This window comes from Saccopteryx bilineata, chromosome 3 (genome assembly GCF_036850765.1).
Source record: "Saccopteryx bilineata isolate mSacBil1 chromosome 3, mSacBil1_pri_phased_curated, whole genome shotgun sequence".
Taxonomy (NCBI): Eukaryota; Metazoa; Chordata; class Mammalia; order Chiroptera; family Emballonuridae; genus Saccopteryx; species Saccopteryx bilineata.
The window spans coordinates 49,226,728-50,311,566 of record NC_089492.1 but is presented as its reverse complement, the minus strand read 5'-3'; the positions used below and the strand labels follow the sequence as shown (position 1 = coordinate 50,311,566).

Here is a 1,084,839-nt window from a genome sequence, read left to right as displayed (position 1 = left end):
GCCTAAAAATTATATATATTCTGTGGTTCAATGTAGTGTTCTATAAATACTAAGTTTTGTTTTTTGTTTTTTTTTACTCCAAGGAAGGGAGGCAGAGACAGACTCCCACATCTGCTCCAACTGGGACCCACCTGGCAAGTCCACTGAGGACCATGCTCTGCTCATCTGGGGCATTGTTCCATTGCTCAGCCACTGGGCTCTTCTTAGCACCTGAGGTGTAGGCCACAGAGCCACCTTCAGCATCAGGGGCCAGCTCGCTCCAGTCGAGCCTTGGCTGCAGGAGAAGAAAGGGAAGAGAGAAAGAGAAGCAAGAGGGGAGGGATGGAGAAGCAGATGGGCACTTCTGTGTGCCCTGACCAGGAATCAAACCCGGGACATCCACACACCAAACCCAACACTTGACCACTGAGCCAACTGGCCAGTGCCTAAATGTTAAGTTTTTAATTGTATTCAAATCTAATATGGTCTAAGCATCTTATGTGTGTGTTTGCTTATACCATGTATCAACTTTTAGCAAAATCTCACTTTAAAGATGGAGAGTCAATTTCTTATAGTTCTTTTAATTTTTCTTTGTATATTTTGATGTAGTGATAGTAAACTGGAGGTTTACTACATCTGGTTAACATTATGAAGGGACTTTTTATAGTCTGCTTATTGTAGTTTTATTTCAGTTAGTAGCCATCTACTGTATATTTTCTATTTTTATTTCCAACCTTTTCTGTATCCTTATACTTTCGATGTGTTTTTTATTAGGGACATATAGCTGAGTTTCTTAAAACATTTTTGACAATGTCTGAATTTTACTTGAAGCATTGCATTCATATACATTCATTTTAAATAGTAATATTTCATGTTACACATCTTTTTCTGTTTTCTCATTTTATAGAATTGATTATTGTTTCTCCTGTCTTGCCCAGCACTCATTTCTCTGCTTTTTTTTAATTGGTTCTTTCCAACATTTTAATACACTTACCCAACTTATCAAACTCTAAAATTGTTCACACCCCTGTCTTCCTCCTATGTGATACAGGCACTTTACTTAAACTCTGAAGTCACCTCAAAATTATGTGCTAGTGAATCATGTTTTACTTCTCAATTTTTAAGCCCCATAATACACCATTACTAATTTTTATCAAATCATTGCTTAATTTTAATTTTTACTCCCATATTTGCCCTTTTTTTTGCTATTCTTGAATCGTATACTATTGTATATTAATCTTTTGCCTATAGTATATCCTTTTGAACTTACTTTAATAAAAGACTAGGTAGTTAACTCTTATTTTGTCTGAAAAATATGTCTACTGGTTACATGTTTTAGATTGACAGTACTTTCTCTTTAACAATGGAGTTTACATTCTGGCTTTCACTGGAGCTAGAAAAGTCAACTGATTGCCATTCCTTTGAAAGTTACCTGTCTTATCTCTGTCTAGTTTAAAGAATTTGTCTTGACATTGTTAAAATCAATGGCTTCACATTGTTAATTATCTGTAGTTTCATATAACGTGCCTAGGTATGATTTTTCTTTTCATCTAACCTAGTATTTTGTCTTCTAGCTGTGCGGGCTGCTCTTTTTCATCAGTTCTAGAAATTCTTGGCTTTTTTTTTTTTTTTTTTTTTTTTTTTTTTTTTACAAATACTGCTTTACCTTTTTGTCTCTCAGCATTGCATTGTTAATAACTTGTTCAAATATATATTTCAACCACTAATTCTCCCTTCAAGTGCTTTAAATTTGCTATTAAATTTAATGATTTGAGTTTTCCTTTCTAGCTCTGCTTTTTTAAACCTGCTTGGTGGTGTTTATAATTTTCTGCTCTTTATTAATGTGTTCAATTCTCTGAACATATTGAACTCTGTAAGATGGGCTTCTGCTCATGATGTTTCTAATGGCTAGCTTTCTAAACTCTGTTTCTCTTCTATTTTGTGGGTTTTGACAGAGCTTGTAATGTAGAACTTTGTGAGGTTTATTAGAGGCCTGGGGTTTTTTTTTTTTTGCTAAAAGCACTTCTAGCTCATGACTTCTTTAAATCCTTGGTTTAAAGTTTTCAGACCACTCTGAGCGGCCTGGAAGTCCAGTGACTGTATTATGTGAGCAGTTATCTGTGCTTTGCAGTTCTTAACTCTACACCAACAATAGGTAGTCAGATTATATTTTTCTCATTGAATGCCAGGTTATTTCTTTCATTCATACATACATACATACATACATACATACATACATTCAGAGAGGCAGAGAGAGAGACAGGAACATGGGGCTGCTCCTGCATGTGCCCTGACAGGAGAATCTAATTGGCAACCTCCTTGCTCTGGGACAAAACTACAACCAACTGGGCCAGAGTGTACATTTTTTTTTTAAGAGACAGAAAGGAAGGGAGAGGCAGGGGGGGGGGGGGAAGCATTTATTTGTTGCTATTCCACTGAGTTGTGCATTCATTTGTTGCTTCCAGTGTGTTACCTGACCAGGAATTGACCCCACAACCTTGTCATTTCAAGATGCTCTTAACCAACTGAGCTAACCAGCCAGGGCCCAAGTTATGTTCTTAAAGTAGAAAGTTTTTAGTCTTTCCTTCTGGTAAAATGTTCTATGAATACAAATTTTATCATATTTTGAACTGAATACATACCACACCAATTTGCATGTCTTGTCCAAGTCTTCCAAAATTGCAAACATTGGGAAGAGCGTAATTGTAGGCGTGAGATTGAAAGGAAGGAATGAGCTTTTTCTGGTTTATTACCATACTTAGACTATAAAAGACACACAAACAATGTTAAGAATAAAGTTGAATTTATTTTAAATCATTCTTATTCATGGAAATTTTTTTCTTCGGATCTTCACATTTTAATTTAAAAACTCACATATTTAAGTTTGAAAATTTTGCCAAAAGAGGGCAGTGTTCTCCCATAGTAGAATGTAAAGAAACTAGAAAATTACTGGAGAGAAGGCCAATGAAGATTTTTCTCATAAGGTTGATAAAATTTGATTAACTCCACTCACTAAACATCTCCCAGTCTGGCCATCTGGATTGCTGCCTGAAGTGCACCATCCAAGTTTTAATTTGTTTTTCTATTACTTTTACATTTTTAAATGCTAGTTTTTAATATGAAATTTGTTTGAAAATTTCAGTCTTTAAAGATCAAACCAAAATCCTTTCTTAAATACCTACTTACAGAGTGACCAAAAAATACACATTTAACTGCAAGGCATATTTACTAAAGAAGTCTGCTGTTTTCACTAGTGTGACTCCAAAGAGAGGCTGCTCACCTCAGTGAAACGTGGACATTTAAGGCTGCTCATGAAAAAACGGGAGACAGGACAACTGTGCTGCCGTGGAGTCCAGAGTGGGCTCAGCCCGGGGCTACTGTATGTATCAATACTTAAATATATATTTGTCTATAAGTTTGTCTCCTCTACAAGCCGGTAAAATGAGTTAGTGGTTTAAACATAGTTTTAAATATTAAAGGAAGAAATTATAAGTAGCTTTTCTGAACCCTACAAGAGTGATATGCTTTGATTTTCAGGGTTAGGATATATAGAAGGCCATGAAACCATTTTCTGAGAGCATACTTTGGAACAGGAGACGAATATGAGCTCCTAATTCAGCTAATTAGAACTCTACCTGTCGTTTAGGATTTGGTAATGTTAGCAGATAAAAAGAAAAAAAAAAAGCTGTTCTGCACGGATTCAATAAGTAATTAATCAACTTAAGCTTCAAAAGAACAGCTAGGGGTTACGAGGCCGGATTTAAATAATATGTGCAATGGAAGCAACTTTGGAAATTTTCTATTTGCTGCCTAAAGAGTATGTGTTTCAGAAAGAGGCTTTGCACTGACAATCTTCTCCTGATCCCCGGGAGTCCAGCGACCCCTAGAGCCGCCTGGTGCCTTGGGCCCTGTAAGGTGATTCTCCTGGATTGGGCAGGGGTTTGCTCAGCTCAGCCCAGCGCTGTGGCTACTCTTCCTCCTGCTGCTTCGCTTTAGCAGCGATGGAGCCCCAGACTCCTCTGTTGGACCACTTGCTTTCTCCTGGTCGTGTGCTGCCTGCCAGGGCCTTTGCTTAAAGACTGAGTGGCATTCATTCTTTTAATTTAGGATTCCTGACACTCTCTCTTCTTGTATGTTTGGAGCAACTTCATGTTTCTGCTCTGTTATAATACTAAAATGTGACCAATGATGAGTTGAAATAAATGTATTTGCTCTGGGTGCAGTTCTCTTTTCTAACATCTTCCAGAACTCCCCACTGAGAATGTTCATCTTTATTCTTTCCTCAATAATTTTCTTTTTTTTTAATTTATTTAAAAATCATATTTAACAGGGTAACATTGATAGTAAAGAGTACATAGGTTTCAGGTAAACATCCCTATAGCATTTGAACTGTTGATTCTGCTGTATACCCATCACCTAAAGTCAGATCATTTTTCAACACCTGATATTTGTTCCTCTTTACACTCTTCCCCCTGGTAACCGCTTCACTTTTATCTATGTCCATCAGTCTGTTTTATATCCCACCTATGTGTGAAATCATACAGTTCTTAGCTTTTTCTGATTTACTTATTTCATTCAGTATAATATTGTTCTCAAGTTCCATCCATGTCATAAACGGCACTATGTCATCATTTCTTATGGCTGAGTAGTATTCCATTGTATGGATATATTTATATATGTACCACATCTCCTTTATCGAATCTTCTATCAACGGACACTGGTGTTTCCATGTCTTGGCCATTGTGAATAATGCTTTGATGAACATGGTTGTGCACGTGTCTTTATGTACCTCTGTTTTTTACTTTTGGGGTTGATACCTAGTAGAGGAATTGTAGGGTCATATGGTAGTTCCACTCTTAGTTTTTTGAGGAACCACCATAATTTCTTCCATAATGGTTGTACTAATTTGCATTCTTACCAGCAGTGAATAAGGGTTCCATTTTTCTCCACAGCCTCTCCAACACTTGTTATTACTTGTTGATAATAGCTAATCTAACAGGTATGAGGTGGTATCTTATGGTTTTGATTTGCATTTCTGGAGTAGCTAGTAAAGATGATCATCTTTCCATATACTATTAATATATCTGTTGGCCATTTGTCCTCTTGGGAGAAGTATCTTTTCAGGTCCTCTCCTCATTTTTTAACTGGGTTGTTTGCTTTTTTGTTGCTGAGCTTTGTGAGTTCTTTATATATTTTGGATATTGACTCCTTATCAGAGCTGTTGTTTATAAATATCTCATTTAGTTGGCTACCTATTTGTTTTGTTGTTGGTTTCTTTTGCTATGCAAAAGCATTTTAATTTGATATAATCTCATCCATTTATTTTTGCCTTTATTTCCTTTGCCTTTGTGGTCAAATTCATAAATTATTCTCTACAGCCAAGGTCCAAGAGTTTAGTACCTATGTTTTCTTCTATGTAATTTATTGTTTCAGATCTTATATTTTGGTCTTTGATTCATTTTGATATAATTTTTTGCAAGGGAAAATGGTAGTCAAGTTTTATTTATTTATTTTTTTTGCATGTGGCTTTCTAATTTTCCCAGCACCATTTATTGAAGAGGCTTTCTTTTCTCCATTGTATGTTTTTGGATCCTTTGTCAAGGATGATTTGTCCGTATATATGTGATTTTATTTTTGGTCTCTTGATTCTGTTCCATTGGTCTGTATGTTTATTTTTCTGCCAATACCATGCTGTTTTGATTATCTTGGCTCTGGAGTATACTTTGCAGTCAGGTATTGTAATATCTCTGGCTTCATTCTTTTTTCTCAGGACTCCTTTGGCTATTCAGGTTTGTTGGGTTTTTGTTGTTGTTGTTGTTGTTTTTGTTCCATACAAACCTGGTGATATTTTTGTTCAATTACTTTAAAAAATGACATTGGGATTTTGCTGGGGATTGCATTAAATTTGTATATTGCTTTGGGTAATATGGCCATTTTAACTATGTTGATTCTTCCAATCCATGAACATGGGATATTTTTTTTCATTTCATTGTGTGTTGTTTCCTTAATTTATTTCAACAATGTTTTGTAGTTTTCAGTGTATAGGTCCTTCAAATCCTTTAAGTTTATTTCTAGGTATGTATTTTATTTTTATTTTGCAATTGTAGAAGCAATTTTTTTTTAGTTCATTTTCTGAAGTTTTATTGTTGGCATATAGGAAAGCAATAGACTTTTGTATATTAATTTTGTATCCTGTGACTTTACTGTATTGGTTTATTATTTCTGATAGTTTTTTTAGTGAAATCCTTGGGGTTTTCTGTGTACAGGATCATGTCATCTGCAAAAATTGATAGCTTTACTTCTTCTTTCTTGATATAGATGCCTTTTTATTTTCTTTCTCTTGCCTGATTTCTCTGGCTAAATCTTCCAAAACTATGTTGAATAAGAGTGGAGAGAATGAGCAACCTTGTCTTGTTCCTGATTTTAGAGGAAAAACCTTTTTTTTTTTTTTACTATTTAGAATGATATTAGCTGAAGGCCATATTTGTCATATATGGCCTTTATTATGTTGAGGTACTTTTCTTCTATACCCATTTTATTGAGTGTTTTTAACAAAAAGGGATGTTGTATCATATTGAAAGACCTTTTCTTGCATCTATTGATAGGGTCATATGATTTTAGTCTGTTATAAACATTGCGGTCTTTTTTTTTTTTTAAGCAAGTGAGAGATTGAGAGAGGGGAACAGACATAATGGAGAATAGAGGAATGAGAGGTATCAGCTTGCTGTTGAGATACTTTAGTTGTTCAGTAATTGCTTCCTCATATGTGACTTGACCAGGGGGCTCCAGCTGAGCCAGTGACTCCTTGCTAAGCCAAAGACTTTTGGGCTCAAGCCAGTGACCATGGGGTCATGTCTATGAGCCCACGTTCAAGCTGGCGACCTCGGGGTTTCAAACTTGGGTCTTCAGTGTCCTAGGTTGGCACTTTATCCACTGTGCCACCACCTGGTCAGGCTGAAAATTATTATTATCATAATTTTCAAGCTTTACACCACAAGATAAAGAAAGAAAAAATGCTGAGGGGATATTCTGATTCATAGAGTTCATTGCTCCAAGATAAAGTTTTTGCAGATTATGTCATGAGCATGGAAGAGAGAATTACTTTCACTCTTTCAAGTCCATTCTTAGGCAGAGGAAAATAGCCTTGGAATCCTGAAATTTATCATAAAAGATGATAAGAAGATCAGCACTGTATTGTTTTGGTCATAATTATGAAATGAGAATTTTGCTTGGTAATAAAAAGTTGAAGTTTGTCGGTTGGTAGATAGTTGCAAAGAAAATGACATGTGTATGGTCCATCTTCTTCCTAGCAATTTTTACTAAGCATTTTGTAAATTTTTATGCTTGAAAATATCAAAATAACTCTCACTAAAAACTAAGAAGACTGGTTTTTGAACCTTTGACCACTGCTTTGCATTGTCAGAACGAAGCCCTAGAGAGTGTACTAGTGACACCCCTTTGTCATTTTGTAATAACTGTTTTTGGAAGATAGCAATAAAATCTTAATTAGAGATGGGACAGCTTGCCTAATCAAGTGCCATGAACTTAAAATAAAATGCTATCTAAGGGCCAATCTGTACTAAGATTTTGCTCTTTTTTTTATTGATTTAAATTTATTGTGTTTACACAGATTCAAATGTCCCACGGAATACATCACCCCCACCTCCGTATTCCCCTCTTTAGGATTTTCAAAGAAGATATAAGGACCCATTAGATACTCTTTTATGGAGGTAATGAACAGAATGGAAAGGTCATTGTCAATGTAATTGTGGAGAAATAAAGTCTAATGCTGGTCTGTGAGCCTGATGGCCCTGCAAACAAAACACGTGGTAGTTTTGGGTGAGTTCTCGATTTCTTGGTGTCTCAGTTTCCTAATTTGTAAAATTGGCCATTCATAGTGTTCACCCTCTAGGATTATTCTGAAGATTAAATAGATTAATAAGTGTTAAGAATTTAGGAAAGTGTCCAGTTCTACCAAGCACTATGGAAGTATTCACTGTTATTATTTATTATGTATTAACTAAGGACAGGAGGCACAAACTCAAATACCTACAGGAAACAGGTTAGTAAGTAATTTAAGGGAACTGGGAGGGATGGAAGACAAATTGCTGTGTAAGTGGAATGAAAGATAACTGACCTTGAGCTTGGCAGCAGAGAGACAATGAGAAGAAGGACGCATGTCAACCAGATGGGCCAGCCAGCTACTGAGCTGATTGCTACCCTGTGGAAATATGATCCTGTTGTTAAATTTTTCAAGTACCTATAGATTTGCCAAATTTTTCAAGTACCTATAGATTTAAAAAATTAAAATTTCTAATTTTTAAATATAGCAATCTATTAAGGCTTACTAAAAGTAAAAATCCAGGACCTTCAGTTTGTGACCTCTGTTTCAGAGATGGTATAAAAGCTGAGAAATATATATAAAGTCTGTATAAATTGGTCCCCTACTTCAGTGGTCCCCAACCCCCGGACCACGAACCGGTACCGGTCCGTAAGCCATTTGGTACCGGTCCGCAGAGAAAGAATAAATAACTTACATTATTTCCTTTTTATTTATTTTTAAGTCTGAATGATGTTTTATTTTTTAAAAATGACCAGATTCCGTCTGTTACATCCATCTAAGACTCACTCTTGACGCTTGTCTCGGTCATGTGATACATTTATCTGTCCCACCCTAAAGGCCGGTCCGTTAAAATATTTTCTGACATTAAACCGGTCCATGGACTAGAAAAGGTTGGGGACCACTGCCCTACTTCTTATTGACCAAAAATCCTTGATATAGGATTACATTTTCAGATAAACAATATCATGAAGGACCACAGCTAAAAATGCATTAAGGTTAAAATTCTGAAAAAGAAAAAAGCCAATCTTTGAAGGCTAAGGCAAATGGAGCCTGACTAAATTTTAGCAGAATCGAGTTTTTGTTAAACCACACTTAAATGCATATGTATTGTCACATTATCAGTGGAAACAAGGTAAATAACTTATTTATCACTACAAATGGCCAAAGTGCTTGGAAAATGCTAATTAGTAGTATTGTTATAATTTCTTTTTTCTTTTACAGGTATTTAAAATTTTACCTTAATACAGAAAATACTTTTCTCTACCATAGAAAGGAAAATTTCACTGTACATTCACTATTGATTAAAGATAGTTAATCAGGGTTTTAAGTTTAGAAAAACACAAAACTACTCCCTTCAATTTTAATTTGATTCTATAAAGACATTGTATATTCAAAGCAATTATCATTTACCAAATAGTCTTCTAGAATTTAGAAACGCTCATTCTTCATACTGTGTAGTTAAGTAAAGCAAATTTTCAAAATTAGAACTAGCAAACAAAAAATTTCTGGTAATGAACAAAACATTGTTGAAGAATCACAAGCACTGTTTAGCTTCAGTGATTCCTCTCTATCCTGGAGTCAGTAGGTTGTACTTTCAGAATCTTAGTTACTGGTTAAGAAATGTGATGTTCTGAATTTTCAGAAGTAGGGAGATTGTGACTCAGATGGACTCAGGGACTGCATATATAACATGCTTTTAAAAGCATCTTGAGGCCCTGGCCAGTTGGCTCAGCGGTAGACCGTCGGCCTGGCGTGCAGGGGACCTGGGTTCGATTCCCGGCCAGGGCACATAGGAGAAGCACCCATTTGTTTCTCCACCCCCCCTTCCTCTCTGTCTCTCTCTTCCCCTCCCGCAGCCAAGGCTCCATTGGAGCAAAGATGGCCCGGGCGCTGGGGATGGCTCCTTGGCCTCTGCCCCAGGCGCTAGAGTGGCTCTGGTCACGGCAGAGCAATGCCCCGGAAGGGCAGAGCATCACCCCCTGGTGGCAGAGCGTCGCCCCTGGTGGGCGTGCAGGGTGGATCCCGGGCGGGCGCATGCGGGAGTCTGTCTGACTGTCTCTCCCCATTTCCAGCTTCAGAAAAATACAAAAAAAAAAAAAAAAAAGCATCTTGATGACATTAGAAAAATGTGTAAGCTTAGGGATGTTTTGATGATTGAGGATTCCCCCCAAAAGTATTAAATTCACAAGTATATACAGTGTGAAGATTTAAATATTTGGTTTAAAAGCATTTTCCTTATGTACAAAGCTTGCTTTGCCCTCCAAATAATACAAAACTAGAGCAAAAAGCTAGTGGTAGTAAATGGGAAAATGATTTAAGCTCAGCCATGAAAAAAATATATCCAGCTGATAAACTTTTCATCTTATTCATGAAGACAATAGGATTCTTTCAGCTCTCTCCAATTTCTATTCCAGCTAGATTTCTTTTATCTTTTTTTTTTTTTTTTTTTTACAGAGACAGTCAGAGAGAGGGATATATAGGGACAGACAGACTGGAATGGAGAGAGATGAGAAGCATCAATCATCAGTTTTTCGTTGTGGCACCTTAGTTGTTCATTGATTACTTTCTCATGTGTCTTGACCATGGGGCCTTCAGCAGACTGAGTAACCCCTTGCTCAAGCCAGCAACCTGGGGTCCAAGCTGGTGAGCTTTGCTCAAACCAGAGAGCCCGCGCTCAAGCTGGCGACCTCGGGTCTCGAACCTGGGTCCTCTGTATCCCAGTCTGACACTCTATCCACTGTGCCACCACCTGATCAGGCTCTTTTTTCTTTAATTTAACCCTCTGGGGTTTCTTTGACCTTTGAAACAGAATTTTTTATAGCTGACGTAACTTGATGGCTTTGAATTATTACTTAACTGTAGTGAACAGGCCTGAACTTCATAAACTTCATGTTTGGCATGATTGAAATGAACATGAGGGGACCTAGCTGAACAATATATAAATGCAAACCTTCTCCAGTTGTTGACCTGTCAGGGAGAGGTGACAGGTCAAATGTCATGCATTTCCTACTTAATTTGTACCTAGTTAATGACTCAGGGTAGACTGTTTCAGCAATGTCCCCAATCTTGGGGGCATAACACCATACAGCTTCATTGCCCCCATCATGCGGGCCAGAGTACTTCTATGAGATAAGCTGGAAAAGAGTGTTCTGTAAGACCAAGTGAGTCTGCATGAAACCAAAGTGAGAAGAGTGGGTGAAAGGACAGGGAGGAGAGGCCCAGCTACAGGTGCAGAGAGGGAAAAGCTGTCGGCACTACTGTTCAGGGTGTGACCCAGCCCTGATATTTGGAAGTCATCTTTCAATCAAACCAACGGACAGGGTAATTAGGTTAAGTGATAATTAGGACATGTTAATTTGGGGTTCCCCTGTGGTGCACAGTTGAAGATGTCCAGCAGGCAGTTATAGGGAGCTGGAGCCACAGATCTGTGATGCTGAGTACTCCTGTAGAGTGTGTATCAGAAAGGTTGCAAGGCGGGAGGAGTGGGACTAGAACATTATCTACAGGGACACCTCATTAAGCAAGAGAAACTGAGCCCACAAATGAGATTTAGAAGCAACAGTCCGACAAGGCCAAGACAGGGAGGGGAGTAGAATGTTTCCCTGAATGAAGCGTGACCCAGGTGCAGCAAAACGCAGCTTGACCAATGAGAAACAGCCTGGCCATCAGGATGGCGGATGGCTGAGCAAAAGCAGCTTAAGTAGCCAGATGGGAACAGAAGCCAGATTGTAAATGTTAGGAGTAACAGACATGCTTTTCTAGAGTTCAGAATTTGGCTCCACCAAGGAGGTCATCGTTAGCATCCTCATCTCTAAGCCTCAGTAACCTCATCTGCTTAATAGGGATGAATAATTACCCAAGTGATTCCAGGATCTGTGTTGGTCTTGTCTCAGTAGTTCCCACACAGCTTGTACTTAGATGGGAAAAACTGAATAAGTTAGTATAATAAAATAGTGTTTTGTACACTACATTTCAATCCGAACTTTAGATTCTATAAATGAGATGAAAGGAAACATTACATAATAACAGCTTTTGGGGAAGTAGTTACATTATAAAGCAGCAAAGCAATGGTCCCTCTTCTATTTTGAGAGCTAGTGCATACGTGAAAAGTTGAAGTTCAGTTCTGGTGCAAGAAAAATCTATCTGTTTTGAGTTTATGGAGTAAAAATGGGTGGAGAATATCCTCATTTGCCATATGGATGGATAATGCAGATAGTAGAAATAAGTGACACAAAAGAGAGGGAAAGTGGGAAAAATAGAGAAAATTTGTGTAGTCGTACCTGGACTTCTTGAGGCAGAGTATCAGTCTCAGAAATATAGGTGAGGGATGCAGTTCTGAGAGTCGCTGTAGTAAGTGTGCACAATGTCAATGGGAGGAAAAGAGATTTCCCAGGAGGCACTTGTAGAATGAGAAAAGGCTGCATACACTAGAACTCTGGAAAGCCCCACGGTCAAGGGAACAAAATGGAAACAAGAGTCTGGACTGCCACTGGTGATTACCTAGGCTGTGCTGAGAAGGGTGCATCTGCAGTTGTGCAACATGGTGATTCTGGGGGAAAAGAAAGTGGAGTCAGAAGAGAACACAGCAACCAAGGCAGTGAGAGAAGTACCAGAAGAGAGTACTCTTTGTATTTCAAGAGGGAAGAGGTTCAAGTCTGAGAGAAGACATTAAGGTAGCAGAGTGAAAACTTTGCCTTCAAGAAGGTGGAAGAGAAGGAAAAAGCCAAAGTAATTTTGGGGTTGTTTGTTTTCTTTTAAAAAATTATTTATTCATTTATTTATTTATTTTTATATTTTAGTGAGAGGAGGGGAGGCAGAGACAGACTCCCGCATGCGCCCTAACTGGGATCCACCCGGCAAGCCCACCAGGGGGTGATGCTCTGCCCATGTGGGGCCGCTGCTCTGTTGCAACCAGAGCCCTTTTTTAGCACCTGAGGCAGAGGCCATGGAGCCATCCTCAGTGCCTGGGGCCAACTCACTCCAATTGAGCCATCGCTGCAGGAGGGGAGAAATGAGAGAGAGAGAGAGAGAGAGAGAGAGAGAGAGAGAGAGAGAGAGAGAGAGAAGCAAGAGAGGGAGGAGTGAAGAAGCAGATGGGTACTTCTCCTGTGTGCCCTAACTGGGAATCAAGCCTGGGACATCCACATGCCTAGCCAGTGCTTTATCACTGAGACAACCAGCCAGGACCTGTTTGTTTGTTTGTTTGATATTTATTTTACTATTTTAATTTTTTACAGGGACAGAGAGAGAGTCAGAGAGAGGGATAGATAGGGACAGACAGACAGGAACACAGAGAGATGAGAAGCATCAATCATCAGTTTTTCATTGCAACACCTTAGTTGTTCATTGATTGCTTTCTCATATGTGCCTTGACATTGGGGCTACAGCAGACCAAGTAACCCCTTGCTTGAGCCAGCGACCTTGGGTCCAAGCTGGTGAGATTTGCTCAAACTAGATGAGCCCGCGCTCAAGCTGGTGACCTCAGGGTCTCAAACTGGGTCCTCTGCATCCCAGTCTGACACTCTATCCACTGCGCCACCGCCTAGTCAGGCTGTTTGTTTTCTTAAAGGGCAAGGGAGTTTTTTGGTTTTTTTTTTAATTTAATGCAGTGACATTGATAAATCAGGGTACATATGTTGAAAGAAAACATCTCTAGATTATTTTGACATTTGATTGTGCTGTGTACCCCTCCCCCAAAGTTAAATTGTCTTTTGTCACCTTCTATCTGGTTTTCTTGTGCCCCTCCCCTCCTCTAACCCCTCCCTCCTTCTTCGCCACTCCCCCCTCCCCTCAACCCCCACCCCTGTTGCCATCACATTCTCGTTCATGTCTCTGAGTCTCATTTTTATGTCCGTTCTATGTATGGATTCATATAGTTCTTAGTTTTTTTCTGATTTACTTATTTCACTCCATATAATGTTATCAAGGTCCATCCATGTTATTGTAAATGATCCAATGTCATCATTTCTTATGGCTGAGAAGTATTCCATAGTATATATGTACCAAAGTTTTTTAGTCCACTCGTCCTCTGACGGACACTTGGGCTGTTTCCAGATCTTTGCTATTGTGAACAATGCTGCCACAAACATGGGGGTGCATTTATCCTTTTGGAGCCGTTCTATGGTGTCCTTGGGGTATATTCCTAAAAGTGGGATAGCTGGGTCAAAAGGCAGTTCGATTTTCAGTTTTTTGAGGAATCTCCATACTATTTTCCACAGTGGCTGCACCAGTCTGCATTCCCACCAGCAGTGCAGGAGGGTTCCCTTTTCTCCACATCCTCGCCAGCACTTATTCTGTGTTGTTTTGTTGATGAGCGCCATTCTGGCTGGTGTGAGGTGATATCTCATTGGGGTTTTAATTTGCATTTCTCTAATGATTAGTGATGTTGAGCATTTTTTCATATGCCTATTGGCCATCTGTATGTCCTCTTTGGAGAAGTGTCTATTCATCTCTTTTGCCCATTTTTGGATTGGATTGTTTGTCTTCCTGGTGTTGAGATTTACAAGTTCTTTATAAATTTTGGTTATTAACCCCTTATCAGATGTATTGTCAAATATGTTCTCCCATTCTGTAGTTTGTCTTTTTATTCTGTTCTTGTTGTCTTTAGCTGTGCAAAAGCTTTTTAGTTTGATATAGTCCCATTTGTTTATCCTGTCTTTTATTTCACTTCCCTGTGGAGATAAATCAGCAAATATATTGCTGCGAGAGATGTTGGAGAACTTACTGCCTATGTTTTCTTCTAAGATGCTTATGGTTTCACGGCCTACATTTCAGTCTTTTATCCATTTTGAGTTTATTTTTGTGAGTGGTGTAAGCTGGTGATCTAGTTTCATTTTTTTGCAGGTAGCTGTCCAATTTTCCCAACACCATTTGTTAAAGAGGCTGTCTTTACTCCATTGTATTTCCTTACCTCCTTTGTCAAATATCAGTTGTCCATAGAACTGTGGGTTTATTTCTGGGTTCTCTATTCTGTTCCATTGATCTATATGCCTGTTCTTATGCCAGTACCAGGCTGTTTTGAGTACAATGGCCTTGTAGTATAACTTGATATCAGGAAGTGTGATACCTCCCACTTTATTCTTCTTTTTTAAGATTGCTGAGGCTATTCATGTTCTCTTTTGGTTCCATATAAATTTTTGGAATATGTGTTCTATATCTTTGAAGTATGTCATTGGTATTTTAATTGGTATTGCATTGAATTTATAGATTGCTTTGGGTAAAATAGACTTTTTAATGATGTCTATTCTTCCTAACCATGAGCACGGTATATGCTTCCACTTGTTTGTATCTTTCTTGATTTCTTTTATCAATGCTTTGTAATTTTCCGAGTACAAGTCTTTAGTCTCCTTGGTTAAGTTTACTCCTAGGTACTTTATTTTTTTGGTTGTAATTGTGAAGGGGATTGTTTCCTTAATTTCTCTTTCTGACTGTTCATTGTTGGTGTATAAAAAATGCCTCTGATTTCTGAGTATTGATTTTATATCCTGCCACTTTGCTGAATTCATTTATCAGGTCCAGTAGCTTTTTGACTGAGACTTTAGGGTTTTCTATATACAATATGATATCATCTGCAAATAATGATAGTTTTACTTCTTTTCCAACTTGAATGCCTTTTATTTCTTCTTCTTGTCTGATTGCTGTGGCTAGGACTTCCAGGTCTATGTTAAATAAGAGTGGTGAAAGGGGGCACCCCTGACTTGTTCCTGATCTTAAGGGTATTGCTTTTAATTTTTGCCCATTGAGTATGATGTTGGCTGTGGGTTTCTCATAGATGGCTTTTATCATGTTGAGGTATGTTCCCTGTATTCCCACTTTGCTGAGAGTTTTGATCATGAATGTGTCCTGGATTTTATCAAATGCTTTTTCTGCAACTATTGAAATTCTCATGTGGTTTTTCTCCTTCTTTTTGTTTATGTGATGAATCGCATTGATTGATTTACGAATATTGTACCATCCTTGCCTCCCCAAAATAAATCCCACTTGATCATGACGTATGATTTTTTCCATATATTGTTGAATCTTGTTTGATAATATTTTGTTGAGGATTTTAGCATCTATATTCATCAGAGATATTGGCCTATAATTTTCTTTCTTTGTGTTGTCTTTACCTGGTTTTGGAATCAGAATTATGCTCGCCTCATAAAAGGAGCTTGGAAATCTTCCTTCCTCTTGAATTTTTTGAAATAGTTTGAGAAGGACAGGAGTTAGTTCTTCTTTGAATATTTGATAGAATTCCGTTGTGAAGCCATCAGGCCCTGGACTTTTCTTTGTTGGCAGTTTTTTTTAAAATTATTTTTATTTATTTATTCATTTTAGAGATGAGAGAGAGAGAGAGAGAGAGAGAGAGAGAAGAGGGGGAGGAGCAGGAAGCATCAACTCCCATATGTGCCTTGACCAGACAAGCCCAGGGTTTTGAACCAGCGACCTCAGCGTTCCAGGTCGATGCTTGATCCACTGCGCCACCACCAATCAGGCTGTTGGCAGTTTTTTGATAACTGTTTCTATCTCATTTGTTGTAATTGGTTTGTTTAGGTTTTCTGATTCTTCCAGATTGATTTTTGGAAGATTGTATGTTTCAAGGAATTTGTCCATTTCATCTAGGTTGTCTAGTTTATTGGCATACAGTTCTTCATAGTATTTTCTTACAATATTTTGTATTTCTGTTGTGTCAGTTGTTATTTCTCCTCTCTCATTTCTAATTTTGTTTATTTGAGTCCTCTCTCTCTTTTTCTTGGTGAGTCTAGTTAAAGGTTCATCCATCTCGTTTACCTTTTCAAAGAACCAGCTCCTAGTTTCATTGATCCTCTGTATTGTTTCTTTAGCCTCTATGTCATTTATTTCTGCTCTGACCTTTATTATTTCCTTCCTTCTACTACATTTGGGCTTTACTTGCTCTTCTTTTTCTAATTCTTTTAGATGCAGAGTTATGTTGTTTATTTGAGCTTTTTCTAGCTTCTGAAAGTGTGCCTGTAGTGCTATGAACTTCCCTCTCAGTACTGCTTTTGCTGTGTCCCACAAATTTTGAGTTGTTGTATGCTCATTGTCATTCGTTTCTAGGAATTTTTTTATTTCTTCTTTGATCTCGTTCTTAATCCATTCATTATTTAACAACCTGCTATTTAGTTTCCATGTGTTTGAGAATTTTTGAGCTTTTCTGTTGTGGTTCATTTCTAGTTTCATGCCATTGTGATCGGAGAAAGTGCTTGATATGATTTCAGTCTTCTTAAATTTGTTGAAAGCACTTTTGTGCCCTAACATGTGGTCTATCCTAGAGAATGTACCATGAGCACTTGAAAAGAATGTATATTCTGCTGCTTTAGGGTGAAAGGTTCTGAAGATATCTATTAAATCGAGTTGATCTAGTGTGTCCAATAAGTCTGCTGTTTCTTTGTTAATTTTCTTTCTTGAGGATCTATCTAGTGATGTTAGTGGGGTATTGAAATCCCCTACTATTATAGTATTGCTGTTGATCTTGCCCTTTAAATCCATCAAAGTCTGCTTTATATATTTGGGTGCTCCTATATTAGGTGCATAGATATTTATAATAGTTATATCTTCCTGTTGGATTACTCCCTTTATCATTATGCAGTGGCCTTCTTTATCTCTTACTATATCCTTTGTTTTAAAGTCCAATTTGTCTGATATAAGTATGGCTACCCCAGCTTTTTTTTAATTTCCATTTGCATGAAATGTTTTTTTCCATCCTTTTACCTTCAATCTATGTGTATCTTTGTTCTAAGGTGTGTCTCTTGTAGACAGCATATGTATGGGTCCTGTTTTCTTATCCATGCAGCTACCCTATGTCTTTTGATTGGATCATTTAATCCATTTACGTTTAAGGTTATTATTGATATGTAGTTGTTTATTGCCATTTTCTTCTTTAAAGGTGTATTCCTTTTTTGCTATATTCTTTTCCCACTTTGATCTGTTTACAACAGGCCCCTTAACATTTCCTGCAGCATTGGTTTGGTTGTAATGAATTCCTTGAGTTGTTTTTTGTCTGGGAAGCTTTTTATTTCTCCTTCGATTTTAAATGATAGCCTTGCTGGATAAAGTAGTTTTGGTTGTAGGTTCTTGTTCTGCATTACTTTGAATATTTCTTGCCATTCCCTTCTGGCCTCAAGTGTTTCTGTTGAGAAGTCAGATGTCATCCTTATGGGGGCTCCTTTGTAGGTGATAACTTTTTTTTCTCTTGCAGCTTTTAATATTTTCTCTTTATCGCTTAGCTTTGGTATTTTAATTATGATATGTCTTGGTGTAGGTTTCTTTGGGTTTCTCTTTAATGGAGTCCTCTGTGCTTCTTGGACTTGTGAGAGTTTCTCTTGCATTAATTTAGGGAAGTTTTCAGCTATGATATGATTGAACAAAGTCTCTATCCCTTGTTCTTTTTCTTCTTCTTCAGGAACCCCTATGATGCAGATGTTATTTCTCTTCATGTTGTCACAGAGCTCTCTAAGGGTTTCCTCTGACTTTTTGAGCCTCTTTTCTCTTTTCTTCTCTGCTTTCATGCCTTCATTTCAGTTTTCCTCCAACTCGCTGATTCAATCCTCAGCTCTATCTATCCTGTTTTTAATTCCTTCCATTGTGGTCTTTATTTCTGATATTGTATTTGTCATCTCTGACTGATTCTTTTTTATACTTGCTATTTCTTTATTTAGGTGTTCATAATGACCATCCATTGTTGTTCTAAGATCCCTAAGCATCCTTACAATCATTATTTTGAACTCCACATCTGGAAGTTTGATTATTTCCATATCACTCAGTTCATCTCCTGAAGGTGTCTCTTGTGGTTTCCTTTGGATTGCACTTCTTTGTCTTCTCATTTTCTGTTTTTGGGGTTTTTATTTGTAGAGTTGGTTGAGTCTAGGCTTGGTGTTGTCTGCCTCCAGTTTTCAGTTGTGTTATTTCTAGGTCTTTTTGGGTTGGTATCAGCTGTTATCTGTAATCCACTTTCGGATTTGGGCAGCTTTGAAGTCTTGATTTGTTTGTTTTCTTAACAGGTGATAGTCTTTTTACTGATCTCAGCAGGGGGCTTCCTTGAAACTGTATCCAGGAATGCGGTGGGTGTAACCTGAGACTCTGAAGGCCTCTTTAGCCAATTAATCTCTCTGGGGGCAGGGTGTTTTCTCAGCTTCAGTAGGGGGAGGTGTATCTCAGATCTCCATGGAGTTACTGCCCTTCCTCCCCACTTCTTGTTTTCAGCTGTGTCTTGTTGTGCTTATTGGAGCTGGATAGATGTCCGGAGATCTCTGATCCAGAAGCAATTCAGCTCTGTTTTGTGAAAGGTTCAGTCTCTCCCCCAGCTATGGCTGCCTCCAGCATGGATGAGTCAGCTTTTTTAGGTCGTCTCCTTTCCTTAGCCCCTCACAGCCTGTCCCTCTCTCTTTCCTTTCCACTTGGGAGATAAGCTGGTCTTTTCAACACACCTCGCTCTCTGGTCATCAGGCAAGTGGCTGTGAGCAGTAGTTTCTGCTCTTTTCCCTTGTGTGAGATCCCCTCTGGGCTCTCAGCCTCACCCCCCCCTCCATTCCTGTAGGCAGGGGAGATTCAGGTGCTCCCTAACAGGTTTGTTGTGGCTTCTTCTTTGCTCCTTGGTTTTTGAGAGCTGTTCTTGTAGTTCAGAGTTGGTTTTTCATGCTGATTTTTCCTAAATTGATTTGTATTCCAGTTTGGTGGTGAGAGCTGGGCATCTGCCTACTCCGCTGCCATATTTTCAGTCTCCCAAGGGAGTGTTTTGTGTGTGTGGTTGGCAAAGGCAAAAAAAGTAGTATAGGAAGAATGAGAATATGAAAGAAGGAATGTGGATGTTTTTATTGCACCTTGCAGTTCCAAGGAGATGTGTTAAGTAGCATATTAGTGTAGCAAGTAACAGAGCTTGATGTCCAGATGGACCAGGCAAGATCCAGACCTTTTGAGAAGCAGAAATTGCAGCAAGACAATGAGCCAAGACATCTGTAGGCCATCACTGCCACAGCAGATGTCTCAACCAAGGCTCAGCATGAGTCTAACATTGATGATTCTGGCTCCAAAGGGAGAGAAACATTTAAATACTGTTGAGAATAACAGAAATTCAGTTTAAAAGAAAACAGTAGATATTAAGCAAATTCAGATTTTTATTTTATTGCTTCAATGGCATCTTTCACAAATAATTTTTTAAGGTATTAATTTAATTAGCTAAGTGGTAAGTATACTTAAAGTGATTATCTTGGTCAGTTCAGGCTGCTGTAACTAAATGCCACAGACCGAGTGGCTTAAACACATTTATTTCTTACAGTTCTAGAGACTGGGACTGAGATTTCCAAGATCAAGGTGCCGGCCGATTTGTTTCCTGGTGAGGGCTGCCTTCCTGGTCCAGTGAGATGGCTGCTTCTCACTGCATCCTCACAGGGGAGAGAGAGAGATAATCTCTTTTCTCTTCTTTTCAGGGCACTAAATCCATTCATTAGGGCTTCACCATCATGAACTGGTTACTTTCCAAAGGCTCTACCTCCAAATACCATCATACTGGAAGGCTTCAAAATATAAATTGTAAGGGGATTCAAGCATTCATTCAGCCCATAACAGTGATTAAGGTTTGAGTTATCTAAACATTTATCAAAAGTAAATTAGTGATATAACTGAAACATCCTACTGTGTTCATTGTTTAGTTTATATGTCCTTTCTGTTCTGAGATACAATAACCTCAATAAACTAATTTGGATACATGGAAAACATTTGTTACACAATTGTTCTTCTTGCTATTGCATAAAATAGACAATGTGTGACCAAAATTCAAATTACAGGACGTTTTCCAAATGCAAAATGAAACTCTAATTAAATACTCTGCTTTTCTTTTCAAGCAACAGGGTAGCCACAACAAATGACACTACATAGTTTTGTTGGGAAACTCCAGACACTGCAGTGAGAAGCTGAGTTATGTTTAAAAACCATCTTGTTTTCTGCTACTTCTGATCAATTTGGATAACTTTTTCAGTCTTCTTCATTGATTCTTTATCTAAGTAGCAAAAAAAAAAAAAAAGGATATATAATTCTGACTTGATTCATGAACATGATTTCAGCTAAAGATAAAAAAATTCTAAAGTGTACTAGCTTCATTTAAAAAAAAGAAGAAGTGCAATGCCTTCATTTAACCTCAAATGCTACAAAGTGCTAATGATTAGATATAATAAGATGATATAGGCCCTGGCCAGTTGGCTCAGCGGTAGAGCATCAGCGCAGCATGTGGAAATCTCAGGTTCAATTCCCAGCCAGGGTATACAGGAGAAGCGCCTATCTGCTTCTCTATCCTTTCCCTTCTCCTTCCTCTCTGTCTCTTTCTTCCCATCCCACAGCCAAGGCTCCATTGGAGCAAAAGTTGGCCAGGGCGCTGAGGATGGCTCCATGGCCTCTGCCTCAGGCACTAGAATGGCTCCAGTTGCAATGGAGCAAGGGCTCCAGATGGGCAGAGCATCGCCCCCTGGTGGGCATGCTGGGTGGATCCCAGTAGGGCATATGTGGGAGTTTGTCTCTCTGCCTCCCTGCTACTCACTTCAGAAAAGTACAAAAAAAAATTATATACACACAGTAGTGGAAATTAAATAATTTAACAACCAATTTTCTGCCCTAAAGACCATTTTAAGTATAAAAAAATGATAAACCAAAAGGTACTTTATTATTTCATTCACTTAATACTTAAATAAAAACAATGAAGTACACAAAACTAGATTACATTGAAATATTAATAAAAATATTAAATAATACATAACAATAAACAATAAAACTATTATTTAAGATATTTCCATACTGCTTCTTAATTGGCGTCCTCACTTGCAATTTTCTTCACTTTTACCTGAGCCTCATCAGCTGTGTGATTTGTCATAAACCATCTTTTCACTGTAGGAGTAGAATCCCATTGCTTTAGAGGTAGGATGATTAGACTAATGGTTATTGTGCTTGATATATTAGAAATAAGCAATTTCTCTTCCCGGAACATATTATGTTTATCTTTGAAAAACCTCTTTCCACTTCTTCTGAACTCACAGCAATTGTTCTGACAATATTTTTAAAAGTCTGTGAACATTTTCAGAAATTGCATAGTGCTGGGAATTTTTTAAAACATTTGATCAACCACTGAAGAAATGTAAATTTGTGATTTCCACATTGGGCGGTTGCCCAGGTGCCCACCTTAGAGAGAACCCTGATTACAAGTGCCATTTTAACAACTGGTTCACTGAATTCAACAAAAAATTATGTATTTGCCAAACCGGTGCAAACCAGCTGAATCCCACCACTGGGATTCAAGTGACGGTGATGTAGGGCTTCCTACCACAAGCTCTAGAGCTGAACACTTGGCTCCTAGCTCCTTGCCTTAATAGCCCTGACTTTATATAAAAAAAAGGCTAACAAAATATGCCTCAATGATGTGAAGATTAAATAAGAGAATATATGTAAAGGACTTAACACAGTATCTGATACATAATGAATAATCAACTGTTTCTGTTTTCAAATGGGTTAGTGAAAATATTGATGATTGAATTATCACCATCCGATTTCTGATCCTTTTTATTCTAAGCTATTTTAGCACTTCTTAATATATATATAATAATTACAGTCGACAGACTAGCTGGATAGCTCAGCTGGTTAGAGCATTTTCCCAATACACCAAGTTTGCCGTTCAATCCTGTCAGAGCACATATAAAAATCAACCAATGAATGCATAAATAACAACAAATCAATGTTTCTCTCTCACTCTCTCTCCCTTCCTCTCTCTCTAAGATCAATGAATAAAAAATATCTGCTCCATATTTAAAAAAATATTACAGTTTACATCTTGTCTGAAACACTGTATAGGCAGTTGTGTTGTACGTGTTAAAGTAGATGTATATAACTTACCTAGGGTGAGAGCTGTCATACCAGTGTAAAATCAATGCAATGTCTATCTTTTTTGTCTGCCATCTTCATTAATAGGGTCAGTGTCGCCTCAGTCTTCCAAGTTGGAACCATTCTAGTCAGTACTGTGGTTCCTCAGCCCTCTGGGTTCTATGGTGACATCCATCCACTCAACTTATTTACTTAGCCCCTCTCTATTGCATGACAGAACCAGACCAGTGTGCCACTACTTCACTGTCTTCTTCATTCCTTCTCCCCCTCACTCCTCCTCCACATCAACCCTAGATTATTGCCTTAGCCATTCACCAGCCACCTCAGCCTGAAGGTAAAGAAGATCAATCACAAAGTTGCGTTCCTTATCCTTGCTCTCTCCTGGCCTGAGATAATTCCTGCTGGAGAGTTTCAAGAGTCCTCAGGACTGACATTCTTGGCACTGGGGCATCTAGCATTTTTCTATTCTGCCTTCTACAGCTTGCTGATGCCGAGCAGCAGCTCTGCTGGGGCCTTCCCAAATCTACCTTACTCCACGGTCTCCCACCCTATCCTCTATCCTTTCTAAAAAAAGCAAGTCTAATTCTGAAAAACGCATTGGTTTCTCTGATACTACATGGTTTCCCCAGAGAACCTTGAGGCACCTAGAATGTTCACAACCACCCTGTCTGTGTCCTGTGACTTTTTTGTTCGGTTGATTTCTGTGTTAGTTCCCCTCACTTATATCCTCATAACTGTTTCTTCAATTATCTCCAACCTAGCTCTGGAGAATATTATGTTGTTCTCTCTCTCTCTCTTTCTTTCTCTGTGCTCTAAGACTGCACTGGACACAAGTGGCACACTTACAAGGTCTTTCTTCCCTTAAATGTCCCCAGTGATAACTTAGGGGTATTTGGTGACTGAGAGAAGGCTCCTGGGGTCTGGATGTCAAAGGGCACTTTTACATCCTTCCCCTACTGCAGACCTTGTAAGAATTATGATAGATAAAATAGACCATGTCACTACTCACTGCTTACATGTTTGTTCATTTTCCCATTAGATTAGACACTTCTAGTATAATTAGGAAGGTATAGTTTACAACTATCCTAATTTAGTGACTATTTGTAAAACAATAGATTAATATAGTCTGTGTTTACTAAAGTTTGTTATATTGAGCTGCTGTGGATGAGCTTTGTTTTTACACTTTCCCTTTACATTCTCTATAGTATGGAGATTGATCAGGAGCAGAGTGTTCCTTGTGTTACTTGATGAATTTGGCTAGACATAATTTTATTTTAGACATATTTTTGAAAACCAAAATGTAAACTCATAGTTTGAAAATACTCTTTCGTTCTGGTATTGTTTTTGCTATGAAGATATTTGTCTCACTGGAGATTATTTTGACAAGTTTAGAAATGTGTTGTAGCCTGATCAGGTGGTGGTGCAATGGATAGAGCATCAGACTGGGATGCAGAGGACCCAGGTTCGAAACCCTGAAGTCACTGGCTCGAACGCAGGCTCATCTGGCTTGAATGCAGGTACACCAGCTTGAGCGCAGGGTCACTGGCTTGAGTGTGGGATCATAAACATGACCCCGTGGTTGCTGACTAGAGCTCAAGCTCGCTGGTTTAAGCAAGGGGTCACTCATTCTTCTGAAGCTCCCTGGTCAAGGCACATATGAGAAAGCAGTCAATGAACAACTAAGGAGCTGCAACAAAGAATTGATGCTTCTCATCTCTCTCCCTTCCTGTCTGTCTATCCCTATCTGTCCCTCTCTCTGACTCTCTCTCTGTCTCTGTCAAAAAAATATAAAAGATAAAACATAAAAAGCTTAAAAAGGTAAAGAATAACTACTTGTTAAAATAGTCAAAAATCTATTATCTTTCATAATTAAAGAAATAGAAATGAAAACAACTAGATATCCAATAAGAATGACCTAGCAGGATAAAAAAATTTTAATGTATTTATTATATCATTAGAGAGAAATATAAAGAAACAGAGAAATAAATATTTTAATACATGTTTAGGTATAAAACATCTGTATAATAAGTTACTAAATTTAAAATGTCTTATCCTTTTCTTTAGGAATTCTATTTCTATGAATTTACCTTAAGTCAATAATAATTGAATGATGGCAAAACTATAATTACAATTAAGATGTTTATTGCAGCACAATTTATAGTACAGACAATTTTGTAAATACTTTAATGTCCACCAACAAAGGATAGTTTATGGTATATAAATTCAATGGAATACCCTTTAGTAACTAAAAATGATAAGTTAAATCAATGTCTTAACAGAAATTTGTTTGTGCAATATTGCTTAGTGTAAAGCCTGAGCCACAGAAGTCTAATCTATTTATATATTGCATATGTTATATTTGAGGATTCTCCATTTCTGAAGGTAGAAAATAGCTTTAGGTCCCCCACCTCTTGCCCTAACTGCTGTTTCAAGTGTCCTATTGACTCTTCAATATCTCTAACTAGTCAGAATCCCTACTTTTCAGATTTTTTTTTATAAAACTGAGCTTACTTTAGTTTTAAATGTCAATTTTACATCTCACTGTGTCTCTTCTCCACTATAGCCCAGACTTCCTCTCTAGCTGCGTTTGCTGGTGAAGGGGTGGAAATGAGAAATCCTGGCCTCAGCTGTTGGTGTCTTCTGTGTGAGCAAGGCTTCACATCAGTTATGGTGACTTCTTGGCACTGTGTCTCCTTTCAGCCTCTCATGGTGGTCTGTGCCTCAATCTGGCTTTCTCTTCTAACTTTCTTACTTCTTCAGGCATGGAAGCATGGCAACTACGGAAGTCAAACTCACTGCCTTTCTAAGGCTTATGGCAACATAAGGTGAATTTTGCCACACATACACTATTATTTTCCTCTAAGGCACATGATTCCACAGTCATATCATTTTATCAAAACTTCCATTTCCAGAACAAGGTTCTAAGATGGTGACTGAGTAGGTGGACGTTCTATATGCCACCTCCCTGGACCAAATTAGATTACAACGTAATTTAAGAACAATCATCTTGTTGGACCAGTGGTGGCACAGTAGATAAAGTATCAACCTGGAATGCTGAGGTCGCTGGTTCAAAACCCTGGGCTTACCTGGTCAAGGCACATATGGGAGTTGATAATTCCTGCTCCTCCCCCTGTGTCTTCTCTCTCTCTCTCTCTCTCTCTCTCTCTCTCACTATCTCTCTCTCTCTCCTCTCTCAAATGAATAAATAAAAATCTTTAGAAAAAAGTTTAAAAATAAAAAAGAACAATCATCTTGAAAAACCAACTTTGGATTAAATGAAGAAGATGTTAAAACCAAGGTTCACAAAAGAAGCCACACCAAGACTGGTAGGAAGGGCAAAAATTTTGAAAGGGCTGCCCCACTCCCAGGAGCTATGGGCAAGTGAGGGTCCAGAGGGACTCTCACTGTGGGGAGGGTCACCCTGAGAGGTATGGGTGCTCAGCCCCAGGCCAGAAGCCCTAGCCTAGAGTCTGAGAGTCTAGAAGAGGTGCCCAGAAAGCATTTGGCAGTGAAAAGAGGAGGGTTTCTGTCTGCAAGAAATATATCGACGTTTTGGAGACACAGACTCAAAATCTCATTAACAGCCACTTACTCGAGGCTTTGGTGGAGGGAGAGCTGAGAGGACTGGAGTTTCAGGAGGAGAGTATAAAGTTGGAGGCCCAGGGAGAGACACTGTGGGGGACAGCCACCAGAAGCCTTGTGCTGAGTCATTCTCCAATATGCCATCTTTCTTGGGCGGAGCATTCCCTTTGTGAGGCATTACCCTGGGGAAAAGCAACTGCTCCACCCTTGGGAATCTCTCCTACCCCAGGGATGGTGATGGGTCATTCTGAGAGACCAAGACACAGAGGGTGTGTCAGTGACTCAGTTTTCTGGTGTTGAGACCAGAGTGTTCCCCTACACACTCCCAACTCTAAGAATAGTGCTTCCACATCATGGGAGACTTAGAAGAAACTATCCCAAGTATGGGCAGATCACACCTCTGGGTCTCAGAGGCCACACCCACTGGATTCCTGGGGCCACACCTCACTGAGGTCTAGGAAAAACATCTGGACAGTGGACAGACTAACACCTGGGGCAGAGGGGCAGAGCCACACCCACAACCCTTTCTAATCCCTCAATTGCTGCAGGTGCTAGACTCTAGCAAAGGTTTTTTCAACAGCTGAGCCCAACAAGCAGCCCACAAACAGAGGCTGCAGGAGGTGGGACTCAGGGAAACGTGGCCTTTTAAGTGGACCTTCCCCCAGGCCCAGTGTGGGTAAAAGCCAGGCTATGAGTGCAGCTTGGTATTTACATATACACCAAGGCCTAGCGGAGACAGTCACAAACTCTGGATTGCTTGTAGTTCCAAGAAGGTTGCTGAGGGCCAGTCATGGACAGTATCTACCACTGGTCTGCACTGGGTTCTTGCTTGGGAGGCCCAGGGCTGGCACATCCAGGGAACAGCTGCAGAAAGCATCAGTTCAGGATCTAACAACCCTTGCTAGAGTGATAATCTAAGGAAAAGCTCCTCACACCTGGCCCAGCCGAGGTGAGTTTCACTCTCTGTAATCAGCACAAGCACAGTGGCTCAGGTGCATAGGATAGGGTGGAGCTTCACAGTCCTACAGCCTGAGCACTGGATATTCTGTTCCGCAGGGCTAGATTCCACAAGGGGAGGAAGAGAGGCTTGGATCATGGACATTTAATGTGTGGGTACCTGTGAGTCTACTGTTGGGTCTGATCAAGGGTCTTAGCCACCATTGGGGGGGTGCATAGTCAGCCTCAGGAGAGGACTCTCTCAGTCTTCCTCCCTGAGACCAGGGTCTCACTAACTGAAAGAACTGCCAAGGGGACTGTCAGCCACACTTGGTCAGAACCTGCTGCTCACCTTGTTATGGAGAAATAAAAGTTGAGTATCCAGCAGTGGCTGAGGGATTCAGCTCTGTAGTAGGGGCCACATTCCCCGTACTAAGCTCATGACCAAAAGACCCTTGACATAGGGTGTCCCACTAAAATTGTATTCACAACCTCGGCTGCCTAACCCACCAAGAGTGCAATCTGTAGAAGGGTTGGTTGGGTGAGGACAGTCTGAGTCCACATAACAGTTTTATTACAGAAGACACTGTGGGAAGAACAGGCAGCTGCAAGAGGAAGAGGAGCAGCTGAAAAGTGAAAACAAAACTTACAGAGCTTGGAGCTTTATGGAGCTGTGGCCAGCTCTAAGCAGTGGGAAGCTAATCCTTATACAAAGAATGGCCCCTACCACACTACCCAGGCACAGAAAATGCAGATGCAAATAGCAAAAAGGGCAGTAGCTACAGACAAGTAGCCCACAGAGGGTTACAAACAACATCTGATGCCAACCCAAGAAGACCTAGAACCAACACAGCTAGTAGTGGGTGGCAGACAGCACTAACCTTAGACTCAGCTACCTACACAAGTAGCACATCCAAAGGTGGAGTCTAGCAGGCATGAGACACTGTGGGAAATAAATATGCCCAACAAGACAGACATTGCACAGTATGTAACACACATGATTAAGGTTGAACTTTAGAACCAGCCAGCCTGAAGTGATAACTATATCCACAAAAGTACAAACTGCATTTAATACACACATACAATAAGAGAAAAAATAATACCCTCAAGAAGGATTCCTAGAGCAAGAAAAACAGTTGGCCTGGAGGTTAGTACTACTGAGCCCATCTTCGTGATGAAGACACCACAAAAATTTCACAGTCAGACAGCACTACCGATGCACAGACAAAATGGGCAGACAGAAAAATGGGACCCAAATAAATCAACAAGAGAAATCCCCAGAAAAAGAACTGAATGAAATGGAAGTAACCAAAATAGCAGATGCAGAGTTTAAAACAATGATTTTTAAGATGCTCAAGAATCTTAGAGCAACAATGAATGGACATAATGAGCACCTAAATAAAGAAATAGAAAGCATCAAAAAGGACTTTGAAATCATAAAAAAAAACCTGTCATAAATGATAAATTTAATATAAGAAATGAAGACTTTTCTAGAAGGAATAAACAGCAGGTTAAATGAAGCAAAGGATTGAATCAGCGATTTAGAGGAAACAATAAATGAAAGCATAGAAGTAGAGCAGCAAAAAAAAAAAAAAAAAGAGGCTCAAAAACAATGAGGAAATTAAAAGAGAGCTCTATGACAACATGAAGAGAAATAACATCCATATCATAGGGGTTTCTAAAGGAGAAAAGAATGAACAAGGGAGAGAAAACCTATCTGAAAAAATCATAGCTAAAAACTACCCTAAATTGATGAAGGAAAAAGTCACATAATTTTAAGAAGCACAGAGTCCCATTAAAGAGGAACCAAGGAGGCCTACAGCAAGACACATCATAATTAAAGTGTCAGAGTTAAGAGACAAAGAAAGAATACTAAAAGCTAAAGAGAGAAGCAGTTAATTACCTACAGAGGAGCCCCCATAAGGATGACATCCGACTACTAAACAGACACTTGAGGCCAGAAGGGATTGGCAAGAAATATTTAAAGTGATGCAAAACAAGATCCTACAACCAAGACTTCTTTATCCAGCAAGGCTATAATCTAAAATTGAAGGAGAAATAAAAAGCTTCCAAGACAAACAAACAAACAAAAACACTCAAGGAACCATAACAACCTAACAAGTATGGCAAGAAATGTTGAGGGGCCTGCTGTAAAAAGGGAAAAGGGAAAAAAAAATCTAGAGAAAGAGGATTGTAGATTTAAAGAATAAAATGGCAATAAATAAGTACATGTGAATAATAACTCTAAATGTAAATGGATTAAATGCTCCCATTAAAAGACATAGGGTAGGCCCTGGCCTGTTGGCTCAGTGGTAGAGCCTCAGCCTGCTGTGCAGGAGTCCCAGGTTTGATTTCCAGCCAGGGCACACAGGAGAAGCACCCATCTGCTTCTCCACCCCTTCCCCTCTTCTTCCTCTCTGTCTCTCTCTTCCCCTCCCGCAGCCAAGGCTTCATTGGAACAAAGTTGGCCCGAGCACTGGGGATGGCTCTATGGCCTCTGCCTCAGGTGCTAGAATGGCTCTGGGCAGAGCATCACCCCCTGGTGGACATGCTGGGTGGATCACAGTCGGGCGCATGTCTGACTGCCTCCCCGTTTCCAACTTCAAAAAAATACAAAAAAAAAAAAAAAAAAAGACATAGGGTAGCTGCATGGATAAAAAAACAGGACCTGTATACATATGCTGTCTACAAGAGACCCACCTCAGAACAAAACATACACATAGACTGAAAGTGAAGGGATGTAAAAATGTATTTTATGCAAACGGAAATAAAAATAATGCTGGGGTAACAATACTTATATCTGACAAATAACCTTTAAAACAAAGACTGTAGTAAGGGATAAAAAAGGTCACTACATAATGATAAAGAGAGAAATCCAATAGGAGAATAAAACCATGGTAAATATCTATGTGCCTAATATAGGAGGACCTAAATACTAAAGCAGATTTTGATGCACATAAAGGGTGAGATCAACAGCAATACTATAATAGTAGAAGATTTTAATACCCCAATAACATCAATGGATAGATCCTCCAGACAAAAAATTAACAAAGAAAGAGCAAACTTAAATGACACACTAGATCAACTGGATTTAATAGATATCTTCAGAACCTTTCACTCCAAAGCAGCAAAATATATATTCTTTTGAAGCGCTTATGGTACATTCCCTAGCATAGACCACATGTTAGGACACAAAACGAGTCTCAATAAATTTAAGAAAACTGAAATCATATCAAGCATCTTATTTAATCACAATGGTATGAAACTGGAATCAACAATAAAAAAAATGAAAAACATTCTAACACTCGGAAGCTATATATCATGTTATTAAATACCGAATAGATTCACAGAGATCAAGGAAGAAATAAAAAATTTCCTTGAAACAAATTAAAATAAATGTACAACAACTCAAAATTTATGGAACATAGCAAAAGCAGTCCTGACATGGAAGTTCATAGCATTACAGGCTACCTTAAGAAACAAGAAAGAGCTCAAATAAACAACTTAATCCTGCATCTAAAAGAACTACAGAAAGATGACGTCAGAGTAATGGCGGAGTAGGAAGCGATACCGATAAATCTCCCCCAAACCTCAACAAGATCTTCAACCAGAAACAGAAAAACCTATCCTTGGAGCCTCCAGATGTTTCGCAATACACCCAAAGGTACGATCGAGCAAAAAATTGGCTAAATATATAACCAAACCCCGAAGGAAATAGGGAGTAAGAAATGCTCCGCCTTCCTCACTAACCTAAACAGGGCGATTTTCACTGGAAACTGAGAATATAGAAACTAAGGCGGGCAAAGGGGGTGAATAGATCCAGGCCGCAGCACAAACGGCCGAACCAGGCTGTGGCTCGGAGATCCAAGCCGAGGAAAAACTGTTCCTGTGACAACCCGGGCAATACAGCTAACACTCGCGCCAAACCCAGACAAAAAAGACAAGCGGGACAGCCATTTTACCTGATCCCTGGTCGGCGCATAGTGGGCGAGAGATTCCTTCCAAAGCCCCCGGAGGGTGCACCCGTGTTACTCCACAGAGAGGCAGAGTCAGAGGCCTTTGTGTGGGCCGAAGGCCTCCGGGCTGCCCCAGCACCCGGGGAAAGCCGCACAGGGGGAGGAAGCGAGAGCTAATTCCAACACTGGAACTTTTCAGTGCGGGCGGGAGGTTTCACTCAGAGGGCGAGACTCCGACCTCACATCCTGGTCTGCGCGCACAGAGAGTGGGAAGGAGACTCCTCCCAGCACCTCCGGAGTGGGAGCCTGTGTTGTCCCACGGAAGGGCAGAGTCGGGGGCCTTTGTGTGGGCTAAGGGCGGAGTCACGGGCTGCCCCAGTGCCTTGAAAGAGCGGCACACGGGGACGAGCGAGAGCCAATTCCAACATTTGAACTTTTCAGTGCGGGCGGGGGGTTTCACTCAGAGGGCGAGACTTCCGGTCTAACATCCTGGTCTGCGCGCGCAGACCCGCCCAGTGTTACCGGACAGAGTGGCAGAGCCAGAGGTCTTTGAGTAGGCGAAAGCCCTGGCTGATTATGCTAGCAGCTCTGACTGACTGAGCCTTACCCAGAGCCCTGTGCTGAGTGGAAATAAGAGTGGGGAGTTGCCCGCTCTTTGAGCCTCTTACTATCCAGGCAGAGGCAGCAGCAACCCCATAGCTGGATTCTCAGGCTGCTGGTTGAGGAAGGAAAGACTAGGAGAGAGGCTCCTGGAACACGGACTCTCTCACTGTCGGAGCCTATAAACGCTAATGAGCCTCAACTGCCAACGAGACTGAAGCACAATACATGACATCGCCATAGAGACTTATCAACTGCAAACCTCTACCTGAGCGTGCCAAAGGGGCAGAACCCAGGGTACAGAGTCGCCAACCAGGAAGAGGGAGAGAAAAGAAAAAGCAAGAAGAGAACCTCTCAAAATCAGAATAATCCGCAGACTTTATAACCTATCCCATTTTATTATATTTGTTCATTTGTTTCTCTTATCTTCATCCTTGATTTTTTTTTTCTTTTTTCTTTTTTTTTTCCTCCTCCAATTTGGTCATTTAACTCCCTACCGGTCTTACTCTCTCCTCTCCTTGAACTACACTACCCATAAGTGTTACATCTCCCATTATCTTTTCTTTCCTCTTCCTTTCTCTCTATGAGGGTTGCACTCCAAAACCCTTAACTCTCTCTCTCTCTCTCTCTCCTCTTTTTTCTTTTTTCTTCTTTTAGTGGTTCCCTCTTTTTTTTCTCTCTCTCTCTTCTTTTCTCCCTCTATATTAGTTTCTTCCTTTTTCCGTTACATCTCCTCTCATTCAAACCTCAATAACAAACAAATTATTTTATCTGGGACTCAAACTTACATTTGTGGCATTTTGGGGGGTTTTTACTTCACCTTTTTAACTCACTAGCAGTGCTCCCATCCCTGGCTCTCCATTTTCTCAAGCTATTGTTCCACAAAATACAATAGTAATTTTTTAATTTGTCCCCCCATTTTCCTGTTTCCCTCTTATTCCTCTCATCATAACTCTTAGTCAACCAACACCTAAAAGCAAATCATTTTACTCTTGACCCAAATTTTTTTCTTATTTGCTTTTTGTGGGTCCATACCTCCACCCCTTTTTATTTATTTATTTATTTTTCTTGCACCTTTATTACTTTTCCCCAATTCAGGCCCTCCATTACAGGCATTGTTTGTTCTATTAAATACAATATAATTCACAGTTCACCACAAGATTTTCCCAAGAAAGAGGGGAGAGGAGAGAAGAGAAGAAAAGGAAGGGGGGAATAATTTCCTTTTTTAAAATTTTTATTTTATTTTATTTTTCTTTATTTCATTATTAATTTTTTTTTAAAAAACAACTTTTTTCAATTTTTTATTTTTTTTAACTTTTTTAAAATTAAATCTCATTAATACTATCAACAAAACCACCCTCAGATGCCATTAAGGAAGAGAAAATCGAATATCATGGATACAAAAGAAAGAGAGGTAACACAGATAGAAGAGGAAAAATCTATGGAGAAAAAATTTAATATATTGGAAAACTTGGAGTTAAATGACAGAGAATTCAAGATAGAAATCCTAAAAATACTCAGAGATATACAAGAAAACACAGAAAGGCAATTTAGGGAGCTCAGAAAACAACTCAATGAACACAAAGAATATATGTCCAAGGAAATTGAAACTATAAAAACAAATCAAACAGAAATGAAAAACTCAATTCACGAGCTGAAAAACGAGGTAACAAGCTTGGCTAATAGAACAGGCCAGATAGAAGAGAGGATTAGTGAAATAGAAGACAAGCAACTTGAGGCACAACAGAGAGAGGAAGAAAGAGACTCAAAAATTAAAAAAAATGAGATAGCCCTACAAGAATTATCTGACTCCATCAGAAAGAATAACATAAGAATAATAGGTATATCAGAGGGAGAAGAGAGAGAAAATGGAATGGAGAACATACTCAAACAAATAATAGATGAGAACTTCCCAAGCCTGTGGAAAGAACTAAAGCCTCAAATTCATGAAGCAAACAGAACTCCGAGTTTTCTTAACCCCAACAAACCTACTCCAAGGCACATCATAATGAAATTGGCACAAACCAATGGCAAAGAAAAAATTCTCAAGGCAGCCAGGGAAAAAAAGAATACAACATATAAAGGAAGGCCCATTAGGTTATCATCAGATTTCTCAGCAGAAACTCTACAAGCTAGAAGAGAGTGGACCCCAATATTTAAAGTCCTGAAAGAGAGGAACTTTCAGCCACGAATACTATACCCATCAAAGCTATCCTTCAAATATGAAGGAGAAATAAAAACATTCACAGATACAGAAAAGATGAGGGAATTTATCATCAGAAAACCCCCACTCCAGGAATTACTAAAGGGGGTTCTCCAATCAGATACAAAGAACAAAAAAAAATAAAGCCACTAGTAAAAGCTCCAAGAAGAACACAATAAAACCAAATTTAAACTGTGACAACAACAAAAAGAAAGGGGGGAGAGGATGGAGATTAACAGTAGCAAAGGACAATGGAGTGCAAAAGTACTCACAAAATAGTGCACTACAATGAACAGGGTAGGAACCCTTTTCATTACCTAAAGGTAACCACCATTGAAAAAACCACCACAGAAGCACATGAGATAAAAAAAGATAGCAACAGTGGAAAGATGTATGGAATACAACCAAATAAAAACAAAAGATAAAAAAACGAAACAGAAGGATCAAACAAGACACAAAACTAACAGAAAGCAATCTATAAAATGGCAATAGGGAACTCTCAAGTGTCAATAATTACACTAAATGTAAACGGATTAAACTCACCAATAAAAAGACACAGAGTAGCAGAATTGATTAAAAAAGAAAATCCAAGTGTATGCTGCCTACAGGAAACTCATCTAAGTAACAAGGATAAAAACAAACTTAAAGTGAAAGGCTGGAAAACAATACTCCAAGCAAATAACATCCAAAAAAAAGCAGGCGTAGCAATACTCATATCTGATAATGCTGACTACAAGACAACAAAAGTACTCAGAGACAAAAATGGCCATTTCATAATGGCTAAGGGGACACTGAATCAAGAAGACATAACAATTCTTAATATATATGCACCAAACCAAGGCACACCAAAATATATAAGACAGCTACTTATTGACCTTAAAACAAAAACTGACAAAAATACAATCATACTTGGAGACCTCAATACACCGCTGACGGCTCTAGATCGGTCATCCAAACAGAGAATCAACAAAGATATTTTGGCCTTAAACAAAACGCTAGAGCACTTGGATATGATAGACATCTACAGGACATTTCATCCCAAAGTGACTGAGTATACATTTTTCTCCAGTGTACATGGATCATTCTCAAGAATTGACCATATGTTGGGCCACAAAACAACATCAGCAAATTCAGAAAAATCGAAGTTGTACCAAGCATATTTTCTGATCATAAAGCCTTGAAACTAGAATTCAACTGCAAAAAGGAGGAAAAAAATCCCACAAAAATGTGGAAACTAAACAACATACTTTTAAAAAATGAATGGGTCAAAGAAGAAATAAGTGCAGAGATCAAAAGATATATACAGACTAATGAAAATGACAATACGACATATCAGAATCTATGGGATGCAGCAAAAGCAGTGATAAGAGGGAAGTTCATATCACTTCAAGCATATATGAACAAACAAGAGACAGCCCAAGTGAACCACTTACCTTCACACCTTAAGGAACTAGAAAAAGAAGAACAAAAACAACCCAAAACTAGCTGACGAAAGGAGATAATAAAAATCAGAGCAGAAATAAATGAAATAGAGAACAGTAAAACTATAGAAAAAATTAATAGAACAAAGAGCTGGTTCTTTGAAAAGATCAATAAAATTGAGAAACCCTTGGCAAGACTTACCAAGGAAAAAAGAGAAAGAACTCATATAAACAAAATCCAAAATGAAAGAGGAGAAATCACCACGGACACCGTAGATATACAAAGATATTGTAGAATACTATGAAAAATTTTATGCCACTAAATTCAACAATCTAGAAGAAATGCATAAATTCCTAGAACAATACAACCTTCCTAGACTGAGTCAAGAAGAAGCAGAAAGCCTAAACAGACCTATTAGTAGAGAAGAAATAGAATAAACCATTAAAAACGTCCCCAAAAATAAAAGTCCAGGCCCTGACGGCTATACCAGCAAATTTTATCAAACATTCAAAGAAGACTTGGTTCCTATTCTACTGAAAGTCTTCCAAAAAATTGAAGAAGAAACAATACTTCCAAACACATTTTATGAGGCCAACATAACCCTCATACCAAAACCAGGCAAGGATGGCACAAAAAAAGAAAACTACAGACCAATATCTCTAATGAATACATATGCTAAAATACTAAACAAAATACTAGCAAATCGAATACAACAACATATTAAAAAAATAATACATCACGATCAAGTGGGATTCATCCCAGAATCTCAAGGATGGTTCAACATATGTAAAACGGTTAACATAATACACCATATCAACAAAACAAAGAACAAAAACCACATGATCTTATCAATAGACGCAGAAAAGGCTTTCGATAAAATACAACACAATTTTATGTTTAAGACTCTCAACAAAATGGGTATAGAAGAAAAATATCTCAACATGATAAAGGCCATATATGATAAACCATCAGCTAACATCATATTAAATGGCACTAAACTGAAGGCTTTCCCCCTTAAATCAGGAACAAAACAGGGTTGTCCACTCTCTCCACTGTTATTTAATGTGGTACTAGAGGTTCTAGCCCGAGCAATCAGACAAGACAAAGAAATAAAAGGCATCCATATTGGAAAAGAAGAAGTAAAGGTATCACTTTTTGCAGATGATATGATCCTATACATCGAAAACCCCAAAGAATCCACAAAAAGACTACTAGAAACAATAAGCCAATACAGTAAGGTCGCAGGATACAAAATTAACATACAGAAGTCAATAGCCTTTCTATATGCCAACAATGAAACAATTGAGAATGAACTCAAAAGAATAATCCCCTTCACAATTGCAACAAAAAAAATAAAATACTTAGGAATAAACATAACAAAGAATGTAAAGGACTTATATAATGAAAACTATAAACCATTGTTAAGAGAAATTGAGAAAGATATAATGAGATGGAAGAATATTCCTTGTTCTTGGTTAGGAAGAATAAATATAATCAAGATGGCTATATTACCCAAAGCAATATACAAATTTAATGCAATTCCCATCAAAATTCCAATGACATTTTTTAAAGAAATAGAGCAAAAAATCATCAGATTTATATGGAACTATAAAAAGCCCCGAATAGCCAAAGCAATCCTAAAGAAAAAGAATGAAGCTGGGGGCATTACAATACCTGACTTCAAACTCTATTATAGGGCCACGACAATCAAAACAGCATGGTATTGGCAGAAAAATAGACACTCAGACCAATGGAACAGAATAGAAAGTCCAGAAATAAAACCACATATATATATAGTCAAATAATTTTTGATAAAGGGGCCAAGAACATACAATGGAGAAAAGAAAGCCTCTTCAATAAATGGTGTTGGGAAAACTGGAAAGCCACATGCAAAAGAATGAAACTGGACTACAGTTTGTCCCCCTGTACTAAAATTAACTCAAAATAGATCAAAGATCTAAACATAAGACCTAAAACAATAAAGTACATAGAGGAAGACATAGGTACTCAACTCATGGACCTGGGTTTTAAAGAGCATTTTATGAATTTGACTCCAATGGCAAGAGAAGTGAAGGCAAAAATTAATGAATGGGACTACATCAGACTAAGAAGTTTTTGCTCAGCAAGAGAACCTGATAACAAAATAAACAGAAAGCCAACTAAATGGGAAATGATATTTTCAAACAACAGCTCAGATAAGGGCCTAATATCCAAAATATACAAAGAACTCATAAAACTCAACAACAAACAAACAAACAATCCAATAAAAAAATGGGAAGAGGACATGAACAGACACTTCTCCCAGGAGGAAGTACAAATGGCCAACAGATATATGAAAAGATGCTCATCTTCTTTAGTTATTAGAGAAATGCAAATCAAAACTGCAATGAGATACCACCTCACACCTGTTAGATTAGCTATTATTAACAAGACAGGTAATAGCAAATGTTGGAGAGGCTGTGGAGAAAAAGGAACCCTCATACACTGTTGGTGAGAATGTAAAGTAGTACAACCATTATGGAAGAAAGTATGGTGGTTCCTCAAAAAACTGAAAATAGAACCACCTTATGACCCAGCAATCCCTCTACTGGGTATATGCCCCAAAAACTCAGAAACATTGATACGTAAAGACACATGCACTCCCATGTTCATTGCAGCATTGTTCACAGTGGCCAGGACATGGAAACAACCAAAAAGCCCGTCAATAGACGACTGGATAAAGAAGATGTGGCACATATACACTATGGAATACTACTCAGCCATAAGAAATGATGACATCGGATCATTTACAGCAAAATGGTGGGATCTTGATAACATTATACGAAGTGAAATAAGTAAATCAGAAAAAACCAGGAACTGCATTATTCCATATGTAGGTGGGACATAAAAGTGAAACTAAGAGACATTGATAAGAGTATGGTGGTTACGGGGGGAGGGAAAGGGGAGGGGGAGGGGCACAAAGAAAACTAGATAGAAGGTGACAGAGGACAATCTGACTTTGGGTGATGGGTATGCAACATAATTGAAAGACAAGATAACCTGGACTTGTTGATCTTTGAATATATGTAACCTGATTTATTGATGTCGCCCCATTAAAAAAATAAAATTATAATTAAAAAAAAAAAGAACTACAAAAAGCACAACAAATAAAGCCCAGAGGAAGTTGAAGGAAAGAAATAATAAAGATCAGAGCAGAAATAAATGACATAGAGGCTAAAAACAATACAGAAGATCAATGAAACCAAGAACTGGTTCTTTGAAAAGGTAAACATAATTGACAAACCTTTAACCGGACTCACCAAGAGGAAAAGAGAGAGGGCTCAGATAAATTAAATTAGAAATGACAGAGAAGTAACAACTGACACCACAGAATACAAAGAATTGTAAGAAAATACTATGAAGATCTATATGCCAAAAAATTGGACAACCTAGGCAAAATGAATAAATTTCTAAAAACATACAATCTTCCAAAACTCAGTCTTGAAGAATCAGCGAACTTAAACAGACTGATTACAAAAAATGACATTGAAACAGTTATCAAAAAAACTCCCAACAAACAAAAGTCCTGGGCTGGATGGCTTTCCAGGCGAACTTTACCAAGTATTCAAAGAAGAACTAACACCTATGCTTCTCAAGCTATTTCAAAAAATTCAAGAGGAGAGAAGACTTCCAAGCTTCTTTTATGTGGCAAGCATGATCCTCATTCCAAAACTAGGTAAAGACACACAACAAGAATGAAAACTATAGACCAATATCCCTGATGAACATAGATGCTAAAATTCTCAACAAAGTATTAGCAAACCAGATTCAACAATATTATTACAATAGTCATACATCAAGATCAATTGGAATTTATTACAGAAGGCAAGGCTGGTACAAATATTCACAAATCAATAAATGTGATTCATCACTTAAACAAAAGGAAGGATAAAAATCACATAATTATATCAACAGATGCAGAAAAAGCATTTGATAAAATCCAGCACCCACTGATGATTAAAACTCTTAGCAAAGTGGGAATAAAGGATACATACCTCAACATAATAAACACCATCTATGACAAACCAACAGCCAACATCGTACTCAATGGACAAAAATTAAAAGCAGTCCCCTTGAGATCAGGAACCAGGCAGAGATGCCTCTTTGACCACATAGTTCTGAAAGTCCTAGCCACAGCAATCAGACAAGAAGAAGAAATAAAAGGCATTCAAACTGGAAAACAAGTAGTAAAATTATCATTATTTGCTGATGACATGATACTGTACAAAGAAAATCATAAAGTCTCAGTCAAAAAACTACTAGACCTGATAAATGAATTAGGCAAAGTGGCAGGATAAAAAATTAATATTCAGAAATCAGTGACTTTTTTTAACTTGAAAGAGCTTTTATTAACATAAAATTTCCATCAGTACAATTAAAATACCTTTTTCTAAGTTTTCTGATTTCAAAATTGAAGATAAATTAGTATAAGCTAAATATTGTAGATTTTTAAAACTTTGTGTTTTTGTGTTTGTTTTCAGCTTCTCACTGTGCCTAAAACCTTTTCTTTTTACATTTTTCATTAATTTTTAATTTATTGTTTACATGGATTCAAGTTATATTACCACTGAATATAACTCCCTCACTCTCACCCCATGTCGCTTTTCATACCCTGTTTGCCCCTCTCCCCCTAATTCGCTTTCCCCTTTCCTCTAGGATTTGCTGTCTTGTTATCCAGTGGTCCCCAATCCCCAGGCTGTGGACCGGTACCAGTCCATGGGCCATTTGGTACCGGTCCGCAGAGAAAGAATAAATAACTTACATTATTTTTGTTTTATTTATATTTAAGTCTGAATGATGTTTTATTTTTAAAAAATGACCAGATTCTCTCTGTTACATTCATCTAAGACTTACTCCTGACATTTGTCTTGGTCACATGGTATGTTGCCGCTAAAATTAAACCCATAAACTAGCAAAATGAGTGAAAAACAAAATTCCATCGAAAGTTTTCTTGCGAAGTGGAAAAGGGCCAGTGAGGAAAAAGAACAAGAACCTACGACCTCGAAGTAAAAGAAAGCTTCATTTAACAGACAATACCAGGAGTCCTACTTGAAGTATGAATTTATCGCAACTGGTGATTCTCGGGCACCAAGGCCGCTCTGCATAATATGTGGCGACCCGCTAAGTAATGAGGGAATGAAGCCTTCAAAACTGCTTTGCCACTTGGAGACCAAGCACCCTACTTTAAAGACAAGCATTCTGAGTATTTCTAAAGAAAAAAGCATAAACAAGGACAGAAACAATTACTGGAGTCCACTACATCAATAAATGTGAGTGCACTGAGAGCATCATACTTGGTGGCTAATCATATTGCTAAGGCTAAGAAGCCATTCACCATTTGTGAAGAATTGATCCTTCCAGCCACTAAAGACATTTGTCGTGAACTTCTAGGAGAGATTGCGGTTGAAAAGATAGCACAGATGCCTCTTTCGGCTACCACTGTCACATGACACATTGAGGAAATAGCAGAGAACATTGAATCACAATTGTTGGAAAGGATTAATAAATCACCATGGTACGCTCTCCAGGTTGACGAATCTACAGATATTGACAACAAGGCAATGCTACTGGTTTACATGTGTTATCTTTATCAAGGGGTGTGCATGAGGATATGTTATGTACACTATCATTGCCAACCAAAACCACAGCCACAGAACTATTTAAATTGCTGGATGACTATATATCAGGAAAACTGAAATGGTCTTTTTGTGTCGGCGTATGCACAGATGGGGCTGCTGCCATGACTGGAAGGATGTCTGGTTTAACTACTCAGATTAAGGAGGTTGCACCTGAATGCGAATCTATGCATTGTGTTATTCACAGGGAAATGCTGGCTAGCTGAAATATACCACTGGAACTTAACAGCGTATTGAATGATATCGTTAAAGTTATTAACCACATCAAATCACATGCCCTTCACTCGTGCCTGTTCAAGCAGCTTTGTGAGGAAATGAACGCGGAGCACAGACACCTTCTCTTATACATGGAAATAAGATGGTTATCCCGAGGGAGGTCACTGGCTAAAGTGTTTGAATTACGAGAGCCGCTGCAGAGATTTCTCTCAAAAAAAGTTCACCGCTAGCAGCACATTTCAGTAGGAGGAATGGGTCGCAAAACTCGCTTACTTGTGCGACATATTTAACCTCCTCAATGAACTCAATTGGTCACTTCAGGGGAAAATGACAACTGTCTTCAAGTTGGCAAATAAAGTAGCTGCATTTAAAGCCAAACTGGATTTGTGGGGACGCCGCGTGAACAGGGGTATATTTGACATGTTTCAAACATTTGCGGGAATTTTGGAAGAGACTGAGCCCAAGCCTTCATTGTCCCAGCTGGTGCACGATCACCTGTATTTGCGTTTAAACGAGTTTGAATGCTACTTCCCACTACAAAAGACCCACGAATTGCCAAGGAATGGATCCGCGATCCATTTGTCAACAAACCAGGTGAATCCAGCGTGTCTGTGCAAGAAGAGGATCAACTACTGGAGATTGCAAATGACGGCGACCTTAAAAATATGTTTGAGACTACAACTCTGCCTGTGTTCTGGATTAAAGTCATGGCAGAATACCCTGAGATCACTACAAAAGCACTAAAAACCCTGTTGCCATTTTTGACATCCTATTTGTGTGAAGCGGGATTTTCTGCAGTGACAGCAACCAAAACAAAATTACGGAATAGTAGACTGAACATAAGCAACACACTTTGGGGGTCATTGTCTCCCGTTCTCCCTAGATGGGACCATCTTGTTGCAGAGAAACAAGCTCAGGGCTCCCATAGATTTAACATTATGGTTACTATCTCTCATTTTTTATAAACATTATAATAATCCTTAACTTACAATATTCATAACAATGGTGAGTTGTATTTTTCATGCATTTTGTATTTGTTTTTGTATTTTATCTTATTTTTAAGGCATGTTTAAACACTACCATAGTGACTGGAAAGTGTTTGGAGGCAGAGAGGATGTTACTCATGTTATGTTGTTGGTGCGATGTTAAGAGGATGCTTCTAATAAAGTTGCATATTAGTACACAGTGGATTCATGTTTATTTTTATTGTCGTAGGTTCATGATTGGTAGCGAACCTGAACCTATCATATTATATATTGATGCCAGACATGAAACGTTGTCAGAATAACACATTTAAATACAGCCTGAATAATGAGGACATGCTTATTTCTCCTTTAACTTAGCCCAATAAATATCGTAAGTTCGACAATTATATTTAAAAATACCACAGTTTTTACGCCAGTCACATAATTTTATTTTGTGCATTTATACATCCAATCCTAAAGGCCAGTCCGTGAAAATATTTTCTGACATTAAATCGGTCCATGGGCCAAAAAGGTTGGGGACCACTGCTGTTATCTATATCTCTGTCTTTTGTATATATAGTTTCACTAATCCCTTTATCTTCTCTGACCCCTACCCTCTTCCCCCTTCCCTCTGACTGCTGTCCCTCTGGTCCCTGTGACCCCGCTTCTGCCTCTATTCTGTTCCTCAATTCATTTTGTTTATTAGATTCTACATATATGTGAGATGATATGATATTGTTCTTTCTTTGCCTGGCTTATTTCACTTAGAATAGTAATCTCAAGGTCCATTCATGCTGTCTCAAAAGGTAAGATTTCCTTCTTTTTCACAGCTGCGTAATATGACATTGTGTATATGTACCACTGCTTTTTAATATACATGTCCACTGACGGACACTTGGACTGTTTCTGGATCTTGGCTATTGTAAACAATGCTGCGATAAACATGGTAGTGCATATCTTCTTTTGAATTAGTGATTTGGTATTCTTAGGATATATTCTTAAAAGTGAGATAGCTGGGTCAAAAGGCAGTTCCATTGTTAATTTTTTTAGAAAACCCCATACAGTTCTTCATAGTGGCTGCACAACCCTTAGGTCGCCCTTTAGGCGACCCCTGTGTTTTGGTCGTTCGACCCCCACCGGGGTTTCGACTCACAGGTTGAGAACCGCTGTTCCTTTGTTCGTTCTCTTCTCCTTTAGAAACCCCTATGATATGGATGTTGTTTTTCTTCATGTTGTCACAGAACGCTCTTATAATTTCCTCATTCTTTTTGAGCCTCTTTTCTTTTTTCTGCTCTGCTACCATGCTTTTGTTTATCTTTTCCTTTAAATCACTAATTCCATCCTCTGCTTCATGCAGCCTGCTGTTATTTCCTTCTATTGTTGTCTTTGTCTCTGATTGTATTTATCATTTATGACTGGTTTTATTTTAATGATTTCAAAGTTCTTTTTGATGCTTTCTATTTATTTAGGTGCTCATTATGTCCATCCATTGTTGCTCTTAGATTCTTGAGCATCCTAAAAATCATTGTTTTTAACTTTGCATCTGTTATATTGGTTACTTTCATCTCATTCAATTTCTGGGGATTTCTCTTATTTATTTGGGACCCATTTCTCTGTCTGCCAATTTTGTCTTTATATTATGTAGTGCTGTCTGACTTTGAAATTTTTGTGTTGTCTTTGTGAAGAAGATTGGCTCAGTGGTACTGTCCTCCATGCCACTTGTATTCCTTATTCTAGGAATGCTTATTGTGGGTACTATTTTCCTTCTTGTTTTATGTAAGTATTAGATGCAGTTGGGTTTTTTGTGGGTTCATATATCCCTTCAGGCTGGCTGGCTCTAAAGGTCACCCTTTATTATGTGTATTAAACATAGTGCAATGTCTGTCCTGTTGGGTGTATTTATTCTCCACAGCTTCTGATTCCTGCTAGACTTCACCTTTGGGTGTGCTGTTTGTTTAGGTAGTTGAGTCTATGGTTGTTACTGTCTGCCACCCACAAACAGTAGTTTTGGCTCTTGGGTTCATGTTAGCTGTTGTTTGTAACCCACTGTGGGCTACCAGTCTGCAGCTACTGTACTTTTTGCTATTTATGTCTGCATTTTCTGTGCCTGGGTAGTTTGGTAGGGGCAAACCATAGTATAAGGTTCAGCTTCCTCCTGCTTAGAGATGACAAGAGCTCCATAAAAGCCCCAAGCTCTGTAATATTTGTCTCCACTTGTCAGCTGCTCCTTCTCCTCTTTCAGCAGCCTGGTCTTCCCACAGAGTCTTCTGTATTAAGACTGTGGTGTGGGCTCAGGTTGGCCTCATGCAACCAACCCTTTTACAGGTTGCACACTTGGTGGGTTAGGGCAACTTAGATTGTGAATACAACATTGTGGGACCCCTTACTTCAGGAGTCTCTTGGTCAGGAGCTCAGTACAGGAATTGTGGCCCCTTCCTCAGAGCTTGATCCCTTAACCACTACTGGACACTCAAATTTTATTTCTCCCCAAGAAGGTGAGCATCAGGTTCAGACTGAGTGTGTCTGCCAGTCTCCTCTGCAGAAGTGCTTTCAGCTGTTGAGACCCCAGTCTCAGGAAAGAAGACAAAGAGAGTCCTCTCCTGGGGCTGATGGTGTCCCTCCCAAAGGTAGCTAACCCCCTCAACCAGATCCAACAATAGATTCACAGGTACCCACATTTTAGATGTCCATGCTCCAAGCCTCTCTCCTTTCCCCCTGTGGAATCTAGCCTAGCCAGACGGAATATCCAGTGCCCAGGCTGGCTAACTTTGAAGCTGCACCCTATCCAATTCACATGAACCGTTGTGCTGGTGCTGATCAGAGAGAGTGAAACTCCCCTCAGCATGGCCTGGTGTGAGGAGCTGTTCCTTAGGATACCCCTCTAGTGAGGGTTTTTAGGTCCTGAACTGATGCTTTCCACTGCTGGCCAGTGGATGTGCCAGCCCTGGGCTTCTGAAGCAGGATCCAGCACAGACCAGTGGAAGACACTGCCAGTGACTGGCCCTCAGCAACCTTCTTGGAGCACAAACAATTCAGGGTTTGTGGCTGCCTCTGTTGGGCCCAGGTGTACATGAAAATACCAAACTGCACTCATAGGCTGGCTTTTACCCACTCTTGTACTGGGGGAAATTACACTCAAACAGCCAAGTTTCCCTGAGTCTCGCCTCCTGCAGCCTGTCTGCTGACTGCTTGTTGGGCTCAGCTGTTGAAAAACCTTTGCTAGAGTCTACAGCCTGCGGCAATTCAGTGATTAGGAAGGGTGGTGGGTGAGGCTTTACCCCCTGGCCCCAGGTATCAGTCTGTCTATCATTTTTTCACAGGTGTGACCCCAGGAGTCTGGTGGGTGTGGCCTATGAGACCCAGAGGTGTGGTCTGCCCTCTCTCTGGACAGTTTCAGTTGAGTCTCTTGTGAGGTGGAAGTACTAGTCATAGGTTCTGGAGAGTGTCAGGGGGAGCTCCAGTCTCAACACCAGAAAAGTGAGTCACTGATTCATGCCTTGCTTCCTGGCCTCTCAGAATGACCTGTCATCATCACTGGTATGGGAGAGACTCCTGATGGCAGAGAAGCTTCTTTTCCCCAGGCTGATGCCACACAAAGGGGATGCTCTGCCCAAGAAAGATGGCGACTGCAGTATTGGAGAATGATTCAGCACAGGGGTTCTGGTGGCTATCCCCCACAGTGTCTTTCCCTGGGCCTCCAACTTTACACTCTCCTCCTGCAACTCCAGTCCTCTCAGCTGTTTCTTGCCAGAACTCCGGGTAAGTGGCTGAGAACGGTTTTCTGTGCAGACCCTTTAAAACAGAGTCTGCGTCTTAGAAGTGTGTCTCTTTTTCACAGACAGAAAGCCGGCTCTTTTCACAGGTAAATGCTGTTTGGGCAACTCTTCTAGGCTCTGTGGCTCTAGGCAAGGGCTCTAGGCCTGGGGCTGAGCACCCACACCTCTCAGGGCAATCCACCCCACTGTGAGAGTCCCTTCAGGCTGCTGCTTGACCCTGGGAGCCGGGCAGCCCTTTTCACATTTCCACCCTTCCTACCAGTCTTGTGCAGCTCCTTTAGTGATCCTTGGTTATAGATTCCTCTTAGTTTAGTCCAAAGTTAGTTTTTCAAGATGATTGTTCTTAAATTAAGTTGTAATCCAATTTGGTCCTGGGAGGTGGAAGTTGGAATGTCTGTCTACTTTGTCGCTGTTTTTCTTCTCCTTCATTTTTATATGCTAACATTTTTATACACTAACAATAATCTGTCTTAAAGATAAATCAAGGAAATAACACCCTTCACTACTGCAACAACAACAAAAAAATAAAGTACTGAGGAGTAAATTTAACCAAGGAGGTAAAAAACTTGTTCTCAGAAAATTACAAGACATTAAAAAAAGAAATTAAGGAAGATACAAACAAGTGGAAGCATATACCATGTTCTTGGATAGAAAGAGCAAACATCATTAAAATGTCTATATTACCCAAAGCAATCAATAAATTCAATGCAATTTCTATTAAAATACCAATGGTATACTTTAAAGATATAGAAGAAATATTCCAAAAACTTAAAAGGAACAACAATAGCTTCAGAAATTTTAAAACTGAAGAATAAAGTGGGTGGTATCACACTTCCTCAAATCAAGTTATACTACAAAACCATAGTAATCAAAACAACTTGGTACTGATATAAGAACAAGCAAACAGATCAATGGAATAGAACAGAGATCCCAGAAATAAACCCATGCCTTTATGTTCAATTGATATTTGACAAAACAGGTAAGAGCAAACAATGGAGGAAAGACAGTCTCTTTAATAAATGGTGTTGGGAAAATTGGACAAGTACATGTAAAAAAATGAAACTAGACCACCAATCTACACCATTCACAAAAATACACTCAAAATTGATAAAAGACTTAAATGTAAGTCATGAAGCCAAAAACATCTTGGAAGAAAACATAGTCAGTAAACTGTCTCGTAGCAATATTTTTGTGGATTTATCTCCATGGGCAAGTGAAATAAAGGACAGGATGAACAAATGGGACTATATCAAACAGTTAAGATTTGCACAGCTAAAGACACTACAAACAAAATAAAAAGACAACCCAAACAATGGGAGAACATATTTGACAATGCATCTTGTAAGGGGTTAATAACCAAAATTTATAAAGAACTTCTAAAATTCAACAGCAGGAAGGTAAACAATCCAATTAAAAAATGGGCGCTGGAGATAGCTCCTTGGCCTCTGCTCCAGGCGCTAGAGTGGCTCTGGTCACGGCAGAGCGACGCCCCGGAGGGGCAGAGCATCGCCCCCTGGTGGGCAGAGCGTCGCCCCTGGTGGGCATGCCAGGTGGATCCTGGTAGGGCGCATGAGGGAGTCTGTCTGACTGTCTGTCCCCATTTCCAGCTTCAGAAAAATACAAAAAAAAAAAAAAATGACCAAAAGAACTGAAGAGACACTTCTCCAAAGAGGACGTACAGATGGCCAATAGGCACATGAAAAAATGTTCAACGTCATTAATCATCAGAGAAATGCAAATTAAAACCACAATGAGATACCACCTCACACCTGTCAGAATATTGTTCATTAACAAAACAACACACAAGAAGTGCTGACGAGGATGTGGAGAAAAGAAAACCCTCCTGCAATGCTGGGAATGCAGACTTGTGCAGCCACTGGAAAACAGTATAAAGTTCTTCCTAAAATTATAAATGGAACTGCCTTTTGACCCAGTTATTCCACTTTTAGGAATATATCCTAAGAATACCAAATCACTGATTCAAAAGATGATCTGCATTCCCATGTTTATTGCAGCATTGTTTATAATAGCCAAGATCTGGAAACAGCACAAGCATCTGTCAGTGGACGAGTGGATTAAAAAGCGGTGGTACATATACACAATGTCATACTATGTGGCCGTGAATAAGAAGGAAATCTTATCTTTTGAGTTGGCATGGATGGAATTGGAGATTATTATGCTAAGTGAAATAAGCCAGGCAAAGAAAGACAAATGTTATATGATCTTATTTATATACGGAATCTAATGAACAAAGTGAACTGAGGAATGGAACAGAGGCAGAGGCAGGGTCACAGGGATCAGAGGGACAGCAGTCAGAGGGAAGGGGGTGGGGGGATGGGATTAGAGAAGGTTAAACCCCTCACATCCAAGAGTTCTCTATCTAAGGACAGTACCAAAATGCACCTGAAGTTCAAGAAGCATCAATTCAAAGAACTAAGTGTCAGTCATTTCTTCTTACAGGACCTCTCAGTCTGTCTTAGTAGTTTCCTTAGAACATTATCATCCTTTTAGGGGGAGAAGAAAGCATGGCTTGCAACCACTGAATTTTTCACAAGGCTAAAGTGATTAGTAAAATTATATATACATATCACATATATACAGATAACAGGACAACAAATCTCAAACAAAAAGGGGGGAGAAGGAGTTTGGGGGAGGGGGGCAGAGGAAGGTAATGGGGGACAAGGATGTGGGGGTGAGGGTGTTATATTGAGCAGGACACTTGAATTCATGTTAACACAATAAATTAAAATTAATAAAAAAGAGAATAAAAAATAAATAAACATAACAGTAAAAACCAAAACAAAACAGTATGTGTAACATGATCTTGATTTTCAATAAAAATAGAGAAGTGTAAGGAAGGATACCAAGATGTTAACAATGTTTTTATTGGTGCAATTACATACTTCCCCCCCTCTTTTTTGTGCTTATGTATATTTTCCAAATTTCCTTTATAGACATACACTGCTTTTATATAAAAAAGATGTAAATAACTCATGATTCTTTGTCCAAGAAATATAAATAGGTATTACAATTAAAAACATAGTAAAACAAGAAAACTTCCATTTCCATAAATCTCCCAATATATAGGCATCATCTGTATATTCACTTAAACCCCTCACATCCAAGAGTTCTCTATCTAAGGACAGTACCAGAATGCACCTGAAGTTCAAGAAGCATCAATTCAAAGAACTAAGTGTCAGTCTTTTCTTCTTACAGGACCTCTCAGTCTGTCTTAGTAGTTTCCTTAGAACATTATCATCCTTTTAGGGGGAGAAGAAAGCATGGCTTGCAACCACTGAATTTTTCACAAGGCTAAAGGCAACGATAACAGTCAATTCCTTTCTTATCTTCTTTTTGTGTAAAGCAGGGAAGAATATCTGGTTATTGGGATAGGTGTTTGATTACAGAAAGCTCTTACCTGCTTCTTGTTAGGATATCCAATGAAGATTTCAATGGCCTAATGTAGCATTCTTCATAATGAGGGGAAATAGTAAACAAAATCTTTACCATACTGTCAACACAATATTTACTTTTGTTGCTCGACAGAGACAACTTCCTAAAATAACAATAAGTCATTGAACACATTAAATTGTCTTTGCTTACAACTAGGCAGTCAAGACAGACTCTTCTCTGGCTTGGGACAAGAGCTATAATTGCTTCATCAGTCTTCAACTTTCTGCTTATAACACAGAAAATTTGAAGTCTATTCAGAGAAAATGCCAGAGCTATTTAAAAATATCTTTATAAAGAAGTGCTTTCAGAGAGTTGAAATGACTTTTCAATCAAAAATATCATTGCTTTAATTTTGCCAAGAATAACTGAGAGACCTTATCAGAGGTCATATAGACATGTTCAGAGGTCATATAGACATGTTCCTGGTAACACAATGCCTCAAATAATATGCAAAAGATGTAAGCAGATCTCTTCTAATTTTAATTACTTAAAAGCTTAAAATTATTGACCAAGAATAATTTACAATAACATGAGACACTAAAGCTATCACCATAAAAATCATGTTTTTAAGATAAAATACTATGAAATTTTGTCCTGGCCGGATGGCTCAGCGGTAGAGCGTTGGCCTGGCGTGCGGGGGACCCGGGTTCGATTCCCGCCCAGGGCACATAGGAGAGGCGCCCATTTGCTTCTCCACCCCCCCTCCTTCCTATCTGTCTCTCTCTTCCCCTCCCGCAGCCAAGGCTCTATTGGAGCAAAGATGGCCCGGGCGCTGGGGATGGCTCCTTGGCCTCTGCCCCAGGTGCTAGAGTGGCTCTGGTCACGGCAGAGCATCGCCCCCTGGTGGGCAGAGCCTCACCCCTGGTGGGCGTGCCGGGTGGATCCCGGTCGGGCTCATGTGGGAGTCTGTCTGTCTCTCCCGTTTCCAGCTTCAGAAAAATACAACAACAACAAAAAAACACTATGAAATTTTAATTTTCTGAGCAATTCCTAACTTTGGACTTGTCAAAATATTTTTTTAAATTTTCTTTCTAAATTTTAATCACCATTTTCAATTGTTGCTGTCTCTGTGATGTGTGAATAAATAAATTGGAGTTGTTGTTTTTTATGCTATGTTTGGGCTCATGTTTTAGAGCTAAAGCTCATATTTTAGATGAGCTGCATATATCAAAAGATGCTAACTCCAACTCCCCACAGATTCCAAAGATCTGATAAAACAAACAAAAAAGAAATGTTGCATTAGAATATTTGGTCTAATCTAATCTTCCAGTCTTGCCTACAAAGCAGCGATTCTCAACCTGTGGGTCACGACCCACAGGTTGAGAACCGCTGCTACAAAGGAAAGACATAGGAAAAAGCAGCTGGGTGGAAGACAGAAGAGGTTTGCTTTTATACTCTTTCTCTCTGACGTCCTCATAATCTATCTGGTTCTCAGTAATCTCAAAAAAAAAAAAAGTAAGGGGTTAAAAAAGTAATTTTTTTTGTATTTACTATAATTTTCTTCCAAATTTCTATTTTTTTATTTAGGGTAATTACTTCTATAATTTCAGTTTATACATAGATAGGGTAATTTTAATATAGATCATGTATTCTAGCATTATGAACCAAAACTATCTATATCCCACTCACAATTTCCTGCCAAATGGGTTCTGGGTTAAGTGTGCTCACACATTTGCAGTAAGATTACTGTCTTCATCATTGATTTTTCTCAATGCCTACCTTACTTTAAATTACTGGTCGTGACTTCAGTGATATTTGCTTCTGTTATAATTGCATCAAGTTACAGTAGACCTGGGAAAATTTTTTTGTCAGTGAGGGAAATATCTTGGCTTTGATTGAAAATAAAAGTTAATTTAATGTCCACATCTCAGCTCCCTGATGTTTGTAAAGAAAGAGCAAACAATGCGAGGTGGTGGGTGGTGGTTTCTACAAACTGGATAGCTGAGGCCTTTGGCTCAAGACCCAACTTTAGAGGTCTGGGGAATGTCGGGTAGTGCCTGCCAACACTTGGCCTCTCTAGAGAGTGACCATTTGACCATTAATAACTGTACAGTAAATAGGAATAGCACAATTGTTATTCAGAGAACAGATCTGTCCTCCAAATGGATTTCCCTTGCTCATGTTAAATCTAACAAAGAATAGTTTCCACAGAATTCTAATTCCCCTTTCCATTGCCCTTAAAAGTTAATCCGAAGCCATAAACTGCTACCAGCTATTTTTAAAAAGCATTGTGAATACTGATTACTCATTTTCCTGTTTAAGCTGCCATCACATGATTTTCCAGGTGGGAGACAATGAATACCAGGCAGACTCCTGAACAAAGAACATCCCTAAGGAAAGAGTAAAGATCCACAGAGATTGCAATAATTCCTCTATTTCTACCGACCAGTGGAACAATAAGAATGCACTTCAAATGTCTATAAAATGATGTAATTTCATTTATAATTGCTTTTAAATTAAAAAAAGAATCTTTTCCGTTTTTACTATGATCCTAACATCCTAAAATAGTCATCCTAAAATAGTAATTAAATGAAGTATTTAAACCTGTACATCATTTGCTGAATGGTTCATTGGTGATCTGGTTCATTTTCTGCCTGAAGCAAGGAGAATAAAAAGAACAGAGAGAAATTCAGTTAAGGTCATGTTAAGAAGATTCCTTTACAGGGAAAGAAAAATGAAAAAGAAATAAGGTACTTAAAAGGGTAATGTTTGTCAACAAAATTATAGTAGGCCAGAACTACTAATCATCTGAGATCAAGCAGGTAAAGATAGTTCCAAAAGCAGTTATAATTAAACAAACAAAGCTGAATGACACTGACCCAGAGCCTGGCTGTAATGCAGTTCAGCTGCACAGGACACATCAGACACTGCAGACTCACGTGTATTCTTTTTATTTTTAAATTTTTGACTTTATAAAAAAATCACACTTAACCTCAATTAACCAATGAACCATTGACCCTTAAATTATGTATTTTGATTATCAAGCCACCACTAGTTTTTATATTGTTATTAGCTATTTTAATAAAAAGGCCTAAAGATTTATACTGAAACATAAAAAAAACTATAAAAAATGTAGTTTGTTATGTCTGTATTGAATATAAAGTTAAAAATTTACAGAAGAATAAATTAGAAGTACTTTTAAAAATAAATGTGGAGAAGTGGCCAAGACATGGAAACAACCAAAAAGCCCTTCAATAGAAGACTGGATAAAGAAGATGTGGCACATATACACTATGGAATATTACTCAGCCATAAGAAATGATGACATTGGATCATTTACAACAAAATGGTGGGATGTTGATAACATTATATGGAGTGAAATTAGTAAATCAGAAAAAAACAAGAACTACATGATTCCATACATTGGTGGGACAGAAAAACGAGATTAAGAGACATGGACAAAAGTGTGGTGGTTACTGGGGGTGGGGGGAGGGGGGGCGCGGGAGGGAAGGAGGAGAGGGGGAGGGGGAGGGGCACAAAGAAAACTAGATAAAAGGTGACGGAGGACAATCTGACTTTGGGTGATGGGTATGCAACATAAGTGAATGGCAAGATAATCTGGACATATTTTCTTTGAATATATGTACCCTGATTTATTGATGTCACCCCATTAACATTAATAAAAATAATTATAAATAAATAAATAAATAAATAAATAAATAAATGTGGAGAGCCTGACCAGGCGGTGGCGCAGTGGATATAGCGCCGGACTGGGATGCAGAGGACCCAGGTTTGAGACCTCAAGGTTGCCAGCATGAGCACGGGCTCATCTGGTTTGAGCAAAAGCTCACCAGCTTAGACCCAAGGTCTGGCTCAAGCAAGGGGTTACTTGGTCTGCTGAAGGCCCACAGTCAAGGCACATATGAGAAAGCAATCAATGAACAACTAAGGTCTCACAATGAAAAACTGGTGATTGATGCTTCTCATCACTCTTTGTTCCTGTCTGTCTATCCCTGCCTATCCCTCTCTCTGACTCTCTCTCTGTCCTTGTAAAAAAATAAAAATTAAAAAAAAAATAAATAAATAAAATAAATGTGGAGAAATAAGGATTTCACTATAGAAATTTATCCCAATTTCTCAAACTTAGATTGTCAGTAAAAGAAAAAAATATATAAAGAATATCCACATGCCACATCTTGTGGGAAGCTGGTAAAGTCATAGTGTTTGGTTACTTTAGTGCAAGGCTGGAGTTGCAGGATTGGTGCTGATAGCATCTCTAATGACCCTTTGGATGCAACACAGACATAACGTCTGCAGAAGGGCGGATGGAGAAGCAGTGGCTTTTAGCTGATGTGGAATGAAAAGACTTCTCTGACAGGGAGCAGGTTCATTTAGACTTTGAAAGTTAAGTCATTTTGAGCAGTAGAATTGAGGGAAGTAGTAAAGGCAATATTCATTTATTTGGCAAATGTATATTAAGCACTCACTCCGCACAAGTAACTGAAGAGCATAAGAGAACAGAAAATTGAATGATGGAGTTTGGACAAGAGTGCAAGTGGACTCCATATACTATATGTCTATGTAGTAAAATGGTATAAAGCAAATGGATAAATAAGTTATATTTTATCATCCTCTCTTGATAATTATCCTTTCATAGTGATAAGTTTTTTTAATATAATAATTATTGCTTGTGTTGAAGCATCCTGATGATGGGCTGCTGGTGGTGAAAGAGTAATAAATTGAAGATATAATGAAATTATAAATATTTACATATTCCACAAGATTTATCCTCTGCTGTTATGTCAACAAAATCACTGCATTTACAATCAAGCTTTTCCATGTAATTTTGCTCAATTAAAAATAATGCCACTGTAGTTCTTGGAGAGTTTTTTCAGTTCAGGGAAATTTCTTTCTGCTGAGGCATTGTTAGATTCAGGGAGTACTGGAGCTGCCAAAGAGTGTAACTATTGCAGGAACAGTAAGTGCTGATATGGCTCCTGTGAGGCTGGGAACAAAGAATGTCAGAGACCCTTATCAGAAGTTTAGGTTTGAAATTCGCCACTAAGCTAAAACCGGCCCCTGTTGCTATGCCGGCCCCTGTTGCTATGCTGCGTGTGACCTCCCTAGCCAATAGCTAAACTGCCACATCTGCTTCTGTCTATGCTTGCTCACTTAGGATATATAAAGGCTTGGCTGTAAGCTCCAGGCGTGGCTCCCATTTGCAGCTCCTTGTGGGCACGGTGTCTCCGGACATCTCGGGAGTTCGCCCCTGCGCAGGTTAAACTGGCCAATAAAGTAACATCTTAACTCCTGAAAGTCTCCGACATTTGTTCTCGTACCCGGTGGATGCTACAGCATCAGCAACTGTCAATAAAAATTTTAAGGTGTTATTTGGACTCAGAAAAAAAATAAATTTTACAAATAAAATTATAAAAGAGGAATATAAAAAGTTTTTGTGATAGAAAATAGCACAAAGTGTTTTTAATTTCCTCACATTAATTGTTATCACATGGATTACAACTCTCAACATATTTTAAAGAAATAGCTTAATCTGTACAATATTCCCATTATTGTAATAATTTCTTTCTTTCTTTTTTTTTTAACATAGAGAGAGAGACAGAGAGAGGGATAGATAGGGACAGACAAGACAGGAATGGAGAGAGATGAGAAGCATCAATCATCAGTTTTTCATTGCGACACCTTAGTTGTTTATTGATTGCTTTCTCATATGTGCCTTGACCGTGGGTCTTCAGCAGGCCATGTAACCCCTTGCTCAAGCCAGTGATCTTGGGTCCAAGCTGGTGAGCTTTGCTCAAACCAGATGAGCCCGCGCTCAAGCTGGTGACCTCGGGGTCTCGAACGTGGGTCCTCCGCACCCCAGTCTGACACTCTATCCACTGCACCACTGCCTGGTCAAGCTCATTATTGTAATAATTTCATTTTGGTTTTCTCATTCTAAGTTGTTTTAATTTGTTTTACTTATTTTTTATTTAGAAATTAAATTTAGCCCAGCCTGTGCTGCTATAGTGGCTGAAGCATCTATCTGGAATGCTAAGGTCACTGGTTTGAAACCTTTCTCTTGCCCAGTCAAGGCATATATGACAAGTAATCAATGAACAACTAAAGTGAAGCAACTATGAGTTGATACTTCTTAATCCCCTCCCCTCCTCTCTCTCTATAATCAATAAATAAAATTTTAAAAAGAGAAAAATTAGTCTGACCTGCGGTGGCGCAGTGGGTAAAGCGTCGAGCTGGAATGCTGAGGTCGCAGGTTCGAAACCCGGGCTTGATGGGAATTGATGCTTTCTGCTCCTCCTCCTTTTCTCTCACTCTGCCTCTCTCTCTGTGTGTCTCTCTCTCTGTCTCTTCTCTCTAAAATTAATAAATAAAAAAAAGAGAGACATTAACTGTAACGGGATGACATTAGTCAATAAAAGTACATAGGTTTCAGGGAAACATCTCTTTAGAATTTAAAGTGTTGATTGCCTTGTGTGCCCATCACCCAAAGTCTGTTTTATTATTTTTTTGTTTAGCTGAAATATTCAGACATTCTAGCCTCAAATTCCAAAATTAGTTTTTTAGACTTAGAAACTACCTACTGTTTCTAAGTATTTTTTCAGTAGATACTAAAAAAATAAAAATAAAGCATCATTATGTGTTGCTAAATATTGCATATTTATATTTTTAGAACATCATGAAAAAATTTTCATTAGCTATTCTCTTTGTTATTACTAATTATTTGCAATTTCTTCAGATTTTTTTCAATTTTAGTAATTACATCACATATACTTTTGTTTGTGATAATTATTTTTATGCCTTTGTCATAAAGAACCTAAGTGTTTCTTTCTGATTATTCCCTCAGTGAAGATCAGGTACAAAACATGTAACAATAGTAACAAAGTACACCTTGTTTTTTACTTAACATAAAAGCTAGTTTCTACATGTTTATTCTTCATTCAGTAAAACATTGTGTCATTAATCTGGTTGTTTGCTACAAGCAATCCTCCAGACAACAAATAGAATGCTTTTCTTTAAGGTCAGTTTTCAAAAGACAATAAAGCTTCACAAATCTTGTTTTTCTCATCTAATCTGCTGATTCTGGGAAAGTTTTTTTTTTTTTTAATTATCTCAAGCTGGACAGAATTGCATTAGTTATCACTAGGTTATTAATTTTATCTGAATACTTTTGTCATTTATTCTCATTATTTTCATTCATAATTCAAGCTTCATTTAGTAAAAATTAGTTTCACAGATTTTTATCAGACCTGATAAAATCAAGGATTTAATGAAAATACTTTTCTGATTAACTTTTATTACCTAGGTCAGTAATAAAAAATCAAAACAATGTTTAATGTCTAATTGGCTTTTTTATTATTTTTAAAATTTATTTAGAAAATTAATTTAATGAAGTGGCATTGATTAATATGAATCTATAAGTTTCAGATAAACATATCTATAGCATTTAAACTGGTGATTGTGTACCACTCGAAGTCAAAGCACTTTCTGTCACCACATACTTGTTGTCCCTCTTTACTCTCCTCTCCTACCCCCCACCCACTGGTAACCACTTCACTTTTATCGATGTCCATTAGTCTCGGCTTTATATTCCACCTATGTGTGAAATCATATAGTTCTTAGCTTTTTCTGAATTACTTACTTCATTCAGTATTATGTTCTTAAAGTCTATCCATGTTGTTGTAATTGGCAATATGCCGTCATTTCTAATGGTTGAGTAGTATTCTATTGTATATATGCACCACATCTTCTTTATCCAATCCTCTATCTAGGGACACTTTGGTTGTTTCCATGTCTTATCACTGTAAGTAATGCTGCAATGAATATAGGGGTGCATGTGCCTTTACATACCAATGTTTTCGAGTTTTCTGGGTAGATGCAGAGTAGAGGGGTTGCTGGGCCATATATGGTAGTTCTATTCTTAATTTTTTGAGGTTCCTTTTTATCCACAGACTCTTCAACACTTATTATGACCTGTCTTGTTGATAATAACCAATCTAACAGGTTTGAGGTGGTATTTCTTTGTAGATTTTTGTTTGCATTTCTCTAATAGCTATTGAAGATGAGCATTTTTTTTCATATACTTCTTGCCTATTTGTATGTCTTCTTGGGAGAAGTGTCTGTTCAGGTCCTTTTCCCATTTTTTATTTAGATTGTTTGTTTGTTGCTGAACTTTGTGAGTTTTTTGTATATTTTGTATATTAACCCATTATTGGAGCTGTTGTTTGCAAATATCATTTCCCATTTTGTTGGCTACTTTTATGTTTTGTTTTTAGTTTCTCTTGCTGTGCAGAACTTTTTTAGTTTAATGTAGTCTCATTCATTTATTGATGCCTTTACTTCCCTTGCCTTTGGGGTCAAATTCATAAGTTGTTCTCTACAGCAAAGCTTCACAAGTTTAGTACTTATGTTTTCTTCTCTGTAATTTATTGTTTCAGATATTATATTTAAATCTTTGATTCATTTTGAATTAATTTTTGTGCAGGGGAACAAACTGTGGTCGTTTCATTCTTTTGCATGTGGCTTTCCAATTTTCCCAGAACCATTTATTGAAGAGGCTTTTTTTTCTCCATTGTATGTTTTTGACTCCTTTGTCAAAGATTATTTGTCCATATATATGTGGTTTGATTGCTGGTCTCTCAATTCTGTTCCATTGGTCTGTGTGTCTATTTTTCTGCCAATACCATGTTGTTTTGATTATCATGGCTCTATAGTATGATTTGAAGTCAGGTCATGGGATACCTCTAGCTTCATATTTTTTCTCAGGATTGCTTTGACTATTTGGAGTTTTCTAAGGTTCCATACATATCTGGTGATTTTTTTTGTTCTATTTCTTTAAAAATTGACATAGGGATTTTGATGGGGATTGCATTAAATTTGTATATTGCTTTGGGTAATATGGGCATCTTAACTATGTTGATTTTTCCAATCCATGAACATGGAATATTTTCATTTCACTCTGTCTTTTTCAATTTCTTTCAATAATGTTTTATAGTTTTCAGTATATAGGACTTTCACATTGTTTGTTAAGTTTATTCTTAGGTATTTTATATTTTTGTTGCAATTGTAAAGGAATAGTTTTTTTGAGTTTATTTTCTGAAGTTTCATTTTTGGCATGTGGGAAAGCAATAGACTTTTGTATATTGATTTTGTATCCTGTGACTTTACTGTATTGGTTTATTGTTTCTAGTAGTTTTTCATTGGAGTCTTGGGGGTTTTCTATATACAGGAGCATGTTATCTGCAAAAAAGTGATACCCTTACTTCCTTTTTCCTGATGTGGATGACATTTATTTCTTTCTCTTGCTGGATTGCTTTGGCTACAACTTCTAAGATTATATTAAGTAAGAATGAAGAGAGTGGGTAGCCTTGTCTTGTTCCTGATTTTAAAGACAAAGCCTTTATTTTTCACCATTTAGTATGATATAAGCTAATGGTTTGTCATATGTGACCATTATTGTGATGAGGTACTTTCCTTCTGTACCCATTTTATTAAGTGTTTTAAACATAAATGGATGTCATGTCCTATCACATGCCTTTTTTTGCATTTATTGATAGGATCATATGATGTTTGTTCTTTGTTTTGTTGGTATGGTGTATTAGGTTGGTCAAATTATGTATGTTGAACCACCCTTGTGCTCTTGGAATGAATCCTACTTGTGATGTATTTTTTTTAATGTATTGTTGTATTTGATTTGCTACTATTTTGTTTAGGATTTTTGCATCTGTATTCATTAGAGATATTGGTCTGTAATTTTCTTTTTTTGTGTTTTCCTTCCCAGGTTCTTTAATAGAGGATTGGATAAAGAAGATGTGGTATGATATACTACCAGAATACTACCCAGTCAGAAGAAATGATGACATATTTCCATTTATGACAATATTGATTGACCTTGAGAACATCATATTAGGTGAAATAAGTAAATCAGAAAAAGCTAAGAACCATATGATTTCACCCATAGGTGGAATATAAAACAGACTTATGGATGTAGATAAAAGTGAAGTGGTTACAAGAGGGAGGAAGTTGTAGAAAAGGGTTTGGGGGAGAGCAGTAAGGAGGGACAAATATACGGTGACAGAATAATGTTTGATTGTAGGTGATGGGCACACAACACAATCAACAATTCAAATGCTATTTGAAATACTTGTAACTATGTACTCTTTTTTTTTAAATGTACAAGTTTATTTTATTTACTTATTTTTTTTTTTACAGTGACAGAGAGAGTCAGAGAGAGGGATAGATAGGGACAGACAGGAATGGAGAGAGATGAGAAGCATCAATCATCAGTTTTTCATTGTGACACCTTAGTTGTTCATTGATTGCTTTCTTATATGTGCCTTGACCGCAGGCCTTCAGCAGATTGAGTAACCCCTTGCTCAAGCCAGCGACCTTGGGTCCAAGCTGGTGAGCTTTGCTCAAACCAGATGAGCCCGCGCTCAAGCTGGAGACCTTTGGGTCTCGAACCTGGGTCCTCTGCATCCCAGTCCGATGCTCTATCCATTGTGCCACCACCTGGTCAGGCAAACTTATGTACTCTTATTGATTAATGTCACTCCATTAAATTTAACTTTGTAAATAATTAAAAAAAATGTACCCAATTTTCCAGCACCATTTATTGAAGAGGCTTTCTTTTCCTCATTGTGTGTTTTTGGCTCGTTGTCAAACATTATTTGTTTATATATATATATGCTTTTATTTCTGGGCTATCAATTCTGTTCCATTGATTTGTATGTCTGTTTTTCTGTCAATACTATGCTGTTTTGATTGTTGTGGCTCTGTAGTATAATTTGCAAGTCAGGTAGTGTGATACCACTGGCTTTGTTCTTTTTTTCTCAGGATTGCTTTGTATATCCGAGATCTTTTATGGTTCCATGTAACCTGGTGATTTTCTGTTTAATTAAAAAAAATCCCTTTGGGATTTTAATGGGAATTGCCTTAAGTTTGTTTATTGCTTTAGGTATTATGACCATTTTAACTATGTCTATTCTTTCAATTCATAAACATGAAATATTTTTCCATATCATTGTGTCTTTTTCAATTTCTCTCAATAATGTTTTGGGGTTTTTAGTATATAAGTCATTCACGTTAAGTTTATTCCTTGGCATTTTATTTTGTTGTTGTAGCAATTATAAAAGGAATAGTTTTATGAGTATATTTTCTGAAGTTTCATTGTTGGCATATAGTAAAGCTGTAGACTTTTGTACGTTGATTTTGTATCCTGTGATTTTACTATATTGGTTTATTGTTTCTAATAGTTTTACAGTGGAATTTTTGGGATTTTCTATACACAGGATTATATTATCTGCAAAAAGCGATACCTTTACATTTTATTTATTTATTTATTTATTTATTTATTTATTTAGACACAGACAGAGATACAGAGAGAGGGGCAGATAGGGACAGACAGGAAGAGAAAGAGATGAGAAGCATCATTTCTTCACTACAGCTCCATAGTTGTTCATTGATTGTTTTCTCATATATGCCTTGACTGAAGTGCTACAGCAGACTGAATGACCTCTTACTCAAGACAGTGACCTTGGGTTCAAACTGGTGAGCTTTGCTCAAACCAGATGAGCCGGCGCTCAAGTTGGCGACCTCGGGGTTTCAAACCTGTATCCTCTGAGTCCCAGTCCAACGCTGTATCCACTGCGCCTCCACCTGGTCAGGTGATATCTTTATTTTTTCTTGATATGAATGCATTTATTTTTTTTCTCTTGCCTGATTGCTTTGGCTAAGGTTTTCAGTACTATGTTGTTTAAAAGTGGAGAGATTGGGCAGCCTTTTATTTTTCCTGATTTTAGAGGAAAATACTTCAGTTTTCACCATTTAGTGTGATATTAGTTGATGGTTTGTCTTGTTTAATTTTTGTTTTGTTTTGTTTTTTGTATTGTTCCAAAGTTAGAAGCAGGGAAACAGTCAGATAGACTTTCACATGTGCCCAACCAGGATCCACCCAGCATACCCACCAGGGGGCAATGCTCTGCCCATCTAGGGCATTATTCCATTGTGGCCAGAGCCATTCTAGCACCTGAGATGGCAGTCATGGAGCCATCCTCAGTGCTGGGCCAACTTTGCTTTTTTGGAGCCTTGACTGCAGGAAGAGAAGAGAGAGATAGAGAGAAAGTAGAAGGGGAAAGGTGGAGAAGCAGATGGGCATTTCTCTTGTGTGCCCTGACTGAGACTCAAACCCAGGATTTCCACAGGCCAGGCTGACACTCTACTGCTGAACCAACTGGCCAGGACCTTGTTTAATGTTTTTAAAGTCTTACTGTGGCCTTTGGAGAAAGTTAAGACATGGTTTAGCAGCTTTTATTAACTGAATGCTGCATACTCCCCCCCCCCCTACCATTGCTTATCTCCACACATAAGCCATACTGTTAGGAAGTTCTTTCAGTTCTTCTGTGTTTGAGATACTGCACATAATATTTCTTCTCTTGTGTACTTCCCCTCCAAGTTAAGTCACAAGCAAGCCTGAGACTCTAGGCTAGGTTAGTTGTTTCATTGTTGCTCTGGTATCCTGAGTGATTCTGATCCTGAAATCACCTTAGTAGAATTGTTCAATTGTTGGCTTTACCTGCTAGATCATAAGTTCTGTGAAGATATAACCTGACTCAGTTTTTTAATTTATTTATTTAGTTATACTTTTGTCACTTCTATCTACAAGGCATAGAGGAGTTAGAAATAGTAAAATAAAGAATCTGGTTTGAATCCAAGTGAACTTGACTGTCAAAGTTACTTCTTTCTACCACATTTTTCTGTCTTCCTTAACTTAACCTTACATTAATTGGGAAGGTGAAGATTTTTTTTTAGAATACTGTTCAAAAGGGAGTATGATTGTCCTTTGTTAATTTTTTTTTTCAAGATGATCTTTCTGCTTGTGGACTTTGACTAAGTCAATTTTTTATTTGCATTTGCTATTTTAAAGGAAAAACTCGTCCAATGTTTCTCCTGTACTTTCTATAATACTTTTAATACTTCACTTCTGATACTTCTGGACACCAAATATGTGGACTTTTTTCTCTACAGTAAGCAAGTCTTCAATTCCAGCTTTGTTTCCTACAATTCAACACCATTTTGATATTATCTACCTGGAGATATCATCAGATCCCACAAGTTAAGAAGATCTCACAGTACGGCTATAGAAGTCCCAACATCCTTAGACTCCCATTAAAAGCCCAGTTTTTACATGTGCTTCTTGACTAGCTACTTTCTTTTTTTAAAACAACATTATTATTAAAAAAGAGGTGGGAAGGCAAAGAGACTGACTCCTGCATGCGCCCTGACTGATTAAGATAATTTATAATTAGCCTGACCAGGCAGTGGCACAGTGGATAGAGCATTGAACTTGGATGCAGAGGACCCAGGTTCGAAATCCTAAGGTCACCAACTTGAGCGCTGGCTCATCTGGTTTGAGCAAGGCTCACCCGCTTGAACCCAAGGTTGCTGGCTTAAGCAAAGGATCACTCGGTCTGCTGTAGCCCCCCAGTCAAGGCACATATGAGAAAGCAATCAATGAACAACTAAGGTACCGCAACAAAGAATTGATGCTTCTCATCTCTCTCCCTTTCTGTCTGTCTGTCCCTATCTGTCCCTCTGTTTCTCTCTGTCTCTGTCACACACACACAAAAGATAATTTATAATTAAACTTGGGTATTTGTTAAGATTAGGATGTGAGGATAGGTATTTAGAAAGAAAGACAATACTTTCTTGAAGAAAAGCCTCAAAACCTGTCCAGAAACATACAACTTTTATCATTGAACCATCTGGCTACCTTTTTAGGTTATCAAGGTGAAGACTTGATCAAGCCCCCTACCAGCTATGCTCTGCCAATCTAGGACTATTGCTCCATTGCTTGGCAACTGTGCTATTTTAATGCCTAAGGTAAGACCATGGAACCATCCTCAGTGCTCAGGGCCATTGAGCCATGCCTATGGGAGTGGAAGAGAGAGAGAGAGAAAGAGAGAGAGTGAGAGAAAGAGAAAAGGAGGGAGAGGTGGAGAAGCAAATTGTAACTTCTTCTTTGTGCCCTAATCTGGAATTGAACCTGATACTTCCACACACTGGCTGAAGCTCTACAACTGAGACAACTGGCCAGGGCCTCACTAGCTATTAAAAAAATTCAACTGAGTAAATTTGAAAATGAAATGATGTCATCATTTCTTATGGCTGAATAGTATTCCATAGTATATAGGTACCACATCTTCTTTATCCAGTCATCTATTGAAGGGTTTTTTGGTTGTTTCCATGTCTTGGCCACTGTGAACAATGCTGTAATAAACATAAGGCTGCATGTGTCTTTACATACCAGTGTTTTTGAGTTATGTGGGTATATTCCCAGTAGAGGGATTTCTGGGTCATATGGTAGTTCTTTTTTCAATTTTTTGAGGAACCACTATACTTTCTTCCATAGTAGTTGTACTACTTGCATTCCCACCAACAGTGGATGAGGGTTCCTTTTTCTCCACAGCCTCTCCAACACTTGCTATTACCTGTCTTGTTGATAATAGCTAATCTAATAGGTGTGAGGTGGTTTCTCATTGTAGTTTTGATTTGCATTTCTCTAATAGCTAATGAAGATGAGAATCTTTTCATATATCTGTTGGCCATTTGTATTTCTTCCTGGGAGAAGTGTCTGTTCATGTCCTCTTTCTATTTTTTTATTGGATTGTTTGTTTGTTTGTTTCTTGTTGAGTTTTATGAGTTCTTTGTATATTTTGGATATTAGGCTCTTATCTGAGCTGTTGTTCGAAAATATCATCTCCTATTTAGTTGGCTGTCTGTTTATTTTGTTGTCAGTTTCTCTTGTTGTGCAAAAACTTCTTAGTCTGATGTGGTCCCATTCATTTATCTTTGCATTCACTTCCCTTGCCTTTGGAGTCAAATTTATAAAATGCTCTTTAAAACCAAGGTCCATGAGTTTAGTATCTATGTTTTCTTCTATGTACTTTATTGTTTCAGGTCTTATATTTAGGTCTTTGATCCATTTTGAATTAATTTTAGTACAAAGGGACAAACTGTAGTCGAGTTTTATTTTGGTCTTCCAGTTTTCCCAGCACCATTTGTTGAAGAGATCTTCTTTTCTCCATTGTGTGTTATTGGCCCCTTTATCAAAAATTATTTGACCATATATATGTGGTTTTATTTCTGGAATTTCTATCTGTTCCATTGGTCTAAGTGTCTATTTTTATGCCAATACCATGCTGTTTGATTGTTGTGGCTCTATAATTTGAAGTCAGATATTGTAATGCCCCCAGCTTCATTCTTTTCCCTTAGGATTGCTTTGGCTATTCGGGGTTTTTTTTAGTTTCGTATAAATCTGATGATTTTTTTTTGTTCCATTTCTTTAAAAAATGTCATTGGAATTTTTATGAGAATTGCATTAAATTTGTATATTGCTTTGGGTAATATGGTCATTTTGATTATATTTCTCTTCCTATCCAAGAACAAGAATATTTTTCCATTTCATTGTATCTTTTTCGATTTTCCTTAACAATGCTTTGTAGTTTTCATTATATAGGTCCTTTACATTCTATGTTATGTTTATTCCTAGGTATTTAATATTTTTTGTTGCAATTGTGAAGGGGATTATTTTTTTGAGTTCATTTTCTAATGTTTCATTGTTGGCATATAAAAAGGCTATGGACTTTTGTATATTAATTTTGTATCTTGTGACCTTACTGTATTGGTTTATTGTTTCTAGTAATCTTTATGTGGAGTCTTTGGGGTTTTCAATGTATAGGATCATATCATCTGCAAAAAGTGAAACCTTTACCTCTTCTTTTCCAATATGGATGCTTTTTATTTCTTTTTCTTGTCTGATTGCTCTGGCTAGAACTTCTAACACCACATTAAATAAGAGTGGAGAGAGTGGACAACCCTGGCTTGTTCCTGATTTAAGGTGGAAAGTCCTCAGTTTTATGCCATTTAATATGATGTTAGCTGATGGTTTATCATAAATAACCTTTATCATGTTGAGATATTTTCCCCTCTATATCCATTTTGTTGAGTGTTTTAAACATAAAATTGTGTTGTACTTTATCAAATGCCTTTTCTGCATCTATTGATAAGATCATGTGGTTTTTGTTCTTTGTTTTGTTAATATGATTTATTACGTTAACTGTTTTACGCATGTTGAACCATCCTTGAGATTCTGGGATGAATCCCACTTGATCATAATGTATTATTTTTTAATATGTTGTTTTATTTGATTTGCTAGTATTTTGTTTAGTAATTTAGCATCTGTATTAATTAGAGATATTGGTCTGTAGTTTTCTTTTTTGTGCCGTCCTTGCCAGGTTTCAGTATGAGGGTTAGGTTGGCCTCATAAAATGTGTTTGGAAGTATTGCTTCCTCTTCCATTTTTTTTTGGAAGACTTTGAGTAGAATAGGAACCAAATCTTCTTTGAATGTTTGATAGAATTCACTAGTATAGTCATCTGGGTCTGGACTTTTATTTTTGGGGAGGTTTTTAATCGTTTTTTCTATTTCCTCCCTGCTTATTGGTCTGTTTAGGCTTTCCACTTCTTCATGACTCAGTCTAGGAAGATTGTATTGTTCTAGGAATTTATCCATTTCCTCTAGATTGTTGAATTTGGTGGCATATAGTTTTTCATAGTATTCTACAATAATTCTTTGTATATCTGTATCTGTGGTGATTTCTTCTCTTTCATTTTGGATTTTGTTTATATGAGTTTTTTCTTTTTTTTCCTTGGTGAGTCTTGCCAAGGGGTTGTCAATTTTGTTGATCTTTTCAAAGAACCAGCTCCTTGTTTTATTAATTTTTTCTATAGTTTTTCTGTTCTCTATTTCATTTATTTCTGCTCTAATTTTTATTATTTCCTTTCTTCAGCTGGTTTTAAGTTGTCTTTATTCTACTTTTTTCTAGTTCCTTAAGATGTGAATTTAAGTGGTTTACTTGGACTCTCTATGTTTGTCCATATAGGCCTGAAGTGATATGAACTTCCCTCTTATTACTGCTTTTGCTGCATCCCATAGATTCTGATATGTCATATTGTTATTTTTGTTTGTCTGTATGTATCTTTTGATCTCTGTGCTTATTTCTTCTTTGACCCACTCATTTTTTTTTTAAGTATGTTGTTTAGTTTCCACATTTTTGTGGGGTTTTTTTTTACCTCTTTTTTGCAGTTAAATTCTAGTTTCAAGGCTTTATGATCAGAAAATATGTTTGATACAATTTCAATTTTTCTGAATTTGCTGATGTTATCTTTGTGGCCCAACATATGGTCAATTCTTGAGGATGTTCCATGTACACCGGAGAAAAATGTATACTCTGTCACTTTGAGATAAAATGTCCTGTAGATGTCTATCATATCCAATTGCTCTAGTGTTTTGTTTAAGGCCAATATTTCTTTACTGATTTTCTGTTTGGATGAATGATCTAGAGCCGTCAGTGGTGTATTGAGGTCTCCACGTATTGCTGTATTTTTGTCAGTTTTTGTTTTTAGGTCAGTTAGTAGCTGTCTTATATATTTTGGTTCTCCTTGGTTTGGTGCATATATATTAAGAAGTGTTATGTCTTCTTGATTTAGTGTCCCCTTAATCATTATGAAATGACCATTTTTGTCTCTGAGTACTTTTTCTGTCTTGTAGTCAGCATTATTAGATATGAGTATTGCTACACCTGCTTTTTTTTGGGTGTTGTTTGCTTGGAGTATTGTTTTCCAGCCTTTCACTTTGAATTTGTTTTTATCCTTGTTGCTTAGATGTGTTTCTTGTAGGCAGCATACAGTTGGATTTTCTTTTTCAATCCATTCTGCTACTCTGTGTCTTTTTATTGGTGAGTTCAATTTATTTACATTTAGTGTAATTATTGACACTTGAGAGTTTCCTATTGCCATTTTATAGATTGCTTTCTGTTAGTTTTGTATCTTGTTTGATTCTTCTCTTTTGTTTTTCTATCATTTGTTTTTGTTTGTTTGTAATCCATATTTCTTTCCTCTGTTACTTCCTTTATCAAGTCATGTGGTGGTTTTTTCAGGGGTGATTACCATTAAGTATTAGAAAAGGTACCTACCATGTTCATTGTAGTACACTATCTTATGAGTGCTTCAGCACTCCATCCTCCTTTGCTACTGTTAATCTTTGTCCTCTCCCCTTTTTTGTTTTTGTTGTCACAGTTTAAATTTGGTTTTATTGTGTTCTTGGTGGAGCTTTTACTTGTGCTTTTGTTTTGTTCTTTGTATCTGGTTGGAAAACCCCCTTTCGTATTTCCTGAATTGGGGGTTTTCTGATGATAAATTCCCTCATCTTTTCTGTATCTGTGAATGTTTTTATTTCTCTTTCATATCCGAAGGATAGCTTTAATGGGTATAGTATTCATGGCCGGAAGTTCTTCTTTCAGAACTTAAAAATTCGGGTCCACTCTCTTCTCGCTTGTAGAGTTTCTGCTGAGAAATCCAATGATAATCTAATAGGCCTTTCTTTATATGTTGTATTCTTCTTTTCCCTAGCTGCCTTGAGATTTTTTTCTTTGTCACTGGTTTGTGCCAATTTCATTATGATGTGCCTTGGAGTAGGTTTGTTGGGGTTAAGAAAACTCGGAGTTCTGTTTGCTTCTTAAATTTGAGGCTTTAATTCTTTCCACAGGCTTGGGAAGTCCTTGTCTATTATTTGTTTGCATATGTTCTCCATTCCATTTTCTCTCTCTTCTCCTTCTAATCTACCTATTATTCTTATGTTACTCTTTTTGATGGAGTCAGCCAATTCCTGTAGGGCTTTCTCATTTTTTAAAATTCGTGAGTCTCTCTCTTCTTCTCTCTGTTGTGCCTCAAGTTGCCTGTCTTCTATGTCACTAATCCTCTTTTCTATCTAGCCTGTTCTATTAGCTAAACTTGTTACCTTGTTTTTCATTTCATGAATTGAGTTTTTCATCTCTGTTTGATTTGTTTTCATAGTTTCAATTTCCTTAATAATATATTCTTTGTGTTTGTTGAGTTGTTTTTTGAGCTTCCTAAATTGCCTTTCTGTGTTTTCTTGTATGTCTTTGAGTATTTTTAAGATTTCTATTTTAAATTTTCTTTCATTTAACCCCAAGATTTCCAATCTATTAAAATTTTTTTCTATAGATTTTTTCTCATTTATCTGTGCTACATCTCTGTCTTTTGTACCCATAATATTCGATTTCCTTTTCCTTAATGGCATCTGAGGGTGATTTTGTTAATAACACTAATGTGAATTAATAAAGAATAAAAAGTAAAAAAAGACAATAAAAAATAATAATTAAAAAATTATTATTATTTCTTTTCTTTTTTCTCTTTGAGAAAATACCATAAAAAACTGAATATTGTGCTAAATGGAACAAAAACTACCTATAACGAAGGGCCTGAGTTGGGGAGAAGTAACAAAGGAGCCAAAAATGAGGTAGGGAATCACAAAATGCAAAAAAGAAAAAAAATTGGATCAAGAATAAAATAATTTGCTTGTAAATGATGGTCAAATGAGAGATATAAGGAAAGAGATATAAGGAAAGGAAGGAAACATGAAAAAGAAAAAAAATACTCTTGTATTAAGTGGAACAAAAACTACATAGAATGGAGAGCCAGGGTTGGAGGGAATGCTAATGAGTTAAAAAGTGAAATAAAAAGCACACAAAATGCCACAAAGAAAATTTGAATCCAAAATAAAATAATTTGTTTGTGAGTGAGGATCGAATGAGAGGAAAAGTAAAAGAGAAAAGAAGAAACTAAGAGAGAAGGAGAAAAAAGAAAAAGAAAAAAAAAGGAGAGAGTTAAGGGTTTTGGAGTGTAACCCTCATAAAGAGAAAGGAAAAAGAAAAGAAAAAAAATTGGGAAATGTAACATTTATGGATAATGTAGTTCTAGATGAAGAGTATAGAATAAGATGAGCAGAGTATAAAAGGACCAAGGTGAACGAAGAAAAAAAATAAAGATAAGAAAACAAAATAAACAAAAAAAGTGGAAAAAGTTATAAAGACTGTGGATTATGCTTGATTTTGAGAGGTTATCTTCTTCCTTTTTCTTTCTTCTCCATCTTCCTGGTCGGTGGCACTGTACTCCAGGCTCTGCCCTGTGACACGCTTAGGTAGAGATTTGCAGTTGATAAGTCTCTATGGTGATGTTATATATTAGGCCTCAGTCTCATTGGTAGTTGGGGCTTCTTAGCATTTGCAAGCTCCAATGATGGGAGAGTCTGTTTTCCTGGAGCCTCTCTCCTAGTCTCTCCTTCCTAAATTAGCAGCCTGGTGATCCAGCTATGAGGTTGCCCCTGCCACTGCCTGGAGAGTAATAGGCTCAAAGAGCTGGCAAATCCCCACTCTATCCCCACTCAGCGCAGGGCTCTGGGTAAGGCTCTGGCAGTCAGAGCCGCCAGTGTAATCAGGCAGGGCTGGGAGCCAATTGCTCTCAAGGTGTCTTTCTATGAGCATCCAGGCATGTCTAGTATGCTTCAGCACGCTGTGGGACCATTCTCCCCAGGATTTTTGCACTTTGTAACCTGTATTGGCTGGGAAGGAGATGCCCAAGTCACTGCCTGCAAGAACAGGAGGTCTTAAAAACTGCCAAGTCCCTCTTTTTAGCACATAGCCCTGAGTATGAAAGCTCTGCTAATCAGAGCCACCAGCTTAAGCAGGTAGGGGGGCATGTTCTCTTCTGTTCAGGCTCCTTTCTAAGATTTCCCAGGTATGTCTAGTTAAATTTGCCTTAGCGTTCTATGAGATTGCTCTCTGCAGGCTTCTCCCTTGTTAAAAAGACTACAGCCTAGCCTACCCAACTTCTGCAGTGTTCTCTGAGGTCTATTCCTTAGGAATGTGTTTTTCACCCTGTATCGGCTGGCAGGAAGTTGCCACCGCCACTACATGCAGAGCAAGAGGCACTAAAAAATATCCGGTCTCTCGTCTTAGATCTCTGACCTGAGAGAGGAGACCTTGTCAGCCAGAGCTGCTTAAGCCAGTTGGGCAGTGACCAGACTGCGGGTTAAGCTGATTTCAGCAACTGGATCCACAGATCTGCCCCAGAGACAGTCTGCAAGCTGCTTGCACGCTCCTCCCCCTAGCACTTCTGTTTTTTTTCTTCTCCAGGAATGTGCTTTGTTTTGTTAGCCTTGTCAAAGGCACCCTGCCCGCCCGGAGAGATCCAGGTGTAGAGAAGTTCACTTTTGTGCACTCCTCACATGCTGTTGTTGGGGGAGCGGGGATTACACCCAGACTCTGGTCGCAGCCCACGCAGAAATCTCTGACCCTGACCCTCTGTCTGGGAGTGCGGGTGTTCACACCCGGGGCTCTAGGAGGAACCACTCGCACACTGTCCGCACTGTCCAAGCTCGCAGACCAGGATATCAGGGGTAATGGAGGCTGCCGCTCACCTGCCTTTGCTGGGGTCTAGCGCTGGCGTTAGCTTGCCAGGGCTGAATCACTGCGGGCACACTCTCTCCTCCGCTTGAATATCTGTGCCCCAGCCCAGCTCTTTCCAAACCCCAACCCATCACTCTCTCTCACTTCCAAGTGAAAGCAGCCCTTGCTTAGGTTAGTGAGGAAGGCGAAGTGTTCCATTCTCCGTCTTATTTCCTTCAGGATTGATTATATATTTAGCCACCTTTTCACCCAGTCATACCTTTTTGTTCAGTGTGTGGGACTTATAGCCATTCCTGGGATCATTTTTTCTGTCTGTAGTTGAAGAACTTGTTGAAATTTTGGGGAGAGGTATCGGGAGCACTCCTCACGGTGCCATTTCTCTGACGTCACTATGGGCCTTTTTTTTTATACTACAAATCAGAGGTTTTTATGACCTCCGATTTAATTTATTTAATTATTTAATTTATTTTATTTAATTTATTTTCTAGAGCAGTTTACAGGAACTCAGGAAAATACTGTACTTAATAGTGTCAATTTAAAAATCGAGGCAATAAACAAAAAGTATTTATTTGGCATCAAAGAAATTGTAATTTGGAAAATACAAATTCAGGCAGAAGCCCACATAGTGTTCCTACCTGTAAGAAAGAAGTTCAGTGTTTTATGGGAGAAAGGAAGGAATATGAGGTTAAGTTGTGTTAAAGAAGTATTCATTGGTGTTATATAAGGAAAGGTTAGATTTGTACTTCATAGATTCATTAGCACTTCTGTCACTGGCAAAGTCCTCACAAACAGAATATTCTCATTCTTACTGACTTTTTTGAGTGTTGGTAGTTTGGTACAGTTTAAAAGATAAAGAAAATAAGATGTGCAAGGCAATACCTCTGAAATGGTTACTCTGTCTCCATTTTAATATGGCTCCACTCACATCGTCTTCCCAGTTTGTTATAAAAGGCTATAACTTAGGAGCAGCCCTATGGAGGAGGGGCATAGGAAAACGGGTTACAAAATCTGTATTCTGAATGCTTTGAAAAGCCAAAACTCAAAACTTCAAAGTTTGGAGTAACCAAAAGTTTAATGATAGAGAAAGCACCAACCAGGAGGATGAGTGCCCTAGTGTTACTTCAAATTCATCTAAGAAAGCAGAGATTTTAGGGTTCTTTCATATAAAGGGAAGAGGAAATGGGAGGAGAAAGAGGTGACCGACCATCATAGACATTTGGGTGCTGGCAGAGGTTCCAGGAAGATTGTGCTAGTTGATGTGAGATTGGTCATGAGATTACTGTATATCTTTAATAAAAGATGTACATACTTCCCTTATCTCCTCAAGCTACAAGCAGAACTCTTCTAATGATTAGCATGTTTATATATATGCAAGATTAAGCAGAAGTTATTAGCCTGAAGTCCACAGAAACAAAAAGCAGGCTTGAACAAGATAAAGTCAGGGAGCCCCAGCATTTCACTGTGTTATAAAGGTATGTGGAAAGTGGCAGGGAGCTCTCAGGCCCTTATAGCAAGTCACCCTTCCATCACATCCTGTGTTCTCCAACTCATAAGCCCTCTAAACCTTTTGAGGTTTTATGGCAACTTCATTATGTAGACATGACTGATTAAATCACTGGCCATTTGTAATTATTTCAATCTCAAGCTCCTCTCCCTTAACTGAAGGTATGAAGGTCAGGAGTAGGGCTGAAAGTTTCAACCTTCTAATTACATGATTGTTCTCCTGGCCACCAGATCTTATTTTTAGTTACTTTCCACAAGTCACCTCACTGATATAAACTCAGGTGTGGTTTAAAGGATTTTGTTATAAATAATAAGACATTTCTTTCACCTTTATTACTCTGGAGCTATTTCAGGACAGGGAGCTATTTGAGGACAAAGACCAAATATTACAATAAAAGATTCTCACATTGCTTATAAAATTCAAAGGGTTTTAGGAGCTATGTGCAAGGTACAGAACAAAGATTCACCCCTATTCCTTATTACAAATTATAATATTACATACAGCTCTAGAAATGAATTATTAAATGTAAAGTGTTTAGTTATTGTGGTCTGTGCTTATTATCAGTGCTAGGTAAAACTGGTCAGGCTGAAATTCTGAGGAACTTGTCTGCTATTTGAATATGATCTACAAATGAAAGCTGAATCATGGTCCAAACCTCTTGGTTTCAGCACTACTTTCTGCCCAGTGACAGTTGACTTTCTCAAGGGGATGTGCTAGATTTTTCTCTCACATTGTGGCCTCTCAGTTATCAGCCTTGGCTTTCTCAACCTGTCACCAGCTAGAGCAGCGGTTCTCAACCTGTGGGTTGCGACCCCGGCGGGGTTTGATCGACCAAAACACAGGGGTCACCTAAATATTCCAATGGCTTTAGGCGACACCTGTGTTTTGGTCCTTCGACCCCCGCTGGGGTCACGACCCACAGGTTGAGAACTGCTGCTAGAGGCTTTCTTTAGCAAATAGGTATCCTAGAGCTTTGCTGAGACAAGTTGTGGGAGGACAATAAGATTTGCCCTTGCATGTGAGCTTGTGCCCGAGTCTTTGTTGTATTTGGCAATACTGAATACTTGTTCTTATCTGCATGTTCTCTAGGCAGGGTCCTCAGAATAAAATAATTTAGGACCAGTGAGGAGCTGATAGCCTGAAGAAAAAGCACCATAACAAATATCTTGCTGCTTAAATAAGTACCTTAGTCATTTACATGGGTGATGCTTAATGTTTAGTTCTAAATGGTTCCCCCAGAAAACTAACTAGTAAGTAAAAACTACACTCATTTTTTTTCTTTTTTACAGAGACAGAAAGAGAGTCAGAGAGAGGGACAGATAGGGACAGACAGGACAGGAACGGAGAGAGATGAGAAGCATCAATCATCAGTTTTTTGTTGCGACACCTTAGTTGTTCATTGATTGCTTTCTCACATGTGCCTTGACCACGGACCTTCAGTAGACTGAGTAACCCCTCGCTCGAGCCAGTGACCTTGGGTCCAAGCTGGTGAGCTTTTTGCTCAAGCCAGATGAGCCTGTGCTCAAGTTGGCGACCATGGGGTCTCGAACCTGGGTCCTTGGCATCCCAGTCTGACACTCTATTCACTGTGTCACCGCCTGGTCAGGCTACACTCAATTTTTGATAGTTAATAGCTAAGTTAATTTTCCTTGAATTTAGGGTTTATTCAGGTGAGAGTTCATCTAATATTCTGCTCATAAGATATCCAAAATATTTATAAAAATCAGGAATTTTGAATTTTTGTTAACAAGAAAGAAATAAAATGCTATGTATAAGTTCTCATAAAAGCATATGTTTATTTACATATAATTATATAAATAATGTCATGATTATGCCAATTCAATCTGATTTATTAATAATATCTGATTAATAAATAGTAGCTGACAATAAGCTTAGAAAAATAAATTAAAACTTCCATTTACAAAAACATTTTCAAAATGCAATAAAATTACTGAGTATTAAACATAGCTTTTTAAAAATTAGTGTAGCCACACAAAATAATGTCATGCAATTTGGTTTTTAAGAACTATTTGCTTCTTTATAAATTTTCCCTTAAACTCAGATAAAGCTTATCATTAGTCTGTGATCATTTTAATACAAATGACAAGCCCAGGACTGGAGAATTATCAATCTAGTTTTTAAAGGTATAAAATCAGTGGAAGAACTTATGCAGATAATCAGTATAAGAATTTCCAAACATATTTACAAAGGTGAAAATCTCTAGTTCTTGGGGTATCAAATGAGTTGTCACAATGAAAATTGTAAAATGGGATACTTCAAGATGTGCCCATTTTTTTTAGTTTTATAGCACATGAAAAGGCATATTCTAACATATTTTTCAAAAGAATTTTATTAAAAATATACCTGAAGCAAAGATGACTGGTAAACAGTGAAAAATGCACCTTTTCTGCCTCCCCAAATCATTTTCATAGCTGCAAAAAAACATAGGAGTAATTTTTGGTCCCCAGACAATTGTCTATATAGCTTGAGGATGAATCAAATGAGCTTTTTTATTAATCTTTTAATCAACTCATGATTGTAATATTGCAATGGTCTTCTGATCTCTCACTTTTGCAAATCATTGTGCACACAATCACTATATTAGACACATAAGAAAACCAGAGCACAGCTAGATTAAGCTACTCTGCCAAGATCAAATAGCCAATGGGGGCCCTGGCCGGTTGGCTCAGCGGTAGAGCGTCGGCCTGGCATGCGGGGGACCTGGGTTCGATTCCCTGCCAGGGCACATAGAAGAAGCGCCCATTTGCTTCTCCACCCCCCCACCCCTTCCTCTCTGTCTCTCTCTTCCCCTCCCGCAGCCGAGGCTCCATTGGAGCAAAGATGGCCCGGGCGCTGGGGATGGCTCCTTGGCCTCTGCCCCAGGCACTAGAGTGGCTCTGGTCACGGCAGAGCGACGCCCAGAAGGGGCAGAGCATCGCCTCCTGGTGGGCAGAGAATCGCCCCTGGTGGGCGTGCTGGGTGGATCCCGGTCGGGCGCATGCGAGAGTCTGTCTGACTGTCTCTCCCCGTTTCCAGCTTCAGAAAAATACAAAAAAAAAAAAAAATAGCCAATGGGTAAAGGATCTGAGATTGGTCAGGAGTCTGGATCCACAGCCCCGATCCTAACTTCTATACATATTTCCCTTTCTACATTGTTTTCCTGACTGCCTCAATTGTCAAGAAAATAATACAGAGAAGTCAGGTAGAAGTAACTTCAGTTTCTTTTTTGTAGATTTCTCCTCTGTACATTCTTTGCACAATTTTCTCCTACTCCCTTAGATGGATTATTCTCCTACTAGGAAGCAAAGATCATGAGGGGCCTGTGTTTACCACTAACCACCACTGGTCCCTGCAGCTCACTTTAAGTAGATACATGTAAAAAAGTAGTGGCCATTTAGACAACTGTCCTAAACTTTGGCCTGTAATTTTTTCTGAAGGTAATAATAATACTTACCTCACGGAGTTGTTATAAAGATGAACTGCCCTGTGGTGGCACAGTGAATAAAATGCCAACCTGGAAAGCTGAGGTCACCGGTTCAAAACCCTGGGCTTTCCCAGTTAAAGCATATATGGGTGTTGATGCTTCCTGATCCTTCCCACCTCTGTCTGTCTCTCTCCCCTTTCTAAAATGAATAAATAATTTTTTTTTGTATTTTTCTGAAACTGGAAACGAGTAGAGACAGCCAGACAGACTCCCGCATGCGCAGACCGGGATCTACCTGGCACGCCCACCAGGGGCGACGCTCTGCCCACCAGGGGGCGATGCTCTGCCCCTCCAGGGCGTCACTCTGCCACGACCAGAGCCACTCTAGCGCTTGGGGCAGAGGCCAAGGAGCCATCCCCAGTGCCCGGGCCATCTTTGCTCCAATGGAGCCTTGGCTGTGGGAGGGGAAGAGAGAGACAGAGAGGAAGGGGGGGTGGAGAAGCAAATGGGCGCTTCTCCTATGTGCCCTGGCCGGGAATCGAACCCGGGTTCCCCGCACGCCAGGCCGATGCTCTACCGCTGAGCCAACTGGCCAGGGCCAATAAAATATTTTTTTTAAAGGAAAAAAATAGAATGATTTCTATAAAGTGACTAGCTCAGTTCCTGGCAAACATTAAATGCCACAGAAGTTTTTATCTTATTGTTCAGGTGAGAGCTTAAAGAAGGAGTAAATAAATATTCAATAGGTACAGACTGGAATTTGAGGGTGGAAAGCAGATAAGGAGAGCATATCAAGCAGAAAGAAATATAAGGGGACTTATGAATAAAGGTTTTCAGGCATGAAAACTTGGCAATTTATAGAATTTACATAACTTCCTCATAGCAGTGAGGAATGCAGTATGAAGACAAAACAATTAAATAAGTTCCAGATTATTATGGAATTTGTACTATGTGTTAAGGTACATTGTTGATAAGAAGAATCTGAGGAGTGATATAATCAGATTCATACTTTGGAAAAGTTTTCTGACAGCTACTTACTTAATAAGTAGGCTAAATGTGTCCAACAGTGAGAAAAAGGTAAAGAAATTTGTTTTTTTTAAAAAATTCAGAATGAAGACAGAGCACTGGAGAAAGTGGTGGGAATATATATATATATATATATATATATATATATATATATTGAACAGAAGGGTAAAAGAGCCACTGAGTCATCTGAGTGAATATTGGTGTAAGTCTCTGGATAAGGAGCCCAAAAGGAGCAAACTGGAGGGAACATTGATGCCATGGTGAGTTAAAAGTGCATACAGATCAATGGAACAGAACAGAGAACCCAGAAATAAACCTGCACCTTTATGGACAATTGATATTTGACAAAGGAGATAATAGAATACAATGGAGAAAAGACAGTCTCTTTAACAAATGGTGTTGGGAAAATTGGACAGGTACCTGCAAAAAAAGAAAAAAAATGAAACTAGACCACCAACTTACACCATTCACAAAAATACACTCAAAATGGATAAAAGACTTAAATGTAAGTCATAAAACCATAAACATCTTAGAACAAAACATAGGCAGTAAGCTCTCCAACATCACTCGCAGCAATATATTTGCTGATTTATCTCTGTGGGCAAGTGAAATAAAGGACAGGATGAAGAAATGGGACTATATCAAACTAAAAAGCTTTTGCACAATATGAACAAAATAAAGAGACAAACCACACAATGGGAAAACATATTCAAAAATACATCTGATAAGGGATTAATAACCCAAATTTATAAAGAACTTGTAAAACTCAACACCAGGAGGATAAACAATCCAATCAAAAATGGGCAAAAGAACTGAATAGACACTTCTGTAAAGAGGACATACACATGGCCAATAGGCAGATGAAAAAATGTTCAACATGACTAATCATTAGAGAAATGCAAATTAAAACCACAATGAGATATCACCTCACACTAGTCAGAAGGGCACTCATTAACAAACAACACATAATAAGTGTTGGCGAGGATGTGGAGAAAAGGGAACCCTCCTTGCACTGCTGGTGGGAATGTAGATTAGTGCAGCCACTGTGGAAAACAGTATGGAGATTCCTCAAAAAATAAAAAAATGGAACTACATTTTGACCCAGCCATCCTACTTTTGGGACTATAACCCAAGAGCACCACATCAATGATTCAAAAGAAGAAATGCACCCCCATGTTTATGGCAGCATTGTTTATAATAGCCAAGATTCAGAAACAGTCCAAGTGTCCGTCAGTGGAGAAGTGTATTAAAAAGCAGTGGTACATATATACAATGGAATACTATGGGGCCATGAAAAAAAAGGATATCTTACCTTTTGTGACAACATGGATGGACCTGGAAACTATTATGTTAAGTGAAATAAGCCAGGCAGAGAAAGAAAAATATCATACAACCTCACTCATTTGAGAAATCCAATGAACAATATGAACTGAGGAATGGAATGGAGACAGAGGCAGGATCAAAGGGACCAGAGGGAAAGCAGACAGAGGGAAAGGGGATGTTAAGATGGGATCAGAGAAGGACAAGAGATTGGTGAAATTATATACACATAACAGCATTACAGAGAGCAGAAAAGCAAATCCTGGAGGAAAGGGGGAGAGCATTGCAGGGAAGGGGGCAAAAGGGATGTTGAGGGAAACACGGGGGCAGGGGAATGCATTCGGGGACACTAGAATCTATATAAACACAATAAATTAAAAAAAATATTTTTAAAGTAGCTAAAAAACACCCATGTGAAGATGTCTACCAGGCAGTTAAGAATGCAGGTCTTGGCCCTGGCTGGTTGGCTCAGTGGTAGAGCATTGGCCTGGCATGTGGAAGTCCCAGGTTCAATTCCCAGCCAGGGCACACAGGATAAGAGCCCGTCTGCTTTTCCACCCTTTCTCTTCTCCTTTATCTCTCTCTTCCCCTCCTGCAGCCAAGGCTCCATTAGAGTAAAGTTGATGGGCGCACTAAGGATGTCTCCATGGCTTCCGCCTCAGGTGCTAGAATGGCTCTGATTGCAGCCCCCAGAGGGTCCGAGCATTGCCCCCTGGTGGGCATGTGGGGTGGATCCCGGCTCGACACATGTGGGAGTCTGTCTGTCTGTCTGAACGCTCTCCCCCCATTCCCTGTTTCTCACTTCAGAAAAAAAAATAATAAAAAGAATGCAGTTCTTAACTGGAAAGATAAATTAGAAAATCATTAGCACAAATAGATAGTGGTGGTCAAGGTGGTTATGAGGTTTTATAGTATTATTATTTACAGCATCAATTTTTCCTCCAGTTTTATTGAGAAATAATTGGTATTCATCACTGCATAAATTATAAGTTTAAGGATACAGTATGATGATTTGATTTTTCATATATTGTAAAATAATTACTACAACAGTTTAATTAACATCCATCATCTCATATACATACAAGAAAAAGAAAAGAAAAAAATTCTCTGTGATGAGAGCTTGGAGGATCTACTTTCTTCATTTTTCTGTGTATCATACAGCAGTAACTATAGTCATGTTGTACATTCCAGCCCCAGGTTTTTTTATCTTATAACTAGAAGTTAATACCCTTTGACCACCATTTTTCCATTTCCCCTCTCTTCCTTCCTCCTCTGGTAACCAACATCAACTTTAAATGGCAACTAAACAGTAAGCACAGTTAACATTCAATTATACATTGGGAAAGAAAGTAAACAGAAAGCTATGTTGTCTGGAAATGCACAACATGAGTGACAGGAGAATATCTACTTAGTAACAGAAATAGAAGAGGCAGGAGGAAGTGGGATGGAGAGGCATGAAAATAGATATCAGTGTTTATCCCAGAAATGAAATAGTTCTTAAACTGCTGGAACATTTTTCTTCATATACCTTCAAGATGTAGCTATAACTTTAACTACCATCTGTCACATTAAACTTTAGACACTATTGATTTAACAAATTAAATGTTAACATGTACACTTACTCCATAGCCTGTCTCACAAAATAACAACTTAAAACCTCTAAGATTCAGTTGCTCTGTGTTACTGGCAGGGGACTCATAAATAGTAGCTATTTTGATGCATTGTTATGCCTCTTGACTCCTACAGGTGTCACTGTTAACCCACAGACCAGACCTTGGCCAACCCTGCATGCAAGCATTAGGATCAGAATTCAACCACAGAGCCCTGCTTGATTAGCTAGGAATTTTGTGTCCAATACAGGGGGTCCTCGGGTTATGACAGTCTTGACATATGGCATTTTGAGTTTAAGAAGCTCACTCCCATAAAAACTTAAAAAAATTGAGACATGAGTGTTTTGGGCTACACTCTTAGCATCATAGTTATAAACTGTGTGGGTGAACTAGTTTGGTTGTGCACGGCAGAAAACTATGCAGTAAGGCAGCATATGAGTGAGGGAGTTGGCGTCCCCCAGTATGCTTACCTATGCTATTTTTGGCTTAGTTGTGTTTTTATGTTCTAGATTATGATAACTGTGTTAGGATAGGTAAGTGACGTAGACTAGAGTGTGTTTAGATTTACACCAAAATTTGGATCACATTACTGTCGTAGGAAAGGAACTGTGTCATAGTCCAAGAGCCCCCTGTACGTGTGTTTTGAGAAGATTCTGAGAACAGAGTATAGTAAAATGAAGGCAACATTTGTATTTCAGTGACATTTTTATCTTGGTGAGAGAAAAAATTATGTGTGGGATAAATTTTCAGATGGAGATACTGTATAACTGGATGCCCAGCACTGTAGAAACTAGCAACCCCTTTTACACAAAACAAAGTCTTTGGGTTGGGTTTTTTTGTTTCTTATGTGCCACAACTCTGTGTAACCAGTATTTGTGTTTTTGAGGCAAATCTGCAGGCAGCTCAAATTCAAACATGAGTATGTACATTTATTAAGTAATGTGGCTATCTGAGGTTGTTTTTTGCTTGTTATCATATAAGTGACTGCTAGGCATGGACACTTGCTGGTTTTTTAATAGTCACCAAGTGTTCTGCTAAGAGGACAAATAACCTGCCAGAATTTTCCCAGAGTCAGAAATCATTGGCTTTATGGTTATGTCTTGGATTAACTCATTCTGAACCTGGTTGATTTATAAAGCTCAATCTAGATTTTCCTTCCGATGAAAGGCTCCATATTTAGAACTGTTTACTGGTATGATTGAGTGAAAGGAAATGGTATATTAAGTTGGGGACATATTTCTGAGTATGTATAATTAGAAAGAGACACAGAAGAATGGGCATCAAAAATGTTATAGATGGTAATTATTAGGTGGTAAGTTTTTTTTAAAGGTTTTTTTTTATAGCACTTTTCTGTTGTGTTAGATTTTTTTTTTTTTTTTACAGAAATGAAGAGAGAGTTAGAGAGAGGGATAATAGATAGGGACAGACAGACAGGAACAGAGAGAGATGTTGTGACACCTTAGTTATTCATTGATTACTCTCTCATATGTGCCTTGACTGTGGGCCTTCAGTAGACTGAGTAACCCTTTGTTCAAGCCAGCGACCTTGGGTCCAAGCTGGTGAGCTTTGCTCAAACCAGATGAGCCTGTGCTCAAGCTTGCGACCTCGGGGTCTTGAACCTGGGTCCTCTGTGTCCCAGTCCTACGCTCTATCCACTGTGCCACCGCCTGGTCAGGCTAGAATGTTCTTCAAACAATATATCATTTTTTTAAAACAATTATATTGAAGTACAATTTATATACCATAACATTCACCCACTTAAGTCAATATGTAACTTTTACAAAAGCTGTAATGCTCTTAAAAATTATGGGTAAGTCAAACAAAAGACAAAATGGACTTTGCAAGTCTTGTCTTTCTTAGATATTTCCTGTTGTGGAAAACATGATGGTGTGTGGAGACTTTAAAAATTTTTTTTTAATTTTTTTGGATGAAGGTGACATAGCTAAACTAGCAATTTTTAAAAACAAAAACAGTATTTGTTTTTAAATTGTTCTTCTTTCTTCTTTTTAGCTCTCAGTCCTCTGGTATTGCATCTTATCAACAATAATTCAACATACCTTTGTTCAATAAATCAGGATTGTGACTGAACAATTTCAGGTTTGTTTGAAACTTTTGTATTGTGGAAAAATAAAGAAGGATGGAACTACAGACTAAACCTAACAAGCTCAGGTGAGCCCTGCATAGTGGCCTTACAAGCTCAGAGACCTAAAGTAACCACCTACCTAAAATGGTCTGAAATGAAGACTTTCGAACTATTTCTGGATAGTTGGCCCAGTGAATAGAATATCTTCAGCACAGTGTGCAGAAGTCCAATTCAATCCCTGGTCAGGGCACACATGAGAAGTTACCACCTGCTTCTCTTCTGTTCTTTTCCCATCCTGCAGCCAGTGGTTAGATTGATTTGAACATCAGCCTTGGGTGCTGAGGATAGCTTGGTTGATTTGAGCATTGGTCCTAGAAGAAGGTTGATGGATGGATCCAGGTCAGAGTGCATGTGGGAATCTGTTTCTCTATCTCCCTTCCTCTCACTTTAAAACAAACAAACACAAACAAACAAAAACACCTTTCTAACTAAAAGCAGTTCATGGTAGACAGTTGTGTCCTAGGGGTGGTATATTTCTCTAAACTATGGTCAGTGCTTACCTTAATTGAGCCTGTCTGTTGTCTTTTGCATCTACAATAATATACCAGATAACATGCCCTTGAAATGTAAGGTAAATCTTTTTTTTTTTCTGCCCTCCTCAAAGTAGGCATCGCAACAGAACAGGAACTAATAAACCCTCTCATTGTTGTTATTACTGTGTTAATTAACTATTAACTATCTTATGCCTGCACATGTAAAAAAAAGTTCAATATACAATGGTCTCTCTTCTATTGTGGGAGTTAGTTTCCAGAACCCCCCGTGACAGGCAAAATTCCACGAAGTAGCGACCTTATATTTATTTCATTATTTATATACATTTGAAGGCTTTTTAAACCCTTCCCACACTGTTATAAACGTTTCCCACACTGTTATTAACTTTTCCCATATTCTTTTTATATTGTTTTCAATTTTTTAGGCTAAAAAATGCTTATTTTACCATAAAAATAATTAAAATAATATATATATATAAAATACTTATAGACCACAAAATCCCACAATATAGCAAAAGTCCACGATACAAAATAAGTTATATGTAATTAAAAAATTCATGATACAGTGAGACCATGGAAAGTGAACCGCGATATGGCAAGGGACACCTGGATTTCCCACCATTTGTTGTTTTCCTGGATCTTAAGTAGCTCTTCCACCCATGCAGCCCTTCAATCTATGCTCCACACAGCAACCAAAGTTACCACTACTCCTACCTGCTTAAAAATGAAGCCAGGCCGTCGGCCTAGCGTGCGGAGGACCCGGGTTCGATTCCCGGCCAGGGCACACAGGAGAAGCGCCCATTTGCTTCTCCACCCCTTCCCCTCTTCTTCCTCTCTGTCTCTCTCTTCCCCTCCCGCAGCCAAGGCTCCATTGGAGCAAAGATGGCCCGGGTGCTGGGGATGGCTCTGTGGTCTCTGCCTCAGGCGCTAGAGTGTCTCTGGTCGCAACATGGCGACGCCCAGGATGGGCAGAGCATCGCCCCCTGGTGGGCAGAGCGTCGCCCCATGGTGGACGTGCCGGGTGGATCCCGGTTGGGTGCATGCGGGAGTCTGTCTGACTGTCTCTCCCTGTTTCCAGCTTCAGAAAAAAGAAAAAAAAAAAAATGAAGCCAGGCTCTAACTCAGTCAGCATTTCTCAGCCTCAGCACTATTGACAACTTGAGCCAGGTAATGTTGTGGGGGCTGTTCTGTACATTGTAGAACATTGATCAACATCTCTGTTTTATTCCCTGAAGCACCACCACATCCAGATATGACAAAAAAATTTTCTCCACATATTGCCAAATAACCCCCCAGGGGGTGGGCGTAAAATTTCCCTGAGTTGGAAACCAGTGATCTGACTTAACTCCTTTTCCCTTCAGCTAACTTCTAACCTTTTGTTCACATGCTCACCAGAATAATGTTTTCAAAATTAAAATTTCATTAAGCAATTTTATTTATTTAAATCTTGTAATGTGTTTTTATAAGTTTTAGGATAAAGTTTAAACTTCCTTGTTGAGTGTCTTGGCAACAGTGACTACTTGGAGTAGTAAACCTGTCGTTTGGTTCCTGTTACTCACACAGGGCACCACTTGTCACGGAGACAATGACTACTCAGAGGTCAGATGAATAAGAAATCAAATTTGGACCCTGAGGAGCTGAGGGGAAGCAATAGTCCTGGTCAGCAGATCAAGGCACTAAAGCATCATCACTAGCCTTACTCAGATATTTATTAGCCAGTACAAATAATTCAAGGAAGCAGACAGAAGAACTTTTAGGGGGTGAAGGAAAGTGCAAGGAACATGCTGACTCCTATTCTCTGTTCTGAGAGCCTAAACATTTTCTTTGTTGTTAAATCTTATCCTACTGTTTTGCTGTTTCCAGAAGGCACTGTTTCTAGTATAGGATCAGAGAGGCTCTTGGATTCTTGTTCATTCAGGGCTTTCACAATAGGGTGTCTTGCTGTCTCTAATTGTAATCCTAACTCTGCAAGTCTTCACAGCATATTCCTATAGTTGAGTACAAAGGAATTGTGTGATTTGGTTCCTAGCTTATCTTTCCAAAGCTTCACAGGCACTTATGCCTCTGTTCAATTATTTCTGTTCTGTAAGAGTGACGTGCTCTCATGCCTCTGTGCTTCACATATTCTTGTCTTCTCACTTTTTAAACTGCTTTGGCTCTTTTGCATATAGATAAGTACAGCTTGCCCATGATAATTAGATAAAGAATCCTATCTTTTGAACTTCCTTTCTTTAAGTCTGACATATCCTTTGTACTCTCATGGTTTTTCTTGTATGCGATTATCATAATACTTACCTTATTAGACTAGTGGTAGTCAACCTGGTCCCTTCCGCCCACTAGTGGGCATTCCAGCTTTCATAGTGGGCAATAGTGGAGCAACCAAAGTATAAATAAAAAGATAGATTTAACTATAGTAAGTTGTTTTATAAAGATTTATTCTGCCAAATTTAGCAAAAATCTGACATAAAGTACTTGGTAATTATTATTATATGCTTTAACTTGCTGTAACTCTGCTTTATAAATTTTATAAAGTAAAGTAACTTCCCTACTTTATAAATCACCATTACTGTGGATCCAGTTGTCAGTTAAAAAATTTTACTACTAACAGAGATACAAAAGTGGGCAGTAGGTATAAAAAGGTTGACTACCCCTGTATTAGACTGTGGTCTTTGATTTCTTATCATTCACCTTTTACCAGACTCTAATTTCTGAGAAGTTCAAGGATATTATTTTATACTTCATAGGCACAGAAAAAATGCATATTAATGATTTAAACTACTAAAATAACACAGGGGAATAAAGTTGCTTTTGACATGAGCAATCAATAAGACCTTAATGGAAAAATTACCATATGAATTGAGCTTGAATTCATGAGAAAACATTTTGAAATTTAGACACTGTTGAAGAAGGAAGGAGTCAGAGATAGGCAAGTAGAAGTTTGGTTAGTGGATGATTAGATATGAAGAAAAACAGAAGGCACAGGTTTGCACTAGATCTTGGGACATTTTTATTTTTTTTAAATTTTTCTGAAGCTGGAAACGGGGAGAGACAGACTGACTCCCGCATGCGCCCAACCGGGATCCACCCGGCACGCCCACTAGGGGCGACGCTCTGCCCACCAGGGAGCGATGCTCTGCCCCTCCAGGGGTTCACTCTGCCGCGACCAGAGCCACTCTAGCGCCTGGGGCAGAGGCCAAGGAGCCATCCCCAGCGCCCGGGGCCATCTTTGCTCCAATGGAGCCTTAGCTGCGGGAGGGGAAGAGAGAGGGACAGAGAGGAAGGAGGGGGTGGTGGAGAAGCAAATGGGCGCGTCTCCTATGTGCCCTGGCCGGGAATCGAACCTGGGTCCCCCGCACGCCAGGCGGACACTCTACCGCTGAGCCAACCAGCCAGGGCCAGATCTTGGGACATTTTGAATTCTAACTATAGACAGTGGGGCAACAGTAATGATTATAACAAGGGGCTGATATAATCAGCACTTTTTTTCTGGAAGAGTTATCAGATAATCCAACATAACAGATAGGATAAAATAGACTTCATTTAAATAGACCATATTTAGGTATTAGTTTAAACAAAAAGAAGTAGAAAACTAAACAAAGAAGAAAAATTTTTTTCTTAACCCTCAATTGGAATATACCTAAACTATTTCTAAAATGTGACTTTTTCTACAACTAATATAATTTAAGATTGAAATAACTTGTTGAAGAGTCAAGCTTGTACATTCTAATTTTTAACTAGTTTTAACTAAGAATAAATATCATCTTTTGCATACTAGATTTTGGTAGACTCCTATTATTAACTTCAGAGTAGCATGCAAATAGGATATTAAAATTCTTTATCTCTTGAACCTAATGGGTTATGAAAATTCAGTAATTTTTTCCATTTAAAATAATCAGTTAAAATAATTTACTGTGTTCTGAAATAAAGATCACTCAAATGCTTAGTTAACTCTTAAACTGTATGAATAATTTATTGTTCTAATAGATTATTCTTATTTTCTATTTTTCAGTGAAGCAGAAAATGCATATTTTAATCTCCTTTGAATTATATGGAAAGTTGGAGTCCCGATGATGCATCTAGTGTGTAAAAATTCTTTGGTGAATCTCAAAGTCTGCTGTCACTTCTGTGCTCCTTCTTTGAAACTGTGTCATGTGCTAGGATTTTGAGGTCTGATTTGTAACATCCCCTCATCTGCATGCTGCCAATTCACGGTTCGTTAGCTTATATTTTGCATATACATAAACACATGCAAAATTATACACACAGACTCATGCACACACAAACACAACTTGCCTCTGCCATCTATACTCTTTTTCCTTAAGCTCTCAAGGCTTTTGAGCAAATAATAAGTAACTCCTTTTTACAGAAAAGTTTGAGAACATTAAACTTATATATATTTTAAGTTAGATACAGTTAGATACAGATAAATATAATGTTCTTCTCCCTGCCTCTGCTCTGACATTAGTGGGGAATTGCCAAGGTGATGAAACAACATAGTGTATTTATTTTTATGTGGTTCGGTGAGTTCATGCTGAAAGTTTAATTGCCTGACCAGGCAGTGATAGAGTGGATAGAGTGTTGGCCTGGGACACTGCAAACTGAAACTCCGAGGTCACCAGCTTGAATGCAGGCTCACCAGTTTGAGTGGAGGGTTTCTGGCTTGAGCGTTGGATCATAGACATAACCCTAAGGTTGCTGGCTTGAGCCCAAGGTTGCTGGTTTGAGCAAGGGGTCACTGGCTTGGCTGGAGCCCCCAACCCCAGCCAAGACACATAAGAGAAAGCAATCAATGAACAACTATGTGCCACAAGAAGAACTGATATTTCTCATCTCCCTTCCTGTCTGTTTGTCCCAGTCTGTTTGTCTGTCTATTTCTTTCTGACAAAAAAAAAAAAAGTTAAATCAATACTAACAACTTCTCACCTTGAGCATCATTCTCTTCTATTTATTTTGTCATTCTTTGGCCACATATTCTTGCTCTGCATGTTTTGAAAAGAATGGGAAGATTTTTGTCTTCATTTTGGTCACTTAATTCCTGAAGGTAGTTGTGTAAGTAAACATTACTCAGAAAACACCTGTCAAATACGATGTTAATGCTTAAAAACTTACAATTCTAAAACATTTCTCTGGAATGAGATTTAATCGCTTTCAAAAAACCCAGGAAGAATTTGTCCTCCACATTCATTTGTGCCTAATGATTCTATAAGGTTTTAGGAAATAAAATTAAACAAACATTACAGATTTCAAAAAAGTCAGGCTTGTGTCAAAATTTGGCATTTTGTCCTTCAAAGAAATGTGGTGCCTTAATAGAATTTGAGCCAATATTAATGCAGAATTTTTTTATTGAGATTTATAATCCTATCTATTCTTTTATCCCATAGAATGTTCAATATTTTATCCTCATCTTTGCAAAGGCAGGGCAGAGCATCGCCCCCTGGTAGGCAGAGCTTCGCCCCTAGTGGGCGTGCCGGGTGGATCCCGGTCGGGCGCATGCGGGAGTCTGACTGTCTCTCCCTGTTTCCAGCTTCAAAAAAAAAAAAAAAAAAAAAGAAAAAAAAAGAATACTTTTGCTGGTAGAGGGCCTTCTAGCATGTGGGCAAACCTTCAATCAGGGCAAGATCTTCAAGTGAACATCTCTTGCCATTGCCTTACTGTCTGTACCTGTCCTTCAGGAAGATGGGGGTCATTAAAGAAAACTAAATATTGAATAACTAAATAAAAATATGACACATGACTTTTTATGTATCCTCTGGCATCATGGTTAATTCATTTCAAATATTCGTCATATGAAATCAAATATGTCACTCTTTGTCCTCTGCAGAATGGAAACTTGTCTCTATTCTGAAATGTAAATAAATACATGTACATAGTCAATGTATCTTATTATGATTCCAATTGTCCTTATTATTCTAGCTTTACTTCAAGAGTTTTAGTGAGTAGAATAGTAACTTCACCAACCACTTAACATCTCTCTGCTTAAGAGCACCACCTAAAGAAAGGAGCAACATCAAGTTACAATATCTGAATAACCTTTTCTTTCCCTGGTGGAACATCAGGTTTTTAGACCCAAGATTGAGAAGGGCAGAAGAGACTTGAAATATCTGAGCTGAATTTCAGCTAAAGCTTTGATCATTTTTTAAACATTTTATTTTATTCAATAGCACAAGAAATAAAAAAAATTGCTTTTGTATGTTTCAGGCACATCCATTTCATCTTAAAAGAAATATTACAGCCAGAGACTTTTGGAAATCTTAAATTAGAGCAACTATAAGTGTTGACTCATTAGTTATCCTTTACCCCTGCTTTACATATTCTATTTATACAACATATTGACTGCCTGAAAATCAGGGTACTTTGTTGCAAGCCTAAGAATCAGGACCTGTATTTTTGGACTATAAAATAAAGTTACTCTTTAGTGAAATAAAACGAGAAAGGATAACTAACCTAATTAAAAATAAAGCAAAAAAGAAAAGCTACTTGAAAAATGAGGTAAAACCACTTTGAAAACTTATAGCAGAAACTCTTACAAATAAACATACACATTTTTTGTAACATATGAGTTCTACTTCTAGTTATTTATAGGCAGAACAGTAATGCATATATGTGTGCACTACAAGATGCATTCTTATATGTTTATGGCAGCATCGTAACAGCTCCACACTAAAAACTACCCAAGCATCCAACAACAAAAAAAGAGAAATAAGTTGTCACATATTCTTAAAATACAGTATTAAATAATGTAGATGGCCTGACCTGTGGTGGCGCAGTGGATAAAGCATCGACCTGAAGATGCTGAGGTTGCCGGTTCAAAACCCTGGGCTTACCTGGTCAAGGCACATATGGGAGTTGATGCTTCCTGCTCCTCCCCACCTTCTGTCTCTGTCTCTCTCTCCCCCTTTCTCTCTCCTCTCTAAAATGAATAAATTGAAAACCTTAGAAAACAATGTTTATAAAAAAATAATAATAATGTAGATGAATCTCAGAAATATTTTGAGCAAAAAATAATTTCAAACACTTAAAGCTGCATAGTTTGATTTTGTGTTTAGAGCAAATTACAAACCTGGTATCAGAAGCATAGAGTATTTGAAAAGTAGGCAGTGTGTAACTTAGGAGAGAAGGAGGTGATAGAAAATAATAAGCTTTTAAAAATAATGTGTGCACTTTTCTAGGTAAATGCTATACTTCTGTAGAACTTTATTAAATGTCAATGACAAACCAAGAGACCACTTGGATAGCCTTCTTTTGTCTTTTATCAGATGACGATACTCTGCTACTTAATTTTCACTAATTTCTTATAGAAATAAATTTATTGTGCCTTTAGATGAAGATATGGTACATTTTTTTTTAAAAAAACAACAACTCAGAATTACATAGCTACACTTAATCAGGAGTACATTTCTTCAAACAAATATGAATTAGGAGTTTATAGGTTTCTAATAGTGTGCTCTTTAAATTAATACACAAACTAGATCAGTAAAATTAAGAGATAAAAAAGGCTAGTTAGTCACTTTCCCATGCTATCATTGAGATGGAAATCATACGGTAATTCTCATCCCCCTACCACAAGTCCTAATTCATTTCTATATGTCAGGGATTACTGGAGTGACATTTATGGTAGAAAAATAGTTTATGGTCTAGGATATAAATAACACTAATCATTATAATATTTCCCCATTTTATAGATAAAGAGACAGAGGTTTAGAAGGATTAATTGTCCTGAAAACAATTATAGAAATAAGTAGCAATAATATCTGATAAAGAAATATTCAAATAACATTAATTTAGATATTTTATCACCATCTTTATAAAAATAAGAAAAAGATGAGGGAATGGTTTTTCAAATTTATATATCTCTCTTGAAAATCTGTGAGGATATGTGCTTTTCTTTTGATTTGTTTTCATTGTTAAGCAATTTCTTCTGCTTCATTTGGCTGGAAAGACAAGTGATATCTTTTAATATATGATTATTGATACAATTTTAATAATTCAGTCTTTTAAATATGCTAAGAGAATAAACAGCAATCTCTGTAATGTTTCACATTTAACTACACTAGTTGTAAAATAATGAAACAAATTTGTAGCTTAGCAAATGTATAACATGCTTAAATAGTCCAAATTATATGGCTTTCCCCAAGATTAAGCTGCAATATACTACCATAAACTATTTTTCTACCATAAATGTCACTCCAGTAATCCTTGACATATAGAAATGAATTAGGACTTGTGGTAAGGGGATGAGAATTACCGTATGATTTCCATCTGCACCCCACCTTAACTTAATTGTTTATTATTTCTTCTCTAGACATTGTTTCTGAATTTGGTGGGTCGGGTGAGACAGGGAAAAATGAGCACATAGAATCAAAAGTAGAAAAGATCAGGGAAAATTTCATTTCTACCCAGATGTGCATCAAAATTTCTTTTTTTTTATTTATTTTTTATTTTTTATTTTATTTTTTTTCATTTTTTTTCTGAAGCTGGAAACAGGGAGAGACAGTCAGACAGACTCCCGCATGCGCCCGACCGGGATCCACCCGGCACGCCCACCAGGGGCGACGCTCTGCCCATCCTGGGCGTCGCCATGTTGCGACCAGAGCCACTCTAGCGCCTGGGGCAGAGGCCACAGAGCCATCCCCAGCGCCCGGGCCATCTTTGCTCCAATGGAGCCTTGGCTGCGGGAGGGGACGAGAGAGACAGAGAGGAAAGCGCGGCGGAGGAGTGGAGAAGCAAATGGGCGCTTCTCCTGTGTGCCCTGGCCGGGAATCGAACCCGGGTCCTCCGCACGCTAGGCCGACGCTCTACCGCTGAGCCAACCGGCCAGGGCTTCAAAATTTCAAAACCATAAAAATGTATGACTCCTGCTCACTCTCCTTTACCTTAATCCTGAACAGATAAAATAGTTCAAATAAAGCTAAAAATACACTTCTAAGAAAACATAATCAGACAATCTCAGTTTTGAGACAGGAACTCTGGTTATGAAGTAGTGCCATGAAGAAGCTGCATGTTGCTAGTTGTTAATATTTTCTAGACATAATTTAACTATTTTTTTTCTCATTTCCTCCAATCTCAAGAAAAAAATTGCATAGAGCTTTCCTCAATTTTGCAGATGCTAGTGTTTTGTATTTTCTTCATATATGTGTTCTTTGCTGGGTATTCAAATGTGTGTTCTTTGCTGGTTACCCACTGGACAATCCTTAGCTGGTTATTTTTCTAGTCATACTTTATCCAGGCATAGTAGGAGGAGGTGGCATGGCCAAGGTTGCCCAGAAAGAAAAATGGAGAGAAATACTGAGGCCTGGGTCTGCTCTATCTCCTTCCATCCTCCATCATCTCCCATAGCAGAACCTAACCCATAAGTAGCCTTAGGCCACAGAACCTAGGAATGTACTTCTCTGTGACCCTGCCCATGCAGAAGACATAGGCATAGAATGGAAAGGGAAAAGGCAGACAATTGCCAGAGCCAACAATCACAACAACACCAAATGGCACTACATTTTAGCCAAACTATGGTTTTTGAATAACATCCTAAGATGTATATTTTTGAATTTCTCTTTAACATTTGTAATTTCTAAGTAAATAATACAAAAAAAATTCAAAAGAGGAGAAAATGCTAATATACTGGTAGATGCATACATCTAAATCTTTAAAGCATAATGACTAGCATAAATGACACTCTGCTTTGCATTTGACTTTTTTTCATTTAAATATTTGCATTTGGCTTTACAGTTAGGTTAAAAAATTGTCTCCTAAACTCATTGTTGCTGTATTGTGATTTAAAATTCTTTTATTTTTCAGATTTTTGAATAACAATACATTTTTTTTAAATCTGAGAAAGGAGATTTTCTTATCTGAATTCATTAGAGAGACTGTAAGTGAATGCAAATGCATAACCACAAATAACATGATATTCTTCAAAATTAGTAAATCCTAAACAATGATGTGCTTTTGTCTCCTTTTGTTAGGTAAAATGATTTTGTTAACTGCAGAGTGATAGAGGATACAGGTAGTCTACTGAGCTTTCATGTATTCTTTTAGAAGTGATATTCAAAAGGAATATTGAAGATAAAAGTTTTTCTTGGTTCTCAGTAATTTCTTTGCTGGGCAAATCTAAAGTCTCCCAAGACTTCTTTTAACTTTTATTAAAAAAGAGACGTGAGACATAGCAAAGAAAATTGAGCTCTTCTGGCCAGGCTTCAGAAGTTTTCCCTTGTTGTATCTATGATTACCAGTACAGTTCATTTCCTTCTACATGAAATGAAACAACTAAAATCGCAATCCAAATCTTCCCTTAATCTCTGTTTGACTCACTTTTCTGTATATGTAAATTCTTCTCTTTTATTCTGATCTATCTTTTCATCTTGATCTTGTATACTTGTGCCTTGTTGATGTTTTTCTTTTTTCTTTTTTTCCTTTATACACATAGATATGTTTCAGTTATCAGGTAATGATCAAATTGAGGAGCCACTGTGCCACCTCACCCACAGGTGTTGTAAAGTACCAAAAGCTACAGAATTAATGTTAATATTTTGGGAGGCTTGAAGAACATTTTATTAATTTGGGTTAAGGTGTGCAGAGAAATTGTGAGAAATAGTCTCTGTACTGTGTGATTGGCATGACCAGGATGGCCCTTGACATTGTATTGTAAATGCAAAGGGGTGAATGGCTAGCCAGGTACAGGGAGAGAAAAGCCAAAATAAACCTTTTCTTATAGCAGTGAATCATTTGTGAGCATTTGTCCCCATGGAAACTACCTCTCCTATGTAAATGCATGTGGTTAACACTTGTGACTCTGGACAGAGATAGCAGATAAACACTAGATAATATAGGAATGCCTTTTAATATGTAAAAAGACATCTTCCTGCCATTGTGTTGACTTGAAAATTTTGTTTTCTCCAAAATAATGTATGGCTTGCAAATTGAACGTGGTCCTATCATGTTAAAGGACATATGACTATAACCAATAGTGGTAAGGGGCTCCTAATTACAATTTTTGCTTCTGTACTTCCCACTTACAAAACTATAAAAACTAAGTAAAACAAGGGGCCAGTGTGCTCTCTCTCAGACCACTGTTGGAGTTGCCGCCGCTTGGCTAAGCTAGACAATAAAGGTTTGATGTGTGATCAACAGACTTTGTTCATGTCTTCAATGTTTTGGGTCCCTCCGAATTAGGATTAACATTTTGGGGGCTCGTCTGGGATCGAGGGACCGCCGTAAGTCTGCATACTGAAGCTTTCTTGTCCAACCCTGGGTAAGTAGAACAAGGTCGCGATCGTTTGTTGCCACATGAGCCCTGGCTGACAAGCTAGGAAAGGGCTGGTGGACATCTCCCCTCAGATGCAAGGTTGGGAGATTTGGGAGGGCATCCCGTTTTTATGGAACCCCGTTTAAATTTAGATATTCCCAGCTCAAGGGAAGGTGGTGCCTGTTTGTTTATCTGTTTTTGCTGTTTTGTCTGTTTTTTTTTGCTGTTTGTCTATCTGTTTTTGTCAATGCATTCGTCAAAGCTTTTAGAGAGTGAAGCTTTTAAGTACAGTGTGGGGAAAGGGGGCGGGCAGCAGCTTCTCCTCACGCCAGACGCGTGGGCGCTCCCTTGATCCGGCCACCTCCTCTCAGTGCCCGCTTGCCCTCTCTTCCCCCCGGCTTGCACTCACTGCCCTCCGGTCTGTGGGCAAGGGAGGGGCTGGGGTAGCGTGCAGGGCCCGGCCCAGGCTCCTGCTGCAGAAGGGCGGAGGCGGCTCGGTAGAACCAGCAGTGAGCTGGATCGCCGAGCGTGAGTGAAGGAGCCCAGCCGCTCGCACGCCCGCCCGCTGTTGCCACTTCCCTTCATAAGCAAATAAGTTGTTTAATCAGAATGAGGTAGAAACAGAGGAATGTAAATATAAAAGGCTTGGAGGCTGAGAGTAACGCGGAAGATGGAAGTGTCACGGCTGTGGTCATTTTAAACTTTGTGGCACTGCAGCCCTCTGCTCCCAGGGCCTTTGTCTCAGGCCCTTGGAGGTCTCGGCTCCGGGGGGGTGGGAGGGGTGGAGGGCTGGCCTCCCCAGGAAGGGGTGATGGGCCGAGCTGCCGGGACAGGGCCGTGCCCGGACTGGGTTTTGTGCTGGCCTCGCGGCTTGCCATGCCCTGTGCCTCTGAGGTGGAGCAGGAGAGGGCTCTGGCCGGTGCTCAGAGTCCGCATGCAGAAGGTGTGCTGCGAGGAGGGTGCGCCCCAGGTACAATCTAGACACTGCCTTGGGTCCCAGCGGCTGCTAGTGTGGCCCGGCCATGGAACCCTTTTGGACGCACAGGTGGCCACTCCCGTGGGTGGTGAAGAACGCAGGTGCGTGTGGGTGGCGGACAGGATATGTCTCATGGGCGGCACAGGCCTGGTGCACAGCGCAGCCTCCTTTGCTGGAATTTGCAGCTCCTATGAGCTCGAGGAGCTGCAGCAGAGAAAGCGCCTCCAAGGCCTGGGTCCCCAGGTCCCTGTGGCTGTAGGGGTAGCAGCTCTACTGCGGGCTGACCTTTGTACGATCGAGGTTTGGCTCTGCTGGGGGCCCTGGCCCCAGGGGAGGAGCGGGGAGAGTGTTCCCCTCCCAAATGGGCTGGACCTGCCTTTCAGCGAGGATTGAAATGGATTTTAGCTGCTGGTTGTTGCAGCTCTTGGAATTTGTGAGTGATTGGAAGACTGAGATGCTTTCTGAAGTTGTGTTATTTTCTGATTCTCTTTGGTAAATGGAAATACTTAAGAGTTTGGGAAAGTTGCAGATTTTCCCGGTTATTCTCTTTCTCTAAACTCATTTTATTTCTTTACTGTTCTATGCCTGAAATGAGAATGAAGGAAACGCCTCTTTGGATGTAGCGAAACAGAATCTCATAAACGGCCATTTTCGAACCTTTTTTGAGAGAGTTCTGTTTAGTTTCTATCCTTTTGTTCCTATCATAATAGCCCTGCATAAGAATCAAGCAGGCCACGTTCTAATCTATAAAATCCCGGGTTTCTCTCTGATTTGTCTACCTTGTCTGATCCTCATTTATGTTTGGTCTTTGCATGCAAGAATTGGAAATGCTGGCTTTAATATTGAAAAATAAGATGATATCCCTACAAAATTCTAATTTTAATTGGAATAAATATAGTGTGCTCATTTAAATTTAAATAGAATAAAATGTGAATCCTAAAAACTTGCTAATTTTGGCTAAACTGCTTCAAACTTCAGGCTGCTCCTGCAAGCTGCAAAGCTTGAAGCAGGGTAAATTTACCTAACAAGGCAGAGTAAATTTACCTAACAAATAATATAGAAAAATAATAAAAGCCACACTGGAATTTTCCAGCCTTATTGTGTACTTTAATTTGCCTGTTAATTAATGGGATAGAAATGTTTTAATAAATATGGAAATGTTACTTGAAAATGCATTTACTATGTTTTGTTAAGTTAACATAAGGCAAGTATTACTTACAATTTTGAAGTAAAGGTATTATAAAATGTACTCAACAAATGCATAAAAGTCTGTGTGGTGACAAGGGGGAAAGAAGAGCCACCCCAAGCAAGACTCTGATTCCATTGGTAAATATAGGAGAGAATTAAGATTCTGGTAAAATCTAAACTTGTTTCAGGGGTTAAGCTGTCTGACATGACAATTATTTCTGCAGGAAAATGTATGTTGAATGCACCTTTTAAAAGTTCTTGCATATGTTTGTACAAAAATTATCTTCATCCTTGTGGTGCTTATTCATCTGAGCCGACTTCACAGTCCCCATGCTCTGCTCTGTTTTTCTTTTGTAGCATAAGGCTTTTGCTTTTGCCTTAAGGTTTCCCTGGAATAGCAGGTCTTTTCGTTTTGTATAGATTTTCAGCATGACTCAAACAGTGGCTTTCTATGCTAATGTGTGAAGAAGAAAAAAATTATCTAAAGCAGGTGTGCTTTAATAAACAAATGTATATTTTCTCTTAGTTTGAATAGGGTGTGTGGATGTTTTTATTTTTTTTAAATAAATATGAAGAAAGTCCAGTTCTCACAAATGTTAATCAGTTAGATTTACAAAAAAACCCTCTCATTCTTGAAAAAGTGCAAATGTAAAATTTAGAAAAATAACTAGAACCATGAGAAGAATGTTTACCAACAGGTTTACTAATTATTTTGGAATTGGGACTTTTTTTTTTTTTTAATAGTGATCAGAATGGTGCAGTACTAGAAAAGTTCTGGGAAATGTCAGTTTTACTTTAGAATGAGAATCTGCTGTTTCTGTATTTTATTGTTTTCAATAAAACTTCGTATTTTGGACCTTTTTTTAAAAAAAAATTCTTTTAAATACTAATGTACAGGTTTATTCAGCAGCTGAAAGACTCTGGAATCCTACAAGAGATGCCAAACTTCTTTTCTCTTCCTGCAAACTTCTACCCTCTTTTATTTAATCCAGCTGATAATGCTGTTTTGTCTTTTTCCAATCAGCTCTAGGTATATAGAAAAAGTTTATATAGGCAGATGGGGACCCTCAAACCCCTCAACAAGATCTTCTGAGCATGGCATTTAAAGTCTATAATGACCAAAAGAGGAACAGAAAAGGCAGACAGAGCCCCACCCCCCCAAAAAAAAGAAATCAGGCAAAATACCAGCTCTTGGCATACACCCATAAAGGCTCCAACGCCCCTGAGAGACTTCATAGGACTTCATCAGGGCCCTGTTTCAAGAGTGGAAAGGAAGGTCATTGAGCTAAAGCCTGTCAGGCTTCTCGGCCCCCACCAGGGACATGCCTTTACTATGGGGAAAAGGGACACTGGAAGGTAAGCTGCTCCCTCACTCCTCCAAGGGAGGGTTCAGTCTCTTCTAGCCCTGCTCCGGCTACCTGTGACCTGACCTTGCCAGCCTACTGAGGCTTGCCACTGAAGACTAAAGGTGCCCAGGGCCATTGGCCCCATCTCACGTTGCTGTGGATGAGCCTAGGGTATTTCTTCCAAGTAGCAGATAAACTGATCTCCTTTCTTATGGACACAAGGGCCACTTACTATGCCTTACCTGAATATTCAGTTTTTTATTCATCCCTCTAAGATCTCTGTTGTGGGTGTTGACAGTCTTATTTTCTGCTGCTTTGTTTAATATTTAGTGTTTCCTTTATTCCTCTTGCTTCAATGCCCCATGCCTATTTTAGGCTGGGACTTACTCCTAATTTAGACAAATTTACCTCTGCTACCCAGGATAGTGTATCTACAGGTTCTCTTCAGCATGCCATGATTGCAGAGCTCCAGAGAAAGGCACCCTGGGTTCACCTCTGCAGTTTAAAGAAAACAGAAGCTCCGTCTCCATACGTGCTGCAGATGGCTTTTCCAGTCTACCTAAATTGTTACCAGCTAGAAACAGTGGTCATTGGGACTTGGACTCTAGCTGCAAAGCATGGAAATGTGACCACAACTCCAGTGCCTTGTGAATTTTTCCTGAATGTGTGTGACTCCTGCTCCTTGGGACACTTCTCAAACTGAAGTGGGGTTGGGTTTCATTTACAAATAATATGAAGCAATAATGGTGTCAATATGAACTTGGTGAAATTACATTAACATGTTAAGGACATTTAAGACTAAAAATTTTATTTTAAATTCTGTTGTATTAGTTAAGACTTTACTTAGTAATCTAATAGGTTTTAATGACTTCATTATATTAGGACACTTGTTATAATATCTGTTAGCATTGGCTGTTTTAATATTGTTTATTTTTCCAGTCTGCCTCCAAATCCGAACATGGGAATTCAGATGAGTAAAAATCACAACACACAAATTTGAAATTTTAATATCTGATGAAAACCGAAATATAAACAGGGTGTTTTTTTATACCCAGGGGACAGGTGCTGGGCCTAACCACCCATCTACCTGCCCAGTTAACAAAGAACAATACCTGATTATTGCTTATCCCACCCTGGTCAAACGCCAGCTAGGGGCAGCCAACCTCCTGGTCTGTCGACCTACGTTTCAGCCTACCTACCAGCCTCTCCTCTCGGTAGATACCGCATCTTATCCTCCCATTCAGAGGGGGGAATGAGGAGCCACTGTGCCACCTCACCCGCAGGTGTTGTAAAGTACCAAAAGCTACAGAATTAATATTAATATTTTGGGAGGCTTGAAGAACATTTTATTAATTTGGGTTAAGGTGTGCAGAGAAATTGTGAGAAATAGTCTCTGTACTGTGTGATTGGCATGATCAGGATGGCCCTTGGCATTGCATTGTAAATGCAAAGGGGTGAATGGCTAGCCAGGTATAGGGAGAGAAAAGCCAAAATAAACCTTTCTTATAGCAATGAACCATTTGTGGGCATTTGTCCCCATGGAAACTACCTCTCCTATATAAATACACGTGGTTAACACTTGTGACTCTGGACAGAGAGATAGCAGATAAACACTAGATAATATAGGAATGCCTTTTAATATGTAAAAAGACATCTTCCTGTCATTGTGTTGACTTGTAAATTTTGTTTTCTCCAAAATAATGTATGGCTTGCAAATTGAACGTGGTTCTATTATGTTAAAGGACATATGACTATAACCAATAGTGGTAAGGGGCTCCTAATTACAATTTTTGCTTCTGTACTTCCCACTTACAAAACTATAAAAACTAAGTAGAACAAAGGGCTGGCACAAGTTCCCTCAGACCAGTGTTGGAGTTGCCGCCACTTGGCCAAGCTAGACAATAAAGCTTTGATATGTAATCGACGGACTTTGTTTGTGTCTTCAATGTTTCGGGTCCCTCCGGATTAGGATTAACAAAATGTCTTGCTTCGACATGCTGGTTGGAGAACACATGGTAGAAAAGTTGAAAAGATGTATCTTTCAAGTCTTCTTGAGGCTGCCTTGCTATTGTTGCCTTCCTGAGCTTGTGTGCTCAGATCCAGGTTCATGAGTAAGGGAATGTTAAGAATAAGTGAAAATCAGAATACGGAAAGAAAGAAAAGTGTTTAATTGGTGCCTGGAAGTAATGCTTGGGATCTTTGCATTTAAAATATCATGAATAGCCTGACCAGGTGGTGGCGCAATGGATAGAGCATTGGACTGGGATGCGGAAGGACCCAGGTTCGAGAGCCCGAGGTCGCCAGCTTGAGCGCGGGCTCATCTGGCTTGAGCAAAGAGCTCACCAGCTTGGACCCAAGGTCGCTGGCTCCAGCAGGAGGTTACTTGTTCTGCTGAAGGCCTACAGTCAAGGCACATGTGAGAAAGCAATCAATGAACAACTAAGAAGTCGCAACACACAACGAGAAACTGATGATTGATGCTTCTCATCTCTCTCCATTCCTGTCTGTCTGTCCCTGTCTATCTCTGTCTCTGTAAAAAAAAAAAAAAATCATGAATAATCAAGAGGACAAATGATCCAGTTCCAGCTCACTTTTTTAAGTTTATATTCTCTATTTTTTATTGGCAGTTCTCACAGCAGATGTGCATGATAATGCCTACAGTCTTTTTTCTCTTCTGGCTTTGCTCTTAGCCTGTGCTCAAACCCACAAAGTCCTTGCTTAAAGATTTTCTTTTTCTACCAGTGTTTTCTTACTTGTCTGAACTGGTGGTTGCACCACATCATATTGAAATAGTATACATATCCATTCTTGGTTTTGTTTGTTTATTTGTTTTTGGTTTTTAAAATAAACTTTATTTTTCAGAGTATTTTTAGGTTCACAGAAAAATTGGGCAAAAAGTATAGAAATTTCTCACATGTTCCCTATCTTCACACATGCATAGCCTCCCCCATTATCAACATTCCCCACCAGAGTGGTACGTTTGTGTTGGGCAGATAAAATATATATATTATGCTCACTTTGTAAAAGATGGCTCTGACCACATGGAAGCCAGTGCCCAGGTAATTGCTTGGGATGGGCATGATTATATTAATGTGTGTTGGGGGCGGGCTGTGGGCAGGCAGGATCCTTGTAGCCTGGGGCCTGGTTTTAGGACTAAGCCTTTCCCACCCTTTTTGATGTGGGGTGGTACAATCCCATCATGCCTCAGATAAGTGACTTTGTATTAGGGACTTCCCTATTTTGTATATTGGATTAAAGATTTTGATTTCTGCACTATAAAGTGGGGCAGACCGGGAACTTGCTCTCTCTCTTGGTTCTTGGGATTAGCATTAGAGAGGAGAGTAGAGAAAGGCCAGGTGGAGGAGGCCAGGAGAAGCAGCCAAGATGGTGGAGTGCTGAGTGAGAAGCTGGTTTGTGCAGAGTTTGTGCAGGGAGAAGGAAGCAGATGGAGAACGGAGGTGAATAAATCTGGTTAGCTAGAAACCTTTGATTCTAGGAAACTCGGATAAGTCAGTAGCTTTGTGAATACTGAATGAGTGGGTATTGGAGCCCAGTGTGTGGTTTTACTTGCCCGCCGGGTGCAAGCTAGGATTAAAAATAATGGGCTCTGGCCAGTTGGCTCAGTGGTAGAGCATCGGCCTGGCGTGCAGGAGTCCTGGGTTTGATTTTCAGCCAGGGCACACAGGAGGGGTGCCCATCTGCTTCTCCTCCCCTCCCCCTCTCCTTCCTCTCTGTCTCTCTCTTCCCCTCCCGCAGCCAAGGCTCCATTGGGGTAAAGTTGGCCCGGGCACTGAGAATGGCTCTATGGCCTCTGCCTCAGGTGCTAGAATGGCTCTGGATGCAACAGAGCCCCACCACAGATGGTCAGAGCATCGCCCCCTGGTGGGCATGCCGGGTGGATCCGGTTGGGCACATGCGGGAGTCTGTCTCACTGCCTCCCCATTTCCAACTTCAGAAAAATACAAATAATAATAATAATAATAATGGCCCACCAGTTCTTGGCTCCGTTGTTTCATTACCGTCTGTCTGAAACCTATGCAAACGTGCATTGGCCAGGCTGCTGTGATGGTGGCCGTGAATACTGGCTTTACAGTTTATTACAGCTGATGAACCCACAATGACACATCATAATCATTCAAAGTTCATAATTTATTTTAGGATTCATTCTTGGTGTTGTAGATCATATGGTTTTGGACAAATGTATAATGCCAAGTATCCATCATTATAGTACCATACAGAAGTACTTCAACTGCCTTAAAAACCCTCTGTGCTCTACCTATTCATCCTTTCCTCCCCCCCAATCCCTGGCAATTACTGAATTTATTTGTTACTGTCTCCACAGAGCTTTGCCTTCTCTAGAGTGTTATGTTTTTGGAATCAAATAGTATATAGCTGTTGGGCAAATGAGTTTGTTAAATTTGTATTTTTTTGAGTTTGCTCACTTTTATTGTTAAAAAATTACATTGGGCAGTCACATGTGTACTTGTCCTCAGAGTAGGGCACTTGATTGCATTGAGGATTGCATTCCTTCTTGGGAGGGGCCATTGTTTTGCTAACATTTCTGGAAGAAGGGTCTTTGTGGGCTCAGCCAGTTTTGCAGAGAGAGCAGAAAGAATGCAGAGTGCTGAAAAAGAAGTCAGTTTAGCAGAGAGAGGAGAAGATGTGCAGATGAGAAACCAGAGGTGAGGGGCTTTGTGAGCTCTGTTGAGACTAGTGAAGCCTTTGATTCTGGGAGGAACCAGAGAACATTCTCCTGGTTGTGGAACTGAAGAAATGCATCAGGGCTTTGGGAGCACTGAATGAAAGGGAAGTGTTTTCCCTGCCTGTTTGCTTGTTGGCTGGTGCAAGACTTTAATAAAGGAATGGCCCACCATTTTTTTTGGCTACACTGTTTCCTTACTGTCTGCCCAAATCCAATGTGAATCTGCATGGCCATGATGGTGGTGGCCACTGGCCATACAGTACCTTTTTCAGATTTGCTTCTTTCACTTAGTTGTATGCACTTAAGTTTCTTGCATGTTTTGTAAGATTGGATGGCTCATTTCTTTCTAACACTGAACAATAATATTCTATTGTCTGAATGTACCACAGTTTGTTTATGCATTTGTTTAGTTGCTTCCAAATTTTGGCAATTATAAATAAAACTGCTATAAATATCCATGTACAGGATTTTGAGTGGACATAAATTTTAACTTCCCAGTAAGTATTTCTTTTCTACATATATTTACCTGGGTATCATTGTTGGCTTCTAATACTCTGTATGGACAGTAGCCACAGCCACCATCACAGCCACCTGGCCCATGTAGGTTCGCATTAGATTTGGACAGATGGTAATGAAACAACGGGGCCAAGAACTGGTAGGCCATTACCTTTAATCCTAGTTTGCACCCGGCGGGCAAGTAAAAACACACACTGGGCTCCAAAACCCACTCATTCAGTGCTCACAAAGCTACTGACTTATCCAAGTTTCCTAGAATCAAAGGTTTCTAGCTCACTAGCCCTATTCACCTCTGTTCCCCATCTCCTTCTCCTGCACAAACTCTGCACTAACTGGCTTCTCCTTTACCACTCCACCATCTTGGCTACTTCTCCTGGCCTCTTCCACATGGCCTTCCTCTGCTCTCCTCTCTAATGTTAATCTCAGGAACTGAGAGAGAGCAAGCTCCCGGTCTACCCCCATTTCATAGTGTAGAAATCAAAACCTTTAATCCAATATACAAATAAGGATGTCTCTGATACAAAGTCACTTATCTGAGGCATAATGAAATTCCTCATGAGAGTGCACCACCCTACATCAAAAAGGGTGAGAAAGGCTTAGTCTTAAAACTAAGCCTTAGGCTATAAGAATCTTGCCTGCATACAGCCTGTCTCCCCACATCCAATGCAAACTATAAGCAAGCAAACACATATATCATTATTTACAAACTTATTTGACCAACATACTCTTAAAAAGGTCTTGAATGCTAACTCTCTTATTTTTTTCCTATTCTCTTTTTATTATTTTTTCTTGTTACATTTCAATAGCCACTTTTCTTTTTTAACCACTTACATTTAATGAAACAGCATTCATTTCATTGTTGGAACACACACAGAGAAACAAATACTAATAAAGAAGGCTTAGGAAGACTTTACCTGTGGTGATGTACCATATCATTATGTGTCTTATATGTGTGTACTTCATTTATTTAAAATGCTTTAGCCATTTTAAAAATAATTTTGTTAGTTTAAATTGACAATGAAATATGTATTTTTTGAATGGGAAACTGACATACAGACATTTTAAGCAAGCTACCACAGGGTCTACGAGGTCCTGTTAAGTTTGATATGGTGGGCACAGCAGTGAATTATTCCAAATTTTCAGATTTGTGCCTATCCAGGATATAATTTAAATAAGAAAATCAGAATGTAGGAAAGTAATTGAGGGTTAATAAGTAAAATATATCTACTATCAAATAATTTTTTTCTTCAACAATGAAGGCTTCAAGAAACTAGCTGGCACCTGGGGGTCAGGGAAAGTTCCGTGAATCCCATTTGCTGTATCACTACGGGGGCCTGTGTGTGACACCAGACATTGGTTTTTCCATCTGTATAATATAATTTCTAATTAATAAAACCATATTCTTCACAAGAGTACTGGGAAAATTAATAAAATACCTTTTTAAAGTGTTTTTGGATTGTTAAATGAAAATGTAGGTATAAGCACTGTATTACTTTATTTTCTAATAAGAAATACTAATTTACATGGTGCTTTTTACTTTTTTCAAAATTGCCCATTGAGCAGTGAATAGACCCCAATAAGTAATTATTTTAGTGTTATAATTCTTGATTAAGCAGTATCAAAAGGAAGTGTTCTTTTATTCAGCATACCAATTATAATAGCACTTTCAAAAAGGAGATCAGTAAAATGATAATGATTTTAAGGCAATGATTTTCAACTTTTTTCATCTCATAGCACTCATAAACTAATTAAAATTCTGTGGTACACCAAAAAATATATTATATTTTTTACCGATCTGACAAAAAAAAAAGGTATACCTTTGATTCATTTATTAGATTGCTTGCTATTGTTGTATTGACTGTTGTCATTTTTTGAATGTGTCAGTCCAAGAAAAAAGAGGTCAGTGTCCCTGAATAAATAGTCAGGTATTGCATGTTTTAAAATTTTTTGCAGGCCCTTGCTGGTTTGCTTAGTGGATAGAACATCATTCCAGTCTGCAGATATCCTAGGTTTAATCCCTGGTCAGAGCACATATGAGAAATGACCATCTGCTTCTCTTCTTCTCCCCCTTCCTTTGTGGCTCGATTGGTTTGAGTGTTAGCCCCAGGTGTTGAAGATAGTTCATTTGGTACAAGTTACGACCTCAGACACTGAGGATAGCTTGGTTGATCTGAGCATCGGCCCAAGATGGGGATTGCTGAGTGAATCCCAGTGAGAGGATATGTGGGAGTCTCTCTTTCTTTCCTCCTCTCACTTAAAAAATAATAAAATTCTTGTGGCACACTCACTGATAATTGCTGTTTTAAGCACAGTGTGTTAATAATATTTAGCATGGTCTAATGAAGATTAACATAAGCCACATTTTTCATTGATTTACTCTATAGCTTTTCATTCTTCAAAATTTATGGCTCTAAATTATGGGCAATGTTTCAAGCAATATTTTCCCAGTTTAAATTTGGAAATACTTATTTGTAAAGGGTCCCTGGACAGATCTTTACATAAAAGTGCAGTTCTAGTCTCATATTTTCCTTCAACATAAAGTTGTTTTTCAAGGGAAATATGATAAAATATATATTAGTTATTTTATTTATGTTTTTTATTCCCACTATGGATGAATATCTTAATTAAATCAATAATTATAAAAAGAAAATATTAACTTTTTTGCTCAATTGTTACTAAAACACACAAGCAGGAAGTTATAGAAAAAATAGTGTGGATCTTTGACTAGTGAAGGGCTGATAAATAAGCAATGATGACATAATGAAAATGGAACATTCCAAATTGTTAAGAGTCCTGTGTCTGTGATGTTCCCAAAGGATTTGTATTGACTTTCTCGCTTGTGTTCAACTTAGATAAATCTCATGGACATATTGAAGTGAGAATTTACTCTTTAATATGTAACAACTACAAATTGCTTTTGATGAGACTGCCAGGTATTAAACTCAAAATGTAAATCAGATGAGTGAACTTTGGACTTGTTAATATTAGATTTTTAAAAAATAAATAGCTGATAAAATTAATCAGTCATTGACAGAAAAAAGCCAAGGACACTGACCTCAACAATACCTTTCTTAACAAGTGCTATTCAACTTCTTCTACAACTTATACATCAACCTCTAGACAGGGTTGAAAGTATCCTTTATTTTGGTTCTGGTTTTATTTTCCGTGTTTATCAAGAAAGCTTTAGCTATGGTTTTCAGTGTAATAAAATTTAAATGCAATATGATTTAATTTTATGAATTAAGCATCTATAATATACTTCACACAATCATCAGACAATAAATCTTCCTTAAATTTATTAAAAATATATAGTTTTCTGGAAGTATTATTAATTCAAATCCTAAGAAAGAGTATAATATTTTTAATATCATAAAATTTATTACTGTTCCAGTAACTTAATATTAATACAAATGACTAAATTAAACAGCTAGTTAATTTTTAGTTTTATATGTAACTTGATTCTTTTAATTTCTTTGTTTTTTAAAAATATTTTAGAACTTTTAATACAATTTATCAAAAAGTATAATATTTTCTAGTCTGCTAAAGTCACATACATCATAATTTATTATAATAAAATTTAAACCACATAACCCTACTCTCTATCATAAATATCTTCTTATTATCCTTTATCACTAGAGGTTTTTTTGTGTGTGCATAAAGTGTGACCTTATTATAGACAGACTTGTAGATGCCATTTAGCTAACATACTCTTTTAATTCTTGGGGTGAATGAAGGAGAAAAATGATCATATCTGTGCTTTTTTGCTAAACACCTTTTGCCAAGAATAGAGATTATACCATATCAATCTTATTATCAGTTTTGTTTTACAAAAAAAAATATTAGAAAGGACTAATAAAATATAGTAAAACTTAGCAAAAATAAATAATGTGTGTGCCCAGATTAGGAAATAATACAAAGAAATGTATAAAGGGTTTTTCCATTACAATGTGCAATAGACAATTCCAGATGTGGGCCTTTCTAAAATAGCATTGTTTGCAGTAAAAGCTAGATATTTATCATAGAAAAAAATTTAAATCCTGCCTCTATCTTTTAGGATAGATTCAAAACACAGAGCACATATGCTTATCCATATCTCTTTGTCAAAGAAGTTTACAAGAGAAAATTCAAAGTTATCTGGGATAGCTGCATGAATCATACATAAACACATTTACAGACCTCTACTCTTTTTTTTAGTAATCTTTATGAAAAAGTCCAAAAATCTTCATCAAATATAATTTCTCTGTTATTTAATATTTAAAAGAACTATAATGTTTCAGTATGTATAGTTTTAATAATTAAGTTTTTCTAAAAAAGTACATGTTTATCTTACACTTATTTATAATAAAAAATAATATACTACTTTTTAAGTTGAAAACACTTTTTGAGTTTCAAATTACTTTCTAAAATATTGTTAACATAAAAATATATGTGCTCTGCTCAAGATATGCACCAGAAAAGCATTTGTTTTATTCTGTTAATTGATAAAATAAATCTTGGAATCAAAATGTGACCCAGAAGGTAAATTATAGGAAATTAAATATTTTAATTGGTCCTCACTGGTTTACTCAGTGGATAGAACATTGGCCCAGTGTGTGGACATCCTGGGTTCTACAGGGCACACTTCAGAAACAACCATCTGTTTCTCTTTTTGTCTCTCTCCCCCTTCTCTTTCTCTTTTCCTCTCACAGCCAGTGACTCAATTGGTTTGAGCATTGGCCCCAGGCACTAAAGATAGCTCGACTGGTCCTACTGACAACCTAAGATAGGGGTTGCTGGTAAATCCTGGTAGGGGTGCATGTAGGAGTCTGTCTCTTTATCTCCTCCTCTCACTATATATATACCATAATTTATATATCTATATAAATTAAAGAGATTCAAAATAAAAATTAATAATCATTTTTAACAGTTGTAATTCTTGCCTGCATGCCTTGGCATCTGGATTCTAATGCTCTAGTTTGTGACTGTGACTTAATGTGGCCGAGAGAACTTAGGCAAGTTGATGTCCTTAATGACCAAACTCAGGCTGCTGCTATGTGTGAATATTGTACAAGACTCCACAGATGCTTCATAGTTTCTGTGACAGCAGAGGAATTCAATTTTGGTATACAATGTTCTCTGCAGCTATACAAAAGAAATAAAATGTCTTTTGCCTAGATATAAAATCTGAAACAAATTATGTAGAAGAAAACATAGGTACTAAATTTATGGACCTTGGCCAAAGAGAACAATTATGAATTTGACCACAAAGGCAAGGGAAGTAAAGGCAACAATAAATGAATGGGACTATATCAAACTAAAAAGCATCTGCACAAGAGAAACTGACAACCAAACAAAGAGGCAGCCAACCAAGTAGGAGATGATATTTGAAAACAGCTTTGATAAGGGGTTAATATCCAAATTATATAAAGAACTCACAAAGCTCAGCAACAAACAAGCAAACAATCTAATTAAAAAATGAGGAGAGGACCTGAACTGACACTTCTCCCAAGAAGACATAAAAATGGCCAAAGATATATGAAAAGATGCTCATCTTCAATAGTTATTAGAGAAAGTAAATTAAATCTACAATGAGATACTATCTCACATCTGTTAGATTCGTTATTATTAATAAGGCAGGTCATAACAACTGTTGGAGAGGTTGTGGAGGAAAAGAAATTTTCATTCACTGTTGGTGGAAATGTAACCTGCTACAGCCATTATTGAAGAAAGTATGTTGGTCTCTCAAAAAACTAAGAATAGAACTAGCATATGATACAGCAATTCTTCTGCTTGGTATCTTCCAAAAAAACTCAAAAACATTATTACATAGATACATGTAACCCCATGTTCATCCCAGCTTTATTCACAGTGGCCAAGACATGAAAACAACCAAAGTGTCCTTTGATAGAGGAATAAATAAAGAAGATGTGGTACATATATAGAATGGAATAGTACTCAGCCATCAGAAATGATAACATATTGCCATTTATGACAATATGGATGGACCTTGAGAAGATTATACTGAGTGAAAAGTAAATCAGAAAAAGTTAAGAACTATGATTTCACTCATAGGTGGGATATAAAACTGAGACTCATGGATGTAGATAAAAGTGAAGTGATTATCAGGGAATGGGTTTGTGCAAAAAGGGTGGGGTAAGGAGAGTAAAGAGGAACAAGTATGCAGTGATGGAAAGTATGTAACACTGAGTAATGGGTGCACAACATAATCAACAGTTCAAATGCTAGAGATATTTACATGATACCTATGTACTCTTATTGATCAATGCCACCCTGTTAAATTTAATTTTCTAAATAAAATTTTAAAAATGTTTGTCATTTTTCTAAAAAGTTTATTACATGGTGTTGTATTTGGAAGAACATATTATCAGAAAACATTTTTAAGTGATGTGTTTAAAAATATAGTCAATTACTTTTCATCAAGAATATTTTTATTTTCTACAAGTTTTTATCATTATACACTGTAATAGCTGGAAGAGTCCTTTGAGAATCACTTAATCTAACATATAATTTAAAGAATAAATAAAATTTTTTTTGTGTGTGACAGAGACAGATAGAGAGATAGAGAGGGACAGATAGGGACAGACAGACAGAAAGGGAGATGAGAAGCATCAATTCTTTGTTGCCTCACCTTAGTCATTCATTGATTATTTTCTCATATGTGCATTGACCTGGGGGCTACAGCAGAGCGAGTGACCCTTTGCTCAAGCCAGTGACCCTGGGTTCAAGCTGATGAGCTGTGCTCAAACCGGATGAGCATGCTTTCAAGCCAGCAACTTCAGAGTTTTGAACCTGGGTCTTCTGTGTGTCAGTCCGACACTCTATTCACTGCATCACAACCTAGTCAGGTGAAAAAAATTATTTTCAGCAAAACACAGGACACTGACCACCGTTAACATCCTCACTTATACTTTAATATCACTTAATACTAATAATAATCTAGGTTTCTCAATGTTAGATCAAATAATTGCTAATACTGCCAGGAGATGTTTAACAAACCCACTAAATGGTCTTTTTCTCACATAAAATAGGGCCACAAATATCACTTATGTAGCCAGAATTTATTTTAATATTTTTATGTATTTTTAAGTAATACAAACTTTTGGATTTAATAAGCATATATTTATATTCTTATTTTTTTCTTATCTCTCATCATTTAATAATAGATTTTGGTAAAGTATAAAATGTTTCTGTAACATTCCTGTTAATTGTTTAATTTTTCCCCACAAAAAAACACTATTACTTTTTAAAGTACCAGAATGATATTCTACATATCTTGAACATCAATATTGGAGTAACAATTCTGAGTTCACATTACTGCTAGGTTAAGTTTAGTAGTTCACATTTGATTACAATTTGACTTTAGAAAGAGACTAATAAAAAGGCAAGTAATAGATTTTCTTTCAATCTTATTTTTTAAATGAATTTATTGGGGTGACATTGGTAACAAAATTATACAGGTTTCAGGTATACAATTCTATTACATATCTGTACACTGCATTGTGTTCACCAAGCCCAAATTAAGTCTCCATTCATCACCATTTATCCCCCATCCCCTCTACCCCATCCCCCTTCAAACCCTAACTTCACCCCAGTGACCCCCGCACTATTGTCCCTGTGCATGAGTGTTTTGTTTATTGCTTATATTCTGACAGAGCTATCATACTTTACTTAAAGAACTGAGTATGGTTTTTTAATGATATTGTTTCTTAAACTTTTTATATAAATAAAATAATATCAATTTGTCTACTTATTTATCTATTTCTTTATATAGCCTTAGATATAAATAAATGAATATAAATACAACATGCTATGGGTGCATGGATTCACGTGTGTGAGTGATAATTGGGCTCTGTGGAAATTTACTTGGATGATAACTTCCAGTAAACGGTTGCTTTCTAACAACATATTCACTGGAAACAAATTTTAGAATATTTTTTTAAACAGCTAATTTGAAAAATTAAATAATAAATTTCAATTAAATCCAGACTGAGAAGAAAAATGACTTGATTTTTATTTCCAAATAAATTTATAATTTGTTCATACCTTTCATCTTTACTATGTACTAATTTGAAGTTTATTTCATAATTAAGTGCTTCTTGGAACATATTACATCTTAACCAATGTTCCTGCTTTTATTTTTCTTCCTCTCCCAACTAAGATTTTGGGTAAATTCCTAATCTGATTATATTATTCTTCTGCTTTAACCCTTTTACAGCTTCCCACATTTTAAAGTAAAACATAAAAGCTTCAATATGATCAATACTTCCTGTATGTTTTAGCCCCTGGCTGTTCTCTACATTTTTGATTCATTTCATTCTTCCTTTTACTCAGTGATGTTTACCCATCACAATATTCTTTCAGTTCCTAAATATTCTTAAGCTTTTTTCTTACTCAAAGACTATCTGTATGCTGTTTCCTCTGATTACAATATTCTTACACCTCTTCTTCTTTTAATAACTGTCTTCCTCTTTACATTATTAATTACTTGGAAAGTTTTTATTTAATTTCCCTTCCTACCCACTTGAATTCCTACACACACACTAAATTAGGTCTCTTTTTATATACTGTATTAAATCATCATTTATTATTTATCATAAATTTTTATTGTACATTTTGGTGTTTAATTTCAGTTCCTTAAATGAAACTCTAATATCATGAGTACAGAGACTTTGTTTGATCACGGCTTCATTACTGACAAACTGTTAGATGTTGATTGTTCTTTAAAATAAATATGTAAATGAATAAAACCATTTTTCAAAAATAGTAAATTCAAGATGTTGGTCATATAGACATTTACTGAAGTGATAAGGTTAATGTTCTCCAGATATATCTGATATAGTTATCGGTAGATGATTAAAAATTTCTAATGATACATTTTTTTTCTAATGATACATTTATAAAAGAGATTAGAAAGGTTTAAAAGAGAATGATGTACATTTGTTATATAAAAGTTAAATTCTCTTTTGTATATTTTTCTCTGTAATTTAAGTGTAATGATATTATCTGAGTCATGAATAATCAATCTCTCCATTTCCATATTAAAGGAAATTAAATATTTTTATGTTTTATCATTTAATTAGTATTTGAGAATGAAATAATTTATATTGATGAGAAATTTTGTTCAATCAGGTTTGAGGTCTAAATATATAAATTTTTATAAATTGTGAAATGTGAGTAGTTAGATGGCTGATTTTCTAGGGAGAGTATCAACAAAATTGCAAGCTAAATTAAAGTACTTGGTTTGAAATATTGACCTATAAAAGTAAAACTTCTCTCACAAATGTGGTTGTATTGAACTACTAGAAATAAAAGCACAGGGACATTTACTTAATTAACTTTGTAGGAGATTCCTCTGTTCAGTGAATCTTTCAAACATCTAAAATTTAAGTTCAATATACAAATAATGTCCAAACAGGTATATGCTTTACTAGGTAAGTGAAGGTTGATGTCTAAAACTTTAATGTAGAAAGTAATTAAAACTACTTGTAGCTTTTTCTCAACAATATCTTAAATGTTTTAATTCTGTGTCTTTTCAAAATACACTAATAATATTTTGTTATAGAAAGTCCTTGGGTTACTTTTGAGTCCCAGGATGGGAAAGTAATATCAGGAAATACTGTCTACTTCACTTGCTGGACAGAAGGAAATTCCAATCTAAGATTGTTAGAGCATATATTGAGCATGAGCATATGCTGTAATTCTCTTTCTGATTTCTGCAATCCTTTTATCTTACTTCACCTCATTAATCTAGAAATAAAATTTGCAAAATTATCAGAATTTCTTGGACATAAAATGTCTTAAAGTTTTTTACTTGCTTGAGGTATCTGGAAGATACAATTTAACAATTGTATATTTCTGAACAAAAATGATTGTGAAATTGACATAATTTTATATTATTTTTAGAAGAAATGTTGGGATTGATAACAAAGGATTATATTTTAAAATCTAGTTAAATATAATATCTTAATTATTTTAGATTCAAACTGATACTTTACGTTGTTATTTTTATATAGTAAATTAGTATAGGATTATATAAATAAGTTAACAAAAATATGCAAGCTTATTTAAAATACTAGTATTTATTTAATTCTTATTGTATTATTTGATAAAACAGCACCTATGTGTTTGAAAGCCTGTGAATATAAAATTATTAGCAATAATAAACCTTTAAATAGCTGAAACAAACCTGCTAAAAGGGTAATGGGAAGGTAATATAAAATAGAAATAGAAAACAAAATGAATATATGCATGAAACTTAATGATGGTACTTGAATAATTATATTATTATTAGTTACATTATTGGTAACTAGCATGATTTGCATGTTTTCTTTCATTTTTGCATAAATTTTATTGATTTTCTTTTGTCATGTGTATAATCAACTCTGAATATTTTTCCTCTTATTTATAAAATAGTCTAAGATATGTTATAAATAGTTGATGTGCTTTTTGTATATAATTTGGGTTTCTAGTTTACTCAGAAATTCAGACATGCTTGTAAAATGTGGCTTTATTCTAGAAAAAAACAAATAAGTGTAAGTTAAATAGCTGGAAAAAAGGCCATTATGAATACTATTAAATCTGGAGTCTAGCCTAGGAGAAAAACTTCAGTTGAAAGAAAAGTTCAGTTGATTTTTATCTGGAGTTTGTTCAAGAGTACTTGAAAAACAGAAATTGATGCTTGTAATGTTTTAAAACTGCCTACTCTGACATTTTACAGTTTAAGTTCACTTTTTATGTGTTCAAGGCTACAAAGGTACTAATGTTTAGAAAGAGACAAGTAAAAAATCATATTGCTTGAAGGAACTCATGGCATAAAAGTTTTAATTACAAAGACTAAAGGAGGTAGATGTACTTAATAGAAAACAAAGAAATAAGACATAAAATTAAAGAAAGGTGAGCTGTAGCTGGAAATGTCTGTTAAAATGGTAATTATTTTATATAGGTAAATTTAAAATAAAATGGAAGATTTATACCAAAAATGTTTAATATCAAGTTTTAACTTACTGTTATTTCTTATTGAATAATTTGTATAAAAGATAATACAAAGTACATGAAACATAAAGAATAGTATACAAATAATTTGAAACAAATATATATCAGGTTAAGAAAAAAAATACTGTCAATTAATTAGCTACCTACTGTAAGTATCCTTTCCTTCACACTATCCTATTCCCTTACCTAGGAGATAACCTCTGTCTTGACTTTAGAATTTTTTAGAGGAGTACCTTAAGGACTGACAAAACACAACACGGGTATAACTAAAAAATTTAGATTTTAGAATGATTAAGAGACATGGAGTAATGCAAAGGTGCAGAGCATATCCAGTAGGAAAGGGTAGAAATTATGTTCTGGGCCCTGGCCGGTTGGCTCAGTGGTAGAGTGTAGGTGTTGAATGTGGACCTCTGAGCTTGAGTCCTGGTCAGGGCATGCAGGAGAAGTGCTCATCTGCTTCTCTACCCCTCCCCCTCTTACCCCCCCATCCCCCCATCCCTCTCTCTCCTTGTTTCTCCTTCTCTTCCCTTCTTGCAACCATGGCTCCATTAAAGTGAGTTAGCCCTGGGAGCTGAGAATGGCTCCAAAGTCTCCACCTCAGATGCTGAAAATTGGCTCCAGCTATAACAGAGCAAGGGCCCCAGATGCACAGAGCATTGCCCCCTAGTGTGCTTGCCGGTTGGATCCTAGTTGGGGTGCATGCCTCTCCACCTCTCACTAAAAAAAAAAAAAAAAAGAAAAAAAAAAAAAAGGAAGCAAATATGTTCTGGAGGCAATGTTTGGAGATGTGATCACTAGGAAATTTCCGGGGTGGGGGGATATATATATATAAATTGTATTGATTCCCAAACAGGTTTTTTAAAAAAGATCTATACCTGGTGCATTATCATTAGAACATTGAAAGTCACAGATAAAAATATTTTATTTCAAGATAATTTTCAGATTCCCTTCAAACATATTGCTCAAAATGACAACTGTACATCAGCTAAAAGTTATAAAATATATTTATATTTTGAGTGTTAAGAAAAAAAATTTTTTCAACTTTATATCAACCTAAATTATTTGAGCACTTTAAATAAATACATTTTAGACAAAGAATAGATCTGTACTCAAGTCTACTTGCTAAAAAACAAACAAACAGACAAACAACCAAATAAAAACCACAAATGGATGTGCTTCAGTAACTAGAAATTGGATCCCTAAGGAAGATGTAATATGCAGAAAGCAAAGGTGAACAATTTTTAAACCATTCTGATAAATAATAATAAACTCAGATTGTTAAATACAGTATTGATCAAATTTAAAGTAAGGGAGAATTAAACTAGACATGTTGACTAAAGATTTGTGGAGAAAAGACATAATTAAAATTTTTTCTGTGCTTCATTTTTGAGGGGCAAAATACTATTAACTTTGAAATTAGATCAGTTAAAAATACCTGTTAAAATTATGGTTAAATACTAAAAATTAGAAAGAGAATATATACTAGGGGAAGGGAAATAATGAATTTCTCTGACAAAAGATAAGAAAAAAAACAGAATAAAAAGGCAAAGAAATAGCAGAAGAAAGAGAAAAAAAATACTTCATCAGAAATAAATTAGAAAACAATAAATATTGAGATTTAAATAGCCTATTGAAAGGCATTATATATAAAATTGGTTTTAAAAACACCAGCAAGTGCTACTTATGAGGAATGTCTAAAACATTATAACACTGAGTGGGAGCTATAAACATATATAATCACCAAGTTTCACTAATCAAAATACAGGTGATATAGAAATATTAATATCAACTAAAGTTATAATGTCAAGGCAAAAGTATAATTGCATAAGGTTTATAAATCTTTTTTATTGATCAATAAGAGCACATAGGTTTGAAATAAACATCTTTATAGTATTTGAACTGTTGATTGTGTTGTGTGCCCATCACCCAAAGTCAAATCATTTTCTGTCACTGTATATTTATTCCTCTTTACCCCTCACCCTCTTTCCCTGGTAACAAAATGGAGAGAAATAGGATGACACAAATGCAATTATAGTAAAAAATTGTAATACTTTTCTTCAGAAAGAATAAGGACAAAAATAAATAAGAACTTCTAAACAACATAAGAGCCTGATTTTATTATATATATAGGTAATATATAAAAAGCTAACATACACTATTTTTTCAAGTAACTATGAAACATTTACCCAATTTGATCACATATTTAAAAAAATCTCATGTCATAGCATAGAACCAATTTAATAAAAATCTCTTTCCTTGAAAATAATTTAATAAAACTGAAAATTAACCACTTGTCAATATAATTCTGGAGATTCTTTGGGCTATTCAGCAAGAAAGTCAAGAAATTACCTGCACCTAGAGGCAACACTCAAAAAAATTTTGAACAAGTTTTTGGATATAAATAAAGACTTGGGAAATATCATAAATATTTGGAAAAGAGGGTAGACCATGTTTTTTGAAATAAAGGTTTTACCTATAAGAGTAGTAGAAAAAGATTGCAAAATAATGAAAGAGTAATGAATTTGGCTTTTAATAAATTGTCTTTGATGTTGAGGAGCCACTGAGCCGCTTCACCCGCAGGTGTTGTAAAGTACCAAAAGCTACAGGATTAATATTGATATTTTAAAAGGCTTGGAGAGCATTTTATTGACTTGGTTTAGGGTGTGCAGAGAAATTGAGAGTGGTTTCTGTACTGTGATTGGCATAACCAGGATGGCCCTTGGCATTGTATTGCAACTGCAAAGGGGAGGAAAACATGGACCCCCAGACATTCCACCATGCCTGTAGGGAAAGGGGTGAATGGCTAGCCAGGTGCAGGGAGAGAAAAGCCAAAATAAACCTTTTCTTATAACTATTAGCTATTTGCAGGAATTTGTCCCTACAGAAACTACCTCTCCCATGTAAATGCGTGTAGTTAACATGTGTGACTCTGGACAGAGAGATAGCAGATGAACACTAGATAATATGGGAATGCCTTTTACTATGTGAAAGATATCTTTCTGCCATTGTGTTGACTTGTAAATTTTGTTTTCTCCAAAAGGATGTATGGCTTGCAAATTGAACATGGTCCTATCATGTTAAAGGACATATATGACTATAACCAATAGTGGTAAAGGGCTCCTAATTGCAATTTTTGCTTCTGTACTTCCCACTTACAAAACTATAAAAACCAAGTAGAACAAAGGGCCGGCGCGCTCTCCTTCAGATTCCTGTTGGCCAAGCCTGACAATAAAGCTTTGGTGTGTAATCGACGGACCTTGTTCGAGTCTTCAATGTTTTGGTTCTCTCCGGATTAGGATTAACAATGTCACTAGAAGATTCAGAGCAAGATAATGTCATAATGAAAGAAAATTCTAAACCAGCCATACTCTTCTAATGTTGAGGTTCTAGATCATAGAAATTTAGGTAACTGTGAAGAAATTGAAACTGTGACAAATATGACTATGATGGTTACAGTAGGTTACAAGCAAACCTTAACATTACATTTTAACTTATAGTTAAAGATGCCTTTGTATGTAGAAGATCTTTTTAATTTGTGGGCATGAATGATGAGCTTTATTTATTTAAATCTCTTTATTTTTAAAACCTTTTCAAAAAAATTTTAATAATTGTAATTTATTGTGTTTATATGGATTCAAGTGTTCCACTGAATATAACATCTTTACCTCCACTCCCACATCCCTATTTATACCCCCTTTACCTCCCTCCCCCTAACTTTCTCCCTCCTTCCCTCTGAAATTTGCTGCCCTGTTATCTGTATTTCTGTGTTATGTATATATAATTTCATTAATCCCTTCACCTTCTCTGATCCCATTCTCTCATCCCCCTTCCCTCTGACAGCTGTCCCTCTGGTCCCTGTGACCCTGCCTCTGCCTCTATTCTGTTGCTCAGTTCACTTTGTTCATTAGATTCCCCATATATGTGAGATCATATGATATTTGTCTTTATCTGCCTTGCTTATTTCACTTAGGATAATAATATCCAGGTTCATCCATGCCATCACAAAAGGTAAAATTTCCTTCTTTTTCGTGGCCACATAGTATTTCATTGTGTACATGTATCACTGCCTTTTAATCTACTGACAGACACTTGGGCTGTATCCAAACCATGGCTATTGTAAACAATGCTGCAATAAACATGGGATTGCATATCTTTTTTGAATCAGTGATTTGCATTCTTAGAATATATTCATAAAGTGGGGATACATGGGTCAAAAGGCAGTTCCACTTTTAATTTTTTGAGGAAATTCTATACTGTTAGCCACAGTGGCTGCACTGTCCACCAGCAGTGCAGGAAGGTTCCCTTTTCTTCACACCCTCACCAGCAATTATTGTGTGTTGATTTGTTATTGAGCACCATTCTGACAGGTGTAAAGTGGTATCTCATTGTAGTTTTAATTTGCATTTCTCCAATGATTAGTGATGTTAAATATTTTTTTCATATGCCTACTAGACATTTGCATGTCTTCTTTGGAGAAGTGTTTATTCAGTTCTTTCATTGAATTTCTAATTGAATTGTTTACCTTTCTGGTGTTGACTTTTAGAAGTTCTTTATAAATTTTGGTTATTAATCTCTTATCAGACGTATTGGCGAATATGTTCTCCCATTGTGTGAGCTGTCCTTTTATTTTGTTCATGGTGTCTTTTGCTGTGTAAAGTCTTTTTAGTTTGATATAGTCTCATGTATTAATTTTCTTCTTTATTTCACCTGCTCGTGGAGATAAACTGGCAAAAATATTGCTATGAGAGAGGTATTGAGAGTTTACTGCCTATGCTTCTAATATGTTTATGGTTCAACGACTTACATTTAAGTCTTTTATCTACTTTGAGTTTATTTTTGTGAATGGTGTAAGTTAGTGGTCTAGTTTCATTTTTTTGCAGTTACCTGTCCAATTTTTCTAACACTATTTTTTAAAGAGACCATCTTTATTCCATTGTATGCTCTTACCTTTTTTGTCAAATATCAATTGACCATAAAGGTGTGGGTTTATTTCTGAGTTTTCTTTTCTGTTCCATTGACTTGTATGCCTGTTCTTATGCCAGTACAGGCCGTTTTGATTAGTATGGCCTTGTAGTATAACTTGATATCGGAAAGTGTGATATCTCTCATTCCATTCTTTATTTTCAAGATTGCTGAAGGTATTTGTGTGTTGTTGTTTTTTTTTTGTTCCATATAAATTTTTGGAATATTTGTTCTATATCTTTGAAGTATGCCATTGGTATTTTAATAGAAATTGCATTGAATTTATAGATTGCATTGGGTAATATAGACATTTTAATGATGTTTACTATTTCTATCCATAAACACAGCACATGCTTTCACTTGTTTGTATCTTCCTTGATTTATTTTTTCAATGTTTTATATTTTCCAAGTATAAGTCTTTTACCTTCTTGGTGAATTTTTTTCCTAGATACTTTATTATTTATTTATTTATTTATTTATTTGCAATAGTGAAGGGGATTGTTTTCTTAATTTGTCTTTCAGACAGTTCATTGTTGGTGTATAAAAATATCTCTGATTTCTGAATATTAATTTTATATACTGCCACCTTGCCAAATTCATTTATCAGGTCTAGTAGTTTTTTGACTGAGACTTTAGGGGTTTCTATGTACAGTGTCATGTCATCAGCTAATAATGATAGTTTTACTTCTTTTTTCTAATTTGTATGCCTTTTATTTTTTTTTCTTGTCTGATTGCTGCAGTTAAGACTTCCAGAACTATGTTGATTAAGAGTGGTAAAAGGGGGCACCCCTAGTCCTGACCTATGGTGGCTCAATGGGTAAAGCATCAACCTGGAATGTTCAGGTTACTGGTTCAAAACCCCAGCCTTGTCTAGTCAAGGCACATATGAGTGTTGATGCTTTCTAATCCTCTCCCTTTCTCTCTCTCTGCCTTTTGCTCTCTCTGTCTCCTCTCTCTAAAATGAATAAATGAAATCTAAAACAAAACAAAACAGAAGTTGATAAAAAAAAATTTTTTAAAAGAAAGGGGGCACCCCTGCCTTGTTCCTGACCTTAAAGGGATTTCTTTTAATTTTGCCCATTGAGTATGATGTTGGCCATGGGTTTGTCATATATGGCTTTCTTATGTTGAGGTATGTTCCTTGTATTTCCACTTTGCTGAGAGTTTTAATCATAAATGGATGCTGGATTTTATCAAATGCTTTTTCTGCATCTATTGATATTATCATGTGGTTTTTATCCTTTCTTTTGTTTATGTGATGAATCACATTGGTTGGTTAGCGAATATTGTACCAACCTTGACTCCCTGGCATAAATCCCTCTCGATCATGATGTATGGTTTTTATAATGTATTACTGGATTTGATTGAAAATTTTAATGTCAAAGTTCATCAGGGTTATTGGCCTATAGTTTTCTTTGTAGTGTCTTTACCTGGTTTTCAAAGGAGGATAATGCTTGCCTCATAAAAAGAACTTTGGAAGTCTTTCCTCCTTTTAAATTTTTTGAAAAAGCTTGAGAAGGATAGGTGTCATTTCTCCTTTGAATGTTTGGTACAATTGACTTGTGAAGCCATCCAGTCTAGAACTTTTGTTTGCTGGGAGTTTTTTGATAACTGTTTCAATGTCATTTGTTGTAATCAGTCTGATTTTTCCAGATTGAGTTTTGAAAGATTATATGTTCCTAGGAATTTATCCATTTCACCTAGGTTGCACCATTTTTTTGGCATATAGATCTTCATAGTATTTTCTTATAATCCTTTGTCTATCTGCAGTGTCAATTGTTACTTCTTTACTTTCATTTTAAATTTTATTTATTTGAGTTCTCTCTTTTTCTTGATGAGTCTGGTTAAAGCTTTATCAATCTTGTTTACCTTTGCAAAGAACCAGTTCCTGGTTTCATTGATCTTTTGTATTGTTTTTTAGCCTCTATGTTGTTTATTTCCACTCTGATCTTTAATACTTTCTTCTTCTACTTTCTCTGAGCTTTATTTATTGTTCTTTTTCTAGTTCTTTTAGATGCTGGGTTTTTTTATTTGAGTTTTTTCTTGCTTCTTAAGGTATGCCTGTAATGCTATGAACTTCCTTTTCAGGACTGATTTTCCTGTGTTCCATAAATTTTGAGTTGTTTTATGTTCATTTTCATTTGTTTAAATTTTTTTTTGATTTCTTCCTTGATGTCATTGTTATCCCATTTATTATTTAATACCATATCAATAGCCTCCAAGTGTTTGAATGTTTTTTAGTTTTTATATTGTAGTTGATTTCTTGTTTCCAGTCATTGTGATCAGAGAAGATGCTTGGTATGATTTCAATCTTCTTAAATTGAGACATGTTTTGTGTCCTAACATGTGGTCTATCCTAGAGAAGCTACCATGAGCATTTTAAAAGAATATATATTCTGCTGCTTTGAGGTAAAATATTTTGAAGATATCAATTAAATCTAGTTGACCTAGTGTGTCATTTAAGGTTGCTGTTTTTTGTTAATTTTCTGTCTGTAGGATCTATTCCTTGATGTTAATTGGGTATTAAAATCTCTTACTATTATTGCTGTCGATCTCACCCTTTATGTCTATCAAAATCTGCTTTATATATTTAGGTGCTCCTCTCTTAGGTGCATAAATATTTAAAATGGTTTTATCCTCATGTTGGATTGCTCCCTTTATCATTATGTAGTGACCTTTTTTTATCCCTTGCTATAGCCTTTGTTTTAAAGGTTATTTTGTCAGATATAAGTATTGTTACTCCAGTTTTTTCTTTTCATTTCCATTTGCATGAAATACTATCTCTTTACTTTTAGTCTATGTTATCTTTTGTTTTGAGGTGGGTCTCTTGTAGACAACATATGTACAGGTCCTGTTTTCTTATCCATGCAGCTACTCTTTGTCTTTTGATTAGAGCATTTACTTCATTTATAGTTAAGGTTATTATTGAAATGTACTTATTTATTGCTATTTTATTTTTTAAGTCTTCATTCCTTTTTCTTTTGCTCTTTTTATAGCAGGCCCCTTAACATTTTTTGTAGTACTGGTTTGGTTGCAATAAATTTCTTGAGTTTTTTTTTTCTGGGGAGCTTTTTATTTCTTCTACAATTTTAAATAATAGCCTTGTTGGATAAATTAGTCTAGGACCGTGATGGCAAACCTTTTTATAAAAACTGCCCACTTTTGCAGTGCTGGTCAACCTGGTCCCTCCCTCCCACTAGTGGACTTCTACTTTTTATGGTGGGCAGTAGCAGAGCAACCAAATGGCACCACAATTGGCCCACCATGAAAGCTGGAATGCCCACTAGTGGAAGGGAGGAACCAGGTTGACCAGCATTGCAAAAGTGGGCAGTTTTTATAAAAAGGTTCGTCATCATGGGTCTAGGATGTAGGTTCTTCTTTTACATTACTTTGAATATTTCTTGCCAATCCCTTCTGGCCTCAAGTGTTTCTGTTGAGAAGTTGTATATCATTCTTATGTGGGCTGTTCTATAGGTAATTATTTGCATTTCCCTTGCAGCTTTTAGTATTCTTTCTTTGTCTCTTAACTTCAGCATTTTAATTATGATGTGCCTTGATGTAGGCCTCCTTGGTTTCCTCTTTAATGGGACTCTCTGTGCTTCTTGAACTTGTGTGACCTTTTTTGTCAATATAGGGAAGTTTTCAGCTTTGATTTTTTTCAAGCAGGTTCTCTATCCCTTGTTTATTCTCTTCTCCTTCAGGAACTCCTATGATGCTGAGTTTGTTTCTCTTAATGTTGTAACAGAGTTATCTTAGAGTTTCCTCATACTTTTTGAGTGTCTTTTTGTTTTGCTTCTCTACTTCTGTGCTTATGTTTATCTTGTCTTCTAAATTATTAATTCAATTCTCTTCTTGATCCAACTTGCTGTTGATTTCTTCTAGTGTAGCCTTCATTTTTGATATTGTATTTGTCATTTCTAACTGGTTCTTTTTATGATTTCAATGTCCTTTTTGATGCTTTCTATCCCTTTATTTAGGTGCTCATTATGTCTATCCATTGTTGCATTAAAATCCTTGCATAATTAAATGGCACTAAACTGAAGGCTTTCCCCCTTAAATCAGGAACAAAACAGGGTTGTCCACTCTCTCCACTCTTATTTAATGTGGTACTAGAGGTTCTAGCCAGAGCAATCAGACAAGACAAAAAAATAAAAGACATCCATATCGGAAAAGAAGAAGTAAAGGTATCACTTTTTGCAGATGATATGATCCTATACATCGAAAACCCCAAAGAATCCACACAAAGACTACTAGAAACAATAAGCCAATCCAGTAAGGTCGCAGGATACAAAATTAACATACATAAGTCAATAGCCTTTCTATGAAACATTTGAGAATGAACTCAAAAGAATAATCCTCTTCACGATTGCAACAAAAAAATAAAATACTTAGGAATAAACATAACAAAGAATGTAAAGGACTTATAAAATGAAAACTATAAACCATTGTTAAGAGAAATCGAAAAAGATATAATGAGATGGAAGAATATACCTTGTTCTTGGTTAGGAAGAATAAATATAATCAAGATGGCCATATTACCCAAAGCAATATACAAATTTAATGCAATTCCCATCAAAATTCCAATGACATTTTTTAAAGAAATGGAGCAAAAAATCATCAGATTTATATGGAACTATAAAAACCCCCGAATAGCCAAAGCAATCCTAAAGAAAAAGAATGAAGCTGGGGGCATTACAATACCTGACTTCAAACTCTATTATAGGGCCACGACAATCAAAACAGCATGGTATTGGCAGAAAAATAGACACTCAGACCAATGGAACAGAATAGAAAACCCAGAAATAAAACCACATATATATAGTCAAATAATTTTTGATAAAGGGGCCAAAAACACACAATGGAGAAAAGAAGGTCTCTTCAATAAATGGTGCTGGGAAAACTGGAAAGCCACATGCAAAAGAATGAAACTGGACTACAGTCTATCCCCCTGTACTAAAATTAACTCAAAATGGATCAAAGATCTAAACATAAGACCTGAAACAATTAAGTGCATAGAAGAAGACATAGGTACTAAACTCATGGACCTGGGTTTTAAAGAGCATTTTATGAATTTGACTCCAATGGCAAGGGAAGTGAAGGCAAAAATTAATGAATGGGACTACATCAGACTAAAAAGTTTTTGCTCAGCAAGAGAAACTGATATCAAAATAAACAGACAGCCAACTAAATGGAAAATAATATTTTCAAACAACAGCTCAGATAAGGGCCTAATATCCAAAATATGCAAAGAACTCATAAAACTCAACAACAAACAAACAAACAATCCAATAAAAAAATGGGAAGAGGACATGAATAGACACTTCTCCCAGGAAGAATACAAATGGCCAACAGATATATGAAAAGATGCTCAGCTTCATTAGTTATTAGAGAAATGCAAATCAAAACTGCAATGAGATACCACCTCACACCTGTTAGATTAGCTATTATTAACAAGACAGGTAATAGCAAATGTTGGAGAGGCTGTGGAGAAAAAGGAACCCTCATACACTGTTGGTGGGAATGTAAAGTAGTACAACCATTATGGAAGAAAGTATGGTGGTTCCTCAAAACACTGAAAATAGAATTACCTTATGACCCAGCAATTCCTCTACTGGGTATATACCCCAAAACCTCAGAAACATTGATACGTAAAGACACATGCAGCCCCATGTTCATTGCAGCATTGTTCACAGTGGCCAGGACATGGAAACAACCAAAAAGCCCATCAATAGATGACTGGATAAAGATGTGGCACATATACACTATGGAATACTACTCAGCCATAAGAAATGATGACATTGGATCATTTACAGCAAAATGGTGGAATCTTGATAACATTATACGAAGTGAAATAAATAAATCAGAAAAAAACAGGAACTGCATTATTCCATACGTAGGTGGGACATAAAAGTGAAACTAAGAGACATTGATAAGAGTGTGGTGGTTATGGGGGGAAGGGGGAGAGGGAGAGGGGAAGGGGGAGGGGGAGGGGCACAAAGAAAACTAGATAGAAGGTGACAGAGGACAATCTGACTTTGGGTGATGGGTTTGCAACATAAGTGAACGACAAGATAACCTGGAGTTGTTATCTTTGAATATGTGTATCCTGATTTATTGATGTCGCCCCATTAAAAATAAAATTATTAAAAAAAAATCTTTGCATATCTTAAAAACTGTTATTTTAAACTCTGCATCTGGTAGTTTGGTTGCTTTCATTTCATTTATTTTTTTTTCTGGGGATTTCTCTTGTTGATTCACTTAGGTTGCATTTCTTTTCTATACATTTTTTTTATGTGTGTATTAGTGCTATCTGACTTTGAACTTTTTGTGGTGTTTTTATAAGGAAGATGGGCTCAGTGGTACTGACCTCCAGACCACCTATTTTCCTTGTTCTAGGAATGCTTCTTGAGGGTACCATTTTCTCTCCTCTTTTCTGTATTAAATGCAGCAGGTTCTTTCATGGGTAAGGTTATTCCTTTAGGCTGTCTGGCTCTAAGCATAAACCTTGATCATGTATATTACATACTGGGCAATGTCTGTCTTGTTTGCTATATTTATTTTTCACAGTGTCTGGTGCCTACTAGACTCCTTTGGGTGTGCTGCTTGGGTGTTAACTGGGTCTAGGGTTGTTGCAGTCTGCCATACACTACCAGTTGTGTTGGTTCTAGATCTTGTGTTGGTATCAGCTGTCATTTGTAACCCACTGTGGGATACCTGTCTGCAGCGAATGCTCTTTTTGCTGTTTGTGTCTGCATTTTCTGTGCCTGGGTAGTGTGGGAGGTATCAACTTGTGTATAAGGATCACCTCCCTTCTGCTTAGAGATAACAGCAGCTCCATTAAAGCCCCAACCTCTGTAACATTTGCCTCTACTTTTCAGTTGATCCACCTCCTTTTGCAGCTGCTTGGTCTTTTCACAGAGTCTTCTGTAGAAAGATTGTAGTGTGGACCCAGACTGAATTCACTTAACCAACCCCTCTGCAGGTTGTAAGCTTGTTGGATTAGGGCAGCTGAGGTTGTGAATACAACATTAGTGGGACCCTCTACTTCAGTGGTCTTTTGGTCAGTGTCTCAGTATTGGGAATGAGGCCCTTACTCCAGAGCCTAATCTCTCAGCAAATGCTGGGTACTCAACTTTTATTTTTACCCAACAAGGTGAGCAGCAGGTTCAGATCAAGTGGGGCCAATGGTCTCTTCTGAAGAAGTTCTTATAGCTGGTGAAGACCTGGTCTCAGGGAGAAAGACTGAAAGAGTCCTCTCCTGGGGCTGACTGTGCCCCTTAGAAAGGGGTTAAGCCCCTCAACAAGATCCAACAATAGGGTCACAGGGACCTACACTTTAAATGTCCATGCTCCAAGCCTCTCTCCCTTCTACCTTTGGAGTCTAGTCCAGCAGGATAGGATATCCAGCACCCAAGCTGGCTGACTGTGAAACTCCACCCATTCAATGCACATGAGCTGCTTTGTGAATGCATATCACAGAGAGCAAAACTCACCTTAGCTGGGCCAGGTGTGAGAAGCCCTTCCTTTGGATACCACTCTAGCAAAGGTCGTTAGGTACTGAACTGATGCTCTCCACAACTGGCCACTGGATGTGCCAGCCCTGGGCCTCCCTGGCAGAAACCTGGTGCAGACCAGTGGGAGACACTGCCCATGACTCCCCTCAGCAACCTTCTTGAAGCTACAAGCAAACCAGAGTTTGTGGCTGCCTCTGCTGGGCCCAAGTGCACATGAAAATACCTAGTTGCAAACCTAGGCTGGCTGTTACCCACACTGGGCCTGGGGAAAGGTCTGCTTAAACTTTCAGGGTTCCCTGAATCCTGACCTCTGCAGCCCCTGTCTGCTTGTTGGGCTTGGTCACTGAGGAAAACCTCTGATAGAGTCTAGAGCCTGTGGCAATTCAGGGATTAGGAAGGGTGGTTGGTGTGGCTCTGCCCTTCAGCCCAAGGTATCAGTCTGTCCAGACTTTTTTCACAGACTTCAGTAAGGTGTGGCCCCAGGAGTCTGGTGAGTGTGGCCTCTGAGACTCAGAGGTGAGGTTTTCTCACAGTCTGGATAGTTTCCACTGGGTCTCCTATGAGGTAGAATTTTCAGTTTTAGACTCAGGAGCATGCGGGAGAAAGCTCAGGCCTCAAGAGTAGGAAAGTGAGTCAGTGATGCACTCCCTGATTCCTGGCTTCTCAGCATGAACTTGTCACAATGACTGGAGCAGGAGAGACTCCCAAGAGCAGAAAAGTTGCTTCTTCTCAGACTGGTGCCACTCAGAGGGGACAGTTCCACCCAAGAAAAATGGCAACTACAGTACTGGAGAATGATTCAGTGGCTGTCCCCCACAGTGTCTCTACCTGGGCTTCCAACTTTACACTCTCTTTTTACAACTCTAGTCCTTTCAGCTCTCCCTCCTCTGGAGCCCCAAGTAAGTTGCTGTGAACAAGATTTTTTGTGTGGGACCTTTAAGATGGATCCTGTATCTCCAAAAGCTCTGTCTCTTTCTTGCAGACAGATATCCAGCTCTTTTCATGACCAAATGTTGTGTGAGTGCCTCTGTTAGGCTCTGGGGCTCTAGGCTGGGGCTCTGGTCTTAGGGCTGAAGACCCACACCTCTCAGGGCGACCCTCCTCATAGTGAGAGTCTCTCCAGACCCTCAGCCGCTGCTCACTCCTGGGAGCAAGGCAGTTCCCTTCGCAACTTTGCCCTTCCTACCAGTCTCGATGCGGCTTCGTCTGTGATCCTTGGTTATAGACTTCTCTTTGTATAGTCCAAAGTTGGTTTTTCAAGATGATTATTCTTAAATTAAGTTGTAATCCAATTTGTTCCTGGGAGGTGGTAGTTGGAATATCCACCTATTCCATTGCTATGTTTGAAAACCCCTTGCTATAGTTTATTAAAGAAACATTTATCCCTAACTTGGAATGTGAAGACCATGTCATCAAATGAGGTACCAGGCTATTTCTCCACCTATGGGCTTGTACCAGCTTCCAGAGTAAATATTAATTCTTTATGGGTTTCTGTTGACATGAAGAGTCTAGGCACGTATTTTTTCAAACATGGTATTTCAGTCAAAGTCTTGGTTAATAAAATTATAATTGGAAACAAGTTTTTTTTTTTTTTGTGTGTGTGTGTGTTCTGTTATAAAGAGATCAAATTCTTATCAGATTTATGCAAACAAATAAATAACCACGACAATAATAATACTCATATATGAGTTGCCAGATTCTGGAGGAATCAAGTAGGGATGAAAGTGCAAATGTCCTAGTGTTGCTTGTAAAGATATAATTTATCAAATTACTATAAAAAAGAAAAAACAAGTTTTCTTGTATTTGGAAAACAAAGTTTTAAGAAATCAACAATATTTTGAACAGTCAGAAAAATAATAATTACTCTTAATTTATTCAGTCCCATGTAACCAATTTTGTTTATCCAGTTTTACTTAAGATAACAATTAGAACTACAAATGAAACCACATCAGATCTCTGAAGACTCTTGGAAATATTCACAGAATCTCCACAACATCAATTTAATAAAAATATATGTATACAAATAGAATATAGTATTAGTGATAGAATGTTTATTAGTATTATATTTTTTTTGTACAGCTTCCCATGTAATTTCAAGTGTATTACATAAGCCTAATTAGTTCAAAGTGTTTTCTTTCATTAGGAGCAAGAACTCTGGGTGCCCACTGAAAAACCCAGTCACTTCTGACTCTTAAAATTTTAAAATGGGAAGGTTTGAGAAAGGCCCTTAGTTGACTCTGTTCAGCAACTCTTATTACTGAAATGGTTGCCAAACTCTTTTTGATCAATCTTGTATCTGGAAGGGAATCAGTGTGTTCAATATTGATCCAGAAATTAATCTATTTGTTCCCCATGGTCAATTATGTCCAAGGGATTTCTGTGGGAAATTAAGTTTTAAAAGGAAAGGGAGCCCTGGCTGGTTGGCTCAGCAGTAGAGCGTCGGCCTAGCATGCAGAGGACCTGGGTTCGATTCCCGGCCAGGGCACACAGGAGAAGCACCCATTTGCTTCTCCATCCTTCCACCACACTTTCCTCTCTGTCTCTCTCTTCCCCTCCCACAGCCAGGGCTCCATTGGAGCAAAGATGGCCCGGGCACTGGGGATGGCTCTGTGGCCTCTGCCTCAGGCGCTAGAGTGGCTCTGGTCGCAACATGGCGACACCCAGGATGGGCAGAGCATCGCCCCCTGGTGGGCAGAGCATCACCCCTGGTGGGCGTGCCGGGTGGATCCCGGTCGGGCGCATGCGGGAGTCTGTCTGACTGTCTCTCCCTGTTTCCAGCTTCAGAAAAATGAAAAAAGAAAAAAGAAAAAAAATAAATAAAAGAAAAGGGAGCTCATGGGCTGTTTCATTTGTTGTCCAAAACCACCATTTTATTTATTAATTTATTTTATTAAGTGAAAGGCAGGAAGGCAGGGAGGCAAAGAGATAGACTCCTGCATGTGCCCTGACTGGGATTCACCTGACAAACACCCTACAGGGCTATATTTTGCCCTTCTAGGATTGCTGCTCCATTGCTAGAAAACTGAGCTATTTTTAGCACCTTAGGTAAGGCCTTGGCCATCCTCAGTGCTTTGAATCATTGGGCCAAATTACTTGAACCATTCAAGCCATGGGTGAGAGAGGGGAGGATGGAGAGAGAGAGAGAAGGGAGGGGTAAAGGTGAAGCAGATGGTTTTCTCTCCTGAATCCCTGACCTGGAATTGAACCCAAGACTCCCACATTCTAGACCAACGCTTTATTGCTGAGCCAACCAGCCGGGATTTGTTGTCAAAAATCACCATTTAGTTTCACCATCTACTTACGTGCCTCTCATTTTTCATTTCTTCTCTATTTTAATTTTCTGAGGACAATTTTTCTTTCAATGTTTTTCCTTCCTGTAAAATGTATGTTCCTTTCCTTCATATTTCTTTCTCAATTTTTTCACTTCCTCAATTTTTTCTCCTTTACTTCTTATCTCTGCTCCAGCCTACAACTTGTACAAACCTTCTGTGACTTTCCTAGTCCCTTCTTTAACTCATTCAGAAATAACTAATTTAAGGCCCTGGCCGGTTAGCTCAGCGGTAGAGCATCGGCCTGGCGTGCCGGGGACCCGGGTTCGATTCCTGACCAGGGCACATAGGAGAAGCGCCCATTTGCTTCTCCACCCCCCCTCCTTCCTCTCTGTCTCTCTCTTCCCCTCCCGCAGCCAAGGCTCCAGGTGGATCCCGGTCGGGCGCATGCGGGAGTCTGTCTGACTGTCTCTCCCCGTTTCCAGCTTCAGAAAAATACAAAAAAAAAAAAAAAAAAAAAAAAAGAAATAACTAATTTAGAACAATGCATTTTTAATTCTTGTTTATTTACACCTTATATTTTTATTACTAAAATCATATTTTCTTTACAACTTAACTAGAATTTATACTTTTTATAAACTTTAGTGATAACCAAAAGTAATTAGTTTGCAATGCTTTCAAAAGTTGTCAAATAGCATTGTCAAATAGCATCTTTCTTCGATCATCAGGGCCTTTTGAGGTCAGATATCTAATCTTCATAAATACTGATGAAGCAGATATCATGTCCCAAGAAGTCTGCCCCCAAGGCAGAGAGCTCACATCTGCCCCATTTCATTGCAGTTATGTCTCTCAGAATCTTGCTCTTAACATATCCAAAACTTTCTAACCTAGCTCAAGAAGTAAAAACACAAATATTATAAAAATTATTTGTTTTTATTTTTCAATATGCTTTATTACAAAGCATACAGTTTTATTAGTAATACATTAATAAACTTAAAGAACAAAGTGACAAGTTTTTGTCACAGATATTAATTTATATTTTACAAAGACCCACCAAAACAATTAAAATGAAATAAATATAATACATATTATATTTTTTGTATTTTATTTTAATATGTATAAAATATATAACATTTATAATATTTTATTTCTCTCAAAAGCAACTCTAAATTAGTATATAAGTGAATTATGATTTTAAAGTATTAAGGAGTAAAAATAAGTTATAAATAACAGTTTTAGAAGGATGAATAAAGCAATTATTTAAGAAGAGCCAATGAGCACAGCAGTATTGAGTGGCAAAATGTTTGTTATTAATATCAGAACATCTACACTTACCTTAAGAAACAAAACACAGGATTATATTTGTGCCTTTAAAGCTTCTTCACACTGCTGATTTCTACAGTAATTTTAAATAATTTTTAAATTAGTACTTTTCACAAAAACAAATCAAGTTTCTCTCAAATACAACATTCTATGTAGACAAAGTTTATGAACAAGCATTGTCATAAATGAGGGATGCCAAACTATAAATTAATGCTTTCTCTGCTTATATGGTTAATATAAACTTGACATGTATTTTCAAGTAATTAATATTCTACTTGCTAAATGACAGTTCTGTGAGCAAAGGCTTTCAAACTATAAGTTGATATAGGCTTGTACAATGGAAAGAAAATAATTATTTGGTTATTCTCCTTTAAAAATAGTGTTGGATGATAAATGTTTAGATACATATTACACTTGCATTATCCATGAAAGTAGTTTCAAATTAATATTTGTTGGTCAAGCTCAAATTTATTTCAGATTAAATAAATTGTTATATTGTTATTTTTAAGCAGGCAAGATACATTATTATAGTCGTTAAATTTAAAATATTTGTACTCCCTCTCTGACCTTAGTATCTGTAATACAATATTCTTTTTGAATCAGTATTATGTACACTATAATGGACCCTTTAATGTGTGTATATATACATATACATATACATATACGTGTATACATATTGATATATACATATATACATATATATGCATAATACACACACACACACACATGCACATTACCAAGGCACTGGAGGAGTTAACACAAAATTCTGCTATTAAAATGTGCTCTAGTACAAACTAGATTTTAATGTGAATAAATCTAATAGTTCTAAATTTAAATTACATGAGAAATAAAGATTTTTCTGAATGTTTTTCATTTATAAGCTTTTTAATTCCAGTATTCCAAGTTATAACAACTAACAGTGGCTAATATTTGCACTGTAAAAGAAGAAGATGTTAACTAATAAAAATCAGAATAAGTTTTTTTTTTAATTTGTGGCTACTCCACTAATTATGTTAAGTAGCAATTTAGGCATTTTTAATAGTATCAAAAATAAATATAGTATCATAAATTTAATTCAAGTTACAATATACAATGTAAATTTAAAGATATTATGAAAATGTATTTGAAATATTTTTAATATAATCTGTGGTTGGCATTTTATATATATGTATATATATATATGTGTGTGTGTGTATAAGTGTGTCTATGTTGCACAAGGAAATATATACCCATAAATATCTTACTGTATACCTTTTCTATTATCATAAAGATAAGCAGAGGCTGAAATCTTTTTATGGTATAGAAAAAAGGACATTTAAATAAATTACCTTTTTGTATTTTTAAAATGGAGCTTTTAAAAGTCTGATATTAATTTTTTAATAATTTTGTTACACTTACATAAAATTTTAAAATCTTTTTTTTTAGCCTACTTGTTTATTTCAAATTTTCTATAGACCAGATTATCACACTGTGGACACACAGGTATTACCCCTAGGTGGGGCACTCTGTGATACAACTCTAGTAAGTACCAGAGATTCTGTAATGAACTGGCTGTGATTGCTTCACACCTTAAGGTATAGGATTCCCTCTATTTTTTCTCCATAAGTTCAATAGTGGGCTAGTAAAACCTGTCTTTGGGGGCTTCTTATTTTAGAATGACTGTTGTTTTTCATTGACACAGACTAAGGAGTAATTTCACAGTATTTAGTTTTGTGGTCAATTACATTATATTATTGTTGAATTTTGCACAGTCCTTTTAATAATTTGTCCAAGGCACAAACTTAACAGTTGCCCACATATAATTATGAAATTTACTTTATTTTTAAAATTTAATGTGATTCAGAGTTGACCAGATGCAAAGTGAATAGATAATCTATGATTATAAAAATAGTTTGATGTGCCTGATCAGGCAGTGGTGCAGTGGGTAGATCATTGAACTGGGATGTAGAGGACCTAGGTTTGAAACCCCAAGGTTACTGGCTTGATAGCAGGCTCATCTTGCTTGAACATGAGCTCAACAGCTTGAGCATGGGGTCACTGGCTTGAGTGTGGGATCATAGACATGACCCCATGGTTGCTGACTTGAGCCCAGATATCACTGGCTTGAAGCCCAAGGTTGCTGGCTTGAGCCCAAGGCCGCTGCTTGAGCAAAGGGTCATTTGCTTGGCTGTAGCCCCTCCCCCCACCGCCCTGGTCAAGGCACATATAAGAACACAATCAATGAACAACTAAGAAGACTAAGGAGTTGCAACAAAAGATTGAAGCTTCTCATTTCTCTCCTTTCCTGTCTATTTGTCCCTATCTGTCCCTCTCTCTGACTCTCTCTTTGTTTGTCAAAAAAAAAAAAAAAAGAAATAGTTGGATGTTCATTTTTTAATTATAATGGTAGTGACTTTTTACAAACTTTCCTTCAAAGTAATATATATATTTTTTTATTTAAAAAATAAGTCTAACCATCCCATTATTTTTTTGGTCATTTTCACAGGAAATATCCAACTTCAATTTAGTTGGAACACGTGTGTTAATAAAATAAAAAGTATTGTTTTCTTTGTTAATAGACAGTTGGTTGTTTAAAAACAGATTTCAGTGCAGTTATAGTGAAGGACAGAAAATGTTTTCAACATTTTTCAAATAGTTATATAATATCTGGAATTTGAGTCTGTGTACATACCTCAATGCTTTCATATTTATAGCCTCTTCACATATACATTCCTAAGAAAATATACCTAGATAACCTACATTGTTTGGATTTATATAATTACTTTTTATAATATTATAGGATAGATAATTAAAATTTTATTTTTATATCTCACTTTGTTTTATCATAAAATAGCACTAAAATGGAAAAATTCATTTAACTATCATAAGTAATAGTTTTGAGACTACTTTAGAGAAACATTTTAGTTCACCATTAGTTAATAAGATTAAGATTATGAAGAATTATTTGTCATGGAAAATTAATTTCTTTAGGTAAAATAAAAATCTTCTTAAATAAGGACAGAATAAGATGCTCATGAATGTTTCCTTCATTCATAATTAAGTTAACATATTTTGGCTTATTTGCTTGACACTGGAAGTAATAAAACATTTATTATAACTAATCCAAGGAGGAAATAGTTCATTTCATGTTATATCTGTCATAGGCCAATGTTATTATTATTTTGTAATTCTTAGGGATATGTTAAAATAACACATACAAAATTGAAGTTACAGTTTCAAATCATGAAAACAAAATACAAGGAGAAGTCTACATCATCAAATTAAAATGATTCTTTTTATTAGATTTCTTGCAAGTTAGTGTACTTGCTGTCATATAATTTTTGCCTTATTAATATCACTCACATAGGGCATTAGTTCATGATCTGACCCAGCATGTATTTTATATACAAAATAATCTAAAATACAGAAATAATCATTTATTTGGCATTTTATTTATAGATAGCTTACAATTTTATATTATTTACATAATTCATTATTTTTTCTCCAGTTTTGATGAAAGCAGTATATTGGTACAAATCAATGGAGTGAGAACAAGCTGTTTTGTTCATTTTTCTAAGACAGAAATCCATTTGGGATCATTATGACCATATTTTTTCTGCTGAAATTTTAACTTGACTTCACTGTTGGCTTGATGATATTATTGTTTCTCCAAAGGCTAAAATGATGAATCTGTTTATTCTACTTATATCGCCATGGTAAGTGGCAATACAAAGTTCAGTATGTCAAGTCGTGTACTTTGCTTTGCTTGTAGCAGCAGAATTGGGTGCAGTAGAAGCAGTAGCCTGATGGCCTAAAAAGAGAGGATCCAAACAAGCTACTTTGGCAGCAAAGAATGAATGAATGCAGTGAAGAACCGCAAATAGATTTGAAAATTCCAGCTCCTGGAAAGAAAAGAGAAATGGGTCAGATAAAATAAAAATAAACTTCTTTAAAAAATTGATAAGACCTAGACATGTAAGTAAGAGCTAGACATTTTAAGTGCATTAAATTTAAATATAGTCAATTGTATCAAATATATGAAAACTAGGAATTTTTAATCAATATGTAAATTGATGTATATTGCACATTTACTTCAAAACATTGTAATCTAAGAACTTGAAGGATTAAGCATACTTATGTCACTTCAGTCATTGATAAATGCTGCATAAAAATATATTTGGTCAGATTAAAATTTTGTTCTTGCTAAAGTATATATAAAGAGAACCATAAAAATAGTTTAAAAAGTATTTTTATTTCTTTGTACACACTTCAAATGATAAATTTGCATTGGAGTGATTTAAGAAAACATTATTTATTATTCTTTAGAATAAGTTACTATTTGTCATAGGGTACTGAATATAAATTACTAAAAGAGGAAATGAATTTTTATGACATTGGGAATGACATGATCAGTCTCAAAAATAATACATTTCATTAATTTTAAATTTAAATAATTTTAATTGTACTTGTCTATATAAAATTGTTGTATTTGGTTGCTAAATCATGAGGTAATGCTAAAGATAGATTTTAAAAGCTTAAGTCACAGATATTTTTATGAAAAACCATTAAAATATTTTAATTCCAAGATAATTGAGAGAAGACAAATATATATGTGCTTAATGAAGTCTATATTATAATTATATAAGGAAACTAACAAGATAGTAATAAACCATATGAAATTGCTCATGTTATTGCTATATGATTACATATTTGTAATAAGGGATCCAGAATTAAAATTGATGTACATATTATTATAGTTTCACAATTTATAGTATGTGGCAATGGAAAATAATACAAAGTGTTCATTCAGTTAGGACTTATTTTATCAATAATATCTTCATGTACCAGAAAACTATTTAAATAAAAAAATTTACTTTGAAATATTTTGTCTTGTCATTCTGTGTGATTGCAACTAAGCATAATGTAGATTTATAGTTTTTTACATAAAGCATATATAAAAAGAACTAAGAACTAATTCAAAGGATCCTACATTACAAACATGTAGAAAAATTAGAAAACAACCAATCCAGAGAGAGAGAGAGAGAGAGAAAGAAAGAGAGAGAGAGAGAGAGAGAGAGAGAGAGAGGAAAAATAGTTGCCAAAGAAGTGAGAGACAGAAAACAGAGCCTGGTGAAATGACAACTGGACATTGACCATTCAATTTGGCAATATGGAGGTAATTTTATTTTTGACAAGAATAATTTTTCTGGAGAATAGAAAGCAAAAAAAAAAATCATAGCAGTCAGTTTATGAATAACTGGGTAGAAATGACAAATTAAATATGTACAAAAGATCTTAAGAAATTCTTTTTTTTTAGCTAAATGAGTAGAAAAATGGATCAGTAGGTAAAGTCAATAATGTCTTTCAATATTTAAGAAATTAAAAACCACCTAAATATATAAAGCAGATTTTAACAGAACTAAGGAGAGAAACAGATAGCAACATAATATTAGCAAGAAACTTTAATAGTAAACTTATATGAATGGATGGATCACCAGATAGAAAACTCAATAAGGAAAGATGATCCTCAATTAATGCATTAGACCAGATGAAGTTAACAGGCCATTTCAGCCAAAATCAACAAAATGTACATTCTTCTAAAGAACACAAAAAACTTTCTCCAGGATAGCTCTATGTTGGACCATTAAGGTAGTCTTAATAAACTTTTTATAAATTGAACATATAAGCAAGTTTTCTAACAACAATGGTATAAAAATTGAAATTAATTACAAGAGAAAAATTAGAAAATTTACAAATATGTGAAGATTAAACAACATGCTACTAAACAGGCAATGTACCAATTGACATTTCAAAGAGAAATAATGAACTGCATTGAGATACTGAAAGTGCAAATACAGCATACCAAATCTGTTTTTTTCTATGAACTTTAAATGCCTATGTCAATAAATAAGAAAAATCACAAATAAATAAAAAAAATCAACTTCACAACTAAAGTAATGAGAGGGAAAAAAATAAAAAAATCCAAAAATTAGTACAATAGAGGAACTAAAGGTACAAAATTAGAACAAGAACATAAAGATGGGGAAATAAAGATGAGTGAAAGCAAATGAAATAGTGACAAAAAAAAAACAGTAGAAAAGAGCAATAAAAACAAGAGCTGGTTTATTAAAAAGATAAAATTTACAAACATTTGGCTAAACTCAACAAAAAAAATTCAAGAAATCAAGTAAATAAAATAAAAAAATAAAAAGGAATATTATAACTGATACAAGGGAATACTACTAATTATTATAAACCTTCAAATTGGACAATCTAAAAAAATAATGACCAGGTAGTGGCGAAGTGGATAGAGTGTTGGACTGGAACAAGGAGTTTTGAACCAGGTTCAAAACCCCGAGGTTGTGGGCTCATCTGGCTTGAGCACGGGCTCACCAGTTTGAGCACAAGGTCGCTGGCTGGAGCGTGGGATCATAGATAAGGACAGACTGACATGAAGGGAGAGAGATGAGAAGCATCAGTTCTTTTGGCTCCTTAGTTGTTCATTAATTGCTTTCTCATATGTGCCTTGAGTTGGGGGGCTTCAGCTGAGCCAGTGACCCCTTGCACAAGCCAGCTACCATGGGGTAATGTATATGATTCCATGTTCAAGGCAATGACCTTGTGCTCATGTTTTGGAATTCGTGCTCAAGCCAGATGTGCCCATGCTTAACCAGCGACCTCAGGGTCTTGAACTGGGTTCCAGAACATTCCAGGCTGACTCTCTATCCACTGTGCCAACTCCTGGTCAGGCTTTATTATCTTCTGTCAAGAAAATCTGCATATAAATACACATCTTCTCATTTACAAGACAAATTTGACTTTGATTTCCTGTTTGTGCATTGTCTTGAGTGCGGTCCAAGGACTCATTACATATCATATCATATATATATTTTTTTTGTTTTTATTTTTTTTTCCTGGACATGCTTAAAGTCTTGAATATGTACATATTAGTTTAGACCTCTAAGAATAGGTCATAAAATTTTCTAAATTTCTTAATCATTGTTTGTAATTTTCCAAGATTTTCTTTTACATTCCAGGTTAGACTTTTGTTTGTTTCAATCGAATTCTCAAGCTTAGATACTTGTAATTTGTCAGCAGATTGTTATTGTTTTAAGTTATATTCTGGTGGTAGACACTCTTGGTATTTTTCACTCAAATTGTTGATTCTGCTCTGAATGAGATAAAAATTCTTCATTTTCTTAAATGTTGTTGGCTCTCTGGGAAAGGAAGGTGTTTGAAAATACTCAAAATTTTAAAATGTACTCCATTAATTTACTGAGTGAGTTGTAGTAATCTCTCATTGAGAGAAAAATTTCAGTCTATTCTGTGACTTATTTTTCATTTTTGTGAATTTGATTAATTTCTAGAATGTTTTAAAACAACTACTTAATTTTAGTTCCTTTGACTGTATTTTCAGTTTTTTAGAGAAAAAAAATTCACTGAGGTTCTCAACTCAGGACACTAATCCAAATCAGTGGTGGGCAAACCGCGGCTCGTGAGCCACATGCAGCTCTTTGGCCCCTTGAGTTTTTAGCAAAGGCCAGTTTAGGAGTACCCTAATTAAGTTAATAACAATATACCTACCTATATAGTTTAAGTTTAAAAAATCTGGCTCTCAAAAGTAATTTCAATCGTTGTACTGTTGATATTTGGCTCTGCTGACTAATGAGTTTGCCAACCACTGCATGATATAAATTTTTGTTTTATACTTGAATTTTAAAAGTTTTTGGATATAATTAATTTTTCTTTAACTAATTGGAACTCAATTTTCCTCTTCAATATGAAAATATGAATATATACTCATTTTTTGGTGATTTTTTTGTATTTTCAAATTTTTTTATATCTTCTTTTTACTCATATTGAATGTTAAGTTTTCAGTGGTAGACTTATGGAACTGTCTTTCATTTTATATTTCCCATATTTTGTTCTACTGCATCTTTTTTTTTGCATTTTTCTGAAGCTGGAAACAAGGAGAAACAGTCAGACAGACTCCCGCATGCGCCCGACCGGGATCCACCCGGCATGCCCACCATGGGGCAATGCTCTGCCCACCAGGGGGCGATGCTCTGCCCATCCTGGGCGTCGCCATGTTGCAACCAGAGCCACTCTAGCACCTGAGGCAGAGGCCACAGAGCCATCCCCAGCGCCCGGGCCATCTTTGCTCCAATGGAGCCTCGGCTGCGGGAGGGGAAGAGAGAGACAGAGAGAAAGGCGCGGCGGAGGGGTGGAGAAGCAAATGGGCGCTTCTCCTGTGTGCCCTGGCCGGGAATCGAACCCGGGTCCTCTGCACGCTAGGCCGACGCTCTACCGCTGAGCCAACCGGCCAGGGCTGTTCTACTGCATCTTGAGATAATAACTCACCTATAGTTTTCAGCTGTTTCTACTCTGTTATAGAGTTTTTAAATTATAATATTCATATTTTATAAAATCACTAATTATTCTATTGAACCAGGGCACAAAGGAGAAGTGCCCATCTGTTTCTCCACCCCTCCTCCTCTCCTTTCTCTCTGTTTCTCTCTTCTTCTCCCACAGTCAAGGTTCCATTGGAGCCAAGTTGGACCTGGCAGTGAGGATGATTTCATGGCCTCTGCCTCAGGTGTTAGAATGGCTTCCGTTGCAAGGGAGCAAGGCCCCAGATAGGCAGAGCATCGCCCCCTGGTGGGCATGCCGGGTGGATCTGGTCAGGCACATGCGGGAGTCTGTCTCTCTGCCTCTTCAATTTTTTCTTCAGAAAAATCCAAAAATAAAATAATAAAACTATCTCCAAGTCATTTTAATCTCTAAGAAGTCATATTAACTCTAAGAAGGTTAATATATATTCTGTTTAAAGGAGCTTATCTTTGATAGTGCTTGAAGGTAACAAATATAACTGAGGATAAGCTGGAAGTTTTTCTTAGGGAATTGGAGCTGTCATCAATCAGTTCAAAATATTCTAAAGGCACTCAGAGCTTGATCCACATTTTCAGTTTAACCATGGGAGTAAACCCATTTTTTTTAGCTCCATCTCAGAACAAGGTATGGGAAAGAAGAAATTGACTAACCAACAAACTGAAGGTGGTTTTCAAGTAATTATCTTGACAGTTGAACTAGTGGCCATTTTCATGCTCCACTGCTTCAGAATACAGGGCGAACTTCCTCAATGAAGGTAATTCACCCGAAAATCTTTCACAGTATTCTTTTGTATTTGTTTAGACCCATGGGTTCTTTTGTGAATTGATTTTACTTTTATGTGGATGGAAGAAATTCCTTTTCTATTTTTTTGAGCCTGTAACTTCCTACCAATTTTAGGATATTTTTGAGTATGCAACAGAAATACATTGGATTGAATTCTCAATCTTCTGAGAAAAGCACATGTACTGTTAGTCTTACAATCATAAAATTTAATAATCTGCATCTTACATAGAAGGATGCTGAAGCTGAGTTTCATAACTTACCCAGGTAAAAGACAGCTTATTTATATATTGAAGCCAAAATTCTTTAGCTATTAAATTAATATTTTTACTACTATATGATATTTAAAAAAAATTAGGTAAAGATGAAGAGAAAGCAACTCCATATATAGGTCTACATTTAGGAAAGAAGTGATGGAATGTGAACTTGAAAATTATGGGGCAAATTAAATAAAAGAAGTGGATGGAGCCTCCAAGACACTTGTCTAAACTGATGGGAGATAAATTCATGCCAAGACCAGGTGTGTCACTAAAGCATTAGAGAAATGCAGTAGGAAAGTGACCAGCATAAAAAAAGCTATAAGCCAAATTTCCCTCTTTAAATAACCTATAGCTAAGAGGAGGTGGTAAGATAAGTTCAAAGACAAATATAAGATAGAAATGGGGTATTCTAAGATAGATTCAGATAAAAACCTAAGGAAAAAATGTTAAAGAAATTCATGAGCTGATATAGAAGGCTAAAAAAGAAAACATCTTGGTAAAGGAAGAATGAGAACATTAAAATATCAGATAAGGTAATCCATTGAAAGGTTTTGAATGTCATGCTAAAACTATTACTATCTGAATTTAATAGGTACAGGAAAGTAACAGAGTTATGGTAATTAAAATCCACAGTTTGAAAAATTATATTTGGGTTTTAAATAATATAAAATTAAATTTCCACTTTGGTATTTATTACTTTTCCATTCTACCACACTGGTATACTATATTTATAATTAATTCTAACTCAAACATTATTATTGTAAAATTCATAGTAAGATAATAAAAACTAATTCAAATTTTGAATATTTAAAAATAAGTGTATTTGAAAAATCAATTATGAAACTTTTAATGAGTTAACAACATAATATAGTTAAGAACACTGAAAATTTGCATGAAGAAAAGCAAAGAAATGTATTCATTTACTCATTTTGTTTAACACATAATAAAATGAGAAAATATGAATTGATATAAAAATATTTTAAAGAATTTCTATCATGTCCAAAGTGAGAATGAATAATAATAAAGTCAGTAATTTTTAAGCATTTTAAATTATTATTTAGTGTATGAAGCCACAAAGAAATTGACTTTTTAGTTTCTAGAATGTTATATAAGGTCTAACAGATGTTCTGTCTGTTTTTGGAATAAAACAAAATACAAATTTTTCTTACCATCAATAAACTTTATTAAATAATATAATTGCCATTATTATTAATGATTTCTTGCCAGTGTGAGGGCAATTTGTATATCCCAGTTTTGAAAAATGTTTATCTTTTGATGCGAAAAATTGAACCAGTGCTTGTTTGATATCTTCTTCATTTTTGAATTTTTTGCCCTTCAAAAAATTTTGTAAGGACAAAAACAAGTGGTAGTTAGAGGGTGCTAAGTCCGGAGAATATGGTGGATGTGACAGACATGCTTCTGTAGCATTTCTTCCTTGTTGAAATTCGTAAAAATTACAGTGGTGTAAATGAACTTTATCAGTAGCCATGGGTACACTATCGCTTCATACATAAGACTAACATGAATCAACTCTGTTTTAGTTAATTTGCTATGTCAGTATGTGATAAAAATAGAGAGGCACACATGCGCCAAATAAACATGTGCTTACGTGTCAAAACTTGTTGTGATAGAAACGGACAGAACTTTCTGGTAGACCTTATATTAGTGTGATACAAGTTAAGCCTATAAAGAGTTAAAATTAAGAAATGCAATTATGTGTAATTGATTTTAAGTTATGCCTCAGTGAAAATTAGCCATTAAAATCCAGTGAAATTTTTCTTCTGTCCATGAGGTACAGTCCAAGGTCAACAAAGAATGTATACTTTTGCTCTTTGGTTCTTTTAAATTTTTATTTTTTTGCTTCTTAACAGTATTAATGCAGTTACAGGTGGTTTATGTGATGAACTTGGGTTTACCTTTGCTTCAATCTGTTTAGTGTCTGGATTCTGAAACAAAAATTTGATTTTGCTCTTGCCATCATCTGATGAGCCTTTAAGCTGAGAAAATTTATACCTCCAAAGTACAGCCTACAGAGGAAAAAGAAACATATTCAAGTCAATACAATTAAAATCTACATTCACACCAAGATACAGCTCTCTTAAATAAAAAAAGTTAATCATATTGTTAGTACTATATCCCACTATTAAAAAGTAAATTAAAATATTTTTATCAAAATGCTATGATTTAGCTTTCAATATTTACTTTTATTTCCAGAAATAACTTTTGTACCTATAAAATAATTATTTCAAAAATATATACAAATAAATCAATTTAAATATCTTGTTTTATGTTATCAGGGCACTTAAAACATATATCTATGCCAATGAGTAAGCAAAAACACCTATTCATTTCATAGTCTTGTATCAACAGAAGTGATAAGGTAATTTTGAACTGGCAGTTCAGCTGTCAGAGGGGATAGTGAGAGGGGACTGGGTATTTATTTGTTATTGACAGAAATATTATTTAAGTCAAAATTTCTTTGAATAGTAATATGAAATGATAAATATAAAATGTATCTGGCATTTTGAAGACACATTTAAATGTTTTTAAGAGCTTAAAAGCTGGAAGCAATGATAGCTATGTGTATGAAGAACGAATCACAACATTTTCTATACTGTAATTATAATAGTCATTGAAGACAACCAAGAAAGCAAGCAAGTAATATTAAAATATATGGTAAAAGTTTATTGACCTAAGTGCTCTCACAGCTAAAGATTTTTTAAAATGATTCATTTACTTCTGAGTTACTCTTTATAATAAATATTTTATTTAAAACACTGCAAGCAAATAGATAAATAAAAAATCTTAGATTTAATAAATACTATTTGGTTTTTATAATTTAAGATTATAATTCTTAAACCAGCTCCTAGTATATATAAAATGTGTTTACAAACAATGATTAATCAACACGTGATTGGAGATGAAACATTGGCCCTGGCCAGTGGGATCAACAATAGAGCATCCACCAGGCATGTGGAAATCCTTGGTTCGATTTCTGATCAGAGTATACAGGAGAAGTGACCATCTGCTTCTCCACCTGTCCTCCCCCTTCTCTCTCTTTCTTTCTTTCTTTCTTTCTTTCTTTCTTTCTTTCTTTCTTTCTTTCTTTCTTTCTTTCTTCTTTCTTTCTCTCTCTCTCTTCTCCTCCCACAGCCATGGTTTGGATGGTTCAAGCAAGTTGGACCCAGGTGCTGAGCATGACTCCATCGCTTTGCCTCAGGCATTAAAATAGCTCAGTTGCTGAGCAATGGAGCAGCAACCCAGATGGGCAGAGCATCACCTCATACAGGGCTTGCCGGGTGGATCCCGGTCCCAGCACATGCAGGAGTCTGTCTCTCTGCCTCCCTACTTCCCACTTAATTAAAAAAAAGAAAAAAATATGAAACATTATTATCAAACAATATTTCATGTGAAGATAATGAGGAGCATAATATGGAGTCTGTCATTTATTCCTGCTATTGATGGGTGAACACATGTATAAATCATTGTGTGAAGCTTTCTGTGTGTCTGCTATTGCTCTTCTATGTCTTTGTTACTACATGAACATAACACTGTGCTAGACTCTGTCTTACATTTTTTCTAATTTCTGCAAGAACTATGCACTGCCTAGAATATTGACATTTTCTAGATGATATAATTAAGAAAACACCATGTGTTCAAAATATATTATAACTAATAAGTGTGAATCAAACCCAAGTATGTTATATTCTATGGTTCATATTTCTTCTTTTATCTCAACCAGGTTTTGTGCTTCTCTATAATTACTCTTTAAGTAAACAAGAAAAACCCATTTATTGAGAATGATCATAAATAAATTTTCATTGTAAATGCCTGAGTGTTTTCTGAAATAGTGAGAACCAAAATCCCATTTAGTGCAAAACACTAAACCCAGAAAACCAATTTACTGATTTTTTTTCAAACATAGTTTGTTGTGAGTCAGTTTCTTTTACCTTATGTTATTGTTTTATGATTTTTTTTTCTCTCTCTCCAAGTAAAATGTTTTCCATATGCTATTTATATCTTAAGATCCATTGTTAGAATTGGCTTCAAGTTTGGACATGTCACTTACTAGATAACTTAAGTGAGAAGGAAAAAGAAAAAACCTGGGCCCTAGACAGGTAGTTCAGTTGGTAAGAGCATCATCCCAACACACAAAGGTTGCGGCTTCTATCCCTGGTCAGGGCTGTGTGTACCAAGGAGGAACCAGGGAATGCAAAAATAAGTGGAACAACAAATTGATGTTTCTCTCTTTCTCTTCCTCTCTCTCTCTCTCTCAAATTAATAAATAAAAAAGAAAAAGCCTGGCTTTTTTTTACTATTTATTTTTTGCTATTTATAACAAAGATTCTTAAAGCTAGTTGTAATACATCAGAGAGTTGAGATGCAAAGCAAACTATAATTAAGAGATGCAGGTTAGAAAACAAATTTACTTTTGGATAGCATCGAGTAGTCCTTAAATTCAGACTGTTCAAAATTAAAGTTAATTAATTATATATAAATTAAAAATAAAGTTACACAATAAGGAAAAACTTTTTTGTTGAACAAGAATTGGAAAATATGATACATCTCTTATCAGTTTCCTTACCAGTTCACTGTTTATATGCTCCAAATTTCCATGCCTCACAGAACAATTCCTGTTTAGAAAAATCTGAAACAACTTCCACATATGAAGGTAATTTATACACTATGCCACCTATCTTATGAAATAGAAGTAGGCTATTTTACTGCTGAGGGGGCAAATATGCCAAAAGAACAATCACTATGGATTATGACTTATTACATAGAACTTAAAAAATTACAACAAAGATGTTGTGAAGTCAGAACCTAATTTACTTTGTTTAATGCCAGTTGCCTGGTATTTGACATTTAACTAATTTTTGTTCAAAAATATCCACAAGAATACAGTTTTTTCCTTGCAAATTGTCTTTATCAGTCTTTTAGTTAAGTAGTACATTAAATCTTCCCACACAGTTCCATTTCCATTTGACCCATTCTTCAATGTGGCAAAAAGCCCACATACACATATAACTCCTTTTTCTTTTGTTTTAGGCTGGTGGGTTAACAGGTATATTTAATAGTAAATCTTTTCTGTAAAACTATTTTTTTTATTGAATCAGTTTAGAGAGACAGAGAGAGGAAAGGGGAGAGAGAGACACATTCATTTGTTTTTCCACTCAGTTGTGCATTCATTGGTTGCTTTCTGTACCTGTTTAGACTTGGGATCAAACCCCAAACCGCCTTACCAGGTGGTGGCGCACTGGATCGAATGTCAGACTGGGGCACAGAGGACCCAGGTTTGAAACCCCAAGGTCACCGGCTTGAGTGAGGGCTCATCTGGTTTGAGCATAGCTCAAGGTCTCTGGCTTGTGCAAGGGATCACTCACTCTACTCTAGCCCCCAGTCAAGGCACATATGAGAAAGCAATCAATGAACAACTAAAGAGCTGCAAGGAAGAGTTGATGCTTTTCATTTCTCTCCCTTCCTATCTGTCTGTACCTATCTGTCCCTCTCTCTGTCTCTGTCACAAACAAACAAACAACCAAGCCCCACAACCTTGGTGTTTTGGGATGATGCTCTAACATTGAGCTAAGTAGCCAAGGCAAAACTATTTTTCTTTATGTATCTTTATACTTTTCACTTCTTCATTCATGTGAAATTATTTTAATGAAACATTTTTGGACTTAAGTAATTGTAGTTTTACTAAAATTAGTACTTCAACTATTATTGGGTAGATAAAATATATTATGCTCACTTTGTTAAAGATGGCACTGCCCACATGGAAGCCTGTGCCCAGATGATATTAATGTGTGTTGGGGGTGGGCTGTGGGCAGGCAGGATCCTTGTAGCCTGGGGCTTGCTTTTAGGACTAAGCCTTTTCCACCCTTTTTGATGTGGGGTGGTGCAATCCCATCATGCCTCAGATAAGTGACTTTGTATTAGAGACTTCCCTATTTTGTATATTGGATTAAAGGTTTTGGTTTCTGCACTATAAAGTGGGGTAGACCAGGAGCTTGCTCTCTTAGTTCCTGAGATTAGCATTAGAGGAGAGAGCAGAGAGGAGAGCAGAGAGAGGCCACGTGGAGGAGAGGAGAGCCAGCCAAGATGGTGGAGTGCTAAAGGAGAAACCAGTTGTGCAGAGTTTGTGCAGAGAGAAGGAGATGGGGAACAGAGGTGAATAAGGCTGGTGAGGTAGAAACCTTTGATCCTAGGAAAACTTGGATAAGTCAGTAGCTTTGTGAGCACTGAATGAGTAAGTTTTGGAGCCCAGTGTGTGTTTTTACTTGCCCATGGGTGCAAGCTAGGATTAAAGCTAGTGGCCTGCCAGTTCTTGGCTCCGTTGTTTCATTACTGTCTGTCCGAATCCAATGCGAACCTGCATGGGCCAGGCGGCTGTGACGGTGGCCATGGATACTAGCTTTACAACTACATACTAATGTTATATATTTTGTAAATTTGAATGGTGATGATGAACAAAGAGATGAAATGATCACAGAATAGATAAAAATTTATGGATTTTACTTATTGCCTTAAAAGTATCATATTTACCACTAGTCATGTATTAAATCTGTGTGTTTGAACTGTGTTTGAGTCTGAATAAAGAGGTTAGAGTTAATGTCTCCACCACACTCAACTGTAATACATAATGAATGACAAGTGCTGTGTTAGGATATGCTTACAATTCTGTTTCAAAGGGACAGCTAAACTATATTGGTGAAAGAAGGCTTTTTGATAAAGATTTCAGTCAAGGATAAAAATAAAAGGAGTATTATTTGTAAAGGCATCGAGTATGACTAAGCTAATGAGTTGAGGAACTGAGAAGATGATGCTAAATTGTAGGCAGAACTCAGAATATTAAAAGGCTTCTGTATTATGCTAACAATTGTCTTAAAGACAGTAGGAAGCCACTAAGTAATTTAACAAAAGAGACTAATGATATAGTTGACTACATTTGAAAACTATTGTTAATTTGGTAATGGTGTGGAAGATGGAACCAAGCAATGTACAACAAGTTCTTAAAATGCTGTGGCTTTTTACTACACTATTGGAAAACACCAAGGTCCACATCATACCTATCTTTTCCATTAGACTTTTTTTTTTTTTTTTACAGAGACAGAGAGAGAGTCAGAGTGAGGGATAGACAGGGATAGACAGACAGTAACAGAGAGATGAGAAGCAACAATCATTAGTTTTTCGTTGCGCATTGCGACACCTTAGTTGTTCATTGATTACTTTCTCACATGTGCCTTGACCATGGGCCTTCAGCAGACCAAGTAACCCCTTGCTTGAACAAGCGACCTTGGGTCCAAGCTGGTGAATTTTTGTTCAAACCAGATGAGTCCACGCTCAAGCTGGCAACCTCCAGGTCTCGAACCTGGGTCTTCCGCATCCCAGTCCGACACTCTATCCACTGCGCCACCGCCTGGTCAGGCCCATTAGACTTTTTGAAAGAAGTAACTGTACCTAATTTTGTATTCCTAGTGTCTATCAATAGTTCTGATACATAACTGATACATAAAAAAGCTATATTTAATAAATAAACTGAGAAGACCTGCTTAAACTATATTGCAGAAATCTAAATGAGATGATTATTTAAGCTGGTTAGCTTACATCTTCTAGATTTATTTAGGAGTTTTTGAGGAAGAGGTTTAGGAATAAAACACAATTCAGATGTTTTTTTTGATAACTGAGAAAAATTCAAAGGGGTCAGACTGAGATGAACAAGTTCAGTATTGGACACACTGTGTTTAATATGTTGCTTTAAAGATTAAGATACATGTCTGAGCTGGAGTTAATAGTACAGAAATTCATTATCATGAAGGTTGCCCAAATTAAAGACTGGATGAAATTTATTAATCAAGCTCAGAGTCTCTATCAAACATTTCATTTAAATAGATTTCCCTCAAAATGAACAATGAATGCTACATAACTCTACATATATAGGGATATATATATACACACACATACACACACACATATACATATATATGTATACATATATATACATATACACATATATACATATAAATATACATTGGTATATAAATGTAGAGTATATATATACTTATATGTACACACACACTTATATACCCATCAAATATATGAAACAATCAAAGAGTATCATTTTCACTCTAGGGATTCATCTGGAATCTATAATGAAGTAAAAAAATAGAATAAATGTATTTAAAACTGAGAGCTTTGATTATTTTGTAAAAATGTCATCAATCTGGTGAGTTAATGTAGTTAGAGTACTTATCTTATATGCCTATGTAAGCATTTTCAAAAGCATAACCAAAATACATGTGGGAAAGAAAGCACTAACATGCTTTCACATACTATTAGATATGTTATGCCATTTGTTATTCTGAACATATTAATTTTATTTTAAGAAGCTTTACAATGAGAAATGAGTTTACTGGGATAGCCGCATAATAAGTCAAAATACCTGGGCAATGTAATAAGCTATCACTATTTTCCTCTCTTCCAAGTTGTCTGCAGGCTATCCCATTGCCACTGACGGAGAGTAAGCACTTTATTAAATAACTGCTAGTATAAATTCTGCATTATTTATTTTGAGGTAGGACTATTCTTCACATTTACTAACATGGAAAGACAGAGAGAGAAACAGATAGGGACAGACAGGCAGAAAATGAGAGACATGAGAAGCATCAGTTCTTTATTGTGGCACCTTAGTTGTTCATTGATTGCTTTTTCATATGTGCCTTGGCCAGGGGGTCATAGAAGAGTGAGTGACCCCTTGCTCAAGCCAGTGACCTTGGGCTCAAGCCAGCAACCTTGCGTTTCAAGCCAGCGATCTTTGGACTCAAGCCAGCAACCTTTGAGATCAAGCCAGCAACCATGGGATCATGTCTATGATCCCACACTCAAGCCAGCGACCTTGTGCTCAAGCTGGTGAGCCTGAGCTCACTCTCAAGCTGGCAACCTCAAGGTTTCAAACCTGAGTCCTCAGAGTCCCAGTTCGACATTCTATTCACTGCGCCACCGCCTGGTTTCTAAATTTTAATGATGCACTTTATTGGTATGAATCAATCATTTATTCTTTTGTCCCCTGAATGTAATAAAGATAGTCCCCAAATTAAAAGAAATTTATATTTCTAGAAAGTGTTAGTTTATATTTGACTGAAATGTAAAAATTATGACTTGAGAAACTATTGTATTCATTACATCAGTAACATAGAATAAATTACCTTGGGATGTATAATTTTTCTTCATGCACTGAATAATTTTTATTTTGTTAATAAAGACATACTATTTCAAGCAGTTGAAGATTTGAACCTGAATTACTCAAGGTTAGTGAGAGCCTATGTAAATCTAATGATTGAATGAATTTATTCAGAATCGATTCACTATAAAAGGTCACAGTTGGACTATAAAAATGAATTTGAAAAACTTTATATTTCAGTTTCCTGGTGAATGCTGCCAGTCAGAAATGTGTTTGCATTGGGAACCAGGAAGTCTGAGATAGAAGTCATTCCAAGATGAATAATAAGTTATGCAGTACTGCATAGTATATGGAAAAGCTAAATGCCAAGGTGTAATTCTGGTAGCTGTGTGCTTTGCAAAAACCCCACAGGTGTTAATGGTGGGAAGATAAAAGCAGCTCTTGAGGAGCTTAGGGGAATTTGAAATAAAAGGGAGAAAAATAGATTCCTGGAATTAAATAAAGGGACATGATTTGTAGTTGAAAGAAGATCTATTGAAAGATGTGGTCCTCAGAAATAGTGCTTAAGGACTATGGTTTTTAGTTCACAGTTTTTTGTTTGGTCATTTCTTATCAAGTTGTCTCATTTAATTTTATAAGGCTGCATAATAGGCAGATAGGCAGTTCTATTTTTTATTATTTGACATAACTCCTTACTGCTTTTCACACTGACTGTATCAATCTGCATTTCCACGAACAGACACAAGCTTTCCCTCTATTCCACACCCTAGCTAGCAATTGTTATTTGTTAATTTATTGATAATAGACATTCTGACAGGTGTGAGATGATATCTCATTGTGGTTTTAATTTGCATTCTCTAATAATCAGTGACATGCAGCATCTGATTTTCATGTCTGTTGGCAATCTGTACGCTATCTTTAGAAAATTGTCTATTTACATCTTTTGCCCATTTTTTAATTGGATTGTTTTTGATATTGAGCTTTATAAGTATTTATAAATTTTGGATATTAAATTCTTATCTCAGATGTATTGGCGAATATGTTCTCCCATTCAGTCAGTTGTCTTTTTATTTTGTTGATGGTTTCTTTTGTTGTGCAAAAAAAAATTCAGTTTGATTTAGTCCCACTTGTTTATCTTTTCTCTCATTTTCTTTGCCCAAGGAAATATATCTGAAAAAAATATTGCTATGGGAAATGTCTGATTTTACTGCGTATGTTTTATTCTAAGATTTTTATAATTTTGTGTCTAATATTTAAGTCTTTAATCCATTTTGAGTTTGTTCTTGTGTGTGTGTAAAGAGGAGTTCTAATATTATTGTTTTACGTGTACCTGACCAATCTCCCCAGCACCATTTATTGAATAGTTCACTTTTACCCCATGGCATGTTCTTGCCTCCTTTGACAAATATTAATTGATCATATAGGTGTGGGTTGATTTCTGGGCTCTGTATTCTGTTCCATATATCTACATGTCTTTTTATGATAGTACTATGCTTTTTTCATTACTATGAACTCGTAGTATAGTTTTATATCAGGTAGCATGATTACTCCAACTTTGTTTTTCTTAAGATTGCTGTGGCTATTTGGGGTCTTTAGTGGTTCCATATAAATTTTTGAAATATTTGTTTTAGTTCCGTGAAATACAACATTGTTATCTTTAGAGAAATTGCCTTAAATCTATATATAGTTTAGGTAATATGGACATTTTAATGATGTTAATTATTCCTATTCATGAACACAGTATATACTTTCACTTATTGGATTTTGTTTGACTTCTTTCTTCAGTATCTTAAAATTTTCTGAACAATCATGATTTTTGTGTTTTTTTTTTTTTTCATTTTTCTGAAGCTGGAAACAGGGAGAGACAGTCAGACAGACTCCCGCATGCGCCCCACCGGGATCCATCCGGCACGCCCACCATGGGGCGATGCTCTGCCCACCAGGGGGCGATGCTCTGCCCCTCCAGGGCGTCGCTATGTTGCGACCAGAGCCACTCTAGCGCCTGAGGCAGAGGCCACAGAGCCATCCCCAGCGCCCGGGCCATCTTTGCTCCAATGGAGCCTTAGCTGCGGGAGGGGAAGAGAGAGACAGAGAGGAAAGCGCGGCGGAGGGGTGGAGAAGCAAATGGGCGCTTCTCCTGTGTGCCCTGGCCGGGAATCGAACCCGGGTCCTCCGCACGCTAGGCCGACGCTCTACCACTGAGCCAACCGGCCAGGGCACAATCATGATTTTAAAAGTTATTTTTAACATTCTATGTGTTTTTAGATATGCTGAAGTAAAAAAAACTTTTAAGTAAAGAAGATTTTAAGAAATGCTCTCTTAGCATTTCTCATATTCAATTATTAATATATTTTTTAAAACTATGAGACAATAAAAATTTGGGAAACCAATGTTTTCAGAGAATCTGCCGAGGAAACAGCAAGAATATGAGTAATATTGTTTTTTATTTTACGCAAGTTTAAGAGTCAAGATTTATACTGTTGCACATATTGCAATGGACACTTAGACAGGATGAATAGTCCTTATGTAACAACTAGCCAATGGAGCCCTTGAAGTGGGCTTGTCTCCTAAGCTGTAGCATGATAGGGAGTGAGGGGCAGGTCTATGGTGACTTTATCATCATTTTAACCATTGGAACTCAGGTGCTAAAATATTTAATATAGCTAAGAACACTCTCCCTCTTTATTTTATGTATTTATCTTACAAAATTTCAAGGTGAAAAAATGTTATTTTCCTGAATTATTGAGAAAAATTATAAATGTCCATTAATTCTGTCTCTATCCAATCAATTGCAGTCAGTATACATTGGCTAGAATGGTTTTCCCACAATATTAATTATCTTTAGTTCAACCCTTCTCCCTCATCCCTCCTGCCTCTCTCTGTCTCTACACAGAGTAATGGCTGTCTGAAGACAAAGCAAGAAGGTGGCCACCTACAAGCCAGAAAAAGGGGTCTCACCAAAAAATGGATCTGGCTTTCCAGCCTCCAGAATGCAAGTACCTGAGATATATGAGAAACTTTGTGCATAATCAAGACAGTATAAAACTAAAACAGGAATGTGAAATAAACTACTTATTGCAAGTAAAAAAAAAATTAACTTTAGTTCAAACATGCAATGGCACTTAACCATGAGGCCCAGTTTGTTTCTCCAGGGCAGTCTCTCCTTCCCTCTCCTGTATCTTATCTTTCAGTCATAGTAAACATACTCTGGGATCATTTTCACTGTCAATTTGTAACAATTTGTTTGCTAGATCTCATCTACCATGCATATCATTTTTCAGAAATGTTACAGAGTGATAGATGCCCAATGGAGGATAGATTCTGAGAACTGAGAATCTGGAGTTTGCCCAGGCTCTCTCATTCTTAGTCATGCCCTGTCCTACTTGTTTTGTCCTGTCAAACACAGACTTTATCATTTCTTTACTATGTCTCAGACCCTGCAAAGGTATTCTTCTGTTCTTAGGATCAAACCCAAATTCTTTAATAGGGCCCCATTTGTAATCTGGCTCTTAGTTACCCACAAACTTGATCTCTCATTTTTTTCTGACATCAAGTTAAATGTCCTTCCTCATTGAAAAATATTTGCTTGCATAATCTTACCCTTGGTGTCTTCATTTTTGTCAAGCCTTCCTCTAATACCCCAGAATGACATGCATACTCCTTCTGTGTCTCTTTGTAGACAGCATGTGTTCAGTAAATATTTATTTTAAACTATTACTGTTGAACTCTCTGTTTACATGGAAATTTATTAATAGATATAATTAATGCACATATGCATGTTTAAAGGAATATAATATTGATTACTAATCAATAAGTAATGCAGTATTATACTATGACACATTAGTGAGAATACCTTTTTCTAACACTAAAAAGGCTGTGTTTTTTTTCCATAAAAAATGAGAATTACAAAGAACAAGATATGTTGTATATGGCAATAAACTTTTATGAGGGAGTGACTCCAGCAACACCAAAGGAATAAGAATGTATAAGCTATTGCTACACTGATAATGTAAAGTGAAATTTGTGGAATACAGTGCTATTTAGTGCATCTTGTATTCTCTGAAAAATTCAGGAAAGTGGTTTTCCCTGGGGACTTTCTGGCACAAGTAATAAGTAATGAGAAACATCTTGACATTTCCAGATACTTCACTGCTTCCAAAACTGTAGCATACTTTTTTAATTTATTTTTTAATTTATTATGTTGACAGGGTTTCAAGTGTCACACTCAATATAACATCATCTACACCCCCTCATTGTCACCCCTGCCCCATGCAAAGTCTCTTTCCACTCCCATTTCTTCCCCTTTGCCTTTTTTCCTTACCTTCATTCCCACTTTACCTCTGGCTATAGCTACCCTGTTGTCTGTACATATGTGTTACGTATATATGTTTTTTGGCTAATCTCTTCTTTGGTCTATCCAGGCCCCTCTTCTCCCTTCCTTCTGCCAGCTGCCCAGAAGTTCCTTGTAACCATCCTCTGTTTCTATTTTGTTTATCAGGTTATTGTGTTCATTGCTTCCAAATATAAGTGAGATTACATGGTATTTGTCTTTCTATGTCTGGCTTATTTCATTTAGCATGATAATTTCCAGGTTCTTCCATGTTATTGCAAAAAGGTAAGATTTCATTCTTTTTTTTATGGGCACATATACTGCATATAGTATCCATTGTATAAATGTACTACAGCTTTTTTATCCGCTCATTCACTGATGGATATTTTGGCTGTTACCAGATCTTCTTGGCTATTGTAAATAATGCTGTAATGAACATGACGTACATATCTTCTTTTGAATTAGTGTTTTGGGATTCTTAGGAAATATTCCTAGAAGTGGGATAGCTGGATCAAGAGGTAGATCCATTTTTAATTATTTTAGGAAACTCCATACTGTTTTTCACAGTGACTGCACAAGTCTACTTTCCCACCAGCAGTGCACAAGTGTTCACCTTTTTTCCATATCCTTGTCATTTTAATGAAGTTAATTCTTTCTATTCATGAATACAGTATACGCTTCCACTTGTTTGTATCTGCCTTGATCTCTTTTCTTATTGTCTTATAATTTTCTAAGTACAACTCTTTTACCTCCTTGGTTAAATGTATTCTTAAGTACTTATTTTTGTGGCTGTTGTAGTAGTAAATGGGAGTATTTCCCTATTTTTTTCTTTCTGACATTTCATTATTGGTATATAAAAATGCCACTGATTTCTGAATATTAGTTTTATATCCTGCTGATTTGCTGAATTCATTTATTAAGTCTAGTGGTTTTTTGGCAGAGACTTTAAGGTTTTCTATGTACAGAATCAGGTTGTAAGCAAATAATGACAGTTTTATTTCTTTCTTACCAAGTTGGGTGACTTTAATTTCTTCTTGTCTGATTTATGTGGCTAGGACTTCCAGTACTATGTTGAAAAAGAGTAAAAAGGAACATGCCTGTCTTGCTCCTGATCTTATGGGGCTTTCTTTTATTTTTTTTTCCCATTGAATATGATGTTGGCTGTGGGTATTTCAGATATGGCCTATATTGTGCTGAGACATGTTTTCTCTGTTTCCACTTTGCTGCATCTATTGATATGATCATGTGATTTCTATCCTTCATTTTGTTTACATGACAAGTCACGTTTAATGATTTACAAATATTGTACTATCCTTTTCGACCCAGAATAAAACTCACTTGATCATGGTGTATGATATTTTAAGCTGTTGTTGGACCCGGTTTGCTATAATTTGTTGAGAATTTTAGCATCCATGTTCATCAGGGATATTGGCCTGTATTTTTTCTTCTTACTTGGTTTTGGAATTAGGATAATGCACATCTCGATAAATGAGCTTAGATGTCTCCTTTCCTCTTGAATTTTTTGAAATAGTTATTGACAGATAGGTATTGGTTCTTCTTTTAATGTTTGGTGAAATTTGCCTATGAAACCATCCAGTCCAGTACTTTTGTTTGCTGGGAGTATTTTGATAACTGTTTCCATTTCATTTGTTGCAATCAGACTGCTCAGGTTTTCTGATTCTTCCAGATTCAGTTTTGGAAGATTGTATGTTTCTAGAAATTTATCCATTTTGCCTAGGACTCAGGGGTCGGGAATCTTTTTGGCTGAGAGAGCCATGAACGCCACATATTTTAAAATGTAAATCCATGTGAGCCATACAATGGCCCATGTATGTTACGCATTATTCAATAAAAATTTGGTGGTGTCCCGGGGGACAGCTGTGATTGGCTCCAGCCACCCACAACCATGAACATGAGCAATAGGAAATGAATGCATTGTAATATGTGCAGTGTAATATTTTTAACCTTATTATTTTTTTTATTAAAGATTTGTCTGAGAGCCAGATGCAAGCATCAAAAGAGCCACATCTGGCTTGCGAGCCATAGGTTCCCAACCCCTGGGGTTGTCCAACGTTTTGGTCTACAGTTCTTCATTGTATTTTTGTGCAATCATTTGTATGTCTGTGATGTCATTTCTTACTTCTATTTCATTTCTAGTTTTGTTTGTCTTCTCTCTTTTTATTTTGATGACTTTGGTTAAAGGTTCATCAACCTTTTTTACTTTTTCTTTTTTTAATTTTAATTTAATTTTAATTTGTATTTTTTATATTTTTTCGAAGTTAGAAGCAGGGAGGCAGTCAGACAGACTCCTGCATGTGCCCGACCGGGATCCACCCAGCATGCCAATCAGGGGGCCATGCTCTGCCTATCTGGGGCATTGCTCCATTGCGGCCTGAGCCATTCTAGTGCCTGAGGCAGAGACCACGGAGCTGATCTCAGCACCAGGTCCAACTTTGCTGCAATGGAGCCTTGGCTGTGGGAGGGGAAGAGAGAGACAGAGAGGAGGAAAGGTGGAGAAGCAGATGGGCACTTCTCCTATGTGCCCTGGCTGGGAATCAAACCCAGGACTTTGAGACACTGGGCCGATGCTCTACCGCTGAGCCAACTGGCCAGGATTCTTTTTTACCTTTTCAAATAACCAGCTCTTGGTTTTACTGTGATCTTTTTAATTGTGTTTTTAGTCTCTATGTCATTTATTTCCACCTTGATCTTTATTATTTTCTTCCTCTGGAAGTATTATTTACTTCCTCTGGGCTTTGTTCTCTTTCTAGTTCTTTTTGGTGCAGGGTTTGGTTGTTTATTTGAAGATATTTCCTGCTCCATGAGTTATGCCTATAATGCTACACACTTTTGTCTCAGGACTGCTTTTGCTGTGTCCCACAGTTTTTGGGTCTTGTATGCTCATTTTCATTTGTTTTAAGAAAAGTTTTAATTTCTTGCTTGATTTAATTGTTAACACATTTATTAATTAATAACATATTGTTTAACCTTTAAGTATTTAATGTTACAGTGCTCCCTTGACTATCGCAGGTGTTAGGTTCCAGAATCCCCCATGATAGGTGAAAATCCACAATGTAGCAACCTTATATTTATTTTATTATTTATATATATTTTAAGTCTTTATTTCAAATTAATATTCCTTTAATATGTTTTAATTAATATTTTTATATATTTTATATTGTTTTTAATTTTTTATATTGATATTAGAGAGGTGTTAAAATCCTCTACTAATACTGTATAAATGTTGATCTCTTCCTTAATGTCCATCAAATTCTGCTTTGTATTACATTTAGGTGATCCTATATTGGGTTTGTAAATATTTACAATGGCTGCTGTTATCCTCTTGTTGAATTGCTCCCTTTACCATGATATAGTGACTTTCTTTGTCTCTTACTATAGTTTTTGTTTTAAAGACTATTTTGTCATAGATGAGCAGATATGAAGCAGCTGAGGGATTTAGCTGTTTCGCACCAGTTTGGCAGAACCAATACCTAATTTTTTTTTTTAGTTTGATGAACTAGTTGTTAAAATGGTACTTGTAATCGGTGTTCTCTCTAAGGTGGGCCCCTTGGCAGCTGCTCATTGTGGAAATCACAAATTTAAATTCTTTACTTGGGCTGGCTGACTGTGAGTCTCTATCATGTTCAATGCATGAGAGCTGCTGTGTAGGTACTCACCACAGGAAGGCAAATTTGCCTCAGCTGGCTTTGGTAAATGATGAGCTCTCCCTTTGCATATGCTGTGTGTAATGCTAATTGGATTCTGCTCTAATATTGTCTGTACCTAGCCACTGGATGTGATGGTTCTGGGTCTCTTAAGAAAAACTTGGTGCAGACTAGAGTAAGACACTGCCAGTTACTAGTCCTCAGCAACCTATTTGGAGTTACCAGCAATCCACAGTTTGTGACTGCTTCTGCTGGGCTTATGTGCACATGGCAAGACCAAGCTGCACACGTAGGCTGGTCTTTACTAGCACCATGCCTGGGGTCAAGTTAGCAAAAGATCCACAGTTCCCTGAGAGCCACTTCCTGCTGCCTCTGTCTTCTGGCTCAGTCTATGGAAAAAAAGCCTCTGGTAGAGTAGAGAGACTGCGGTTAGTTATCTCCCCTAGGGTGGAAGTGCCTGTCAGGAATCAGGAAATATGATAGGTGTGGCTCCCACCTCAAAATCCCATGTCCTGAAATTTTTTTTTCAGACCTCAGTGGCTGTAACCTCTAGGAGTTGGGTGTGTGGGGCCTCTCAAACCGAGAGATTTGGTCTGCCAACAGCCCAGACAGTTTCTACTGAATCTCCCACGAGGAGAAAGCACCAGTCATAATTTTCGAAAAGTAAGGGGAATAGCACCAGCCTCAAAGCCTGACTACTGAGTCACTATTACCTCCTGCATCTGCTCAGCCCTTTCATTCCTGACCAAGGCTGCTTAATTTTCAGCAGGGCCCTATCTCCATAGGATGGGGAAAGAGAGATTCCTAAGAATGGGGCTGTTGCTTTCCCCCAAGCTGATGACACACATAGGTTGTACCCCAAGAAATATGGCACCTGCAGTATTGGAGAATGATACAGCACAGGGGTCTTGATGGATCTTCCCCCACTGTGTCTCTCTCCGGGGACTCCAGTCTGCTCAGCCCTCCCTCTGCTGGAGCCCAGTCCAAGAGGCTATGAACAAGATTGTCTGCATTGGCCTTTTAAGATAGTGTCTGTACCGTTGAGATCACCTTTTTCTGGCAGAAAAACCTCACTCCTTTTCACTGCCAAATGCTATGTGGGCATTTCTTCTCATCTATAGTGTTCTATGCTGGGGAACCTCAGCCATCACTCACTTCTGGGAGTGGGGGCAGCCCTTTTCGTATCTATGCCCTTCCTACCAGTTTTAATGTGAAGCCTTGGTTATGAGACTTCTCTTCATTTATTCTGGAGTTGGTTTTTCAGTATGCTTGTTCTTAGACTTAGTTATAACTCCAGTTTGGTCCTGGAAGGAGACGAGTAAAATGTCTACCTACTCCATCGCCACCTTGGATCCCTTCACAAACCTATATCACTCTAATATAATCGGAAATGATACTATCTTAATTATAATGTGTATAGATTCTTTTTCATCCCTATGAATTTTCTGATTGCCTTAAAGTGAAACACTTCCAAGAACAGCCAGAAAATGGCAGGATAGTGATTACTACTCCTGAAGGCCATTGTTGTTTCTTTTGTGTCAAACTGGTATTGACTAGATTCTCATTTCCTATTTAATAATTTTCCTTTGATGGCATCATAAGAATTTGCTTAGCTTTTCCTGACTAATCCCTCCTTCCCAGCACACCCAGGACAGAAGACCCAAGCACAGTATATAAACCATTCATATAATTATGTTCTCCTTTACACACAGAGAATCCTGATACAGGTTTGGATTTTACTAGCCTTAAAGAGAAAGTCAGGCTCTCAAAATGGATTCAGGTAAATTTTATTTATTTACTTCTCCTCCGTTAGCATGAGATTCTAATACCATGTGATGGCAAGTTTTTGACAATTGTGGCCATATTTCTTTTTTAAAAATCAGACTTGAATATTATTTCTAATCAGTTTTAATAATAATTAACTTATTATATTAGTTTAATAATATGAACATAATTAATTATTAAATTAGTAAATTCATTAAACTGATTTAATACTCATGAACTTATCCTGATTTTAAAAGGATTTTATTAAAAAACACTTTTTGGTCTTAGGAAATGTTTATGTAAGTCTCATATGAGAGTTATAAAAGAGCTGCTGGTCTCTGAAATTCCATATTTAGAGAAAAATGTTTGGAAATTTTCAGAAGCAGTGCACTGGACAGTCATAGCTGACCCACACAGGTGTGTTATTTAATTTTTCAATATCAAAATAAAAAGTAACACTGGCCATCCCTAAATAATGTGAGATTTTGTGTATCAATTTTGATTGTTAGGTTATAAAAAATCACAAACTCTCCCAACACCATTCACATTCTACTTGGCTATGACCAACTGGACTGTGCTACTACACCCATTTTCCTAAGATCAAAACAATCCACTATTTATACACTCGGCTTTTCTCACATATATTTATTGCTATCTTGCTTTATTTGAATTTGTTGTTTAAAATCCTGTTCAAGGTTTAAATAAAGGATTACAATAAAGGACTACCACTAATCCTTACAATTATTGAGAAGGATTATAACAACTTATTTCTTAGGTTATACTTTGATAAAGTAGAAAGTGTGATTGATCTAAAGAATTGGTGTCTTTATGGGAAGAAAGAGAATGACTTCTGTGAGGACCAGAGTCCTAAGCAGAGTACTACCTCAAAAACTGCCACAGTGATTCCAGTACCAAGAAGGGTCAGGTAAGCTTTAAGATTTTCAGAGATGAATGGATTAAAAGGTGCCCTTCATTATGCAGTATGTATCACTTCTATAGACATAACCTTTATGGAAAGTACACCCAATAAGACAGTACAAGACCTTTTCAACTGTTTACAAGGATTATATTCATAGGTTAGAAACTTCAAACACTCAAATTCCTTCATTCTAAAATTCTAACATATAACCTACAAAAAAATCCTCATTTTGATATTAAAGATGTTGATAAAGAACTATAATCAAATAAACATGTTGTTTAAAAAGTTGTTACCATTTTTGAAGAGAAAAATTTCCCCTCAATATGAAGGCATACTTTTAGGAAAAGAGAAAAATGAATATATATATATATATGTACACAATCTATATTCAGTTTATATAGTTCTAGTGTTTTGTGGCAACATATTTATTTTATCAAAATTTTATACTTTGTTTTCTATAAACTTATTAAAGCATAATTTAACTTGTGTTAACAAAAGTAAACATCTTAAATTTGACACATAATAACTAAAATGCTGACAGGAGTTTAAAGTTATTTCAATTATTCTTAAAATGTCTGCAGCTCATTTCTCAAAGCTAATCTGAACACATTACCTTTGTTGCAGCATCAAAGCAGATAAATCCTGTGCTAAAGTCAATTGTCAGTCCCATTAGATGACTTTCTAGCACACAGGCATATGTCTTGCACTAGAAAGAACAGAAAACACTGTTATTTTTAATGTGATTGATGCAATATCCATGCCAACAGCTAATATTTATCCAAAACTGTGTGAAAGCTTCGGTAATAAGTTTTTATATAATAGCTATATCAGTATTAATTATGTAAGAAATATAATATGAACATCTTTTTTTTAAAATTTATTTATTGATTTTTAGAGAGAAAGAGGAAGAGAGAGAGACAGACAGAAACATTATCTTTTCCTGTACATTCCCTGACCAAAAATTGACCCTACAACCTTAGCATATAGAAAGCATGCTGTAACTAACTGAGCTATGGGGCCAAGGCTATCGACATCCTAATGTTAATAAAACAGAAGCCAAGCATTTTTGACTTGTGAAGATGTATGCAGAACCAAGTTTCCAATCTTCTTTAAAGAACTGTTGTTATTTTTACCACACTGACTCTCTTTGTTGTATTGACAATAAAACTGGTACAAAAATTTTTAGGTGTAGGCAAGATTATATTGTTAGTTCCTCCAGTTAAATATCACTGCATTTTCATTAAACCAAAAGTGATTATTAAAGATTAAGGTATTACTTAAATTCTTATGCCAATTTCATAGATATTTCAAAAAAAGAACTCTTAGGTACAAAAACACAGAATCTGAAAGCAAGGCACAAAAATTTCTTACTTCATATTGGTTTTTTGTAATACTGTACCTAAATGCACATTAAATAAATCATATTATTACTACCATGATGGATAGATACATTTGCCTTCACCAAAAAGACATATTCCATATTCAAATGTTTAAGTCTAATTTGCATAGAAAAGTTATAACCATGCCAAATTATTAATTTGGAATTAAGTTTTTCAATAAAAGCCTATTAGTAAACAAATTTAATAGGCCTTATAAGTTTATTTTGAGTGTAATTTTATTTATTTAATACATAAGCATATTCCATGCTTGCATCCACACGTTACTACTTGTTAAAACTATTACCAGTCTTGAGCAATGTTTACAGCTATGTAAGTTTTTTCAATTTAGACATAATTGTTATTTACTTTCAAGTACTACCATGTAGAAATAATGTGTCAGCAAAAAATTTAGCATTAAAAATGTTAAATTTATATCTTCTTTTTTCCTCTTTTTTTTTTTTTATCAAGTGAGAGGCAGGGAATCAGAGAAACAGACTCCTGCATGCACCCCCACTGGGATCCACCCTGCAGTCTCCCTCTGGGGCTGATGCTCTGCTCATCTTTGGCTGTTGCTCTGTCACTTGGCAACTGAGCTATTTTTAGCACCTAAAGGAAGGCTATGGAGCCATCTGCAGTGACTTGCTCATTCAAGTCATGGTTGTGGAAGGAGAAGAGAAAGAGAGAGAAAGGAAAGAGGAAGGGGGGGGAAGCAGAGGGTCACTTCTCCTGTGTCCCCAGACTAGGAATCAAACCCAGGACTTCCACACACTGGCTGATGCTGTACAACAGAGCCAACCTGAAAGGTCCTAAATTTGTATCTTTAAGTTCAAATTACCAATGGAATTATATTGTATCAATAATCATTAAATGGAAATGATGTATGATATAGATATGATAAAAATTGAGAAATACTAAAATTTAATTCTGCAATATACAATCTTAATAAGAATATATAATGAATACATGTAATATAATTTAATATTAAAATATTTGACTTATGAAACTGATCACAAAAAGTAGGGAATATTTTATCACTTCATATTCATTTTGAAATATCCCCTAATTTTCTCAAGCAGTATATTTAATTTCTGTTATTTTATAATAAAAATTAAATTAGAGTTATAAAAAATTATACCCTTTTATGGTTGTTCAAACTAGAAACACCTAGAAAGATTTTTGCACAATTAAAGATTATTCACATTTAAATATATATCATACATATTTAAAATATTTGTAAATATGACCTTCTAAAAGACAGTTAACGTTCTATAGTTTGATAAAAACACATACAAAAGAATTTGAAATTATAATTATAATTTAAAAAAGTAATGTACTTTTCCTCTTAAAACTTCTATTAAATTAGTATAAATTCAATACAATTATCTACATCTTAATAGTACTGGTCATTTACTCTGGGAAAATTATTCAAAAATAAGACAAAGTTACTAAAAATATTTTAAATGAATTAGGCCTTATGTTGGTATTTTAAATACTAGAGAAATATTTAAGATTTTTATTCATATAAAATTTTGTTTTTATGTTTTAATATTCACTACATTTCCCAAATACTAAGATGTTAATTTATGTGAGAAATATAGAATATTTAAAAATGCCTGCATTAAATGAATTACCTTTTAAAATAAATATGTTAATATTTACATTATTATTAAGTACATGAACAGTCATAAAATGTGAAAATAGGGAAAAGATTAGATTAGAAGATAAGAAATGTTAGCATGCAGTCCCACTGTTAAAAAATAATTTCAATGTAATAATTTTATTAATTAAATAATTGTGTTAATCAATTTGTTAACTTTCTTCCTTTCTGCTTTTTTCACAGTGAGGATATTGAGAATAGAGTGAAACATTAAAATGTTGTCCATGTAAATATATTCATATTCTTGAATTTTGAAAATAACAATACAAGTGTTTTGTCATATTTATAAGGTCTACTGAAAAGTTCTGTCCGTTTTTGGAATGAAACAAAATACAAGTTTTTCTTACCATCAATAAACTTTATTAAATAATATAATTACCATTATTATTAATTATTTCTTGCCAGCATGAAGGCAATTTGTATATCCGTTTTTGAAAAATGTTTTATCTTTTGATGCAAAAAATTGAACCAGTGCTTGTTTGATATCTTCTTCATTTTTGAATATTTTGCCCTTCAAAAAATTTTGTAAGGACAAAAACAAGTGATAGTCGGAGGGTGCTAAGTCCGGGGAATATGGTGGATTTGACACACATGCTTCTGTAGCATTTCTTCCTTGTTGAAATTCGTAAAAATTACAGTGGCATAAATGAACTTTATCAGTAGCCATGGGTACACTATCGCTTCACACATAAGACTAACATGAATCAATTTTGTTTTAATTTGCTACGTCAGTATGTATACATTAAGTGATAAAAATAGAGAGGCACACATGCGCCAAATAAACATGTGCTTACGTGTCGAAACTTGTTGTGATAGAAACGGACAGAACTTTCCGGTAGACCTTATATATCAGCTAAAGTAGTTAATGTAACAATATCGTTAGATTTTTATAGAAAATTTATTACTGGGTTACTATGAAATATATTTAAAAATTCAAAGCTTAAAATGCATTAAATATTTTGCATTTCACTTACTATATACATAATAAATTGGTGTTTTGAATAGATAAGGTGATAGTCCAAAGAGATGCACTCTCAGGACATCAGTTTAAGAGAATTAAGCCCCGGTTAAAAAACCATAACAAAACAGTATTGAAACACAGTAAAACAACGTAATTTAATCTCTCTCATTTCTAAACATAAAGAGACTTAAAATGAAATCTTAAATTGAGAGACCAATAATAGGTAGGAAACACTATGTAGTTGTTTTCAAGTGAAATGTGATATTCTAGGGAAATGCTAATAGGACAACCTAAAAATGTCAGTTATAAATTAAATTTATGTCAACTCATTAAACTAACAGATTTAATGCTGAAAATGGTATTAGATATTGATATTTGAAATAGAATAGTAATTAAGATAATTTTTATCATTTCAGTTATATTAAGGTATGTATTTACTGAATTGAAGTTCTATAAAGTTACATTATTAAAACAATATTGTTCAATTACTTAAACATTTTTAGACATATGCAGATCAGCAGAACTATTAGAAAATGTCAATTGAGAAATGATAGGGGTGAGAAATGGTGATAGATGAAGACTTGACTTGGGGATGCTGAACACATCTACTATACAGAGATGTGTTGAAGATAGAACTGGGCAGCTGAAACACATATAATGTTGTTAACCAGTATCACTCCAGTAAACTCAATTTAAAAATAAAGAAACGAAATAAGTGAAATTTGGGTCCTTTTTCTGCTCTCTTTCCTGATTGTCATATCATAATGGTGCGATCATCATTTATGTGCTGAATATAAGATTGTAGTCAGAAAAAAATAATTGTTCCAGAATTACTCAATATTATATTATCATCATCATGTATTTGTTTTCAAAAGTTAAGTATCTACTTTTAGGTTTAAGTCCTACCTCTGAATCCATTTGCATATGGCAACTACACCACAACTATTCAGTTTCGCCACACGTCTCTGTCAGCAGTCAGTGGCAAAGCCAATATTTGGTATCCTGTTCCATTTCATGGTTCTATAAATTGGAGAGGCTGAAGGCTTTATAAAATTTGATCTAGATATAATTTTATATTTAAGAAATAAAGTTTAATAAATATTTACTGAATACTAGTGATGTACAAAATGCATTGTACTTTAGTGGAAGATGAATAAAATCTCAAGCATACTACAACTTAGTGTGAGCAGTATCAAATACACATCATTCTAATATAAGACAGTGTAAGCAGAGTTAAGAAAATAATATTGGTGAGAAAAGAAATATTGATGTTTACAAGAGGGAAAGTTTGAACAGAATTTTGTGGATGTAATAGTGGCAATCAGTGGGCAGGGTAATCTGGAAATCAGAAATATCTTCATAGACAATATGACCTGTAAAAAAAGTTCCAAAGTCTATGTGTAGTTTTGATAGGTAGAAATGAAGTCTGAAGTGAAGGCTTTCTTGCAAGAATGGCATTATGAGTGAATGAAGCTATTTAAGTGAAAATGAGGTAATCATGACTGGAGAACAGGAAACAGTCATGTAAAAGATTAATTAAAATCAAATTATTTGCATTTTAGATATAAAGTGGAGCCAATTCTAATTAAAATTACCAATATATTTTTTTGCTGAATAGTAGAAAATAGCCTAGAGAGATCAAATTTTAGAAAAAAATAGTTTTTCGGAGTTGTATTACTACTGTATTTGTTTAATAACAATGGCTAATTATTGAATGTATTTAAGAAGGAGGTCAAGACTCAGAGAACTTTATTTTTATGCTAATTTGAATTTATATGAAAACTCTAGTCTAGTAGGCATGCATCTGTGTATCACAGATCCTAAAATTTCACAGACTCTCTCACCTGTATTCGTTCCACTTCTAGAAAGGCTGCTGTCTGGAAGGCTCTCTCCCATTGGGCAAGATCACAGTCTAACTCCACAGAGAAGTAGAGGTCCTCTCCAGACTCAGACTGCACAGTGAAACAGTGTTTCCGCCGGTCCAGCAGGTCACTGTCCTGATGAAAACCTGGAGTTATACAGGCTGGCATACATTAACTAATATTGCTTACATAGTCAAACCAGAAGCCAGTCATACATTAATAGATTACACTTTTCGATATCACTAAATCTTCAATAAAATTGGTCACTGCTCAGAAACAGATTAAACAAGACAATACACAGATAATGCATTATAATAGTGTACAGTTAAAAAACTTATTTTATTAACCAGTGTCACCCAACAAATTTGATTTTAAAAATTGGTCAATTTTTAAAGTTAAATTCCAGACAAAAATCCTTGCCTCAGTCCATGACTAACCTATTTCTTCTCTGTATTGATATAAAAGCATGTTCATAAAACAGAAGATTTCTGGCTTCCAGATTTACTAGCAACGTTTCTTACTATACAAAAGGATAATACAAAATGCTGAAATGAAATAGAGTGTGAGTTTGGCACTAATAGAAATAATAGCCTCCAGAATACTTTTTGATCATTGGAAAGTATCATTTAATAACAGTAATAAAATATCAACTAAGTATATCTTTGTATTTTTCTCATTTATGACCTCTTTAGTAGTAGCCTCTAGTCTTTTGGATCTATTCCAAGTGTTCTGGATAGTTTTTTCAGACTAATATTCAAATACAGCCCTTTCTGGGCTATGACTCAGGTTTATAAATCAATATTAACAGAAGTAACATATTGCAAATATATTTTTCTAAGGTATTCAGATATTAAAGGGCATAAGTGAAGTATATTTTTATTTTAGAAAACAAAAAAATAGATCATTTTTAAAACAATTATTGAATACAATATCACATCATAAATACCATATTAAGAGGGGAGAAACCAGAAGAATGCAGGAGAGTAGGTGCTGCAATGTCTGTGATCCTACACTCAAGCCAATGACCTCAGGGTTTCAGACTGAGGGAGGAAGGGCTGACTGAGAAAGTTTGAAAAGTAACAAATCACAGCTGTAGCCCCTCTTATCAGTTCCCTGAAATAAACTTTCAACACCAGTAAGAGGAATAGGATATGTGAATAGTGAAGGACAGACAGTCCAAACCTCCTCCTCTCTTATCCCGACCCCTCCCAGAGACACAAAAGTCATGTAGGTCTGCAGACAAAGAAGTCAAAGAAATCAGACACTTGTCACATCAAAACTAAAGCTGTAAAGGTATATTAAACTCAGAAAAACAAACTCTGGGGAGCTCATGCTTTAGTGCTACTAACCTCATATGCTTCACTGGATACTAATAAATTCTTTCTTTATCAAGTTGTCTTGGCATCTATTATCCTCCATTTGCAGCCATTTCCTGCTACAACATTATACTTAAAATATTTAAAACTAAAGGCAGAAAGCTGCCAAATATTGATGAGCTATTCCTATGCAAGTTTCTGCATAGAGCAGTATGATTTCTTCTCCCTTTGCATTACAATTATGTAGATCAAAATTTGCTAATATGACGTCATTTTTTTCTCACTTTTCCAGATACATTTAACATTGCTCTAATTATAGCTATATGTTCTTCAAGTTAATGGCATTTTTGTTTTTTTATTTAATTTTATTTATTCATTGTAGAGAGGTGAGGGGAAGAGAAAGGGAAAGGGGGAGAGAGAGAGAAGGGCAGGGGGAGAAGCAGGAAGCATCAACTCCCATTGTGCCTTGACCAGGCAAACCTGGGTTTTGAACATGCAACCTCAGCATTCCAGGTTGATGCTTTATCTAAACACTGTGCAAACACAGGTCAGACTGGCATTTTGTAATTAAAAATGGAAATGATAAAAGAAGAGATAGATGAAAGCTAAATATTTTTATATTATATTAAAATTTTTGTGACTCCTATTTATTTTTTTTATGTTTTGCTATGGATCTTTCATTATTGTTATTGGAATATATTGGGGTGACCCATATAGAATTATATAGGTTTCAGGTGTACAGTTCTATAATACATTATCTTTATATTGTATTGTGAGTCTACCATTCCACGTTGTCCCCTTTCATGACCATTTTTCCCCACTTTACCCTCTCCTACTTCCCCTCACCCTCTTTTCAGTAATCACCTTCCTGTTCTCTCTATGAGGTTTCTTTTTTTTTGTTTAATTTCTTCACCTTTCTCACTTAGCCCTGAACCTCTTCTCTTCTGAGAGCTGTTAGTCTACACCCTGTATCTATGAGTCTGTTTTTATTCTTGTAGTTTACTTATAAATTACTTTATAAACTATATTACTAAACTATTCTGTTCTTTACTGATATGTTTCCTGCTGCTTCTTTCACTGTTCTGAACTTGTAGTGAATCAGAGAGTGATTCAGTCATTAGTTGTAAAGTTATTTAAAACGAACAAAAACAAATTTTTAATGAAAAAAGGAAACAGACACATGATGAATTCTTCAGCTCTAAAATTATTATCATTTAGCAATTATTGTCATAATTAAAAATGAGAGGAAAAAACATAGTATCAAAATTAAATCTTGACAATTAATTTTGAATTAAAGTTTCCGGAATGGTCAAGTCTTTAAAGGGACTTATTAAATCTACATCAATTCCTGTACAAATAAATGATAGTTTACATGACCTGTTATAATAATATTTTTATTTTTATAAAAATATACATAATATTGTTGTGTAGTGAAAATTTTTAAAAAGTGAAAATATTTTAGGCATATTTTCCATCATCAGATGTTGTAGAAGAGACATTTGCAAAATTGACTCAAAATATTACAAATCTGATTTTGTACATCACAGAATGAAAAGGTTGTATATTATCAGCCCATATGAAATACGTGGGAAAATAACATTTGTTTTCAGTTACATTGTAACAGACTAAAATGCTAGGTCTTTCTGACTCTGTCTTGTTCAAGCCTGCATTATTCCCATGGTCTTCAGGTTAATATCTCTTCTGTAGTCTTTTTTTAAAAGAATTATTTGCTTATTTTTAATTGATTTTATTGAGGTTTCAGTTCCCTAAGTCTACAACACATTTCTCTGCACTGTATTGTATGTTCACCCCTAAGTCAAGTCCTTGTACATCACCATTTCTTCTCTCATATGCTCCTCTATCGCATTGTTGTACCTTTCCATGAGTTTTTCTTTGCTCTCAACTCCTTCACCCAAATCCCTCCAACAGCAGTTAGCCTGCTCTATCTAAGAGTCTGTCTCTACTTCGTTTGTTAGTTTGTTTTGTTTATTAGATTCCACATATGAATAAAATCATATTGTATTTGTCTTTCTCTGACTTATTTTACTCAGCATAATGATCTCCAGGTCCATCCATGCTGTTGCAAAAGGTAAGAGAGCCTTTATTTTTATGACCACTTAATATTCCACTGTATAAATGTACCATAGCTTTTTATCTATACATCTACTAATGGGCACTTGGGCTGCTTTCAAATTTTGACTTTTTGTAAATAATGCTGCAATGGACATAGGGGCACATATATTCTTTTGAAATAGTATTTTGGATTTTTTCAGATGAATTCCCAAAAGTGAAATCGCTGGGTTATGAGGCAATTCAATTTTTAAGGTTTTGAAGTAATTCCATAATGCATTCTACAGTGACTGTACCAAACTGCATTCCCACCAACAGTGCATGAAGGTTTCCTTTCCCCAAACCTTTGTTGATTTATCAGTGATAGCCTCTCTGACAGTTATGAGGTATTATCTAATTGTAGTTTTAATTTGTATTTCTCTGATGATTAGTGATGTTGAGCATCATTTTCATATTTCTATTGACCATCTGTGTGTCCTCTTTAGAAAAAAGTCCAATTCAGTATTTAGATCCTTTGCCCATTTTTTTTTCATTGGATTATTTGTTTGTTATTTGGTGTTGAGTTGTTTGAGGTTTTTGTTTTTTTTTTGGCTTGTAACTTACTTTTGTTATTAATCAATATGTTATGAATACTTTACATGTCATTGAATATTTTTAAACAATTATTTAGGCTTCAGAGTATTAAAATGTCAGGACATGTTTTCTATGATAAAATACAAAGGCTTTGTTGAACCTCTAGCTTTTTCTTTCACATGGTAACTAGCATTATATTTTCTTATTATTGCTACTGACATTGCACATCGAACTACCATACAGATAAGTTTCTGCTTACATCTATGATTTATTATCATAAATAGTAATTCATATTCAGCATAGAAGCCATGAAGAACACAGAATATGCCCCCCAAAAGAAACCCACAAAGTTCAGTTGTGAATTCATCTTCTAAAGATAATTGCATAATGAGAATCTGTTGTGTATCCTTTTTCTATTCTCTTTTTCCTCTCTCCATATATGTGTGTGTAGTTATAAAACCAGTATCAAATTGCATACACATGTTAGCCTCTTTTCTTCTTACCATTATATTGTAAATGTGTCAGTTTTCCATTTACTTTTAATGTTTTTTTAACGTGTAATTCTGATGTGCTTCCCCAAATTCTCTCAGTACCCAACTGTCTCCTGACATTCCTTCCCTGCTCATCTCAGCTACTGCGTTAATACATGTCTCTATGGGGACCTGCATATCTCATGCCCAGAGTATCTGGCTGCTCTCACCATTTCCCAATTCTCAAGAAACACACCTTGTATGCAAATTTCGCTTTCCGGATTGGCTGAAGAAAGAGCCAGGGACACAACCTAGAAATTTGGGCGACTTAGCTCCCTGAGGGGTGTACTTTGACCAGCGGTAAAAAAAAAAGAATGTTCTCAAGACCCCAAAATTCTCAAATCTTTTCTCAATTTATCTATCCCAAGACATAGTTTTCAAGACAGTCTGTCCAAAGGCACTGCCTAGTGCAGTCACATCACTCTGCATCTGCTTCTCAAACTCTGCCTTACGTTTTTTGCCTCATGATTGTTGCCCTGGAAGTACTCCTTCCAGTTAGAATCAGCCCTTAAACCTGGTCTCAAGGATCTCTTTTCAACGGACCCCAGCCTAAGCACCTGCATAAATGGGTATCATTAAGGATATTATAACTTAGCAATTAATATCCCACTGATAAACGTTCGAACCCGAGAATTCCACACACCAGGCTGATGCTCTACCGCTGAGCCAACCAGCCAGGGCTGAGTTAAAGAATTTTAATATGACTTGTTAAAAAGTTTCCTTAGTCTGACCAGCCAGTGGCGCAGTGAATAGAGCATTGGACTGGGATGCAGAGAACCCAGGTTTGAAATCCCAAGGTCACTGGCTTGAGCGAGGGCTCAATCGTCTTGAGCCCGTGCTCACCAGCCTAAATGCGGGGGTCATTGGCTTGAGTGAGGGATCATAGATATGACCCCATGGTTGCTGGCTTGAGCCCAAGGTCGCTGGCTGGAGCAGGGGTCACTTGCTCTGCTGTAGCCCTCCCAGTCGAAGCACATATGAGAAAAAAATCAATGAACAACTAAGGAGACTAAGGAGTCACAGAGAAGAATTGATGCTTTGCATCTCTTTCCTTTCCTGTCTGTCTCTATCTGTCCCTTTCTTTGTCTCTCACTCTGTCTCTGTCACAGAAAAAAAAGTTTCTTTACTCTTAAAAATGTTTACACTACTTCCAGAAATTCTATGTCTGTGAATATTTTCTATGAAAATAATAAGGTCTATGTAAATATACTGCTCACAAAAATTAGGGGATATTTCAAAATGAATATGAAACAATAAAATATCCCCTAATTTTTGTGAGCAGTATACATTTTGTAAGAATAGTTTTGACAATATTATTTGTATTAAGCAGTATTTGTTTGAGTTCTTTATAAATTTTGACTATTAACACCTCATCAGATGCACTATTAGCAAATATGCTCTCTCATTCATTTATATTCTTTAAATTTTGTTTGTTTGTTTTTTTGTTGCTATGCAAAAAAACGTTTTAAGTTTGATTTAGTCCCATTTGTTTTTCTTTTGTTTCTTTTGCAAAAGGTAACATATCAGAAAAAATATTGCTATGGGAAATGTTCAGTATATCAAATCCTATGTTTTCTTCTAGGATTTTTATGGTTTTTAGTCTAAGTCTTTAATCCATTTTTAATTTATTCTTATATATGATGTAAGAAGGTGATCTAGTTTCATTTTTTGCATGTATCTGTCCAATTCTTCCTATACCATTTGTTGATTAGACTGTGTTTACCTCATTGTAAGTTCTTGCTTCTTTTGTCAAACTAAATATTAATTGACCATATAGGTGTGGGTTAGTTTCTCAGTTTTCTATTTTATTCCATTAATTTATTTGTTTTTATCACAGTACCATGTTTTTTTGACTACTACGACCTTGTAGATTAGTTTTATATTAGGTTAACATGATTCCTCCAACTTTGTTTTTCTTTCTAAAGATTGCTGTGGTATTTGGGGTCTTTTGTGATTCCATATGAATTGCTTTGAATCCATAGATTGCTTTGGGTAATATGGACATTTTAATAATGTTAATTCCTCCATCTATGAACATGATATATGCTTCCACTTATTTGTATTTTGCTTCACTTATTTCTTCAGTGTCTAATAATTTTCTAAGTACTGGTGTTTTACATCCTTGGTTAAATTTACTTCTAGGTATTTTATTCTTCTTAAAGCAATTGTCAGTGGTATTGTTTTCTTAGTTTCTTTTTTTGATAAATTATAATGGTTGTATAAAAATGCAAATATTTTCCAAATATTTATTTTATTCTGCTACTTTATTGAATTATTCATCAGTTCTAGTAGTTTTTTGGTGGGCTCTTTAAGGTTCTATAAGTACATTATCATGTCATTTACAAATAATGACAGTTTTACTTCTTTCTTGCTAATTTAGATGCCTTTTTATTTCTTCTTCTTGTCTGATTGCTGTGGCTAGGAATTCCAGTATTATAATGAATACAAGTGGTGACAGCAGACATTCCTGTTTTGTTCCTGATTTTAAGGAGATTGCTTGTAGATTTTGCCCAATGAGTATGATGTTTTCTGTGGGTTTTTAATGTATAGCCTTTATTACTTTTAGGTATATTTCTTCTATTCCACCTTGCTGATAGTTTTTAATATAAATGAGTGCTGAATTTTATGAAATGCTCTTTCTGCACCTATCAATAGTTTGTGATTTTTATCTTTCATGTGGTGTATCATGTTTATTGATTTGCAGATGGACTAACCTTATATCCCTGAAATATATCTCACTTGATCATGGTGTATGACTATGGAGGAACAATATATAAAAATATATGAATTTGAACTCAGTTGAACATGAACAATAAGGGTCACAAAAAATGGTTATAGGAATGACTGAGTCATTTACTCAGAGTGAGAAGCCAGGGAGGATGTTCTTATTACTTGATTGCCAGCCTAATTAATTATTCCAGAATGTGCTGACCTTTCTTTGTTCTTAGAGGTTATGCACTTGAAGGGCCTTTTGTAATAGCCTCCAGACAAAATTTCCCCATAAAATAGGTAGGGTCCCAGACTGCCCCTGAAGCTCTAGAGAACTTCCTCTTTGATGGGCAAGGCAGGTGGCCGACTTTGGAGCCCAAGCTGAGACTTTTTGGTTTAGTGATATGTTCTTTCACAGTTTGGTGAGATTTGTACATACTCTTAATAATCTTTTTCATAGTTTATTGCTTTAACTAGCTAACACTCTAGAACTCAGGCTGATGTTTCTTCATCTGGTGATGTTGTATAGAGCTATTTATTACTCTAGAACCCACGCTGATGTTTCTCTGTCTGATGATGTTGTGTAGCTTATTGTTGTGTTGATTATACTAAGCTTTTTCTTTATTCTACTTTAGATTACATAAGCTTAAATCCCTTGTGATTTTACCTTATTTTTTATTGTTAATAATCATAATAAAATTCCTCTTAAATCTATCTGTGAATAATAGCATCTCTGTACCATGCCTCCTGCAAAGCACAATGACCTTCTTAATGTATTGCTAGACCTGGTTTGCTAATATTTTGTTGAGCTCTGCTAATATTTTGTTATGAGCTATGTTCATCAGAAATATTGGCCTATAATTTTCTTTCTCTGTAGTGCTTTTATCAGGTTTTAGAAGTATAATAATGCTGGCCTTATAAACTTGTAGGGCCAGCCAGTAGTCGTGGCCAACACAGCCACCAATTATGTGCAGGTTCCCATTAGATTAGGACAGATGGTAATGAAACAGCGGAAGCAAAAACTGGCGGGCCATAACTTTTATTTTAGCCTCACACCTGGCTGGAAAATAAACACAAACACAAAGGGCACCAAAACCCACTCATTCAGTGCTCACAAAGCTACTGACAACATCTGGGGTTCCTAGAATCAAAGGCCCCCAGTAGCTCAGTCCACTCTGGTTCCCATCTCCTTCTCTCTGCACAAACTCTGCACAAACTGGCTTCTCCTTCAGCACCCGCCATCTTGGCTGCTTCTTTGCAAAAAGTGTAGCCTCCTCCTCATCCTACATTCTTCTTAAATCTTTTTTGGAACAAAAACCCCTCCTCCAGCACACATTAGCATAATCAAGCCCCTTCCCAAGCAGCAAGGTAATTAGCAGTATCACCTGGGTAACATCATTCACATGGGCAGCACCATGTCTAACAATAAGAGTGAGCAAAATCAAATAACACAAATTTTACAAACTTATTTGCCCAACAAAACTGAACTTGCGAGTCTTTTCTCTTCTTGAAATTTTTGGGAATATTTTGAGATGCATTGTTGTTACTTCTTTGAATATTTGGTAAAATTCACCAGTTAAGTCATCTAGTCTGTTTGTTGGGAATTTTTAAATTATTGATTCAATTTCACTAGCTGTAATCTGTCTATTCAGACTCAGAGAAATGTGTGTTTTTAGGAATTTATCCATTTCATCAAGACTGTTCAATTTGCTAGCATATAGTTGTTGGCTCCTGCTTAGTCTTGCATGTAGACATGCAAATCATTAGAGAAATTCTGCTTGTTGCTCAAGTTTTACAAAAACAAGCCCTCCCTTTTTCCCTTCCCTTGACATAACATAAAGCTAAACTCTGTCCTTTCTTTAGATGGATTTAAGGATAAGGGACCCTTCTAATGTGACTGGTTTATGTTAAGCGCTTTATAATATCACTAGTAATTACAATATTAGGCATGACTAATACTGTTACTAAGCTGAATTAGATCAGACTCTGAATGTAGGATACATAAAGAGAGTAAGGAAGGCTCAATTTTCTAACAAAATTAACAAGATCCATAATGAAAGGAAAGCATCCTTCCTGAAATTGTTATATAGGCAACTATGACTCCTGCATTCTCTAAATATTTTGCATGTGCTGTATTTGTTTGTGTGCCCACAGGTATGTGAATTTTGTTCCAGCTTAAAGTACCTTTGTATGATATATGTTAACCCTGATCCCTGCTCTCTGTTTATTGTCCTGTTAATATTTTTTATTTGAAGAACACTATATATATTACAAAATGCTTTTACAAACATTACATTTTGCTTATTCTATGCTTGAGACAATTAAGGTCTAGAAGTTTTAAGTTATTTAAGAAAGTAAAGAAACTAAAAAATTCAGAGATTTTTGAAATTTTAGTTAAAATATATTTTCAAAAACATAACTGTTGGGCAAATAAGTTTGTAAAATGTGATTTTTATGCTGCTCACTTTTATTGTTAAAAATGGCCACTGCATGGCCTGACCTGTGGTGGCGCAGTGGATAAAGAATCGACCTGGAAATGCTGAGGTCGCCGGTTCGAAACCCTGTGCTTGCCTGGTCAAGGCACATATGGGAGTTGATGCTTCCAGCTCCTCCCCCCCTTCTCTCTCTCTCTGTCTCTCTCTTCTCTCTATCCCTCTCTGTCTCTCTCTCTCTCCTCTCTAAAAATTAATAAATAAAATAAAATTTAAAAAAAAAAAAAAGGCCACTGCCCAGTGAAACTGCTAATTACCTTCCTGCTTGGAAAGGCCATTGTTATGCTAATGTGTGCTGGAGGAGGGGTTTATGTACCAAAAGGTTTTCAGAAGAAGAAGGAAGAAGAAAGAGGCCATGTTTTTGCAGAGTGAGAGCAGGGAGGAAGAGTGCTGGAGAGAAAGAAACCAAGATGGAGGGGAAGGAGAGAGAAGCCAGTTTTTGCAGAGAGTAAGAAGCCATGTGGCAGATGGGATCCAGAGGTGATTTAGACTGGTGAGGGGTGTTTGATTCTAAGAAAACCTGGAAAAGATTCTCCAGGTTGTGGAATCGGAGAATGTGTGAGTGGGTTTTGGTGCCCTGTGTGTTTATTTACTCACCTACTGGTACAAAGCTAGAATAAAGGAATGGCCCACCAGTTTTTGGCTCAGCAGTTTCTTTACCATCTGACCGAATCTAATAGGAACCTGCACCTGCATGTGAATGGCTGTGATGGCCATGGTTACTGGCCTTACAATAATCATTCACAATTTTTTTGGATTGACATTAGAACAGATATTTTAAATTATATTTCTTAGGTTCAGAACTGTATGGGGAAGAGGTGAGTATTATAACTAAGGTGGATATGGGATAATTTTTCCCAAACCACCATAATACTAACAAAGTGGTCATTTTAAAGGATGAAATTCTCCTTAAGAGCATCTTTTTCTTTCTTTTTTTTTTCTTTTTCTGAAGTTAGAAGCAGGGAGGCAGTCAGACAGACTCCCGCATGCACCCGACCAAGATGCACCTGGCATGCCCACCAGGAAGTGATGATCTGCCCAGCTGGGGCATTGCTCTGTTGCAGCTGGAGTCATTCTAGGGCCTGAGGCCAAGGCCATGGAGCCATCCTCAGCGCCCGGGCCAACTTTGCTCCAGTAAAGCCTTGGCTGTGGGAGGGAAGAGAGAGAGAGGAAGGAGAGGGGGCGGGGTGGAGAAACAGGTGAGTGCTTCTCCTGTGTGTCCTGACTGGGAATCGAACCCGGGACTTCCATATGCTGGGCTGATGCTCTACTGCTGAGCCAACTGGCCAGGGCCCTTAAGAGCATCTTTTTTGGCACCAGAATTTACCTGACTCAGATGCAAATATATTAACTGATATCTTACAGAAAACTAAGTCTGTGTTTTGTGACTATTTTAGGCAAGGGATACAGTGACTGCAACCAACTTTCAGCTGTTACATCATTCATAACAATCTTCTTGTTTAAGTTTATCAAGTAGCATTGACTGATTAGCTCAGTTGGTTAAGAGCTTCAACCAGAAACACAAAGTTGTGGTTTTGGTCCCTAGTCAGGGCACACACGAGGAGCAGCCAATGAGTGCACAACTGAGTGGAACAACAAATGTATGCTTCCTTTCCCCTGCCCCTCTCTCTCCCTTTTTCTCACTGTCTCTCTGTACATAAAAAGTAATTAAGCCCTGGTCTGATAGCTTGGTCAGTTGGAGTGTCCTCCGGAACCAGTGGTTGCTGGTTGGATTCTCCAGTCAAGGCATATACAAGAGCAGCGCCATGTTTCTCTCTCTCTCACCCTGCTTCTCTCTCTCAAAAAAATATATATATCCACACAGAATATATTTTCAGCTCTTCGGTTGGCTTAAAACATGTTCAATTTAACTATCCACCTAGGGAAGCAAAAGAAAAAAAAAGAGTTTCAGTGAAGACAACCAGCCCATTGAAAAAGGGCTATGCACCATCAAAGGGAAAAATGCTTTTTGTATGATAGTGTTTTTTTAAAAAATGGATGGTATAAACAAAATAAAATTATCAAAAAACCTTTTTCACCCTGGCATATAATTTGTGTTTCTGATTTCTTATTTAATATACTTGAATGAGTTTTTATTTTTGTTTAATTCATATCAGCATTTTCCTTAAGATCTTATTAATACAAATCAGAACTTTACTGACATAAATTAGCATTACTGGAAACAAAAAAGTAAAAAACAAGCAAGATATATACAAAACAATAAAATTAATCCTTCATAATTAATTGGATCTTACAAAATTACCTGTTGAGGTTAATGGTTTTAATTAACACTTATAACATTCATCTTCCAAATTTTAATTCTAATACTCTACATCTAGGGTAAAAGAAAATATACTAGTTACTATATATGTGGTCATATGTAGGATTATAAACAGTAGGAATTTTGGCTGGTCATGCAGTCTTGCCTTCAAAAAATGATTCAAATAATCATAATTTTAAATATTTCCAAAGAATAAAATTTGAATTCACAGCCTTTAAAACTTGTTATGTGAAAAATGTTCTTCAATCTTCTTTTCTGAAAACTGAATGTCTCACAGTTTATACTTTTTTTCTTAAGCTTTTTTAGATGTAATTAAAAATATGTAGTCATAACTTTTTATAAAGTAACTTTTTATAGCCTCAATAATATTTATAAACATACCTTTTAACTTTCTATTTATATATTTTTATGAATTCTTGAATTTTATTGAAGTGACATTGGTTAACGTAATTATACAGGTTGCATGTGCCCAATTTCCACACTGTTGTTCTTAAAACAATTTATTTTATCTCTCTTCATTGGTGCTATGTTTTAGTTATTTTATTATATTAGTTTATTTTCACTGTAACCAATCTAACTTTTTTGTAATTCCTCAAATAGTAAAAACCATCATCTAGCTAAAATGGACCCATACAGACCTGGTCAACATGAGACACAAAAGAATTACTTATGTCACCTAAAATTACATTTGTTTTTATATACCCTTGTACACTGTATTAGTGCTATAATTTGGGTAAGTGTAAAAGGTGCAGATCATAGTAGGGAGTACGTTCTTGCTTGCAAACCTCTCATAAAATGTGTTCAATTAATCTTAAACATTTTGTCAGATGAAAGAGTAGATTATGGGCCCAACTATTCAATTAGAACTCAGGAACATAAGTGCTACAATCTTTGGCCTGACATCTGAGTCATTCTTCTGCAAAAAGCAACTCAGTGTAAAACAGAGTTCTATTACAGTCCCATCAAATGCTATTTTTTTTTCTGTTACTTCTTTTACAAATACTATAGTAAATTTTAACTGTAGAGTATTTCTAACAGAGTTCAAGATTGCATATACCCACAGCTATATCAGAAAGTTTTTTACCCTTTGCCAATCTTGTGCCCATAGTAGGTATTCAATTAATGTCAATTAAAAAATTATTGCATGCCTACTGCATGCCAGGCACTATTCTGATATAGAGACATATCCTTGAGCAAAACCAATGACATTTTTGCCTCATAGAGGGTTGTTATTTTGTTTATTTGTTTGTTTTGAAGTGGGGATGAGACAAACTACATAGTAAACAAAGACTGCTTAATCATAACATGTCATGTGTTGATAAAGCTTGTTATAACTTTTTGGAAATGCTAACCTCAAGTGTCATTACCACTTATATAGAGTATTTTTTTAAAGGGGTGACATTTGAGGAGTGGCATGAAATAAAAGAGTAAACCATTTAGATATTTGGGGAGGATGGTAACAAGTTAAAGAACCCAAGGCTGATGTGTGCCAAAACATAATAATGTAATTTCAGTGAGTTAGTGGGCAAGTAGCAGAAGAGTCAAGAAGGCAGTTGGAAGCACGAGAGGGGTGGTATGGTAAAGATTTTATAGTGTCCTGTAGTTGTTTTGCAAACTTTGCGTTTTATTTTGAGTCAAACTGAAAGCTAGTAGAGGGCAATGATTAGTCAGATAAATAATAGAGAAATGATAAGACTAATAATATGAGACACAAGGTTGACCAGTGTCATAGCAGTGGTATAATTTTGCAGATACAACAGATAAGCATGACAGAAAAAGAGACTCCAGTTTTACCCCAAGATATTGGAAGAGAGCAATTGGAAAGTTATGATGGACATTAACTGAAGTGAGCATTTGGAGTTCTGGGAGGACATGTCAAGTTTAAGAAGTCTGTTAGATCCACAAAGAGGCTGGAATGCAAGGAAGAGCTCTGAATGAATTTATAATTATTGGTGTATATATGTGGCATTTCAAGCAATACAATTGGCAATTGATAGGGAAAAATATAAGTAGTGAGTTTTCATAAGGGACTCTTTGCATTACTGAAACACTTTGAAGAACATTTGGTATTCCTCTCTCATTTTTCTAAATAATAGTAAAACCATCATAACACATATCAAAAACAAAATTCTCTCACACATAAAAAATAACATTATATTGCCTGACCAGGTGATAGCACAGTGGATAGAGCGTTGGACTGGGATGTGAAGGACCCAAGATCAAGACCCCGAGGTCGCTAGCCTAAGCACGGGCTCATCTGGTTTGAGCAAGGCTCGCTAGCTTGAGCCCAAGGTCACTGGCTCAAGCAAGGGGTCACTCGGTCTGCTGTAACTGCCCCCCCCCCAGTCAAGGCACATATGAGAAATCAATCAATGAACAACTAAGGAGCCGCAACAAAGAGTTGATGTTTCTCATCTCTCTCCCTTCCTGTTTGTCCCTATCTGTCCCTCTCTCTGGCTCTCTCTGTCTCTGCCACAAAAAGAAACAACATTATTGTAATTTGTGTTTAGTATATATAATAATGTATAATTTAAAACTGTATAAAATGTTGCATGATACATATATACTAATAAAATATTTTAATATAAATAGTGTTGTTGGAAAATATACATTATAAAAATAATAAAAACTAATCCGTTTTTCCTTTTGTATGTAATTTTTTCCATCCCTGAAATATAAAAAACTATATGCCTTATAGTATCCATTGTATCAGTTTATGTTTCTACATCTATAATTTTGATTATATATAAATACAAAATATATAGGTATTATTTTATCTAAAATAAATTTCATTTATGCAATCAAATTTGATGAATCTCTTAGTTAATGTCTAACTGATCTTTTAATAGGATTTATTATATTAGCTTTCAAATGATCAGATCAATTAATATTTTCTATGCCATTTTTTGTTTGTTTGTTTAGGTGGGCCTGTCTTGATTTGAAAGCATTTCTCCAAACAGAAATGTAGGAAATGAAACAAACCAAGCAAAATGAAGATTAAATATTTGTTTAATTTTATTGGATTTGCAATATTTGTCTTTAGGGTCATTCTGACAGAAAGTTAATGCAGATAGGAAGTCTGTCCATCTGCAATTTATTTATGTTGATGAGACGAAGGTGGGCTGAGTTGAACTCACACCTGGTTTGGTCTCACTTCAGTATCACTTCTATGTTGCAATCCACTGCTTTCTTGTCACCAAGTTGCTACACTTGAGGGTCATAGGCCAAGTTGGGGGCTGATAAGGAAAGGAAGACAGAGAGAATGGGGCTGGGAGGCCAGTTGGCAGAAGTGGTGAACAGATACTGCTGTTCTCTAACTGTGCCTGGTTTGTAGTGCTTTGTCTCACACATTTTAGTGTGTGCTAACTTAGATCCTCTCCAATCAGAAAGAGAACCTGAAAACTGATACCTAATAAGGACAACACTTTACAGTCCAACAAAAATAATGCACTGAATGCATGCCCTTATCTCCCCACTGTTATACAGATTAAACAGGTGGAGCAGTGAGTTGTAGGAATTACAAATGATTCAGTCAATTACTAGCCTTAAAATAATTCTCCTAATTAAATGACGTAGAGAAAAAGCAGCACACTGGAAGTCCGCTGACCAAGGTTATTTTCACAACTCTGAGGCTAACTGTGCAACAAAAACTTCAGGAAATCTATGCCACCTAGGCTCCTCAATGGCTAGATAGAGGCATCTGTATATGACTTTCACAGATATGGTGGTTGAGAAATATCTGTCAGTGAATTACAGTCATATCACTGATATCTGGGATACACCTGGGCTCTCTTTCTATATAATATGTGTTTATAATGGAACTGATACCACATTCAGAAAAAGTAATCTTAAATAAAAAGAAAAAGTAATCTTCAATAGTTACAAAAATAGTAAAATTCTAGGTCAACACTAAGAACTGACCTTATTCTCTTAATTTCCAACAGTTGCTCAAAAGACTGTCCTCTGATTCCAAGGATGGAAATGATATCTCATATAAATACTTTTTATTTTTAAGTGAGAGGAATGGAGATAGTGAGACAGACTTCCACATATGCCCTGACTGAAATCCACTTGGCAGCCCCTGTTTGGGATCAATGCTCTGTCCAACCAAGCTATCCTCAGTGCCCTGGCAACACTTATACCACTCAAGCCAGTGGCAGTGGAAAGGGAAGAGAGAGAGAAGGTAGAGAGGGAGGGGAAGAGAAACATATGGTTGCTTCTCTTGCATGTCCTGACTGGGAATTGAATCCAGGACCTCCATACACCAGGCTGACATTGTATTCACTGAGCTAATTGGCCAGGGACTATTGATTGTATTATATCAATTCAAAATCTTTTTGTCCAGCAGTCAGGGGACTGTTTACACAATCCTGGTACATCCATGTGGTAGGTTAGCTTGTCTCTAGATGCCAAGGATGCAAAGGATATCTAATATAAATACTTATTCAGAATAAAGTAAATATATATTTAGGTCTTCACTTTTGTCAGAAAGTCATGACATTCAGAAAATGAGCATAAAAACTACATTGAGAAAAGACGTTACTGATACCATTTCAGGATAGACATTTCAGAAAAAATTTAGAGACAGAAATCACTAACATTTTTTCAATGTCTATTAAGATTTCTTTCTTTTTTCTTTCTTTTTTTATTATTTAAGTGAGAGGAGGGGAGACAGAGAGACAGACTCCTGCATGCTCCCTGATTAGGATCGACCTGGCAACCCCCATTTGGGCTGATGCTTTGCCCATCTGGGGCTGATGTTGGTGACTGAGCTATTTTTAGTGCCTGAGGCAGAGATTCCAGGAAGCTATCCTCAGTACCTGGGCAGATACACTCAGACCAATTAAGCCATGGCTTCAGGAGGAGACGAGAGAAGGAGAAAGAGAGAAGTGGAAGTGGGGAGGAGAAGAAGATGGTCGCCTCTTCTGTGTGCCCTGACCTGGAATTGAACTGGGGACTTACACATGTTGGGTCAAGCATTCTATCTTAATATATATACTTATTCATACTATAATGTACTTATTCATACCATACAATAAGGTATAATGACAAGAATATAAAATAAAAATAAGTAGTTTTTCAATAATATATTGCTCAGAATTAATGGAGCTAAATTGAGGCCAGAAGTCAAACACCCTGATTATAATTCATACTGTTAACATATCATTGTCTTTTTTCTCAACCAACTAATCTGGTAATCATGATACTATGGCATATAACAACAAAATTATAGTACTTAGTATATAATAAATGGCTAAAGTATGAACACAATTTAAGGAAATTAAAGAAAAGTAGTAAAATCTATTAAAACAAAAGTAACCATAATCTATTTTATGTTATAATAAAATATATATATAAAAGTTAGCTATTATTTCTAAAACTTCATAATCAATATATCCAAAGCACAAAATGACAAAACAAACATACACACACATGTGTGCATATCTATATCTATAACTTTGGAAAGAAAACATTTCACAAAAGTGCATCATTTCTCTTAATTACTCTTTGTTGGCCACAATAAATTAAAACCCTATAATTTGGAAAAAGGTAAATTTTGAGAAGTTCCAACAGTTGATGAATGCAATCTCAGAAGGAAAATTAAATGCTCCTAATTTTGTTATTTAGAAGTATGTGTTGAGTGAAAATATTTCAGAGCTAGCCAAAGAATGTTTTTCCTCCTTATAGCTGTGACATAATTTTAAAATTGCTATTGTGATAAGAAAAAAATAATAAAATATAAATGCATATGTTAAATTTAATATATCAAGTTCATGTATAGCTTAAAAATCATAAAACTTTACCCATTCTAGAATCCATTTCTAACAGTATAAATGACTTGACATATAGATAACAGACCGAAAAATACCACACTTTAAAAATGTTAGTAAGGACAGAGAACAGCATGATCCAGAAAGTCAGATCCTTACATATTTCTCCACACAAAAATTGAATAGTTGCTAGGCAGAATCTCTGATGTTCAATTTTTCTACTTTGTAAAGTGAGATATTGAGCAATGTGCTCAATCGACTAAATTCTATTAAATATACAACGTCAATAGGTGTGAGGTGGTATCTCATTGTAGTTTTGATTCGCATTTCTCTTATATCTAGTGAAGATGAGCATGTTTTCATATATCTATTGGTCATTGTATGTCTTCTTGGGAGAAGTGTCTGTTCAGGTCTTCTACCCATTTTTTAATTGGATGATTTGCTAGAATGGTTTGCTTATTGATTTGTTGCTGAGCTTTGTGAGTTCTTTATAAAATTTTGGGAATTAACCTCTTATCAGAGCTGTTATTGTGTATATCATGTCCCATTTAGTTGGCTGTCCATCTGTGTTGTCGTCAGTTTTTGTTTGTTTGGTTTTTGCTGTGCAGAAGTCTTTTAGTTTGATATAGTTCCATTCATTTATTTTTGCCTTTACTTCCCTTGCCTTTGGGGTCAAATTCATAAATTGTTCTCTGTGATCAAGGTCCATGAGCTTAGTACCTATATTTTCTTCTATGTAATTTATTGTTTCAGATCTTATGTTTAGGTAGTTAGTTGATCCATTTTGAATTAATTTTGTTCAGGGAGACAAACTATAGTCAAGTTTTATTCCTTTGCATGTGGCTTTCCAATTATCCCAGTACTATTTATTGAAGAGGCTTTCATTTCTCCATTGTGGGGTTTTGGCTTCTTTGTCAAAGATTATTTGTCCATATATATGTGGTTTTAATTTCTGGGCTTTCAATTCTGCTCCATATTTGCTTTTCTGCCAGTACCATAGTGTTTAGATTTTCATGGCTTTTAGTAAAATTTGGGTAGTATGATATATCCAACTTTATTAATTTTGGGTAGTATGATATATCCAAAGTTGAACTTCAAATTTGGGTATTATGAGATATCCAAAGTTGGGTAGTATGATATATCCAGCTTCATTAATTTTTCTCAGAATTGCTTTGGCTAGTTGGGGTTTTTTTATGGTTCCATACAAACCTGTTGATTTTTTGTTCTATTTCTTTAAAAATGCAATTATGATTTTGATGGGGATTGCATTAAATTTGTATATTGCTTTGATTAAATGGCTATTTTAACTATATTGATTCTTCCATTCCACTCCATGAACATGGAATATTTTTTCCATTTCATTGTGTCTTTTTCAATTTCTTTCAATAATGCTTTGTATCATATTTTCAATATTGCTTCAGTATATAGGTCAATCACATCCTTTCTTAAGTTTATTGCATTTTTGTTTGTTGTGATTGAAAAGGATTTTTTTTAGTTCACTTTTTGAAGTTTAATTTTGGGCAAAGAGAAAAGCTATAGACTTTTGTATATTGATTTTGTATCTTGTGACTTGATATTAGTTTATTGTTTTTAATAGTTCTTCAGTGGAGTCTTTTGGGTTTTCTATATCTCAGGATTATCTCATCTGCAAAAAGTGATACCATTACTTTTTTTCTCAATATAAATGATTTTTATTTATTTCTCTTGTCTGACTGCTCTTGCTAAGACTTCCAGAACTATGTTGAATAAGAGTGGAGAGAGTAGACAGCCTTGTCTTGTTTCTGCTTTTAGTGAAAAAGCCCTCAGTTTTTCATCATTAGGATGATATTAACCTATAGTTTGTCTTATATAGCCTTTATTATGTTGAGGTGCTATCCTTCTCTACCCATTTTAAACACTGATAGATGTACATTATCAAATTCTTTTTCTTCATCTATTGATAGGATTATATATTTTTTGTCCTTTGTTTTGCTGATGTGGTACATTACATCAATGTATATGTATGTTCAATCATCCATGTGCTCCTGGAATAAATCCCACTTGACCATGATATATTATTTTTTTAATGTAGTGTTGTATTCTACTTGCTAGTATTATGCTTAAGATTTGTTCATTTATATTCATTAGAAACATTGGTCTGTAGTTTTATTTTTCTTTTGTGTTGTTCTTGTCAGGTTTTGGTATTAGGGTTATATCGGTCTCACAGAATGTGTTCAAAAGTATTGCTTCTTCTCCTATTTTCTGAAGTTAAGTACGAAATCTTCTTTGAATGTTCAGTAGAATTCACTAGTGTAGCCATCTGGTCCTGGGCATTTTTTTTTATTTGTGACAGAGAGAGAGAGAGAGAGACAGAGAGAAGGACAGATAGGGACAGATAGAAAGGGAGAGAGATGAGAAGTATCCATTGTTCGTTGCATCACTTTAGTTGTTCATTGATTGCTTTCTCAAATGTACCTTGACTGGTACAGCAGAACGAGTGACCCCTTGCTCAAGCCAATGATTTTGGGCTCCAGCCAGAAACCATGGGTTCATGTCTATAATCCCATGCTCAATTCAGTGATCCCATGCTCAAGCTGGTGAGCCCATGCTCAATCCAGATGAGCCCATGCTTAAACCAGCAACCTCTGGGCATCAAACCTGGGTCTTCTGTGTACCAATCTGATGCTCTATCCACTGTGCCACTGCCTGGTCAGGCTAGTCCTGGATTTTTATTTTGGGGGAAGTTTAATTTTTTTATTTTTAAAATTATTTTTATTTATTCATTTTAGAGATGAGAGACAAAGAGAGAGATAGAGAGAGAGAAGGGGGAGGAGCAGGAAGCATCAACTCCCATATGTGCTTTGACTGGGCAAGCCTAAGGTTTTGAATCAGCAACCTCAGCATTCCAGGTTGATGCTTGATCCACTGCGCCACCACAGGTCAGGCCTTTGGGAAGGTTTTAGCTAATTGTTTCTATTTCTTTCTTGTTCTTGGGAAAACGTCTCTTTACATTTTTTACTTATTTGTGACTCAGTCTAGGAAGATTGCATAGTTCTAGGAATTTATTTATTATTCCAGATTGTGAAATTGATGGCAAATATCAATTCTAGTATTCTAGTATGATCTAGGATATGATTCTAGTATTCTAGTATTCATAGTATTCTAGTATGATCCCTTGTATATCTATGATCTCTGTGGTAATTTTTTTCTTAAATTTTGGATTTTCTTATATGAGTGATTTTTCTTTTTCCCTTAGTGAATCTAGCCAGGGTTTGTCAATTTTATTGATCCCTTAATAAAAACAAGAACCAAGACTCAGATCTTTCTTCTATAAAATTTTCTCTATATATTTTTTTGTTCTCTATTTCATTTAGTTCTGCTCTACTTTATAGTATTTTATTTCTTCTACTGACTTTGGATTGCCTTTGTTCTTTCTTTTCCTAATTCTTTCAGATGTGATATTAGGTTGTTTACTTGGGATTGTTCTTGTTTCTTGATATAAGCCTGTAATGATATTAATTTTCTATTTATTATTGCTTTCGCTACATCCCAGAAATTTTGGTATGTTGTGTTGTTATTCTCATTTGTCTGTATATATCTTTTGATCTCTACTTTTATTTCCTCTTTGACCTAGTCATTTTTTAGAAGTATGTTGTTTAATTTCCACATATTTATGCACTTTTTTACTTCATTTTTGGCAGTTAAATTTATTATTATTACTATTATTTTGTATTTTTCTGAAGCAAGAAGTGGGGATGCAGAGAGACAGACTCCTGCATGCACCCGACTGGGATCGATCTGGAAAACCCACTAGGGGGCAATGCTCTGTCCATCTGGGGTATTGCTCCATTGCAACTGGAGCCATTATAGCGCCTGAGGTGGAGGCCATGGAGTAATCTTCAGCACCTGCACCAACTTTGCTCTAATGGAGACTTGGCTGTGGGAGGGGAAGAGAGAGATAGAAAGGAGAGGGGGAAAGGTGGAGAAGCAGATGGGCACTTTTCCTGTGTGCCCTGGCTGGGAATCAAACCCAGGACTTCAGCACACCAGGCCAATGCTCTACCACTGAGTCAACAGGCCAGGGCTTGCAGTTGAATTTAATTTCAAAGTCCTATGGTCAGAAAATTGGTATAATTTCAATCTTCCTGAATTTGTTGAGCTTAGGTTTGGGACCCAACATATATATATATAATTTATCTAAAGCCATCAATGGTGTGTTGAGATTTCTGAGTATAATTGTGTTTTAGTTTGTTTTTATTTTTCGATCATTTAGTAGATGTCATATACATATATATATATTTATTTATTTATTTTTTGCTGTTTCTTGATTTGGTACAATATATTAAGAAGTGTTCTGTCTATTGACACAATGTCTCCTTTATAATTATGAAATGTCCATCTTTGTTTCTTTTTACTTTTGTTTTCTTAATGCCAGCATTGTGAGATATTAGTATAGGTACACCTGCTTTTCTTTGGGTATTATTTTCTTGGAGAATCTTTTCCCAACCCTTCAATTTGAGTCTACTTTTGTCCTTGCATCTTATATGTGTCTCTTGAAGGCAGCATGCAGTTGGATTTTTCTTTTGGATCTAACCTGCTACTCTGTGCCTCTTTGTTGGTGAGGTCAGTCCATTTATACTTAGAGTAATTATTGATGATTGGAATGTTTTGTTTTCTGATAGCTCTGTGTCTTCTTTGGTTTTCTTGTATTTCTGTCAGTTGTTTTTGATTGGTGGTTTTCCATACTTTTCCCCCTATTTCTTCTTTTTTTAAACTTACATGTTTCAGTAGTGGCTTTTTTATATATAGTTACCATTAGGTTATTAAGAGAAAAATTTTCATATATACACGAGTCCTTTGTCTTATGAGTGTTTTTACACTTCATCCTCTTTTGTTACTATAAATTTTTATCCTCTCCCTTTTATGTTATTGGTGTCACAGATTATCCCTTCCTTTATTGTAACCTTGCTGGAACTTTTATTGGTAAATTTGTTTTGTTTTGTTCTTTGTATCTGGCTGAATAACCCCCTTGAGGAATTCCTGGAGTGTGGGTTTTTTGGTGATAAATTCTCTCAGCTTCTCTATGTTTGCAAAAAGTTTTTATTTCTCCTTCATATTTGAAGGATAACTTTGATGATAATAGTATTCAATGGGTAACTCCTCTCTTTCAGTACATTGAATATTTGGATCCACTCTCTTCTGGGTTTTAGAATTTTTGCTAAGAAGTCCAATGATTACCTAATGGGTCTTTCTTTATATGCCATGTTCTTTTTTTCTAGCTGCCATAAAGATTCTTTCTTTGTCATTGATTTTTTTACAATATTATTACAAAATGCCTTGGAGAAGTTATGTTTAGTTTGAGATAACTTGGACTTCTGTTGGCTTCTTGAATTAAAAGATCTAACTCTTCCTATAGACTTGGGAAGTTCTCATCAATTATTTGTTTGAATAGGCTCTCCATTCCTTCCTCCTACTTTTGTTTATCTTTATAACCATTATTCTTATATTGCTCTTTCTGATGAAGTCAGACAAATCTTGCAGATCTCCCTTATTATTATTTAAATTTCTGAGTTTCTCTCTTCTTCTTTCTGTATCATGTCCTGTTGACTGTCTTTGATGTTACTGATTCTTCTATTTGTCCAGTTCTATTAGCTAAACTTGCTGTTTTAATTTTCAATCCATGTATTGTGTTCTTCATCTCTATTGACTTTGTTTTTAAAGTTTCAATTTCTTTGGTAAAGTATTCATTTAGTTCACTTATTTGTTTTTTGAACTAATTAAATTGCCTATTAGTATTTTTTCATATCTCATTGAGTATTTTTAGAACTTTAATTTTGCATTCACTATTGCTTTACTCCAAGGTTTCCATGTGATTGAGCTTGCTTTCTAGAGATTTTTTATTTTCTTTATGAACTATGTCGCTTTCTTGTGTAGCCATGATATTTGATTTCTTCCATGTTGGCATTTGATAGTGGTATTGTTAAGAACTCTAACAAGGCCTGACCTGTGGTGGCACAGTGGGATAAAGCATAGACCTGGACACTGAGGTCGCCGGTTCGAAACCTTGGGCTTGCCTGGTCAAGGCACATATGGGAGTTGATGCTTCCTGCTCCTCCCCCTTCTCTCTCTCTCTGTCTCTCTCACTCCTCTCTCTCTAAAAAATCAATAAATAAAATATTAAAAATAAACTCTAACAAAAATATTAAAAAAATAAAAAATAAAGATAAATATGCAATGAAAAAATATAACAAATTTAAACATAATGACCAGTAAAAAAGAAGAAAAAAACCGCAAAGAAAACACCCACAAAAGGTAAGAATAAAAATATCAAATTCATTTACAATGAAATTTAAAAGAAGAAAAAGAAAAAAGAATAAAAAGAGAAAAAGGTTATAAGTTTTGAGAAATTTTTTGTTTTTTTTCTACTTGATGGTGTTGTATTACAAAGTCTTAGCTCTGAAATTCTTGACCTGATCTCCACTGGGATGTTGCTGTCACAATGATGTAGGTGGTGCTGCAGTTACATTGGTGAGTTGGGTACGTTGTGTAGGTTTTATGGCTTTCACAATGGTAATCTCAGGCCTCTGGATGCTCTTTTCTGCATCTCAATAGACCAGGAAACCAGACATGGAGGGCCTCTATTATTCAGGGGATAGAGTGACTCTGGAGAGTTAGCTGTGGGCAGTGGTGGGATTCAAATAATTTAACAACTGGTTCTCTACCCTGATGAGCATTTTAAGTATAAAAAAAGATATACTAAAAGGTTAATATTTTATGCATTTAATACTTAAATAAGAACAATAAAAGAGGTACACAAAACTAGATTATGTTATAAGAAAAAGTTTTAAAATGTTAATGAAAAAATAAATAATACCCATAATGGCTCAGAGGAATTTTGGGCATATCACAAAGCTGAAACAAATGACAGCTTGTCATCCCCTATTTGTCTGGCTCTTTTTTTCTTTACAGTATGTGTTTGTTTACTGAATTAAGAAATGTGAGGGATTTAACATGTACTATTTCAATGAAGATATAATGAGATTTATGGAGTGAATAAATGAATATTATAAGCATGGGTCTGTAAAAAATTTTCACCTATGGACAGAATGAACATTACTATGGGTGGTTAGAATATGCTGTTGTGCAGATGAACATTAAAAAAGAGTAATTGGAATATCCACATTGAGCAGCTGCCCAGGAGCCCACCTTAGAAAGAACCCTGATTACAAGTGCCACTTTAACAATCAGTTTTCTGAACTAATAAAAAAAATTAGGTATCAGTTCTACCAAATTGGTGTGAACCAGCTGAATCCCACCACTGTCTGTGGGATCTGTCTCCGCCACTTTTCTTACCCATGAGGTGAGGGATGTAGATTCTGGGAAGCTGGAGGGCTTTCTCTGTGTCTGCGTCAAGTGCTGTCTGAAGGCAGACTGTGGAAATACTGGCTATGACTTCTGTTTTGCTGCCCCTTCGGTTTAGTATCTCTCCCTCTGCCCCTCAGTTTTACCACTCCTCCCGCCAGAAGGAGGCCCTGTCACTCCAAACTTCTCTCCTCTCCATAGCCCCTGCAGACAAAATCCAGACAGACCAATCTTCCCTTCTCTCCAGAGCCCCAGAAGAAAAAGAAAAAAACAAACCAGTCAGTCTAAGTTTCTTTTTTCTTTTTCTTTTTTTCTTTTTTGTATTTTTCTGAAGCTGGAAATGGGGAGAGATAGTCAAACAGACTCCTGCATGCGCCCGACCGGGATCCACCCGGCATGCCCACTAGGGGGTGATGCTCTGCCCCTCCGGGGTGTCGCTCTGACTAGACCCACTCTAGCGCCTGGGGCAGAGGCCAAGGAGCCATCCCCAGCGCCGAGGCCATCTTTGCTGAAATGGAGCCTTGGCTGCGGGAGGGGAAGAGAGAGACAGAGAGGAAGGAGAGGGGGAGGGGTGGAGAAGCAGATGGACGTTTCTCCTGTGTGCCCTGGCCGGGAATCGAACCCGGGACTTCTGCACGCCAAGCCAATGCTCTACCACTGAGCCAACCGGCCAGGGCTAAGTTTCTTTTTTCTTAGGAACCCCAGCTATTAACAACCCGGACAGTCTGGGCCTCTCTCTTCTCTAGAGACAACCGGAAGTTCATCTTATCTTCTTTCTCTCTTCTCAATCCTTCCCACCTTTAGTCCCTTTAATACACTAATTCATCAGGCAAGCCTGTGACTCCAGCTGGGGTTTCTTCACTGCATTATAGCTGTTCAGTTTGTTAAAATTTCAAAAGGGAGAGATCAGAGGTATGCCTCACACCACCATTACTCTGACATCATTTTAATTTTTAATATAATAAGTATTTTATAGAGAGGTATTTTGAAGCTATATGAATGTACTGCTCCTTAATATTTTCATGTATTTATTAACTTTTATTAAGATTGATTTATATTTTTCTATTTTATTCCCTGTATTATAATCCATTACTATCATTAAAAAAATATTTTGAAGATCAGTTTGTGCCAGATTTGCCCATGGATGTTTTTGAAGATTGCTTCTATGTCTTTTGACAGGTTTGTGTTGTTTCTTGAGACTTCTTTATTTTCTGGGACAATATAATGATTTAACCCTATTTTTTACTTTGTGTGATACATCAAAACCATCAACAATTTTTCTATTAATTTTAGCCTTTTGTAGTGAAGAATGGTATTAAAAAAGTTACAGCTGAGTGTTGGGTGTGCTCCTTCTTATTAAGTACACTGTTATCCCAAATATTCTTAGAGAGCAGCCTATGTAAATGTGCACATATATGTATATACATGCACTTTGTATAAATAATTGCAAACACATCAACATTATTTCTATAGCCAACTATATATAAGGTCTACCGGAAAGTTCTGTCCATTTCTATCACAACAAGTTTTGACACATAAGCACACGTTTATTTGGCGCATGTGTGCCTCTCTATTTTTATCACTTAATGTATATATACTGATGTAGCAAATTAACTAAAAGTTGATTCACGTTAGTCTTCTGTGTGAAGCAATAGTATACCCATGGCTACTGATAAAGTTCATTTACGCCACTGTAATATTTATGAATTTCAACAAGGAAGAAATGCTACAGAAGCATATCTGTCGCATCCACCATATTCCCCAGTATTAGCACCCTCTGACTATCACTTGTTTTTGTCCTTACAAAATATTTTGAAGGGCAAAAAATTCAAAAATGAAGAAGATATCAAACAAGCACTGGTTCAATTTTTCACATCAAAAAATAAAACATTTTTCAAAAATGGGATATGCAAATTGCCCTCACTCTGGCAAGAAATCATTAATAATAATGGCAATTATATTAATTAATAAAGTTTATTGACGGTAAGAAAAATTTGTATTTTGTTTTATTCCAAAATGGACAGAACTTTCTGGTAGACCTTATATATTACATATAATATATACATAGAAAACTAATTGCATACTAATATTTCTAATTCTAATCCAGTAATACAGGGTAGTTCTATTCTCCTTTCCTCTCATATTTGCATATTTTATTTCTGACAGTGAGTAATCAGGTTACCATTTTTTATTCCCCATAACATATTTACTCTCCCCTTTTCTCATCTCCCACAAACAAACACCTGGAAGCCTTCCTGATTTAGCCTAGCCAGGTATGATATTTATTATTTTCTCTGAAATAGAATTTAGAAAAATACTGCTGTTACTACATTGATCACTATGAATATTTTATCAAGAACTTAAACTTAATACTTATAGTATTATTTTGAAAAGCAGGTTCTTAACAATTGAAAAAGAAGTGTGGTTTTTCTTAAAATGTATTTGCTTACTTCTACATCACACTAGTAGATGGCTGCTTATTAGAAGCTCACTTTGAGATTTCCTAACCAGACCCAATTATTTGAGACCAGGCTTCCTGTCAAACCAATGATCTTCCAACTACTGATCTGGATGCAGAAGAATAATCCATTTGGCACTGAGTCTTATGTCCACTCCTTTGTTCTTGTGCTATATAAATGCTCATTTGGGAAAGAAAATTTCTAATGCATAATTATGTATGGCAAGTGTAAAATTCATGGAATATAAAACATCAATGTTGTACAATACTTAGTAATGGTAAGAAAGTTTTCTTGCTTACATATAATAAGAATGCATTTATATTTTATCTAATATCTAAAAATATATTTATCTTCAAAATTCACTAACTTATGTAAATATATCCTGTAAAATATAGAAAACTTAGTTCTCCTTGATTACACAAACAAGGTCAACCTGAACAAGGAGTAATTATCAATGTCTAGTACTTCCATAGACCATAGAGTAGAAACTGAATGTAGATTATTATTTAGGTTTTACACTGTATTCCCACTTTATTTATGAAAAGCAGCTATAGAAAACATTTTGATGATTTTCTATTGCAACAATTTTGTGTACAGCACAGAAATGTAATTAATTAAAAACAACTGTATATTGTTTTCTGTACTTAGAGTAATAACCTTAATAATTAAAAAATATCTTTCTTTGTGTACTTTATATTTTCTATATTTTTAAGATCCAAGTCTTATCCAATCATTTTCTTCTGTAGTTTACTCAACAAAGAACTATGCTATTAATTGAGGTTAAAATTTAGACTATTTCTAAATTTTTTATTTTTAATTTACTGTGTTGACATGGTTTTAAGTGTCCACTCAATATAATACCTTCTATACCACCACATTATGACCCCCGAATCCCATACAAAGTCTCTTTCCAGCCTTATTTCACCCCCTTTACCTCCCTTTTCAAACTTCTGCACCTCTTTCCCTCTGGTTATTGCTACCTTGTTCGCTGTACCTGTGTTATGTATATATAGTTTAGCTAATCCTTTTACCTTCTTTGATTCTGTCCCCTCTTTCATCTTCCCTCTGACAGCTATCCATCTGTTCCCTGTGACTCTGCCTCTGTTTTTATTTTATTTTTTAGTTTATTATATTTGTTAGATTTTAAATATAAGTGAGAGCATATGACATTTGTCTTTCTGCCTGGCTTATTTCTCTTAGAATAGTAGTATCCAGATCCATGCATGCAGTCACAAAAAAAAAGGTAAGATTTTCTTCTTTTTCAAAGCCATGTAGTATTTCATTATATTACAATATATGTGTACTACAGCTTTTTTATTCACTCATCCACTGGTGAACACTTGGGTTTTTCCAGATCTTGGCTATTGTAAATAATGCTGCAATAAACATGGGGTGCACATCTTTTTTTTTTATTAGTGTTTTGGGCTTCTTAAGATATACATATATTCGTAGAAGTGGGATAGCTGGGTCATAAGGCAGTCCATTTTTTGAAGAAACTACCATACTATTTTCCACAGTGGCTGTATGAGTCTGCATTCCCACCAGCAGTGCAGGGGGTTCCCTTTTCTCCCTGTCCTTACCAACACTTGTGTGTTGATTTGATAATAAAAGCCATTCTGGTATGTGTGAGGTGATATCTCAATGTGGTTTAAATTTTAATTTCTCTGGTGATTAGTGACATTGAGCATTTTTTCATAAGCCTATTGGCCATCTGTATGTCTTTTATGGAGAAGTGTCTATTTGTGGGTTCCTTGCCCATTTTTAAATTGGATTTTTTATGTTTCCAGTGTTGAGTTTTAGAAGTTCTTTATAAATTTTGGTTATTAATCCCTTATCAGACATATCAGTGAATATGTTTTCCCATAGAGTGGGTTGTCTTTTTATTTTGTTACTGGTAATTTTTGCTATGCAAAAGCTTTTTAGTTTGATATAGTCTTATTTTTTTTATTTTGTCCTTTATTTTACTTTTCTGTGCAAATATGTTAGAAATACATGGCTACAGGAGATGACAAAATTCAGGTTATTTTTAATTAAACTTTCACTTTTTCTCAGTGGGTATCTGCCAAGCTTCTTGTTTTCTTTTCTGACTGAGGGATTTCAGAATCTTCTTATTATTTAAGCTTCCCTGGCCATTTGGCTCAGCAGTACAGTGTTGGCCTGGCATGTGGGAATGTTGTGTTTGATTCCCAGTTAAGGCACAGAGGAGAAGCGACCACCTGTTTTTCCACCTCTTCCTCCCCCCCACCACATCCATGGATTATTTCAGCAAGTTGGCCCCAGGCACTGAGGGTGGCACCATGGCCTCAACTCAAACACTAAAATAGCTTGGTTGCTGAGCAACAGAACAACAGCCCCAGATAGGCAGAGCATCATTCCATAGAAGACTTGCCAGGTGGATCCTGGTTAGGGTGTATGAGGGAGTCTCTCTCTCTGCCTCCCTGCCTCTTGCTTAATAATAATTTAAAAATTATTTAAAATAATATGAGAGTGCTTACAACACTTTTCTGTATTATATATGTATATATTTATATTATCTTTATCTTTATCTTGTATTTTCTTTTATATACATGCATTATTTATTTTTAGAAGTTACTTATGAGCCCAGAATCACTGTTTTCTGAGAAAAGACCATTAAAATTTTCACTACTTTTGATCATACCTTGAGAATCTTGCACATTATCTCATAAACTGAAAATGTTTTTTCTGCTCGGGTCCAGTCCCATGTTGTAACCTTTAAAAGATGAGAAACTAATATGACATCTATGTTAGAAAAATAATGCTTGCCCCCATTTTTATGTTATTTATATATTATTCTGCATAATAGAAACTGTCACATATGTACAATATAGTTTCTCAGTTGTGAAGTTACTCTCATAGAGGTCCATGTAAAATGTCGTGGTTTTCTCTCTTCTAAGCTTTATTACCATTTCTCTTCCTTTTTCAGTAAATATTTCATGTTACATGCAACAGTTTCCATTTGTACAATGTCTTTACTTGTTTCAAATAATGTGTGTATTTTTACATATAAATATTTTTTACATATAAAGTATTTATATTTCACACACACATATATATTATTTTACCACTAGTTACCTACAAAAAGAATACTAGGTAGGTAGCAACACTAGCTTTAATTTTACAAAATACATAATTTATAGTAAAAGTAATTCCAATATGTGAATATTTTACAAAATTATGAAGACTCCAAATATTATAATGACGTTTCACTAAATGAAGTTTGAGCCATATATTTGTTTAATCATAAGAAATTTTTCAAAATAGTAATATATAATAGTAAAAGATATTAATATTAATGGATTTTTTCTTGCCTACCTGGTGTTTTGAACTTCGTATAGACATAGACATTCAAAATAACAATAAATAAGTCTTGACAATTTCAAGACCCTATCCATTATTAAACATATAAGTAAGTGGTCTGGCATTTAATATTTTATTCAATAACGATTTACTGAGAATCTACTATTGTGTAAGGTAAATGTTTCTAAAGGCATGTGTTAGGTGCAATAAATACCCATACATATTTAATACAAATCCCAATGACTAGCATATTAGATATCAAAAATATGATTTATCTGATATAGAGAAACCTGTGCCACATAAACATACCTTGATTGTCGGAAATGCCTAAACAGAAGGAACTTCTAGATTTTTCAAGGGTTATAAAATAATCTTTAGTGCCAGAACATATATATTTAGTAAACTATATTGAAAAACACATGGACTATTTTCAATTTTTTTATCTTAATTTCAAAATATATTGCTATTTGTTATTAAGTTGATGTTTTCTTTGTATATATGTACCCTGATTTATTAATGTCACCCCATTAAAATTAATAAAAAAACTTTTTAAAAATTTGATGTCACTCTGATGTGATAAGGATACAAAAAAATTTTTGGACAAAAACACTTACTGGAGGTGCCAGAAACTTGTAAAGACATGCGCCTCTTAGGGCTAGAAATATTGGAATGTACACACAATCTTGAAGGGGGTCCTGTTCCCTTGTTTCACACCAGCCCATGTAGACTATCTGCAAGGAAATAGAATATAATTATTGCCAAAAATTCTTATATCATATGTATTATGTGTATTTTTTATATCTTAATGGACTCATAGAATTAAATTAATAAATCAAAAAAGTAAGTTACCCAGCTTTACTTTCAAAAAGTATATGTGAACCACTCATAAGAAATCATGTTTCTATCAGCACTTATCATGTTTATTTATTCAATTCCACATGGCATAAATTATGTCTTCCACATCCAACCAAACATACTATGGAAATATTTCTTTATAAAGAATTTATTGACTTGTATCTGTTTCCCAATTAGTGTCATTTTACTATCTGAAAATGTGACCCCAGAATTAAATATTCAAGTAAGAAGATATACCAAAGAGAGGTACCCAAAGTTATGACTACTAGTGTGGTGTACCTCATCTCCCCTGTGCCTTTCTTGGTTTAGTTACTAATCTGAGTAAATATTACTCAAACATTATTCCTATATCAAATGACAGTGGAAACAACTCTTTTGCTTCTAGCTCTTAAATTTAGGTGGATCAATTTATAAAAAAATATATATATAGTTACTCATCTTTCCATCATTTGACTGTTGTGGAGGTCAAACATGCATATAAACATTTATTAAATAACTCATTTAATAAATTTATTTGAAAATAAGTTTATATGTGATTTCATTTATCTATTAGAGGTACCAGGGAGAATATATTTTCCACCTCATATAATTTACTTCAGTTTTACTATTGGCAAAATGTTTTTTCCTGCTCTTAGACTTTCATTTTCATATTGTTTTAAAACAATAATGTTATTTGAGTATCTACCTGGCTCTATAAGCAATAAAAAATAATCAATTTTTATAGCTTGTTATTATATTATTACTAACCAGTGAAGATTGAGGTGATAAGTTTGTAAGGTATATAAATGTTTTATCAGCCCTGGCTGGCTGGCTCATTAGATAGTTGGCCAAGCATATGGACATTCTGGGTTTCCTTTCCAATTGGGGTACACAAGAGAAGCAACCATTTTCTTCCCTCCAACTCCCTCTCCCCCTTATCTCCCTCTTTCCCTCCCACAGCCAGGGTCTCAATTGGTTTGAGTTTCAGTCCGGGTGCTAAAGGTAGCTTGGTTGATTTCAGTATTGGCCCCAGACAGGAGTTGCCTCGTGGATCCCAGTTGGGGCACACATGCAAGTCTTTCTCACTATCTCTGCTCCACTCACTTAAAAAATTTTATAACTCTGTTGTACACCTGAAACTGATATAATATTGTATATATCAACTGTAATTGAAAAATAAAATTTTATTAAAATTAATTAAAAAATAAAAGAGTAATAAAGTTTACTAGCTGAAAATACCATAAAGAAAAATGACTTAGTTAACTAGAATAATATCTATTTTTTCAGAGTAATTGATATAAAAATGGAGGAGATAATTGTATTCCAGTTTCTAATGTATTATTATGCAATCAGAAAATCCACTAACTGGAGTTATATCAGAAAAAAAGGATAATATTATTTTTAAATGTACTTAAAACACTAGATATTTTGCAGATATTAAATCACTACCAGAAAAAAAAAAGGTCTTCATAGTAATATGGTGGTTGAGAAAAGTGAAGGTTAACTTTTGCCATAGAGGCACTGAATAAAGCAGAATTGATCATAAAATATTGAAATTTTATTTTTTGCCCTAGCATTAAGGCAAAAGTAAAGACCAGGGCCCTCCAACTGGGGTCAGCCTTAGTAAATATGTACTGCTTTTATTACAAATCACAGGTGTTTGCATCGTAACAACAATGTTAAGGAAGAAGTCATTAAGCTCTTTTATGAACAAGAGCTCAGATTTACACCATCCAGATGGTTCAGAAAATGTCAGTTTTGAAATGATTTATGACTTTAGATTTCAGTTCATCCAGGTTTCTGGCTAAAGAAAATTAAATTTTTTTCTGAATAATGATAATATCACCCAACACCTAAATCTATTTTCATAAAAAAAACTTTGATCTGGACACAATATAAATAACTAAGAATATAAAGGGGAAATCATAAAACACATCATGAAAAAAAGAATAAATAAGAACAATAGACAGCAGGACTTAGTCATTATTGACACAGACTAAGTAGCTATGCTTACTATGTATGAGAAGATAAGATACAAGCTTAAAACTTTCATCAGAAAATATCTAACAATACCATAAGATGTACTAATTAGAAAATAAATGATGTATATTTTTAAAATCATATATTTAGAATTAACAACACATTAAAAGCAGCTGAAGAAAGTCTTTAACCGTTTTTTTTTTTAATGTATTGAGGTGACAGTTTAATAAAACTTGTACACATTACAAGTGCATAATTCTATTACAGTTTATACTGTATTTTTGTTCACCACCACAATTCAGATCTTTGTTTATCACCATTTACTTTCTCATTTTTCCCTCTACCTTCCCCAACCTACCTCATCCACACCATTGTCTCTGTCCATGAATTTTTTCCTTTTTGGCTAATGCTTCCATTCCTCCACCTAGCCTTATCTTTCCCACAGCTGTCAGCCTGATCTCTATCTATGAATGTGCTTATATTTTTCTTGTTAGTTCATTAGATTTCACATATAAATATAATCATATGATACTTGTCATTCTCTGACTGTCCTATTTTATTTAGCATAATACTCTCCAGGTCCATCAATGCTATCACAAAAGGTAAAATTTTCTGCTTTTTAATGGTTGAAAAATATCCCATTGTGTAGATGTACCTCAGAATTTTTACCCACTCATCTACAGGCTACCCCCAGGTTATAAACAAGATAAGATAAGTTTTGTTCTTAAGTTGAATTTGCATGTTAAGTTGAAACAGGCACATTTACCTAACTAAATGCAGCTTAGATGTTTGTCTCATTTTTATTTTTCTGTGCATATAAATAAACATTTTTATTTTTATTTTATTTTTTATATTTTTCTGAAGCTGGAAATGGGGAGAGACAGTCAGACAGACTTCCACATGCGCCCGACCGGGATCCACCTGGCATGCCCACCAGGGGGCGATGCTCTGCCCACCAGGGGGTGTTGCTCTGCCCCTCTGGGGCATCACTCTATTGCGACCAGAGCCACTCTAGCGCCTGGGGCAGAGGCCAAGGAGCCATCCCCAGCGCCTGGGCCATCTTTGCTCCAATGGAGCCTCGCTGCGGGAGGGGAAGAGAGAGACAGAGAGGAAGGAGAGAGAGAGGGGTGGAGAAGCAGGTGGGCTCTTCTCCTGTGTGCCCTGGTCGGGAATCGAACCTGGGACTTCTGCACGCCAGGCCGACGCTCTACCACTGAGCCAACCGGCCAGGGCCTTACTTAAACATTTTTAAATTTACAGAACTTTTTTTGTTCATGACCCTTGGATTGCCTGTATTGATAGACACCTTCCAAATCTTGGGCACCTTCCTTATTGGGCACCTTCCAAATCTTGGCCATTATAAAATATGCTGCCACTATGCTATGGAACATAGCAGTGCAGCTACTGTGGAAAGCAGTATGGGTTTATCTCAAAAAATTAAAAATGGAACTGCCTTATTACCTAGTGATTTTCCTTTTGGAAATTTATCTCAAGAAACCTGAAACACAAATTCAAAAAAATATGAAAGAAAAATTAATAAAGTAAATGATGTATCAGTAAAATGGATCTAGAAGGATGACTACAGAGACAAAGTTTGGGAAGAAAAGATATGAAAATAAAAGAAAAAGTCTTCGGCCTGACCAGGAGTGGTGCAGTAGATAGGGCATTAGACTGGAATGCAGAGGATCCAGATTCGAAATCCTGAAGTTGCCAGCTTCAGAGTGGGCTCATCTTGTTGAGCATGGGGTCACCAGCTTGAGCATGGGATCTCTGGCTTGAGTGTGGGATCATAAACGTGACCCCATGGTCACTAGCTTGAGCCCAAAGGTCCGTGGCTTGAGCCCAAAGGTTGCTGGCTTGAGCAAGGAGTCATTCACTCTGCTGTAGCCCCCGGTCAAGGCACATATGAGAAAGCAATCAGTGAACAACTCAGGAGCTGCAACAAAGTATTGGTATTTCTCATCTCTCCCTTTCTGTCTGCCTGTCCCTATTGGTTCCTCTCTCTAACTCTTTCTCTGTCTCTGTTAAAAAAAAAAAAAGAGAGAGAGAGAGAAAATGTGTTTGTAGTAAGATACATAAAACTCTTTATTTTATTCTTAAGTAAAGTGTAGAAATATAAGGAGATATATTTGAATAAATAATAGCCAGGAACTTTTCCACATAGATAAAAAGAGTTTAATCCACAGATCAGAAAACAAACAATGTAAACCAATACATAACAGCATTGGAAAGAAAATGCATGTAGATTCTTTCTCATGACTCTTAAGAAACACAAAGATTAAAAAAAAAGAACATATTATATGTGGCCAGAGGCAGGGGAAAATATATCTATTATCTATAAATCTATCTATCTATCTATCTATCTATCTATCTATCATCTATCTATATAACCTTTACAGAAGGAACGGTGAGATTGATAACTGAATTCTCAACAGGAACAATGAAATCTAAAATTTAATGGAACATAAATATACAGAATAAAAATAATAGTCATATCTGAAACCCAAACACAAAAAGTGAAATGTACACTTCTATAACATATTGACTTAAAATGTTAAAAATCAATACTGAAGGAAAAAAATGGATTCTTCAGAGAGAAAAAATAGAAAAAAGGGAACTAAAGAATTTAAAATATTTGTGTATATTTATTAATAATTCTTTTGTGACAAAAGCATTACAATTCAGAAGGACATAGATTTGGTTAAAATTATCTAAGTTTTTGTTCTATATAAGTAATTTTTAGCATTATGATTTAGTAGTGTACATTTTGTAATACCTAACGTAACTATTTAGGTAGTAACTATTATTTGTAAAGTAAACTCTGCAAAAATATATGAGAGTAAGCAGCAGTTCTGAGACGTTTTGGAATTGCGTTCCTTAATATTATTAAATAGAAAATGACCTTGAAGATTTTAATGTGCTATGTTTTTAATATTTATCATGTTATAAAAAAAGTATAAATTTAAAAATTCTTTAAAGTATATAAAAATAACCACTTACCAAAAATATAAAACTTCATAATAAACAGTAAAATAAAAACAAAATACAGTACTAAACAATGTTAATTCAAAAGAAAATAAAGTAACAGAACTGATAAAAAAGATGTAATGAGATTATAGAATGTAAACAAAATATGATAGCAGTTTTACCATACATAAAAATAATAAATGTGCTCTATAGAGATTTTTCACATGCACATACACACACACACACACACACACACACACACACACACCCTATACTGTCTCTATAAAGAATCTATAAAACATAAGGTACAGAAAATTTGTAAAGAAAAAATAGAAATTTATAACAAACTGTAGCCAAAATAAACTGGCCTGGCAATACTAATAATAGGAAATACAGACCTAAGGCAAGAATTATTGTTAGAAATAAAAAGAAAAATTTTATAGTGACGCAGTGTCAAATCTAAAAATATTCATAGTAATAATTATATTTCTTGTGTCTGATAACATAATTTTAAAAGCTAAAAGTAAAAGAAAAACTGACAGAACACTAACAAAAGAAACAAGTTGATAATCATGAAAGAGGTGCTTAACACAATTCGATAAAAATTAATCAAATGGGAGTAAAAAAAATCCATCACGGTATGGAAATTTTGAACAATACACTTAATGAAATTTGCCTAACTGACATTTAGAACACTAGACTCAACAAAAGTCAAGTACACTTTTTTTAAATGTTTACTGCAAACTGCAAGAAATAATTATGGTTTTTGGTGATAGGGTAGTCACAAATAAGTTTTATCAGTCAATAATGTGCTGTGTCCTAAATAGAGCTAGAGAGCAATATTATAAGATAATTAGAATATACACCCAAAATATTTAGAAATTAAATAATACATATCCACAGGTCAAAGAAAGAAACACAAAGGAATTTAAAAATAGTTTGAACTAAAAGACAATGAAAAATGATATATGACACTTGAAAGATTCAGCAAAATTTAGTTTTAGAATTTTAATCTATGTGCATATATTTAAAAATTCTTAAATCAATAATCTGAGAATATTAATCAAGACATTAAAATGTGTTAGGAAGGGAGAAGCCTGACCAGAAGGTAGCACAGTGGATAGAACATGGGCCTGGGATGCTGAATACCCAGGTTCAAAACCTTGAAGTTGCCTGCTTGATTGTGAGTTTATCTGGCTTGAGCACAAGGGCACCAGCTTGAGCATGGCATTATAGGCATGACTACATAATCACTGGCTTGAGCCTAAAGGTTTCTGGCTGAAGCCAAAGGTAGCTAGCTTGAATCCAAGGTTGCTGCTGAAACCCCATGGTCATGGCGCTTATAGGAAAACAATTAACTGAAAAACTTAGGTGTTGCATCAAAGAATTGATGCTTCTCATCTCTTTTCCTTCCTGTCTGTCCCTGTCTGTACCCCATCCTTGCTAAAGAAAAAGAAAAAAAAGAAGAAGCAAAAATGTTTATAAATGATAGAGAGATTTAACACAAAGTAAATAAAATATTGGATGCAGTCATTAATAAAGTATAATTGTACAATATGTATTAATCAAAAGCAAATGTATTGTATAATAGAGACTAATATAAATAAATCTAGCAAAAGAAGGCATAAATTACTAATATACACAATATCAGAACCTACAGAGATTATACTTATGTTAGAATAGTATTATAAACAACAGTTTCAACATGTTTAAAATTTTAATGAAATATATTAATTACTTGAAGAATATCACAACAAATGCAGAAAAAAAATTTAAATTAACCATCCTATAGTTATTAATACAATTTGATCTGTAATTTAAAATATCCCCAAAAGAAAACTCTGAGTTCTATTAAATCCACATTCAATCTCTCTTAATATTAATAAAAAATAAACCAAAGAAGAGATCCAAGATGGTGGCAGAGTAGAGGGAAACTACACTCACCTCTTCTCAAGACTAAATTAGATGTACAACTAAATTATAAAATAGTCATCCAAAGTAACTAACTGAAAACTAGCTGAAAGGAAGTATTATAACCAAAGATTTACAGAAGCCACATTAAGACTGGTAGGAAGTGTGGAGATGGGAAAGGACTGGCTAGCCCTGTTCCCACAGATGATGGCTAAGGTTCCAGAGGGATATCTCAGTTACATGATGTTCCCCTTGAAGCATGGGGTCTAAACTTCAATCCAGGATCCTCAGCCAAGAAAAGAGCTGGGAAGAGATGCCCACATAACATATGGCTGTGAAAAGCAGTAGGTTTTCTGTTTACCTGGGAGAGATGAGAATTCACTAGGGATAAGCACTATCTTAAAGGACCAACACAAAATTTTGTTTGTAGCTACTCACCCTGGGTTTTGGCAGAGGAAATGTGAAGCAGACTAGAGTTACATGAGGAGAGTGTGGAGTTTGTGACTCTGGGAAGAGAGCTCAAGGGACTGCCACTGTGCTAAGTGATCTTCCTATACTGTAGATGCCATCTTTCTTGGGTGCACTTACTTCTTTCCATGTGGTATCAGCCCAGTGGAAAGCAGTAGCCCAACCTGCTGGACTTCTTTTTGACCACACTGTGGAACTTACATCTTGCTGAGGAGTCAGTTGCATTGGCAAGGGTGTAGAGATCTGAACAGACTCAAGGGATGTCACTGGCTGGATTGAGTAGCTTTGGGACAGGAGTAATTTTCCCCTGCTTTTCTGTGAACATGACTAACACTCTCACAGGAGATCTAAAATCACCCTCTGGGTTATGGAGACCTCAACTGCCTGACTCCCAGTGGCTCTGCCTAGCTGAAGTTGGGGGAAAATTCAGGACAGTCTAAGTTGAATGTCTCTGGGATAAAAACTAAATACTCCCAATTTTCTTGAAGCTTGACCAGTACCTTTCTTTTCCAGGACAACAACTAGCCCTTACCTGGTGATTCACTGTAAATCTACCTCATGCAACTTGAGTAGTACCAGAGGGTCTTTCAGTGACTACACTGAATAGGGAGCCAGAAAGAAGAGGCAAGTAGAGGTAGATCTTGGGTGCCTGGGACTTTTGTTGATCCACTCCTAGATCTGAGGTTAGTAAAAGCTGGCCTTGGTATGCACTTGGTTCTTCCTGTGTGGACCCAGGCCCAGCAGAGGAAGCTACAAACTGTGTATCACTTGTAGCTTTATAAAAGTTGTCCAGGACCACTCACAGACAGCATCTGCCTTTGGTCCACTGCAGAGTCCCTCTCAGGCAACCCAGAATCAGCTTACCCAGTGGCCAGTATCAGGTAATAACAGAGCAAGATTGAATAAGCTTCATAAGAAGCACATGCATAGAGGGCTCTCAAGAGGTGCTGAAGCAAATTCTGCTTTGTGTGGTCAATACTGGAACAGAAGCTCACATGACATGGTTGAGATGCGCCTGAAAGTCAGACAGCCTGAGGATCAATTACACACATAAAAGAGCCAATTGAAATCAAGACTAATTACAACAGTAGTGACCACATAACCCACACAAAGGACATTCCTGGAATACCCAGATCAGATGATTATGGAAACTGAACCACTAGACTACACAAAATACCTACTATATAATGTTACCATATGATGGCTGAGAGTCAGGCCAGGAAGGATTGGCATGAAGTATTTAAAGTGATAAAAAACAAAGACCTATAATCCAGACTACTTTACACAGCAAAGCTATTATTTAAATTTGAAAGAGAAATAAAGAACTTCTCATATAAAAAAAATCTAAAGGAATTTACCAACAAACCAATATTACAAAAAATGTTAAAAGGCCTGCTCTAAGAAAGAATAAGAAGAAGAAGGAGGAGGAGGAGGAGGAGGAAGAGGAGGAGGAGAAGGAGAAGGAGGAGGAGGAGGAGGAGGAGGAGGAGAAGAAGAAGAAGAAGAAGAAGAAGAAGAAGAAGAAGAACAACAACAACAACAACAACAACAACAACACAGAGGAACATAGTTAAAATTCTAAAATAGTAATAAATACATACTCATCAATAACCACTTTAAATGTTAAGGGCTTAGATGTTCTAGTCAAAAGGCATAAGATATCTGAATAGATGAGAAAATAAGATCCATATATATGCTGTTGACAGGAGACTCATCTCAGAAGAAAAAATATACACATATTAAAAGTAATGAAATAAAAATGATATTTTATGCAAATTGAGAGGAAAAAATATCTGAGATAACAATACTTATATCTGAAACATTAAAACAAGGCTATACTAAAAGACAAAAAACACTACATAATTATAAAGGGATCAATACAACAAGAGGATATAACCCTTGTAAAGATTTATGCACCAACACAGAAGCACCTAAATATGAAAAGCAAAAAATTTTTGGACATAAAGAGAAAAATTACAGTAATACATTCATAGTAGGGGGTTTCATCACCCCATTGGCATGAATGAATAAATCTTCCAGAAAGAAAATCAACAATCAAGAACCAGCAGTGTGGCTGTAAATGACATACTACAGCAAATGGATTTAATTGATATCTTTAGAACAGTTTGCCCCAAAGCAGGGAAATAAACATTCTTTTCAAGTACTCATGAAACATTTTCTAAGATAGACCACATGTTAGGGCACAAAACAAGTCACAATAAATTTAAACAGATTATGATAATATTAAACCCTGACCACAAGGATTTGAAACTAGAAATTAATCAGAAAAACAACAACTGAGCCTTGTCCAGTTTGCTCAATGAATAAAGCATTGACCTGGCATATGAATGTCCAGGGTTCAATCCCTGGTCAGGGGACATGTGAGAAGTCACCATCTGCTTCTCTTTACCTCCTTCTCCCTTTTGTCTCTCTCTTTACCTCTTGAAGCCAGTGGCTTGATTGGTTTGAGTGTTAGCCCCAGGCACTGAGGATAGTTTGGTTGATTAAAGCATTGGCCCCAGACAAGGGTGGCAGAGTGAAGCTCTGTTTGGTAGCATGCAGGAGTCTCTCTATTGCCCTTCCTCTCACTTAAAAACAAACAACAAACAAACAAAACAACTGAACATATTCATAAAGACATGGAAGTTAAATAACATAACACTAAACAATGAATGGATTAACAATGAGATAAAGAAAAAAATCAAAAGATACCTTGAAAGAAATGGAAATAAAAACTAAAAACCTAAAATCTATGTAAAAACAAAAGCTGTCTTAAAAAGAAAATTCATAGCATTACAAGCCTATCTCAAGAAACATCTCAAATAAATAATTTATCTTTACACTTAAAGAAAATAGAAAAAGAATAACAAACAAGGCCCAAAGTGATTAGAAGAAAGGCAATAATTAAGATCAGAGCAGAAATAAACAAGAGTCTATAAAAACAATACAAAAAATAGAAATAAATGTGTTACACCACATAAAGAAAATGAAATATAAATACTATATTATCATATCAGTAGATGCAGAAAAAGCTTTGATAAAATCTAACACCCACTTATAATAAAAAAAAAAACCCTCAGCAATATAAGAATAGAGGAACTATATCTCAATGTAATAAAGGCCACATATGACCAAACCACAACAAATATCATACATAATGGTCAAAAAATACAAATGTTTCCCTTAAGATTGGGAACAAGATAGGGATGTCTGCTTTCACTGCTGTTATTCAAAATAAAACTGGAAATACTAGCCACAACAATCAGACCAGAAGAAGAAATAAAAAGCATCCAAATTGGAAAATAACAAGATTGTCATAATAGGGAACCCTAAAGATTTTACCAAAAGCCCTGGCCAGCTGGCTCAGTGGTAGAGCATCAGCCTGGTGTGTGGTAGTCCCAGGTTTGATTCCAAGTCAGGGAACACAGAAGCACCCATATGCTTCTCCACCCTTCCTCATCTCCTTTCCCTCTCTCTCTTCTCCTCCTGTAGCCAAGGCTCCAAAGAAGCAAAGTTGGCCTGGGTGCTGAGGATGGCTCCATGGCCTCTGCCTCATGTGCTAGAATGGCTTCAGTTGTAATGGAGCAACGGCCCAGATGGGCAAAGAATTGTGCCCTAGTGGGCATGCTGTGTGGATCCCGGTTGGGTGCATGCAGGAGTCTTTCTTTCTGCCTTCCTGCTTCTCATTTTAGAAAAATAAAAGTATTTCTCCAAAATACTGGCCAATAAATTTAATAATATAGCAGAATAATATAGCAGAATATAGCAGTTGGAATATTATGTTCCATTAATAAACTATAAGAAAGGAATTCTATTTACAGCTGCATACAAAAGTATAAAATACTTAGAAATAAATTTAACCAAAAATATAAAAACCTGTACTCAGAAAATTATGAGATTGAAGAAAAATATTGAGGAAGATAAAAATAAGAAAATAATTGATATCATTAAAATTTCCATATTACTCGAAAGAGGCTATTGATTCCATGCAATCTTTATCAAGATAGTAATGATGTATTTCACAGGACTAGAAAAAATATGCTAAAAATTTATATTGAATCACAAAAGACCTTGAATAGCCACAGCCATCTGTGAAAGAAGAACCAAGCTAAAGGGATTGCACTACCTGATACATTACTATATTACAAGGACATAGTAAACAGAACAGAATGATACTGGCATTAAAAAAAGATATAAAGTTCAATGGAACAGAATAAAAAGCCCAGAAATAAACCTGCATGTCTATAGTCAATTAATACCTGACAAAACATACAATTCAGTAAACATACTTTATCCAACAAATGGTGTTGTAAAATTGGACAGTTATGTGCAAGAAATAAAACTAGGCCACCAAATTACACCATACACAAAAATATATTCAAAATAAATTAAAGGCTTAAGTATTTAAACAGAAACTATAAAAATCCTAGAAGTAGGATTTACATGGGCTGTAAAATTTCAGACATATCTTGGAGCAATATTTTTTTCTAATACTGTATATATCTTTGAGTAGAGGACATACCAGATATTAAACTGATAAGAACAGATGCTACATTTGACCTTAGCCATGGCAACAAACAATAAAATAAACAAATAAATGGTACTATATCAAACTATTTTTGCATAGCGAAGGAAACTATCAACAAAATGAAGAGATGATGATGCACAGAATAGGAAAACATATTTGCTGATACATTTGATAAGTGGTCAATATACAAAATTTTGAAGAAATTATAAAACTCAACAACTCGAAAGCAACATTTCCATTTAAAAAATGGGCAAAGAACCTAAATAGACTCCAAAGAGGACATGCAGATAGTAAATCAAAATATAAAAAGATGCTCAACATTATTAATCATCTAAGAGATGCAAATTAAACCACAATGAAATATTACCTTATACCTGTCAGAATAGCTATCATCAATAAAATCACAAACAACAAATGTTGATGAGGACATGGAGAGTTGATGGGAATGCAGATTGGTGCAGCCCCTGTGAAAAGTGTTGTGTAGTTAAATCAAAAAATCAAAAATAGAACTACTGTATGACCACTGATTCCCCTTCAGAGAATTTATCCAAAAAAATCCTAAATCACTAATTCAAAAAATATATATGTGCTCTTATATTTATCACAGCATTATTTACAATAGCCAAGATTTGGAAGCAGCCCAAGTGTTCATCAGTAGCTGACTAGGTAAAAAATTTGTGGTGTATTTACACAATAGAATACTACTCAGCCATAAAAAAGAAAGAAATTCTATCCTTTGTGACAGCATGAATGGACCAGCAGAGTATTATGCTAAATAAACTAAGCAAATCAGAGAAATATAAATACCATGTGATTTCACACATATGCAGAAACTAATTAACAGAATCAACTAACAAGCAAAATAGGGACAGACTCATAGCTAGATAGTAGGATAACAGCTATCAGGGGTTGTGTGGTTTGGGAACTGGGTAGGAGGGTGTAGGTATTGAAAAAAGACAGAAAAACTCATGTACATGAACAGTGTGGTGATTGTAGGGGTAGGTGTGGGTGGAGGTGGAGCAGTGTATAGGGGTATATATAGTAATGAAAGGAGACTTGACTAAGGGTGGTGACCACATAATACAGTCTAGAGGTGATATTTTGTTGAATTGGGTACCTGAAACCAGAGTCACCCGAATAAACTCAATAAAGAGGGGAAAATACCAAAGAAAAAATTAACTACATATTTGAGAAATCCTTAAAGAATAGAATAACTCAATGATCACTTTCTAATTCAATTTACGAGACCAAAGTGACCTTAACAGTTTAAGATAGTCAATATGAAAAAGGAAATTTAGATTTTTATCACTTTAAATATAAGAATTGTATAAATTGTTAATCAAATAAATTCAGTGATATTTAAAAGCATCAATATAATTTACCACATAAACAGAATGAAAAATTAAAATTGTTTAACCACTCTACTGTACACATAAAACTAATAAAAATATTATTGAATGTAAACTGCAAGTTGAAAATGAAAAATAAAGAATTTAGACAACTCTTTAAAAATGTAGAAAATCTTTTAATGAAATCCAACATTTACTCAAAACAACGATTCTCAAGTTATCAAAATAAAACCTCTTAATCTAAATAAAGGTATTTATATTAAAAAATAGCAATGTACTTAATGGTCAATTTTTTAAAATATATCTCCCTGAGATCAGTAATAGTACAGGAATATTCACCATCACATTAAAATTCAAGGATAAATTTGAGATTTTTACTATATTGTAAAAAGTAAAAAAATAAAATAAAAGTGGTAAGTTTAGGAAAAAAATAATTTTTATTGATATTTGAATTTGTATATGAGAATGTAAAATAGTCTAACCACGCAGTGGCACAGTGGATAGAGCATTGGACTGGTACGCAAAGGACCCAGGTTTGAAAACCTGAGATCACTAGCTTGAGTGTGGGCTCATCAGATTGAGTGCAGGGTCGCCAGCTTGAGCGTGGGATCATAGACAAGACCCCATGGTCGTTGGCTTGAAGCCCAAGATCACTGACTTGAGCAAGGGATTACTTGCTCTGCTGCAGCTCCCGGATCAAGGCACATATGAGAAAGCAATCAATGAACAACTAAGGACACTAAGGAGCCACACAAAGAATTGATGCTTCTCATCTCTCTCCCTTCCTGTCTTTTCCTATCTTTCCCTCTCTCTGTCTTTCTCCTCATTTCTGTCACAAAAATTACATAAATAAAAAATAAGCTATATTACTGAGTGTCCCAGATGATAGAAAAATTATAATTTTCAAATAAGATACTAACAGTGAAGTACAATAAGAAAAGGAGAAACAGATAAGCATATTAATGAAGCATTTTCTCAAAGAAAGTTTGGTTATTCAACATAAGAATATATTTGACTTAAGTGGCCATAAAAATGCTACTAGCTTTATTGACATATACTTGACAAATAAAAATTATATATACTTGTTTTAAAATATGTATTTTGATATATGTATTCATTGTGAAATGATTACCATAACCAAACTAGTTAATATCTCAATCACCTCACACAGTTAAAATTTGTGTGTGGAAAATAGTATGAAGATTCCTCAAAAAATTAGAAATCAAAATTCCTTTTGACCCAGCTATCCCACTTTTAGGAATATACCCCAAGAACATCATAGAACTGTTCCAAAAGGAGAAATGCACCCCCATGTTTATGGCAGCATTGTTCACAATAGCGAAGATCTGGAAACAGCCCAAGTGTCTGTCAGTGGACGAGTGGATTAAAAAGCTTTGGTACATATATACTATGGAATACTACTCAGCCATAAGAAATGATGACATCGGATCATTTACAATAACATGAATGGACCTTGATAACATTATACGGAGTGAAATAAGTAAATCAGAAAAACTAAGAACTATATGAATCCATACATAGATGGGACATAAAAATGAGACTCAGAGACATGGACAAGAGAGTGGTGGTAAAGAAGAGTGCTGGGGGTGGAGGGGAGGAAGGAGAGAGAGGGGGTGGGGGGAGGGGAGGGAAAAGAAGAAAAAAAATTGTGTGTGTGTAGTAAGAATACTTCACATCAACTCTCTTAGTACATTTCAAGTACACAATACTGTATTAATTGTAGTCATCATTCTGTACATTGGAACTTTAAAACCAATATATTTTACATTACTGAACCTTTGTACACTTTGATCTACATCTCCCTATTTCTCTTACCTTTCTAGCTCCTAGAAGTTACCATTTAATCTTTGTTTTTATTCATTTGACTCTTTTTATATTTCACATAAAAATAAAATTACAATGCATTTGTTTTGCACTTCTTAGCTTATTTCACTTAGCATAATGTCTCCCAAATTTAATCCCAATGTCACAAATGACAGGATTTTCTTTATTTTCAAGCTGAAAAATATTTATATGTATCACATTTCTTATCCACTAATCTGTCTATGGACAAGGTTTGATTTAATATTTTGGCTATCATTAACAATGCTGCAAGAACTTTGGAGTGCAGATATCACTTACAGATACTGATTTCTTTTTCTTAGGGTGTATTCCTTGAATTGGGATTGCTGGATCATATGGTAGCTTTAATTTTTTTTTTTGAGGCATCTCTGTAATGGCTGTACTGATTTATTCTTCCATCAACAGTGTACATGGCTTCTGTTTTGTAACATCCTCATTATATTTATCTGTTGTCTTTTTGATATAGCCATTTTAACAAATGTAAGAAATTCATCACTATGGTTCCATGATGATTTAATGATATTATATTTTCATATGCCTATTGGTCATTTGTATGTTTTCCTTTGAGAAATGTCTATTCACGTCCTTTGGCCATTTTCTAATTGGGTTTTATGTCTTTTTGTTATTGAATGTTGAGTCCCTTTTACATGTTGGATATTAATTTTTTTAAGAGAGAGGTCTCTATTAATGTCTTTGATACTATTTGTTAATTTTGTTATTTGTGTTCTTATTAAGTTTTAAGACTTCATATTAAGTTTTCAAGTTTGCATATTTTAAATAAAAGTGTTTTATGGGATATGCACTTTGCAAATATTTTCTCACATTCTGTGGCATCTTATTCTATTGACACCATGTTTTACAAGCAAATGGATTTTGGTTGTTTGTTTTTACTTTTAATGAAGTCTAGCTTAGCAAGGACGTTTTTTATCATTGTTTGTTTGTTTTTAATATTTCAATTACACTTGACATGCAAAGATCTCTTCCATAGATCCTACCTTAGACATACTTAAGAATTTTTTCCTCTGGAAGTTTTATAATTTTGGATTTCACAGTTTTTTGTTGTTGTTTGTTTGTTTGTTTTTTAGTTAATTGCTGTGAATAGTGTCAGGTCTATGTCTAGATTTTTCTTTTTATAAGTGAATATACAATTTTTACAGTGCAATTTGTTTAAAAGGCTATATTTTCTTTATTGCATTACCTTTGCTTTTTAGTTAAAGATTGCTTAATTCTTGTGTTTATCTATTTCTGGTCTTTCTATTCTTTAACAATGATTTATGTGTCTGTTAATTCACCAATACCATACAGTCTTGTTTAATATGGCTTTATGGTAAGATTTAAAGGCTGGTAGTTTTAGTTCTTCAAATTTGTTACAATCTATTATTGTGTTGGTCATTCTGGGTATTTGCACCTCCATATAAACTTTAGATTCAGTTTGTAGATATACACAAAATAACTTGCTGAGAAATTTAATTGAGATTGTCAACACTTAATAATAATTATTTTTATATACGCATCCCTAGGTTTCAGAGGGGCAAATGGAAGGGAGAAATTATTTAAGAAAGTACAATATGGCACTTAACAACATACTCATAATAAGTAATAAACTGAAGAAAATGGTATTTTCTTGTAGGAAAATAATTATAGCACTCTAAGTCCTTTGCTTTTTAAAACATAGGTCAACGAATTTGACTCTAACTTTATTAGCCAAAGTTAAAACCAGAAAACTTATCTACTCTCCCTGTGATAGTGTGGTCTTGGTCCATCCGCATCAGTACTATCTAGGTACTTTTAAAAGGCGAAAGATTTATACGATCTGAAGAGAAACCAGAGCATTATCTAGGTACTTTTAGAAGTGCAAATTCTCATGCCATCTTTGAGACCCACCGAAACAGAAACCTTAGGGTGGGGACCCAGTATTCTGTGATTTAACAAACCATTCAACTGATCCAGATGTTGCCTTAATATTGAATATATTGATCCTACAATCAGGGAGTACACTATCTAATTATGTTATATTTTTAACAGCTGATAATGCTGTGTATTATTGGGAACAATGTTTCTTACTTACTGAAGAAACCATAATGAAAGTAGGTTTAATTTGGAAAACACTATGGTAATTAAAAAAGAAGAGAATTGTAATATTACCAAGGCATAAAGGCTTAAGCAGCCCAACTACTAGTAAAAAGTAAAGCACAGAGATATGAGCCATCTTCAGTGCCACATCCTTTATGGCATTTGTCTACTGTAAACTAGCTTCTGGGGAGCTGATGCAGTGTATCTCAGCAGACAGAAAGGTTTATGTAACACATGTCTGATTTCAGACCCTTTCCATGAAACAGTCATTAAGATACAACAAATAAATAAAAATAACTAAAGAAAAGGTCATATCTCATAAAGACTACATAGCCTAGTTCATAAGCATTCAGTCCATGTTGGGGCTAATTAAATAATACTTCTGATTATATTTTGCCAAAAATAAATGTTAATCCTCCCTGAAGCAAAATAACATCATTTCTAGCTTCAATTTATGTCTGTAATTTTTATGTGCAATTCTATTTAAGCAAATTTTGGAAGCCCTATGAGGGGACAAAAATTAATACAATTAAGAAAACCAAAAGATAAAATGAACAATAAGGTATAAAACACACACACATAGACAATTCAGATTTTGGAAGTATCAGACTCAAACTTTAAAACTACTGTTTTGTGTAATATATGTTCAAAAGTTAGATGACTAGGTCATAAATAATAGCAGATAACTGGAAATTATGAATTGATTAAACAGATATTTAGAAATAAAAATAGAATAACTAAAAGTGCATGCATTGTAAGGATTTGCCATTTTATGTACAGCTGAGAAGAGGAGTGCAGCATTCAGTGAATTTAACAGTCACAGTACACAGTACACAGAATTAGCCTAACAATTTTTTTTTAAATAAATTTTTATTAATGGTAATGGGATGACATTAATAAATCAGGGTACATATATTCAAAGAAAACATGTCTAGGTTATTTTGTCATCAAATTATGTTGCGTACCCCTCGCCCAAAGTCAGATTGTCCTCCGCCACCCTCTATCTAGTTCTCTGTGCCCCTCCCCCTTCCCCTAACTCTCTCCCTCCCTCCCTCCCATGTCCTCCCTCCCCCCACCCCTGGTAACCACCACACTCTTGTCCATGTCTCTTAGTCTCATTTTTATGTTCCACCAATGTATGGAATCATGTAGTTCTTGTTTTTTTCTGATTTGCTTATTTCACTCCTTATAATGTTATCAAGATCCCACCATTTTGCTGTAAATGATCTGATGTCATCATTTCTTATGGCTGAGTAGTATTCCATAGTGTATATGTGCCACATCTTCTTTATCCAGTCTTCTATTGAAGGGCTTTTTGGTTGTTTCCATGTCTTGGCCACTGTGAACAGTGCTGCAATGAACATGGGGCTACATGTGTCTTCACGTATCAATGTTTCTGAGGTTTTGGGGTATATACCCAGTAGAGGGATTGCTGGGTCATAAGGTAGTTCTATTTGCAGTTTTTTGAGGAACCACCATACTTTCCTCCATAATGGTTGTACTACTTTACAGTCCCACCAACAGTGAATGAGGGTTTCTTTTTCTCCACAGCCTCTCCAACATTTGCTATTACCTGTCTTGTTGATAATAGCTAATCTAACAGGGGTGAGGTGGTATCTCTTTGTAGTTTTGATTTTCATTTCTCTAATAACTAATGAAGCTGAGCATCTTTTCATATATCTGTTGGCCATTTGTATCTCTTCCTGGGAGAAGTGTCTGTTCATGTCCTCTTCCCATTTTTTTATGGGATTGTTTGTTTGTTTGTTGTTGAGTTTTATGAGTTCTTTGTAAATTTTGGATATTAGGCCCTTATCTGAGCTGTTGTTTGAAAATATCATTTCCCATTTAGTTGGCTGTCTGTTTATTTTGATATCAGTTTCTCTTGCTGAGCAAAAACTTTTTATTCTGATGTAGTCCCATTCATTTATCTTTGCCTTCACTTCTCTTGCCATTGGAGTCAAGTTCATAAAATGTTCTTTAAAACCCAGGTCCATGATTTTAGTACCTATGTCTTCTTCTATGTACTTTATTGTTTCAGGTCTTATATTTAGGTCTTTGATCCATTTTGAATTAATTTTAGTACACGGGGACAGGCTATAGTCGAGTTTCATTCTTTTGCATGTGGCTTTCCAGTTTTCCCAACACCATTTGTTGAAGAGGCTTTCTTTTCTTCATTGTATGTTGTTGGCCCCTTTATCAAAGATTATTTGACCATATATATGTGGTTTTATTTCTAGGCTTTCTATTCTGTTCCATTGGTCTGAGTGTCTATTTTTCTGCCAATACCATGCTGTTTTGATTGTCATGGCCCTATAATATAGTTTAAAGTCAGGTATTGTAATGCCCCCAGCTTCATTCTTTTTCCTTAGGATTGTTTTGGCTATTCGGGGTTTTTTATAGTTCCATATAAATCTGATGATTTTTTGTTACATTTCTTTAAAAAATCTCATAGGGATTTTGATGGGAATTGCATTAAATTTGTATATTGCTTTGGGTAATATGGCCATTTTGATTATATTTATTCTTCCTATCCAAGAACAAGGAATATTTTTCCATCTCATTGTATCTTTTTCGATTTCCCTTAACAATGCTTTGTAATTTTCATTATATAGGTCCTTTACATTCTTTGTTATGTTTATTCCTAGGTATTTTATTTTTTTTGTTGCTATCGTGAAGGGGATTATTTTTTTGAGTTCGTTTTCTAATATTTCATTGTTGGCATATAGAAAGGCTATGGACTTTTGTATGTTAATTTTGTATCCTGCGACCTTACTGTATTGGTTTATTGTTTCCAATAATCTTTTTGTGGAGTCCTTCGGGTTTTCGATGTATAGGATCATATCATCAGCAAAAAGTGATACCTTTACTTCTTCTTTTCCGATATGGATGCCTTTTATTTCTTTGTCTTGTCTGATTGCTCCGGCCAGAACTTCTAGCACCACGTTAAATAAGAGTGGAGAGAGTGGACAACCCTGTCTTGTTCCTGATTTAAGGTAGAAAGTCCTCAGTTTTATGCCGTTTAATAGGATGTTGGCTGATGGTTTATCATATATGGCCTTTATCATGTTGAGATATTTTCCTTCTATACCCATTTTGTTGAGAGTCTTAAACATAAAATTGTGTTGTATTTTATCAAAAGCCTTTTCTGCATCTATTGATAAGATCATGTGGTTTTTGTTCTTTGTTTTGTTGATATGGTGTATTACGTTAACTGTTTCGCGTATGTTGAACCATCCTTGAGATTCTGGGATGAATCCCACTTGATCATGATGTATTATTTTTTTAATATGTTGTTGTATTCGGTTTGCCAGTATTTTGTTTAGTATTTTAGCATCTGTATTCATTAGAGATATTGGTCTGTAGTTTTCTTTCTTTGTGCCATCCTTGCCAGGTTTTGGTATGAGGGTTATGTTGGCCTCATAGAATGTGTTTGGAAGTATTGCTTCTTCTTCAATTTTTTGGAAGACTTTGAGTAGAATAGGAACCAAGTCTTCTTTGAATGTTTGATAGAATTCACTAGTATAACCGTCTGGGCCTGGACTTTTATTTTTGGGGAGGTTTTTAATAGTTTTTTCTATTTCCTCCCTGCTGATTGGTCTGTTTAGGCTTTCTGCTTCTTCATGACTCAGTCTAGGAAGGTTGTATTGTTCTAGGAATTTATCCATTTCTTCTAGATTGTTGTATTTGGTGGCATATAATTTTTCATAGTATTCTACAATAATTCTTTGTATATCTATGATGTCTGTGGTGATCTCTCCTCTTTCAATTTGGATTTTATTTATTTGAGTCCTGTGCCTTTTTTCCTTGGTGAGTCTTGCCAAGGGTTTGTCAATTTTGTTGATCTTTTCAAAGAACCAGCTCCTTGTTTTATTGATTTTTTCTATAGTTTTTCTGTTCTCTATTTCATTTATTTCTGCTCTGATTTTTATTATCTCCTTTCTTCGGCTGGTTTTGGGTTGTCTTTGTTCTTCTTTTTCTAGTTCCTTAAGGTGTGAAGTTAAGTGGTTTACTTCGGCTCTCTCTTGTTTGTTCATATAGGCCTGAAGTGATATGAACTTTCCTCTTATTACTGCTTTTGCTGCATCCCAGAGATTCTGATATGTCGTATTTTCATTTTCATTTGTTTGTATATATCTTTTGATCTCTGCGCTTATTTCTTCTTTGACCCATTCATTTTTTAGAAGTATGTTGTTTAGTTTCCACATTTTTGTGGGTTTTTCCCCCTCTTTTTTGCAGTTGAATTCTAGTTTCAAGGCTTTATGATCAGAAAATATGCTTGGTACAATTTCAATTTTTCTAAATTTGCTGATATTGTCTTTGTGGCCCAACATATGGTCAATTCTTGAGAATGTTCCATGTACACTAGAGAAAAATGTATACTCTGTCGCTTTGGGATGAAGTGTCCTGTAGATGTCTATCATATCCAGGTGTTCTAGTATTTCGTTTAAGGCCACTATATCTTTATTGATTCTCTGTTTGGATGACCGATCTACAGCCATCAGCGGTGTATTGAGGTCTCCAAGTATGATTGTATTTTTGTTAGTTTTTGTTTTAAGGTCAATAAGTAGCTGTCTTATATATTTTGGTGCTCCTTGGTTTGGTGCATATATATTAAGGATTGTTATGTCTTCTTGATTCAACTTCCCCTTAATCATTATGAAATGACCATTTTTGTCTCTGAGTACTTTTTCTGTCTTGTAGTCAGCATTATTAGATATCAGTATTGCTACACCTGCTTTTTTCTGGGTGTTGTTTGCTTGGAGTATTGTTTTCCAGCCTTTCACTTTGAATTTGTTTTTATCCTTGTTGCTTAGATGTGTTTCTTGTAGGCAGCATATAGTTGGATTTTCTTTTTTAATCCATTCTGCTACTCTGTGTCTTTTTATTGGTAAGTTTAATCCATTTACATTTAGTGTAATTATTGACACTTGTGGGTTCCCTACTGTCATTTTATAAATTGCTTTCTGTTAGTTTTGTATCTATTTTGATTCTTCTCTTTTGTTTTTCTATCATTTGTTTTTGTTTGTTTGTGTTCCATACTTCTTTCCTCTGTTGCTACCTTTTTTAAGTCAAGTGTTTTTGTGGTGGTTTTTTCAAGGGTGGTTACCATTAAGTAATGAAAAGGGTACCTACCATATTCATTGTAGTACCCTATCTTATAAGTATTTCTGCACTTCATCGTCCTTTGCTACTGTTAATCTCCATCCTCTCCCCCCTTTTTTTCCTTTGTTGTCACAGTTTAAGTTTGGTTTTATTGTGTTCTTGGTGGAGCTGTTACTTGTGGTGTTGTTTTTTTTTGTTCTTTGAATCTGGTTGGAAAACCCCCTTTAGTATTTCCTGGAGTGTGGGCTTTCTGTTGATAAATTCTCTCATCTTTTCTGTATTTGTGAATGTTTTTATATCTCCTTCATACTTGATGGATAGCTTTGATGGGTATAGTATTCTTGGCTGAAAGTTCCTCTCTTTCAGTGCTTTAAATATTGGGGTCCACTCTCTTCTAGCTTGTAGAGTTTCTGCTGAGAAATCTGATGATAGTCTAATAGTCCTTCCTTTATATGTTGTACTCTTCTTTTCCCTGGCTGCCTTGAGAATTTTTTCTTTGTCATTGGTTTGTGTCATCTTTATTATGATGTGCCTTGGAGTGAGTTTGTTGGGGTTAAGAAAACTCGGTGTTCTGTTTGCTTCTTGAATTTGAGGCTTTAGTTCTTTCCACAGGCTTGGGAAGTTCTCGTCTATTATTTGTTTGAGTATATTCTCCATTCCATTTTCTTTCTCTTCTCCCTCTGATATACCTATTATTCTTATGTTATTCTTTCTGATGGAGTCAGACAATTCCTGTAGGGCTTTCTCGTTTTTTATTATTTTTGAGTCTCTTTCTTCTTCTCTCTGTTGTGCCTCAAGTTGTTTGTCTTCTATTTCACTAATCCTATCCTCAATCTGGGCTGTTCTGTTAGCTAAGCTTGTTACCTCATTTTTCAGCTCGTGAATTGAGTTTTTCATTTCTGTTTGATTTGTTTTAATAGCTTCAATTTCCTTGGTAATATATTCTTTGTGTTCATTGAGTTGTTTTCTGATCTCCCTATATTGCCTTTCTGTGTTTTCTTGTATATCTCTGAGTATTTTTAAGATTTCTATTTTAAATTCTCTGTCATTTAGCTCCAAGGCTTCCAATATGTTAAGTCTTTTCTCCATAGATTTTTCCACATCTATTTGTGTTACCTCTCTTTCTTTTGTATCCATAATATTCAATTTCTTCTTTCTTATTGGCATCTGAGGGTGGTCTTGTTGATAGCACTAATTAGAATTAATAAAGAGTAAAAAGTAAAAAAAAAAAAAAGAAAAGGTAAAACACCCCACAAAAAAAACAGTAATAATTTATTATTTCCCCCTTTTTTTCTTTCTTCTCTTTCCCTCCTCTCCCCTCCTCAGGGAAATATCGTGCCTATAATGGATGGCCTGATTTGGGGTGAAGAGTTCAAGGGGCAAAAAAAGGGAGTAGGGACCTACTAAATGCAAAAAAAAAAAAAAAAAAAAAAAAAGGAAGAAAATTTTAGACAAGCATAAGATGATTTGCTTGTAAGTGATGGTCAACTAAGAGATATAATGAGAGGAATAAGAGTGAACTAGAAAAAAAGACCAAAAAAAGAATAATAAAGAAGAAAAAAATAAAAATAATAAGTAAAAATCTGTTGTATTAAGTGGAGCGAAGACTAAATACAATGGAGACCTTGGCTTGGGAGGACCCAAAATGCCACAAAAATAAACAAAGAAGAAAAAAACAAAAACAAAAGCAAAAAAGAAAAATAAAGCCAAAAAAAGCCTTGAGTCCCAAATTAACTAATTTGTTCGTGATTGAGGATTAAATGGGAGGAAAGTAAAACGAGAAAAGAAAAAACGAATAGAAAGGAAAAAATAAGAAAAAGAGAAAAATGAAGGAAGAAATAAAAAAGGAAGAGAAAAAAACAAAATAAAGCAAATAAAAAAAAAAACAAAAGAGGAAAGAGTGAGAGTTAAGTGTTTTGGAGTATAACCTTAAAGGAGGGTGAGGATGAAGAAGAGAAATAAAATGTAACAGTTATGGGTAGTGTAGTTCAAGAAAAGGGAAGCATAAGATGGGCAGAGAATAGAAGGACCGAGGTGGAGGAAATAAAGGCAATAAGATAGAAGAAACAAACAACAACAACAAAAAAATTAGTGGAACAAGTTGTAAAGTCTGTGGATTTTTCTTGATTTTGAGAGGTTAACTTCTTCCTTTTTCTTTTCTCTCCCTCTTCCTGGTCGGTGACTCTGTACCCCAGGCTCTGCCCCTGTGTCACACTTAGGTAGGGATTTGCAGTTGATGGGATTCTATGGCAATGGCATATAATTGGCTTTAGTCTTGCTGGTAGTCAAGGCTTGTTGGCGTTTGCAGGGTCCAACGATGAGAGAGTTTGCTTTCCTGGATTCTCTCTCCTAGTCCCCTCTTCCTGAATTAGCAGCCTGGTGATCCAGCTATAAGGCTGCAACTGCTTCTGCCTGGGGAGTAAGAGGCTCAAAGATCTGGAAAATCCCCACTCTATCCCCACTCAGTGCAAGGCTTTGGGAAAGGCTCTGGCAGTCAGGGCCTCCAGTGTAATCAGGTGGGGGTGGGAGTCAATTGTTGTCAAGGTGACTGTTCAGCGCCTATCATTCAGTTGGACCTCTCAACCCAGGCTTTCCACACTTTGTAGCCTGTTTTGGCTGGGAAGAAGAGGCACTAGTCTCTGCTTGCGACTAGTGTTGTATAGATCTTATTATCTGCCAAGTCCCTCTTGTTAGCGTTTATCCCTGAATATGGAGGCTCTATCAATCAGAAGTTGCCCCCGCCCCTTTAGCGAGAGGCACTAAAAAATATCACGCCTCTTGTCTTGGGTCCCTGAACTGAGAGAGATCTTATCAATTAGAACCGAGGGTGCGCAGATTTCATGGGTTAAGCTAATTTCAGTGATTGGGTCGCAGCTGTGCTCCCGAAGGTATTTTAGGCTGCCTGCGTGCACTCCTCCCCCAACGCTTGATTGTTAGCTTGAATGGCTGGGTGAGGTGCCCCGCCCACGGAGAGAATCTCCCAAGTAGAAGACCACCCTGGTGCCTCTCCCGCTTGCTCTGCCGCTGGCGGCTGAATCACACCAGTCGCAGGATAATGGGGCACCCTGGGTTTGCGGGCCAGTAAGGCACTCTGGGCGTGTGGAATGCCCAGGGCACGCGCGCGAATGGGGTGCTCTGGGCACCGGTGGCTGGCGACTCTCACTCGCAGTGCGCGGGCTGCTGGGAACGTTAGCGGTGCTCGCTCTGCAACCGGACCGGGCGCGCGCCGGCGGCTGCTCGCTGCTCCCGAGTGTGGGCGGTGCTCGCTCTGCAACCGTACCGGGTGCTCGCCAGCGGCTGCTCGCTGCTCCGGAGTGTGGGCGGTGCTCACTCTGCAACTGGACGGGGCGCACGCCCGCGGCTGCTCGCGGCTCCCGAGTGTGGGCGGTGCTCGCTCTGCAACCGGACCGGGCATGCCGGTGGCTGCTTGCGGCTTCCGAGTGTGGGCTGACTCACCACATGCGCACTCCCTCGCGGCTTGAATGAACGTCGCTGCGGTAGCTTCCTCCACATCCTCGTCTCTCAGATTCAAGTGATAACAGTCCTTTCACTCTCAGTTTGTGTGGAACTCCGGAATGCTCCGAGGATAAATATTTCTGTTTCTAGTTGATAAATTTGTTGTGATTTAGGGGAGATCTGTCGGACGCTCTGCTCACAGCGCCATTTCCGTGACGTCACTCTAGCTTAACAATTAATTGCATTTCTATACTAAAAAGACTATCTTTCTACCCTTTGATGTATGTGTGCATGTGCATGTGTTCATATGTATGTTTACATAAAAAGATAATTACTAGAGGCTTAAATATTACAGCTAAAAGCATTTGGGAGTAACAGCTGTTTTTCAAGGCCACAGTAATCTAAAATGTCTACGAAAGGCGAGAGGGTATAAAAGTAAATTATCTACTCAAGATTTCTAGTTTGGCGCTACCTATTTGCCTTTTTTCACAGTAATTCTCATCTTGCAGAATTTCAGAATTAATGCCCGAGGCAAGGGAGAAGAGATGTAATACCTCTCAAATTACCATTATTATTATGTTACACCTGTCATCTTATTATTTTAGACAGCAACATCAACAGCATCCAACAAATCCATGTGTCTTCTTTTGACAATGTTGCCAGTTTTCTGACAAAACGGTGCCTATACAAATGACATTATGTGGTCACTGTCACCACTGTGTACCTCACAGAATTCGCTCCACAAGCTCTTGGAGAGAAGCCTTTCTGTGAACTACTGTTTTAATGCCAGTGGTTGAGGATGAGAAGGTTCACACTAGATTCAGGCAGGTCACAGAAGAACTGTGAAGGCAAAAGGTATTGGATCATTCGCACTTATTGGATTCTTGCAGAGAGAGGTGAGCAAACAGGCAGGGGAAAACTGCTTCTCACAGTGGTAGTTAAACAATTAGGCAAACTATTCCTGGGGGAAAGCACCTGTAATCTTACATAGGCTATAGGCCACACACACACACCGCTTTCTGCCACATACTTACGCATTAGTGATTCAAAGTGCTTGCAGCCAGAAAATTAGTGAGCAAGCCTAACTACAACTATTTTCCCTACACTCCACCCCTTTAGGGTTGCTTACTTCACAATCTACATGACAGGTAACTTCCGTGATAGTCCCTATGCAAGGAGTGAGGTACATTATATCCATATTTCACAGAAACAGTAGAGACTACAGTTACAGTTACAGTTACAGTATAACTAAGGCACAAGTTATACTGAAAATGACAATAATTACAAAGGTCTCTTCACAATGATGTCTCCTTGAGCACTCAAGGAATAATACACTTCTACCTTAGGTGGCCAGTTGCTGGTTGCTCAGAAAGTTAACTGGAAGCTTACCTCTAACTCCCTACCCCATGGTGCCAAAAAGGCCACCTCTCATAGGTGGGGGGGGCTGTACAGTCCAGGGACATGTCCATTGAAGCCACTGACCTTTAAAGAGGGCTGTTGGGGTAGGGAGGAGCATGTTACCCAAATCACAGCTTGAGTAAAGTGTCCTTGGTGTGTATCTCCAACTGGATGGGAGCAGCGTCCTGGTGCAAGAGGGCCTCCATAGGTGCCAGGCTTCTCCATCAGGGTCTCTCTTTCAAAATTCAGAGTACTGTCCACAAGCTGCATATCCATCTTGCAAGAGGGCCTGTGTCACCCTCTTGTCACAGTCCCTGCTTTAAGAGTCAATTATACCAATCAATGATACCAGTGACCTGTGGGTGGTAGAGAATGTGGTATTTCCAGTCCACCCCAGGTCTTGAGTCCATTACTTCACTATGGAACCAGTGAAAGTGTACCATTGTCACTCAAGAACTAGCAGCTGCCCATAGGCAGCACACATTCAACCCTGAGCCTATATCACTGCTCTCAATGGGCTCCTACTAAAGAGCACAGTTTTGTCATAAGTATGCACCCCATTTGGCAAGGTAGAGGTTTGGGCCATACCATTACATGGTTTTATTGACAATCTCTCACCCATCCTCAATAGGGTATGCTTTCTTGACTGTAACTATTGATAGAATTGTGGTCATAATACTCTCATTGACTAGGAGGTTGGCATACATAGCTGCCAACTGTTTCTTTCTTAATGAGTAAAGGACTGCAGCATTTTTCCACAATTGGGACCAAAACCCAATAAGTTGCGGTAAATGCTCTACCCATTGCCATAACCCCATCAAAACCGCTCACAGGTCATAAGCTCACAGGACCTGGCAGGGTAAAACACATTCAAGGCCTGTGCTGCCCTGACAGATCTTTTAGCTGCTGCAAAAGCAACTGTATCTACTAAGGCCAACACTCACTGCACATTAGAAGGGTACCAGTGGATCGCCAATTCCACATGGGACCGTCTGTCCCCACTCATCCCCATTAGACAGGCCCCTTGGTTTTCTTCCTATTTAAACTGGAACAATGGGTTTTGGGGATCCTTCTGTCTCTCAGCTGCCTCTAAAATGTAACTGTGCAGCCATACAGCTCAGGACTGACTGTTTTCTTGGCAGCTGCTAGGGCCACTTGTTTCTTCTGCTTTTTCAGTGGCTAGAATTTCTGTTCTGGCTTAATCTGCTGCCAAAGCTCTAACAGGAGTTTATTAGATTTTTCCATCTAATTTATCCTTATCTGCCTTGGCCATAATCAAATCTACCTACGTTTGTGTTTGGACAAACTTTACAGGCCTGTTTCCACTTTTAGTGGGGGGAACAGCAAGGCCATAGCACACACCTACTTATAGTACCATGCTACTTTCACCTCTCCCAAAGCTGCCACCATACGCGTAACAGCATTGATGGACTGCCCCATATAGGGGCTCAAGATAGCCACCAGTGATCCAAAAGGGTGGATAGGGTACTTCAGAGAATAAGATCTCTCATCCCTGCCATAAACCCTTTTCATTTGGCCTATGTGACTGCAAATTGAAAATAGCATTTCTCATATCCAGTTCCTGGAAGATCTACTGGAGCTCAGTATATGACTACCATTGACTCACTGCCCCTGGTAAGTCTCGGGCATTCTGCCAGACTAAAAATGGCAGCCATCAGCAATTCTAATAAGATGTGGTTTCCTAGGTTGTCATGGGATTCTGAAGATGCTGCCTCAAGAAGGAGGGCATGGTAATGCTGGCTAATTTCTCCATCTCTGGTCTAGAGAACATGATGCCATCTACCTAAATCTCACAACTGCAGCAACCAAGCTACCAGCCACTTGGTAGGTTTCTGCCTGAACTTTTCCCTTAAGTTCATCTACTCTGTATGGGTATAGGACCAGAACACACAATGCTCCACCACTTTTGGAAGGGGTTTTGCCTGCCCCTAAGACACTCCTTGTTACTGCATTTTCACCTTCAGGGTGACTACCAGCCAGACTCTGAGTCTGCCAAAGGCAGTTTCAGCCAAAACCTCCACCTCCTCAGAGTAGGAGGAATCAGAAACTTCTGCTACAGCCTATCAGAGCCACTCCACTGGCACACATGCAGCCCTTCCTCCAGCTACTTCTCCATTAACCATTCCAGCTCCTGCCACAGCCAGTGCTTGGCTTCCAGCTTGCTCCAGAGTTCTTGTACTCGCAGCTCCTTCTCCAGCTACTATTCTAGCTCCTGCCACCGCCAGTGCTTGACCTCTAGCTCATACTGGAGCTCTTGGATTCAGGCAGCCTCTTGCAGAGAGCTTTTGGTTTCTGCTCACTGGGCTGTAAAAAGCACCCACTCCATGGCTCCCAACAGACTAGCCATAGGAACCACATGCTTAAGAATGGCCGGCTACTCCCCTAACCTCCTCTTCAAGGGCTCTGGTATTTCCATACCAGTCTAGAAATGAATACTGCCCACTCTGCCAGGTGAAATGCTGGTGGGTAGTTGAGGCCAGGCAGGTCCACAATGGATTCAGATAGACCACAGAAGAACAACAGAGTCAAAAGTCATTGGGCCATTTCCGTTTATTAAATTCTCTCAGAGATGGGCTACTGAACAAGCAGGGAAAAACTGCTTCTTGCAGTGGTGGAAAAGCAGTCAGGAAAACCACTCCTGGGGGAAAGTAACCATAACCTTATATAGGCTACACACACGTGGCTTTCTGCCACATGCTCACTCACTAATCATGCAAAGTACTTGCAGCGGGAAAACAAGCTCACCCGCTTTCTAATATTAATGCATTCTTTATTTTTCTCCCATTGTTCTTTGCATTCAGTAGACACCACTCCCACAAGTAGAGGTTATTCAGCTCAAATAACAAGCCAGACTATGCCTTGTCACAGCCTTCGATGTTATTTGGTATCAAGTTCACCTTCCCTCTCAAATCAGGAGGCCAGCATGTTTTCTTTTCCTCAGAGTAGCAATCAAAGCCACTCCTTCAGTCTTTTCCAGAAAATTATTTCTCTGTCCAAACCCATTGTAATGTCAGCCACACACTATTTGATAAATGTCTCATCAGGTAATTTTATTATGGAATGGGGGACTTTTATAAGACTTCTGCTATGTTAATGTTTCTCTAAGAGAAATCTTAATAAAATGAATTAGAGAGCTAAAAATGGAAGAAAAAATTACAAATTGAACTAAATGTATCTGAGTGCTCTGGTACGAGCAGAAAGTGGCTTTCACCTCTGATAGAAGGGCATGTGGTTGATTGCCAGTTTACAGATGAACCTATTGTCATCTTTATATAAACTATGGAAAACCATCTCCTTTCCTACTTGTCAATTGCTTCTTTGAAAGCCACTGCTGAGCCAGCAATTACTACAGCAGCACAAAGCCAATGGGAACCATGGCAATTATTTTGATTTGTCCCCACAAAGGGTTGGCTATAAAGGCTTTTTCAAGACATGGAAATTAAGTAGCTTTGGACTGTGCCAGGGTTTTTTGGAGAGTGGCAATCAGGAGAGGAATAAAGAGACATCACTGTCAGCATAAAAAGGCAGATAGACTTGAAAGCAGGGACAAAGTGTGTTAATAGGAAATAGAATGGCTATTTTCTGGCAACATGTGTCAATGTTATCTAAAATCCACTGTTTCTCTTTAGATTGATCATGCTCTGACAGATAAAATAATTATAGGCCATCTTAATTCACATTTAAAGAGTAAAATTTGTTGGCAGTGAAATAGCACGGGGTGATAGACTGGGAAAGTTAAACTGGACTTTGGTAATTTGACTTCTGGCTAAGAACAAATTTAAAGCCAAGACTCAAAGTATAAGAGAAAATGTATTTAGAAAGTCACAGAGGTACAAGTGAGCTATAATATAAATTGGCTTAGGAAACAAGTAGAAGAGGCAAAAGAAGGGGACACGGGAGAGAAGCGATTAAAGTCAGTTGGTGCCCCGGGCACAGAAGAAAATATTGGGCCTCTTAAAAAGAAGAGAGAGACAGAGAAAATAAAAATACAGGTTAACCATGTTTTTAAATAAATAAAAAATATTATGTACTATTAATGTTAAAATTGCACATATGAAACCAAACTTGGTGTCATTAGAAAAAACTATAAAGTTGGGGTTTGCAGGGCCCATCAGAAGTCAGGGCCCAGGGCGCACCCAGTATGCCCCCAGCTAAATCAGCCTCTGCCTTGAAAGTTTAGCAGAGAAAAAAGTTAAAAAAATGTGCCTGGAGGGAAGTGGAGGGGACAAGAAAGATGCAGACCTGTTCCCAAGAGGAGAGTGTTGTCTTCTGTCCTAAGGGATTTTAAGGGTGGGAATTTTAGGGGAGGCTCCAGATTAAGGTCACAATAGACTATTTAGTAGTATCCCAAGTGTGTCTTTTCAGGATCATGGTCTCCACTGATTGGTTAGCACCGGGATCAAAGGTCATTAGTCAATGCAGCTGGTCTTGAGGTCAACCATATCATAGCTTGTTAGATTTACTGCTTTTCCGGGCCTAAAGCTAAAACACTACTGAGGTCTAGACATATTTGATGTGGATCAGGACCTCATTGTGATGGTGGCTTAATTCATTGGACCTAGTATTATTTCCCCCTGTTAGCAGGTTTAAATCTATATGACTAGTAATATGCTAGTGGAGAAAATGTCAGGGCAGGGTCCAAACTTCATGATCAGCAGCTTGAAAGGTCAGAGGGTCTAAATTGCATAATCAGTCATATACTAGAAGAGAAAATGTCTTCATGGGGTTGATATCCTTGTTTTTCCAGTTTTGCCCATTGCTAGGCACCTGGAGCTTTCCACTCTGGTGACTTTCTGTATCTGGCCCATCATTCTTGCTTTACTCATGTTTAACTGCCTACCACAAAACTGGCACATGCTGCATAGAAACTGGACTTCACAACTCTGTTTTTTGACAACAAACACATAATTTACTTTATTAAAATCTTGCTTATCATACTTAAATTTTCAATTCTTACCTTACTGTCTCTATTTATGCTTTAGCACTATTTTCTAGTGATAATTTTTCTCTTCCTAGCTATGCTATCTCAGGTCAATGCCCATGTAGTTCAAATGGGCTTGGTGTCTTCTCACCTGGGAACTAGGCTTGGTAGTTCAGATACCACCAACTTTATTTTGAATCTGCAAGTGAAAATGGATATCTTCAACATTCATTTGCTACAGAAACACTGTTCCTTTCATATGTTTGGCTTTGGACTTGATTATATTTTACTGATTTCATAATATCTGGCTAATAGTTATATATAATTTAGTTCTTTTACTTATTGTTTTATAATATTAATAGCATGTACAATATATATACTTTTAACAATTTTCTTTATTAATTTTCAGAGAAAGAGAATGAGGAGGGAGAAGCAGGAAGCATAAAGCACTGCTTCCTGTATGTGTCTTGACCAGGCAAGCCCAGAAATATAAACTAGCAATGTCAGCATTCCAGGTCAATGCTTTATCCAAAGTGATACCACAGGTCAAGCATAATATGTTTTCTTAAGCTAATAAAAACAAAGTACATGACATAATATTTATTATTTTATAATATAGTACCTTAATTCCCAAGCATAAACTACCTTTTACTACTAGAATGCAACTGTAAATGTTAAAATAATTTAATAAACATTTTTATATTTTGAGCACTGCAGTATTGTTTCAAGTGAACTAAAGTCAAAACATTTTTTGTTTATTTTTTTGTATGTTTGTTTTTTTAGAAATGAAGTAGGAAGAGAGAGAAAGAGAGACAGAAATATTGAGCTGTTCCTATATGTGCCCAGACCAGGGATCAAATTGGCAACTTCTGCATTTCAGGATGACTATCCAACCAAGCTACCCAGCCAGGGCTTTGAAGTATTTCTTTTCATTTTTTTTTTTACAGAGACAGAGAAAGAGTCAGAGAGAGGGATAGATAGGGACAGACAGACAGGAATGGAGAGAGGTGAGAAGCATCAATCATTAATTTTTTGTTGGAACACCTTAGTTGTTCATTGACTGCTTTCTCGTATGTGCCTTGACTGGGGGGCTATAGCAGACTGAGTAACCCCTTGCTCGAGCCAGCAACCTTGGGTCCAAGCTAGTGAGCTTTGCTCAAACCAGATGAGCGCGTGCTCAACTTGCGAACTTGGGGTCTCGAACCTGGGTCCTCTGCATCCCAGTCCAACGCTCTATCCACTGTGCCACCACCTGGTCAGGATGAAGTATTTCTTAATGATAAATCACATTGAGTTGAACTTTAACATTTCAACTAACACTAAAAAAAGTCAGTGAAATGTACAAGACACATGCACTGGTTCAGTGCCTGCATCATCAAAACAGTGTATGCACTTTGGAACATAAAATCAATCCACTAATTTCCGAATGGGATGACTGTGTTTCTTAAGCCAAACATTCTTACTATAAGTTTGTGTTGTACTAAACACCTACATCTTAATTCTTATATCAAGGTAAACGAGTTTCACAATTTGGTCAATTAAATTATGCTTAAGAAAGTGACAAAAGAAATAAATATAGTGGTTGTTCTATGCAAACATTATTTAAACACATAAATATTTATCCTATGAAACTTTTCTTTACTTAACCTTTATTAATTTGCCTCTATAGCACATGATCTTCTTTAATAAACCTTTTGGTTTATGTGATTAGAGTCATTCATTGTTAATTTGATAAAGTCAGTGAAATATTAAAAGCTAGTCTAAAATATGGAAAAATGTTACTCAGGCAAGCATAAAAACATTTTTTGTGGGTGAAAGAGACAGAGAGAGAGACAGAGACAGAGAGACGGACAGATAGGAACAGAAAGACAGGAAGGAAAAGAGATGAGAAGCATCAATTTTTTGTTGCAGCACCTTAGTTGTTCATTGATTGCTTTCCCATATGTGCCTTGACCAAGGGGCTACAGCAGAGTGAGTGACCCTTGCTTAAGTCAGTGACCTTGCGCTTCAAGCCAGTGACCTTTAGACGTAAGCCAGCAACCATGGGATCATGTCTATAATGCCATGTTCAAGCCAGCAACCCCACACTCATGCTGGTGAGCCTGCACTCAAGCTGGATGAGGCTACACTCAAGCTGATGACCTCAGTGTTTCAAACCTGGATCCTCCATGTCCCAGTTCGATGCTCTATCCACTGCGCCACTGCCTGATCAGGCTTGTAGTTTAACTAGAATCATATTCTTCAATTATAATATAATTATATCACAATTAAAGATTATAAAAAAACAATGTTAAAGAAAATGTCACATTAATATTCAAAATAGTTGTTCTCACCTACTATGAGGAAATAAAACTTCTCTGAATTTTTTACAGCAACTATTAAAGCCATGGCTACCTAAAAGAAGTAAATGTGTATAAAAAGAGGCAAGAGTGTTTGCCTTTACTTTTACTTAAAAAGAATTGTTCTTTTTACATACCATAAAAATTAAACTTGTAGCTCTTTTTCTAGTTTACTCTGATCTTAAATGAAAGAATATTAAAAAACCTCTTAATTTTATTGCTTATTGGCCTTTTGCCTAAGATCAACTGTAAAATCTTCTTAATCTACTTGAGAGGGCCAAATGGTGATCGTTCAGATAAGGTCCACAGATTAAGACCTCAAAGTGCCAGTTTGTTCTCTTCCTAGTTATGTACATTGTTCTCTTTCTAGTTATGTACATTAAAACAAACAAACAAAAAACAGAGCTCAGAGACATTTCTAGTTCATAAAATCCATAACTATCTTTCTCTGATAGTCATATTTTACTTAGTATAATGTTCTCCAGGTCCATTCATAATGTTATAAAGACATTTCCTGATTGGATGATGTCAGAGTAATGGTAGCACAAGAGATACTGCTGATCTCTCTTCTTGAAAGTTCAACAAATTGAACAACTGTAATGCAGCAAAGGAACCCCAGCTGAGTTGTGCCTGAAAGATCCGTGTACTAAATGGACTAAAGGTGGAATGGGGTGAAAAGGGAGGGCAGAAGATAAAATGCACTTTTGATTGGATCTGGAAAGGAGACAAACCCAGAGTGACTGGGTATTTTTTTCTCTGTTGGACTGGGGGGAGGAGTGTAGCTCAGGCTCTTGATTTTGTCTGAAGGATACTGAAAGGGAAACCTGGAATGATTGTGTCTCCTTCTGCCAGAAGGAACAGTAAGATAGAGGGGCAGAAGGGAAGAAAATAAACCAAAGTGGCCAGAGCACAAGGTCATGGCCATGGTCAGCCTGTAGCCTGCACTCAGCAGAGACAAAGAAAATTAAAGTCTGGCCCCACAGCTTCCCAGATTCTACCACACTCACCACACAATAAAGAGAGTGGAAGAGATAAACCTCACAGCTAGCTCTCCATAGCCATTCTCTCCCCTAAAGAACAGATATACTACACATCTGGTCCCCAGATTTGTTGAGACATGGAAAGGAGTGCCCAAAAGCCTGAGATTACCATTGGTAGAGCAGGAAAGCCAGGAAGGTAAAGCCATAAATCCGAAGCCATAAAGCCCTCACAACATGCCCCACCCATAAAAATAAATGAGGTCTACCTACATCATTGTGACAGCAACATCTCAGCAGAGTACAGCTCAGGAATTTCTCAGAGCTAAAACTTGTAATAAAGTGACACTTACTAAAAAAACTCTTAAAACTGAAATTTATTTGTCCTTTTTAATTTGTTTTTCCTTTTTTTATTCTTTTATGTTTTTTTTTTCTTTTTAATTTTATTTTTTAAAATCTTTATAGTATCTGACCTATGGTGGTGCAGTAGATAAAGTGCCGACCTGGAATGCTGAGGTTGCTGATGGAGACCCTGGCTTGCCTGGTCAAGGCACATATGGGAGTTGATACTTCCTGCTTCTCCCCACTTCCTTTTTCCACCCTTCTTTATCTTGCTCTCTCTTTCTATGTATCTCTTCTATAAATAAATAAATATTAAAAATTATATATTTTTGTGGTTGCCTTGTTTTTACTTTTTTATCTTTGCTTTCTGTGCTTTTTCTTTTTACTTGTCATCATTTTAAAATTATATATATTTTATTGTATTTGTAAATTTTAACTATTCATTTTTTAGTTTTATTTTTTGTTAGAATTCTTAAAAATAACACTCTCAAGTGCAATAAAGGAAGAAGAAATTGAATACCATGGCTACACAAGACAGAGATATAGTTCAGAAAAAAGATAAAAAGAAATCACCAGAAAAAATTTCAATTACATGGAAATCTTGAAGATAAATTATAAAGAATTCAAAAATAAAGTTCAGAAAATACTCAGAAGATGCAAGAAAACAACAATAGGCAACTTAATGAGCTTGGAAAGCAAAAGAGATTTTTTTTATGAGTTTTAACCTCACAAAGAGATTGAAACTTTTTAAACCAAAATGAAGAACTCAATACATGAATTGAGAACTGAGGTAGCAAGTTTAGCTAATAGAACCAGCCAGATAGAGGAAAGAATAAGAGACATCAAAGACAGACCATTTGAGATGCTACACAGAGAAGAAGAGAGAAACTCAGAAGATAAAAAAGAGAGAGAGAGAGAGCTCTATAAGAATTGTCTGACTCCATCAGAAAGATTAATATAAAAATAATGGATATATCGGAAGAAGAAGAGAGGGAGAAGAGAATGGAGAGTCTATTCAAACAAATAATTGGTGAGACTTTTCCAAACCTATAGAAAGAGTAAGAGCCTTGATTCTACAAAGCAAACAGAATGCTGAGTTTCCCTAATCCAAACAGACCTACTTCAAGGCACATCATAATAAAATGGTCAAAAATCAATGATGAAGAAAGAATGCTCAAAGCAGCTAGAGAAAAGAAGAATATAACATATAAAAGAAAGCCCATTAGGTTATCATCAGACTTCTCAGAATAAATTCTACAAGACAGAAGAAAGTAGGCCCAAACATTCAAAGTACTGAAAGAAAGGAATTACCAGTCAAGAATACTACTATATCCATCAAAGTTATCTCTCAAATAAGAAAGAGAAACAAAAACTTCTACAGAAATACAGAAAATGAGAGATTTTATCACCAAAAAACTCCCATTACAAGAAATACTCAAAGGGGTTATTTGACCAGACACAAAGAACAAAATTAATCAAAACTATAAGTAAAAGCTCTAACAAGGTCACAACAATAACAAGGGTAATCAGTGACAACAATAACATAAAAAAGGGAGAGGATAAAATTCTGCAGTAGCAAAGGAGGATGAAGTGCAGAAACACTCATAAGAAAAAGGATTCTTGTACATGTGAACATTTTTCTCTTAATAACCTAATGATAACCACCCATAAAAAAGACAATACTGAAATACACAGCTTAAAAAAAGAAGAAACAAGGGAAAGAAACATGAATACCACCAAACAAAAACAACTGATAGAAACACAAAAGAGAAGAACCAAACAAGACACAGAGCTACTGGAAAGCAAAACATACTATAGGAAATTAAGAAGCACAAAGTAGAAAGTTGGATAAAAAAAGCAAAACCCAACCATAATGCTGCCTTCAAGAGACACATCAAAGCTGCAAGTACAAAAGTAACTCAAAGTGAAAGGTTGGAAAATGATCCTCCAAGAAAATAATATGCAAAGAAAAGCAGGTGTAGTAATACTCACATCTGTCAATGCTGACTTCAAGACAAAAAAGGTAACCAGAAACAAAAATGGACATTTTATAATGATAAAGAGGACATTGAATCAAGAAGACATAACACTTCTTAATATATATGCACCAAACTGGGAAGCACCAAAATATATAAAACATCTAATAACTTATCTAAAAATAAAAGCAGAGAGAAACACAATCATATAGGATACTTGGAGATTTCAATACACCATTGACAGCTTTAGATACATCAAACAGAAAATCAATAAGAAAATATCAGCTTTAAATGATACACTGGACCAAATGGAAATAATAGATATTTATAGGACATTTCACCCAAAATGTTAGATTATACATTTTTTTTTTCCAGCATGAATGGAGCATTCTCAAGAATAGACCACAAAACTAACATTAAAAAATTTAGAGGACGTCAGAGTAATGGCGGAGTAGGAAGCGATACCGATAAATCTCCCCCAAAACTCAACAAGATCTTCAACCAGAAACAGAAAAACCTATACTTGGAGCTTCCAGATTCTTCGCAATACACCCAAAGGTATGATTGAGTGAAAAATTGGCTAAATATATAACCAAACCCCGAAGGAAATAGGGAGTAAGAAATGCTCCGCCTTCCTCACTAACCTAAACAGGGCGGCTTTCTCTGGTAACTGTGAATATAGAAACTGAGGCGGGCAAAGGGGGTGAATAGATCCAGGCCGCCGCAGCAAAAACGGCCGAACCAGGCTGTGGCTCAGAGATCCAAGCCGAGGAAAATCTGATCCTGTGGCAAGCCGGGCAATACAAGCTAACACTCGCGCCAAACCCAAACAAAGAAAGACAAGCGGAGCGGCCATTTTACCCGGTCTCCTGGTCGGTGCACAGTTAGTGGAAGAGAGATTTCTTCCTAAGCCGCGGAAGTGGGTGCCCGTGTTGCCCCACGGAGAGGCAGGGTCAGAGGCCTTTCTGTGGGCTGAGGGCAGAGGCTCTGGGCAGCCCCAGCGCCCTGGGAAAGCCACACACGGGAGGGAGTGAGAACTAATCCCAACGGTGGAGATTTTCCGTGCTGGAGGCTGTTTCACTCAGAGGGAACCGCGGCTGGCCTCATATCCTGGTTTGCGCGCGCAGATAAGGAGTGAGCGATTCCTCCGAGTGCCTCGGCAGTGCGCGCCCGTGTTATCGCACAGAGGGGCAGAGTCAGGGGCCTTTGTGTGGGCCAAAGCGGAATCTCGGGCCGCCCCAGCGCCTTGCAAAAGCCGCACATGGGGACGGAGCGAGACTCAATTCCAATGCTGCAACTTTTCCCTGCGGTTGGGGGTTTCACTCAGAGCGTGAGACTGCTGGCCGGATATCCTGGTTGCAGACAGTGAGTGAGAGTTTCCTCCAAGCGCCCCGGAAGTGGGCGCCCGCCTGTGTTACCGGATAGAGTGGCAGAGCCAGAGGTCTTCGAGTGGGTGGAAAGCCCGCCTGATTATGCTAGCAGCTCTGACTGACTGAGCCTTACCCAGAGCCCTGTGCTGAGTGGAAATAGAGTGGGGAGTTGCCAGCAATTTGAGCCTCTTACTATCCAGGCAGAGGCAGCAGCAACCCCATACCTGGACTATCAGGCTACTAATTGAGGAAGGAAAGACTAGGAGAAAGGCTCCAGGAACATGGACTCTCTCACTGTCGGAGCCTATAAATGCTAATGAGCCTCGACTCCCAACGAGAATAAAGCACAATACATGACATTGCCATAGAGACTTATCAACTGCAAACCTCTACCTGAGCGTGCCAAAGGGGCAGAACCCGGGGTACAGAGTCACCGACCAGGAAGAGGGAGAGAAAAGAAAAAGCAAGAAGATAACCTCTCAAAATCAAGAATAATCTGCAGACTTTATAACCTATCCCATTTTATTATATTTGTTCGTTTGTTTCTCTTATCTTCATTCTTGAGACTTTTTTTTCCTCCTCCAATTTGGCCGATTAACTCTCTAACGGTCTTACTCTCTCCTCTCCTTGAACTACACTACCCATAAGTGTTACATCTCCCATTATCATTTCTCTTCTCTTCCTTTCTCTCTATGAGGGTTGCACTCCAAAACCCTTAACTCTCTCTCTCTCTCTCCTTTCTTTTTTCTTCTTTTAGTGGTTCCCTCTTTTTTTCTCTCTCTCTCTTTCTTTTCTCCCTCTATATTAGTTTCTTCCTTTCTCCTTTACATCTCCTCTCATTCAAACCTCAATAACAAACAAATTATCTTATCTGGGACTCAAACCTATGTTTGTGGCATTTTGGGGGGTTTTTACTTCACCTTTTTAACTCACTAGCAGTGCTCCCATCCCTGGCTCTTCATATTATCTAGTTCTTGTTCCACTAAATACAATAGTAAGTTTGTAATTTGTCCCCCCATTTTTCCATTTTCCTCTTATTCCTCTCATCATAACTCTTAGAAAACCAACACCTAAAAGCAAATCATTTTATTCTTGACCCAAATTTTTTCCTTATTTGCTTTTTGTGGGTCCATACGCTCTTTTTTTTTTCTTTTTTCTTTTTTTTTTCCTTTTTTTTTTTTTTTCTTTCTCTCTTTTTTGCCCCTTTATTACTTTTCCCCAATTCAGGCCCTCCATCACAGGCATTGTTTGTTATAACTCACAGTCCACCACAAGATTTTCTCAAGAAAGAGGGGAGAGGAGAGGAGAGGAAAAAAAGAGGGGGGGGAATAATTTCCTTTTTTAAAAAATTTTTATTTTATTTTATTTTTCTTTATTTCATTATTAATTTTTTTTTAAAAAAAACAACTCTTTTCGATTTGTTATTTTTTAATTTTTTTAACTTTTTATTCTTTATTAAATCTCATTAATACTATCAACAAAACCACCCTCAGATGCCATTAAGGAAGAGAAAATCGAATATCATGGATACAAAAGAAAGAGAGGTAACACAGCTAGATGAGGAAAAATCTATGGAGAAAAAATTTAATATATTGGAAACCTTGGAGCTAAATGACAGAGAATTCAAGATAGAAATCCTAAAAATCCTCCGAGATATACAAGAAAACACAGAAAGGCAATATAGGGAGCTCAGAAAACAACTCCATGAACACAAAGAATATATGTCCAAGGAAATTGAAACTATAAAAACAAATCAAACAGAGATGAAAAACTCAATTCATGAGCTGAAAAACGAAGTAACAAGCTTAGCTAATAGAACAGGTCAGATAGAAGAGAGGATTAGTGAAATAGAAGACAAGCAACTTGAGGCACAACAGAGAGAAGAAGAAAGAGACTCAAAAATTTAAAAAAATGAGATAGCCCTACAAGAATTATCTGACTCCATCAAAAAGAATAACATAAGAATAATAGGTATATCAGAGGGAGAAGAGAGAGAAAATGGAATGGAGAACATACTTAAACAAATAATTGATGAGAAGTTCCCAAGCCTGTGGAAAGAACTAAAGCCTCAAGTTCAAGAAGCAAACAGAACTCCGAGTTTTCTTAACCCCAACAAACCTACTCCAAGGCATATCATAATAATGAAATTGACACAAACCAACAGCAAAGAAAAAATTCTCAAGGCAGCCAGGGAAAAGAAGAATACAACATATAAAGGAAGGCCCATTAGATTATCATCAGATTTCTCAGCAGAAACTCTACAAGCTAGAAGAGAGTGGACCCCAATATTTAAAGTCCTGAAAGAGAGGAACTTTCAGCCACGAATACTATACCCATCAAAGCTATCCTTCAAATACGAAGGAGAAATAAAAACATTCACAGATACAGAAAAGATGAGGGAATTTATCATCAGAAAACCCCCACTCCAGGAATTACTAAAGGGGGTTCTCCAATCAGATACAAAGAACAAAAAAAAACAGAGCCACAAGTAAAAGCTCCAAGAAGAACACAATAAAACCAAATTTAAACTGTGACAACAACAAAAAGAAAGAGGGGGAGAAGACGGAGATTAACAGTAGCAAAGGACGATGGAGTGCAAAAGTACTCACAAAATAGTTCGCTACAATGAACAGGGTAGGGACCCTTTTCATTACTCAAAGGTAACCACCATTGAAAAAACCACCACAGAAGCACATGAGATAAAAAAGATAGCAACAGAGGAAAGATGTATGGAATACAACCAAATAAAAACAAAAGATAGAAAAACGAAAGAGAAGGATCAAACAAGACACAAAACTAACAGAAAGCAAGATATAAAATGGCAATAGGGAACTCACAAGTATCAATAATTACACTAAATGTAAATGGATTAAACTCACCAATAAAAAGGCACAGAGTAGCAGAATGGATTAAAAAAGAAAATCCAACTGTATACTGCCTACAGGAAACTCATCTAAGTAACAAGGATAAAAACAAATTCAAAGTGAAAGGCTGGAAAACAATACTCCAAGCAAATAACATCCAAAAAAAAGCAGGTGTAGCAATACTCATATCGGATAATGCTGACTACAAGACAGGAAAAGTACTTAGAGACAAAAATGGCCATTTCATAATGGCTAAGGGGACACTGAATCAAGAAGACATAACAATTCTTAATATATATGCACCAAACCAAGGAGCACCAAAATATATAAGACAGCTACTTATTGATCTTAAAACAAAAACTGACAAAAATACAATCATACTTGGAGACCTCAATACACCGCTGACGGCTCTAGATCGGTCATCCAAACAGAGAATCAACAAAGACATAGTGGCCTTAAACAAAACACTAGAGCACCTGGATATGATAGACATCTACAGGACATTTCATCCCAAAGTGACTGAGTATACATTTTTCTCCAGTGTACATGGATCATTCTCAAGAATTGACCATATGTTGGGCCACTAAAACAATATCAGCAAATTCAGAAAAATTGAAGTTGTACCAAGCATATTTTCTGATCATAAAGCCTTGAAACTAGAATTCAACTGCAAAAAAGAGGAAAAAAATCCCACAAAAATGTGGAAACTAAACAACATACTTTTAAAAAATGAATGGGTCAAAGAAGAAATAAGTGCAGAGATCAAAAGATATATACAGACTAATGAAAATGACAATATGACATATCAGAATCTATGGGATGCAGCAAAAGCAGTGATAAGAGGGAAGTTCATATCGCTTCAGGCATATATGAACAAACAAGAGAGAGCCCAAGTGAACCACTTAACTTCACACCTTAAGGAACTAGAAAAAGAAGAACAAAGACAACCCAAAACCAGCCGAAGAAAGGAGATAATAAAAATCAGAGCAGAAATAAATGAATTAGAGAACAGAAAAACTATAGAAAAAATTAATAGAACAAGGAGCTGGTTCTTTGAAAAGATCAACAAAATTGACAAACCCTTGGCAAGACTTACCAAGGAAAAAAGAGAAAGAACTCATATAAACAAAATACAAAATGAAAGAGGAGAAATCACCACGGACACCGTAGATATACAAAGAATTATTGTAGAATACTATGAAAAACTTTATGCCACTAAATTCAACAACCTAGAAGAAATGGATAAATTCCTAGAACAATACAACCTTCCTAGACTGAGTCAAGAAGAAGCAGAAAGCCTAAACAGACCTATCAGTAGAGAAGAAATAGAAAAAACCATTAAAAACCTCCCCAAAAATAAAAGTCCAGGCCCTGACGGCTATACCAGCGAATTTTATCAAACATTCAAAGAAGACTTGGTTCCTATTCTACTCAAAGTCTTCCAAAAAATTGAAGAAGAAGCAATACTTCCAAACACATTTTATGAGGCCAACATAACCCTCATACCAAAACCAGGCAAGGATGGCACAAAAAAAGAAAACTACAGACCAATATCTCTAATGAATACAGATGCTAAAATACTAAACAAAATACTAGCAAATCGAATACAACAACATATTAAAAAAATAATACATCATGATCAAGTGGGATTCATCCCAGAATCTCAAGGATGGTTCAACATACGTAAAACGGTTAATGTAATACACCATATCAACAAAACAAAGAACAAAAACCACATGATCTTATCAATAGACGCAGAAAAGGCTTTCGATAAAATACAACACAATTTTATGTTTAAGACTCTCAACAAAATGGGTACAGAAGGAAAATATCTCAACATGATAAAGGCCATATATGATAAACCATCAGCTAACATCATATTAAATGGCACTAAACTGAAGGCTTTCCCCCTTAAATCAGGAACAAGACAAGGTTGTCCACTCTCTCCACTCTTATTTAATGTGGTACTAGAGGTTCTAGCCAGAGCAATCAGACAAGACAAAGAAATAAAAGGCATCCATATCGGAAAAGAAGAAGTAAAGGTATCACTTTTTGCAGATGATATGATCCTATACATCGAAAACCCCAAAGAATCCACAAAAAGACTACTAGAAACAATAAGCCAATACAGTAAGGTCGCAGGATACAAAATTAACATACAGAAGTCAATAGCCTTTCTATATGCCAACAATGAAACAACTGAGAAGGAACTCAAAAGAATAATCCCCTTCACGATTGCAACAAAAAAAATAAAATACTTAGGAATAAACATAACAAAGAATGTAAAGGACTTATATAATGAAAACTATAAACCATTGTTAAGGGAAATCGAAAAAGATATAATGAGATGGAAGAATATACCTTGTTCTTGGCTAGGAAGAATAAATATAATCAAGATGGCTATATTACCCAAAGCAATATACAAATTTAATGCAATTCCCATCAAAATTCCAATGACATTTTTTAAAGAAATAGAGCAAAAAATCATCAGATTTATATGGAACTATAAAAAACCCCGAATAGCCAAAGCAATCCTAAAGAAAAAGAATGAAGCTGGGGGCATAACAATACCTGACTTCAAACTCTATTATAGGGCCACGACAATCAAAACAGCATGGTATTGGCAGAAAAATAGACACTCAGACCAATGGAACAGAATAGAAAGTCCAGAAATAAAACCACATATATATAGTCAAATAATTTTTGATAAAGGGGCCAACAACACACAATGGAGAAAAGAAAGCCTCTTCAATAAATGGTGCTGGGAAAACTGGAAAGCCACATGCAAAAGAATGAAACTGGACTACAGTCTCTCCCCCTGTACAAAAATTAACTCAAAATGGATCAAAGATCTAAACATAAGACCTGAAACAATTAAGTACATAGAAGAAGACATAGGTACTCAACTCATGGACCTGGGTTTTAAAGAGCATTTTATGAATTTGACTCCAATGGCAAGAGAAGTGAAGGCAAAAATTAATGAATGGGACTTCATCAGACTAAGAAGTTTTTGCTCAGCAAGGGAAACTGATAACAAAATAAACAGAAAGCCAACTAAATGGGAAATGATATTTTCAAACAACAGCTCAGATAAGGGCCTAATATCCAAAATATACAAAGAACTCATAAAACTCAACAACAAACAAACAAACAATCCAATAAAAAAATGGGAAGAGGATATGAATAGACACTTCTCCCAGGAAGAAATACAAATGGCCAACAGATATATGAAAAGATGCTCATCTTCTTTAGCTATTAGAGAAATGCAAATCAAAACGGCAATGAGATACCACCTCACACCTGTTCGATTAGCTGTTATTAGCAAGTCAGGTAATAGCAAATGTTGGAGAGGCTGTGGAGAAAAAGGAACCCTCATACACTGTTGGTGGGAATGTAAAGTAGTACAACCATTATGGAAGAAAGTATGGTGGTTCCTCAAAAAACTGAAAATAGAACTACCTTATGACCCAGCAATCCCTCTACTGGGTATATATCCCCAAAACTCAGAAACATTGATACGTAAAGACACATGCAGCCCCATGTTTATTGCAGCATTGTTCACAGTGGCCAGGACATGGAAACAACCAAAAAGCCCATCAATAGATGATTGGATAAAGAAGATGTGGCACATATACACTATGGAATACTACTCAGCCATAAGAAATGATGACATCGGAACATTTACAGCAAAATGGTGGGATCTTGATAACATGATACGAAGCGAAATAAGTAAATCAGAAAAAAACAGGAACTGTATTATTCCATACGTAGGTGGGACATAATAGTGAAACTAAGAGACATTGATAAGAGTGTGGTGGTTACGGGGGGAGGGGGGAATGGGAGAGGGATAGGGGGTGGGAGGGGCACAAAGAAAACAAGATAGAAGGTGACAGAGGACAATCTGACTTTGGGTGGTGGGTATGCAACATAATTGAACGACAAGATAACCTGGACTTGTTATCTTTGAATATATGTATCCTGATTTATTGATGTCACCCCATTAAAAAAATAAAATTATAAAATAAAAAATAAAAAAAAATTTAGAAAGATCAAAATTATACCATACATATTTCCTGACTATAAGGCTTTCAAATTAGAATTCAACTGCAAAAAGAAGTAACAAACCCACAAAAATGTGAAACTTAACATACTTCTAAAAAGTGACTGGGTCAAAGAAGAAGGAAAAGCAGATATCAAAAGATATACACAGACAAGTGAGAATGACAACAAGACATATCAAAATTTCTGAGATGCAGTAAAGGCAGTAATAAGAAAAAAGTTCATATTATTATAGGCTTATGTCAAGAAACAAGAGAGAACTCAAGTAAACAACCAATAATCACATCTTAAGAAATTAGAAAAAGAAGCACAAAATCAACCCAAAGTCAGCAGAAGAAAGGAAATAGTAAAAAGTAAAGCAGAATTAAATAAAATAGACAACAAAAGAGCTATAGACCAGGCCAGTTGGCTCCATGGTAGAGTGTCAACCTGGCATGTGGATGTCCTGGGTTTGATTCCCCATGAGGGCCCACAGGACAAGCACCCATCTGCTTCTCCACCCTTCCCCATCCCACTTCTTTCTCTTTCTTCTTCTCCCCTCCTACAGCCAAGGCTCGATTAGAGCAAGTTGGCCCTGGACATTGAAGATGGCTTCATAGCCTCCACCTCAAGCATTAAAATGTCTATGGTTTTATTTAAGCAGGGGCCCCAATGGGCAGGGCATCGCCCCCTAGTGAGCTTGCCGGATGGACCCCAGTTGAGGCACATGTGGGAGTCTGTCTCTGCTCTCCTTCCTCTCACTAAAAAAAAAAAAAAAATATATATATATTATATTAAACATATATATATATAAATTAATACAACAAATAACTGGTTCTTTGAAAAGATCAATAAAATTGAGAAACCACTGGCTACACTCATTAAGGAAATTAAAGGAAGGACTCATATAAACAAAATCTAAAATGAAAGAAGAGAATTTACCACAGACATCATAGATATACAAAGTATCATAGTAGAATATTATGAAAGATTATATGCTGCCAATTCAACAACCTAGAGGAAATGGATATTCTTAGTACTCAACAGAAGTGTTTCTGTTGAGAAAACAGATGTCATGTCATCCTTATGGCAGCTCCTCTGTAGGTAATTAACTACTTTTCTCTTGCAGGTTTTAGTATTCTTTTTTTGTCTCTTAATTTTGGCATTTTAATTTTGATATGTGTTGGTGTAGGCCTCCTTCAGTTTATCTTTAATGGGACTCTCTATGATTCTTGAACTTGTGTGAACTTTTTTCATCATTGATTTAGGAAAATATTCAGCTATGATTTCTTCAAACAATTTATTTCTTGTTCATGCTCTTCTTCAGGAACCCCTATAATGTGAATGTTGTTTCTCTTCTTGTTTTTGCAGAAGTCTCTGAGAGTTTCTCAGTCTTTTTGAGCCTCTTTTCTTTTGTATGCTCTGCTTCTGTGCTTATGTTTATCTTGTTCTCTAAATCGCTTCTCCACTGTGCTGTTGATTCCTTATAGTGCTGTCTTCATTTCTGATATTGTATTTGTCATTTCTGACTTTTTTTTTTAATGATTTCAATGTCCTTTTTGATGTTTATTATCTCTTTGTTTAAGTTTTCACTGTGGTCATTTATTGTTGCTCTAAGATTCTTAAGCTTCCTAATAATCATTATTTTAAACTCTAAGTCTAGTAGTTTGGTTACTTTTATTTTATTTAGTTCTTTTTCTGAGGATTTTTGTTTGTTTGTTTATTTATTTGGGTCATATTTCTTTGCCCATTTTGGTTGTGTATTAGGTAGCTCTGCTCTACCTTTGAAATTTGTTTTGGTGTCTTTTTGAGGAATACGGGCTCAGTGGTACTGACCTCCAGGCTACCTGATTTCTTTGCTCTAAGAATGTTTTTTGAGGGTGGTATTTACCTTCCTCTTGTATGTGAGTATTGAATGCAGTTTGTCCTTTCATGGTGTCATTATCCTTTCAGGCTGACTGGCTGTAATGGTCAAACTAGATCATGTGCCTTAAACATTGTGTAGTGTCTGTCCAATTGGGCATATTGATTCTCCGCAGTGTCTGGTGCCGGCTGGACTTCTCCTCTGGGCTTGCTGCTTGGGTATCTAGTCGAGTCCAGCTTTGATGTTGTCTATCTCCCACAGCTGGTTTTGTTGGTTCTGGGTCTTCTTGGGTTGGTGTCAGTCGCTGTTTGTAACCTGCCATGGGCTACCCACCTGGAGCTCCTGCTCTGCTTGCTGTTTGTGTCTGTATTTTCTGTGCCTGCGTAATGTGGTGGGGTCAACTTCCCACATCTTCCACCTGCTTTGAGATGACAGCACCTCTATAAATGCTTTGTAAGATTTGCCTCCTCTTTTTAGCTGCTTCATCTCCTCTTGCAACTGTGTGATTTTATCACAGTCTTCTGTAGAAAGATTGCAGTGTGGACTCAGACTGGACTCATCCCACCAACCACTCTACAGGTTGCAAACTTGATGGGTTAAGGTAGCTGAGGTTGGAAATATCACATTAGTGGGACCCCCTACTTCAGGGGTCTCTTGGTCAGAAACTCAGTACAAGGAAAGTGGCCCATACTCCAGAGTCCATTCCTTAGACACTGCCGGATACTCCTCTCCCCAGTGATACAAGCAGCAGGCTTAGATTGGATTGGGCTGACAGTCCCCTCTGTAGAAGTTCTTCCAGCTTGTTAGCCCTTGGTCTACCCTGGAGCAGATTGTGCCACCTCCAGGTAGTAGCTAAGCCCCTTGGCTGGAGCCAACAATAGGTTTTCAGGTACCCACACTTTGAATGTCTGTGCTCAGACCCTCTCTCCCTTCCTCTTGTGAAACTTAGCCCAACAGGTCACAACATTCAGAACCTGAACTGGCTGAGTGTAAATCTCCACCTTGTCCAATGCACACTAGCCACTGTACTGGTACTAATCACAGAAAGCAGAACTCACCTTAGCTGGGCCTAGTGTTCAGTGAATCGTCCCTTAGGACACTCTGACAGCAAGGGTCATTAGGTCTTGAACTAATGCTCTCTGCAGCTGGCCTCTGGATGTGCCAGCTCTCGACCTCTCTGGAGGAAACCCAGAGCAGACCAGTGGGGGATACTGCCTGTGACTGGCTCTCAGAAACCTTGGAGCTACAAGCAATCCAGAGTTTGTGGCTGCCTTTGTCGGGCCCCAGGTGCACCTGAAAATACTAATCTGCACACACGTAGGCTGGCTTTCACCCATAGTAGTGGCCTTGGGGGAAGGTCAGCAAAAGGTCAAGGTTCCTTTAAACCCCACCTCCTGCAGCCTCTGTCTGCTGGCTACTTGTTGGGCTTGGCTACTAAAATAAAATCTCTGGTTGAGTCTAGAGTTTGGAGCAATTCAGGGATTAGGAAGGATAGTGTTGTGGCTCTTCTCCTTGGCTCCAGATGTCGGTCTGACCAGACCACCCCAATACATATAATTAAATTAAAAAACACATATCATTCAATGTTAAAAATTAATAATATTAAAAATCAAGTATATATGTTCAATATATAAAATATTTGCTTTTTAATTTTTTTTTTGTATTTTTCTGAAGTTGGAAATGGGGAGGCAGTCAGACAGACTCCCGCATGCGTCTGACTAGGATCCACCCGGCATGCCCTCCAGTGGGTGATGCTCTGCCCATCTGGGGCATCACTAGGCCGCAATCAGAGCCATTCTAGCGCCTGAGGCAGAGGCCACAGAGCCATCCTCAGTGCCTGGGCAAACTTTGCTCCAATGGAGCCTTGGGTGCCGGAGGGGAAAAGAGAGACAAGAGAGGAAGGAGAGGGGGAGGGGTGGAGAAGCAGATGGGCGCTTCTCCTGTGTGCCCTGGCTGGGAATCGAACCCTGGACTCCTGCACTCCAGGCCGATACTCTGCCACTGAGCTAACCAGCCAGGGCCAATATATAAAATATTATATTGAAGTAATGGAACACTTGAAAAGAAAAATAGAAGAATAAATGTACACATTATTTTTTAAGTTAGGGGCTCTTTAACTCATTCCTAATAAAATGAAGAATGATTATTAACTAGATAATTATAGCAAGGTAAACGTCAAATAAATGTAAGCACAAAGCATAATAAATAATAAAATATTTTCATTAAAAATAACAAAATTATTATAGAATAAACTACACATCAATTATTTTAATTAATATAAATTAAATAAATTTATCCATTAAAAATATCTGTCATATTAGTTCAGTTAGCAAAACACAACTATGTAATATATACAAAAATCATGTAAAATGAAGTGATTTTGGAAAGTTAAAAAATAAAAAAAAATTAGTAAAGACATATATCAGGCAAATGAAATAACATAGAGGTGGTAGTGTTTATATCAGAAAATGTAGAAATAAGAAGAAAACATTAAGAAGCCTAGAAAAGTCACTTTATAATTTTAAATTATTTAATCTATAATATCAATCTACAAATATCAAAACTAACATCAGTAATAGAAAAATAAATAAAAATTATGTAAAAAATAAAGACTTTATATATTTTTTTCCATTACAAATCATATCATTTAAACCTAACTAATAACAAAGATTGCATTTTTCTAAGTCTAGGAATATTATTTATTTATTTATGTGACAGAGACAGAGAGAGTCAGAGTCAAAGAGAAGAGAAGAAGAGATAGGGACAGACAGACAGAAAGGGAGAGAGATGAGAAGCATTTATTCTTTGTTGCAGCACCTTAGTTGTTCATTGATTGCTTTCTCATATGTGCCTTGCTTGGGGGGCTACAGAGAGTGAATGACCCCTTGCTCAAGCCAGTTACCTTGGGCTCAAGCCAATGACCTTGGGCTTCAAGCCAGTGACCTTTAGGCTCAAGTCAGTGACCATGGGGGTCATGTCTATGATCCCATGCTCAAGCCAGTGACCCTGCGCTCAAACTGGTTAACCCATGCTCAAGCCCAGGGGTCCCCAAACTACGGCCCGCGGGCCGCATGTGGCCCCCTGAGGCCATTTATCCAGCCCCGCCACACTTCCGGAAGGGGCACCTCTTTCATTGATGGTCATGCATCCTGTGCTCCTGGAGCACTGTACGTGGCAGCGCTGCGTTGCTCACGTACAGTACTTCCAGTGAGCAGGAAGCACGCATCACGGCTCCAGAAGTGAGTCATATCACTTGTTACAGCTAGCAGTGACAAATATGAAACCGGACATTGACCATCTCATTAGCCAAAAGCAGGCCCATAGTTCCCATTGAAATACTGGTCAGTTTGTTGATTTAAATTTACTTGTTCTTTATTTTAAATATTGTATTTGTTCCTGTTTTGTTTTTTTACTTTAAAATAAGGTATGTGCAGTGTGCATAGGGATTGGTTCATAGTTTTTTTATAGTGCGGCCCTCCAACGGTCTGAAGGACAGTGAGCTGGCCCCCTGTGTAAAAAGTTTGGGGACCCCTGCTCAAGCCGGATGAGCTCACTCTCAAGCCTGCGACCTCAGGGTTTCAAACCTGATTTCTCTGCATCCTAGACCAATACTCTATTCATTTGCCACTGCCTGATCAGGCTTATTTAATTTCTTGAAATAACATATAATTTCTGCTTGTACTGCCACCTTTGTTATTTACTTCAATGTGTACTCAATAATAGCTTTTCAGTAATATTTTCAGTATACTTTAAAATACTTTAACAGATTTTAAGAAGAAATGCATAATAGAAGAAGATTGTTATGCAGAGAAAATTCAGTCCACATTCTCATAGGTTTGGTAATTCTCTCAAATATATATAAGAAGCTCTGAGTGCAGAATTATCTTAAAAAGCATAAGCTCTCAGATAAATCTGTTTCAATTTTGATATCAGAGGAGACCTTTAAAAACTTATGTAACCAGCTTGAAACTGTGTGTATAGCTTAAAGAAATGTGTGAAATCCCACCAGCACAGTAACACTAGGAATAAAAGCAAATATGAATTGTCTTTCTTCTAAAAGAAGTTTTAAAAATAATTTAATAAATATATATTTTTATTCCAACTTAGCTATATGAATCATATCTAGACATAGGAGAAAATCCAGGTTATTTTAAACTATTTTATAACTAGTTTGGATAAAAGCAGAGATATTATCAAACCTGCAGTGACAAGATACTGTGAATATTAATTAATACATTGGGATAAAAAATGTAGATCTAAATACTTTTTGTCACACTGAAATAAACTGATGGCATTTAAGAATATCAATTCTAGAAGTATTTATTTACTTTTAGAACATTAACTACACATGAGTGGCGTAATCTGTGATGTCAATACTTTTGAAATAAACAGTTGCCTAAGAGCAAAATAAGTACATAATGTGATATATGGACATATCTCATGTTATTGTGTTTATTCAAGCAAGATAGACAGACTTCTATTGAGCAAGTGTATCAGTTCCATTTTTCCAACAATATTTATTCTCTTCATGTCTCAGTGTCTCATTTTGATAATTATATAAATAATATTTCAAACTTTTTATTATTATGAATTATGATGATCTCTGATTAGAAATTTTAATGAAACTATTGTAAATGTTGTGGCATGCCAGAAACAATACCCATATAAAATTTAAACTTATTCCATAAATATGGAATAAGTTCTACCAATTTATTTCTCTCTCTCTCTCTCTCTCTCTATCTATCTATCTCTCTCCAGGCCTCCCTATTCCCTGAGATACAAAATATTAAAATTAGTGCAATAATAATCCTTAAGTGCCCTGTAAGTGGTTACATGAAAGAAATAGTCACACATTTTCCTTTAAATTTAAATCAAAAGCTAGAAATAATTAGGCTAAGTGAGGAAGGTATATTAAAGGCCAATATAGGCCAAAAGTGTTCTTGAAAAAAATTAAAGGTGCTACTCCAGTGAACACATGAATGACAAAAAAGCAAAACAGCCTATTACTTATATGCAGAAAGTTTTAGTGGTCTGGATAGAAGATCAAATCAATAACTACATTCCCTAAGCCAAATCAAATTGAAAGTAAGGCCCTAACTCTCTTCAATTCTATGAAAACTGAGAGAAGTGAGGAAACTAGAGAAGAAAAGTTTAAAGCTAACAGAGTTTGGTTCATGAGATTCAAAGAAATAGTTATCACAAATGTATAGGATGAAGAACGTGCTGGTGTAGGAACTGCAGCAAGTTATCCCAATCTAAGATAATTAATGAAGGTGGGTATGCTAAAAGAAATGTATTTTCAATACAGATAAAACAGTCTAACATTGTAAAACTATGTAAATAATAAAAGGTAGATACTTGGCTTTTGAGCCTCAAAGAACAGGTATACTGTTTTGTTAAGGAATAATGCAAGTGGTGACTTTAAGTTAAATTTAATGTTTTTTTACCATTCAAAAAATTATTGAGTGCTTCGAATTATTCTAATTCTACTCTGCCCATGCTCTAAAGTGGAACAACAAAGACTGATGACAGCACATCTATGTATTACATGGTTTACTGAATATATTAAACCTACTGTTGAGACCTACTACTTGTGTGCCTGGCTATTTAAGAGCTCTGATGGAGATGTAAATTATAGAAAGCCTGCTACCTGAATATTCATTTTGCAGCTGATGGATCAAGAAGTATTTTCAACTTTCAAATTTATTTTTTAAGAAAAATATTTCTTTCTTTTTTTAAGAAATAGATTTCTTAGTGCTATAGCTGTCATTGATAGTGATTTTTCTGATTGATCTGGCAAAGCAAACTGAAACATCTAAAAAGGATGCATCATTCTAGATCTCATTAAGAATATTTATGAGTCAAGGGAAAAGGTAAAAATATCAACATTTTAAAAAGTTTAAAATTCAATTCCAATACTCATGGACAAATAAGAGGGGTTCAAGACTTCAGTGGACAAAGACAATACAGATGATGTGAAAATAGCAAAAATATGTAATGAGAAGTGGAAACTGAAGATATGATTGATTGTTTCAATCTATGATACAACTATAAAAGATAAAGAGTTGCTCTTTATGAATAAGCAAAGGAAGTCATTTTTTGAGATAAAATTTATTTCTGGTGAATATACTGTGAAGATTATTGCATTTACAACAAAAGATTTATAATGTTACATAAACTAGGTTGATAAAGCAGTGAAAGAGATTACTTTGATTTTAAAAAAATTTATTGTGTTTACATAGATTCTAGTATCCTCCCGAATGCCTCGTCCCTCCCCCGGTTCCTCTCAGCATCTCCCTTGCCCCCCTCCCCGCAATGCCCTCCCCTTGCCTCCAGGATTTTCTTTTCTGCTCTCTATAACATTGTGTTATGTCTATATAATTCCACCAATCTCTTTCCCTTCTCTGATCCCATCCTATCATTTCCTTTCCCTCTGTCTGCTTTCCTTCTGGTCCCATTGATCCCTCCTTTGTCTCTATTCCGTTTCTTAGTTCATATTGTTCATTGGATTACTCAAGTGAGTGAGGTCATATGATATTTTTCTTTCTTTCTCTGCCTGGCTTATTTCACTTAACATAACAGTTTCCAGGTCCATCCATGTTGTCACAAAAGGTAAGATTTCCTTCTTTTCATGGTCCCATTTGATTTTGAAAAAAGTTCTACTATGGATAATAAAGCTATTAAACAGCATCGCATGCTATAGAAAAAGTGTTCATGAAAAGAAGAGTCAATTGATAAGGACAACTTCATTGTTTCTTATTTTAAGAAATTTCCATATTTCAGCAATTTTGAGAAAAAAGAACAAAACTGGAGGCATTACAATACTTGATATCAAACTATACTAAAGGCCATAATAGTCAAAACAGCATGGTGTTGGCACAAAAACAAACATATAGGACAATGAAACAGAATAAAGAGCACAGTAATAAACCCACATCTTTATGGTCAATTAATATTTGACAAAGGTGGCAAGCACATACAATGAGATAAAGACAATCTTTTCAATACATGATGTTGAAAAAATTGAACAGATAAATACAAAAAGTAAACTAGATAACCAAATTATATCATATACAAGAATAATTTAAAAATGGATTAGATTCAAATGTAAATCATAAAACCATAAAAATCCTAGGAGAAAACATAGGCAGTAAAATTTCAGATATTTCTTGTAGCAATATATTTTTGTTTCTGTTGCAATAAGTGATATTTATTTACAAGTCCCTACTACTAGACAGAATTCTTTGAGCTGAATCTTCTTAATTTAGGGTAGTAAACTAGTTCAGTAAAATAAAAGTTATTAAAACTACCAGCACCATTGAAGAAATGTGGTCCAGAACCAGCCACGGGGGCTTCAAATAAGCAAGTTTTTCTCTCTCCCAGTTAAATTCTCTTCCTTAGGAGCTGCTAGATATGTTGATTCTGACAATCAAGATAGCTCTGAGGAAATGGTAGCAATTTGTCATTGTTCTATACCTTTTCCTATCCTTTTACCTTCTTAAAGTATTTCTTAAACTTTTGAGTCATGATGATTATTTTCCAAGCTCCATAAATTTTTCTGCAAAAAGGTGTTGGTTAACAGTTGGTAACATTAAGGTCTTTGAGTTAGTTGGGACCTCTAGGAAGCAAATGCAAAGATGGAGTTTAGAGTATAATAAGTGTCTTGAGGGTAATTCTTGGAAAGAAAATACCAAACTCCAGCTGACTCTAGACATCGTGACTAACTTTCTCTGAGCTCCAGTGCTGGAGCAGCAGATCAAAGGTTGCCAGAACATACAAGGAGGGACTTAATTATCTGGCATCAGAGTAAAAGTTGGAGGGTCAGTTTACTCCCTAAAAAAAATTCTGGAAGAGGGCCTGACCTGTGGTGACGCAGTGGATAAAGCGTCGACCTGGAAATGCTGAGGTCGCCGGTTCGAAACCCTGGGCTTGCCTGGTCAAGGCACATATGGGAGTTGATGCTTCCTGCTCCTCCCCCCCTTCTCTCTCTGTCTCTCTCCTCTCTCTCTCTCCCTCTCTCTCTCCTTTCTAAAATGAATAAATAAATAAATATTTAAAAAAAAAATTCTGGAAGAGACCATTGTGGGTGTTTTGAGACCTACGCCCACAGAGCCAGCTTGTAGGCATTATATTTAAGTCTCCATCAATTTGGCTATCACTGTTTGCCTCTTGTAATAATATTTTTGCCAATATATCTCCTTGGGTAATGGAAACAAACAAACAAACAACAACAACAACAAAAAAACACAAATGAGACCACATAAAACTAAAAAGTTTTCTCAGCAAAAGAAACTATCAATAAAATGAAAAAAGAACCCACTAAATAGTACATATTAGCCGATGATATATCTGATAAAGTGCTAATTTTCAGAATAGATAAAGAGCTCATACAACTAAACAACAAAAGGACAAACAATTAATTTAAAAATGGGCAAAGGACCTGAATAAACACTTCTCCCAATATAACATACAGATGGCCAATAAACATATAAAAATGTTCAATGTCACTATTTATTAGAGAGATTCAAATTAAAACTACAAGAATATACAACCTCATGCCTGTCAAAATGGCTATCATAAAAAAAAATCAACAAACAACATGTGCTGGTTAGAATGTAGAGAAAAAGGAGCACTCATGCACTGTTGGAGAGACTGCAGACTAGTGCAGTTACTGTGGAATACAGTATAGAGCTTCCTCAAAAATTAAAAATAAAGCTGCCTTTGACCCAGTGATTCCATTCTGGGAATATATCCAAAGATACTCAAAACACTAATTCAGAAGAATATATACACCCTTATGTTCATTGCAACAGTACTTACAGTAGCTAAGACCTAGAAACAGCCCAAGTACTCATCAGTATATAAGTAGATTAAAAAGCCGTGCTACACTTACAAAATAGAATATTACTTGTCAGTGGTAAAATAAAATAAAATGTAATAAAAAAAATAAGAAAATCTTACCTTTTGCAATAGTATGGGTGGACCTAGAGGGTATTATGCAAAGTGAAATAAGCCAGTCAAAGAACGACAAATACCATATGATCTCACTGATATGTAGAATCTAATAAACAAAATAAACTGACCAACAAAATAAGAACAGAGGCACAGATATATGGAACATACTGTTAGCTGTCAGACTAGAGGAGAAAGAGTTTGAGAGGCTGGAAAAATAAGGTAAAGAGATTAAGGAATAAAATATCACACATAGACATAGACAACAGTGTAGTGATAAAGGAAAAGGGGGTGGGTTTAGACAGAGGTGGATAAAGGGGAAATAAATGAGAATGGAAAGAGGCTTTGCTTTGGGGGATGGGTATACAATGCAGTGTGCAGATAATGTTTGGTTGAGATGTATACTTGAAAACTGTATGGTTTTTTGAACCAATGTTACCCTAATAAATTTAGTAATAAAAAGATATCACCCCAAACACACAACCTTCAACAATCACTGCCTTGATTGGTCAGCATCAGTCAACATCAAAGCAAGATCCCTCACCTTCAAAAGGATTGTGATCTGCTGAAGGATCAGATGATGATTAGAATTTGTAGCAATAAAGTGTTTTTTAATGTAAGGTATTTACATTATTTTTAGACATAATGCTATTGAATACTTAACAGACTACAGTACAGTATGCACATAATTTTACATGCACTGGGAAATCCCAAAATTATGTGACTTGCTTTATTTCAGTGTTTGCTTTATTGCTGTGGTATGGAACTGAACCCACAATATTTCTGAGATATGCTTATTATTTTCAGATGGTATCATTCACAATACTCAATAAGTATATTTCTTACAAATAAGGAAAGTAATAAATCAGTTGAAATATACATGGTCTGCCATATATGGGGCAATAATGTAGGGTAATTTGAGTGTAGCCACTTTTTGAGTCTAGCACTTAATCATGTTAATAACTGTCTATGTAATTTTACCCACACTCTTTTAAATCTATAAACCATAGAGTCCCGATCTGTAATGTAAGATCATAGAACATAGCACATATACTTGATACATGTAGAGTGAGATTAAATAGGATAATATCTAAAGAGAAAGATATATCATTATTGCCATTAATCTGGAATCATATTTTGATAGGAAAATTGATTAATTCAATGTATGCTTAGAGAATTTTAACAAAACTTTTGATGATTTTGGAAAGTAAATGTCTAGTATACAGGTAAAGAAACTGAGGCCTTGGCCAGTGGCTCAGTAGATAGAGAATCAGCTTGGCATATGAACATCTTGGGTTGGATTCCCAGTCAGGACACACAGGAGAAGAGACCATCTGCTTCTCCACTCACCCTCTCTTACTTCTCTCCCTTTTCCCCTCCCAAACCCAGTGGCTCAATAGGTTTGAGCATGGGGCTGTGTGCTAAGGATAGTTTGTAAGAGTGCATCAGCCTCAGGTGCTAAAAATAGCTCTGTACTTGAGCATCATTGGCTCCAGATGGGATTGCAGGGTGGATCCTGGCTAGGGCACATGTGGGACTCTGTCTCACTATCTCCCCTCCTCTCACCTAAAAATAAACAAGTAAACAAACAAATAAATAAATAAATTTAAAGTAAAAAAATTGAATATTTTAAGTAATACAAAATTAGACCTAGAGGAAGAATATATTTTTCAATTATATGCATGTCTCACAGGTAGAGAGAATAGTCTTTCTTAGTGTCAAGACTCCAGAGGACACAGTGATGTCATTAAATGTCTACTGCTAAATTCATGACTCCTTATCATTAAAGAAAACTTTTACAGGGACAGAGAGAGAGAGTCAGATAGAGGGATAGATAGGGACAGACAGACAGGAACGGAGAGAGATGAGAAGCATCAATCATCAGTTTTTTGTTGTGACACCCTAGTTGTTCATTGATTGCTTTCTCATATGTGCCATGACCATGGGCCTTCAGCAGACTGAGTAACACCCCCCCCCTGCTCGAGCCAGTGACCTTGGGTCCAAGCTGGTGAGCTTTGCTCAAACCAGATGAGCCCATGCTCAAGCTGGTGACCTCGGGGTCTCGAACCTGGGTCCTTCCGCATCCCAGTCCGACGCTCTATCCACTGCGCCACCACCTGGTCAGGCTAAAGAAAACTTTTAAACAATAAGCTTTTCATTAGTAGAAAATACTAACTTATAAATAAAGGAGTTAGTTGTGAAATTGTAATGCATAAACTAAGTACTGTTAGCTAGGAAGATGATGATGTTAAAAAATGAAGGATAGAGTGACGTCACGGAAATGGCGCCATGAGAAGCGTGTCCGACAGCTCTCCCCTAAATCACAACAAATTTATCAACTAGAAACAGAAAAATTTATCCTCGGAGCATTCGGGAGTTCCACACAAACTGAAAGCAAAAGGACTGTTATCACTTGAATCTGAGAAACGAGGGTGTGGAGGAAGCTACCGCAGCAGCGACGCTCATTCAAGCCGCGAGGGAGTGCGCCTGCGGTGAGTCAGCCCATATACTTGGGAACCACGAGCCACCGCAAGCGCGCCTGGTCCGGTTGAGCACCGCTGACGTTCCCAGCGGCCCGCACACTGCGAGTGGGGGTCGCCGGCCACCGGTGCCCGGAGCGCCCCATTCGCGCGCGTGCCTTGGGCATTCCACACGCCCAGGGCGCCCTGCTGGCCCGCACACCCAGGGGGCTCCATTATCCTGCGCCTGGTGCGGTCCAGCCGCCAGCAGCAGGGCGAGCGGGAGAGGCTTGGGAGATTCTCTCCGTGGGCGGGGCACCTCACCCAGCCATTCAAGCTAACAATCAAGCGTTGGGGGAGGGGCATGCACAGGCAGCCTAAAATACCTTCGGAAGCACAGCTGCGACCCAATCACTGAAATTAGCTTAACCCATAAAATCTGCGCACCCTCGGTTCTAATTGATAAGATCTCTCTCAGTTCAGCGATCCAAGACAAGAGGCGTGATATTTTTTAGTGCCTCTCGCTAAAGGGGCGGGGGCAACTTCTGATTGATAGAGCCTCCATAGTCAGGGATAAATGCTAACAAGAAGGACTTGGCAGATAATAAGGTCTATACTACACTAGTCGTAAGCAGAGACTAGTGCCTCTTCTTCCCTGCAAAAACAGGCTACAAAGTGTGGAAAGCCTGAGTTGAGAGGTCCAACTAAATGATAGGCGCTGAACAGTCACCTTGACAACAATTGACTCCCACCCCCGCCTGATTACACTGGAGGCCTTGACTCTCAGAGCCTTTCCCAAAGCCTTGCACTGAGTGGGGATAGAGTGGGGATTTCCCAGCTCTTTGAGCCTCTTACTCCCCAGGCAGAAGCAGTTGCAGCCTTATAGCTGGATCACCAGGCTGCTAATTCAGAAAGGGGGGACTAGGAGAGAGAATCCAGGAAAGCAAACTCTCTCATCGTTGGACCCTGCAAACGCCAACAAGCCTTTACTTCCAGCAAGACTAAAGCCAATTATATGACATTGCCATAGAATCCCATCAACTGCAAATCCCTACCTAAGAGTGACACAGGGGCAGAGCCTGGGGTACAGAGTCACCGACTAGGAAGAGGGAGAGAAAAGAAAAAGGAAGAAGTTAACCTCTCAAAATCAAGAAAAACCCACAGACTTTACAACTTGATCCACTAATTTTTTTTTGTTGTTGTTGTTGTTGTTTGTTTCTTCTATCTTTTTGCCTTTATTTCCTCCACCTCGGTCCTTCTATTCTCTGCCCATCTTATGCTTCCCCTTTCTTGAACTACACTACCCATGAGTGTTGCATTTTATTTTTCTTCTTCATCCTCACCCTCCTTTAAGGTTATACTCCAAAACACTTAACTCTCACTCTCTCCTCTTTTGTTTTTTTTTTGTCTTGCTTTATTTTGTTTTTTTCTCCTCCTATTTTATTTCTTCCTTCGTTTTTCTCTTTTTCTTATTTTTCCTTTCTATTCGTTTTTTCTTTTCTCATTTTACTTTCCTCCCATATAATCCTCAATCACGAACAAATTAGTTAATTTGGGACTCAAGGCTTTTTTTTGGCTTTATTTCTCTTTTTTGCTTTTGTTTTTATTTTTTTCTCTTGTTTGTTTATTTTTGTGGCATTTTGGGTCCTCCCAACCCAAGGTCTCCATTGTATTTAGTCTTCGCTCCACTTAATACAACAGATTTTTACTTATTATTTTTATTTTTTCTTCTTTATTATTCTTTTTTGGTCCTTTTTTCTGATTCCCTCTTATCCCTCTCATTATATCTCTTAGTTGACCATCACTTACAAGCAAATCATCTTATGCTTGTCTAAGATTTTCTTCCTTTTTTTTTTTTTTTTGCATTTAGTAGGTCCCTACTCCCTTTTTTTTGCCCCTTGAACTCTTCACTCCAAATCAGGCCCTCCATTATAGGCACGATATTTCCCTGAGGAGGGAAGAGGAGGGAAAGAGAAGAGAGAAAAAAAGGGGGAAATAATAAATTATTACTGTTTTTTTTTGTGGGGTGTTTTACCCTTTTTTTTTTCTTTTTACTCTTTATTAATTCTAATTAGTGCTATCAATAAGACCACCCTCAGATGCCGATAAGAAAGAGGATATCGAATATTATGGATACAAAAGAAAGAGAGGTAACACAAATAGATGTGGAAAAATCTATGGAGAAAAGACTTAACATATTGGAAGCCTTGGAGCTAAATGACAGAGAATTTAAAATAGAAATCTTAAAAATACTCAGAGATATACAAGAAAACACAGAAAGGCAATATAGGGAGATCAGAAAACAACTCAATGAACACAAAGAATATATTACCAAGGAAATTGAAGCTATAAAAACAAATCAAACAGAAATGAAAAACTCAATTCACGAGCTGAAAAACGAGGTAACAAGCTTAGCTAACAGAACAGCCCAGATTGAAGATAGGATTAGTGAAATAGAAGACAAACAACTTGAGGCACAACAGAGAGAAGAAGAAAGAGACTCAAAAATAATAAAAAACAAGAAAGCCCTACAGGAATTGTCTGACTTCATCAGAAAGAATAACATAAGAATAATAGGTATATCAGAGGGAGAAAAGAAAGAAAATGGAATGGAGAATATACTCAAACAAATAATAGACGAGAACTTCCCAAGCCTGTGGAAGGAACTAAAGCCTCAAATTCAAGAAGCAAACAGAACACCAAGTTTTCTTAACCCCAATAAACCCACTCCAAGGCACATCATAATAAAGATGACACAAACCAATGACAAAGAAAAAATTCTCAAGGCAGCCAGGGAAAAGAAGAGTACAACATATAAAGGAAGGCCTATTAGATTATCATCAGATTTCTCAGCAGAAACTCTACAAGCTAGAAGAGAGTGGACCCCAATATTTAAAGCCCTTAAAGAGAGGAACTTTCAGCCAAGAATACTATACCCATCAAAGCTATCCTTCAAGTATGAAGGAGATATAAAAACATTCACAAATACAGAAAAGATGAGAGAATTTATCAACAGAAAGCCCCCACTCCAGGAAATACTAAGGGGGGTTTTCCAACCAGATTCAAAGAACAAAAGAAAACAACACCACAAGTAACAGCTCCACCAAGAACACAATAAAACCAAACTTAAACTGTGACAACAAAGGAAAAAAAGGGGGGAGAGGATGGAGATTAACAGTAGCAAAGGATGATGAAGTGCAGAAATACTTATAAGATAGGGTACTACAATGAATATGGTAGGTACCCTTTTCATTACTTAATGGTAACCACCCTTAAAAAAACCACCACAAAAACACTTGACTTAAAAAAGGTAGCAACAGAGGAAAGAAGTATGGAACACAAACAAACAAAAACAAGTGATAGAAAAACAAAAGAGAAGAATCAAACTAGATACAAAACTAACAGAAAGCAATTTATAAAATGGCAGTAGGGAACCCACAAGTGTCAATAATTACACTAAATGTAAATGGATTAAACTTACCAATAAAAAGACACAGAGTAGCAGAATGGATTAAAAAAGAAAATCCAACTATATGCTGCCTACAAGAAACACATCTAAGCAACAAGGATAAAAACAAATTCAAAGTGAAAGGCTGGAAAACAATACTCCAAGCAAACAACACCCAAAAAAAAGCAGGTGTAGCAATTCTCATATCTAATAATGCTGACTACAAGACAGAAAAAGTACTCAGAGACAAAAATGGTCATTTCATAATGATTAAGGGGAAGTTGAATCAAGAAGACATAACAATTCTTAATATATATGCACCAAACCAAGGAGCACCAAAATATATAAGACAGCTACTTATTGACCTTAAAACAAAAACTAACAAAAATACAATCATACTTGGAGACCTCAATACACCGCTGACGGCTCTAGATCGGTCATTCAAACAGAGAATCAACAAAGACATAGTGGCCTTAAACGAAATACTAGAACACCTGGATATGATAGACATCTACAGGACACTTCATCCCAAAGCGACAGAGTATACATTTTTCTCTAGTGTACATGGAACATTCTCAAGAATTGACCATATGTTGGGCCACAAAGACAATATCAGCAAATTTAGAAAAATTGAAATTGTACCAAGCATATTTTCTGATCATAAAGCCTTGAAACTAGAATTCAACTGCAAAAAAGAGGGGGAAAAACCCACAAAAATGTGGAAACTAAACAACATACTTCTAAAATATGAATGGGTCAAAGAAGAAATAAGCGCAGAGATCAAAAGATATATACAGACAAATGAAAATGAAAATACGACATAGCAGAATCTCTGGGATGCAGCAAAAGCAGTAATAAGAGGAAAGCTCATATCACTTCAGGCCTATATGAACAAACAAGAGAGAGCCCAAGTAAACCACTTAACTTCACACCTTAAGGAACTAGAAAAAGAAGAACAAAGACAACCCAAAACCAGCCAAAGATGGGAGATAATAAAAATCAGAGCAGAAATAAATGAAATAGAGAACAGAAAAACTATAGAAAAAATCAATAAAACAAGGAGCTGGTTCTTTGAAAAGATCAACAAAATTGACAAACCCTTGGCAAGACTCACCAAGGAAAAAAGACACAGGACTCAAATAAATAAAATCCAAAATGAAAGAGGAGAGATCACCACAGACATCATAGAAATACAAAGAATTATTGTAGAATACTATGAAAAATTATATGCCACCAAATACAATAATCTAGAAGAAATGGATAAATTCCTAGAACAATACAACTTTCCTAGACTGAGTCATGAAGAAGCAGAAAGCCTAAACAGACCAATCAGCAGGGAGGAAATAGAAAAAACTATTAAAAACCTCCCCAAAAATAAAAGTCCAGGCCCAGACGGTTATACTAGTGAATTCTATCAAACATTCAAAGAAGACTTGGTTCCTATTCTACTCAAAGTCTTCCAAAAAATTGAAGAAGAAGCAATACTTCCAAACACATTTTATGAGGCCAACATAACCCTCATACCAAAACCTGGCAAGGATGGCACAAAGAAAGAAAACTACAGACCAATATCTCTAATGAATACAGATGCTAAAATACTGAACAAAATACTGGCAAACCGAATACAACAACATATTAAAAAAATAAAACATCATGATCAAGTGGGATTCATCCCAGAATCTCAAGGATGGTTCAACATATGCAAAACGGTTAACGTAATACACCATATCAACAAAACAAAGAACAAAAACCACATGATCTTATCAATAGATGCAGAAAAGGCTTTTGATAAAATACAACACAATTTTATGTTTAAGACTCTCAACAAAATGGGTATAGAAGGAAAATATCTCAACATGATAAAGGCCATATATGATAAACCATCAGCCAACATCCTATTAAACGGCATAAAACTGAGGACTTTCTACCTTAAATCAGGAACAAGACAGGGTTGTCCACTCTCTCCACTCTTATTCAACGTGGTGCTAGAAGATCTGGCCAGAGCAATCAGACAAGACAAAGAAATAAAAGGCATCCATATCAGAAAAGAAGAAGTAAAGCTATCACTTTTTGCTGATGATATGATCCTATACATCGAAAACCCGAAGGACTCCACAAAAAGATTATTAGAAACAATAAACCAATACAGTAAGGTCGCAGGATACAAAATTAACATACAAAAGTCCATAGCCTTTCTATATGCCAACAATGAAATATTAGAAAACGAACTCAAAAAAATAATCCCCTTCACGATAGCAACAAAAAAAATAAAATACCTAGGAATAAACATAACAAAGAACGTAAAGGACCTATATAATGAAAATTACAAAGCATTGTTAAGGGAAATCGAAAAAGATACAATGAGATGGAAAAATATTCCTTGTTGTTGGATAGGAAGAATAAATATAATCAAAATGGCCATATTACCCAAAGCAATATACAAATTTAATGCAATTCCCATCAAAATCCCTATGAGATTTTTTAAAGAAATGGAACAAAAAATCATCAGATTTATATGGAACTATAAAAAACCCCGAATAGCCAAAACAATCCTAAGGAAAAAGAATGAAGCTGGGGGCATTACAATACCTGACTTTAAACTATATTATAGGGCCACGATAATCAAAACAGCATGGTATTGGCAAAAAAATAGACACTCACACCAATGGAACAGAATAGAAAGCCCAGAAATAAAACCACATATATATGGTCAAATAATCTTTGATAAAGGGGCCAACAACACACAATGGAGAAAAGAAAGCCTCTTCAACAAATGGTGTTGGGAAAACTGGAAAGCCACATGCAAAAGAATGAAACTCGACTACAGCCTGTCCCCGTGTACTAAAATTAATTCAAAATGGATCAAAGACCTAAATATAAGACCTGAAACAATAAAGTACATAGAAGAAGACATAGGTACTAAAATCATGGACCTGGGTTTTAAAGAACATTTTATGAACTTGACTCCAATGGCAAGAGAAGTGAAGGCAAAGATAAATGAATGGGACTACATCAGAATTAAAAGTTTTTGCTCAGCAAGAGAAACTGATATCAAAATAAACAGACAGCCAACTATATGGGAACTGATATTTTCAAACGACAGCTCAGATAAGGGCCTAATATCCAAAATTTACAAAGAACTCATAAAACTCAACAACAAACAAACAAACAATCCAATAAAAAAATGGGAAGAGGACATGAACAGACACTTCTCCCAGGAAGAGATACAAATGGCCAACAGATATATGAAAAGATGCTCAGCTTCATTAGTTATTAGAGAAATGCAAATCAAAACTACAATGAGATACCACCTCACCCCTGTTAGATTAGCTATTATCAACAAGACGGGTAATAGCAAATGTTGGAGAGGCTGTGGAGAAAAAGGAACCCTCATTCACTGTTGGTGGGACTGTAAAGTAGTACAACCATTATGGAGGAAAGTATGGTGGTTCCTCAAAAAACTGCAAATAGAACTACCTTATGACCCAGCAATCCCTCTACTGGGTATATACCCCAAAACCTCAGAAACATTGATACGTGAAGACACATGTAGCCCCATGTTCATTGCAGCACTGTTCACAGTGGCCAAGACATGGAAACAACCAAAAAGCCCTTCAATAGAAGACTGGATAAAGAAGATGTGGCACATATACACTATGGAATACTACTCAGCCATAAGAAATGATGACATCGGATCATTTACAGCAAAATGGTGGGATCTTGATAACATTATAAGGAGTGAAATAAGCAAATCAGAAAAAAACAAGAACTACATGATTCCATACATTGGTGGAACATAAAAATGAGACTAAGAGACATGGACAAGAGTGTGGTGGTTACCAAGGGTGGGGGGGGGAGGGAGGACATGGGAGGGAGGGAGAGAGTTAGGGGGAGGGGGAGGGGCACAGAGAACTAGATAGAGGGTGATGGAGGACAATCTGACTTTGGGCGAGGGGTTTGCAACATAATTTGATGACAAAATAACCTAGACATGTTTTCTTTGAATATATGTACCCTGATTTATTAATGTCATCCCATTACCATTAATAAAAATTTATAAAAAAAAAAATGAAGGATAAAGGTACAGAATTTACAAGGTCTTCCTTAAGAATATAATGCCATAACTCGGTAAAGGGACACCAATATTACTTCAGAGTACTTTAGCTGGAAAATATTATGTTTTATAATAGTAGTAGCACTATCATAACTCTCTGTTGTTGACTCATTCTCTCAGAGAATTGAGTATTTCATTCCCTTTGTGCTTCTTCTGACTTAAAATGTCTTCAGGGACATTTTGTTCATCTTAACAAAGTTGACCACAATTGATAAGTGACCAGAGTGAACCAAACAACTAAGAAAGTTCTCAATATATGAGCAGATAAAACATCTTTAGCCAGCAAATAGTTATCAAAGCTACTCTATATTATTAGTCAACCGAGGTGGTTTTCTGCCAGATATGAAAAAATCAATCAACATAATAAAGGAAGTAAATATATGAATTCTAGTGTGAAATACTAAAATTAAAACGGCACTAGTGGCTTCTCTAATGTAGTTGTAGATAGACATTTTAAAAACATTTGTTGCCCTGCCCGGTTGGCTGAGTGGTAGAGTGTTGGCCCGATTTGTGGATGTCCCAGTTTTGAACCCGGTCAGGGCAAACAGGAGAAGCACCCATCTGCTTCTCTACCCCTTCTCTCTCTCTTTCTCTCTCCCCACTCCCTCCTGCAGCCAAGACTTGATTAGAGCGAGTTGGCCCCGGGTGCTGAGGATGGATCCGTGACTTCCACCTCAGGCAATAAATAAAAATGACTCTGCAAAGGAGCAAGGGCCCCAGATGGGCAGAGCATCGCCCCCTAGTGGGCTTGCCAGGTGGATCCCAGTTGAGAAGCATGTGGGAGTCTCTCTCTGCCTATCCTTCTCTCACTAAAAAAATAATAAAATAAAATAAAAACATTTGTTGAAGGCAGTTTTTTAATAACTATGCACATAACATTGGCTATGAAAATCACCTGACTTGCCTGACCAGGCAGTGGTGCAGTGGATAGAGCATTGGACTGGGATGTAGAGGGCTCAGGTTCAAAACTCCAAGGTCACCAGCTTGAGGACTGGCTCATGTGGCTTGAGCATGGGCTTACCAGCTTGAGCACAGGGTTGCTGGCTGTAGCATGGGATCATAGACACGACCCCATGGTTGCTAGCTTGAGCCCAAGGTCACTGGCTTGACTCTAAGGTTACTGACTTGAGCAAGAGGTTATTCACTCTGTTGGAGCTCCCTGGTCAAGATACATATAGAAAAGAAATCAATGAACAACTAAAATGCCATGAAGAATTGATACTTATCTCTCTCCCTTTCAGCCTGTCTTACTCTGTCTGCCCCCTGCCCACCATCTTACTTAAAAAACAAAAAAGAATAGAGGAATATATTGGTTGCAGAGTTCTTTCTGAGGAGCAGGGATCCCAGGCCCACACTAGGCTCTCTAGCCCAGACTACTACTGCTGGAAAAAGAAAATGCCATAATTTTTAGCTGTGAAAACCAGCAGAGAATGTGAGTGAGATGGAAGGCTGCAAGTGTACAGGGAGTTCCTAATTATTTTTAAATTTTATTTAGAAAATAAACTTTAACAGGGTGACATTGATCAATAAGAGTACATAGGTTTCAGGTAAACATCTCTATAGCATTTGAACTGTTGATTATGTTGTATACCCATCACCCAAAGTCAAATCATTTTCTGTCACCTTATATTTGTCCTTCTTTACACTCTTCCTCCTATCCCCCCCAACTTGCCCAAATCCCTATCCCCCTGGTTACCTCTTTATTTTAATTTATGTCCATGAGTCTCAGTTTTTTATCCTACATATGTGTGAAATCATATAGTTCTCAGCTTTCTCTGATTTACTTATTTTACTCAGTATAATGTTATCAAGGTTCTATCCATGTTGCCATAAATGGCACTATGTCATCATTTCTCACGGCTGAGTAGTATTCCATTGTACACATGTACCACATATTTTTTATCCAATCCTCTATCAAGAGACACTTAGGTTGTTTTCATGTCTTGGCCACTGTGAATAATGCTGTGATGAGCATGGGGGTGCATGTGCTTTACGTATCAATGTTTTCAAATGTTTGGGGTAGATACCCAGTAGAGAGATTGCTGGATTATATACTAGTAGTATTTTTAGTTTTGTGAGGAACAGCCATACTTTCTTTCATATTAATTGCACTAATTTGCATTCCCACCAGCAGTGAGTTCATCTTAAAGGGCCAGCACAGAATTACTTGCTGATAGACTAATTTGCTCTGAATTTCAATGCTGGGACAGCTGTTGGAAAGACTTCAGGGACATATAGGGAGAAACTAAATCCTCTGGCTTCAGGTGAGAGCTGGAGGGGGCAGTTTTCTATCAGACAAAAGTGCTGACAAATATCATTGTTCCTTTGCTGAATACTTCGCCTTCAGATTCAGGCAGGTGCCATATCTCCTCCATAGACCTGGTTAATACTTTTCACCCCATCCTAGTGATTCCACGAGACCTTGCTCCAGCCAACTTGCCTGTCCACCCAAACCACTTTCAGTGGCTTATCCATACAAATACCCTGTCTTGGCTCATGCTGAACTCTCCTAAAATCTATCATGGGGCCACAGACCCCAAACAAGCAGCACCTGGCCTTGGTATGGCCTGTACTTCTTGCTATGCAGCCCAACTCCAGTACTAGTGGCAACTAGCCTCTTTACAGTTTAGTCTCACTGAACCCAGGACAAGTGGTAACCATATGCCCAGGACAAGTGGTAACCATATGCCTATCACTTTGTAGTTCATACCAAGTGGCCCCAAATAAGGTAAATGCTGTCACTTACCTTTGCCTGTACCTCTCAAGAGGCCCCGAACTAACACACTTGGTGGCCAGCTTCAGGCTATACCAAAGTAACATCTAACCATCTCAACACAAAACACACTCAAAGGTCAGATTCGGCAGGCACCAGAGCCCTGCTAAAGTAAATCCTGCTATGTAAGGTTAGCCCCCTGCAGCTTCTTCACTGCAGTCACAACTAACCCTTACAACCAATCAGCCTGAAGGTCAATTCCTCTGAAGAGCAATCATGACTCTGCTACAACAGGAAGGTACACATCACACATACAAGGGACATCTCTGGAACACCCAGCTTAGGTGACCAGAGTGATTGTAGTACTGGACCCTATAGGGTACTTACTACATAAAACCACTCTATCAAGGCTGGGAGACAAAATGGCTATGCTTAACATAGAAATAAACACAAGGAAGCAGCCAAAATGGGAAGACAAAGAAACATGACTTAAAAGAAAAAAATGAGGAAAATCTCCATAAAAACTAAATAAAATGAAAGCATGCAATTTATCTGATACAGAGTTCAAAACAAAGGTTATGAAGATTAAGAAACTGAGTGAGAACTTCAACGTTAAAAAGACACAGAAACAATAAAAAAAAACAAAAAACCAGTCTCATATGCTATTCAAGAGACTCACTTCTGATTGAAAGCCATACAAAGACTCATGGAGAAAAGAATGGAAAAAGATATTTCATGAAATTGGAAACAACAACAACCACAAAAAAAGCTGGAGATGCCAATACTTATAACAAAGAAAACAGACTTTAAAACAAAGGCTATAACAAAAGACAAAGAAAGACCTAGCAATCCCACTTTTGTATATTTATCTGAACAAGCCCAAAACACTAAATTGAAAAAAAAAACATATGCATCCATATGTCCATTGCGGCATTATTTATGACAGGGGTCCCCAAACTTTTTACACAGGGGGCCAGTTCACTGTCCCTCAGACCGTTGGAGGGCCAGACTAAAAAAAAAAAACTATGAACAAATCCCTATGCACACCGCACATATCTTATTTTAAAGTAAAAAAAACAAAATGGGAACAAATACAATATTTAAAATAAAGAACAAGTAAATTTAAATCAACAAACTGACCAGTATTTCAATGGGAACTATGCTCCTCTCACTGACCACCAACGAAAGAGGTGCCCCTTCTGGAAGTGCAGTGGGGGCCGGATAAATGGCCTCAGGGGGCCGCATGTGGCCCGCGGGCCATAGTTTGGGGACCCCTGATTTATGAGATTCAAAATATAAAGGCTATGTAAGTGTCCATTAAAAGATGGATGAATAAAAATGAAGTAGTGTATAAATACAATGCAATGATTCAGACATAAAAAAGAATGAAATCTTACAATCTGCAAAAACACGGATGGATCTAGAGTGTATTATGCTAAATGAAATGCCAAACAGAGAAAGATAAATGCCATATAATTTTACCAAATGTGAAATCTAAGCAAACAAACAAACAAAGAAACAAAACAGAAACAGGCCCTGACCGGTTGGCTCAGCGGTAGAGCATTGGCCTGGCGTGTGGGGGACCCGGGTTCGATTCCCGGCCAGGGCACATAGGAGAAGCGCCCATTTGCTTCTCCACCCCCCCTCCTTCCTCTCTGTCTCTCTCTTCCCCTCCCGCAGTGAGGCTCCATTGGAGCAAAGATGGCCCGGGCACTGGGGATGGCTCCTTGGCCTCTGCCCCAGGCGCTAGAGTGACTCTGGTTGTGGCAGAGCGACGCCCCGGAGGGGCAGAGCATCGCACCTTGGGGGGCAGAGCGTGGCCCCTGGTGGGCGTGCCGGGTGGATCCTGGTCGGGCGCATGCGGGAGTCTGTCTGACTGTCTCTCCCCGTTTCCAGCTTCAGAAAAATACAAAAAAAAATACAAAAAAAAACCAAAAACAGAAACAAACTCATAAATACAGAGAACATTTTGATGGTTGCCAGAAGAAATGGGGGTTGGGGTTGGGGGAAAAAAAGTAAGGGATCAAGAAGTACAAACTTGTAGTTACAAAATAATAACAGGTATATAAAGTGTAGCAGAGGGGAAGAGAGAGGGAGAGGAAGGAGAAGGGGAAGGGTGGAGAAGCAGATGGGCGCTTCTCCTGTGTGCCCTGGCAGGGAATCAAACCCTGGACTTCCACATGCTAGGCCGATGCTCTACCACTGAGTCAACTTGCCAGGGTGAATTCTTGCTTCTTATCTCTCTCTTTTCCTGTCTGTCTGTTTCTCTTTCTAACTCTCTCTCTCTGACTCTGTCAAAAAAAAAAAAAAAAAAAAAAAAAAGAGCATCATCCTGAAATGACAAGATTGCAGGTTCTATCCCCAGTCAGGGCACACAAGGGAAGCAACCAAAGAATGTATGACTGAATGGAACAACAAATGAATGTTTCCCTTCTCCTCTCCCTTCTCTCTCCTTTCCTTTCTCAGTCTCTCTAAAATTCAATAAAATTTAAGCCTTGGCTGGAGGATAACTTGGTGGGTTGGAGCATCATCCCAGAACATGGAAATTGCCAGTTCAATTCCCCAGTGAGGGCACATACAGAAGCAGCTCACTGTTCCTGTTTCTTTCTCCCCCTGCCTCTCAAAAATGGAAAAGGAAAAAGAAAGAAAAAAAGAGAGAAAAAAAAGTTGCTCTCAGGTATTTGATGTACAATGATAAAAGAGTAGAAAGAGACTTGTTTCTTGGGTTTTATATTCTTAATTTATCTTCAGGTTCATAGTGTACCACATTTTTTTCTTATTTTGTTTATGTCATACAGCTAGTGCTCGACTTACAACCACGATTGGTTCTGACAGACTGGTTGTAACATGATTTGGTTGTAAGTTGAGTAGGCTATATGTACAGTACTGTGAAATGATGTTATAAAAATCTTTAAGTCATATTTTATCATAATTTTCTTTTATTATTGTTATATATCATAATTTTCTTTGTTCATTTTATGCCATTTGTATCATCTCTACACCATTTTGTTTCTTATTCTTATATTCGTCAGGTTTAAGTAAAACACTGCATTACTAGTACAACTGGTTTAATATTTGCAAAGACAATTTCCTCTTGCTAGCCATCTTGGGAGGGGTTTGATGAAATATATTCAAGACACAAAACACAAATTGCTGTACCAAGTCTGGGATAACAGTTGAAATGGTGCACGTGGAGATGGTAGTGCTGCCGAAAGCTGGTCCACACTGTCGTATGCCCAACTGGGCAACACTTGCGCTGCCAGACGCAGAGCAGTCATGGCTAGAGATTGTGGTCGTAAAGTCTAATGGTCATAAGTTGCATAGGTCATAAGTCAATTTCTACTATAAAAATTTTAGTACATGTTTTGGCATAGTCACATTGACACTTGGGTTATGCATAACAAGATTCATTTGTCCATTGAACAAATTTATTTTGATGTGTATGCTATGTGAAGTTAAAACTGTGAGGAAAAGAGCAATAAACACACCAAAATCCTTACTCTTAAATGTTTGTATTCTTGAAACTGCAGTAAATCATAACGATGTAGGAAAGAGGTAGGAATAAGTGATATAAAAAAATGAGGGTGATTGAAACACAGAATCATGGAATGAAATGAGTTACAATATTCTGGGGTGAGTTGAAGGTTTTAATAGCATGAACTGAGATATTCTGGAGAAGAAGAACTTCTCTCTCATGATATTAACATTGGAATCCTGGTTAAGTTTCCTGCCTTCCTGTTGGTCTTATAGATTTCAGACTTGTCAAATCCAAAACTCATATGAGCAAATTATTTAAATTAAATCTTTCACAAATTAGATCTGGATAATAGATAGGTAAGTAGATAGATGATAGATAGATAGATGATAGATGATAGATAAATAGATAGATAGATGATAGATGATAAATAGATAAGATGATAGGTAGATGATAGATAGATGATAGATGATAGATAATAGATAGATAGATGATAGATAGATAGATAGATAGATAGATAGATAGATAGATGATAGATAGATAGATATTGGTTCTATTTCTTTAGAAAACCTGAGTCATGAACTATCTTTTTTTTCCCCCTTTAAATATAAATGTAGGGATGTCTTTGCTACCTCTGTGATAATCTTAGTGACTTTTTACCTTTTCAGTTACTAATTACACACCTTTTGTATTTCTTTACATTAAATTCTCTTTTTAAATAACCTATATGGTTTCTGTTTCTGGGTGGATCTCTGAATCACAGCTTCTTGTTAAAGACCTTGTGTAGTATTCAAAGAGTGACCGGAAGCTATTGGAAAAGTCTTATGAAATGACAATTTCTCATCTCTTTACTGCTAACAAGCAATCTAACACTTATCAAAAACATGATGTCAATTTTTCATTCCTTAAGCAATTTTTTTTCTCCTGTATCCTCTTTTTAATTCCTCTATGACAGAGGACTTTCTCCATAAGAAAATGCTAAGGTGTTTAATTGAACAAACACCTTAAGGTCAAAATAAGCTAAGTGTTTATTTATGTCTTTATTCCTTCAGCCACAGTTGCAGTGTGATTCTAGATTATTTTTTCTAATGTATTATTATAAACTATTCAATATTTAGTAACTTCTAAATATACTATATCAATTCTAATCCTCATCAATTCTAATTTTCTTAAAACATACTTTTATACATCATTAATATTTCATGATAGTTCACATGCATTTTGATACACATACTGCATCTATTGTTTTTCTTATGGAACAAAAGAACCTATTAAAGAGTATAAGAAATCCAAGTAATTTTACTTTATATTTCAGTTTTAGTCATAAAAGAAGTACATATTAAGCATATCTATTTTAGTAATTTTTTTAAAATCTGAATATTGTTTGAAATGTGATAAAAATTTACTTATGTCTCAGTGGTAAGATTATGTAATTAAAATACAAATTTCTGTATTGGTCATTGCTCAGTGAGTAGATAAAAATAACTACAATGTTACCATTACATTCTACTACATGTTAATATGTCAGAATATACTTTGAGACATAACAAATTAATTCTGCTATTTTTCTAATTTAATTTTATTTTTTTTGTATTTTTCTGAAGCTGGAAACAGGGAGGCAGTCAGACAGACTCCCGTATGCGCCCAACAGGGATCCGCCCGGCACGCCCACCAGGGGGCGTCGCTCTGTTACATCCAGAGCCATCCCCAGCGCCGGGGCAAACTTTGCTCCAATGGAGCCTTGGCTGCAGGAGGGGAAGAGAGAGACAGAGAGGAAGGAGAAGGGGAAGGGTGGAGAAGCAGATGGGCGCCTCTCCTGTGTGCCCTGGCTGGGAATTGAACCCAGGACTCCTGCACGCCAGGCCGACGCTCTACCACTGAGCCAACCAGCCAGGGCCTCTAATTTCATTTTTTAGGAAATATCAAAATTAACAAACCAGGAAAGTCTCCATATTTGATGAATAAAAATTATCTTTTTTCTTGCTATTGTAGATAGCATCATTCTTATTCTGTTGTAAGAATTATAAGTATTTTAATTTAGAAAGAATCTCTTTCCAGCTCAGTAATATCAATTGCTGCTTTTCTGTATTTCAGAAATATGTTGGTAATTATTTTAAATATATTTGACTCAAAATGCACTATACAGTGTACAGAGATGTGTTGCAGAATTGGCAACTGAAACCTGTATTATTATCTTAACCAATGTCACCCTAATAAAGTCAATTAAAAAAAACCACTGGTTATAAGGATGCTCAGTGACTTAGGAAAAGAATAGATGAAGTTAGTAAGAACTTAAAGATAGGAAATATAAAAACAGATATAGAAAACATGAAAACAACCAGTCAGAAATGAAGAATATACTAATTAAAATAAGAATACATTATAGAGAATCAACAGTGGAGTAGATAAAACGAACGATCAAATCAGATATTGAAATGTAAATAAGTCCCCCTGTATTAAAATTAACTCAAAATGGATCAAAGATCTAAACATAAGACCTGAAACAATAAAGTACATAGAAGAAGACATAGGTACTCAACTCATGGACCTGGGTTTTAAAGAGCATTTTATGAATTTGTCTCCAAAGGCAAGAGAAGTGAAAGCAAAAATTAATGAATGGGACTACATCAGACTAAGAAGTTTTTGCTCAGCAAGAGAAAATGATAACAAAATAAACAGACAGCCAACTAAATGGGAAATGATATTTTCAAACAGCAGCTCAGATAAGGGCCTAATATCCAAAATTTACAAAGAACTCATAAAACTCAACAACAAACAAACAAACAATCCAATAAAAAAATGGGAAGAGGACATGAACAGACACTTCTCCCAGGAAGAAATACAAATGGCCAACAGATATATGAAAAGATGCTCATCTTCGTTAGTTATTAGAGAAATGCAAATGAAAACTGCAATGAGATACCACTTCACACTGTTAGATGAGCTATTATTAACAAGACAGGTAATAACAAATGTTGAAGAGGCTGTGGAGAAAAAGGAACCCTCATACACCGTTGGTGGGAATGTAAAGTAGTACAACCATTATGGAGGAAAGTATGGTGGTTCCTTAAAAAACTGAAAATAGAACTACCTTATGACCCAGCAATCCCTCTACTGGGTATATACCCCAAAAACTCAGAAACATTGATACGTAAAGACACATGCAGCCCCATGTTCATTGCAGCATTGTTCACAGTGGCCAGGACATGGAAACAACCAAAAAGCCCGTCAATAGATGACTGGATAAAGAACATGTGGCACATATACACTATGGAATATTACTCAGCCATAAGAAATGATGACTTTGGCCCTGGCCGGTTGGCTCAGCGGTAGAGCGTCGGCCTAGCGTGCGGAGGACCCGGGTTCGATTCCGGCCAGGGCACACAGGAGAAGCGTCCATTTGCTTCTCCACCCCTCCGCCGCGCTTTCCTCTCTGTCTCTCTCTTCCCCTTCCGCAGCCAAGGCTCCATTGGAGCAAAGATGGCCCGGGCGCTGGGGATGGCTCTGTGGCCTCTGCCCCAGGCGCTAGAGTGGCTCTGGTCGCAACATGGCGATGCCCAGGATGGGCAGAGCATCGCCCCCTGGTGGGCAGAGCATCGCCCCTGGTGGGCGTGCCGGGTGGATCCTGGTCGGGCGCATGCGGGAGTCTGTCTGACTGTCTCTCCCTGTTTCCAGCTTCAGAAAAAATGAAAAAAAAAAAAAAAAAAAGAAATGATGACTTCGGATCATTTACAGCAGAATGGTGGGATCTTGATAACATTATACGAAGTGAAATAAGTAAATCAGGAAAAACCAGGAACTACATTATTCCATACGTAGGTGGGACATAAAAGTGAGACTAAGAGACATTGATAAGAGTGTGGTGGTTACGGGGGGAGGAGGGAGAGGGAGAGGGAAAGAGGGAGGGGGAGGGGCACAAAGAAAACTAGATAGAAGGTGACAGAGGACAATTTGACTTTGGGTGATGGGTATGCAACATAATTGAACGACAAGATAACCTGGACATGTTATCTTTGAATATATGTATCCTGATTTATTGATGTCACCCCATTAAAAAAATAAAATTATTAAAAAAAAAGAAATGTAAATAAACAGAAACACCCAAACTGAGCAGCAAAAAGAAAAAAATACAAAAAAATGAAGATTGTAAAAGGAGCCTCTCGGATAACATGAAGCATACCAACATTTGTATCCTGGCAGTCCTGGAAGGGGACAAAAGAGAGCAAGAATTTGAAAACTACGTGCAAAAATAATGACAGAAATTTCTCTAACCTGGTAAAGGAATACATATAGGAAGTATAGTGAATTCCAAACAACTGAACCCAAAGAAGCTCATTCGAAGACACTTCATAATTAAAATGCCAAAAGTTGAAGACAAAGAGAGAATTTTAAAAGCAGCAATAGAAAAACAGTTAGTTATCTACAAGGGTGATTCCATAAGACTGTTAGCTGATTTCTCAACAGAAACATTGCCGGCCAAAAGGGATTGGCAAGAAATATTTAAAGTGATGAAAAGCAAAGACCTACAACCAATATTATTCTACCCAGCAATGTTATCATTTAGAATCAAAGGGAAGATTAATAACTTTTTAGACAATAAAAAGCTACATGGGTGCATCAGCACCAAACCACTATTACAAAAGAAAGTTAAAGGGTTTTTGCTAAGAAAAAAGATTAAAAGTATGTATAATAAAATGGCAATAAATACATATCTATCACAATTACTTTAAATACAAATGGGTTCAATGCTTAAATCAAAAGACATAAAGAGGCTAAAAGGAGAACAAAATAAGGCCCTTACCTATGCAGTCTAGAGGAGACTCACTTTATATCAAAAGACACAGAGACTGAAAGTAAAGGGACGGAAAAAGATTACATGAAAATGGAAACAAACAAAGCAAAAGCTGGGGTAGCAATACATATAGCGGACAAAATATACTGTAAACAAAGGATGTATAACAGGAGAAAAAGAAGGACCCAGAAATTTCACCTCTGGGTGTTTATCCAAAGAAACTCAAAACACAAAATTGAAAAAACAATGTACATCCATATGTTTGTTGCAGCATTATTTTTAATTATTTACATGACAGCAATCTAAGTGTCCATCACAGATGGATGGATAAAGAAGTGGCTCATGTATACTATGGAATATGACTCAGCCATATAAAAGAATGAAATCTTGCAATCTACAACAGCATGGATGGACCCTGACGGTATTTTGCTGATTGAAATAAGTCTAAAAGGGTAAGACAGGCCCTGGCCGGTTGGCTCAGCGGTAGAGCGTCGGCCTGGCGTGCGGGGGACCCGGGTTCGATTCCTGGCCAGGGCACATAGGAGAAGTGCCCATCTGCTTCTCCACCCCCCACCCCCTCCTTCCTCTCTGTCTCTCTCTTCCCCTCCCGCAGCCGAGGCTCCATTGGAGCAAAGATGGCCCGGGCGCTGGGGATGGCTCCTTGGCCTCTACCCCAGGTGCTAGAGTGGCTCTGGTCGCGGCAAAGCGACGCCCCAGAGGGGCAGAGCATCGCCCCCTGGTGGGCAGAGCGTCGCCCCTGGTGGGCGTGCCGGGTGGATCCCGGTTGGGCGCATGCGGGAGTCTGTCTGACTGTCTCTCCTCGTTTCCAGCTTCAGAAAAATACAAAAATAAATAAATAAATAAAAATAAAAGGGTAAGACAAATGCTATATAATTCACTTTTAAGTAAAACTTAACAAGTTAAATAAATGGGCAAACAAAACACAAACAGACTCATGCAGAGAGCATTTTGACTATTGTGAGATTTGACATTTTGTAGGACAGGTAAAAAGGTGAAGGGATTAATAAGTACAAATTGGTTGATACAGAATATCCAGAAAGATGAAGAGTACAGCCTAGAGAATATAGTCAATAATACAATAGGTATATGTAGTGTCAGATGGATACTAGATTTTTTGAGGTGATGATCACTTAGTAAGTTATATAATGTCAATTGTAACTGAAAAATAAACACATTATGTGTTCCTCCTGCCCTCAGGATTTTGAAATTTTTTGTTTAGTAAACAAAGAAAATGAATATTAAGACAACTCTTACAACAATAAACCAATGTACAGACCCAAACGTGCATATATAGACAACACAGACACAGAGTATCCCACCTTTCAGTCACATCTTTTCCAAGATTTCTAAAATATAGTTAATTTTATCTTTATTGTAATAACTATTGCTGTGCTTCAGTGTGGGCTTCTTTTAGCTCAACTGTAAAATATTTTTTACAACTTTTTACTATGAAATCTCTGAACTACATTTTTACAAGGATTTATATTAGAGTTGATTTTACAAAATTAACTTATCAATAAATATTACTTTTTTTGAGAAGAAATTCTTCAAATCATAATCACTAATATGTTTTATCACCAAGTATTATTAAGTGGACTAAAAGAACAGAAGGTTATTAATTCTAGAGTACACCACTCCATGATTTGGTGTCAACATTTATAAATATTTTATAGTATTTTTGTTCTTTTTCTTTTTTTTGTAAATTTTATTTAGAAAATAAACTTTAACAGGATGACATTAAACAATAAGATTACATAGGTTTCAGGTGCACTTTTCTACAGTATTTGAACTGTTTATTATGTTGTACTGTATACCCCTCACCCAAAGTCAAATCATCTTCTGTCATCTTATATTTGTTCCTCTTTACACCCTTCTCCTCACCCTCTCCCACTTCCCCATTTACTTAGGTCCCCTTCCCCCACCCCACATTTCCTCCCTCCTGGTAACCATTTCACTTTTATCCATGTCCATAAGTCTCAGTTTTATATCCCACCTATGTGTGAAATCATACAGATCTTAGCTTTTTCTGATTTACGTATTTTACTCAGTATAATGTTCTCAAGGTCCTTCCATGTTTCTGTAAATGTCATTATGTCATCTTTTCTTATGTCTGAGTAGTATTCTGTCATATATATGTACCACCTCTTCTTTAACCAATCCTCTATCGATGGACATTTTGGTTGTTTCCATATCTTGGGCATGTTCATCACAGCATTAAAATAGTATTTTTAACTAGATAATTTTTTTTAATTTTATTAAGAAAATTAAATTTAATAAGGTGACATTGATCGAACTAATACATACATTTCATGTAAACGTCCCCTTTTTCTTTAAGTATTATGCAGAAAATTAAATTTAACAAGGTGACATTGATCAATAAGAGTACATTCATTTCAGGTAAACATTTCTATAGCATTTGAACTGTTAATTATGTTGTATACCTATCCCTCAAAGTCAAATCATTTTCCATCATCTTATATTTATTCCTCTATATACCATTCTCCCCAGTCCTTCCCAACAACACTCTCATCAACACCCACCCTCAGACTACTTCATTTTTATCTATGTCCATGAAAATCAATTTTATATTTCACCTATGTGTGAAAAAATACAGTTCTTGGCTTTTTCTGATATACTTATTTCAGTCAGTATAATGTCCTCCAGATCTATTTATGTGGTCATAAATGACACTGTGTCATCATATCTAATGGCTGACAATGTTACATTGTATATATAAAACACATCTTATTTATTCAATCCTCTATCAAGGGATACTGGTTGTTTCCATGTCTTGGCCACTGTGAATAATGCTGCAATGAACATGGGGGTGAATGAGTCTTTATGTACCAATGTTTTAGAGTTTTGGGGGTATATACCCAGGAGAGGGATTGCTGGGTCACATGGTAGTTCTATGTTTAATTTTTTGAGGAACCATCATACTTTCTTCCATAATGGTTGTACTAATTTGCATTCCCACCAGCAGTGAATGAGGGTCCTTTTTCTCCACAGTATCTCCAACACTTGTTATTGCCTGTCTTGTTCATTATAGCCATCTAAATGGTGTAACCTGGTATCTCACTGTTTTAATTTTCATTTGTCAAATAGCTAGTGAATATAAGCATCTATTCATATATCTCTTGGCCATTTGTATATCCTCTTGGGAGAAGTGTCTGTTCAGGTCCTTCCCATATTTTTAAATTGGATTGTTTGCTTGTTTGTTACTGAGCTTTGTGAATTCTTTACATAGTTTGGATATTGACCTCTTACTGGAGCTGTTGTTGCAAATATCTCCACTTAGTTGGCTGCTTATTTGTTTTGTTGTCTGTTTCTTTTGCTATGCAGAAGCTTTTTAGTCTAATATAGTCTCATTCATTTATTTTTGCCTTTCCTTTCCTCTGGAGTTAAATTCCTAAATTGTTCTCTATGGCCAAGGTCTATGAGTTTAGTACCTATGTTTTCTTCTATGTAATTTACTGTTTCAGATCTTTTTTTTTTTTAGGTCTTTGATTCATTTTGAATTAACTTTTGTCCAGGGGAACAAACTGTAGTCAATTTTCATTCTTTTGCATGTGGCTTTCCAATTTTCCCAGCACCATTTATTGAAGAGACTTTCTTTTTTCCATTGTATGTTTTTGACTCCTTTGTCAAAGATTATTTGTTCATATGTGTGTGTGTGTGTGTGTGTGTGTGTGTGTGGTTTTATTTCTGAGTTCTCAATTCTGTTTCATTGGTTTTTATGTCTGTTTTCTGCCAATACTATGTTGTTTTGTGCCTTGACCAGGGCTGCAGCTGAGCCAGTGACCCGTTGCTCATACCAGCAACATCAGGTTTTAAGCCGGTTACCTTTTGGACTCAAGCCAGCAACCATAGGTCGTATCTATGATTCCACGCTCAAATCAGTGACTCTGCCCTCAAGCTGGTGAGCTTGCAAACTGGATGAGCCTGTGCACACCCTGGCTGATATGTCTTTATTGATTTTCTGTTTGGAAGATGTCTAAAGCCATTAATGGTGTGTTGAAATCTCCAAGTATAATTGTGTTTTTGTCTGTTTCTACTTTTAGATCAGTTAGTAGATGTCTTCTGTGTTTTGGTGCTCCCTGATTCAATATACATATTAAGAAATGTTATGTTTTCTTGATACAATGTGTCCCTTATCAGTATGAAATGACCATCTTTGTCTCTGGTTACATTTGTTATCTTGAAGTCAGTGTTGTCCAATACAAGTATGGCTACAATTGCTTTTCTTTGGATATTACTTGCTTGGAGAATTATTTTCCAAACTCTCACTTTGAGTCTCATTTTGTCCTTACAGCTTAGATGTGTCTCTTGAAGGCAGCATTATGGTTAGGTTTTGCTTTTTGATTCAATTGTCTACTCTGTGCCTCTTTATGGGTGAGTTCAGTCCATTTATTTTTAAGGTAATTATTAACACTTGAGGATTTCTTATAGCCATTTTGTTTTGTTTTCTGGTACATCTGTGTCTTGCTTGATTCTTCTCTTTTGTGTTTCTGTCAGCTATTTTTGTTTGGTGGTATTCCATATATCTTTTTCCTGTTTCTTCTTTTCTTAATCTGTGCATTTTAGTATTGACTTTTTCATGGATGGTTACCATTAAGTTATTAAGAAGAAAATGTTCGTATGTACAAGAATCCTTTGTATTCTGAGTGCTTCTGCACTCCATCTTCCTTTGCTACTTCAGATCTTTACCCTTCTCTACCCTTTTCTGTTATTGTTGTCACAAATTATCCTTGTTTTCATTTTGATCATGTTGGAGATTTTACTTGTAGTTTTTATTTATTTTGCTCTTTGTATCTGACTGAATAACACCCTTAAATATTTCCTGTAGTGGGGTATTTTTGGTGATAAATTTTCTCAACTTCTGTATGTCTGCACAAGTTTTTATTTCTCCTTCATATTTGAAAGATAACCTTGATGGATATATTATTCTTTGGCTGGTAATTTCTCTCTTTTAGTCCTTTGAATGTTTGGGTTCTCTCTTTTCTGGCTTGTAGAATTCCCTCTGTGAAGTGTGATGATAACTTAATGGGCTTTCCTTTATATGTTATGTTCTTCTTTTCCCTAGCTGCCATGAGGATTCTTTTTTTTTGTAAATGATTTTTGACAATGTTATTATAACGTGACTTGAAGTAGGTCTGTTCGGGCTAAAGTAACTTGATGTTTCTATTTGCTTCTAGAATTTGATGCTTTAAAACTCTTTCCATAAGTTTGAAAAATTCTCATCAATTATTTATTTGAATAGGCTATCCATAGCTTTCTCCCTCTCTTCTTCTTCTGATATATTTTTATTATGCACTTTCTTATTATGCTCTTTCTGATGGAGTCAATTTCTGTAGAGCTCTCTGATTGTCCTGTCTTGTGAGTCTCTCTCCTCTTTTCTCTGTAGTATCTCTAGTTGCCTGTCTTCTATGTCACTGATTCTTTCCCCTATCTGCACTGTTCTATTACTCTAAAAATAGATTTTAAAGAGGTCTTTAAATTTCTTAGCTCTCCCCAAAAGAATTAGAGACTAACTGCTAGTCATTTATTTTCTCTTTTGTCACCAGCATTCTATGTACTTAATGTAGTTATCTATAATATGTCCAAATTGCTATAGTTAGATCAAAGAATATTTCTCTAGGATAAGCTACCTAAAGTAATATTCTACTTATTTTAAATGATTACTTACCCAAACTGTTACAATTTAGTGATATTATTTGCTCATTGTCTGATATAAAAGAAACCCATTACATTTTCAGGATGAATTAAGCCTCTAAACTGTCTTCTTGGTAATTATAAAGTATATTTATTATAAGTGCTATTTTTGTAGAAATTAGAACATATTCTTTTTTAATGTTTATTTTACTGATTTTAGAAAGAGAGAAAGGGAGAGAGAGAAACAGGAATGGTGATCTGTTCCTGTATGTGCCTCGATCAAGAATCAAACAGGTATTCTTGAGGATGGCAGAATTTTGGTTAGTAATGATTAAAATAATAAATGCAATAAATTAACAATAGATTTTTATAAATATAGAAATATATGTCTGCTTGTCTAAATGACTTCTAATTCACTGAATAAATAACCAAAATATAATTTTACAGGCAGGTGAGAATTGCTGCTTAATTTAATAGGACTGCTGTCACCCTTTCCCCTGCTTTTCAGTAAAGGTATCAATTGAAGCTGAATTTCAATGTGTTCATTTTTATAAAAGAACCTGATTAAAACTGTAATAGCAAAAACAGATGTCTATGTCCCAGATGCATAGAGGAAAGGATAAAATTACTTCTAACAAAAAGTGAACTAGGAGTTATACTATGTATTATAATTTCAAGTCTAGAGAATTGTTAAGATTTAACCAAATTCCAATGGCCTGGTTTTAATATAATTTGTAATTTATCTGATTCTCTGACATTATTATAGTAAAAAAAAAAAGGTTTTAATTTTATTGAGGTATAATGACAAGTAAACTGCACATATTTAGAGGGGAAATTTTGATTAATTTAGGCATATGTGTACATCTATCAAACTACCACATTACCACAATTGGTATAATGAATATATATTTAAACTCCCAAATTTCCTATGCTTTTTTATAATTCCTCATTTTTGTTACTCCTTCCATACCCCAAGCAAAAATTGACTTGCTTTCTGATTTTATAAAATAGTTTGAATTTCTTAGAATATTCTATAAATAGAAGCATACAATGTATACTTTTTTAAAAAAAAATCTGGTTTTTTTTCAACATAGAATTTTGAGATTCATATATGTTGTAGAATTTATCAAGAAAGTATTTCTTTTTAAGTTAAATTTATTGGGGTGACATTAGTTAATAAGGTTATACAGTATAGGTTTCAAATACATAATTTTATAATATATCTATCATTTGTATATTGATTGCATTGTTTGTTCACTACCCAAAGTCAAATCTTCCATCAGCATATAAGCATAATTTGACCCTCTTTACTCTTGGCTAGTTGTCCCAACCCAATTCCATCTGGTACCTACCATACTGCATTACTTTTTATTACCAAGTAATATCTCATTGTGGAGACATGATGTTGTGTGTTTATCTTTTCTCCTGTTGTTAGAATTTGAGTTGTTTTCTGTTTAGGGCTATTAACATAAAAAGCTGCTATGAACATTCATGAATGGTTCTTTGTATGGACATATGCTTTCATTTTCTAGGAATGGAATGGCTAGATTATATGGTACATGTGCACTAAACTTTTTGAATAACTTCCACACTGTCTTTCAAAGTAATTGTGTCAGTTTACATTGCTACCAGTAGTGTATAATATAGTGTCAATTCCTCCTGGTCAATACTTAGAATGAGCAGTTATAATTGATTATTCTAGTGAATTCATAATTGTATTTCACTGTGCTTTTAACTTGCATGTTCTTAATAAAGTTGAATATTTTTTCACGTGCATATTTGACATTGTATACTTTGGTGAAGTATATGTTCAAAACTTAGCAAATATTTTTTGAAAAGTTTATTTCTAAGTGTTCAGTTTTTAAAAAATATATTGTCGATGTAAGTTCTTTAATTAGATATATATAATTTGCAAATAGGTTTTCCCAGTCTATGCGTTACATTTTTTCAAAAGTTATTTTTGTAAAGTGGAAGTTATTAATTTTGATGAAGTGTCAGGCTTTTAGCCACATATCTTATTTAAAGATATTTCTAAACTCCTTTACGTGGAGATCTCTACCAGAATCATAATACATAAGGCACTGTATTAGGAGAAAATGACATAATAAAACTCATATCTTTACCTTCGAAAAGTTTACAGTTGAATTTGGCCGGGGAGAGGAAGGATGTATTAATCAAGTATTCTTTATTAATATAACACACCATTTTTTAACTTATTATATACATGTGATAATTTCAATAAGAGAAATGTTTAAGATCTTAAAAAATATATAAAAATAAAGAGATAAAATTACTATAAATAAACAATGCATTTTTAATTTTTATTAATTTTGAGTTGATGAAATTTTTAAAATGAAAACACAAATCCTATGAACCATAAAAAAAGATTTGTTAAATTAAGCTGCATAAATATACAGAGTAAATTTTTTTGTAATAAGTATGCAATGCTTACATATACATAAAAAAACAGAAGAAAATAGAAACATGTTCAAACTTCAGAGACAGACACATAAAAGGATATAATAATATCTTTAACGATACTCAATCTCACACATAATATTAGCAATGCATCTTAAAAATGGCAAGGACACAGTTTTTTTTTTCAATTATCAATGGAAATGACCAAAAGCCAGAGAACTTCCAATAAATACATCAGAATGAACTGATCCTAATATATGAAAATGTAAAATAGATTGTAGAAAGAATAACAGAATTAACTCAAAACAAAAATAGATTGTCTTGGTGTAGGAATTAAATGGGGAACTTTAATCAAAGTGAGTAAAGTTGAAATTAAAGGGTTCACAAGGGAAAGGAACAGAATTTAAGCACAAGTGCTTAGAAGGAGACTAGGCTGAAAACTTCTTACTAGACACAAACCTTTACCATATTATTGTTTCCCGAGATTTTTTTTATTCTTGTAAAGAATATGTATACGTTTTGTTCCAAACCCTTTAATTGAAAATAATGGCTTACTTTTATTCCTGATTCTTCACTTCACTATTGCCATTCAATAAAGTATTTTTAAACAATCTTCCATAACAGTACTGAGAGCAATCTGACCCTTTTATTGACTGCACACTACCCAACTGACTGGAATTTTAGGTTGTTTTATATCCTTTGTTGGTATGTCTTTGTTTTCCTTCAGCATGCTCCAGGGTTAGTGTGGCTCTTTAAAGATTCTTTGGAAATTTTAGTCATCTTTCTTTATACATTTCTTTTTTTTTCTTTTTCTTTTTTTTTTATTTATTCATTTTAGAGAGGAGAGGGAGAGAGAGAGAGAGGAGAGACAGAGAGAGAGAAGAGGGGAGGAGCTGGAAGCATCAACTCCCATATGTGCCTTGACCAGGCAAGCCCAGGGTTTTGAACCGACGACCTCAGCATTTCCAGGTCGACGCTTTATCTACTGCGCCACCACAGGTCAGGCCTCTTTATACATTTCTTACTGTGCATTTTTTCAGTCTTTCTACATTAGGTTTCACATATTTTAATCTTTTCAAGTGTGTTGCATTCTGATGATCTTCTCAGGTGCATTACTTCCAATTATATATTTTGTCTTCATTTTAATCTATTTTCCAATTATTTTAATTTTAAATAGACACTTTTTAATTTTTTATTTATTTGGTTCTTTTGCAGATCCACATTTCTAACAAAATTCTCTTCTTGACTTAATAATTTATATTTATTTCTTAAAATTAAAAATGATAAAAACAAATTTAGAATATACTTTCTCTTATAATGGTATACTTTTTCATATGGTTTATAATAGTGGATTACAATTTCATCTTCGCTGAGAATGGTTTTACTGAAAATCTCATGTATTCTGGGCTATGGTACTACTTTAGAGAGCTAATCTGTGGTACTGGCCACTCCCAGACAGTAGTGAATTTCTCCAGTTCTAGAGTCCTTTATGTTCTTTTTTTATTTTCATTTTTCTGGTTGGAATAGCTATAAACCATGGCATAAATTTAAAATTAAATCCCACAGGAAGCAGGAAACTTCTGTTTCAATGGATCTTGGGTGACATCTTGTTTAGGGGGGATTTTGTGTTTGTTTTTGAGGTCTAGAGCAACAGGGATATAAGGGGGCTTGGTGTTCATTGTAAAACACTTAACACTTTAACATATGCTTGAATTATATAATCAGAACCTTACATATCAATATATATGTAACCTAAGATTCAGAAAACTTTACATAAAAATTAAGTTAAGAGAAAATTTGAGATAAAACAACAATGTGGTTTAGTCCAAGATAAGAGTTTTGTTCGAATGCTGAATCTAGATGAGAATTAAGATTATATGTGTTTTCAAATTTTTATTTCTTAATGCATCTCAGATTTTATTACATGGGGAATGGACCCTGATTTCCTAATTCATTGGTATAACATTGAAGGTGAGTTTTTCTTGTTATGGATACATATAAATATTAAACTCTAATCCTGTTTTCTGAAAAAAAAAACTTCATTTACTTGGTAGAAAGCAGTAAGGAAAAAAGCTATCAACTCTTGCTTTCAAATTTTAAAATAACAAGAATTCATTATAATTTCAAAATTATGGCATGCTAGAGTTTGAAATTAAATTTCAGTAATAATATCACAATTCTAGTAAATAAAAGTTCATGAATACTACTACTTACCTATGTTTATTATATATGTGTGCTAGAATATTAAATATTTATTATTATTATTTACATGTTAAGAGTTTTCAGATTCTTATTTACTTCACTATTATTCAAAACCTAGATAAAGCAGATGTGCAAGGAATGTTACTAGTCACTAAAAAAATATGTAGGAAGTGTTAAATGCAGTTGTCAACATGAATAAAAAATAGCTGTGGGTTTATCAAGGTTAAACATCCACAGAAAATATAAATTACACTAATTATTAATTCTCACATGTTGAGATTAAAAGGGCAAGGAAGACTGATAACGGATATCAGAGTCATTCTTCAAAAATGTTTAGCATTAATATTTTTGACAAGAATTCCCAAAATGAATAGATCAACATTTTTATTGTATCTAACAATAAAGCATCCATGTCTATTGATAGACATTACAACCTCTCCCCTGTGGCTGATGTAACTTTCTATTTTAATTTCTCAGTAACAAAATTTCCTTTACTTCCACCCTACGAAATAATTTAAATGTTTTTTTCCAAGATGTGACCTGTGTACCACCAGCATCAGAATGACCTGGGATTGAATGAAAACTACAAAGGGAGTTTCACTGGTATCACAGAGCTACTCATTCAGCACTTCAGGTCTAGAGCTCCAGTTTTAGCCTGGTAAACAAAGGCCTCAAGGTTAATCACAGCTTGCTCTGGAATGTGACAAGACACATACCTATCTCCAACATCTGGAATTATCCACAACATTAACTTGGCTCAGTCATTAGAACATGCATGTAGGAGGCAGGGGACACCTATGGCTGGAAATAAATAGTTCTGAGAATTGTAGACACAATAAGTTGTCCAAAGCTATTCTCATTAATAAATCAGTCACACAGATCTTGGTGGGCTAGTCAGTCTGGGCTGGTGGCCTAATTAATAATATAATTTATACAAGAACATACATTTTGTATTCCAAGGAAGAGGTTTGAAAATTTAACACATTAATGTTAATAATGATGTATGTAGAGAACTTTATGTGGGTTATCATTCAATCCTCAAAAATAAATGTATAAGATAGTTGCACTTATATGAACAAGTGAGGAAGCTGAGGTATAGATGAGAAAAATAAACTAGTTTTTATAAACTAAGATTTGTTTTTAAAATTTTTACAATTGAAATTAATTTGTGATTGGTATACCATTTATTAATAGATATCTTTGATATTTAAATTGTGATCAGTGATTACAAATTGGGGTTGTTGTCAAGAGTAAGTTTATGCCTTGTGATTGCAGTTCCATCATCACAAAAACCTAATATAACAATAATAACAATGAGTCAAAACACTGCGTATTTACTTTTGTCACTCAAATTAATATTTTTCAGTATTTTGTGAAAGTAATACAAAAGTTAATTTTAGCATAATAAAGTTGTAAGGGGAATCAGTTTTTTTATAATCAATTATTTTATTCTTAATCAAGTGTTAGTCTTACAAACCAACTAAATTCTTGGCTTGATTAATCATTATTTTTATTTTTTTTGCATTAATTTGGACTTATTTGAAATACAGTCAGCAAATTTGAATTTTTATTTTTAATTTTTATTTTTTAACTTATGAAAAGAAGATAATGAAAAATTTGATTTAAAAAATTATTTAGAAATTAATCTAATTCCATCTCAAAATTTAGTAATCAATAAAAAGTAATACATTATAATAATGAGAAATGACTTTTTAGAAATAATTTGTTGTAGTTACACAAATGTTAGTGTGACTGATTATATGATATTTAAACGTGATTAAAATATCTTAAGACAGCATAAAGAGTTTAATAACCAACATATGGATAATAGAAATTTGCTATCCCCAAATTATGAGTTATAGTTCTGAAAATGTTAATCCACCCCCAAATTACAAAAATAACTGAATAGATGGGAAAAAATAATCATAAACAACAATCAATGGAAAACTGGTTTACTCAAAGAAAATTAGGAATGTCAGGGCTTTTACTCAATGTAGAAAGAAGCATCATCATATAATTTTTGGATCACTTATGTAAAATTATTCCAAATGTTGATACAATAAAATTATTTCATGTAAATTGCTCTCCATGCAGTTCAAAATTGTATTTAAATAAATATAATTAATCAAAAATAGTTTGTACTTAGTTTACTTAGATAAATTTTTAAAACTGCTTTTAACATGATTAAATAAACAGATATCATAGAATTAAAGTAAATTATATATTTTCCTGAAGATAGCTAAGAATAGTACCAACTATTTTCACATAAACATTAAATTCAAGCAAGATTATTTTCTATAGTAAATAAAATGAGACAGATTTATAATTTGACTTTTAAAGTATTTCTTCATCTTACCTGCTGGTTTACTGGGAAGTTTCTGTTGATTTTTTTAATCTGCAGTGATAAATAAAAAAAAAAGTAAGAAAAGCAAGAATACGGTGACACAAGTTTCCCAAAATTTTATCAGAATCAAATTTTAGTGACTAAATATATATCGACATAGTAAAATCATTGCATATAAAACAGCAATTGTAAAAAAAAATTCATATCAAAATTTGTTCAAATTTTATGTAAGCTTCTTAATGGATGTTGATATCACTTCAAGAGGAGTAAACAGATCATCTGTGCAATAAGTCATATATATATATAAAAAAAGAAAGCTTTGTTGATTTTGAAAAAAAATTTTCATCTAATAATTTTTCATTTATGAGAAACTTAAAGACTGTGTTTCCACACAATGTTAAATAATTATCTACCAAGAACATAGCAACAGCCTGTAGTTTTCTTTGAAATCATATTAAGTTTGCTTTAACACTAAAAGAACAAAGGAAATAGACTATTCAAACACTAACGGATAAAGTTTATGTGTCAAAATATTTTAATCAGTACCCCAGATAAAGTATAACATTTATTTTTAAACTATAAGGTCTACCGGAAAGTCCTGTCCGTTTCTATCACAACAAGTTTTGACACATAAGAACATGTTTATTTGGCGCATGTGTGCCTCTCTATTTTTTATCACTTTATGTATACATACTGACATAGCAAATTAACTAAAACAAAGTTGATTCACTTTAGTCTTATGTGTGAAGCGATAGTGTACCCGTGGCTACTGATAAAGTTCATTTACGCCACTGTACTTTTTACTAATTTCAACAAGGAAGAAATACTACAGAAGCATGTCTGTCACATCCATCATATTCCCCGGACTTAGCACACTCCGACTATCACTTGTTTTTGTCCTTACAAAATTTTTTGAAGGGCCAAAAATTCAAAAATGAAGAAGATATCAAACAAGCACTGGTTCAATTTTTCGCATCAAAAGATAAAACATTTTTCAAAAATGGGATATACAAATTGCCCTCATGCTGGCAAGAAATCATTAATAATAATGGCAATTATATTATTTAATAAAGTTTATTGATGGTAAGAAAAATTTGTATTTTGTTTTATTCCAAAACGGACAGAACTTTCCGGTAGACCTTATATTTAATGAGTGTCATTTTATAACAATTTAAGTAAATCCTCTAAGAAAGAATTTCTGCTGTTGTAAGTTGTGTAAAAAAAATGAAAATAAACATGAAATTTAGATAAATGATTTTGTTACACCAAGTTCAGAATTTTTACTAATTAATACAAATTATAATTTTTTATTGGTTTTCTAGAGAAACAATGCTAACTTGATGGTATAATATTATATCAGACTATGCAGCTTCTTTTCACTTATAAATTTATTATTGAATATTATTTTTCTTTTAAAATTTTAGTTTCCTTGTCTTACTGATAAATGTGAGATCGTAGGAAATAACTGGACATGGTGACAAATTTAGAGAAGCACGCAATGGTTCATCTACAAGACCAGATTTGCAAGATATTTCTCTTTTAAATATAAAATAAAAGAAAACTTGGGAATATTTATGTGATTTCAGCAAGGCCATGTATAAAAAACATGCTTCTCTTACATCGCAATAATCACTTCTAAATACTTTGGCTGTTGTGAGAAATCATCTAAGGAAATCTCTATAAACTACTAGTGCTATCAGCTAAAGTTGAATAGTTTGAAAATGCAGACAGAAGGAGCAGATCTCTAAATGTCTGTTATCAATCAATCAAAAGCTTATATTGAATACTTTGTGCTATTACCACTTTTGCTAGGTTTATTAATTGTTATAAATAATTACATAAATTTACACAAATATTTTATGTGAACCCTTATCTTTAAGTGTACGATGTTTAGCTTTATAGCTTTTCATTTTCAAACTGAAAAAAAATCTGAATTATCTATTGTGAAAAGCTGAAAATCAGCTATGTAGACAGACATTACATAATAAAAGTAGTGGTTGAGAGAGAAATACATGTGAATCACAGAAATGATGTTTTACTTTCCCACCCTCAAGCAGTGTTTGTGAAATTGACATGCCTTCTTCAGAACTGGTCCAATTTCTTTTCTCATTATTTACTAGACCATTAGCTTCATTTATGTGTATAAATCTGTCATGTTGTATTTCCTATTGTTGTTTTTGTTATAATGTTCCTTAATAAAGCCTGACTCCTCTCATGAATCAAACTTGTAGCATATGAATCTTATCATCTTTGTCCTTTCAATAAATTTATTGCATACTATTACTTCTATTAAAAATAAAAAATATACAATATTTTCTATTACTCCTCAAAAAATGCCAAGAATATAGGAGCAACATAGATGGACAAAAATAAGAATATAAAGAAAGGTAAAGGAAAATTATATTAATGATGAAAGAGTTAGAATGACATAGTATTTAGTGCAACAACTAAAATAATATCTTTTTAAAATAGTATAAAAACATGTTTGGAACTTAATAAATGGACTTTGGAAATTAGTTCTAGATAGTTTTTCTAACATGCAAAAAATACAATAAAAATAAAATATAAGAAAACATTAATGATATTAAGCCAATTACTAAAGAATTAATATTCTTCTAATTGTAAATACTAAAAAAATGTTACTTTTTTATATTAAACCCTCATAAATTTACAATGTCATATGCTTCTTTACTAATTCTTTATACTATATTTTAAACAATATATTTTATTCCAAAAATCTGAATAAAAACTTTCAAATAGAGTGAAAGAGATGGAATAATTACTGTTAATCAATTGAAAAACTTATGCTTCTTTTTACATTTACAAGTATATTTTAGGAAACCTAAATTATAAATTAACTCTCTCTCTGTAGAAAACACTAGAAATCATTTGTTTTGAAAACTGCTTATTTTGAAGCCTTGTAGAGATGAAAAGACATAACTGCTGTTCACATAACACCAGATGTTTATGGAACATGATTACATAAACTGTCAATCCTAAAGCTGTAAAAGAAATAGAAAATGGTTTAGACTAAGATTGCCTAGCACATCATTCTAAAAGAAGATCAAGTGATATAAACTACCAAGTAAAATGTATTCTCATAAAGGAAGTTCATGTTAAGGCTTTTTGTCCAAAATATAAACCCATAAATTATATATTAATCTCCACTTAATTTCTTGGAAGCTACTTCTTCCAAGCCTTAGAAGCAGACATTATCTTGTTTCCAAGAACCCAGATACATACACTGTCCCATGCGGCAGACACGTAAAGGTTTTCAATTCCATAATTATGTCTCTGAGCCTATTCCTTCAAATATGAAACCCATCTTTCAAAAACATTAGTTCCAGGCTGCGGTGACAGAATAGTTCTGTTCCAAGCACCTGGGATCCTCTGGAGTTGATAGAGACATGACTAGTGAATGGATCAGCACTGCTCAAAGTTGGTGGCTGCTAACATGACAGAGGACTTCTTTAACGTAAGAGGGATAGCACCAGGTTAGTGTAATACGTACAGCTGAAGTAGATTCCAGGTCACAATCCAATAAGAATTTTCTTTCCATATTCACACTAATGATGTTATCTTTCTATTACCAAAGTAAACTTTGGCATTTAAGGTTTTTTTTTTTTGCCAGACTACATTTAAAATACAGTTTGGAGGGCCACAATTGTTCATTCTCCTTGAATACATGTGTCACCTGTTTTTTGTTTGAGGGGACAAACATGTGAAATAGTGTTATGAAAAACCACAGAAACTTAACCTTGGAAACAATGTATCTATGCTGTACTTTTAGTTTATTATTTAATTTAATAATCCCTTCTAAAGTTTCCATGGTCTTTTTTTTTTTCTTTTTTTTTTTTTTTTAAGTGAGAGGAGGGTAGGCCCAAAGAGACTCCTGCATGCACCCGACGGGATCCACCCAGCAAGCCCACTAGAGGGCAATGCTCTGCCCACCTGGGGCCCTTGCTCCATTGCAACCTGAGCCATTTTTTAGCACCTGAGGTGGAGACCATGGAGCCATCCTCAGCTCCTAGGGCCAACTCACTCTCTTGGAGCTTTGGCTGTAGGAGGGAATGAGGAAATAGAGAGAAAGAGAGAGAAGAGGGGAGAGGTGGAGAAGCAGATAGGTGCTTTTCCTGTGCACCCTACCCAAGAATTGAACTTGGGACATCCACACACCAGGCTGACGCTCTACCACAGAGCCAACCAGCCAGGACCATTTATGTCAATATTTCGAGAATGGATTCTGTCCCCCTGTTTTTTAGTATTTTTTATTTCCTCAGTGTCCAAAAAAGCTTTTGTAATACATTTATACAGAGTAATGCTCAAATATTGAAGAACATTTCATATATTCTGTACTAAATGAAATGGTTTACTCAATATGAATCAATCCCTTATAACAGAAACATTCTATATTTTCCTTAATTACATATCAATTTTGAGTTATATGTTGCCAAAACAAGCTGTATATTTTAAATATAGTGTCAAAATATACAAGCTGAAATTGTGGAATACAATTAATACCCACTGGCAATATAAGAGTATACAATTTACATTCTGCAATTTTTCAGGAAACTCTTGCAACATGTTAATAAAAAATAGAAAGTATATTTCAATTCATACTCACAATATAAAAAATAGTAAGAAGAGAAAGAAGGAAGGAAAGAAGGGAGGGAGGAATGGAGGGAAGGGAGAGGGAAGGAGGAGGGAGATATGGAGGGAAGGAGGGAGGGGGGAGGGGAGATAGGGAGGAAGGGAGGGAGGGGGAAGGGCGATATGGAGAGAAAGAGGGAGGGGGGAAGGGAGGGAGGGAGGAAGGGAGGGAGGGAGGACTAAATGATAAAAGGAAGGAAAATAAACAAACCTCCCAGACAAAAGATTTACAAATAATTTATGTAGTTCCTCTACCCTTAAGGATGAGTATAGAATTAGAAAATCTTTTGTTACTTTAAAGACATTTATTTCAAAGACCAGAAATATCTTAATTACTTTTAATTATAGACCTCTTTAAAATTTAATAAAACGTATGTGACTTCTTAGTTAAAAAAAAATGTTCAAGAGTTTTTTGCATTTCCAAGGCTTTCTAGACACTGAAACTTTATAGAAACTTCCAGAAAAGAAGAAAAGATAAATGTATGGCATAACTAAGAGCTGATTTGACCATCTTCCATTAGGTAGTAAAACATGATAGGAGTGTCTTCTTTTAAAAGAATGAGTACAAAAAAAAAAAAAAAAGATAAAGCTGAGACAAAGAATACATTCCATGCACGACAATTTTGAATCTTCAAGATTTTTGATTCCACAGTTACTTACATACATGTGAATTGGTTTAATGACTTGTACATATATATTATTTTCTATTTAGGGTCGTTCATGGTTCCACATGAATTTTAGGATTGTTTCTTCTATTTTTGTAAGAAATGCCATTGAAATTCAGTAGACATTACATTGAATCTGTAGTACAGACAGATATTAGGATAGTATAGACATTTTTAACAATACCAATTCTTCCAATCCATGAACACAGGATGACTTCTCATTTACTTGTACCTTCTTTGATTTCTTTCATCAATGGTGTTGGGCAGATAAAATGTATTATGCTCACTTTGTTAAATATTACGCTGCCCACGAGGAGGGTGTCACCCAGGTAATATTAATGTGTGTTGGGGTGGGCTAAAGGCAGGCAGAATCCTTGTAGCCTGGGGCTTGGTTTTGGGATTAAGGCTTTCCTACCCTTTTTGATGTGGGGTGGTACAATCCAATCATTCCTCAGAGAAGTGACTTTGTATTAGAGACTTCCCTATTTTGTATATTGGATTAAGAGTTTGAATTTCTACACTATAAAATGGGGACGGAGCGGGAACTTGTGCTCTTGGTTCCTGAGGTTATCATTAGAGGAGAGAGCAGAGCAGAAAGCAGAAGGAGGCCACGTGGAGTAGGCCAGGAGAAGCAGCCAAGATGGCAGAGTGCTGAGTGAGAAGCCAGTTTGTGTAGAGTTTGTATCTGGGATAAGGAAGGAGATGGGGAACTGAAGAGAATAAGGCTGGTGAGCTAGAAACCTTTGATTCTAGGAAACTCGGATAAATCAGTAGCTTTGTGAGCACTGAATGTGACTGGGTTTTGGAGCCCAGTGTGTATTTTTACTTGCCTGCCGGGTGCAAGCTAGGATTAAAGACTATGGCCCACCAGTTTTTGGCTCCATTGTTTCTTTACCGACTGTCCGAATCCAATGCGAACCTGCATGGGCCAGGCTGCTGTGATAGTGGCCCAGTCCGTGGCTTCTGGCCTTAAAAATGGTTTATAGTTTTCATTGTACAGATCTTTCATCTCTCTGGTTAAATTTATTCTGAAGTATTGTAGTGTTTTTGATGCTATTGCAAAAGGTATTGCTCTCCTTCTGTTTTAGATAATTCATTGTTATTGCTAGGTCTTTCTAAAACATGGTTTTGATCAGTTGGTCTGATTAACTCTTGTACATATTCTTTCTAATTAGTATTGAGGGTTTCTTTGGACTTATTCCCGGAAGTAGAGTCACTGAAACATAAGGCATTTTCATTATTTATTTATTTATTTATTTTACAGAGACAGAGAGAGAGTCAGAGATAGGGATAGAAAGGGACAGACAGACAGGAATGGAGAGAGATGAGAAGCATCAATCATTAGTTTTATTGCTACACCTTAGTTGTTCATTGATTGCTTTCTCATATGTGCCTTGACCGTGGGGCTACAGCAGATTGAGTAACCCCTTGCTCAAGCCAGCAACCTTGGGTCCAAGCTGGTGAGCTTTGCTCACACCAGATGAGCCCGCACTCAAGCTGGCGACCTCGGGGTCTCGAACCTGGGTCTTCCACATCCCAGTCCAACGCTCTATCCACTGCTCCACTGACTGGTCAGGCTTTGTTTTTTTCTATTTTGAGGAAAACCCACACTGCTTTGCAAAGTGGCTTGACCACTCCACATCCCTACCAGTAGCACAAACATTCCTTTTTCTCCACATCCTCACCAGCACTTGTTGTTTGTCTTTGGAGCAGTGTTTATTCAGGTTGTTTGCCATTTTTTAACATTAGATTGTTTGTCTTCTTGGTGTTGAGTTGTATAATTTCTTTATGTATTTGAAAGATTAATGCCTTATCAGATGTTTCATTGGTAAATATGTTCACCCATTTAGTGGATTCCATTTTCATTTTGTTGATGGTTTCTTTTGCTGTGCAGGAGCTTTTCAGTGTGATGTAATCACATTTGCTTACACTCCCCTTTGTTTACCATGACTGAGAAGCTTCTTGGCACACACAAAAAAATCCCAACGAAGACAAAACAAAACAATAAACAAACAAAAAGAACTGCTATAAGGAATGTCTAAAATTTTATTGTTTATGTTTTCTATCAGGATTTGTATGGTTTCATTACTTACATATAAGTCTTTTCCAAGTTCAGGTCTGTAAGTCCTTGGCTAAATTTATTCCCAGGTACCTTATTTTTGTTGTTGTTTTTTCAATTATAAATGGAATTATTTTCCTAATTTCTCTTTTTGATAGTTCATTATTGGTGTATAAAAATGACACTGATTTCTGAATACTAATTCTGTATCCTACAAATTTGCCAAATTGATTTATTGATCAAGAATGTTTTTGGTGGCATTCTTAGGGTTTTCTATGTATAATATTACATCATCTGAAAATATGAGTTTTCTTTCCTTCCTTCCAATTTGGATGCCTTTTTTTTCTTCTTGTCTGCTTACTATGGCTGTGTTAATAAGAGTGGTAAAAGCAAACATCTCTGTCTTGTTCCTGATCTTAAGGGAAATAATTTTAGTTTTTACCCATTGAATATGATGTTGTCTGTGGTTTTGTTATATATGGCCTTTATTACATTGAGGTATGATCCTCTTTCCCCATTTTGCTGAGAGTTTTTATCATACACTGGTACTGAATATTTTCAAATGATTTTTCTGCATTTTTGATATAATTATGTGATTTTTATCCTTCATTTTGTTTATCTGATGTATCACTTATATTGATTTGAAAATATTGTACCAATCTTGATTCCCCAGAATAAATCCCATTTGATCATGGTGTATAATCTTTTTAAAGTATTTCTGAACCTCGTTTGCTAATATGTTGTTGAGGATTTTAGCACCTTTGTTTATTAGAGATATTGCTTATTTGCTTTGTAGTGTCTTTATCTGGTTTTGAGTTAAGATAATGCTGGCCTCATAAAGAAGCTTGGAAGTATTTCTTCTTAATATAATATTTTGGAGTGGTTTAAGAAGGATAGGTGTCAGTTTTTCTTTGAATGTTTTAGAAAATTTGCTCGTTAAGTCATCTGGTTCAGAACACGTTTGCTGAGAGCTTTTTGATTACTGTTTGAATTCTATTGGTTGTAATAGGTCTAGTCAGTTTTCCTGATTATTCCTGATTCAGTTTTAGAAAATTATGTGTTATTAGGAACTTATTCCTTTCACCCAGGTTGTCCATATTTTGATATATAGCTAATAATATTTTTTTTACACTCCTTTGTATTTCTGTATTTCTGTGGTGTCAGTTGTTACTTCTCTTCCATTTCTGACTTTATTTATTTGGGTCCTCTCTCTATTTTCCTTGACAAGTCTGGTTAAATGTGTGTCAATCTTATTTTATCTTTTCAAAGAACTATCTCTTGGTTTCTTTGATCTTTTGCATTGTCTTTTTCAGTTTCTTTGTCATTTATTTTCGCTCTAAATCTTTGTCATTTCCTTCTTTCTACTTACTTTGGACATTGTTGTTTATTTTCTAGTTATTTTAGATATAAGATTAGATTGTTAATTCGAGATTTTTCTTGCTTCTTGAGGTAAGTCTGTAATGCTATAAACTTCCCTTTTAAGATTGTTTTTAGTATGTCCTAGATTTTTGTTTTGTGTGTGTTTATGTTCATTTGTTTCTAGGTAACTTTTTATTTCTTTCTTGATCTATTGTTAACCCATTCATTATTTAATAATACTTAGCCTCCCTTCATTGGAATATTTTTAAAAATATTATTGTAATTGATATCTAGTTTCATACTGGTGTGGTCAGAGAAGATGTTTGTTATGATTTCATAGTTTTTTAATTTGTTGACATTTTATGTTTTAACATGTCGTCTATCTTGGAGAATGTTCCATTTACACTTGAGAAGGATGTATATTTTGCTGTCTTTGGGTTAAATGTTATGTATTTATCAATTAAGTCCATCTGTTCCTATGTGTCTTTTAAGGTCATTGTTACTTTGTTGATTTTTGTCTGGAAGATCTATCCATTGATGTTCAAGGGGTGTTAAAACCCACTATTATGACTGTTGAAGTCTATATTAATGTCCACCCAAATTTTCTTTATATACTTATGTGTTTTCATGTTGGCTGCTTATATGTTTACAAGGATTATATCCTCTTGTTGGAGCAATCTTTTTAGTGTTATGTAGTGATCTTCTTTGTCTCTTGGGATGGCCATTGTTTTGAAGTCTTTTTTGTCAGATATAATTATTGCTATGCCAGCTTCTTTTTCCATTTCCATTTGCATGATATATTTTTTCCATCTTTTATTTCCTGTCTGTGTGTATATTTTGTTCTGAGGTGCATCCTTTGAAGACATCATATATATGGGTCATATTGGTCATATTTTCTTATCTATTCAGCTACCTTTTATCTTTTCTTTTTTTTTTTTTGTATTTTTGTATTTTTCTGAAGCTGGAAATGGGGAGGCAGTCAGACAGATTCCTGTATGCGCCTGACCGGGATCCACCCAGCACGCCCACCAGGGGGCGATGCTCTGCCCATCTGGGGCATCGCTCTGTTGCAATGAGAGCCATTCTAGCGCCTGAGGCAGAGGCCACAGAGCCATCCTCAGTGCCCAGGCCAACTTTGCTCCAATGGAGCCTAGGCTGTGGGAGGGGTAGAGAGAGACAGGGGTCCTCTGTATCCCCGTCTGATGCTTTATCCACTTCATCACTGCCTGGTCAAGCTCACAGGTACTTATTTATTGCCATTTTATTCTTTATACCTACACTTTTCTCTATCTTTATTTGTTTCTTCTTATTATTTTTCTTCCCTTCTTCCCCCTCCTCTGCCTCTCCTACTTCTCTTTCTTTTTCTCCTTCTTATTCTTCTTGCAGGCCCTTTAACATTTCTTGCAATACTAGTTTGATGTTAATAAATTTGCTTAGCTTTATTTTGTCTGGGAAGCTTTTTATTTCACCCTCAATTTTAAATACTAACCTTGCTGATAGGTAAGTTTTGGTTATAGTCCCTTGCGTTTCATCACTTTAAATGTATCATGCCAATCCCTTCTGAACTAAAGTATTTCTGTTGAGAAATCCACTAACAAGCTTATGGCAGCTTCCTTGTAGATAACTCACTGTATCTTTCTTGCTGCTAGACTTTGGGTGGTGGGTATGCAACATAATTGAAAGACAAGATAACCTGGACTTGTTATCTTTGAATATATGTATCCTGATTTATTGATGTCACCCCATTAAAAAAATAAAATTATAAAAAAAAAAAAAAAAAAAAAAAAAGATTTTTCTCTTTAACATTTGCCATTTTAATTCTGATGTGCCTTGGTGTGGGCCTTTTTCAGTTCATCTTGATTGGAACTTTCTGTGCTTCCTAAACTTGAATGATATTTTCATTCACTCAGTTAAGAAGAGTTTCAGCAATTATTTATTAAAACAGGTTCTCTATCCTTTCTTCACTCTCTTCTTTTTCTTTTTTCCCTATAATGCAGATGTTATGCTTGATGTCATCCCATAGATCTGTTAAAATTTTCTTATTTTTTAATTCTCTTTTCTTTGTGATGCTCTGTTTCTGTTTGGGTACTTTTGTTATCTTATCATCTAAGTCACTGATTAGATTCTCTGCTTCATCTAACCTGGTGTTGATTACCTCTAGTATTCTTCATTTCAGATATTTTATTCTTCATTTGTGACTTTTTTATGGTTTCTATGTCTTTTTTAATGCTTACAATCTCTTTAAGTTTTCACTGAGATCACCCAGTCTCCCTTTAAGCACCTTGAATGTCCTTATAACCACTGCTTCAAACTTTGCATTTGGTATTTTGGTTGTTTCCATTTTATTTAATTCTTTTTCTGGGGATTTCTCTTGTTTTCTCATTTGGGACATAGTTCTTTGTCTCTCCATTTTGTCTCTGTGTATTAGATCTGCTATGACTCTTAAATGTGTTAGAATTGCTTTATTATGTAGGTGTCTTGTTATGTTCAGTGGCACAATCTTCCAGATCACCTGAGCTCAGTCTTCAGAAGTATTTCTTGTGGGTTATGTGCACCTTCCTATTGTAGGTAAGTTTTGAATGTTGTCAGTCCTTTTGTGGGTGGAGTTAGCCCTTCAAGCTGACTAAGTGTAACAATAAACCTTGATTACCATGTTATATTTGCTGTGTAGGAGCTGTCCCACAGTGTGAAGTTGTGTTTAGCAGGGTCTGATGCTCGCCAAAATCCTCCTTTTGGGTGTGCTGTTTGTGTAGCTAGTTGAGTTGAGTTATTGTGTCGTCTGAAGCCCACCACTGGTGATGTTGGTTCTGGGTCTATTTGGGAGATGTTCAGGTTGATGTCAGATGTTGTATATAACTGGCCTCTGGCTACCTGTCCAGAGCCACCATCCTCTTTATTGAGACTGCATCTCCTGGGCCTGAGTGTATGTAAGAGGGCTTAATCTGTGTATAAGGGTGTACTTTCTTCAGCTCAGGGCTGGAGACAGGTCTATAAAAGGTCTGAGGTTCCTTGAGGTCCACCTCCACCTATTAGTTACTCCACCTACTCCTACAGTTGCTTGGTCTTCCTCTAGAACCTTCTGATAAAAAACTATAGAATGGGTCTCAGGCTGGCCATGACCAACAGACACTTTCACAGGTCATGTGCTCTGTATGGCAGGGTGACTAATGTTTGGAGAATGGGTCTAGGGCGTCCCCTACTTGGGGGTCATTAGGTTAGACACCGAAGGAGGATATGTGGCCCTTAATCCATAGCCAAACCACTCAGTCTGTGTCAGAGTCTCCAGCTTTAGCTCAAACAGAAAGAGTGTACTGCAGTTTAGGTTGGGTGCAGCCAAAGCCACTGGAGCTGGTGGTGCCTGCCAGAGCCAGTTGAATTGCTGATGCCTACTGAGCTGCAAGGGGGACTAAACACTTTGTCCCAGTCATAGACAATACCTTGTGAAGGTGACCCGCTCCAAATGTCCCAACTCCAAACAACCCTGCCTTCCTTTTGGAGAACTGAGCTCAGCAGGGCAAGACCAGCAGCACTTGAGAGGGTAGACCCAAACAATCAGTGGGGGGGTGGAGTGGGGGTAAGGCCTTCTTCTCCTTTCTAGGATAACATGGACTGAGCTAGCAGGGGAAATAAAAGTGTTCCCCTTGTGATGTAGCCATAAAACTTCCACCTGCCTATATGATCCCCAGACAAGTCTTCCAAGAGATGACACTCTGAAAGTCCCAGTTCTGTGTGGCACTCTGATCTCCCTGTGTGATAGAACTCAGCAGCACAGGGTCACAGAGTGGTAAGGAAGCCACGTGATTCAATAGGTAAGGGGGAAGCCTGCTGCCTGCTCAAGATGCAAAAGAATGGTTCCTTTCCAAAGCTACACAGTTCAATTACTGTCTGAGTCTCTGCTAAGAGTTTTTTTTTTTTTAAAAAAAGGACACTGAAGATTCCTCCTGGGTGCCACCAGAACACATCTCTTCAGGACTTGAGCACAGCAACACAGTGTTGTTGCCAGTGGTTGGAGGACCAAACATTACACTCTCTCAGCTAGTGATGAAACAGTAAAAAAGTGTTTGACCCTGGAAAGGTGGCATCTGGGTCTCTAGCAGACTCCCTTCTCTTCAGGCATCTGAATCTCCACTGATTTTCACCATCAGATACTATTCAGGCTCCACTTCCTTCTCTTACTCTGGGTTGAGGATCTCTCATGAATTTGATACACCCATGCTCCTGTGGAGAGAGAGTTTTACAGCCAAGATATCCTTCCAGCTTCTCAGCCACCAGAGGTGGGTGCAAGAGCCAGCCTGTTCCGCATCTCCACCCTTCTTACACAGTCTCTATGTGGCTACTTCTCAAATCCTTGATTATGATATTTCTATTTAGATAGCCTTCAGTTAATTATTCAGATTGATTGCTCTATACTTTAGCTATAAATCTGGTTTAGTGCTGTAAGCATGAGAGGGTAACTTCTACCTACTCTGTAGAAATCTTGGAATCCCTCACAAGTGTTTTCAAATGATAGTCCTTATATCTATGCAAAAAATAAATGGATAATAATAATCCTACTTTACTACAATTTATCTAATATTAAAAATAAACATCTGCTTAAATATTACGAACTTTTTTTGAGGAATAATATTTACCTCATCTAAATGCTGAGGAAAATAATAAATGTTTATTTCTTTTTGTTTAAAAAATTATCTGAATAAAAATGATGAAAACCACTTAAAGGAAGCTTAGTTATTGCTGAACTGTTAAATTCAGATACAGATAATTGCATAACTTTAACAAATATTTGTTCAAAGTTAATTTATTGAAAACAAAATTTGAAAATAAAGCAGTGTTCATTTGTTTTAAATATCCCCCTAATTTTTAAAAATCCCTTTATTATTTATATTCAATTGTATCTAGAAACTAAAGCAGTAATATTTTTTTGTCTACCCTTTAGACCAAAAAAGAAATACAATAGGAAATTCAAATATTTATTTTAAAAATATCTTGCATCACACTTTAAATATTTTTAGAAAAAGTTTCATTTCAATTGTTTTAAATTTTAATAATAATCATATTTTAAAATTGTTATCCTTATTTTATTAATTTTTTACTTTTTTAACTTCATATATGAGTCAGTTTGGATGACTGGAGTGGTATGCTCTCAAGACAGATGCTGTGAGATCTTGTTAACAAGGTATATTTTCTAGTGAAAATAAAATTTGAAGATTTATAAGCAAGTTTTCTTATGCAATCAAGAAACAATCTTCCAATTCCCTTAGAGATTTTTTTTGGCTAATATTATTTAATAGATATGTGAGAACTAAGAGAGAGCTTTATTCTTTAGATATAAGTCCACTTGATGACAAATATTAGTATGGGACACATCAAAGTAATAATTCATTCTGTAGCTGCTGATAAAACTCTGCCTTTACCATTTAAATGGGAAAATTAAGTGGTTTCTTTTTCACAGGAAGACACATTTCAGCTTATAATTTTCATTAATTTTTTCTCATGATATGGATTCTATGCCTTTTACTACATTGGTTATTCTTGATACCTGTGAGTAAAATTTTAACAGCATACTATGTTGCTTTTAAAAACATAACCATTAACAGTGAATCAATAATACCTCAGCATAATTTGGTGTTGTATTTGAGATCTTTTAAACTTTATTTCCTTTAGTATAAGAAATATTCAATTGTATCTATCATCATCTTTCAGATTAGTATATATAATATATATTATATATTTCACATATAATGTAACAACACTATACCACACACACACACACATGCACACACACACACACACACCTTATCATGAGTTAGAAGACTGAAAGTAAGTATGAACTCTTTAAAAATATCAATGTCTATTTGTTCAGAACTGATTCATTCATCCTTCTATAAATTTATTAAACATCAATGAAATTACTGTATGGCAAACATCAAGTGAATGTCAAAAGTACAGGATTTGTATCCTCAATAATCATGTGGTGTAATTGGTAAAACATATATGCAATAAGTAATTTTAAGACTTTGGTATATATATTTTAACAGATCATATATAACACTACAGAAAAAGTGAAAAAGAGGAGAAAATCAGAGAATTAAGTGTACTTAATAACTAGAATCATTGTGGGTTTCAATAAATTATCAAATAGTTTTTATCGGTCAATGTTAGTCATATATGAAGAAAATAGGTTTGCCATTGCTAAATTACAAATCAGAATTCTTAATAAGGAAAATGCATATTGTTTATATATAAGAATTCAGATAGATCCTCAGAAAATGTTTGTAGCTACTTCTGTCCTCTAGTCAGTAGTCTTTAGCTTTTAAGTTCCATTTTAGAATGAGGGTATTCTAAAGTATATTTAATTGAGCAACTGAAAACTCAAAATGATTTCTTGCATAATTCCCTCACAGTGCTTTATTTCCCTACTTAGCACTTTTCAGTTATGCCTTCTCTTTCCTGCTATGCCTGTTACTTGTTGAGTCTGTGTCTCTTATGGGATGCTCAGTATTCTGTAATGGACATTTAGAGGTTAAAATACTTTCTTAGTCTTGTTTTCTTGGAAGTAGAGCCTGAGAAAAAAATTGCACATGTTAAATTTTTATTGAGGAAGGACATTTAATCTCAAGGAAACAAGACTGAAATGTAAAAGTTAGTGAGGCAGGACAGCAGACAGCAAATATAAGGTGATAAGTTGCATAAGTCACTTAAAACACTGTTGACTGTTCAGTCAAATTACCTAAGTCACTGTGCTGGCCATAGCTTTTCAATGAGACACTTTGGTTTTTCAGTTAAGTGTGCTATGTCTACAGTATGCAATCACTGCATTTCCAAATAGTTCATTTATTGAGGAATAGAAAGTGACTTGTTACCTAGCTTCTTTTTGCCTTTTGTCTTAATGAACAATATATTACCGATGAGGAATTAATTACTTTATATTCCTTTTGAATTACATTTAGTCCTGACAGAGATTATGGGCCCAGTGGGATCAGCTCTTGTCTATATAGACAAAGTGAAAATCATGTTGAAGTTCCCCTCTGGGAATACGGGTGGCAGAAGGGGAATGTGTGTCAAGGTAAGGCCACCTGTACAGTTCCTGTAGCTTTCAGACTGTTGACACATTAAGAACTGGAATTGTTCTGGCCAGGAAAAAAAATGAGGCCTAATGGGGAGAGAGGGATAGGTGAGGCAAGCATCATTCTGTTAATATCAAAGGAGATGTTTTAGGTTGTGCAAATAAATATCAGCTAATATTTTCTAATATCAAAAAAATTAAAAATGTTTTTAACTTTTAGTAAGTAGTTTACCAAAGGACAAAGTAGGTTAATTGTTTTATTGAAATGTCTCCTGACATAAAATGTCTAAAGAAACTCTAATTGTGTAAAATGCAAATATATTATTGTAAAAAATATACATATAATTACCAAACTTTCTCTTAATTTTATTCTGTTCTAAGTTACTGACTCTGAAGTTGTTTGCTTTTACTCTCTGCTACCTATTTTTGGTTGAGAACTGCATGTCTGACAAATACTTTTTTTTTGACAAATTTTTTTTTTTTTTTGCATTTTTCTGAAGCTGGAAACAGGGAGAGACAGTCAGACTCCCGCATGCGCCCGACCGGGATCCACCCGGCACGCCCACCAGGGGGCGACGCTCTGCCCACCAGGGGGCGATGCTCTGCCCATCCTGGGCGTCGCCATGTTGTGACCAGAGCCACTCTAGCGCCTGGGGCAGAGGCCACAGAGCCATCCCCAGTGCCCGGGCCATCTCTGCTCCAATGGAGCCTTGGCTGCGGGAGGGGAAGAGAGAGACAGAGAGGAAGGCGCGGCGGAGGGGTGGAGAAGCAAATGGGCGCTTCTCCTGTGTGCCCTGGCCGGGAATCGAACCCGGGTCCTCCGCACGCTAGGCCGACGCTCTACCGCTGAGCCAACCGGCCAGGGCCCTGACAAATTTTTATATAAAGAAAAACAGTGTGGAAAACAACAACAAGCTATCGCTAAAAAAGTCCATTTAAGGACTCAGACATGCCCTGGCCGGTTGGCTCAGCGGTAGAGCGTCGGCCTAGCGTGTGGAGGACCCGGGTTCGATTCGCGGCCAGGGCACACAGGAGAAGTGCCCATTTGCTTCTCCACCCCTCCGCCGCGCTTTCCTCTCTGTCTCTCTCTTCCCCTCCCGCAGCCAAGGCTCCATTGGAGCAGAGATGGCCCAGAGATGGCCCGGGCGCTGGGGATGGCTCTGTGGCCTCTGCCTCAGGCGCTAGAGTGGCTCTGGTCGCAACATGGCGACGCCCAGGATGGGCAGAGCATCGCCCCCTGGTGGGCAGAGCGTCGCCCCTGGTGGGCGTGCCGGGTGGATCCCGGTCGGGCGCATGCGGGAGTCTGTCTGACTGTCTCTCCCCGTTTCCAGCTTCAGAAAAATGAAAAAATGAAAGAAAAAAAAAAAAACAAACAAACAAAAAAAAAGGACTCAGACATGTTAGCTGCTATAAAGGGGAGGGGGTGTATTTAACACCTATGCATGCCAGAACCACATGCTAGAGATCATAGTCTTTAGTTCATTTTCAGTAAATCTCCTTTCAGTTAGGTTTCGTTTTTTCATGACTTTCAATTCACTTACAAGATTTGTCAAGTCTTTTCAATGTGGCAGTTATAATAAAAGTTTTTCTTTTTAGTTTTCCACAACTAACATATTTATAGAAAAATATTCCATTTGTTCCACATGCAAATAAATGTCTTTTATACACTATTTCAGATCTCCATATAAGTATGTGTATAACCTCCCCCAATTTATTTTATTTCTGAAGATAAATGAGTAAAATATGAGGATAGATAAAATATCTAATGAGTAAACTCAAAAGAAGGATTAAATTTGTGTGTGTTTTTGTGTGTATGTATAGGTGTCTGAATTATGAAGGACTCTGACAATCCCACAAAAATGCATATTTCTATGCATTTTCTTTAGGATTAATATATCTTTAGTATTAAGCAATGTGGTGTAGACTGTTGTTTATCTGAATCAAAAGTTATTCACAATTTTCTTTATAACATTCTACTATAAACACTAAAGAATATAGAGATTAGCCAACTTCATTGCCCTCGGCCCCCTCCTGCTGGAACTGTCATGGGACTGAGTTCAGAAGAATGAGGAGTGAGAATTACTCAGTTCACTAAAGGGTTTTTAGGGAATTTTCACTTCGGTTGATTAAGGGAAGATATACTGTATAGGCGGTGCTATTTATTTCTATTCCCTTTCTTTCTTACTCTTAACACTAAAGTGATGTTCAGAAGTATTGCAGCCCTTGTGTGGCCATGAAGTGGCAAACATAAAGAGTCAACAATGTGAATAGATGAAAGATGGGTCCTTGGTGGCTTCACAGAACCACTCAAAGGAAGCCAAAAAATGCTACTATCCAGATTCCTTGTCAGTTAAAAACAAAATCTAATTATTTCATTAATTCTTCATTTTTCTCTTAATTGTCATTGAAAACATTCTTAATTGATACACACATTTGGAGGAGAGAGTCTATTCTCTTTCACATAATAAAATATAAATTATATATTTTGAGAATCTGACTTATTATAATTATACATTCTCACTTAAGAGAACATTAATTTTCAATGAACCTTTAAGGAGAGAGAAGCATTAAATTATCTATCATCTATCTATCTATCTATCTATCTATCTGCCTATCTACCTATCAGTCATCTACTATCTATCTATTTATCTATCATCTATTCACACATAGTACATTTCAAGTAACACATTCCATTCTAATACAGGAAATGCATGCATAGGATATACATAGAAAATTTAGAATATCAGAGATTATTTTAGTGTTGTAGTAGGAAGGAATGATGAGAAAAGTGGGATTCATGAAACACTAGGTGAAAGATAGCTTTGCATCTTATCCGCTTCCTCTGTCTCTTTTAAAGATGAGGAGACTGAGGTGCACATGTCTGGTTTGCCAAAAATCATAGCTGCTTAATGGTCTAGTCACTAATAGACACTTTTATAACTCACTATGCCCAGATTTATTAATATTCTGTTACCTAAAGAACTATTTTTCAAAATTTCAAATGATAATTTGACCAAACAAAATTGTGCAATCTCACAATAAATAAATCAACACTTCCTTTTATTGATGTTTTAATGATTAATTTAGAATGCAACTGGAGAGATGGAAAAAGCAAATGTTAGAGCATCATTTATGGTCCAGAATGTTTAAATGCTCTCTTGATTTCTTCCTCACAATGACTGAATCAATTTAGTGCCTGTTTATGATGAGGAATATGAATCCCATAACTAGTAAATAGAGAATTTAGGACTTCATACTAAGTCTGATGACACCAATGCTGGCACTTTTCCATATTCAAAAAATACCTCTGCAAAAGTGTCAGTATCAATTCTTTTTGACTCCTCAAACAATACAGTGTTTTAAGTTATATTTCTTTCTAATTTCAGGTCTAGCATATATACAAATACAGCTTACTCATCATTGCTTATATTCCCAACTCAGTCATACAGATCTAGGTATTTTTCTATTACTTTAGTTGTCAATTAGTATAATTTTTTTCTATGTCTTGAGTGAGTGTGTTTGTGTGTGAATAATTGTGAAATTTAATCAATTAATATCACCAATATTCTGGAGTTACATGAGGTTATCCTCGAAGAGAGTTGAGGAATGAGTTTTGTTGACTTTCTAAAATCTAACTTCTTCTTAATGACTTTTGTTATTCTAATTACATCATCATTTTCATTCAATCTTGGTAGTAAGTTATTTGGTATTAATAATTTTATATTTTTAAGTTGTTTTAAGAATATATCTAGACCCTCTTTATTTGACAAGGCTCTAATTTACCAATTTGGAGATATAGTTCCATTAAAAATATTAAAAGCATTAAAAGCTTCAGGTTGGCATAATAATAGCATACAGTTAACATTCTCTTATTTTATTAAAGATGAATATAAAATAAAAGAGACTTCTATTATAATTCTTATTTCATAAGAGAATGAACATTTAGCACCACAGATACAGAAAGAATGTACATGAAATTAAAATTCTGTTCTTAAAAAATAAAAATTTATAAAAAAATTTACTATTTTGACCTAATCATTTTTACTGTACTCATGATCTGTAACAATTTTCATATTAAATGAAATTAATTGTTGTGATTAAGTCTATTAATTTTTCCCTTGTACAGAAACATACTATTAACTCTGCATAAAATCTTTCCCCACCAACTCACCTATTTTTCTCATTGTTTATATATAAATTTTAGAAAACTGTTCTTACGTTTCTGAATAGGTACAGATATAGCCTCTTATAACACTTTTTTATGTTATCCATAAAAATTGTAATTTCACATTTAATTGTGTGTTTACTTAGTTAATGCCTCCTTTTATCATTAAACTATTTGCTCCATGAGGGTAAAGTATATCCATTTTTGCTCAAAGTTATAGTGTCAACCCATAGCACAATGATACTATAGGCCTTCAAAAATATTTATTAAATAAAAAAGTGTATTAATAAATCAGGGAGCTGACAATTATCTCAAAATATGTTCATATCTAATGTAAAACATATGCATACATACTTTTACATTACATACACATATATACACACTTATGCATATTTTTAAATATATTTTTTATTTATTCATTTTAGAGAGGAGAGAGAGAGGGATAGAGAGAAAGAGAAAGAGAGAGAAGAGGGGAGAGCAAGAAGCATCAACTCAGAGTTGAACTGAGTTGAACTGAGCAAGAAGCAAGCCCAGGGTTTTGAACTGGCGACCTCAGGGTTTCCAGGTTGATGCTTTATCTGCTGTGTCACCAAAGGTCAGGCTATGCATATTTTTAAATAAACCTTTTATTTTGATAGTTTTAGATTTACAGAAAAACTTAAAAAATGGCAAATTCTATATATGACACATCCAGTTTTCCCTATTATTAGTATCTATATTTAATTACCATACAAGATTTGTTAAAATTACTGAACCAAGAGCTATACATTATTATTAACCAAATCTGTGCTCTATTAAGATTCCTGCAAGTGTATATACTATTCTTTTTTTTGTCTTTTTCTGAAGTCAGAAGCGGGGAGGCAGAGAGACAGACTACCACATATGCTCAACCGTGATCCACCTGGCATGCCCGCTAGAGGGCAATGCTCTGCCCATCTGGGGCACTTGTTCTGCTGCAACTGGAGCCATTCTAGTGCCTGAGGCAGAGGCCACAGAGCCATCCTCAGTGCTAGGGCCAACTTTAATCCAGTGGAGCCTTGGATGTGTGACAGGAAAAGAGAGATAGAGAGAAAGGAGAGAGGGAGGGGTAGAGAAGCAGATGGGTGCTTTTCCTCTGTGCCATGGCTGGGAATCAAACCCAGGACCTCCACATGTTGGGCCGATGTTCTATCACTGAACCAACCAGCCAAGGTTATAATATTCTGTTCAGTTTCAGAATCTCATTCAGGATACCATATCATTTAATCACCATCTCTACTTAGATTACTTTTGGTTTCTGAAGTTTTTCAGACTTACCTTGTTATTCACGGCATCATTTTTGAGGTTTATTGGTCAGGCATTCTGTAGAATCTTCATCAATTGGAATTTTTTTTGATGCTTTTCTCATGACACAACAAAATTTGTAGAAGATCACAGTGGTAAAATAATATTTTTACTACATCATATCAAGGTACCTACTGTCGACATGACTATTACTAAGTTATGTTTAATTAGGTGGCTTCATAATAAAGTCACACTTATTAACTTGATCTGTCATGATGCAGTGGATAAAACATTGACCTGGAAATCTGAGGGTGCTGGTTCAAACCCTGGGCTTGTCCCGTCAAGGCATATATGACAAGTAATCGATGAACAACTAAAGTGAAGAAACTATGAGTTGATACTTCTCGCTCCCCCCTTCTCGGTAAAGTCAATAAATTTAAAAAATATATTAAAAAAATAATAAAGTTACACTTCTTTCCTATTTTTAGTCTGTTCTCTGAAATTCACTATAGACATTAAGAAACATTAAGAAAAAAATATCTTTAGTACTCTCATATTTTTTTATTAATTTACTATCATCCTCAACATTTTACTTGCATCTACTATAGAGCATAATTCTCAAAAACAAAAAACAAAAAAACAGACTCTCACATGTGCCTGACCAGGATCCACCAGCAAGCCTGGTAGGAAGCAATGCTCTGCCCATCTGGGACATTGCTCTATTGCAACCAGAGCCATTCTAGTGACTGAGGCAGAGGTCATGGAGCCATCCTCAGCGCCCAGGTCAACTTTGCTCCTGTGGAGCCTTGGCTGCAGGAGGGAGAGAGAGAGGTAAAGAGAAAGGAGAGGGGGAGGGGTGGAGAAGCAGATGGGCACTTCTATTGTGTGCCTTGATCAGGAATCGAACCCGGGACATCCACATGCTGGGTTGATGCTCTACCACTGAGACAACTGGCCAGGGCTGCCTCTATTATTTAATTGCATTTGTTTTCCCTATTTAATGAATTAAACTTTGATAATTATGAAGCAACTATCTCTATCTTATATTAACATATTTGCCATAACGTCTACTTTACCTGATATTTACTTGTCTGAGCAAATGTACAACAGTGTAAGGGGTTAAACTCACAAAGAAACTGACTTTCTGAAAAAATCAAGACAGGAGCTCCTGGGCAACCAGAGAAAGTCAGGAGTATCTTATAGAGAAGTCATTAGGAGAAAAAGATACCTAATTCCATGTGTGAACTGAAGAAAGTTCTGGGCTAACTCCCAAGCAGTATAGAATAAAGACTGAAAATTCAACTAATATTAAAGACACCGTCAAAGAAGATAAAACAGAACCCAATGTTTAAATTTAAGCTTGTTATTTAACTGCTGTATTGGTATTAGTAGTAGGCCAAAAATGTTACTGCCCCCACCCCCGGCAAATACCCACATCAAATCTCTGAAATGTGCAAAAGTTTTATTTGAAAAAAGTGTCTTTGCAAATGTAATTAAGTTAAGGATCTTGGGGTGAGATCATCCTGGATTATCTACTTGAGAGGGTCCTAAATTCAAACACCAAGGTCCCTGTAAGAGACACATAAAAAAGACTAGACACCTGGAACAAGAAGTTATGTGAATTAGGAGACAAAGATTATAACATTTTATCCAGAGACCACTAGAGCTAAAAAAAAATGCTGACAACCATCAAAAGCTAAGAGACTTTAAGCCCTGATGTTACCTTCATTTTGGATTTCTGGTTTGAAAATTGTGGGAGAAAAATTTTTGTTTGTTAATTGCTTTTATTTTCTTCTTTTCCAAATAAGAGGGGTGATAGACAGACACCTACAGGTGCCCCAAGGGGTATCCACCTGGCAATCCCCGTCTGGGACAATGTTCACAAATGAGCTATTTTTAGCGCCTGAGGCAGAGGCTTCTCAGAGCCATTCTCAGTGCCAGGGGTGATGTGCTTGAACCAACCAAACCATGGCTGCTGGAGAAAAAGAGAGAGAGAGGGAGAAAAAAGGGGGAGGGGGATGGATGGAGAAGCAAGTGGTCATTTCTCTTGTGTGCCCTGATTAGAATCTAATCCGGGACATCCACATGCCTGGCTGACACTCTACTACTGAGCCAACTGGCCAGGGTAAAATTTATGTTGTTTTATACTACCAATTTTATTGTCACTTGTAAAGCAGCTCTAGAAAACAAATATAGTTCCTTTTTGCTGTAATTCCAATACTTAATGACAACAAAACATTTTCTATATTATATTTTCGTTAGGTCAGCAATCCAGGTGTGGCTTAACTGGGTTCTGGGTCCTTTCTTTCTGGGTTTCTCATAAGTCTATAATCAAGAGTCAATTAGAACCGTAGTCTCATCAGAGATTTTGACAGAGAAACAGCTGCTTCTGAGTTTACTATTCAGCCTCCACACAGGGGGCAAGTATTGCTATGTGCATAGTATCATAAAGTGAAGATAATTGAAAACTCTATTAGCCTATCAAAATCTATCTACTGACCATATTCGTTCCATATTAAAAAAACATTTATCCCTCCTAAGGTTACCAAGATTTTTATATCATTACATCAGCATATTTTAAGATCTTCAGTTATTTAATATAATTTGATAATAGAAATAAAAATTAATAAATTTTTATAGATATTTGAGCTTATAACTGATAAATAATGAGGGCCAGAAATAGTAACTTGAAGCAAGTACTTCTTTACATTTTATAAATTTTATTCTCTGCAGTTCATACATTTTGCCTTTGTAAATATTTTCAAGTCCACTTTACTCAAAATAATGATACACTGCCTGACCTGTGGTGGCGCAGTGGATAAAGCGTCGACCTGGAAATGCTGAGGTTGCCGGTTCAAAATCCTGGGCTTGCCTGGTCAAGGCACATATGGGAGTTGATGCTTCCTGCTCCTCCCTCTTCTCTCTCTCTCTCTCTCTCTCTCTCTCTCTCTCTCTCTCTCATCTCTCTCTCCCTCTCTCTCTCCTTTCTAAAAAATGAATAAATAAAATAAAAATTAAAATTAAAAAAAATAATGACACATGCCCAATGGGAGTTGGTTTATGCTTTAGTTGGAACCCACTTTACTAAACCAGAACTTCTGCCATTCCTCCTTTCCAATATGTAAGTGAATAATTTAAATAAAATGAATGGGCTCTGAGCAAGGGCGACTTTAAGACAGGTTCCAAGTGTTTCCTTTTCTACTCTATACCATCAATTAAGTGCACTGTAAATATTTTGGAACCACTTCAATAATGGTAAAATAAAATTAAAATGGGTTGGATTGAACATTTTAATCATCCACTGACATCTGGAAAAAGAAAATTTTAAATTAGCAACTACAACTATGTGGAATTTCAACATAAAACAGGTATGAGAATCTCCCTATTTCACAGAATTATTACTGCTGGAGTTAGTAAGTAAAGAGAATAAAAAATGGGTAGTGTATTATTCCAGTGATTCTAGTACTGGTTTATTTATTGCTTGTTGTTTCTTTTCTTTAGTTCTTATTTCTTTTCACTTTCTCCTCAGTCCTTCAATTGCTCTACACACTAAAACATAATATATTATAAAATTTATATAAAATTATGATTTTACTATCCTACTTTTTATTCTAATTATTACTTAGACATATGTAAGTACATTTTATGTATATTATTTTAATAGTCTGATTTTATTTTTAACTTATTTTATAATTACTTTTTACTTAATTATTTTAAAATTATTTTTAGATTGAAATATTTTTAGATATTTATCTTTTTTTATTTTAGAGAAGACAGAGAGAAAGAGAGAGAGAGAGAGAGAGAAGGGGAAGGGGAGGAGCAGGAAGCATCAACTCCCATATGTGTCTTAATAGGGAAAGCCCAGGGTTTTGAACCAGTGACCTCAGCATTCCAGGTCAATGCTTGATCCACTGTGCCACCACAGGTTAGGTGATATTTATCTTAATATTTTTTTATTTTATGCTTACTCATAACAGGTGCAAACATTTGGATCTAGAGAGTTATTTATGTAAAAAGAGTTCGGTATGTTCATTAGTTGGTAGAAACATTATATCGTTTTGCTTGACTTTCGTATTTTCCTTAGGACTTCTTAAATGTTCCAAGATGATATGGAAGAGTTGTAGAAAGAGGAGTATTAAGATATGGATAATATCTAATACGTGTTTTTAAATAATTAAGATCAAATAATTCAAATGCTATACATCAATACTCAATGAAGTAAGGTTAGATTATGTATTTTGTTAAACTTCCCCTAACGTAAGGGGAAGAAAGGACTGACTTGGTTATTAATCAATAGTGGTAATAAGAAGATAGTGATATTAAAGAGAAGGGTATATGAAAAGAAAAAAGGTTGGAATATAAAGGCAGAGAAAAATTAGAGAAGCCATTCCTAATAATAGAGATATGTTATTATTCCAATATGCAGTTACCATGAGGACATCTCTGACTGTTCCTGTACCAGTGTAGCCTTAGGTAACATCTTCAGTCTGCATGCTAACTCTTTAACCCTTCCTCCAACCACTTCAAACTTTACTAGCTGTAATTTTAAGGCCACTGAAGAAAATTCAACAATATTCTTGAAATGTATACTGTTTTAAAGCTTTTACACACACACACACAATAATTAATGAATGAATGTAGATGTTTATCAAGTTTCTGATAGAAATACTATGTGTGAAAGTATTCTTGAACTGATAAATTGAGCTACTCAGGATAAGGTGTTTTCTTTTGGGAAGTATTATAGAAAGTTTTCATAATAGATTTTCTTAGATGAGCATCAAATAGTTTATGCAAAGTTATATATTTATTTTTTTTAAAAAAATACCAAATTGAGAAATTCTATGGCCAGATATTACTTGAATCACTACTTACATTGTGTTTTGTGAGGTTTGAAATATTAGTTGCTATTGCTTGTAGCCAGTCAATACAGTCTTCAGCAGAGAGGCACTGAATGATCCCACTGCAGATCCCATCCACAGCAATGACTTGAAAAGCATTCTGCCTGTAGATGTGTCAGAACAAATGATATCAAAATGTCATCTCATTTATCTTTTTGTAACTTGAAATCAATCTGTTAAAAAACTCTTCTTTTAAACAATATAAATATAGCTTCAAATTCAGATTTCCTTACTTAATATCTCTGTTTTTCAATGGAAGACTAAAGATAAACTAAGACAACATATAATTTTGAGTTACTTGAAAGCATCTTGAGATTCAGGTAAATTTGGAGACACTTTGAGTTTTAAAATATATATTATTTAAAAGGAAGTACATCTAATATATTTTAGGATTCTTTTCTCAGTTTACCATATCATTATACATATGAGTTTATTATTTTGGCTACCATCATCCCCCTTGACATTTTTTAATGAATCTTCTTATTTATAATTGACAGATCACATAAAAAGTACAAATATTAAATATCATGTAAAAAATCATTTGCTGTTGTAAGCTATAGAATTTTGTCAATTGTTAAATCACTTTCAATCTCAGTTTATTTATCTTTTCAAAAATGGTTTGGCCTGACCAGGCAGTGGTACAGTGGATGGAGGGTCTGACTGAGATGCGGAGGACCCAGATTTGAGACCCCAAGGTTGCCAGCTTGAACACAGGCTCATCTGGTTTGAGCAAAAGCTCACCAACTTGGACCCATAGTCGCTGGTTTGAGCAAGGGGTTACTTAGTCTGCTATAGTCCCCCTGTCGGGCACATATGAGAGGGCAGTCAATGGACAACTAAAGTGCAACAACAAAAAACTGATGACTGATGCTTCTCATCTCTCCACGTCCCTGTCTGTCTGTCCCTATCTGACTCTCACTCTGTCTCTGTAAAAAAAAACAACAGGTGAAGGGGTTAAGTAGTTCTATAAAAAAATAAAATAAAAAAATGGTTTGGGAAAAATGTTCTTGTTTGTCTTATTCAGGTCTAAATTTTCATACTTAAATTATGTGAATGTTGTACATTTCAAAAACAATTAAATGTTTTATTTAATTGCAGAAATCTAAGTATCTCTATGATCTTTACTTGGCTTTTTGTTGTTGGAGAAAATGAAACAATGCCATTCTAAATTGTTGACCAAAGTGTTACAGACTTTAAAGGAGCTCTGTAAAACTTTTTTACTTTTTTTATGTATCAATTTCTTGCATGTTTAGATATAAGCTCAATTAACCAAAATAGACAAATATCCCAAAATAAAAGGAAGAAAACCCAATGTCTCATGCTTGAGAATTACTCTGTTGTACACACAATACACTTTAGAAAATGGACAAATTACATTTAAATCCTGGACACTTTGTAAAAGCCTTTTTGTCTCTAAGACACTCTGCATCCAAATTATTCATATTTTTAAAGAAATTTGCTCTCATATACTTGACTAAGCACTTTCAACTGATAACAAAGAAGTATTTGAATATAATTTTTTTGTTTTTGTTTTATCTTAAAGCTATATGAAAAGCATTTAGGATGTATAACCATTGTCTGTCTCTGAAATAATCTTCTTTTGACTATGACAAAAATATGTATGGTACAAAGAGAATAAAATTTACATGTTCTTCTTAGCTTTAATTTTGATATTCAACAGTGAGTAGGACTTTTAAAATATCTAGAAAGAAGCTCAACCAACCATGGAACATGAGAACTAATTTGTTTAGCAATATACATTTCTTGCCACTCTCTGCTTACCATTATCATTACTTCATGTACCATAAATTAAAGCATGTCTTGAGCATATTTGTTCTTTCCTCTTTAAAGAATCATGACTAGTTGATATTTTTAACTGGTTACAGTTAATACACTGAGATCAAATCTGAAATCTATGTAACTGTGACAGAGGTCCTAAATTTAAAAAAAATTCTGAAGGTTTAATTTTTTTATAAATCCAGGCACGCGTGCGCGCGCGCGTGTGTGTATGTGTGTGTATATATGTGTGTGTGTGTGTGTGTGTGTGTATATATATATATATATATATATATATATATCACTTTTTACATTCTGTTTCTACTTTTCAGGTTGATTTAATGGAAACCTTATCATAAATATAAGTGAAGCATTTAAATGATTTCCTTGCTTACATATAATCTTTAACAGAATAGACTGATTAAAAAGATTGCTGTCTGGGTCATAGTTTTACCCCGACTATTAAATAAGAGAATATTGATGAATTTGTCCACTGGGCCTCAATTTTCTCTAAAGAAAACTGAGATTAATACACTTTACAATTTAGCAAATATTTATAAAGTAATTGGTAGGATTCAAATAATTTCATATATCATTGAAACTGTATAAAACTTTACCTCTGAATAATCCATTAATATGTGACCTTAATAGCAGTATATAAGACTGTTTAGTAAAAATGTCTCCACATGGACTTCTTATTTCATCAAGTAGTTTAAAGGAACTTCAGTGCTTTTGATTTTATTTGTAGCTTTTAGAAATTGTAATTATTTGAGTCAAGATAATCAGTAATTACAAGACAAAAATTATGTTTTATATAATTTGATTGTATACTTTCCAAAATCAATAGATTCTATACTTTATTTATTTAGTGTTTGAGACATAAAACTTTAACAACATTTGTAGTAGCCTTGAGGCTACTTTTAAATAAGTTGCACAATTAAAGAGTTATATAAACTAAAGTTTTGAGATTAATTTTATAATCTTATTCAATTTTTAAAAATATTTTTCTAAGGATTCTTGGTCATTTCTCTGGCAATCTAAATTGTTCTCAAATGTGGCTTAATTTCAAAATAAGTCTGTTCATTTCTCTGGCAAGGATAATTTGGTCAGAACATCATCCTGAAGCTCAAAGGTTGTCAGTTTAATCCCTGGTCAGGGCACATAGAGTAACAGATCAATGTTCCTTCTTGCTCTCTCCCTTCCTCTTTATCTAAAATCAATAAAATAAAAATAAATATTAAAAACCTATTCTTTAAAAAAGGTAAGTTTATTTATTTATATTTATATTTTTTAATTTTCCATATTTCCAATGAATTTATCAGGGTGACATTAATAAAATTATATGTTTCAGGTGCTCCATTATATAATACATTATCCGTACATTGTATTGCATGTTCACTACTCAAGTCACGTATCTTTCCAAGACCATTTTTCTCCCTATACCTTTCTCTACCTGCCTTCTACCCTTCTCCTTCAGTAATCATCATTCTGTTGTCTATGAGTTAAGTAAGTTTAATCACCTAAAATAAAAATTCCTTTTTTGTTTGTATAAAAAATATATGGCCTACAATAAAAACCCATAAATAGCTTTTAATATAACATGCATATACATAAATATACATACATTTCTGATTTATACAATTAATAATTCTTGCTTTGATTTATTGTTGATTTTATAGCTCATGAAGGCATAGGTAGAAAGATGGTAAATTTGTGAAGAGTGGCAAAACACTAATTTGAAAGAATACATGCACCCTTATGTTTGCTGCAGTGTTATTTACAATAGTCATGCTATGGAAGCAATCCTAGTATCCATCAACAGACAAGCGCATAAACAAACTGTGATACATATATACAATGGAATATTACTCAGCCATAAAAAAGAATTGTTATGGCATTTTAACATCTGCAACAGCATGGATGGATCTTGAGAGTATTATGTTCAGTGAAATAAGTCAGAGAAAGACAAATACCAAATAATTTCACTTATATGTGAAATCTAACAAAATAAATGAGCAAACAAAATTGAAAGAGAAAAGAAAATTTTGTGAGGAATGAATAGGAGAAGATGGAGTGAGAAGGCAATTCAAACAAGAGGAGCAAGTTTTTCAGAGACTAAAAAACCAGTTTGGAGTGGCTGGACTGCCACTTGCTTAAGAATTGTGAGATATCATGATAGAAAAGAAGGCCAGCTTTTTTATTTTTTTGCATTAATGTCATGCAAGTATCTGTGTGTATAGGGTGTAATCAATATAACACTTGAAACTGTGGAAAAACAATAAATTAAAAATTAAAAAAAAAAGTTTTCCATGACAAACCACTGCAGGACTTAACACAGAGGACTATCATGGTCACTTGCCTGGAGAGGTTGGCACTGTTAGATGATTTAGAGACTATAGTAACTGGTAAAGTATGAGATGATATGAAATGGAAATAAACAGGTGTTTGTGAGAGTAAAAACAAAAAGTTCAAGGAATTTTTAAAGGCATTAGAGAAGATGTGATTTAATGATTTTTTTTTCTTTTTAATGGAATGTGAGAAAAACATTAGAGTTAAAATTATTCCAGGGTTTTGAACCTAACTGGTTGTGTAGCTTAGATGAGGAAAGAATGGGAAAGCACATATTTTTAGACAGGAGATAATTAATTGTCAAAAAAAGTAGCAGCAGCATGAAAAATGTGGCATGTGAGAGAAATGCAAGTTATTTGTCTCTTTTCACATGCATATAGGGAGATACAATGTCATAAAATTAGTGATAAAACGAAGCTTAATCATTAAGAACTTTGCACACCATCCTACAACATTGCTATCGAATCTTAAAATTCAGGGCGAACAAATGAAAATATTTTAGCATAGGAATGAAAGGACCACATTTATATTTTAGAAAGATGTCTCACACGTATAAAATGATAAAAAAATAATAATGAATTAAGAGAGATGTAAGAAGGATATTAAATTACTCAAGATGAACAATAAGGAGAACTTGTTTCAAGGGAGTTGTTCTGTGGATGTAGGAAAGAATATTTGCTCAAAAGATATTGAAAACATGCCATTTATGTGAGTTGGTTGTTTGAGAAGGTGTTGAATGAAAAGAAAAGTAAAAAGAAGCACTCAGGTTAGTGATTTCAGCAATTTATTTCTCCGTGAGTTCAATTCACATACAGTATGTTCAAAATAGTTTCTGCTCTATGTATTCTTTTTTTAAATAATTTAATTTTTTAATGGGGTGACATCAATAAATTAGGATACATATATTCAAAGATAACATGTCCAGGTATCTTGTCATTCAATTATGTTGCATACCCTTCACCCAAAGTCAGAAAGTCAGATTGTCCTCTGTCGCCTTCTATCTAGTTTTCTTCGTGCCCCTCCCCCTCCCCCTTTCCCTCTTCCTCTCCCCCCTCCCCCCGTAACCACCACACTCTTATCAATGTCTCTTAGTCTCACTTTTATGTCCCACCTACATATGAAATAATGCAGTTCCTGGTTTTTTCTGATTTACTTATTTCACTTCGTATCATGTTATCACGATCCCACCATTTTGCTGTAAATGATCCAATGTCATCATTTCTTATGGCTGAGTAGTATTCCATAGTGTATATGTGCCACATCTTCTTTATCCAGTCATCTATTGATGGCTTTTTGGTTGTTTCCATGTGAGATACCACCTCACACCTGTTAGATTAGCTATTATTAACAAGACAGGTAATAGCAAATGTTGGAGAGGCTGTGGAGAAAAAGAAACCCTCATACACTGTTGTTGGGAATGTAAAGTAGTACAACCATTATGGAAGAAAGTATGGTGGTTCCTCAAAAAAACTGAAAATAGAACTACCTTATGACCCAGCAATCCCTCTACTGGGTATGTACCCCCAAAACTCAGAAACATTGTAAAGACATATGCAGCCCCATGTTCATTGCAGCATTGTTCACAGTGCTCTATGTATTCTATCTTAATTAACTCCCATCTTATCTTTTATCATTCAGGCTTAAAACCTAACCTGTTTGGTGAAGTACATGAATTCTTAAAAACCATTTTGTTTCCCATTTCCCAAATTAAATTCATCAAGCCGTTTTATAATTAAAACCCCCCAAACTCATCATTCTTTAGATGCATTGCTTTCTCCCATCCACAGAACTTCCTTTATCTAAAATGCCCTTTTATCCCACTGTATTTATTTAAGATTATTACAGGTAATCTAATGTTATATAACTTTCTGGCCTCCAATTTATCTGCATGTAAGTTAAAGATAGCAACATTTGTTCTGTGTACCTCACACATGTAAAGACTATTTTAAAACATTCTTAAGGTCATAAAAAAATTAAGGAGAAAGTAAAAAGATTTACTATATGATTTTTGTCTTCCCCATTTTCAATACTTCCCACTGGAGTGGAACACTTGTTTCATTTGATAAAACTACATTGACTCATTATTATCACCCAAGTCCAAAGTTTAAATTGGGATTCAGTCTTTGTGCTCTATATTCTTTGGGTTTGGACAAATGTACAATAACAAATACTGAACATTATCATATACAGAGTTTTTTAACTGCCTAAAAATTCTCTCTGCTCTTCCCATTTATTAATACATTCCATCATCTTCAGCTCTTGCAACCACTGATCTTTTAATTGTCTCTATAGTTTTGCCTTTTCCAGATTGTCACATAGTTGAAATCAAACAGCATATAGTCTTTTCAAATTGGCTTTTTTTCATTTAGTAATATTAATTTATTATTCCTCCATGTCTTGATAGTTACTGCCTTTTTAGCATCGCCTAGATATATCACATTTTATTTATCTATTCACCTACTGAAATATATCTTGCCTTCAAGTGTTGGTAATTGTCTATAAAGTTGATCTAAATATTTATGTTTAAACTTTTGTATGGAAATAGTTTCAATTCCTTTGGTTAAATACCAAGAAGTATAATTGCTATATCACATGGTAAGAGTATTATTAATTTGGTAAGAAAATGGCAAATGTCTTTCAAAGTGATTGTACTAATTTGCATTTTCACCAGCAGTAAATGAGATTTCCTGTTGCTGCACATCCTTGCCAGCTCCTGTGGTTAGTGTTCTGGGTTTTTGCCATTCTAATAGATGCATAGTGATACCTCATATTCAATTTGAATCTCCCTGATGATGTGTTTATTTACCATCACTTTATCTTCTTTGGGAAGGTGTCAAAGTTTTTAGTCTTTCATTGATAGGGTTATTTTTTTATTGTTGACTTCTAAGAGTTCTTTATATATGTTGAAGAGCAGTCCTTTATCAGGTGTATCTTCTGAAAATATTTTCTGCCTGTATATGGCTTGTCATCTCATCCTCTTGACATTGTCTTTGACAGAGTAAAGGTTGTAATTTTAATGAATTCCATCCTGTCAGTGATCTCTTTTATAGATTGTCTTTGTTGCTACAATTTAAAAAATCATCACCCTACCCAAGGTCTTTGAGTTTTACTCTTATGTTATATTCTAGTTTAGAGTTTTGTGTTCTACAATATGACTTTGATACATTTAGAGTAAATTTTTGTCAAAAGTGTAAGATTTGTATCTAGACTCTTTTTTTTTTTTGCAGATCTCCATTTGTTGCAGCACCATTTGTTAAAAAAAATAAAACAAAACTGTTTTCTCTAATATATCGCCTTTGCTCCATTGTCAAAGATTGTTAAATATATTTATGTGACTCTAGTTTGGGCTATCCTTTTTCCATGTCTTGATTGCTATAACTTTATAGTAAGTTTTAAGGTCAGATAGTAACAGTCCTCCATCTTTTACTTCTTCAATAATGTTATGGCAATTTTGAGTCTTTTGCCTCTCCACAGAATCACAAAACAATTTGCTCAGATTTTGAGAGATTGCTTTGGAACTATAGATCATATTAGAAAGAACTGACACCTTGACAAAAATGAGTCTTCCTAGCTGTGAACATAAAATATCACTCCATTTAAACATCCTTTAATTTTGTTCAACAGAGTTTTTTATATTTCCTTATTTAGATTTTGCATATATTTCATCAGAATTATACTTAAGTATTTTATTTATCTTGGTGCTAATGTAAATTATATTATCAATTTTAAATTTCACTTGTTTATTGCTGGTATACAGAAAAATGATTGGCTTTTGAATATTAACCTTTTACCCTGCAGCCTTGTTGTAATTTCTCATTAATTTCAGGGTATTTCTATTGTTGATTATTTCAAAATTGCTACTTATATGATCAGGTCATCTGCAAAAAAAGGCCTGACCTGTGGTGGCACAGTGGGTAAAAGTGTCGACCTGGAACGCTGAGGTCAACGGTTCTAAGCCCCAGGCTTGTCTGGTCAAGGCACATATGGGAGTTGATGCTTCCTGCTCCTCCCTCTGTTCTTTCTATCTCTTTCCTCTCTCTGTCTCTTTCTCTCTCTGTGTCTCCTCTCTCTAAAAAAAATAAATAAATAAAATGTAAAAAATAAAAAAAATTATATAAAAAAAGACAGACAGTTTGATATCTTCCTTTGCCATCTGTATACCTTTTCTTTAATTTTCTTGCTTTATTTTATTAGCCAGGACTCCCTGTATAATGTACAAAGGAGTGGAGAGAGGAGAAGTTCTTGTCTTGTTCTTTGAGGCATTTTAGTAGGGAACTTTCTAGTTTCTTAACATCAAGCTATAATGTCAGGTGTGATTCTTTTTGTAGATATTCTTTATCAAGCTGAGAAAGTTTTGCTTTATTTCGTTTACTCAGAATATTTTTTAATCATAAATGATTGTTATATTTGTCAAATGCTTTTTTCTGCATATATTTATATAATTATGTGATATATCTTTTTTGAGTTGCTTTGATAGTTAACATCAATTAGCATTTAATGTTGGACTATGTTTTTATAGCTGAGATAAATCATTTTTTGCAGTGGTATATATTTTTATATATTGTGGATTCAATTTGCTAAGATTGTTTAGAATTTTTGCATCTATGTTTATGAGAGATATTGGTCTATATTTCTTGTTATTGTTGCTATAGCTGTTGTCTTTCCTGATAGTGTTTTTGTTTTGTTTTGGTATTAGGGTAATATTGGTCTCAAAGAATGAGTTAAAGTATTTACCCTGCTTCTATCCAGTGAAAGTGATCGTTGGGAATTAATATAATTTCTTCCTTAATGTTTTGGTAGAATTACCACTGGACCTAGTACTTTCTGTTTTAGAAGCTTATTAGTTATTAATTTATATTTTTAATAAACATAAATCTATTCAGCTTATCTATTTCCTATTGTGTGAGTTTTAGCAAATTTTATTTTTCAAGGAGTTAGTCTATTTCATCTAAGTTATCAAATGTAGGCATAGAGTTGTTCATAGGTTTTCTTTCTCTCTGTAAAGCACAGAAGATTTGTAGTTAAATCTCTTATTCATTTCTGCTATCACAGATTTCTTTTTTCTTTTTTTTTTTCTTAGCCAGTCTGGAGGTTTATAAATTTTTATTAGTTTTTACAAAACAACAACAACAACAAAAAAAACCCACAGCTTTTGATTTTCTCAAATTTTATCTATTGTTACTTATTTTCAAATTCATTAATTCTGCTCTACTTCTTACTTATTTTTTTTTACTTTGGATTTAATTTTTTCTTAGTTTCCTAAGGTGGAAATGCAGATTATTGACTTGATATCTCTTTATTCTTAATATAAATATATGCATACTATAAATTTCCCTCTAAGCACTGTTCTCACTACATCTCAAAATTTTTGATGTTTTTATTTTTATTTAGTTCATATATATATATTTATATACTTTTTATTGCACTTGAGGTTTCTTCTTTGAGACATATTATGTAGAAAGGTGTTATTGAATTCCCATTAATTTGGGGGATTTTCCAATTAATTTTCAGTTATTACTTTCTATTTTAGTTTTATTGTGTTCTAGATCAGACATGTATGATTTTTTTTTCATTTTAAATCTTTTAAGTGTGCTTGATGGCTCAGAACTTGGTCTATCTTGATGAATGTTCTATTACATTGTATTTTAAAATTTACAGATTGGGCTGCTTAAATTACAGTCTGTTAAAAATACTTCTTATATTATTTCTATCTATCAAAATACAATTAAAAAACTTAAAAGTTAAATCAGGTGTCTCCTATTTCATGATATTTTCTATAACCCATGTATTAGAAATTAATCTCCCCCATTTTAGTACTCCCAGATTTTCTATCCACTTATTGTAGTAATTGTATGTCTGCTATATACTATTCTTTCTTATTAAAATGCAAGTTCTATAATGAAGGGTCATGTATGCTAATTTTCATTGCTCATAATATTAGTACAGTGATAGTGCTCTGAGTTTTAATTTGGAAGTTTAAAAATATCATTCTTGTTTTGTTTCAATAATCTCCTGTTTTTGTTAACTTGAGAACCAGTTGTCATTCAAAACAACTCTACCAGCAGACTTGAATTCTGACATTACTGTTCTTTGATAACCATTTTCTTTTTATAATCACATAATTAACTTTCATGTTTAAATTTTTTTTACCCCTTTCAAATGTCTGGTTCATAAATCTATGTAGGATTATCTATTTCTCCCTAGAGTCCCTGTTCATCCATATCAGTTAGGATTTTTCCCTCAGTCTAGACAAACCTGTCATTTTGACCTCCAGTTGTTCCTACCTAGCCCTCAATAACTTTAATTTATATCTTTTTCTTCTTAATATACCAAGATTCCTTAGTAAAAGAAAAATTTATGAAAAAGAAGTCCTAATAAAATTGGTCTCTGGGAATCAGGTATTTATTTCATAAGTACTCTACTATCTTTCTACCCCATAGTAGCCAGCATTACATATTGCAGATTCTTTTGCTCAGCAACTAGTCATTTTACTTATGTCTTTCTGACTTAAAAATCCTATTCCTCATAACATATCTTTCATAATTTATCTGTCGTACTTAAATTCCTTAATCCTTCCATGTTTATGCCATTCTGGGAAGATAGCTTTGCCTTCCAACTTTTAAATATCTAGCCTTCAGCCCGTAGAAGCACCACATTGCATGCTTTTACTTTATTTTTGTCATAATTTATGGTTTTTTAAAATACATGTTCTTTCACTTTATCAATCAAAAAATCTTTCATCTGACCTCAAAAAGTACAGGAATATGTTCTTTCAAATGTTATTCTTCAGTGATTTTTAAAATGTTCCAGAGATACTCAAGTTCCAAGGACTTTTTCCTTCTTTGGCTATGGAAAATACTAAAGTATAATTAATAATCTCATATCCTTGAATAAGTATGTCACAAACTTGAGAAACAAACAGTAATAAATCTTTGACAACATAGTTTTCTTCAGGTTGTAAAACTTACTATAATTGATCTAGAGTTGTCAATAGAAAGTTTGAGCTTTTATAGAGAGAATTATATATCTGAGAGGGTTTATGGAACTTTTTTTTCCCTTAGCACCATAATACAAGTTTGTAAGAACAGGTTAAAAAGTGGTATGTGTGTGTGTGTGTGTGTATGTATGTGTGTATATATATATATATATTATAGTGGTATTTATTATATATAAAGATTGTGCTAGACAAAGGATCATTAGATGGTTCATAGAATAGGTAAAATCAAGCAGGATCTTAATTTTATTAAATTAAATATCTTCCTTTTTAAATCACTGAAAGCACCTGGTTTATATGGAACACAGCTTTTGTAAATCTGTTGGCCTGTCTGTGAATATGGAACAAAGGCAAAAATTTAATCACTTTAGATTCAAATATGTAGAACCCATATGTAAATATAGATCAATGAAATGGCAAGGGCAATGGCACAGAAAAGAGAAATATTTTATTTAACTTTAGTATTGAGTCCCTCCCCTTAATCAGTAACCATGACCATGATATGCCTTGAGTTTTATATTCTTCTCTTTACTCCTTCATCACATTTATATATACAGTATCACTACTATTGTTTCCCTTTACTTACCACTAGTATTCTTCTTATAACAAACTATTTTTCAATTCAATTAGCACCAAAAATTATTCTACCAAACTCACTCCTAAATTAATCAGTTTCACAGTCTTTCTAGGATATCTTTTCTGTCATGGATATGATCAATCATTTCATTTTCTTTACAACCCTATTTGTAATACTGTCTTTAATACTGTAATATTAGTTCTCTTCTGTTTACCTCTTTTGTATTTCATACTCACTGTTTCAGTTTTGTCTTTTGATTCCCTAAAGCAGTGGTCCCCAACTTTTTTGGGGCCACAGACCAGTTAAATGTCAGAATATATTTTCATGGACCGGCCTTTAGGGTGGGACAGATAAATGTATCACATGACCGAGATAAGCATTAAGAGTGAGTCTTAGACGGATGTAGCAGAGGGAATCTGATCATTTTTTAAAAATAAAACATTGCTACAACAATCAAAACAGCATGGTATTGGCAGAAAAATAGACACTCAGACCAATGGAACAGAATAGAAAGTCCAAAAATAAAACCACATATATATAGTCAAATAATTTTCGATAAAGGGACCAACAACACACAGTGGAGAAAAAAAAAAGCCTCTTCAACAAATGGTGCTGGGAAAACTGGAAAGCCACATGCAAAAGAATAAAACTAGACTACAGTTTATCCCCTTGTACTAAAATTAATTCAAAATGGATCAAAGACCTAAATATAAGACCTGAAACAATAAAGTACATAGAAGAAAACAGGTACTAAACTCATGGACCTTAGTTTTAAAGAGCATTTTATGAATTTGACTTCAAAGGCAAGAGAAGTGAAGGCAAAGATAAATGAATGGGACTACATCAGACTAAGAAGTTCTTGCTCAGCAAGAGAAACTGACAACAAAATAAACAGACAGCCAACTAATTGGGAAATGATATTTTCAAACAACAGCTCAGATAAGGGCCTAATATCCAAAATATACAAAGAACTCATAAAACTCAACAACAAACAAACAAATAATCCAATAAATAAATGGGAAGAGGACATGAACAGACACTTCTCCCAGGAAGAAACACAAATGGCCAACAGATATATGAAAAGATGCTCATCTTCATGAGTTATTAGAGAAATGCAAATCAAAACTACCATGAGATACCACCTCACACTTGTTAGATTAGCTATTATCAACAAGACAGGTAATAACAAATGTTGGAGAGGCTGTGGAGAAAAAGAAACCCTCATTCACTGTTGGTGGGAATGTAAAGTAGTACAACCATTATGGAAGAAAGTATGGTGGTTCCTCAAAAAACTGAAAATAGTACTACTTTATGACCCAGCAATCCCTCTACTGGGTATATACTCCAAAACCTCAGAACTCATAACATTGATACATAGACACATGTAGCCCCATGTTCATTGCAGCATTGTTCACAATGCTCAAGACATAGAAACAACCAAAAAGCCCTTTGATAGATAACTGGATAAAGAAGATGTGGCACATATACACTATGGAATACTACTCAGCCATAAAAAAGATGACATCGGATTATTTACAACAAAATGGTGGTTCTTGATAACATACGGAGTGAAAAAAGTAAATCAGAAGAAACCAAGAACTGCATGATTCCAACATAAGTGGTTCATAAAAACGAGACTAAGACACATGGACAAGAGTGTGGTGGTCACTGGGGGAGAGGAGAGAGGGAGGGAAAGGGATGGGGGAGGGGGAGGGGTACAAAGAAAACTAGATAGAAGGTGACAGAGGACAATCTGACTTTGGGTGATGGGTATGCAACATAATTGAATGACAAGATAACCTGGACATGTTTTCTTTGAACATATGTACCCTGATTTGTTGATGTCACCCCATTAAAGTTAATTAAAATTTATTAAAAAAATAAATAAAATATTATTCAAACTTAAATATAAATAAAACAGAGATAATGTAAGTTATTTATTCTTTCTCTGCGGACCAGTACTAATGGCCCACAGACTGGTACCGATCCATAGTTGGTGACCACTGCCCTAAAGTATAGATTCCTAAAAGTGCTATCCTTTATTGAGCAACCATGATTGAATGTTTATTGTGAGCCAGAATCATATTTGATTTTATTATTAGAAACTTATTTGATAAGATACTTGGATTATTAAAAGCACAGTTCTCATGACCACAAAGTCCTCATTATTGTTCAGATACTAAATTTTATCTAAAACTGCCCAATAGGGTACAATCTCAAATACTTTCACCTCAGAAAATAAAAGCTGTATACTTCTGGAGGGACACTAGAAGTTCTGCCCTCTTTGGAATATTTTAAAAGTAATAGCACATGCCTTGGACAGATAGCTCCATTGGTTGGAGCATAATCCCAAAGCACAGAAGTTGTTGGTTTGACCCCCAGTCAAGTCAAGGCATATACAGGAACAAATGTTCCTCTCTCTTTCTCTTTCTCTTTCTCTCTCTTTAAAATCAATAAAAATAAACATTAAAAAAGTAATAGCACAAATCAGCACACATTGTTTCAAAACTATTTTTATAGTTTTAATAAACATGTATTTGATGATACTACTCAATAAAACAAATTGAGAGAGAGAATTCTTTCTCATTATAACTTGTATAATATAAAAGCACTTTTAAAATATAAAGCATGCTAAATATTTAAAGTACAGAGATAAATACTGTTTCCAAAACTCAACTATAAATTGTGTCTATATTATATATACATACTATTACACATATATTCATTATGCTTACTTTTCAGATGAAAAAAATAAAGCTTAGAGATTAAAAAAGATCAGCCAGTTTACAAACCTCTACTTTCCATTCTAATTCCCTGACATTGCAATGTTCTACAATATTTTGATACTTCAGAATTGAATTAGACATATACTGAAGATTAAAGGGCTATTACTATATAATAAAAATAAATGTCTCATCACTGATAAAATTATTATGATAGAAACCAAGGCTTGCAGCCTGACACACGAGCTGGCTCCTCCCACGGAGGTGGAGCGAAAGCCCAGAACAGGCAGAGTCCTGCAACTGAGCAAGGGCAGCAGCCCCACCCAGCCCATGGAGCCAAGGCTTGCAGCCATCCAGCGAACAGGCTTCTCCCACAGGGGCAGGGCAAAAGCACGGAATCAGGCTGAGACCCGCAGCTGAGCAAAGGTGCTCACCCCTGCCCTCAGGGCTAAGGCTTGCAGCCGGGCATGGCGCAAAGTCTGAGGCCACCAAGACTTGTATACATGAGCACGTGATCACAGCCCCTCCCATGAAGGAGAGGAGGAAACCACAGCTACAGCCCCAGAGGGCTGGCACTGGCAACTCCCATACCCAAACGCCCTGGGCATCAGAAGCAGAGGGAGTGGAGGGCCTGAAGACAGACCACACCTAGGGAACACAGAGGCCATACCCAGTGGACTCCAGGGCCAAAACCTTCTTTTATACAGACAAAATGAGAAGGCAGCGACACACATGAATCAAGAGAAATACCCAGAAAAAGACCTGAATTAGTCAGATATAACCAAATTACCAGATGCAGGGTTTAAAATAACGACTGTTAGGATGCTCAAAGATCTTAGAACAACAATAGATGATCATTAAGAACACCTACATAAAGAGATAGCAAATATAAAAAAGGATATTGAAATAATAGAAAGAATCAGTCAGAAATGACAAATACAATATCAGAAATGAAGAACACAATAGAAATAATTAAAAGCAGGATGAATGAAGATGAGAATGAAATCAGTGAGTTAGGACAAGATAAATAAAGGCACAGAAGCAGAGCAGAAAAAAGAAACGAGATTCAAAAAGTCTGAGGAAACTCTAAGAGAGCTCTGTGACAACATGAAGAGAAATAACATCAGCATCATAGGGGTTCCTGAAGAAGAAGAAAAAGAACAAGGGATAGATACTTTGTTCAAACATATTATAATTGAAAACTTCCCTAAATTAAAACAAGAAAACGTCTCACAAGTTCAAGAAGCACAGAGAACTCCATTAAAGAGAAACCAAGAAAATCTACACCAAGACATATCATAATTAAAATACCAAAGCTAAGTGATAAAGAGGAAATATTAAGAGCTGCTAGAGAAAAAAAGGCTATCACCTACAAAGGAGCCACCATAAGGATGACTTCGACTTCTCAACAGAAACGAGGCAGAAGGGAATAGCAAGAAATATTTAAAGTAACGCAGAACAAGAGCCTACTACCAAGACTACTTTATCCAGCAAGGCTATCATTTAAAAAAAAAAAAAAACTCAAGGAATTCACTACAACCAAACCAATGCTGCAAGAATGCTAAGGGGCCTATTGGAAACAGATCAAAGGGGAAAAAGAATATAGCAAAAGAGGAATGCAGTTTTAAAGAATAAAATGGCAATAAACAAGTACATATCAATAATAACCTTAAATGTAAATGAATTAAAGGAGTCAATCAAAAAACATATGGTAGCTGAGTGGATAAGAAAACAGGACCCATACATATGCTGTCTACAAGAGACACACTTTAAAACAAAAGATGCACATAGACTGAAGATAAAAGAATGGAAAAATATTTCACACAAATGGAAATGAAAAAACAGCTGGGGTAGAAATATGTATATCAGACAAAATGGACTTTAAAACAAAGGCTATAGTGACAGAAAAAGAAGGTCATTACATAATGATAAAAAGGGAGCAGTCCAACAGGAAGATATAACTGTTATAAATATCTACGCACCTAATATAGGAGCACTTAAATATATAAAATAGACTTTGATAGATTTAAAGGATCAAATTAACAGCAATACTATAATAGTAGGAGATTTCAATACCCCACTAACATCACTAGATAGATCGTCAAGAAACAAATTTAACAAAGAAACAGTAGACTTAAAAGACACACTAGATCAACTCGATTTAATAGATATCTTCAGAACTTTTCACTGCAAAGCAGCAGAATATACATTCTTTTCAAGTGCTCATAACACATTCTCTAGGATAGACCACATGTTAGGGCACAAAAGCGATCTCAACAAATTTAAGAAGATTTAAATCATATCGAGCACTTTCATTTGATCACAATGGCATGAGACTAGAAATCAACCGCAACAGAAAAACTGAAAAATACTCAAACACTTGGAAACTAAATAGCATGTTATTAAATAACAAATGGGTTAACAATGATATCAAAGAAGAAATAAAAAAATTGCTAGAAATGAACGATAATGAGCATACATCAACTCAAAATTTATGGGACACAGCAAAAGCAGTCCTGAGAGGGAAGTTTATAGCATTACAGGCATACCTCAAGAAGCTAGAAAAAGCTCAAATAAACAACTTGATCCTGCATCTAAAAGAACTAGAAAAAAGAACAGCAAGTAAAGCCTAAATGTAGTAGAAGGAAGGAAATAATAAAGATTAGAGCAGAAATAAATGACATAGAGACTAAAGAAACAATACAGAGGATCAATGAAACTAGAAGCTGTTTTTTTGAAAAGGTAAACAAGATTGATGAACCTTTAACTAGACTCACCAAGAAAAAGAGAGAGAGGACTCAAATAAATAAAATTAGAAATGAGAGGGGAGAAATAACAACTGACACAACAGAAATACAAAATATTGTAAGAAAATACTATGAAGAACTGTATGCCAAAAAACTAGACAACCTAGATGAAATGGACAAGTTCCTTGAAACATATAATCTTCCAAAAATTAATCTGAAAGAATCAGAAAACCTAAACAGACCAATTACAACAAATGAGATCAAAACAGTTATCAAAAAACCTCCCAACAAAGAAAAGATTTGGGCCTGATGGCTTTACAAGTGAATTCTAAAATATTCAAAGAAGAATTCATTCCTATCCTTCTCAAGCTATTTCAAAAAACTCAAGAGGAAGGAAGATTTCCAAGCTCCTTTTATGAGGCAAGCATAATTCTGATTCCCAAACAAGGTAAAGACAACACAAAGAAAGAAAATTATAGGCCAATATCCCTGATGAATTTAGATGCTAAAATCCTCAACAAAATATTAGCAAACTGGATCCAGCAATAAATGAAAAAAGTCAAACACTATGATCAAGACGGATTTATTCTTGGGAGGCAAGGGTGGTACAATATTTGCATATCAATCAATGTGAATCATCACATAAACAAAAGGAAGGAGAAAAACCTCATGATAATTTCAATAGGTGCAGAAAAAGCATTTGATAAAATTCAGCACCCATTCATGATCAAAACTCTCAACCAAGTGGGGATACAGGGAACATACCTCAACATGATAAAGGCCATCTATGACAAACCCACAGTCAACATCATACTCAATGGGCAAAAATTAAAAGCAATCCCCTTAAGATCAGGAAAAAGGCAGGGATGCCCCCTTTCACCACTCTTATTCAACCTAGTCCTGGAAGTCCTAGCCACTGTAATCAGACAAGAAAAAGAAATAAAAGGCATTTAACTGGAAAAGAAGAAGTAAAACTATCATTATTTGCAGATGTTATGATATTGTATATAGAAAACCCTAAAGTCTCAAAAAAAACACTAATGGACCTGATAAATGAATTCAGCAAGGTGGCAGGATATAAAATTAATACTCAGAAATCAGAGGCATTTTTATACACTAACAATGAACTGCCAGAAAGAGAAATTAAGGAAGCAATCCTCTTCACCATTGCAACCAAAAAAATAAAGTACCTAGGAATAAATTTAACCAGGGAGATTAAAGACTTGTACTCGGAAAATGATAAAACATTGATAAGAGAAATCAGGGAAGATAAAAACAAGTGGAAGCTTATACTGTGCTCATGGTTAGGAAGGATATACATCATTTAAATGTCTATATTACCCAAAGCAATTTATAAATTCAATGGAATACCAATTAAAATACCAATGACATACTTCAAAGATATAGAACACATATTCCAAAAATTATATGGAACTAAAAGATAACACGAATAGCCTCAGCAGTCTTGAAAAGGAAAAATAAAGTGGGAGGTATCCCATTTCTGGATATCAAGTTATACTACAAGGCCATTGTACTCAAAACAGCCTGGTACTGGCATAACAATAGGCATATAAATCAATGGAACAGAACAGAGAACCCAGAAATAAATCCACAACTTTATGGATAACTGATATTTGACAAAGGAGGTAAGAGCATACAGTGGAGTAAATACAGCCTCTTCAACAAATGGTGTTGAAAAAATTGGACAGCAACCTGCAAAAAAATGAAACTAGTCTACCAACTTACACCATTCACAAAAATAAACTCAAAATGGATAAAAGACTTAAATGTAAGCCATAAAACCATAAGCATCTTAAAAAAAACATAGGCAGTAGGCTCTCTGACATCTCTTGCTGCAATATATTTGCCAATTTATCTCCACCAGCAAGTGAAATAAAAGACAGGATAAACAAATGGGACTATATCAAACTAAAAAGCTTTTGCACAGCTAAAGACAATAAGAACAGAATACAAAGAAAAACTACACAATGGGAGAACATATTTGACAATGTGTCTGATAAGGGGTTAATAACCAAAATTTATAAAGAACTTGTAAAACTCTACACCAGGAAGACAATCAATTCAATCAAAAAAATGGTCAAAAGAAATAAATAGACACTTCTCCGCAGAGGACATTCAGATGGCAATAGGCATATGAAAAAATGCTCAACATCACTAATCATTAGAGACATGCAAATTAAAGCCACAATGAGATATCAGCTCATACTAGACAGAATGGCGCTCATCAACAAAACAACACAGAATAAGTGCTGGTGAGGATGTGGAGAAAAGGGGACCCTCCTGCACTGCTGGTGGGAATACAGAATGGTGTAGCCACTGTGGAAAACAGTATGGAGATTCCTAAAAAAATAAAAAATCAAACTGCCTTTTGACCCAGCTATCCCACTTTTAGAAATATACACCAAGAACACCATAGCACTGTTTCAAAAGGAGAAATGCACCCCCATGTTTATGGCAGCATTGTTCACAATAGTGAAGATCTGGAAACAGCCCAAGTGTCCATCAGTGGACGAGTAGATTAAAAAGCTTTGGTACATATATACTATGGAATACTACTCAGCCATAAGAAATGATGACATCGGATCATTTACAAAACAGGGATGGACAGTATACTGAGCAAAATAAGTAAATCAGAAAAAACTAAGAACTCTATGATTCCATACATAGATGGGACATAAAAATGAGACTCAGAAACATGGACAAGAGTATGGTGTTTATGGGGGGGTGAGGAGAAGGAGGGGGTTGAGGGAGAGGAGGGGCACAAAGAAAATCAGTTAGAAGGTGACAGAAGACAATTGGACGTTGGGTGATGGGAATGCAGCATAATCAAATGTCAGAATAAGTTAGAGATGTTTTCTCTGAACCTATGTACCCTGATTTATCAATGTCACCCCATGAAAATTAATTTAAAAAAAGAAAAAAGAAATCAGTTATCTTAATATATTAAAAATTATTATGATATTTTACTTCATATCTACACAATAATACAGGACAGTAATAAAACTTTGTAATAATTAAATATGAGAAATACTACATCACTGAAGTAAAAATTATGGATCTTAGCTAAATCAACCAATAAACTGTATCCAGTTTTATAACTAAGCTAAATAATTTTCTGTATTTGTCATATTGGGGCAGTTAATTATCTTTTTTTTTTTTTAATCTTCACAGTTTTCACTGCCTGTGAACTTTTTTTAAGGAAGGAACCAAACACAACACCTCTCACTTACAAACATTAAATCAAATTTTATTGAGAGAATAAGTAAACAATAAATTTGCTTTTGAATATAAATTGCTGTGCTATACACTATGAATAGTGTTTTATTATTATTATTTAGAAATTAAGTTTAATGACTGACATTGGTTTCAGGTAAATATCTCTATAGCATTTGAACTGCTGATTGCATTGTGTGTCTATTAACCAAAGTCAAAACATATTCTATCACCGTATATTTGTCCTTCTATACTCCCTTTCTTCCCATTTAATTTTTGTTTATGTCCATGAGACTCAGTTTTGTATCCCACCTCTGTGTGAAATCATATAGTTCTTAGTTTTTCTGATTTACTTATATCAGTTAGCATAGTGTTCTCAAGGTCCATTCATACTGTTGTAAATGGCAATATGTCATCATTTCTAAAAGTGAGAAGTATTCCATTGTGTACATGTACCACATCTTCTTTATCCAATCATATCAAGGGACACATTGGTTGTTTTCATGACTGGGCCACCAACGAACATGTGACTGTATATGTATTTGCATACCAATGTTTTCTAATTTTTCAGGTAGATACCCAGGAGAGAGATTCCTGGGTCATATGGTAGCACTATTCTTAATTTTTTGATGAACTGTCATACTGACTTTCATAATGGATGTACCAGTTTACATTCCCACCAGCAGTGAATGAGGGTTCCTTTTTCTTCACAACCACTCAAACACTTGTTGATAACAGGCAATCTAACAGGTACTTGATTTGTCTCATAGATTTGATTTGCATTTCTCTAATAGCTAGTGAAGATGAGCATTTTTTCAAGTATCTATTTGTTTTTTGCAGGTTTTCATGAAAGAGTGTCTGCCCAGGTCCTCACTTCACTTTTAATTGAATGGTTTTTCTGTTTGTTACTGAGCTTTGTGAGTTCTTTATATATTGTGGATATATATTCCTTTTTAGAACTATTATTTATAAATATCATTTCCCATTTAGTTGGCTTCCTTTTTGATTTGTTGTCAGTTTTCTTTGCCTTGCAGAAGCTTTTTAGTTTCATATAGTCCCATTTTTTTATTTTTGCTTTTATTTTCCTTGTCTTTGGGGTCAATTCTATGAAATATTCTCTACAGCCAAGGTCCTTAAATTTAGTACCTATGTTTTCTTCAATGTGATTTATTGTTTCAGAACTTAAATTTAGGCCTTTTGACACATTTTGGACTATTTTTTGTGAATGGGGACAAAATGTAGTGAAGCTTCATTCTTTTGAATGTGTTTTTTAAATTTCCCCAGAACCATTTATTAAGAGACTTTTTTCCCTTCGTTGTGAGTTTTCAGTCCTTTGTCGAAGATTATTTGCTCATATATATGTGGTTTTATCTGGGCTCTTGATTCTGTTTAATTGGTGTGTTCTCTGTATTCCTGCCAATACTATGTTGTTTACTTTCTTAATTTCTGTGTTTAATTTATTACGTTGGCATGGTTTTAAGTTTCCCACTCAATATAACACACTTTACACCCCTTCCCCAGCATCGTGTCCTGTACCCCATGCAAAGTCTCTTTCCATTGCCAATTTACCCCTTTGACTCCTCTTACCTTCACCTCTTTTTTCCCTCTGGGAATTGCTACCCTGTTGTTTCTATCTATGTGTTACATATATATAATTTGGCAAAACCCTTCATCTTCTTCGATTATATCCACATTCCCTCCTTTCTTCTGACAGTTGTCCATCTGTTCTCTGTGACCCTGCTCTGTTTCTGTTTTGTTCCTTAGTTTACTGCATTCACTAGATTCCACATATAAGTGAGATCCTATGGCATTTGTCTTTCAATGCCTGGCTCATTTTAATTAGCATAGAAATCTCCAGGTCCATCCATGCCATTGGAAAAGGTAAGATTTTCTTCTTTATGGCATTTGTCTTTCAATGCCTGGCTCATTTTAATTAGCATAGAAATCTCCAGGTCCATCTGTGCCATTGGAAGAGGTAAGATTTTCTTCTTTTTCACAGCCACATAGTATTATATTGTGTAAATGTACCATGGCTTTTTTATCCACTCATCCACTGACAGACACTTGAGCTGTGTCCAGAACTTTGCTATTGTAAACTATACTGCAATGAACATGGGGATGCATATCTTCTTCTGAAAATGTGTTTTGGAATTCTTAGGATATTTTCCTACAAGTGGAATAGCTGGGTCATAAAGCAGTTCCATTTTTAATTTTTGGAGGAAATGCCATGTTTTCTACAGTGGCTGCAAAAGTCTGCATTCCCACCAGCAGTGCAGGAGGGTTCCTTTTCTCCACACCCTCTCCAGCACTTATTGGGTGTTTGTTTGCTAATGAAAGCCATTTTGGCAGGTGTGAGGTGATATCTCACCACAGTTTAAATTTGCATCTAATGGTTAGTAACATTGAGCATTTTTTCATATGCCTATTAACCATTTGTATGTCCTCTTTCGAAAAGTGTCTATTCAGGTCCTTTGTCCATTTTTAATTGGATTGTTTACCTTTCTGGTGTTTTAGAAGGTCTTTATAAACTTTGGTTATTAACTGGTCAGACTTATTGGTGAATATGTTCTTCCATTGAGTGAGTTGTATTTTTATTTTGTTAATGGAGTTTCTTTTGCTGTGCAAAACCTTTTTATTTTGATATATTCTGTTGGTCAAATAAGTTTGTAAATATGATATATATGTTTGCTCACTTATAGTTTGCATTGGGTGTGGGGGACAGGCTGTAAGCAGGCAGGGTCGTTATAGGCTAAAGCAGGGAACGGCAACCTTTTTGGCTGAGAGAGCCATGAACGCCACATATTCTAAAATGTAATTCCGTGACAGCCATACAATGACCCATGTACATTATGCATTATCCAATAAAAATTTGGTGTTGTCCTGGAGGACAGCTGTGATTGGCTCCAGCCACCCACGACCATGAACATGAGCGGTAGGAAATGAATGGATTGTAATACATGAAAATGTTTAATATTTTTAATGTTATTATTTTTTCATTAAAGATTTGTCTACAAGCCAGATGCAGCCATCAAAAGAGCCACATCTGGCTCGCGAGCCATAGGTTCCCGACACCTGGCCTAAGGTTTAGTTTTAAGGCTAAGCTTTCCCCCACACCCTTCACTGTTGCATACTTTGTATCAGAGACTTCCTTGTTTGTATATTGGATTAAAGGTTTTGATTTCCACATTATAAAATGGGCCAGAGAAGCTTATATTGTAGGAGAGAGCAGAGAAAGGCACTTGGAGGAGAAGAGAAGCAGCCAAGATGGCGGAGTGCTGAAGGAGAAGCCAGTTTGTGCTCTTTGTGCAGAGAGAAGGAGATGGGGTACAGAGGTGAATAAGGCTGGTTAGCTAGAAACCTTTGATTCTAGGAAACTTGAATAAGTCAGTGGCTTTGGGATCCCAGAATAGAAAGGGAAGTGTTTTCCCACTGTGTGTATTTCTTGCCCACCAGGTGCAAGCTAGGATTAAAGCTAATGGCCCACCAGTTCTTGGATCCATTGTTTCATTACTGTCTGTCTGAATCAAATGCGAACCTGCATTGGCCAGGCAACTGTGTTGGTGGCTGAGGCTACTGGCCTTACATATTCCCATTTGTTTATTTTGTTCTTTTTTCACTTTCCTGCAGAGATATACTGGTGAAAGTATTGCTCAAGAGATGTCTGAGAGTCTACTACCTATATTTACTTCCAAGATTTTTATGGTTTCGTGACTTTTATTTGTTTTTTGTCTATTTTGAGTTTGTTTTTGTGAATGGTGTAAGTTGGTGGTCTAGTTTCATTTTTGCATGTACCTGTTCAATTTTCCTAACACCATTTATTAAAGAGACTGTCTTCACTCCATTATATACACTTGCCACATTTGTCAAATATTAATTGATCATAAAAGCACAAGTTTACTTCTGCATTCTCTATTCTGTTCCATTGATCTGTATGCCTATTCTTAGGCCAGTACCATGCTATTTTGATTACAATGCCTTTGTAGTATAGCTTGATATCAGAAAGTGTGATACCTTCCACTTTATTCTTTTTTTTTTTTTTTACAGAAACAGAGAGAGAGAGTCAGAGAGAGGGATAGACAGGAACGGAGAGATGAGAAGCATCAATCACTAGTTTTTCATTGCACATTGCAACACCTTAGTTGTTCATTGATTGCTTTCTCATATGTGCCTTGACTGCCGGCCTTCAGCAGACCGAGTAACCCTTTGCTCGAGGCAGCAACCTTGGGTCCAAGCTGATGATCTTTTGCTCAAACCAGATGAGCCCGCGCTCAAGCTGGCGACCTCGGTGTCTCGAATCCGGGTCTTCGGCATCCCAGTCTGATGCTCTATCCACTGCGCCACCACCTGGTCAGGCCCACTTTATTCTTTATTTTCAAGATTGCTGAGGCTTTTTGGGTTCTTCTTAAGTTCCATACCAATTTTTGGAATATTTTTTCTAGATCTGTGAAGTATGCCATTGGTATTTTAATAGCAATTGCATTGAATCTATAGATTGCTTTGGGTAGTATGGACTTTTTAATGATGTCAATTCTTCCTATCTATGAACACAGTATATGCTTCCACTTGTTTTTATCTTCCTCCATTTCTTTTTTCAACGTCTTACAATTTTTTCAGTACAAGTATTTTATCTCCTTGGTTAAATTTATTCCAAAGTACTTGATTTTTTGTTGTTGGTGCAATAGTGAATGGGATTGTTTTCTTAATTTCTCTTTCTGACAGTTTATTATTGTTGCATAAAAATGTCACTAATTTCTGAACATTACTTTTATATCCTACCACCTTGCTGAACTCATTTACCAGGTCTAGTAGATTTTTGGTTGAGACTTGAAAATTATTTTTATACAGAATCATGTCATATGCAAATAATGACAGTTTTATTTATTTTTTCTGAGTTGGATGCCTTTTACTTCTTTTCTGTTTGACTGCTGTGGCAAGAACTTCCAGTACTATGTTGAATAAGAGTGGTGAAAGTAGACATCCCATTCTTGTTCCTTATTTTAAGAAGAGTGTTTTTAATTTTGCTATTGAGTATGATGTTGGCAGTGGGTTTGTCATATATGGCCTTTACTGTGTTGAGACATGTTGTCCCTGTTCCACTTTGCTGAGAGTTTGATCATAAATGGGTGCTGGATTTTATCAAATGCTTTTTCTGCACCTATTGATATGGTTATACGATTTTTATTCTTTATTTTGTTTATGTGATGAATCAAGTTTATTGTTGTGCAAATATTGTTCTGTGTAGCCTTGCCTTCCCAGAATAAATCCTACTTGATCACGATATATGATCTTTCTAATATTACTGGATCTGGTTTACTAATATTTTGTTGAAAATTTTAGCATCTATGGTCATCATGGATATTGGTCTATACTTTTTCTTTGTAATATCTTTACTTAGTTTTGGTATTAGAATAATGCTTGACTTGGAAAATTAGTTTGGAAGTCTTCCCTCTTTTGATTTTTTTGAAATAGCTTGATAAGAGTAGGTGGTAGTACTTTTTTGAATATTTGATAAAATTCACCTATAATGCTCTCCAGTTTATTACTTCTGTTTGTGGTGAGTTTTTTGATAATTGTTTCCATTTTCTTTGTATAATCATTCTGTTTCAGTTTTCTGATTTTTCCAGATTGACTTTTGAAAGATTGTATGTTTCTAGGAATTTATTCCTCTTGCCCAGGTTGTCTAAATTTTTTGGTATATAGTTCTTCCTAGATTTTTCTTAAGATCTTTTATATTTCTCTTATATCAGTTGTTACTTCTCTTCTTTCATTTTTATTTTTATTTATTTGGGTCCTCTCTCTTTTTTTATTGAATAGTCTGGTGTTAGTCAAATAAGTTTGTAAATATGATATATATGTTTGCTTGCTTGTAGTTTGCATTGGGTGTGGGAAACAGGCTATAAGCTGTCAAAGTCCTTATAGCCTATGGCTTGGTTTTAAGACTAAGCCTTTCCCACCCCTTTAATACTAAGATCTTTTCAAAACTAAGCTTTTCCCCACACTCTTAACTATTGCATGATGTGGGGGTGGTGCACTCTTATGAGGAATCCCATTGATGCCTCAGATAAGTGGCTTTGTATCAGAGGCTTCCTAACTTGTAAATTGGCTTAAAGGCTTTAATTTCTACTCTATAAAATGAAGCAGACCGCGCTCTCTCTTGCTCAAATTCTGCCATCAACATTGCAGAGGAGAGGCAGCCAAGATGGCAGAGTGCTGAAGGAGAAGCCAGTTTGTGCAGAGTTTGTGCAGAGAGTAGGAGATGGGGAACAGAGGTGAATAAGGCTGGTGGGGGCCTTTGATTCTAGGAATACTTGGATGAGTCAGTGGCTTTGGGAGCCCTGAATGGAAAGGAAGTGTTTACCACTGTGTGTATTTCTCACCGCTGGGTGTGAGCTAGGATTAAAGCTAATGGCCCACCAGTTCATGGCTCCATTGTTTCATTACCATCTGTCCGAATCAAATGCTAACCTGCACCAACCAGGCAACTGTGATGGTGGCCGTGGCTACTAGTTTTACATCTAGTTAAAGGTTCATCATTCTTGTTTACCTTTTCAAAGAACTAACTCTTAGTTTAATTGATCTTTTGTGTACTTTTTAAGGCTTTATGTCATTTATATCTGCTCTGATCTTTATTATTTCCTTCCTTCTACTTCCTCTGAGCTTTATTTGTTGTTCTGTTCTTAGTTATTTTATGTGCACAGTTATATTGTTTATTTAAGGCTTTCCTTGCTTCTTAAGGTATTCCTGTAATGCTATGAACTTTGTTCTCAGGACAGCTTTCACTGTGTTTTATAGATTATGGTTGTTTTATGTTCATTTTTATTTGTTTCAAGTAAGTTTTTTATTTCTTCCTTGATCTCTTTGTTAATCAATTTGTTATTTAATAACATGCTATTAGCTTCCAAGTGTTTGAATGTTTTTCCATTTTTCACTGTAGTTGATTTCTAGTTTCATGCCATTGCAGCCAAAAAGGATGCTTCATATAATTTCAGTCTTCTTAAATTTACTGAAACTTGTTTTGTGTCTGTTGGGCAGATAAAATGTATTATGCTCACTTTGTTGGGGATGGCACTGCCCATGTGGAGGCCGTTGCCCAGGTGATATTAATGTGTGTTGGGGTGGGCTGTGGGCAGGCAGAATCCTTGTAGCCTGGGGTTTGGTTTTGGGATTAAGCCTTTCCCACCCTTTTTGATGTGGGGTGGTACAATCCCATCATGCCCCAGATAGGTGACTTTGTATTAGAGACTTCCCTATTTCGTATATTAGATTAAAGGTTTTGATTTCTATACTATAAAATGGGGGCAGAACGGGAGCTTGCTCTCCTGGTTCCTGAGATTAATATTAGAGGAGAGAGCAGAGAGGAGAGCAGAAAGAGGCCATGTGGAGTAGGCCAGGAGAAGCAGCCAAGATGGCGGAGTGTTGAGTGAGAAGGCAGTTTGTGCAGAGTTTGTGCAGAAAGAAGGAAGGAGATGGGGAACAGAGGTGAATAAGTCTGGTGAGCTAGGAACCTTTGATTCTAGGAAACTCAGATAAGTCAATAGCTTTGTGAGCACTGAATGTGAGTGGGTTTTGGAGCCCAGTGTGTGTTTTTACTTGCCCGCCAGGTGCAAGCTAGGATTAAAGATAATGGTCCATCAGTTTTTGGCTCCATTGTTTCTTTACCGACTGTCCGAATCCAATGCGAACCTGCATGGCCCGGGCTGCTGTGATGCTAGCCCTGGCTACTGGCTTTACAGTGTCCTAACATGGTTTATCCTAGAAAATGTATCTTGACCACTTGAAAAGAATATATATTCTCTTATCATTCATTCTTACTCTAAAATCATTGAATATCTTAATAACCATTATTTTAGATTTTGTTATTTATTGATTTTTGGAGAGAAGGGAGAGAAAGAAGTAAAGTGAAAAAGAGTGGGGAGAAGCAGGAAGTATCTACTCATAGTAGTTGTTTCCTGTATGGGCCTTGACTAGGCAAGCTCAAGGATTCAAACTGGTAACCTCAGTGTTTCTGATCAACACTTTAACCTCTGTGCCACCATAGATCAGGCCTAATAACCATTGTTTTAAACTCAGTATCTGGTAGTTTCGTTACTTGCATTTCATTTAATTATTTTTCTGAGTTCTTTTGTTGATTTATCTGAGTCATATTTCTTTGTTTGTCCCTGTTGTCTGTATATTAGGTAGCTCTGTTCTGACTCCCACAGTTGTTGTGGCATTTTTATGAGGAAGATGGGATCAGTGATATTAACCTTCAGGCTACTTGAGCTCCTTGATCTAAGAATGTTTCTTGAGGGTTATTTTTATGCTCCTCAGGACTCCTGTTGTGTGTCTTGAATGCTGTTGGCCCTTTTATGTGTGGAGTGATGCCTTCATGCTGGCTGGGTCTAAGGGTAAACCTGTCTGTCCCAAGTGCAGGCTTTGAGCAGATCACTGGAGCACTGGCAGTTTCTTAGAATTTTGTCTTCTGCCTTATACCTGGACTCAGCTGCTGCTTTGGTTTAGCAGTTCTCTAAGTGTGCTGTCAATCTCTGTCCTCTTCCTCACAGAAGAAGACCTTTACCGTCCCAATTTTACTTCTCTCTGGAGCCCCAGGAGAAGAGAACAAAGACAAACCAGGCTTCTTCCCTCTCTGGAGCTCCACTGTGAGGGGTTCTTATCTTTTGTCCCCAACCTCTTCCCTTCCCACAGAGTAGATCTTTCAGACAAGCCTGTGACAACCCAGCTGGGGTTCCTTTGCTGACTTATAGCTGTTCAATCTGTTGAAATTTCTAGGTGAGAGATCAGTGGTATCTCTTTTGCTGCCATTACTCTGTGAATAGTGCTAGGTTCATAATTGCTTGTTACTATAGTATTTATTGAATGCAATTAACTCACTTGTTAAAAGTTCTTGATGTGTTGAGCTGTCATAAAAATAAAAACATAAACAGTTATTTGGACTCACCTAAATTATTTACTTTTTTACTTATATTGTTTTAGCTAAACACTTCTACATGATGAATCTGTATAAATTTTCTTAAGTAAAAACAAAACAAATATACACAAATTAGCATTAACAGAAATATTAAGTACTTAAGGCAGAAGAAAAATGGAAAAAGTAATAAGAAGAAACAGAAAAATGTAGGATATATATTTGAATAAATAGTTATGTAAAATAATAATATAACTATGATCTTGAGGACTTTAAATTACACATATAATTATTTCAAAAATATAGCTAAAGACAGAAAATGAATACAAAATTTATTTAAACTGTTCTAGGTTTCTTGCATTTTATGAAAAAAATAATAAATTATATTAAATTCTAATAAGTCATGTACATATAGTGCTATAATCTGAATTTGGGTGTCCTCTCCACTCCTAATTCATTCATGAAAAGCTTAATGCTTAATATGTGGTATTAATAGGTAAGATCTTTGGTAAATGCTTTAACCATAATACTGAATTCCTCATGAATGAGATTAGTACCCTATCAAAGAGGCTCCAGAGAGATTGCTAGCCCCCTTTACCAAGTAAGAGTACAAAGAGAAGGCGCCAGCTCTTAATTGGAAGGCAGCCCTCACTAGAGAACAGAATTATGTTGGTGTCTTGGCCTTGGGCTTCCAGCATTCAGGACTGTAAAACATAAATTTCTGCTGTTTATAAGCTATCCATTCTGTAGTATTTTGCTATTGAATCCCAAATAAATTAAGACATATAGTGTAATGTTTAGGTAATAACTAAAATAATACTAAAACATGTATGCATAATAATATAATAAAAGAAATATTAAAGAATAAAACTGTTTACTATTGCCAAAAAGTGAGAAAATGATCAAAAAGTAAAAGATAAAAACTAATGTGTATTGTCAGAAAAAACTTTTATTTTGAATATATATATATGCTCAAAAAAATAACCAATTACAAAATAGTGAGAAGATACAAACAGATGTCCCACCAAAGAAAATGTCATGTGATAAATAAGCACCTGAAAGTATGTTCAACCTCATTACAATATGCAAATTTAGGTTACAATGACATATCACTTCATACCTATAAGAATGGTAAAATAAAAATAGTAACAACAACAATGCTGACAAGGATGTGCAGAAAGTGGGTCACTCATACTCTGGTAGTGGAAATATAAAATAGTATAGCCACTCTAGAAAAGAATTTGGCTGCTTCTTAAAAACCTAAACATGTTGTTATCATACAACATTGTAATTGAACTCTTGAGAATATACCCAAGGAAATAAAAATGTATGTTACCAAAAATCTATACACATTTGCAGAATATTTATTTATAATTGTCAAAAATTGGAAACCATTAGATTATCTTTCAATGACTAATTTTTAAAAATATACATACCATGGAATACTCAGAAAATTAACAATTGAGCATGTAAGTAATTAGAAATATAGTCAGGGGATTATGTTAAATAAGAATATTTAATTCAATAAGATCATATAATATAAGATTAAATTAATAGAATGTCCTTAAAATGACAAAATATATATGGAGAACAGTTATTAGTTGTCAGAGTTAAGACATGGTGGGTATGGAGAGATGCTACCATGGTTATGGAAGGGCAATAAGAGGACTCAAGAAGTATATAAACTTTTCTACGCCATTTCTGTTTTGGTGAATATAAGAACATGCACATGTTATAAATTTCTATAGAACTAAACATAATTACATGAAACTAAACACATGAATACTGAATGAGTGGTAGATTTTATCAATGCCAATTTCTTAAATGTAGTATTGTACTACAATTCTGCAAGATGTCACCACCGCCTGACCAGGCAGTGGTGCAGTGGATAGAACATCAGACTGGGATGTGGAGGACCCAGGTTTGAGACCCCGAGGTCACCAGCTTGAGCGTGAGCTCATCTGGCTTGAGCAAAGCTCACCAGCTTGGACCCAAGGTCGCTGGCTTGAGCAAGGGGTTACTCAGTCTGCTGTAGCCCCATGATCAAGGCACATATAAGAAAGCAATCAATGAACAACGAAAATGCTACAAAAAAACCCCCTGATGATTGATGCTTCTCATCTCTCTCTGTTCCTGTCTGTCTGTCCCTATCTATCCCTCTTTTTGACTCTTTCTCTGTCTCTGTAAAAAAAAAAAAAAATGATGTCACCACCACTTGGGAAAATAGATAAAGGATAAATAAAATCTCTCTGTATTATTTCTTTTATTTTTTTGTGACAGAGACAGAGAGAGGGACAGATAGGAACAGACAGACAGGAAGGGAGAGACATGAGAAGCATTAGTTTTTCATTGTGGTACCTTGATTTTCATTGACTGCTTTCTCACATGTGCCTTGACCAGGGGGGGCTAAAGCAGACTGAGTGACCCCTTGCTCAAGCCAGGGACCTTGGGCTCAATCTGGTGAGCCTTGATCAAATCAGATGAGCCCATGTTCAAGCTGGCAACTTCAGAGTTTTAAGCCTGGGTTCTCCACATCCCAGTTTGACACTCTATCCACTGCGCCACTGCTTGGTCAGGCTCTCTGTATTATTTCTTAAAACAGTATGTAAAATCTACAATTAACTCAAGATAAAATATTTAATGATGAAAAAAATCTAGAGTGTTAAATAAAAAACCAAATATTAAAAAGTAGATATTCTGCCCTGGCCGGTTGGCTCAGCGGTAGAGCGTCGGCCTAGCCTGCAGAGGACCCGGGTTCGATTCCCGGCCAGGGCACATAGGAGAAGCGTCCATTTGCTTCTCCACCCCTCCGCCGCGCTTTCCTCTCTGTCTCTCTCTTCCTCTCCCGCAGCCAAGGCTCCATTGGAGCAAAGATGGCCCGGGCGCTGGGGATGGCTCTGTGGCCTCTGCCTCAGGCGCTAGAGTGGCTCTGGTCGCAACATGGCGACGCCCAGGATGGGCAGAGCATCGCCCCCTGGTGGGCAGAGCGTCGCTCCATGGTGGGCGTGCCGGGTGGATCCCGGTTGGGCGCATGCGGGAGTCTGTCTGACTGTCTCTCCCCGTTTCCAGCTTCAGAAAAATGAAAAAAAAAAAAAAAAAAAAAAAAAAAGTAGATATTCTCCCAAATATGTCAGTAATTATGTTAAAAGTGACTAGAATAAATAATGCTATTACATGACTAAGATTATTACTTTGGATTAAAACTAACCAACCAACCAACCAAACAAAAAACAAACATAGAAGAGACATATTATATATTAATATTTAGAAGAGCTGTAACATAAATAAAAAATATATACAATATAAATATTAACCAACAGATAGCTGATGTAATTATCTTATTGATAAAGGAGACTTCAAAACAAAAACATTTTCGGAGATACAAAACATTTTATAAAAGGTTCATTAAGAAGTTTTAAAATCTCAAATCTGCTAGTATCCAAATGTAAAATTAATTATATATAGCATAATTGACAAAACTAAAACTAAAAATACATAAAGCCACTATCAATGAAATACTTGAATAAACCTCTCTTAAGATCTAATACATTAAACAGACAAAAACATCATCAATGATAGAGGATCAGAAACCTTAATGAATAAATGTGACCTCTTGAAATACATAGAATTCTGCACTAAAAAAATAACAATACACATTATCTGCAAATACATGTGAAACATTTATCAAAATTATTTATATATTGTAAAATCAAGCCTTAATAAATATTAAAGGATTGAAATCATTGAGCATAAAATTATACTAAAAAGCAATAACAAAAAAAGATAATTAAGAAATTGTAAAGTAACTTAAAATTTACATTACATTTTTAAGTATTCCATAGGTGAAATAAGTACTTGTAAAAAATTTAGAAAATATTTGTAAGTAAATTTTTTAAAAAACATGAATACTTGTGAACTTTCAATTCTTGCCAAGAAAAAGTATCCCCATTTCTTCCCGGTGTTACCTAACAACTAAAGAATCTTGTACAGACCCCAACAGCAAGAATAAGTGGTCTCCAAAAGGTAAAATGATAAAGCTAATTTCCTCAGAACTTGAAAATGATGAGGGGGTAAGTCCCCTGGGTTTTCTTATTGCCTCTTATATGCCTTAGATGCGTGCTCCAAAAGCTTCTAACACAGAATCACCAATAGCAAGACAAAACAATGCTCGGGAAAGTCTATTTTCTCTGGTTAAAAGACTGGGAAATAAGTACTCTAAAATAATAAGATCTTTTTGATATTCTGTCCTAATCCAGGCAAACATCACTAGAGACACTTTCTCGTTTCCCCCAAGGTTTCAGCATAGGTGAAAAGAAATCTGGTCTTCTACCCATTCTCTGATTCCCCATCTGGGGGTGTTCAGAGGGCCAAGCAGAGAGCTGATCTTCCACCCCCCACTTGAAAGAAACCAGCAGCATCCAATACAATACCAGGATAGTGTCAGTGGTTTGTAGTGGGAAACTGAACTTCCACGCTCGCCCTGCAGCAATTAGACTGAGAAAAGTAGTATGAAATGTAGGCAGTCAGTTCTCTGCCTCCCTTCCCATGCTGACTACCATGACCCAGCAGGGAGACGAGCCTCCACTCTCATCTGTCATCACCAGGATGAAAGCAAATGATGGGTGGAGAGGCTGATTTCTTTCAGCATTTCCTCCATTCTTTTCCTCTCAGCACAGTTCTGTGGTGAGCTGAACTTCTCTTTTTCCATCATCCAGTAGAAATAAAATAATGAGCATCAGTCTTCAATGTTCACTCTCCCAGTGGCAGGAGTGAAAAAGGAGGAATGGAACTGACACTCTGGTCAAAGATAATGAGGTGATCAAGTTGATGCCTGACTTCTATTAGAATATTGTCAGCAGGGTTAAGGGGCATGCTGGATTTACACCTCAACCATATGCAAGTAGAGAGTGTCTGTAGGTATTATACTTTTGTAGGGATGGTATCAGCATATATACCCATCCAGTGCTCACACCACACCTCAACAAATGGATGGTCTGCTTTAAAAAAGAAGATTAAATAATATCCACAGTCTCATAAATTTAATAACCAAAAGAAGTCCAGATAATTTTTTTCTAATCAGTGGTTTTAACAAAGTCAGGAAAATAACAATATGAATGAGAATAAAAACAATCAAAGAACACCAATACAGAGACAAATGAGATATTTAAATTATTTGACAAGTATTTATATTTTAAAGCAGCCATAATAAAAATGTTTCAACAAGTAATTGCAAGTTCTCCTGAAATTAATGAAAAAATAAAAATTTCAGGAAAAATAATACAGATTATAAAGTGTATGAATGGACAATAACAGAACAGAAAATATAACAACAACAAATGAAAGCATACTGAATACATTCAATAACAGAGTAAATATGATAGAGGATAAAATCAGTGAACTTTAATATAGATCAATGAAATTTATTCAGTTTGTACAACAAAAAAAAAAGAAAATAAAAAAAGAAAGAAAAATGAAAGAAAAAATGAGAAGAAAAAGGAAGGAATGAAAGAAAGAAAGAAAGAGAGAGAGAAAGAAAATAAAGAAAGATAAAAAGAAAGAAAAAAGAAAAAAGAAAGAATGAAAGAAAAGAAAAGAAAAAAAAAGAAAAGAAAAAAAAAAGAGAAAAAGGAAGGAAGAAAGGAAGCAAAGATTCCCAAGAGCTGTGGAACAATAATTAAGGAGTTAACATTTGTATCAACAAAGTAACAGGAGAAGAAGAAGTAGGACTGAAAAAGTATTTAAAAAATGATGACCAAATATTTCTATAATTTGGTGAAAGTCATAAATGTATAGATTTAAGTAGGTAAGGCCCAGATAAAATAAATTCAAAGAAACCCATAGCAAGACACACCATATTTGAGCTTCTGAAAACTAATGAAGAAGAAGGAAAAAATAACCTGAATGCATCATACAGCCAGCAAACAATAGCATAGTACTTATAGGGTAATACCAATTTGAATGACAATAGAGTCCAAAAGACAGTGACATGGTATTTTAAAGTACTGAAAGAAAAGAATTGTCAGCTACAAATTTTATAGCCATGGAAACTCTTGTTAGAAATGAAGGTGAAATAAGATATTCTCAGACAAATAAAAACTAAAGTAATTTGATACTAACAAATTCACCTTTAAGGAATGGATAAACAAAAATTAAACAGAAAGAAAATGTTAAGTGAAGGCCTGGAATTTCAGAAGGAAAAAAAAAATGTTTGAGTAGGTAAACATTGGGTTAAGTACAGGGTGGGTCAAAAATAGGTTTATAGTTGTTCATATGTTAAATAATACAATAATTAATAAATGATAGTACAAGAGTAAATGCATATAATTACAATGTAAACCTACTTTTGCCTCAACCTGTAAAATAGAGTATCCCTTTATTCCATGAGTTCTTAAAATTCTTTTGATAACTAGCACACACAAAAAAGTCATTTGATATTAGTGCTTGGTGTATATATAGGAAATTAAGAAAATTAAACTTACAAATTGAGGAGAATAAATGGACTTAAATAGAATTAATATTTCTATACTTTATTCAAAGTGGTAAATTGTAAATATCAGTAGTGTCAGAAGATATGTATGCATACTGTAGAAATTAGAACAATTCAGAAAAATATAAAAAATGTTATATTCAAAAACACTATAAATAAATCATGATGTAATCCTAAAACTTGTGGGTACAATAAAGTGAACTTTGATGAAAGTCTACTTCTGAATATATATTTTAGGGAAAAAGTCTGAAAAATTAATAATCAAATGAGGTTTGGGCAAAACTATGGCCTGTGGACTAGCCTGTCATCTATTCTTATAAAGTTTTATTGAAAGAGAACCATGTTCATTTATTTAAAGGCAGTGTATGGAAATTTTTATTATAAAAGGACATAGTTGAATTGTTGTGACAGAGACATTAGTGTCCTCAAAGACTGAAGTATTTACTATACCATTTTTTACAGAAAAATTTCTGAACCCCTAGAACTTACATTTCAAGAAGCTGTAAGAATAAAAATTCAAGCCAAACAACTGAAGGAATGGAAACATTCAAGAAAGAAGCAGAATCTCATGATTTACTATTATTACCCATAACAAAAAACTTCAACAAAGTCTCAAATTAGTCCTTTGAAAAACAATAAATTAAGAAAATTTATAACTTCTTAGCAAAACTGGCTAAGATAAAAGAGAAAAAACAAATTTCAAGAATGAAAAAGAAGACATCATTAGTGTTCGTATACTTAATTCACAAGATAATAATATGAGAATATTATAAACTACATAAAAATAACTTTTTCTTATTGAATAGAATATACAATTTCTTTTAGAAAAAGAATCATTAAAAACACAAAAAGGAATACAAAATTCAATAAAACTATTTCTATTAAAGATACTGAATCAATTATAAAATTAGTATTAAAGTCAGAGTTTTATGTAATATTTTTTAAACCAAATTCATGAATATTCTACTTCTTTTCTAGTTTTTTTTTGTACTATTGGAAATATACTGAATGTAAAAATTGTAAGGCATACGATGTTAAATAAGAGTTTGACAAAAGGCCTCTTTTTCAATGAACAGTAAATCAGAAGAACTTAGTAACATAAACTCACCGACTCAAATCTGTCCCAGGCACATATTGAGAGAAACGAGAATGAAGTAGAGGGATCAGTCTATGGTCACACCATCGTTTTTCCCATCTCAAGCCTGGAGATGTTGGCCACGAAGAACATGATAATGTGTCCTGAAAAGAATACCAACATTCAGTATTTTTTTACTTCCTGTGTTTTCAAGTTCTATGTCACAAGTTATTTTTATTTGGGGGATATATTTCCTTCTAAATAATAAAAAGATATTTATAGGCTACCACAAGAAGTAATCCATGTTCATTGACAATAAAATTGTATTTGTTAACTTCTTTATTATTGAAATTCTGTAAGAAAATTAAGAAGTGCTGCATTTCAGATTAAGAATGGCAGAAAAACATGAAAAAAAAATCAAGCGGAGACAGAAGAAAAAAATAAATGTGTGACAGAACTAAAATCATCCACAAATGGGAAAGATGAGACAAACTGTAATTGCAATGAATACATAAGTGTACTTAATTCAACTAGCCAGCATCTTGTAAGAACAAAACACTTATAAGTATTTGTGATTTATTAGTTACTTGCAAATATTTCTGAGTATACTGAATTTTCTTATAAAACAACTTTTAAAAACATCTCAAAGAAATATTTGTCCATTGTTTTAACTTCATGTTTATAGAATGTTTGTATTTTCTTGTATTGTTTTAATGTCATATTAAATCAAATATTGCTGATTTAAAAATATATGTACTTTATGTTTTATTATAAGTTTGAATTTTTTTATTATGTATAGAAGAGACATATTTGAATAAAATTTGAACATTTTGATTGATGTTGATTTATGCTTCTATCAATATATGAGCTTCAGTGTTAAAATTTTTTCATGGTAGTAGATCATGGAATTATATTTGTATTTAAGTTGGCATGAGTTGTAAATGTCCAATGCTTAATTTACTCAGGAACTATTGGTACTGATTTCTGTATTCTCTAACTTCTGAATGATGATGTCAGAAAGAGGTTCTATTTTAGTCATATTAAAATTCTTAGTTTATTAACTTTTTCTTTCAGATATTAATTTATTTTAAATTGTTTAAGGAATAAAAAAGATATATCATTAAAGTTTGAATGCTCCTTGGCATTATTATGTTGTCACTAATTGTGTAAATATAAGCCTCCTGCTCACAAAAATTAGAGGATCAGGGAATGTACTGACACTCCAGTACTTTGACCTGCTCCGTTTCCGACCTGGGCCGGTTCACCCCTCCTTAGGCAACCTGGTGGTCCCCCGCTCCCGGGAGGTCACCATATTGATGCCGAACTTAGTGCGGACACCCCATCGGCATAGCGCACTACAGCCCAGAACTCCTGGGCTCAAGCGATCCTCCCGCCTCAGCCTCCCGAGTAGCTGGGACTACAGGCGCGCGCCACCACGCCCGGCTACACTCCAGTACTTTCAGCCTTTGTATAGTGCATTTTCACCAATGAAATAAAAGTTGTTTTTGCATCTCATTTGCATAACTGAACAACTTTCTTTGACTTGTTGTACGTTTCTCTGATGTTCTTGTTTAATAAAAAAATCAAATGCTTCTTTTTTATATTGCTTCATATTCATTTTGAAATATCCCCTAATTTTTGTGAGCAGTAAAAATCCTTAGAACAGTAGAACACCTGGAAGGGTGAACTGGCTAAGACCACTCATGAGATTCCCCTGCTGGTAATTACTGAAGACTTTAGTGTAAGATACCTATCTTCTGAAAGAAGACAGTTGCTTTTAATGCTTATCTGGTTATTGCAAAAGTAGAAACATAGGTTTCATATTAATCTTATTCTTGACCTTCATGTCAGATGTTGTAGATGGCCAGCATGGGGCTATTTGGGTGACAGTACAACAGGATGATGAGAACTTGGGCTCCAAATCAGAATCAGACCAACAGGTTTCAAAGTTTCAATTTCCCAATGGATTAGTACTTTAACCTAGAGGTAAGTTATGTAAACTCTTTTTGCCTTATTGTGCCAATTTCCTAAGATAAGCCTATCACAATACTCTTTTTACTAAAAAGAAACCTAAAGCTTTTTAAGATTTATTAGAGTATTGTTTTTCCACCTTTCTTGCAGAGGCACTTGAAGAAATAGTAATCATTTGTGACACACTAGAATAAACAGATTAGGTTTCTGTGCTCAGGCTAGAACTAACCATAGATATTATGAGTGTCTCAGGTCCCACCACGCTGCCTTATAATTAAGTCTACATCAGTGCAAACTCTCTTGCAGGATTGTAGTACAATGCTGAGATGGCCCACTCCTGAGTGGTTCTACAGTCTAAAATTTATCCAAGTCATCCAGCCAGCAAATGACAGTGTTAAGACACAGACCGACATCTTTCTGTTTTGAGGTCCAATACATCTATCAAAGCACAAAATTTAATATTTATAACCAGAAATAAAGTCATAAAAATAATTCAGATTTGCATCTTGATTATTTTACAATATTGCTATGCAAGTTTAGGAGAATTATTTAAACATGGTTCCTCATTTTCCTTGCTAAGCAAAATTAGTTCCCTTTACTTTATATGTTTATAAACAAATGGGGTAGAGAATGTAAAAGAACATAAAAGACATAGGCAATAAAATATTAAAGACAATGATAATCACCAATAGATGAGTATGATGCTCCACAAATTATATTTTATAGACTTTACAGATTGGTATACATGGAAATACATGTGACTTTAATGTAGCATCTCAACTTGATCCCTTTAGGTACCAAAGTTGTAAAATGTCACTTTTTTAATGTTTCCTCCATATTAAAAGTATAAATAAACCTTAGGTTGACCTGTGGTGGCACAGTAGTCAAAACATCGGCCTTGAACACTGAAGTTGCCAGTTCAAAACCCTGGGATTGCTCAGTCAAGGCACATATGGGAGTTGATGCTTCTTGCACCACCCCTGCCCTTCTATGTCGCTCTCTCTCTGTCTCTACCCCTCTGCCTCTAAAAATAAATAAATAAATAAACATTTAAAAAAATATATAAATAAGCCCTAATTCAGCTATTGAACTAATCAAGGTTAATATATTTTATTTTATAGATCTACTATTTAGTAGAATACCTAATATTTTATGAAGATTGTCTTTAAGTTATGAAAATGTAATATCAATTTGTTTTCTATTCTTTCTCTTAAAGTTATTTTTAATTGTATATAAGATGACCTAAAAACACAAATATTTTTTTATGATTTTAAGGCTTATAACTACTTTTCAAGAGATTTATTCTTCAGTGCCAAGAATATTGCTTCCTGTTATTAATAAGATAAATGGAGAAGTAGCATTTATATAATCTTTATTTTATTACACACTTTTTCCAAAACTTACACTATAAGGTATATTGTCATAAAATGATCTCAAGATCATTCATCTCACCAAAATAGAATTGCATAGATAGAAAAATGCTGATTCAGATTTTGTTAAAGATTTGCATAGAAAATATTCCTTAAATATACAATTGCAAAACAGTGTTTCCAAAAATCTGGTTAAATGATTATACAAATATAAGTCTCCTGGTAAACATAAAGGTAATTGCTTTTCTCCACCTTACCTGGCAAACCAATTGATTCTATACACTAAAATTAATAACTTTGATTCCAAGATGGTGATGGAGTAAGCAGATGTTCCATCTGCCACCTCCCAGGACCAAATTGGATTACAACTTAATTTAAGAACAATCATCTTGAAAAACCAACTTTGGACTAAGTAAAGAGGAATCTATAACCAAAGATCACAGAAAAAGCCACAACCAGATGGGTAGGAAAGGCAGAGACTCAGAATGGGCTGCCCTGCTTCCAGGAGTAGGCATGGCTGAGGGTCCAGAGATACTCTTACTGTGAGGAGGTTCATCCTGAGAGGTGTGGGTCTTGAACCCCAGGCCAGCACCCTAGGCTAGAGTCCCAGAGGCAAGAAAAAGCACACACACAGTATTTTGATGATGAAAGAGCCAAGGTTTCTGTCTGTGAGAAAGAGACAGGAGTTCCCAGAGATGCAGGGTCCATCTTAAAGGGCCAGTGAAGAAAACCTAGTTCACAGCCACTTACCCAGGGCTCTGGTGAAGAAAGCTGAGAGGATGAGAGATGCATGAGGAGAATATGAAGTTGGTGGCCTAGGGAGAGACACTGCAGGGGATGGCATCCAGAACCCCTGTGCTGAGTCATTCTCCAATACTGCAGTCACCATCTTTCTTGGGTGGAGCAGTCCCCTCTTTGTGGGATCAGCCTGGAGAAAAGCAACTGCCCCACCCTTGGAAATCTATACTACCCTACCCTACAAAGTCTGGTCTGTTCTGAGAAGTCAGCAAGGAAGCAGGGAGCATGTCATTGACTCAGTTTTTTGTTACTGAGCATGAAGCTTCCCACGTCCCTCACCCCACATGATCCCAAGTCTATGGCTGGTGTTTCTGCCTCATGGAAGACTCAGAAGAAACTGTCTGGATTGTGGACAGACCACACTTGGGGTTGCAGAGGAAAGACCCAATGAACTCCTGGGGCCACACCCTAATGAAGGTTGTAAAAAATGTCTGGACATACTGAAACCTGGGGCTGAGGAGTAGGAGCCACACATATCACCTCCTAATCTCTGAATTGCCACAGGAACTAGTTTTTTCAGTGGCCAATCCTAACAAGCAGCCAGCAAAGACTGCAGGAAACAGAGCTCAGGGAATTTAGGCTTTCTGCGGACATTACCCCAGAACGAGTGGGGATAAAGTCAGTCTAGGTGTGCAGGTTGGTATTTTCATGTACACCTGGTCCCAGCCAGAAACTCTGAATTGCTTGTAGCTCCAAGAAGGTTGCTGAGGGACAGTCACAGTCAGTGTCTCCCTTTGGTCTGCACAGGTTCCCTCCAAAGAGGCCCAGGGCTGGCACATCCAGTGGCCAGCTGCAGAGAGCATAGGTTTAGGACCTAAAGTCCTTGCTGGCAGTGTGTCCTAAAGGAGGGCTCATCACAACAAGCCCAGTTGAAGTAAGGTCCGTTTTTTGTGATCAGTTCCAGAACAGTGGGTTGTGAGTATTGAATAGAGTAGAGCTTCATAGTCAGCCAGCCCAGGTCCTGGATATCTTGCCTTGATGGGCTAGGTTCCACAAAGGGAAGGGTGAGAGGCTTGGATTACAGATATTTAAAGTGTAGGTCCCCGTGAGCCTATTGTGTGGTCCAGGTGAGGGGTTTAGCAACTTTCTGGGTGGGGGCATAGTGAGCCCCAGGGGAGAACTATCTCAGTTTTCCTCCCTGAGACCAAGGGCTCATCAGCTGGAAGAACTTCTGTAGAGGGGACTGTAGGCCTTATTTGATCTAAGCCTATGACTCACTTTGCTGGGGAGAAATAGAATTGAAGCATCCAGCAGTATCTGAGGAATTTAGCTTTAGAGTAGGGTCCACTTTCCCAATAATGAGATACTGACCAAGAGACACCCTGAACTAGGGAGTCCCCCTAACATTGTATTTCCAACCTCAGTTGCCTTAACCCATCTAGCTTGCATGCAACCTGTAGTATGTTTTATTTGTATTAATTTTTTTGGTCTAAAATCATGATTAGTAGTATCCTTACACTTAAAGACCTTTGACAGTGTCAAAGTAATGTTCAATCACAGTGCTAAAAGTGGAAATAAAATGTGCCTCTTGAAAACAAAAAGACAGTCTTGACCACGCGGTGGCACACTAGATAAAGCATAGACTGAAATGCAGAAGATTCAGGTTGAAAACCCTGAGGTCATTGGCTTGTGTGCAGTCTCACCAACTTGAGCACAGGGTCACTGGCTTGAGCATGGGATCAGAGACAAGACCCCATAGTCACTGGCTTAAGCCCAAGGTCGCTAGCTTGAGCAATGGGTCAATTGCTCTGCTGGAGCCCTCGATCAAGGCACATATGAGAAAACAATCGATGAACAACTAAGGTGCCACAACAAAGAATTGATGCTTCTCATCTCTCTTTTCCTATTTGTCTGTCTCTATCTGTCCTTCTCTCTCTCTCTGTCTCTGTTAAAAAAAAAAAGGAGAAGAAAGAAAATAGAACTCCAATAAGAAAAATTTCTGATAACTTTAAAAAAATTTTATATGGCTAAATTTATTTGGAACAATTATGTTATAGAATTACCAGATTATTTTCTTGATTTAATTATATCTTTCTTAAAGAGAACACATAGCAAGCAAGCACACAGAGGCACCATTCATAAAATTCCACAGACCTTTTTTTATGTCAATGGAATGAGTAAGAAACAAATTGGAATGATTCTTACCTATAGTCCTTTCACTCTGACTTCTCAACTTTTCATTATTATATAGGAGTTTAAGGGTACATGGACAAGAGTTAGAGGTAAGAATATTCCCAAACAATTTTCTCCTACACTCATGTAAACTAACTCTTCTTTCTTATTTTACCAGCAGAGCTGAGATAGAGATTCTTTTGAATTTTGTGAAGGGAAAGTTCTCAGGAGAAACTCTCAGGACTAAGGGAAGAATGGAATTGAGGCAGGAAGTAACTTGGTCACAGATGAGGGTTCCTGTAAAAGAGACTCAATGTCACCTGCCAAGATCATGCCTTTACACCTCTATCACAAAATCCCTGGTTCCAGCCATACTAGAGCAGGGAGCACTGAGCCCTGATTACCAGACACTGATTCTTTACAAGGAAGGTCAGCTATGAATTAGGTGAAGTCAGCATTCACAACCACTGGTGGTACTCATACCACCCCAGTAAGGGGACTGGATGAATATCAAAAGATTTAGAGCATCTAGAGCAGGGGTCCCCAAACTATGGCCCGCAGGCCACATGCGGCCCCCTGAGGCCATTTATCCAGCCCCCCCACCACACTTCCAGAAGGGGCACCTCTTTCATTGGTGGTCAGTCGCTCACCTACAGTACTACTTCCGGTGACGCGGGATGCATGCAGGGCTCCAGAAGCGCGTTATATCACTTATTATGGCTAGCAGTGACAAATATGGAACCGGACATTGACCATCTCATTAGCCAAAAGCAGGTCCATAGTTCTCATTGAAATACTGGTCAGTTTGTTGATTTAAATTTACTTGTTCTTTATTTTAAATATTGTATTTGTTCCCGCTTTGTTTTTTTACTTTAAAATAAGATATGTGCAGTGTGCATAGGAATTTGTTCATAGTTTTTTTTATAGTCTGCCCTCCAACAGTCTGAGGAACAGTGAACTGGCCCCTGTGTAAAAAGTTTGGGGACCCCTGATCTAGAGTGTAAGGGAAGAGGTCAGCAAAGCAGTTGGTAAAGATTTTATTGGAAATTGTAAGTATGGAGAATTGAGAAGGAAGCTGATGAGAGCACAGAGTATATAAACTTATTTTTCTATTAGTCAATGTTTAAGTCACTCAGGTCTTGCCATCTTCTGAATATTAGCATTTTAATATTACCTATTATGTAACAATTATTTCTCTGGCAAGAAAAATAAAAAGCTAGCTTAAATATGGTTAGGTTATACTTGTAGAAGTAACACTTGATCTTACCAAAGATCCTTCAGGAAAAACATACATACATACATATACACATACATACATACATACATATATACATACATAGACTTGGGGACTTAAGGCATTCAACTAAAGAACAATACTTGTGCAGTTAGGTATAATGAGGGCTATTCATGCCCTGATGATGTTCAAAAAAAGTACTCTGAAGTTAAATGCTACAATTAGGTCAATAATTTCAAATAGAAGATAAACCATACAAGTCAGAAGAAGATACTATATGTCCTATATATCACAATATTTAGGGGAAAAAATAGAGGCCTTTTAAAGTTAGCTCTACTAGGCTTCATTTTCTGAGCACACAGATAATTGTTAGTCTTATATATAATCAGAAAGAATTGTTTTGTATTTAGAATGATTCAATGTTTTAAAGGGTGAAATATATAGTTTCAAAAATATTTATAAAATTCAAATAAAACTTGTTTATTCCAAAATACAAGTGGGAAATGTAAATATATAACATTTTATTAAATATATATAAAAATACACATACTAATTTTATCAAATTTATTAAATTATTATTAAATTTATTAAATATTTAGTTTTACATTTATTACATTTTAATATAATGTGTAATAATTCCTTGGTATACATGAAGAGAACTAAGAAATTCTAAAAATATTACAAATGAAATAGCTACTTTTAGCAAAATAATTTTAGTAGAAAGATGATAAAAATCATGCAAATCATTTAAAGCATAAAATTATAAAAACATGAAATGTTATAAAATGATTAAGATGTTATATATGACCTCTTGAAGTTAAAAAAATCTTTATAGTTTATCAACCTCAGAGGAGAAAAGTGACATTAAAACATAACTGACCTTATTTTTTCCTTCCTGGCTTGTCATAATACTTAAATTTTGAAGCAACCAAGGATTTCAAACCAGATTCAATAGCAGGTTTTACAAACTATAAATATACATATTTGGGGGGGCTTTTATATGTTTTTATGCTTATTAATATGAATCATGCTTCGGTCATCTTACTGTATTGTTGGGATGATAGTTGAGATGTAAGCCACTGTCACAAAGAGGAGAGGAGGTGCCACTACTCTGGTCACTTGGTGCACCTACAGAAAACAAAAACACAACATCCCATTAAGCGGAATGCCAGAGTGTTCTAGACTAATGCATTCTACATTATTATACTTTATTATGCTCAATTATATCAAGTAAGTCAGATATTAAATAGATTTTTATTTCACTTATATCAAAGCCAGAGTTTTGCAAGTAAGATAGCTGTCTAAAGTTATTGGGGCACTAAAAGATGGTTTCAGCAAAAGTAAGGACTGTAAACAACCTTATAAAAGTAATATTTTATTTTATTATCCAAAATGGACTATACTTATGAACCATACTTATAATAGTTAATAATACAAGGTATTGTTTGTTTCAAAGTTCTACATAATGTCATGTTTCAACCTACTGGCAAACCCTATTTTTAGATACTATAATTTTCCATGATGAAAAAAAAAAAGATTTTTTGTGCTCTGCCTTTACAAAGACTTTTGGTAAATACTACAATTGGAAGTATCGTTATTGATACGATCTATTTTTCAAAACTGCAACTAAAACTTAAATCTAATAATATCTATTATTTATTTATTCAACTTTAAATTTTTTTATTTATTTATTGAATTTAGAGAGAGCAGAGAGAGAGAAAGGTGGTGGTGGAGGAGCAGGAAGCATCAAAACATACAAAAGCTGCTTCTTGTATGTGCCTTGGCTGGGCAAGCCCAGGTTTTCAAACAGGTGACCTCAGCATTCCAGGCTGACTGTGCGACCTCTTGTCAAGCAGTATCTATTTTTTAAAGATGAGTTTTGGGTATCAAATTTCTGGTTTTCCAAGATTTCACTATTTGGTAATATTTAACATTAAGGCTAGAATAAATTTCTTGCCCTGGCCGGTTGGCTCAGCGGTAGAGCATCGGCCTAGCGTGCGGAGGACCCGGGTTCGATTCCCGGCCAGGGCACACAGGAGAAGCGCCCATTTGCTTCTCCACCCCTCCGCTGCGCTCTCCTCTCTGTCTCTCTCTTCCCCTCCCGCAGCCAAGGCTCCATTGGAGCAGAGATGGCCCGGGCGCTGGGCATGGCTCTGTGGCCTCTGCCTCAGGCGCTAGAGTGGCTCTGGTCGCAATATGGCGACGCCCAGGATGGGCAGAGCATCGCCCCCTGGGGGGCAGAGCACCGCCCCTGGTGGGCGTGCCGGGTGGATCCCGGTTGGGCGCATGCGGGAGTCTGTCTGACTGTCTCTCCCTGTTTCCAGCTTCAGAAAAATGAAAAAAAAAAAAAGACTAGAATAAATTTCTTGACTTCTGTTTTAAGTTTTTCTAAAGACATTTTTTTGGACTTGTTAATGTTGATAAATATTAGCTATTAATGTAATTTACTCTTAATTTTCCTTTGAAATATTAAATTTAAACTTCACAATAACAGGTAATACTCCTAATATATTCACTGATGTGTTAAAAAATAATGGTTTTGTTCTCCACTTTTATTATTATAAAATTCTAAAGTTTTCTTGGTGCTAAGAGGAGACTCATACACTTTTTTGCTATACTAGCCTAAATATAGTTTCTCCACTCTTTAAATCATAAAAAAATTTATACTTTGGCCCTGGCCGGTTGGCTCAGTGGTAGAGCGTCGGCCTGGCGTGCAGATCCCAGGTTCGATTCCTGGCCAGGGCACACAGGAGAAGTGCCCATCTGCTTCTCCACCCCTCCCCCTCTCCTTCCTCTCTGTCTCTCTCTTCCCCTCCCGCAGCGAGGCTCCATTGGAGCAAAGATGGCCCGGGTGCTGGGGATGGCTCCTTGGCCTCTCTGCCCCAGGCACTACAGTGGTCGCTCCCGGAGGGGCAGAGCATCATCGGCCCCTTGGTGGGCGTGCCGGGTGGATCCCGGTCGGGCGCATGCAGGAGTCTGTCTGACTGTCTCTCCTCATTTCCAGCTTCAGAAAAATACAAAAAAAAAAAAAAAAAAAGTGTGTGTGTGTGTGTGTGTGTGTGTGTGTGTGTGTGTATATATATATATATATACTTTATTTTAGCTACTTTTCCTGTTCATGTTTATTTGCATCACTCTTTTGTGACAATATTTTTTAATTGATTTTTTTAGATAGTAGATAGAAGGAGGAGAAGCAAGAAGCATCAGATTGCAGTAGTTGCTTGCCATATGTGCCTTAACTAGGCAAGTCCAGGGTTTCAAACAACAACTTCAGTATTCCAGGTCCTGGATTTATCCACTGTGCCATCACAAGTCAAGTGAGGCAATATTTTTCATATACACATATAATACTTAAATTTTTATATCCATTTTGAATTGAATAATATGAAATCATAACATATCAAATTCCATGAATGGACAAGTTAGTTTTATCGAATAAAAGTATTAGGGAAAAAATCTTACCAAAACTTAAAAAAGAAGAAACTTAATAATATATATATTAACAAATTAAAACTAATAATGTTAATAATTAAAAAAAACATAATACATGATCATGTGGTATTTATTTATCTTTTCCTGGTAAGCTTTATTTGGCATTCAAAATCAATTTTTAAATGGTCTCAAGGATGTAAAAAGAAAGAAATTGAGACTGGGCGGATCCTCCACTGCCAACCCCTCTACTCCACTGAGTGAGCGGAGAAAGCGACCAAGGGGCAGTAAGTCTGATCATCAAGAACAGCTACCAGCAGCAGCAAGAAGTGACAGCAGTCCAAGCAATGACGTTCTTTGTGCAGGACAGGTTCCACAGACTTTACTCGCCCAACACCTATATCCGGTTTAGGGACAGAGCATAATGGGTTTATACAGATCCAGCGCGGCAGCACGATGGCCCTAATCCAGTAGGCCAGATCATTTATAGTAAAGAATTTAGAGCTGTTTATTATTATTTCTGGGCTGTTCTGCTACATGATTTAAAAAAAAGTGAACGAGATTTTAAACTAGCCAAAGATGCTACTGAGTTATATGCAGCCAATTATACAATAAAACATTTTCAGAGAGTTTTCTAAAAGTCACTTGGAAAAGATCTACATGAGGAATTGAACTATAACACTGCAATAATTGAAGAACAACCCCAAAATATCAAGTTTGGCATCATAGGCAATAGTAGGATGACTAAGCAATCCATTTCAGGAGCTGGAGTTTATTGCTAATATGCTTAAGAAGGATGCAAAGGAATATTATGCCTGGGAACATGAACCATGGTTTATTCAGGATTTTAAATTTTGGGATAATGAGCTGCAGTATGTAGGTCAACTTCTTAAAGAGGACATGAGAAATAAATTTGGTAAAGATACTTCATGATTTCTAATGTCACTGGTTCCGAGTATTATGCTATAATGGAGAGAGAATTCCAGTACATTCTGGAAATAATCACACTAGTACCACATAATGAAATTGCATGGATCCATTAGAAAGAGATTTTGCAGGATTATGGTCTTTCCAAATATCTCAATCTGTTAAATCAATTACTTGATTTATATTCAAGTCATAGCTTCCTCCTACCTAACAGCCTTTCTTGTGGATATATATGAAGATAGGTTAGAAAACCAATGTGACAACAAGGAGACATTCTTAATAAAGCATTAGAGTTATGTGAATTCTTAGCTAAAGAACACTATAAGAAATATTGGATATTTGAAGATCCCTTCAAAGCAACTACAGCACAAAAAGTGACCCACCACCAAATGTACAGCAATAACAACATCTAGAAGAACTTAATGGAATGCTTTTATTATTTTTTTAAAGAAAGTCTAATGCAGAAGTTAAAACTAGAATAATTATTCCTTTTGCCTATGGTATAAAATATGCATTGCACAGATATTGCTTTTTAACAAAAACTAAGTGTGATATTCCTTGGATACTGCTGCTATTCACACTAGCTCTAAGTAGTTTATTTTAAGGCAAAATAATTGAGGAGGAGGTAGGGGAAAAAGAAACAGAAGTTCCTAAAAAAGAAATCTGTAGTCTTTGCAATATTTATTCTAATCCTTTAGTATCAACTCCTTTCTAAATGGTATATAAATCAAGATTTGTAGCATCAATGATTACAGGTAAGTTGTATGTAATGGATATGAGATAACTTGAATTTCTGTTCAGGAAATACAAAATGTAATTGTTTTATTAGAGCTGCTATGTCAGAGTATCTTGCTATCACTGTAATCAACTAATGCCAAAATAGTGGTTTTGTTATAAAATTATACATATATCCTAAAATAAAATTAAGACAATTTGACATAAACTTGCATTTAAAAAAGATAAAGAAAAAAAGAATCTCAGTAACCAAAGAATAGAAGGGCATTTCCTCAATCCAATAAAGGGCGTCTGTGAATACTTATAACTAATATCATACTTAATGGTAAAAAAACTGAAAACATTCCCTATAATATATTGAGCAAAAGAATGATGTTTGCTCTCAATAACATATTTAACATTTTATTGGAGGTCATAGCTATTGCAATAGAGAAGAAAAAACATACAGTTTGCAAGAAATAGCATAACATTATTTACAAATGACAATTTTATTTGTAAAAAAATTTAAAATGTACAAAAAGCCATACTAAAATTAATAAGAAAATTAAGGCCCTGGATGGTTAGCTCAGCAGTAGAGCATCAGCCTAGCGTGGTGATATCCTGGATTCGATTCCTGGACAGGACACACAGGAGAAGTAACTATTTGTTTCTCCACCCTTACCCCTCTCTCTTCTCTCTTTCTCTCTTCCCCTCCTGAAGCTATGGTTCAAATGGTTTGAGCAAGTTGGGCCCAGGTGCTGAAGATGGCTCCATGGTCTGCCTCAGGCACTGAAATAGCTTGGTTGCTGAGCTACAGAGCAGCGGCCACAGATGGGCAGAGCATCACCCTGTAGGGGGCTTGCTCAGTGGATCCTGGTTGGGGCACATGCAGGAGTCTGTCTCTCTGCCTTCCTGCCTCCCTTCCTTTCACTTAATAAAAAAATAAATAAGCCTGACCTGTGGTGGCGCAGTGGATAAAGTGTCGACCTGGAAATGCTGAGGTCGCCGGTTCAAAACCCTGGGCTTGCCTGGTCAAGGCACATATGGGAGTTGATGCTTCCTGCTCCTCTCCCCTTCTCTCTCTATCTCTCTCCTCTCTCTCTCCTTTCTAAAAATGAATAAATAAAATTAAAAAATAAAATTAAAAAAAAATAAATAAATAAAATAAAAAATGAAAATTAAGCTACATTACAGAATATATCAATATATAAAAATATATTTCTATGTGTCAGAAACAGATGATTAAAAATAAAATATTCAAAATATCACTTACAATAAATAAAAAGCATAAAGAACATAAAAATAAATTTGATGAAAGAATTCCTCACAGAAAACACTAAACTATTGCTGAAAAAATTAAAATTTAAATATAATGGAAAGGTCTGTTATGATCGTAGATTGAAAGATTTGAAGTTGTTAGGAGGTTAATTCTTCAAATTTTCCATATATTCAACATAGTCTCATTCGAAATCATAATAGGTTTTATTTTAGTAGAAATTGACAAGCTATTTCTAAAATGTATGCAGTAATTTAGAATAATCAAATGATCTTGAAAAATTGCACGCTTGAAGAATTTAGCTTAAGTGACTTTAGCAGACATTACAGATGTACCGGAGACATATTGTGGTTTCAGTTCCAGATCACTGCACTAAAGCAGTGCATATGAAGTTATGTTTACACTACTATACTCCATTAAGTATGCAATAGCATTCTGTTTTTGTTTTTTTTTTTTAATGTAGGCACCTTAATTAAGAGAACAATTTAATGCTAAAAAATGTTAACCATCATCCAAGCTTTTAGTATGTTGGGATCTTTTTGCTGGTGGAGGGTGTTTTCTTGATATTGATATCTGGTAACTTATCAGGGAGGATGTTTGCTGAAGTTTGAGGTTTCTGTGGCAAATTCTTAAAATAAGGTAATAGTAAGGTTGTTTGCATTGATTGATTCTTCCTTTCATGAAAGATTGATTGGTAGTATGCAATGTATTTAATATCATTTTTTACCTGCAGTAAAACTTCTTTCAAAATTGGAGTCAATCTCTGTGAGATATTTTAGGGAAATAAATTATATGACCATGGGGAATTTAGGTAAAGCAATAATTCAAAAGGTTGAGGTGATGCATACTTATTTCTTCTCTAATATATATTTGCTAACTGCCCTGTGAGTATAGAAGGCATTTTATTAAAATTTAGTATAATCTTTACATATAGGGTTACCTTGTTTACATTGGGATACTCAAATATAACTGTAATTTGAATTCCAAATCAATTAAGATCATGAAGGTGCATTTCAACAGATGTTAAGAAATTAATTCAGAAGCTTTCTTTTGGGTGTATAAATTCTTTTAATAAAGTTTGAATTTACAACTAGGTAAAAAATAAATTTAAAGTCAATCTTCCTAAACCCCACCACTGTTTTACAAACTAAGTTTATGTGGTATTCTAAATACTTTATTGTCTTTTCAACAATCTTCATATCTTCACAAAAGTACATTCTATCTCAAGAAATGACTTTCTTTGATCATCCATAAAAAGCACTTTCTCATCCATAAAAGTTTTATCATGAAATTGTAGAAATTCAGTCACATCTTCAGGCTCCACTTCTTTTATTTCTTTTATGAGAATGACCTTGATTAATAAAATTATATGGGTTTCAGGTGAACAATTTTATAATACTTCATCTGAATATTATACTGTGTGTTCACCACTCCAAGTCAAGCTCCTACCATCACTGCTTATCCCCCCATTTACCTACTTCTGCTCATCCTATACCTTTCCCTCTTGTAATCTGTTGTTTCTATGAGTTTTTCCCTTTTTTTAATCCCTTCACCCTTTTCACCAAGCCTACCAAGTCCCATCCCCTCTGACAGCTGTCAGTCTGTTCTCTGTATTGAGTCTTTATCTACTTTTTATTAGTTTATTGTGTTCATTAGAGTCCATATATAAGTGAAATCACATGGTATTTGTCTTTTTTTCCCCCTGGCTTATTTCACTTAGTATAATACTATCCAGGTCCTTTCAGGATGTTGTATAAGGTAAGATTTCCTTTTTGATCCACTCATTTACTGATGGACACTTGGGCTGTTTCTAAATCTTGGCTGTTGTAAACAATGCTATAATCAACATAGGGGTTCATATACTGTTTCAAATTAGTGTTTCAAGATTCTTAGGATATATTACCAGAAGTGGGATTGCTGGATCAAAAGGTAGTTTCATTTTTAATTTTTTGAGGTAATTCCATACTGCTTTCCACAGTGGTGGCACAAATCTGCATTTCCATTAAGAGTTCACAAGTTTTCCCTTTTCTTCACATCCTCACCAACACTTGTGTGTTGATTTATTGATGATAGCCATTCTAATAGGTGTGAGGCAATAGCTTGTTGTGGTTTAAATTTTTATTTCTTTGATGATTAGTGACATTAAACATCTTTTCCATAAGGCTATTGGCCATCTATTCATCCTCTTTGGAGAATTGTCTATCCAGGTTCTTTGTCTATTTGTTACTTGAACTGTTTAGTTTTTGGTGTTGAGTTATATAAGTTTCTTATAAATTTTAGATTTATAGTCCTGATCAGATATATCATAAATATGATGTTGATGGTCTCTTTTGTTGTGCAAAAACTTTTAGTTTGATGTACTTCAATTAATGTATTTTTTCTTTTGTTTTTCTTGCCTGATGTTATACGTTAAAAATATATTGCTATAAAAGATGTCTGAGCTTGGAGATCAAAGATGGTGGCAAAATAGGTGGATGATACACCCACCCCCTCCCAAGACCAAACTGGAGATACAACTACATTTAAGAATAGTCATCCTGAAAAATCAACTCAAGACTAAATGAAGAAAAATCTGTAACCAACGATTCATAGAAGAAGCCACATTTAGAGTGGTTGGAAGGAGATGTGGAAGGGATAGATAGCCCTGCTCCCACAAGCTATGAGTGAGGTGCTGGAAAAATATCTCAGCTGTGTGAGGATTTCCCCCTAACATGGGAGGGACCTAAACCCACAGCCGGATGCCCCAGCTTAGAGCACCAGAGATGGAATGAGGCATCCACATAACATTTGGCTGTAAAAAGGTACAAAGTTTTTATTTGCCAGAAAGAATACAGGAGTCTGTAAAGAGTCAGATATCCCCTTAAAAGGTCAACACAAATCTTTTTCTAACCACTTACCCTGGTTTCTGTTGTAGAGAGGGCTGAGCTGACTAGTGTCCCATGAAGAGAGTTTGAGATTTGTGGCTCTAGGGAGAAATACAGGGGGACAGCTACCAAAGTTACTGTGCTGAGTCATTTTCCTATACCACAGCTGTCATCATTCCTAGGCGGGGTACCCTCTTTCATGCAGTAATTTGCCCCACCCAGCAAACATTAGGCCCTGTGGTGGAGTCAGCAGCCTTGGCGTGGAGGAGAAGTCTGACCAGGCTTAGGGAGTAACAGTGATTCAGTTGTCTGGTTTTGAAACAGGAGCCATTCCCTTTGCTTTCAAGTGCATCTGACTGGCATTTTTCCCTCATGGGGGATTCAATAGAACTACCCTGCTGGCTGTTGGCAGACCACTACTTTGGACATCAAAGCCCCATCTGCCTGACTTTTAGTGATCCTGTCCTGCTGAGGTGCGGGCAAAGTTTGGAACAGACTGAGACACATGTCTGGGTTGGGGCTTACATACCACCTGCCCTGAAGCCTAACTGGCATTTCCTATCAAGGGAGATCCAAAAGCCTCATCCTCCCGAATCCATGATGGGAAAATAGCTGTGTTAGGCTTGCTCACTTGCACTTTACATAATTAGTGTGTGAGCATATGGCAGAACCACGTGTGTACATCTTGTGTAAAGCTATGGGTGCTTTCCTTTGGTGCTGATTGTTCACCTGCTACTGCAAGGGGCCATTTGATGAATCACTTGCCCCCTACTGTAAGGGACCATTTTGCTGTTTGTTTGCCTGCTGCTGTGAGAAGAGGTATTCCCCCGCCTGTTTGTTTCCCCATTGTTGTAAGAATATAATAAATGGGAGTGGCCCACCACTCTCCAGCTCTGTAGTTCACTACAGTCTTCCCAAATTCAGCGTGAATCTTCCTGGCCTTGACCACCAGCATTACATCTTGTATAGTGGGCAAGATTTGGATCAGACTCGTATGGAGCCACAAACACCCTTGAAGGGTTGACTAGAGGAGTGGCCATTGTTTTCCAGCATATGGTTCCCTGTGGCCATCCTGTTGGGGGTCATGGGCTGGGTGTTTGTTACAGCCCTGCAAGAAGAAACTGAAAGCTCTTTACAAGAGACTGCATGAGAACAAAAGCTCCAGAAAAAGCTGCAGACTGAACACTAACAATGGCATGAGCTGGAATGGTTGCTTGAGAAGAAATGAAAGGTTTAAGAGATCCAGTTTTCCCTAGAAGCTGAATGCTGGCAATGGCAGTTATTAAAGAAACAACTTTAGGATCAAGAGCTCAAGTTTCAGCTTCAGGCCGAGAGCTGGTAGTTGCAAAAATCAAAGTGATCACTGAAGGAGTGTCACTGGCAGAGCAACTCTGAGTCAGTGGTAGCAGGCATTTCAAACTCCTCCTCCTCTGAGAAAGAAGAAGTTTGGGATGAAACTGCCTTTGGCAACCTCAGAACACAACTGGTGGTCACCCAGAAAGTGAAAATTCAGCAGCCAAAAGTGCCTCAGGGGCAGGCACAACCCCTTCCAAAAAGTAGTTGAGGGCTCTGTGGTCTGGCCCTATACCCAGATAGAGTTGTTAAAGTTAAGGTTGAGATTCAGGCAGAAACTCATTGAGTCCCTGGCAGCTTGGTTACTGTGACTGTGGGACATATGGGTGGATGGCATCATGTTCTCTGGAACAAAGATGGAGAGATTAGCCACCATTACCTCACATTCCTCCTTGAGGCAATATGTTTAGAACTGCCATGAGAACCCAGGAAACTTTTCACTATTAGAATAGATGATGGCTGCCATTTACAGTCTGGCAGAATACTGAAAACTTGCCAGGGGCAGTAAATCTGGCACAGTCAGATTCTGAGCTGCAGCAGATTATCTGGTAACTAGGCATGAGAAATGCTGCTTTCAAACTGAGGTCTCATGGGCCAGATGAGGAAGTATTTACAGCAAGAATGAGGGGCCTTATTCTCTTAGTACCCTATCAACCCTTTTTGGATTACTAGTGGCTATCTTAAGCCCCTATGTGGGGCAGCCCATCAATACAGTTACACAGATTGTGGCAGACTTAAAGGAGGTGGAGGTAGCACAGAACCATAAGGATGTGCAGGCTGCTGCCCATGCTGCCCCCGTTCCCAACAACTAACAAGAGAAAGGGGCCTGTAAATGTTAACGAACCTAGATGTGGGTAGATTTGATTACTGCCAGGGCAGATAAAAAGAAATTAGATGGCAGGTCTAATAGAGTCCTCTTAGTGCGTTGGTGGCAGCTTAAGCTGGAAAAGAGGTTCCAGCCACTAAAAAAGTGGGGGATGCCAGTGTCTAGGGCCACTGTCAAAAAAATGGTTGGAGCTCAGGTTAAACAGTTGCAGAATTATTTGTTGAAGAGAGTTGAGGGAGAGAAGGATCCTTAAAATGCATTGTTCCAGTTTGAAAGGTGGGGTGGGAGGAGCCTGAGGGACCCATCTAACAGGGACAAGCAGAAGGTCAGAGGCCACATGTGGAATTAGCAATTCTCCAGTCTCCTTCTAATGTGTTGGCTTTAGCTGGCCCAGGTTGCTTTTGCAACAGCTAAAAGAACTGTCAAGTCAGCACAGGCCTTGAATGTGTTTGACCCTGCCAGGCCCTGTGAGCTTGACCTCTGAGAGGTCTGGATGGGGCTTGTGACAACAAACAAAGCACTTATGGAAAGACACTGAAGTTTGTTATCAAGGAGCTATATGGGTAGTTTCCAGTAATGAACCTTCACTTTTGGTGATTTGCACAGACAGCTTGGCTATGTATCATGGGCTGACTATTCAGCAGTATAATGAACTGTTGGAGCTGGGACTGTGAAAAGAGGGGGGTACCAGCTCCCTTGCTGGAAGTATATGCCACTTGTAGACAGAACTACAGGACACCCTTACTGGGGGAGGGGTGTCCACAGCACCTACAAAGGCCCTGCTGCACTGAAAAGTTGCTCCTATCCAGTTGCAGAGACACACCAAGAACACTATTTTTTTATTTTTTATTTTTCTGAAGTGAGAAGCAGGGAGGTAGAGAGACAGACTTCCACATGCACCCGACTGGGATGCACCCGGCATGCCCACTAGGGAGTGATGCTATGCCTGTCTGGGATGTTGCTCTGTTGCAACCAGAGCCATTCAAGTGCCTGAGATGGAGGCCATGGAGCCATCCTCAGTGCCCAAGCCAACTTTGCTCCAGTGGAGCCTTGGCTGCGGGAGGGGAAGAGAGAGATAGAGAAAAAAGAGAGAGGGAAGGGTGGAGAAGCAGATGGGCGCTTCTTCTGTGTGCCTTGGCTGGGAATCAAAACCACCGGGACTGCCACATGCCAGGCTGACACTCTACCACTGAGCCAACCGGCCAGGGCCAAGGACACTTTCTTTAATGAACATGGCCTTAGAATATACATGCTCCTTACTTACAATGGATGACTTTATTGGTACCATGGAGACTGCCGGTCTCCAGTTAACTCCCTGAGCGGAGTGCTCAGGTAAACATTTTGAAAAGTACCTTTGCATAGTTTGTGTCTTTGTAATTTAATTGCTGTATTCTGCACTGTTTCTGTGATATAATGTATCTCACTCCTCACACAAGGACCGCTGCAGAAGGTATCTGTCTCATAGATTGTAAGATGAGCAACCCTAAAGGTGTAGAATGTTGGGAAAACAGCTGTGTTAGGCTTGCTCACTTGTACTTTGCATGATTCAAGTGTGAGCATGTGGAAGAGCCACATGTGTGTTTTGCTTATATAAGGCTATGGGTACTATCCCTTGGCACAGATTGTTTGTCTGCCACTGCAAGGGGCCATTAGGTGGATCACTTGCCTACCAGTTTGAAGGGACATTTGTTGTTTATTCACTTGTTTCTGTAAGAAGAGATTTTTCCCTGCTTGTTTGCTTACCCACTATTGAGAGAATCTAATAAACATAAATAGTCCACTGCTTTCTAGCTCTGCAGTTTCTCTACCATCTGCCTGAATCCAATATGAACATGCTTGGCCTCAGCCACTGGTATTACACTCCACCAGAGGCTCTCTCAGTAATAAAGCCTAACAGATATTCAGCAGGTAGAGACAGCCCAAGGCCAGTCTCAGGGTGCCTTATGACTTGTGCTGACTTGTCCCTAGTAAAGGTGCTGGTATAAGCCTTCCTTGGTGCTTACCTTGGTCCTTCTCATGTGCACTTAAACCCTGAAGAGACTGCCATAAACTGTGGATTACCTATAGCTCCAGTTGGCTGCTGGCCAGTCACAGCCAATGTCTTATAGTGGTTTGCATCAAGTTCTTCCTTCCAAGAGGCCCAGAACCAACACACTTGGTGTCTACTTTCAGACAACATCACAGCAGGATCCAATTAATTACAAGTAGCATGTCCTAAATGAGAGCTTGTCAGGCACCAAACTCAGCAGAGGTGTATTGACTTTCTGTAGTCAGCACCTGTATAATCACTCACACACATTGGTTGAAGTAAAGCCTAACAGCCATCCAGACTGAGGGCTGAGCCCACACACAATGGTACTATAGTAATCAAAATCCAATTACAATATGAGGGCTCACATAACCCACGCAAAAGGCATACCTGGAGCATACAGCTCGAGTAATCAAGAAATCTACAACAATAGACCCAACAGAATATCCACTACACAAAGCCACCCAACAGTGACTGGGAATCATAGCAGATCTATTTAATTCATAGAAACAAACCAAAAGAAGCAGCCAAAATGGGGAGGAAAAAAAACAAGCCCTAAATGACCAAACAGGAAAAATGTCCAGAAAAAGAGCTAACTAAAACAGATACAAGCAATTTATAGATATAGAGTTTAGAGTGATGGTTTTATGGATGTTCAAAGAACAAATGAAAACTTCAACAAAGATAATAAGCATAAAGAAGAATAGAAACCATAAAAAGCAACCACTTAGAAATAAAGAATACAATATATGACCTCAAGAATACACTAGAGCCTGACCTGTGGTGGCGCAGTGGATAAAGCATCGACCTGGAAATGCTGAGGTCGCTGGTTTGAAACCCTGGGCTTGCCTGGTCAAGGCACATATGGGAGTTGATGCTTCCAGCTCCTCCCCCATCTCTCTCTCCTCTCTCTCTCTCTCTCTCTCTCTTTCTCTGTCTCTCTCTCTCCCTCTCTCTCTCCTCTCTAAAATGAATAAAAAATAAAAAATAAATACAACTAGAAGGAAAAAAATGTAAGCAGAGGATCAAATCAGTGATTTGGAAAACAATGTAGAAAAAAAAAACAAATCAGAAGAAAGAATAATAAAAAGTATTAAAAATAATGAAGGTACTTTCAGGCAGTGGTTTTCAATCTCTGGTTCACAGACTGATGCAAGTATGCCAAAAAATTTTTGCTGCCCCACAAAAGAGTTAACCACCATGATTCTGTTTAAATATTATAGAGTCTATAAACATTAGGTCTATAATCTTCATATAACTTCAGGGTAGTTAACTCTTCAGGGCTAGTCTACAAAATGTGGTTGAAAAACACTGAAACAACACGAAACATCACAACATCTGTATCTTAGGGATACCAGAAGAAGAAGAGACAAAATAAAAAATTGATAACCTATTTGAAGAAATAATAGCTAAAAATTTTCTTAACCTGGTGAAGAAAAAAGACACTTAAGTCCAAAAAACTCACAGAGTCCCAAAAATGAAGCCAAAGAGGCCCACACCAAGACACACCACAATTAATCATTAAAGACAAAGAGAAAAAATCTTAAAAGCAACAAAAGAAAAGCAGTTGGTTACTTAAAATGGTGCTGTCATAAGGTTGTCAGCTGATTTCTTAACAAAATATTTCAGGCAAAAAAGGATTGGCATGAAATATCCAAAATGATAAAAAATAAGAATCTAAAACCAAAACTACTTTACTCAGCAAAGCTATCCTTTAAAATTGAAGGAGGCCCTGGCTGGCTGTCTTAGTGGTAGAGCACCAGCCCAATGTGGATGCCCTGGGCTCAATTCCTAGTCAGGGCACACAGGAGAAGCACCCATCTTCTTCTCCATCCCTCCTTCCCCTCTGGCTTCTCTCTCTCTCTCTTTCTCTCTCTTCTCCTCCTGTAGCCATGACTTGATTGGAGCAAGTTGGCCTTGGGTGCTAAGGATAGCTCCATGGCCTCCACCTCAGGCACTAAGAAGAGCTTGGTTGCTGAGCAATGCTCCAGATAGGCAGAGCATCGCCCCTTGGTGGACTTGCCAAGGGGATCCAAATCAGAGTGCATTTGAGGGACTCTCTGTCTCCCCTCCTCTCACTAAATAAAAATAAATAAATTGGAGGTGAAATAAAGAGCTCTCTAGACCAAAAAATAAAAAAATTAAAATGCTAAAGATATTTGTTATAACCAAAATAGTAATTTTAAAGAAAGTTAAAGGGTCTGCTTTAAGAAGAATAAGAAGAAAAAGAAAATATATAAAAAAGGAACATAGTTAAAAAAATAAATTGGCAATAAATATGTACCTATCAATAACCACTTTAAATGGAACTGGATTAAATGCTTTCCAATTAAAAGACATAGGATAAGAAAGCAAAACTCATACATGTACTGACTTTAAGAGATCCATGTCAGAATGAAAGATACAAAATAAGAGATAAAATTTTTTATTGTAAATGGAAATAAAAAATGTCTGCAGTAGCAATATGTATATGTGACAAAACAGTTTTTAAAACAAATGCTATAATGGGAGATAAAGAAAGACACTACATAATAATAAAGGGAAAAATCCAACAAAAAATATAACCATTGTAATCAGTTGCACATACATTGTAGGAGCACCTAAATGTGTAAAGCAAAACTTGATGAGCATAAAAGAAGAGATTGAAAGACAGACAGTCACAGTAGGGGGAATTTAACACCACATTGACATCAATGGATAGATCTTCCAGACAGAAAATCAAAAAGGAAATGGTAGCTTTTAAATGACACATTAGATTAACTGAATTTAATTGATATCTTTATACCATTTCATCCCAAAGCAGCAGAATATACATTTCTTTCAGGTGCACATGGAACATTTTCTAGGATAAACCACGTTAAACACAAAATGCATCATTTCAAGCATATTCTCTGACCATAATTATGTGAAACTAGAAGTCAATCATAAGAATAAAACAGAAAAGCACTCAAAGACCTGAAGGCTAAACAAATGTTACCAAGCAATAAATGTGTTAACAGCCAGATGGAGGAATAAATAAAAATATACCTAAAACAAATTAAAATGAGAACACAAACATCAATATTTATGGGGCACAGTGAAAGCAGCCCTAAGAGGTAAATTTATAGCATTACGAGACTATGTCAAGTAACAAAAAATATCACAAATGAATAATCTAACCTTAAATTTAAAAGAGCTTGTAAAAAGAACAGCTGCCAGAGCCCAGAGTAGGAGAAATGAATAAAGGTAAGAGCAGAAATAAATATAATAGAGACTAAAAATACAATACAAAAATATCAATGAAAGCAACAGGTGGTTCTTTGAAAAAAGATAAAGTAGACTGACAAACCTTTAAACAAACTCATAAAAAAAGAATGAGATAGTATCCAAAAAAATAAAATAATCTATAAAAGAGGAAAAATAACAGACACCAGAGAAATATGAAGCACTGTTAAAAAATTACAATTATATGCAAAAAATTGGACAATCTGGATAAATGGATAAATTCCTGGAAAAATATTGTTTCCCAAAACTGAATCAGAAGGAATCAGTGAATCTAAGTCAGCAGATTACAGCCAGAGAAGTTAAACCAATAATCCAAAAATTTCCCCAAAACTAAACTTCTGAACCAGATGGCTTTGTAGGTGAATTTTTCAAACATTCAAAACAGAATTAACATTTATCCTTCTCAACCTATTCTAAAAATTTTAAGAAAAGAGAAGACACCTAAGCTCACTTTAGGAGACCAGCATTAACCTAATTCCAAAACAAGATAAAGATACTACAAAAAATAAATAAAAAAAGAAAGGAAGAAAGAAAGAGGAAAGAAAGAAAGCAAAGAAAATTATAGGCCAATATCCCTAATGAACACAAATGCTAAGATCCTCAACAAAATATTAGCAAACTAGATCCAGCAATACATTAATAAGGTCACACACAATGATTAAGTGGAATTTATTCTGGAGAAGTAAGGTTAGTAAAACTTTTGCAAATCAGCAAGCATGATACACCATATCAACAAAATAAAGAGTAAAAATGATATCACATCAAAATGTGCAGAAAAAGCATTTGTTAAAATTTAGCACTCATTTATGTTAAAAACTCTGAATAGTGGGAATATACCTCAATGTAATAAAGACTATAGTGATAAACCCAATATCAATATCATACTCAATGGGAAAAAATATAAGCATTTTCCTTAAGATTAGGAACAGAAAGCATTGTCTAATATAACCATTTTTATTTAATACAATACTGGAAGTCCTAGTGACAACAATCAGCTAGTGAAAGCAATTAATTCAATAGAAGAAGTAAAAAGCATTTAAATTGGAAAGTAAAAAATAAACTGTCATTATACTGTTTATAGAGAATCCTAAAGATTCAACAACAACAACAAAACAAAAACTACTAAAACTCATAAATGAACCTAGTAAAATAACAGGATACATAATAAATATCCAGAAATTAGTTGCATTTTTATACTAATAATGATCTATCACAAATGAAAACCAAGAAAACAATACCATTCACGATTGCTTCAAAATAATAAAATGCCTACGAATAAATTTAATAAAAAAATGTAAAAGACCTGTACTTGGAAAATTATAAAATGCTGAAGAAAAAATTTAAAAAGATACAAACAAGTGGAAACATATACTGTTTTCATGAATAGAAAATTAGCATTTTTTTTTTATTTCTCTGAAGCAAGAAGTGGGGAGGCAGAGAGATAGACTCCTGCATGCTCCTGACCAGGATCCACCTGGCAATAGCACCAGGAGGCAATGCTCTGCCCATCTGGGGTGTTGCTCTGTTGCAACCAGAGCCATTCTAGCGCCTGAGGTGGAGGCCATGGAGCCATTCCAAGCACCAAGCCAACTTTACTCCAATGAAGCCTTGGCTGCGGGAGGGGAAGAAAGAGAGAGAGAGAGAGAGAAAAGAGAGGGGGAATGGTGGAGAAGCAGATGGGCACTTCTTCTGTGTGCCCTGGCCAGGAATCAAACCTGGGACATCCACACACAGGGCTGATGCTCTACCACTGAGCCACTGGCTAGGACCAGAATTAGCATTATTAAAATGACTAAGTTACCCAAAGCAATATATAGATTCAATTTTATTCTTATCACAATACCAATGGTGTATTTTACAGAACTATAACAAATATTTCAAAAATGAATAGGAATTCACAAAAGTCCCTAAATAACCATAGTAATCTTGTGAAAGAAGAACAAAGCTGAAGGAATCACAATAACTATTATCAAACAATTCTACAAACCCATTGTATTTAAAACAGCAAGATACTGGCATAAAAACAGACATATGAATTAATGAAACAGAATATAATGTCCAGAAATAAATCCATGCCTCCATAGTCAATATTTGACAAAGAAGGCAAGAACTTACAGTGGGGTAAAGACAGTGTACTCAATAAGTGGTGTTGGAGAAATTGGAAAGATACATATAAAAAAAGGAAACTAGACCATCTTCTTACACCATACACAAGAATAAACTCAAAATATATTAAAGACTTAAATATTAGACATAAAACTATCAATATTCTAGAAGAAAACATAGTGAAATCTCAAACATTTCTCATAGCAGCATTTTTTCAGATCTATCTCCTTGGGCAAAGGGAATGAGAGAAAAGATAAACAAATGGGACTACATTAAACTAAAAAGTTTTTTTTTTGTTTGTTCTTTTTGTTTTGTTTTGTTTTTGTTTTTGTTTTGTTTTTACTGCAAAGGAAACCATCGACAAAATGAAGAGAAAACCCACCTAATGACAAATATATTTGCTAATACATCTAATAGAGATTAATATCTAAAATTTATAAAAAACATTACAACTCAGCACCAAAAAGACAAACAATCCAATTAAAAATAGGCAAAACACCAGAGTAGACACATTTCTAAAGAAGACACATAGATAGCCAATAGATGTATGGAAAGATGCTCAACACCATTAATCATCAGAAAACTGTAAATAAAACTACAATGAGATAATACCCCTCACCTGTCAGAATGTCCATAGTCAATAAATCAATATAAAACAAGTACTGGAAAGTCTGTGGAGAAAAGGGAACCCTCATAAACTGTTAGTGGGAATGAAGATTGCTGCAGCCACTATGAAAAGCAGTACGCAATTACCTCAAAAAATTAAAAACCAAAACTTTCCTTCAGCCCAGTAATCCCACTTTTGGAAATTTATTCTAAGAATTACCAAACAGTAATTAAAAAGATTACATGCACCCCTATGTTCATTACAGCACTATTTATAATAGCCAGGATCTGGTAAGAACCAAAGTGCCCAACAGTAACTGACTTTATAAAAAAAGCTGTGGTACATTTATATAGTGGAATACTATGAAGCCATAAAAAAGAAAATCTTATTTTATTGTGACAACATGGATTACCTGCAGATCATTATGCCAAGTGAAATAAGTCAGTTATAGAAAGACAAATACCATATGATTTCACTCATATATGGAATCTAATTAACAAAATAAACTAACAAGAAAAATAAAAACAGACTCATACATAGAGAGGATGACAGCTGCCCTGGAGAGTAAGTTGTTGAGTGAAGAAATAGAGTAAAAAAGGACAAAAACAAGCAAACAAATAGACAAACAAAAAAACATCATGGACATGGACAACAATGTGATGATTGCCATGACAAAGGGAGGTGGAAGAGCTTGTAGAGTCGATAAATGGTGATGAACAAAGACTTGACTTTGGGGATGAACACACAATAATGTGTACAGTGATGTGTTGTAAAATTGAGCAATTAAAACCTGTCTAATTATGTTAATTAGTGTCACCGCAATAAAATTTAACAATATAATATTGGTCTGAAATTTTATAGCCTATGTATTCTCTTAGAATTTTTATGGTTTTGATTCTAACATTTATGTTTCTAATCCATTTTGAATTTACTTTTGTGTATGGTGTAAAAAGATAATTAGGTTTTTTTTGCTTCTATACTTCCTATTTTCCTAACATCATTTATTGAATAGAATATCTTTATTCCATTGTATATTCTTCCCTTATTTTTTAAATATCAATTGACTATAAAGATATGGATTAATTTCTAGTCTCTATTCTGTGTCATTGATCTATATGTCTTTTTTTATGACAGTACAATGCTGTTTTAACTAATATGGCCTTGTATTATTGTTTTATATCAAATAGCATGATTCCTCCAACTTTGTTCTTTCTCAGGATTGCTGTGACTATTTGAGGACTTTTGTGGTTCCATATTATTTTTTGAAATATTTGTTCAAGTTCTGTGACATACACTGTTGGTGCCTTGATAGAAATTTTATTGAATCTACACAATGCTTTGGGTAATATAAATATTTTAATGATGCCAATTCTTTCTTTTCATTAACATGGTATATGCTTCTACTTATTTGTATATTCTTCTATTTCCTTTTTCAGTGTCATAATTTTCCAAGTACAGACCTTTTAAATTCTTGTTTAAATTTATTCTTAGGTATTTTATTCTTTCTGAAGCAATTGCAAATGGTACAGCTGTCTTGGTTTCCCTTTCTGATAGTTCATTATTGGTCTATAAAATTCAACTGAGCCCTGGCTCAATAACTTGGTTGATCTCAATCTGCATAGGTTGTAGAATTAATAAGCAGTCAGGGCACATACAGGAACAGATTAATAGATTAATCTCTCTCTCTCTCTCTCCCTTCTTTTCTCTCTAAAATAAAAAGATACATTTTTAAAAATGCAACTGATTTTCTGATATTTATTTCATATCCTGCTACTTTATACTAAATTAATTTATCAGTTCTAGTAGGGTTTTTTTGGTGGACTCTTAGGGTTTTCTATACACAGTATTGTGTCATCTGCAAATAATGTTAGTTTTACTTCTTTTCCAATTTGGATGCCTTTTATTTCTTCTTCTTGTCTGATTGTTGTGACTAGGACTTTCAATGTTATGTAGAATAAGAGTTGTGAAAGCAGACATCCATGTCTTGTTCTTTATTTTAAGAGAAATGCTTGTAGTTTTTCCCATTGAGTTTAATGTTGGCTAGGTTTGTTTTGTATAGTCATTATTAAGTTAAGGAATGTTTCCTCTATTCCTACTTTGCTGAGAATTTTTATAAAAAACAGGTGCTGGAATTTAACAAATTTTTTTTCTGAAATCTATTGATAGAATCATGTGATTTTAATTTTCATTTTCTATAGTATATCACATTTATTAATTTGTAGATATTCCACCAACCTTGTATTCCTGGATTAAATTCCACTTGATCACTGTGTATGATTTTTTTTATTGTATTAATGGATCTGGTTTGCTTATATTTTGTGAAGATTTTAACATTATGTTCATCCAAATTATTGGTTTATAATTTTCTTTCTTTGTAGCATCTTTATCTGGATTTGGAATTAGGATAATGTTGGTCTCATATTATGAACTTGGAGGTCTTTCTTCCTCTTGAATAATTTTTTGGTGGAATAGTTTGAGGAAGATAGGTGTTAATTTTTCTTTGAATATTTTGTAGAATTTATCTTTAAAGCCTCTATTAACTTTAATTTTTTTTTTGTACATCTCTTAGTTACAGAATAGAAGACAACTAGAATCTTCTTCTGAATTAGACTTTGGCTTAAAGAAATGTAGTGGCTGCTTTGACCTTCTATTCAGACCACTAAAACGTTCTTCATATAAACAATAGGCTATGACACATTCTTGTCATTTTTGTAGTTAGTGAAATAGTACTTTTATTTTTCTTCAAGAGCTTTTTCTTTGCATTCACAGTTTGGCTGTTTGGTACAGAAAGTCTAACTTTCAATGTACCTTGGATTTCAACATACCTTGCTCACTAAGGTTAGTCATTTCTAGCTTTTGATTTATTATAAATTTAGAGATGTTTGACTGTTCATTTTGCTTGAATACATATAGGTTATTGTAAGGTTATTGATTTGCCTAATATCAATATTTTGTGTCTCAGGGACTAGGGAGGTTTGAGGAGAGGAAAAGAAATAAGAAACAGCCAGTTAGGTAGAGTAGCAAGAACAATATCTATCAATTCACTTAGAATCATATGTGGGCACAGTTTGTGGTGCTCCAAAACAATTATAATAGTAACTACAAAAATCACTGACCACAAATTAATAAATATTATAATAAGAAAGTTTGAAATATTGTAAGAATTACCAGTATGTGACACAGAAACAGGAAGTGAAAAAATTCTGTTGGAGATATGTGTGAAAACTTGTTTTACACAGGATTACTATAAATCTTCAATGTAAAAAAATACAATATAGTTAAGGCTCAATAAAGTAAAGAACAAAAAAGTGAGTATGCCTCTATAATACTACATTAATCATCAGGGTGGTTTTATTGAAAGAATAGATACATAATTAAAGAAAATGAGAAAGTGATGCCTTGATTATTGATCCTTATTTTATATACACAAAAAGAACTTAATATAAGATGGATTATAAAAGCCAATGCTCTAAAGCTGCTAAAAAAATGTAGAAAAATATATTTATGACCTTGGGTTAGGCCGTTATTTTTTTTAGAAGATAAAGAAAAAAATATGCCACAAAAATGACATAAATCATAAATTATACTATCAAAGTTAAAAAGTGTAAACTTAGGATAATTTTAGGTAAAAAATATAGTTATTCACAAGTAGAATGAAAATATAACACATATAGCTAACAAAGGTTTGTTATATGAATATTATATTTTTAAAACTCCTGTACTGCAATAATATAAAAACATAACAATAGAAAGATGGGCAAAAAACTTGAGCAGACACATTACTAAACAAATGGCACAGGATAAGAAGCTAATCTTCTGATAAACGTAACTTCAAACTACAATAAGCCTAACCTTTGGTGGTGCAGTGGATAAAACATCATCTGGAATTGTGAGTTCTCCAGTTCAAAACCTTGGGCTTGCCTGATCAGGGTACATATGAGTTATGCTTCATGCTCCTTCCCCCTTTCTCTCTCCTTTCTATCTAAAATCAATAAAGAAAAAAAACTTTTTTTTTTTTTAAATAAAAGCTCTGGCCTGATGTGGTGGAGGACAATAGATAGAGTATTGTCCTGGGATGCAGAGGACCCAGGTTTCAAATTCCGAGGTGACTGGCTTGAGCACGGGCTCACCAGCTTGAGCACAGGGTCACTGGCTTGAGCATGGGATCATAGACATGACCTCATGGTCGCTGGCTTGAGCCCAAGGGTAGCTGGCTTGAAGCCTAAGATCCCGGGCTTGAAGCCCAAGGTCTCTGGCTTGAGCAAAGGGTTACTTGCTCTGCTGTATTCCCCCAGTCAAGGTACATATGAGAAAGCAATCAATGAACAACTAAGGTGTCACAACAAAGAATTGATGTTTCTGGTCTCTCTCCCTTCCTCTCTGTCTGTCCCTATCTGTATCTGTGACTTTCTCTGTCTCTGTCTGTCTGTCTCTCTCTCTCTCACTAAAAATAAATAAATAGAGGCCTGGAAGTATAGTTCAGTCCTGAAGCACAGAGGTTGCCGAGTTCAATCTCAGTCAGGAAACATACAGGAATGGATCAATGTTCCTCTCTCTCTCTCTCTCTCTCTCTCTCTTCCTCTCTCACTAAAAGCAATCAATAAATAAAAATTTTAAATTAGAAAATTTGAAAAAAACTACAATAAGATACCATTACACACTCAATATTATAGCTAAAATAGTCTTTGACCATCAACTATTGTAATAAATATAGAGCAACCAGAACTCTTATACACCGTACGAATAGAAAGTGAGAGGTTTTTAAATATCTGCATATTTAAAAAATATATTTGGTAATTTGTTAACAAGTTAATTACAAATTTCTTCTCTGACTCAGAAATTTTACTTCTAGATACTAATAATTGTGACATAAAATTGTAAGAGTTCCAATGCCTGTACAAGAGTGATAATAGCAGTTTAATTTACAAGAGCCACATACTGGAAATAACTGTTGTTTATAAACAGGAGATTGCATTGTCAAACTTTACTATATTCACATAATAGAAAATTACTCAGCAATATAGAAAAAAAAAAACTACTGAAATACATAACAAGTGATTGCATATAATAGAAGAAGAAGCCAGGCATAAAAGAGTAAATGCAGTATGATTCTGTTTTATAAGTTTTAAATATAATATAGGATGAGAAGTTTAAAAATCAATGGTTGTTTCTGGTAGTGATATTATTAACTGGGAAGAGGCACAGAAGAACCATTCTGTGATTTAAAGGATGTGGTATAGAACCATTCTAACTATTCACTACATGTTATTTATGCCTGAATTAAAAATATATTTTCTTCTATAATTTTAGCAAAAATATTAGAAAATATATTTTATTTCTTAGCATGCAAATAATAGAGATTTTAAACAAACTCTTATGAAAATCAATACATTTTTACGTAGATTAGTGCTCCTTTCAATCTCCATATTTTCATCTAGACAGCTTAAGTGTAAATGCTTGTTCAACAAGTTCAGTAGCCAAATAAGCATCTATCATTCTGTAGTTAAAAAAATGTTAATTAAATATTGTTAATAGTACTTAATAGAGACACACAATGTATATATTTCATATGATACTTATTTTTAAAATACAGCTTCTCCAATTAAAGATTGGAAATAACTGTAAGTGTAATGAATACATTCTACAATAAAAATAACACCTGTACTCTTTGCATAATGATTAATAGAATCATTTGTAACAAAAATATTTGTATCCACACAGAAATCTGAATTTTAAAAATGAATTTTTAATTAATATTAGGAAATAATATTTAAAAAGTAAATGCAATGATGTGAGCATTTTACCTATTCTTTATAAATGCTTACATGCACAATCTTCATTTAGTGGAAGTTTGAGGAAAGCAGGTGCTCTTTTTAAAAAAGATACTGTTAGGGTCACTTCTTCTCCAGCATTCCGAAGAACTTGAACCTAAAGTTAAAAATGAGAAAATAATACTATTATCAATATGTTAATAAAATTTTTATGATTGCAAAAACCTTTTAATGATTTGTTGTCTTTTCCACCTTTTATTTTTTTCCTAGTGGACCAAAATATTTTTTTGAAAGACAGAGGGAATAAATTATTTAACATTGCAGAAATACAGTCATCTATATTCTTCCTGTTTTTACCATTTTGTAATCCCCTGTTCACTCACAATATTATCATCTTCCATTCATATTTATTGAGATTTTATTGAGTTTATATTAGGGAAATATGATGAATCATAAAGTTTACAAATAATGTAGTGCTTAAACTATTTTTAATTCAATATATTTTGAGTTTATATTATACATGTTGAGATATACAAATAAATGACATTGCAGATGTTGTCAAGAGTGCTAATTTTTAAATAAAATTCCACAATTTACCCAAACCCTCTGCAAAAAAATAGGTATTATTTTTCTTTTATGCCCTTGCACATTTCACTTTTCTTTCTCTAAAATCTTAGAAAAGTAATGAAGACTATTATAATCAGTAACTCTCAACATTTTCTGAATCATGAAAATAATAGGTCTCAATTTCTAGCAGTTAAAATAATGTCAATTTCTCAGAAAATTATTCCAAGAGAAGTGCAAAGAATATTAAAGAAATACAAAAAGCTAAAAACTGATTTAAAGTAAGCATACCTGGAAAAGATACAAGTATATTTATTACTTTTAAAATCTCACATAAACTTACACAATTGAAAATAGTTAGTGAAATATCATTTATTAGACATGGGAACATAACTTGCTATAAAACATGTAGAAAAGATGCTCAACTTTAAGTTATTAAATAATTGGTTATCATAACAATTTCTGGTCACAACAAGATGACATAGATTAATTTTTTCTTTTTCCTCCCTAATAAGTACAATTATAAGCAATGGGGGAAAAGCAGGAGAAAACTAAAAAAGAACTCTGAAAGGTAGAATTAAAAAAAATTTATTAGGAACCCCAGGACAGGAGGAACAGGACAGAAGAAAGATGTTTCAAATGTTTCTGATAGAGGAATCATCTACCCACTGCTAAGTAAAACATCCATGTATCTAGCTAGTGGCACTATGGAGAGCTGTTTACTTCCTCAAACAGCACCAGCAGGGAACAGTAGAAACCCTAAGGACACAAGGTAAGTAAAAAAGTAGTAACAAAGAGCATCTAAGAATTATATTGGCAATGGCACCGCAGCCATAGAATTAAGGTAGTACATGTGTGCTCAAGAGAATAAATTTCTGTTAAAGACAAAAAATATTAAATAAAAAACATAGTTTTAAGATCAACAAAATGGCCCAGATTATAAAAAATAAAAATAAAGTAGCATATCACTCCAAAAACCATAAAAATGATAAATTTAATGACAAAAAAAACTAACACCAACTAGATAAATCACATGCTAATTATCTGACAAAGACTTTTTCTTAAATTTTACTTAGAAAGTTAAATTTAACAAGGTGACATTGATCAATAAGAGTACATAGGTTAAGGTAAACATTTCTATAGCATTTGAACTGTTGATTATGTTGTATACTCATCATTCAAAGTCAAATAATTTTCTATCATCACATATTTGTCCCTTTTTACTCCTCTCTCCTCTCCCCCACAATCCCCTCCCCCTGGCAACTACTTTACTTATATCTATGTCTATGAATCTCAGTTTTATATCCCACCTATATATCAAATCATACAGATCTTAGCTTTTTCTGATTTACGTATTTCACTTAGTATAATGTTTTCAAGATAATTCCAGGTTGTCATAAATGTCACTATGTCATCTTTTCTTATAGCTGAGTAATATTCCATTGTATATATGTATACCACATCTTCTTTATCTAATCCTCTACCAAAGGACACTTAGGTTGTTTCCATGTCTTTGCCACTGTGAATAATGCTGTGATTGATACACATGGTGGTGCATGTGTCTTTACGTACTAATGTTTTTGAGTTTCTTGGGCAGATACCCAGTAGAGAGATAGCTGGGTAATATGGTAGAAAATAATTAAAAAGAGAACTGACAAGGATTTTAAAACCACCTTAATAAAAATGTGTCAACAGAAACTACAAATTCTCTTGAACCACATAAAAAATTATAAAATTTTAACAAATAAATATAAATGACATAAAAACACCCAATGAAAATTATAGAATTAAAAGATACAATAATATAAATTAAAAAAACATGCTAGATTGGTTCAATAATAGAGTAAAAATACAGAGGACAAAATCAATAAACTTGAGGAGAGAATAATAAAATTAATTCTATCTTAACAACAAATACAATGCAGACATGCATGCATAAAAAGCAAAATATTTTATTATATTAATGATAAAAAGTGTTTAATATTAAATGTATATATAATCAATGTAATAGATGCAAAGAATTTGATAAAATTTATCTGATAAAAATTCAGAAACTGTATAACAAGAAGTATTTATATTATTAATTGTATATATAAGACATTTTAAATTATTGTTAATGATGAATTATTAAAACATTTCTCAGATCAAAAATAGGCAAAAATATTCACTATATTTTTTCTTAGTCTTTCTTCAAGTGTAACTTCAATAGAACAAAAAGTGTAAGAAAATTTATATTAATTAAAAGAAGTTAAACTGTCATTGTTTAGAGGTGACATTATTTGAACATAGAAAATCCTTAGAAAACTATAGGCATGATTACCTAAGACATTAACGAGTAAGTTAGTAGGCAAGTTTAGTAAGAAATCGAATAGATAGAAAGTTAATATGCAAAGATCAATTGTATTGATTTAATATTAATAAACAAATACAATATTGATATTAAATAAATGGAAGGATGTGCTATGTCATAGCCTTACACTAGACATAATATTGTGAGGATATCAATTATCTCTTACTTTTATATAGGTTTAAGAAACTCTACTATTTTTTTAAGTGAGAGGAGGGGAGATAGTGAGACAGACTCCAACATGTGACCTGACTGGGATCCACCCTGCAACATCATCTGGAGCCAATAATTGAGTACCCAGCTATTTTTAGCTCCTGATGCTAATGTGCTCAAAACAATGGAGACATCCTCAGTGCCCAGGGCCTATGTTCAAACCAATCAAGCCACTACCTGTGACAGGGGAATAGGGAGAGAAGGAGTTGATGGGTAGAGGAAACAGATGGTCATTTCTCCTGTGTGTCCTGACTGGGAATCGAACCCAGGATATCCATATGCTGGGCTGATGCTCTATCTACTGAACCACTGGCCAGGGCCACTACCTTTTTTTTTGACAGAGACAGAGAGAGCGTCAGACAGAAGGACAGATAGGGACAGACAGACAGGGAAAAAGAGAGATAAGAAGTATCAATTCTTCATTGCAGCTCCTTAGTTGTTCAGTGATTGCTTTCTCATATGTGCCTTGACTGGAGGGCTATAGCAAAGCTAGTGACCCTTTGCTCAAGTCAGCGACCTTTGGGCTCATGCCAGTGACTGTGGGGTCATGTCTATGATCCCATGCTCAAGCCAGCAACCCCTCGCTCAGGCTGGTGAGTCTCCACTCAAGCCAGATGAGCCCACATTCAAGCCAGTGACCTCAGGGTTTTGAACCTGGGTCCTCTGAGTCCCAGTCCAATGCTCTATCCAGTGCAACACTGCCTGGTCAGGCTTTAGTTTTTTTAATTTAATTATTGTCTTAATATGAACTTATAAACTTGGCTTATATTTTGTAGTTACATTTAATATTAATATTATTATCATTATTTAATTGTATTGGAAGCTTGTGACTCAGTGAAACACGTGGGACAGTAGAATGTAATAAATAAACACTCCTGTTTTATAGTAAGTATACAATACAACAGCAAATATCTGGAGTTAAATAATAAAAAAATAACATCAGTATTTTAAGTGTAAATATAAGAATAAATTAGAGCCTGACCAGGTGGTGGAACAATGGATAGAACGTCGGAGTGGGATGTAGATGACCCAGGTTCGAAACCAGAGGTTGCTGGCTTAGCGTAGGCTTGAGTGCGAGCTCACCAGCTTGAGCACAGGGTCGCAGGCTCGAACATGAAATCATAGACATGATCTCATGGTCATGACTTGAGCCTAAAGATTGCTGGCTTGAAGCCCAAGGTCACTGGCTTGAGCAAGGAATCATTCACTCTGCTGTATTCCCCTGGTCAAGCCATGTATGAGAAAGCAATCAATGAACAACTAAGGTGCCGCAACAAAGAATTGATAATTCTCATCTCTCCCTTCATGTTTCTCTGTCCCTATCTGTCCCTTTTTCTGTTTCTCTCTCTGTCTCTGTTGCACACACAAAAGAATAAATTAGACATACATAAGTTAAATGTGATTGCTTCAGAAACAGAAAATAGGTAACTACTTTGTATGCAAAAAAATTTGTACTTTAATCATGAAACTTCATTCAAGTATAATTGAGAACAATAAAAAACTTTAAAAAAAGTTTAAAACCTCACTCTGGAGAGATAATTTTGGTTTGTTTTCAATTAAAGATAAATTATAAGTATCATTTTGAGTAAAAACAATTTCAAATTCTTGATTGTTTTTAAATTAATGCAAGAATAGTCATCTTTTCAAATAACAGGATAGAAATAGTGTTTTTTTTTCAGTTTTTCTATTATGCTTTAAATGCATATTTCATCTACCTGATACTGCCTGATTTAAAAATATAACTTTTATGTCATGAATAATGATAAATGTCATCTTCATGCAAAATCAGAAATCTGTATCCATATATTCAGTGGTCTTTTTCATTTCCATTCACATTTTAAAATGCACATAAAATGCTGTGCATTATAACCAGACAATGTATTAGCACAGTTATTGCCTTGAATGAGTATGTGAGCAAAGTGTCAGCAACTGGTAAATAATAAAAATCAGTAATAATGGAAAAGAAAAATGAAATTAAAAGATACATTTATTAATTTACTCTATTAAAACTCAACACACCTAACAAATCAGTTCATGAACTGAATACTCTTAAGTTCCATTTACCAGTTAAAAGGAAAACTTTCTAAACTCATATTGTAATTTTTTTCCCTTTTCTCCTTCCACTTGGAAGTCATTCTATCTTATGTGAGATTTTAAGAGGAATTTAGCTATCTGCCACTTAGGATACAGTCAAGAATACTCAGAGATGGGGCCCTGGCTGGTTGGCTCAGCGGTAGAGCGCCGGCCTGGCGTGCAGGGGACTGGGGTTCGATTCCCGGCCAGGGCACATAGGAGAAGCGCCCATTTGCTTCTCCACCTCCCCCTCCTTCCCCTCTGTCTCTCTCTTTCCCTCCAGCGGCCAAGGCTCCATTGGAGCAAAGATGGCCCAGGCGCTGGGGATGGCTCCTTGGCCTCTGCCCCAGGCGCTAGAGTGGCTCTGGTCTCGGCAGAGCGACGCCCCGGAGGGGCAGAGTCTCGCCCCCTGGTGGGCAGAGCGTCGCCCCTGGTGGGCTGCCGGGTGGACCCCAGTCGGGCGCATGCGGGAGTCTGTCTGTTTCTCCCTGTTTCCAGCTTCAGAAAAATACAAAAAAAAAAAAAAAGAATACTCAGAGATGGGGATTGTTTTATATATTTTTTTTCTTCCTCTTTTGCTGTGCACAGCTTTAAATTTCTCCCTGGGAAACTGTTGGTTAGTTATATGTACACACACACATATATGTATTTTTGTAGAGAAAATTTAAGTTCACAGCAAAATTGAGAAGAAAGTACAGAGATTTCCCATAGATTCTTGCCCTCATATATGAAGAGTATGAAGAGCTTCCTCTAGTAAAGGGGACACATGTTACATTTGATGAACTGATACTGACAGACTATTATCAACCAGAGTTCATAGATTATTTAAGGATTAACTCTTTTTATTGTACAATGTATGAGTTTATACAACTGTATAATGACATGTATACACCACTATAATATCATACATTTCATTTACATTGCCCCCAAAATCCTGTTTGCTCTTCCAGTTCATTCTTCTCACCTAAACCTAGAGAATTGTTTTTAATTGATGAAAAGAGGGCATACTTTCAGCACACATTAGTAATCTCACACACATAAAAAACACATAAACACACACACACTTCTTTAGTGGCAACCAGAGCAGTGAGACAACTCATAGTTACTACCTTACCGTGATATCATAAAAACCAAAGGAGATTTAGGTTTCAAGAGAAGAAGATAATTATTGCTGCTCACTGACAATAACAAACAATAGCTACCTAGAATTTTATATTAAGGATTGGACTTATCCTTCTTAACATATTATTAAGTTTAGTAAATCATTTCCTCAAAGTCCTTAATTCTGCCTGAAAAAAAAAGTTAAATAAGACTTTAAGGAATGATTTTAAATAGGTTGCTTTACAGATAAAACAATAACACTAAAAATAAATAAAATAACATTCTTTACAACCCATGTTAAGATAGGGATTATGTGTGGACACCAGATAAATAAACCATTTTTTTATGGAAGGGCTTTAGATATTTTAAAAATATATATATATTTGACTTATATATGTATTATAGAGCAAGAGCCTGAGATGCAACTTTATTTTAAAGGCTTTCTTAAAATAGGTTAGAGAATACTCTGGTCCTTGTGTGTCTCCTTTCACATTGCAAACCAAAATTAAATTTAGATTCTAATAAAGAATACAGAGCATTTATTGGAGAAAAGAAAAAAACAGTTACAGCCTGGAAGACACTAATTCAGGTAGCTACCTAAACTGTGTTCCATTGAGATAAAAGGCAGTCCAGCTTTAATGATGAAGGTTCCACCCAAATAGCTAATTAGGTCCATTTTATGTAATGAGGTATCAACATTGTGCAGTTCTGATTGGACAATGCAGGTCTCAGTCCATTGTAAAATGGTAAAACCAGGTTTTTGCTGTTATAATTGGATCAAATGGCATAAACAAGCGAGGCATAGTGAAAGAAGCCTGACAGTTTAGTCTGAGTTTCTTCCCAGTGTACAAAGTATGTGAGAACCTTCTGTCATCAAATAGTTGCTAGGCTCTTATTATTTATAAAATTTGGTTTCTTTGTTGACTATGAAGAGTTCATCACAGCAGATAAATTTCTTCTCACACTTCTCATCAAATGTATCTTTTCTCAGGGTCTGCAACATTCTGGTTTGCAGAGAAATCTGCAGAAGGGGCAGGGTGAGGGAGTTTACTGCCCTTCTGTGATCTAAGTAAGGGTGTATACATTCACACCAATGGATTACACATGGAGTAATAAGGGCTAAGCTTTCAGGGCATAGAAATGGTTAGAGAGATAAACTTGACTGAGCTGCATAGTAAATCAAGTGTAACAGCAGATATTATCTAACTAAAAATAGGATATAGAACTCAATCCCATTTAAAGTAGTAGATAAATCAACAGAGAAATAAAATATAAAATATGATTTAAAATTTAAAGAAAGAAAGCAAAAAATATTGTTTCTCAGCTTAAATTATTACCATAGGTGATTCAGAATACTGCTGAAAGGCTAAAAATACATGGATTAAGAAATGGGAATTAAGATTATTGAGGACATACAGCTCAACAAAGGTAATGTGACATTATTGAGGATGTATATCATGCATTTAGTAATTTCATCATCTTTTCTGCATTTTAATTTGTAAAGTATACTCTCTCTCTCTCTCCACACACACACACACTCCCATATATATATCTGCTTCTCTGCCCTACCCCCTTCTCTCTCTCTCTCTCTCTCTTTCCTTCCTGTAGCCATGGTTTGACTGATTCAAGCAAGCTGGTCTTGGGCACTGAGGACTTCATGGCTTTCTCCTCAGGTACAAAAAAAAAATGGCTTGGTTGCTGAGTAATAAAACTATGGCCTAAGATGGACAGAGAATTGCCCCCTGTTGGGCTTGCTGAGTGGACCCTGGTTGGGGCATATATGCGGGAGTCTGTCTCTCTACCTCCCCTCCTCTTACTAAAAAAAAAAAAAAAAAAAAAATGAAGAGCCAAAAAACTGTATATCTGGTTATGTATTTAAAAAAACAAAAACAAAATTTTTATTATTTCTGAATTTCTAGAGATTTAACCTAAAATAGTGTTCAAATGTCTAGTAATTTTTAGATCTTAGTAAACATTATAATTAAGAATAAAGGGGTATTCCAAGTGGACGACAAATTTCTAGCGGATGTTCCAAATGCCACCTCCCAGGACCAAATTGAATTACAACTAAATTTAAGAACAATCATTCTGAAAAACCAACTTTGAACTCAATGAAGCGGAGTCTATAACCATCGAGTCACAGAAGTCACATAGAGACCGGCAGAAAGGGCAGAGATGTGAAAAGGGCTGACCTGCTCAGTAGTGAGTGGTGGCTTAGGGTCCAGAGAAACTCTCACTGTGGGGCAGTTTTTCCTGAGAGGTGAGGGTCCTGAACCTAGAAGAAGTGCCACATAGCAGTTGGTGGTAAAAAGAGGCGAGAGTTCTGTCTTTGAGAAAGAGACAGGAGCTCTCAGAGATGCAGGCTCTGTCTTAAAGGGCCCACACAGAAAACCTCTTTATAGCCACTTATCCAGGGCCCCAACAGTGGGAGGGCTGAAAGGACTAGATTTGTATGAGGAAAGTATAAAGTTAGTGGCCCAAGGAGATACATACACTGTGGGGGATGGTCACCAAATTATCTGCGCAAAGTCATTCTCCAATACTGCAGTTGCGTATCTTTCTTGAGTGGTGCAGTCCCCTCCGTGTGTCATCAGACTGGAGGAAAGAAAATGCTTCACCCTCAGGAATCCCTTCTGCCCCACCCTATGGAGATTGGGCCATTCTGAGAAGTCAGCCAGGAAGCAGAAGGTACTTCAATGACTCAGTTTCTGGCATTGAAGTCAGAAATTTCCTTTCACTCTGTTGAGATTAGGATGCTTCACCTCATGGAAGATTCAGTAGAACATATCTGGATGGGCAAACCACATCTCTGGTTTTTAGAGACCACACCCACCGGACTTTTGGTGGCCAAACCTTTCTGAGGTCTGTAAAAAAAGTCTGGACAGACTGACTAATACCTGGGGCTGAGAGATGGGAGCAACACCAACTACTCTTCCTAATCCTTGAATTGCTCTAAGCTCTAGACTCTACAAGAGGCTTTTTATTCAGTGGCTAACCCTATCAAACCACCAGTAAACAGAGGCAGCAGGAGGTGGCTCTCTGGGAACCTTGGCCTTTGGCTGACCAGAGCCAGTGTGGGTAAAAGCCTGCCGAGGTGTGCAGCTTGGTATTTCCATGTGCACCCAGGCACAGCAGAGGCAGACAAAACTTCTGATTTGTTTGTAGCTCTGTTGGGGACTGAATAAATAAACAGGGTATTTTTGCAATCTGGACAAAGGTGCTGGGCCCAAACCCCACCTCATTTGCCTAGTTTACTAAGAGCTATACTTGATTCTCATTTGTCTCAACCATGTTCTTTGGAGGAGGCTGGAAGCTAGTTTCTTATTAGTATAAAGTAGATTTGGATGGTATGGTGGGGATTGTCTTTAAGTTGCCTTGGAAACTTAATTGAATTGCTGATGGACCACATTTTGCTCTACGAATAAAAGTGGATGTGCTTCTGGGAGCTCAGGCGTTATGGCTAGGGAACAGTAGAGACTGTTCGCCGTAGTGTCCTCCTGAACCCATATATATATTTTTTTTTTCTCGCATTTTTCCAAAACTGGAAACGGGGAGGCAGTCAGACAGACTCCCGCATGCGCCCGACCGGGATCCACCGACCGGGATCCACCCGGCATGCCCACCAGGGGGCGATGCTCTGCCATCTTGGGGTGTCACTCTGCCGCAATCAGAGCCATTCTAGCGTCTTGAGGCAGAGGCCACAGAGCCATCCTCAGCGCCCGGGCAAACTTTGCTCCAGTGGAGCCTTAGCTGCGGGAGGGGGAGAGAGAGACAGAGAGGAAGGAGAGGAGGAGTAGTGGAGAAGCAGATGGGCGCTTCTCCTGTGTGCCCTGGCCGGGAATCGAACCCGGGACTCCTGCATGCCAGGCCGACACTCTACCACTGAGCCAACCGGCCAGGGCCTATATATTTATATCTTTAAGTCCCTGTTTATCATTTATTTCAATTCCATACCTCTTCCAGTTTAAAGACCCCATAATAGACTCGTAGTGGCTGGACTGCAACAATTGGCGCCCATATGTGTGGTCATCGAAAAAGGGAAAGAAGGTAATGGAATCCTTCAGAAGTGTGCATACAAAGTAAGTATAAAGCTTTTAAAGAGTTAAGCTTTTAAGTAGAGTTTGGTGAGAAATTATAAGAAAAAATTCTAGAGAAAATAAATATGGGAGTGCTCAAAAATAAGAGACTTTTTCATAGAAATGTTTCCATAGGAGAAAGAGTATCAGGGTGAGCCAGAGTGGAGAGATGTGAATGTGGAAACAACTTGGAGTCTAAGGATGACTAGGGGGATAAAACTTTGCAGCGGCTATGGCTGCCTTGACCGCAGGACCTCCACCGCCCTTGGCTCCATCCTGCATTTAATCCTCTGCTCCTCTGCACCCTTATCAGGCTAATTCCACAGTCTACAGCTCAAAATCTGGGAAATCCTCATTCCAACAATCTATAGAACAAGCTCGAAATATAGGGGAAACAATAAATGGCTTTACCTGTTTTCCTGTTGTAGAAAGACAGAACAATAAGGGGAAACTAGTGAGAGAGCATGAACCTGTACCTTTTAAAACTCTGAAAGAACTTAAACTTGCTTGTGCTCAGTATGAGCCTACTGCCCCTTTTACACTTGGTTTATTAGATACTATCAGTGCAAAGGTTCTACTGCCATATGACTGGAAGATGATTGCTCGTGCCTGTCTCTCAGGGGGTGATTATTTGCTGTGGAAATCAGACTTTTATGAAAAGGCCATGGAGCAGGATGAGAAAAATCAGCAAGAGGAGGTTGTTTTTACTGTAGATATGTTAAGTGGAGAAGGACAATATGCTCATACGGCAAATCAATTAGAGTATCAACTAACTATTTATAATATAATTAATCAGATAGCCACAAAGGCATGGAAATGCCTGCCTACTTCAGGGGCCAAAACGGAAGAATTTGGAAAAATTAGGCAAGGTCCTGATGAGCATTATCAAAGATTTGTTTCATGGCTAATTCAAGCAGTCGAAAGAATAATAGAGGATAAAAATGTAGGAAAGATTTTGATAAAGCAATTAGCGTATGAAAATGCTAATTTGGCTTGTCAGGCTGCACTTCGGCCTCACCACAAGAAGGGAGATATAGAGGACTATATCAGAATGTGCGCTGATGTTGGGACTTCATATATGCAAGGTTTTGCTTTTGCCACAGATGTTAAGGTGAGATTTCTAGGACGATACTTTGATAAAAGGCAGAACAAGCAAAGGAAGGAAAGTCGGGGAAGTACTTTTGCCCGTGGATATTGTTTCCACTTGGGGGTGTAGGACATTTTGCTAGAAACTGCCCTACTCCTCCCGCTCCCCCATATCAGTCTTGGCCTCTCCCTCAAGGACGGCCAGCCCTTAAGGCTCCGGACCTCTGCCCACGTTGTAGGAGAGGGAAACACTGGGCAAACGAGTGTAAGTCTAGATATAATGCTGAAGCACAAAGGATTCAGAGAAGCTGCAGAGGCTACTGCCGCCTTGCGCCTGAGTGGCCGCCAGCGCGGGCCCACTATAGTCCCCTCTTAAAAGTGCAAGCCAGGGCTGGACCTGATGGGCGGGCAGACCTCAAGCGGCGGTGGCGAGAAGCATTTCCCTCTTAGTGTAAATGTAAATATACTGCCAAAGGCCAGGGAAATGGACAGTGGGGCCCTCCTCAGCCCCATCAAACAATAGGAGTAGCCTGACCAGTGGTGGCACAGTGGATCAAGTGTCAACCTGGAAACATTGAGGTTGCCGGTTCAAAACCCTGGGCTTGCCTGGTCAAGGCACATATGGGAGGTGATACTTCCAGCTTCTCCCTCCTTCTCTCTCTCTCTCTCTCTCTCTCTCTCTCTCCCCCCCTCTCTAAAATGAATAAATAAAAAAAATATTTTAAAAAAATAGGGGTAATGTAGGTGTTTCCTCAGCATATTATGATTCCAGCAGGCCAAACATTGCCCTACTAATCTGGGCAACAGCAGGCAGTGCAGGACTGGACCTCAGTCCTACCTCTCAATTTGTATTAACTCCAGAAATGGGACCTCAAGCTATACCCACTGGAATTTTTGGGCCACTTCCCAGTAACACAGTAGGACTCTTATTAGGCAAAAGTAATTTAACTATAAGAGAATTTTTTGTTCTCCCTGGAGTAATAAATTCAGATTATACAGAGGAAATTAAAGTAATGGTTCACACTCTGAAGAATATAGTCACTATCTCCCCTGATATGAAAATTGCTCAATTAATCCTTTTACCATCTTTAAGACAAGGCCAAGCCCTGCAAAAGGAACCCCGAGAGAATCAAGGATTTGGCTCCACTGATGCTGCCTACTGGTTTCAAAAAAAATAGGTCATGAACGTCCTGAAATGGAATTAACAATACAAGGGCATAAATTTAAAGGACTTTTAGATACTGGAGCTGATGTATCTGTTATTGCTAAATTACACTGGCCTCCTTCCTGGCCGACTCATGCAGCAGCCACAGAATTACAAGGTATAGGGCAGAGTAAATCCCCTCAACAAAGCTCTAGTTTTTTAAAATGGGAAGATAAAGAAGGTCATTCTGGATTTTTTTTCAGCCTTATGTGCTCCTTAGATTGCCAGTTAATTTGTGGAGTAGAGATGTTTTGAAAAATATGGGAGCATAGCCTATCAGTCCTAATAGCTTAGTCGGTGTGAAAATGCTTGATCAGGGATTTTTGCCCACAAAGGGATTAGGGAAAGAACAACAGGGAATTCTCACCCCCATAGAAGTGGCATGTAATACCAGAAGAAGTAGATTAGGGTATCAAAATTTAACATAGGGGCCTTAGTAGCTCCTACTACCCCAATAATGCATTGTGCAGACCCAATTACTTGGAAATCAGATAATCCTGTGTGGGTAGACCAATGGCCTCTTTCTCAGGAGAAACGTAAGGCAGCTGCTCCATTGGTACAAGAGCAGCTACAGCTTGGGACATTGAACCTTCTAATAGCCCATGAAATACACCTATATTTCTTATTAAAAAGAAATCAGGAAACTGGAGGCTATTATAAGATTTGAGAGCAATAAATAAGACTATGGAAATTATGGGTCCTCTCCAGCTAGGACTCCCTTCTCCTACTGCCATTCCATGGAATTATCACCTTGTAGTTATTGACTTGAAGGATTGCTTTTTCACTATTCCTTTAAGCCCTCATGATTGCAAACATTTTGCATTCAGTGTTCCTTCACTTGATTTCCAGGCTCCCCTGGAATGATACCAGTGGAGACTTTTGCCTCAAGGTATGGCTAACAGTCCTACCTTGTGCCAAAAATATGTTGCTCAAGCTATCTCTCCAGTATGAAGGCAGCACCCTAAGGCATACATAATTCATTATATGGATGATATTTTTATTGCTCATCCAGATAAAGATACTGTGCTGACTATTTTGCAACAACTAAAACATTTTTTGAAAGAATCAGAATTTTATATGGCTCCTGAAAAGGTACAACAATCTTTGCCTTTCTCTTATTTAGGGCAAATTATTGAGGGTCAACAAATTGGTCCACAAAAATTAGAAATCAGAACAGATCATTTGAAACCTTTAAACAATTTCCAGAAATTATTAGGACCTTCATCTAGCAAACAGTCCTCTGTCCACGTTACAGTGAATACTTATTCTGGATTTATAGTAGCCTCTGCCAGAACAGGAGAGGCTGCTAAGCATGTAGTATGCTCATTATTTGTATGCATTTTCTATTAGTGGACTTCCTAAAATTATTAAAACTGACAATGCTCCTGCATATGTAGGAAAAGTATTTACTATATTTTGTCATACTTTTAGAATTGAACTAAAAATGGGAATTCCTTACAATCCCCAGGGTCAAGGCATTGTAGAGCATGCACATCAAACACTTAAAAGTCAATTAGAAAAAAAAACAAAAACCAGGAATTATACCCTCGAACTCCTGCCAATCTTTCTCATGCTTTTTTCACTTTAAATTTTTTGAGTACTGATGTACAGGGTATTTCAGCAGCCAAGAAACTCTGGAATCCTACAAGGAAAGCCTTCCCTGAAGTGCAATGGAGGGACCCACTCACAGGAATCTGTCAAGGGCCAGACCCTGTTCTCTTATGGGGCTGAGGAAGTGTGTGTGTTTTTCTTAGGTCTGCTGAAGCTCCTCAGTGGATTCCTGAATGATTGGTGAGACACCATGATTCTGAATGAGAGACTTACTTTACAAAAACAATTGTATAAGACTTATTTTACTATGCTTTCATCCCTTTTCTGTTGAGAATAATTAGAAGACTGGGATGCTTCTTAAAGTTGTATTATTAGATCATTTTATTCTTTCCATGCCTGGAAAGAAGGCGAAGGGGGAGCCTGTTTGGATATGCCTAAATAAAAATCTCATACGGCCAACTTGAGATTTTTCAAGAGAGATTTCTGTTTAGTATTTATCCTTACAACATTGCTATTAAAATCACCCTATGTAAGATCAAGCAGGCCACATTCTAATCTCTAAAATCTCGGGTTTCACTCTTGATTTGTGTAATTGTATGTGAAGTCTTTGTATAATATCTAAATGTGTCTGAATTAAGTTTATGCATGCAAAAAAATTGAAAATGTTGGTTCTAATATTGTAAAAATTAAATATCATCCCTACAAATTTAAAAAATTTAAATGGAACAAGTAAAGCACGCTCATTAAAATTTGGATAAAATGAAATGTAGATCCTAAAGACTTCCTAATTTAGCCAAACTATTCCAAGCTAAAGTTGCTGCAGCTGCAAAGCTTGAAGCAGGGTAGATTTGCTTAACAAAGGTGTAATTTTTTGTTTTTTACTCTGAATTGCCTGTTGATTGATTGGGTAGAAGTGTTTTGATGAATGTGGGAATGCTACTTGAAAGTGCATTTGCTGTATTTTGTTGGACATTGGCATTGAGATGGATGTTTCTTGCAGTTTTTGGGGTCAAGGTGTTGTGGAATGTACTCAACAAATGCTTAAGAGTCAATTGTAAATATCATCTATATCTATATCTATTTATATATATATTAAAAAGGTGGGGGGAGTCATGTCCTGGAACTAAGTAATCTATTTACTTTGAAGAATTTTTTTTGAATGCTGATGTACAGGAGACACCAAACCTCTTTCTTTTGCAAACTTTCCCCTCTTTTATTTGATCCAGCTAGTAACGCTGTTTTGTCTTTTTCTAAATAGTTCCAAATATACAGAAAAAGTTTATATAGGTGGACGTGGACCCTCAAAACCCTCAGTGAGATCTTCTGAGCATGACTTTTAAGGTCTGTAATGACCAAGAGGAAAAGAAAAGGCAGACAAAGCCCAAAAGAGATCAGGCAAAATACCAGCTCTTGGCATACACCCTTAAAGGTTCCAATGCCCCAAAGGAGCCTCATAGGACTCATCATGGCCCTGCTTCAAGAGTGGAAAGGAAGGTCATTGAGCTAAAGCCTGCTAGGCTTCTCTGCCCCCACCAGGGCCATACCTTTGCTGTGGGAAAAAGGGACACTAGAAGGTAAGCAGCCCCCTCACTCCTCTAAGGGAAGGTTCAGTCTCTTCCTGCCCTGCTCCAGCCACCTGTGACCTAACCTTGCCCAGCCTACTGGAACTTGCTACTGAAGGCTAAAGGTGCCCAGGGCTGTCAGCCCCATCTCTTGTCACTGTGGATGGGCCTAGGGTACTTCTTCCAAGTAGCAGGTAAACTGATCTCATTTCATGTGGACACAAGGGCCACTTACTATGCCTTGCCTAAATATTTGGATTTTTATTCATCCCTCAAAGATCTCTGTGGGTGTTGATAATCTTTATTTTCTGTGGCTTTTTTTAATATATAGTGTTTCCTTTATTCCTTCTGCCTTAATTCCCCATGCCTATTTTAGGCTCAGACCTGCTCCTAATTTAGACAAATTTACCATTGCCACTCAGCACAGTGTATCCCAAGGTTCTCTTTACCACGCTACGGTTGCAGAGCTCCAGGGAAAGGCACCCTGGGTTCATCTCTAAAATGGAAGCTCCATCTCCATATGTGCTGCAGATGGCTTTACCAGTCTATCTCAATCATTACCAGCTAGAAGCAGTGGTCATTGAGACTTGGACTCTAGCTGCAAAGTGTGGAAATGTGACCACAACTCCAGTGCCTTGTGGACTTTTCCTGAATGTGTGTGATTTCTGCTCCTTGGGACAATTCTCACACTGAAGTGGGGTTCGGTTACATTTACAAATGATACAAAGTGATGATGGTGTCAACATGAACTTGGTGAAATTAGATTAACATCTTAAGAACATTTAAGACTGTAAGAATTTTTTATAGATCCTGTTGCATTAGTTAAGACTTTGCTTGATAATCTAATAAGCTTTAATTACTTAATAGTATAAGAATACTTGTTATAGTATCTGTTAGCATTGGTTATTTCAATTTTGTTGTTTATTTTATAGTTTTCCAATCTGCTTTCAAATCAGAACATGGGAATTCAGATGAGTATGAATCACAGCATATGAATTGAAATAAAAAAAATAAAAATAAAAAGGGGATATGTTGGGGACCGAATAAATAAACAGGATATTTTTGCAATCTGGACAGAGGTGCTGGGCCCAAACCCCACCTCATTTGCCTAGTTAACACAGAGCTACACCTGATTCTCATTTGTCTCACTCATGTTCTCTGGAGGAGGCTGGAAGCTAGTTTCTTATTAATGTAAAGTAGATTTGGATGGTATGGTGGGGATTGTCTTTAAGTTGCCTTGGAAACTTAATTGAATTGCTGATGGACCACATTTTACTCTATGAATAAAAGTGGATGTGCTTCTGGGAGTGCGGATGTTATGGCTAAGGAACAGTAGAGACTATTTGCTGTGGTGTCCTCCTGAACCCGTGTGTGTGTGTGTGTGTGTGTGTGTGTGTGTGTGTGTATGTGTATCTTTAAGCCCCTATCATTTATTTCTATTTCATACCTTTTCTCATTCGAGGACCCTGGTATAGACTTGTCATGGCTAGACCCCAACATAGCTCCAAAAAATTGCTGATGGTCAGTCATGGGAAGTTTCCTCCACTGGTTTGTGTCAGATTCTTTACAGGGAGGCCCAGGGTCAGCATATTCAGTGGCTGGCTGTGAAGAGCATTGGTACAAAACCTAATAACTCTTGTTAATGGCATGTCCTAAGGGAGGACACATGGGACACTGGGCCCAGATGAGGTGAATTCTTCTTTCTCTGATCAGCACCAGTATAGTGGCACATGCACATTAGACAGGGTGGATCTGCACAGTTGGTCAGTCAGGGCCTGGGACAACCTTCCCTACAGGGCAAGGTTCCACAGGGAGTTGGGAGAGAGGTTTAGAACATGGACATTCAAGGTGTGGATACCCTGGAGCCTATTGTTGGGTCTAGTAGAGGAGCTTAGAACTTCCTGGAGGGGCACAGTCAGCTCCAGAGGAAGACACTTTCAGTCTTCCTTTCTGAGGCAAGGAGCTCTCCAGCTAGAAGAACTGCAAAGGGGACAATAGTCCCTACCCAATCTAAACCTGCTCTTCACTTTGCTGGGAGAAACAGAAGTGGGTATCCAGAAGTGTCTGAGGAATTAGGTTCTAAAGTAGGTGCTCTTTTCCCTGTACTGAGTTCCTGACCAAGAGACTTCTAAATTAGATGGTCCCACTAATGTTGTATTTCCAACCTCAGCTGCCCTAATACACCAAGCACTCAAACTGTAGAGGGGTTGGTGGGATGAGGCCAATGTGAGCTTACATTACAGTATTTTTACAGAAGACTCTATAGGAAGAACAGACAGCTGCAAGAGGAGGTAGAGCAGCTAAACAGCACAGAAAAATCTTACAAAACTTTGTGCTATTACAGAATTGCTGTCATCTCTAAGCAGGAGGAAGCCAATCCTGATCTATAGGCTGGCCCTGCCCACACAACCGAGGCACAGAAAACACAAATAGCAAACAGGGCAGTAGCAGCAAACAGGGAAGTAGCTCCAGTCAGGTAGTCTATGAGAGGTAATAAATAACAGCTGATGCCAACTGAAGAACAGAATCAATGCAACACGAAGTGGGTGGAAAACAGCACCAATACTACTCAGCTAGCTACACAAGCAGTACACCCAAAAGAGGAGCTCAGTAGGCACCGGACATTGCAGAGAATAAATACCCCCAACAGGACAGATACTGTGTAGTGTCTAATATACATGACCAAGGTTGACTCTTAGAGCCAGCCAGATTAAAGGATTAACTGCACCCATGAAATAACAACTGCATTTAATACTCACATATAACAGGAAGGTGAATACCACCATCAAGAAGCATTCCTAGAGCAAGGAACTCAGTTGGCCTGGAGGGCAGCACCACTGAGTACATCTTTCTCAAAAAGACACCACAATAAATTGCAAAGTCAGAGCAGAACTAACAAATACATAGATAAAATAGGCAAAGAAATATGACTCGAATGAATCAAAATATAAATCCCAGAAAAAGAACTAAATGAAATGGAAGTAACCAAACTACCAGATTCAGAGTTTAATATAATGATTATTAAGATTCTCAAGGATCTTAGAGCAACAATGAGAACTAAAACAAAGAGTAGCAAGCATCAAAAAGGATATTAAAATCATAAAAAGAACCAGTCAGAGATGACAAATACAATATTAGAAATAAAGACACTAGTAAAATGAATTAACAGCAGACTGGATAAAGCAGAGGATCAAATCAGTGATTTAGAGGACAGGAAAAATATAAGTACAGAAACAGAGAAGCAAAAAGAAAAGGTAAAAAAGACTGAGGAAGGTCAGAGTAATGGCGGGGTAGGAAGCGATACCGATAAATCTCCCCCAAAACTCAACAAGATCTTCAACCAGAAACAGAAAAACCTATACTTGGAGCTTCCAGATGCTTCACAATACACCCAAAGGTATGATTGAGTGAAAAATTGGCTAAATATATAACCAAACCCTGAAGGAAAAAGACAGTAAGAAATGCTCCGCCTTCCTCACTAACCTAAACAGGGTGTCTTTCTCTGGTAACTGTGAATATAGAAACTGAGGCGGGCAAAGGGGGTGAATAGATCCAGGCCGCCGCGGCACAAACGGCCGAACCAGGCTGTGGCACACAGATCCAAGCCGAGGAAAATCTGATCCTGTGGAAACCTGGGCAATACAAGCTAACACTCGCGCCAAACCCAAACAAAGAAAGACAAGTGGAGCGGCCATTTTACCCGGTCTCCTGGTCGGTGCGCAGTTAGTGGGCGAGAATTTCTTCCTAGGCCCCGAGAGTGGGTGCCCGTGTTGCCCCACGGAGAGGCAGGGTCAGAGGCCTTTCTGTGGGCCGAGGACAGAGTCTCTGGGCAGCTCCAGCACCCTGGGAAAGCCACGCACGGGAGGGAGTGAGAACTACTTCCAACGGTGGAGATTTTCCGTGCTGGTGAGGGTTTCACTCAGAGGGAACCGCGGCCGGCCTCATATCCTAGTGTGCGCGCGCAGATAAGGAGTGAGCGATTCCTCCGAGTGCCTCCGCAGTGCGCGCCCGTGTTATCGCAGAGAGGGGCAGAGTCAGGGGCCTTTGTGTGGGCCAAAGCGGAATCTCGAGCCGCCCCAGCGCCTTGCAAAAGCCGCGCACGGGGACGGAGCGAGACTCAATTACAACGCTGCAACTTTTCCCTGCAGTTGGGGGTTTCACTCAGAGCGTGAGACTGCTGGCTGGATATCCTGGTCGCAGACAGTGAGTGAGAGTTTCCTCCAAGCGCCCCCCAGAAGTGGGCACCCGCTTGTGTTACCGGACAGAGTGGCAGAGCCAGTGGTCTTTGAGTGGGCGGAAAGCCCGCCTGATTATGCTAGCAGCTCTGACTGACTGAGCCTTACCCAGAGCCCTGTGCTGAGTGGAAATAGAGTGGGGAGTTGCCAGCTCTTTGAGCCTCTTACTATCCAGGCAGAGGCAGCAGCAACCCCATAGCTGGATTATCAGGCTACTAATTGAGGAAGGAAAGACTAGGAGAAAGGCTCCAGGAACACGGACTCTCTCACTGTCAGAGCCTATAAATGCTAATGAGCCTCGACTCCCACGAGACTAAAGCACAATACATGACATTGCCATAGAGACTTATCAACTGCAAGCCTCTACCTGAGCGTGCCAAAGGGGCAGAACCCGGGGTACAGAGTCACCGACCAGGAAGAGGGAGAGAAAAGAAAAAGCAAGAAGATAACCTCTCAAAATCAAGAATAATCTGCAGACTTTATAACCTATCACATTTTATTATATTTGTTCGTTTGTTTCTCTTATCTTCATTCTTGATACTTTTTTTTCTTCCTCCAATTTGGCCGATTTACTCTCTACTGGTCTTACTCTCTCTTCTCCTTGAACTACCCTACCCATAAGTGTTACATCTCCCATTATCTTTTCTCTTCTCTTCCTTTCTCTCTATGAGGGTTGCACTATAAAACCCTTAACTCTCTCTCTCTCTCCTTTCTTTTTTCTTCTTTTAGTGGTTCCCTCTTTTTTTTCTCTCTCTCTCTTTCTTTTCTCCCTCTATATTAGTTTCTTCCTTTCTCCTTTACATCTCCTCTCATTCAAACCTCAATAACAAACAAATTATCTTATCTGGGACTCAAACCTATGTTTGTGGCATTTTGGGGGGTTTTTACTTCACCTTTTTAACTCACTAGCAGTGCTCCCATCCCTGGCTCTCCATATTATCTAGTTCTTGTTCCACTAAATACAATAGTAAGTTTTTAATTTGTCCCCCCATTTTTCCATTTTCCTCTTATTCCTCTCATCATAACTCTTAGACAACCAACACCTAAAAGCAAATCATTTTATTCTTGACCCAAATTTTTTCCTTATTTGCTTTTTGTGGGTCCATACGCTCTTTTTTTTTTCTTTTTTCTTTTTTTTTTTTTCCTTTTTTTTTCTTTTCTTTTTTTCTTTTTTGCCCCTTTATTACTTTTCCCCAATTCAGGCCCTCCATCACAGGCATTGTTTGTTATAACTCACAGTCCACCACAAGATTTTCTCAAGAAAGAGGGGAGAGGAGAGGAGAGGAAAAAAGGAGGGGGGGGGAATAATTTCCTATTTTTAATAATTTTTATTTTATTTTATTTTTTTTATTTCATTATTAATTTTTTTTAGAAAAAACAACTCTTCGATTTTTTATTTTATTTTTATTTTTTTTAACTTTTTATTCTTTATTAAATCTCATTAATACTATCAACAAAACCACCCTCAGATGCCATTAAGGAAGAGAAAATCGAATATCATGGATACAAAAGAAAGAGAGGTAACACAGCTAGATGAGGAAAAATCTATGGAGAAAAAATTTAATATATTGGAAACCTTGGAGCTAAATGACAGAGAATTCAAGATAGAAATCCTAAAAATCCTCCGAGATATACAAGAAAACACAGAAAGGCAATATAGGGAGCTCAGAACACAACTCAATGAACACAAAGAATATATGTCCAAGGAAATTGAAACTATAAAAACAAATCAAACACAGATGAAAAACTCAATTCACGAGCTGAAAAACGAAGTAACAAGCTTAGCTAATAGAACAGGTCAGATAGAAGAGAGGATTAGTGAAATAGAAGACAAGCAACTTGAGGCACAACAGAGAGAAGAAGAAAGAGACTCAAAAATTAAAAAAAATGAGATAGCCCTACAAGAATTATCTGACTCCATCAAAAAGAATAACATAAGAATAATAGGTATATCAGAGGGAGAAGAGAGAGAAAATGGAATGGAGAACATACTCAAACAAATAATAGATGAGAACTTCCCAAGCCTGTGGAAAGAACTAAAGCCTCAAGTTCAAGAAGCAAACAGAACTCCAAGTTTTCTTAACCCCAACAAACCTACTCCAAGGCATATCATAATGAAATTGACACAAACCAACAGCAAAGAAAAAATTCTCAAGGCAGCCAAGGAAAAGAAGAATACAACATATAAAGGAAGGCCCATTAGATTATCATCAGATTTCTCAGCAGAAACTCTACAAGCTAGAAGAGAGTGGACCCCAATATTTAAAGTCCTGAAAGAGAGGAACTTTCAGCCACGAATACTATACCCATCAAAGCTATCCTTCAAATACGAAGGAGAAATAAAAACATTCACAGATACAGAAAAGATGAGGGAATTTATCATCAGAAAACCCCCATTCCAGGAATTACTAAAGGGGGTTCTCCAATCAGATACAAAGAACAAAAAAAAAACAGAGCCACAAGTAAAAGCTCCAAGAAGATCACAATAAAACCAAATTTAAACTGTGACAACAACAAAAAGAAAGAGGGGGAGAAGACGGAGATTAACAGTAGCAAAGGACGATGGAGTGCAAAAGTACTCACAAAATAGTTCGCTACAATGAACAGGGTAGGGACCCTTTTCATTACTCAAAGGTAACCACCATTGAAAAAACCACCACAGAAGCACATGAGATAAAAAAGATAGCAACAGAGGAAAGATGTATGGAATACAACCAAATAAAAACAAAAGATAGAAAAACGAAAGAGAAGGATCAAACAAGACACAAAACTAACAGAAACCAAGATATAAAATGGCAATAGGGAACTCACAAGTATCAATAATTACACTAAATGTAAATGGATTAAACTCACCAATAAAAAGGCACAGAGTAGCAGAATGGATTAAAAAAGAAAATCCAACTGTATGCTGCCTACAGGAAACTCATCTAAGTAACAAGGATAAAAACAAATTCAAAGTGAAAGGCTGGAAAACAATACTCCAAGCAAATAACATCCAAAAAAAAGCAGGTGTAGCAATACTCATATCGGATAATGCTGACTACAAGACAGGAAAAGTACTCAGAGATAAAAATGGCCATTTCATAATGGCTAAGGGGACACTGAATCAAGAAGACATAACAATTCTTAATATATATGCACCAAACCAAGGAGCACCAAAATATATAACACAGCTACTTATTGATCTTAAAACAAAAACTGACAAAAATACAATCATACTTGGAGACCTCAATACACCGCTGACGGCTCTAGATCGGTCATCCAAACAGAGAATCAACAAAGACATAGTGGCCTTAAAGAAAACACTAGAGCACCTGGATATGATAGACATCTACAGGACATTTCATCCCAAAGTGACTGAGTATACATTTTTCTCCAGTGTACATGGATCATTCTCAAGAATTGACCATATGTTGGGCCACAAAAACAACATCAGCAAATTCAGAAAAATTGAAGTTGTACCAAGCATATTTTCTGATCATAAAGCCTTGAAACTAGAATTCAACTGCAAAAAAGAGGAAAAAAATCCCACAAAAATGTGGAAATTAAACAACATACTTTTAAAAAATGAATGGGTCAAAGAAGAAATAAGTGCAGAGATCAAAAGATATATACAGACTAATGAAAATGACAATACGACATATCAGAATCTATGGGATGCAGCAAAAGCAGTGATAAGAGGGAAGTTCATATCGCTTCAGGCATATATGAACAAACAAGAGAGAGCCCAAGTGAACCACTTAACTTCCCACCTTAAGGAACTAGAAAAAGAAGAACAAAGACAACCCAAAACCAGCCGAAGAAAGGAAATAATAAAAATCAGAGCAGAAATAAATGAATTAGAGAACAGAAAAACTATAGAAAAAATTAATAGAACAAGGAGCTGGTTCTTTGAAAAGATCAACAAAATTGACAAACCCTTGGCAAGACTTACCAAGGAAAAAAGAGAAAGAACTCATATAAACAAAATCCAAAATGAAAGAGGAGAAATCACCACGGACACTGTAGATATACAAAGAATTATTGTAGAATACTATGAAAAACTTTATGCCACTAAATTCAACAACCTAGAAGAAATGGATAAATTCCTAGAAAAATACAACCTTCCTAGACTGAGTCAAGAAAAAGCAGAAAGCCTAAACAGACCTATCAGTAGAGAAGAAATAGAAAAAACCATTAAAAACCTCCCCAAAAATAAAAGTCCAGGCCCTGACGGCTATACCAGCGAATTTTATCAAACATTCAAAGAAGACTTGGTTCCTATTCTACTCAAAGTCTTCCAAAAAATTGAAGAAGAAGCAATACTTCCAAACACATTTTATGAGGCCAACATAACCCTCATACCAAAACCAGGCAAGGATGGCACAAAAAAAGAAAACTACAGACCAATATCTCTAATGAATACAGATGCTAAAATACTAAACAAAATACTAGCAAATCGAATACAACAACATATTAAAAAAATAATACATCATGATCAAGTGGGATTCATCCCAGAATCTCAAGGATGGTTCAACATACGTAAAACGGTTAATGTAATACACCATATCAACAAAACAAAGAACAAAAACCACATGATCTTATCAATAGATGCAGAAAAGGCTTTCGATAAAATACAACACAATTTTATGTTTAAGACTCTCAACAAAATGGGTATAGAAGGAAAATATCTCAACATGATAAAGGCCATATATGATAAACCATCAGCTAACATCATATTAAATGGCACTAAACTGAAGGCTTTCCCCCTTAAATCAGGAACAAGACAGGGTTGTCCACTCTCTCCACTCTTATTTAATGTGGTACTAGAGGTTCTCGCCACAGCAATCAGACAAGACAAAGAAATAAAAGGCATCCATATCGGAAAAGAAGAAGTAAAGGTATCACTTTTTGCAGATGATATGATCCTATACATCGAAAACCCCAAAGAATCCACAAAAAGACTACTAGAAACAATAAGCCAATACAGTAAGGTCGCAGGATACAAAATTAACATACAGAAGTCAATAGCCTTTCTATATGCCAACAATGAAACAACTGAGAAGGAACTCAAAAGAATAATCCCCTTCACGATTGCAACAAAAAAAATAAAATACTTAGGAATAAACATAACAAAGAATGTAAAGGACTTATATAATGAAAACTATAAACCATTGTTAAGGGAAATCGAAAAAGATATAATGAGATGGAAGAATATACCTTGTTCTTGGCTAGGAAGAATAAATATAATCAAGATGGCTATATTACCCAAAGCAATATACAAATTTAATGCAATTCCCATCAAACTTCCAATGACGTTTTTTAAAGAAATAGAGCAAAAAATCATCAGATTTATATGGAACTATAAAAAACCCCGAATAGCCAAAGCAATCCTAAAGAAAAAGAATGAAGCTGGGGGCATAACAATACCTGACTTCAAACTCTATTATAGGGCCACAACAATCAAAACAGCATGGTATTGGCAGAAAAATAGACACTCAGACCAATGGAACAGAATAGAAAGTCCAGAAATAAAACCACATATATATAGTCAAATAATTTTTGATAAAGGGGCCAACAACACACAATGGAGAAAAGAAAGCCTCTTCAATAAATGGTGCTGGGAAAACTGGAAAGCCACATGCAAAAGAATGAAACTGGACTACAGTCTCTCTCCCTGTACAAAAATTAACTCAAAATGGATCAAAGATCTAAACATAAGACCTGAAACAATTAAGTACATAGAAGAAGACATAGGTACTCAACTCATGGACCTGGGTTTTAAAGAGCATTTTATGAATTTGACTCCAATGGCAAGAGAAGTGAAGGCAAAAATTAATGAATGGGACTACATCAGACTAAGAAGTTTTTGCTCAGCAAGAGAAACTGATAACAAAATAAACAGAAAGCCAACTAAATGGGAAATGATATTTTCAAACAACAGCTCAGATAAGGGCCTAATATCCAAAATATACAAAGAACTCATAAAACTCAACAACAAACAAACAAACAATCCAATAAAAAAATGGGAAGAGGATATGAATAGACACTTCTCCCAGGAAGAAATACAAATGGCCAACAGATATATGAAAAGATGCTCATCTTCTTTAGCTATTAGAGAAATGCAAATCAAAACGGCAATGAGATACCACCTCACACCTGTTCGATTAGCTGTTATTAGCAAGTCAGGTAATAGCAAATGTTGGAGAGGCTGTGGAGAAAAAGGAACCCTCATACACTGTTGGTGGGAATGTAAAGTAGTACAACCATTATGGAAGAAAGTATGGTGGTTCCTCAAAAAACTGCAAATAGAACTACCTTATGACCCAGCAATCCCTCTACTGGGTATATATCCCCAAAACTCAGAAACATTGATACGTAAAGACACATGCAGCCCCATGTTTATTGCAGCATTGTTCACAGTGGCCAGGACATGGAAACAACCAAAAAGCCCATCAATAGATGACTGGATAAAGAAGATGTGGCACATATACACTATGGAATACTACTCAGCCATAAGAAATGATGACATCGGAACATTTACAGCAAAATGGTGGGATCTTGATAACATGATACGAAGCGAAATAAGTAAATCAGAAAAAACCAGGAACTGTATTATTCCATACGTAGGTGGGACATAATACTGAAACTAAGAGACATCGACAAGAATGTGGTGGTTACGGGGGGGAGGGGGGAATGGGAGAGGGATAGGGGGTGGGGAGGGGCACAAAGAAAACAAGATAGAAGGTGACAGAGGACAATCTGACTTTGGGTGGTGGGTATGCAACATAATTGAACGACAAGATAACCTGGACTTGTTATCTTTGAATATATGTATCCTGATTTATTGATGTCACCCTATTAAAAAAATAAAATTATAAAAAAAAAAAAAAAAAAAGACTGAGGAAACTCTAAGAGACCTCTGTGACAACATGAAGAGAAACAAAACCCATATCAAAGGGGTTGCTAAAGAAGAAAAAATGGATAATGGATAGAGAACTTATTGGAAGAAATCATAGCTGAAACTTTCCCTAAATTGATGAAAAAAAATCACTCATTTAAGAAACACAAAGAGTCCCATTAATGATGAACCCAAGAAGCCCTACAAGAAGACACATAAAAATTATGCCATGTAAATATTAAACTGAAGAAACCAAAAGAGAATACTACAAGCTTCAAGAGAAAAGCAGTTAATTAACTACAGAAAAACCTCCAAAATAGTGATATCTGACTTCCCAAGAGAAACACTTTTGTTAAAAAGGGGTCAGCAAGAAATATTCAAAGTAATGCAAAACAAGAACCTACAACAAAGACTACTCTATCCAGCAAAGCTATCATTTAAAATTGAAGGAAAAATAAAAAACTTCCCAGACAAAAAAAGGTTCAAGGAATTTATTATAAACAAACCAGTACTACAAAAATTGTTAAAGGGCCTGCTATTGAAAGAGAAAATAAAAAGACAAATCAAGAGAAAGAGCATTGTTAGTTTAAAGAATAAAATGGCAATTAATAAGTACAATTTAGTAATAACTGTAAGTGTAAATGAATTAAATGCCCTAATCAAAAGACAGGGTAGCTGCATAGATAAGAAAACAAGACCTGTATGTATACTGTCTATAACAGAACCACCACAGAACAAAAGATACACATAGACTGACAGTAAAAGGGTGGGAAAAAAGTATTTCATGCAAATGGAAATAAAATCAAGATGGGGAAGTGATGCTTTTATCTGACAAAATAGCCTTTAAAACAAAGGCGTTAAAAAGGACAAAGAAGGTCACTACATAATGACTAAGTGAGCTATTCAACAAGATGATATAGCCATTATAAATATTTATACACCCAATATAAGAGCACCTAAATATACAAAGCAGATTTTGATGAACATAAAGAGTGAGATTGACAGCAATACTACAACAGTAAGGGATTTTATTCCCTACACACATCAATCCTTCAGAAAAAAAATCATCAAAGAAACAGCAGCCTTAAATGACACACTAGATCAACTGGATTTAATTGATATCTTCCAAACATTTCACCCAAAACAATCAAAATATATATTCCTTCCAAGTGTTCACAGTACATTCTCTAAGCTAGACCACATGTTAGGACACAAGACAAGTCTCAGTACATTTAAGAAAGATTAGAATTATATCAAGCATCTTCTCTGACAACAATGGTATAAAACTAGAAATCAAGTACAATAGAAAAACGGAAAAACATTCAAACACTTGGAAGCTAAATAGCATGTTATTAAATAACAAATGGGTTAACAATAAAATAAAAAAAACTAAAAAAAATTATTGAAATGAATGAAAATAAACAACCAACAACCCAAAATTTATGGGACATGACAAAAAGAATTCTGAAATGAAAGCTTGTAGTATTATAGACATACTTTAAGAAGCAAGAAAAAGCTCAAATAGATAACATAACCCTGCACCTAAAATAACTAAAAAAAGAACAACAAATAAAGCCCAGAAGTAGAAGGAAGGAAATAATAAAGATCAGAGTGGAAATAAATGACATAGAGGTTAAAAAATGTCAGTGAAAACAAAAGATGTTTTTTTTTTAAAAGGTAAACAAAATTAACAAAACTTTAACCAGACTTATCAAGAAAAAGAGAAGACTCAAATAAATAAAATTAGAAATGAAAGTAAAAAAGTAACAACTGACAAAACAAAAATACAATGGAATGTAAGTAAATACTATGAAAACTTATATGTTAAAATATTGGACAACCTAGGTGAAATAGATAAATTCCTAGAAACATACAATCTTCCAAAACTCAATCTAGAAGAATCAAAAAACTCAAGCAGACTAATTACAAAGTGAAATTGAAATAGTTATCAAAAAGCTACCAGCAAACAAAAATCCTGGACCTGATGGCTTCACAGGCCAATTTTACCAAAGATTCAAAGAAGAAATATTTTTCTCAAGTTATTCCAAAAAAAATTCAAGAGGAAGACTTTCAAGCTCATTTTATGAGTCAAGTGTGATCCTCATTCCAAAACCAGGTAAAGCCATTACAAAGAAAGAAAACTATAAGCCAAATATCTCTGATGAACATTAGATGCTAAAATTCTCAACAAAATATTAACAAACCAGATCCACTAAGACATTAAAAAGATCGTACATCTTTTTAATGTACGATCAAGTGGGACTGATTCCAGGGAGGCAAGTCTGGTATAATACTTGCAAATCAATGAACATGATTGATCATATAAACAAATGAAGGATAAAAATCACATGGTCATATAAGTAGATACAGAAAAAGCATTTGATAAAATCCAGCACAGATTTATGCTCAAAACTCTGAACAAAGTGAGAATACAGGGAACATACCTCAACATAATGAAGGCCATATATGACAAACTGACAGCCAACATCATAGTCAATGGGCAAAAATGAAAAGCAATCCCCTTAAGATCAGGAACAAGACAGGGGTGTCCCATTTCACCACTTTTTTCAACATAGTTCTTGAAGTCCTTGCCACAGGAATCAGACAAGAAGAAGAAATGATAGGCATCCAGCTTGGAAAAGAAGGAGTACAACTGTCATTATTTGCTGGTGATGATACTATACATAGAAAACCTTAAAGTCTCAGTCAAAAAACTACTAGACCTGGTCAATAAACTTGGAAAGTGTCAGGATATAAAATTAATATTCAAAAAAATTAATATCCGGTGGTATTTTTATACATCAACAATAAACTGTAAGAAAAAGAAATTAAGGAAACAATTCCCTTCATTATTGCAAAAAAATAAAAATAAAGTACCAAGAAATAAATTTAAATGAGGAGGTAAAAGACTTGTACTCAGAAAATTATAAAACATTGAAAAAAGAAATTGAAAAAGATATAAACAAGTGGAAGCACATACCATTTTCATTGGTAGAAAAAAATTAACATAATTAAAATGTCCATCATACCCAAATCAATCTATAGATTCAATGCAATTTCTACTAAAATACCAAAGGCATACTTCACAGATTTAGAATAAATATTTCAAAATTTATATGGAACCAAAGAAAAACTCAAAAAGCCTCAGAAATCTTGAAAATAAAGAATAATGTTGGGGGGCACTACACTTTCTGATATCAACTTATATTACAACAAGGTCATTGTTGGTACTGGCATAAGAACAGGCATACAGATAAATGATAAAGAACAGAGAACCCAGAAATAAACCTTCTTACAGTCCATTGATATTTGACAATGGAGGCAAGAGTATACATTGGAGCAAATACAGTATCTTTAATAAATGTTGTTGAGAAAATTGGGCTGGTACATGCAAAAAAATAAAACTAGACTACCAACTTATACCATTCACACACACAAAAAAACAATTCAAATGGATAAAAGACTTAAATGTAAGTCATGAAACCATAAAAATCTGGGAAGACAACATAAGCAATAAACTCTCTGTCATCTCTTATAGCAACATTTTTGCCAGTATATCTCCACGGGCAAGTGAAATAAAGGACAAAATAAACAAATGTGAATGTATCAAACCTAGAAAGTTTTTGCACAGCAAAAGACACCATTAACAAAATAAAAAGACAACATACTCAATGGAAGAACATATTCACTGATACGTCTAGTAAGGGATTAATAACCAAAATTTATAAAGAACTAAATCTCAACACCAAGAAGAATAATCCAATTTTAAAATGGTCAAAGGAACTGAATAGAAACTTCTCGAAAGAGGGCATACAGATGGTCAATAGGCACATGAAAAAATGTTCAATGTCACTAGTCATCAGAGAAATGTGAATTAAAGCCACAATAAGATTCCACCTCACACTAGTCAGAATGGCGCTCATTAACAAAACAACACACAATAAGTGCTGGAGGGGGTGTAGAAAAAGGGAACTCTCCTGCACTGCTGGTGGGAATGCAGGCTTATTCAGACATTGTTGAAAACAGTATGGTGTTTCCTCAAAAAATTAGAAATAAAACTACTTTTTGACCCAGCTATCTCACTTTTAGAAATATATCCTAAAAACCCCAAAGCACTAATTCAAAAGAAAATAGGCACTTTCATGTTTATTGCAGCATTGTTTACAATAGCCAAGATCTGGAATCAACCCGTGTTTGACAATGGAGGAGGGGATCAAAGATCTGTGGTACATATACAAAAAGAAATACTACACGGCCATGAAAAAAAACTTACCTTTTGCAATGGCATGGATGAACATGTAGAATTTTATTATAAATTAAGTAAGCCAAGTAGAAACATACAAATATCATATAATCTCATTTATATGTGGAATCTAATAAACACAGTAAACTGAGAAACAGAAAAGAGGCAGAGGCAGGGTCATGAAGAGCAGAGGGACAGCTGTCAGAGAGAAGGTAGATGCGCGGATGGGATCAGAGAAGGTGAAGGGATTAGCCAAATTATATATACATAACACAGAGATACAGATAATAGAACAGCAAGCCCCAGAGGAAAGAAAGGAGGCGGGTAAAGAAAGGAGGGCAATGGAGTGCACGTTGTTGGGGGTAGATGGTGTTATAATCAATGGGACACTTGAATCCATGTTAACTCAATACATTTTTTAAATTAATAAAAAAATAAAGGTAGACAGAAATATAAATTTTAGCTCTAATAATCAAGTATAAAAATAGTAATACATAATAAATTTTAATACAAAAAGAACCATTTACTTTAGTGAAGCAAAGATGATAAAATTTTATTACTATGTTTAAAGCTTTAATTAAATATAATCCCATCACTTTGAAGCACTCAATTAAAACAAGGTTTTATGCAATAAAATGAGTGAAAAGTCACATCTTAGATAAGTTTAACTTTAATTAAAGAAGCAGACTACTTTTTTAGCTAGTTGACTTGATAATACAAATGTTTTCCATCAGTTGTTTTAATTCTGAAATCATTTTCTTAATAATCTTAACAATATTTTACTCTTTTTAATTTTTTATTTAATTCTTAAAGAAGAAATTCTTTCAGCATGATTTTTTTTAATCTTTCCAATCTATGTTTTTAAGTAAAAATAATAAAATAAAATGCACTGGCCAGTTGGCTCAGTGGTAGAGCATTTGCCCAGCATGTGGATGTCCCAGGTTGATTCCCAGTCAGGGCACACAAGAGAAGTGACCATCTGCTGCTCCACCCTCACCCTCTTGCTTCTCTCTCTCTCTTTCTCTCTCTCTCTCTCTTTTTCCCTACTGCAACCATTGCTTGATTAGATTAAGTTGGCCATGGCCACTGAGGATAGCTCCAGGGTCTCTGTCTCAGGTGCTAAGAATAGCTTGGTTGCTGAGCAACTGATCAATGCCTCAGATGAAAAGATCATCACCCCTTAGTGGGTTTTCCCAGTGAATCCCTGTAGGAGCACATGCAGGTCTGTCTTTCTGCCTTCCCTTCTTTCACTGAATAAAAACAATTAATAAATGGGTTACAGAAATTGAGAAAAGAAACAAGAGACTATTATTGATATGAATATAGATGAAATAATTCTCAATTCACTATTAGAATGTGAAATTCATCAAGTAACAAATAAAATTGTTCTATGAGCTTTTATTTCAACAAAGCTAACTTAGGTAAATATCAAGAAGTTATTATCAATGTAATTAATTTTATCAACACATTAAATATTCATTCATCAGTCATCTATTGTAACATCAATAAATAAATGATGATTGATAGACCACTGTATACAGATAGATTTTTTCCCCTTATCATTAGAAATTCTGAAAGGACATTTGGTCAAACTGTACTGCAATTTCTAATACAAAAGCCAAGAAAAATAACAATAGAAGTCTCATGATATTTTTTTACTATGTCTGGGTCTTTCCTCAATCTAGTATGGTATTTTTATATATATCTACATGGCTATATTTTTATCTCCTTCTACTCTGTTCCAAAATCAAACCAAAAAGTCCTTTAACACATTTAAAATTATAGCTCTCTACATACTCTGTTCTTACTTACCAGTTCTCATTATTTTTCATGTTTGGTTGCATCTTGTTATCTATGGAATACTGTACTAATGAGTTATTGTCTGACTCTACTTCATGAAAATATGTGTTATGCAATGGCAGCCGGATATATCTTATTCAAAAGGCCTAACATGGCACCTGGCACATAATAGTCTTCATTAGAGTTTTAAATAACTAAACTTAATAAAGTCCATTTCAAAGCCTTATGGTCTGAAATGTGCTTGGTATGATTTCAATCTTTCTGAGCATGTTGTTGTTAGTTTTGTAGTCCAACATATGATCTATCCTTGAGAATGTTTCATATACACTGGAAAAGAATGTTTAATATGATGTTCTGCAATGAAATGTCTTGTAACTGTCTATTATGTCCATTTGGTCGATCTCCAAGTATGATTGTGTTTTTGTCTATTTCTATTTTTAGATCAGTTAGTAGATGTCTTATATATTTTGGTAATTTCTGGCTCAATGCATATATATTAAGAAATCTTCTATATTCTTGATACAATACTCCCTTTATCATTATGAAATGTCCATCTTTGTCTCTAGTTACCTTTATTGTCATGAAGTCAGCATTGTCAGATATGAGTGTAACTAAACCTCCTTTTCTTTGGTTATTATTTGCTTAAAGAATCATTTTCCAACTTTTCACTTTGAATCTACTTTTGTCCTTGCAGATTAAATGAGTCTCTTGAAGGCAGCATATTGCTGGTTTTGCTGTTTAATCCAATCTGCTACTCTACCTATTTACTAGTGAGTTCATTCTATTTACATTTAGGGTAATTATTGAGACATAAGGATTTTCTATAGCCATTTTATTTTATTTTTTCTGGTAGCTTTGTGTTCCTTTTGTTCTCTTTTGTTTTACTGTCAGTTGTTTTTGTTTGTTAGTATTTTATACTTCTTTCACTGGTTTCTTATATTTAAGTTGTATGTTTTGTTAGTGGCTTTTGGGTTGTTACCATTAGGTTTTTATGAAAAAAATTGTTGTATATACAAGAATCTTTTGTGTTATGAGTGTTTCTGTACTCCATTCTCCTTTGCTACTACAGATTTTTAATCTCTTGCCTTCTATGTTATTATTGTCAAAGATATCTTTGTTTTTATTGTGACCTTGTTGGAGCTTTTACTTGTAGTTTTGATTTCCTTTGTTCTTTGTGTCTGGTTATATAACCTTCTTGAATATTTTAATCAGTGGGGATTTTTTGGTAAGAAATTCCCTCAACTTTTGTATGTCTGCAAAATTTTTTATTTCCCCTTCTTATTTGAACAATAGCTTTGATGGATATAGTATTCTTGGCTGGTAATTCCTCTCTTTCAGTTCTTTGAATATTTGGGAACATTCTCTTCTGGCTTGTAGAGTTTCTGCTATGAATCTGATGATAAACTAATGGGCCTTCCTTTATAGTTTATGTTCTTCTTTTCCATAGCTGCCTTGAGGATTCTTTCTTTGTCATTAGTTTTTTTTTACAATTTTATTACAATGTGCCTTGGAGTAGGTCTGTTTGGGTTAAGGTAACATGGCATTTTTTTTTCTTTTTGTATTTGAGGCTTTAACTTTTTTATAGACTTGGACAGTTTTCATCAATTATTTGCTTGAATAGTTTCTCCAGTCCATTTTCTTTCTTATTCTGATATATTTTCTGATATATATGGTATTATGATATCTTCTGATATTGTTTTTATATTGCTGTTTCTAATTGATCAGACAATTCTTGCAGAGCTCTATCATTTTTTTAAAATTTATGAGTCTTTCTTCTTTTCTGTGTTGCATCTCTAGTTGCTTGTCTTCAGTATCACTGATTCTCTTTTCTACCTAACTTATTTTGTTAGCTAAAATTACTACCTCTTTTTTCTATTTATGTATTGAGTTTTTCATCTCTGTTTGGTTCTTTTTAAAGTTTCAATCTCTTGGTAAAGTACTCATTTTCTTCATTAATTTGTTTTTTTAATTTATTAAATTGCATATCAGTGTTTTCTTGCATATCATTAAGTATTTTCAGGACTCCAACTTTGAATTCTCTATCATTTAACTCCAAGGTTTTCATATGATGGAGATTGCTTTCTGGAGATTTTTTTTTCTTTCTGAACTACTTTTCTGTCTTGTGTAGCCATGGTATTATACCTCTTTTTTCTTCATGGCATTTGAGAGTGCTATTGTTAAGAACTCTAACAAAAAAACCTAAAAAGTGAAAAATAAAAATGTAAAGGTTATAATAAAATATATAAAATTTTAAAAATATAATGACAAGCTAAGAACTCCACAGAAACAAAGAGCAAGTTCCTGGCTGGTTGGCTCAGTGGTAAAGTGTTGGCCCAATATGTGGAATTCCTAGGTTCAATTGCCACCCAGGACATAGAGGAGAAGTGACCATCTGCTTCTCCACCCTCTTCCCTCTCTCATTCTCTTTCTCTCTTTCTCTCACTTCCTCTCCTGCATCCATGGCTCTAATGGCTCAAGCAAGTTGGCCTCAGGCACTGAGGTTGGCTCCAAGCCCTCACCTCACATTATAAAATGGTTTGGTTCTGAGCAATGGAGCAGTGGCCCCTTTACATGGGCAGAGCATTGCCCTTCAAGGGGCATTCCAGGTGTATCCAGGGGCACATGCAAGATCTTATCTGTCTGCCACCCTGCTTCCCCACCTCTCACAATAAAAAAGGAGAGTAAGCCACCCCCCAAAAACAAAAACAAACAAAACACCCCAAAAATAATAAAATAAAATTCAAAAGAGAAAAATAGGGGAAAAAAGAGAGAAAGGGGGAGAAAGAAAAAAAGAAAAAAAAAGAAAATGATTTAAAATTTAAGTTTTGAGAGGTTACTGTTTTCTTCCAGTAGGTGTTGCTATATTACAAGTTTTATCTCTGAAATTCCTGGGCTGTCATCTGCTGACATGTTGCTGTTGCAATGATGTAGGTGGGGCTGCAGTTGCAGTGGTGGGTGGAGTGTGATGTGATGGCTTTACGGCTTTATAATTTAATAACTGTAATCTTAGGTCTCTGGGTGATCCTCCCTGTGTCTGAACAGACCAGGGGACATGACGTGAAGCACCTCTCTTCTTCATGGGAGAGTGTGTCTCTGGAGAGTTAGCTGTAGGGTTTGTCTCTGCCACTCTGTACCCACGAGGTGAGAGAGGTGGGATCTGGGAAGCTGGGGGGCCACATTTTGGTTTTCTTTATCCTGTGCTGACTGGGGCTACAGGCAGACTGTGGGAACACCGGCAGTGACCCTTAGTTTTGCCATTGCTTTTGTTTAGTATCTCCCCCTCTCCTCCTTAATCTCACCACTTCTTCCCATAAAAGGAGACCAAGTCACCCCAAGTTTCTTCCTTCCTTGGAACCCCAGCAGTACAAAAACCCAGATATAGATCAGACTTCCTTCCTTTTTGGAGCCCCAGTGGACAAAAACCTAGAAAGTCCAGGCCTCTCTCCTCTCCAGAGTGGACTGAAAGTGCATCTTACCTTTTGCCTGCATTCTCAACCCTTCCCACCTTTAGTCCATTCAGTGTGCAGCTCTTTAAGGCAAGTCAGTAAGCCCAGCTTGGTTTGCTTTGCTGCATTATAACTTTACAATTTGTTGAAATTTCAAGGGGAGAGATTAGGGTTATCTCTCATGCTGCCATTACTTTGATGTCCAGCCTTTTCTCTTTTTTTAAGATAGTATTTTTTTCAAGGCTTCAGCCTTGTTAGACCCTGTGTCTCTATATCATCTTGATTATTGTCAAATAACATTCCATTATGTGAATATACCACATTTTGTGAATTCATTCATCTGTTTATGTATTGTTTTTAGTTTTTGGCTATTAGTCATGCTGCTATGAACATTTCTGTATAAATTATTGTGCAAATATATGTTATTTTCCTTGGGGACCTACTGCTGAAATTCAAACTTGCAGAAAATCAAAATAAAGCAGGAATCATGATATAAGCCAGAGGATAAGAAAAAACAATATACCTATTGTAGAACACAGATAAGAATTACAGATGACTTCTCAACAAAAACCACAAAAGCAAGGAGAAAATGAAATATTGAAAGTGTTAAAAGAGAAAAAAACATAACTCAGAATTCTATATATTGGAAAATTATTCTTCTAAAGTGAAGAAATAAAAATTTCATTAGATGCACAACAGAGAATGCTTTACAAGAATCCTTAGACTTCAAGAAATGTTATAAGAATTTCTTTAGGGATTAAGGAAATATGTCAAAAATTCACATCAATGTAAGAAAAGGAAGAACTAAAAGAATTAAAACAAGGTAAAAATTTTATTTTTCTTATTCTTGATTAATTGGAAACAAAATTTAGTATTTAAAATATTAATAGTGACTCTGGCTGGGTGGCTCTATGGTAGAGCATCAGCCCAGCATGTGGATGTCTTGGATTTGATTTCCAATCAGGGCACACAGAAGAAGCAACCATCCGCTTTGCCACCCTTCTCCCTCCCCTTCTCTGTCTCTCTTTTTCTCTCTTTCTCCCCCCTATAGCCATGGCTCGATTGGTTTGAGCACATCAGCCTTGGGTGCAGAGGATAACTCTTTGGAGCTTCTACCTCAGGTGCTGAAAATAGCTCAATTGCAAGCATAGCCCCAGATGGGCAGAGCATTGTCCCCAGACAGGGGTTGCCAGATGGATTCCAGTCAGGTGCATGCAGGAGTCTGTCTCTCTATCTCCGCTCCTCTAACTTGGAAAAGAAGAAAAAAATTAAAAATAAAATATAAATAGTAACAATGAATGGGATTATTCAAAATATAGAGAAGTGATATAAATGACAGCAATGCTGTAATGGATGGAATGAGTAAATTAGCAATATTCTGTTATAAGGTACCTGAATTGTGATGAAGGGATATAAGGCTATTTGAAATTGCATGCAGATTAATTAAAAGCGTACACTAGAAAGTCTAAAGTAAACACTATTTTTTTAATGTATAAGTACAAAAAGAAGAAATATAATGAGCTCATATAGAAAGCTCAGTTAAACCAAGGAAATAACAAAAGAATTGTGGTGAGGGATGGGCAAGTGGAAGAAAGAACACATGCGACAAATAGAAAAATGTGGTAAACATGTTGAATACTCATTGAGTTTTATTTATAAACACTTTATATTTTAATGATTCAAATATAACAATTTAAAAACAGGAGCTATAAAAGGTTCCACTACAAATTTTACAAAAAAATAAATGAAGATATTGATGGTTTTAAAGTAAAGACATAGAGGAACGTCATAGATAGCTGTTGACTGCGTAGTAATTACACAAAGCAGAATTCAGAGCAAGAAAAATTATTCAGGTTAAATGGGGCAATTAATAATAAAGTGGCAGAATCTCTAACAATATGTAGTAATATTGAACAACCTAACAACAGAATAGTAAAGAATATGAGGTAAATGCTGATAAAACTGAAAAGAGAAATAGACATATATAATACATTATTATAGTTGTAGATTTTATCAACACTGTTTCAAAAATTGATAGTTTAAGCAGGTAGCAATTTAGTAAGGATTTGAACTAAACATTATTTTTAAATTGCTATAATAGACTTTGATATAATTATCTAATGACAGTAAAATTCATATTCTTCCCAAGCTGATGTAAAAATATACAAAGACAGATCAGAGTCTAGGTAGAAATCAATCCTTAACTAATTTAAAAAAATAATAAAAATTTTTACAAATTATGTCACCAGACTACAAAGAATTTAAACTAGACATCATTAACAGAAAGATAGTGGGAAAATCCCCCAAATGTTAGAGATAAAAAAAATACCTTTTTATATAATATATGTCAAAGAAAAAAATCTACACTTGATCTTAGTAAAAAAAGCTAAAAAGTAATAAAAAACATCTAAAAATAAATTTTAAAATATTTTGATTAAATAAAAGTAGAATACAACTCTTCAAAATTTGTGGAATGCAGTAAAAGCAGTGCTTAGAAATTTATACCAGGCTCTGGCCAGTTGGCTCAGCGGTAGAGCGTCGGCCTGGCGTGCAGGAGTCCCAGGTTCAATTCCCGGCCAGGGCACACAGGAGAGGTGCCCATTTGCTTCTCCACCCCTCCCCCTCTCCTTCCTCTCTGTCTCTCTCTTCCCCTCCAGCAGTGAGGCTCCATTGGAGCAAAGATGGCCCAGGCGCTGGGGATGGCTCTGGACACAACAGAGCGATGCCCCAGAGGGGCAAAGCATCGCCCCCTGGTGGGCATGCCAGGTGGATCCCGGTCGGGTGCATGCGGGAGTCTGTCTGACTGCCTCCCCATTTCCAGCTTTGGAAAAATGGAAAAAAAAAAAGAAAAAAAAAGAAATTTATACCTCTAAATAATAAAGAAGATTGCAATAAATGATCTAAGTTTTCCTTACAGGAAACTAAGAAAGGTAGAGCAATCAAAACCTAACACATGAAGAAAACAGATAATAAAAATTATAGACAAAAAAAGAAAAACAAACAAACAAAAACAACTGAGAAAAATCAATAAAATTAAATCCTTATTTTTTGAAATGATTAACAAAGGGGTTGACAGACCCCTAGGCCGACTAACCAAGAAATTTTAAAAAGATGACACAAATTACCAAATACCAGAAATAATAGTAGTCATTCATATTTTTTCATTAACATTTTTAAAAATTCACAATGGAACACTATGAAAAACTGTATGCCAACAACTTAATAATTTAGATGATATGGATACATTTTTTGAAGGACACACTACTAAAACTTCCACAAAGAAAAATAATTTTTTTAAATATAGTATAGCTACTAAAATAATACTACTAATAATAAATTATGCACATACACACACACACACACACAGAGCCACAAAATTAGCTAACTCAAAAAGTTTTCCTGGTGTGTTCTATCACTTATTTAATAAAGAAATTACACCAGTCCTCCACAATCTTATCTATAATATAAAGGCAGAGACAATGCTTCATAAATATCAAAAATAATTTTTAAACAATATATGCAAATATTAAAAAAATAATTTAGAAGCTTGGGGGATAGCATGATGAAATGCAAAATGTGTCAAGAATATCTTACATTAAAAATGTTTGAAACAATTTCACTGAAAGGGTGCTAGTAGTGGTACTGACCTATATAACTGTGAAAATAAATGAACTGTAAGACTGAAGGCAAAGAAGAATTGTAAATAAATCCTCTACTCTACTTAATGAATATTTTCCCAGTTGAGAATGGGTTAACAATTTTGATACTGCTATGCATGTGTACAGGATTTGAACAGATAAATAAAGGATGACAGATGTTATAACTATCTGTTGAAGTAGGAGGCTATAGATAAGTAAAGGGAGGAGTCTAGAATAATCAATGTGATAGAGACAACCAAATAAACTTAATATTCAGTTTAATATAGATATAAGATAGTTACATAAAATGCATATAAATAGATATGTATATATTAATAAATTTATAAACACATATATTTCTTGTTCTCTAAGCTAAGTGGACCTAGAAGACATTTACTTCAGTAGCGTTGAGCACACCTTGCTTGCAGATTATGCTTTCTAATACATTCTCTAATAAAGGGAAGCAGGACTTCCAAAGAAATGACTGACTCTTTGACTGAAAGAAAATATGCAAGATGATTTTGAAACAGCTTTTAGTACTGGAAACAGGAAAAGTGTTCAAAATATTCACAGGCAGTATTTCAAAGCAGCACTGAAATTAACTGAAAAATTCACATTACCCAAAGCTGGAAGCACCTGAGGGAAAAAAATAATAATAAAGTATCATTGATTTTTAACCTAAAATATAAAATAAATACTCACAAATCTATACTGATATGTCAAAATGATTAAATTAATAAATTGATATGAATAGACATACAAGCCAAAAGAGATTGGCACAAAACATTCAAAGTGATAAAAATCAGAAACTTACAACCAAGATTACTTTGCCCAGCATGGCTATAATTTAAAGTCAAAGGAGAGATAAAGAGCTTCCCAGACAAGAAAAAGCTAAAGGAGTTCATCACCACCAAGCCAGTATTATAAGAAATGTCAAAGATACTTTTGAAGAAGAAGAAGAAGAAAAAGAAAAAAAGAAAGAAAGGAAGGAAGGAAGGAAGGAAGGAAGGAAGGAAGGAAGGAAGGAAGGAAGGAAGGAAGGAAGGAAGGGATAAGATAAAAATGTAAATAATAAAATGGCAATAACTACATACCTATCAGTAACTACTTTAATTGTACATGGATTAAATGGTACAATAAAATACCATAGGGCAGCTGAATGAAGAAAAGGAGACCCATGCATATGTTGTCCACAACAGATCTATTTCAGATTAAAAGACAAACACACACTGTAAATAAAGGGGTACAAAAAACATCTTATGCAAATAGAAACCATAAAAAATTGGGATATCAATACTTATACCAGATAAAATAAACTTTAAGCAAAGGCTATAATAAGAGGCAAAGAATGACCCAGTAAATCTACATATTTATTCAAAGAAACATTAATATGAAAAGATGCATGCATCTCTACTGCAACATTATTTACAATAGTCAAGATACGAAAGAAAAATAAATGTTCATCAGTAGACAAATGGATAAAGAAGAGGTGGAACTTATGTACAAAGGAATATTACTCAGCCATAAATAAGAATAAAATTATAACTCAAATGAAGAAAGACAAATACCATCTGACTTCACTTATTGGAATTGACAAAACAAAATAAAAAAACAAATTTATAGATACAGAGAACATTTTGATAGTTGCCAGATGGGAAGGGGTTGGGATGATGGGTGAAAAAAGGAAAGAGATTAAGATTTTCAAATTGCCAGTTATAAAAACAGTCATGGGGATTTTTAATACAGCATAGAAAATATAGTCAATTATATATCCATAACTATGTATGGTGTCAGATGGATACTACATTTACTAGGGTGATCATTTTGAATGTTACATACTGTACATGCCTAATAATGCCTTACCTGTGTTGGTGCAGTGGATAAAGCATCAACCTGGAGTGCTGAGGTTACCAGATTGAGACCCTGGGCTTGCCCGGTCAAGGAACATAAGAGAAACAACTATGACTTGATGCTTCCCACTCCTCCCCCTTTTCTTTCTATCTCTCTTTCTCTCCTCTCTCAAAATTTTTTTTCTTTCTTTTTTATCAAGTGAGAGGCACAGAGGTGGAGAGACAGACTCCTGCATAGGCCCACCTGGAATCCCCTTCTGGGACTGATGTTCTGCTTTTTGGAGGCCACTGTTCTGTTGCTCAGCAACCAAGCTATTTTAGTGACTGCGGTGAGGTCATGGAGCCTCCTCAGCACCTAATGCTAACTAGCTCATTTGAGCCATGGCTTCAGGGGAGGAAGAGAGTGGAGAGGGAGGAGTAGAAAAGCAGATGGTTGCTTCTCTTCTGTGCCCTGACCAGGAATTAAATCCAGGACTTCCGTACACCAGCTGATGCTCTACCATTGAGCCAACCAGCCAGGACCCTCTCTCCAAATTTTAATAAATAAAGTCATTAAATGCTTTATCACTATGTTATATACCTGAAACTAATATAATTTTATAAGTCAACTATAATTGAAAAATAAAAAGTTATTTTAACAATGAAAGCAAATTATACAGCCAAAACAGAAGAGATGTCAACTACTTAATATGTCTAGGCCTCAATGATAAATTAAAGTAGAGACAATCTTAACATCAGCAATGGGAATAAATTTAGCTTTTCTTGAAAAAATTGGTACATTAGGGACTTTTGGAGTTTTGCGGCCACAACTCAGGGACTACAAAACACATTTATGTCAAAAATAAATTATACCCTGCTAGAATGACCAAAGTATCCAAATGTTTCAAATGGCCCTGCCACCACACCAATATTGCCTACTTTGATTTCTGACTGGAAGTGGTAGAAGGAGCTTGGGATGTGGATGAGTATCAATCATGAGATACATCTGTTATGGGACCTCTCATGGGCCAGCATGGGTCACAGCACTATACTGTTTAACACTCACATAACAGTGGCCACTGGGGATAAATAGGAGATAGAAGGAAAGTGTCAGCATGTTAAAGCAATATTATTTGATGGCATACCGTTATATTATATAATTTTTCTTCATTGCCATATCTTTGCTAGGTTTTTTACATATATTACAGTAATTCAATCCTTATAAAAGTTATTAGTTTATTTTTACAGATGATTGAGAAGGACAGGAAAGGTAAGTTTATTTGCCTGAAATTATAATGTTAGTAAGTGGTTTGATGCTAAGATCCGTATTCAGTTTTTCTGAGCATTAAAACCCTCTATCCACTGCGTCCTCTTATCTCCTTACCAGATCACATACAAAACAATATTTGGTTTGTTCTAATCTTTTGTAATGGGGAAATTTGGGAGCTCCTTTTCCTTACAATCTTCTAGCAAGAATAATGCCTTGTAACTAATGGAGAAAACCCATAATTAAATTATTATATCCCCAAACAGCAACATGTAGATGCAACTCCTTCAATAATCTAATTCTAGAAATTTGGATAAAGAATTTTATTAACAATTCTACTTAGCATCCAAAATAAACAACATCGTATCTCCCTTCTGCAAAAGTTAAACCTTAAACTTGAACATAAAAGTAACAGTTACACTGTTGAAAGTTTCCTAAGAGTGAATTTATCACAGCCAATTGCAGAACCCCCCCCCTTTTTTTTTAAGTGAGAGGATGGGAGATAGAGAGACCAATTCCCACATACACTCTGACCAGAATCCACCAGGCAACCCCTTCCTGGGACTGATGCTCAAATCATCTAAGCCATCCTCAGTGCCTGAGGTTTATGTTCAAACCTTTATGGCTGTGATAGAGGAAGAGAGAGAGAAGAGGGAGAGGGAAGAGAGAAGCAGATGGTCACTTCTCATGTGTGCTCTGACCAGGGATCAAACCAGGACATCCGCACACTGGGCTAACACTCTATCTACTGAGCCAATCAACCAGGGCCAATTGCAGGATTTTTAACAAATATCAATGAATAGTATAGATTAATAAAAAAGTTACATGTACAACAATATGTAGCCATGCCTACCCAATTTATTTCTGAATTTGAAACCTTATATGACTCACTGATTTTGATTTTAAAACGATCTAATTCCTTTGTGATTCTTCTGCTTTTTCTGCACATGTAAATTCATTCTAAAATATTTAATTAACATCTTAGTCCCACAGAGGTATAGTAAGTCCTTTTATTTAAGCAATTAATAATGAGAACAAAATCATCCAATCACTGTTGTAAGTAAAAGATTGAAATTAAATAAGAATATTAGTACCTGTATTTCAAAACTAATAAGGCTAAACACCATGTAATAAAAATTTACTCTGGCCTGACCAGTCACGCAGGGGATAGAGCATTGGCCTGGGATGCTGAGGACTCAGGTTCAAAACCTTGAAGTCACTGACTTGACTTGAACACAAGCTCACCAATTTAAGCATGGGATCACTGGCTTGAACAGGGGATCATAGACACGACCCCATGGTCACGGGCTTAAAGACCAAGGTTGCTAGTTTAACCACAAGGTCACTGGCTTGAATGAGGGGTCACTGGCACAGCCAGAGCTCCCTGGTCAAGGCACATACAAGGAAACAATAAATAAACTGTGAGTTGATGTTTCTCATTTCTCTCCTTTCCTGTCTTTCTGTCCCTCTCTTTCTCTCTTAAAAAAAATTTACTCTGCCAACAACACACAATGGAGTAAAGAAAGCCTTTTCAACAAATGGTGCTGGGAAAACTGGAAAGCCACATGCAAAAGAATGAAACTGGACTACAGTTTGTCCCCTTGTACTAAAATTAATTCAAAATGGATCAAAGATCTAAATATAAGACCTGAAACAATAAAGTACATAGACGAAGACATAGGTTCTAAACTCATGGACCTTGGCTTTAAAGAGCATTTTATGAATTTGATTCCAAAGGCTGGAGAAGTGAAGGCAAAAATTAATGAATGGGACTACATCAGACTAAGAAGTTTTTGCTCAGCAAGAGAAACTGATAACAAAATAAACAGACAGCCAACTAAATGGGAAATGATATTTTCAAACAACAGCTCAGATAAAGGCCTAATATCCAAAATATACAAAGAACTCATAAAACTCAGCAACAAACAATCCAGTAAAAAAAATGGGAAGAGGACATGAAAAGACACTTCTCCCAGGAAGAAATACAAATGGCCAACAGATATATGAAAAGATGCTCATCTTCTTTAGTTATTAGAGAAATGCAAATCAAAACTGCAATGAGATACCACCTCTCACCTGTTATTAACAAGACAGGTAATAGCAAATGTTGGAGAGGCTGTGGAGAAAAAGGGACCCTCATCCACTGTTGGTGGGAATGTAAAGTAGTACAACCATTATGGAAGAAAGTATGATGGTTCCTTAAAAAACTGGAAATAGAACTACCTTATGACCCAGAAATCCCTCTACTGGGTATATACCCCAAAAACTCAGAAACATTGATACGTAAAGACACATGCAGCCCCATGTTCACTGCAGCATTGTTCACAGTGGCCAGGACATGGAAACAACCAAAAAACCCATCAATAGATGATTGGATAAAGAAGATGTGGCACATATACACTATGGAATACTACTCAGCCATAAGAAATGATGACATCAAATCACTTACAGCAAAATGGTGGGATCTTGATAACATTATATGAAGTGAAATAAGTAAATCAGAAAAAACCAGGAACTGCATTATTCCATACGTAGGTGGGATATAAAAGCGAGACTAAAAGACATTGATAAGAGTGTGGTGGTTACAGGGGGTGGGGGGAGAGGGAGAGGGGAAGGGGGAGGGGGAGGGGCACAAAGAAAACTAGATAGAAGGTGACAAAGGACAATCTGACTTTGGGTGATGGGTAAGCAACATAATTGATTGACAAGATACATGTTTTCTTTGAACTTATGTACCCTGATTTATTGATGTCACCCTAGTAAAATTAATTAAAAAAATTTACTCTGAAAAACCACATATAATTTGCAATGCAATTTTAAATTCTTTTTCTTTAAAGGGGAATGAATACCTTTAAGAAATGGCATTATTAGTGCATTCCAGCTTTTCTTGCCACATTAATCTGTTTAAAGGTCTATCATCATGTTAAGCATGCTGTTTTCCTCTGAAGGACAAAATTGCAAAAACTATTTCCATCTAACAGCATGTGTTTCTAAAACAGAATGCACTTGTGTTTGTTCCATGTATAAAGAGTTTAAAATTACTTCATACTTTTGTAAAATAAAAAAGATTAAAGTTAATTATCTTTGTTTACATGGCAATATTTAATATTAATGTGAACCTGCAAACAATGCTCTTTGCTATGCTCTTCTCTCACTTAAAACACTCTTTTTCTCTGTTCATATTTGTAGAAGACTTGAGATTTGAAATATTTCCATTTTACATAAAGTTCACTAAAGATTGGTAATAAGGGTGGCCCAGATAAGATTTTTAAGAAGACAAAGACCAGTGATAAATAGTGATGAATACTAACAAACCCTAATTATTTCAAGTGCTCATAATCAAAGAACACTAATATCACTACTTATAAAACTGGCTTTTCACAGACTCTCAAGGTTTCCTTTATGAGATTTGAAATATTTAGATATATCAGAGTGTTATTCAAATAGATTTTAGCAAAAGAGCAATGTATTCCAAAACTAAATAAACTAGAGCTTTAAGAAGCAAAGGGCTTACAGTATTTTTAATTTTGTTTGACTCTTGAGTATAAACTTTTAAATATAATATTTTTCCTACACCTTCCTATAATTCAGCAAAGGTTCTGTAAATGTTATCTAACCAACCATGATGAATGTTTCCCAAAGTACTTACCACTGTCCTATTTCTTTCTGTACGATTTTCATGTCATTTTACCAACACTAACAGAAGCTTTTCAACCTTCCAGAGTCTCCTAAAGTGTAATTTAGAAGCCACCTACGATAGAACTACTTGGGATAATTGTTTAAAATCCAAAATCCTGAGTCAACCTAAACTGGCTGGATCAGAATATTTGAGACCAGTTTCAGATCTGCACATTTACCAAATTCCAACAAAATACCACAATAAAAATTGATAACCATTCTCCTAGTGTTAAACCTATTGTATGCCTTGAGATTAAGTTCCTTTAAATTCTCTCTTTCTCACACACATACACAGTTTTTATATGATCTTCTAATTGCCCCTGTTACTGTATGAAATTTTATAAGCATACATTTCATTGCTGAACATTTGCAAAACTTAGAGATGTATTCACACAGAGATATACCTAGTGGACATTAGAGATTAATAGAAAAACAGAATTAAAAAAACATAACAAATGACCTTTCTTAAGTATTTCTTTGAATTATATTTCACCCTGGGCAATATTTTCTGATCTCTTTCCAATATGAAACAAAACAAAACAAAAACACCAACTAAAAGATCAGGAGATACTTTGTAAATCTGATATCACTTTGGACCAATGTGATATCTTTCTCATAAATAAAATGAACAATTTTCTATTTTGTTTGTTAATTTATTTTGTTTTCATTAGATTCCACATATAAGTGAAATCATATGTTACTTGTCTTTCTTTGACTGAGTTATTTCATTTAGCATAATACTCTAGGTCTATCCACGTTCTTGAAAAAAACAAGATTTCCTTATTTTTTTATGGCTGAGTGGTATTCCATTTTGTAAATGTACCACAGCTTCTTTATCTACTGATGAGTACTTAGACTGCTTCTAAATCTTGACTATGGTAAATAATGCTGCAGTGAATATAGAGGTATGTATTCTTTCAAACTAGTGTTTTGTGTATATTCTTTGGTTATAAGCTCATAAGTAGAATTGCTGGGTTATAAGGCAGTTTCATTTTTAATTTTTGAGTTAACTTCATACTGCTGCTTTTCATAGTGGCTGCACCATTCTGTATTCTCAGCAACAGTGCACAAGTCATAAAGAACAAATTGACAGCTGTCAGAGGGGAGGGGATAGGAGTCTGGGACAAAAAGGTAAAGAGATTAAGCAAAGAAAAAAACAAACTCCTAGATACAGGTAACATTATGGTGATTATAAGGGAATGGGGGTTGTGGGTAAGTAGAAGAGGAAAAAGGGGGGATAAATGGTGATGGAAGGAGATTTGACTTTGGTTGGTGAATACACAATACAGATAATCTGTTATAGAATTGTACACCTGAAACTTATACAACCAATGTCAACCCAATTAACTCAATTAAAAATAAATAAAAATAAAACATTAAAAAAAATAACTTTAAAAAATAAATTTGTTCCCTGGCTGCTGATTGGCTCATTTGGTTAGGTGTCAATGCAATAAGCCAAGGTGTGGGTTTGATTTCTTGTCAGAACACATAAAATCAAACAATAAACAACAATCAATATTTCTCTCTCTCTCTTCCTCTCTTTCTAAAGTCAATAAAATTTAAATTATTAAGAAGAATAAATTTCTGTTGTTTTAAAAGCCCCAAAACAATAATAATTAAATAAAGTTTTTAAACAATGAACTAAATTTTTATTTGCACATGAGAAAAATTATGATATAAAGAAAAAGTAAAGAAAACTCACCACTTCTTCATGTCTGCATTTTCTCACATTAATTCCATTTATCTGCAATGAAAAATAGCATACATAGTTTTATGAAGTATATTGTGATTGACTTTATGTTTTGGTTGACATAAAACAATAATGGTAAAATGTATACCTGTAGAATTGCATCCCCGATAAAGAGTAGTCCTGAAAGTTCCGCTGTAAATGAAAAAAGACATTGATTATGTATCAACTACTTTCTTCATACAGATGAGTTTTTAAAGGTCATAACTGATAAAAGAAAAAAAATTAATGCTTTATACACAAAGTATCTTAAAAGATGCTCAAGGATAGGAAATACAAGGGTAATCACATGATTCAGCCCAAATGTTGGAACACAAACTGAGATATTTCTATTTATTCCTACCATTTAAGATTTTACAATTGTTAAAAATGATCACTCTTCTGGATAGATGACTAAATTTTCTCATGTACTTACAATTTTAAGTTATCTATGAAATTGTTTATATATAGACAATCCATTGGCTATTGAATCAGCTCCAACTTTCTTTTTAAACATTTGATTTTTTTATACACTTGAGTCATTTCAGTTGCTTTACATCTTCAGTGTTTTCACTAGATAAAATTTTATATGGAGCATTAACTGAGTTAAATTATATTGCATATGAGAACTGAAAATAATATATATTTAAAGTTGCTTATACTTGATGTGACTTCTTATTACATTCATTTGTCCGTATGTTTATTTAATAAAACAATTGAAAAATTATGCCCTTCTGAATTCATACATAGTCATATGTTCAATTATCTTTCATTCTTGCTCTCCCTTGAGAGAATTCCTTCTCTGGAATTATAAACAGCATAGAGTCAAAAATCAAACACAATCATTTACTGCTGGTCATGGGGAAGCTGGAACTAGTCAATGACATACTAATTTATGATTCTTAAATATTTATATTATCTTATTCTTGAATAATAATAGCTGACAAAGAAATAGCTACTGTATAATGCTTAACACTACCTTTTTGATCCTTGGAGATTTTTGAAATGACAACTGGTATGTTATGTTCTGCTCCTCCCTAAAAAGAGAAAGTCATATATTATATTTTTAACCTGAACAGATAAAAATGCAGCATAGAGTTAGAGATAGGCTATGAATAATATGTTAAGGAATACTAGATAAAATTTAAATGAACATGTGGAATTTCTTTACTAAGTATTAAGTGCTCCCAAGAAACTTAATTACCATTTCAGGATTTCACTGTGACATCCAATAATTAATAAGAAGTGACTTTGAAAGTTTTTATTTTTTTAAATAAAGAATGGTAATATGTTAAGTAGGCATTTTTTTTCAATGTGTAATGGTACTGTTCATTGCAGAAATTCCTATTTAGGGCTCCAAATACCAGTGAGTCATGTGTTGTCACATATAATGAAGTTGTTCTATGCTGGTGACTTAAGCACAGACTCCTTTGTATGCTAAATAATGGGAGGGTCTCTACTTGCACAAATGAATACAAAATTCGTAGTGTTCATATGCATCGTATACATGATAGGAAAGGGATAGTCTAATTTTCTTAATTATTATTAGATGCCATTTAGTGTGAAAGCACAATCTGAGCAATTAACAGAACAAAATAAAATATCAAGAATATTTTTTAAAATGGCAATTACACTTTGTCTAATTGACCAAATAATATATTAAACAAAAATTAGCTAAATTTATGTAGAATGCAATAAAATAAATCCCTGAAGCAATAGCATAAAAACTGTTTTTATATTACAGAGGTAAGAAAGTTGAAAGCAACAGCTGAAAAATCAAGTATGTGCATTAAATAAAATGAAGAAATACAGGGTGGAGCAAAAGTAGGTTTACAGTCATGAGAACATGAAACAGTTTATTCTTGAATTATTCTTAAATAATTATTGTATTATTTTCTGTATAACTCTAGGGGAAACATTTGTGTTAGGTTTGGTCACTGGTTTCCTGTGTGAGCACTTTGAACAATTAGTGCATGAGCATGTACCAGAACACCATGTGTGTGTCTCTATGAAAAGCTATGGGTGCTTTCCCTTAGAGGTGATTCTCCCAGATTGTGCTCCCACCACTGTAAAGTGCGGATTCCTGATTCCCTCAGCCGCCAACATGAGGGGTGGTTTTCCTGAACCCTTGCCCTCCAGCATGAAAAGTGGTTTTCCTTTGTTTATTCACTCACCTGCCTCTACAAGCCTCCAATAAAAAGGTAATGGCCTGATGCTTTTAGCTCTGTAGTTCCTATACTGTCTGCCTGAATTCAATGTAAACCTACCTGGCTTGAACCACCAGTGTTACAACAAACAAATGTAAACCTTTGCCCCACTCTGTAAAGAATGTTTAACATAGGTATGTTGAAAAAATAATCTAAATTCCACTGGAGTCTCTTTATCTTCAGAGTAAATAAACCTCCTAAGCCATTTTTCAAGGACAATAAATTATTTTACAACAGTAATTTTTTTCTCCTATGAACATATATTTTTACCAGTAAATTTGCCAAAATGCTTAAATATAAGATTGGCAGTAGTTATTGTGAAAAGTGGTGGTATTCAACTTCTCTTTGGCAAGTAGTTCGTTCTTCTTCAGGCATATTAAGAAAAAATGTGAAAAGTAAAATATTGAAAACTGTCTTATTCAAGTTAAAATTCAAACCTATTGCACAATTAACATTTTCTCACTATTTTCTACCAACCCAATATTTACCCACTGTAATGCTGGTGGCCAAGGCCGGCGGGTCCACATTGGATTCAAGCAGATGGTAGAGCACCTGCGGAGCCAGAAAGCATTGGGCCATTCCCATTAAATAGAGTCTTGCAATAGCAGATGAGAAAACAGGGAAGGAAAACCACTTCTCAGACAAACAAACAGCAAAATGGCCTCTCACAGTGGCAGACAGATAGGCAATTCACAATCTGCAATCCTCCCTGAGGGTAAGCACCCATAGCCTTTGGTCTCGGCATCTTTCCATAGCACTCTGTCCATTGCCACAAGCCCCATCCAAACCCCTCAGCAAGCTTACAGGGCCTGGCAGGTCAAACACATTTGAAGTCTGTGCTGCCTTAACAGTTCTTTTTACTACTGCTGCAGCTGCAAAAAAACACCTATTTTCTTTAAGGTCAACACCTGCTGTGCATTATAAGGTGTTCAGTAGATTGCCAATTTCACATGGTGCCTCTGGCCTTTTGCCCATCCACGTTAGATGAGTCCCTCGGCCTTCTCCCTATTAAAACTGGGGTAATGGATCTTGGGGATCCTCCTCTTCTATACCTATCTCCAAAAGTAATCATGCAACTGTGCAACCCAAATGCCAGCCATTTTCTTGGCAGCTGCAGGGGCCACTCACTTCTGCTTTTGCAGCAGCTAGAGCCTTTGTTGCAGCGTAAGCTGCCACCAAAGCTTCAAAAGGATTTTTATTAGACCTTCTATCTAATATCTCTTTATCTGCCCTGGCCATGACCAAATCTACCCACTTTGTGTTTGTGTAACCTTTACAAGCCTGCTTCTCTTGTTAATCAGAGGGGTAGCACAGGCAGCAGCCCACACAGCTTTATGATTGCATGCTATCTCTAGCTCCCCCAAGTCTGCCACCATCTTTGTAACTGTATTGATGGGATGCCCCACATAGGAGCTTAAGATAGCCACTAGTGACCCAAAAAGGGGCAATGGCATGCTACAGAGATTAAGGTCCCTCATCCCTGCTATAAATACCTTCTCATTTGGCCCATGGGGCCTCATGTTGAAAGCAGCATTCCTCATATCCAGTTCCCAAAGAACTTGGGGCAGTTTAGTATATGACTGCCACTGACTCACTGCCCCTGGCCAGTCTCCAGCATTATGACAGACTATAAAAATGGCAACTATCAGCCACTCTTATAAAGTATGGTTTCCTGGGTTGTCATGGCAGTTTGGAGATGCTGCGTCAAGGAGGAGTGTGTGGTAATAGCAGCCAATTTCTCCATCTCTATTTCAAAGAGCATGATGCCATCCACCCCTTATGTCCCACAACCACAGCAACCAAGCTGCTGGGTCTCTGTAGGTTTCTGCTGGAATTGTGCCCTTACTCCATCAGCTCTGCCTGGGTGTAGTGCCGAACCACAGAGTGCTCCACTACCTATGGAGGAGGCTGTGCCTGCACCTGAGGGATTCTTGGCTGCTGAATTTTACCTCCTAGGCAACCATTAACCAGGCTCAGAATCTGGAGACTGCAGTGTCAGTTTGAGCCTCCTCTCAGAAGAGGAGTTGGAAATGCCTGCTTCTGCTGACTCAGAGCCACTCACTCTATCAGCAGGGGTACTGCTCCTTCTTCGGTGCCTGTTTTGGCTCCTGCAGCTTGGCTCTTGCCCTGAAGCTGAAGCTCAAGGTCTTGAACCCACAGTTGTTTTCCTAACAACTGTGATGGCCAATGTTTAGCTTCCAGGGCAAACTGCAGCTCATAAACCCATAATTCCTTCTCCAGTGGTTACTCCAGTTTCAGGCATCATTGGTACTCAACCCACATCTCACTGCAGCTATCAAGAGCAGTGAGCCTCCTTCTCCAGTGCTTGTTTCAATTCAAGCCATTGCTGGTTCTCAGTGTGTAGCCTGATCTACAGTTCTTGAATCTGCAGCTCTCCAGTGACCATTCCAGCCCACGCTGTTGTTGGCACTCAGTCTGCAGCTCATCCTGGAGTATTTTTACTTCAGGCAGCCTCTTGCACAGAGCTCTCTGTTTCTTCTCACAGGTCTGTATAAAAAACAGCCCACAGTCCCCCCAAAACAGACACAAGGAATCATATGCTGAAGAACAACAACCACTTCTCTACCCCACCCTTCAAGGGTGTTGTTGGCTCCATACCAATCTGATCCAAATCCTGCCCACTATGACAAATGTAACGCTGGTGATTGAGGCCAGTCAAGTTTGCATTGATTTTGGGAAGATAGTAGAGGAAATTCAGAGCCAGAAAGTGTTGGGCTTTAACTGTTTATTGGAGGCTTGCAGAGACAGGCAAGTGAATAAATAAAGGAAAACCTGCTTTTTGCAGTGGAGGGCTAGGGATCAGGAAAACTGCCCCTCCCGATGGCAGTTAAGGGAATCCGGAAACTGTACCTCAAAGTGTAGGAAAAGCAATTTGGGAGAATGGCCCCTGAGGAAAGCACTTGTAACTTTTCATAGAGCCACACACATGTGCCTTCCTGGCATGTGCTCATGCACTAATCATGTAAAGTGTTTGCGACTGGGAAACGAGTGAGCAAGCCTTACACAACTGTTTTCCCCATGTCATTCAATTTTGTAATGGTCTTTTAACAAAGCATAGTTAATTAATAGCTAGCTTTGGAACTAGGCTATAAAGTCTCATCTAAAGCATTTTGATTAGGACTCTATAATATGATTTTGTCAGTATAACTGTAAAATTAATTCAGATTAAACCCAGAATATTTTTTGGGGGTGATATTGCCAAATAAATCTTTTCAAGTCAACATTTTTATTATTCTAATCAATGTGAAACAGGAAAAATATAATGGAGTTTGTGCTGCCTGTCACAAATTTAGAGACAGAGAGTGAATCTTTATGGGCACTTGACTCTGATGGCCAGCAATCTGGGGAGATGCGGGTTGCATTCCCAAATCATGACAGCTCACTTTCCTGAGCCAACTTATTTTTTTTTTTAAATGTCTTTTTTTTTTAATTTTTTATTTATTCCTTTTTAGAGAGGACAGAGAGAGGGAGAGAGAGACAGAGAGAGAGAGAGAGAAGGGGGGAGGAGCTGGAAGCATCAACTCCCATATGTGCCTTGACCAGGCAAGCCCAGGGTTTTGAACCAGCGACCTCAGCATTTCCAGGTCGACATTTTATCCCTTAAATGACCTGTTGGTGCCACCACAGGTCAGGCACCAACTTATTTTTATAAGGGGAAGAAAATGGTAGATAAGGCTTTTGGAATTTCAAGGGAGAGTTAATCCAATCACAGTCAAAGTTAATTGGGTTCTAGTCAGTGAGAATCCCTTCTTTGGAGTACAAAGGCTTTGCTTGCTATCCCCTGGGACATAAGGTGTGTCACTAGCAGATCTCCTTAAGTCCTGTAGGCTTGTCAAAGGTGGGTCATTTTCAGATTTTTATTTTTATTTTTTGTATTTTTCTGAAGCTAGAAATGGGGAGAGACAGTCAGACAGACTCCCGCATGCACCTGACTGGGATCCACCTGGCACGCCCACCAGGGAGCGACGCTCTGCCCACAAGGGGGCGATGCTCTGCCCCTCCGGGGCATCGCTCTGTTGCGACCAGAGCCACTCTAGCGCCTGGGGCAGAGGCCAAGGAGCCATCCCCAGCGCCCGGGCCATCTTTGCTCCAATGGAGCCTAGGCTGTGAGAGGGGAAGAGAGAGACAGAAAGAAGGAGATGGGGAGGGGTGGAGAAGCAGATGGGCGCTTCTCCTGTGTGCCCTGGCCGGGAATCGAACCCGGGACTTCTGCACGCCAGGCCGACGCTCTACCACTGAGCCAACCGGTTGGGGCCCATTTTCAGATTTAGTTAAGTCTTTTTTTTTTTTTTTTTACAGAGACAGAGAGAGTCAGAGAGAGGGATAGACAGGGACAGACAGACAGGAACGGAGAGAAATGAGAAGCATCAATCATTAGTTTTTCGTTGCAACACCTTAGTTGTTCATTGATTGCTTTCTCATATGTGCCTTGACCGCGGGCCTTCGGCAGACCGAGTAACTAACCCCTTGCTCGAGCCAGCGACCTTGGGTCCAAGCCGGTGAGCTTTGCTCAAACCAGATGAGCCCGCACTCAATCTGGTGACCTCGGGGTCTTGAACCTGGGTTCTCCGCATCCCAGTCCGACGCTCTATCCACTGCGCCACTGCCTGGTCAGGCTAGTTAAGTCTTGTAGGCCTGTTTAAGTGTCCCAATTCCTAGAGAAAAGCTTTTATTTGCATTAACCATTATGCCCACTGATGATAACCAGAGCCACCATTACTCAAGCTAAAATTTTAACTCTTGAGTTCCCCCTATCAAATCAATCGATCATCATCTTCTGAGTTCTTGTGGAGGAGGGTGGAGATGCATAGATCACACTATTATATATTCATTTAGAGTATGGAAAATACTTGTGAACAGATACAAACACAGTAATTAGGATTGAGAACCCAATGAACAGGTATGGCATCTAAAAAAGGATCATCTGAAAGAATATGAGCAACTATCCTTAATTTCTTTGAATCCCACATCTAGCTGCTAAGGATTCTAGTACCATAACTTATGACTAAATATCTGGACTCTTTTGCAATTTGGACTCTGACCCTCTTGAGAAACTAGACTATTTTTCAGTTTAAACCCAGACTCTGTCTAAGATACTACCTGAGAAGCTGTATCATTGCATTGTCCATTTCACTACAAGATTTGTTTTAGTAGTTTATTATGCAGACTCCAAGGGAAACTGAGGTCTTGGCTCCTGCTTTATGATGCCCCCACCTTTGCTGACCATATCTTATTAATACAGAAGTTAGAGAGACATGAGTAGAATAGGAAGACTGGCATGGTACAACAGATCATCCAGGGCAGAAAACCTCAGTTGCCTAGTGTTGGTCAAATAAGTTTGTAAATATGATATATATGTTTGCTCGCTTATAGTTTATATTGGGTGTGGGGGACAGGCTGTAAGCAGGCCAGGTTGTTATAGCTTAAGGTTTAGTTTTAAGACTAAGCTTTTCCCCATACCCTTGACTGATTGCATGATGTGGGGTGGTGCACTCTCATGAGAAATCCCATTATGCCTCAGATAAGTGACTTTGTATCAGCGACTTCCTTGTTTGTATATTGGATTAAAGGTTTTGATTTCTACACTATAAAGTGGGGCAGACCAGGAGCTTGCTCTCTCGGTTCCTGAGATTAACATTAGAGGAGAGAGCAGAGAAAGGCCATGTGAAGGAGAGGAGAGGCAGCCAAGATGTTGGAGTGCTGAGGGAGAAGCCAGTTTGTGCAGAGTTTGCATCGAGAGAAGGAGATGGGGAACAGAGGTGAAAAGGGCTAGTGAGCTAGAAACCTTTGATCCTAGGAAACTCGGATAAGTCAGTAGCTTTGTGAGCACTGAATAAGTTGGTTTTGGGGCCCAGTGTATTTTTTACTTGCCTACAGGGTTCAAGTTAGGATTAAAGCTAATGTCCCACCAGTTCTTGGCTCTGTTGTTTCATTATCATCTGTCCAAATCTAATGCAAACCTGCATGGGCCAGGCGACTGTGATGGTGGCCATGGATACTGGCTTTACATCTAGTGTAATGCCAATGGCTAAAGTTGGGGAAGTCCACGCTGGATTCAGGCAGATGGTAGGGAAACTGCAGAACCAGAAAATATTGGGCCCTACCCATTTAATAGAGCCTCACAACCGCAGATGAGCAAACAGGCAAGGGGGAACCACTTCTCACAGCAGCAAGTAAACAAACAGCAAAATGGCCCCTCACAGTGACAGGCAGGCAATCTACAATTTGCTATCTGCCCTGAGTGTACCCATAGCCTTACATAAACTATACATATGTGGCACTGCCACATGCTCATGCACTGTAAAGCCAGTAGCCATGGCCATCATCACAGCCGCCTGGCCCATGCAGGTTCACATCTGATTCGAACAGATGGTAATGAAACAGTGGAGCCAATAACTGGTGGGCCATTAGTTTTAATCCTAGCTTGAACCCGGCAGGCAAGAAATACACACAGTAGAGAAACACTTCCCTTTCCATTCAGGGCTCCCAAAGATACTCATTCAGCACTCACAAAGCAACTGATACATCTGAGTTTTCCTAGAATCAAAGGTTTCTAGCTCACCAATCTCATTCACCTCTGTTTTCCATCTCCTTCTCTTTGCACAAACTATACACAAACTGGCTTCTCCTTTAACACTCCACCATCTTGGCTGCCTCTTCTCTCCTCCATGTGGTCTTTCTCTGCTCTCCTTCTAGAACATAATCACTCTTTCTCCCGGAACAACGTGATCTCTCTTCCTTTTAAAACCTTTTGGCATGAAAACCCTTCCCCAACACATATTAACATAATCATGCCCATTTCAAGCAATCACCTGGGTGACAGGCTTCCACATGGGCAGCACCATCTTTAACAAAGTAAGCATAATATATTTTATCTGCCCAACATGCACTAATCAAGCAAAGTGCTTGCAGTTGGTAAACCAGTGAGCAAGCCTTACACAGATGTTTGCCCCACATTCCACTCCTTTAAAGTTGCTCACTTCATAATCTACATGACAGGTATCTACTGCAATGATCCCTGTGAGAGAAGTGAGGTACATTACATAAACAGAGTCTACAGCCACAGCACAATTTATACAATAATTACAAGGGTGTCCTTCACAATGTCTCCCTGAGCACTTTTCCAAAGGAGCTAACTGGAGGCCCACCCCTGACCCCCTACCCCATGGTAGGTGGGAGGGCCTGTATAGTCCAGGGTTATGTCCATTAAACCTGTAAAGTGTCCTTGGTGGATCTCTGCAACTGGATGGGAGCAGCTTCCTGGTTCAAAGGGCCTCCACAAGTGCTGCAGCCCTCCCCCCATCAAGGTCTCTCATAGTACGGTCCACAAGTGGTATGTCAATCCAGCAAGAGAGCCAGTGTACCCCTCTGGTTGCAGTTCAAGAATCCATTACACTGCTCAATGATCAGTCCACAATGGACAAATCACCCAAGGTGAGAGTCCCTTACAGGCAACTAGCCATATAGCTCTTTGATAATGGACCTCAGTATCTTTCCATAAGCGCTCTATCCATTACCACAAGCTCATAGGGCCTGGAGAGGTCAAACACACTCAAGGCCTGTGCTGCCTTGATAGTCCTCTTTGCTGCTGTTGTTGCTGCTGCAAAGAAGCACCTATTATCTTCTAACACCAACACCTGCTTCATATTAGAAGGGGACCAGTGGATTGTCAATTTCATGTGGGCTTTCCAGTCCCCCACATATCCCCACTACATGGGTCCCTTGACCTTCCTTATATTCAAACTGGAACAATGGGTCTTGGGGATCCTCTCCACCCTCAGCTGTCTCCAACAAGTAATCCTGCAGCCGTGCAACCCAAATGCCATCCATTTTCTTGGCAGCTGCTGGGGCCACCTGCTTCCCCCACTTTTTTAGCAGCTGAAATCTCTGTTGTGGCTTAAGCTGCCACCAAAGCTATAACAGGACTCTATTAGGCCTGCCACCCAATTTATCACTATTTTCCTGGCCACAATCAAATCTACCTACATCTGTGTTTGGGTAACCTTTACAGGCCCATTTCTCTTGTTAGTTGTGGGGGAACATAGACAGCAGCCCTATAGCTTTATGATTTTGTGCTGCCTCCAGCTCCCCCAATTTTGCCACTGTTCGTATAACCACATTGATGGGCTGCCCCACATAGGGGCTCAAGATAGCCATTAGTGACCCAAAAAAGGCTGATTGGGTGCTACAGAATATAAGGTCCCTCATCTCTGCCATAAATACTTTCTCATCTTGTCCACGGGACCTTGAATTGAAAGCAGCTTTACTCATTCCCAGTTCCTGGAGGACTTACTGTAGCTCCATATACAACTGCCACTGACTCACTGCCCTCAGCAAGTCTCCAGCATTCTGCTAGACTGTACAAAGGGCAGCCATCACCCAGTCTAATACAGTATAGTTTCCTGGGTTGTCATGGCACTTCTGAAGATGCTGTCTCAAGGAGGAGTGCATAGTAATGGTTGCCAATTTCTCCATCTCTGTTCTGAAGAGCATAATGCCATCCATCCTTATGTCCCACAACTGCAGCAACCAAGTTGCCAGGGCTTGGTGGGTTTCAACCTGAATTGTGCTCCCAAATCCATCAGCTCTGCTTAGGTGTAGTGCAGGACCACAGAGTGCTTCACTACCTGCAGAGGGGTTGTACCTGCTCCTGAGGGACTCTTGGCTGCTGAGTTTTTACCTTCTGGGTGACTACCAGTTGGGCTCTGAGTCTGTAGACTGTAGTTTCAGCCTGAATTTTTTTTTCAGAAGAGTCAGAAAAAACTATAACCACCGACTCAGAACCAGTCCACCCGGATGAATGCAGCTCTGTCTTCAGCACCCACTTCAGTTCCTGTGGCTGCCAGCTCTTGGCCTAAAACTGGAACTCAAGCTCTTGATCCACTAATAATTTCTCCAACAACTGTCACTGCCAATATTTAGCTTGTCGGGCAAATTGTAGGTCACAACTGTAATTGGCCTCATTCTTCAGTGACTGTTGCAGTTCCTGCCACTATTGGCACTCAGTCTGTAGCTAATCCTGGAAGTCTCGAACTTGGACAGCCTCTTGCACAGAGCTTTCTGTTTCTAATTGCTGGGCTGTAAAAAACACCTTGCCCATGACCCCCAAAAACAGAGCCACAGAGAACAGCCACTCCTCTATCCCACTCTTCAAAGGTGTTGGAGGCTCAATATTGATCTGATCTGAATCTTGTAATGCCGATGGCTGAGGCCAGGCAGGTTCACACTGGATTCAAGCAGATGGTAAAGAATCTGTGGAACCAGAAAGCATTGGGCCATACCTGTTTAATAGATTCTCACAATGGCAGATGAGCAAACAAGCAGGGAAAACCTTTTCCCATGGCAGCAAACAAACAGCAAAATGACCCCTCACAGTGGCAGGCAGGCAATCTGCAACCCGCCATCTGCCCTGAGTGCAAGCACCCATGGTCTTATATAAACTATACATGCATGGCATTGCCATGTGCTCATGCACTAATCAAGCAAAGTGCTTGCAGTTGGTAAAACAGTGAGGAAGCCTTACACACCTATTTTCCCCACACCTGACAACAGACAATTCTCAGGTGAAACCTCTCCCCCAGGGGTGACTTCCCTCCTCTAGTATATGGCTGATCCTGTTGTTCAGACTTCCTGACCTTTCATATTACTGGTAATTAGATGTAGACCCTCCCTGACATTATTTTCCTCTGGATTGTCACGAGTTATGTTGTAGACCCCTTTAGAGGAAGAACAAGGAGGCCAGAGAACAGCTTCATAAGACCCCTTTTGCATGACCACCCTTAAGCATTAAGCCCTAGAAATAACATATAGGTTTCATTTGTGTTTCAGCTGCAGGTCCAGAAAAGCAGCAAAGCCAGGTGGCATAACACAGTCACTGATATCAGGACCAGCTCTGTAGACTAATGACCCCTGATACAGACCAATAAGTGGAGACCATAACCTTGGAAGGACTCACCTGGAAATCCAATGAATATTTTATTAAAAATATCACCCTGAGACCTCCAGGTAAGAGCCCTTAAGACTAAGAACCAAGCACTGGTATTCTCAATCTCTCACCCTTTCTCTCTCTCTTTCTCTCCTTCTCTCTCTCTCTCTCTCTCTCTCATCCTACTTTCATCTGCTTTTCTTCTCTCAATATGCATATCTTTGCTTTCTTTCTCCTATGCTTTAAGAGCCCTTCTTTTACCTCTGTAACGTGTTTTTTAAGCTCATCCAGCCCAGCTGTTCACTTCTTCTACAAATCACTCCTTCTATCTCCATGTTTTTTAAAAACATGTATTGCTTGTTTTTGAGTGTTGGTTCTGAATTCTTTCTTAGCCAATATTCAAGGCAAGGTCTAACATTTGGTGCTATTTGCCCTTAAATTATGACTGCTACAGTTGGCCAGATTCTGTGACTCTACTTGCTGTCCATGAGTCAGGGGAAACTATCATTGTTCTTATCTCACCACTTTGAGCATTGAATCATCAGATCCCTAAAAATCCAGTTGCCCCCACCAATCTGAAGATGAATGATGTAAGTCTATGGTCTTTTTCTCTAGCCACCCATCTTTTGATCAGCAACTTCCTGAAACTCTTATCTTTAAACCTTTTGCCTTGTTCCCCCACCTTAGAGCTTGTGTTTGCTTTATTTCAAAGGCTACATTCTCTAATTTTCAAATCATATCAGAATAAAACTCTTTTATCCTTCAGAAGAGACCTGTGGAAGCTTTGTTTACACTGCCAAATCTTTTAATTTGGTTCTGTGAACTAAAGGGGGAGTCTATGGAAATATACCTCAAAGGGTGATCTGATCATAAATTTCTAACCAGGCAGGTCCTGGTGGGTAATCACACCCTAGGCATATGACTTATTTAGTAAAAGGCTTATCTTTGCCTTAAGCAAACCCTGTCCATTGCTTCTGTGCATCTAGGTTAATACACCTTTGAAATTCCTCATTTTAGATTTTTCCTTCTAAAGCATGACCACCTTCAAGAGAATAATATGATAATCATATTAACTATCTTGTAATCCAATTGTCCACCATGTGCTTTCTTCAACATTCATCTAATCTTTCTTACATTCTCTCCTTAATTCCAAATGCATAAAAGAAACCACAAACTGTCATATTTTGGAATCATTGTCTCAGCTTGTTGAGATTATTTTTTCAGGAGTAACTTCTGTTTGGCTCAAGTAAACTATAATAAGATTTCTCTACAGCTTGAACATACTCACATTGACAGTTTTGGCAAAAATTAGTAGTCTTTCCCACAGGCTATATAATTAATTATCTTCAAATAAAGGTAAAAAATTGGGAATTATTTAGAGAAAAAATAGACTAATAGTTGCTTATTTCTGAGACAGAAAAACAGGGAGATAAAAAGAGTAATAGCTAGGAGATATGAGAATACTAAAATCAATAAAACATATAGAAGTTGATCACCCCCCACCAGATTTATAGTTTAAAACTTTCAGAGACAAATTCAATCTAACATGACAACTACTTTCACCTAATGGTAACTTTAGCCTCATCATACCATTGCAGTGCGTTAACATGAGCCACCATGACTGCAAATGGAAGCCCATAGTAGGACACAATATGGCCAATGGAATGCCTCTGAAAAATCACCACTCACTTTTTTGGGAAAATTCAGAATATTTCTCCTCTTCATTGAATACCCTGCTCCTCCAATTAAATGGACCCAATAAAAGAAGCAAATTGTGCTAAAAGGGATACTGCTTTTTACTCTATGCATTAGCTCATTTTTTTCATTGTTTCAGTAATAAACTTTCTTTTACTTTATTCCTTTTTTTTTGTAAGTGAGAGGAGGGAAGATAGAGAGACAGACTCCCACATGCACCCTGACTGATAGCCACCTTGTAGCCCCCCACCTAGGGGTGATGCTCAAATCAACCAAGCTATCCTCAGCACCTAAGGCTGACAACCAATCCAGCTATTCTCAGTGCCCAGGGCCAACATGCAAACCAATCAAGCCACTGGCTGTGGGAGGGAAAGAGGGAGAAAAGAGGGACAGGAAAGAAAAGAGAAGTAGATGGTTGCTTCTCTTGTGTGTCCTGACATGGAATTGAATCAGAAACATCCATACACCGACTGATGTTCTATCCACTGATCCTACCAGCCAGGGCCACTTTTACTTTAAATTCTATACTGGCTTGATTCTGAATTCTTTCTTTTGTGAAGGCAAGTGTTAAGTTAGTGTCCAGGGCCCCTTACCAAAAGTCTCAACTAGCTAGGTTGAACTTTAGGTGACCCAGACCAGGGCAATTCCCATACGTCTCCACCTGAGCAATCTTATTTGCTGTATTACCTTTGCCTGACCCTCAGACGTTCTGCTAACTAGTTATAACTCCTCCTTTACCTATTGGACATTCTATTGCTTGGCTATTAATTCCTACCCCACTCCACTACTTAACTCTTCCATTGTTTAACTGCCACAAGTATCAGAAGATTTCCCCTTCAGTGAGAAATACAGCCAAACTCAGTCTTATATAGGCTGATGCTTTTCATCCTCTTGCTGCTTAAACCAATAGGGTCTAAGCCTGTCTGTGAACAGATGCACAAATAAATTTCTTAAAAAACTCATCAGAACTTGTGCATCCCTCCTTTGGTGACCTAACATTTGATGCCAAAACCCAGGAGGGTCCCACCTGGGCCGACCATCTCAGGCTTGCAAAGTAGAGAGCAGTGAGCAGCAGCAGCTCATCCCAGGCTTACCTCCAAATCCTACTTGGGGTTTTGGCACCAACCTGCACTGGCTTCTTCCCCTATGACCCTCCTGGGCCAGCCAAGGAGGATGTCGGATATTAGGAATTTTTCTTCTCCATTGCTGACTTCTCAGTCCACAGCAGTCATCAATTTCAGTGAGTGATCCTACAGTCCCTCTCACTGGGTCTTCCCATTTGTTCTCCCTCACTTTTATTTATGTCTCAAAAGCCCTAGTGCTAGGCCAGAAGACTCCTTAGCCTAATGGTTTGGGACCCTATAGACTTAGGGATGCCTACCTAAGGGACTCCCCTCACTCTCTCAGGGTTGCTCAGCTATTGACCAGTACACCTGCCCATAGTGAGACACTCTCAGGGATTGTAATCAGCCACTGACTACCCTCACCCTTATTGGCATTCTTTTTCTCTACACTATGGGCAACACACACTCCACACCTTCAAAATCCATTTCTTCAGGCTGCCTACTCAGGATTTTAAATTGTCTCAGCCTTGAGGAAGACATCAAGCCAAAACACTTTATTTCTTTTTGCAACACTGTCTGGATTAAATATAAACTAGGCAGTGGTTCTCAATGGCCAGAGAATGGCACTTTTGATTTCAAAATTGCACAAGACCTCGACAACTTCTGTCACCTTAGTAGAAAATGGTCAGAGGTTCTCTATGTCCAGGGCCTCTTCACCCTTGTTCCCAAACCTCCTTCTGTCAGTCTTGCTGTACCTATAAAATTTTTGTCCTTCACTCAAAATAGCAAACCTCCCTGTCTCCTCCTGATCCTGAATCTGACTTTGATCTCACAAACCATCACACTTTTCCTCCCTATGTGCCTCCGTCTGTTGAGAACTCTTCAGCTTAACCCTCAGCTGTGCTCCGCGGACTCTAACTCTAACCTTGTTCTTTCACCTCCTCACACCTATTCTAGAACAGCTCAGGTAGCTTCCAGCTCAGACTCCCTCCTAGTCTTACCCTTGTGAGAAGTAGCCAGAACAGAGGGTATTGTCTGGGTCCATCATTCCATTTTCAATGGCTAACCTTTCTCAAATTGAAAAATGCCTTGGGTTCTTCTCATTTGATCCTACTATGTATACAAAGAAATTTGAATACCTAATCTAATTCTATGATCTTACTTGGCATGATATCTATATAATATTAAGCTCCACTCTCTCCCACAAAGAAAAGGAGTGGGTTTGGATCACAGCACAGGCTCACACTGATGACCTCCATAAATAGGTCAATCACTGGCCAGTGGGGGCAGCAGCCATTCCTTGAGAAGACCCCCACTAGGACTATCAAATAGACTCTCCTGAGCCCTGGCCGGGTTGGCTCAGCGGTAGAGCGTCGGCCTAGCGTGCGGAGGACCCGGGTTCGATTCCCGGCCAGGGCACACAGGAGAAGCGCCCATTTGCTTCTCCACCCCTCTGCCGCACTTTCCTCTCTGTCTCTCTCTTCCCCTCCCAGAGCCAAGGCTCCATTGGAGCAAAGATGGCCCGGGCACTGGGGATGGCTCTGTGGCCTCTGCCCCAGGCGCTAGCGTGGCTCTGGTCGCAACATGGCAACGCCCAGGATGGGCAGAGCATCGCCCCCTGGTGGGCAGAGCATAGCCCCTGGTGGGCGTGCCGGGTGAATCCCGGTCGGGCGCATGCGGGAGTCTGTCTGACTGTCTCTCCCTGTTTCCAGCTTCAGAAAAATGAAAAAAGAAAAAAGAAAAAAAAAAATAGACTCTCCTGGGCACCATCACTGGGCCCATATGATCACCTGTTTACTAACAAAGTTAAAGACAACTGTACATAAGGCTGTTTACTTTGATAATCTTAAAGATATTAGTCAAGGATCTGATGAAAATCCAGCCTTTTTACATTCTTATTTAATGGAGGCCCTCTCATAATATACCACCCTGGACCACATGTCTATCAAGGGACAATTCTTTTTAAACATGCATATTATTTCCCAATCAGCCTCAGATATTAGAAAAAAACCTACAGAAATTAAAGAAAAGCCCTCAAAACCCACAAAAGCCTTTTAAATATAGGTCTTTAATAACAGAGATAAAGAGGCCAAAAAACAAAAATAGAAAATAATTCAGGCTAAATACCAAATGCCAGCTGCAGCAATTCAAAGCTCCAATAAAATTATTCAGGGTCAGAGCAGAAAAAGGAATAAATGGCCACTCAGTCCTTCCTTTAAATGAAGCAAGGAGGAGCATTGGGCAAGTTTCTGCCCTAACTCTCAACCTCCCCTGGGCTTCTGTCCAAAATGTGGCAAAAAAAATCCACTGGAAGGTTGACTGTGACAAAACCTCTCAAGGTAGGGTCTTATCCCTTTCTTCTGGATAACAGGATTCATCATACCTCAGTTTGCCCATTCTCCTATAACTGGCCACTGAAGACTGAGGGTGCTCAGGCTATGTGGCCCCCACATGAATAACTCCAGTAGAGCCCAGGGTAACCTCTAACAGTAACAGGTAAGTCGATCTCTTTTCTCATTGATTTGGAGGTAACTTACTCTGCCATATCAGAATTTTAAAAAACAGTAGTCCCAGGAGTTGACAGCCTCGTCTCAAAACCCCTCACTATTTCCCCTCTCAGTTCTAAACATCCCCTTTGTACACTCCTTTCTCATTAACCCTATGTGTCCAACCCCCATTATAGGATGAGATATTTTGTCAAAATTTAGAGCCTCCCTTACACTAACACCTAAGCTTTTTAATTCAGATCCCTCTTTCCTCTTTACTACCCCTGAACATAAAGAGCTCCCATGCCCTCCTTCTCAGATTAATCCACTACTTTGGGACACATCCATCCTCTCAGTAGCCCGCCACCATACCCCAATATAAAGTCAATTAAAAGACTCCACTTCATTTCCCCATCAGCCACAATACCCCCTTCCCCTAGAGAGCCGTAAGGGTCTACAGCAGGGGTCCCCAAACTATGGCCCGCGGGCCACATGCAGCCCCCTGAGGCCATTTATTCGGCCCCCACCGCACTTCCGGAAGGGGCACCTCTTTCATTGGTGGTCAGTGAGAGGAGCATAGTTGCCATTGAAATACTGGTCAGTTTGTTGATTTAAATTTACTTGTTCTTTATTTTAAATATTGTATTTGTTCCTGTTTTGTTTTTTTACTTCAAAATAAGATATGTGCAGTGTGCATAGGGATTTGTTCATAGTTTTTTTTTTATAGTCTGGCCCTCCAACGGTCTGAAGGACAGTGAACTGACCCCCTGTGTAAAAAGTTTGAGGACCCCTGGTCTATAGCCCATCAGCACTCTTCTCTCGCAAAACCTCCTAAAGCCTACCAATTCACCATATAATACTCCTATTTTACCAGTCAAAATACCAGATGGTTCCTATTGACAAGTTCAGGTCCTAAGAATTATTAATCAGGCAGTTCTCCCCATTCATCCAGTTATTTCCAATCCTGATGCTATCTTATCCCTCATTTCTCTGAATATCTTCCATTTTACAGTTCTTAAGTGTGAGAGGCTGTCTTCACCATTCCACTATGCCCAGACTCTCAAAACCTATTTGCTCTCACCTGGAGTGATCTTGTCTCACAACAGACTCACCAACTCACTTGGGCAGTTCTCCCTCAGGGCTTCCGAGACAGCCCTCATTTCTTTGGCCAAGCCCTAACTGCTGACCTGTCTACTTTAGAAGTAAACCCTAACATTCTTCTCCAATATGAAGATCACCTCCTCCTCTGTAGCTCTTCTTATCAATTATCACAGCAACATACCATTGCCCTTCTCAACTTCCTAGCAAAAGAAAGGTTACTGAGTTTTACCTAAAAAGGCCTAAATTTCAACTCCCCAAGTTATTTACTTAGAACTCACTATCATTCCTCAACACTGAGTTATAATTTCCTCCTTGTCCACACCAACCTCAAAGCAAGAACTTCTGTCTTTCCTCACACTTGCAGGTTTCATCTGAATCTGGATTCCCAACTTTGGCTTCCTAAGCAAAGCCCCTCTATCAGGCAAATAAGGACCCCTATCAGAGCCCCTAGATCCCACCTTAAATGTCTCCTCACCCTTTAAAAAAAAACTCCAACAAGCCCTTGACACAGCTCCTGCTCCTACTCTCCCCAATCTCATCAAACTTCCAAGTTTATACTGAAGAAAGGGAGGGAATAGCTGCTGGCCTTTTAGGATAACATCTAGGGCAAGACCTATAAGTCATAGCCTATTTATCAAAACAACTTGAGACTACTGTTAAAAGGTGACCAACCTGCCCAAGGACTCAAGCAGCAGTCACCCTCCTCATACAAGAGAGCAAAAAACTCACTTTTGTAAAACCAACACAGTTTTTCCCTCCTACAGTCCTTCTGACTTACTATCTCTCAAAGCTACACAAACTCTCCCTCCTTCCCAAATTCAAGCCTTTCATATCACCTTTATAACCTCTCCACATGTCGCCTTGGCCAAATGCATAAAGCTTAATCCTGCCACTCTCCTGCTTCTGCCTAACCAAGATACTACTTATTCATGTTCAGACATTCTTGATTTCAGAGCACCTCTCTTTCCTCATGTCATAGACCAACCCCTTGGTTCATCAAGACCACACTTGTCTCATCAATGGCAGATCCTACACACACCAAGGAAAATGGATAGCTAGTTATGCCATAGTCTCCCCTCCACCAGACTACTGAGGCCATGTCCCTTCCCTTAGGAATAACATCCCAATGAGCTAAATTAATAGCTCTCATCAGAGCCCTTACCCTAGCCCATGGATTCAAAGTTTACATATACAATGACTCCAGGCACACCTTTGACATCATGCACTTACATACCTTAATATAGGAGGAAAAAGGATTTCTAACCATTAAAGGTTTTCCAGTAACTAATGCACCACTAACACTTAAATTTTTACAAGCTTTCCACCTCCCAAAGTCAGAAGCTATAATTCATTGTAGAGGCCACCAAATGGGGGATGATCCCTCCAGTTGAGGTAATAAAGTAGCCAGATCAAGAAACTAGATCAACAGCTCAAAGGACACTACCACAAAATCAACTCCTAGCTGTACCTAACTACAGTCCTCACTATACTCTACACAGGGGTAGTCAATCTTTTTATACCTACCACCCACTTTTGTATCTCTGTTAGTAGTAAAATTTTCTAACTGCCAACCGATTCCACAGTAATGGTGATTTATAAAGTAGGGAAGTAACTTTACTTTATAAAATTTATAAAGCAGAGTTACAGCAAGTTAAAGCATATAATAATAATTTCTTACCAAGTACTTTGTCAGATTTTCGCTGTTTGGCAAAATAAATCTTTATAAAACAACTTACTATAGTTAAATCTATCTTTTTATTTATACTTTGATTGCTCTGCTACCACCCACTATAAGAGCTGGAACGCCCACTAGTGGGTGGTAGGGACCAGGTTGACTATCACTGCTCTATTAGAACAATCTTTATATGCTCAGGGAGCTAACAAAGAAGGCCTCTTGTTCAAACTTCAAGGCAAATATGTCCTACATTGGGACCAAGCTTTCTCTATTCTACAGTTTACTTGTAATGCTTTACAGATAGAATACAAACCTTTCCTACAAGTTTCAAAGCCTCTCATTGTACACTCTAATCTAGCTACTATCCTCCAAAATATCACCAAATCCTGCCCCATTTGCTATTCAGTATTGCCATAGGGAAGTACTAGGCCCTCATATTTTCCCACACATCAAGTGAGCGGCCAGGTGCCAGGACACAACTGGCAAATAGATTACACCTGCATGCCTTGAGTAAAAAACAAATAAGCAGTTATCTTCTAACTTTAGTAGATACCATTCCACGATGCATAGAGGCTTTTCCATCTATATCAGAAAAGTCATCCGAAGTCACTCAGGCCCTCATTCAACACACAATTCCCTGATTCAGCCTTCCAACCTCATTACAGTCTGATAATGAACCAGCATTCATATCTCAAATAACTTAACTGACAGCATCCTCCCTCCACATACAGTGGAATCTACATATACCGTATAAATCTTCAGAACAAATTGAAAGATCCTACCCTGTTATCAAGATACAGTTAAAAAAAAAACAACTAAGCATATATACCTGAGAACCCTGGAACTCTCTCCTTCCAATAGCTCTAATGAGAATTACTACAAGCCCAAGGGCCCCTACACTCCTCAGTTCTTTTAAACTTATGTACAGATGGACTTCCCTACTACAAAACTTCCCTACCACGGAAACCCCATTTAGGGGATTACCTCCTGACTCTAAATCTTGTCAGACAACCTATAAGGGAGCGTGCAGGTTATGCCACAACCACACACTGGGGAGTAACCCCAACCCCACTTCCCTACAGCTGGGTGATTGGGTCCTATTAAAGGACACACAACCCTCAGCTCCTTTGCAACTTAAATGACAGGGTTCTTACAGTTACTACTCCCTACTCCCACAGCTGCGAAACTGAGGGGACTGACCAATTGGATTCATCTTTCTAGGCTAAAACTTATTCTGGAGGAGCTCAAATCACATGGAAAAACTTCTCTTCACAATTTCTGAAGTGACCTCATTGGATCCACAAAAATTTGCCTGTCCCGCATTCCATAGGAAACATATGAATAGTCTTCCTCTTTACTGCTCTGTATGCCAAGTCCTGTGCAACCCACTCCCATCTGAATATCTTGAAATCCCCCTACCCTCTCACCTAAAAATTCCCCAAGTATTTTCAGCTGCTTCCTTTCCTTTTAGCATAGTTATCTTAAATTTTCTTTGGGACTGCTCCTTCCAAGAGGATTTTTATTACCTGTGGGATGACGTACTAGCCTCCTTCAACTCTGCATCATAATTACTCTTTCCTATTCCTCTGGTTTCCTAAACTCTAGTCTTCTGAATAGCCCAGGCTTACAACTCACCAAACATGGCCCACAGACTTAGTGTAACCTTTTCATGCTGGCTCTATCTGTCTGCAGTTGAAGATATGTCTCCCCCTAGCGCCTCTCCCAACAGGGAAATATCTTTGCTGATTTCTTACAGACTATATCTATAAGGGGGGCACTGGCCTCAGGGAAGTGGGGATATATTGCTACACAACAACTTCAGCAATTCCTACCCACTCAAAACTTTCCCCAAGACACCCACCATTAACTCATTGGCTCAATATTCACTTATCAATTCCCACCCAGTAGCATCTCATTTCCTTTAACACAACTCAGTCTCAAAGATCATTTTTGGGAGAAATCCCTCAATCCCAATGCACCCAGACATTCATTTTTCTAGACTTCCAGCTCCACAACACCTCTGCTGGTATCCTAACCACCACTATTACTACTAACTCTGAGAATGGGTTCAAAATTTTTATACTAATGCATCATCCCAACCTCCTACCATTTACCCTCCCATTCCAACAAATGTAACAACTTCAAGCTATTGCCAAGGCTGACCGTTTAGTAATATCAGCTCATACCTTAAACAAATGACTGGCAGTTGCCAACAACTTGAATCCATACCAGACACTGTAACATTTTTTCACTCTATGCGTGGTTCACTTCTCACTAAATTTCTAAACTGCATTGACTACAGTCTCATAATAGATCCCTTCACAGTTGCAACCTTTGCTGCACAAAGCCTTCAATGGCAGGGGTCCAGGTTCACCAGGGGAAGAGGACAGCACACCTCCAGGGAAACAGCCTGAACTCCTTGAGTCATGTCTGATGGCAGAGTTGTCCCTAACTCTTGGTGTCTACTGGGTATGTGGCAGTACAGCCTATTGGGTGTTTCCTCCTTATTGGAAGGACACCTGTTTTTTAGCCTATGTCCTACCAGATACTGCCATCACCCAAGACAATGCTACTCTTCCTCTATGCTCACAAAGGAAGCTTCAAGAATGGGACGGACTCTACTTCCCCTCATCTCTATTGTTGGCTATCTAGCCACAGCAGGAGCCACAACAGAAGGAGTGTCACTTAGACTCCAAGACAGAATATCCCAAGAGACAGCAGAGGTACTCACCAAGATGGAAGAAACTTTAAAGTTACTCCAGGAACTACTAGACTCACTAGTGGGAGTTGCACTACAAAACTACAGAGCTCTTGACCTCCTAACAATGGGGCAAGGTGGAACTTGTCTTTACCTACAGGAACAATGCTGCTTCTATGTTAATAAGTCAGGACAAGTTCAGGAAAACCTTCAGAGTATTTTAGAATTGGCCTCCAAAATAAAAATTCTACAGGCCTCCTTTCATGGTTAAATTCACTCCTAGTATCCTTACTCCCTCCTATAATTATACTAACATTGTTTCTCCTTTTTGGACCCTGTATACTAGACTTCTTTCCAATTTCATTGAGGGCCACACCCAGTTCATCAGAGATTATGCTCCTTCAAGCCACTACACCATACCAGGCTCTAGCCAGAACCTTAGAAGACCAATATCAACAACTAGCCAACTCCCATTTATCCCCTCCTCCTAAATGCTTCAATGACCCTAACCAGCAGGAAGTAGCTCTGAAAGAAAAGACCTCTGCCCCTTTACTTTAAACAACAAAAGGCTGGAATGTTAGGTTTATATCTAGGGTCCCTTACCAAAGGCCTCAACTAGCAAGGTTGAACTTGACATGACCTGGTGCCCCAGCAGTTCACATAACTCTTCACCTGAGCAATCCTGATTGATATCTTACCTCCACCTGATCCTCGGACATTCTGCCAGCTAGTTAATTTTCTTCATTTACTGAATGTTCTGTTGCTTGGCCATTAATCACTACCCTTTTCATTGTTTAACCGTTCCATTGTCCAAACACTACAGGTAACAGAAATTTTCCCCTTGCAGTAAAACCAAATTCAGTCCTATATAGGATGAAGCTTTTCATCCTTTCCCTGCTCTTGCCACTCCAGTCTCAGCCTATCTGCGTACAGACGCATAAAAATTTTTCTTAAAAATTCATTAGGCTTTGTGTGTCCCTTCTTGGGTGACCTAACAAGAACCCACCATCTGTTGCAGACCTTAAGGTCTCCAGACCTCCAGAATGCCTGCATTAGATATATTATTTTTTGAGTTGATGAATATGTTCTAAAATCAACTGAAGTGTTAGTTGTACATGTCAGAGCTAAGGGCAGGCCACCACAAGTTATCACATAATGTTATATTGATGATTTTTAATTAAAGTTATTTAAGAAACTACACTTTCACAAAGAAAATGTGAAACCTCTCTGACCCCACAAGAAAAAGATAAATCTCTTACGTGATCTTACTCCTGAGGGTTGAGAGATAACTTTATCAGGAGAGTTAAAACAATGCAGAGTTGAAAAGCTTGAACAAATCTTATATTACATTTACTAATTTACTATCCAAACCAAAACTTTGTTTAGACTCTTCGCTAAGAAATATCCAAGCCTTGTTGAGATTACTTTGTAATAATCAGAAACTATTTCTGTCCCGTTAATATATCACAAATCTAGTGTTTCTTTGTCTAAAATGTATAAAAAGTTACCTGGTTTGATAATTTCTGTGAGCCTAATTTTTTTTTTACACTTTTTTTTTTTTTTGCATTTTTCCGAAGCTGGAGATGGGGAGGCAGTCAGACAGACTCCCACATGTGCCCGACCAGGATCCACCACCCGGCATGCCCACCAGGGGCGATGCTCTGCCCATCTGGGGCATCGCTCTGTTGCAACCAGAGCCATTCTAGCACCTGAGGCAGAGGCCACAGAGCCATCCTCAGCGCCCGGGCCCTCTTTGCTCCAATGGAGCCTCGGCTGTGGGAGGGGAAGAAAGAGACAGAGAGGAAGGAGAGGGGGAGGGGTGGGAAGCAGATGGGCGCTTCTCCTGTGTGCCCTGGCTGGGAATTGAACCCGGGAATCATGCATGCCAGGCTGATGCTCTACCACTGAGCCAACCAGCCAGGGCGAGCCTAATTTTATGGTTTGAGCATCCTATTGTGATTCTTCCTCGGGCCTATATTAAATTGGTTTTTCTCTTGTTACTATGGTCTTGTGTTAAGTCCTGCTATAAAAATTTAAGGAGTTTCACCCTCCCCTACACATATACCTGTGAATGTAATAAAAACTATTGCTTATACACTTTAAATTGATTAATTCTATAATATGAGAATTATATCTCAATAAGTTATTTAATAAACAAAAACACACTCTTTCAAATGGTAATTGGACAATGGTCTTAACTGATTCTTGAAATTAATTCATAATCTTCAATATAAGCTCCATTACCTGCCTGGTATGCTCCTATTTTTTTGGTGGTTTGTATTGATGGTGTCTCTGATGGGAAAAGATTAATCAGAATCAAGGTAAAAAAATGAGCAAGAGGATAGAATGAGGAGAAATGCATGCAAATGTGTATGTGCACTTATATTAACAGTTGATATTTAAAGACTTTTATCTTAAAATTACTAATTTATTAATAGCAAAAATGTATTACAGTAAGAAATATATTTTTATTTGAGTAAACGTAATACAATTAAAATTCAGCACCTCATGTTAAAAATTGTTTGCTTGATCCTGGATATTTTAATCGACATATTTGTTTTAAATAAGCCAAACTATTAATAACTTAGAGAGGAAATAATATTTGTGTCCCCAAGCAAAGAGTGTAGAGATAATATAGTTTAAATTTTATATCCATAAAGCTCAGTTATTGAGAGGAAGGGCTTTGTCATTAACTTTATGTAAGGTTTAGGCTCAGCATTGTCACTTTCAAAAACGGGTAATTTAACCTCTTAGTACTCCATCTCATTGCTTGTAAAGAGATAACAGTACTTAGCTACTCTACGGTGACCAATCATCCTCCTTTAGGGAGGACAGTCCTTCTTTTGTAAGTTCCATCTTCCCTCAAAAAGTATCCTTCTACATGTCCTTCTTTTTGATACTGGAAGACTAATCTGTAAATGTCTGTATTTGATCAATGCAGAGTCAATCCATTGCATGTGATGTGACGTATTTGTATCTGACATGACGTATTTGTATCTGACATGACAATTCGTCAAGGATCAGTACAGTCCAGGGAGATGCGATTATCAGACGCATGTGCTCTGCACGGGAGACCTTGAGAGAGCGTGCAATATACTGAGTGTGCAAATGGCTTTGTGTACTTCTTGCTGAAACATGACATGGCACATACAACATTGTAGACTCACGATTATTTCTTTCTCAGTGAATATGCAATCATAGACAGGTAAGCACAGTTCACGTTTTATTAATTCATTATCTATTTAATAATTTCTAAATACGCATAATTTCATTTACAAGTATTTTCCTGAAATTCGAGTTTTAAAGTGGAAATCTAACCTCAAACCATATCTATTAATAATGCATTTTGATTAGTTTCATAAAACAGCCTTTTTTAATTAGAAAATGATAAATACACCCAAATATCACTCCAAATTAGTGGTTTTGTTTGATATTTAGTTTTACTAAATGAGTACTTTCTTTCTTACAATTATTATTAAAAATTAATAGGCATGTAAGCATAATTACAATATAAAATATTACAAATGTTTTTATTATGCATTTTTTATATTATAGTGTGTTATTGCAGCAATGAATAAAATGTTTCTTTTATTCACGATATTGTTTTCTTCAATTTATTTTTGTTTTCCTTTTCATTGTGAAAAAGTTAGTCACCTTAGTTTTAAACACCAAATAAACAGTATATGCCATATTTAGCTCAGAATATGATACTTAAAAAAAGTTAATAAATATTAATGATTATTGTCTATATTATAAATAAGGTTTCTAGGATAATAATGAATATTATTTTATTTTTTATCATTGCAAAGTTAAAGCTTCCACATAGAAACCACCTCTGATTGTAAATATTTTCTTTAGTTATTTAGAAATTAAATTTAACAGGGTGACACTAATCAAAAAGAGTAAATAAGTTTCAGGTAAAGATTTCTACAGTATTGAACTATTCATTATGTTGTATAGCTATCACTAACAGTCAAATCATTTTTCACCACTGTATATTTTTCCCTGTTTAAACACTCTCCCCCAACCCCCCTCATCTTCTTCCCCCACATCCTCCTCCCCTTGGTAACCACTTCACCTTTATCTATGTTCATGAGTCTCAGTTTTATATCCCACCTATTTGTGAAATTATATAGTTCTTAGCTTTTTCTGATTTACTTCATTCAATATAATGTTCTCAAGGTCCATCCATGTTATTGTAAATGGCAATATGTCATCATTTCTAATGGCTGAGTAGCATTTAATTGTACATATATACCACTTCTTCTTTATCCAATCTTCTATCGAAGGACATTTTGGTTGTTTCCATGTCTTGGCTACTGTGAATGATGCTGCAATAAACATAGGGGCGCATGTGTCTCTACATACCAGTGTTTTTGAGATTTGGGGGTTTATACCAGTAGAGAGATTACAAGGTCATATGGTAGTTATATCTTTAATTTTTTGAGGAATCACTATACTTTCTTCCATATAGTTAGAAGTGGATTTAACAGCGGGCTCACCTGGCACATGCCCTGGGCCCTTACTTCTGAAGGGCCCTGCAAAACCCCAACCTTATACTTTTTTTCTAATGTAAGGGGCCCAAAATTTTCTTCTGCATCCGGGCTTCAACCGACCTTAATCTGCCTCTGATAACAGTTGTACTAATTTTCATTCCCATCAACAGTGAATGAGGTTCCTTTTTCTCCACAGCCTCTCCAGCACTTGTCATGTTGAAAATAGCCAATCTAACAGGTATGAGGTTAGATTGTAGTTTTAATTTGCACTTCTCAAATAGCTATTGAGGATAAGTATTTTTTATATATATCTGAGAGCCATGTGTATGTCCTCTTGGGAGAAGAGTTTGTTCAGAACTTCTCTCCATTTTTTTTTTTTTCAATGAGAGAGACAGAGAGAGGGACAGATAGGGACAGACAGGCAGGAAGGAAGAAATATGAAGCATCAATTCTTTGTTGTGGCAACTTAGTTGTTCATTGATTGCTCTCTCATATGTGCCTTGACTGGAGGGCTATAGCAGAGCAAGTGACCCCTTGCTTAAGACAGCGACCTTGGACTCAAGTCAGTGACATTGGGCTTCAAGCCAGCACCTTTGGGCTCAAGCCAGAGACCATGGGTCATGTTTGTGATCTCACACTCAAGCTAGTGACCCCATGCTCAAGCTAATGAGTTTGCACTCAAGCTGGATGAGTCTGTGCTCAAGCTGGTGTACTCGAGGTTTCAAATATGGGTCCTTTGCTTCCAGTCTGATGCTCTATACACTGTGCCACCACCTGGTCAGGGGGACCTCTTTCCATTTTTTAATTAGATTATTTGCCAATTTGTTGCTGAGCTTTATGAATTCTTTATATATTTTGGATATTAACTCTTTATTTGGAGCAGTTGTTTGCAAATATCATCTCCCATTTAGTTGACTGCCTATTTGTTTTGTCACTTTCTTTTCCTGTGCAGAAGCTTTATAGTTTAATATAGTCCAATTCATTTATTTTTGCCTTTACTTCCCTTGCCTTTGGTATCAAATTCATAAATTGTTCTCTATGGCCTAGTTCCATGAATTTAGTACCTATGTTTCTTCTATGTAATTTATTATTTTAGATCTTATATTTATGTCTGATCCATTTTCAATTAATTTTTGTGCAGGGGAACAAACTCGAGTCCAGTTTTATTCTTTTCTACGTGGTTTTTCAATTTTCCCAGCACCATTTATTGAAGTGGCTTTCTTTTATTCATTGTGTGTTTTTGGCTCCTTTGTCGAAGATGATTTGTCCATATATATGTAGTTTTATTTCTGGGCTCTTAATTCTGTTCCATTTATCTGTATGTCTATTTTTCTGCTGATACGATGCTATTTTGATTGTCATGACTCTATAGTATAATTTTAAATCAGGTAGTGTGATACCACTGGCTTCATTAATTTTCCTTAGAATTGTTTTTATTATTTGAGTTATTTTATGGTTTCATACAAACCTGGTGATTTTTTTATTCTATTTCTTCAAAAAATGACATTGAGATTTTGATTAAAATTGCATTAAATTGTAGATTGCTTTGAGTAATATGACCATTTTAACTATATTAATTCTTCTAATGCATGAATATAAAATGTTTTTTTATTTCATTGTTTTTTAATTTATTTCAATAATGTTTTTTAGTTTTCAGTATATAGGTCTTTCACATCCTTTCTTAAGCTTATTCTTAAGTATTTTATTTTTGTTGTTGTAAGAGAAATTGTTTTATTGAGTTCATTTTCTAAAGTATCATTGTTGGCATTTAGGAGAGCAATAGACTTCCGTATATCGATTTTGTATCCTGCAACTCTATGGTATTGGTTGATTGTTTCTAATAGTTTTTTGGTGGAGACTTTGGGGTTTTCTATATTCAGGATCATGTCATCTGCAAAAAGTGATACCTTTACTATTCTTTCCCAATATGGATGCTTTTTTCTTTCTCTTGCCTGATTGGTCTCACTAGAACTTCCAGAATTATGTTGAATAAAAGTGGAGAGAGTGAGCAGCCTTATCTTTTTTATTTTATTTTATTTTATTTTATAATTTTATTTTTTAAATGGGGTGACATCAATAAATCAGGATACATATATTCAAAGATAACAAGTCCAGGTTATCTTGTCTTTCAATTATGTTGCATACCCACCACCCAAAGTCAGATTGTCCTCTGTCACCTTCTATCTTGTTTTCTTTGTGCCCCTCCCACCCCCTATCCCTCTCCCATTCCCCCCTCCCCCCCCGTAACCACCACACTCTTATCAATGTCTCTTAGTTTCACTATTATGTCCCACCTACGTATGGAATAATACAGTTCCTGTTTTTTTCTGATTTACTTATTTCGCTTCGTATCATGTTATCAAGATCCCACCATTTTGCTGTAAATGTTCCGATGTCATCATTTCTTATGGCTGAGTAGTATTCCATAGTGTATATGTGCCACATCTTCTTTATCCAGTCATCTATTGATGGGCTTTTTGGTTGATTCCATGTCCTGGCCACTGTGAACAATGCTGCAATAAACATGGGGCTGCATGTGTCTTTACGTATCAATGTTTCTGAGTTTTGGGGATATATACCCAGTAGAGGGATTTCTGGGTCATAAGGTAGTTCTATTTTCAGTTTTTTGAGGAACCACCATACTTTCTTCCATAATGGTTGTACTACTTTACATTCCCACCAACAGTGTATGAGGGTTCCTTTTTCTCCACAACCTCTCCAACATTTGCTATTACCTGACTTGCTAATAACAGCTAATCGAACAGGTGTGAGGTGGTATCTCATTGCCGTTTTGATTTGCATTTCTCTAATAGCTAAAGAAGATGAGCATCTTTTCATATATCTGTTGGCCATTTGTATTTCTTCCTGGGAGAAGTGTCTATTCATATCCTCTTCCCATTTTTTTATTGGATTGTTTGTTTGTTTGTTGTTGAGTTTTATGAGTTCTTTGTATATTTTGGATATTAGGCCCTTATCTGAGCTGTTGTTTGAAAATATCATTTCCCATTTAGTTGGCTTTCTGTTTATTTTGTTATCAGTTTCTCTTGCTGAGCAAAAACTTCTTAGTCTGATGTAGTCCCATTCATTAATTTTTGCCTTCACTTCTCTTGCCATTGGAGTCAAATTCATAAAATGCTCTTTAAAACCCAGGTCCATGAGTTGAGTACCTATGTCTTCTTCTATGTACTTAATTGTTTCAGGTCTTATGTTTAGATCTTTGATCCATTTTGAGTTAATTTTTGTACAGGGAGAGAGACTGTAGTCCAGTTTCATTCTTTTGCATGTGGCTTTCCAGTTTTCCCAGCACCATTTATTGAAGAGGCTTTCTTTTCTCCATTGTGTGTTGTTGGCCCCTTTATCAAAAATTATTTGACTATATATATGTGGTTTTATTTCTGGACTTTCTATTCTGTTCCATTGGTCTGAGTGTCTATTTTTCTGCCAATACCATGCTGTTTTGATTGTCGTGGCCCTATAATAGAGTTTGAAGTCAGGTATTGTTATGCCCCCAGCTTCATTCTTTTTCTTTAGGATTGCTTTGGCTATTCGGGGTTTTTTATAGTTCCATATAAATCTGATGATTTTTTGCTCTATTTCTTTAAAAAATGTCATTGGAAGTTTGATGGGAATTGCATTAAATTTGTATATTGCTTTGGGTAATATAGCCATCTTGATTATATTTATTCTTCCTAGCCAAGAACAAGGTATATTCTTCCATCTCATTATATCTTTTTTGATTTCCCTTAACAATGGTTTATAGTTTTCATTATATAAGTCCTTTACATTCTTTGTTATGTTTATTCCTAAGTATTTTATTTTTTCTGTTGCAATCGTGAAGGGGATTATTCTTTTGAGTTCCTTCTCAGTTGTTTCATTGTTGGCATATAGAAAGGCTATTGACTTCTGTATGTTAATTTTGTATCCTGCGACCTTACTGTATTGGCTTATTGTTTCTAGTAGTCTTTTTGTGGATTCTTTGGGGTTTTCGATGTATAGGATCATATCATCTGCAAAAAGTGATACCTTTACTTCTTCTTTTCCGATATGGATGCCTTTTATTTCTTTGTCTTGTCTGATTGCTCTGGCTAGAACCTCTAGTACCACATTAAATAAGAGTGGAGAGAGTGGACAACCCTGTCTTGTTCCTGATTTAAGGGGGAAAGCCTTCAGTTTAGTGCCATTTAATATGATGTTTTTGTTTTAAGATCAATAAGTAGCTGTGTTATATATTTTGGTGCTCCTTGGTTTGGTGCATATATATTAAGAATTGTTATGTCTTCTTGATTCAGTGTCCCCTTAGCCATTATGAAATGGCCATTTTTGTCTCTGAGTACTTTTCCTGTCTTGTAGTCAGCGTTATCCGATATGAGTATTGCTACACCTGCTTTTTTTTGGATGTTATTTGCTTGGAGTATTGTTTTCCAGCCTTTCACTTTGAATTTGTTTTTATCCTTGTTACTTAGATGAGTTTCCTGTAGGCAGCATACAGTTGGATTTTCTTTTTTAATCCATTCTGCTACTCTGTGCCTTTTTATTGGTGAGTTTAATCCGTTTACATTTAGTGTAATTATTGATACTTGTGAGTTCCCTATTGCCATTTTATATCTTGCTTTCTGTTAGTTTTGTGTCTTGTTTGATCCTTCTCTTTCGTTTTTCTATCTTTTGTTTTTATTTGGTTGTATTCCATACATCTTTCCTCTGTTGCTATCTTTTTTATCTCATGTGCTTCTGTGGTGGTTTTTTCAATGGTGGTTACCTTTGAGTAATGAAAAGGGTCCCTACCCTGTTCATTGTAGCGAACTATTTTGTGAGTACTTTTGCACTCCATCGTCCTTTGCTACTGTTAATCTCCGTCTTCTCCCCCTCTTTCTTTTTGTTGTTGTCACAGTTTAAATTTGGTTTTATTGTGTTCTTCTTGGAGCTTTTACTTGTGGCTCTGTTTTTTTTTTGTTCTTTGTATCTGATTGGAGAACCCCCTTTAGTAATTCCTGGAGTGGGGGTTTTCTGATGATAAATTCCCTCATCTTTTCTGTATCTGTGAATGTTTTTATTTCTCCTTCGTATTTGAAGGATAGCTTTGATGGGTATAGTATTCGTGACTGAAAGTTCCTCTCTTTCAGGACTTTAAATATTGGGGTCCACTCTCTTCTAGCTTGTAGAGTTTCTGCTGAGAAATCTGATGATAATCTAATGGGCCTTCCTTTATATGTTGTATTCTTCTTTTCCCTGGCTGCCTTGAGAATTTTTTCTTTGCTGTTGGTTTGTGTCAATTTCATTATGATATGCCTTGGAGTAGGTTTGTTGGGGTTAAGAAAACTTGGAGTTCTGTTTGCTTCTTGAACTTGAGGCTTTATTTCTTTCCACAGGCTTGGGAAGTTCTCATCAATTATTTGTTTAAGTATGTTCTCCATTCCATTTTCTCTCTCTTCTCCCTCTGATATACCTATTATCCTTATGTTATTCTTTTTGATGGAGTCAGATAATTCTTGTAGGGCTATCTCATTTTTTTAAATTTTTGAGTCTCTTTCTTCTTCTCTCTGTTGTGCCTCAAGTTGCTTGTCTTCTATTTCACTAATCCTCTCTTCTATCTGACCTGTTCTATTAGCTAAGCTTGTTACTTCGTTTTTCAGCTCGTGAATTGAGTTTTTCATCTCTGTTTGATTTGTTTTTATAGTTTCAATTTCCTTGGACATATATTCTTTGTGTTCATGGAGTTGTTTTCTGATCTCCCTATATTGCCTTTCTGTGTTTTCTTGTATATCTCGGAGGATTTTTAGGATTTCTATCTTGAATTCTCTGTCATTTAGCTCCAAGGTTTCCAATATATTAAATTTTTTCTCCATAGATTTTTCCTCATCTAGCTGTGTTACCTCTCTTTCTTTTGTATCCATGATATTCGATTTTCTCTTTCTTAATGGCATCTGAGGGTGGTTTTGTTGATAGTATTAATGAGATTTAATAAAGAATAAAAAGTTAAAAAAAATAAAAAAATAACAAATCGAAAAGAGTTGTTTTTTTTAAAAAAAATAATAATGAAATAAAGAAAAATAAAATAAAATAAAAAATTTTTTTAAAAAAGGAAATTATTCCTCCCCTCTTTTTTTCCTCTCCTCTCCTCTCCCCTCTTTCTTGAGAAAATCTTGTGGTGGACTGTGAGTTATAACAAACAATGCCTGTGATGGAGGGCCTGAATTGGGGAAAAGTAATAAAGGGGCAAAAAAGAGAGAAAGAAAAAAAAAAAAAAAAAAAAAAAAGAAAAAAGAAAAAAAAAAGAGCGTATGGACCCACAAAAAGCAAATAAGGAAAAAATTTGGGTCAAGAATAAAATGATTTGCTTTTAGGTGTTGGTTTTCTAAGAGTTATGATGAGAGGAATAAGAGGAAAATGGAAAAATGGGGGGACAAATTAAAAACTTACTATTGTATTTAGTGGAACAAGAACTAGATAATATGGAGAGCCAGGGATGGGAGCACTGCTAGTGAGTTAAAAAGGTGAAGTAAAAAACCCCCAAAATGCCACAAACATAGGTTTGAGTCCCAGATAAGATAATTTGTTTGTTATTGAGGTTTGAATGAGAGGAGATGTAAAGGAGAAAGGAAGAAACTAATATAGAGGGAGAAAAGAAAGAGAGAGAGAGAAAAAAAGAGGGAACCACTAAAAGAAGAAAAAAGAAAGGAGAGAGAGAGAGAGAGTTAAGGGTTTTGGAGTGCAACCCTCATAGAGAGAAAGGAAGAGAAGAGAAATGATAATGGGAGATGTAACACTTATGGGTAGTGTAGTTCAGGGAGAGGAGAGAGTAAGACCGGTAGAGAGTTAATCGGCCAAATTGGAGGAGGAAAAAAAAGTCTCAAGAATGAAGATAAGAGAAACAAACGAACAAATATAATAAAATGGGTTAGGTTATAAAGTCTGCAGATTATTCTTGATTTTGAGAGGTTATCTTCTTGCTTTTTCTTTTCTCTCCCTCTTCCTAGTCAGTGACTCTGTACCCCGGGTTCTGCCCCTTTGGCACGCTCAGGTAGAGGATTGCAGTTGATAAGTCTCTATGGCAATGTCATGTATTGTGCTTTATTCTCATTGGGAGTCGAGGCTCATTAGCATTTATAGGCTCCGACAGTGAGAGAGTCCGTGTTCCTGGAGCCTTTCTCCTAGTCTTTCCTTCCTCAATTAGTAGCCTGATAGTCCAGGTATGGAGTTGCTGCTGCCTCTGCCTGGATAGTAAGAGGCTCAAATTGCTGGCAACTCCCCACTCTATTTCCACTCAGCACAGGGCTCTGGGTAAGGCTCAGTCAGTCAGAGCTGCTAGCATAATCAGGCGGGCTTTCCGCCCACTCGAAGACCTCTGGCTCTGCCACTCTATCCGGTAACACAAGCGGGCGCCCACTTCCGGGGCGCTTGGAGGAAACTCTCACTCACTGTCTGCAACCAGGATATCCGGCCAGCAGTCTCACGCTCTGAGTGAAACCCCCAACCGCAGGGAAAAGTTGCAGCGTTGGAATTGAGTCTCGCTCCGTCCCCGTGTGCGGCTTTTGCAAGGCGCTGGGGCGGCCCGAGATTCCGCTTTGGCCCACACAAAGGCCCCTGACTCTGCCCCTCTGTGCAATAACACGGGCGCGCACTGCGGAGGCACTCGGAGGAATCGCTCACTCCTTACCTGCGCGCGCAAACCAGGATATGAGGCCGGCCGCGGTTCCCTCTGAGTGAAACAGCCTCCAGCACGGAAAATCTCCACCGTTGGGATTAGTTCTCACTCCCTCCCGTGCATGTCTTTCCCAGGGCGCTGGGGCTGCCCAGAGACTCTGCCCTCAGCCCACAGAAAGGCCTCTGACCCTGCCTCTCCGTGGGGCAACACGGGCACCCACTTCCGCGGCTTAGGAAGAAATCTCTCTTCCACTAACTGCGCACCGACCAGGAGACCGGGTAAAATGGCCGCTCCGCTTGTCTTTCTTTGTTTGGGTTTGGCGCGAGTGTTAGCTTGTATTGCCCGGGTTGCCACAGGATCAGATTTTCCTCGGCTTGGATCTCTGAGCCACAGCCTGGTTCGGCCGTTTTTGCTGCGGCGGCCTGGATCTATTCACCCCCTTTGCCCGCCTCAGTTTCTATATTCACAGTTACCAGAGAAAGCCGCCCTGTTTAGGTTAGTGAGGAAGGCGGAGCATTTCTTACTCCCTATTTCCTTCGGGGTTTGGTTATATATTTAGCCAATTTTTCACTCAATCATACCTTTGGGTGTATTGCGAAGAATCTGGAAGCTCCAAGTATAGGTTTTTCTGTTTCTGGTTGAAGATCTTGTTGAGTTTTGGGGGAGATTTATCGGTATTGCTTCCTACTCCGCCATTACTCTGACGTCATCTCCGAGCAGCCTTATCTTATTCCTGATTTTAGAGAAAAAGCCTTCATTTTTTTCACCATTTAGTATATTGACTGATGGTTTGTCATATATAGCCTTTTTTATGTTGAGGTCTTTCCTTCTATACCTATTTTATTGTGTGTTTTAAATATAAAAAGATGTTGACTCATAGAATGCCTTTTCTGCATCTATTGATAAAATCATGATTTTTCTTTTTTGTTGTTCTGTTCATGTGGTGTATTATGTTGATTGACTTAGTTATGTTGAACCATCCTTGTGCTCCTGGAATGAATTCCTCTTGATTGTGATGTATTATTTTCTTACTGAGTTGTATTCAATTTGCTAGAATTTTGCTGAGTATTTTTGCATCTGTATTCATTAGAAATATTGGTCTGTAGTTTTCTTTTCTTGCATTTTTCTTGTCCGGTTTTGGTGCCAGGGCTATCTTGGCCTCATAAAATATGTTAAGGAGTATTGCTTTTTCTTCTATTAATTGGAAGGCTTTAAGAAGGATAGGTAACAAATCTTCTTGGACTGTTTGATAGTATTCACTATTGTAGCCATCTGGATCTGGACTTTTATTTTGGGGGAGGTTTATTATAGTTGCTTCTATTTCCTCCCTGCTTATAGGTCTATTTAGGATTTCCACCTCTTTGTGATTCAATCTAGAAAATTGTATAGTTCTAGAAATTTATACATTTCTTCCAGGTTGTTAAATTTGGTGGCATATACTCTTTCATAGTATTCAACTATGATCCTTTGAATATATACAATATCCATGATAATTTTTTCTTTTCCATTTCATATTTTGTTTATACAATCTCTTTTTTCCTTAGCAAGGGGTTTGGCAATTTTATTAATCTTTTCAAAGAACTAACTCTTTGTTGTATCCAATTTTTCTATACTTTTTTTTTCTCTATATCTTTTAGTTCTGCTCCAATTTTTATTATTTTCTTTCTTCTACTGACTTTGGGTTGCCTTTTTCTTCTTTTTCTTGTTCTTTAAGACGTGATGTTAAGTTGTTTATTTGGGATCTCTCTTTTTTCTTGATATAAGCCTTTAAAGATATAAACTTTTCTCTGATTAATGCTTTTGCTACATCTCAGAAATTTTGATATATCATATTATCATTTCTGTTTGTCTGTATATACCTTTTGATCTCTGCTTTATTTCTTCTTTGATCCAGTTATCTTTTAGAAGTATGTTGTTTAATCTCCACATTTTTTGTGGGTTTCTTTTCTTCCTTTTTGCAGTTAAATTCTAATTTCAAAGCCTATGGTCAGAAATATAATTTCAATCTTTCTGAATTTTTTGATGTTAGTTTTGTGATGCAACATATGGCCTATCCTTGAAAATGTTTCATGCACACTAGAGAAGAATGTATAATCTAATGTGCTAAAATAAAATGTCCTGGAAATGTTTATTATGTCCATTTGGTTTAATGTGTTGTTTAAGGCCAATATTTTTTATTGATTTAATGTTTGGATGATCTATCAATGGTGTGTTGAGATCTTCAAGTATAACTGTATTTCTCTTTGTTTCTATTTTTAAATCAGTTAGTAGATGTATTATATTTTTTTCATGCTCCATAGCTTGGTTCATATATACTAAGAAGTGTTAGGTCTTCTTAATACAATCTCCTTTTTATCATTATGAAATGTTTATCTTTTTCTCTTATTACTTTTGTTGTCTTGAAGTCAGCAATGTCAGATATGACTACACCTGCTTTTTGGGAGGTATCATTTGCTTGGGAAATCTTTTTCCAATCTCTCACTTTGAGTCTACTTTTGTCCTTGCAGCTTAGATGTGTCTCTTGAAGGCAGCATTATGGTTGGGTTTTGCTTTTTGACCCAATCTGCTATTCTGTGCCTTTTTATTGGTAAATTCAGCCCTTTTACATTTAGAATCATTATTGACACTGGAGGATTTCCTTTAGCAATTTTATATTTTGTTTTCTGGTAGCTCTGTGTCTCTTTTGGTTCTTCTCTTTTGTGTTTCTGTCAGTTGTTTTTGGTTGGTGGCATTCGATACTTCTTTTCCCTATTTCTTCTTTTATTAAACTGTGTATTTCAGTAGTTGCTGCTTTGTTGGTGGTTACCATTTGATTATTAAGAAAAAAATTGTCAAATGTACAAGAGTCCTTTGTCTTCTGAGTGTTTCTGAAGTCCATTATTTTTTGTTACTGCAGATCTTTATCCTCTCCCCTTATATGTTATTGTCACAGATTATTCTTATTTATACCATTACTTTGTTAGAGCTTTTGCTTGTACTTGTGATTTGTATTGTTCTTTGTATATGGTCAAATAACCCTCCTGAATATTTCCTGCAGTGGGGATTTTCTGGTGATAAATTTTATGGCTTCTATATTTCTACAGGAGTTTTTATTTCTCCTTCATATTTGAAGGCTAGCTTTGATGGATATAATATTCTTGGCTGTTTATTCCTCTCCTTCAGTCTTTTGAATGTTTGGGTTCACTCTCTTCTGGTTTGTAGAGTTTCTGCTGAGAAGTCTGGTGATATCTTAATAGGCTTGCTTCCCTTTATATGTTATGTTCTTCTTTTCCCTAGCTGCACTGAAGATTCTTTTTTCTCTTTGTTTTTGACAACTTTATTACGATGTGCCTTGGAGAAAGTCTGTTTGGGTAAAGGTAACTTAGTATTCTGTTTGCTTTTTGGATTCAAGGCTCTAACTCTTTCCATAGGTTTGGAAAATTCTCATCAATTATTTGTATGAATAAGCTCTCCATTCTCTTGTCCCTCTTTTCCTTTTTTTATCTACAGAGACAGAGAGAGTCAGAGAGAGGGATAAATAGGGACAGACAGACAGGAATGGAGAGAGATGAGAAGCATCAATCATCAGTTTCTTGTTGCGACACCTTAGTTGTTCATTGACTGCTTTCTCATATGTGCCTTGACCATGGGCTTTCAGCAGACCGAGTAACTCCTTGCTCAAGCCAGCGACCTTGGGTCCAAGCTGGTGAGCTTTGCTCAAACCAGATGAGCCTGCACTCAAGCTGGCGACCTCAGGGTCTTGAACCTGGGTCCTCTGCATCCCAGTCCAACAATCTATCCACTACGCCGCCACCTGGTCAGGCTCTTCTTCTTCTGATATACCCATTATTCTTATATTGCTTTTTATGATGGAGTCAGACAGTTTTCATAGAGCTCTGTGAGCATCTCTCCTCTTTTCTCTGTAATGTCTCTAGTTGTCTGTGTTTGATGTCACTGATTCTTCCACCTGGCTTTTTCTTTTAGCTAAACTTGCTACCTCAGTCTTCAATTCATGTATTGAGTTCTTTGTCTCTGTTTTTAAAGTTTCAGTCTCCTTGGTGAGCTCATTAAGGTGCCTACTGGTGTTTTCCAACATCTCATTGAGTATTTTTATAACTTCAATTTTTAATTCTCTATCATTTAACTCCAAGGTTTCTATGTGATTGAGACTTTTTTCTGGAGCTTTTTCATTTTCATTCTGAAGTATGTGTTTTTCTTGTGTAGCCATGGTATTTTATTTTTTCTTTCTTGATGGCACTTGAGAGTATATTGTTACAAACCCTAACAAATTTGACCAAGTGGTGGCACAGTGAATAGAATGTCAGACTGGGATAGAGAAGACCCAGAGTCTACACCCCAAGATCACTTGCTTGAGCACAAGCTCACCAGCTTGAATGCATGGTCTCTGGTTTGAGTGTGGAATCATATACATGACCCCATAGTCACTAGCTTGAATCTAAATGTCACTGGCTTGAACCCAAGGTTGCTGGCTTAAGCAAGGGATCACTCACTCTGTTGTAGCCTCCCAGTCAAGGCACATCTGAGAAAGCAGACAATGAACTAAGGAGACACAACAAAAAAATTGATGTTTCTCATCTCTCTCCCTTCTTGCTTGTCTATACCTATCTGTCTCTCTCTGTTTCTCTCTGTCTCTATCCCCCCCAAAAAGAACCCTAATAAAAAAGAACAAAAAAATAAAAAAATTACAAAATACAATAAAAATTTTTAAAAATAATGACAAATAAAACTACAGAAAACAAAAATCAATAACTTAAAAATAAAAATCAAACAAAACACCCATAAAAATAAGAATAAAAATATAAAAATTAAAGAAAATGAAATTCTAAAAGAAGAAAAAGAAGAAAAAAATTAAAAAGGAGAAACAAATTTTGTTTTTGAGAGGTTACTGTTTTCTTCCAATAGATGCCACTATATCACATGTTTTAGTTCTGTTAAAATCCAGGGCTGGCATGACCTGTGGTAGCACAGTGGATAAAGCGTTGGCCTGGAAAGCTGATGTCGCCACTTCAAAACTCTGGGCTTACTGGGTCAAGGCACATATGGGAGTTGATACTTCCTGCTCCTCCCTCCTCTCTCTCTCTCTCTCTCTCTCTCTCTCTCTCTCTGTCTCTCTTCTCTAAAATGAATTAAAAAATTTAAAAAAATCCAGGGCTGTGTTCTGCTGAGACGTTGCTGTCACAATGATGTAGGTAGGGCCACTGTCATATTGGTGCTTGGGGCATGCTCTGATGGCTTTATGGCTTTGACTTTCTGGTTTTATGGCTCTAGAAATGGCAATATGAATCCTCTGGGTGCTCCTTCTCACAATTCAACAGACCAGGGGACCAGATGTGGAGCACCTCTGTTCTTCAGGGAAGAGTGTAGCTCTGAAAAGCTAGCTGTGGGGTTTGTCTCAGCCACTCTTCATACTTGTGACGTGAGGAAGGCAGTATCTGAGATGATGGGGGGCCACACTTTAGTTTTCTCTGTCTCTGCCAAGTGCAGGCTGCAAGCAGACCCCAGAAACATTGGCCATGACCACACAGTCTGCTGCTGTTTTGATTTATTTCCCCTTCTGCCCCTCTGTCTCACTGCTCCTCCCAGCAGAAGAAAACCCAGTTACTCTGGGTTTTCTTCTTTATACCCCTCAGACAAAACCCAGACAGCCTGAGCTTTCCTCCTCCCCATAGTCCAGCAGAGAATAAAAAACAACAGCAAAAAAAAAAAAAAAACCCAAAAAACCCAGTCACTTTGGGTTTCTCTCCTCCCTAGAGCTGACCATGAATATGTTTCATGTTCCACCTGCTTTTTAACCTGTCCCACCTCTAATCCATTTATTACATCTATCTTTCAGGCACCCCTGCGAGCTTATACCTTCACTTTGTTATAGTTTTTAAATTTGTTGAAATTTCAAGAGGAGAGATCAGGAGTATCTCTCATGCCACCATTACTCTGACATCTATAAACATTTTGTTTTTTTTTTTTAATTTTTTTTTTTTGTTTTTTGAGAGATGAGAGATAGAGGGAGGGACAGACAGACAGGAAGGGGGAGAGATGAGAAGCATCAATTTTTTGTTGTGACACCTTAATTGTTCATTGATTGCTTTATCATATGTGCCTTGACCAGGGGCTATAGCAGAGTGAGTGGCCCCTTGCTCAAGCAAGCAATCCTGGGCTCAAGACAGCAACCTTGGGCTTCTAGCCAGTGACTTTTGGGCTCAAGCCAGAATCTATGAGGTCATTTCTGTGATACCATCATCAAACCTGCAACCCCTTGCTCAAGCTGGTGAGCTTATGCTTAAGCTGGCTGAGCCTGCGCTTAAGCCAGATGAGCCTATGCTCAAGCCAGCATTCTTGGGTTTCAAAATTGGGTCCTTTGTGTTCCAGGCTGATGCTCTATTCACTGTGCCACCACCTGGTCAGGCTAAACATTTTCTTAATGAACTTCAATAACATTGTTTACATAAGAAACACTTTTTTAAAAAAATACTCCATACAATATTTTTTCTAGTAATTATTTCAAAACATCATTCCTCTAAAGCATGACTTTTTAAATGGCAATAATCAGAAGTATTATTTTAAAATATGTACATGCATGATATTGTCCTTTAAAACATATGGAAAACAAATAAAAGACCTATAAGGTCTAGATGTAGGCCTACTTTAGGATGATTATGCATATGGTAATCATAAAAAATGAGGCAAATATAAATTATTAGGCTCTATGGGTTCTATTTAAAAATACAAATGAAAGAGCTTAACATTTTACTTAAGGGCAAAAATACACAAAAACTAATATAAGACACATACACACATGTTTGTGATTTCTGAGAGGTGTTTTAATACATGAAAATGCAAAGTTATAACAAATATGAGAATGTCTCTGAAAAGCAACACAAGAGCAAAAATAGCTTAAAATGACTTATGCATCCAGGATGACCGAGAGCAGGAGTGAGCACAATCTAGAAAGCCCTAGACTTAGTTCATGTCCAAGTTTCTCATCAGAAATCCTGACAAGCATTTCTCTCTTGTCTGAGGTTGTAGAATAAGAGCTTGTGGATGAAAGCTCACTTAAATACAACAGGGGCTGGGCCAGGTCAGTGCCTATATGCCATGCCTTCATGTTATTAAACCATGGCTCAGTTGTGTGTTTTTTCCTTCCAGCAGTGAAAGGATAACTGTAACATGGGACAAGAAAGCAGAGAAACAAGCTGTGATCCTGGGATGCACACACTCTTCAGGATTAAAAAGAATTCCTTTTAGTCGTAGGAGCTAAAGACAACTAGTTCATCTAAACCTGAAAAGTGGAAGATGGGAGCAAGAGAGTCAGCATTATGTGTAGTATCTCCTCTTTTCAGGATATCTATTTTTTTAATTTTTCTTAATTTAGAAATAATGTAAATATATAGGTAATTTTGGTCTCTGCCTTTTCATTGTCAAATACTCATTATTAAATTTAGAAATTTATACAATAAATTTGTCTACAAAGATAAATTTGTGATTCCTATATTAAATCTCAGTGCTTTTGATTTAAAAACTCTTTTGAATTACTGTTTAAAGTTAAAGACATGTTTGGACATGCTATTAAAAATAATAATTATTATACAGATAACTGGACAGCAAGTCCCAAAGGGAAGGGGGAGGGATTAGGGGGAAGGGAACAAACAGAGTGTAGTGGGGGACAAGGGGGTGAAGGTGAGAGAGTTATACTGAGTGGGACACTTGAATCCATGTTAACACAATAAATTAAAATTAATAAAAATTAATAATAAATAAAAAATAATTAGTATTATCAAAGGAAAGTCTTAGATTTTGCAATAAAATTCTTAGACAAAGTAAACATTTTAAGATAAAAAACTAATTGTAATAGAAAGGAAAGCACATTTTTTTTTAAAAAAGTAAATTAAAATTTAAATCATATTGGTATAATCTAAATCTAATAACTATTTCTTTCATTACTTTAAAAAAATTTTAAGACTTTATTCATTTTAGAAAGGAGAGAAAGAGAGAGAAAAAGGAAGAGAGAGAGAAAATGGGAGAACAGCAGGAATCATACACTCCCATATGTGCCTTGACCAGGCAAGCCCACGGTTTTAAACCGGCAACCTCAGTATTCCAGGTTGACCCTTTATCCACTGTGCCACCACAGGTCAGGCTCTTTTATTATTTTATTAAATTAATTATTCCTTCTTATTTTAGGAAATTTTGAAATGATAGTCCTATTTATTGTGCACTGTGTCATATCTGACATGTGGCTTTCAAGGGAAGATGTCAAATCAAAGACATATAACTGTGTCAGCCTCTAATGTACACATGTTTTGTTTCAGAAGTTTCAAAATTGTCTAAAACAGTATAATTAATAAAATAGATAAAATAAAAGGGGACAAGTTGATTTTTATTTCACTCTTCAGACAGGGAAATCTCTGGCTGGAGATACTGTTTGGACCAAAAACTCTGTTTTACACGAACAGGTGACACCAGGCTTAATGATCATTGATAGCTTCAAGAACATCACACTACCCCCAAACTATAAAGACTAAGGGTTGTCAATAAATAAAGCATTAGAAATTATGCTCTACAAAATGTTTTTCTGTGATGGAAGGTCTCAAAAGCCAAAATTTGTCAGGAGAATGCAGCATGGCCAACTGACCTTGACCTCTAACAGCACATGTTAGAGTATTTTAGTGTTTTCTGACCAAAAAGTCCATTTTTAATTTTGTTCAGCCAACTTCTTTAAAAGGGTTTTAAGGATGATAAAAAAAAATAGTAGCATCACATGTTTTGAGTACAGTGAAATACAGGAGCACCTGTTAGTCTTAAATATATTGGTAAATGCCTTTTCTATTTTCTAATGTAGGTTCTTCCTTCTGTTATAGCTAGTTGAGATATTTGAGATTTTAATTAATAATTCTCACTACAAATCTTCCAGTGTGTGTCAGTAATGATTACTTAACTGAAGTAAAGATAAATTTTATTTATATATTTATGTGCATAGTTATAGCTAACTAAAATTACTCCAGCAATAAATAGATAGATAGCTAATCAACACTAAACTGTTAATTCTGCATTTAATCTAGAGTAATTTTAAGCTGCTCATTTCATATATCTTATTTATAATATAAAATGTTATATTATTATATTATACAATAACATAATAGAACAATAAATAACAAAGAAAAAGAAAGAAAAAAAACTCATGGATGCAGACAACTGTGTCATGATTGTGGGTGAAAGGAGGTGCAGGAGGGCATAAGGGTGATAAATAGTGATGGACCGATGCAAGACTTGGAGGCTGAACACACAATATGATGTATGGAGATGTGTTGTAGAATTGGATACCTGAAACTTGTATAATTATATTAAGCAGTGTTACCTCAATAAGTTTAATTAAAAAATAAAATATACTATGAAAAATAATACATAATTATTAATATTACAAAGTATAATATTAAAAATTTATAACATGCATATTTTAAATTATCAGGTCTAATAAAAATGTACAAATAGATAAACACAGATTTTATCCAAATTACAGGTAACAGGACAAAGGGAAAGACTTTTATATAATAACATTGCTATTTTAAATAAATAAATAATTATATTTGTGAAATAAAGTAACAGAATCGAAAAGAGTTTAAAAAATAGAAGAGCAAATGTCTGTGGTAAGTATTGAGAAAAACAAAATGAAAAGCTCTAAGAAGAATTTTTTTTTTTCTGAAGCTGGAAACGGGGAGGCAGTCAGACTCCCGCATGCGCCCAACCGGGATCCACCTAGCACGCCCACCAGGGGGCGATGCTCTGCCCATCTGGGGCATCGCTCTTTTGCAACCAGAGCCATTCCAGCACCTGAGGCAGAGGCCACAGAGCCATCCTCAGTGCCCGGGCCAACTTTGCTCCAATGGAACCTTGGCTGCGGGAGGGGAAGAGAGAGACAGAGAGGAAGGAGAGGGGGGGGTGGAGAAGCAGATGGGCACTTCTCCTGTGTGCCCTGGCCTGGAATCAAACCCAGGACTCCTGCATGCCAGGCCAACGCTCTACCACTGAGCCAACTGGCTAGGGCTAAAAGAAATTCTTTAGGATGAATGAGTAACAGTCTAAATAAAAATATTGATGCTTATATTTCTGTTTTGTTTGTGTCATAAGAATTAAAAAATATTTTTTGTTAAATCTCCTAAAATATGATGCTAATCATAGTTCACATGTTACTTTTGTGGCCCATATCTTGAATAAAAAATATATATATGGAATTTTTTAAATTACTATATTTTTATATCTGTAAACTTTTTACTTGGATTGAAATAATGCAATCATTAAGTTAATAAAATGAATTATTTAGCAAAATTCTTGATGTTTTAAGAACTGTCTAGGTTAAAATGTAGTATTTTAGTAAAAATAAATAACAATATGTTATTGGATTTAAATGATAAATTGTTGTAAAAAGTAACATTTTTATCTCTACTTTTTAAAATGGAGTTAGTGCAGGATAGATAAAAATATTTATTTGAAATAAAAACAACTCCCACTACTGGACTTATTCACACTCCACTTTTGTGCTATTTTTATGGACTTTTTTTCTTAGTCATTCCTTTAGTTTTTTTTTACAGGGACAGAGAGAGAGTCAGAGAGAGGGATAGATAAGGACAGACAGACAGGAACAGAGAGAGATGAGAAGCATCAATCATTAGTTGTTCGTTGTGGTTCCTTAGTTGTTCAGTGATTACTTTCTCATATGTGCCTTGACCGTGGGCCATCAGCAGACCGAGTAACCCCTTGCTCAAGCCAGCAACCTTGAGTCCAAGCTGGTGAGCTTTGCTCAAACCAGATGAGCCTGCACTCAAGCTGGCGACCTTGAGGTCTCAAATTTGGGTCGTCCACATCCCAGTCCGACGCTCTATCCACTGCGCCACCACCTGGTCAGGCTCTTAGTCATACCTTTAAATCCTTCAGTGCATTCTCAATAAATATTTTGATTAAAAAATAAACAAAAACAGACTGAACTGGGGTTGGGTTGCATTTTTCAAGGATTTGGCATAGCGTTGGTGCCAACTTGGACTTGGTGAACATGTTAAGGACACTACTCTTTTATGGATTCTTGCTGTATTGGCCAAGAGTTTGCTTAAAGGCTTTAATCACTGTAAAAAAAGAAAAATAGAAGACTAGATAAAGAAGATGTGGCACATGTACACCATGGTATACTATTCAGCCATAAGAAATGATGAATCGGATCACTTACAACAAAATGGTGGGATCCTGATAACATTATACAGAGTGAAATAAGTAAATCAGAAAAAAACAAGAACTGCAGGATTCCATACATTGATGGGACATAAAAACGAGACTAAGAGACATGGACAAGAGTGTGGTGGTTATGGGGGGCGGGGGGAGGGAAAGAGGGAGAGGGAGAGGGGGAGGGGTACAAAGAAAACTAGATAGAAGGTGATGGAGGACAATCTCTCTTTGGGTGATAGGTGTGCAACAGAATTGAATGACAAGATAACTTGGACATATTTTCTCTGAATATATGTAGCCTGATTTATTGATGTCACCCCATTAAAATAAAAATTTATTTATAAAAAACAAATTTATCTATTGAATGTTGGAATTACCACAACATCATTTTCAATTTTAATTTGTTTTGTGCATGTCTCTGGTCATAGTTTATGACAGACAAAATGAAAGTACAAATATATTTTAAAACAAACATTTTATATTGTAATATTTTTATTACTTGACAAAACAGTACTTTTCCATACTGATCAGTTTTCTGAGTCATTTTCATAATGTCAACTAGAGCTGGAGTCAATAATTTTTGAGTTTCAATTTTCAAGCATAAATAACTCAAACTGTGTTAAAATTTTATGAAATATAAACTTGAGACATATGATTTTTATGCTACATAAGCAAAAAGGCCTAACCTAACAATCAAGATAAAGTTAAACCTTATTTATCTATTCAGAGATGTTGATTTCTAAAAAGCATTTTAAAGTCATTGAGTTAACTATTCTAATATTTATATAAATTCCCATCATTTTAAATTTTTTTTTGTTTCAGTGATAAGTTGCAAGTATGGTTCATCTGTTATAGTCATTGATATACAGAAAGAAAAGCCTTTTAAAATTTAATAAATGAAAAAAAAGGCATGAAAATTTTATAATAAATCAAATACTAAACTTTAAATCTATCCTACATATTTTTCAATGTAAAGAGGTTTTACTAATTTCTTAAATATAAACAAAAATCTGAATAAAAGAAATAAATAAAGTACAACTAATATGCAACTTACTATAAAACCTCATTAGACTAGAAATTGTTCTTGCTCTTATTTGACAGGTCAGTTTTTCCTACTCTGCCTGGTTTAAGACTGATATGCACACTAAAATAATTTAGAAGGAACCAGATAAAAATATTAATGACAAGTAAAGTAAAATTTAGAGGGAATCAGATAAAAATGTTAATGTCAGGTGAAGTAAAATTTTCAAGTAATATTATAAAATTTCTACATCAAAAGGTGATCAAGGTTATACTAAGCTTTCATCTCAGTCTAAATATTGAGAAATTTGCTATAGGTATGCTTGTCTAATTGCTAATCATGCAAATGTTAAAGCATACAAAAATGCAACATTATAGTATGGCCTTTGTAAGAACAGACTGAGAAGACAGGCTACCTTTATGCTTAATCCAAATCCTCCTACAGTTTGTCTTCTAATGGTCACCGTTCTTTCCTGAAAGAAAGGATTTTAAAAGTGGTTAGTCTTTTTATAAAACTATATTTACACAACATTTCTTCTATGTTTTATTTTTTACTCCATATATGTATATGAGTAACATTTAATAATATAAATTTTCTTTTTTATCATGTACTAAGCAATGTGATCTATTTTTAAAGTATTTAAAATTTTATACTTGTAACCTGTCATGTACTTATGTTTTTAAGCCAACATTAAACTTATATTTATACAAATAAGTTTATAGATGTATTAAAATTTATGCAACACAAATTAAAATATAAAATACCATCTTAATACTAGATTAAATAAGACCATAAACTATATTTTCTAAAATTCATAAAAATACCATTAAATTACTTTTTACCAATAGAATCAAAAGTATGGGAAGATAGTGTTATAGAATTCATCTTGCAAAACTTATTAATATAAACATACCTGCATGCACAAAAACAAAAAATATATATATGACAGAGAAATGGCAGCATGAGAGATACTCCTGATTTCTCCCCTTGAAATATCAACAAACAGAACAACTATAACACAGTGAAGCAACCCCAGCTGGGCTCGCAGCTGAATGATCCATGCACCCAATCAATTAAAGGTGAGAGAGTTGAAAAGGGGGATGGAAGATAAAATGCACAGGAAATGGGCTCCAGAGAAAAGAGAGAAGCCAGGAGTGGTTGGGGTTTTTTTTCACTGCCAGGACTACAGGAAGGAAGAAAGCTTGGGTTAAATGTGTTTTAACTGCCAGGGATATGAAGAGGAAAGCCTGGAATGATTGGGCCTCCATCTTCTGGGAGGAGCAGACAGTTGAGAAGCAGAGAGGGAGACACTAAACCAAAGCAGTGGTAAAACAAAGGGTTACAGCCAGTGTTGCTGCAGTCTGCCTACATTCTGTATTTGGCACAAAGGAGGAGAAAACAAAAGCCAGGCCCCTCAGCCTCCCAGATCCTGCATCCCTCACCTTGTGGGGTATGGAGAGTGGCAGTGACAGACACCACAACTAACTCTCCAGAGACACATGCTCCCGTGAAGAAGAGAGGTGCTCTTTGTCTGGTCCCCTGGTCTGTTGAGACATGAGGAGGAGATCCCAGAGACCAATGACTGCCATTGCTAAACTGTAAAGCTGTGAAGCCTTAAAGCCCTCACAACATGCCCCACCAGCCAACACATCTGCAGCCCTGCCTATATCATTGTGACAAAAATATCTCAGTGGAGTTCAGCCGAGGAATTTCACAAGGCTAAAACTTATAATACAGCAACACCTATTAGAAGAAAATAGTAACCTCTCAAAAAATGATTTTTTTCTTTTTCCTTTTTTTTCCTTTTCTCTTTTGAATTTCATTGTATTTAATTTTTATATTTTTATTTTTGTGGCCTTTTTATTGTTTGTTTTCTCTCTGTTTTTAGTGGTTTTTCTTTTTTACTTGTTATTATTTCAAATTTTTTTATTTTTCATTATATTTTTTCAATTTTTATTTTTCATTTTTTATTTTTTTTGTTAGCGTTCTTAAAAATACCACTCTAAAATGACATTAAGGGAGAAGAAATCAAATACCATGGCTATCAAATACCAAAAACAGAGATGTAGTTAAGGTAGAAATAAAAAATCTCCAGAAAAAAGATATCAATCACATAGAAACCTTGGAGTTAAACAATGGAGGATTCAAAATTGAAGTTCTGAAAATACTCAACAAGATTCAAGAGAAAAACCAAGAGGCAACTTGAGGAGTTCAGAAAACAAAATGAATACCTCACCAAGGAGATTGAAACTTTAAAAACAGGTGAAGAAATCAATACATGGAATAAATAATGAGATAGAACATTTAGCTAACAGAATAGGCCAGGTAGAAGAAAGAACAGTAATAAGAAAATAGTCAACTAGCAATGCTACAGAAAGAAAAAGAGAAACTCACAAATTAAAATAAATGATAGAGCTCTACTAGAATTGTCTTATTCCATCAGAAAGAGCAATATAGGGATAATGGGTATATCAGAAGAAGAAGAGAGTGAAGGGAATGTAAAGCCTATTCAAACAAATACTTTACAAGAACTTTTTAAGTCTATGAAAAGAGTTAGATCCTCAAATCCAAGAAGCAAACAGAATGCTGAGTTACTGCAACCCAAAGAAAACTTATCCAAGGCACATTTTAATAAAATTCTCAAAGTAAATGACAAAGAAATAATCCTCAAAGTAGCTACAGGAAAGAAGAGCATAACATATCAAGGGAGGCCCATTAGGTTATCATCTGACTTCTCAGCAGAAACTCTACAAGCCAGAAGAGAATGAACCTAAACATTCAAAGGACTGAAAGAAGAAATTACTAGTTAAGAATACTATACCCATCAAAGCTATCCTTCAAAAATGAAGGAGAAATAAAAACTCTTGCAGAAATATAGAAGCTGTGGGAATTTATCAACAGAAAACCCCCACTGCAGGAAATACTCAAGGGGGTTATTTGACCAGATACAAAGAACAAAACAAATTAAAACTACAGTACAAGTAAAACCTCCAACAAAGTCACAATAAAAACAAGGATAATCTGTGACAACAATAACATAAAATGGGAAAGGATAAAGATTGGCAGTAGCAAAGGAGAATAGAGTGTAGGAGCACTCTTAAAACAAAGACAAGTTTCTTGTACAAATGAAAATTTTTCTCCTAATGACCCAATGATAATCACCCATGAGAAAACCACTACTGAAATACATAGCTTAAAAAAAGAAGAAACAGGGGAAAGAAGTATGGAATACCACTAAGCAAAAACCACCGATAGAAACACAAAAGAGAAGAACCAAAAGAGACACGGAGCTACCAGAAAACAAAACATAAAATGGCTATAGGAAATCCTCAAATGTCAATAAATTCTTTAAATGTAAATGGATTGAACACACCAATAAAAAAGCACAGAGAAGCAGATTGGATCAAAAAGCAAAACCCAACCATATGCTGCCTTCAAGAGACACATCTAAGTTGCAAGGACAAAAGTAGACTCAAAGTGAAAGGTTGGAAAATGATTATTCAAGCAAATAATACACAAAGTAAAACAGGTGTAGCCAAACTAACATCTGACAATGCTGACTTCAAGATATCAAAGGTAACAAGAGACAAATATGAACACTTCATAGTGATAAGGGGGTCATTGTATTAAGAAGATATGACACTTCTCACTATATATACACTGAATCAGGGAGCACCAAAATATATGACATCTACTAACGGATCTATAGTAGAAACAGAAAAAAGCAAAATCATATTTGGAGAGCAGATTATCCAATCAGAAAATCAATAAAGAAATACCAGCCTCAAACAACATACTAGACCAAAAGCACATAATAGACATTTACAGGACATTTAATCCAATACACCTATTCTCCCTGTCCGTAAATCAGAAGAGGCCTAACGACTAGTACAAGTTCTTCATATCACTAATCAAACTATAAGACCCATTCACCCAGTTGTTCCCAGCCCTTATAACATGCTGTCTCAGATCCCTCTAAACACCACTCATTTTATGATACTAGATCTTAAGGGTGTATTTTTCACTATCCCCCTGCATTCCAGTTCCTGAGACCTCTTTGCCTTTACTTGGACAGATCTGGATTCAAGGCAATTCCAGCAGCTCACCTGCACAGTGCTGCCACAAAGATTCTGAGACAGCCCTCACTTGTTTGGGCAGACTTTAGCAGGAGACTTAAAAGCTCTAAAGCTAGGCAGCTCTACCGGCTCCTGTATGTTGATGACCTGCTGCTCTGCAGCCCTTCTACAGAAGAATCAAGGACCCAAATGGCCCGATTACTGAATTTCTTGGCTGACCAGGGATACAGCGTCTCTCCAAAAAAAGGCCTGATTATCAACCCCCTGGGTGACTTACTTAGGACTGTCACTCTCTTCAACCACTTGTGGTATTTCAAAAAAGGAAGTCTCATTCATTTCTAGTCTACCCACTCCTGAAACCAAAAGGGAATTACTTTCCTTTTTAGGTCTAGCAAGCTACTTCCATTTGTGGATTCCTAACTTTGCTACACTTGCCAATCCACTATCCCAGGCAGCCAAGCAAGACCTTGATGAACCTCTAGACCCCACAGCACCCACTGAGGCCTCCTTCAAGAAGCTCCAAAAGGCCCTCACAACAGTCTCAGTACTCACTCTCCCCTTGTCCAAGCCTTTTACGCTCTATATAGAGAAGCAGAAAGAAGTCTCAGTAGGAGTCTCAGTAGGGCTCTTAGCAGAGGCGAATTTAACAGTGGGCACACCAGGTGTGCACCCTATGCCCCAACTTCTGAAGGACCCTGCAAAACCCCATCTTTACACTTTTTTATACTATACACATACTACATTGCATAGGCCCCATGCAGTTGTGTCTGGGCCTCACTCGACCTTAATCTGCCTCTGGCTCTTAGGCATATATAAGGGACCCATCCTGAAGCCAGTAGTTTATCTTTCTAAACAGCTAGACAGTACTGTTCGTGGCTGGTCTACCTGCCTTTGGGCACTGGCTGCAGCTGCAATACTTACTTTAGTGAACCAAAAGATCACTTTCTATGGACAAACTACTGTGGCCAGCTCCCATAGTCCCAAGGACATGCTCTCACAAAGACACCTAGAATGCCTTATGTCCCCATCTCAAATAGAACTCCATTCTCTCTTTCTTCAGACTCCGCAGATAACCTTAGCATCTTGCATTCCCTTAAACCCTGCAACTCTTCTACCCTTCCCACTTTCAATTTTTATTACCTCCCCCAAGAGTCCACACAATTGTTTAGAAGTAATAGATGCTCACCTATCTCCCTTTTCCCACATCTGAGACTCTCCCATTTCAGATGCTGAGCAGACTTAGTTCATCGATGGCAGTTCCTACTGCCAGCGAAGAGTTTCATATATAGTTTACAACATTATAACGGCCACCCAAGTCATTGAGTTGGCCCCCTTGCCCCAGGGCACCACCTCCAAAAAGGCAGAACTAATTGCTCTTATAAGAGCACTCACATTGGCAGAAAAAAAGGCAAATTAACATTTATACTGATTCTAAGTATGCCTTCCATATCATTCACTCCCATGCCACAATCAGGGTGGAGCAAGGATTCCTTACTACCCAGGGAATCCCCATTTAATGCAGGCTGATCAAGAAACTCTTTAAAACTGCCAAACTGCCCTTGGAGGCAGTAATCATTCACTGTCTTCGCCACCAGACCCAGCACAATCCTGTAGCCTAAGGCAAAAACTTCACTGATACCACAGCCAAGCGAGTTGCTTGGGAAGCTCTTCATGAATAATCCTTTTCTCTGTCTTTTCCCCATCTTACACAATAACTGACCTAGCAAACTTTAATACCAAAGGATACAGGAAGCAAGGCCCATGGTATCTGGAAAACAGTCGGTATATACTCCCTCAGGAGCAAGCTGAGTCTATACTCCAAGCCCTGCTCCAGTCTTTTCATGTCAGCTACAAACCTCTTAGGCCACCCCCAGTCCCTTGTTTCTTGCAGGCGGCTCTCTGAATACCATCAGGAAATAACATGATAATGCAAGGCCTGTTATTCTTTCTCTCCTCTGGGTGCCCTTTGACCCCCACATTTTCCCACTCATCAGGCAGAGGTTTAACACAAGGACAAGATTGGCAGATTGATTTCACTCACATGCCACCTGTTAAAAAGTTCAAATACCTCCTTGTATTTGTTAATATCTTTTCAGGATGGGTGAGGCATTTTCTGCTACGACAGAAGGAGCAAGTGTAGTGGCAAGTTCTTTATTGGGCCATATCATTTTTAGGTTTGGTCTGACAATGAGCCTGCCTTTATTAGTTGGGTCATTTAGGCCATTGCACAGGATCTTAACATCACCTGACACCTTCATATTCCCTGTTGCCTCCAATCATCAGGCAAAGTCAAGAAAACCAATTCCATCCTTAAGTCCCAGCTCACTAAGCTAACCCAGGAGGTAACACGGCCCTGGACAGCTGTCCTCCCCCTGGTGCTCACGGGGATGCGAGCAATTCCTGAGGGTCCTACCTTCTATAGCCCATTTGAGCTCATGTATGGGAGATCTTTTCTCTTAGGCCCTTCACTGGAATTGAAAGAGGATCCAATTGGGGATTATATCCCTGTTCTTAATCTCACCAGGTCTTTTCTTTGTGAAGCTGCTAACCATCTCATACCTCTTTCAGAGCCACTCCAGCCAGGATCTGAGGATGACCTCACAGGTGGGAAGATCCTAATACAGCAGCCCTCGGACAAACTACAACCTCAGTGGACCAGCCCTCCTCACATGGTCGTCTACAGCACACCAATGGCTGTCCATATACAAGGACTTCCTCATTGGATCCACTGGACAAGAATCAAGGTCACCCTGGCATAACATCCACACCACTAGAGGGCGATAAGTACCTCCCCTAGCACCCTTAGGCTTACCTGCATACCTAAAGAACCATGACCCCTCATATACTCTTTCTCGCTTTCTTACTTAAACTCCCATCCAGGCTACCAGATGGAAAAATACCATCCTTAAAATGGCCCAGACAGTTGTACATCAAAGTTTCAAAAATCTAAATACAACTCTTTGGCTTTGTCACCAGCAACCCAACCCCAGGACAAACCCCATACCTACTAGGGGTTCCCATCAACAGGTCTGATGCTACAGAAAATCCGACCTGCTGAAAGTGGAACGATCAGGCCAACCCTTCTCTACCCATCACAGTAAAGCACCCTGCTAGTCTCTCTGCATGCATTCATGTTCCACATACTGTATACCAACATCCTCCATCCTATGTCCAACCCAAAGACTCCCTCAGAAGCCTTCCCCCATACATTTATTACATAAACTCCCCAAATATATCCCCTTTGTCACTGTGATTATGATGCTACTGCAAACACCTCACATCAAGAAACAACTCTTAATGCCACTAGATGCAAATTTAGAAAAACTCTAAACCTACTGTTTTCTTCCTATCAGCAAATGTCTCCTTCTGACAATACATACTTATTCCTAAGAATCTACCCAACTGGATCTGTAATGAAACAAAACAACACCAGGCTGAAAAAAACTAGGAAATATTCCTCTTTCATTCCAATCACCCGAGAGATAAGCAGATACCTGGGCTGCTCAACCAGAAATGGCTTACCACTCCCTTGGGATAGACATCTCTCTCTTAGCCCATGGTCCCTACATCTACATCTAGGTCTGCCTTGCCTCCCAACTGGATTAATGTTTCTAGGAGTCCCCAACATAACATCTCTTCAAGAACTAGCCCCTCAGTGCTTAGACCCCTCCCGGCACAGCAGGATATGGGCTAGCTGGGTTGTCACCCCAGAGAACATGGTCTTCACCATTTTTATTCCTAACTCTACCTTTATAACCCTCACAAGCCACAAACCTAAGCACATGCAGGCAATAGGCCTTATACTTACCGGCCACATAGCCACCGCCACAATGGTGGAGTTAGCAGGAAGCATCACTTACAAACGCCATTACAGCAAAAAGTATCACCACAGCTATGGCCACTATTTCTCAGTATACTGGTAAGTATTTCTACCTCGTTTCTAAATCTTTAGACTCTCTCTCAATTGCATGGTCATTGACAAATGCATAGCTTTAGATCACCTACTGGCAGAGGAAGGAGGCGTGTGCACGGTGCCAAACACCTCATGCTGCATCTACATAAATTCCACTAGATAAGTAGCAGAATGCACACAGTGTATCTTAGAAAATGCAACCTGGCAAACAAGACCTCTCTCACTCCATCTGGTCAAGCATACAAACAGCACTACCAAAGCTCATTTGGCTTCTACCCTTTATGGGATCCATGTTCTATGCCTTCCTGCTCCTCCTCTTTGGGCCCTGCATCCTACGATTACCTACATGATTCCTACAGAATAGAGTAAGGACTCTCATCAATCAAACCATAGGCCAGTTTGTTCTCATGCAGACTCAAAAAGGATACCAGCCAATGTCACAACAGGTTTAGAGATCTTTTCTTTCAGGTTGCCAAAGACGCCCAATGTTCTGCAGGAAGTAGCAAAAGAGAAACTATGCCCTCTTCTTCCTTCCTTTTATTCTTTATTATAACCAACAAGATCGGAATGTGATGAACTGTACTTAACCTTCAAATTGACCAAACAGGATCCCATTACCAATGGAGGCAGGAATCGAAACAGATGAATGTCACAGGCCCGGACTGGAGGCCTGGTAACCAGCATCAACAGAAGCAGGAGAGTATAATACTAACCCTCTCACCCTTGCCCGACATTGATTCTCTTATCGGACTCAGTCCAACCTGCACCGAGGTGTTTGCAGAAAATCCTCTTTTTTACATTTTGGCCTCTGCATGGTTGATGCAACTCTTGCTGAGTTCTAGATCTTTCAGTTTGTACAGAACCATAAAAAAATCCAAATAACCAAAGCAATCCTGAGAGAAAGGAATGAAGTGAAAGGTTTCACAGTACTTGACTTCAAATTACACCACAGAGCCAAGATAATCAAAACAGCATGATATTGGCAGGAAAACAAACATACAGACCAATGGAATAGAATCGAGAGTCCAGAAATAAAGCCACACCTATATGGACAAATAATCTTCAACAAAGGAGCCAAAAACACACAATAGAGAAAAGAGAGCCTTTTCAATAAATGTTGCTGGGAAAATTGGAAAGTCATATGCAAAATAATAAAATTTGACTACCGTTTGTCCCCCCGTACAAAAATTAATTCAAGATGGATTAAATACCTAAATATATGACCTGAAACAATAATTTACATAGAATAAAACAGGTACTAAACTTATGGACCTTGGCTATATAGAACAATTGATGAATTTGATCCCAAAGGCAAAGAAAGTAAAGGCAAAAATAAATGAATGGGACTACAACAAACTAAAACTCTGCACAGCAAAAGAAACTAACAAAACAACAAAAAGCCAGCCAACCAAAAGGGAGATGATATTTACAAACAACAGCTCTGATAAGGAGTCCATAGCCAAATATATAATGAACTTACAAAGCTCAGCAACAAATAGGAAAACAATCCAATTAAAAAATGGGGGGTGGGGATCTGAGCAAACACCTCTTCCATGAAGACATAGAAAAAGCCAACAGATATATGAAAAGATGCTCTAATCTTTGTTAGCTATTCAAGAAGTGCAAATCAAAACTACAATAGCCCTAACAATGCCTGACCTGAGGCGGCGCAATGGGTCAAGTGTTGAACTGGAATACTGAGGTCGCTGGTTCAAAATCCCAGGCTTGCCTGTGAAGGAACATATGGGACTTGATGCTTTCTGCTCCTTCCCCCTTCTCTCTCTCTTGTCTCTCCTCTCTCTAAAATAAATAAATAAAATCTAAAAAAAAATAATAAAAATGTTTAAAAACAACAACAATGGCAAAAAAACCTACAATCTAGTCTCCAACCTGTTAGATTGGCTATTTTCAACATGATAGGTAATGACAAGTGTTGGAGAGGCTGTGGAGAAAAAGGAACCTAATTAACTCCTGATGGGAAAGCAAATTAATACAACCATTATAGAAGAAAGTATGATGGTTCTTCAAAAAATTAAGAATAGAACTACCATATGACCCAGCAATTTCTCTACTGGACATCTACCACAAAAACTAGAAAACATTGATATGTAGATACATGAAGCCCCATGTTTATCATAGCATTATTCAGTGGCCAAGCCATGGAGACATCCAAAATGTCCTTCAATAGATGCCTGAATAATGAAGAAGTGGTACATATATGCAATGGAATTGCCTTAAGAATTGATGACATATTACTATTTATGACAACATGAGTGGATCTTGAGAACATTATGCTGAGAGAAAAAGTAAATCAGAGAAAGTTAAAAACCAAGATTTCACACATTGGTGGGCTGTAAAACTGAGACTCATAGACGTAGTTAAAAGTGACATGGTTAACAGGGGGAGGGTGTTTTGTGGGAGAGGTTTAGGAGAGGGGAGTAAAGAGGTCCAGGTATGCAGTGACAGAGAGTGATTTTTGCCTTTGAGTATAGGAACAGAACATAATCAATAGTTCAAACACTATAACAGGGGTCGGGAAACTTTTTGGCTGAGAGAGCCATGAATGCCACATATTTTAAAATGTAATTTTGTGAGAGCCATACAATGACCCATGTATGTTACGCATTATTCAATAAAAATTTGGTGTTGTCCCGGAGGACAGCTGTGATTGGCTCCAGCCACCCACAACAATGAACATGAGCGATAGGAAATGGATTGTAATACATGAGAATGTTTTATGTTTTTAACGTTATTATTATTTTTATTAAAGATTTGTCTGCGATCCAGATGTAGCCATCAAAAGAGCCACATCTGGCTTGCAAGCCATAGGTTCCTGACTCTTGCACTATAAAGATGTTTACCTGAAACATTTTATTCTTATTGATCAATGTCACCCTGTGAAATTTAATTTTCTAAATAAGAAAACAATAATAAATCAATAAGCATTTTCATTAGTGACCTCAAAGACTCCTTCATTGTAGAGGCTCTGGCAACTTCTTTTAACCTCTTTTCATGATCCCTGGAGTTTCTGGATCACGTATGATGGTCATAAATTGACCAAAGGCTCCTTATGCAAGAAACTGCCTCTTTCAGCCTTAAGCTATAAGCCATTAGAGCAACAAACAACTGGTTCTCTTCTGGGCACTCCTGGAAATAAATCTCTCAAACTTCCAAGCCTGTGAACCCCCATACCCAGCTTCCCATATGCTTGACATCATAGAAATACCACTTCACTATACGGCAAGGCTAATGAGGTCTCCTTGAGACGGGATCATGCCAAACCTGGATCCTCTGGCATATTCCATCTGTAAGAGAGTATCCTCCCTTGTCCTCTCTAATTTGTGTGATTCCATGATGCTGGAGGAAGTCAGCCCTCTCCTACCTCCCTTAACTGTCTGGGGATCCTCTTGAGATTAACTGAATGAGCATCAGTGAGAGTTTATAGACTGTATAAGTGACATTACTAACATCATAAATGATGAAGCTCAGTAAAATATTGCTAGTTTTTTCCCTCTTAGTCAAGACATCCTTGACACACAATTGGTCAAACTTCAGGCAATCGTTTTAGCACTGTAGACACTGGCTCCATCAAACAAAAGACCTAATTAAACAAATGGCCTCATCTTTACATTTATTACAAACTGTGAAGCCATTACCTAAGAGCTGTCCTCTTCAGAGTAAAGAACTCTGAAAATCTCTTGCCTCACAGACACCCAAAATATAAATCAAAATTACCCATGTCTACAGATACTAAGGCCACAATACAAAACTTTCCTCAGACATTCCTTATCCCCTTCATAATTACAGACATTACTGACTAACTAAGGCATACATTTCACTTCCAAGAATACACAATGCTGAGCTCCTAAAAAGGCATTTGATGAAATTTCCATGTCTCTTATAGGTGCCAGATAGCAGGTTTGTAACCAAGAGGCTCAAATCCTCACAATAAGCCATTTTTATAGGAGACAAGTCAAATATTAAGGCCCACCTCCCATTGAGTCTGGGTAATAGAAGCCCTACACCCAGAACTTGTTGACATGCCTGTTACCAACCAAATCAACAACTGAAGCAAAGAGTCTGTAGTAATTGGCTACAGTAGAGGTCTGCTTACAGGCTAATTCTGGACCTCCAACCTCAGTTGCAGATATTTTAATTGGAAAACAATTTGACATTCTACTAACATCCAAATAATGAACCTAACCCTGGGAATTTGACTTAAAAAATATTTTTTTAAGTCCAATGACTTAAACTAGCAGCTCATTTTCTTTGTAATACTGTAGAGTTACAGAAACAAAAAACTATATCAACTTGAGTGTGCATCTATTTGGAAAAGAAATCCTAGACAGAATCACCCTGGCCTGGGAACTCCCTGATGGATACAACACCATCTCAGTCAACATCACTCCAGCCCAAGACCTTCATATTGAAGACTTGTCCCTTGCTGAGGGACAAGTTCATCCTGACCAAAATCTTGACTCTACTAACATCCAATAATACTTTTCTTAAATGCTGACAAATTGGACACAGGGCATTTACTGCTTTTCTTACATTGAGCTTAAGGGTTCCATTATGTTTCCTGAGTTCCTTGTTTGCTTAAAATGATCCTGGTGTACTTTTTGCTTTCTGCCAAAATGTCCACCTTTATACTCCCATGCCTTAAAAGAAATCTGGTGAAGGTTAGTACTATCAAAAATTAATTGAAATTATTACTTTCTTCAGGACAAAACTGCCTTATATTAGTCAACCTACAGCTCCTTGGGGACAGGGAGAAAAGGACCACAAACTCCCCCTATGACTTCTACTTTTTTTGCTTTCTTGAACCAAATACTTTTAATACCACCAAAATATAGTTAGAGACTGAAAATTCAGATCTGTCTCCTTGGCTAATACCATATAAATATGGGAAACTTAATTATGGAATGATCTACAAGCAGAGGCAGATTAAGGTTGGTTGAGGCCCCAGGGCAGAAGAAAATATTGGGCCTCTTAAAAAAAAAGAGGCCCTGGCCAGTTGCCTCAATGGTAGAGTGTCGGCCCAGTGTGTGGAAGTCCTGGGTTCTATTCCCAGTCAGAGGACACAGGAGAAGCACCCATCTGCTTCTCCTCCCTTCTTCTACTTCTTCCTCTCTATCTCTCTCTCTTCCCCTCTCGCAGCCAAGGCTCCATTGGAGCAAAGTTGGCCCGGGCACTGAGGATGGCTACATTGCCTCCGCCCTAGGTGCTAGAATAGCTCGGGCCACATCAGAGCAATGTCCCAGATGGTCAGAGCATTGCCCCCTGGTGGGCATGCCAGGTGGATCCCTGTCAGGCATATGTAGGAATCTGTATGATTGCCTCCCTGCTTCTAACTTTGGATAAAATACCAAAAAAATAAAAATAAATAAAAAACAGAGACAGGAAAAATAAAAATACATGATAACCATATTTTTAAATAAATAAAAAATATTGTATACTATTAATGTTAAAATTGCACATATGAAATTAAACTTGGTGTTATTAGAAAAAAGTTAAAAAGTGTAAAGTTGGGGTTTTGAAGGGCCCTTCAGAAGTCAGGGCCCAGGGCACACATCTGGAGCACCTATCACTAATCTGCCTTTGCTTACAAGGACTCCTTATATTTGTGTTTCTTCATTTTTTGTTGTTGTTGTTCTCTTAGTAAAATGTTTGCTGCACTATTTAAGGCAATGTAGGTTCTGTTCTCTAAAACTTTCCTTAACTGTTCAGGCTACTTAACACAAACAGTCAAACTAAAAAGTGATATTAAAACATCAGTGGGTTAATTTTGATATAGTTCAATACATGCTCTCTTGATCCAGATTTGAAGCCTTGACTAGAAGTTAGAGGCTTTCTTTTTTAGCAGTTGATCAAGTCCATACCCAAAACATAATTAAGAACAAGAAAGTGCAGTCATCATTGTGATGTATATTACAACAAAAATCTTTATTTTATGATAATCCATGTGCCACTAGACAGAACTATACGGATGTTTTATGGCCTTATAGTAAAGAGTAGGAATGTGTGACCAAAGAATTAGGAGGCCCCGATTTTATCCTAAGTAATGTGCTAAGATCTTTGTTAGGGGTCAAAGCATTGAGAAGATTAAGGTCCTTATCTTGATATTATCACCAACTTTGAGCTGAGCAGTCCCTGCTCCTCTCTGGAAATCAATATTAAGTTTGGGGTGTGCGTGTGTGTGTGTGTGTGTGTGTGTGTGTGATGATGATGGGTTTTCGTTGCGTGACTCACTCCCTCTATTCTCCAAAAAAATAAAATAGCGTTTCTTGTAACTGATTCTAATATTAGGGCAGAAAATTTACAGGAAGAGACTGAAGCATTTTATAACGCTAGGAAATAATGACATGCTTAGGAAAAAAGAAAAAAAAACGCCTCATAATAAAACAAGCAAACAAACAAGCAAAAACAGTAGCAACTACAAAACCCTCATTAGGGGCACAAGAGCCAACTGAAAGAGCTGTCAATGATCAAATCTGGAAAAATAAAAATTTCTATGGAGATTGTCAGCCTTCTGAAAGGAATCTTCAGTTTACCTGCCAAAGACTTAAAACCTAGCTACTGGATTCTGGAGGAAGGAGTGATGGTGAAGAGGAGTGACTGGTGTATCTCGCCATTCATCTCAGTTTTTAATGTCATCATTTGAGTGCAGTTTCTCCTCACAGCTTCACTTTCTTGTTCTCTGAGCATTTGCTTTACCCTCTCTAAAAGCAAATGTCATTGTTAGAGACACAGACTGGGAAGGAGGAGCTGTGGGCCAGGAAATGGGTTACTTGTTTAACACCTCACACATTTCATGCAGTTAGTTTATCTTTAGCCCTTTCCTGCATCCAGTACTTCAGAAGAAACTTGGGCTTGAAATTCTTGAGCTTTTTTACCATTTGAAGTTTGGAATTTGATTACTTCACATTGCCCATTTCTATCATTAAGATTTTTGCTTCTTCTAATCAGATAAATCAGTTGTCTCTATCAGACTTCTGTCAATTCTGAGTTGTGTTTTTGTTTGATTTTTTTAAAAGTGAGAGTTGGAGCAATAGAGAGACAGACTCCCACATGTGCACCCACCAGGATCCACTCGGCAACCTCCGTCTGGAGCTGATGCTCAAATCAACTGAGCTATTCTCAGTGCCTGGCCTACATTTGAACCAACTGAGAGGGAAGGTTGAGAAGGAGAGAGAGAAGCAGAAGGTGGATTCTCATGTGTGCACTGACCCAGGATTGAACCCGGGACATTTGCAGGCCATTTCGACACTCTAGCCACTGAGCAAACCAGGCACAGTTGATTGTATTTTATTTTTGTATTTTTTGCATCTCTCACCTGCTTTATGCCTCTTTTAAAAGTTATTTAGAAATTTGATCAAAGTAAATTCTTCATAATCTGGGGCCTTACCTGATTTCCATGGACATCCTTTCTTCATATTTAATTTAGAAATATTGTCTATGTGTGTACAATCATTCTGTCTTTCGGTGAGATAAGTTTTTTTTCTGCTGTGCTCTTTGAAAAAAGGGTTTTGAGGATGCTTTTGCAAAAACACAATAAAAAGGGATAAAGTAGTGAATTTGAATTAAAAATAAAGACTTTATGAGAATTATGAGAATATTAAGGGCCAAAAAAATAGCAGTTAGGTACTTTGGGGAAAAAAAAAGAATAAATGTAGCTTAAATAGAGAATTCAAAACCAGGAGAAATAAGAGATTGTGTTTTTTTGTTTTGTTGTTTTTTATGTTGAATACTTCAAATAATTGGTGAGTGGTTACTATGTATTAGGTTCTATATTATCTGCTATAACTACAATAGGGAACAAAACATCAAAAATCCCTGTTTGTTAGGTGTTCACTTCTAATTGGGAGAGTGAGTAATGATGATAAGTTCTCTAAAGAAAAATAACACCATAGAAACAAAACTGGGTATCAATAAAAAGAAATAAAAAATCTTTTTGAGATGCAGACATTTGAGCATAATAAGATTTTGATCAGAAAATATTTAGAGGTACAGTTACCGGGATGAAAGGACCATCAAATATATAATACATTAGAAGGTACCTGGTATATTTAGGAAAGAGCTGGTATACTAAGGATAATCGTGTCATCTGAGAAAAGGATATTTTCTTTCTTTATGATCTATGTCTTTATTTATTTATTATTATTATTTTAATTAATTTTTTTCCTTATTGCACTGGCTAGAGTCTTCAGTATTATGTAGAGTAGCAGTGGACTGAACAGACAACTTTGTCTTGTTCACAAAACTTGGGGGAAAATATTCAATCTTTCCATGTCAAATATGATATTAGCTGTAAATTTTTATAGATGTTTTCTTTAAAATTTTAAAATTTTGACTCTATTTCTAATACTATAGATTTTTTATGATGGATCAGGTTCATTGACAGATTTTTGTATATTGAACCAGCCTGTACTTTGTAATAAAGTTCACTTCATGTATAATTTCTTTTATATATTGTTGAATTCTACTGGCAAATAGTTTAAGAATTTTTGTGTCTGTATTCATAAAGGATATTAGTTCATAGTTTCCATTTCTGTACTGTCTTTGTCAAAACAATAATGGCTTGGAAAAATTAAATATTAAAAATATTTTATTTATTCATTTTTTTAGAGAGAGAGGAGTGAGAGAGAGAGACAGAGAGAGAGAGAGAGAAGGGGGAGGAGCAGGAAGCATCAACTCCCATATGTGCCTTGACCAGGCAAGCCCAAGGTTTCGAACCGGCGACCTCAGTGTTCCAGGTCGACGCTTTATCCCACTGCGCCACCACAGGTCAGGCGGAAAAATTAAATATTAAGTATTCCCTCTGCCTTTTTTTTCTGGAAGAGATTTTTTAAATTTTTTTTTAATTTTTTTTTTTTTTTTTTTTTTTTGGTTTGGTTTTTTTTTTTTTTTTTTTTTTTCCTGAAGCTGGAAACGGGGAGACAGTCAGACAGACTCCCGCATGCGCCCGACCGGGATCCACCTGGCACGCCCACCAGGGGGCGATGCTCTGCCCCTCCGGGGCGTCGCTCTGCCGAGACCAGAGCCACTCTAGGGCCTGGGGCAGAGGCCAAGGAGCCATCCCCAGTGCCCGGGCCATCTTTGCTCCAATGGAGCCTTGGCTGCGGGAGGGGAAGAGAGAGACAGAGAGGAAGGGGGGGGGGTGGAGAAGCAAATGGGCGCTTCTCCTATGTTCCCTGGCCAGGAATCGAACCCGGGTCCCCTGCACGCCAGGCCGATGCTCTACCGCTGAGCCAACTGGCCAGGGCCTAATTATTCTTTGATAGAGTTCTCCAATGAAACCACCTGAGCCATGAAATTATTTTTAAGAGTTTTTCTTTTATTTCAAGTTTCATATTCTCATTAGTTTTAAAGGGAATCAAATAATCTTTTTCATATCTTGTGAACTGCAGTAGCCTGTGTTATTCAAAAAATTGACCAATTTCATCTAATTTATTAAAATTATGTGTCTAAAGTTGTTCATAATATTCTTTTACTTTCTTTTTGAGATCTGTAGTCTCTGTAGTAATATCCTTTCTTTTATTTTGAATATCAACATTTTGTATCATCAGTTTTTTTCTTTGTCTTACTGGGGGCTTTTTCTTGATGTTTTCAAAGAAACTGGTTTTGGTTACATTAGTTTCTGCTGTTGATTTTCTGGTTTAATTTTATTTATTTCTGCTGTTATTTTTACTATTTCTTTCATTCCAATTGTTTTGTATTTATTTGCTTGTTTTTTCCTAATTCTTCAGTATGAAAGCTTATATTATTGACTTGAATTTTTTTTTCTTTTCTAGTTTATGCATCTAATGCTATTTCCCTCTCAATACTACTTTAGCTGAATCCCATACATAATGGTATATTATATTTTCATTTTCATTCATTTCGATGTATTTTTAAAATTTTTCTTAAGACAATTTATTTGTCTCTTGCATTATGTAGAATTGTGTTCAGTCACAGACAGATAACTCAGTTGGTTAGTGTGTTTTCCCAATACACCAAGTTGTGGGTTTAATCTAATGGTGGGATTCAGCCGGTTCGCACCAGTACAGCAGAACTGATACATAACTTTTTGTTGAGTTTGGTGAACTGGCTGTTAAAATGGCATTTGTAATCAGGGTTCTCTCTAAGGTGACTGCCTGGGCAGCCACCCAATGTGGAAACCACAAATTTATATTTCTTACTTTGTTTAATATTCATCTGTGCAATAGCGTATTCTATAGTGCCTGTAGTAATGTTCATTCTGTCCACAGGTGAAAAAAATTTGACAGAACTATGATGGTAAGATTTATTTATTCATTTCATAAAACTGATTATACCTTTGATGAAATACTGCAATTGAATTCCTTCACACTGTTATTTCAGTAAGCAAACATATAAAGAGAAAAAGTGCCAAACCACCAGGGGGTGACAAGCTGTCATTGGAGATATCTTAAATAACAGTTTTGTTGTTTTTGTCATATATTATTTCATACTTTTTCATTAATATTTTAAAAGTCTTATAATCGAGTTTTGTGTACCTCTTTTATTGTTCTTATTTAAGTACTAAATGCACGAAATAATAAACTACCTTTCAGTATATCATTTTTTTATATTTAAAATGATCATTAGGGCAGAGAATTGGTTGTTAAATTATTTGAATCCCACCACTGATTTAATCCCTGTTCAGGGTACAAACAAGAATCAATCAATAAATACATACATAAGCGGAACAACAAAGTGATGTTTCTCTCTCTTCCTCGCTCTCTCCCCCAACTTTCCTCTTTCTCTCAAATCAATAATAAAAAGAAATTTAGAATTCTGTTGCTTAATGCCTAAGTGTTTGGCAATGTTTCTCTTATCTTTCTGTTTTTGATTTCCAATTTTGTTCAATTTCAGTAAAAAAACACACTCTGTATTTCAATTTTTAAAATTTCTTGACATTCATTTTATGGCCCATAATATTTTCTATATTGATAAATGCTCCCTGTTGATGCTTTAAAAGAATATGCTCTCCCGACTGGTTGATTCAGTGGTAGAGGATTGACCTGGAATGTTGAAGTCCTAGTTTTGATTTCCTGTCAGGGCACACAGGACAGGCAACCATCTGCTTCTACCCCTCTAACCCTGCCCTCTTCTCTCTCTTCCCCTTCTACAGCCATGGCTTCAATCACCTTAGTCCCAGATGCTGAGAATAGCTCTCCGGAGAATTCACCTCAGGTACTAAAAACAGCTTCATTGTGAGTATGGCCCTAGATGAGCATCATCCCAGAAAGGGGTCACCAGGGGGATTACAATTGTGGGGCATAAGTGAGTCTGTCTCTCTATCTCCTCTCCTTTCATCTAAAAGAAAAAAAAAAAAGAACATGTAATTTGTTGTATGTTTATAAATGCTCATTAGATCAGATTGGTTGGTGCATTATTAAGTTCTTCCAGCCTAGTAATGTTTTTTCCAGTTATTTTATCAGCGTTTGAGAGTGGATATTGAAGTCTACAGTTCTAATTTTGAGTTTTTATATTTATCTTTTCATGTATTATGCAGTTTTGTTACTTGGCTCATATACATTAATTGTTGCTATGATTTTTCATGGATTGATCTTTTTATCATTATGCAATATATTTCTCTGTCCTGGCAATTTTCTTCACTGATAGTTCTTTCTTTTCAGTTATTTAAAAATACTGTGCCACTTACTTCTGTTTTCCACTGGGTCTGGGGAGAAATCTATTATCATTTAATTTGTTTTCCCCTTATTACTAATTTTTTTTCATTTTTTAAAATTATTTTCTTTGTCTTTAGTTTTCAGAATTTGACTATGATATGTCTTGGCATGGAGTTCTGTTGATTCATACTTTTGAGATTTGTTCCAGTTCCTGAATTTATCTTCTTAGCAAAATTTTTGGAGGCTTTAGCCATTATTTCTTCAGGTACTTTTTGAGCTCTCTCTTCTTTCTCTTTTTCTGAGATGCTAAAGAACCAAAAATTTGATATTCTGTAATAATTTCATTGATCTCTCTCTCATTCTCTCTTTTTATTCTAATTTCTTTCTTTTGTTCGGAAAGTTTATTTTTATTGTTCTTATTCTGGTGAACTCATTCCTCTGTCCTCTCCATTGAGTTTCTTCAGTTATATTTTCAGTTCTACAGTTTGCTGAGATTTTATATTTACTCATTTGTTTCAATCCTCTAGGAATTACAGCTTCCCACCAAGCCCTTGCTGACAAGACCCAAGCTGAGAGGGACTGGAGTACTCACTCCATTACTGCTCTCTGAGATGTCTCAAATGACACCATAGACAAAGCAGTCTCATTTTTGCAGAGCTAAACACAAGTTCTGACTTTCCTCAAGGCCTCCCCTTGCATATTCTCTGGGATGTGGAAGAGGAAAAACTATTTTTTAAACAAAATTTCTTAATCTATAGTACAAAACAACAGATGAGGTCAATTTCAAAGAAGAAAACAATATAATACACTATGAATAATCATAATAATTTTGACCATATATTTCACTATTAAGTAACTTTTATTTTATTTATTTATTTTTAAACATTTTTTTATTCTTTTTTTGTTTTTTAGAGAGGAGAGAGAGAGAGAAGGGGGGAGGAGCAGGAAGAAGCAACTCCCATATGTGCCTTGACCAGGCAAGCCCAGGGTTTTGAACCAGACACCTCAGTGTTCCAGGTCAATGCCTCAACCACTGCACCAGCACAGGTCAGGTTTATGTAACTTTTAGAGGGTAGTATTTATATAAATTAAATGGACATTATTTTTATATTAACATTTATTTTATTAAACCTAATTTGTATAAAAATTTATTTATAGAACAAAAACAAATTTGCCCTTCAATCTATATTCCATATTATTAAAGGATTACATATTTAATAAAAATAAGTTACTACAAAACTAATTTGACCTTCAAAAATCTATATTCTTTTGAATAAGCTAAGGCTCTTTCTACTAATATATTAAAAATGCTGTGGTTTGAAGCACAAATAATGAAACTTCTGTATTTTAAAAACATTCACTCATTTATAGAATATTTCTTTTGAGGTGAGATTATTTGTTTTCTATCTAGGTACAGAAAGACTATTTACCTAGCTTAAATTGCTCACTCAAAGTAACTATTCAAAGTTTTACACAAAATGATTTAGAAAAAGGTACAAATATCCAAATTTGTGGTTCATTTATTATTTTAGGTAGCAATTATATAAATATAAACCTAAATAAGTTTGTGAACCTAAGACAAACCTGTATAAATAGTAAAAAAATCAAAAAATGAGAAAAAGGAAACAACTTTTATTGTTCACTTCTAGAAGTTACCATGGCAATGCAATCACATTTAATGCTGTCAAGTACATTATGTAAATGAGGTATTCAGTCTTTTTCACTCATGAGAACACATATTCAGAGATGGTAATTAAATCATTTGGGATCACAAAGCTTAAAAATGGTGAGGTTGTAAGTACAAGTCAAGTCTGTCTGCTTTCTAAACCAGTCAATTTTCTACCATTAAGGTCAGCACACACAAAACTAACCTTGGGTCTGACACAGATATATTGAAATCCTTTTCAAGGGCAACACACAATAAAATAACGTATAAAACAAAACAAACAAAAATAATGTAAAATGGCAATACAATAATATAATAGATAAAACAAACAAAAATAATGTCAGGGCAATAACAGAGAATGAAACAATTCTCAGTTGTAAGAAATGATAATGGAGTGGTAAAAAAGTAAGAAGAACTAGAGGCTAAAAAATCCTCTGCATTAGCTTGGCCCTAATGGTACCCACTCAGAGTCCACAAGTAGAAGGACACTGGCAAGGTGAAGAGTGTCACTGTAGCAAAGTGTAAGTATGAAAAATCATCCCGATCACCAGGAGTAACACTAGAAAACTTGTCTGTTTTGAACTTGAATTCTTTCTTTGAATGAAAGAATTAAAATCAACTCTTCTGATAATTTATAAACATAAATTGGTCCAAAGGTGGTTTTGAAATGGAGATTATTTTCTACCTGTGCAGAATTGAATCCCTAATTGAGAATCAAATTTAAAGTATTATCTGTATTGCTAGGAGTCTCAGGGACCTGCCAAAAACAGTTGAAAATTATATCTTTATAACACATTATAGAACCAAATTCCAAAAAAAGTGCCCACAGAGAACCAGATAACATGAGCTTACAGTGAAAAACCACAGGAAGAAACAGAACACAATGTGTGAGTCTGAAAACAAATGAGGGACGAATAACACAGCAAGATCTACAAAGATGACAGATACTATAATTACAGATCTTATCATATAAATAGAATTGTTTAATATGGTTACTTGAATAAAAAATGTCAAATGCATGACAGTGATATAAAATATTATGAAGCAGCCTGACCAGGAGGTGGTGCAGTGGATAGAGCATTGGACTGGGATGCAGAGGGCCCAGGTTTGAAACTCCAAGGACGCTGGCTTGAGCAAGGTGTCACTTGGTCTGCTGTAGCCCCTCCCCCATCAAGGCACATGTGAGAAAGCAATCAATGAACAACTAGGCTGCTGCAACAAAGAATTGATGCTTCTCTTCTTTCTCCCTTCCTGTCTGTCTGTCCCTCTCTCTGTCTCTCTGTCTCTCTCTGTCTTTGTCACACACAAAAAAAATATTATGAGGCAAATAAATGGGACAGAACAGAACTTTGAATTTCAAAAAGTAGTTTAAAGAACAGACTAAATTAAAAAAAGTTTGTGAACTGAAAAGAAGGCTGAAGGAGTACCTTTAGTACTCCACAGAACAATACACAGATGTACAATATAAGAAAGAGTAAAGAATGAAGAATCCAAGAAGCTGATTTAACATCCATGTAAAAATATATTATTATTAAAAAATCAAATTTACTCGATTGAGTATAAAAGTAAACAGTAAACACTCTTGCAATATATCTGTAGATTTGTTTTTTTTTAAATAAAAAGATTGAAATGATTATCATTTTAAACTATAAAAATATAGTTTAATATTTACAAAATGAAACAATGTAAAACAGACTTTTAACTTTGATAAGATATTTATTTATATTTGCCACATTTACCTTCTTTCTTTCTATCAATGTAAACATTATTTTTTGCTAAAGCATTTGTGACTTATAGGTATCATGACGTTTCACCCTAAAGTATTCCTACATGTTTCTTCTAAGAACAAGGACATGCTCATTTTCCTAACCACTATCTTCCTAACACCCATTATCACTCCCAATAAATTTAAGATTATCACCATGTCATCTGACATATAGTCCATATTTAAATGTATCTAATTGGTTCAAAAATATTCTGTATAAGTATTTTTTTCCAATCTGAGGTCTAATCAATATATTGTATTGTTTTCATGTCCTAGTCTCCTTCACCTTGCTCCTACGGTATTTCCTCATGTATAAGATGCTCGCATGTATAAGACATATCTTAATTTTGGAGTCCAAAACTTGAAAAAAATGTATAATATTACATAAAGTTATTGAACTCAAGTTTTTTTATCATAAAATTCATACAACTTATCATCAATGACAAAATTCCCATCCATTAGTTTGTCCTCATCTCTGTCTGATAACGAATCACTGTGTTAAATAATGAGCGCAAAAACAAGCACGAAAAAGCAGGAAATGCAAGTAAAAATATCTACAACCACTGTATAAGACGCACCCAGTTTTTAGACCCCAAATTTTTCAAATATGGGTGCATCTTATACATGGGGAAATATGGTACTTTACATCCAGTCCTGAGATGAGTTCTATGCATTATCACTGCTATAAAATGCTCAGAGAAGAAAGGCAAGTAGAACAAGAACTAGGAGAAGCTGTAGTTTTGATGCTATTTATTCTGTTTCTAATTATCTTGAAACTAATCTTTTCCCCTTCTCTCCCTTATGTCCAGAGGCCCACTTCACTGGCTGCTCCTTGATCAACCAACATGTTCAACATTCACAGAGTGGTTACAGGATAATTGCTACAAATTCCCATTCCTCCAGGGACTCAAGATCTTTTGAAAGCAGAAAACATGTCAACAGAGAATTACAATAAATGTCTTATTAGGCACAGAGAAGAAATAATAACAGTTCTAGTAAACATCCTAATTATCCCCAACTGTGTGAAATCAACATTGGCTTTGCTTGTTTCTTTTGTGTTCCATACTTACATATTAGTCTCTGAGGCATGTCTTATGGAGTTTTAATGAGTAAGTTCAGCTGAATATGTCTAAAATTCAACTTTTAGCACATTCCTTTACATACATAACATGCATACCTATACATACATATCTTTACATATAAGCATGCATTACTATACATACATACCTTTTCAGGGAGGATTCTGTAATCTCATATTCCTCCTCAGAATGCTCCCTTTGTTAATGGCACCACAACCCAGCAAGCCACTTTTTCTTTGAATTTGCACTTTACCTGACATCCTACCACCACACTCCATCCACAAGCATCTGTCCCATAACCCACAATCTTCAATTAGTACATGCTCTTTTATAGCTTGGTAATTTTCCACACACTTTCCCCTCTGCTTAGATGTTCCACTCTTCACATGCATCTTGTAAAATGCTGGTTAATATTTAAGATGTGGTTCCTTAATCTTTACCCTTTTTACATTTGGTTTTATGTTTATGAGTGAAGCCATGGAGAGTATTTGTTTTTGCTCCCCTTTTATTGACCTGTTTTTTTATTGAAGAGACAGGCACTTCAAATGTACTTCAAATAAGATTAAGAAAGGAAAAGTTATAAATACTTCTCAAAATTAAAAAAAATAGTTATACGTAGACAATTATGATTAGATATTTTAAGTTATGATGATATTTTAAGTAAAGGATGTCTAAAGGCCTGACCTTGAAAACTAGAGTATCTTTTTCTTTCTTTATTTTTTATTTTCATTTATTCATATATATATATTGAGAGAGGTAAAGAGGGAGAGAGAGAGAGAGAGAGAGAGAGAGAGAGAGAGAGAGAGAGAGGAATATTAAGCTGCTCCTGTATATACCCTGACCAGGAAATCGAACTAGCAACCTTATTGTTTCTGGACTATGCTCTTAACCAACTGAGCTAACCAGCCAGGGCTAGAGTATCTTTTTCAATTATTGTTACAGTGATTGTTAGAAGAAAGTGTTGGAAAACTTCTCTTCTGTTATTTGTGGGGGGGGGGGGTTGTTTGTTTTTGAAACAGTCAAGAATCACAACTAGAGCCAATAATGCCCTTAAATTTTCCAGGGCTTAAACAGTAAGAGATATGACAGCCCTCAGTAAAAGATTGTGGTTTGATTAGAAACATTGTTCTGTTCCTGTATGTGTTCTGACCTGGAATCAAACCAGCATAGGGAGACAATGCTCAAATGAGCTATCTGGCTAGGACTTGTGTTGTTATTTTTAATTTCATTTATTAATTTTTTAATTGGGCTGACACTGGTTAACATAATTATACAGATTTCAGGTGCCCAATTCTATAATACATCTATGTACACAATATTGTATATTCAACCTCCCCAAGTCAAATTTTAATCTATCTCAATTTATGTTTTGGGTTTGTTTGTTTGTTTTGATAGAGAAAAAGTCAGAGAGAGGGACAGACAGACAGGAAGGGAAAGAGATGAGAAGCATCAATTCTTCATTGCAGCACCTTAGTTCATCATTGATTGGTTTCCCATATGTGCCTTGACTGAGGAGCTGCAGCAGAGCAAGTGCTCCCTTGCTCAAGCCAGCAAACTTGGGCCCAAGCCAGAGATCTTGGGCTTCAAGCCAGTGACCTTTGGGCTCAAGCTAGCGACCATGGGGTCATGTCTATGATCCCACACTCAAGCCAGTGACCTCTTGCTCAAGCTAGTGAGCCTGCACTCAAGTCGGATGAGCCCACGCTTAAGCCTGCAACCTCGGGGTTTTGAACCCGGGTTCTACGTGTCCCAGTTTGATGCTCTATCCACTATGCCACTACCTTGCTAGGCTATCACAATTTATCTTTCATCTATCCTTCTCTACCTCCCCAAACAACCTGGCAATCATTATAATGTTCTCTGTGTCCATGAGTTTGTTTGGTTTTTTTTCATCCTTTTTTCCTCAATCCTTCCACCCAATTCAAATCCCCTCCCCCAGTTGACAGCTGTCAGTCTACCCTCTATGTATGAATTTATATCTATTTTGCTTGTTAGTTTATTTTGTTAATTAGATCCCCCCCTCAAATGAAATCATATGATACTTGTCTTTCTCTGACTGCCTCATTTCACTCAGCATATTGTTATACAGGTCCATCCATGCTGTAGCAAAAGATTTCAATTTCATTTCCAGGAATTCACCATAAGAATCCTGCAACACTACTTCAAAAGAATATATGCCTACCTTTGTTCATTTCAGCATCATTTACAAAAATAAAGATCTGCAAATAGCCCACATGTCCATCAGTAGGTGCATGTATAAAAAGCTGTTGTACATATACACAATGAAATACTATACAGCCATAAAATATTCATGTTGTTATTTGAAGAGTTTTCCAGATGAAAAAAGAAAGAAGTGATAATACCTACTTCAAGAATAATAATAGTAATGGTAGAAGTATGTGTTATAAACTTAACTGAGTTTTTCCATAAAAATCATTGTTAAGTAGAGTATGCAAATTAAGGATATTATGCTTAACATGTTTCATTAAATGCAGATTTTAAGGTTATTTATATATGGCTCATCAAGTTTTTTATTTTACTCTAAAAACAACTTCAATATATTTTCTTATTACATATAAAGCAAATATATTGACAATTCTTTAATATTTCATTTAGGATCATTTACTTATATTACTATTGCAACTTACTGTTAATGAGTCTTTTTTTTTCTTTTCTTTTCTTTTTTTTACAGAGACAGAGAGAGAGTCAGACAGAGGGATAAACAGGGACAAACAGACAGGATCAGAGAGAGATGAGAAGCATCAATCATTAGTTTTTTGTTGCACATTGCGATACCTTAGTTGTCCATTGATTGCTTTCTCATATGTGCCTTGACCGCGGGCTTTCAGCAGACCAAGTAACCCCTTGCTCGAGCCAGCAACCTTGGACCCAAGCTGGTGAACCTTTTCTCAAACCAGATGAGCCTGCTCAAGCTGGCGACCTCGGGGTTTCGAACCTGGGTCCTTGGCATCCCAGTCCGACACTCTATCCACTGCGCCACTGCCTGGTCAGGCTAATGAGTCTTTTTTAATAAAGCATCCACATGATGCCAGAATATATTAGATTGAAAACATGCACAATTTCTGAATTATGTGTGAAAGTAAAAAATGCATTTTTGATGAATAGACACTTCTCCAAAGAGGACATACAAATGGCCAATAGGTATATGAAAAATGCTCAACATCACTAATCATTAGAGAATGGTAAATTAAAACCACAATGAGATATCACCTCACACCAGTCAGAATGGCGCTCATCAACAAAACAACACAGAATAAGTGCTGGCCAGGATGTGGAGAAAAGGGAACCCTCCTGCACTGCTGGTGGGAATGCAGACTGGTGTAGCCACTGTGGAAAACAGTATGGAGATTCCTCAAATAATTAAAAATTGAACTGCCTTTTGACCCAGCTATCCCACTTTTAGCAATACACCCCAAGAACACCATAGCACTGTTTGAAAAGAAGAAATGCACCCCCATGTTTCTGACAGCATTGTTCACAATAGCGAAGATCTGGAAACAGCACAAGTATCCGTCAGTGGACGAGTGGATTAAAAAGCTTTGGTACATATAACTATGGAATTCTACTCAGCCATAAAAAATGATGACATCGGATCATTTACAATAACATGGATGGACCTTGATAACATTGTATGGAGTGAAATAAGTAAATCAGAAAAAAAACTAAGAAATATATGAATCCATACACAGATGGACAATAAAAATGAAACTTAAAAGACATGGACAGGTATGTGATGATAATGGGAGTGGGGTGGGTGGAGGTGAGGAGGGGGCAAGGAATGAGAGAGAAGGGGTGGTAAGAGTGGAGGGGCACAAAGAAAACCAAATAGAAGGTGACAGAAAACAATTTGACTTTGGGTGAGGGGTATGCAGTATAATCAAATGTCAAAATATCTGGAGATGTTTTCTCTGAACATATGTACCCTGACTTATCAATGTCACCACATTAAAATTAATAAAATGTGAAAAAAAACTTCTAAACTAAAAAAAAAATGCATTTTTGAAATATATGAGTTAAATACTTGAACAGACAGAATGACAAGTTAGCATCACAAGAAATACTGAATTAGTATACTAGTTTATAAATCCTATTATACTTTCCATACATTGGGCACACACATAATTAATTGATTATGCCTCCTTAAAAACCATGGTTATGGATTCAAATTGCTAATTTATTTGGTTTGAAATGTGGTTTACCTTTCAAGATGAACCAGACTACAATCACCAAATGATTCTGGGCATGTACCTTATTAATAGTGTATTTTTATATTCCAATTATTTTGTGTTCAGCATTTTCAAATAACTCATATAATAAAATTACTTTTATTTAATTAATTTGAATGCTTTCATTTTTATAACAGAGGTGGTATTTGTATTGTTGCCTAATATGTACGTGTTACCAAATTATCTAAGAAGAGAATGCATTTTTATAGAAAGATGATATCTAATCCCTGGCCAATTATCTTCTATCAGTTGTCACAGACATAAGTATTAGGGACCAAAAATGTAAATAAACTGTCCTATGTCTGTCTTTGATGGCCCCACATTTTAAGTGAATATCTCCATAGAAACAGCCAAAGTATAAATGTAGAAATTAAACTTGTTCCAGGTCAAGTTTTTCTACTTACTAGTTTGATTATCTCAGTTTCCTTAAATGTAACTGAGAAGAGTAAGATTTGTGTCATTTTGTTATGTGTAAAGCATATAACTGAAGATAATGGTATCTACCTCATTGGGTAATTGTAAATATTAAATTAATTAATATATATAAAACAGGAAAAACAGTCCCTAACACATAGTAAGGGCTCTTCAAACTTTTTGCTTAGATGTTATATTTTAAATTGAGCTGTTTGTACCTTTTTTGGAGTTGAGATAGTCCTTTGTATATTCTGGACATAATTTTGTATCAAATATAAGTATTTTCTCCTACTCTGTGGTTTGGCTTTTCTCTTCTTAAAAGGTTTTTTTAGACTACTAGAAACAATAAGCCAATACAGTAAGGTCGCAGGATACAAAATTAACATACAGAAGTCAATAGCCTTTCTATATGCCAACAATGAAACAACTGAGAAGGAACTCAAAAGAATAATCCCCTTCACGATTGCAACAAAAAAAATAAAATACTTAGGAATAAACATAACAAAGAATGTAAAGGACTTATATAATGAAAACTATAAACCATTGTTAAGGGAAATTGAAAAAGATATAATGAGATGGAAGAATATACCTTGTTCTTGGCTAGGAAGAATAAATATAATCAAGATGGCTATATTACCCAAAGCAATATACAAATTTAATGCAATTCCCATCAAACTTCCAATGACATTTTTTAAAGAAATAGAGCAAAAAATCATCAGATTTATATGGAACTATAAAAACCTCGAATAGCCAAAGCAATCCTAAAGAAAAAGAATGAAGCTGGGGGCATAACAATACCTGACTTCAAACTCTATTATAGGGCCACGACAATCAAAACAGCATGGTATTGGCAGAAAAATAGACACTCAGACCAATGGAACAGAATAGAAAGTCCACAAATAAAACCACATATATATAGTCAAATAATTTTTGATAAAGGGGCCAACAACACACAATGGAGAAAAGAAAGCCTCTTCAATAAATGGTGCTGGGAAAACTGGAAAGCCACATGCAAAAGAATGAAACTGGACTACAGTCTCTCCCCCTGTACAAAAATTAACTCAAAATGGATCAAAGATCTAAACATAAGACCTGAAACAATTAAGTACATAGAAGAAGACATAGGTACTCAACTCATGGACCTGGGTTTTAAAGAGCATTTTATGAATTTGACTCCAATGGCAAGAGAAGTGAAGGCAAAAATTAATGAATGGGACTACATCAGACTAAGAAGTTTTTGCTCAGCAAGAGAACCTGATAACAAAATAAACAGAAAGCCAACTAAATGGGAAATGATATTTTCAAACAACAGCTCAGATAAGGGCTTAATATCCAAAATATACAAAGAACTCATAAAACTCAACAACAAACAAACAATCCAATAAAAAAATGGGAAGAGGATATGAATAGACACTTCTCCCAGGAAGAAATACAAATGGCCAACAGATATATGAAAAGATGCTCATCTTCTTTAGCTATTAGAGAAATGCAAATCAAAACGGCAATGAGATACCACCTCACACCTGTTCGATTAGCTGTTATTAGCAAGTCAGGTAATAGCAAATGTTGGAGAGGCTGTGGAGAAAAAGGAACCCTCATACACTGTTGGTGGGAATGTAAAGTAGTACAACCATTATGGAAGAAAGTATGGTGGTTCCTCAAAAAACTGAAAATAGAACTACCTTATGACCCAGCAATTCCTCTACTGGGTATATATCCCCAAAACTCAGAAACATTGATACGTAAAGACACATGCAGCCCCATGTTTATTGCAGCATTGTTCACAGTGGCCAGGACATGGAAACAACCAAAAAGCCCATCAATAGATGACTGGATAAAGAAGATGTGGCACATATACACTATGGAATACTACTCAGCCATAAGAAATGATGACATCGGAACATTTACAGCAAAATGGTGGGATCTTGATAACATGATACGAAGCGAAATAAGTAAATCAGAAAAAAACAGGAACTGTATTATTCCATACATAGGTGGGACATAATAGTGAAACTAAGAGACATTGATAAGAGTGTGGTGGTTACGGGGGGGAGGGGGGAATGGGGGAGGGGGAGGGGGAGGGGCACAGAGAGGACAAGATAGAGGGTGACGGAGGACAATCTGACTTTGGGTGGTGGGTATGCAACATAATTGAACGACAAGATAACCTGGACTTGTTATCTTTGAATATATGTATCCTGATTTATTGATGTCACCCCATTAAAAAAATAAAATTATAAAAAAAAAAAAAAAAGGTTTTTTTAAAGGTCAAATGTGTTTACTTCTGATTAAGTTTACATAACATTTTCTTGTTTAACTTATTAGGAATCTTTTATACTAAGAAATTCTTGTCTACCTCTGAACACAAAATTATTTTTTAATATTTTTTCTAGAAAACTAATCTGTTATATTTTTAGAGGTTAGTGTAAAATTAATCTAAAATATTTGCAATTCATCTGAAGTAGGGGTATTTCTTTTCAATACATTTACTGAATTGTTTTATCACTCTAATTAAAAAGATTTGTGTTTCCCTTTGAATTGATTTGATAACATTTGTCTAAAAACAATTGACTGGTGAAATGAAAGACTTGGAAGCACCAGGAATCCCCTTCCCATGAGATAAAAATTATACTGGTTGAATAGTTCTGATATAATTATTTCAGAATTCTGAAGTCCATTGTAAGAATTGTAGCTTTCAGAAGAAGGCTTGGAAAATAAATTTTGCTTAATTTATGTCAATTTTCAGGTCTAAGAACAGTAGCAACTACCCAACCTCCACCACCAGTCAGTGACAGGCAGTTGTGTATATCTGTTGTTGGATTAGCTTTCAAGTGGCTCTTGGGATAAAGGGTAGGCAATACTTTAAATAATGAGGATCCAAGTTCTGATTGCTGATTTCAACTTCTGACAGTGGAAGTGCAGAGACAGAAGCAAGATGTCACTGTTGTAACCTCAACTGACTAAACTGACTTCTAGGGGACTTAAAGAGTCTAAAACTTCACTCCCCTTCCTTTTCCCCTTTTTTCTCCTTTGGGAGTTTGCCATTTAGGAACTAGAATATTTAAAAGAAACTATATATTTGGGAAATGTAGAAAGTTACAGTAAATGCCTTGAGAAAGACATAGGCTCAGGAAAGACCTGAGAAGACCTATAATGGACACCTTACGTTAGTCTTTGGTATAGAGACAGACTACAAAAATTAAAAACAAAGGTGTGGGGGAGGCAGAAGATTTTCAAGAGGGGATAAATCATAATAGAAGGCGACTTGACTTCAGATGGTGACCATGTGATGCAGTTGTATATATGATCTATTATGGAGTGGTATAACCAAAACCTATGTAATTTTATCAACCAATATCACCTCAGTAAAGACAATTAAAAAAAAAAACTGGAAAGCCCCAGGAAAGGGGAAGAATTTGATTTCTAGAGTTATCATATTATAAAAGTCATATCCAGTTTTCAACAAAAAAATCATGTCATAAAAACAAAAAATTATAACACATTAAAAGTTCAACAGTCTTCTCAAGTACACATGAGACATTTTCTCAGATAGGTTATATATCAGGACACTAATTATATCTCTATAGATTTAAAAAGATAGATATCATAAAAAGTATCTTCTATAACTAAAACAGTATAAAAGTATAAATAAATAACAATTTAAAGTAAAAATCCACAAGTTGTGGAAATTAAACAAAATACCTTTCAGCAATCTATGAGTAAAAGAAAAAAAATTATAAGGGAAAATAAAAACACTCAAGGATGAATATAAGTGAAAGTATAAAATACCAAAAATTTTGCAATGCAGTGAAAGCAGAAGTCTACATTAAAAAAAAGATATGTGACAAACAATTTGACTTTATTACTTAAGGAAATATAAAAGAAAAAAAACTAAACACAAGGCTAGCAGAAGAAATAAAATAATAATTAAAACAGATAAATAAGCTAGAGAATAGAAAAACAATACAAAAAATCAATAAAATAAAAAATCTGTTGTTTGAAAAGATTAATGAAATCACAAATGTTTACCTAGATTCACTAAAATAAAAAAAGATTTTAATTACTGAAATCAGAAATTAAGACAAAAATATTACCACTATTTTGATAGAAATAAGAATTCAAAGAGAATATTAAGAATAAATTAGGCCCTGGATGGTTGGCTCAGTGGTAGAGCGTCGGCCTGGCGTGCAGAAGTCCTGGGTTTGATTCCCGGCCAGGGCATACAGGAGAAGCGCCCATCTGCTTCTCTGCCCCTCCCTCTCTCCTTCCTCTCTGTCTCTCTCTTCCCCTCCCGCAGCTGAGGCTCCATTGGAGCAAAGATGGCCCAGGCGCTGGAGATGGCTCCTTGGCCTCTACACCAGGCGCTAGAGTGGCTCTGGTCGCGACAGAGCGACGCCCCGGAGGGGCAGAGCATCACCCCCCTGGTGGGCAGAGCATCGCCCCCTGGTGGTCGTGCTGGGTGGATCCCGGTCGGGCGCATGCGGGAGTCTGTCTGACTGTCTCTCCCCCTTTCTAGCTTCAGAAAATAAAAAAAATACAAAAAAAAAAAAAAGAATAAATTAGATACCCTTGATGACATGGAAAAATTCTAATAAAGATAAAACCTAGAAAGACTAAATCATGAAGAAAGAAAATTTTTGAATAGACTTGATTCTATAAAGAGATTGAATTAGTCTCATAGAGAGAAGGCTGACAGCTGTTGGGTGTCTGGGAGCAGGTAGAGGGATTGAATAAAATAGAAAAGCAGATTGAAGGTGACAGGAGGACAATTTGACTTTGGGTGACAGGTATGCAACATAATTGAATGACAAGATAACCTGGAGATGTTCTCTTTGAACATATGTACCCTGATTTATTAAAGTCATCCCATTAAAATTAATAAAAAAAGAAAAAAATTTATGGACACAGACAACAGTGTAGCGATTGCTGGTGAAGGAAGGAGAATATTAGGGGGAGGTGGAGGAAGGTATAAGGGGGGAAAATGGTAATAGAGAATAGAGAGCTCTTAAATAAAGCCTTACATACATGATCAAATGATTTTGACAAGAGTGGCAAAACACAAATGATGACAGGAAAACTAGATGTCCACCTGCAGAAGAATGAAGTTGGACCTTTATCTAACACCATATGCAAAAAAATGAACTCAAATGGATTGAATGAATATATGAAAGAGCTAAAACTAAAATCTCTTAGAAGAAAATATAGGGTAAACTACTTATGACTTTGAATTAGGCAATGATTTCTTGGATAAACTACCAAAAGTATAGCCAACAAAGGAGAAATAGACAGATTGGCTTCATAAAAATTAAAAACTTTTAGGCATCAAAGGAAACAATCAACAGAGTAAAAAGGTAACCCACAGGTTGAGAGAAAATGTTTGCAAATCACATATCTGATAAGGAATTAAGCAGAAAAGTGTTATAGAATTATCATTTTATCCATCAGTTCTGCTTCTGGAATTATACACAAAAGAATGAAAACAGTGACTTAGATATTTGTACGCCAATGTTCATAAAAACATTATTTATAAGGATCAAAATGTGAAAACAATACAAATGTTCATTTTTGTGTCAACAGATAAACAAGGTAAACAAAATGGAATATATACAGCTTTGGAATATTACTCAGTCTTGTAAAGGAATGAAATTCTTACACATTACAATATGAATGAATCTTGAATAAATTATACTAAATGAAAGAAACCAGACATAAAAAGACAAATATTATGTGATCCTACTTATATGAGTCAATACATAGATATAGGAAATAAAATAATAGTGCTTATCAAAGACTAAGAGAAGGAGAGCAAGGGGATTGTTAAGTAGTACAGAGTTTCAGTATGGGATGATAAAATTCTGGAGACAGCAATTATAGGTAGACAACAATCTAAATCTACTCAATTCCACTAAAATGTACTCATAAAAATGGCTGAAATGGCAAATTTTATGTATAGCTTACCACAATTAAAAAAAAGAAAGAAGAAAAACAATAAATGATTTAAGTGCAAGACTCTTTCTGGAGTCTTTATAATATTCCATTGATTCACGTGCTTATACTTATGGCAATAACACATTGTTGTTTTCTTTTTTAATTTATTTGTTGATTTCTGAAGAGAGGGGAGAAGGTGGGGGAGAAACAGGAAGCATCTGCTCATAGTAGTTGCTTCCTGTATGTGCTTGACTTGGCAAGCCCAGGGATTCATATCAGTGACCTCAGTGTTCCAGGCTGATGCTTTATTCACTGTGCCACCACAGGTCAGCAATTTCACTTTGTGTTCATAATTGTAATCTTATAGTAAGATCTGAAAAAAGGAAGTGTAAACACTCCACCTTTGTTCTCCTTACTTAAGATCATTTTAGCTATACTAAATCCTTTGTTGCTTCTTATAAGTTTTTAGAATCAACTACTCAATGTCTATAAAAATATTTTGGGGTTTTTACTGCTTTTGGATGTTTAGGAAGATGTAAAATTTTAGTCTTTAATTTATAATCTTGCTATATTTCTTTACTTACTTATTTATTTTCATTTTCTTTATCACACTTCTGCCATTTTTAAGGTAGAAGCTTTATACTTTCATACATTTATTCCTAAGAGTTATCTTTAATATACTGTGAATTACATTTTTATTTATTTTTGTTCCAATATAGACATATAATTAACTTTGGACATCATTTTAATTACCTTATTAAATTTACATGTTATTTTATTTTTTGGTAAATGTCAGGTTTTCCATGTATATCATTATAACATCTAAAATAAAGCCATTTCATCACTTTCTTTACAACTGTTATGCTGTTTATTTTCACTATTTAATTTGCTGTACAACCAAAACAATACTGAGTAGAAATAAGGCACATCATGATCTTTGACTTGCTTTAAAACTCAGAGTATGCTTAATGTTAAATATAACTTTAGTGAGAAGTGTTCAGTAGATGCTTATCAGATTAACAAAGGTCCACCCCATTCATACTTTGCAGACAGTGTTTCTTATGAATGTAAAATTTCATCAAAGGATATTTTTTTGCACTTGCTGATATTATTACAGGACATTTCTATTTAGTTCTATGTAAATTCTTCCCAGCACGTTTTTCAAAAGAGAGATTAGTCTATGTACTAATTATTTATTTCAATTGTAAAATTTAAAAGCAATAACAGTATTTGGTGGTAAAATACTGGATTTTAAAAATTATTAAATTTTATTGATATTATATTTATTTTTGAGAGCTATATAAATCATGTTTCTTTAGTTAAAAAAATAAAAAAGAAAGAAAGAGAATGAAGGAAAGAAAAGAGGGAAGAAGGAAGGAGAGAAGGAAAGAAGGAAGGAGGGAAGGAAGGAAGGAAGGAAGGAAGGAAGGAAGGAAGGAAGGAAGGAAGGAAGGAAGGAAGAAAGGAAGGAAAGAAAGAAGGAAAGGAAAAAACCCAGAATTTTTCTTTTGTTAACTAAAAGAACAGACAACTCCATTGGAACAAATTTAATCAGTCTTGACAGCAAGTCCCATGATTCAAGATGATTTAAATGGCCTGTGACAAAAGAATAGTTAACAGTCTGAAAAATGTCCATCCATTATCTTAAGTTAATGAGGGTCTATTGATTTAGGACCTGGTGTGACTCCCATAAGATGTCAGTGAGAAGTGAGCTGGAAAGTTTAGCATTATTCAGCACCAACAAAACACTCCAAGGTAAGTCTGTTAATAAGCTAAGAATTAAATCTTTGAACTAAATAGCTACAAAATGTCTGGAGAATCCAGAAAGTCAACTGCTTTAATATCTTTAATGATATTATAAAATAGTGAAAAATTCTAAAACTTGTCTTGTTTTATAATAAAGTTGTTCTGTTGAATTTAATTTAATTTTACCTAAGGATATTTTCCACAATGTTACTTCAGTGCTAGCTAGAAGACCATTGAATTTGACTGATAATTTATGGCTCTTTCTGAAGCTAGATTATTAGTAGGGTAATATATCAACTGGTTAAAGCATTAAATAGAACTTGCTACCACATTCAGACATAATTCTGTCAGACGTTCACAGAATTATTCATGTATAACCTCTGAAGCAAAGCACTGACACTGAATTCAGTAGCTGCTACCTAAAGCTTTATGCTTCCCAGATCCCAAGAACTGAGTTCCATATTTTCACCACCTCCAAAAATTCAATGTGATCCAAGATAAGATCAGAGCATTAAAAAAATTCCTTGCCATGCACTAGTCTCAGTTAGTTCTCTGTATGAAAAGGTCAAATATACTCTTCCATGATCAGAAAATACAGGTGTCACTCAAGTCACATAAAGACAACTAGAGTCAATGAGACACCAGTCTGAAGATGGGCACTAAATGTGTGGTGGTACATCCAGGTATGAGTACTTATACAAGGACCCATAATAGTGCTCACTTAATAATGCAAATAAAAGTACATGCAGAATGACTGACTAGGCATTAAAAGTAAAAGCATATTAATAATTTTCTGTGAATAAACATTTTAAAGAAAAAAAATGAAAATCTTCAATAGAAGAAAAAGCTACTTACACCAGAATAGAAAGGCTCACCAGACACGCATATCACATCCTGCTCTTGGATCATCAAAATATCTTTGGCTAGGTGCAGCCGGACTTTGAAAGGCTCCTGATTGCCATCCTGCAGCAAACAAATCCCTGTCTTTGTCTTAAGACAAAAAAGATACAAAGCAAAACAGAGAAAATATACTTAGTTTTTAAATTATAATTATATGATTTACTTACAGTAAAAGTGACAAATAATATTTAAGAGCTAGGGAAAATTACTCTGATGAGTCTGAAACTTAATACTTAATGTGAATGCAGAGAAAGGATAACCATTTCATGTAAAGTAGTTCCCAGTTCCCAGATAATAGAGATTATGTCAGAAAATTCACATAAATATTCAGAGATTAAGGAGTACAGTTTATGTATTGTAATTTATTTGAAAAGTAATAAAAACTTTGTTTAATAATTATTTAAATATAAAATTTTTGTAATAGCTTTCTTGAGTTACAATTTACATTCTGTACAGTTCAAACCTTTAGATTGTACAATTTAATGGTTTCTATGTTTGTTTGTTTTTTCATATTAAAAGTCATACTGCAGCCTTATAATCAATTGAGACCATTTTCATTACTCCAACATGAAACTCATTACTATTTCCCCAGCCTCTTCCTCTTCTTCAGGCCTAGGCAGCCACTAATCTACTTTCTGTCTCTACCATAGAATTTTAAATCTGAAAACATACCTACTTAACATTTTCTTTAACCTCCACTATTTAATCATTTCTAGTCACCAGCACACACACAGACACATACAAACACACCTTGTACAGATGAGGGAATAAGGATACAGAGATGACGTGGACTGTCTAAATTAATAATTAAAAGCAGAGTTTGGTTTGAGACCCAAGAATCTTGCTTCTCAATCCACTGTTTTACTGTACACTTTTTTTGAGAATCTGTAATAGTTGGTGATGATTTCTAAACTTGTAAAACATAGATTTTTAAACCAGTAGCTTAGTAATCATTAAAGTCAATGACTTTTGTTACTCCTGAAGAATGTCAACGTTAAAATATTTACCCATATAAATAAGCAAATTCTCCCTACCAAGTGCAATTAATGTTTCCATTTGTTAGAGATATAAAATGAAATACTTTTGGGACAGTATCTCTAGGTTTTATTCTGCACCAAATCAAGGGGAACAATGACTACTTTAGCAATTATATTTTTACTAAATAATTTTTGAACTATTACTAATTTAGATAAGGGGATAAGTTCATAGAAATATATATTTTTAGTGTTTAACGAACACAAAATTTCATGCAAATAATACCAGGCTTTCTCAATAAATATAAATTTAATGGGGATTGCTAAATTTGTTTCTTTAAAAAAATGTTTCATAATGTTGATAAGAATATGCTTTAGTGCCTGACCAGGTGGTGGCGCAGTGGATAGAGCATCGGATTGGGATGCGGAGGACCCAGGTTCTAGACCCCGAGGTCACCAGCTTGAGCGCGGGCTCATCTGGTTTGAGTAAAGCTCACCAGCTTGGACCCAAGGTCTCTGGCTTGAGCAAGGGGTTACTCAGTCTGATGAAGGCCTACAATCAAGGCACATATGTGAAAGCAATCAATGAACAACCAAGGTGTCTCAAAAAAACAAAACAGGTCCTGGCCGGTTGGCTCAGTGGTAGAGCATCGGCCTGGTGTGCAGGAGTCCCGGGTTCGATTCCCGGCCAGGGCACACAGGAGAGGCACCCATCTGCTTCTCCACCCCTCCCCCTCTCCTTCCTCTCTGTCTCTCCCTTTCCCTCCTGCAGCCGAGGCTCCATTGGAGCAAAAGATGGCCCGGGCACTGGGGATGGATCCTTGGCCTCTGCCCCAGGCGCTAGAGAGGCTTTGATCTCGACAGAGCGATGCCCTGGATGGGCAGAGCATCGCCCCCTGGTGGGCGTGCCGGGTGGATCCTGGTCGGATGCATGCGGGAGTCTCTCTGACTGCCTCCCTGTTTCCAGCTTCAGAAAAATACAAAAAAAAAAAAAAATTAAAAAACAAAACAAAACTGATGATGCTTCTCATCTCTCTCCATTCCTGTCTGTCCCTATCTATCCCTCTCTCAGACTCTCTTTCTGTCTATGTAGAAAAAAATATGCTTTAAAGAAAGCAGCCTCCAAAGATAATGTTTTTTATAAACTGCTTTATACTATGTGCTAATACATACTATTATACACTCTAGTACTATAATATTACTCTATAATTATTTTGTAAAGGATATGGTATAATTTAAGAAAAAACAATCTTTTTCAAGAGCAAGGATGAAGTTCTTTCCTCTTCTGTGAGACAGGTACACATCAGGAAATCACTAAACTGTATCAATTTTTCTAAAGTATAACTCCAGTGGATATGTTCACAGGATAAAAGTATTTCAGTTAGAGCAAATTACATTTTTCTTAATATAGAATAAAAGTTTCTATGTTTTCGCATGGAAAAGTTTCTCATGCTTACAATGTCATCTTGAGCAGAAGCCAACATCAGGACCTTCTGAGGTGGCATGGGGAAGAGATGGGTATAAGACAATATCAATGCCAAGTGAACATAATTGAACATATTTGTTGATTTTTCAATGTACATTACAATCAGGCCATTTCCTAAAGGAATGCAGTGGAAGAAATAGCACTCACAAATAATGCTCTGTTTCAACTTGAGGATGAAAAGGACTTCTCTCTGAGAGTCTAAAAATATATTATTGGAAGACATTAAAGAGATATATAAAAGATCACCCAGGAAAAGTATGAGGAACTAAAATAGTTATGAGGCTTCTCTCATCACATTCTTGATGTAGTCAAAACTCCATTCACTCAACATTTAAATAATGTTTAAAATGTCCCTTAATTATTAGATAGTTACTTGGAAAACAAAATTCAGACTTTTAGTTTATGTTTCAGTCCCAAGAGATTGATAGAATAAGGCAATTTTTTAAAAGAATAATATATATGTATTATAGATATATATTTATATATTGATAAACAAAATACATTTAATATATATCAATAAATAGCTGTTTGAAGAAAACAATAAAGAGATAATAAAGTTAACAACAAATTTATGTTAAAATACATTCTCTGGCCCTGGCTAGTTAGCTCAGTCAGTTAAGAGCGTCATCCCAAAACAGCAAGGTTTCAGGTTCAATCCTGTCAGGGTACACATGGGAAGCGATCAAAAAATGCACAACTGAGTGGAACAAAAAAATGCTTGCCTTCCCCTTCTCTTCTCTCTCTCTTTTTCCCTGTTTCTTTCCAAAAATGAATAAAAATTAAGCTCTGGCTGAACAGATGGGTTGGTTGGAGTGATGTCCCAGCATAAAGAGGTTGTTGCTTCAATTCCCCAGTCAGAGTGCAATACAGGAGCAGTTCGATGTTTCTGTCTCTCTCTCTCTCTCTCTCTCTCTCTCTCAAAAAATAAAAATAAAAAAATAAAACTCTTCAGGGGTTAAAACATTACTTAGGTATAGTCTATCATGACATTTCAGTTGTGTACAAGAAAATACATTTAAAATCCCACATACACCCATCAACTTTGCAAATATTGTGTAACATGAACACAATCAAACATGAATTAGACAAGTCTCTGAACTCAGAATATTTTTACTTACAAAATAATATGCTTATATAAATAAGATACAATGTGATATCTGATCAGGGAGCAGCATAGAGAGAGGAATTAAATGTTCTTGAGGGGTGGTGATGTTAATGAGGCTTTGGAAATAGAAAAATGTGTGATTTGTTTTAAAACTTAAATGATAATCAGAGGCAGAAAGGTTATTTTAAGAAGAAAAAGAAGAAAAACTACGGAAGCATGACAATACTTTGTTCATCTGATGCAAGAAGACAGAAACACATGAATGCATCCCTGATGATGATCCTTTGTGATGCAGCAGCAGTCAAGGGATTCATGCTAGGAAAGGAGATAAGGCAAGACCCTTGTGGGACAAGCCAGACTGCAGGGGTCAGGAACCTTTTGGCTGAGAGAGCCATGAACGCCACATATTTTAAAATGTAATTTTATGAGATCCATATAATGACCCATGTACATTACGCATTATCCAATAAAAATTTGGTGTTGTCCCGGAGGACAGCTGTGATTGGCTCCAGCCACCCACAACCATGAACATGAGCGGTAGGAAATGAATGGATTGTAATACATGAGAATGTTTTATATTTTTAATGTTATTATTTTTTTTTAATTAAAGATTTGTCTGCGAGCCAGATGCAGCCATCAAAAGAGCCACATGTGGCTCGCAAGCCATAGGTTCCCGACCCCTGTGCCAGAGGTTTGAAAGTAATGAAGATGCCTCAGAGAAATTATAATAGTGAAATAATATATTTCAATGTATGTTTTATAAATATATTTCTTATAGCAGAGTAGAAGATGGATAAGAATTTGTAAAAATAAAACATGGCTGTTGTTGATAGACACATAAACCTTGAGCCGGAAATGTTAGGGATGGTTAGTGATGGCATTAAATTCAGAGCTACTATAGTAATCAAAGAAAATGGATAAAATCCATTTCAGGGCCCTCTCCTGGTTAAGCGAAGTGTTATTGTACTGGCATCATTCATTGCTAATGAAATGTGGTCACATATTTATTTGTTTAATATCCACTTATATAAAACTTACTGTGTCCTGAAATATTCATTTATTTGACTCTCCTAATAACCCAGTGCAACTTGTCTAATAGATTCAACAGGAAGAACAAAGCAAAAATAAGTGGAAGTCAAGATTTGAACCGTAATTGTTAAACACTCTCTCTCTTTTTTCTCAAGAAGATATTTGAAGGATGCCTCCCACAGTCCTACTGTTTACAGTCATATGGATATTGGTGTCTTTCATCAAGTAGCATTTTGCTCACTAAGAATCTTTTATGGTATTGAGTGAAAAGAGTACTCAGTAGGACATCCTTTTTACTAGCTGTTCACCACGTATCAAAATAATGACCACTAGAGGGGAAAGAAAATGAGTAAAAAACCACTCTAGACCTGACAGTTGATTTTGCCATCGAATGCTTCCTACTAAGGGAGAATAGAATACTGGCTGAGGTTAGCTCTGTAGACATTCATGCTGCTAGTTTGCTTCAGGAATAAAAATGAGAGACAGGACAGTGACAGCCATCACTAGTCCAGCACAACCTAAAACAGCCGGCCACATGTCTATGGACCCAGATTGTTTAAAAAAAAAATGAATAAGTAATGATTACCTCTCATTTTACTATAAATTTGAGATCTGTACTCATTTTTTCTTTCTGTATTAAAATAACAATGATTTGTTTTGACTATGTATATATTGTATAAGAGTTAAACATATATGTTATATATTATGTACAATTTATTATGTAAACCTTAAAACATGCACAAACTTGAGATTTTAAAAGGTGATTCATAAAAATTATAGAAATTTAAATGTTATTTTCTTGTTCCTGACAAATGAGCCTACATTGCAGTTAGATTTTACAAAATCCACACTGGGGACTATTTGATTAGAGGACTATTAAAAGGTATTACCTCTTAATTACTTAAAAATCAATATTTTTAAAAGCTAGTCATTTACTTGTTTTCTTTAAATCAATAAAATGTTTTTTATAAATTTGCATGAGTTTACTCTGTTTTTAAAATAAAAATTACATTTAAACTTATTAGTAATTTATGATTATCTTAATCTAGTACCTTTGAAACTTTAAAAAGTAAACTATCATTCATTTTGTAAGTAAAACTTAGGCCTCTTTTGGTTTTCTGGAAATCCTTAAAATCTATGTTCTTTTAACTTGAAATGCAGAATTCGTAATATCAGATATAAGAAACTATAAATTACAAGAAACTAGGTGGAGGTCCTAATATGCACTGCAAATATTCTTGCATATATCCTCAGTATTTCTATATTTTGGTAGATAAATATAATTTAATTTGTTATGTAAACCTATAACTTTAAGTGATATGTGATTTCTTGTGCTGTACCACATCGTAACAGTAGTGCACCAAATGCCAATTCAAGCAAGGTCCAAACTGTATTTTATCTTTTCCTTTCCCCTTCTAGAATTACCTTTGACCATGGCCTTCTTTGCTAAAGTCTAGCCATTTTCAGTTACAAGACTTGATTCTCCTTGAAACCTTTGGAGACTACTCCATCTGAAAATGCGCCCTTAACTCAGGGTTTTCACTGAATAAATATATCTGCCTAACAATCAGTATTGTATTTAGGCATCACATGTAGTAACTTCAAACTTCAATTATATTTAGTTCTATACCACAATTTTTAACTTCATCTTATATATTGTTATTTCAAGAAAATAAGTTATTACTGTTTTTTATTAAGGATTAATTATCTATAGGACCTGGAATAGTATTTTATCTATAGTAATATTTTATTCAATATCTGTTGATTGAATAATAGTCACCAATTTCTTTATTTTATGAGGAATTAAATTATGTGTGTGCCTGCATTATTAAATTATTAAATATATGTTATAAAGAAAAATGTATTTTCATAAACAACTGAGAAACAGATTATATTTTAAGTAATATAGATATGAAAAAGAAACAGAGGAAAACCCAGATAGCACACTCGATATTAAATAGTTATTTATTTATTTATAATTTATAGAGAGGCAGGGAAAGAGAGACAGAGAGACAGAAAGATCAAGCCGTTCCTGTATGTGCCCTGACCCAGGATCCAACTGGCAATATCTGCTTCGGGGTGACACTCTAACCAACTGAAGTATCTGGCCAGGGCTTAACACAATTGTTTTGATGATACTTTTCAAAGCAGATCAATTAATAATTGTGCCAGATTGTACATATGCTTTTCTTTTAAATTTTAGATTTTTTTTCATTTGTCCTAATTGTATTTTGTATCTTCATTTTTTGTATCTTATCAGACTTCTAAATTTCAATTCTTAAAAGAATTGCACGATTTTCTTTTTGAGAGACCTTCTTTACACAATACATAAACCTCTCTTTTCAAATGATTTGTATTAAAAAATTAAGGTATTTTAAATTGAACTTTCTTTACAAATAAGAGATTTTCTGACATCAGCACTTTAATATTCTATCTAGATCTGATGAACATGGATATCATATTTTTATCTTTAATGGCATCTTAACAATAAAAAACAGTTTTATTTCATATATCTTTAGTTATGATATAATTTCCAACAATGTAGTACTTTAGACTTCAAGCTACAAATTATAATTTAACTTTTAACTAATTCTTTATATGGCACTCAGCACTACATAAAACCTTTCAATTTCCTCATTTGCAAATGACAGAGTTAAGCTAAATTATCTTTCTAAACCCTGTCCACTTAAACATTCTGAGACTAAATTTCAGACAAACTCTTTTACTTGGGCTATCTTCAGGGCAATTTGCTCATTTTCTGAGAAGCTTATAGCTCTATATTCCTGCCAATCCAGCCAGCATGTGGAAGACATGGATACTGCTGCTAAGCAGTTCTGAGACACTTCTACTCCATAGTGGGAACAGTCTAAAATGGTAGAGAAGCTGCATGTGTCTTTACGTATCAATGTTTCTGAGTTTTTGGGGTATATTGCAGCATTGTTCACAGTGGCCAGGACATGGAAACAACCAAAAAGCCCATCAATAGATGACTGGATAAAGAAGATGTGGCACATATACACTATGGAATACTACTCAGCCATAAGAAATGATGACATCGGATCATTTACAGCAAAATGGTGGGATCTTGATAACATTATACGAAGTGAAATAAGTAAATCAGAAAAAAACAGGAACTGCATTATTCCATATGTAGGTGGGACATAAAAGTGAAACTAAGAGACATTGATAAGAGTGTGGTGGTTACAGGGGGAGGGGGGAGAGGGAGAGGGAAAGGGGGAGGGAGAGGGGCACAAAGAAAACTAGATGGAAGGTGACAGAGGACAATCTGACTTTGGGTGATGGGTATGCAACATAATTGAACGACAAGATAACCTGGACTTGTTATCTTTGAATATATGTATCCTGATTTATTGATGTCACCCCATTAAAAAAATAAAATTATTAAAAAAAATAAAAAGTAGGAGAAAAAAAATAAAAAAATAAAATGGTAGAGAAGCTCAAAGGGCTCACTGTAAGAGAACAAGAAACTACTACCACAGAAGATGGTTACAGCAGTACTAACATTGTAAAATATCACCCAAACCTTAAATAGAACTTAAAATATATTCCAAATCAATAAATCAAATGTTTTATTTTTAAAAAAAAAAGGTCTGGGAAATCAATCTTATTAAAATCAAGCTTCTGAAGTCCAAGGTAAACCATTTGTTAAAATAGTGTTTGGCCATTATCTAATCTCTAACCCATGAATCTCATGTGATTCATTTGTGTCTTACACAAATATCTGTTCACTTTCAATAACTTCTTTACCCAAATCATAAGATAACACCTTGATGAAAATAGTATCCTTAAATACATTCAAAATTAAGAGCATGATACTATGCATTTAAAACTAAAAGTAGAACAGTATTAATTTTTTTCTTCTAAATTTAACCTTCTAAAATATGAATTCACATTAAAAATATTTTTAATAAATTATACATTCTGATCTTAGTGTTGAAGAGAGGTTTGTGAACAAATAACTATAATGTAAGAAGCATAAATATTAAAAATGTAAAAGTTATTTATTAATTTTCTGAAATAACATGTTTTAAACTATGAACAAACTGTGACAAATTTCTTTTTTTCTGTATGACAGAGACAGAGAGAGGGACAGATAGGGACAGAGAGACAGGAAGGGAGAGAGATGAGAAGCATCAATTCTTTGTGCAGCACCTTAGTTGTTCATTTATTGCTTTCTCATATGTGCCTTGACCCGGGGGGGGGCGCTACAGTAGACCAAGTGACCCCTTACTCAAGCCAGCAACCTTGGGCTTAAGCTGGTGAGCCTCCCTCAAACCATATGAGCCCATGCTCAAACTGGCAACTTCAGGATTTTGAACCTGGGTCCTCCACGCCCCAGCCCTACACTCTATTCACTGTGCCACCACCTAGTCAGACACAAATTTCTTTAAAAGAAGATATTTTGCAAGATTTTTAACATATGACATTTCATTAAAAGAAAAAAATCTTCACAAATGTTAATAACTAGAGGTTTTGTTGGTTTGATTAACTCCATCATAGGTAATCTACTTACTGTTTTTTTTTTCTTGGGTTATTTATACACAGTAATATATTTCAAACTTTTAAACAAATGTATGAAATATCTTAACCTATGAATGTTAGAATTTTGCCTAAAGAATGAAAAGAAAATGTCCTTGTTTAGTAAAAAAGATAACCATTCTTCCTAAAATAGAATAAATTCCCTGGGGACCCAAGCTTATGCTCTTTTTACTGCATACTTGATTGATCTTTAATATCCTTGAAAGAGCAATGTATGACTAACCCATACTGAAGTGTGATAACAGTTCTACAGAGAATCTGAATTGTTATGTATTCATACTTTATATTGAAATTTAATAAATTATATTCAAATACTTATTAAAATTATAAAATGCTAGAATTTTAGTGTTGAAAAGGATCTTAGACATTCTCTATTTAAAACTACTTTTGTGAAAATAATTACTTCTAACACTTCTTTTGTCTGAAATCATGCAATGCATAGCTTATGGAGAAAGACCATTTATTTAATAAAGCCAAACATGAACCTGTTTTCTTAAAGGAGGAGTGAATATCCAAGGTTTCCCCAAACAGCCTTTGGCTTCCTATTCTTGCAGAAACATTTTCTACTCTGAAAATAAAATAAACCTGTCACCCATTCCTCCACCAAAAGCTTGTACCACTTATATCAAGGAAGATCAACTTTTTTCTGTTTATAAAACTTGAAAAGCACAAAGCCATTTAACCTACCTCCTCACAGGCAGTCCTGAAATCCATGTGCTATTATAGCACTGCAAAAGATTTTGTCTGAAAAGAGAGAAATGGTAAACCGTTCAGCACAGCATTGAGTTTAGGAGAAGAAAATGCTAACAAAATGAAATAAATTATTAAGTAGATATGGGCAAACTATGTGTGTGATCACCTGTATAGAACAAGAACTCAGTGTATAATGAAGAGAGAATTAAGAATTGAAAAAGTCTGATTTCCTGCTTTTGTGAAATACAAACACACTGCCATGGTTCAGTGTGATGGAAAATGTACATTTTGGTGCCCCACTCCACTCAGCATTCAGGCATGATCTACAGATGCTTAACCTATTCCTTCAAGTGTTGATTCATTGCCAACATTCATTTTAAAATCTTAGTTAGCAACTGGGAATAAAACTTCAAAAGGAGTAATTAAAAGTTGATTTTTATGTGGTTATCTCTTGAAAAAAGGATGACTAATCTTCTTCTTAATTAAAAAGTTACATGCATGAGTAATTCTCTCTGGAACTTAAAATTTTATTCACAAACAGTATGATTTGAGGAAATAATCTATCAGGATGAATAATATTAAAATAATATTAAGATACTTAAAGTATAAAATATATACTTCAGTTTTATTTTATGGTCACTATAGTATCTAAATGGTGACATGAAGTTAAATGTATAAAATACATTTAAAGATTTTTAAAAATGTTGTTAGAGAGTTAAAATCATGTAATAAACTTAATAAAACTAAGAGTTATTATAGAAAATTAACATTCTGATACTACAAAAATGCAAAGCCAAACTATATATAATAACTTTGGTAAATTACACTTCAAAGTAAAATGTGTGGAAAATTCCAAAAAAGAAGACTTTGTACTCCTAAAAAGTTACTCTTCCACATAGACTTTGCAACAGTAAACCATTTTGTCTTTCTTTATCCCTTTCTGTTGTATGATATTAATGAGTAAGTATGTGAGGGTGAGATAGAGTAAGATGATCATTCATACCGTCACTGAAATATTATTTTTTTAAAGAATAGAGATTGATCATTTATCAATAGTAAAAGAATTCTCATTGATTAAATTTTAGCTTTGAAACTAAAACAGGGAAAGCAAAATTAGACAATTATAGACAAATTCATGCATATAGTCTAAAAACCATACAACTTCTTAACCTCAAAATGCATCATTTAGTATGAGGATGACAAAAATTATAAGAATGCACCTCTCAGGCAGTGGTGCATTGCATAGAGCATCAGACTTGGACGCAGAGGACCCAGGTTTGAAACCCCGAGGTGGCCAGCTTGAGCGAGGGCTCATCTGGCTTCAGCCGGCTCACCAGCTTGAGTGCAGGGTCGCTGGCTTGAACAAGGTGTCACTTGCCCTGCTGTAGGTCCCCACCCCATATCAAGGCATAATCAGTGAACAACTAAGGTGCCCCAAAGAAGAACTGATGCTTCTCATAACTCTCCCTTTCTGTCTATCTGTCCCTATCTGTTCCTCTCTCGGACTCCCTCTGTGTTTCAGTAAAAAAAAAAAAGAAAAAAGAAAAAAAAGATATATCTTTATGATAAAACACATATAAAACATATTGAAGTGGAGGACTAAGTAGATAGCAGTATAAAATACAATAAAAAGCATTGGTACAAAACATTTTGAATTTAAATTATTTAATTAATTTTCAGAATGCTTATTTAGTACTTATCATATTTTAGAAATGATTTTGTTATATAACACATTATTGTGTCCTACATTTTCAAGTATCTTCAACGTGAGAGATCTTCAATAATAAACCTAGAAACAAATCTGTCCTTTAAAAATATTTTGTTTTTGTATAAATTTTTTTAAATTTATTGTGTTTACATAGATTCTTTATAAATTTTGGTTATTAACCCCTTATCAGTAGTATTGTTGAATATATTCGCCCATTGTGTAGTTTGTCTTTTTATTCTGTTCTTATTGTCTTTAGCTGTACAAAGGCTTTTTAGTTTGATATAGTCCCATTTGTTTATTCTGCCTTTTATTTCATTTGCCTGTGGAGATAAATCAGCAAATATATTGCTGCGAGAGATGTCAGGGAGCATACTGCCTATGTTTCCTTCCAAGATGCTTATGGTTTCACAGCTTACATTTAAGTCTTTTATTGATTTTGAGTTTATTTTTTTGACTGGTGAAGTTGGTGATTTAGTTTCATTTTTTTGCAGGTAGCTGTCCAATTTTCCCAGTACCATTTGTAAGAGACTGTCTTTACTCCATTGTATGCTCTTACATCCTTTGTCAAATAACAATTGTCCATAAAGTTGTGGATATATTTCTGGGTTCTCTGTTCTGTTCCATTAATCTATATGTCTGTTCTTATACTAGTACCAAGCTGTTTTGAGTAAATGACCTTGTAGTATAACTTGATATCAGGAAGTGTGATACCTCCCACTTCATTCTTCTTTTTTAAGATTGCTGAGGCTGTTTGTATTCTCTTTTGGTTCCATATAAATTTTTGGAATATTTGTTCTATATTTTTGAAGTATGTCATTGGTATTTTCATTAGCATTGCATTAAATTTTAAATTGCTTTGGGTAGTATAGACATTTTGATGATGTTTATTTTCCTAATCATGAACACAGTATATGCTTCCACTTGTTTGTATCTTCCTTGATTTCTTTTATCAATGCTTTGTAATTTTCCATGTACAAGTCTTTAATCTCCCTGGTTAAATTTACTCCTAGTTACTTTATATTTTTTGTTGCAATAGTGAAGGGGATTGTTTCCTTAATTTCTGTTTCTGACAGTTCATTGTTGGTATATAAAATGCCTCTGGTTTCTGTGTATTAATTTTAAACCCTGCCACCTTGCTGAATTCATTTATCAGGTCTAGTAGTTTTTTTTTTACTTGAAACTTTAGGGTTTTCTACATACAGTATCATATCATCTGCAAATAATGATAGTTTTACTTCTTTCTTTCCAATTTGGATGCCTTTATTTCTTCTTCTTATCTGATTGTTGTAGCTACGACTTCCAGGACTATGTTGAATAAGAGTGGTGAAAGGGGGCACCCCTGCCTTGTTCCTGATCTTAGGGGAATTGCTTTTTATTTTTGCCAATTAATTATGATGTTGGCTGGGGTTTTTTCATAGATGGCCTTTATCATGTTGAGGTATGTGCCCTGTATTCTCACCTTGCTGAGAGTTTTGATCATGAATGGGTGCTGGATTTTATCCAATGCTTTTTGTGAATCTATTGAAATTATCATGTGGTTTTTCTCCTTTTGTTTATGTGATTAATCACATTGATTGATATACAAATATTGTACTATCCTTGCCTCCCCAGAATAATTCCCACCTGATCATGATATATGATTTTTTTTATGTATTGCTGGATCTGGTTTGCTAATATTTTGTTGAAAATTTTAGCATCTAAATTCATCAGGAAAATTGGTCTATAATTTTCTTTCTTTGTGTTGTTGTCTTTGCCTGGTTTTGGAATCAGAATTATGCTCACCTCATAAAAGGAGTTTGGAAGTCTTCCTTCCTCTTGAATGTTTTGAAATAGTTTGAGAAGGATAAGAATTAGTTCTTCTTTGAATCTTTGGTAGAATTCACCTGTGAAGCCATCTGGCCCAGGACTTTTGTTTGTTGGGAGTTTTCTGATATCTGTTTCAATCTCATTTGTTGTAATTGGTCTGTTTAGATTTTCTGATTCTTCCAGATTAATTTTGAAAGATTATTTTTTTTAAGGAAGTTGTCCATTTCACCTAGGTTGTTTAAATTTTTAGCATACAGTTCTTCATAGTATTTTCTTACAATATTTTGTATTTCTGTTGTGTCAGTTGTTATTTCTCCACTCTCATTTCTAATTTTATTTAAATCCTTTCTCTTTTTTCCTTGGTGAGTCTAGTTAAAGGTTCATCACTCTTGTTTATCCCTTCAAAGAACCAACTCTTGGTTTCATTGATCCCCTGTATTGTTTCTTTAGCCTCTATGTCATTTATTTCTGCTCTGATCTTTATTATTTCCTTCCTTTTACTAGCTCTGGGCTTTACTTGCTGTTCTTTTTCTAGTTCTTTTAGATGCAGGGTTAGGTTGTTTATTTGAGTTTCTTTTAGCTTTTCAAGGTATTCTTATAGTGCTATGAACTTCCCTCTCAGTACTGCTTTTGCTGTGTCCCATAAATTTTGAGTTGTTTTATGCTCATTATCATTTGTTTCTAGGAATCTTAAAATTTCTTCTTTGATCTCTTTTTAATCCATTCATTATTTAATATCATGCTATTTAGTTTCCATGTGTTTAAGTATTTTTCAGTTTTTCTGTTGTGGTTGATTTCAAGTTTCATGCCATTGTGATCAGAGAAAATGCTTGATATAGTTTCAATCTACTTAAATTTGTTGAGACTGCTTTTGTGCCCTAACATGTGGTCTATCCTAGAGAATGTACCATGAGCACTTGTAAAGAATGTATATTCTACTGCAATGGGTGAAACATTCTGAAGATATCTATTAAATCGAGTTGATCTGGTGTGTCCTTTAAGTCTGACGTTTCTTTGCTAATTTTCTTTCTTGAGAATCTATCTAGTGATGTTAGTGCAGTATTGAAATCCCCTACTATTATAGTATTGCTGTTGATCTCGCCCTTTATATCCATCAAAGTCTGCTTTATATATTTAGGTGCTCCTATATTAGGTGTGTAGATATTTATAATGGTTATATCTTCCTGTTGGATTACTCCCTTTATCATTATGTAGTGACCATCTTTATCTCTTACTATAGCCTTTGTTTTAAAGTCCATATTGTCTGATATAAGTATTGCTACCCAGCTTTTTTTTTTCATTTCCATTTGCATGAAATATTTTTTCATCCTTTTACCTTTTAGTCTATGTGTATCTTTTGTTTTGAGATGTGGGTCCTGTTTTCTTATCCATGCAGCAACCCAATGTCTTTTCATTGGATCATTTAATCCATTTACATTTAAGGTTATTATTGATATTTAGTTGTTTATTGCCTTGTATTCTTTAATGCTATCTTCCTTTTTTACTACATTCCTTTCCCCCTTTGATCTGTTTACAACAGGCCCCTTAACATTTCTTGCATTATTGATTTGCTTATAATGAATTCCTTGAGGTTTTTTTTTTTGGGGGGGGGGGTGGGTTTTTTTTTTTGTCTGGGAAGCTTTTTATTTCTCCTTCAATTTTAAATGATTGCCCTGCTGGATAAAGTAGTCTTGGTTGTAGGCTTTTGATCTGCATTACTTTGAATATTTCTTGCCATTCTCTCTGGCCTCAAGTGTTTCTGTTGAGAAGTTGGATGTCATCCTTATGGGGACTCCTTTGTAGATGATAGCCATTTTTTTCTCTAGCAGCTTTTAATATTTTCTATTTATCTGTTAGCTTTGGTATTTTAATTATGATGTGTCTTGGTGTGGATTTCTTTGGGTTTTTCTGTAATGGAATTCTCTGTGCTTCTTGAACTTGTGTTAGTTTTTTCTGCATTAATTTAGGTAAGTGTTCAGCTAAGATTTGATTGAACAAGGTTTCTATCCCTTGTTCTTTCTCTTCTTCTTCAGGAACCCCTATGATGCTCATGTTATTTCTCTTCATGTTGTCACAGAACTCTTTTAGAGTTTCCTCAGACTTTTTGAGTCTCTCTCTTTATTTTATTTTATTTTTTTGCTGCTATGCTTCCATGCCTTTGTTTATTTTGTCCTCTAAGTCACTGAGTCAATTCTCAGCTTCATCCATCCTGCTTTTAATTCCTTCCATTGGGGTCTTCATTTCTTATATTATATTTCTCATTTCTGACTGATTCTTTTTTTATTTCACTGTCATTTTTTATATTTGCTATCTCTTTATTTAGGTGCCCACTCTGTCCATCTATTGTTGTTCTAAGATCTTTAAGCATCCTAACAATCATTATTTTAAACTCAGCATCAGGTAATTTGGTTATATCTGACTCATTCAGGTCCTTTTCTGGGGATTTCTCTTGATTCATTTGGGTTGCATTTCTCTGCTTTCTCATTCTGTTTGTGTATAAGAAGGGTGTGGCCACAGGAGTCCAATGTATGTGGTTTCTGTGTTCCCTAAGTGTGGTCCGTCTGCAGGCCCACTGTCCCCTCAGTGGCTGCCTCAGACCTTTGGGTATGGGCATTGCCAGCACCCTGTGGGTTAAATTTTTATTCTGGCAGACAGTTACTCTTTAATTTAATGAGAAAAAATGTGTTTATTTAGTCAGTCACAAATTTGTTTTAGCCAAATTCTATGTGAAAATCCAATGTGAAAAAAAATATAAAAATGCTGAACAGTTTCTACTGATATAGACATGAAAGCAGGCTCAATTTCTCAGGTCTGCCTTCCTTCCCACAGAAAATTTGTCTAACTTTTTCAAAGGCAGGAGCAAAGTTTAAAAAACTCTGTACTAGGTAATTATTGCAGTCCATGTCACTTTGATAAAGAGAGGCTTGATACAGAGTGGCCAGAAAATCAAGACACTTTGTATAACTTATTGCAATGATATTGTCCATAGAAAAATCTACCATGGCCTGACCAGTGGTGGCACAGTGAATAAAACGTCAACCTAGGACACTGAAGTCCCGTATTTGAAATCCCAAGGTCATTGGCTTGAGTGTGGGATTATAGACATGACCCCAAAGTTGCTGGCTTGAGTCCAAGGTTGCTGGCTTGAGCAAGGAGTCACTTGATTCCCCCCCAGGTCAAGGCATATATGAGAAAGCAATCAATAAACAACTAAGGTATTGCAAAGAAGAATGGATGCTTCTCATCTCTCTCCCTTCCTGTCAGTCTAAACCTGCCTATCCTCTCTCTCTCTCTTTCATTGTTAAAAGGAAAAGACAAAAAAAAAAGATAAGAAAATAACCTGTGTTTCAAGATCCATGAATGGATAAAGAATATATAAAGATTATATGGATATAGAAAGATTATACACACAATGAAATATTATCAGATGTAAAAAGAGAATAAACTCTTGTTATCCCAGAAGGAGAGACCTTCTGACTTACATGTGGAAACTAGTAAAAAAAATAGAAATAAAATGTATAGATACAAAAACCAGATCAATAGTTACCAGAGTTGCAAGTGGGTAAAAGGAGTCAGGGGGTTCAATTTTATTGTGATGAATAGTAAATAGGATTCTGGGTTTTACATTTTGTAGTGTATACAGATGTTCAATTACAATTTACACATAAAATTTATATTTATTTGTATGTAAATAGATATATAAGGCCTGACCTGTGGTGGTGCAGTGGATAAAACGTCGATCTGGAAATGCTGAGGTCGCCGGTTCGAACCCTGGGCTTGCCTGGTCAAGGCACATATGGGAGTTGATGCTTCCAGCTCCAACCCCCCTTCTCTCTCTGTCTCTCTCCTCTCTCTCTCTGTCTCTCCCTGTCCTCTCTAAAAAAAGAATAAATAAATAAAAATTAAAAAAATAGATATATAAGAAGAAAAAATTTTAAATGGGGATCCCAGAAGTAAAGAGCATATTGCATAAAAATAATTTGAAGTGATAGTGACCAAAAGAAATTTTAAAATTATGTTACACTAAAGGAAAGATCTAGGCTTGACCAGGAGGTGGCACATTGGATAGAGCTTCACACTGGGATGCAATGGACCCAGGTTCAAAACCCGAGGTCTCAAGCTTGAGCACAAGCTCATCTGGTTTCAGAAAGGCTCACTAGTGTAAGCCCAAGGTCACTGGCTTAAGAAAGAGGTCACTCGGTCTGCTGTAGCCCCTGGTCAAGGCACATATGAGAAAGAAATAATGAACAACTAAGGTGCTGCAACAAAGAATTGATGTTTCTCATCTCTCTTTCTTCCTGTCTGTCTGTCCCTATCTGTCCCTCTGTCTGTCAAAATAAATAAATAAACAAACAAAATAAAGTTCTAGGATGCATGTATTCTCTTCTTTAGAACCAGAGAAACACAGAGAAAGAGACAGATAGAGAGAAAGAGGTCAATAAATACTAAAAAGTTATATACATATTATATATTATATATTAATCTGTGTTTATAGTCATTCTGAATTTGAAATTTGGGTTTCTTAATTGGCATATTTGAATCATCTAAATATTCAAATTTTTTTAAAAAAATTTGAGATAGAAGAATGATATTTAGATTAAAACAATTAAAGCTCACATATTAAAGTGGAAAAAAACAGACTATTGAGTATACCAAATGCTGGCAAAAATGTGTAACAATAAGAATTTTTTGCCCTGGCCGGTTGGCTCAGTGGTAGAGCGTCGGCCTGGCGTGCGGGGGACCCGGGTTCGATTCCCGGCCAGGGCACATAGGAGAAGCGCCCATTTGCTTCTCCACACCCCCCTCGTTCCTCTCTGTCTCTCTCTTCCCCTCCCGCAGCCAAGGCTCCATTGGAGCAAAGATGGCCCGGGCGCTGGGGATGGCTCCTTGGCCTCTGCCCCAGGCGCTAGAGTGGCTCTGGTCGCGGCAGAGCGACACCCCGGAGGGGCAGAGCATCACCCCCTGGTGGGCAGAGCGTCGCCTCTGGTGGGCGTGCTGGGTGGATCCTGGTGGGGCACATGCGGGAGTCTGTCTGACTGTCTCTCCCCATTTCCAGCTTCAGAAAAATACAATAAATAAATAAATAAATAAATAAGAATGTTTTATTCATAGCTGGTGAGAATGCAAAATGTTACAGATACTTAAGAAGACAATTTACTAGTTTTTTACTAAGGTAAACATACTCTTTTCATAAGATCTAGAACTGTGTTCATTGGTTACTCAAGAGAGATGAAAAGTTGATCATACATAATGGTGATAAATTAGGCCTTCTTCAGTAATGCTAGGAAAAAAGCAATATTTTCTTACACCACTGTAAGTTCCTTATCTTTACTTTTACTTTTATTTTTTACTTTTTAATGAAAGTATTTGCTAATGCAGCAAGACAAGAAAAGGAACTCAAAGGTATACACATTACAAAGATGTAACATTGTTTTTATTTGCTAATGATATAATTATTTATTAAGAAAGTCCTAAATAACAATTAACAAGAATTGATTTAAAAAATGTATCTCCTGAAACCAACAGGTGAGTAGGGCAAAGTAACAGGATACAAAGTTAATATACAAAATTTGACTGCTTTTCTATATGATTAACTAAATTTTGAAATTAAAAATAGCAGGCCCTGGTCGGTTGGCCCAGTGAGTGGAAGTCCTAGGTTCAATTCCCGGTCAGGGCACACAGAAGCGCCCATCTGCTTCTCCACCTTTCCCCTTCTCCTTTCTCTCTACCTCTTTCTTCTCTTCCCACAGCCAAGGCTCCATTGGAGCAAAGTTGGCATAGGTGCTGAGGATGGCTCCATGGCCTCTGCCTCAGGCACTACAATAACTCTAGTTGCAACAGAGCAACACCCCAGATGGGCAGAGCATTTCCCCCTAATGTGCTTACCAGGTGGATCCCAATTAGGTGCATGCTACAGTCTATCTCTCTCCCTCCCCACTTCTCACTTCAGCAAAATAATAATAAAAAAAATTGAATAAAGCACTCAAAAAATTAAATCATTCGGTAATTGGCAAATATATCCCAATATGGGAAACTACAGACTCTGTTTATTGATTAGAGGACTGACTATTGCTAGGATGTCAGTTCTTTTATATTTATCTCCAGATTCAAAACAACAATTAAAATCTCAGTAACCTATTTTGTACATAGTTACAAACTGATTCTAAAATTTATATGGAAAGAAAAGAGATCTACAAAAAACAACGAAATACTGTAAAAAGATAATACACAAAAGATTTACACTAGTTGGTGTCAAGAGTTAATATAAAGTTATAGTAATCAGGAGAGCATGATCTCAGCAAATCAGTAGACAGACTCAAAGATCAATGGTATGAAATGGAAAATCCAGAAATAGATCCACACAAATGTAGTCAACAGAATTCTGCAAAGGAGCAAAGGAAATGTCATGAAAGAAAGAATAGTTTTTTCAACAAATGGTATTGGTGGATTCATTGTAAAAAAAAAAAAAGAAAAAAAAACTAAAGTAATGGGTTACATTTCAGAAAAATTAACTCAAAATAAAAAATATATATAGCCTGACCAAGCAATGGCGCAGTGCACAGAATGTCAGACTGAGATGCAGAGTACCCAGGTTCGAAACATTGAGGTCCCCAAATTGAGTGCAGGCTCATGCAGCTTGAATGTGGGCTCACTAGCTTCAGTGCGGGGTCACTGGTTTGAGCATGGGATCATAGGCATGACCCCATGGCTGCTGGCTTGAGCCCAAAAGTCACTGGCTTGAGCAAAGGGTCACTTGAGCCCAAAAGTCACTGGCTTGAGCAAAGGGTCACTTGCTCTGTTATAGCTCCCCGGTCAAGGCACACATGAGAAAGCAGTCAATGAACAACTAAGGTGCTGCAACTATGAGTTGATTCTTCTCATCTCTCTCTATTCCTGTCTGTCTGTCCCTGTCTGTCCCTCTCTCTGACTTTCTCTTTGTCTCTGTCACACACACACACACACACACACACACACAAACCATGTATCTATAGTAACATGAAAAGCTAGATTTCTACAAAAATTTGGAAGAAAATTTGCGACCATATGTTTGGTGACAAGTTTTTAGATAAAACATCAAAAGCATAAGTATGAAATTAAAAAACTAAAACTGACAAATTGGATTTAAACATTAAAATTAAAAATTCTACACTGCAATAGAGTCAGTTAAGAGAAAATACAAGCCAGAGCCTGGGGAAAAAAATATTTTGAAAGCACATATGTGATAAAGGATTTGATTCCAAAATATAGAAAGACTCCTTACATTTTAGTAGTAAGAAATCAAATAACCTAGTTTTAAAATGGGCAAAGAATCTAAACAGATGCCTCTCAAAATAAAACATACAGATGGCTAATAAGCATATCAAAAGTTGCTCAATATCATTTATCAATAAAGAATGACAAATTAGACAATTAGATGTCATTAACATCTATTAGCATGTCTCAAATCCAAAAAAATACAATAGCAATTGCTGGGCAAGCATGTGTAGCATCAAGAGCTCTCCTTGATTGCTAGTGGATATATACAATGGTACAGCCACTTTGAAAGAAAGTTTGGAAGTTTCTTGCACAGCTAAACATAATCTCTTTATATGATCCATCTTTTATGTAATTCAAATTTTCTGATTTGAAAATTTATTTCCACAGATTATGCTGCACAAAGATGTATATGTCAACTTAGGTATAATTAAAAAAAAACTGAAAGCATTCAAGATATCATTCAATAAGTGGATTGATTAAAAACTGTAGCTTATATGTATAATAAAACAATACTTAGCAATAATAAATGGACTAGTAAGTCACAAAAAGACATTGAGGAGATAAATATGTATATGAAGTGAAATTAGTGAGTCTGAAAAGACTACTATATATGATATGCTTCAATTTTATCATTTTCTGGAAAAGGAAAAATACATAAATACAGATATAATTAATAAAAACATGCTGCTTTGATTACTATGGTCTTATAGTAGAGTTTGATATTAGGAGCATGATTCGTACAACTTTGTTCTTCTTCCTCAAGATTGCTGTTGTTATTTGGAGTCTTTGGTGGTTCCATAAAAAGTTCTGGAATATTTGTTCTAGTTTTGTGAAATATGCCATAGCTAACTAGATAGGAATTGTGTTAAACCTATAGATTGCTTTGGAATGAACATTTTAATGATGTTAATTGTTATTATCCATGAACACAGCATATGCTGCTACTTGCTTGAATCTTCTTCAATTTCTTTCTTTAGTATCATAATTTCGTAAGTACAATTGTTTTATAACCTCAGTTAAAATTATTCCTAGGCATTATTATTTTTGAAGTCATTGTAGATGGAATTGTTTTCTTTTCCTTTTTGATAGTGGCAAAAATAACAGACATATCAATCAATGGATCACAGCAGAGTCAAAAAATAAACTCATGCCTTCATGGTCAATTAATATTTGACAAAGGAAGCAATAACATGCAGTGAGGTAAAGATAGTCTATTTAATAAACTGTGTTGAAAAAATTGGACAGACGTGTAAAAATATAAAATATGAAACCAGACCACCTTCTAACAACATACTCAAAATAAATTCAAATGGATTAAAGGCTTAAATGTTATACTCAAAATCATAAAAATTCTAAGAGAAAACATAAGCAATAAAATCACAGATATTTCTCACAGCAATACTTTTTCTGATACTTCACCTCAGGCAAAGGAAACAAAAGAAAAAATAAACAAATGGGATGATATGAAACTAAAATATTTTGGAACAGCAAGAAAACAATCAAAAAATGAAAAGAAATCCTACTAAATGATAGAACATATGCTGACACATATGATAAGGGCTTAACATCCAAAATTTATAAAGAACCTATAAAACTCAACACCAAAAAACAAAACAAAATTTTAAAAATGATCCAATTAAAAAATAGGCAAAAAATCTGAAAAGATACTTCTCTAAAGAGGACATACAGTTGACATATGAAAAGATTCACAATCTCTAATCACTAGTCATTAGAGAAATCAAATTAAAACCACTATGAGATATCACCTAACACCTGTTAGAATGTTAATCATCAGTAAATCAGCAAACAACAGGTGCTGACGAGAATGGGGAGAAAATAGAACCTTTGAGCATTGTTGGTCGGAATAGAGACTGGTACAGCCACTATGGAAAGCAGTATATAGACACCTCCAAAATTAAAAATGAGCTACCTTATGACCCAACAATTCCTCTTCTGAGAATATATACAAGGAAACCCAAAGTACAAAATCAAAGTAAAATATGCAGTCCTTTCTCACTGCAACATTATTTACTATAGCCAAAATACAGAAGCAGTTTGAGTGATCATCAGAAGATGAGTGAATAAAACAGCTGTGGTATATTTACACAAAGCAATACTACTTAGCTATAAGAAAAGGAGATCTTTTTGAGATAGCAAGGATGGACCTGAAAATTATTATACTTAGTGAAATAAGCCAGTCAGAGAAATACAAGCAACACATGATTTCACTTATATGTGTAATCTAATAAAATATCTAATAAAAAATGAACTAACATTTTTCTCCAATGTTTATGGAACATTCTCAAAGATAGACCATATGTTGGGCCACAAAACTAACCTCAACAAATTCAAGAAGACTGAAATTATACCAAGCATATTCTCTGACCATAAAGCTTTGAAATTAGAATTTGATTGCAAAAAAGAAAGTAAAGAAACCCACAACAATGTAGAAATTAAACAATATACTTCTAAAATTACTGGATCAAAGAAGAAATAAAAGCAGAGATCAAAAAATATATACAAAAAAAACAAGGATGACAACATGATAAATCAAAACTTCTGGAATGCAATGAAAGCAATAATAAGGCCCCAGCCTGTCGGTCAGTGGATAATGCATTAGTCCAGCATGCAGATGACTCAGGTTGGATCCTTGGTCAGGGCACATATGAGAAGAGACCATCTGCTTCTCTTTCCCTCCTTCTCCCACTTTTCTCTTTATTCCCCTGTCCCAGCTCGACTGGTTTGAGTGTTGGCCCCAGGAGTTAGCCCTGGGCACTGAGGATAGCTCAGTTTGTCTTAGTGTTGGCCTCAGGCACTGCAGATAGCTCAGCTGATTAGAGCATCAGCCCCAGACAGGGGTTGGCAGGTGAATACCAGTCAGGGCACTGTGCAGGAATCTGTCACTCTATCTCCCCTTTTTTTTTACACTAAAAATAAAAAAAAGAAAAAAGAAAGAAAACAGTAATACAAGTGAACTTTATATTATTACAAGCTTATATCAAGAAACGAGAGATCTCAACTAAACAACCTAGCATCACATCTGAAAGAACTACAAAAAGAACAAAAGCACTAAATGAAAGTATCTCTCAATAAAAACTGGATAAAGAAGATGTGGTACATATATACAACAGACTACTACTCAACCATGAGAAATTTTGCCATATTGCCATTTATGACAACATGGATGGACCTTGAGAACCTGATACTCAGTGAAATAAGTAAATAAAAAAAAGCTAAAAACTGTATAATTTCACACATAGGTGAGATATAAAATTGAGACTCATGGACATAGATTAAAATAAAATGGTTACAGGGGGAGGGAATTTAAGACAGACATATTATATGGTGATAACAAATTATTTGACTTGGGGTGATGAGCATACAACACAATCAACAGTTCAAAGGCTATAAAAATATGTACCTAAAAGTTATATAGTATTAGTGAAAAGTTATATACTCTTATTGTTCAATGTCATCCATTAAATTTAATTTTCTAAATAAAATTAAAAAGCAAAATAAAATCAACTTCAAGTTTAAAATAAATGAACAAATAATGCATTCATCACTCACTTTGCCTGTTTAAATGTATTTGAGACATAGTATGAATTTAGCTCTTTTATTGATATAGTAAATAAATAAATAAACACATTGCAAGAGAAAGATATAATTAAATTTGTATTTTTCTGCCCCAGATGATTCTATACCTTAATTCTAGGGCAAAGCATAATTAGAATATAACAAGGAAGGAGGCTAACATTTATTTTACAGATGAAATAACTAAGGCATAAGGAAAGCAAGTAAAGTTCTCAGATGCATAAAGCAGATGAGTTGTTCCGGAGACTCATTTATCCCAGGCAAAGTAAATACAAACAAAAACCTTTTGTTATTTTCTGCTTTGCTCAGCCTGAGTGTGAGACAAACTTGGTAATTTTACTCAGGCCCTCTATGGCCAGGCTTGAACTGGCTGGCTCTCACAGATCATGAATTCCATCCTTATCCATCTCATGAATTCTCTGGTTCTATGCAATTCAGTAAGTACTGAGAATTAAAAGGGTACAGTAAAATTTGGAGATTATGCCTTTTATTGTTCTGTCATAGTATATTTGTTGAGAATAAAACATCTATTACTAATTAGTATCATTGGTTTTATCTGAAAAATAGCCTCCCACCCCTCAATTAAAACTTTGGGTTTTCCAATATAATTTGCAGCTAATTAATCAACAAGGGCAACATAAGTGATTTTCCAACCTGTTTCAAATTATTCTCTTGTAAATCGAGTAATACAGATTCTTGGGATATTGAAACAACCTTTGCCAAGAACTGATGTTTCAAAATTAATAAAGATTTGCAAAGCATTGTTCTCCCTTTGCCCTACAATGTTGATTCTGTTGAACCAAAGTAAAAATAAAATAATTTTTAGAAGGAAATCTTGATTTTACCATCACCAAATGGCCACATATAATGCAGGTAGTTTGACATGAAAAAGATGTGTTACTTGGCAAATCACAGCTTAATATTAAAACAAAACAAAATGGCCTAATGTTTTTGACTAAATGTCCCCAAAAGCAATTAGCTTTAAAAACAATGAATATTTATGTACTTATCAAGGCAGATGAAAACAGAAAATATTGAAATGGTAAAATTTCAAAAGAAGAGAAGTACACAAAATAATAACAAACCACTTCCCTGGGAGATACTCTAACCCAGCTGGCTATTGGCAAGCTGTTTGTAGTGTAATTGCATCATTATAACTATGCCCAATTAACTCTTATTATTGGGGCATTTTATCTTTTTCTTACAGATGCTTTAGATGCCTTGCTTCCTCTACTGAAAGGAAGAACAGTTGACTGCTTCCTCACTTGGACACTTTTCATACTACCTGGTTAATAATAGCTCTTGCCCTAAATGACCAGGCATATCACTTCTGTGATTTTTTTTCAGAATCTTTCTGTGTTCATCAACAGAAAGTGTTAAAATGGCTTACAAATCTTCTATAAGTTTGTATAGAAGTTTTATTGGAACAATATACTTTTAAAAAGCACTGGCATATGTTTATAAAGAAAAAATAGCGCTTGCTATGACTATCTAAACCTTTCTAAGGTTTTCAAATGAAAAAAGAATATCCCTTTGATTTATGATCTGCTAGTTAATTATATAGAGCTAATGTTTTATTATCTTAAAGAGAAAAATATTAAAATTAATTGGACCTATACATTTCAAATTGGTTGAAAATTGCATTACCTTTACTGGTGTTACTAATTTTGGCAACAGTAGACTTAAATCACTATGTCTTTTAATTTTAATTATACATAGTTATTGTCTCAATTCAGCAGAGCAGATGGGACCCTACAGCAGTCATTTGAATTTGTGACACATAAAACTATATTTTGGAGATAATTTAAAATAAAATACCTTATAATCTATTTTTAAAATTTTTGACTTATTGAAAAGAAATAAATCTGAATTAAAATCCTAAGAGCAGAAAACATAAAACATAAGTCTTACTACCATTTTTCTGACTGATTTCAGTCAAGGGAGGTGAGATTTATAGAACAGTTAATAGCTGAATTTTGCATACATGTGCTATTTTATATAATGAAACAAAATTATTCTAGGAAATATCTGAGGCAGTACACTGGCCTTCCTCTGTAGAGACTCGTTCCATATCATTAGGCTGGGAGCTTCATAAAGTTTGCATTTATATCTTTCCCATCTTTGAATCTCATGGTTAACAACCTAGTATATAATGCTTATTCAAATCATACTTGTTAATGTATAAATAAATAAAAAGCTACCAATTGTCACAGAGAAAATAGGGAATAGGGAATACTCATACCATGATCAAATACATTTTCACCATTTTTAAAATAACCACTTATTGTGCTCTAGAGGAAAATTAGATTACAATTTAAGTTAGGTTAGAATTTAGAATTAGTTTCAAAGAAACTTAATTCTTATCTGTTACTAATATCAATTTGGAATCCTTTGCCCTTTTATTCTGTATCTTTTGTAAAGACGCCATATACTATATACATAGACTACTCAATTATACATACGTATATATAATTTTATCTTTTCTGAAATATATTGTGCACCTGACCTGTGGTGGCACAGTGGATAAAGCATTGACCTTGAAATATATTTTGTTCAAGTTCTGCTGTGTAAATGTCACATAGTACGTAGATGCAAGCAGATTAACACAAAAATTTTAGTATGGTCTTACTGTGTACCTGTTACCCCAAAGTCTGAATGTCATTAGCTTATCTTCTAGATAAGGCTGTAATCACTTATCCACCAAACACATTCAGAAATAAAAAAAACACTTATCAGTGACAATTTATGGTAGAGTCAACTTATAATTATCTTTCTAATATAAATCATGTGTTATAGTCTCAAATTGTTCTCAAAGTTTGGTCCCAGTATCAACAGTGCCTGGCAACTTAGAAATACAAATTATCAGGGTCTATCCCAGTCATACTAAACCAAAAATTCTGTACTTGGGGCCCAGAAATCAGAGTTTTAATAAGTCCTATGGGAGATTGTGATGTATATTCTATTTTGAGAACTACTACTCTGTGATACTTAAGGACATTAAAAACATAATAAAGCCATAGGGAAACATTAAGCAGGGATTTTTACTCTATGATAATATCCTTAAATTCATAGGATCTCTGTTGGCTTCATTGTGTTGCTTCTGAAGTTTCTAGGTTCCAGTGGTCTGTATGTTGTCAAAATATCTCTTACCAGGTAAAGGACAACTTTGCTTCTGGCCTCTTGTATGACTCCTACTGGGCCATATTCAGATTTAGGTGTAAATATACACTTCTTTTGGGAAAAAAGCTGCTAGTTCTGAGGCTCAGCAACAGATTCAATCTACCTTGCAAGCCGCTCTGCCATTTGGGTCATATGGTGTAGCATATCTAATGGTTCTCATAGTTCCAGTGACAGACAGAGATGTAGTCTAAGTTTTTAGCAGGTCCCTCTATGTGAGTTATAGCACAGGCCCTGAGGATTTTAGAACAGAGATCTACCATCAACATGCAAATCTAACTTTCTTTAAAGAAACAGGTTTGGGCCTGCCTTAGGGACTTAGAAGAGACTAAACATCTAAACATGGGTCACAAAATTTTACTGTGCACATTATGAGCTGAGTACTGTGTAGCCCCATAAATCATAACACTGAGTGTGCACACCAGCACCCATTATCAAATGGATGAGATAGACATACCATTGGGCTTGAGTAGAACCTGATGGCACAAATTGCATGAGAGGTAGGCCAAAGGCCTATGGTCACCATTATAATGCATTCTCTCACCCTGCCTGAACCTATGGCCTGATTGAGAGTTCCCTATGACTAGTTGACCATGGAGAAAATAACTCAGGATTTTTATTTATAGGATATATAGAAATTATTCACAAGTGGAAAGCAATACCACTACAGCCTCACTTCAGGATAGTCCTGAAAACAATCATGAAGAAAAATATTCAAAGTAGACAGAACTTGGATCAGAATACCTGATCATTTATTTTGCCTAGAAGGAGAGACGATTTTATGAGTGGATTTATGAATTGAGATTAATGTTTGACTAAATAGTTAAGAATTAAAAGAATTATGATTGAAATATTGGTCTGGGAAAGAGATGTGTGGTTAGTCCACTCCAAATCAGCATAGAATGTGGATATAGTTGTGATATATATGAATTATGGCCAACAAATGAACTAGGCAAAAAAATATTTTAATAATGAGGATAGGATGACCCATTCTGTAACGTCAGTTATTTTCTTTCCTCAACAAATGGTCATGGTGACAGTGAAATATGGTATGTGTGGGCTGAGCAATATGAACTTTGACTCGCACAAGCTGACCTGGATACAGTCAACTATGACTATAGCATTGTTTTCTGCGGAGATTAACCAGCTGTCTAGTGGTGGGTTTGTTACACCAGACCATTTTCATCAAGGAAGGAACAGCATTTCATTCTTAAATAGATGGTATTTATATTAATTTGTCTTTGATTACAGTCTTTTTGGGCAAAATTGCCATCAAGGAACTTAAAAATGTTCTTTCAAATGTTGTATAGCATTGCTTCTGACCACGTAGTTCATCTTATAGCAAAAAAATAAATGAATAAATAAATAAATAAGATAAAAAAGTGAAAGAATTGGTTCATGTTCATAAATTCTCTAAAATAACTGCATCCTGATTTTATATTGTACTTATATATTTCTTACAATTTTAAATATAACACTCTCCAAAGTTTTGTGAACTTTAAAAGGAAATAATAATTTTATATTTAAAATCCATTTGTTGCTTTTTGAAGATAGCAGCAGACTAGGTGCATGATATACTCATTTTCTCCCAGGACTAAATTATAATTAAATTTTTATAATTAAATTTAAGAACAATTATTCTGAAAAACCAACTCAGAACTAAGTGAAGAGGAGTCTTATAATCAAAGATTCACAAAAGAAGACACACCAAGACTGGGAAGGAGGAAAGAGATGTATAAAGGGATGGCCTCACTCCTATGGGCAGTGGCTAAGGTTCCAGAGGGATATCTCAACTGCAGGAGGGTTCATTCTGAGAAGTGTGGGACCTAAACCCAAAGCCAGGCTCCCCAGCCTAGAGCACGAGAGTTGAGAAGAGGAACCCACAGAAGATTCTGCTGAGAAAAGCAGTGAGGTTTCTGTCTGGCATAAAATGATGGTAGTCCATAGATATGCCAGCACCCTCTTAAAGGGCCAAGGCACAAAATCTCATTCATAGCTTCCAGTTAGCATTACAAGCAGCATATCCAAAGGGAAAGCTGATAAAGCACCAAACCCATTTGAGGCATATTCTGCATTTTGTGGTCAGAAGCTTGCATACTTTGGTCAAAATAGAGCCTCACAATAAGCTAGCCTAAGGGTTCAATTCTGTGTCCAACCGGCCAATAGCAATCAAGACTCAATTACAATAGAAGAGCCCACATAACTCACACAAGTAACATTCCTGGAGCACGCAGCTCAGGTGATCAAAAAGTCTGCGTGACTGGACCCAAAAGAACACCTACTAATTACAACCACCTACAGAAACTGGAATCATAGTAGATCTTAATTCATAGAAATGAATGCTAAGATGCAGCCAAATGGGGAGGGGAAAAAAAGGAGACCCAAATGACAGAACAGGAGAAATCTCCAGAGTAAGAATTACTAAAATGAAGTTAAGAAACTTATCAGATATAGATACCAAAATAATGATTATACAGATGCTCGCAGAGCAAAGAAAGAATTTCAACAAAGAGATAAAAGCATAAAAAAGAAAAATATAAAAAGGAAGCAGTCAGAAAAGAAGAATACAATATCCAACATTTGGAAGACACTGGAAGAAATAAACTATAGGTTGGATGAAGCAGACTATCTGCAAAATCTGAAATTTGGAGGATAAGTAGAAAAAAAATTCAATAAGATCAGCAAATAAAAAGGAATTTTAAAAAATGACGATATGAATGCCTTTTATTTCTTTTTATTCTCTGGTTGCTCTGGCTAGAACTTCTAGCACCATGTTAAATAAGAATGGAGAGAGTGGACAACCCAGACTTGTTCATGATTTAAGGGGAAAAGTCCTCAGTTTTATGCCATTTAATATGATTTTAGCTGATGGTTTATCATTAATGGCCTTTATCATGTTGAGATATTTCCTTCTATATCCATTTTGTTGGTGTTTTATTTTTTATTTTTTGTATATTTCTGAAGCTGGAAATGGGGAGGCAGTCAGACAGACTCCCGCATGTGCCCTACCGGGATCCACCTGGCATGCCCACCAGGGGGCAATGCTCTGCCCATCTGGGGCGTTGCTCTGTCACAACCAGAGCCATTCCAGCGCCTGAGGCAGAGGCCACGAAGCCATCTGAGGATGGCTGGGCCAACTTTGCTCCAATGGAGCCTTGGCTACGGGAGGGGAAGAGAGAGACAAAGAGAAAGGAGAAGGGGAGGAGTGGAGAAGCAGGTGGGTGCTTCTCCTGTGTGCCCTGGCCGGAAGTCAAACCCAGGATTCCTGCACATCAGGCCAACGCTCTACCACTGAGCCACCCGGCCAGGGCCTTGTTGGTGTTTAAACATAAAATTGTGTTGTATTTTATCGAATGCCTTTTCTGCATCTATTGATAAGATCCTGTGGTTTTTGTTCTTTGTTTGGTTGATATGAAATATTACGTTTACCGTTTTATGTATGTGAACCATCCTTGTGATTCTGGGATGAATCCCACTTGATCATGATGTATTATTTTTTTTAATGTGTTGTTGTATTCAATTTGCTAGTATTATGTTTAGTATTTTTGTATCTGTATTCATTAGAGATATTGGTCTGTAGTTTTCTTTTTTTTTTGTATTTTTCTGAAGCTGGAAATGGGGAGAGACAGTCAGACAGACTCCCGCATGCGCCCGACCAGGATCCACCTGGCACGCCCACCAGGGGCGATGCTCTGCCCACCAGGGGGCGATGCTCTGCCCCTCCGGGGCGTCGCTCTGCCGTGACCAGAGCCACTCTAGTGCCTGGGGCAGAGGCCAAGGAGTCATTCCCAGTGCCCAGGCCATCTTTGCTCCAATGGAGCCTTGGCTGCGGTTGGGGAAGAGAGAGACAGAGAGGAAGGAGGGGGGGGTGGAGAAGCAAATGGGTGCTTCTCCTATGTGCCCTGGCCGGGAATCGAACCAACCCAGGTACCCCGCACGCCAGGCCGATGCTCTACCACTCAGCCAACTGGCCAGGGCTAGTTTTCTTTTTTTGTGTTGTCCTTGCCAGGTTTTGGTATAAGGGTTATGTTGGCCTCATAAAATGTGTTTGGAAGTATTGCTTCTTCTTCAATTTTTTGGATGACTTTGAGTAGAATAGGAACCAAGTCTTCATTGAATGTTTGATAGAATTCATTAGTATAGCTGTCTGGCCCTGTACTTTTATTTTGGGGGAGGATTTTAATAGTTCTTTCTATTTCCTCCCTGCTTATGGGTCTGTTTAGGCTTTCTGCTTCTTCATGACTCAGTCTAGGAAGATTGTATGGTTCTAGGAGTTTATCCATTTCTTCTATATTGTTAAATTTGGTGGCATATAGTTTTTCATAGTATTCTACAATAATTCTTTGTATATTTATGATATCTGTGGTTATTTCTTCTCTTTCAGTTTAGATTTTGTTTATGACTCCTTTCTCTTTTTTTCTTGGTGAATCTTGACAAGAGTTTGCCAATTTTGTTAATCTTTTCAAAGAATCAGCTTCTTGTTTTATTAATTTTTTTTATAGTTTTTCTATTCTCTATTTCACTTATTTCTGCTCTGATTTTTATTATTTCCTTTTTTTCTGTTGGTTTTGAGTTCTTTGTTCTTCTTTTTCTAGTTCCTTAAGATGTGAACTTAAGAGGTTTACTTGAGCTCTCTCTGTTTGCTCAATAATGCCTGTAGTGATATGAACTTCCCTCTTATTACTGCTTTTGCTGCATCCCAGAGATTCTGATAAGTTGTATTGTTATTTTTGTTTGTCTCTATGTATCTTTTGATCTCTGCGCTTATTTCTTCCTTGACTCACTCAATTTTAAAAAGTATGTTGTTTAGTTTCCACATTTTGTGGGTTTGTTTGCCTCTTTTTTTGCAGTTGAATTCTAGTTTCAAGGCTTTCTGATCAGAAAAAATATGCTTGGTATAATTTCAATTTTTCTGAATTTGCTGATGTTAATTTTGTGGCCCAACATATGGTCAATTTTTGAGAATGATCCATGTACACTAGAGAAAAATTTATATTCTGGCACTTTAGGAGGAAATAACCTGTAGATGTCTATCATATTCAATTTTCTAGTGTTTCATTTAAGGCCAATATTTCTTTATTAATTTTCTGTTTGGATGAATGATCTAGAGCTGTCAGTGGTTTATTGAGGTCTCCATGTATGATTGTATTTTTGTCAGTTTTTGTTTTTAGGTCAGTCAATAGCTGTCTTATATATTTTGGTGCTCCTTGGTTTGGTGCATTTATATTAAGAAGTGTTATGTCTACTTGATCCAATGTCCCCTTAATCATTATGAAATGTCCGGTTTTGTCTCTGATTACCTTTGCTGTCTTGTAGTCAGCATGGTTAGATATGAGTATTGCTACACCTGCTGTTTTTTGGATGTTATTTGCTTGAAGTATTGTTTTCCAGCCTTTCACTTTGAATTTGTTTTTATTCTTGTAGCTTAGATGTGTTTTTTTTAGGCAGCATACAGTTGGATTTTTTTAATCCATTCTGCTACTCTGTGTCTTTTTATTGGTGAGTTTAATTCATTTACATTTAGTGTAATTATTGACACTTGATGGTTTCCCATTGCCATTTTATATATTGGTTTCTGTTAGTTTTGTATCTTGTTTGATTCTTCTCTTTTGCTTTTCTATCATTTGTTTTTGTTTGGTTGTAATTCATACTTCTTTCCTCTGTTACTTCTTTTTTCTTTTTGTATTTTCTGAAGCTGGAAATGGGGAGAGACAGTCAGACAGACTCCCGCATGCGTCCAACCGGGATCCACCTGGCACACCCATCAGGGGCGATGCTCTGCCCACCAGGGGGCGATGCTCTGCCCCTCCGGGGCATCGTTCTGCTGTGACCAGAGCCACTCCAGCACCTGGGGCAGAGGCCAAGGAGCCATCCCCAGCGCCCGGGCCATCTTTGCTCCAATGGAGCCTCGGCTGCGGGAGGGGAAGAGAGAGACAGAGATGAAGGAGGGGGGGTGGAGAAGCAAATGGGCGCTTCTCCTATGTGCCCTGGCCGGGAATCAAACCCGGGTCCCCCGCACGCCAGGCTGATGCTCTACCGCTGAGCCAACTGGCCAGGGCCTGTTACTTCTTTTTTAAAGTCATGTGCTTCTTTGGTGGTTTTTCAAGGGTGGTTACCATTAAGTAATGTAAAGGGTACCTACCATGTTCATTGTAGTACACTATCTCATGAGTTCATCTGCACTCCATCCTCCTTTGTTACTGATAATCTTCGTCCTCTTCATTTTTTTGTTTTTGTTGTCACAGTTTCAGTTTGATTTTATTATGTTCTTGGTTGAGCTTTTACTTGTGGTTTTGTTTTGTTTTGTTCTTTGTATCTGGTAGGAAAACCCCCTTTAGTATTTCCTGAAGTGGGGGTTTTCTAGTGATAAATTCCCTCATCATTTCTGTATCTGTGAATGTTTTTATTTCTCCTTCGTATTTGAAGGAGAGCTTTGATGAGTATAGTATTCTTTGCTGGAAGTCCCCCTCTGTTTCAGAACTTTAAATATTGGGGTCCATTCTCTTCGAGCTTGTAGAGTTTCTGCTGAGAAATCTGATGATAATCTAATAGGCTTTCCTTTTTATGTTGTATTCTTCTTTTCCCTGGCTGCATTGAGAATTTTTTCTTTGTCGTTGTTTTGTGCCAATTTTATTATGATATGCCTTGGAATAGGTTTGTTGGGGTTAAGATAACTCGGTGTTTTGTTTGCTTCTTGAATTCAAGGCTTTAGTACTTTTCACAGGCTTGGGAAGTTCTCATCTATTATTTGTTTAAATATTCTCCATTCCATTTTCTCTCTTCTCATTCTGATATACCTATTATTCTTATGTTGCTCTTTTTGATGGAGTCAAAATTTCCTGTAGGGCTTTCTAATTTTTTTTAAATTTGTGAGTCTCTCTCCTCTTCTTTCTGTTGTGCCTCTAGTTGCCTGTCTTCTATGTCACTAATTCTTTCTTCTCTCTGACCTGTTCTATTAGCTAAGCTTGTTACCTTGTTTTTTAGTTCATGAATTGAGTTTTTCATCTCTGTTTGATTTGTTTTCATAGTTTTAATTTCCTTTCTGTTCATTGTGTTGTTTTTTGAGCTCCATAAATTGCCTTTCTGTGCTTTCTTGTATATCTCTGAGTATTTTTAGGATTTCTATTTTAAATTCTCTGTTATTTAACTCCATGGTTTACAATCTATTAAAAATTTTTCAAAAAAAAAAAAAAAGGCCCTGGCCGGTTGGCTCAGTGGTAGAGCATCAGCCTGGTGCGCAGGAGTCCCAGGTTCGATTCCCAGCCAGGGCACACAGGAGAAGTGCCCATCTGCTTCTGCACCCCTCCCCCTCTTCTTCCTCTTTGTTTCTCTCTTCCCCTCCCACAGCCAAGGCTCCATTGGAGCAAAGTTGGCCTGGGCACTGAGGATGGCTCCATGGCCTCTGCCTCAGGTGCTAGAATTGCTCTGGCTCCAACAGAGCAATGCCCCAGATGGGCAGAGCATCGCCCACTGGTCGGTATGCCGGGTGGATCCCGATTGGGCACATTTGGGAGTCTGTCTGACTGCCTCCCCGTTTCCAACTTCAGAAAAATACAAAAAAAAAAAAAAAGAAAAGAAAATTTTTTCTATAGAGTTTTCCTCATATATCTATGCTACATCTCTGTCTTTTGTATATATGATATTTGATTTCTTTTTCCTTAATGGCATCTGAGGGTTGTTTTGTTAATAACACTAATAAGAATTAATAAAGATAATAAATTTTATTTTTTATTAAAAAATAAAATTTTTAAAAATATTATTTTTTGAGAAAATACCGTGAAAAACTGAAAATTATATTGTGCTAAATGGAACAAAAACTACCTAAAATGGGGGGCCTGAGTTGACAAAGGGGCAAAAAATGAGATAAGAATCCAGAAAATGCTACAAGAAAAAAATTTGGATCAGGAATAAAATAATTTCTTTGTAAATGATGACCAAATGAGTGATATAGTGAAAGAGAAAAAAGAAAAACAGAAAAAAGAGAAATAAAAAAATTTATTGTATTAAATGGAACAAAAACTACATAGAATGGCGAGCTGGGGTTGAAGGGAATGCTAATGAGATAAAAAGCAAAGTAAAACGCACACAAAATGCCACAAAGAAAAAATGTGAATCCAAAATAAAATTATTTGTTAGTGAGTGAGGATCAAATGAGAGGAAAAGTGAAAGAGAAAAGAAGAAACCAAAAGAGAGGGAGAGAAAAAAAGGAAAAAAAAAAGGAGAGAGTTAATGTTTTTGGAATGTAACCCTCATAGAGAAAAGAAAATAGAATTAAAAATGTAACACCTATCAGTAATAAATTTCAAGATTAAAAAAAAAAGAATAAGATGAAAAGAGGATAAAAGGACCAAGGTGGAAGAAAAAAAAGAGAAAAAATGAAAGAAAAAAAAGTGGAAAAAGTTATGAAGACTGTGGATTATTCCTGATTTTGAGAGGTTATCTTCTTCCTTTTTCCTTCTTTCTCTTTTGGTTGGTACCTCAGGCTCTGCCCCTGTGGCATGCTTAGGCAGAAATTTGCAGTTAATGTGTCACTATGGCGATGACATATACTAGGCCTCAGTCTCATTGGTAGTCAGGGCATGTTAGCATTTGCAGGCTCCAAAATGGGAGAGTCTGTTTACCCAGAGTCTCTCTCCAAGTCTCTCCTTTCTGAAGCAGCAGCCTGGTGACCCAGCTGTGAAGTTGCCCCTGCCACTGCCTGGAGAGTAAGAGGCTCTAAGAACTGCCAAATCCCTCCTCTATTCCCACTCAACACAGGTTTCTGGGTAAGGCTTTGCCAGACAGAGCCACCAGCATAATCAGTCAGGACTGGAAGCTAACTGCTCCCAGGTGTCTTTCTATGAGCCTCCAGGCATGTTTAGTATGCATCAGCACTCTGCAGGACCACTCTCCCCAGGCTTTTTGCACTTTGTAACCTGTATTGGCTGGCAAGAAGATGCCCTAGTCACTGCCTGCAGAACAGGAGGTCTTAAAAGCTGTCAAGTTCCTCCTCCAGGTCCTTTTAGAGCACAGCCTTGAGTATGAAAGCTCCGACCAGAGCCACCAGTTTAAGCAGGTAGGGGGGTGAGTTGACTTCTGTTCAGGCTCCTCTCTAAAGTTCTCCGGGTATGTCTAGCTAAATTTGCCTTAGCATTCCATGGGACTGTTCTCTGCAGGCTTCTCCCCTGTTAGGAAGCCTACAGCCCTGCCTGCCCATCTTCTGCAGTGTTCCCTGAGGTCTGTTCTGTAGGAATGTGTTTTTTACCCTGTATCAGCTGGCAGGAAGTTGCCCCAGCCACATGCAGAGCAAGAGGCTCTGCAAACTATCACATCTCTTCTTTGGGTTCTCTTAGATTGCAGACTTGAGAAAGAAGACCTTGTCAGCCAGAGCCGCTGCCATCGTAAGTCAGCTGGACAGTGAGCAGACTGCAGGTTAGGCTCCTTTCAGCGATCCAATTCGTGGGTCTGCTCTCCAAATGCTGTTTGCAAGCTACCTGCGCACCCCTCCCCCTAGCACTTCCTTATTTTTTCTTCCTGAGTAATGTGCTTTGTTAGCCTGTATGGCTGGTAGAGGTGCTCTGCCCATAGAGGTCTGGGCATAGGGAAGCCAGCTTTCGTGCACTCCCCACACATTTTTGTTCAGGGAGCAGGGATTACACAGAGACTCTGGTCCACAGCCCACGCAGAAGGCTACTGTTGACAGTCTTTGACCCAGCCCCTCTGTCCGGGAATGCAGGCGGCCACCTTCGGGGATGCCAGGAGGAACCACTCATACACTGTCCATGCTCGTGGACCATGAAATGGGGAGTAAACAAGGCAACTACTCGCCCACCTGTGCCGGGGTTTGCTGTTGGTGTTAGCTCCACGATCTGTGTGGGTTGAGTCGCGGGATCACTGTCTTCTCAGCTTGAACGTCTCCACCCTAGCCTTCCCTCCCCCTTCCTCTCAGTTCCAAGTGAAAACAGACCTTCTTTGGGTCAGTGAGGGAAGTGAAATACTCCATTCTCTGTCCTATTTTCTTCAGAGTAGTTTATTCAGCTACCGTTTTGCCCAATCGTACCTTTGTTTGGTGTATGTGTATTTCAGATGCTTTTGAGATTGTTTTTTTGTTTCTAGTTGTTGAATTTGTTGAAATTTCAGGGAGAGGTATCAGGAGCCCTCCTCATGGCACCATTTCTCTGACGTCACCCAACAATATTGTACTATAATCGTCAGACTTGTTAAGAGACTAGAAACTTATTATTCTAACCACAAAAAAAAGAAATTATACTAATGCAATGTAACAGATGTTATCATTAAAACAGCAATCATATTATAATACATAAATGTATCAAATCAAAATTTAATGTACATTACATATATACAATATTATGTCAAATATATTTCATTTTTTAAAATTTTATTTATTTTACTCAGCAGGGGCAAAGAGAAAGAGTAAAAGAGAGAAAGAGAAGAGGGGATGAGTGGAAAGCATCAACTTCTATAAGTGCCTTGACCTGGCAAGTCTAGGGTTTCAAATCAGCAACTTCAGCATTCCAGGTCAACACTTTATCTATTGTACCACCACAGATCAGGCCTGGATAGTTCTTTAATTATCTTCATTTTTTGGATTCCTTTTTCCTATTTTAATTGGGTGTTTTCTGCTACCTTGTCTTTCAAAATGCTTACTTGTCCCTGTATTTCATCTAACTTTTAATGTAGTCTTTATTTCAGTTATTTTATTCTTCATTTCTGACTTTTTTTATTATTATTATTTTTTTTTTTTTGTATTTTTCTGAAGTTGGAAATGGGGAGGCAGTCAGACAGACTCCTGCATGCACCCGACCGGGATCCACCCGGCACGCCCACCAGGGGGCGATGCTCTGCCCATCTGGGGCATTGCTCTGTTGCAACCAGAGCCATTCTAGTGCCTGAGGCAGAGGCCATGGAGCCATCCTCAGTGCCTGGGCCAACTTTGCTCCAATGAAGCCCTGGCTGCAGGAGGGGAAGAGAGAGACAGAGTGGAAGGAGAGGGGAAGGGGTGGAGCAGATGGGTGCTTCTCCTGTGTGCCCTGGCTGAGAATCGAACCCAGGACTCCTGCATGCCAGGCTGATGCTCTACCACTGAGCCAACCGGCCAGGGCCTTCATTTCTGACTTTTTAAAAAATGTTTTCTGTTTTCATTTTTATGTTTCTTATCTTTTTAGTGTAAATTTTGCTAAGTTTATTTACTCTTTTCTGTATTTTATTAAGCACGCTTATAATCAGTGTTTGAACTTTGCTTCTGGTACACTGCTTGCCTCTATTTTGTTTAGTTCTTTACCTGGAGTTTTGTTTTGTTCTTTCACTTGGGACATGATTCTTTGTCTCCTTATTTTGGCCATTTCTCTGTGTTTGTTTTTATGTATTAGGTAAAGCTGCTATATATTCAAGTCTTGCTAAAGTGGCCTGTGTAGTTCTGTTGGGCCAGTAACATAGTCTCCATGGGCACTTAAACTGAGTGTTCCATGTGTGTCCCTTGTGTGGGTTGTGTGTATACTTCTGTTGTAGTTGAACCTTGATTGATGTTGGCATGTAGAAGAGAGGAAATACCCTCAGGCTGATAGACTGAAAGGACTGGCCATAACTACTATGGTAAGAGCTGTAGCACAGTGAGTGATGCCACTGAGCAAGATTCATTTTAGTAGGTCTCTGGGGCTTACTGAATCTTCCCTGTGGGTGTGTCATTTGTAGAACTGGCTGGGTAATATCTGGTGTGGTCTGATGCTCGCCACCGAGTATGTTGACTCTGGAGCCTCTTGAGAAGGTTTCTGAGTGATAGAAGATCAGCCATTGTCTGTGCTCATCCTGGCATGAGCTAGAAAATGATCTGCAAATAGTTGCCACTTGTGCTTGGCTTGGAGGTGCCTATAAGAGACTACGCTGCAAACTGTGGCTGGCTGCTACTACTGTCAGGCTTGGACGGAGAGAGGGAAAGATAGGGATAAACAGACAGAAAGGGAGAGAGGGAGGAGAAGCAACAATTCTTCGTTGTGGCACTTTCCTTGTTCACTGATTGCTTTCTTATACGTGCCCAGACCGGGGGTCCACAGAAAACCAGTGACCCCTTGCTCAAGCCAGCAATGTTGAGCTCAAGCTAGCAATCAAGGTGTCATGTCTATGATCCCACACTCAAGCCAGTGATCCTGCACTCAAACTGGTGAGCCCATGCTCAAGCTGGCAATTTTGGGGTTTTAATCCTGAGTTCTCTGTGTCCCAGGCCAAGGCTCTTTCCACTGAGCCACCACCTGGTGAGGCTTGATTGTATATAGTTCTCAATAATGGTAATTGTGTAGTTTAGTTGCAATTTTGATGCAGTCCTGAGAAGAGGTGAGCACAGTTTTTACCTCCTCAACCTTCTAGATCTGAAATAAATGTTTACCAGTGTAACCAGTGGCTCTAACATCCCAAACATGCCTGAAAATATTGGAAATTTGATGATTTGGTTAACAATTCTGGTAGAAATGAGCCAAAAGAAGCTGCATCTTGTGGAAAGTTGCAGTGTGTGCTCTAAAGATGGAATAGGCCCTGGCCGGTTGGCTCAGCGGTAGAGCGTCGGCCTGGCATGCGGGGGACCCGGGTTTGATTCCTGGCCAGGGCACATAGGAGAAGCGCCCATTTGCTTCTCCACCCCCCACCTTCCTGTCTCTCTCTTCCCCTCCCGCAGCCAAGGCTCCATTGGAGCAAAGATGGCCTGGGCGCTGGGGATGGCTCCTTGGCCTCTGCCCCAGGTGCTAGAGTGGCTCTGGTCACGGCAGAGCGACGCCCCGGAGAGGCAGAGCATCGCCCCCTGGTGGGCAGAGCGTCACCCCTGGTGGGCATGCCGGGTGGATCCCGGTCGGGCGCATGCAGGAGTCTGTCTGACTGTCTCTCCCCGTTTCCAGCTTCAGAAAAATACAAAAAAATAAAAAAATAAAATAAAATAAATAAAATTAAAAAAAATAAAGAGGGAATAGACTACGAAAATATCAAAGTGCAAGGTCAGATGCCTCAAGCATTCTCAAAGCCCCCCAAAACAGCAATAGCACTGAATTTACCTGTTTAAATATAATATTAAATATTTCTATCACAGTAATTTTATTCTGGCAATGAAAAATGACCAGAAATTCAGAGCTGTCTTCTAGCTAAGTATAGAACTCAACAAGTAAAAATGCAGGGACAGACAATCCAGCTGAGACATCTATGTGTTCACACAATAGACATCTAGTTTGCTCTTACTCATGGGGTTATTTTTAATTAAATGTGGTCAAATATGAGCATGAATAAAACATAAGATGTGCAAGTAAAATTGTATAGGTCAGGTGAATGACTATAAAAATTCACTAACAGTGTATGCTGAAGCATGAAATTTAAAAATACTTCTTATGTGCCAAGTGTCAGAAAATAGGCAATATCGGTAAGTTGTATGTTTAAAACTGTTTACTATTCTTCCTCTTTATTTATTTTCTTTCAAAACAAAATCATTTCAAACTTCTTACTTCTCTATAAAGTATGCTGAATTCTAAAAAAAAAACAAAATAAATAAGAGGCAAAGATATACACTTAAGAAAAGAAAAAAAATATTTGAAATGCATCTAGATATATTTTAGTAAAATATATTTATTCTATGATTACTGAAGAAACTGCTTTGAGGAAGAAAAAGTAACTTTCAAATGAATTGTCATTACTCTCCTTACTACTGCTTTTCTCTCTTCATTTATATGTAAACTTTGTTTGGACTCTGTCATGGTTTACATTATATGATAGCACAATGGTGAAATGAAAGCATAGAGAGCAACATCTGATACTGGGATATTCTAAGTAGGTAATAAATGACCACCTCTTGTAGGGCAATAACATTGCCATTTATGGCTAACACCACATAATTTGAATGGTTTCCACCTCTAAAATTCATTCTCTGTCTCTATTTAGTTAATTATTTCCTATAAACTTCAAAATGAAATTCTGAGAAGCCAAGGAGTCACAGGTTTCAGGAAATATAAATGTCCATCAAGGTGGAAGATTTGGAGGAATGAAAAATAGATTCAAAGATAAGGAAAGACAGTAGTAGAAAGAACAGATAGTTCTTGAGCACCCACACATTTTTTTTTTCTTCTTCTTTTTTTTTTTTACAGGGACAGAGAGGGAGTCAGAGAGAGGGACAGACAGGGACAGACAGACAGGAATGAAGAGAGATGAGAAGCATCAATCACCAGTTTTTCATTGCGGACCTTAGTTGCCCATTGACCGCCCTCTCACATGTGCCCTGACCATGGGCCTTCAGCAGACCGAGCAACTCCCTGCTCGAGCCAGCAACCTTGGGTCCAAGCCGGTGAGCTTTTGCTCAAACCAGATGAGGCTGCGCTCAAGCTGGCGACCTCGGTGTCTCGAACCTGGGTCCACCGCATCCCAGTCCGACGCTCCATCCACTGTGCCACCACATGGTCAGGCCACATTTTTTACTATAAAAAAATTGGCACTTTCTCCTCTGTTCTGTATTAAACTTCTCTATGGAATTTTAATTGAAGAAAAGTTATAACAACAAAGAAAGGCCTAGCTATGAAAAATTATTTTAAAATTTTGGATATAATCCAGCACTTACGGTGCACAAGAATGTGTTCTTATTGCTTCCTAGAAAACTATGCATTAGAATTTTCTGAGTTTATTCAAATAATGAGAATACCATGTTTAATTTATAAGAAAATATCTACCTGGATTCAGATGGGTAGGGATAAGGGTTAGTTGAGTAAAGAACAATTGTTCTATTAGCAACCCATCCTTATCTGGGTGTTACTATGACAAATTTGCACAATATGGCTTCCATATCTAATAGAATATTTAATAACAGAACAAATATAGACTTAATTGTTTATGATCCTAAATCCCTCTAAACCTTACCAAAATCTTTGAGAAGTCAAGAACCCCAATAATTAGCTTTCTGCAATGGTGTATCCAGTTTTAAAATTCTGTGATTTTTACAACATATAAATATACATATTGAATAATTCTTATCATTTTAATATTATGTTAAATATGATTTATACAATATGTACACATAGACTTTTGATATGAGCATTCATTTAGACATAATAGATGACAATGGGTTTTATGATTCTCAGTAAAATCACATTGGAAAACCTTGTACTGTCAGAAAGTAAAAACTCAGAAATACTGTAACAATTTGTTAAAAAAATAAATTTAGTGATTTCAATCCAAAATGTTGGAAGTCAGGTTCTGATCTTTATAGCCTAAAGAGCTTTAGTCATTACAAAAGGAACACTCATCTTAGCACCAATGTCACACATCTTCTAATTTGACTATATTGACTCATGCTCCATTTCTGCAATTATACTTATTTTACAATTTCACACTTTTTATCCTTTGTTCTGAATAAACAAAAGTAAATGTAATAGTCCCCCATGCTCTAGTGTTGTGAAGCATTTTAAGAAACACTTTGCCAAGGCCCTTCTTTGGATAGATAATTGCATATCTATACTTTCTGCAGGACTCCAGCATTCATTAACTGCCTGACATTAGTTCTCAGCTTCAAAATGAGTCATGGGATCTCTAACCATAAAGTAAGCTTTTGAAAAACTGATTAATGTTGCTCATTTCTCTGAATGATGCTCATTCAAGTAACAAGAAATCCAATACAGTTGTTTAAATGAATATGGTAGGAAGATATATTCAAATACAGTCCAAACACTAAACATTGGCATACATTTGAAATGGTGCTACTTTCCCCACACCAGGAGTTTTTTTTTTTTAAGTTTGGTATTATTCTAGAACTGATAAAGAAGCTTAATAAAGCTTTATATTAAGGAAAGTAACTTATGAAAATGTAGAGAGAGAGTAATTTTTTATTAGTTTATTCACAACGGCATATTGAAAAGTAATGATCTTACTTGAGTTTAGGAAGAGTAATATTTTTCTTTTATCCAAAGTCACTTCTCTGGCAATCTCAACATTCTGAAGAGTAGTCTAGATACAGATAATGAAGACAAAAATAAAAATTTTTGTGAATATTGAAAATAGATACAATATAATCTATACACTGAAACATTCATTTTATTCATAAGGAAGACATGTATCACATTTACACTTATGTCATATACAAATTTACCACATTTTCTTGGTAATTTCTAAGAGTAACTCAAAGGCTGTGAATTATCAAGAGGCTGAAATAGGATAATAAGTTTTCCCCAAATGGCTGTTATAAAATTAATTTCTATAAAACACAGTTTGGGGAAATTGGCTTTAAAAGAAGTGCAAAAAGGCTATTTGATAGTTTGCCCAGAATTGTTATTGGTAGTGTTGACATTCCAATCTAAATTGGCAATACTTTAGCTTTTAGAAGAATTCCAAGTTTAAATTATCAATAATATATATTTAAAAACCTTCCTTGTGCCTGACCTGTGGTAGCGCAGTGGATAAAGCGCCATCTGGAATGTTGAGGTCACCAGTTCAAAACCCTGGGCTTACCCTGACAAGGCACATATGGGAGTTGATGCTTCCTGCTTCTCCTCCTTATCTCTCTCTCTCTCTCTTCTCTAAAATGAATAAATAAAAAATCTTAAAAGAAAAAGAATTAAAAAATAAAAAAAGCCTTCCTTGTGAGGAATCATGTATTGACTTGATGCCAAGTAGCAATTATTATTTTTAATGAGACATACCTATTAACTCAGCTTTATGCTGAAAGAAGAGGGGTTTGACACCTAAATAAATCAAGCCTGAGTAACAGATTGAAAATTCTATATGTTAGAATGATGTTTCTCTTTTTGCCACTTAATTTTTAATGATCACATTTATGTTATCTGTGTTATGAATTTAAACATAGTTTTAAAACTATTTTAACATTTTAATAAAATAATAATCAAGTAAGATGTCATATTTAAGACAACAGTGATTATCAAGAGAATTTCCAGGGGAACACAGCTGGCTCCATAGCAGTTATCTGCATAGCTAAGCAAAGCACATTTTAGATTCAGTAGGTACATTCTAATTCTGAATCTGATTTGGATTTATTCAGAGGTTTTTCAATATGACTTTTTAATAAGCTCCTCAGAGAAATCTGAAAGTTAGCCAAGTTGGGAACCCTAAACTAGAATATAAGCTTCTGGACCATAATAGAAAATTCAAGAATGGCTCCTGGTTTCCTGAATTTTGGTGAACACTCTGTATTGTCCCTTTCTGTGATTGTAAACTGAACTTGTCACTATGAAGTATTTTACTCCCATGGTGAGTTTCCATTAAATGGCAAAGGTGAAGGGATCTTGAAGCTGTAACCTCTCAAACAAGTTAATTTTTAGCTAACCAATATGAGGGAGATTGTTTTGGGCACTCAGACATGATCAAGCGAGAGCTCTTACAAAGTTAGGAGATTCAAGCTAATACAGATGTCCATGCTGGTTTTGAGGAAGCTGCTTTGATGGGATGCTTAAGTCCTTTAGAAAGTGGCTTCTAGTAGATCAGAACAAATAGTGGCTGACATAGAACATGAAAATGGAGAAATCAGTACCACAAACAAAAATAACTGGATTCTGCCAGTGACTTAAATGAAACTGGAAAAGATTTTGAGCTCTGTATAAAAACGCAGCCTGGCCAACACTCTGATTACAGCCTTGGGAGACCCTGCATGTGAATAAGGTTGTTTTTAATTTATAAGTTTAAGAATTCAGAATTATGTATCAATCAGGAATAATATTACCTGAGCTGTAATGATCAACACTGTATCTCAAGATAAATGAAATTTAAGACTTTTTGTTTCATATATAAAATTTAATGTGTTTTTGTTGTTCCTTTAGTTGCTTTTTATGAACTAATTGTATAACAATATCAGTTTCTCCATTCATTTGGTTCTATAAAAATATTCTATAGACTTTATTTTTCAAACAGTAAATATACATTAAATCTTTCCAATTAAGAAACAAAGAACATCTTCATGTTCCATAGGACCACTATAAACATCTGAGAGTAAGTTATTCCATAGAGCAGTTGCTTTCCTCACTCAGACTAGCTCACATCTGTTCTTTCTGGGTACAGAGTGGAACAATTTTTTTTTATTATTGATTTTAATTTATTGTGTTTACATAGATTCTAGTGTTGCCCTGAATGTATCCCCTCTTCCCCATATTCCCTTCAACATCTCTTTGTCCCCCTCCCATAGCGCCCTCCCACCTTACCTTCAGGTTTATCCCATCCTATCATTCCCTTTCCCTCTGTCCTCTTTTCCACTGGTCCCTTTGATCTCTCCTCTGTCTCAGTTCTGTTCCTTGGTTCATATTGTTCATTGGATTCCTCATATGAGTGAGGTCATATGATATTTTTCTTTTTCTGCCTGGCTTATTTCACTTAACATAATAGTTTCCAGGTCCATCCACGTTGTCCCAAACAGTAAGATATCCTTCTTTTTCATGGCCTCATAGTATTCTATTGTATATATGTACCACTGCTTTTTAATCAACTCATCCACTGATGGACACTTGAGATGTTTCCAGATCTTCGCTATTGTGAACAATGCTGCAATAAACATGGGGGTGCATTTCTCCTTTTGAATCAGTGATATGATGTTCTTGGGATATATTCCTAAAAGTGGGATGACTGGGTCAAAAGGCAGATCCAGTTCTCACTTTTTGAGGAATCTCCATACTGTTTTCCACAGTGGCTTCACCAGTCTGCATTCCCACAAGCAGTGCAGGAGAGTTCCCTTTTCTCCACATCCTTGCCAGCAATTATTCTGTGTTGTTTTGTTGATGAGTGCCATTCTGACTGGTGTGAAGTGATATTTCATTTTGGTTTTAATTTGCATTTCCCTAATGATTAGTGATGTTGAGCAATTTTTCATATGCCTATTTTCATAGGACATATTTCGTATGTCCTCTTTGGAGAAGTGTATATTCATTTCTTTTGCTCATTTTTTGATTGGATTGTTTGTCTTCTGGTGTTGACTTTTCCAAGATCTTTATAAATTTTGGTTATTAACCCCTTATCAGACATATTGTCAAATACGTTTTCCTATTGTGTAGTTTGTCTTTTTATTCTGTTCTTATTGTCTTTAGCTGTGCAAAAGCTTGTTAGTTTGATATAGTCTCATTACTTTATCCTGTCTTTTATTTCACTTGCCCGTGGAGATAAATCAGCAAATATATTGCTGCGAGAGATGTCAGAGAGCTTACTGCCTATATTTTCTTCTAAGATGCTTACGGTTTCATGGCTTACATTTAAGTCTACCAATTATGAGTTTATTTTTGTGAGTGGTGTAAGTTGGTGGTCTAGTTTCATTTTTTTGAAGACAGATGTCCAATTTTCCCAACACCATTTGTTAAAGTGGCTGCCTTTATTACAATGTATGCTCTTACCTCCTTTGTCAAATATCAGTTGTCCACAAAGGTGTGGGTTTATTTCTGGGTTCTCTGTTCTGTTCCATTGATCTATATGCCTGTTCTTATCCCAGTACCAAGATGTTTTGAGTACAATGGCCTTGTAGTATAACTTGATATCAGGAAGTGTGATACCTCCCACTTTATTCTTCCTTTTCAAGATTGCTGAGGTTATTCATTGTTGTTGTTGTTTTTTGGTTCCATATAAATTTTTGAAATATTTATTCTATATCTTTGAAATATGTCATTGTATTTTAATTGGTATTGCATTAAATTTATAAATTGCTTTGGGTAATATAGACATTTTAATGATGTTTATTCTTCTTATTCATGAACACAGTATATACTTTCTCTTGTTTGTATCTTCCTTGATTTTTTCTATCAGCGTTTTATAATTTTCTGAGTACAAATCCTTAATCTCCTTGGTTAAATTTATTTTAGGTATTTTATTTTTTGTTGTAGTTGTTGCAATAGTGAAGGGGATTGTTTCCTTAATTTCTCTTTCAGACACTTCATTGTTGGTGTATAAAAATGCCTCTGATTTCTGAGTATTGATTTTATACCCTGCCACTTGCTGAATTTATTTATTAGGTCCAGCAGTTTTTTGACTGCGACTTTAGAGTTTTCTATACAATATCATATCATCTGCAAATAATGATAGTTTTACTTCTTCTTTTCCAATTTGGATGCCTTTAATTTCTTTTTCTTGTCTGATTGCTGTGGCTAAGATTTTCACAACTTTGTTGTATAAGAGTGGAGAAAGGGGGCACTCCTTCTTTTTCCCTGATCTTAAAAAGATTGCTTTTAATTTTTGCCCATTGAGTATGATATTGGCTGTGGGTTTGTCAAAGATGGCCTTTATTGTGTTGTATGTTATGTTCCCTGTGTTCCCACTTTGCTGAGAGTTTTGATCATGAATGGGTGCTAGATTTTATTAAATGCATTTTCTGTATCTACTGAAATTATCATGTGATTTTTCTCCTTATTTTTGTTTGTATGATGAATCACATGGATTGATTTGCCAATATTGTACTAGCCCTGCCTCCCCAGAATAAACCCCACTTGATCATGATATATGATTTTTTTCAAATATTGCTGGATCCAGTTTGCTAATATTTTGTTGACTATTTTAGCATCTAAATTCATCAGGGATATTGGTCTATAATTTTCTTTCTTTGTGTTCTCTTTGCTTGGTTTTGGAATCTGAATTATGCTCGCCTCATAAAAGAAGTTTGGAAGTCTACCTTTCTCTTGAATTTTTTGAAATAGCTTGAGAAGGATAGGAGTTAGTTCTTCATTGAATATTTGGTAGAATTCACTTGTGAAGTCATCCAGCACAGGACTTTTGTTGGTTGAGAGTTTTTTGATAATTGTTTCAATCTTGTTTGCTGTAATAGGTCTGTTTAGATTTTCTGATTCCTCCTGATTAATATTTAAAAGATTATATATTTCTAGGAATTTGTCCATTTTATTTAGGTTGTCTTATTTTTTTGCATACAGTTCTTCATAGTATTTTCTTACAATGCTTTGTATTTCTGTTGTGTCAGTTGTTATTACTCCACTCCCATTTCTAATTTTATTTATTTGAGTCCTCTCTCTTTTTTTCTTGGTGAGTCTGGTTAAAGGTTCATTCATCTTATTTACCTTTTCAAATAACCAGCTCTTGGTTTAATTGATCCTCTGTATTGTTTCTTTAGCCTCTATGTCATTTATTTCTGCTCTGATTTTTATTATTTCCTTCCTTCTACTACCTCTAGGCTTTATTTGTGGATTTTTTTCCAGTTTTTTTAGATGCAGGGTTAACTTTTTTATTTGAGCTTTTTCTACCTTCCTAAGGTATCCCTATAATGCTATGAATTTCTTTCTCAGTACTGCTTTTGCTGTGTCCCATAAATTTTGAGTTATTGTATGCTCATTATTATTTACTTCTAGTAATTTTTTTATTTCTTATTTGTTCTCATTGTTAAACCATTTGTTATTTAATAACATGCTATTTAGTTTCCAAGTGTTTGAGTATTTTTCAGTTTTTCTGTTTTGGTTGATTTTTAGTTTCATGTCATTGTGATCAGAGAAAATGCTTGATATATTTTCAATCTTCTTAAATTTGTTGAGATTGCTTTTGTGCCCTAACATGTAGTCTATCCTAAAAAATGTACCATGAACACTTGGAAAGAATGTATATTCTGCTGCTTTAGGGTGAAAGGTTCTGAAGATATCTATTAAATCGAGTTGATCTGGTGTGTCCTTTAAGTCTGTTGTTTCTTTGTTAATTTTCTTTCTTGAGAATCTATCTAGTGATGTTAGTGCAGTATTGAAATCCCCTACTATTATAGTATTGCTGTTGATCTTGCCCTTTATGTCCATCAAAGTCTGCTTTATATATTTAGGTGCTCCTATATTAGGTGTGTAGATATTTATAATGGTTATATTTTCCTGTTGGATTGCACTCTTTATTATTATGTAGTGATCTTCTTTATCTTTTACTATAGGCTTTGTTTTAAAGTCCATTTTTCTAATATAAGTATTGCTACCCCAGCTTTTTTTTTTATTTCCATTTGCATGAAATATTTTTTCTATTTTTTTACCTTCAGTCTATGTGCATTTTTTGTTTTGAGGTGTGTCTCTTGTGGACAGCATATGTATGGGTCCTGTGTTTCTATCCGAGCAGCTACCCTATATCTTTTGATTGGATCATATAATCGATTTACATTTAAGGTTATTATTGATATGTAGTTGTTTATTGCCATTTTATTCTTTAAAGCTATCTTTCTCTTTTACTACATTTCCCCCCCCCATTTGATCTGTTTACAACAGGCCCCTTAACATTTCTTGCAGCATTTGTTTGCTTGTAATGAATTCCTTGAGTTGTTTTTATTTATTTATTTATTTATTTATTTATTTAGGTCTAGGAAGCTTTTTATTTCTTCTTCAATATTAAACGATTGCCTTGCTGGATAAAGTAGTCTTTGTTGTAAGCTCCTGTTCTGCACTACCTTGAATATTTCTTTCCATTTCTTTCTGGCCTCAAGTGTTTCTGTTGAGAAGTTGGATGTCATCTGTATGTGGGCTCCTTTGTAGGTGATAGCCTTTCTTTCTCTAGCAGCTTTTAATATTTTCTTTTTCTCTCTTAGCTTTGGTATTTTCTCTTTATCTCTTAGCTTTGGTATTTTAATTATGATGTGTCTTGGTGTTGATTTCTTTGGGTTTCTCTTTTAATGGAATTCTCTGTGCTTCTTGAGCTTGTGACTTTTTCCTGCATCAATTTAGGGAAGTTTTCAGCTATGATTTCATTGAACAAAGTCTCTATCCCTTGTTCTTTCTCTTCTTTTTCAGGAACCCCTACAGTGCAGATGTTATTTCTCTTCATGTTGTCACAGAGCTCTCTTAGAGTTTCCTCAGACTTTTTGAATCTATTTTCTTTTTGCTGCTCTGCTTCCATGTCTTTGTTTATCTTGTCATCTAACTTGCTGATTTGATCCTCAGCTTCATCCATCCTGCTTTTATATCTTCCATTGTGGTCTTCATTTCTGATACTGTATTTGTCATTTCGGACTGGTATTTTTTATTATCTCAATGTCCTTTTTTACACTTGCTATCTCTTTATTTAGGTGTCTGTTATGTCTATCAATTGTTCTAATATTTTGAGCATTCTAACAATCATTATTTTAAAGACTGCATCCAGTAATTTGGTTAAATCTGACTCATTCAAGTCCTTTTCTGGGGATTTCTCTTGATTCATTTGGGTTGCATTTCTCTGCCTTCCCCTTTTGTCTGAGAATAAGAAGCATGTGGCCACTGGAGTCCAATGGGTGTAGCCTCTGTGTTCCATAGGTGTGGCCTGTCTTCAGGCCCACCAACCCTTCTGCCACTGCCTTGGGTGTTCATGTATGGGTATGGCCGGCGGCAGCCCACTGCAGCAGTTACTGCGGTTTCCACCTCTCTTCCACAGGCAAGTCTGTGTTCACGTGCTGGGTCTATAAGCCCATACCAGCCTTGGCCTTCACCTCACCCCCCACTGGTTGGGCTGCAAGCCCTGGTTCCAGGGGTGAGGCTGTGCACTTGTTCCTCCACAGGTCTCTGAAGTTCCCCAGCATTTGCCTTTCCCCTGTGGGCAGGATTGCAGGTGGGACTGTCCTTGCTCACCCAGACCACAGCCTGGTCAGACAGCTTTTATGAGCCCCTTCTGCCCTTGCAGGTTGGGACTGAGCTAATGCTAGGTTTCAGTCATGACCAACCTGACCTCCACTCCCACTTATGGGACCATACTTCTGCATCCTGCCTCCCCTCCAGCAAGCTCTCAGCAGTGTGAGTGGGGGCACTGCAGCTCAGAGATTAGCACTCAACATTGTATTCCTGAAAGCTCCCTCCTTCTAAGTGACTCTGCTCTGAGTGCCACAGGAGAGCTTATTTGGCTGGTGTCCTGCTTCCCTTTGCTGGTATTGCTTGTTCCAGGGTAAATATTCACTTTAGATTTGGGGGTTAACTCAGCCCAGGGTTTAGGGTAGCTGTCCCTCAAAGCGTTTCTCCCTGTGCCTCATAGAGTACACTCTCTTCCTGCTGCTTAGGTCCTCTCAACTCTCCCAGTCACCCAGAGTCCTGGGTGAGTGGTTGTGAAAGGGGTTTTTTGTGTGGTACCTTTAAGAAGATTCCTGGATCTGAGAAATCTTTCTCTTTCTCACAAACAGTATCCTGACTTGTTTTGCAGCTAAATACTCTCCATATTCCTCTTCTACACTCTAGGGCTGCAGGCTGGGGCTTTGTTCTGGGTCCCAGAACCCTCCCCTCTCCGCTTAACTCACTTCCCGCCATATGAGTCCCTCTGGGCTGCCATTCACTCTTGGGAGCTGGGAAGCCCTCTCTGCATTTCCACTTTTCCTACCAGTCTCAGTGTGGCTTCTTCAGTGTTCCTTGGTTAAAGAGTCCTCTTAGTTTAGTCCAAAGTTGGTTTTTCCAGATAATGGTTCTTAAAATTAAGTTGTAATCCACTTTGGTTCTTAAAAATAAAAGTTGGTATGTCTGCCTACTCTATCGCCATCTTACCTCTTCCACCAGAGTGGAACAAATTTTTAAAAATTTACAACAAATCCTAAAGTGAGCATTCTCACATTCCCAAGAGAAAGTAATAATAAGGATGCAAAGTAAAAAAGATAAAGGACACTTGATGGCTAGATGTCTGTGTTTATGTCTTTTGTTCACATACTTATTACCAGCTTTAATTTCACAACCATTCATTAATTTTTAACCTTCAAATAATAGGTGGTTTCTAGGCAAAGACTTTAATATAACACTGTGAGAAAAACAAAGAAGCCAATTAAAAACTAAATGCCCAAAACAAAAGACAACTCAAAAAAGTTTGCTAGAACTATAGAAGAGACACCAAAAGAAGGTTGATTGATTAATTAATTTTAAAAAATAGAAGATAGGTAGGATTCAAAGTGTTCATAAACCAGAATATGTGAGGACAAAAAGATATTCCAAGACTCTCACTACCTTGTCCTTCTTCATGCTCTAAGTTCCCTGGCTAATCTGTTTTCTTACTTCTTCCTTTCTGGGTCTTAATATGGATGTTTTAGATGTAATGTCCAGTGTGTTAAGCTGTACTTAATTGGGATAAGTACACAAAACTGATTCTACTTCAGTTTGTTCAGAATCAGAAATCTAACTCAATTATTTATCTTAGCAATTTAATAAGACATTTTTAAATCAAATTTAAGAATATGTCCCTGGCCAGTTTGCTCAATGGTAGAGTGTCAGCCCAGCATGTGTTTGTCCTGGTTTCAATTCCTGGTCAGGGCACAAAGGAGGAGCACCCATCTGCTTCCCCTACTATTTTCCCTCACTTCTCTCTCTCTCTCTCTCTTCCTTTCTCTTTTTCCCCCTACTGCATACATGGTTTGATTGGAGTGAGTTCATCTGGGACACTGAAGATGGCTCGATGGTCTCAGCCTCAGGCAGTCAGAAGAGCTCAGTTACTGAGCAAAAGATCAATGCCCCAGATGGGCAGAACATCTCCCTGTAAGGGGTTTACAAGGTATATCCTAGTGGAGATGCATGCTGGAGTCTGTCTACTTCTCCTCCTCTCACTGAATTAATATATATGTATATATATATATTAATGTGTGTGTATATACACACACACACACACGTGACTTAAAAATACATTCTTGACTTCAATTATTCAGGGTGAGTAATTTAATATAGATACCTAATATGTATGCCCTATTTTGGATTTTCATAAAATTACTCATTGAACATACTATAACAAAAACATCATTCATAAAAACCAATTCAAGCATAAATATGTAAAAATTAAATTAAAAAAAATTAACATATTTTGGATAGTATTTAACCATAGTATATAAAATTGAAAATAATCACTCTGCCAATCTTTTTATTTAGAGACAAGACATTATTAAAATATTAATGTCTTAACATAGGGTTTTAGCATAGACTTTGTGAGAAAAAAATCATAATTTTTCAAGTGAAGAGTAAATTTTGATGTGTTTTCAAACAATTTTTTTTCTTTTTATAAACAATAGAATTCCATAAGCTGATCTTTCTTAATGGGAATTTTTGTCATTATTTGAAAAACGTTATCAGCTTTGATGTAACAACAACAACAACAACAACAAAAAAACACAAATAGTTCTGCTCTGGCCGGATAGGTCAGTTTGCTAGAGCATAATCCCAATGTGTAGAGGTTGCTAATTTAATCACCAATCAGGGTACAGACAGGAACAAACTGATGTTTCTGTATATCTAAAATCAATCAATAAAAAATAGCTCTTACATAATTTATTTGTAATAAACCACAGTAAGATTTCACATTGCCCAAAATCACTCCAGCATACGTTATACTTAAGAAAAAATATGTTTTGTACTCCAAACTTCAACCTTTTGTTATAAAATAAAGTGTTTTGTAACAGTGATACCTCAAATTAGATTTCCCAGCAGTAGCTAAAAATATGCACATAGCAATGTGCATAAACATAGGGGTCAAGCTTTGTAAGCTATTTAAATAAAAAACATTGTTATATAAGAGTACAATCAAGTACAATCAAGCACTAATATTATTAGTGCTACTTTAAGAGTTTTTTTACAAGGATGCCAAAAATAAATTCTCATTAATTATTTTTATAATATTTATAGAAAAGTAATAAACTAGTGATGTTTTCTTGCCTTCCTTACATTTCAAAATACATTTTATAAGATGACTGTGTCAGCACACTGAGCTAATTTGTCAGAATTAGCTCAGCATAATAGAAATAGGGGGAAATCACATCTTTCAAAACAACTACAGAAATTCATAACAAGAGTCATAAGCTTTAACTTATCTGTATCCAGACCCCTTTACAATTGAACATCATATCATTACCAGTAAAAGTGTCTAGTGTCATATAATTTAAATCTATATAGGACATAGTCAGTAGCTTGTAGCAGAAATAAACATATGATAGTACTGCAACTAAGCTCAAGAAAATCTGCATATTTCCACTTTTATTCAGAACATTTCTAGTAGAAAAACATGTCCAGATAGCCTACTGAATGACGAGCACTCACATGGAGAAGAGACTACTTGTTCTGACAGAAGCTCTGGGCATGGCATTTGTCTGTGGATTATCAGATATTCTTCTGTCTTCTGTTTCTATTACTGTGATGACAAAATAAACCTGTATAAAATTTTTACAAAAATGAAAAGTCATGGACAATATCCTCAATAATATCCACATAAAGTCATCTCTGGTTTTTTGGAATTTATTTGGAAAACAACAATTTGAAAAACAGTTTGGTAGTTTCTCAAGGTAAAATGATTGTATGAGTTATCTCCTATTTTATGTGTTAATAAAGTTTCTCAAAAGGAGCAAGTTTAAGTTGTTGAAATAAAATGCTAAATAAATAAAAATTAAGTACCTGAAAATAATGTGTTATAATACCATTTTTATAAAGGTAAAACAGAAGAAATTAAACACCATATTGTTTAGTTATACATGTTTTCCAAAAAGCAGGGGAAATAAAATAATAGTTGTAACTCTTACATTAAAAAAAACCCGCCTGACCAGGTGGTGGCGCAGTGAATAGAGCGTCGGACTGGGATGCGAAGGACCCAGGTTCGAGACCCTGAAGTCGCCAGCTTGAGTACGGACTCATCTGGTTTGAGCAAAGCTCACCAGCTTGGACCCAAGGTCACTGGCTCGAGCAAGGGGTCACTCGGTCTGCTGAAGACCCGTCCGTGTCAAGGCACATATGAGAAAGCAATCAATGAACAACTAAGGTGTCGCAATGAAAAACTGATGATTGATGCTTCTCATCTCTCTCTGTTCCTGTCTGTCTGTCCCTATCTATCCCTCTCTCTGTCCCTGTAAAAACAAAACAAAACAAAAAAAAACCCAAAAATCTCAAATCAACATTATTGAACCATTATCTTACACCATTCCAAAAAATTAGCTAAAAATGGATTAAACACTAGAATTTGAGACTTAACCATAAAATTCCTACTAAAGAATATATATGATAAACTTCTTAGCATAGGATCCCTGGCTGGCTGGCTTAGTAGTAGAGCATCAGCTCAGCATGTGGAAGTCCCAGCTTCAATTCCCAGCCAAGGCACACAGGAGTAGTGCCCATCTGCTTCTCTACCCTTCTCCCTCTCCTTTCTCTATATCTCTCTTTCACTCCACAGCCAAGGCTTCATTGGAACGAAGTGGGCTCAGTTGCTGAGGATGGCTCCACAGTCTCCATTTAAGGCACACTAGAATGGCTCCAGTTGCAATGGAGCAATTCCCCAGATGGGCAGAGCATCATCCCCTGGTGGGCATGCTGGGTGGATCCTGGTCAAGTACATGCAGGAGTCTGTCTCTCTGCCTCCCTGCTTCTCACTTCAGAAAAAAACAAAACAAAACTCCTTAGCATAAGTCTTGGCAATGATTTTTTAAATGTGGTACTAAAAGCAAGTGTGGAACCTCAAGAGTAATGGCGGCATGACAGATACTCTGGATCTCTACCCTTGAAATTTTAACAAATTGAACAGCTATAGTGCAGCAAAAGAATGCCAGATGAACTGGCAGGCTTGCCTGAAAAGATACATGCACAGAATCAACTAAACATGGGAAGGGTTGAGAAGGGAGGCAGAAGATGCACATGTAGTCAGCTCTAGAAAGCAGAGTAGCTTGTACTGTTTAGGTTTTCCTATGCTGGCGCTCCAGAGAGAGGAGAAACCTGGAGTGTCTGGGTTTTCTAACAAGAGGAATGGTAATATTAAAGATCAGTAGGGGAATGCCTTAACCAAATCAGTAGCAAAACAAATGGTCATAGTCAATGTTTTCATGGCCTGCTGACACCCCACACTCAGCACAGAGACAGAGAAAAACAAAGTAAAGCCCCCCAGCTTCTCAGATCCCACTTCCCTCACATTATGAAGTATGGAGAATGGGAGAGACATAACTCACAGCTAGCATCGCCACTCTCATCCCTGAAAAACAGAGGTGCTCTGTGTCTACTCCCCAGGTCTATTGAAACATGGGGAGGATCTCTTGGAGGCCTGAGACCATCATTACTAAAGCCATAAAGCACTCAAAACACACCCCACCCAACATTATGACTGCATCTCCACCTACATCATTGTGACAGCAAAATTCCAGCAGAGGTTTGCCCAGGAATTTCACAGAGCTGAACTTGCCAAATCTATAGCACTAAGAAAGAGTAAAAGAGGGTATTATGAACAAGGGTGTGTCAAGAATGAATAATTTACCAATATAATACCACCTATTAGAAGAAAACAAGAGAACCACTCAAAACTGAAATTTCTTTTTTATTTGAAATTAATTTTTAAAATTTTTATATTTTTTATACATTTTTGTGTGGATGTTTAGTTTGATTTAGATTTTTTGTTTTTTATAGTTTTTCTTTTGTTTTCATAATTTTTGTAAATGTTCTATTTCACATTGTATTATTATTTTTTAATTTTATTTATTTTTTTTAGTGACAGTGGAGGAGGCAGAGAGACAGATTCTCCATGTGCCCCAATTGGGATCCACTTGGCAAGCCCACTAGTAGGTGATGTTCTGCCCATATTGGGCTGTTGCTCCATTGCTCAGTAACCAACCCATTTTTTAGCACCTGAAGTGAAGACTGTGGAGCCATCCTCAGCCACCAGGCCAACTCACTCAAACCAGTGGAGCCATGGTTGCAGGAGAGGAAGAGAGAGAGAAAGAAAAAAGGGGAAGGAAGGAGAAGGGGTAGAAAGTAGATGGTCACTTTTCCTGTGTGCCCTGACTGGAAATCAACCTGGGACTTCTACACACCAGGCTAATGCTCTACCAGTGAACCAACAAGCCAGGGTTATTATTATTTATTTAGTTGATTTTTATTAAATTTCTTACCAATACCACTCTAAAATACCATAAAAGAAGAAGAAAATTAATACCATGGTTACACAGGAAAGAATTGTAGTACAGAAAAAAAAATGCAAAATCTCCATAAAGCAATCTCAATCACATGGAAACTTTCGAGTTAAACAATAGAGTATTCAAAATTGAAGTTCTGAAAATGCTCAATAAAATGCAAGAAAACACTGATAGGTAATTTAATAAATTCAAAGAACAAATTAATGAACAAAATTAGTACTTCATAAGGAAACTGAAACTTTAAAAAAGAATCAGAGATGAAAAACTTAATACATAAATTGAAAATGAGGTAAGATGTGTAGCTAATAGAACAGGCCAGATAAAGGAGAGAATCAGTGACACTGAAAATAGGCAGCTAGAGATGATACAGAGAGAAGAATAAAGAGACTCACAAATTAAAAAAAAAATAAAATGATAGGGCTCTACAAGAATTGTCTGACTCCATTAGAAAGAACAATATAAGAATAATGGATATATCAGAAGAACAAGAGAGGGAGAAAAGAATGGAGAGTCTATTCAAACAAATAATTGATGAGGACTCCCCAAGCATGTGGAAAGAGAGCTTTGAATACAAGAAGCAAACAAAATGCTGAGGCATCTCAACCCAAACAGGTTTTTTGTAAGGCACGTCATAATAAAATTGTCAAAAATCAATGACGAGGAAAATCCTCAAGGCAGCTAGGGAAAAAAAGAACATTACATAAAAAGGAAGGCCTTTTCAGTTATAATTGGACTTCTCAGCAGAAATTTAATAAGCCAGAAGATATTGGACCCAAACATTCAAAGTAGTGAAAGAGAAGAATTACCAGTCAAGAATATTATATCTATCAAAGCTATCTATCAAATATGAAGGAGAAATAAAAACCTTTCCAGACATACAGTAGTTGAGGGAATTTATCATCAGAAAATCCCCTCTTCAGGAAATACTCAAGGGGGTTATTCTACCAAATACAAAGAACATAACCATACAAAATTACAAGTAAAAGCTGCAACAAGGTTACAACAAAAATAAGGATAATCTGTGACAATGGCATGAAAGGGGAAAGGATCAAGATCTGCAGTAGGAAAGGAGAATAGAGTATAAAAGCACTTATAAGACAAAGACTCTAGGACATATGAAAATTTTTCTCTCAATAACTTAATAGTAACCACCCAAAATAAACCACCAGTGAAGCACAGATTAAAAAGGAAGAAATGGGGGTATGTCCAGGCAGTGGCAAGTGGATAGAACATCAGGCTGGGATGCTGAGGACCCAGATTCAAAACTCAGTGTCACCACTTTGTACATGGTTTCATCTGGTTTGTGTGTGCGCTCACCAGCCTGAGCATGAAGGTTGCCAACTTGAGCATGAGATCATGACATGATCCTCTGGTTGCTGGTTGGAGCTTAAGGTGCTGGCTTGAGCATGGGGTCACTGGTGCAGCTGGAGCCCATTTGCCCTTATCAAGGCACATATATTAAAGTAAACAATAAACAACTAAAGTGCTACACCTAAATGTTGATGCTTATCATCACTCTCAAAGAAAAATAAATAAAAAAAAACAAATGGGGGTAAATGTATAAAATACCTTTAAACAAAACATCTGACAGTAATACAAAAGAGAAGAACCAAAGAAGAGACAGAACTACCAGAAAACAAAACAAAATGTCTACAGGAAATCCTCAAAGGTCAATAATTACCTTTAATGTAAATAGAGTGAACTCACCAATAAAGAGGCACAGAGTGGCACATTGGATCAAAAAGCAAACCCCAACTATATGCTGCCTTCAAGAGAAACATATAAGATGAAAGAAAATAGGTTCTAAGTGAAAGGTTGTGGTATGGCCAGGGGCCACCATTGTGGCCACTCACATGCAGGTTCTCATTAAATTCGGACAGACAGTGTAAAGCCAGTAGGCAGGGCTACTTTCACAGCAGCCTGGCCCATGCAGGTTCGCATTGGATTTGGACAGTCGGTAAAGAAACAACGGAGCCAAAAACTGATGGGCCATCTTCTTTAATCCTAGCTTGCACCTGGCGGGCAAGTAAAAACACACACTGGGCTCCAAAAGCCACTCACACTCAGTGCTCACAAAGCTACTGACTTATCCGAGTTTCCTAGAATCAAAGGTTTCTAGCTCACCAGACTTATTCACCTCTGTTCCCCATCTCCTTCCTTCTCCCTGCACAAACTCTGCATAAACTGGCTTCTCACTCAACACCCACCATCTTGGCTGCTTCTCCTGGCCTCTTCCACGTGGCCTTTCTCTGCTCTCTGCTCTGCTCTCTCCTCTAATATTAATCTTAGGAACCAAGAGAGCAAGCTCCCGTTCTGCCCCTATTTTATAGGGTAGAAATCCAAACCTTTAATCCAATATACAAAATAGGGAAGTCTCTAATACAAAGTCAGTTATCTGGGGCATGATGGGATTGTATCACTCCACAGCAAAAAGGGTGGGAAAGGCTTAATCCCAAAACCAAGCCCCAGGCTCCAAGGATCATGCCTTCCCACAGCCTGCCCCCAACACACATTAATATCACCTGGGCAATGGCCTCCACGTGAGCAGCGCCATCTTTAACAAAGTGAGCATGATACATTTTATCTGCCCAACAGATAGTAATGAAACAACAGAGCCAAGAACTGGTGGGCCATTTCATTTAATCCTAGCTTGCACCTGGTGGGCGAGAAATACACACAGTGGGAAAACACTTCCCTTTCCATTCAGGGCTCCCAAAGCCACTGCCTTTACTGAGTTTCCTAGGATCAAAGGTTTCTACCTCACCAGCCTTATTCACCTCTGTTTCCCATTTCCTTCTCTCTGCACAAAATCTGCACAAACTGGCATCTCCTTCAGCACTCTGCCATCATGGTTGCTTCTGTTCTGCAATGCTAATTTCAGGAACCCACAGAGAAAACCCCTGGTCTGTCTCATTTTATAGTGTAGAAAATCAAAACTTTTAAGCCAATATACAAACAAGGAAGTCTCTGATACAAAGTCACTTATGTGAGGCATAAATGGGATTCCTCATGAGAGTGCACCACCCTACATCAAAAAGGGTAGGAAAGGCTTAGTCTCAAAACCAAGCCCCAGGCTACAAGGATCCTGTCTGCTCACAGCCCACTCCCAACACACATTAATATAATCATGCCCATCTCAAGCAAGAAGTGCAACCAATACCATCACCTCGATGATGGGCTACCACATGGGCAGCACCATCTTTAACAAAGTGAACATAATATATTTTATCTTCCCAACAAGCACTTACAAAACATTTCATCCCAGAACATCAGATATATATTTTTTGCAGTGTGCGTGAAACATTCTCAAGTATACGTCACAGAGACAATGACTGCTTGAAGACCACATGGCATGCACTGAGGGATCTAGGAAAAACTGCCTCAAAATCCCCTATACTGTTTTCATGAGACAGGCCTGAACCCCAGTCCTTAAGGGTATGTGGTAAGGTGCCAGAGAACTGTAAAACTTTGTATTGGCAATGCCATTTTAAAGAGAAAAAGTCAGGTTTTCTGTCCCATCCTTTCTTTGAAAAATGGAGGGAGAAGGATATAAAAGTCTCCTGACTTACAAGGACAACTGAGTCATTTTAGTTTTAGTACTCTGAAAGGATTAAGGTTATCTGAAGAACTTCCTCTCCCATTCAATAAGAGACAAAATTTACATACTATCCTACACTGATTTTTAGCTCTCCCTCTCTTCCCCAAATCCTGAAATTAATGTGTACCTTTAGGCAAAGGAAGGGAGCTAGACACTAAAAGATTTGTAAATGTCTTTGATTGTAATACCTCAAAAGTTTTAATGTTTTTAATGAATCCCCTAGACCAGTGGTCCCCAAACTTTTTTGGGCCATGGACCGTTTTAATGTCAGAAAATATTTTCACGGGCCGGCCTTTAGGGTGGGACAGATAAATGTATCACAAGACTGAGATAAGCGTCAAGAGTCTTATACTGATGTAACAGAGGGAATCTGGTCATTTTTTAAAAATAAAACATCGTTCAGACTTAAATATAAATAAAACAGAAATAATGTATGTAAAGCCAGTATACAGGGCCAGGGCCACTACTATCACAGCCGCCTTCTGGCCTATGCAAGTTCGCATTGGATTCGGACAGTCAGTAAAGAAACAACAGAGCCACAAACTAGTGGGCCATAGTCTTTAATTCTATCTTGCACCCGGCAGGCAAGTAAAAACACACACTGGGCTCCAAAACCCACTCACATTCAGTGCTCACAAAGCTACTGACTTATCCAAGTTTCCTAGAATCAAAGGTTTCTAGCTCACCAGACTTATTCACCTCTGTTCCCCATCTCCTTCCTTCTTCCTGTACAAACTCTGCACCAACTCTCTTTTCACTCAGCTCTCTGCCATTTTGGCTGCTTCTCCTGGCCTACTCCACGTGGCCTCCTTCTGCTCTCTGCTCTGCTCTCTCCTCTAATGATAATTCAGGAACCAAGAGAGCAAGCTCCCACTCTGCCCCTATTTTATAGTGTAGAAATCCAAACCTTTAATCCAATATACAAAATAGGGAAGTCTCTAATACAAAGTCACTTTCTGAGGCATGATAGGATTGTACCACCCCACATCAAAAAGGGTGGGAAAGGCTTAATCCCAAAGCCAAGCTCCAGGCTACAAGGATCCTGACTGCCCACAGCCTGCCCCCAACACACATTAATATCACCTGGGCGACGGCCTCCTCGTGGGCAGCGCCATCCTCAACAAAGTAAGCATAATACACTTTATCTGCCCAACAATGTAAGTTGTTTATTCTTTCTCTGCAGAACAGTACCAAATGGCCCATGGACTGGGGGTTGGGGACCACTGCCCTAGACAAATGTTATAAGCTTGTTAATGATTGTGTCATGATGTCATGCTCCCCTCCAATCTGTATGTAATCAAGGGTATATAACCAGCCTCTGAGATATACTCAGGGCTACAGGATTTGGGTCAGATATGCCCTGTGTTAGTCATATGTGGCCAGCATATTAATAAATCTCCTCCTTTTAATAAAACCCTTTAAAATTCATCTGGACTTGGTGTCTCTACATAAACCTGTGGAAATGAGCTAAGGTACTTTACAACAGGTATTTATTGATACACACAAAACAGAAGCAGGGACAAGATTGAGGAACTCAGGAAGCAGAGAATAGAATGAGAGAGATAGAAGAAGTCAGAAAGGGGAACTTCTTTAGAGAAGATTAAAGGGCAAGTGAAGTACCTCAAATGTCCCCACATATTGATTAATCAGAATTGCTAATTCTGTTCCTATTGTGCTGCCTTTATGGTAAAGCAGTTCAGTACTCTTTGTCAGTAAAGTCACTGTGGCCTTTTCCTCGAGGCACTGAAATCTGTCCTTGTTTTATATTTCTATTCAGGGCCTCTACATAAACCAATGGAACAGAATCGAGAGCCCAGGAATAAAACCACATATATATACAGACAAATAATCATCCACAAAGAAGCCAAAAACACACAATAGATTAAAGAAAGCCTCCTCAATAAACGGTGCTGGAAAAATTGGAAAGCCATATGCAAAAGAATAAAACTTGACTACAGTTTGTCCCCCTGTACAAACATTAATTCAAAATGGATCAAAGACCTAAAAATAAGATCTTAAACAATAAATTACATAAAATAAAACATAGGTACTAAATTTATGGACCTTGGCCATAGGGAACAATTTATAAATTTGACCCCAAAGGCAAGGGAAATAAAGGCAAAAATAAATGAATGGGACTATATCAAAGTAAATAACTTCTTCATAGCAAAAGAAACTGACAACAAAACCAATAGCCAACAAAATGGAAGATTGTATTTGCAAACAATAGCTTTGATAAGGTGTTAATATCTAAAATATATAAAGAACTAACAAGCTCAGTGTTGGGCAGATAAAATGTATTATGCTCACTTTGTTAAAAATGGCGCTGCCCATGTGAGGCCGTCACCCAGGTGATATTAATGTGTGTTGAGAATCCTTGTAGCCAGGGGTTTGGTTTTGGGATTAAGCCTTTCCCAGCCTTTTTGATGTGGGGTGGTACAATCCAATCATGCCTCAGAGAAGTGACTTTAGACTTCCCTATTTTGTATATTGGATTACAGGTTGTGAAGCTACAATATAAAATGGGGGCAGAACGAGAGTTTGCCCTCTTGGTTCCTGAGATGATTAGCATGAGAGAGCAGAGGGAGCAGAACAGAGAGCAGAAAGAGGCCATGTGGCCAGGAGAAGCAGCCAAGATGGCAGAGTGCTGAGTGAGATGCCAATTTGTGCAGAGTTTGTATCTGGGATAAGGAAGGAGATGGGGAACTGAGGAGAATAAGGCTGGTGAGCTAGAAACCTTTGATTCTAGGAAACTCGGATAAGTCAGTGGCTTTGTGAGCACTGAATGTGAGTGGGTTTTGGAGCCCAGTGTATGTTTTTATTGCCCGCCAGGTGCAAGCTAGAATTAAAGAAAATGGCCTATCAGTTTTTGGCTCCATTGTTTCTTTACCGACTGTCCAAATCCAATGCGAACCTGCATGGGCCGGGCTGCTTTGATAGTGGCCTTGGCTTCTGGCTTTACACTCAGCAACAAACAAGAAAACAATGCAATTAAAAATGGGGAGAGGACCTAAACAAACACTTATCCCAAGAGAACATACAAATGGTCAACAACTATATGAAAAGATGCTCATCTTCACTAGCTATTTGGGAAATGCAAGTCAAAACTACAATGAGATACCACCTCACACCAGTTAATTTGGCTGTTATTTACAAGACAGATATCACAAGTGTTGGAAAGGCTGTGGAGAAAAAGTAACTGTTACTTACTGTTGCTGGGAATAAAAATTAGTACAACCATTATGGAAGAAAATATGGTGGTTCCTCAAAAAATTAATAATAGAACTACCATATGACCCAGAAATCCCTTTACTAGATATCTAGCCCCAAAACTCAAAAACATTGTTATATAAAGACACATGTACTCTCATGTTCATCATAGCATTATTCGCAGTGGACAAGACATGAAAACAATCAAAGTGTCCCTTGATAGAGGATTGGATATAAAAGATGTAATATATATCTATATCTATATCTATATATATATATACACACACACACACACACACACACACACACACACAATGGAATACTACTCAGCCATAAGAAATGATGACATAGTGCCATTTATGACAACATGGATGGACCTTAAGAACATTATACTGAGTGAAATAAATAAATTAGAAAAAGCTAAGAATTGTATGATTTCACACATAGGTAGGATACAAAACAGACTCATGGACATATATAAAAGTGAAGTGATTACTAGGGGGAGAAGAATGAGGGGGAGGCAGTGGGAGGAAGGATGTAAAGAGTGATAAATATACAGTGACAGAAAATTATTTGACTTTGGGTGATGGGTATATAACATAATCAACAGTCTACATAGAAATGTTTACCTGAAACTTGTGTACACTTATTGATTAATGTCACCCTGTTAAATTTAATTTTCTAAATAAAATTTAAAAAACAAAAGAAAAAATAATTTGCAATGAGAATTTACATCATCCGTCTTAGGTTACCATCTTGTAGATGGAGGATATTAACTCAAAATCAAACCGTGGCTTAAAGCTAGAGCCATAATTTTAAGGAATTTTATTCTCGCAATATTTATTTCACAGATCAAGAAATGGTATTTCATAGATATTAAATAATTTTAGCAATATCACAGCCATTGAAATGGAGAGCTGAGAATCAACTTGGGTTTGTCTGAAATTAAGCCTGTGCCCTATATTTTACATTCCAAGTGAAAGCTAAAAAGTGCATCCTCTTTGAAACATTTCTTAATCCTCCAAGCATTAATACACTTCATCTTTCACAGAACTCTATAAATAGCACGCCATATGAAAGTCACTTCCCAAGCTATGTAATAGCTTGTTAGCACACCATATGGTGAGCATTTAGTAAGCATTATAATCATCACTTGGCACACTATGTGTTGCACTTAATACACTTTATGATAGACATTTAGCATGTCATATAACGGGCACTGAGCATGGAGTACAAAGAACTTAAGACACCACAGAATAAGTATTTATATTATTCATGCTGCATGGTGGGCATAGCACAGCACAGGATGAACAATTATTAGTATGCTATACAGTGGTTACTTGCATATCACATGATGGGTATTTTGTGTTCATACAATTAACATTTAGCACACATTACTATATGTACATATTACATTGTATGATGGCACTGAAGATACAGTATACCAATAACGGTACCTTTCTGTTAGACCACATATGAGCCCAATGACAGCAACTTTACATTTTCTCTTTCTGTCCACTGCATACACTTTGTTGGGCAGATAAAATGTATTATGCTCACTTTGTTAAAAATGGTGCTGCCCACGTGAGGCCGTCGCCCAGGTGATATTAATGTGTGTTGAGAATCCTTGTAGCCTGGTTTTGGAATTAAGCCTTTCCCACCCTTTTTGATGTGGGGTGGTACAATCCAATCATGCCTCAGAGAAGTGACTTTGTATTAGAGACTTCCCTATTTTGTATATTGGATTAGAGATTGTGAAGCTACAATATAAAATGAGGACAGAACGAAAGTTTGCCCTCTTGGTTCCTGGGATGATTAGCATGAGAGAGCAGAGGGAGCAGAGCAGAGAGCAAAAAGAAGCCATGTGGCCAGGAGAAGCAGCCAAGATGGCGGAGTGCTGAGTGAGATGCCAATTTGTGCAGAGTTTGTATCTAGGATAAGGAAGGAGATGGGGAACTGAGGAGAATAAGACTGGTGAGCTAGAAACCTTTGATTCTAGGAAACTCGGATAAGTCAGTGGCTTTGTGAGCACTGAATGTGAGTGGGTTTTGGAGCCCAGTGTATGTTTTTACTTGCCCGCCGGATGCAAACTAGAATTAAAGAAAATGGCCTATCAGTTTTTGGCTCCATTGTTTCTTTACCGACTGTCCGAATCCACTGCGAACCTGCATAGGCCAGGCTGCTGTGATAGTGGCCGTGGCTCCTGGCTTTACACACTTCAAAGGGTAAATTAAATAATGGAATATTTAGTATAATTGTTGTTTTAGAAAATTAAAAAATAAATCTTTATTTTTATGTATTTTCCACTAAAAAGTACATATTCTAATTCTACATATTTAAACTTACTAGACACTAATTAAATTAATATTTTAGTAATGACTATATGGGATACACTCAAAAATAAAGAAATAACCTGTTACTTACTTAAAGAAACAAAAAACATAGTATAATAAAACCAGATGAAATTACCTTTCTTTTTCAGTTTAATTAATATACTATTTTACAATAATAAGTACACCATTTTAAGATTGTTTAAAGGGTGAAAAAAACAAAAGATGATGACATCTATATTTAAAATTTTACATATAATTACTTCAAATGAGGGCTTAGTTCCTTAAGATTTAATTTCAGAAATTAATAACTGATTTCCTGACATTTAAAATACATATGGTCATTCACTGGTTCACCTAACATGCCAATGAACACTCTATTTTTTACTTCTTATCCACATGATCCTTTTTTAAATGTTAAGCCAAAACCAAAATATGAACTTCCAAAGAAGTTCATATATAGTGACATATATAGTGACATAGCAGTGACATATATAGTGACATATATAGGACTCATATATAGTGACAATAGCAGTCTGAGCACTTTCAGCTATATCAGTAGATAATTATTTTTAATATTATTCATGAGGTCATAAAACATGAAAATAAGATACTTTTTTAAAAATTATTTTTATTTATTCATTTTTTAGAGAAAAGAGAGAGAGAGAGAAGTGGGGGAGGAGCAGGAAGCATCAACTCCCATATGTGCCTTGACTGGGCAAGCCCAGGGTTTTGAACCGGCGACCTCAGCATTCCAGGTCAATGCTTTATCCACTGCGCCACCACAGGTCAGGCGAAAATAAGATACTTTATATGAAATGCAGGCAAGTACATACCAGGAGGAATTTGTAATCCAGTTATTATGTTCTGGATAAGGGACAAAATTCTACATGTAACTATTTCAGGAATATAGGAGGGGTTTTATTGCCTCATAGAAACTAATGAGTATTTAAAGCCCCCAAAAGCTGGGCCTCAGAGACATCTGGAACAAATTTAAAAAAACTTATAGAAACTATTTTTTCAAATTTATTATTGCTAGTTTTACTCTTGGATTGGCCTTTTTTCTCTCTCATTAGCTTTCTCTACATCCTGGAAAAATATAACCAGTGAAAGTGCCCAATTTTATATTTTATCACAGTGACCATTGGGAGAAGGCTGATTTTTTTAAACTTAGAAATTAAATTCAACAGGGTGACATTGATCAATAAGAGTACCTAGGTTTCAGATAAACATCTCTATAACGTTTGAACTGTTGATTGTGTTGTGTGTCCATCACCAAAAGTCAAGTCATTTTTCGTCACCATATATTTGTCCTGCTTACTCCCTCCCCTCCTCACTTTACTACTTTTCTCCCTCTGGTAACTTCACTTTCATCGATGTTCATGAGTCTCAGTTTTATGTCCCATCTATGTGTGAAATCATAATATAATTTTCTTCTTTGGTTGCAATTTTAAACATTTCAGGAAAGCATTCAGGTTAATATCATTGGAAGTAGCCTCTGTGGGCTAATCAAGGGTCTCAGAGACACTGCTGCATTCATGGGAGCCATTTTGATGAGGCCAGTATGACTTCTTATACTTCTAAGAAGTCATAGAATTCATCAAAACACCCAGTTTTCCACTTTTCACATAGGAATTAGAGCTTTACATAAAAGATACTATATGTTGATGAAAATGATTGTAGTGCTCAGTGCTGCAACATACATGTTCCTTGGTGAATGAAAGTATAGGTCCTTAAATTGTCAGATAGTTAATTTAAGAAAGTGAATTTGTTTCCTAGTTTTGCTGTTCCTGAAAGGAGAAATAATTAAGCTTTATAGGTCTTAGGTGAATTTTTAATGTGTAGATAAACCAATTTTACAATATGGGAATATGATACAGTTAAACTCAGCTATAGGAACTAAATAGACACTTTTCCAAAGAAGACATAAAGATGTGTCCAATAGGCATATGAAAAAATGTTCAATGTCACTAATCATCAGAGAAATGCAAATTAGAATCACAATGAGATGCCATCTCACACCTGTCAGAATGGCACTCATTAAAACTCAACACACAATAAGTGCTGATGAGGGTGTGGAGAAAAGGGTGTGGAGAAAAGGGAGCCCTCCTGCACTGCTGGTGGGAATGCAGACTTGTGCAGCCACTGTGGAAAACAGTATGGCATTTTCTCAAAAGTTAAAAATGGAACTGCCTTTTGACCCAGCTGTTGGGCAGATAAAATATATTATGCTCACTTTGTTAAAGATGATGCTGCCCACGTGGAGGCCAGTGCCCAGGTGATAATGTGTGTTGGGGGTGGGCTAAAGGCAGGCAGGATTGTTGTAGCCTGGGGCTTGGTTTTGGGATTAAGCCTTTCCCACCCTTTTTGATGTGGGGCGGTACAATCCAATCATGCCTCAGAGAAGTGACTTTCTATTAGAGACTTCCCTATTTTGTATATTGGATTGAAGGTTTTGAATCTACACTATAAAATGGGGGCAGAACGGGAGCTTGCTCTCTTGGTTCCTGAGATTATCATTAGAGGAGAGAGCAGAGCAGAGAGCAGAAGGAGGCCACGTGGAGGAGGCCAGGCGAAGCAGCCAAGATGGTGGACTGCTGAGTGAGATGCCAGTTTGTGTAGTTTGTATCTGGGATAAGGAAGGAGATGGGGAATTTAAGAGAATAAGGCTGGTGAGCTAGAAACCTTTGATTCTAGGAAACTCGGCTAAGTCAGTAGCTTTGTGAGCACTGAATGTGAGTGGGTTTTGGAGCCCAGTATGTGTTTTTACTTGCCCACCGGGTGCAAGCTAGAATTAAAGATGACAGCCCATCAGTTCTTGGCTCCGTTGTTTCTTTACCAACTGTCCGAATCCAATGCGAACCTGCATGTGTAGGGCTGCTTTGATAGTGGCCGTGGCTTCTGGCTTTACACCAGCTATCCTACTTTTGTTAATATATTCTAAGAATACCAAATCACTGATTCAAAAGAAGGCATGTACTCCTATGTTTATTGCAGCATTGTTTACAATAGCCAAGATCTGGAAACAGACCAAGTGTCCGTCAGTGGACAAGTGGATTAAAAAGCTATGGTACATACACACAATGAAATAATACATGGCTGTGAAAAAGGAAGGAAATCTTACATTTTGTGATGGCATGGATGGACCTAGAGTTTATTATGCTAAGTGAAATAAGCCAGGCAGAGAAAGACAAATATCATATGACCTCACTTACATGTGGAATGTAATGAACAAAGTGAACTGAGGAACAGAGTAAAGGCAGAGGCAGGGTTACAGACAGCAGAGGGACAGCTGTCAGAGGGAAGGAAGATGAGGTGATGGGATCAGAGAAGGTGAAGGGATTAGTGGAATTAAATACATAGCTCATAAATACAGATAACAGGACAGCAAATCCCAGAGGGAAGGAGGGAAGGGAGTTAGTGAGAAGGGTTCAAAGGGGGTGTAATGGGGCACATGGTTGGAAGCTGTGGCTATTATATTGAGTGGGACACTTGAATCCATGTTAACACAATTAATTAAAATTAATTTTAAGAAAATAAGGGAAAAAAAAGGATATAGAGGCCCTGAATAGGAACACAGAGCAAGGACAGAGTTTAGTGCCCTCAGGCAAAAGTCACAGGGTGTCACATGGAAAATACTGACCACAGTACTGGGCTGGATACAGCACAATAGGGATAGAATTAGCACTTCTGGATAATCAATAGGCAGGGTAGATATTTCAAAGTTAGCTACTTCCCTTACTCTTTTGTCTGCTCTAAAAAAGTTCCCCTTCTGAATTCTTCATTCTTGTCTCTGATTTCTGACTTCCTCATTCTTATCTCTGCTGCTATTTGTGTGTACCAATAAATACCCATAGGGACTGGGGGTCAGGGCTGTTCTCTTGAAACCTGTAAAGAGGACTGTGAATTGGTCTCCCCCAGGTCCCCTGGTACACTCTATCTAGTCTCTGAGTAGTTATTGTATCCATGACACTCTGGTAATATAGTTCTACAGTGGTCCTTTGTTTATCGCAGGAGTTAGGTTCCAGAACCCCCTGGGGAAGGTGGAAATCCTCAAAGCAGCAACTTTATATTTATTTTATTATTTATATATTTTTTATGGCTTTATAAACCCTCACACGCTCCTATAAAACTTTCCCACACTGTTATTAACCTTTTTCGCATTTGTTTTGCTTTTTTTTTTTTTTTTTTTTTTTTTGTATTTTTCTGAAGCTGGAAACGGGGAGAGACAGTCGGACAGACTCCCGCATGTGCCCGACCGGGATCCATCCGGCACGCCCACCAGGGGCGACGCTCTGCCCACCAGGGGGCGATGCTCTGCCCCTCCAAGGCCTTGCTCTGTTGCAACCAGAGTCACTCTAGCGCCTGGGGCAGAGGCCAAGGAGCCATCCCCAGCGCCCGGGCCATCTTTGCTCCAATGGAGCCTTGGCTGCGGGAGGGGAAGAGAGAGACAGAGAGGAAGGAGAGGGGAAGGGGTGGAGAAGCAGATGGGCGCTTCTCCTGTGTGCCCTGGCCAGAAATCAAACCTGGGACTTCTGCATGCCAGGCCAATGCTCTACCACTGAGCCAACCAGCCAGGGCCACATTATCTTGCTAAATTTATGGAGACTTGCTGACCTATTTACCATCTAAAGCCGTTAATAATATTCTTTCTGTTTATTTATCATAAATGTTTTATTATAAAAATTTCCAAAAATTTATAAAATTAGGGTGATGTAACGATCATGCCAATACACACTATTCACTTCCAACATAGTCCACTTTTTCTATCAATCTTCTTATGTTATTTTTATTCTGAATTTTAAAGCAATTCAATAATGTCATATTTCTTTTTTTTTAATTTCTTTTTTTTTTTATTTCTTTTTGTATTTTTCCAAAGTTGAAAACAGGGAGGCAGACAGACTCCCGCATGTGCCCGACTGGGATCCACCTGGCATGCCCACCAGGGGGTGATGCTCTGCCCATCTGGGGTGTCGCTCTGTTGCAACCAGAGCCATTCTAGCACCTGAGGCAGAGGCCACAGAGCCATCCTCAGCGTCTGGGCCAACTTTGCTCCAATGGAGACTTGGCTGTGGGAGGGGAAGAGAGAGACAGAGAGGAAGGAGAGGGGGAAGGGTGGAGAAGCAGATGGGCGCTTCTCCCCTGTGCCCTGGCTGGGAATCAAACCTGGGACTCCTGCACACCAGGCCGAAGCTCTACCACTGAGCCAACTGGCCAGGGCCAGTAATGTCATATTTTACTAGTCAATATCTTTCTGAATATCTAAGAGATAAGATTTTTGAACAACAAAATTGCCATGAAAACACCGACCAAATTAGTAGTAACTGCTTAATACCATGTAATTCCCAATTCATTTTGAATGTTTTCCTAAAAGTCTCATATGTTTATTTTTAATAATTGCTTTGTTTTCATGATCTAAAAAAAAAAGTTAACATATTGCATTCATCTTCTTGTCTCTTAATCTCTCTTATTTATAACAGTCTCCTCTTTATCTTCCATGCCATTTATTAGCTGAAGAAACAGCATTTCCTATACTGTAGAATATCTCACAATCTGAATTTGCCTGATTGCTACCTTATAAATACTTAATAATCCCTGGATTAGCTTAATCACAAATTCCCCTTCTTGGATAGATTTTAAATATTATAAGTTAAATGCATTCCAACTGACCACTAACAAATTAAGACCTATAGCAAAACTAATTTATAGAAATTATAAATGGTGATAAGACAATGTCCAATAACAAAAAAAGGGTATAATAAGTTTCATGGTAAAAAAGACTTACATGATCCACTTATTTCTTATATTTGACAAATACAATTTTAAGAAAACAAAAGATGTAGAGGTAAATGTGATTACATTTTATTTGGAATACAAAAGACCTTGTGAATTTCTGCATGAATCTAAAGGTGCCTTCTTAGTCATAAACAAAACTGAGACGTGAGTGCTTATAGCCAGGGAGTTCATGAGAAACAAAAGTAGATGTTGTGCTTTTTCAGAGTTTGCTGTCAGCACATGGAAAAATGATGAGATCATTTCTGTGTAAATTTACAGGAAAGAATGAGGCATAGAGATAGAAGTTCAAGGAATGTAGTAGTGTCTATGATTAAGTTAATGACAAGTGCAATTGATTCTCAACCTCTTCTTTGAGGATGTTTGTCATATAATCAGGGGATTCAAATATCAGATGAAAATTTGTTTTGAGTTAGATGACCATAAAATCATTTGCATCCTTGAAATTTGGTAATTACTTTATTAGTTTCAAACTGAAGATTATTACTCTTATAATGAACATATTCCATGCATTTTACCATTATATGTGAGTTTACACAGTTTCCTCAAAAGAACAACCAAATATGGGATGTTAGGTTTGGTACCTACCCTAATGTTAGTAACTTGATAAATAATTAATGAATTTTTCCAAAACAACTACAACCAAGGGGTGACCCAGAAGTCACATAATGAAAATTTTGCTTTAAAACTTACACTACATAGGCTCTTTTAAGATACAAATGAGTATTAGGAAAAACAAAATAAAATTAATTTATATTAATAAAAACATAAATCATTGATATTCAAACTATTGTATTATTATTACTAAACTTAATATTAATTCTATTTGAGTATAAGAAGCTTGAACAAAACAGATAAGTGTTCCTATTTTGAGGTCCTGGACCATAGGCTGGACACAGACCATCACAGAAAACTGGTTAAAAATGCAGAATCTCAGGTCTCATCCCAGACCTGCTGAATGTGAATCTCCATTTAACAAAATCTCAGGATGCTTCATATAAAATAAAGTTTGAGAGGCACTGATTTATTATACACTCATAAAAAACTATAGAAAATACTCTTTTTTAAAATAACTTTGAAACTATCTCTAATTTAACTAAACTAACAAGTTAACATGTGAAAACACACACAATACTAATGATTTCTTAAACTTCAAAATAAATTTGCTTACTGTGCAACCCAGTTGTCACATGAACTTAATTAGAAAAAGAGTCAGGACCACTAATGCTGAAAAGCTCGAGTTATGCAATGGTTATATATCTAATGAATATTCTAAATATCTAAATGAAGCAGCTATAAATATCCAGTACACAGATAAACTTGTATAATTGAAATTTACATATCTATTCAATTCTCTAGATTGCAGGTTATATAATCTCAACTTTTTTGTTCTTACATAACTTCTTGTATATTCCATAAGTGTGTAGTCCCAGAAAACTTTTTGCTAACAAACAATACTTATTGTTAGACACAATTTTTGGCAAAATAAAGGATGATATAATACTTCTGAGTAAATAAAACCAAGTTCTTTTAAACTGGTAGAGAATGCTTGCTATGGCTGAAGAAAAGGAACTTGGGTTTCAGCGTGTTAAAAACACATAATAATCAGTTATGTCATTCATTTATTATACAACTGTTATTATCTGCCTGTGATGGACTAGGCGCAGTTTTAGAAGCTGGAAATTCCTTAACAAGTTATATATTTCTCTGTCCAAAGTGAGGATGTGGACAGGAAAATAGGCTATGAACATAGAATATAAGCATGATGATAAAGGAAGTATATATATTTTGAGAGTAACACATCCAGGGCACGGAGAAATTAAATCTAACAAGAAGCTTAATGAATGAGTAAGCATGAAACTAATAAAAGTCGGTATAAAACAAGGTGGGTTTTTTATTCATTTTTAGAGAGGAGAGAGAGAAGGAGAGAGAGTGACAGAGAGGGAGAGAGAGACAGAGAGAGAAGGGGGGAGGAGCTGGAAGCATCAACTCCCATATGTGCCTTGACCAGGCAAGCCCAGGGTTTCGAACCGGTGACCTCAACATTTCCAGGTCGACGCTTTATCCACTGCACCACCACAGGTCAGGCCTAGGTTGTTTTGGGTTTTTTTAGGCAAAGGAATGAACATGCCCAGAGTTGAGTGATACTGGGCATGGCACACTAATAGAACCAAAAAGATTGTACCAAAGCTGCATAGAAATATCAGGTTTTTATTTTTCCCATTGAGAAAATAATGTTTATCTACTCTTTTGTGTGTGTTCAAGGCAGATTTTGTATGTCTAGTCACAGAAGTCCACTTTTATATCACTGTGCCTTAAGTGGCTTATGTAGAACCTTGTGAGACTGTCTACATTGGACAACTTTCTGTGAAAACCTGTGATACTGGGCAGAGACCAAAGTGATTTTCTTTGACTGAATTCTGTAATTCCAACTGACAAAGAACTCAGAGTTGAATCATGCGAAACATAAGAGGACATGCCAGCACTTTTCTTAGAGATACAGTGCATATTTTTATATTAATAAGGGAAGAATTTTGACAACTCCCAATATATGTTACTTGTATCTTTCTAAAAGCTTCACACTTTTATTCATGTGCTACTTTTGGGTAAAATGACTATACAGATCTAAACATATACATCATAAAAATAGAAAAGGAATGTCAGAGAGCAAGAAAATAAAAAGATAAGCAGTTTCATTTCAGAGAGAAGATGACATGAGAAGTTTTAAAAAAGAATAAAGGGAGGCCACAGATGTGAAAAATGTTAGTGAAAAATTGTTCCCAAGGTTTGCAAGAGGAAGGAGAAGGGGAAATTTTCTTACTTTATTTAAAATAATAAAATCAACTCTGTGGGAGTAGCTATACTTCAAGAGGAAACCTTGCAGAAAGCACAGCACTGCTTATCAAGGTTAACAAGGCTTCACCTGAGGGAGGCTACCGTTAGACTTTTGGCACACTGAGTGCTAAGAAAGGAGCAAGGACAGAACAAATCCTGAATCAGCAAAATAGTAAAGAAAAATAAATCACTTCTAGTAGACACAATGGGAGCATTACACAGCCAGAAGTGTAGGTGGTTCTATACAAGGAAGACACCCTCAGTCATCGGAAATTGGGTTGATGAGTGCTGGCATGCTGATGGATGACACATTTTAAATTTATAATGGTAATCTAAGACAGTGGTCCCCAATCCCCGGGCTGTGAACTGGTACTGGTCCATGGGCCATTTGGTACCGGTCCGCAGAGAAAGAATAAATAACTTACATTATTTCGTTTTATTTATATTTAAGTCTGAACCATGTTTTATTTTTAAATAATGACCAGATTCCCTCTGTTACATCCATCTAAGACTTACTCTTGATGCTTGTCTCGTAAGTTTGACAATTATATTTAAAAATACCACAGTTTTTACACCGGTCGCATAATTTTATTTTGTGCATTTATCTGTCCCACCCTAAAGGCCGGTCTGTGAAAATATTTTCCGACATTAAACCGGTCCATGGCCCAAAAAAGGTTGGGGACCACTGATCTAAGACTTACAAAAAACATTATTTTCAGAGAATAAAACTAATTTCTAAAACACTAGATTGTTCTGGATAACATAAAATTCCAAACTATGGTCAGAATCTCCTATCAAGTGACAGTTGAGACCTCCCTTCCTTCAACTTCACCCATTCAGTAACCTATGCTCTTACTGTTGTGGCAATTTCAAATAAAACAATTCTTTTTGCTGTAAAAAATGCAAGTACTAGACTTGTATTTAAAACCACTTTTAAATCAATCATTATTTTATTTTTTAATTACAGTTGACATACAATGTTGAATTAGTTTCAGGTGTACAAGCCAGTATTAAACGACCATCCTGATAAGTCTTGTATTGATATTTAACACATTATAAACAGAAAATTAGTCAGTACTTCTAGTAGTTTGAACAAATCTGTTTCCTAAATAGAGTAGATAGCAAGTCTAAGAAAAGTTTCATCTACATTACATCACTTCCTTTTTCTTCTAACAAAATGAATATAGAAGTGTGATTTTTGTGACTCCTCATGCCTGCTTTGAAGCTTCCTTCTAATTCTTTGTTAGCATTCTAGTAACAAGAGTGATAGTCCCACTGTTGCATTTATTTAAGTTGAGAAGGAAAAAACTTTAATTTCTCCCAAAGTCTAGATTCTTAAGGAAATATGTGTTCAATTGTTCCAGATATATACTAAGTTTTTTAAAAGAACAGTTTTCATCCTAACCACTCTCTACTTTATTGAGCTATAACTTCCATCAGGAAACAATGCAATTAGTTAAATATATTTAATACAACCAAAAGAGCTATTACTGAAAGTTTGAAAGTTTGTTTTCCTTTTATACTGCTCACCCTTTCCCATCCACAACTTTTAAAAATCAATTCAATAGATTATATAGCATCTTCAATAATCCAAATAATATAAGAATTAATATAATAACTATGATTATTAAGAAAAATTAGTTTTTGCCTGACTAGTTGGGGTGCAGTGGATAGAGCATGAACCTGGGATGCTGAAGACCCAGGTTCAAAACCCTGAGGTTGCAGTCTTGAGTGTGGGCTCATCTGGCTTGAGTGCAGGCTCATCAGCTTGAGCGTGGGGTTGCCAGCTTGAGCATGACACCACAGACAAAGTCTCATGGTCGCTGGCTTGAAGCCCAAGGTTGCTGGCTGGAGCAAGAAGTCACTGGCTCGGCTGAAGCCCAACATCAAGGCATATACAATAAAGCAATCAATGAATAATTAAAGTGCTGCAACTATGAATTGATATTTCTCATATCTTTCCCTTTCTGTCTGTCCCTCTCTCACTAAAAAGAAAAGAAAATAAGTTTACCCAGCACTATGCAATATGGTTTATTTAAAAGTTTTATCTGGTCCTGGTCAGTTGGCTCAGTGGTAGAGCATTGGCCTGGTGTGTGGATGTCTCAGGTTTAATTCTGGGTCAGGGCACACAGCAGAAGCAACCATCTGTTTCTCTACCCTCCACCTCTTCCTTCTCTCTATCTCTCTCTTCCCTTCCCTCAGCCAAGTCTCTGCTGGAGCAAGTTGGCCTGGGCACTGAGGATGGCACCATGGCCTTACCTCAGGCACTAAAATGGCTCAGTTGCAATGGAGCTACAGCCGCAGATGGGCAGAACATTGCCCCCTAGTGGGTTTGCCAGGTGGATCCTGGGTCAGGCACATGTGGGAGTCTGTCTCTCTAGCTCCCTGCTTCTCACTTAAAAAAAATACAAAAAAAAAAAAAAGAAAGGTTTTATCTGCAATATCTCATTTAGTTGTCTAAAACAAACACATGATTTAAGCAGATGAAAGAATAAACTGTGGTCCAGTAAAATGTTTATAAGGAATATTTGTTTTGAATAATTATCTAAAGAAGAATGAACATTTTTGAAATATGATTTTGTAGAATAAGACTAGATTACCACTGTGAAATAACAGGCTAATAAATTTTGATTATGTCATTTAATTAGTGGTAGTTACCTGGGATTTTTAGCTGATGAGCAATATGAAAACAAGTATCAATAAATTAATCAAATATCAACTATGCTTCTTAGAAAATGGAGTACATGTACTTTTTATTTTTCTAATCATTAGTACAACTAAGAACTCCACACATTTTATTTAAAAAAGGATAAAGAAAACACTGCAAAGCAGTCCTTCTAGTAATCTGGGAATGACTAGAATACTGATACTGAGAAAGTTAGTCATCTAAAAATGACCATGGATATAGAGAAATTAAAAAATAGTTCCAAGCAATATAATAAATATTAATATTGCTCAAATATTTGACAGGAAGGTGCAAAAATAAACAGAAAAATGAAAACTCAAGTTAAATGGAAGACTTAAGATTCAAAATATCAGTACTAATATTAAATGTAAATTTCTCTTAATATTAATTAGAAGATAAAGTTTGGCAGTGTGGATTAAAATAATACATTTACAAAACCATACTCTGATTATAAAAAACCTTAAATATCATTACATAGGTAAACAAATGAAAATATGTATCATACAAAATTTAGTCCAAATAAGCAGCAATAAATATGTTAATATCAGATAAAGCAGACCTTAGAGCATATAAAATTGCCAGTGACAAAAGACATTAAATAAGAGTCAAGACAACATAGCATTTTAAGTGAGTTCAAATAGCAGAGCTCTAAAATATGTGAAGCAAAAACTGATAGAATGACATATCCAAAATTATACACGAAGACTGAAGCACACCTCTTCACCTATTGACAGACAAAAAGCAAAAGAAGAACTCATCAATAACATCAAATAAAAGCAGCTAATCTACATATATAAAATATTCCAACAAACAATACTCTTTGAAGTCCCTGTAGAACATAGATCACATTTAGAATTCTTTTTAAATTACAAAATTTAAAAAAATGAAAGATAGAGTATATGTTATTTGACTAGAATAGAATCAAAGTATAAATCAATAACAAAAGCAATTGGAAAATCTCTACCACTTTGAAACTAAACATATACATCTAGGGCCCTGGCCGGTTGGCTCAGCGGTAGAGTGTTGGCCTAGCGTGCGGAGGACCCGGGTTCAATTCCCGGCCAGGGCACATAGGAGAAGCGCCCATTTGCTTCTCCACCCCTCCGCCGCGCTTTCCTCACTGTCTCTCTCTTCCCCTCCCGCAGCCAAGGCTCCATTGGAGCAAAGATGGCCCGGGCGCTGGGCATGGCTCTGTGGCCTCTGCCTCAGGCGCTAGAGTGGCTCTGGTCGCAATATGGCGACGCCCAGGATGGGCAGAGCATCGCCCCCTGGGGGGCAGAGCACCGCCCCTGGTGGGCGTGCCGGGTGGATCCCGGTGGGGCGCATGCGGGAGTCTGTCTGACTGTCTCTCCCTGTTTCCAGCTTCAGAAAAATGAAAAAAAAAAAAAAAAAAAACATATACATCTAAACAATTCATAGGGCAAACTGAATAATAATAATAATAAACAAAAAATTTGTGAGGCATAGCTAAAGAGGTGCCGAGAAAAATTTATAGTGCTAAATGTTTATATTAAAAAAAACAAAAACAAAAAAAACAGGTCACAACTTGGTCATCTAAGCTTCCATTGTAAGCAATGAGAAAAAGAAGAGCAAAATAAACTCCAAGCAGGCAAAAAGAAATAAAGTGCTCAAAATGCCATGGCCAGTTTGCTCAGCAGTAGAGTGTCAGCCCAGAAATGTGGCAATCCCAGGTTTAATTCCTGGTCAGGGCACACAGAAGAAGCAACCATCTGCTTCTTCACCCTTCCCCTTTCTCTTTCTTTCTCTCTTTCTCTTTCTCTCTCTCTCTCCCTCCTCTTTCTCTTTCTTCCTCTTTCACAGTCATGGCTCAAACATTTTTAGCAAGTTGGCCCCATGCACTGAGGAGGGCTCCATGGCCTCACCTCAGGTGCTACAATAGCTCATTTGCTGAGCAAGGGAGAGCACCCTAAATGGGCAGAGCATCATCACCCAGTAGGGAGCTTGCTGGTGTATCCTGGCTGGGGCACATGCAGGAGTCTGTCTCTGCCTCCCTGACTCTCACTTTAAAAAAAAAAAAAGAAAGGAAAAGAAAATGTGCACAAAACAATAAAATTGAAAACTAAAAAACAGTAAATAATTGAACAAATGATGTTTCTTTGAAAAATATAAAATTAGCATATCTCTAACAAGACTGACAAAGAAAAAAATAAAATAAGACATAAGGTACTAACAGTAGAAATAATATAAGAGGCATCACTGCAAACACTGTAGACATTGAAAGGTTAAAACAAAATTACTATGAATAACTCCAAACACATACATTAGACAAATTAGGCTAATAGAAAATTCTTGGAAAGTTACATTACAAATTCAATTAAGATGAAATGGATAATTTCAATAACCTCTAACTGTTAAGGAAATAAAATTTATAATTAAAAACCTCTAAAATGTTCTTATGTGGATGCTTCCAACTATGCCAAGATTAACATATATTTTGTTCCTAAAAATAAAGAATGCAGCACTTCCCAACTCACTCTATGAAGCCAATATTATTCTCATTCAAAACTAGGCAAAGAAAATGAAACTACCAATATCATTCATAAATATAGATGTAAATATTCTTAATAAAATAACATTGAATAAAATTCATCAATATATAAAAAGAAATACACACTACAACCAAGGGTAGTTTACATAGAAACATGGTTCAGCAACTGAATATCAATCAATATACTTCAACATTTTACAGGCTACCAATAAAAAGTAAATGATTATAGCAACTGATGCAGAAAAAGCACTTGCAAAAATTCAATACTTATTCATAAGAAAACTCTCAGTAAACCAGAAATAGGGTTATAACTTTCTCAATTTTATAAAGTCTACCTAAAAAGCATTACATCTAATATGGTAAAATAATATTTGTTTTCACTATAATACTGAGACCAAGACAAGAAAATTAACTCTCACCACTATTCAATAGAGTATTGTAAGTTATAGCCAGTGCAATAAGGCAAGCAATGTAATGATCCTTATTTGTATGTGACACAATGGTCGATGTAGAAAATCCTCAGAAGTCTACTCAAAAAGACATAACACTCACTGAGTTCAGCAAGGTCACAAGATAAATGATCGACATACAAAAATCAATTTTATTTCTATACATTAGTGATGAACACATACAAAAATCAATTTCATTTCTATACATTATCAATGAACACATATAAACAAATGTAAAACACAATACCTTTACAGTTTTTAAAAGAATGTTTAGGTGTAAATTGGACAAAACTTGTATAGAAGTTATGTGATAAAACTACAAGTCTGTTGAATATAAAACAAAAAAGATCTATATACAAAAATGCAATGTCTCCTGACTGGAATATTTAACATAGTAAACATGCCAATTCTCCACTAATTTACATACAGATTAACAATTCTACCAAGATCCTACCTTTCTTTTAAAGAAGATAGGAGAAAAATAATTCTAAAATATATGTGGAAAAACAAAGAAAGCAAAATATCTAACAATTCATAAAGAACAAAATGGGAGAAACCATTCCATTCAATTTCAAGAATTATTATGTACTGATCAATACTGGATGGTGTTGGTGGAGAAATTAATATACAGGTCAATGGAGCTAAATAGAGTACCCAGAAATAGGCCCAAACAAGTATTGACAAATGATGTTTGGAAAAGGGAAAAAAAGCAATTCAATGGATACAGTACAGTCTATTTAATTAATTGTTGGAGCAATTGTCCATCCATATGCAAAAATATGGACCTATAACTGAAACATACACCATATATAAAAAATAATACTAATTGAATCATAGATTAAATTCTGATGTTATAACTATATGTTTTAGAATAAAACTTAAGAGAAAAACCAAGGACTTTGAGAGAACTACAGATAGGTAAAGAATTCTTGGCCTGACCTATGGTGGCGCAGTGGATAAAGCGTCGACCTGGAAATGCTGAGATTGCCGGTTTGAAACCCTGGGCTTGCCTGGTCAAGGCACATATGGGAGTTGATGCTTCCAGCTCCTCCCCCCCTTCTCTCTCTCTGTCTCTCCTCTCTGTCTCTCCCTCTCTTCTCTAAAAAAAAGAATAAATAAATAAATTTAGAAAAAAAAAAGAATTCTTAGGCATGAAACCAAAAGCACACACAAAGAAAATAAAGTGTAATAAATTGGACTTCATTCACATTTAAAAATTTTTGTTTTACAAAATATCATATTAAAAGGATAAAAATACAATTACCAGCCTGACCAGGCAGTGGCGCAGTGGATAGAGCATCTGACTGGGATGCGGAAGACCCAGCAGGTTCAAGATCCCGAGGTCACTGGCTTGAGCGCGGGCTCATCTGGTTTGAGCAAAAGCCCACCAGCTTGAACCAAAGGTCGCTGGCTCCAGCAAGGGGTTACTCGGTCTGCTGAAGGCCCGCGGTCAAGGCACATATGAGAAAGCAATCAATGGTCAACTAAGGTGTTGCAATGCGCAATGAAAAACTAATGATTGATGCTTCTCATCTCTCTCTGTTCCTGTCTGTCTGTCCCTGTCTATCCCTTTCTCTGACTCACTCTCTGTCTCTGTAAAAAATAAATAAAATTAAAAAAAAAAAACCTACTGGTTTCCACTATTCTTGAAAAAAAAATTACCTTTTATCTCATTATCAACTCCCTTTAACTAGATTAACTAACTAACTAACTGAACAAGTGTATTACAATTAGAGCAGGAAATATTTATTGTTATTATGCACAATACACATACTAAGTAGTCCAAGACTGTAGAATTTAGATAGCAAAGCTTTTCTGGAACAATAGGCCTAAGACAAATGTATAACCACTATACTCTATACATCCTCAAAGATCTTACAAATAGAGCTAAATTATTATTGAAAAGATATATACTACATATAAAAAATAATCTAAAACCCGGACTTGGTAAAAATATAATACCACTTTTGCACTACATCAGAAGCAGAATGCATGTTTATCAAATCACTACACAGGTGGCCCTGGCTGGTAGGCTCAGCAGTAGAGCATCAGCCTGGAGTGTGGGACTCCCAGGTTTGATTCTTGATCAGGGCACGCAAGAGAAGTGGCCATCTGCTTCTTTATCCCTCCCCTCCACTACTCTCTCTCTCTCTCTCTCTCTCTCTTTCTCTCTCTCCCCTTCTGCAGCCATGGCTCGAAAGGAAGTTCAGCAAGTGCTGAACAAGAAAGTGCTCAGTGAGTTGGTCCTGAGCACTAAGGATGGCACCATGGCCTGCCTTAGGAGCTGAAATAGTTCAGTTGCCTAGCAACAGGGCAACGGCCTCAGATGGGCAGAGCATCACCCTATAGGGGGCTTGCTGTGTGAATCCCAGTTGGGGTGCAATCCCACCTGTGTACAGTTTGTCTTTCTGCCTCCCCATCTCTCACTTGTATAAATAAATAAATAAATAAACAAACTCTACACTGGTGATCAAAGAAAATTTTTACAAACATTTGAATTTTTTTTTGCAGTAGGAAAACATTTTAGATAATTTATGTTCTTCTGAAACTTATTTGTATTTTACTATAAATATACAGCAGCCTAAAAGGTTGAGAAAATCTAGGCCAGAGACCTAAATACAGAGCTCCCGGGAAAATTGCTGGCTGATGCAAGCTCACTTATGTAACCACTGGTCTAGTATTTTATCAATGTGAGGAAAAGGTAATTTGTTTCACTGCAGCTAGTGAAATGCAACCTGTATACCAATATACAACAATGAAAGAAAAAAATTGCAATGTATCAATTAGGAAGTTATTTTTTAAAACAAAGTAAAAGAATGGTTCTAATGTTTTTAGAATGCTGACATTTTCACACATTTTTTCAAATAAGAATAGTTTTACTAAAAATGTGATTTTTCCTCAATATCTAAAATCTTATGTTAGTATTAAAAGGCTTAAAAAATAACAATGCTTTTTTTTACTGTAAGAGTTACCATAGTCATTTGTTTGCCCATATATCATCCTTAAATGTTCTTATTTAATAGTCATTCTCTTTGATTTATTATATCTGTGACTATCACTTTTTTTTTTTTATTGAGAGAGAAAGAGAGACAAACAGGAAGGGAGAGAGATGAGAAGGATCAATTCTTTGTTGAGGCACCTTAGTTGTTCACTGATTGCTTTCTCATATGTGCCTTGACTTGGGGGACTCTAGCTAAGCCAGTGACCCCTTGTCAAGCCAGCAACCATGGGGTAACACTTTGATTCCACACTCAAGCTGGAGACCCTACACTCAAACTGGTGAACCCACAGTCAAGCCAGTGACCTCAGGGTTTCAAACCTGGGTTCTCAGGTTCAAGTGAGTATCACTTTTAAAATAAACATTTCTTATACTTTTGATATTACATTATGTAAAACTAAACTTCTCACCTTTCATGAATTTTTGGACAAATTTATCACCATAAATTTCATTTTTTAAAATTTATTTATTTTAGAGAGTGAGAGAAACACCATTCTTTTTTCTGCCAATTTATGCATTCATTGGTTGACTCTTATGTGTATCCTTACCAGGGATTAAATCCACAACCTTGGCATATAGGGAAGATGCTCTAACCAAGTGAGCTACCCCATCATGGCCACTCTAAACTAATTAATAGTTTAACAGACACAGTTGAATGTGTGATAAAGTTAGTAGAAACAAAAATACCTAGCAATTAGAATTTGTGCTAAATTAGGAGTAAGCAAATGATAAAAGAGCTTATAATACATGACAGAAATTAATGAATATACCTCTTTTTAATTTGAAACACTATTCTACTTTGTGCCAGGGAAGCCCCAGATTAAATATATTTTTATATTTAAAAATGCTCATCAAACATATTTTTTTCAGTTTTTCATATCTTTCAGATTGTTTGCTCTAAAGAAATATTAACAAGTTCTGGCCAGGTAGTTCAGTTGGTTAGAGTGTCCTCCAGATACACCAAAGTAGCAGGCTAATCCTGGTCAGTGCATATACAAGAATCAGCCAATGAATGCATCAGTAAGTGGAACAAGAAACTGATGCTTCTCTCTCTCTCTCATAAATAAATTTTAAAAAATTAAAAAGAAGAAATAATAAAAATATGTGTAAAATATTATATTTTGATAAAGGTAACTGGTTTTACTAAGGTAACAAAGTACTTTATTGATTTGGGGGTAGAAAACATAGTAGAGTGTCAATGACTGTAACTAAAAGGAGGTGAGTTATTTTTACATATTTAAAAGTAAGCTTTCCTAAAGAAAATCTGATATGCAGACTTTTGCAAGTTTTTTTTTTCATGTCTTATATTATCTTGCTTTGATATTATATTCTCATTCTTTTCCTAGACCTGGATACTACTAAATCACCTGGATGCTTCACTAAAATACAGATCCCCGGGCTCTAGTGTCAATTTTTAGTGATTCAAAAGTTTAGAGACTCAGTAGCTTTAGGGTGGACCCCAATTTTGAATTTCTAGCAAGTTACTGGGTGATGCTGATGAATTAGCCCAGGGATCCCATGTGAAGAACACAAGGGGCAATAAATGAAAACACCTTCCTTATACAACCTTAATATAGAATCAGTTTAGAATTGACGTACATTGCCTCCCCACCCACATAAACACATTCCCTGAGTTAACATAACTCAGAGATGTCCTAGTTGAGCTGAGTTTTGTAGCCTGAACCCAACCAAGGTTTACACTGGTGGTCATGAAGGAGCAGACTTGAACACTTACTGTAGCCTCCTTTTCATCTTAATGAAAGTTTCATGAAATGGCTTTCATGAAAGTTTATGATTAAATGTATTTTATTGCTATTATTATTGCCATTCACTCTTTTAGTTTAGGAAAAAATGTTTCACTGAAGATAGCGGACATTAATGAAACTGCATTTTCTTTGCTTTGGGGCAGTAGGAGTGTTTAAAGGAATCCATGATGATGTTAAAAAGGACAGAGAAGAGGCTACCAGAACAGCTTCATGGTTAAAACACTAGAAAAAAATCTCTAGAAAGAAATTCCATGGATAAAATTAAATATTCTGAAAACAACTTTGCATATATTAATAAGTTTCTTGCAACAAATATCAAGCCTACTTTAATCTTTGTCCTCTGAACCTTATACTGGCTAGCTAAACAATTGTACTACATTTGGGAAGCTATCATCTAAAAGAATAGTGCCATCTCAAGTGGTAACTTGACTTTAAAAAAATTTAAAAAAATAAACCTGCCATTCTTGATGAGAATATAAAAAAGGTACCCCCTACCTTTGCCTACTCATAGTTATGACTCATAACTCATAGTTATGAGTCTTTCAAAACTTAGATGAGAAAGATTTTAAGTAACCGAATTCTGGCTCATTCCAATTCTAATTATTAATATTACTACAATCACTCATAAGATTCATTGCTCCCTCCCAAATCTTTGATCTGACCTTTTACACAGGCTCCTTTATGATGGATATCAAACAACTGGAATTCTTCCCAGGCTTAAATAAAACTTTCACTTTACTATTCATCTACTTTTAATCATGTTGATTTTCCATTAGTGGCTTGATTTCTTAACCTGATGTTGAGATAATTTACTTACCATATATTTACAGAAAACATGAACTAATTGAGGATTTCCCATTGGTGCCAATAAAATCACATTGATTATGTACTAAAATCCCATTAGAAAAATTACTAATTATCCCTTAATCTGAAGAATTTGGAGTTTCTTCTTTTGCTTCTCATTAGCATGTATACAGTGTGGCAATGACTAAAATATCAAGATCTACTCCCACATCTCTGTAATTCACCAGGAACTTCATGTTTTAAATTATTTCCAATTGGAACATGGGTGACATAGAGTCTCTAAGTCATAGACTTCATTTCTGAACTCATTATATGCACCATAACTCTTCCTGAAAACACTGACAGTTAACATTAAATAGTCCTGAACAGGTAAATAAAATAAAATAAAAATAAAAAATAAAATAAATAAATATAATATAATAAATATAAAATTAATATAATATAAAATAAAATAGTAATGTAAAATAAATAATAATTTTAAAACTCCTAGGCCGGTTAGAAGTAACCTATTTTTCTATTCCACTTAATTAAATTCAGTTTCAGTCAATTTAATTATATATATATATATATATATATATATATATATATATATATATATAAATGGTATTGACTAAGTTTCAGGCCTCCTTAGAGGCAATCCATCAATGCTAGGAGGAACATGCAGCTCTCATGGATTTGTTTAATTATCTGTCTTGTTTTAGTATCTGTGGCTTACCACAGTTTGATAATAATTGCTTTTGTCCTATACTACTAGAGTATTTACATGCTTCCTATGGCAGTACTGTATATTGACCCAGCTGGCTAGATAAAGCCTGTCCAGGATGATTTTTCACCCATCTAAATACATAATTGGGTGTTTTACCCAGTGGAACCAAAAGCATTTTGTGCAAATTTCTGTTATAGCACTTACCAGCATTATTATCTCGTTTATCTGCAAGGTAGCCTCAAGAGGTTATTATTACATTCATAATAGGGACTTATACCCATCAGTAAGTTCAATAGAGATGCTATTTCTTGCTAATTGTGACACAAAAAACTGATGGAGTTTGGAATGACACTACTGTGTTTGTTATATTATAATGCTTCTTTAGATTCACTTTCCTATTATTGTGCCTCTTAGAATTAATTTTTTGAACTATGCTATATTCCTTCTTTTTGAAGAAATTATGAAGCATTTATGAAGGTGCTTGATCAGTATCATAATGAACATAAAGCCATGAAACTTACCAGCACCCTGACTACAAGATTGACTTTCCAGGCCTACAGAAGTTGCCAGAATTTCCACCTATAGAAAATGTCATTAGATTCATTAAGTTCATGTGAGAAATTAATTTATCAAATTAAATGTTCTTATCTAAGAAGGATGTGAAGAAATGTATCATTGACTATATACATGACTTTGGAAAAGAGTCTAGAATTTGGAAAGGATAACTCAAGTCCTGTATGACAGAATTAAGAAAGTCAATGGGAAGGGTATTTTCAGATTAGAAGATTTTAGATAGAATTGACAGCTCTTTTCCCTGAAAATAAATTCTGGAATTATGGAGATTTATCACAGCTCATTTTCCCTATAGGTTCAACTCTGATAAAAGCCTGCTCAAGGCCTGTGTAGTTCTCAGGCTTTAGTGGGCATAAGGGATACTTAAAAATGTGTTTAAATGCAGCCTCCTCTGACTCCACCAGAAAGATTCTATTGCAGAGATTAGGGGTGGCCTTTATTCATATCCACTGCCAAAGGCATTCTGGGTGACTCTCAGTTAATAGACCTTTAGCCATAATTTTAGAAACTCTGGATTTTGCCTGTATGTAAAATTTTAGAAAAGAATAAGGATTTATAATAAAGTTTATTTCCTCCAAATAGTTTATCCCAGCCATACATAGTTCTTTTTTCCACCAAATTTCTTAGAATCTTCAAAAGAAAACTTTTTTAGTCCTACATAAAGAAGAAAGTGAAACCTACAGATATATTAAATATTCCATGTATAACTTGAGAAGAAGAAGTATTTATGGTATACTGCCCATCATAGCTTATCCAACACAAATCATTGATCTATAAAGGAATATCATTTGTATATAATTTCACCATCTGCATTCCATAAAATGTCCCTTTCTGAAAAGATATATAAATTAAAAAAAAACTCCAAACAAATAAACTCCCTACAGGGTAAAGGTGTGCCTAAAAGTAAATTAGATAATCATTACCAAAAAAAATTTACAAAAAAAGTATTTTACAGATAAAATATACAAGGAGTCCTCAGGTTACAACACAATTCTGTTCCTATGCAGTGATGTAACCCTAATTTTTTGTGTAAGTCGAAACACACCCTAGCCTAAGTCACTTACCTATTCTAACACAGTTGTAAAATCATAAGGTAGAACATTAAAAGACAACTAAGATGCCTGACCTGTGGTGGCACAGTGAATAAAAGCATTGACTTGGAAATGCTGAGGTTGCCGGTTCGAAACCCTGGGCTTGCCTGGTCAAGGCACATATGGGAGTTGATGCTTCCAGCTCCTCCCCCCCCTTCTCTCTCTCTCTCCCTCTCTCTCTCTCCTCTCTAAAAATGAATAAATAAAATGAAAAACACTTAAAAAAAAAGACAACTAAGACACAAAAAAAGGAAAAAGGAAAAGGACATAAATATACTGTACTGTAGTAACAGAAAAAATGACCCCCAAAATGAGGGTAAAACAAAATTCCTTACCTTTACTCCTGTGATTGGTTTGCACACTGGAAGGGGCATTGCAAGGTAGGAGAGAGTGACCTATTGAGAGGGGGAATCTGGAGAGGCAGGAGAACCTGCAGAAGGTGCTGGAGATACTGGGACAGGTGAATCAGGATTGTGTAAGGGACATGAGGAGATCCTGGAAATGATTCTACCTGTACTACAGGTGTTTCATTTGAGAATTAGTTGAGGATAAAGGATCTGTTGCAGACCTCTCTACCTTCTTAAAGAATTGTGCCAGACTAGTCTGGAAGGTTGATGACTTCTCTTCCAAAATCTGCCTATAGAATTGCAAGACATCAATAATAGCTCTGTAGACCTTACTAAATCTCTCATCAATGGGGTCTTCAGCCTGAAATTTTCCAACCCATTATCTATCATAGAAAAACCTTCTGCCAAACCCTTGGTAGTAAATCCCTTGGGTTCTGGGGTTTCTATCTCCCTCACACATGTCGCGTTATTGCACGTTACTCCACTGCGCGCATCCAAATTACAATAGTTAGCCCATGTAGTCCATTAGTACAATGCTAACAGCATAACCTGAAACATTCACATCTCAATATTTTTAAGTTTTTATGTGAGTGTCGTAAACTTAAAACATTGTATGTCGAGAGTGACGTAACCCGAGGACACCCTGTATTTCAGAGGAAATACAATCGAAAGTTTATTACCTCCAAGTGATTACATGGTACATGGCAAATTTATTCAGGTAATTAATAAATTGGAATCAGTTTTGTTTGCTTTAAACCCAATGATTTAAAAGTGAAAAGAGTAGTAAGCTGGCAACTATCTGTGTAGGAAGACTTGTTTCTTCCTCCTGCAAAATGAGACCTAGTAAAAATATATTAAAAAACCACCCCAAGAAAGTGGAAGGAAGTATTTGATACACTCTGTATCATAAAAAAATTTACCTTGCCTGATTAAATGAAAATAAGATAAAAGAGGAAGATAAAAGGTTTCCTTCAAAGCAAAATACTTTCCTTTTGGATGTTAGATTTGTCAAACAGCAGTAAGAGATAAGCAGCACAACTGTTGTTTAATACCAACGCAAAAGGAAAACCTCACATGGTATGATGGAGTGCAGTGGCACCAAGGCATGATTGCTTTCTGAGCTTTTGTATAGATTCACAATATCCACGATTACAGAGTCTACCACTAAATTTTCATCTACTTTATTATTTTAATCACATTATTTTAATAGTATTTCAATTTGATAGTGTGGCAAAATGACATCCATGTTTAGAGAACATATTTCTCTTTCTTAGAATACACAGCACCCCTATGTATAATACTTTATACACATTGGGATCTCAACATGAATAAAACTTAATCAAATATCAGCTTTTATATTTTATTCCAAGTTCCCATGCCTTAAAATCATGTTCTCATCATATTGCTCTCTCCTCTAAACATATCCTTGTGTATTTGGGTAGGTTTTGTTGTTGTTTTCATTGAATGTATGAGCCACACTTTTATTATGACTCTCTTCTTTTGCATTATAAAGTTCATAAAGTAGCCTGACCAGGCAGTGGTGCAGTGGATAGAGCGTCAGACTGGGACGTGGAGGACCCAGGTTCGAAACCCTGAAGTCGCCAACTTGAGTGTGGTTTCATCTGGTTTGAACAAAGCTCATCAGCTTGAGCCCACAGTCACTGGCTTGAGCAAGGGGCTATTCGATCTGCTGTAGCCCAATGCACATACTAGAAAGCAATCAATGAACAACTAAAGTGCAGCAACTAAGAATTGATGGTTCTCATCTCTCTCCTTTCCTTTCTCTGTCCCTATCTATTTCTCTCACTGATTCTCTCTGTCTCCATCAAAAACAGAAGTTTACAAGGTATATTGAAAGGATCCATGAATGGAAGGATGAATAAAGTGATGCATAAATAAATAATGAAGAGATACAGTATATGTGCAGATAAATTTTTCACTGAAAAATAAATTAAGAGACTTTGTTGATAGTAAGTAGAAAGTATAAAAAAGAGTTTCTTTGGATTAATTTTACACAGCTAACAGACTGTCCTTACTTCATCTTAAAGTATATAACACACTTTACATACCTCTGCACACATATTTGTATTTATAGGGTTTATAAGCCTAGCTTTACACACTGTTCTTGAAAACTAGTTATTTTATTAAACAAGAGAACTTACATAATTTTCTTCAACTCTATCAAAAAGACAATGGAAACATATTCTACATCCTTATGAGAACTAGCTCACAAACCATAAAATTTCACCATTTAAAGTATTCACGTCACCTTTTTTGTTTATTTAAAAGGTTGTGCAATATCACCATAAAATAATTTAGAACTTTTTCAGCACCTCAAAAAATAATCCCATATATATTAGCAGGTATTCTTTTTTCCTGCTTTTCTCTTACCCTTCTCCCAGACCTAGCTTTATCAACTAGTAATCTACTTTCTATCTCTAAGTATTTGCCTATTCTTGGTATTTAAAACAAATAAAATGATACAATATTTACTTTTATATGACTGCCTTATACCATAAAGTTTTCAAGTTTAATCAATATTGTAGCATGTGTCAGTACTTACATTCATGTATATTGCTGAATATTATTCCATTGTATAATACCACTCATAATTTTTTTTAAATCTATTAATTGGCTGATGAACATTTATTATGTGTTCACTTTTGAATATATTAATGCTGCTATGAACCTTTGGGTATACCTTTTTGTATGAAAGTAGGTTTTCATTTTTCTTGTCTATAAAACTAACAGTGGAACTTTTATATTCCACATTTACCTTTGCAAGGGATATTCACTGTTTCTACAGTGGCTTGTACCAGGTTGCATTCTTAACAGTAATGTACAAGGGTTTTAATTCCTCCACATGCAGACCAACAGTTGTTATTTTCTGTCTTTTTTTATTACACTCATCCTACTGGATGTGACCGGGTATCTCATCATGGCTCTAATTCGCATGTATTTACTGTTAAGGGCCTTTTTATGTGCTAATTGGTATTTCATAAATGTTCTTTTGAAATATATGTAGCAAAATTCTTAGCCCATTAAAAAATGGATCATTTGTTTGTTGTTAAGTTGTAAATGTTCTTTATATTCTGTATATTCAAACCTTACGATATTATTTGAAAATATAACCTCCCATTCTATGCATTGTTTTTTACTTTCTTGGTGGTTTTATTTGGCATGAAAGTTCTTAAATTTGATCATGTCCACTTTATTTATTTTTTTGTTATTTTTGCTTCTGGTGTCATATGTAAAGGACCATTGCCTAAAACCGAGTCATGGGGGTTTACTCCTATGCTTCCTTCTAGAAGTTTTAAAGGTTTATTCTTTTAGCTATTATATCAAGGTCTAATTTTACTATGTTAAGATGCAGGGTTCCAAACTAATTTATTTTTAATTTATCTATTGCATTGGATATCCAGTTCTGCCACCGCAATATGTTAATAAGTCTATTCTTTCCTCATTGAGAAATTTTGGCAATTTCATCATAAATCAATTAAGCGCAAATGTTGAAGCTGAGTTCTAGACACTCTATTATATTCTAGTGGTTTATATGTCTAAAATGAGTAAATACTTCAATTTTTTTAGTGTAGCTTTGCAGTAGTATTTAAAATTGGAATGAATAAATCCTCCAACAAAATTCTTTATTATTTTGACTATCTGAATCATTGCAAATTTGTATAAAATTCATTTTCATATGAATTTTATAAGCAGCTTGTCACTTTCTACAAAAACTTGATAGCATTTTTTAATGAGAATTAAAGTGAATCTGTGGGTTGATGTAAGAATATTGCCATCTTAATAATGTTAAGTGTTATGATTGATGAAATAGGTTTTTTGTCCACGTATTTAGAAATATTTTTATTTCTTTTAAGTATTTAGAAATTCCTGTTTCTTCTAAAAGTTATGTATCTTTCACTGTGTCATGTGCATGTCAGAAAAATATATGTCCTGCTGTTCAAAAGTGTTGTGCTCTATAGATGTCTGTTAACCCTTGTTGATTTATAGTGTTATTCAAGTCTATCTTTATTGATATTCTGGCTAATTGTTTTTATCTATTATTGAATATAGATATTGAATATTCAACTAAATTGTTAATTAATCTATCTCTTTAATTCTTTGAGTGTTTGCTTTAATATTTTGAGGATTTAATTATATATATGTTTATAATCATATATATTCCTGATCAATTAGCCCTCATCATTATAAAATGTGCTTCCTTTTTCATAGTAACAATGTTGTCAACATATACTTTGTCTAACATTAGTTCTGGTATTACATCTCTATATTAAACTTTTCATTGTGTATTTTTCCAACTTTATTGTGTCTTTAAATATAAATTGTTTCTCAATATAAACAGCATATTGTTAAATCAAATTTATATTTTACCCTATCTGCCAATCTCTGCCTTTTCAGTGCAGTGTTTAATTATTTAAATTTATTGTTGGTGTACTGATAAGATAGTATTTATGCTAGGGGAACTGAAAAGTTTGAAATGTAGCTTTAGTAATAGTAGCATTTAGTTGTAATCATATAGATTAATGATTAATGCAAGTAAGAAACTTTGTTCCAGGTGTTGGATACATAATGGCCTACATGACTTCATGAGGCTGTAAGTAATCCACCTTTATGCTGCAGGTCTAGGAGATACACACAAAAAAAATTGAAGTCCTGATTCTCCAAGGGCAGAACACTTGACAAGGACACAGAGAAAGAATGCTGATTGGCAGATGAAAAAATGCTATAAGAATCTCTGGACTGAAACTTTAATCTAATTAACTTTTCCCTAAATTCCAAAACCCTTACCTACCCTTTCTTTCCCTCTATAAAATGATTGGCTGAAAAAAACATGTTAAGATGATTTGAGGGTATAAAACCCCCATTTTCTCTGATTATCAGCCATCTGAATTAAGCACCCATAAAGAGTCAATCCTTGTCTCTACTAATTTGGTTGAGTGGTGACAGGCAATATGAATGCAGATATTTTTCCAGTTTCATTTTTATATTTGTCATTTTGCTATTTCTTTTTTATATATTTATGTCCTTTAATTTCTTTCTTTTCTTTTTTTTTTTTTTTTTTTTTTTTTTTTTTTTTTTTTTTTTTTTTTTTTTTTTTTTACAGAGACAGAGAGAGAGTCAGAGAGAAGGATAGACAGGGACAGACAGACAGGAATGAAGAGATGAGAAGCATCAATCATTAGTTTTTCGTTGCACGTTGCAACACCTTAATTGTTCATTGATTGCTTTCTCATATGTGCCTTGACCGCGGGCCTTCAGCAGACCGAGTAACCCCTTGCTCGAGCCAGAGACCTTGGACTCAAGCTGGTGAGCTTTTGCTCAAACCAGATAAGCCCTCGCTCAAGCTGGTGACCTCGGGGTCTCGAACCTGGGTCTTCCACATCCCAGTCAGATGTTCTATCCACTGCGCCACTGCCCGGTCAGGCTGTTCCTTAATTTCTTTATTTATCCATTATTCTTTTTTTTTTCTTTTAAAGTAAATATATTCTAAAATACTTTATAAAATTTTCTTTTTGGTTATTTATTATATACTTTTTCAGTTATAAGCACACTGGGTACCCAGAAGACAACTAACATGTCAATTTATAATTATCTATTTCAGATTAATAATAGTTTAAATTGTACATAAAAGCTTTGCTCCAACATACTTCTGTTTCTTTTCTGCTGTTTTGTATTATTATCAAGTATATTACATTGCTATATATTATAAGGTCACCAAACATTTACAATTACTGCTTTATGAAGCTATATATAAAACAGATGACAAGAATAGCATAACAGCCTGACCAGGTGGTGGCGCAGTGGATAGAGCGTTGGACTGGGATGCAGAGGACCCAGGTTCGAGACCCCGAGGTCGCCAGCTTGAGCACGGGCTCATCTGGTTTGAGCAAAAGCCCACCAGCTTGAACCCAATGCTACTGGCTCCAGCAAGGGGCTACTTGGTCTGCTGAAGGCCCGCGGTCAAGGCACATATGAGAAAGCAATCAATGAACAACTAAGGTGTTGCAACGCACAATGAAAAACTAATGATTGATGCTTCTCATCTTTCTCCGTTCCTGTCTGTCTGTCCCTGTCTATCCCTCTCTGACTCACTCTCTATCTCTGTAATAAATAAAAAAAAAAAAAAAAAAGAATAGCATAACATCAAAAGTACACTTATATTATCTTTCTTAATACCATTGTAGTTACTTTTACTGGTGGTCTTTATTTATTTGTATATACATATATTTATACAAAAACTCTATTGTCTTTTCATTTAGCCTGAAATTTCACCTCAATATTTCTTGTATGGCATTTTGCTGGTCTCTTAGTTTTTGTTTTTCTAGAAATCTTATATTTTTTCTTTGTTATTGAAGATGATTTTAGCTACATATAAAATTCTTCGTCAATAACCTTTTTTCTCCCAGCACTTTGCAAATGTCATCTTGTTGCCTTCTGGTTTTCAGAATTTCTAATGATGAATTAGTTGTTAATATTATGAAAGATTCCTTATACTTGATAAATTATTTCTGATCTGTCAAGGAGTAGATCTCTTTTTTTGTGTGACAGGGACAGAGAGAGAGAGAGACCGAGACAGAGAGAAGGACAGATAGGGACAGACAGACAGGAAGAGAGAGAGATGAAAAACATCAATTCTCTTTTTTTTAAAAAAAACAAACAAACAAACACATCAATTCTTTGTTGCAGCACCTTAGTTGTTTATTGACTGCTTTCTCATATGTGCCTTGAGAGGGGCCTACAACAAAGCAAGTAACTCCTTGCTCAAGACAGCGACCTTGGGCTCTAGACAACAACCTTGGGCTTCAAGCCAGTGACCTTTGGACTCAAGCCAGTGGCCATAGGATCATGTCTATGATGTCACACTCAAGCTAGGGACCCCACACTCAAGCTGGTGAGCCCATGCTCAAGCTAGCAACCTTGGAGTTTTGAATTTGGGTCCTCTGCATCCCAGTCCAATGCTCTATTCACTGTGCCACTGCCTGGTCAGGCAGGAGGAGTAGATATCTTTACTTTATTCTTTTTGAAGATTGTTGAAAATATTAAAAATTGAAAACAAACATCTTTAAAATTAAATTTTGGAAGTTAGCAGCCACTATTTTTTAAAAAATAATTTGATGTTCTTTTTCCTCTTTTCATTCTATGACTATATGTACACTCTCACAAAAATTAGGGAGTCAGGGAACATGCAGATACTCCAGTACTTTCAGCCTTTTGTTTAGTGTATTTTCACCAATGAAATAAAAGTTGGGCCTGACCTGTGGTGGCACAGTGGATAAAGTGTCAACCTGGAAATGCTGAGGTTGCTGGTTCAAAACCTTGGGCTTGCCTGGTCAAGGCACATATGGGAGTTGATGCTTTTTGCTTCCCCACCCTTCTCTCTCTCTCTCTTTCTCTCTCTCCCCTCTCTATAATGAATAAATAAAATCTTTAAAAAAAATGTTGGTTTTGCATCTCATTTGCATAATCAAACAACTTTCTTTGACATGTCGTTTGCTTTTCTGATGTTCTTGTTTAATAAAAAAAAATCAAATGCTTCTTTTTTTATCACTTCCTATTCATTTTAAAATATCCCTTAATTTTTGTGAGCAGTATATATCTAGCATGTTGTTTCAAGCATCTCTGAAACTGTCCATTTTTATTCATTGCTTATTTTTTCTGTACCTCAAATTCCTTAATTTCTGTTTACCTATCTTCAAGTTACCTGGTTCTTTTTTCTACTTGCTCAAATCTGTTATTAAAATCTTATAGCAAATCATTTTTATTTCACTTATTTTACATGACATCACCAAAGTTTTTTTCTTAGTTCTTTTAAAATAACTTCTTTATTAATATTCTGTACTAAGTAAGACATTCTTTTTTTTATTTATTTATTTTTTTTATTGATCCTTTGCTCCAGAGATTACCTTGTTCTTCACAGTTGTGTGGCCAGGGGCTGAGGCCAATGTGGCCATGAACATGCAGGTTCTTATTGGATTCGGGCATATGGTAAAGAAACAGTGGAGCCAAAAAATGGTGGGCCATTCCTTTATTAAAGTCTCGCACCAGCCAATGCTTTAAGATTTTCTGAGCAAATAAACAGTCTCAGTGACTCTCAAAGCCCTGACACATACTCCAGTTCCACAACCAGGAGAATCTTCTCTGGTTCCTTCTAGAATCAAATGCCCCCATAAGCCTCAGTAGGGCTCCAAAAGCCCCTCAGCCCTGGTTCCCCATCTGCACACCTTCTCTTTCCCTGCCAACATGGCTTCTCCTTCAGCATTCTGAGTTCTCTCCACTCTCCTTGCAAAACTTTCTGGGCCCATGAAGACCCCACTTCCAGCAAACATTACCAAAACAATGGCCCCTTCCAAGCAGGAAGGTAACTTGCAATTTCACAGACCACATATACCTGGCACTGCCTAGCCCCCAATGCAAACTATAAGTGAGCAAATATAAAAATTATATTTTACAAACTTATTTGTCCAACAATAGTCTATGTCAGGGGTCTCAAACTCGCGGCCCGAACAATTTTGTGCGGCCCGCAGACTAATCCACGAAGTTCAAAATATTTTGGATAAAATTAAGTAAGCCTAGGGGCCTACTTGTATTTTTCATTTCTCTAGCATCCTAGCTAGATATTAGCTTAGTTAACAGCAGTTGTGATGCGAACTACAGTTTCTGGTCGTTTTGTGACACTGAGTAAACTGCATGTACAATTGTGCTTGTTGTACTGATTTTTTTGTTTTCAACTGCAGTGAGAAAAGTGTTGTGTAACAGTTGCCTTTTGTAGACCTAGTGCGACCCGCCGAACGGCTGTGATCTTGCTCTGCGGCCCACATGCTGAGTTGAGTTTGAGACCCCTGGTCTATGTTTTTTATGCTGTTTTTCCATAAGAAAAAAAATACCATAGATATAGAACACAAGCATAGATTCCTTATAAGTCTGGTATTTGAGCCAGCCTCAGAGGCTGGGGAGTTAGACAGTTCTCTCCAGACTGGTATCTTTCCAGAAAAATGTTGTTATGAGTATATAAAAACCAGATAACTTTTTTCCCCTTCTGTCTTGTTCTATGTCCTAAGAGCTTAGCTTGTGACAAGTTAACATATATTCTCTGGTTTCTACTTTCTGGAAGGTACACTTACCAACATACAGCTGTTAGCCAGTTGAATAGACCAGGGTTCCAAGTGTCTCTTTGTCTGGCTGTTTCAGGTTTCAGGGTAGTTTGTCATAAGGGGCTTCTGCACACAAGGGGCCTTTGTCATCTAAAGATTTATAACTTGTTAGTGATGGAAAAAATTCATCACCTTTCTGGTACCACAAATACCTCTGACAAAAAGGCTATCTATCTTCCAAAATAGAATGGCTTTGGAAATTATTACTGCCTTGCAAGGAGGTACCTCTGCTAAATAGAATGTTGTGTGTTGGTATTAAATGAGTCTGCTAATATATCATCTTTATTAAACCACACAAAAACACAAGTAAACACCTTAAGTAATCCGAATCCCAAACTAAATGTACTATATTAACAGTTCTGATATGGCACTCTTGGTATAAAATTTCAAAAGTTGTCATGAATTTTAAAAATTACCGTCTTAACCTGTATTTTCTCTTTTAAGTGCCTGTATGTTTCAATAGCATTTGCCTACAATGCAGCCAGAGGGCTGTCAAGTGCGCCACCTCCCTGCTAGAGAAACCCCTTGCTCAATACTCTGGACGCATTATGGAAAAGAGGGGCATATGACACTGCAATAGCCAATCACATAGGGTAAATTATTGGGGGATGTCAAGAAAAAAACATGACAGCCAGTTGACCATGGAGCTTGACACAGGCAATTGGGGGTGCTACACATGCTTCTCTGTCCTTATAATGTGTGTTTCAATGGTCTCCCTGTGTGCTAAATCTAAATAGGGTAAATTCCTAATAAAGAAAAAAATCTTAAATATTACTCAGTCTCATGACATAATAAACAAAAATAGAGGATTCAATAAAAAAATTATATGTCACAGCAAGAACCAATAAGATTATAATTTGACAGATCATCTAACACCAACACTTAGAAAAATTACATATTAAAACCTGACAAATGTTAAAGCAATCATCACAAAAACATTTCAATACACAAATTTAAATCTTTTGAAACAAATAAAAAATAGAAAATTTAAATAAAGTTATTTAAAAATGAAAGTTATGATAAAAAATGGAATACAAATAAGAACAACCTGCCAGAGGAGCTCAATTAAGAAGGAGAATGAAAGACAATAGAACGAGTGATCTGAAGGACACATCAAAAGGCTTAAACTAGACTTAACAACAGAAAGAAAATGTCCAAATAAAAGAAAAAGAGGGAGACAATGAGATCTGATTTTATATCATGGAGTGTTTATATATGAATTTCAAATATTCATTTATAATACTTGAACTCAAGAGTGTTCAAGTATTATATGTGAATCAACACTTTTATCCTACTTCAAAAATAATGCAATAAATTAGATATATTGCTAGGTACTATATCACAATCCTATGTATGTCACCTTTTAAGTTTATTTTGGGTAAAAATCCACTTGAACTATATTTAACAAATATGTACTGTGTTAAATATACATTCAAATGGTCTTTTTCATTTTACAGCAATATTTGTAGACTATGTCATTGTATTTAAATAATCTTGTGGTTTTTTCTAAGATGAAAAACAGCAGGGAATTTTTAAACTTTGTTTTATAGGTAAGAGGAGGGGAGATAGTGAGGCAGACTCCTGCATGAACCACAACCAGGTTTCACCCCACAACCCCATCTGAGTCCAATGCTCAAGTACTGGCTATTTTTAGCACCAGAGGCTGATGCACTCAGATCAACAAGCCACCCTCAGTTCTCAGGGCCACATTCTCACTAGATGAACAACTGGCTGTGGGAGGGGAAGCAGGAGGGAAAGGGAAGAGGGTGGGAAAGGGAAGTGGGAGAGGGAAAGAAGCAGATGGTCACTTTTCCTGTGTGCCCTGACTGGAACTCAAACCCAGGATGTCCATATGCCAAGCTGACACTCTAGCCACTGAGTCACCAGCCAGGGCCTTAAAATTCTTTATTATGCATATATTAAAGGTAATATATGGGTAAAGTTATGATGACAAACTATACAATCTCTTATAAAAGATTATCATTTTTTATTACCATTGGAATAAGCCATTGCATTTTATAAAGTAAAGTAAGACTTTCATTTTTTTAATGCTCATGTAAGCCACAATAAGCCAATGATATTTTTTAATTGTTACACAGTTTAGCATGTAAATTTTTCTTTATTGGCTAATATATAAATATTTTAATTATGACTAACACAATATATCAATAGATTTAGAAGCTTACTAGACTATATCTTTCTAAGTATTAGTATCAGAATCAATAGAAAAGTATGTATAGATATCTGGTATTTCAGTATATTTTTTGTGATGAAACAAAACAAATAAAATATAATTCAATATGATTTAATGCAATAAAGGGGATTTGTTAGCTAAAATAATGGAAAGTCAATAGGCAGGGAGACTTCATGCATGATTTAATTCACCAGTAGAGTAGTGTTATAAGGACTCCAGTTTCATTCATTTTCTCTGCTGTATTCTGTGTAATATTAGGTTCACTCTAATGCTGGGTTGTGTTTTTTTTAGTTCTACTTGATCCTTCCTGTCCTCACAAGAGGATTTGTTTTGGAGATTATTTTGGGAGACTAAGAAATTGTGTTTATTTGTTTCTTTAAAGACTCCATACATCTCTATATAGATATTATGAGACTGCATGGGTCATATACCAATCACTACAACAGTAAATATTGCCAGTGGATGAGATGTTACTCCTAAGCAATTTGTTTTTTTCTATAGTCAAGGTAAGTTAGCTTTACTTTTAATTTAAAAGTAAATTGGCTGTGCAGAGGAAGTGTGAAAATGTTCAGTGAAAGGGAGTGTGAAAGGGAATGGAGGAGGTGTTGGGCAGACAAGTGCAATATCCACGGCAGAATTACATGAAGTGCCGATCTTCTGGATTTTGACAACAATCTTAATTCTTAGTAGCCATGACTTTCCACTGTTCTCCCCATGCTGAGATTTGGTACACCACCAGCTTTTGTTATAAATATTTAAAGTGACTATGTTTCCAAAATGTACTGGGAATTTCAGAATAAACATCTTTTGGAACTTAGTATTTCACAATTTATGTGAAGTGATTTGGACTACCATAGATAGAATTCAGGGAGAAAAGATAGCATATAATTTAAGCAGTTTTATTATCTCTATGAAAACTACTAATTATGCTAAAGCTCTATATTCAATGTTATATCTAATCCTTAAAGAATTATTAATGTTAGATACATATTATTATAAGATTAAAAATTAGATTAAATAAGATTAAATAACGTCCCTAGGATCACATGATCTCAGTGCATATGCTGCTAATCACTTCCACAATGTATATGTACCCTTTTGCAAACTTTGAAAATCAAACAGGTGTGGATGAAAAAGGGGTCACATGCTGAATTTGACAAGCTCAGTGAAAGCCTTGCAGACTCAGAGACCTAGAGTAACCACACAAGATGGTCAAAAGTTAAAACTTTCTAACTAAAAAAGCAATTCATGGTGGTTAGTTGTATGGACAGTAGTCACAGCCATCATAGCCAGGCACATGCAGGTTCACATTAAAGTCAGACAGATGGTAAAGAAACAATGGAGCCAAACACTGGTGAGCCATTACTTTATTCTGGCCTCACACCCAGCAGGCGAGTAAACACACACACACACACACACACACACACACACACACACACACACACACACGGCTCCAAAACCCATTTACACTTTCTCTGGTTCCACAGCCAGGATGCTTTCTCCCTTCTTCTTCTTTCTCCTTCTTCTTAAAACTTTTTGGCAGGAAAACCCCTTCTCAAGCAACATTAGCATAACAATAGCCCTTCCCAACCAGGAAGGTAATTAGCAGTTTCACCTGGCAGTGCCATTCACATGGGCAGTGGCCATTTTTAACAATAAAAGTGAGCAACCTCCAAAACTACAGATTTTGCAAACTTATTTGCCCAACATTAGTCATGTCCTAGAGTGGTATTTTGCTCTAAACAAAGATCAATGCTTACCTTAATCAAGACTGTCTGTTGTCTTTTTGCATATACCATAAAGTACCTGATAACATGGCTTTAAACTGTAAGGATCATCTATTTTTCCTGCCCCCTCAGGGCAAGCATCCCACCAGAGCAGGAACCAACAACCCCTTCATTGTTATTGTTATCATGTGAATTGTTAACTGTTTACTCTCTTGCTCCTGCTTATGTATAAGGAGCTTTAGCATGTACATTTTTACTTTTTATCCAATCACAGAGATTTCCCAGCTTTGCTTTGTGCTGTCTCCTTAAGTTATCACCAATGAATTTCATGTAATTCCTTTATGTCTTTCTCTTTGATCCTGATGTATACACCAAGTGGTAAAACTGCCATATTCTGGAGCACTTTCTCAAACCACTGAGACTACTTTCCATCATTTTTGACAGTTTGGCTCAAATAAACTCATTAAAAAATTTTATAGGTTTGTCTTGGGCAAACAGGTGTGTTACAAATATATTAGGCTTGCTTGCCTTGTAGCCTGCTTGAATGGTGCATAAGCACATGGCAACACCGTGGGTGTATAGTCTATGTAAGGCTGTAGGTGCTTGACCTCAGGACAGCAGATTCTAAATTGCAGATTGCTTGCTGCCATTGGGAGGGGCCACTGCTTGCTATTGTTTGCTAGCGAAGGTTTTGTTCCCCTAGCCTGGTTTGACTAATGAGTCCTGAGAGAGAGAGAGGGAAGGGGATTTCCCTGCCTGCTTACTCATACACTGTTGCAAGAATCTAACAAATGGAATGGCCCACCATTTTCTGGCTCCACAGTTCCTTTACCATTTGCCCAAATCCAATGTGAACCTGCAAGGCCATGGTGATATATTTTGTGTAGCTGCCAGGATTCAGATCAGATTGTTATGGAACTGCCAGCACCCTGGGAGGGTAGGGTAGAGGAGTGGTTGTTGTCCTCCAGTGTATTGTTCCCCATGATTCTTCTTTTGGGGGCTGTGGGCTGGGTGTTTTTTCAACTCTGCAATAAAAAAACAAGACTTCCATGCGAAAAGCTGCCTGAGGTTAAAAGCTCCAAGGTCAGCTACAAACCCAGTGGCAAAAATAGCATGAGTTGAAATGGTCATGGGAGAAATAGCTGCAGGTCTGAGAACTGCAGGTGAGGCAACAGGTTGAGAACCAGCAATGTCGTGAACTGCACTAGTGCTGGGGAAGTAGGCCAACTCTTCTAAAGAGCTGCAGTGTGAGATATAGGCTGAACACTAATGGTGCCTGGAACTGGAGCAATCTCTGGAAAAGGAATTATAGGTTCATGAACTCCAGTTTGCCCTGGAAGCTAAATGCTGGCACTGACTGTTGGTAAAGAAACAATTGTGGGTTCAAGAGTTTGAGTCTCAGTTTCAGGCAAAGAGCAAGCAACTGCAGGAGCCGAAATGATTTCCAAGGACAGAGCAGCATCATGCTAGTGGAACAGCTCTGAGTTGGTAGGAGCAGGCATTTTGACTTCCTCCTCTTTTAAGGATGGGGAGGTTGGCTGATTTGGGGGAGCTGGAGACAGCATGGGATCATAAGGCTGTGTGGGCTGCTGCCTGGACGCCCCACTGATTAACAAGGGGAACGAGGCTGTAAAGGTTACCCAAACACAGATGTGGGTAGATTTGACTGCAGCTGGGACAAATAGAGAGAAATTGAATGGCAAGTCTAATAGAGTACTGTTAGAATTTTGGTGGCAACTTGAGCCAGAGCAGATGTTCCAGCCACTGAAAAAGTTGGGTGGCCCCAGCAGCTGACAAGAAAATGGCTGATGTTCAGGTTGCACAGTTGCAAGATTACTTATTGGAGACAGTTAGGGGAGAGGAGGATCCTCCCCAAGACCCATTTTTCTTGTTTGAATAGGGAGAAGGCTGAGAGACCCACCTAACAGGGATGACTGGGGAGGCCTGAGGCCCCAAGTGGAACTGGCAATCGATCACCTTGTAATGTGCAGCAGGTGTTGGCATTAGAAGATAATAGATGCCTTTTTTTTTTTTTTTGCAGTGGCAACAGCAACAGATAAAAGAACTATCAAGGCAGCACAGGCCCTGTAAGCTTGCTAAGGGGTTTGGATGGGGATTGTGGCAATGGACAGAGTGCTTATGGAAAGGTGATGAAGTCCATTAATAAAAAGCTACATGCCTAGTTGCCTATAATGGACTTTTGCCTTGCTGATTTGCACAGACAGCTGGGTTGTCTTATCATGGACTGATCATTGAGTGGTGTAATGGACTCTTGAACTGCAACTAGAGGGGAGCACTGGCTCCCTTGTTGAATGGACATGCTACTTTTGAACACTATAAGAGACCCTGATGTGAGGGCCCAGCTCTGGTGGAGGACTTCCTGCACCAGAAATCTGCTCTCATCTAGTTGTAGAGAGGTACAAAAGACACTTTATGGTTTCCATGGACACAGCCCTGGCCTATACAGGCCCTCCCCCATACTGTGGGGTAGGGGGCTAAAGATGGGCCTCCAGTTAGCACCTTGGGCAGAGTGCTCAGGAAGACATTGTAAAAGGCACCTTCATAATTTTTGTAATTATATAACTTGTGCTATTGCTATAATCTGTTTGTTTATGTAATGTACCTCATTCCTTGCACAGGGACCATCAAGAAGATACCTGTCATGAAGATTATGAAGTAAGCAACCCTGCAGGGGTGGAATATTGGGCAAACAAGTGCGTTACAAGTGTATTAGGCTTGCTCACCTTGTACTTTGCCTGATTGGTGCATGAGCATAGGACAGCCCCATGGGTGTATAGTCTATATAAGGCTGTAGGTGCTTGCCCTAAGGGCAGGAGATTCTAAATTGCAGATTGCTGCCATGATTGGGAGGGGATATTGCTTGCTATTGTTTGCTGGAGAAGGGTTTTTTTCCCCCCAGCCTGGTTTGGCTAATGAGTACTGAGAGAGAGAGAGAGAGGAAAACAGGTTTTCCTACCTGCTTGTTCATTCACTGTTGCGAGACTCTAATAAACAAAATGGCCCATATTTTCAGGCTCCACAATTCAGTTACCATCTTCCCAAATCCAATGTGAACCTGCCATAGCCACCAGCCTTACAGTTTGGAAGTTTTTTTTACATTGACACAGGAATAAAATGCCTAACAAAATTTTGGCTCCTTGGCAAAGCTTTTTAAATGGAGCTATAACCCTAGGTCACCCATAATTAAATTTACCTCCCCAAAGTATGTGGAGGAGGATCTGACTCTGGAAAACAGGATGGACACACCTAGAAGCAGTGACTTAATTCTAACTGATAATGCCAAGAGAGCAAGCAATTTAATTTGAGTATTTTTCAGAAAGAAAATTACCAAATTATTTTTATCCTTCTTGGAGTCATTAGCACAATTTTCCAAAATATATAAGAATAGCTCCTCTTGTGGGTAAAAAGAGTAAACCATAAAAAAAACAAGTAAAAAATAAATAATAAACTAACTAAAACTAAGAATTATTTACAGAAAATCCACAGTAGAGTAGATGAAGCTCAGAACCAAAACAACAACTTGGAAGTAAAAAAAAAAGTTCAATCAGAAAATCAAAAGAGATGACATCAGAGTAATGGCAGCCTAAAAGATACTCCTAATCTCTCCCTTTAAATTTCAACAAATTGAACAACTATAACAAAGAAAAGGAACCCGAACTGGGCTTGCAGGTATGCCTGAAAGATCCATGCACCAAATGGACTAAAAGTGGGACAGGGTGAAAAGAGGGGCAGAAGATAAAATGCATTCCTGGTGAACTTTGGAGAAGAGAGGAGACAAACTTGTAGTGACTGGGTTTTATTTTCTCTGCTGGACTATAGGGGGGAGGGAAGCTCAGATTCTGAATATTGTCTGCAGGGTATGGAGAGGAAAACTCAGAGTGGTTGGGTGTCATTCTGTCAGGAGGAGCAGTGCGATAGAGGGGCAGAGGAGAAAATAAACCAAAGTGGCCAGGGTGCAGGGCCATGGCCAGTAATCCCTCAGACTGCCTACAGCTTGCACTTAGCAGAGACAGAGAAATCTAAAGGGGGGCCCTAGCCTGCCAGATCCCACCTACCTCAACTTGTGCTATGAAAAGTGACAGAGACAAACCCCACAGCTAGCTCTCCAGAGCCACTCTCTCACCTGAAGGATGGAGGTGCTCCATATCTGGCCCCAAAGTCTGTTGACATGTGGGAAGTAGCACCTAAAATCCTGAGGTTGCCATGAAGGGAGTCATAAAGCTACAAAGCTGAAGCTATAAAGCCAAAGCCGGAAGGATGAAGCTGCAAAGCCCTCACAACACACCTCCAACCGCCAACATGACTGCAGCTCTGCTTACATCACTGCATCAGAAAAATCTCAGCAGAGGACAGCCCAGGAACTTCACAGAGCTAAAAGTTGTAATATATCAACACCCACTGGAAGAAACCTCTAAAAACCAAAATTTATTTTTCCTGTTATTCCCTTTTTTCCTTGTTATTCTCTTTTTCTTTTTTGAATATCATTTTATTTAATTTTTATATTTTTCATTCTTACTTTTTTGTGTGTGTTCTGTTTTGATTTTTTTGTTTCCCTTTGATCATTTTTTCTGTGCTTTTTCTTCTTGTCATAATGTTTTAAATTTTTATATTTGTATTGTATTTTTTATTTTAATTTTTCATTTTTTGTACTTTTTAGTTAGAGTTTTGGGGGTTTTTTTGGTATTTTTCTGAAGTTGGAAATGGGGAGGCAGTCAGACAGACTCCCACATGCACCTGACCAGGATCCACCCGGCATGCCCACCAGGGGGCGATGCTCTGCCCATCTAGGGCGTTGCTCTATTGCAACCAGAGCCATTCTAGCTCCTGAGGCAGAGGCCATAGAGCCATCCTCAGCACCCAGGCCAACTTTGCTCCAATGGAGCCTTGGCTGCGGAAGGGGAAGAGAGAGACAGAGAAGAAGGAGAGGGGGAGGGGTGGAGAAGCAGATGGGTGTTTCTCCTGTGTGCCCTGGCCGGGAATGGAACCCGGGACTCCTACACGCCAGGCCAACATTCTACCAGGGAGCCAACCGGCCAGGGCTTAGTTAGAGTTCTTAACAAAACCACATTCAAATGTCAGCAAGGAAGTTCTGATAATATTGACCAATATGAGAGAAGACACAATAGGCAACTTAATGTGCTCAGAAAACAAATTAACAAACAAAATGAATAGCTCACCAAGATTAAAATTTTAAAAACAGAGGTAAAGAATTCAATACATGTATTGAAGACTTAGGTAGCACCTTTAGCTAATAGAACAAGCCAGATAGAGAAAAGAATTACCTGAAGACAGGTAACTAGAGATACTATAGAGAGAAGCAGAGAGAAACTTATGAATTAAAAAAACCAAGGGAGCTCAACAAGAATCTTTTGGGTATACCAAAAGAAAAAGAGAGAAAGAAGGGAATGGAGAGCTTTTTCAAACAAATAATTGATGAGAATTTCTCAAGCCCATAGAATGAGTTAGAGCCTTGAATCCAAGAAGCAAACAGTATGCCAAGTTATTGCAACCCAAACAGACCTACTCCAAGGCACATCATAATAAAATTGTCAAAAACCAATGGCAAAGAGCCTGACCAGATAGTGGTGCAATGAACAGAGCATTGGACTAGCACAAGGAGGACCCAAGTTTGAAACTCCAAGGTCACCGGCTTGAGCACCAGCTCACTTGGCATGAGCATAGACTCACCAGCTTCTGTGCAGGGTCACTGGCTTGAGCATGAGATCATAGATATGACTCCATGGTTTCTGGCTTGAAGTCAAAGGTTGCTGGCTTGAAGCCCAAGGTCACTGGCTTGAGCAAGGGGTTAATCACTCTGCTGTAACCCCCCACCCCCGTCAAGTATATATGAAAAAGCCATCAATGAAAACTAAGAAACTGCAACAAAGAATTTATGCCTCTCATCTCTCTCCCCTTCTATCCACCTGTCCCTACCTGTCCCTCTCTCTGTCTCTCTGTCTCTGTCAAAAAAATCAATAGAAAAGAAAGAATTGTCAAGGTAGCTTAGAAAAAGAAGAACATAATATATATTTTAAAAAGCCCATTAGATTATCATCAGACTTCTCAGCAGAAAATCTATAAGCCAGAAGAGAGTGGACACAAACATTCAAAGTGCTAAAAGAGAGGAAACTAGCCAAGAATACTATATCCATCAAAGTTATCCTTCAAATATGAAGGAAAAATAAAAACTTTCAGACATACAAAAGCTGAGGGAATTTATCACCAGAAAACCACACTGAAGGAAATACTCAACGGGGTTAAACAACCAGATACAAAGAACAAAACAAATCAAAATAACAAGTAAAAGCTCCACCAAGGTCACAAGAGAAACAAATAATATGTGACAACAATAACATAAAAGGGGAGATGATAAACATCTGCATTAGTGAAGGAGCATGGAATACAGAAGCACTCATAAGACAAATGACTCTTGTACATATAAACATTGTTCTCTTAATAACCTAAAGGTAAGCAACCATGAAAAAGCCATTATTGAAACACACAGCTTAGAAAAGGAAGAAACAGGGGATTGAAATATGAAACACCACCAAACAAAAACAACTGAGAGAAACAAAAAAGAGAAAAACAAAATAAGAAACTGAGCTACCAGAAAACAAAACATAAAATGGCTATAGGAAATCCTCAAGTAGCACTAATTACCATAAATGTCGATGCACTAAACTCAGCATAAAGAGGCACAGAGTAGCAGATTGGATCAAAAAGCAAAACCCAAACATGCTGTCTTCAAGAGACATCTAAAATACAAGGTCAAAAGTAGATTCAAAATGAAAGTTTGGAAAATGATTCTCCAAGCAAATAATATCAAAAAAAAAAGCAGGTATAGTCATATCTGACAATTCTGACTTCAAAACAATAAAGGTAACCAGAAACAAAGATGGATATTTCATAATGATAAAGGAGGCATTGTATCAAGAAGATATAACACTCTTAATATATAAGCATTGAACCAGGAAGCACTAAAACATATAAGACATCCCTTAACTGATCTAAAAACAGAAGCAGACAAAAACACAGTCATACTTGGAGATTTTTAACACACCATTGACAGCTTAAATAGATCATCCAAACAGAAAATCAATAAAGAAATAACAGCCTTAATTGACACACTAGACCAAATGAACACAATAAACATTTATAGGACATCTCATCATAAAACATCCTTCTCCAGTGTGCATGGAATATTCTCAAGGATATACTGTATTTTGGGCCACAAAACAAATTCAGGAAGATTGAAATTATACCAAGCATATTTTCTGATCATAAGGCTTTGAAGTTAGAATTCAACAGCAAAAAGAACGTAAAGAAACCCATAAAAATGTAGAAATTAAACAACATACTTCTACAAAATGACTGAATCAAAGAAGAAATAAGAGATGAAAAGATATATACAGACAAATGAAAATGATAACACAACATATCAAAACTTCTGGGACTAAGTGAAAGCAGTAATAAGAAAGAAGTTTATATCATTACAAACTTATATTAAGAAGCAAGAGAGATCTCAAGTAAACACCTAACATCACATTTTAAGGAATTAGAGGGAAAAAAACCAAACACAACCCAATGAACTTATACACTAAAAACTACAAAATATTATTGAAAGAAATTGAAAAAGACTCAACGAAATGGAAAAATATTCCATGATCACGGATTGGAAAATCAACATAGTTAAAATGGCTATATCACCCAAAGCAATCTACAAATTTAATGCAATTCCAATCAAGATCTCATTATCATTTTTTAAAGAAATAAAAGGAAAATTACCAGGTTTGTGTGAAATCATAAAAAACCCCAAATTGCCAAAGCAATGCTAAGGAAAAAGAATAAAGCGGGAAGTGTTACAATACCTGACTTCAAACCTGACTTTATACTATACAGCCATGATAATCAAAACAGCATGGTATTGGCAGAAAAACAGATATACAGACCAATGGAATAGAATCAATAGCCTAGAAATAAAACCACATATATATATGGCCAAATCATATTTGACAAAAACACACAATGGAGGGGGAAAAAAAAGCTTTTTCAATAAATCATGCTGGAAAAATTGAAAAGCCATATGCAAAAGAATGAAACTTGACTACAGTTTGTCTCTCTGCAAAACAAACAAAAAAAATATTTTAAAATAAATCAAAGACCTATATATAAGATCTGAAACAAGAAATTACAGAGAAGAAAACATAGGTACTGAACTCATGGACCTTGGCTGTAGAGAACAATTTATGAATTTGCCCCAAAGGCAAGAAAAGTAAAGCAAGAATAAATGCTGAGACTATGTCAAAGTGAATAGCTTTTGCACAGCAAAAGAAATTACAAAAAAACAAAAACAAATAGGCAGCCAAATAAATGGCAAATGATATCTGCAAACAACAATTTTGATAGGGAGTTAATATCCAAAATATAGAAAGAACTCACAAAGCTCAGCAAAAAACAAGCAAAAAATGCCATTAAAAAATGTGGAGAGGTCCTGGACAGACATTTCTCCCAACAGGACATACAAATGGCCAGCAGATATATAAAAAGGTGCTCATTTTTACTGGCTTTTTGAGAAATGCAAGTCAAATTACAATGAGATATCACCTCATACTTGTCAGGTATATCAACGAGAAAAAATTATAAACAAGTGTTGGAGTTGCTGTGAATAGAAAGGAACCCTCATTCACTGCTGGAAGAAATGCAAAGTAGTACAACCATCATAAAAGAAAGTATAGTAATTCCTTAAAAAATTAAAAATTGAACTACCATATGACTCAGCGAACCCTCTACTGGTATCTACCTCAAAAACATTGGTATATAAAGATACATGCAACACCATGTTCATCACAATATTATTAACATTGGCCAAGACATGGAAACAACCAAAATATCTGAATAGAGGACTGAATAAAGAAGATGTGATACATGGAATACTACTCAGTCATAAGAAATGATAACATAGTGACATTAATGACAATATGAATGGACCTTGAGACACTAATACTGAGAGAAATGAGTTAATCAGAAAAAGCTAAGAACTGTATAATTTCACACATAGGTAGGATGTAAAATTGAGACTCATGGATATAGATGAAAGTGAAGTGGTTATCAGGGGGAAAGGGACATGGGGGAGGGGAATGGGGAGGGCATGGGGGAAGGGTATAAAGAGGAACAAATATACAGTGATAAAAAAGGATTTAACTTTAGGTGATGGGTATACAACATAATCAACATTCCAAATGCTATGAAAATGTTTACCTGAAAGCTATGTACTCTTATTAATCAATGCTACCATATTAAAAGAATCCAAAAAGTAAAGATAGTGTAATTAGCATCTATAACAATTTCAAGTTTATGAACATTCACATCATGGGGATACCAGTAGGATTAGAGCAGGAGCAAGAAATTGAAAATCTGTTTAAAAAAATAATAACAGAAAATTTGTATAACCTGGTGAAGAAACTAGACATATAAGTCCAGGAAGTGCAGAGAGTCTCAAACAAAACCTAAAGAGAACCACATCAATACATATCATAATTAAAGTTCATAAGGTTAAAGACAAAAAGAGAATCTTAAAAGCAGCAAGAGAAAAGCAGTTAGTTACTTATAAGGGAGCTCTTATAAGACTGTCAGTTGATTTCTCAACAGAAATTTTGTAGGCCAGAAGGGATTAGCAAGAAATATTCAGAAATCTCAAAATGATAGTGTAGTAGGTGGATAATACACTCACATTTCCCAGGAATCAAACTGTAGTTATAACTAAATGTAACAATTATACTGAAAAAACAACTCAAGACTAAATGAAGAGGTATCTTATAACCAAGTATACACAAAACAAGCCACATCAAGACTATGAAGAGCAGAGATGTGGAAAGTGCTGCTCCTGCTCCCATAACCTACAGCTGAGATTCTAGAGGGATGTCACAGCTGTGGGAGGAATTCCCCTGAGAAGGGAGGGCACTAAATCCCAAGACAGACTCCCCAGCTCAAAGCACCAGAACTGAGAAGAGGCACTAACATAGCAATCAGCTATGAAAAGTAGTGATGTTTCCATCTGCCAGAAAAAAAAAGGGAATCTTTAGAGAATTAGACACCCTCTTATAGAGCAAACACAAAAATCTCATGCCCAGCCATTTACCCTGGACTCTAGCAGAAGGAGGACTAAGCAGACTAGAGTTCCATGAAGAGAGTCTGTGCTATGTATCTCTAGAGAGAATCAAAGGGGAACAGCTACCCAAATCCCCGTTCTGAGTAATTCTCCTATACTGAAGTTGCATGATTTTTGGATGGAGCACTTTCCTCTGTGTGGCATCAGCCTGGGGGGAAAATGCCCCACAGTGCAGAAATAAGGATCTGCTGAGGATTCAGCTGCCTGGCTAAGGAGTAGAGGTCTGGACAGACTCAGGGAGTGATAAGAATTCAGTTGTGTGACATTGAGGTGGGAGCCAATCCCCTCACATTTTCATAGATCTGACTGGTGCTTCCCCCTCACAGGAGATGTAATAGAACTATCCTCCTGAGTGCTGGCAGACACATACTATGAGCTTCAAAGCCCCACCTGCCACACTCTTAGTGGCTCAACTCTTCTCATTTTTGGGGCAAAATCATAACTGCAACAAAGAGACAGCAAGCATAAAAAAGGACATAAAAAACATAAAAAAGCCTGACCTGGTGGTGGCGCAGTGGATAGAGCATCGGACTGGGATGCAGAAGGACCCAGGTTCGAGACCCCGAGGTCGCCAGCTTGAGTGCGGGTTCATCTGGTTTGAGCGAGACTCACGAGCTTGGACCCAAAGTCGCTGGCTCCAGCAAGGGGTTGCTCGTTCTGCTGAAGGCTCGCGGTCAAGGCACATACGAGAAAGCAATGAACAACTAAGGTGTTGCAACGCACAATGAAAAACTAATGATTGATGCTTCTCATCTCTCTCTGTTCCTGTCTGTCTGTCCCTGTCTATCCCTCTCTCTGACTCACTCTCTGTCTCTGTTAAAAATAAATAAATAAATAAATAAATAAATAAATAAAATTAAAAAAAAAAAACATAAAAAGAAACCAGTCAGGAATTAATAATACAATATCCAGCATCAAAAGATACTGGAATAAAGAGTAGGGTTTTGTTTTGTTTTTTATTAAGTGCGAGGTGGGTAGGCAGAGATACAGACTCTCTCATGTGCCCTGACCAAGATCCACCTGGCAAGCCACCTACTGGGGCAATGTTCTTCCCATCAGTGGCCACTTCTCCATTGCTCGGCATCTGAGCTATTTTAGCACCTGAGGTGAGGCCATGGAACTATCTTCAGCACGGAGGACCAACTTGCTCATCAAGCCATGGCTGCAGGAGGGAACAAGAGAAAGCAAGCAAGAGAGGGAGAGAGAGAGAAAGAGAGAGAGAGAGAGTGAAAAAGAAAGAGAGATATAGAGGAGGAGAGGAGGAGAAACAGATGGTCACTTCTGTGTCCCCTGACTGAGAATTGAACCCAGGATGTCCACACACCAGGCTGACACTCTACCACTGAGCCAATTGGCCAGGGCCATGAAATAGAGAGTAGTTTGGACAAAGCAAAAGAAAAAAAATACCCAATCAAAACAGCAAAAAGAAAAAAAATATTATGAAGAATGAAGATAGTTTAAGGCAATGTTTTCAAATGCTGGCCCATGGAGCAGTCCACCAGAAACTTTGTGCCAATCAGTGAAAGAGTTAAGGTTGAGGCAGACTGAGACTTGTGACTCTGGGGTGGGGGCTACACCTGACATCTTACCATAAACCTGACTGGCATCTCCCCCTCAGGGGATATCCAATAGCCCTATCCACCTGAGTACCATAGGATCTTTTACTGGCAGAGTCTAATAGGTAGCTAGGAGGCAGAGGCAGCTGGAGATAGATCTCACAGTGCCTTGAGATTTTTGCTGACATACTTCTGGGCCATGTACTTGTAAAAACCTGGCATTTATGTGCAACTTGGTCCTTCCCATGTGCACCTAAGCCCAGCAAAGTCTGTCACAAACTGTGGATCATTTATAAATCCAAACAGGTTGCTAAGGGCTAGTCACAGGTAATCTCTTATATTGGCCTACATCAGACTCCCTCCCATGAGACCAAAAACCAACACACCCAGTGGTCAGCTACAAACAATATCAGAGCAAGATCCACGTAGCATTATAAGAAGCATACCCAAAGAGAGAGCTCATCAGGCACCAAAACCAGCTGAGACACATCTTCTATCTGTAGTCAGCATCTGCAGAACAGCTCATCTGCATTAGTCAAGGTAAAGCCTCAGTCAGCTAGCCTGTAGGTTGATCCCATGAGCAACAGGCCAATAGCAATCAAGACTCAATTACAATAGAAGGGCCCACATACTACATACAAGGGGCATTCCTGATGCACAAAGCTCAGGTGAGGAATCCACACCAATGGAACCAAAAGGACAACTACTACATAGGGTCACCCCACAAAGATTAGGAAGCATAGTAGATCTATCTAGTTCTTGGAAACAAACACAAAGAGGCAGAAAAAATGGGGTGAAAAACAAATAGGCCCCAAATTAGAGAGCAGAAGAATTTTCCAGAAAAAGAGCTAACAGAAATGGAGATAAGCAATTAAAAGATATAGAGTTCAAAGTAATGGTTATACAGATGCTCAAAGAACTAAGTGAGAATTTGAACAAATAGCCAGCATAAAAAAGGACATAGAAACTATAAAAAGGAACCAGTCAGGATACAATATCTGGCATTGAAAATATACTGGAATAAAGAGTAGTTTGGACAAAGCAGAAGAAAATAATACCCAATCAAAGCAGCAAAAAATATATATATATATAAAGAATGAAGATAGTTTAAGGCAGTGTTTTTAATGGCAGGTCCATGGACCAGTTCACCAGAAATTTTGTGCCAGTCTGTGAAAGAGTTAACCACTATGATGTTGTATAGATATTATAGACCCAATAATCTTAGTAGAACGTGTTTATGTTCAGGGCGATTTCTTCCTTAGCAGTGCCTAAAATAATTCTCCCAGTTTCACTGGTACCCAAGTAAAAAGGTTTGAAAATAACTAATCTAAGAGCTCTTTGGAACAACATGAAACTTAACGATACCTGTATCATAAGGGTAACAGAAAGAGAAGTCAGAAAGCAAAGTATTGAGAACTTATTTGAAGAACTAATGACTAAAATATCTCTATCCTGGTGACAGAAAAAGACACACAACTCCAGAAAGCACAGAGAGTCTCAAACAAGAGGGAAACAAAGAGGCTCATGCCAAGACACATCATAATTAAAATAGCAAATGTTAAAGACAAAGAAAAAACCCTGAAAGCAGCAAGAGAAAAGCAGTTAGTTACTTAAAAGGAAGCTCTCAGTGTACTGTAAGTTGATTTCTTAACATAAACATTTCAGGCCAGTAGGGATTGGCATAAAATATTGAAAGTGATCAAAAGCAAAGGCCAATAACCAAGACTATTTACCCATCAAGGCTATCATTTAAAATTGAAAAAGAAATAAAGAACCTACCAGAGAACAAAAAGTTAAAGAAGAATGTTACCATCGAACCAGTATTATAAGAAGGACCTGCATTAAGAAGAAAAAACAAAACAAAACAGAGGAACATAGTGAAAAGAATCAAATGCCAATAAATATGGAGCTAATAATAATCACTTAAAATGTAAATGGTTTAAATGCTTCAATCAAAAGAAATAGGATAGGCCCTGACTGGTTGGCTCAGTGGTAGAGCGTCGGCCTGGCATGCAGGAGTCCCGGGTTTGATTCCCGGCCAGGGCACACAGGAGAAGTGCCCATCTGCTTCTCCACACCCCCCTCCTTCCTCTCTGTCTCTCACTTCCCCTCCTGCAGCCGAGGCTCCATTGGAGCAAAGATGGCCCGGGCGCTGAGGATGGCTCTGTGGCCTCTGCCTCAGGTGCTAGGATGACTCTGGATGCAACAAAGCGACACCCTAGATGGGAAGAGCATTGCCCCCTGGTGGGCATGCCAGGTGGATCCCGGTCGGGCGCATGCAGGAGTCTGTCTGACTGCCTCCCCATTTCCAGCTTCGGAAAAATGCAAAAAAAAAAAAAAAAGAAAAAAAGAAAAGAAATAGGATAGCTGAATGGATAAGAGAAAAAGACCATTATATATATACCATTTTATATATATATATATACACACACACACATATATATATGTATATATATACACACATATATATGTGTGTGTATGTGTGTATATATATATACATACTGTCTATAAGAGAACCACCTCAGAATGAAAAATTCACACAGACTAAAATTAAAGGGATGAAAATAGATATTTTATGCCAATAAATTTGAAAAATATGTTGAGGTAGGAATACTTATATTAGATAAAAAAAAATTTTTTAAAAGACTATAGTAAGCAATAAAGAAGGACACTACATAATAATAAAGGGACCAATCCAACAACGAAATATATATAACCATTATATTCACTTATGAACTCAATATAGAAGCACCTAGAGATGTAAAGCAAATCTTTTTTAAAAATTATTTTTTTATTTATTAATCTTTTTAGAGAGAGAGTAGAGAGAGAGTGAAGGGGGGAGGAACAGGAAGCATCATTTTCCAAATGTGCCTTGACCAGGCAACCTTGGGGTCTTGAACTGGAAACCTCAGTTTTTCAGGTTGACGCTTTATCCATTGTGCCACCACAGGTCAGGCTTAAAGAAACTCTTGATAGACATAAAGGGATACGTTGACAGCAATCCAGTTATAGTACAGGACTTCACACCCAATTGATACCAATGAGATAGCTTCCAGACAGAAAATCAACAAGGAAATGGCAGCCTTAAATGACATGTTAGATCAGCTAAACTTAATTGATACTTTTTGATCATTTCACCACAGTGCAGCAGAATATACATTTTTGTAAGTGCACATGCAATATTTTCTAGGATAGACCACATGTTAAAACACAAAACATGTCAATAAATTTAAGAAGACTGAAACCATATCAAGCATCTTCTCTGACCATAATTGCATGAAAATAGAAATCAATCAAAAGAAAAAAACAAAAAAAGCAAACAAAGATATGGAGAATAAACAATATATTACTAAAAAGTAAATGGGTTAAAAGTGAGATCAAGAAAAAAATCAAAAGATACTTGAAACAAATGAAAATAAGTACACAAAACCAAAAAATTATGGGACATAGCAAAAGCACTCCTAAGAGAAAAAATTAATTTTATAGGCATATCTTAAGAAACAAGAAAAATCTCAAATAAGCAATTCAACCTTACACTTAAAAAATACTTGAAAAAGAACAACAAACAGCACAAAGTGAGTAGAAGAAAGGAAATAATAAAGATAAGAACAGATATAAACACAATATAACTAAAAAAAAAATACAAATGATAATGAAACCAAGAGCTGGTTCCTTGAAAAAATAAACAAGATGTACAAACCTTTAACTATATTCATCAAGAAAAAAGAGAGAGGACCCAAAGAAATAAAATCAGAAATCAAAGAAGAGAGTATCAACAGACACCAAAGCAATATAATACATATTAAGAAAATATTACAAACAACTACAGGCCAACAAATAGGATAATATGGATAAAATTAAATTCCTAGAGACATAAAATCTTCGAAAACTGAATCAGGAAGAATCAGAGAATCTGAAAAGACAGATTATAGCCAGTAAAATTGAAGCAGAGGGAAAAACCCCAAAACAAAACAAACAAAAAGAAACTCCCAACACACCAAATTTCTGGGCTGAATGGCTTCACAGGTAAATTTTACAAAACATTCAAAGAAGAACTAACACCATCTTACTGAAACTATTCCAAAAATTTCAAGAAGATGAAAGCCTCCTAGGATCATTTTGCAAGGCTAGCATTATCCTAATTTCAAAACCAGATAAAGACACTAGAAAGAAAAAATTTATATAGGCCAATATCTCTGATGAACATATACCATATTTCCCCATGTATAAGATGCTCTCATGTATAAGACACACCTTAATTTTGGGGGCCTGAAATTTGAGAAAAAAATGTATTATATAAAGTTGTTGAACTCAAGTTTTATTCATCATAAAATTCACACAACTCCTCATTACTGTCAAAACTCCTACCCATTAGCTTGTCCTCATCTATGTTTGATGACAAATCACTGTCTTCATATACTGCCTCATACTCAGTTTCATCTGTGACATTTGAAATGTCACATTTCTTAAATGACTTGACAACAGTCTAAATATTGATATTATCCAAGGATTTTTCACTCAGGTACAAACTTCTCCTCTAGTTGGTTTCTTCACTCTTCCTGATGGTGTCAAACTGTCTCCCGAAGACGTCATCCATTGGTTCCATTCATCTATCATGGCAGTTTTAAAGGGTTTGTTAATTCTGACACCAAATGGTTGAAGCTGGGATGTCAAGCCTCCAGGTATGGCAGCAAGTTTTATTTTTTGCTCTGCAGCAATCTTCTCTGGGTTTTTGTTATGTGTGCCCTGAACTGATGAAGCACCAATAGGGCAGGTTTGATAAGAGCCCACCTGGTCTTCCTCTCCAAACTTTCTTGAACCAGATCTTTATCCCATCCTGATTCATCCAACCCTTGTCATGAACATGGACAATCATTCCTCAAGGAATGTCTTCTTTAGGCATTGTTTTGCACTTGAAAATTAGCATAGGAGGCAGCTTGGTTCTGTCGGCACAACAAGCTAGAACAACTATATAATGGCTCTTTTCATATCCACTTGTCTTCACAATTACAATATTCACCGTCTTCTTCTCAACAGTTCTGTTACTTGGGACATCAAATTGAAGAGGGACTTCATTCATATTTGCCATCTGTCCCAACTCAAACTGACGTGTCTTCTGACATTGAATTACAAAACAATGAAATTCAAGGACCTTCTGTGCATAGCTTTCAGGAATCTTTTGGGCAAGTATGGTACATGTACACATACTTAGTCTATTCCATTTCATGAACTTGAAGCATCAATTTTTTCCTTCTTTGAAACTAGTAACTTTTTTCTCATCAGTAATTCCTCTTGCTTCATGCTGAACCATCATTTTGGACAGATGAATTTCAATTGTCCTTTGCTCTTCAATCCATATCTTCAATTCCCTCTCTAAATCAGGCCATTTTGCTGACTTGCCTCTCATGGCCTTCTGCTGTGGCATTTTAGTAGGATTTTTTCTTCCCATAGCCAGTCTTGCAATGATTTCCCAGTTAGGGGAGGACCAAACTTACATTCAGCAGTACAATTTCCATTTACTTTTGCAAAATGGATCACTTTCACTTGAATTCAGCACTGTACAAAAATCTTTCCTGAGGCATTTCTGGGCTGAACATGGCAAAAATATAACCTACTGTAATATACTGGTAACAAGTGTGAAACAATGAGCACAAAGACAAAAAGTGCAAGAAAGCGGGAAATGCAATTTTTTTTTTCTGAAGTTGGAAATGGGGAGGCAGTCAGACAGACTCCCGCTTGTGCCTGACCAGGATCCACCGACATGCCCACCAGGGGGCGATGCTCTGCCCATCTGGGGCATTGCTCTGTTGCAACCAGGGCCATTCTAGCACCTGAGGCAGAGGCCATGGAGCCATCCTCAGCACTCGGGCCAACTTTCTCCAATGGAGCCTTGGCTGCATGAGGGGAAGAGAAAGAGAGGAAGGAGAGGGGGAGGGGTGGAGAAGTAGATGGGTGCTTCTCCTATGTCTTTGGCCAGGAGTCGAACCTGGGACTCCTGCATGCCAGGCTGACACTCTACCACTGAGCCAACTGGCCAGGGCCCAGGAAATGCAATTTAAAAAACTACAACAATAAGCACAAAAATAAGTACAAAAAAAGCAGGAAATGCAAGTAAAAAAAACTACAACCACCGTATAAGATGCACCCAGTTTTTAGACCCCAAATTTTTCGGAAAAGAGTGCACCTTATACATAGGAAAATATGGTAGATGTTAAATATTCTCAACAAAATATTAGTAACTCAGATACATTAAGAAGGTCATACACCATGACCAAGTAGGATTTATTTCAGGGATACAATGTTGGTACAACATCTGCAACTCAACAAACATAATATACTACATAAACAAAATAAAGGATAAAATCAGATGATTATATCAATAGTTGCAGAAAAAGCACTTGATAAAATCTAACATTCATTTATGATAAAAACTCTAAGCAAAGTAGAAACAGAGTAACAATGCCTCACCATAATAAAGGCCATAAATGAAAAATCCAAAGTGTATGGCCAGTAGTTGTTGCTGTTGTGGCCATGCACATGCAGGTTCCCTTTGGATTTGGGTAGATGGTAAAGAAACAGTGGAGCCAAAAAGTGCCATGATACTGTATATAAAGAACCCTAAAGATACCACCAAAAAACTAGTAGAACTGAAAAATGAATTCAGTGAAGTAGCAGGATACAAAATAAATATCTGGAAATTAATTGCCTTTTTATACACCAATAATGAACTATCAAAAAGGGAAACCAAGAAAATAGTACCATTCATAATTGCTTCAAAAAAAAAATACCTAGGAATAAATTAAACCAAGAATGTAAAAGACCTGTACGAGAAAATTATAAGACTCCAAAGAAAGAAATTAAAGTATATACAAACAAGTGGAAGCATATACCATGATCATAGATGGGAGAATTAACATCTTTAAAATGTCCATATTACCCAAAGCAATCTATAGATTCAATGTAATTCCTATCAAGATACCAATGGCATATTTTACATAGAACAAATATTCCAGAACTTTATATGGAACCACAAAAGAACCCAAATAGCCACCACAATCTTGAGAAAAAACGAAGTTGGAGGAATCATACTACCTGATATCAAAGTATACTACAAGACCATACTAACCAAAACAGTATGGTACCAGCATAAAAACAGATATTTAGATCAATGGAACAGAAAGCCCAGAAATCAACCCACACCTTTATGGTCAATTAATATTTAACAAAGGATGCCAGAACATACAATTGGGTAAAAACAGTCTGTTCAATAAATGGTATTAGAAAAAGTTGACAGATGAAGCAAAAAGTAAAACTTACACCACACAAGAAAAAACTCAAAGTGGGTTAAAGACTTAAATATTAGATATAAAACTATAAAAATCCTAGACGTGAACATAGGTATTAAAATCTCAGACATTTCTCGTACCAATATATTTTTCAAGTATATCTCCTGGGACAAGGGAAATGAGAGAAAAGATAAATGGGTCTACATCAAACTAAAATATTTACACAGCAAAGTAAACCATCAAATAAAAAAAATAACCCATTGAATAGAAGAACATATTCTCCAATACATTTATTAAGGGATTAATATCCAAAATTTATAAGAATCTTATAAAACTCAACACCAAAAAAACAAGCAACCCAATTTAAAAAAGGACAAAGCACCTAAATAAACATTTTTCTAAAGAGGGCATACAGATGGTCAATAACCATATTAAAAGATGTTCAATGTCACTAGTCATCAGAGCAATGCAAATTAAAACCACAATGAGATATCACCTCACAGCTGTCAATGTCTATCATCAATAAATCAAGAAACAACAAGTATTTGGCTAGGGTGTGGCAAGCTTGTGCACTGTTGGTGGGAATGCAGATTAATACAGCCAGCATGAAAGCAGTAAGGAGCTATCTCATAAATTTAAAAATAAAACTTTCTTTTAATCCAGTGATACCACCTCTGAGAATTTATCCTAAGAATCCCAAAACACTAATTCAAAAAAAACATATATGTAGTGAACCCTATGTTCATATGCCCTATGTTCACTGCAGCAATATTTACAATAGCCAGGATCTGGAAATAGCCCAAGTGCCCATCAGTAGTAGATGAACAGATAAAATCTTTATGCTAAGTGAAATAAGCTAGCCAGTTAAATACAAGTATCATATGATTTCATACTGGGAACTAATGAACAAAATGAACTAACAAGCAAAACTGAAACACTCATACATAGAGAGCAGACTAGCAGCTGTTGGAGGAAGAGTGGGCAGTGTTGGGTGAGAGAGGTAGAAGGATAGAACAAAAAAGAAAAACAACTCAGGAACAGAACAGCAGTGCAGTGATTGCAGGGTGGAGAAAGTGGAGAATATGTGGGTGATAAATGGTGATGAATAAAGACTTGACTTGGCAGTGTGAAGACACAGTAAAGTATACCAGAGATGTGTTGTAGAATTGGGCACCTGAAACCTATGTAATTATGTTAACTAGTGTCTTCCTAGTAACATAAAATTTAAAAAAATATTCAAACTGATGAAAAAACAAGGACCTACAACAAATTACTCTACCCAGCAAAGCTACCATTTAGAGTCAAAGAACATATAAATATCTTCCCAGACATAGAAAAGTTAAGAGTGTATCACCACCAAACAAGTATTACTTGAAACATCAAACGGTTTTCTTTAAGGAGAAGAAGTGTGTGTGTGTGGGGGGGGGATATAAAATATAAACAATAAAATGGCAATAAATTTATGTATCAACAATTGAATATGAAAAGCAAAATAAATTAACAAGAAGAAATTATTTTATAAATCATATGTTTTGCTGAAAACTAGCCATTTAACCTTGAAGAAACCACATGACCGGGCACACAATACTTCTTCTTGACATTGACAGTGAAGTTTTCAGTGCCCTTCAACAAACAATAATTAATTCACAGAAGTTCAGACAGTAAGAGGACCTAACACTGGTTTTATGTTATCTCACTTATATTCTGTTTTGAGCATGCAATAGGAGGTCTGCTTTATGTGTACAGATGAGTTGACAATCCACAAAATTCTGAGAGTTGTTGATGTCTCAAAGTAATAATGAGGCAGAATTGTCAATTAAATTAGATGATAAGCTATCTAGAAAGAAAATGAAAGGCAAAACTAAAACAAACAAAACAAAACAAAAAAACACTTTAACAACTGTTTTGCTTAGAAACCATGCTCTGATGCTTTTAAAGAGCTGAAGTTCAAACAAGGTGAAATGGTTTCCCTCAGTCAAATTAGATAAACAAATTTGTGTTTGACTGACCTGAGGATAACCAAATCTACAGCAGACAATAACAGAATGAAGTACTTGCAGAAATCAGTAATTTCTGACTATATAAATAACAAACTCTGGTCTCTTGTATATTTATATGACATTAGGAGCAGGAAAGAGTAAAAAGTTTAGATTATTGTAGCTAAGGAGAATATTTGATGTTGCTTATGAGAAATAGCTTAGAATCTGCAATATTTGCATTATAGGCTGTTTTCTCAGACCAGACTCAACATTGAAGTTTGTTTTTATGGAAATGTAAGGCTTTTCATGGTGTCATCTTTTTAGCACAGCGAAAAGAAGCATATAGAGAGATAAAGACATACAAAGCTAATACACAACATGAGAAAAAGAAAAAACAAATTCCAAGATGAGAGGGAAGAAGCAGGCATTTTCAGAGTACACAGAGATCTTTCAAAATTTCTATAATTTAAAACTTTGGGAGAATTGAAATTGATAGATTTTTAGAAATATACTTGATGAGACTAGACTTAAAATCAGGCCTAATAACAGCAGTGAGAAGAGGACTAAAACCTCTTTTCTGTAGACATTAAAAACTGGACTAAAAGTAATCAATCATTTCAATATGAATGTCAAGGGGAATAGAAGCAGATTGTGGAACTTCAAATAAGAAACAATGATATCTCAACTGGTTCAGCACAATGCTAGTTACTGTATTACAGTCAGAACTAAATGAAAAAAAAATGTTAAGTGAATAAACAGATTTTCTCCTGGCCACACCAGATTAAGCTTTTAGTTTTTTTTTTTTTCTTCTTACATGAGCAGGGAGGCAGAGAGACAGACTCCCACATGCACCCCAATTGGAATCCAACCAGCAAGCCCCCTATGGGGTGATTCTCTGCCCATCTGAGGCCTTTGCTTTATTGCTCAGCAACCAAGCTCATTTTAGTGCCTGAGGCAAGGCCATGGAGCCATATTCAGCACCTAGAGCCCACTTGCTTCAACTGAACCATGGCTGTGGTAGGGGCAGAGAGAAATAGAAAGAAAGAAGAGAGAGGAGGAGGGATGGAGAAGCAGATGGTTGTTTCTTCTATGTGCCCTGATGAGTATCAAACCCAGGACACCCGCACACTGAGTTGACACTCTACCATTGAGCCAACTGGCCAGAGCTTACTTTCCTTGAAGTTAGGAATGATTAGACATTAATAACTGCTACGATTTAGTGACCACTGACCAATTCACAATATTTATTAAGCCAGGAACTGAATTAAGCACTTAGGAAACAGCAAGAAACAAAATAGAAATATAATTATCCTAGTTTTTTTGCAGCTTATATTCTCATGGAGGGAGACAAATATTTAAGCAAATAATTTAGTGTATTTAGTATGCCAGCTGATGACAAATGCTATGAAGAAAAATAAAGCAGAAAATGGAAATAGAAAGTAGTAGCAATATTAGTAGAGTTAAATGTTTATCTCACAAGAGGTAGCTTGGAAGATATGGCTGTGAAGGTGATATTTGAGACAGTACTAAAGGAAGTGAAGGAGAGAGCTATGCAAATATCTGAGGAAAGAATGTTCATGCCAGATGAAACAGCAAGTGTACAGCCCTCTGTAAAGAGGCCTGAGTGGCTCTATGGAGGGAGTGAAAGGTGGGCAGTAGTGCTCAAAAAAGGAAGGGGGAGAGTAAGTAGTCAGAGTCATTCCTGGTCCATTGAGACAATTTTATTTTTTATAAGAATGAGATGGAAATTCACTGAGTGAAATTGATTAGACTTGATTTAACTTTATTTTAATATAGTCACTTTGGCTATTATGTTGAGAGTAGACTGGAGAGGGGTGGACAAAGACAGATACAACAAAGTGACTAATACCCAGTCAGAAGGCTATAATTATAATCCAGACAGAAGATAGTGTTAACATGGATGAAATAGAAATAGAAGAGTTAGTATGACTTGGCTAGATGCTAATATATTTTGAGAGGAGAGAGATTGTCTTAGTGGACTAAATGTACAATGAAAAAAGGAAGAAAGATTTTGACTTAAGCAACTGAAAAAGTGGATGCAAATGGTTTAAAATGCAAAAGAAAAGGTTTGAGAGAAAAAGAATCAAGAATTAACCTTAGGACTTAACTTTAATATGGCTTTTGGACATTCAAATAGCTATGCTGGGTTGTATATATGTAAGATTGAACTTCAGGAGAGAAGGCATTATTGAAGATACAAATTTCAGAATTAGCATAGTTTGTAAAGTCCTAACACTGGAAGAAGTAACAGATGTCCAAGGATTAAACCATGGGATATCCAAGATCTCAAAATCTAGAAGCTAAGAAGGACTTCCTTCTTCTGAAAAATATCTAAGAATGCATAACTGGCGAAATTGGAGGAAATCTAGGACACTTTTCTTTTTTCCTGAAAGTCAAGTAATAAAATATTTCTAGAGTAAAGGTATAATCAACTTGGATTATATGCTAATACTTAATTCACTGACACTTGCTAAAATGACATCTAAAAACTGGTTATTGTTTTGACAATATAAATTTCAATGGTGACCTTGAAAAGTTTCAGTAATGAGGTGAGGGAGAAGTATGATAAATAGATTCATAGTGAAATAGGTGGGAAAAAATGAAGACAGGATATAGGCAATTCTATTAAAAAGCAATGGAAAGGTGAAAAGTAACGTGGTAGTTATGAAAATCAATAAAGTTATTTTTTAACTTTATTTTAATTTTTAAATTTTATTTAGAAAATTAACTTTAACACAGTGACATTGATCAGTAAGTGTATGTAGATTTTAGGTAACCATTTCTATAACATTTGAACTGCTGATTATGTTGTATGCCATCACCCAAAGTCAAATCCTTTTCCATCACCTTATATTTGTCCCTCTTTACTCCCCTCCTGCACTCCCTCACCCATAATGCCTTACTGCTGGTAACCACTTCACATTTATAAATGTCTATGAGCCTCTGTTTTAAATCACACCTATGTGTGATATCACACAGTTCTTAGCTTTTCCTGATTTACTCATTTCACTCAGTATAATGTTCTCAAGATCCATCCATGTTGTCATAAATGTCACTATGTCATCATTTTTTTATGGATGAGCAGTATTCTATTGCATATATATATCACATCTTCATTATCCAATTTTCTATTGAGGGACACTTTGGTTGTTTCCATGTCTTGGCCACTGTGAATAATGTTACAGTAAACATAGTTGTTTTTTATTTTAATTTTTATGGAAAAAATAACAACATGTCTATAAGCTTATGGGAATAATCCATTAAGGTATAAAGATTAAGCATGACCTAGAGAGAGGAGAAGGAAGAGTTTCTGGACTGATGTCAATGACTAGTTTAATACATGAATGGTTTGAGTTTTGATTCATCTATGGACAAGTACATATATACAATATATACACAAACATATATATATATATAATGTGTATATATAATTTAAGTTTAAATAAATTTAAAACACATATAGTTCTCATTCTATAATACAATGTTAGTCTATATATAGAGAACAGCTTCATGAACTCACATATTTGCATAGTTCAGGTAAATTCAATTAAATTTTATATTCACAAATGATAAGTAGGTCACAGAAGACTATACCAAACTTTTATACAGTACTGGCTTGCATCTTGAAATTTAAATTAGAAAAAGAAAATTTCTCTTAAATCTCTACTAGTATCAAGGTCCCAGATATTAAAAAATTCAAGTTATAAAAAATTCTACTTATTAAAACAATAACCCTTCTGATAGCATTGAGTAGTTAAAAGGATGACAGTAGATCTAGTTCACTTCCAGAAAGCATAAATATTTTGATTATCATTGTTATTTCTTCAAATAAAATTGTATATTTAATGATTATTTTTAAAAGTATAACAATTTATTTACAGGGGTTTTATTATTTTAGAAGGTATATTCTGTATTTTAAGTTTATCATTATTTCCAAGCTGGATTGTGACAAAACAATTCTCACCGATATGTAATGTGAAACTCTTAGATAAAACTAGGACTAAAGGAAAAGAAGAACAAAATCATGAAAAATAAAGTGCTCTTTCTTAAAAAAAATTTTTTATCATACATTGTGACAAAAAACATATTGTTTCTGCTTTTTAACTTTTTACCTCAACACATTTAACCAAGAATAATCAGAAATACGTCTCATTCCCAAAATTTGTAGTACTGCAGGTAATTTGTCATATGCCTATTCCCATGAAAAATCATAACATTAGAAGAAATAAAGCAGTTGTAAAATATTAACTATATTCTTATGTTTTCTTTAGTGTTATAGACAAATTTGAAGAAATAAAGTAATGAAATAAAAAGCATTAACAGGTTTGTGTCCTAAAATGGCAAAAACAAAACAAGTAAAAAAATGCTAATTAAAATATTAAATTTAGTAGTATATATTTTCCCAATGATCAGTTACTCTTTTGATTTTTTTAAGTTTTTGTCTGTCCAGGCAGTGGTGCAGGGGATAAAGCATTGGACTCGGATGCTGAGGACCCAGGTTAAAAACCCTGAGGTCGCTTGAGCACAGGCTCATTTGGCTTGAGCATGGGGTCACTGACTTGAGTTTGAGATCATAGACATGACCTCATGGTTGCTGGCTTAAGCTCAAAAGTTGCTGGTTTGAAGCCCAAGGTCGCTGGCTTGAGCAAGGAGTCACTAGCTCTGCTGTACCACCCCCACCACACCATCAAGGCACATATGAGAAAGCAATCAACAAACAAATAAGGAGCCACAACAAAGAACTGATGCTTCTCATCTCTTTTGCTTCCTCTCTGCCCCTATCTGTTCCTCTCTCTGACTCTCTGTCACTGTTAAAAAAAAATTCTAAGTTTTGTTCTTTATCCTAGTTCTTTTGCAGCTTATATTTTAGTTGGGGGGGGGACAAATAAATTTAATCAGATAATTTAGTGTATTTAGTATCCAGTTGATGATAAGTGCTATGGAGAAAATAAAACAGAAAGTGAAAATAGAAGGTAATGGCAAATTGCAAGAGTCAAGTGTTCATCTCACAAGATTTTGGGTTGACACATTTATACTACCTCACTGTCAATGTGAGTTTTTAGATTTAGTGAAACAGAATCTTTAGTTTAAAGAAAGGGACTTTTAGGAGGCCCTGGTTGGTTGGCTCAGTGGTAGAGTGTCAGACTGGTGTGTGAATGTCTCGGGTTCAATTCTTGGTCAGGGCACACAGGGGAAATGTCCTTCTGCTTCTCTACCCCTCCCCCTCTCACTTCTCCCTTTCTCTTTCTCTCCTTCTTCCCCTCTTGCAGCCATGGCTCGATTAGAACAAGTTGGCCCCTGGCACTAAGGATAGCTCCATAGCCTCCTCCACAGGTGCTAAGAAGAACTGAGTTGTTGAGCAATGAAGCAACATTCCAGATGGGCAGAACATCGCCCCCTAGTGGGCTTGCTGGGTGGATCCTGGTGAGGGCACATGCAGGAGTCTGTCTCTTTCTCCCTTTCCCTTACTGAATAAAAAAGTAAAAAACTGAGAAAGAAAAGGACTTTTAGATTTTAAAAAAACATTTAAACTTTAGAAGTGTATCTTAATCCCCACTAATAAGAAACCAGCTAGATGGTGTTCCAATAATAGAGAAAAACAGTGATCTATTGAAAAAGTAGTTTGAGTGTACAGGACTGGCTAATGAGTTGTGAGGTCACTGAAGAGAATGGTCTATTAGAGGTTGGTTTATTATTATTCTTTAAACATAGACTATGGCCACCAAATTTATTTTCAGAAAATAATTTTATTTCCAATTTTTTTTTCTTTTTCTTTTCTTTTTGTGACAGAGACAGAGAGAGTCAGAGAGAGGGACAGATAGGGATGCACAGACAAGAAGGGAGAGAGATAAGAAGCATCAGTTCTTCATTGTGGCACCTTAGTTGCTCATTGATTGCTTTCTCATATGTGCCTTGACCAGGGGACTATAGCAGACCGGTGACCCCTTGCTTGAGCCAGTGACCTTAGGCTCAACCTGGTGAGCTTTGCTCAAACCAGATGATCCTGTGCTCAAGCTGGTGACCGCAGAATCTCAAACCTGGGTCCTCCGCATTTCAGTTCGATGCTCTATCCACTGCGCCACCACCTGGTCAGGCTTTCCCATTTTTCTTTAAAAAGTTTTAAAATATCTTCAAAATTTAACCAAAATTCAAGAACTATACCTATAGCTGCATCTACCTTTTTTATTTATTAATTAATTTCTATTTCACAGTATATTGAGTGGCCCCTGTTCAATTTAAAGTTGAAATCTCACAGACTCAGGGATATTCTAAAATTTTAAAAATCCCATTAATTCATTATTTTCTTTCCTCTTGTTTCATTAGTATCTTTTTCTCATTTGGTGTTTCTCAATTTCTGAGTTCTTCTATTTTAAAACGGAAACTGGCCCTGGCTAGTTGCCCCAGCAGTAGAGCTTTGGCAAGGTGTGTAGAAGTCCTGGGTTCCATTCTTGCTCAGGTCACATAGGAGATGTGACCATCTGCTTCTCCACCCTTTCCCCTCCCCACTCTCTATTTCCTTTCTCTCTTTTTTCTTCCTACAGCCATGGTTTCATTTGAGCAAGCTGGCCCAGGGCACTGAGGATGGCTTCATGGCCTTGCCTCAGGTTCTAAAATAGTTGGGTTGCCAAGCAATGGATCAGCAGCCCCAGATGCATAGAGCATCGCCTCACTGGGGGCTTCACTGTATAGGAGGCTTGCCAGTTGGATCCCGGTAGGGGCACATGAGGGAATCTGTCTCTGCCTCCCCACCTCTTGCTTAATTTAAAAAAAAAAATTGAAATCAACCTATATTGGATCTCAGCATTCATATTTAAATTAGGAGGTAATATGTCTAGGCAATTATTATATTTTCTAGCATTTACATTTTATTAATTTAAAGACCTATTGTACTTTGAGAGAATAAAGTGTCCATTACAGCATCTTAAGATCTAGAATGATTCCAAAAAAATTAAAAAGTAGGCATTATTATATTGAAACCTTGTCTTTGAGGTCTCCTCTAACCCATTCAGTGTCTTGTATTCATATTCAAAATTGAGTGGCTAATATTAGATAAGATTTAACAGTTCTTTCAGATTTAAGATATTATTTCATTGGGTTATCACAATTCAATACACAGCTCTTTATAATGTTCCTTTGTAAAAAATAATAATCTTGAGAATTATAACTAATATTAAATTAGAGACTAAAAAATTTTACTTTTTCAAATCTTTTTTATTGTTTAAGACAAAGCAATTTTATACAATGACAAAATAATTTTATATATTTGTATAATGAATATGATTACATATGTATACATTTATAACAGTTTAAACACTAAAAAGTTATATAATAAAATTTAACAAACTATAGCCTATATAATGGCTATCTTAATGGACTAGTATTCTACACTGTAATTGATAAAGAGTAGAAAAGGCTACATAGATGGAAAAAATTTTTCTCACATATTTACAGGTATAAAATTTTAAAGATGCTTTCAATAAGAATAGAATGGTTCATCTGATATTTCTTTTTTATTTTTTTAAATATTATTTAGGAAATTAAATTTAATAAGGTGATACTGATCAATAAGAATACATATATTTTAGATAAATATTTCTATAGCATTTGCACTATTGATTGTATTGTGTGCCCATCACCCAAAGTCAAATCATTTTTTGTCACCATATATTTGTCTGTCTCTACACCCTCATCTGATATTTTAATTTAGATAATCAATACCCTACCTTTTTTAACACTGAGTCCATGGAAAAGTAGTATATTCATTTTAGGATAAAAAAAAACTTTGACATATAATTCCTCTTAATATTTTAAAAGATATAATAACTTTAAGTGTATAAATATATATCATACATATAATGACTTAGTTTTTTTCTCCACAAAGAAAAACACTTAGATTATGTAAAACCTAGATGTGAATAACATAGTCTTATAAAAATAATACTCTGCTTTCAAGTTTCCAATGTCTTATATATTTAAGATCTCACCAAGAAAGTCAATAAATGCATAACCACAAAATAAATACCACCGATTGCATTCACAAAAAGCTGATTTTAGTATTTCCATAGGCATTTTATTTACTAAGAATAAATTTTTAGCATTACATCTTAAGTTGTTTCTGTAAATTAATGTTTAAAACAATTAAAAAACACACACAATTGGTCTCAAAAGGTCTATTACTAGATAAAATCTACTTTTATCATACAGGAACAGTAAAGTATTTTAATCAGGTAAAATAAACTATTTAGAATTCCACTTTTTTGCCAGCTAACCACTATCATGAGAGCCAGTATAAAACTTCTTCCAACATTACCCATTTGTCAGTGCAAATCTGTGGGAGATTCCAGATAACTAGTTTTTTGAGGCTCTCTGTGTGCACTTAAGACTTTTGCTCATCAAATTTCCTTTTACCATTAAGCCTAAAGTAATGAAAAAGTCAGCATGCTTTAAACCACTGTTGTGAAAATCTCTGTAGAAAACCTCACATAATAAAATGAAAGTTTTCAAAACCTAGATGAGAAATAAAAATTATCCCTTCCAAATTACATTGTGATATTGTGATTTATAATAAGCAATATATAATTGGTCTTTGTTCTTGTTTCTGTCATAATGTTTCTAAAACCCTTGGTATTTCATTTCATGTGATAAGAGCAATAACGGTGTCCTGATATTCATAAGGAATCCCTTTTTTCAAGCAAGCCCTCTGAGTTTACATTCATGAAATGATTTTGGAAAGCACCTAAGGATTGGGCTCGTTGCCAGAGGAATCAACTATTTGATTTCATAATTGGAACTTTCAGTCTTATCACCTGAGTGGGAAAAATGCTGAAGTTTAAATCAATCACCAGTGGCCTTTGATTTAATCAACAATGCCTATGTAAAAAAGCTTCTGTAAAAATCTTAAAGAACTGGCATCAGAGAAATTCCAAGTTAGTGAACACATGAAGGTTCTAGAAGTGACATGCCCAGAAACCATGGAAGTTCTTTACCACTTCCCGTTGGCTTATCCTATTCATCTCTCCCATCTGGCTCTTCATGAGTTATGTAGCCTTTTGTAATAAACTGGTAATCTAATAAGTAAACTGGTTTTCTGAGTTCTGTGAGCCATTCTAGTAAATCAACTAAACCTGATGAGGGGGTTGTGGAACCTCCAATTTATAGCCAGTTGGACAGAATCACAGACACCTAGACTTCTATTGGGCATCTGAAGTGGGGAGCGTTTTATGAGAACAAATCCTTAACTTATGGGATCTGAAAATCTGCAGGAAGTATCAAAATTAAGTTAAATTAATTTTATACCAGGTCAGTGTCTGCTGAGAATTGGAGATTTGTTCAATAGTATAAAAACAAACAAATAAACAAAAGCACTATAATTAGGGTCAGAGTTGACAAAAGTCAAAATATAATATGTAAAATGATTAAAATTCAGGATGCTATAGTTGGTTGACTTGCTGAAATTGAGTGGTCATAGTAGTCCTTCCTCATCTGCAACTCTTAAGCCTCTTTCACCTACACACACTTATCTACACTACAATATAATACCATTTCTGAAAATTCCTTACTTTGTTACAGTCTTAATTTTGTAACTATTACAATATAATTTGAAGGCTATTGATTAATGTCATCCTGTTAAATTTAATTTTTTAAATAAAATTTTAAAAAAAGAAAAAAGAAAGTTTCCTTCCTTGACCATTGGAAATTTAAATTATGTAACTCTAAAAATACATGTAGTATAAGTTTCAGGGTTCATCGAATTCTGTCCCATAATATGAATGCAGACTGTAAGGGGAGGCATAGTAGGCAGTGTAATATTTTAGAAGAATAGTAGGAGAGCCCTGGCTGAATGGCTCAACTGGTTTGAGTGTTGTCCCAAAGCACAGAGGTTGCAAGTTTGATCCCTGGTCCAGAGCACATACAGGAACAGATTGATATTCCTGTCTCTTTCTCTCTCTCCATTCCTCTTTTGCTAAAATCAATCAATACATTTTTTAAAAAAAGTAGGAGAAAAAAGGGGGAGAATTCTTCTTTAAAGTATTCTTAAGATTTTTATGGATTTAATGATATATAATTTACATACCATTTTATTCCCCTATTTAAACTTTACAATTCACTAATGTATAGAATTTCTAGAGTTGTTCAAACATCACCACTGTCTAATTTTAGAACATTTAATCAAGCCAAAAAGAAACAAAATACCCATTAGCAGTCATATCCTATTCTCCCCTTCTCTATCTCCTGGCAATTATAAATCTGCTCTCTCTATATATATAAATTTTCCTATTCTAGTCATTATACATAAATGAGATGATAAACTATGTGCTTTCTTTACTGTATTATTTTACTTAAAATAATGTTTTCAAGGTTCACCCATGTTGTAGTATGTACCATTAACTCATTCCTTTTTATTGTCAAATATTCTTGAGTAATACATGTATGTTACATTTTGTTTATGCCTTTATTAACTAGGTATTTGGTGTTTTTTTCTACCTTTTGACTATTATGAATAATAGTGCTGTAAGTATTTGTGTATAAGGTTTTAGGTGGAAATAACTTTATATTCTCTTGGGTACATCACTTAGGAATAGAATTTCCAGATCTTATGGTAACTCTGTATAACACTGAGAAACTGCCAGACTGTTTTCAAAAGTGTCTGCAGCAATTTCCAGTTCCACTAACAATGTATTAGGTCAAGGCTGCAAGATGGCGATGGAGTAAGCAAACATTCCAACTCCCACCTCCCAGATCCAAAGTGGATTAAAACTTAATTTTTATGAACAATCATTTTGAAAAACCAATTTTGGACTAAACTAAGATGTTTCTATAATCAAGGACCACTAAAGAAACTACACTGAGACTGGGAGGAAAGGTGAAGATGCAGAAAGGGCTGCCCTGCTCTCAGGAGCAAGCAGCAGCCTGGAGGGACTCTTGCAGCAGGTTGGGCTGCCTAGAGAGGTGTGGGTCCTCAGCTCCAGGACTGGAGCCTCAGCCTAGAGCCCCAGAGCCTAGAAGAGGTGTACGGACAGTATTTAGCTGAGAAAAGAGCCGGGATACTGTTTGTGAGAAAGAGAACTCTCAGACCCAGGATCCATCTTAAAGGGACCACGCAGAGAACCTCATTCATAGCCACTTAGGGATCCAGGAGCAGAGAGCACTGATAGGACTGGAGTTGCCAGAAGAGAGTATAATCTTGGAGGCACAGAAAGAGACACTTTGAGGGATAGCCACCCTAACCCCTGGGCTGAGTCACTCCCAAAATCTAAAGTGACCATTTATCCTGGGGACAGCAACAACAGCAAAGGGAAGAAATTATTCCACATACTAGAAGCTCTCCTGTTCCAATCAGAGCAGAGAGGCTCTTAGAAGCAGGGAGCATGTCAGAGGCACAGGTAGTGAGTGCTGGGGTCTGAGCTACACTGCCCCCCACACACACTGCTGAGTACTTGCCAGAGGGCAGGTGGGCCAGCAGTAGTGGGTGCAGTGGTTTGAATACGTGCAAGCTCACCCATTTCACTGGCCACAGCTGCAGCTGGAGTTCACATGCGCAAGCCCACCCACAGCAGCAGAAACTAGGGTAGCCACAGAGGTGACCGGAGCGGGCACATGCAAGCCCACCCATGGAAGCAGCCCAAGCACAAGCGAAAAGCCCGCCAATGGTGAAGGAAGCCGTAGCAGCTGCAGCAGTGAGCTGGCACTGGCAGCACATGAGCCTGAATGCCTGAGGCAGCAGCAGCAGTGGCAGCAGGCTGGTGGACAGACCACACATCCAAATCAGAGAGGCCACACCCATGGGACTTCAGTGGTCACACCCTCCTGAGGGTTGAAAAACAAGAAAAAAATTTAATAAAATAACAAAGGTCTGGGTAGAATGACACCTGAGGTTAAGGGGCAAGCTACACCCAATACCATACCTAATCTCTGAATTACAGTAGTGAGCCCAACAAGTAGCCAGCAATAACGGGAGGCAGAAAGCAGATCTCAGGGGAACTTGAACTTTTAAACAAACTTCCCCCAGGCCAACAGTAGATAAAAGATAGCCTAGGAGTGCAACTGATATTTACAATGGCACCTGGGCCTACCAGAGGTGACCACAAGACCTGGATCACCTGTAGCCCCAAAAAGGTCAATAATGGCCAGTCATAGGCAGTGACCCCCCATTGATCTACACCAGGCTCTGACCAGGGAGGTCCAAGGAGGGCACATGCAGTGGCCAGATACAGAGAGAGCATCAGTTCAGGACCTAACAACCAGTGATCCAGTAGTATCTTAAGGAAGGGCTCCACACACCTTACCCAGCTAAGACATAGAAAATGCCAACAGAAATAGCAAAAAGAACAGTGACAGCAGACAAGTAGCCCACAGCAATTATAAACAGCAGTTGATGCCAGCCCAAGAAGGTCTAGAAACAACAAAACTGGAAATTGGAATCAGACAATACCAGTACCAGACTCGGCTAGCTACACAAACAACACACCCAAAGGAGGAGTCTATACACAGACACAATGGGAAGACAGAGAAATGCAATCCAAATGAATCAACAAGAGAAATCCCCAGAAAAATAACTGAATAAGATGGAAATAACCAAATTACTGGATGCAGAACATAAAATAATGATTGTTAGGATGCTCAAATATCTTAGAGCAACAATGGATGAACATAATGAGCACATGAATAAAGAGATAGCAAGCAGCAAAAAGGACATTGAAATAATAAAAAAAGAACCAGTCAGAAATAAAAAATACAATATCAGAAATAAAGACAGCCCTGGCCAGTTGGCTCAGCAGTAGAGCGTTGGCCTGGCGTGCGGGGGACCCGGGCTCGATTCCCAGTCAGGGCACATAGGAGAAGCGCCCATTTGCTTCTCCACTCCCCACCCCCTCCTTCCTCTCTGTCTCTCTCTTCCCCTCCCTCAGCCAAGGCTCCATTGGAGCAAAGATAGCCCGGGCGCTGGGGATGGCTCCTTGGCCTCTGCCCCAGGTGCTAGAGTGGCTCTGGTCGCAAGAGAGCGATGCCCCGGAGGGGCAGAGCATCGCCCCCTGGTGGGCAGAGCATCGCCCCTGGTGGGCGTGCTGGGTGGATCCCTGCCGGGCGCATGCGGGAGTCTGTCTGACTGTCTCTCCCCGTTTCCAGCTTCAGAAAAGTACAAAAAAAAAATTTAAAAAAAAAGAAATAAAGACTACACTAGAACAAATTAAAAGTAGACTGGATGAAGCAGAGGATAAAATCAGCAGTATAGAGGACAAGATAAATGAAAGCATGGAAGCTAAGCAACAAAAAGAAAAGAGGCTCAAAAAGTCTGAGGAAACTCTAAGAGAGCTCTGTGACATTAAGAAAACAATATCTTCATCATACGGGTTTCTGAAAGAGAAGAGAAAGAATAAGAAAGAGAACCTGATTGAAAAAATCATAGCTGAAAATATCCCTAAATTGATGAAGAAAAAAGTCACACAAGTTCAAGAAGCACAGAAAATTCCATTAAAGAGAAACCCAAAGAAGCCTACACCAAGACAAATGATAAGTAAAATGTCAAAATTAAAAGATAAAGAAAGAATACTAAAAGCTGCAAGAGAAAAGCAGTTAATTACCTACAGAGGAGCCCCCATAAGGATGACATCTGGCTTCTCAATGGAAACATTAGAGGCCAGAAGGGAATGGCAAGAAATATTCGAAGTAATACACAAGAGCCTACAACCAAGACTTCTTTATCCAGCAAGGCTATAATGTTAAGGGGCCTGATGTAAACAGAATGAAGGGGGAAAAAATCCAGAAAAAGAAGAATGTAGATTTAAAGAATAAAATGGCAGAAAAAACTATATATCAATAATAACCTTAAATGTAAATGAATTAACTGCTCTAATCAAAAGACATAGGATAGCTACCTGGATAAGAAAACAGGACCCATACATATGCTGTCTACAATAGACACACCTCAAAACAAAAGAGACACACAGAATGAAAGTGAAGGAATGGAAAAAATATTGCATGCAAATGGAAATAAAGAAAAAAGCTGGGGTAGCAATATTTATATCTGACAAAATAGACTTTAAAACAAAGGTAAGGGATAAAGAAAGTCAATACATATTAATAAACAAAGCAATTCAACAGAAAGATATAACCATTACAAATATCTATGTGCCTAATACAGGAGTAAACAAATTTATACAGCAGATTTTGATGGAAATAAAGGATGAGATCCAAAACAATACTATAATAGTAGAGGATTTTAATACTCCATTAATATCAATGGGAGGACCCTCAAAAAAGAAAATTAACAAAGAAATAGCAGCCTTAAAGGACATACTAGATCAACTGGATTTAATAGATATCTTCAGAACCTTTCACCTAAAGCAGCAAAATACACATTGTTTTAAAGTGCTAATGGTACGTTCTCTTGGATAGACCACACACTATGACACAAAATAAGTCTCAATAAATTTAGGATGATTGAAATCATATCAAGCATCTTCTCTGATCACAATGGCATGAAACTAGAAATCAACCACAATAGAAAAACTGGAAAAACATTCAAACACTTGGAGAATAAACAGCATGTTATTAAATAACAAATGGGTAAACAATGAGATCAATGAAGAAATAAAAAATTTCCTTGAAAAAGTGAAAATGAACATACAATAACTCAAAATTTATGGGACACAACAAAAGCTGTCCTAAGAGGGAAGTTTATAGCATTACAGGCATACCTTAATAAACAATAAAAGCCCAAGTAAACAACCAAACCTGACATCCAAAAGTACTAGAAAAACAACAACAAATAAAGTAAAGAGAAAGTAGAAGGAAGGAAATAATAAAGATCAGAGCAGAAATAAATGACATAAAGGCAAAAAACAAACAACAAACAAACAACCCCCCCCCCCAGAAGATCAATGAAACGAAGAGCTGGTTCTTAAAAAAAAAAAAAAAAAAAAAAAAAAAGAGCTGGTTCTTTGAAAAGGTAAACAAGATCAATGAACCTTTAACCAGACTCATCAAGAAAAAAACAAAGAAAACTCAAATAAATAAAATTAGAAATGAAAGTGGAGAAGTAACAACTGACAGCAGAAATACAAAGAATTGTAAGAACATACTATGAAGAATTGTATACCAAAAAATTAGACAACCTAGATAAAATGGACAAATTCGGAGGAGAGAAGATGGCAGCGGAGTAGGGGGATGCACAGACGCCCAGCTCTCAACACCAAACTGGAATACAAATCAATTTAGAAAAAATCAGCATGAAAAACCAACACTGAACTGCAAGAACAGCTCTCAAAAACCAAGGAGCAAAGAGGAAGCCACAATAATCCTGGTAAGGAGTGCCTGAATCTCCTCTGCTTACAGGAACGGAAGGAGGGGGGTGAGGCTGAGAGCCCAGAGAGGATTTCACAGAGGAAAAAGAGCAGAAACTACTGCTCACAGCCACTTACCTGGCGACCAGGGAGCAAGGTGGGTTGAAAAGACCAGCTAATCTCCCAAGTGGAAAAGACAGGGAGAGGGACAGTCTGTGAGGGGCTAAGATATGCAAGAAACAAAATTAAAAAGCTGACTCATTCGTGCTGGAGGTGGCCATAGCTGGGGGAGGGACTGAACCTTTCACAAAACAGAGCTGAAGTGCTTCCGGATCAGAGATCTCCGGACATCTATCCAGCTCCAATCAGCACAACAAGACAATGCTGAAAACAAGAAGTGGGGAGGAGGGGCAGTAACTCAGGTCTCCATGGAGATCTGAGATACACCTCCCCCTACTGAAGCTAAGAAAAAACCCTGCCCCCAGTGAGATTAGTTGGTGGAAGAGACCTTCAGCGTCTCAGGTTACACCCACAGCATTCCTGGATACAGTTTCAAGGCAGTCCCCTGCTGAGATCAGTTAACAAGACTATCACCTGTTAAGAAAACAAACAAATCAAGACTTCAAAGCTGCCCAAATCTGAAAGTGGATTACAAATAATAGCTGATACCAACCCACGAAGACCTAAAAATTACACAACTGAAAACCGGAGGCAGATAACACCAAGCCTAGACTCAACCAACTCTACAAATAAAAATAAATAAATAAATAAAAAGAAGATGAGAAGACAAAGGAGTGCAATCCAAATGAAACCACAAGAGACACCTTCGAGAGATGAACTGAGTGATATGGAAATAATCAAACTTCCAGATGCGGAGTTCAAAATAATGATTGTAAAGATGCTTAGGGATCTTAGAACAACAATGGAGGGGCAGTTTGAAAACCTAAATAAAGAAATAGCAAGTATAAAAAAGAATCAGTTGGAGACTACAAATACAATATCAGAAATAAAGACCACAATGGAAGGAATTAAAAACAGGATAGATAGAGCAGAGGACCGAATCAGCGAGTTAGAAGACAACTGGAATGAAGGCATGAAAGCAGAGAAGAAAAGAGAAAAAAGACTCAAAAAGTCAGAGGAAACTCTTAGAGAGCTCTGTGACAACATGAAGAGAAATAACATCCGCATCATAGGGGTTCCTGAAGAAGAAGAAAAAGAACAAGGGATAGAGACTTTGTTCAATCATATCATAGCTGAAAACTTCCCTAAATTAATGCAAGAGAAACTCTCACAAATCCAAGAAGCACAGAGGACTCCATTAAAGAGAAACCCAAAGAAACCTACACCAAGACACATCATAATTAAAATACCAAAGCTAAGCGATAAAGAGAAAATATTAAAAGCTGCAAGAGAAAAAAAAGTTATCACCTACAAAGGAGCCCCCATAAGGATGACATCTGACTTCTCAACAGAAACACTTGAGGCCAGAAGGGAATGGCAAGAAATATTCAAAGTAATGCAGAACAAGAACCTACAACCAAGACTACTTTATCCAGCAAGGTTATCGTTTAAAATTGAAGGAGAAATAAAAAGCTTCCCAGACAAAAAAACAACTCAAGGAATTCATTACAACCAAACCAATGCTGCAGGAAATATTAAGGGGCCTGGTGTAAACAGATAAAGTGGGAAAAGAATACAGAAAAAAAAAAAAGGAATACACCTTTAAAGAAGAAAATGGCAATAAACAACTACATATCAATAATAACCTTAAATGTAAATGGATTAAATGATCCAATCAAAAGACATAGGGTAGCTGCGTGGATAAAAAAACAAGACCCATACATATGTTGTGTACAAGAAACACACCTTAGAACAAAAGACACACACAGATTGAAGGTAAAAGGATGGAAAAAAACGTTTCATGCAAACGGAAATGAAAAAAAAGCTGGGGTAGCAATATTTATATCAGACAAATTGGAATTTAAAACAAAGGATATAGTAAGAGATAATGAAGGCCACTACATAATGATAAAGGGAGCAATCCAACAGGAAGATATAACTATTATAAATATCTATGCACCTAATATAGGAGCACCCAAATATATAAAACAGACTTTGATGGATTTAAAGGGCGAGATCAACAGCAATACTATAATCATAGAGGATTTCAATACCCCACTAACATCACTAGATAGATCCTCAAGAAAGAAAATTAACAAAGAAACAGCAGACTTATTGGAAACACTAGATCAACTCGATTTAATAGATATCTTCAGAACCTTTCACCCTAAAGCAGCAGAATATACATTCTTTTCAAGTGCTCATGGTACATTCTCTAGGATAGACCACATGTTAGGGCACAAAAGTGCTCTCAACAAATTTAAGAAGACTGAAATCATATCAAGCACTTTCTCCGATCACAACGGCATGAAACTAGAAATGAATCACAGCAGAAAAGCTCAAAAATTCTCAAACACATGGAAACTAAATAGCAGGGTGTTAAATAATGAATGGATTAAGAATGAGATCAAAGAAGAAATAAAGAAATTCCTAGAAACGAATGACAATGAGAATACAACAACTCAAAATTTATGGGACACAGCAAAAGCAATGCTGAGAGGGAAGTTCATAGCACTACAGGCACACTTTCAGAAGCTAGAAAAATCTCAAATAAACAACTTAACCCTGCATCTAAAAGAATTAGAAAAAGAACAGCAAGTAAAGCCCAAATGTAGTAGAAGGAAGGAAATAATAAAGATCAGAGCAGAAATAAATGACATAGAGGCTAAAGAAACAATACAGAGGATCAATGAAACTAGGAGCTGGTTCTTTGAAAGGGTAAACAAGATTGATGAACCTTTAAGTAGACTCACCAAGAAAAAGAGAGAGAGGACTCAAATAAATAAAATTAGAAATGAGAGAGGAGAAATAATAACTGACACAACAGAAATACAAAATATTGTAAGAAAATACTATGAAGAACTATATGCCAAAAAACTAGACAACCTAGATGAAATGGACAAATTCCTTGAAACATACAATCTTCCAAAAATCAATCTGGAAGAATCAGAAAACTTAAACAGACCGATTACACCAAAGGAGATCGAAACAGTTATCAAAAAACTCCCAACAAAGAAAAGTCCAGGGCCCGATGGCTTCACAACGGAATTCTACCAAATATTCAAAGAAGAACTAACTCCTATCCTTCTCAAACTATTTCAAAAAATTCAAGAGGAAGGAAGACTTCCAAACTCCTTTTATGAGGCGAGCATAATTCTGATTCCAAAACCAGGCAAAGACAACACAAAGAAAGAAAATTATAGGCCAATATCTCTGATAAATATAGATGCTAAAATCCTCAACAAAATATTAGCAAACTGGATCCAACAATATATGGAAAAAATCATACACAATGATCAAGTGGGATTTATTCTGGGGAGGCAAGGCTGGTACAATATTCGTAAATCAATCAATGTGATTCATCACATAAACAAAAAGAAGGAGAAAAACCATATGATAATTTCAATAGATGCAGAAAAAGCATTTGATAAAATCCAGCACCCATTCATGATCAAAACTCTCAGCAAAGTGGGAATACAGGGAACATACCTCAACATGATAAAAGCCATCTATGAGAAACCCACAGCCAACATCATACTCAATGGGCAAAAATTAAAAGAAATACCCTTAAGATCAGGAAGAAGGCAGGGGTGCCCCCTTTCACCACTCTTATTTAACATAGTCCTGGAAGTCCTAGCCACAGCAATCAGACAAGAAGAAGAAATAAAAGGCATTCAAGTGGGAAAAGAAGAAGTAAAACTATCATTATTTGCAGATGATATGATATTGTATATAGAAAACCCTAAAGTCTCAGTCAAAAAACTACTGGACCTGATAAATAAATTCAGCAAAGTGGCAGGATATAAAATCAATACTCAGAAATCAGAAGCATTTTTATACACCAACAATGAACAGTCAGAAAGAGAAATTAAGGAAACAATCCCCTTCAAAATTACAACCAAAAAAATAAAGTACCTAGGAGTAAACTTAACCAAGGAGACTAAAGACTTGTACTCGGAAAATTACAAAACATTGATAAAATAAATCAAGGAAGATACAAACAAGTGGAAGCATATACCGTGCTCACGGTTAGGAAGAATAAACATCATTAAAATGTCTATATTACCCAAAGCAATTTATAAATTCAACGCAATACCAATTAAAATACCAATGACATACTTCAAAGATATAGAACACATATTCCAAAAATTTATATGGAACCAAAAAAGGACACGAATAGCCTCAGCAATCTTAAAAAAGAAGAATAAAGTGGGAGGTATCACACTTCCTGATATCAAGTTATACTACAAGGCCATTGTACTCAAAACAGCCTGGTACTGGCATAAGAACAGGCATATAGATCAATGGAACAGAACAGAGAAGCCAGAAATAAACCCACAGTTCTATGGACAACTGATATTTGACAAAGGAGGTAAGGAAATACAATGGAGTAAAGACAGCCTCTTTAACAAATGGTGTTGGGAAAATTGGACAGCTACCTGCAAAAAAATGAAACTAGATCACCAGCTTACACCACTCACAAAAATTAACTCAAAATGGATAAAAGACTTGAATGTAGGCCGTGAAACCATAAGCATCTTAGAAGAAAACATAGGCAGTAAGCTCTCCGACATCTCTCGGAGCAATATATTTGCTGATTTATCTCCACGGGGAAGTGAAATAAAAGACAGGATAAACAAATGGGACTATATCAAACTAAAAAGCTTTTGCACAGCTAAAGACAACAAGAACAGAATAAAAAGACAAACTACACAATGGGAGAACATATTTGACAATACGTCTGATAAGGGGTTAATAACCAAAATTTATAAAGAACTTGTAAAACTCAACACCAGGAAGACAAACAACCCAATCCAAAAATGGGCAAAAGAGATGAATAGACACTTCTCCAAAGAGGACATACAGATGGCAAATAGGCATATGAAAAAATGCTCAACATCACTAATCATTAGAGAAATGCAAATTAAAACCACAATGAGATATCACCTTACACCAGTCAGAATGGCGCTTATCAACAAAACAACACAGAATAAGTGCTGGCGAGGATGTGGATAAAAGGGAACCCTCCTGCACTGCTGGTGGGAATGCAGACTGGTGCAGCCACTGTGGAAAACAGTATGGAGATTCCTCAAAAAACTGAAAATCGAACTGCCTTTTGACCCAGCTATCCCACTTTTAGAAATATACCCCAAGGACACCATAGAACGGCTAGAAAAGGAGAAATGCACCCGAATGTTTGTGGCAGCATTGTTCACAATAGCGAAGATCTGGAAACAGCCCAAGTGTCCGTCAGAGGACGAGTGGATTAAAAAACTTTGGTACATATATACTATGGAATACTACTCAGCCATAAGAAATGATGACATCGGATCATTTACAATAACATGGATGGACCTTGATAACATTATACGGAGTGAAATAAGTAAATCAGAAAAAAAAAAAAACTAAGATGAATCCATACATAGAAGGGACATAAAAATGAGACTCAGAGACATGAACAAGAATGTGATGGCAACAGGGGTGGGGGGTTGGGGGAGGAGGGGTAAGGTGAAGAAGGAGAGAGGGGCTAGGGGAGGGGAGGGGCACAAAGAAAACCAGATAGAAGGTGACAGAAGACAATTTAACTTTGCGGGAGGGGTATACAGCACAATCAAATGTCAAAATAATCTAGAGATATTTTCTCTCAACATATGTACCCTGATTTATCAATGTCACTGCATTAAATTTAATAAAAAAATTAAATAAAAAAAATGGACAAATTCCTCAAAACATATAATCTTTCAAAAATCAATCTGGAAGAATCAGAAAATCTAAATAGATCGATTACATCAAATGAGATGGAAACAGTTATCAAAAAACTCCCGACATACAAAGGCCCTGGGCTAGATTGCTTCACAGGCTAATTTTACCAAATATTCAAAAAAGAACTAACTCCTATCCTTCTCAAGCTTTTTCAAAAAGTTCAAGAGGTGAGAAGACTTCCAAGCTCCTTTTAAGAGGCAAGCATAATCCTCCTTTCAAAACCAGGCAAAGATACTACAAAGAAAGGGAACTATAGGCCAATATCACTGATGAACATAGATGCAAAAATTCTCAACAAAATATTAGCAAACCAGATCCAGCAATACATGAATAAAATCATACATTATGATCAAGTGAGATTTATTCTGGGGAGGCAAGGCTGGTACAATATTTGCAAAACAATCATTGTGATTCATCACATAAAAAAAGAAAGGAGAAAAACCACATGATAATATCAATAGACACAGAAACAGCATTTGTTAAAATCCAGCACCCATTTATTATCAAAACTCTCAGGAAAGTGGTAATACAGGGAACATACTTCAACATAATAAAGGCCATCTATGACAAACCCATGGAACAACATTATACACAATGGGCAAAAATTAAAAGCAATCCCCCTAAGATCAGGAACAAGGAAGGGGTGCCCCCTTTTGCTACCCATATTCAACATCGTTCTGAAAGTCCTAGCCATAGTAATCAGACAAGAAGAAAAAATAAAAGGCATTAAATTGGAATGCTCATGACATGATACTGTACATAGGAAACCTCATGACATGATACTGTACATAGGAAACCCTAAAGTCTTAGTCAAAAAACTACTTACTGGACCTGGTAAATGATTTAAGCAAGCCAGCAGGATATAAAATTAATATTCAGTAATCAGTGGTATTTTTATACACCAACAATGAACTGTCTGAAAGAGAATTTAAGAAAACAAAACCCTTCACTATTGCAACAACAAAGAAAATAAAGTACCTAAAAATAAATTTAACCAAGGAGGTTGAATACTTGTACTCAGAAATTAAAAAGAATGATAAAAGAAATCAAGAAAGATACAAACAAATAGAAGCATATACTGTGTTCATGGACAAGAAAAATAAACAACATTAAAATGTCTGTATTACCCAAAGCATTTATAAATTCAATGCAATACCAATTAAAATACCAATGACATACTTCAAAGATATAGAACACATATTCCAAAAATTTATATGGAACCAAAATAGAACACGAATAGCCTCAGCAATCTTGAAAAGGAAGAATAAAGTGGGAGGTTATCCTGATATCAAGTTACACTACGAGGCTATTGTACTCAAAATGTCTTGGTACTGAAATAAGAAAAGGCATATAGATCAATGGAACAGAACAGAGAACTCATAAATTAACCCACACCTATATGGATAATTGATATATGACAAAGGAGGTAAAATCATACAATGGTATAAAGACAGTCTCTTTAACAAAGGGTGTTGGAAAAATTGGACAGATACTTACAAGGAAATAAAATTAGACCACCAACTTACACTATGCAGAAAAATAAACTCAAAACAGATAAAAGGTTTAAATGTAAGTCATAAAACCATAATCATCTTGGAAGAAAACATAGGAAGTAAGCTTTCTGACATCTCTCACAGCAATATATTTGCTGATTTATCTCCACGGGCAAATGACATAAAGGACAAGATGAACAAATGGGACTATATCAAGCTAAAAAACTTTTGCACAGCTAAAGACAATATGAACAGAATAAAAAGACAAACTACACAATGGGAGAACATATCCAACAATAAGTCTGATAAGGGGTTAATAACCAAAATTTATAAAGAACTTGTAAATTAAAACTCAACACCAGGAAGGTAAACAACCCAATCCAAAAATGGGCAAAAGAACTGAATAAACACTTCTCCAAAAAGGACATAAAGATGGTCAATAGGCATATGAAAAAATGTTCAACATCAATAATCATTAGAGAAATGCAAATTAAAACCACAATTAGATACCACCTCACACCTGATAGAATGGTGCTCATTAACAAAACAACACATAATAAGTGCTGGCGAGGGTGTGGAGAAAAGGGAACCCTCCTGCACTGCTGGTGGGAATGCAGACTTGGTGCAGCCACTGTGGAAAACAGTATGGAGATTCCTCAAAAAATTAAAAATGGATCTGCCTTTTCATCCACTATCCCACTTTTAGGAATATATGCTATGAATATCAAATCACTGATTAAAAAGAAGAAATGCACCCCCATGTTTATTGCAGCATTGTTTACAATAACTAAGATCTGGAAACAGCCAAAGTGTTCTTCATTGGATGAATGGATTAAAAGCAGTGGTACATATACACAATGGAAAACTATGCTGCCATGAAAAAGAAGGAAATCTTACCTTTTGCAACTACAAGGATGGACCTGGAGACTATTATGCTAAGTAAAACAAGCCAGGCAGAGAAAGAAAAATATCATATCACCTCACTCATATGAGGAATTTAATGAGCAATGTCACCTGAAAAATGGAATAGAGGTAGAGGCAGGATCAAAGGGACCAGAGGAAAAGCAGTCAGAGGGAAAGGGAAGGAGATTATGGGATCAGAGAAAGGAAAGAGATTAGTGAAATTATATATATATATATATATATATAATTTCTATATATATAATTTCTATATATCTATCTTTATTATATGCAGCTTGTGTCTGTTTGTCGCCGATAGCTTATTGGTTGCTTGCGTAACTGTACCAGCCAATGGGGTGAAGTTGCCATGGCTGAACGCAAATTAAGTGGGTCAGGGGGAAGGTGAACATTTGTTTGCATTGGCAATCATCTGTTTTACATAAAAACTATGTCTTAATGTAATTTCTTTTAAGAATGCCTCCTAGAAAATACAGCACTGAAGAGGAAAGAAAAGGAGCTAAAGCTGCACAAAAACAGCTTTCTCGACAAAAAGAAACCACTGAGCAGAGAAAGACAAGGCTTGCTTCAGTCGCAGAGCAAATGTGTCTTTCTAGGCAAAATGAGACTGATGAGCATAGAGAAACAAGGCTTGCCTCAGATGCAAAACAAAAAAGCCTGTCTCGACAAAATGAGTCCCTTGAACAAAGGCAGGAGAGAAATGCAAAAAAAAATGACAGGGTAATGCTGACTGAAACACAAAAAGGATTAAAACAGTTTCAAATGGAGAAACTTTAATTTTTGAGCATTCCTCTGGTGACATGAATATTAAATGTGAACACTGTCAGTCCTTAAACTTCAAGTTAGAAACTAATGATTTGACCGTGGCAAGAAAGGATTTTCTCAATGTTGCAAGTACGGAAACATTGTAGTTCCACTAATTGAGAATTATCCACCACTCTTGAATAAATTATTGACTAATCAGCATCCAAATAGCAAACAGTACATCAAATGACCCCGAATATAGTGAGTGGCTTTTAAAACTTGGAAATGGAACTCTTTCTGATGATAATGGATTGAGTGAAGACCTTGTCAAGATTCCTTTGTCAATGATATGCAAAGATAGTTTAGTGGATTGGGTTTTTGGTAATAAAATCCAGCCTGGAAACATCAGTGAAATTAGTGAAAGGGCAATATTGTGTCCTAAAAATTCTGATGTAGACAAACTAAATGATGATGTCTTAAATATCATAGAAGGGAACAACATGACATATTTAAGTGTTGATTCCATTGTAGCTGATAATAAAGCGAGTGCCAACAACTTTCCAACGGAATTTTTAAGTAGTCTGTCGCCTTCTGGCATACCACCTCACAAATTGAGGTTAAAGATTGGAGCAATTATTATGCTGTTAAGAAATCTTAACACCAGAAGGGGTCTTTGCAATGGTACAAGACTAGAGGTTCTCCAATTGAAAAATAATGTCATAATAGCTAAGTCTTTGGCTCCTCTAAAGGCGAAATACATGTCATTCCAAGAATTGATTTAGCTCCATCTCAAACAGGGTTGCCATTTCAATTGAGACACAGACAATTTCCTGTAAAACTTGCCTTTGCAATGACCATCAATAAGTCTCAGGGCCAAATGCTTAAGCGTGTTGGCATTTTTTTACCTGAGCCTGCATTTGGACACGGTCAACTTTATGTTGCCTGTTCAAGAGTTCGTGAAAGAACAGATGTAAAATTAAAAATAATTGATGGTCCTCTGCAAGGCAAGCTTAAAAATGATGGAAAGATCTACACAAGAAATGTTGTGTACAAAGAGATCTTTGACATGTGAATTAACATTTTATTATTTAAATCACCTTTATTTATTGAGCTAGTGGTGGCTCTTAAGAAATGTACCGCCAATGGTTTCCTTCATTGCACTCTACTTTAAGCAATTAAACAAGTAGAAGGGGGAAACCCCATGGGGCAGTAAGCAAAGGGGCGTCCTTGCTGCCTGCCCTGGGTAATTCAGTTTGAATTAGCAGACACCTTTGCACAAATCATTTTAATTACAATTTATAATATCTAGAACAGCGGTCATTTTGTATGACTGCCAAGCTTTCTAGTTTTTTATATGTTTTTTCTGTGTATATTGCTATGATCATGCATTTTTATCTATTATTCTCCTCTATGGTATATTATTTTGATTGATTTTCAGATGTGAAACTAACTTTGTATTCTTGAAATCAGTATCATGAGTGCATAGGAATGCATATTGGTGCAGCCACTGCGGAAAGCAGTATAAAATTATTTCCAAAAATTAAAAATGGAACTGCCTTATGACTCAGCAACTCCACATCTGGAAATATATCCAAAGAAACTAAAAAATCAATTTAAAACAATATATATACCCCTATGTTCATTGCAGCATTATTTACAATAGCCAAGATTTGAACACAGCCCAAGTGCCCATCAGTAGATGAGGATAAAAAGCTGTGGCACATTACTATTTAGCTGTAAAAAAACAACAACAAGAAAAATCTAACCTTTGTGACAGCATAGATGGTATTGAAGATTATTATGCTAAGTGAAAATAGCCACTCTGAGAAAGACCAAGTAGCATATCATTTCACTCATTTGTGGAATCTAATGAACAAAATGAACTAACAAACAAAATAGAAGCAGACTTATAGGTATGGAAAACAAACTGGCACCTGTCAGAATGGATGGGGTTTGAGGAACTGGGTGAAAAAGATGAAGGGATTAAGCAAAAAAAAATTTACAGAAACAGACAACAGTGTAGGGGTTACAAGAGGGAAAGGGGGTATGGGGGAGGTGGAGGAGAACAGGTGATAGGTGGTGCCAGAGGAAAACCTGGGGTGGTGAACACAAAATATAATATACAGATGATGTATTGTAGAACTGAGCACCTGAAACCTGTATAATTTTATTAACCAATATCACCTCAATGAATTCCATAACTTTTTAAACTGTAAAGTGTTTCATTCTTTTATATTTTTGGAAAATTTTGTTTAAAATTTACTAATTTCATTGTAAAGCTAAATTTTCAATTCTACCTAATAAAAAAATGTAAAAAGATTTCAAAGAATATGAATTGAAAGATACTTAATATGAAGAAATAAATGAAACATTTAAATGGTCAATCCATTTGAAGAAAAATTCAAAGCAATTACCATTGTGAACTCTTTTATGTTTGGGTACTGGTTATATTCATATTGAAGCAGAAAGTAAGGAATGGTTTATATTAGCATCTACACTACTTATATTATTTTAAAAATATTTATAGTTTTGTTCTATTATAAACACTGGCCTTCGGTATGTTATTTTTATTTTTTTATTCTCATTATTTATTTGGTTACATTTAAGTACTTATGCTATTTTGTTAATGAATATAAAACTTCATTTCTTAATGAGGTGTTTCTAAAATGTAAATAAAAAGTATTTTGTTACAGCAGCTCGAACAGAGTGAGATAGTGTTTTAAAAAAAGCACTTCTCCAATAATCAGAACACTTCAATGTTTGAGGACCAGATGAATCAATTAGCACCAATTAAACACCAGCTAAACCAATAGAGCACTCTTTTTTTTTTTTTGTATTTTTCTGAAGCTGGAAACGGGGAGAGACAGTCAGACAGACTCCCATATGCGCCCAACCGGGATCCACCCAGCACGCCCACCAGGGGCTTTGCTTTGCCCACCAGGGGGCGATGCTCTGCGTCTCCGGGGCGTCACTCTGCCGCGACCAGAGCCACTCTAGCGCCTGGGGCGAGGCCAAGGAGCCATCCCCAGTGCCCGGGCCATCTTTGCTCCAATGGAGCCTTGGCTGCCAGAGGGGAAGAGAGAGACAGAGAGGAAGGAGGGGGTGGAGAAGCAAATGGGCACTTCTCCTATGTGCCCCCTGCACGCCAGGCCCACGCTCTACCGCTGAGCCAACCGGCCAGGGCCGAGAGCACTCTTATAGAAGCCATCTTACATAGGCCTTTGTTATTAAAATTAGTTATTTGAATTTTAATGAGGAGAATTTTATGAAACCTCTCATAAAATTTCACTTATAAAATGGAAAGATTATATCAAGTGTACCAGCAAAAATAATTGTCTTTTGCAATAATAAACAAAAAACTTTATAAAATTAAAGTTGGCCCTGGCTGGTTGGCTCAGTGGTAAAGCATCAGCCTGGTGTGTGGATGTCTTGGGTTTGCTTCCCAGTCAGGGCACACAGGAGAAGCAACCATCTGCTTCTCCACCCTTCCCTTTCTTGCTTCTCTCTCTCTCTCTCTCTCTCTTTCTCTCTCTCTCTCCCCTCCCTCTCTCTCATTGTCTTTCCCTTCTGCAGCCATGGCTTGATTGGAGCAAATTTGCCCCAGGTGCTGAAGATGGCTCCAAGACCTCTATCTCAGGCACTAAAATGAATTTGGTTGCTGAGCAACAGAGCAAGACCTCAGATAGAGCATTGCCTCTTAATGGGCTTGCCAGGTGGGTCCCCATCAGGGAGCATGTGGGAATCTGTCCCTCTGTTCCCTTTCCTCTTACTGAATAAAAAAGAAAAAAACAATCAAGTGCAATTGTTACCACCTGTGGTGAGAAACTATAACACCATGAAGAACCGAATTGTTGAGTTATTTGAAATAAGCTAATTTGATTGTCAAATCTTGATTTTGACAAAAATGATTCTTTTATTAACTATATTTACTGCATGCTATATGATTTATGTAAAATATTTTGAGTCATTAACTCTTTCAACTTCTAAGTCTGAGATAAAAAGTTTGACTTCTACCTCTAAATAAACACCCAAACTTTCCACAGAAAATTTTATGACAACTTAATAAAGTTTATTTTCTCTAGGAATATAATAAGAATTATCACCTCAATATTCATTTTAGTAGAATAAAAGCATTATATTTGCTTCCACTTTTATAACATTTACAATATAGTTCAATCATCAATTTGTTCCTCTTTAACCTTCATTCTCAATTTCTGATTATAAAGTTTTAATTTTTTAGGAATCTAATATGGGAAAACACACAAGAGCTGATTAATTAGAAATTAATCAGTAATTTCTTTGAGGTAATTTATCTTTTGCAAATTGATAAGGCAGAGGTTAGAAATGTACTTCAAGAGGAAAACTAATTGCTATCTATTACAGATGCTTAATATGATAATTACACAGTATGAAGGCAACTTCCCTTTCATAAAACTCCTGTAGCAAAAACTTTTAATAGTATTGTGTGGAAAGTTTGCCATTTCATTAATGAAATCAGATAGGCAGAAATTCTTAAACTGTACTATGCTTAGCAAGATAATATCTTTGTATTATAAAGGTGTCAATTCTTTAATTTACTTCCCATGGAATTTTGTGATAGTTTTGAAAAAAAAAATAAAAATAGTAATTTAACAAGATAAGTTATACATTTAGGTCTAAGACATGAGGGACAATTTTATCCTTCACACATTCATTTAATGTTCTTAAAAATAACCTATATTTGACTTTCTTCCAATCCAAGAGAAATACGTGGTTTAGAAATAATAAAAACAAAAGGTGATTTACAGAATTGTATTTTAAAGTGTTTGCGCTTTATTCTAAATCAATTTGTTTTCAAATCTATGACATGAAAACTAAAATGCCTCAAAATGAAACTAGTGTTATGGAGAATCAGAGAAATGATGAATACAGGACAGAACAAGTCAGAATAGACAGAACTGCATTTCCCACTAATGGATTTAATTTGCACATGCCCCCAAATCTAATCTCAGCAGGGCCTCAGGACAACATTCCTACCCATTCATCTCAATATGATCAACCATTCTCATAAATAAAATTAAACATAAAATTCCAAATATTCAGTAGGGCAGTATTCCTTGTATACTATGGAGGGGTGGCAAAGAATGAAAATATACTAACAAGTGGTTTATTTCTACATCACTCTCCAGCAATCCCTCGTAAAGCATCAGAACAAAGAGAACATAATTCTGGTGACTTTGTTGGCTCATATGGCTTAATTATAAGTATTTCTTCTGCATGAAAAGGGTTCATGTGGGTTTTCAGCAGATAAGTTAGGGGTAGAAGAGCAAGGACAGTAAGTTATTGGCCATTCAGTTAAAACTGAGTGCTTTTAAATATGGTATCTCATTTGCTTATTTAAGTTCACATATCATAAATTTGTCAGTTATAAAAGCCAAACAAGATTATTTCTAATGTATTTAGAAATTCCAAAGAGATTATAAAATATTATTTAAGTATATAAAGTTCATATTATTTATTAAATGACTGAATTTGGTCTTTTCATTGATCTATACCATATGTATGAAGTCACATTAAATGTCTGATTTTCTAGCTTGACCAGGCGGTGGCGCAGTGGATAGAGCATGGGACTAGGACACAGAGGACTCAGGTTTGAAACCCCGAGATCGCCAGCTTGAGCACGGTCTCATGAGGTTTGAGCAAGTCTCACCAGCTTGAGCCCAAGGTCACTGGCTTGAGCAAGGGGACATTAGGTTTGCTGTAGTCCCCCGTCAAGGTACATATGAGAAAGCAATAAATGAACAACTAAGGTGCCACAACAAAGAACTGATGCTTCTCAACTCTCTCTCCCTTCCTGTCTGTCTATTCCTATCTATCCCTCTCTCCTTGTCTCTGTAAAAAAAAAAAAAAAAAAAGTCTGATTTTCTAAACTGGTTTCTTGAACTCTGAATTCAAAATCATCTGATTTTTATAATTGATGTATTGACAACTGTATTTTAACAAAAATAATTCAGAAAGTTCTAATATTATTATTTTTTCCTTTGTTAAAGTTAAATTCCATGAAATATAACTGTCTATCAAAGACAATTTGCCAATCATCAAAGTGATTACATAACTGTAGCTATGTATAAAACTTTATAGGCCAGTTTCTGGTATAAATTCTCTTATTTTTGTTTCATCTCTTTGTTCAATATGAGATTACTCTGTCTTTATAAAGGTTCAGTGGTTTTAGTCTAGAAAGCTTTTTAGCCTTTGAAATAACTGCATTAAAAGTACACAAAATACATACTAATTTATGTTCTTTAAAAATTAGTGCTTTATAACTTAATTGAATGGAGTTACATTTATTGAACCATATTTTTAACCTCTCATGGTTTAATACTAACTGTGAAGTATTAAACTTGTAGACCTAAATATTAATTGTAGAAAATATGTGAATATAAAATCTATTAGATAAATATTCATTTGATTATTTTTCTAAAAATAAAACAAGATATAATCTAAACTAAACTTGATCAAGGTATCTATTTCCTTCAGGTAAATAAAAGATAAGGTATAATTTTGTCTTTTGTCAGTTATATATAATTTTGTACTTATAAACACAAGCATTATATATACGTATTACTTTATTTACTGTGTGTATATACTTTTTAATTAAAATTTTTTCAGCTATCAAAATTTTTTTTTTATTCTTTTTTTAAATTTCTTTTTATTTATTCATTTTTAGAGAGGAGAGAGAGAAGGAGAGAGAGAGACAGAGAGAGAAGGGGGGAGGAGCTGGAAGCATCAACTCCCATATGTGCCTTGATCAGGCAAGCCCAGGGTTTCGAACCGGCGACCTCAGCATTTCCAGGTCAACGCTTTATCCACTGTGCCACCACAGGTCAGGCAAAATGAACTTTTTTTTTTTTTTTTATTCATTTTAGAGGGAGGGGGCGAGAGAGAGAGAGAGAGAGAAGGGGGAGGAGCAGGAAGCATCACCTCCCATATGTGCCTTGACCAGGCAAGCCAGGGTTTTGAACCGGCAACCTCAGTGTTTCCAGGTTGATGCTTTATCCACTGCGCCACCACAGGTCAGGCTAAAATTTCTTATACATTTCTATAGTCCTGGAATTTAGTGTCTACTAATAGCAGGTGTGCAAAAATAATATTTTCAGAAAGAATCAAAATCACTTGATTCCACAAAATATTTTTAAATCTCAAAAAGAAGGATTCAAATACTGATCATTTGAGCAGTTTAATAACATTGGGGTTTCCATTCATCTTATAATTGGACAAGCTCATATATTCATCAAGTAACTCTCTAGAGCATAGATATACTTTTGTTTTTATAAATGATTTCATTTGGAACTAGAAAAAAATGTGTTCTTTAACTTAAAGGAGACATGAAACTTTGATTTGATCAGGTCATTTTAAAAACTAATCTTATTTTTATCCAGAGAATTTTACTTTTAAAGCTATTATTGTCCATACAGATTATGTTATCTTTAATTATCTTAACAAAAACCTGCAATAAAAAATTAAAAATTAATACCATCTACATCCCAAATAATAAAGATAAACTAAAGCACAAATATGAAAATAGCATGCCATTTTTTAATACACTGATTTCACTACAAAGATTGTTTTAGAAAGTTTATATCCTCTGAAAGCTTAATGAGGGCAGTATATAACATTTAGTTTCTTAATTGAAAGCAATATATTTATATGTAACTTTAAGAAATAAAAACATTTCATAAAATGCATATATATAGTACATAATAATTAAATACATTATTTCAATTATTCTTGATCACCTTAAGAAGATAAAACTATTCAATTGAATTCATTGACTATAACAAGATCTAGTGGTAAGGTGGTATATTTTCTTTCTTCAAATTGCATTTACATGGTGGTAGACAAGTAAACAACTAACTATAATACAGGAGAGACAAAAACAAATTATATTTGTCCATCTTTTTGCCCTTTTCTAATCAATAATGCCCTTATAAAACTATATTGTAACACTGTAAACCTAAATTTTTTAAAGTCCAGACATTTTATCATTCCAATTGTTGTAAAGTAATGTTCTGCCGGGTTTACGTAGAGACATGAAGTCCAAATGAATTTTAAGGAGTTTTATTAAAAGAAGAGATTTAATAATATGCCAGCCACATATGACTAAAATGGGGCATAGCTGACCCAAATCGTGTGTACCAAGTATAGCCCTGAGGCAGGTTATATACCTTTGATCACACACAGGTTGGCAGGAAAAGGAGGAGAGGGAGAGATGACACAATTCATTAGCAAGCTTATCACATTCGTCTATAGGATTATAAAAATATTTCTACACATTAAAATTTACAAGGCAATACAATAGTGGAAAATGTCGTTCTATATATAAAAAGATATTCCTAAATTTTCTAGTGTTCATTTGCCATTTCTTAGTCTAGAGGTATATACATTGATTACACGTTTTCAGGAGGGGAGGGGAGTCTACATGGCACCAGGGGTTAAGCGTCCTTGAATGGCCCATTAAAGAAGGAAAATGTAGAGAGGAAAAGATTTGCTTAATCTCTCCCTCCCTTCCCTACACCTGGCTAGGTGTTTACCCTGTTTCTCACAGAGGTGGGAGAAGGGGGAATCTAAGTCTCCCAGCACAAAATCCCTTTACAATACAATGTTGTTGTCTATCCTGAGTTGGTGCAAATCACACACAAGTATAAAAATTGTATTTACAAAATCTCTCTGTATGCTTAGCCCAAATTATAAAATGCTTTTTAAGCTTCCTAGTAAAAAGAGGGTTTTCTACACAGTATGTCTCTGTAAGCCAGAAAAACTCCCTCTTTCTTCTCCTAAAATATTAATATTTCTATTCTTTGGTACCTTACCACACAGTCATACCTGCCTGAAGAAAACAATGACTTTTCTGATCTAGCAAAGCAGTGAACAAAGTTTCTGAGAGTGAAGCCAGATGAGACTAAAGTGTTTCCTATTTACATTTGTATTATTTAGCACTTCTAATTGTGACTCTTGCACAGGAGTCTTTAGTGTCAATTTATTTGTTCCTCTCCTTTCTCTTCCTATTCTTTTCTGGCATTATTCTTAAGTTATCTTTAAATACAATTATTTGCTTTTGGTGATATTTTCTTTTTTTATTTTTATTTTTTTAATTTATTGATTTTAGAGAGATAGAAGGAAGAAAGAGAGAAACATCAATTAGTTGTTCCACTTATTTATGCATTTGTTAGTGATTCTTGTATGTTCCCTGATGGGGGATTGATGCCCAAACCTTCGCATTGGGGAGGACATTCTAATCAGCTGTGCTATCCAGCCAGGGCTGATACCTTCTCTTTCAACTCATGGCTTTTCCTTCTCCCCAGATTAATACCCTGGTATACCAAGATACTGAATTCAGTGTTTATCAGGGACCTAGCCTAGATAAATGTTAGACATATCAGGTCATGTAGTCTTTAGCTCCCTAAACATTTAAGCATTGCCCTTCACTATTGTATATGTAAAAAGCCAGCTCCAGGCCCTGGCCGGTTAGCTCAGTGGTAGAGCATCGGCCTGGCGTGCAGGGGACCCGGGTTCAATTCCCGGCCAGGGCACATAGGAGAAGCGCCCATTTGCTTCTCCACACCCCCCCCTCCTTCCTCTCTGTCTCTCTCTTCCCCTCCCGCAGCCAAGGCTCCATTGGAGCAAAGATGGCCCGGGCGCTGGGGATGGCTCCTTGGCCTCTGCCCCAGGCGCTAGAGTGGCTCTGGTCGCTGCAGAGCGACCCCCTGGAGGGGCAGAGCATCCTCCCTGGTGGGCGGAGCGTCGCCCCTGGTGGGAGTGCTGGGTGGATCCCGGTAGGGCTCATGTGGGAGTCTGGCTGGCTGTCTCTCCCCGTTTCCAGCTTCAGAAAAATGCAAAAAGCCAGCTCCATGTGGCTTTTAGAAACCAAGCTGATGTATCAGGGATTCACTCCATTTTTATTGTAAATACAGCTCTTTGCTAAGAAAAAAAAATTCTCAAACAAAAAAAAAAAATACACAATAGAAACTTTAAGAGTGTGTAGTTTGGGATTAAATATTTACCAAAAATTAAGTTTAATGTTTCTAAAGGTTTAGGAACACATTTTCCTAAAGAATGTTTTATATTAAAATTTTAATTTCCCAATCTAAACCACCAAACCACTTTACCAGTAAGTACCTGAAATTAAATTATTTTAACTACACCCAAGTATAATTTGTAAGATGTATTTTATGGAAGATAAATTAAGAAACACAAGCTGAGCTGTGTGAGACAACAATGCTGGGCAACAGAGAGCTGACAGAACTGTAGAGCAGAACCTGGGAGGCAAAGGCATCTGCTGCTGGAGAAGTAAGGGCACTGGGGGCTGGATATAGAAGAATTAGCAAAGACAGAAACTGGGGCTGAGCATTTTGTGTGGGTATAAGCCTCCGTATAAATTGGAAGAGCAAAGGGCTCAGTCTGCTTGGGGTATAGGCAATGATGAGAATTTCAGGGTGACTGGATCTAGAGTGTAGGAGAAAGGTCATTGCTACAAACATTTATTTATTTTTTTATCAGTGAGAGGAGAGGAGGCAGAGAGAGACTCCTGCATGCCCCTGACCAGGATACACTTGGCAAGTTCACTAGGGGGTGATTCTCTGCCCATCTGGGGCATTGCTTGGTGGCTCAGAAAACTGGCTGCAGGAGGGGAATAGAGAGAGAGAGAGAAGTGAGAGGGGAAGGGGTGAAGAAGCAGATAGCAGATGGGCACTTCTCCTGTGTGCCCGGACTAGGAATCGAACCTGGGACATCCACATGCTGGGCGATGCTCTACCACTGAGCAAACAAGCCAGAGATATTAATACAATTTCTTAACATGTGATGGGGGCCATAATTAAAGTAGAAAGAGGTATCTAAAGTGGCTAAATTCAAACAGAATGTAGGAAACCAGCTGCTAGCAGCTGTGGGAGAAGGAATGAGGAGTTGTTTAATTGGTATAGAGTGTTAATTTTACAAAATGAAAGACTTCTGAAGATTGGTTGCACAACAATATGAATATACTCAACATTACAGAACTGTGCTTAAAAATAGTTAAGGTGGCAAATTTTGTTATATATGTTTTATGGTACAAGAGTTAAATTTTTAAAAAAATATGAGGGTTATTTACAATCTGATGTGATGTTCACAGTTCATCAGCAAAGACATGGAAATTTAAGCTGATTATTTAGAAAGTACAGATGCAAAATGCATTTATCCAAACAACTGGTCAAAAAAACCAGAAAATGGAGATGACGTCAGAGTAATGGCGGAGTAGGAAGCGATACCGATAAATCTCCCCCAAAACTCAACAAGATCTTCAACCAGAAACAGAAAAACCTATACTTGGAGCTTCCAGATTCTTCGCAATACACCCAAAGGTATGATTGAGTGAAAAATTGGCTAAATATATAACCAAACCCCGAAGGAAATAGGGAGTAAGAAATGCTCCGCCTTCCTCACTAACCTAAACAGGGCGGCTTTCTCTGGTAACTGTGAATATAGAAACTGAGGCGGGCAAAGGGGGTGAATAGATCCAGGCCGCCGCAGCAAAAACGGCCGAACCAGGCTGTGGCTCAGAGATCCAAGCCGAGGAAAATCTGATCCTGTGGCAACCCGGGCAATACAAGCTAACACTCGCGCCAAACCCAAACAAAGAAAGACAAGCGGAGCGGCCATTTTACCCGGTCTCCTGGTCGGTGCGCAGTTAGTGGAAGAGAGATTTCTTCCTAAGCCGCGGAAGTGGGTGCCCGTGTTGCCCCACGGAGAGGCAGGGTCAGAGGCCTTTCTGTGGGCTGAGGGCAGAGTCTCTGGGCAGCCCCAGCGCCCTGGGAAAGCCACGCACGGGAGGGAGTGAGAACTAATCCCAACGGTGGAGATTTTCCGTGCTGGAGGCTGTTTCACTCAGAGGGAACAGCGGCCGGCCTCATATCCTGGTTTGCGCGCGCAGATAAGGAGTGAGCGATTCCTCCGAGTGCCTCGGCAGTGCACGCCCGTGTTATCGCAGAGAGGGGCAGAGTCAGGGGCCTTTGTGTGGGCCAAAGCGGAATCTCGGGCCGCCCCAGCGCCTTGCAAAAGCCGCACACGGGGACGGAGCGAGACTCAATTCCAACGCTGCAACTTTTCCCTGCGGTTGGGGGTTTCACTCAGAGCGTGAGACTGCTGGCCGGATATCCTGGTTGCAGACAGTGAGTGAGAGTTTCCTCCAAGCGCCCCCCAGAAGTGGGCGCCCGCTTGTGTTACCGGATAGAGTGGCAGAGCCAGAGGTCTTCGAGTGGGCGGAAAGCCCGCCTGATTATGCTAGCAGCTCTGACTGACTGAGCCTTACCCAGAGCCCTGTGCTGAGTGGAAATAGAGTGGGGAGTTGCCAGCAATTTGAGCCTCTTACTATCCAGGCAGAGGCAGCAGCAACCCCATACCTGGACTATCAGGCTACTAATTGAGGAAGGAAAGACTAGGAGAAAGGCTCCAGGAACACGGACTCTCTCACTGTCGGAGCCTATAAATGCTAATGAGCCACGACTCCCAACGAGACTAAAGCACAATACATGACATTGCCATAGAGACTTATCAACTGCAAACCTCTACCTGAGTGTGCCAAAGGGGCAGAACCCGGGGTACAGAGTCACCGACCAGGAAGAGGGAGAGAAAAGAAAAAGCAAGAAGATAACCTCTCAAAATCAAGAATAATCTGCAGACTTTATAACCTAACCCATTTTATTATATTTGTTCGTTTGTTTCTCTTATCTTCATTCTTGAGACTTTTTTTTCCTCCTCCAATTTGGCCGATTAACTCTCTACCGGTCTTACTCTCTCCTCTCCCTGAACTACACTACCCATAAGTGTTACATCTCCCATTATCATTTCTCTTCTCTTCCTTTCTCTCTATGAGGGTTGCACTCCAAAACCCTTAACTCTCTCTCTCTCTCTCCTTTCTTTTTTCTTCTTTTAGTGGTTCCCTCTTTTTTTCTCTCTCTCTCTTTCTTTTCTCCCTCTATATTAGTTTCTTCCTTTCTCCTTTACATCTCCTCTCATTCAAACCTCAATAACAAACAAATTATCTTATCTGGGACTCAAACCTATGTTTGTGGCATTTTGGGGGGTTTTTACTTCACCTTTTTAACTCACTAGCAGTGCTCCCATCCCTTGCTCTCCATATTATCTAGTTCTTGTTCCACTAAATACAATAGTAAGTTTTTAATTTGTCCCCCCATTTTTCCATTTTCCTCTTATTCCTCTCATCATAACTCCTAGAAAACCAACACCTAAAAGCAAATCATTTTATTCTTGACGCAAATTTTTTCCTTATTTGCTTTTTGTGGGTCCATACGCTCTTTTTTTTTTCTTTTTTCTTTTTTTTTTTTTCCTTTTTTTTTTTTTTTTTTTTCTTTCTCTCTTTTTTGCCCCTTTATTACTTTTCCCCAATTCAGGCCCTCCATCACAGGCATTGTTTGTTATAACTCACAGTCCACCACAAGATTTTCTCAAGAAAGAGGGGAGAGGAGAGGAGAGGAAAAAAAGAGGGGAGGAATAATTTCCTTTTTTAAAAAATTTTTATTTTATTTTATTTTTCTTTATTTCATTATTAATTTTTTAAAAAAAAAACAACTCTTTTCGATTTGTTATTTTTTTATTTTTTTTTAACTTTTTATTCTTTATTAAATCTCATTAATACTATCAACAAAACCACCCTCAGATGCCATTAAGAAAGAGAAAATCGAATATCATGGATACAAAAGAAAGAGAGGTAACACAGCTAGATGAGGAAAAATCTATGGAGAAAAAATTTAATATATTGGAAACCTTGGAGCTAAATGACAGAGAATTCAAGATAGAAATCCTAAAAATCCTCCGAGATATACAAGAAAACACAGAAAGGCAATATAGGGAGATCAGAAAACAACTCCATGAACACAAAGAATATATGTCCAAGGAAATTGAAACTATAAAAACAAATCAAACAGAGATGAAAAACTCAATTCACGAGCTGAAAAACGAAGTAACAAGCTTAGCTAATAGAACAGGTCAGATAGAAGAGAGGATTAGTGAAATAGAAGACAAGCAACTTGAGGCACAACAGAGAGAAGAAGAAAGAGACTCAAAAATTAAAAAAAATGAGATAGCCCTACAAGAATTATCTGACTCCATCAAAAAGAATAACATAAGAATAATAGGTATATCAGAGGGAGAAGAGAGAGAAAATGGAATGGAGAACATACTTAAACAAATAATTGATGAGAACTTCCCAAGCCTGTGGAAAGAACTAAAGCCTCAAGTTCAAGAAGCAAACAGAACTCCAAGTTTTCTTAACCCCAACAAACCTACTCCAAGGCATATCATAATGAAATTGACACAAACCAACAGCAAAGAAAAAATTCTCAAGGCAGCCAGGGAAAAGAAGAATACAACATATAAAGGAAGGCCCATTAGATTATCATCAGATTTCTCAGCAGAAACTCTACAAGCTAGAAGAGAGTGGACCCCAATATTTAAAGTCCTGAAAGAGAGGAACTTTCAGCCACGAATACTATACCCATCAAAGCTATCCTTCAAATACGAAGGAGAAATAAAAACATTCACAGATACAGAAAAGATGAGGGAATTTATCATCAGAAAACCCCCACTCCAGGAATTACTAAAGGGGGTTCTCCAATCAGATACAAAGAACAAAAAAAAAACAGAGCCACAAGTAAAAGCTCCAAGAAGAACACAATAAAACCAAATTTAAACTGTGACAACAACAAAAAGAAAGAGGGGGAGAAGACGGAGATTAACAGTAGCAAAGGACGATGGAGTGCAAAAGTACTCACAAAATAGTTCGCTACAATGAACAGGGTAGGGACCCTTTTCATTACTCAAAGGTAACCACCATTGAAAAAACCACCACAGAAGCACATGAGATAAAAAAGATAGCAACAGAGGAAAGATGTATGGAATACAACCAAATAAAAACAAAAGATAGAAAAACGAAAGAGAAGGATCAAACAAGACACAAAACTAACAGAAAGCAAGATATAAAATGGCAATAGGGAACTCACAAGTATCAATAATTACACTAAATGTAAATGGATTAAACTCACCAATAAAAAGGCACAGAGTAGCAGAATGGATTAAAAAAGAAAATCCAACTGTATGCTGCCTACAGGAAACTCATCTAAGTAACAAGGATAAAAACAAATTCAAAGTGAAAGGCTGGAAAACAATACTCCAAGCAAATAACATCCAAAAAAAAGCAGGTGTAGCAATACTCATATCGGATAATGCTGACTACAAGACAGGAAAAGTACTTAGAGACAAAAATGGCCATTTCATAATGGCTAAGGGGACACTGAATCAAGAAGACATAACAATTCTTAATATATATGCACCAAACCAAGGAGCACCAAAATATATAAGACAGCTACTTATTGATCTTAAAACAAAAACTGACAAAAATACAATCATACTTGGAGACCTCAATACACCGCTGACGGCTCTAGATCGGTCATCCAAACAGAGAATCAACAAAGACATAGTGGCCTTAAACAAAACACTAGAGCACCTGGATATGATAGACATCTACAGGACATTTCATCCCAAAGTGACTGAGTATACATTTTTCTCCAGTGTACATGGATCATTCTCAAGAATTGACCATATGTTGGGCCACAAAAACAATATCAGCAAATTCAGAAAAATTGAAGTTGTACCAAGCATATTTTCTGATCATAAAGCCTTGAAACTAGAATTCAACTGCAAAAAAGAGGAAAAAAATCCCACAAAAATGTGGAAACTAAACAACATACTTTTAAAAAATGAATGGGTCAAAGAAGAAATAAGTGCAGAGATCAAAAGATATATACAGACTAATGAAAATGACAATACGACATATCAGAATCTATGGGATGCAGCAAAAGCAGTGATAAGAGGGAAGTTCATATCGCTTCAGGCATATATGAACAAACAAGAGAGAGCCCAAGTGAACCACTTAACTTCCCACCTTAAGGAACTAGAAAAAGAAGAACAAAGACAACCCAAAACCAGCCGAAGAAAGGAGATAATAAAAATCAGAGCAGAAATAAATGAATTAGAGAACAGAAAAACTATAGAAAAAATTAATAGAACAAGGAGCTGGTTCTTTGAAAAGATCAACAAAATTGACAAACCCTTGGCAAGACTTACCAAGGAAAAAAGAGAAAGAACTCATATAAACAAAATACAAAATGAAAGAGGAGAAATCACCACGGACACCGTAGATATACAAAGAATTATTGTAGAATACTATGAAAAACTTTATGCCACTAAATTCAACAACCTAGAAGAAATGGATAAATTCCTAGAACAATACAACCTTCCTAGACTGAGTCAAGAAGAAGCAGAAAGCCTAAACAGACCTATCAGTAGAGAAGAAATAGAAAAAACCATTAAAAACCTCCCCAAAAATAAAAGTCCAGGCCCTGACGGCTATACCAGCGAATTTTATCAAACATTCAAAGAAGACTTGGTTCCTATTCTACTCAAAGTCTTCCAAAAAATTGAAGAAGAAGCAATACTTCCAAACACATTTTATGAGGCCAACATAACCCTCATCCCAAAACCAGGCAAGGATGGCACAAAAAAAGAAAACTACAGACCAATATCTCTAATGAATACAGATGCTAAAATACTAAACAAAATACTAGCAAATCGAATACAACAACATATTAAAAAAATAATACATCATGATCAAGTGGGATTCATCCCAGAATCTCAAGGATGGTTCAACATACGTAAAACGGTTAATGTAATACACCATATCAACAAAACAAAGAACAAAAACCACATGATCTTATCAATAGACGCAGAAAAGGCTTTCGATAAAATACAACACAATTTTATGTTTAAGACTCTCAACAAAATGGGTATAGAAGGAAAATATCTCAACATGATAAAGGCCATATATGATAAACCATCAGCTAACATCATATTAAATGGCACTAAACTGAAGGCTTTCCCCCTTAAATCAGGAACAAGACAGGGTTGTCCACTCTCTCCACTGTTATTTAATTTGGTACTAGAGGTTCTAGCCAGAGCAATCAGACAAGACAAAGAAATAAAAGGCATCCATATCGGAAAAGAAGAAGTAAAGGTATCACTTTTTGCAGATGATATGATCCTATACATCGAAAACCCCAAAGAATCCACAAAAAGACTACTAGAAACAATAAGCCAATACAGTAAGGTCGCAGGATACAAAATTAACATACAGAAGTCAATAGCCTTTCTATATGCCAACAATGAAACAACTGAGAAGGAACTCAAAACACGATTGCAACAAAAAAAATAAAATACTTAGGAATAAACATAACAAAGAATGTAAAGGACTTATATAATGAAAACTATAAACCATTGTTAAGGGAAATCGAAAAAGATATAATGAGATGGAAGAATATACCTTGTTCTTGGCTAGGAAGAATAAATATAATCAAGATGGCTATATTACCCAAAGCAATATACAAATTTAATGCAATTCCCATCAAACTTCCAATGACATTTTTTAAAGAAATAGAGCAAAAAATCATCAGATTTATATGGAACTATAAAAAACCCCGAATAGCCAAAGCAATCCTAAAGAAAAAGAATGAAGCTGGGGGCATAACAATACCTGACTTTAAACTCTATTATAGGGCCACGACAATCAAAACAGCATGGTATTGGCAGAAAAATAGACACTCAGACCAATGGAACAGAATAGAAAGTCCAGAAATAAAACCACATATATATAGTCAAATAATTTTTGATAAAGGGGCCAACAACACACAATGGAGAAAAGAAAGCCTCTTCAATAAATGGTGCTGGGAAAACTGGAAAGCCACATGCAAAAGAATGAAACTGGACTACAGTCTCTCTCCCTGTACAAAAATTAACTCAAAATGGATCAAAGATCTAAACATAAGACCTGAAACAATTAAGTACATAGAAGAAGACATAGGTACTCAACTCATGGACCTGGGTTTTAAAGAGCATTTTATGAATTTGACTCCAATGGCAAGAGAAGTGAAGGCAAAAATTAATGAATGGGACTACATCAGACTAAGAAGTTTTTGCTCAGCAAGAGAAACTGATAACAAAATAAACAGAAAGCCAACTAAATGGGAAATGATATTTTCAAACAACAGCTCAGATAAGGGCCTAATATCCAAAATATACAAAGAACTCATAAAACTCAACAACAAACAAACAAACAATCCAATAAAAAAATGGGAAGAGGATATGAATAGACACTTCTCCCAGGAAGAAATACAAATGGCCAACAGATATATGAAAAGATGCTCATCTTCTTTAGCTATTAGAGAAATGCAAATCAAAACGGCAATGAGATACCACCTCACACCTGTTCAATTAGCTGTTATTAGCAAGTCAGGTAATAGCAAATGTTGGAGAGGTTGTGGAGAAAAAGGAACCCTCATACACTGTTGGTGGGAATGTAAAGTAGTACAACCATTATGGAAGAAAGTATGGTGGTTCCTCAAAAAACTGAAAATAGAACTACCTTATGACCCAGCAATCCCTCTACTGGGTATATATCCCCAAAACTCAGAAACATTGATACGTAAAGACACATGCAGCCCCATGTTTATTGCAGCATTGTTCACAGTGGCCAGGACATGGAAACAACCAAAAAGCCCATCAATAGATGACTGGATAAAGAAGATGTGGCACATATACACTATGGAATACTACTCAGCCATAAGAAATGATGACATCGGAACATTTACAGCAAAATGGTGGGATCTTGATAACATGATACGAAGCGAAATAAGTAAATCAGAAAAAAACAGGAACTGTATTATTCCATACGTAGGTGGGACATAATAGTGAAACTAAGAGACATTGATAAGAGTGTGGTGGTTACGGGGGGGAGGGGGGAATGGGAGAGGGATAGGGGGTGGGAGGGGCACAAAGAAAACAAGATAGAAGGTGACAGAGGACAATCTGACTTTGGGTGGTGGGTATGCAACATAATTGAAAGACAAGATAACCTGGACTGGTTATCTTTGAATATATGTATCCTGATTTATTAATGTCACCCCATTTAAAAAATAAAATTATAAAAAAAAAAAAAAAACCACAAAAAAAAAAAAAAAAACCAGAAAATTTTCTGGTTTGTTTTTCTTTAAAGTTGTTCCCTGCATTGCAAGAGGCTCATGGCTTCCTTCTACTCTTACAGTATGAAGTATGTCTATCAAGCAACATTAGCAAATTTTGTGCCTTTGTATGGGTTCAGTGATTGTTTTTTAACAGCAAGCTGTTTTACTAAGATAGAAATTTCCCCAAAGATATAATCTGCAGCTATAAATAGCTATAAATAACCCTGTATATCTACCTAGCTGTCTCTCTTCACACAAACACAAGCTATAAATAACTGATGCATATTGCTATTTACACACTCATGAGGTTTGAGTCCAGACACTGCGTGGGTCTCTTATTGAATATTCAGCCAGTAGGTACTAAGCAGCCTCCATGTGTAGGGCAGTAATTAACTGGACAAGTTTGGTCTCTGCCCATGCAGAGCCTGTAATCTGGTGAGACAGGGATTTATACAGTCCATGATGTTACAGCTGCGAAGTGTCATGAAGACAAGATAAGGACTAGGTTCCTAGCCAAACCAAACCAAGAACCCAAGCATGAGTGCCAAGGAGGTATGTGTATAGACAAATGAGTAAAGGAACAGAAGCCAGAAGGAAAAATAAAGGTTAGGCAGAAGAAGCAGCATATGTAAATGACCGGGAGCAAGAGAAATATTGTCATCAAAACCACAGAATCTTAGTAATGAGCAACTTATACATGAAGGGAATGAATAGTTTCTGAGCTGGTCTGTGTGGAGCAGCATGCATATATAAACACAAATCTCAGCATCTCAGTAACATAATCTATTATTATTACTACCCATTATGATATATTAAAACTAAGGTTCAAACAAGTTCACCTGTCAATGGTCACAGAACTAGTAAGCCACCTTCCGAGGAAACAAATTTAGAACCTTCTAAACTCTAAAGCAGTGTTCTCTCTACTATCTCTACCTCAGAAGCTGTGTTTGTTTTCTTGTCTTCTAACTTTATCTTTTAGTAATCCTTGCTGTGAATTATACCTTTTCCATTTTCTACTTAAGACATGACAAATAGTGGGAATGGGGAAAGTAAGTCAGGCTTCAAATTTTAAAGACTTGCAATAGGGAGAGAGGAGGCTTCATACCCTAGGTATGATCTCTTTGCCACTGTCTCAACAATTTTTCCAGAATACTCTTCTGAGTTTATTGCAAGTTAGCTCTGCCTTTGAGCAATTTACCATCTAACAGCGGAGGCAAAGCTACAGAAACAAGTGCACACCCAAGTCACAGCACTGCACAAACCAGCATACCTAACTAGATTCCCAGAGAGGTCCTGACCTTTAGCAGATAAGGATGGAGGAAACAAAGATTTGGTGTCACAGTCACTGAATCATGAGCAGGTCATATGAGCTATGCATGAAAGTAAAGGATGATAGTGAGAAGTTCACGGTGGTGGTAGAAACCATAATGAAATGATGACAAAAAGGAGAAGGTATATCCATTTTTGGTCTTCCTTTGAGGAAAGGTAAGTGATCCATAGCAGAATCTTCATGAACATTTCTACCTTCAGAGTGCCCTGCCAGACCAAAAGCCCAGCCTATTGACCTCGAACCTTTCTGTCTGCACCCATTATTGTTCTGTTTTCCTACCTAATACTTTTTTTGAAAAAAAGTCTTATTTCAAATTATAAAAATTATTAATTAAGTATAAAATCTGATAATTAATACTGGACTGAGCTTCAGAAGGATTAGGTCCTAGGCCCAACCCACACACTGTTGGCTAAGTGGCCATACATGCATGCTATAAACTCTCTTGGGTCTGAGCATGTCATTTGCCAAAATTAAAGGTTACATTTAAATAGCTTTCAAAATCTTTTCTAGCTTCAAATGTAAAATTCTATATTCAAAGTTAGAATGAAGAAAAGTACAGTCTAAGCATTTTCTTAGTTGTTTGTTTTATTTGACTGATATTTATTTCTGAAAAAAAATCATTTAAAATACTTATGAACATAGGACAAGGAGTTAAAAATATTTTACAATTGGCTACAGGTATGCCTGTTTTTATATAATGAATCTGATGATTAGGATTGCTGAGAGGATTTGAAATTCATTCTTAGTTTTTTTTCTTTTACACTTTTTTATTATTAATTTTAATGCAATGACATTGATAAATCAGGGTACATATGTTCAGAGAAAACATCTCCAGATTATTTTGACATTTGATTATGTTGCATACCCATCATCCAAAGTCATATAGTCTTCTGTCACCTTCTATCTGGTTTTCTTTGTGCCCCTCCCCTCCCCCCAACCCCCCTCTCTCCTTCCTCGCCCCCTCCCCCCACCCCCCACCCCCGTTACCATCACATTCTTGTCTATGTCTCTGAGTCTCATTTTTATGTCCCATCTATGTATGGATTCATATAGTTCTTACTTTTTTCTGATTTACTTATTTCACTCCGTATAATGTTATCAAGGTCCATCCATAGTTCATCTTCTAAAACAGTGATTTTTAGCCAGTGTGCCACAAGAATTTTTAAAACAAGCAATACCTAAACATTTAGTCGAGATACTTCTTTTCCTTAACTGTTCGAATAAAAAATGACAACATCTAATACAAAAATAACCATCTAGTGTGAATGAATCAAAATTATACCTATTTTTTGTCAGATCAGCAAAAATACATTTTTTGGTATGTCACAGGATTTTAGTAATTGGTTTATGTGTGCCATGAGATGAAAAGGGTTGAAAACTGCTGCTCTTGAATTGCCTACTTAAACTCTCCACTTCCCATTGACCCTCTCTTTTAGCTTGGTCTTCCTTCCTTTTGAATTAAGTGGGTTAAAATGACTATGCTGTCCCATGCCTCAAAATTAAATCATGGCTCAAAGCGCAAAATACTTCTATTGTTCATCACCAGCACATCCTGTGCCCAAAGCATCAGCATCTGCTCTGGGTGTCACCAGAACAAAACCTACCTCTTGGTCTCTAAACTGTCCTTTTGTCATTACAATTCCTTTTTGAACATGATATACAGAGTAATCTCTTAAAAAACAAATGGTTTACATCATTCAACCTTGCTTAAAACCTGCTGGTGGCTTTCTTTTGTACTTATAATTTAGTTGCTAACTCCTGTCTCGGCTTTAAACTTCTCCACATGGTCAGGACCCAGGGCACCCTCCCCTTTTCTTTTAGTTTCCCAGACAGGCACCTCCTCTCTCACTAGTTTTTGAACTCTTCCCCTCATCTTCACATATATAGTTGACTTGGTTATGTTGATTATTTTCGGGTTGAATTTTACCTCTGCCAGAAATGCTTCCCTGGACAAGATTAAGTCACTTTTCTTTTTTCATGACATTGTAAAATTCTCTGCATATCACCCATTAGAACCATGTTTATTTCTTTGTTTGATCATTTCTAGCTCCCCTATCCCTCCCAAACACATACACTGGATGCAAGTTTCACAAAAACTGGAAAGTGTATGCCTTAGTCTCATGGCCTGGGAAATGATCAAGTTATATTTTGAAATTACAAAGAAAACTTTGCAAAAATAGAATAAGTGAGTGGCTTGTCTTGCAACTCTTTCTGTCTGCATCAAAGACACCAAAATAAAATGTCATATATACCTCACTCTATGAAAATAAGGAAGGCTTCTCTACCCATTCCTTTGTCTTTTTCACATACATGAGTATTCAAAGGCCTTAATTTCCCCAAAATAAGACATAAAGTAATTAAATTTGCCACTGATTACAAGATATATTAGGATGAATCTTTGCTATATAGTAAATTGGGATATGAACCTTGAAAATGAATAGGTGGAAAAAATGGAAGTACATCTTCTTTTTAATTCTCTCACCTTGCCTGACCTGTGGTGGCACAGTGGATAAAGTGTCAATCTGGAATGCTGAAGTCACCATTTTAAAACCCTGGGCTTTCCTGGTCAAGGCGCATATGGGAGTTGATGCTTCCTGCTCTTCCCCCTTCTCTCTCTATCCTCTCTAAATGAATATAAAATCTTAAAAATAGATTCTCTCGCCATCCCAATTTCTGAAATAAAATAGAAAGAATTAATAACTCTAGGAGCAAATATAATTTGTAAAAGAACATGTTAATTGAAAATAAATGAAACTCAATTCCATGGAACTCACCACCAACACAAGAAAAAAAAGCAAAAGAAAAAAATGCTAAAAAAAAGCAATATAATAAATTCCCAAAACCATAAATTTGTCAGAAAAAAAGAAAAATGTCTGAATTACATATCAACAAATGTAGCCTTTACATTTGTAAATACGCTTCTGTATGTATTGTAGGCACATGATGATGCTGTTTTAAAATAGCATAAATCTTTCCCCAGACTAAAAGTAATAGTCCACTTTTTGTGGAATACCTATGATTTATGTGCATAGAGAATCTGTCTGTTATAGTTACTGCAGAGCTATCTTGCAAGGCCTATGGCTGCCAAAAGCATTCAGATCAGCGTGGTGTGTTTCTTATCCTGAACACAATAATATGAAAAAACACTATCAGGAGTTGTAAAGATAGTTCCAACTCTGCAGCCCAGCACAATTACAATGATCTTGAAGGCAATGGCTGCTACGTATTTTGTGGTGATTAAAATTTTCACCTTAAAACATTTAATTGAATGATTTCATATCACAAAGTCCACCTCAATAGCATACTGAGGTAAACTAAGTCAAGGATTCTTAATGTGAAGAGCCCTATACTATCATAAAGAAGAATTAACATTATCTCAGAAGGAGAGGTAACAATGAATTAAGATATTCTAAGTTTTATGTTAGTAGTTTATATTTAGCAAGAATTTTATTTTATTTCACCAGATAAGTTATTAAACACAGAGCCCATAGCCACATCAAAATCATTTTGAAAAAGACAGGGTATGGATAAGACACAATGATGATTTGCTGATTTAGAACCATCTCTGACTGGACTATGATGAGTTTTCCCAAGAAGCATTCTTTGTACCATCACTTCCCAGAAGTGTGCCTGAAATGCATCCCTGCGGATGTGCATTCTACATGCTTTCTCTTCTCATTTCATTCTGTACTCAATATTTTAAATTCCTGAGAATTCCTGCCTTTAAGAGATGTATGTCTAATTTTGTTTTATCTTAAAATTTTCAAAACTAACTTCTCCAATATACACTTTTATGTCATAATATATATATTAACATACATAAAATTAACCTTTTCAGAAAACATTCTGAGAAACTCTCAGCAATAAAATATATCATTGAAGAGTTCAAAGGTAAATGGATTAAGCAAAGGAAAAAAATCATAGACACAGACAACAGTGTGGGGATAGCAGAAGGGGAAAGGGAAAGGGGGATAAAGAGAGGTGGAAGAAAGAATAAGAGGAGGTGGTGATTGAGGGAGACTTAACTTGGAGTAGTGAACACACAATATAATATACAGATGATGTAGAATTGTGCATTTGAAAACTGTATAATTTTATTAACAATGTCACCCCAATACAATAAAAAATGTAAATATATATACTATTACAGATGTATTTTTTTCTGAAACATCTTAAATTATTTTAAATAGAATTACTACCTATTTTATAGATGGAAGTACTTTAAATTATCAAGTTCAAAGCCTTCAATTTGCATTTAATATAAAGAACCACAAGATCTTGCATCTATTAAATCACTGATCTTGCATGTAAGGTTTGTGTTTACAGGATTACCTGGACAGGATTCTCTCTTACCAATACCAAAAGAAAAAAAAATCTTTACATGTCATCCTAGAAAATGGTTAAAAGAGAAAGAAATTTGAAATAAAATCCTGATAACTTTTTAATTATATGTCCTTAGAAATAGAGAAGTCTCTCCTAGAAAAGTTGTATTTTAATACTGATTTATCTACCAAACTTATAGAATTGTAGAGATGTTCAAATAAACTAACAAAATATATAAAAGCACTCTGTACAATATGAAGGGCTAAGCAAGCATTAGTGCTCATTAATCAATATTATTCTGGTGGTTGTTTTTCTTTAGTAACCGCCATTTGTAAATCTAAGGTGATTTTTGGTAATTAATATTACCCTCCATGGTTTTTATGGCTTGTGAATGGAGTTATGGCCTATGCTTTTAAATGGGAACAATAAGACTGCTGAATGATTTGAAATTTTGAAAGCTACATTCATTCACTTTGGAAAATGGCATATGTCCTAGTATAGCAAAATAAAAACTTACTATTAGATAATCTAACATATTTAAAGAGGAAACAACCTAATAGTGAAGCAACAAGAAAATTGTAATTTCTACTAAAATACTGCCATGCTTTCCTCTTTTCTTTGATGGTAATATGATAACACCAAAAATATGCTCTTATTTAATTTAAATAAAAATACAGAACCTAATACAGTTGCTAGAGTAATTGTAGAAATATTGTTTTGTTGAAATGAATTGTCATGTTATCAAGTAGTATTTAATTTATTATTTTTAAAATTTTTTCCTCATATTCTTTTCTCCTACTTTGTACTTCTAATTTTATTTTAAAGTCTTAAGTTCTATTGATGACCTATAAATTAAAATATAGAAAAAGAATAGTAAATATTGATATATTGAAATTTTTTATTTTAGTATATACCTTTTGTACACATCTTTATATCATGTTTGAATTATTTTTAATTTTTTAAAACACACTGGTGCACCTGTGATAAAAGCTGAAACTCATCAAATCAAATTGAAGTAGTGAATTTTACTTAATCTGCAAAACAGACGTATTCTTTTATATCCAAAGCCAACTTGGAGGCGAGTCTCTTATGTATTCATAGTGCCACTAGTTCTTCCACACCCCCTATACCTTTTTTTTTTTTTTTTTTTTTTTTTTGTATTTTTCTGAAGCTGGAAACGGGGAGACACAGACAGTCTCCCGCATGTGCCCGACCGGGATCCACCCGGCATGCCCACCAGGGGGCGATGCTCTGCCCCTCTGGGGCGTCGCTCTGCTGCGACCAGAGCCACTCTAGCGCCTGGAGCAGAGGCCAAGGAGCTATCCCCAGCGCCCGGGCCATCTTTGCTTCAATGGAGCCTTGGCTGCGGGAGGGGAAGAGAGAGACAGAGAGGAAGGAGAGGGGGAGGGGTGGAGAAGCAAATGGGCGCTTCTCCTGTATGCCCTGGCCGGGAATCGAACCAGGGACTTCTGCACGCCAGGCCGAAGCTCTACCACTGAGCCAACCGGCCAGGGCCACACCCCCTATACCTTTATGTCAATATTTCTTAGACTTCGTGTCATGCTCTAACCACACAGCCAACTATTCGAGTTAAAAGGGGTCTCTAGAATTAAAAATAATAATAATAAGCTGTTCGACATTCTCACTAGGTATAGGAGTATGTTTAAGCCGAATTGTTCTATAGCAACATGGTGACTAGAACTGTATAAGTTATATTTCTGACCCTCATCTCAAGCAGAAATCTAATAGAATAAAAAAAAATGAAAGCATCTGACTACAATTACAGTTTGGGTAGTAAATGCCCATCTCTATTGAAATAGATAAATGTTGGGTAAACTAATGTTTTTTAAGTTTGCATGCTTGTATTGGGGCAGCACCATGTGTGTATAGTCTATGGAAGGCTGCGGCTGCTTGCCCTCAGGGTGACAGATTGCAAAATGCAGATTGCCTTCCTGTTTGGGATGGGTCATTGTTTGTTATTGTTTGTTGGAAAAGGGTTTTTTCCCCCAGTTGGTCTAGCAGGAGACTCTAGAGAGAGTACAGAGAGAGGGGGGAAGTGCTGAGGGACTTTGGGAACCCTGCTGAGGCTGATGGTGGGGGTCAGAGTCCAGGTGAGTCCAGAAGGCTGAAGGGCTTGGGAGCCCTGCCTGTTTGCTCATCTGCCATTATGGGACTTGAATAAACAGAATGGTCCACCATTTTCTGGCTCCATTGTTCCTTTACCATCTGCCCAAATCCAATGGAACCTGTATCTGCATGGTCACGGTGGTGGCCCTGGCCTTATATTTGGCAGTCAGCAGGATTCGGGTCAGGTTGGTATGGAGCCACAGCCACCTTTGAGGGGTGCGGTAGAGGAGTGATAGTTGTTATGGTTTCCCATCGCTGCTTTTTTGGGACTGTGGGCTGGCTTTTATTTAAAACCCTATGAGAGAAACTGAGAGATCTGTGCAAGAGGCCACCCAAAGTCTGCAAACAGAACTGCAGGTACGGCACCTGGAACTGGAACAGTCTCTGAAGAAGAAGGTCAAACAGGTTCGCGAGTGGCAGTTTGCCCTGGAAGTTCAACGTTGGCAGCAGCAGTTGTTGGAGGAATAACTGTGGGTTCAATTTCAGGCAGAGAGCTGGCAGCCACAGTAACTACAGATGGAGCTCTGCCAGTGGAGTGGCTCTGAGTCAGTGAGAGCAGGTGCTTCCAGCTCCTCTTCTGAAGATCAGGAGGCTTGGGCTGAAGCTACCATTCGCACAATCAAAGCTTGACCAGTGGTCATCCAGAAGATAAAAACCCAGCAGCAAAGAGTACCTACTGAGACCCTGATAAGTTTGCTGTGATTGTGGAATATAGTGGTGGATGGCATCATGCTCTCTGGAGCAGAGATGGAGAGGTTGACCACTGTTGCCACATACCCTTCCTTGGGTCAGTGTCTTCAGAGCTGCCATGATGGCAGGGATGAAGGGGGCGTCTTGAGGCCCTGTGAGATCCTAGTTGTCTGTAATGCACCTTTACCTTGGTGATTTGCACAGACAGCTGGGTTGTCTATCATGGATTGACTATTGGACTGCAACCAGAAGGGGGTACCAACTCCCTTGTTGGATGTACAAGCCGCTTTTGGACAGTATGAGACCCTGATGTGTGGGGGGGTGACTATAGTGGAGGCCCTCCTGCACCAGAAAGCTGCTCCCATTCATTTGCAGATATGTACCAAGGACACTTTAAGGTTTCCACAGACACAGCCCTGAGGCCCTACCACCTACCATGGAGTAGGGAGCTAGAGATGGGACATCAGTGTGCGCCTTGTGCAGAGTGCTCAGGAAGACATTGTGAAGGGCTCCTTTGTAATTGCTGCACTTGTATAACTTGTGCTGTTTTCTATAGTTTGTCTACGTAATGTGCTTCATTCCTCACACTGGGATACCTGTGGTATAGATTGTGAAGTGAGCAAAAGGGGTGGAATGTTGGGTAAACAAATGTCTTTTATGTTTCTTCACTTATATTAGGGCAGCACCATCTATGGAAGGCTCCTTGCCCTCAGAGCGGCAGATTGCAAATTGCAGATTGCCTTCCTGCAGGAGAGTCTAAAGAGAGTGCAGAGTGAGAGGGGGAGTACTAAGAGGCTTTGGGAGCCCTGCTGAGGCTGAGAGTGGGGACCTGTGAATCTGGATGAGTCTGGAATGCTGAGGGGCTTGGGAGCCCGGCCTGTTTGCTCATCTGGCATTACGAGACTTTAATAAATGGAATGGTCCACCATTATCTGGCTTCACTGTTCATTTGCCATCTGTCCAAATCCAAAGGGAACCTGCAAGGCCACAATGGCAAGGACCGCTGGCCATACAATTGCTATTGATTATTTTGGGAGGTCCAGAGCAGTAACAGTCATATAAACATACCTGCATGTGTCCTGGGAAGACAGTCATTACTCAGGTCAGGCAAGGTCATTAAATACTAGATGTTGAACATATAATTTCATTTATATGTGGAATCTAATGAACAATATAAACTAGCAAACAAAATATAAATAGACTCATAGATGGAGAACAGACTGACAGTTGTCAGAGGGAATGGGATTTGGGGGACTGAGTAAAAAAAGGTGAAAAGGATTAAGCAAAGAAAAATCAAACTCAAAGACACAAACAGTATGGGGATTACAAGAGGGAAAGGGATGGGAGTTGGGAGGAGAGGGTGAGGAGCCACTGCGCCACCTCACCCGCAGGTGTTGTAAAGTACCAAAAGCTACAGAATTAATATTAATATTTTGGGAGGCTTGAAGAACATTTTATTAATTTGGATTAAGGTGTGCAGAGAAATTGTGAGAAATAGTCTCTGTACTGTGTGATTGGCATGACCAGCATGGCCCTTGGCATTGTATTATAAATGCAAAGGGGTGAATGGCTAGCCAGGTACAGAGAGAGAAAAGCCAAAATAAACTTTTTCTTATAGCAATGAGCCATTTGTGGGCATTTGTCCCCACAGAAACTACTTCTCCTATGTAAATGCATGTGGTTAACACATGTGACTCTGGACAGAGAGATAGCAGATAAACACTAGATAATATAGGAATGCCTTTTAATATGTAAAAAGACATCTTTCTGCCATTGTGTTTGTTGACTTGTAAATTTTGTTTTCTCCAAAATAATGTATGGCTTGCAAATTGAACGTGGTCCTATCATGTTAAAGGACATATGACTATAACCAGTAGTGGTAAGGGGCTCCTAATTACAATTTTTGCTTCTGTACTTCGCACTTACAAAACTATAAAAACTAAGTAGAACAAAAATCTGGTGCGTGCGCTCCCTCAGACCAGTGTTGGAGTTGCTGCCGCTTGGCCAAGCTAGACAATAAAGTTTGATGTGTAATCGACGGACTTTGTTCGTGTCTTCAATGTTTCGGGTCCCTCCAGATTAGGATTAACAAGGGTAAAGGAGTGATAAATGGTGATAGAAAGTGACTTGGGGTGGTGAATGCATAATACAAGATATACAATATATAGAAGGTGTATTATGGAATTGTACACCTGAAACCTATATAATTTTATTAACTTATCTCAAAGCATACTCTGGTTGTAGCACTACTCACTAAGCATAAATAGTTGTTGAAACTGTTGGTGCTGAAAGTTGCCTAGCAAAAGCCTTGTAGATATTCTTTCTCATCATATAAGCACTGAAAATTTTTGTAAGATGATGAAATATGGAAACATTACTGGAATTTCAAATCACTTGAAACCATGTAAAAGTTAGATGTCAACCAGACTAAAAGTTGCATTCTCCAACCAAGCCTTAGTAATCATTGAGGATTTGTCTAAATGTTGGTGCACAATGGCAATTTGATCAAAATAAATAATAAAAGCAAGAAGAGATGGTTTTATTAGAATTCAGTAGTATACCAGGCTGAAAAACACATAGTCCTTAATTTCATCATTAAAAAGTGGCATGTATTTGTACATGTATCATTAGCAGTATTTGAAATTTGGTTTAGTAGTGAAGGGGTAAAGAAATAGCTATTTTTAAGGCCTGTAAACTTTGAACTTATATGTCTGCATCATTTTTGTTTTGATAATGCAACTCTCTCTTCCTTAACATTTTTCAATGCCAAGTACAATATGTCATAAATGTAGTTTGAAAAATCAAGTGAATTAAAAAAAATTTGCTATTGAGTATTTTCCTTAAATTTTACAATTCTTCATAAAATAATTTATGGATCCTGTGGTGAAAGAAATCCAAGGTTTCATTGTATTAATGCCTCTCTGTAGCAGCCCTGAATAGGAACATAGATCAGAAACACAGTTCAGTGCCCTGAGGCAAAAGGCACAGTGGTGTCACTGACAGAATTAGCAATTCTGATTAATCAATAGGAAAGGTAGATATCTAAAAGTGAGCTACTTCCCTGGCCCTTCTGTCTGCTCTAAAGTTCTCCTTCCTGACGTCTTCATTCTTGTCTCTGCTTCTATCTGTGTGTACCAATAAATACCTGTAGGGGCCGGGGGTCAGGACATTCTCATGAAACCTGTATAGGGGATTGTGTGGCAGGCTCCCATATACTTGGTGCACTCCATCTAGTCTCTGAGTAATTATTGTGTCCGCAACAAGACCTCTAATTTTTTACTCATAATTATATGCAATCCGATTCATAATAATTCAAAAAAAGAAAATCTTAAAAGTACACTAAGCCTTTTGAAAAAATAGAATTAAACTCTTCAAAAAAAATAGAAATATGTTTTTAATTGAATTAAGCAGTATGTACACAAGCCACCAATACATTATCTACCTTGATCTGGATATGCTATCTGTTGGACAAATGCATTTGTAAAATTTGTGTTTTTTGAGTTTGCTCACTTTTATTGTTAAAAATGGTGCTAGGCAATTATGTGTGTGCTTGGCCTCAGAGCATGGCAGTTGATTGCAAATTGTGGATTACCTTCCTGCTTGGGAAGGGCCATTGTTATATTAATGTTTGCTGGAGGAGAGGTTTCACACCAAAAAGTTTTAAAAAGAAAAAGGAGGAGGAAGGAAGCAAAGATGGCAGGGTGCTGAAGGAGAAGCCAGTTTGTGCAAAGAGGAGAAGGGAGAAGGTGTGCAGATGGGGAACCAGAGGTGACTGAGCTGGTGGGGGTCTTTGATTCTAGGAAAACCGGAGAAGATTTTCCTGGTTGTGGAACTGTAGAATGTGTCAGGGCTTTGAAGCCCTGTGTGTATTTACTTGCTGGCCAATGTGAGGCTAGAATAAAGGAATGGCCCACCAGCTTTTGGTTCCACTGTTTCTTTACCATCTGCCCAAATACAATGACAAACTGCATGTGAATGACCGTGATGGCAGCGGCTACTGGCCATACACTATCACTTAATTTTTCTCTCATTCTGTCACCAATCCATTTCTAGTTTTTATTCTTTCCCCTCAACATTGACTTTTCCCTAGAGTAAACACCAAATGGATGAAAAGATCCATTATAATCCCCAGTTGTATTCTGAAAGGCCTTATCTTCCAGTTTTTTATAACCCTAAAACATACTATAAATATCTGTGATAGAACTGAGTTAAACAAATGCATTCTCATCTGTCTGGGATGTTCTCTCAAAGATGGGAAAGTCTTTATCATTCTTTAAAATCTACCTTAAGTATTTTATCTTCATCATGAAACTATATTTGACCATACTAGATTTATATTTTCTCTTCTAAATAAGAAGATACCTGCTCATAGGAACCTGGGGACTTGATTGTAAGTCCTTTTGGGATAAGGATCATGTCATGCATTTTACATCCTCATCCAGTAACCATTCCACCTTAGATACTTCTGAAAATTCAAGGGCTAAAAGATTAACTTAAAGTCAGGCACTGAGTCAACTTGCTAGGAAAATACACACACACACACACACATATATTTGAATGTATTCTTTTCCTGTTATCTTTTAAGTCATAAGAAGCAAAGTAAAAGAGTTACAATCTATTGTATTAGTAAGTATTATCCATAGGGTATGGTTTAATCAGAAGAAAGGAGCTAATTTCTCCTTTTTAGGTCCTCTGTTCTATTCAGGCCCCCTGGATTAGGATAATACTGGCCCAGCCAGTGTAGGTAAAGGCAAACCACTTTATAAGTCTAATGATCTAAAAGCTAATATCACCCCAAAACAGCCTCAGACACAAACAGGGATAATGTTTATTCTGTATATCCGGTAGCCATTCAAGTTTACACATAAAATTAACCACCCCACCTATCCTCAAGACAAAATACAGAATGACTAGGAGGGGGAAGAGGGTGTTAAAATAGCCTAAGCTAATGTAGACAAAAAGGGTCACACACTAAAGGTGACAATCTCAGAGAAGGCCTGCCTGGTGGGCCCTACATGGGTTACAGACACCAGAAGTAACCACATAGAATGGTCTGAACATAAAAATTCCTAAATAAAAGCAAGTTATGGTAGGTAGTCATATTATTGGCCTATATAGCTTCCTTGACAAAGTTCAATCTTTATCTTAAGTAAACCTGTCTATTGTCTTTTTGCATGTAAAATAACATACTCTTTGAATGTCAGAGTAATCCTCTTTTCCAGAATCCTTTATATCCACAGCACTAGAGCAGGAAAACACAGAACCCTTTATTGTTAATATTATTCCCTGAATAGCATCTCTTTGTGTTGTAAATATTAACTATCATGTATTCACCAATGTTAAAGAAGTGTTTGTTTCTCATTTTACTCTGTATCCAATGTCGGAGATTTCCCTGCTTTGCTTTCTCCTGTCTTCCTAATCTACCACCAGTGGATTTCATGTCACTCCCCTATACCCTTACATCTCCTTCTTTGATTATAATGTATAACATCGGTTGCAAAACTGTCATTCTCTGGAGCATTTTCTCAATCCATTGAGATTGTGTTTCCTGGCAACTGTCATCAGTTTGGCTCAAATAAACATAAAAATTCTCAACAGGATTAGACATCTTTTATGATGACACTAACATATGATATTTGAGGCACATTTATAATCATCAAAGTCAACGAAGTATATGAGCAGTGGTTTTGGATACAGAAAGATTGTAAGAACAGAAAACATACCTAGGCTTCTCTGCAAAAAATCTTTGCTCCCTTATGAAATTATATATATATACACACACACTGAACAGTTACCATTGTATTTCTTTGCAGAAAAAAAAAGAATGTTTACCAGATATAGAAGAAATATATCTTTTCTTGCAAAATGAGTAATACAATTCTTTGTTATTGTGTAGGAAAAGGATGGGACTATCAGTAGGGGAGAGAATACCCTCAATCTTGCATTTACATAAACAGGCAGTCTTGGGGACAGTGGAGATGCTGGACAAACAGATTATTCTAATAATCAGTATCTTAAACTATAAATTTCAATGGTAAGACATATAGTACATGTTTGTAGTATTTTATCATTTGCTTAAAAACTTAAGGTTAAAATCTAGTAATTAATTTTCTTTAATGGGATTTGTGTTGCTTTAATCTCACTTTCACTGATAATTAGCACTTATCAATTCTCACTGAAAATAATAGAGATATTTCAGAGAAAAGACTGAACTCAAAAAACCCAGCACTGCCTTGGTAAATGTAGATTGAGAAAAGTCTAATGATTACATTTACTGAACTTTTGGTTTTTGCCGAAATAAACCCATTAATATTCAAACACTGTGTATAGACTAGAATAAATTTTTAAATATAAAAAAAATTGATGAATAGTGAAAATTTGATTAAATGAAAAACTTTTATTACTGTAGATTCACTGAGTAAATTTATATAGTAAAGTGGAAAGTAAACCAACACAGCAAACTTTATAGGCTCATATTTACAAAAGTAGATTTTATAATAGACTAACTGAGATAAAACAAATGGTTATGTTGTATACAAACACCATAGTGTGATGATAGACTATAAGTTCCCTGAGGACAGGGGTTTGGACTCTGGGTGAAAATATAGAGTAATTATTAAAAGAACAAAATCCAAAACCAGACAGTCATTGTTAAAAGCCCTGCTATGATACTTTACTAACCATATGGCTTCTGACAAGTCATTTAATTCTTCTGTGAGTTAGTCTATTAATCTGTAAAGTAAAATCAAAACAGGTACAGCTTTATAAGGATTATAGTATGATAATGCACTTGGAACAACTCTAGCCAATACTGACTATTATGAAAATGTAAGCTGCTACTATTATTCATGATAGTGTGTAACATCAGGCTCTCTGAATAATAAATGGAACACAAAAAATACTTATTGCTATTGTTTGAATAAAAATCAAAAACATATTTTTGGCCAAGTTATGACACTAAATTTACATAAATTGTAATATAGCTATTAACAATGCAATATAGTCATAAAACAAATATTTTCCAAGCATTTATTATGTGTTATGCACAGATATAGTACATATAAGATATTGACCATAAAATAAAGAACATGACTTAACAAGTCATCATACCTTTTTATATCACATATTAACTACCACTGAAATAAAAGCAAAATCAAAATAAATTATTTTCAGAGGTAACAATCTATATTTTAGTAAAAAAGAACTAGAATAAGCAATGGACTGTTTTAAAAAGCAAAAGTAGGAGTGGCAACTAACATATCTAAATTACTAACTATATTTCAAGTGCAAATCTACAATTTACAAAAACTCTATGAACTAAGGACTATATATTATCCATTTTACAGGTATAAAACTGAGACATTAAAGAAGCAACTGGATCAAAAATTTAAACCCAGGTGGTCAGATTCTAAAGCTTATTTTCTTTCTCACTAAATAATAATTCAATAAAAAATAAAAAAATATTTAGACATAAATATTACATTCTAAAAATATTGAAAAATATAGTCCAGAAGATGCACAAAAATTTAAATGAATATATTAAGGGGAAGAAAAAGAGCCTGACATAGAAGTTTGAAACAACAACAAAAAAAATAAATTAACTAAATTTAACATTAATGTAAACAAAATAAAAGAAATAAAAATCTCAGGACAAAGAAATAAACTAAGTGAATTATTTAAAAAAACATTTAAAAAGATAAAGAGATTGGAAAAAACTAAAGTTTAATATAATGTTTGATTTTAAATATTTTTGAAATTACAAAACCCTAAGTAATACCAATTTATACTATTCTCATTAAAAAAGTCTTTGTCAGCCTGACCTGTGGTGGCGCAGCGGGATAAAGCATTGACCTGGAAGTGCTGAGGTCGCCGGTTCAAAACCCTGAGCTTGCCTGGTCAAGGCACATATGGGAGTTGATGCTTCCAGCTCCTCCCTCCCTTCTCTCTCTCTCTGTCTCTTCCTCTCCTCTCTAAAATGAATAAATAAATTAAAAAAAAACAAAAAAAAATAAAAAATAAAAAAGTCTTTGTCATTTAAAAATGAAATAAATCTGGTGGAGATGAGGAACATTGACTAATCAAGATCCCTGACAAAAATTCACTTTAAAGAAATATAAGTCAAGTGTCTGATTACCTAGATTTTGAATTTCTCTAGGAGCCATTTTCCTAGTGTCTCTAGTAATAAATTTTTTGAGCTCTTACTGATAAACTCAATTATTCATTTTCTGAATTCATTCTCTGTTCAGGTACGAGTAAGCATGAAAATCAGAGCAAGACGTTCTTGGGAAGAGAACTGATTAAACAGCATGTTGTGGTATTGGCAAATATACTATCAATTACTATGTATATATTCATCTGTTCAGGAAAAAAGAAAAATGAAAAGGGCCATTTGATTCCTCCATCATAATTTTCATCATCATCATCATCACCTATTAAATACCTTCCTCTCTCTAACTAGATCTACTATTATCTGCAGTAGAAAACTATATTCTTACAACTAACAATGTGTAGCCTGTCACCATTGTCTTAATGCAAATCTATTACTCCCACAGTTGTAACAAATATTCAAGGTAAATACTGCTAATAATAGAAAACTCATGCCATTTTAATATATGAGAGAGCACAGTCAAAATCTCAGACAAAGAATTACATTAGCAGTGATAGGATGACTCTTTACCTCGGGTTTTGAATTTACCAAAATTACACTTACAAACACAACACAGATATTCATCAACAAAAAAGTGTGTGTCACTGGACATTTTACAAAAAGAGAATTGGTTTAATGTTTCCTGTTTTAACTGAAAATAAGGGGCAGAAATGCCATGTTTTATTCTGCTCCATATGCAAATAAGTAATTGCAGCCATCCTTGGTTCACAGCTTGGTCTCTTCTGGGCACCTCCAAGCACAGCACTAGTAGCAGTCATCTGCACATTGCTCTGTAGCTTGTGCTAGGTAAAGCCAGGCAGGACACTGCCAGTGACTGACCTTATTATTGCAGGAAAGCCACAAAGCCAGAGTACCAAATGGACAGCTTCAGACCACACCAGGTTACAACTATACCACTTCAACTGACATATTCAAGGAGCAGACTCAGTGAGCACCAAAGCCCAACTGAAGCAAGTCTTATTCTGTAGGGCTGAAGCCTGTAGAACAGCTTTTTTGCTGTAGTTGCAGCTGGTCCCCATAGCCAGTTGGCCAGGGGTAGGGGGTAGGGGTTGGTCAATTCCTCCCAATGACACCAACGACAATCAAGGCTCAATTATAGTAGGGCTGTACACACAGCTGGCACAGTGTTGCACCTGGAGTGCCCAGCTCAGTTGACTGGGGAGATTGTGGCGCCTACTACACAATGCCACTCTACCAAATCTGGGAGATATAGTAGCTCTACCTAATACATAGAAACAAACATAGGAAAGCAGCCAAAATGCAAAGACAATAAGGTCCCAAATGAAAGGACAGGATAAATCTCCAGAAAACGAACTAAATAAAATGGATGCAAGCAAACTAGCAGATACAAAATTCAAAATACTGGCTATAAGGATGTTGAAGAAACTTAATGATAACTTCAAAAAAATTAGGGAGAACTTCAACAGCATGAAAAAGAACACAGAAACCATAAACAAGGACGTCAGAACTGAAGAATACACTAATTGAAATAAAGAATAATTTACAGAAAATCAACAGTAGAGTAGATGAAGTTGGGAATAAGATCAGTAATTTGGAGTACAAGGAAGCCAAAAAAACACCCAAAAAGAACAGAAAAAAAAATCCAAAAATATGAAGATAGTGTAAGGAGCCTCTGGGAGAACTTCAAGCATAAAAATATTTGCATCATGGGAGTGTCATAACAAGAAGAGAGCAAGAAATTGAATATCTATTTGAAAATTTTATGACAGAAAACTTTCTTATCCTGGTGAAGGAAATAGACATACAAGTCTGGAAAACACAGTGAATTCCAAACCAGATGAACTCTAAGAGGTCCATACCAACCACATTATAATTAAAATGCAAAAGGTTAAAGACAAGGAGAGCATCTTTCACAAGAGAAAAACCAGTCACTTACAGGGGATCTTCCATAAGACTGTCAGTTGATTTCTCAACAGAAACTTTGCAAGCTAGAAGGGATTAGAAAGAAATAAAGTGATGAAAAGAAAAGACAATCAAGATTACTCTACCTGGCATATCTAGCATTTAAAATGGAAGGACAGATAAAGAACTTCCCAGGCAAGAAAAATCTAAAGGGATTGTCAACATCAAAACAGTATTACATGAAATGTTAAAGAGTTTTCTTGAAGAATAAGAAAAATATATATATAAAATATAAACAATGAAATGGCAGTAACTACATATCTATCAACAACTAAATCTAAAAATAATAATAATAAATTAATAAGCAGAACAGAAACAGACTAACAGATACAGAAAACATTTTGATGGTTGCCTCAGGGGAAGAAAGTTGGGAGGATGGATGAAAAAGATGAAGAAATTAAGTACAAATTGAATGTTACAGAATAGTCATGAGGATGTAAAATACAGACTAGAGAATAAAGTCAATAACATTCTAATAACTATGCATGGTGTCAGATAGGTACAAGACTAATCAGAATGATCACTTAGTAAGCTATAAAGTATTTAATCACTGGGTTGTATACCTGAAACTAATATAATATTGTGTGACAACTGTTGTGAAAAATTAAAAAAATGATTAAAATTATAAAAAGAAAGAAGAACTAAACCCATTGTAACTCAGTTTATTAGTCAGGATTCTCCAGAGAAACGGAGCCAATAGAATAGAATGTGGGGTGTGTGTGTGTGTGTGTGTGTGTACATATAGAGAGAGGGAAAGATCTGTAGAGTCTGTTAAGTTTAAAACCTGCAGAGTAGGCCGACAGACCAGAAACCTAAGGAAGAGTTGATGCTATAGTTGGAGTTGTTGGCTGGCAGATTTCCTCTTGCTCAACAGAGGTTAGTTTTTTAATCTTAGGGTCTTCAAATAACTAGGTGGATGCACTCATATTAAAGAGGTCAATCTGCTTCTCAAAGTCTGTGGATTAGAAAGTGAATGTCATATAAATAATATCTTTATAGAAATATCAAGAATAATGGTTGCCCAGTTATCCAGGTACTTTGGTTTTGACAGATAAAATGAATGATCATACTGAAGAGCTACTATGAAAAAAACACTGTGGCCCTGTCCAGTGGCTCAGTTCATTGGAGCATTGTCTGGATACACCAGGGTTGCAGGTTCAATCCCTGGTCAGGGCAGATACAGGAAGCAAACAAGGGTGCATGAACAGGTAGAACAACAAATTGATGTGTTTCTTCTCTCTCTCTCAAATCTATATATTTTTTTTAAAAGCACTGTGTCATATATGAAATATATGTTCATTTAAACTTGTGTTAACTTGAAAATAAACTGTTGAGATGTAAAAGATTTGATTCAAACATTTTTTCTAATTTTGAACTGTAGAAATGTTTTAAAAATCAGACATTAGTGGGGAGGTAAAGCAAAATTCTTTCAAACTGAAAAAATTTACAAAGACTTGTTTTTTCATATCAACTATGGAAAATGAAAGAAATTTGCCCTGGCCGGTTGGCTCAGTGGTAGAGCGTCGGCCTAGCGTGCGGAGGACCCGGGTTTGATTCCCGGCCAGGGAACACAGGAGAAGTGCCCATTTGCTTCTCCACCCCTCCGCCACGCCTTCCTCTCTGTCTCTCTTCCCCTCCCGCAGCCAAGGCTCCATTGGAGCAAAGATGGCCTGGGCACTGGGGATGGCTCCTTGGCCTCTGCCCCAGGCGCTAGAGTGGCTCTGGTCGCGGCAGAGAGACGCCCCGGAGGGGCAGAGCATCGCCCCCTGGTGGGCAGAGCGTCGCCCGTGGTGGGCGTGCCGGGTGGATCCCTGTCGGGCGCATGCGGGAGTCTGTCTGTCTCTCCCTGTTTCCAGCTTCAGAAAAATGCAAAAAAAAAAAAAAAAAAAAAAGAAAATGGAAGAAATTTAAGTCTCTGCAAGCTCCTGTATTTAATGTTTTATAACAAACTGAAATAAACTGGAACCTATTTATAGCATTTCTTCATGGACTCTAGCTCAAATAGTGATGCAAAGGTGAATACAAAGAACAGTAGTTTAGCGTATATAATTCCAGCTTATAACCTTTAGACCTAAATTCTACCTGGCTTACAGAATTTAAAGAAGCAGAGTATAGAGGCAATGCCTGCTTGGTTAGAAATGTTTCTCACAAAGCAAAGAAGCAAAATAAATGATCCCTAAAATTTTTGGAAAGCACAGTAAATATTTTAAAAACAATATTGTAGTGGAATGGTAATGTAAATCAAATCCTTACAAACTATCACTCAAAAAAGATAATAAACTCCCCTGGCCAGTTTTCTCAGTGGGCAGAACATGGGCCTGGTGTGCAAACATTCTGGGTTCTATGCTTAGTCAGGGCACACATGAGAAACAACAATCTATCTCATCTTTTCTGATAGCCAGTGGCTCAGTTGGTTTGAGTATCAGCCCTGGGTGCTGAGAATAGCTCAGTTGGTCCAAGTGTTGGCCTCAGGTACTGAGGATAGCTCAGTTGATTTGAGCATTGGCCCCAGATGGGGGTTGCTGAGTAGAATCGGATTGGGGCACATGCAGGACTTTGTCTATCTCCCCTTTTCTCACTTAAAATAATAATAATAATAATAATGTGAAACTAGCATGCAAACGAATACTAAATGCTGAAATAAAATCAGTCCTGCCAAGATAAGAATTGGGCAGTGTGCTAAAGGAACTTTCAAACACCAGTCTCTAATCTCTTGTTTTTTGACTCCTGGGAGAGTATTTGGAGAGAAATACTCAAACAGCAAGTGCTACAAGCACATGTCTTGGGCCCCTTTCCATCCTGAGGTAGGCAAAGCCAAGGAGGTAAAAATGGCTAAGAACAGATAGGGCTTGCTAATTTTGGGTTGGATAATTCATTCATCCATTTATACTTTATTCACTCATCTCATATAGTCTTTTAATTAATGTATTTAGTTTTTATCTACTACAACTATGGTACGTGCTGTAATGAAACCAAGAAAAGTCAGCAGCTTCTTATATGTAATGTCCTCTTCTGGCCCAAGCACTGCCTAACTAGGGTTCTTGGAACCTCAAAGTTTACTTCTGCTCCTTTCAGACTAGCTCTCTTTCTGCTAGAACACTGCCTGTCTTATCACCACATAGAGCTCAAGAATCCTATTCTTAGAACCAATCACTAGCTCTTTGAAAGCCCCAAGACTGACCCCGCCTGCCTCTCATCTTGTAAACTTGTATCTCATCTACACTATCCATCTATGTTACCACTCAATGTCTGGTCATCCAGTAATTATAGACTCAGTCACCAGTGCCATTCTTACCATATGTGGTTTTTTGCATCTCTGATGTCAACACTACCACAGAGGTTCATATCTGTTTATGAACATCCCTTTGACATGAACTTGACAAGCAGAGCCTCAGAAAGGGCCAGGGGCCCTGGCCGGTTGGCTCAGCGGTAAAGCGTCGGCCTGGCATGTGGGGGACCCGGGTTCGATTCCCGGCCAGGGCACATAGGAGAAGCGCCCATTTGCTTCTCCACCCCCACCCCCTCCTTCCTCTCTATCTCTCTCTTCCCCTCCCGCAGCCAAGGCTCCATTGGAGCAAAGATGGCCCGGGCGCTGGGGATGGCTCCTTGGCCTCTGCCCCAGGCGCTAGAGTGGCTCTGGTCGTGGCAGAGCGACGCCCCGGAGGGGCAGAGCATCACCCCCTGGTGGGCAGAGCATTGCCCCCTGGTGGGCGTGCCGGGTGGATCCCGGTTGGGCGCATGCGGGAGTCTGTCTGACTGTCTCTCCCTGTTTCCAGCTTCAGAAAAATACAAAAAAAAAAAAAAAAAAAAAAAAGAAAGGGCCAGAGAAGTAAAGCAGAACTGATGTTTGCCCATTTGCCACTGGTGTGTCTTTGGTTGTAATCCCCAGATTCCCTCAAAGTCAATTATAAATTATTTTGTAAAATGAGTAGAAACAATGTCATCTATCCTACAGGTTGACAGAAAATCCAGAGTTGACCTTAGTATTAATTAAATATGCAATTCTAATAAGCCACCAGATTATCCTAAACCTCAATCTCTTCCTCCATTAGAAGATGAAAGGAGTTTCAAGCTCAAGAGATAAATGTGCATGAACCATGTGATCCACAGCAAAAGCATTGCAACAGGGAGATGACTCAGCATAAAAGTTTAATCAACGTGAGCTATTATTACTTTCTTTCACATAGAGTGAGCACACTGTATAACAATAATTTATCAGAGAAAGTCTTACTCCAAGGAAGCTCACTAAAAGAATGGTATTAGAAGTGATATAGGTATTCTTTATTTCAGGTTTTTCATTTACCAGAATAACAGTTACAAAATTAAGTGGGTCAAGATGCAGGAATGACAAGCGGCCCCAAAAGAGATCCATGTTTCTCTACTCGCACTAGTTACCAGAGCCAGAAGTTTTCTATCCATATGGAACCTGAATCTATAAAAGACAGTGGGGAATGAACGTCTTTATAGAGGAAAGACTATCTTTTTTATTGTTGATAATACTGGTAAATCTTAAATAAATTATTTAATATTTATGTTGCTGAAAACTGTTTTTATTGCCTTGCAAACACCAGAGGATATATATTTCTTTTAAAGAGAAAACAGTTCTGAAGATGAGAGAAAAAAGGGAAGCTGTGTTTCTAAAGTAGAGTCTGCAGAAAACAGGAACCACACAATCCTATATAATTAAGCTTTTAGCTAAAACAGTAGGTCAGCTTCCTACTTCTGTAGTTGATTTATTCTTAAGCAAGCCAGCAGCTAACATTATGGAAAGTGAGTGTCCTAATAACAAACAAACAAAAAACCCAGTGTCCAAGATAGTCTTTTAATTAAAGTATATTTTCCTAAACATGTAATCCTGTTCCTTTAATATATTACTGCATCTGTTAGAGCTCCCAGCCAAATCTAGGCTATAGATCCTCCACATTTCCCTAATTGAGGAAAGAGTTTCATCTTTCCACCCAGAAATAGAAGAGCCATTATATTATTGCATCCCACAAAGGGCAAAGGGGGCATCTATGCATACCTATTGTCTTTAACTTAAAAGATACAAACCCCTGAGAGCCACACAAGACTTTAGTAGCAGAACGGGCTGGAACAGAAGCCAGTTCCTTCTAAAGCTCTGTCCACAATGTGACTTTGCCCCATTCATTCACTTAAGTATAATATATATAAACATCTTCCCACTATACTTGTGTGTGTCTATGTGTGTATTTCTTAAAATAACTCATGGTGCTATTAGCACCATACCATAGCATTTTATAACTGTGAAATGCTATCAACATATTCAATCCACTCAAAGATAATGAAACTTAGACTAAAAAAAAGTTATTTTTTTCAAAATCACAGTTCTAATAAGCATAAAAAGTATATATGATAAAAACCTATAAAGTAACAGTCAAATCTGTATATTTACCATAATTGGCCTTAAATCGTGCAATTTAACAATGCATTATCCAATTCTTTGTTCATTAGTTGTGTTATCTTGACTCCTTAAATAATTGTAACTTCTTTTGCATTTCAAAGCATCCAATATTAAATCTATTATTTATGCTCAATAGATAATGTGATGTTACATTAAAACCATACAAATTGAAAGTCAAGATACATTTTTCCAGCTTTATTGAGAAATAATTGTCATATATGATACTCTTTAAAATGTTTTTTAACAAATTTTGAAAAAAACATAAATTGACTTTGTTATAACTTTTTTTTTTTTTTTTTGTATTTTTCTGAAGCTATAAACAGGGAGAGACAGTCAGACAGACTCCCGCATGTACCCAACCGGGATCCACCCGGCACGCCTCAGGGGCCCACGTTCTGCCCACCAGGGGGCGATGCTCTGCCCCTCCGGGGCATCGCTCTACCGTGACCAGAGCCACTCTAGCGCCTGGGGCAGAGGCCAAGGAGCCATTCCCAGCGCCCGGGCCATCTTTGCTCCAATGGAACCTCGCTGCGGGAGGGGAAGAGAGAGACAGAGAGGAAGGAGAGGGGGAGGGGTGGAGAAGCAGATGGGCGCTTCTCCTGTGTGCCCTGGCCAGGAATCGAACCCGGGACTTCTGCATGCCGGGCCGATGCTCTACCACTGAGCTAACCGGCCAGGGCCATTATAACATTTTTGAAGACATCATTAAAATGTAATGTGCATATGAATATGGACAGTTAATATATAACATACTACATACACACACTCTTTAAAACATTGAATATAACATACTACATACACACACTCTTTAAAACATTGAATATATATAATTTAACAAAAGTTAAATTATATATAGAAATTATAAAGCAAATGTATTCTGTCAAAAAAAAAATATAGCCCTGGCCGGTTGGCTCAGGGGTAGAGCGTCGGCCTGGCGTGCAGAAGTCCCGGGTTCAGTTCCCGGCCAGGGCACATAGGAGAGGCGCCCATTTGCTTCTCCACCCCACCCCCTCCTTCCTCTCTGTCTCTCTCTTCCCCTCCTGCAGCCGAGGCTCCACTGGAGCAGGGATGGCCCTGGCGCTGGGGATAGCTCCTTGGCCTCTGCCCCAGGCGCTAGAGTGGCTCTGGTCGCAGCAGAGCGATGCCCCAGAGGGGCAGAGCATCGCCCCCTGGTGGGCAGAGCGTCGCCCCTGGTGGGCGTGCCGGGTGGATCCCGGTCGGGCGCATGCGGGAATCTGTCTGACTGTCTCTCCCCGTTTCCAGCTTCAGAAAAATACAAAAAAATATATATATATATATTTTTATATTTATATATATATTTATATATATATTTATATATATATTTATATAAATTAGTTTCAGAGGTCAGCTCTCATGATTCCAGTTCAGTTTAACTGGACCAGGTTTAGCTCTATAATGCACAATGTGAAGAATGCTGGACTAAATCTTAAGCAGATTTTGAGTTTCAGTATTGATTTTTTCTAGCTGTAAGATGGTGGGTTATTTACTAAATTCATAGGACCCAGTTTTCTTATCTCAAAAGTGAAGGTGTTAAACAAGAAATCCTCATTTACTTTAACACAAAAAGACTGAAGGAATTTAATATTATATGTGAGTGAGCAGGTGTGTTTTGCAGACCAGAGGTTGCAATTTGTACTCTAGAAGCTAAATTTAAGCTCTAATGTTATTCCACACAAAAACACTGACACAAATGTCAATAACAACATTATTTTTAATAGCCAAAGAGTAGAGACAATTAAAATTTCCATCAACTGATGAATGGATAAACAAAATATGTTATCTCCACACAACAGAATATTATTTGACTGTAAAAAGAAATAAATAACGCCCTGGCCGGTTGGCTCAGTGGTAGAGCGTCAGCCTAGCATTTGGAAGTCCTGGGTTTGATGCCCGGCCAGGGCACACAGGAGAAGCACCCATCTGCTTCTCCACCCTTGCCCTTCTCCCTTCTCTCTGTCTCTCTCTTCTCCTCCTGCAGCCAAGACTCCATTGGAGCAAACTTGGCCTGGGTGCTTAGGACGCCTCCATGGCCTCCACCTCAAGTGCTAGAATGGCTCCAGCTGCAATGAAGCAATGCCCCAGATGGGCAGAGCATCACTCCCTAGTGGGCATGTTGGGTGGATCCTGGTCTGGTGCATGTGGGAGTCTGTCCGTCTGCCTACCCGCTTCTCACTTCAGAAAAATACCAAAACAAAACAAAACAAATAAATAAAATACATGCTACAAGATGAATGTGCCATGGAAAACATATACTAAATGAAATTGCCAGTCACAAAAAAAATGCATATTGTATGATTGTTATATAAAATGCCAAAAATCAGCAATGTATAGAGACAGAAAATACATTAGTGTTTGCTTAGAGCTGGGAGCAAGGGAAACTCAGAGCAACTGCTAATGAATATGAGGTTTCTCTGAGGGGTGATGAAATGTCACAAAATTACATTATGATGATTGAAAAACTCTGTTTATATATTAAAAAATGATATGAACAATTCAAAAAGGGAAATATTATGTTATGTTAATTATATTTAAATAAAGTTGATATAAAAATGTAGTATGCTAAGATATAGAAAAACAAGACAGATGTCTGATTGTTCTGATGCCAGGAATATATAAACTCACATGTTCATTAAAATCTTAATCTTTGGTCAGTAAGAATTAGCGATTTTGGGTCAATAATGTCCTATTTGTCAATGATAATAATAATAATGAATAATAGATAGGACTTTTTGCCCTTTTCTCTCCTATCTTACTATTCACCACAAAGCCTCATCTCAGAAGTACATGAGGGAGTGAGACCTTGGCACATCTGTATTATAGATAATTTTTGTGTAAGCATAATTTCCATAAGTCAGAAACTGTTTTCCCCTGCCCTAGCTAGGTAGTTCAGCAGGCTGGAGAGTCATTCCCATATGCCAAGTTGCTGGTTTGATCCCTGGTCAGGGCACAGTATAGAAGCAACCAATAAGTGGAACAAATTGATGTTTCTCTTTCTCTCCCTTTCTTTCTCTCTCTTTTCCCTCTCTAAAATCAAGCAATAAATTTTAAATTAAAAAAGATATTGACAATGTGATTTTCTCATTAAAATACAAAGAAGTGCCCCCTTATTTTTAATAGTTAATAAACAGTGCTAATTAAATTATCATATTGCAAGTAGAATCATATTTTCCATATTAATTAAAATACCAAGAAGCATGCCATTGGATGTTTAGAAGCTTAGAAGCACATTTTCAAACATGAGTTAATTTAAACTCTAGTTGAAGCAATATTTTCACTTTTGAAGGCTGTAATCTCTGCCATACAGACCTAAATGGAGAAATAGTTCTCTAATAAACATCTTCTTTCTAGTCTATGACCAGGATGATTCACCTATGATTGTATGCTTCACTGTTTCACCTAACAATGACCTGAATTAGGTTTCACAGTGGTAAATTCTTGGTATAGAAAAAAAAATATTAACAAGCAAATCATTACTGAGTTGTAGAATTGCTTCTTTCTTAGATGTCAGTCTCTCTATCAATAGACATCAACTCTCTATCATCTTGTCAGTGCCACAGGCCTCTGTACTGACAGTTTGCATTTTGTTTGTCCCACAATGTATAAATGTTGATTTGTGTTGTTATCAGCAATGCACAGGCCCTTTTGCTGGCTAGTGTCTGTTTTGGACCTCACTAATTGATTTCTCTCTCATTTTCTTTTCTTTCATGCTCTTTACTTGTATTTGAATCCCTTAACTCTTACTAAAACCAGAGTTAAATCTCTCATTGTGGAAGTTCAGTGTTAGATATATAACAGCAGAGATAAGACTTCTAATATCATACTTCCGGGGCCCTATACCATCTACATAATCTTATAGCAACCACCACCCCTTTCAGCCAACTTTTAAAAATTCAACCACAATAAAAAAGATGAAAATAATGATGTGATTAAGTAACCTCTTTTAGATTCTGCTGATATTCTAGTTTTTATTTTTAGCTGGTTATCTGTGGAAAAAGTAATTGGGAGAACTTGGTCTTCTGCAAAACATTTCTTCTTGCCAGCCTATCCTTGCCAGGCATTTTCCTCACCTGTCATTGTGCCTTATGTGTGGGGATGTACAAATCAAGACACTCTCACTCTACTACAACTCTAATTGCTGATAACTATTTCATTGAAGATAGAGTAATAATAAAGGGAAAAAACATAAAGATAAATGACAACATAGTTAGTAATATTCACATTTTTAAAATGAATGTGTTGGGCAGATAAGTTAATTTATGCTCACTCTGGTAAAGATGGCTGCTGCTCTCACATGGTGATGCTCTCACGTGATAATAGCTAATTGCCTTCTTGCTTGGGAAGAGGCTTAGATATGCTAATGTGTGCTGGAGGAGGGGGTTATCCTGCCGAAAAGTTTTAAAAGGTGGGGCTAGGAGGTCATTCTGGGGAGAATGATCACGTTCTTGCAGAGAAGAAGAGCCCATGGGGTAGCAGGGCAGGGAGGCCAGGTGGACGAGGCAGCCAAAATGGCGGAATGGTGAGGTGGAAACCTTTGATTCTAGGAAAATTCGTATGAGTCAGTGGCTTTGGGAGCCCTAAATTGAAAGGGAAGTGTTTCCCGCTGTGTGTTTTTACTCACTTGCCGAGTAAAAGTCTAGAATAAAGAAAAATGGATCATTAGTTTTTGGCTTCACAATTTCTTTCCTTTTTTTTTTTTTTTTTTCATTTTTCCGAGGCTGGAAACGGGGAGGCAGTCAGACAGACTCCCGCATGTGCCCGACCAGGATCCACCCGGCATGCCCGCCAGGGGGCGATGCTCTGCCCCTCTGGGGTGTCACTCTGTTGCATCCAGAGCCATTCTAGCACCTGAGGCAGAGGCCACAGAGCCATCCCCAGCGCCCAGGCAATCTTTGCTCCAATGGAGCCTCGGCTGCGGGAGGGGAAAAGAGAGACAGAGAGGAAGGAGAGGGGGAGGGGTTGAGAAGCAGATGGGCTCTTCTCCTGTGTGCCCTGGCCGGGAATCGAACCCAGGACTCCTGCATGCCAGGCCGATGCTCTACCGCTGAGCCAACTGGCCAGGGCTCACAATTTCTTTACCATCAGTTCGGAACCTGCAAGAGCTAGGCAGTTGTGATGGGGCCACGGCTACTGACTTTACATTATGTATTCAATTACAGTAAAAAGATATACTATAGATAGAACAGCCTTAACTAAAATTAACTCAGTGTAAAGCCAGGAGGCAAGGCCAGGGTTTCGAACCAGCGACCTCAGCATTTCCAGGTCGACGCTTTATCCACTGCGCCACCACAGGTCAAGCCTATGCAGGTTCGCATTGGATTCGGACAGTCGGCAAAGAAACAGCGGAGCCAAAAACTGATGGGCCATAGCCTTTAATCCTACCTTGCACCCGGCGGGCAAGTAAAAATACACACTGGGCTCCAAAACCCAGTCACACTCAGTGCTCACAAAGCCACTGACTTATCCGAGTTTCCTAGAATCAAAGGTTTCTAGCTCACCAGACTTATTCTCCTCAGTTCCCCATCTCCTTCCTTATCCCAAATACAAACTCTACACAAACTGGCATCTCACTCAGCACTCCACCATCTTGGCTGCTTCTCCTGGCCTCCTCCACGTGGCCTTTCTCTGCTCTCCTCTGCTCTCTCTTCTAATGATAATCTCAGGAACCAAGCGCCCAAGCTCCCACTTCGTCCCCATTTTATAGTGTAGCAATCCAAACTCTTAATCCAATATACAAAACAGGGAAGTCTCTAATACAAAGTCACTTCTCTGAGGCATGATTGGATTGTACCGCCCTACATCAAAAAGGGTAGGAAAGGCTTAATCCCAAAACCAAGCCCCAGGCTACAAGGATTCTCCCTGCCTTTAGCCCACCCCAACACACATTAATATCACCTGGGCAATGGCCTCTTTAACAAAGTGAGCATAATACATTTTATCTGCCCAACACTCAGGAAATCACATTTTGCTGATTTTGTTGTTCCATTCTTGTAAGATTTGGGTACAGGGCAGTTTTTAAAGCCAGAGCCCCCTTTAAAACTAAAATTCCCCTCACCCAATTTCTTAGCCAGGCTCAATGCAGCACATTTTTCTCCCTCACTGTGAGGTTGTAGTTAATTGGCTTGCTATTCTCTAACTTAATGGCTTCCTGGCCTTCACTTTTGAAATATAACAAAAAAGTTTATCTTTACAAAAGTCAGCAAAAGCTTACATTGGGAAGGAATTTGACAATTAGAGGAGTTTAAATAAAACAATAAAAGCCAGGACACAGACCCAGAGGAACTATCTTCTGATAGCAGATAAGACTCCCTCCCATTTCAAGGGCAGTGCAAACCAGTGGGAGGAGGGGGTCCTGGCTTGCATAAAGCCTCAACCTGCCTGGCCAACTCAGGACCTTTTGAATTGGGACAGTTGAGCTGGGAGATAAACAATTTGGAAAAACTGTGGCACCTATCCAATCCACATACAAAAAAAAATATTACTTTGTACCTATGGAAGCAGCAATGTCAGCCACTTTTTCCAAGACCCCTGAGTAAACTATAAACACCCTACTCCAACCCTCCCTGGGGGGTGACATGGCATTTGGGTCTGTAGGGCCAGTAGCCATGGCCACCATCACAGCCGCCTGGCCCATGCAGTTTCGCATTTGTTTCAGACAGAACGTAATGAAACAACAGAGCCAAGAACTGATGGGCCATTAGCTTTAATCCTAGCTTGCACCTGGTGGGCAAGAAATACACACAGTGGGAAAACACTTCCCTTTCCATTCAGGGCTCCCAAAGCCACTGACTTATCCGAGTTTCCTAGAATCAAAGGTTTGTACCTCATCAGCCTTATTCACCTCTGTTCCCCATCTCCTTCTCTCTGCACAAACTCTGCTCAAACTGGCTTCTCCTTTAGCTCTCTGCCATCTTGGCTGCTTCTCCTCTCCTCCACGTGGTCTTTCTCTGCTCTTCTCCAGCATGAGCTCCTCTGCCCCATTTTATAGTGTAGAAATCAAAACCTTTAGTCCAATATACAAACAAAGAAGTCTCTGATACAAGTCACTTATCTGAGGCATAACAGGATTTCTCATGAGAGTGCCTCACATCATGCAACAGTCAAGGGTGTGGGAAAAGCTTAGTTTTGAAAAGATCTTAGCATTCATTAAAAGGTTGGGAAAGGTTTAGTCTTAAAACTAAGCCTTAGGCTATAATGACTCTGCCTGCTTACGCACACCCTGTCTCCCACAGCCAGTGTAAACTATAAGCGAGCAAACATATACAGTGGTACCTTGAGATATGAATTTAACTCATTCTATAACCGAGCTCTTAAGTCAGTCAACTTGTATATCGAACTGCTGATACTGGATCCGTGCACCAATGCGCCAACTAGCGGCAGCTTAAAAATCACAACTCATATCTCAGAATTTCGCTCAGATCTTGAACAAAAATATGGACCTAGTCGCAGCTCGTATCTTAAAAAATTCTTATGTTGGCCTGTTCATATCTCAAGGTACCACTGTATATTATATTTACAAACTAATTTGACCAACAGGGTCCATCTCAGCATGCTTGCACTCAAGTGTTTTAAATAAACAATCCTTTTAGAATACACTAGCCTTCTGTTTACAGTTTGGCTCTTCCTAATGCCCACCCATAGACCTGGGGATGGGCTTAGCCTGTCAGCTATCTCATACAGGATAAAGCAGTTCAGAACTGGAGTTCTCTCCAGGTCAGACCTAGTCAAGGGTTTATACCAACCTGCCAGTTGCCAAGAGAAGCTGAAAGGAGGCTTTCTCCTTCCCCCAGTAAACCAGCCACCTGCAGTTTTTAACCTAACAATTCTTTCTTACAAAATATCACTGTATTCCACAAAGTGTGAGAATGAAAAAACTCACACATCTTCTCACAAGATCCACATGAAATACCAGTTAGGGCTGCAGAAGCACTGTCTTTAATTGTGTAGTTTCATTAGAATATGGATCTGAGAGGGAGGGGTGGGGGAGGGGATGGGCACAAAAAAAACCACATAGAAGGTGATGGACCCACACATCTTCTCACAAGATCCACATGAAATACCAGTTAGGGTTGCAGAAGCACTGTCTTTAATTGTGTAGTTTCATTAGAATATGGAACAGAGAGGGAGGGTTGGGGGGAGGGGAGGGGCACAAAGAAAACCAGATAGAAGGTGATGGAAGACAATTTGACTTTGGGTGATGGGTATGCAACATAGTCAAATGTCAAAATAACCTGGAGATGTTTTTCTGAACCTATGTACCCTGATTGATCTATGTAACCCCATTAAAATTAATAATAAAATAAAATAAAATAAAGAATATGAATCTGACTGCACTGTTTTTGTTAAAGGTTTAGAGGGTGCTGCCTATAAAAGACTTGATTAGCTATTTTTTTTAAGATCTTACCTCTTATTTCTTGAGATCCAATTTTTACATATGTATATAGAAAGAACATGAGTAGCAGTCTTATAAGTTATTCCATGTATGTACCATCTGGAGATGTACATTAATCATCTTATTTCACTGCTACACCAGCCTTAGCATCCACATTATTTTTAATACAGGTCCATAAGCATTGCTAGGACCTTACTTACAAAGTAACAAAGTAGTGAGATATAGGATTATTTGGAAAGATAAATTTTTGCAATCCAAATAATTCAATCAAAGGACACAGTTTGCAATTTTGATTTTAGGTTTTTGCCTCAGTTACACTAATTGAGTCTGTGAAGTTCCTCAAATCGTTAGTTGTATAATGTATTTTCCTCAAAATCCTAAATTATTTTTTATCACTGTGCATGTAAGAATAAGTATAATTTCTGCCTGAAGAATGTAAAATAAAACACAAATTCTCCATCTGTATGTTCTTTGTTAATGACTCTCATTAAATAAATAGCAACTGATACATGTAACACTGAGGGAGATTTTTTTGATAAGAAAATCTCTCCATCCTGATAGAAGAAAAAGTTGTCATTCAAAAGAAGTATATGTCTCTCAAATAAAAGCAAAGGAAAACTGACATTGAAATGAAAGAGAGGACATATGTACGTCCTAGAATTATTTTGCCAAAGGCTTAGAAATCTGGGTTCAGGGCCTCTCAGAATTTAGCAGACTTATAGTATGCAAGCCTGAGAAAAATTCATAAATGGCCATTTCTCTCCATAATAAAATAGTAATAAATTTTGGAACCTTCAACCTGTGTGGAAAATCTGCTCAGTATTGTGGGTGACTGGAGGGAAAACAGCTGTGTTAGGCTTGCTTGCTTCAACTTGGCAGGGCTAGTGCATGAGCATGTGGCAGAGCCACATGTATGGAGCCTACATAAGGCAACAGATACCTTCCCTCAGGGCGGATGATTTATCTACCACCATGAGGGGCAGTTTGCTGGTTTGTTTGCCTGTCATTGGGAAAATGTGATAAACGGGAATGGCCGAAGGTTTTATGGCTCTGCAGTTCTGCCCTCTGCCTGAATCCAATGTGAACCTGCCTGGCCTCAACCACGGGCATTACAGTGATCTCACGCCTCTCACATCTGCCCTCGATGATGCCAGATGAATGCGCCCACACAACTTCACTCGCCTTCCCTCCTGTGCTGTATGCAACTGTGGAAACCAGAACCAGAAAATCACCTAGCAGATGCTGGGGTTCAGCAGGTCACCATGGCGGGTATGATTATGCTCCTGCTGGCACTCATTCTACATATCTATGTTTACCAGCTCAGTGCCTCGCAGCCGCTAAAAAAAAAATAAACATTTGCTCCATAAGATGCACGGGCATTTTCCCCTTCACTTTTGGGGAAAGTGCATCTTATGTAGTGAAAAATACAGTAAGTTATGAAAAGCTTCTGGGTGTGTCATTACCAGTTGATCTGTAATTATAAGAGCTTTACTTCTTGCTTGTTCATTTGGACTTGAGCAAGCAGGGAAAAGCCCTGGGGCTCACTGCAAGCAGGCAGCTTCACCTCACCTCCTCCATCATGACAAGCCACATTAAGCTCAACATTAAACATATCTGCCTTTGAACCATGATCCAATAGAGTGGGAAAGCTGATAAAAGAGACTATTACTTTATTGTATGAACATATTCTAACAAAATCAATTTAAGTTTAAAAATTAGTTTAGCTAAAATAAAACATTTATTTGTCTAATCTGCACATACAACAGATTTCTGAATAAACCAATATACATTGAAATACACTATACATGGGAAAAACAGTTGTGTTAGGCTTGCTCACTGGTTTCCTGGCTGCAAGCACTTTGCGAGATTAGTGTGTGAGCATGTGGCAGAAAGCCACATGTGTGTCTCTATGAAAAGCTATGGGTGTCTTCCCTCAGTGGCGATTTTCCCAGATCACGCTCCCACCACTGCCAGGTGCAGTTCCCTGATTGCCTCGGCTGTCACTGTGAGGGGCAGTTTTCCTGATCCTTTGCCCTCTCCTAAGAAAAGCAGTTTTCTTTTTCTTTTGTTTTTAAGATTTTATTTATTGATTTTACATAGAGGGGTGGGAGAAGTGGGAAATATCAACTCATAGTTGCTTCACTTGAGTTGTATATTGCTTGTTTGTCTTATGTGCTTTGACAGGACAAGCCCAGGGTTTCAAATCAGTGACATCAGCGTTCCAGGTCAATGCTTTATCTACTGAGCCACCACAGGTCAGGCAAATTCAGTTTTCTTTTGTTTATTCACTCACCTGTTTCTGCAAGCCTCCAGTAAATGGATAATGGCCCAATGCCTTCTGGCTCCACAGTTCCTTTACCAACTGCTGGAATTCAATGTGAACCTGCCTGGCCTCAACCACTGGCATTACACTATATAAAATCTTTAGTCTTGAAAGAAAATAAAGTATATATACCAAATATTTTGGCTGAGAGGGTTTGCACTGTCGTGTGTGGATTAAAATCCTTTAAGAAACAGAAATACAAAAGATACTTAACATTAAAGTGATGTCTCACATAAGTATTATTTTGATGCTTGTGGAAACACAAAGTTTGTTCACATTTTTGGACTTATTAATAACACTGCCAAATATAGAAAGGACAGTAAATAAACACTTCTGCTAAGTAGAATACAGGACAAATAATCATTTACAATATATGGATCTTGAATAACTAAAAATACTGCCATTTTCTGATTTCTTTGAAGTAAACAATGAATAAGAAATATAACACTTAAAATTGCCTGACCAGGTTGTAGCACAGTGGATAGAGTGCCAGACTGGGATTCGGAGGACCCAGGTTTGAAACTCTGAGGTTGCTAGCTTGAGTGTGGACTTATGTGGTTTGAGCAAAGCTCACCAGCTTGAGCCCGAGGTTGCTGGCTTGAGCAAGGGGTCACTTGGTCTGCTGTAGCTCCTCAGTCAAGGTACATAGGAGAAAGCAATCAATGAACAACTAAGGTGCTGCAACAAAGAATTGATGCTTCTCTACTCTCTCCCTTCCTATCTGTCTGTCCCTATCTGTTCCTCTCTCTCTCTCTCTCTCTTTGTCACAAAAAAAGAAATATAATACTTAAAATAATATTGCATACTAATATGTCAGTAGGCTTTTATCTTTTTTTAAGAAAAAAAGTTTTTATGGTAAGATATTGGGTTTATTTTTTGAGAAATACTCTGAACTTATAATAAGAAAAATAAGCTTTGTCATTTGTTCTCTGGCTACATATTTCATGAAGAGGAGGGTTATTAATTTAATTAAGGGGTCCATCATGTAAAATTTCAAGAATATGGCAGGTTTTATTAAACCATAAATTAAAAACAAAAAAGAAAGGAGAATGAAATACACATTCTAATTATTTCAAGTTTTCCTTTGGCTCCATTTTTTTTCTGTAAAAATTTAACATAGAATTAAGGAAATATAAACTGGGTCACTTTTCCCCTTTAAAACAGCAGCATTTTCAAAGTGGCTTTAACTTATGATATTTACTAGGCAATATAGCCTAAAGTAATTTATGTTAAAGAGAACTGTTAATGACTTTCATGTTTGAGAAATAGTTACTAAACAAATGTATGCATCATTTAGTTATTTGACATCCTAGTGTGGTCTTCTAATTTAAGTATTACATTTTAAGACAATAGCATTCATTTAAATTTTACTTTCTGGTCTTGTGGAATTCTCTATCTGCTTGGGTTTCCTTTTTAAAAGTTATATAGCTAGTTACCAATTATTAAGGATATGAAGATTCAATAAAAATAGATATTAAATTATTACAATTATTTTATGCAAACCATTCTCATAACATTTATAATAATAACAGATCATTTTAATTCTTAAATTTTCTCACTAAAGAAATATAGTAAAAATGCATCCTGTGACTTATAGTTCTCTTTATTATAACTACAGAAATTTATATTACAAATATAATAGATGTGACTGTAAAATGAGGAATGAGGATGAAAAAAACAGCAAATATTTTTAGTTACTACATAAAATTTCATAGTTTTCTTACAGCACTGCAAAATTCCTTTTTATAGAAATCTGACTTTCGATAAAATGAACTGAGCCTCCATAAAATTAATTTGTTTTTCTGACCAGCCATGTTTTCCTTCACTCCATGGGAGACCCGGCTTTAGCAATAATAATACTAATGACCATGTAAGGCTTTAAATTTTTTTTCAAGGAGATTTCTAATTTCCAAAGTAATTTAATTCACATCATACCCTGGGGAGATAACAAATAGACATCTCCTATATTTTCTTTCTATTTAGATGACATTATAAATAAGAATAAAAAAGAGTATGAGCTCCAAGTTCTGAATTTAAAATATTTTGCTGTCTCAGCCAGTCATTTTCTGTCATGCTTTAGACTTCTCCCCATCTCTACCATTTGCATGTAATTATACCACCAACCTCCCATACTCTCTAGCTTCTGGGTTTAATTGGAAACTAGGCAGCATCAACAGAAGATAAAAGAAAGGGAGGCAGAAGAATGAGAACAGTGTATTTATCCTCTGCTTGCCTCCCAAAGTCTCCTTAGGCTAACTGAATCCCTAGATAGCAGGCTGTAGTACCTGCCAGCAGGTCTGCTGTTTCTATGAATAAAGAGCACTGACATAGTGGTTACTAGTCCTTTTAAGTGTGAGTCCTCCTAATTTATCATGTCATTTGCTTCCCGTGGAGACACTGACAGATGCAGTCTCCTACTCTATCTTCATCCTAAATATTGGAGTTCTCCAGGCTCACTCTTAGCCTTTTGTCTCATTGGCTTGATTCATTGTCTCATCCATTTTAATGAATATAAATCTCACAGAACCTGTGATAAGGTGTGTAAAGCCAGTAGCCATGGCCACCATCACAGGCCCTGGCCCGTGCAGGTTCCATTTGATTCAGACAGACAGTAATGAAACAACAGAGACAAGAACTGGTGGGCCATTAGATTTAATCCTAGCTTGCACCCAGTGGGCAAGAAATAAACACACTGGGAAAACACTTCCCTTTCCATTCAGGGCTCCCAAAGCCACTGACTTATCCGAGTTTCCTAGAATCAAAGGTGTTTACCTCACCACCTTATTCACTTCTGTTCCCCATCTCCTTCTCTCCGCACAAACTCTGCTCAAACTGGCTTCTACTTCAGCACTCTGCCATCTTAGCTGCTTCTCTCCTCCACGTGGCCTTTCTCTGCTCTCTCCTCTAATGCTGATCTCAGGAACCAAGAGAGAGCAAGCTCCCGTTCTGCATCATTTTATAGTGTAGAAATCAAAACCTGTAATCCAATATACAAACAAGGAAGTCTCTGATACAAAATCACTTATCTGAGGCATGATGCGATTCCTCATAAGAGTGCACCACCCCCTATCATGTAACAGTCAAGGGTGTGGGGAAAAGCTTAGTCTTAAAACTAATCCTTAGGCTATAACGACCCTGCCTGCTTACAGCCTGTCCCCCACACCTAATGCAAACTATAAGTGAGCAAACATATATATCATATTACAAACTTATTTGACCAACATTCCACCCCTTTTGCTTGCTTCACAATCTAAAGCACAGGTATTCCTGCACAAGGAAATTAGGTATATTACACAAATTACAACAACATGACAAATCATACAATTTCAACAATTATAAAGGTTCACTTTACCAGTCTCTGAGCACTTTGTCAAGAGCACAAAATGTCCTTGGACTTCTTTCTAGCTATGGGAAAAGCTCCCCAGGGCAGGGGAGTGCTTTCAGAAAAGCTGGCTCCCACCCCCATTAGGGTATTTCACATTGTCCAAAATCCATAAGTCCATCCAACAAAGGAGCCAGTGCCCACTCCGGTCGCAGTCCAGGAAATCAGTCCACGCATATGGGGCCTCAGCCACCTTCCTCATCTTGCCATTCTGGCAGGTCTTACACTGTCCAAAAGAGAAGCATGTGGCAATGGCAGTGATCATTTCCATCTCTGCTTCAGAGAGCATGATGGCATTCACCCCTATGTCCCAAAATCACAGACCTACCAGGGGTGTAGTAGGAACTCCTTGCTGCTGGGCTCTCACCTTCTGGAGACTGTGGATCACAACTCCAGACCGATTTTCCTCATTCTCCAAAGAGGAACTGAAAACATCAGCTCCTGCTGCTGAGTTCAAGTCCTGGGTTGCTGCTGCCTTCTGCTCAGCAGGCAGGTTGCTGCTGCCTTGCAGCCCCAGCTCCGGCCTTAGCCCTGGCCTCCTGTCGCTGCTGGCTCTCCACAACTTCCAGGGCAATCTGCAACTCACAAACCTGTGATTTCATCTCCAGCGGCTGCTCCATTTCCAAGCGAATCTCATGAACCTGGTTGGCCTCCTCCAGTGCTTGCTTCAGCTCCAGGGTTGGCATCTCTTTCTCCCACATTTGCTCCAGCTCCTTCTACTGCTCAGTTTTCAGGTCTCAGGCAGCCTTTTCCACAGAGCTCTCAGTTTCCTCACACATGGCTATAAAAGTCGGCCAGCCTATGGTCCCCAAAAGGACAGCCATGGGGAACCATAACAGCAGCCAGTCCTCTACTGTGCACCTCAAGGGTGGCGGCTCCATACCGATCTCTGAATCCTGCCACAGACTATGCCAAATGTAAAGCCAATAGCCATGGTCACTATCACAGCTGCCTGGCCCATGCAGGTTTGCATTTGATTTGGACAATGAAACAACAGAGTAAGAACTGGTGGGCCATTAGCTTTAATCCTAGCTTGCACCCGGTGGGCAAGAAATACACACAGTGGGAAAACACTTCCCTTTCCATTCAGGGCTTCCAAAGCCACTGACTTATCTGAGTTTCCTAGAATCAAAGGTATCTACCTCACCACCTTATTCACCTCTATTCCCCATCTCCTTCCCTCTGCACAAACTCTGCTCAAACTGGCTTCTCCTTCAGCACTCTGCCATCTTGGCTCCTTCTCCTTTCCTCCACATGGTCTTTCTCTGCTCTTCTCCAGCATGAGCTCCTCTGCCCCATTTTATAGTGTAGAAATCAAAACCTTTAATCCAATATACAAACAAGGAAGTCTCTGATACAAAGTCACTTATCTGAAGCATGATGGGATTCCTCATAAGAGTGTACCACCCCCTATTATGCAACAGTCAAGGGTGTGGGGAAAAGCTTAGTCTTAAAACTAAGCCTTAGGCTATAACAGCCATTCCTGCTTACAGCCTATCCCCCACACCCAATGCAAACTATAAGCAAGCAAACATATATATCATATTTACAAACTTATTTGACCAACAGCTCTGTTGTTTCATTACCAACTGTCTGAATTAAATGCGAACCTGTACGAGTCAGGCGGCTGTGATGGTGGCCATGGCTACTGGCCTTAAAGGTTATGTCTGTTCTCTATATTGTTTTATTTTCCAAGGATATATTTTCTGGTGACTACTTTTAACACTCCCTATGTTCACAAGCTGTCTATAAGAGTCAAATAGATAATAATAAATATTTGCAGTTTCTAATAACAGTGCTGCCACTACTTGGTTATGTGACCATGACCATTATAATGGTATACATACTGTCTTGGTGCTTGAATGTCATCACATTAAAATGGGATAAATAAATCTGCCTCTATAGGATTAATAGAATTCATTTAGATATTTTATTTAAAATCTGGACCTAGTAAGCATTCAGATAATGGCTATTTAAAAAATATTTCTGAGCACATGGATTATATTTCCTTTAATTGGTAAAATATGACTACTTTCACCTTTGAAGTATTTTTATAATTTATTTTAAAGATTTTATTTATTTTAGATAAGGGAGAGAGAGAAGGAGAGAGAGAGAAGGAGAGAGAGAAAGAGAGAGAGAGAGAGAGAGAGAGAGAGAGAGATGTGGAGAAGAAGTTTAGGAAATATTAACTCCCATATGTGCCTTGACCAGATAAGCTCAGGGTTTCAAACCAGTGATCTCATCATTCCAGGTTTATGTTTTACCCACTACATCACTATAGGTTAGGCTAACTTTTGAAGTATTTGTTGTAGTATAATAGTATAACTATTAGATGTCAGCAAATCTAATTTATATTTTTAATTTGAGCATTAATTATTGTGTAAAATTAGAGTAAAAATATATCTTTCTTGGTTCCAATTCCACTATCCCCCAAAATGAAGGTATTGAGATAAAGTCAATATTACCTGACAATTCTAAGATTATAAGAATTTAATGAATAACAAAAAAATACAGCCTTGGTGTTATCTAGAGAGATTTATATTATTTTAAATAGGAAAAAGATACTACAATGTGAACACCCTGCACATGTAGAAATGCAGTATCAAAACAATGACACTGTTTTTACAATTCTAAGAAAAACTCACATGTCAGAGGCTTAAGATAGAAATCTTGTGGAGCATTTGGTAAAACCCAAATTTGGCAGATGGTGAAAGTGAAAACTGACACGTTTGTACATGACAAATCAAAACCAATGGCCCAGACATTTACTTCATGATTAAATTTATAATTTGAGGAAAAAAATATCCTTTATTATGAAAAAATACTGAGATATTATTAAGTTGTCTTTTATTTGATTGACAAAGAACAGCATTGTCCCTGAATTTGAAAAGAAAAAATGAATAGCCTAAATATTAGTTCAAATAGGAACTGCAAGAAGAATAGCATACATAATACAAATGGCACTCGTTCAGAACCTTTACAGTTATGATTAAAACTGGAAATAGTTTGTTTTATCAATTATATATCATGGGACATTTGAGATGATCAGTAATATATTTAGTTTTAATAGAAGTTAAGCAGCTAACAGTTAAAATTTACTTAGAGAAGAATATTCATAAATATCCAATGAAACTAATTGTTCTGAACTTTTTCCTTAAGGTTAAATGTTCCAATAATAGCTGAAACCTATGCTTGAGAATTAATAATTACATCAGTAATAATACATCAATAAAAGCATTGTTAGCACAGAATAGCTCAAATAACTCAAAAACGTACATTAACGAGTATTCAGGTCTTTAAGTATTCAGGTCTACAGACCTAATAAAATAGGTCGATAAGTCTTCATGTCTGGAAAGTATATCGAAACATCTTTTTTTTCATTGAATTATTTTGGTGACATTGGATAATATAATTATACAGGCTTCAGTTGCTTAATTCTATAACACATCTCTGTACACCATATCGTGTGTTCACCCCCCTCAAGTCAAGTCTGTCTAACATTATTTATCCCCCTAAACCTATTCCAACTCCTTGGCAGCAATCACCACACTGTTGTCAATTTTCATGGTGTTTCCTCTTATTTTTTTCTTTTTGTTAGATCCTTCCAGCCCCCCTCTCCAGCCCTCAGCCCCAACATCTGTCAGCCTGCTATCTATGTATGAATATGTCTCTATTTTGCTTGTTAGTTTTGTTCATTAGAGTCCACATATGGCTGAAATCATATGATACTTGTCTTTCTTTGGCTGGCTTATTTCACATCACACAATGCTCTTCGAGGCCATCTATGCTGTCAAAAAAGTAAGATTTCCTTCTTTTTTATGGCCACATAGTATTCCATTGTGTAAATACAATATGTTGCAGCTTTTGAAAAATATTTTATTAATTAATTTTAGCAAGAGAGAGAGAGAGAAAGAAGAAGAAAAAGGAGATATATAGAGAAAGATATAGAGAAAGAAGCATTCATTTATTTTTCCATTTAGTTATATTTATACATTCATTGGTTGTTTCCCATATATGCCTTACCCAGATTTGAACCTGCAACCTTGGTGTTTAGGGACAACACACTGACTGAGCTAATCTTCCAGGGACATATGACAGCTTTTTTATTCACTCATCTACTGGTGGGCACTTAGGCTGTTACCATATCTTGGCTATTGTACATAACACTGCAATGAACTTAAGGGTACATATGTACTTTCAAATTAATATTTTTTTATTTTTACATATTTAAAGTTCAACTTCCTCAACATGAAATGAGGAAAATAACATAATGAATAATAAAATAATATACTTTAAGCAGTTCTCAAAGGTCCAGCTTAGAGTGTAAAATTAATGTTATATTTTAATAATGAAGTCCATGTGCATTTTAATTTACAGACATATGAAACTAAAAGAGCCTAATCAATAGAGTCAGAAATGTTTTTGGTATAATTGCATAGATCAAAACCTCTTTTGAATTTTATTTTTAAGGTACCAGATTTTAATGTTAACGGAGTTTCTATAAAGGCAAAATACATTTATTTGGAAAATGTTTAAATATGTTTCAGGATTTTCCTTTAAAATCCTAAACTCCAGTGATTCATTTGGGCTCCTAGAGATTAGAAAATGGTCATTATGACTAAATAAACTCACACATGATTTAACTTTCAGTGGGTACTAAAAAGTTCTCTAACAATATATATGCTCTCTCTAATTTTCACAGCTTTTAGTTAGAAAATGGAAATATCTCAATTGATAAAGATAACATCTATAGAAGATTAAAATACCATTACAATTTAAGGGGAAAAAAAAGACATCCTTCCTGGAAGATACCATTCATAATGTGTATGTTCTTACAAGTGAACATGTGGAACAAACCTGGTTTGCTTATGTAATGCTGGTGGTTGAGGCCAGGCAGTTTAGCATTGAATTTGGGCAGATAGTAGAGGAACTGAGGAGCCAGAAAGTGTAGGGCCATACCTGTTTACTGGAAGCTTGCAAAGGTAGGTGAGCAAATAAACAAAATGGAAAAAAGCTAATAAACAAAGGAAAACCTGCTTTTCACAGGGAAGGGCAAGGGAGCAGGGAAAGTACAACTTGTAATGCTGGGAGAGAGATCTGGAAGAATCACCCCCAAGGGAAAGTACCCCATAGCCTTACATAGACCACACACATGGTGCTGCCATGTATTCATACACTGATCAGACAAAGTGCTTACAGCTGGTAACCCAGTGGGCAAGCCTAACATAGCTGTTTTCCCCACAGCATACTATACTGATAAAGATTATAACAGTGAAAATAATTTTCACCAGTATAGATCTTTATAGTTTGCTAAGTGGTTTCACATGCTTTACTTCAACTAAAATTTACAAAGGCCTTCAATGGTTTAGCACCAGAAATACTGTTTCTAAATTATAGATTAAGAAATTGAGTATCAGTTCTGGTCAAGATGGCAGCATAGGTAAACACATGACTTAGAATCTCCCACAACCACATAAAAATTACACTAAAGAATAATCATCCAGAAAAGCCAGAAATTCAGCTGAACAAAAGTCCTACAACTAAGAATATTAAAAAAAGCCACATAGAGCCTGGTAGGAGGAGCAGATATGTGAAATGGACCTGAGCCACATCCATGTGTGCTGCAAAGATATCAGGAGGGATATCTCAGCTGCAGTGCAATGGGACCCAGCCCCATACCAGGACCCCAGCCAAGGCTTCCAGTGCCAGAAGTTCCCATAACTTCTGGCTGTGAAAATCAGTGGGGATTTTGGCTGAGTAAGACAGAGGGCTATTGGAGTCCCAGACATTCCTCTTAAAAGGCCTACACACTGAATTACTTGGACTTGCTCTGATTTCCAGGACTGGGGCAGCAGCTGGAAAGGCACCAGGGACACACAGAAAGGAATTGAACTTTCTGCTTTCAAGATGAGAGCTGTAGGCACCAATTCTCCCAAACAGCAGTGCTAGCAGAGGCATTTATAATTTTCTCTGAGCCCTCTCCCACCAGAGCTGGCAGAGGGCCCCATATCTGATTTTCCATTAACCTGGTTAATACTATTCACCTGCCTTGGTGATTCCCTGAGATGCTGTAATGTTGGTTATTGAGGCAAGAAAGGTCCACATTGGATTTGGGCAGATAGGAGAGAAACTGAGGAGACAGAAAGCATAGAGCCATTCTGCTTAAAATAGTCTTGCAATGGCAGACAAGCAAACAAGCAGGGGGAAACTGCTTTTCAGGCAAATGAACAGCAAAATGGCCCACACAGTGGCAGCTAGGCAAACCACAATCCACAATTTGCCCTAAGGGCAAGTACCTGTACCCTTATATAAACTATACATATGTAGCACTGCCACATGCTTATGCAATAATCAGGCAAAGTACAAGCAAACAAGCCTAACATACATGTTTTCCCAACAGATCCTGTCTCACCCAACTTTTAGACCTAACCCAGCTGCTTTTCCATACAATGACCTGTCATAGCTCATGCTTCAGACTTTCCTAAAATTTATCAACCAAGCAGCATCTGGCTTTGGCATGTCTCATACCTCTCACTTAGCAGCTCCAGGCCCAGAACCAGTGGCAGCTGGCCTTGGTTCAATGTTTAAGCACTGCTGGGCACCTCTAAGCCCATCACAAGTAGCAGCCATCTGTAAATCACTTTTAGCTCATATCAGATGCCACTGAGCAGGACACAAGTAGCAGCTTACCTTGGCCTAAACCTCCCAGATGCCCCAGAGTCACCTTCCAAGCAACACAATCAAGGGTGGGATTAGTGGGCACCAAAGCCCCTATGAATTAAGTCCTGCTCTGTGACGTGTGCATTACACAGCTCATCCTTCATAGTAATAGCATCCAATTGACCTGAGTAAATCCCTTCATGGATGTGTCAAAAGTAATCAAGCCTTAATTATAATAGAAGGGTGTACACAACCCAAATGGGGAGTTCATCTGGAATGCCCTGCTTGGGTGATAGAAGAGGCTCTGCCACTAGACCCTATAGAATACCTATTATATAAGGCTAGTCTACCAAGCCCAAGAAACATAGCAGCTCTACTTAATCACAGAAACAAATATAGGGAGGCTGAAAAAATGAGGAGAAAAATAAACATATCCCAAAAGAAAAGAAAGAACAAAACTCTAGAAAAAGAACTAAACAAAATGGAGAAAAGCAATCTACCAAACATAGAGTTAAAGACACTGGTTATAAGGATGCTTAATGAACTTAGGGAAAGAATAGATGAACTAAGAGAAAATAAAAACAAAGAGATAGAAAATATAGGACTTGAACTAGAAAACATAAAACAGAACCAGTCAGAAATGAAAAAAAAATTAATTAAAATGAAAAACATATTATAAGGAATCAATAGTGGGGTAGGTGAAGCAGAAGATCAGAGATTTGCAAGATAAGGAAGAGAAAACATCCAATAAGAAGAGCAAAAAGAAAAAAAAATCCAAAAAAAATTTTAAATGAGACTACAGTCATCCTTTGCCATAATGTGGTTCACTTTTCACGGTCTCATTGTATCACAGATTTTTAAATTGTATATATCTAATTTTGTATCATGGATTTTTCACTATATTACAGGATTTTGCAGCATATAGGTATTTTTTATATTTGTTATTTTAATTATTTTTGCGGTAAAATAAGAATTTTCTAGCCTAAAAATTTGAAAAAATATCAAAACATTAATTGAAACATATTAAAAGAATATTAAATCAAAATAAAATACATAGCATACAGCAGATGAGTAGACAAAGACTCACAAGTATGGAAAACTCAGCTATGGCCACTTCCACTTGACCTAGTTTGCCCACATGAGATCATACACAGCATACTCCTGGCTGATGGATGGGAGGTGACCAAGCAGAGCACTGTGTTCTGTATATATCAGGGGTCTGCAAACTGTGGCCCGCGGGCCACATGCAGCCCCCTGAGGCCATTTATCCAGCCCCTGCTGCACTTCCGGATGGGGCACCTCTTTCATTGGTGGTCAGTGAGAGGAGCATAGTTCCCATTGAAATTCTGGTCAGTTTGTTGATTTAAATTGACTTGTTCTTTATTTTAAATATTGTATTTGTTCTCGTTTTGTTTTTTTACTTTAAAATAAGATGTATAGTGTGCATAGGGATTTGTTCATAGTTTTTTTTTATAGTCTGGCCCTCCAACGGTCTGACGGACAGTGAACTGGCCCCCTGTGTAAAAAGTTTGGTGACCCCTGGTATATATAAATAATAAAATAAATATAAGGTCACTATTTTGCAGATTTCACCTATAGCAGGAGGTTCTGGAACCTAACCCCTGTGATAGATAAGGGACCATTGTATATGATTTTTATTCTTTGTTTTTTTATTATTATTATTTCTTTTGACAGAGACAGAGAGTCAGAGAGAGGGACAGACAGGAAGGGAAAGAGATGAAAGCATCAATTATTCATTGCAGCACCTTAGTTGTCCCTTGTTTTCTCATATGTGCCTTGACCTGGGGGATACAGCAGAGTCAGTGACCCCTTGCTCAAGTCAGCAACCTTTGGGCTCAAGCCAGTGACCATGGGGTCATGTCTATGATCCAACACTCAAGCTAGCCACCCCATGCTCAAGCTGGATGAGTCGGTGCTCAAGCCGGTGACATTGGGGTTTCAAACCTGGGTCTTCTGCATCCCAGTTCAATGTTGTATCCACTGCACCACCACCTGGTCAGGCTATTCTTTGCTTTTTTGATGTAACATACTACACTGATCAATTTACATATGTTGACCCATCCTTATGCTCCTGAAATAAATCCCACCTGATTGTGATGTATTACTTTTTTAAATGTGTTGTTATATTCAATTTGCTAGTATTTTGTTTAGGATTTTAGCATCTGTATTTATTAAAGATATTGGTCTACAGGTTTTTTTTGTGTATGTGTTGTCCTTGCCAGATTTTGGTATGAGGGTTATGTTGGCCTCATAATTGTGTTTCAGAGTGTAGTGTTTTTATTTTGTTTTTGTTTTTTTTTTGAAAAATTGGTGAAAGATAGGCAAAAAGTCTTTTTTGAATGTTTGGTAGAATTCACTAGTGTAACCATCTGGTTGGGGACTTGTATTTTTGGGGAGGTTTTTGATAGTTGCACCACTGCCTGGTCAGACTTTATAGTTTATTTTTGTTATTGTTCTCTATTTCATTTAGTTCTGCTCTAATTTTTACTATTTCCTTTCTTCTGCTGATGTTGGGTTACCTAGTTCCTTAAGATGTAATATGAGATCATTTACTTGGGATTTCTCTTATTTCTTAATATAAGCCTATAATGATATAAGTTTCCCTCTTAGTACTGCTTTTGCTGCATCCTTAAAATTTTGATATGTCACATTTTCATTTTTGCTTGTGTGTATATATATATATATATATATATATATATATATATATATATATCTTTTGATCTCTGCTTTTATTTCTTCTTTGACCCAGTCATTTTTTAAAGTATGTTGTTTAATTTCCACATTTTTGTAGATTCCTTTCTTTCCTGTTTGATGCTGAATTCTAATTTCAAAATCTTATGGTCAGAAAATATGCTTGGTATAATATCAATCTTCCTAAACTTGTTGATGTTAGTTTTGTGGCCCAATATATGGTCTGTCCAGGAGAATGTTCCATGAACACTGAAGATGAACGTATAATCTGATATTTTGAAATGAAATGTATAGTAAATATCTATTATATCCATTTGGTCTAGTGCAGTGGTTGGCAAACTCATTAGTCAACAGAGCGAAATATCAACAGTACAATGATTGAAATTTCTTTTGAGAGCCAAATTTTTTAAACTTAAACTATACAGGTAGGTACATTGTAACTAACTTAATTAGAGTTCCTGGTATTTTGTGGAAGAGCCACACTCAAGGAGCCAAAGAGCCACATGTGGCTTGTGAGCTGCGGTTTGCCAACCGCTGGTCTAGTGTGTCATTTAAGGCCAATATTTATTTTCTGTTTGGATAATCTATCTGTTGGGCAAATAAGATATATTATGCTCACTTTGTTAGGGATGGCGCTGCCCATGTGGAAGCCCGTGGCCCAGGTGATAATATTAGTTGCCCTTCTTGCTAGGGATGGGTGTGATTATGTTAATATGTGTTGGGGGAGGGCTTTCATGCCAAAAGGTTTTAAAAGGAAGATAGATCACATTGCTAAGAGGGAAGAGGGATTACGTTCTAGGAGGAGAGCAGAGAGGAGAGCAAATAAAGGCCACGTGGAGGAGAGCAGAAGCAGCCAAGATGGCAGGATGCTGAAGGAGAAGCCAGTTTGTGCAGAGTTTGTGCAGAGAGAAGGAGATGGAGAACAGAGGTGAATAAGGCTAGTGAGCTAGAAACCTTTGATTCTAGGAAACTTGGATAACTCAGTAGCTTTGTGAGCACTGAATGAGCGGGTTTTGGAGCCCAGTGTGTGTTTTTACTTGCCCACCGGGTGCAAGCTAAGATGAAAGGTAATGGCCTACCAGTTCTTGGCTCCATTGTTTCATTACTGTCTGTCTGAATCTAATGCGAACCTGCATGTGAATTGTCACGATGGTGGCTCCTGGACATACACTATCTAAAGCCATCAATAATGTGTTGAAATCTCCAAGTATGATCGTGTTTTTCTCTGTTTATAATTTTAGATCAGTTAATAGATGTCTTATATATTGTGGCGATCCCTGATTTGGTGCATATATATTGTGTTATGTCTTCCTGATACAAATTCCCCTTTATCAGAAATGTTCATCTTTGTCTCTGGTTACCTTTGCTGCCCTGAAGTCAGCATTGTCAGATATGAGTATGGCTACAACTGCTTTTCTTTGGATAGTATTTCGTTTGGGAATCATTTTCCAACATTCCATTTTCAATCTACATTTGTCCTTGCAGCTTAGATGGGTCTCTTGAAGGCAGCATATGGTTGGGTTTTGCCTTTTGATTCTATTTGCAACTCTGTTGTAGGCAATCACCTGTCTGATCTTGGACACTCTATAACTCGGATTAAGAATCTTTAGTTAAAAAGCCCTGAGTGTGAATGATGATGTATATGTACTCTCCTGATACAAACACAGAAAAATAGGTTTCTGGGATGCAAACACCAAAAAACTTTGTGAGTGAGTGACCTTTGTGCAAACACAAAGGAATGCATGTGAATGGGCTTTAGAAAATTACCCTAGAGGTTTATAGATTGTCCCTCTCTTTGTGCTTGTAAATTAGCATAATAAAAAGATTGTACTGACCAAAACTAGCCCATTTTTTATATCAACAAGAAGTACTAGTCATTCTTTCCCCTTATCACCTGATGTCCCTCCCCTGCAATCCTGTTACCTTTGTTCTCCTTTTCATCAATAAAAGTTCAGGGCAAAGGAGACTCAGGAGGTTAGTCTCTCTTGACTACTTCTCTCTCTTCTCTTGACAATAGTTTGTGTCTTAAGCAGTTTTTCCATGCAACACTGGCAGTTCCCACTGGCCTGGAGGACTATACTCTGTGTCTCTGTATTTGTTGAGTTCAGCCTATTTACATTTAGGGTAATTATTGACACTTGAGGATTTCCTATAGCCATTTTATGTTTTGTTTTCTGAGCTCTCTGTGTCTAGTTTGGTTCCTCTCTTTTGTGTTTGTGCCAGTTGTTTTTGTTTCATGGTATTCCATATTTCTTTCTCGTTTTTGTTCTTTTTTTAAGCTGTGTGCTTCAGTAGTGGCTTTTTCATGGGTGGTTACCACTAGGTTATTAATAGAAAAATTATTATATGTACAAGAGTCCATTGTCTTATGAGTGCTCTGTACTCCATCTTCCTTTGCTACTGCAGATCTTTGTTCTCTCCTCTTTTATGTTATTGTTGTCACAGATTATCCTTGTTTTTATTATGACCTTGTTGGAGCTTTTGCTTATAGTATTGATTTCTTTTGTTCTTTGCGTCTTCTCTAATAACTCCTTTACTTTTTTTCAGTGGGATTTTTTTGGTAATAAATTCCCTCAGTTTCTGTTGGTCTGGAAAAGTTTTTATTTCTTCTTTATATTTGAAGAATAGCTTTGATGAATATAGAACTCTTGGCTGGTAGTTACTCTTGTTCAATATTTGAAAGTTTGGGTCCACTCTCTTCTGGCTTATAGAGTTTTTGCTGGGAAGATTGATGATAACCTAATGGGCTTTCCATTATATGTTATGTTCTACTTTTCCCTGCTGCCTTAAGAATTCTTTCTTTATCATTGAGTTTTTACTATTTTATTACAATGTATCTTGGAGTAGGTCTCCTTGGGTTGAGGTAACTCGATGTTCTGTCTGCTTCTTGGATTCAAGGCTTTAACTCTTTCCACAGGCTTGGGCAATTCTCATCAATTATTTATTTGAATAGGCTCTCTATTCCTTTCTCCCTCTCTTCTCAACAGACCAGGCACAGCGTGCTTCTGTTCTTCAGGGGAGAGAGTGGCTCTGGAAAGCTAGCTGTGGAATTTGTCTCTGCCACTTTCCATTCCCTGCAAAAAGAGGGAGGTAGGGTTTGGGAACTTGAGGGGCTGCACTTTATTTTTCTCTGTCTTTGCTGAGTAGAGGCTGCAGGAAGACTATGAGAACAGTGGCCGTTATTACCCCATGCTCTGGCCGCTTTGGTTCAGTATTTCCCCCTCTACCCATCTATCTCACTGCTCCTCCTGGCTGAAAAAGACCCATTCACTCTGGTTTTCCCTCTTCATTCTCCTCAGACAAAAGCCATACAACCTGAGCTTTCCTCCTCCCCACGGTCCAATAGAAAAAAAAAAGTCACTTTGTGTTTGTCTCATCTCAGAGCCAACCTCAAATTTATTTTATCTTCCACCACCCTTTTCAGCTCGTTCCACCTTCAGTCCACTTGGTGCATGAATCTTTCATGCACACCTTCAAGCACAGCTAGGGTTCTTTGCTGCATTATAGTTGTTCAATTTGTTGAAATTTCAAGCAGAGAGATCCAGCATCTCTCTCATGCCACAATTACTCTCATGTCATCTCATGAGCAATGATTTTCAATAAGGGTGTCAAGATAATTAAATGATTAAAAATAGCCTCTTCAATGAATGCTAGGACAACTGAATATCTATGCCAGAAAAAAAGGATATTGGCCCCTACAACACAGCACATATAGATTTTCTCAAAATAGATGAAATAGGTAAATGTAAGGACTAAAACTATAAATGGATAGAGTAAAGCATAGAAGGCAATATTGTTAACCTGGGTTAGGGAGTGGTTTCTTATTTATGGCACCCAAATCATTGGGAACAACTAAAACCAAGAAAAAAGACATAGAAGAGATAAGTTGGACTTTATTAATTTTTTTTTGCTTTAGAGGATATTATCATCAAAATGAGAAAAAAAACCTATATAATAGAAGATATTTTCAAATCACTTATCTCATAATGTTCTAGTACATAGAATTTACTGAGAATTCTTATAACTCATTGACAAAAAGACAAACATCCCATTTAAAAATGGGCCAAAGGCTTTGATCAGTTCCTCACTCAGTTGGAATGTCATCCTGAAACACCCAGCTTGCAGGTTTGATCCCCATCAGGGCACATACAAAAAGAGAGCAATGAATGCACAACTAAGGAAGCAACAAATGAATGTTTTCTCTCTTCCTCTCACTTTCTCTTTCTCTCTCCCTTCCTCTCTCTTTCTAAAAAGCAATTAATAAATTTTAAAAATAGGCCAATGACCCCAGCTGCTTGGCTCAATGGATAGAGCATTGGCCCAGTATGCAGACATCCCAGGTTCAATCCCTAGTCAGGGCATATATGAGAAGCAACCAACTGCTTCTCTACCCTGCCTCTCCCCTTTCTCTCTTTCTTCTCCTCTTGTAGCCAGTGGCTTATTGGTTTGAGTGTCAGTCCCAGGAACTGAAGATACCTTTGTTGATTCTAGCATCAGCCCCAGATAGGGGTTGCCAGGTGGATCCTAGTTGGGACACATGCAGGAGTCTGTGTTTCTATCTCTCCTCCTCTCAGTTTAAAAAAAAATTGGCCAAAAAATTTATAAATATTTATTTGAAGAAGCCAATGATCATCAATAGGTGTTCAACATTACTAACTACTAGGCAAATAAGTGCAAGTTAAAATAAGAAATTACCATTTCACAGATATAGTATAACTATTATCAAAAAGGCAAAAAATATATATACCATTTAAAATGGGCCAAATGCTATTGTTGGCAAGGATATGGAAAAATTAGAATCTTCATGTGTTGTTTGATAGTAATGCAAAACAGTGCAGCTATTTTTAAAAACAGTTTTGCAATTTCTCAAAATATTAATTAAAATATTAATTCATATGACCCAGCAATTCCACTCTTAGATATGTACTAGAGAACTGAAAAGATATATTCACATAAAAACTTGCAGATGTCTATTAATAAGTAAAAAACAAAACAAAACTGGAAACACCATATCCTTACCTGATTTAGAGACAATTACTTAATCACATGTGATGATAAACATCTTTTCATATGCTTACTTTATATCTATATATCTTCTTTAGTGAAGTATCTGTTAGGTCTCTTGACTATTTTTTAATTGAGTTGTTCAATTTTTTTATTGTTGAGTCTTAAAAGTTCTTCCATATATTCTGAATAACAGTTCTTTATCAGATATATCTTTTGCAAATATGTTCTATTCTGTGGCTTCTGTTGTTATCCTTCACATTGTCTTGCACACAGCAGAATATTTTAGTTTTAATAAAATCCAATTTACCAGTTATTTCTTTAATAGAAAGTGCTTTTAATTTTTCATATAAAAAGTCACCACCTTGCCTAAAATCATCTAGACTTTTTCCCATGTTGTTTTGTAGGAGTTTTATAGTTTTGTGTTTTACAGTTAGGTCTATGATCTATTTTGAGTTAATTTTTAAGGAGGGTATAAGTTTGTGTCAAGATTTTTTACTTTTTTGCATGTGGATAAATGTACAATTGTTCCAGGACCATTTGGTGAAAAGATTCATTATTTTTTTATTAATTTATTTTTTACTTTAATGGCACTAATCAAAAACCATGCTGGTAGAATTTTAAACATTTGAAGTTTGGCATGATTTGCATTATAGTACCATATATGGTCAAGGTTTTGTAAATGTATTTGTAAACTTCTAAATATTATAAATTATAAATTTTCTACATTTGTATGTGTTGTGTATAGATTTTTCTTTGCATGACCATATCATTATGTTTTACTATAATATGTGTGGAAGATTATAAAATCAAATACATAAGGCATTAACTAAAATGTCTTCTTAGAAAAATCATAATTATGTGGGAACATTGTTGAATTGTTTAAACTTTTGCATTTATTCTTAGAAAAAGTGTGTTTTATACCTAGTGTTCAGAGAGCAAAAGTAACTGGTAAAAACAATCATTCATCACAGGAATGCCAGAGTTTAAAACTATATTATTTATTTATTCAAAATCTTTTTTTTCCCCCAGCATATTGCTTGCCTTCTCAGTATGTATATATTATTGCTATATACTATTGAAGTGTTCAAGTGTACTTATAGGAAGATATTCTGATTACCTATTATTGCATAACAAACTACCTATATGAATGTTCCAAACACCATTACTCATAGTAGCCTTAAATTGGAAACAACACAAATATCCTTCCTCTGGTAGATTTGTCAACAAAGTAGTCCATTCATGCCATAGAAAACTATTTAACAATTAAAAGAAATAAACTTCCAACGTACATAACAACGTTGATGGTTCTCAAAGACCTTATGCTGAGTGGAAAAACAAGAGCTAATCTTAAAAAATTACTATATACAGTATGATACTGTTTATGTAACATTCTCAAAATAATAAAACTCTAGATATGGCAAATGTATTTGTGGTTTCTAGAAAAGTGGGAAATAGACCATCACACTATTCAGAGTCAGAACAAGGAAGTTTTGTTGTGGTGATAAAACTATTCTCTATCTTGATTGTGATGCTGGTTAGGCAAATCTATACATGGCATAAAGCACATAAAATTACATTCACACACATATGACTTCATATACAGTGGTACATTGAGATACGAGCAGACCAATATACAATTTTTTTTTGTATTTTTCTGAAGCTGGAAACAGGGAGAGACAGTCAGACAGACTCCCGCATGCGCCCAACCAGGATCCACCCGGGATGCCCACCGGGGCGACGCTCTGTCCACCAGGGGGCGATGCTCTGCTCCTCCGGGGCGTCGCTCTGCCCCGACCAGAGCCACTCTAGCGCCTGGGGCAGAGGCCAAGAAGCCATCCCCAGAGCCCGGGCCATCTTTGCTCCAATGGAGCCTTGGCTGCGGGAGGGGAAGAGAGAGACAGAGAGGAAGGGGGGGTGGTGGAGAAGCAGATGGGAGCTTCTCCTGTGTGCTCTGGCCGGGAATCAAACCCGGGTCCCCCGCACGCCAGGCCGATGCTCTACCTCTGAGCCAACCGGCCAGGGCCAATATACAAATTTTTTAAAGATACAAGCTGCAACTCGGTCCATATTTTTGTTTGTGATCCAAGCAAAATTTTGAGATACGAGTCATGATTCGGGAAACTGCCTATGTTGGTATGTTGGCGCACGGGTCCAGTGTCGGCAGCACAACACCAGCACCTCATTCTTTCTCACGTTACCTGCAGAATCAAGTCGAATCTTGTGCGCTGTACTCGTTCTTGAATCATTTTTGCATTTTTTACTAACTTTTTTTGTGTGCTATCATGGGGCCGAAGAAAGTGAGTGTAAAGCATAGTGGTGAGAAGAAGAGAATGATGTCGATAGAAGTAAAGCAAGAAATAATAGAAAAACATGAGTGGTGTACGAGTGATTGAACTGGCAAGGCTGTATGACTGCAATGCATCTACAATTTGTACTATCCTTAAACAAAAGGATGCCATCAAAGCACAAATCTAGTGAAAGGAACTACAATTCTGTCCCAATTAAGGACAAATATCCATAAAGAAATGGAGAAGCTTCTGCTGGTGTGGGTGAAAGAGAAAAAGCTGGCAGGAGATACAGTGACGGACACTAATATACGAAAAGGCATGTATTATTTACAGTGACTTGAAGAAGAAAGAACCATCAACCTCAAAAGAGGCAGCAGAAGATACGCTTAAGGCAAGTCACGGCTGGTTTGAAAATTTCAAGAAGATATCTGGCATCCACTCAGTGGTGAGGCATGGTGAAGGTGCGAGTGCTGACGTTAAGGCAGCTGAGGAGTACATCGTATGTTTTGCTGTGCTTATCGCAAATGAAGGCTACATCCAACAAGTGTTCAACTGTGACTAAACAGGATTGTTTTGGAAAAAAATGCCCTGGAGGTCTTTCATCACCACAGAGAAGAAGCTGCCAAGCCATAAACCCATGAAGGACTGTCTGACCCTTGCATTGTGTGCAAATGCTAGCGGTGACTGTCAAGTAAAGCCACTGCTAGTGTATTATTCCGAAAATCCTCAAGCCTTTAAGATTCACAAGATTCTTAAAGAAAAACTGTAGGTTATGTGGTATGCCAGCGCTAGGGCATGGGTTACGTGACAGGTTTTTACTGAGTGGGTAAATCTCGTCTTTGGTCCTTCAGTAAAGAAATATCTTCAAGAAAATAAACTCCTGATGAAAGCATTACTAATCTTTGATAATGCTCCAGCCCACCCACCTGGTCTTGAAGATGACATTCTCAGTGAGTTCAAATTCATGAAAGTCCTCTACCTCCCACCCAACATGACTGCAATCTTGTAACCTATGGATCAGCAAGTCATTTCCAACTTTAAAAAGCTACAAAGCACTTGTTCTGCCGCTGCTTTGAGGTGACTGAGAATACAAATCTAACCCTTCGAGAGTTTTGGAAAGATCACTACAACATTGTGATATGTTTATGCATTATTGACTTGGCGTGGCAAGAGGTTACAAGAATATCCTTGAACTCGGCATGGAAAAAGTTATGGCCTGATATTTTTGCAGACAGGGACTTCAAAGGTTTTGAACCAGAAATTGAGACTGAGGTAGAAACGTTGGAGGAGATTGTGTCCCTTGGAAAGTCAATGAGTCTGGTAGATGAGGGTGACATAAACGAGCTCATTGAGGAACATGAGGAGGAACTCTCAACTGAGGAGTTGAAGGAGCTACAGATGATGCAACATATGGAGCTTCTGCAAGAGATTAGTAGTGAGGAGGAGGTAGAGTCCAAGGAAGTGATTTCTACAAGTGAAATTAAAGACATGCTGGCAATGTGGTCTCGAAAAGCTTTCAAGTTTCATTGAAAAGAAACACCCAGAAAAGTTTCAACTGGTTATGCTTCAGCACTTTTTAATGACACTTTTTTGTCACATTTCTGTAACATTGTAAAAGGCAGGGAAAAGCACACCTCTTTGGATAGATTTTTATTCAAAAGTCCTACAAGTGAAAGTGCTGAAAGTGCAGCCAAAAAGGCAAAAACAGGTGATGATTAAATGAAAATCACATAATGTTAAGCTTAGGTTAAGTTTAAAGTTAAGAAAGTGCAGTTTTGTACAATTGTTTCTGTGGTTTTATTTTAAGTAAAGAAAGTGCAGTTTTAGTTTTGTTTAAAGTAAAGAAAATGCAGTTTTAGTTTACATTTAGTGTTAAGAAAGTGCAGTTTTAGTTTACGTGTCTACAGTGCCTGCATCTTGTCCTCCCTCCCTCCCTCCTCCTCTGCCATTCACCTCCATTAGCTGCACTGGTCTGTCTCCAAGGTAAGAATATAGTACTAAATAACACTTTTTTCTTTTATTTCATATATTTTGTTATGCATTGGTAAAGAATACATGTGTGTTTCTTAATTAAAAACATGCCTTTTTTCATAATTTAGGATGGTTCGGGGATGTTTCACAGGGGTGGAACAGATTAAATCTATTTCAGTTATTTTAAATGGGAGAAATTTGTTTGATATATGAGTTGACTGACTTACGAGCTTGATTACAGAATGAATTAAACTTGTATCTCAAGGTACCACTGTACTAATTTAAGAACTCTAAAGAAGTTTTATAGTCTATTTGACATTGTTGTACCAATATAAATTCCTGGTTATATTACTGTACTATAATTATTTAAGATATTACCATTGGGGAAAGATAAATGAAGGCTTTATAAGAATTAATTTGTACAAATCTTTTAAGTCTATAATTATATAAAAGTTAATAGAGTTGAAAAAAAAAACAGCAATTGTCCAAATATATAACATTGCTATCTCTAGCTATATCTGTGATGGACATTTAATCTCACTTGGCTTGAACCCTTGGAAAACACATAATTTACCTTTTCTCCACTCCTTAACATTCTAGGTTGCTCATTTACCCTGAACTATTGTTCCATGAAGAGATATTCATTGAACAGTATTCAATTATCCTTTAGCGTTCTTAGAGTATCATCATTAACTAAACCATAATTTATAGTTCTATTTCAACTTAGTCATAAGAAAATTTAAATCCTTTAACAAATTTTGGAAATTTTCTGAGAGTTGACTTTCTAATCTGATAATCTATGAGTACAATTCCAGCTCTACCATGTAATATAACTTTATGATTCTTGATATTCTTGCTATGTTTCACTAGACTCCACTCTCCTTGTGATCACAGACCAAACCTAGTCTTTAAAAGTAAGCTATACTAAAAAAAAAAATTATATTGTGTCATTCTGTATACTTGAGTAGCCTACAAATATTTATACAAACCAATATTGGTGAGTAATGAGTTGTGTTTGCTTCTATTCATCAGTATTATGATCATTTAACATTAAATTTTAAAATTTTGTCAATGCCAGCAAAACAAGTGTTGAACACAGATTATTTCTAAAAAACTATTTTTTTCTATGAAGTAAATTTACTTTTATTTATGAAAGACAAGAATTTAAGATGATTGAAACATATCTTCATTTATTGACACATGAATTTTGTTTTATAATTCCATATACTACAGTAATTTAAGGAGCTTTCAGTTTCTCCACTTTATCAGTTAAATAAATAAAATCTTTATTGGTTACCCAGGCTAGGAGATACACTAATCTCACTCATTAAAATTTAAACTGCCTTGAACTTCTTTTCAAAATATCCCAGAAAATTTCAAAGCCACTGTTATAGAAACATATATATTGCTATAAAATCTAATATATAGATGTAATGATACTTTATAATGTGCTGAATTAGTATCATCTGTTAAACATTCATTGCTAATTCACTTCATTACATGCTTTATTAAAAGGCATTAAAACTTGCAGCTGCATCCCATAGTCATTTTCTAAATATAAAACTGCATTTATAAATGATATCTTTGTTCACAATGCCATACAGCTCACAAACTCTTTGTTAGAAGCCGAAGAGCTTCTATTCTTTACAGAAAAAAAAAGAGCTAAGTAATTCATCAGATGCCAAACATTTTTTTTTCTTTTCTGTCCATATATCAACCTTGTTCCAAGTGTTCAACTTCTATGTTCGTTAAGAATACTGTAGTTATCATATAGTCTTGGACTGATACTCAGAACTTTCATCTATTTGAGTGTCGTCTCACTTCTAGGATTCAATCTCTTAATATATAGCCTTGATAAATCCAAAAGCACAGTGATTTAGCTCAGCTAAGCACACTGAAGTAAAGCTCTAATGTAAAAATTCTAGAACCACACATAGAAAAAACTGTGTTCACTTGGAATTTTGTTAATACTGTTTGGGAGAAAATAGCCTATTGGGGGCTTTAAATGCTTTTATAAATAATGTAAATAATTTCTAGGCTCCATTCAATTGCTTATTCTATATTTATTATTTTTTTTACACATATCAAAAAAAAACAAGTTCAGGAAAATAAAGTTTGAACAAAACACACAATATATTGAAATATATTAAATTGTGCATAATATTAAATTGTATGTAATAGAACTGCTGATTTTTCAAAACAATTTCATTTAAAATCTTCAGCATTTGTCAATATATATATATATATATATATATATATATATATTTTTTTTTATTTCTGAAGCTGGAAACAGGGAGAGACAGACAGACTCCCGCATGCGCCTGACCGGGATCCACCCAGCACGCCCACCATGGGGTGATGCTCTGCCCACCAGGGGGCGATGCTCTGCCCATCCTGGGCGTCGCCATGTTGCGACCAGAGCCACTCTAGCGCCTGGGGCGGAGGCCACAGAGCCATCCCCAGCGCCCGGGCCATCTTTGCTCCAATGGAGCCTTGGCTGTGGGAGGGGAAGAGAGAGACAGAGAGGAAGGCGCGGCGGAGGGGTGGAGAAGCAAATGGGCGCTTCTCCTGTGTGCCCTGGCCAGGAATCGAACCCGGGTCCTCCGCACGCTAGGCCGACGCTCTACCGCTGAGCCAACCGGCCAGGGCCATTTGTCAATATTTTTGACAGTATTCCTCTAAACAGTGTAACTGGTGGGAATAGATGCTGAAATAAAACATATTATTAAATATTGTTGATCTATTTTCACTCTTACTTATTCAATGGGCTATTTTTTTTTCCTAAAATATTTTTGACCAATTCAAAGAAATGGACTAATTCATCTCAGCCAATCATCATCTCATGAGATTTATTTCTTGGAGACTTTTTTTGTGTGTGTGATGGAGACATAGATAAAGAAGGGGACACATAGGGACAGACAGACAGGAAAGGAGAGAGATGAGAGGCATCAATTCTTTGTTGTGGCACCTTAGTTGTTCATTGATTGCTTTCTCATATGTGCCTTGACCGGGCGGCTACAGCACACAGAGTGACCCCTTGCTCAAGCCAGCGACCTTGGGTTCATGCTGGTAAGCTGTGCTCAAACCAGATGAGCCTGCACTCAAGCAGGCGACCTCAAGGTCTTGAACCTGGGTTTTCTGTGTCCCAGTCCAATGCTCTATCCACTGTACCATTGCCTGGTCAGGCTCCTTGGAGATTTTTAAAAGACATTAAGATAAGGTTTTTGCTAAGTCATTGTTTACTCTCCCATTTTTAGCTAAAATCAGAGGACTGCAATAGGTTGGTTTTGGTTTTCAACAAATGCCAGTGAAATCAGAAAATCAATGGTCCTGCAAGGTATAAGACATAGAAGGCAACCTATGCACTGAGTCTAGTTTATAGTTATTTTTTTTCCAAAAAAATTTTAATTAGGTGAAAGTGAGATTTCACAAAATTTGTTCTTAGTTGCCAGGTTTTGCTCTAATTGAGTTGAGCTGAGAGTCAAGGAATCCTTTTGGGGTTGCAGGTTGCTCCAGGCCCCACCGGCCAGCCACACTCAGCTTACTTGCCTGAGCCCTGTATCTATTGGAATTTCTAGTATATGCAAAGAGATGTGGGTTTTAATAAGTAAACAGAAAAGTAAACAATGTAGAACTAAGCATAAAGAAAAGAACTACTAGAAGTGAGCATTGTATATTTTGGAAGTCAGTATAACAAAGGGATTTTATCTGGAGAAATAAGAGAACAACTATGGCAGGGGTTGGGAAACTTTTTGGCCGAGAGAGCTATGAACGCCACATATTTTAAAATGTAATTCCGTGAGTGCCATACAACGACCCGTGTACGTTACGCATTATCCAATAAAAATTTGGTGTTGTCCCAGAGGACAGCTGTGATTGGCTCCAGCCACCCACAACCATAAACATGAGCAGTAGGAAATGAATGGATTATAATACATGAGAACGTTTTATATTTTTAACGTTATTATTTTTTAATTAAAGATTTGTCTGTGAGCCAGATGCAGCCATAAAAAGAGCCACATCTGGTTCATGAACCATAGGTTCCCAACCCCTGAACTATGGGATAGCCAGAGTCAGAGCCACAATATGCAAATGGACCTAACAAGCTGCAAACAACTTGATCAATTTCATCCTGTTTATGAGCAGTACCCTGGCCATTCTCTATACCCTGTTATTTTAACTATTACCAACAGCACACTGAAAAGAAAATTTTCTTTCATTTTACGTATGAAAGTAAAGAGACTTTGAGACTTTACATCTGTTGCCCAGGCTTGTGTAGTTAATGAGTATATAAACTGGGATTCAAATTCAGATCTATCTGATCGTATATCTCATGTACTTCCCACAATAAGAGCATGAAAACATTTATAAGAAAAATAGTCTGAAGAAAAGCAAGAGAAAGGTTTTTGAGCTCAACTAAATGTACAGGTTTTTGTTTGTTTCTAAAGATCATGATAAGGACTTCATAAGATATCAAGAAAACAGATAACCTATTAAGATAAAGTGACATACCCAAGATAACATAGTTGATAAAAAAAAAACAAACAAAACATATTTGAGTCTGATCAGGCCATGGCACAATGGATAGAACATCGGACTGGGACGCGGAGGACCCACGTTTGAAACCCCGAGCTCGCCAGCTTGAACTCAAGGTCGCTGGCTTGAGCAAGGGGTTACTCAGTCTGCTATAGCCCCACAGTGAAGGCACATATGAGAAAGCAATCAATGAACAACTAAAGAGCCACAAAAAAAAATTGATGCTTATCATTTTTCTCCTTTCCTGTCTGTCCCTATCTATCCTTCTCTCTGATTCTCTCTCTGTCTCTGTCAAAAAAATTAATTAATTAATTTTAAAAAGTTAGTTATTTTTCACCATGAGTTCTTTTGAGAAGGCTCAAAAAAATTTTATTTTTAATAGTTTTATATGAGTAACATATTATTGTTCAAATGCTCTTACCATTTCTAAAATATTCCTGCTTTCTATTAATTTACTTAGTAAATTTATTAAGTAAGCATTTATTCCTTTAAAAGAATTACATTTTCAGCTATTTAAAATTGAGTAAATCATAATATATTTCCTAAATATAAATATAGTTGTAACTACTTCACAAATTTTAATTTAAAAAATTTATGTTAAGTGGCTCTGGCCAGTTGGCTCAGTGCTAGAGTGTCAACTAGGCATGTGGATGTCCCAGGTTCAATTCCAGTCAAGGCACACAGAAGAAGAGACCATCTGCCTCTCTACTCCTCCCCCTTTTCCTTTTCTTTCTTTTTTTTCCCTCTCTCTCTCTGTTTCCTCCCACAGCTATGGCTCAATTTGTTTGAGAGAACTAGCCTCAGGTGCTGAGGATGGCTCTGTGGCCTCTGCCTCAGGCACTAAAAAGAATTTCTTTAAATGGCTCCTTTGCAGAGCAAAGGAGCAACAGCTCCAGATGGGCAGAGCATCGCCCCCTACTGGGCTTGTCAGGTGGATCCTGGTCAGGGTGCATGTGGGAGCCTGTCTCTCTGCCTCCCTCCTCTCACTAAAAAATAAAGAAAAGAAAAAAAATTGTGTAACAATTCTTTTATTTTTAAAAAAATAAGTAAATGCTATTACTGTTACTTTGAGAATTTAAAGACAAAATTCATGAAAATCTAATATTATCTTCTTACACTGTGTGCATAAAATGTGCTGAATAAATGTCAAATGATAATTCAAGCATAGTTTTTGGTCACATGACATTCTCTTTATGAACTTTCACTTCCTGCTTTATTTTTCTATTTTTCTTTCTCTGTTATTTATTTCTTTTTTTCTTTTTTGATAAGTGATGAAAAAACAAAAAAAATTCAAAATTGTATCACTAGGTAATTAGATAATTTTCTATTTCTGATTGTCAAATAGTTTAAAAGCAAAACTATATATTATAAATTACTGTAACATCAAACAATAATTTAGATTTCCTAAACATAGTATCTGTATATTTTTAGTGATATTATAGAAAACTATAGACTAAATGTTTAAAAATTACATTTAAAAAAATCACAGTCACTTTGAAAATTTCAAGTGATGAAAAAAAATAAGCAATAAGATGTTGCTTAACTTGAAAATAGGTATGAATATGATCTAAGTTTTATACTAAATTAATACTATATTTTTAAAGAATTTCCATGGTAACTCCATAGATCAGGACCATGTTATCCACACTTCATCTTCACTAGCAAATAATCAAATCTTGATGTTTCTGGATGTGTTTTCAGATTTTGATTTATAAAGTCCATTTCATTTTGTGAATTTTCATGATGATATAACTAATAATAAATATTATTCCTCTTTACAGGCCAGAAAATTATGACACAAGACAGTGATTTATTCATTTAAGATCAAAATGAAAGAAATTAAAATAACTTGGGTCACGTTGATCACTTTGGTGTGAATTTTGAATAATAAATATTTTTCAACCAGCTTCTACCTGCATTGAAATATTTATTTCATTAAGAAATATAAGAAAATTGATTCTGGATTAGTACAAAAAAGCACATTCCCTATGCTAAGAGTTCTTAAATACAATAGGTATGCCCCATTGTAATTGGCAGGGAAGTTTTTGATGAAGCGAGAAATTAAAGCTATTAGACATTATTTATAACTCAGAGATATAGCACTTAAATTTCCAAAACACTCTCAAAAGCATTATATTATTATACTGGGAGTTTCCTAAATTGGTCCTTTACCAGCTACCTAATTTATGTTCATAAAATACATCATGTGCAATATATATATATATATATATATATATATATATATATATATATATATATATAATAAAATTCTAAGAAATTAAAAAAAATACTAGTAGGCATTCATTCATTCATTCCATAAATATTTAGGTGTTAACAATATTAGAATCATGCCTTAATTGGTACATAAAGTATCCCCTTTTACAGAAGAACAATTAAGTTTCCTTGGATTGAGTGACTTGTCCAAGATCTAATGACAAGCATTCAAGAATCCTAATCTTTTTATGTTTAAGCAGTACTTGTTTTGTTACATCATGATACATAACATTTTATACTGCAGCATGCTGTCTCTTTGAACACACACTATATATATATATATATCATACACCTAAACAGGAAAAAACTATTATGTAAGAAGTATGTCCCCAATTGAGTGCTATTACATGTTTCACTTCATAGGTTTCTGGGGAGCTACATGACTATAAAAATAATTTCCCACTGGCTGATTGGCTTAGTGATAGAGCATCAGACTGGCTTGTAGATGTCCAGGGTTCAATTCCCGGTCAGGGCACACAGGAGTAGCACCTATCTGCTTCTCCACTCTTCCCCTTCTTGCTTCTCTCTCTCTCTCTCTCTCTCTCTCTCTCTCTCTCTTTCTTTCTCTCTCTCTCTCTCTCTCTCTCTTTTTCTCTTCTCCATCCTCCTGCATCCAAGGCTCAATTTGGGCGAGTTGGTCCTACTGCTGAGGATGGCTCCATGGTCTCCAGCTCAGGTGCTAAAAAATGGCTCTGATCACAAGGAAGCAAGGGCCCCAGATGGGCAGACCATCGCCCTTAGTGGACTTGCTGGGTGGATCTCAGTCAGGGCACATGCAGAAGTCTATCTCTGCCTCCCTTCCTCTCAGTAAATAAAAAATAAAATAAAATAAAAGTACTTTCCAAGTTACAACATAATTTTCTTCACTAGTAGCTTTTACCTTGCTTGTTAGAACTGGGTGAATAAACAAGTTACTTGCCTGGAATTTACATCTTTAAAATGAAACAAAGATAAGTCAATTACTGAGGGCCTTCTTAAATTCTATTAATAATTATCTCATACTTTTACATTTACTGATATATGCATACCTTGACCCAAGACCAAGAAAACAATTCCTAAGGCAAACTGGGTATTAAATCGAATATGAGCTGTAGATATCAATAATTACATTATAATATCCAGTTAATATTCAGATGGTCTGCACAAAATGCTATACAAGAAGGGGTTTATAATATTCCATAATTTAAACATTCAGGCCAGAACTCCCTGTCCACTCTCTACACACTATTTCATATTGAAAGGGGAAAAGCAATTGACTAGATTCCAGGTCTCATTTTTAACTATTCTCTTGTCCTATATACATTTTACTTTTTCCTGTTGATGCAATTCTATTTCACTTTTCCCCTTTGAATCTCAACTGTAAGCAACAGCCACAACCCTTTACCAACAAAAGAGTTTCCCTACCACCATCACCTTCACCAGGGGAGTGGATGTTGAATTGCTGTGTCTAGTACTCTGTGAACCTCATGTCTCTGTTTTCCCTAATGGACCAAATAACTATAAGCAAGGAAACAAACAAAGAAACAAAAAAATAGTTTCCTGTACCAGGATATGTACATTTTGGAATAAAGAACTGATTTATCTTTAAAGACAGGTGATTCTGTGCAAAAAAAAGGTTTGGTTCTTTGGTTCCTTTAACCTATCCACTCCTTGTGGGACAGGGACAATTAGAGATTAGCATTAAGGTAGGCATTAAATTTATGTACAAAACTCCATCTCAATGAAGTCACATTTCCCCAAAGTTAAGGATTGTTATGAGTTTTCATGCACTTGGCCTGAACTTGGAAGGTTGAATTAGAATTATTTATTTTTATAATTAAATCTCCAGAGGGATTAGGTAAACATAAGTTGTACTTTGTGCAGTTTCAGGCACATATAGGAAAAGCCTGCCTTCTCCATTATGAAGAAGGTAACTCACAGGCATGCTTCCTAGAACATATTCTTTGCTTTTATTTTATGAGATGTCAGTCATGAGAATCTATATATATCAATTAATTGATAAGCAAAATATCAGTCCAACAATATGCTGCATTTCTCTTAAATAATCATTGGTTATTCCATGAGGTAATAGTACCTTCACATCCCTCAGATTAAAACAAAAAAAATCAGATGTTAGGAGCACATTGTAGGTCTCCTAGGAAAGAACACCAAATCAATGCCACATGTCCTCTTCATCAGATGATAATTACTGATCTGTGTAGAGCAATATAGCCCCCAAGCAGCTCAATGACATAGATGCCTCTGATTCAGTTCTGCTAAGCAAGGAGGTTCATGGTAAGTGGTAAATGACAGTTAAGAATGGTTTTTCCTCAGAGTATAATTGCTACTCTCAGCCTATGCAAAGCAAGGGCCCATTTATGTGCTGAAATTGAGAAGAGGGAATGTATGTATATGCATTAGGAGTATTTCATTATCAGTTACATATGACCTATAAAATTAAAAGAAAAAACTAAGAAACTGTAATTTTTCAAAGGGGAAAACTCTTTTCATAATGTTGGTTACGCATATAGCATCATATGTGCCAACATGATTATAGAAGTCCATCCTTGCAAGTGAATATTCTCCACAGGATGGAATGTTCTCATTGGAACTGATCAAGCTCTTAGTGAAATGTCAAGTACGGGCTATAAATTTGTGTAAGTGCCTTTACCCAGTGAAACCTTTCTATTAAAGCAGAATGCTTATCAAGGGCACTGTGAATGATGGTAGTTTTAAAGCTCTGGGGGAAGACTCCAGAAATAAGATTCAACAGAAAACAGATTTAATGAATACTTTAAAGTTCATGGTTTGTCAAGAACCTATTTTGCCCAATCAAATTTTGGATTTCAGTGAAAAATTTATTTTGTAGAACTAAGAAGTCAGAATACTATCAAAACCCACCTCTCCTAAAAAGGCACACTAAAGCTTCTTATATTCTGCCTTCTGGAAAATGTGGTCTAAGCAAGCCACCTTAAATTTTAAAAGGCTAGAAAGACCATGTTAATTAAAAATATGTGCATTTCTTCAGTTAAGACTCTACAGGTGTAGGTATACTTGGGGGTTCATGGGGGAGGGATCAGGTGTGTATACATACATGTGTCTTTCCCTATGTATGGTTTGGCAAATTATAATTTCTATTTAATTATATTTTATAATTGAAATATAATAGAAGGTGTAATTAAACCATCTATACTTAAACTTTTTGAATGTTACATACTGTGTAACCCAGACAAGATCACTTTAAACTGCATGCATAAGACAAAAAAACACCCTCTTAACAAAATGTTAGGTCATATTATTGCTTCTTGGAAAATCATGCCATACATAAATTTTAAAATATGTTAAATCAGCTATATAAAAATACCCAAATAAGAGTTTACTATAATTATATAAACCAAAATACATAATTATTTTTAATATTCTTGTCATATAAGGGACCTTGGAGAAATAAAATATTTAACAATAAAAATCCAATTATGTTATTTGGCAAGAGATTTCCTAAGATCACAATGCAGAAACAATCATTTAAAAATCAAATTGGAGATCTTCTTAATACACACACACACACACACACAAATACTACTGTATTTAATCTTTCTGTTAAATTTTTGGAGGAAAAAAAGCCATTAGAGTTGTAATTAAATAGAAAAATAATATTATCACTTACCTGTCAAGTAAAAGAATTAGAAGTCTTTTAGTTTCTCTAACATAAGCCCTTGAGTAGTTCCGGAGCCTCTTGTCACAAAGCTATATCCAAAAACAGTTGCAATCTTCTCATGAACATTGTTTATTTCAAAAAGTGTGGGCCTTTGAGCATTTGAATTTCAAATCTCTGAGTCCATGTTATCTCAGAGCCTCTAAGAACTTTGACTTCACTCTTCTTGTTGCATTTCTCCAGTCCCCTATAGAAAATTTTCCTTGAAGTTGCTGCTGAGAGTTTAATCTTTGGAAAAAGAGTACTCCTCAGAGCCCTGCACAGTAGTTGTAGCAGGTGGATAAGAAGAGTTATTTTTCCTCTATTAAGAAAGGGAAGTGCGGATGAAGTGCTCTTAGGAGGCAACGCCTTTTAGATGCTAGCAGCGGGGAACCCAGCTGCCTGGGGAGACAACAGTGGTAGCAAGGACAACAGCAGTGGCAGCTGGCAGCTCAGTTCTGCCCCTGTGACTGCAGCCCAGTCTGGAGACGCTGTCCATCTCCTCCGGTGCTGAAGTATGGGGACTGGAACCCCACCTCCAGCCCGGTCCCAGATTCACTCTCTTCCACCAGCGAATGCAAAGAGCTTTCTTGTCTTCCAGTCTTACCTTTCCCCTGGAGCCTTATATTTTGGTAGAGGTTAATAACTTCTTCAAAATCATATTCTTATATTTATTTGGTGACAACGTTTTCGGAAATTATTTGACGTTGGAAGTAGGAATCCAAGGGAAATCAGATTTAAACCTCTCCTGACTTTTCCATCGCCCTGAACGAATTTCCCAATGATACAAATGGAAGGAAACTCACGCACACGCGCAGGAGAAAAGAGAAGAGGGGGAGTAAGGGGACGAGGGTGAGGAGGGAGGTGGAGAGAGAGAGAATGAATGAATACAAATTATGTACCGTAGAAAAGCCATAGCTTCTTTGAGTCTCTACATAAACCGGAAAGGGGCTATTTTGGAAGACTGAAACCTTGATTACCAATTACGTGGACCACATTTAAATTCTGAGAAACCCCATTTGAAATTCCTAGATTAGACACAGTAAATAGGTCGTGGATTCTTATTTGACTCTCCAAGCAGATAGGTTACTATAAAAACAAATAAAATAAAAAGGAAATGAACGAATGAAAAGGAATCTCAGCTTTGCTACCTTTTAAAACGCTGCCGAATTGGTTCCGAATCGTTGCAGAGCAGATAAGAGGATCCAGCCGGACGCCGCTCATTTGAGTGTCAGTGCTGCGGAGCCTGGAGAAACCGCTAGGCGAGCCGGAAGCTTGGGGAAGCTGCATTCCCAGGGAGCGTTCTCGAGCCGCCCACAGCCCAGGATCCTGCAGGGGGGCAGGAAGAGGCTGCTTTCACAAAGGATTGTCAAGTAAGGAATGCATAAAGTCAACTGGAGGAATGACCATCCCCGCCCTTTTAAAGCCAGAACAACTCCGACGCATCGGGCTTTTTGTGTACGGTGCATCCCATTTCCCGTCTCGTCTCCCACGCTTTCTCCTAGACTCTTTTCATCTGCGCTCTCCTCAGGCCTTGCTAGCTCTTTGTTCCAGCTCTGCGCCGACCCTCACTTCTGCCCGCTCCACCTGCTTTTAACAACCGAGTATCAGAAAGGGTTTGTGTGGGTGGTCCGGAGGGCAGTCACAGAGAGCTCCGCCACCTAAACTTGGCAATGGGTGCAGACACCAGTAGGGTGAGATTACGGAATGGAGATACACAACGCTGAAGCCGTTGAAAAACTGATCAAAATCGTGTCTACGGGGGCTATATGTAATGAAATGGGAAAATTTAGTAGAGGTGGGTGGTAACACAGCCCGCCTCTTCAGGCACCAACGTCGGCGGTGTGGACTTGGCGCCAGGAGGTTGTTGGTCGCCTGGGGAGGAAATTCGGAAAAGAATGACTAGGAGTGCGAGGGGAACGCGGTGCAGGGAAACACTAATCCCGTCCAAGGCTGTAAAATAGCAGCTGGCGGCGGACTCTGGCCTTCTTTTCCTGCGGTTTTCTCAGATTCCTTCTTCTCGGATTCTGACCACAGAAAGGAGGACACTGAGAGAGTGTTTTCTTCCCAAGCTTGCTCCTGCTAATCGGAAACCAGCCATAGCGGTGAGCTGCCCCCGCCTCCTGGAGATAACGCGCTCTCCCAGGCTCCGGCTGAGCAGAAGCTGGGCGAACTGCGAAGGGGGGTGGAGGGGGCGGGCAGCCACAGGACTGCCAGGCCAAACGTGATTGAACCGGGATCACCCGGGAATGGAAATCAAACAGGCAGGTTATTTACTCACAAGTAAAGTCCTTGTTTTCGTTAGATTTTGAGTCATTTCACTGCCACACCGATGCCTTCACATTCCCGGGGTGGCCAGCAGTGGGCACTGCCGGCTTTCTGGCTCTGGCTGGAAGCGGCGGTGCACCGTGCTGGTCTCACTCCAGGCGGCAAGCGCTACGTAGAGCTTCCCACGCAGCAGTGTTCGCGATGGGAAGAAGCTCCTATCAACTTTCTCTTGCAGGCCTCTCTACAGAGGCACTATTAGAATGTGTGAGGGAATCTTTCAAATCTTTAGTGATGAAGCCGTCTGACCTTACTGGGATACACAAACCTACTTAGAGTACTTGTTACTTAAGGCTAAATTGGAAGCGTTGCATTTTGCTTTACAGCTCCTGTAGAAATACATGAATTGCTTAGGATTGTGGCAAATGAGGTCCCCCTTTTCCTTTAGACAAATGTAGAACAAACACATGCTTTTTGTAGCTGCACAAACAAGTACTTGTCATCTGTAAAGTAAGTTTCAGATAGTTCAGGGTTTCTGCTGGAGGACGAAAACAAACTTCCTTGTGCACAGGCTGCTCTGGAGGTGCCATTCTCCCTGTAGTAAAAAGGCTTTTCTCTGCAGGATTTAATTCTATGCTTACTCCAGTTGACTGAATTGATTGTTTAAATTATTTCTCCCAGCATGTAGAAGCAAGGATAATGGCAGAAATCTAACACACCAAATAAAAGAGAAGCATTTAAATGAGGCACAAAATACAATGATGTTACTAATTAAATCCATATGCAGTTGATTATTCAGACCTAGAAGCACACATCCCCTCTTCCTGAGCACTGATTGACGTTAATGGCAGTATCTCTCTCAAGCTTTCTTTCCCAGTCCCTTTCTTTCTCTGCCTATAAAAGAAAAAAGAGTTGATTAATTTGAACTGTCAGTCCCAGTAAGATTATGGTAGTTTGATGTCTTCTTTTTTTGAAGAAGCAAAATCCACTCCATATTTTCCTCACCAAGTGTGTTATGGAAAATAAGTTAATGAAAATTAAATGCAGCCTAACATCTGATGTTACAAAAGAGTATAAACAAGATACCACAAAATTAGGAAGCAGATAAATTGAACTAAAGAAATATTTGAAGAAATTTTACCCATGGAGCAGAACTTGAAAGGTTATTTTAAATGTAAATTTTTATTCTTTTTAAATTACCATTGTTAAAAAATGTAACCACAGTGAAATGTGAATGTAAAACATCAAGACAATAAAATATGTGAAATATTATAGTCACAAGAAAATTTAGTACCCTAGGCTGGTTGCTGTGAATCCTAAAGCAAGTCATTCAATCTCTTTATTTACAAAACTAGACATACCTCAATTTCCAGACTAAATAGGTAACTTGGGGCTTTCATTTTTGATTAACATATTTTTCTAATTATTTCTGGATTTTTCATGTTTCCTATTAGAGATAGGGCTGTATGAATTTAATATACACATTTGAACACTTTTTAATATAATCTTTAGCATTATTTTGAGCTTTTTTTATTGTGTTCAAGTACAACTATAGTATTATCTGTTAACCATTATTTCTTCATTGGAACAAAGATCCTATTTTTAAATCTCCTTTTGTGGGTTTTCTCATGCACTGTTGCTGAACTATACATTTTTTGCCCTTTTTATATAGGCACCCTCACTCAAAACGTACCTTTACTTGGCCAAAATGTTCTAATTACTTGAGTCATCATCTGGTAAGTCCAGAAGACTTCACCTATGTTTGCTTTTGCATTAATGAGCTCAATTTACTGTACTTACATAAAAAGGTGGATGGGATTTTGGAACTCTACTGGCCTCAAAGTAACCGTGTTAGATTCGGGTTCAGGGTCACGTACCAAATAACCTTTACTAACTAGGTTAAACTTGAAGTGATCTGGTGCCAGGGCAGTTCCCTTAACTCTCCACCTAAGCATACTTGACTGACATCCCACATCCCCTCACCCAGCCTCCTGCTTAAGCATAACCCCTCACATTGCCCAAAACTAACCTCCTAACTAGCCTTACTCACTAACCCTATAAAAGCTTAAATCCCCAGACACTTGGGAATGATGCCATTTTGGACTCAGCCTATCTGTTCATAAATAAATAAATTTCTTATAAAACTCATCAGTCCTTGTGTGGCCCTCCTTTGGCAACCTAACAAACCAAAGTATGAAAATTGATTTAGGTTTAATTTTTTTTTTTCCTAAGGAGTAACAAGCAAAAGTCAAAGAAACTTAGAAAAGTAGGCACTGTTAAGCATAACTGCCTATGAGAGAGATTTCATTTTAGACTACAGGTTCCTGAACACTTTTCTTTATTGTTTTTTATTTTTATTTATTTTTTTAAGTGAAAGGAGGGGAGATAGTGAGACAGACTTCTACATGCACCTGGACTGGGATCTACCTGGTAACCCTGTCTTGGGCCAATGATTGGGTACCAAGCTATTTTTAGCATCTGAGGCTCATGTGCTCAGACCAACCAAGCTGTCCTAAAACCAAGTAAGCCACTAACTGCAGGAGGGGAAGAGGGAGAGAAGGCAGAGAGGGAGGAGAGAAGCAGATGGTTGTTTCTCCTGTGTGCCCTGACTGGGAATTAAACCCAGGTTGTCTGTACGCTGGGCTGACACTATATTCACTGAGCCACTGGTCAGGGCCTATTTATTTTCTTTTAAGAAGCACGCTAAGTTGCCTAACATGTGGTGGCACAGTGGATAAAGCAACAACCTGGAGTGCTGAGGTCCCTGGTTTAAAACCCTGGGGTCAAGGCACATATGAGAAGCAACGAGGAGTTGATGCTTTGCACTCCTCTTCCTTGCCTTTCTTTCTCTCTAAAATCAATAAATAAAATATTTTTAAAAATTTTAAACAGCACTCTAAGTTGATATGACTTGCTTAAAAAAAGAAGTGCTACTGGCCCTGGCCGGTTGGCTCAGCGGTAGAGCGTCGGCCTGGTGTGCAGGGGACCGGGGTTCGATTCCCGGCCAGGGCACATAGGAGAAGCGCCCATTTGCTTCTCCACCCCCCCTCCTTCCTCTCTGTCTCTCTCTTCCCCTCCCGCAGCCAAGGCTCCATTGGAGCAAAGATGGCCCAGGCGCTGGGGATGGCTCCTTGGCCTCTGCCCCAGGCGCTAGAGTGGCTCTGGTCATGGCAGAGCGACGCCCCCTGGTAGGCAGAGCTTCACCCCTGGTGGGCGTGCCAGGTGGATCCCGGTCGGACGCATGCGGGAGTCTGTCTGACTGTCTCTCCCCATTTCCAGCTTCGGAAAAATACAAAAAAAAAAAAGAAAAGAAAAAAGAAGAAGTGCTACTGTCTTGGATAAGTTACTTAACCCTTTGTTGGGAAAACAGCTGTGTTAAGCTTGCTTGCTTGCACTTTTCATTATTAGTATGTAAGCACATGGCAGAGCTACGTGAGTAAGATTATGGGTGCTTTCCCTCAGGGCAGATTGCTTGCTTGCCACTGTGAGGGGCCATTTTCCTGTTTGCTCAGCTGCCACCTCAAGGGGTGATTTTGCTCTTTGCTCACCTGCTGCTGTGAGAAGCGTTTTTTTCCGTCTGTGTGCTTGCCTGCTGTTGTGAGACTCTAATAAATGGGAATGACCCTATGTTTTCCAGCTCCACAGTTTCTCCACCATCTGTCCAAATCCACTATGAACCTGCCTGGCCATGGCCACCAGCATTACACACTTTTTGAAAATATATCTTCATTTTAAGATAGAAATAATGCAACCTGCTTAGTAAGGTTAATGTATATACAGCACCTGGCTCAGGGTTTTATACATAATATGCTCAATATACAACAGGTTTTTCCCTTCTTAGGACATCTGTCTATGTCTTTCTGACAGAAACAGTGCCTTGGAGAAATTTTCTTGTTCATTAATATCAAACAGGAAATACTGCTTTCTTCAAAATACATTGATGTGAATAAAGTTTGTGTGCAAGTGTGTAGAAATTCCACTAGAGGATATCAGTACTATGAAAATCCCTTCACAGGTCATCAAGTTCTCTATGGTAAGAAGTTCCAAGCCACTAAAAAAAATTACAACTATCATTAAAGTATAAATATATACTGTCAATTTAGCTTATTTATTTTATTAAATATTTTAAACTGCCTAGTAAGATACACCCTTTCTAATAAGTATATGTATATTCTTCAGTAGCTTCTTTAAACAAGTATGTGTCTATGTGTGCATATGCATGTGTATGTGCATTAAGTATAAGTATGTATATGTTTTATATATGTAAATATAAACAAATAAATATTGCACTGATACCTAGAGTTAGTGACCAATTATTTATAGCAAAGAAAATTTTTGGAAATATTATCTAAAGTGGTCTCATTTATTATATTTTTCTCACCTCTCATCACACCACTTATTTTTTAGACCCATCTAATTAGACTTCTCTGTCAAAAATTACCAATGAGTTTTCTATTTCTGTATCCATTGGTCATTATTCTATCCTCACTACACTCAACTGTTTTCTTCTGACTCTGGAAGCAGCTTTCATCTTTTTTGATGACTCCCTTCTTTTTGGAAAACTCTTGACTTGGTTGTTGTAATGTTATTCACACAGATGGCTATTTTTGCTTCTGTCTTCCTTGCTGATTCCTTATCAGCTAAAACCTCTTAATAATGGAAATCCACATGATTTAGTTCTTGGTCCTGTACCCTTCTTTTTCTGCATTATCTGTTCAAGTGAGCACATACAATTTCAAATCCCATTGTTTTAAATATCATTTATGTAACACTGACACTTAAATGTCTAAAAGACTAACCTGTCCATTGAGCTCAAAATATATATAGGTAAAGTCTGTATATTTGACATCTCTACTTGAATGCTTACTAAACTCAACTTATCTGAAGCAGCACTCTGGACCACCACCTCAGTGAAAGTGGTACATTGCCTTTATGAAGTAAAATGCACACCTACCCTGTAAGGCCAGTAGTTGTGGCCACCAACACAGCTGCCTGGCCCATGCAGGTTCACATTTGATCTGGACAGACAGTAATGAAACAAAGGAGCCAAGAACTGGTGGGCCATTTTCCTTTATTCTAGACTCATACTGTTCAACGAGTAAAAACAAACACACAGGGCACCAAAACCCACTCTTTGTTCTCCTGTTCCACAACCAAGAGAATTTTTTTTTCTAGAATCAAAGACTTCATCAGCCTTACTCAGTCCCCTCTGCGTACCTCCATTTTGGTTGCCTCCTCCCCTTCGCATGGCCTCCCTGCCCTGCTACAACATGATCTCTTCCTCTCTACAACAGCGTGGTCTCTCTTCCCTGGAACAACGTGGTCTATTCCTTTTTCTACAACAATGTAGTCTCTCTCCCCTGGAACAGTATGTTCTCCTCCTCTCCCTACAACAATATGGTCTCTCTCCCCAAAATGGCCTCCTAGCTCTTCCTTTTAAAACTTTTCCCCAGACAACTCCCTCCTCCAGCACACAGTAGCATAACCAAACCCTTCCCAAGCATGAAAGGCAATTAATGTATCACGTGAGAGCACCATTACATGAGCAGTGGCCATTTTTAACAATAACAGTGAGCAAAACCAGAAAATACAGATTTTACAACTCATTTGCCCAACATTCAACCCTGTTTTGCCCTCTCTGCAATTCACAATCCACACCACCAGCATTCCTATGCAAGAAATTGGCACATTACACAAATTACAACAACACAAATCATACCAAGGTACCCTCCACTGTGTCTCTCTGTGAACTCTTCCCAAAGCACAAAATGTCCTCAGAGCTTCTCTTCAATCAGATGAAAAGCTTCCCAATGCAGGGGACTTCCACCAGTCCTGCCCTCCCATCAGAGCATTTCACACTGTTCAAAATTTGTAAGTCCATCCACAAAGGAGCCAGTGCCCACTCCGTTCATAGTCCAAGAATCAGTCCATGCACGTAGGACCTCAGGCCCCCCTTCACTCCTGAATTTCTGGCAGCTCTTAAGCTATCCTAAGGAGAAACACGTGGCAATGGCAGACAGTATTCCCACCCCTTTGTCCCAAAGGCACTCCCCACCATTCCAGCGGCCACTCTGCGATGCAAGTCCAGCTCTCAGACTGTCCGTCCATCCTCCCGCCACCACCACCACCTTTTTCCTTATGAAGTGTGCAGACTGCATTTTCAGTCTGAGCCTCCTCATCCTCAGAAGAGCTGGAAACGCCAGCTCCTGTGGCCGGTTTGAGCCCTGGGCTACCACCACCTGCAGCCACACAGGCCTTGCAGCCCTGGCATCGGCCTCAGCCTTGGCCCTCCTACCACTGCTGGCTCTCCACAACTTCCAGGGCAATCTGAAACTCACAAACCTATACTTCCTTCTCCAGAGACTGTTCCATTTTCAGGTGCAAATGACAAACCTGGACGGCTTCCTTCTCCAGCATTTCCTCCAGCTCCAGGATTGGCATCTTTTTCTCTCAGACTTGCTCCAGCTTCTTCCACTGCTTGGTTTGCAGGCCTCAGGCAGCCTCTTCCACAGAGTTCTTGGTTTCCTCTTGCACAGCTATAAACATCAGACAGCCTACGGTCCCCAAAAGGACAGCCATGGGGAACCATAACGGCAGCCAGTCCTCTACCCCACCACTCAAGGGTGGTGGCAGCTCCATACCAATCTGATCCAAATCCTGCCACAGACTACACCAAATATATGGCCAGTAGCCACAGCCACCATCACAGCCACCTGGCCCATGCAGGTTAGCATTTGATCTGGACAGACAGTAATGAAACGAGGGGGCCAAGAACTAGTGGACCATTTTCCTTTATTCTAGACTCATACTGTTCAATGAGTAAAAACAAACACACAGGGCACCAAAACCCATTCTTTATTCTCTTGTTTCATATCAGGAGAATCTTTCTATTTTGTTTTGTTTTTTTCTAGAATCAAAGGCTTCATCAGCTTCACTCAGTCCCCTCTGCATGCCTCCACTTTGGCTGCCTCCTCCCCTCCACATAGCCTTTCTGCCCTGCTACAACATGGTCTCCTGCTCTCTGCAACAACCTGGTCTCTCTTCCTTGGAGCAACACAATCTCCTTCTCTCTCTACAACAATGTGGTCTCTCTCCCCAAAATGGCCTCCTTTTAAAACTTTTCCCCAAGACAACCCCCTCCTCCAGCACACATTAGCATAATCAAGCCCCTTCCCAAGCATGAAAGGTAATTAGCTATATCACGGGAGAGCATCATCATGTGAGCAGCGGCCATTTTTAATGATAAGAGTGAAGAAAACCAGAAAATACAAATTTTACAACTCATTTGGCCAATGTACACACCCCGCTGAACTTCACAAATCAAGGAGTCATCCCCAAGTTTGTATTTCTTGCCCACAACATCCAAAAAATAAGTAAGGGCTCTTGCTTCTGTTTCCTAAATATATCCCTAATCTACCCACTTCCTCTAGAATAATTTTTTTACTCTTGTGCAAACTGCTATAATTTTTTATCTGTACTAATCCAATAATCCAGTAATATAACTCACCATTGTGAAGTTTTCTCTTGATTTTTTCTCTGCATAGCATTAGTAATACATTTTTGACAATATAAATAATTTTATAGCATGCCTTTGCATAAGTTCTCCCAAGGTGTCCTAATGAACTTGGGATAAAAATTGCTTTTGCCAGTCGTTATTTTTCTCATCACTCTCCTCCTTGTTCACCTACATTCCAGGTCCTCGCATTGGCCAACCTCAGTACTGCTTTAGGATATTTTTTTGAATGTCATCCCCAAAGCCTAAAATACTACTCCTCCTTCCTCACCCTTACCCCAGATCTTTACTTGTATGGCTTATTTTTCTTCAGGTCTCAGCTGGAATGTCACATTATCAAGGAGGCCTCTTTGACAGGCCAAATAAACAATTCTTATGGTATATTTTTGGTCAAATAAATTTGAAAAATATGATTTTTATGTTTGCTTGCTTATAGTTTGCATTGAGGGCTGGGCAGCACCAGGTATATGTCTGTAAAATTGCAAATTACCTTCTTGATTGCGAAGGGCTATTGTCTTGCTAATGTTTGCTGGAGGAGAGGTTTTTGCTCCAGAAAGTTTTGAAAAGATGAGAGCAGAAGGAGGAGAAAGAGAAAGAAGCCATGTTTTGCAGGGAGAATAGAGAATGCAGAGTGCTGAGGAAGAATCCAGTTTGTGCAAAGAGGAGAAGGTATGCAGATGGAAATAAAGAAGTGAGGGCCTTTTGCAAGCTCTGCTGAGACTGGTGCCATCTTGATTCTAGGAGGAACCTATGGGATACGGGCTTTAGGCTGGTGGGGTCGTTGTGGCCTAAGGCTTGGTTTGGGACTGAGCCTTTCCCACACTCTTAATACTAAGATCTCTTAATAGTAAGATTTCTTAATACTAAGATCTTTTAATACTAAGATCTTTTCAACTCTAAGCTTTCTCCACATCCTTGACTGTTGCATGATGTAGAGTGGTGCAATCAGATGAGTGGCTTTGTATCAGAGACTTTCCTATTTGTATATTGGATTAAAGGCTTTAATTGTCGATGCTAAATAATAAAGCAAAGACTGGGGGCTCGCTCTCTCTGATATTGCCATCAACATTGAAGAGGTCTCCCTATCCCATCCTCTTTTCTCGGTGAGTCTACTTTCTTAATTCTGTACCGTTCTCCTCAGGACCTGGAATTACTAGCCATGCAGGTTTGCGGCAAGAAGCGCCCAATGTGGGGCCTAGGTATGAGAAACTAAACTAAAGGCAGGTGATGGAACTCCCCGGTGAGTTTTTGGGGAGAGTATAGTCAGGAGTAATAAATTATGGGACAGCTAGGATAAAAAATAAAGTACCTTTTTGTAGAAATGTTTCCATATGAGGACAAATCGTTGTCTGAAGAGTATAGGGTGAGCTGGAAATGGAGTGTTGGTCAAATAAGTTTGTAAATTGATATATATGTTTGCACGCTTATTGTTTGCATTGTATGTGGGGGGACAGGCTGTAAGCAGGCTGGGTCCTTACAGCCTGAGGCTTAGTTTTAAAACTAAGCTTTTCCCCACACCCTTGACTGTTGCATGTTGTGGGTGGTGCATTCTTATGAGGAATCCCATTATGCCTCAGATGAATGACTTTGTATTAGAGACTTTCTTGTTTGTATATTGGATTAAAAGGTATTGATTTCTATACTATAAAGTGGGGCAGACTGGAAGCTTGCTCTCTGTCAGTTCCTGCTATCACCATTGCAGAGGCCTCCCTGATCCCTTGCCCTTCATGGGAAAAGAATGTTTTCTGCTTTTCCCTTGTCTTCTGTCGTGGCTTGTCTGTCTTGGTGAGACACCAATAAACAGAATGGCCCTCCAGCCTCCTGTGCCACCATTTCTTTACTGTCTGCCTGAATCCAATAGGTACCTGCATGTGAATGGCCACGATGGTGGCTTCTAGCCATACACGGAGGGATGTGTATATGAGGACAACTTGGAGTCTGAGAATGACTCAGGGGATAAAAATTTTGTAGCCATGTCTACCTTAACCGCAGGACCTCTGCCGCCCTCAGCTCCTTCCTATGTTCAACCCTCTGCTCCTTCATACCCTTTTCAGGCTGATTCCAGAGTCTATAGCTCAAAATCTGGGAAATCCTCACTCCACCAATCTATAGACCAGGCTTGAAATATAGGGGAAACAATAAATGGCCTTACCTGTTTTCCTGTTGTTGAAAGACAGGATGATAAAGGGAAACGAATATGAGAACATGAACCTGTATCTTTTAAAATTCTGAAAAAACAAACTTGCTTGTGCTCAGTATGGGCCTACTGTCCCTTTTACACTTGGTTTATTAGATATGATTAGTACAAAGGCTCTTCCCCCAAATGACTGGAAGGTGATTGCTCGTGCTTGTCTCTCTGGGGGTGATTATTTGCTGTAGAAGTCAGACTTTTATGAAAAGGCCATGGAACAGGATGAGAAAAATCAGCAAGAGGAGGTTGCTGTTACTATAGATATGTTAACTGGAGAAGGATAATATACCCATATGGCAACTCAATTAGAGTATCAACTAACTACTTATAATATAATTAATCAGATAGCCACAAAGGCCTGGAAATGCCTGCCTACTCCAGGGGCCAAAACGAAAGAATTTGGTAAAATTAGACAAGGCACAGATGAGTGATTTTAAGAATTTGTTTCATGGCTAATTCAAGTCGTCAAAAGAATAGTAGAGGATAAAAATGTAGGAAAGATTTTAGTAAAGCAGTTAGCATATAAAAATGCCAATTCGGCTTGTCAGGCTGCACTTTGGCCTCACCGCAAGAAGTGAGATATAGAGGACTATATTAGAATATGTGCTGATGTTGGGACTTCTTATATGCAATATCTTCTTTTTTTTTTTTTTTTTTTGTATTTTCCTGAAGCTGGAAATGGGGAGAGACAGTCAGACAGACTCCCGCATGCACCCAACCGGGATCCACCTGGCACGCCCACCAGGGGCGAAGCTCTGCCCACCAGGGGGTGATGCTCTGCCCCTCCGGAGCGTCGCTCTGCCGCAACCAGAGCCACTTTAGCACCTGGAGCAGAGGCCAAGGAGCCATTCCCAGCGCCCGGGCCATCTTTGCTCCAATGGAGCCTTGGCTGCGGGAGAAGAAGAGAGAGACAGAGAGGAAGGAGGGGGGTGTGGAGAAGCAAATGGGCGCTTCTCCTATGTGCCCTGGCCAGGAATCGAACCTGGGTCCCCCGCACGCCAGGCCGACGCTCTACCGCTGAGCCAACCGGCCAGGGCCCGCAATATCTTGCTTTTACCACAGACATTAAGGCAAGACTTCCAGGACAATACTTTGATAAAAGGCAGAACAAACGAAAGAAGGAAGGTCAGGGAAGTACTTCTGCCTATGGATATTGTTTCCAATATGAGGTTTTGGGGCATTTTGCTAGAAACTTCCCTGCTCTCCCTGGACATCAGTCTCAGCCTCTCCCTCAAGGACAGCCAGCCCTTAAGGCTCCAGACTTCTGCCCACGTTGTAGGAGAGGGAAACATTGGGTGAGTGAGTGTAAATCTAAATATACTACCAAAGGACAGGTAATTCAGGGAAACAAAGAATGGGACCTTCCCCAACCCCATCAAATAATAGGGGTGATGTCAGTGTTTCCTCTGCAAATTATGATTCCAGTAGGCCAAACAATGCCCAACTATCCTGGGCAACAAAAGGCAGTGCAGGACTGGTCCTCAGTCCCACCTCCCATTTCATATTAACTCCAGAGATGGGATCTCAAGCTATACCCACTGGAATTTTTGGGCCACTTCCCAGTAACACAGTAGGACTCTTATTAGGCAGAAGTAGTTTAACTATGAGAGAATTTTTGTTCTCCCTCAAGTAATATTCGGATTATACAGGGGAAATTAAAGTAATGGCTCACAGTCTGAAGAATATAGTCACTATCTCCCCTGACATAAAAATTGCTCAATCCCTTTACCTCTTTTAAGACAAAGCCAAACCCTGCAAAAGGGACCCCGAGAAAATCAAGGATTTGGCTCCACTGATGCTGCCTATTGGATTCAAAAAATAGGTCAGGAACACCCTGAAATGGAACTAACAACAAAAGGGCATAAATTTAAAGGACTTTTAGATACTGAAGCTGATGTATCTGTTATTGCTAAGCTACATTGGCCTCCTTCCTGGCCCACTTATGCAGCAGCCACAGATTTTACAAGGTATAGGGCAGAGTAAAGCCCCTTAACAAAGCTCTAGTTTTTTACAATGAGAAGATAAAGAAGGGTCATTCTGGACTTTTTCAGCCTTAATGTACTCTTTAAATTGCCTATTAATTAATAGGATAGAGATGTTTTGAAAGATATAGGAGCATTGCTAATAGGTCCTAATAATTGGTCAGTACTCAAATGCTTAATTAAGGATTTTTGCCCACTAAGGGATTAGAGTATGAAAATTTAGCATAGGGACTTTAGCAGCTCCTGCTACCCCAATAATGAATTGTGCAGATCTAATTACTTAGAAATCATACAATTCTGTATAGGTAGACCAATATCTCCTTTTTTCAGAAGAAACTTAAGGCAGCTGCTCAATTGGTATAAGAGCAGTTACAGCATAAGCACATTGAACCTTCTAATAGCCCATAGAATGTGCTTACATTTGTTATTAAAAAGAAATCAGGATACTAAAGGGTATTACAAGATTTGAGAGCAATAATTAAAACTATACGGATTATAGGTCCTCTCCAGCTAGGACTCCCCTCTATGATATTTTTGTTGCTCATCTAGATAAAGACACTGTGTTGACCATTTTGCAACAATTAGAATATTCTCTGAAAGAATCAGGACTTTATATAACTCCTGAGATAATACAGCAATCTTTACCTTTCTCTTATTTAGGATTAAGGGATGACAAATTTGTCCACAGAAACTAGAAATCAAGATGAATCATTTGCAAACTTTAAATGATTTTCAGAAATTGTTAGGAGATGATAATTAGCTTAGACCTTCCTTAAAATTAACTAGTAGGAAACTGAAGCCACTTTTTGATATTCTTAGAGATTCTACCACCAGCTTCTCCTCAACTACTTAAAGCTGTGGGACAGCAAGCTTTAAAGTTTGTAGAAAAAGCCATGCAACAAGCACAACTAAAATGCATAAATCCTGAAGAATCAATTGCCTTACTAATTTGTCCCTCGAGTTACACTCCAACTGGACTATTGTGGCAAGCTCCAGGTCCTATTGAATGGATTCATTTAGCTGTTACTTCTAAGAAAGTTTTATCTCCATATTTTGATCTTGTTGTCTCCTTGATTATCAAAGGGCATAGGCAACATTTACAGCTTATAGGTTTTGAGCCTCAAATGATTATTGTTCTTTTTTCAAAAGATCAACAACAATGGCTCTGGCAAACTTCCACAAAAATGACAAATTGCTTTTGCAAATTTTACAGGCCAAATTGATTTTCACTACCCAGCTGATAAAATAGCTCAATTTTTATTAATTACTACATTTGTCTTTCTGAAGCACCTACAGTCTTTACTGATGGGTCCAGCTCAGGAATAGCAGGCTTAATAATTGATGGACAAGTTTATACTGAAACAGTCGCCTTAAAATCAGCTCAAAGAGTAGAATTACATGCCATTATCATGGCTTTTCAGCATTTTCCACGTTCTTCCTTTAATCTGTATACAGACAGCAAATATTTACTTATGGGTTTTTTCCACTAGAGAGACTGTTGTCTCAGGGACAACTGCTGATGAGGAACTATTTCATCACTTTCTCCTTCTTCAAAGATTTGTACATCAACATAGAGCTCCATGTTTTATAGGACATATTTGAGCTCACTCCATGGTCTGCTGAAGCTCCTTGGTGGATTTCTGAATGACTGGTGAGACACCATGATTCTGGATGAGAGACTCACTTCACAAGAGCAATTGTATAAGGCTTATTTTACTATACTCTCATCCCTTTCTCTGTTGAGAATGATTAGAAGACTGAGATGCTTTTTAAAGTTGTATTATTATCTAATTTTCTTTAATGTTTTAGATCATTTTATTTCTTCCCTGTTCCATGCTTGGAAAGAGGGTGAAGGGGGCACCTGTTTGGATGTTTCTAAACAGAAATCCCATACAGCCATCTTGAAATTTTTCAAGAGAGATTTCTGTTTGGTATTTATCCTTATTATGTTCCTATTAAAATAGCCCTACATAAGATCAAGCAGGCCACGTTCTAATTTCTAAAATCCTGGGTTTCACTCTTGATTTCTGTGATTGTTTGTAAAATCTTTGTTTAATGTTTAAATGTGATCTTTTAAGGCCTAAATTAAGTTATTGCAAGCAAAAATTGGAAATGCCGGCTCTAATATTGAAAAAAATAAAATAATATCATTCCTACAAATTTTTTATTTTAATTGGAACAAGTAAAGTGCACTCATTTAAATTTAAATAAAATGGAGTGTGGGTCATAAAGACTTGCTAATTTAGTCAGGCTGCTCCAGGCTAAAGTTACAGCTGCTGAAAGGCTTGAAGCAGCATAGATTTGAATAATAAAAGTGTAAAGATTTTTTTTTTTTACTATAGAAAAATAATGAAAGTCATTCTGGAATTTTCCAGCTTTAATATATACTCTTTAAATTGCCTATTAATTAATGTCAAGGAAATGTTTTAGTAAGTATGAGAATATTGCTTGAAAATGCATTCACTATATTTTGTTAGAAGTTAACATAAAGACAAGTATTTCTTACAATCTTTGAAGTAAAAAAATTATAAAGTGTGCTCAACAAATGCTTAAAGGTCAATTGAAAATAATATAAAAAAGGGAGGGAGTCATATCCTGGAACTCCTGCAAATCTACCTTATCATGCTTTTTTTTTTAATTGTTAACATTAGTATTTTATTTTATTTTATTTTTTAGAGAGAGGAGATACAGAGAGAGAAAGAGACAGAGAGAGGAAAAAGATAGAAAGAACAGAGGGAGGAGCAGGAAGCATCAACTCCCATATGTGCCTTGACCAGGCAAGCCTGGGGTTTCAAACCGGCAACCTCAGCATTCCAGATTGACGCTTTTACCCACTGCGCCACCACAGGTCAGGCAATGCTTTTTACTTTAAAAAATTTATTTTCAATGCTGATGTACAGAAGACACCAAACCTTTTTCTCCTGCAAATTTCTACCCTCTTTTATTTTATCCAACTAATAACAGTTTTGACCTTTTCCAAATAGCTCTGGATATATTAAAAAAGTTTATATAGGTGGATGAGGACCCTCAAACCCCTCAGCGAGAAAATCTGAGCATGGCTTTTAAGGTCTATAATGACCAAGAGGCAGACAAAGCCCAAAAGAGATCAGGCAAAATACCAGCTCTTGGCATATGCCCTTAAAGGCTCCAAAACCCTGAAGGGGCCTCATAGGACTCCATCAGGGCCCTGCTTCAAGAATGGAAAGGAAGGTCATTGAGCTAAAGCCTGCCAGGCTTCTTGGCCCCCACCAGGGACATGCCTTTGCTGTGAGGAAAAAGGGACACTGGAAGGTAAGCTGCTCCCTCACTACTCTAAAGAAGGGTTCAGACTCTTCCAGCCTTACTCCAGCCATCTGTGACCTAACCTTGCCCAGCTTGCTGGGACTTGCCACTGAAAGCTAAAGATGCCCAGGTCCATCAACCCCATCTCACATCACTGTGGATGAGCCTAGGGTATTTCTTCCAAGTAGCAAGTAAACTGATCTCATTTCTTATGGACAAAAAGGCCACTTTCTATGTCTTGCCTGAATATTCAGGATTTTATTCATCCCTCAAAGATCTCTGTTGTGGGTGTTGATAGTCTTATTTTCTTCTGCTTTGTTTACTATATAGTATCTCCTTTATTCCTCCTGCCTCAATGCCCCATGCTTATTTTAGGCTGGGACCTCCTCCTAATTTAGACAAATTTACCTCTGCCACCAAGCATAGTGTATCACAAGGTTCTCTTCACCACACCACAGCTGCATAGCTCCAGGAAAGGGCACCCTGGGTTCATTCCTCCTGTTTAAAGAAAACAAAAGCTCCATCTCCATACATGCTGTAGATGGCTTTTCCAGTCTACCTGAATCTTTACCAGCTGGAAGCAGTGGTCATTGGGACTTGGATTCTAGCTGCAAAGTGTAGAAATGTGGCATCAGTTTCAGTGCCATGCAGACTTTTTCTGGATGTGTTTCCTGGATTCCTGCTCCTTGTGACAGCTCTTGATGGACTGAACTGGGGTTGGGTTGCATTTGCAGATAATGCAGAATAGTGATGTGTCAGCATGGACTTGGTGAACATGGTAAGGACATTCAAAACAGCAAAGACTCAATTATAGATCCTGTTATATTGACTAAGAATTTGCCTAAAGGCTTTAATCCCTGTAATGTATTAAGACACCTGTTTTGGTATCTGTTAAGATTGGCTATGCTAATTTTCTGTTTATTCTGTATTTTTTCTATCTGCCTCTGTATTAGAATCTGGGAAATTAGATGCAAATCTCACCACATGAACTAAATTAAAAAAATATAAAAAAGGGGCATATGTGGGAGACAGGATGTAGTCTGGCAGAGTCATTGTAGCCTAAGGCTTGGTTTGGGACTGAGCCTTTTCCACTCTCTTAATATTATAATCTTTTAATACTAAGATCTTTTCAACACTAAGCTTTTCTCCACACCCTTGACTATTGCATGATGTAGGGTGGTGCACTCTTATGAGGAATTTATATATTAGATTAAAGGCTTGAATTGTTTATGCCAGGGGTCCCCAAACTATGGCCTGTGGGCCTCATGGGGCCCCCTGAACTCATTTATTTAGCCCCCGCCATACTTCTGGAAGGGGTACCTCTTTCACTGGTGGTCAGTGAGAGGAGTACTCCTGGAGTACTGTATGTGGTGGAGCCACAAAGCACGGCATTGCTCACTGTAAAGCCAAAAGCCATGGCCACCAACACAGCAGCCTGGCCCATGCAGGTTCGCATTGGATTCGGACACTTGGTAAAGAAACAACGGAGCCACAAACTGGTGGGCCATCATTTTTAATCCTAGCTTGCACCTGGCAGGCAAGTAAAAAATACACACTGGGCTCCAAAACCCACTCACATTCAGTGCTCACAAAGCTACTGACTTATCTGAGTTTCCTAGAATCAAAGGTTTCTAGCTCACCAGACTTATTCACCTCTGTTCCCCAACTCCTTCCTTCTCCCCGCACAAACTCTGTATAAACTGGCTTCTCACTCAACACTCCGCCATCTTGGCTGCTTCTCCTGGCCTCCTCCACATGGCCTTCCTCTGCTCTCTGCTCTGCTCTCTCCTCTAATGTTAATCTCAGGAGCCAAGAAAGCAAGCTCCTGTTCTGCCCCTATTTTATACTGTAGCTTCACAACCTTTAATCCGATATACAAAATAGGGAAGTCTCTAATACAAAGTCACTTCTCTGAGGCATGATTGGATTGTACCACCCCAATCAGGGTGGGAAAGGCTTAATCCCAAAACCAAGCCCCAGGCTACAACGATCCCCAACACACATTAATATCACCTTGGCGATGGCCTCACGTGGGCAGCGTCATCTTTAACAAAGTGAGCATAATATTTTTTATCTGCCCAACACTCACGTATGGTACTACTTCTAGTGATGCGGCACGCATGCGTCATGGCTCCAGAAGCGCGTCATATCACTTGTTATGGCTAGCAGTGACAAATATGGAACCGGACATTGACCATCTCAACCAAAAGCAGGCCCATAGTTCCCATTGAAATACTAGTCAGTTTGTTGATTTAAATTTACTTTTTCTTTATTTTAAAAATTGTATTTGTTCCTGTTTTGTTATTTTACTTTAAAATAAGATATGTGCAGTGTGCATAGGGATTTGTTCATAGTTTTTTTTTATAGTCTGGCCCTTCAATGGTCTGAGAAACAGTAAACTGGACCCCTGTGTAAAAAGTTTGGGGACCCCTGGTCTATGCTATCTAATAAAGCAAAGACTGGGGGCTCGCTCTCTCTGGTATTGCCATCAGCATTGAAGAGGCCTCCTGATCCCATCCTCTTTTCTCGATGAGTCTATTTTCTTAATTCCACATCATTTTCCCTCAGGACATGAAATTATTAGCCGGGCAGGTCCATGACAGGAACTGGAGAAGATTCTCCTGGTTGTGCAACCAGAGGCAAGTGTTTTCGCTGTGTGTTTGCACTTCAGCTGGTGCAAGACTTTAATAAAGGAATGACCCACTATTTTTTGGCTCCACTGTTTCTTTACCATCTGCCCAAATTCAATGAGAACCTGCATGTGAATGGCCATGATGTCAGTGGCTATTAGCCATATATATATTTATCTATTTGTTATAATGTCTACAACAAGTATCACTATAGAAAACTATTAACCTGTGATTTTCTTTAATGCCTCTCCTCTTTCTTTATGACCCAGGCTGCAGAAAAGCAGTAGCCTTGTAGGTCTTATCAGTCCCCTTCCTAAGAACAATGCTCATCACATTGTGGCTACTCAGTATGATTGGTAATAGAACAATTAAAAGACTGGAGCTCTGTGATAATTCCTGAGAGTGCAAAACTGAACAAAATATTTTCTTTGTCCTTCAAACCTGGAAAATATTTGTTAATTACAGAAAGAAGAGATTTAATAGTGTGGTTATTTTATAGAAAACTGCCTTTTCTTTTTTAAATATGCTCATCCAATTTGAAGCTACCTGAGGTGTATTTTACATGTTGTAACAAGAATTTATTTTTTAGAGAAATTTACCTTGTATGCATCTATAATTATAATATTTTAGTATAATTAACTAAATATATATTTATGTTTAAAATTACTAGATTTATTCACAGTCTGGCAAAAACAAAAGTAAGAACATAAACAGATCCAATGTAAATTTCAGATAGCATATCATTTTTATTTTACATAAATACATCCTAAGTCTAAACTAATTTGGGTGACAGCTTAAAAAAAGAGAAAAAAATAAATAGAAAGTTTTCATTTTTTTGTTTATTTTCAATTTTTTATATATACACACTGTTGGGCAAACTAGTTGTAAAATTTGTGTTTTTTGAGTTTGCTCACTTTTATTGTTAAAAATGGCACTGAGAAGCCAAGTGTGTGCTTGTCCTCAGAGCAGGGCAGTTGATTGCAAAGTGCAGATTGCATTCCTGCTTGGGAGGGGTCATTGTTTTGCTAACTTTTGGTAGAGGAAGGATCTTGGAAGGTCCAGTTAGTTTTGCAGAAGGAGAAGAAGGAGAAAGAAGCCATGTTTTCATAGAGGAGCAGAAGGAGCAGAAAGAATGCAGAGTGCTGAGGAAGAAGCCAGTTTTTGCAGAGAAAAGAGAAGGTGTGCAGATGGGGAACCAGAACTAAGAGGCTTTTGCAAGCTCTGCTGAGACTGGTAGGGTCTTTGATTCTAGGAGGAACCGGAGAAGATTCTCCTGGTTGTGGAATCGAATAATGTGTCAGGGCTTTGTGAACTCTGAATGAGTGAAAGGGAAGTGTTTTCCCTGTGTGATGCTCGTCAGCCAGTGTGAGACTTTAATAAAGGTATGGCCCACCATTTTTTGGCTCCACTGTTTCTTTACCATCTTTCCGAATTCAATGGGAACCTGCATGTGAATGGCCATGATGGTGGCAACTATGGGCCATACACATACATTGTCACTGAACCCATGTTCGGCTACCTGCCCCAATAAAAGCCAATATGTGTGAGACAAGTACTGGTAATATGGAAAGAAGTTTATTCAGATGCCCATAACCTGAGGAGATGGCAGACATTAATGTCTTGAGTAACCATCTTAGCATCTCAATGGAGGCATGGATTTTATAAAGAAAAAAAAGAAAAGCAGAACAAAAATCAAGGGGAGAAGGACTGTTCTAAAATAGAAGGTGAGCTATAGCAAAAGGACAATCACTCTTCTTGTGAGTTTTGCTAAGGATCTTGGCGTGTCTTAGCCGGCTATAAATCAAGCAAGATAGAGGCCTCCTTTTTCTGAAATTATAATTGAAACATTTGGTTATTTAACAGTAACATAAATATAATATGATTAATTAATTAATCACATAAATTTTAAACCTGCTGTTACAATTATGTGTAAGGCACATCTATCCGCCTACCTATATATCTGGTGGATTGATTGAATTAACAAATTTAATTAATAACCTTCCTGTATCCATACTTTGCAAAGATACTTTGCAATTTTTATAAAGAATTCCATTCTATTTCTCCACCCTTTATTCAGAGTAGTTTTCAAATTTGATTTTACTAATAGAAGGTAACAGAGTGGTGGTAAATTAATCTTCAATCTGGGTGTCAAGAGCCCTTGAACTCAGGTTCTCTTTTTGACTTGTTCCCCAATCATAATAACAAGGACAAGTCAGCTAGAGGATGAGAAATGCTTTGGAGCAAAGCTTACTATATTCAGATGACAATACTCTAACCCAACAATTTCCCAGATATTCCCCAGCTTGTCCTATCAGCAAGCCCATCCCTAGATTAAATGACCTAGACTCACGACAGTAATTTGGGAAGTAGTTTGGTTTATGTTCATAACTGACTGATACAATATATTTTATTTAGAGTCCAAATGTCACATTTTCTATGAATCACTTTTCTAGCAACCTGGTTGAATTAATCACATCCTTCTCTCTGCTACTGTAACACTTGATTACTTTTTACTATATTGTATTATATTCTATTTTTTCTGTACTGAAATCAATTGGAGTAAGAAATTTTAAAAGACTAGTATATTTTTCTATAGTACTTTTTACATTGAACCATAATTTCTTTTGTTATTGTTTTGGAATTTTTTTTTTTTTATGGGGCAAGGTACTGACTCTCACAAACAGGTAATTCAGAGAAGAAGTAGGATCAGGCACATTTGGACTCTCAAACTGAAACCTGTAGTGTGGGCATTGACACCCCCTGTCCCTTCTCTGAGTTGGCTGAGGGTTCCAAACATTTAATAGTATAGTTGGACATAGATAGCTCCAGATTTTTATTATCAAACAAGCCCTTTGGAAAAACATGTATTGCTTATATATTTGTTTTACCAGGGAATAAACAAAGGGAGGACATAGACAGACACTCAGGTAGTGATTACATAGACTGACATAATAGAGAAATAACAAAAGTCTGTAGAATACATGCACATGCCTGTCTGTTGTCAGAAACCTAGAAAATTCTCATGCCCAGTAATTTTATTTATACTACCTCAACTAAGTCACAAATGTGACTAGCTTTCAGCAGCAGAGACTTCATGATATTCCTAATTAATCTCAGAATTATCTCAATTTGTCTCCTCATTAGAACATATGAAAACAGCAAATACACTCTGAATTCCAAATAAAGCCTCATGCTAGGAGGAAATTGAGCTGTTTGCTCTACAAGATGTTTCTTTAACTTTAGAACTTCATAAATAAAGGCTAAATGCATGATTTAATCTTCTAATAATATTAATTTTACAGTGTGTTGGTCAAATAAATTTGTAAAATATGATTTGTTTGCTCGCTTATAGTTTGCATTGGGGGCTGGACAGCATCAGGTATATTTGGGTCTCTGAAATTGCAAATTAACTTCTTACTTGGAAAGAGCCATTGTTTTGCTAATGTTTGCTGGAGGAGAGATTTTCAAGCCAGAATGTTTTGAAAAGAAGAGAAGGAGAAGAGGCAGAGAGAAGCCATATTTGGCAGAGTGAAAAGAGAAGGTATGCAGATAGGGAACAAGAGGTGAGGAGCTTTTGGGAGCCCTACTGAGACTGGTGAGTTGTTTGATTCTGGGGGAAACCAGAGAAGATTCTCCTGGTTGTGGAATCACAGAATGTGTCAGTGGCTTTGGGAGCCCTGAATGAAAGGGGAGTGTTTTCCCTGTGTGTTGCTTATCGGCCCACCAATTTTTGGCTCCACTGTTTCTTTACCATCTGCCCAAATCTAATAGGAACTTGCATGTGTATGGCCACGATGGCAGCTGCCCCAGGCTATACACCATGTATATGTGTAACATAAATACTATGGTTTTTATATATGAACCATACACATAAACATATGTATATGGGATCACAGAGAAACATTTTCATGAAAAACAACTAGTTTTAAAATTTTTATATATTCTCCATTTTTAATAAACATTCTAGCTTAGTTTTGAAATTTTATATATTTTTTTCTGAATACAGATTGTCATGTTCAAAAAGAGTCCTGAATTTCCAAAGTTATACTAAAAATGCTGGCTGAAAAATCTGACAATGTTTATTTTCTATTTGTGATATTCAAACAACTCTTTAGTCTTATTCTTATTGCTTTTTTAAGATTTTTAAATTAAACTTATTGGGGTATCATTGGGTAATACAATTATTGTATATAAGTTTCAAATGTACAATTTTTTAATACATCATCTGTATATTGTATTGTGTGTTTGACACCTAAAGTCAAATATCCTTCTGTCACCATATATTTGACTCTTTTCCCTTTACTACCACCCAACTTCCTTTCCTTCTATTAACCACCAAACTGTTATTGGTGTTTATGAATTTTTTTCATTTGTTGTTTTTGGTTATTTGTTGCTCTCAGTTATAAACCATATATGAATGAAATCATATGGTTCTTGACTTTTTCTGTCTGACTTATTTTGGTTAGCATGATAGTCTCAAGATCCATCCATGTTTTTGCATATGTATTTCATATTTTCTTATGGCTAAATAATATTCTACCCTGGCAAAAAATAGACAATTAATGTGTGGTAAATGTTATTAACATACAGACTTGAATCAAGACTTCAGGCAGTAAAAACTTATTCTTTCCAAGCAAGTGCTTTTTAATAATGTGCTTTGTTTCTATTGGATAGCCCGTCAATGACTATGTTGAATGGATAATGAAGATACTTCCCTGTTCTCTCTCACTACTTCCTCTCCTCTTTCATGGCTAACTCTGATTAAAGGGTAGACTATTACAACCAGAGGAGTCTAAATAGTTAGATAAGTAATGCCAGTGTGAAGCAATATGATAGGGTGTGAAAAGAAACAAATGAAGCAAAACTAAATTAATCTAGCCTGAGATTCTAGAGAATTTGATTCTAATCAAACCTTTTTCACTGTCATTATGGTATTTTATGTGTTTCTTTTTTTTCTTTTTTCTTTTTTTTTTTTTGCATTTTTCTGAAGCTGGAAACAGGGAGAGACAGTCAGACAGACTCCCGCATGCGCCCGACCGGGATCCACCCCGGCACGCCCACCAGGGGGCGACGCTCTGCCCACCAGGGGGCGATGCTCTGCCCATCCTGGGCGTCGCCATGTCGCGACCCTCCTGGGTGTCACCATGTTGCCACCAGAGCCACTCTAGCGCCTGGGGCAGAGGCCAGAGAGCCATCCCCAGCGCCCGGGCCATCTTTGCTCCAATGGAGCCTTGGCTGCGGAAGGGGAAGAGAGAGACAGAGAGGAAGGCGCGGCGGAGGGGTGGAGAAGCAAATGGGCACTTCTCCTATGTGCCCTGGCCGGGAATCGAACCCGGGTCCTCCGCACGCCAGGCCGACGCTCTACCGCTGAGCCAACCGGCCAGGGCCTTATTTTTTTCTAATGATCATTTTTATTATATTTAAAATTAAAGATGTTTATCATTGTTATATTTAATATTTTAGGAGGTATTATTCACTATGGTTAGATAAGAGATAAAAATAAGACAATTAAAAATACAAATTTGCTATTCTTTTTTGATGATTTCATGGTTTACCTTAAAGTACCTTGAATCCAGCAAAGATAAAGAAAAATATGCAAGTTTAATTGTTATTTTTTGTATATATATATATATATATATATGTTGTTTCTTCTTTCTAAAAAGGTTTAAAAGTTGTTTTTTTTATTTTGCCTGTGGTATTTTTAAAGTTCACTGCAATGTGTTAAAGGTAGAGGTTTCTTTTCACACTCTGTGGATTCTTTTAGGGAAAAAATGGTTAACTCTGATGGTTAGTGAGGACATAAGTGTTAGAGGAGTGACTTCTAGATTTTGTTCCATTGAGGTCAGTGATAAGCCTGTAGTACATAAGCAAGTTGAGGCCAAACTTGTTTTGTTTTGTTATATTTTTCTGTTGTCTTTCAACCTGTATCCCTGAGCCTAGAATAATGCCTGCTCAGAGCATTGATGATTGAATAAAAACAATAATTTCTCTTCTAAAAAGCTTGAATAAAGAACAAACAGAGAAACAAGTAGAAAACTCAGATTGCACTTTGTTTGAATGAGAATGTTAGTTCAAAGAAAAACTTTTATTGGTTGTTTTTATTGTTCTGTTTTTCTAAGATTTCTATAACTATTACTAATTGTTAAGATTTCTATTTCTATATTTTATAATCCTTAATTCTCTCTCTCTCTCTCTCCCTCTCTCTTCTTGTTTCTGCTCTCTTACTTTAGCTATATAAGCATTTTCTTTTTTTATTACAATTTATCTTAATCTGGTTTTTTAACTGTATAATTGATTCCTCCTCTGTTTCTATTCACTTTGCTTCCTTAACTCTCTATTAGATTCTTATGCCTAATATATCAGATTGGTTCTTTAGTATGTTTTCTTCTTTTTTATTGCTAGTATCTTCCTTTATTTTTTAAATGTCGGATAATTTTTCTTGGGTCATCTGTTATATTATTTCTTGCAAAATATGCTACTCTGTATAGTATTATGTTTAGTTCTTGGGAAACTATACTGAGACTTGAGTACAGAAGGTTTACTGGGAAGAACTCTGGAGAACACCACCGGCATCTATGGTAGATTCAGAACTATATAGGAAATGTTGAATTTTTATGCCACTACTGGGTGGCCTTTCTTACATGTGCTGATTTGAAGGAAGAAGACTAAAGCATCATGACCTCCTCAAGTAATAAGCACTGGGTTTGGGCTGCTTGTGGGAAGGAACTGTGACCTCAGACAAGAGGACTTTCTATGGTAACAAGTTCATTAGAGAGATTCCATGAAAAGCAGTCAGCCTTCAACCTTGCCAACAACTGGGAAAATGGGCACCTAAGTCCTGCAGGAAAACTTATGTCTTACACACAGAATCCAATATAGTACTGTTATCTCTTTTTAATATGTGTGTTCCTTAAAAAAAATATCCCTAGATTACCTCCATCTGAACCAGCTCAACAGAGATTCCAGATAATTTGACCTTCTACACCCCACAAACTGACTCCTGAAATTTTCTTTTATCTCCTCATTCTCTGCAGCTAGTGCTCTAGTGAGGCAGCATTATGAGGGGATAATTCTCAGATTATCATTTTTGTGCTCTGGGAACTTGTTAGTCTTCCTCTGAGAATTTTCCAGTTGGTCCCATCCTGGATATTTTCTTTCTTTCTTTCTTTCTTTCTTTCTTTCTTTCTTTCTTTCTTTCTTTCTTTCTTTCTTTCTTTCTTTCTTTCTTTTTTTTGTATTTTTCTGAAGCTGGAAATGGGGAGAGACAGTCAGACAGACTCCCGCATGCGCCCGACCGAGATCCACCCCACATGCCCACCAGGGGCGACGCTCTGCCCACCAGGGGGCATTGCTCTGCCGAGACCAGAGCCACTCTAGCGCCTGGGGCAAGGCCAAAGAGCCATCCCCAGCGCCCGGGGCCATCTTTGCTCCAATGGAGCCTTGGCTGCGGGAGGGGAAGAGAGAGACAGAGAGGAAGGAGGGGGGGTGGAGAAGCAAAGGGTGCTTCTCCTATGTGCCCTGGCCGAGAATCGAACCTGGGTCCCCTGCACGCCAGGCCGACACTCTACCGCTGAGCCAACTGGCCAGGGCCTGGATATTTTCTAATGTGTCTTACTTGAGCATCTGTCAGTAAGTTCTAGTCTGCTTTTCCCAAAAAAATTTTCTGTGAAGCCTAGACGTGACCTGATGTTACTCTTGGGACATACACAGATGCTGACCTAGGTTTCTAGCAGTGTGGTGAAGGACACGGAAAGGAAAGCTGACTCTAGTAGGTGTTCTACTGTTTGATCCTTTCTCCACTGCATGGGACTGCCTTCTCTTTCAATCCAAGGACATATCCACTGGCTAAAAACATCTCTAGATTGTTCTGTGTGTTTCTTTTTAATTTTATTTCTTTTTATCTTCTACTTTCTTGGGGGTTGATCACAGACACCATAAGCCAACACAGACAAACTAGCATAACATCTAGGATTTTACAATACAGAAATTCTGAAGCATGCAGGAAAAGCACATATATATTTATATTATATATAGGAATAGTCTTAGCATACTGTTTGTATTGACAAGTATTTTGAAACAACATAAATGCCTGTCAGAAACTATTTAAATAAATTATCTCACAAGCCATATATTGCTACTTACAAAGAATTAAGCAGTTCTGTGTATACTAATAAGGAAAGATATTTAAGACTCATTGAAAGGAATATGATCTAAGTGGAGAACAAAATTTTTATCAAATGAATATTTGGCTCTATATAACACATACAATATAATACACACATACATATCCATTCACTTTTTAAGTAATAAATTAATCAAATTAAATATTACCTAAAACAAGTAATTGTATAAATATAAAATGACACCAGTGAAATGGTTTGTCATTAATAAAGTCTAAATTTCTACCAAGCCAAAAAATAAATAATACTACAAGATAAAATAATAAGTCAAAATCTTGAAATGTTTAATTCTGTAGGCTTATATGGTGCATAAATTGTTTTGACTTTTTTAGAGAATAAATAAGTAAATTCTCTTTCCAAAATATAAATGATACACTTATAGCTTATAGAAATTAATAACTCCATATTGGTCTTGTTAACCAATAGTGAGTGCTTTAGGCAATGGAAGAACTGCTTTAATACACACTTTTCTATACTTAGGTATATTTTTAGATTTAATTAATGTTTCAAATGTGTATTAAATTTTTTTTGTTTTTATTCATTTTTTTATTTTAAAATTTTATTTAGAAAATTAAATTTAACAAGGTGACATTGAACAATAAGAATACAAAGGTTTCAGGCAAATGTCTCTATATCATTTGAACTGTTGATTATGTTATATACTCATCACCCAAAGTCAAATAATTCTCAGTCCCTCTTTACTACCCTCCCTTCACCCCACTCTCCCATATCTTCTCCCCCTGATAACTACCTCACTTTTATCTATGTTCAAGTCTCAATATTATATCCCACCTATGTGTGAAATCATATAGTTCTTAGGTTTTTCTGATTTACTTATTTCACTCAGTATAATGTTCTCAAAGTCCATCCATGTTGTCATAAATGACTATATGTCATCATTTCTTTTTTTTTTTTTTGTATTTTTCTGAAGCTGGAAATGGGGAGAGACAGTCAGACAGATTCCCGCATGCGCCTGATCGGGATCCACCCGGCATGCCCACCAGGGGCTACGCTCTGCCCACCAGGGAGCAATGCTCTGCCCCTCCGGGGCATCGCTCTGCCGCGACTAGAGCCACTCTAGCGCCTGGGGCAGAGGCCAAGGAGCCATCCCCAGTGCCCGGGCCATCTTTGCTCCAATGGAGCCTTGGCTGCGGGAGGGGAAGAGAGAGACAGAGAGGAAGGAGGGGGGGTGCAGAAGCAAATGGGCACTTCTCCTATGTGCCCTGGCCAGGGATTGAACCTGGGTCCCCCACACGCCAGGCCAACGCTCTACTGCTGAGCCAACCTGCCAGGGCCTATGTCATCATTTCTTATGGCTGTATTAAGAACATTTTTAAAATTCAGAGTTATTGAGATTTGCTTTAAATTTAGGAAATACACCTCAAAATTAGCATTATATGTCATTTTGTGTAAATTGAAAATATACACATCTTAATATTTTCAAAGCATCTTTTCAATTTCAACTGCAAAAAATACTAGTAAGATGAGTTAATAAAAATAGAAAAGTAAATAGGAGTTTGTCATTATATATATTTATATATGCATAAATATACATATTATTTAAGCATGAAGAATTTTTGAAAGGTTATTTAGACAAAAATTGGTTTCTTGGCCTGACCAGGTGTTGGCACAGTGAATAGAGCATCAATCTGGGTCATTGAGGACCCATGTTTGAAACCCTGAGGTCTCAAGTTTGAGCACAGGCTCAACCAGCTTGAGCATGGATCGCTGGCTTGAGCATCAGATCATAGATATGATACCATGGTAACTGACTTGAGCACAAAGGTTGCTGGCTTGAAGCCTAAGGTTTCTGCTTTAGCCCAATGTCACTGGCTTAAGCACGGGATTACTGGTTCAGCTAGAGTCACCCCACCATCAAGGCACATTTGTGAAAGCAATTAATGAACAAATAAAGTGCCACAACAAGTTGATGCTTCTCATCTCTCTCCCTTTGGGTCTGACTGTCCCTGTATGTCTCTCACTTAAAATATGATAATAGTAATAATAATAATAAGTCTCGGGTTTGATTTCTGGCCAGGGCACACAGGTGAAGCACTCATCTGCTTCTCTACCCTTCCTCCTCTCCTTTCTCTCATCTCTTTCTTCCCCTCCTGCAGCTAAGGCTCCATTGGAGCAAGTTGGCCCAGGCATTGAGGACGATTCCGTGGCCTCTGCCTCAGGTGCTAGAATGGCTCAAGTTGCAACAGAGTAATGCCCAAGATGGGCAGAGCATCACCCCCTAGTGGGCTTGCAGGGTGAATCAGGGTCAGGTGCATGTGGGAGTATGTCTCTCTCCCTCCCTGTTTCTCACTTCAGAAAAATACAAAAAAAAAGTAGCTGTTTGTAAAAGTTCAATATAAAACTAATGTATGTTTTCTTTCTTAGTGTAATGTCTCTTTACAGCCATTATTCAGTGGATGGATAGTATACTTGCAAAATACAAACTTTTAAGGGCCATTTTCTATTATGCATTTTTTAAATCAGTGGTTCTATTTTGCCTTAGTTAAAATGCAAGTTCACATTCCTCCTTTTTTTCTTATAATAGATATTAAAGTAGAGATAAAGTCAGACAGAAATAAAAGTGTAATTACTTCGTGTGAGGAGATAAAATATTTCTGCACCCCAAACTGGAACATATATTACTAAAAGACAATGTACTAATTGTCTACTAATATAATATAATGTACTAATTATCTATTAATATACAGTACAGAATATTTTGTACTGTATATATATATATAATTTAGAACATACACCCCATTATTATTTTTATTTTTTTCATCTGTAATTTATTCATAGAACTAAAATCTATTTTTTGGTTTTAAAAATTTAGTGAAACAGCTTTATTTAGATATTTTGATGTGATAAACTGGACAATTTTGTAAATTTTAATTATTAAATACTATGAAATCCATTATCCCAATCAAGATAATGAACATACTCATCATCTCCTAAAGTTCTCATGTCAGAGTTACTCTAAGTAAAGCTGCTATGAATATTCATATACCAGATATTGTTTAGACATATACTTTCATTACTCTCCAGAAAATACCTGAAAACAGCATGCCTAAATCATATGGTTAAATGTATTATTTTTCCAGGGTGGCTGTAAAAAGTTACTATAGAGTTGGTGCCTTAAAACAATAAAAATGTATTATCTTACAGTTCTCAAACGAAAAATCGAAATTTGAGGCTTTACCAGAGCTGTACTCACTCTGGTGGCTCTGGGTGAGAATCCTTACTTGCTTCTTCCCGTTTCTAGTGTTTGTCAGCAATCTTTGATCTGTGTCCACTTCACTCCAATCTCTGCTTCTGGGTTCACATTGCTTACTCTTCTCAGTGGTTTTCAATGCCTCTCTAATAAGAATATATATGGTAGTATTTAAGACTCCCCTGAATTATCTAGGACATATTCTATTTTCAAGATATTTAATCATACATTTCTTCCATATAAAGTAATATTTAAAAATTTCTGAGATTAGAATATAAACATACTATTTGGGAGGCTACCATTCAACCCACAAAATAAGTGTATGCTTAACATTTAAAAGAATCAAGAAACTGCTTTCTAAAATGATTGTATTATTTTAATTATTCAAGAAGAGTGTATGAAAAATTCAGTTGTCTCACATTCTCATTTGACTTGGTTTGGTCATTAATTTTAATTTTATTACATTCTAATTAGTGTGAAATAATTTCTCATGCCATTTTAATTCACATTTCTATAATGACTAATAATTTGGAGCATCTTTTTATGTGTTTATCATCTGTATATCTTTTTTATATCAAGTGCCATTTAAAAATTAAGTTTTTTTTATCATTGAGTTTTCAGAGAACTTGTATAGTCTATAGACAATTTCTTTAGCAGAGAAGTAATTTAAAAATATTTTATCATTCTGTAGCTTGTCTTTTCTTCTCCTAACATTGTATTATGATAAAATTAGAAATTAACTTTTAATAAAAATCACAAGAACGGCCCTGGCCGGTTGGCTCAGTGGTAGAGCGTCGGCCTGGCGTGCAGAAGTACCGAGTTCGATTCCCGGCCAGGGCACACAGGAGAGGCGTCCATCTGCTTCTCCACCCCTCCCCCTCTTCTTCCTCTCTGTCTCTCTCTTCCCCTCCTGCAGCCGAGGCTCCATTGGAGCAAAGATGGGCGGGGTGCTGAGTTTGGCTCCTTGGCCTCTGCCCCAGGTGCTGGAGTGGCTCTGGTTGCGACAGAGCGACGCCCCAGAGGGGCAGAGCATCACCCCCTGGTGGGCAGAGCGTCGCCCCCTGGTGGGCGTGCCGGAGGGGGGGTCCCCGTCGGGCGCATGCCAGAGTCTGACTGTCTCTCCCCATTTCTATCTTCAGAAAAATACCCCCCCCCCAAAATCACAAGAACAATTTTATTTTCTACTTAAAGTTTTCTCATAACTCCTTAAAATTGTGAATTGAAAAACATGCTCCTAGAATTTTGGACCATGATTCTGCCTTCAGACTAACCAAGTGTTTCCACTGTTGTGATGGAAAGATTTGATTTATTCAAGATAACAAACTAGTTAGGAGCACAAGACAGAAAATGAATTTGGAAATGCTATGAGTATATATTTCTCTGTTTTATCATTTAATTACTCTATCATACTTACCCATAATTATATTTGGAAGTTTATATTTTATCTGATTTATTTTGTGTGGTAAATAACTCATACAAAAGGAAGTATGGCATGTATGTGCACAGAACAAGAATTTTATTATTCTAATGATAAATGTTACAGATATGCTTGAACAAGACCCAGTACTGATATCTACAATTCTCTTACATTTCAACATTATGAAGTCTTTGATTCTTTATAAAAGGTGTCAATATTTTATTTTATAACATTGCTTGCTGTTTCTGGATAACTTTATAATCTTCCATACAAAAATGACAAATATGAAAATGCAGATTTTCATTTAAGCTATTGTCCTTGTCTGTTTCTCTCCACTCTTTTCTCTTAAAATGAATCAAATTGAGCCCTAGGTAAATTCCAATTCACACAGCAATTCAGGTGATTAATTAATGACCCCAAGAAACATGTTCTTTTAGAAAAACACAAAGAGTCATCTAAACACTGTAGCCAGACACACACTGGTTTCATCTTTCACATCAGAAAAGTTAAACGTGACCAGGTGGTGACGCAATGGATAGCGCATGGGACTGGGAGGCAGAGGACCCACGGTCGAAGCCCCGAGGTTGCCAGCTTGAGCATGAGTTTACCAGCTTGTGCACGGGGTCACTGGCTTGAGCGGGGGATCATAGACATGACCACATGGTCACTGGCTTGAGCCCAAAGGTCACTGGCCTGAAACCCAAGGTCACTGGCTTAAGCAAGGGTCATGCGCTCTGCTGTAGCCCTCCCCACCCCTCATCAAGGCACATATGAGTAAGAAATCAATGAACAACTAAGGTGCCACAACAAAGAATTGATGCTTCTCATCTCTCTCCCTTCCCTCTCTGTCCCTCTCTGTCCCTCTCTCTGTCTCTCTCTCTGTCTCTTTCACAAAAAAAGAAAAAGTTGAGATGTCTGAAATATTAACTAAAATATATCAGAAAGGAATAAAATAAGAAATAGTAACAAATATGAATAGAAGCAGAATACCAACAGCATTTCAATTATAGTCCTGTAAAGATACAAAAATAAATATAAAAAAATATTTGAAAAAAAATACTTTCAATTGAAGGAAAACAACTTCAAATGTGTATTTTTATCTTATGCTAACATAGAATTTACATATATAAACAAAGTTGATATATTCACAAGCATGTAAGACATAAAAATTTTAACTTCCATAGAATTTTTTACAGGAAGCAATACAACAGAGTGAGAAGCAAATTCTGATGGATCTTTCAATATATGGAAAATAGAGCAAGTTAAAAAAATCTTAGAAAAATTTACTATTGTTAAATACACAAACATAAAACAAAGATGATAAAGATTGTTAAAGACTCATGAATTTAATAAATAGAAAAAATAACTGAAATTCTAAAATGTTTCAACATGGTGGTAGTTAAGGTAAAAGTATATATAATGTGAGATGAAGTCCAAAGGTAAGTGGAAGAATGCCTAAACTATTATGTAGAGCAAGTTATAACATCAATCAGGAACATCAGGCAAAACTATGTCATGATGGCAACATAATGTTTGAGTCTCTATAAATCCTCTTACAGATGGAGACAGAACGAGGCAGATGACCAAAAAAAAAAAAAAAAAAAAAATCCACACCTGCTCAGCAAAACCTGTTGGCATGAGTTCACACAGATCCCACAATACAACTGGTTAGAAACAAATAAATAAAAGTAGAAGTTTTATGGATTTAGCATCTGTACTGAGGAAGCAGGGGAAGGAAATGAACTGTTTTTATAATTAAAATGTATGGGGTGTTGTCTTCTATTAAAAAATTTGTTTGATCCTTTAATTTGATCACAATTGATTTGGCTTTAAAAGCTTGAGCAGGAATTCCTATTGCCTAAATTGGAGAGTTAAGTTTTTATTCCTCATGTATATTAGTTTTAGTTGATTCTCTTTTAATAAATAATGCCATAATAGGCACAGGTTCTTCAGTGTCTGTGGAAAAAATTACTTGAATCTTAACTTTACTTAAAATATCTCTACCTAACAATAGAATAGAGCACCCTGCCATAAATAAAAATTGATATGCAATGGCAGCTCTTCTTAGAGGCAGTTTAAGTGTGGAGTAAAATGTATTGCCCTGGGTTTGCCATCTACTCCTTTTTGACAGTCTCATTGGAAAAGAGGGGTCTCCAGTAGGAGGTTAGCACTGTATAGAGAAGATGGCTTCCATGTCTAAAAAAATATTAATAGGTCTTTCTGCTACTTCAAAGGATACCCTTGCTTTACCCTTTCTATGAAGATATTACTAGCAGGATCAAACTGGAATGTAGGGTTCATCAGTTCAAGGCCATGGCATCCAGGGTTCCTGACCCAGAATCCCTTTGGTCCTCAGGGTAGTCCCTCCTCCAATGATTAAACTTTTGGCATAAGGGGCATGGTTTTCTGAAGTTCTGTCCTGGGTCATTCCCACATTCAGTGTCCAGGCTTTCTGCATTTATGAAAATTGCCTGAGGGAGTGCTCTTGGACTTTCTTTTTTGTGGATCTTGAGACCATTATTCCTATAGGGCAGCTATTAATTAAACCTGTCTTCTGTGTTTTTCCTTTTCTAATGCCCTCTCCTTCTCTTCTTGATCTCTGTTATACAACATTGAGGAATCTTCCCTTAGCATATCCTCCACAGGGGTTGCTGGCTTATTATAATTCATTGGTTTCTTTTGAGAAGTTTTTATTACCTATAAAAGAAAGAAAAACATGTGATACCTTGAGCATTTTCTGACTTCTATGTTATAATTCCCATGAGGATCGGTATAGGATACTGCCTGAGTTTTCATTGGAAATTATTATTTCATAGGTGTAACTGGTTGGTATAAGCTATTACTTTTCCTTTAATGATTTCACCTTTGGAAGTTGTTAAAAGCCTCTTGGAGGATTAGATTAACATCTTTCTAGAACAGATCAAAGGTTAAAATTACCTTTCTCCATTCATTTATAAATTTACTGGGATCATCAGTAAAGCTACCTAACCTGTCTTTAATGTTTATTAAGACCTGTATGGTGAATAAGACCTGGACTCTTACTATCTTGAGTGATTCTGTGGCTTTCCATAGGGGAAATAGCCAGAAGAGCACTGCTCTAGGTGGTGATCTATATTCATTATAGATTTCGTTGCCCCACCTACCCCAAGGTCTGTAGACTTTGTGTATGGTGATGCTGGTTATGAGACCACAAAGACCACCACCAGGTCTTTGTGGTACCATAGATGTGGGCACAGAATTTTTATTTCTATATCTCCAGGGTCAGGTTTCTTTTTGTTCATACTTGCCAAGAAGACAGCATCTATTTTACAGTTTACTCAAGATTATTTGTGTCATAAAGGTCTGTACATATGATACCTCTTTTAATTTTCCTTGTATAGATCTAGTTGTAATATAGTGTTGTAATTTAAACTACCATTTTTATACCAAATGTTCCCATCTTTTAATTTATATTGAGGTCATGCTGTATTAAAGAAGAATTTTTTTTTTCTTGAAGGTTTTTGGTTCAAATTTATTACAATTTTCTTTTTTATTTTCTTTTAATTTATTGGGAGTACATAGGTTCTAGTGTCCCCTCAAATACCTACCCCCCCCATGTTTCCCACCACATCACCCTTGCCCTCCTCCCTGCAACTCCCTACCCCCGGTTTTGCTTTTCTCCTCTCATCCCATCCTATCTTCCACTTTCCCTCTGTCTGCTTTCTCTCTGGACACTTTGATCCCCCCTCTGTCTCTATTCTGTTCCTCAGTTCATATTATTCATTGGATTCCTCAAATGAGTGAAGTCATATGGTATTTTCTTTCTCAGCCTGCCTTACTTCACTTAAAATAGTAGTTTCCAGGTCCATCCATGCTGTCGCAAAAAGTAATATTTCCTTCTTTTTCATGGCCCTATAGTATTCCATTGTGTATATGTACCACTGCTTTTTTTTATTCCACTTGTCCACTGACGAACACTTGGGCTGTTTCTGTCTATACCAGGCCCCTTAACATTTCTTGCAGTATTGGTTTGGTTGAGGTTTTTGTTGTTGTTGTTGTTTTTGTCTGGGAAGCTTTTTATTTCTCCTTCAATCCTAAATAATAGCCTTGCTGGATAAAGAAGTCTTGGTTTTAGGTTCTTGTTCTGCATTACTTTGAATATTTCTTGCCATTCCCTTCTGGCCTCAAGTGTTTTTGTTGAGAAATTGGATGTCATCCTTATGGGGTTCCTCTGTAGGTGATAGACTGTTTTTTTTTTTCTTGCAACTTTTAGTATTCTTTCTTTCTTTTTTTTCCAATTTTTATTTATTTATTTTTTAATTTATTTATTAAATTTAATGCAGTGACATTGATAAATCAGGGTACATATGTTGAGATAAAACATCTCTAGATTATTTGGACATTTGATTGTGCTGTATACCCCTCCCCCAAAGTTAAATTGTCTTCTGTCACCTTCTATCTGGTTTTCTTTGTGCCCCTTCCCTCCCCCAACCCCTCTCTCCTTCTTCACCCCATCCCCCCTCCCCCCAACCCTCACCCCTCTCCCCTGTTGCCATCACATTCTTGTTCATGTCTCTGAGTCTCATTTTTATGTCCCTTCTATGTATGGATTCATGTAGTTCTTAGTTTTTTTTCTGATTTACTTATTTCACTCCGTATAATGTTATCAAGGTCCATCCATGTTATTGTAAAGGATCCGATGTCATCATTTCTTATGGCTGAGTAGTACTCCATAGTATATATGTACCAAAGCTTTTTAATCCACTCGTCCTCTGACGGACATTTGGGTTGTTTCCAGATCTTCTCTATTGTGAACAATGCTGCCACAAACATGGGGGTGCATTTCTCCTTTTCGAGCCGTTCTATGGTGTCCTTGGGGTATATTCCTAAAAGTGGGATATCTGGATCAAAAGGCAGTTAGATTTTCAGTTTTTTGAGGAATCTCCATACTGTTTTCCACAGTGGCTGCACCAGTCTGCATTCCCACCAGCAGTGCAGGAGGGTTCTCTTTTCTCCACATCCTCGCCAGCACTTATTCTGTGTTGTTTTGTTGATGAGCGCCATTCTGACCGGTGTGAGGTGATATCTCATTGTGGTTTTAATTTGTATTTATCTAATGATTAGTGATGTTGAGCATTTTTTCATATGCCTGTTGGCCATCTGTATGTCCTCTTTGGAGAAGTGTCTATTCATCTCTTTTGCCCATTTTTGGATTGGATTGTTTGTCTTCCTGTGTTGAGATTTATGAGTTCTTTATAAATTTTGGTTATTAACCCCTTATCAGACGTATTGTCAAATATGTTCTCCCATTGTGTAGTTTGTCTTTTTATTCTGTTCTTGTTGTCTTTAGCTGTGCAAAAGCTTTTTAGTTTGATATAGTCCCATTTGTTTATCCTGTCTTTTATTTCATTTCCCCATGGAGATAAATCATCAAATATATTGCTCCGAGAGATGTCGGAGAGCTTACTGCCTATGTTTTCTTCTAAGATGCTTATGGTTTCACGGCCTACATTTAAGTCTTTTATCCATTTTGAGTTTATTTTTGTGAGTGGTGTAAGCTGGTGATCTAGTTTCATTTTTTGCAGGTTGCTGTCCAATTTTCCCAACACCATTTGTTAAAGAGGCTGTCTTTACTCCATTGTATTTCCTAGCCTCCTTTGTCAAATATCAGTTGTCCATAGAACTGTGGGTTTATTTCTGGGTTCTCTGTTCTGTTCCATTGATCTATATGCCTGTTCTTATGCCAGTACCAGGCTGTTTTGAGTACAATGGCCTTGTAGTATAACTTGATATCAGGAAGTGTGATACCTCCCACTTTATTCTTCTTTTTTAAGATTGCTGAGGCTATTCGTGTTCTCTTTTGGTTCCATATAAATTTTTGAAATATGTGTTCTATATCTTTGAAGTATGTCATTGGTATTTTAATTGGTATTGCATTGAATTTATAGATTGCTTTGGGTAATATAGACATTTTAATGATGTTTATTCTTCCTAACCATGAGCACGGTATATGCTTCCACTTGTTTGTATCTTCCTTGATTTCTTTTATCAATGCTTTGTTATTTTGTGAGTACAAGTCTTTAGTCTCCTTGGTTAAGTTTATTCCTAGGTACTTTATTTTTTTGGTTGTAATTGTGAAGGGGATTGTTTCCTTAATTTCTCTTTCTGGCTGTTCATTGTTGGTGTATAAAAATGCCTCTGATTTCTGAGTATTGATTTTATATCCTGCCACTTTGCTGAATTCATTTATCAGGTCCAGTAGCTTTTTGACTGAGACTTTAGGGTTTTCTATATACAATATCATATCATCTGCAAATAATGATAGTTTTACTTCTTCTTTTCCCACTTGAATTCCTTTTATTTCTTCTTCTTGTCTGATAGCTGTGGCTAGGACTTCCAGGACCGTGTTAAATAAGAGTGGTGAAAGGGGGCACCCCTGCCTTGTTCCTGATTTTAAGGGTATTGCTTTTAATTTTTGCCCATTGAGTATGATGTTGGCTGTGGGTTTCTCATAGATGGCTTTTATCATGTTGAGGTATGTTCCCTATATTCCCACTTTGCTGAGAGTTTTGATCATGAATGGGTGCTGGATTTTATCAAATGCTTTTTCTGCATCTATTGAGATTATCATATGGTTTTTCTCCTTCTTTTTGTTTATGTGATGAATCACATTGATTGATTTATGAATATTGTACCATCCTTGCCTCCCCAGAATAAATCCCACTTGATCATGGTGTATGATTTTTTCCATATATTGTTGGATCCGGTTTGCTAATATTTTGTTGAAGATTTTAGCATCTATATTCATCAGAGATATTGGCCTATAATTTTCTTTCTTTGTGTTGTCTTTACCTGGTTTTGGAATCAGAATTATGCTTGCCTCTTAAAAGGAACTTGGAAGTCTTCCTTCCTCTTGAATTTTTTGAAATAGTTTGAGAAGGATAGGAGTTAGTTCTTCTTTGAATATTTGGTAGAATTCCGTTGTGAAGCCATCGGGCCCTGGACTTTTCTTTGTTGGGAGTTTTTTGATAACTGTTTCTATCTCCTTTGTTGTAATAGGTCTGTTTAGGTTTTCTGATTCTTCCAGATTGATTTTTGGAAGATTGTATGTTTCAAGGAATTTGTCCATTTCATCTAGGTTGTCTAGTTTTTTGGCATACAGTTCTTCATAGTATTTTCTTATAATATTTTGTATTTCGGTTATGTCAGTTGTTATTTCTCCTCTCTCATTTCTAATTTTATTTATTTGAGTCCTCTCTCTCTTTTTCTTGGTGAGTCTACTTAAAGGTTCATCAATCTTGTTTACCTTTTCAAAGAACCAGCTCCTAGTTTCATTGATCTTCTGTATTGTTTCTTTAGCCTCTATGTCATTTATTTCTGCTCTGATCTTTATTATTTCCTTCCTTCTACTACATTTGGGCTTTACTTGCTGTTCTTTTTCTAATTCTTTTAGATGCAGGGTTAAGTTGTTTATTTGAGCTTTTTCTAGCTTCTGAAAGTGTGCCTGTAGTGCTATGAACTTCCCTCTCAGCACTGCTTTCGCTGTGTCCCATAAATTTTGAGTTGTTTTATTCTCATTGTCATTCGTTTCTAGGAATTTTTTTATTTCTTCTTTGATCTCATTCTTAATCCATTCATTATTTAACACCCTGCTATTTAGTTTCCATATGTTTGAGAATTTTTGAGTTTTTCTGTTGTGATTCATTTCTAGTTTCATGCCGTTGTGATCGGAGAAAGTGCTTGATACGATTTTAGTCTTCTTAAATTTGTTGAGAGCACTTTTGTGCCCTAACATGTCGTCTATCCTAGAGAATGTACCATGAGCACTTGAAAAGAATGTATATTCTGCTGCTTTAGGGTGAAAGGTTCTGAAGATATCTATTAAATCGAGTTGATCTAGTGTTTCCAATAAGTCTGCTGTTTCTTTGTTAATTTTCTTTCTTGAGGATCTATCTAATGATGTTAGTGGGGTATTGAAATCCCCTATTATTGTAGTATTGCTGTTGATCTCGCCCTTTAAATCCATCAAAGTCTGCTTTATATATTTAGGTGCTCCTATATTAGGTGCATAGATATTTATAATAGTTATATCTTCCTGTTGGATTACTCCCTTTATCATTATGTAGTGGCCTTCTCTATCTCTTACTATATCCTTTGTTTTAAAGTCCAATTTGTCTGATATAAGTATTGCTACCCCAGCTTTTTTTTCATTTCCATTTGCATGAAACATTTTTTTCCATACTTTTACTTTCAATCTATGTGTGTCTTTTGTTCTAAGGTGTGTCTCTTGTAGACAACATATGTATGGGTCCTGTTTTCTTATCCACGCAGCTACCCTATGTCTTTTGATTGGATCATTTAATCCATTTACATTTAAGGTTATTATTGATATGTAGTTGTTTATTGCCATTTTCTTCTTTAAAGGCGTATTCCTTTTTATTTATTTTTATTATTATTTTTTTTTTGCTGTATTCTTTTCCCACTTTGATCTGTTTACACCAGGCCCCTTAATATTTCCTGCAGCATTGGTTTGGTTGTAATGAATTCCTTGAGTTGTTTTTTGTCTGGGAAGCTTTTTATTTCTCCTTCGATTTTAAATGATAGCCTTGCTGGATAAAGTAGTCTTGGTTGTAGGTTCTTGTTCTGCATTACTTTGAATATTTCTTGCCATTCCCTTCTGGCCTCAAGTGTTTCTGTTGAGAAGTCAGATGTCATCCTTATGGGGACTCCTTTGTAGGTGATAACTTTTTTTTCTCTTGCAGCTTTTAATATTTTCTCTTTATCACTTAGCTTTGGTATTTTAATTATGATGTGTCTTGGTGTAGGTTTCTTTGGGTTTCTCTTTAATGGAGTCCTCTGTGCTTCTTGGATTTGTGAGAGTTTCTCTTGCATTAATTTAGGGAAGTTTTCAGCTATGATATGATTGAACAAAGTCTCTATCCCTCGTTCCTTTTCTTCTTCTTCAGGAACCCCTATGATGCGGATGTTATTTCTCTTCATGTTGTCACAGAGCTCTCTAAGAGTTTCCTCTGATTTTTTGAGTCTTTTTTCTCTTTTCTTCTCTGCTTTCATGCCTTCATTCCAGTTGTCCTCTAACTCGCTGATTCGATCCTCTGCTCTATCTATCCTGTTTTTAATTCCTTCCATTGTGGTCTTTGTTTCTGATATTGTATTTGTCGTCTCTATCTGATTCTTTTTTATACTTGCTATTTCTTTATTTAGGTTTTCAAACTGCCCCTCCATTGTTGTTCTAAGATCCCTAAGCATCCTTACAATCATTATTTTGAACTCCGCATCTGGAAGTTTGATTATTTCCATATCACTCAGTTCATCTCTCGAAGGTGTCTCTTGTGGTTTCATTTGGATTGCACTCCTTTGTCTTCTCATCCTCTTTTTTTTGTTTGTTTTATTTGTAGAGTTGGTTGAGTCTAGGCTTGGTGTTGTCTGCCTCCAGTTTTCAGTTGTGTTATTTCTAGGTCTTCTTGGGTTGGTATCAGCTGTTATCTGTAATCCACTTTCGGATTTGGGCAGCTTTGAAGTCTTGATTTGTTTGTTTTCTTAACAGGTGATAGTCTTGTTTACTGATCTCAGCAGGGGACTTCCTTGAAACTGTATCCAGGAATGCGGTGGGTGTAACCTGAGACTCTGAAGGCCTCTTTAGCCAGCTAGACTCTCTGGGGGCAGGGTGTTTTCTCAGCTTCAGTAGGGGGAGGTGTATCTCAGATCTCCATGGAGACCTGAGTTACTGCCCCTCCTCCCCACTTCTTGTTTTCAGCTGTGTCTTGTTGCGCTGATTGGAGCTGGAGAGATGTCCGGAGGTCTCTGATCCGGAAGCACTTCAGCTCTGTTTTGTGAAAGGTTCAGTCCCACCCCCAGCTATGGCCACCTCCAGCACGATGAGTCAGCCCTTTTAGCTCCTCTCCTGCATTTTTTATCCCCTCACAGTCTGTCCCTCTCCCTATTCTCTCCACCTGGGAGATAAGCTGGTCCTTTCAACGCACCTCACTCCCTGGTCGCCAAGCAAGTGGCTGTGAGCAGTAGTTTCTGCTCTCCTCCCTCCGAGATCCTCTCTGGGCTCTCAGCCCCACCCCCCCCTCCGTTCTGGCAAGCAGAGGAGGTTCAGGGGCTCCCTACCAGAATTTCTGTGATTTCTTCTTTGTTCCTTGGTTTTTGAGAGCCGTTCTTGCAGTTCAGAGTTGGTTTTTCATGCTGATTTTTCCTAAATTGATTTGTATTCCAGTTTGGTGGTGAGAGCTGGGCGTCTGTGCATCCGCCTACTCCGCTGCCATCTTTGGAAGTCTAGTAGTCTTTCTTTATCTCTTGGCTTTGGTATTTTGATTATAATGTGTCTAGACACTGGATGTGCCTTCACTGGACTTCCCTGGCTGGAGCCTGGCACATATCGGTGGCAGTCACTGCCTATGACTGGCTCTTATATACTTATTTGGAGCTACAGGTTATCCAGATCTTGTGGCTGCCTCCGCTGGGCCCAGGTGCTGTTGTAAATATCAGCTGCATTCTTCCGGTAGCTTTTATCTACTCTTGGCCTGGGGGATGTTCCTCTGAATGTTCAAGTTCCCCTGATATCCGCTTTCTGCTGCCTCTTATTATTGGTTACTTGTTGTGCTCAGTAGTTTAATTCAGTGATTAGGTACAGTTTTGGACATCGCTTGCTTCTTAGCCTCAGATATCTTTTTATCCAGACTTTTATTTATTTTATTTTATTTTTCTTCTTTTTCAGCACCCAGAGGGTGTGATCTCAGGGGACCAGTGGGTGTAGCCTCTGTGTTCCTGATGTGTGGTCTGTCTGCCAGCCCCCTGCCACCACTTTTGCCACCTCGGGCCTTTGGGCTCTGGCGCTGCTGGTGCCAGCCTGTCTCCGCAGCTGCCGTGGCTTTCACCCCCCTGGTGGGTCCACACACGCCAACTCAGACTGACCCTGCAGTAGCTTGGGCCCCAGCCACTGCCAAAGGTGGGCTCACACCATAGGCTGGATTGTGTGCAACCTCGGACCTCTGCAGTGGCTTACCACAAATCTGCCACTGCGGGTGGCCTGCGGGTGCCCATTCGGACCACTTTCACTGTTGCTCGGGCCTCAGCCACTGCCAGGGGCAGGCTTACCCTGCAGGCGTGATTGCGTGTGAACCCAGACCTCCACAGCAGCCATCGCGACCTCCACCTCAGTGGGCAGGCCCGTACGCAGCAACTCGAACTGCTTCCGCTGTCACTTGGGCCTCAGCAGCCACCATGGGCCTGCCCATGCCACAGGCGTGATTGTACATGAGCTTGGACCTCAGCAGCAGCCTCTGTGGCCTCTGCCTTCATGGGCTGGCCCACGTGCAGACACTTGGATCACCTCTGCCTCAAGGGCAGGTGGGATTGCACGTGTGCTCAGACCTGTGCACTGACGGCCACAGTTCCTGACTTCGTGGTCCAGCTCACGTGCGCCTGCACTCGGACCTCCTCTGCAGTCTCCCAGGCTCAGCCACAGGCAGATTTGTGGGCTCGCTTCAACCTTTGTAGCAGCCCCCACGAACCTGTCTTTGCAGCCGGACTGCGCGTGTCCACTCGGACCCTCTTTCGCAGTCCCCTGGGCTCTCGCCCCAGCCTCTGCAGTATCCACTGCCACTTCTGCCTTTGCTGATGGCCCCATGCACACTTGCTCAAACTGTCCTGGCTCCTGCAGCGGCACACTGCCACTGGCGGTCCACCCATACCCAGTGAGCACTCAGCAGCACGAGGTGGCGGTGTAGCTCAGACCCCAGCACTCACTACCTGTGTCCTTAACGTGCTACTTCCTCTAAGCACTGCTTTGTTCTGACTGGAGCAGGAAAGCCTCCCATGGGCAGAGTAATTTCTTCCCTTTGCTGGTGTTGCTGCTCTGAGAAAAAATGTTCACTTTAGATTTGGGGCATGGTTCAGCCCAAGGGTTAGTGTATCCATCCCTCAAAGTGTCTCCCCCTGGGCTTCTGAGACCACACTCTCCCCTGGCAACTCCAGTCCTCTCAGTGCTCTTTGGTCCCAAAGCCCCGGGCAGGTGGGTGTGAGCGAGGCTCTCTGTGCAGTCCCTTTAATACGGAGCCTGGGTCTGAGAGTTCTATCTCCTCTCAAACAGTATTTAGGCTCCTATCTCAGCCAAATACAGTCTGTTTGCCCCTCCCAGGCTCCAGGGCTCTAGCCTGGGACCCCAGTTCTGGGGCTGAGGACCCACAACCCACATCTTGCAGGGCACTCCTCCCCACCACGGGAGTCCCTCTGGACCGCTGCTCACTCTGGGGAGCCAGGCAGCACTTGCCGTGTCTCCACCTTTCCTACCAGACTCGGTTTGGGTTCTTTGGTGGTCTTTGGCTGTAGAATCCTCTTAGTTTAGTCCAAAGTTGGTCTTTCAAGATGACTATTCTCAAAATTAAGTTGTAATCCACTTTGGTTCTGGGATGTGGGAGTTGGAATGTCTGCCTACTCCGTGGCCATCTTGTCTTCTTATTACATTTCTTAAGAATGTGTTTTAAATGTGTAGCTTGTGCTATTGTGCCTTAACTTCCCATCTGAAAAAGAATAGAAGAGATCATGGGGAGAATTTTGGTGTTCCCTCTTTCTCTTCCCATGCTTTAAACTTATTTATTTATTTATTTATTACAGAGACAGAGAGAGTCAGAGAGAGGGATAGACAGACAGGAACGGAGAGATGAGAAGCATCAATCATCAGTTTTTCATTGCGACACCTTAGCTGTTCATTGATTGCTTTCTCATATGTGCCTTCAGCAGACCAAGTAACCCCTTGCTCGAGCCAGCAACCTTGGGTCAAAGCTGGTGAGCGTTTTACTCAAACCAGATGAGCCTGCGCTCAAGCTGGCGACCTTGGGGTCTCGAACCTGGGTCCTCAGCATCGTAGTCCAACACTCTATCCACTGCGCCACCGTCCAGTCAGGCTCTTCCCATGCTTTATATACCATTTGGATAAGGAAATTTCTCTCAGACCCTCTGAAGAGACTGACTACTGTCAGACTGTCTGAAAAAGGCAGCCCCTCTCAGACACGGGCTTCCAGAATTAGCTGCCCTTATTGTGTAACCTTTAACCATAATCTAGCACCTTGTGGGCTACCCTCATATCTTGTCTTACAATGAAAAATCTACCTCCTTGACCTCCACCTCTTGCTTTCTCTCAAAGAGCCTTTAAAAGAAATTTTAACTTTTGCAGGATGCATGCTAGTCTTAAGCAAATGATAGCTCCACTAATGGTTAACTCTTGTTTCCTGTCAGATTCCTTCTGGAAATAAAACTTGTAATATTAATTTTATTCTCACCAATTGGTGTAGAAAGAACAATGCCTGTATTTCATGCCTTGTCTTTAGATTTGCTTAGTTTTGTGGAGGTTTCCTTTGAAATTATAATTTCACAAAGTAGTTTTGTTGGTCAAATAAGTGTGCAAAATATAATTTTCCTGTTTTCTCGCTTATAGTTTGCATTGGGGGCTGGGCAGTGCCTGGTATATGTGTTCTTTGAAATTGCAAATTACTTTCCTGCTTGGATTGTTTTGCTAATGTTTGGTGGAGGAGAAGTTTTCATGCCAGAAAGTATTCGAAAGAGAGAGAAGAGGAAGAGGCAGAAAGAAGCCATGTTTTCAGAGTGAGAGAGCAGAGGGCATGAAGAGTGCTGAAGGAGCCAGTTTGTACACAGAGAGAGAAAGTGTGCACATGAGGAACCAGGGCTGAGGGGTTTTGGGAACTCTGCTGAGGTTTGTGGGGACCTTTGATTCTAGGAGAAAGTGAAGAAGATTCTCCTGGTTGTTGAACTGTAGAATGTGTCAGGGCTTTGGGAGCTCTGAATGAGTAAAAAGGAAGTGTTTTCCTTGCCTGTTTGCTCATCACCAGGTCGAGATTTTAATAAAGGAATGGCCTACCATTTTTTGGCTCCACTGTTTCTTTACTATCTGCCTGAATTCAATGAGAATCTGCATGTGCATGGCCATGACGGCAGCGGCCCCTGGCCATACAAGTTTAAGATAAAACTTCTTGGCCCCGGCTACTCTGCTCCCAGGCTGAGCAGCATGCACAAGGCTAACAGGCTCCAGCTGCCCCATCATTAATGCACATTTAGAGGAGGCTCCTGGGGTCATTGGTAGGCAACAATGTATAGCTGCTAGAATTTGTAGCTGAGGAAGATTCTGGCTTTAAATTTGAATAACACTCACACCAGCAATAAGAGGGGTAAGTGGGAAAACTTTCTGGCACCTGCCCTTGCTCAGGGAGGTGGGGAGTGAATTTTTAATTCTTATTGTGAACTAGTGCACTTCAAGAAATATTGTTGATTAATGGCCTCTGCTCAATGTTTGCTCTGACAGTGTAGATATAAGCAAGCTAAAGGGGGAATCTCCTTATCCAAACTAGAGTAATATTTTAGAAATAGATGAGATCCTTTCTGAGGTCTCCTTCTTGTAGCCTGAAAGTTGCACCAAAACTCCTGATTATTCTATAAGTTAGATATAAGTGGAGATAAAGCTGCCAAAAGCCCAGAGAGGAAGACTGGTGCAGAACTTCAGTGGCTGGTCTATGGTTTAAACTTATCATTTTGGAGGTTATATTTCATATACAGAAAGAATAAATATTTAGTGTGATAGATCTAAATGTGATGCTTGTGAGCAGTGTTCCCAGAGGCTGTTATTCCTCTCTTCTTCCCTCACTCTTTTACATGTCTCAATTCCTCTCCCAAATGTCTGAAACAACTGGGAGTGCTCAGCATGCTGAATATTCAGTCCTTACATGTGTGTCCCTGAATGAGCCAAAGTAATTAATTACAAGTGAAATGGAAGTCCCTGTGAGGTCTCTGCATGTCTCAGAAATTATCCCAGATACCTCTACTAGGTTGTCACTCAGGTGAGAACATCCAGAGCCTAAACCAGGAAGTGCATCTTTAATCTTCAGAGCCGAAGCAAACTTGAACACTCATTATAAACTATTATTATTTCTGTCAGTGAACACAACATGTATATAAATTCCCATTAAATTACCATAATTACACTTCTCTGATTGTTCACAGGAAAGAAAAAAAAAGAAGCTGAGGAGTCCCTGGAAGGGATTGAACTCACTGTGATCTAAACTCAACACCAAAATGATGTCACTAGAGAAGACCCATGTCCCTAGGGCTTTTATCTCTTTAGTTCTTGTCATGCTGAACTTCAGGTGACAAACAGGATGCAGCATTCAAGCAATTTATTTATTTATTTATTTTCTGAAGTTGGAAATGGGGAGGCAGTCAGACAGACTCCTGCATGTGCCCGACCAGGATCCACCCGGCATGCCCACCAGGAGACGATGCTCTGCCCATCTGGGGCGTTGCTCTGTTTCAACCAGAGCCACTCAAGCACCTGAAGCAGAGGCCACAGAGCCATCCTCAGCTCCTGGGCCAACTTTGCTCCAATGGAGCCTTGGCTGTGGGAGGTTAAGAGAGAGACAGAGAGGAAGAAGAGGGGGAGGGTTAGAGAAGCAGATGGGCTCTTCTCCTGTGTGCCCTGGCCGGGAATCAAACCCAGGACTCCTGCACGCCAGGCCGACGCTCTACCACTTAGCCAACTGGCCAGGGCTGCAAGCAATTTATTAAAGAGAGCTAAACATTTGGCACAAGGTACAAATAGGCAAATTCAGCTAGTCTGAATGCCCCACCTGTTAGGGTCTTAGGAGTTATACACTCTTAGCTCCAAGGCTTTGTTTCCCTGTTATTAGGGCTAATACACAGGGTTTTATGGTTTCCCTTTGTAGTTTAACTTGTAACTTCTGGAATACCTGGAGATCTCGTTTTGTTTGATTTTAGGATCAATGACTCCCTAATTTAGTGAGTGAGATAAACCTCCCTTGTTCCCCTTTCCCTTTTGCTATAACTGTTTATCCTACCTAAAAGTAACTATATTTTTGTCACAGAAATATGAAATGGTGTTTAAAAAAATTAGTATATCTAGCCATTCACATTACATGAAAATTACCATCCTCTAAATATTGTGTTAATCTCTTTCTTAGTTTCATGGAAGGCAGCCCCTAGTGGGCAGTACCTAGTGTACTTTCTGTGGTTTTGATGTATTATTATTATTTATTTATTTAATGTAAAAATTATTGCTAAAATAGTCACTTAAAATGGAATCAAAGGCTGCACAGAGGAAGTGAGGCCTATGTACATCTCATATTTCAGTTTTGTAAATTATTGTTAAATTTCTGACCTATTGCTGAACTTAGCTCAAACCAAACAACAAATATCCTAAATCAGTGATTGCTACATGGACATGTATGGACTTTACTTCCTCCTAAATATGGTAACCAGATCATCTACATTTTTTATTATAAAAGGAACCAATTTATTTAGACTAAAAGCAACTTCTATTTACCTAATAGGTTTATCAATCCCTACAGTCCTTGTCAACAATCTTCACTTATACAATGGACTAGAGTAAGAGCAGTTCTTTTGGTTTTGTCCTTTATAAACCTTGATTTTCTTTATTCTCTTAGGAACACAAATTAGGTTTCTACCTGAGTCTCTGCCCTAGATCAGTGGTCCCCAACCCCCGGGCCATGGACCAGTACCGGTCTGTGGGCCATTTGGTACCGGTCTGCAGAGAAAGAATAAATAACTTACATTATTTCCGTTTTATTTATATTTAAGTCTGAACAATGTTTTATTTTTAAAAAATGACCAGATTCCCTCTGTTACATCTGTCTAAGACTCACTCTTGACACTTGTCTTGGTCACGTGATACATTTATCTGTCCCACCCTAGAGGCCGGTCCGTGAAAATATTTTCTGACATTGAACTGATCCGTGGTTCAAAAAAGATTGGGGACCACTGCCCTAGATCACTCTCTCTCCTTTGCTCAAATAGGCTCTTTTTAAATATTATTACAAACTAAATACAAATTATTTTGTTAATAGTTTGGAGCATGTACTGCATGTAGAAATTGAACTATTTTAAGGGCTTATGAAATAAGGGGCATTTTCTTAAAATCAATTTTCTTTATAGTTTAATTAAATTGTATTTTTGATATGAAAGATCACCATTCTTATTATGTATTGATGTCTTGTTGTATTAAGAAAGGTGAGGATATTAGGCCTTTTCAGTTTTTTTTTTTTTTATTACCCACCCTATCTTTATTCACCAAGCATAAGAGTCTATAAATCAAAAAACATTCAGACAATCCCTTCACTTGGGCAAAAGAGTATTATGGCATAAGAGTCTATAAATCAAAAAACATTCAGGCATTTTCTTCACTTGGGCAAAAGGGTATTATGAAGTTTATTTTAGAAGATGTTTGAATGTGTATAAAAATAATGAGAAGTAATAAAGAGAAATAATTTTTGTATTAGTGTTGTTTAATATATATTAATATGCATCTGTTCAAGAAAGATTGATTTAATCAGCATTGTTTTTGTTGCCTTAGGAAATCATTAAATGGGTGAAAAAAGTACTGCTTAGAAAAGCTCATGGTATATTCTATTCCAGGACTTTCTGTAAACTGATATAAATCTATGGCTTCATTTTTCTATAAGAAACACATAATCATAATTCACTGTGGCAAGGACTATACATCTGCTTTTTTAAAGTATAGAAAAATATTTTACATCATTATAAGACACAAATCAACATGTACTAAAATCATCATACATGACTATTGAATAATATCAATCTGGAAAAATAATGCAAAATTATGCATATTTAAATAATCAAAAACTACTCTAGAAACAGTTTTTTAAATTGTTTTCTTGTTTTTTCTTAATTTTTTATTAATTTTAATTTACTGTGTTTACATGAATTCAAGTGTCCTGCTGAATATAACTCCCTCACCCCCACCCCTGTGACCTTTTTATACCCCCTTTGCCCCCCTCCTCCTAACTCCCTCCCCCCTTCCTCCTAAGATTTGCTGTCCTGTTATCTATATCTCTGTGTTATGTATATATAGTTTCACTAATCCCTTTACCTTCTCTGATTCCATCCCTTCATCCCGCTTCCCTCTGACTGCTGTCCCTCTGGTCCCTGTGACCCCACCTCTGCCTCTATTCCATTCCTCAGTTAATTTTGTTTATTAGATTCCACATATAAGTGAGATAATATGATATTTTTCTTTCTCTGCCTGGCTTATATCACTTAGCATAATAATCTCCAGGTCCATCCATGCTGTTTTAAAAGGAAGGATTTTCTTCTTTTTCATGGCCATGTAGTATGAACCATGACTTTTTAATCCACATGTCCACTGATGAACACTTGGGCTGTTTCCAGATCTTGGCTATTGTAAACAATGCTGCAATAAACATGGGATTGCATATCTTCTTTTGAATCAGTGATTTGGTATTCATAGCATATATTCCTAAAAGTGGGATAGCTGGGTCATAAGGCAGTTTTGTTTTTAATTTTTGAGGAAACCCCATACAGTTCTCCACAGTGGTTGCCCAAGTCTGCATTCCCACCAGCAGTGCAAGAGGGTTTCCTTTTCTCCACAACATTGCCAGCACTTATTGTGTGTTGCTTTGTTAATGTGTGACATTCTGACAGGTGTGAGGTGGTATCTTAGTGTGGTTTTAATTTGCATTTCTCTGATGATTAGTGATGTTAAACAGTTTTTCATGTGCCTATTGTCCTTTTGTATGTCTTCTTTGGAGAAGTGTCTATTCAGTTCCTTTTCCCATTTTTAATTGGATTATTTATCTTCCTGGTGTTGAGTTTTAGAAGTTCTTATAACTTTCAATTATTAATCCCTTATCAGACATATAGGTGAATATGTTCTCCTACTGTAGGGATTGTCTTTTTATTTTGTTCATGGTGTCTTTAGCTGTGCAAAAGCTTTTTAGTTTGATATAGTTCCATTTGTTTATCCTGTACTTTATTTCACTTGCCCATGGAGAAAAATCAGCAAAAATATTACTATGAGAAATGTCAGAGAGTTTACTGCCTCTGTTTTTTTCCAAGATGTTTATGGTTTCACAACTTACATTTAAGTCTCTTATCCATCTTAAATTTATTTTTGTGAACGATATAAGTTGATCGTCTAGTTTCATTTTTTTTTGCATGTACCTGTCCAATTTTCTCAACACCGTTTATTAAAGAGACTGTTTTTACTTCACTGTATGAACTTACCTCCTTTGTCAAATATTAATTGACCATAAAGGCGTGGGCTTATTTCTGGGTTCTCTATTCTGTTCCATTGATCTGTATGCCTGTTCTTATGCCAGTACCAAGTTGTTTTAACTACAATGGCCTTGTAGTATAACTTGATATCAGGAAGTGTGATACTTCACACTTTATTTTTCATTTTCAAGATTGCTGAGCCTATCTGTGTTCTTTTTTTGGTTCCATATAAATTTTTGGAATATTTCTTCTATATCTTTGAAGTATGCCATTGGTATTTGAATAAAAATTGCATTGAATTTAGAAATTGGTTTGGGTAATATAGACATTTTAATAACATTTATTTATTATTATTATTATTATTATTATTTGTATTTTTCTGAAGCTGGAAATGGGGAGAGACAGTCAGACAGACTCCCGCATGCACCCGACCGGGATCCACCCGGCACGCCCACCAGGGGCGAAGCTCTGCCCACCAGGGGGCGATGCTCTGCCGTGACCAGAGCCACTCTAGCGCCTGGGGCAGAGGCCAAGGAGCCATCCCCAGCGCCCGGGCCATCTTTGCTCCAATGGAGCCTTGGCTGCGGGAGGGGAAGAGAGAGACAGAGAGGAAGGAGGGAGGTGGAGAAGCAAATGGGCGCTTCTCCTATGTGCCCTGGCCGGGAATCGAACCCGGGTCCCCCGCACGTCAAGCCGACGCTCTACCGCTGAGCCAACCGGCCAGAATAATGTTTATTTTTTGACCCATATACACAGTATATACTTCCACTTGTTTGTGTCTTTCTTGATTTCTTTTATCAATGATTTATAATTTTCCAAGTTAAAGTCTTTTATATCCTTGGTTAAATTTACTCCTAGGTACTTTAATTTTTGTTGTTGTTATTGTTGCAATAGTGAAGGGCATTGTTTCTTTAATTTCTATTTCAGACAGTTTATTGATGATGTATAAAAATACCACTGATTTCTGAATATTAAATTTATATCTTGCTACCTTGCCGAATTCATTCATCAATTCTAGTAGTTTTTTGACTAAGACTTTATGATTTTTCTATGTACAGTATCATATCATCAGCAAATAATGATAGTTTTACTTCTTTTTTCCAATTTGGATGACTTTTATTCCATTTTCTTGTCTGATTTCTGTGGCTAGGACTTCCCGAGCTATGTTAAATAAGTGTAGTGAAAGGGGGCACCTCTGCCTTTTTCCTGATCTTAAGGTGATTACTTTTAATTTTTGCCCATTGAGTATAATGTTGGCCATGGGTTCATCATAGATGGCCTTTATTATGTTGAGATATGTTCCCTGTATTCCCACTTTGCTGAGAGGTTTTTTTTTGTTTTTTGTTTTTGTATTTTTCTGAAGCTGGAAATGGGGAGGCAGTCAGACAGACTCCCGCATGCGTCCGACCGGGATCACCCGGCACACCCACCAGGGGGCGATGCTCTGCCCATCCGGGGCGTCACTCTGTCGTGACCAGAGCCACTCTAGCACCTGGGGCAGAGGCCAAGGAGCCATCCCCAGCACCCGGGCCATCTTTTGCTCCAATGGAGCCTTGGCTGCTGCGGGAGGGGAAGAGAGAGACAGAGAGGAAGGAGAGGGGGAGGGGTGGAGAAGCAGATGGGCACCTCTCCTGTGTGCCCTGGCCGGGAATTGAACCCAGGACTTCTGCACACCAGGCTGATGCTTTACCACTGAGCCAACCGGCCAGGGAGCTGAGAGTTTTGATCATAAATAGGTGCTGGACTTTATCAAATGCTTTTTCTGCATCTATTGATATTATCATGTGATTTCTATCCTTCCTTTAGTTAATGTGATGAATTACATTGATTGATTTGCAAATATTGTACCAGCCCTGCCTCCCCAGAATAAATCCCACTTGATCAAGATGTATAATTTTTTTCATGTATTGCTGGATCCAGTTTGCTAATATTTTGTTGAGAATTTTAGCATCTAAGTTCATCAGGGGTATTGCCCTACAGTTTTCTTTCTTTTTAGTGTCTTCACCTGGTTTTGAAATGAGGATTATGCTTTCCTTATAAAAGGAGCTTGAAAGTGTTCCCTCCTCTTGAATTTTTTTGAAATAGTTTGAGAAGGATAGATGTTAGTTCTTCTTTGAATATTTGGTAAAATTTGCCTGTGAAGCCATCTGGTCCAGGACTGTTATTTACTGAAAGTTTTCTGATAACTGTTTCAATTTCATTTGTTGGAATCAGTCTGTTTAGGTTTTCTGATTCTTCCAGATTGAGTTTTGGAAGATTATATGTTTCTAGAAATTTATCCATTTCCCCTACATTGTCTAATTTTTTGTCATACAGATATTCATAGTATTTTTTTACAGTCCTTTGTATTTCTGCTGTGTGAGTTTGTATTTTTCCACTTTTATTTCTAATTTTATTTATTTGAGTCCTCTTTTTTTCTTGATGAATCTGGTTAAAGGTTCATTAATCTTGTTTACTTTTCACAGAGTCAGCTCTTGGTTTCGTTGATCTTCTATATTGATTTTTAGCCACTATGTCATTTATTTCTGCTCTGATCTTCATTATTTCCTTTTTTCTACTTGCTCTGAATTTTTTTGGTTGTTCATTTTCTAGTTTTTTTAGATGCAGTGTTAAGTTGTTTGTTTGAGCTTTTTCTTGCTTCTTAAGTTATTCCTGTAATGTTATGAACTTCCTTTTCAGGACTGCTTTTGCTGTGTTCAATTAATTTTGATTTGTTTCATGTTCATTTTTATTTGTTTCAAGGAAATTTTTTATTTCTTCCTTGATCCCATTGTTAGCCCATGCATTATTTAATAACATGCTATTTCACCTCCAAGTGCTTGAATAGTTTCCAGTTTTTCTATTGTAGTTGCTTTCAAGTTTTATGTCATTGTGTTCAGAGAAGATGCTTGATATGATTTCAGTCTTCTTAAATTTATTGAGTCTTGTTTTGTGTCCTAACATGTGATCTATCCTTGAGAATTTACCATAAGCACTTGAAGGGAATGTATATTCTGTTGCTTTGGGGTAAAAGGTTCTGAAGATATCTATTAAATCCAGTTGACTTATTGTGTCATTTAAGGTGGCTGGGTTTTTTTGTTAATTTCCTATCTGGAGGATCTATTCATTGATGTGTGAGGGGTATTAAAATCCCCTACCATTATAGTATTGCTGTTTGTTGATCTTGCCATTTCTGTCCATCAAAATTGGCTTTATATATTTAGGTGCTCCTATATTAGGTGCATAGATGTTTATAATGGTTATATTCTCCTGTTGGATAGCTCCCTTTATCATTATGTAGTGACCTTCTTTATCCCTTCTTATAGCCTTTGTTTTAAAGTCTATTTTGTCAGATATAAGTATCGCTACCACAGCTTTTTTTTCATTTCCATTTGCATGAGATATTTTTTCTATATCTTCACTTTCAGTCTATGTGTATCTTTTGCTCTGAGGTGGGTCACTTGTAGCATATGTATGGGTCCTGTTTTCTTATCCAGGAAGCTACCCAACGTCTTTTGATTGTAACATTTAATCCATTTACTTTTAGGGTAATTATTGATATGTAGTTGTTTATTGCCATTTTGTTCTTTAAATCTACAATCCTCTTTTTCTGTTTTTTTTTTTCCTTTACTTATAGCAAGACCCCTTAACATTTCTTGCAGTACTGATTTATTTGTAATGAATTCCTTGATTTTTTTTTCTGGGAGCATTTAATTTTTCTTCAATTTTGAACAATAGCCTTGCTGAATAAAGAAGTCTTGGTTGTAGGTTCTTGTTCTGCATTACTTTGAATATTTATTGCCACTCCCTTCTAGCCTCAAGTCAGATGTCACCCTTATGGGGGCTACTCTGTAAGTAATTAACTGCTTTTCTTTTCTAGCTTTTAGTATTCTTTCTTTATCTCTTATCTTTGGTATTTTAATTATGATGTGTCTTAGTTTAGGCCACCAAGAGTTTCTGCTTAATGGGACTCCCGGTGCTTCTTGAACTTGTGTGACTTTTTCTTTCATCAATTTAGGAAAGTTTTCAGCTATGATTTCTTCAAACAAGTTTCTTATTCCTTGTTCATTCTTTTTTTCTTTAGATACCCCTATGATGTGGATGTTGTTTCCCTTAATGTTGTCACAGAGCTCTCTTGGAGTTTCCCAAAACTTTTTGAGCCTTTTTTCTTTTTGCTGCTCTAGTTTTGTGCTTTCATTTATCTTGTCCTCAAAATCACTGATTTGATTCCCTGCTTCATCCAGCCTGCTGTTGATCCCTTCTAGTGTAGTCTTCATTTCTGATACTGTATTTGTCATTTCTGACTAGTTCTTTTTTATTATTTCAATGTCCTTTTTGATGCTTCCTATCTTTTTATTTAGGTGCTCATTATGTCCATCCATTGTTGCTCTAAGATCTTTGAGCATCCTAAAAAATATTGTTTTAAACTTTGCATATGGTAGTTTGGTTACTTCTATCTCATTCAGTTCTTATTCTGGGGATTTCTCTTGTTGATTCATTTGAGTCACATTTCTCTGGTGGTCCATTTTGTCTATGTATTAGGTAATGCTGTCTGAATTTGAAATTGTTGAGGTGTCTTTATGAAGAAAATGGGCTCAGTGGTACTGTCTTCCAGGTCACATTTTTTCCTTGTTCTAGGATTGATTCTTGAGGGTACTATTTTCCCTCTTGTTGTATGTAAGTATTACCTGTAGTTGGTCTTTTTGTGGGTACATTCATCCCTTCAGGTTAGCTGGCTCTAAGGTTTAAGCTTGATCATGTGTATTACCCATTGTGCAATGTCTGTCCTGTTGAGCATATTTATTCTCCACAGTGTCTGGTGCCTGCTAGACTCTTTTGAATGTACTGCTTGTGTAGATAGTTGACTCTAGGGTTGGTGCTGTCTGCCACCCACTACCAGTGGTGTTGGCTCTAGTTCTTCTTTGGATGGCATCAGCTGTTGATTGTAGTCTGCTGTGGGCTACCTGTCTGCAGCTACTGCACTTTTTGCTGTTTGTGTCTGCATTTTCTGTGCCTGGGTACTGTGAAAGGGTTCAACTTTTGTATAAAGATCAGCTTCCTCTTGCTTAAAGATGACAGCAGCTCTATAAAAACCCCAAGTTCTATAATATTTGTCTCCACTCTTCAGCTGCTTCTCCTTTTCTTGCAGCTGCCTGGTCTTTCCATAGAGTCTTCTGTAGTAAGATTATAGTGTGGGCTCAGATTGGTCTCACCCAACCAACCCCTCTAAAGGTTGCACACTTGGTGGTTTAGGGTAGCCGAGGTTGTGAATACATTTTTTTTTTTTTGCATTTTTCTGAAGCTGGAAACAGGGAGAGACAGTCAGACAGACTCCCGCATGCGCCCGACCGGGATCCACCCGGCACGCCCACCAGGGGGCGACGCTCTGCCCACCAGGGGGCGATGCTCTGCCCATCCTGGGCGTCGCCATGTTGCGACCCTCCTGGGTGTCGCCATGTTGCGACCAGAGCCACTCTAGCGCCTGGGGCAGAGGCCACAGAGCCATCCCCAGCGCCCGGGCCATCTTTGCTCCAATGGAGCCTTGGCTGCGGGAGGGGAAGAGAAAGACAGAGAGGAAGGCGCGGCGGAGGGGTGGGGAAGCAAATGGGCGCTTCTCCTATGTGCCCTGGCCGGGAATCGAACCTGGGTCCTCCGCACGCTAGGCCAACGCTCTACCGCTGAGCCAACCGGCCAGGGCTGTGAATACATTTTTAGAACCCTTTACTTTAGGGGTCTCTTGGTCAGGACCTCAGTACTGGGAATGTGGCCCCTACTCCAGAGTTTCATCCCTCAGCCATCGTTTCCTCTGCAGAAGTTACTTCAGCTGGTGAGACCCTTGTCTCAAGGGAAGAAGACTGAAGGAGTACCCACCTGGGGCCGACTGAGCCCCTCCTGAAGATAGCTGTCTTGACCAGATCCAACAATAGACTCATAGGAATCCACATGATAAATATTCATGCTCCAAGCCTATTTCCTTTCCCCCTGTGGAATTTTGCCTAGCTGGAAAGAATACCCAGTGCCCAGGCCAGCTGTCTGTGAAGTTCCACCATATCCAATGTGCATGAGCTGCTGTGGTAGGGCTGATGACAGAGAGTGGATCTCACCTCAGCTGGGCCTCATGTGAGGTGATGTTAGCTTACAATACCACTCTAGCAAATGTTATTAGGTCCTGAACCAAGGCTTTCCACAGCTGGCCCCTGGATGTGCCAGCCTTGGGCCTTCTGAGCTGTAGCCCAGCAAAGACCAGTGGGAGACACTGCCTGTGACTGGCCCTCAGCAACCTTCTTGGAGCTACAAGCAATTCAGAGTTTGTGGCTTCCTCTGCTGGGCCCAAGTGTACCTAGAAATACCAAGATGCACTCCTAGGCCGGCTCTTACCCAATGTGGTCCTTGGGAAAGTCTTCTCAAACAGCCAAGTTTTCCTGAGTCCCACCTCCTACAGCCTGTCTGCTGACTGATTATTGGAATCAGCTGCTGAAAAAAACCTCTGCTAAGGTCTAAAGCCTGCGGCAATTCATTGATTAGAAAGGGTGGTGGTTGTGGGTCCACCCCTTGGCCCCAAGTGTCAGTCTGTCTAGGCTTTTTTCACCAACCTCAGGGGGGGTTGTCCCCAGTAGTCCAGTGGGTGTGACCTTTGAGACCCAGAGGTGTGGTCTTCCTCCTCTACAGACAATTTCAGCTGAGTCTCTTGTGAGGTGGAAGGACCAGTCATAGACTCGTGAGAGTATGGGGGGGGAGGCTGGTCTCAATAACAGAAAACTGAGTCACTGATACTCCCCCTGCTTCCTGGTCTCTGAGAATGACCTGTTGGCATCCCTAGGATAGGAGAGACTCTGAGGGCAGAGCAGTTGCTTTTTCCCAGACTGATGCTGCACAAAAGGGATGCTCTGCCCAAGAAAGATAGTGATAGCAGTACTAGAGAATAATTCAGCACTGGGTTTCTGGTTGCCATCCCCCACAGTGTCTCTCCCTGGTCCTCGACTTTACACTCTCCTCCTGCAACTCCAGTCCTCTCAGCTCTCCCCCATCAGAGACATAGGTAAGTGTCTTTGAATAAAGTTTTCTGTGCAGGCCCTCTGTGTCCAAAAGGTGTGTCTCTTTCTTGCAGACAGAAACCCTGCTCTTTTTACAGGTAACTGCTATCTGGGTGCCTCTTCTAGACTCTGGGCTCTAGGATAGAGCTCCAGGCCTGGGTCTTAGCACACACATCTCTCAGGGCAACCCTCCCCACAGTGAGAGTCCCTTCGGACCCTCAGCCACCAGTTGCTCCTGGGAATGGAGCAGCTCTTTCCACATCTCTGCCCTTCCTTCTAGTCTGGGTGTGGCTTCTTCTTTGATTTTTGGTTATAGAGTCCTCTTTCTTTAGTCCAAAGTTGGTTTTTCATGATGATTGTTCTTGAACTAAGTTGTAATCCAATTTGGTCCTGGGAGATGGCAGTTGGAATGTCCACCTACTCTGTTGCCACCTTTACCTCCTTAATTGTTTTATTGTTAACAATACATTCTATATGTATGTTTTAGTTATAAAATTGCAATTCCTTATTACTGTAATGAGACTAGTAATATAAATGTTTTTTGATGCATTTTAACCCTTGACTTCACAAAGATATACAATATTTAATTACATAAAAAGCCATATTATAAAGCTATAGACTGAAATTTGAAAGGAACAATATCACAATTTTAAGAAATGTCTTATTTTTAAGGCACCTGAGAATTGAAAGTGTAAATTATATATTACACAAAATATTGTTGTGAAGGCAGAATCTGTAGCACAGCAAAGGCTTAGAAAGAAACATAGCATTACTAAATTATCTCACTACTTATAAATCAATATCAAAAACATGTGGCTGGCATGACTTCAAAGTGGTAAGGTAGATTCTCTGAATTGTGACAATCCAAGAAATATGTAAAATCTCAGAAATAAGACATAGATTTTGTGTCTAAACTGGAAATAAAAAGCAGATGATTTTCTAGTCAGCTGAAACCTTTTTATCATCACATTTTTTGTTATTCTGAACTAAGTGAAAGCTGGCAATTTTAAATGCAGGACATTTAGAAATTCTCATGCTGAGCCACAATGCTTAATAGGTCTCCCACAGTGACTAAAAGTTCTCCTTGAACATGAGTATAAGAGCAGCTGCAAGGCCTTGGCAGGAAGAGAGTATGCAAAACTGATCTAAAGAATCTTTAATGGGAAGAACCAAATAGAAACAACAATGTTTAAGCATCTACAATATTGAAAGTATTCCTGAAAGGAGGAGTACAAGCAAATGTCCTCCTGTTCCAAACCTGTGGTTTACAGTGACATAAATGTCATATCTTTCAATCACTCATATTGTAAGAAGTTAAATAATAATATTTTATAATAACGTAGCCTAATAATAAATACACAAATTATAACTAAGAAAAATTGAGATGATAGAAAACCTTGAACAACAAGAAAAATGGCTTTAAAGAAAAACAAAATATTGGACTAAAAGCCAACAAATTGACATCTACATTGTTTATTTTTATTTTTAAACAAATTTTGAGATACAAGAAACTGTAAAGATAGTACAGAGAGGTTTTATATTTTTCTTTAGCCAGTTCTCCAATACGGTTAATTGTACATAATGATATCAGAACCTAAAATTTGAAATTGGTACAAAGTGTGTGTTTATTTTTATGTTATTCCACCACTTGTGTAGATGTGTAGAATCACTGCTCTAGTCCAGATACAGATCTATTGTAACACCACAAAATCTCCCTGGTATCGCCCCTCTACTTGACTCTTTTTTCCCCTCCCCCCAAATCTCTACCTACTGGCAACCACTAATCAGTTTTTTTTTCATTTTTAAATTAATTTTAATGGGGTGACATTGATCAATCAGGGCACATAGGTTTAGAGAAAACATCTCCAGGTTATTTTGACATTTAATTATGTTGCATACCCATCACTCAAACCACTAATCAGTTTTTTATTCTACAGTTTTGTCATTATAAAAACTGTTTAATAGAAATAAAATTATACATATGTGACATTTTTGTATGCTTTTTGCAGTCAGTTAAACTCTCTTGAGCTTCATTCAAGTTTCCATATACTGATACCTTGACACCTTCTATTGAGACAATGCTGAATAGCTTCTGTGATATGAATATAGCACAATTTCTTTTGTAAAATTTACATAAGGGTATGAAGAAAATGTTGACCTCATGTTTTTTATTCAACCATTCCCCAACCCCCTTTATCCAGATTTCTCTGACCATGGGATAAAAAAAGAAACAACTTGTTTACCATTCCTGAACCCCCTTTATTCAGTCATTTGTGTTTTTTCTTTTTTTTTTTTTGACAATTTTCCAACCTCCTCATCCAGTTAATGATATTTCCATCTCTCCCTTCCTGCTTTGCATGGCCATTTAAACTATCCAATTGAGAAAGAGTAAGATTATATAGTTAACACTCCAGCCAATGGGGCAAAACTCAGCCTAAGGCCTGATTTATGGATAAAAAAGAATGCCTCTGCCTAAATGGGTGCTTGCTGGCTGGCTTTCACTAGCAACAGCATGCCCTTCTGCAGAAGTTTTTAAATTGCCTTGCTAAGGTATTTTGTTTCCATTAGTCTTACTTAATTCTACCTCTAACAATTTGGGGGCTCATCTAGGATTTCTGTTTCCCTTGAGAGGAATCTCAGCCCTTTGTTGAGGGAGATGTGTCTCACTGCTCCACTGCAGTGGCCCTCAGCTAATGGGACGATGACCCAGACCATGTAGCAAAGGACCTCCAGACTCTCAGCAATGCAGAAAATGGACACTAAAAGGTGATACCGTGGTGACTAGGCAACTCCATGCATGGATCATGGTAAGAAAAGCCATGGTTGTGGCAAGTACTATTTGTTGTTTGGGGAGAAGTGCAGGAGGTGGTATGTGTGTGTCATCCTGAAGCACAGAGCATGTGTGGAATCCCAATCTGTGGTTCCATGATAACCTCATAAGCCTTAGGGCGGTATCAAGTAGTGCTTGGTCTGAGTCAGGGGTTTATACCAACCCACCAATTTCTAAGAGGCACACAACATCACCATGAAGGGAGTGGCTAGAGACAGACAAAGCAAATGACAACAGTGCAAGAAACCTCCAGGACAGTGTGTTGAGAGTCTCTAAGAAGTCACACCACAATCAGGATAGAAAATTGCACATCTAAGATGACAACTAGAGAAGAAGATGGTACCAAACAAGAGAAATAAACCTCCCAATGTTTCACGGGGCCACACATCCACTTATAGGAATGATAACCTCTAAACAACAGGGAAAAAGAAGCAATAAATGATATCAACCTAGAAGAGCCAAGATGTGGCTCTTTTGAGGACTAAATTAAGTCCACGCATGCAAAATTGAGAATGCTGGCTGTAATAATGAACTAAATAAAATACCATATTTTTTGCTCCATAAGACCCACCTGACAATAAAATGCACCTAGGGTTTTAAGGAAGAAAATTAAAAAAAAAATTCTGAACCAAATAATGTGTTAAAATATTTAATGAAATATACCACAACAATATTTCAGTAGGGTAAACTCAACAGCAGTATTAACACCATTAGCACTGTTATTAACAAATGAGAAGAAACTTTAATGTTCAAATACTCTTCTAGTTGTCTGTGAACCCACAACAGCTTAAAAAAAATGAACATTCACTCCATAAGATGCTTGGGCATTTTCCCCTCCACTTTTGGGGAAAAAAAGTGCATCTTATGGAGTGAAAAATATGGTAGTTATATTCCTATATTCAAATGCTATGGGCATTGATGCTTTAAAATTAGAATATGTAAGGAGTGCTTATTTGAATTTAAGTAGAATAAAATTTTGGATCCTAAACTTGTTTCTTGATTTTGTACTCTGTAAGGTCTTGTCATACTACTTACTGTGGTCTGTGTTCTTTGTCTTCAGAGTTAAGGGCCTAGTAGCAACTCTACTATTAGGTTTGATCAGGTTTTATTTATGTGTCATGCTTGTGTCTCTGTACTGTAATTGTCATGTGTGTATGTAAAATGGTACTCAGGTCTGTGAAATAGGAGGAATCAATTTAAGTTTGAGAGCTCTAGTCTGTCTCATTAGTTTGTCCGACTACCACCTCCCAGGACCAAATTGGATAACAACTTAATTTAAGAACAATTATCATGAAAAACCAACTTTGAACTATAGGAAGAAGAGTCTATAACCAAGGATCACAGAAGAAGCCATACCGAGACTGGTAGGAAGGGCAGAGACGTGGAAAGGGCTGTCCCACTCCTAAGAGCATGTGGCAACTGAGCATTTGAAGGGACTTTAACTGTGGAGAGGGTCACCCTGAGAGGTGTTGTGCTCAGCCCCAGGCCCAGAGCCCCAGCCTAGAGCCTCAGAGCCTAGAAGAGGCACCCAGACAACATTTGGCAGTAAAAAGAACAGAGTTTCTGTCTGTAAGAAAGAGACTAAACTCTAAGATGCAGGCTCCATGTTAAAAGGCCCACACAGAAAATCTCATTCACAGTCACTTACCCAGGGCTCAGGTGAAGGAAAAGCTGAGAGAACTAGACTTTCATGAGGAAAATGTAAATTTGAAGGCCCAGGGAGAGACACAGTGGGGGATAGGAACCGGAACCCTTGTGCTGAGTCATTCTCCAATACTGCAGTCACCATCTTCCTTGGGCAGAGTGTTCCCTCTGTGAGGCATCAGCCTGAGGAAAAGCAGCTGCTTCACCCTTGGGAATCTCTTCTACCACAGTCATGGCAACTGGTCGTTCTGAGAGGCCAGGAAGCAGGAGACACATCAATGACTCAGTTTTCTGGTGCTGAGACCAGAGTTTTCATCCATACGCTTGCTTCCACCTCATGGGAGACAAATAGAAACTGTCAGCACAGTGGGATGACCACACCTCTGGGTCTCAGAGGCCACACCTACTGAGGTCTGTGAGAAAAGTCTGGACAGACTGACATCTGGGGCCAAGGGGCAGAACCACACCCACCACCCTTCCTAATCCCTGAATTGCTGCAAGCACTAGCAGAGGGTTTTTCTGGGGCTGGGCCCAACAAGCAGCCAGCAGATAAAGGCTGCAGGAGGTGAGACTGAGGAAAACTTGACCTTTTAAGTGGAACTTACCCCAGGCCCAGTGTGGGTAGAAGCCAACCTAGGAGTGCAGCTTGGTATTTCCATGTACACCTGGACCCAGAATACCAGCCACAAACTCTGGATTGCTTGTAGCTCCAAGAAGGTTACTGAAAGCCAGTCATGGGAAGTGTCTCCCACTGTTCTGCTTTGGGTTTCTGCCAGGGAAGCCCAGAGCTGGCATATATAGGGACCAGCTGCAAAAAGCATCAGTTTAGGACCTAACAACCCTTGCTAGAGAAGTATCCTAAGGAAAGTCTGTCTCCTCACAGTTGGCCCAGCTGAGGTGAGTTCCACTCTCTGTGATCAGCACCAGCACAATGGCTTATGTGCACTGGATAGGTTGGAGTTCCACAGTCAGCCAGCTGGGGTATTGGATATCCTGACCTGCTAGGCTATATTCCACAGGGGAAAGAGAGAGAGGCTTGGAGCATTGACATTTAATATGTGGGACCTGTGAGTCTATGGTTAGATCTGATTGAGTGGCTTACCCACTTTCAGGGGGGCACAGTCAGCCCCAGGAGAGAACTTTTTTACTCTTTCTCCATAAGACCAGTGTTTCACCAGCTGAAAAAATTTCTGCAAAGCAGACTGTTGGCCATACTCAGTCTGAAACTACTGCTCAACTTGTTGGTGAGAAATAAAATTTTCATATCCATGAGTGACTGAGGGATGAAGCTCTGGAGTAGGGGCTACATTCCCTGTACTGAGCCCCTGACCAAGAGATGCCTAAAGAAGTAGGTCCCACTAAATTTGTATTCACAACATCAGCTTCCCTAACCCACTAAGCATGCAAACTTTAGAGGAGTTGGTTGGGTGAGGCCAGTCTGAGCCCACATTAGTCTTACTACAGGAGACTGTGGGAAGACTAGGAAGCAGTAAGTAGAGGAATAGCAGCTGAAAAATAGCGACAAATCTTAAAGAGCTTGGGGCTCTTATGGAGCTGCTTTCATCTCTAAGCAGAAGTAAGCTGATTTGTATATGAAGGCTGACACCTCCCACACTACCCAGGCACAGAAAGTGAAGATACAAACAGCAAAAAGTGCAGTTCAGTTGCTACAGACAGGCAACCCACAGTTGGTTACAAATATCACCTGACACCAAACCAAGAAGATTGAGAGCCAAAACAACTGGTAGTACGTGGAAGACAATACCAATCTTAGACTCGACTACCTACACAACCAGCATGCCCAAAGGTGGAATCTAGCAGGCACCAGACACTGTGGAAAAGAAATACATCGAACAGGACACACATTGCACTGTGTGTCATACACATGATCAAGGTTGACCCTTAGAGCCAACCAGCCTGAAGCTATAACCATATCCATGAAAGGACCTACTGCATTTACTACTCACATACAACAAGAGGGAAAATAGTACCTTCAAGAAGCATTCTTAGAACAATAAAAACAGAAGGCCTAGAGGTCAGTACTAGCAAGCCCGTCTTCTTCATAAAGACACAACAAAAATTTCAAAGTAAGACTGCTCTACCTAATACAAAGACAAAATGGGCCAACAGAAAACTGCTCTGTTAAATCAACTCAAATGAATCAACAAGAGAAATCCTCAGAAAAAGAACTGAATGAGATGGAAGTAACCAAATTACAAGATGCAGAGTTTAAAGTAATGATTTTAAGGATGCTCAAGTATCTTAGAGCAACAATGAATGGACACAATGAGCACCTAAATAAAGAGATAACATGCATCAAAAAAGACATTTAAATCAAAAATGAACCAGTCAGAAATTACAAATACAATATCAGAAATGAAGACTGCACTAGAAGGGATCAACAGCAGGCTGAATGAAGCAGAGGATTGAATCAGCAATTTAGAGGACAACATAAACTTAAAAAAAATAGAAGCAGAGCAGCAAAAAGAAAAGAGGCTCAAAAAGTCTGAGGAAACTCTGAGAGCTCTGACAACATTAAGAGAAACAACATTTGTATTATAGGTGTTCCTGAAGAAGAGAAAAAACAAGGAATAGAGAATCTGTTTGAAGAAAACATAGTTGAAAATTTTCCTAAATTGTTGAAGAAAAAAGTCACAAAAGTTCAAGAAGCACAAAGAGTCCCATTAAAGAGGAACCCAAGAATTCCTACAGCAAGACACATCATAATTAAAGTGCCAAAGTTAAGAGACAAAAGAAGAATACTAAAAGTCAAAAGAAAAAAGCAGTTAATTACATACAGAGGAGCCCCCATAAGGATGACATCTGGCTTCTCAACAGAAGCACTTGAGGCCAGAAGGGATTGGCAAGAAATATACAAAGTGATGCAAAACAAAAACCCACAACCAAGACTTCTTTATCTATAAGGACATTGTTTAAAATTTGAGAAATACAAAGCTTCCAAGACAAGAAAACAAAAAAAACCAACAATAATTCAAGAAATTCATTACAACCAAATCACAACTGCAAGAAATATTAAGGGGCATGCTGTAAAAGGAGCAAATAAAAAAAATGGAAAAACTGGATTGTAGATTTAAAAAATAAAATGATAGTAAATAAATACATATTAATAGTAAACTTAAATGTAAGTGGATTAAATGCTAAAATCAAAGACATAGGGCAGTTGCATGGATAAGAAAACAGAATCTGTACATATGTTGTTTACAAGAGACCCACCTCAGAACAAAAGATACATATAGACTGAAAATGAAGGGATAGAAAAAAAGTATTTTATGCAAATTGAAATGAAAAAAAAAGTTGGGGTAGCAATACTTATATCTGACAAAATAGCCCTTAAAACAAAGGCTATAATAAAAGATAAAGAAGGTCACTACATAATGATAAAGGAAACAATTCAACAGGAGGATATAACCATTGTAAATATTTAAACACCTAATATAAGAGTACCTAAATATACAAAGCAGAATTTGATGGACATAAAATGCAAGATAGACAGCAGTGCTATAATGATAGCAGATTTTAATACCCTTCTCACATCAATCGATAGGTCCTCGAGACAGAAAATTAACAAAGAGAAAGGGCCTTAAATGGCACACATGATCAACTGGATTTAATAGATATCTTCAGAACCTTTCACCCCAAAGCAGCAGAATATATATTCTCTTCAAGTGTGCATAGTACATTCTCTAGGACAGAAAACATGTTAGGACACAAGACTAGTCTCAATAAATTTAAGAAAATTGAAATCTCATCAAGCATCTTCTCTGATCACAATATCATGAAACTAGATATCAATTACAATAGAAAAACTAAAAAACAGTCAACAGTTGGAGACTAAATAGCATGTTATTAATTAGTGGTTAACAACAAGATCAAGGAAGAAATAAAAAATTTCCTTAAAACAAAAGAAAATAAACATAACTCAAAATTTATGGGACACAGCAAAGACAGTTCTGAGAGTGAAGTTCATAGCATCACAGGCATACCTTAAGAAGCAAGAAAAAACTCAAACAAACAACTTAATTCTGTATCTAAAAGAACAAGAAAAAACAAAACAAATAAAGACCAGAGGAAGTAGAAGAAAGGAAATAATAAAGATCAGAGTAGAAAAAAAATAACATAGAGGCTAAAAAAATACAAAAGATCAATGAAACCAACAACTGGTTCTTTGGAAAGGTAAACAAAATTGAGAAACTTTTACACAGACTTATCAAGAAAAAAGGAGAGATGACTCAAATAAATAAAATTGAAATTAAAATGGAGAAGTATCGGGCCCTGGCTGGTTGGCTCAGTGGTAGAGTGTCGGCCTGGTGTGCAGGACTCCCGGGTTCAATTCCCGGCCAGGGCACACAGGAGAAGCGCCCATCTGCTTCTCCACCCCTCCCCTTCTCCTTTCTCTCTGTCTCTCTCTTTCCCTCCCACAGCCAAAGCTCCACTGGAGCAAAGTTTGCCCGGGCACTGAGGATGGCTCTGTGGCCTCTCCCTTAGTTGCTAGAATGGCTCTGATTACGAAAGAGCGATGCCCCAAGATGGGCAGAGCATCGCCCCCTGCTGGGCATGCCGGGTGGATTCTGGTCGGGCGCATGCAGGAGTCTGTCTGACTGCCTCCCCGTTTCCAACTTTGGAAAAATTAAAAAAAAAAATTTAAATAAAAAAATAAAATGGAGAAGTATCAACTGACACAGCAAGAATATAAAGAATTGTAAGAAAATGCTATGAAGATCTATATGCCAAAAATTGGACAACCTAGGTGAAATGTATAAATTCCTAGAAATATATAAGTTTCCAAGACTCAATCTGGAAGAATCAGAAAATGTAAGCAGACTGATTACAACAACTGAAATTGGCCTGACCTGTGGTGGCGCAGTGGGATAGAGTGTCGACCTGGGACACTGAGGTTGCCTGTTCGATACCCTGGGCTTGCCTGGTCAGGGCACATATGGGAGTTGATGCTTCCTGCTCCCCCCCTTTCTCTCTCTCTCTCTCTCTCTCTCTCTCTCTCTCTCTCTCTCTCCTCTCTGAAAATTGAATAAATAAAATCTTTTTTAAAATAAAAAAATAATAAACAACAACTGAAATTGAAAGAGATATCAAAAAACTCCCAGCAAACAAAAGTCCTGGACCAGATGGCTTCACAGGAGAATTTTACCTAATATTCAAAAAATAGCTAACTCCTATTATTCTCAAGCTATTTCAAAAAATTCAAGAGAAGGAAAGACTTCCAAGTTTCTTTTATGAGGCAAGCATTATCCTCATTCCAAAACCAGGTAAAAGCTACAAAAAAAAAAAAAAGAAAACTATCAACCAATATCCTGGGTGAACAATGATGTTAAAATTCTCAACAAAATATTAGCAAACTGGATCCTGAAATACACTATAAAAGTCATATATTTCTCCTCTCGTAAAGACACATGCAGCCTCATGTTCATTGCAGCATTGTTCACAGTGGCCAAGACATGGAAACAACCAAAAAGCCCTTTAATAAATGACTGGATAAAGAAGATGTGGCACATATACACTATGGAATACTACTCAGCCATAAGAAATGATGACATCGGATCATTTACAACAAAATGGTTGGATCTTGATAACATTATACGGAGTAAAATAAGTAAATCAGAAGAAAACAAAAACTGCATGATTCCATACATAGGTGGGACATAAAAATGAGACCAAAAGACATGGACAAGAGTGTGGTGGTTACCAAAGGAGGGGGAGGGAGGGAGAGGGGAAAGGGGAGGGGGAGGGGCACAAAAAAACTAGATAGAAGGTGATGGAGGACAATCTGACTTTGGGTGATGGGTATCATCTTTTCTTTGAACATATGTACCCTGATTTATTGATGTCACCTTATTAAAATTAATAAAAATTTATATATAAAAAAGTCATATATTATGATCAAGTAGGATTTATTTTGGAGAGGCAGGCTGGTACAATATTTTCAAATTAGTCAATGTGTTTCATCACATGAACAAAAGGAAAAATTAAAATTACATGATAATATCAATAGATGCAGAAAAAGCATTTGATGAAATCTAGCATGCATTTATGATCAAAACTCTCAGCAACGTGGGACTAGAGGGAACATACCTCAACATAATAAAGGCCATTTATGACAAACCCACAGCCAGCATCCTACTCAATGGCTAAAATTTAAAGCAATCCCCTTGAGATCAAAAACAAGACAGTGGTGCCCCCTTTCACCAGCCTTACTCAACATAGCTCTGGAAGTCCTAGTACAGCAATCAGACAAAAAGAAGAAATAAAAGGCATCCAAATTGAAAAAGAAGTAAAACAATCATAATTTACTTATGACATGATACTGTACTTAGAAAACCTTAAAGTCTCATTTAAAAAACTACTAGACCTGATAAATGAATTCAGCAAGGTGACTAGATATAAAATTAATATTCAGAAATTAGTAGAATTTTTATATACCAACAATGAACTGTCTGAAAGAGAAATTAAGAAAACAATCTCCTTCACTATTACAACAAAAAAATAAATAAATAAAGTACCTAGGAGTAAATATAACCAAGGAGGTAAAAGAGTTGTACTCAAAACATTATGAGATTAAAAAAAGAAATCAAGAAAGATACAAATTAAAGCATATACTGTGTTCATGAATAGAAAGAACAAACATTATTCAAATGTCTATATTACCCTAGGCAATCTATAGATTTAATGCAATTCCTACTCAAATACCAATGGCATACTTCAAGGATATAGAACAAATATTCTAAAAATGTATATGGAACCAAAAAGAACACAAATAGCCACAGCCATCTTGAAAATGAAGAATAAAGTGGAAAGCATCACGTCTTTATATCAGGATATACTACAAGGATATTATACTCAAAATAGCTTGGTACTGGCGTAAGAGCAGGCAGTGAGCTCAATGGAACAGAACAGAGAAGCCAGAAATAAACTCATGTTTTTATGGTCAATTGATATTTAACAAGGAGGTAAGAGCATACAGTGGAGTAAAGATAGTCTAATAAATAGTGTTGAGAAAATTGGAGAGCTACATGCAAAAAAATGAAACTAGACCACCAACTTACACCATTCACAAAAATAAACTCAAAATGGATAAAGACTTAAATGTAAGTCGGGAAACCATAAACACCTTGGAAGAAAATATAGACAGTAAACTCTGATATCTCTTGTAGCAATATTTTTGCCAATTTATCTCCACAGGCAAGTGAAATGAAGGACAAACTAAATAAATGGGACTATATTGAACTAAAATTATTTTGCACAGCAAAAGACACCATTAACAAAATAGAAAGACAACCCAAACAATGGGAGAATGTATTTTCCAATACTTCTGATAATGGGTTAATAATCAAAATTTATAAAGAGCTTCTAAAACTCAACACCAGGAAGGTAAACAATCCAATTAAAAAATGGGCAAAGAATCTGAATAGACACTTCTCAAAAGAGGACATACAGATGGCCAATAGGCATATGAAAAAAATGTTCAACATCACTAATCATCAGAGAAATGCAAATTAAAACCACAATGAGATACCACCTTACAGCTGTCAGAATGGCGCTCATTAACAAATCAACACACAATAAGTGCTGGTGAGGGTGTGGAGAATAGGGAATACTTCTGCACTGCTGGTGGGAATGCCAACTGGTGCAGCCACTGAGGGAAATAATATGGAGTTTTCTCAAAATATTAAAAATAGAACTGCCATTTTACCCAGCTATCCTACTTTAAAGAGTATATCCTAAAATGCCAAATCACTGGTTCAAAATAAGATATGCATTCCCGTGTTTATTACAACATTATTTACAATAGCCAAGATGTGGAAACAGCCCAATTGTTCGTCATTGGATAAGTGGATTAAAAAGCAATGGAGGCCCTGGCCGGTTGGCTCAGTGGTAGAGCATTGGCCTGGCGTGCAGGAGTCCTGGGTTTGATTACCGGCCAGGGCACACAGGAGAAGCACCCATCTGCTTCTCCACCCCTCCCCCTCTCCTTCCTTTCTGTCACTGTCTTCCCCTCCCGCAGCCAAACCTCCATTGGAGCAAAGTTGGCCCAGGCGCTGAGGATGGCTCCATGGACTCTGCCTCAGGTGCTAGAATGGCTCTGGTTGCAACAGAGCAATGCTCCAGATGGGCAGAGCATTGCCCCCTGGTGGGTATGCCGGGTGGATCCCGGTCGGGTGCATGCAGGAGTCTGTCTGACTGCCTCCCTGTTTCCAACTTCAGAAAAATCCCAAAATAAAAAAAGAAAGCAATGGATACATACACAAAATGGAATAATATGTGGCCATGGAAAAGAAGGAAAATTTTTCTTTTGTGACAGCATGGATGAACCTGGACATTGTTATGCTAAGTGAAATAAGCCAGGCAGAAAAGGACAAATATATGATTTTATTTATATGTGGAATCTAATGAACAAAGTGAACTGAGAAACGAAATAGAGGCAGAGGCGGGGTCACAGGGAGCAGAGGTACAGCTGTCAAAGGAAAGAGGATAAGGGGATGGGACCAAAGAAGGTGAAGGGATTAGTAAATTTATATATACATAACACATAGATTCAGAAAACAGGAAAGCAAATCCCAAAGAGAAGGGGGAGGGAGTTAGGGGAAAGGGGGAAAAGGGGCAGTAATGGGGAACAAGGGGGTCGGGGTGAAGGAGTTATATTGAGTGGGATATTTGAATCCATATTGACACAATAAACTAAAATTAATAAAGTTTTTCTTAAAAATAATATAATACTCAAAAGATTGGGGAAATTTGAATGTCCAAAATAGATTTACCCACTAAATCAGAGCAATGGTTTAACAGATTGTTATATAATTCTTTATAATTATGATGTAAAGAATATAATTAATGGGAAAATATTTACCATATAAAGTTATGTGAACAGAGCAGGATATAAAGAGCATGTAAATATAACTTTTAAAAAGAAAATATATGCATCAAAATATTAACAGTAGTTGAGAGATTATAGGAGATTTTGGTTTTGTGTTTACAACAAAAATACAAAATTTTGTCATTTTTCTGTGAGAATTGCTTTTATAGGACATGGAAATTTAATTGGCGGTAATAAATGGTGGATGTTTTGGTGTCAAAGAAAATTTAGAAAGCTGAAATGAATTTTTTTTAAATTTTTTTTATTTTTATTTATTCATTTTAGAGAAGAGAGAGAGAGACAGACAGAGAGAGACAGAGAGGAGAGAGAGACAGGGAGGAGGAGCTGGAAGCATCAACTCCCATATGTGCCTTGACCAGGCAAGCCCATGGTTTTGAACCGGCGACCTCAGCATTTCCAGGTCGACGCTTTATCCACTGCGCCGCCACAGGTCAGGCCTAGAAAGCTGAAATGGAATTTAAAAAATATATATGGATTAAGTTTATAGTTGTCCCAAGGATTATAGAAAGGCATTTCTTTTTCATTTTAGGAGGAATTATAATTACTATTACAAAGAGAAATTGCTAAGGCCCTTGTAAATAATGGGGGCTACTTTAACTGTTCTTAACCCTACTTAACTAAGTTGTATCCTACTTCAGAGTAAAGCTTCAGTGCAAATAGTAGAGATATATAATCAACCAATAACTGTTAAATCAAACCTGTCCCTTTCCAATGAGGGAGTATTGAGGGGAAATATATATTTTGCTAATCAAGTTTGCCACAGTTAACCTAATAGAGTAAAATGTATTTACAAGTCAAATATTGCACCATTTGGGAATATAATAATTTTAAAAGAATTTCCATGAGAGGGAAATAATCTTGAGACTGAAGTCTTGTTGCAGAACATTCCAATGCAACTTTGGGCCTTTTTCAGTACAGACACTGGCAAGATTTGCCAATATCTTTTAAGATCTGATGCACTAGTATCTGGACTTAAGACAACTATACTACATAAAAGACAACTAAGATTACATAAAATGATTTATAATTCTATGTGCAAGCCCTTGTAATTCTAGCTTTCCAGTAAAATAGATTTATACAGAATATCAAAGCTATAAATAAAATAGTTATTCCCAGACATCCTTTGGTTCCAAATCTACGTAATCTATTACAAGCTATTCCTGTAAAGTGCCAATATTTTTCAATGATAATAAAGTCATGTAGTACTTGTTTAAGCATGTCTATAAAATAAAAGGACTGGAACACCTGTTGGGCAAATAAGTTTGTAAAATTTGTGTTATTTGGTTTTGCTTACTTTTATTGTTAAAAATGGCACTGCCCACATGAATGGCCATCACCCAGGTAATACTGTTTATTACCTTCATGCTTGGGAAGGGGCTTAGTTATGCTAATGTGTGCTGGAGGAGGGGTCTTCCAGCTGAAAATTTTAAAAGAGGAGCTAGGAGATCCCTTTGGGGGCAAAGGTCACGTGGTGGCAGGTAAGATGGCGGGATATTGAAGGAGAAGCCAGTTTGTGCAGAGTTTGTGTGGAGAGAAGGAGATGAGGAAAAGAGAATAAGGCTGATAAGGCCTTTGATTTTAGAAAAACCCGGATGTGTCAGTAGCTTTGTGAGTGCGGAATGAGTGGGTTTTGGAGCCCAGTGTGTTTTTGTTTACTTGCTTGCCGGGTGTGAGCTATAATAAAGAAATGGCCCACCTGTTCTTGGCTCAGTTGTTTTATTACCATCTGCCCAAATCTAATGGGAACCTGCACAAGCCAGATGGCTGTGATGGCTGTGACTACTGGACTTACAAACACCTCGTTGCTTTCACCTGGGAAGGTTATAAATTTAATTGGAGAGTAATACCTCATAGGTATATGGTGAGTCCCACCTATTTTCTTAGATAATAAAAGCTGATTTGAATAGTGCTGAATTTTCCAGAGATTTTACTCTAATCCAATATAAAGATAATATACTTTATGCTCTAGGACAAACTAATTTTTTTTTAACCCACAATGAAATATTTGGATTATTTCACATTTAAAAATGAGATTGGGTAAAAAGTAAAGTGTATATGCTGAAAAATCTTTTACATAGGGAGGAACAAGACAGTTAACAGTTAATGGTTCACATAACAATAATGATAAGGGGTCTGTTGACTCTTGCTCTGGTGAAATGTCTGGCCTGATGGGAAAAAAAAATGGCGACCCTCACATTCCAAAGTCATGTTATCGGGTACATTATTATAGATGCAGAGGACAAGAAATAGTCTTAGGTAAAGATGAGCATTGACCTTTCTTGAAAGGGAATGCCTCCCTTGGAGATGACTGCCCTCCATAAACTGCTTTTGGCTGGAAGTGTTTGCTTTAGACCATCCTGAGCATTTACTTTGGGTATCAGAGTTTGCAGGGTCATTGTGCAGGGTTGATCTGAGCTTGTCAGGTTTAGTTTGTGGCCTTGTCATTTATTTTTTTATCCAGAGTTTATAAAAGTATTAATCTAAAATTGCTAACTACTAACTTAGCCCTCACTGAAAGTTAAGAGTTTTAGAAATAGAATTCTGATTAATTGAATGGAAATTGTATGGTTTTAATGATAAATGGTATAAGGTATAAAGATACTTTTGAAAGAAAAAAGGAAAGAAGTAAGTAGTCTTGAAAATAGATATTTGTTTTTCTTTTTTTTTCTTGTGTGTGACAGAGACAGAGAGAAGAACAAATAGGAACAGACAGGCAGGAAGGGAGAGATAAGAAGCATCAATTTTTCATTGCCACTCCTTGGTCTTTGATTGCTTTCTCATATGTGTCTTGACCAGGGGACTACAACAGAGCAAGTGACCCCTTGCTCAAGCCAGCAACCTTGGGCTCAAGCCAGCAACCTTGAGCTTTAAGCCAGTGACCATGAGGTCATGTCTATGATCTCATCCTCAAGCCAGTGACCCCATGCTCAAGCTGGTGAGCCCGTGCTCAAGCCAGTGACCTCAGGGTTTCAAACCTGGGTCCTCTGCATCCCAGTCCCACACTCTATCCCCTGCATCACTGCCTACTCAAGTGATGGTTATTTCTGAATAGAGAAGAAATTTTGTTCAGGTTATAGAAAGTTTGTGCAGAAGGAAGGAACTGAGAAAATGAATAAAGTTTAGAAAAAGGGAAGAAGGGGAAAAAAAGGAAGTCAACAAGGGCAAGGAGGAAAAAAGAGAGAGAACAAAATCATTAAATGTAGGAAGTCTGGTCATTTTAAGAGAGAGCCCAGAATGGGATAAAAAGAAAATTCTGATTCCCCTCCTGACATTTGACAAAGTACAGGGGAGTCTGAGGCTTTTTTACTCCCAAGGGTCCCACCCAGAACCCCTTGTAAACTTAGAGGTGGAACAAATATATTAGAAAGAGATTTAATGGTAAGATTAGGTCTAGGACTCCAAACCAAAAGGGGTGGGGCGCTCCAGGCCTCCCTCTATCTAGTAAGCATAGTAGAAGTAAAGGATTTAAAACAAAGCCTATCAATAGAAACAGGATATCAACATGCAAATGCATGGGTACATGGATCAAATATTCTCTAAACACCCTAAACAAAAGCAACTGTTATGCTTGTGCTACAAGAAGATTGGAGGCTCAGATAGTACCATTTCCAGTTGGGTGATTCTCAGACCCTAATGTGATGAACTATGTATTGTAGTATCCCTGTTCCAGCATACCACTGACTGGCAAAACAAATCATGTCAGTCATTATCACTGCTATTTCCCAAGGTCAAAGGCCCTACAGGCCAGTCCATGAGGACTATTATAAGGTGACCAATCGTTCTCCTTTAGGGAGGACAGTCTTTCTTTTGTAAGCTCTGTCTGCCCTTAAAAAGTGTCCTCCTACATGTCCTCCTTTGTGATATTGGAAGACTAATCTGTAAATGTCCGTATTCAATTGATGCAGAGTCAATCCATTGCGTGTGGTGTGATGTATTTGCATTTGACATGACGATTCGTCAAGGATCAGTACAGTGCAGCGAGACGTGATTATGAGACTCATGTGCTCTGCTTGGGAGACCTTGAGAGAGTGCACAAATGGCTTTGTGTACTTCTTACTGAAACACACCAGCACATACAACATTGTAGACTCACGATTATTTCTTTCTCAGTGAATATTTAATCATAGACAAGTAAGCACAATTTATGTTTTATTAATTCATTATCTATTTAATAATTTCCAAATACATATAATTTTATTTACAAGTATTTTCCTAAAATTCAAGTTTTAAAGTGGAAATCTAACCTTAAATCGTATCTATTAATAATGCATTTTGATTACATAGTTGCATTAAAACAGACATTATTTAATTAGAAAATGATAAATACACCCAAATATTAATCCAAATTAGTGAGGTTTTTTTGATATTTAGTTTTACTAAATGAGAACTTTTTTCTTACAATTGTTATTAAAAATTAATAGGCATGTAAGCATAATTACAATATAAAATATTATAAAAATTTTTATTATGTATTTATGATATTATAGTGTATTATTGTTGTAATGAATAAAATGTTTCTTTTATTTATGATATTATTTTCTTCAATTTATTTTTGTCCTCCTTTTCATTGTTGAAAAAGTTGGTCACCTTAACTATTAGAATGTCTATTCCTATGGCCAATTTCTCTTCATGCTTCTCAAGGTGGGAAGACAATTTGCCCTTTGTAGGAAATCTAACTCAGTGCAGTGAAAGCCAACAGTTTACAGGGCTGAAAAATAAATCTACCCTTATAATCCCCAGAGCTGACATTTGGTGGTATTGTGGGACACGGATCTATGAGACTCTACTGGCCAACTGGAGTGGCATTTGCTCCTTAATACAATTGGCCATCCCTTTTACCCTGGCATTTGCTTTCCCTGCCTCCCCTCCTAGCTTGTCACAGAACAGGTGAAGTAAAAAAAGTTCAATAACTCCCAGCATATCATTCAACCATTATGTGTGTATATAAATATAAATATATATTTATATTTATAGGCTACTAAAAGTAATTCATGGCAGGTAGTCATGTCCTAGGGCAGTATTTTTTTCTAACAAAGGTTAATGATTACCTTAATTGAGTCTGCCTGTTGTCTTTTTACATCTACAATATTATACCTGGTAATATACCTTTAAAATGTAAAAGTAATCTCTTTTCCAGCCCCCTCAGAGCACAATGGACCACAAGACTAGAAAACACAAATCCCCTTATCGTTATTATTATTATTTAATTGTTCACTGCTAACATCCTATACTATCTAAGCACTGTATTATGTATTCTTTCTGCTTTTTATGCAATTCGAGAGTTATTACTTCTCTTTGCTTTCTCCCACGTTTCTAATCTATCACTAGTGGATTTCCTGTAATCCTTTTATGTCTTCACCTTTGATTCAGATGTATAAATAAATGGTGAAACTTCCATTTGCCAGAACATTTTCTCAATCTCTTGAGATTTTGCTTTCCAGAAATGGTCAATGTTAGTTCGCCAAAGGAGGGACACATAAGGCCTAGTGAATTTTACAGGAAGTTTATTTATGCATCTCTGAACAGATGGGCTGAGACACTAGTGGTATCAGTCGTGAGAGGATAAAATGTCTCATCTTATATAGGACTGAGTTTGGGTGCATTTCTCACCACAGGGGAAAAACTTCTGTTACCTGTGGTGGTTTAAACAATGGGGGAGGGAGGGTGGTGCTATCTAAGCAAAGAATATTCAGTTAAGTGATGGGGGAATGAATAAGTGTCAGATGCACCAGAGCTGGGTGGAGGTAAGATATCAATCAGGATTGCTCAGGTGAAGAGTCATTGGACCTCCCATTGTACTGAGTTACCCAAAGTTCCACCTAACTGACATTTTGGGTAAGGGGCCCTGGGCCCAAACCAAACAGTCAACAGTTTGTCTCAAATAAACATTGTTGTTCAAATAAGTTTGTAAAATATGATTTTCATCTTTGCTTGCTTATATCTTGCACTGGGGGCTGGGCAGAACCAGGTATATGTGGTCTGTGAGATTGCAAATTATCTTCCTGCTTGGGAAGGGCCATTTGTTTGCTAATATTTGCTGGAGGAGAGTGCTGAGGAAAGAAGCCATGTTTGCAGAGTGAGAGCAGAGAGAATGTAGACTGCAGAAGAGGCCATGTTGGCAGAGAAAGAGAAGGTGTGCAGATGGGGAACCAGAAATTAGGGGCTTTGCAAGCTCCACTGACTCTGGTGAAGGCTTTGATTCTAGGAGAAACTGGAGAAGATTCTTTTGGTTGTGGAACCGGAGAATGCATCAGTGGCTTTGAGAGCCTTGAGTGACAGGGAAACGTTCTCCCGGTGTGTTTGCTCATTGGCTGGTGACTTTAATAAAGAAATGGCCCACTATTTTTTGGCTCCACTGTTTCTTTACTGTCTGCCTCAATTCAATGAGAACCTGCATGTGAATGGCTATGATGGTAGCAGCTCCTGGCCATACATCTGGTGGTTTGCGGCAGGATTCAAATCAGATCAGTATGGAGCTGCAGCCACCCTTGAGAGGTGGGGTAGAGGACTGGTTGTTGTTATGGTTCCCCATGGCTGTCCTTTTGGGGACCATGGGCTGGCTGTTTTTTACAGCCCTGCAAGAGGAAACCAAGAGCTCTGTGAAAGAGGCTTCCCGAGGCCTGCAAACCCAGCAGCAGCAGTTGGAATGGCCACAGGAGAAAGCGATACAGATCCCAGAACTGAAGCAGTCTCTGGAGAAGGAAACTGCACAGTTTTGTGAGTTGCAGTTTGCCTTGGAAGTTGCTGAGTGCCGGCAGCCACAGGAGCCTATGATGGAGCCTTGCAGGTGGAGTGACTGAGTTGGCGGAAACAAGCATTTCTAGCTCCTCCTCCGAGGATGAGGAGACATGGGCTGAAGTTGTCATCCACAGATTTCAGAAGGTAGAAGCCAGCAGCAAAGAGTACCTACTAAGACCCTGGTAGGTTTGCTGTGATTGTAGAACAAAGGGATGGATGGCTCTGGAGCAAACGTGGAAATGTTGGCCAACGTTGCCACATGCTCCTCCTTGGGGCAGTGTCTTTGGAGCTGCCATGATGGCAGGAATGAGGGGGGAGGCCTGAGGCCCATGTGCATGGATTGACTCTTGGACTGTGACCAGAGGGGGCACGAGATCCCCAGTTGAATGGACATGTGACTTTTGGATAATATGAAAGATGCTGATGGGGAGAGGGTGGTTCTGGTGGAGGCCCTTTTGCACTGGGAAGCTTTTTATCCAGCTGGAGAGAAGCTCCGAGGACATTTTGTGCTTTGGGCAAGTGCTCAGAGAGACATGGTTAAGGGTACCTTTGTAATTGTTGAAATTGTATGACTTGTACTGTTACTGAAATTTGTTTGTATAATGTACCTTGTTCCTTGCACAGGAATGCTTGTGATGTGAATTGCAAAGCAAGCAAAAGGGCTGGAATGTTGGTCAACTAAGTTTGTAAAATATTATTTTCATGTTTGCTTGCTTATAGTTTGCATTGGGGGCTGGGCAGCACCAGGTATATGTGGTCTGTGAAATTGCAAATTACCTTCCTGCTTGGGAAGGGCCCTTGTTTTGCTAATGTTTGCTGGAGGAGAGATTTTCATGCCAGAAAGTTTTGAAAGGAGCAGAGAAGAAAGATAAGAGACAGTAAAGAAGCCGTGTTTTCAGAGTGAGAGAAAGAGAGAATGCAGAGCGCTGAAGAAGAAGCCAGTTTTGCAGAGAAGGAAGCTATGTTGACAGGAAAAGAGAAGGTGTGCAGATGGGGAACCAGAAATGAGGGGCTTTGTGAGCTCTGCTGAGACTGGTGAAGCCTTTGATTCTAGGAGAAACCAGGGAAGATTTTCCTGGTTGTGAAACCGGAGACTGCATCAGTGGCTTTGGGAGCTCTGTGTGTTTGCTCATTGGCCAGTGCAAAACATTTTTTCTTTCTTTTATTAATTAATTTTAATGGGGTGACATTGATTGATCAGGGTACATATGTTCAGAGAAAACATCTCCAGGTTATTTTGACATTTGATTATGTTGCATACCTATCACCCAAAGTCAAATTGTCTTCCGTCACCTTCTATCTGGTTTTCTTTGTGCCCATCCCCTCCCCCCTCATCTCCCCCTCCCTGTAACCACCACACTCCTGTTCATGTCCCTGAGTCTCATTTTTATGTCCCATCTATGTATGGAATCATATAGTTCTTAGTTTTTCTGATTTACTTATTTCACTCAGTATAATGTTATCAAGCTCCATCCATGTTGTTGTAAATGATCCAATGTCATCATTTCTTATGACTGAGTAGTATTCCATAGTATATATGTACCACATCTTCTTTATACAATCATCTATTGAAGGACATTTTGGTTGTTTCCATGTCTTGACCACTGTGAACAATGCTGCAGTGAACATGGGGCTGCATGTGTCTTTAAGTACCAGTGTTTTTGAGTTTTGGGGGTATATATCCAGTAGAGGGATTGCTAGGTCATATGGTAGGTCTATTTTTAATTTTTTGAGGAACCACCATACTTTCTTCCATAATGGTTATACTACTTTACATTCCCACCAACAGTGGATGAGGGTTCCTTTTTCTCCACAGCCTCTCCAACACTTGTTATTACCTCTCTTGTTGATAATAGGTAATCTAACAGGTGTGAGGTGGTACCTCATTGTAGTTTTGATTTGCATTTCTCTAATAACTAATAAAAATGAGCATCTTTTTATATACCTGTTGGCCATTTGTATTTCGTCCTGAAAGAAGTGTCTGTTCATGTCTTCTTCCCATTTTTTTATTGGATTGTTTGCTTGTTTGTTGTTGAGTATAAGACCTGAAACAATAAAATACATAGAAGAAAACATAGGTACTAAACTCATGGACCTTGGTTATAAAGAACACTTTATGAATTTGACTCCAAAAGCAAGGGAAGTGAAGATGAAGATAAATGAATGGGACCACATCAGACTAAGAAGCTTTTGCACAGCAAGAGAAACTGACAACAAAACAAACAGCCAACTACATGGGAGATGATATTTTTAAACAACAGCTCAGATAAGGATCTAATATCCAAAATATGCAAAACTTTAATAAAGGAATGGCCCACCATATTTTGGCTCTACTGTTTCTTTACTGTCTGCCTGAATTCAATGAGAACATGCATGTGCATGGCCTCTAATGCTGCAACTACTGGTCATACAAACATAATTTTTTTAAACAGGTTTAGACATATCTTATGTTGACACCCTGATGTCTACTTGTTTTGAACATCTTTTTATGTGCTTATCTTTCTCTAAGTTTCCTTTTTGGAAAATGTGTGTTTATAACCTTTGTTACTGTGTAATTAAATTTTTGTTGAGTTCTGAGAGTTTTTATATATTCTATATATAAATACTTTGATACATGGTTTGCAAGTGTTTGTCCTCAATATTTTTCCTGAATTATTATTATTTTTTTTTGTGACTGAGGCAGTGAGAAAGATAGAGAGAGGGACAGATAGGGATAGACAGATAAGAAGGGAAAAAAATGAGAAGCATCAATTCTTTATTGTGGCCCCTTAGCTGTTCATTGATTGTTTTCCCATATGTGCCTTGACCAGGGATGGGGGAGGGGAGATATAACAGAGCAAGTGACCTTAGGGCTCAACCCAGCAACTATGAGTCATGTTTACGATCCCATGCTCAAGCCTGCAATCCTTTGCTCAAGCTGGTGAGCAAGTGCTCAAGCTGGCGACCTCCGGGATTTGAACCTGGGTTTTCTGCATCCCAGTCCAATACTCCACTACACCACTGCCTGGTCAGGCTTTATTCTTTTAACAGGTGATTTCAGAACAAATGTTTTTATGCAAACCAATTTATCATTTTGTTTTTTGTTTTATGCATTGTGCTTTAGGTGTTTTGTTTTAGAACTCTTGATCAAACACTATGTTCTAAAGACTTTCAAATATATTTTCTTCTAAAATTTTAGAGTCTTACACTTAACATTTAAATTTATAATTTATTTGTGAGATTTAGGTTGAAGATTTTTTTTCTTGCCTGTGGATGCACAATTTTCCCACCACCATTTAAATTTAAATCTATTTGAGAAACACATACACAGGTCATTCATAAAGCAGGTTATATTTTTTGTGAGACTGCAAATATAATTTGTTACAGGTTTTCTTAAATATATTTAAAGTTGTGATAATTAGTTTTTTATATTACATAAATATAAAGTAGTCTCACATCTAAATAAGTGTATCTCTTTCAAAAGATTTATTGAATTTTATTACTTAAAATTTACAGATATTTCCTTTTCAAGTTTAATCACATAGAGTATATTTGGAAAGATTTTAATGTAGAGATTTTAATTGAAACTCTTTTAGTAGAACTGATCAATAGATAAAGTTGTTATGCTCATTTGAGGGTGTGAATGTTACCAGACTACAACTGGTCTGGGGTTAGTGTCACCCATTGCCACAATAGCCAATCAGCAGAGACTGGGTCTGAGAGGGTAACAGGTGTCTTTAATCAAGATTGCCAGCAACTTCAGAATACAGGCAGCATATCCTAGCCCAAACTGAGATTGTAAATCCTCAGTTGCAAGGGCTGATTATATACTCTTTCAGGTGAAGTTAGTACAATGGGGAGCATGCAATTAGTCATAAAGCAGGATAGCTGGTTCTAAGCATTGTAAGTCACCAAGCAGGATGGCCAGTTCCTAGGAACCTAATTTCTTCTCCATGGCATTCTGATCTAATTGTAGTCTTCATTGCTTCTTAGGCACCAGTCGTCTCCTCACAGATATGGGAATGTTCTGCTTTAGTAGTTCTCCTCAGGGGTATGGGAGCATATGGTTTCAATAGTTCTTCTGCATTCCTGGGTGGGGGTGCTAAAGACAATCTATGAAATAGGTTACATATGGTGCACTAGCAATCATATATATATATATATATATATATATATATATACACACACACACACACACACACACACACAATTATATATATAAATGGTTGTATCCTATATCAATACCCTATCAAAATGAGTCTACCTACCCCTTGTGGATAAAAAAGGAGCCACGTGCTGAATCTGACAAGCTCAGGGAAAGCCCGCATGGTGGCCTTGAGAACTCAGAGACCTAAAGTAATCAGACAGGATGGTCTGAAATTAAAACATTCTAACTAAAATCAGTTCATGGTTAGACAGGTATTTCCTAGAGCTGTATTTTTCTCTAACAAAAGTCAGTGCTTACCTCAATTGAGCCTGTATGTTATCTTTTGCACCTACAATAACATACCTAATAACATGTGGGTAATCTTTTCCTGCCTCTCCCACCAGAGCAGGAACCAACACACTTTCTCATTGTTATTATCATGCTAATTATCTATTAACTATCTTATTCCTGACTATGTAAAAGAACTTTTAATTCCCATCTCCCTAATCTATCACCAATCAATTTCATGTAACTCCCTTACATCTTTCCCTTTGATTCTGGTGTATAAAATATATGGTGAAAACCACCATTTTCCAGAGCACTTTTTTAATCCATTGAGACTTTTCTTTCTGGCAATTGTCAACAGTTTGGCTCAATTAACTCATAAAAAATTCTTACAACTTTGGAAACTTCTTGTGTTGATACTCTATAATAAAGACAGAGAAAGGGACAAGTGTCCCTGTTAGTTCGGGAAGGGCAGAGTAACTGGCCCTGGCATTTATAAGAAATAAGATGGCCTTATCTGCAACCATCATTGTTACTTGTGGCTCGGTCATTATAATGAAAGTTAATAAGGTCTTGCTGGGGCCCAGGTGTCTTTATTTTTCAGCAGTGAGGCCAATAATGTTCAGGGGCTCCAAATCAGACTCAGAGGAAGGCCTTTTTGGGACAGATGCAACCTTGCCTTGAGGGGCCTAATGGCAGTCTGACTTTCAATGGCTCTCCTTGCAGCACACTAGGCAAGGCCAAGGTTGGGGGGGTCTTGGGTTTGGGCATGATTTGGCTCAGTGTCATTTTTTTGTCACAATTGAAAATGACCCTGGAAGAAGCTCTTGTTTGGCTTACTTTTGACAGCATTTACCTGGTGAGCTAGGAGCTGAAAGATCTTTTTTTGGGCCTCAGATTGTATCTGATTTCATTTTTGTTTTTCTAATTTTTGTTCCTTGTCTTCATTATTAAAGACCATAAGGGCTAAATTGATTAGGTCTTTTTGAGGGATTTGAGGGTCTTTCTGTGTGAGTGTGTGTGTGCATATATGTGTGTGTGTGTGTGAATGTATATATTTTGTAGCTTGTGGAGAATATCTGGAGCAGACTGGAAAATAAAGTGCTTATTGAAGAGTAAGGAGTCTGTGGAAGAGGTTGGGTCTAGGGCAGTTTATTTTTGTAAGGTTTTCATAAGGTAGGAGAAGAAAAGAGCGAGGATTTTACTGGGACCCTAAGCTATTTTGGGCTGCTAGCCAAACTCTTTCCACCTTTTATTTCAGGAGTTAGGGAAAAGGTTAGGATAAGATAGGACAGGTAACATCATAAGAAAAAGCCTAAAGATCTGAGCCACATCTAAAGTAGAGTAAGTAACATACAGTAGTAAAGTAACCTAGACCATGCCCTCTGCCCCAGATACCTCATGGAGAGTAAGGTTGAGGGCTGGAGGGGCTGCCGCTCATAAGCGAGTGGGGGCAAGAGAGAAGGAAGGGTCAGATGGCTGACATTCAGGAGGAGCATATGGTGGAAGGCCCACTGGAAGAAACGCAAGGGGATCTTCAGCAGGCAGTGGCATGTAAGGAGTTTGGTGATCTGCTGTGTCAAAGTCAGAGACAGGCTCTGAGGAAGAATGGGATGTTTGTTGTTTTAAGCAAAGTTAAAGGATTTAATAGGTGGAGCAGGACTGACAAAGAGAGAACTTTGAGAGTGAAGGGTGAAGAAGGCTTGGACATAGGGAATTTCTGACCATTTTCCATTCTGTTGACAAGTTGTTGAAGTCTCGTAAGGTTTTGAAATAAAATGTGCCATTCTCCATCCATTGAGATCCATTGTATAGTTTATATTGAGGATAGGCTGTGTTGCAAAAAAAAAAAAAAAAAAGGTGTTTTGGCTTGATGTCTCCATTAAAGCTAGTACTATTTAACAGTGATTTTTTTGAGGTGAGGAGTATATATTTTCCATAGTGTAGAGAGAGAATGGCAGCAAGGGGTGAAGTGAGTGACTGACTATGATCCCTGGGAGTAACTTGGTATGGATGAGTATCCCTATTGATAGTCGAGTTACCCAGAGAGAGTGGGAGGATTCTCTTATGTCAAGCATCCCCAATTCTAAGGGGTCCTCAGCCCAGAAGCTGGGAGAATCAATTCAGCCTAGCACTAGGACTTTTGGTGGAGGACAAAGCCTGGAGAGAGAGTGGATTGGATGAACCAGCGGAAGGCATCGTGTGGTCACTTACCGGAATTAATGACTGGTGTGGATTATGAAGTCAGCAATGGAAAGGAGAAAATTTTAATTTCCAGTGTCCTCCTTGGCTGTTTCAGGAGGGTCATGGGTAAGAAGCCAGTGCAGGTCAGTCCCATGACCCAGAGCAGGATTTGGAGGTAATCCGGAATAGCTGCCACTGCCCACTGTTCTCCAAGATACAATCCCGAGATGGTCAGGGACTGTAGTGCTGCTCTGGTCTGATCACTTGGGAGCCTCCCAGGTTTCAGCACCAAATGTTAGGTCACCAAAGGAGGGATGCACATGGCCTGATAAAGTTTTTTGTTTGTTTGTTTTTTAGTGAGATGAGAGGAGATAGTGAGACAAATTTTCACATGTGTCCTGAACAACCCTTATCTGGGGCAATGTTCAAATCAACCAAACTATCCTCAGGGCCCAGGACTGATGCTCAAACCAATCAAGCCACAGGCTGGGAGAGGGGAAGAGAGACAGAAAGGAGAGAGGGAAGGGCAAAGAAGATGGTCATTTCTTATGTGTGCCCTGACCAAGGATTGATCCCTGGATGTCCATATGCCAGGCCAGCACTCTAGCATTTGAGCCAACAAGCCAGGGACAACCTGATAAGTTTTAAAAAGTTATTTATGCATCTATGTACAGGTGGGCTGAGACCCTAGTGGTGTAAGCTCTGGGGGTCTGAGAATTTAAGATTTTATAGGGCTAGGGAGCAAAGTTTAGCCAGGAGGTTAGTTTTGGCACAAAATTTTGGGGTGGAGTGAGGGGATATGCTCGATCAGGAGATTGGGTGAGGGGGATCACTTAATGAGAAAGTTACCCCAGTAGAAGGTTGTGTGAGGAGATGTGGGATATCAGTCAGGTTTGCTCAGGTGGGGAGGTACGGGAACTTTCCTAATGCTAAATTATTTAAAGTTTAACCTGAAGTTTTTTGTTAAGGGACCCTTAACTTGAACCTAACAGCTTTTAGTTATAATCATATGGATTAATGATTAATGCAAGTAAAAAGCTTTGTTCCAGGAGCTGAATACATGAATGGGCCTATAGGACTTTATGAGGCTGAAAGCAATCCACCTTTGTGCCTCAGGCCCAGGAGATCCAAAACAAAATGGTACCTAAGCCTTTGATGCTCCAAGGACAGAATGCCCACTGACAAACATGCAGATAAATAATTACTGGTCAGCAGATGAAAAAACACTAGAAGGATACCTGGACTGCAATTTTTCTTTAATTAACATTTTCCTAAATTTAAAACCCCCTATCTTTCTTTCCTTTATAAATAACATTGGCTGAGATGAAGTGTTAAAATGTTTTTTGGGTGTAGAACTCCATCTTCTCAAATTACTGGCCATTTGAATAAAGCTCCCATAAAGATTTAATCCTTTTCTCTACTTACTTAGCTGAGTGATGACAGGGGGCATGACTATAGATATTCTTCTGGTTTCAGCATTTGCACTTGGAACATTATCTAATAAATTCCAAATCATTTTTCTCTAAATGGTGCTCACAGCTTTTGTCACAATAGTAACTATTTTCAATAAAACTTATTTTTTCAAATTCTCACTAGTAACTAAAACTGTAAAAATATTGTAATTCTTAGATATTTCAAGAGAAAAAAAAGTAGTCTAGCTCTTTTTCACTTTTAATAAGACTGACATTACACAACCCAAGACAATAAATAAGACATTTTTCTCCTTTACCAATTTTACACTCAGGTTAAGAATTTTGACTTTGAATTCAGACGACCAGGGTTTAACTTTCAATACAGTCCATTTTCAAATTATGTTCTGTTTGGCAAATTATATAACCAGTCAGAACTTCAATTACAGCTCTATAATAGGGAGATTTGAATACTTTATACAAAGTGTGAGTAATAAATGAGATAATATCTTAAGAATCATATTCAGTTCAGTAACAGAGAGGAGAGTTAGGAAAACCTACTTGGGTTTATGTTCTGATTCTGCCTCTAATTAACTGTGTGGCCTTAGAAATTCATTAGTATCTCGCTTTACTTATCTTTGAAGTGGTTAACATAATAGCACTTTTTCTCATTTATATATTGTGAGAATAGTATAGAGAAATTAAACATAAAAATGTTTTATGTTGGTTGATGGACAATCTACAAATACTAGCCATTATTAGACTGTGAATGAAATAAAAAAGTGACTGTATTTTTTTATTATCATAGCAATGTGCATTATATCTGCCACATACTATAAACAATAATAAGCTAAAGTAAGACATTTTTCTTCATCAAACTATGAGCAATATTGAGCACTTTTTTCTTAAATACTGGTTGAACTTACCTATGTATTACATTATTGTGTATTAGAAAAAAAGACAAATTATTCTAAATTATTAGTATAAAGTGAAAATGTAATAATTAAGACATACATTAATTTATAAAACTACGTTCTTTAGAGTAAAATGAAGAATTGGCTAAATATTTTATTACACAATTTAAGAAATTTATAGATGATGTATTTATTTGAAATTATGATAAAATTATGCACCAAAAGTAAAAATATTTACTTAAATTTCTTTTATTATTTAATATATACAGTTCTATAAAAATTTTTAATACTTTTCTTACGATAGAACTTAATAACAACATATATTTATTTAAATGTTTATATTATTATAATAATCTAGAGAAAATAAAAATAAAGTGGCTATCTTGAAAGAGAACTTAAAATAATAAGTTACTCCATTTCTGGATAATTTCAATAATATATGGTTTGATTCAAATGAAGCCATATGAAGATGCTATTTTCTTTATTATAAATATTACCTAATTGCCCCTAAAAAATCATGATGCTATAAATTTGTTTTCAGTAAATGAAAATACTCATTTCATCACTCCTTCACAGAGAATCCTTATTTTTTTACAGTATCTAAAATGACTATTTTGTTGTTAAAGTTAATATATATTATATAACTATCATATATATTAAGATAATTTTGATATTAGCACCAAGATAATGTGCATGAATTAATAACTGTAACTATTTATGAAGATAATCCCTCATGGGAATTTAAAAATTAAATAAGCACACAACTGGTTCAAAGAAGAAAGCACTAGGGTAATTGTCAAGATTTCTTTTTTCTCTGATATTACAAAGCATGTATAATTTTGGGAAAAATGTTATTATTATTGTACATTTTGATCATGAAATGTGTATTCCATTTGTCTTGAAATATATATTGATTCAAGTCCTGATGAGGAATTCAATACTACTTATAAGGTGTTATATCTATAATTATCTATTAAATTATCTATAAAATAACCATCCAGTCATTTATACCAACATTTTTATATTAGGTTGAAAATTTTATATCTTGCCTTCTAGCTATGTCTAAAACTTTTGTGACATTTTCAGTCCAGCATTGCTCTCTAATTAATTTTAGTTCAGTTTTTGTGTATGTGTACATATATAATATCTATTCACACATGATATTATACTATATATGTGCATGTATAATTTGTACAATTTTAGTTTAAAATATTTATATATCATGTATAGACTGAATCATGCACATCCAAAATGTATATATTGAAATTCTAACCCTAATGACCTCTGAATATGACTATTTAAAGATAGGATTTTCAAACTGCTACTTAAGTTAAAATAATGTCATTAGGGTGAATTCTGATCCAATATCTGGTGTCTTTATAAGATTAGGACATAGATACACCCAGAAGAAAAACCATCTGAAAACATGAGGGGAGAATATGGTCCTCTATAAGCCAAGACAGAAGGTCTCAGAAGAAATCAATTGTATTGACATATTGATCTTTAAATTTTAATTTCCAGCATTGTAAAAAAATTAACTTCTGGGTTTTTTTGTTTGTTTGTTTTGTAAACAGTGTCAAGGTAATTAGACTTTATTGTTTTTAAGTGATACAGTTGATATTTTTTTATTAATTTTAATGGGGTTACATTGATGAATCAGGGTACATATGTTCAGAGAAAACAGCTCTAGGTTATTTTGACATTTGATTATGCTGCATTCCCATCACCCAAAGTCCAGTTGTCTTACATCACCTTCTAACTGGCTTTCTTTGTGCCCCTCCTCTCCCCTCCCCTAACCCCTTCCCTCTCCTCTCCCCAACTTCTGGGTTTGTTTTATTTTTTTGTATTTTTTGTATTTTTCTGAAGCTGGAAACAGGGAGAGACAGTCAGACAGACTCCCGCATGCGCCCTACCGGGATCCACCCGGCACGCCCACCAGGGGGCGATGCTCTGCCCCTCCCGGGCGTCGCTCTGCCGTGACCAGACCCACTCTAGCACCTGGGGCAGGGGCCAAGGAGCCATCCCCAGCGCCCAGGCCATCTTTGCTCCAATGGAGCCTTGGCTGCGGGCGGGGAAGAGAGAGACAGAGAGGAAGGAGGGGGGGTGGGGTGGAGAAGCGAATGGGCGCCTCTCCTATGTGCCCTGGCCGGGAATTGAACCCGGTTCCCCCACACGCCAGGCCAACGCTCTACTGCTGAGCCAACCGGCCAGGGCCCAACTTCTGTTTTTAAACCACGTAGTCTATAATACTTTGTAATGGCAGCCTTAACAAAGTAATAAATATTTTATTTCTTTAAAAAATATTAAAAACAGAAAAATCTATAATGACAGAACTCGGTGGAATTTTTAAAAAGTTGTCAATAACAAAACAGAATTTATACAGTAGTTCTATTAAAATTACCAAATTTTACATATACATTATAGGTATTTGTACAGTATACATAAAATTTTTCAATTCTATTAGATTTTCACTTATACTAGCTAGTTTTAGTCACTTTTATTCTTTATTTTGAAGTGAAGTGAGGGGCAGGGAAGCAGACAGACAGACTCCCACATGTCCCCTGATCAGGATCCACCTGGCAAGTCTCTACTGGTTGATGCTCTGCTCATCGGGGTCCATTGCTCTGTTGCTTGGCAACCTAGCCATCTAAGCTTCTGAGGCCAGGCCCATGGAGCCATCCCATGGCTAGGGTCAACTTGTGCAAACTATTCGAACCATGGCTGCGGGAGAGGAAGAGAAAGATAAAGAGAGAAGGGGGAACGGTGGAGAAGCAGATGGTCACTTCTCCTCTGTGCTCCCATCAGAAATCCAACCTGGGCTGGCTACATGCCAGGCTGATGCTCTACTGTTGGGCCAACTGGCCAGGGCCCAATTTTAGGAGTTTTTTTTATGGATATATAAAACTAAATAAAATGAAATAAACTCTTTGTCAATTACCTGTCTGGATATTTATTTTCAAATTCCTTTGTTTATTAATAATCTCCAGTAAAACAAAATTTTCCTAATCTGATATAAGTACACAAGAAAATTCAGATTATGTTGCAAAGCAAAATTACCAAAGCAATGAACTTGTATTTTTATTCCATGTAAACTTTCTATATAACTGGTTCCTCTATAAGATAAATATTTAACAATTATATAATTGATAATATGTTTTTCTGAACAAACTAATTACCAGTTGGAAATACAAATTAGAAGAATAAAATACAGCACCATAATAACTTGGTCAGTTTCCATATGCATGTAGATAAGTATCTGGTAATGTCACTACTTCCCAAATATGTCTCAATGTGAGTCCCTTTGATTTATCCTAAAGTTTAATGAGCTTCTTGAATTTGTATGCCTATTTGGTTCCTCAACACTGGAAAGTTTTAAGTCATTATTTCTTCAAATAGGTTCTCTTTTTCTTTCCTTTTTCTTCTCCTGCAACTCTCATAAAGCTTATATTGGTCTGCTTGTTAGTTTTTGTTTTTTTTTCCTTGATTTAGTCCTGGAAATTTTATGTCTCAAAAAGGTATCCATTTCTTCAAGACTATCCAAATTTTTGTATATGATTGTTTATAGTATTTTTAGTAATCTTTTGTATTTTGATGGTATCAAGTATAACATTTTATTTATAATTTCATATTCCCTTTTTTATTTCTTGATAAGTCCTTATAGATTTATCAGTTTTATCTTTTCAAAGAACTAAGTATTGGTGTTGTTGACTTCTGGTAATTGTTTATTTATTTTTTTACTAATACATTTATTTCTGTTCTGATCTTTATTACTTTCTTCTTTCTTCTCAATTTAGATGTTATCCTCTTTTTCTAGTGTCTTTAGGTGTAAGTTTAGATTATTATTATTTGCTATTTTCTTGTTTTTGAGCTTAGCCTCTATGGCTATGAATTTCTCTCCTAGAACTAATTTAGCTATATCTAATAGATCTTCAATATATCTTCAGTCTTAACATTTTTATTTTTCTCAAGAGCCTTTGTATTTTTTTCTTGATTTCATTGTTAATTGATTTATTGTTCAGTAACATTTTATGTAGCCTCCATATGTTTGTGTGTATTAGTTTTCTGTTTGTAGTTGATTTATAGTTTTATACCATTGCAATCAAAGACAATATTTAGCATACTTTCAATCTTAAATTTTTGGAGACATTTTGTGACCTAACATATAATCTATCTTGAAAAATGTTCCATGTGAACTTGAAAAGAATGTGTATTCTACTGCTTTTGGGTAAAATGTTCTAAAAATATTTATTCAATACTTCTGGTATAATATGTCATTTTAAGCCTACTGATTCTTCATTAATTCCCTATATAGAAAATCTACCCATTGATGTCAATGGCATGTTAAAGTCCTCTACTAAAACAGTATTATTGTTGATCTCTCTCTTTACATTAATCAATATTTGCTTTATTTATTTAGGTACTCCTGCATTGAGTTTATAAATATTAACAAGAGGTGTGTACTTTTCCTGAATTGATCAATTATTATTAAGGAATGTCCTTCTTTGTCTCTTATTACAGCTTTTGTTTAAAAGGTGTGTGTGTGTGTGTGTGTGAGAGAGAGAGAGAGAGAGAGAGAGAGAAAGAGAGAAATAAGTATAGCTACACTATTTTTAATTATAATTTTTATGAAGTATATTTTTCCATCAGTTACTTTTAATCTGTGTTTGTTCTTCATTCTAAAATGGATCTCTTGTAGCCAGCAAATGTATAAGTCTTGTTTTCTTAACCATTTAGCCAGCCTATGTTTTTTGATTGAGCCATTTAATCCATTTACATTTAAAGTAATTTTTGATAAATATGTAGTTACTACCAATTTACTGGTTTCTAATTGTTCTTGTAATTTTTCTCTGATTCTTTCTCATTCATTTGCTTTCTTTTCTTGTATGTTTATGATTTTTTGTGGTGTTTTATTTAGATTCTTTTCTCTTTATTATTTGTATATTTTGTAAATTTTTGGTTTATGGCTACCCTGTCTTTCGTATGTGCCATACTGTCTTTATAGCAGTCTATTTTAAGTTGATGGTCACTTAAGTACAAACACACTAAAATCATTACCATTTTTACTAACCTCCTCTACATTTATATTTTTGTAATTTTTAAAATTTGATGTGTGTGTTTGTGTGTATCCTTTAATTTATTGTTGTAATTACACATGATCTTTTTATTTTGTCTTTTAACTTTTGTACTACTTTTATAGTTGGTTAATCTATTGCTTTTATTATGTGTTTGTTAGTGAGAAGTTTATTTCTATATTTCCTTATTCTGTTATTAATTTTTTTCTGCCCCTCCTTTAAGCCCTTTAATATTTCTTGTAATACTGGTTTAGTAGTGATGAAATGCTTTAGCATTTTCTTGTCTGGAAAAATTCTTTATCTGACCTTTGATCTTAAATGATAACCTTGCTAGGTACAGTAATCTTGGTTGTAGATTATTACATTTTATTATTTTAAATATTTTGTGACAATTTCTTCTGACATTTTAAGTTTCTGTTCAGAAATCAGCGAACAGTCAGATGGAAGTTTCTTGTACATGACTAGCTTCATTTGTCTTCCTACTTTTAAGGTTCTATCTTTTCCTTTAACCTTTAGAAATTTATTTATGATGTGTCTTGGTTTGGGTCATTTTGGGTTCATCTAATTTCAAATTCTGAGGTTTCTGGACTTGAATTTTTATTTCTGTCTCTAGATTAAAGAGGTTTTAATCATTTCTTCTTCAAATAAGCTTTTAATCCCTTGCTACCTTTCTCATCCTTCTGATACTTTTATGATTGATGTGAATTGTTGGCATGTTTGATGTTACCCCAGAAGTCTATTACTTTATTGTAATTTTTAAATTCTTGTTTTATTTTATTTTACTTTATTTATTTGTTTTTAAGTGGGAGGAGGAAAAAGAAGGAGACAGACTCTTATATGTCCTGCAACTGGAATCCACCTGGCAACCCCCATCTAGGGCAGATGTTCAAATCAAGAAAACTATTTTTAGTACTTAAGGCTGACACATTTGGACCAATCGAGTTATCCTCAGAACCCAGGCTGATGCTCAAACCAGTTGAGCCACTGGCTGCAGAAGGAAAAGTGGGAAAAAAGAGGAAAACAGGGGGAAAGAAGCAGATGGTCACTTCTCTTTTGTGTACTTACTTACTGGGAATCAAACCACGGTCATTTAAATGCTGGGCCAATGCTTTATCCTCTGAGTTCACTGGCCAGGGCTGTTTTATCTTTTTTGTGTTGTAACTGTTTCTTGCTATATTGTCTTCCAGTTTGCTAATTTAATCCTCTGCTTTAGATTCCATCTACTGTGTTCTTCAATTTAGTTCTATCCTTTATTTCTGACTTGCTTCTTTTTATGGTTTTTATCTCTTTGTGAAAGTTCTTACTGAGTTAATCATTGTTTTCCCTAAATTTATTTTGCATTTCTGTAACTAGTATTTTGAACTCTGAATTTTCTTCTTTTTCTTTTCTTTTCTTTTTTTCCCCAGTTTTGTCCTGTTCTTTATTTTGGAACATGTTGGTTTTTATGGGTTTTTTTTTTTTTTGGTCTCATCATTCTGACTACCTCCCTATGTTTGTTTCTATGTGTTACATAGATCTGTTATGTCTTTAAGTCTTAACAGAATGGCCTTTTGTAGTGGGTGTCCTGTGGGGTCTAGTGATGCAGTGTCCCTGTTCTGCTGAGCTGGGTTCTCCAGGGATTTTCTTTGTATGTGCAATGTGTGACTTTCTGTTGTACTTGAGCCTTGTTTGTTGCAGCATTTCTGTGGGTGTGACTCTCCCCCAGGCTTACTGGTTGTCTGAACTCTTCATATATAAAACAAACAATCTGTTGTGCTGGAGCAGATTCCAAAGGACAGCATTTGCTTTACTAAAGCTCTAGTACCTATTGAGGCTTCCCTTTGGGTGTGCTATTGATGGAGCTTGTTGAGAAGTTGTCAAATGGGGTCTAAAGCTGGTCACCAAGTTTTTTAGTTCTGGGGTGTTGGGCAGATAAAAAGTATTATGCTCACTTTGTTAAAGATAACACAAGGAGGTCGTCGCCCAGGTGATATTAATGTGTGTTGGGGTGGGCTAAAGGCAGGCAGAATCCTTGTAGCCTGGGTCTTGGTTTTGGGATTAAGCCTTTCCTACCCTTTTTGATGTGGGGTGGTACAATCCAATCATGCCTCAGAAAGTGACTTTGTATTAGAGACTTCCCTATTTTGTATATTGGATTAAGGGTTTGGATTTCTACACTATAAAATGGGGACGGAGCGGGAGTTTGTTCTCTTGGTTCCTGGGATGACTAGCATGAGAGAGCAGAGGGAGCAGAGCAGAGAGCAGAAAGAGGCCATGTGGCCAGGAGAAGCAGCCAAGATGGCGGAGTGCTGAGTGAGATGCCAGTTTGTGCAGTTTGATGCTGGAGAAGGAAGGAGATGGGGAACTGAGGAGAATAAGGCTGATGAGCTAGAAACCTTTGATTCTAGGAAACTCGGATAAGTCAGTAGCTTTGTGAGCACTGAATGTGATTGGGTTTTGGAGCTCAGTATGTATTTTTACTTGCCCGCCGGGTGCAAGCTAGGATTAAAGATGAAGACCCATCAGTTCTTGGCTCCGTTGTTTCTTTACCGACTGTCCGAATCCAATGCGAACCTGCATGGGCCAGGCTGCTCGGATGGTGGCTGTGGCTCCTGGCTTTACATGGGGCCTCTTGGAAAAAGATCTGGTGCAGGCCAACTTCAGTTTCTGACTGTTCCTGGAACATGGTCATCTGATGAATATAACATGATTATCTGAGGTTGGGCTGCCTATGTTGGGCTCGAAAGCATCTAGGATTGACTATGCTGTAAACCAAGGCCAGCTACAACTAATGTCAGGCTTGAAACTGCTTAGCAATAGTTACAGGGCATACCAAAGATGACTGGTTTTTTTTTTTTCTGGGGGTTTGTAGAACTTTGAAAGATTTTTAGAAAAGTCTGCAGCTTGAGTAAAGGCAGACCATTAATGTGGAAAAGCTTTTAAGAGACATTCAAATAAGGCATAGCAGTTGGGTAGACATGATCTCAGGGAATCACAAGGGCAGGGAAATGGTATTAATGAGATGAATAAATCATTCGTATTTGGTGCTAGCCTATGCCTACAGAATAACTGAGGAAAGGGTTTAACAAAGGAACTATGGCCTTTGCTAGCACTTCTGTCCAGGAGAGAGATGCGCTAACTTCTTTTCCTTTAGCCCTTGTCCTGAAGCAAGTCAATTCAATTTCTTTTCTATCTATGGTGGTTTTCAAGCTGCTGCCCCTGTGATGGAACTCTGAGCATGTGAGTTTGTGAGTGAATAAGTCTCTGTGTGTGTCCTTTAAAACCTACAGTACTTAGGTCTGTAGTAACCTGTTGCCTTTCTCAGATACATTCTCTGCTGGTCCTGACAGCCATATATTATGGTGCAGTGGATAAAACATCGACCTGGAACTCTGAGGTTGCCAGTTTGAAACCCCGGGCTTGCCTGCTCATGGCACATATGGAAGTTGATGCTTGCTGCTCCTCCACCCTTCTCTCTCTCTCTCTTTTCTCCTCTCTATAAAATGAATAATCAAAAAAACAGAGAGAGAAATTTAAATGAAATTCTAAAAATATTATGGGATTATTTCTTCTCAACAGTTGTGCTCTGGCTTCAGGATTCTGGTATGGGATAAGGACACTTTCCTCATCAAGGAAGACTTTCATAGCCAGTATTTTCCTCCTGATGCTCAACCACCACACCATATGTGTGGGACCAGCCTTTTATGCAGCTCCACCCTCTTATCAGTTTGAGCATGGTTTCTTTTTTTTATACTTAATTATAGAAATTCCATTCTGCTAGTCTTAAGATGATTTTCTATGATGTTCATTTTATAATTTAGTTGTAATTTTGATATTGTCATAAAAGGAGGTGAACATAACAGCTACTTATTTTATCTTTGTGTGACTTGCTTTATTAAGTTATTTGCTTTATTGCAGTGGTTTAGAACCATAGTCACAATATCTATGAGGGATATCTGTAGTCTGTCATTAGAAGTAATTAGATAATTTTCTAACTTGTGGTGGTGCAGTGGATAAAACATCGAGCTGGAACTCTGAAGTTGCCAGTTTGAAACCCCGGGCTTCCCTGCTCATGGCACATATGGAAGTTGATGCTTCCTGCTCCTCCACCCTTCTCTCTCTCTCTCTTTTCTCCTCTCTATAAAATGCATAATCAAAAAAACTAAAAAAAAAGAAGTAACTAGGCAATTGAAGCAAAGCCAAACAAAAACAGAGAGAGAAATTTAAATGAAATTCTAAAAAGATTACAGTCATCTGTACTCATTGTATGAATTTGGATAAATTACTTAGTTGTTTCAGTCCTTCATTCAAATGGGTATATAAAATTTAAGTAAAGAACAATAGTTAAAGGTATGATGTTTGAAATCCAAGTCATTAGTTTGAATTTTGACTCAGTCATACATTAACAAATTGAACCTAAAAACGTTTTGAAATTATTGATACACACCTGCATGAAACAGATGCCTTACTGCCTTCATGCCTTTGCTAACACTCTTCAATCACTATGGAATACAAATACACTCAAAGAAAGTATCTTTTATTTTATTGATATAATTTAATTCTATCTTAGATTAATTACTCTAAGCAACTTAATTTAATACCTAGAGTTTGTATACATTGGTATATAAGTTCAACAAATGTAGCATTTCACCAGCTTAAGATAAAAAAACAAACTTGCATATTATTTATTCACCTTTCCAAAGACATTTAGATTCATAATTTTAGAGTTATGGTAGCCTTTGTAAGATTAGCAAATGACTTGTTTTCTCAGAAGCAACTTGCTAACTTTAGAAAGAGAATATTTTTTTTCTTAAAAGATATTTAAAAATTCACTTTTCAAGCTTTTTGATATTAATTTATCCTTCACTGACCATTTTCTTAGTTTTTGTAGTTATTGTGTAATTGGTGGTTTGGGTGTTTGCATGGAGATGCATTATGACTGTGCCCCTTCAAAAAAGAAAAGAAAATGGCAGTATAAAATCACACATGCCTTTCTCTTTATCATTCAATGTAACATCTAGTCAAGAGGTTACAAAAAAAATATTTAGTTAATCTGTTAGTTACTGATTTCTAATTGAACATTGTTTATAAAATTCTGGTTGAAAATTCTGAAGTGCCTCAAAAAATAATTTTAGATTGTAAGATCATTATGTAAGTTCAATGAGTTCATTCTTAAATGACATACATTTCAATACTTAGTGTTTGATAAAGTTATTTAATAGATTTTTGAATTAAGCCAAGATTTAATTATTATAGAATAAGAAGGATCATGCTTGTAATCAAACAAAATATTTTTTCAATAAAAATACTTTCATAAATAGTTCAAGTAAATGAAAATTTCTTTGTTATGATGCTTTTATTGACATAATAAATTTCTTTTTAAAAACAATAATTTTAAGAGTTAAAAAATTAGAAAATAAATGTATCTGATACTTTTTCTATTTAAGTAATGTATTAGCAAATAACCCATGAAAGTTAACTGATAACTAAACTCAAAACAAGGATGTAATTAGAAAATGTTAAATTTTCACTCACTTTAGTGAACATTTATAATTTAGGCAAGTGCAAAAATGGGTAAAGCACTAATAATGGTTACAAAAGCAATTTGCGTATTTTAATTTTTTCTCTCTAATAAGTATGGGTAAAGTAACCTCTTTAAAAAATGGATAGATTTTCAAGAAGCTCTAGAATGCTAAAGCAGGCTTTGTCTTAGAAATTTATTAAATTATACTACAGGAATAGCATCTAGAACAGTGGTCCCAACCTTTTTTGGGCCACGGACCAATTTAATGTCAGAAAATATTTTTATGGACCGGTCTTTAGGATGGGACAGATAAATGTATCATGTGACGGAGACAAGCGTCAAGAGTGAGTCTTAGACAGATGTAACAGAGGAAATCTGGTCATTTTTTAAAAATAAAACATCGTTCAGACTTAAATATAAATAAAACAGAAATAATGTAAGTTATTTATTCTTTCTCTGCGGACCGGTACCAAATGGCCCACGGACCGGTACCGGGTTGGGGGACCACTGATCTAGAAGTTTTTGTCTCCTAAGCTTTTCTTAGTTCTTCACATTATTATGAATTTATGAAAGTTGACTCTCTCCATCTGGTAAGTAGGGATCCAACTTTGCTTAATCTCCTTCAGGACATTTTACACACTGCAATCTGTCTTTAGCATACATTATTAAAGAAAAAAAACCTCTCCCAAAAGTCACTTGATATCATAATTTCTATATCCAGAAAACAAATCTTATATAATATTTTATTAGCTTTCCAGTAAATCTGGCAACATACAAAGTGTTCATGCATTCTGAAAACCTAGAAACCTTGGCAAACACATAAACAGACATTGCAGAAATCCTAAAAAGTTAGAATTATAAATAACCTCAAGGGCTGGCTAGATTCTTGATTTCTGGAATGAGTCTGTCTAAGTTTGAATTTTGTGGGCAGGTTCCTAAAAAGAGGTTCTGGGTCCTACTGGTGCTGTGAGGCTGTGAGAAACCAGGTTGCTGACACCTCAACCAAGATAATTCTAAAGATGATTGCTTTCACATGATTCTGGTGACAAAGTTTATTAAAACAACCAGATCTTCTACATCTGCACTAGTCAATACTTGCGCATATTATAAAATATTTATAACTAATTTAAACAAATTTTATACATTTTTATTAATAATATATTTCACAGACATTACCATTTGTTGTAAAATTTTATTACTTGTATTCTGCTTTATTTTCAGTTGTCTAGTTTCCAAGTTTTGTAGATTATCCACATTTACATTTTTTCTTTGTATATTTTCTCTCATGATAGTTTTGCATAACTTCTTTTTTCTATCAGTTGTCCTTTAACCAGAGATTGTAAGCAAAAGTAGATAAATTGCAGCCATTGACTTACATTCTTGTTTTAAAAAAGTCTACTATTTAAACTATGCCATCTAAGCAATTTATTGAAATTCTCTGAGCTTTGGATCACAACATGGTAATCAAATGATATTTATAAATCTGTGCATTAGACATTATTCATTGTGTGCCATATATTTCTTCCTGGACCTGTAAATAATAAACTCCTTTATTTCAGTTTATCTTATGGTCTCACAGACTTGTACCCTGTGCTTCAGCTAAATATTAACAATTCATAATAACCCCTTACATTTATTCTCTATATTTGACAGTGGTTTATTAGTATGTATTCAAGATACATTTGAGATGTGAATAAGATTTTCCATAAAGACATGTTTTCCAAAAAAAAATAGAACATAAATAATTGATGCTGCATCAATATTTGCACAAGTAATACAAATAATTCAAAATAATATTGACAATGATAATATGTAGCATTAAATTCAGAAAAGTATAAATACTAGAATGATGAAAATAAGCTACCTGCTGAGAGTTAGAGATATAGGTGTTATATGCATTCAAACTTTCCAGTGTCTGTCTTCTTAATAGTACATAAAGCAAAAATCAAAAGTTATTGTATGTTCTGTTTTTGTTTGTTTTTAAGGACCAGATCCATAAGAGAGACGAACTATAAAAATTACAGGCTTAAAAGAATTCTGGAAACCATACCTGGTGGTTGTTAATACTTTTTACAAAAATTTTTTTTTACAGTCATTGAAACTAAAATAATTAATTGAAGAAAATCTCACTATCAAACATTTAAAACAGATTTACTTTTAAAACATTTTTATTTTCTCACTTCTACTTTTATATTTTAACTTTGAACTAAAATAGAAAACAAAATCAAGCCATAAAGTCTCTTCACTGATTGTTTTTTATTAGGGAAAATATTGACTAGTGAATGAAATAAGAATTAAGTTCATCTCACAGCACTAGAAATAAATCTCAGACTATTTACTTTTAAAGTGAATAGAGATACTAGAATTATAAAATAATTAAATATGCTTTTTGTGTTTAAAAATATTTTATAATTTATTTTTATTTCAAAATGAAGAGAATCAAAGTCACCCTTATTTTCACTTAATAAAATCATAAGAGGAAAAGATTCAAAATGCAAATCAATACAATCTCCTCATTTTCCATTTGAGAAAAATGGGAGTCAAAGAAAATAAATGTATAGTTTACTTACTTTTTTATTTTTTTTTTCAGAGACAGAGAAAGAATCAAAGAGAGGAATAGACAGGGACAGACAGACAGGAATGGAGAGATGAGAAGCATCAATCATCACTTTCTCATTGCGACACCTTAGTTGTTCATTGATTGCTTTCTCATATGTGCCTTGACTGGGCCTTCAGCAGACGAAGTAACCTCTTGCTCGAGCCAGCGACCTTGGGTCTAAGCTGTTGAGCTTTTGCTCAAACCAGATGAGCCCATGCTCAAGCTGGCAACCTCAGGGTCTCAAACCTGGGTCCTCTGCATCCCAGTCCGATGCTCTATCCACTGCGCACCGCCTGGTCAGGCTGTATAGTTTATTTCAACACAGCTAGCAGAAACAACAATTTTCTCTTTTGACCTGTTTCTTCAAATAGTTACCTCTCTCTTTATAAACATGTGTTATCCAACAGATAGTTATTATTTATTTTTTATTTTATTTTATTTTTTTGTGACAGAGACAGAGAGAGACAGAGAGAGGAACAGATAAGGACAGATAGGAAGGGAGAGAGATGAGAAGCATCAATTCTTTGTTGCAGCACCTTAGTGGTTTATTGATTGTTTTCTCATATGTGCTTTGACTGGAGGGCTACAGCAGACTGAGTGACCCCTTGCGCAAGCCAGCGACCTTGGACTCAAGCTGGTGAGCCTTGCTCAAACCAGATGAGCCTTCACTCAATCTGGTGACCTTGGGCTTTTGAACCTGAGTCATCTGTGTCCCAGTCTGATGCTCTATCCACTGTCCTACTGCCTTGCCTGGCCCAACAAATAGTTATTAAACAGGTTATATGTTAAAGACATTATGCTATGTATCAGGGAAAAAAGACTTCAAAACAATAAACAAAAAATTTATATATTACATTTCTAGTGTGTAACTACTATGTTAGGTGGCTGGTTATAAACACAGCTCCCTAGTAAATTAAAAAAAAAATACCAGAAGCCACATAACAATTAGTCAATGTAGTAATAAATTCAGCCTGGAAAAAGACTGTTTTAAAGGATTGAGGAATACAGGCTTAATTATATCTGGAATAAGCAGAAATATAAGACCTGTGTATTTAATCCCAGACTTAGTGTTTGTAGGAGAATAAGTATTTAAGATTTTATAAGTGAGTGAATAGGAGGAAAGGAAAAAAAAGAAGGAAGGCAGGAAAGAAGAAAAGAAGGAAGGGAGGGAGGTGGTGGTGGGAAAATAGGTAGAAAAGAAGAGAAAAGGAACAGAGGGAAGAAATGGATTAGTCCTCGAAAATAAGGCGAGGATAGCTAGTTGAATAATAAAAAAAATTAAAAAATCAATTAAAAATGTATATATTGTATTGTACAATAGTAAGTAATTATTCATGACTCAAGAGTATTTGCTATGGAATAACTCAAGAATTGATGCTAAAAATATTGGAGAGGAGAGATCATGAAAAAGTTCTTATACTATTATGAAGTTAGTCATTCAACATTGAAAAACAATTCTAAAATTTTAAGCAGATATCTGGCATAATTACATTTGCATTTCAAAGCACTTGGGGTAAGAGGTAGATTGGGGGTACAAATAAAAATATGCAATAAAATTGATGAGGATTTTAACTGATAAAAGAAGTCTGCTCCCTCAAGGATATACTAATCCAGGTAGATAGACATTTATAAAACTAAGGTAAGAACATCTCAGAAGCACTAAGGAAGTGCTAAGAAAAGACAGGATGGAGAAATGTTTATTATTATTAGAAAAGTACTATTTTTGAAGGGTCAATGAGATTTTGAAAGATTAAATTAGAATAAACATGTTTGAGCTTGAAGGAGGAACCTGATTAAAGCCATACAGACCATACAGACATGGCAACATATGCATGTGTATATTTTAAAATATGTTTCATAGGACTTCAGACATGAGATTTTAACCTTTCTAGACTCCTAACCAATCCCAATATTCAGTTCCCAGAGTTAAATGTGTTACTGGCCTATGTAATACATAATGGTTGAAATATCATTACAAAGAGATATGTCCAAACATTACATATATTCCATAATGGAACTATCTTGAGACAACCAAATGCATAAATCATGAAACCAAGTCAAACCTGGAAGAGGAGAAACATTGCCAAATTTGAAAAGTTAATGACTTTCCACCATCATTTTAATAATTATTTAGAAGTTTTTATTTATTTTTTGCCTTGAAGCCAAGGATGTAAAAGGTATAAAATATGAAAAAAGACATTCCTTCAGTCATAAAGATGACCACTTGCTTCTAGTGATGTGTTTGAAGGACTAGGAAAATACAGAAGCTAAAAAAGCATTGGCAAATCCTGACATGCTTAGAGAAGGTGATGTGACCTTTGTGGTAATCCAAAACTGCACATGAGAATGCATCATCTAAGTTTGAAATGATCAAATCTTTTAGAAAAGCCAACTCACCAGATGACTTTTTCTTAGGATCCTAGCTAATCAGGGATTGGAAGCTGGTGTTGGCTCCAGGGAACTCATGATCTTACTAGAAACCTGTCATCTATGTCCCTCTTCTGGTTCATATGTCCAAGTAAGGCAAGTAAGACAACTTGAAAGCATTCAGTAAATCTGCAATCTTTTAGGATTCAAAACACTTGGGTTATACAACACTTAGTGCTGAAACAGCTAAAGAAGTGTTGTTAAAGGCCACAATAAGATAAATAGACAAGAGACAAATAAGGTTAGAGAAGAGGATTCTGGGGGAAGAATTACATAGAATTTAGTATGTGGAAAATTATAATGTTTTCCTCACACATATTTATTGACACAAATCATGGAGGATAAAGATTTTGTTGCTACAGTACAGAGAGTTAATATGTGCGTGTACATGTGAGAGATAGAGAAAAGATGAAAGTGAGGGATCTTTAGTTACAGTGAATATGAGCACTGAACAGGTAATAAGGAGTTGGGCAGCATATGCATCTTGACCAAATCCAAGTTAATTTTCACCTCATCAGCTATCTTTTCTGTGTGTGTGTGTGTGTGTGTGTGTGTATTGATGATAATTTACCACTTATCATAAAAGATTGTTCTGAAGATTAACTGAGATAATTAATTAGTTGGTAGTTATTAGAATTTAAAGAAATCAATGGACAAATGTAGAAATTGATGGAAGACTGATATTGTGATGAAGCAAACACAACACATGTTATCTAGAGCCTTTGGCCTTTCTGTTTTTCCCTGCCTTCCTTATTCTACACTGACCTCTACCTCCTGCAGTAAGATAAATGAAGTGGGTATTTAGACTTTTAGAATTTAAGGGGAGACATGTCATAAACTGTTTTGTATTTTACTAATTTTAAAATGATTGAATAATTGTGGTAAAATATTTACTGTTTTTGTTATCAAATAGAAATTATAAAAATTTAAATTCTGTGAAACAGAAAATGAGACAGCAGGGTTAAGATTAGAAGAATATATATTTTCTGATATATTTCTGCATAGCCTGTCACAAGTTATTGATCACCAGTATGGTAAAGAACAATTCCAGCTAAGCATAAACTTCTTTCAGTCTTTCTGCATTTTAATGGTTTTGCTGAAAATCATTTTCAGTTCTTTTGAGAATAACATAGGTAATAAATAAATAAATATTTTTTTAAAAAAATTAATCTTCTAGAATAACATATTGCTCTGAGCTTCTTTACCTTAAAAAAAGTCATTCCAATAAAGTACATAGTATTACTCTTTTTTATTCTCATGCATTATCTTTTCTTTTTCTTAATAACTTTATTCTGGATAGCATAATGAGCTTTCATCTGAATTCCATATTTCTTTCCTGTATCATGTCTTACAAACAACTAGAATCCACACTTGTATGGATTGGTTATACTTTAATTATATTCTCTTCATTAAAGTAAAAATAATAAAATATTTTAAATGAATTCAATATTTCAGCACTAGCTCGTGATTGCAATTTGCTGATTTAATACACATGGTATGTACCTAAATTTATATAAATAAATATACTTTACAATATATATTGTATAATATATATAATATATATATATTATATATATTATATATATATAAAAATTTAGATATGTACTTTGGCCAAATCAACTTCTCATCCATTCATCATCTTTTCTTTTTAGTGCCAATAATATTAACTTTCCCATTTAGTGTGTGTGTGTGTGTGTGTGTGTGTATATACATATATATATATTAGATGAAATCTTGAAAGGCATTAAGTAGGAAGCACAAGAAAACCATCTCACCACTTAGACAACAACTGAACTGGAAGAACCAGTCAGAAGTGATCATTTTGTAAACCTGTGGTCTGTTTAAAAATTGCGGCTCCCAGAGAAAGGTAAACTGTGGTTAATTTAGTCAAGTTTAGCCACTATCCTCCACTCTCAACCCCATGATTGACAATTGTGTATGTATTCTTGGAGCAGTTTGTATATAAATTTCAGGAGCCTGAGTAGACAAAAAAAATCTTGTCTTCCAAATATTATGGATATACTCACTGATCACTGATTAATGTTTCTAAACACAGAGATGTAGACACAGAGGTATCAGTCATTGTTATACCCTTACCCCACTGTTAAATGACCCTATCCATCTAACTAAAATTATCTAAGAGGGTTAAACGGGTTAGCACCTATTTCCACCCTTAATTTTTCTTATTTTTTCATTTTGAGGTCAAGACATTAAAAAATAAGACATTCAAAAGTAACTGCATTTAATGATATTAAAAAAACACTGAACATACCCAATAAAAGGTGCATGTTTAGTGAAAATCTGAGAAGACCTTAAGTTCATACCCCAGCACCACAGACCAGCACAGCTAGTAATTGTCCAGGTCCTGAGTGAGAATGCTGCAGAGTGAAGAAATAAACAGAGAGAAGAAAGAAAGATGGGATTGGGAGGTCTCAGCAATATTGTTAGCTTGCAAGAGCCAAGCAAAGCCCCTGGCCTGCTTTATTATATAGTGCAGAGCTATATGCAAATAAGGAAGTCTCTGATACAAAGTCACACATCTGAGGCATAAACAGAAATCCCCCCATCATGCATAACTGAAATCAATCAACATCAAAACAAACAAAGGATGAGAGGAACAGCATGTAAATTGCCTCTAACAACTTAATCAAACAAATGAAGTGGGGGGGATGGGACAAGTACAAATAGCTTCATAACCAATATAGTGGTGTGGGGAAAGAATTTAACCTTTGGCTATGCCTTAAACTGCAAGGGCTTTGTCAGCTTGCAGTCCCACACCCCAGGCTGGTCATTGATGTGGACATAACCTATAATAATAATAAAAAAGACTAAACAGCAATTACTGGGGAATCGGAAGAATCTGATTTCCAAGGTTTTCACATTCTGTTTCAAATGTCCAATTTTCCACAAAATCTCAAAATGTATATAGACACAGGAAAGTATGACTCATTTAAAGAAAAATAAATATTCCAACATTGAAATATGGTGACTTACTAAAGAAAGAGTTTAAAATAATTGTCTTAAAGATGTTCAAAAAATTCAAGATGAGGAAAAGAAAATCAAGAGAACCATACATGAATAAAATATAAATGTCAAGAAAGCATAGAGAACCTAAAAATTAACCAAAAACAAACTTTAGAGCTAAAAGAATAATAACTGAAATTAAAAGTTCACTGGATGTATTCAAAGATAGAATCAAACAGGTACTAAAAAGAATTAGTGAACATGAAGGTAAGACAATTAAAATGACTGCTTAAAGAACATAAAGAAAAAGACTGAAAGTGAATACATTTAGCCTGAGCATTGGTGGCACAGTGGATAAAGCATCAGCCTGGAGTGCTGAAATCCCAGGTTTGAAACCCCAAGGTCACTGGTTTGATTGTGGACTCATCCATGTGATCACATGGTTGCTGTTTTGAGCCCAGAGGTCATTGGATTGAAGCCCAAGGTCGTTAGCTTGAGCCCAAGGTCACTGGCTTGGCTGGAGCCCCCCCTCTAGTCAAGGCATACATGAGAAGAAATCAATGAATAACTAAAGTGTCACAACTACAAAGTGATATTTCTCATCTCTCTTTCTCTTTTTCTCTCATTTCTCTCTCTTTACACACACACACACAAACACACACACACACAAAATCTTAAGGCACTTGTGACATATCATCCAATGGACCAACATATATATACATTGTGAGAGTCCTATAAGGAGAACAGAAAGGGACAGATTATTATGGTATTCCAGCTTAATAAATAAAATATAGTGACTCTTTCATTCATTGTTGAAACCGTTAACAAGAGATGCTCTTGCATTTTTCTTCTTTTTTTTTCTTTTTTCTTTTTTTGATAGTCAGCAATCTGAACCTATTGCAAATGTTTGATCGGATTGTTAATTCCACAGAGAGTAAATAAGCCTTCTTCTAAAATGTTTCCCTTCAACTCCTCTCCCTACCATATTGCATTAATCAATAAAAAAGGATAAATTACTTTAATGTGACAGTATTTTATTTTATTTTATATTTATTTATTTATTTTTTTTCTGAAGCCGGAAACGGGGAGAGACAGTCAGACAGACTCCCGCATGCGCCCGACCGGGATCCACCCGGCACGCCCACCAGGGGCCACGCTCTGCCCACCAGGGGGCGATGCTCTGCCCCTCTGGGGGGTCGCTCTGCCGCGACCAGAGCCGAGTTCTAGCGCCTGGGGCAGAGGCCAAGGAGCCATCCCCAGCGCCCGGACCATCTTTGCTCCAATGGAGCTTTGGCTGCAGGAGGGGAAGAGAGAGACAGAGAGGAAGGAGAGGGGGCGGGGTGGAGAAGCAAATGGGCGCTTCTCCTATGTGCCCTGGCCGGGAATCGAACCCGGGTCGCCCGCACACCAGGCCGACGCTCTACCGCTGAGCCAACCGGCCAGGGCTTAATGTGACAGTATTTTAAAATGATACTTTACTCTCCTTATTTAAGGCAGATATTTGTATACCCATAGCCATCAATAAGTTCTATAAATATAACTGAAGTTTTTCCTCAAGTGCTTGAAGTTCAAAGTTGTAGTATGGTCTCATGGCCCTTAACATACTGTTTGTAGGAAATTTCTTTAAAAAAAATATTTTATCACTTTAAATAATTACACATGAATTTAAATTTTTACTATGTGTTAAAAAATGTATTGGCAATTTTACTCACTCTCGTATGAAGACTATAAACAGTTTTATTTTACAAAGATATTGATACTGTAACATTTAACTTTTTAATACAATTGTGACATACATATATTTCATTCATCAGACTTGTTGATTTATTAGCAATTATACATTAATCAAGCCTGAGGTTTTTAAATATAAAGAAGTTGAAAAAATTAGCATCTGGTCAATGTTAATGACCTTTGAAGATTTCTCAGATCTTCAGCAACTTAAGTATAGAAGGTAATTTATCTTTGGAGAATGCTGTACATGAGTCTGCTAAAGTCTTCTCTGAATGCTTTTCCAAATCATTTTCTTACTTCTCAGACAGTTTTCTTATATCAGCATGCTGTTATCTTTATGGTATATAGATTCTCAAAGGGAAGTAATAGATTTGTCTTTAATAGTCATTTATATTAAACTTTTCCTAAATATGCACATGAAATATTCTGGATTAGAAATAGATTTCTTATTATAACCTCAGTAAGAAAAATTTCTACCTCTGGGAAACATAATGAGAGCCAGGCAAACTGTTCTGTGCCAGTATCCAGACACCCCACAGGTGAGGACTGAGGGAAAAAAATTACTTTTCTCTACTTGAGAAGGAGAAAGCAGAAATCTCTCTCCACTATTGAAAGTTTATCTTTAGAAACATAATAGGCCTGAGTCAGAACTCTAACCCTTTGGGACATAAAGTCTTTGGGGGAGCCTAGTAACCTCTTTGACAGCCGAGGGATGCTTACAACTTCTAGAGCCTGATTCATCCTTGAAATGTAAGCACAAGGGGTCCTTGGGTTATGACAGTCTCAACATAGGACGTTTCAAGTTTACAATGCTCTCTCCTGTAAAAACTTAAAAAAATTGAGACTTGCTTCAGTTTATGCCATTAGTGTCATACTTATGGACTATGTGGGTGAACTAGTTTGGTAGCATGTGACGGAAGAATACTCAGTAATGCGGCATGTTTGTGTTTTTATGTTCTAGATTATGATTTCACAACTGTGTTAAGATAATAAATGACTTAGGCTAGGGTGTTTTTAGACTTACACCAAAATTCGGGTTACATCACTGTTGTAGGAACGGAACTGTGTCGGAACGCGAGGACCCCCTTATATAGAAAGATAAGACTCCCCACCCTGTCTGGAACCTTAGAGTTTAAGGCAGGACCTCATTCTGATCCGTAATCACTAGCCCCTCTTAAGGAGATTAGAGGTATTGTATTATCCATTTAGAACAGCAATTAACTAAACAAATGCCTACAGATCTAATTCTCCTGGTATGTGCAGAGTCAAGGAATGCTGAAAAATGCACAGAACTTGTATTTCATTCCAGCCGTAAACCCTGGTACTGATAATCATAACTCACAACTAATTGTGACTGTTTTTTAGTATGAGTCTTGCATGCACAACATTACACATATACTTGACTTGGTATTTTCCAAGGAGAATGGAGATATAAGAAGAGCTTCCCAGGCAACCTTGTTCTGCTTGGGGCCTATGTATAAACTCAGTGTTCAAGTATAACTGGTTTGACTAAATATAAACCCCCTGCGGGTACTCTTTCTTTTGTTCTTTATTTCTTGATAGAGTTGTGTGTTCAAATATGCAATCATTTATGTTCCACATGAAGCACTGCTTTTAATGTTTCTCTTAGTGCATGTGAGCTAGCATCGCATCTTTTCAGATTCCTGTTTCTAAAATCATCTCTATTTCCTATTATTTTTCTACAATTTAAATGGGAATACTTGCCAAATGCTCTATTCTCTTATGTCTAATCTACTTTTTTTTAAGTGAGAGAGATAGGAAGGAAGAGAGGGAAGACATAGATAAGAAGCATCAATTTATCATTGCTTCATCTTAGTTCATTAATTGCTTCTCATATGTGTCTTGACTGTGGTGCTCAAGCCAAGCCAGTGACCCCTTGCTCAAGTCAGCAACCTTGGGCTCAAGCCAGCCACCTTTGGATCTTCAGATCATGATAATCCCATGCTTCAGCTGGAGACTTCAAGGTTTTGAACCGGGACCTCAGCGTTCCAGGTCAACACACTATCCATTGCACCACCACTGGACAGGCATGTCTAATTTACTTTTATTATTTTATTTTATTTTATTTTATTTTTTTTAAGTGAGAGGAGGGGAGATAAAGAGAGAGAATCCTGCATGTGCCCTAACCAGGATCCACCCAGAAACCATTCTCTAGGGCTGATGCTTGAACCAGCGGAGATAGCCTCAGCACCTGGGGTGCCGCTCAAACCAATTGAGACACTGGCTGAGAGACGTGAAGAGAAAGAGAAGGGGGAAAAGAAGGGAAAGATAATAAAATGGCTGCTTCTCATGTGTGCATGGACCAGGTATTGAACTTGGGATGTCCACAGGCTGGCCGACACTCTATTCACTGAGCCAGCTGGCTAGGGATCTAATCCACTTTTAAATTTATTTTTTGAGTTTATAATTACAGTTTATGTATTTTTAAATCCTAGATTTTTTACTTGAAATTTTTATAAATTCTAACTCTCTGGTGAATTCAGCCATCTTTCCATATATTGTACTTTCTCTACTTTTCTAATTTTTGTACTCGTTAATAATCATTAAAGTCCTTGTTGGTAAAGCCATATCTGAATTAACTGAGTCTATTTCTGTTTTCTTTCATTCTTTTTTGTATTTGAATACAGTTCATATTAATCATGAGTCTAGTAACTGACTGGATTACATCTTATTTGTATAAGCACAGTTTAAGATGATGTTATTTTCTTTCATGTAAATTTACTCTTCACTTTATTAGTCAGATAGGATGATGTAATTATGCACTGAGAAGAATAAGAGCTATCTGAAAAATATGGTAAGTTTCTGGCTATTCCAGTACTTCCTTACAATTAGTGCAAAACCCACCCAAATTATCAAATAACATAATGATGCATGAAGAACTGTCCACCTGGTAGGTCATAAAGTTTGATCCTTGTTTCTCATGTTGACAAAAGCATATCCAACCTGTAGGAAAGTTTTATAAAAATTTATTTGAGCCAAATTTTGAGGATACAGCAGAAAGAAAAATTACAATGAATTGAGAAAATTCTCTGAGGATGGCAATTTTGCAGTTTATTTTATAAATTTTGGAATTAAAAAGAGAACATAAAGAAGGTGTTTGAAATCTATTGGTGGTAGATTAGGGAGGCAAGAGAAAGTGAATTGAGAAAATGTCTAAAATTGGATAGAAAGCAAAATGAAATACACACATCTTTTACATTGGTGAGCAAAGGTAACAGTATACTTAATATTACAGCAGGTAGAGATATTATGCAAATCTTATGCTCTGGTGCCAGCAGTTGTGCCATTTACGGGTAAAAATAGAATAGTACTCCAACATATTAAGGATCTGTTTTCCTAGATGCATAGAACAATGGACAGTGTGCACTTAAGGTAACAACCAATCTTTTCTGCTAAGGATGGTATAGTCATGGGAAACGACTATAGACTATGATCTGCCTACTTAAGACCATTCTGTGTGGTTGCTTTCAGCTACTGAGCTTGCCAAATCTGCAAAATTACCCATGGGCTTGTCAGATCTACTGTGTCACCCTTTTTGTTCACACTTATTACAACACTGCTAAAATAGTGCTCCGATTTTTTTTCTTTTTTCCTTTTTTCCAAAGCTGGAAACGGGGAGGCAGTCAGACAGACTCCCGCATGCGCCCGGCCGGGATCCACCCGGCATGCCCACCAGGGGGCGATGCTCTGCCCCTCTGGGGCATCGCTCTGTTGCATCCAGAGCCATTCTAGCACCTGAGGCAGAGGCCACAGAGCCATCCTCAGTGCCCGGGCCATCTTTGCTCCAATGGAGCCTCGCTGTGGGAGGGGAAGAGAGAGACAGAGAGGAAAGAGAAGGGGAGGGGTGGAGAAGCAGATGGGCGCTTCTCCTGTGTTCCCTGGCTGGGAATCGAACCTGGGACTCCTGCACGCCAGGCCGACGCTCTACCGCTGAGCCAATCGGCCAGGGCCAGTGCTCCGATTTTAAACTTAGTAATGCTTTGCTTCTTAGCCTGCTATACTATACCACTAATAATTTTTCTTCCTTCCCTTCCTTCTTTCTTTCCCTTTCTTCTTTCTTTTTCTTCCTTCCTTCCTTCCTTCCTTCCTTCCTTCCTTCCTTCCTTCCTTCCTCCCTCCCTCCCTCCCTCCCTTCCCTTTTTCTTTCCTTCTTCCCTTCCATTCTTCCTTCTTTCCTTCCTTTTTCTCTCTTTTTTCTTTTTTTATTAAGTAGAAAAAATGTTTTTTAATTTTATTGGGCTATATTTAATATACAAAACATTGTACTCATTTGATGTATACATCTTGATGAGTTTGAACATATGCATACAAGAAAGACACCATCACTACAAACAAGGTAATAAACATATCCACCAGCTCCAAAAGCAATTTCTTTAAGAAAAAACTGTCTTTCCTTTCTTCTGCCCTAAATAGTAAAATGACTTAAAGGCAAAAGTATACACAGATCGCAAACTCTGTTTTCCTTAGTAACTCCATTTTTAAAACCTTACCTTGCTGCTTTTGGTTATTTCAGAGGATCAGAGATCTTAGATATATTAGGCGAATTTTTTAATGTCATCTACATTTCCTCAGAGTTCTCATTTTGAAATCTTGATCTGTTGCAAGCTATTTCTCATACCTTAAATTGGATGATGTAATTAATTTAAACATTATTAGAAATTATAGGATTACTGGTATGATGCCATGAGAGGAACATAGCAAAACCGTCAAAAGATTCTTGCCAATTTTATAAATCTAACTAGCAGTTTGAAAATAGGGGATAGAGGAAATTATTTTTAAAAATTCATAGAAGAACATTAGCCATATGAAAAATATGTTAAATACATCAGAAAAAAGACATCATGTCCTTAATAAACAGAAACAAAAAAGGAGGTATTTAAAACACTAGGAATAGTCTAACAGAACTTTAATAAACATACAGAATAAATGCAGCATACAAACCTTATTTTTATCCTGATTCAAACAAAACTCTCTAAGAAGATATTTATGAACTCAGTTTAAAAATGTAAAAATAAACTAAATAATAAATTATATAAGGGATTATAATTAAAATTTTAGGTGTAAGCCTTGGCCAGTTGGCTCAGTTGTAGAGCAATGGCCCTGTGTGAGGAAGTCTTGGGTTCAATTTCCCAGCCAGGTCACACAGAAGAAGCACCCATTTGCTTCTCCACCCCTCCTCCTCTCTTTCTCTCTATCTCTCTTTTCCCCTCCTGCAGCCAGGGCTCCATTGGAGCAAAGTTGGCCCAGGTGCTGAGAATGTCTCCTTGGCCTCCACCTCAGGCACTAGAATGGCTCTGGTTGCAATGAAGCAATGCCCCAGATGGGCAGAGCATTTCCCCCAGTGGGCACGCTGAGTGGCTCCCAGTCGGGCACATGCGGGAGTCTGTCTCTGCCTCCCTGCTTCTCATTTCAGAAAAATCAACAACAAACAAATTTAGGTGTAATGATGGTATGATTGTTATTTTCTAAAACATGTTATTATCTGTTAGAGTACCTAAAGTATTTTTGGATTAAGTTGAGTCTTAGAATTGTGTTAAAATATTCAGTGAGAGAAAAAAATTAAAAAGTCAAAGTTTATAGATAAAATGAAATTATCCACATTTTGATAACTATTGAAGATTAGTTGTGAAACAGTATTATTATTATACTGTTCTCAAATTATTTGTGCTTACAGGTACTTGAAAAATTTCACAATAAAATATTTTAAAAGTCATTTTTATTTTATTTAAAATTCAATTCTATCTCTTTCTTTTCCTTTCTTTTCTTTTTTAGGTGAGAGGAGGGAAGATAGTGATGCAAACTCCCTCATGCTCCCTAACTGGGATTCACCTGGCAACCCCATCTGGGGCCAATGTTCAAGTACAAGCTATTTTTAGTGCCTGAAGCCAATGCACTCCAGTGGAACTATCTTCAGCACCTGGGGTCATTCTTGAACCAGTTGAGCCACTGGCTGTATAAGGGGAAGATGGAGAGAAAGGGGAGAAGGAAGGGGGGTTTAGAAGATGGTCACTTCTCCTGTGTGCGCTAATCAGAAATCAAACCTGAAACATCCACATGCTAGGCCCACGCTCTATCCACTAAGCCACTGGCCAATGCCAGTTCAATTTATTTCAATAATATTATCTGACATTAACTCTCAAACTCCTTCCCTCTTTTATCAAACCTCTATGACAAACAAATTTTTGATTCTACCAACTCAGAAGATGTTTCAGGGTAGATTAGTAGTAAATGTTAATATGTTTTGCCACTTTTGATGAAGAGATTTTATATTTTTGCACTGCTATTGTTTTTAGTAAGACAGAGCAGTTGGAAAGGGATAAGTGTCCTCAAATTGCCCATGATTATTTAGCTATTATATATCCTGTCGATTTTACTGAAATGATTTTGTTAGAGGTGGTAAGATCACAATATCCCTTCCCAATTCACAAGAAGAGAAGTAATGAAAAACAGAGTATCAACATAAAGCATCTAATGAACATGTAACTATCAATACCAATATGTTAATAATTAGATTAAATTTAATGAACTAAACATTCTAATTATAAAAAAAAACCTTTTGACTCCAATGAAAATCTTACCATTTAAGTCATTATATCAGTATAAAATGTTCTGTGCCAGGGGTAGAACGTGTATATAAACAAATTAAATAAATAAACTAACTAAATAAATAATAAAACCCATTTCTAAGTCATTTATTCCAAAAATCTACAACCAGCTCAAGAGCATTCTTCTAAATTTCCAAAAGAAATATTTCTCTACCCCTGGATTATAGTAGACCAATATAAAATTTCTCACAGATATTTAAGTGTGAAAGAAAGTAATTGCTGTCTGTGAGAAATTTAAACTCTTTATAGATTAAAAAAATTAAATATATGAATAATACCCATAATGAGGATAGTATTATATGTTTTGATTCTCCATTATTGGAAAAATATGTAAGTGATCATCCTTTTGAACAGTTTTTGCCTTTTGACTGTTCAGGTAACTAATGAAGTCCAATGATTTTAGTGGATACATAGCAGGTATACAAATCAGTATATTAAGACTTACTAACTCAAGGAATGTTCAAGCAGCTATTAGTTCTTCCTTAAATTTTATTTTCTTCTTATTAAAAACACATACTGGCCCCAAATCATGGACAAGAATGTACTAAGAAGAAAATTATCTCAGATGTTCTAAATTAAATAACAACAGCTGGAGAGTGAGAAACAGAATGTTAGTCTGTTAATGGCCTCTAGTCAGCTAACAAAAGACTGACTGCATTTCTTCCATTACCCATTAGAATTTGAGGTTAACTTTCAGATAGCAATTTCCACAGATAACACTAGCCAGGTACCAGCAAACTCCAGGAACCTCTGCTTCTTGTTTACATGTGGGCTTTCCAGACTTCTCTCCACAACCATTCTACAAGATTGGGCATTTCTTTATATGGACTCTGCACCTAACCCAGAGCTGACTCCACTTCACCTTCTCCCACCTGTTTGCCCATAGCCAATGTAAATTCTTTCAGACAACCCCTTTCTTACCCCTTCCCTGTAGTTATGTATAAAAATGCTTACAAACTCTAGGACAATGGACATGTCTTTTCTAACCAGCCATGCTGCTGGTGGTTTAATTAGACTTTAGGTCCTATAATTGGTCTTCATTTTGGCTATTATTTTGTCTCAGTAAAACCTTACTTAAAAAAAAAAACCACTTCAGTCATGGAAGTTAATTTGTTTATTTCAAGAATATATATACCTGAATATTACAAAGAAAAAGTTATTGATATACAATACATTTAAACTATCCTGTTTGTTTTCTTGGTAGTAACAGACAATTCAAATTTAATACAACTCCTCTTCATACATTTGTTCTTAATCATGCTATAATTAACTAATTAATTATCTTTCAGTTTATATTTAGTATATCTGGGGAAAAAGTAAGATCTTTCAATAAGATTTCAAGTCATTATTATCAGAAAACTTTATGAGTAGTTTGTATGGGAATTTAGGTCTCTCATATTTACTAAGGAGGATATTTTTTAACTTTAATGAGACCAAATAAAACTTTTTCCTTTTTCAGTAATGTCATTTTTCTCTCTTCCTTTAAGCTTTTTTAAATGTTACTTGTTGAATAAATCTATTTCTGATAGTATGCATTAATAAGTTTGTTATCCCAGAAGCCTTTTTTATAACTTCTTCCAATTACTTGTTTGATAATTAAAAATCATTAACATCATGTTTTGAGAGAAAACAAGACAATAAACAAGAAAAACTCATATACTTCTGAATATGTGTTTTGCAATAAAATTTGTATTTTCAAAAAAGAATAATAGAACTACTCATTTTTATCTAAATTCATATATATGTAAATACCTGCATAAGTAAATACATAAACATGAATTCTCACATATAGAATTTAAAATATTTATTAAAAATAAAACAATGAATGTTTTAGAAATGTGACCTTAACATTAAAAGCTTCAGAATAATGTATATATTTTTTAAACTAAGGTGCTAATACAAAATACAGCTTTAAAAATATCAGTCACATAAAATAGTAAATATCTTTAATATAATCATCCTGTTTAAATATTTACAGAAGCCATAGTAATTAATGTATATGATTTGATTTTTTTCTACATGAGCAATTAAAGAAGTTCCTTGTACAGAAAAAATCATATTATATCCATTTTACAAAAAATATATTTTATTTTTCCATGTTTTTGCCCACAGTGATATTTTTATTAAGTCCTTAATAATGTATTTTTTTTTTGGAATTATAGTAGAATTTTACTCTGGGGTGTGAGAAGTGGTCCTTTTAATACCCTTACATGTATAAAAGGCCAATTATAATATTTTATCACATGTAGATTATATTGTCTTGAGTGTCCTCAAGGTTTATAATCATAAAGAAAATGAATTCAAAATGTTACTAAAACAAAAAGATATTTAGTGAACTCAAGAATCTATATTATTTGATAAAAGCTCAATAGGGACCTCTTAACAGATATTTGAAATAGTATAAAATATGTAATAATCATGTTATTTTGTTGGCTTTGCTCCAAAAGAGATTATGCTAACAAGGAAAAATGCAAAATTTCAAATTATGTTATTCTGTTCAGGACTTTCTTCTTCTTATATGGCTAAAGCTCAAACTGACAAGCACTGCAGACCAGAATATAATAATGTCAAGGACCATAACAATAAATTGAATAGAAAAAAAACCCCAGAATATACTAATTGAAAACACAAAAATATTAATTCAATATTCTAAAGTAGTAGTAATTATTAGTAACATGCCTGTTTAAGCATGACAATAGTTCTGCAAGAATATTAGGCTTAAACATAACTAAAAAGTTAAGTGATTTTTATTTGCATTTTATAAAAAAAGAAAAAAGGATCATAATGGCCAAGGTATCAGTTCAATGTCTTACAACAAGTAAGACAACCTTCTTGAAAGTATGCCCTCCTGTATCCAAATATTATAGGTTGTGTGTGTGTGTATGCTTATTTTTCAACTTAATAATGGTTAAAAACAAATAATATATTTACAATTTATGAATGACTAGGTCATAATGACATTACAAGATTCCTCAAAGCTCAGTAGTTTGTAACAGCCAGGCTTGATTTCTCATTTCAGCTGTGATTCCTTATTCTCTACTACTCACCCCGGTTGATAGAACAGCCCCTATCTAGGAAACTGTCAGCTGTCACAATGTCATAATCTTGCATGCTGATATAGTAAATTACCTCAACCTAAGTAACTTAAAACAACAAAAATTTATCATCTTACAGTTCTACAAATCAGGAGTCAGATATGAGTCTCATTAGATTAAGATCAAGTTGTTGGCAGGGTTGCATTTCTTCTGTAGTCTCTAGGAGAGAATTCATTTTCTTGCCTTTCAAACTTCTTGGGGTTGCCTATGTTAGTGGACTAAATGGTGGCCTTCAAAAAGATATATCTATGCCCAGTGTGTGATTAAGTTAAAGATTTTTAGATGAAGAATTTATCCTGGATTGCCTGAGTGGGCCCTAAATCCAATAATGGGTGCCCTTACAAGAATGAAGCAGAAGGAGATTTAATAGGCATACAGAGGAGGAGGTGATGGAAATATGGAGGCAAACATTGAAATGGTGAGATCACAAGCCAAGGAAGCTGGCAATCTTCAGAAGCTAGAAGAGGGCAGGAATAAAATCCTCCAAGTTTTCAGAAGTTTGGTTTTACTAACATCTTGAGTTTGGACTTATGACCCTCAAAAATTGTGAAAGAATATATATTCTATTATTTTAAGCCACTAATTTGATTTGTTATAACAGCCCTATGGTGAAATTTTATTGTGGCCTGAGAAATGAACACATTCATTCTTTGGCTCTTCAAAACCAGAAATTGTTGTTTGAATCCTTACTCTGTTTTTTGGCTTTATTCTATAATCACATTTTCTTCTGGAACAGTAAGTATTCTCTATCTGCAAGAATTCATATAATTATATTCTCGAAAATAATGTAACAATTTGAAGGTCCTTATTTTTAATCACAACTGAAAATTTTCTTTTGATATAAAACATAACATATCCAAAAATTCTGAGCAATAGTCATGGATATATTTTGGAACATTATTCTTCTATCCACACAGAGTAAAATGAAACATGATTAACCACATTAAAATTTTTTTTTGCAACACAGACAGAGTTGGAGAGAGGGACAGATAGGGACAGACAGGAAGGGAGAGAGATGAGAAGCATCAATTCTTTGTTGCAGCACCTTAGTTGTTCATTGATTGCTTTCTCATAAATGCTTTGACCAGGGGGCTACAGCAGACCGAGTGACCCCTCGCTCAAGCCAGTGACCTTGGGCTCAAGCTAGTGAGCCTTGCTCAAACCAGATGAGAGCCCACACTGAAACCAATAACCTCAGGGTTTTGAACCTGGGTCTTCTGTGTCCCAGTCCGACACTCTGTCTATTGCTTAGTCAGGCCAACATTTAAATTCTGATTGCTTATTTTATTCACTTTTTTTGGGTCAGAACAAGTTATATGAGTACATCTGAATTCCAGAGTTAAAAGTTATGTAATCTTCCTTTAAGGAGCACTATTAAATTTGAGAGAATGAAAACGTACTCTACATAGAAGTACATGATTTACCTTTCTGTGACAAAAGAACACATGGAACTATTCAGGAGGTATCATAAAAAAAAGACTTCAGAGTACTTCAGAGAATAAAATGAATAGCTGTCAGGAAGCAAAATTCATAATAATCATAATAAATATAAGACAAGTGCCAAGAGAAATGCAGAAAAATACCATAAAGAAATCTCATTGTGAACATTCTGAAAAAGATGCATTAATTAATTTTAAGAAGGCTATAAGTTTTTCATGAGAAGTAATCATAAAAAATGGAGACTTTATAGCTGGACCCTCTTTTGCTCATTTTTTAATTCATTTTAGAATTTGGTTTGTATGTCAGCTACATATGAAGAAAGTTGCTGACCTCCTACTCACCCCAGTATGGGTATAGTACCTCACCTCATTTTTCATAATAAACTTCATACTTATGCTTCTACATTTAAAAATAAATTTTTATACCACAATGTGCTTTTTGACAGAACAATGTCTTATTTATATGGGTTCTATATTAAACATAATTCATCAAAAAGCAACTCAATAAATGTTGAAAAGATTGAGAAGTGGATGAAGGATGGGTGAGCATATTCTAAAAAAAGAAAAAAAGAATGTAAGAGAAAAAGAATGTTGATGAAAATAAGTTTAAAAGAAGTTTAAAAATGTAATAAAGCTGAATGTTTGCCAAACCACAAATCCATTTATTCAATTGAATGCATATCCATTTTTTACTAAACTCAGGTACTAAAAGTGGCATAAAAATGTCTATCCCAGCCCTGGCCTTTTGGCTAGTGGGAGAGTGTTGTTCCAGTGTGTAGATGTCTTAGTTTCAATTTCAGGTCATGCCACACAGGAGAAGTGCTCACCTGCTTTTCCACTTCTTCCTCTCTCTCTCCCTCTCTCTCTCTCTTTCTCTTTCTTTCTTCTCCTCTTGAAGTCATGTCTCAATTGAAACAAGTTGGCCTGGGACACTGAAGATTGCTCCATAGCCTCCACCTCAAACACTAAGAAGAGCTCTGTTGCTGAACAATGGAGCAATGCCTCAGATGGACAGAGCATCACCCCTTAGTGGCCTTGCCAGGTGGATACTGGTTGGGATGCATGTGGAGTCTGTCTCTGCCTCCCCTCTTCTCACTGAATAAAAAAGAAGAACAGAAAGAAAGAAAGAAAGAAAGAAAGAAAGAAAGAAAGAAAGAAAGAAAGAAAGAAAGAAAGCTATCCCATTATATAAGGTATAATGTAGAGATATAGAGACAGGTCAGAATATCAACCAAATTTACACACTTTAGCAAAAGCATAGATGCAATATCAATGTTAGGCTGAAGCAGAAAAATGATAATATAGACTGTAAAGTTAACATTTATTTTTTTTTTATTTATTTATTTTTCTTTTTGTATTTTTCTAAAGTTGGAAACGGGGAGGTAAACAGACTTTCGCATGTGCCCAACCGGAATCCACCTGGTATGCCCACCAGGGGGTGATGCTCTGCCCATCTGGGGCATTGCTCTGTTGCAACTGGAGCCATTCTAGTGCCTGAGGCAGAGGCCATAGAGCTATCCTCAGCATCCGGGCCAACTTTGCTCCAATGGAGCCTTGGCTGCGGGAGGGGAAGAGAGAGACAGAGAAGAAGGAGAGGGGGAGGGGTAGAGAAGCAGATGGGCGCTTCTCCTGTGTGCCCTGGCCGGGAATCGAACCCGGGACTCCTGCATACCAGGCTAACGCTCTACCACTGAGCCAACTGGCCAGGGCCCCAATTAACATTTAAACAAGCCAGTTGATCTGATTATAATAGCGTTAATGTACTGCTCAACTTCTTCCCTATTTCTGTTAACCTTTCTTTTACCCCTATGAATAGAACTAATTTTATTGACACTTAAGCAAGGAAATTTTATTTGTTCAAATGAAGACTGTTTAAATCATCCATTTTGAAGATTATAAGAAGGATCTTTTATGCTAAAAAATTATCCACTGTGTGACTCTTCTGCTTCCATATATTTCTATATTTACATTTTGTGTTTGTATATCTTGGTTTTTGTTTTATTTTATTTTTAAGTTTTAAATTTTATTTATAAAATTAACTTTAACCGGATGACATTGATCAATAAGTACATAGGTTTCAGGTGAACATTTCTATAGCATTTGAACTGTTCATTATGTCGTATACCCATCACCCAGTCAAATCATTTTCTGTCATCTTATATTTGTCCTTCTTTACCCCCTTTGCCCCAATCCCTTCCCCTCCCTATTCTTCCATGTAACCACTTCTCCCTCCCACACATTTCCTTCCCCCTGGTAACCACTTCACTTTTATCTATGTCCATAAGTATCAGTTTTATATCCCACCTATGTGTGAAATCATACAGTTCTTAGTGCTTTCTGATTTATTTATTTTACTCATTCACTCCTAGTGGGAATGCAAATTAGTACAACCATTATAGAAGAAAGCATATTTGGTATTAAAATTGTAACTACAGATCAATTTTCTATTTCTGAGAATTTATAGACATTGAGTTTTAATTATTTAAAAAAGTAAAATAAGAAATTCTGAATTCAAACTAGAAGATGTAACCTTCAAATAGGCCTTGTTCACTTAGCCAATTCATAGTACTTTGTAATTTTAATCATTATTTTATAGTCTAGGTTGCTTTACTTTTTAACGTTCACCTGTCTTCACATTTGTCAGCCACAACAATTATGAACCATACATGTACTTTAGGAAAAACTGTAAAAATTATTTATTTTTTTTGTAGACAGAGATGTAGGCAAATATAGTATGTTGTTTATTCTTTTCCTCATGCATACTTTTAGCTACCATCAATTAAGTCTAATTCACTAAAGATATTTACATTATTGTGCCTTTGTAGGTTTTCATGAATTAAACTAGCACCTTCTATTATAAACTTCTTTTAGTATTTTACAGTAATTTCTTTGCAAAATATAATTTAATACAGAACTAAACAAAATTGTTTCTAGAGTACATCTTTTGACCAAATTTAAAAAGAAATGAAAGCCATTTGGCAGTTATAATTTATACAAGTGTGAAGATGTAATAGAAAATGTGGGAGACCTATGACTGTATTTCAAAACGCTGTTAGTACAGCTGATGCAATTTTCAACCATCAGAGTTCTATGGTAACATATGCATAACAAGCAATATTGTTCTTCATCAGGTCCATAAGCTGCTTCTTTCTTATATGCTTATTCAAAATAAAAGTTTTCCGAAGTATCTTTGTTTTGCACTTACCACTTTGTTTTGTATTTACCATGTAATTAAACATGTTCTTTCAAAAAAGCAGGCTAATTCTATGTGCTGAACATTCCCTGATTCAGAGATCTACAAATGTTTTGCCCATGTAATAAGCAACAGCTTTGATCTCCTTATTCAAGACCCACATATTTTCATTTATGTTGGATTAAAAAAAAAGAATAGTTTAAATATCAATTATTATCAAAACGGTGATAAGCATATCATCACTATTACCACAGGATTCTGTTGCAAATAAACAAAAATATTCTACCTATATTAAGTTTTAAGAAATTAAGAAGAGGAAATGGGTGCTTACAAAATTTTGGAAGGGCTGAAGGATCTGCTCTATACTTTGTCTTTAGAAATGATTCCATGCCCACCAAAGAAAATGGTAGATATGTGAGTGGGCAACAAGAAACATACCTCTGAAACTTTCAAATCAAACCATGTATCACTTCAACTCTAATTCAGTAAACTACTTTTAAAACTTCCTACTGTGAGCTACTGACAAAGATCAAGAGCCATTATTATGATTATTTTTATGTATTATCATGAAATAAATAGTGCATATCATATCCTTTGACATATAAGATGGTTATGACTCAATACTTCTGAAAATCTAATGCCTGTCCACCTATGCTTACCAGCACAACACATATGCACAGTGAACAAGAGTATAGCCTTTGCCTTAATAACCTTATCCAATTATCACATCATTGGCTGACTTGTTCAACGCAAAATGCACCTGGAATCTCAGATACTGGATATTCTGATAAAATTTAGTGTTTAGCTTTCCTGTACCTACAGAAAAGAAAGTCATGTTAAAAGGCTGTTGTTTAAACATATTTGATTATAAGAAACATACTATACATCAAAATATGATATACACACAGACACACACACATATATATATACATGCACACATAAACATTTATGCACACATGAGTACTAAAATAATACTTTCACTAAGTGTGATACACCCTTATATTTTCTGTTTTACTGTGCTTGGTTCTATTCTAATTTTTGTACTTACAACAATTTAGTAAATTCAATCCTAATCTAGAGTATGAAAAATCTGCACTATAAAAATGGTGGAATGAATATTGACAACCAACCCACAATACCTACTACAGTATGTTGGGATAATTTAATTTAATTTGTACATATTTTAGATTGCAAAAAAAAATTTTTCCTAAAAATCTCACAACTAGCCTGACCTGTGGTGGCGCAGTGGATAAAGCGTCGACCTGGAAATGCTGAGGTCACCGGTTCGAAACCCTGGGCTTGCCTGGTCAAGGCACATATGGGAGTTGATGCTTCCAGCTCCTCCCCCCTGTCTCTCTCTCCTCTCTGTCTCTCTCTGTCTCTCTCTCTCCCTCTCTCTCTCCTCTCTAAAATGAATAAATAAAAAAAAAATTAAAAAAAAATCTCACAACTAGTAGAGTAGCTGATTTAAACACAGAATTCAGATCACTTGATTCCTCAGTCTAAGGCCTTGATATTTATTCTACAAAGGTTCATTGAGCACCTATCATATATTAAAGAATTTACAAATATTGTCTTATTTCATACTCAAAAATCTCTGAAATGTAAATTTTATTATCTACCTATAAAAACAAGAGAAAACTGATACTCAGGGATGTAAAATAACCCTTAAAGTTCAGTTTCTAAAGCTGGGGTTCAATACCTGAAGTGTAAGACTACCAACATGTCTTATACCACTATGTATACATTAACTTCTAAAGTGTATATCATTTAATAGTAATCATTACTACCATTATTAGCATTTAAAATATATACAATTTAACATATATAAATTAAAATATAATAATATAGTTATTTATTGTGTCTATTATTTGTAAGTCATAATGCCTTATGCACTATAAAATTAGTTTAATTTGATGACTACTTTCCTAGAAGAAAGATTGTATTGTACCCATTTTATGGATAAGAATACATTGTCTCTCACCATATTATGGTTCACTTTCATGGTCTCACTGTATTGTGGATTTTTCAATTGTATATATCTAATTTTGTATTGTGGATTTTCACTATATCACGGGATTTTGTGATATATGCCGTATTTTTTTGCTCCATAAGACACAACTGACCATAAGACACACCTAGAGTTTTAAGGAGGAAAATAAGTAAAAAAAAATATTTTGAATCAATTGGAGTGTTAAAATATTTAATAAAATATCATATTTTTCACTCCATAAGACATATGGGCATTTTCCTCTCTACTTTTTTGGGGAAAAAGTGCATCTTATGGAGTGAAAAATATGGTAGGTATTTTTATATATTTATTATTTTAATTATATTTGTGGTAAAATAAGCATTTTTAGCCTAAAAAATTAAAAACATTATAAAAATCTAAAATATATAAATTAAAACATATTAAAAATATTAAGTCAAAATAAAATACATAGTGCACAGAAGATAAGCTGTAATGCTCTTCTTGGTTGTGCAGTACATTCATCTCATTATCATCACCTTCACCATCATCAGTACTGCACAGCTAGTTCATCATCATCTTCATCATTAAAGTTGTAGTATATTTACTGATGAGTACACATATAGAATTTTATATGTTATTAAAATTACATAGGTTTAAAAGTGTAGAAAGTGTTTAAGATCATAGGAAGTATTTATAAGAGTGTGGAAAAGGTTAATAAAAGTGTGGGAAAGGTTTTTAAGAGTGTGATGAGGGTTTATAAAGCCTTAAAAATATATAAATAATAAAATAAATATAAGGTTGCTACTTCACAGATTTTTACCTATCACATTGGGTTCAGAAAACTAACCTCTGTGATAGTTGAGGGACCACTGTACTATGAGTCACCCGACTTGTAGTAATGCAGTGGATAAAGCATCAACCTGGAATGCTGAAGTAGTCTGGTGGAAACCCAGAACTTGCCTGGTCAAGGCACATATAAAAAGAAACTGTGACACGTGGATACTTCCCACTCTCCACTCTCTTTTTTTCTCTCTTCTCTCTCTCAAATCAATAAATAAAAATCTAAAAAAAAAAGAGAGAATAATATTGGTCATTGAAGTTTAGTGAAACACTCAAGGTCACCCAACCAGTTACTGATGGAGCATGGCTAGAACTTAAATTTATCTGACTTCATTCCTGATCTAACACACGTAAACTGTCTAAATTTAATTTTTTATGCTGTGGAAGTTACTATCTAAGAGCTGTAGGAAAAATATTACGGCAACAAAAGTTCATAGCAATTCCTATATACTATATTCAATGTCTATTAACAATTTAATTTTCAAAATAAAAGTAATAATGTGTACCTCAAATAATCACTTTAAAATAGAGACTTTTATTATCTTTGTTAAAAAATTAGTAATTTTAGGCAAGAAAAGTCAAGTAATTTAGCTAAGGTCACATATTTTTTTAATGGTAGAGGTGGGTATTGAACCAAACAATTTAAAGGGTATGGTTTATAAGAAACTCAAAAACAGAGGTATGGACTCTTAAAGTGGATTGGTACTCACAAAAGTTTACGTTACTTTAAAGACTAGTAGAAATGAGACATGTAGTAAAATGACAGAATTGTTTCTTATTTTACTAGTAAGCAAAGTCACAAAGACCAGAAAAGGACAAGGTTTGCAAGTAGAAGTAAATTTAATTATACATATCCTTAAAGAATAAGAACAATAAAATAAATTAAAATAAATTTTAAAGAACTAGCTGTGACCCAAAAATATAGGACATTAGATGCCGAACTAAAGTCTTAAACTTCCTAATATTAAGAGTGAGACATTTAAGAAATTAGTCAGAAAATAAATTGATTAAATCTGGTTCAAGATACCATGACTTTTTACATGCTGTAATTTTTTTAACTGAAATCTCTTCTCTCCCTTTTTACGAACCTATCAAATGTCCTGGACCTGGCTAATACCCATTCATCTTTAAGAGTTTGGTTAGGATACCATTGCCAGTTGAATGACTCCTTAGAACACCAGAAATTCGATGGCGTTTATCTTTTTTTTTGTTCTGATACAAATATTAGTGATATTGAAATATTTAGTTTAAGTATCTTTCTTCCAGATTATACTGTGAGTTCTTCTAATGTAGTTAGGAATGCATGGTGCCTGGCATACAGTAAGTTCTTTTTTTTTTTTAATAAATTTTTATTAATGGTAATGGGATGACATTAATAAATCAGGGTACATATATTCAAAGAAAACATGTCTAGGTTATTTTGTCATTAAATTATGTTGCATACCCCTCGCGCAAAGTCAGATTGTCCTCCGCCACCCTCTATCTAGTTCTCTGTGCCCCTCCCCCTCCCCCGAACTCTCTCCCTCCCTCCCTCCCATGTCCTCCCTCCCCCCACCCCTGGTAACCACCACACTCTTGTCCATGTCTCTTAGTCTCGTTTTTATGTTCCACCAATGTATGGAATCATGCAGTTCTTGTTTTTTTCTGATTTACTTATTTCACTCCGTATAATGTTATCAAGATCCCACCATTTTGCTGTAAATGATCTGATGTCATCATTTCTTATGGCTGAGTAGTATTCCATAGTGTATATGTGCCACATCTTCTTTATCCAGTCTTTTATTGAAGGGCTTTTTGGTTGTTTCCATGTCTTGGCCACTGTGAACAGTGCTGCAATGAACATGGGGCTACATGTGTCTTTACGTATCAGTGTTTCTGAGGTTTTGGGGTATATACCCGTAAGAGGGATTGCTGGGTCATAAGGTAGTTCTATTTGCAGTTTTTTGAGGAACCACCATACTTTCCTCCATAATGGTTGTACTACTTTACAGTCCCACCAACAGTGGATGAGAGTTCCCTTTTCTCCGCAGCCTCTCCAACATTTGCTATTACCCGTCTTGTTAATAATAGCTAATCTAAAAGGGGTGAGGTGGTATCTCATTGTAGTTTTGATTTGCATTTCTCTAATATCTAATGAAGCTGAGAATCTTTTCATGTATCTGTTGGCCATTTGTATCTCTTCCTGGGAGAAGTGTCTGTTCATGTCCTCTTCCCATTTTTTTATTGGATTGTTTGTTTGTTTGTTGTTGAGTTTTATGAGTTCTTTGTAAATTTTGGATATTAGGCCCTTATCTGAGCTGTTGTTTGAAAATATCATTTCCCATTTAGTTGGCTGTCTGTTTATTTTGATATCAGTTTCTCTTGCTGAGCAAAAACTTTTTATTCTGATGTAGTCCCATTCATCTATCTTTGCCTTCACTTCTCTTGCCATTGGAGTCAAGTTCATAAAATGTTCTTTAAAACCCAGGTCCATGATTTTAGTACCTATGTCTTCTTCTATGTACTTTATTGTTTCAGGTCTTATATTTAGGTCTTTGATCCATTTTGAATTAATTTTAGTACACGGGGACAGGCTGTAGTCGAGTTTCATTCTTTTGCATGTGGCTTTCCAGTTTTCCCAACACCATTTGTTGAAGAGGCTTTCTTTTCTCCATTGTGTGTTGTTGGCCCCTTTATCAAAGATTATTTGACCATATATATGTGGTTTTATTTCTGGGCTTTCTATTCTGTTCCATTGGTCTGAGTGTCTATTTTTCTGCCAATACCATGCTGTTTTGATTATCGTGGCCCTATAATATAGTTTAAAGTCAGGTATTGTAATGCCCCCAGCTTCATTCTTTTTCCTTAGGATTGTTTTGGCTATTCGGGGTTTTTTATAGTTCCATATAAATCTGATGATTTTTTGTTCCATTTTTAAAAAAAATCTCATAGGAATTTTGATGGGAATTGCACTAAATTTATATATTGCTTTGGGTAATATGGCTATTTTAATTATATTTATTCTTCCTATCCAAGAACAAGGAATATTTTTCCATCTCATTGTATCTTTTCCTATTTCTCTTAATAATGCCTTGTAGTTTTCGTTATATAGGTCCTTTACATTCTTTGTTATGTTTATTCCTAGGTATTTTTTTTTTTTTTGTTGCAATCGTGAAGGGGATTATTTTTTTGAGTTCGTTTTCTAATATTTCATTGTTGGCATATAGAAAGGCTATGGACTTTTGTATGTTAATTTTGTATCCTGCGACCTTACTGTATTGGTTTATTGTTTCTAATAATCTTTTTGTGGAGTCCTTTGGGTTTTCGATGTATAGGATCATATCATCAGCAAAAAGTGAAACCTTTACTTCTTCTTTTCCGATATGGATGCCTTTTATTTCTTTGTCTTGTCTGATTGCTCTGGCCAGAACTTCTAGCACCACGTTAAATAAGAGTGGAGAGAGTGGACAACCCTGTCTTGTTCCTGATTTAAGGCAGAAAGTCCTCAGTTTTTTGCCGTTTAATATGATGTTGGCTGATGGTTTATCATATATGGCCTTTATCATGTTGAGATATTTTCCTTCTATACCCATTTTGTTGAGAGTCTTAAACATAAAATTGTGTTGTATTTTATCAAAAGCCTTTTCTGCATCTATTGATAAGATCATGTGGTTTTTGTTCTTTGTTTTGTTGATATGGTATATTATGTTAACCGTTTTACGTCTGTTGAACCATCCTTGAGATTCTGGGATGAATCCCACTTGATCATGATGTATTATTTTTTTAATATGTTGTTGTATTCGGTTTGCCAGTATTTTGTTTAGTATTTTAGCATCTGTATTCATTAGAGATATTGGTCTGTAGTTTTCTTTCTTTGTGCCATCCTTGCCTGGTTTTGGTATGAGGGTTATGTTGGCCTCATAAAATGTGTTTGGAAGTATTGCTTCTTCTTCAATTTTTTGGAAGACTTTGAGCAGAATAGGAACCAAGTATTCTTTGAATGTTTGATAGAATTCACTAGTATAACTGTCTGGGCCTGGACTTTTATTTTTGGGGAGGTTTTTAATAGTTTTTTCTATTTCCTCCCTGCTGATTGGTCTGTTTAGGTTTTCTGCTTCTTCATGACTCAGTCTAGGAAGGTTGTATTGTTCTAGGAATTTATCCATTTCTTCTAGATTGTTGTATTTGGTGGCATATAATTTTTCATAGTATTCTACAATAATTATTTGTATATCTATGATGTCTGTGGTGATCTCTCCTCTTTCATTTTGGATTTTATTTGAGTCCTGTGCCTTTTTTCCTTAGTGAGTCTTGCCAATGGTTTGTCAATTTTGTTGATCTTTTCAAAGAACCAGCTTTTTGTTTTATTGATTTTTTCTATAGTTTTTCCATTCTTTATTTCATTTATTTCTGCTCTGATTTTTATTATCTCCTTTCTTCGGCTGGTTTTGGGTTGTCTTTGTTCTTCCTTTTCTAGTTCCTTAAGGTGTGAAGTTAAGTGGTTTACTTCGGCTCTCTCTTGTTTGTTCATATAGGCCTGAAGTGATATGAACTTTCCTCTTATTACTGCTTTTGCTGCATCCCAGAGATTCTGATATGTCGTATTTTCATTTTCATTTGTCTGTATATATCTTTTGATCTCTGCACTTATTTCTTCTTTAACCCATTCATTTTTTAGAAGTATGTTGTTTAGTTTCCACATTTTTATGGGTTTTTCCCCCTCTTTTTTGCAGTTGAATTCTAGTTTCAAGGCTTTATGATCAGAAAATATGCTTGGTACAATTTCAATTTTTCTAAATTTGCTGATATTGTCTTTGTGGCCCAACATATGGTCAATTCTTGAGAATGTTCCATGTACACTAGAGAAAAATGTATACTCTGTCGCTTTGGGATGAAGTGTCCTGTAGATGTCTATCATATCCAGGTGTTCTAGTATTTCGTTTAAGGCCACTATATCTTTATTGATTCTCTGTTTGGATGACCGATCTAGAGCCGTCAGCGGTGTATTGAGGTCTCCAAGTATGATTGTATTTTTGTTAGTTTTTGTTTTAAGGTCAATAAGTAGCTGTCTTATATATTTTGGTGCTCCTTGGTTTGGTGCATATATATTAAGAATTGTTATGTCTTCTTGATTCAACTTCCCCTTAATCATTATGAAATGACCATTTTTGTCTCTGAGTACTTTTTCTGTCTTGTAGTCAGCATTATTAGATATGAGTATTGCTACGCCTGCTTTTTTTTGGGTGTTGTTTGCTTGGAGTATTGTTTTCCAGCCTTTCACTTTGAATTTGTTTTTATCCTTGTTGCTTAGATGTGTTTCTTGTAGGCGGCATATAGTTGGATTTTCTTTTTTAATCCATTCTGCTACTCTGTGTCTTTTTATTGGTAAGTTTAATCCATTTACATTTAGTGTAATTATTGACACTTGTGGGTTCCCTACTGCCATTTTATAAATTGCTTTCTGTTAGTTTTGTATCTTGTTTGATTCTTCTCTTTTGTTTTTCTATCATTTGTTTTTGTTTGTTTGTGTTCCATACTTCTTTCTTCTGTTGCTACCTTTTTTAAGTCAAGTGTTTTTGTGGTGGTTTTTTCAAGGGTGGTTACCATTAAGTAATGAAAAGGGTACCTACCATATTCATTGTAGTACCCTATCTTATAAGTATTTTTGCACTTCATTGTCCTTTGCTACTGTTAATCTCTATCCTCTCCCCCCTTTTTTTCCTTTGTTGTCACAGTTTAAGTTTGGTTTTATTGTGTTCTTGGTGGAGCTGTTACTTGTGGTGTTGTTTTCTTTTGTTCTTTGAATCTGGTTGGAAAACCCCCTTTAGTATTTCCTGGAGTGGGGGCTTTCTGATGATAAATTCTCTCATCTTTTTTGTATTTGTGAATGTTTTTATATCTCCTTCATACTTGAAGGATAGCTTTGATGGGTATAGTATTCTTGGCTGAAAGTTCCTCTCTTTCAGGGCTTTATATATTGGGGTCCACTCTCTTCTAGCTTGTAGAGTTTCTGCTGAGAAATATGATGATAATCTAATAGGCCTTCCTTTATATGTTGTACTCTTCTTTTCCCTGGCTGCCTTGAGAATTTTTTCTTTGTCATTGGTTTGTGTCATCTTTATTATGATTTGCCTTGGAGTGGGTTTGTTGGAGTTAAGAAAACTCGGTGTTCTGTTTGCTTCTTGAATTTGAGGCTTTAGTTCTTTCCACAGGCTTGGGAAGTTCTCGTCTATTATTTGTTTGAGTATATTCTCCATTCCATTTTCTTTCTCTTCTCCCTCTGATATACCTATTATTCTTATGTTATTCTTTCTGATGGAGTCAGACAATTCCTGTAGGGCTTTCTCGTTTTTTATTATTTTTGAGTCTCTTTCTTCTTCTCTCTATTGTGCCTCAAGTTGTTTGTCTTCTATTTCACTAATCCTATCTTCTATCTGACCTGTTCTGTTAGCTAAGCTTGTTACCTCGTTTTTCAGCTCGTGAATTGACTTTTTCATTTCTGTTTGATTTGTTTTTATAGTTTCAATTTCCTTGGTAATATATTCTTTGTGTTTATTGAGTTGTTTTCTGATCTCCCTAAATTGCCTTTCTGTGTTTTCTTGTATATCTCTGAGTATTTTTAAGATTTCTATTTTAAATTCTCTGTCATTTAGCTCCAAGGCTTCCAATATGTTAAGTCTTTTCTCCATAGATTTTTCCACATCTATTTGTGTTACCTCTCTTTCTTTAGTATCCATAATATTTCCTCTTTCTTATTGGCATCTGAGGGTGGTCTTGTTGATAGCACTAATTAGAATTAATAAAGAGTAAAAAGTAAAAAAAAAAAAAATGGTAAAACACCCCACAAAAAAAAAAAACAGTAATAATTTATTATTTCCCCCTTTTGTCTTTCTTCTCTTTCCCTCTTCTCCCCTCCTTAGGGAAATATCGTGATGACCTGTGAATGATATTATGCTAAATGGAACAAAAACTGCCTATAATGGGGGGCCTGATTTGGGGTGAAGAGTTCAAGGGGCAAAAAAAGGGAGTAGGGACCTACTAAATGCCAAAAAAAAAAAAAGGAAGAAAATCTTAGACAAGCATAAGATGATTTGCTTGTAAGTGATGGTCGACTAAGAGATATAATGAGAGGGATAAGAGGGAACCAGAAAATATCAGAAAAAAAAGAGTAATAAAGAAGAAAAAAATAAAAATAATAAGTAAAAATCTGTTGTATTAAGTGGAGCAAAGACTAAATACAATGGAGACCTTGGGTTGGGAGGAATGCTAGTGAGTTAAAAAGCAACGTAAAAAGTACCCAAAATGCCACAAAAATAAACAAACAAACAAACAAACAAAAAAACAAAAGCGAAAAAGAAAAATAAAACCAAAAAAAAACCTTGAGTCCCAAATTAACTAATTTGTTCGTGATTGAGGATTAAATGGGAGGAAAAGTAAAACAAGAAAAGAAAAAATGAATAGAAAGGAAAAAAATAAGAAAAAGAGAAAAACGAAGGAAGAAAATAAAAGAAAGAGAAAAAAACAAAATAAAGCAAAACAAAAAAAAACAAAAGAGAAGAGAGTGAGAGTTAAGTGTTTTGGAATATAACCTTAAAGGAGGGTGAGGATGAAGAAAAGGAATAAAATGTAACACTCATGGGTAGTGTAGTTCAAGAAAAGGGAAGCATAAGATGGGCAGAGAATAAAAGGACCGAGGTGGAGGAAATAGAAATAATAATAATAAAGGCAATAAGATAGAAGAAACAAACAACAACAAAAAAAAAATTAGTGGAACAAGTTGTAAAGTCTGTGGATTTTTCTTGATTTTGAGAGGTTAATTTCTTCCTTTTTCTTTTCTCTCCCTCTTCCTGGTCAGTGACTCTGTACCCCAGGCTCTGCCCCTGTGTCACACTTAGGTAGGGATTTGCAGTTGATTGGATTCTATGGCAATGTCATATAATTGGCTTTAGTCTTGCTGGTAGTCAAGGCTTGTTGGCATTTGCAGGGTCCAACGATGAGAGAGTTTGCTTTCCTGGAGTCTCTCTCCTAGTCCCCTCTTCCTGAATTAGCAGCCTGGTGATCCAGCTATAAGGCTGCTACTGCTTCTGCCTGGGGAGTAAGAGGCTCAAAGTGCTAGGAAATCCCCACTCTATCCCCACTCAGCGCAGGGCTTTGGGAAAGGCTATGGCAGTCAGAACCTCCAGTGTAATCAGGCGGGGGTGGGAGTCAATTGTTGTCAAGGTGACTGTTCAGCGCCTAGCATTCAGTTGGACCACTCAACCCAGGCTTTTCACACTTTGTAGTCTGTTTTGGCTGGGAAGAAGAGGCACTAGTCTCTGCTTGCGACTAGTGTAGTATAGATCTTATTATCTGCCAAGTCCCTCTTGTTAGCGTTTAACCCTGAATATGGAGGCTCTATCAATCAGAAGTTGCCCCCGCCCCTTTAGCGAGAGGCACTAAAAAATATCATGCCTCTTGTCTTGGATCGCTGAACTGAGAGAGATCTTATCAATTAGAGCCCCGTGGGTGCGCAGATTTTGTGGGTTAAGCTAATTTCAGTCATTGGGTCCGCAGCTGTGCTCCTGAAGGTATTTCAGGCTGCCTGCACACCCCTCCCCCAATGCTTGATTGTTAGCTTGAATGGCTGGGTGAGGTGCCCCGCCCACAGAGAGAATCTCCCAAGTAGGGAAGACCGCCCTGGCGCCTCTCCCGCTTGCCCCGCCGCTGGCGGCTGGGGCGCACCGGGCACAGGATAATGGGGCACCCTGGGTGTGTGGGCCAGTAGGGCGCTCTGGGCGCATGGGATGCCCAGGGCACGCGCGCGAATGGGGTGCTCCGGGCACCGGTGGCTGGGGACTCTCACTCGCAGTGCGCAGGCCACTGGGAACGTTAGTGGTGCTCGCTCTGCAACCAGACTGGGCGCGCGCCGGCTGCTGCTCGCCACTCCCGAGTGTGGGCCGACTCACCACAGGCGCACTCCCTCCACGGCTTGAATGAACGTCCCTGCGGTAGTTAGCTTCCTCCACACCCTCGTCTCTCAGATTCAAGTGATAACAGTCCTTTCGCTTTCAGTTTGTGTGGAACTCTGGAATGCTCCGAGGATAAATTTTTTGTTTCTAGTTGATAAATTTGTTGTGATTTTGGGGAGATCTGTCGGACGCGCTGCTCACGGCGCCATTTCCGTGACGTCACTCAGATAAATTTCTAACTTTAAATGAACTGTCTCAACTATTAATTTTACACATCTATTACCTTAACCATCAGATGAGGTTTTTATTACTCTCATCTTTCCACAGCAAGGCGTCTCAATATTTAGATGCAAGGAATGGATTTATAGACAAAATGCCCAATGCTCACAGTTTCTATTGCATATATATATCCATAAACCACATAATCAATATCAGAATAAGGTAAAATATGAGCTTTCTAAGTCAGTAACCACTAGTTTTGAATACTATGGTAATCATGACTTTCAATTACTGAAGTGAAATTAGTTTTTCTTACTACTTATTATTTGAGCTAAGAAGAGAGTGGCTGTCAGCTCCTCAGTACTAAATGTTTGAGTGACTTCCTGTGAACTGGCTTGAATATTGAGGAGATAAAATAGAAGGCAGTGAATAAGTGGATTTGGATGGGTGAGAGAGGGGAAAACAAGTCAGGAAAGTCAGTTTCTTCACTAACAATCATCCACAGACGATGAGTGAATTAAATACCTCTACTTCCTTCATTACATGAAAGCATATCTAGTTCCTTTCATAACTTTGCCTCTTATGAGGCAACTAATTCACCCTAATACATAAGATTGCACCTATACACTTATTTCTAGTTCTGAAACATGGAAAGGTAAGAAAAAATGCCATTTTCAACCTCATACCATTGCTTTTCAAGCCTCACCATCATCCAGTGCCAGAATACCATTTCTCTACAGATTAGCAACTATTTATTTATTTATTTATTCATTCATTTTTTTAGAGAGTAGAGGGAGAGAGACAGAGAGAGAGAGAGAGAGAGAGGAAAGAGAGACAGAGAGAAAGAAGGAGGAGGAGCTGAAAACATCAACTCCCATATGTGCCTTGACCAGGCAAGCCCAGGGTTTCAAACCGGTGACCTCAGCATTTCCAAATCAACGCTTTATCCACTGCGCCACCACAGGTCAGGCCAGATTAGCAACTTTTGAAAAAAGTATTGCCCTTGAAAATATAATTACAGACACATATACAAAACTCTTTCTTGACTTTATCTGAATTTTTCTGATTGTTATGCCAGGAGATAAGCTATTCTGTGTCTTTTACATTTTAACCACTGCAGAAAGTCCCATTCTTACTGGAGCTCATTTTAATCAGGCTATTGCAAAAACTTCTTTATTGAAAAGACACCTTCCAAATTTCTCAGTGATTTCACATGGTCAAACCAATGCCAATTTTCAGTGCTAAATCAAAGACCTCTCAGAAGCAGCCACCACTAACCACACCTTCTTCTTTGAACACTTTCTCTATTTGTTCTTTAATATTTATATATTGAAATCCTATATTTTTCTTCTCAGTTCACTATTTCTTTTTCTCTCTTCTTTGCTGGATCTTTCTTACTCTAGTCTCTAAATGAAAAAGTACACAATCCTCCATAGCTGGATTTTAGAAACACTTCTAGAAGAGGAAAAGAAAGAGACAGAGAGAGATATGGAAAGCATCAATTTGTATTTGTGGCATTTATTAGTTGTTCATTGATTTCTTCTCTTACGAACCTTGACCCAGGAGCTCCAGGTGAGACAGTGACCCCTTGCTCAAGCCAACGACCTTGGGCTCAAACCAGCAAATTTGGGCTCAGCGTAGCATCCAAGGAATCAGGTGAATAATCCCACACTTATGTCAGTGACCCCATACTCCAGCAGACGAAGCTGTGCTCAAGCCAGCAACCTTGAGGCTTGGAACCTGGGACTTCAGCATCCCAAGTCAATGCTATATTCACTGTGCCACCACCAGTCAGGCCATAATTCCTTTTCTTCTCTTTATATTTATATATCTATATCTATATCTATCTATCATGTCTCTATATATACATTTACATATATACACTTTATATATGTATATATAAACACACATATACATTTTAATTTTATTTAGAAAATTAAATTTAACAGGGTGACATTGATAAATAAGAGTAGATATGTTTCAGATAAACAATTTACTATTTGAACTGTTAATTAGGTTGTATAACTATCACCGAAAGTCAAATCATTTTCTGTCACTGTATATGTGTCCCTCTTTACACCCTCCCTGTAATCCCTTCCCCCACACACCCCACATCCTCGTAAATACTTCACCTTTATCTATGTTCATGAGTTTCAGTTTTATATCCCATCTATGTGTGAAAATATACAGTTCTTAGATTTTTCTGATATACTTATTTCACTCAGTATAAGGTTTTCAAGGTCCATCTATGTTGTCTTATGTAGCAATATGTCATCAATTCTTTTGGCTGAGTAGTATTCCATTGTATATATGTATAGCATCTTCTTTATCCAATCCTCCATCAAGGGACACTTTGGTTGTTTCCATATCTTGGCCACTGTGAATAATGCTGTGATAAACATGGAAGTGCATGTGTCATTACGTACCAATGTTTTCAATTTTGGGAGCTAGATACCAACTAGAGGGACTGCTGGGTCATATGGTAGTTCTATTTCTAATTTTTTGAAGAACCACCATCCTTTCTTTCATAATGGTTGTACTAATTTGCATTCCCACCAGCAGTGATTGAGGGTTCCTTTTTCTCCACAGCCTTTCCAAGACTTGTTATTACCTGTCTTATTGATAATAGCCAATCTAACAGGTCAGAGGTGATAGCTCATCAGTTTTGAATTGTTTTTCTCTAATAGCTAGTGAGAATGAGCATCCTTTCATATATCTGTTGGCCACTTGTAAGTCCTCTTGGAAGAAGTGTCTGTTCAGATCATCTCTCCATTTTTTAATTGATTGTTTGCTTGTTTGTTGCTGAGCTATGTGAGTTCTTTATATATTTTGGATATTAACCTCTTATCTGAACTGTTGTTTGCAAATATTATCTCCCATTTAGTTAGCCATCTATTGATTTTGTTGTCACTTTCTTTTGCCATGCAGAAGCTTTTTAGTTTGATACAAACCCATTCATTTATTGTTGCCTTTATTTCCCTTGCTTTGGGGTCAAATTCATAAAGTGTTCTCTATGATCAAAGTCTATGAGTTTAGTATCTATGTTTTTTTCTATGTAATTGATTATTTCAGATCTTATATTTAGGTCTTTGATCCATTTGGGATTAATTTTGTGCATGAAGAAAAGGTGTAGTCAAGTTTCATTCTTTTGCATGTGGCTTTTCAATTTTCCCAACAATTTATTGAAGAGGCTTTTTTTTCTCTTTTGCATGTTTTTGGCTCCTTTGTCAAAGATTATTTGTCCATACAGATGTGGTTTTATTTTAGTGCTCTCGATTCTGTTCCATTGGTCTGTTTTTCTACCAATACCATGCTGTTTTGATTATTGTGGCTCCAGAGTATAATTTAAAATCAGGTAATGTGATACCTCTGGCTACATTCTTTTTCCGCAGTATTGCTTGGGCTTTTTGGGGTTTTTTATGGTTTCATACAAACCTGGTGGTTTTTATCTTATTTATTTTTTAATGACTTTGGGATTTTTATGGTGATTTCATTAAATTTGTATATTGTTTTGGGTAGTATGGCCATTTTAAATATATAGATTTGTCATAACCATGAACATGGGATATTTTTCCATTTCATTCAGTAATGCTTTATAGTTTCCAGTTTATAGGTCTTTCACATGCTTTGTTAAGTTTATTCCTAGGTATTTTATATTTTTGTTTTTGCAGTAGTAAAAGAGATTGTTTTTCTGAGTTCATTTTCTGAAGTTTTATTTTTGAAATATAGGAAAACAATAGATTTTGGTACACTATTTTGTATTCTGCAACTTTACTGTGTTGGTTTATTTTTGTAATAGTTTTTTGGTGGAGTGTTTTTTTTATAATAATTTTACTTTTTTAATGGGGTGACATCAATAAATCAGGATACATATATTCAAAGATAACAAGTCCAGGTTATCTTGTCATTCAATTATGTTGCATACCCATCACCAAAGTCAGATTGTCCTCTGTCACCTTCTATCTTGTTTTCTTTGTTCCCCTCCCCCTCCCCCTTTCCCCTCCCCTTTCCCTCTCCCATTCCCCTCACCCCCCCATAACCACCACACTCTTATCAATGTCTCTTAGTTTCACTTTTATGTCCCACCTACGTATGGAATAATGCAGTTCCTGTTTTTTTCTGATTTACTTATTTCACTTCGTATCATGTTATCAAGATCCCACCATTTTGCTGTAAATGTTACGATGGATGTCATCATTTATTATGGCTGAGTAGTATTCCATAGTGTATATGTGCCACATCTTCTTTATCCAGTCATCAATGACGGGCTTTTTGCTTGTTTCCATGTCCTGGCCACTGTGAACCATGCTGCAATAAACATGGGGCTGCATGTGTCTTTACATATCAATGTTTCTGAGTTTTGGGGGTATATACCCAGTAGAGGGATTGCTGGGTCATAAGGTAGTTCTATTTGCAGTTTTTTGAGGAACCACCATACCTTCTTCCATAATGGTTGTACTACTTTACATTCCCACCAACAGTGTATGAGGGTTCCTTTTTCTCCACAGCCTCTCCAACATTTGCTATTACCTGTCTTGCTAATAATAGCTAATCGAACAGGTGTGAGGTGGTATCTCATTGCAGTTTAGATTTGTATTTCTCTAATAGCTAAAGAAGATGAGCATCTTTTCATATATCTGTTGGCCATTTGTACTTCTTCCTGGGAGAAGTGTCTGTTCATATCCTCTTCCCATTTTTTTTATTGGATTGTTTGTTTGTTTGTTGTTGAGTTTTATGAGTTCTTTGTATATTTTGGATATTAGGCCCTTATCTGAGCTGTTGTTTGAAAATATCATTTCCCATTTAGTTGGCTGTCTGTTTATTTTGATATCAGTTTCTCTTGCTGAGCAAAAACTTCTTAGTTTGATGTAGTCCCATTCATTAATTTTTGCCTTCACTTCTCTTGCCTGTGGAGTCAAATTCATAAAATGCTCTTTAAAACCCAGGTCCATGAGTTTAGTACCTATGTCTTCTTCTATGTACTTAATTGTTTCAGGTCTTATGTTTAGGTCTTTGATCCATTTTGAGTTAATTTTAGTACACGGGATAAAGCTGTAGTTCAGTTTCATTCTTTTGCATGTGGCTTTCCAGTTTTCCCAACATCCATTTATTGAAGAGGCTTTCTTTTCTCCATTGTGTGTTGTTGGCCCCTTTATCAAAAGATTATTTGACCATATATATGTGGTTTTATTTCTGGACTTTCTATTCTGTTCCGTTGGTCTGAGTGTCTATTTTTCTGCCAATATCATGCTGTTTTGATTATCGTGGCCCTATAATAGAGTTTGAAGTCAAGGTATTGTAATGCCCCCAGCTTCATTCTTTTTCCTTAGGATTGCTTTGGCTATTCGGGGTTTTTTATAGTTCCATATAAATCGGATGATTTTTTGTTCCTATTTCTTTAAAAAAATGTCATAGGAAGTTTGATGATAATTGCATTAAATTTGTATATTGCTTTGGGTAATATAGCCATCTTGATTATATTTATTCTTCCTAGCCAAGAACAAGGTATATTCTTCCATCTAATTATATCTTTTTCGATTTCCCTTAACAATGGTTTGAAGTTTTCATTATATAAGTCCTTTACATTCTTTGTTATGTTTATTCCTAAGTATTTTATTTTTTTTTTGTTGCAATCGTGAAGGAGATTATTCATTTGAGTTCGTTCTCAATTGTTTCATTGTTGGCATATAGAAAGGCTATTGACTTCTGTATGTTAATTTTGTGTCCTGCGACCTTACTGTATTGGCTTATTTTTTCTAGCAGTCTTTTTGTGGATTCTTTGGGGTTTTCGATGTATAGGATCATATCATCTGCAAAAAGTGATACCTTTACTTCTTCTTTTCCGATATGGATGCCTTATATTTCTTTGTCTTATCTGATTGCTCTGGCTAGAACCTCTAGTACCACATTAAATAAGAGTGGAGAGAGTGAACAACCCTGTCTTGTTCCTGATTTAAGAGGGAAAGCCTTCAGTTTAGTGCCATTTAATATGATGTTAGCTGATGGTTTATCATATATGGCCTTTATCATGTTGAGATATTTTCCTTCTATACCCATTTTGTTGAGAGTCTTAAACATAAAATTGTGTTGTATTTTATCGAAAGCCTTTTCTGCGTCTATTGATAAGATCATGTGGTTTTTGTTCTTTGTTTTGTTGATATGGTGTATTACGTTAACCGTTTTACGTCTGTTGAACCATCCTTGAGATTCTGGGATGAATCCCACTTGATCGTGATGTATTATTTTTTTAATATGTTGTTGTATTCGATTTGCTAGTATTTTGTTTAGTATTTTAGCATCTGTATTCATTAGAGATATTGGTCTGTAGTTTTCTTTTTTTGTGCCATCCTTGCCTGGTTTTGGGATGAGGGTTATGTTGGCCTCATAAAATGTGTTTGGAAGTATTGCTTCTTCTTCAATTTTTTGGAAGACTTTGAGTAGAATAGGAACCAAGTCTTCTTTGAATGTTTGATAAAATTCGCTGGTATAGCCGTCAGGGCCTGGACTTTTATTTTTGGGGAGGTTTTTAATGGTTTTTTCTATTTCTTCTCTACTGATAGGTCTGTTTAGGCTTTCTGCTTCTTCTTGACTCAGTCCAGAAAGGTTGTATTGTTCTAGGAATTTATCCATTTCTTCTAGGTTGTTGAATTTAGTGGCATAAAGTTTTTCATAGTATTCTACAATAATTCTTTGTATATCTACGGTGTCCATGGTGATTTCTCCTCTTTCACATTTGATTTTGTTTATATGAGTTCTTTCTCTTTTTTCCTTGGTAAGTCTTGCCAAGGGTTTGTCAATTTTGTTGATCTTTTCAAAGAACCAGCTCCTTGTTCTATTAATTTTTTCTATAGTTTTTCTGTTCTCTATTTCATTTATTTCTGCTCTGATTTTTATTATCTCCTTTCTTCAGCTGGTTTGGGTTTTCTTTGTTCTTCTTTTTCTAGTTCCTTAAGGTGGGAAGTTAAGTGGTTCACTTGGGCTCTCTCTTGTTTGTTCATATAGGCCTGAAGTGATATGAACTTCCCTCTTATCACTGCTTTTGCTGCATCCCAGAGATTCTGATATGTCGTATTGTCATTTTCATTAGTCTGTATATATCTTTTGATCTCTGCACTTATTTCTTCTTTGATCCATTCATTTTTTAAAAGTATGTTGTTTAGTTTCCACATTTTTGTGGGATTTTTTTCCTCTTTTTTGCAGTTGAATTCTAGTTTCAAGGCTTTATGATCAGAAAATATGCTTGGTTCAACTTTGATATTTCTGAATTTGCTGATGTTGTTTTTGTGGCCCAAGATATGGTCAATTCTTGAGAATGATCCATGTACACTGGAGAAAAATGTATACTCAGTCACTTTGGGATGAAATGTCCTGTAGATGTCTATCATATCCAGGTGCTCTAGTGTTTTGTTTAAGGCCACTATGTCTTTGTTGATTCTCTGTTTGGATGACCGATCTACAGCCATCAGCGGTGTATTGAGGTCTCTAAGTATGATTGTATTTTTGTCAGTTTTTGTTTTAAGATCAATAAGTAGCTGTCTTATATATTTTGGTGCTCCTTGGTTTGGTGCATATATATTAAGAATTGTTATGTCTTCTTGATTCAGTGTCCCCTTAGCCATTATGAAATGGCCATTTTTGTCTCTGAGTACTTTTCCTGTCTTGTAGTCAGCACTATCCGATATGAGTATTGCTACACCTGCCTTTTTTTGGATGTTATTTGCTTGGAGTATTGTTTTCCAGCCTTTCACTTTGAATTTGTTTTTATCCTTGTTACTTAGATGAGTTTCCTGTAGGCAGCATACAGTTGGATTTTCTTTTTTAATCCATTCTGCTACTCTGTGCCTTTTTATTGATGAATTTAATCCATGTACATTTAGTGTAATTATTGACACTTGTGGGTTCCCTATTGCCATTTTATAGACTGCTTTCTGTTAGTTTTGTGTCTTGTTTGATCCTTCTCTTTCGTTTTTCTATCTTTTGTTTTTATTTGGTTGTATTCCATACATCTTTCCTCTGTTGCTATCTTTTTTATCTCATGTGATTCTGTGGTGGTTTTTTTAATGGTGGTTTCCTTTGAGTAATGAAAATGGTCCCTACCCTGTTCATTGTAGCGAACTATTTTGTGAGTACTTTTGCACTCCATCGTCCTTTGCTACTGTTAATCTCCATCTTCTCGCTCACTTTCTTTTTGTTGTTGTCACAGTTTAAATTTGGTTTTATTGTGTTCTTCTTGGAGCTTTTACTTGTGGCTCTGTTTTTTTTTTTTGTTCTTTGTATCTGATTGGAGAACCCCCTTTAGTAATTCCTGGAGTGGGGGTTTCTGATGATAAATTCCCTCATCTTTTCTGTATCTGTGAATGTTTTTATTTCTCCTTCATATTTGAAGGATAGCTTTGATGGGTATAGTATTCATGGCTGAAAGTTCCTCTCTTTCAGGACTTTAAATATTAGGGTCCACTCTCTTCTAGCTTGTAAAGTTTCTGCTGAGAAATCTGATGATAATCTAATAGGCCTTCCTTTATATGTTGTATTCTTCTTTTCCCTGGCTGCCTTGAGAATTTTTTCTTTGCTGTTGGTTTGTGTCAATTTCATTACGATATGCCTTGGAGTAGGTTTGTTGGGGTTAAGAAAACTGGAAGTTCTGTTTGCTTCTTGAACTTGAGGCTTTAGTTCTTTCCACAGGCTTGGGAAGTTCTCATCTATTATTTGTTTGAGTATGTTCTCCATTCCATTTTCTCTCTCTTCTCCCTCTGATATACCTATTATTCTTATGTTATTCTTTTTGATGGAGTCAGATAATTCTTGTAAGGCTATCTCATTTTTTTTAATTTTTGAGTCTCTTTCTTCTTCTCTCTGTTTGCCTCAAGTTGCTTGTCTTCTATTTCACTAATCCTCTCTTCTATCTGACCTGTTCTATTAGCTAAGCTTGTTACTTCGTTTTTCAGCTCGTGAATTGAGTTTTTCATCTCTGTTTGATTTGTTTTCATAGTTTCAATTTCCTTGGACATATATTCTTTGTGTTCATTGAGTTGTTTTCTGAGCTCCCTAAATTGCCTTTCTGTGTTTTCTTGTATATCTCGGAGGATTTTTAGGATTTCTATCTTGAATTCTCTCTCATTTAGCTCCAAGGTTTCCAATATATTAAATTTTTTCTCCATAGATTTTTCCTCATCTAGCTGTGTTACCTCTCTTTCTTTTGTATCGATGATATTTGATTTTCTCTTCCTTAATGGCATCTGAGGGTGGTTTTGTTGATAGTATTAATGAGATTTAATAAAGAATAAAAAGTTAAAAAAATCGAGGAGTTGTTTTTTTTTAAAAAATTAATAATGAAATAAAGAAAAAAAAATAAAAATTTTAAAAAAAGGAAATTATTCCCCCCCTCCTTTTTTCTTCTCCTCTCCTCTCCCCTCTTTCTTGAGAAAATCTTGTGGTGAAATGTGAATTATAACAAACAATGCCTGTAATGGAGGGCCTGAATTGTGGAAAAGTTATAAAGGGACATAAAAAAGAAAAAGAAAAAGAAAAAAGAAGGGTGTATGGACCCACAAAAAGCAAATAATGAAAAAATTTGGGTCAAGAATAAAATGATTTGCTTTTAGGTGTTGGTTGACTAAGAGTTATGATGAGAGGAATAAGAGGAAAACAGAAAAATGGGGGAACAAATTAAAAAATTACTATTGTATTTAGTGGAACAAGAACTAGATAAAAGTAGAACCAGGGATGGGAGCACTGCTAGTGAGTTAAAAAGGTGAAGTAAAAACCCCCCAAAATGCCACAAACATAAGTTTGAGTCCCAGATAAGATAATTTGTTTGTTATTGAGGTTTGAATGAGAGGAGATGTAAAGGAGAAAGGAAGAAACTAATATAGAGGGAGAAAAGAAAGAGAGAGAGAAAAAAAGAGGGAACCACTAAAAGAAAAAAAAAGAAAAAAGAGGAGAGAGAGAGAGAGAGAGAGAGTTAAGTTTTTGGAGTGCAACCCTCATAGAGAGAATGAAAGAGGAGAGAAAAGATAATGTGAAATGTAACACTTATGGGTAGTATAGTTCATGGAGAGGAGAGAGTAAGACCGGCAGAGAGTTAATCAGCCAAATTGGAGGAGGAAAAAAATATCAAGAATGAAGATAAGAGAAACAAACGAACAAATATAATAAAATGGGATAGGTTATAAAATCTGCAGATTATTCTTGATTTTGAGAGGTTATCTACTTGCTTTTTCTTTTCTCTCTCTCTTCCTGGTCAGTGACTCTGTACCCCGGGTTCTGCCCCTTTGGCACACTCAGGTAGAGGTTTGCAGTTGATAAGTCTCTATGGCGATGTCATGTATTGTGCTTTAGTCTCGTTGGCAGTCGAGTCTCATTAGCATTTATAGGCTCTGATAGTGAGAGAGTCCGTGTTCCTGGAGCCTTTCTCCTAGTCTTTCCTTCCTCAATTAGTAGCCTGATAATCCAGCTATGGGGTTGCTGCTGCCTCTGCCTGGATAGTAAGAGGCTCAAAGAGCTGGCAACTCCCCACTCTTATTTCCACTCAGCACAGGGCTCTGGGTAAGGCTCAGTCTGTCAGAGCTGCTAGCATAATCACGCGGGATTTCCACCCACTCAAAGACCTCTGACTCTGCCACTCTGTCCGGTAACACAGGCGGGCGCCCACTTCCAGGGCGCTTGGAGGAAACTCTCACTCACTATCTGCTCACGCAGACCAGGATATCCAGCCAGCAGCCTCACACTCTGAGTGAAACCCCCAACCGCATGGAAAAGTTTCAGTGTTGGAATTGGCTCTCGCTCCATCCCCGTGCGCAGCTCTTGAAAGGCGCTGGGGCAGCCCGAGATTCCGCTTTGGCCTACACAAAGGCCCCTGACTGTGCCCCTCTGTGCGATAACACGGGCGCGCACTGCCGAGGCACTCGGAGGAATCTCTCACTCACTATCCGCGTGCAGACCAGGATATGAGGCTGGCCGCATTTCCCTCTTAGTGAATCCCCTAACAGCACGAAAAAGTTCCACCGTTGGAATTAGTTCTCGCTCCCTCCTGAGTGCGGCTTTCCCAGGGTGCTGGGGCTGCCCAGAGATTCCGCTTTCAGCCCAGAAAGGCCTCTGACTCTGCCTCTCTGTGGGGTAACACGAACACCCACTCCCGGGGTTTAGGAAGAAATCTCTTGCCCACTATCTGCGTGCGCCGACCAGGAGATCGGGTAAAATGGCTGCCCCACTTGTCTTTCCTTGTTTGGGTTTGGCGCGAATGTTAGCTTGTATTGCCCGGGTTGCCACAGGATCAGTTTTTCCTCGGTTTGGATCTCTATGCCACAGCCTGGTTCGGTCATTTATGCCGTGGCCTGGATCTATTCACCCCCTTTGCCCACCTCAGTTTCTATATTCACAGATCCCAGAGAAAGCCGCCCTGTTTAGGTTAGTGAGGAAGGCGGAGCATTTCTTACTCCCTATTTCCTTCGGGATTTGGTTATATATTTAGCCAATTTTTTGCTCGACCATACCTTCGGGTGTATTTGGAAACATCTGGAGGCTTCAAGGATAGGTTTCTCTGTATCTGGTTGAAGATCTTGTTGAGTTTTGGGGGAGATTTATCGGTATCGCTTCCTACTCCGCCATTACTCTGACGTCATCTGGAGTGTTTTTTATATACATGATCATGTCATCTGCAAAAAGTAATACCTTTACTTCTTTGTTACCAATTTTAATGCCCTGTATTTCTGTCTTTTGACTGATTGCTCTGACTACAACTTCCAGAACTATGTTAAATAAGAGTGGAGTGAGTGGGCAACCTTGCAGTGTTCTTGATTTTAGAAGAAAAGCCTTCATTCTTCCACTATTTAGTATGATATTAGCTGATCATTTGTCATATATGGCCTTTATTATGTTAAGGTACTTTCCTTTTTTCTGATTTTACTGAATGTTTTAAACATAAAAGGATGTTGTATCTTATTAAATGTCTTTCTGCCTCTATTCATAAGATTATATAATTTTTGTTCTTTGATTTATTGATATGGTATATTGTGTTCATTAATTTCCAAATGTTGAACCATCTTTGTGCTCCTGGAACAAATCTTACTTGATCATTGTGTATTATTTTTTTTAATGTTGTATTCAATTTGCTAGTGTTGTATATAGGATTTTGGCATTTGTGTTTATTAGAGATATTGTTATATAGTTTTCTTTTTTTGTGTTGTTCTTGCCAGGTTTGGTGTCAGGTTTAAGTTGGAGTCATGATGTGTTAAGGAGTATTGCTTTTTTTTCTATTTTTTGGAAGAATTTGAGAAGGAATTTGAGAATTTGGAAGATATCAAATCTTCTTTGAATGTTGGTAGAATTACTAGTATAGCCATCTTGTCCTGGACTTTTATTTTTGGGGAGGATTTTGATTATTGTTTCTATTTCCTCCCTGCTTATAGATCTATTTAGGTTTTCCACTTCTTTGTGACGCATTCTAGAAAGATTATATAGTTCTAGGAATTTATTCATTTCTTCGGTTGTTGAATTAGTTGGCATATGATTGTTCATAATGTTTTATTGTGATCATTTGTATATCTATGATGTCTGTGTTAATTTCTCCTCTTTCATTTTCAATTTTGTTTACTGTAACAATTTATACTTTCTTATGATTCCTTTCCTGCACATTTTCTTCAAAACTCACTCATTGCCAGATCAAAGGGTGGGTTGAGGCAATGAGTAATAACAAAAAAAAAAAAAGAGGATTAATAGATATAAATTGCCAGTTATAAGAACAATTGTGGAGATGTAAAATACATCATAAGAAACATATCCAATAAAATCGTAATAACTATGTATCATGTCAGATAAGCAGTAGACTTACTGGAGTGATCACTTCATAAGTTATATAAATATCTAATCACTATGTTGTACACCTGAAAATATATAATATTGCAGGTAACTATAAGTGAAAAAAGAAATTTAAGACTACATCTGAGCCTGACCTGTGGTGGCGCAGTGGATAAAGCATTGACCTGAAAAACTGAGGTCACCAGTTCAAAACCCTGGGCTTGCCTGGTCAAGGCATATATGGGAGTTGATGCTTCCTGCTCCTCCCCCCTTTCTCTCTCTGTCTGTCTGTCTCTCTCTCTCTCTCTCTCTCAATCTAACTCTCTCTCCTCTCTAAAATGAATAAATAAATAAAAATTAAAAAAAAGACTACATCTGAGCTTTTTCATCTACTCAGTTGTTCTTCCTTGGACTTCCCTTACTCAGAACTCTCAAATACTTCCCACACATCATTCCTCATCTTCAGAACCAGCTTCCTGGGAAACGTGTACAAATAAATATTCATGGTTTTTAATGGTTGTCTAATGGTTCAAATGATTTAAGCATTATAACTTTTCTGTCCCACTGTATACTTTTATAATTATATTTTCTCTATAACACCAAACCACCAAACATTAGGCATCCTGTAGGGTATTTATTTAAAGTTTCTTTGAATTATTTTTATAAATTATATGACTAAGAGTAAAATACATATACAAAATATATATAGTTTTAGTACATATATTATATATGTCATATATGTAAATTGTACATATTTACAAAATACAATCTGGCCAATTTTAACATACAATCTTGTGTCTGTAGCATATACCAATCTAATAGGTTAGCAGCTTCCCTAGCACTTCAGATAAGCAGGTATTATAATTTGTATTTAAAATGTAAAAAAAATTAATCTTATCCTTCATATAGTTTTAATTTTATCCATTAGTAATACTGAATTCAAAAATATATTAATATCACTTTCTTTATACTATCCTAAGCAAAATATATGGGATAAACACAAGTGTTATTTGAATGTTACACCTAATAGTTTTTACTATTTTTTTATTTTTTTAAAGATTTTATTTATCTATTTTTATTGGAGAGAGAGAGAGAGAGAATGAGAAAGAGAGAGAGGAAAGAGATAAAGAAAACAGGGGAAGGAGCAAGAAGCATCAACTCTCATATGTGCCTTGACCAGGCAAGCCCAGAGTTTTGAACCAGCAACCTCAGTGTTCCAGGTCGCTTTATCCACTGTGCCACCACAGGTCAGGCAGTTTTTACTATTTTTTGAACTACCCTAATATTTTTTATTTATTACTGAGTTATTTATCTAGTTTATTTCAGCTGTTTTTTAAAGAATTAATGATATATAATCTTATAATTAAATGAGAAATATTTAATAATGTGAAATTATTTTTCATTGAAATTATCATTCTGACATGTTATTATAATATTTCTTAAAAATAATTGTCACCTGGTCCCTGGATGTGTAGATTCTTCACACATTTTTTAATTAAACTATTTTTTGTTTGTTTGTTTTTGGTGTTGAGTTGTATAAATTCTTAATAAATTTTGGATATTCATTTCCTGATCAGATAGACATATCATTGGTGAATATATTCTCCAATTCAGTGGGTAGTTTTTCCATTTTGTTGATTGCTTCCTTTGCTGTGAAAAATCATTAGTTTGTTTATTTTCCTTTTGTTTTTCTTGCCTGAGGAGATATATCAGAAAAAAATAGTGCTACCACAAATGTTTGAGATTTTACTGTTTATGTTTTCTTCTAGGATTTTTATGGTTTTGGGTTTAAGATTTAAGTCTTTAATCCATTTGAAGTTTATTCTTGTATATGATGTAAGAAGGCAGTCTAGTTATATATTTTGCACATTTCTGTCAATTATTTCCAACACTATATATTGAATAGATTATCTTTACCCTATTATATGTCTTTACCTGCTTTCTCAAACATTAATTGACTATAAAGGTGTAAGTTTATTTCTGGGCTCTCTGTTTTGTTTAAATTATTTGTCTTAATGCTTTTATATGAGTACCATGCTGTTTTAATTACATGTAAAATAGTTTGGTAAGTGGCAGTGTGGTTCCTTCAACTTTATTATTTTTCAAGATTACTGTTGGTATTTGGATGATTTCATGGTTTCCTGTAAATATTTTGGAATATTTGTTCTAGTTCTGTGAAATACACCATTGGTTTCTTTATAAAAATTGCATTGAATGTTTAGATTGCTTTGGGTAGTATGGACATTTTAATTATGCTTATTATTTCTAATTTTGAGCATGATATATTTTTCTATGTTTTTGTATCTTTAGGGCCATGGGCAACCGCCATTCTGGCCATCCACATACAGGGTCTCATTGGAATCGGGCAGATGATAAAGAAACAGTTGAGCCAAAAAATGGTGGGCCATTTCTTTATTAAAGTCTTGTACCAGTCTACGAGCAAACACACAGGGCTCCCAAAGCCACTGACACATCCTCCGGTTCCACAACCAGAAGAATTTTCTCCAGTTTCTCTGAGAATCAAATGCCTTACCAGTCTTAGTGGAGCTCACAAATCCTTCACCTGTGGTCCCCATCTTCACACCTTCTCCTCTCTGCAGAAACTAGCCTCTATTTCAGCATTTTGCATTCTTTCTGATCTCCCTTCCTATTCCCCTTCTCTTTCAAAACTTTCTGGTGCAAAAACCTCTCCTCCAGCAAACATTAGCAAGAAAATGGCCCTTCCCAAGGAGGAAAATAATTTGCAATTTCACAGACCACATATACCTGGCTCTGCCCAGCCCCCAATTCAAACTGTAAGCAAGCAAACATAAAAATCATATTTTGCAAATTTACTTGACCAACAGTATCTTTAATGTATTTCTTCACTAACTTATAATATTCTGAATACAGGCCTTTTACATCTATGGTTAAATATATTTCTGTTACAGCAACAATGATTACACAGAGTAGCAAATCTGTTGTTTGGATCCCGTTCCTCAAATGGGACACCACTTTTCATGATGACAAACACTACTAGAAGACCACATGAAATGCACTGAGAAGCTGAGGGGAGGCAACTGTTCTGTTCAACAGATTGAAGGACTGAAGCCCTGTCCCCAGCCTTCCTCAGATATTTATTAGCCAGTACAAATAACTCAAGGAAACATAAAGAAGAAATTTTCAGGGGAAGAAATAAAAAACAAAGAACATATTAACTCCTAATTTCTGTTCCTAGAGCCTACATTTTTTTGTTGCTAAATCTTATCTTGCTGTTTTGCTGTTTCCAGCATGCACTCTTTTTAGTATGGGGTCAGAGATGCTCCTAGACTCTCATCTGCTCAGAGTTTTCACACTAGGGCACCTTGCTGTCTCTAATTGTTATCATAACTGCATATTTTTACAGCATGTTGCCACATCTCCCCCTTTTTTATGTTAGTAAATAAATGTGGTTTGGTGATGCAAAGTTTGTCAATGGGCATCTGCAGTTGTAGTGGAAAGTAAAGGGCAAGCACAGAGAGAAATAGATTTTTAAGGGTCACATATGTGCCTGTATTTTGCAAAACTCCTTCAGCACACCCAGTTAGACACTTCAGAAGAACCGTAGGTAATGTCGAGTGCTTCCTGAGTGCTTGGAAGCAAGTTAGGTGCCCTTATCTTTTTCAAGTTCATTTTCCAGAGGTGGATTCACTGTCCGCTTCTGGATCTTTGGATATTAGTTCTGCTGAACTGGTGCAAACTGGCTGAATCTCACCACTAGGCCATTTCCCCAACTTTCCTGTGAACCTGACTGGCACTGCCACCTCATGAATGATTCAGTACAACCACCCTCTTGGCTTTCAGCACACACACCTTCTAGGTTCTAGAGACCCCAACTATTCAACTCCTGGAGCTTCCACCATGCTGAGGTGGGAACAAAATCCAGGACAGACTGAGATCTTGGTTCTCAGGTACAGGCCACATACACCAACTTCTCTGAAGCCTGACCTGCACCTTCACTTCACCTCCTGGCTTCACCAGAGGCTTTTTCAGTGACTGAAGCCAACAGGCAGCCAGCAGGTGGAGGCAGCCGTAGAATGATTTTAACGTGCCTTGGGACTACTGGTGATTCACACCTGGGCCCAGTGCTAGTAAAAGCTGAACTTGGTGCACAGCTTGGTCCTTCTCACAGGCACCAGCAGAAGCAGCTAAAAACTATGGATTGTTTGTAACTCCAAAGAGGCTGCAAGCAGAAAAGACTTTTGTCTGCACTGAGCAAAACCCCGAGAAACACTTCTTTTCTGCAGAATCTATAGCAGACTCTCCAAAGGTCATTTAATTACATGGATTTAGGAAAAGGACCGATCTTTCCTCCTACTTGCAAATTAGGCATGTGCCATACCCAACAATATATTTCTTCGCCAGGGTTTCAATAATTCTAAGTCAAAAATAAGAAACAGAACAATAGTTTAGAGGGTTATAGCCAAAACATTTTTAAAAATTAGAAAAATTCTAGATCCAGTCTAGTTTTTGATATTCATGACTGTTATTAATTCTATTAAAACATAATTTTTTTCTAAAATTTTCTCCACTTTTGGCAAAAAAGCTAAATTAAGACTAATCCATTTATTGCATTAAGTGTAGTTTTAATTTGGCTTGACTATTTGCAGAAACTCAAGAATAACATTTGATCATGTTAGGCTCTCTTAAATCTGCTTTGCTGGAATTTCATAAAGAATATTCAGATTGTGCTTTAATTAAACCCCCAGGGTAAAATTAAAAAGTCAAGCCACACAGTTGTCAGCAGGCTTTTCCTGTAATAACTGTAAGTTTGGGTAAATTCCTCAGGCTCTTTAGGTCCCTCAAAATGTCTTAAGGTTCTTTGCTTTCCATCCCCCAGGAAAGTAACCTTTGTCCCTTACCTAGAAACACTTGCCATGAACCATGGGATTAAGCAAAGCATCAGGCTACTTATCCAAGAGGTGCTACCAACTTACAAAGTCAATTTTAATTCCTTGAAGCTTTCTGATGACATGTCTTGTCCAGACATAACGTTCCAGTCAAAGTTCTGATTATTACAAATATAATTGGAAAATGACTGTATGTGTCTTTTAAAGAAAATAAATTCTTATTGAATTCATGCCATGACAAAAATAATACTCAAATATAAAGAGTTGCCATGTTCTTTAAAGATCAAGTAGAAAGAAAAATATAAATGTCTGTAATGCTGGTGGTCAAGGCCAGGTATTGGATTTGGGCAGACCACAGAAGAACTACAGAGCCAAAATGTTTTGGGGCATTCTGTTTATTGGATTCTTGCAACAGCCGGCAAACAAACAGCTAGGGGAAAACCTCTTCTCCCAGTGGCAGACAAGCAAACAAGAAAACTGTCTCTTGCATGGCAGGCAAGTACCCATAGTCTTATATAGGCCACATACTCATGCTTTCCTGTCATGTGCTCACATACTAATTATGCAAAGTGCTTGAAGCTAGAAAACAAGTCAGCAAGCCTAACCACAGCTGTTTTCCCTATACTCCACCCCTTTAGGGTTGCTCGCCTCACAATCTATGTGACAGGTATCTCCTACAATGGTCCCTGTGCAAGGAGTGAGGTATATTGCATTTATATTTCACAGAAACAGTAGAAACAATGGCAACAGATTACTGAGGCATAAGCTATACTAAAAATGACAGTAATTACAAAGGTGCTTTTCACAATGATGTCTTCCTGAATACTCAATGGATAATACACTTCTACCATACACAGCCAGGTGCTGGTTGCCCGGGAGTTAACTGGAGGCCCACCTCTAGCTCCCTACCCTCCAGTGCCAACAGGGCCTCCCATCATAGGTGGAGTGCCTGTACAGTCCAGGACCATGTCCATTGAAGCCATTGGCCTTTAAGGATGGCTACTGGGGCAGGCAGAAGCATGTTGTTCTGCTGCTCAAATCCCAATCTGAGTAAAGTGGCCTTGGTACATATCTGCAACTAGATGGGAAGACTTTATAGTATAGAAGGGCTTCTATCGGTTCCAGGCCCCTACAGTGGGATCTCTCATACTGTTCAAAAGTGTTGTGTCTATCCAGAAATGGAGCCATTGCCCCCTTTTTATTGCAGTCCCTTATTCAAGAGTTCATTACACTGCCCAATGCTCAGTCTATGATAGACAGCCCAGCTTCTCTGTGCAAATCACCCAGATGAGGATTCATTACAGACAACTAGCCATACAGTTCTTTGATAATAGACTTCAGCATCTTTCCATAAGTGTTCTCTCCATTGTTATAAATCTCATCTAAACTCCTCAGAGGCAAGCTCACAGGGTCTGGCAGGGTCAAACACATTCAAGGCTTGTGCTGCCTTGACAATTCTCTTAGCTGCTGCAGAAGTACTTATTTCTATTAAAGCCAACACCTGTTGCACATTAGAAGGGGGCCAGTGAATTGCAAATTTCAACAGCGCTTCCAGTCCCTGCTGATCCCTATTTAGATTGATACTTTTATGAACGCATTTTATAACTTTTAGAAACAGGTTCTTTCATTGGCAAACACATTTATATTTTCAAAGACATAACAGATAACAGGAACCTTTTGCAAACCTAGGCAAAACATTATACATATATGTAAACAATATTATTAATAGTGGTAGAGAAGGTAAGATTTTCCTTGTTCTTGACATCTTTCCAAGGAGGTTAGAGAGGTGAAAGGAGAGTTATCAGGCATAGGCTACTCAGAGCTGTACAAAAGCTTTTTAGTTTGATATAACTTCATTTATTTATTTTTACCTTTACTTCCCTTGTCTTTGGGGGCAAATTCATAAATTGTTCTCTATGGCCAAGGTCCCTAATTTAGCAAGCTATTAGAGAAATGCAAATCAAGTCTATAATGACATACCACCTCATGCCTGTTAGATTGACTGTTATCAACAAGACAGGTAATAAGTGTTGGAGAGGCTGTGGAGAAAAAGAAACTCATTCACTGATGGTGAAAATGTAAACTGGTACAGACATTATGGAAGAAAGTATGGTGGTTTTTCAAAAGATCAGAAATAAGACTACCATATGACCTAGCAATCCCTATACTGGGCATCTTCCCCAAAAGTTCAAAAACATTGGTACACAAAGACACATATACCCCCAAGTTTATTGCAGCATTGTTCACAGGGTCCAAGTCATGGAAACAACCAAAGTGTCCCTTGATGGAGGATTGGATAAAGAAGATATGGTACATATATACAATGGAATGCTACTCAACTATAAGATATAATGACATATTGTCTTTTATAACAACATGGAGGGACTTTGAGAAAATTATACTGAGTGAAATAAGTAAATCAGAAAAAGTTAAGAACTGTATGATTTCACACATAGGTGGGATATAAAAATGAGACTCATAGACATAGACAAAAGTGAAGTGGCTATTGAGGGGTAGGGCTAAGGAGAAGGGGGTTGCGGGAAGGAAATAAAGAGGAACAAATATATGGTGATGGAAAATGATTTGATTTTGGGTACACAGTATAATCAGCAGTTCAAATGCTATAGAAATGTCCACTTGAAACATGTGTACTCTTACTGATAATTGTAACTCCACTAAATTAAGCTTTTTAAATAAAATTACAAAATAAATAAATAGGTAGTTTTGAATAATAATCTCTCCTATAGTAGAATAATAGCAATTTACTTAAGATTACATTTTGAATATTTAGTTGGCTTATAATAGCTTTTTTTAAGATATAAATAGTGTTTAATTTATGCCACCGTTTGCAAAAATGTCCTTGTTGTTTATACATGTTGCAAATAACCAAGACAGCCTTAATGTATAGATGTAAAACATTGCCTCTTGATTGTGTTTCCCATTAAGTTGTACAAAACTCTTTGAAAAGACTATTTTGTTTCTTTTTTAAATTGTGTTTTAACATATTTTAAAATGATAAAAAGAATCATATCAGCCTTTTTAAGTGGCTCTTACAAATATGAGAGTCTAAAAATGGCACTATCCTGCAGTGTTTAGCAAAAAAAGCTAAGTCTTTGCAAATGAATTAGACATGTTTGGATAGAAAAGGAAGGTTAGAGGAAAACATAATGATAGGTTGCCAGGGAAACTACTTGTCAGGAACAGATTATGGGGGCAAAACCCACATAAACTGCTTTTGTGCATAGGCAGAGGCTCTAATTACTTTCTCAGCACTGAAAGCAAACTGCAGAGGACTCAGTTAAAAAACATGTATGAAATATTTACCATGTGATCACCACATAAGTAAGGCAATGAGGATCTAACAAACAAAATGCAATCACTCAATTTTAGGAACTAACATTAACTAAAATAAATACTACAAAACATAATTTCAATAAAAATATGTACATGCAATGGAAGTTTCTGTTGTCATAGAGAAGATAACTGCTGGTCCAAGGATGATTATCAGCCTTACAGCATATGTCTGATTATGGAAGGTATGGAGATGGTGGAAGACAAGTAGATAATGTGAGACAAAGGGAAATCTTAGGTAAAGTCAAAGAATGAAGGCAACAATATGATGTAAGCAGGGGAAGATAACAGGTAGAACAAGAGATGGACATAAGCCGTGGCAAGAAAGACTATAGTTGTAAAAATTACTTAAGATTATTACAGATAACACTTGTAGAGTGTTTACTACTTACCTGGTACAGGTCTAAATTCTTTAATTTACAAAATTGGCATTAACCCTAGAAGTAGTTATTGTTTTGTTTTTGTTTTTCATGTTTAGAGTGACAACATAATGTAGCATCCATTTGAGAAGAATAGGGCACTATTTTACAATTATGCTAAAATAATAAATACAAACCATGACTTTCAAGAAAAACTATAGAGGGAGGGCCTATATAATAAGAATTGAGAATAGGAGATGAAATACTTGGGCAATAAAATTGGCAAATGTTTCCTTTCTTTGAATAATTTGAACAAGAGAGAGAAAGAAATCATTTTTTTTTCTTTTCTTCTAAACAACAAAGAAATTCTACTTTGACAATGCCTTTGCAGTAAACTAACTCCTGAAAAGAAGAAAATAGTACTTCTTGTCTCATGAAGGAGATGAGAAAGCTTTACAGGTTTGGGATCAGCTTTGCAGTGGTCCCAATATGAGATTATTGCAAAGGCCTTCCCTTCTCCTGAAGATCAGTGCAAGATATAGGTGAACAGCAGGCAACTTGGAGAGGCAAGTAGAAGCTATCCCTTGAAAAGGCTTCTTATCTCTTTCCTCTAGTTTGGGATTTGCTCTTAGAAGATGGAAAGCCATAACATTTTTTTTTGACAGCACATAGTCAGACATCTGAATTGCAAATGGGAAAAACACATTTTGGTTAATATAGGACAACAAACAAAGAGCTAAGAAAACTTTTATAATAGCGCCCAAGATGGGGCAGAAAATCAGGATATGCACTGTGAACATCACAGTTCATGGGTCTCTGTGGTCAGTGTGCCAGACCCCTTACTCCCAGCCCTCCTGACTTGCATGCTTACTTGGAGCCTTTAATTTTTTTTCATAATCTGTCAATTCTGCTCTGGCCACACATACATGATTAACCACCTGAGACCCCAGAACTAACCCATTCAATTACTTATCTGCCAAAAATCTTCAGCTTTTGACTTATAGGCACTTGACCGACTGGAACTCTGGCATGAGGCATTTGTTTTCGCCACTTCTTGACATAGTTCACTGAACACATGGAAACCTCTATGACAGGGATCGGGAAACTTTTTGACTGAGAGAGCCATGAATGCCACATATTTTAAAATGTAATACTGCGAGAGCCATACAACAACCTGTGTATGTTATGCGTTATCCAATAAAAATTTGGTGTTGTCTCAGAGGACAGCTGTGATTGGCTCCAGCCACCTGCAACAATGAACAGGAGCAGTAGGAAATGAATGGATTGTAATACATGAGAATGTTTTATATTTTTAATGTTATAATTTTTTTTATTAAAGATTTGTCTGCAAGCCAGATGCAGCCATCAAAAGAGCCACATCTGGTTCGCGAGCTATAGGTTCCTGACCCCTGCTCTATGACCACAGAGACATCTGAACTACAAACTTGATGTGTACTTCCACGTGGCCTAGCATTTGTTCAAAGGACCTCTGAAAAATTTCAAATCATATTTTCATTTGTTTCTTTCTTTATTTGAAAGCTTTATCATTAGAGTGGTACCCTGATATACGAGCAGACTAACATACGATTTTTTTAAGATATGAGCTGCAACTCGGTCTGTATTTTTGTTCAAAATCTGAGCAAAATTCTGAGATATGAGTTGTGATTTGGGAAGCTGACGCTAGTTGCGCATTGGTGCACGGGTCCAGTATCAGTAGCATAACACCAGCATCTCGTTCTTTCTCACATGTTACCTGCAGAATCAAGTTGAATTTCATGTGCTGTACTTATTCTTGCATCATTTTTGCATTTTTACTAACTTTTTTGTGTGCTATCATGGGCTGAAGAAAGTGAGTGTAAAGGACAGTGGTGAGAAGAAGAAGAGAATGATATCAATAGAAGTAAAGCAAGAAATAATAAAAAAAAACATGAGCGTGGTGTATGAGTGATTGAACTGGCAAGGCTGTACGACTGCAATACATCTACAATTTGTACCATCCTTAAACAAAAGGATGCCATCAAAAGCACAAATCCAGCGAAAGGAACTATAATTCTGTCCCAATTAAGGACAAATATCCATGAAAAAATGGAGAAGCTTCTGCATGTGTGGGTAAAAGAGAAAGAGCTGGCAGGAGATACAGTGATAGAGACTATAATATGTGAAAAGGCATGTATTATTTACAGTGACTTGAAGGAGAAAGAACCATCAACCTCAAAAGAGGCAGCAGAAGATAAGTTTAAGGCAAGTCATGGCAGGTTTGAAAATTTCAAGAAGAGATCTGGCATCCACTCAGTGGTGAGGCATGGTGAAGCTGCAAGTGCTACGTTAAGGCAGCTGAGGAGTACATCGCATGTTTGCTGTGCTATCACAAAGGAAGGGTACATCCCCCAACAAGTGTTCAACTGTGATGAAACAGGATTGTTTTGGAAAAAAATGCCTCGGAGGTCTTTCATCACCACAGAGGAGAAGCTGCCAGGCCATAAACCCATGAAGGACTGTCTGACCCTTGCATTGTGTGCAAATGCTAGCGGTGACTGTCAAGTAAAGCCACTGCTAGTATATTATTCCGAAAATCCTCAAGCCTTTAAGATTCACAAGATTCTTAAAGAAAAACTGTAGGTTATGTGGCGCGCCAGCGCTAGGGCATGGGTTACGCGACAGTTTTTTACTGAGTGGGTAAATCTCATCTTTGGTCCTGCAGTAAAGAAATATCTTCAAGAAAATAAACTCTTTTTTTTTTTTTTTTTTTTTTAAATAAACTCTTGATGAAAGCATTACTAATCTTTGATAATGCTCCAGCCCACCCACCTGGTCTTGAAGATGACATTCTCGATGAGTTCAAATTCATTAAAGTCCTCTACCTCCCACCCAACAAGACTTCAATCTTACAACCTATGGATCAGAAGGTCATTTCCAACTTTAAAAAGCTTTACACAAAGCACTCATTTCACCACTGCTTTGAGGAGACAGAGAATACAAATCTAACCCTTCGAGAGTTTTAGAAAGATCACTACAACATCGTGATATGTTTACACATTATTGACTTGGCATGGCAAGAGTTTATAAGAAGAACTTTGAACTCGGCATGGAAAAAGTTATGGCCTGATGTTGTTGCAGTCAAGGACTTTAAAGAATTGAACCAGAGACTGAGACCGAGGTAGGAACATTGAAGGAGATTGTGTCTCTCGGAACGTCGATCAGTCTGGAGGTAGATGAGGGTGACGTAAAGGAGCTCGTTGAGGAACATGAGGAGGAACTCTCAACTGAGGAGTTGAAGGAGCTACAGAAGATGCAACATACAGAGCTTCTGCAAGAGATTAGTAGTGAGGAGGAGGTTGAGTCGGAGGAAGTGATTTCTACAAGAAAAATTAAAGACATGCTGGCAATTTGGGAGAATCTTTCAAGTTTCATTGAAAAGAATCACCCAGATAAAGTTTCAACTGGTCATGCTTCAGCACTTTTAATGACACTTGCCACATTTCTATAACATTTTAAAAGGCAAGCAAAAGCAAACCTCTTTGGATAGATTTTTATTCAAAAGTCCTACAAGTGAAAGTGCTGAAAGTGCAGCCCAAAAGGCAAAAACAGGTGATGATTAAATGAAAAATATGTAATGTTAAGCTTAGGTTAAGTTTAAAGTTTAAAAAGTGCATTTTTTTACAATTAAGCTTTTGTGGTTTTATTTTAAGTAAAGAAAGTGCAGTTTTAATTTTGTTTAAAGAAAATGCAGTTTTAGTTTACATTTAGTGTTAAGAAAGTGCAGTTTTAGTTTACGTGTCTACAGTGCCTGCATCCCTTCCTCCCTCCCTCCTCCATCATTCATCTCCGTTAGCCGCACTCATCTGTCTTCAAGGTAAGAATACAATACTAAATAACACTTTTTTCTTTTATTTCACATATTTTGTTATGCATTGGTAAAGTATACATGTGTGTTTCTTAATTAAAAACATGTCTTTTTCATAATTTAGGATGGTTTGGGAATGTTTTACAAAGCTGGAATGGATTAAATCTATTTCAGTTATTTTAAATGGGAGAAATTTGTTTGATATACAAGTTGACTGACTTACGAGCTCTGTTACAGAACGAACTAAACTCAAATCTCAAGGTACCACTGTATTTTTAAGGATTTTAGTATACTTCAGCTCTCTAAAATCAGAAGAAAATTTTGCTCAGGAGTTTATGAAAATATAGATGATATTGTGTGAGCTTTTACCAACATAAATTTATGTTCAAATTTTATTTGTAGTCCCACCTTCTTTTGCTCAATATCACACATTTTAAATGAAGAGATGCTAGTTTAGATTTAATATCAATTCTTCTAATATTTCCTCTCATATTGTCAAAGTATTTGCTTTATCAACTATGAGATTTCTACTTACTGTCATTAATTCAAACCCACTTACATGAGCTTGAACACATCAGTATCACAAACAACATTCTTCTAGCATTAACACAAAGATTCTCATATCTTCTTAACTTTAGTAAATGGCAACTCTACTTCACTGGCTTGAACAATCAGGCTGAAATTTTTATTTTCTCTGACTCCTCATTAACACTCTATTTTCAACTCATCAGAATATTTTGTAAATCATTCTTTAAATTTTTCATAATCTGAAACTTCAGTGCCATCTCTACTAACTGCTTGAAAATCAACATAACGTTGCACCTGAAAGACTTCAACAGCTTCTCAAACAGTGCTGCCTTCTCCTTTTGCATACCCATAGAATATGTCACTGCTCTGTTAACAAATTCACTCGGACCCAAAAAGCTCCCCACAACTGACAAGGCCTATCCTGATTTGGGACCAGTCATTTCTCTGAATTTATCTCCTTCCACTGGCATTTTTTCTCACTAAGATTGGAATTATTTTTGGTCTCTAAGCACACTATTATCTCAGGTTTTTACCACTTGCTTTTGCATCTTCTTCAAATACCCACATGGTGCTTTCTCCAATTTTTTAAGTACATACTCAATTGCAGTCTTATTAAAGAGTTCTTTCTTAACCATCTTATATAAAATAGCAGTTCCTCTAGTCCTCAGCATTTTCCATAGCACTGTCTCTATTTTTCATCATAACACTTACCCACGGGCATTATCTTCATTTATCTGTTTTCTGCTTCTATAAAACAAATAAGAAATTTATGTTATACATCTAAATACAAATTAATAATCCAAGATTCCCCTTCAACCAAATCTTGTAAATTAAACTTTTAGATATTCTTCACATTCACATTTTTCTTTTGCATTGTCTCTGTTGCTTCATCATTTCTCAACTAGAAGTTTGGAAGAGCATCCTCAAATGGTCTGTTTCAGTTTCAGTTCTAGCTCATGTCCAGGCATGTTCCTATATATGTTTTGTTGTTGCTTTTCATTTTCTTTCCTATGCCACTAGTTGAATTCCTCTAAAATACATTGTTGGTTAAATAATGTAACTATTCAAAATTTTTTGAGAGTTCTCCATGATTTAGATGATAAATTCTAAACTTATTTTTATTATATACAAGGTAAATTGACACTAAACCACTAGAGGGCAGGAATTGTGTCACTCCTACTTTAGCACCCCTACTGAGTAATGCAGAACTACTGAAGCCAGATGTTCTCACATGCCCTGAAGATAACTACTGAAGCAGGATGTTCTCATATCCCCTGAGCAGATGAATGGCACCTAAGAAGCAATTAAAGACCATGATTAGATCAGAATGCTATGGAGAAGATTATGATTTTGGGAACCAGCCCTCCTGCTTGATGACTCTTACAGTGCTCAGAACCAGCTATCCTGCTTTATGTCTAACTGCATGCTCCCCACGTACTAACTTCATATGAAAAAGTATATAATCAGCCTTCACAACTGAGATAGTAAGGCAGGCTTTGGGCTAAGATATGGCCCTTGTCTTCTCAAGTTGCTGGCAATCCTGATTAAAGATGCCTGTTTTCCTTCATACTCAGTCTCTGTGTATTGGCTATTATGGTGGTGGGTGACTCGAACCCCAGACTGGTTATAGCCTAGTAACAATATGAATATACCATCAGCATTTGCTAATAAAAACAGAGAAAATTTAAGGTAGATTCATCAAACCCATGTTCATCCTTTTACTCAATTACATCCCTAGTAAGGACTAACTCATGGCTCTAAACTGCATTAAACCAGTTGTATTTCTTTGAAGGTAGTTCATAGAACCCATGCCTCTCCATCTGCTTTTTTGTATGTGTGTCTTACCTATACTGCCAGTCCCTGGCTGCCTGAGTTCTCCTCAAGCTATGCTTCCTCTGTCAAGTCCTCCCTATGCAATTTCCAAGTTTCTCCTGAGACGTAAGTCTGTGCCTATGCCTGAGTGCTCCTGTAGCACCATTCCCCCATAACTCTATAATGGGTCACACCTGACTGCAATGTTCTTTTTACTTGTGAGTATTGTGCTCCAGCACATACAAATTCATGAACACTGACATGCACTCTTACACACACCACACCTGCCACACACTACTCCCAGCGCAATCAATTAACATAAACTCCCTGAGGACAGGTTTTGGAGCACAATGAAGGTACAGAGTAGATATTAAACAATGGTCATTAAATAAATAAATGAGTCCAAGAATGAGTGAAGAAGTGAAAAACAAAATAAATGGAGTCATTTTAAAATGGAATTGGAGCTGCCATCCCAAAGAAAACACCTTATACATTTTATGCCTTAAACCTTGAAAAGTTAAAACAGTGAAAGATAAGCTTCACCTGAGCCTAAAGCACCAGTGAACTGTTTTCAAAAATAACAACAAAACCCAAAAACAATTATTGTGACTGTAAGACTAATGACTACTAGTGTAAATAATTAGAACATTGTTTAGAAATAGCATTACTATGTAAGTATATCTGTACCAATAAAAATGCCTTTCTTCTATTGATGTAATTGTTTTCCTTTCCTTTCTCATAAATACTCCTTGTCTTTTTCTCTTAATGATAACATTATTTGTGTTTCTGTTCAAATCAGTACTGCTAGATTAGCTATTTGTTTTTATCTCATATAAACGTCTGTTGCCTCTCACTTTAAAATGGCTTTTATTATTTAAGATAAAAAAGTTTGTGAACAAAAACAAATTCAGTGAACCATATTTTTACTTGGTTCTGAGATTGAGAGCTAAAGTGTCATCAAGGTCTCACCTTTTCTAGAAATGATTTAGGGCCTAATTAACAAGAAATGGGACATCATAAAGTTGGAAAAAAATTGGAAGAGTTTATTAGGCACAATCATACATGGGTTAATGGAAGGAGAAGAGAGAATGCAAGAAACTAATATTGGTATCATATTGTATCAGGAACAAAGGAAGCTCTAATAGTGAAAATGGCTCTCAGAAATTTGGGGAGGAAAATTGAAGTGAAATAAGACAGATCCTATAATATTCATCTCCTCTGGACTTGATAATCATTTACCGGGTCTAAGCTAACAATTACTAATACAGTTACTGTAAATTTACCATTGACAGCCTTGGCTAGTTGGCTCAGTAGATAGAGCATGACCGAACACAGATGTCTTTGGTTCAATCTCTGTTCAGGGCACACATGAGAAGCAACTATCTGCTTCTCTTCCCATCCCTCTCACTCTTCTCTCTCTCATCCTCTCTCACCCAGTGGATCAATTGGTTTGAGCGACTGCCCAAAGCCCTGATGATAGTTTGGTTGGTCCAAATATCAGCCCCAGACAGGGGTTGCCAGGTGGATCCTGGTCAGGGTGATACTGATTTGTTCAAGCCCATGTAAGTGGGTTTGAATTAATGACAGTAAGTAGAAATCTCATAGTTGATAAAGCAAATACTTTGACAATATGAGAGGAAATATTAGAAGAATTGATATTAAATCTAAACTAGCATCTCTTCATTTAAAATGTGTGATATTGAGCAAAGAAAGGTGGGACTACAAATATTGCTTATCTGTGGAATCTAAAGAATAGTATAAATAATCAAAATTGAAACAGGATCCTAGACACAGGGCTGACTTCCGGTTGTCAGAGAGGAGGGGTTGAGGGACTGGGTGCAAAAAGGTGAAGGTATTAAAAGGTACATAAGAGTGTGGTGGTTATGGGGGGGGGAGGAGAGAGGGGGGAGGGGCACAAAGAAAACTAGATAGAAGGTGACAGAGGACAATTTGACCTTGGGTGATGGGTATGCAACATAATTAAATGTCAAAATAACCTGGGGAAAAAAAAGTACATATTGGTAGTTATAAAATAGTCATGGGCATGTAACACATGGCATGAAACTAGAAATCAACTACAACAGAAAAACTGAAAAATACTCAAACACTTGGAAACTAAATAGCATGTTATTAAATAACAAATGGGTAAACAATGAGATCAAAGAAGAAATTAAAAAATTTCTAGAAACAAACGATAATGAACATACATCAACTCAAAATTCATGGGACAGAGCAAAAGCAGTCCTGAGATGGAAGTTCATAGCATTACATGTATACCTCAAGAAGCTAGAAAAAGCTCAAATAAACAACTTGACCCTACATCTAAAAGAACTAGAAAAAGAACAGCAAGTAAAGCCCAGACCTAGTAGAAGGAAGGAAATAATAAAGATCAGAGTAGAAATAAATGGCATAGAGGCTAAAGAAACAATACAGAGGATCAATGAAACCAGGAGCTGGTTCTCTGAAAAGGTAAACAAGATTGATGAACCTTTAACCAGACTCACCAAGAAAAAAAGAGAGAGAACTCAAATAAATAAAATTAGAAACGAGAGTGGAGAAATAACAACTGACACAACAGAAATACAAAATATTGTAAGAAAATACTATGAAGAACTGTATGCCACAAAACTAGACAACCTAGATGAAATGGACAAATTCCTTGAAAAATGTAATCTTCCATAAATTAATCTGGAAGAATCAGAAAACCTAAACAGACCAATTACAACAAAGGAGATTGAAACAGTTATCAAAAAACTCCCAAAAAAGAAAAGTCCTGGGCCTGATGGCTTTACAAGTGAATTCTACCAAATATTCAAAAAAGAACTAACTCCTATCCTTCTCAAGCTATTTCAAAAAATTCAAGAGGAAGGAAGACTTCCAAGCTCCTTTTATGAGGCAAGCATAATTCTGATCCCAAAACCAGGTAAAGACAACACAAAGAAAGAAAATTATAGGCAAATATCCCTGATGAATTTAGATGCAAAAATCCTCAACAAAATATTAGCAAACCAGATCCAGCAATATATGAAAAAAATCATACACCATGACCAAGTGGGATTTATTCTTGGGAGGCAAGGCTGGTACAATATTCGCAAATTAATCAATGTGATTCATCACATAAACAAAAGGAAGGAGAAAAACCACATGATAATTTCAATAGATGCAGAAAAAGCATTTGATAAAATCCAGCACCCATTCATGATCAAAACTCTCAGCAAAGTGGGAATACAGGGAACATACCTCAACATGATAAAGGCCATCTATGACAAACCCACAGCCAACATCATACTCAATGGGCAAAATTAAAAGCAATCCCCTTAAGATCAGGAACAAGGCAGGGGTGCCCCTTTCACCACTCTTATTCAACATAGTTCTGGAAGTCCTAGCCACAGCAATCAGACAAGAAAAAGAAGTAAAAGGCATCCAAATTGGAAAAGAAGAAGTAAAACTATCATTATTTGCAGATGATATGATATTGTATATAGAAAACCCAAAGTCGCAGTAAAAAAACTACTAGATCTGATAAATGAATTCAGCAAGGTGGCAGGATATAAAATTAATACTCAGAAATCAGAGGCATTTTTTATACACTAACAATGAACTGTCAGAAAGAGAAATTAAGGAATCAATCCCCTTTACCGTTGCAACCAAAAAAATAAAGTACCTAGGAATAAATTTAACCAGGGAGATTAAAGACTTGTACTTGGAAAATTATAAAACATTGATAAAAGAAATCAGGGAAGATACAAACAAGTGGAAGCATATACCGTGCTCATGGTTAGGAAGAATAAACATCATTAAAATGTCTATATTACCCAAAGCAATTTATAAATTCAATGCAATACCGATTAAAATACCAATGACTTACTTCAAAGATATAGAACACATATTCCAAAAATTTATACGGAACCAAAAGAGAACACGAATAGACTCAGCAATCTTGAAAATGAAGAATAAAGTGGGAGGTATCACACTTCTGGATATCAAGTTATATTATAAGGCCATTGAACTCAAAACAGCCTGGTACTGGCATAAGAACAGGCATATAGATCAATGGAACATAACTGAGAACCCAGAAATAAACCCACATTTTTATCGACAACTGATATTTGACAAAAGAGGTAAAAGCATACATTGGAGTAAAGACAGCCTCTTCAACAAATGGTGTTGAGAAAATTGGACAGCTACCTGCAAAAAAATGAAACTATTCCACCAACTTACACCACTCACAAAAATAAGCTCAAAATGGATAAAAGACTTAAATATAAGACATAAAACCATAAGCATCTTAGAAGAAAACATAGGCAGTAAACTCTCTGAAATCTCTCACAGCAATATATTTGCCGATTTGCCTCCACAGGCAAGTGAAATTAAAGACAGGATAAACAAATGGGACTTTATCAAACTAAAAAGCTTCTGCACAGCTAAAGACAATAAGAACAGAATAAAAAACCAAACTACACAATGGGAGAATATATTTGACAATGCATCTGATAAGGGGTTAATAAACAAAATTTATAAAGAACATGTAAAACTTAATACCAGGAAGACAAACAATCCAATTAAAAAATGGGCAAAAGAAATGAATAGACACTTCTCCAAAGAGGACACACAGATGGCCAATAGGCATATGAAAAAATGCTCAACATCACTAATCATTAGAGAAATGCAAATTCAAACCACATTGAGATACCACTTTACACCAGTCAGAATGGCGCTCATCAACAAAGCAACATAAGCCCTGGCCGGTTGGCTCAGCAGTAGAGTGTCGGCCTAGCGTGCGGAGGACCCGGGTTTGATTCCCGGCCAGGGCACATAGGAGAAGCGCCCATTTGCTTCTCCACCCCTCTGCCGCGCCTTCCTCTCTGTCTCTCTCTTCCCCTCCCGCAGCCAAGGCTCCATTGGAGCAAAGATGGCCCAGGCACTGGGGATGGCTCTGTGGCCTCTGCCTCAGGCGCTAGAGTGGCTCTGGTCCCAAACATGGCGACGCCCAGGATGGGCAGAACATCGCCCCCTGGTGGGCAGAGCGTCGCCCCCTGGTGGGCGTGCCGGGTGGATCCCGGTTGGGCGCATGCGGGAGTCTGTCTGACTGTCTCTCCCTGTTTCCAGCTTCAGAAAAATGCAAAAAAAAAACCAAAAAAAAAAAACCCAAACAAACAAAAAAACCCCAAAGCAACATAGAATAAGTGCTGGGGAGGATGTGGAGAAAAGGGAACCCTCCTGCACTGCTGGAGGGAATGCAGACTGGTGCAGCCACTGTGGAAAACAGTATGGAGATTCCTCAAGAAATTAAAAATCGAACTGCCTTTTGACCCAGCTATACCACTGTTAGGAATATACCCCAAGAACACCGTAGCACTGTTTGAAAAGAAGAAATGCACCCCCATGTTTATGGCAGCATTTTTCACAATAGCGAAGATCTGGAAACAGCCCAAGTGTCCGTCAGTGGACTAGTGGATTAAAAAGCCTTGGTACATATATACTATGGAATACTACTCAGCCATAAGAAATGGTGACATCGGATCATTTACAACAACACGGATGGACCTTGATAACATTATACTGAGCGAAATAAGTAAATCAGAAAAAACTAAGAACTATGTGATTCCCTACATAGGTGGGAAATAAAATGAGACTCAGAGACATGGACAAGAGTGTGGGGGTTACGGGGTGGGGTGGGGAGGAGAGGTAAGGGGTTGGGGGAGGGGAGGGGCACGAAGAAAATCAGTTAGAAGGTGACGGAAGACAATTGGACTTTGGGCGATAGGAATGCAGCATATTCAAATGTCAAAATAACCTAGAGATGTTTCCTCTGAACATATGTACCCTGATTTACCAATGTTACCCCATTAAAGTTAATCAAAAAAAATATTGCTGTGAAAGTTGTCTAAAATTTTATTGCCTATGTTTTCTTTGAGGATTTTTATGATTTTACAACTTACATTTAAGTCTCTAATTTATTTTGAGTTTATTTTTGCATATGGTGTAGGAAGGTGGTATAGTTTCATTGTTTTTATTATCTGTCCAATTTTCCCAAAACCATTTATTAAAGAGACTGTCCTTACTCCTTTGTATGCTCTTGCCACCTTTGTTTCATATTAATTAACCATAAAGGCGTAGGTTTCTTTCTTGGCTCTCTGTTCTGTTTCATTGATCTATATGCCTGTTCTTATGCCAGTACCAAGCTGATTTGATTACAATGGTCTTGTTGTATCATTTGATATCAGGTATTATGATATCTTTGACTTTGTCTTTCATCATTGTTCTTCTTTTTTGATTGTTATGATGCTCTGGCCAGGTGGCTCAATGGTAGAACTTCACTTGGTGTGTGGAATTCCCAGGCTTGATTCCTGGTTAGGGCACACAGGAGAAGTGACCTCTCCACTTCTTCCCCTCTCTCTCCTATTTTGCTCTCTCCCCACCCACTCCTACAGCCGTGGCTCATTTGAGATAATAGCCCTGGGGATTGAGGATGGCTACATGGCCTCGCCTCAGGCACTAAAATAGTTTGGTTGCTGAGCAATGGAATAATGGCCCTAGATGGTCAGAGCACCTCTTGGTGTGGGGGCTTGCTGATGGGTCCTGGTCAGAGTGCATGCAGAATATGTCTCTCTTTCTCTCTAACTCTCACTTAATAATAAAATAAAATATAAAATAAAATAAGATTGCTATGGCTATTTGGGGTCTTTTGGGGTTCCATATATATTGTTGGATTATTTGCCCTAGCTCTGTGAAATATGCCATTGGTGTTTTGATATGAATTGTGTAAGATATACAAATATCAAGAAATAAACACACACAAAAAAATTCAACACCATTAGCCATTAGGGAAATAAAAATGAAAGCCACAATGAGATTCTATTAAATATATTACAATGACTAAAAAATCTCTAATAGCAGTGTCGGCAAAAATGTGAAAAAAATAGACTCATATACAATTGTTGAGAATTCCAAAAATAAGAGAAATGAGAAGAAATAAATAAAAAAATTTGAAATTAATTTTGGATATTCCAAATTTATTCTCTCAGTAATTGATTAAACACCTAGAGAGTTGGTTCAGCAACTTTGGAAAGCAGTTTGATGAGTTGTTTCATTTTAACCTTGTTGTACTTTGTTTTTATAAAGGTAAATCAACACTTACTATATGATCCAGTATTCACACTGCTAGGATCTTATTCAGGTAAAACATACTTATCTACAATAATGACTTGTATTTAAATATTTAAAGAAGATTTATTCAAAATAAAACAAAACTAAAAACAAGTCAAATGTCCAATTGAATAAATTTTAGTACACAAATGCAGTGGAATGCTATCCAGAACTAAAAAAGAAAGAACTATTAACATAATAATTAACATGCATAAATCTCAGGATAATTATACTGACAGAAGCAACACCAAAAATAAACCTACATTTTTTATAATTAAATGCATAAGAATTCCAGAAAAAAACAAAATGATAATGACAGAAAGCTGAGCAGTGCTTTCTAGCACCAAGTATATGAGAGGCAGTAGAGTGAGTATAAAGGAGCACCTGAAAATTTGTGGGGGAGAATGTAAAAATGTTGTTTGCAGTGGTGGTTTTATAACTGTATGCATTTAAGTTTTGATGACCTATATTTAAAATACAAAAAAATATTTTAAGTTATAACCCAATAAAGCTAATTTCAAAAACAGCTAAAACAGAAGTCTCACCTCATGTAACTATATATTTCATATCTCTAGCTTTTGTTTTTTTTGATAGGCCCTCTTCGTATTCTTTCCATGCATTAGTGACTGAGTCATCAGCTGAGTATGTTGGCAGTTTATATTCAGAGTTTAAGTTTTATGCCTTGTGTAGTTCTGTTCTTGTTAACATTTCCTCTTTAAATTTTAACTGATTCCTCATCTTTGAACTATGTAGGCTTGTAAGATCATGCTGTTGTTTTCTTCTCCAAGAGCCATGATCACTGAAAACCCATCTCATATCAAAAAGCCAAAAGCTCACAACTCCTGCCCTTTTCCTTTGCATCTCTGAGAATATACCTTTCTTAGGCTATTTTTCCCTTGCTTTTAAATGCTCCCCAACATACTGAAAGAGTTTTTAAACTCCCACTTTATAATTGCTATTTCGGGGAATGTTCATCTAAGCAGTTCACTTGTCACCATTACTTGAAGTCAATGACCAGTTTTTGGTAAGAGCCTAAACTGTTCCAAGAATTGATTTTCTTACACTCTTCGGCTCTACTTCTGCTGTCTGAGCCACATTCTGCTCCTGATCATAAGCAGTTAGGGGTCCAAAGTCCTTTTTTATTTTACATTTAATCTGTCCCATTAAGTTTAAGATAGTGGTGCTTCTATCAGAACAATTCTGTTAGAAATGAAAACTAGAACAGATATCCAACTGCAAATCTCTTTGAGGTGTGCCTGCCTGTCTCTATCTTGAGCTTTCTGTAAGGCTACTTTTAATATTCGTAGATGCTTATTTTTAAATAAAGAAGATCACGAAGCACATACCTGGGGTCCGTCAAAGGTCTTTTGTCTTTCTGAAAGTTTTGGTTATATGCCATTTAAATTTTTTGAAGTTTCAAAAAGCGTTTTACAGACTCACCCTGTATTTTTTTTTTCCTAGCTGGGTTTTTTTTTTTTTTTTTTTTTTTTGTATTTTTCTGAAGCTGGAAACGGGGAGAGACAGTCATGCGCCCCACCGGGATCCACCCAGCACGCCCACCAGGGGGCGGAGCTCTGCCCACCAGGGGCGATGCTCTGCCCCTCCGGGGCTTCGTTCTGTTGCCACCAGAGCCACTCTAGCGCCTGGGGCAGAGGCCAAGGAGCCATCCCCAGCACCTGGGCCATCTTTGCTCCAATGGAGCCTCGGCTGCGGGAGGGGGAGAGACAGAGAGGAAGGAGAGGGGGAGGGGTGGAGAAGCAGATGGGCGCTTCTCCTGTGTGCCCTGGCTGGGAATCGAACCCGGGACTTCTGCATGCCAGGTCGACGCTCTACCACTGAGCCAAATGGCCAGGGCCCCTAGCTGTTTCTTAATATGAGATTTTTTAGCCACCTGAAGAGGCTAAGAATAACAGAAAGTACAGTGTCTGAACCTTTCAAATCCTGGCTCTTCTACAGGTCCTTTATATTTTGCTTGAAACCTGAACAGTTTCTTTTTTTAGCTCATCTAATTTTACTACAGGGACCTAGAAGAAAACAGGTGCAATGTTTACAATATACAGCTTAAATATTATGCCAGGCTAAATCTTGATTTCCTTCGGTCTGTTTCCTCCTTTCCACATTATTGCAGATTAAAGTATTGCCAAACTTTCCAATACTACTTAACAAGGGAACCATTTTATGTTTCTAAATTTTTTTTTCCTATTTTATTTTCGCCAGTACAGACAGCCTTTTCTAGGCTATTTAGACTTTCTCAGTGAGGCTCTGCATACTCCTAATCCCAAAGCAAATGCTATATGTCTTAGGTTTTTGTTACAGCCTCCCTATTCCAGGTACTAAATTATTTTCTCAGTATTTATTGCTGATTACAAATCATCCCCAAAACCTTGTGGCTTTGAACATAACTTATTAATTTTGTCTCATGTTTCTGGAGGTTGACTGGGCTCAGCTAAGCAGTTCTTCATGAGGATTCTCATATTTTTACGAGGATGGATTCATCTTGAAAGCTTCCTTACTTATATAAAGGATTCACTGTCTACCCATTGGGGCCTCAGATGAGCCAGTTGGCAGGAGTCTTTCTGTGTGCTTTTGCCATATGATCTGGGCTTGCAAAGCTGAGCTGTTCAGTAGTAAGACTTGTCATGACCAAGGGCAGGATGTAGAAGTTGCCAGCTTTTTAAACCTTAGTCTTAGAAATAAATACAGTAATGCCTTTTCTGTATTCTGTTTTTCAAGGAAGGGAAAGTAGACCTCATTTTTTGATAATATGAATATTAATACATTTTGTTCCTCACATTTTAAAACTACCAGATAGTTTAAATCACAGAAAGTTAATAAAAGCATTGTATCCAGTAAGACACCTAAATGCTCTAAGATCCATCGCTTTGAACACAGAAAACTCTATCAAGAATTTTCAACTTTCTTCATACTCTTTCTATTTAAAAATAATTTGTAATATTATTATTTTTCAGTATTAAAGCTGTTACAAAATTGCTTAACCACTGTCCCACCCCTGCTCTACATACATTATTTTTAACCATTGTGATTAAGTTCATTGGATTAAGTTATAGCTATTGAAATTGAGACCAAGAGCCATAATTTTTATTAACTATTTCAACATAAATATAAATGAAATGAGACACTTTTAACTAAGTTAAAATTTTGCTAATTGATGACATATGACCATTAAATTCAGAGTAACAACCAAAAATTGAAACAACTAGATATTTTCGTAAACTGTAAAATTAGTATATAAAAATACTAGTTTTTCTTTATAAAATCAATAGTTGATTTTGATGAAAGAAAATATCTCATGTATAAGTACCAATATATATAATAAAAACCTGGAAAAACCTTTAAAAGCAATGTACAGTTTCTAAAAATTAATAAACCTTAAAAATTTATTGTAAACCGTAAATAAAATTTTTTTAATGGAAAGCTAGGTCTTATTTTTAAGTACAAAAAGCTGATGTTGAAAAGGTATGTTTCTCCCAATTACTTTTTAAAATATTATGCAATTCTATAGTGCCAAAAGAATTTTTGCCAGAAGGAAAGTCTTAAAATAATACAAAGTTACTCTTTTTAGAAATAAAAATAATGGGGGTAGAGAAGAATGAACCTGGTGCCAAGACATGAATATAATGTAACACAAAATTAATGATATTGTCTTAATGATAATGCACTAGGACTACGTCCATAAATAGTGCAACTTCATTCATCTGAAAATAGAACATATTTATGTAGAACTTTGTTATATAATAAAGATATACTATGATTAAATAAATAAATTAAAATGTCTACATTTATATTAAATAAAATTGCTTTACTCTCCAAATAAATTAGAGAAAATCATTAGACTTTTTATTTTTCAAGGAAGTTGGACTGTTCTTAGTTCTTTCTTTGCACCAAAATAAATTCCTAATTAATCAAAGATTGAAATGTAACAATTTGAAATCTTAAAAATAATGAAATATAGATATTGTTTTTTTGACTATTTCTAAAATGGAAGAGTGGCTCGTTAAAATATAAACTCAAATAACAGTGGAGAGGATCCATGTTGACCACCTCAATGTTAACCTTCTTCTTACTATAAAATATCTAGACAGCCTGACCAGGCAGTGGCACAGTGGATAGAACGTTGGACTGGGATGTAGAGGCCCCAGGTTTCAAACTCCAAGGTCGCCGGCTTGAGAGTGGGCTCATCTAGCTTGAGCACTAGCTCACCAGCTTGAGCGCAGGGTCATTTGCTTGAGCGTGGGATCATAGATGTGACCCCATGGTTGCTAGCTTAAGCCCAAAGGTAGCTGGCTTGAAGCCCAAGGTTGCTGTCTTGAGCCCGAGGTAGCTGGTTTGAGTAAGGGGTCACTCGCTCTGCTGTAGCCCCCCCAGTCAGGGCACATATGAGAAAGCAGTCAATGAATGTATAAGGTGCCACAATGAAAAATTGATGCTTCTCATCTCTCTCCCTTCCTTTCAGTCTGTCCCTATCTGTCCCTCTCTCTGACTTTCTCTGTCTCTGTCAAAAGAAAAAAATACACACACACACACACACACACACACACACACACACACACACATACACACAGCTTCTCATCTCTCTCCCTTCCTTTCAGTCTGTCCCTATCTGTCCCTCTCTCTGACTTTCTCTGTCTCTGTCAAAAAAAAAAATACACACACACACACACACACACACATACACACACACACACAAAGAATAAAACACTGGAGAAAAAAATTTTTTACAAAACATATAATATGATGTTTTATTCTTGTTAACAAAAAAACTTGTTATAAATTAATTATTACAAAACTCTAAGCTGCTATTTTAAATAAGCCCATAAAGTAATACAGATCATTAAAGGGATACAAAATACAGCAGTGAAAAAAAACCAAAAAAACAAAAAAACAAAAACAAAAACAAACAAACAAAAAAAACAAAATACAGCAGTGACCAAGTATGACAAAGTTTTATTCAGCAAATATGCAATTCTGTAACACATTTACAGATTTTTAAAGGAGGTGGTATTTTTTCTCTTTTTGAAATAGTCTACTACGTATTTATGGTAGGCAATTAATCAAACATATTCATGAGAACTGGGATATTTTGCTTGCTTTCTTAAGCCATAATGATTGCAAAGTTTTAGATATGGCATGAAAATATTATATCCTGGTAAAAGATATTGGCCTGAATAGATTTGTTTAGAAAGCAAAATATGCAGGTCTTTATGTTTTAGTATTTTATTGAATCACCAAGAAGTCTCTGCAAAAAACTCATGACTTGAGATAAAATGCATTATAACAACATGGGTTTACAGTTTCACATACTACTTAATTACTGCAAAAGGCAATAACTACAAATCTCTAGGCTGTTCTAAGAGGTTTTCAGAGGCAGTGAAGTAAGTGGAAATGAATGCCATGAGTTTGAAATACACAATGCCATTTGTTATTTGAAAGCAGTTTGTTTAATTTGAGATAAAATAACTTCAGATTAGAATTTGTGTTAGGAGTCAGTGCCACAATTAAAATTAACCATAGCTTTTCTGGATTGTCAGATATGAGTGTGGCTACAACTGCTTTTGTTTGGATATATTTTGCTTGGAGAAGAATCATTTTCAACTTTTCACTTTGAATCTACTTTTGTCCTTGCAGCTTAGATGTATCTCTTGAAGGCAGCGTATGGGTTGGGTTTGCTTTTTGATCCAATCTACTACTCTGTGCCTCTTTATTGGTGAGTTCAGTCCATTTACATTTAGGGTAATTATTGACACTGGAGGATTTCCTATAGCCATTTTATGTTTTGTTTTCTGGTAGTTCTGTGTCTTATTTGGTTCTTCTCTTTTTTTGTTTCTCTGTACTTTTATTGATTAATGTCACCCTGTTAAAAGTTAATTTTCGGCCCTGGCCGGTTGGCTCAGTAGTAGAGTGTTGGCCTGGTGTGCAGGAGTCCCGGGTTTGATTCCTGGCCAGGGCACACAGGAGAAGCGCCCATCTGCTTCTGCTTCTCCACCCCTCCCCCTCTCCTTCCTCTCTGTCTCTCTCTTCCCCTCCAGGAGCCAAGGTTCCATTGGAGCAAAGTTGGCCCCAGCGCTGAGGATGGCTCCATGACCTCTGCCTCAGGTGCTAGAATGGCTCTGGTTGCAACAGAGCAATGCCCCAGATGGGCAGAGCATTGTCCCCTGGTGGGCATGCCGGGTGGATCCCGGTCGGGCGCATGCGGGAGTCTGTCTGACTGCCTCCCCGTTTCCAACTTCAGAAAAATACAAAAAAAAAAAAAGAGTTAATTTTCTAAGTATAACTAAAAAAAATTAACCATATTAGTAGTGTGATTGTTTATCCAAGATTGCTACATAGTCCTATTTTATATACCATTCTGTAATCCCATCCAGTTTAACATTTCCTGGATAAAGATATTTATTATATTATTAATAATTATATTTAAATTTTTGATAGTTTAATATACCTCATTTTGTATTTTCATTCTGCCAAGTCTCATGTAGTATATGAATTGCAGTTACTATAAAAAAGTTCTCATTTGAATATGTGGTTTATACTGAAAAAATAAACAATGATAATTCATATATCTTTTGCTAATCCTTCCATGCATTCAATTTGCTGATTAAACAATTGGATAAAAGTATCAAGGAACAGTTCACTTCTTTCACCCTTCCTTGCACGTAGGAGACAAATTTGATGATAATGCCCATGCCACTTTCCACCACTGCCACGGGCAGTACCTTGACCTATAAGATGCATGAAGCTGCCGGGCATTATTTGAGAGATGCAGTGTAAAATGAGATTACATGGGGAATTATGGTTTATGGGCACATAAAATCTGTGTGGTAATAGAAGCTGAGCAGTCTTGTCATAGAAAACATGTGCAGTAGTTTAAGCATTCTTAATCTAGGCAAAGCTCTTAATACAGTTTTGTCAATTATTTTATAAATCTATACTTTTTTATTTATTTCATTTATGATTAATTTAAAATCATGAGAAAATTGCAACAGAAATAGCTCTACCTTTTAGCTAAGCTTAAAAATATTTTTGAAAGGACGTGATTGGAACACAATTTTTGCAAAATGTGATTTGGAAACCAGTATGTGCAAATGAATGGGGCAACTGCATGTTTCCAAGCAAGAGTAGAGAGTGAGAGAACTTTTTTTGTTAGGTTTATATTGCCTTGGGCTTTGGGAATGACTCAGGTTTCTTTAAATTAAACAATTAGCTTTCTAATCTTTTACAGACTTGCATTGGTTCCTCCCGCTAATCAATCCGATCTTTCTTCTAGGCTAGACTGACAGGCCTCTATAGTCACCATGTTGGCTTCTACAGCACATGTGACCTTCAGAGGAATCTATCCTGCCGCTTTTATTCCCCCCCACCTAGTCTGAAGAAGGACCTATTTTCCTTGTGGGAATTGTAAACTAGTTCCTCCTATCTACATGGGGGAAAGGAGGGAAGGGTGTCAATCCCCTTAGCATCCTTTGGGATGTCTGAAGCTGCAAGGCTCTTTAATGTATGATTCCCTTTGCTTCCTTTCCTTATTAATATCTAGCTACCTAGGCTAACATTTTCATCTAAGTAATGTAATTCATTGTGTTACATTTTTGCATTATTCACTTACACTGCCTTTTCTTTTGTATTCAATCAGTCAAGAGTCTCCTTTTAATTTGTATTTTGTGAGTTTTCTCTTTTTTTCACTAGCCAGTTTAGTTAAAAGTTTGTAGTTTTTGTTGACTTATTTTGTTGATCTATTCCAAAAAACAAAATTTGGTCTCATTAATTTTCTTTATTTTTCATTCTTAATTTCTTTTATTTTTTGTTTTACTTAGTTATGGTCTTGATTCTGTTTGATTAGTGTTGTTTGCTCTACATTTGTTAGTTTCTCAAGGTGGAAATTTAGATTACTATTTTGAGATTTTTCCCTTTTTTAATGTAGACATTTATAGTTTTAAATTTTCCTCTAAGCACAGTTTTAATTGAATATCATATATTTTGATATATCATGTTTTAATTTTTATTCATCAGAAAGTATTCTAATTTCCTGGTAATTTTGTCTTTAACTCATTTGTTATTTAGGAGTACATTGTTTAACTTCCACACATTTTTTAATTTCTCAAATTTATTTTTGTTATTTTGTTATTTTTAATTTTATTTTATTGTGGTATAAAATATTTTGTAAGAACTAAATTTTTTTATGAAGTAAAACTTATTTTTTGGTGAGTTTCTGTCCTTTTCATATAAAATTTATGCTCTGGCCAAACCACCAATTTAAGGAGGATGAAAAATGTGAAGAGCAAAAAAGTATCAAACTACAACCTTAATTTTTGGCTCATATAAATTTATTATACTGTTTCTAGACAAAGACAGAGAATCTCATCTCTTCATTCAGTTGATTTCATTGAACCAACGGGGCTATGGATATGACTGAAAGTATATCAAAGAAAACATGAAACTCTGAATCTGGATGGGCCTGATAACAACATTCTTATTTCATCATGTGATGAATTACTTACTGCCACACTTATTTAGACCTCTGAGTCACTGAATCTGATAATGTTTTCACAGTCATATCTCCATCTGTGCTAGTTTCTATAGCATGGGAGCAGCTACTTTTGAAAAAGGTAATACTTCTGATTGTTCTAGAACTTTAGGGTTCTATACTGCAATTTTTCTATCAGAGTTTACCAGAGACTCCACAAAACATCATTATTCACTAAAGATACATTTTGAGATTTAGTTTTAGATCTTCTGCCTAATCTTATGATCCAAGTGTCAGGGAAGTTTGCATTGCAACCAAGACATGCTATAGGGCCCACTCATTCTGAACTCCTCTTAAATTTTGGATATCTTCTGACAAATAAATCAAAATCATGTTTCCAAATATGTTAATATATTTGAACAGTAGGCTATACGCTTATTGCTACAACTATTCAACTCAGTTATTATAGTTTGAAAGTAGGCATTAATAATTGTTAAATAAGCATGTCTGTGTTTCCAGTACAACTTTATACATAAAATAAAAGTTCTGCCCATAGACTGTAATTTAGCATCTCACTGTTTCAGATTGTCCCAAAATGTCTGAGATCTTTGAATTTCTAATCCTCACTATTTTCAGGTACCTGAATTCTAGTAGGTTCATTCTTAGATCTTTATTTTTAAGTGAGAAGAGGAAGATAGTGAGACAGACATCCATGTGCATTCCAAATGGGATCCACCCAACAACCCCCCATTTGAGGCTGATGCTTGAATCAACCAAGCTATCCTCAGCACCCAGGGCTGATGCTCAGACCAACCAAGCCACTGGTTGTGGGAAGGAAAGAGTGAAGGGGGAGAGGGAGGAAAAGAGAAGCAGATGGTTGCTTCTCCTGTGTACTCTGACTGGGGATCAAATGTGGGACATATACATGTCAGGCCAATGCTCTAGTAGGGTCTATTGATCACTTATTATTACACATGCTTTCTACGGTATCTAAGAACTTGATATTTCCTGTTAACCATGTTCCTTTAAAATAATGTCGTTATTACCATGAACCACCAAGATTTCTTATTAGATGTCAAGATAGTCAATATACTTTCAGTGTATTCTAGCAGAGTGTTTTTCATCTATCTATGTAAAAACTATTTTATCAGCACTACCATCAGTAATAAAAACTAAGAAGAATGCCAGAATACTAACAGAAATCTAGTGCTAAAGGCTGTGTGTCTTTCTTTTCCTAGAAGCTAGTATATTTTCACAGTTGTTGCTGTAACAGCAATTATTCATTTATTTACTAGGATTCATTTGATTTTTGCAGGTGACCTATGGCAAACTAAATAGAAATATAGTAAGGATCACCAACTTTACATTATTTAAGTCTTTGATGACAGTAGTATTTTTTATGATTCATTTTCTTTGCTACAAGATGAAAGGAGAGTATTTGAACCCAACAATTTTTGTTGCTGTTCATGGTGATGATTATGATGCTGTGTGTGTGTTTGTGTGTATGTGTTTAATATATATTTTCTCTATATCATTAGAAATAAATTTATACTTAATAAAGTGGACTAATTTAATTCTAAAGTCATTTGGGTTTTCTTACATTATTTCACGTGATTTTAATTCTACAAATAACTATTTTTTAATCTTTTTAAAGTTTTTATTCATTTTAGAGAGAAGAGAGAGAGAGAGAATGGGGGTGGAGCAGGAAGCATCAATTCCCACATGTGCCTTGACCAGGCAAGTCCAAGGTTTTGAACTGGTGATCTCAGTGTTCCAGTGTTCCATGCTTTATCCACTGTCAAGCCAAATAACTATTTAATAAAAAGAAATAATGTCATTGAAGATATATATATATATATATATATATATAGAGAGAGAGAGAGAGAGAGAGAGAGAGAACAGTGTTTTTGTGAATGCTTCAGAAATAATGCACTCTAAGAAAAAAGTAAATGCTATTGAAACAGTGAGGTTTACTTACAGGTGTCAGTAAAACTGACCCATGTAATTTAGTTATCAAAAATAACAGAATAACATTTTCCTAAGTAAAAGTTGAATCTTAAAAAGTTGCAACATAATTTGATGACAAAATAACCTAGACATGTTTTCTTTGAATATATGTACCCTGATTTATTAATGTCATCCCATTACCATTAATAAAAATTTATTAAAAAAATAAATAAATAAAGACACTTCTATTGAACTAAAAAAAAAAAAGTTGATAAAATCAGAAATTGATTTTTTATTTATCTGTGTAAAATGTCTCTTCATTCTAACTTACTTAATTAATGTTAACACCTTTTTAAGTACAGAGACTATTATAGAATTGAATATAAATAGTTTACGCAATAAGTGCCATTAAATACTAAGAAGGATAATGAGCAAAACTTTGAGTAATATATCAGCAGTTTAGATCAAATGCATTTCATAATCCCATAATGATCAACTTTGCTGGTTGCTCTAATTTCCTCTTTCTAAACTGAACATATGGTATTTTGTGAGTTCATATAAGAAATTAAGAAAATTCTTAAGTCTATACCTGAGTCTGCTGATGCAAAATTTCTGGTACTAGGGACTTGGAATATCCTTCATTAATAAGTAGTCTATGTGATTCTTAGATACTTCTAAATTTTAAATAAAAAAATAAATTTTATGTGCTTCATTTCTCACTTTTGTATGCTTTTAAAATTAAAATAAATAGCAAATAAATAAAATTTACTTGCTTCATCTCTTACTTTTGCATTTAAAGTCACTATAACATAGTGACACAGGCTCAGCTCCAAGTCACAACTGCTCTGCTGAAATTAACTTGAAACTGTATACTGATTCGTTCATTTTTTTTCATCTCCAACATTAGAAATGAATTTCATTTACTGGGTCCTTTCTCTTTCCATACCCATATATCCTCATGTCTGGTCAATAATTTGACTCCTTCTAACATACCCCACTCTTTTGGATCTACAGTCCTTCCTCATTATCCCCATCTTCCATTCCAATTCTTCCTATAGAAAATATTCCACTCTTGACCTCTTTTCCTACTTGCTATTCCTGCAGGTTTAATATGCTGCTTGGTTATCTTAATACAGCACTGTACCATCTGACCCCAAAGGAGGTTAATAATAAAAGAGACACTGGAAATTAAAAAGTGAACTTTGCCTTTTATCAAATAGGAAAAGTGGATCAGAAAAGTTCATTGACTAGTACAAGATCTCAGTGAAAATTAATTCAACAGTTTCTGCCAAGTACTCCATCTCCAAATGTTCATTTTTTGAATTGTGGTATTATATAATCTTGTGCCATAATCTGCCTTTAATGATTTGTCTGCACTTGGTGTCTTGATCTTTTGCAATCAAACTGCAACCTAGATTATTATATCTGCTATTATTTTTCAGCAGTATACCAGTTTTAGATATCAGAACAGTTTATTGGCTTGAATATATTCTATCAATTGCTTATTAAATATTTAAAACAGCTCAAGTAAGGGTCATAATCAAAAATTGTATAAAATATTTGAAGTGTTAGAACAGAAACAAAGCAGAGTAAACAGTGAAAATAAAATAGAGCCTTGAAGATTATTAATTGTTAATGCCAAACAAATATCTCTAAGATTTTAGTCAGTGATAAATATTTATGATAAATTACATGGTTATTTTAAAATAAATTCTTATATAAGCAAATGAAACATATAGCAAGAACTGCAAAACACATTTATATTTTGTCTGTTACCTTGACTGTGGCTAGAATTAATGAAATACATAAAAGGTAGTACTAATAAAATATATAACTATTGAAGGTTTATTAGCTAATAAAATGTATTTATTAGTAGACTGTTTGGAAAGTTCAATCAAACTAGTTATAAAATGTATTCAATTTTAGTAAAATAGAAAATTCGACATTTCACCACATAGTCTTTTTCATCTCTGGATGTCGAATCTGGACTATGGTAGTATAAATCTTTTGGCTGCCAGATTTGGGGAGGAAAGAGGATAAGTAAGGAATGGAAAGAGATGGCATAACCTGACAACAACAACAAAAAAAGGTAGGGTTTCTTTTACTTAAGAGAATTAAAAATTAAAATTTCTTAACGTCTCTTAGATTTTTCTAAAATTAAAGATGTTCACCAGACAGCAATGATTTAATTATTTGACAAAGCAAAGATTATTTGACAAACCAGATTAATCTGATTTCTTATATAGCCACTGGTTCAAGCCCTTATCTAGATGTTAGAAAAAAGTAACAAAAGCTATACTGAATAATAAATTATCTCTATTTTGAGTTTTAAAGTCTCTAATGATTATATTTAATAAAACTTTTCTTTAATAATATTTGTGTAAAGTGTATTGTGTCTGAGAATTAGGAGTGATACTCAGAATGGTATATATAGAATATATATATATATATATATATATATATATATGCTTTTTACTTCAAGAATTACCTGCTAGAAAAAGCCAGAGAAGTAGTATGTCCCTGTCTCATAGTGCTAGAGAGATCACAATGTGACCTTGTTTGGAATGACAAAAACTGCCTTCAACCATCTTTTTCCCAGAGATTTTTGGTAATGTGCTGCTGTAGATTATCAAATCCTATGAAGTTTCCTATGTAGATAGAACAAACCTCTGATAGTAACTATAAAGAATAAGAGTTTGGGACAATCTTTCCAAATTGAAGAATGATTTCTCCAGAGGAGGAAAGAAAAGAGCAAATGCAAAAATGGAGAAGCAACACTAGGAATTTATTTTTATTTTATTATTTTTATTTTTAAAAATTTATTTAAAAATTAAATTTAAGGGGGTGACTTGGTCCATAAGAACACATAGGTTTCAGGTAAACATCTCTGCAGCATTTGCACTGTTTGTTGTGTTGTGTGCTCTTTACCCAAAATCAAGTCATTTTCCTTCACTGTGTATTGGTTCCTTTTTACTGACCTCTCCCTTACTCCCCTCCCACTAGTGACCACTCCATTTTTTTCTATGTCAATGAGTCTCAGTTTTATATTCCACCTATGTGTGAAATCATGTAGTTCTTAGCTTTTTCTAATTTTCTTATTTCACTTAGCTTCATATTCTCAAGGTCCATACATGTTGTCATAAATGGCAACATTTGATCATTCTTATAGCTGAGTAGTGTTCTGTTCCATACATGTACCACATCTTCATTATACAATCCTCTATTCAAGGGACACTGGTTGTTTTCATGATTTGGCTATCGTGAATAATGCTGCGATGAACCTTGTTATATTTAATATAGAAATCTTAGCCATGTAAAATAAAATTTTATGATATTAGATTACAATGATCATAGAATGATCATCTCATGTTATTTGGAGTTATGACATCTCTCTAATATATTTAGTCTTCACTACTGATAGGCAATATAGAGCCTAGCAGAAAATATTTTATCTAAAACAACGTAGTTATGGTGAGACCAATGTGTGAAGTAGTTTTTAAAGACAGCCCTGATATGTCTAAATTGTAATAAAATTACATTAAAAGCAATTAACTGAAATTTACTTATAAAAATTTTTGTTTGTGTTATTTATTTTTATAATTTCAACCCTTTGAGTAGTGAATTTTTTTCACGCTTGTATGAGTGAGCTTTTTTCGAAAAATGAAATTAGTTCCAGTTTTATTAACTAAAAACAATGTTTGATAACTAGTTTATGGAAACAAGAAGAAAATAACATTTGCCTTTTTTTAATGTTGCCTTCCACATTTTTAAAATAAAATTTTTCGTACGATTGTACTCTGGATGGTCAGGAGGCACGAAGATGTACATGAATGTTCATACTACTCAAAGGGTTAATTCTGTAGAAACTCTAGGATAGCACACAGAAATGCTTTTAATTTTTAAATAATTTTATAAGAATTCACATTAACATTACTTTTCAGGAAGATTCCTTATAGTATCTATTGATATATCTACCTATTCTCACATATTTATGTGTGCATATGTATTTATTTATTTTTCTTGAGAGAGAGCATAAGTAGAGAGCAAGAGAGAGAAAGAAGCATCAACTCTTAGTACATCAATTTAGTTGTCATTGATTGCTTCTCATACATACCTTGACCAGGTACTCAAGCCAAGCCAGTAACACTTTGCCCAAGCCAGTGACCTTGGGATCATGTTATGATCTCACATTCAAGGTTTCCATCCCATGCTCAAGCTGGTTAGCCTCTTCTCAAGCCAGATGAGCAGGCACTCAAGCTGGTGACTTCAGGATTTCAAACCTGGGTCCTCAGCATCCCAGGTCAATTCTCTATCCACTGCGCGACTCCTGGTAAGGCCATGTGTATTAATTGATCTAAAATGCTGCATAACTATGTATAATCATATGATATGTTTGATTTTAAATTCTATATAAAATTCACCTACTTTAAATGATAACTTTTAGTAAAAGTAATACTATTTAATGTAAAAAAAAATTTTACACTTTGGAAAAATTTATCAAATAATCTAAACAAGCAATCTGTTCACACAGAATCATATACCCAGTCATGGCCCTGGCCGGTTGGCTCAGCAGTAGAGCATTGGCCTGGCGTGTGGAGGTCCTGGGTTCAATTCCTAGCCGGGCACACAGAAGAAGTGCCCATTTACTTCTCCACCCTTCCCCCTCTTCTTTCTCTTCCCCTCCTGCAGCCAAGGCTCCATTGGAGCAAAGTTAGCCTAGGCACTGAGGACGATTCCATGTTCTCCACCTCAGGTGCTAGGATGGCTCCAGCTACAGTGGAGCAATGCCCAGAGAGGCAGAACATTGCCCCCTGGTGCACATGCCAAGTAGATCCCAGTTGGGCGCATGTGGGAGTCTGTTTGCCTCCCTGCTTCTAACTTTGGAAAAATACCAAAAAAAACCCAAAAACCCCCAAACCAAAACAAAACAAAACAAAATGTATACCCAGTCATTAAGTAAAAAGGAATTTGTTAATATTAAAGTAAAACAAGACATTCTAAAAAATAATCATCCTAGAATTTTACCTTTTTGCTTACTATATTTTTCTCTCAGTTTAGAAAAAAATCAACTTTCAAGTAATGTAATTTTAGACTAAAGCCAAGTGAAATATATAGTCTAAAACATTAACTAGCCTATGAAAATATAAAAAATTAAAATTAAAGCAACTAGAACAAGCAATAATATGTAAACAATGATATCTTATTGGGCCAAAAAGATATTTGAGCAACCTTCATTGGCAGTAAAGTTATAAAGGGCCGCAAAATTGAAAGAATGCATTTTCCATTTAGGAAGACAGGGTAATAAGTTATCACAGAATAGTCTTGGTGTTTTATTATGGTTATGTAGTGGAATAAAAAGACAGGTAGATAATAAATAATCATGTATGTTCTACAGATTGTTTAATGCAACATCAACCACAAAACACCATAGTGATAGTGATTATCTACTTCTGATTAAGTTCATCATCCCTAATTTCCACACATTTATCATTTCACATTGAAAGATATTTACAAGCAGTATATAGAAACTTTTAAATTGAAACTTATTTACTATCTACCCAAAATTGAGGAAAGTACAAAATAAACTAATGCAGGCTATAGTCATGTTCAGAAAATTTATTCCAGTGCCTTTTTAAAATACATTTTATTATTTTCTAACTAAACACAAAAACTGATTGTATTAGAAAATTTGAGATACAGAAAAATATAAAGAAGAAAATAAAAACCTCCCATAATCTCATCTCCAAAATTAGCCAGTTATTATTTTGTTACATTGTCTTTTAATCTTATGCATAGATATATTTTAATGCAACTCATATCACACCATATGTAGGTTATCTTGCTTTTTAGTTAACATTGTATCATTTTAATTATCTGTGTTGTTAAATATTGTTAAAATTAAAAAAAAATAAAGTCTATACAAAACCAATTGGTTAAGATGTAGAGTAATATCTTTAACATGTAATGCATTTATGAGTATGTTTGCTATTTCCAATGTTCATAACTAAAAATAAAATGTAACACTTCTATATCTTTGAATCCAATTATCTTTAAGCCATTATGTTAGTTATAAATGCTTCACTTTTAAGGCATAATAAGTCCTTCCGCAAACATAAAAGGAATCTCACAATTTTTTTTGAAAATTAAAAGAAATAATAATAATGTTGAATTTTGTGGGGAAAAACAATATAGATAATGAAAAACCTATTACATCTGAAGACTCATTACTTTACAAGGGCACATGTTTCTAAAACCATGCTTTTCTAATGTTCTCCATGAAGCTAAAGCCACTTAGAGCAATTTTTAGTTTTGAAAAAAATGTGGCTGTTTTGATCTTGTTTAATAAATGAGATCTACGGCAGGTTTTTGTCTTTTTATTGTACAATGTAGAAGCATCATCTGGAATAGCTTGAGAGCTGAAGAGTGTTGTTTAAGTTTGTAGCAGATCAGCAGGCAGAGTCATTTTGATTGTCAGAATCAATAATTAGTGCTGTATAAAATAGACAGTTGTTACAATTTTGTATTGAATGCAATACAAAGATAATTAGCTGAGAAATGCTTATCTGTAAGGTAAGTAGTCTTTGATGACAAAGTAAAGCAGAAAATATATAAAATACCTAGATAATTCAAATCAATATATTTAATAGAGTAAAGAATGCATCATTTAAAAAAGTCTTACTTTGATTTTTAAAAGTGTCAATATTTAATTAATTCAATTTTAAACTTATTACATTAGAAAATTAATTAAACCCCTTAACATTAGAGTTTATGAACACTATTATTATTTATTCCTTTAATTCCAGTTAGTGAGTGGTCATCAGTGTTAGTATCAATCGTTATCTAAAAAACAAAATACGTACTTTTAAAAAACTGGCAGTGGGACTAACCTAGGTTGTTTAAGATAGCAACTAGGTAACTGTTATTGGTTTCCAGAAGGTGTTTAAAAACACATTTAGAACCTTGCCTCTGATTCCCAAGCATCCCCACTAGAAAGTAATAAAAATTGGCATATGATTTTCAATCACTCTTTAGTGATAGAATGAGACCAAGTACCCATAATCTGACTGATGGTTAACTAGAATGGGAGCAACTGTATTCTCCATCTCCATCCCACAAGTATGATTTATATCAAAGCCTTTAATTTACCATTCTCAAGAAAAACAATTTTATCTTTATTGGTTAATAATTATTATGTGCATTAATTCATTCACTGAGCAAAAAATATCCTTACCAGAAAAGGCTAAAACTTACCCACTAGCAGACAGATCTTTTCTTATTTCATTTGGAAACACAGGTTCAGAATTAAAAAAGGATTTAAACCACCAGGTGGATTCTGCCACTTCAGGTAACCCTATCAAATAAAATTTATATTATGCCCTTATCAAACACATTTGAAAGATTAAAAACAAAGAGAAATAATGAGGGTCATGCTGCAAAAAAATAAAAATAAACTACCTTGGTGAAATTTGTCTTCATCTATGAAATTAATAGTGTCAGAGCTAACTGAAGAAATACTGGCCTCTGCAAAAGAAACAATAAGTGAACAAATACATAATAAGCAAAAAGACACATCTCATTTATCCATTAACACTAAAGTAGTATGGTATGAAATTATTTACTTCTAGCTCATACATTTAAGAATTTAATAATTAAATAAATTATCAATCAAATAAAAAGTCTTCCAGAATAATAAAGCATATTACATTGTTTACTAATACAGTATATCCCTTTCCATGGTAGAATTCTATCTCTCAATCTCCATAGATACAAAAATAGAATTGAAAATATGTTATAAATGTCAATTTTTAAAGTTTAGGTAGTACAAAATCAAGAATAAATATTATTTTACTGCATTAGAAATATTATGTGCAGCCAGAACATGGAAAAAAAAACCCAGAATCTCTTGATTGAGGATTTGATAAAGAAGATGTGGTACATATATACAATGGAATACTACTCAGCCATAAGAAATGATGGCATAGTGCCATTTACAACATGGATGGACTTGAGAACATTATACTGAGTGAAATAAGAAAATCAGAAAAAGCTCAGAACTGTATGATTTCACACATAGGTGGAATATAATACTGAGAATCCTGAATATAGATAAGAATGAAGTGGTTACCAGGGAGAGGGGGATGGAGGGGATGGGAACAGGGGTAAAGGTAGGGGGAAGATATAAAGAAGGATAAATATAAGTTGATGGAAAATGATTTGACTTTGGGTGATGGGCATACAACATAATGAAAAGTTCAAATGCTATACAAATTTTCACCTGAAACCTATGTACTCTTATTGATCAAAGTCACACTGTTAAATTTAATTTTCTAAACGAAATTTAAAAATTAAAAAAAAATGTGTTACAGGCCTTGGCTGTTTAGCTCAGTGGTAGAGTGTCGGCCTGGTATATGGAAGTCTTGGATTTGATTTCTAGCCAGGGCACAGAGAAGAAGTGCCCATCCTCTTTTTTTACCCCCTTCCCCCTCCTTTCTTTTTGTCTCTATCTTCCCCTCCCGCAGCCAAGGCTCCATTGGAGCAAAGTTGGCCCGGGCACTGAGGATGGCTCCTTGGCCTCCACCTCAGGTGCTAGAATGGCTCTTTTGCAACGTAGCAATGCCCCAGAGAGGCAGAGCATCGCCCCTGGTGGGCATGCCAGGTGGATCCCCGTTGGACGTATGCAAGAGTCTGTCTCTCTGCCTTCCTGCTTCTTACTTCAGAAGAAACAAACAAAAAGAAATATTACATGTGTATATATTTAAATAACATGCAAAGGCTATCAAATTAGAAATGAAGTTATTATTTTTAAAAATAAAGTTTATTTGTGTTATTATATTTGTATTTGAAATCTGTAAGTTTTTATAAAGACCCAAATATAAAAATAACTTGTGGCTATAACAATGGGCATAGTTTAACTTTGTCATAAAATGTAGATGTTTTTAACACATAGTTGGAAGCACATTGAAATAAGAGTATTTTTAACATTAAACTGGCATATTTTCAATAACTAATAATTTGGTTTTAAAATGGTCATTTTTATTTAATGAAATTTCTAAATTTTCCTTAAGAAACTACACTTTTCTATTCAGCTATAAATACTCAGAAATTGATAGACATAAATAAAACTGGCATGATAGATGCTAACATTATCCATCGCAGCAAAGTGGAAATTAGAAAAGCTCTGAAACATACTTACGCTATCCCTTCTTTTCTAAGAAATAAATATTTTATTTATGTAAAATTGTCAGTTGTTAATGTATCCTATTAAAATCAAGATCTTGAAATTAAATATAATTATGAAATATAAACTGATATTAACTTACTTATAAGTGTTACAGTTTTATCAATACAATATAACATAGTTAACCCCCCCCCCAAAAAAAAGTCTTCTTTGATAATATTGATTCAGAGAGTTCTCTGGTGAGTTCTATTCCTATTTCTTTCACTGCCACCAATAATTTTTATTCTTCTACCTTGAAATCTGATCAAGACACAATACATGAGTTATTAATAGCCTACAGATATAAACTCAAATCATATTCTCTAGGGGTAACTTCTAGTAATGATATCACTTACTTCGATAATACTGATTTTTGGCCAAAAGGCAACCTATGGAAGGTACTGAGGCCATTTCTTCCCTTGTGAATGAGCTCCAAAGAGACTGTGAACAGCAGTCTGAGAAACAGTGACTGTGAAAGAGAGGTTGATATTAATAACATAGAGTTCTCTTTCTTTTTTTTACATGAATATTTTTTGCAAAGCAACAATATTTAATACCATGTAATAAATATCTGATAAAAAGAATTAAAAAGTTTATAATCAAATGTATTGCAATAAACAAAAAATGCAATCAATGAGTGTAATTATTTGGAAAAGCAAGACAAAAATGTATCCAACTACAAACAATGCCTGTAACTTATTTCTTCTGAAATAAACTTAAAGATCAGAGAAAAAATATTAACACAGCCATGATATAGTCACTCACCTACCTCTTTTTTCCAATTTATTCTTTTTAAATAAAGATAATTCTAAAGTTTCCTCAGAAAATGCTTTATTTGAAACAATCAATTTGTAGTAATCAGGATAGATTGCGTTGCTCAGACAGACTCGGAGACACTGAGCAGTGACTCTGAATGTGGTCTGCGCCTCATAAGCACACCTTATATTTGGAAGGCTGAAACCTGAGCTGTGGGTGAACCGAGGCAAAGTTCACTGTCAGCCAGAGGCAGTGTGGGGAAGCTCTCTGCCTGTCAGTTCTTGATCATGCCAATGTACCAAGTTAGACAACGCACAGCAGAGACAAACTTGGCCCAGATAATTGCACTTGTCCTCTATAAGGTCACAGATATGATTGCTGCTTTCTACAGGGAAGGAGGTAATAACCACATATCCTCTCAGCATTGGATACAACCATACATTCTGGGGAAAGCACTATGCTGGGCTCAAGATGGGGCACAACAGACAGGCTGCATACCAGCTGTGAATATTGGACATATTCACAAATACATCACGAAAGAAAAAGTCGGGATCACAGAGAACAATGTGAAACATTAAGTCTTCATAGGAAGGGACATACACATAGAATCTGATGGATGGATGAGTTAGAAATTCCAGTGAGAATGATACAAAACAGAAATTATGGGTATAGGGAAAATTATGTATTTATCACTTATATCAGTATTATTAATTAATAAAAAAGCTAATTTTAGTTTAAGGTTAGTAATATTTCTTGTATAAACGATTCTGCTATTTCATAGATTTAGTTTACCTGTGGATCAAATATGGCTCCTCTTTACATTGATGGGATTCTCAATTACTCTTTCAATTTATTTGGTGGCTACTGGTTTAACCAGTTCAAATCAAGTTTGGTAATGTAGCATTATATAAAATTACATCAGCTAAGTTCAAATTTATTCAAACATTTCTTTTAGTATGTCATTATGGTTCTCTTTGAATGTCTGTTCTACCGGGTTATGGCTCCTGTATATTATTATTATTAATTATTATTATTATTTACATTTTTTTCTTTTTATCTTGATTAGCTTTGAAGGAGTTTATTCTATTAATTCTTTTCAAGAACTTTTTGGTCTTTTTTTATTTGTTTCTTGATTGTATATTTCATTATTGTCTGTTTTCTTTTTATTTACTTTTAGATTATTCTTAGTGTTATTTATTGATATTTAAAATATTTTGTAACTATCATTATGATATTTCTGAAACATTTTAATTATTTAAGGATGCTTTTTTTCCCCAAATGTATAAATTTTTAAATTATTCTTTCTTTGAGATTTAGAAATTAACTGTAGTGTATTGTCAAGAAAGAATGTTTAATTTTGGATCATTCTTTGAAATAGTTTTTTTCGTGGCTGTTAGTACACTCAGACCAGGGAAAAGCCCCAAAGCTAAAAATCTACCTCTTTTGGACACTCTAGTTTAGTGATTAATAGAGTTTATTAAATAAAGATACATACCAGACATGTCTTGGTTGGCTACAAGATGAAATGGATCCCCACACCTCTTGACAGGAGCCCAGAGAATTTTATAGGAGAAAGAATTATGGGGGTCGAGGTAGTCAATGGGACAAGTACACGAATGCTATCAAGTATGGAAATTACTTTATATGCTTCACCAGGTCAAGACAATAGCCTATTTCAGAAACCAGAACATACCAAGAGGCAAAAGAATAGTGTTTATTTATGTCATAGTAATCGTCAGTTATGATCAGACAGTCTTTAAAGGGGTTTGTTTGCAGAAAGCAACCTCTGTTCTGGCCTAGGGTCTAGTTCCTGGGATAAACAGCGGCCACAGACTACTCAATGGCTTTCTCTATATTTGAGAATAATAAATATTTTTATCTGTTGCATATAATGATTATATGGGTCTACTATATTGTGTTATTTAATATTGTTAAGCAAATGCCATATATACTTACCAATGTTACTGCTGGATAAACCAGTTCTCATGTGATTGCATCATCTAATTATATCATTTTGGAGCTATGGGCATAAAATAATGATTTTAATACTTTGTAGGTCTAGATTTGTCTAAATATAAAATTTGCTTTATTAATTTTGTACTGTACTCAGAATGTAGCTCATCTTCTTTGCTTTGGAGAATTCTAAGTTATTTTTTCTTCAAATGTTGCTTTTACATTGTATTAATTAGATCTCACAATAATACATCATAAATACACATGCACATACACCAGGAAGTGGCATATAAATATAAGCTTAGATTTCTTATATTAGTTGATACAAGTAGTAAATGTGCTTACACATTTGCAGATTAGCTGAAGAGGTTCTTCCAAGCAGTTCTGCAGGCTGGTTAAGATTTGGATGATTTAAATGTGACTTCAGGCCAGGAATTTTGATCAATTTCATGTGCCACTGATTGTTCTGGAGAGCATGCAGCTACCTAGTACATGGAATTTTGTTTTGTTTACCTATCGTTACATTGAAACTCCCAGAGAATATTGAAAATACTCATTGACTTTTACATCTAGGTTGGGTACAGTCACATTTGCCTATACAGTACTCCATTGACTAAGCATCGTATACCTAGAACAAACATCTATGAACTAGGGACATACACTACTATTATAAAGGATTGGAAGTATGAGGAGAGTCAATATTTGCTGAACAATAATTTAATCTACCATGTCCATCATACCCCCATTCTCTATTTCTGGATCTCCTATTAGTGAGAGATAAGGGTCTTCCTTTATAGTCTTCATGTTTTAAACACATATATACATATGCTTTTAAAAATTTTATACAAATTTTACACAAATATAAATTATAGTGTCAATTTTATGAATCTACTGTATTCTGAATAAATTTCACATTTCTTTCAGTTTACAACTTCTTTAAGTATGTCCAATAAAAATTTATTCTGTCTTTTGAGGTTTTAAAAATGTCAGTTACATCTTTTTATAGTATTTCTAGATAGTTTTTTTTTAATTACATCTACCCAATCTACTTTTTATTGTGCTTTTAAGCTTTTTTTCCCCATTATTCCTTCATTTGTTTCTTTGATCATTCATTACATGGTCATTATAAAATCTTGATTAGACTCTTCCATAAAATTAACTTAATCTAATATACTTTTTTTACCACTGTGATTTATCTGTCAGTTGTCTTTCTTAACATCAGATTTCTTAAGTTTTGGAATGTCAGTTTGTAGGTTCATCGTGAGTAGGAGATAACTTTTATTGCTTTCTGACTCCTGCATCACTCCAATCTACTATGTCACTCACCTCTTTCCTAGTGATACAAAGATTGTATCCACCTAATTCTAGTTTTTGTACTTTCTATTATAACAGTACTCACATTTACTTATTTGTTTGTCAGGCATTAGAATATGAGAGCTCTTTAAAGGTGGAGTGTACTCTATTCATTTTTGCTTTAGTAATGCCCAACACAAAACCCTACACATATGCACGTTTCCTAAAAATCTGATAAAACTAACACCTATATATGGTAATGGAGATTACATCCTTAGCTAATAATTAAAATGTCAGCTGCTCAAACTTCCATGCTATTACAATGATATAGTGAGACTAATTTTTACCTAAATGTTTTCTGATTGATGCTCTTTAAATATCTGTTAAAATTAGCTACAACCACATTTTCATTGCTTTCTTTTTGTCCTAGAAAAGGGTTGTATTAATATTTCTCTTTGATAATAACAAGAAAGGGACTGCCCAGTGTGATGACACACCTCAATCCAACATGGAAGATGAAGCTATCATTCCCATGTCTGTTCAGACAAGTTGCAAAATGCTCCCAAATAACACCTCATATAGAAAAGAAAAAGACAGATTTAAGAAGAAGTATTAAAGTCAAATGCTTTGGTAAGTGATCTCTTTATCACATGTAAGATCCTCTTATTCTTTTCAATTTTATAGACATTGAATGAAGTAGTAAATAGATATCAGATTGCTTTTGTGTGGAGCATGGAAATCATAACAAACAAAGTTGTTAAGCTTGTAGATAATTTATTATGGCCCTGTGCTGTCATGGCCAATTGGACAATCGTGCAGTATAAGAAGATAAATATCTGATTGTCCTGGAAGTTTTAAACTGTCTAGATTTCATTTTAATCTGCAGTTATAATACAATATGCCAAAGACATTATATAGTAATATTCAGACCAGTAAACGTGACTTATTAAACACATATTAGTTGCCTATAATAACTAATGCTGCAACTGAATGTTACCAGGAACTTTTAAAAAGTATGGATATATGCTTTAAAACATGTTTATTTAATAACTGATGTAGGGAAAATTACCAATAATTAGACACCAAATATCTCTGAACCTCTACATCTAATATATAAAGTGAAAATAATAATATCTTACTTTATTTGAGATCTTAATCCAGTCCCAAAATATATAATTCATTCTTTTGTTTAAGTTTTTTATTTCTTTGAGTTTCATATAGTCTATTAGTCAATTATCATGGTTGTTCCCAAGAGAAACCGATTCCACCTAGAAACAGAGAAATAATTTATTGAGAGAATAATGGACAGGGAATTTATAAAATCAATAAGAAACACAGAGAACTTGATCTTAGAAGCAAAATTATTCAGTGTGATCCTGAAAGTTTATGAGAAGTTTTTCTGGTCAATGAATGACTTGAGTGGTGATTGGGAGGAGGAATAGCCATAGTGAACTTCCCCAGCCCAAGAAGCTAAAATTGCAACATCCTCACAATCCAAGAGCTGGGCTGCTTGTTTTCCTAGCCAATTTCACTAAAAAATAGGCACTCCAAGTCCAGTCTGCCCTTTAGCAAGCAATCTGTTTAGTTCTTCACTGAAAAAGTTGTATTACTGTAACAGAATGGAGAACCACTAGAATGAATGAAGTATTAAAGCACATCCACTAGAAAATCCTGACAATGTGTGCTTCCTGGAGGAATAATGGAAGTCTGGGGTTTGGAGTACCTTCTCTTACTGACTTCTGGTTCATAAGCTTTCCCCCCAAATTTTGTTTTTCATTTAGTTCTGCTCTATTTTTTTACCAATTCCTTTCCTCTGATGACTTTGGATTGCCTATGTTCTTTTTTTTTCTAGTTCTTTTAGATGTGAAATTATGTTGTTTACTTGGGTTCTCTCTTATTTCTTGATATAACCCTGTAATGATATACATACCTTTTTATTATTGCTTTCACTGTATCCCAGAAATTTTGATATGTCATGTTGTCATTCTCATTTGTCTATATATATCTTCTGATCTCTGCTTTTATTTCTTCCTTAATCCAGTCAATTTTTTAAAGTATGTTGTTGAATTTCCACATTTTTGTAGTTTCTTATTTTCCTTTTGCAGTTGAATTCTAATTTCAAAATCTTATGGTCAGAAAATATGCTTGGTATAGTCATCCCTCGCCATATCATGGTTCACTTTTTGTGGTCTCACTGTATTGTGGATTTTTATATTGTATATATTTAATTTTGTATCGTGAATTTTGTTGTATCACGGGATTTTGAAGTATATAGGTATTTTTATGTTTATTATTTTAATCATTTTTGTGATTAAAATAATCACAAAATATGTATGGGAATGGTTAATAACAGTGTGGGAAAGGTTTATACAAATGTGGGGTTTGTAAAACCTTAAAGTATATATAAATAATAAAATAAATACGTTTGCTACTTCATTGATTTTCTGCTACCATGGGGGGCTCTGGAAACTAACTCCAGTGATAGACAAGGGACCACTGTATAATTTTAACCTTCTTGAATTTGTTGATGTTAGTTTTGTGGCTCAACTATGGTCAGTCTTGGAGAATATTCCATGTACACTGGAGTAGAATGTATAAACTGATGTTCTGGAATAAAATGTCCTGTAAATGTCTATTATGTTCATTTGGTCTAGTGTGTTGTTTAAAGCCAATATTTATTTTTCTTTCTTTTAGCAAGGTGGAAACAGACAGGGATAGACAGACAGAAAGGGAGAAAGATGAGAAGCATTGATTCTTCACTGCAGCACCTTAGTTATTCGTTGATTGCTCCTCATATATACCTTGATCAGGGGACTCTAGCTGAGTCAGTGGCGCTTTGCTCAAGCTAGCAACCTTTGGGCTCAAGTGAGCATCCATGGGGTCATGTCTACGATCCCACACTCAAGCCAGTTACCCCTCAATTAAACTGGTGAACCTGTGCTCAAGCTGGTGACTTCAGGGTTTTGGACCTGGGTCCTTTGCTTCCCAGGCTGACTCTCTATCCACTGTGCAACTGCCTATTCAGGCCAATATTTCTTTATTGATTTTCTTTTCGGAAAATCTATCTAAAGCCATCAATGGTGTGTCGAGATCTCCAAATATGATTTTGTTTTTGTCTGTTTCTATTATTAGATCAGTTAATAGTTGTTTTATATATTTTGGTGCCCCATTGATTTTGTGCATGTGTGTGTGTGTGTGTGTGTGTGTGTGTGTGTGTGTGTGTGTGTTGTCTTCTTGATACAATGTACCCGTAATCATCATAAAATGTCCATCTTTGTTTCTTGTTACTTTTGTTGTCTTGAAGTCAGCATTGTCAGATAATAGTGTGGCTTCACCTGCTTTTCTTTGGGTGCTATTCGCTTGGAGCATTATTTTCTAGCCTTTCACTTTGAGTCTACTCTTGTCCTTGCAGCTTAGATATGTGTCTTGAAGGCAGCAGCATAAGATTAAGTTTAGATTTTTAAACTAATCTGCTACTCTGTGCCTCTTTATTGGTGAGTTCAGTCTCTTTACCTTTAGGATAATTATTGGTGCTTGAAAATTTCTTATAGCCATTTTATATCTTGCTTTCTGGTAAATTTGAGTCTCGTTTGGTTGTTGTCTTTTGTGTTTCTGTCAGTTTTTTTTTGTTTGTTTGATAGTATTCCATACTTCTTTCTCTTGTTTCTTCTTTTTTTTAAGCTATGTGTTTTAGTAGTGGCTTTTTCATGGGTGATCACCATTAAGTTATTAAGAGAAAAATTTTCATATGTATAAAAGTCTTTTGACTTATGAGTGTTTCTGCACTCCATCTTCCTTTACTACTGCAGATCTTTATCTGCTCCATTCTATGTTAGTTTTGTCACAGATTATCCTTGTTATATTGTGTGACCTTGTTGGAGCTTTTACTTGTATTGATAGTTTTGATTTAGTTTTTTTCTTTGTATCTGGTTGAATAATATTCTTTAATATTTCCTGAAGTATAGTAGAATTAAAAAAATAAGAACAAAAATGCAACAAAAAAGATTAATACAATGAAGAGCTGGTTCTTTGAAAAGATCAATAAAATTGACAAACCTCTGGCTAGACTCACAAAGGAAAAAGAGAAAAAACTCATACACATAATTTGAAATGAAAGAGGAGGAATTACTAGAAACATCATAGGCCATAGTAGAATACTATGGAAGATTATATGCCACCAAATTCAATACTTTATAAAAAATCAATAAATGCTTAGACCTGTATAATTTTTCTAGACTAAGTCATGAAGAAATAAAAAATCAAGACAGAAAAATAAGCAGGGAGAAACATGTGTCAAAAACTTCCTCAAAAATTAAAGTCCAGGACCAGATGACTTCAATAGTGAATTCTACCAAACATTCCAAGATTTTCTACCTATCCTTCTTAAAGTCTTCCAAAAAATAGAAGAAGAAACAATACTCCCTAACACACTTAATGAGACCAACATAACCCAGATACCAAAATGTGGCAAGGACAACACAAAAATAGAAGACTACAGACCAATATCTCTAATGAATACAGATGTAAAAATCCTAAACAGAATACTAGCAAATTAGCTAAAATAACACATTAAAAAATTAATACATTACAATCAGGTGGAATTTTTTCCAGAAGCACAAGGATGGTTCAATAAACATAAATCAATCAGTGTACTACACCACATTAATGAAACAAGGAACAAAAAATATATGATCCTATCATTAGAGGCAGAAAAGACATTTAATGAGTTACAACATCTTTTTATTTTTAAAACACTCAATAAAATAGGTACAAAAGGAAAGTACCTCAATGTTACCAAAGTCATACGTGAAAAACCATCAGCTAATATTATGCTAAATGGTGTAACAATGAAGGCTTTTTCTCTACAATCAAGAACAAAACAAAGCTTCCCATTAGCTTCACTCTTATTCAACATAGTTGTGACAGTTTCAGCCAGAAAGATCAGGAAAGAGAAAGAAATAAAAGGCATGAATATCAAAAATAAAGAAATAAAGGTATCACTTTTTTCAATGACAGAATTCTATATAGAAAACACCAAACATTTAATTTAAAATTTTTTTAGAAACAATAAGCTAATACAGTAAAACCACAGGATACAAAATCAATATACTAAAGTCTATTGCTTTCATATATGCCAATGATAAAGCTTTGGAAAATGAACTAAAAAAACCCCAACAATTTCTTTTACAATTGCAACAAAAAATAAAATACCTAGGAATAAACTTAACAAAGAATATGAAAGACCTATATACTGAAAACTACAAAGCATTATTGAAAAAAATTGAAAAAGACACACAAAAAATGGAAAAATATTCCATGCTCATGGTTTGAAAGAATAAACATTGCTAACATGGTTATATTACCTAAAGCAATATACAAATTTAATACAATCCCCATCAAAATCCCAATTTCATTTTTTAAAGAAATAGAACAAACAATTACCAGGTTGTATGGCACCATAAGAAACCCCAAATATCCAAAGCAATCCTGAGAAAAAAGAATGAAACCAAAGTATAACACTACTTGACTTCAAATTATACTGTAGAGCCATGATAATCAAAACAGCTTGATATTGGCAGGAAAACAGACCTACAGACCAATGGAACAAAATGGAGAGCCCAGAATGAAACCACATATATGTGAACAAGTTATCTTTGACAAAGGAAACAAACACACACAATGAAGGAAAGAAAGCTATTTCCATAAATGGTGCTGGATAAACTGGAAAGCCACATGCAAAAGAATGAAACTTGACTACAGTTTGTCCCTCTGAACAGAAATTAATTCAAGTGGATCAAAGATCTAAATATAAGATCTGAAACAGCAAATCACATAGAAGAAAGCATAATACTAAATTTACAGACTTTGTCTGTAGAGGGCTTTTTATGAATTTGTCTCCAAAGACAAAGGAAGTAAAGGCAAAAGTAAATGAATGTGATTATATCAAACTAAATAGCTTTTGCATAGCAAAAGAAACTGACAACAAAACAAAAGGCACCAATCAAATGGGGGATGATATTTACAAGAACAGTTCTGAATAGGGCTTAATATCCAAAATATATAAAGAACTCACAAAGCTCAGCAATAAACAGGCAAATAATTCAATTAAATGAGAAGAAAACCTAAACAAACACTTCTGCCAAGAAGACATACAAATGGCCAACAGATACATGAAAAATTCTCATCTTCACTAGCTATTAGAAAAATGCAAATAAAAAGTACAGTGAGATACCACCTCTCATCTGTTGTATTGCTTATTGTTGTTAGGTAATAACAAGTGTTGAAGAGGCTGTGGAGAAAAAGAAACCCTCATTCACTGCCAGTGGGAATGCAAACTAGTACAATTATTATGGAAGTACAGTGGTTTCTCAAAAAATTAAGAATAGAACTACCATATGATCCAGCAATCCCTCTACTGTGTATCAACCCCCAAAATGCAAAAATATTGGTGCATAAAACACATGTACCCCCATGTTCATCACAGCATTATTCACAGTGGCCAAGACCTGAAAACAGCCAAAGTTACCTTTGATAGAGAATTGGATAAAGAAAGTGTAATACATATGTATAATGGAATACTATTCAGCCATAAGAAATGATGACATATTGCTATTTACAGCAACATGGATGGATCCTGAGAACATTATAGTGAATGAAATACATAAATCAGAAAAAAGCTAAGAACTATATGATTTTACACATAGATGGGATATTAACCTGAGACTCATGGACATAAGTAAAAGTGAAGTGGTTACTAGGGAGAGGGGGTTGTGATGGAGGGGTGGGGGAAGTGAGTAAAGAGGAACCAATATATGATGACAAAATATGATTTGACTTTGGATGATGGATATACAATATAATCAACAGTTTAAATGCTATATAAAAATTTCCTGAAATCTATGTACTCTTATTGATCAATGTCACCCCGTTGAATATAAGTTTGTTAGTAAAAAATTTTAAAAATAAATAAATTCTGCTTTTCAACTGATTCTATGAAATGTCATTCAAGCTGTCTTGAGAGCTATTGCACTTCTGGGGATATACTCAGAAATAACCAGGCTTAGAATATAGTAGAAACTAAATTAATTCAAGCAAGAAAGCACCTTCCCAGGTCATACCAAGGTAGAATATGATGAAGACACTGATGTTAGCTATGACCAACCTTCTTTTTTATTTTTTTTATTTTTATTAATTTTACTAGGGTGACATCAATAAATCAGGGTACATATGTTCAAAGATACATGTCCAGGTTATCTTGTCAATCAATTATGTTGCATACCCATCACCCAAAGTCAGATTGTCCTCTGTTACCTTCTATCTAGTTTTCTTTGTGCCCCTCCCCCTCCCCCTTTTCCTCTCCCTCCCCCTCTCCATAACCACCACACTATTATCAATGTCTCTTAGTCTCGTTTTTATGTCCCACCTACATATGGAATAATGCAGTTCTTGTTTTTTTTCTGATTTACTTATTTCACTTTGTATAATGTTATCAAGATCCCACCATTTTGTTGTAAATGATCTGATGTCATCATTTCTTATGGTTGAGTAGTATTCCATAGTGTATATGTGCCACATCTTCTTTATTCAGTCTTCTATTGAAGGGCTTTTTGGTTGTTTCCATGTCTTGGCCACTGTGAACAATGCTGCAATGAACATGGGGCTGCCTGTGCCCTTACATATCAATGTTTCTGAGTTTTTGGGATATATACCCAGTAGAGGGATTGCTGGGTCATAAGGTAGTTCTATTTGCAGTTTTTTGAGGAACCACCATACTTTCTTCCATAATGGTTGTACTACTTTACATTCCCACCAACAGTGAATGAGGGTTCTTTTTTCTCCACAGCCTCTCCAACATTTGCTATTACCTGTATAACCAACCTTTCTATCTAAAGCATTCAGAGGAACTAATCAAAGGTTCATTAACCTTTGGTCAGTTTATATCTAGCTGCATAATTAGAGGACATATCCTTGTAGCAAAAATTGCTAACTGTTAAGAATATACTCTCTCCCTTTCTTTCTAATAGTCAATGAGCATAATCCATTCAACTAGACACTACATTTCCCAGACTTCCTTTTAGCTAGGAATTGGTGAGATACAATGAAATGTAAGAAGTATGTTAATCTTCAAGGTCATATACTTAAAGTCCAATCCGTTTTCCTAAACATTCTGTCAGAAGTCAATGGTCACAGCTCATGAAGTGGAATAGCTGTTCTTACATAAGATTGAAATAAAAAAATCTCTTTTGAGACTTTGTATTCTAGTCTTGTCATATAGTTTAGCCTACACTCTGACAAAGAAAAACACTCTAATTTCCATTGTGAGAAGTATATATTGCTGGACTCCCCAAAATAGAATGGATTCCCAGATGCTGGACTGCTAGGAGCAAAATCTGATGTCACTGTCATTCATGTTCCAGTGTCCTTATTTCTAATGTATACCTTTGCTTTATTGAACAGTATTAGTTATTTTCTTCAACTTGTGTCAATCTCACTTTTACCATATGCCTATACTTTCATTGTTTACCTGACTTACAAGTAAGTCTTCCTCTTCTGCTCTTTCTTAATCCCTTTGAAGCAAAGAATTAAGTTCAATAACTTTTTCATGTTTGTCTTACGTTGAATGAAATAATGAGTCAGTTGCCAACTATGCAAATAGTCAAGCATTATAAAAATCAGCCCATTTTTTCTTCTGTCCTCTGACTTACTGGCCAGTCTCCAAACATTAATCACAATATAAAATATTGTCTGGTCACTTAGTAACAGGCACTGCTCTTGATTCTTGAGATTTGACCCACAAGTCAAGTCCACACATCTGGAAAGCCATCATGCATGTGAATAATAACTGTGTAAGCCAAATCTAGAAGAACAATAACAAGATCATTTCTCCTCAATGTTAATTTATAGACAAAGGAGAAGACAGTTTCTCTCCCTGTGCAAAGACCATTTCTTCGTAGGTTCTCTGTTCAGGAGTCTTTAAGTTGCCATTTTATAAATTAATGTTAATGTTTTTCTTCCTTTGGCAAAACTTCTAAATTAGCATAATAACTGGTAAAACTCCCCATGGCTCCAGCACCCTACATTCTCTAGGACCAGCAGAGCAGAGTCAGGAGAACTTGTGAAAAACCCCACACTAATTATTTCATCAGATGCATTTCCTTCTTAAGTACTTAGATATTTAGGTAAACAAATGCACTGAAAGTAATAAATATACTAGGGCCAAAATAATTTCACTGCAATTTTCTCTTGGTTTTTATGATTTTAAACATATAAATATCCATAATTATCAAAGACTGTGTTTATGGCTTGTTAATTTTATGTCTACCAAGTTAGATACTTACTTTTGATAATGATCAATGTAACAACCATTTGGACACCTGTACAAAAGTTTGAAAACATTAATACACTTTGTTTTCCATATCTTCCATAGCATATTTAAAAGCCAAAAAATATAAGGAAAATTTTTTTTAATTTTTTTAAATTTCAAGGTTTTTTTTTTGTTTGTTTTTTTTTGAGTCAGAAAGAGAGACAGATAGGGGCAGACAGACAGGAAGGGAGAGATGAGAAACATCAATTCTTTGTTGCATTCCTTAGTTGTCCATTGATTGATTTCTTATATGTGCCTTGACCCGGGGCCTACAGCAGACTGAGTAACCCCTTGCTCGAGCCAGCAACCTTGGGTCCAAGCTGGTGAGCCTTGCTCAAACCAGATGAGCCCGCGCTCAAGCTGGCGACCTTAGGGTTTCAAACCCGGTCCTCCGCGTCCCAGTCTGACACTCTATACACTGCACCACTGCCTGGTCAGGCTAAAATTTCAACTTGTTTTTAAATGTCAGGTCAAACTTTTAAACATTTTTTTTCCTTTAATATAATTATACCCATTTCTTCACAGATTCCAGTTTAAATATAAAAAGTTTGTTTATTTTGATATGTCTCAAGATCCTAATCTGAAATGAATATTGTATGTAATCGTTTGAGTGCAGGTGTCTTAAACTCTCTATTCTCTGGAAATTTGCATACACTTCTTAGGGTTCTTTCTCCAATACACCACCCCTTAAAAATAGAAAAGGAGTGAGGGAAACAGAATATGAGAGACATTAAACTGTGATGAACTTGCTTCAGTCAATTATATAAAAAACCCTGAAAATAAATTGACCCTCTGAGTTGTCCCAAATGAGGCAAGGGATAAGCCCTTAGCTGCTTAATTCAACTAGTCATTGAATTCAGGCTGCTCCTGAAGGGACACAACAGTGGAAGGGCAAGGTCCTTTCTACTGATAGATTTCTTAGACACTATCTGCAACCTTGTAAGAGTGAGCAGTAGTTACAACAGGGGGATGAGCACTTTTGTCTTAAGGGAAACCTTGGCAGAACAGTCAAGTCCCCACAGTCCACCCTTTGCAAGTACTGAAATCAAATGCTGTAGATACTAAGTTTATTTTGTTTGGGGAAACCTCTGTGAAGACTTAGGTAAGTTTATTTTCCTGGGAAAACTTACAAGAAGAAGATGGGTGAAATAAACTGTAATTCTTGCCACTGCAGTTGTACTTGTGTCACATCAGATAGCCATTTTCTCCATCTTTTATTGTATGCCTTATATTACCCTTACCTTTCTTTGACTAACCACATTGCTGTTGCAAGTTCTTTATAAGAAGGTCTGACCTAAATATTCACATTGATTTTTTTTGAGCCACTGCTCATTATGTCCTTCTTAAGCTTAAGGTTGCTTGTGTGGGAAAGGCACATTTCCAGAAAGACTTATTTTTATGACTGTATCTTGGCTGGCCCCTGAAAACTGAGCTCCGGGAACATTCTGTCTCATAAGAGTGTTTTGCATTCCAGAGGCCTTGAACCACTCTGTATCAGTTTTCTAGATGTTCTATACTGACATGCTATTGATGCTCTGCAACTTCATAGCTGAAATAAGTCATTCTAGTGCCATATGCTTCTGTGACTGACCCCAAAATACTCTGGACTACAAGATTGGTTGTACTTCCTTGATTGAACACTTCATAGATGTCATATCTTTATTGGGGAAATCTAATGTTCTCATGTGAGACTACTGAGATGGGACACCTGGACATTTTCTCCAGCCTTATCTCCAACTAAAGGTATTTTTGGAAGTCTAACATCATCCTTATAATCCATCTGATTTTTATAAGGGACAGGCAGTTAAATCAAATGGGAACATCATGGCTTATATCATGCATACACTTTGTATCTTTTGAAGTAGTACTAATATCAACCATTTCTCACAAAAAACAATTTGTAAAATTTACTATTTTGGCCATAGTGTATAGGAAGGCAGATTTAGAGGTTTTCGGCTAGCCTTTCCCACTGCAATCACTTCAATACCACAGGGTAATAATAACCCATATGGTTCTGCCATACAAAGAAATAATCAAGAGGCCCATTAGCTATAACAAAGCCCATTGGATAGAATTAGTCAGGGCTCTGTTAATGACCTGGGTCCAATACATCCCCTTATAACAAGAATGTCATGATAAATTCTTAATCCTTAGGAATCAATTTCAACATAGTCTTTTTGTTTAGAAGTCCTCAAAATGTTTCCATCCATGCCTCTTAGGTTCCACTGGGAAAGAAACAGGGAAATTATTATATGATACACTTTCCATGGTGTAACAGGATCCAACTCATAGGAACCCAGTGCTCCTTAAATCAATGAGTTTCAGGTATAAAAACTGTCTCATCTATACTTGTCCTAGAAACTCATCTTCTATAAGTCATCTTACTGTATGTAAAGCTATTCTGATGATAATTGCACTTACCAAGTTTCTGATGTGTAAGAACCACTCCCTGGTCTCTTTTTGGGGATCTTGTTATTCCCATAGCATTAGGCAGTCACTTCAATAACAGTTCCTCTTACTCTCCTGAACTATAAAGAATTCCTTACTGAACAGTTGGTGCTGCTTTCTCCAATGTATTCCTTCTTATTTGGGAAAATAGAGTAGTCCCTAGAAGTATAATTAGCTGCATTTTCTGGCTTTCTGTAGGAAATCTACCCTAGCATGGCTATTTCTAAATTGTGGTTTGTTTTTCTTTCTTTTCCTTTTTTTCTAAACCTTGTCTCAACCACCTTTTATAATTCTAGAATTTATATTTCACTTTGTATAAGCTGTCATTTCTTTCAAAAAATTCTAACACTATATTAACATTGTCTGGTGTTAAGGTATTAGATCTTATATTATAGGAAATCCATCCTTATCATTAAACTCTCCCTCAGCCAACCTCACAACTGGCACACTGACCCAGCACCATAAAGCTCCAGTTCCACTTTTATTAACCCATGTACTGGTATTAACCCATGTAAGTCCTGCAACTCCTTTAGAGTATAGTCCCTTTATACCTCAGCAGACCCAGGATGTCTCAGCTATTTTCTGAGTTATTTGTCTGATGGACAGGATAGGAAGTAGGGGGAGATCCTGAGAAGGGTCATGAGTATCTTATAAATCAGAGGTCTATGCATCACTTTTTAGTAAAGAAAGAGCTCTGATTTTTACAGATGAGTTTGCCATTTATTTAAACACAGAAGAGTTGTGTGTGTGTGTGTTGACTCATATGTCTCTATTACAAATTTCAGTGTCCAACTTCTTTCTAACAGTGTCCATATACTTGTAGAAGCAGACTTTCCAGAGTTGAAAATTCGATATTCTCAGAGCTCTGATCCTTTTAGCAGCAGAAGATAATAATTTTATTAATTGCTATTTCTTTTTACCCTCTCAAACACCTGAGTTTTGCAAATGTTAGTGCATCTCTTCCACCACTATCCTATCTCAATTTGCCATTGATAAATGTTTTAACAGTTTCTCTGTATACGAATTTGCTAAGCAGCCATAACAAAGCCCCACAGACTGGCTAGTTTAAATAATAGAAATTAATTTTCTTATGATTCTGGAGGCTAGAATAAGATCAAGAACTAGACAAAGCTGGTTTCTTACAAGTTCTCTTTTTATGACCTATAGATCATATTTGTCTTTCTACTTTCATATTGTCTTCGTCTTTTTTATTTTTTTTGTGACAGGACAGAGAGAGACAGAGAAAGAGACAGATAGGGACAGACAGATAGAAAGGGAAAGAGATGAGAAGTATCAATTCTTTGTTGCAGCACCTAAGTTATTCATTGATTGTTTTCTCATATGTGCCTTGACCGGGGGGCTACAGTAGACCAAGTGACCCCTTGCTCAAACCAGCAACCCTGGGCTCAAGCCGGTGAGCCTTGCGCAAACCAGATGAGTCCACACTCAAGCCAGTGACCTCGAGGTTTTGAACCTGGGTGTTCCGCATCCCAGTCCAATGCTCTATCCACTGCACCACTGCCTGGTCAGGCGGTCTTCCTCTTTATGTGTCTGTATTTTAACCTCCTTTCTTATAAGAACCTTCAGTTTATAATGGATTCAGGTTCCAGCTTAACGATTACATTTAAACTTAGTTACTTCTTTAAATACCATATCTCCAAATACATTTACATTATGAGAGAACAGGGGTTAGGACTTCCACATATAAATTGTGAAGAAACAGTTCAGTCCATTACAACCTGTTAGGGCTTGCCAGATACTGTTGACACTTTACCTACCACCAATGACAGGGTCCACATTTTCAGCCAGCTGAAAGGTAATTTAGCTCCAAAATACAAGTTCCACTATTATACTGTCCTTAGCCGAGTTCCTTGGGAAGCAGACTCTAAGATGCACATAAGGAGGTTTATTGGAAATCACAGATGGAAGCTTTGAGTATCACTTATTCAAAACATTTATAAATTTATCAAGTTCATTATGATATCACTAAGACAACTTGTGACATAAAAATGAGATTTCAAATACAATATGCTAAAAAAAAATTGGACATGAACTATTTATACTGAATATCCAGAGTTTCATCAATTTTTATTCATCTTTACCCATAAATGTAAGTAAGCATTGCTATTTCCAGAATTATATATATATATATATATACTGACATAATATTTTACACACTGAAATCATTTTTTTTTTTTGCTGATCCTTCAAATAAACTTACACAAAACAATTTCTTAGTCAGAATTAAACTAGAAACACAATGAGCTTTAGAGGTAGATACACAAGATACTATTTTAATAGCATAATGATAATTACAGAAAAATAACAATCAAACTAACATTAAATTTTATATTGTTTATTTAAAATAAAATTTTTAAATCTGAAAACAAAAAGAAAGAATAGTTTCAATATTAGTGTTTATTTTATAATACATTTTATTAGTTTTGACTAATTGAGGATATAATTTTCAATTATGATGTTATTTTATTTCTTGTCTTTTTTCTTTTGTAGAAATAAACATTGATGAACTTTCAAATGAAGTATTTTATCAGATTATTGAAAACTCAAAATTTATTTTGAGTCCAGGGAAAGCAACTTATTTTGATGAGTTTCATCACAAGAAAGGAATGGAGAAAAATTACTTTAGGCAGAATCTTCCTAAGCTGTTGCTGGAAAATACAGAAAACTCACTTGTATTGGAAATTCATTATAACAGTATAAAATAGTTTTATATAATCAAGATCAGTAGTTCAAGGTAATTTATGAATAGTTAATTCAATGTTATGTGAATCACAGAGCATTTTTCTAATATATTATGTCTACATATGTTCAAAGGCATGCATTCAATTACAAAAACATGGTAAGAGATATAGAATTTTAGGTGTCTATGCAATAAATGTTTATAAAACTAGTTTCACTTGCAATTTTGGGAAAATATTGGCAAAATATCTGGTGAAAAGAGAATTGAATCAATATGTGGCAAAATCTTATATTTATGCATCTATAACTTTGAACTCAAAGATAAAATTTGGTATTCTTTCATGAATCCATATTTATTTCAAATTATTATGGATGTGTACAAATATTCTGAGGTTTTACTATTTCTTGACTAAGCCTTATTTTACCTCATTATCTCCTCACTACTACCATGACCAGTTTTTTTCCCCCCACTTTATTTCGGCCCAAGATATTTGTGCTTTATTCTGTTTGTTTTATTTTTTATTCTACTGTCTTCTTCCAACTCCCAACAACATGAAATAATAAGAACTGGGACCTGGAAACAAGATAATAACATTGGAAGACAAGTATAAGAGTCAAAGTGAGACCAAAAATAGAGCTTGTGTGTACACTGTTTTCAATCAAGTGAGACAGACACTATTCTCGTAGAATATGTCCATTTCTAATGGAACCATAATGGTATTTGTTCAGTCAACATAATTATTCTGACCATGCAATATAATATTTTAAGCATAGTGGGGATGCAAAAGAAATAGCCTGATATTAGGTTACATATAGTTAAATTGGGGAGATAACTGTATATAAAACACTCCTTCCAAAAAAGACTTTTTGCAAAGAGTCTGTAAGTGGCAGGAAGTAGCATTCAGGAAGCTGAAGAGATGCAGAGAAAGTCTCATAGTGGAGCTGATCAAGCAAATTTTCTTGAATAAAAAGATTTCTGAGGTTAAGATTTCTTGTCTTTCTTGTCTGTTTTTTCTGGCTCTTTCTGTCTTGATGAGATGACAAAACTAAGATGACAAAACCTTTCTAAGTGAAGTAATTTTTTAGCTATTTCATTGTAAGCAATGTGCTAACTGTACAGTATGAAGCTCAGAAATAAAATGTTTCAATCATTTTCATATTAGTATTCTGAATGTATTTAAGCTATAACCGAAACACATTTTTCTTTAAATGCACATTTAAATGTTTAGTAAGATTGATGAAATACCTTCAGCAAGCTGATCTTTTACTTTTTGGCCTCCAAGAGGGCATGTGCATTGATTCAGCTTCTCATTTGAGATTATTGCATTGTCATCATCTCTCATATATTCCAAATGAGGATATGAAGCAACCACAGAATATCTAAACACAGAATTTGAATAATACATTATATGATAGAATCTCAAATTATAATATATTATTTATTATATATCATTTAATTATAAATTATCAGTATTTTTTAAGAAGACTATATTTATTTCACAAAATTAAAAAAATATATAATCATGATTTCTGAACTGAAAATTAGTTATCAGAGGTTTCAGGTTTTACTTTAGTTTGAATTAATCATACAAACCAAGACAAATTTCCTGGTATGTATTTTACACAATGCATATTTACTTATATCTATTGTTAAAGAAGGTTAATATAATTCAGGAGCCAGTCCATTTAAGTCTGGATTTGTCTAAACGTGCTGAGGTGAACAAGACAGCATGTATCTTCCCAATGTCTTTTGTGTGTGTGTGTGAATTTAAGGCTATTAAAATTTAAATATTCTTCAAAATGTTATATATAGGAATCTTTAAATTCTTGTGTACACTTAACAAATATGTCACATTACACCACTTGTTACTAATTTAACCCAACTAGTGTTCTCTTTGTTTACTTTTAAATTAATCTCTTATTATACATTAGACATGTGTGAAATATCATGAACCATTTACAGCCACTTTTACCAGATCCTCAGTGGGATATGTCTAATGGAGTTAGGCTACTAGAATTTATAATCATATTAGAGAAAGTAAAGGGCTTCCTTCAGTGAAATTCATTAAAACTAAATTCCCTTGATTGTTTAAATACAGTTCACTTTTGTAGCAGCTTTTCTTGGTGAGTGTAGAGCTTTTACGAAGCATCATACACTACAGTATCTTCAATTTCAAATATTTTTTAGAATTGGTAACAGGATTTGCAGTGCTTGTGCTAGCAATATACACAATAACTGAATTTACTGATATTATTTGATAAAGTATACTCTGTAATGGATTTAGAGTAAATAGAACAGAATCCATTCTTGCATATCTAATGGAAATACTCTGAATTTGCTTTAACTTTTAATTAATTAAAATTTCCATGCAAGACATGAAGTATTTATTATATTTCAATGAATATTTATGAAAGCTTATCATCCAAAATTCAAAAGCCTTTACAGACTCATAAAATATAAATATTTTATTAAAAAACTGAAATCACATAATGAAACACTTTATAATTCTTTCTAGAGCCACATAAAGAATGTTCATGAATTAGAACCATGCATATGTTGGCAAGCAATAGTATTTTCTTTTTTCAAAATATATATTGCAAATGCCTACTTATGTAGTAAGGTACCAAAAAGGCTATAGAATTAATATTAATAGTTTAAATGCAGAGGACACTGTAGTCCCAACTTCACTGTGAAAAAAAAGTTTAAGAAGCTTAAAGAACATTTTATTAATTTTGGCTAGGTGTGCAGAGAGATTCTTTAAATATGATTTCTGTACTTGTGAGATTAGCACCAACTCAGGATGGCCAATAGCATTGTATTGTAAATGAAGAGGGGATGGAGATTTAAATATCTGTCATTCCCCCACACCTCTAAGGAAGCAGGTAAATAGCTAGCCAGGTGCAGGAAGAGAAAGATTAAAATACACCTTTTCTTATATTGATGGGCCATTTACAGGCATTTTATCTCCTAGCGCCATGGAAACTACCACTCCCATACTGAAAGCATGTAGTTGATGTATATATCTCTAAATAGAGGAATGGCAAATGAACACTAGAAAATATAGGAATATCTTTTAATATGTAGAATGACATTTTTACTATTATGTTACCTTATAAGTTTTAATGTGTAAAAACATTTTTTTTGAATCCTATAGACAAATGTTGTAAACTTGCTAATGAATTGTGTCCCATCCCCCCTCATCCTTTTCCCAAACCTGTATAGGTGAAAACAAAGGTTGAAAGCTTATGCCATGATGCCATGCTCTCCCTAACCCATGTGTGATCAAGGGTATATAAACTGCCTCTAAAATATTTTGCTCACACATGATTTGGGCCTTCCACATTGCCCCATGTAAGCTATATGCAGCCAGCATATTTAATAAATCTCCTCCTTTAATAAAACTCTTCAAAACTCATCTGGATTTGGTGTCTCTATGTAAACCCATGGAATTAAGGTTTGGGTACTTTATAACACTTAGTATCAACAGTATTTTAAATACCATCTATCATTTTAGGGAGCAGTATTAACTTCTTAGTAACTCACACATATGCTAAAATCTTTGAAAAAACTTGAGGGAAAAATACAAAGTTCTAATATCAAGTTTACCAAGTTCTGAAATAATATTAAGGAACTAATTTTAGGTTCTAAAGAGTAATATGAGAACAAAATTTTCAACATGTAGTTGATGTAATAGTTATTTAGAGAGCAGTTGCTATGTGTCAGGCATTATGCTGCTATTTTTATTCCCAAGAACCATGTGGACTCCAATAAAGATTACTGAAGTTGGCCTGACCTGTGGTGGCGCAGTGGATAGAGCGTCGACCTGGAAATGCTGAGGTCGCCGGTTCAAAACCCTGGGCTTGCCTGGTCAAGGCACATATGGGAGTTGATGCTTCCAGCTCCTCCCCCCTGTCTCTCTCTCTCTCTCTCTCTCCTCTCTAAAATGAATAAATAAAATAAAAATTAAAAAAAAAGATTACTGAAGTTTCACTGAGTATAATATTCCTATCTACAATAGAGTAGAAAAGTAATGATTGAAATAATAAGTGCACTGTGAAATGTAGTTTATCATTCATGAACATTAGTTTTTTTCTAAATGTTGTTTTACAGGTATGGTGAAAGCCAATATTATATACATATTTGTAAATTCTCAGTTTTATTGAATAGTTTGGTTGCTTACACACAGATAGTAGTGATCTTCAATCAATTCATTCATTCAAATAGTTTTTAGAATGTATACTACATGCCATGCCCTATTATGCTGATACATAAGGTTGATAAGTCAAAGTCCTTAATCTGGTGGACTCTAGTGAGCAAATAAATTAATAACATGCTACACATAAAGATAACTAGCTAGCACCTCCCTTTGGTCATGAAAACTAAACTTGTGTCTGTATACTGCAAATGTTCCCTGAGTGAAAAGGGAGCATGAGGGAGCAGAACAATCCTAGGCTGAGAACCTCAGGAGTAGCTTAACAGCAGCCCACTTGAGCTTGTCTTGGACACCACTATGAGAGTTGGTGAAATCCCACTCTGCCTCATCCCATACTGATGCATACAATTTCCCATATTGTAAGCAAGGAGCTTCCTGGAGGACATTTCTAACCAATAAGGGATGGTAACCTGTGGAACAGTGTCCCTATCTCTTTCTCAGTGCTCATCACTTCTTGCCAGGGATCCAATTTAAAAATGCTTGCCTTGGTGCTTCTCATGTTCTGTAACTATAATTCTCCCATGTTGTAAAGTACGCAATCCACAATTTTTCAGGTTTTCATAGAGGCACGTAGTCCAAAAAAGTTTTTGAAAAGTTTTATTAAAAGAGGAAATTTATAAAATATGCTGGCTGCATATGGCTGACTTTGGGCAACAGAGCCAAATTGTGCAGACCCCAAAAATAATTCAGGAGCTGTTTATATACTCTTAATTATACATGGGAGGGGAAAAAACCTGACATCACGGCATAAGTTTATATCTTTTGTTTAGAGATTCATACATTAACTACACGCTTTCAGGAGGGGAGGGGTAGTTTTCATAGGGACAAAGGCCTGTAAATGGTTCATCAGTATAAGAAAAGATTTTAATTTAATCTTTTTCTTCCTGTACCTGGCAAGCTATTCACCCTTCCCCCATAGGTATGGGGGAAGGTCAGAGAATCCAAGTCTCCTTTCTCTTCTGCATTTACAACACAATGCCATCAACCACCTTATTTTATGCTAATTACACAAATACAAAGATCATTTTCAAAATCTCTCTTTGCACGCCTAGCCCAAACCAATAAAATCTTCTCTAAACTTCCTAAAATATTAATATTAATTCTGTAGCTTTGGGGACCTTACAACACCCTATGAAAGTAGCTCAGGACAACATTATTATACATTTTATAACTACTATTGGTTGAACTACAATCTGCTAAGGTAAGCCATTACTGAAATCACTATCCATAAAATAATGAAAAAATGATGCTCATCAAACTGATCTGTGAGTTTTACTGTCATAACTATGGCTAGATGACATGATGATCAGTATTATATTACAGGAGGATATACATTCAATTTATTTTATTCTCTCCTTTATTTGTCTCTGTGTTATCAATCATTCTAGACATTTGGTTGAGATTGTTTAGCTATGTTATAGAAAATATTCTCACTATTCCTGTTACTTAAATTGAGATTGTACATTCACACACATGCACACAAAAACACATATACTCACATGCATGAATGAGAAGAAAGAACCCCAGGGAGCTCTTTGCATCTACCTGCATCCCATTTCTAAATGGCTTTTTCTCTGCCACTGAGAGGATAATAGCTGTAATCATTATGCTTTTCCCCTGAGCATGATCCAAATTTAGGCAGATACTAAGACCTGAATGGCTGAATGGCTCATTCATTGTGGTGAAATTGAAAAACATATATAAAAAGTGTTATTTTATCCCTAAATGTCTATTTCTTTTTCTAAGTGGCCTCACTGATTCATACATAGGTAAATGATATGAACATGGAGACATATTTGTAAATTCACAGTATAGTTCCAAACTTAAAGATATTGACAAACCAAAGAAAGTTTCCAACAAGAGAAAAGGCTCTTAAAAAATCAGGAAACTTTCACTTTAAAAATATTTGGTCCCATAGAACAAAAAGAAATCTACCTAATAATGAAAATATGTTTTAGCATATTAGAAGAAAATATACCTGAAAATAAAAGGAGATATTTTAAAAAGAAGATAGAAAAGATTGCATTATAAATGTTTAAAAAAGAGATATATAAAAGCATAGAAAGTAAAGAATGCAAATTTATTCAATCCTAAAATACTTTTGATGGCACAAATCACAGGTAAAATCCATGTGCATATATGTGAGTATAGGCAAACAGGATTGCCCATGATGGAAAGCTGTTCACATTTCTCCACCTACCTCAATGCTTTACTTTCCATTCGATTTGAAGGGGGATGCCAGATAGTAGGGCAACACCTCTCATTTACGCAGTTGCTTTAGAATCCTTTATTTTCATGGGGAAAAGGTAGAGTTTGGTTTCTCTTTGAATCTAAAAAATGCAGTAGTCAGCTTAAAGATGGCATTTCAAATAGCCTTATTTAAGCAGAGTGATGTTGATAATTTTCAAAATAAAAAACAAACAAATCAATAAAACTTTGGGGGCAAACATTTTAAATTTGTCCCTTTATACTTGTCCTAAAATTATATGTGTTAGATATTTATATTTTTTCTTAAGCTTTTTCAGAGCCTAAATTAAATATATTTTATACATTTGGCAACTTCTCACCTATAGTTTTGGGATATAACATCAATTTTCTATCATAGAAGCAAAAAAGTCTGAAAAATCACTTTTTCAACTTCCCTTGAACCCAGGGCATGGGTAAGTGCTCTCAGTTCAGCAAATGTGATGTGCTTATGAGATTAAGGTCCATAAAACTTTCATTCTGGTAGTTGTAGAATCAAGGTTGACAGTAACTTCTAGTTTTAATGGGGTGGTACATCAAACTGGCAATATTTGGTGACATCAGTATAAATAATCCTGGCTTCAGCATCTAGTGATTAGCAGCAGTGTTGCTGTCATTGAACTGATTCTGTGATGTGATTTTAATTGCAGTTTTGGCTAATTGACCCATCTTTTATCCTATCCAATTATACTTTATTATCTATACTTATTCTCTAACGTACTGAGCAATGTTGTTGTGATCCATCTTTCTTTTGCTTAATCAGTGATATGGTTCTAGCCATGCCCATAAATCATGTACTAAATATCTGGCTCTTGCTTTAAGACATCATGTTTTAGAATGGCTTATTACACAGCAAAAGCTAATTGATATGGTTGATCTTAGTTTTGTTTGTTTGTTTGTTTGTTATTTGCACCTAAAAACCTTAAATATCATCACTTATGTGAACCTCCAATTAAGTGGTGATAAGTAGAGAAAACATCTTCAGGAAATATTCCTATAGTTTTTATTAGCTTGTCAGTATTCTTCATTTCTAACAGAAAAATAACACTTGGCAGGTATTCAACAAGAACATATACACAGGTACAAAATTGTTTCGTATGGCCTAAAAGAACTAAGTACTTTATTCATAAATAAAAGAAAATAACAGCAGATTAAGATTAATCTAGATAATTAATATTAACTTTTAATATAAAAATAAAATTGTAGCTATCAATAATTGGCTACATCATTCAATGAGTATTATTATTATTATTATTTTGCTTGTTTTTTGAGAAACTCAATGTTTCTAAAGATATCCAGTCACTTGTCATTATTCATGGGTTCTATATTTGTGAATGCTCTTATTTGCAACTTCAAATCAATAGCGGTTTTATGGTTATTTTCAGATGTGTGTAGAGGAACAAATTTATTTTATTTATTTATTTTTTATAATAATTTTATTTTTTAATGGGGTGACATCAATAAATCAGGATACATATATTCAAAGATAACAAGTCCAGGTTATCTTGTCGTTCAATTAGAGGAACAAATTTTTGAGTCACCTGATGTGTACCTTTCCAACTATGGTCAAAAAAGGTGACTTTTTGCCTTCTGGTTTCAGTTATATTATAAACAAGTGTGTTCTTCAAGGTCTATTTAGTGCCATGTTTTTTTGGGGGGGTGTATTTGTTTTTGTTTTGTTCTTTATATTTTTGTGCTTTATTGTTGGTTTTCCTATTTAAACAAAAACACATAAAACAAAGTTATGTGTTGATCAGCTGATGAATGAGCAGATTGAAATTTATATGTTAAATTATAAAATTCCAGGTCCCAGAACTGTAATCATAGACCAAAAGATATGGAAGAACTCTTTCTCCTCATCATTTTGTCTTAATTTCTTATTAACAGGTCAGTAATATGGAGACCCAAAGAAATGACTTGCCTCACACAGTACAGAAGCAAGTATTTTATTATTCTTCATATGTTACTCTTTTCATTGCATTATACCATGTCTAAAATGGTTTAAATGTTCCTGGAGTCATTTTGACTGGTTGATTTTAGGAAAAAATTTTGATTTAAGAATGTATTTATGGGGGCCTTTGCCAGTTAGCTCAGTTGGAGCTTCAAACTGACAAGTCATGGTTGCAGGTTCAATCTCCAGTCATGGCACATGCAACAGTCAGCTAACAAATATGTGAATGAGTGGAGCAGAGAATTGATGTTTTATGCTCTTTATCTGTCTCTGTCTCTCTCTCCCTCTCCAAATCAATAAAAATAAATTAAAATATTAAAAATAATATACTTATGGGTCCATACCAGGATCAGTCTGTCAGAATTTTGAGCTGCATCCTTCCCAAACACTGTGCTCTGGCACACGTTACTGCTTATTTGATTAAGATATTTATGTTAGTGAAAAATAGCAAAAAAAAAAAGGCAGCTCTATACTCATGTACCTTCACAGAAACACTGAGAAACAAGTAGAAACTTTCTACCAAAAGATTCAGAGGTTTACAGCAACCAACCAAAAAGTGCAAACAGAAAAAAGCCCCCTTAAAATGAAAATTTTTATTAAAACACTAGTGGATCACAACCTAAAAAACAAAGGGTTAAATGACCACACTAGGCATGGATTTAAAATATCCATATTTCAACATAAAATTCACAAGGCATATTGTGATATTGCATACTAATCTTATATACTTATGTGATATTTACTACAAGACCATTGTAATCAAATCAGGTGGGTACTGACATAAAAACAGGTATATATAAATCAATTGAATGGAACAGAGAACCCAGAGTAAACCCACACTTTTAGAGTCTTTTAATATTTGACAGAGGAGGCAAGAGAATATAGTGGAGTAAAGATAGTCCCTTTAACAAATAGAAAGGTTTTAGGTAGCATGTGGTGGTACTATAACATCTTTCTCCTTGCCAGTGGTGGAGACCTTAACTTCAGGGGAATAAAAAAGGACTCAGAGGTGAGTCCATCTATGAATGTCCTGAGCTGCTTTGCAGAAAATTAAAAAGAAGGAAAAAGAAAATACAATCCATTTATAGAAAATATACTAGTTAGCCTGACCAGGCAGTGGAACAGTGGATAGAGCATAGGACTGGGTCAGGGACAACCGAGGTTTGAAACCCTGAGGTCTCCAGCTTTAATTCAGGTTCACCAGCTTGAGCATGGGATCTCTGGCTTGAGTGTTGGATCATAGACATGACCCCATGGTCACTGGCTTGAGTCCAAAGGTGGCTGACTTGAAGCCCAAGGTTGCTGGCTTGAGGCCAAGGTTACTGGCTTAAGCAAGGGGTCACTCACTCTGCTGCACCCCTGGTCAAGGTACATATGAGAAAGCAATCAATGAACAACTGAGGAGACTAAAGAGCCGTGATAATGAACTGATGTTTCTCATCTCTATCCCTTCCTGTCTGTCTGTTCCTATCTGTCCTTCTCTCTGTCTCTGTCACACACACAAAAAATAAACTAGTGATAAATTGACAGGAACCATCCCTAAGGAAACAAAGACATTGGAATAACTACAAAGATTTTAAGTCAATTTTCTTAAAAGGAAACCAGGAAAACAAGTCCTGAACAAACAAACAAACAAAAAAAGATAAAGAGTATATCAGTAAAGAGATAGAAATTATTAAAATAACTAAATAGGAATTCTGGAGGTAAAGAATATAACTAAAATAAAATGTTCATTAGAGAACTTTTATGTCAGAATTGAACAGACAGAAGAAAGAATCAGCAAAGTTTTATATGGGACCATTGAAATTATCCAATCTGAAGAGCATAATATCAAGAAAAGGGAACCAAGCCTAAGGCAATATTGTATTTTGGTAATATAACTCCATGTTTTATTTTCTATATAATTTAAGACAAATTTATAAAAAATTATAAAATTATAAATACATATTTTAGGTACATAATGAATAAAGATGTAATTTGTGACAAAAGCATTAAAAGGTAGGAGGATAGGTGTTCAAGAGCACTATTTTACTATATGTTTGAAGTTATGCTGCTATCAATTCAAACTAGACTGTTATAAATATAAGATGTTAATTATATTCACCATAGTTACCTCAACTTACACCAGGACCCCATGAGGCAACCTGTTCAAATGTGTAGGTGGTGTGCAGAGTGCATTCCTAACAGCTGTGGCTGATGCAATGCTGTGAGACCACTCTAGCACCTAAAACCCTCCTGGGAACACCCAGGAAGGGAGCTTGCCCACTATAAGGAGGTGACTTAGCGCCAACCACACAGCTCCCTGACCTTTACAGCCATTGGCTGTGAAAGACATGCTGTAACACCTTATAGGCTGAACCCATGTATATAAGCTAGCTTACTTCCTGAATAACGCAGATCTGCATCATTAAACCTGATCCCTGGAGTTGGGTCTCTGCATCTCAGTTGTCCTCAACCCCGGTGGGCCTTGTCCACATTCTGGCTCCTCAAACAGGGACCCAGCTGGCACTCAAAGGACGGATGAGTGACACTCTGCAATGGGAAACCTTCTCCCTCACTCTTGAGCCCTGCAGACTCGAGCCCTGCACGCCCTATTGCAGAGTAGGAGAGTTAAAGATTGTAAAAAGGATCTCTGTACTTACTGGGAGATTCTCTCTGGTTTCAATCCCTGGATTGAGGACACACCCCTCTGAAACCCAAAAACTTGGGCCCTAGCTTTCTGGTGTGTCTGTTTGGCCAAAGTACATAAAGAACAAACCTTTCCTCTCAGCTTCATTTCTGCCCTGTTAGCAATACATGCCTGCCTGACCAATGCTCCTGCTGGGGACTCTCTGCCAGTGCCAAAAATATTACAGGCTACCCCTCTCTCTGGGGAGCCCCTACCTTCCTATTCACCCCCCTCCACTGAGGAGGAAAGTAGTTTACACCGAGTTTGATGGACTTGCAACTGAGCGTACAGAAACAAAACTATTATAGATACATTAGAAACCGCACCATCAGCTCTACTACCTGAAGAAGCAGAAGTCGCTACTTCCGCATTCTCTGCTGGGGCTCAATGCCCCACCCCAGCCTCTCAGATGCCATTTTCTACCCCAGCTTTAACTCCAACACGTGTTCCCACTGTAGACCCATGGACCAGCTTATATGCCCCCATGTGTCTTTTTTCTTTTCTCCTCGTTTGTTTGTCTGTCTGTCTTGTCCATTTTTCTATATCTCTCGCTCTCTCTCTCCCCCTCCCATCTCTCTGAAATGACGCTGGAAGGACCCAGCCATGGCACAGTGGCGGGGATCACACCCTCTTCTAACACAAGGGAGAGGTTATGCTTGTGTTTTTCAGCCAATTTGGATCCCAGGAACCCCCCAACCTGCTTGACAGAGTTTCTTGGGCACACACTAAGTGGTTCAGTCTTCACTCGTCCAAAGCCACAGCCCTGGCCTTCTCCACACCAACTACACCTGAGGGGAAGAGGTCCTCAACACTCCAGAAGAAGACCTTGCAGCCAGTGTGCACACCCCATCACCTGGGGGGATGTGAAGGCTTTGGCAGGGCAGGTCCAGAGAATGGCCCCTGACAGGCCCCCAGGACCTGGTACTCTGTTTTGCCTCATATGTGCCATTATCACAGGGAAGTTTCAGGCACAAGGAGATCCTCATGTCTGGGTGGCTGTTCCCCACCCTGGCATAATTATGCCTATTGAAGTTACTAGCACACAGTTTCCAGCAGTATTTTCCAGTAACTGCTCTCTTAGTCTCCCTTGTGACAATAGTGGCCAGGAATCTCAACAGTGGAATGGCATTATATGGGGTAACCTCAGTGACCCAATGCTACTTAAGTTTACTCTGAATAATAACACTGTCCCCTCGGAGGGGTGGGTCCTCCTTCGAAATCATACTACAGGGGACTTTGCTGAAAACAGTACTACCAACCAAGACTCAGTACTTGGCCTACAAGCCCTCCTTCCCCTAGCTACCAACAGCTGGGCCTGCCCTGCTAATCTTGTCTTCCCAGGGTTACCTCTTTGCCCATTTCTGTATGACAAACATCTAAAAACACTCCCGAGAGAAGGAATTCCCTGGAGAGACTGCGCATTGCCTCTGGCCCAGATACACAGACCATCAACCTTGGAGTTTGGCATGGAAGCTGAGAAATGGAATGCAACCATATGCAGTACGCAGCCCATGGCAAGCCATCCGTTCCTTGTTTGGATGCTGGGACCTTTGGGGAAAAGGGCATGCATGGTCCTACATCCATTACTTACAATCAAAATAGAACTGTGTGTAACAGCAACTGGAAGGTCTCTTTAACACAATGGGAGGGAAATGACATGCCAACAGCTAGGAGAAATCCCCTGTTTAAGACCCCCATTCTATTTCCTAACTAGTCAAACATTACAGAAGCTTGCCTCATTGTTTAATCCAGCTAATCTATTAGCATATAGTATAATAGGTATTATAGTTGTTTTAGTTCTACTAGGGTTCTGTTGCATAATGCATAGCATTCAGAAGCTACAACAGCAACAAGCAGTCATCAAGCAAGTTCAACTGGCCTTATTGAAAGAGAAGGGGGAACAATAGGTAGAGCACAGAGCGTATTTCTAACAGCTGTGGCTGATGCAATGCTATGAGAACACCCCAGCACCTGAAACCCTCCTAGGCTCACCCATTATAAGGAGTTGATTCAGCACCAACCATGCAGCTCTCTGACCTTTTTAGCCATTAGCTTTGAAGAACACACTGTAACACCCTATAGGCTAAACCTGTGTATATAAGCTAGCTTACTTCCTGAATAAAGTGGAACTACATCACTTAACCTGGTCCCCAGAGTTGGGTCTTTGTGTCTCCATCATCCTCACCCCTGGCAGAACTTGTCTACAAAATGAAGTCTGATTATTGCTTCTTTTAAACTGCTTCTTTACAAGATACATGCAGCTGCAATAGCTGCCATGAGTGATGCCTGAGGACACAGGGGTTCTACAGCCTTAGGGAACTTATAGAAGCAGTGTTCAACTTTCTGTTTAGCCTCCAGCTTGGAGGAAGTCCTGGCAGTCCAAAAAATTTTTGTCAGTTGATAGCTTGAAAGTGGCAATAGTCAGTTCCCATTTGAGGACTCTAGCCTTCCAGTCATCAAAGCACTCAGGAGGTCTTTTAATGGAGAAAACAGTGGCTGGCCTCTGGTCTGGGCTAGTAAGACAGTCCAGATTTTTCAAGTGTCTCTCATTTGGAAAATCTTTAAGGAGCAACAGCCCATATGATTAGGTTAGGGGTTTTAATAGGCAAATGTCTTGTCCTCCCACTGCTCTTAAACCAGCAGTTTTCTGAACAAGATACTGGTCATTTACCCTGGAACTGCCATAATAAACCATGTGGCTCTTTGCTGTTCAACTGAGAGGTGGTCATAGGTCACTGTCCATGTGGCAATTAGTTTTGGCTACTAGTTGGGTGGCTCTAAAGTCTGTCCCAAAACCATCTCTATTTTATTATGGAACTCTTTGGTCACTGCCATCTTTATTAGAATGTTTTTCTGAAATCATTCAAGAAACTATGAATATTTCAGTTTTCATAATTATTTTATGTTCTTCAGTTAATGAGTCAGACTAATTGACTCTCAAATGATGAGCCTAGAGGCAGCATTACTTGGAAATTTTCTCATCCAAAATCCCAATGGTTGCTGCTGGGAGGCACTCATGGGTTTTTTCCATAAGCACGATCTGCATGAATGCAGGTCGCAGAGACTTCCTGGCCAGTAAAGGACTTGAGAGTCATGAATGAGGCAGCAGTGACCCAATGACGCCAAATCCTTACATGCTCCTAAGCCTCCTCTCTGCTCAAGACTCATGGTACACTTGCTCAGACTTAAAAATGCCTTCATTAGTATAAGACTGGCTCCTGAAAGCTGGGAGCTATTTGCCTTCCAATGGGAGTACCTGGCCACAGGGGCAAAGGCACAGTACACCTGGACTAGGTGCTTGCAAGTGTTCAAGAACTCCCCTGTAATCTTTGGGGAGGCCCTTGCTCTTAACCTGCAGAAGTTTCCTGCACAAGATATCAGGTGTGTTTTCCTTCTGTATGTGGATGACCTGTTGCTAGGTCACGAGACTTCAAGGATGTGCTTGAGGAGTGGACACACTTCTACGTCATCTGAGAAGAATGAATATAAGGTATCAAAGAAGAAGGCCCAGATCTGCAAAAAGAAAGTAAAATACTACTTAGGATTCATTCTTCAGCAGAGGGAGAGGAGGCTAGGAGTAGAATGGAAACAGGTTATTCAGAACATCCAAGTCCCTACCACTAGGAGACAAGTTAGAGAGTTACTGGGTGCAGTAGGATTCTGCCATTTGTGGATCCCCAACTTTGCAGTATTGCAAAGCTCCTCTATGAAGTCACAAAAGAAGCGAGAACAAAAGAGCCCATGGACTGGGGGCCAGAACAGGACTGTGCTTTTTGGACTCTTAAAAAGGAGTTACAAGTTGCCCCAGTGCTATATCCTCCTAACCGGGCAAAGCCCTTTGTATTGTATATCTCAGAAAAAAGCAAGACAGTGGTAGGTGTATCAACCTAGGATTTGGGGTCATGGCCTAGACCGGTGGCCTACCTCTCCAAGCAACTAGATGGGGTTGCAAAAGGCTGGCCACCCTGCTTGAGAGCCCTAGCTGCCACAGCTATGCTGGTACAAGAGGCAGACAAATTAACTTTAGGACAAGACCTAAAGGTACGAGTGCCACATGCTGTGGTGACTCTAATGAATGTCAAAGGATATTACTGACTTACAAATGCTCACCTCACCAAGTAACAGGGCCTATTGTGTAAAAACCTAAGACTACAGTGTGTCTGTAAAGTCACGGTAGACTTTTGACCAGTCACAGGAAAGCAACAAAAGATGATAGAAATGTGAAATCTGCACCAAATAAAAGGAAAACCCTCTCAGTTTCTGTAGAATGATGTGGCAGCATGTGCGCATGCACAGATGATGACATAGCAGGGGTCTCCAAACTTTTTACACAGGGGGCCAGTTCACTGTCCCTCAGACCATTGGAGGGCTGCCAAATACAGTGGTCCTCTCACTGACCACCAATGAAAGAGGTGCCCCTTCCAGAAGTGCAGTGGGGGCTGGATAAATGGCCTCAGGGGGCCGCATTGCGGCCCGCGGGCCGTAGTTTGGGGACGCCTGGGAGCAGCCCACGGCCATGCCAGTTGAGATGTGGACGGTACAGAGAAAATTTCAGTGTATTCTGTGGCTCGCTAAATTTGAATCCATGACCAAAGTGCAACGTGAATATCGGCACATTTATAATGAAGCGCCACCACATAGGAATAACATTACTCGGTGGGATAAGCAGTTGAAGGAAACCAGCAGTTTGGTAGAGAAACCCCGTTCTGGTAGGCCATGAGTCAGTGATGAGTCTGTAGAGGTTATACGGGATAGCTACCTAAAGAGCCCTAAAAAAATCTGTGCATGAGCCCACATTGAACTGCATTGAATAGGTATGAAACTGGGAGAGTTTTGCTTTTATTTGGTGCAGATTTCACATTTTTATCATCTTTTGTTGCTTTCCTGTGACCAGTCAAAAGTGCACCATGACTTTACAGACACACTGTAGTAATAGAGGTCTGTACCACTTTAAATCCAGCAACATTGCTCCCAGTGAATGAGGGAAAGCCACAGCACAGTTGCTTGGAAGTACTTGACTCAGTATACTCAAGCCTGCTGGACTTACTGGATCAACTTTTAAGGGAGCCTGAATGGGAGCCTGTAGATGGAAGCAGCTCCATCAACTCAAGGGGGGGAAAGGAAGGCAGGGTATACAGTAGTGACTCTAACAGAGACTACAGAGGTATGGCCTCTACCCCAAGGCACCTCTGCTAAGCGGGCAGAACTGATTGCCCTGACTCGAGCCTTAGAGCTCAGTGAAAAGAAAGGGGTGAATATCTATATATAATAGATTCCCAGTTTGCCTTTCTCACTGTTCAAGTATATGGGGCAATTTACAAAGAGAGAGGACTCATAACTGCTTGGGGCAAAGATCTTAAATATCCAGAAAAAATTCTCCAGCTGCTAGAAGCAGTTTGAAAGCCAAAACAAGTAGCAGCGATCCACTGCCGAGGTCACCAGAAGTGAGTAACAGTAGAAGCCCAAGGAAATGCCAGAGCAGATGCAGAGACAAAGAGGGCTTCCACTCTGCTCTACCTCAAGGGCACTATAGCCTCTCTCATCCGTGGGCCCTGGAACTTGCACCCAGATATTCTGAGGGAGAGAAAAGATGGACAGAGAATGAAGGAGCAAAAGAATTAAAGGATGGCTGGACACAACTTCCAGATGGTAGAATTGTCATTCCTCACCTATTAGCACCAACTGTAATCCAGGCTTTGCATGCTGCCACCCATCTTGGACAGGAAAAGACAGAAAAACTGCTGGGAGACAATTCTATATCCCTCTCTTGGCTTCCATAGCCAAGAACGTCAGCCTGCATTGTTCAACCTGCTGTCAGAATAATGCAAAACAAGAACCTTCAGTGCCCCCTGGTGTCCAGTCCTACCTGGCAGCCCCCTTTGAGGATATACAGGTGGACTTCACTGAGATACCCAAAAGTCAAGGTTACCAGTGCCTGTTGGTGTTAGTATGCACCTACTCAGGATGGGTAGAGGCATACCCCAAATGAACTGAAAAAGCTAGAGAAATAACAAGAGCATTGCTCAGGGAAATTATTCCTAGGTTTGAACTGCCACTCTGGATAGACTCTGACAACAGCCCATCCTTTGTAGGTAAAGTAGTACAAGGAATGGCTCAAGCATTGGACATCACCTGGAAGCTTCACATGGCATCTAGACTGCAGAGCTCAAGGAAGGTGAAATGCATGAATAGGACTTTGAAGTTAGGGCTTAGCAAATTATGTCAGGAAACAGGTCTTAAGTGGGTGCAATCATTTCCATTAATATTATTTAAGATTTGTTGTACACCATCCAAGAACACTGGGTATTCACCTTATGAGATATTAAACAATAGGCCTCCTCCATTATTACATAATTTGCCAGGGACTCCCTGAGAATTAGGAGAAACAGAACTACATAGACAATTAGAAGCTTTAGGCCAGGTTGCCAATGCCATATCCAAGTGGGTACTAGATAGGGCTCCAATCAGTTTGTTTGCTGCTGTGCATTCTTTTTCTCCAGGAAACCAAGTGGGGGTCAAGAATTGTAACCCAGCTCCCTTCAGGCCCAGGTAGAAGGGACCCTACACTGTGATCCTGACCACTCTCACTGCTGCCAAGGTAGAAGGCATATCTGCCTGGATTCACCATAGCCAGCTGAAGCCAGCAGCCCCAGCAGAAACACCCTCGTGGACAGCAGAGACTGACCTTACCAATCCCTGTTAGTTGGCCCTGAGAAGGACAACATGCCCTGCTCCACCCAGGAACTGGGAGCTGGCTAGTCTACATATGACTGAAGCTTGAGAAACCTAACTGTGGGGCTCTTTTTAATTGGACTCTGCGGAGGGAGAGAAACTAGGGCAGAGGACTGTTAACTGTGTATCCATATTACCAAGGAAGGTCAGAAAATCTCCACCACCTTGCTTTCATATAGCTTCTATGGATGCCAGGGAACTCAGAAGGAGGAATGTGTGGGAAATTCAATCTCACTGATTGTTGCCTGCAAATAGATGACCAGGGCCAGGCAGTTGAGGACCTAGTCAAAAGGATGACAAAACTGGCACATGTGACTGTGCAAGTCTGGCATGGGTGGGTCCCTGGAAGCCTTTTTGGGGGATTGTTCTCAATGTTTGGTGGGTTTAAAACCTTAATAGGAGCAGTCTTATTGCTCCTAGAAATTTACCTTATAGGTTCGTGTCTGTTGCCACTGTTAATAAACAGCTTAATAATGAGTATGATAAAACCCATCTACAGCAATAATCCACAGCCTAAAATATACTATACACACCACTATCAGGCCTTACCCCAGAGGCCAGATGAAGAAGGTGAGACTCCAGTATAATAAATGAGGTTCTGAAGGTCTCAAAAGGGGGGAGTAATATAAGATACCCCCTTTTTTACTAAGAGGCTTAAAAGGCATTTTATAATTTAGGTCAAGAGTTCAGAGAGATTTTGTAGATAAGATTTTTATATTTGTGTGTGATTTACACCAGCTCAAGATGGCTGATTGCATTCCTGCTTAGGAAGGGCTGTTATGTTATAAATACAGAGGTTTTTGTACTAGGTTTTGAATAGAAGGAGAAAGAAGCTTTGGACCCTCTCCCTTCCTCAGACCTGTGAGGAAGAAGGTAAACAGCCAGGAATGCAGGAGGGGAAAGGAAGATTTGAGTAGCACTTTCCTCTCCCCTTTCTTTCTCCTTAATGGGCAATTTACAAACTCTTGTCCTCTGACATCATGTGAGCCCCCTCCCATCCTGAAGTCATGTAATTGACATATGTACCTCTAGACAAAGGAATCACAAGATCTATGTATGGAAACTTGTATTCTGTAAAGGGTATATAAGATGTAAGAAATCTAATTTTGGGGAGCATGTGTCTTTGGAGCTATAGCCCCACATGCTCCATCAGCTTAATAAATTCTTTTTGTTCTTATACAGTTATCTAAGTTTCTATCTTCCCTTAGGTTGCTTTCCGGCAACAACAACCATATATATCAATTTAAGAAAACTAGAAAAATCGAATATCTAGTCCAGTTTACAACTATATAACATAACCTCAAAGAAAATTAACATGATTAGTATGTAACATATACATAGGTGCAAACATAATTTTCTCTCGGTAGTTACCCCCTATTTTACCAAAGATAATCACAGTAAAACTAATTTGTTTGTGTAAAGCCAGTATTCACGGCCAGGGCTACTATCACAGCCATCCGGCCCATGCAGGTCCGCATTGGATTCGGACAGTCGGTAAAGAGACAACGAGCCACAAACTGGTAGGCCATAGTCTTTAATTCTAGCTTGCACCGGGCGGGCAAGTAAAAACACACACTGGGCTCCAAAACCCACTCACATTCCGTGCTCACAAAGCCACTGACTTATCTGAGTTTCCTAGAATCAAAGGTTTCTAGCTCATCAGCCTTATTCTCCTCAGTTCTCCATCTCCTTCCTTATCCCAGATACAAACTCTACACAAACTGGCATCTCACTCAGCACTCCGCCATCTTGGCTGCTTCTCCTCGTCACATGGCCTCTTTCTGCTCTCTACTCTGCTCCCTCTGCTCTCTCATGCTAATCATCCCAGGAACCAAGAGAGCAAGCTCTCATTCTGCCCCCACTTTATAGCGTAGATTCCAAACCTTTAATCCAATATACAAAATAGGGAAGTCTCTAATACAAAGACACTTCTCTGAGGCATGATTGGATTGTACTCCACATCAAAACGGGTGGGAAAGGCTTAATCCCAAAACCAAGCACTAGGCTACAAGGATTCTACCTGCCCACAGAGACACACATTAATATCACCTGGGCAACGGCCTCACGTGGGCAGCGCCATTTTTAACAAAGTGAGCACAATACATTTTATCTGCCCAACAGTTTGCCATAAATTTGTTATTATGATTTAAATAAGTGTAGAAAGAATAGTGTTTGACTTCAAGACTGTATAGACAAAAAAGAAACTATATGCTGAACCTGATAAGCTCAGGAAAAGCCTGTATGGCAGCCTTGCAAACACAGAAGCTTAAAGCAACCACACAGGATGGCCTAAAATTAAGACTTCCTAACTAAAAGCAGTTCATGGTGGGTAATCATGTCCTAGTGAGGAGCCACTGTGCCACTTCAGCCGCAGGTGTTGTAAAGTACCAAAAACTACAGAATTAACATTAATATTTTAAGAGGCTTGAAGAACATTTTATTAATTTGGGTTAAGCTGTGTCGAGAAATTGTGAGAATAGTTTCTGTTCTGTGTGATTGGCATAACCAGGATGGCCCTTGGCATTGTATTGTAAATGCAAAGGGGAGGAAAACATGGATTCCCAGACATTTCACCACACCTGTGGGGAAAGGAGTGAATGGCTAGCTAGGTGCAGGAAGAGAAAAGCCAAAATAAACCTTTTTCTTATAGCAATGAGCCATTTGCGGGCATTTGTCCCCATGGGAACTACCTCTCCTATGTAAATCAATGTGGTTAATGTAAATGCATGTGACTCTGGACAGAGATGGCAGATGAACACTAGAAAATATAGCAATGCCTTTTAATATGTAAAGAGACATCTTTCTACCATTGTGTTGATTTGTAAATTTTGTTTTCTCCAAAATGATGTATGGCTTGCAAATTGAAAATGGTCCTATCATGTTAAAGGACATATGACTATAACCAATAGCGGTAAGGGGCTCCTAATTACAATTTTTGCTTCTGTACTTTCCACTTAAAACTATAAAAACTAGGTAGAACAAAGGGCCAGCGTGCTCTCCCTCAGATTTCTGTAGTAGTTGTGGCCGCTTGGCCAAGCTAGACAATAAAGCCCTGGTGTGGAATCGATGGATTTTGTTCATGTCTTCAATATTTCGAGTCCCTCCGGATTAGGCTTAACACTAGGGAGGTATTTTCTCTAACTCAGGGGTCCCCAAACTTTTTACACAGGGGGCCAGTTCACTGTCCCTCAGACCGTTGGAAGGCCGGACTATAAAAAAACTATGAACAAATCCCTATGCACACTGCACATATCTTAGTTTAGAGTAAAAAAACAAAACAGGAACAAGTAAAATATCTAAAATAAAGAACAAGTAAATTTAAATCAACAAACTGATCAGTATTTAAATGGGAACTATGGGCCTGTTATTGCCTAATGAGATGGTCAATGTGCTCCTCTCACTGACCACCAATGAAAGAGGTGTACCTTCCAGAAGTGCTGTGGGCCAGATAAATGGCCTTAGGGGGCTGTAGACAGCCTGCAGGATGTAGTTTGGGGACCCAAACTCTAACTATTGATTAAGGTCAATACTAACTTTAATCAAGCCTGTCTGTTGTCTTTTGCATCTACAATTATATACCTGATAACATGCCTTTGAAATGTAAGAATAATCTTCTTTCTTGCCCCTCAGTGTGCAGCCACCCCACTCTAGCAGATGCCACAAACCTCCTCATTGTTATTGTTATTATGTTAATTAACTATGAACTATCTTATTCCTGCCTATGTAAAAGAAGTTTCAGTATATACATTTTTACTTTTTATCCAAACCAAGAGATTTCCCTGCTTTGCTTTCCCCCACCTCCCTAAACTATCACCAATCCAATCAATTTTATGTAACCCTCTTATGTCTCTGATGTATAAAATACTGTAAGTGGTAAAACCACCATTTTGGGTAGCATTTTCTCAATCCATTGAGACTTTACTTTCTGGCAATTGTTGACAGTTTAGCTCAAATAAACTCATTAAAAATTCTTACAGGTTTGGAAATTTCTTACATTGACAACTGCTTTGCAGTAACTTTTTGTAAGCAATCTCAGATAAACTCCTAAGTTCCTGTAAGGTCAGGAAATCAAGCAAAGGTTCCAGCAGTTCCTTAAAGCTGTCTGAGTCTACATATTTTTCTCAAATACCACATTCCTGTCAAAGCCTTGGTAATACAGCCAAGGTTTCCAGTTCTGTCTTTTACAAGGAGAAACCTCATCGCAAGCTACTTTTTTTATACTGACAAATTTGTTAAGCAATATTGTAAAGCCAGTAGCCACGGCCACCATCACAGCAACCTGTCCCATGCAGGTTTGCATAAGATTCAAACAGATGGTAATGAAACAATGGAGCCAAGAACTGGCAGGCCATTACATTTAATCCTAGCTTGCACCTGGTGGGTAAGAAATACACAGAATGAGAAAACACTTCCTTTCCATTCAAGGCTCCCAAAGCCACTGACTTATCCGAGTTTCCTAGAATCAAAGGTTTCTAGCTCACCAGCCTTATTCACCTCTGTTCCCCATCTCCTTCTCTCTGCACAAACTGCACAAACTGGCTTCTCCTTCAGCACTCCACCATCTTGCCTGCCTCTCCTTGCCTCCTCCACGTGGCCTTTCTCTGCTCTCCTACAGCATAGGCTCCTCCTAGAATGTACCACTCTTCTCCCAGAACAACGTGATCTCTCTTCCTTTTAAAACCTTTAGGCATGAAGGCCCTCTCCCAACACATTAACATAATCATGCCTATCCCAAGCAATCACCTGGGCGATGGGCTTCCACATGGGCAGCGCCAACTTTAACAAAGTGAGCATAGTATATTTTATCTGCCCAACAAATATATAAAGCCAGTAGCTACACCACAATCACAGCAACCTGGCATGTGCAGGTTCACATTTGATTCAGACAGACAGTAATAAAACTGCAGAGCCAAGAACCACTAGGCCGATACCTTTAATTTAGCTCGCACCCAGAGGGCAAGAAATACACACAGTGGGAAGACACTTCCCTTTTTATTCAGGGCTCCCAAAGCCACTGACTTATACAAGTATTGCTAGAATCAAAGGTTTCTACCTCACCAGCCTTATTCACCTCTGGTTCCCATTGTTGTTCAAATCAGTTTGTAAATATGATAGATAGGTTTGCTCGTTTATAGTTTGCATTGGTTGATATATGAATTTACCAGAACTTCCAACTGCCCTTAGGTTGTTCCACCTGGCTGCCTGACCTCACCCTTACTTACTGGATAATTGTCCCTGAGGCAGAAAAGTTCCAGAAAGCTGGTCAACCTACCCCAAGAAGGAGCATTCCAGAAAACTGAAATCCTAAAACCTTAAAAGGAAACATGCTAGAACTTTTGACCTAGTACCCCCTCAGGCTCTCCCAAACTCTATAAAATTCACCTCATAATCTGTAATCGGTGCCCTTCTCCCTGGAGAAGAGCCCAGCAAGGTTCCTTTTTTCCTTTCAATAACGCCTGTTACTCTGGTCTTTTCGGACTCCCATGGATTCCAATATTTGGTGCCGAAACCCGGGACAGGATACTAACTGCCTGGACGATACCTTTTTTCCATTCAAACTTACAACCAGGGAAGCAATGGGCAGCTGCAGCTTGTCCCGGGTTTATTCTCTGATTCTGTTTGGATGTGTAATTGTAGGTTGATTGGCCGGCAGTCTAACCCTGTCCTGAACCCATGCCAGATCACAAAAGTAAGGAGTTTCTCCCTTCCCTCTCCCAGTTGGCTTTAATTTGACCCATAAGTCTCTAATTCATTGTCGGACAGCTTTCTCCAGTCAGCCTTACATTTTGAGGGGTTTGCCATTTTTCTGTCCCAGGGACAGCACATTCCAAAAGTCTAAGTGCTTAGCCAAATCCCTCCACATTCTCTTTGAGCTCCTTCTTAGGTGGTGACGACCCCTAAGCAGAATAACTCCACATTCCCAGGAGATCTTTCTCCTTTGAAATTGTGATTGGAGTTGGAAATGCCCTCTCTAGATCACTAATCTCCACATTGAGCTCTTCGGAGCCAAAGCCGCCTGACCAAAGCCTGTTGGGTTTTCGTCTACTCATTTTCTTTTGCCATACTGCCTGGCCACAATATAAACTAGACAATGACTCCCACTGGCCTGAAAATGGGACATTTAATTACAATATTCTGAGAGACCTTAACAACTTTTGCCACCGGACTGGGAAAGCTTCTGAAATTTCTTACGTGCAGGCTTCCTTCTATCTTCACTCCTGTCCTTAATTTCTGTACCACTTGTTCTACACACAGGCCATTTTTTGGCCAAAGAAATCTCACCTAAAACCTCTACTCCCAATCTCTTCTTCTCCGCGAACTCCTAACTTTCTTCCCCTCCTGCCTGACCCCCGGGGGCATCCCTCTCTCGGGACCCTTCTCTGGTCCTTCTGCAAATTTCTTCCACTTGAATCTCTTCCTTCCAGAAAGCCCCCTCTCCTCTTTTCACTGAATCCTGTTTCTTATTCACCTGCAAATACCACTCTCTCTTTCTCCACCCTGCTGGCCAGGGGCCCTTCCCTTTTCCACTGTGTTCTTAAACCCTTTCCCCCCTCACCCCTCACAGGCTGCCACTCCCTCTGTCTCTCCTTGAACCCCTCCCCCCTTAAAAGCTGCTGTTCCAGCAGCAGTGCCTGTCTCTCCTTCACCCCAACCCCCCTCCTCACAGGCCCTGCCTTTCTTCTCTTTACCCCAAACCCCCTCCTCACAGGTCCTGCCTCTCTCCTCTCTGACCCCTCCTCCCTCCTTACAAACTGTGACTGTGACTCTTTCCTCCTCGCCCCCTCCCCTCTCCTCAGAGTTCTAAATCTTTTTGACTCCTCTGACCATGTGGCACCACCATCTGCACTTCAACCTCTTCCCCCTCTTTCTGTAGATTCTGACCCTCCTTCTTTCCATCCAGCTGTTCATGCTATCCATCTGTCTGCTTTCTCTCTTCCTCCCCTCTATGCTGACAAGTCCCTGCCAACTTCAAAAACTTTAAAAAACAGAGTTGTCTATTGAGCTATGTGAGTGAGTAATCTGTTTTGTCTCTTTGTTTGTCAGAAAATATCTCTAGTATAATTTAATTGAAACAAGTAAAGTGCACTCATTTAAATTTCTTATAATTTAGATGTAAAATTTTTGTTTAATGTGTAACTGTGTCTGTTTCTAAGACCTTAAACCAATAATTACCCACCTCTTAAATCAAGGTTTACTCATCCCCATGGACTCTTCCTGCAATAACCCCATCCTTCCTGTTCAAAAACCTTCAGAGACTTATCACCTTGTACAAGACTTATACCTAATCAATGAGGTGATAGTTCCCTACCATCCAGTAGATCCTAAGCCCTATGTATTACTGTCACATATTTCCTCAAACACCACTCACTTCATGGTCCTACACCTCAAGGATGCCTTCTTTACCATTCCTCTATACCCTGACTCTTACTTTCTTTTTACCTTTCCCTGGACTGACCCGGTCACTAATGCAGCCCAGCAACTTACATGGACTGTCTTACCCCAGGAGATCAAAAACAACACACACCTGTGTGGGCAGGCACTAGCTCAGGATTTAGCAGCATGTAATCTCAAAACTAGTACTCTCTTAAAATATGTAGATGACCTACTCCTTTACAGCCCCTCCCTGCCTGCCTCAAGGAGACACACTGCCACCCTTCTTAACTTCCTCGCTTTGAAGGGATATCATGTCTTCTCTGCTAAGGCTTAACTTTATTCTTAGTCCATAGTCTATCTGGACATCACCTTAACCCCCACCACCTGAAATCTCACCCTAAATCAAACTCAGACCCTCCGCAGTCTCCAACCACCTACCACCACAGATCAAATCCTTTCTTTCCTCGGTTTAATAGGTTTCTTTAGACACTGGATTCCCAATTTTGCTCTCTTAGTCAAGCCTCTCAGTGAGATCATCTGAGCATGGCCTTTAAGGTCTATAATGGCCAAGGGCATTATACATAAAAGGTAAATAAGGCCCAAAAGTAGTCAGGAAATACCAGCTTTTGGCATATGCTCTTAAAGGCTCCAGTGCCCTAAAGGGCTTTATAGAATTCCATCAGGGCCCTGCTCCAGAGTGGAGAGAAAGGTCATTGAACTGAAGCCTGCCAGGCTTCCCAGCCCCATCAAGGGACACATCATTGCTGTGGAAAGAGGGACACGAGAAGGTAAGCTGCCCCCTTGCTCCATGGAGGGAGGGTTCAGTCTCTTCTAGCCCTGCTCCAGCTACCTGTGATATGAACTTGCCCAGCATGCTGGGAATTGCCACTGAAGGCCCAAGGACATCACTCACGAGTATAAGGTATGTCTTGCAAGTAGCAGATAAGCTGATCTCATTTCTTGTAAACACAAGGGCCATCTACTATGCCTTGCCTGAATATTTGAGTTTTATTTATCCCTCAAAGATCTCTACTGTGGGTATTGACAGTCTGATTTTGTTGCTTTATTTAATGTATAGCATCTCCTTTATTCCTCTTGTCTCAGTGCCCCATACCTATTGTAGGCTAGGACCTGCTGCTAATTCCAGCTAGAAGCAGTGGTCACTAGGACTTAAACTCTAACTGAAAATGTAGAAATGTAACCACCTTTTCTCTAAGTACTTGCAGAATGTATAGGTTACTCAAAAAACTGTTCAAAGACTGTCCAAGAGGCACTTCCAGCATTACATCACCCAAGGACTGACTTTCACATGGACAGGTCCACACACCATAATCCTGATGACTCCCACTGCTGCTAAATTAGAAAAATGGTATGCCTTACTCCAACCACAAACCAGAAGCTGGTTGGTCTATGTATGGCAAATATATGAAAAAACTAAGGACTCTTTTAATCAGACTTTCGAAAAAGGGAAACTAGGGTAAAAAGAAAGTCAACTTAATTGTCACTAAAGGTTAAAGATTTTTAAATCAAGAGTTCTGACTAAAAAGGAATTGTATGGTTTTGATAATAGAAGGTATAAAGTATGAAAATACTTTTGAAAGAAAAAGAAAAAAGCAAGTTGTTATGAAGGTGTAAAGCCAGAAGCCACGGCCAGGGCCACCATCAGAGCAGCCCAGCCCATGTAGGTTCGCATTGGATTCGGACAGTCGGTAAAGAAACAAAGGAGCCAAAAACTGATGGGCTTCATCTTTAATCCTAGCTTGCACTTGGTGGGCAAGTAAAAACACACACTGGGCTCCAAAACCCACTCACATTCAGTGCTCACAAAGCTATTGACTTATCCGAGTTTCCTAGAATCAAAGGTTTCTAGGTCACCAGACTTATTCACCTCTGTTCCTCATCTCCTTCCTTCTCCAGCGTCAAACTGCACAAACTGGCCTCTCACTCAACACTCCGCCATCTTGGCTGCTTCTCCTGGCCACATGGCCTTTTTCTGCTCTCCTTTCTGCTCTCTCCTCTAATGATAATCTCAGGAACCAAGAGAGCAAGCTCCCGTTCTGCCCCTATTTTATAGTGTAGAAATCCAAACCTTTAATCCAATATACAAAATAGGAAAGTCTCTAATACAAAGTCACTTCTCTGAGGCATGATTGGATTGTACCACCCCACATCAAAAAGGGTGGGAAGGGCTTAATCCCAAAACCAAGCCCCAGGCTACAAGGATCCCCAACACACATTAATATCACCTGGGCAACGGCCTCCACGTGGGCAGCGTCATCTTTAACAAAGTGAGCATTATACATTTTATCTGCCCAACAGAAGGCCAGTTATTTCTGGATAAGAAAGTGCATTACCCATGTTCATTGCAGCACTGTTCACAGTGGCCAAGACATGGAAACAACCAAAAAGCCCTTCAATAGAAGACTGGATAAAGAAGATGTGGCACATATACACTATGGAATACTACTCAGTCATAAGAAATGATGACATCAGATCACTTACAGCAAAATGGTGGGATCTTGATAACATTATACGGAGTGAAATAAGTAAATCAGAAAAAAACAAGAACTACATGATTCCATACATTGGTGGAACATAAAAACGAGACTAAGAGACATGGACAAGAGAGTGGTGGTTACCAGGGGTGGGGGGAGGGATGATGCAGGAGGGAGGGAAGGAGAGAGTTAGGGGGAGGGGGAGGGGCACAGAGAAAACTAGACAGAGGGTGACGGAGGACAATCTGACTCTGGGTGAGGGGTATGCAACATAATTTAATGACAAGATAACCTAGACATGTTTTCTTTGAATATATGTACCCTGAATTATTAATGTCATCCCATTAACATTAATAAAAATTTATTTAAAAAAAAAGTGCATTAAAACTGGAGGTTTATGTAAGTTGTAGAAGGTATGTGCAGATTGTAGGAAGTTTGTACAGAGAAAAAAGAATTTGTACTGTCAGAAAACTGGTTTTCAAAGAATGTTTAATCAGTCACCCTAGCTAACAATCCTCTACTCTCCCCACTTATTAGGGTGGCTCTTTCCTCCACCCTGACCATCTGGAGCTCAGAAACAGAGAAACAAAACCAACACCTTGTCCATCTACTGTCTATTCACCTCTCAACCTACCTCACCCAATTAGGGGCTTTCTACTTATGTGGGACCAACACCTATATGTGTCTCCCAACTAATTGGACAGAAACCTGTACCCTAATCTATCTCACCCCAAATATCAACCTAATCCCACCCCATGTGCCTCTTTCAATTCCTAGTACACTACCCGTCAATCTAAGGACCAAACAAGCTGTACAGGTAATCCCTCTTCTTGTTACTTTAGGAATCTCTACAGAAATAGGTCTAGGGGCAGGGGGGCTGGCCACTGCCCTGTCTTATTCCCACTCTCTCTCTCTCTCTCTCTGAAGCTCAGCGAATTCGTAAAAAACAAACCAAGTCATAAAATCAGTGGTTTCACACAAACTGGGTGTCTTAAAAATTGCCTTTTATTGGTCCACTCACTCTCCTATTTATTTTTCTAACTTTTGGACCCTGCCTCTTATGTTTGTTCACTAGTTTCTTACTAAACTGCATGCAGACCTTTGCCAATCAGAAAACTGGAAAAATCTACCCAACCCTACACATCAACCCTGAAACCTGCCCTCGTGAAACAGAAAATCTGGAGCCCTATAAATACACTCTTACTCCAAGCAATGGTGGAAAAACCCCTTGTTCTTGATGCTAGCACCAATTATAGGGCCAATCCTAATTTTGTGCCTAATTTTAATGCTTTCCTCTTTCTTTATCAAGTTCCTGTAGGCTTGAATGAGAAAAATCTCCAGGATTACATACAATCAAATACTTTTACACCCTTACTTCAACTATCCCAGGGAAAGGTTCACGAAGGAGGTCCCCAATAGGGATAACAGCAGCAAGTAGCTCTGGAAGATGGCCGGTCCAAGACAAACCTCCTTCCCGAACCCCATACCCTTTCCTTTCTCCCCACCTCTTTTCCTTTTTATCATACCACAGAGTTGAGAAATGATAGATATATAAATTTACCAGAACTGCCAACTGCCATTTGGTTGTTCCACCTGGCTGCCTGACCTCACCCTTACTTACTGGACAATTGCTCCTGAGGCAGAAAAATTCCAAAAAGATGGTCAACCTACCCCAAAAAAGAACATTCCAGAAAACTGAAATCCTAAAACCTTAAAAGGGAACATACCAGAACTTTTGACTCAGTACCCCCTCAGGCTCTCTCAAACTCTACAAAATTCACCTCATAATCTGTAACCAGTGCCCTTCTTCCCAGAGAAGTGCCTGGCAGAGTTTCTTTCTTCCTTTCAATAAAGCCTGTTCCTCTGGTCTTTTCAGACTCCCATGGATTCCAACATTGGGTGTGGGGGACAGGCTATGAGCAGGCAAGGTTGTTATACCCTAAGGCTTAGTTTTAAGACAGCCTTTCCCATTATAAGCGACTTTATATCAGACTTTCTTGTTTGTATATTGAATTAAAGGTTTTGATTTCTACACTATAAAATGGGGCAGACTGGGAGCTTGCTCTCTCTTGGTTCCTGAGATTAGCATTAGAAAAGTGATTACATTCCAGGAGAAGCCCATGCTGTAGGAGAGCAGAGTAAGGCCACATGGAGGAGAGGAGAAGTAGCCAAGATGGCGGAGTACTGAAGGAGAAGCCAGTTTGTGCAGAGAGAAGAAGACAGGGAACAGAGGTGAATAAGGCTAGTGAGCTAGAAACCTTTGATTCTAGGAAACTCGGATAAGTCAGTAGCTTTGTGAGCACTGAATGAGTGGGTTTTGGAGCCCAGTGTGTGTTTTTATTTGCCCGCTGGGTGCAAACTAGGATTAAAGGTAATGGCTCACCAATTCTTGGCTTTATTGTTGCATTATCGTCTGTCCAAATCTAATGTGAATCTGCATGGGCCAGGCATCTGTGATGGTGGCCGTGGCTACTGCCCATATACCCATCTCCTTCTCTCTACACAAACTCTGCACAAACTGGCTTCTCCATCAGCATTCCACCATCTTGGCTGCCTCTCCTCTGCAATGCTGATGTCAGGATCTGAGAGAGACAGAGCCCTTGGTCTGCCTTATTTTATAGTGTAGAAATTAAAGCCTTTAAGTCAATATACAAATAAGGAAATCTCTGATAGAAAGCCACTCATCTGAGGCAAAAATAAGATTTCTCATAAGAGGGTGCCACCCCACATCATGCAACATCAAGGGTGTGGGGAAAAGCTCAGTTTTGAGAATATCTTAGTATTAAAAAGGTGGGAAAGGCTTAGTCTTAAAACCAAGCCTTAGGCTCTAAGGACCTTTTCAGCCTATAGCCTGTCTCTCACAGCCAATGCAAACTATAAGTGAGCAAAAATATATATCATATTTACAAACTTATCTGACCTACACAATAACACAAACTTACTTAATCTTTAGTAAACCTACATATAAAAGCATTATATTTAATTATGATAATTTTAAAGATATGTTTATATTAATTAAACCAACAAGCATAAACTAGATTTTTATTTACTAGAGATTAATCTTAGGTCTTGTGGATAAAAAACAGAGTGGGTATTTTGTGGCAGTTAATCTTACAAGGTGATCTGATCATAATTCCTAACTGGGTGTTGGGCAAATAAGTTTTATCAAATGTTTAAGTTTACTCACCTATAGTTTGCATTGGGCAGCAACATGTGTATGTATTCTGTAAAAGGCTGTGGCAGATGGCAAATTAAGAACTACTTTCCAGCTTGAGAAGGGCCATTGTTTTTGCTACTGTTTGCTGGAGGAGGGGTTTTGGGTTGCCCCAGGCAGTTTTGCAAAAGAGAAGGAGTGCAGAGGCAGAGTGCTGAGGTTGCTTTGGGAGCACAACTGAGGCTTGTGTGTGTGTGTGTGGGGGGGGGTCCTTTCATTCCAGGAGCAACAGGAGAATGTGTCAGGGATTTGTGAGCCCTGAATGACGGGGAAGCGGTCTTCCCTGTGTGTTTGCTCATCTGCTGGTGTGAGACTTTAATAAACAGAATGGCCCAACATTTTTTGGCTCCACTGTTTATTTTCCATCTGCTTGAATCTAATGTGAACCTGCATTGCCATTACAGCAGCGGCCACTGGCCATACACTGAGGAAGTCATAGTGGTTAGTTATGCTATAACAATATAACTTCTTTTCTTTAATTTGGTTTTGTGTTGGAGACAGAGAGTGAGACAGAGATAGGGACAGATAGACAGAAAGGGAGAGAGATGATAAGCATTAATTCTTTATTGTGGCATCTTAGTTGTTCATTGATTGCTTTCTCGTATGTGCCTTGACTGGGGAGCTACAGTAGAGCAAGTGACCCCTTGCTGGAGCCAGCAACCATGGACTTTAAGCAGTGATCTTGGGTTCAAGCCAGAGAACATGGGCTTATATCTATAATCCCATGCTCAAGCCAGCAACCTCACACTCAAACCAGTGATCTTGCACTCAAACGAAATGAGCCAGCACTCAAGCTGGTGACATGGGGTTTTAAACCTGGGTCCTCTGCATCCCAGTCCGGTGCTCTATCCACTATGACACTGTCTGGTCAGGCAACTTCTTTAGTAAAGTTTTATTTTTGTTATCAAGTAAGCCCTGTTCACTGTTTCTATGCATGTAGATTAACATATATTTAAAAAGCCTCTTCTAAAACCCTTCCTTCTAGTATATAACCACACTTTTTGACTCCTTCTAAAGCATGACCACCATTAAGGTAGCACAAAATCTTAACTATTGTATGATTTAATCCTTGCCTTTCTTTCTTCTACCTCATGTGATCTTTAGATTTCTGCCTTAATCTCAATGCATGAAGAAATTGCAAATGTTTTGTCTCTAAAGCATTTATCTCAGTCTGTTGATATATTGCTTCCAGGTGTATTTACTGTTTGATTTGAATAAAATTTTTTTTATAAAACTCTCTACAGGTTTGTATGTTTTTACATCAACAATTATATAAACATGAAAAACACTTGGTTGAATTATTATATTCCTGAAAATTTCATGAATACTTAATTTGTATAAGTGTTTAATGTTCTAGCTAATTAAATAAAGCTCTGTTGGGTAAACAAGTGTATTTTTTTAAGTTTGCTGGCTTGTTTTGGGGCAGCGCCATATCTGTATAGTCTGTGGAAGGCTGCAGGTGCTGCCTTCAGGGTGGCAGATTGCAAATTGAAGATTGCTTTTTCTGCTTGGGAGGGGCAATTGTTTGCTGGAGAAGGGGTTTTCCCCCAGCTAGTTTTGCAGATTCTAGAGAGAATGCAGAGGGGGAGAGAGAGAGGAGCGCTGAGGGGCTTTGGGAGCTCTGCTGAAGCTGACAGTGACTTGTGAATCCAGGATATCTGGAATGCTGAGGAGCTTGGGAGCCCTGCCTGTTTGCTTGTCTGCCATTACAAGACTTTAATGAAAAAACTGGCCCGCCATCCTCTGGCTCTACTATTGTTTTATGGCCTGCCCGAATTCATTGAAAACATGCATGGCCACAGTGGCAGCCACTGGACTAACAAGCTGTTAAGCTCTCTTATTAATTTTAGTAATAACATCTGAAGGTAAAAAATACCACACATTTATGGTGTATACACACACACACACACACACACACACACACACAAACATACAGACATCTACAAACAGAGAGTTTATAACTTCTGTTTTAAAATTTTTGCCATTAATTAGGTACAATAGAAAACACAATTCTGGGTTAAAAACAAGGAAGTTCTATGGAAAGTAACTTCATTTGGAAGTTACTCCAATCATAAATTTCTAACTGGACACTATATGTTGAGTATTCATGCCCCAGTCCTGTAATTTTTTCATAATGCAACTGAGAGTCTTTGCAACTTTGATTAAATTCTAGCTCTATAAATCATCTCTTTCTTTCTCTCTCTCATACACACACAGTGTTATAGTAATATAAGGTTATAGTAATTAAATATATAGAAATATAGAAATATGGAAGCTATATAAAAGTAATTAAAAGGATATTAAAAATAATTATTAAAATTAAGTAAAGTTATGCCAATTGGATAGGAATTAATATAGTGGCTTAGTGCCATAACTCTATAATGTGATAAACAGACTCTGACTTACAAGCAGAGCCCAGTTAGTATGTGTGTGAAGTTATACATAGATAAGAAGTAACTTGGTGCCATAACTCTGTAATGTGATAAACAGACTCTGACTTTCAAGCAGAGCCCACTTAGTGTGTGTTGGGTGAAGTTATACATAGATAAGAAGTGGCTTGGTGTTATTTACATTAAATTTGTAAATTAATGAAAATAAGAACATCTTAAAAAGTGATTTAATGTAAACATTTCAGTAGATTGACATAAAGGGGGCTCCCTGCGAGGAATTCCCAAAAAGGTGGTTTGAGGTAATAATCTTGTAGATTGACACCTGTTAGCAGGCGTTGGCCAGAAAAGGTACTAAAGCTGAGTGCTGCAGTAGTTGCCCAGACTCCAACGTTGATGTGGACTGTCTCCATGCCGCTCTGAGCTCTGACCAAAGCCAGCCGAGAGGATCATGCCAATGGGGCCCCCTTATGCTGTACCCAGGCACGCCAAAAAGATTTATGAGTAATAAATTGCCTGTTTGATTATTGCAACTAATTTGTGTGTCAGTCGTGTCTTTCCTCCAGTGGCATTTAACAGTAGCATCCTCATAGCTGCCTCAAGAGTAGTCTCGAAGAGGCTGCCATCCCTGTTAATAATCAGGAGTGTCCCACTGCACAGGAAAGTTGACTCAGGGATGCCTGATCTACGTAGAGCTTGGGCTCTACTGGGACACACACACACATACACATACACATACATAAAAATATGTGTGTGTGTATATATGTATATATATGTATGTGTGTGTGTATACACACACACACACACACACACACACACACACACACCTCTCAGAGACCTAGCCTTTTCCTGAGATAACCAGCAACCCCCAAGGCAGGAGAAGATAGTAACCTGGACCTGACTCAAGATCACAAAGACCAACCCCCTGTCATGCTGAAGATAACATAATGACCCAAGTTATGTTATAGTTTCTGAGCCCTAAGGTGGAATAACCTCCTGGCTATTTTCCCATGGAACCAGACAGAGGGATGCTAAAAAAGAGCTCACAATTGTCTTCAAAACCTGTCAGCTCCCAGCATGGCTATAAATATCCTAACTCAGAGTATTTCAACTGTTAGTGTACAGACTGGTACCAGTCTGCCAGAAATTTTGGTGTTGGACATGAAAGAGTTAACCATCCTGATGTTGTATGTAGATTATAGACTCAATGATCTTAGTTAAGTTCACTTATGCTCAGGGTGATTGCCACTTATTAGCCTGTATCAACTGAGGAAATTATGATTGAGGTATTCTTAGTTATTTTTGGAACTGATAGGCTAATTTGCACCATGCAGGACACTTACAAATCATTCACAACCTACAAAAAGTATCTGGACAATCTTCTGTAGTATTTAATGCACTTGTATATGTGTATTACACCAGCTTGTACAGTATTGCACTGTTATGCATAGTAGAATAAAATTTTATTTGTTGTGTGTCTCCATTTATGATCAGCTAGGTTATGCACAGGCTCTAACTCCCAGCCCTCTTTTTGTAGTTCATTTTTTTTATGTTTGAACTGTTATAAAGTACAGCACCCCAGATTCTGAAAGGCACTGTACCTCATTTCATCGAGTTCATGTAGAGACACCCAGTCTAATTGAATATTGAAGAATTTTCTTAGAGGAGATTTACTAAATATGCTGGCCACATATGGCTAACACAGGGCATCAGACCCAAATTGTGAAGTCCTCAAAATAGTTCAGGGGCTGCTTATATATCCTTGATTTCACACGGTTGGGGGAGAGCATGACATCATGGTACGAGCTGGCAACATTTGTTTAGGGGAACATTAAGACTTTCAAGGTAACACAATCAAAGATGTTTACAAATCTTTCAGGGTTTATCTTCCCTCACTGTCCTAGAGTTATTTTACCCTCAAGATTCCAGGAAGTGGGAGGAACTACAGCAAGGTGGTAGGTAAACTCTGCCTCCTATTGAAAGAGAAGAAGGTTCTAGGTTAATCTTTATATTAGATTTAAAACTGAATGACCCATTGTTCTTGCAAGCCAGAAACTTCTACATCAGGAAAGCCTGATAGGAAAGTCTGATCTCTCCTTCCAGAATATCAATATCAATTTTCAGCTTTTTGGTACCTTACAACAATCCTCACTGGTTCTTAATTTACTGAAGAGTATGAGGCTGTTGTCTAGGGTTATTAACTTATAACATGTAACAAATATTTAACAGACAGCATTAATAGCAATCTAGTTCACTAAAGAAACAAATATTACTGATTAATTTTTCTATTAACTATATAATTCTTTTGCAATTTATATAAAACTAATTGGCCTTTGTAACAATTTACCTTTTCTTGAACAAACCTTGCTAAAAAATTGATTAAACATGGTAAAATACCATATTAAAATAAGAGGACTAATCACTGCAGACAATAGGATTGTTAGCTAGGGTTAGTAATTAAACATTCTTTGAAAACTGGTTTTCTGACTGTTCAAAATTTTTTTTCTCTGTACAAACCTCCTACAACTTACACAGACCTTCTGCAACTTACATAAACCCTCAACTTTCATATCCAGAAATAACTGGTTTTCTTAACAACTTACTTTTCCCTTTTTCATTCAAAAGTATTTCCATACTGTATACCTTCTATTATCAAAACTATACAATTCCTTTCTAGTTAGAACTCTTGATTTTAAAAATTTTAACCTTTAGTGATAATTGGCTTTTGTTTTACCCTAGTTCCCTTTTCCCCAAAGTCTGATTAAAAAAAGTCCTTTGTGAGTTTTTCATACATTCACCATATGTAGACCAACCAGCTTCCAGTTTGTGTTTAGAGTAGGGCACGCCGTTTTTCTATCTTAGCAGCAGAGGGAGTTGTCAGGATCACACTGTGTGGACCTGTCCACATGAAAGTCAGTCCTTGGGTGATGTAATGCTGAAAGTGCCTCTTGGACAGTTTTTGAACAGTTTGCTAGTAACCTGTAAATCCTGCAAGTACTTAGGGAAAGAGTGGTTACATTTCTTTTACTATTTGATTCATGCATTTTACTTGCCAGGACCTTTTGGTACCTGTGGGCACAATGTAACCTCAAATTAGTTCCTAGTTATTATTGGGTTCCTTTCTTACTGGCCAAATTCTTTTTCTAATTGGTTTTGAATATACCTTTGGCAATAAGGGCCCCAAGACCCCACTGGTTCTGGGTGGCATCTATTCATCTAAATTACTGTGTTCCGATTTTGAGGCAGACTGGAAAAATATACAATTAACAATAAAATTCAAATAGCTAATGTTAACAAATACTATAACAAGCATCTTAATACAATGAAGTGACTAAAGGCCACTAGATTATTAGACAAAAATAAAATTCTAACTAATATAACAGGATTCAAAATAAAATTTCTACAGTCACAAATGTTCTTAACATGTTAATGTAATTTCACTAAGTCTAAGTTGACATTCTCATTGCTTTATATTATTTGCCAATGTAACTTAATTTCACTTTAGTCTGAGAAATGTCCTAAAGAACAGGAGTTATACATATTCAGGAAAAGTCCACAAGGCATTGGAGTTGTGGTCATTTTCTACACTTTGCGGCTAGAGTTTAAGTCCTAGAGACCACTGCTTCTAGCTGGAATTAGGAGCAGGTCCCAGCCTACAATAGGCATGGGACATTGAGACAAGAGGAATAAAGGAAACACTATACATTAAATAAAGAAATAAAATTAGACTGTCAATACCCACAGTAGAGATCTTTGAGGGATAAATAAAACTCAAATATTCAGGCAAGGCATAGTAAATGGCTCTCGTGTTCACAAGAAATGAGATCAGTTTACCTGCTACTTGGAAGAAATACCTTAGGCTCATGAATGATGTCGTGAGATGGGGTCAATGGTTGGTCTTGGGCACCTTTTAGCCTTCAGTGGCAAATCCCAGTATGCTGGGCAAGGTCAGGTCACAGGTAGCTGGAGCAGAGCTAGAAGAGACTGAACCTCCCTCCATGGAGCAAAAGGGCAGCTTACCTTCTTGTGTCCCTCTTTCCATAGCAAAGACATGTCCCCCAGTGGGGTCAAGAAGCCTGGCAGGTCTCAGCTCAATGACCTTTTTTTCCACTCTTGAAGCAGGGCCCTAATGGAATCCTATGAAGCCCTTTGGGGTGCTGGAGCCTTTAAGAGCATAGAACAAAAGCTGGTATTTCCTGACCTCTTTTGGGCCTATTTGTCTTTTCTGTTACTAATTTGGTCATTATAAACCTTAAAAGCCATGTTCAGAACATCTTGCTGAGGGGCTTGAGGATACTTATTTGTTTATATAAACTTCTGAAAAAGACAAAAGCAATGTTATTAGCTGGATCAATTTAAGAAAAATAGGTTTGGGTGTCTCTTTTAGAATTCTAGAATCTCTTTATTGCTAAATAATCCAGTACATTAGCATTCAAAAGAAATTTTAACAAAAGTGTGAGATTTGCAGGAGTTCCAAGATATGACTAAAATTACATAAAAAGACATTATTAACAATTTCTAATATTTAAACTAAGATTCCAATATTACAGGACTATAAAACAGCAAATAAAAGAATTAACAAAAGGCCTTTAAAATAATATATACAGCCTGACTAGGCTGTGGCGCATTGGATAGAGCATCAGACTGGGATGCAGAGGGCTCAGGTTTGAGACCCTGAGGTCACCAGCTTGAGTGCAGGCTCATCTGGTTTGAGCAAAGCTCACCAGCTTGTACCCAAGGTTGCTGGCTTGAGCAAGGGGTTACTTGGTCTGCTGAAGGCCCTCGGTCAAGGCACATATGAGAAAGCAATCAATGAACAACTAAGGTGTCACAACAAAAAACTGATGATTGATGCTTATCATCTCTCTCTGTTCCTGTCTGTCTGTGCCTATCTATTCTTCTCTCTGACTCTGTCTCTGTAAAAAAAAAATATATATATATATATATACACATATATATGTATATATATATGTATATATATACACACATTTTAACATGGAAAATACTTTTATACAATAAGGGATTGTTGGTATAAACTACCCAGCCTGCAATGAGATATTAATTTTCTTTTGATTCATAGTAATTTACACTATTACAGCAATCATGAGGGGTGGGGTGGATGCCTGAGGGAGAAGCAGACTCCAAGAACTGAGAGCTTGCCACTTTTACCCTTTTTTTTCCTGCAGTTTGTAGCCAAGTTCCTTAGCAAGATAATGGGACCCCTTCTAAGCAGAACTTGAATCCACCTGTAAACTAACTGCCTTGCTTTGAGTAGCTATAAATACAATTTTTACAAAATTACTTTTCCAATAGTGAGATGTTTTAGCCTATATGAGATTTCCAATTTTTCCCGCAATTCCCTGAAAATTATTTTTACAATTTTTACCATTATGATTAATACTGTGGGTCTTCCTTATGAACTCCATGTCTTCTATGTAACTGAGAGACTTGGAGAGACTCCAACATCCCCTTGGTCTAGCGGGAGAGTGTTGGAATTTGTCTCTAATTTTTTACACTTATGGATGGCAACAAGCCATTATCCTTAACCCACGGAGAGCTTATTTTTAATTTTATTCCCTATAATTCTATTACTTATGATTTTACCACTCCTTCTGGAGTTGCAATTTAAGAAACTGCCAATTAACTAGCATGGTCCACATCTATAGTTCGTTAATTTCTAGATTTTTTTTCTTTCCTTAGAGATTTTTTAAAAGCAAAGTTTTAATTTTTAATACTATTTCTACCTTGTAATTTCCAAATAAGCAAAACTTCCTTTGTTCAGTAGGCAGATATTTGAAATTAATTCCTATTCTATATTTTAGTTATTTTATCCTTACTTCATTGCTCTTTTTTCTCTGCGCCACACACAGCAAGCTGAATCCTAACCTAACCGTGCGCCTGAAGGCAGCGGGTATTTTCTCTTGGTTTGCTGTTTCCTGTTTGTCTGCTGCTTGGTGCACAGTCAGCGGAGACAGGAGAACAATGGAGAGAGGAGAGGACATGTGTATTGTTGGGCAGATAGAGTATATTATGCTCACTTTGTTAAATATGACGCTGCCCACGAAGAGGCCGTTGCCCAGGTGATATTAATGTGTGTTGAGAATCCTTGTAGCCTGGGGCTTGGTTTTGGGATTAAGCCTTTCCCACCTCATTTTGATGTGGGGTGGTACAATCCAATCATGCCTCAGAGAAGTGACTTTGTATTAGAGACTTCCCTACTTTGTATATTGGATTAGAGGTTGTGAAGCTACAGTATAAAGTGGGGGTGGAATGGGAGTTTGACCTCTTGGTTCCTGGGATGATTAGAGGAAGGAGGCCACGTGGAGTAGGCCAGGAGAAGGAGCTGAGATGGTGGAGTGCTGAGTGAGATGCCAGTTTGTGGAGAGTTTGTATCTGGGATAAGGAAGGAGATGGGGAACTGAGGAGAATAAGGCTGGTGTAGCTAGAAACCTTTGATTCTAGGAAACTCGGATAAATCAGTAGCTTTGTGAGCACTGAATGTGATTGGGTTTTGGAGCCCAGTGTATGTTTTACTTGCCCGCCGGGTGCAAGCTAGGATTAAAGATTATGGCCCACCAGTTTGTAGCTCCATTGTTTCTTTACTGACTGTCCGAATCCAATGCGAACCTGCATGGGCCAGGCGGCTGCTTTGATAGTGGCTGTGGCTTCTGGCTTTACATGTATGTTTGCCTCTCCTCGGCCACCGCTCCACACCCTCTCTCTGAGCAGTTCGTAGACCGGCTCAATTTTTCTTTCACTCAAACTGCTTATTTGCTAGTTAGTCCTTTTGCTCCAGAGTTTGGAGAAACCCTTTCAATTTGTGGGCTCTGCTTTTCTTTAATTTAAATTGCTTGCTTGCCAACCCTTTCTGTATTGAGCAAGCTTTTAAGCCACTGTGGTGGATTCATTGTTAAATTTAGCCACCGATCAATGTATGGAAACTGATCTGGACAACCTGGGTTCTCAATTACTATATTCCAGACTGTCCTTATTATCTGGGGATTAGAATTCCCGGTTGCTATTACTTATTACAAAACTGAAACTTGTTTCAGGAGAATCTAAGAATTAGTGCACTATCAAGAAAGGTAAGATAATTAACTAGCACCCAGAATAAAAGGGTGTTTGACTATAGAGATATTAATTACTACACAAGACAAGGGGAAGAAGCTAACTCAAGAGAATAATTCTTTCAGAGCAGAAACAACCCTACAGGCCACCCCGAAGCTAATTTGAGAACAAAGAGAATAATATTTGCTACTTAAGATTGCTTTTTAGTCAGAAGCTTCCAATCTTGACAAAAAAAAAAGACTCAAATAGACACATTTAGATGTTGAGCAAAAAACTTATACACACAAACAATGCACACCTATTTCAATTAAATAATACTGGATAATTTGATGAATAAAGACAAAGCCTCACAGACGAGGAAGACTCCCACTCGTGGCCTCTCAGGTGCACAGAGGTCTCGGAACCAGAGATTTCTTAACCAGGGGTCTTAGAGACAGAAACATTAAAGCAAAGACTGAGATCTTGAAAAGCCAGTGGCCACAGCCACCATCACAGCAGCCTGGCCCATGCAGGTTTGCATTGGATTCGGACAGTTGGTAAAGAAACAATGGAGCCAAAAACTGATGAGCCATCATCTTTAATCCTAGCTTGCACCCGGCGGGCAAGGAAAAACACACACTGGGCTCCAAAACCCACTTATTCAGTGCTCACAAAGCTACTGACTTATCCAAGTTTCCTAGAATCAAAGGTTTCTAGCTCACCAGACTTATTCACCTATGTTCCCCATCTCCTTCCTTCTTCCTGCACAAACTCTGCACAAACTGGCCTCTCACTCAACACTCCACCATCATGGCTGCTTCTTCTGGTCTCCTCCACGTGGTCTCTCTCTGCAAGCTCCCAGGAATCAAGAGAGCAAGCTCCCATTCTGTCTCCATTTTATAGTGTAGAAATCCAAACCTTTAATCCAATATACAAAATAGGGAAGTCTCTAATACCAAGTCACTTTCTGAGGCATGATAGGATTGTACCATCCCACATCAAAAAGGGTGGGAAAGGCTTAGTCCTAAAACCAAGCCGCAGGCTACAAGGATCCTGCCTGCCCACAGCCTGCCCCCAACACACATTAATATCACCTGGGCGACGGCTTCCATGTGGGCAGCATCATCTTTAATAAAGTGAGCATAATATATTTTATCTGCCCAACAGATATCGACAAACACAGAGATGTCTCTTGGAAGTCTTGGGTCAAGATTAATCAAATCCAGGTTAGCTCAGTCTCCACTGATTCAGTGCGATGCAAGACTGACTAATCCTGGACGGACTTAACTTCCATTAGCCTTTCTAGAGATAGACGTATGTCCCCACTTCTGGCATTCTACTAAAAGCGCAACTTAGAACCCAAGGCAGGACCATTAAAACTCTCCATCGACTTCTTGGTCTTAGAAAGCCTGCATGAACTTACAACCATGTCTGGTTTGTTTAGCAGCAGTTTCAGTTCAAAACATAAAGACTAAAGACTAATTATAAGCAACAAAGCAGTTTTGAAAGCCCTACCTACTCCACCGGGGTTCCACATCCCCAGGGTCACAACTCAGCAAAGCCCCCAAATCTACTCTACCTACATCTAGTCCAACACATAAAAATGAAAGCAAGAGTTCAGAGGAAAGCCAGAAAATTTAGTAAAGCAGAAAGAGTTGCTTTACTTACCTCCACAAGTTTTCTGCCAAATTATCCAAATTGTTAAATTTGGGAACCAGAAGGTATCTACCAAGGAATGGTCCAGACTCCACAGGAAGACTGGGAGCCCTGAAAAGTCTCAGGTGGCACGCCTCTCCATGTGATTCAAGGGGGCTGGGCAGCCCCCAGGAGAAACCAGCTGATTCTGGGTGGCTCCATCCAGTGACAGGAAACACCAGATCCTGGACAAGCCCTCATATGTTATAAAGTACCGCATTCCAGATTTTGAAAGGCACTGTACCTCATTTCATTGAATTCCCTTAGAGACACCCAGTCCAATTGAATTTTGAAGAGTTTTCTTAGGGAGGAGGTTTATTAAATATGCTGGCCACATATGGCTGACATGAGGCATCAGACCAAAATCGTGCAGTCCCCAAAATAGTTCAGGGGCTGCTTATAGACTCTTGATCACACACGGTTAGGGGAGAGCATGACATCATGGTATGAGCTGGCAACATTTAGGGGATACACAGAAACATTAAGACTTTCAAGGTAACACAATCAAAGATGTTTACAAATCTTTAAGGGTTCATCTTCCCTCACTAGCCTAGAGGTATTTTACCCTCAAGATTCCAGGAAGGGGGAGGAACCACAGCCAATGCAAGGTGGTATGTAAATTCTGCCTCCTATTGAAAGAGAAGAAGTTTCTAGGTTAACTTTTATATTAGATTTAAAATTGAATGACTCATTGTTCTTGCAAGCCAGAAACTTCTATGTTCTTCTCTCTCCCCTCTCTAAAGGAGGGATGGGACAGGAAAGCTTGATAAGAAAGCCTGATCTTTCCTCCCAGAATATCAATATCAATTTTCAGCTCTTGGTACCTTACAACAGAACAATTACAGTCTAGACAAACTTATGTAGTGTTCAACGCATCTTACATGTGGCGTTCAGAAACCAAGTACCAGCTTGCACTGTATTGTGCACAGTATAATAAAACTTTGTTGTATGTTTCCATTACTGGCCCCCTCCCTCTCTCAGTAATGCATTATTTTTTAATGCTTGCACAAATACTCATGCATGTATTTTCCTGTTCAAAATGCATCTATATTGTTTGCAGATAACTTAATCTGTGTTTTAATGTCATAATTCTATAAATATTAAACCATAAAAAATAGAAAAAACCCCAAAACTTTTAACTTTCTTCAAAAGCAAAAGCAATAGTTATAATACAAGTAGTGATGACACTAAAAGTAAACCAAGTACAGGCACTTCAAATTTAAAAGCACCAGTAAAAAAGAAATGTTGATAACTTGGAAGGTACAACAGAAACAAAAAAAAGGAAAGAAAGAAAGAAATGAAAACTTTGTTAGGCAGTACAATAAGAAATATTTAAAACTTGCTTTCACTGTATTACCTGATAGTGAATTATCCAAATGGCTCTTGTATGCAGTATGTTTTAAAATTCTGTCAAATGATGCAATGAAACATTCTAAACTTATACATAATTTGCATTTGAAGGATAATGGTCTTAATAAGAAGCAACTGAATTTTTTTGAAATATTACACAACCAAATAAAAAGTCAAAATTCAAATGAAGAAAATAATGACTAGTACAAATCACTACTTTGAGCATCTTATTTAGCTGACCTATGAATATCAAAAATGAAAAGCATTTAGTATTGGTTAAACATTAGTAAAGCCTTTTATCTTAGATGTCACTTGGGAAATTTTGGGTTTCCCAAGTGAAACCCAAACCAGACAAAAACTTGAGGCTATACTGCTTTCAGATAATAACTGTCAGAGAGGAATTGTTGATATGGTCAATTATATTGAAGACCAAATTATAGAGGGAATAAAAAAATCAAAATGTTATGCCATTCAATTTGATGAATCAACTGTTGTGAGTAGTATGCTATTCTACTTTGCTTCCTGAGTTATATTAATGATGGAGACTTTAGAGAAGAACTACTCTGCTGTCTTGAGCTACCAGGTCAGACCACTAGTTCAGAAATACTTAATGCTCTTAATGAGTGCTTTCAACAGAGGGCTTTGACTGGGGAAAGGGCATTGAAGTGTGCATGGATGGTGCTGTGAGCATTATTGGACATCACTATTGGTAGTTATAAAAATAAAGCTGCACATCCAGAAATATTATCCATGAATTGGATGATTCACCAGCAGCATCTAGTTGCAAAGAAACTTTCCCCTGGATTAAACACAGTGATGAATGACACAGTAAAGATTATTAATGATATTCATAGTTGAGGATTAAGCTCCAGACTATTCACAATACTATGTGAATGCATGGATTCCCAACACCAACATCTCCTCTAAACAGAAGTGAGGTGGCCTTTAGAAGAAGGATTTTTTTCATGTCATTTCAAGGTGAGAGAAGAAATGAAACAGTTTCTCCAAGAGCAAACTGCATTAGTAAAGTTTTTGTTGGATAAAGAATGGATAGCTAAGCTTGCATATATGGTGGATATATTTAGCTTCTCAAATGAACTATTTCTTTTCAGGGTTTTAACAAAAACATTTTTACATTAAGAAATAAAACAGATCTATTCAAAAAGAAACTTCTACTTTCAGAAAGTCACATAAAGGAAGAAGATGTAGAAATGTTTCTACTTTTCTAAGACTTTTTGCTTATTACAGACATGAAACAAAAATTCATATTTAATACAATAAGCCAACATTTAAGAGCATTAGTTCAAATTTTGACCATTACTCTGAAAATGAGGATCCCCATAAAGGTAACTTCTGGATCAATAACCCATTTATGGAAGATATCAACTCCTGCTCCCTTAATCATTGTAAAAGACAAAAACTGATAAATTTATCTTCTGATGTAACTCTGGTACCCAAATATAAAATGCAATCATTGTCATAATTTTATATATCACAGGAAGAGGAATATCCATTTCTTAGTTACAATGTTATTAAAGTTTTGATTATATTTTCTACTATCTACTTGTGTGAGAAGATTTTTCAGCCCTATTATTAATAAAAACCAAATGGAGAAGAAACAAATGGATGTTAAGGCAGTACTTTATCTTTTGGAAACAAAACTGCAGCCTCAGTTATCAAGTATTCTTGTAAAGAAACAGAAGCAGATTTTGCACTAGCTTTACTTGAATTAAATATTGCTTTTTACAAATGTCAGTTATAGTCTATCAAAAATATTTCTTTTACTGTTTGTATGGTTACTTTAGATAACTTTTATTTTTATATTATTATAATTAAAAGATAATGCACAAACTACTAATAATGGTTTTTATTTCTGTCTTAGCAGTCTCCAAAATAATTATCTTACTGTCACCAATTTCCAAGTGTAAAAAGGTTGAAAACCACTGCTCTAACTCATGGTGTCTGTAATTTTGCCTTATATAATATGTAATTTACACATCATAGGGAAGGTCTGGCTTTTGAGCATTAACTTCTCATTCTCCTAATTCCATTCACAATTAAATAGTGAATAGTGATTTTTCCTTTTATAAGCATTCTCACTTGTCAAATTCTTTTGTTACATAAAGGAACAATATTTAAAAAAATTATTTTCCCAAATACTTATTGTATTTGATACCTGTATTATTTTTATTGTGGGGAGGAGTGTTCTACAGAACTATTATAGTCTTCTTTAAATACTCTTTATTTATTTTTATTTTATTTATTCATTTTAGAGAGGAGAGAGAGAGGGAGAGAGAGAGGAGAGAGAGACAGGGGAGAGGAGCTGGAAGCATCAACTCCCATATGTGCCTTGAGCAGGCAAGCCCAGGGTTTTGAACCGGCGACCTCAGCATTTCCAGGTCGACGCTTTATCCACTGCGCCACCACAGGTCAGGCCTATTATAGTCTTCTTAACAAAAAAAAAAAATCTCATTTTTTTTGGTTTTATTTCCTGAAATGTAAGGTGTTTTATTAAATAAAATATTTCTTAAAATATTATTTTCAAATGAAAATTATTTATTTGACACAGAAGAGATAAAAAACTACCCATCTTGAATAAAATGATTAAATATTTCCCTGAGACATATAATATATATTTAAATCATCCAAAAGATACTCTATTTATTTTAAGTCATTTTTCATTAAGTAATATAATTTGAGGGATGAAATAATTATTTTATTTGATATTTATGACATATTTAATGTGTCCTATTTTAATATAAACTATTTTATTTGAATATACTAATTTTGTGAAACATATTTGTTCCAACCTTACATTTGAGCTTTCCAGATATATTCTTTAAAATGTTCTCTTAAAAAAATAGTACTTGTAGCTCTTATGCATATCATGGTAAGTGAATTCTCAGGTGAAATATGTCAAAACTATGATTTCCCTCATTAGTGAAATATAAAACAAAAAATAACAAATTAACAACAACAATAACAAAAAGTTATAAAGCAGACAATAGAATGCTGATTACCAAAGAGGAGGAAGTTGGGAGGAGGTCAAAATGGATAAATGTGGTCAAATATATGTAATGGAAGAAAACTCGACTTTAGGTAGGGAATACGCAGGAGTATATATGTGTCAAATTATAATCTTCTGCACTTGCAAATTATATAATGTTATTAAACCAATGTTACCCCACTAAGTTTAATTAAAAAAATCAGTAGTTGGAACTTTTATTATGTTGAGGAGAAATAAGCCTGAGAAAGTAAAGGGGAATACTTGAATAGCCTTTAACTACTGAAAATATTTTTACATGCTAGAGAAAATATCAACACAAATATATATATCTTATCTTTGAGGTCTATGTTTAGTAAAGAGAGTGGAAAGAAAGAGAAGTCATTACACCAATTATCTGTATTTGAATATTTAAAGAGACTAAGACATTCAAAATAATTTTTTAAACTTTTTTTATAACTTTTAAAAAAATATGAGTTTTTTTGTGCTTAATTTATTTTTTATAGCTCAGCTGCTAGTCTTAATTCTAACTGATATTTTTTTAAAAATTAAACATTTCTCTGGGTTGCGTGGAAACACTTAATTAGGTACTTTAAATATTAATGTGTATAGTCTATAATTCTTTAAGTAATTATAATATTAAATAGTTAATATAAGTATTAATTATACTGGCATTTATTTCTAAGGAAAATGCAAATCTGAGGTTATAAGGAAAAATAAATTTGATAAATTTACAAATAAAATGTAATAATAAACCATGCATCACATCAAGAATATCTATTAAAATAATTTTAGCCAACTTACTATGTGATTATATATTTATAATATTTATAATTGTTATTGTGTACTGTTGCTAACATTAATTTTTCTAATTCTCACTAACAAAAGTATAACTGTGTTTAAAAATAAAATGAGCCTGACCTGTGGTGATGTAGTAGATAAACCATTTACCTGAAATGTTGAAGTCACCTGTTTGAAACTCCAGGCTTGCCGGGACAAGGCACATATGAGAAGCAACTACTGAGTTGATTTTTCTACTCATATCCCCATTTCTCTCTTTCTCTCTATTTCTCTCTCTAAAATTAGTGAAAAAAATTTAAAAATCTTTTTAAAATGTAAATAAATAAAATAAATGAGTTAAAGCTCATTTTTAATTAAGGACATTTGCATTATTTTTAAATAAAAAATTTATAATCTACCAAATTAACAAAGCTATAAAAGTTTAATATTACACAGTATTAACAACAAGGTAGAAAGAATATACTCTCTTTTGTACATGTACCACCATCTTAGACAGAAATATGACAATAACCACAAAATATTTAAATGTGTATCTTTTTGATTTAGTAATTCCAAGTTAAGAAATTTACATGACAGATGTAATCATACATATGTGGCAAAATAAATAAATAATGAAAAGAAAAGAAAATAGCCACCACTTGTCCTTCAATAGCGACTGGATGAACTAATTGTGATATACCCACAGAAGTTAATTCTACACCGCTATCAAGAGGTGAAATTTTGTGTTACATCTACTGCAGTAAGAGATTTCCAAAATAATTTGCGGTAACATAAAACCCAAAGTTCTGAACTGTGTGCTTCTTATGTATGCTGGGTCTGGAGCATGGGCATCAGGCTGTGGCCTCAGCTGCAGACTTTTAAGTGGGACCAAAAGTCAGGTGTAGAAGGAACATGTTTTTTTCATCACATCAACTTCTTCACTGTTGGAAATTTTACTATCAGCATGTGCGACTATAATAAAAACAATATGGATTCTTAAGACGCTGAGGGGAATCTGCTCAGTGTCAATGGCCTGCTTCCTATCCACTATGTTTGGACACAGTATTATGGTTGTGCTATTTGATCTCACCCCATGGTTAAAGCTGATTGAACCAGAAATGGATGCTTGATTCTACCTAATTCAATCAGAGTTTTTCCTCCAAAGAATTTGTAACTGAGACTAAAAGAGAGAAACTTGAGAATGTGAAATTATTATACAAACTGAGTTGTATGACTGGGTGATAGTTGTATTATTTTCTGTACATAAATATGAAGCTAAGTATCTGGAGAGTATGAAGAGGAAATGTCTGTTCTGCATGAAATAGCTGTATGGGTATCTAAGGAAAAGAGAATTACTGCGTTCTCCATGGAACAGCACATGTCCTGAGTCTCAGGGCTGCATGTTTTGAAGAAGCAGTAGGTGAGTGGGATTAGTAGAGTGTGCAGTGAGGAGAAATAGGGAAGTGCAGTGAGTGATAAGAGGGAACAAACAGTGTAGGCATGAAGCTCTGGGTCCTTTAAATTATAGAAAGACTTGATGGTTCCTGAGTGAGGCAGAAGTCACTGCATGAGTTTAGTCTGACTTTCTACTTCAGGATCACCTTGGTTAAGAGAAAGCATGGGCACTTAGGGGATGGTTGAGGTAATCCAATGGAAAATGTTAGTTTCTTGTATCAGAGTAGTAAGATAAAATTTTTACCAAATTGAGATGGAGAGGAATGTGAGAAAGAGATGTGGACAGACAGATTAAGTTTGCAATTTCTATAGGATATGCAAGTGAAGATGTCAATAAGGCAGTTGAATAACACAACCTAGAAGTCAAGGGAAAGATTCGGAATGGAGATACAAATATGGGAATCATCAGTGTGTAGGACACATTTCAAGACACAAGATTGCATGAGTGTCATTTGAAATGAGTATGCCACAGAGGAGAGAGTCAAGGACTAAGATCAAAGGCAGTGCAGTCCTTTGAGGGCAAGAGGGTAGGTAGGAACCAGCCAGAGAAGCTGGAGAAAGGGAAGAAAAAGAGAGTAAAGGGCTAGAAGAGGGGAGGGGTAAATAAGGGTGAGAAGAGTAGAGGAGGGCATGGCAGGGCAGGAAAGAGCAAAGTGTGGGAGGGATGAGGAACGCAATGTACAATTTATGTACAATTTATCTGAGAAGTTATTTCATAAAGTGAATAATATAAATGAGGCAGCACCTGGAGGGGATAGATGTTTCTTTCAAGATAAGAAAAATTATAGCACACTTTTATGATGATAAAAATTATCTGATAAAGAGGGAGGGAAAATCTTATAATATATGAGAACAAGTCAAAATTACTGGAATTACATTGGAAAGCAGGCAGGAGGACTTGAGATCTTGGTGCACCAGTGGAGCAAGCATTTTTTCTAAGAGTAGAAACACTTTGTTCATAGTTTAAGAATGTAGGTATATCATTGGGGCAAAGGTAGGGATCAGTGTGTTTGTGACCACATGCTTGGCCAACAGCAAACCTTCAACAGAAATCTAAGAATCTTTTATTACCTGCTTTCAAGTTAACTCCCATTCAGCCCCTTCCCCCCCACATACACACACTCTGCTGAGGATGTGCTGAACCACTGGCTACTCATTCATTCATTTATCTATACAACACTGAGTGCCTTTAGCCAGGCACTCATCCAGACATTTAAAATACAGTAGTACAGAGAGCAATAACTCCATGCTTGTGGAAAAAAAGACAATCGAAAAACAATAAACACGATGTAATATGTTAGAATGGAATAGAATAAGCAAAAACAAATAAAGTAGAGTGGTTAGTAGTGCCATGTCATCTTTTTAAAGATAATATCTTTTACTTAATTTAGTAGACTCTAAAATTTCAAACTTAAAATTTGTCCTCAATAACAAAACTCTTTGTTAATTTACCACACCTTGCAAATTTGATGCCTTTCTCCATTCAATCCCCACAGAACACTGCAGCTATTTACAGCCAACTCCTATACACCATAGTGTGCATTTTCATTTGATTTCTTTTTATAAATATTATATTTTTCTTATTAGTTAATAAAATATGTATGTTTAGAAACCATGTCTAAATTTGTGTCCCTTAAGAATTTAATAGTCTGCTTCATAAATGAAGGCTACTTTCAGAACTCTAAACTCTTAAAAAATTGATTGTATTTAATATTTAATATTTGACCTATTTTACTGAGCAAAATTTATAAATGAACTATCCACAAGGCACTTATAATATTACAGATACTTTACCTTAAAAAAATTATGTTCTATTAGGGTAAGACAGTTTTTTGGTATACTGTAAATTTTGTATTTTCAGAAAAGGAAAAAAAAAGATGATTCTGACTGGTTTTACTGAAGAATTTTGTATGTATTGCAAACAGTTCTCAAATACAAAAACCTATATTAAGATTTTTTTACTCTTATTGTAATTGGAACTAATTGCTATGCAGCTAAATTGTATAAAATGTATACAGATATTCCATATATTACATTATAAGTATATAAATAATAACTCCCTTTAGAAAATTAAATTTGGGAGTTAAGGTGGGAATATTTAAATAATAATTAATTTTTTATTTTTAAAGATGCAAGATAAGATTTTATGCAATGTATTTTTGTAAATGTTTACAAAATAGGTCTTTGGTAGTTCTCCTTTGCCGCCACCAAATTGATAAAATGCTATCGAACTGTTTAAATGAAGAATTTTAATTATTTTTTGCTTCATTTCTTTACCTTTTTCACCCAGCTTTGAAACCCTTGTTTCCTTCGACAGCTGTCAGTCTGCTCTGAGTCTATTTCTGATTGTTAGTTTATTTCAGGAGTCCCCAAACTTTTTACACAGGGGGCCAGTTCACTGTCCCTCAGACCATTGGAGGGCCGGACTATAAAAAAACTATGAACAAATCTCTATGCACACTGCACATATCTTAGTTTAAAGTAAAAACAAACAAACAAAAAAACAAAACAGGAACAAATACAATATTTAAAATAAAGAACAAATAAATTTAAATCAACAAACTGACCAGTATTTTAATGGGAACTATGCTCCTCTCACTGACCACCAATGAAAGAGGTGGCCCTTCCGGAAGTGCAGTGGGGGCCAGATAAATGGCCTCAGGAGGCCCGCGGGCTATAGTTTAGGGACTCCTGGTTTATTTTGTTCATTGGATTCCATATATAAGTGAAATCTTATGGTACTTCTCTTTCTCTGACTGGCTTATTTCACTTAGCATAATGTTTTCCAGGTTCATCCAAACTGTTGTAAAAGGTAAAATATCCTTCTTTTTTTTTTTTTTTTTACAGAGACAGAGAGAGAGTCAGAGAGAGGGATAGATAGGGACAGACAGACAGGAACGGAGAGATGAGAAGCATCAGTCATCAGTTTTTTCTTGTGACACCTTAGTTGTTCATTGATTGCTTTCTCATATGTGCCTTGACTGTGGGGCTACAGCAGACCGAGTAAGCCCTTGCTCAAGCCAGCGACCTTAGGTCCAAGCTGGTGAGCCTTGCTCAAACCAGATGAGCCTGCGCTCAAGGTGGCAACCTTGGGGTCTTGTACCTGGGTCCTCCGCATCCCAGTCCAATGCTCTATCCACTGCACCACTGCCTAGTCAGGCACATGTTCGGCTTTTTAAGATTCTACATGTAAGTGATATCATATAATATTTGCCTTTTTCTGTCAGACTTATCTCAGCAGAATGTGCTCAAGGGTCTATCCATGCTAGTTTCAAATGGCAGGGTGCTCTTCTTTCTTATGACTGAATAATATATAAATATATGTATATGGATTAGATTTGTATATAGATATATTCATATAGATGATACAGATATAGATATATTAAACATCTTTATGCATTTATCTATTAATGGGTACTTGTTTTCATATCTTGAATATTGTAGATCAGTGGTCCCCAACCCCCAAGCCGCAGACCAGTACCGGTCCGTGGACCATTTGGTACCGGTCCACAGAGAAAGAATAAATAACACATTATTTCCATTTTATTTATATTTAAGTCTGAACGATGTTTTATTTTAAAAACATGAACAGATTCCCTCTGTTACATCCATCTAAGACTCACTCTTGACACTTGTATCTTAAGTTCGACAATTATATTTAAAAATACCACAGTTTTTGCGCCAGTCACGTAATTTTATTTTGTGCATTTATCCGTCCCACCCTAAATGCCAATCCATGAAAATATTTTCTGACATTAAACAGGTCTGTGGCCCAAAAAATGTTGGGGACCACTGTTGTAGATAATGCTGCAGATATAAATTTGATTACCTATTTTCATCTTCTTTGAAATGACATGGTTGGGTTGTATGGTAGATCTAGTTATAATATTTTGAGAAACCTCTGTATTGTTTTGTATTCTCATCATCAAACTTGCTAAGAGACTAGAACTTAATTATTCTAACCACTGAAAAGAAATTATAAAGGTTATAATCATTGCTCCATTGACAATCATATTACAATATGTAAATATATCTATTAACATGTTGAATACCTTAAATTTATGCAATGTTGTATATATAAAAAGAAAAAGAAAATCAGTGTGAGAAAAGCAATTAACTAAGAGACAGAACTCTTGAAAGCTTAATTTTAGTTCTGTCTCTGCTAACTACTTTTTTGCATGTCATTTTTATCTCCTAAAATCAGTTCTCTTAAAAAGTAACATAGTCTTATAATCTAGAGATTTCTAAATTGTTTTCCATGAAGCCCCAGAGTCTCAAAATTACTCACTCAGAGGTATACTGAGGTTGACAATACCTGGTTTCCAGTTTCTCTCACTTTATTTTTTGATCAAACTAACTCCATTTTTAGTTTTCTATAAAAGAACTCTATGAAAGAATAAAGTGTTAGTTACCACAGCAAAAATAACATGAAAACAAATAAACTAGATAATATCTCAAATTCTTTCTAAAGATGAATTTCTAATGAATGCTCCACATATATGAATGAGATCTGCATCCCTCACCCCCAACATGCTTGGATTAATTAATTATTAATAAATTATTTCAAATTTCCATCTGTTATCTGAAAAGTTGAACGTATTAAACCATAATTATTTTTTATAGACTTTTAGTATTTTGCTTACTCATTTAATAAGCCAGTGATCTATCTGAAGCCTTAGAGAGCAGAACACAGGACATCTGAGACTGTGGGAGGAGCAGGAAACAGAGAAAGAGATGGAGAGATCACATCCAAAGCGGGACAGTTGTTCCAAAAAAAAAAAAAAAAAAAAAGAAAGAAAGAAAGAATCACTTTTACTCATTGTTTAATTTATTATTTAATAAATATTAAAATATCATTTATTATTGTTGGAAGAGTTATCATTCCAAATCACTGAAAAAGAGAAACAAGAGAATTTGTTTTGAGTAAAGGCAAAGCTTCATTCACTGTAGAAGTTAATTATATAAGGACCAGTTCACAAGTTAGATTTTTTTGGTTATTCCCAATTTACCCCAAACAAACTTTTCAGAATGTCATATTCTTCATCAGAAAAGAACCCTTTACATAATAATTAACCTTTGTAATGTGACTTCTACTGACACTGAATTTACTTGATTATTAGCAATAGTAATATGACTATTACTTTTATTATTAAATGATGTGACAAACATAATAAACAGCACAAAAGGTTTAAATTTATTAGTGGCTAATATCAACATTTTTTTTTCATAAGCAAATTACACATAGACTTGATTTGTTCTATTTGGATATAAGGCCAAAGACAAATTTTGAAAGGGTCATTTGTTTGACTCCTATTTTAAAAGGCCAAGGTTAAAACAGTTAATAAATACAAAATTGTACCATTTCTTATTTCAGAGGTATGCGGAATATTACAGGATTTACTCGTAACCTAAACAAAATCACTGAAGAAATATAATGTATCATCTTATTGGTATCTAAATTAAAAATATAAATTAAGCCCCAAATATCTACATTCTATAGATACATCACTCATTTGGTGTTGTATGTATTTCCTTTATTTTTATTTATTGATTTATTTATTTTACAGGAACAGAGAGAGAGAGTCAGAGAGAGTGATAGATAGGGACAGACAGACAGGAACGGAGAGAGATGAGAAACATCAATCATCAGTTTTTTGTTGCGGCGCCTTGTTGTTCATTGATTGCTTTCTTATATGTGCCTTGATTGCGGGCCTTCAGCAGACCCAGTAACCCTTTGCTTGAGCCAGTGATCTTGGGTCCAAGCTGGTGAGCTTTTTTTTTTTTTTTGCTCAAGTCAGATGAGCCCGCGCTCAAGCTGGCGAACTCGAGGTCTCGAACCTGAGTCCTACCACATCCAAGTCCGACGCTCTATCCACTACGCCACCGCCTGGTCAGGCTATTTCCTTTATATTTTATTGTTTATTAATGAGGAATGATTTCAGTTCAAGTGCTTAAGAAAAATATGAACTTTTTAATTATTTTATCTCTGTGTTTAAAATGATTATTTTATATTTATAGGCAACTGCAATTCAACTATATGTGGAAATAAAAACAAGAGGTCTGAGGAATTTTCCTTCTGTAAATTTAAAATATTTTGAAGCAAATTTTTATTGCATAGAAATTCTGCAATTTATGAAGGAGTAAAAACTTTTTTGATAATTTAGAAGATGGTACTTGTTTTTAATTTTATTACTGCTATTATTTTATCTCATTTCAACAGATATTTATTAGGTGTGCAAAATTATTTAGCACTACTCTTTGAAAACTGTAATTAGGTATGCCAGGTCTGAGATTTTCTAGGTTGTTTAAATCCTTAACAGATCACTTTTCTTCAATCTGTCAATAATTAGCGATCAGCTTCTTTGTGCAAATTTTGAAAGAGTTGCAATATGTTGAGGAATGCATACAAACTTTAAAAATATAAAGTATTCAAAAAATAGTTCAATAAATAGTACAAAAATAATAAAAATATGCTCATTTTAATTGTCAAAACAAATCCTGCTTAGATTTACTGAGGAAGTTTGAAGGGACTGATTGCATTGGGATAATTTTAAAAGAGAAGAAAGGAATTTTGTGGGGGAAAAGACTGTAATAAATGGGATTCAAAGGCATGTCAGAGACAAAAGAAAGGTGAGAACTCAACAGATTTAAAAGCAATAGAAGGTCTGGGAAGTGAGTGAACAATCAACTCCCCATTTAATTTGCATGACCCTAAAGGCCGGAAAAAGTACTACTGTGAGAGTACACTGCTCAGCCGTGTACTGCAGAAACAACAAGAAATAAGAGTCATGTTTTCCTCAACATTCAGCATTTAGGATTGATATCCAGCCAAAACTCTGCTAAAAACCCATATGGAAATACTTACTATTGATGTGTCAAGTTTTGAATCAGGTGCATTAATAAATACATCTTTAATCCTGACATCAAACAATACAGTTATTGTTATAAATTCAAAAAAGGGAGCTTTAATATTTAGGAAAAATGGAATAAACCCTGCAAATAAGCAGGAAAATCTTAGCTTTCTCCTTCTAGTATTCATTTAGTTTTAGATATTTTACATGTAGTTATCTTTAAAACAGAATGATATTTTCCCAAGGACTTTTTATATTATTTTCTAGTTCAGTAGTCTTAAACTTTATTGTGCATAAAAATTACTGTGCAAAATCATACATTCCTCACTTTCTGGGTTATATTATTTGTCTTCATGTGCGACTTTGAGAACACTCAATTTTTACCATAATGACTTTGGAACACAAGAGAAACTGTGTTGCCATCATCATGAGAAATAGCCTTATAAAAATACTTTGAGCGAAATCATGAGGGGCTTTGCCATATTCCCACTGATATTGAAGAGGCTTAAAATCTTTTTTGAGAGAATATAAATGGTTTTCAAAGAAAAAATGTTTGTAGCATAGTTGAAGAAAAAAAAAATTACAATCAGTCCAGAATAAGAAAAGCAAATGACTATGATGATAGAAACAGGGATATAATGGAAGGGAAGAAATTTCAGAAAAATAAATTATTTCTATAGGTCTGAAAGTAAGTAGTGACTGCCATTATCATAATTTAGGTCCTCATATTTTTACATCTGGATTAATGCAGTCACCTAAAGCTCTTTTGCATATAGCTTTAATTTAATTTTTATTTATTTTATTTTTTGTGTGTGTCAGAGACAGAGAGTCAGAGAGAGGGCCAGATAGGGACAGACAGACAGGAAGGGAGAGAGACGAGAAACATCAATTCTTCATTGTGGCTCCTTAGTTGTTCATTGATTGATTTCTCACATGTGCCTTGACCAGGGGGGCTACAGCAGAGTGAGTGACCCCTTCCTCAAGCCAGCAGTGACCTTGTGCTCAAGCTGGTGAGCCCTGCTCAAACCAGATGAGCCTGCGCTCAAGCTGGTGACCTCTGGGTCTTGAACCTGGGTCCTCCACATCCCAGTCCGATACTCTATCCACTGCGCCACCGCCTGGTCAGGCCATATAGCTCTAATTTGATTAAATGTTTACAGATACAATAAGTCACTTTAAAAAATAAAATTTTTATCCCTTCAGTCTACTGCTTAGGATGTTCCACTACAATCTTATCTTTCTGAAACTTGCAAGTTTCTACATGATGTCTTCTTCTTACCCTTCTCCTTCACAGTCCTGTTTCAGCAATCCTTAACCATTTAAATATGTATAATCTTACAGCCTGGATATTTTAGCTTTATTTTTTTTATCTTTTAAATTTAAGAATAGTTGATATGTAATATTATAGTATATTAGTTTCAGGTGTACAAAATAGTGATTTGACATTAATATATTTCACAATGTGATCATCCTCACTAATTCTAGTAATCCTCTGTCACTGCGCAAACTTATCATAATACTGTTGATTTTTTCTCCTTCACCTTACTCTAGCTTTTGAAGAAACTTATCTGGAATGTGGAGGGGTAGATTGGTTGGTAGATCAACAGATTTCTGTTGACATCTCAGGTCTTGTTTCTCTCAGATGAAACTGTGCTCTTCTTGGCTCAGAAGCTTACCTCCTCTGCATGAACAATGGCCATTCTCTCTGATGTGTTTATTTACAGTTCTATCTCCCTTGGTGTTTTATGATCTTGAGAAAAAAAAGCCTATTTTAAAATTTACCATAGGGTCCAGAGGACTCAAAATTCAGCTCATAGTAAGTGCTCAATATTTTATTAATTGAATTTACTGAATAAAATTAAATGGAGTTGGGAGAACAGAAAAATATTTTTCTCAGATTCTTTTATTCTACTAATGAATATTTTTTTAAAAAATTCTTTCACCGAACACTTTCATAAGATAGTATCTCTGACAAATTTTTATTCTTATGTGAGTATTGTCATGATTTTAGAAGTAATAATTTCTATTTCTTAAGTCAATCATTAAGGCACTAAATTGAAAAAACTGGATCTCTGTTTTCATTGATTTAGATTGACTGTTCTTAGCCATTATGGTCTCAAGACACGTTATTCTCTTTAAACTTTTGAAATCCCCAAAGAGCTTATGTTTATGTGAGTTATAACTTCAATGTTTACCATATAAAATATTTAAGACAAAATTTAAAAATATATATTCTTATTAACTTATGTAAAATATCAATAATAAATTGACATTTCAATATAGTATATTTGTATGAAAAAAGCATGATTTTACAGAACAAATAAAAATTTAGTGAGATGAGTGGAAGTATTTATGTTTACAATCTCCTTAAGTGTCAGGCTTGATGGAATATGCCGGGGTTTTCAAACTGCTTCTGCATTGAATAGGTCATGTCATGTTATTTTGTTTGAAGAATGTAAAGAAACTTGGCTTAATATGTACATAATACTTTTGAAATGATATAATTATAGAAATAAGAATCAGATTAATGGTTTCCAGGGTGAAGGATGTGTGGTTGAAAATGGGCAAAAGTGTGGCAGAAGGAAAATGATGCAGCTATAAAAGAGCAATATGAGGGATTATTGTGGAAATAAAATTGTTCTGTATCTTTCCTGTGTTAATGTCAACATCCTGGTTGTTTTATCGCACTACAGTTTTGCAAGATGTTGCCATTTAAAAAAAGTAGATAAAGAATGTTATTATTATTGTTTTTATTTTACTTTGGGTTACCTTTTAGGTAAAAGATAAGAGAGCATTTATTTGAATATAATACACATCAATTAAAATCAATAATATTGTATGCAATGATAGTCAGAAAACCCTTTTTTTTTTTTCCAGGAAATACCAGAGGGAGCATTTCGCAAAGTATAAATATATTATGGTCTGACCTATATGATGTGCAACTGAAGCTAACACAAAATAAATTTTATTTCTGTGTACTCATTTTTATAATAACATGGTAAAAAACAATTGTATTTATTTATTTATTTATTCATTCATTCATTCATTCATTCATTCATTTTAGAGAGGATAGAGAAAGAGGGAAGGAAGAAGGAGCAGGAAACATCAACTCTTTGACCAGGCAAGCTCAGGGTTTTGAACCAGGGACCTCAGTGTTACAGTTCGACACTTTATCCATTGTGCCACCACAGGTCACACACAATTATCTCAAAAGAGAAATTTTTATTTAAAAAAATTTATGAACAGTAAATTAAAATAAGAAGAGGTAAACATACATACTATTTTTTAGAAAATAAATATTTCAAATACAACATACTTTTATATCCAAAAATATAGTATTCATATACTGCAACAGTTTTCTGTTGAACATATATGTTAGAACAGCCTTTGTTTTCTATAGCTGACTACTCTTTAAACATCAAATCTTCATGCTCTGTTAGATAAAAATTGAACAAATGACCAAAAAGAGAAAAATGTTGCAAGAAAGCAGAATTCAGTCAGAAAACATGATGCCAGTTTCTGAGAAGAAACACCCATGTGGTTCTTTTTATGGTTCATTTCTGAAATGATCATTGATTGATGACTTCATTAGATTTTCTTTCTGACATCAATTTATTTCATGGATCTATAAAGTGTATCCTTTAGACACTTCTCTGGCAATAAACAATAATGATAAATGGAGGTGCGAACCATGGAGGGGAACTTGGATGAGACAAAAGATCTGTGGAAATTTCCCACAAGTCCCTGAATGCTGACAATATGAAGAAGGCCCAGCACTTCCTGCAGATATCCCAAAAGTTCTGCTCACTGTCCTTGGCTGATGGCATCAGTTCCAGTGATTATTCAGATGAGAAATCTTGCTAATTCCAAGACTGATAAACCTGAATATTGAGAGCCAGAGCACTAAAAGAAATAATTATAAAAAACAGGAAAATAGCACAGCAGAAAATAGCCCTAATTGCTGAAAACTATTAGGTAGCAGTAATCAAAGCAAGCCTAATTGCACAAAAGACAGCAAATGTGGTAGTGGGGAGAGTAAAAAGGCTACTTCAAAGACCAAGAAGATGGATTGCAGTTTAAACAATGTAAAAGTTACTATGAAGTACTTGTAATTATCAAAGATGCTGCTGATGAAAATTTGAAAAAAGTTTACAGAAAGTTTTCTTTGGAGTTTCATCCAGACAAAAACCATGCATCTAGAACAACAAATGCTTTATAAAAAATTGGAAACACTTACGCTGTTTTAAGCAACCCAGAAAAATAAAAACAGTATGATCTCAGAGGCAATGAAAAACAACTGTGTGAAAACCTTATTTTTTAATATGAATTATTATTAACATGAATGACTTTTACTCTTTCCTTTCATTTTGATTCAAACTAGCCTTACCCAGCACCGTGACTCACCTGCCTCCTCCCTTATAAAACCACTTTACTAATTATTAAGCCTTCAGGGCAATGAGTTCTGATCAGCATCAAATAATCTTAGAAACAAAGCCTTGACCTGTTAATCCTCGAAACAGGGTTTTAGTGATATTCGAGATAACATCTAGGCCACATTTGTGTTTCAGCTTCAGGCCCAGGAAGGTGGCAAAACCAGATAAAGTGATGTCATGGCTGACATTAGGACCAGATGAACAAACCAATAAGTGAAGACTGCAACCTTGACCATGATTATAACTCCCTTAGTCAGCATAGTTATTTATTTTCCTCCTATATACCTATTCCCTGGAAGCCACTGAGGCAGCATGACTTTGACCATTAGCTCATCTGTATCTAAGCATGGGCCACTTCCTAAACACAAATCATTACTTTATTTGCTCCAAGATCCTGTTAGTATCTGTAAAGTCAGTAGCCAGGGCCACCATCACAGCAGCCCGGACCATGCAGGTTCGCATTGGATTCGAACAGTCGGTAAATAAATAACGGAGCCAAAAGCTGATGGGCCATCTTCTTTAATCCTAGCTTGCACCCGGTGGGCAAGTAAAAACACACACTGGGCTCCAAAACCCACTCACATTCAGTGCTCACAAAGCTACTGACTTATTCGAGTTTCCTAGAATCAAAGGTTTCTAGCTCACCAGACTTATTCACCTCTGTTCCCCATCTCCTTCCTTATCCCAGATACAAACTCTGCACAAACTGGCTTCTCACTCAGCACTCCGCCATCTTGCTGCTTCTCCTGGCTTCCTCCATGTGACCTCTCTCTGCCCTCTTCTCTGCTCTCTCCTCCCATGCCAATAATCCCAGGAACCAAGAGCAAGCTCCCGCTCTGCCCCTATTTTATAGTGTAGAAATCCAAACCTTTAATCCAATATACAAAACAGGGAAGTCTCTAATACAAAGTCACCTATCTGGGGCATGATGGGATTGTACCACCTATAAAGCCAGGAGCCAGGGCCAGAGCCACTATCACAGCAGCCTTCTGGTCCATGCAGGTTCGCATTGGATTCGGACAGTCGGCAAAGAAACAGCGGAGCCAAAAACTGGTGGGCCATAGTCTTTAATTCTAGCTTTGCACCCGGCGGGCAAGTAAAAATACACACTGGGCTCCAAAACCCAGTCACATTCAGTGCTCACAAAGCTACTGACTTATCCGAGTTTCCTAGAATCAAAGGTTTCTAGCTCACCAGACTTATTCACCTCTGTTCCCCATCTCCTTTCCTTATCCCAGATACAAACTCTACAAAACTGGCATCTCACTCAGCACTCCGCCATCTTGGCTGCTTCTCCTGGCCTCCTCCACGTGGCCTTACTCTGCTCTCCTCTGCTCTCTCTTCTAATCTCAGGAACCAAGAGCCCAAGCTCCCACTTCGTCCCCATTTTATAGTGTAGCAATCCAAACTCTTAATCCAATATACAAAACAGGGAAGTCTCTAATACAAAGTCACTTCTCTAAGGCATGATTGGATTGTACCGCCCTACATCAAAAAGGGTAGGAAAGGCTTAATCCCAAAACCAAGCCCCAGACTAAAGGATTCTGCCTGCCTTTAGCCCACCCCAACACACATTAATATCACCTGGGCAATGGCCTCTTTAACAAAGTGAGCATAATACATTTTATCTGCCCAACAATCCACCCCTATGCTCACTTTACTACCCACAATTTACATCACCAGCATTCCTGTGCAAGGAAATTAGAACATTACACAGATTACAACAGCAAAAATCATACAGTTTCAACAATTACAAAGGTACATTTCACCAGTCTCTGAGCACTTAGCCCAAAGCGCAAAATGTCCTCGGCCTATGGGAAAAGCTTCCCGGGGCAGGGGAGTGCTTCCAGCAAAGCCACCCCCCACCCCCATCAGGGTATTTCACATTGTCCAAAATCCGTAATCCATAAATCCATCCAACAAAGGAGCCAATGCCCACTCCGGTTCCGGTCGTAGTCCAGGAAATCAGTCCACGCACATGGGGCATCAGCCACCCCCCTCATTCCTGCCATCCTCGCAGGTCTTACACTGTCCCAAAGAGGAGCACATGGCAATGGCAGTCAGCATTTCCATCTCTGCTCCGGAAAGCATGTCCAGGCCTATGTCCCAAAATCGCAGACCTACCGGGGCCGCAGTAGGTGCTCCTTCCAGCTGGGCTTCCATCTTCTGGAGGCTGCAGATCACAACTCCAGTCCGATTCTCCTCATCCTCCAAAGAGGAACTGAAAACACCAACTCCCGCTGCCAGGCTCAAGCCCCGGGCTGCCGCCGCCCTCTGCTCCGCAGACCTTGTAGCTCCAGACCCAGCCTCAGCTTCAGCCTCAGCCTCAGCCTCAGCCCCAGCCTCCTGCTGCTGCTGGCTCTCCACAACATCCAGGGCAAGCTGCAACTCACGAACCTCTGAATCCTCCTCCAGTAGCTGCTCCATTTCCAGGCGAATCTCGCAAACCTGGTCGGCCTCCTCCTCCAGCACTTCCTCCAGCTCCAGGGTCAGCATCTGTTTCTCCCACGTTTGCTCCAGCTGCTTCCGCTGCTCGGTTTGCAGGTCCCGGGCAGCCTCTTCCACAGAGCTCTCAGTTTCCTCATGCATGGCTGTAAAAGTCAGCCAGCCTACAATCCCCAAAAGGACAGCCATGGGGAACCATAACAGCAGCCAGTCCTCTACTCCACCACTCAAAGACTCCTTGCCGATCTGTATCGAATCCTGCCACAGACTACGCCAAATGTAGAGCCAGGAGCCACGGCCACGGCCACTATCACAGCAGCCTTCTGGCCCATGCAGGTTCGCATTGGATTCGGACAGTCGGTAAAGAAACCATGGAGCCAAAAACTGGTGGGCCATAGTCTTTAATCTAGCTTGCACCCAGCGGGCAAGTAAAAATACACACTGGGCTCCAAAACCCAGTCACATTCAGTGCTCACAAAGCTACTGATTTATCCGAGTTTCCTAGAATCAAAGGTTTCTAGCTCAACAGCCTTATTCTCCTCAGTTCCCCATTTCCTTCCTTATCCCAGATACAAACTCTGTACAAACTGGCATCTCACTCAGTACTCCGCCATCTTGGCTGCTTTTCCTGGCCTTCTCCACGTGGCCTCCTCCCGCTGCTGGCTCTATTCTCTCTGCTCTCTCATGCTAACCTCAGGAACCAAGAGCCCAAGCTCCCACTTCGTCCCCATTTTATAGTGTAGCAATCCAAACTCTTAATCCAATATACAAAACAGGGAAGTCTCTAATACAAAGTCACTTCTCTGAGGCATGATTGGATTGTACCGCCCTACATCAAAAAGGGTAGGAAAGGCTTAATCCCAAAACCAAGCCCCAGGCTAAAAGATTCTGCCTGCCTTTAGCCCACCCCAACACACATTAATATCACCTGGGCAATGGCCTCTTTAACAAAGTGAGCATAATACATTTTATCTGCCCAACACCACCCCACATCAAAAAGGGTGGGAAAGGCTTAATCCCAAAACCAAGCCCCAGGCTACAAGGATTCTGCCTGCCCACAGCCTGCCCCCAACACACATTAATATCACCTGGGCAACGGCGTCCACATGGGCAGCGCCATCTTTAACAAAGTGAGCATAATACATTTTATCTGCCCAACAGTATCTTAAGGGGATCTGATGCTCACAGGTAAATGGATCTGTAAAGCCAGTATCCATGGCCAGGGCCACCATCACAGCATCCCGGCTCCTGCAGGTTCGCATTGGATTCGGACAGTCGGTAAAGAAACAACGGAACCAAGAACTGATGGGCTGTCATCTTTAATTCTAGCTTGCACCCGGCGGGCAAGTAAAAACACACACTGGGCTCCAAAATCCACTCACATTCAGTGCTCACAAAGCTATTGACATATCCAAGTTTCCTAGAATCAAAGGTTTCTAGCTCACTAGACTTATTCACCTCTGTTCCCCATCTCCTTCCTTCTCCCTGCATAAGCTCTGCACTGACTTCTCACTCAACACTCCACCATCTTGGCTGCTTCTCCTGGCCACATGGTCTCTTTCTGCTCTCTGCTCTGCTCTCTCCTCTAATGATAATCTCAGGAACCAAGAGCGAGCATATCCCATTCTGCCCCTATTTTATAGTGTAGAAATCCAAACCTTTAATCCAATATACAAAATAGAAAAGTCTCTAATACAAAGTCACTTCTCTGAAGCATGATTGGATTGTACCACCCCACATCAGAAGGGGTGGGAAAGGCTTAATCCCAAAACCAAGCCCCAGGCTACAACGATCTTGCCTGCCCCCAACACACATTAATATCACCTGGGCAACGGCCTCCACGTGGGCAGCGTCATCTTTAACAAAGTGAGCATAATACATTTTATCTGCCCAACAGGATCCCTTTAGTTGAGTAACACAAATAATCATCAAAGCAATGATAGATTTAATTTGTATAGATTTTGTTAAGCTTATATAACACCAGAAGACTTATTTAATATATTCTTTGGTGCTGGATTTCCTTCAGGTATTGTACATTCATTTTCAAATGTATGAGCTGATTATAGCCATCAACATCAGAATGGATATAATAGACATGGAAAAAAAAAGGAAGAAACAGGAGATGAAGGTTTTTTGTTTTTATCCAGCTGATGCCCATTAATGTATTGATCGCATGTCATTATTAAACTAATGAAAGATCTATAATTCTCCTTATTTTTTATATCCCAGATATGGATCAGGAAAAATTATTAAAATGCAAGCAAAAAACTTGGATGTCATTTATTATGTCACAATGACTTTAAAAATAAATATAAAGGAATGTTATTAAAAAGGTAGAAAAAAGTATAGAAAAAGATTATGTGACTAATGAAAATAATTGCTAAAAGAAAGACAATAAAAAGATATTATAGTAATGGTGGCATGAGCCCTTTGATATCTCCCTTTGAAATTTCAATCAATTTAACCGTTATTACTCAACAAGGAAACCCTAGTTGAGTTCTTGGGCTTGCCTGAAAGATATGTATATTAAATTGACTAAAGATAAGAAGGGTAAATACTGGTAGGGAAAGGGAATGCAAGATAAGGAGCACTCAAGCCCGACCAGGTGGTGGTACTGTGGATAGTATCAGCCTGACATGTAGAGGACTCAGGCCCAAAACCCCGAGGTCATCAGATTGAGATTGCCCTCACCAGCTTGAGCACATCATCACTGACTTGAGCCCAAAGGTTGCTAGTGTGAAGCCCAAGGTCTCTGGCTTGAACCTAAAGTCACTGGCTTGAGAAGAAGTCACTGCAGTCCCCCAAGTCAAGGCACATATAAGAAAGCAATCAATAAACAACTAAGGTGCTGTAACAAAGAATTGATGCTTTTTATCTCTCTCCATTCTTATCTGTCCCTATCAGTCCTTCTCTCTGTTTATCTCGAGGGAAAAAAGCCCTCAGAGTGGGACTCCAGAGAGGGAAGAAACCTGTTTTGTTTGGGCTTTCATTTGCTGGAGCTCCATAGAAGAGAGAAACCAGGAGTGTCTGAGAGGAGTGGAAAAATTACCTGGAGGGGAGGGTTCTTAGAGAAGTGCTAAACCAAAGCAGCAGCTGAGTGTGAGGATAAGCAGAAAATGAAACTCTGAGACACTGTCAGCCCACACTCCAGACAGAGAGTAAGAAATACAAGGTACAGCCTGACCTGTGGTGGCGCAGTGGATATAGCGTCGACATGGAATGCTGAGGTCGCCGGTTCGAAACCCTGGGCTTTCCTGGTCAAGGCACATATGGGAGTTGATGCTTGCAGCTCCTACCCCCTTCTCTCTCTCTCTGTCTCTCTCTCCTCTCTCTCCCTCTCTGTCTCTCTCTCCTCTCTAAAAATGAATAAATAAAAAAAATTAAAAAAAAAAAGAAATACAAGGTACAGTTGCCCAACCTTCTAGGATCTGCCTCCCTCTCCTCATGGGATACAGATAGCAACAGTGCCATATGCCAGAACTGATTCTGAAGAACCAATGTTTTCTCTGAAAAACAGGGATACTTTCTATCTGGTCCCTGGTCTGTTGGGACACAGGGAAGAACACATGGAGGCCCAAGCTTTCCATGGCCAGGAGAAAGAACAATGAAAGCCATAAAGTCCTCACTCCATGCCTGCCTTTGTCATTGTGGCTGCAACTCTGCCTTCATCATCATGACTGCAACATCTCATCAGGGGTCAGTCTGGGGTTTCATGAAGCTAAAATTTGTAATCCAGCACCACCTACTGGAAAATAATAGAAAAACCTCTTGCAAGTGCAATACAATTTTCAAATAACATCTATGCAAAGAAAAGCCAATACAATGAATAAACAAGAAGGAAACAATTCAGAAAGAAAATAAAAAAATCTCCAGAAAGCAATCTCAATCACATGAAAACTGTGGAGTGAAATGACAGAGAATTTAAAATTGAAGTTCTGAAAATACTCAATGAGTTGTGAGAAAACACTGATAGGTCATTTCATGCACTCAGAAAACAAATGAATGAACCAAACAAGTACTCTACCAAAGAGATTGCTATTTTAAAAAGGACCAAACAAAGATGAGGAACTCAACACATAAATTAAAAAATGAGCCAGTGAGTTTAGCAAATAAAACAGGCCAGATAGAGAATAGAATCAGTGACATAAAAGACAGGCAATCAGAGATGACACAGAGGGAAGAAGAAAAGGCTTAAGAATTCTGAAAAAAAAATCTCTGAGAATTGTCTGATTCCATATCAGAAAGAAGAATATAAGAATAATAGGTATATGAAAAAAAGAAGATAGGGAGAGGGATTGGAAAGTCTACTTAAACAAAGAATTGATGAGAACTTCCCACACTTATGAAAAAGGTTAGATTCTCAAATTCAAAAAGCTAACAGAATACCTACTTACCCCAACCCAAACAAACCTTCTCCAAGGTACATTGTAATAAAACTGTCCAAATTAATGACAAGGAAAGAATACTCAAAGCAGCTAGGGAAAATAAGTAAATAGATTACAAAGGAAGGACCATTTGGTTATCATCAGTCATCTCAGCAGAAATCCTACAAGCCAGAAGAGAGTGAACCCAAAAATTCAAAGTACTGTGAGAAATTAATAACCAAGAATACTATATCCATTAAAGTTATTCTTTAAATATGAAGGAGAAATAAAAAAGTTTCCAGACATACAAAGGCTAAGAAAATATGTCACCAGAAAACCCCCACTGCAGGAAATATTCAAGGTGGTTATTCTAAAAGATACAAAAAATAAAATAACACAAAACTACAAGGAAAAGCTCCAACAAGCTTATAATATAAACCAGGATAATCTGTAACAAAAACATAAAAGTGGTGAGGATAAATGTCTGAAGTATCAAAAGAAGATGGAGAACACACATTCATAAGACAAAGAACTCATGAATATATAAAACTTTTTTCTCAATAACCTCATGGTAACCACCAATAAAAAAGCAAAACAGAATTGCAGAGCTTTAAAGAAAAAGATACAAAGAAAAGAAATATGGAATACCACCAAATAAAAACAATTGACAGACTCAACAACAACAAAAAGAACAAAAGGAGACACAGAGCTACCAGAAAACAAAATATAAAACAGCTATAAGAAATCTTTATGCATCAATAATTATTTTAAGTGTAAATGGACTGAACTTACCGATAAAACAGCACAGAGTAGCAGGTTGGATTAAAAAAAAAAAGCCAACTATATGCTGCCTTCAGGAGACACATCTAAGCTGAAAAAACAAAAGTAAACTCAAAGTGAAAGGTTAAAAAATGATTCTCCTAGCAAAAATACCCAAAGCAAAGCAGGAGTAGCCCTACTTATATCTGACAAAACTGATTTCAGGACAAAAAAGGGAAGAAAAGACAAAAAGGACATAATATACTGATAAGGAGGGCACTATATCAAGAAGACATAATACTTCTTAACATATTTGTACTAAATCAAGGAGCACCAAAATACAGTATATCAGACAACTACTACAGAACCAAAAAAAAAGAAAAGAAACATACAAAATCTAAGTCATAGATGAAGATCTCAATACTCTATTGAAAGCTTTATATAGATTATATAAACAGAATTAATAGAAAAGAATGTATTTGCCTTAAATGACACACTAGACTTATAAAACCTTTCATCCCAGAATATCAGATTATACAATTTTTTACAGCATACATGAAATACTCTCAAAAATAGCTAAACTCAAGTTCAAGAAGATTTAAATTATACCAAGCATATTCTCTGACCATACAGCTTTGAAATTAGAATTCAAAAGCAAAAGTAAGTAAAGAAATCAACAAAAATGTGAAATTTAACAACATACTTCTAAAAAAATGGCTGGGCCAAAGAAAAAATAAAAACAGATATAAAAATATATACAAAAATATGAGAACAACATGAAATATCAATACTTCTGAATTCAGTGAAAACAATAATAAGAAGAAACATTATATCGTACTGGCCTATACAAAGAAAAAAGAGATTCCAAGTAAACAATTTAACATTAAATCTTGAAGAATGAGGTCAAGAATAACAAAAGCAAAGCAACCCAGTCACCAGAAGAAAGGAAATAGTGAAAATTAAAGCAGGACATAATAAAGTAGAGAAGAAAATATATAGAAAAAAAATAAGACAACCAAAATCTGGCACTGTGTGTGTGTGTGTGTGTGTGTGTGTGTGTGTGAGAGAGAGAGAGAGAGAGAGAGAGAGAGGGAGAAAGAGAGAGAGAGAGAGAGAAAGGAAGGTAGAAAGAGAGAGCAGATAAGAGAAGACAGGAACATTAATCTGTTTCTGTATGTGCCCTGATCAGGGATCAAACTGACAACTTTTGTGCTTCAAGATAACGCTCTAACCAACTGAGCTATTCAGCCAGGGCAAGAACTGGTTCTTGGCAAAAATCAATAAATTTGACAACCCCTTGATTAGACTCACTAAGAAAAGAAATAAATGACTCATAAACAAAATTTGAAATAAAAAAGAAGAAAATACCACAAACATATATATATATATATATATATATATATATATATATATATATATATATATATATATAAAAGATCACACTAGAGCACTATGAAAGATTATATGCCACCAAATTCAACAATATAGAAAAATGGATACACTCATAGAAATATATAGTCTTCCTAGACTGAGTCACAATAAAGTGGGAAACCTAAAAAGACCTAGAAGCATGGAGGAAGTAGAAACAACTATTAAAAAATTTTTCCAAAAATAAAAGTCCAGGACCAGATGGCTACACTAATGTATGCTACCAAACATTCAAAGAAGATTTGGTACTTAACTTTCTCAAAGTCTTCAAACAAAGGTAGCAATTCTTTTAATACATTTATTTGATGAGGCCAATGCAACCCTGATACCAAAATCTGGCAAGGACAACACAAAAAGGAAAACTACAAACCACTATCTTTAATAATTACAGATGCAAAAATCTTAAACAAAATACTAGCAAATCAAATACAATGCATTAAAAAAATCACAATCAAGTAGGCTTTATTTCAGGACCACAACTATTGTTCAACATACATAAATCAATTAATGTAATGCACCAACCACATCACAAAACAAGGAGCAAAAATCATATGATTCTATCAATAAATGCAGAAAAGGCATTTGACAAAACATTTATTTATGATTAAAACACACCATAACATAGATACAGAAGGAAAGTACCTCAACATAATGAAGGCTATCTATGACAAACCATCAGCTAATATACTAAATCATAAAAAACTGAAAGCTTTGCCTCTAAAATCAGGAGCAAGACAAGAATGTTCACTCTCTTCACTCTTATTCAACATAATACTGGAAGTCTTAACCAGAGTAATCAGACAAAAGAAAGAAATAAAAATCCCTATTAAGAAAGAAAAAATAAAGGTACCACTTTTAGCAAATTATATAATTATATATATATATAAAAAACCCCAAACACTTTACCAAAACACTATTGGAAACAATAAATAGTACAGTAAATTTGCAAGATGCAAAATCGATATACAAAAGTCTACTGATTTACTATATGCAAGCAATGAAACATTAAAACATGAATTTAAAAATACTGTTCCATTTAAAATTGCAACAAAAAATTAAATATCTAGAAATAAACTTAACAAAGGATGTGAAAGACCTATATACTGAAAACTCCAAAGCATTATTAAAAGAAATTTTAAAAGACAAAATGAAATAAAAAGATATTTCAAGTTTATGGATTGGAAGAATCAACATACTTAAACTGGCCATATTACCCATAGCAGTACACAGACATAAGCTAAACCCTGTCAAATCCCAATGTCATTATTTAAAGAAATAGAACAAAAATGATCAGATCTGCATGAAACTATGAAAGACCCCAAAAAGCCCTGGGCTAGTTGCCTCATTGGCCTGATGTGTGAACATCCTAGGTTTGATCTCCAGTCAGAGCACACATGAGAAATAACCATCTTCTTTTCTTCTTCTTTCTCTCCCTCTTCTTTCTCTCTTCCTTTCTCACAGCCAGTGACTTAACTGGATTAAGCATCAGTCCTGGGCACTGAGAATAGCTTGATTGATTTGAGCATCAGCCCCAGATGAGGGTTGCCAGGTGTAACCTGGTTGGAGCTCAGGCAGGAGTTTATCTCTCTATCTCCCCTCCTCTCACATAAAAAAGACCCCAAATAGTCCAAGCAGTCCTGAGAAAAAAAGAAAAAAGCTAGAGGTATCACACTACCTGATTTTAAATTATACTAGAGAGCCATTATAATCAAAACAGCATAGTATTGGCAAAAAAACAACAACAAAAACCAGATATAGACCAATGGAACAGATTCAAGAGCCCATAGATAAAATCACATATATATGGACAAATAATTTTTGACAAAGGAGTCAAAGCACACAATGGAGGAAAAAAAAAAAAAAACCTTTTCAATAAATGTTTCTGGGAGAGTGGTAAATCCACATGCAAAAGAAAGAAACTTGATTACACTTTGTTTCCATAAACAAAAATTAATTCAAAATGGATCAAAAACCTAAATATAAGATTAGAAACAATAAATAACATAGAAAAAATAAAGTACAAAATTTATGAACTATGACTGTAAAGAACATGGTATGAATTTGACCCCAAAGGCAAGGGAAATAAATGCAAAAATAAGTGATTGGGACTATATCAATCTAAAAAGTTTCTTCACAACAAAAGAAACTGATAAAAAAATGAGAATTCATATTCACAAACAACAGCTTTGACAAGGGGTTATATGTAAGATATATTAAAAAGTTATACAGATCAACAACAAACAAGCAAACAATCCAATTAAAAAATGGGAAGAAGACCTGAACAGACACTTCTCTCATGAAGACATACAAACAACAAATAGCTATATGAAAAGATGTTTATCCTCACTAGCTATTAGAAAAGTGAAAGTCAAAACTATAGTGAGATATCATCTCACACCTTTTAGATTATTTTTTTACTTTTAATTTTTTTTTTGAAGACTCTAGTCATTTTAGAGAATAGAGAAAGAGAGAAGGGGGTAGGAGCAGGAAACATCAGCTCCCATATGTACCTTGACCAGGCAAGCCCAAGGTTTCGAACCAGTGATCTCAGCATTCCAGGTCAATGCTTTATCCACTGTGCCACCACAGATCAGGCCCTCTTAGATTATCTTTTATAAAAAGACAGCTAATAGCCCTGGCTGATTGCCTCAGTGGTATAGAATTGGCCTGGCATGTTGATGTCCTAGGTTTGATTCCCGGTCAGGGCACACAGAAGATGCGTCCATCTGCTTCTCCGCCCCTGCTCCTCTTGCTTCTCTCTCTCTTTCCTTTCTCTCTCTCTCTCTCTCTTATTCTCCCCTCTTATAGCCAAGGCTCAATTAGAGTGAGTGGTCTTGGGTACTAAGGATGGCTCTATGGCCTCCACCTAAGTGCTATAAAATAACTTTTGTTGCAAAGGCCCCAGATAGGCAAAACATCACCACCTCCCTAGTGGGCTTGCCAGGTGGATCCTGGTCAGGGCACATGAGGAAGTCTGTCTCTGTCTCCCCTCCTCTAACTAAATGTAAAAGAAAAAAAATTAAAAATAAATAAAAAAAAGACAGCTAATAAATATTGGAAAGGTTGTGGAGAAAAAGGAAGCTTTTTTGCTTTACATTCACTGCTGGTGATAATGTAAACTGGTACAGATATTATCAAAGATATACTGCTCACAAAAATTAAGGAATATTTCAAAATGAATATGAAGTGATAAAAAATAAAACCATTTGATTTTTTTATTAAACAAGAACATCAGAAAAGCAAATGACAAGTCAAAGAAAGTTGTTTAATTATGCAAATAAGATGTAAAACCAACATTTATTTTATTGGTGAAAATGCACTATACAAAAGGCTGAAAGTACTGAAGTATCTGCCTTTTTCTTGATCCCCTAAATTTTATGAGCAGTGTAGTATGGTGGTTCTCAAAAAATTAGGAATAGAACTATTGTATGGCCCAGGAATCCCTCTACTGGGTAGCTACACAAAAACTTAAAAACTGGTGTAAAAAATCACATGTATCCCCATGTTCATCACAGCATTATTCATGGTGGCCAAGACATGGAAACAGCCAAAGTTTTCCTTGATAGAAGATTAGGTAAAGAAGATATGGTACATATATACAATGGAATACTATTCAATTATAAGAAATGATGATGCGTTGCCATTTATAACAAAGTGGATGGACCTTGCCAATATTATGCTAAGTGAAATAAGTAAATCAGAAAAAAAACTAAGAACTGTTTGATTTTACTTATAAGTAGAATTTAAAACTGAGACTTATGGACATAGACAAAAATGAAGTGGTTAAGGAGAGTAAAGAGGGACAAATATGTGGTGACAAATAATGATTCAACTTTGGGTGATAAACACACAACTTAATCAATAGTTCAAATGCAGGATAGGTACCAAATCTTCTTCGAATATTTGGTAGAATTCACTAATGTAGTCATCTGGTCTCGGACTTTTTGTTTTTAGGGAGGTTTTTGATAATTGTTTCTATTTCCTTTCTGCTTATAGGTCTATTTAGGTTTTCTACTTCTTTGATACTCAGTGTAGAAAGATTGTATAATTATAGAAATTTATTCATGTCCTCTAGGTTATGAATTTTTTGGCATATAGTCTTTCATAATATTCTACTATGATTCTTTGTATATCTATAATGTTTGTGGTAATTTCTTTTCTTTATTTCAGATTTTGTTTATATGAGTCCTTCCTCTTTTTTCCTTACCGAGTCTAGCCAATGGTTTATCAATTTTACTGATCTTTTCAAAGAATGAGCTCTTTGTTGTTTTAATTTTTCCTATAGTTCTTTTTGGTTGAAGTTCTCTACTTTATTTAGTTCTGCTCTATTTTTAATTTTTTTTAATTTAATTTAATTTAATTTTTTTACAGAGACAGAGAGAGAATCAGAGTGAGGGATAGCCAGGGACAGACAGACAGGAACGGAGAGATGAGAAGCATCAATCATTAGTTTTTTGTTGCACATTGCAACACCTTAGTTGTTCATTGATTGCTTTCTCATATGTGCCTTGACCATGGGCCTTCAGCAGACCAAGTAACCTCTTGCTTGAGCCAGAGACCTTGGGTCCAAGCTGGTGAATTTTTGCTCAAACCGGATGAGCCCACACTCAAGCTGGCAACCTCAGGGTCTCAAACCTGGGTCTTCTGCATCCTAGTCCGACGCTCTATCCACTGCGCCACCGCCTGGTCAGGCAGTTCTGCTCTATTTTTACTATGTCCTTTCTTCTGCTGACTTTGGGTTGCCTTTGTTCTTCTTTTTATAGTTCCTAAAGGTGTGATGTTAGGTTGTTTACTTGGGATTTCTCTTGTTTCTTGATATAAGACTATAATGATTTTAACTTCCCTCTTATTACTGTTTTTGCTGCATCTCAGAAATTTTGATATGTTGTGTTGTCATTTTCATTTGTCTGTATGTATCTTTTGATATCTGCTTTTATTTAATACTAAGTGAAATAAGTAAATCAGAAAAAGCTAAGAATTGTATAATTTTACACATAGGTAGGATATAAAAGTGAGACTCATGAACACAGATAAAAGTGACATGGTTACTAGGGGAAAGGGAAGAAAGAGGACAAGGAAAGGGGTTGGGAGGAACGGTGTGAATAGGGACAAATATAAGGTAACAGAAAATTATTTGACTTTGAGTAATGGGTATATAACATAATCAACAATTTAAATGCTATAGAAATTTTTACCTGAAACCTATGTATTTTTATTGATCAATGTCACCTCATTAAATTTAACTTCTAAATTAAAAAAATAAAATTAAAATAAAAAGATGACAATAAACAGATATGTAATATACAGCAAAAGTGTACTGTTATGTGAAAGTTATTGAGGGGTTTGTAGATTAAATGAGAATAGAGTGTAAACTGCAGGTCAGCTATTTTGAGGAGAGAACATGGTAATAAGACAGTTTAGGGTCAGAAAAAATACACACAGACCTTACAATGAGTTCTTTCAAAGTAGCTACAATATAATTAAATTAATTTGTAGGGCAATTATATTCCAAGTCATTACTGAAAACAACAACAAAAAAATCAACAATCAACTGGATGTGTACAGAGAAAGAGAGAAATAGAACTTGATTAGTACCACTATCATCCAAAGGTGATTGTGGATAAACCCAAAGCTGTACTTTCCTAAGGAATCACATCAGAAGCTTAACTTTGTGGTAGGGTAAAAAAAACTTGGAAGACTACATTAAAAATATTCAAAGAGGATAAATAAAGCCTGTCAACCAAAAATAGTATATGCAGCAGTAGCTATGTTTCAAAAATGAAATAAAGACTTTCCCTGATTAAAAAAAATGAGAAAATTGTTGTGAACAGATCTATCCTACAAAATATCCTAGTGAAAAATGTTTAGGCTGATAGCAAGTGACTTCAGCCTAAATCCACACACACAAAAAAACAACAACAAAGAGCACCAGGGAAAGAAATTTATTTTAATCATAAGTGTACACTTTTTCTTTCTTCTCTCAACTGACTTACTAATTATTTATATAAAAATTGTATATAATATATTATTGGGTTTATACTATATAAAAATATAATTTATATGTAACACAATTACCAATAAGCCAAAAAGAGATAGGACCAGGTAAAACTATTAGATAAAGCAATTTTTGCAGATGGTAAGTAATTATAACAATGTATTGTGTTTGAATATTAATACAGGCAATATGTATAACAATAATATGACTGGTAGGAGCAAAGAGAATAAAGCTATACAAAAGTAACATTTTTATATATCAATTCAAGGATGAGTAAACGTAAGTTAATGATACAATTAATAAATAAATAATACAATACTAAAATCTGTTTTACATACTCACAACTATAAAATATATTGCATATGACTGTATAATGAAGCTAGTATAAATCTAAAGATGATTCTTCTTAAGTTAATAAACATGGTAGAAAAAGTCACTAAAGAATAACTCAAAAATAATAAAATAATTATTAAAAAATTTTAAAATTACATTATAAATTATTTTATTACATAAAAATCTAGCTGTATCAGTAATAATATTCAGTATGAATGGATTGAATAATCCAATCAAAATTAAGAGATTGTCAAATCAGATTATAAAAAAGACAGTTCAAATCTATACCATCAATAGAAGACATATTTTAGTATCAAAGATATAAACATATAAATACATTGAAATTAAAATTATGGAAAAATATGTACTGAATAATTAACAACAATTAGCTGGAAAGGCTATACTAATATCAGATAGCATGAACTTTAGAAGAAAAATGTTATTAAAGGTAAATAGAGACAGTATATAATGACAAGAGTTAATTCATAAGGGAGATATAAGAATTATAAACAAATGTGCTCCTAATAAAAGAGAACCAAAATACATGGACATAAACACTGGCATTAGTAAAAAGAAAATTAGGTAAATCAATAATAAAAATAGAAGATTTTAATAACTCATTTTAAATAATAGAGCAATTAGACAGAATATCAACATGGAAAGAAAAGACTTGAACAGCACTATAATCTCAACATAATAGACATCTGTTGTGTATATCCCAGCCTATTGATAGTAATTATATTGGCAAGAGATGGCTGAGGCATACACTTGGGACTCTATTACTTGTAGCAAGGCCCTGCAGACATTTCCCCCACTAAGTCCTATGCTAGATATACCAAGCCTTGTGATTCTTATTATAGTAATAGGACACAGTTTAGCAAAAACCATCAGAAAAAATTAAGAAACAATATTTATTACTCACAAGTTCTGGAGGGTATAGAACACCACAAAAAGGACAGACAGCAAGTTTGCAGTTAGAGAGAGAAAGAGAGATAAACAGAGAAATAGATAAAGAAAGAATACCTAGGCTCTGCCTTTATTAAGGTTCAAAGATGGGATGTCTAAAGTTTTGGGGATCACTATTTATTGGCTAATTTAAAGCATAACAACAGAAATTAGAATATAGGAAGGGAGAAGGTGAGTTACTCATTGGGTCAATCATCTAAAATACTAGGACATTTTAAAAGAGGTAAGTTTTTGCATAGGGCAGCTTAATTTCTTCATCTGGTTACTTTTGCTAGTAGCTATGTATGTCATTATAAAGTTAGTGATATTTGTATAACATAATTTTTTTTTTGAAATAGATGTCTCGACAATCAAAAGTTTAACATCAAGTTGAGACATGGCAGTCACTGCAGGTTTTTAATACCATTCCTACAAGTGGTTGACAAGCTATGGTTTCTACCACACTCTCCATGTGCCATGACAGTGATCTTAGTTGGTAAAGCAGGGGCTGGGAACTTATGGCTTGCGAGCCAGATGTGGCTCTTTTGATGGCTGCATCTGGCTTGCAGAGAAATCTTTAATAGAAAAATAATAACATTAAAAATATAAAACATTCTCCTGTATTACAATCCATTCATTTCCTACCGCTCATGTTCATGGTTGCGGGTGGCTGAAGCCAATCACAGCTGTCCTCCAGGACAACACCAAATTTTTATTGGATAATGTGTAACGTACATGGGTCATTGTGAGGTCAGGAAGTAAATTTCACGTTTAAGGGATGGAAGTCTCAACGCCTGCATGAAACTTAACCTCACCACGTATCAACCAGACTACAAAACCGTCAGCAAAATCATGCAGCACCAGAAGTTGCATTAATGGTAAGAAGTACTTTATTCATCATTGGTTAGCAACAGCATAACAATGTTATTAAAAAGAATTCAGAGACTTATTGTACTTTAAAAATATTGGTCTTACATAAAATGCTCACATTTACTTGTATTTAGTATTAAACATATTTTATGGCTCTCATGGAATTACATTTTAAAATATGTAGCGTTTTTGGCTCTCTCAGCCAAAAAGATTCCCCACCTGTGCTAAAGTGTGAAGCTGGCCTGCGGTAGTCAAGTATTGGTGAAGTGATCTGTTCACATAGAAAAGACTTGAACATTCTCAGGTGTTGCCTACTGAATGGGTCACAGTAATAAAATTCAGTTGCAGATTTGGAGTTCTGTTAAATCATTTAATTTAAAGGACTGTGGTATAATTATCATAAATTGAACTAAAACTACTTTAAGTGTACAATTAGACGTCAGAGTAATGGCAGTGTGAGAAATACTCCTGATCTCCCTCTTTGAAATTTCAACAAATTAAACTCTAAAACAGTGGAAGAATAGTTGGGCTCACATGAGTGTCTCATATATTCGCATACCAAATTGACTAAAGGTAAAATGAGTTGAAAAGGGGAGCAGAAGACAAAATACACTCGCAGTTGGCTCTGGAAAGAAGACAAACTCAGAGTGACTGGGTTTCTTTTTCTCTGCTTGACAATGGAAAGGAGGGAAGCTTGAGAGGGAAGCTTGAGACGTCTGGGTTTTGTCTAAGGGCTACAGAGAATGAAACCCAGAGTGACTGGGAGATAGAGGGGCAGAGAGGGAGATACTAAACCAAAGTGGTGGCTGAATGTAGGGTCATAGCCAGTGGTCCCATGGTCTGCCTGTAGCCTACACTCAGCAGAGACAGAGAAAACCAAAGTGTAGTGCACCAGAATTCCAGATACTGCCTCCTTCACCTTGAGGGTACAGAGAGTGGCAGAGACAAACCCCACAACTAACTTTCCAAAGCCATTCTTTTTTCTGAACAACAGAGGCGATCTGTGTCTGGTCTTCTGGTCTGTTGAGATGTGGGGAGGAACACCTGAAGGCCTGAGATTGCCATTGCTAGAGCTGTAAAGCCAGAAAACTGAAGCCTTAGAGTTGTCATAAAGCACTCATATGTCCCACTCACCAATGCACCTGTGACCCCACCTACATTATTGTGACAGAAACATCTCAGCATAGCCCAGGAATTTTACAAAGCTAATACTTGTAGTACAGTGACACCTATTGGAATAAAAGAGTAACTTTTCAAAATCAAAATTTATTTTCCCTTCTTTTCCTTTTTCTTCATATATTTTTTTCTGTTTTGAATTTCATTTTCTTTATTTTTTATATTTTTATTCTTATTTTGTCCAAGTGTTTTGTTTGATTTTTATTTTTTCCTTTGGGTTTTTTCTATGATGTTTCTTTTTTTATTTATATTTATGATTCTTCATTTCTATATTTATTATTGTATTTTTTAAATTTAATTTTCGATAATTTTAGTTGTTTTTTGTTAGAGTTATTAACAACACCACTCTCAAATGACATTAAGAAAGAGGAAATTGGGCCCTGGCCAGTTGGCTCAGTGGTAGAGCATCAGCCTGGCATGCAGGAGTCCTGGGTTCAATTCCCGGCCAGGGCACACAGGAGAAGTGTCCATCTGTTTCTCCACCTCTTCCCCCTCCCCCTCCTTCCTCTCTGTCTCTCTCTTCCCCTCCCACAGCCAAGGCTCCATTGGAGCAAAATTGGCCCGGGCACTGAGGATGGCTCCATGGCCTCTGCCTCATGCACTAGAATGGCTCTGGTTGCAACAGAGCAATGCCCCCTGGTGGGCATGCCAGGTGGATCCTGGTCGGGTGCATGCGGGAGTCTGTCTGACTGCCTTCCCGTTTCCAACTCAGAAAAATACAAAAAAAAAAAGAAAGAGGAAATTGAATATCATGTCTATGCAAGACAGAGATGTAGTTCAGAAAGAAAATAAAAAATCTCCAGAAAAAAATTTCAATCACATGAAAACCTTGGAGTCAAACAATAGAGAATTCAAAACTGTAGTTCTTAAAATACTGAACAGGATGCAATAAAATACCAACAGGCAAATAAATGAACTCACCAAAAAGATTGAAACTTTAAAAATAGAGATAAAGAACTCAATACATGAATTGAAAACTGAGATAGCAAGTTTAGCTAATAAACCAGAACAAAGAAAGAATTAGTGACATGAAAGAAAGGTAACTAGAGATGATACAGAGAGACTAAATGAAACAATACATAGATATACAAAAAGATGCTTATCCTCACGAGCTTTTAGAGAAATGCAAGTCAAAACTAAAATGAGATACCACCTCATACCTGTTAGATTGGCTATTATCAACAAGACAGGTAACTACATGTGTTGGAGAGGCTGTGGAGAAAAAGGAACCCTCATTACTGCTCCTGGGAATGTAAACTGGTACAGACATTATGGAAGAAAGTATGGTGGTTCCTCAAAAAATTAAGAATATAACTACCAGCCTGATCTGCGGTGGCACAGTGGATAAAGCATCAACCTGGGATGCTGAGGTTGCCAGTTTGAAATCCTTGGTTTGCCTGGTCAAAGAACATATGGGAGTTGATGCTTCCTGTTTTTCCCCCCTTCTCTCTCTCTTTCTTTCTACACACACACACACACACACACACACACACACACACACACACAAATACAACTGCCAGATCACCCAGCAAACCTTCAACTGTGTATCTACCTCAGAAAATTATAAACATTGTTACACAAATAAGCATGCACCACCATATTTATTACAGCATTATTCATAGTGGCCAAGACATGGAAACACCCAAAGTGTCCCTTGATAGAAGATTGGACAAAGAATATGTGATGTGATATATATATATAATGGAATACTACTGAGACATAAGAAATGATGACATGTTGCCACTTATGAAACAAGGATGGACCTTGAGAACATTATACTGAGTGAAATAACTAAATCAGATAAAACTAAGAATTATATGATTTCATACATAGGTGGGATATAAAATTGATACTCATGGACACAGATAAAAGTGAAGTGGTTACCTGGGGATGAGGGTTGTGTGGGAGTGGGTGGGGTAGGAAAGTAAAGAGAGACAAATAATTCAGTGGTGGAAAATAATTTGGTTTTGGGTGATAGACAAACAATATAATCAACAGTTCAAATGCTATAGAAACATTTACTTATGTACTCTTACTGATCAATGTCACCCCATTCAATTTAATTTTCTAAATAAAATTTTTTTAAGAAATAAAAAGAAATCTTGTTTTTTCTTTTTTTATTTATAGTTATACAAGATTTTGCAAGTATATTTATATACAAATAATGTAGTAATATAAGGTTATAGTAATTAAATATATTAAAATATAAAATATGGAAGGTATATAAAAGTAATTAAAATGATATTAAAAGTAATTATTAAAATTAAATAAAGTTATGCCATTTGGATAGGAATTAATATAGTGGCTTGGTGCCATAACTCTGTAATGTGATAAACAGACTCTGACTTTCAAGCAAGGCCCAGTTAGTATGTGTGTGAAGTTATACCTAGATAAGAAGTGACTTGGTGTTATTTACATTAACTTAATGTAAATAAGAACATCTTAAAAAGTGGTTTGATGTAAACATTTCAGTAGATTTACATAGAGAGGATTCCCTTCGAGGAACTCCCAAAAAGGTGGTTTGAGGTGATAATCCTGTAGATTGACACCTGTTAGAAGGCATTGGCCAGAAAAGGTACTAAAGCTGAGGGGCCCCCTGCTGCAGTGGTTGCCCAGACTCCAACGTTGATGTAGACTGTCTCCACGCCACTCTGAGCTCTGACCAAAGACAGCCAAGAGGAGCACGCTGACAGGGACCCTTAAGCTGTACCCAGGCATGCCAAAAGGATTTGTGAGTAATAAATTGCCTGTGTAATTATTGCAACTACTTTATGTGTCAGTCGTGTCTTTTCCCTGGTGGCACTTAAGAGTAGCATCCTCATAGCCGCCTCAAGGGTAGTCTCAAAAAGGCCGCCAGTCCTACTGATAAACAGGAGTATCCCACTATATGGGGAAGTTGAATCAGGGATGCCTGATCGATGTAGAGCTTGGGCTCTACTGGGACAAATAGTCTAAGATATTCCCTTTTTAAACGGACAGTGCTTTTTATCATCCAATTGACAATTACATTAAAATTCAGTTTAGAGCTAATAAGTCCACATAGACCATTATTTCTTAATAATATTAATTATTAACACTTGAAATTTCTAAAAGTAGAAAAAAGAGAAAGATGAGAAAGAATAGAAAAAAGGCAAGGAGATCGGGAAGAAGAAATGTTCTTCATCTGAGACAACTTCAAATTGGAAACTACTAAACATACATAATTAACTAGGTACTATGTTAGACCTTCTCATGTATATTAGCCTATTGGCTTTCCTAGAAAAGCAGCAGTCTCTAAATAATCTCAGAGTTTTAGAGACATATACTATCTCAAATTTAATAGAAACTGAACAGGTGAACGCCCTCTACTAGAGATATAACTAACACTGAGATTTAGTGTGTTGTTTCTAGAAAATATAAGTAAAGAAATATTGTACAAAATAGAGTTAGACCATGACTGTGACACACACACACACACATACACATGCACATACCAGAAAAAAGCAGAGTTCAAATGAGAGCTGAATCCCATAGGGAGGCTATTATATAGTCCATGAATTATGACAGTAGTTCATAAAATTAACATATTTAGTGAGTTTATTTCTTACTAAACACTAAACAAATTGTTCTATATGGATTATCTTAAACAATATTAATGAAAATTTCAGACACTAAGTACCATCATTATTCAAATTTTGCAAATTAGAACAGGTATGGAAAGGGAAAGTAATTCACCCAACATCACATAGCTAATAAGCAGTAATGTTAGGATTCAAGCCCAAGCTAAATCTGGAGTCCCTCTAAACTACTGTAATATATTGGCTAAGAATGCAGCAATTTTGCTATAGGGAAAGGCATTACAAGAGGTTAATACTAACCTTAGTAAATATGACAAAAGTTTAAAAATACTTGGTCCATTTAGTGAACATGAATAGTCTGGTTTTGATGAATTGTATGATACTTTTTTATTCTGATTTTTTATAATTTTTAATTTATTGTATTGACATGGTTTCAAGTGTCCCATTCAATATAACACCCTCAATCCCCTGCATTATACATCCCATACCACATGCAAAGTCTCTTTCATTCCCAATTCACCCCTTTTCTCCCCCCACTCCATTGCCCCTTTGCCTCTGGGACTTGCTACCCTGTTATCTGTACCTATATGTTATTTAATATAATTTGGCTAATCCCTTCACTTTCTTTGATCCCATTCTCTCATCTCTCTTCCCTCTGATAGCTTGTTCCTTGTGACCCTGCCTCTATTTCTATTTTGTTCCTCAGTTTATTATGTTCAGTAGATTCCACATATAAGTGAGATCATATAATATTTGTCTTTCTCTGCCTGGCTTATTTCACTTAGCATAATAAGCTCCACATCCATCCAGGCCATTGCACATGGTAAGATTTTCTTTTTTTTATGACCACTTAGTTTTCCACTGCATAAATGTACTACAGCTTTTTAATACACTAGTTCACTGATGAACACTTGGGCTGTTTCCAGATCTTAGCTGTTGTTAACAACACTGCCATAAACATGGGGGTGCATATCTTTTTTTGAATTTGTGTTTTAGGATAAATTCCTTAAAATAGGATAACTGAATCATAAGACAGTTCCATTTTTAATTTTTTGAGGAAATGCCATACTGTGTGATACTCTTAAAAAGAAAGCAAAAGTATAGTTGTAAATTATGTTAGGATTATATAGTGAGAAATAGAAATGAAGAAAATTTGTGCTGGTAGGTGATATGGAGCAGAGAATTTTAATATTTTGAGATTGTAACATAAATAAATGATTTCACATATAGCAGTGCCATCAAAATCTATTTGGGGCCTTGGCTGAGTACTTAGTTGGTTACAGCATTGACCCAATGCACCAAGGTTTGATCCCTAGCTGGAGCACATAAAGAAACAACCAATGAGAGCATGAATGAATGAAATAACAAATTCATGTTTCTCTCTCTCACTTTTCCTCTTTTTCTAAAATAAATAAATATTTTTAAAAATCTATTTTTGTTCTCATTGTTGATGATCAACTAACATAAGTTCTTGATATAACTTTCCCAGCAGCCCTGTGATCTGCAATTTCCCTTGACTTTCTGCTCTTGTATGGCTTATGTACTCCCTAGATGGAACCTCATGGAATGTATAAAAACTCTGCTTTTTTGCCTAGAGTTGACCAATCCAGCCCTAGCACAGGAAATCTAAACCACTCCATCCACAACCCTTAATAAACACATGTGCCCCAAGTCCTGTCTCTCTCTCTCTCCCTGCAGTCTGGCTTGTCCTCTTCATGTGACTCCTTGAGGCATGCCTTGTACTTATTTCAGGACCTGTGAGTAATAAGTTTCTGTATTTTAATTTCTCTTGTTTGTTGTTGAACTATTATTCATCATCTGACATCCTTAACAAATGTTCCACTTAACAAATGTTAATTTAACAAAATCATAACAAAATAAAGGGTCACAGGTCTCAAATATCTGCAAGCAATTGAGAGCCTAAAAATAATCCAGATAGTAAAAAAATAATTGATCTGGAAATAAAAAGAAACTAAAATGATTGAGAAAACAAAAGAAAGAATTTAAAAAATTCAATTACCATTTTCAGTAAGATGCAGAGTGATTACATTTATACAAAACAACAAGAACTTGGATATAAGCTCAAGAATGCTAAAATGAAAGGGTTAAAAGAAAGGGCAGAATACACATTCAAGATTAAAAAATGTAAAAAAAGACAGATATTAAAAATACAAAAAAATATATAAAAGATTATACAGGCAAGTCAAACTCTAATAGGAGTTTCTTTCAGAGCAGATAGAAGAGAACAAAAAGCAAAACATTTCTCAGTATTAAAGAAAAGATAAACATTGAGGCTGAACAGATTGAATGACAAGTGAGAAATAATAAAAAAGATACAAAACTAAAGATATTTTTATTAAATTTTAGAGGAGGAAAGTTCTTTAGGAGATTCTGAAATTTAGAGATATAAAAGAAGACAAGACAAATATCTTACAAAGGAATTCAAACCATACTGCTGGATATTTTTATTTGTCAGAGTGTATTCTGAAAGGCAATGCAATAATGTTTGCAAAGTTGTAAAGAAATATTTAAACTTAAAGTTCAAATGGAAAGCAAACTAATGATTTGAATGAATTGATGTAGTATAAAAATGAATGTAATCCTAGTACACTGTCTCTGCAGAGAAAAATTTAAGAAGAACTGAGCAGAATATCCATTATCAGGTATATTAAAAGCACTGAATAATTTGTGGCTATTATTATTGCCATTATTCCAAAGACAGTACTCTTCATGGGATTCTTCTTTTCTTTTTAAAGTTCATTTATTTTGTACCTCATTTTTGCTCTTCCTGGAAATCAAATAATCTTTTTGAAATGATTAATTAAAATGTATCATATTATTTAAAAAAACATTAAGAAGTTAGTAATTTTTTGCAAGGAGTTTTCTATTTTTACGATTTTATTTATTCATTTTAGAAAGGAGAGAGAGAGAGAGAGAGAGAGAAGAGGGGAGAGCAGGAAGCATTGACTCCTATATGTGTCTCGACCAGGTGAGCCTAGGGTTTCAAACCAGTGAACTCAGCACTCCAGATCGACGCTTCATCCACTGTGCCATCATTGCTCAGGCCCAAGGAGTTTTAAAGTGTTATTTTTAATATGACAAAAATATATGTATATAACAAAAATATTAAGTGTTTTTGTTCCTTTTTTCATATTTTCTTACTGTTTTAAATTGTAAAATATTTTAAACCTAAAGAAAAAAAAGTAAATATGATTCTACCCCATCTCCAGGATTTAACACAAGTTAGCACTTTGACATAAACAATGATCCTACTTCACACTGTTGCCCTTGTCCCTCCCAAGTAACTTCTGACCTGGTGCTTGTGGATGATTTTCTCTTGAAAGTTTTTTATACCTCACTAAATATGCATATGTCCGCAAATGATATATATCATTGCTATTGTTTGTTATTTACTCAATTGGCACCAAATTATACATATCTGTAAGTTCTTTATTCAATATTTAGATAATTTGATACATTTATATCATATTCACTTCTAAAAGTATGTTGGTAGCTTAAATGTCTATGTCTTTTCATACCTTTGTAGCACACTCCTTGGTGTGGCCCTTGGTCAGAATCTAGAAATAAAGATGTATCTTCCTTCCAAAGAACTCAAATGGATGGCTTTTGAAATGTCAGGGCCTAACGACCAGTGCAGACTGTATTCTCCAGTCATAATTCATGTGTTGCTTACCTCCAGACTAGAGTTCAGCTCAACCCAGGAGCATAGGTCACACAGACAGGAAGGACTGCCATTTGTCCTTTGGCACTAAACCTCCCTACAAGTCAGCAAAGTAAGTGTTCACCAGTAAAGTCTGGCTTAAATGCATTAGGAAAGTTCTTCTGGCCCAGCAGATTTTTCACCATCAGCTTTCTACTGATATCATCAATCCTATGACTAAGGACCCATCTTTGGTAAGAGATTTATTTTTTCTATTATTTTGAGAGAGAGAAAGAAAGAGAGAGAGGGAAAGAAAAATCAATTCATTGTTCCACTTAGTTGTTCATCCATGCTTCTGTAAGTCCCCTGACCGGGAATTGAATCAATGACTTTGGTATGCCAAGACTATGCTCTATCCACTGAACCCAGCCAAGGTTAAGTGAACAATTATTTATGGAAGTATCATAGGCGTTAAGTGCAATCAACTGATAATACTTTATTTCAACTAAATTTGTATGTTGTTAGAGTAGCTCCATATTGAATGAACCAGACATAGGTGAGTTTAGGCAGAGAAAATAATAAAGAAGTACAGAACAATCTGTTTGACAAATCACCTGAAGTGAGGCCATGGAGCCATCCTCAGTGCCTGGGGCCAACTTGCTTCAACTGAGCCATGGCTGTGGGAGGGGGAGAGAGAGAGACTGAGAGAGAGAGGAAGAAAGGGAGGGGTGGAGAAGCAGATGGTTGCTTCTTTTGGGTGCCCTGACCAGGAATGAATCTGAGACATCCATAGGCTGGGCAGAGGGGAAAATAATCTTGTTATTTCTTTTGTTCATTGTGATTATTCCTTGAATGTGTGATCTATGGCTGACAGCTGTGATAATCATTTTTATAACAGTTTACCTCCATCAAACACTTTCTAAGTATCAAAGACTTTAATACTTTTAGGTAAATTTAATCATCACAATCATCCTAAAATGAAGATACTCTTATATCCCAGGATGAAACTCAGAACTTATTGATGAATGAACTTGATTAAATTCACACATAGAAGCCCTGGACGGCTAACTCAGCAGCAGAGCATCGGTCAGGCATGTGGTAGTCCCAGGTTTGATTCCCAGCTAGGGAACACAGAAGAAGTGTCTATTTGCTTCTCCACCCTGCCCCCTCTACTTTCTCTCTGTCTCTCTCTTTCCCTCCCACAGCCAAGGCTCCATTGGAGCAAAGTTGGCCCAGGCACTGAGGATGGCTCCATGGCCTCTGCCTCAGGTGCTAGAATAGCTTCAGTTGGAACAGAGCAATGCCACAGATGGGCAGAGCATCACCCTCTGGTGGGCATGCTGGGTGGATTTCAGTCCTGCACATGAGGGAGTTTGTATCTCTGCCTCCCCACTTCTCACTTCAGAAAAATACAATAAAAAAATTCACACATATTCCAAAGCCAAGAACCAGACCCATTTTTCATATTTCAGAGCTCATATTTTAATCATTGCACTATGGTGCCTCTCAAATTCTATTTTATTTTGAGTGTTTGTTGATTTGGTTTTCTGGGAATTATTATTATGGAAGGATGTTTAAATTTTAAGGTTGGTGGTATAATTTCTTTATTGTAATATTACTCTTGCTTCTTTGAGAAAAAGTAATATTTGAGGAGACTTGAAGATGGAATAATATTGCATTGGCATGTCTGTTTTTGTTTATTGTTGAATCTAGCTCACGGCACAAATGCTTGTTATCTATATGGGAGTTCAATACATATTTACTGATTGATTAGATTAAGTGACTCAGCTAAATGGGTTTTACGTGTGCTGATGAAAGGTGTACAGTATTATAGTTTCTAAAAGTAGATCCTTCAGCTCCACAGAAACTCTTGGGTGAAAATTGATCTTTAGGTAACCAAGCCAAACAAGGAATTAAGAAAATTAAAACACTTAGCATAATCCTCTCAAGATTTATTCATGTTGTCACAAGTAGTAATAGTTCATCCTTTTTAAAAGCTAATTAATGTTCCATTGTTTATATAAACATATATATATCTATATATATTTATATATCTATCTATATATCTATATATATATGATATCTTCTTTAATCATTCACTGAAGGACTCGTGGATTGTTTTCATGTCTTGCCTATTGTAAATCATGCTACAATGAACATAGTAGGTACACATATTTTTACCAATTTGTGTTTTCAAAATTTTCAGTTAGATACTCAGAAGTAGAATTGTTAAGTCATAAGGTAAGTATAGTCTTAATTTTTTAAGGAAATCTCCATACTGTATTCCATAGTTGCTGCATCAATTTCCATTCCCACTAGCAGTGTGTGAGGGTTCTTCTTTCTCTTCATGCTCTCCAATATTTTTTATTTCTTATCTCATAATAATAACCATTATAACAGGTATGAGGTAGTATCTCATTTGGTTTTGATTTGTATTTCTCTTATAGCTAGTGATGTTGAGCATTTACTCAAATATTTGTTGATCATCTGCATTTCTTCCTTGGAAAAGTGTCTATTCAGGTCCTCTGTCTATTTTTTATCAGATTGTTTCTATTTTTTGTTGTTGAGTTGTATGAATTCTTTGTACATTTTGTATACATCTTCTTACCAGTGGTATCATGTGTACTAAAACACTATCAGAAACAATAAACAAACAGTAAATTGTCAGGAAACAAAATCAATATACAAAAATCTGTTGCCTTCCTATATATTAACAACAAAATATCAGAGAAAATTTCCATTTACAATTGCAACAAAAAGGATGGAATAATTAGGAATAAACTTAATCAAGAAGATAAAGGGCCTATACACTGAAAACTATAAGATATTGTTGGAAGAAATTAAAGATGCAAATAAATGGAAAGATATTTCATGTTCATAGATTAGAAGAATTAACATTGTTAATATGGCCATTTCACTTAAAGCTCTGTACAGATTTAATACAGTTCCCATCAATATACAAATGGCATTTTTTCACAGAAGTATAACCAAAATCTCAAATTTGTATGGAATTACAAAATACCCCATATAGTCAAAGAAATCTTGAGGGAAAAAATAATAATCAAAACCAGAGATATTATACTCCCTGAGTTCATACTATACTACAAAAGTACATAATTTAAAAAGTATGGTATTAGCAGACACATAGACCAATGGAAAAGAATTGAAAGTCCAGAGATAAATCCACACATATGTAGGCAACTGATTTTTGGCAAAGAAACCAAAAACATAAAATGGAGAAAATAAAGTCCCTTCAATAAATTGTGTGAAAACTGGAAAGCCACATGCAAAACAGTGAAACTAGAATGCTATCTGAAACCATACACAAATATTATTAACTTAAAATAGTTTAAAAAACTTGAACATAAAACCAGAAATAATAAGATATACACAGAAGAAAACAAAAGCTTTAAAACTTATGCACCTTGGTCACAGAGGGGTCTTTGTGAACTTAACCTAAAAACAAGGAAAGTGAAAGCAAAAATAAATAAACGCACTACATCAAACTAGAGATTTTCACAGCGAACAAACAAGCAACATCAACAAAAAAAATGGTAACCAAATACATAGGAGAAGATATTTGCAGACACAAATATTTTAAAACATTTTATCTACTACAGCATAGATTTTTGGATTAAGAATAGTAGAAACATCTTTTTTCTATCATTTTATTGATTTGGACAGAGTATAAGTCTGTCTTGCCCTTTGGTGGCTGTTATTGTATGCCTGAACATGAAACCACAAGATAAATCTCATGGGATATAACTTCAAAAATTGACACATATTAGGCACTCAATAATATTGTATGTAAGTGAGTGATTTTAGTAAATGATAATTGCACATGAAGAAATATTATTATGGTTCAAGGTATGGCACAATGGCTTTTCAAATATAACATTAATTTAGTTCTAATTGAAATAAAATACAAATCTAAAGATGTATGTCATTTTCCTTGGAAGCAGTTGACTATATAATTAGTCTTTTTTTATTCTTTGCTTGGTTTCAGTGGAAAGTACTGTGGAAGTAGAGATGTTTATGTGTTTATCACAGACTGTTACATCTATTACCTCTATGTAATCAACTTTTAATTATGTCAAATAAAATTCTTTTTTTCATATATTACAGGAATTGCCAAATGTGGATTTGTGGAACAGTTACATCAGAATCACTTTGATGTTTACTAAGAATACAGATTTTGCAGTTCTTGTATGTTCCTGAATTTAGGAGGAAGCTTTTAGTCTTTTGACATTAATTAGCTGTGGGTTTTCCAGAAATGCCCTGAGGTTGAGGTGGTTCTCCTCTATCTGTTTGACCTGTGTTTTTATCTTAATAATGTGTTGAATTTTTGTTATATATATGATCATCATTGAGATAATTATGTGGTTTTTGTTTTTTAGTCTTTGATATAATTTTTTACATTAATAGGTTTTTTAAGTATTAAATCACCTTGCATTCTTGGAATAAATCTCACCTGGAATTTATAATACTTTCTACATGTTGCTGTATGTGGTTGCTATTATATAGTTGAGGATTCAGTGTCTATATTCATAGGAGATACTGGTCAGTAATTCTTTTTTTTTTTTTTTTTTTGCATCGTCTTTGTCTATTTGGGGGATTTTTGCTGCTTTTATTCACTTATTTATTTGGTTTGTTGGCTTGTTATTTGTTTTTTTATTTGATTGATGCCTTATAAAGAATAGTCAGTGATTTCAATTTTTATCACTGTGCGGAGTAACTGATGTCTCTCCTCAGAAGATCCAGCCTTGGACATACCCAGGGTCACTTTACAAAACAGTGTTTTTATCAGGGCTCATTTTGACTGTCTTTCCCTCATCTCTCTGTTAATTTGGCTTCTTCTGATGCCATCACACCAGTTGTTCATCTTCAGTAACTACTGGCTGATTGTTTTATTGTTTTAAACAATGCCTTGGATGGCCCTGGCTGATTGGCTAAGCAGTAGAGCATTGGCCCAGCATGTAGAAGTCCTGGGTTTGATTCCCCATCAGGGCACACAGGAAGAGCAACCACCTGTTTCTCCATCTCTCACACTCTCTTCCTCTCCTGCAGCCATGGCTTTAATGGCTTGAGCAAAGTTGGCCTCAGGTGCTGAGGATGGCTCCATGGCCCTAGTCTCAGGTGCTAAAATGGCTTGGTTGCCAAGCGATGGAGCTGCCACCCAGCCAGGCAGAGTATCCCCTGGGTTCAAACTTGAAGGTGGATCCTGGTAGGGGTGCATGTGAGAATCTCTGTCTCTGCCTCCCTGCTTCTCACTTAATTAAAACAACAACAGCAACAACAATGCCCTGGGGGCAAAACTCTCTCCCCAGTCTGATCCAATTAAATTCAGGTCTCTTAGCAATGATAGTGTTTTTAGGCCAGATTTGAGGCTTACTCTAACTCCAGAGAGCTTTACTTATCTGCCTCTTCTCTGGTTCTTTCTGGTAAACTACTAAATAACAATGGTTTAGCTTGGTCCTTTCGTGGAGCTACTTCATCTTAACACTTACCTTCAAAATCTCTACTGTTTTAAACATCACCCATACACTTGAGCTTTCTCAAATATTTTTTCAGTTAAGTTTTCTTTCAGAGCTCCATATTCTCATAGCCTGCCTCTTCCCCCTGAATCAAACACTGAGCCACAGGTATAGGGTATACAGGGCATTGATCTCTGCTCTTGGTTTGCCTCTATAGGTGTTGAACCTCTGTCTTATTGTGGTAGGCAGTTAGGCAGACATGAGCAGAACAAAAACAATGAGCTAGGTATAGAAGGTCATCATAGCAAGGACAGTAAGCCAGGCCTCAGCAGAAAAACCAACTAAGCAGAAAAACTAACTAAGCAATACTATGGATGACCTCAGAATCAGCTGCATTGATTAAGGAACACCTGTCCTGGCACCAACCAATCAGTGTAGCACATGACCCTGAAAAGACACTCCTGTAAAGTTGATGACTATTCTATTGAGATCTTCCTCTGGCACCTCCCCTAAAATCTCCATCTTTAAAAGCCTTTAGGACAAAGGACCCAGTACACTCTCACCTTTCCCTTCTTCTCCCCCACCCTGGGTATGTTTCTCTTTTTCTGCAAAGCTCCCCTTCTTTTGCCTCCATAACTTGTTTCCAAAAGCCCATTTCTTCTACCTCTGTGACTTTCTAAATAAACTTTCTCTTATATTTTGAGTCTTGGCTCTGAATTCTTTCCTAGCTAAAACTCAAGTACCAAGATTGCTGAACCAAGGTCCAGTCTGCATCCACTAGTCTAATACCTTGTGCTATTTTCATTCTAGCAACTATGAGCAGACCCTGGAGAGAGAAATGGGTCCAGTGTTTTCATCCTACTGCTCCTAAAATTAGAGAACATGAGAGCCTTTTGTCTCTCAATATCTCTTGGGAGGGGGAGTCCTGTATTTTTAGCTGCAATGGCCAGGAGTAGATTTTTGTTAGGTTGAACTGATGAGCAGAGTAGGGGTAGTTCAGGGCTCAAATGCCACATCTTATCATTGTTAATACTGAGAATTAGTATATTTTGCTTGAATCAATGTTTTTTTTTTTTTCATTTGCTAATGCCCTCAAGACAATGTTCAGGGAGTTAAATGGCTTTTTTTTTCTGTAATATTTATTAGTCACAGTTGTTTCAATCAGGAGGTAGTCTGTGGAACTCCTCGTGTTGTCTTTTGAAAGCTGAGAGACTCATTTTCTTTTTTCATTATATGTGAGGTTTTGTTTGTTTCTGCTTCTCCTTTTCAATTATTTTTTGCATACTGTTCCCAAAAAAGCTCTGTGTCACCTAAAAATAGAGCCTAAATTTTTTTAACTTATTTTTATAGTTTTATTTAGACAATTAATTTTAATGGGGTGACATTGGTCAACTAGAGCACATAGACTTAGAGAAAACATCTCCAGATCTTTGACATTTGAATAGGTTGTATACCCATCACCCAAAGTCAAATCATCCTCTGTCACCTTTCATTTGGTTTTATTTAAGCCCCTCCCCTCCTCCACCTCCTCCTTCTCACCTCTTCTCCTCCCCCTGGTAACCACTGCACTCTTACATCTATGGCCATAAGTCTCAGTTTTGTGTCCCACCTATGTATGGAATCATACAGTTCTTAGTTTTTTCTGATTTACTTATTACACTCATTATAATGTTATCAAGGTCCATCCACGTAGTCATAAATGATCCTATGTCATCATTTCTTATGGCTGAGTAATATTCCATAGTATATATGTACCACATCTTCTTTATCCAATCATCTATTGAAGGGCATTTTGGTTATTTCCATGTCTTGGCCATCGTGAACAATGCTGCGATGAACATGGAGCTGCATGTGTCTTTATGAGCCAGTGATTTTGAGTTTTGGGGGTATATACCCAGCAGAGGGATTGCTGGGTCATATGGTAGTTCTATTCTTAATTTTTTGAGGAACCACCATACTCTTTTCTATAATGGTTGTACTACTTTACATTCCCACGAACAGTGAATGAGGGTTCCTTTTTCTCCACAGAAACTCTCTAACACTTGTTATTACCTGTCTTGTTGATAATAGCTAATCTAACAGACGTGAGGTGTTATCTCATTGTAGTTTTGATTTGCATTTCTCTAATAGCTAGTGAAGATGAGCATCGTTTCATATATCTATTGACCATTTGTATTTCTTCTTGAGAGAAGTATTCGTTCATGTCCCCTTCCCATTTTTTTATTGGATTGTTTGCTTATTTGTTGTTGAGTTTTGTGAGTTCTTTATATATTTTGGATATTAGCCCCTTGTCTGAGATGTTGTTTGAAAATACCACCTTCTATTTGGTTTGTTTTTTTGTCAGTTTCTTTTGCTGTGCAAAAGCTTTTTAGTCTGATATAGTCCCATCAATTTATTTTTGCCTTTACTTCCCTTGCCTTTGGAGTCAAATTTATAAAATATTCTCTATGGCCAAGGCCCATAAGTTTAGTACCTATCTTATTTTCTATGTATTTTATTATTTCAGATTTTATATTTAGGTCTTTGATTCATTTAGAATTAATTTTTGTACAAGGAGATAAAACCACAGTTGAATTTTATTATTTTGCATGTGGCTTTCAAATTTTCCCAGCACCATTTTTTGGAGAGGATTTTTTTTTCTCTATTGTGTGTTTTTGGCTCCTTTATCAAAGATGATTTGACCATATTTTTGTGGTTTTATTTCTGGGCTGTCTATTCTGTTCCATTGGTCTGAGTGTCTATTTTTCTGCCAATACCATGCCGTTTTGATTATCGTGGCTCTGTAGTATAATTTGAAGTCAGGTATTGTAATGCCTCTAGCTTCATATTACTTTGACTATTCAGGGTTTTGTATGGTTCCGTATAAACCTGATGATTTTTTGTTCCATTTGTTTAGAAAAATGACATTGGAATTTCCATTGGGATTGCATTAAATTTGTATATTGCTTTAGGTAATATTGTCATTTTAACTATATTTGTTCTTCCTATCTAAGAACAAGGAATATTTTTTCATTTCATTCTGTCTTTTTCGATTTCCTTTAACAATGCTTTGTAGTTTTTATTATATAGGTCCTTTATATTCTTTGTTATGTTTATTCCTAAGTATTTTGTTGTTGTTGTTGCAACTGTGAAAGGGATTTTTTTTAGTTCTTTTTCTGAAGTTTCATTGTTGACATATTAGAAAGCAATAGACTTCTGTAGGTTAATTTTGTATCTTGTGAACTTACTGTATTGTTTATTGTTTCTAATAGTCTTTCTGTGGAGTCTTTGGGGTTTTCTATATACAGAATTATATCATCTGCAAACAGTGAAACCTTTACTTTTTCTTTCACAATATGAATGCCTTTTATTTCTTTCTCTCATCTGATTGCTCTGGCGAGGACTTGTAGCACTATGTTGAAAAAGAGTGGAGAAAGTGGGCAACCTTGTCCTGTTCCTGATTTTAGAGAAAAGGTTTTCAGTTTTTTGCCATTTAACATAATGGTAACTGATGTTTGTCATAAATGGCCTTTATTATATTGACCTATTTTTCTTCTATATCCATTTTGTTGAGTGTTTTAATCATAAAATAATGTTGTATTTTATTGAATGCCTTTTCTGCATCTATTGATAGGATCATGTGGTTTTTGTCGTTTGTTTTGTTGATATGGTATATTACATTAATTGTTTTACATATGTTGAACCATCCTTGTGATTCTGGAATGAATTCCACTTGATCATGGTGAATTATTTTTTTAATGTGTTGTTGTATTCAGTTTGCTAGTATTTTGTGTAGGATTTTTGCATCTGTATTCATTAGAGATATTGGTCTGTAGTTTTCATTTTTTGCATTGTCTTTGCCAGGTTTTGGTATGAGGGTAATGTTGGCCTCATAAAATGTGTTTGGAAGTATTGCTTCTTTTCTTCAATTTTTTGGAAGACTTTGAATAGGATAGGAACCAAATCTTTGAATATTTGATAGAATTCACTAGTATAGCCGTCTGGCTCCCAACTTTTATTTTTAGGGAGGTTTTTGATAGTTGTTTCTATTTCCTCCCTGCTTATGAGACTGTTTAGGTCAGTGATCAGCAAACTCATTACTCAACAGAGCCAAATATCAACAGTACAATGATTAAAATATCTTTTGAAAGCCAATTTTTTTAAACTTAACTATATAGGTAGGTATATTGTTATTAACTTAGGGCACTCTTAAGCTGGCCTTTGCCAAACACTCAAGGGGCCAAAGAGCCACATGTAGCTCACAAGCCACAATTTGATGACCAAGGGTTAAGGCTATCTACTTCTTTATGACTCAGTATAGGAAGATTGTATTGTTCTAAGAATTTATCCATTTCTTCTAGATTGTTAAATTTGGTGGCATATATAATAGTTTTTCACAGTATTCTACAATAATTCTTTGTATATCTATGATATCTGTGGTAATTTCTCCTCTTTCATTTTGGTCTTTACCGTGCAACCAAACAGTGCCGCGATTGGCCCATCATGAAAGCTGGAATGCTCACTAGTGGGCGGTAGGGACCAGGTCTACCAGCACTGCAAAAGTGGGAGGTTTTTATAAAAAGTTTGACGACCCCTGCAACCCCGACTCTTGTGGCAACCCTGAGACCAGCAGAGCCACCAGCAGCTTTCTGTAAGTGTGGCAAGCAGGATCATTGGTCCCGGCAGGGCCCCTACACACAGCTGCTCACTGAGCCCTGCCCTGACTGCAAGCAGCCCAGTCACTGGTGGAGCGATTGCCCCTTTGGGCAACAAGTTTTTCCTCAGTGCCTCTATGTGGAGGACAAGCCGCCCAAATGGGAAGTCCAATCCAGCCAGGCCGGTGCATCACTCGAACTCCTAGGACACAGCCTGGACTCGGAGAACCTAGAGTATGCTGCAACTAGTGGGTAAGTCCATCTCATTTCTTGTGGACATGGGGGCTACCTTCTCTGTTTTGTCATCACACTCTGGAACTCTAGTTCCCTCACAGGTCTCGGTTATGGGAATGGATGGGACCCCTTTCTTTCCCCTTTTTACGCCACCCCTGACATGCAGTTTTGCCTCAAGCTTGCCTCCTTATAGGACCACTGGCAGTCGGAACCACTGGACTCCATCCATCTCCAGCTCACCAAAAGGTTGGACCCTGCAAATTCCCCTATTACTCCTTCTTTTTAAAAAAATCCTTATAGGACCACATCCACGAAGTTTCTTCAGTCACAGCCAAACAGATGTTCCTCCTGACACCCCTCAAAGCCACCACCTTCCGATCTTCCCCTACCCACGACGCCCCTAATCAGCAGGAAGTAGCCAGACAAATAAACGGCGCCCCTTTTCTATTTAACACAAAAGGTCAGAATGTAAGGTCAGTGGATAATGGGGGACGGTCACATGGGGAACCCAGGCCCGCAAACTTTGGCTAGGACCACCCACAACCAAGCGCGCCAAAAGAGGCTTCACAGGAACCATTTGGAAAAAAGTGACCGTCTGCCAGCCAGTGGGATTTCACCATGTCATATTAGCTCGACTTCCCTAGAGGGACCCCTTTAAATATCTCCCACGCGGTTTAATCCTTTTGACTTCCCTGGCCTCCATCTTTCCTCGGGGCCAGGGAACCTTGCCGGGTGGATGTGCTGTACTCAATAAAGCCGTTTGTTATTCCACTCTTCATGGCTCCAGCTCCTTTCTTTCCTTCTCGGCGGGGAAAAATACCTTACACAGAGTATCTATTATATAATACATTATCAATAAATATTTATTATTTTTATAGCTTTAGGTATTATTCAAGGATGTTTTTAAATATCACTTGACCCTAATTTTCATCAATTTCTACAGTGCTTATACAGCTGTAATTTGTGATATCTCACTTTCAAACATCTTTTTTTATTTGTTCCAAAATTTATTTATATATGAAGAGAAAAAAATCTAAACAACTTTCTGAGAAAAAATAATATCTGTAATCTTGGTTTGTAGTTTATTCTGGAAAATACAGAGAATGAAAGAATAGAGATATTACAAATATGTTTATCATTCTTATTTTGTTTTCTGTATTTTTTAAATTATCAACTAAATTTTAAATAAAATAAACATTTTTCCACCATGAATTTTTAACCTTATATAAATATTCAATAGTACCTTTATTTATATTAAAAAGTTACCTTACTATTTTTTTAGTTTAGTGATTAATTTTTTAATATAGAAAAAATATATAGCAGCTTTGTTTAGATATAATTTATATATCATACAATTCATCCATTGAAAGTGTTTCATTTTATTTTTTTTTAATATTTTGAAAGCTGAGCAAACATTATCTATTAGTTTTAGAACATTACAGTATCATTGTCAAATAAAAACAAAATAAAACAAAATGCTATTCCCACTAGCAATTACTCTCCATTTTATCCTAATTCCTAAGCAATCACCAATTTATTTTTGCCTCTAAATATTTTCTTGAACATGTCATGCAAATATTATTTTTTAATCATTGTACAATAAAAGGCCTATTTATTTATTAAGGGCTTTTTTTAATGTTTTCTGTTTTTACAGTAAATATTTTGTACATTTTATCTTAAATTTGTTGCCAAACATTGTATTAATTTTGATGCTAATATAAATTAAGTCATTTAAATTTCATTTTCAAATGGTTTATTAATAGACAATAAAAATGTAATTTATATTTGTATATTGATCTTGTATCATTCAAACTTGTTGAACGTATTTATTCTAATCATTTTTAGTGAACTCCTTAGGATCTTTTTATGACCAAGATCATGTTTTCTAAATATAGAGCTAGTTTTAACTTTTTATTTCCAATCTTGATGTCTTTTATTTTATTTTATTACTGAATTTCCCTTGCTGGAATCTCCAGTACAATATTTACTAGCAGTGGTGAGCAGTCATCATTTTTTTTTTTTTTTGTATTTTTCCAAAGTTGGAAACGGGGATGCAGTCAGACTCCTGCATGAGCCTGACCGGGATCCACTGGGCATGCCCAACAGGGGGCAATGCTCTGCCCATCTGGGGCGCTGCTCTGTTGCAACCAGAACCATTCTAGCGCCTGAGGCAAAGGCCGTGGAGCCATCCTCAGCGCCTGGGCCAACTTTACTCCAATGGAGCCTTGGCTGCGGGAGGGGAAGAGAGAGACAAAGAGGAAGGAGAGAAGGAGGGGTGGAGAAGCAGATGGGTGCTTCTCTTGTGTGCCCTGGCCGGGAATCAAACCTGTAACTTCCACATGCCAGGCTGATGCTCTACCACTGAGCCAACCGGACAGGGCCGAGCAGTCATCATTTTATTGCTCCTTATGGGGAAGTATTCAGTCTTTCATCATTAAGTATAATGGTAATTGTGGGATTTTTCATAGATTTCTTTTATCATGTTTAGAAAATGCCTTCCATGCCTAGATTTTGATGTTTTTATCTTAATAAAGTATTTCTGAATGCCCCTACTGTATCTATAGAAACTCCATTGCTAGGTGCGCATATATATATATATATATATATATATATATATATTTCTTACAACTTCCTAATAAATAACCACTTCTATCATAATAAAATTTTTTTCTTTATCTGTAGTAATTTCTTTTTATTATTTCTGTAGCCACTACTCAACTTTCTTGTGGGTGCTATTTGCTGTTGTGTATTATTTTTAATCTTTTTAATTTCAAACTGAATGCATGTTTGAACCTAAAGAGTATCTCTTGTAGAAAACATATAGTTAAATATTTCCTTATTTATTCTTGAAATTTTTGCCCTTTAATTGGATTGTTTAATTAATTCAAATTTAATATTTGTATTAATATAGTTAGCTATGTTTACCTTTTTAATTTTGTGTTTTATGACTGAAGCAAAACCTTGGAAAAGCTCTTGGTGTATCTGAATCTCCTCTTGAGGGCTTGTTCTGTCATGAAATGTGCCTGGGTGAGCCTACTAGAAAGATAAGAGGTACATACTGATGAGCTATCAGTGCATCCAAGATTACTTTACAACAGTTAGCATACAATCAATTAGTGATGGCTGATGCAAATGTGAGCCCACCCAGAGAGAGTTTTAGTATCCTGTAATTAAGAATAAACACCCTTGAAGGAGACCAGAATATACCACCCCCCAAAATATGCCAGATCGGCATAAGAATTATTTTGAGCTGCTTATTTTGAGAAACAGCAGATGCAGAATAAGTTCTGAAAACAGAGCAAGTTATCATTTGTAAGAGAAATTTGAATTTATAAATAAAATTTCCATTTATAAAAGTGATTCCCTTTTCTGTACCAAGGAGGAGAATTACTGTTAGCAACTCTTATAAAAGAAAGACACAAATCTGCATAATAAACTTTACTAATTTTTGTTTACCACATTTGTTTATCTCACCCTCACCTACCGAAATCCAAAACTCTTTGTTCTCTGTCTGCCCTAAGATGATATATAAGATCTCAAAGTCTGCCTTCCTCACTGAGCCACATTTTTCTTTATAAACACATGTGTGTGTGTGTGTATGTGTATTTTTTTGTCCATTGGTAATCTGTCTTTCAAAAAATGGATTTACAGGCCCCAGCCATTGAACCTAGGAGAAGAGGTGCAAAAGTTTTTCTTTCTCTACACTTTACACAAAATACAGTGGTATTTTGAGATACAAATTTAATTCATTCTGTAACTGAGCTCGTAAGTCAGTCAACTCATATATAAAACTGCCAATACTGGACCCGTGCGCCAACGTGCCAACTAGTAGCAGTTTCCTGAATCACTACTTGTATCTTGGAATTTTTCTTGGGTCTCAAACAAAAATATGGACTGAATCACAGCTCATATCTTTAAAAAAAATGTGTATGTTGGTCTGTTCGTATCTCAAGATACTACTATACAACCTTCTAATACCAACAAAGTGAAAGAGCATTTCTAAAATGGTGAAATGGAGTGATGTCAGAGGAATGGTGTCATGAGAGATACCCTAAGGATCTTCCTTTGAAGTTTCAATAATTTGAACAGCTAAAATTTAACAAAGGATTTCATGCTCAGCATGCAAACACATCTGAGAGATCCGTGCATTGAAACATTTAAAAGTAAGCAAGTGGAAGAAAACTCAGGAGGCAAGAAGGGGGAAATGTTGACCCAAGCCACAGAGGTAGCCTTATAGCCAGGACTCATGCCAGGAGTCATCTCACAGAGAGCAGGAATCAGGTTGTGGCTGGCACTCCCTTGATCTGGGAAGAGTGAAGAGATTCAGCATTTCTACAAGTGTGGTCAGTATAAGCTGTGGCTGAGCCCAATGACCTGGACTAAAAATAACACAGAGGTATGATCATGGTTGTCTGGTAGTCAGCATTCCAAATAGATGAACAAAGTTGTGAAACTTGGTCACCCTTTAACCTCTCAGAGCTCACCTCCCTTTATTCTTGGTTTTGGGTTTCAGAGCACATTATCTGCAAACCTGGGAACTGATACTATAGAGTCACTTTTTCACTGAGGAGAAGGCACACTTTACAAATGGTTCCAGGATGGAGGTACAGGGGGGATCCTGTAGAGGTCTGTGGTTGCCATTACCAGGAGGACAAAGCAACTTAAGTTATTGTAGCTCATACTACCCCACACAATGTGGCTGTACTGATGGTATTGTCTGACTGTAAAGGACAGCACTGAATTTTCATGGATTTAGAGTTTCATCGCCCACTGCCTTCCCTTGAGGGATTGGTACCCTGGGATTATGGTGACCAGATCACAAGAGGACCACCACCACTTATTATCTACCACCCCACAGAGATCTGAAAAGCCAGAGAAATGCTGGGAAGCTAAAAATCTTGTGACTCAGTGCCACCTACTGGAAAATAATATAAAGATTTCTATTAGAGAAGTGGCACTCATACATAGATCACTACACAGACAAGGAATCCAACAAATACCGTGAATAAGAAGCTAAGCAGGTCAAAAAAGAAATGAAAAATATCCAGAAAACAAATTTAAAGACATGGAAATATGTGATATAAATGATAGAGAATTCAAAATTACAGTTCTAAAATAACTTCAACAAGATGCAAGTAAATATGGCTAGGCAGCTTACTGAACTCAGGAAACAAATCAATGAACAAAATGAGTACTTTATCAAATAAAGGTGAAACTTTACAAAAGAATTGAAGAGGAATTATGGAAATAACTTGATAAAGGAGATTAAGATTGAGCTAACGAGCATGGAAAATAGAGCAGACGAGATAGAGGAAATAATTTAGTGACATCAAAGATAGAAATCTAGATATAACAAAAAGGAAAGAAGAGAGAGACTTAAACGTAAAAATAATAAGTCTATGAGATTTATGTGACTCCATCAGAAAGAGCAATATAAGAATAATAGGCATGCCTGACCAGGCAGTAGTACAGTGGCTAGAGCATTGGACTGGGATGCGAAGGACCCAGGTTCAAGACCCCGAGGTCACCAGCTTTAGTGCAGTTTCATCAGGTTTGAGCAAAGCTCACCAGCTTGGGCCCAAGGTCGCTGGTTTGAGCAAGGGGTTACTCAGTCTGCTGTAGCCCCCTGGTCAAGGCACATATGAGAAAGCAATCAGTGAACAACTAAATTGCTGCAACGAAAACAACTGCTGCTTCTCATCTCTCTCCCGTTCTCTCTGTCTGTCCCTATCTATCCCTCTCTCTGACTCTGTCAAAAAAAAAAATAATAATAGGCATACCAGAAGAAGAGAAAGGGCAGAAAATAGAGAGCCTATTCAAATAGTTGATGAGAACTTCTCAAAGTTATAGAAAGAGCTAGATCTTCAAATCCAAGAAGCAAAGAGAACACCTAATTATTTCAATCTAAGAAGGCTTTCACCAAGGCATATTGTATAAAAATGGCCAAAAATCAATCTCAAAAATATTTTTTTCAAGGAAGTCATGAAAAAGAAAAAAATAAACTATAAAGAAAAACTCATTAAGTTATCATTGGACTGCTCAGCAGAAACTCTACAAGCCGGAAGAGATTGGAACCAAAAATTTGAACAACTGAGAGAGAAATTAAGAGCCAAAAATAATATATCTAGCAAAGTTATCCTTTACATGAGGAGAAATGTAGACTTTTTCAGATATACAGAAGCTGAGGGAATTTTTAACAGAAAAATATTTCCTGCAATTTATCAACTGAAGGAAATATTTAAAGGAGTTATTTTACACAAAAAAAGTAGTCACAAAAACTATGAGTAAGATTACCAACTGCCTGACCTGTGGTGGCGCAGCGGGTAAAAGCATCGACCTGGAACTCTGAGGTCACTGGTTCGAAATCCTGGGCTTCCCTTGTCAAGGCACATACAGGAAGCGCATACGTTGATGCTTTCTGCTCCTCCTTCCCTTCTCTCTCTGTCTTTCTCTCTCTCTCCTCTCTCTAAAATAAATAAATAAAATCTTTTAAAAAAAAAAGATCACCAACTAACATATCATAAGTGGAAAATTTGTGAAAACAATCATAAAAGGGGAGGGGGTAAAGCCACATGCAAAAGAATGAAAATAGATTACAGTTTGACGCTATGTAACAAAATTAATTTAAAATGGATCAAAGACCTAAGTATAAGATCTGAAACAGTAAATTACAAAGAAAACATAGGCACTAAAGTTATGAACCTTGGCTGTACAGAACTTTTTATGAATTTAATCTTAAGGGCAAGGGAAGTAAAAGCAAAAAATAATAAGTTAGAATATACCAAACTAATAAGCTTCACACAGAAAATAAAACTGACAACAAAACAAAAAAAGCAACTGTAAGGCCAGTAGTTGTGGCCATCACAGCCAGGTACATGCAGATTCTCATTAGATCTGGGCAGATGGTAAAGAAAATGCAGAGCCAAAAACTGGTGGGCCATTCTGTTATTCTAGGCTCACACCCAGCTGGTGAGAAACACACAGAGAGAAAACACTTTCCTTTCCATTCAGGGCTCCCAAAGCCACTGACACATCTGGGTTTTCCTAGAATCAAAAGCCCCTACAAGTCTTAGTCACCTCTGGTTCCCCATCTGCATATCTTCTACCTTCTCATCTCTACACAAACTGGCTTCTCCTTCAGCACCCTGCCATCTTGGCTTCTTTCTTCCTCTTTCTTCCTCACAAACTTTTCTTGGCATGAAAACCCCTCTTCCAGAAACATTAGCATAACAGTGGCCATTCCCAAGCAAGAAAGTAATTAGATTCACCTGAGCTGTGCCATTTATGTGGGCAGCAGCCATTTTTAACAAAGTGAGTAAACATAAAAATCATATTTTACAAACTTATTTGCCCAACAGCAAATGATATCTGCAAGCAACAGCTCTGACAAGGGATTAATATGCAAAATATACAAAGAATTTATACAACTCAACACCAAACAAACAAGCAATCCAAATTAAAAAAAAAAATGAGCAGAAGATCTGAACAGACACTTCTCTTATGAAAACACACAGATGGCCAGCCAACAGATGTATTAAAGGATGCTCAATGTCACTAGCTATTAGGAAAGTATAAATCAAACACAATGAAACACCAAATCATAGCTGATAGAATGTCTATTAAGACAGGTAAAAAATAACAAGTGTTAGGAGTTCGTGGAAAAAAAGGGAATTCTCATTTATTGCTGTTGCAAATGTATATTATTAGTACAGCCACTATAGAAAACAGTATAGTGATTCCTCAAAAAAGTTAAGAATCAAGTTACCATATGACTCAGCAATCCCTCTTCTGGGTATCTACCAAAAAAAACCTGAAAATATTTACTTACAAAGATATATGCCTCCCTCTGTTCTTTGCACCAGTATTCATGGTGACCAAGACAGCCAATGTGTCCTTTCATAGAAAATTGGGTAAAAAATATATGGTACATATATACTATGGAATACTAGTCAGTCTTAAGAAAGTATGAAATACTGCCAATTGCAACAACATGGATGAACCTTGAGAATATTATGCTAAGCAAAATACCTTAGTCAGAAAAAGCTAAGAACCATTGATTTCACACATATGTGGGATGTAAAACTGAAACTCATAGACACAGATCACAGTACGGTGGTTACCAAAAGGAAGGGTATGAGAGGATAGCAAAAGATAAATGGGGCCAAATATATGGTAATGGAAGATGATGGTAGACATACAATGCAATATACAGATAATGTATCATAGAAATTTATATTTGAAGCTTGCATGATCTTATTTATCCATGGCAACCCAATAAATTTAATTTAAAATATGGTAAAATGATTATCAAGTGATGAAGCTTAGTATCATGAATGAGACAAACTGATATATTATACCTTCTTCTTTGATGCTATATGGGAAGAAAAATTAGTTTTATTAAAAATAAGCTTTTTTGGCTGGCATAATAGTTAAATTGACATGAGACAGATTAACAGGAGGAAACAACAACATTTATTATGTATGTACATACAGGAGTGCTGTAAGAATATGGGACCTGAGGGTGAAATGGGAAGGTAAGGCTCATATGCCAACTTGAGCTAAGGAGTAAGAAGAGTTAATAGTTTGGAATTTCAAAAGGTAATTCACATGGAGATGAAAAAGCACTTATTTTGTAAATAAATGTTTCCTAGGCCATCCTTAACAATGGGACACAGTGAGAACTTTGATTAAATGGGCCTTGCTAGGTTTCTCCATCACACACTAGTTCAAATTAAACTATGGTTATCTATGATGTTATCCTACTTTTAGAGTATAGTCTGCAGACCAATAGACTATAACACTGGGGAACAAAATTTTTGTTGCATCCACAAAAACACTTGTTCTTACCTACTTCCAGTGTGCTGATCTCAAATCTGACTTAGTTTTTCTCAGTAAACTACAGTTTTTTTGCAATTCAAGATTTTAGGTTTTTATCTTACTATAAAAGTTTCAACATTTAGTTTAACATAATGAAGTAGAATGTGTTTTGGGGCATCATTTTTGTGAAAATATAATAATTTATATAATGCAATAAATACACTAATACAATAAAAGATAGATTGCATCAGAATTTGTCTATAATTTCAAACTAGAACATATTAAAACACTTATTTTAGCCTGACCAGGTGGTGGCGCAGTGGATAGAGCGTCGGACTGGGATGCGGAAGGACCCAGGTTCGAGACCCCGAGGTCACCAGCTTGAGCGCGGGCTCATCTGGCTTGAGCAAAGAGCTCACCAGCTTGGACCCAAGGTCACTGGCTCCAGCAGGGGGTTGCTCGGTCTGCTGAAGGCCTGCGGTCAGGGCACATGTGAGAAAGCAATCAATGAACAACTAAGAAGTCGCAACGCACAACGAGAAACTGATGATTGATGCTTCTCATCTCTTTCCGTTCCTGTCTGTCTGTCCCTGTCTATCTCTGCCTCTGTAAAAAAAAAATAATAAATAAATAAATAAATAAAAACACTTATTTTAATCATAAAATTTGAGCAAAACATAATTAAATTCTACTCAGGCAAAAAATTGCGTTTGTAGGTCTTGTGTTTGTGTACTTGTTGAGGACGATCTCGTTTGATGCTCCAGCAGTAGTCTGCTTATCACTAACAGCTGCAAGATTTTTGGGAAAATTATCAAGATGACTGTTCAGGAAGTTAATCTTAATGCTCATGTTACATCAAATGTGGCAGAAAGCCAACAGCATTTTTGAACCAAAGTTCATAGTTTTCTGCTTTTTTTTTTGCCAAGGAAGTTTTTGTAACTGCCACAAAAGACTGCTGTGCTGCTTACTCCTCCTTATTCATCTACCTGGAAAATTCTTCATCATGTATGAGGGTTCAAATTTGAGGTCCATCAATTACATCTGCTTTTATCTTCTCGAAAGACAAGGCAGGAAAAGCAGAAATAATATGTTGAAAGCAATCACGTTCTCTATTCAAAGCCTGAACAAATTGCTTCATTAAGCCGTTTGATGTGAAGTGGGGGAAAATGATCCTATCTTGATTAACTACAGGTTCATTCACAATATTTTGCACCCCTACTTCCAGAGCTTCACGTTTCAGCCACTCCTTCTGTGTCCAATGTTTCTCCTGAGTTTGGCTGTCCCACAAACACAGAAAGCAAGGATACTTCGTGAAACCTCTCTGTTGTCCTAGCAGGAAATTTGCCATTTTAAGATCCACACAAATGATCCAGTTATGCTCCTCATACTTCAGAAAGTCAAGGACAATTTTTATGTCATTTTTACTAAATCATTCAATTCAGGCTGACTAAACTGCTGAGGGGTTAATGACTGCTTGGCATCAGAAGAAGACCCTTTAGATTCTACAACCATTTCCTCATGCATGTTATTAAAATACACTTGATCACCATGTTCACTTTCTTCATCCTTAGAAGAAATAAAACCATTGAAACTGGAACTGGGAGTGTCTCAGAGTGTGGGATAGGTCATATTGCTGAAGGAATATTAGGATATGTGATCATATGCCATTTTTTCTTGCTGATGCTCTTTGTATGAATCAGACAGAAATAACGGTAACTGCTGTGGTCCTTAGGTTCAGGCCAAACTTTGGGAATACCAAAAGATATTCCTTTGCATTTTTCTTTTGTCTAGTCATGAAGTATTTTCTCACAGTTATGATATACAATATGAGGAGCCCAATTCTTATCTTGATCATCAAAGGAAACTTGAAAACAGACAATATATGCACATGTCACAAATGATGTAATATTGCACCTTTGACGTTGAAGTGTGTAACAGCCACATATATAACAGAAGGTGTAAGGACTATTCTTACATTTACGCCTACTGGAAGAAGCCATGATTCAATCTTAAAACAAAATAAAAGGGTGTTTTTATCAGATAATAATTTTTTACATTTAAAAACAACTACAATTGTGTAAAAGTGATGTTTATAAAACATTAACTGCCTTGTGGTTATGTTCAATCCAAGAGTTGTTGCCCTTTAATTCCAATTTAAAAACCAATGCATGCCATTAACGGTAACAAAAAGAAATTAAAATTGCATAAAAACTAAAGCATGCACCAAAAAACAGATTTTATATTTGGAATCAGTAATGCAGAATTATATAGAAACAGTTCTAAAACCTCATGCAACAGGAAATGAAAAAAAAATTGTTTCCCAGTATAATCTTTATACAACATCGAGTTGGTTAACTCCTTTGTGGACAAGCATAAAATTTCTGGTGGAATGGCACTGGTCCACCCACCAGTGGCTCAAAATTACTTCTCTATCGAAATTGTTTTAGGCCGTTAGGGGGAAGATCAAAGTTTTTACAGGAGTTTTTTGTTTCTTAAAAATATGTGCTTAAGGCCCTGGCCAGTTTGCTCAGTGGTAGAGCGTTGGCCTGGCGTGCAGATGTCCCAGGTTCGATTCCTGGCCAGGGCACACAGGAGAAGCGCCCATCTGCTTCTCCACCCCTCCCCCTCTCCTTCCTCTCTGTCTCTCTCTTCCCCTCCTGCAGCCAAGGCTCCATTGGAGCAAAGATGGCCCAGGCGCTGGGGATAGCTCCATGGCCTCTGCCTCAGGCGACAGAGCGACGCCCCCGGATGGGCAGAGCATCACCCCCTGGTGGGCGTGCCGGCTGGATCCCAGTCGGGCACATGCAAGAGTCTGTCTTACTGCCTCCCCGTTTCCAGCTTCAGAAAAATTACAAAAAAAAAAAAAAAATTAAATAAATAAATAAAATATGTGCTTAAAATGATAATCCAAAGAGGCATATCTGGGGGTGACAATCTCCACTCCTCCTAAATGCAAATAGAAGACTGCAAATTACCTCTATAATATTCTAACCAAATATGTTAATATAAATAATAAGATAAATCAAGATATTGGAACATTTTACAAACATTAAAAATTTGTCAATGCATAGATGCCACATGTACTGCTAAAATACCAAGATGGAATGAGGTGTTTTAGAACAATTATCAATTAAAGTGTTGGTACCAAATAAACCTTCTCAAGTAGACAAAATACCTCAGTGAAATAAGATACTTTTATAGTTTAGCTTCCAGAGTTAAGGTTGAAAAGGAGAAAGACATGAGACTAAAAAGCAGAGTAATACAGCAAATTCAAAGAGAATTATCAACATGTAAAGTTAATTGGAATCAAACATATTTAAGCTATTCAAGCTTGAAAGTTTTACTACTTAAAGAAACCATGAGCCAAGACTAAAAGAAAATTTATGTAAGAATGAAAAGAAACATTGGTTCCTAGACTTCTAAAGCCAAGAAGTGGACCCAGGAGACTGCTTAGTCCCCAAGGAGAAAATATGTCCCAATGCCTATTTCAGATGTAGTCAAGGAGGATCATGCAAAAGGAAAATTTGTACATGGTAAGGCCAAAGACCATGGAGATCAAGGCACTCCAGGAAGAAAAATTAAAGCCTAGATAATGAACAATCCCACCTGCTGGGTAGGGGACCTTCACTGTCTGTCTCATGAACATTAAGAAATGCATCTGATTAGTGACTATAGTGTGTTCTTCATTCTTCTTTTATTCACATTGGACAAGTGTTTATTGCCATTTTTAATGTCCCTGTTCTACCATTATATACAGGTATATCTGTTGATCAAGAGAGGTAATATTCCTACCCAATCTAGAGGCTTTCAGCCACTACTATTTAGATTCTAGACAACCTCAATTTTAATGCAATGCTTATCAGGACATATTTCTTGGGCTGTTCCTTAAGAAGAGGTAAGAATATTTTCTCTTTGGGAGGGACAATGAGGTGAATATGTGATGACAGTATATATATATATATATATATATATATATATATATATATATATATATTAGTAATTAATGCTATTTTCCAAATACTCTGGCTTTCAGCCCTCAGAGAAAACAATAAGATTGATTTCCTGCCTCCTTTTGTTTTGGTGGGAACATGTGACTAGTTCTGTGGCCAATTGCTTGTGATAAGCATTGATATGTATAATTTCCAGATCAGAAATTAATTACTCATACTAGCCCCCTGAAGCTCTCATTCCCATTTCTCACTGACATGTGATAGGGACCTTGCAATATCTATAAGAAAAAGAAAATTTAGCCTTTGACCTCCAGATGTTTCCTCAAAGTGAGAATTTAACATAAGCAAGAAATAAACCTCTGTGTCTGACCTATTGATATATTTTTCTTTTTCTTACAGCCATTTGATCTAGTCTATCCTGAATAATATACAGGATGGGGCAAAAGTAGATTTACAGTTGAGGTACAAAAAACAGTTTCTCCTTATATTATTATTTATTGATTATTGTATTATTTTTTATACAAATAACTGTAAACATACATTTGGCCCACACTTTATAAGCTCTCTGCTTTCAAGGACATTTTAGCTGAGTAGCAAGATAGACATGCTTTGATTAGATGTTGTATAAGTCAGGATGAATTTTAGTTCAAATGTTTAAATAAGGATATTTAAAAGTACGGATTATTCACAGAGATTAGTACAGAGTAAAGAATCAAGCAAGAGATGGTGAATCACACAAAGACTAACAAGAGCAGGAAGCTGTCACCAGTTTTGGGGCTGATGAAACAAGGTGAAGAAATAGAAATACTGAAACCAGGTAAAAGCTGGAATTCTGGAAAAGAAGCTGTCCTAGGACTCTTTCTCATAACAGAAGATATGATTATGAAACAAGGAAAGAGATTAGAAGAAACACCTGTATTTCTTTCCCCTTCTGCTCTTCTGGTTGGCCAGCCAGGAGTCTCTGAAATGAATTTTATGTGGATTAGCTTTCTAGGATGCAGGGAGAGTGGTGAAGGATTGATCAAAATGACATTGTGGTGCTCAGATGAGAGATTTAAAGGATTTCAGCCATCATACTTCCAGAAAAGCATTAAATTCTGTTGAAACAAATTTTATGATTTTATGAATTTTTAGGATCATTCAGCACTTGTGTAGAGTAGTAACATTATCTTAACTCAAATAATAATTAAATGCAGAAATACAGTTATATAATTATTGATAGCTGTGCTGCATGTCTAAACTAATTGAAAAAAAGCTAATTTTATCATATTCCCAAATTATTGATTCTTGGGAAACTAAATATTTTTTTTTTTATGTTCAGTGAGAGGAGAGCCAGAGACAGACTCCCACATGCATCATAGCTGGAAATCACCTGGCAAGTCTACTAGGAAGTGATGCTCTGCCTATGTGGGGCATTGGTCCATTGTTCAGCAACCAAGCTCTTCTTAGCATCTGAGGCAGAGGTCATGGAGCCATCCTCAGTGCCTGGGGCTAACTTGCTCCAATTGAACCATGGCTGCAGAAGGGGAAGAGAAAGGGTGAGAGAGAGAGAGTGAAGCAAGAGGGGGAGGAGTGGAGAAGCAGATGAACACTCCTCCTGTGTACTGTGTGCCCTGACTGGGAATCAAACCTGGGACATCCACACACCAGGTCAACACTCTACCACTGAGACAACCGGCCAGGGCCTAAATTATTTTTAAAATAATTTAATTTTTAAGAAGTTAAAAAAGATAGAGAAAATCTGTTTTCAGTCAATTCACTTGAACAAAAAATCTCTCCCTTAACTTTTTTTACATGTCCATTTGCCAGTTAACTCCACATTAGCCCTAGGAGAGCCTATTGAGCATTACTGGTGCTCAAAGGTGCATCAAAGAATCACCATTTTAATAGCTAGCAAAGTAATTTCAATCTTTTTACTTCAGAGTGGTCTAACTTTGTTGATCACATGTGAAAATGACCTTCCAAGAGTCAAGATGTTAAAATAAATTTTATTATCAGACATACTAATATAGACAAGCCACTACCACAAAAATAGTCATAACTGAAGTGTCTTCATCATTGTAGAATATTATGTATTTTTTAAGAATTGGTGTTCAGACAAGTAACAAAATAACTTACTATTATTTTTAAACTGCTCCTAAACAGTTATAAACCATATTAATCATGATATAACATAATACTTGAAATTTCACCTAATACTTTTTTCCTGTAGAAGTTACCTACTCATGAATAGGTCATTATTCCCTTCCTCAAAAAGAGTGAGGGATTTCCTGTGTGTTCTTTGCTCTTCTAATTGGTTTATGTATGTATACCATTTCATGCTGAAAAAATATAAAAGCACATTTCAGTGATGGTGTTCTAATAAACAGGGGCATTCTTGTGACTATAGGTCATGACCTTGGTGCATTGCTCCTACTCCAGGGAGTTGCTGTGCTGTTATTCATAAACTTTGTTGTTGTTGTTTTTAAACTTATGAGAATTTAGACTTACTCATCATTACATTTTTCAAATGCCAATAGAAAGTACAACATATCGACATTTATAGTATATAGTGGAAGCATTCTTTAACATTTCTTCACTAGCTTTATATGCATATATTAGAAAAGAATGATCTCCAATCAATAACACAAAATGTGCCCATTAGTATATTGATAAATAGCTAAATAGTGTTATACCCTTTTAAGAGAATATTATTTAGCAATAAAAAAGAATGAAGTACTGATACATGCTACAAGATTAATGAACCTCAAAAACATTTATGTGAAGTGGTAGAAGCCAGATACATGAGACAGCATACATAATTTCATTTAAATAAAATGTTTATGAAAAGAATATTTAGAGACAGAAAGTAGATTAGTGGTTGCCTGGGGCTAGGGGTACACAGATTGCCTGGACCTTATTATGAGAGAGCTCACTGGGGAGATGAAAATACTCTAAAACTGATTTATGGTGATAGGTGCAGTACTCAGTAAAGTTGTTAAAAACATTGAATTGTACATTTTGAGTGAACTTTTATGAAGTGTAAAATATAATTCACATATGGAAACAACCTATGCATTGAGAAAATGAAGATGTGGTATTCTATTCAATCATTAAAAGTAATAAAATTTTGTCATCTACAACAACATGGATGAAACTTGAAGGCATTACTCCAAGTGAAATAAGTGATACAGACAAAGATAAATACTATATAATCTAACTTATGATTGGAAATTAAAAAACAAAAAATAAACAGAAATCAACATCATAGATATAGGGAACAGATTGGTGGTTAGAGGGGGAGGCTGGGAGGTGGGTAAAATGGGTGAAGGTTAAAAAGTAAAGAATTTTAGTAATAAAGTAAATAAATCATGGGGATGTAATTTATAACATAATGACTATTTTTAATACACTGCAATGTATACAGTGGTACCTTAAGATACAAACAGACCAACATACAATTTTTTTAAGATACGAGCTGTGACTTGGTCCATATTTTTGTTTGAGATTCGAGCAAAATTCCAAGATACGAGTCATGATATGGGAAGCTGCCGCTAGTTGGCGCATTGGCCCACGGGTCCAGTATTGGCAGTTTGATATACGAGTTGACTGACTTACGAGCTTGGTTACAGAATGAATTAAATTCATATCTCAAGGTACCACTGTATTTGGAAGTTGCTAATGTCATAGGAAATATCAATATGGCAGATTAAAATTGAAATTTCACCTAATACTTTTTTCCTGTAGAAGTTACCTACTCATGAATAGGTCATTATTCCCTTCCTCAAAAAGAGTGAGGGATTTCCTGTGTGTTCTTTGCTCTTCTAATTGGTTTATGTATGTATACCAATCATAAACCCCCAATTGTGTTAAATATACAAGGTTTCAAAATCTAACTTAAAAAGTACATATTATCTGCCTGATCTGTGGTTGCACAGTATATAAAACATTGACCTGGAATGCTCAGGTTGCCTGTTCAAAATCCTGGGCTTGCCTGGTCAAGGCACGTATGGGAGTTGATGCTTCCTGCTCCCTCCTCTTCTCTCTCTCTCTCTCTCTCTCTCTCTTTCTCTCTCTCTTTCTCTCCCCTTTCTAAAATGAATAAATAAAATCTTTAAAAATAATAGTAATTATCAGACTGTATTAAAAAGTAAAAACTTAATTGACAATTTAAAGATTAAGATACAAATAATTTTTTTTAAAAAAGGATACAAGAGGTAGATTGGGCAAATGCCAATCAAAAGATAATATTTAAGAACTTTAATGTGATAAAGGCATCTACTCACAGTGAGCACAAAACAACCCTAAATGCTGCACCTTGTAATAGAGTTTCATAATACATGAAGAAAGAAATACTAGAAGTGAAAGGAGAAAAAGCAAATTCACAATTCTTTGTGTGGAGACCCTAGCAGTGATTGATATCCAGGATGTGAGATCTGGTTAACAGTGTAAACAGCAAAAGCAATCCAGCTCTTATGCCTTTTTGGGCTGCTTGTCTCAGCTTCAGCTCCCACGCATTTTGGGGCTGTCTGACTCAGCTCCGGTTCTTATGCCTTTCTAGGGCAACCACAACTTTTTAGGCAGCCACATCTTTTTGGGTTGCCTGACTCAGCAACTGACATTACCAAACTGATGTAATGTTGTTGGCCTCATGCCACTATTGTCTCTAAGGACTATATATATCTACTGCTCTGGCACTGCTAGGGTAGGACTCCAGGACTGCAAGTCTACCGGACTGCCTGGAATACAGCATGAAATAAAGCATTGCAGAATGTTTCATCTTCCTGTGGCTCCTCATGGTTTCTTCACCTTGAGAATCTCACTGCCTAAATATCCCTTGTGGAGCAGGGCTCTGACAGTCTGTGAAGATTTTAACATTCCTCTTTCAATAACTGAGAGAAAAAAATAGCAGAATTCAGTAAAGATATGTAGGCTTGAACAATACAATCAATTCATTTAACTTAATTGATATTTATAGAATACTCCAGACAACAATAAAATATGTTATTTTTAAGTAAATATTTTACAAAAAATATTTTTTAGTTATTGAAACATGATCATCAAAGATTAAATTGGAAATTTAAAATCCTAAATATTTGGAACAATTAACAAAATGAGAATAAATAACCAATGGGTTACAGAAGAAATCACAAGGAAAATTAGGACATTTGAGCTGAATGATAATGAATGTACATCATATCAAAATACATAAGATGCAGCTACAAAAGTGCTGAGAGTTAAATTTTAAAAATTAGATGTTTATATTAAAAGAAAAGAAAAATTTTAAATTAATAGTTTTTAATTTAAGAAACTAGAAAAAAAAGCAAATTTAATATTGAAATAAAAGGAAATAATGCATATTTTTTCAGGAATTGGGGTGAAATAATGACTTCTTTTCCAACAATAGTCTTTTATTCTTTAATAATACTGAGAGCCTTACAAAATGAGACAACTAAGAGTACTCTTAAGAAGAAGAAAAAAGTGATTCTATTAACAAGGTGCTAAGATGCAAAATAAATAGAGAACAAAATGAAAGAGTAAGTATACAAATGGACACTGGCTGGACCATATATTTCATTTGAACTCTCTGACTTACATTCTCTATAGCAAAACTACAACCTCTGCAGAAAATGACCTATATCCAATTTACCCACCATTACTCTACACCTCCACTTTCAACTCAGAACCAAATAAGGCCTAATTTGCTTTCCAAATCAATTACATAAGAAATAGCACTTCTGGTTAGCCCACCTTCAGCTTTCATAAGCCAACAAATTCCAGTCAGAGAATTGGACAATGAAGCTTTCCCTTTATTTTTCAGTATGAAACTTTCCTACTCCTCTGCCTGCCTTCAAATATCTGCTAAATCTAAGTGTTAGTGGCTGAGTCCCTTGCTATAGCAAGCTCTTAATAAACAGTCTTGATTTATACTTATTTGGGTGACCTTAATTATAATCACAAAAAGTAATTGTATTTTAATAAATATAAATAAGTATTAATTTCAAAAACCTACATTAATAATTGTTTAGAATTTTCAGGTTAAAACAAATAAGAGAAGACCTAAATAGAGACATACACCATATTCACAGATCAGAATTCTTGATATAGTAAAGATGCCAGTTTTCCCCAAATTAATTTATAGTTTTAATGCAATTACTTTTAAAATCCCAACAAGGATTTTAATAGACACAAAAGAGCTTTTCTAAAAGTTTTGTGGACAGGCCTTAAAATAGCTCAAACATTATTGAAGAATAAAGTGGAAGGAGCCACTCTACCTGCTATTGAATCTTACTATATAAGGTTACCAGAGCAATCTTACAACAAAAATCAAGACCATGGCTAAGTTTCTAACTTAAAGTTATAAAACAAATAAAAATAATTAAAATGCAAAATTGAAAATCAAAACTTGGAGGAGAAGGAAAAAGAAAAGTAATCCTCTTCCCTTTCAATCTCACCTTTCATGGAAGGGAGCCAATAGCTATGCTTAACATTGATAAATCAAAGAATGTTATTTTAAATCACGGAGAGAACTTGCAACCAGTAATCCAGAGAGACACAGTGAATACCGGTGCTTCCAAAGAATGGAACTTGGAGGAGGAGTAAGCGGAATAGTTTTACTTTTTATTTTTAATCAAACTAGACTGCTTAAACGGTGATTTATTTCTACATATGATTATTTTTAATTAATAAAATAATACATATTAACTCACCAAATTTCTCCAATAGCTTCCCATTTATCTTCAAATAAAGATATCTTTAATATAATCAACAATAGTCTGCTAGACTTAGCCTTTCATTCTCAGACAAATCCTGTACCACTTTTTCTCTGTAACTGTTATGTCCTGACCTAGGGGTTTCTTTTGCTTTAGGTACGTTCATCAGGTTCCTTTTTTATGCCTTTGACCTAGAATATTGTTCTCACTCCCCCCTCATTTCACTTAGCCAGTGCATACTCAACCCTCTGAACTCAGTTCAAATATTACTTCATCAGAGAAGTGTCTCCACTCACAATAAGAACTGATTTTCTGTTAAATAATTTTGAAGCATTCTTCACCCATTACAACTGCCCTAATCTAAAGCTTGTATTTTTAGGAGCAATAAATATTCATTTTTCCTTCTGAATCATAAGCCTCTGAGATCAGAGCCTTCTGTTTTGCTCACTAAGGTTTTTCCAGTGTTTTGCATATGATCTTGCATATAGAGAGCATTTAATAAATATGTGTTGAATGAATAATGAACTGATATATAAATCAACTTTTCTAAAGCACAAACACCTCTTTATGCAGAACATATAAATTCCATGTAAACATTGTTGAAAATAAGAGTAAAGGAGAAATTAAATTTATCCCTCCTTTCCTGCCACCCTACTTTTTACTTCAGTCATATGCACTCACGTATATGTTTTATATCATTATAATGTAACAAGTTCCATTCCAGTAAATGTTCAGAATACAACATTTTTGGAATAAACTCTATTCCAACAAAGCATTCGGAGTATAGCACCTTTATACTTTATAACTTTAGCTCCAAGAGATAGAATTATATTAGACTAACCATACTATTTGAGGCTTTGGCAGGTGTTCTTGTATATGTTTCAAAAACTTAGTTTGACCAACAATATATACAAATATGTGATGAGTCATGTCATAACAAGGATCTACTGTACTATTAAATTATAACTGGGAAATGACAGAAAGTTTCACTGGCTTCTTTTGGCTCACATCCACTGCCTTCTTCTGCAGAAGTAAATAATATTAACTGAGAACTAATAGTTTTCAGTATGGGTAGTAAAAGCAGAGACAGGACGTTATTAAAAGGAAAACCCAATGTTGTTTCTAGCATAAATTATTTTAAGATAATTCAAAATAAACAAAACAAGGGTAACCACAGGTCACTCTAGAATCTTGGTATCAAAAGATCAAAAATCATGTTTCTGAAATAAAACTTATTGGAGTCTAAATCACTTGTTACTTTTTAATTTTTTTATTATTAATTTTAATGGGGTGACATTGATAAATCAGGGTACATATGTTCAGAGAAAACATCTCCAGGTTAAAATCACTGGTTACTTTAAAAAATGTTTTTACAACAAAAATGAAGTCATTTAAGGTATTATGTTTAACAGTAAAAGCTATCATTAATTCAATTCCTATGCTAGTAGGTCTTGCGGTTGGAAAAGCATCAGGGCACAGTAAATGACAGTATGGGTTCTGGAGTCAGATTAACTTGAGGGTTGCTAAATTGAGCAATTCATGTGAAAAGTGGGGATTTTTATCAAGACTGAGTTAAAGAAATTGAAAAGCAGTTAAATTAAATAAAACTCAAATTGTTTAGCACAATATCTAAGACATAGTAAGAACTTAATAAAGAAATGTTATTTTTATTATAGGTATACACTGGGCACTATATTAGCATTTTACACACATCAGCTCAAGTCTACAGAAATTCTATACGATAATTACCAATATTCTCATTTTACCCGTAAGTAAATGAAAATTAAATAATTAGCCTGAGGTCACCTAGCTAGTAAGTAACACTAGTCATTACTCAAAATCAAACTTATGGGACTTCAAAATCTGCAATCATTACAGAACTCTAAAGCTGCATAATTTAATGAGCATTTAGACTACACTATGTTACTCTTTATTATATCCTTTTAAGGAAACACAATTATCCCAGTTATTAGTTATAAAGAGTTGCTATTGTCTGATTAACAAATAATTGGAGATCAATAAATGGTTTTTCTGTTAATACTCAGTTTAAAGAACCAATAAACTGTAATGTTTATGAATTCTAAGCCTCAATGTTATCAGTTGTGGAAAAGAAATGTATACACATCATGGAGAGATGTTACAATATTTAAGTAAGATTTATAAATATGGTTAGTGAAATTCTTGGCTCAGGGGAGGCACTCAGTGTTTATTGAAAAAAAAGAATATATATATACATATATCCACATACATCTACATGAATATATTTCTAAAGATTTATAATAGATGATGAGATAGATGATAGATAGATGATAGATAGATAGATAGATAGATAGATGATAGACAAACAGATAGAGATGAATGGTAAGAAGAAAAGAGAAAAGAAAGGAAGAAAGGAATTAGGAATCTTTGTAACTGACAGATAATTACATCTACCTAAAACAATCTACAGATCTACAGTCCATCTTTACCCCTGTTTGCCCTCGTTTATTTTTTCAATCATTATAGCTGTTTTCTCTGTCTAATTTACATAAAAATTTTTGTAATGTTCCAGGTTAGAAGAAATTAAAGGCAGTGCCTTCTGTGTTATGTCCATATGGTTATGGCTATGTGGGTAACAGTATTACTTTTCAAAATTTCAAAAATTCCAAGCTCTGGCCAGTTGGCTCAGTGGTAGAGCATCAGCCTGGTGTGTGGAAATCTTGGGTTTAATTCCTAGCCAGGGTACACAGGAGAAGCACCCATCTGCTTCTGTGCCCTTCCCCCTCTCCTTTCTCTTTGTCTTTCTCTTCCCCTCCCACAGCAAAGGCTCCATTGGAGCAAAGTTGGCCCCAGCATTGAGGATGGCTCCATGGCCTCTGCCTCAGGCACTAGAATGGCTTCGGTTTCAAAGGAGCAATGCTCCAGATGGGCAAAGCATTGCCACTTAGTGACATGCTGGATAGATCCTGGTCGGGTGCATGTGAGAGTCTGTCTGTCTGCCTCCTCGAATCTCACTTCAGAAAAATGAAAAAAAAAAAATTTTAGCCTGACCAGGCAGTGGCACAGTGAATAAAGCATGCATCAGACTAAGATGCAGAGGACCCAGGTTTGAGACCCGTAGGTCGCCAGCTTGAGCATGGGCTCAACTGGTGTCAGCAAGGCTCACCAGCTTGAGCCCAAGGTCACTGACTTGAGCAAGGGTTCACTCAGTCTGCTATAGCCCCCTGATCAAGGCACATATGAGAAAGCAATGAACAATTAAGGTGCCACAACAAAAAATCGAGGCTTCTCTTCTCTCTCCCTTCATGTCTGTCTGTCCCTCTCTCTGTATCTGTCTCTGTCACACACAAAAATTTCTTTTCAAAGAAAAGTAATGACGCCCTAGCTGGTTTGCTCAGTGGTAGAGCATCGGCCTGGCATGCAAAAATCCCGGGTTGGATTCCCGGCCAGGGCACACAGGAGAGGCGCCCATCTGCTTCTCCATCCCCCCTCCTTCCTCTCTGTCTCTCTCTTCCCCTCCCGCAGCCGAGGCTCCATTGGAGCAAAGATGGCCCGGGCGCTGGGGATGGCTCCTTGGCCTCTGCCCCAAGCGCTGTAGTGGCTCTGGTCATGACAGAGCGACACCCCAGAGGGGTAAAGCATCGCCCCTGGTGGGCGTGCTGGGTGGATCCCGGTCGGGCGCAAGCGGAAGTCTGTCTGTCTCTCCCCATTTCCAGATTCAGAAAAATACAAAAAAGAAAAGTAATGATAAATAAGGAAGTAAACCACTCTATAGCTTTTAAATTATATTAATGTCAAAGTTGAAGGGAACAGAAACATATATACCATATTTTTCACTCCTAAGACACACTTTTACAGGGACAGAGAGAGAATCAGAGAGAGGGATAGATAGGGACAGACAGGAATGGAGAGAGATGAGAAGCATCAATCTTCAGTTTTTCATTGCGACACCTTAGTTGTTCATTGAATGCTTTCTCATATGTGCCTTGACCGGGGGCTTTCAGCAGACCAAGTAACCCCTTGCTCGAGCCAGTGACCTTGGGTCCAAGCTGGTGAGCTTTTTTGCTCAAGCCAGATGAGCCTGTGCTCAAGCTGGCGAACTCAGGGTCTCGAACCTGGATCCTCTGCATCCTACTCTGATACTCTATCCACTGCACCACCACCTGGTGAGGCCTAAGACACCCCCCCCCCCAAATGGAGGAGAAAATGACTGTACATCTTATGGAGCAAATATTCAGTTCTTTTAGCTGCTGCAGGGTGCTGCGCTGGTAAACATATGTAGAATGAGTGCCAGGGGAGTGTAATCATACCTGTCATAATGGCATGCAGAACTTTGGAATCTGCTGAGTGATCTCTTGGTTCAGGTTTCCACAGTTGCATGCAGTGTAGAAGGGAAGGCGAGCAACATTGTGTGGGCACACTCATCTGGCATCGTCAAGGGAAGATGTGAGAGGTGCACTGCAGCTTCTGGAGCTCTATGTGAAGTACCTATTAGTGCTTGACCAGTTTAGAGCACATATTAGTGAAACCACACAAAAAAACTTTAAAGAAGTGGAGACTCATCTAGCTGTAATTCCCGGGGGTCTAACCAGCCAGTTACAACCTCTTGACGTTTTCATAAACAAACTGTTTAAAGTCTTTATGTGAGAAGAGTGGAACAAATGGATGGCTGCTGGTAATCATGATCTGACACCAACTGGATGAATGAAGAGACCCACTTTCACTCAAGTTTCTGAATGGGTGAAAACATCATGGTAGTCAGTGAAGAATGAAACCGTGGTACGATCATTCAAAAAATGTGGCATTAGCAATGCCTTAGATGGCACTGACAATGGTATCATATATAAAAATAGCAAAGAAAGTGATGCCAGTGATTGTGAGCAACTGAGCTTCTTAAATTCTGACACTAGCGATGATGAGTTCCTGGGGTTACCAGACAACTAGAAGAGTATTTGAACATTAAAGTCTCTTCCCATTTGTTAATAACAGTGCTACTAGTTCTTAATACTGCTGTTGAATTTACATTGCTGAAATATTGTGGTATATTTTATTAAACATTTTAACACACCATTTGGTTCACTCTTTTTCTTATTTTTCTCCTTAAAACCCTAGGTGTATCTTATGGTCAGATGTGTCTTATGGAGCGAAGAACACGGTAATAGTAGTTTGAGTGTGACAAAGGTAGGGCCTACTTTTCTGAAGAACGGTGGTAGGGCCAGCCACCGTTCTTCATTTATTTATCTGTATATGGAACAGGATTTCCAACTCAAAGTCTTAGGTTGTGTTCTACTGACATTCAATATATTTGCTGGGCCTGGAGAGGTCACCTAACAGGTATCTATTTGAAAAAAAGATGAAGAACTTCTCAGAAAAAAACAGAATCAACGGGTACAAATCTGAAGATAAATGGTTCACTTGTAAAAAAGGATATCTTATTGTACGTCAAACACATTTCTGTAACTTATACTGTTCTCTGACCTTATTTCTCAGTCCGAAGTCTCAGGGTGGGGCATTAAAAGAAAGTGTAAGTTAACACTTTTAGGTAAAGCTCTGGAAGACCTTAAGGCCATGTGGCTGTTATGGGGGGACCTAAAGATGGCAGCGGAGTAGGCAGACGCACAGACTCCCAGCTCACACCACTGAACTGGATTATAAACTAATTTATAAACAATAAGTGTGAAAAGCCAAATCTGGACTACAAGAACAGCTTTCAAAAATCAAGGAGCAAAGAAGAAGCCACAACAAACTTGGTAGGGAGCGCCTGAATTTCCCCTGCTTACAGGAACAGGGTAGGGGGGTGAGGCTGGGCTCTCAATTCCAAGGAGGAGAGCAGTAAGTACTGCTCACAGCCACTTACCTGGCAACCAGGGAACGAGGTGTGTTGAAAGGGCCTGCTTGTCTTCCAAAAAGAGGAGAAAGAGAGAGAGACGGATGGTGAGGGGGAGAGGAATATAGGTGATGACATAAAAAGCTGACTCATTCAGTGCTGGAGGCGGCCATAACTGGGGGAGGGGCTGATCCTTCCACAAAGCAAAATACAAAAGTATTTCCAGGTCACAGAGATACAGACATCTCTCCAGCTCCAATCAGTGCAACAAGACACAGCTGAAAAGAAGTGGGGAGGAGGGGCAGTAACTCAGGTCTCTTTGGAGATCTGAGATACACCTCACCCTACTGAAGCTGAGAAAGCAACCCGCCCCCAGAGAGATTAACTGGCAGAAGAGGATTTCAGAGCCTCAGGTCACACTCACCACATTCCTGAATACAGGTTCAAATAAGCCCCCTGCTGAGATCAGGAAACAAGACAATCACCTGTTAAGAAAACAAACAAATCAAGACTTCAAAGAGGCCCAAATCCTAAAGTGGATTACAAATAATAACTGATGCCAACCCAAGAAGACTTAGAAAAAACACAAGTAAAAACTAGAGGCAGACAACACCAAGCCTAGACTCAACCAGCTCTACAAAGAAAACACCCTGGGTAGGCACAATGAGAAGACAAAGAAGTGCAATCCAAATGAAACCACAAGAGAGACCTTCAGGAGATGAACTGAGTGATATGGAAATAATCAAACTTCCGGATGCAGAGTTTAAAATAATTATTGTAAGGATGTTTAGGGATCTTAGAACAACAATGGATGGTCATCACAAACTCCTAAAGAAATAGCAAGTATAAAAAAGGATACTGAAATATTAAAAAAGAATCAGTCGGAGATGACAAATACAATATCAGAAATGAAGACCACAATGGAAGGAATTAAAAACAGGATGGGTACAGCTGAGGATCGAATCAGTGAGTCAGAGGACAACTGGAATGAAGGCCTGAAAGCAGAGAAGAAAAAAGAAAAGAGGGACAAAAAGTCTGAGGTAACTCTTAGAGAGCTCTGTGACAACATAAAGAGAAATAATATCCGCATCATAGGGGTTCCTGAAGAAGAAGAGAAAGAACAAGGGATAGAGGCTTTGTTCAATCATATCATAGCTGAAAACTTCCCTAATTTAATGCAGGAGAAACTCTCACAAATTCAAGAAGCACAGAGAACTCCACTAAATAAACCCAAAGAAACCTACACCAAGACACATCATAATTAAAATACCAAAGCTAAGTTAAAAGCTGTGAGAGAAAAAAAGGCTATCATCTACAAAGGAGCCCCCATAAGGATAACATCAGACTTCTCAACAGAAATACTTGAAGCCAGAAGGGAATGACAAGAAATATTCAAAGTAATGCAGAACAAGAACCTACAACAAAGACTACTTTATCCAGCAAGGCTATCATTTAAAATTGAAGGAGAAATAAAAAGTTTCCCAGAAAAAAAAAACAAAAAACTCAAGGAATTTATTACAACCAAACTAATGCTGCAGGAAATGTTAAGGGGCATGGTGTAAACAGATCAAAGTGGGAAAAGAATATAGCAAAAGAGGAATACAGCTTTAAAGAATAAAATGGTAATAAACAACTACATGTCAATAATAACCCTAAATGTAAGTGGATTAAATGATCCAATCAAAAGACACAGGGTAGCTGCATGGATAAGAAAACAGGTCCTGTACATATGCTGTCTACAAGAGACACACCTTAAAACAAAAGATGCACATAGGTTGAAGGTAAAAGGATGGAAAAAAACATTTCATGCAAATGGAAATGAAAAAAAAGCTGGGGTAGCAATTCTTATATCAGACAAAATGGACTTTAAAACAAACGATATAGTAAAAGATAAAAAAGGCCACTACATAATGATAAAGGGAGCAATCCAACAGGAAGATATAACTATTATAAATATCTACGCACCTAATATAGGAGCACCTAACTATATAAAGCAGACTTTGATGGATATAAAGAGCGAGATCAACAGCAACACTATAATAGTAGGGGATTTTAATACCCCACTAACATCACTAGATAGATCCTCAAGAAAGAAAATTAACAAAGAACCAGCAGACTTAAAGGACACACTAGATCAACTCAATTTAATAGATATCTACAGAACCTTTCACCCTAAAGCAGCAGAATATACATTCTTTTCAAGTGCTCATGGTACATTTTCTAGGATAGACCACACGTTAGGGCACAAAAGTGGTCTCAACAAATTTAAGAAGATTGAAATCATATCAAACACTTTCTCTGATCACAATGGCATGAAACTAGAAATCAACCACAACAGAAAAGCTCAAAAATTCTCAAACACATGGAAACTAAATAGCAGGTTGTTAAATAATGAATGGATTAAGAATGAGATCAAAGAAGAAATAAAAAAATTTCTAGAAACAAATGATAACGAGCATACAACAACTCAAAATTTATAGGACACAGCAAAAGTAGTACTGAGAGGGAAGTTCATAGCACCACAAGGCACACTTTAAGAAGCTAGAAAAAGCTCAATTAAACAACTTAACCCTGCATCTAAAAGAACTAGAAAAAGAACAGCAAGTAAAGCCTAAATGTAGTAGAAGGAAGGAAATAATAAAGATCAGAGCAGAAATAAATGACATAGAGACTAAAGAAACAATACAGAGGATCAATGAAACTAGGTGCTGGTTTTTTGAAAAGGTAAACAAGATTGATGAACCTTTAACTAGACTCACCAAGAAAAAGAGAGAGAGGACTCAAATAACTAAAATTAGAAATGAGAGGGGAGAAATAACAACTGACACAACAGAAATACAAAGGATTGTAAGAAAATACTATGAAGAACTGTATGCCAAAAAACTAGAAAACCTAGATGAAATGGACAAATTCCTTAAAACATACAATCTTCAAAAATCAATCTGGAAGAATCAGAAAACCTAAACAGACCGATTACACCAAATGAGATCAAAACAGTTATCAAAAAACTCCCAACAAAGAAAAGTCCTGGGCCAGATGGCTTCACAAGTGAATTCTACCAACTATTCAAAGAAGAACTAACTCCTATCCTTCTCAAGCTATTTCAAAAAATTCAAGAGGATGGAAGACTTCCAAGTTCCTTTTATGAGTCGAGCATAATTCTGATTCCAAAACCAGGCAAAGACAACACAAAGAAAGAAAATTATAGGCCAATATCCCTGGTGAATATAGATGCTAAAATCCTCAACAAAATATTAGCAAACCAGATCCAACAATATAAGGAAAAAATCATACACCATGATCAAGTGGGATTTATTCTGGGGAGGCAAGGCTGGTACAATATTCGAAAATCTATCAATGTTATACATCACATAAATGAAAGGAAGGAGAAAAACCACATGATAATTTCAATAGATGCAGAAAAAGCATTTGATAAAATCCAGCACCCCTTTATGATCAAACTCTCAGCAAAGTAGGAATACAGGGAACATACCTCAACATGATAAAAGCCATCTATGAGAAACCCACAGCCAACATCATACTTAATGGGCAAAAATTAAAAGCAATCTCCTTAAGATCAGGAACAAGGCAGGGGTGCCCCCTTTCACCACTCTTATTCAACATAGTCCTGGAAGTCCTAGCCACAGCAATCAGACAAGAAGAAGAAATAAAAGGCATTCAAGTTGGAAAAGAAGAAGTAAAGCTATCATTATTTGCAGATGATATGATATTGTATATAGAAAATCCTAAAGTCTCAGTCAGAAAACTACTGGACCTGATACATGAATTCAGCACGGTGGCAGGATATAAAATTAATACTCAGAAATCAGAGACATTTTTATACATGTGGCTGTTATGCTCAATAATCTCTGTAGTAGGGGAGATGACGTCAGAGTAATGGCGGGGTAGGAAGCGCTACCGATAAATCTCCCCCAAAACTCTAAAAGATCTTCAACCAGAAACAGAAAAACCTATACTTGGAGTTTCCAGATGCTTCGCAATACACCCAAAGGTATGATTGAGTGAAAAATTGGCTAAATATATAACCAAACCCCGAAGGAAATAGGGAGTAAGAAATGCTCTGCCTTCCTCACTAACCTAAACAGGGCGGCTTTCTCTGGTAACTGTGAATATAGAAACTGAGGTGGGCAAAGGGGGTGAATAGATCAAGGCCGCCGCGGCACAAACGGCCGAACCAGGCTGTGGCATAAAGATCCAAGCCGAGGAAAATCTGATCCTGTGGCAACCCAGGCAATACAAGCTAACACTCGCGCCAAACCCAAACAAAGAAAGACAAGCGGAGCGGCCATTTTACCCGGTCTCCTGGTCGGTGCGCAGTTAGTGGGCGAGAATTTCTTCCTAGGCCCCGAGAGTGGGTGCCCGTGTTGCCCCATGGAGAGGCAGGGTCAGAGGCCTTTCTGTGGGCCAAGGGCAGAGTCTCTGGGCAGCCCCAGCGCCCTGGGAAAGCCACGCACAGGAGGGAGTGAGAACTAATTCCAACGGTGGAGATTTTCCGTGCTGGAGAGTGTTTCACTCAGAGGGAAACGCGGCCGGCCTCATATCCTAGTTTGCACGTGCAGATAAGGAGTGAGCAATTCCTCTGAGTGCCTCAGCAGTGCGCGCCCGTGTTATCGCACAGAGGGGCAGAGTCAGGGGCCTTTGTGTGGGCCAAAGCGGAATCTCGGGCCGCCCCAGCGCCTTGCAAAAGCCACGCACGAGGACGGAGCGAGACTCAATTCCAACGCTGCAACTTTTCCCTGCAGTTGGGGGTTTCACTCAGAGTGTGAGACTGCTGGCCGGATATCCTGGTCGCAGACAGTGAGTGAGAGTTTCCTCCAAGCGCCCCGGAAGTGGGCGCCCGCTTGTGTTACTGGACAGAGTGGCAGAGCCAGAGGTCTTTGAGTGGGCGGAAAGCCCGCCTGATTATGCTAGCAGCTCTGACTGACTGAGCCTTACCCAGAGCCCTGTGTTGAGTGGAAATAGAGTGGGGAGTTGCCAGCTCTTTGAGCCTCTTACTATCCAGGCAGAGGCAGCAGCAACCCCATAGCTGGATTATCAGGCTACTAATTGAGGAAGGAAAGACTAGGAGAAAGGCTCCAGGAACATGGACTCTCTCACTATCAGAGCCTATAAATGCTAATGAGCTTTGACTGTCAACGAGACTAAAGCACAATACATGACATTGCCATAGAGACTTATCAACTGCAAACCTCTACCTGAGTGTGCCAAAGGGGCAGAACCCGGGGTACAGAGTCACCGACCAGGAAGAGGGAGAGAAAAGAAAAAGCAAGAAGATAACCTCTCAAAATCAAGAATAATCTGCAGACTTTATAACCTATCCCATTTTATTATATTTGTTCGTTTGTTTCTCTTATCTTCATTCTTGATACTTTTTTTTCCTCCTCCAATTTGGCTGATTAACTCTCTACCGGTCTTACTCTCTCCTCTCCTTGAACTACACTACCCATAAGTGTTACATCTCCCATTATCTTTTCTCTTCTCTTCCTTTCTCTCTATGAGGGTTGCACTCCAAAACCCTTAACTCTCTCTCTCTCTCTCTCTCTCCTCTTTTTTCTTTTTTCTTCTTTTAGTGGTTCCCTCTTTTTTTCTCTCTCTCTCTTTCTTTTCTCCCTCTATATTAGTTTCTTCCTTTCTCCTTTACATCTCCTCTCATTCAAACCTCAATAACAAACAAATTATCTTATCTGGGACTCAAACCTATGTTTGTGGCATTTTGGGGGGTTTTTACTTCACCTTTTTAACTCACTAGCAGTGCTCCCATCCCTGGCTCTCCATATTATCTAGTTCTTGTTCCACTAAATACAATAGTAATTTTTTAATTTGTCCCCCCATTTTTCCGTTTTCCTCTTATTCCTCTCATCATAACTCTTAGACAACCAACACCTAAAAGGAAATCATTTTATTCTTGACCCAAATTTTTTCCTTATTTGCTTTTTGTGGGTCCATACGCTCTTTTTTTTCTTTTTTCTTTTTTTTCCTTTTTTTTTTCTTTTTTTTTTTTTGCCCCTTTATTACTTTTCCCCAATTAGGCCCTCCATCACAGGCATTGTTTGTTATAATTCACAGTCCACCACAAGATTTTCTCAAGAAAGAGGGGAGAGGAAAGGAGAGGAAAAAAGGAGGGGGGGAATAATTTCCTTTTTTTTAAATTTTTATTTTATTTTATTTTTCTTTATTTCATTATTATTTTTTTTTTAAAAAAACAACTCTTCGATTTTTTATTTTTTTATTTTTTTTAAGTTTTTATTCTGTATTAAATCTCATTAATACTATCAACAAAACCACCCTCAGATGCCATTAAGGAAGAGAAAATCAAATATCATGGATACAAAAGAAAGAGAGGTAACACAGCTAGATGAGGAAAAATCTATGGAGAAAAAATTTAATATATTGGAAACCTTGGAGCTAAATGACAGAGAATTCAAGATAGAAATCCTAAAAATCCTCTGAGATATACAAGAAAACACAGAAAGGCAATTTAGGGAGCTCAGAAAACAACTCAATGAACACAAAGAATATATGTCCAAGGAAATTGAAACTATAAAAACAAATCAAACAGAGATGAAAAACTCAATTCACGAGCTGAAAAACGAAGTAACAAGCTTAGCTAATAGAACAGGTCATATACAA

At 36.6% G+C, this 1,084,839-nt stretch overlaps 2 protein-coding genes and 3 pseudogenes across 6 annotated transcripts; 2 read left to right on the top strand and 3 right to left on the bottom strand.

Moving 5' to 3' along the window:
- Positions 1-133,625: 133,625 nt before the first annotated feature.
- On the bottom strand, positions 133,626-751,163 carry SNTG1 (syntrophin gamma 1). 4 transcript variants are annotated; one of them, XM_066264652.1, is made up of 20 exons: positions 749,859-751,163; positions 570,586-570,695; positions 559,552-559,627; positions 526,123-526,179; positions 516,237-516,371; positions 479,330-479,386; positions 432,655-432,712; positions 431,788-431,831; positions 431,652-431,693; positions 383,211-383,313; positions 359,036-359,118; positions 350,539-350,669; positions 313,613-313,742; positions 287,526-287,564; positions 196,896-197,012; positions 195,623-195,694; positions 165,404-165,556; positions 160,176-160,268; positions 141,620-141,730; positions 133,626-134,174 (listed from the first exon to the last, which is right to left on the bottom strand). In XM_066264652.1, exons 4-20 carry the CDS (start codon positions 526,147-526,149, stop codon positions 134,016-134,018), a joined length of 1,554 nt encoding a protein of 517 aa, XP_066120749.1. In that variant the 5' UTR covers positions 526,150-526,179; positions 559,552-559,627; positions 570,586-570,695; positions 749,859-751,163; the 3' UTR covers positions 133,626-134,015. The 4 variants fall into 4 exon arrangements, with proteins under 4 accessions (XP_066120749.1, XP_066120752.1, XP_066120750.1 ...); XM_066264655.1 differs by lacking the exon at positions 559,552-559,627; XM_066264653.1 differs by lacking the exon at positions 570,586-570,695.
- LOC136332535 (U2 spliceosomal RNA) lies at positions 208,852-209,023 on the bottom strand (annotated as a pseudogene).
- LOC136328582 (protein farnesyltransferase/geranylgeranyltransferase type-1 subunit alpha pseudogene) lies at positions 361,767-362,749 on the top strand (annotated as a pseudogene).
- A 184,410-nt stretch (positions 751,164-935,573) lies between the features above and the next one.
- Positions 935,574-939,552, bottom strand: PPDPFL (pancreatic progenitor cell differentiation and proliferation factor like). 2 transcript variants are annotated; one of them, XM_066264651.1, is made up of 5 exons: positions 939,406-939,552; positions 938,997-939,109; positions 936,879-936,944; positions 936,675-936,774; positions 935,574-935,913 (listed from the first exon to the last, which is right to left on the bottom strand). In XM_066264651.1, exons 2-5 carry the CDS (start codon positions 939,049-939,051, stop codon positions 935,901-935,903), a joined length of 234 nt encoding a protein of 77 aa, XP_066120748.1. In that variant the 5' UTR covers positions 939,052-939,109; positions 939,406-939,552; the 3' UTR covers positions 935,574-935,900. The 2 variants fall into 2 exon arrangements, with proteins under 2 accessions (XP_066120748.1, XP_066120747.1); XM_066264650.1 differs by having other exon boundaries at positions 939,410-939,552.
- Positions 939,553-1,016,306: 76,754 nt separating this feature from the next.
- Positions 1,016,307-1,021,904, top strand: LOC136329768 (dnaJ homolog subfamily B member 14 pseudogene; annotated as a pseudogene).
- Positions 1,021,905-1,084,839: the final 62,935 nt, after the last annotated feature.

Bases quoted from the DNA above. Each gene is read 5' to 3' on its own strand.
- SNTG1 (XM_066264652.1), bottom strand. From the start codon at position 526,149: ATGGATTTCAGGACTGCCTGTGAGGAG. The intron at 141,731-160,175 runs GTAATGTGTTCA...TTTCCTCTGTAG, and splicing joins GCTTTGATGCTGCAACAAAG to GCTGTACTTTGGAGGTATAA. The intron at 134,175-141,619 runs GTAAACCCAAGT...TTTTCTTTCCAG, and splicing joins CTAAACAGATTGAAGCAAAG to GAGCTGGAATTTTCAAATCT.
- PPDPFL (XM_066264651.1), bottom strand. From the start codon at position 939,051: ATGGCCTCAGTACCTTCCATAGGTTGCCTTTTGGCCAAAAATCAGTAT. The intron at 936,945-938,996 runs GTAAGTGATATC...TTTCTTTTGCAG, and splicing joins CAAAAATCAGTATTATCGAA to AGGCCAGTATTTCTTCAGTT. The intron at 936,775-936,878 runs GTAGTTTATTTT...TTTATTTGATAG, and splicing joins TGAAGACAAATTTCACCAAG to GGTTACCTGAAGTGGCAGAA.